This window comes from Podarcis muralis, chromosome 14 (assembly GCF_964188315.1).
Source record: "Podarcis muralis chromosome 14, rPodMur119.hap1.1, whole genome shotgun sequence".
Classification (NCBI taxonomy): domain Eukaryota; kingdom Metazoa; phylum Chordata; class Lepidosauria; order Squamata; family Lacertidae; genus Podarcis; species Podarcis muralis.
Window position 1 is genome coordinate 51,028,929 of NC_135668.1, and position 1,023,361 is coordinate 52,052,289.

The window sequence follows — 1,023,361 nt, forward strand, 5'->3', positions numbered from 1 at the left end:
TTTCCGCCCTGCCCCAGATCACCTCAATTCAATTCATTTACCCCCTAGTAATTTCCCAAGAGATCCTCTTTCAAATCCCCTTTAATTACTCCTTTTAGTACTCAGCCAAACGGTAATTTAAAATAAAAGTCATCTTAAACATTAGGAAGAACTTCCTGACAGTAAGAGCTGTTCGACAGTGGAATTTGCTGCCAAGGAGTGTGGTGGAGTCTCCTTCTTTGGAGGTCTTTAAGCAGAGGCTTGACAACCATATGTCAGGAGTGCTCTGATGGTGTTTCCTGCTTGGCAGGGGGATGGACTCGATGGCCCTTGTGGTCTCTTCCAACTCTATGATTCTATGATTAAATTATTTCCCCAGATTAATAGCCTACTCAGTAACCAATCTCACACGCTGCCTCCAGTTCTTGCCTCCCAAATTCACCCAGAAACACTCTTGGGTCCCTTCCTAGCAATACCCCTGTCCTTAACTCCATGGGCAGCTGACTGATGAATGATGGTCTGGTGACTGTCTTGACTCCTACCTCGAGAGTTAAACAAGAGTGACAGAAGAAGCGAATCCGATTTTTTGACCTGGCAATTGATGGCAAGAAAATAAGGACGCGCCGTGGATTTTAAACTCATCAACCAGGGATTTGTGTTCAAACTTTCCAAATTGCTTCCCTTCTCCTTTTTCAACCTGTCAGAGGCTGCAGAAACTTTAATGATCCCAACCTTCCCACCTTTCCCCAGGGGGACCGAATTTGAAGAGGCGGAAATGAGCAGCGAGATGCTGGCTGCCTCCCTTTTCCTCCAAATGAGCTTGAAGAGGCGACGGGGTCCATGTCGCCGCCGTGAACGAGCTCCTTGTTTTGATGGGAACCTTTTAGTGGATTTTGGTGCTTTTTGCAAAAGGCCCTCTCTCTGAATGGCTATCCTTGCGCTCGATCGGAGGCGGTTATTTTTGACGCTGGAAGGTCGCCACTGCTATTTACATCTCCCACTTTATTCCAAAATAACATCAAGTATCTCTCTCTTCTCAAAGGCCAGGGCAGCAGCATTTATAGAGCATTCACAGGGTGAATGCCAACTTCACAGGCTCTCTCCCTCTCCACCCCATTGCCCAGATTAACTGCTTGGCTATGTATGCTCTTCAGAGGCGCACCGGGTCAGCTGGAGCTGGGTACGCACATGGAAAGATCTGTGAATGTGCCAAGGGTTTTTCAAAGTCACAGCTCTCCTTCACCGGAGGTTTTTTAAACAGAGGTTGGATGGACCCATGTCAAGGATTGCTGCGTTGAAGCGGGTCAGACTAGATGTCCTTTGGGGGGGTCACTGGTGCTGCTTCAAGATGATATCTGTGACTTATGATTTAGTTCTGTCTTGGCTGGGCTACCGTAACGGACTCTTTTGGGGGCTGCCCAACGTGTTGCAGCCAGACTGCTGACTGGAACCGGTCACAGGGACCTTGTTAGCCCCTTGTTAAAACAGCTTCACTGGCTACTGGTCCGTTTTATGTGGGAGGAAAATAGATCTCAGCCACGTGTGGGTCATTAACAATAAATTGACTGTCTAGAATCAAAACGCCGGTCTGAACACACTCTCCTGTGGGAGAGAGCACCCAGCAGAGTTAAAAACATTCTCAGAGTTAACTAGCACCATAGCATGGAATACAGGTTGTTAAACTCTTTCATATCCCATTTAGCTTGCCTTAAAATGCTGTTCCACCTCTCTACCCCTCTAGCAATGAACAGACCACACACTGTTAGGTAAAGGTAAAGGGACCCCTGACCATTAGGTCCAGTTGTGACCGACTCTGGGGTTGCGGTGCTCATCTCGCTTTATTGGTGAGGGAGCCGGCATACAGCTTCCAGGTCATGTGGCCAGCATGACTAAGCCACTTCTGGCGAACCAGAGCAGCGCACGGAAACGCCGTTTACCTTCCCACCGGAGCGGTACCTATTTATCTACTTGCACTTTGGCGTGCTTTCGAACTGCTAGGTTGTCAGGAGCAGGAACCAAGCAATGGGAGCTCACCCCGTCGTGGGGATTCGAACCACCGACCTTCTGATCCGCAAGCCCTAGGCTCTGTGATTTAACCCACAGCGTAAGTTTTAAAAATGATTTACTTACTAAATCCAAAGGTCTGGTTCATGCGTTATTCCACGCAGTAGCAAGGAGAACACAGGTAGATTCCTCTTGGTTGCATGGCTGGAAGAGAGAGAGAAAGGAAGAGAAGCAGCTTCACTTCTTCCCTCAAGGAGGTAAAGGGGTGTGATTTAGCTGTGTCTAGGAACAGACCTCTCTGGTCTTAACCCCTTCATGCACTAACTAGCACTTATATATAATTATGTTTTACTGCAATTTCCCTCATGTTTCTGGGCACAATTCAAGGGGCTGGCTATTACTTGTAAAGCACTATAAGGTCCCTTCCACCTCTACAGTTCTATGGTTCTATGAATTGCAGAGCAAGACAGAAACTTGCTCCTGCCTTTCTGCAGTCTGGTTGATGAATGCAAAGGCACGGGGGGACTGATTAGCATGAAGCCCTTTTTCAAAAACCCAAGAAAAGTTCATTTTGATGTGATAGTCGACATGATGAAAGAAGTCCAGACGTAAGCAGCTTTAAGTCTAAGAAGGTTCTGGTTGTGGAAGAGGCCAGCCGGATCAGAACAAAGATCCATCACATTCAGATATGGCCACTTCAGTGTTAACCCTCAACTCCGCTCACAAATGCAACTCCTTGAGGGCCCTGTCTGCTCTCGGGCAGCACAGGTTTCTGCACATTCACAGATAAAAAGATGACTCTTAACACCCCTTCCGTATCTGCAGGAAGGAATTTCTCCTTAAGGAGCTAGCTGTAGTCTGCATCTGCAGGAAATACCATTACCATACAGTGGTGCCCCGCAAGACGAATGCCTCGCAAGACGGAAAACCCACTAGACGAAAGGGTTTTCCGTTTGCGAAGCGCTTCGCAAGACGAATTTCCCTATGGGCTTGCTTCGCAAGACGAAAATGTCTTGCGAGTCTTGCCATTTTTTTTCACTCCCCCCCTTTTTCTAAGCCGCTAAGCCACTAATAGCCTTTTAGCAGCTTAGCCGCTAATCCTTTAATAGCCGCTAAGCCGCTAAACCGCTAATAGCGCTAATAGCGCTAATCCTCTTAGCCGCTAATGGGGTTGCTTCGCAAGACGAAAAAACCGCTAGACGAAGAGAATCGCGGAACGGATTCTTTTCGTCTTGCGAGGCACCACTTTATTTTCATTCCTCTGTCTTTTGTTGGCATACGTCTGTCTCAACAGACAATGGACTTCACCCAGGGCTGGATTTAGGTTTGATGAGGCCCTAAGCTACCGAAGGTAATGGGGCCCTTTATATGTCCAGTTGTCCTTTGTTTTTGTGTGTTGAATATATGCTATATGGTAATTTATGACCCTAATAGGTCTAGACACAACACAAAACACTGTTGCTGTATGTAGGTTTTATTTTATTTGTGTTTTATCTTATATTTTGGAAATGTACATGAAGTGAAGGACATGAGACAGGTGTCGATGATGCAGGTGAGCTGTCCATGAGCAAGCTGCCAGCTAGCTTCGCAGAGGCTCTTTTTATTAGCACAATATGCAAAACCAGTCAGATGCATCTTGGACTGTGCCCTTTACACGTCTTCCAATCACAAGATCATGGGGGGGGGGGGTTTACAAAGTTATTTTGGCACCTGTTTCCACCGTGTCACTTTCCCCCTGAACAATGTTTAAACGAAGGAGACAAAAGTCACAGACAGGGCACGGCAGACTACTAAGAAAGCAAAAGGTTAAATAGAGGGCATGGCATTCAGACAGCTGTGGCTTGTCTGTGGGTGGAAGTGTGCTTCACACCTGGCGGTCATTCCTTCATGTACATCCTGTTTTTTCCCCTTTAATTTTTTTGAGCCCCCCCAAGAGAGTGGGGCCCTAAGCTATAGCTTGTTTAGCTTATATGTAAATCTGGCACTGAGTTCACCTCCGGGGATGTAGTCAAACCGCTGCATTAGTAGCCCTGAAATGACCTCCCGGTGCACAAGCCGGGCAGTGAGCATGGATGTCCTGGGCTGCCCATACAGCAAGATCTGTGCCCATCTTGGCCTTGCTGATGTGGCCCAAAGGAAAGCAGATCTGTTTGGCACCAGCCAGCGTAACATGAGGACCAGAAGCTTGGGGATTTAATGGATTTTTTATATCTATTGAAAAATAGTATTATTTTTCCTCATTGAACCACTCCCTAACTTGGGTAACATCTTGCCTGATGAAGAACACTGGAGAACTCAAAAGCTTGCCATGTTTCCTGCTTGGCAGGGGGTTGGACTCGATGGCCCTTGTGGTCTATTCCAACTCTATGATTCTATGATTCTATGATTCTATGATTCTATGAATTGTCTTGGCTGCAAGGCTCGGATTAAGGCAAAGGAACAGCCACCTGCCATTGACTGCCATTCTACCCCTGTCTACCACTCATGAAAGAATAAATACAATTTATTAAATAACTCACTGCCCCATTTATCCCTTTTCATACATAGACAGCCTCAGACTTATTCATTTTATTTTATTTTCGCATTCACGTTTACACTTTCCCGCGTATTCCGGGAGAGAGGCTACAAGCTAGGATAGAGAACGAGATGTTTCATAGAGCTAGCTGCCAAGCAGCAAAGAGCAAGAGAGTGTGGTGCAGTGGTTAGGGTGTTGGCCTAGGACCGGGGAGACCTGCGTTCGAATCCTCACTCGGTCATGATGAATCTCACTGGGTGACCTTGGGGACCAGTCGCTGCCTTTCAGCCTTGCCTACCCCGCAGGTTTGTTGTGGGGATTAAATGAGGAGAGGGAGAAGAATCATATACGCCACCACCTTGAGGAACTTGGAGAAAAAGGTGAGATACGAACGCAATAAAATAAAATAAAATAAAATAAAATAAAATTTCCTTTTGGTTGGGTCTAAACAGGGGGGGAGAGCTCCAGTTCTTGGCTTCTGCGAGGGCTCCTTGATCTTTGATTTCCAGAAGAGTATGCAGAGCACAGAGCAAGCCCACAAGCCTTTCTCCTGCCTTCAGATCAAGACGGGCTCATTCATGTTGACTTGTAATAGCAGTAATTGCCCATCATGGTGATGGGCAGCTGAAGACAGCCCCAAAGTTCTGTTTCAGTGGCTCAGAAAGCTGGTTCTCTCCTGGGCTGGTATTCTTCCTAAATTGCTTTGCTTTCTGAAAAGCGCAACTTGCTTATCACCTCAGCTGCCAGACGCTCTCTAATGAGGCTTATCCGGCTTTTGCAGGCCAGCTTAGCAGTGTCCACCCAGCCCGAGCGGAAAGGATCCTTTCTTTTGCAAACCTAATTAAGAGTAATAAGCCGTTCTTGTTGCGCAGCGATAATGGTATCCGCGATGTAATGCATGGCGCAGCCAAACTGGGGGTTTTATTGGGGGGTGGCAGTGTAAAGACTGAACTCGGAGTGTGGCCTTCAATGGATGCCCTTCCCCAATCCTGTTAGAGCCCAGCTTCACAGCTGGAGGGAGGGGAACCTTCTGTCGAACAATCATAGAGGACAAAGGAGCTGAGATGCCACCGTAGGCCCTCGCTGGACACAGTCACACCACACATTTAAAGCAGCATCGGAGAACTTTGAACGGCCATGGCTTCCCCCAAAGGATTCTGGGAACTGTCATTTGTGATGGGTGCTGAAAGCGCTTAGGAGGCCCCCCTCCTTCCCCCCAAAGGTAAAGGGACCCCTGACCATTAGGCCCAGTCGTGGCTGACTCTGGGTTTGCAGCGCTCATCTCGCTTTATTGGCCAAGGGAGCCGGCGTACAGCTTCCGGGTCATGTGTCCAGCATGACTAAGCCGCTTCTGGTGAACCAGAGCAGCGCACGGAAACGCCGTTTACCTTCCCACTGGAGCGGTACCTACCGGTATTTATCTACTTGCACTTTGACGTGCTTTCGAACTGCTAGGTTGGCAGGAGCAGGGACCGAGCAACGGGAGCTCACCCAGTCGCGGGGATTCGAACCGCCGACTTTCTGATCGGCAAGTCCTAGGCTCTGTGGTTTAACCCACAGCTCCACCCGCGTCCCTCTCCTTCCCCCCTACAGAGCTACAAATTCCCAGTGCAGTTTAGCAGTTAACCCCTCTTCCCAGGAAGCTGCCAAATTTATTTAGAGCATTTTCTCCCCATTGCTGCTGTTATTAAGCCACCCGGAGTCAGAACCTTCTGTGAATTGCCCACAAATTGCCCACAGGTCTATCAAATGCCATCAACCACCTTCTGCCTGCCCCTTTTCTCAAGATCCTGGATAGGTTCTGAAAAATGACAACCTCACACTAACAGCCCACCGTTGCCAATGGTCACTGATGGCCCGGTTCTCCCTCTGTCCACTCAGAAGGACATCCAATGAAGCTGGACATTGGAAGACTCAGGACAGGCAAAGAAAGGATGGCAAAGAAAGGACCTGGGTTGCCCACCATTCAGGTATCTCCTGCAAAGCTTCCTCATATGCAAAAGGGCCTACCTGAAGAAGAAGAAGAAGAAGAAGAAGAAGAAGAAGAAGAAGAAGAAGAAGAAGAAGAGAAGAGTTTGGATTTGATATCCCGCTTTATCACTACCCGAAGGAGTCTCAAAGCGGCTAACATTCTCCTTTCCCTTCCTCCCCCAAAACAAACACTCTGTGAGGTGAGTGGGGCTGAGAGACTTCAGAGAAGTGTGACTGGCCCAAGGTCACCCAGCAGCTGCATGTGGAGGAGCAGGGAATTGAACCCGGTTCACCAGATTACTGAGGGAGGATATGAGAAACCCGACCAGAAAGAGCCAAGATTCACCTTCTCCCATGAGAGGGGAGTGAGCCTTTAAAAAGGATGGTGTCAGTGAAGTCAAGTCTTTATACAAAGAAACAACACAGCTCAATTCTAGGGGTTACAACAACTCTTCCCAGTAGGTCTTGCCAGTGCGTTTTTTCCTGGGGGGACGCAGGCGTATGCATACCCCTAAACATTTTGTGAATCTAAGTTTGGCCTCATTGAGGGGCAGTATTTCAATATGAGTAGTAAAATGAGAGTACCCCTAAACATATTTTTTTTAAGGAAAAAAGCACCAGATCTTGCCCCAATGAGGCAGTTGCAGGGCTGAAGTTCCCCGCTTTCCCTCCGCTCTCTAAGGCTCCTTCCTTGGTTTCTTCCCCAGCAGCTTAAGGCTCCTTTGTCTTGTCTTTCTTTGCTCCGCACTCTTCATACCTCTTCTGGGAGAACAAGGGGGAGGGGAGCTGGTAGCAACACCGGAGACAGAGTCCCTGGATTTTTCTCATCTCTGTCTTCTGGCCCTGCTCCTCTGCTACTTCTCAGTCTGAACTGCCTTCTGCCACAGCCTCTTCCTGCTCACTATACCCTGTTACCTCTCCAGCTTCCAGCACTTCCTCTTCTCAGTCTTGTCCCTCTTCCCCATCGGACCACTCACTGTCATCTCACCTCCTCCTTCTTTGGCGATCACTTGTAGCTGAGTAAGATTGTCTTCCATAAACACAGTTGGGATGGGTTTTTGGAAGACGCCTGTGTGTGAATTTGTTTTGTGTGTGTAGATCAGTGCATGTTGACCAGCGCACAAGGCTCTATTCCGATGGCATGAGTAAATCATGACGACTGGTAGATTCTGATCTGCTGCAGCCTTCATCTGCCTTTACAGCCGTTGTAACATACTGCTTGTTATCTTCCACTGAGAACTTTTTGGATCATTCTTGGTCTAGCTATTCCCCTTTGGCCTTACCGCCAGGGCCGTCTTTGGCATATGCACCACCAGGGTGCAAAGATCCGCCCAGCATCCCTTTTTTTGGGGGGGGGACTCGAAGTTGTTGAGGGGGAGGGAATTGCTCACCTGTAACAATGACGCAGCAGAAAAAAAACTGCTTTTCCCCCCTGACTCATTGGGAGTATTTGACAGAGTAACAGAGGGACGGAGGAGGGGGGCAGGGACATTCGCTCCATTGGTTTTCACTGCTGCCAATTGAGAGGGACCGGTATGCAGTAGGTAAACATTTGGCGCCCACCAGAATTTGGGTAAAGATGGCCCTGCTTACCGCCTTGGGTGACCCCTCTGGGAGACTCCCGACGGCTTCGCTCACAAGGGTGATAGGAACATGCAAGCCCACTCACCCCGTCAAGGTGATGATCCAGCGAGTGAGCGTCATCTCACCACCCATCCCTTGGCTCTGAGCCTTCTTCCCCTGGGGGTTCCCCAGCTCATGCCTACCCCCATTCTTCTGCACCCAGCCAGTCTAAGATAGGCCATTGGCTTGAAAAAGCAAATCTCTTCTTAAGTTCTTTTGTGGGTGAATCGTTCCTTCTTTCACACTTGGTCAGTTTGTGTCAAAGTTTCCTTCTCCAAACCCTGCCTTTTCTTCAGTATCATTCATCCCACGCAATGCAACTGTGAGTCTGTGGTCAGGCACCAAAAGTTGCAAATTGTTATGAAGTGTCTTTTGGGGGTGGGTGGGCCCCTTCTAATTCTTGGAATAGCCACCTAGCTCCCTAGTGAGAAAATGGGTCATTAAGGTAAGAAAGGAATTGGATCTGTGTGAGGTGACAAATGGGTGGGGCCCATTTGTGAGCAGTGAGAAAGACAAAATGTCAGGAATGAGCCAGCTCCCAGCAAAGGTTTGCAGCCAACAGCAGAAAGCAGCCAGGAACAGAGAGGCTTTGATGTTAGTCAGGCAGGGGAGAGCCGGCAGCTGCAGACTTCGGCTCTTCCTGACCTTGACGGGCAGGCTGAGATAAGGCAGTAGCTGAGAGCAGGCTAGAACACAGTCAAAGCTCATGGGAAGCACAAAATGGCGCAAACAAACCCAGAGGCAGCCTCTCTGAACATGACGAGGTTGGCGCTGATCCACTAAGTCTAAAGAGTCGGTGAATGGGACAGCTGCTAGATAGGAAGCGAAACAAGAGACATAAGGGTCGTAAGCTCAATATCTTCTGTCGATGCCGGAAGGAGTCTTCAGAAGGGTCATCTTGAGTAATGATGCTGGAGGCTTTGTTAGAGCCGTCCGGAGTTATCTGTTTGTTTTTGTAATAAACCCTCCTTTTTAATTACCTATGCTTACTGTGTTATTGAGCTGGGAACCTGGACTCCTGACACAAAGCCAGAGAATTGAGTGATGTGAGCTAGAAGCTGGAAGTGGGAAAGGAACAGGTTGGGGGGACAGAGGGATGCTTGATTTCTGTTTGAATCCAAGGCCGCGGCTATAGGACAGGGGTCAGCAAACCTTTTCAGCAGGGGGCTGGTCCACTGTCCCTCAGACCTTGTGGGGGGCCAGACTATATTTTTTTGGGGGAAAGAATGAATTCCTATGCCCCACAAATAACCCAGAGGTGCATTTGAAATAAAAGCATACATTTTACTCATGTAAAAACATGCTGATTCCTGGACAGTCCATGGGCCAGATTTAGAAGGCGATTAGGCCAGATCCAGCCTCCGGGCCTTAGTTTGCCTACCCAGGCTATAGGAGAATCAAGACCCTTTTGGGGTGTTGATGCTGCGAACCCCTCCATCGTCGGCTCAGGTTGCATATATGTGTCAATAAACCATATATCCTAAAGATACCACAATCTCTGCTGTGCCTCACTCCAAAGGAAATGCAAACCCTTGGTAAACGGCTGGGGTTTCACACTGCTTGGAAATCAGGGTGGTGTGCAACGTAATAAATAGATTGCTGCAGAGCAGCAATATGGGCCCAATGAATTAAGCAAGTGTGCTTGGCAAAAGAACATTTGTCAAAATGGAGAGCAATCTGAGGGAAGCACAACGATTTTTGACTCGCGTTTAAGGCCCCGGAGATCATTTTCTTTTCTCTTTGCGAAGCCGATTGCTCAAAGCAGTTTAGGGGCCCTGTAATGGAGAGGTGAGCGGCGGAAGGATGTAGGCAGTATGAGTGACTACAGGGAAGATTAAGAGAATTAAAATCCTTGCTGGCTGAAGAAAGCCCAGGCTAGAGGGGATACAATCCTGAGATAAAAGCTCATAAAAGAATGTGCAAATGAGGCACAGAAGTAATTGTTCTCCTTAATTAGCAACTGATAAGGCTGGAGATAATGGGCTTAGACTAAAAGGAGGGCGTTAAAAAAAAAAGCCAGTTTAAATAAGAAAAAAACCTGAATGTTTTAGTAGTGAGATGGGATGGGGAAAGCTTCCTGGGGTGGTAAGAAAAGCAATGGGTTTTTTAAAAGTATATATTCTTTTTTGATGCGTATGTGCTGGGATAGTAGGGACAAAACCACCCAGTGGATGTTTGCATGGACTGCATATTAATTAAGCTGGTGGTGAAACTGCCCTTGAGTCGGGCATTTGTGCCACTCCATTGCAAGGGGTTGAACTAGATGATCCTTAGGGTCCCTTCCAACACTATGATTTTATGAGTATCTGGCATCTCTGCTCTTCACGTTGCCCAATATGATAGGATGTCCACCTAAGTAATAATAATAATAATTTATTATTTATACCCTGCCCATCTCGCTGGGTTTCCCCAGCCACTCTGGGCGAATCCCAAAGAAAGATTTAAAAAAATTAAAAGATCAGTCATTAAAAACTTCCCTAAACAGGGCTGCCTTCAGATGTCTGCTTTTTTAGAAGCAGACGTTTAGAAGATATCTATTTTCTTGACATCTGATGGAAGGGCATTCCACAGGGTGGGCACCACTACCGAGAAGGCCCTCTGCCTGGTTCCCCGTAACTTGGCTTCTCGCAATGAGGGAACTGCCAGAAGGCCCTCGGCGCTGGACCTCAGTGTCCAGGCTGAGCGATGGGGGTGGAGATGCTCCTTCAGGTATTCTGGGCTGAGGCCGTTTAGGGCTTTCAGGGTCAGCACCAAAACTTTGAATTGTGCTCAGAAACATTCTGGGAGCCAATGTAGGTCTTTCAAGACCGGTGTTATGTGGTCTAAGCTTCACAAGATGATTGTAAAGGTAAAGGTAAAGGGACCCCTGACCATTAGGTCCAGTCGTGGCCGACTCTGGGGTTGCGGCGCTCATCTTGCTTTATTGGCCAAGGGACCCGGCGTACAGCTTCCAGGTCATGTGGCCAGCATGACTAAACCGCTTCTGGCGAACCAGAGCAGCGCATGGAAACGCCATTTACCTTCCCGCTGGAGCGGTACCTATTTATCTACTTGCACTTTGACGTGCTTTTGAACTGCTATGTTGGCAGGAGCAGGGACCGAGCAACGGGAGCTCACCCCATCATGGGGATTCGAACTGCTGACCTTCTGATCGGCAAGCCCTAGGCTCTGTGGTTTAACCCACAATGCCACCCACATCCCTCTCCTTCCCCCCTACAGAGCTACAAATTCCTGGTGCAGGTAAGCCGTCAACCCCTCTTCCCAGGAAGCTGCCAGGGGATGGTGCTGCAGACCCCCCTGCGTTTGCTCTGCGGGGGTCCCCGGGCCCCTAATTGGGAGCCACTGTTCTAGAACAACTTGGCACCTGTGCTATATGGCACCTGTAAGAGTGCCAGCTCCACCAACTGAAGCAGCCGAGTGGGCATATACTGGATAAGACGTTCTTGCAGGTAAACCGGCACCCAAGGACTGAGGTCCCCTTGCTATTGTGATAAGAATTTTAAGGTCTTAGATATATAGTAAATGTTCATAACCTGAAGGAGCGTCTCCACCTCCATCGTTCTGCCCAGACACTGAGGTCCCGCTCCGAGTGCCTTCTGGCGGTTCCCTCATTACGAGAAGCCATGTTACCAGGAACCAGGCAGAGGGCCTTCTTGGTAGTGGCGCCCGCCCTGTGGAACGCCCTCCCACCAGATGCCAAAGAGAAAAATAACTACTAAACTTTTAGAAGACATCTAAAGGCAGCCCTGTTTACGGAAGTTTAATAGGTTATTGTATTTTAGTGTTTTGCTGGAAGCTGCCCAGAGTGGCTGGGGGGACCCAGCCAGATGGGCGGGGCATAAATAATAAAGTATCATCATCATCATCATCATCATCATCAATGTACCAACCAAGCACATACATAGATCAACACAGGAAGACCGACCTGAAACCATTTTTGGCTCCCAAACTGACCAAATGTTTTCTCTGCAAGGTCAAAGGAAAATGGAAAAGCCTCCCCATTGTCTTTTCCTTCACAAATCCTGTCTGAAGGGTATGTCTGTGTATGAATAGGGTGAGCCTGTGACCTGGCTCAGGAACGAAGTATTTATCATTACAAAAGACTGGCCAGGCTCCCCAGGGTATCCAATCAAGTAAGCATTAACAGGTGACCTGCCAGACAGGAGATAAACAAGGCACTCAGATTTCTGCTGTAGACCGCCCTTTCTGTGATGTATGTATGATATTTCTGGGGGTGGTCTTGGACTCCAGGGCGGGAAATTTAAAATAAGGACGGGCACAGCTTTGTTCTGGGTTCCTCCTCCTTTGCTGCGTGCGAGGGGAGCACCCTGTTGCAACAGATCAATAAAGATCAGGCTTAGTAGCTGTTTTGCTCCTCAATATTCTCTGGTTGGCCTCTGTTATTTTCTCCTACCAATAGGGAACCCACGTAAGGACTCTGTATGGGCTCTTGGATACCCCATAAGGGGAAAGGGGCAGACTTTTGCTTACAACACTATAAGATCTGGAGGCTGAGCCCCCAAGGCCAAGGCTCTCAGTCACTCTGAGGATGACACAATTGCATTCCTTCTACGATCTCGCTGCTGGTTTGTGTAGTATTCCTTTCCCCATTCAAGGCTAGGTAAGCTTTCCTTGCAGTCGGCACCCTGAGGGGGAAGCAAGGACATCCAAGCATGTAAATCTTTTCCGCGCCGCAATGAAACCTCTGCTTGACCCGGTAATTGTCAGCTGGGGTGGAAAAGGAGCAGCCTTTCCCCTGTGAGTCTGGGACACCCACTGTTCCCAGAGGAACCTGCAGCCTTTGAAAAGATGCAGCCGGTTGCTCATTAGTTTTAAAAGGCTTCCCATCTCCCGTTGTCATTGTTTTTAATTAGGGGAGAGATTGAGTCTCGGCTGCATTCAGGTATCTTGTGAGAAAGCAGAGGAAAAGGGACCAGAGAGCAAAACTGTCTGGGCAAATTCACAGAGGACAGAGCTATGGAAGGCTGCCAGCCTCAGTGCCCATGCTCTGCCTTCACCAGCTGCTGGAAACCCCAGGAGGGCAAACAGGTCTTGTGTTCGAATCCTGATTGGGGTTTCCCCCAAAGGTATCTGGCTAGCCACTGGGAGAACAGGATGCTGGGCTCATTGGACCCGATCCGGCAGGCTCCTCTTATGTTCTTGGCTTCCAGAGGGGAATCCCGTATCAGCTCCTGTAGCCCAAAGACCAAAGGATATTGTGGCACCTTGACAAGGGTTATATTTGTTGTTGTTGTTTAGTCGTTTAGTCGTGTCCGACTCTTCGTGACCCCATGGACCAGAGCACGCCAGGCACCTCTGTCCTCCACTACTTCCCGCAGTTTGGTCAAACTCATGCTGGTAACCTCGAAAACACTATCCAACCATCTCGTCCTCTGTCGCCCCCTTCTCCTTGTGCCCTCCATCTTTCCAGCCAAAAGGGTTATATAGCACCAGCTTTTGTGGACCAGATGCCTGACATGTTATCCTGAGTTGTATGATGGGGGGGAGGAATTGTGGACAGTGAGGTCGGAGGGAAGGGAAGCACTCAGAGTGGGAATTGCATTATTAACAGCAGCCATTCACACACACACAAAAAGGTTGATAGATGTTGGCAGGAGAGAAGTCTATGCAAGTATGCATGACATAGAGGAAATGGATAGGGAAAAGTCCAATTTGTTCTGTCTCCTTAGCAAGATATGAGAGGAATTCAGCCCATTCATGCAGGCAGGCCACGTTTCTTAGGAAGCTGGACTCGCTCCCAGTTGGAACGGTTTTCAGGACCCGTTACAAAGAGCGAACCACACAGCCACTGGATGTCATTGTTGCTCTAAACAATTTGCAGTATCTATTTCTGGCATCGCAACGGAGTGACTTTTAAATACTTGTTGGGGAAAGCTTTTAAGCCCATCTCATTAGAACACCAATCAATTCCCTTCTACCTCCTCTGGAGGTTTGTCAAAGAGCCAAGGTGAATCCAGAAAAGTTAAATAAGAGGCAGAATGGCAGAAACCCCACCATATTGTGACATGCCACTCCTCTCCCCAAGCCATGAAAGATTTGAGGGGTTCCAGCGCTTGCCACGAGTTCAGCTGCCTTAGAACGAAAGTCAGCAGAGACTGTGGTGTTTTGGGGAGACATGGATTTATTTACACATATATACAAGCTGATCAAGGACGCAGGTGGCACTGTGGGTTAAACCACAGAGCCTAGGACTTGCCAATCAGAAGGTCGGCGGTTTGAATCCCCACGACGGGGTGAGCTCCTGTTGCTCGGTCCCTGCTCCTGCCAACCTATCAGTTCGAAAGCAAGTGCAAGTAGATAAATAGGTACCACTCCAGCGGGAAGGTAAACGGCATTTCCGTGCGCTGCTCTGGTTCGCCAGAAGCAGCTTAGTCATGCTGGCCACATGACCCGGAAGCTGTACGCCGGCTCCCTCCGCCAATAAAGCGAGATGAGCGCCACAACCCCAGAGTCGGCCACGACTGGACCTAATGGTCAGGGGTCCCTTTACCTTTACTTTACAACCTGGGCATAGGATGGAGGAGCTCACGGCATCAGCACCCCAAAGGAGCTTGCTTCTCCATTAGCCGCAGATTTGGTTACAGCTCAGAGCAGGCATGTCTCTGTACCTCCAGCTTCCAGCCTGCTTCTAGCCCATCTCTGTCACACTACTTTGGCTTACGTTCTCCTACCTAGCAGTTAGGTGAGGCTGGGGAGGAGAAGGTCCACCCATTTGTTATATGACACAGAGCAGCTTCTTTGGTTATGATAATTCTGGTGCTTAACAAGTCAGCCAAAGCCATTACCTTGACAAAGGGACTGGTTTGCTCTTCTGCGTTCTATCCCCCCAGATACAGGATCCCACAAACTGGAAGGGACCCAGGGCATCATCCAGACCGACCCCCACCAAACTCATAACAATATATGTATATCTCAAAAGAGAGAGAGAGAGAGAGAGAGAGAGAGAGAGAGAGAGAGAGGAAAAGGCATGGTTTGTTTGCAAAATTAACCCCAGGACAAAGGTTTAAGATCAGCCACCTTGTTCAGCAACAAATAGCACCAAGGAACTGGGGTGACAGAGGTGGAATCAAGTAACCTCAGGAGCTGGCATGTGGGTTGCTCAAGTAAGTGAGTCAAGTTACAGATGACAGGGCAAGAGGACAGGACAATATAACATCACAGGAGAATAGCTGGTTTCTTTCTTTCTTTTAGAACAAGAAATGGAGCAATGGAGTAGGATATAGAATACATGTGCTGTGCTTCTGAAACAAGATGGGTTGCTGGTTGGTTTCTGAGCCCAATTCAATGTGCTCATGCTAGTGTTTCAAACACTAAATGACTGAGGCCCCAGATAGACCTCTCTCTTCCCTACAGATCCTTTCAAGGGCTAAAATTGGCAGAGGGGTCCTCTTTGTAGTTCCTCCACCTTCAGAGGCTCAAAGGGTGGTAGTGGTGTGGGGACAGGGCCTTCTGTGTGGCAGCCCCTAAGTTGCAAAACTCCCTCCCCACAGAGGTGTGTCTGACACCTTCATTGTATGGCTTTTGATGAATGCCAAAGAAAGGCCTCTTTACCCTGGCTTCTGACACCTGATATAATGTATATCACCTTCTTTCTGTGATTGTGAGTTGTTTGGGACTGTTTTCAATATTGTGTTTTAGATTGTTGTAACCCGCCCCACCAGGACCTAAGGGGGAACAGCGGGTAGAGGAGAAGGAGAAGGAGAAGGAGAAGAAAGCCAAGGTGGTTCAGGATGTGTGGGATGTAACATAAACAGTCAAGTACAACATTTCCTGTTTGCCCAGAGTGGACACACAGAGGAATGTTGCTCCAGCCAGGAGGACTTCCTGTCACACCTGTCTGGAGCTTCCTCCTTCTGCGTGTGACCAGGTAGATGGGCGTGACCCTGAGAGACCCCGTAAAAGGGCTGGTCATGCAGCCCCCTTCTCTCTTGACCCTCCTTCTTCGCTTTATTCCCTCTTGGTGCTTCTGCTGTCTGCTGGCTCTCAGCCAGCAGCGCATGGGCTCAATCCCCATATGGGATAAACAAGCTAAAGCCTGTCTTCAGGGTCATACTGTGAACTGAGTGCGAGTAAACTTCTTATTACTTTTAAGAGAAGACTGTTGTGCCTTTATTCTTTTTAAGAGGGAACAAAGGGGAATTTACCAGGAACAAATCCAATCTGGACAAGCCAGATTGGATTGCTTAACTCAAGAGATTCAAATGAATCTACCAACTAGCTTCCTGCGATATACAGTGGTACCTCGGGTTACATACACTTCAGGTTACATATGCTTCAGGTTACAGACTCCTCTAACCCAGAAATAGTACCTCAGGTTAAGAACTTTGCTTCAGGATGAGAACAGAAACCATGCTGCGGCGGCACAGCGGCAGCGGGAGGCCCCATTAGCTAAAGTGGTGCTTCAAGTTAAGAACAGTTTCAGGTTAAGAACGGACCTCCGGAACAAATTAAGTTCTTAACCCGAGGTACCACTGTACAGGGGAATGTGCTCTGCTACCAGCTCACTAGCGTGAGTGAGGAAGGAGAACATTTAACCAACATGTCCTCTCCTTCTGTCCACAACATTCCCACAGGACGCGGGGAACTAGGGTTTGAATTCCTCACTCAGCCATGAAGCTCATTCGGTGGCTTCGAAAACCTGTCGTGGTCTTGCAGCCTTGCCTATTTCACAGGGTTGTTGTGGATTATATGAGCAGGGGGTGAGAATCGAGGAGCAGCCATGAGCTCTTTGGAGACAATGGTGGACTTTAAATGCAGTCAATAAATATCATCATCTTCTTCTTCCTGACAGACTCAGTTCCTACCCATCCCAGCTGCTCTGTAAGCCTCTTGGTAATTCATGAACTTCAAAGAGGAACCGAAATGCCCGTGGTTTGTTCCAGGGGCAAAAGTAATTTAATATCACAGGAGAGGGGAAAGGAGAATGGACTGGAGGTGACAGAGGTAAATTCCAGCAGGAACTTTTGCGGAGAGGATCTTCAATAAAGGCTCTCCGCTCCCCCTATTCTTTCATCTTCCTGGGCCCACCAGTAAATTAGTCTCTCTTTGTTATGTCTCATTGGCTCTTTTTCATTGTTCCAGCACAGCAGTGGAAACAAGAGGCAGAGAGCTGCCTGTTGCTGCAATCTCATGTTTTTAAAGGGAAAGAAAGAAAGCAATGTGGGTTGGGGGCGGGGGGGGGGGCAGGGAGAATAATCTTCAAACGGCAGGACTGGGCTTTGGCGAGCTCTGTCTCATTTGCAGCGCTGCCTGGGGTCCCACAAATATAAGAGCCCGGTGCTTGGGGGCTCCCTCCGCACGCATTCCGAGCCGATTTCATTTTGCAGCACGGAAAAGGGATTGCTTAACGGAAATCTTCGCCACTTACAGCCTTGTTCGGCAAACTCCACGGCGGGGAATTCAGGCCTTGGAGCAAGGGACGCAGCGAGAGAAAGACGCCTGAATTAGTGCTGTAACTTATGGCTGCCGTGCCCAAGGGGAGCAACAACCCCAAATCTTTGCACCCCCATAAATCTGTTGTATGCACATTTCATACACAGTGTATTATAATAACAATAATAGCAATAATAACAGTTGTTGTTGTTGTTGTTGTTGTTAATACCCCGCCCATCTGGCTGGGTTTCCCCAGCCACTCTGGGCGGCTTCCAACAGAATATTAAAAACATGAGAAAACATCAAACATTTAAAACTTCCTGTAATGAGTATGGGGTTGCTCGTGTGTAAGCTGCCGCCTCTCCAGGCCAAATTGCCTTGTTAAACCTTTCTGACTGGACAGCCCTTCTCTCCGTGGCTGCCTCAGTCGCTAGCAGAATCCGTCAGTGGGCGTTTCTTAAACCTTTTCCAACATAAAAGTTGTTTGACGCCCAGTCTCCTCCTACTCTCCCTGCGCGGAAGTCTTCTGCGCAGGGAGGGCATGGGTAGCGGAGGACCTGTGCTCTCCCCGCTGGTGTCCAGTGAAGAGTCCTGGAGCCCTCTCGCCGATTCCCCCATCTGCCCCCCTTTATCCCTGGTGTTGCGCTGATTTGCTTCCCCCTCTGCTGAGCTGCCTCTCTCCCTGCTGGGCCCTTCTCCAGCATCATCTGAGAGCCTTCCCTCCGCCTCTAGCTCCGATGTCAGTTCCCTGACACTTCCCTAACCAGGGCTGCCTTCAGATGTCTTCTAAAAGCCAGATAGTTGTTTATTCCCTTGACATCTGGTGGGAGGGAGTTCCACAGGGTGGGTGCCACCACCAAGAAGGCCCTCTGCCTGGTTCACAGTGGGATGGACTCCCTTCAAAAGTGGTAGTCTCTCCTTCCTTGGAAGCTTCTACATCCAACAGAGGTTGGATGGCCACCTGCCAGGGATTCCTTATTTGTGATGCATACATTTTTTTTGGGGGGGGGTTGGACTAGATGACCCTTGGTGTCCCTTCCGCTCTGCAATTCTATGATTCTATGATTCAGCACTGTGCCAAGAACAGCTCTCCGGTTTCTTGAATGCTTCCTTCCTCTGCAGAAGAGGCTTTTGTTTTTCTGCCTCGTTCGAAGGGTCGCTTGAGAATTTCGTTACCATTCCTGTGGGCGCAGGATGGCCGAGGCTGCTGTCTGTAGCCAACCAAAGGGCAACTTCTCCAGAAATCTGGCAGCAAAATTGCCCTGCAGTCAACTGTGCTGCTTGTTGTCGTGAGGATCTGGCCCATGCTCCCATCCAACTCTGGCCCTGATCCTGCCAGGACTCTCGCTTCAGCACCCTGCGCACAAAGTTTCTGGCACTGCCACCCCCAGGCGACCCTGAAGTTCTCAGAGGTGCAAAATCTTCAAAAGGTACAGCCCTAATTCTCAACACCTCCCCTCATGGGTATGATATTTCCTATTCCGTAAAGTTTTGCATGTTTTCAAGGCAACATTAATTGGAAAGACAAGTTCGTTGTTGGAGCCACTCCCCTCCCCCGGATGATCTTGCTATAACGAGTGTGTTGTTATTAAAGAAGGCCTAGGAATCCCCAGAGATCTTGAGCTGGGTTGCCTTGCATTCAGAAAAGGAATGAGCAAATCCAGTAAGGAGATCTCTGTTAGCCTGCCTTGATGAGCAAGGAAGAGCAAGTCAAATGAAAAAGAGATTTAAAGGATTTGAAGCTGGATCGGGCGAGGCAGAGAGCCGTCTCCTGCAATCCCCGTGGCTTCCTTTCAACCTGCAATTACATTTGAACGAGGAACTTGGAATTTCCACATCTACATTGTAATCACCCCTCTTCCCTCTGCAAAAATAAATTGGATATATCAAGTTATGTAACTCTCAGAACTATAGTTCCCAGGAGAAAATCAAGACAGTGAAACCCAGTTTAAAACCAGTTTGGGGGCCACAGTGCGGATGTAGATTAGGATTGGTTCCTAGGCAAGAAACCATCTCCCTTTTAACCTTTCATGTGTGTCCACACCCTAAACCCATTCTATCCTGTTTCCACATTAATCTGCTTTCTTTTCAATAAAAAAGTATAAAGGTATAAAAAAGGTATTTTGAACACATTTTCTCTTAAAATACACATCTCTACACTTTATTTTAGGGATGTGGGTGGCGCTGTGGGTTAAACCACAGAGCCTAGGACTTGCCGATCAGAAGGTCGGCGGTTCGAATCCCCGCAGTGGGGTGAGCTCCCGTTGCTCGGTCCCTGCTTCTGCCAACCTAGCAGTTTGAAAGCACACCAAAGTGCAAGTAGATAAATAGGTACCGCTCCAGCGGGAACGTAAACAGTGTTTCCGTGTGCTGCTCTGGTTCGCCAGAAGCAGCTTAGTCATGCCGGCCACATGACCCGGAAGATGTACGCCAGCTCCCTCGGCCAGTAAAGTGAGATGAGTGCCGTAACCCCAGAGTCAGTCACGACTGGACCTAATGGTCAGGGGTCCCTTTACCTTTACCTTTTATTTTATCTTTTAATGCGCATCAGTTTGGTTCATGTTAGTCAATTCCCCCCCCTTTTTGCCACAAGACCTTTGCATGGCTCTAGGGTAGATGTTAACAATTCAAACGTTTAAAAAAGGAACCGTCTTGCATGCCATGAATGTATTTGGATAATTATTCCAGAGTGTTGAAGATTGACCCTTTGGTCCTGCAATAATTTTTGCTGCCCAACCTCTGAGGGTTCTCTGTATATTTTCAAGTGCATCTGGAGGAGCGGCTGCATAACATTCACCAACCATTTTAGGCATTGGGGAACATCTGTATCTTTGAGCATGTCCTGCCGTCGCCACGCTCTCCCGGCCACTTTGTTTTTGCAACAGGGCTTGGAGGAAAGGCAGATCCAGTAGAACTAATCTGGGGCTTGAAAAGCACCATAGAGTTGAAAGAGTGTCAGTTCGATGGGCTTTTCAAGGGGTGGGTGGGAGCCAGACCCTCCATGAGTCACAGCCGCATCAGCTTTCCTTGCCGACAAAGGTCCGTATAGTTAAAGCTATGGTTTTCCCAGTAGTGATATATGGAAGTGAGAGCTGGACCATAAAGAAGGCTGATCACCGAAGAATGGATGCTTTTGAATTATGGGGCTGGAGGAGACTCCTGAGAGTCCCAGGGACTGCAAGAAGATCAAACCTCTCCATTCTGAAGGAAATCAGCCCTGAGTGCTCCCTGGAAGGACAGATCCTGAAGCTGAGGCTCCAATACTTTGGCCACCTCATGAGAAGAGAAGACTCCCTGGAAAAGACCCTGATGTTGGGAAAGATGGAGGGCACAAGGAGAAGTGGACGACAGAGGACAAGATGGTTGGACAGTGTTCTTGAAGCTACGAACATGAGTTTGACCAAACTGCAGGAGGCAGTGGAAGATGGGAGTGCCTGGCGGGCTCTGGTCCAGGGGGTCACGAAGAGTCGGACACAACTAAAAAACAACAAAATTTCCAGGGGAGAAATGTTGGAGGGTATGGAGTTGTGCGACCCCCACAAGCCAAGGAGAGAAGTGTCTTTGCAACCTTTAGAAGACATCTGAAAGCAGCTCTGTAAAGGGAAAGGGTTTTTTTAATGTTTAATATTTTATTATGTTTTTAAATATGTTGGAAGCTGCCCAGAGTGACTTGGGAACCCAATCAGATGGGCAGAGTATAAAAAATAAAGTTGTTGTTGTTGTTAAATAAAGGTAAAGGGACCCCTGACCGTTACGTCCAGTCACGGATGACTCTGGGGTTGTGGCGCTCATCTTGCATTATTGGCCGAGGGAGCCAGCGTACAGCTTCCAGGTCATGTGGCCAGCATGATTAAGCTGCTTATGGCGAAACAGAGCAGCGCATGAAAACACCATTTACCTTCCCCCCGGAGCGGTCCCTATTTATCTATTTGCACTTTGACGTGCTTTCAAACTGCTAGGTGGGCAGGAGCTGGGACTGAACAACGGTAGCTCACCCCGTCGCGGGGATTTGAACTGCCAACCTTCTGATCGGCAAGCTCAGTGGTTTAGACCACAGTGCTGGAGGTAACCACCCACACCACCTTGAGATCAAGGAGCAGAGAGGGGAAGGCAAGTTCAGAGGCATTGTGGGTACCACGGGAAAACCTCAAGGGCACCATTGCATCCACCGGCACTATTTTGGAGATCCCTGGATGAGAGAGTTGCTCCTGGGGTCATATTCCAACATGAACATGAGTCTTATGCTGTGGTGTTGGCCTGGGAATTGGTTCCAGGCTTGAGAAAGGCTTTGGCCAAACACCTTCCAATGGGCCACCTCCCATGTTGGTTGACACCTGCTAATGGTTTCATTTGGTGGTGGAAATGGCAGGGGGTTGGTGGGCAATGTTTACAGGGCCCACAATGCACTGGGAGAATGATACATCCTAGGTATTGCTATAAGAATTCTAAGGTGTCAAATATAAATTAAATGTTCATCAATGTACAAGACTAACACATACATAAGTATATAAATCATGTGTCTGAAATAGTACAGGAGAGCAATCCTGAAGCCATTTTGACTCTCTCAATGACCTCAAATATTCCTCTGCAGTAAGGGAGGCAAATGGGGAAAGCCTTCCCATTGTCTTTTTGCTTACAAATCCTGCCTCAAGGGCATATTTGTGTATGAATAGGGTGAGCCTGTGACCTGGACTCAGGAACTAAAGTATTAACCATCATAAATGAATGGCCAGGCTGCCCAGGTAATGCAACCAATGACCATTATCAGGTATCCTGGCATACAGGATTTCTGCTGTAGAACGCCTCCTTCTGTGATGTATGTATGATGTTTTTTGGGCGGTGGTCTCTGGCTACAGGGTGGGCAATTTCAAAAGTCTATATCAGGGCTTGCACACCATTGTTCTGGGTTCTCCTCCCTCCTTTGTGTGGTGAGTGGGTACCCTGTTGCAACAGTTCCTTGAATAAAGATCAGGCTTATTAGCTGCTTTGCTTCTCAATATTCTCTGTTTGGCCTCTGTTGTTTTCTCCTACTGATAGGCGACCCACTTAAGGACTCTATACGGGCTCTGGAATACCCCATAAGGGAAAAGGAGCAGTTTTTTCTTATAACAGTATGGTGGGAAATTAAAACGGCAGCTCCTAGACTCAGCTGTGGATATTTTTGAAGGGAGTGTGCCAGCACTGGGGCCTTGCCAGGGCCCTGGGTTCCCAAAGGCTGCCCCAGATGACTCCTGCTGATGCCCAGTCTGTTTGCCAGTTGTTGTGCCCATGTAGGGTTGCCATATTTTGAAGAGAGAGAGAGAGAAAAAATAGGACACATTTGCTGACTTCAACTTTCAACTATGGATCTCTATGGCGACTCCCATCATGAAAAGGAGGATGTGTTCTGGAAAAAGAGGACATATGGCAACCCTCAGCCTAACCTTTCCCGCAGCATTCTTGGGCAAGAAGTATGCAGTGCCAGGAATGCAGAGTCTTCTGAGTTAACTGGAGGAAGTGCAGGATGCACATGAGGTAAATAAAATATTGCTGTGCTATGGACTAGAAACATGAAGGATGAGATTTCCAGGAAGCTGGGATTCTGGACCTAGTGCAAATTTCTAAGCACCAGGGAAACGATATACCTTTACCTGTCCCCTCCAGCATACTGGGACATGAACAGCTACCCCCCCAAAAAATGCTTAGTTATTTTTCTTCTCTTTTTTAGCTTCTTAACTTGACTCACTGTCATATTTTCCTGACTGTGTGACCCCCTTGAATCCTCCCTATGCCAGGTAAACAACTCCCAAGGGTCAATTAAGATGTCTTGAGATGATTAAAGCTTGTCACTGATGAAACCCAGTAGTAATTAGCAAATTAAAATTAAAAAAACACCTCCTTTTGATTAGTACTCAGCATAATTCCCTCCAATTATTCAAAGTTCACAACTGCAGGGGGTGAGAGATCTACGGGAATACTTTATTTATATCCTTATATTTGTCTTTCCTCCAATCAACTTTGTGAATCTAGTTAATCATCAATGCTGGAACTTGTTATCTTAGAGAGTCCCATCGGCAAACTGTCACTCTGCCTGATTATTGCCAGTGGCAGCTCAGCAAAAAGATTTTTTTACGGGATGTGGAACAGGAAGCAGGGAGAGAGACAGAGAGGGAGGGAGGAATATCTTTCATACGACATGAATCAAAAGTCATTCCGAAGTGTTTGGAAGAGGAAAAGAACCTGGTGTCAGGAAGACTTGAGCCCAGAGTGGGTCTTGACCTGGCAAACTGAGGTGGCATGTATGGACTCAGCTAGCAGAGCACTGGCCTCCTTTTGTCTAGAAGTGGGAAGTGTAAATGAACCCAATAACATAAGACGAGTCTGCAGGATCAGGCCAATGGCCAAATCTAGTCCAGCATCCTATTCTCACAGTGGCCAACCAGCAGTGGCAGAGCCTCAAATTTCAACGCCACACTATGCAATCAGTGGAGGAGGAAGGGGGGTGCGGTGGGGGTGGTTTGCCCTGGGTGTCACCGCTGAGGGGGGGTGACAAAATGCCGGGTGGCACTCACAGCAGGGCCTGCAGCGCGCCCAAGTCACGCATCTCTCCTGGGTAGCTTGTGTTAGAATTCCTGCTCCGTGATTGCAGTCATGGGATTGTTGTCTTTCACATGACTGTATATGTTTTGACTCCACAGAGTGGGAAGTGACGGAGACAGGATGTTTGTGTGACTGTGTTCTGTGAAGTGGGACTATTGTCCTTTGTTCTTTGCTGTCTGATGCTAGAGAGAGAGGGAGCCATGTTGCAGTGCTCCATGTGTGTTTATATGTAAATAAAGTAGATTAGCCAAAATGCTGAGATGCTGAGGTCTGTCACGCGCATGATACACAAACTCTGTGGATCCCTAAGTGTGCCGGTGTCGGTTGGCATCGGTCTCTGTGATGTTCTGGTTGAAGAAAGCTTATGAAGCTCCCGAATGATTGACCAGGAGGGAGAGAACATGCCAGTCGGGCATGTGTCTCTGCCAGGGTCATACTCGAGTGTAGGCTGAACTCCTGACAGCTTGGGCACGCGCAGGCTCCGCTCTGCCCAAATGGTCCGCCTGCTGCCTCCCCCCCAGCTGTAGGGCGGCTGAGTGGGAGGAGGCAGGCAGACTCCAGGGGCCCTGCAGTGTACCCCATCCCTATGGGGTGAGCGCCCCAGGTGCCCAAGCGTCTTCCTTCACCGCTGTATGCAATGCCAACATTTGGTGCCCCCCGTCTATCGTGCCCCATTCTGAATCATAGTTGTGGCATCGCCTGCATTAGCACCCTCCATGCCCAGTGCGACTGAACCAGTCGCACTCCTCTAAATCCCCCTTTCCCCTCCAGGGGTCTGTAGGAAACCCAGAAACGGGAGTTGAACACTTTCCTGTGTTTTCCAGTCACTGGTATTCAGAAGCATTCTTGCTTACCGATTCGCTGCTTAATTGCAGACTCCGCATCCGGGTGGAGGATCGACTCCCCATCCAAAAGCAATTTTGTATCTGGTTCCCGTGGGATCCATTCCGCTGCCGACGGATCTCTCCAGGCCTCCTCATTGTCTTAACGTATTACCCAAGTAGAGAATGGATAAAGTACTTGACTGAGATCGTTCTCCCTCTCCCCACCCCACAAGTAACATGACTCAGAAGATTGTATTACTCATCACGAACCTGGTGCCTCCGCTCCCCTTCAAACGCTTTTGGAATTGTTTGCGGCTAATAAGTCCTTCCCCCAGGAAGTTATTGTTCTGTGCGGGGAAATCCTCTTGATGTTCTTTGAGATGTAATGGTACAAGTGTTCAGGCAACAATCCCATTGAAAGTACATGTGATTGTGATGGGTGAGTCCTAAGACTATAAGACGTGGCTGCTGGATTAGACCAGTGGCCCATCAAGCCGATTTATAAATCAGTCCCCATACAAAACCCAGTGAAATTGAAAAGTGTCCCCGGATTCATTGAAAAAATCTGGTAACCTTACAATAGAGCATAGGATGGTAGATAATTTTATTACGGTCGGAGGCCAGCTTATAAAACACACTTGGGGGTACACTTCCAGAAGGAAAACAAACATTTAAAACCATGCACAACAATAAATTTAAAATTTATAAATGCGATAAGTGTAAAGGTAAAGGTAAAGGTACCCCTGCCCGTACGGGCCAGTCTTGACAGACTCTAGGGTTGTGCGCCCATCTCACTCAAGAGGCCGGGGGCCAGCACTGTCCGGAGACACTTCCGGGTCACGTGGCCAGCGTGACATCGCTGCTCTGGCGAGCCAGCACAGCACACGGAAACGCCGTTTACCTTCCCGCTATAAAGCGGTACCTAAAACTTTAAGATAAGCTACCGCAGAGAGATGACCCAGAGTCACCCATGGAACCGAGTTTGAGGATTTTCTTAACAAACTCGTTTGAGTCGGGGGATGGTCTGCACCTATAGATCTGTGCACAGAATCTGGCGACCATCCAGGTTGCCTTATGATCTTTGCTTAACAGGAAAAGGTCAAATTTTTGCTTTTCCGGGAGGTCAGCGAGCCTCTCCAGCAGGGGATCAATGGTCTCACTACGTGCCTCTTCATAAAAGGGACATCTAAAAAACAAGTGATCTGGGCTTCCTATCTCCCCCAATGAACAGGCGCAAAGTCTCTGAGCATATGGGACTTTTTAAAAGGCTCCTTCCAGGTCTGGCGAGGGCAGAGGCAAGCTTCTGGCGAGTGTAAAAGCCCTTCTTGCATTTTTGGATACGAGAAAGAAGAGATATGCTGCCGGTGTGGCTATCTCTCTCTCTCGATTTCTCCAATTTTATAGTTGGGGCACCTTGAGCAGTCCTCTTGTTAGAGCATAGGACTTTTTACTCTCACGGTATTGGGTTCAAGTTCCACATTGGGCAAACAATTCCTGCATTGCAGGGGGTTGGACTAGATGACCCTTGTGGTCTCTTCCAGCTCTAGGATTCTTTTATCTGTCCTGAACCTTCCAGCTTTCAGCTTCACTGGATGGCCTTGAATTCCGGTGTCACGAAAGAGGTGGAAAAACTACTCTCCATCCACTTTCTCAATACTGTGCATAATTTTGCACACCTGTATCACATCTCTTGCCTTCCCTCTAAGCCTAAAAGTCCCAAATGCTGCAAACTTTCCTCATAGGAGCCTCAATCCATCACCTCCGTCATTTTGCTTTGCCCGTTTCTGGTCCTTTTCCAACTCTGCAATATCCTTCCTGAGGTGAGGTGACCACATTTGTGCACAGTATCCACCACAGATTTGTATGAAAGCGTTGTGATGTCAGCAGTTTTATTTTCAATTGCTTTCCTAATGATCCGTAGCATGGAATTTGCCTTTTCCGCAGCTGCGCCAGACTGGGTCAACATCGCCGCTGAGCTATCCGCTAGCTTTCCCAGCCTGCCACTGACTGCAGCCCTGAGGTCCGAGGTAATGGCTGGCTCCTCCTTGAAAACAAATCTTTCAAATGACATTTTAGAAATAGTAATGAGGAAGAACGGTGGCAGGAAAGAAGCAGAGAGCTTTCTTGTCCAGATGATCGTCACATAGAATCATAGAATCATAGAGTTGGAATAGACCACAAGGGCCATCGAGTCCAACCCCCTGCCAAGCAGGAAACACCATCAGAGCACTCCTGACATATGGTTGTCAAGCCTCTGCTTAAAGACCTCCAAAGAAGGAGACTCCACCACACTCCTTGGCAGCAAATTCCACTGTCGAACAGCTCTTACTGTCAGGAAGTTCTTCCTAATGTTTAGGTGGAATCTTCTTTCTTGTAGTTTGGATCCATTGCTCCGTGTCCGCTTTTCTGGAGCAGCAGAAAACAACCTTTCTCCCTCCTCTATATGACATCCTTTTATATATTTGAACATGGCTATCATATCACCCCTTAACCTCCTCTTCTCCAGGCTAAACATGCCCAGCTCCCTTAGCCATTCCTCATAAGGCATCGTTTCCAGGCCTTTGACCATTTTGGTTACCCTCCTCTGGACACGTTCCAGTTTGTCAGTGTCCTTCTTGAACTGTGGTGCCCAGAACTGGACACAGTACTCCAGGTGAGGTCTGACCAGAGCAGAATACAGTGGCACTATTACTTCCCTTGATCTAGATGCTATACTCCTATTGATGCAGCCCAGAATTGCATTGGCTTTTTTAGCTGCCGCGTCACACTGTTGGCTCATGTCAAGTTTGTGGTCAACCAAGACTCCTAGATCCTTTTCACATGTACTGCTCTCAAGCCAGGTGTCACATGTTGGTTTAGAGTCAAAGAAGCTGAATTAAAAGAGGGGAAGATTCCCACCCTTTCCACTTGCGTCCCCGCCCAAGTCAGAGGGGCAGGGGCTTCTCCTGTGCAAGGTGGCTGGCAGAGGGGCTCACCCCCCCCAAAGAGGCTTGGAGCACTGGCGAAGGAAGAGGAGTGTGGGAGGAGCGCATCGCCCCCAACAGCGCGATCCCAGTGGGGTGCCATCGCGACTGCCCCCAAGCCTGCACTGGGGGCCACGCCCCTGCGGGCGGTGCACCACACCCCCAGGACACATGCCACGCCCCCAGGATGCGTGGCAGCCGCCCCCCAGCTGCTCTCTGCCCTCTGGTGCCAAGCAGGAAGCTCCGCCCCTGGCTCGGAGCACAAGGTAACGTAAGGAATTTCATAAATTAAGCAAGTATTCTTTATCCTCACCCCATTGTTCAGGGGAATCCCTAGCCCTACAGAGAAGCTTTCAGAAGACCGTACATTAGGGATGGGGAAGCCATATGTGACTGTTAGCATATGAGAATGCTGGATGTGAAATAGTTAAACAGGTTACCCAATCAGAACCCAGGGGGGTGGAGTCAGAGGGACTATAAAACCAGCTCTGGGAGGGGAGAAAGGAGAGTTTGTTGGGAGTTGGGTGGTTGGTTGGAGTAGGAGTGAATTGGGATAGAGTCCAGTGGTAGGTTGAGTTAGTGTAGTGAAATAAGCTGAGTCAGGAACAGTTAGGAGCTAGGAAGACAAGTAAATATCAGAGAGGTGGTTTAGTGAGTGAGAGCAGGTAGAGGAAGTTATAGGTTTGGATAGGCACCCCATGATTGTAATTGACCAATACCATTTATGAAACCACATGCTTGATAAACTGCAATAAATAAACAGAGGTTTATGTTCCAATTTAACCCTGACTGGACTCAGTATTGTCCCAGGTAGGGCCTGGGTGGTGGCAGCGAGAAATAAAGTGGTGGCACAGGGATCAATAGACAGTGAAACGTCTGGGGCCCTGTGTGATCACCACACCATGGTCCTCCAACTGCAGTTAGATTCCAGCAACCAGCAGCCCCAGAAGCCAGCAGGGGTAACAGTCAGGGACGATGGAAGTGGTAGTCCAGCAACTTCTCATACCGTCCAATTTTTTCCAATTCAAAACTGGGATGCGCCTCTTCTGGGATGCAGTCCCGGGTGAGTCCCATGATCTGTGCCTAACTCTCACCCCAAAAAAGTGCTTTTTCCAGGGCAAGAGTGCATGACAGAGAGGCATCCAAAATGGCGGCCAGGATCTTGCATGAAAAAAATGAGATGTCCCGTTTTTCCCCTAGGGCACCTGGAAAGTATAACATCTGGAGGACTACAAGTTCCCCACTCCTTATGCATGTGTGTGCTGGTCCTGGGGGGGGGGTTACCGTGAGGCGTGGTCAAAGTCTGGTCCTGGGCCAAGGGTCTGGAGACTGTCCACCAAGGGGGAAGCGGGGTCCAAAGCAAGAAGCTGGGCGTGGTCGGGAACTCTGGAAAAACAGGTCTGGGTGCTGGCAGAAACAGGTTTCCAACGTCGTTGCTCCCGCAACCTGGGACTGGGCTGACTGGCCTTTATCTCCTCTGGGGCCTAGGGCGGTCCTGGCCCACAGGTGCCTCGCCTCTCCTGGCCTTAAGGCGAGCACTCCTCCTGAGAGAACCAAGTTCCCTCCGCCTCTCTGCCCTGAGCCTCTGCAGCTCAGGAGAGGCTGGAGGGTTACTGGACCCAGAGGCAGCCTCACCTTCTCCTGACAGAGCTGGGAGAGGAGCACCTGTAGGCAATGGGTCCTCAATCACCTCTGGAGCCAGAGTGGATTCAGCTGGTGTCTGCTCCTGAGGATCCGGCACAGGTGCAGGCCCTTCAGATTCAAGGCCCTGCCCCGGCTCAGCCGGCCCTGGAGGCGGGGACTCCTGTGCAGGCTGGGATTCCTCCGGTTCAGCCTCTGAATCAGATTCCCAGGCCATCACAATGTGCTTGCAGGGGGAACTTTGTTTTGTTAACTCTAGGGTAGCCCAAGTGTACTTATTGAACTACAACTCCCACTGCCTCCCTGGCCGCTGGAAATGCTAGCTGAGGATGATGGGAACTAGAGTCCAACAGCAACTGAGGGTGCTGCCCCTGAGTCAACTTACCTTGAGATCATCTTTCCACGAGGGCTGATTTCACCGGTGCCCCAATGAGTTGCCTTTGAGATATAACAGAGAGCAGACTGTCTAGCCCAGACACAAACAAACACCACAGAACACCTTAAGGAGAATCTAGTCCTAACGCTCGGTGTTTCTGCCAGCGCGGAGTCCGCCCCCGAATCAAACATTAGCAAATTAACACATACGGAATAATGAATTAATGGGTTAATAATTCATCAAATCAAATGGCAAGGCGGGAGCTGTTGAATAATGCCACCCTAAATCACGATAATCTGCATAATGGGAACCAGAGGAAGACCATGAATATTCACGGAAAACGGGTATTTCATTGAAATCCTTCGGGGTGGGGAGGGGCAGCAGGATGGGGCTGGCCACGATCCAGCAAATTGCACTCAAGCCACTGTTTGCTCTTGCCAAAATCTATGGGCTCGCCGTAACCAAAACCGCAATCTGATCCTGTGGTTTGAAAATGGTGCCTTTGCTGGGAGCAGATTCTAATCAGGCCTTGGAAGTAGGTTTTAGAAACAAAGTCTCCCCAGGCCCCCCCATTTCTTCTTTCCCTTCCATTGCAAAGTATTGATATTATACTTTCTGCCCTACTCAATTCTTGTCCTGTTGTAGGTCCCCCAAAGCCCCACAGCCTGGGCTTGATGGACCCTTTGTCTGACCCAGCAGGGCTCCCACCCACGTTCTTCTACTACAGACCACTTAATTGTTGGCACAACTTCCCATCTTTCCTATATATATCTCTGAAACAAAACCCAGACTCTGCATTTTGGGCTCCGCCTTGGTTTTGCTGGCCGTGTCCACTCCCAAGTTGAATGTGTTACGATCGTATCTTTTTCTTGGGGTTGCCAAAGGTCCAATGACTCTCCATTCTCCATCCATTTTATAGCCTTCTTTCTTGTTTCATTATCCATCTCCCTCTCTCTCTCTCTCCTTGGACCTCTTCCCAGTCCATTCACTCAATCTTCCTTCTATTTAATTTGGTGCTATTTATAGAGCTGGCTGATACTTGTGCACGCAGACCATTTTTCAAGCTGAATAGTGCAATTTTCTTAGAAATAATGTTTTTTGGGGGTGGTTGCCATGTTCTAATGCAAAATGTGAATTAAAAAATCCTTCTGGGAGTGACTTCTTCTCTTTTCTATATTAGTCATTTCTTAAAACTCCTGTGACATCAGAGGAATAACATTTTACAACCAGAAATTATTATTTTCATTCCATCTTCTTCAGAAATATTCTATATCTATCTATCATCTATCTATCTATCTATCTATCTATCTATCTATCTATCTATCTATCATCCATCTATCCATCTATCATGCTATGCTATGCTATGCTATGCTTTCCAGCTATCTATGAACAGAGTCCTGTTCAGACCAAGGTCCATGTAGTCTAGGCATAGGCAACCTTCGGCCCTCCAGATGTTTTGGACCACAATTCCCATCATCCCTGACCACTGGTCCTGTTAGCTAGGGATCATGGGAGTTGTAGTCCAAAACATCTGGAGGGCCGAAGGTTGCCTATGCCTGATGTAGTCCAACATTTCCACCCCCTCAACTCACAGTGGTCAGCCTGTCCCAATGGAAAATTCACAAAAAAGGAGCACAATGACCATCTCCCACGCATAATCCCCAGCAGCTGGTCTAATTTATAGCCATTTGGACCAGAAGCTGTTGGCTAGTAGCTACTGGGCAATTTTACAGGGTCTTTTCGAATATTCATGCCCATCTGAAACCCAAAAGAACACTCAGCTTGATTGTTTGTTTCCCTATCCAGCCTGTTCAGTACTTGATTCTGCTTGTGACTGAATTTTTCCACATGCAAAAAGATGTTGGAGGCTACAATGCAGACCCGACCCCACAGTGATCCATTCAACAAAGATGAAAAACGTGTGCTTTAAAAAACTGAAATTATGCACATGGGCGATCAAACTTTTGAGAGCACAATTTCCATTATTATACTGCATTACCATGGCCCATATCATAGATCTGTAAGAATTGGAAGGGACCCAAGGGTCATACAATGGCTGATGCTTCACTATCGCTGTTATTGCTGTGATTCTTGAAGTTGCTGTTTTAATAGTGTGCTGACCATTGCTTGCATTTTAAACTCTGTTTTTCTTATCCAGTTGTAAGTCACCTATTTAGGTAAAGGTAAAGGTACCCCTGCCCGTACGGGCCACTCTTGACAGACTCTAGGGTTGTGCGCCCATCTCACTCAAGAGGCCGGGGGCCAGCGCTGTCCGGAGACACTTCCAGGTCACGTGGCCAGCGTGGCATCGCTGCTCTGGCGAGCCAGAGCCGCACACGGAAACGCCGTTTACCTTCCCGCTAGTAAGTGGTCCCTATTTATCTACTTGCACCCAGGAGTGCTTTCGAACTGCTAGGTTGGCAGGCGCTGGGACCAAACAACGGGAGCGCACCCCGCCGCGGGGATTCGAACCGCCGACCTTTTGATCGGCAAGCCCTAGGCGCTGAGGCTTTTACCCACAGCGCCACCCGCGTCCCAATAAGTCACCTATTTAGGCAACCAAAAATCAATTCAATAACAATAATAATTTTGCTTTTGCTAGTCATAGGGAGAGGCAACACCCCCGGTCACTGGAAATCTGATTTATGATACAATCCTATATGCGTCTTCTTAAAAGTACAGTGGTACCTTGGTTCTTAAACTTAATCTGTTCCAGAAGTCCGTTCCAAAACCAAATCATTCCAAAACCAAGGTGCGCTTTCCCATAGAAAGTAATGCAAATCAGATTAATCTGTTCCAGACTTTAAAAAACAACCCCTAAAACAGCAATTTAACATGAATTTCACTATCTAGCGAGACCATTGACCCATACATAAAACGAAAGCAATAATCAATGTACTGTACTATAAAATAAATAAGACAGTATTGTAGATGATAAAAATTAAAATTACATTTTTTCCTTACCTGCACTGATGATAGTCATTGTTTGGATGGGGGACTTTTATCCATTTCCGCATTCACACAATCAAACAACCAGTAGCTGAACTGGGTTCCACACAGTCACAAAAACAAATTAACCAAAAAAGCCTCAAAAACCAAAATGCAAAATAAATAGCAAAAACAAAAGCCCAAACTTAATCCGTTCCGGAAGTCCGTTTGACTTCCAAAATGTTCAAAAACTAAAGCACAGCTTCTGATTGCTGAAGGCGCCCCGGAAACAATAGCTGACAGCCGCATTGGATGTTTGGCTTCCGAAAAATGTTTGAGAACCGGAACACTTAACTTCCGGGTTTTCAGCGTTTGAGAACCAAGGTACCATTGAAAGCCCCTTTGAGCTCACTCCTTTGTGAGTGCAGAATTGCAGCCTCATCCAGCCTCTCTTCTGACTCCTTTCAAGTCCACTTTCACCCTCACAAGATCTGGAAACTTATCTGCTTCTTAATTGCGAACGAAGCTGAGATTCCAAAGTAGCCCTGTTTCACTCCCAGTTTGACACACTGCAGTTTTCTGTCTGCTCCCTCGAGACCGCAGCATGTGCACAGCTCCGCTTTCAGAAATATCTAGCGAAAGGCTAAATTTCTGTGTCATACCTACTACGTCGCAAGCAGGCAAGTTTGCGGTGCAGCTAGGGAACACCGGCACTGCCCTTAGGCCAAAACATACCGGAAGCATGTTAGCCCAAAGAAATATAGAGATTTCTCCAGTGACTTTCCTTCACCTGGCTGGCTTGCCCTGGAAACGAGAGCCATGTTGGTCCCCCTTTGGAGGTAACCCTCAAACTAGATAAAGAAGATAATCTGCCATCTGATGTTGGAGTTTTAAGGGTGGGGTGGAATGCCTCCCAAACCAGGTGACGTTGCCCAGTTTGGCTTCTTTCCATTATTGCTGCTGTTGTTATTAATTTGTCACTTGCCTAACAGAGAGGTCCTAGGCGATTTACAAACAAGTTTCACAGCATAGCTTGGAGAGCACAAGACTCTTAACCTTAGGGTTGTGGGTTTGAGTCCCACCTTGCGTGAAAGATTCCTGCATTGCAGCAGTTTGTACTAGATGATTATTGCGGTCCCTTCTCACTCTACTATTCTTGTTGATGTTGTTTAGTCGTTTAGTCGTGTCCGACTCTTTGTGACCCCATGGACCAGAGCGCACGCCAGGCACTCTTGTCTTTCACTGCCTCCCGCAGTTTGGTCAACTCATGCTGGTAGCTTCGAGAACACTGTCCAACCATCTCGTCCTCTGTCGTCCCCTTCTCCTTGTGCCCTCCATCTTTCCCAACATCAGGGTCTTTTCCAGAGAGTCTTCTCTTCTCATGAGGTGGCCAAAGTATTGGAGCCTCAGCTTCACAACCTGTTCTTCCAGTGAGCACTCAGGGCTGATTTCCTTCAGAATGGAGAGGTTTGTTCTTCTTGCAGTCCATGGTACTCTCAAGAGCACCATAATTCAAAAGCATCCATTCTTTGGCGATCAGCCTTCTTGATGGTCCAGCTCTCACTTCCATACATCACTACTGGGAAAACCATAGCTTGAACTATACAGACCTTTGTTGGCAAGGTCCAACTAATTCTAATTCCTATTCCTACTATTCTAATTCCTACTATTCTATGAACATACAAAATGGTTAAAATCAACAGGCATCAAAATTTAAATATATAAAACGTAACACACCATCCAGAGGGCGGAAAAATAATCCGAAAGAACTTCTCAGAAACCCAGCATGATGCTAACATAAAGCCTTGAAGCAAATGTTCCAGATGTTCCAGCAGGGATTGCCAGTCTGGTGAACTCCAGATGTTATTGGACTCCAAGCATCCTCAGGCCCAGCCAGGATAGCCAATGGACAGGGATGCTGTGGTCCGACAACTTATGGAGGTACCACCTTGGTTACCCCTGAAGTAGGTGGGTTCCCACAAAGCAAAATGCAGCGATAACAGCAAGAACCTTTAGTGAACTACATAACTGGGAAACAAAGGCAAAGCAACTGCTTATATCAGCCTTTCTCAACCTGTGGGTCCCCAGATGTTGTTGAACTACAACTCCCATCACCCCTAGCTAGCAAGGCCAGAGCTCAGGGATGATGGGAGTTGTAGTCCAACAACATCTGGGGACCCACAGGTTGAGAACTGCTGGCTTATATACATTTCTGAAAGCCTGGGCCACTCCCTACGTGATTGGCTGTCTAAACTTCCAAACTGCGAATCACGACTCAGAGTTCAAGGGCCAATGGCAGAGGCCCAAATCCTGAAATGTTCTGTGATTGGATAACATGTATTGAATCAGAACTCAGGAGCTCAGAATCCTAGTCCAGACTCAAGCTCAGGCAAACACAGACCATGGAATACATAACACCCCCCATCGTCATCATCCACACCAAAAAACTTCTTGAGAAGTTCTAAAATAGGAGAGGACAACATCTTCCTTTCCTTCCTCCCTTCACCCCCTCAGAAGAACATAAGAAGAGCCTGCTGGATCAGGCCAGATGCCAGTAAGAAACCTGCAAGTAGGATCTGAGCACACAGGAACTCTTCTTTCCTGTGGCTTCCAGCTTCTGAAGTAATTTGCAAGTTTGCAAGCCTCTCCTGTGCCATTCCCGATGCACCTCCAGGGTACAAAGGAACTCACTTGTCCCACAGATCTGGAAACGTTTATTTATTTTTGCTGATCTCATGTTTCACAACTTGTAGGCTTACCCGGAGGCAGCAACCTGGTCACAGTTCAGCGCTGGGTTTCTGTGGCTCAGCTGCTCTCACATCTGTGCTGCTTTCTGTATGCGCAGCTCCAGTGAGGTCACACGGTCAAATGTGGGCCGATACGAAAGGAGAAGTCCAGAGGCGGAAGGGGCTGTGTGTTTGCTTGGCTGAATCCTTTGATCTAGGGTCAAATCTCCTTAATCGGCAACTTGTGAATGTGATCACCAGCAAGTATTGTTGTGTATTTTACAAATCCAAGGATGACCCTGCTTAGAAAGCAGTCTGCCCTAGGATCATTTGATGGCAAGGCCAAGATGTCAGTTCTTGGCTGTGACATTTTCTAGAAGAAGAAGAAGAAGAAGAAGAGTTTGGATTTGATATCCCGCTTTATCACTACCCTTCAGGAGTCTCAAAGCGGCTAACATTCTCCTTCCCCTTCCTCCCCCACAACAAACACTCTGTGAGGTGAGTGGGGCTGAGAGACTTCAGAGAAGTGTGACTGGCCCAAGGTCACCCAGCAGCTGCATGTGGAGGAACGGAGAAGCGAACCCGGTTCCCCAGATTACGAGACTACCGCTCTTAACCACTACACCACACTGGCTCTCTAGAATGTTGTTGTTGTTTGATTTGATTTATAGTTATTTCTATGCTGCCGTTCATTCAAATTAATCTCAAGTGGCTTAAAAAAAGGTAAAGGACCCCTGACAGTTAAGTCCAGTCGCAGACGACTCTGGGGTTACAGCGCTCATCTTGCTTTACAGGCCAAGGGAGCCGGCGTTTGTCCGCAGACAGTTTTTCCAGGTCATGTGGCCAGCATGACTAAGCCGCTTCTGGCACAACAGAACACCGAAACCAGAGCAACACATGGAAACGCCATTTACCTTCCCACCAGAGCGGTACCTATTTATCTACTTGCACTTTTTGGCATGCTTTTGAACGGCTAGGTTGGCAGGAGCTGGGACCAAGCAATGGAAGCTCACCCTGTCATGGGGATTCGAACCGCCAACCTTCTGATCGGCAAGCCCAAGAGGCTCAGTGGTTTAGACCACAGTGCCACCCACGTCCCTCAAAGCAGCTTACAACCAATAAATAACCATAACATAAGAAAACATAATAGCACATCACAGATACAGCACCCATCATATAAAATAATTAACAAATTATCAATAAAACAGTTTCAATCTATAAAAAACTTTTTAAAAAAGCAACTACAAAAAAAGGCTAAACCTCACGATTATGACGTCAAACTTACCAGCAGAGAGCAACCTGGTCAGCTGATCAGCAGCGGAAGAAGCCTCTCAGGCACCTGGGGTGGTATGCCCAGGGGCGAGGCGAACTGCCCATAGGGGCGTGGCGCGGTGCCCATAGGGACAGAAAGGGGCTCTCGGCATCCCATGCTGTCTGTATGGGCGCCGTGGCATGCCCCGTGCCGTTCCCTAGGGACGAGATGAGGCGCACGGCACCCATAAGGGTGGGGCGCGCGGTGGGGCCTCAGCTGCCCTACAGCTGAGGGGGAGGCAGCAGGCAGACAGCATGGAGCCTGTGGGCACTGGGATGCATAGCTCATGCATGCTGCAGGCCCCGCTGTGACAAGTGCTGCCTGCGATTTTGTCACCCCCATCAAGGTGACACCCGGGCCTCTGCAGCTGATAGCAGTTAGCTCCTATCTCTGTTTCCCAATCCTTTCCTGCCCTCTATGGCAAAGTACTGATTGTATGCTCCTCGGAGCAGGGACCTCTCCTTTTGTGTTTTATCCAGCATCATGTTGAATAAAGGCACAATCCTGCAAACCACATCTTTCTGCCCTTTGTCATTGTAGCAAAATATTGCTTTATTATTATTTGACCGCCTTTGGTCAGTCAATCTAGTCCATGGTGGTCGTGGGGTGTGTATGTGAGATTTTGGGGACGTGCGTTTGTGTATTATTCGCTGTTTGCACCCGGGCCAGTCCCTGGCATCTCGTTCTAGCCTGCTGTTGCCAAACATCAATGAAGCTGCAGCTCGTTTTGCTTCTCTGCGTTTTCTCCAACCAAATAATACTTTTTTTGACACAGATGCCAGCCGTGGATTTTTTGTGTGAAATAATCCTCTCTTCCTATTTACTCTGCTTGCCGCTGAGCCTGCAAATTCAAACTAAATCTGTCCCTTTGTTTTTGCTAGCTCTTTAAGTCTTAATTTATTTCCTTTTCTTTTTTTCCTGCTCCCGCTGCAAAAATATACGTCCCTGCCGTCTGTTCTGTTTCCCCCTTTCCACACATGTCACTGTTAAGCAGTTCAGCAAAATCAAGTCCCTGATTTCTTCTCTGTGTTGCTTCATCCTTAAATCCACTTGTGCTTTTTCCGCTAGGGATAGACTGGCCAAAGAAGAGTTGGTCAATTTTCTGGTCATGAAACCAGCATGATGACGGACGAGGGCAAATATAGATATAGAGAGAGATTAGATTTCTTGCCCACCCTTTACCATAAGGTCCCAACTTGCGTTACAATAACATAATGTATTATTTTAAGAAAGGTAAAAGCGTGGCAGTTAGAAAACACACAAAACCATTCCAAATCGGAAACAGAACAGTGTAAATTCAACAAATGAGATGTGTCTCTCAAAGCAAAACACCGTATTTTTCGCTCTATAAGACACACCAGACCACAAGACGCACCTAGTTTTTGGAGGAGGAAAACAAGAAGAAAAAAATTCCGAATCTCAGAAGCCAGAACAGCAAGAGGGATCGCTGCGCAGTGAAAGCAGCAATCCCTCTTGCTGGTCTGGCTTCTGTGATAGCTGCGCAGCCTGCATTCGCTCCATAAGACGCACACACATTTCCCCTTACTTTTTAGGAGGGAAAAAGTGAGTCTTATAGAGCAAAAAATACGGTACCTTAACTATCAAAAAGGTACATCGCCTGCGTGTGGCAGCAGGTTCTTCACATCCCTGCATTGCTTTGCAATTTTTTAAAATTAAGAAAATCCTCACCAAAAATTGCCAACGTTTTAGAGCCCATTTCTCCTAACATAGCATGCTTGTATGCAATTTTGCCTACCAAACACATGGTTTTTTTGCAAGCCACACACCTGTCAATCACCTGACATAGGTGACATCAGGTGACATGTTTTGGCTCAGGGAGTTCGAAATCAAACCACATCTCTCTCTTTTTAATCTGTCTATTTCTTCTTTATTTCTCTCTCTCTCTCTCTCTCTTGTTCTATATGTCCTACTTTTCCTTTTCTCTCTTTCCCCTCTATGTTCTTACTGTATTCTGTATACAGAATACTGTATACTGTATTGTTTGAATTAGTGTTTTTATGCAGCAGTCAAGTAATTTCGTTGTCCCCGAGAGGGGGCAATGACAATAAAGATATTATTATTATTATTATTATTATTATTATTATTATTATTCAGATCAGTGTTCTTGTTTTGGACAAAAAAATGTGATATTTCTATTTATGTGTATTTCAATTTATAAATCCAAATAAAATTTATTTTTTTAAGAAAAGAAAGAAATGAAACCACATGTCACAGGCAAAGAAGTGTGTGATGTGCTACCCACCCTATAAGTCACTGACAACCCCTTGAACTGCCCCTCTGATCCTAAACCTCAGCTACCTTGTGGCTATACTCTTTTGTGAGAAAATGGCTTCGAGAGTAAACCTTGAGGAAAAATCCATACCTGGTGCCTTGAGGGGCATATTCGGGAGATAGATAGATAAAACTTTATTCGCATTAGCCAATGGCCATAGCAACAGTAAAACATTACAGTATACGCAGTATTCGGAAGAAGAAAAGCCTAAGGAATAAACTCTACACAAATCTGGAGTAGAGTCCCTAAGGCGGTTCAATGGCGCCTTGTCTGCCTCCTTCTGGAAACTCCTGCGGCCAAACAGGTGCCAGACATTTTGCTCTGCTTTCCTTTGGACCCCATCAGCGAAGCTGGGGTAGGAAGGGTCCTTGTCGTCTGGGCAGCCCAGGACTTCCACACACATTGCCCAGGCTTGCACCCGGAGTGGTAATTACACAGTCTGAGATCATCCCTGGAGGTGCACTCCATTGTGTCTCGAGACAAACTGATGCCAACAGGAAGGAGGTTCAACAAACACACAAGATGTAACCGGCTGTACATTTGAAAAAATAGTATATACTATTCATTGTATTGAATTGTAGTTTTCAACAGAAGTAGCTCATAAAGTTCAACGAAAAAAGGAGAAGACCCAGTGGATCAGTTTATTCTCTAATCAGTTTATGCATAAGGTCCATGTATGTGTAAGTGTCTATTCCACTTGTCTGTTCATAGAGTCCAATAATCCACACAAAAGGTTGTTACAGTTCCACAGAATCCTTTCACAGAGTCTAAGACAAGGATTTCCGGAATATTAGCCTTGTTTCGCCATCCTAGGCTTCATAAAAATATGGAATGCTTCACGAATTTGCAAATTTGTTTACAATTCAATACAATGAATGGTATATTATTTTTTCAAATGTACAGCCAGTTACATCTTGTGTGTTTATTGAATATGTTTCACGTAACCAGAGGTTTGTTGTTGTTTTGAACAGGAAGGAGGTGGCAGGGAGGCACTGGCTATCGGCCTTTGAAAAACTGGCATCGCTGGATTAAGTTCACCAGTGTCGTGAACTGTTGGCTGCAGAGGAATGGCGGGAGGAACCAGCTAGGGCAGGGGTCTGCAACCTTTAAGACAAAAAGAGCCACTTGGACCGAAGAAAAAAAAACTGGGAGCCGCAAAACCACTGTGACATTTAAAACAGTGGGGAGTGTCGGGGCACACAATGCGCCTCCTCCCCTCGCTAGTATCCGCCCCGGAGCCGCGGCAAAGGTGTAAAAGAGCCACATGCGGCTCCGGAGCCGCGGGTTGCAGACCCCTGAGCTAGGGAACCACCAAGGAAAGGAAGCTCGGAGCCTGAGGAGTGGAGGTGGAAGAATGATGAGTGGTCAGAGGGAGAAGACTGGGAAGAGGAGGTGTCGGAAGCTGAAGAGGTAATGGCTTATTGAGCTGGGAGAGTCTGTGTCAGGAGTGCGTGCAGGAGCCAGGCCCTGTGACCAGTAGGGCTTCGCAGGACTGGGGCCTTCCTAAGTTTGTTCTGGGGAGGCAAGGCGCGGCTGCACAGGTGAGGCCGCTTGGTAACTCACTGCACCTGGTGGCAAGAGCCGGGAAGGGATATAAGGTCAGCATTTCCCTTTGGCTCTTTGCCACAGCAACACGTATCCTGTCTTGCTGTGTTTGGCTCCTTGCTTCCTGATCCTCAGACCTTGGCTTCTTGACTCCTTGCTTCTCAACCCTCAGACCCTTGACGTCGTGACTCCTTGCTTCTCAACCCTCGGACCCTTGACTTTGTGTTACCATAAAGCACCAATGCTGCAGCCAGCAAAGGCTCTAGCAGCTCAGTCAGCTGCTTGTGGCTGGAAAGCCAGACAGGATGTTTGTGACTGTTGCCATGGAAACAAAGGGGCAGTCCATTCTGTACTGAGCACCGGATGTTAGCTCAGTGTGTGTGTATCATATGACCTGTACTGGAAGTACTTGGGTGGAGTTTCTTCTAGCTGTTGTTGAGTGCAGACATGATTCTCTGTACTGATGTAAAAGACAGAAATTAAAAGATGTAAATAGTTTTCTGTCTGCTTCTTTCCCCTCCCTGGGGGACACCAAAGGGGAGAGAGGAAGCACAGTGTGTTCCTCTCACATATCTGAGAAGAATCGCCGAGACCTCGCCTGCTTATCAGCAGAGTGGCGCAGCGGGGAGGTCGACAAGGAATATCTGCCGGTGCCTACGCTGTGGCACATTCCTCTGACCCGGGCAGAATTCCAACAGTGGCAGCCTTCGGATGGTTGCGATTCATCGGACATCTGCATGAGAGGCTGGTGAATTGTCCTCCTCTGCTCCATGGAAGCCTGTTGTGAGAGGCTGATCCTCTGCAGCCAGAAGCTGACCAGAAGAAGCTGACAGCCAAGCCGATGCCCAAGGTATGAGATTTTATAAGGGCTTAAAAGTGTGAATGCAGATTGATTCATTCTCTGCTTCACGGAGAGCGTGTGTGGGAAAGCAGCTCCAACTTAGAAGAGGCCTGCATGCCAAGCATTTTTGTGGTTTCCTGTCCGAGGAAAGATATGCACTGTTGCTAAGCGACGTCCTTCAGTGAAGGAGGACTGGAAAGTTACTTCGAGAGGGCTGGACAGTCAGTCTATGCCTCAGAGAGGCGAAAACAAAGTTTTGTTATGACTAGGTCCTCACGAACTGGTGGAAGGGACTTTCCAACGCAGCCAGTGTCAGAACTGCCAGGTGCAAAGGAAGTAAACAAGCCAGCTATTGGATTTTAGAGGCTTGTGTTTTAGAGTCAATGCAAGGACTCAAAATGGATGCTAAGAAGGGGGGAGGCCTGCCTTCTCCACCCCTCCTGACCAATGACAATTATTCATCTTGGTCTGTAAAGATGAAGGCCCTGTTGCAGAATCAGAGACTGTTTGGGGTGATTGAAAACCCCATCCCTGCAGCACCAACGCGTGCTTGGGAGTCACAGAATGTGAAGGCCAGGACTGCTATAATCCTGTGCGTCTCAGATGATCAATTGGTGCATATTCAGCATTTGGAATATGCGCAAGAGGTTTGGGATACGCTGCGTACAACGCATCAGAGAGATGCAGGTTCTTCAGCGTTGCTGTATTTTGAGAAGTTGACCAATCTGAGATTAGCGCCTGATGGAGATGTTCAAGCGCACCTGACAGAAATGATGTTTTTGCGTCAACAGATGGTGGAACGCAATTTTCGTCTACAGGAAGAAGTGTTTTGCTTCATGGTGATAAACAGCCTGAATCGGACTTACAAATCCGTTGCCAGTCAGCTTGGTTCACTACCGGCGGCTCAGTTGACCGCGGAGAGAGTGTGTGCGGTGGTCCTGAACGAACACGACAGACTTGCTGCACTGGAAGTGAAGGACAGAGGGAGGCAAGAACAGAGTTCAAATCTTCCCACTGCTGGTGCTACTGAAAAGCATGCTGTAGCATTGAGCGCCGTCAGATGCTATAATTGTGGACAGACTGGGCATCTACAGCGGAACTGTAGGAAGCCGCGACAGTCAAAAGGAGCCAAGAACAGCTCAGCAAAGCCTGAGGCATCAAGCAAAAGCCGTACCAAGTGCGAGGTGAAACCTGCAAAGGCTATGATGGCGAAAGGAACCACGCCAGATGTTGGGAACGCTTTCATAATCGACACGGGTGCAACGAAGCATCTCTGCCCACACAGACAACTGTTTTCGACGTTGAAGAAGCAAAGCTTCACTGTAAAACAAGCCAACGGTCAAGAACTGGAAGCGACCGGAATTGGAACTGTGTATCTTGAGAGTCTGAACTTGACTATAAGCGATGTTTACCTGGTTCCAGAACTGAGATTTAGTCTGCTGAGTGCTTCGCAGATTGCAAAGAAAGGACTAAAACTGTACTATGATGCTAAAAGATGCAAGATCTACAAAGATGGAGACTCCCTGCTTCCTGACCCTTGGACCCCTGGCTTCTGGACTCTCGTTCCTGCTCCCACCCCGCCATCTTGCCCCCCGGTCCCAACATCCTCAGCCGGGACTTCAATCACCCGTAGACCAGACCGTGACAGTCTGTGGCAGAGAGCAGTCCAGAATTGGAGGCAGAAGCTAAAGCCGGCGAGTAAGAGACCAAGAGGCAGATATGAGTCAGGCTGGTTCAGAGTCATGGGTGTCTCCCCTTCTGCTCCAACAAGCTCCCCTCCCCACTGTCTCCCAGAACCAGAAGTGGGCTGAAATGGGCTGTGCAGTGACAGACCTCGTGCAGGCGCAGTCTCTAATTGCTTGGAAGAAGCCTTGGAGAGGAGAGGACTTAGATGGCTGTGAGGAAGTGGGGACCTTCTGTCTCAGCAATGGGGCAAGACCTACCAGGGATGAGCTGCTGTGCTTATTAGACCAGACACTCAGCCAAGTCGCGTTTTTGCTGATAGAGTTAACTCCAACTTTGAATGGTGTGATTTATGTCTGGCTTGCTCTTTCACAATCAGTTTTGTTGAATTAATGAAACTAAATAGTTTTAACTGGATTTTGAATAAACGTGCAATTAATTGTTAGTGTATTGAATTTCATCACATTATTGTCTTCCTTAGTGGATCGGGCAAGCCAGTACTCTGAATAATGCTTTTATTGGGTGGCATAGTGGGCACGGGGGATGGGCTTATGGGACCATGGGGGGGGCTGGCCCATAAAGGGTTGGGAACCGTTGGTCTAGTCTATGCAGAGTGAAAAATACATGAGGGGCCAGCCACGAAGCATAGGCGCCTTCCTTGCGAATGCATCCGTTTCCGAGGCTCGAGGATTCTCTTCTGACAGTGATGGAGCATTCTGCGCACCCTTTCTTAAATTATCATATTTCACTTTGTCTTCCTGCTCCTCTGTTTTCATTTTGATTCTGGCATAATATGAGCCTGTTTATGGCATGCAAACATTATCTCATTACAGCAAACTACAGTACCAGGCTCTAAGTCTGGGTGTTATTGACTTAAGAGATATTTATGTTTGTTTCTTATTTGATATCTTTTGTTCTTTTTAAAAACACGCATTGCTGTTCCTCCGCCCCTCCTTACTCATAACGGCCTCGCTCAGGCACCCTGTTATTACATTTCTATCTCTCTCATAATTGGGAAGAATTTCTAGAATATCTTCCTCCTTTTATTATTATTTTTTAATAAAAGCCACCATTTGCGATTATTTTTCTTTGCCACTTAATGTCAAAAGTCCTTGTTTTGTGAAGAAATCTAGTTTGGAGCCTTTTTCTTCTGGAGTTGGGTGGGGATTGAATTTAAGAAGCAGTTGAATGTCTGTGTGAGCTGTTGTCATATTTGCATGATGTATTCTTTTCGCGGCATGTTCGTTGGCAGGTTGAAGTATTGAGGTTTCAGCCAGGAACAAGTTTTATCATAGGATTGTAGAGTTGGAAGGGGTCGCGAATCTCATCTACTCCAACCCACTACAATGCAGGAATCTTTTGTCCAACGTGTGGCTTGAACCCACAACCCAGAGATTGAGTCTCACGCTCTACCAACTGAGCTATCCCAACATCAGTTCTGCCTTGTTGTTGTTTAGTCATGTCCGACTCTTTGTGACCCCATGGACCAGAGCACGCCAGGCACCCCTGTCTTCCACTGCCTCCCGCAGTTGGGTCAAACTCATGCTGGTAGCTTCGAGAACACTGTCCAACCATCTCGTCCTCTGTCATCCCCTTCTCCTTGTGCCCTCCATCTTTCCCAACATCAGGGTCTTTTCCAGGGAGTCTTCTCTTCTCATGAGGTGGCCAACGTCTTGGAGCCTCAGCTTCACGATCTGTCCTTCCAGTGAGCACTCCGGGCTGATCTCCTTAAGAATGGAGAGGTTTGATCTTCTTGCAGTTCATGGGACTCTCAAGAGTCTCCTCCAGCACCTTAATTCGAAACCATCAAGTCTTCGGCGATCGGCCTTCTTTATGGTCCAGCTCTCACTTCCATACATCACTAAGTTCTGCCTTAGTGGCCACCATTGCCCTCTCCTGGAAACGAGAAAGGTTTGAAAAATATTTTGTGGCAATTCCTTGGCTGGACTACAGTAATGTGCTCTGTATGGGGCTGCCCTTGAAGGCTGTTCAGAAACAGCAAATGGTTCGGAATGTGGCAGCCAGATTAATCTGTGAGGAAGCAAATATAAGACTTGTTTTGTATGAAACCTGCTGGATCGGCACAGAGGCTTTTGTTTATCACGTTGGCCAACTAGATGCCTGTGGGAAGTCTACAAAGAAGGACATGAAAGCAATAGCCCTTACCTTGCTCTTCTCCAGCAGCCGGAGTTCAGTGACATTAGACCTTTGAACTTGGAGGTTCCATATAACCGCCATGACTGGTAGTTGGCATAACCTACAATGCAGAGTGCTCAGGTTACAACTCAGTTAAGACTACTTTTAGGAAAGAGCCTCATTGACACCTTATTCAGGGCCCTCCTGTCTGAAGAACACAGCCCTGCCGCCATCCAGAGGACCAGTCCATGGCTGTACCTCCATTTCCTCGGCTTTGCAGAAGCCAAAGTCTACAAAACATAACAAGGACTTTTTAACTAGCTGTCCAGTTCCTCCACAGAGATGGAGTCTCCCATGCCTCAGGTCTGATCAGCCAACCTAAGCCTTGACAACATAAGAGTTTGCTGGGTCAGGCCAATGGCCCAGCCAGTCCTGCACCCTGTTCTCACTGTGGCCCACTGAATGCCTGTGGGAAACCAGCAAGCAGGGTTTGAGTCCAATAACACTCTCCCCTCCTGTGGCTGCCAGCAACTGGTGTTCAGAAAGCCTCTCCCGACCTAAGGAGGGGGAGGGGTTGCGGGCTCACGCCCCGGACTACACTTTCGCGGGGCTGACGCCAGCCCCGTGAGACTCAGGGATTCCCCAGTCTAATTATTATTCATTATCCCACAGCGCCGGCCAATCGGCAGGCGCTAGGGGCGGGCTTACAATAGGGCACTTAAGGTCGGGGAAGCCCTGGCTCGCCCCCTTTTCCTTCCTTACAGCAGCTGAGGTTTTTCCCACCCACCCGCCCTCTAGGTTTGCATTCAGACTTTGCTATGGGCTTCGGCTCGTCGCCGCAAGGGGCCTGGTAGGAGTTTTTCCATTTGGCTAATTGGCTGTATCTTGAAGCCACTTGGTTTTTTCGCCTACCTCGTAGCAAAACGTCACAACTCCTCGGTTTTGGCGGTAGGCATTGGCAGGGGTATTGTTATGCAAATGAGGTTGGGGGGGAGGAACGCCATCACCTTCCCCAAATCTTGAAGGGTAGTTCATTAAAGGACTCCGAGGGGCGTCGCCTCGTCCGAAACCTACGGAAGCTAGGGCCTAAAGCGCGCTCCCGAGCGGTAACCCCTTGGGGAGCGCCTACGGATGTGCATCTGGGGGGCTCCACTTGTTGGTGCTTAACCCTTCCCGGTTAGACCGGATAGTCTGTTAGGGCCAATGCCTAAGGCCAATACCACTCTTACCTGTAATCAATAAAGTTGTGGCCATTTTCGCCCATTAACCTAAGTTCTGGTGTCCGGTGTCTTTATTTATTCCATCCGTGGGAGGGGGCGGGAATTGCCATGCAAGCATTACTGGCCTCCGACTGTGTAGCTAGAACGGGTCAGCAAACTTACCACACCTCGGGCCAGTGTCTCCAGCGCAGATTGAGCGGCAGGGCAGGGGAGCGCGTGCCCATACACATGGGCACAGGCTATTTCCAGCGCACTTCCGGGTCAGAGGATCACCGGAAATAGCTTGTGCATGGGATTGAGCAGCAGGGCAGGGGAGCGCGTGCCCATACACGTGGGCACAAGCTATTTCTGGTGCTCCTCCGACCCAGAAGTGGGCAGCCGCACAGCGCCGCACTGGTAAGAGTGGGTGGCGGCAGCGGGCGGTGGGGGTCACTGTGGGCTGGATAAACGAGCCCCTTGGGCCTTATCCAGCCCATGGGCCTTAGTTTGGGGACCCCTGAGCTAGAATATAGCCATCATGCTTAGCTGCTGACAGACTTGTCCTCCATTAATTTGTCTAATCCATTTCCAAAGCTCCCAGGATTTTTTTTGGAGGAAATCCTGTGCTTCAAATGTCCACTGGGTATGTTCTCAATATATATGGTGTCGAATCTTCCCCTTGTCTCCTGGCTGCTGGCTCATTTTAAAATACTGCTTGTGGACCAGCATGGACAGTGTTCAGTCCCTTTCATCCATTTCTGGTGCCCACAAATCTGACTGGCCCCTTGACCCCATCTCCTCCAAGGCCCTCTGCTCCTTTCGCCTCCTAGCTGGCCTCCGAATCCCCTCTGGCTTTTCAAACGTCAATTACACTCTGCAATGGCCAATAAATCTCATGTCTAAACACTATAATGAGACTCTGCTTTTTTCATCCCAGGAAACGGAGAGATCTTTTACCCTGATTAATTGTCTTTTTCTTTTCTTTTTTCAGTCAGAAGCAGGAAAAAAACCAGCCGACACCTGAGCCTCCCGAAAGCCCATTTCAAGGGGGGGCTGTAGTGATTTCTGTTAGCATAGAGACTTAGTATGCAGCAGAAGAAGTTAACGTTAGTGAAATAGAGCCTTGCTCGGAGCACGCCTTTAGTTAGAAGGTATTCAGCCTGAGATTTCTTATAAACAACTACAAAAGTGTATACTTATTTAGGGAAGTGAATCCATTTTGTTAAAATACAACAACCATTTTTTACAAACTTTATTTTTCAATTTCCAAAAAATCATACCCATATTCTCCCCCTGAAAAGAAACTTCCCGTGCATGTGCAATGTGGAACATTAAGAAGGCTTAAATAATAGCTTAGAGTTGTTTATATCAGTGGTCAACAAAAGAGGTTCAAAGACTCTCTCAAGGCAAATCTAAAAAAAAAAAAGTAGTATAAACACTGACAACTGGGAAACACTGGCCTGCGAGTGCTTCAATTGGAGAACAGCCTTTACCAAAGCTGTCATGGGCTTTGAAGATGCTCAAACTCAGGACAAACGGGAGAAACGTGCTAAGAGGAAGACATGCTTGGCAAACCCTCACCGTGATCAGCTCCCATCTGGAAACCTCTGTCCCCACAGTGGAAGGATGTGTGGATCCAGAATTGGCCTCCACGGGCACTTACAGACTCACTTTTAAAACTGTGTTTATGGAAGACAATCTTACTCGGCTACGAGGGATCGCCAAAGAAGAGGAGGAGGAGGACTCTGACTTGTGGAGTTTAGGAGGGCATCCTATCATATTGAGCAGGCATCCGGTCGGCCCCTGTGAGAACAGAACGATAGACCAGGTAGGCCCCCATTGGCCTGATCCACAGGCTCTTCCTATGTTCTTAAAAGTTCATCTAGGGAGAACTATGGGAGAAGGGGCTCTTTCAGATCACCTGGTCCAAAGCTGTGTGGGTCTTGAAATTAGCACAACATGGAGAAAATGAGCAAATTTCTCATGGGCAGTTTGCATGTTTCTGTTCCTTGACATGGGCAAGGATGCTTCCTAAAAAGACCTGTGCTGGCACACCTCTGTGTATATCTGTATACCCACAGAGAGAAAGCACACTTTCGAAAGAGAGCGATCAAATGAAATGAGACAAGCCACTGCCACCAAGCCCAGAGGTCTGCAGTAAAACGTCCTTGGCAAGGTGAGGTGTACCCAGGTACCTAGAGACACCTTCAGCTCAACTCCAGCTCTCTAGAGCTCCAGATGATTTTCATATACGGATGCTGCATGGGAGGAACTCGGTTCAGTTCACATACTCAATTTCATTTCAGCCAGAAAAGAATTCCTTTCTTCTATCTGTCCTGAATCTTCTCATTTCAGCCAGAAATGAGGTGGGGCTACCTTTGAAGGTGACCCGGAAACTACAACTAATCCAGAATGCGGCAGCTAGACTGGTGACTGGGAGCGGCCGCCGAGACCATATAACACCGGTCTTGAAAGACCTACATTGGCTCCCAGTAAGTTTCTGAGCACAATTCAAAGTGTTGGTGCTGACCTTTAAAGCCCTAAACGGCCTTGGTCCAGTATATCTGAAGGAGCGTCTCCACCCCCATCGTTCTGCCCGGACACTGAGGTCCAGCTCCGAGGGCCTTCTGGCGGTTCCCTCACTGCGAGAGGTCAAGTTACAGGGAACCAGGCAGAGGGCCTTTTCGGTAGTGGCGCCCGTCCTGTGGAACGCCCTCCCATCAGATGTCAAAGCGATAAACAACTACCTGACATTCAGAAGACATCTGAAGGCAGCCCTGTTCAGGGAAGTTTTTAATATGTGACATTTTAGTGTATTTTTTATCTTTGTTGGAAGCCGCCCAGAGTGGCTGGGGAAACCCAGCCAGATGGGCGGGGTACAAATAAATTATTATTATTATTATTATTATTATTATTATTATTATTATTATTATTATTATAAATGTCTTCCAACGTTTAGCTTCATTGAACGTCAGTGAAGTTCTGGTGTTGCAAGAGACAGAGAAGCTTTCTTTGTGTGTTGCATAATTTGATAAACTTCTATCACATCGCTCACCTTCTCTCTAAACTAAAATGGTCTCAAGCATTGTGACCTTTCAGAGCAGTGTGGTCCTCTGGGATGGAAGGCGGAGGTGCTTCTCTCCCTGGTTGAGAGCCGCCGGACAGGAGCACTTACAACTCTCGCCTTTTGGGTTGCTGCTCCAGCTATGGTGAGACTGAATTTCCTGCAGGAGCAAAGGCAAATATTCCAGGAGCAAGCCCACCTGAGCCCAGCTCTACATGACGTGTAATGCTAACGATTGAAACTGAGCTCCATAATCTATTGGAGCTCTTTGGTATGCAGAAAGTGTGCAGCGTTTGGCTCGTGAGATGCTTGCTGTGTAAGAAAACAACAAGGTAGTTTATTATAGGAAATGCATAGCTTGGATAGAAAGGGCTTCTCATTCTAATCTAACTAGCTGATCTAGAGAAGACAGCTATGCTTGCTGCTTTGTTATCTCAGAAGATAGGTCCAAGCTGACCTCTTTGAAGATGCTTGAACTCAGGAGGAAAGGGAGAAATGTGCTAAGAAGAAGGCACGCCCGACAAACCCTCACTGTGATCAGCTCCCACCCGGAAACCTATGTCCCCACTGTGGAAGGACGTGCAGATCCAGAATTGGCCTCCACAGTCACTTACAGGCTCACTGTTAAGACCTTGTTCATGGAAGACAATCTTACTCCGCTATGAGTGATTGCCAAAGAAGATCTCAGAGGTCTCCTCTCATCTTGAGGTCTGAGAAAGAAGTGTGAGGAGGAGGAAGTTGTAAATATGATGCAACCTATGTTGTATTGGTCTAAACAACAATATGGTGGTCAGCAAAGAGGTCAGTGGTACAGAGGTAGTCTGGGGATCTAGAGATCCCTAACTCTTATCTCTTTTAACCCCATGCAAAAGTGCTCTCAGCAAGCTGAAGAATTGCACCTCAACATCTAAATCGCTCCCCACCCAACAAAGAGCACTAATTCAAGGGCAGCCAACACCCGTCAGCCCCAGCCGACATAGCCAATGGTCAGGCGTGGTGGGACCTGGTGGTCCAGCAACGTCTGAAGGGCAGAACACTGGCTACCCCTGTGCTGTCTGTACCAAACACATTTTAATTTATTTTTCACAGCCTCCCTGAGGCTGGTCAGGAAGAGCTCTCTGATTACCATGACTGCAAGGCAATCGAATTCGTATATATGGAGTCGTTTGTGGAAGAAGCTCTCTGATGAGTCACCCATTCCTTTAATCAGGATGGAAGTTATCCAGATCCTTCAGTGACGGCTCTGCTTCTTCTTGAGTATCAGCCTCTGGGGTCAGGAGCGGCAGATGACATCTCTCTCTCCTACATGTGTTGAAACTGTCCACATTTGCCAGCTCATTCCAATCTGGACTCTCGCTCGTTATTTATCCCATCTTCACGGTTGACGTCAGCCACGTGGAATGGCTCTGCCAGGGTGGTGACGCCAATGCCATCTTAGTCTATATGGCGGGAGCCAATTTGGGTGAGCAATAGGGAGGCCCCCTGGGGGTGTTGGCAGGACTTCTGCCAGCCTTATGGATGGGTGGACAGGCAACTCCAGAGCATGGCCTGAGTCTGCTCGCCTCCTGGATTCTGCAAACCAGGATCAGGGACTTTGCCAAAGGGAAATTGTCTCGGAAAGCTTCTGGCTTCACCTCTGCAGGAATTCCTCGTTTGAGTCCTAGCCAAGGCATGCAAATCCACAGAACTGAGGGCAGGTCACTCGCTCGACATCCACAATGCAAAACCCAATGGTGGATGGTTCTCGTTGGGACTGGTGGGGTGGAAGCTAGGGAGCCCAACAGCCGGTGGCGCCAGAGCGAATGAGAGGCGGAGCCAACTCTCTCTGGTTTGTCCCCATCTTCCTCTTCCCTACTGAGTTCTATGATGGCAACACTGAGATTGAACAGGAAGAAGCTGACAGGAAGGGCCGCCCCCTGGAGGAAGGAAGGCAGATGGGAGTTGGCTGGGCATAGACTGAGGGCAGTGGGGCCATGCCTCATTTGCCCAAATGAACCAGCTTCCACTGCATTGGTCTATGGGACTTAGAATCATAGTTTGGAGGGACCCAAAAGCTGCATCTCGTCCAACTCCCTGCACTGCAGGAATCACAGCTAAATCCCTCTGTCCCAGCTTCTCACCCTTCCTTTCTCTTCCTTCGATCTCCCCTTGACCTCTTGATGTACCAGTCTGATCGGTACGACAGCGAGCTCCAATTAACACCAGCATTCGGGCCGATGACACATCCAGCCCCCCTCCCCGCGCTGTCATTTCTGCTCACCCCCTCCCTTTGGTCTATTAAATCACCTTCTGGTGCCGGAGTAATTTCATTTTTGTCTGCAGGAGCCAATGGGCTCGACCACCTCAAACATCTGTAGTGGCTCAGAGGGTGAATATCTAATAAGGACTCGGAGCCAGTCCTGCACTAGAGAACAAACGCAGTGGCCAGATGGTCCATCATTACCCATTTTTATTAATTACTGCCTCTACAGTCTTTGATTGGCCCATATGGGAAGCTCTCCTCATGCAAGCAGCCATTCCAGCGATTCATAAAACAAACCTTCTCTTAATTAAGCTGAATATCCTATTCTTGCAACTTTGCTTTGAGGCCGGAAGATTGTTTCCTTCACATGCTGCCTAGATCTTGGGCGGTTTGCGGTGGAGGGAGCGGGGAGGAAGGAACCCACAGGAAACTGAAAGTTGTCACCAGATGTTGTCCAAGGCGATAACATTCCTGTCTTAGGCGTTTAATTGCAACCTCTGGAATTTCTCTGAGTAAACATTTCTGATTGTGTTGCTACTTTCTGCTTGGAGTTGCAGTTTTTGGAACAGGAAGACACGACGCGCCACTCAGTTTCTGCTGAGGAGGCGGAGGGAAATGCCAAAACCCATCATTCTTTTGTGAGTGGGTCTCGGAACCAAGCCTCTGAAAATGCAGCGCTGGAAGAAGACTCAGACCTTGAGACCATCTGAGAGCTTCAACCCTCCCCAAAGACCATTCGTGCCCAAGGTTCTGGCGGCCGCTCTGCGCCCACACCGTCATTTGCGAAGTTCCCCACCCATTCAGAAAGAAGACCTGAGAGGCGTGTTATCGGATATAAATCCATTATTTAGCCTTTTTATTTTATTTCCTTTTATTATATTGATTCTATGATTCATGTAGCTACATGGGGACTAGAACCCTGCTCTCCCAGGCCTTAGTCCAACACTGTAACCACTATACCAAATTGTCTTAATAAGGTGATCTGCAGTAAATTCAATCCATTATGAAAGTGTGGGCAGGTGGATTCTTGATAAATCAGGCATATCCCTCCGTCCCTCTGGGCGTGTTCACCCTAACCATCTTCCAGAGATGGTGGGTTTGTGTGCCTATATCAGGCATAGGCAAACTCCGGCCCTCCAGATGTTTGAGACTACAGTTCCCATAATCCCTGACCACTGGTTCTGTTAGCTAGGGATGATGGGAATTGTAGTCCCAAACATCTGGAGGGCTGGAGTTTGCCTATGCCTGGCCTATATGCATGACCCCAGCACCCTGCTGTCCAGCACTCAAATCATATCTAACTTTGACCTGTGCTTGAGCTCTTTTATCTGCTGTTGGTTTTCATCATCTTTCATATATTTTAAAATACCTGTTTTCTCCCCCACCTCACATAACAATTTTCATGTTTCATTGACATTTTTGTAAACCACTTAGAGGTTGCTTTGGTGCTTTTTTACAATCACAGCATGGGTGCTTTTGCTGAGTTTCCTGCCTTGCAGGGGGTTTGGACCAGATGACCCTCGAGGTGTGGGATGTAATCCACTGGGAGCAGTCAAGTACAACATTCCTTGTTTTGCTAGAGTGGTCATGCAGGGGATGTTGGTCCAGCCAGTTGAACTTCCTGTTACACCTGGCTGGAGCATCCTTCCTTTGCATGTGACCAGTAGGTGGGTGTGACCTTTCCAGACCTGGTAAAAGGCCAAGTCGCGCAGCCACTTCCCTCTCTTTGATCTTCTTTTTCGTCCTGTGGACTTCTTGCTTCACCTGGACTGTACTGCTGGCTGCCAGTCAGCAGTTTCCCCAGTTTATCTCCCAAATGGGGTAAACCTGTTTGTAACTTTAAGCCTTAAGGCTGCCTTCAGGGATCACACTGTGCTCTGCCTGATCATGAGTAAAACTACTTTTTGTTACTTATGAATAAGACTGTGGTGTCTTTATTCTTTTAGGAGGGATCAAAGGGGGTCTTACCAGGAGTAATAGAACACATCTGAATCTGGGCAAGCCAGATTGTATTGCTTATTGTCTTAAGAGGCTCACACGAGTGTGCAACCAGTTTTCTGCTGTGTAAAGAGAGAATGCACTCTGCTAAGTCAAGAAACTTGCTAGCGCAAGTTTGGAAGGGTATTAATAGTCAATAGACCATATTTTTCGCTCTATAAGACGCACCAGACCGCAAGATGCACCTAGTTTTTGGAGGAGGAAAACAAGAAAAAAAATATTCTGAATCTCAGAAGCCAGAACAGCAAGAGGGATCACTGTGCAGCGAAAGCAGCAATCCCTCTTGCTTCAGCGATAGCTGCGCAGCCTGCATTCACTCCATAAGACGCACACACATTTCCCCTTACTTTTTAGGAGGGAAAAAGTGAGTCTTATAGAGCAAAAAATACAGTATCCTCCCCTGCCACCCTCCACATTCCCACAGACTCTACGATTCTAAGTGGTATATAAATTTTGTTAAATAGTACCCACACTGAGGACACATCGAGTTGGGCAGCAATAGAAAGTGGTTGGAAAGTGATCGTCACCCAGTGTTACTCCAGACAGCATTTGTCTTTTACATAATCAATATATGCACATTTACATACAGTAAATTTTATATTTAAAGGTAAAGGACCCCTGACAGTTAAGTCCAGTCGCAGACGACTCTGAGGTTGTGGCGCTCATCTCGCTTTACTGGCCGAGGGAGCTGGCGCTTGTCTGCAGACAGCTTCTGGGTCATGTGGCCAGCATGACTAAGCCACTTCTGGCGAACCAGAACAGCGCACGGAAACGCCGTTTACCTTCCCGCCGGAGCGGTACCGGAGCGGTACTTGCACTTTGACATGTTTTCGAACTGCTAGGTCAGCAGGAGCAGGGACCGAGCAACGGGAGCTCACCCCATCATGGGAATTCGAACCGCCGACCTTCTGATCGGCAAGTCCTAGGCTCTGTGGTTTAAACCACAACGCCACCCGAGTCCAAAATTTTATATTTGCATACATTTAAATCTATGTTTGCATACAGTAGATGCCAATCAATAAAGAACATAAGTGAGCCAGGACCACTCCCCCCCAAAGCCAATGGAACTGTGTGTAGTAGGCCAAAAAGGGGAGCCCCAAAGGCCAATTAAGGATGCCCTTCCCCAAATTCAGACTCAGCCCCCACCAAGGTCTTCACACTGCCAAAGATGGAGGGTGTGTGTTGCAAGAACAGCAGGTTTATTCTGTCAACCTGGACCTCAATATCTGGGCTGAATGATGAGGGTGGAGATTCTCCTTCAGGTATTCAGGACTGATGCTGTTTAGGGCTTTAAAGGTCAGCACCAACACTTTAATTGCGCTCGGAAAATTACCAGGAGCCAATGTAGATCTTTGAGGTGTTATATGGTCCTGGCGGCCAGTCACCAGTCTAGCTGCCGCATTCTGGATTAGTTGTAGTTTTCCCAATCGCCTTCAAAGGGTAGCCCCACGCAGAGTGCAGTGCAGTAGTCCAAGCAGGAGAAAACCATGGCCAGTGGTGCTGAAAGATGCAAAAAGATGCAGAAGCCATAGCAAGGTTGCACTCTCCTCCTCTTGCTCCCTGGAAAGGTCATCCACCAGGCTAAGATATGAACTTGGGTTGGAATAGCTCTAAATAATCGCACATCGTCTGAGCATGCTTCCAGCTGCCCCTCCACAACTCTCTCCACCACCTTCCCCCAAAAGGGGGTGTATTTGCATCTAGTTGCTATTTATTCCAATTCAAGGGGTCCAGGGTCAGTTGACTGGCTACAGTACACCATGGGGAGGCAAACTAAGGCCCGGGGCCCGGATGCGGTTCAATTGCCTTCTCAATCCAGCCTGCGGACGGTCCAGGAATCAGTGTGTTTTTACATGAGTAGAATGTGTGCTTTTATTTAAAATGCACCTCTGGGTCATTTGTGGGGCATAGGAATTCGTTCATTTTTTCTTCTTCAAAATATAGTCTGGCCCCCCACATGGTCTGAGGGACGGTGGACCGGCCCCCTGCTGAAAAAGTTTGCTGACCCCTGGGCTACACCGCCACCTGTTTCAAGGCATTTTTATCCTAATGTTTTTTAGCAGTAATATGAACTGAAAAAAGGAGTAGAAGATGGCTTGGTTTTCCTCCAATCTCAGAGAGTATCTCAGAAGCTACCTCAGAAAAGGACAGACGTTTGGACAGCATGCAACATTTATTTAAAATGAATTGATCGATCGATTAATTGGTTCACAGGCAAATGACTTGTCAATTAAAAATTGTTTAATTGGTTGGCAAGTCTAGGGTTCCTTCTGGGAAGGACTGGAGCCAGTTCTGCCAGCCAGCCAGCCGGGCCTCATCCTGTAGGGACCGGTGCCTCTTCTCTCTCTGCCATTCCAGCCAAGAAGACCAAGGCAACGCGGCTTTGATTTATTTATTAAAATGTCTCTAAGGCGAAACATCTGCATGAAGAACGATAGATCAATGAGGTGTGCATGCCCATTTGCATAGCTTCCAAATAACTCATTGCTTTGCATAATTTATCCCTGCCTGCGCTGCAATTATTTTTCTAGCCTGCGATCTCTGAGGGTGCCATGATAAATCACAAGGCCCAGCACCATGGGACTGGGAGGGGAGGGCGTGCTGCCTTCTGGAAAAAGGTAGTAATTCTCTTCACTGGGGTTTTCTAACCCTGCAGTCAGTTGAGTTGCAGGGGCTGGCATGCGAGACCCTGAGAGAATTCCACTTGGGGTGAGCAATGGGTCTTTTTGCTGTCCATCACAGACATTCAGAAGTGTATGCCTCAGTTGGTAGTACAGTGGTATCTTGGGTTGCATACTTAATTCATTCCAGAGTTCCGTTCTTAACCTGAAACTGTTCTTAACCTGAGGTACCACTTTAGCTAATGGGGCCCCCACTGCCACCGCCCTATTTCTGTTCTCATCTTGAAGCAAAGTTCTTTAAAAATATATATATTCATTTTTCTTTTTCATTAATTACATATATCTCAGTTTCTTAACATTTACTATATATTCCTCCCTCCCTCCTCTCCAGGGCTTCCCCTAACTTCCCCTTCTGGTTTGTTTCTATTTTCACCCACTTTGCTATCTCTTAACAGAAGAAGTTATTAATTACATAACACCAAGCCTAAAAACATAAAAATAAAAGTAAATACACCATCATATTTCACTATCTTCTAAACATTTTCTAATGCTGATAATGTGAATGGTTGTTTAAATCCTGCCATCAAGTCTATTGACTTTCTTTGTTTCTGCAAATATAATATGAATGGTTCCTAATCTTTTTCAACGTCTCTGTTGTCTTTTTCTCTTAGTCTATCTGTCACTTTTGGCAGCTGAAGCAAAGTTCTTAACCCGAGGTACTATTTCTGGGTTAGAGGAGTCTGTAACCTGAAGCGTATGTAACCTGAAGCACCTGTAACCCAAGGTACCACTGTACATGAGACTCTTAATCTCCGGGTTGTGGGTTCGAGCCCCATGCTGGGCAAAACATTCCTGCATTGCAGGGGGTTGGACTAGATGACCCTCGCGGTCCCTTCCAACTCTACAGTTCTAGCATTCATACAACCACACACACACACACATCCCCCATGCTCACGTTCAGCCCCCTTAGTGTGCTGATTGTAGCCAGTTAGTCTGGAAGATAATATAATGTGAAATGAAAAATTCCAGTCGATAAAAGGAAACCTTGGAGGCTTTTAAAGGGTTTGCTGCTGTCATCCCTGGTCGGGATTTTAACTGCAGACCACTTGACAGCTGATTGCAAAAACCTCTGTTTCTACTCCATCAATGCAATTGGATAAAGAGCCATTTAATTGCATCCCAATGAGATTTCCCTACCTGACTAGTGAGTGAGGTTCTTACCTGGCAGATACCTTGACAATAGCAGGTCACAGGGACCCAAAGATTAAAATCGATTGCGCTTCTTTTTCACTTCCTCCTTTGTCTGCCCCCCGAAAGCAAAATATCTGCCTCCTCTGTCAACTTTGCTAATTCCCCTCCCCAGGCAACTTTACACCCTTTGGGTGGTTTCAGCTGCTACTCCTTTTTTCACTTTTCCAATCTTAATTGAAATTTCCACATCAGCTTGCAATTTTTAAAAGAAATCAGCATTTTACTGTGCATTTTTCCTAAACACACACTTTTTTTAAAAAAAAATGCAGTTTTGCAAGCAAGTTCTCATACAATGCATCTTTGTATGTTCTCCTCAAGAGCAGATGCATTTTAACACACACATTTCCGCCCAATATATAATTTCTTTACACATTTTCTCTCTCCCTGAGTTATTTTCACATATTTCTGTTGCACATTACCCCAGTCTCTGAGCGATGCGAGATTCCAGGCACTTACACAGAGTTCAGTTCCCTTGAAATGAGGGACAGTGGAGTCTCTATGACATATGGTTTATTTACACCTGTGTAAAAGGTAAAAAGTCACAGGGGTCTCCCCCTCCTGATGCGACAAGCTCCCCTCCCCGCCTGGTCTCCCAGAACCAGAAGAGGCATGAAAAGAGCAGGGGAGAGGTTGTCTGCCTGCAGGTGGAGTCTCCGATTGCTGGGGGGGGGGGAACAACCCCTGGGCAGGAGGAGACATAACAAAGGTAAAAGTAAAGGACCCCTGGATGGTTAAGTCCAGTCAAAGGCGACTATGGGGTTGTGGCACGCATCTCACTTTCAGGCCGAGGGAGTCTGTCTTTGTCCACTGACAGCTTTCTGGATCTTGTAGCCAGCATGACTAAGCTGCTTCTGGCACAATGGGACACCATGACAGAAACCAGAGCACATGGAAACACCATTTACCTTCCTGTCGCAGCGGTACCTATTTATCTACTTGCACTGGTGTGCTTTCGAACTGCTGGGTTGGCAGGAGCTGGGACAGAGCAATGGGAGCTCACTCCATGGCAGGGATTCGAACCGCCGACCTTCTGATCGGCAAGCCCAAGAGGTTCAGTGGTTTAGACCACAGCACCACCCGCATGCCATGCACACTTGTGTACACAGCCTTAGCACCCCAAAAAGGTCTTGTTTCTTCCATAGCCACAGCCTTGGATTCAACCGGAAATCAACCATTGTCCTGCCTCTCTCTCCCCAGCTTGCTGCTTTTCTTTTAGTTCACAAAATTTCCAGCTCTTTCACATCGCCTTTCTAACTATCCGTCTTGCACAGAGTTCCTTTCCTTTGTTCCCCTTAATGGCCCATCACCCAGGCTATCGCCTCGCCAAGGATCACAGGGCAGTCTACAATATAAAAACACGAAAATGTACAACATATGACAAACAAAACAATGACCCCCTCCCGCCCCATACACAAACAGTTTAAAAGGCCACCAATTGTTTAATCAGCCAAAGTCCTGGGAAAAGAGGACCGTTTCCACCTGGTGCCTAAAGATATGTGGTGAAGGCAACAGGTGAGCCTCCCTGGAGAGAACATTCCATAAATGGGGAGCCACCACAGAAAAGGCCCATACTTTTGTTACTACCCTCTAGACATCTCATGGAGGAGACAGCTGAAGATGGGCCTCAGAAAATGATCACAGGCTCTGGGTTGGTTCATATAGGACAGTGTTTCTCAACCTGTGGGTCCCCAGATGTTGTTGGACTACAACTCCCATCATTCCTAACCAGCATGACCAGTGGTCAGGGAAGATGGGAGTTGTAGTCCAACAACATCTGGGGACCCACAGGTTGAGAACCGCTAATATAGGAAGAGGTGGTCCTGGAGGTCATGTTAGAGAAGGAGAACAAAACCAAATTCTTCTCCCATCTCTAAGCCCCACTAACTCCATATATTCAAAGCACCATGATACTGCTTTAAACCGCTATGGCTTCCCTTGAAAAATTCTGGGAGCTGTGCCTTAACAGCTGAGAGCTGTTAGGAGGTCTCTGTTCCAAATCGAAAATTGCCAGAGTTCCCTGTGAAGAAAAATTCATTGTTAAATCACTTTGGAAATTGTAGCTCTGGGAAGGGAATTGACAACAACTCTCAGCCCCCTTCACAAACCACAGCTCCCATAATTCTTTTTGGGGTGGGGGGGTGGGGGAGCCATGGCTGTTTAAAGTGGTGTCCATAGCGCATGAAATGAATGGCACGAATGTGGTCTTAAGCTGTCCTCAGCCATAGCGCTAGGGGCTCCTAGATACTGGCCCCACAATAGATTACTAGGGAAATGCTGAAGCCGCCCTTTGGGGTGCCTCAGGGTCAATTTTTATGGTAGCCCAAATCTCAGTTGTACGGGTGTATGTATATATCTCAATTTTAACTCATGAGCCATTGCTGCAATCTGCTATGATTGTATATTTTATCTTTATGAACGCTGTTTTAATTGTGTTATGCGAGCTGGTCTTTGACCGTAATAAATTATCTGTCTGTCTATCTATCTATCTATCTATTGGCCCCACTTCTATCCAAGCCACCAGCAAGAGGAGATCACAAATGGGCTGCCATGAGAGTGACCTGCCAGGGCAGACATCACCACCCCCTGAGCAACTGAAAGGGAATGTCAGCTTGCACTGGACGGATGGCCTTGAATACCATATTGAATACCAAATGGCCTTGAATACCATATTGTGCAGGAGAGTTGTCCCCTTCTCCATCTCCTCCTCCATATTCTAGGAGAGAATATACCATATATATAAAGGTAAAGGACTGACCATTAGGTCCAGTCATGACCGAATCTGGGGTTGTGGCGCTCATCTCGCTTTATTGGCCAAGGGAGCCGGCGTACAGCTTCTGGGTCATGTGGCCATCATGACTATGCCGCTTCTGGCGAACCAGAGCAGTGCACGGAAATGCCGTTTACCTTCCCGCCGGAGCAGTACCTATTTATCTACTTGCACTTTGACATGTTTTCAAACTGCTAGGTTGGCAGGAGCTGGGACTGAGCAACGGGAGCTCACCCCATGATGGGAATTCGAACCGCCGACCTTCTGATCAGCAAGTCCTAGGCTCTGTGGTTTAACCCACAGTGCCATATATATATATATCCACAATAGACCCCAGCTGCAGGCCCATTGTTGAGTGGCATTTCCAGGAACAAACCTTGGAATGAAAGCTATTGAGACAGTTTTATTTTTTCGGGGGTTGTTGCATCTGCTGTTTTTTTGCTTTGGTTAGACAGTGTTCCGCGCACCCGGCAGATGTATCGAATTTTCCTGACAACGCCAAATGAGCCGGCGTCGACTCTCTTTCTCTGGAATTAGAGAGAATGTGTTTGCTGTACACAGAAGCGCCTCGCGTCCCACAGTGTGCTGTACTGTGGGGGAAATGCAGCCTCAATAAAAGCAAAGGGAATTACCAAAGCAGCGATCTTTTCGGGAGCCGAAGGCTGCTTTTGTGCCTGCAAGTAAGAATCGGTGCTCCTAATAAGTGGATTTGAAAATGTCAGGTAAATGGGGGGTAACTGAGTGTGAGCTGAGGGGCTTGCCCTGTCCTTGCGTGACCCTGGGCGGATCCATGCCATACATTTCAAGCACACCCAGCACACATTTAAAACACTTGACCTTTGCCCAAAGAATCCTGGGAACTGTAGTTTGTTGAGTTTGCTAGGAGTTGTAGGGGGAAATTACAGTTCCCGTGATTCTTGGCAGGAGGTATGTGCATGAAATGGGCACCTGATGTTCTTTAGTGTGGACCTGCCCACAGTAGACTAAGGCTGCCTATGAACCACGCATTTAAAGCACATGATTTTGTCCCAAAGAATCCTGGGACCTTAGGTTTTTTTAAAAAAAATTATTTCAAAACCAAAAAACATTACAAACATCAAATTTGAAATCCATATTCATTTTCTAACATAAGCCTATTACATAGATTGTTGTTGTTGTTGTTTAGTCGTTTAGTCATGTCCGACTCTTTGTGACCCCCTGGACCAGAGCACGCCAGGCACCTCTGTCTTCCACTGCCTCCTGCAGTTGGGTCAAACTCATACTGGTAGTTTCGAGAACACTATCCCACCACCTCGTCCTCTGTCATCCCCTTCTCCTTGTGCCCTCCATCTTTCCCAACATCAGGGTCTTTTCCATTGAGCTCTTCTCATGAGGTGGCCAAAGTCTTGGGGCCTCAGCTTCAGGATCTGTCCTTCTAGTGAGCACTCAGGGCTGATTTACTTCAGAATGGATAGGTTTGATCTTCTTGCAGTCCACGGGACTCTCAAGAGTCTCCTCCAGCACCAGAATTCAAAAGCATCAATTCTTCGGCGATCAGCCTTCTTTGTGGTCCAGCTCTCACTTCCATACATCACTACTGGGAAAACCATAGCTTTAACTATACGGACCTTTGTTGGCAAGGTGATGTCTCTGTTTTTTAAGATGCTGTCTAGGTTTGTCATCGCTTTTCTCCCAAGAAGCAGGCGCCTCTTAATTTCGTGGCAGCTGTCACCATCTGCAGTGATCATGGAGCCCAAGAAAGTAAAATCTCTCACTGCCTCCATTTCTTCCCCTATAGATTACCTAAATTAAAATATATCTAATTGCTCTAGGCTTCACTTTGCTGTATGTAAATACAATGCAATTAACAAATTATATTATAAATGTAGAATCCTGGGACCCTAGATTTTTAAGGGTGCTGGGAACACTGGCTCTATGAGGGGTAAACCTCAGTCCCAAGGGTCTCTTGAGCTTCCCATATGCTTTCAATGCATGGTGTGCGTTGGCTCAGTCTAGGTTGTGGCTACCCACGGCAGGGGCATTGCTAGATGCTTCAAGGACTCAGGACATAAATTTGCATGTCATTTGCATAAACCTATTTATACGCATGGCACTCTCTGGGCAAATCAAGGTGTCAGGTGGCGGGATGTGTACTTTGCAGAGAACCCAGCTGCCATGCAAGCAAAGGGGCAAAAAACGAAAGGGATGGGAAGGGGCAGAAGATTTGGGGGCTGACATGGAAGGAGGGGACGAACCTTCTAACAATGCCTCTGGAACTGGGGAGTTAAAATAGAAGCTGAAGACCTGGAGGATGGTGGAATATAGGGTTCAGGGTATCTGGGAAATGCTAAGAGGCTGTCGGTGTCTGATGGTCAGGGACCATGAGAAAAAGTTGCCTAGGACCAGGTTAGACTCTGGGTCCGGCTAGCTCAGTCTTGCCTGCTCTGGAGTCTCAAGTCTCCTGGGTCTTTCCTGCCAGATCCTTCCTAAACTGAAGGTGTTTGCTATATGTTATAATGACTGCTGCTGTCCTGGGATGGGTGTGTGTGTGTGTGTCCCATGTTGCGAGGCCACTTCTCCAATAACCTTCCCCGCTGTGTGGCCTCCTGCCCAGTGATGAAGCAGCCCAGATCCATTGCATACTTTCCCCTTGCAAGTGAACTGATAGACACCCCTGCATATACATCATTGACCCCTCCCTCAATGATGTTCAAGCTCCAGGTCCTTTCCTTGCAATCCCACCCCACTTCTGGCTCAGGAACTCCACCAATGGGTCGTCCCTCCATCTAAGGGGGCAATCTGATGCCCCACCCCCTGAGAAATCCCTTTGTGATATTCTCTTTCTCTCTTTCCTGGTGGCAAATGCCAGGATATGTTCCTGCAAGAGACACACACCCCTCCCTGTTTTCTGCTCTAATGCATCTTCCACCTGGGGTGGTGCGTACCTGCAGTTCAAAAAGACCGGGTTTGGCAAGTAAAGGGTGAGGTGCCTCTCTCTCTCTCTCTCTCTCTCTCTCTCCTTGCCGACAGGCATTCTGTTGCCTCAACAGTGATTGGAGTGGCGTAGACAACATCATCATTGCAGCTTGGAACTCAAGGTTGTGCGCGGTTCTCCAAAGAGAACAACTGAAAGCGTTGATTTGCGAGAAGGCAAAGAAGGCCCTTTGGAGAGCCGATGTCCTGGGAAAGACCTGAAAAGGTTTCGAAGTGTTTTCCCTTAAGCCTGTGACTTCATCCAGAAAACGCTCCTCCAAACCCACCCTCCTCTATGAAAATAAACATTGACTAGCCCAGGTGGAAAGAAAGGCTTCAGTGGGTTGAGCAAGTGAGACGAATAGTGGGTCCAATGCTCAAGAATATGGTTTCTGCACGAGCTGTAGAGGGAAGCAAGGGGCAGATGGAGCTCGTCCACCTGGGAAGGTAGAATATCTAGGAGAAGGAAAACTCAAAATGTCACTTAGATGAGGATATTTTCCTTGAGGCTTGAATGAGTTTTATTCTGGATACTGTAGTCTTCTTTGATGTTTTAACATGTTTTAATTGGCTTTGAGATTTGTTCTTTAAAATATGAAGCAGTATAGAAATAGAATGAAGAAGAAGAAGAGTCCACGCCTTGTGGCTATATTCATTTGTGATAAAGGCTTTGAGAGTAAACCCTGGGGAGCAATCCATACCCGCTGCCTTGTGGGACATCTTTGGGAGTAAACGCTACACAGATCCAAAGTGGAGTCCCTAAGGTAGTTGGTGTCAGGCTGGACACAGAGGATAGGGGGCTGGATACTTATGATGTGGGAATGTTCAGGGTGGCAGGAGAGGATATACTGTTAATTAATATCCTTCCTAACTTGTGCTAGCAAGTTCCTTTACTTAGCAGAGTTACATTCCCCTTTTTACATGCACAGCAGACAGCTAGTTGCAGGCTCGTGTGAGCCTCTCACTATTATACAATTCAATCTGTCTCGGATTGAATTGTACGTTCCTGGTAAATTACCTTGAATCCCTCCTAAAAGAATAAAGACACAACAATCTTATTCAAAGTAGATAAAAGAAGTTTACTCACATCAGTTCACAGTTGGATTCCTGAAGGCAGACTTAGTTACAAATATGAACATGTGGATCTACCCCATATGGGGGAATAATCCCAGTGCTTCTGCTAGCTGAGAGCTAGCAGAGCAGGCCTAGCTAAAAGCTGGTCAAATGAAGAAGGAAGTCAAAAAAAGAGGGGTGTGCTGCGTGACTCGTCCTTTTGTTACCTGGACAGGTTAGATCACGCCCACCTTCTATCACATGCAAAAGGAAGGATACTCCAGCCAGGAGAAACAGGAAGTTTTCAACTGGCTGGACCAAACATCCCCTCGCATGTCTTTTATAGCATTACAAGGAATGTTGTACTTGACTGCCTCTCATGGATCACATCCCACAGATGAGTGGGCACCAGGTGAAGAGGGCTGGAGATGGATTTGGAAGGAGGGATCAGTGATCTGGGGGAACCTGTAACAGCCAGGAGACGAGAGTCAGAGGCAGGAGAAGCTGCAAGAGTGGAGAGTGAAGTACAGGTGCAGGAAGAGGGAGAGATGGGTCAAGCTGGTGCAGAGTCAAGAGCTTCCACACCTCCTCCTCTCTGCGCCACTGGACTCCAGGACCAGGCAAGAATTGAAGAGGGAGGAGCAGAAGCGGGTCAACAGGTCAACATCCCTGTGTGCTGGTCCCGGGGGGGGGGGGGAAGGTACTAATACCATAGCCAAAGTTCAGTCCTAAGTCACTAGCCGGGTAGAAGTTCACAAGATGAGACGCGAGGTCCGAAACAGGGAGCCGGGCGGGGTCAGGAACACTTGAAGATCAGAGGCAGGAAGCTGGGCAGGAAACAGGAACACTGGAAGGTCCGAAACAGGGAGCCGGGCGGGAACAGGAATGCTGGAAGGTCAGAAGCAGGAAGCCGGGCGAGGAACAGGAACACTGGAAATGCAGATCTAGGTCCAGGTAAGAACAGGTACTCCACAACGACGTTGCTCCCGCAACCTGGGACCGGGCTGACTGACCTTTATCATCTCTAAGGCCAGGGGCGGTCCTGACCCCCAGGAGCCCCGCCTCTCCTGGCCTTAAGGCGAGCACTCCTCCTGGGAGAAACCAGTTCCCTTCGCCTCTCTGCCCTAAGCCTCTGCAGTTCAGGAGAGGCCGAAGGGTTACTGGGCCCCGGGGGAGGCTCACCTGTAGACACTGAGTCCTCAAGCACCTCTGGGGCCAGAATGGTTTCACCTGGTGCCTGCTCCTGAGGATCTGGCACAGGTGCAGGCTCCTCAGAATCTAGGCCTTGCCCCAGTTCAGCCGGCCCTAGAGGCGGGGACTCCTGTGCCGGCTGGGATTCCTCCGGTTCACTCTCAGACTCGGAATCCCAGGCCATCACACCCTGCTTCGTAGGGGCCTTCCCACTTTGCTCAAAGCAGTTCACAACAATGGGAACAGAAATACATCGCAAAAATCAGTAATCACAAGAACAATTTTGTATCAACAGCAATAAGAAATAATATTATAATTGCTACCAGGGCTTTTTTTTCCAGATGGAACTCACCAGAACTCGGCTCCTTTCAGGTGGGTGCCATTGCCATTATAAGAGAACAAGGGAGGCGTTCATGGTGAGTTCCGGCACCTCTTTTTCTAGAAAAATAGCACTGATTGTTACCTAATAGCAAATGTAAAGGGTAAAGGGACCCCTGACCATTAGGTCCAGTTGTGGCCGACTCTGGGGTTGCGGCGCTCATCTCGCTTTACTGGCCGAGGGAGCCGGCGTACAGCTTCCAGGTCATGTGGCCAGCATGACTAAGCCGCTTCTGGCGAACCAGAGCAGTGCACAGAAACGCTGTTTACCTTTCCGCCAGAGCGGTACCTATATATAAACTTGCACTTGATGTGCTTTCGAACTGCTAGGTTGGCAGGAGCAGGGACCGAGCAACGGGAGCTCACCCTGTCACGGGGATTCGAACCACTGACCTTCTGATTGGCAAGCCCTAGGCTCTGTGGTTTAACCCACAGAGCCACCCGCATCCCTAATAGCAAATGTAACAGCATGCAAAAATAAATTCCAGTACAGTGGTACCTTGGCTGTTGAACGGCTTTGCTCCTGAACAAATCAGCTCCTGAATGCCACAAACCTGGAAGTGAGTGTTCCCGTTTGCAAACGTTTTTCAGAAGCCGAACGTCCAAAACGTTACACGTCCAAAGCTTACACGGCTTCTGATTGAGTGCAGGAAGCTCCTGCAGCCAATCGGAAGCCGCGCCTTGATTGTTGAACCATTCCAGGAGTCGAACGGACTCCAGGAATGGATTAAGTTTGACAACCAAGGTACCGCTGTACTAGTAAAAGTAGCAACATTACACTTCTTGGCAGTAGCAAGAAAACAACAAGGGAGCCTGAACAGTTTTTCCTTGGTCCTAAATGTTCTAGACGCTGTGCCCATGACAAAATAGCCAAGAGGCAAGTTGAGGCAATTCCAGTGTTTGCAGGAATACCAAAACAAACAAATAAACGAATGCACTCTAGAAACAATAAGCTTTGGAAGAAGAGGCAACAAGTCGAAAGCAACCCACTGAGGCCTGAGGATGTTCAGCAGCCATAGAAAGCTGCTTGCCTGTTGAGGGCATGACTGACAGAGAAGGCCAGTGACAGTGAGCAGAGGCAGTTCATGCTGCAACACTTTGTTGCAGCTCCTGCTGGTTCTCTTCTAGGAGACAGGGTTCAATTATTACATATAATAAGGAAGCAGCTCGTTCCATTAAGCCAAGGCTTCACTTTCAGTCCCAGCAGAGCTCCTGATTCACAGTTCTGCCCTCCAGCAACTCAGGTGCTTCTGTCCTTTTGTTTCAGTTTGAGGGGGTGGGGGGTGGAATGAGGAGAAAGAGAAAAAATGGGCCGCGCTGGAACAAATTGGCAGCGACGCCATAAAGAAGCAGTTTGCTGCACCGTGATGATCCGGTCCCTTCTCTTTAACAAACGAGTTATTAATGTTAACGCGGGCCCCTGCTGAGCCCATGGAGACAGCTATCTCCCGCTTCCTGCAGCCTCCCACCTGCCACACGTCAGCTCCGTCGCAGTTTCACTCCCATACCGTATCGCACAAGATCACGCCGCTCAGATGGCTGTGCATTTTCTTTACTGCCCATTTCTGTCCTTCTCGGCAACGTGGCGCCGTCTCTGTGGCCGTTACCCCCATCGAGAGCCAGGATTTATATCGGCCATTTGTTTCTCGGGTGGCTTTGTGTGGCTATCTCCCAACGGCCTTGTGCATGTCAAACTTGCCGTGCAAAAGAAGATCGAAGCCTCCTCTACTCCTCTTCCGTAGCGCTGGAAGGGCTGAGCACCGCTCGGCAGCTGAAACTCCTCTGCCTGAGCAGGATTTGTGACCTGCACACTGCCTGGTGCACATGACTGTTCATGTGGAATGTAAGAATATAAGAAGGGGGCTGGACCGGTTCATGGAGGAGAAGGCTATGGATGGCTACTAGGCATGGCGAGGGACGGGGGTGGCGCTGTGGTGTAAACCACAGAGCCTAAGGCTTTGCCAATCAGAAGGTCGGCGGTTCGAATCCCCGCGATGGGGTGAGCTCCCATTGCTCGGTCCCTGCTCCTGCCAACCTAGCAGTTCGAAAGCATGTCAAAGTGCAAGTAGATAAATAGGTACCGCTCCGGTGGAATAGTAAACGATGTTTCCATGCACTGCTCTGGTTTGCCAGAAGTGGCTTAGTCTGCAGACAAACACCGGCTCCCTCGGCCAATAAGGCGAGATGAGCACCGCAACCCCCGAGTTGGTCACGACTGGACCTAATGGTCAGGGGTCCCTTTACCTTTAGGCATGGCAACTCTGTCCTGCCTCCACAGTTAGAAGAAGCAATGCTTCTGAATACCAGTGGCAGGAAACTGCAGGAGTGGGGAGGGCGCACATGCTCAGATCCTGCTTTCTGGTTTCTCACTGGCACCTGGTAATGGGCCATTGACCCAACTCAGCAAGCTCTTATTATGTTGTTATGCACGCAACGCAGGTGCTCTATCGTACAGCTCTTGCCCTTCCCCATGATGGGAGACACCTGGGCAAGCAGCTCCCATACTGTGGCCAATCCTGGGTCACAGCTATAGGGTAGGAAGTGTGGGGAGGGAAGAATGGAAGAATCCTGGGAAGTGTAGTTTGCTAAAGGTGCTGAGAGTTGTTAGGAGAATCCTTGCAGAGCACCCTTAACCACAGTTCCCATGATTCTTTGCAGGGGGAAGCCATGACTGTTCAAGTGGTATAATACAATCATACCTCATGTTACGTCCGCTTCATGTTACGTTCTTTAAGGTTACGTCCCGTGGCAACCCGGAAGTACTGGAAAGGGTTACTTCTGGGTTTCGCTGCTCACTCATGCGCAGACACGCAAAATGATATCACGCGCATGCGCAGAAGCGGCGAATCGCAACCCGCATGTGCACAGCTGGGGGTTGTGTTCTTTTCATGTTGTGAACAGGCTTCCGGAACGGATCCCATTCGCAACCAGAGGTACCACTGTAGCTGCTTTTAGCGTGGACGTCACGTGACCACAGTCCAATCCTAAACTCTATACCAAGGTGTGATGGCCTGGGAATCCGATTCAGAGGATGAACCGGAGGAATCCCAGCCTGCACAGGAGTCCCCGCCTCCAGGGCCGGCTGAACTGGGGCAAGGCCTAGATGCTGAAGAGCCTGCACCTGTGGCAGTGCATCAGGAGCTGGCCCCAGGTGAAGCCCTTCTGGCCCCAGAGAGGCTTGACGACTCAGTGGCCACAGGTGAGCCTCCTCCAGGGCCCAGTAACCCTTCGGCCTCTCCTGATCTGCAGAGGCTTAGAGCAGAGAGGCGAAGGGAACTGGTTGCCCCCAGGAGGAGTGCTCGCCTTAAGGCCAGAGGAGGCGGGGCTCCTGGGGGCTGGGACCGCCCCTGGCCTTAGAAGAGGATAAAAGCCCAGTCAGCCCGGCCCCAGGTTGCGGGAGCAACGTCGTTGTTGGCTTCGGACCTTCCTGTGTTCCTGATCCCTGCTCGGTCTCCTGTTCCTGACTATCCGGTACTCCTGTTCCCTGCTCGGCTTCCTGTTCCCGACCATCCGGTGTTCCTGTTCCCTGCACAGCCTCCTGTTCCAGCGTTCCTGTTCCCCGCCCGGCTCTCTGCCTCGGACCTCGCCCCTCTTCGTGTGGACTCTGCTACACCCAAGGTACCTTACCCCCGGGACCAGCACAGTTTGCTCCCGCCACACCCGCACTCCCCCTTCGTAGGGGTGCGTTCGGGAAGAGCCAGAGGCCATGGCTGAACAGGCGGCTGCACTGGTGGCTTTGGCCCAGGAGAACCAGGCCTTGACTCACACCGTGCAGCAGCTCAGTGACGCGGTTGTGGCACTTCAGCAACGCTTGGAAGCCCTACCGGCTCCTGGGGCCGACGCCCCGGCTCCGGGCAAGTACCCAGTGGCTTTGCCTGAGAAATTTGATGGAGCCCCGGCCAGCTTTCCCATGTTCCTGGCCCAGGCCAAGCTGTATATTCAGGGGCGAGCCCGGAACTTTCCTGATGACCGCACCAAGGTGCACTTTTTGATTAGTTTGTTAAAGGACCAGGCGGCCAAGTGGGCGTTGCCGCTACTCAGGCAAGACTCCCCCTTGCTGGCAGACTATACGGGGTTTTGCAATCGTTTGGAGGCCGCGTTCGGCAACCCCCAGAAAGGGAGTCAAGCCAACCGGGCGATTCGGCGTTTGAAACAAGGCAAGTCCACGGTGGCCGCATATACCACGGAGTTTCGGCTGTTGGCACAGGACTTGACCTGGAATGACTCGGCACTGCGGGACCAGTATCTCGAAGGGCTTTCGGACGAGGTACTGGACCAGTTGGCCACAATGGAACGTCCCACCACGCTGGACACTCTCATTCAACGGAGTCTACAAATAGACGACCGGTTGGAGGATCGTCGTCAGGCCCGGGGTCGCCGACACTTCCAGTTCACGGCACCAGCTTTTTCCGGCAGCCCCACGGTCACGACTGATTTAACGGAGGAGCCTATGCAGCTGGGGGCAGTGCGGCCACGCCTTTCCCCCGCAGAGAAGGCGCGGCGTCGGGAGGGAAATCTCTGTCTTTACTGTGGCGGAAGTGGACACTTCGCTCGGTCCTGCCCTGAGAAACCGCCAACCCCAGTAGCTGATGGCCCTAGCTACCGGGGGTCCCAAACCGTACAGAATGGGCCCGCACCAATGGACTTGCAACATCTTATGGTTTCGGTACGTTTATACCCTCCAGGTGGGCCCTGGATCCTCACCCATGCTTTGGTAGATTCAGGGGCAACCCGCTCCTATATGGACGCTGCTTTTGCCGCCCATCATCAGGTGCCACTTCGGAACAAGCCAGTACCGGTCCAGGTGGAAGCGATTGACGGTCGACTTCTGCGTTCAGGTGCCGTTACTCAGGAGACCCAGCCCCTGCTCCTGTGTCTCCAGCAGCACCGGGAGTTGCGAACTTTGGACATTGCCTCTATGCCCCGCTTCCCCCTGGTGCTCGGGATGGACTGGCTGGAAGCCCACAACGTTCAGATTGACTGGGTCAAACGGACCGTGCACTTCCCAGACCCATGTTCCCATGCTCAATCCGGAACGCTGGCGGCCGCGCCCTCAGAGGAGGCAGCACCCACGCTCCCAGCCGTGTACCAGGACTACCAGGACGTGTTCGAGGAACGGGGGGCAGACCAGCTGCCGCCGCATCGGCCTTTTGACTGCGGCATAGACCTCCAACCCGGAGCGCCTTTACCAGTGAGTCGCTTATATTCCCTAACAGAGCCAGAGCGCGAGGCTTTGCAGGACTTCTTGCGCAAGAACCTGGAGCGTGGGTTCATTAGGCCTTCCACCTCGCCTACAGCGGCACCAGTGCTTTTTGTTAAGAAGAAATGTGGGGAACTCCGCCCTTGCCATGATTACCGAGCCCTGAACAAAATTACCGTCCCAGACCGGTACCCCTTGCCCCTTATCTCGGAGCTGCTGGAGCGGGTGCAAGGGGCACAGGTGTTCACCAAGCTGGACCTCCGGGGGGCCTACAACTTGATTCGGATCCGAGCCGGGGATGAGTGGAAGACAGCGTTTGGTACCCGGTACGGGCAGTTCGAATATTTGGTTATGCCTTTCGGTTTGTGCAACGCGCCTGCTGTGTTTCAACGCTACATCAACCACGTGTTTCAGGACTTGTTAGACAAGTACGTGGTGGTGTATTTGGATGACATACTGATTTACTCCCGTGACCCGGCTCGCCATGAGGGACATGTCCGGACCGTGCTGCAGCGCTTGCGTGAGCACCGTTTGTACGCAAAGCTCAGCAAGTGCGAGTTCCATCAGCGGACTGTGGACTTCCTTGGTCACCGGCTCTCTCCAGATGGGGTGCAAATGGACCCGGGGAAGGTGACAGCGGTTCAAGAATGGGCGGCACCCCGGAACCGCAAGGACCTACAGCGTTTCCTGGGGTTCGCCAATTACTACCGGACCTTCATCGCTGATTATGCTCATCGCACCACCCCGTTGACCCGGCTACTGCGCCCAAAGACGCCGTTTTCCTGGGACAAGGAGGCAGAGGAGGCGTTTCAGGGGTTGAAGGCCTGTTTCCAGAGGGCACCAATCTTACAACATCCGGACCCCTCTCGACCCTTTGTGGTGGAGACCGACGCTTCCAGTACGGCTCTCGGTGCCATCTTGTCTCAACAGATTGGTCCTGAAGCGCCACTCTTACCCTGTGCCTTCTATTCCCGCCAGCTCCTACCAGCGGAGCGTAACTATACTGTGTGGGAGCGGGAACTACTGGCCATCAAGGTAGCCTTTGAGGTCTGGCGCCACCATCTTGAGGGGGCACGACATCCGGTGGAGGTGAGAACCGACCACCGGAACCTGGAGTACCTCCAGACCACCCGCAAGCTGAACCAAAGACAGATCCGGTGGGCGTTGTTCTTTTCCCGGTTCCAGTTCCGGATCCGCTACATCCCTAGCTCTCAGAATCAGAAGGCGGATGCCCTGTCCCGGAAACCTGAAGACAACGCAGACACGGTACAGCAAGCAGAACCCACCACGATCCTACCTCCGGCTGCATTCCTGGCCACCCAGGAGGCGCAGCCACTGCAGGTTCGGGTGCAGGAACAGCAGCGGGTCGACGCTTGGGCCCAGGAACGACTCCGGGAGCTGGCTGAAGGGTCCAGCCCACAGTATCCGGGGCTGGTCCTGCATCAGGGCCTTCTGCTGCACCACGGTCGTCTGTACATCCCGCCAGGGCCACTACGGCTGGAGGTTCTTCGGATGGCCCATGATGCCCCAGCAGCGGGGCACTTTGGACGGTATCGGACCACCCATCTGGTCAGTCGAGAGTTTTGGTGGCCCCGCCTGAAGGCTGATGTGGCTCGCTACGTTGCTGGTTGTGATGTCTGCCGGCGCGCCAAGGGACCTACCGGGCGACCCCCCGGCCTACTTCAGCCATTGCCAGTTCCACCGCGCCCTTGGCACACGGTTTCGTTGGACTTTGTAGTGGACTTACCCTCGTCTCGTGGCTGTACCTGCCTTCTGGTTTTCTCCGACCATTTCACCAAGATGGTGCACTGCGCTCCCTGTCCATCGGTACCCACAGCCAAGGAAACTGCTCAGCTGTACCTTCAGCATGTCTTCCGCCTGCATGGCCTACCTGAGCGCGTGGTGTCCGACCGGGGTGTTCAGTTCACATCCCGGTTCTGGCGAGCATTGCACCAGACCCTCGGGACGGAGGTCTGTCTCTCATCAGCCTACCACCCACAGACCGATGGCCAGACGGAACGGGCGAACGCGGTGCTGGAGCAGTACCTCCGGTGTTACTGCAGCTACCAGCAGGATGACTGGGTCGACCACCTGGCATTGGCGGAGTTCGCCTACAATAACGCGGTGAATGCGTCCACCCAGCAGACCCCGTTCCAGGCCAGTTATGGTTATCATCCACGGCTGTTTCCAGAGGTGCTGTCGACATCCGCGGTCCCGGCGGTGACGGAGTGGCTTCAAGAGCTCCAGTCCCAGCAACAGCTTTTGGTGGAGCAACTGCACCAGGCCAAGGAAGCGTACAAAGCCCAGGCCGACCGCCACCGCCAGGTGGGGCCGGAACTTCGCGTCGGTGACCTGGTTTGGCTCTCCACTCGCCACCTCCACCCCTCTCGACCTTCGCGGAAGTTGGACGCCCGCTTCACCGGCCCGTTCCCTATCGTAGACCAAGTCTCTCCTGTGGCATTTCGTCTCCGGTTACCCGCAACCCTGAAGGTTCACCCGGTCTTCCACAGGTCCCTTTTGAGTCCTGTGGCCCCACCCGACGAGTTCCACCCGAACCGTCCCCGACCGCAGCCAGTGTTGGTTCGGGGAGAGCCTGAGTACGAGGTGGAACGCATCCTGGACTCCCGATACCGCAGGGGAATGCTGCAGTATCTCATTGACTGGAAGGGGTACGGACCGGAGGACCGTTCCTGGGAACCAGCGGCCAACGTCCACGCACCTGCCTGCCTCCGAGAGTTCCATGCGACGTACCCCAGCAAGCCGGGTCCGGACCCTCGGTTGAGGGGGGGGCCTGGGAGGGGGGATGGTGTGATGGCCTGGGATTCCGATTCGGAGGATGAAACAGAGGAATCCCAGCCTGCACAGGAGTCCCCGCCTCCAGGGCCGGCTGAACTGGGGCAAGGCCTAGATGCTGAAGAGCCTGCACCTGTGGCAGTGCATCAGGAGCTGGCCCCAGGTGAAGCCCTTCTGGCCCCAGAGAGGCTTGACGACTCAGTGGCCACAGGTGAGCCTCCTCCAGGGCCCAGTAACCCTTCGGCCTCTCCTGATCTGCAGAGGCTTAGAGCAGAGAGGCGAAGGGAACTGGTTGCCCCCAGGAGGAGTGCTCGCCTTAAGGCCAGAGGAGGCGGGGCTCCTGGGGGCTGGGACCGCCCCTGGCCTTAGAAGAGGATAAAAGCCCAGTCAGCCCGGCCCCAGGTTGCGGGAGCAACGTCGTTGTTGGCTTCGGACCTTCCTGTGTTCCTGATCCCTGCTCGGTCTCCTGTTCCTGACTATCCGGTACTCCTGTTCCCTGCTCGGCTTCCTGTTCCCGACCATCCGGTGTTCCTGTTCCCTGCACAGCCTCCTGTTCCAGCGTTCCTGTTCCCCGCCCGGCTCTCTGCCTCGGACCTCGCCCCTCTTCGTGTGGACTCTGCTACACCCAAGGTACCTTACCCCCGGGACCAGCACACCTTGATTCTGAGGCGCCTGCACCTGTGCCGGATCCTCAGGAGCAGGCACCAGGTGAAACCATTCTGGCCCCAGAGGTGCTTGAGGACTCAGTGCCTACAGGTGAGTCTCCCCCTGGACCCAGTAACCCTTCAGCCTCTCCTGAACTGCAGAGGTTCAGGGCAGAGAGGCGAAGGGAACTGGTTTCTCCCAGGAGGAGTGCTCGCCTTAAGGCCAGGAGAGGCGGGGCACCTGGGGGCCGGGACCGCCCCTGGCCTTAGAGAAGATAAAGGCCAGTCAGCCCGGTCCCAGGTTGCGGGAGCAACGTCGTCGTTGAGTACCTGCTCCTGTCCGGACCCAGACCTGACCCTCCAGTGTTCCTGTCCCCGCTCGGCTTCCTGCTTCGGACCTCGCCCCACTCCTTGCAAACTGTTTCGACGCTAGTGACCCAGGACCGGACTTCGACTACGTCAACGGTAACCTTCCCCCCAGGACCAGCACACAGGGGTTGGCAAACTACGACCTGTATGCGGCCCACCAGGCTCGTAAATCCGGTCCGTGGACCCTGCGGCCCGCTCTGTCAGTCCTTGCGCTAAACTGGCACGGTGCAGAGGCCTTGCTGCTCAGGGACTGACTTCCGCGATGCTTGCTTGGCTTTGGATTGGCTGCAGGAAGCTCCAGCAGCCAATCCAAAGCCATGGACGCCTCTGGGTGACGCCCCTTCCTTCCTGCTGAGGTGGCCACGTATGGCCAAGAGCTAAGCGGGAGGAAGCGGCAGCAGCTGGGAGGCTGCCTCCGTCGCCTAGCCCAGTAGCACGGATTCTGCGCCTCGCAGACCCCTGGCTGAGGCAGAGGACGACGACGATGCTGCCGAAGATGAGGTGGCGTCGGCGTCTGTGGCGTGAGTGGTGGCGTTGGCGGGTCCTTTCAGGAGAGGGGGGTCCTTTCAGGAGAGGGTGGGTCCAGCCCCCCACAAGGTCTGAGGGACAGTGGACCGGCCCCCTCCTGAAAAAGTTTGCTGACCCCTGCCCTATACAGTGGTACCTCTGGATGCGAACGGGATCCGTTCCGCGCATGCGCATGACGTCATTTTGAGCATCTGCGCATGCGCGAGCAACGAAAGCCAGAAGTAGCGCGCTCCATTACTTCTGGGTCACTGCGGAGCGTAACTTGAAAATGCTCAACCTGAAGCACATTTAACCCAAGGTATGACTGTACAGCTTGCTGAAAAGCTGCAGCCTGAAGTTCAGCGACTTGCCACAGGGGGCAGTCACACACACAGATCCCAGCAACTCCCAGAAAGAGATGAGAGCCAAGTGATCTGGGAAGCATCTCTCAGTATCCATCCTGACTCCACGGGAGTTCATGCAATGCCAGAGAAAAATGCCCAGGGAAAGGGAGAAAGCTGCAACGGAGTGGTCTGCTATCTTTCCCTTCATGTCAAGGTCGCCTTGCCCTGTATATGCCCACTTAAAAATGGAAAGTGTAATGCTGGTGGTCAACAAAAGAGGTTCAAAGACTTCCACAAGGCAAATCTTTTAAAATGTAGTATAAATACCAACAGTTGGGAAACACTGGCCTGCGAGTGCTCCAATTGGAGAACAGCTTTTACTGAAGGTGTCATGGACTTTGAAGACACTAGAACTCAGGACGAAAGGGAGAAACGTGCTAAGAAGAAGGCAAGCTTGGCAAACTCTCAACTCTCTCCTGGAAAACTATGTCCCCCACTGTGGAAGGACGTGTGGATCCAGAATTGGCCTCCACAGTCACTTATGGACTCACTGTTAAAACCGTGTTTATGGAAGACAATCTTACTCGGCTACGAGTGATCGCCAAAGAAGAAGAAGATATGCCCACTTGACTGCTTTGATCAACGTAACTTTTCTGAGAAATCAATCTATTCATGCAGCAGCATTTACACTTTGGAACTCCCTGCCTATTGACACCTGGCAGGCACCTTCACTGCACTATTTTTGGGGCCTGCAAAAAAAAAATTCTTTAGACAACCCTACCCAGATACTTGGGGGATGCGGGTGGCGCTGTGGGTTAAACCACAGAGCCTAGGGCTTGCCGATCAGAAGGTCGGCGGTTCAAATCCCCGTAATGGAGTGAGCTCCCGTTGCTCGGTCCCTGCTCCTGCCAACCTAGCAGTTCGAAAGCACGTCAAAGTGCAAGTAGATAAATAGGTACCACTCCGGCGGGAAGGTAAACGGTATTTCTGTGCACTGCTCTGGTTCGCCAGAAGCGGCTTAGTCATGCTGGCCACATGACCTGGAAGCTGTACGCCGGCTCCCCTGGCCAATAAAGGGAGATGAGCGCCGCAACCCCAGAGTCGGCCACGACTGGACCTAATGGTCAGGGGTCCCTTTACCCTTTACTTACCCAGATACTTGGGAAGCTGGTGCAAGTTTTAATCTATTTCGAACATTTAAAATTATTGCCGTTAATTTTCCTTATTGGCGATTTGATTGTTTTATCCTTTTTAGAAACCGCTTTGAGGAACCCAAGGGTGTATTAAATACATAAAATCCAAATAAATAAAAAGAAAATGTCAGGCTTGGCCCAGTCTGGTGAGCCGTACAATGAAATGCCCCTTTTCATTATTTTTTTTTTTTTCATTCGTAATTTTTATTAAATTGCAAATAAAAAATACAAAACATAAAAGTTACTTCTCATATTCACAAATTATATAATACAACTTCCTTCAGCCTTCCCGTGAATCATCCGTTATGTTCTTATAAAACTTCGCATTTCTTATGCTGTATTGTCGTTAACCGCTGTAATTCTTCTCTTTCTCTCTGACAGTACCCTTTTTTTCCTTTTTACAGAGCTCTTTTAAAACCCACTAGCGTTATCTGACCTTCACTCAAGTTTTCCAGATAATTCGTGAAATTTTCCCACTCCTCAATAAACCTCTGATCTTTAGAGTATCTTATTTTCCCTGTCATCTTATCCATCTCTGCATAATCTAACAGTTTTGCTCTCCATTCTTCGATTGTCGGCAGTTTCTCAGATTTCCAATTTTGAGCTATTAAGATTCTTGCAGCCGCTGTTGCATATTGAAAAAGCCTATGATCTTTCTTTCTTATCTCCCTCCCTATCATTCCCAACAGGAACGCCTCAGGTTTTTTAACGAAAGTATATCTTAGAATTTTTTTCAATTCGTTGTACACCCCCTCCCAAAACTCTTTAACCTTTTGGCACTCCCACCACATGTGGTAATAGGACCCCTCCCTTTCTCTACACTTCCAACATTTGTTACAGATCCCGTACATTTTGGCTAACTTTACAGGGGTTAGATACCAGCGATAGAACATTTTCATTAAGTTTTCTTTCAATGTCACACAGGCTGTAAACTTAAGGTGTACTTTCCAAAGTTTCTCCCACTCTTCAGCATATATGTTATGGCCAATGTCTCTCGCCCAGTGAATCGCCACTGCCTTCACTGCCTCATCTATTAGATTCCAGCCCAACAACAGGTTGTACATTTTAGATAGAGTTCTATAATTGTTGTTCAGTATTTCGGTTTGGAATCTGGAGTCTTTATCGGCATACCCTTTGTCTGCAATATCTTTTCTGAGCATTCCGTTTAGCTGAAAGTAATGCAACCAGTCATAAACTTTCTCCTTAATTTGATCGTACGGCCTTAGTTTCCATTTCCCCTCCTCTTTCATTAACAGTTGCTCGTATGTAGGCCAGTTATCTCCTCTATTTATTTTGCTGACACTCATCGCTTCTAGCGGCGATAACCAGTGGGGAGTTTTGGGTTCCAGCACCTCTCTGTTCCTTTCCCACACCTCAATCAGTGGACCTCTGAAGGTGTGATTTCCAAAACCCCTGTGTATTTTCCTCTTCCCATACCATAGGTAAGCGTGCCACCCAAACCTAATATTATATCCCTCTAAATCTAACACCTCCCTGTCTTCCAATTTGATCCAAGATCTGATCCAGCATAGGCAAGCTGCCTCGAAATATAATTTTAGATCAGGTAGGGCGAAGCCCCCCCTTTCCTTCACGTCTGTCAATAACTTATATTGAATCCTTGGCTTCTTGCCTTGCCAGACAAATTTCGAAATCACCTTCTGCCATTCCTTAAATATCTTTGTACCCCTGATAACAGGAATGTTCTGAAAAAGGAATAGCATTCTTGGGAGAACGCTCATCTTGATTATAGCTATTCTGCCCCAAAATGAAATTTTCAGCCTGCCCCATGATTCCATATCTTTCTTAACCCCTTTCCATACTATGTCATAATTATTTTTAAAAAGATCTATGTTTTTTGGTGTTACCCATATTCCCAAATACTTAACTTTCCCGGTCACCTCTATCCCCGTTGCATTTTGTATTTCTTCAATTTTGTCTGTCTCCATATTTTTTGCAATGATTTTTGTTTTCTTTTTATTCAATTTGAAACCGGCTACTTTCCCAAACTGTTCGAATTCTTCAAGTACCTCTTTTGTTGAGTTTAGTGGGTCCTCCATTGTTATTACCAGGTCGTCCGCGAACGCCTTTGTTTTGTATTCATTCTGCCCAACTGTTATCCCTCTTATCCCTCTGTTTCCTCTTATAGAGTTTAACAAAACTTCTAACACCATAATAAACAACAGTGGGGAAAGAGGGCATCCTTGTCTTGTTCCTTTAGCAATTCTTATTTCTGAGGTCTCCACACTATTTATTGTCAGTCTGGCCTTCTGTTCCGTATAAATTGCTTTTACCCCGTTATAAAACTCAGCACCAACCTCCATAAACTCCAGTTGTTTTAGCATGAAATCCCAAATTAGATTGTCGAACGCTTTTTCTGCGTCCACAAATAACAATATCCCTTGTTTATCACATCTGTCCGATAAGTATTCTATAATGTTTACCACATTCCTTATATTATCCTTCATGTGCCTTCCCGGCAAAAAGCCGGCTTGGTCTCTGTGAATACTTTTTCTCAATATATTTTTCAATCTCTTTGCTAGGATTCCCGCGAATATCTTATAATCTATGTTTAATAAGGAGATCGGTCTATAATTTTTAATCTGTTGTAAGTCTGAATCTTGTTTTGGTATTAGGGTAATTAGAGCCTCCTTCCACGTCTCAGGTAATTCTCTCTTTTTAAGGATATTATTCATCACCTCTTGCATCCCCTTTTCATTATTCATGGGATGAGTATGTAGATGGTGAACCCTCGGCCTCCCAGCCTAGCATACCTCTCTGCTGCTCTGATTAAATATGTTCCTCATTTCGCAATGGAAAGTCAGGAGAAGCCAAGAACGAATCAAATAAAGCAAAAATTTAAAACACCCTTCCCTAACCCCCAGTTCCATTGCCCAGCCTATCCAAGCTGCCAAGTTTGCCAGCTGATATAATTTGCAAGGGATGAGAAATTTGCACCCTGGGAAATTTGGAGAAGCGACGCATGGCAAATATTTGGCATCTCTGCGATGGAGCATATTCAGAAGAAATGTTCAGCAGTACGGGGGGGGGGTTCTGTTCTCACACGCGTGAAACTTGGCAACCTTCCCCCCCACCAATGTAAAATAACTTGGCTGTTTGCAAAACAGTTTTTAAATACCATAAGGCACAGTCCACTTAGAAGACTAACAGCCTGTAAAATGTCATCGCTTTTTCATTTTCCAGTTAAGCTAGATTACAAAAAAAAATTCCAATTAAACAAATGAGAACCCCAGCGAAGGAAAAAATATATATAACAATGAAACAACTTTTGGATCCAGCCAAACATTATTCCTGATGCTCCAAAATGTTGTTTTTAATTATTATTATTTGCAAGGTGAGCTCTCTCTCTCTCTCTCTCTTTCTCTCTCTCTCATTAATGAATTTTTGCTGAAAAGGCAGCCCTGCTAATCCAGGCATTTGATGACTGGTGGATACTTTCCACAAACACCTTCAAATCAGTAACTGTAAAGGCAGTGCTTTTTTTTCCTAAAAAAGTGTTTAGGGGTACTCTCGTTTTGACTCAAGAAAATCACAATTTTATCGTTCAAATTGGGGAAAATAAATACAGTAAATGGACATCGGGAATAGCAATGGAACATACAGTTCACCGTGCTAGAGAAGAAACAATTTTTTTCATTTAAAAAATTTAGTTTCTTCTCTTGTTAGATTCACAAAATGTTTAGGGGTATGCGTACCCCTACATCTCCCCCAGAAAAGAAGCACTGTGTAAAGGTATATGATCGCTTTGAAACATTTTTACATTGCAGTAAGGGTAAGGCTTACTGAGAAATGTTATACAATTAAATGAAAAAGATGTTCAAAATAATGTTTGCAAAAAAACCCAGAAGCCTTTCTCTTGGGAATTATAGGGACAGAACTACCTAAATTGTATAGAAACTTATTCATGTATGCAACTACAGCAGCAAGAATGTTACTTGCTCAAAAATGGAAAGAAGAAGAAGTCCCAACAAAGGAAGAATGGATACAAAAAACTTGTGGATATGAAGAAATGGCAAAACTTACTGGAAGAATAAGAAATCAAGAAACAATTATTCCCCCCCCCCCAAAAAAAGAATGGAAATGGTTTCTTGAATATTTACAGATAAATTGCAAACAGATAAAAACACTGGCAGGGTTATTGTAATAACCTGCAGCTATGTAAGAGTATATATTTAAAGAAGATAAATAAATGAGTAAGTAAGTTAAATGAATTTGGATATGCAGAAGATATCGAAAACAAATTTAAGGAACTGCAAAAAGAGGGGGAAGGAAGTCAAGTTTCAAAATATCAAAAGGATTGTAAAATCAGTGAAATGTATACAGTGGACCCTCCGGATATGAATTAAATTCATTCCAGGGGTCTGTCTGCAACCCAAAAAGTCCGTAGGCAGAGGTGCCTCTTCTGTGCACATGGTGCGCAGAGGACTTCTGCACATGCACACATGGCGAAACCCGGAAGTATACCCTTCTGGGTTTCCCGCATTCGTAACCCAAAAGTTACGTATCCAGAGCGGTACATAACTAGAGGGTCCACTGTATATCTGAATTTGCCTAAATCTCTTTCAAAGCCGTCCAAGTCGGTGACCATCACTGCCCTCCTGTGGGAGGGAGTTCCACAGGTTAACAATGTTTCCCACCCCCTGGGCTATGGTCTGTCTTTGGGGGCGTGGCTAGGCAGATGTCTCCCTTGGAGGTGGGGCTGTCCTGACAAGTCCCTGCACTTTATGCTACGGTCCCCCTGGCCCTGACAACTTCCACACAGGGTCTGGGCTCCCGACAGCACCACAGCATAAAAGAATATGCTGTTTATGAATTGAATTATTGACGCTTTCCTCCTTTACTTATTAATGAACCCAGCCGATCCGGTGTCAGTGGGCCTCGCTTTGTTTTGACGTGACCTGAGGTCGCTCCCCATGATTTTTTCATGAGCAAACGCTGAGGGTGGGTTCAGTTTCCCATCTTGTCTTTTAAGGGACATTATTGACACTGGCTTATGAGCACCAGAGGATAAACAAGTCCCTCACCCACCTTTCTGAGACCTTGAGCCGAATCCCTTTGCTGAGTGTAGCTTGTAGCGAGGATGCTGACAGGACTCTACAGGCGCTCACGTTAGCAGAGAGGGCTGGAGCACTTCCACAAAAAGGAGCGCCGGTCTGTATACACACACGCTGCTTTATAAGCAAATATTTTCTTCTAGATGTGAAGGAAACAATATAGATCTGTTCTGCTGGCTTGCGTGGGGAAAGGAAAGGAGGCTCCAGGGCCTCATTATTTCCATCTCAAAGATGCGCCGTTTGAACACATTCCCGGCGTAAGAAGAAAAAGACGCCTTGTTGACTAGAAATCAGAGGCTGGTTTAGCATGTGTGGCTTTTGCTTAAAATAATTGGTGGAGGGTTGCGCAGTATAGAGTTGCATTGGTGTTTGCCCCGTCGACCCACTGACCAGTGGTCTGTGTAGTTTTATGTCACATTCACACCATACCTTCGCCGCATCAAGCAGTTGGTCCCTTACCTTTCCTGCCCCGACCTGGCCACAGTGATCCATGTGACGGTCACCTCCAGGCTTGACTACTGTAATTCGCTCTACGTGGGGCTGCCCTTGAAGCTGACCCAGAAACTCCAGAGGATGCAGAATGCTGCAGTGAGGCTCCTCACAGGGTCTCTGCCATGGGAGCATATTCACCCAGTGCTTTTCCAGCTGCACTGGCTCCCAGTGGAGTATATGCATATGTGTATGCAGTTGTGTCATAAAAAACATATCAAAGCAGTTTACAGCAATAAAAACATAAACCATACAATAAAAATAGTTTTAAAAGTTCAAAACAGGCATCAGTTTCCATTGTGGAAGGATGTACTCTTAACTGCCTACACAGGCTTGGTGGAGTAGAACAGTTCTCACCAGACGCCTATAAATTGGCACAGAGGGCGCCCACTCAGGGGCGTAGGAAGGGAGGTGCGGGGGGTGCGGTCCGCCCCGGGTGTCATCCATGAGGGGTTGTGACAAAATAGCACACTGCAGGGGGTGGGGGGGTGGCACTTACCGCGGGGCCTGGCCTGTAGCGCGCTCGAGCCACGTATCTCTTCTGGGAGTGACGCAGTAGCTCAAGACTGCCTAAAATGGCAGTGTGGGGCTTACGTCTGCCAGGCGGACTCTATGGGCAGCTTGCCGCGGTGCCCCCGTGGGTGGCTCACACCGCTCCCCCCCTACTCCGGGTGCCTGAGCAGCTAGCTACGCCCCTTTGCCCACTGAATCTCTATTGGCAGAGAGTTCCACAGGACAGAGCCTAAGGCACTACAGTGGTACCTCTGGTTGTGAATGGGATCCATTCCGGAGGCCCGTTCACAACATGAAAAGAATGCAACCTGCATCTGCGCACGCGCGGGTTGCTATTTGTTGCTTCTGCGCATGCGCGTGACGTCATTTTGCGCGTCTGCGTATGCACGAGCACTGAAACCAGGGAGTAACCCTTTCTGGGACGTATCCTGACGCAACATGAAGCAGACATAACATGAGGTATGACTGTAAAGACTTGGTTTCTGGTTGGTTGTCAAACGAGCCTCACCAGAACCTCTGAGAGAGGGAATAAAGGTAAAGGGACCCCTGACCATTAGGTCCAGTCGTGACCGACTCTGGGGTTGCGGCGCTCATCTCGCTTTATTGGCCGAGGGAGCTGGCGTACAGCTTCCGGGTCATGTGGCCAGCATGAGTAAGCCGCTTCTGGCGAACCAGAGCAGCACACGGAAACGCCATTTACCTTCCCGCCGGAGTGGTACCTATTTATCTACTTGCACTTTGACGTGCTTTCGAACTGCTAGGTTGGCAGGAGCAGGGACCGAGCAACAGGAACTCACCCTATTGCGGGGATTCGAACTGCCGACCTTTCGATCAGCAAGCCCTAGGCTCTGTGATTTAACCCACAGCGCCACCCGCATCCCTTTTCTCTAAATTCAAAAGACCCCCAACGGACGAGCCTATCCTTTCAGGAAGGGGACTGTGCATTGTTCAAAACACCCAAGCATGTCCTCATCCTGGGGAACCAAATAGCTGTTGCCCACCCCCACCCCGGGCTGAACCAACAAGGGGGGGCAGCCCCTCTGTCTCCCCTCTCTCCTGATTACATCTAAATTGCATCTCTTGGCCTTCCTGCAGAAGTAGGTGGGGGCCTGACAGACGCACTGACACCTTCCCTGCTGCGCTCCCAGATAATTGGGTGAGGCAGCAAATGTTTTATTAACTGATTTCTCTCTCTTTTGCCTTGTTAGGCCTTTCTCTGAACCTGCTGTGTCAACAGTGGCTTTTCTGGAGCTGTAGAGAAGACCTGTCAGTCTGACGAATCCCGACCGTCACCCTGCATCGCCCCCCCCCCCGACATCTTCGTAGCTGGTCTCTAATGGGGAGGCATCTTCCAAGCAATCGTTTTGTCTTTTTTATTCCTTCCTCTCTTTAATGCAGTTAGCAGCATCTGTTTTGGATTTGACTATATATAGGTCTCAAAGGCCACTCCGGAGCCCAGGCTCCTTTCAGATGAATGCGTTGTGAAAGGCGGGTGGAGAAACACTTGTTTATTTTGCAGCCCTGTCTCGGATTTGTAAAGATGTTCTTCCCCGTGATAGACGCTGCTCTTCTGGTGCGTTTGGGGAAAGGGGAAGAAAGACGTCTTCATAGATACCTCTGTAGGCGCGGGATGCTGTTTGTGGTTTCTAAAGAAGGAAAAAGTATCTGAAATGCAAAGAGGGGGTGTGGTACCCAGCTCCTTAGACTCCCATTGAGCATTATGTTCATAATTTTTTTTTAAAAAAATAATTTTTTATTGATTTTCCAATAAAAGCAGTCAATCAAGATATCCGAATCATAATCCAATTAGAAATAATAAATTAAGAAAACAACCAAACTGTAGTCCAAATTGTAATTATTATTTTTTCCGGGCTACCCATAGTCTGGACCTCTGAAGCATATCTCCAAATCTTCATTCGTTGCTTTCATATTTTCCGCCTTCTGATCTTAACACTTTAAAGTTCTCCATCCCTGGCTATGCGATTCTCAGTCATGTCCAAAATCATATATCCTTTCATCCATCAAATACAGCTTTATTTGTAAATATATATTTTTTCAACTGTCTATTTAGCAGCGCAGCTTTTCCTGACTTCATTCCAATCTTCCAATCCGGACTGTTGTGCAAGTTTATCCTTTGAAGTTTAACGACGCAGCAACTCCCAAGTTGTTAAACCACTCCAATCCGGGCTGTTGTCCAAACCTTTCTTTTGAGATTTAATGACACAGTACCTTCCACATTGTTGAGTTGTCACTTAGATTGTTGGGCAGACTTTTTGCAATATTAGCATTATGTTCATAATTAACCACCCACCCACTGCAAACCAATATACTCTCCAGCAAAACAAAAGCCTTCCTAAAGCCGCCCTCCTCCTCCTCCTCCTCCTCCTCCTCCTCCTCCTCTTCTTCTTCTTCTTCTTCTTCTTCTTCTTCTTCTTCCAGTCATACATTGGTTCTCAAATGCCTTGTGACTTGAATGTTTTGACTCCTGAACGCCACAAACCCGGACGTGAGTGTTCCAGTTTGCGGAAGTTTTTTGGAAGCCGAACATCCAACGCGGTTTCCATGCGTGCAGGAAGCTCCTGAGGCCAATCAGAAGCTGCGCCTTGGTTTTCAAATGTTTTTGGAAGTCGAACAGACTTCCAGAATGGATTCCGTTCAAGAACCAAGGTACAACTGTATTATGATTGTTACTGGGTGGTGCTGTGGGTTAAACAACAGAGTCCCTGAGAGAATCCCTCAGCATGTCTATGCTCTTTGAGCACCAGTACAGAACAGCAATTGGGACACGGGTGGCGCTGTGGGTTAAAACCACAGAGCCTAGGAATTACTGATCAGAAGGTCAGCAGTTCAAATCCCCGCTACGGGGTGAGCTCCCGTTGCTCGGTCCCTGCTCTTGCCAACCTAGCAGTTCAAAAGCACATCAAAGTGCAAGTAGATCAATAGGTAGCTGACCCGGAAGCTGTACGCTGGCTCCCTCGGCCAGTAAAGCAAGATGAGCGCCACAACCCCAGAGTCGGCCACGACTGGACCTAATGGTCAGGGGTCCCTTTACCTTTACTACTACTATTACTACTACAAATTCAGAGGAACAGGGTCTGCCTGAATGCATTTGTCCCAGTCAGGTTGACTCTGGATAGAGGTGGATTTAGGGCATTGGACGCAAAGCCTTGTGGGTGCTGCAGGGGGCGCCGCAACAATGACTCAGAATGGCTCTTGAGAGGTGAAGGGGTGCTGTATTTTGGTGTCACACTGGGCACCACTGAAATTTGAGACCTCAAGATCCACCACTGCTCTGGAACCGCCTTCTCTGCTTGCCCTCTGGATACGGAGGAGCCAATGGTTAGAGTGCTGGGCTAGGAGCTGAGAGACCAGGGTTCAAATCCCCACTGGGCCATGATGAAGCTCACTCACTGCCTCTCAGCCTAACCTACCTCACAGGGTTGTAGTGAGGATGAAATGAGGATGGGGAGAACCATGTATGCCACCTTGAGCTCCTTGGAGAAAAAGGTGGGATATCAGAGTAACAAATAATAAGCAAATAAATTTGGAAGCCAAGCCTGATGAGGAACGGTTGAAGGAGCTGGGTAAGTTTAGCCTGGAAAAGAGGAGACTGAGACGAGATATGATTGTCATCTTCAGATATCTCAAGGGCTGTCATACGGAAGAGGGAACAAGCTTGTTTTCTCCCGCTCTGGAGGGTAGGACTCGAACCAATGCCTTCAAGTTACAGGAAAGGAGATTCCGACTAAACTTCAGGAAGAACTTTCTGACAGTAAGAAGTACTGGAAGAAGGTACAGGGTTATAAAGACTAGGACTAGCTGTCTGAGAAACAGTTTCTATCCAAATGTGATTTTGGTTTTAAACGCAGTGTAAGGAGTCTCTATGGGAGTGTATTGTATTTTAAAAATGGGGTATCAGAGTTTTTAGGGGGCTAACCAGGCTGGGATAGTTGGGATAGCAGGCTTGTTGGTTTTGAATATCTTATGTAGATTTTCCCCCCCCAATTTCATTGTTCTCTATGGGACAATGACAATAAAGATTATCCCATTGTATCGTGTTTGACAGTGAAACAGACTCTCTCAGGATGTTTTGGACTCTCCTTTATTTGAGGTTTTTATACAGAGGTTGGACTGCCATGGATGCTTTAGCTGTGATTCCTGCATTGCAGGGGGTTGGACTAGATGACCTTCAGGGTCCCTTCCAACTCTATGATTCTAAATAAATGGCCACTGTGAGAATGGGATGCTGTGCTGGATGGGCCATTGGCCTGATCCTGCAGGCTCCGCTTATGTTATTAAGGATGCTAGTGCTCCAACAACCGCCAAGACCTGCTCTTGGGATATAAGACTTGAGTTGTGCTCTGTTTGAGCCGGTTGCTTCTTCCCCCTTGCCCAAGGGGCTACTGGATCCCTGGATCTGGTTGGGGCCTCCTGCCTCTTCCTGCCCTCTCCTTGCAACCTGCCCCCTTCTCTTGTTGTTTAGTCATTTAGTCGTGTCCGACTCTTCGTGACCCCATGGACCAGAGCACACCAGGCACTCCTGTCTTCCACTGCCTCCCGCAGTTTGGTCAAACTCATGTTGGCAGCTTCGAGAACACTGTCCAACCATCTCGTCCTCTGTTGTCCCCTTCTCCTTGTGCTTCTTTCCCAACATCAGGGTCTTTTTCAGGGTGTCTTCTCTTCTCATGAGGTGGCCAAAGTACCGGAGCCTCAGCTTCATGATCTGTCCTTCCGGTGAGCGCTCAGGGCTGATTTCCTTCAGAATGGAGAGGTTTGATCTTTTTGCAGTCCATGGGACCTCCAGCGCCATAATTCAAAAGCATCAATTCTTCGGCGATCAGCCTTCTTTATGGTCCAGCTCTCACTTCCATACATCACTACTGGGAAAACCATAGCTTTTACTATACGGACATTTGTTGGCAAGGTGATGTCTCTACTTTTTAAGATGCTGTCTTAAGATGATGCCCTTCATGAATCACTGCCTTGCTGTGGCGAAGGGGCTTGAATAACTCAGAGAAGCTATGAACTATGCTGAGCAGGGCACCCAAGATGAACAGGTCATAGTGGAGAGTTTGGACCAAACGTGATCCACCTGGAGGAGGAACCAGCAAGCCACTCCAATATCCCTGCCAAGAAAACTCCATGGACAAAGTCAACAGGCCCCCTTCTCTACCACTGACTTAATCCCTTCTTTTCACCACTGGCCTGTTGCCACATGCCCAGCCAGGACTCTGTGATGCTGCCCACTGCCTGCTGCGTCCAAATGCAGCGTCTCCCCTGCCTGCCAATCACTGTGTGGCAAGTTCTCGCTTGGGCCGTGCGGAAATGCCCTTCCAAGGCCTGTGTTATTAAGGTAAATAAGTAAAAATCTGGGTTGCCAGCTGTCACTTGGAGATGCGCCAACACTGCGCTTGCTCTCATGATGTATCTCAGTTCTTGTCGGCCATGATGGCTGTTCCCTGCCTCCACAGGTGGAGACAGAAATGCTGTGGGAGCCAGTTGAAGTTAAATCCTTCAAAGGCAGAGGTCCTTTGGCTGGGTCAGGATGATATGGGATTGGGAGGGCAACTCCCATATCTTGTGGGGGCGCAATTAGTGCCAGCACCATCCGTTAAGAGTTTGGGTGTAATCTTCGATACCTCCCTTTCCATGGAGGTGCAGATTGCAGCTACAACAAAGGCGGCATTTTTTCATCTCCGCCAAGCTAAGCAGTTGGCTCCTTACCTCTCTCGCCCTGACCTAGCTACTGTGATCCACGCGACGGTCACCTCCAGACTGGATTATTGTAACTCGCTCTACGTGGGGCTGCCCTTGAGACTGACCCAAAAACTCCAGCGGGTGCAGAATGCTGCAGCGAGACTCCTTACGGGGTCCTCGCCGTGGGATCACATTCACCCGGTGCTATACCAGCTGCACTGGCTCCCGGTGGAGTACAGGGTCAGGTTTAAGGTGCTGGTTTTAACCTTTAAAGCCCTATACGGCCTAGGACCCTCGTATTTATGGGACTGCCTCTCCTGGTATGTCCCACAGGGGACCTTACGGTCTTCAAACAAAAACATATTGGAGATCCCGGGCCACAGGGAGGTTAGGCTGGCCTCAATCAGAGCCAGGGCTTTTTCGGCCGTGGCCCCAATCTGGTGGAACGCTCTGTCACAAGAGACTAGGGCCCTGTGGGACTTGACATCTTCCTGCAGGGCCTGCAAGACAGAGCTGTTCCACCAGGCCTTTGGCCAGGGCACAGCCTGACCCCCTCTCTCCTTCTGTAATCCTCATAGAACTCTGGCCCAATGGTTGCCATTAATTTGATTCTGAACTGATTTTAGAATGAATTGATTTTAGAATGTATTTCAATTAACTGATGGTGATTTTATGTAAACTGCGTTACTTTTACTGTTGTTAGCTGCTCTGAGCCTCGCTTCGGCTGGGGAGGGTGGGATTTAAATACAATTTTTTTATTATTATTATTATTATTATTATTATTATTATTATTATTATTCTGAAGACCAGTTGTTGGAAACTGCAGAAGGGGAGAGGACTCTTGTGCTTGAATCCTGCTTCCTAGTTTCTCAATAGAGGCATCTGGTTGGGCACTGTGAGAACAGGATACTGGAATAGAGGACTAGATGGGCCACTGGCCTGATCCAGCATGCTCCGCTTATGTTCCGATATTCTTCTGTTTTATTTTCCTTCCTTTCCCTGCTGTCGTTTTTTGTGTGGGTTGTGTATGTCCAGTTTACAGGGGGATACATAATCGCGGGAGCATCTCAGCCGTTGTTTACATCCCAGTGACTATTCTGAGTCCCTCTTATTTTAGGGCTGAGATTAATGCTCTAAAACACATAACTCTGCTCTGAATGCATTTCTGAAGATTTATTTCGATGCCTCCTGGAGTCGCCTCCAAAATATACATGAGAATGCCAGATCATTACTTTCCTAAAATGATAAGAGTAATGGAGAGGAAAGAAACCTTTTATTCTTAAATTCAAATGCCCATTAAGCGCTACACTTTTTATCTTGGCTCCAAGTTCTCTGTAGTCTGTTTGCGGCTGTATCTCAACCCATACAAATAAGCCCAAATGAAAATATGTAGCGATCGGGGAAATGGGTGGGGGTCAATTATTCATGGGAATTCTCTCTCGGCTAATCCCAGCTTTATTTCCACCGCTGAGTGACAGAGATTCCTTTTGTCACTTCACAGCAGCGAGAATACAGAACAGGGAAATTTCTGGGCCGGATATTCCGATCCGACCTTATCAATGCAGATTTACCTTTCAGAAATAAATGCCGGCATCTGAATGAATGCGAGTTCACGCTCTTTTCTATTGGGATGCAATCTGCTGATTCAGAGGCGCGCAGAAACCACCCTCCCACTTTTCTTTATTGCATGAAACTCTTGTCTAATAGCAAAACAATCCTTGGAAGCAAAATCTCGTACTGCATTAAGGCCCTCTACTGTGGCTCCCCCAAAGCCAGGGCCATCAAATGGTCTGGTTTTCAAACGAATAGTGTATTTTTCGCTCTATAATACGCACCAGACCACTAGACGCACCTAGTTTTTGGAGGAGGAAAACAAGAAAAAAATATTCTGAATCTCAGAAGCCAGAACAGCAAGAGGGATTGCTGCGCAGTGAAAGCAGCAATCCCTCTTGCTATTCTGGCTTCTGGGATAGCTGCGCAGCCTGCATTCGCTCCATAAGACGCACACACATTTCCCCTTACTTTTTAGGAGGGAAAAAGTGAGTCTTATAGAGCAAAAAATACGGTACTTCACATGAAACCAACCTAACCCGGTCCACCAGCCAAAGAATGAATGTAGAAGCCACAGGCAGCATGCTTCAATGTTCCTTTCCAGGAAGAACATGTACAACAACTTTGTAATTAAGAACTGGTGCCCAGGTTTACTGCTGTTTTTTTTTTATAAAAAAAGCTTCCTTTTTCTCTCTTTGTCCCTTTTCCTGCTATGTTTGATTTATTTTACTTCTATCCTGCTTTACATTCAAATGACTTGCAAAGCGGCTTACAAAAAAATTAATGGCAATAATATATAATAGAACATCACAGATATAGAACAATTAACAAACCGAATTAAACAGTGACAAACTGCTGGTAAAACAATTGCAATCCGTAAAAGTCTATTCATAGAAAAACTACAAAAATAAGCTAAACATCACAATTACAACAGAAGTCATATTACAGCATTAACAAAGTACTACAGAATTCGTAGCCTATAAAACAATATTAACTGCACTAACAAAACAGCAACCAAAAAGTAAACTTAGCACTGTTGAAGTCATACACGCACACTCCACACCCCATCACTCATAAACTCTGTTCAGCTCATTGAAATACCCATACAAATAAAGCCCATGGCAGCAACTCCCTTCTGAAGTTTCCGCGGGCTGGAGGTGGGGCAGCTGAGGGGAAACCAAATGACAAAGTCACAGTTCTTGGTCTGGAAACAGCTCCCTTCTGAAGGCTCCCAGGGCTGGAGGGTGTGGCAAGGCAGGTGGGAAAAGCCAGCACAAAGTCTCCCTCCCCTGTTCTGACTTTTAGATTATAATTCTGAAGGCAAGGGCCATCCTCTTATTAGCTGTGATAAGCTGCTCTCAGATAAGTGCTTTGGCTGAAGCATGGAGTAAAAAAAATACTTTAGATTCATATACTTGAATGTGTCAAAAAGCTGCCCAAGGGATCTTTGAAGTTGCTTTGTGCAAAGCCAGCCCATTGGTCTATCTAGGCCAGTACTACTGACTTCAGGGATTGAGGGACCTGTGGCTTTCCAGATGCTCTTAGACTCCATCTCTGGCCATTGGCCATGCTATATAGAGCTTTTGGGATTTGGAGTCTAACAACATCCAAAGAGCCGCAAATTCCCCACTCCCAGTTAACTCTTACTGGCAGTTGACCTTCAATATCTCTGCCAGACATATTTCCAAACTCTGCTACCTAAAATAATTCTAAGATAAGAATGGGGTAATCTGTGACTCTCCAGGTGTTACCTGAACTTCAGCTCCCATCAGCCAGCATGAATGGTCAAGGCTGAAGGGAGTTGGAGCCCAGAAACATCTGGAGAAGTTCTCCATTCCTGCTAAAGTGGAATGCAGAGCCAATGTGGTGTCGTGATTAGAGGGTTTGACCAGGACCTAGGGAACCAGGGTTCAAATTCCCACTTGGCCATGGAGCTCTCACTGGGTGACCTTGAAAGCCAGTCACTGCCTCTTGGCCTAACCTACCTCACAGGGTTGTTGTGAGGATTAAATGAGGAAGGTAGGGAAGAACAATGTGCCCAACCTTGAACACTTTGGAGTAAAAGGTGGGATGTCAGTGCAAATAAATAAATAAATAAATACGTCTAAAGGAGCACATCAAAGTGCAAGTAGATAAATAGGTACCACTCTGGAGGGAAGGTAAACGGTGTTTCCGTGCGCTGCTGTGGTTCGCCAGAAGCGGCATAGTCATGCTGGCCACATGACCTGTATGGCTCAGGGAGCTGTATACCAGCTCCCTCAGCCAATAAAGCGAGATGAGTGCCGCAACCCCAGAGTCATCCGCGACTGGACCTAATGGTCAGGGGTCCCTTTACCTTTAAAGGAGCTGTCCAGGATTTTAGTTCTGAAATACTCATTCTGCTGTAAACACACGACCATCTGTTGGAAACCTTCTTCCACCACCTGTGTTGTAATGAGCTTACTGAACTTGTCGAAGCTGACCTCCGGGAAGGAAGGATTGAAAGTGAATGGGGATGGGGGGTGGGAGAGATAATGATACACCCTTCAAAAAGTCCGCCTATTTATCCTGCTCTATTTCAACCTCTCCCCTTGTGGTGTGCAAATTGCAGTTCTTAAATTTAACATCCAAAACACTGCAAACAGCATTAAAAATTTACTCCCTCCTAAACAGGGCTGGGGCGAAGCACCTTTGGGGAAATCACTGAGCCCCCCCCCCACCAACACCCCCGCTTCCTCCCTCCCTGCAGCCTCACTCAAGAATCTGCTCTCTTGAGCTCCTCTGCCAGGCTACAAATAGCTTCTTTAAAAAGTAATCTTTTAAAAAGTAGGCTTTAGATGGGGTCTACAGAGGACATCTAGGCCACCACTATTATTGAAGAGGGAGAGAGGGAAGGGGAGAGAGAGAGAGAGAGAGAGAGAGAGAGAGAGAGAGAGAGAGAGAGAGAGACCTAGCACTTGCAATCCCTGTTAGAAGTGTGGAGCCTAGCTAAAGATTTCAGTGTAGAGTGTTGGAGAAAAGGGAAGGGGGAAGCTAACGTCCTTTACCAAAAACTATAATGGAGGAAGGAGTGTTGAAAACTCAATGGAAGGCTTGCCTTGAACCCAAAGTAAAGATCAACAGGCTGAACAGAAATGTAGAAAGCTGCCTTATACCTAGCCACATCATTGGTCCAGCTAGTTTGGCACTGTTGACCCTGACTGCAGTATTATTTGCAGAAAATAACTTCTAGGGAACACCTGATCTCAGACAAATCCATGACCAGAAGGCCTGTGTCTCAGAGGCAAAACATCTGCTTTGTGGGAATGTTCAGGGTGTCAGGAAAGGATATATTTTTTATTAATGTCCTTCCTAACTTGCGCTAGCAAGTGCCTTTACTTAGCAGAGTGCATTCCCCTTTTTACGCACAGCAGAAAACTAGTTGCAAGCTCGTGTGAGTTCCTTAAGGCAATACACAATTCAATCTGGCTTGTCCAGATTGAAATGTGTTCTAATATTTTCCTGGTAAGACCCCTTGAATCCCTCCTAAAAGAATAAAGACACCACAGTCCTATTCATCAGCAATAAAAAGAAAGGCTTAAAGGCTTTTAAGGCTTAAAGTTACAAGCATATACAAACAGGTTTGTCCCATATTTGGGCTGACCTAGTGTCTGCAGCTAGCAGTCTGGGAAGTTTGCAGGATGAAAGGAAGATTGAAAAGAAAGAGAGTGGCTGCATGGCTTGCCCTATTACACGCCCACCCACTAGTCACATGCAAGGAAGGATGCTCCAGGCCAGGAGGAACAGGAAGTTTCGACTGGCTGGACCAAACATTCCCTTGCATGTCCACTCTAGGAAAACAAGGTATGTTGAACTTGACTGCTCTCAGTGGATTACATCCCACATGCTTTGTATGCAGAAGGTCCCAGGTTCATTCCCTGGCATCTCCAGGTACGGGTGGAAGAGAATTCTGGAGAGCCTCTACCCATCACTGAGTAAACAATACTGAGCTGGATGAACCAGTGATTTGACTCACTACAAAGTTCTTCCCATGTTCCTACGACTAGCAGCTTCTCTCTAGGAATTCAGGTAGCATACATTTCATCTCTACCTAGACATGCCAGGCATTAAACATTTACATGCAAAGAACATGCTCTTCCACTAAGCCATGGCCCTTTTGCCCTATGCTCAAATAAACTTCATTATGCTCAGGCTCAAGCAGCTGCAGTGGTGCAGGGGTCTGATAAAGGGAGGGGGGAAGGGCAAGGAGAATGGCTAAGAGGTCAGCGCATATTGTCTTTGAGAAAAAGCCAATAGATGAATAAATGGGCAAGGGGTGAGGGTAGTTTAGAGAAAGGAAAGGTGGGCATCACATTTATTTTCAGTGAAACTGACTGGCCTCTTCTCCAAAAGCACAGATAATCTGTGGAACTCACTGCCACAAGATGGCTTTCAGGTCAGGGAGTTAGAGGCATTCATGGAGAAAGAGGAATGTAGGAGGGCAGGAGAGAGAATGTCTGTCAACACAATGCCTATGACAGCCCTGACAGCTAAATTGAACCTCCCAGTTCAAAGGTTGGACATCACCGGGTGAGGGCTGTACCACTTGGGTGAGGGCTACTCCCTCCATGTCCTGCCTGTGGGCTTCCTGGAGAACCTAGCTGGCCATTGAGAGAAGCGAGATGCTAGACTCTCAGTCTGATCTCATTTCTTATATTCTTAGCTATTTCTGAATACCAGCTGAGGGCGTCAAGGCATCTAGACCGGCCCTGTGGGAAGCAGGATGCTGAACTTGTTGCTTGGCCTTGGGCCTCTTCTGATGTTCTTAAGATACCGGAAGGCGTGGTTTATCAGGAGAACTGATAAAGGAGAGGGTGGGGTCATTTCCCATGCAGTTGGATAGGTCAGTGCGCCCCAGTGCTTTGCCTTCGGCAGCTCATAAACGTAGTCCCATGGAATACAAGACACGAGAAGATATACAGATTGAATAATGTAGCTTACGCAAGACTATCGATTATATTTGTCTATGTATTATTCAAACGATTGACTCACCCAGGCCAGAATACAGGGGCATAGCCAGTGTTTGCTCAGTGGTGCTCAGATAATTGTAGTTAACTTTATCTTGCGCCCTCACCTTGATAACTTGCAGCCAGATTCTTCCACTGCCCCTCAGCTGCTCCTGTCGACCCCCCCTCCCCCCATCGAGAGGTATCGGCTCCTCTGACCGCTTCCTGCAAACCGTTGTCCGCAGAAGCTCCTAGCGATGAATCAGAGCGTTTCCTTAGCGTGTTACTTAAACAACCACTCCCTTGATTTTGCGAGCTTACTAAGGGCGGCTGGGCTGAGTAGGAGCCCGGACAGGCGGGATCAGAACCCTGTAAACCACGGAGGGGGGAACCTATAACATCCACCTCTAGGTATTACTGAACTCCCAGCTCCCCTCAGCCCCCAGGCAGCATGACCAGTGGTCAGGGATGACGATGGCACTCTAAGAACGTTTGGAGGACCACAAGGGGTCCCCATCCTTGCCCTCAGAATCAAGAAGTGGTTTAACTTTTGTAGCACTCTTGCTGAGTTGCATCTCTCTCTCTCTCTCTCTCTCTCTCTCTCTCACACACACACACACACACACACACAAATATAAGAAGTAAAATGCTACCGGAAGATATTTGCATACAAATAGCTAGAGACTGTTCTTTAATAGGGACCGACGGCCGACTCGCTAAAGAGGCCTCTAGGGGGCTGTGGGCTTTTACCTTCGGCACAGAGGAAGCCGCGTGGGTTTTTTGGGTGCGGGGCTGGCGGCAGAGTGATGGATACAAAGGTGCCATGTTTTCGTGCGCGGGGTGGGTGGGTGGGTGCATTATTCCCTGTTAAAGACCAGCGCTGTATCTGCCGGCTCCCCTTCCAACTTGAATGAATGGAAATAGATGTGCGTAAAGTTTCCTTCAAGAAATTTTCCCAGGAAGTAAGCGATTTAAAAACGCGTGTGTGCGTGTGCGCACGCTTGCACTGCCTCGCTCAGTCTATTGTTTCCTTTTCCCTATTCCTCCCCCACATCCTCAATATTCAGCTGGAGAGAGATCGAAGGCCTGGCTGAAGATTTTTTTTTAAAAAAATATAATAATCCAAGTTTGCAGCGGTTCTTTGTTGGAGTGACTGATACAATAAGGGAAGGAAGGAAGGAAGGAAGGAAGGAAGGAAGGAAGGAAGGAAGGAAGGAAGGAAGGAAGGGGGGGACCGCGGATTGGGGGAGGGGGGTTTCCCCGTGGAAGGCGATTTGCTCGCTGGCTCCGCTGCCGCCTCCCGTTGACGGCTCGGTTCTCCTCGCCAAACAATCAGCTCAGAGACGCTTCGAAGGCTTTAACTTCCATTGGATCTCCCCGGCGAAGGAGCTGCACACACCCTCTTCTTCCTCCCCTCCCCTTCCACCCATCCATTCACACACACACACACACGAGTCTCTCTTCAGCCCCTCCCTCCTCCCCACCGCCTTCCCACTCGGTGGACTCCTACATTAAACCTTTGATCGGGCTTGCAACCAGACGGAATCTCTCGCTCGCTCTTCCCTCTGCCTGACGCTCTCCGTAAGCGGCGGCCGTCCCCTCCCCCTTGGGGCCTCTCCAACAGCAAAAGAAGAGAGAAAGAAGAAGAACTGCGAGGAGGAGGGAAGAGAGAAAGGCTGACTGCCCCCCCCAGCTCTGATCTCCCCCCCGCCCCACCCTCAGCGTCTCCCGGGAATCCTTCAAGGCGAGGCGGCGCTCCGGGATCCACAGACTGGTCGGGCTCCTTCGCTTCGCCTCCGACCGGGATGGTGGCGAGCTCTCCGCCGGCTCCTTGACGCAGTGAGGGCGGCCGAAGGGAGAAGCTGCGGCTCTCGCTCCTTCTCTCTCTCTCTCAGGCCGCCAAAGGATTTGTCTGAGGAGGAGGGGGCAGAGAGAGGCTGCCTGCCGGGAGAGGACGCTTGGGGAGGGGAGCTGAGAGAGAGAGAGAGCGCGCAAGAGAGCGAGCGAGCGAGCAAGCAAAGAGGCGGAGGCGCAGCACCGGAGAGCGAGCGAGCGAGCGAGCGAGCGAGGCTGGCCGCCCATCGGGTCCTCCCAGTCGTGCTTCAAGAGGGCGTCGGGGCTGGAGAGCCGCTCCTTTCCTTCTTCCTTCCATGCCGGAGGCAGGTAGGTAAGCCTGGCGGGGGGCGAAGCTCCGGCTTCAGCTCGGAAGGTGTGTGTGTATATATAGATATATATATAGCTCGTCTTCCCCCCCCCCCCCAACCTCCACCGGCGCCGCAATAGCTGAACGGGGGATGTCAACCGCTAGGATTATGAGTAGTATTGCCTTAAGCAGAGAGGAGGGGGTGCAGGATGGGTCCCCCGTGGATCTCCTCTCTGCCAGATCGCGAGCCTCCTGCATCAGCTGAGCCTGAGGGGCACACGCCGCCCAAACCCACCTACTCTAGGCGTTCATTTGCAGATTGAAACACGCACAAACAGCACACACACCATCTTCAGCCTCCAGCCACTTCTGTTCCTTGCCCTGGATTCCCCCCCCCCCCATCATCCCGTGACAGATGTTTCCAGTGCTAAGCCTTTCTGTGCGGCTCCCCCACTTCCATCCTGAACCTTTCCTAGACGCTCCATGGATGGGATGTGGTGGGGGTGGAATAAAGGGTTCGGGGTCCCCCCGCAACCTCTCCTCTCCTTCTGGGTCCAAACTTGCCTCCTTGGACACGCAAGCTGGGAAGGTGGCGCCTGACTCCCTGCGGGTCGCCCAAAACTTTTCTGCGCCGTGCCGCGAGCTGGTTGGGACATTGGGGTGCAGGGCGGCTCTGGGTGCAGCTGGGGCGAGCTGGGAGCTTAACCAAGGCTCCCCACTCCTCCCCAACCCACCCCCCTGAGGGAACCAGGAGAGAGGGAGGGAGGAGCTGCTCTGTAAGTGCTGGCACCCAAGCGCGCAGAGACTCTTCGCGAAGTGGGCCGGTTTCAGCACCAGCGGGGAGCGGACAGCTCCCCGATGCGAATAAAAGACTCCGCCGTTCTCGACCGCTCTCCCAATTTCCCTTAAAGGTAGTTCACTTTAATCCCCACAGTACAAATATTTCACTTTTCTCCTTTCTCGCTCCTGCTTTCGACGCCCACCCTTCTTCTCTTGGCGCCCGGTTCCCCCATTCTAAGTCCTAAAGTAGCCTCGTCACTTAATGGGAAGTTAATGCAACTGTTGCGGGGGGGACGGGGGACGACGAACCGTCCTGCCCCCGAGCTAACCTTGAAATCCCGGTGTCTCTGGAAAGGGGAAGGAACCGGCTAGATCGAGGCACCACTGCCGGTTTCGCCTACAACTCAAAGGCATCGGGACTGTCGGACGTAACAGTTCGACCCAGGTTTCAGTCCGGAATCAAAAAATTGCTGGGCGGATGAGATGTCCTCGGTTGGTGTCGCGGGGGGGGGGGGGTGGTTCCTGAGGTTGTTGCGCACGGGCGTCTGTCCTAGAAACTCGGGAGGGTACTGGTGGTTAAAGAAAGAAGAGGAAGTGTTCCTAGGGCGAAGGGGGGCCCCATAAGTATGTGTGTTTCTTTGCCCGGGCGACTGGCTCCGAACCGTCGCTTGAAATCTCCCTGACAGGTTAACTTGCGCCTTGGATAAAGCTGTTTACTGGTGGCTGTAGAACTTGTCGAAAATGATTAATGACCCTGATTGTCAAAGTGGAGGGAGAGAGAGAGAGACCAAGAGAATGAGGCACTCCCAGAGCTTAGCTCTCGAGTCCTATCGGCTAGATTTCCCGGGTCTGAAGGCTCACGAGGCCATCTCTTTCCTTGAAGCTAAGCCGCTCTCCTTCTGGGCAGTGTCTGGATGAGGGGGAGCCAAGAGACCACATGCACGTCGTCTTGAGTTTCAGGACTGGAGAAAGGCAGGGTATAAATGGAGGGAAATGATACTGGTGATAATAACAGTAGTAACAATGTATTTTGCTTTAGATTTAAAAAAATTCTTTAATGGACTTTCCTTGATTAGCATCAGGCTTTAACTTCACCTATGACTGTGCTCCGGAACCTGATCCGACACGAGAAACAAGCCCCCACCCCAGTGTTGTGTCACCGACAGTGGATAGCCAGACACTTCTGGAAAGCTCATAGGAGGGCATGAACAGACCCCCTCCCCCGCTCTCTCTGTCTCTCCGCCCCACTCCGCCCGCAGACTTTGAACGCAAACGTTCCTTTCTCTCTGAGAGCTCTGTGTCCTCCAGGAATGTTTAGGTTCCAAGCTGATCTTCCTTAGGAATGTAATAACTCCAGGTCTGTGTGTCTCTGAGCACGTACAGTGTGAATCGCGCTCCTTGCCGAGTAAGCCAGGTGACTGAACCGAGTTGGGTCGAATACGGGTGGGTTAAAGCCACTAGAAAACGCTTCCAAAGGACACTCGGTGTGGAAATTAACGACTGACCTATATTCATTCATTTCCACCCCGCTCCAACCGCCATCCGCAGATGGCCGGGCAGCCTCGATCCACAATCCGTTTAAGGTTCAACCTTTCTCAAGCCACTTCATTCCCCACGAATGAATGAATGAATGAAGCGGCTCAAGAATCGGCCTTGTGTCCCAGGATCGCTGCTTTCCCGGCCGCTCAGAGGACCGCTCATTATCCTCACCTTGGCAACTTGCTGTGAGCTCAAGGTGTTCCCATACAACACTCCTCACGCGCCCTTTAAAAAAACCCCCAAAACAAAATAAATAAATAAATCAAATTTAAATATATATATATGGGCTTCCTTTTTGCAGTCGACCCGACACACACCTCGTCTTGATTAAATTCCCCGGTGCTGTAGGTCATGTTACACTCTGGATCACGGCCTTGTTCACCCCCATCATCCGCTTTAAATGCTTCGAAGTCTTACTTCCTCCCTTGCTTAAAAATGTGGCAAGAGCCGGCCCTGCTGCGCATGAGCACCGCCGCCCCCCTCCCTCCCCAGTCTGCTGAATGGAGGCCTGGACATCTGCCCCAAAGTCCGGCCCTAACGGCCCCGCTAGCTAAGAAACGCGCGCGCAGACCTCCTTCTGCCGCTCTCCTTCCAGTCCAGAGACGGGCTTCACATCCTCTCCTGCGTGCATCGAGCCAGCAATATGCAGAGCTGATTGAAACGAGGCCAGAGAAGAGTTATAGCCTGTTTAAAAAAGAAGAAAAAGAACAGAGAGATATTTTAAAATCCTCTCTCGTCCTTGGCAAAGTTACCCCTTTCCCCTAATCGATTCTGCTGGGGGCGGTGAAATCGTGCCGAAGGAGAGAGGGGTTCTTGGTGATGGACGGTCCAAAGTTGAGACACGGACAGCTGGTCAGCCCCCGATTGGGTCCGGTGGCTCCCGGGTGCGTTTTATGTCTCCCTCTAAATGTCTTGCGTGTGGTGGGTTCTCGGTTGTTGCCCAAATACATATATATGATATCTATACGTTGGCGTACGATGCTTAGCCGGTGTCTGTGTTGCAGCTTTAATTAAAATGACAGATGTTGCCGTAGAGTTCCACAGAATTAATGATAAACACAGAGGAACTTGCCAATCAAGGCGGCTATTGTTCGACATCCAGCGGAGCTTTTGCCAAAGATCCTTGATTGCATTTGAATGAAGTCGAGCCAACAGGGCGGCCTACCCAAGCCCACCCCCCAGCTGGGCTGCAAAAGGCTGGCAGAAACGGGAAATGGAGAGGGAGGGAAACGCTGCCCTCTTTCCCTCGCGCCCCAGAACATATGGGGTGAGAGAGAGAGAGAGAGAGAGAGAGAGAGAGAGAGAGAGAGCAGCTTATTACACCGTGGCTACGAGTCTGTCTGGTTGACTCGCCCTGGACTCGCAAGGCACGCGCAGCAGCGGGCCGCCAGTTGCACAGATGGATAGCTTCGTATGTGTTCAGCTGTGCCACAGATTGCATCCCATAGAACTTAGCGATTCCGTCATCCTCCAAAGAGTGCAGAGCCAACGGGCTCTGCAAAGGCTTCCGCTGAATTCAGGGAAGGGACGTAGCTCGGCGGTAGAGCGTCTGCTTGGCATGCAGAAAGTTCCAGGTGCGAGCCTATCTCCAGATAGTTCTCGGAGAGGACCTCGCCTGAGCCCCTGGAGAGCCGCTCCCAGCCGGTGGGGCAATCGGTGCCTCGGATGAGTAAAGGTTAGGCAGACTCCTCGCCAAACAAACAGGCCTGAACTATCCTGTCGAGTCCTTCTCTAACACAGACTGCCCCTCTCAGAAGTTGTGCTTTCCTGGTCTTCAGAAACTCCCGGGTTCAACGCCAGCATGTGTAGAGAAGGCTGGGAGAGGCTCCCTGTCTGAAACTCTGGAATGCTGCTGCCAGTCCGAGTGGGCAGTGCTGAACTAGATGGGCCGATGGCCTTTATACTGACAAAGCAGGTTCCCATGTGCCTATGGATTGCAATTCGTGACTCAGCTGAGAAATGGCCTCAGTGGTAGTGAGAGGACACACACACACACACACACACACAGACACACACACACACACGGCTCCCATCATTCTGTCCCATTCTGCAATGCTCCAGAAATTCGACCTGGATGAAGTTATGCGCAGATGAGTAGACGTGATTCTCATGGGCTGCGCTGTGCAGATTTAGGGTCCACCCGCTTCCCTCTGCCTTCCATAGAAAGGAAAGGGTTTTCGTTCATCCCCGTAGGGAGAGCGATGCGGAGTCAAGCCTCAGATCAGGGTGGCCTTTGCCTCTCTGACTGGCTCAAGTGCTGTGATCACCCTCTTCCCCCATTCCAAAAGCCCCCTATATATAACAATTCTGCAAATCACCAACTCCAACCCTGCCTCTATAGGGTGTGTGTTGTACGTACAGTGCAAGCGATCCTGCTAAACCGATCCTTCTGCTGGGTCCAGTGTCCGGATAGAGCGAGGCAGGCTCGGTCCTCCGTCAGCTGAGTCCCAGCTCGCAGCCCGTCTCCTTTGCCCAAGACTAGGAGCCACTGACAGTACAGCCAGGGCTGGTTTGGGTCACGTTCCTCCTTCCTGTTGGAGCGAGAGACCAAGAGGGCAGTGGAAAGTTTGGGGGAAGCGGCTTCCAGTGGGCGAGTGAGTCTGTTGCAAGCCTCTGCCTCTCCCTCTAGCCTGTCCCCATCTCCCCCCAATATCGATGCGGGAGAGAAAACGTGAATCGATTGCCTCCCCTTTTTTGTGTTTGTTTCTGCCCTAGAAGCTTTAAATGAAGGAGGAAGGGGGGGCGAGGGAAGGGCCGCATGCAGAAGACTCCAGTTTCAATCCTCCGGTAAGGCTGGGAGAAACCCCTGTCTGAGTCACTGGAGAGACGCTGCCAGTCCGTGTAGACAATGTTGGCTTGACCCGATGCATGGAAGCTTCCCACGCAATTCAGCCCCGTATCCAGAGCCATGAGGACTGGAAATTTTATTTTCTGAAGCAGGACCATAGCTTGGAGGTAGAGCATCTGCTTGGCATGCAGAATGCCCCATGCCCTTGGCTGGGAGAGACTCTTGCTTGAAACCCAGAGAGCCACAATACGGAGCTAGACAGGCCAAAGATCTGACCTCAAGGATAAGGCAGCTTCCGATGACCCTAATACAAAATAGACTCTTTTTTTCCACGCTGTCATGACTGATATGCCCCACAGGAGTCCAAAGCCCATATGAATCCATATTGCGGCCAAGCAAAATGTTACATAATAGTGTGCAAGCTTCTGAGTTCCACAGCACTCTTCAGCAGACTACTTTTTTTTAAAACAGAGGAAGAGAGCAATGGCTATTGCAAACCTGTAAGGTTTAGCTAATACCAACAACCTTATTTCACCCCCCCTCTCATTTACTTTTTAAAAAAGCATCTAGTAACATGAGGAAGAGTTCTGAGGAACTTGAAAGCTGGCCTACTATTATAGGACATTACGCTTGGCCTAAGAAAGGTATCACCCTTATATGGACTTTGGGTCCATAACGTAACAACTGTTCCTCTTTGTGTAACTGCATGAAGTGCTCCTTCCTTCAGGGATCATCTTGTTTACATGAGCCAGATAAAGAAAGAGAGGGGAGAGCTGGCATGAGCAGTCTGACTGGCAGGTTACTGATCTCTCTTTGGGAATGTCAGAAATCAGAATACCTTTTAGCAACATCTCACCCTGTTCCCGAAGGGCAAGAAGGGAGAGGGGTGAGCCTCTGGCAGCGAGTCTAGCAGAGGTACTAAAGTCTCCTTCAGCTTCTCCAGGTAATCTTGGTTCTTTAAAAGATGAGGGGCAGGATCCCAGATCTGCCTAGCTGGATCCGTCTTCCACTTCTGAATGTTTGCTCCTGGTATTCTTGTCACCTGCTTTTCTGGAGACTACTTTCAATGCCACTGTCTGCCCACCCCAGTGCCAGTCAGTTTCACAACAATGTGCCAGTTGCACTAGGAAGCCTTTCCATTCTTAGCTCTGGGGTCACTGTGGACCACAGTTATGCTGCCACACATTTCAGAGCCGGCTCTGCTATTGGACAAGGTGAGCACACAGTCTTTTCACAGCAAGGCCTTGGATACAGCAACAGTGAAGGGTAGCAAATGATTTAATTTATCCTGATAGCTTTCCCTGAATGAAGGGTTCATTTAATGTCTAAACTTGAATCCTTCCACGAGAATAACGACGCAAAGCTTAAATATTTGAGGGAGGCAGCCGTGATTTAGTCCACAGGTGCATGTTACATCACTAGATCTCTCATGATTTAGGAGCTGGATACACTTGACGGCTGACAGTTCAATGTGTGAACTAACTCCACTGGAGAGGATTGAATTTAAAGCGATCTGGGGGCATATGAAAGTCTGGATGTAGTGCTTGTTTTATGACAGCTCACTCACGTATAAAGTCATCGGGTGGAGTCAGTGATGGACATGCACATGTGAATCAGCTCTAGGACTGATTTGGACAGCACTCTGCAATCATTGTTCTGTGATCTCATAGCACCTCTGTATATTACAGAATTCCTGATTTTTATACCAGGGGTGGGAGCAATTTGAAAAAGGCCGAGTGAATTTGATTTCATATCTCTGTGACTCCAAAAACGTGTGAATGCTTGAATGTCCTGTATACCTGAAGGAGCATCTCCTCCCCCATCGTTCAGCCCAGATACTGAGATCCAGCACTGAGGGCCTTCTGGCGGTTCCCTCATTGCGAGGTTACAGGGAACCAGACAGAGGGCCTTCTCGGTAGTGGCACCTGCCCTGTGGAACGCCTTCCCTTCAGATGTGAAGGAAATAAGCAGCTATCTTCTCTTTAAAAGACATCTGAAGCCAGCCCTGTTTAGGGAAGTTTTTAATATTTAATGCTGTATTGTTTTTAACACTTGATTGGAAGCCGCCCAGAGTGGCTGGAGAAACCCAGCCAGATGGGCGGGGTATAAATTATTATTATTATTATTATTATTATTATTATTATTATTATTATTATGTGAGAAACAGCCATCATGGGTCAGGCAGAAGTTTCACATAACTTCTGCCGCCTTCTATGTATTGCTGTGCTTTTCAAATGGAAGTCACTGTGATGTTGTCTACCTCTGTGTTCATCAACCTTGGGCTCCCAAATATTGCTGGACCACAATTCCCATCATCCCTGATCTAAGATGAGCAGGGAAGATGGGAGATGTAGTCCAAGAACGTCTGGGGAGGTTGAAGAAGACAATATAGACTATATGTTCAGGGCTGCTCTTTGCCTGTGTATGTACTGCTGAGATTTGAATCAAGTTTGAAATGTGATGGTGAGCCAAGGCGGAATCCTTCACCCAGCTGGAGCTTCATGTTCTTCTGTTGTTATTTCTACTGCCAATTGCCTTCAGATATGGTTTGAAGGTGCATTGGGTAGCCACCTTGAGGAAGCTATGTAGGTTTGAGGTCTGGACGCTTCTTGGACAGGAGACCACTTAGGAAGATAGGATAGGAAGCTGCCTAATACCAAGTCATGGTCCATCTAGCTCAGGATTGTCTACACTAACTGGCAGCAGCTCTCCAGGATTTCAAGCAGGGAACATTCCCAGCCCTACCTGGATCTGCTATTGGGAACTGAACATGGGACCTTCTTCATGCAAAGCAGATGCTCTGCCATTGAGGTACAGATCTTCCCAAAACAGAATCCATCCAAACAAAGACTTGAATCACAATTTAAAAGTCTGACTGCTATCAACTGAGCTATCCAGGCTTCCACTTGGGAATCCATGAGTTCCATGATGGAAGAAAGGTGGTATATAAATGTAATAAATAATAATAATAATAATATATAAAATAATAATAATAAATTATAAAATAAATAAATAAATAAATTATTATTATTATTATTATTATTATTATTATTATTATTACCCCGCCCATCTGGCTGAGTTTCCCCAGCCACTCTGGGCGGTTCCCAATCAAGTGTTAAAAACAGTACAGCGTTAAGTATTAAAAACCTGACATCACATTGAACAGATCTTTTGGACTGCCACCTGTTCACACGTTCACCTGCAAGTCCCAACTGGTGCACACAGCTATGTGTGTGACCTGTCCAGAAACCCAGATTCTCTACTGAATTTAGGTCTCCCATATCCAAGTTTGCTTGTTTCCATTGCAGATGCACAAGTTGCTGAGGACAAAAATAAGTATAGCTGACAGCGCCCCCCTGAGGACATCCCCTCCACATCCCCAAGCCCAGACCCAACCTTCTCCAAGCTGGTGCTCAGAGTTTCAGACTACAACTCTCATCATCGACCATCTGCTGTGCTGGCTGGGGCTGTTGGAAGTTGGAGTCCAACAATATCTGGTGGTGGAAGAAAGTGTCCAACAGATCTCAGAAGGAGGAGTCATTCAGCACTCAAATCTTGGACAGCACCTGTAGACCTGCATTTCAGCAGGAATGGGGAACCTGTGGCCCTCCAGTTGGACTCCAAATCCCATCACCACTGACTATTGGTAGTGCTAGTCGGGGCTGATGGGAGTTGTAGTCTAAGACATTTGGAGGGCATCAGGTTGGGGAGGACTGCCTCAATCAATCTGTTTCCAATAGTGTGTGCAAGTGCTTTCTATTGAACCATTGAAGTTTTGCTATAAAGGAACTTCACTGGAGTAAATAGTAGGCATGGCACCCTCCTTCTGTTAATTCTCATGGAGGGAGAATCACCTTTCAGTCTTCCTTCTGTGTTTTGAGACATTTGGGGTTACCTTCCCCTCTGTAGGCTCCAGCTTTCTACAGATGCTTCTAGCATGGCCACTGAGAAATGCTTACCAACCACACCTTCATCACCCACCCCCAAAGAAAACCTCTTTATTCGTTTGGGAAGGGCTATAATTCAGTGGTAGAGCATCTGCTTTGTGTGCAGAAGGTCCCGGGTTCAATCCGTGTCATTTTCAGATAGGACTGAGAGAAGGACTCCTGCCTTGAGAGAGGCTACCAGCCAGTGTAGACAATACTGAGCAAGATACATGAATGGTATAATGACTTGGTATAAGGTAGCTTCCTATGTTCCATCTAAGCTCCTACTTTATCTTTGGAGACTGGCAGTACCACCCTCCATACCACTTTCTCATCCAAAAGGTCCCTTGGACATTCAGGCATCATACTTGTTCACACACACATCCAATGAGCATACAATTCTTGTTCGCTTTTTCGGATTGAGGAACCATTCAGGTAAGCTTGAGCACCTTTGACTGACCACCAGTTGGTAAAATCAGAAACATAGGATTGTCTCCTTAAGCATCCAGATGTGGACGTTCCAGATCCATACCTATGATACACAGTGACACAGGTGTAGGTGAGGAGGAGGTTTCCCCATGGTGGTACCCTCCAGCTCCCATCATCCCTGACCATTGGCCATGCTGGCTGGGTCTGATGTGATTTGGAGTCCAGACCTTCTGCAAGGCACCAGCTTGCAATAGTCTGATGTTTGAGACCCAGGAGGTAGAGTCCTGTTGAGATCAACCAGCCATGCCTACACTGCATTGGTATCTCAACCTTGGTGACAAGCAGCTGAATGTGTGAACGTGACACCCCTGAAGAGCATTTCCTTCGAGACTCACACCACACCACAACTGTTGCCTACAACTCCCATGATCCTTAGCTAACAGGACCAGTGGTCAGGGATTATGGGAATTGTAGTCCAAAACATCTGAAAATTCTCCTGCTGAACGTTGTAATGAGAACCACTGGCTTGAAGAGGGAGAGGGTTATTAAACAAACTTGAGGAGGAGGAGCGAGGTCTATAAGCATATACTCTATATGCTATATTACTCTCTGAGCTTCTAATTATGTCCAGAGGTAGTGGGCCACCGAATACAAGAGTGGATAACCCTTCTAGCCTTCCTTGTGGACTTCCCAGAAGCATCTGATTGGCCATTATGAGAAGTAGGATCCTGGCAGGTCAGTGAGGCAGAAGTCTATGGACCCACTCAGAAGAATGGGTAAGAAGAGGCATAGGCAACCCTCGGCCCTCCAGATGTTTTGAACTACAATTCCCATAATCCCTGACCACTGGTCCTGTTAGCTAGGGATCATGGGAGTTGTAGGCCAAAACATCTGGAGGGCCGAAGGTTGCCTATGCCTGGGTAAGAACTTCCCACTCTAGGAAAAATCATAGAATTGTAGAATTAGAAGGCATCATCTAGTACAACACCCTTCAATACAGCAACCTTAGCTAAAGCATCCGTGACAGATAACCATCCAACCTCTACTTAGAAACCTATGCCCTTTTAAAATGTGCCTCTTTCTTTGGGGGGGGGGTGCTATTGGGTTGTTGTTTTATTTTTATTATATATATTTTGGTTTTCATGTTGATCTTTTCTGTGAACCACCCTGAAACCTCCAGGTATAGGGTGGCATTTTAATAGTAGTAGTAGTAATAATAATAATAATAATAATAATAATAATAATAATAATAATAGAAGCCTCCAATGAAGGAGGAACGGCCTGCTGGTTGCACAGTGGCCAACCAGAAACACGTTGGAAACTCATAAGCAAGACCTGCACACAAGAGCAATTTCCCCTCTTGCAGCTTCCAGCAACTGATATTCAGAACCATTTACTGCCTCTAACCAGGGAGGGAGAGCAGAGCATAGCCACATCCTGGCTAGTACCCACTGATAGCCTTGTCCTCCATGAATTTCTCCAATTGTCTTTGAAAGCCATCTAAGTTGGTGTTCATCATCACTGCCTCCTGTGGGAGCTAGTTCCACAATTTAGTTATCAGTGGCGTTGGGGAAATTATGTGATTTTAGATTGCTAGTTCCATAGCCTTACAGCTAGCTCTCCATCTCCCAGCCTGCACCATCCAGGTGTGCTCTAGATGTTTTGGACTACAACTCCCATCAGCCCTAACCAGGTGGCTGAGGCTTATGGGAGTTGTAGTCCAAAACATCTAGAGCACACTGGGATGGTGAAGACTTTCAGATGGCAGTGGGTATATTGCTATTACTACACATGTATCCCACCGAAATTTCCTCCAAGGAGGTGACCTACATGGCTCTTCCCCTCCTCCATTGTATCTTCACAACAACCCTGTGAGGTAGGTTAGGCTGAGAGACAGCAGCTGGCCCAGCGAGCTCCATGGCCAAGTGGGGATTTGAACCCTGGTCTCCCAAGTCCTAAGGGACGCAGGTGGCACTGTGGGTTAAACCACAGAGCCTAGGGCTTGCCGATCAGAAGGTTTGAATCCCCGCGACAGGGTGAGCTCCCGTTGCTCGCTCCCTGCTCCTGGCCCAACCTAGCAGTTTGAAAGCACGTCAAAGTTCAAGTAGATAAATAGGTACCACTGTGGCGGGAAGGTAAATGGCATTTCCGTGCGCTGCTCTGGTTCACCAGAAGCGGCTTAGTCATGCTGGCCACATGACCCGGAAGCTGTACGGCGGCTCCCTCAGCCAATAAAGCAAGATGAGCGCCGCAACCCCAGAGTCAGCCGCGACTGGACCTAATGATCAGGGGTCCCTTTACCATTACCTCCCGAGTCCTAGCCCAGCGCTCTAGCCACTACACCACGCTGTTCGCCTCACTTCTCAACCTGGCAAGTCAGTTTTGAAGCAGTTGTGGGGGTTATTGTCTTGCTCATTTCGATCCCAAATCTCCCCCCAAAGGGTATCTCCTGACGAGACCACTGATCCCTGATCCGTTGGCTCGTCCACACTGGAGGCTGCAGCCGTCACGGGACGGGAGGCGAACGTGGGAACGCAGCAGCCCTTCCCCGCCTTTCGAGATCCCGAGGGCTTACGTCCAGGGGGCGATCATTTCCTCCAAAGCTGAGCCATTTGACTGGGTTGGTTCCGCCGCCAACAGCCTCCCCAGGCGCCGTCTGGGTCCCCGGCTCCCGCTGTCAAACAAACCCTGCGTGCGGCAGCTCCAGACGGCCACGACCTCGGGGCGAAATCCTCCCGCCTCGCGTCCTGACGATTTGGCCTTTCTTGTAGCGACAGGGGCCCCTACTTCCACCGCGACCACATTGACGCCGAGGGCCGCGGAGCGCCTCCTTCCTCCCTGTTCGCTCGACGCAGTTCGCTGCCCGCTTGCATCGCATGAAATATTTAAAAGTTTGCAGTGGTGAATAAAGAGATCATTAATATAAATTGAATCCAATGTTTCCAAGCAAAAGGGGAACGGAGTTGCCATCGCTGTATATAAATGACATCTATTCCAGGCACCCGAAAGAGCTGATGCCGGTACAGGCGCATTTTCAATTAAGTCGACGCATCCCCCAAATATCCTCTGAAAGGAAGGACAAACAGGAGTCTCTTCCAGCTCTCTCTGGAGAGGGAGTGAGCTTGGGACCTTCCTTCTCGCATGCGGGGCTGAGGCTCTGCCCCTCGCCCACGGCCCTTCCCACTGATGATATGTTCAGCAGCAGACAGGCAATGTAAGGGCGAGCGCACTCGAACGTGTGAACCGACCCTACTGAAAAGCTCTAGGTGCGAGGAAAGGTTCATCAGGAATGAGCCTTTCGCACATGCAGGGGCATAAGGTTGTGTGTTGTATTCATCAAGTGATGGTCCTACACGTGTGAACTTGCCCCATGTTAAAGGGGAAAGACTGGGCAGAAAGAGAAACCGGATACAATGCGGGGTTGGGTATGAAGAGAAGTACTCAGGTCACAGTCTCTCTGTATGTGTCTGTGAGTTTTGGGACTTATGCCGTGGGCCTGCTCTTGAAGAAAGGCAAGTGTTCACACGTGCAAAACGTCACTCAAAACGTCAACACTTGAGGCTTGGCAGGAAGCAGAATGTGTGAAAAGAAAACTCCATTGCGTTTCAGATAATCCTGTTATGAAAGCCTTATCAGTGATGGCTCCCATTCACACGTGCAATTGACGCTCTTGCCCAGTGATGGATATGTACGTGTGAACCAGGCCTTCTTTCCCAAGTTTGCAGTTTCAGGAAAAGAAACCCCGCAGTCAGCAAACTCATTATCAAATCCCTCCAGATCAATGACCTCTGGCTCTCCAATTAAAGAGAAGGCGATTCCTAAACGAGGAGACCTGTTGAAGACCAGAGGATTACAACTGAGGTGGAACTATCAGTGGTTTTCTTTGACCCGCCGAGAACACTTCCGACAAGAAAACGGGGCAAGCTCTTTGGGGTTGACTCTTCGTCTTCTTTCTTGCAAAGGCCTATTAGGCACTGGGGGGGGGGGTCGGGGGGGGGTCGGCAGCCGCGCTGGGAGAAACGCGAGATCCTTCAGTGAGGTGGAGAAAGAAAAATATTATGCTGTCAGGTTCGTTTGCCTTGAGACAGTTTTACAGCCTCTCTCGCCTTGCTGCTTCCCCAAAGTGGCGACTGTAGCCAAGAAACATCCCATAAAAACTCAACCAAAAAACCACGCTCCACAAATCCGAGAGTTTATGGGGCGTGAGACAGGAAACGACGCTGTTCCAAGTCTGCCTAACCGGAAGAGAAGGTCAGAGGACTAAGGGAGGAGAAAGGGAGGCAGCGAGGCTGAAACTTGCAAGTTACCTGCTAATTTCAGAACACACAGCCTCCTCTTTTGGGAAGGAACCGTAGCCCAGTGGGAAAACACCTGCTTCGCATTCAGAAGGTTCCAGGTTCAATCCAGGGTCTAGAATAGACCAATAGCCAGTATAAGGCAGCTTCACATCTGTACCCTATCTTCTGTCTTCCCTTCTCCATGTGGGATTTTAAAGGATTTCTGACGAGCTAGAAGCTCCTTTGGCTTCTTACTTCCGAGTAAACGCGCGTTAGGATCGGGTTGCGCACGGCCGTGGTCCTAAAACACACACACAGCCGAATCCCCGGGCATCCTTTGGAAGGGAAGTGGGGGAAACCCCCCTGAGTTGGATGTCTGGCTGCCCTGGAAACCAAGCCTTATGAGGAACGGTTGAGGGAGTTGAATGTGTTCAGCCTGCTGAGAGCTTATATGATGATGATGATGATGATGATGATGATGATGATGATGTTGTTGTTGTTTAGTTGTTTAGTCATGTCCGACTCTTCGTGACCCCATGGACCATAGCACGCCAGGCACTCCTGTCTTCCACTGCCTCCCGCAGTTTGGTCAAACTCATGCTAGTAGCTTCGAGAACACTGTCCAACCATCTCGTCCTCCGTCGTCCCCTTCTCCTTGTGCCCTCCATCTTTCCCAACATCAGGGTCTTTTCCAGGGAGTCTTCTCTTCTCATGAGGTGGCCAAAGTATTGGAGCCTCAGCTTCAGGATCTGTCCTTCCAGTGAGCACTCAGGGCTGATTTCCTTCAGAATGGATAGGTTTGATCTTCTTGCAGTCCATGGGACTCTCAAGAGTCTCCTCCAGCACCATAATTCAAAAGCATCAATTCTCCGGCGATCAGCCTTCTTTATGGTCCAGCTCTCACTTCCATACATCACTACTGGGAAAACCATAGCTTTAACTATACGGACCTTTGTCGGCAAGGTGATGTCTCTGCTTTTTAAGATGCTGTCTAGCTTTGTCATTGCTTATATGATAGCCATCTTCAAATATCTGAAAGGCTTTCAGACGAAGCAAGCTTGTTTTCTGCTTCTCCAGAGCCCAGGACCCGAACCAATGGATTCCAGTAGCAAGAAAGGAGTTTCGTACTAAACATTAAGAACTTTCTCAGGGTGGTGGACTCTCCTTCGCTGAAGGTTTTTAAACAGAAGTTGGGTGACCATCTGTCAGAGATTCTTTTGCTGCGATGCCGGCATTGCCGGGGGTTGGACAAGATGACCCTCTCAGCTCTATGATTTTATGACTCTAAGTTGCACCAGCAAAAAATTTTACTCGCAAGTAAGCCACCTCCCCTACGGTTTTCCTGGTCAACGGTCCTGGTTTACTGCCTGATGAGTAGGCATAGGGATAGAGTGCGATCCTATCCTACTCAGAAATGAAAACCCATCGAGTTCGATACTTCCTCCCAGGATCTAGGCCCCCAGCGTTACTTCTGAATAAACGTGACCTGCGTGAAAAGCTGGAGGATGCTGTTGAAGACTCGCTTCATATGGATTAGTTCTCCCTGCGGTTGTTACAGCCTGGCAATCAGATTGGTTTTTTGAAAAAACCACGCAGAAGGAAAGTCTCCCGTCTTTCCCCCACCCATTCCCCTTCAATCAGGGATGGCTTTGGATTTCCATATGCCGTGTGGGGACTCCCGGCGTGTGAGGTCGCCTCTTTAAAACGGAGCAGCTTCCAGAGAAGGCCGAGCTCTGATTGCCGCAGGAAAAACCCGAACAGTCCCGTGACGCCTCTAGGATGAAATTTATGACGGCCTGGGCTGTCGTGGGCCAGAGTCCACTCCTTCAGATGCATAAGGAGGGATCGTAAATTGGCAGGCAGACAAGACTCCTGGGGTTGGTGATGAGATGCAAAAGGCAAAAGTGCAGCATTTGACAATTCGGTTAAAGAATGAAAAGGGAGCAGCTTCCAGGGCTCGGGGCTTGCCGGTGCGCATCTCAAGAACCACAGAGCTGTAGTGTTGGGAGGGACACCCCAGGATCATCTAGTCCAACCCGCTTAGCTTCTTGCCTCTGATTGCAATGCCAAGGGACCCAAAGGGCCGCCTAGCCAATGCAGGGATAGGGGAGAGCGGGGATACGGTGGTGAACTATCAGTGGCCACGTGTGAACAGAGTCTGGTCTAGGGTGCGATCGGCGCAAGGAAGCTTAGCTTGCCCCTCACTTCATGCACTGAATGGACCGGGGTTACTTTCTTGATCTCTATCAGATAGAAACACCTTTCGGATTAAACAGGCCTCTTCTTCAGACGGAGTTCTCTGTGCCTTTCCAAAGCTTGCAGCCTGCTGGCTAATATAAAACTCAAGATATCCGAGGTCATTTAGGCCTGCTCTCTGAGAGACCAGCCGTCCCTTCTGGGGAACCAGGTTCGGGCTTCCTCACATGCCCCTGATTTCAATGTACTGGTGCTGGTGTGAATTTGCAGTCTGAGGTGAGGGCGGGAGGTTTGCACCTTCGTCATTTCTCCTCCGTTTAGCTTGCTCCCCTTCCTTCCCACCCACTCCGAAATATGGCCTTGGATGCCTTGGCAGAAAGGCGGTATAGAAACGAAACGAATGAATGAATTCACTTCCTCTCGTTTCTATACCGCCTTTCTGCCCAGGCACCCAAGGCGGTTTAATTTTTTTTAAAGTGCTACGACAAATCGTATCTCATGTATAGCATGTTATTTAATAAGTATAAATAAGAATAATTCAGATGTAGGAGTTCTACGCTGAACGCACCCCCACCCCCAAACAAATCCGGATGTTCCTTGATCTTGATCTCTTACACACCTGGTGAGATGGTTGGCTTTGATCACCGCGAATGCTTCTTCCTCGCCCTTTTGCCCACGCCAGGATTTAATTACTGTCTCTTTCCCCTCCTCCTCCTCCATAAAAAAAATAAAAATAAAAATCTCCCTTTACTATCGCTGGACTCGAGGCAGCTCCTTTGTATGCCGGCTGAATTGGCCAGCTGCTTTGCCGAGAGAGCGAGAGAGGCGCTGAGATCGTGCTACGGATACAGAGCGCCGAGAATTAACGGGGGGCGGCGGGGGGGCGGGGGCGGAGAGCGATTTCTATTTTCTAGCTGGAGCTTTGAGCGGGCTGCAAAGCCAGAAAGGTGAACCTGGAAAACCAACGCTTTCCCCCTCGACCTAAACGAGGGAGGGGGGCATGTTTCAGAGGAGGTGGGGGCGAAAAAATATATATTGGGGGGGGGGGGGAGCCGGATCCAGTTTCCCCCCAGCTTCGCAGTCTCTTCTGATGAGCGTTTACACGGAAGTAAGTTCTACTGAATTCAACGGGGCTTACTTAGTGGCGGCACCAGTAAATAATAATAATAATAATAATAATAATAATAATAATAATAATAATAATAATAATAGAGGGCAAAGAAGGGAGAAAGTATATTTCTAGCTAGGCGAACTGTGCCTCATGTGTTAAGATTCCCTGAAAGAAAATAACAGGATTTGTCTATGACAGGAGTTCAGCAATTGGGGGGGGGGGAGTGGAGCAGCGAGCTCTTTGCTGTGGGGGCGCTTGGCCCCCCCGCCCGTTCTCCGGCGCCGCCTATGGGCTCCGTGAAGATAAAGGGAGCATTTAGTATTGCGGCTGGACGGCTCCAGCTTTAGGCGTCTCTGCTCAGAAGGAAAGCCCCGCCGAGACGGCTGGTCCTCTCGAGGCTTCCTCGCGAAGCAACGTGCTCAGGATCGAGGCTATCCCGGGACGAGCGCCTCCGCTGAAGCGGAGGAGGGAGCGGCGCCGATGGGAGGGTTTCAGACTCCGTAGATCCGAAGACGCGGCGATGGGCGCGGCGTAGAAACCGACCCGACCGTCGGTTAAATCGGCACCGGCTCTCGACCTCCGGCGCCCGCTTCTTGCTTTCATTCCCTCTTAGATTTGGGGGTCCAGACACCCATCTTTCCCTCCCGCTGGCCGGTCGCCTATGCCCGCGAGGGGGCGGCCAGGCGGCGCTGGAGAGCCAGCCGCGGAGGATCGACGGGCACGGAGAGGAGAGCGCTTAAGGCGCGGCGGCGGCTGCCGTCAAGGAGAACAGAGGAACGGTCCCTCGACTCACCTGGGCTGGCTGCCTTCGCACGGGGAGAGACAGGTAAGGGAGCAGGAGACCCAGCGGCCACCCACCCTCCCCGTCTCTCCTGCCCAGTCCGGCCACCGACCTAGAAACTTTGTGAGAGGTCTAAAGAGGAAAGTGGGGGCGGCGGCGGCTTCGGAACTATATAGCCAGGCTCCTATACAGCCCCCCCCCACCTCGTGCTCTGGTTTTGGACCCCAACTCCCAACCCCCCCTCCCCCAGCAAGCGAATCCAATGGTCAGCCACGGTGGGAGTTCTAGCGCCCGCGTGGTCTCCTACTGGGAGACCAGAGTTCGAATCCTGGCCCAGCCAGGAAGCTCACTGGGTGACCATGGGGGGGGGGGGAGGCAGTCGCTGCTTGTCAGCCTAGCCTACCTCATAGGGTTCTTGTGATGATATAATGGAAGGGGGGGACCAGGGACGCCACCTTGAGCCCCTTGAAGGGGAAAGAAATCGATGCGTTACATATTTTTTAAAAAATGCATAAAATAATGTAAGAATCGTGCCTGAAATACTTTTAACTGCAAGAAGCTTCTACTCTGAAGCAGCTTAGCCTTCCAGATGTTTTGATCCCCCAATTCTCATCCGTTCTAGCCAGCCTGGCAATTGAGCCAGGATGGTGCAGTGGTTAGAGGGCCAGATTAGGACCTGGGGAACCTGGGTTCGAATCCTCTCCCATTCAGCCATCAAGTTCACTGGGTGTGATCCTGGGCCAGTCAGTGCCTCTCAGCCTAACCCGCCTCACAAGGTTGTTGTGGGGATTAAATGAGAGTGGGGAGTGGGGGGAGAGAACCATGAATGCCGTCTTGAGCTCCTGGGGGGGGGGAGGTGGGGTGTAAATGTGATAGAGAGATAGAAGTCCAAAACATTTGGAGGGGAAGGGGGTATAAGGTCAGAGATGGCTGCTGGTCCAAAAGGACATTAGATGAATAAATGCTGGACAATTTTTTTATTTTTATTTATTTATTTTGCCTTGTTGTCATTTTTTAAACTTTCTTCTCCTTGGCCAGAACCTTGGGAGATGTAGCAAGTGGGAAGAGGATTTATTGCATTGTTTACTCCAAAGCAAGTGCTGCTGTATTGAAGGGAGCTTACTCATGAGTAAATGTTAGAAAGGAGGAATGCACCATGATGCAAGCTGGGCTTTAGCCCAATCCCTTGTCCCGTAGAGCTGAATCTTGGAGCTGGCATTTACGAAGGTTAGAAATTCAGAGACTCAGTCCAGGCTCTGGGGTGCAAGGAGGTTCCCGTGACTCTGGTCAAGCAGGGGTGGCCACCAACATGGATGGCATTAAAAGAGGATTGGACAAATTCACAGAGGAGAAGGCTAAATGGCTACCAGCCATGATGGCTCTGCCCTGCTTGCACTGTCAGAGGCAGAGATGTTTCTGAAGACCAGTTGCTGGAAGCCATGGAGCGAGAGAGTGCTCTTGTGCTTGGGTCTTGCTTGCGGACTTTCCACAGGCATCTGGTTGGCCATTGTGAGATCAGAATGCTGGACTAAATGAGACATTGACTTGATCCTAAAATCACCTCTTATGTTCTTATGGCCTTCAGTCCACACTGGAGTGATCCCGGCCTCTGGCGATAGGAGCAGAAAGGGCCACAACTCTATTGTACAGCATCTGCCTTGCATGCAGAAGGTCTCAGGTTCAATATCTAGGGAGGGACTTTATCCTGAAACCCTAGAGAGCTGCTGCCAGTCAGTGTAGACAGTTCTGGGCTAGATGGGCCAATGGGTCTGACTCAGAACAAGACGGATTCCTATTTGCCTATGAGAGAGCAGATATAGCCATGTCTGTCTTAGGATTTAAATGCAGCAGGCACAGTCAGTGTGGAACCTTCCATATTTTTGGGGACTACAGCTCCCTTAACTTCAGACCACTGACCATGTTGGCTGGCATCTTTCTGGACACCGAACTGGCTATCCCTGAAATATGTGATAGCTCAGTCCACACACAGTTGGGTCATTGGTTTGAGCTTCACATTGAGCAAAGATTCCTGCATTGCAGGGGGTTGGTGTAGATGTCCCTTGTGGTCCCTTCCAAGTCTACGATTCTATGCACAAGGGTCTAAAGCTGGCGATGGAGAATTTGTGGACCTCCAGATGTGGTTGAACTACTTGAACTCCCCATCAGACCCAGCCATCATGGCCAAGGTCAAGGTTGATGGGAGATGTGGTCCAGCATCATCTTGAGGGCCACAGGTTCCTCATCCCTGATCTAAGTCAATCTCCCCCAGTTGGAAGCAAGGAACGCCAGGTGAGAATGTCCCCAACAGGTGGCTGTTCAGGTAGAGCCAAAGGTCCAAGTTTAAATCCCCACTGGCTTTCCAGGTAGGGCTAGGAATGTTCCCTGCTCGAAATCCTGGACAGCCGCTGCCAGTCAGAGTAGACATTACTGAACTAGATGGACCAATGGTCTGATTCAGCAGAAGGCTGCTTCCTCTATTCCTGTATCCCCATGTGCTAATAACAGCCAGCCTGGATCATGGAGGCCTTGTCAGATAAACGTGAGTGCCCATCCCAAAGGCTTCACCAAAGAGGAGATACACACAGTTGCTTTCTTAAGAAGAGATGGGGACCATGATTTTTTTTAAGAAAGGGTGTTGTATATGTTCTGATGACCATTCCCACCTGCCTCCCAGCCTATGGCACAGCTGGAGCTGGATAACTCAGAGTTACAGATAATGGAGATTTTTCGGAGTTGAGTATCTGCTCTGGGTCCATAACGATCTCGCATCGACGTCACTCCAACGCGGAGACCTTTGAGACAGGCAGGGTTTGGGGTCAAGCTCCTAAAATAGCAATGAGGACACATCAAAGATAAGGGAAAGGGCGGCCAAGTTGAATTTTTCAGTAAGGCTTAAAAAAAATACAAAAAGAATTTCTTGATCTATCTTCCCTGAAGTTATACTCTGCTCAGCTCAGATTTTTTTTGAAGTTAGTCCTCTTTGGAAGTGCGGAGTGGATGTGTTACTATAAACCCAGGGGGCGGAAAGAGATGTACACATGTGTTGGGTGTGTAGGGGCCTTCACAGGCTACATTCAATGAGGATGCAAAGTGTGTGTGTGTGTGTGTGTGTGTGTGTGTGTGTGTGTACTACACAAACCAACAAGCGTTTGCTCTTTCACTGCAACTGTAAAACCTCCAGGTCACGGGGAGGCGGAGGCAAATAGGTACGGGGCATAAACTGAGATGTGTCAGAGGGACGCTGGAAGGAGGTGCAGATGGGAAAATGGTGTTTTTTTTTGGGGGGGGGAGCATGACACTTCCTCTCACCTTGGCTAAAGGAGAGGTGGAGTATGAGAAGACTGGCGGTGGGCAAGGCGCTCTTCACAAGCTCAGGAGCAAGGGAGCCAGCCTTGACTGGGGGCCCGGGGCAGGTGAGTCCCGGCGTCCGGGCGTAGTTGGCTCAAAGGAAACGATCTCTTTGTGGGTTGGAGTGGGGTCGGGAGGTGGCAAGAAGGCCAGAAAACTTTGCCTTAAAGAGGGTGTGTGTGTGTGTGTGTGTGTGTGTGTGTGTGTGTGTGTGTGTGTGTGCTGTTCGCTTTTAGTTGGGTCCCCTGTTTGGCGTCTCCAAATGGGCCAAGAGGCGATCTTTGTCTTTAAAACATCGGGGGGGGGGCCTCCCCTGCTCTTCTGCCCCCCTTCCTCGCCAAACAGACCTCCCTCCCCCGCTCGCCCCCGTTCTTTGCTCTTAAATGTGAAATGTCATTAGCCCGCTAAATCGAAGAACGCAGCGTGAAGCTGCCCACGGCATTGATCTGGGCTCGCAGCGGACTGCATCTTCATTAAACTCCAGGGGGCGCGGAGGATAGAAAGGCGCGCGCGCGGCGGGGGGGGGGTAGTCTTCCTCCCCCCCCCCCCCCAGCACACACTCCAGCCCCTGGGCTGCAAGCTGGTGGTCGGGAGGGGTGGGAGCCTGGAAGGGAGAGACGCGTATTAGTCTTGTTGTAAAAGAGCTACCAGCGCAGGACGGCTCCTCTCTGGCAGGGTTGGCGCGTTTACACGACTCGGGGTTGATTCGAATCCATTGGTCCTGGGCAGCCGGCCAGTCAGGTCGCTTTGGATTTCGTGGGTCGCACCTACGCCATTCATTTAAAGGAGCCTGGCTTCCCCTAAAAGAACCTTGGGAACTGTAGTTCACCTCTAAGAGGACTACAGTTCCCAAGAACAAACTACAGTTCACAGGATTCTTGGGGGGTGGGGAGGCATGTGGTTTAAATGTATAGTCTCTGATGTCTCTGATGTGTTTGCACACACTCATTGGGACCTGGGGCTTCTGCCCCCTAAGTCCTGGTTGCACAGCTGGAACTGGAAATTGGAGAAAACTATTGCCCCAGACGCGGTGGTGCCCCAGACGTGGGTGGCACTGGTGGCGCTGGGATGTGGGTGGCGCTGTGGGTTAAACCACTGAACCTAGGACTTGCCGATCAGAAGGTCGTGGTGAGCTACCGTTGCTTGGCTCCTGCTCCTGCCAACCTAGCAGTTCGAAAGCACATCAAAGTGCAAGTAGATAAATAGGTACCGTTCCGGCGGGAAGATAAACGGCGTTTCCGTGCGCTGCTCTGGTTCACCAGAAGCGGCTTAGTCATGCTGGCCACATGACCTGTACGCCGAGCTGTACATGACGAGCTGTACGCCGGCTCCCTCGGCCAGTAAAGCGAGATGAGAGCCACAACCCCAGAGTCGGTCACGACTGGACCTGATGGTCAGGGGTCCCTTTACCTTTACTATTGCCCCAGAAGACTGTGTCATTGAATCTACCAAACCCCTTAACCTGGATTTTGTAGCTCCCCCTTAACATTCCTCAGAGCTATCTTACCCTCTTCACTGTCAGAATGGTTTATGGTTAGCCAGTAAAAACATGTGGACCCCCTTTTCTCTCAGTCCCCCCCCCCCCCCCCCGCTTTCAATGCCTGCTTGTATGTTTAAATAAAGCAAGAAATCCTAGAGGAACAGCATGACGAGGGCGCTGGGCTGCAAAAGGGAAAACAGCAGCGAGGAAATCTATTACCAGTCGTCAAAATAAATACAGTATTCAAGGCTGTGATGTTTTCTGCATGGAATAATTAAGCCCTTTCCGAAGATTATAGGTGGGCTGGTGTGTGTGTGTGTGTGTGTGTGTGTGTGTGAATGCTCAAAGGTTTAATAAGGTCAGCAGACCAGGCAGCGTAAGTTAACACTTCTGCAATATTCTTATGCAGGCAGCATAATATTGATTGCATATTTCAATCATTTCTCCAAGGAGATCAAGGTGGAGTAGATGGTTTTCCTTCTCCACAACAACCCTGTGAGGTAGGTTAGGCTGAGAGGCAGTGACTGACCCAAGGTTACCCAGCGAGCTTGGTGGTGGTGGTGGGAATTTGAACCCTGGTCTCCCAGGTCCCAGTCCCGCACTCTAACCACTACACCACACTGTCTCTCTTAGGGAAACACAGGCCCCGTCCACACCTCAGCTGAATGTGGATGGTGAACCCCTTTTGCCTCCTTTAATTCCCCTTTGTCCAGCCAGCGTTCTCCCCCAACAACTGCTGCCCCACACTTTTTCCTCACTTAAATCTGGAGATTCCCTACGCTTTGAAAATCCGAATGGGAGAGCTGGACTGATTGCTTTGGAAACCTCAGGAGTTAGGCAGTGTGGAAGGGCAGTAACTGGCAAATGTTGCATAGGATCACGGAACTGTAGAGCTGGAAGGGACCCCGAGGGTCATCTAGTCCAACCCACTGCAAGGCAGTAATCTTGCCCTCCGCCGTCCCTGGGTGGGCTCGAACCACTAACCTTCTGCTCAGTAGCCAGAGACGCTGAGACATTGCGCCACAGACATGAATGAGGGGGAATTAAAAGAGGCGCAAGGGATTCACAATCCACATTAAACTGAGGGCCCTTAGTGAAACATAGTGGAAAGTTCATATTCTAGAGTTTCAAATCACTTGGTCTTGCTTTTGAAATGAAATGGATGCTTCCAGATCCTGGAACTCCCTCCCTGGAGAAGCCAGACTGGCTCCCTCCTTGTTGTCCTTCCACCAGCAGGTGAAGACTTTCTTGTTCCAACAGGAATTTGGGAACTGACTGCTTTTAATGAAAAGGCTGCTGGCATGCTGTTTCTATGGTAATTTTATGCAGTCATACCTCTTGTTATGTTCGGTTCAGCTTACGTCTTTTCAGGTTGTGTCCCGCAGCGACCCAGAGGTACCGAAAAGGGTTACTTCTGGGTTTCGCTGCTTGCGCATGCGCAGATGCTCAAAGTGACATCACGTGCATGCGCAGAAGTGGCGGATCATGACCTGCGCATGCGCAGATGCGGGTTGCATTCTGCTCATGTTGCGAACGGGGCTCCAGAACAGATCCTGTTCACAACCAGAGGTACCACTGTATATGTACAGTCGTACCTTGGAAGTCAAGCAGAATCTGTTCCGGAAGTCCGGAAGTCCATTCGACTTCCAAAATGTTCGAAAACCAAAGCGTGGCTTCTGTTTGGCAGGGCCGTAGCTATGGGGTGGTGAGGTGGGCCCCCGCCAGGGCTGCAGGCGAGTGGGGGGGGCGCAAAATCGGCTTTAAAATATGTCCATAAATAAAAATATTGATTATTGCTTCATAAGAAAAGTTCTTAAATAGAGGGTGAATTGAATGAGTGGAGGGGGCGGGGTTGGAGGAGAGGTGGAAAGAATGATTAATTTGTCCATGGGTAGGGGGCGCAATCTGAATGGTTCTGCCAGGGGTACACGATCACCTAGCTGCGGATCTGGCTGCAGGAGCCACAGGAACCCCCCTCAGACGTTCGGCTTCCAAAAATAGTTTGCAAACCGGAACAGTCACTTCTGGGTTTGCGACGTTCAGGAGCCAAAACATTTGGGAACTAAGCTGTTTAAATTCTATCAATTTTTAATATAAAAAAAGACACACACACCCTGTTTTTAGTGGTTCTTACTTTTATCTGCAAACCTGCTTGAGTCCTGTCAGGGGGGAAAGGCAGGGTTATATATAAATACAGTTTTCCTATTACTACAACTACTACTATTAAGAATTCTCCACCATTTTTTATTTAAAAGAAGTTCTGGGTTTTGTTCAAAGCAGTTTTTTGCCATTGGTGGGTGTCTTCAAGCCTCTTCTGTATCTCAATGCAGCCCCCATTTTGCAATCCCTGGCACGAAGCTGTCCATGTTTGACCACGTCCGAGAACGGCCTTTGATCCGCAGTCGTCTTACAGTGCGGATGGTTAGCCTTTGCCAATATTTCACATGTTCCCTGCCGCTGTGTAGCAATATCTATCAAAAACTACCTGAGAGATGTCTTGAGAACAGAACCCCATCAATTTTGAATTGATGTTCCTCAGTTCACTAGTAAAAAAAAAAAAGGGTAGATTTGGGATTTGCACATCAGACTTTGAAAGTTGAACTCTGGTGATTTTGAAATCTGGTGAATTTTAATTGACCCCACAAGCTGAGTGACTAAATTTGAGGGGAACAAGGGGGAAGGCTCAGTTTTGAACTTCTGCAAAATTTCAATTCAGCTTGGCCACCAAAAGACCTCTAAGAGTTGCTATCAGGAACAGATTCTTGATTATAGGGTCCTATTTTCATGCCTCTGATCTTGATTTCTACTTGATATTTTAATGGTGTAATCCTGTGCATGGGTTTGCTCTGGAGTAAGCACGGCTGTGTTCAGTGGGGTTTACTCAGTAGAAAGTGTGCAAAGGATTGTGTCCTAAAACGAAAAGGGCTCCGAGGATGCCATATTAATTCTTGGCTTCAGGTTTCGCTCTCCCCCCAATTTTTTAAAAGGCCAACTGCATTTAGTCCCCAGTAATCTAGTTAGAAAGGCAATCGTCCAGGTTCTTGGTCCCAAGTTCCGCATATTCCTATTTATATATAACTCATCCATTTTCAAAAAACTAAACAGAACGCCAAAGCACAAGAAGTGCAAAATATAACTTGGTTTTAGCAAGCCACTGGGGAAAGGATGGTTTGCTAATGCTCCTCTTTTCCATTCCATATATTTATTAAATGTATACAGCCACTCATCAGTAAATATTCCCTGGGCAGCTGACAAATGAAACAGTGTTTTAAAATAATTTAAATAAAACACAAACATGCACACACTAAAAGTCAGGAGGGGAAGTTTGCTGCAAGAGGCAGCATTAGAGGAAGCAGAAAACAGCCCAGATTTGAAATACATTTCCAGCTGCTCAGTGTGTTGGGTGCTGATGGCCTTAATTTAGCAATACAGTGGTACCTCGGGTTACAGACGCTTCAGGTTACAGATGCTCCAGGTTACAGACTCCGCTAACCCAGAAATAGTACCTCGGGTTAAGAACTTTGCTTCAGGATGAGAACAGAAATCGTGTGGTGGTGGCGGCAGCGGGAGGCCCCATTAGCTAAAGTGGTACCTCAGGTTAAGAACAGTTTCAGGTTAAGAACGGACCTCCAGAACAAATTAAGTTCTTAACCCGAGGTACCACGGTAGTTCACCCTTTCTATGCAGAGGATACCAGCTTCGATCCTTTCCATCTCCAGTCTGTTTCTTTATTGTTAAAGGGACTGAGCATATAAGAGCTGCAGAAGACCTGGGAGCACCTTTAGTAACAGGCTTACAATGTTTACATCACCTGCTTTAAAAGCCCAGAAAATCCTGTGTCCAGACCTGCCTCTGACTCACAACCGCCAACATGGGACCCATGTTCACATTCCCCCCTTTGGATTTTTACTGAATAATGCCAGCAATTCTCATAACTAATCCCAAAATGGCAATTCACAGAGAGGTATACCTTAGCATTACTAGCAAATGGAAAGCAGTGATTTTTAAACACTTGATCTTAGCCGAAAGGCTAAGAAGTGATTGAAAACCAGCGATTTTTGCATTCTGGAAAGCCATAGAAACAGACTAGAAAAGCGAACAGGGTGCCCCTACTCTATACAGTGGTACGTCGGGTTACAGACACTTCAGGTTACAGACTCCGTTAACCCAGAAATAGTACCTCGCGTTAAGAACTTTGCTTCAGGATGAGAACAGAAATTGCACGGTGGCGGTGTGGTGGCAGCAGTGGAAGGCCCCATTAGCTAAAGTGGTGCCTCAGGTTAAGAACAGTTTCAGGTTAAGAATGGACCTCCAGAACAAATTAAGTTCTTAACCCGAGGTACCACTGTAGAGCATGGGTAGGCAAACTAAGGCCCTGGGGCCGGATCCAGCCCAATCGCCTTCTAAATCTGGTCCATGGATGGTCCGGGAATCAGCGTGTTTTTACATGAGTAGAATGCGTCCTTTTACTTAAAATGCATCTCTGGGTTATTTGTGGGGCATAGGATTTTTTTCTCCCCCCCTCCAATATACTCCAGCCCCCCCATAAGGTCTGAGGGACAGTGGACCAGCTCCCTGCTGAAAAAGTTTGCTGACCCCTGCTATAGAGAGCTCTCTATACACAAAGCTGCCCTTCATCTATTGTTCTCCATCCTAGAATGACATGGCGTGCAGCCAGGTGGGAAAAGGCCCACCCACTTGTCTCTATGGCAACCTTCTTGGGAATGTAAATCTGTTGTTGTTTAGTCATGTCCGACTCTTCGTGACCCCCTGGACCAGAGCACGCCAGGCACTTCTGACTTCCACTGCCTCCCGCAGTTTGGTCAAACTCATGCTGGTAGCTTCGCGAACACTATCCAACCATCTCGCCCACCGTCATCCCCTTCTCCTTGTGCCCTCCATCTTTCCCAACATCAGGGTCTTTTCCAGGGAGGCTTCTCTTCTCATGAGGTGGCCAAATTGGAGCCTCAGCTTCAGGATCTGTCCTTCCAGTGAGCACTCAGGGCTGATTTCCTTCAGAATGGAGAGGTTTGATCTTCTTGCAGTCCATGGGATTCTCAAGTGTCTCCTCCAGAACCATAATTCAAAAGCATCAATTCTTCGGTGATCAGCCTTCTTTATGGTCCAGCTCTCACTTCCATACATAAATGGTGGTACTTAACTGGCCAGCCAAAACCATTTGCTTAACAAAGGAATGGGTTTGGCTGCTTTATCACATTTCTTCTGCTAAATTCAAGCAGGCCTGCAAGGGACCCAGGATATCATCTAGACTGACCCACCAAAAAACTCACAATTTTCAAAATACATTTTAGTGCACATTTCCCCGTTAGATGCATTTTTGCCTAAGAAGCATACGATTGCAAGCCATTTCCCCAAATATAATGCATTTGTGTGTGTGCACACATTTCCCACTAACACTCGTACATTTTGGCATGCAATTTTTGGCAGGGGAGCTCAGAGCATCATGAAATTTGGAGAAGAGCAATTTTTTGAAGAGCTGCTGCATTTCAGGTTATGCATCAGTTTGAGAAGTGTGCATTAGGGATTCACATTCAAATATGAACCAAGAAGATTTCTTCCCCATCCTTCACAGGTTGGGGTTAATTAAAGGACAGATGGCAACTTTTCAATCCTATTACCAGAAGCTATGGCAAGTCACTTCTCCCTCCCCAGTCCAAGGAAGGTCACTTTCACACTTACTCTTGTAGCACTATGATTCTACTATAAACAGTCATGGCTTCTCCCAAATAATTCTGTTATTTTCCAAACCCTCCCTTCAGATGTCAAGGAGATAATGAACTAGATACTGTAACTTTTAGAAGACATCTGAAGGCAGCCCCGTATCGGAAAGTTGTTAATGTTTGATATTTTACTATGTTTTATATATGCTGCAAGGGACGTGGGTGGTGAGGTAGGTTAAACCACAGAGCCTAGGGCTTGCCTATCGGAAGGTCAGCAGTTCGAATCCCCGCAACGGGGTGAGCTCCCGTTGCTCGGTCCCAGCTCCTGCCAACCTGGCAGTTCGAAAGTACGTCAAAGTGCAAGTAGATAAATAGGTACCGCTCCGGCGGGAAGGTAAACGGCGTTTCCGTGCGCTGCTCTGGTTCGCCAGAAGCGGCTTAGTCATGCTGGCCACATGACCCGGAAGCTGTATGCTGGCTCCCTCAGCCAATAAAACGAGATGAGCACCACAACCCCAGAGTCGGTCACGACTGGACCTAATGGTCAGGGGTCCCTTTACCTTTATATATGCTGTAAGCTGCCCAGAGTGGTTGGGGAAACCCAGCCAGATGGGCGGGGAATAATAATAATAATAGTAGTAGTAGTAGTAATAATAATAATAGGTGCTGAGAGTTTTAGGGGACCCCTATTCCCCTCACAGAGCTACAATTCCTAGAGTTCCCAGTGAAGAGGGATTGATTGCTAAACTACTCTGGGAATTGTAGTTCTGGGGTGGGTCTAGGGCATCTCCTAACAATTCTCTCAGCACTCTTAACAAACTACGACTCCCCGGCTTCTCTGAGAGAAGCCGTGATGGTTTGAAGTGGTACCACAATGCTTTATATGTATGGTGTGATCATGGCCAAAGTCTCTCTTTGAACTGAACTGAACTGAACCTCTCCCTTTGCAACTCAGAGGCATGACTGAATTAAGGGTTGGATTTATTTCTCTCTTCTTAATTCCCCCCCCCTTACTTTATGCCTTTGAGACTCTTCCAGATTAGACTGTGGATTTGGCTGGTTTCAAGGAGATAGGGGAGGGAGAAGTGCGGAGGAAAAACCTTGAAATACAAGGCAGGGAGCCCTGGAGAGGATGGAGATCAGGCCTCAGATAAGGGTTTGTTCTCCCATGTCTGGTTAGAGAAATCCTGTTTGATCATTAGGAGGAACAAGATCTGAGGCCTCCCCTGAAGGAAAGATTAACTCGGAAAGGTCAGGTTTAGGGAGTTGTTCTCTGTGTGAACACACGGGAGGAGGGGAGTTGTTTGTACAAATTATTTATTTTGGACTCTGGAAAGGAGCTTTGACGTGAATCACGCTGGTAAGACAACGGAGGCTGTAATCCTAGCCATACATTTGCAGCCTGCATCCCACCGAACATGGGAGGACTTGCTTTGGAGTAAACAGACATAGGATCAGGCTATAATCCTATGCACACCAGTGGTGCAGCGGTAAATTTCAAAGTGCCAGGAGCCCATCAGGACAGTTTCAGGGTGGATAAAAGGAAGGACTCTAGTTAAACTATGGAAGTCGCTCCATCAGGAGGCAGTGATGCCTATAAAAGAGAACTGGGGTGAGAGAGAACAGACCCTTCACGTGTCCCTATTTTCCGGGAGACTCCAAGATTTACAGAAGCTGGTTTCTGAGTTGATCCTGGAATGTCCCACTTTTCCTTAAAAGGATACCCCTGCCCGTATGGGCCAGTCGTGACCGACTCTAGGGTTGCGTGCTCATCTCGCTCAAGAGGCCGGGAGCCGGCGCCGTCCGAAGACACTTCCGGGTCACGTGGCCAGCGTGACGAAGCTGCAACTGGCGAGCCAGCACACGGAAACGCCGTTTACCTTCCCGCTATAAAGCGGTACCTATTTATCTACTTGCACTTAGGAGTGCTTTCAAACTGCTAGGTGGGCAGGAGCTGGGACCGAATGACGGGAGCTCACCCCGCCGCAGGGATTCGAACTGCTGACCTTACGATCAGCAAGTCCTAGGCACTGAGGTTTTACCCACAGCGTCACCTGCGTCCCACTTTTCCTTAGGACGTCACTATTTTCATTGGAGAAATGTTGGAGGGTATGGGAGAGTGCCCTTGCTTGAATTGATTTTAGAATGAATTGATTTTAGAATGTATTTCAATTAATTGATTGTGATTGATGTAAACTGTGTTACTTTTATTGTTGTTAGCCACTCTGAGCCTGGCTTTGGCTGGGGAGGGTGGGATATAAATAAATTATTATTATTATTATTATTATTATTATTATTATTATTATTATTATTATTATCTTCCTATAAGTATCCGGTTGGCCGCTGTGAGTACAGGGCACTGCACTAGATGGGCCATTGGCCTGATCCAACAGGCTTTTCTTATGTTCTTATCACTTTGGCCCCCATAGCTAGGCCCCCAAGGGAAGTCTAAAAATGCAACATTGTCTCAATGCAATACATATCCATCCATCTATCTATCCATCCATCCATCCATCCATCCATCCATCCATCCATCCATCCTTTCTCCCCTTTCCCTCCAACAGTAGCAGTACACAGCATAACATCCAACACACACACACACACACGAACAATCATTGAAAAGATCGCTCTTCCCAAACCTGGTACTCTTAAAATGTTCTGGATTACAACTTGCACATGATGCCATCCGAAACGCATGAAGGGCAGCAGGTTGGTGAAGAGGTTTGTAAAATAAATTCAGCTAGTAAATGGGCTTTGAACTCTAACGCAAGATTTCCAGCCGGCTGACACGGAGCCTTTAGCTTTTAATTAGAAATGCAAGAAAAATCTTCCAAGGAAGTGTTACCAATTAGTGCCTAGTACAAAAAAGGAAAAGGAAAAAAGGACCAACGTCTTATTTTCTTCCTTCTCTGGCTTGGTGCTGGCATCCCTCTGTCTTGAGAGACAATGGAGTGTGCCGCTGGGGGGAAAGTGTGAGCGACACCACAGTCACCTCCCCAGGGAGGAAGCCTGGGCAGAGTGTAGGGAGGTCCTGGGCTTCCCAGGTGACAAAAAACCCCTCTTGGCCTCACTGATGGAATGATGTAAGTTTGGCCAAGCAGATCCCCCAACTTTTTCAGTGGCTCTGACCCCTCTGCTTTTTAACAGTAGTCTGATGCCTTAAAAATGGTGGGCAGGTTCAGGGCCGGATTTAGGTTTGATGAGGCCCTCAGCTACTGAAGGTAATGGGGCCCTTTATATAATAATAATAATAATAATAATAATAATAATAATAATAATAATAATTTATTTATATCCCACCCTCCCCAGCCGAAGCCGGGTTCAGGTTGGCTAACAACAGTAAAAGTAACATAGTTTACATAAAATCACAATCAATTAATTGAAATACATTCTAAAATCAATTCATTCTAAAATCAGTTTAGAATCAAATTAATGGCAACCATTGGGCTAGAGTTCTATGAGGATTACAGAAGGAGGGGGGTCAGACTGTGCCTTGGCCAAAGGCCTGGTGGAACAGTTCTGTCTTGCAGGCCCTGCGGCAAGATGTCAAGTCCCGTAGGGCCCTAGTCTCTTGTGTCCAGCTGTCCTTTGTCAACAACAAATTGTTGCTGTTTTTTGTGTTGAATATATGCTATATGGTAATTTATGGACCTAATAGGTATATAAAGCCATTTGCACATAACAGATAGGAGCCTACACAACACAAAACACTGTTGCTGTATGTAGGTTTTATTTTATTTGTTTTTTATCTTATATTTTGGAAATGTACATCCAGTTTTTCTTTTCCTTTAAATTTTTTTGGGGTTCCCAAGAGAGTGGGGCCCTAAGCTATAGCTTGTTTTGCTTATACATAAATCCGGCACTGGGCAGGTTTCCCGAATCAAAGAAAGAATATACCAGGGAAAGAATTATCTAATAATACTGGCATGTCAGGAGGAGAACCAGTCAAAAAAGTTGGCAACCTATTATGAAACCATGTGCTACATTCCTACAGAGCAGTCCCTGTGGTTCAAAGCAGGATATACCATGAGCGATGGTAAGCATTTTGGCTCTCTGGCATAGCTGTCAACTTACAGATTTGAAAATAAGGGACCAGCAGCCTCGAAAATAAGGGATCAGCAGCCAAAATAAGGGATCAACAATTACTTTGATAAAATACATATTTTGTTGCATGCAAATGGCTTTAGATACCTATTAGGTCCATAAATTACCATATAGCATATATTCAGCACAAAAAACCAGCTACCATTTGTTGTTGACAAAGGACAGCTGGACATAGAAAGGGCCCCATTACCTTCAGTAGCTTATTTAAGGGACATCATCAATAAGGGACAGCAGCGGGACATGGCGCTGGGATAAGGGACTGTCCCGCCAAATAAGGGACGCTTAAAAGCTATGCAGAGGGAAATGCTCACGGTTGTTTTCTTCTTCTTGGTGGGTGAAACAGCAGGGGATTGAGATGTTTCCTGGACATGAATGCCTCCCAGCAAACGCACCTGGATTGCCTTTGAATGACAGAGGAAATGGAGGTGTGCTTAAAAGTGTCAGAGAGAGAGAGAGAGAAGGAAGGGAGCCAGAAGGAACTTAATTTGTAAAAGACCAGACTTCAGTCTACCCAGGCTTCATTCAGTTTGTGATGGATCACACTTCAGCAAAGTGCCCAGTTGGAGGCAGATGTCAGTGCGAATGGGAGATGGTGAGTCATCATCAGCACCACGGAAGCAGCAGCTGTAAGCAGTTTGGGCAGATGAGATCATTTTAGCCCATGAAATTTAGGCAAAAGAGAGAGGGGGGAAGGGACAGAGTAAAATCTGATGGAGTAACCATAGAAAGCTCCATGGACCCCTAGAAGCTCCAGATGGATTTCCTGAAAAGATAGCAATACATTTTTTTTTAAAAAAAGGAGATCCATGATCTCAAGGATGTGCTGTTTCCCCAAGTAATCTTTGTAAGAGTTGGTTTAAACAAGGAGGAAATTTTCCTGTACAGTCATACCTCAGGATAAATATGCTTCAGGATAAGTATTTTTGGGTTGCGCTCTGCGGCGACCCAGAAGTAACGGAGCACGTTACTTTCGGGTTTCGCTGCTCGCGCATGCGCAGATGGTCAAAATGACATCATGCACATGCATGGAAGTGGCGAAACGCAACTTGCACACACGCAGACTCGCAGTCGCATCTTACGTTCTGTTCAGGATGCGAACGGGGCTCCAGTAGTTAGAAATTACTACCACTGTAGTGGTAGAAACTACTACCACTGTAGTTAGAAATTTGAGGGGCAGGAAAATGGAATCAAGGACTTAAATATGAACAGAAGATTCCCTCTAACCATTAGGAAGGACTTTCTGATGGCAAGAGCTGTTTGACAGTGGAACAGACGCCCTCTGAAGGTGGTGGGCTCTCCTTCCTTGGAGGTTTCTAAAGAGAGGTTGGATGGCCATCTGTCAGGAATTACCTAGCGGTGAATCGTGCATTGTAAGGGATTGGACTAGATGACACATGTTTAGGGATGCGGGTGGTGCTGTGGTCTAAACCACTGAGCCTCTTGGGCTTGCTGATCAGAAGGTCGGCGGTTCGAATCCCCGTGACGGTGATGAGTCCCCGTTGTTCTGTCCCAGCTCCTGCCAACCTAGCAGTTCAAAAGCACGCCAGTGCAATTAGATAAATAGGTACCACTGTGGCAGGAAGGTAAATGGCGTTTCCATGCACTCTGGCTTCCGTCATGGTGTTCTGTTGCACCAGAAGCTGTTTAGTCCTGCTGGCCACATGACCCAGAAAGCTGTCTGTGGACAAATGCCGGCTCCCTTGGCCTGAAGTGTGATGAGCGCCGCAATCCCATACAGCTGTACCTCGGGTTACATACACTTCAGGTTACATATGCTTCAGGTTATAGACTCCGCTAACCCAGAAATAGTACCTCGGCTTAAGAACTTTGCTTCAGGATGAGAACAGAAATTGTGTTCCAGCAGTGCGGCAGCAGCAGGATGCCCATTAGCTAAAGAGGTGCTTCAGGTTAAGAACAGTTTCAGGTTAAGAACTGACCTCTGGAACGAATTAAGTACTTAATCTGAGGTACCACTGTAGTTGTCTTTGAGTGGACTTAACCGTCCAGTGGTCCTTTACCTTTTTTTTTTTTTTAAAAAAAAACCTATTATGGTTTTATCCTGCTTCTCAGACAAACATTGTCTTCCCAAACTGGCTCCCTCCAATCATAAATTCGGTTCTGTATTGGAGGCAATTAGAAATGAGAGGCAGGGCTTGCTGTCAGACTTACAAACTTTGCAAAAAGAAAATGTTCAAGGCCAGTGCAGTGGATGGGAAAGGAAGCAAAGGAAGATCATTTGTATGATGCCTGAATGGAGTTGATGGGTTGCAATCAAAACAAGCGTCTATATCTGGGTGGAGCCATGAAGATCTCCCCTTTCTGGTGGCTTGGATGGAAGAATTGCAGCTTGCTGGTGCTCTGGTAGCTGAGGCCAGTCTGAGGATGAGCAATAAATTCATTTTGGGTCATATTTTAATGTGAATTTGCCTAATTTGCTCTTCCTGGAAACTGTATACAAACTGAAATGCAGCTGTCCTTAGGAATGCAACACCTCTCCGCCCCCACAAAAAAAGATGTGCAAAAGGAAAGCATACACAGGAGGAATTCATGTATAATATTGTACATACTGGCAAAAAAATGCATACACAAATGCATTGTATTAGGGAAAGGTGCTTGCAAATGGATGTACCTATTAGGAGAAAAAGTGCTGATGGGTTTTCATGTGGGGTTTGAAAACAAACACAGTTGCAAACTGATACAGAAAAACAGGAAACTGCATTTAAGGTGGGAAAAGAGAGAAATTCAGAGAAAGTGAAATTTGTCCATCTGAGGCTAGACTTTCCTTTGCAATCCTAGGGTGGTTGTAGTGGGGTTCTTTCTGGTGTGAGGGTAGGAAGCAAGCAGCCTGCTGGCTGGAGTCAGTATGCCCTACCTGTGCTCAGAGGCTCTTCCTGGGAGGAAGAAGGGAGGCAGTACATGCTTCCAGTTGCTGTTGTTCCTCTGCCCGATGTCCTTTCTCTCTTACTTGTGCAGTAAACTAGGAAATGATGAGTTTTACTCAGCATAGACCTATTGAAATTAATGGGCCTACCTTAGCCTTGTTAATTAATTTCAGTGGGGTTTTTTGTGGCTCCCTTTTTTGCTCCATTCTTTTAAACTGCCTTCTCCTTCATCACTTCTAGCCCTTTAATTAGTTACTTCCTGTTCACTGCATGGCCAAAGCATTCCTGAATCAGCCCTTAATTATGTAATTCATGTTTCCTGCCATAGCAGGAGTGACTGGGTTGTATGCAACTAAGCCCTACTCAGAGTAGTCCTATTGAAATTAATGGGTCTAACTTAGCCATGCTCACTACTTTCAGTGGGTCTGCTCTGAGCAAACCTTAGTTGGGTACCACACAATACGTTCACTGATCCACCTGTTGAAAGATACACTGCACCTGAACATAGGAAGGTGTCTTACATTGGGTCAGACTGGACCAGTCGTATCTACTCTCCAGGGCACGGGTGTCAAACACAAGGTCTGCGGGCCGAATCCGGCCCGCCAGACCTCGTCATGTGGCCCATGTAGCCGCCGCCGGCCGCCAGCCTTCACCTTTTATTCTTGCTTTTATTTTTTTTGACACAAGAAAGCCGCCTCTTCAGCGCATGCGCGTCAGCCTACAAGCCAGAGAACGTCTGCCCTCTAGCGGCGCCTGCCGTTCTACACAGGAAACCTCCACTTTACATGCATTCAGGAAACCTCCACTTGTTTTTATATTGAGCGCATGCCATCCTGTGATGTGACAGATCCAACGGCTGCCTGAACCCTTCTCTCCTGTACTGTAAGTCCTACAGATACAACCGGCCCTTTGAGGGCGACCAAACTGCTGATGCGGCCCCCGATGAATTTGAGTTTGACACCCCTGCTCCAGGGGCTTGGGCAGAGATCCCAGCACCTGACGATTTTGTCTGGAGATGCTGGAGCCTTCTGTGTACGAAACATGAGCTTTAGATGTTGTCTAGGTAGGACCCAAATTAAGAGGTTGTCTTTAATGCTTAAGAGTGCCTGTATTTATTTATTTTAATTAAGAAGACAATGTGTGCAGCTTGCAAGCTTCATCCCAGAGGGAGCTGGCTGCAAATTATTGCATAGACTCTCAGGGCTGGGTGGGTGCGCTGGTTTGCCCTTCTCTGCTGCCTCCTCCCTTCTCCCAATTAACTTCCATCTCCAGTGTTCTGTGATGGGAGGGAGCACAGAGGAAGAATCACCAGGGCTTGCCCCCATGACATCACCAGGGACTGCCCCTAGGTTTCAGGTTTGGGCCCTGAAATCTCAGGGTCTGGGATACTCCTGACCAGACAACCCTAAACACAAAACAATGTTTTATTTTATCAAGGCTACAGTGATCTGCAAATAGCAAGGCAGTTGGCAAAGGTACCACTGCAAAGACAGCTGAAGAGCCAGCAGCTTCTGGTCACACCCAACCACATGCAATGGGGAGGAGGGCACCTGGGCTCATTAGCATCTGACCTGGTTGAAGGGCCTTAATTCCTGACCCCAAGCAGTAATCCCCTGGGCTTTGAGAGTGAACCCATATCTGTTTCCTAAGGCCTAATTCCTACATGCCACAACCCACGTGGGTCAATTGCCTCGTGGCAAGGCTTGCTATCATCTTGGTGGATTTCCAACTATGTGAATGCAGGTGCTTAAACAGATATGATGAGCACTGAGAGCTGCCTTTGGACTGAGTCAAACCCTTAGTCATCTAGCTCAGGAGCAGGGCGAGAACTCGTGGTCCTCCAAATGTTGCTGGAATACAGTTCTCATGATCCCTGACTGGGGTTGATGGGCATTGGAGTCAAATGACAACCAAATGTTCCCCATCCCTGATGTAGTACCTTATTGTCTACCCTAGTGCTCTTCAACCTTGGGTCCCCAGATGTTGTTGGACTACAATTCCCATCACCCCTGGCCATTGGACTAGGCTGGCTGGAGATGATGGGAGTTGTAGTCCAACATCTGGGGACCCGAGGTTGAAGAAGACAGGTGTAAACCTGAGACGGGAACCTGTGGCCTTTCAGAAGTTGCTTGAACCTCCGCTCCCATCTGCCCCAGTCAACACAGTCAGTAGTCAGGGATGATGGGAGTTGTAGTCCATCAACAGCTGTTGCACTCTTGTGTCCACCTTGTGGACTTCCTATAGACATCTGGTTGGCCACTGATAATAGAGTGATTATCTCTTTGGGTCTTTGGTCTAATCAAGCAAGGGAGTAGGGGATTTTTCTTTCTATCTCTGCGTGAGATAACCCATGAATTCAATTGCACATTGTTTGATATTGATGTTTGTTCAAATCAGAGTGGCACCATTAATTTAATTCTGCTGCATTTTTTTTACATAACAAAAAAAAACAACACCGGCGTGCCTTTTATTTTTATTGCTTGGCGTGCTTCGTGGTGATTTCAGTTTTGATTTTTCTTGCGGCTTAGTCAAACTCGTAATGCACAGCTGTGATGTTCAAAAAAACCATGGGCCGCTGCTCCTTTGATATTATCTCAGTTATGTATTATGAATGTTTTTAATGCTGGCAGGCTGTGCTGTGCGAAGCAAATCCAATAATAATTAGAAGGGGGGAAAGAGCCCAATCCATCATGGTGTCGCTTAAGAGACGTTTGCTTCCTCTGTGGTTGCATTTAGAAGGTGGATGTTCCTCAGCAACCCCCAACAGCCCTCCCCCCCATCACAGCAAGGTTAGATGGGGAGGGAGCAGGTGTGTGAAACCGGGCTGGCCCATGATGCTTTGCTGCATTTGTTGGAAGGCCGAAAAGCTGACCAATCGGAGATTCAATATTTTCAACCCTGGGAAGGGACAGAGCCTCCTCCATCACACTTAAAGGCTGATGAAAATTCCTGATTGTTACGGTTATTAGTATTATTATTTTTAATCACAAATTGATGCAAACTGGGAAAATGAAAGAATAACATAAGCGGTGCTAAAATAACACTTGCTAGCTCCGAATACTTTGCGGCTTGACTGCAGCTGCCAAACGTCCTGGCCCAGCCCTGGTTGACTTCCTTGTTGTATCTGGTGCTTGTTAAGAACATTCCCTGCGTTGGAGATCTGGATGTGGCTGGGAATCTCTTGTGAAACACCTTTACTTGTGTGTTTGAACTGAGGCTGTAGGATGTCCCTTTCAGAGATCCCTGTCCCTTTCAGAAACTCTGTAAATAATACAGAGAAACTGAGATAAACTTAAACCCACCTGAGGAGCGTTTTTCTTCTGGAGGTGTGTAGGATGGTTTTGGAGGGTTGGTTTATCCCTCCTTGTGCTGGTCCCCTGGGTTACCCGAGAAGCGAGGTCCAAGTCCGGTCCATGGGTCAAAGGTGCAACGTGGAGACAGTCCGTAGTAGTTGAAGCTGGGTGCAGGGCAGGGAGTCGGGTGAAGTCAGGAACAGGCCTGCAAGCAGGGAGCCAGGGCAGGTCAGGAGCTCTGGCAGGAAAGCAGGACATGGTTCAGGCAGGAACTAGCAACCAACAACGTTGCTCCCGCAACTTGGGACTGGGGCTGGCCGGCTTTTATCTGCCCCGAGGCATAGGGCGGCCCCGATCCTCTGGTGACTCGCCTCTCCTTGCCTGGAGACGAGCAGTCCTCCTGTGGGAACTTAGTTCCCTCTGCCTCTCTGCCCTGAGCCTCTGCAGCTCAGGAGAGGCTGGAGGGTTACCGGACCCAGAGGCAACCTCAGCTTCCCCTGACGGGGCTGAGAGTGGAGCTCCTGCAGGCAATGGGTCCTCCATCACCTCAGGAGCCAGAGCAGACTCAGCTGATGCCTGCACCTGAGGACCCAGCACAGGTGAGGACCCTTCAGGCTCAGGCCCCAGCCCCGGCTCAGCTGGTTCTGGAGGCGGGGAATCCTGTGCAGGCTGGGATCCCTCAGGTTCAACATCCGAGTCCGAATCCCAGGCCATCACACTCCTTTTTGTTATCATGCTATCTCTCTTCTCTCGGGGGGGGGGGAAAGGCTCAAGAGAGCATTCTGTCATCTTGACCCACTTGGCTGTGCACCCCCTATGTCAGGGGCCAGCAACCTTTTTCAGCCGTGGGCCAGTCCACCGTCCCTCAGACCATGTGGTGGGCCGGACTATTTTTTTTTGGGGGGGGGGGAATGAACAAATTCCTATGCCCCACACATAACCCAGAGATGCATTTTAAATAAAAGGACACATTCTACTCATGTAAAAACACACTGAATCCCAGACCGTCCGTGGGCTTGATTGAGAAGGCAATTGGGTTGCATCTGGCCCACGGGCCTTAGGTTGCCTACCCCTGCTCTATGTTATCTTGTGTTTGGCCTCAGATTGATCACTGTTCTTGTTTCCTTGGTCTCCACCTCCCCACCCTTATTCTTTTCTCCTCCTCCTCTTTAGCTGCTGGCTCCCTCTCCAACTTGCAGTGATATGAGAGAGAGAGAGAGAGAGGCCATTCATTCAAATAATGAATATTCCTCTCTCCACCCCCCTTTTTTTTAGAAGTTAGTGGTGGTGTGTCAGACTGACTGGCTGTGCCAGCAGCAAGAACCTTTGAAAACCACGTATGTTCAGGAAAGGCCTTTTTTGCAGAAGCATAGCGTGAAAGGGGGGGGGAATGTATGAGTGTTGGGGGTGGAGAGGAAATGGTGTTTCTTTGCACATTTGAAACTTATTCTACCTCTCACCTCATAAAAAGCAGGTCTGTGGCAGTGGGTGAAACATGGACAGACCCTCCAAGTGTCCCTATTTTCCAGATTTAGAGAAGCAGTCCCAGTTTCCGATCTGATCCCGGAATGTGCCGCGTTTGCATAGGAGGGCCCTATTTTTATCTGATAAATTTTGGAGGGTAGGAGTTATGCCACCCCTGGCCCAAGGTGATAAGTAACTATACTAAGGTTACCAGATGTCCCCGTTTCCTGGGGACAGTCCCCGGATTTACAAATGAGTCCCCATACAAAATCCTATCATTCCTACTGAAGTTGAAAAGTGTCCCCGGATTCACTGAAAAAAATATGGTAACCTTAAACTATACAACCTTTAGAAGACACCTGAAGGCTGCCCTATACAGGGAAGCTTTTAAATGTTTAATGTTTTATTATGATTTTATATATGTTGGACTGGGACACGGGTAGCGCTGTGGTCTAAACCACTGAGCCTCTTGGGCTTGCCGATTAGAAGGTCGGCAGTTCGAATCCCTGCGATGGGGTGAGCTCCTGTTGCTCAGTCCCTGCTCCTACCCACCTAGCAGTTTGAAAGCACCTCAAAGTGCAAGTAGATAAATAGGTACCACTCTGGTGGGAAGCTAAACGGTGTTTCCGTGCACTGCTCTTGTTCGCCAGAAGCGGCTTAGTCATGCTGGCCACACGACCCAGAATCTGTACGCTGGCTCCCTCGGCCATTAAAGCAAGATGAGGGTGCAACCCCAGAGTCGGCCACGACTGGACCTAATGGTCAGGGGTCCCTTTACCCTTTACCTATATATGTTGGAAGCTGCCCACAGGTGGCTGGGGCATCCCAGTCAGATGGGCACTGTATAAATAATAAAATTATTATTATTATTATTATTATTATTATTATTATTATTATTATTGAAAAGGATGTCCCTATTTTCATCAGAGAAGAGGGTATGTGTGTAGCATTTGATGGCCAGATTTGGCCCAGAGTCTGTAGCTGCCCGTCTTCATCCAAAATCCAGAAGCATTTAAATATATTTTCTGTGATTGCGGTCAATTTCCTGGCTGTCTCTAAGGAGGAGGAAGGGCGGTTGTTGCAAAGTGTACAGAAAGTAAGCTGTGTGGGGATGATGACATGGGGTATAAGCTATGAGCTTCTTGCCTTAGAGTCATGCCAGCTCTGTCTAGAGGCCTCCAACCACTTTGCATTAATTAATTAGCTGATTAATTAAAAAAAGTCTTGGCGACACCTCTGTTGGGGAGAGAGAGGTTGTTATCCTCGCTCTACCAATGGGGGAAGGCAGACAGATGGAGGCTGCGAGTCTGAAGTTTCTTACCCATGACGAATCCCACTGAGATTCAGAAGGAACCCTTCCAGAAACAGCCACAAATGTCTGCTTATGGGGTGCTCTGAAATCTCTTCCCCCAGCCGTATTAACATATTCCTATTATCATGCATATACAAAAGAAATCATGTGGCTTCTTTTGTCAGTTCCTTCAGCAGCATAGAAACAGACCCGTTGCCTTTAAAGCCACCATCTCAAGGCGATCTGCATGTAAGATATTTAAAAACACCAAATGCACAACAAATGTGCATTTAAGATGACGCTAAAACTCTAATAAATGGTCACTTCTGGTAAAGACCCATTTATTCAGCTGGGAAAGGCTATCAGATAAAAGCTGCCTTCAACTGTTTTCAGAAAGTGCTGAAAGGCGGAGCCTGTCATGTCTCATCAAGAATACTATTCTGCAGAATAGGGGCCACCACTCAAAAAGCCCTGCTCTGATTTAACTGCAGGGAGGGCTTCTGAGATCCTTGGAACCTGCAGATGAGGCTCTCCTGCACATTGCAGAAACCTACGGGGTGCATGAGGGACAAGGAATTCTCTCTAGTAAGGTAAGGTAAAGGACCCCTGGACAGTTAAGCCCAGTCAAATGTGACTATGGGGTTGCAGCACTCATCTCGCTTTTCAGGCCGAGGGAGCCGGTGTTTGTCCACAGACAGCTTTCCGGGTCATGCGGCCAGCATGACTAAATAGCTTCTGGCGCAACGGGACACTGTGATGGAAACCAGAGTGCATGGAAATGCCGTTTACCTTCCTGCCGCAGTGGTACCTATTTATATACTTGCACTGGTGTGCTTTTGAATTGCTAGGTTGGCAGGAGCTGGGACAGAGCAGTGGGAGCTGCTCCTAAGCCATATAGGGACTTATATAGGGCACCAACACCTTTAACATGGCCCCCTCACCTTCCTTCTTCTTTGGCATGTATATCCAATACTCTCTAAATCATATTTTTTACCCTGCTCCCTCCAGGATTATCCCTCAAAGCATCTGCATTATGTTAATGATGCACATAGAGACCTATAAGCTCAGCTAACTAGCCAGGCTAGAGGCCTTGTGCCTTATCTTTACTTCCAAGGTTGTAAACACATTCCTAAGCATCTACATTTGAAAAGGAGACATGCCTTGCTGTTCTGAGATGTACCTTCAAATGTCCTAACCCCCTCAGGTAGAAAGGAGTGCAAAGAGATCAGGTGCAGCAAGGCGAGGCTTAGACAGAATTCTTTGTTCACTTGCTCAATTAATATGTGTTGCTTTAACAGATAACAGCTATGTATATTAAGGAGGCCCCACCCTTTCAGGGACGCAGGTGGCGCTGTGGGTAAAAGCCTCAGCGCCTAGGGCTTGCCGATCGAAAGGTCGGCGGTTCGAATCCCCGCGGCGGGGTGCGCTCCCGCTGCTCGGTCCCAGCGCCTGCCAACCTAGCAGTTCGAAAGCACCCCCGGGTGCAAGTAGATAAATAGGGACCGCTTACCAGCGGGAAGGTAAACGGCGTTCCGTGTGCTGCGCTAGCTCGCCAGATGCAGCTTTGTCACGCTGGCCACGAGACCCAGAAGTGTCTCCGGACAGCGCTGGCCCCGGCCTCTTGAGTGAGATGGGCGCACAACCCTAGAGTCTGGCAAGACTGGCCCGTACGGGCAGGGGTACCTTTACCTTTACTTACCCTTTCAGGGCTTTGCTCAGCTTTTGGAGAGTGATCCCACTGAGCCATTATTGCTAGTATAATAAAGGAAAATCTTCCCTTATTCCCTTATGGGGAACACAAGAGCCCTTATAGAGTCCTTTGCAGGTTCTCCATTGGTCGGAGAAAATAGCAGAGGTCAACCAGAGAATATTGAGAAGCAAAGCAGCTAGTAAGCCTGATCTTTATTGAACTATTGCAACAGGTTGCTCCCCTCACACGCAGGAGGAGGAGGAGGACCCAGAACCCAGATGGGCGGGGTATAAATAAATTATTATTATTATTATTATTATTATTATTACCTGCTTGGCTAGCGGTTAGGGATGAAATGTTTTGTAGTCCAAAGATACCCAGAGCCTTGAAGTGATCCCTTCTTGAATATCCTGGTTTTGATTAGCTGGAGAGCCAAACCAAATGGTGTCTCTCAATGCTAATAAGAACTCAGCTTTTCGGGAAGCTATACAAGACACAAATGTCACTCCCCGCTACTAGAATCCATCAAACAGCGTGACAGCCGCCTTAATCATTAATCATGCAGCAGCATCGAAATGAAGTCATCACAACGGAAGAGTGACATGGGATAAATATCTCATCATCATCTCAGTTGTTGTTGCGATGCCTGGTGATGCACCGGTTGGAGGAGATAGGAAGTGAATGACTGTAATCCGGTGAACCCCATTTTGCTGAAAGGAGGGCCTCCGGTGACTGCAGTGTCTGGGCAGACTTGCAAAGGGGAAGGTGGTCTTCGTTTAGATTTTACGGAGGTTGAGGGAATGTGATGTGCTGCTGGGGGGGTTTCTGTAGCCTCTGCACATTCATCATTGGTTTTTCTTGTGCCATGAGCGAGTCTCCGAAGCCAGGTTTTTTCATCCAAGTCCAATACGCTACTGCTGCACAGGATAAGCACTGAATTGGAAGAAAGAAAAGCAGTAAACAATTTTATCAGCCGGGCCTCTGAAATGCCGACCAGATTTTTAAAATAAATAAGCCTGGAGAGTTTATAGGCCATCCTTCAGACAAGAGTCTCTCAGCCATACAAGTAAGTAGATGGCTGATTTGCAGACAAAGCCTAAGAAAGCTAAACTCTAAGCATTAAGATGAACACCTCTAGCATTTAGCCTCCAAGGCACCCTGCTGTCTTGAGAGTGTATGTTTTCCTCGCAACTTTTAATAACTGTGCTTCAAACAGATTGAGACTCCCCCGCCCCACATTTTAAATATAATTCAGCTCTGGAAACCTAGCTCTCTGCTCTGAGCTATTCTGTAAATTGGGAAGACTGTCGGCACGGGATGATTTATTGATGTTTTCTTTCATTTCTCATTGGTATAAATGCTCTCCGGACTTCATGAAGGCTAAATTTCCACACATCCTGGAAACATTAAACACACACACACCAAGCAGAATGAAATTAAGAACCAAGGCAGGTGGCTTAGATAACTCTGTTTCTCTGCTCCAGGAAAATGCAAGAGAAAATATCTAGGTATAGAAAGGAAACAGCTCTTTACACAGAGCACAGTTGAAACAGTGGAACTCCCCAGCACAAGATGCATGATGACCACCGGCAAGGGGATTAGAGAAATGGGTGGAGAACAAGGCTTTCAATGGCGACTTAGTCATGTTGGCTATATGCTAACTCCAGGATCAAAGGTGATAACATGCCTCTGAATTGCAGTAGTTGGGAACAACAGTGGAGCAAGTCTGTTGCCTTCATTCTTCATATCTGTCTGTCTGCCTGTCTGTCTGTCTCTGTGTGTGTGTGTGGGGGGGGCTTGTTGCAGGACCTCTCCACCAGCTCTGCTGAAAGAACAGCCAGTTTTTGGTCCTCTCCAACTTCTTTCCCTTCCTGTTGCTCTCTACAAGGTCTCTGTAGCCACCAATTCGTATCTGAGCTTGCTTTTTTCTTCCTCCGTCCCAGACACTTTCCCTTCTGTGCCATGTCTCTTAGAAAATAAGGGCAGGGGCTGTCTTCTCAGTGACACTTAAAAGCTGCTTTGGGGGGGGGGGTTTGGCTTTCTTTGGTTGTCCTCAAATAAGCAACAAATGGCTCTGGAAAGCCTATCCCTCTGCAGATAAGAAGCTGCCTTATACCGAGTCGGACACAATTGGTCCATCTAGTTCAGTCTTGCCTGCCTAGGCTGACTGGCTGTGGCTCTCCAGGGTTTCAGGCAGGGGACAATCAGAACCCCAACAGGAGATGCAAACAGATGTTCTGTCACTGAGCTATGGGCCTTTCCTAATAATAATACTAATTAATAATAGTTTATTTATATCCTGCCCATCTGGCTGGGTTTCCCCAGCCACTCTGGATGGCTTCTAACAAAATATTAAAAATACAATAAATAATCAAACATTAAAAACTTCCCTAAACAGGGCTACCTTCAGTTGTCTTCTAAAAGTGAGAAAGTTGTTTATTTCCTTGACATCTGATGGGAGGGCGTTCCACAAGGCGGGTGCCACTACCAAGAAGGCCCTCTGCCTAGTTCCCTGTAACTTCACTTCTTGCAGTGAGGGAACTGCCAGAAGGCCCTCAGAGCTGGACCTCAGTGTCCAGGTTGAACAACGGGGGTGGAGAGGCTCCTTCAGGTATACTGGGCTTTAAAGGTCAGCACCAACATTTTGAATTTTGCTCGGAAACGTACTAGGAGCCACTGAAGATCTTTCAAGACCGGTGTTAAATGGTCTTAGCCGCCGCTCCCAGTCACCAGTCTAGCTGCCGCATTCTGGATTAGTTGTAGTTTCCGAGTCGCCTTCAAAGGTAGCCCCACGTAGAGCGCATTGCAGTAGTCCAAGCGGGAGATAACTGGAGTGTGTACCACTCTGGTGGGACAGTCTGTGGGCAGGTAGGGTCTCATCCTGCATACCAGATGGAGCTGGTAGACAGCTGCCCTGGACACAGAATGGACCTGCACCTCCATGGACAGCTGTGAGTCCAAAATGACTCCCAGGCTGCGCACCTCGTCCTTCAGGGGCACAGTTACTACATTCAGGACCAGGGAGTCCCTCACACCCCAAACAGTACTCCTGTCTTGTTGGGATTCAATTCCATTCCCAACACATCACGATTCCACTCCTTTGCACCCACCACTCAGCCTCTGCCAGGGATAGGACAGGATCTCAAGGGATGAGAATATGGAAATACAAAATTGACACCCTTCTCTCCCCCCCCCCCCCGAATTTTGCTCACATTAGCCACTTCCAACCTTCTGGCCCCCACCACATTATTCCAAACTCGTTTTGACTCCCTTCGCTTCTGAAAAAGAGATTAATGATATCCTGCACCATTTCCCCCGTTCCTTTAATAATGGAAACGGCATCAGAATAATAAACTGTGTGCGTACCCTCCAGTTGTTTTGGGTACCGCACCCTCTGGTACATTATAAATCTAATTTGCTAGGGGGAAGCAGTATAATACACTTTTTCCATTTTAATTAGTTCGGGATGAATTAGAGCTAAATGTGATGCATTTGCGGCCTCGGCGATGGAGTCTTTCACACACACACACACACCCCTCACTTTCAACTTGCTCGTACGCCACTTAAATGTAAAGGATGGTTTTTCATACAGAAATATCATTCATGCTGTAGCTAGCATGTATTGCTTGCAATAGGTATGTGTCGTCCATAGAATAGCTCTGTGGGCACCAGACAGCCTTGCTTGTTTCTCACTGCATGTGTTACAAATGGGGAAACTGGTCCCATTGGTGTGTTTGCATGGTGCAGTAGCTAATGCAAAGATAGGGAGCCTGTGGCGCTCCTGATGTAGTTAGACACCAGCTCCCATCAGCCCCAGCCAGCATGGGCAGTCGTCTGGAGTGAAGGGAGCTGATAAAGAATCATAGCGATGGAAGGGACCCTGAGGATCATCTAGTCCAACCCCCTGCAATGCAGGAATAGTCAGGTGTCCCATACGGGGATCGAACCTGCAACCTTGACATTATCATCACCACCCTCTAACCAGCTGAGCTATCCACTTGCTGTTGGAGCCAGCAGTATTTGGAGGAAGTTCAGGTTCACCATCCCTGGGCTAGGCTTAAGGGATGGGGGAGAGATTAGGTTTCAGTTGCATTTTAATGAGAAACGACCAGATTCACACTACTCAAACCGAGGCATGTACCAAAAAGTGGCTAGTTTTCAAAATTTGCTCTTCCTTGAAATTTGCATTGCAGTTCTCCAACCATGCAATGTGTACCAAAATGCATATATCAGGGGGAATTGCAAAATTATGTACTGCAGGCAAAAATGCATTTATTGGGAGACATTTGCACCAAGATGCTGAGTAATTTTCATGTGGTTTTAAAAGAAAATCACAAATTCTGGTGAAGGGTGGAGACCTGAATTTAAGATTGGGGAATGAGAAAATGAGAGAAAGGGAAACTGATTGATTTGTCCATGCCTATCTGGATACAAGGGTCTAGGACCAAATGAGAGAAGATGCTCGGTGATCTATGTTCAGATCTCCAACTTAAAAATAAAAGCAACTTCAGAAGAAGACTGAATCAGATCAGAGAGATGGCTTTGGTGTTAAGGGGCCATCAAGCTTTTTCACTTCCCCTGTATCCTTTCCCTCAGTCTAAAGTGTGAACCCTTTGCAGTTGCTATTTTCTTGAGCATGATGATGCCCACTCTTCGAAGAGTCCACTCCCTGGGTGAACCACAGTTTTGGCCATGCCCTTGGATGAACAGTATCTCATGCAGAGATGCAGTGAGGTAGAGGGACTGAGGGTTAAGCCCCTCCCTGAGAGGGGAACAAGGAGGTCTCCTAACCACTCTCAGCACCTTAACAAACTCCAGCTCCCAGAATTCTCTGGGGGGAAGCCGTGACTGCTCAAAGTGGCCTCATAGTGCTTTAAAAATGGACGGTGTGCAGGTGGCCAGCCCCTGAGAACATGCAGCTTACTTGGACACCGTCATCACTAAATTGACTCAAAAGGAAATTTGCAGAGCGGAGATCTGGACGTGCCCCTTGAGCTTCAGACAGACCCAGTAAATTCAGGTTACCTTTTTCTTTTCTTTTTTCTTTTTTGCATTCATCAAGCGTCATTATGGGATTTGGACAGGCCAATTGGAACAAAGAACAGTTGGGGAGCACAACATCAAAGGACCTCCAGAGAGTAGATTTTGGCCTCCCATCTTAATAAGGATGTTGCCCTTTTCAGTCTCACAATGGCTGCTTCCCAGTTGTCTGGCCTGGGCATCCGTCCAGAATTGACTCTCAACAGCAAAAGCTGCTTATCCCATCATTGTAGCACCTGGCTTTTGCCTTTTGAAGTTGGATTTCTCCCTGCCCCCTCCCACCGCCACTCTCCCATGCATCAGTGGCCCTCCGCGTTGGAGAGCTTGCTGGCTGACCCACGAGAGGCATGGCTGCGAGGAAGTGGGGAGGTAGATACATTTGCAAGGAACAAAGCAGCCGTGACAGAACGGATGGATTGAAATATCCATAACCCTGCCTTTTGATCCCCAAAAGGTGACCCTCTAGACACCAACAATAACCAGTATAAAACCACATTTCACGTTTGCACACCCCTGAACAAACAGTAGCAGTGGCAATTAAATTGAGAAAAGCTTTACAGGACACAGTTTATTTATATAAAAGTATTTTTATCCTGCTATATCATAAAAAATATACATCAAAGCTGTTTATAGCAACAAAAACATATTTTTGTGTTGTTGTTGTTTTGCAGTTTTGTTTTGTTTTGTTTGTAGTATGCACTGCAAGGAGCTCAGTCAAATGGTTAAGCTCCCCAAAGAAAACAGCTGTTTATCAGAGTTATCTGTACTAGGTCAACAACATTCACCACTACACATGCACACAAACTATTTGCAGTGTTAAAAGTAGTCTTCTTTCTCTGAGCCCAGAGAGGGTTCTTTGCTTCAAAGTCCTTGCTGTGCTATAGTCCATACCCAAGTCCTTAGTTCAGTTGCCTGCAAAGTCCTGCAACTGATAAGAGTTCCCTGAGATCTGAAGTCTGGCAATTTCCCAACTTCTTCCTCAAACGATCTCTTCAAAATGTCTTCACTCAAATCCACAGTCCCACCAGATAGCCTTCAACAGTTCCTGAAATCTCCCACCACGCAGTATGCTGTGACCTGAGCCCACTTATAGACAAAATTACTGGCCAAATCTGCCCGATGAAACAGACAAGAGAGTCACAAGATTCCCACAGGTACATTGCGGGGAGTGCACTATCTCCTCTGACTCATGGAGAATTAACCCATTAACTGCATTCCTTAACAACTAAATAAAACTATTAAAAAGTTTTTTAAAGACACCAGTCAACCCTTGTGGCAGAATGTCATAGTATCAAAAAATTGTAGAGTTGGAAGGGACCCTGAAGATCATCTAGTTCAACACCCTCGTGTGTGTGTGTGTGTGTGTGTGTGTGTGTGTGTGTGTCTGTGTGTGTGTTTTGGCTTGCATAGGCCTGGGTGTCAGGGACTAGACTGAAGAGGAATGGTAGGGGCCACCCCCTGTCTCCTGAACCTTCCCAAGAACAGAAGAACATTATAGATTTAGAACAGTGGTTTGCAGAAGGCCATAGTTCAGAGGCTGCAGAGGGGAGAAGCTGGGAATGTTGGGAGAGGAACAGCAGGAAGAAGAAGCACCAGGGAAGAGACAGCTGACAGACTCAGTATCCTTAGAAAGCATTCCTGCCCGCCCGCCCCCACTCTCCCAGGACCCAGCGTGCATTGAGCGTAGGAGAACAGAAAGCTCAGAGGCAGAAAGCTCAGATTAGCTGATACAGGGGTGACGTAGAATAGGAGAAATGTAGGGGGTGGGACTTTACTTGGAGCAACGCCATTATCTTAGGGGGAATGCATTCCTTCGTGTCTCTCTGTGAATTATGGAATAAATTACTTGGTAAGAACTCTTTTTGTTTATGTGTTTGTGCTGGTCCCGGGGGTAAGGTACCGTGGGTGTAGCAGAGTCCACACGAAGAGGGGCGAGGTCCGAGGCGGAGAGCCGGGCGGGGAACAGGAACGCTGGAACAGGAGGCAGAGCAGGGAACAGGAACACCGGATGGTCGGGAACAGGAGGCCGAGCAGGGAACAGGAGTACCGGATAGTCAGGAACAGGAAGCCGAGCAGGGAACAGGAGTACCGGATAGTCAGGAACAGGAGGCCGAGCAGGAATCAGGAACACAGGAAGGTCCAAAGCCAACAACGACGTTGCTCCCGCAACCTGGGGCCGGGCTGACTGGGCTTTTATCCTCTTCTAAGGCCAGGGGCGGTCCCGGCCCCCAGGAGCCCCGCCTCCTCTGGCCTTAAGGCGAGCACTCCTCCTGGGGGCAACCAGTTCCCTTCGCCTCTCTGCCCTAAGCCTCTGCAGATCAGGAGAGGCCGAAGGGTTACTGGGCCCTGGAGGAGGCTCACCTGTGGCCACTGAGTCGTCAAGCCCCTCTGGGGCCAGAAGGGCTTCACCTGGGGCCAGCTCCTGATGCACTGCCACAGGTGCAGGCTCTTCAGCATCTAGGCCTTGCCCCAGTTCAGCCGGCCCTGGAGGCGGGGACTCCTGTGCAGGCTGGGATTCCTCTGTTTCATCCTCCGAATCAGAATCCCAGGCCATCACAGTGTTCCTTGGCCGCCACCGTGGGAGCGATAGGATTCCCTGAAGCCTGACACTGTGACACTGGGGGGTGGGGGTGGGGAGTAGAAAAGATTTCAGCCGGCATTTAAAAGTTGGCATGGAAGGTGCCTGTTGAATCTCTTTTGGCGGAGTATTCTACTCCTGGTTTGTCCTTTGGTCCTTTCTAGTGGCTGGACACACAGTAATAGTCTGCAGTCACAGCCATACAGGCCTGACCTTCATCATTTTAATAGAAGTAACTCTACCTTGTGTTCTGTGGGCATGGATACATTTGTGGGGGCCACGGCAAATCTTCCCCTCCCCTAGTCCAAGCTAAGTGTGTGAAGCATAGCTGTCAACATTTCCCTTTTTTTAAAGGGAAATTCCTTTATTTCGAATAGGATTCCTCGCAAGAAAAGGGAAAAGTTGACAGCTATAATGTGAAGAGGGAGTGGTGCTCCCATAGTCTGCTCTGTGTTCCGGTCACCAAAATTGGACCACATTCACACCACACATCTGAAGTGCTATGATAACCCTTTGAACAGTCATGGCTTCCCCCAGAGAATTCTGAGAACCGTTGTTTGTTAAAGGGTGCTGAGGGTTGCTGGGAGACCCCCTTTTCCCCTCAAGAGAGGGGAACCACTGAGAGCCAGTGTGGTGTAGTGGTTAAGAGTGGTGGACTCATAATCTGGTGAACCGGGTTCACTTCCCCGCTCCCTCCACATGCAGCTGCTGGGTGACCTTGGGTCAGTCACACTTCTATGAAGTCTCTCAGCTTCACTCACCTCACAGAGTGTTTGTTGTGGGGGAGGAAGGGAAAGGAGAGTGTTAGCTGCTTTGAGACTCCTTCGGGTAGTGATAAAGCGGGATATCAAATCCAAACTACTACTCTTCCTCCTCTTCTTCTTCTTCTTCTTCTTCTTCTTCTTCTTCTTCTTCTTCTTCTTCTTCTCAAAGAGTCACAACTTCCAGAGTTCCCTTTGAAGAGGGATGGACTGTCAAGGCACTCTGGAAATTTTAGTAATTCTGGGAGGGGAATGTGGGGGGCTCCAAACAGCTGTCAGCACCATTAACAAACTAGAGCTTCCAGAATTCTCTGGGGGGAAATCATCACTGTTTAAAGCATGGGTAGGCAAACTAAGGGCTGGGGGCCTGATCCAGCCTAATTGTCTTCTAAATCCAGCCCACGCACAGTCCGGGAATCAGCTTGTTTTTACATGAGTACAATGTGACCTTTTATTTAAAATACACCTCTGGGTTATTTGTGGGGCATAGGAATTCATTCATACATAGGTATTTTTTCAAAATATAGTCTGGCCCCCACAAGGTCTGAGGGACAGTGGACCGGCCTCCTGCTGAAAAAGTTTGCTGACCCTTGGTTTAAAGTGATAGCTTAGTGCTTTCAATGCATGGTGTGAACAAGGCTTTGGTGTGATTGGTGAGGCCTCTGACAGGACCTTTTCAGTGGTACCCCCGAGGGAGCTTAGACCGGCTGCTTCTCTGCTTATCCTTTATGTTAGCAGTTGAGGTATTTTTGTTCCGCCAAGCTTCTAACATCCCTTTAATTTTATCTGGTTATGTTTTGGTTCTGCCTTTTTATTTCAGCTTTGAACGCTCTTAACTGTTTTGATAGTTTCCGTGCAAAGGTGGCATAAAACGTGCATTATAAATAAAAATAAATGACCCAGAAATTGTCTCCCATGCATGGTGTGACTTACTCTGTGCTGCAGTGTGACTTGCTATAATGAGGAAATGATGTTATACATTTGCTTTGTTTCAGGCATGAAAATGTCCCACTTCCACGCCTTAAGTTGTTGTTTTAGAGTAAGCAAAGTCTCTAGGATCAGATCAAGCACTAAATCCAGCCTATGGGGAATTATCTCATCTCTGTGCTGTATGTGGGGCTGTCCTTGAGCCTGTTCTGGAAGCTGAAGCTGGTGCAAAATGTGGTAGCTTGACTGCTCACTAGGATGGAATATCACCATCATATTACACTGCGGCTAAAATAATTGCATGGGTTGCCAACCAACTACCAGACTAGGTTTGTGGTGTTACCATTGGTGTTCAAAGCCATGTATGACTTGGACCCAAGATATCTAAAAGATCACCTTGGCCCTTGTATACTGAACCAATCACTGCATTTGGCAGGAGAGGCCATCCTGCAGATACCGTTTTATCAGGAGGTCCATTGTTGTGACGTAGTGCGTGGGGAGCTCTGGGGCGGTTGTCCCAGGTGCAAAATTTTTAGGGGCACAAAATTTCAACACCTGGTGCTGCCTCAATACATTGCTGGGAATGGGCTCTGTGGAAAACGGCTTCCATGAAGTGACCTCTCCAGACAACAGAATGATGGAACGACTCTTGTTTTCTTATCTCTGCGGCTGCAATCTCCTGGGTGATGTGGGTGCTCTTAGGCAGTTGAATGTGCAGGGGTACAGGGTTCGTTTCTCTCCCTCTGCATGGTCCCAGGTACTGGCAACTCACGCTATGCCACTAGTTTATGCCATTGCCTGTGAAGTCAGAACTGGACCTTCAGCGTGATAGCATTTCCCCTTTGGAAGTCTCTTGCACTGCATATCAGGCAGGTTGGCCGAGTCCAATATCATTTTTGGACGAGACTCTTTCTCAGATCAGAGCTCACATCTCCTTTGTTGTGCTTTGCATTCCTTTGGAGTGTCATAAATAATTTTGAGGGACTTACAGATTACAACAGCTTATGAATTCAAAATGGTAAAGGCATACTTTAAAAAATGACGCCGTCTGCCGTGGATTCAGAAAGGATATTGGCAATCCAGTTAAGTGGGGTGCAATCTGCATTACAGTTTAACACTCTAGGGATAATTCTAATGTAAATGGGAAGTGAATTTGACATTGGCAGTTATTATATCTATATTTTCTGGCTGTTTTTTTTATAGTCATTTATAAAACAGACCTTGCAAAGCTTCTTTTTCTTTATACTTAAAGTAAAGGATGGAGAAATACTTGGTTGAAATTCAGGAGTTATTTTTCTCATTTCTGCTGTGGAGAGAGTCACTCTGATATCTTTCAAAGGCCATTCTGTAATCTTCAGTAGTCAAAAATATTTAGTTAAGGTCGAAGATACATTTTTTTAAAAATCAAATTCTGTTCGTTCTTACTGAAGTTTAGGTTTCAAGACACCAAGCAATTCTGAGCTTATCTCAACCTGAACTCTGTTTCACTGAAATGCCTGTGAAGGCTTCTGCCTATATCCTTACACTGGAGTAAAAATTCATGAATTTTTTTTCCAGATCAATAGCAGCTGAAGACTAGTTTTGTTCCCGCTCAATGCATTTTGTTAAAAGCATTTTCGGCTGCAAATGCCAAGATATGGCTCTGAACCGAATACTATAAAATCAGAAACCTGCGTAACAAATCCAAATGTGGATTTCACACTTGGGAAGCGCCACATGTGGAGAGGCAGGAAAGTGATACGTCCTCCATTTCCATTCTGTGCAGAATGCCTTGGGTTTCCTGGAGAATGTATTCAAGGTGGATGTTTAATTTGATTTCTCTTGGATAAATTCCACCAGCGAAAGAGCTATCTGAGTCAATATGGATGGGGAAAGAAATTCAGTTCGGCTGGCTAATTCGTAGTTTCCGAATAAGTGTGCAAATGAAACCACAGCTCTCCTTCGAAATTTGCACTTCTCTGAATTTCATGGTCCAGTGAAGAACATAAGTGGAGTCAGATGGATGAAGCCCATCTAAGCCCAGCATTAAACACCTGGAATAACTTTCTTACGGTAAGAGCTGTTTGACAGTGGAACGGTCTACCTCGGGAGGTGGTGGACTGTCCTTTGGTGGGAGTTTTTGAGCAGAGGTTGGGATGCCCATCTGTCATGGAAGCTTTAGTTGAGATTTGCAAAGCTAAGCAGGGTCTGCTGTGGTTTCAGATTGGATGGGAGACCACATGTTGAGATTGCAGTGGGTTGGACAAGATGACCCTTGGGATCCCTTCCAATTCTACAGTTCTGTGATTCTATGATCCTGCTCACACAGTGGCTGACCAGATGCAAGTTAGCCCTGGGCAGGTTAGCCCCTGCCAAGGATGCAGATTGGCCCCTGCCAAAAATTGCACCTCCTCACTCTGGCTTGGAGTGGATAGTAGCCTGCTCACTTTTCTACTGCTCTGGGTGACCAGGTGAGACATGCAGGCTCCTCTGGGTGTCTTGACACAGGAATCCAGCTGCTGGCATTGGCGGAAGGCCTGTGGAAGCCCCTCCCCAGTCAGAAGATGGGGCTATTAGAAGTGTGAACAAAGTGCCCAGTGGGGCTTGGAGGTGTAATAAACGAAAATCTGCCCTGATTCCCTTATGGGGGACACAAGAGCCCTTGTAGAGTCCTTTGCAGGTTCTCCATCGGTCGGAGAAAAGAACAGAGGCCAACCAGAGAATATTGAGAAGCAAAGCAGCTCATAAGCCTGATTTTTATTGAACTGTTGCAACAGGGTGCTCCCCTCTCATGCAGGAGAAGGAGGAGGACCCAGAACCCAGGTGTGTCTGCCCTTATATAGACATTTTAAATTGCCCGCCCTGGAGTCCAAGACCACCCCCAGACACATCATACATACATCACAGAAAGGGTGGTCTACAGCAGAAATCTGAGTGCCTTGTTTATCTCCTGTCGTTGTTTATCTCCTGTCTGGCAGGTTACCTGTTAATGCTTACCCTGGGGAGCCTGGCCAGTCTTTTGTAGTGACAAATACCCAGTTCCTGAGCCAGGCCACAGGCTCACCCCATTCATACACAGATATACCCTCAAGACAGGTTTTGTGAATGAAAAGACAATGGGGAGGCTTTTCCATTTTCCTTTGACCTTGCAGAGAAAACATTTGGTCAGTTGGGGAGCCAAAATGGCTCCAGGACTGCCCTCCTGCTCTGCTTCAGACATGTGGTCAGATATTTATGTACGTGTTTGCTTGGTACATTTATGAACATTTATTATATATATAAGACCTTTATTTATTTCAGAGGGAAGAAAAATGGGGAGAGCAGGTGAGAGTAGCAGGAGGAGGAAAAAAAGAAGGGAGGGACGCAGGAAGGCGGACAGATAGACTGATGGAGGAGGAGGGGAGGCTGAGCAGAGCAGACCTGACCCTGATGGCTGCAGAGGAAGTTCCTGGCAGAGCCTGAAAGTAAACGTTTTGAGTTTCTGCTCCATGGTCTCTCCTGACTTCAGTGAAGGGTGCAAGGGATGGGGACACCGATACAGCTCATTGCAAAGGATGCCATGGAGCCTAGTTACACTTATGACCAGATGCCATTGGGAAACCCGCAAACAAGACACAATCAAGTGACAGCTCTCTGTGTATGTTTCCCAGGAACTGGTATTCAGAGGTCAGATTCCTGGCTAGAATTAATGTGAACCTCAAACCATCCCCTTGCATGGTTATAATACTCTACTGCACAAGGCACTGCTAATGATTAACCCGTAAGACAATACGCTTAGTCAAACAATCAAGCTGTGTTGTCTGATGACTATCAATACCGACTGAAGTGATATTTAATCCCAGCAGAGCTACATGATGCACATCCATGGAGGCATCACTTGACCACATTAGATGATGAAGAAAAGGATTAACTATCCTGTTGGTTAAATTGTCTGAGAGTGGTGTTGGCATTTCAGCAAGTGATCCGAAGCAAAACGCCGCTACTGAACGATCGCTAAAGCCACTTTTGAAATGTGACCCGCGGGGTTAGGGACAATGGATTTTGCAGCGTGTCCAGTTGTCAGATAATTGAAGATATTGGCACATGCTTTGTTTGCTTTTGGGAGTTAAAAGAGTGAAAGGGGGAAAAGTGAACTTGTTGCTGGAACAAACGCTGGATCAAAATGAAGTAGGAAAACACACAGAGTGGAGTGAAATGGACTCCCTGACTCAGAGATCCTCCTCCTCTCTTTTTAATTCCGCTTCCCAGCCTAAATTCTCTCCAAAGTAGAATCTGGATAGGCAACAATATACATAAAATAGAACTGCACATCTGAAAGGGATCCCAAGGGTAATCTAGTCAAACCCTCTGCAATGCAGGAATCTCAACTATTGCATCCATGACAGATGGCTGTCCAACCTCTTGCTTAAAAACTTCCAAGGAAGGAGAATCTACCATGTTCAAAGGGAACCAAACAGCTCTGCCAAAAAGTTCTTCCTGATGTTCAGTTGGAATCTTCTTTCTTGTAACTTGAATCCATTGGTTCATGTCCTGTCCTGTCTTCCAGAACAGGAAAAAACAAGCTCGTTCCCTCTTCCATGTGACAGTCCTTGAGATATCTGAAGATGGCTATCCTATGTCTTCTGAGTCTTCTCTTCTTCAGGCTAAACATACCCAGCTCCCTCAGCTGTTCCTCAGAAAGCTTGGTTTCCAGACCCTTGATCATCTTGGTTGCCCTCCTCTGCACACATTCCAGCTGGTCAATCTCTTTCTTAAATTGTGGCACCCAGAACTGGGCACAGTGCTCCAGATTTGGTCTGATCAAGGCAGAATAGAGTGGTACTATTAGTTCCCTTGATCTGGACCCGAAACTTCTGTTGATGCAGCCTAAAATAGCATTAGCTTTCTATGCTGCTGCATCACACTGTTGACTCATGTTCAGCTTGTGGTCCACTAAGACCCCAAGATCCTTTTCACATAATTTTTTTCCAAAGCAATGTACCAGGCATACCAAACCTGCTGTCTCCCAGGTGTTCCTAGATTCCAACTCTCATCAGTTCCAGCCAGCATTCCATGTGGTGTCTAGGCTAGGACACGCTCTTTGGGTGAGACATTCATCAATTTCCACAAGTGCTGCAATATGGTAGGAGAAAGGCACGAGCCATCCTACCCCCAATAAAATGCCTATTTCTGGCCCGCCATGTGCCCCAGCTCTTATATCTATGCTTCTAGTGAAGGAGCTCTATATAGTGCAGGGACACTCTATTCACTTTTTAGCCTCTTATTATAGCTTTCTAGACTTCTCCCGGCATGCAAAATCGTTGGTTTTCAATAGCTTCTCAGCCTTTCAGCTAAGATTAAGTGTAAAAATCCCTGCTTTTCAGTTGGTGTTAAAACTAAGGTATACTGCTCTGCGAACTGCCATTTTAGGATTAATGATGTGAATCATTAAGTATAAATAAAAAATGAGAAAACAATAGTGGTTGTGAGTTGGTCTGGAGCACCGTTTGGATCTGGTACTCGGAGATTTGCCTCTGAACATTAGGGAAATTAGAATCTTCTTCTGTGTGGCTGCAGAGAAGAGCTTTTTTTTGCATTCGTTGAGGGGATGAAGTCTGGGACAAATGCACCATTCATTCAATGGGTGGGCCAGCTGGCTCTGAAAAGGTCTTTCCTTGATTGTGTTGGATGGGGAAAGGGTGGGGGAGAAGAGGACTAGGAAACCGCAAGGAGGAATTTGGGGTGTGAAGCAAAATAAAGCTTTTCTCTCCCAGACAAAAGGTGTTAATTAAGACTGTGTAAAATGGATCTGAGACGATGATCCCAGAGGGCAAAAGTGTTCCTTATTCTAGACTAGAATAAAGCAGAGATGCTTCTGAAATGGTCCAGAATCACATTCCCACCCCCTCTAAACGGAGCTGATGCATTAGCAAGTCTTGACGGTTTTATTTTATGTATGTGTTTATTTATTCAATTCGCAAAATGTATACACCACTTGATTGTTTAAAAAATCCTCAAAGTAGTTTGCAAAAAGATAAAAACAATAACAGGTGCTGTTATACTAAAATATCAATTTACAAATATAGAATGGATATTATGCAGTATCTGCAATAGTGCCAATTCTGTATATAGGGTGAATATGAGCTTAAAAGCATTAAAAAACCAAAACAACACAACAACCTCTGAATACATATTTTAGATTTTGTTCCCAGTGCTGTTGACATAGTTTTGCTGCAGGTTTTAGTTCCAGCAGTTCACCTCTTTATGTCTCCTCTTCCCCCTCCATATCTAAATGACTAATGTCCCTGTGCTGATGAAAACATTGCAGAAAAGAAATCATGATGTGTCCATCCATACTTACAATTATATCCAGATTCTTTTGTGTGGGTGACTTTATCCCCTCACAATGGGAACACATAGGAACATCTGTAAAGCATCCCCACCCCCTCAAACAGAATTTTCATGGAACCATACATATGAGCACATCAAAGTTAATTTCCGTTTGTTGGGGGTTTTGGTTTGCAGGTGTTTGATCAAGGCACATCAGTAATGCGAAGGTGACACCTGCAAATGAACTGGTGTCACTGAACTCCAAAGCAAATTGCTTGTGCTCTGGTTCCAGAACTAAATGTGGAAAATCCTCATGTTATACCAGAATTTTGAAGAAGTAGGATGCAAGGCAGAGCAAATCAGGGGAACAAACAGCCTAGCTATTGCGCCATGAATTTGCCCAGTCCTCTTTTGAAACCACCTAAATTGGTGGCCATCACTATTAACTATGTGCTTTGGGGCAGGGCAGGGGATAATAAAATGGAACTGGACCTTGGAGACCATCTGGTCCAATGTGGTGTCTTCTAGATATTATTGAGTGGCAACCAGCTTGGCTGACAGTCATGGGTGGCATTGTAGTCCAACAAAATCTGGAGGGAACCACATTGTCTACCCCTAATCTCCTGTTCTGCAGTATAGGATGCTACACAGCATCCCTCCTAGCATTCAACTTCTGCTTCAAGACCTCCAGTGAGGGAGACCCCATCTCCTCCTGAGGCAGCCTATTTCACCATCAAACCACTTGCACCTCAAGAAGTTTCTCCTGTGGTTGAGCCGAAGTCTTCTCCCCTGCAGTTTTCACTATACTCCTGTCAGGACCAACATAGAACAAGCCAATCCATCTTCTCTGTGGTAGCCCTTCATATATTTGAGGGCAGCCCAGCATATCTCCCCTTGATCTTTTCTTCTGCAGGCTCAACATCCCCAGTCCTTTCAATAATAATAATAATAATAATAATAATAATAATAATAATAATAATAATAATTTATTATTTATACTACGCCCATCTGGCTGGGTTTCCCCAGCCACTCTGGGCAGCTTCCAACAAAATATTAAAATACAGTAGTCCGTTAAACATTAAAAGCTTCCCTAAACAGGGCTGCCTTCAGATGTCTTCTGAAAGTCTGGTAGTTGTTTTTCTCTTTGACATCTGGTGAGAGGGCGTTCCACAGGGCGGGTGCCACTACCGAGAAGGCCCTCTGCCTAGTTCCCTGTAACTTGGCTTCTCGCAGGGAGGGAACTGCCAGAAGGCCCTTGGCGCTGGACCTCAGTGTCCGGGCAGAATGATGGGGGTGGAGACGCTCCTTCAGGTATACTGGGCCAAGGCCGTTTAGGGTTTTAAAGGTCAGCACCAACACTTTGAATTGTGCTCGGAAACGTACTGGGAGCCAATGTAGATCTTTTAAGACTGGTGTTATGTGGTCTTGGCGGCCACTCCCAGTCACTAGTCTAGTTGCCGCATTCTGGATTAGTTGTAGTTTCCAGGTCATCTTCAAAGGTAGCCCCATGTAGAGCACATTCCAGTAGTCCAAGCGAGGGATAACTAGAGCATGCACGACTCTTGCAAGACAGTCCTCGGGCAGGTAGGGTCTCAGCCTGCGTACCAGGTGAAGTTGGTAGACAGCTGCTCTGGACACAGAATTGACCTGCGTCTCCATGGACAGCTGTGAGTCCAAAATGACTCCCAGGCTGTGTACCTGGTCCTTCAGGGGCACAGTTACCCCGTTCAGGACCAGGGAGTCCTCCACACCTGCCCACCTCCCATCCCGTCAACCATCCCTCCTGAGGGTTTGGTCGAAGGTTGGCTTCCTACAGGCTTGGAGCCATCACAATGTGGGGCTACATTCTTAACAAATGCATAACCCCCCACGCCACGCCCATCCAGTAGTTGCTTTGCAGTTGCTTCCAGGGCAAGACAGAATAAATTCATTTGAAAGTGTGGGTTATGTTTCTGCAAATAGAGCTGTCCAAATATGTCAAGTGCTGATGTTTCCTCTATCCTCAAACTAATGAGGTATTGATGGGTAAGGTGGCTTCTTGCTAATGGAACTGTGAGGATCCCATTTATGCCTACCCTGTACTCATTTGTGTGTTTCCTTGCTGCAAGAATTTCCTCCTCTTCTGAGTATCTTCTGTTTCAAGGTTTCGCTGCATTACTTCATATTCCTAGGAGTCCTTCTTGAACGATTTTCGGCGCATTCCCAACATCTCTGATTAGTCTAACTAGAAAACCTGCTACACTCCTAATTGTTGTTATATAAAAGGAATGTGCATGGCAATTGGGGCGTTCAATGGGAATCTGATACCTGGACTCAAGCCTAAGATGTTTAATCAAGAACTCCAGTTTCTGAGATGCTGGCCACCTGCCGATGCCAGTAGCTGTATGAGTAACAATTCATTTCCACTAGTGTTATAAGAGAGGGAGAAGCTTGTGGGCATCCAATGAAATGGAACGTCAGAAGATTCAGGACAGAAAAAAGAAAGGCCTCCTTCATGCAGCATAGAGTTAGACTGTGGAACTCCCTCCCACAAGGGACTATGATGGCCACCAGTTTTGACAGTATTAAAAGAGGATTGGACAAATTCCTGGAGGAGAGGGCTATTGATGGCTACTGGCCACTGAACTCGTTCAGCATAACAAGACTTGACGCCTCTTGATATTCATCTGCTGTAACAGTGGCATCAAAGTCCTGGTGGATGCAAGCAATTTGAGAACAAGCCATAGTGAACTATCATTGGTTCTGTTACATCCTCTGGACCCAAAAGGCCCCACACTATGCAGAAAAGCTCTGCAGGACAACACAATGAGGATACAATGGAGGCAGCAAAGGATACCTTCTATGCTGCTGCCTTCATGGCCACTAGGTAGACTCAATGATGAGTCCTTGCCAGTGTTTGATTGCATTCAATGAGTTTTCCTCCACTTGTGTGTTAGAATCTTCTTCTCACTTGTTTCCTTCACACACACACACACACACACACACACACGTAACAAACAATAATTCTAAACCCAGAAGGACCCCCTCATTGTTTTCAGACTAGGCACACCTGTGCTATAGTTAGCACCATCTCCTATGAAAGAGAAGAAGGCATTTGCCAGCTCTTAAAAGCATTTGTATTAGAAATGATGATTTCTTTATTGGGGAGTGGGAATCTGCCACCCAATTTAATCAAATAAAGTCATCTTTTTTTAGCCTGACTGATCATAAACATCACAGCCCTGGAAATATCCTGGGAAATCAAAGATTCATCACATATTTGAGCACCCAAAGACTATTCAACAACAGGATTCAATTCATTTTGGCTTTGATCATCAGCCACTCCTGGCGTCACCCCATTTCAAGGGCCCAGATATCTTTTCAGAGTTATCAGAAATCAGGAGCGCTTGTCCTACATTGTGGCAGCACGCTGTCGACGCTGTTATTTACCTGGGAGATTGTCATCGTGTCTATGGATTTTTTTTATATTTTTATTTTTAGAAAGGCGTTTCATATTGTATCTCGTGAAAAATCTTCCTTCAGAGTGGGGGAAAGAAATCAATTTAAGATTGGCTCGGGCGAGGAGCACGTCGGCACGGATTGAAAGCCAAGCTAAATGTCGGTAAGCGGAAGGCTAATGCATAATGGCAGGAACCCAAATGGCGGAAAAAAGATCGTATGAGGAGGAAGATAAACTGAGGGGGCAGGAAGCAGGTAGAAAGAAGCATTTGGCTGTGCCACCAACTCTTTGTGTAACCTATGGCAGGTCTCTTTGCTTGGCAGGCTGCCTGTAGGCGTCAGCCATCCCTGAACTACTACAGCTCCCCGTGATGCTTTATTAATTTGTGAAGGGATTTCCATTAAGGCCACAATCCAAAGGTGTCCTATTGAACTGAGAAGGAATGACACAAGAAAACAGCAGTGCCGTTACGCAGGAGAACCATAGCTGTCAACTTACAGATTTGAAAATAAGGGACCAGCAGCCTTGAAAATAAGGGACCAGCAGCCAAAATAAGGGACCTGCGGCCTCACCTGTTCCAGGCACTCCAGTCTTCCTGTCCTCCTGCAGTCTGGTCAAACTCATGCTGGTAGCTTCGAGAACACTGTCCAACCAACTTTGCAACCAGAGGTTCATCTGAATAGAATCTGAATCACATGCACCACAAGGCCTATGCAGCCTTAACTTAAGATGGCTCCCCGGCCTGGCTTTGCACTGCAAAGTTTGCAGCAGCACGTGCAACAAAATGGTGTCCAGCATTCAAAAACCTACTCAGCTTGCATTAACTAGCCACACACAAGGCATGCAAGCTCCACCCCCCCAGTCATTCTTAGACTTCTTATTGGGTGAGCAACACAACCAAGCAACACAGTTGGAGCCTCCCTCCTCCCTGGCCGGCAGGGAGGGAGGGAGAGGAGCTGCTTCCTTTGAAATTTAAGGGACATCATTTAAGGGACATCCATCAATAAGGGACAGCAGTGGGACATGGCGCTGGAATAAGGGACTGTCCCTTCAAATAAGGGACACTTGACAGCTATGAGGAGAACATCGAGGTAGATTGCACTTGAAACTTCAGTTTGGCTGCTGTGACCTCACTCCAAGAGAGAAGGAACCCAAAATATTCTGGTTTCCCTGTAAGGCTACATCACCATTTGTGGGGGACACGCACACACTAAAATCGCCATCGCTCGATGCTACGGAAACGAACCAAGTCAATAAAGGAGATTGTGCAATGGAGAAGATCCCTGCCATAGCAGGGAGAGAGATTAGGCGCATCACATGCACAGCCTCCATCTAATCTCCAAGATGTTTATTTCATTTCCTGCCTGGCTCTTCAAGATTGGATTCTTGTTGTTTTTTAATTCCCTCTTGGTTAGAACAATATTTTTTCATTATGAATATCTGCAATTCTGTCAAACGGCAGTATTTGCCGGCCGCTGTTCCGTGGCAGCCAGGCGGGCTCAGACATGTGACCCGCAATGTTGTATCGATCAAATGGAAGCGACACGCACCCCCAGGCTTTAGGGGTTATTAGCAAATGCTGATAGGATGTCACCCCAATTTGGAAAGTCAGAGGCAAGATTCCAGTGAGGTTCTCTCCCCAGAGAGCCCACATAACACCGGGCTTGAAAGACCTACATTGGCTCCCAGTACGTTTCCAAGCACAATTGCAAGTGTTGGTGCTGACCTTGAAAGCCCTAAATGGCCTCGGCCCAGTAGACCTGAAGGAGCGTCTCCACCCCCATCGTTTTGCCCAGACACTAAGGTCCAGCTCCGAGGGCCTTCTGGTGGTTCCCTCACTGCAAGAAGCCAAGTTACAGGGAACCAGGCAGAGGGCCTTCTCGGTAGTGGCACCCGCCCTGTGGAACTCCCTCCCACCAGATGTCAAGGAAATAAACATCTACACTGATACCTTGAGTTATAGACACTTCAGGTTACAGCCTCCGCTAACCCGGACGTAGTACCTCAGGTTAAGAACTTTACCTCAGGATAAGAACAGAAATCGCACAGCGGTGGCATGGTGGCAGCCGGAGGCCCCATTAGCTAAAGTGGTACCTCAGGTTGAGAACAGTTTCAGGTTAAGAACCGACCTCCAGAACAAATTAAGTTCTTAACCAGAGGTACCATTGTATCTGACTTTTAGAAGACATCTGAAGGCACCCCTGTTTAGGGAAGTTTTTAATGTTTTGTGTTTTATTGTGGTTTTAATATTCTGTTGGAAGCGGCCCAGAGTGGCTGGGGAAACCCAGCTAGATGGGTGGGGTATTATTATTATTATTATTATTATTATTATTATTATTATTATTATTACATTTATTTATTTATTACATTTATATGCCACCTTTCAGCATTCTAACCACTACGCCGTACTGCCTTTAGCACCAAGAGATGCATCCTCAGCCCATCAATTTTGAGGAATGCGCTATGGTGGTGGAGCCAGAAGGGTGGCCTCTAGATGCTGGCAGGTTGCAGAACGAATGTCGGCTTTCTTGACATTAAGCTGGGATGGGGCTGGTCTACTAAATTCTTTAGCTGTGATTCCTGCATTGCAAGAGGTTGGACTAGATTTGCTTCTGGGTCCCTTCCAATACAATTCTATGGTTCTGTGATCCTGTTCTCTCCGCCCCCCCCCGCCCCCCCGCAACATATATTTTCAATTTTGTGTGGCTGGTCTTACCAGATAGGAACAAGCGAATGAGCTGGGAGGCATCAATTGCAGGGAAATTCATGTTCCTCTCCCACTGTAATGCTTTTAATATTTTGCATTTCTAATAAAAAGCAGGATGTAATCAGAAGGTAATGATACCGATATTTGAAAATCGGTCGCTAGCGGCTCAGCTCCTTTCGTCTTTTTTTTTTTTTAATTTTAAAGGATACCTCTGTAAAGCTATACTTTGCATTTTATTACAGTATCCTTTCCCCGCCCTCATTATGTGTTCTTAAAATCCTAACTTCCAGGGCTTAAGGGCTCAGCCATTTCAAATCGCGTCAAGCTGAAATTTAGCATATAATTTCTTCCCCCGGCATTTGTTTTAATCTTCCGCATTTTATGCTGGATAGTCGAGAGCAGCAAACCTCTGTGCATTTTTTCCTGGGCTCACTACTCTGCCTCAACGAGCCTGTTCAGCAGAGGAGATGATGATTACTTGGTGGTGGTGGTGATGGTGATGATGAAGAAGAACAGAGCTGCCCCAAACTTCTGTAGGGTACCAGGTTGACAAAGGCTGATCTAGCTGGTGTTAGCAGAAAGCAGGGCACAGCAGCCCTGGATGCAATGCCTTCTGCTTTTAAGAGAATTTTGTATCCTCTCAGCTCAGCTTTGATATTTGTAAATAAAGCAAATATTGAGGACACCATAGTCCTCCAGCTCTTCTAAAGAAACCCAAGCCCTTCAGAGTAGCCCAAGAAATCCCTTGCTGTTTTGGGTTCCTAAGGGATATATGAGAACATTGTAAAACTATTTAAAACCTTTCTTAACTCAGCTAGTATTCTACTTTATGTCTGTGGTCAGACTGGTGTTGGGCTAGGACTGGGAACTTTCAGCAATCTGGAAGCTCACCACAAGATGTGGAGCGTCTTCCTGGCAGGGAAGTGTCTGCAAACTCTGGAATCCCCCCTGTCCCTAGCCTGGTCGCTGGGTCCTTCGAGACAGGAAGGGCTATAATGGACTTCCTGTTGAGATGGACCTTTGTATGCACAACTGGCTTCCTGACCCTGGTGTGCTTCTGTGTCCTCTTTGGACTTGCACAACTCCTGGCTTTTGATAGGGATGGATAAACCTGCCAGTTTTGGTTTTGCTCCATTTATGAAAAGCTTTCAGCGTAGAGCAGGGGTCAGCAACCTTTTTCAGCCATGGGCCGGTCCACTGTCCCTCAGACCATGTGGTGGGGGCTGGACTATATTTTGAAGGAAAAAATGAACAAATTCCTATGCCCCACAAATAACCCAGAGATGTATTTTAAATAAAAGCAAACATTCTACTCATGTAAAAACACACTGATTCCCGGACTGTCCACGGGCCGGATTGAGAAGGCGATTGGGCTGCATCCAGCCCCCGGGCCTTAGGTTGTCTACCCCTGGCGTAGAGTCTTCCTGTTCAGGAAGCCAGCCAGCCAGCCATGCCCTTTGCCAGGGCATTCCATTCCACCCCTTGCCACCAACCCATCATCATCACAAACAATAGGCATTTCATGCACACACTGAGCTATTGAGTGGTTCTCTTGCCCCAACCTTAGGCTTTCTTCCCCGTGTTTGTTGTGTTTTCTTGTATAGTCTTGTTTGTTGTATATTCTTCCCCTCCCCCCAAATCCCAATATCTTCTTCTCATGTGTTGATGGTGCCATTTTGACACCTGTTGAATGAGTTTGCTATTAGTATATAATATTTGCTATTAGTATATAAGATGGCAAGCTGTTAGTTCCTCTCTTTGATTCTGTATTGCTCAGTAAGTTTTGGGATGGTGGGGCGTTAAGTCTTCATTTTTCGGTTGCTGTGTTGGGCATGATCCAGTCAGAAGGAAGCCCTTATTCTATGCCCCACTGATTTCAACACGTGGTTTGAGCATATACCAAGCTTTTCCCTGTGGATTGCAACAGCACTTGAAAACCCGGAATGGACTTTTTGTGTGAGAGCAGGACGTGGGTGGCGCTGTGGGTTAAACCACAGAGCCTAGGACTTGCTGATCAGAAGGTTGGCAGTTCGAATCCCCGCGACGGGGTGAGCTCCCATTGCTCGGTCCCTGCTCCTGCCAAAGTGGCAGTTTGAAAGCATGTCAAATTGCAAGTAGATAAATAGGTACCGCTCCAGCGGGAAGGTAAACGGCGTTTCCATGCGCTGCTCTGGTTCGCCAGAAGCGGCTCAGTCATGCTGGCCACATGACCCGGAAGCTGTACGCTGGCTCCCTTGGCCAGTAAAGCGAGATGAGCGCTGCAACCCCAGAGTCAGTCACGACTGGACCTAATGGTCAGGGGTCCCTTTACCTTTACCTTAACTGAAAAAGAAGTCTGGATGTGCTCAGAGGTGCTCTTTTTGAACTGTATGTCTTTTGCACTCAGCTCTGGTTGGTAGATATTGGGATTGCAATAAGTACCTCCAGCAAGCGAGAAATTTGCTTATCTCTGCATTAAAGGACACAGGCTGTGCTTAGCAACTTTTTACTTTAATTCCCCCCCAAAAGGAAGTTTGGTATTCCTTAGTAGATACAAAGCAAAGAGGAAGAAGGTGCTGCCTTCTGCTTTGATATGTGTGATTTAGAAAGAGGGGAGGAAAAATATTTCCTCCGCACTCCACAAATGTTGAACATCTAGAGTAAAGTGGAGTGGGATCTTTTGGCTATTTACTTACAAAAATTCCTTGATGGATGGAGGCAGACTTGCAAAGGTCACTGAGCTACGGACCAGAAATGACATCCCACGGTATGTTAAACCAATGATAATAAGGCAAACCACAAACAGCAGCAGAAGATGAAGCCTCTCTTGGGGGAAGTTGGCAGTTTTTGAGCTCTTTAACTGAGGGTATTTTTGAGCAGATGCCCTTTTTTCTTTTTTAAAAGGCGAGGCCACACTTTGCTGAGTCCTATCCTCTCACTGTGAGGCTTCAGGGCAGTTGACAGCAATGCAATATTCACATCAGGTGAAACAGATTACAGGAAGGAGGGCAGGTTCTAACAAATGATTTGACTCAGGTGTGAAAGAGCTGGCTCTTCAGCATTTGAGGAAAACTAGAAGGCAAAGGTGCCAGACACACCTTTGTGGGAAGGGAATTCTGCAGTCTAGGGGCTGCCACAGAATACTATCTTTTCCTAGGCTGCTACCTCTGAGGGTGATGGAACTACCAAGGCCCATACCCAACCCCAGAAGGAGGTGGTATTACAGATACCTGGCACCAGAAGATGTTGACTCTTCAGAGGGTGTAAGAGGGAGACAATGACCCAACTTGGATCACATTCTACGTGAGTCTCTTTTCTCTCTCTTTCGAGTGTGGCTCCTGTTTGGCAGCAAGCAAGCTTGGTGCCATGACATCTGTGGCATTGTGAAGGGCCATCTCTAGGCATTTTGCTGCCTGCAGACTTCACCCCTCTCTCTGTTACGAACATTAGGGACACAAAAAGAGCCTGCAGGATCAGGCCAAGGGCCTATCTAGTCCAGCATCCTGTTCTCACAGTGGCCAACCAGATGCCTGAATCGGATGTCCACAAATTTCTCCCTTTCTGCTAACACTAGAATTCATTGATATCACTTCGTATCTACGGAACCGCCTCTCCTGGTCTGCCCCGCAGAGGACCTTGAGGTCCATGAATAACCATAGTTTAGAGGTCCCGGGCCCTAAGGAAGTCAGACTATCCTCCACCAGGGCCTTTTCAGTGATGGCTCCGACCTGGTGGAATGCTCTGTCCCATGAGACCAGGGCCCTGCAGGATTTAATCTCCTTCCACCAGGCCTGTAAGACAGAACTATTCCGCCTGACCTTTAATTTGAATTCAGCCTGTTCTTTTATTTCCCTTCTCTTCCTTCCCCCTCCCTGTTTATGAAGATCACCCGCTCTGAGACCCCACAGCTAATTCTCCCCTGGCCTCCACGCTGGCCCAAGTAGGACCAATTCAGCCAGCTAGCCCTGGGGATTATCTAATTGATTTTTGATTTTTCTTGTTATTCATGTTTTTATACTGTATTTCATGCTTTTATAATTCAGTGTTTTAAAGTGGTTTAAATTTGTTGTTAGCCACCCTGAGCCTGGTTTTTGAACCAGGAAGGGCGGGGTATAAATAAAAATTGATGATGATGATGATGATGATGATGATGATGCTCAATATGGGGAGATTCATGATAGAGAACAAGATGCAACTTTTTTGTGCAGTGCATAACTATGGAACTCGCACCTCCAGGAGGCATTGATGGTCAAAAACCCAGATGCCTTTAAAAGAGGATTAAGCAAATTCATGGAGGAGAAGAGGGCTATTGTGGCTAAGGCCATGATGGCTAAGGTCTGCCTCCGCAGTTGGAGACAGCAATGTTTCTGAATATGGGTTGTGGGAAACCACACGAGGGGAGATTACTCAGGTCCTGTTTCAGGTTTTCCACTGGCCACTGGGAGAACAGGATGCTGGGCTTGATGGGTCACTGGTCTAATCCAGCAGCCACGTCTTATAGTCTTAGGACTCACCCATCACAATCACATGTACTTTCAATGGGGATGATGCCTGAACACTTGTACCGTTACATCTAAAGAACATCAAGAGGATTTCCCCGCACAGAACAATAACTTCCTGGGGGAAGGACTTATTAGCCGCAAACAATTCCAAAAGCGTTTGAAGGGGAGCGGAGGCACCAGGTTCGTGATGAGTAATACAATCTTCTGAGTCATGTTACTTGTGGGGTGGGGAGACAGAGAACGATCTCAGTAAAGTTGTTTATTCATTCTCTGCTTGGGTAATAAGTTAAGACAATGAGGAGGCCTGGAGAGATCCGTCGGCAGCGGAATGGATCCCACAGGAACCAGATACAATATTGCTTTTGGATGGGGAGTTGCTCCTCCACCCGGATGTGGAGTCTGCAATTAAGCAGCGAATCAGTAAGCAGAAGTTTCTCTCCTTCTCTTTCTCTGCCTTTAAATGAAACTTATTAACTGATGGTGTAAGAGGGGGGGGGGGTTGCCTTAAGGCAATCATACTACCTTCTCCTCCGAACCAGCTCAGTTGTACAGTTTCCCCTGCTATCCACCATTTTATTTCCTCCATTTATTTCTGAGGCCAAACATTTGAGAATGCAACCGCTTCTTGCTTTTCCCAAACCAAGTTGTAAACAGTGTCAATATACAGAGAGGCAGTGAGCTCAGCCAGAAAGGGAGAAGTGTATACAGTGGTACCTCGGGTTACATACGCTTCAGGTTACAGACTCCGCTAACCCAAAAATAGTGCTTTAGGTTAAGAACTTTGCTTCAGGGTGAGAACAGAAATCGTGCAGTGGCAGTGCAGCAGCAGCGGGAGGCCCCATTAGCTAAAGTGGTGCTTCAGGTTAAGAACAGTTTCAGGTTAAGAACGCACCTCCGGAACGAATTAAGTTCTTAACCCAAGGTACCACTGTACATGCTCCATACACCTATATAGAGCAGTCTTTCCCCATCCTGGGGCTCTCCAGATCCAGCTCCCGTCATCACCAGCCAACATGCCCAATGGTCAGGGATGGTGGGTGTTGGAGTTCGACAGCATCTGGAATGCTCTGGGTTGGGATACGGTGAGACAGAGGGTTCAAAGTGCAGGGGGATCTTGCAGCAGGGATGAGACTTTTCTCGGTCCAAGGGCCACATTCCATTCTGAGTAACTGTCCGGGGGCCAGATACCAGTGGTGGGGCAGGCAATGAATGTAAAATTTACCTCTGGAGAGCAGGCTAGTTTCTACACATGCTCACATTCCCCTCTCTGTCCTGGGAAGCAAGGGGCAGCATCAGAGTTCAAGGATATATTCCAGGCAGGCAAAAACACTCAAGGGAGGTCTGAACCAGGGCTAGAAGGCAGTGTAACTTAGAGAGGGGGTGAGCAGATAGAGTTGGGGGGCACATCCAGCCCCTGAGGGTTTGAGGCACCTGAGCCCTGCCTTAGACCAACCTTGCAAGGTATTAGCCCCACTTTGCAGGTGGGTCGGGCAGTGCTTCCCAGTCAGGGCTGCGAGTTCGAGTTTTAGATTGGCCAGCTTGAAATAAAACCAGAGAATCACAGAATTGTAGCTTTGGGAGGAACCCTGACAGCCATCCAGCTCAACCCCTTGTAAAGCAGGAATCTCAACACGTGGTCCCCCATCCAATTTGAAACCAGACCGGACCCTGCTTAGCTTTGCAAATGTGGTGGCAGTTTTATTGCTGCATCGCTATTGCTCCACTTCTTTGTTTTCATGTGACAAATGGGCAGAGCCATGGTAGCTCCAGCCCCCTGTTCAGTCCATGGCAGAGGCGAAGTCTTTGGAGCTTCAAGGCCCGGTCTCTCCATCCACAGCCCCTCTCAAAAGCTTCTGCCGTGTCTGCCGATACAGCCAGCCGGAGCTCATTGATAGCTGAAGATGAAGATAAAGGATGCGGAGCAGAAGGAGCGCTCAGGAAGGCGTCGCAGGAAAAATGCAAACTAATCAGTGGAGGCAGCCACCGTAATAAGGCACTAAACATGGAAAATTACGGTAGATTTGTTTCCTCTGCTTCTCATTGTAGGCATTAGGCACAAAGTCGTCAATAGACTATTCAGTGCAGCGAATGCAATGCTGTGGGCTGTCAGCTGCACCGCCATCAAGGAAGGGACCAGCATTTGGAATGCGAGTGAGGGAGAGGATGGCAAATTGTCCTCCGAGAAACTGCAAGAGAGGAGATGACCTCAGCAGGTGCTGAGGCGCAGTGCATTGAAATGAGTGCCGCGCTGAATGCGTTCGCTATTTGGTTCTCGTGCAGACGTTGTTTCAAAGGCTACGGAAGAGTTAAAACAAAAGAAAATCCCCTTTTACTCTTTTGAAGGCTGTTTTGTGTTTTTACCCGTAGGCTTGCTGGTAAAGTAAAGGGTACAGGGACCCCTGACCATTAGGTCCAGTCGTGGCCGACTCTGGGGTTGCGGCGCTCATCTCGCTCTATAGGCCGAGGGAGCCGGCGTACAGCTTCCAGGTCATGTGGCCAGCATGACTAAGCCGCTTATGGCAAACCAGAGCAGCACATGGAAACGCTGTTTACCTTCCCGCCGGAGTGGTACCTATTTATCTACTTGCACTTTGATGTGCTTTCGAACTGCTAGGTTGGCAGGAGCAGGGACCGAGCAACAGGAGCTCACCCCGTTACGGGGATTCGAACCGCTGACCTTCTGATCGGCAAGTCCTAGGCTCTGTGGTTTAACTCACAGTGCCACCCGCATCCCAGGCTTGCTGGTACTTTTCTGCAATTCCCCACCCACTTGTATTTGTGAGAGCCCAGCCAGTCAGGGATGGTGTCGCCAATCCACCTTACTGGATTTAGATAAGAGGGGTGGGGACAGAATCCAGTTCTTCTCCTGCTAAAGCTCTTGGAGGGTGGAAGTTGTCCTAGGAAATCAGGGTGGCGATAACTGCTCAAGGAAAATCTTATGCATTCGGAGAAATCGGCATCAGCTTGCAAAATATTTGACGCAACCCTTCTCTGCTCTAGCAGTGCAACCAGGTTTTATGTGCGCTGTCATAGCTCTGCCCTTGCCCCTCGTACAAGTGTTTCAGACTCCTCAGAGCCTCAGTTTCCCTGTTGGTCAAATACAACTGCCTCCCAGCCCAGCAAACAGTCACCAGCTGCCTTAAAGCTGAGGCTGATTGGCTTTCCTTATTTGATTCTTCTTTTACACTATAGCATTTCACATCCATCCTTAAATAGGCACCTCTGGACTATACAGCTGGAAGCTGGTGGTTCCTGCATGAAAGGCAGGGTAGAAAGGGTCTCTCAGGGTGGGAGACTGGGGGAGGAAATAGGAGCTGGGAGGGTCTACCTTTCTGTGTATGGATAAAGGATATGATATACCATAAATGTGAGGAAACGCCTTTTTTGTATACAGTGGTACCTCAGTTTAAGAGCAGTCCTGTTTATGAACAATTTGGTTTACAAACTCCGCAAAACCGGAAGTAGTGTCCTGGTTTGCGAACTTCACCTTGGTCTAAGAATGGAATCCGAACGGTGGAAGGGCACCGGCAGCAGGAGGCCTCAATAGGGAAAGTGTGCCTCACTTTAAGAACAGTTTCAGTTTAAGAACGGACTTCTGGAACTGATTAACTTCGTAAACCGAGGCACCACTGTATATTCTTTTTCTTTTCCGTCTCTCTATTCCTTGATTTTTCTTTATTCTTATTTTGGTTCTTCATTATTCTTTGTCTTTCGATTGGTTTGACATTTATTGTATTTTATGTTGAAAACTTTCAATAAAAATTAAACACATCCTTGGACATATGCCTCTTCAAGTTCTCTTCATTGTTGTTTCTTTGCAGCCACATAAACCCTGCTGCTAGTTTTAGATCAGGCATCTCCAAACTCCGCCCTCCAGATGTTTTGGGACTACAACTCCCATCATCCCTAGCTAACAGGACCAGTGGTCAGGGATGATGGGAATTGTAGTCCCAAAACACCTGGAGGGCCGAGTTTGGGGGTGCCTGTTTTAGATCACCCACCCATCATAAAGGTGATCATTCACTTGGTCTTTTGAAATTGCAGGGTCTCCATACCTCTTTATTCCATCAGCCTGAGCTGTGTCTTGCCACATGTCCTGTATATGTCCATTTTAACTTTGCGACCTTTTCCACTACATCTATAAATCAACCCCATCTCCAGATCTGGGCCATTTTGGTTCCTCTTCAGCGCATGTATATGTGTGAGTGGGTTTTCCACCTCCAGTTAAAACTCTTTTTCTCTGTTCTTTGGCACAGGACTTCCAGCCGTGACCGGTGTCTAAATCCTTTGGTGGCACCAGAATGTCAGAACATCCCTGCAAGTCAACAACACGTTCCACAACGCTGCTTGCTCTGCGAGGAAGGATGAAGCTCCAGGTACACATTACTAATTGCCTTCAAATGCAAGCAAGGAGTCCTTGCAGAGGAAAGAGGTTTCAGTATGGCAAAGTTTTGTCAAAGGTTCAGCATGAACTGACATATGGCCAGTGGTGTAGTGAAGGGGGGGAAGGGGAGCAGAGCACCAGGACTTTCTCTGAGCAGGAGCAATGGTGCCGTCTCCAAGACAACGGAGGGATTCTCCTTCCTCTGACAAGGGAATGAGGTGATAACAAGGCTTTCAAGTTTACTTGTGACGGATTAGTGTAGAAGTCTGAAACAGAGGAATATAATCCAGCAGAGGTTGGACCCTTATTTCTTTTCCACAGGGTTCCTTGTCCTCACTAGCAACATTTCTTTGTGAGGTGTTCTTTTTTCCATTTCTAGTTAAAAGTGAAAGGTTGTATTTCAGCTCATTGCTAATCTTTTGCTGTTGTCCGATGCGCTTTAGAAGTTGAACCTGTGCTGTCGGAAGGAACTTCAACGGAGCTTGCTCCCAGCAGCCCCAGGCATAGGATGCGGCCTTGCTGATCCTAAGAAACTGGGCATTATGATGTATACTGCTGACTTTGCACTCTGTCTATCTACCAGTGTGCATGAGCTTCAAGTTTCACCTTCTGTCTGCATCTTCATTAGTCAGGTTTCTCGTTGGGCCATTTTGGGGGGTCCAAAATGGAGAGCCAGTGTGGTGTAGTGGTTAAGAGCGGTAGTCTCGTAATCTGGTGAACTGGGTTCGCTTTCCCGCTCCTCCACATGCAGCTGCTGGGTGACCTTGGGCCAGTCACACTTCTCTGAAGTCTCTCAGCCTCACTCACCTCACAGAGTGTTTGTTGTGGGGGAGGAAGGGAAAGGAGAATGTTAGCCACTTTGAGACTCCTTCGGGTAGTGATAAAGCGGGATATCAAATCCAATCCAAACTCTTATAGGGCGGCACTCAACCTGAATATCCTATATAGAAGCAAATGATGGGCACCATCAAGAATGGACTTTGCTCTAACTTTGCATAGCCCTACCCAGTTTTCTTTAGCGCTCTATACTAGATTCCTTTCCTTAGTCCTGCTAAGAGTGCTGGCCGCAGGTATAGAGAGGTGCCAGCAGACAGGTTGAGCAGTTCATCTATGATCAAGACTTCTCATTTCTGCAAAAGCACCAGGATGAGGGTCACACTGTCACTGTGCACGTAGAATACACGGTGTCCACAAACTCTCAAGATCACTGTTGGTGACAGACATCCACCATAATACTTTGCATGGGGTAGGAAGAGATAGAGGAGTGTTGCTCTTTTAAGCACAATATCCAATTGGTGTGCTCAGCGATGATGAATCAAGCCAGCTACTATATGTATATGGCACCATCTTGGGTTCTGTCTCTTGGTCACATTAGCGTGTGACAGAGTGTTGGCTACCTGTTTTTATATACATGTAGAAAGAGATAGGTATGCCTTGGATCTGATTTCCAAGCCAGCTACTATGTGTATATGGCACCATCCTTGGTTCTTTCTCTTGGTCACACAGGAGTGTGACGGAACGTTGAGATCCTGTTTTTCTGTACGCAAAGACATAGAGACATACGTCCCATCTCTGATTTCCAGAACCAAGCCAGCTACTATATGTATACAGCACCGTCTTGGGTTCTTTCTCTTGGTCACACAAGAGTGTGACAGAATGTTGGGAACCAGTTTCTACACATGGAAAGAGAGATGTGCCTCGTCTCTGATTTCCAGACACAAATTATTAATAATAATCTTATAATAATAATTTATTATTTATACCCTGCCCATCTGGCTGGGTTTCCCCAGCCACTCTGGGCGGCTTCCAACAAAATATTAAAATATTGAATATAGGTTGACAAGCAAGACTGTAACTTCCTAAACCTTCAAGCTGTAGTTTTATAATAAACTTCCAAATTGCCCAATGAAACGTCGAATGAAGCAAATTACTGCACTGTTGCATGCTATTCCCCAACTTCAGTTTACTTAAGAATGAAGGGGCTGTGAAAGAGCTACCTTCCCGCTGGGGAGTACTTTGGGGTAGATTATACTTATAAATTGGATTAATGTTCCTATCTCCTGTATTATCATAATTTTTCCTTGCTGGTTTTGCTAATTGCCTGAGATATTTGTCTTTCAACAAGTCTTTGCATGCCCATTTCCTCCTCGCTATAATCTCGTGGCAAACTAATAAAGCCCGGGGTTGTGATGTTTCCATGGCAACGGCCCGTGATGTCACCAACAGGGGATTACTGCTTTCCCTGAGGATCAAGGCCCAGGTAAAGGGGCTGGGAGACCACAATGCTGATTGCCACTCCGTGATCTTTTAATAAAGCAACAGCAGCAGCATAGAAGGATCCTGGCGATTCCTTTAAAAGGATGCGCAAAGAAAATTAAAATTAAACTTTGCATTTGTTTCTACATGTCATTGTTCCCCCCCGAAAAGATGGATTTGAAGAATACGCTAGTAGGGTGTTCCTTGTGACAGGAAGCAAAATTGTTACTCTGCTTTGGTCAAAGTTGCTGTCCCAGGGCAGGTTCACACCAAAGCGAATCCAACACACATTTAAAATACATGGCTCCACCCACTACTGGGGTATGATCCATGAAGAACTCAAAAAAAATGTTGAAAACATCTTTACAAAAGAAACCAGAGGCATATTTATTAGGCTTATTGGGAAAAGACATACCACAGAAAAAGAAAGGAATTTTCTTATATGCTAGAGCAAGCCACCAGGATAGTATATGCCAGCAAATGGAAGAGCGAACTAATACCCACAAAAGAAGACTGGCTATACTAACTAAGTCAATTTATAGAAATGGCAAGGCTAACTGCATACTTAAGAAGACAGACAAACCAAAAACTCAGTCTAGAATGGCAATGTTTTGAAGAATACATGGACGAACACTGTTCAAGAACGAATAGGCGGATATGCTTAGGTTAAAGGAGTAAAGTAGAAAATATTAATTAGGAATGTCATGTTGTTGTTGATGATTATGATGTTTATTCGTTTAGTTGTTTAGTCATGTCTGACTCTTCGTGACCCCATGGACCAGAGCACGCCAGGCACTCCTGTCTTCCACTGCCTCCCACAGTTTGGTCAAACTCACGCTGGTAGCTTCGAGAACGCTGTCCAACCATCTCATCCTCTGTTGTCCCCTTCTCCTTGCGCCCTCCATCTTTCCCAACATCAGGGTCTTCTCTTCTCATGAGGTGGCCAAAGTATTGGAGCCTCAGCTTCAGGATCTGTCCTTCCATTGAGCACTCAGGGCTGATTTCCTTAAGAATGGATAGGTTTGATCTTCTTGCAGTTCATGGGACTCTCAAGAGTCTCCTCCAGCACCAGAATTCAAAAGCATCAATTCTTTGTGATCAGCCTTCTTTATGGTCCAGCTCTCAATTCCCTACACCACTACTGGGAAAACCATAGCTTTAACTATATGGACCTTTGTTGGCAAGGTGATGTCTTTGCTTTTTAAGATGCTGAGGAATGTCATAATGAGATCAAAATTTAAAATTTAAAAATTGCAATGATAGTATCGAATCAATAAGATAAGGAAGTCGAGATGTTGTGGAGGGGGGTCAAAGGATGTGGTGGTGGGAAGATATGGGGGTGGGAAGGATTTATGTGTATGTAAATAGTAGCCTTATTTTTTTATGTGCATTTCTTTTGCTTTTTCTGTATTACTAAAAATTAATAAAAAATAAAATAAAATACATGGTTCCACCCAAAGAGTCCTGGGAACCATAGTTTAAGGATGCCGGGAATTTGTCAGGAGGGAACAGCAGTTTCTGGGGATTTTGAGGGGACGTTGTTTGTACTGGATGTGCTTTAGATGTCTGGCGTGAGTCTCCTTTCAAATTCTCCTCTGAAAATTCTCGACTTGGCTGGGGCTGATGAGAATTGCACATCTGAAAGGGGGCACAGGTTAACTAGCCATTTGCCACAGAACACCCAATGAATATTTTCTATCTAGCATTTGACATCTGATGATGAGCGAAATCACGGTTGCATATTTGATCACTGACATGCAGTGGCATTTTGTATCGTTTACTCGTTGGCATATAATAATATTGGACAGGGTCTGATAGTTGCCCATCTGTCTACAGCAAATATTTAAGAGGTTTCCATTTTCAGGTCAAAACTGTTGATTTCAGAGCGGTAGAAATTTCTCTTAAAAATAACTAGATGCTACAAATAACTCCCCTTTTCTTCAACGCTGTTCAGCACCATTGCCTTCCTGGCTGTTGCTCCTTTATTTACATTTTTTTCCAGATTGAATTGTTATTTCACCATGCTCTTTTGATATTGTATCTCTATCCCAGTAGTTGCACTGAGATCCCCTAATGGAAGAAAAGCAGGGGAAACAACGTTAAAATAAATGCAACCAACGTTTCTCCTTTTCTTCCTCATCCTGAATTTGTCTCCTGGGCTCTTCCACCCAGACAGGGATCACACGATGAACAGGATGATGTCACAATGCCACGCCTGACATCACTGTATCACAAGACCCCAGTAGGCAAAATGGTGAAGAATCAGATTTGGCTATTTGATGTCCCAAAGAGCAATGGTGAACAAGGTGGAGTGATGGCAATTTAAAGGCATAAATGAGCATTTCTCCAAAGAACTTGGAAAACCCCTAAAATGGAAGGAATTCATGGAAGGACAGGGTTGTCTTTGACAACATGAGATTTCATGCTCATCACAATAACCAAAAGATGCCAACAGGTCTAAGGATTTGAATTTCTCATTTCCAAGTAAAATTTCAGCTCCCTCCGTTTGAATTTCAGATTTGAGATTTTTACACATAAAACCTCAGCGGTGGTGGTGTTTGCAGCCCATTCTTGCCTAGGATTGCACTGGAAATCTATTCTACCATAGCATTCTGTTGCATGAATAGATCCCAGCCTGGGTTAACAGCCAAACATGCATTTTATGATTGCATTTTTAAAAAATTGACTATGTCATATTGTGCACAAGTTACTCTGCTTCTGCAAGGTGTTACACAAGGCACTGAAGCTCATTTCCTCACCACTGGAAATGTCTATGCCTTTAAATATATCACCATATGTCATCTATATACAAATATCCTCAGTCACAAGGTCTAGAACAGGCACCCCCAACCCTGGCCCTCCAGATGTTTTGGGACTACAACTCCCAGCATCCCTAGCTAACAGGACCAGTGGTCAGGGATGATGGGAGTTGTAGTCCCAAAACATCTGGAGGGCCGAGGTTGGAGATGCCTGGTCTAGAAACTTGATTTTATTTTTGCCAATGAAATGTGAGAGTCTCACCTGAACTGTGCACGTAATGTGCTGTACACCTTGCAACATAGATATGCCCCTGGTTTTACTCCCTCCCTTACCTTTTTATGGAATGTGTCTACAAAATACGTCCAAGTCTTTTGAAACTCTAGATTCAAGGTGATTCTTTTCTTGCCTGTTGCCTTAGACATGATAGTTGGTTTGCTTTTTAAAAAACGGATCCTGAACCAATCTATCTATCCCCAGTCAGCATGAAAATAACATTAGAACACTTCTTCATTTCACACTTCAAAACAAATCAGGAGTGAAAGGATACAATCTAGTGACCAAGTAACACAAATTAAGTGAGACATCCAAAATGACAGAATCCCAGAAGTACGAGGTGGGAGCCGACACAGTGGATATTTATGTAATTCTTTTAGCCGGCAATGCAGAGAGGTTGGCAAGTTGCGGGTATCAATCTGTTTTATTTTATATTCTAGAGGTTGAAGTAAAAATGATATTTCAAGCGCCTGTATGCTCTCCGAAGAACAACAGGCGGGGAGGGGAGGATATTGCCAGGAAACACAGCATATTTTCTCACTCCTTTTGCTCCTGTTGTCTAAGGCGACTTCGACAGAGAGTCATTCTCAAAAGATCCAGTGGCAGGCTTGGGGGGAAATGGAGCTGAAGCAACGAGACCCCTCCCCCCCCCAGAAAAAAACCATTAGGGCATTTTGACAAGTGCCTTCAATATTTCATGCGCTGTGCAAAGCCAGTGGCTGGAAGTTCTTCAGGCTTTTGCGGGCGCCGATGCCCTTTTGTTGACAAGAAAGAGGAGCTCTCTTGTGTATACACAGGACAGAAATTAAGCAAATGATATTTGAGCTGCACGCTGTCAGCAAACGGTCTCGGTGGGCGCCGAGAGCTGAAAGGGAATCCTCTTTCAGCAAAAACCCTGCAGCCGCAAAGACAGCTGAGCGTTTCCCATGCCCTGCTGTTTCACTCGGCGTCAATGGCGCTGTTTTGAAGTAGGAGGGCGTGAGGTGCTGCCGCCACATTGGGATACCGTGCACCGTTCTGGCTGCCTCTCCTCGAAAAGGATGTAGGGTTGGAAGAGGTTCAGAACAGAGGGCAACCAGTGCCAGATTTATGTATAAGCTAAACAAGCTATGGGACGCGGGTGGTGCTGTGGGTTAAACCACAGAGCCTAGGACTTGCTGATCAGAAGGTCGGCGGTTCGAATCCCCGCGACAGGGTGAGCTCCCGTTGCTCGGTCCCTGCTCCTGCCAACCTAGCAGTTCGAAAGCATGTCAAAGTGCAAGTAGATAAATAGGTACCACTCCGGCGGGAAGGTAAACGGCGTTTCCGTGAGCTGCTCTGGTTCGCCAGAAGAGGCTTAGTCATGCTGGCCACATGACCCGGAAGCTGTACGCCGGCTCCCTCGGCCAATAAAGCGAGATGAGTGCCACAACCCTAGAGTCATCCACGACTGGACCTAATGGTCAGGGGTCCCTTTACCTTTACCTTAAACAAGCTATAGCTTAGGGCCCCAATCTCTTGGGGAGCCCCCCCAAAAATTAAAGGGGAAAAAACCTGGATGTATTTTGATAAAATACATATTTTGTTATGTGCAAATGGTTTTAGATACCTATTAGGTCCATAAATTACCATAAAGCACTTTGGTAGGCAAACTAAGGCCCAGGGGCCGGATCCGGCCCAATCGCCTTCTAAGTCCGGTCCGCGGACAGCCCAGGAATCAGCGTGTTTTTACATGAGTAGAATGTGTCCTTTGATTTAAAATGCATCTCTGGGTTATTTGTGGGGCATAGGAATTCGTTCCTTTTTATTTTTTTCCAAAATGTAGTCCGGCCCCCCACAAGGTCTGAGGGACAGTGGACCAGCCCCCTGCTGAAAAAGTTTGCTCACCCCTACATATATTCAACACAAAAAACAGTGACAATTTGTTGTTGACAAAGGACAGCTGGACATATAAAGCCCCCCCCCCCCTTCAGTAGCTCAGGGCCTCATCAAACCTAAATCTGGCCCTGAGGGCAACCAAAGAGGGCGGAGTGATTCCTGTGGAGGAAAGGTTGACCACATTTGGCGCTTTCTCCTTTAGAGAAATGGCAAGGAAGAGGGAAACGTGATAGAGGTTTATGAAATTAAGGATGGCACAGAGAAAGCGGAGAGAGGAAAGTTTTTTTCTCCCGCTCTCAAAACACTAGAACTGTTAGAACATCCAGCGAAGCTGAATGCCGGAAGTTCAGGACAGAGAAAGGAAAACATTTCTTTCTTTTTTAAAAGTTTTTTATTAGCAATTTCAACATAACAAAATATCAAAAACATATCATATTCATTATTTTCCCCCCTTTCCCCCACCTCCCCATCAAATCATCCCTCCCCCCCCCATACTTCCATCAACTCCTCTCTGATTTCTCAACACATGTTATTCTCTGCATATTATAAAATTGTATAAATCCTTATATTATCTATCAACATGGTAGATCAATCAATAAATTTGTGTATGTTTATTCAAAAACTGCCAAGGAGTCCAATTCATTTTGTTGTCTTTTTAAGTAATTTGTAAAAAGTTCCCATTCTTCTTTAAAGTCACAGTTGTCCTTATATCGCAGTTTGTATGTCAGTTTAGCCAATTCTGCATAGCTCATCCATTTCTCTTGCCACTCTTCCTTTGTCAGGGTTTCCTCCTTCTTCCATCCTTGTGCTATCAAGACTCTTGCCGCTGTTGTAGCATACATGAATAAATCCTTTGTTTTCCTTCTTCATACAGTGAAAAGTTAAACTGTGGAGTTTGCTTCTGGTGGCAGTGATGCTCTCCAACCTAGATAGCTTTAAAAGAGGATTGGACCAAATTGTGAAGCATAAGGCTACCCATGGCTACTAGCCATGATGAAGGCTATGCTCTGCCTACATGGTCCAATAATAATAATATTATAATTTATTATTTGTACCCCGCCCATCTGGCTCGGTTTCCCCAGCCACTCTGGGCAGCTTCCAACAAAGACCAAAAATACACTAAAATGTCACACATCAAAAACTTCCCTGAACAGGGCTGCCTTCAGATGTCTTCTGAATGTGAGGTAGTTGTTTATCTCTTTGATATCTGATGGGAGGGCGTTCCACAGGGCGGGTGCCACCACCGAGAAGGCCCTCTGCCTGGTTTCCTGTAGCTTTGCTTCTCGCAATGAGGGAACCGCCAGAAGGCCCTTGGAGCTGGACCTCAGCATCCAGGCAGAACGATGGGGGTGGAGACGCTCCTTCAGGTCTACTGGGCCGAGGCCATTTAGGGCTTTAAAGGTCAACACCAACACTTTGAATTGTGTTCGGAAATGTAATGGGAGCCAATGTAGGTCTTCCAAGGCAGTGATTGCCTCTCAACGCCAATTGCTGGAAACCACAGGCGAGGAGAGGGCTCTTGTGCCCAGGTCCTGCTTGGGGACTTGCCATTATGGCAACTGGTCAGCCACTGTGAGAACAGGATGCTGCACTAGATGGTCATTGGCCTGATCCAGCACGTTCTTCTTTTGTGCTTAAGTGCGCACGCTACGTGCAATGACCTGTGAGACTTGGAGAATGCCAATTTTTATCTTCTGACGTTGTGTTTCTAAACTGAAAGCAGATCTTATGCCACCTGAAAGTAGGGCTTTATTCTCTGAGGGAGCATTTCCTCCAACTGCTAGGTAAAGTTACCCCCAAATGGCTTCTGCTGGCTTTTTAAAAAACTTGCCTAGTGCACCACCCAAAATAAGTTTTTTACAGTGGTACCTCTGGTTGTGAACGGGATCCGTTCCGGAGGCCCATTCACAACATGAAAAGAGTGCAACCTGCAGCGGTGTGTCTGCGCACGCGTGGGTTGCGATTCGCCACTTCTGTGCATGCGCGTGATGTCATTTTGCGACTCTGCGCATGCGCAAGTGGTGGAACCCGAAAGTAACCCTTTCCGGTACTTCCAGGTCACCGCGGGATGTAACCTGAAAGAATGTAACGTGAAGCGGACGTAACATGAGGTATGACTGTATCTCTGTTTATATTAGCTAGATAGAGCAATGGTCTGACTCTGCATAAGGCAGATTTCTATGTTCCTGCTGTCTAAGAGCAGAACAGCCTGGTCAAGTTATTCAATATCAAAGGCCAGTGTGAGGATTTATCGTAACAAGTCAACGTGTAACGAGTCTTCCCCACTAAAATTTATTAATGGGTGCTTAGATGGTGGGCAAAGGGACATGGGAGCTCTAGGTTGAATAGAAAAACAATTTATCATCAAAGAAAGGCCAATCTGTTTTGTACCGAGGGTAAGGCTAGACTAGATTGTTAAGCCATATAAGTGATGAATGAGAGATGTAAAACTCCATGGCTAAAGCAGAAAAGTTCAATGGGTAAATAGCACTGTGGAGTGGATCAGCAATAAATGTTGAGCTTTTACGAAGCAGTATGCAGGTCGGTGGCTGTTCAATATGAGCTCCTGGTTCAGCAAAATGCTCTTTGACCTGGTTTTGAGGTCTGCCATGGGTCACAGTTGGACCACACCATTCACGGAAGGAGGTCTTACTCGGGGGCCCCATATTTATAGATGGTCTCATCAGCACAACCTTCACTGTTGTGGTGCTTCCATTCTAGAGCTGGCTCTCTGGAGAAGATCACCAAACTGTTCCACTTTACATCTTGTAGGAGGTGACTTAAAGCTTTCCATTGTGTGTGTGGGGGGGGGAGATATCTCTGAATTCGTTTGGCAGGGGGGAAAGAGGAGACTTTACCCTGCCTGACCTGCAATTATATTATGAGGCAGCCTGTTTGTGTTGGTTAAAGGAATGGATTGCATTGGAAAATGCACACATTTTTTATTTGGAAGGTCATGATAAAAAATTTGGCTGGAATGCATATCTTTGGTATGGGAAAGCTAAAATCTACAAAAGTTTAAGAACCACATTATTAGGAGAAATTTGTATAGAGTCTGGGAGAAATACAAAGAAAGAAAAGCACCTCTGTTGTTATCCCCCATTGAAGCAATTACCATTAAGATAATTAATATGGATAGACAATGGGTGATTTATAGAGACTTGCTGGATTTTACAGGGAGTGAACCAGACTGAAACCAATGGAAGATTTAAGAAGCCAAGTCACAGATTAGATTGGTTACATTACCACCAGCTACATGATATGTTTGAATTAGATAAGAAACATGGTTTCTCAGACCAAAACTCACAATATGAAAGAGAGTTAATACAGAATAAAGATAAATCATTGCCAACAATGTATAAATTATTATTGGAATGGGGAAAAGGATGAGCTGGTCAAAGCTTCAATGACACACTGGGCAATGGACTTAGGGCACAATAAAGGCCTAAATCTTTGGGGAAACTTTGGGTGAATGGTTTGAAAATTTCTGCATGTTATGCATTGAAACAAAATCATATGAAAATGATTCATAGATGGCATCTAACTCTGAGTAGATTGGCTAAGATGTATAAAGCAGAATTGGATTTGTGCTGGAAATGTAAAGAAATGAACTTTTTTTCATATGTGGTCGGCATGTAAAAAGGTTACAGAATACTGGGAAATGATTTATAATGAGATGGGGGGGAAATGCCTAAAACAACCTTCCCAAAAAGACCAGAGGCATTTTTGTTAGGAATAGTGCAGTCAGAAGTTTCCAGGTATCAGAGAACCTTATTTATGTACGCAACAATGACAGCTCATGTTCTGTTAGCCCCAAAATGGAAAGTGAGAGAGGTTCCGAGTAAGGAGGGCTGGCAACTTAGGCTGATAGAATATGCGGAACTATCAAGTTTAACGAATAGACTAAGAGAGCGAGAAGAATATCTATTGCTGATTATATGGAAAATAACTGTACACATTTGAAAACGTTGGCAGCATTAAGATAAATTCAGCAGTTTAATTAATCATTGAATGATGTAAAATTGGAGTACTGACAAAAATTGACATAGTAAAAATGCAGGAATGATAGATAAACAAAATGAACCAGGGAAGTGGAAGAAGGGAAGTCATGGAATATATGGTATAATGTAAATGTTTATTTTGAGATGTTAAACAAAAACTCATTTAAATAAAATCATAATGGTAAAGCTTTCCATTGCGCCTTCATGGAGACCCAGTCCTCTGCTCCTTCTCAGGACGATGCCCCATTGATGTCGTTGGGACTTACTTTGTACAAAACATACAATAAGACTAGGTTGTTAGCCGTGTGGTTTTTCGATTCACATAGAAATGTGATTATGTTTTGCTGGTTCTGAGCATTTTGAAAATTGCCTTTTACGGATGCCTTACAGAATTGTTCTGCAACCATATCATGTCATTCACTTCCTTGTGTGCCATTTAAGGAAAGGAGACACAAGACTTGCTTCAGTTACGCAGCTAAGCTCTTCAGCTAAGTATAAGGGAATTCCAGCTTAGAGGAGACATAGAAACATACCACATTTTTCCTTATATAAGATGCCCCCATGTATAAGACGCCCCCTTTTGGGGGGACTCCAAATGAAGAAAACACCCCTCAGCACTGTCCGTGTATAAGACGAGCCCCAATTTCAAACCTACCGGAAATTTTTTGGTTAAAAAAAACCCTAGTCTTATACACGGAAAAATACGGTATATGTTCTCAGACCATCAGATGCTCCTATGTATAATTGCTGCAGCATTGAGGGATCATAGGAGCCCTGGGAAATGTAGTTGCAGTGGTTCCCTGTATCCCTGGATGCTACTGTGAGCAGGGACTCATAGGCACCACCACAGCAGAGATGGGCCCAGAGCTCCATCATTGCTTAAGCATCTGGAGAGATGGTTTTCCTGAAGCCCTCGGATTTTGCTGTAAGCATGCATAGTCCCATAGAGAGATGCTGAAGAACTTGGACAAGTATAAAGGTAAAGGGACCCTTGACCATTGGGTCCAGTTGTGACCAACTCTGGGGTTGCGGCGCTCATCTCACTTTATTGGCCGAGGGAGGCGGCGTACAGCTTCTGGGTCATGTGGCCAGCATGACTAAGCCGCTTCTGGCGAACCAGAGCAGCGCACGGAAACGCCGTTTACCTTCCCGCCAGAGCGGTACCTATTTATCTACTTGCACTTTGACGTGCTTTCGAACTGCTAGGTTGGCAGGAGCAGGGACTGAGCAACGGGAGCTCACCCTGTTGCGGGGATTCGAACTGCTGGCCTTATGATCAGCAAATCCTAGGCTCTGTGGTTTAACCCACAGCGCCACCCGCATCCCTTTGGACTAGTATATTCTGTGATAAATTGCCTGTCAAAGCTTACTACAATGTCACCCGGTATTTGGTTTATGCCAATGCAGCTGGGTTTTTGCGGTGGCCAAGGTGCCCACGAGCCATTTCCAGTTCTGATCCTTGTGTTGCTCCTTGCTGTGCCCCAGTTCTGCCCATCTTCCCAGCCGTGGGATGGTGTTTTCTTTTTGACGGCATTGCCTCCGGCATCCAAGACTGAGATGCTGGCAACAGTCAGTTGCCACGTCAGCACACATTGGCCAACTTAAGAGAGCAGCTGAAGACTAAAGGTAGTGCTTTTTTTGCTGGTAGTGCCTTCTCCCGAGCATCATTTTACAAGGTCGGGACCCCACAAGGTCATTTCAAGGGTACAGGAACTCCTTTTGTCAAGTGCGCAGTTTGGATGTGTGCGGCTGGCTCCTCATTAGACTGCCTGTCTGAGACTACCCAGTGGAACTCCATCAGTAGAGATTCCTGGTGTGAGATCAGCAACTTTCCCTTTCTCTCCCTGCATCACAGATCATTAACTCCATGGCGCCTGCAACATTCATTTCTGGTGAGCTGGGCATGTCTCTTCTTGCTGCCGCAGTCTTCTGCACAAGTCAAGATGACTGAGAACTCAGATATCATTTTCTGTGTTAGGTCAAAGCTGGATCTGGCACCTGAGAGCTGTGAAATAATAATAATAATAATAATAATAATAATAATAATAATAATAATAATAATAATAATATATTCTACCCCACCTATCTGACTGGGTTGGTCCAGCCACTCTAGGCACAGGAAGGATGTTGCCCAGAAAGGATGATACTGGGGAAAATGAAATGTCTGTATTTTTTTTAAGCATCTTCTCTGAAGGACCCTGGGAAATCCAATTTGTTGTCAGAAAGGCCATCTCCTCGGGAAGCAGCGGCAGCAGCACACTGAGCAAGACAGGACCATATGGAGTGGAGATTGGCTCTATATGGGCAACAGCCACATCTGTCTCATGGAACTGAAGCTATTGGTGCAATTCTAGGAAGGTGGGGTGGTGGAGTGAGGAAAGTTAATTCCTTGAATTTTGAAATATACTCGGAGTCCTGCAGTGATTTCATGCTCTTTATTGCAGCTTGTAAAACAGTGACTGAATTTCCCCCCCAAACCTCAGGCTTTTATATACATTATTTACACAAGGAGTTCCATCTGATTGGCTGATTCTGCTTCCCTCCTGGAGCCTGATTGGTCTTCTCCTGCAGGCCAATCAGTTGTTGCATTCTAGGATCCTACCTGCCTATTGTTCTAGGATCCAAGCTTGGTACATAACAAGTTGCACAAAGAATCCTCAAGCAGAATGGGTTCATATCTCGGAAGCTTGTTTATTTGTTTTTTAAAGTGGAAAGGATAGAATTATAGCAAGCGGTGGTCACGTTTGCTGATGATACTGAGTTGTTCAGGGTCATTAAAATGAAAAGGGATTGTGATGATATGATGAGGGGATATGATCACAATCTTCAGATGACTGAAGGGCTTCCACGTGGAAGATGGAGCAAGCTTGCTTTCTGCTGCTCCAGAGGGTAGGACCCAAATCAATGGACTTTAATGAGAAGACAGGAGGTTACAGCCCAGCATGAGGAAGGACTTTCTGAGGGTGAGAGCTGTTCAATAGTGGAATGATTTGTTTGTTTGTTGTTGTTGGTTTGTTTTTTCTTATTACATTTATTGTAATTCATCTTTAGTGTTAGCTGCCCTGAGCCCGGCCCTGGCCGGGGAGGGTGGGGTATAAATAATTTTTTATTTATTTAGTCCCATCCCTCTTCTTCCCTAGTGAGACCCTACATTCCTTTCTCCATTCCTTCTTTGTCCTTTCTCATCATCTACTGTCCTCAGCCCCCAGGCGCCTCATCCTGCCAGACCATGTGACTCTCATCTCTCTGGAGCTGAAGCTTCTGTCATCTCATCTTCTGTTTACACCTGCCATAAAGCAGAAGATGCAATGCCTTCTGTGGTTCTATGACTAAAGGGGGCATTCAGACATGAGGAAGACTGCAGTTGTTTTCCCGATTACAATGCCAGCACTTCTGTCCTGTTTTCAGCTGTTACAGTCACACTGCACTGCCGGTAGTGTTATGGATCTGCGGCTTTTTGACCAATATACCAGCGGGTTGCATTAACTTTCATTCACACTAGTGAGTGTGGTGTGCAACAGGTGCCATTGGACAACTTTGCTATCTCCCCACGCTTTCAGAGCATGGGTGCTTCTGTTCCCTTGCAGAAACGGCAGTGCACTGATATTCCGCCCCAGATCTCATCACTTTAGCCTTGCGTTTTTTCCATAAGAACTTAAGAAGAGTGTGCTGAATCAGGCGGGTGCCCCATCTAGTCCAGCACCCTGTTCTCACAGTGGTCAACCTAGATGCCTGTTGGAAACCCACAAACAGGATCTGAGCACAAGAGCAATTCTCCCCTCCTGAGGCTTCCAGATACTGGGTTTCGGAAGTATGGCTACCTCTCACCATGGAGGCAGGGCAGAGCCATTGAGGCTGGTAGCCCTCCATAGCTTTCTCCTGCTCCTCGCATTTCTCTATATCTCTTTCGAACCCATCTGAGTTGGTTCCAAGGGATGTGGGTGGCACCATGGGTTAAACCACAGAGCCTAAGACTTGCCGATCAGAAGGTCGGCGGTTCGAATCCCCGTGACCGGGTGATTTCCTGTTGCTCAGTCCCAGCTCCTGCCAACCTAGAAGTTCAAAAGCACGTCAGAGTGCAATTAGATAAATAAGTACCACTCCGGCCAGAAGGTAAACGGTGTTTCCATGCGCTGCTCTGGTTCGCCAGAAGCGGCTTAGTCATGCTGGCCACATGACCCAGAAGCTGTACGCCGGCTCCCTCGGCCAGTAAAGCGAGATGAGCACCGCAACCCCAGAGTCGGCCACGACTGGACCTAATGGTCAGGGGTCCCTTTACCTTTAAGTTGGTTCCTATCCCTGCCTCCAGGTTAAAGGCAGCTGCAAACATATGTGTTTTCTGGAATCCGAGAACATGGAAATGGGCACTAAGGAGGTGCTACATTCTGTTCGTTTTCCGGAAATGGCTTTTCCATTGCGTGAAAACTCAAATATAAGGTGGTAATGAACAGTTCGGAGGAACTTGTTGGGGAAGTGGAATAAACTGCAGGGGATGCAGCTGGTGAGGAACCAGAGGGGCTTCCACTTCCTGTGCAATCATGGGGACCAGACTTTATTTATGGACTTTAAAAATTGAAGCTGGAGTCCTCGGGATCCGAAGAGGAGGTGGACTGTCTGCATAAACATGGCCAGCAGGCCAGCTTAGGAAAACCAGCAGCACAAAAAGGCGTGTGGAGAGATGAAGGGACTGTGGCGATTAAACCAGATCTGCTGAAATCCTTCCAAAGTCGGCTTAAGAAGTAAGACCCAACAATGTCACCCTGAGGGTCATTCTCTGCAGGACATCTCAGGCCCTGTGGCCAGATTTTCGCCTCCTGTGAAGGTTGAAGGGGTCTGTGACATCCCTGCTCTCTCTGGCTGTGTCAAAGCAAACTCTTGGCCCTCCTGGCTTTCATGTCAGGGAGCTGCCAGCCACCAGGGGATCATGCCCCTCTGCTTGGCTTTGTGTTGAGATTATCCTCGGGAACTTGCCGGCGATGAGGAAACTGTGAATTTTATTTTTAAATCGAGCATCGTAACTGCTGGAGTCGAAATCTCACCCTAGTGAGCAGGTGGGCGGATCTGCAGCGCTGCCAGTGACAACAGAATATTGCATGAAAAACAATGAAGATAAATGTTGGGGTGGGAGAAAAAGAAAGAAAAGAAAGAAGGAAGGAAGGAAGGAAGGAAGGAAGGAAGGAAGGAAGGAAGGAAGGAAAGAAAGAGAGAGAAAGAAAGAAAGAAAGAAAGAAAGAAAGAAAGAAAGAAAGAAAGAAAGAAAGAAAGACAAAGAGAACATGCAGAGATGCAGACCTACACAGCTTAGGTGCAGCCCATAAGTCACATTCTTCTTATTATTACAATTGATTTATTAATCGCCTTGTAAACCACCAGTAAAACAGTTAAAAACACAAAACCAGCAAATACATTTAAAGCAAGACTAAAATCCTAGCAAGTGGACACTCATGGTAGAGATCCAGGTGGGAAAACCTATTTGAGCAAAAATGTCTCCAACTGTTTCCAAAAAGTGCAGATAGGGAGCGCCAGTTGCATCTTGACAGGGATGCTGTTCTTCAGAACAGGGGCCACCACACTAAAGGCCTTGCTCTGAGGTACTTTAGAGTGTGCTGAGATCTTTAGAACTTGCGGGAGAGACTCTCCTACAAACTGGGTGTTTAAGGTAACCTGGTCCTGAGCTGCGTAGGGACTTAAATGTTAGCACCAATGCCATGAACACCAACACCAGTAGCAAACCAGCAGCCAGTGCAAATCCTTCAAACAAGGTGTGCTAAGCAGGTGGCATATAACAATTTCCAGGGTTCCCTGTGATGAGGAATTGATCATCAAACCACTTATGGGACAGCAACCATTCTATCAGGCTGCATCAGAGACGAGAACAGATTCAGGGCCACTCTATGGCTGCAGCCAAGAAATAAGCAACCTTTGAACCTCCTCTCCTCCAACTTTTCCATTCCAACTGGTCACTAGAACAACTTGCAACTAAGAACTTGGGTTTTCTTATTTCCTCCTCCCTCCAAATCCATTTTCCTTTTATGTTGTGTCTTTTTCCATTGTAAGCCTGAAGGCAGAGGACTTTAAAAAGCATGATTTGTAAGCTGCTATGGAAGACTTGTTTTTGCCTGAAAAGGAGGATAAAAATTAGTTTTTAAAAAATAAATGAGATGCCTATATGCCAGATGGTCCCCTTAGTGGCAGATTGTCTGACCTCACTAAGTCTCTCGGACCCTCCAACAAACCTTGCTAGTTGAGGAATGCCATGTAATTCCCTTCTCTCCGTGGGCAGCAGCCGAAATCATCTGGAAATTAACTCCCATTGCTCATTCCCATTAGTATTGAACATGTTTGTTTGTTCCCATTTATAGTCCACCCTTCAAGGAGCTCAAGGAGGCATGCATGGCTTTCCTCCCCCCCCTTATCCTTACAACAACCCTGTGAGGTAGGTAAGGCTGCGAGTGAGTGACTGGCTTCCAAGGTCACCCAGTGATTTTCATGGCTTAGTGGGGATTCGAACCCTGTTCTTCTAGGTCCCAGTCCAATGATTTATCCATTACCCCCCACAAGGCTGGCCAGGTCAGCGGTACCCCAGACCCTGAGATTTCAGAGCCCCAAACCTCAGACCTCAGGACAGACCCTGATGATGTCACAGAGGGCAGCTCCATGGTAATGGTGTAAAATGATAGAATTGTAGAGTTGGATGGGATCATGTGGGTCATCTGTGGCCCAACCCCCTGCAATGCAGGATTCTTTCATCAAACCTGGAGCTTGAACCCACAACCCCAAGATTAAGAGTCTCGTGCTCTACTGACAAGCATGGCTGAGACCTGGAGGCAGAGATCAATTTGGAGAGGGAAGGAGGGAGTGGAGGAGAACAGACCTCTCTCCCCACTCCACCAGAGAGTCTGTGCCGGGGTCAGCAAACTTTTTTGCTGATAGGGGGCCGGTCCACTGTCCCTCAGACCTCGTGGGGGGGCGGACTATATTTTGAAGGGGGGGGGAATAACGAATTCCTATGCCCCACAAATACCCCAGAGATGCATTTTAAATAAAAGGGCCCATTCTACTCATGTAAAAACACACTGATTCCCGGAGTGCCCGCGGGCCAGATTGAGAAGGCGATTGGGCCGGATCTGGACCCCGGGCCTTAGTTTGCCTACTTATGATCTATGCAATAGGTTACAGCTGTCTCCTGCGAGCCTGAACCTTGCAAACTTCATGCACAGTCTCTCTCTCTCTCTCTCTCTCTCTCTCTCTCTCTCTCTCTCTCTCTCTCTCTCTCATTTTAAAGTTGAAAAAATGTTCTTGCCTGGAGAGCCCAGCCTTCCCTCTGCTGCCTGGAGTGGGCCAGGCAAACCTTCCGGTGAGCCCTGGAGATCTGGCAATTCGAGCCTGCACTGGAGCGTCGCTCTCTTGTTTGTTAAGGCTCATTTTGTGGGTGAAATGCGCAGCCGAACATGGCAGTGAAGTGTTCCTCCGTCTGATCTGGCCGCCTCTCCGCAGAGCTTCCTTGCTTCCCTCTGGGAGTGGCTGCAGCAGGAGAGATGCTGGCAGATCATTAGAGCCGAGAGTGTCTGACTTCACAGAGGCCCTATAAGCCCCAATCAAAGCAGGGAAACTTTCCTTTTAATCATTGGCAAGCACTTCGACTCATAGCGTCGCCGCATCTGTGGAGTGTCACGAGCAAGCCAGTGGTCTGCACAAGGAGCCTGTGGCCTCCCATTGAGGCAAGCTCATTTGCCACAGGATAAGACGCGGCGGCAGCAGCACATAAACAAGACGTCTCCATGACCTGACTTTTTAACTTCTCGATTTCGTAGCAGCCATGATTGAGACGCGGTCTTCCATTTGGCAGGAGCTCAGGCCCAATGGCAGGCAGATTTGTCGGGCAGGAGGCTCTCAGCCAGAGAGTGGACATCCAAGGAAGCTGAATGCTGGAAGAGTCAGGACAGATAAAAGGAAGTATTTCCTCAGGAGACAAGAGGGGCTGGCAAGCTGGAGGCTTGGACACATTCATGGAGGAGAGGGCTGTCAAATGCTACTTGCCACGTTGGCTGTGTTGGAATGTTCAGGGATGCAGGAGAGGATATATTGTTTGATTATAGCCTTTCCAACTTGTGTTAACAAGCTCACAATTTAGCAGAGTAACACCCCCCTTTTTAAACTCACAGCGGATGCGTTTGCTCAGGCTCGCTAAAGCCTCTATAATAACTGTGCTGGTATTTCCCCCTTGTTGTTGTTGTTTAGTCGTTTAGTCGTGTCCGACTCTTCGTGACCCCCTGGACCAGAGCACGCCAGGCACCTCTGTCCTCCACTACCTCCCGCAGTTTGGTCAAACTCATGCTGGTAACCTCGAAAACACTATCCAACCATCTCGTCCTCTGTCATCCCCTTCTCCTTGTGCCCTCAATCTTTCCCAACATCAGGGTCTTTTCTAGGGAGTCTTCTCTTCTCATGAGGTGGCCAAAGTATTGGAGCCTCAGCTTCAGGATCTGTCCTTCCAGTGAGCACTCAGGGCTGATTTCCTTAAGAATGGATGCGTTTGATCTTCTTGCAGTCCATGGGACTCTCAAGAGTCTTCTCCAGCACCATAATTCAAAAGCATCAATTCTTTGGTGATCAGCCGCCTTTATGGTCCAGCTCTCACTTCCATACATCACTACTGGGAAAACCATGGCTTTAACTATACGGACCTTTGTTGGCAAGGTGACGTCTCTACTTCTCAAGATGCTGTCTAGGCCTGTCATTGCCCTTCTCCCAAGAAGCAGGCGTCTTTTAATTTCGTGGCTGCTGTCACCATCTGCAGTGATCATGGAGCCCAAGAAAGTAAAATCTCTCACTGCCTCCATTTCTTCCCCTTCTATTTACCAGGAGGTGATGGGACCAGTGGCCATGATCTTCGTTTTTTAAAAGATAAGACACAACACAGTCTTCTATAAAAGTATTAAAAGTGTTTACTCACTTACATTCTGTTCACAATCGGATCTCAGAAGGCAGAATTAGCTTAGAAAAGTAACATACACCTGGAAACTATCTCACAAGGAGATTGGCTGGAGGCCAAGAGAGCATCTTTGGCTAAGCAGATGTTGCTTCTTCGATGCATGTAGTCAAAAAGAGAGAGAGATGGCTGTCCTGCCCTGTGCTTTTGTTGGTACCTGCACAGGTGAGGCCACACCCACCTCTAGTCACATGCAGAGGAAGTCTTTCCCAGCCCAGAAGGAAACAGGAAGTTTACCTGCTGGCTGGATAAACATTCCTCCTCATGTGTAAACATGTTCACTCTAGGAATGTTGTACTTGACTGCTCTTGTGTTTCACATCCCACAGGCTGTGCTCTGCCTCCGTGGTCAGAGGCAGTAAATGCTTCTGAATACCAGTTGCTGGAAACCACAGGAGGGGAGAGGGCTCTTGGGCTCGGGGTTTCTCACAGGTCTTATCTGGTTGGCCACTGTGAGGGCAGCAGGGTGGACCAGATAGATTGAATGGAACCTGGCAGATTGTTCCTAGAATTAGGGTTCCTGGCAGACTTGAATGCTGGAAACTGTTCTGTGGCTCCTCATTGGTTGACCTTTGAGCCTCTTCTCTCCCACTCCCTCTCTTCAGCTGGCTGCATGCCTTCAACATCTAATCTCGTGGTCCCCAAACTCCTGCCCCCCTCGCCCACAAGGGTCTTGGCAAACCACTTAATGTTTTTCTCTGCCTGTTGTAGCCGTCATGATGTGCTGGGCTAGATGCCGTATCCTTTTTACTTGTCCTTTATTGCTTCTTTTGTGGATTTCATTTTAATGTATTACAATTTGAATCCCACAGAACACAATATAAAATGATACAATACAATACAAGAAGCAGAAGAAGCGATTAAGGCCACATTCGCATTCCGAGCGGCATGATGCCCCTTTAAACAGTCATTTACAGGATTCTGGGAACTGCAGGTTGTAAAGGGTGCCGAGACCCTTCTTCCTCTCCCGTAGCTACAATTCTCAGAGTGGTTTGGCAATCAAATCTCTCTTCCCAGGAAACTCTAGGAATTGCAGCTATGGCAAGAGAACATAGCTGTCAACTTTTCCCTTTTCTTGCGAGGAATCCTATTCGGAATAAGGAAATTTCCCTTTAAAAAAAGGGAAATGTTGACAGCTATGCAAGGGAATAGTGCTCTTCTAACAACTCTCTCTCCCAGAAGCCGTGACTCTTTCATAGTGTTTTAAATGTATGGCATGAATACAATCAAAATCAATATGAATATTTAATACGATTAATGTACTGCCATCTCCCTTCAACCACAAATCCACAGATACACCATGAACCACCTGAATGAATTTAACAGACCACTGGTGGTCTGCAGACTGCAGTTTGGGAACTCTGATCAATTTCTTAAAAGAACCTCACCCTCTGATCTGTAACCCACTGGCCATGCAAAGGATGTGCCCAGTCACATGGCTTTCTTCTTTGATCTCACAGTCCAGAGGTGATGTGTGGTCCTCTCCCACACTTGTTGACCCAGAAACAAGTCCCATCCTGCCCAAGGGCACTTACTCCTTAATAAGTGTGTGCATGTGTCTTAAGTTTTCAGCAATGCTCAGATCAGAGAAGAGGCACAACTAGGAGTCCCTTTAGAGAATTCACAACTCTCCCCAATTTTAGCCAACTCATGGCCCTTCAGTAGCCTTCTAAAAACAACAGAGAAGAGGGTCAGAACTAAAGGAAGGAGAGAAAATCATTCAATGACCCACAAAAAAACCAACCCACAAAATGAAACACACCTATCCTTCAAAACACGCGCTCCTCCAAAGTTTGCAACGCAAAATCTGAGACCAAAAAAATGCACATGTAGAAGTGTATTTCTGGAGAAAGTGTGTGGAAACATGGGTATATTAGTGAAAGTGAAATGCAAAGGAAAGAATGATATTATGGGAAACAGCTTGCAAAGCGATGTACATACACCAGACAAAATTGCACGCATGAGTGCGTGCATCGGGGGAACAGTGCATGAAAATGCATATGGATTTTTGTGAGGACTTCTTTAAAAAAAATATTGAAGACTGATGTGGAAATGGGGTGAGCTGAACTTATGATTGGAAAATAAGACACTGAGACAAACTGAAATGGAAAGATTCTACTATTCAGCACATGGGTGGGGGGCTCCCTCTGACACCCACCCTTTAGAGTGAACCCTGGATTTCAGCCAAACTCTTTTGCCAGTTAACATCAATCCTGATTTCTTCTTGTACAATATATAGTTCCTGGCCATCACTGGTCATCTCTCTCTCTCTCTCTCTCTCTCTCTCTCTCTCTCTCTCTCTCTCTCTCTCTCTCTCTTTCCTCCCCAGTTCTAACAATGCCTGTTGTGGCAAAATATGAAGGGAGGGGGTTGGGGAGGGGTTGGACTAGATGATTCTCTGGGTCCCCTCCAACTCTATGATTCTATAGTTCTAAGAGGCTTGTTTGGCTGCTTCTTAGCAAGCTGGAGAGTGAGTGTGGAGGACAAGCGACCGAAGATGAGCGCGATGGAAAAGGGAGGGGGCCCCAGAGTTCATGCAACAGGCCAGGGTTGTCCGAATCAACCCCTTTCAATTTGGAGCTGCCATTTTGCTTGGTGATAGCATGACATTATATCCTTTGACTGGAACAGGTGTTGCTCCAGCAGGGAACCAGTATTTTATCACTGTTGCTTGATGTGGGTTTTTTTTTTTATTAGTATTTTTTGAGTCTAGTAGTAATAGCTTCTATGACAGCGTTAAGGGCTTTAATGTCAGGATGTATCTAGGCATGAAACGATTCCATGTCATAAGCCTCTGGCGAGGTTTAGTGCTGCTAAATGGAAGATCTAAAGGGATGATCATCCTTTATGCTTGCTGCTCCATTGCCATTGCTGGTCCAAGGCGATTGCAGGCAGACTTGCAAATATTTTCCCAACGCCCCCCCTTTTCTTTGTACTTTATTTCACCAAACCGGCCTCCCCCAACCTGGTGCCCCCCAGATGTTCTGGGCCACAGCTTCTATAACCCCTGAGCGTTGATCGTGCTTCTTGGGGCTGATGGGAACTATAGTTCAGCCACACCTGGAGGGCACCAGGTTGGAAATGGCTGGTGCCAAATATGATCTCAATCAACTTTGGAGTGGGGCAGAGGGACTCCTCAGAGAGATTCTGTAATAATAGTCAAGTGGACCAGCTTCTTTAGAAAACCCACTAGCCTCTTGGGTTTCTGCCTGTTTCACTGGTATCGCCCTTAAGAGGCAGTATCGTGTAGTGGCTAGCTTGTTGGCATTAGGCTACATCCACACCATCCATTGAAAGCACCATGATACCATTTTGAACAGTCCTGGCTTCCCCCCAAAGAATTCTGGGAGCTGGAGTTTATAAGGGTGCTGAGAATTGTTAGGAGATGCCTATTTCCCCTCTCAGAGCTACACTTCCAAGAGTTCCCTTGGGAGAGGGATTGAGAGTGACACTACTCTGGGAATTGTTCTGGGGAAGGCACAATAGTTAAAAAGGCACCCAACCATTAAAAGGGAAGCAGTGAAAATAAGCTTCCGTTCCCTGACAGCCCTGGGTGTTCCAGAGCTGCTCATTTACACTGGCATGAAGGAGAGACAGAAGGATTTCTTCTTGTGTTTAAAAGGCTGCAGCATGGCTGAGGTACTTAAAACACCCGGGTTTATCACACAAATTTGCCTCTGGGCATGTTAAGATGGTGGGTAGCTGGGATCCACACAGGCCCGTCTTACCCATTGAGGCTAGTGGCACAGGGCACCAGGGTGCCAAATTCTGGAGGGCGCCAGGCGGAACACCAAACTAGCGCACTGAGTGAGCAAGGGTGCATGCGCCACTCCCGATGAACATTGACTTGGTTTTTTCCCTTTTAGCCTGCAGGCGCCAGATTCTGCAGGGCGCCAGAAGACTAAAAGGGGGGGAAATGAGCTGACAGTTGGCAGGAGCAGCGCACGCGCTCTTGCTCACTCAGCTCAGGCCCGCTCGCTCAGTGTGCCGCCTGCCGTGGCCACCGTGGAGAGCCAGTGTGGTGTAGTGGTTAAGAGCAGTGGACTCGTAATCTGGTGAACTGGGTTCGCTTCCCCGCTCCTCCACATGCAGCTGCTGGGTGACCTTGGGCTAGTCACACTTCTCTGAAGTCTCTCAGCCCCACTCACCTCACAGAGTGTTTGTTGTGGCGGAGGAAGGGAAAGGAGATTGTTAGCTGCTTTGAGATTCCTTTGGGTAGTGATAAAGCAGGATATCAAATCCAAACTCCTTCTCCTCCTCTTCTTCTTCTTCTTCCACCACTTCCCCACCGGAGGAGCCGCCCTCCAGCTGCTGCCCGCCTCCTCCAGCACTAAAAAAAGGTCAACTCTGGGAAAAGGGGGGGGGGGGCGCCGGAGGGATCTCTGCACCACGGCACCAGATATGCTTAAGACGGCCCTGGATCCACACCAGCCCTTCACTTACCAGAGCACCCGGGCACTGAACTTACCAGAGCACCCAGCTACTCTGTAAGCAAAGTTAAAAAAGGAAGAAAAAGAAGGAAGGGGCAGTGGATTCAGGGCCTCGTGTAACTGGGATTGGGACCCCATGGGCCACCCTCTAACAACCCTCCCATTAAAAGCAAAGGCCCATTTTGGGTGGGACGTCAAACATTAACAAAGCAAATACTTTCCTTTTCCTTGCCAAGGCAGAAAATGTGCTCGACTCAAGCAGGCGCCCAGCTGCTTATGCTTTCCAGAAGGATATGTCTTGCTGGTGGGGCTGGATCCCTGCTTGGTGTAACCGCAGCCCTGCTGAGATTGGACGGAGCCTTGGCGTCCCGCTTGGAGAGGTGCCCTCTGCCAACCCCTCACCAATCCAATTCTCACTCTGTCTGATTGCAGTAATAACAACTTGCACAAATTTCCTGCCTCAACATGAAACCTCCTCCAGCTTCGCGATGCAAATAATATAATAGTGTGATGAGCAGGATGACGGAGGGAATAATAAGAATAATAATCGCCGTGATGTCTTTATTCAGGGAATGAATGAATGAATCAAGCAAAAATAAATGATATTCACAGACGGGGAAGGGGGGGGGGCCGCGCGGTCCTGCTATATGTGTGGGAGAAAAGCGAGTGGCAGAACCAGAGGAAGTGAATCTACAGCCTTGCCTGGGAAGAAGCATCCAGAGCCGAGCTGCTTGTTAGACAACTGGGATCATTTGCCAGTTTGTGGAGGGAGGATGCAAGGATTGAAATCTAATTTATGACATGCTTGTTCACTCTAGAACAGACTTTCTCAACCTGTGGGTCCCCAGATGTTGTTGAACTACAACTCCCATCACCCCTAGCTAGCAAGGCCAGAGCTCAGGGATGATGGGAGTTGTAGTCCAACAACATCTGGGGACCCACAGGTTGAGAACTGCTGCTCTTCAAACACAAAACTGGGCAGGCGAGGGGGTCTCCTGAAGTTCTGCATTGCCATCTTGGTTCCTGGATGGAATTAGGGGCAGCTGGGCAGCTTTGTTGGACCTGTGCCAGATGAGAACATGCCCAAGAGCCCTTTGTTACCATCAACAAACCAAAGGCGAGGTGAGGGATGGAAAGGGGACGTTGAGGGAAAGCTGCCTGTATCTGCATTGGGTCCAACAGCCACTACTGTCCCTGAGAGGCTTCTTTCCCTGTGGTGCCTTATTAAGAGCTGGGTGTGAGGCATTGGGGCTTAAACTGCTTCCCATCTCCAGTTGCTGGCATCTCCCTCTCTGGTCTTTTGTTTTCCTTTCTGCTCTGCTCCTCTCTGTTTGCCCCGGGTGCCATCCTCCTTACTATCGGGTAGCTGCAGCTTGTAGTTGTTGCTCTCTCCACCCTCTGCTGCCAAAAGGCTGCCCACATGCAGTCATTCTGCTGGAGACCCTTTTAAAAACCGAATGCCTTTTGCGGGCAGTCAGATCTGCCTTATAACTTGCTTACCTCGTTATGGTGGATTTGTTTCAGGCTGGGTGCGTTTTAGCCCGAAGAAGTTAAGATTAAGGAGAGACGGAGCTGCCACCTTCAGATCTCTAAGGGGGCTGGCAGGCAAAAGATGGGGCGGACGCAATCTCCGGAGGGCAGGACTTAGAACTAGCCGGGTGGAAATCACAGGGAAGCAAATTTCAGCTGAACATTTGGAGAAACTTCCTAATGGCAACAGCTGCCTGACAGTGGAGTTGGGGGCCTTGGGAGGTAGCCAGCTCTCATTTGCTGGAGGTGTTTATGCTAAGGTTACCAGATTTTTTTCAATGAATCCGGGGACACTTTAAATAAATAAATAAATAAATAAATAAATAAATAAATACTACACATTCGGAATGTTGATGCTGCAGTGATGGCAGTGGCAGAGGGGCGGCCGCCACCTTGACCTCAACCGCCCCGTTTCCCCTTCCTCTGAGGCTTCTATCTCCTTTCTCCATGAGCCTGGGTGGCTCCTGAGTTGTTGGTTCTTCAGTGATGGTGGCGATGGAGGTGGAGAAGCAGTGTGTGGTGGGTCAGGCATGGAAGGCAGAGAAGGAGGGCTGAGAGCAGTCATGGAGGAGAGGCTCGGGCAGCACAATGCCTCCCTTCCCATCGGAATGGCATGAGGATCCCTCAGCTGGGAAGGGAGGCTTCCCGTTGCGTAACTGAGAGATCCCTGCCCCCTCCTGCTTGCACACAAGCTCTGATAGGTAGCGTGAAGCCTCCCTTCACAGCTGGAAAATCCCCGCTCCTGCTTGCACGCAAGTAGGAGTTGGGAGGCTGCTCCGATAGGCAGCATGAAGCCTCCCTTCACAGCTTGGTTGCTGGGGTCAGGGAAAGTGGAGGCAGCCCGGAAGCTGCATCTTAGAGCCCGTGCACCTCCATCATATGGGGACTTCCAAGCAGCTCCTGAAGCCAGCCAGAGCCAACTGCTCCAGGCTGCTGAGACTGCCGCTGCTGCATTTCCAGGGGACATTAGATGAAATCCGGGGACATTCCGGGGATGGAATTTGTCCGGGGACTTATTCACAATTCTGGGGACTGTCCCCAGGAAACAGGTACATCTGGTAACCCTAGTTTATGCAAATACTGGGATTGGGCGGATGTGGTTCAAGGACAGGAATCTGGTGTTTTCCTGTTCATCCCTTGGCTCTTTCCCCAAGCCAGGCCACACCATCACGCCACACCCCTCATTAGCCTTCCTTAAGAGCTTCTGCTGTCTGGACTGTGTCCTTGAACAGTGATGGTGCTTCTCCCTTAAAATCACAGAATTGCAGAGTTGAAAGGGACCCAAATGGTTATCTAGTCCAAACCCCTGCAATGCCTGTGTGGAGGTGGAGCTATGTGGAATCCTCTGACTTTTCCATGCCTGGAACGTAGCCTTCCACACAACAGTAAGAGTCGCATCCTTTGGCCGGGCCACTTCTGCTCCTGGCCCCACTCACTTCTGGCAAGTGGCCCCTGGCAGGCTCCCCATGAGAGAATGTGGCCTCCTCCCCTGCTGTAGCTACAATCCCGCATTGGACCTCCAATGAAGGAGTTTGACTAGGGGACCTCCATATTCCCTTCCAGCGCTATGCATCTGTGAGGAGCTCCTTGCACACAGCCTTGCCTCGGCCGCTCTTGGTTGCTAAAAGCGGCGTTTATTCCTCCGACAAGTGACTGTATTTTTACAGCTCTTACAAGTATGCTAAATGCACCGCTTCCTTGCACATCCAGGAGGGAATTTAAGTCATCTGCGGTAGTGTGTCTTTTGTCAAACAGGGGAAAAAGGAAAGAGAAAATGTGTGTTTTCAAGGCCTCTGCCTCTGCCAGCTTCAGAGTCTTGGCCTCTTTGTAACCAGCAGGGTATTCCCGTGAAACTTAAGTGAGAGAGAGAGGAGAGAGAGAGAAACTGCCAGAGGTTTTGTTTTCTCAGTTGGGAGGAGACTCTGTTATCAAATGGGGTTTGGGCTGCACCATGGGGTGGGCCAAGCCCAGCAGCAGGATGACTCTGACTCCTGAGGAGACGGCAGATGCAAGTGGTCAGGGGAGATGGTACAACAGCAGGCCTCGTGGGCTCCCATGAGCATGAAGATTACATAGTACAGTGGTACCTCGGGTTAAGAACTTAATTCGTTCTGTAGGTCCATTCTTAACCTGAAACTGTTTTTAACCTGAGGTACCACTGCAGCTAATGGGGCCTCCCGCTGCTGCTGCACCGCCGGAGCACGATTTCTGTTCTCATCCTGAAGCAAAGTTCTTAACCCGAGGTACTATTTCTGGGTTAGTGGAGTTTGTAGTCTGAACCGTCTGTAACCCGAGGTATCACTGTAGGAGTAGGAGTAGGAGTAGGAGTAGTAGTAGTAGTAGTAGTAGTAGTAGTAGTAATAATAATAATAATAATAATAATAATAATAATAATAATAATATATACCCTGCCCATCTGGCTGGGTTTCCCCAGCCACTCTGGGCGGCTTCCAACAGAACACTAATACAATAACCTATTAAACATTAAAAGCTTCCCTAAACAGGGCTGCCTTCAGATGTCTTCTAAAAGTTTGGTAGTTGTTTTTCTCGTTGACATCTGGTGGGTGGGCGTTCCACAGGGCGGGTGCCACTACCGAGAAGGCCCTCTGCCTGGTTCCCTGTAACTTGGCTTCTCACAGTGAGGGAACCGCCAGAAGGCCCTCAGCACTGGACCTCAGTAGTTGTAGTATACCTCATGCACAGCACTAAGGATGCTCAAAGAATTTGATCTTCACAAATCCAGATACAAACTGTTCTGAGCTTCTCCTCCCAGAAATATATGTGGGTTAGGAGGACCATGTTGTCCACCGATTGCAACCTTCCCCAAATGTTCAGACCCAGTTGCTAGCTCAAAACCCACAACCCAATGCATGTTAAAACGTGTATTCCAAGAGAAATGCATTTAGAAATATATATTTTGAGACAACAAAAATACCCTTTTTCCCCAAACGCCTGTATGAATGTGAATTTTCAAGGATCGTATACTGGAAATAGATGGTCTGTGCACTACACATGTGTCTTGCACTTGCACAACCTGCCAAAGCAGGAAGGCACATATTGGATGAAGACCCTCCGGGGTTGTTATCCCAAGGTAGCAATCCCTTTCCACATGAATGAGGACATCTGGGGTATTTCTGTTGGCCGATCTTCAAGTCACCATGCATCTCTATGAAATGTTACATTCCACTTGTTTCTTATTTTACAAGAAGTCATGGAATCATAGAACTGCAGATGTCTAGGGATGTGAAAGAGAGGTAAGCCAAGAGTCTCTGATCATGCCTGGGGCTGTCACCTCTCCATCGATTCACTTCCTCCTCTTGATTCACCTCCTGGCTGTGCGAGCCAGATGTTGTCGGACTTCAGTGCCCCGGCCAGCTTGGCCAATGTGAGCAAATTGCCTCGTTTTAACTCTCCGGAGTGTAAACAGGCTCAGAGAGGACCAAATTGCTCTTCCTCACCATTGCTTGCCCACTCTGGCGAGGACAGGAGCATATGGAGAGCTAAAGCCCCTGACCTCACTCCCAGATCAGGATGTCTGGGCAGTTTTCTGTGCTTGACAGTTTCACATCCTACTGCCAATGAGCTCCTCTTCTCCTTCATAGACCCCTGTTACTGGCTTCCAGTTTGTTTCCGGGTTTAATTTAAGGTGCTCATGCTAGTGTTTGAAGCCCTAAGACCCCCTTCCTTCCTTACAGACCCTCTTGGGTGTTAAGAGAGGGCCTTCTTGGTACTTAGACTTCTTTCAGAAATTCAGGGGTAGTGGTGAACCAAGAGAGGGCCTTCTCTGCCGCAGCCCCTCAGTTGTGGAATTCCTTCCCCACAGAGGTGCGCCTGGCACCCTCGCTATACAGCTTTTTGGCAAATGCTGAAGATTGTCAGGGATTGGCTGGATGACGAGGAGTGGTGGGAGACGCCAGCAGGGGAAACCCCAGGGGAGGATGGCTCAGAGCCCGGGGATTGGTGGTGGGACACTGAGGAGAGGCCAGAGAGAGAAGAGTGGGATGCTGAATGGGCAACAGGATTGAGTGAGCAGGGAGAGCCTGTGGCAGGCAGCAGTTCAGACTCAGAGGCTGAAGCAGAGGAGGCAAAAGGCTGCAGAAGAATCCAGGGAGTCTCCCTCTCCTACTGCGACAAGCTCCCCTTCCCCCTTGATTCCAAGGATGTGCAGGGAGATGCGTAGGGCAGAACAAAGATCAGAGATGCCCAGATGCAGACTGAGACTGCTTGGGAAACATCTGGCAGAGGAGAAGCCTTAGGGGTATAGAAGGCAGGGACCATCAGTCCAGACAGCTGCTCCATAGGGGCAAAACCTATGGGGAAGTGTTGCTGCATGTATGTTGTTGCTTTGAATAAAAGTTTAGGTCTTCTTCATGCTGACCTGCATCTGAACCCAGCCCTGACACAGGTGTTCCTCTTTACCCTGACTTTTGACACCTGAAAGGTGTAATTTCAGGACTCCCTTTTTTCCTGTGACTGCAATTTGTTCCAACTGCTTTTAAGTCTGAATTATAAATTACTGTAATGTTCTTTGTCATCTGCTGGGGAAGGGTGGGTAAAATATATTGTTTGGTGGCAGCAGCACCTGTGTGGGGGGAAGGCAGATTGAGAAACAGCTGTAATGAGAAGCTGGAATGGTGAGCTACTGAGAGCCTCATCCATGAGAGAGGCACTGGGGTATAGCGGTTAGGGTGTCAGACTAGGACCTGGGAGAACAGGGTTCAAATCCCGATTCAGCCATGAATCTCACTGGTGACCTTAGAAACCAGTCACTGCATCTCAGTCCAGCCTACCTCGCAGGTTTGTTGTATGCCCCCTTGAGCTCCTTGGAGGTAAATGTGGGATATACTAAATACAATTATAACAACAACCACAACCACAACAACAACACCACAACCCAGGAAATGGGGCAGTAAGAGCGCCCTACTGCCCAGGCCCTGTCCTGCTATCAGGCATTGCTCACACTTGGGGGAAAAGGCCTGACTTGGATCTGCATTGTATTTAAAGCTATGCCGATCTCCATGTGAATGAAATATGCAGAAGGGCAGCTCCAGGAAATTGGATCTGACTCGCAGCCATGCTGGAGAGTGGCACGCGGCAAATTGATTCTGAACCCCACTTTGCCATCACCTTACAGCGAAGCCTGCAGTGAGGCCGCCGCGGGGAAAGTCTCCGTGATGGAAATGAGGTCCCTAATTAAAGGGCGACTCATATCGCAGGAGCAGGAGGGTGGCTCTTGGGCCGCTGCTGCCGAATGCCGCTAGGTGGCTGTTTGCAGCAGGAAGCCTTTTCTAAAGAGGGGCTTGTTTGGGCTGGTGGGCACTCAGCACTTCAGGCAAATTGCAAAGCAACTCCCCTCATTCCTGTAGCTTAGCTAGCCTTTAAAACAGGGGTAGGCAACCTAAGGTCCATAGGCCGTATGCGGCCCAATCGCTTTCTCAATCTGGCCTGCAGACGGTCTGGGAATCAGCGTGTTTTTACATGAGTAGAATGTGTCCTTTTGTTTAAAATGCATCTCTGGGTTATTTGTGGGGCATAGGAATTTGTTCCTCCCCCCCCCCCAAAAAAAATAGTCCGGCCCACCACATGGTCTGAGGGACGGTGGACCTGCCCACAGCTAAAAAAGGTTGCTGACCCCTGCTATATTGGCAGGTGTCCCTTATTATTGTGTGTGTGTGTGTGTGTGTGTGTGTGTGTGTGTGTGTGTATTGGTAGAAAAACTGGGCACTGAGCGTTTCCCTTCCAAAAAGGAGTTGCTCAAAGTGGCCCACAAGGTATTAATAAAAATATAACCTATCACTAAAAACAGTTAGGGGGGGAACAGTCATGATATTAATGCTGCCTCAAAAAACCCAGAAAAGGTTATGAAGATGACAGCCAGCCAGAGCTAACAATGAATTCATCATATCTAGCAGCAACACTATCAAAGCCTTGAGTAATAAGCAGACAGGGACAGGACACAAATAGAGGAGAACTAACCTCTTGGGGCATGGCATTACACAGATGGGGTGCTGCCACAGGAAAACCCTCTGCCATGCTGCCACCACCATTCTACAGGGATCAGTGGCCTAAGAACAAAAAGAGAGATCTGGTGGATGAGGCCAAAGGCTCAACTAGTCTAGCATCATGTTTTCACAGTGGTCAACCAGATGCCCAAACGCTAAGATTTCAGTGCCTAGTGGAATCTAGGGCTGGCCCCAGTGTTGTCTTAAGCATGACTGAGCCCTGGAGATGGAGGTTAATTGGGAGAGGGGAGAAGGGAGCAGAGGAGGGCAGGACTCCCCTGCCCCGAGAGTCTGTATTAGAATTTGCAGCTGGCTCCTGCAGTTGTACCCAGGTTCTGCTTGCAAGGTTCCCATGGAATAGGGTTGCCAGACCTCCAAGGTTGATCTGAAGTGCCCAGGTCTGCCTTTCTCCCTCCAGGTGGCAGGTGGAGGGCTTAACTCTCCAGGTGGGTGAGAGTGCCTTTAATAAATATATATCTAGTAAGAAGACTGTGCATGCAGCTTGCAAGCTTCTCCATTCCCCTCCCAATTAACCTCCATCTCCAAGGTCTGCCTGCATGATATCACATGGGACCACCTCCCAGGTCTCAGGTTTGGACCCTGAAATATCAGGGCCTGGTATGTTCCTGACCTAGCAAGCCTACTTGCTTGTCATGAGGTGGCTTGTCTGTTACAGTTCTCGTGTCCCAAATTCAAGCCTGCTGCTTTGTCTCTCCAAGCATTGTCAGAAATGCTCAGAAGCTGGAGAGTACCCAAGTTTCCAGGCTGTATGTCGATTCTTAAACCTTGGCTCTGGATTCTGTTGCCTTTGGATTGCCGGTGCATTCATGTGGGCTATTATGTCTGGGTACTTTCTCTGCAGCTCCAAAAGCCTTCGCTGACGGTTATTCCAGTGAGTAGCTTCAGAAGCAGGCCACGCAAGGCTTGAGCTGGCAGTTATTTCCACTCCCCAAGGCAGCGGGGGGGAAGCAACTAGGCTTGTAAACTGTTTATTTTTGAGGTCTGCTGCAGGAGTGTTCATGCTCTGCTGTGGATCCGAGCAGGCAGCTCGTAACAGATTTTAGGGAATGGGGAGGACAGGCACAACATGTGTGTACCTTTGAGGTCTCTGTCTTTGATAGCAGCCGGTTGAAGGAGAGCCTTAGAAGAGGCACTCCACTGGGACTTCTCTGTTGCTTATTTTTTTTTGCCCCTTTTCTTCCAGCTCGTCTCTGATTTAAGATTTTCTGTTTTCAGAAAGTCAGAGGGATACGCTTGCTAAACACCTGATGTTTTGCTAGGGGAGAGACCGTAGCTCAGTGGTGGAGCATAAGGTCTGCCTAAAGAACATATGAAGCTCAGTCACAGACATCTCCATTTGCAAGACTAAAGCAGACCTTACTCGGCCTGATATCCCACAGAGTGGCTCTCAGTCCGTGTAAACAATACTGGGGTAGAGGAACATCTATTTTGTTGGCCTAGCATAGGGAAGATGCCTGTGTTCATATGCTGTTTTTGCTAGAGGAAAAAAGGCATGGTTTGGGTTACACATGCTGTTCTCTGGAAAGCCAGTGAACCTCAGACTCTGCCAGGCTGTGCCCACAAGCTCCCTGCACACAGAACACAAGCATGTCAGGTTTTCTCCTTGATATGCTGGTTTTCTAAAGACAAGGAGATTTTATTGCATGAAGGAGCATCCTTACCAAGTAGGGAAGGGAACCTGTGGCCCTCCTATTCTTATTGGACTACAACTCCCATCATCCCTGACCATTGGCCATGTGGGCTGGGGCTGAAGGAAGCTGGACTCTGTAGAGTCAACCCCAGTTTAAACCTTTGATTTCCTCCAGTGTGCTACTGCCCATCAGTTGCCTGCATGTGTAGATCAGCTCTGTCTGAGACAAAATTGAGGATTTTAATTTCAGACTTCCCCAGCTATCCCCAAAGCTGAAAAAGGCAATCTTTCTTCAAAAAACAAAAAAACCCTATCTTTTTCTCACCCCCCACATTTTCCCTACTTCAAATTCAATTATGCTCATTTTCAGATCATCACGGAGCCTCCACTGCCGATTCTTAGCTGAACACCAAAGAAATTAGAAACAATGAGAGCTTCACTAGCAAAAATAGTTCTAATAATCTGGGCAATTACTTAATTAGCTGCATTTATTTAGAAGCACAATTCGGCAGGGAGAGGCGTTTCCGCAGATTGGTTTGGGAAGAGAATTAATATTCTGCATTCCGTGCCATTTCCTGCAACCTCACTCTGCAGGCCTTTTGGTCTGCAGTAGGAAAATGGACTCTTCCGATGCACAGACCCTTTTCTCACTGCCCCACTTCTTACATGGAGAAGGAAACGCAAGAGGCGGAGGAATAGGAGATTTCAAAGAGAGTTACCCCCAAACTGAGCCTGGATAGCTCAGTTGGTTAGAGCATGGTGCTGATAACGCCAAGGTTGCAGGTTTGATCCCCATATGGGACAGCTGTATATTCCTGAAATTGGAGGGGGTTGGACTAGATGATCCTCAGGCTCCCTTCCAACTACATGATTCTATGACCCCAAGGCATGTTTTGGCAATTGCAGGATAGGGCGAAAGTGTTTTTGTTTCAGGAGCAGTAGAACAGAATAACACAAGAAGAGCTTGCTGATCAGGCCAATGGCCCATCTAGTTTCCTGTTCTCACAGTGGCCAATCAGGTGCCTGCGAAAAACCCACAAGAAGGACCCAAGCACAAGAGGATTCTTCCCCTCTGGCAGTTTCCGGCAACTGGTACTCAGGAACATTACTACCTCCACCCATGGACTTTGCAAAGCCAAGCCATCGTGGCTAGTAGCTGTCAATAGCCCTCTCCTCCATGAAATGGTCCAGTCTTCTTTTCAAGCCATCCAAGTTGATGTCCATCCATACCTTCTGTGCGAGGGAGTTCCATAGTTTAACTATGTGTTGTATGAAGAAGTGCTTTCATTTACACAACTATCTAAGTCAGCAGTGGGGAACATGAGGCCCTGCACATGCTATTGACTCCAACTCTTATCAGCGCCAGCCACCACGGCCAACAGGGATGATGGTTGTTGTAGTTCCGTAAGAACTGCAGGGCCTTCGTCTCTGTGTACACTTTCAGGTCTCCTCTCCCTTAGCTCTTTGGTCTCCTTTCCCTCAACTCCTTTCTCAGTGGCCTCAGTCCAGGAGGTGTTAAGGTGAGCTCCGTCTTGCATGTGCTCCTCTGAACGTTCAGCATTTCAGAAGAGTTTCTGCTCCCATGCAGCTGCTGGTGGAGATCACAGTGGGGATCAGGGTCTTATGTGAATTCTCCCTGTGGAACTTTTCCCCTAGAGAGCAACTTGGCTAGCTCACTGGGAAGCAATGTTTAGGAAGGCTTCTAGTAAGTTAGATGGCTACGTTGTACGCAGAACCCATAAAGAACAGCTTGCTTGCCTTGCTCAGATTGAACTTCATTTACCACCTCCTTGTTTTCTTGTTCAAGTCTTGCACAAGGTTTGTGACATGCAGGAGAGTGTGGAGAAAGAAGGGCCCTGTTTCGCTCCAGAATTCATAGGAGCAAGCTGTCAGCTGCCTAGGAGCTGTCCTTGGTCCTGAAGTTTGTCCTTCCTGCTTGCAGATCTTACGCTGATCCTTGTTCTAAGAACATAGGATGCACCCTACTAGATTAGACCATAAGACCATCTAGTGGTGTTCCTGCATCCTGCGGGCATCCTGTTCTTCCAACGGCCAGCCAGATGACAGAAACTCTGCAAGCAGGACATGAAAACATCTCCCTGCTCACTGGATGGGCTATTCTTATGGACATCAATTGCCCTCTGTTTCCTGGTCACCTGTTTGGTGAATTCAGCCTGTCCCCCCATGACTTCTGATTCACCAGGATCAGACAAATATATATGATCAGTGTGAAATTATATAATTCTATAGCAGGCAGTAGTAATGCTGACAAGATTCCCTGCATTGTCCATTCAGTTACTGAAGGATTGGCTCTGATTCCACATTGACTCCTGGCTGATAGAAACTTGCGGATCCCTGTGGAGATAGCTACGTAATTTGCTAGCACTGAGTAAGGTATCCAACACTGCAGAATTGGCAGCGATGGTGGAGGAAGGGGAGAGAACCAGCCCAAAGGTCACCTCTACATCTCTTTCTGCATTCTTGGAGAAGTCACTCTCCGCCCTTGGTTTTATGCTTCGCCATTCACCCCCCGCGATGTCCTACAAAGCCCACTCCATCAAGCATGTCTGAGGCTGAACTTTGCCATTCTCCCTCTTGTCGCGAGGCACGAGGCTGACAAGGAGCCAGCTTCAACATGGTGCTTCAGCAGATTTGTAAAAGCAGGACAAAGAGAATCTTGGTCCTGATAGCATTTATGCCACCCATCCTCCCACAGCTGGTAGTGCTGATTTGCTACTATTCCGGTTTGGACTCTGCTGTCCTCCTTGTTGTGACCATAGTTGTTCACGTGTTGATAGTCTTATGGCTGGATTACTGCAATGTGCTCTGTGTGGGGCCTCCCTTGGAGCTGGTCCGGAGGCTGCAGCTGGTGCAGATCACAACAGCTTTGTTGCTTGTGGGGGCAAGCTACCACCAGCATACAATACCTTGCTTGTGGGATTCACACTGGTTTTTAATTTGCTAACAGCCCATGTTCAAGGTGTTGGTACTAACATATAAGGCCCAATATAGCTAGGAGCAGGTCTCCTCATCCCTTATACACGCAATGGATTGCTGCGGTCTATGGGAGAGTTTCTTCTCCAACTTTCAAAGATCTCAGAAGCCCACTCTGCAGGAACTCAGAGCAGGGCTTTTTGTGTGGATGCCCCTGTTCTGAGGAATAGCATCACTCTCAAGATGCAACCAGCACCCTATATCTGTCCTTTCTGGCAACTGTTGAAGACATTTTTGCTCCTACAGGCTTTCCCAACTGCATGAGAGGGTCTTTGCTGTGGGTGTCTACTTTGCTCGGATTTTAGTCTTGTTTAAAGTGTGTGTGTGTGTGTGTGTGTGTGTGTTCGTGTGTGTTCGTGTGTGTTCAGCTGCTTTTAATCACTTAATATGTAATTTATTTAAAAGGTGATTAATAAATCAATTGTCATAATAATAAAATAATAGCAACAAATTCTGTCCTACTAGGCTTTCCCAACTCAGTACCCTCCAATTGTTTTGGACTACAGTTCCCATTCTCCCTGGCCATGGGCCACTCTGGCAGAGTCTGATGGGAGCCAGAGTCCAGCAATACCCAAATGGCCCCAATCCTGGTCTTTGCTGCTTTGTTTGGTTCGGGGAACTGCAGAACAGTGACACCAGGTTGGCAGAGACTGTCTGAGAGCCTCAGTTCAGCTACTGGTTTACATCCTCTCACCAGGCCAACTGGAGCTCTTTATTGTGTTGTCCAACCTAGTGGAGTCAGGGTGAGAAGGATCCTAGGTTCAGTGAAAGTACTCCAGTGCTGACTAATTCTCTAATAATTTGAAATTGACATCTCATCCACTGAAGGTTCTGAAGCTTTGCTGGCAGCTTCCTGGGGTTGTTCCTATCCCCCGACCCCACACTCAAATGTTCAACAATGGTAATTACTGTTTTGGCACAAGACAGGAGCTACATGAGCTTTCCTTCGAATGTTCCAGACACACGTGGACAACTTCAGCCTTTCCTCTTATAAGTTTGGGGGTCACACCTGCAATCCTGTATCTGTGAAGGTGTAAGGTAAAAGATGCAACCTAGTGAACCAGTCAAAACAGTTGGTTTGTTAAGGTGGTGGCCTGAGCTGGCCATCGAAGTGCTCTCATCAGCATCTCAAAAGAATGAACTATGCTGTCATAGAGGCAGCCTCACCTGGCTGAATGCCCATGTCATCCTAGGATGGGGAACCATAGACAAGGGGCGGTTGTGTGTGAAAGAGAGTTTGGGTGGATGCTGGAAGCTGGAGAGAAAGAGACATGTCTTGCTTTGTGTGGGACTTGGTGGTCCCCTGGAAATCTAATGGGACAAGATCTGTTTGGGGGTTAATGCTATGAGCTCCTCCATCCTGTACTGAGGTTGTATACAGTGCTATTGTTCTGGGAAACGAACTCACCATGAACACCTCCATAGTTCTCTTATAATGGCAATGTTGCCCACCTGAGAGATGCTGGAGGACGTCACATTGGACATGGAGTAGCTCTCCTTCCAAACTCACATTACTTTTAGGGGGGTGGTATCCTTTCCTGCCTCTCTCCACCTATGCCTCTGGTTGGCATTCGATCTCTCAGCCTGAAGCACTTAAATACCTGAGCAGGATCTCTCTCTCTCTCTCTCTCTCTCTCTCTCTGTGTGTGTGTGTGTGTGTGTGTGTGTGTGTACATTGTGTGTGTGTGTGTGTCCCAACAAGTAGCCGCTGTGCTCAAGAAACATATTATCTGCCTGACCTGGTTCCAGCCAGGTGTGAAAAGATTCACTGGTGCTGGCGCCATTCCACTTCTTTAAAAACCCAGGTGGAGAGGCAAACAGGCTCACTGGCCATTCACTTAATTCAAGCCCATCAAGGACCAAGAAGGGGGGGAATCAGAGAAAGAAATAGGTATCACTGGAGAGGGAGAACTGAACAGAAATCCTGTTAAGGGGGTAAAAAGCTCTGTGGATTAAAAGGTATTTGCAGGGCATTCTGTGCTGCTGAGAAGGAAAGGTTGTATCCTGCATTCATCCACCTGCCTGAAGCTCTGAACATGTTCAGCAGGGAGTGGAAAACTCAGGACTTCCGGTGGAGCGCGGAACCTACAGCAGGCGAGGGTTCTTTCTGCGGAGGAAACCCTAGCTTTTTTGCCAGATTTTGGAGGTCTTTAGGGCGCCAAAAACCTCCTTTCAACCCTCTGGTGGGTGTCCAGAGGTCCGGGTACCCGGCAGTGCCAAGCAGCCGCCTGTCCGGTCGTCAGGTAGTCATTTTGGAAAGGCGAAGAGTACGACGGAACGAGCGGTCGGCAGTCGGGCAGCCATTACAGCGGCGTTTTGAATGGCGATTTAGCGAAGCCCCGAGCCTGCAAGGGATAGCGCTCCGCTCTCAGAAACGAAGAGACTCGGAACCATAGAACAAATTGGATATAAAATATACTAAGGAAGTCTCCGAGTAAAAATGGAGAAAGTACGAGTTCAACGCCGGCTTTGACTTCGTTGGAAAACCGCAGCGTCGCGAGCAGAGCTGGAAAAAGAAAGTAAGTTACCGCCAGTGGATACTGTTTCCGTCTCCCTTGGGCAGCTATAGTTAAAAGATAACTCCCTTTTTTACGAAGGGGGAAAGCTAAGAGGGAGCAGAAAGAAAGCGTGATAGAGGAGATCACCCAGCCAACAGGGCTATCGCACAGTTGGAACAGAGACGGGACTGTTATTTAAATATCCCTGGGAAACTTCAAGCGGCTAGAAGACTTTTCAACGCCATTTTAGGTGGGGAAGCAGGAAGAGGTGCCTCAGACGCCATCTAAAAGCTGTAAAAAGCGACTTTAAAAAACTCTTAACAAGGGGACATAGGACACTATAACCTTGCAGCTCACGGCTGGAGGGGTTACCTCAGCATTCACCACCGCTCCACTGCGTTGCCATCCCGGCTGGGGGGTGTTAATTGAAAGAAAACTCTTCTTTGAGGCTGGAAGTAGACCGGATAGTCTGACTCCCGGTGCGGTGAGCGCTTTACCAACGCACTGCGCTTTTGTTCCAGAACTAAAGGGAACTCCATATGCACCTCTTTATTCATACCTTATTTGAGTTCTGGTCAGAGGGAGAGAATTCCCCTCCTGGACTAAAGAAGAAATACGAAAGCTCATTATTAAGATACAGCCAACACGCTCACCTAAACGGTTAACTGAATCCAGCTCATGTATTTATAGCTTGGGAAGCCGCTTCCTCACGATTCCTATCATCCAAACCTGGACTGCTGGGGTTATTTGGATTACTAAACTTGGATTACTAAACTTACAAATTAAACTCTTGGACATTAGGTTAATGGACATAAGGACTTTGACTGGAATTCTACCATAGATGTGAGCTCCTCCTGGCGAGATAAACTCTTCGACAGACCCCCGGTTGGATTAGCCCGAATAGGGGCAGGAAGACTATAATTTGTACGGTCCTGAGATCTAATACTGAACTATCTTATTACAAGGTTTGGGAAGGGACAATAGTCAAACATAATTATTCGGAGGGGAACTGCGAACGAAACCAGTGCACTTTGTGTGGACTTCAGTTATCTGTTATCTACTTAGCTAAGGCTGAATATTCCTTCCCCCCCCTGTTACTGTCCCCTAGTGGTGGTTAACTGGGCAGCGTTCTAGGGATAAGGCTTTAAAACTAAGGGACGTCCCAAGGGTATTAGTTCTGTATTAAAGGAAGGCGGATTGTCAGGGAATAACTAGGGGATCACCTGACATTTAAACAGACGTGACAATGTCACACACCCAAAAAAAGGGGGCGGAGGGTGGCACTCCAACGGACAGGAAAGCTTCAAAACAGGAAACAGAATTTAGAACAGAAATTTTGAGGATGTTCGCAGAAATAAAGCAAAGTGAGAAAAACTTAGAGACAAAACTAGAGCAGGTAGATAACAAAATTGGAAAAATGGACAAAAAAATTGAAGAGACAGTAAGTGAGCTCAAAGGACAGATTAAGGAGGTATCAAAAAGAATGGATGAGGGGCTAAAAAAGACTAAACAGGAAATGAAAGAGATAAGAAGGGAAGAAGAAAAAATGAAAGGTGAGATAGCAGACTTACACAAAACGCAAGAAGATTTAAAAGACTCTATTGCGATGAATGAACTTAAACAAAGGGAAGTGAACTTAAGACTGAGACAGATTCCGGAATTACAAAATGAAAATATAAAAGAGAGACTGACAAAGGAAATAGCACAATGGATGGAGTTAGCGGAGGAGGAAGTGGCAGGAACAATACAAAATGCATATAGACTGAGAACTAAAACCAACAAAGCGAAGAAACTCCCAGGAGATTGTTTAGTCACTTTTAAAGATAAAGAGATGAGAAATCTGATCTTGCAAAAAAATAGAGAGAAGAGATTGTACATCGAGGGAAATTACATAATCATATTCAAAGATATCCCAATAAGACTGTTGAAGCGAAGAGAACCCTATAAACCACTGGTGTATCTGCTCAAGAAAAATAGAATAGACTTCCGCTGGGAGTTCCCGGAGGGTGTTTCTTTCTTTTATAAAGGAATCAAAAGAAGGCTGATGAACCCCGAGGAAATAGGAAAGTTTACAAGAAGATACAAAGATCTCCAACAAGGAGAGGAAGAGCCGAAAGGGGCCGAAGGAGGAATAGGACGAAGGGAGGACATAGAATCAGGAGAAGAGGAAGAACAGACTGAAAGAAAGCCAGAGGAAGAGGAAGAAGATACAGAAGGAGAAGAGGCAGAGAGATTTTAGGTCCAATAAATAAAGAAACAAAACAGGAAATAAAATGTCATTAAAATTATGGAGTTGGAATGTTAATGGGTTGAACGATAAGAAAAAACGGAATGGAATTGAGCGTATTTTAAAAAAGATAAATCCGGATGTCATGTGCTTACAAGAAACGCATGTGGCTAAGAAACACAGAAAAATCCTGGTCAATAGGAGGTTAGGGAATGAATTCATCTCTTCAGATAACGGGGAAAAAAGAGGGGTAGTACTATATATTAAAAACAAAATTGAAGCACACCAATTATTTAAAGATGAGGAGGGGAGAATGATTGCGGTCCGCATTAAATGGCAAGGCGAAACAATGATAATAGTAGGGATTTATGCCCCTAACGGGAATAAAACAGAATTTTTTAGCTCACTGGAAGGAAAGTTATTCGAATATATGGACCAAAAGATCATTATAATGGGAGATCTGAACGATGTGGTCTCAGTTGATCTGGACAGACTAAGAAACTCAAAGAATAAACAAGGGAAACTACCTAAGACATTTTTCACACTAGCTAAGAACTGTAACCTCATCGATATTTGGAGACTGAAACATCCTCTCGAGAAACAATTTACATATCATTCTGAACCGAACCAATCATTCTCAAGAATAGATCAAATATGGATATCGAACGAACTGACACCAAGAATAAAAAAAATTGAAATCCACCCAAAGTAATATCTGACCACAACCCAATTGAAATGGAGGTGAAGGGTCTAGAAGAACGAACATTCCGATGGAGACTAAATGACAATCTACTGGATGATCAAAGTTTTGCTGAAAGAATCCGAAAAAAATTAGGTGAATACTTCTTAGATAATATAGATAAAGGGGTGAAAACAAGCTCGGTTTGGGATGCAAGTAAGGCCGTAATGAGGGGCCTTTTTATCCAACAAAATGCTCTGAAAAAAAAGAATAGGGAAAAGAGGTCAAAAGAGATCTTGAGACAGATAATGGACAATGAACAGAAGTTGATTAAAAAACCAAATAATGAAAGAATAATGCTGGAAATAAAATCCCTTCAATCACAATTTGCAATGATGATAAATAAGGAGGTCGAGTGGAATATTAAAAGGTTAAAACAAAAAAATTTCGAATTCGCCAATAAATCAGGTAAATGGCTTGCGTGGCAAGTCAGAAGAAGGAAAGAGCAAAATACAATTAACAAAATACGAGTAAATGGAGAAGAAACAACCGACCCGAAGGAAATTAGGAAAGGATTCACGGATTTTTACGAACAATTATATAGACACAAAGAAAGGAACAGCAAGAAAAAAATAGAAAGATACTTAAAAGAAAAGACCGTTAAAAAGATGTCTCCCGAGCAAAAAAAAACAGTTAAATGCCCCAATTGATAGATTAGAGGTAGAAGAAGTGATAAAAGAACTGAAAAGAGGGAAGGCCCCGGGCCCCGATGGCTTTACATCGAGCTACTATAAAGAATTCAAAGATACGTTGATGACACCTCTAATCGAAGTAATGAATAATATCTTAAAAGAAAGAGATATGCCCGGATCGTGGAAAGAGGCCTTTATTACAATCATCCCAAAACAAGATGCAGATCTGACACAAGTTAAGAATTACAGACCCATCTCTTTACTAAACACGGACTATAAGATTTTCGCTGGCATCCTGGCTAAAAGATTGAAAAAGATACTAAGAAGGATAATACATGAAGACCAGACAGGCTTTCTCCCGGGCAGGCTAATAAGAAGTAATATAAGACATATAATTAACCTCATTGAATATTTAGCTGAGAGTTCAGACAAACCAGCTTGCCTAATCTTCATAGACGCGGAGAAAGCCTTCGATAATGTAATATGGGAATTTATGTTAAAAAATCTGGAAGCGATGGAGGTGGGACAAGAATTTCTAAATGGTATAAGATCTATATACACTGAGCAGAAGGCGAAGCTGATAGTCAATAACGTTATTACTGAGGATATAAAAATATGTAAGGGAACGAGGCAGGGCTGTCCGCTTTCGCCACTGCTCTTTATAGTGGTCTTAGAAGTATTACTGAACGCAATAAGACAAAATAAACAAATAAAAGGGGTGACATTAGGTTCAAATAAGTACAAAGTCAAAGCTTATGCGGACGACGTGGTCTTAACGGTAGAAGAACCTATAGAAAGTATAAAGGCAATCCTGGTCGAGATGGAGGAATTTGGGAAATTGGCCGGTTTCAAAATGAACAAAAGTAAGACAAAAATGATTGTTAAAAATATGGATCAGGAGGCGGTGGTTACACTGCAACATCAAACTGAAATTGAGGTGGTTAAAAAGATAAAGTATTTGGGAATTTGGATTACCAACAAAAATATCGACTTATACCAAAACAACTATGTCCCGGTCTGGAATAAAATTAAAATAGATTTGGAGGCCTGGGCCAGATTAAAACTATCGTTCTGGGGAAGGATCTCTATGGTAAAAATGATGCTGCTACCCAAGTTTCTATATCTGTTTCAAACACTCCCCATACTAAAAGGAACAAAAAACTTTAAAGAATGGCAGAAAGCAATTTCAAGATATGTCTGGGAAGGGAAGAAGCCCAGAATTAAATTCAAGCTACTAACAGATGCAACAGATAGGGGGGGCTTCGCCCTACCAGACATGAGACTATATTACGAAGCAACATGTCTGTGCTGGATAAAAGAATGGGTTAAGTTGGAAAATAGAGAGCTATTAGACCTTGAAGGATATAATAATAACTATGGGTGGCATGCGTATTTGTGGAAGGATAAAAAAAGGGTGCATAAGGGCTTCTGTAATCATATATTTAGGGGCCCATTAATAGAGGTTTGGGACAGGTATAAAGATATATTAGAGCCGAAAACACCACACTGGCTGTCTCCGCAGGAGTTAATGAGTGTAAAGAAAGTCAATATGGTAGAAAGATGGGGGAAGTACGGGGAAATGGTCATCAATGAAGGTGGAAAGTGGAAAGTTAAACCATACGACCAGGTCAAAATGTACACACAGGGTTGGTTGCATTACTTCCAGATCAATGAGATGTTCAAAACAGAGGTAAAGGAAAGGGGCTATGAGGGGAAAGAATCAATATTCCAAAAGGAGATAATAGACAGCGAATACAAAAACCTCTCTAAAATGTACAAAATATTATTAGAATGGCACACGAAGGATGAGGAGGTGAAGTCAGTGATGGTACAATGGGCTAAGGACATCGGGTATAACATCCAGATGGAGGACTGGGAAAAGCTTTGGAGAGTCAATATAAAGTTTACGGCCTGTACATTACTCAAGGAAAACGTGATGAAGATGCAGTACAGGTGGTATATGACCCCTGTAAAACTGGCTAGGATGTATGGGACAGATAACAAATGCTGGAAGTGCAGACAAAAGGATGGGACATTTTACCACCTATGGTGGGAGTGCAAAAAAATTAAAAGTTTTTGGGAGGAAATCTATAACGAACTGAAAAAGATGTTGGGCTATACCTTCGTTAAAAAACCCGAAGCTTTTTTACTATGTATAGTGGGAAAAGAGATTAAGAGAAAGGATCACAAACTCTTCCAGTACGCGGTTACGGCAGCCAGAATTGTGGTAGCTCAGAGGTGGAAGCAGGAGGAAACTCCAACGGTGGTGGACTGGAGAGCAAAACTGATAGAATACGCAGAGTTGGATAAATTAACAGGGAAAATAAGATATTTAAAAGATCAAAAATTCATAGAGGACTGGGGGAAATTTGTGGGTTACCTGGAGAATAAATGTTCAGTTAATACAACGCTGGTGGGACTTAAAGAGGCTCTGTAAAGAACTAACAGGTATTGTTTAAACGAAGGAACTTAAAAAATAGTACGAAGGGCAATAGGAAGAGATGGAATGCGACTTTAAGATCTGACTACGAATGAATGTCAACGACGTTGAAGGAAGTCCAAAATGTACGAGAACTGTTGAAATTTGGATTTGTTGTATATATGATGGAATTCAATAAAACTTTAAAATGCAAAAAAAAAAAAAAAAAGGAAAACTCAGGACCAAGGGCTGAATGTGGACACCAGACCTCTACCATTACTCTCCCAAGCCACACCCCCTCTCCAGACCACGCCCTCTTGCTTTTGGGCTGAAACACCAGAGAGCCAATGTAGACAACACTGAGCTAGAGGGACCAGTGGAAGACTCTGTGTAAGAAAGCTTCCTGTGTTCCTAGGACTGGGATAGCTCAGTCAGTAGAGTATGAGACTCTTAATCTCAGGTTGTGGGTTCAACAGGGGCGGAGCAACGGGGGTGCGATGGGGGCGCACCGCCCCGGGCACCATTTTGGGAAAGGGTGCCATTGTGGCCACACACACCCCGGCGCGCCCCGCACTCTCACAGGATGTGCGCCACCCCCCACCCCCCCACATGCTGTGCACCATGCCCTGGTGTCATCTCTCAGGGTTGGTGTCAAAATACCCACCAGGCGGTTCTCTGCTGTGGCGCTCACCCGCCTGGCGGCTTGCACACCCCCATCAGCCTGCATGTGTACTCCTGTTACACAGAAATCCGGTTCCATGCAGCAAGCCTCCCTAAAGATAGCTCAGCAGCTGGGTGGGACCCTGCCCCAAAAAAGCTTAATAACTTTGGGGGATCCTAAGGTCCACTTTCGCTGTGGGTTAAACCACAGAGCCTAGGACTTGCTGATCAGAAGGTTGGTGGTTCGAATCCCCGTGACGGGGTGAGCTCCCGTTGCTCGGTCCCTGCTCCTGCCCACCTAGCAGTTCGAAAGCACGTCAAAGTAGAAGTACATAAATCTGGCGGGAAGGTAAACGGCGTTTCCGTGTGCTGCTCTGGTTCTCCAGAAGCAGCTTTGTCATGCTGGCCACATGACCCGGAAGCTGTATGCTGGCTCCCTCGGCCAATAAAGCGAGATGAGTGCCACAACCCCAGAGTCGGCCACGACTGGACCTAATGGTCAGGGGTCCCTTTACCTTTTAAGGTCCACTATCTGACTGTTGGCTCAGGACTCTAAACTGTGTTTTTATAATCAACTTTTATTTTGTTCTGTGTATATTGTAATGTTCTCTTGTTGCTATGGCCAGTGGCTGAGGTGAATGAAGTTGCTTCTTAGGGGAACAACTTTGGGGGACCCTTCATAACTCGACAGTTCTATGATTCTATGACAGAGATAATAATAATAGTAATAATAATAAGCTATTATTTGTACCCCGCCCATCTGGCTGGGTTTCCCCAGCCACTCTGGGCGGCTTCCAACAAAGATTAAAAATACATCAAAATGTCACACATTAAAAACTTCCCTAAGCAGGGCTGCCTTCAGATGTCTTCTAAATGTCAGGTAGTTGTCCTTGACATCTGATGGGAGGGCGTTCCACAGGGCGGGCACCACCACCGAGAAGGCCCTCTGCCTGGTTCCCTGTAGCTTTGCTTCTCGCAGTGAGGGAACCGCCAGAAGGCCCTCGGCGCTGGACCTCAGCGTCCGGGCTGGATGATGGGGGTGGAGACGCTCCTTCAGCTATACTGAGCACCATATTCTTTTCCCAGGTCACATCAGCCTTCTTGTGTTTTAAGATATTCTATCAGGGGATCTTGGGCAAGAAACCTCTATGGTACAGGTACATTACGTGTCCACAAAAGAGAGGTCCTTTTCTGCAGTAACTCCCTAATGCTGGAATTCCTTCCCCAAAGAGACACTTCCGACACCAACATTACAATGTCTTTGGTGCATTTTGAATTTCCTTTTGCCTCACTCTACTCTTAACTGTTTCAGGAGTTGCTTTAAAGGCTGCCTCTTAGTTTCGCTTTGTCATACGACGTTTGTCAATTGGGGTTTCTATTATTAAAGTATGTGAGAATAGTTTTATTCACACCTTTGTAGATCACCTTGGAATTCTCCTCATGGAGGGCAGTTAAGAATTTATATCAATGAATATTTTGTTGTTGTTATTATTTTTTCTTCCACCATTATTTTTCCATATGTCTTAATTGTCTCTGGGCTTTGTTTTTAACCCGGGATATTGTTAAAAAGGACCTTAATTGGTAACCTAATGGCCATGGAATTTGAACACTTCCCAGTTGAGCTTGCATTTCATTAATAGTAAACAGTCTTTCATCTTTGTAAAAATCTTTCAGATGATAACTGTTGTTTTTCTTTCCACATATGTATATTGTAGACTCTACAGTGGTACCTCTGGTTAAGAACTTAATTCGTTTTGGAGGTCTGTTCTTAACCTGAAACTGTTCTTAACCTGAGGTACCACTTTAGCTAATGGGGCCTCCCACTGCCACCACACAATTTCTGTTCCCATCCTGAAGTAAAGTTCTTAACCTGAGGTACTACTTCTGGGTTAGCGGAGTCTGTAACCTGAAGCGTTTGTAACCCGAAGCATTTGTAACCCGAGCTACCACTGTATATTTATTTTTGAAAACTGAGTAGAACTGTAATGGATAAATTGGTGAGAGCCCAGGGACGAGAAACTTTGCCCATTTTGTCCAAATCTTGAAAGTTGTGTGAATGGATTTGTAAGCCAGTATAAAGAACAAAATTTATTTTGGTACTTTTATAAGGATGCCTATTTCAAAGTTCTCTAATGTACTCCATTGAGTTCCCTTATTGCCAAACCTTACGCCTGCCATGTTGCTATGCTGACATCTGTTGTAATAGCTGTTTATATTTGTGAGTCCCCATCCTCCAACTGTTGGGCGGAGGTATAGCAAAGATTTGTTAATGAATGGCCTATCTGATTGGAATTGTGAATATAGGCCGGCGGGATACAAACTGCTAACATTTGAAATAAAAATAATAATTTTGTAGCAAGCATCATTTTACTTGCAGCCAGTTGGTCCATAAGAGAAAGTTTCCTTTTTTCCAGCATCGTATGTCCATATTTATTGTTTTCCATACTTTGCTATAATTTGTCTGATATAATTTGCTTAAATTATGGGTAACCTGCATGCCTAAATTATCTTAAGCTTTTTCTAGCTTTTGGGATTTGTAATATTTTGGAGGAAGTTTCCTGAAGTTGCAGGAAGAGCCTGAAAATACATTACTTCTGATTTTTGAAAACCTACCTTAAGTCCAGAAACATTAAAGAAGGTATCCAATTCTATACTAGACTCAATAACCTTCCAGCATTAACTGGGTCTCATGTACGTAAAACAATATCATCAGCATAAAGTCCCAGAATACACGCCCTTCCATTGGTAGTTAACCCTTTCCTGTCAGAATTTGGCATAATCTCATTGCCGGGGATTCTATAATTGGAGCAAATAATAAATGTGATAATGGGAAACCTTGTTTTGTCTCACTGTTAAGTTGACATTTTTGTGAATCTGTATTATTTATCCTAATTGTAGTAGGTGTGATATAATAAACAGCTTCCAATAGTCTGACAAATTTAGGGCCAATTCCTTTTTTTAAAAAACCACTCGGATTAAACACTTTGGTTCCACACAGTAGAATGCTTTAAATGTATCTAATGATAAAGACACCAGTGGTGAGCTAATGTTTAATAATATCCTAATGGGGTCTGTTATTTTATACCCTGGGACAAACCCAGCTTAACCCAGCTGAATATATTTCCTGATAAAAGCTTTCATTCCATTAACCATCGCTGTTGTGAAAATTTTGTAATCGGCTGAGTAGAGAAATTGGGAGATATGATTCTGCTAATGAGGGGTCTTTATAGGGTTTGGGAATTAATACAATTCTCGATGGTTTCGAGGTTGGCAGCAATGAGTCTCCAGCTAAGATATCATTGTACAGTTTAATCACATATGGGACAATTAAGTCTTTAAACATTTTATAAAACAGGAAAACCACTTTTCACCTACAAATTATAATTGGACCAGAAATTTTAAAAAGGCTGTAACCTCATCAAAGATAACACATGTAGAGCAGGAGAACTTGTGTGAAATGTGTGTTATTTCTCTTTTGGAAATTTGGTAAGTGGAATGAGGCTCCTCTACCACCACCAAAAATACGCCCCCCCCCCCTTTTCAAGCCCCCATCTAATATATATCCCAAGTGCCATGACCAACAGATGCAACCATGCCTACTTTCCACAATCCTCAGTCTGGAGTCCTGGCTGCTCTGGTCCTGAAGAGGATCCTGCAGGGATCCATGTAGCACCATGGAGAGCTCCTAGCGAGACACTTTTAATGAGCTGCTGTAAATTGGGGTCTTTTGAGCCTCTGCTTCCAGCTCATATCTCCTAAACTCCCTTTGATGGAATGCCAGAGGAACTCTTTAAGGACCAGTATTCTGGTCCGAAGACAGAGCTGCTTCTTTTTTGTTCAAGGAATTCCCACCGCTCTTTTTTGCAGCAAACACAAATAAAACCACCCTTCAAGCTGACAAACTTATCTAATATTAGAATATTCAGCTGTCCTATCTCAGTTTTCTAAAATTATCTAAAGAATAGGGTTGCCCCCGCCTTTTAAAACCTGTTATCTTTTGTCAACTTTCAAATCATCTAAGCTTGGTTTTTAGGGGAGAAGGCACCAGGCTCCATAGTCTTCTGTACCAATGCCATATTTTCAACACATTACCTTTAAAAAAACAACAACACCCTGCTTGCAAAATCTTCCCATAATGCTTTATGCAATGGAGTTCTTATCAATTCCTTTTCAAAATTTGATATTTCAGAATTAGGTTCTAATATCCAGGGTTTCTGACAGGTGTGTCCTGTCCTACCTGGAAAACGAGATGCAGTTTGGTTCCCAAGCAATGGTTTCCTACCACTTTCCAGTACGCTCCATTCTATTTTCCCCTCCCTCTGGTTTTCCATTTGAGCCTTCTGTTTATATATATGAGTGAATGTTTATTCCAGTTTTTCAACAGAGCAGCATTTCTGACATTGCCAAGGCGACCTCCAGCCCACCACAAGCTAGCAAGAGGAATGTTCTGCGAGCAAGCTAGACACCCAAAGTGGAAGGGGCGGCAACATTTTAAAAATAACCAGGAGTGTCCCCGCCTTGAGAACCAGAAAGAGCAGGGAAACAGCAAGGCTGTTGCTTTCATTGGACCAAGCCTAGAATTAGCTTGAAAGCTTGCCCTTGCAACCTTGAGAGTATTGTTTGGTCCAGTGAAAGGCCTTGCTTCTTTCCGCTTTAGAAGTCTTAAATAGCAGCTACCAAATAACCATATATGTAAGTCAGTTGTTAAGTTATGCCGTTTTGTCACACCACTGTGTGACCAAGAAATAGAATCTACGGCAGAGTTACAAAAGCTTGTGCCATAATCATACATCTGTTAGTCTTCAGGTTTTACAAACCTCTTTCTTGTTTTGGGAGATAAGAGTTGTAAAGGATGCAGGGCCGCCTTAAGCATATCCAGCGCCGTGGTGCAGAGATCCCTCCGGTGCGCCCCTGGCCCCCATTTCCCAGAGTTGTTGTCCTTTTCCCAAGCCTCTGTGGGGAATCGCTCTCCTCTGCGGAAGCTTGGGAAGGAAGCTGTGCCCCCCCCCAGACTCCTCAGGAGGAAAGCGATCCCCGCAGAGGCTTGGGAGGCAAGCTGCATGCCCGCCAGCCATATGGTTGACGGGGCACAGCTGGCATGCGTGCAGGGAAAGGGGAGGCCACCGGCAAAGCCCCGCAGCTCCCCCACTCGCTGGGGTGCCCCTGAGAGGCCAGCGCCCTGGCGCAACGCACCAGTAGGCCCAATAGGAAAGGCGGCTCTGAAAGGATGTAAGGAGTCATTTACTGCAGACTAAGGGGAGGTACATGGTTTTCCCAGTAGTGATGTATGGAAGTGAGAGCTGGACCATCAAGAAGGCTGATCGCCGAAGAATTGATGCTTTTGAATTATGGTGCTGGAGGAGACTCTTGAGAGTCCCATGGACTGCAAGAAGATCAAACGTATCCATTCTTAAGGAAATCAGCCCCGAGTGCTCACTGGAAGGACAGATCGTGAAGTTGAGGCTCCAATACTTTGGCCACCTCATGAGAAGAAAGACTCCCTGGAAAAGACCCTGATGTTGGGAAAGATGGAGGGCACAAGGAGAAGGGGACAACAGAGGATGAGATGGTTGGACAGTGTTCTCGAAGCTACAAACATGAGCCTGACCAAACTGCGGGAGGCAGTGGAAGACAGAAGTGCCTGGCATGCTCTAGTCCATGGGGTCATGAAGAGTCGGACATGACTAAATGACTAAACAACAACAAAGGGGAGGTACGGGACGCGGGTGGCACTGTGGGTTAAGCCACAGAGCCTGGGACTTGCCAATCAGGTCGGCGGTTCGAATCCCCGCAATGGGGTGAGCTCCCATTGCTTGGTCCCTGCTACTGCCAACCTAGCATTTCAAAAGCACGTCAAAGCGCAAGTAGATAAATAGGTACCGCTCCGGCGGGAAGGGAAATGGTGTTTCCATGCGCTGCTCTGGTTCGGCAGAAGCGGCTTAGTCATGCTGGCCACATGACCCAGAAGTTTTACGCCAGCTCCCTGACCAATAAAGCGAGATGAGTGCCGCAACCCCAGAGTTGGCCATGACTGGACCTAATGGTCAGGGGTCCCTTTACCCTTTACCTAATGGGAGGTACATGTCTAGCTCTCCACTCTCAACAGTAGCAAGCATCTCTTTTAATTTTTTTGGATCTAAACAAGTGCCTGGCATTCACTTCAGTTGCTGGTGTGGTGGCGTGTGGGGTCTAAATCAGGCTTCCTCAGACTCAGCCCTCCAGATGTTTTTGGCCTACAACTCCCATGCTCCATAGCTAGCAGGACCAGTGGTCAGGGGTGATGGGAATTGTAGTCTGAAAACATCTGGAGGGCCAAGTTTGAGGGAACCCGGTCTAAAGTGTTGCATCTGGAGTTCTGGCAGAAAATGTGTCCCATAATGCACCACCACACCTTCCCACCCTACAGTTTTCTAATTTGGGTCCCCCAGTTTCCATTGCCCCCCAGTTTTCTGAGTGGCAAGTGCAGGAGCTCTGGGGAAATGAGGAAAAAGGTGTTTGGCCTTTCCAACAGGAGTTCCTTTTCTTACAGTGTTACACACACACACACACACACACACACACACACACACACACACACGTTCTTCTCACCTAACCTAAATGGATGTATTTAAAGGAAATATGCAAATAGTGTCATTCCCTGGTATTTGTTGAGCTGGGAGAAGCTTTTGAAATGCAAATGTCAGCATGGGGCATTTTTATTGGCTTCCAACCCCCAACCCCTCCTGGTCTGTCTACAAGGACCTGCATTTTCTTAACTCCAGCTATTTGCAACTTAATGAGTTTCTTCTGCTTGTCCCAATAAAAAGGGTTCCTCCGTTCAATCTCCTGTTAATGCACTTAGTATTTTGGAAGCAAGGGATGCGGGTGGCGCTGTGGGTTGAACCACAGAGCCTTGGGCTTGCCGATCAGAAGGTCAGTGGTTCGAATCCCCATGACGGGGTGAGCTCCCATTGTTCAGTCCCAGCTCCTGCCAACCTAGCAGTTCAAAAGCACGTCAAAGTGCAAGTAGATAAATAGGTACCACTCCAGCGGGAAGGTAAACGGCATTTCCGTGCGCTGCTGTGGTTCACCAGAAGCGGCTTAGTCATGCTGGACACATGACCCGGAAGCTGTACGCCGGCTCCCCCGGCCAATAAAGCGAGATGAGCGCCGCAACTCCAGAGTCAGTCACAACTGGACCTAATGATCAGGGGTCCCTTTACCTTTACCTTTACCTTTACCTTTACCGCATGCACGCACACTTGAATAAGAAGTCCCAAACATTATAGTCTTTCCATATAGTAACCATGCTGCAACCTCCCTGTTGCTGTTTTCAGGACCTTTTCCAGCTCCACAGCTCCTTCCTTGAGATGTAGCAACCAGAACAGAGTCACTATCCTATCTTGGATTGCTAGGAGAGCATCCCAGCTCAGAAAAGATGTCCCAAGCCTGAGTTTTGGGTCATGGCGACACCTGCTTTGATAACTTCTGAATGTGCCAGACCCATCCTCTGTTTCTCCAGCTCTGCCGCCACCTGGGCCAGCCTTTTCCCCAACCTGGTGTCTTCCAGGTGCTTTGAACTACAACTCCCAACAGCCCCAGCCAGTGAATCACGTGGTCCAAAATACCCAGAGGGCCCTCTCATTGAGAAAGGTTGGCCTGGGATGAAAGCCATACGGAATCTCTCTAGCTTTGGGTTTTTGTTTTCTTCCCTTGGCCTAGTTGTCGTTCGTTTGTTTTATTGGAACTTCGCATCTGTGATCCAAGACTTCCTGTCAAATGGAACTTGGTCAGAGAATGAGAAATTTCACCTCCACTACCAGTGCTAATCTGTTCCTGCAGTCAACCCCCCTTAGGAAAACAAGGAGTGTTAAATCTCCAACTCACAGCTCCTCTTTGGCAAGCGCTGAAGCCGAATTTGCATTCCTCCTACTTATATGTAAATTCCCTTGGAAATGGCAGGTTCAGGGCTATTAACATATTTTCCATTCCGGCCATTCTTATTTTAATTAGCTTAAAGTAATTAGTTCTAATTCATCATCCGGTTTCCCCCTTTACATATTTTGGGTTATTTACATCCATTACTAAGTAACAATTTTATGTAATTATGTGCCACTCGTTGCCCTTTATTTACATAACTTCCCTCACTTAGGCATGGAAAGTGGGGGGGGGGGTTCCCCCCCTTCCCTTTTTCTGAATTTCAACATATCCTCCAAATTCTGGCTTCTGTGCTCTTCGGAATTCACCGATGCCATTGGATTTCTGTGTTAGATGTTCATCCAGGGCTGATGAAATCATCTTCTTCTTCTTTGGCGATCCTTCATAGCCAAGTAAGATTGTCTTCCATAAACACGGTTTTAACAATGAGTCTGTAAGTGACTGTGGAGGCCAATTCTGGATCCACACATCCTTCCACAGTGGGGACATTGGTTTTTGGGCGGAAGTTGATCACGGTGTGGATCTCTTAGCACGTTTCTCCCTTGCCTCCTGAGTTTGAGTGTCTTCAAAGCCCATGACACCTTTGGTAAAGGCTGTTCTCCAACTGGAGCGCTCGCAGGCAAGCGTTTCCCAATTGTTGGTGTTCATACTACATTATTTTATATTTGCCTTGAGAGAGTCTTTAAACCTCTTTTGTTGACCACCAGCATTACGCTTTCCATTTTTAAGTTCGGAATAGAGTAGTTGCTTTGGAAAGCGATCATCAGGCACCCACACAACATGACCAGTCCAACGCAGTTGATGTTGAAGAACCATTGCTTCAATGATTCCATCGCTGATGGAATCACAGCAGAGTGGGCACATTCTGACTACAGCTTTCACCTTCCCTCACCATTGGCTAAGCTGGCTGGGGCTGATGGGAGTTGGAGTCCAACCATGCACTGGCTACCCATTTGCTACCAGGCCAGGTTCAAGGTTTTGCATTAATTTACAAAGCCCTTAACAACTTGGATCCAAGATACATTCAGGAATGCCTGATTCTCGACCAGGGCCGTCATATCTGGTGCCATGGTGCAAAGATCCCTCCGGCGCCCCGCCTGGCAACTCGAAAACAAGGGAGGGGGCGGTGGAAAATGTCTTCTGCCTCCCTCACTGGCCCGATCCCCGGAGTGGCGGCAGCGATCAAGTAGGAGAATGTGCTGGCAGATATGCTCTCCAACATCAGGGCGCCCGAGAAGGCAGCCCAGGAAGGCTGCACGCTGCCTTTTACCAGGAAGCAGGAGGAGGACAATGACCTGGAGCAGGACCATCTTTAGCAGATGCAGAGGATTGATCTCCTGTGGAGGCTTGGGAAGGAAGCTGCACACCCACCCGCCATATAATTGGCGGGGCGCAGCTGGCAGGCATGCAAGGAAAGGGGAGGCTGCTGGCAAAGCCGCACAGCTCCCCCACTCGCTAGGGCTCCCCTGAGAGGCCGGCGCCCTGGCGCAACGAACCACTAACACCAATGGGAAAGACGGCTCTGTTCTTGACATCACTGCCTGACAATGGGAGGTCTTTGGTGGAGACACTCTTCCTGATAAGCCATGGCTCAGATGCACAGCTCATATCCATGCTACTGTGAGCTCATTCTTGATCCAAGATGATCAAGGGTCTGGAAACCAAGCCTTATGAGGAATGGTTGAGGGAGTTGGGTATATTTACCCTGGAAAATGAAGAACTTTCTGTTAGTAAGAGCTGTTTGACAGTGAAAAGGACTCCCTTGCAAGGTGGAGGATTTTTGGAGATTTTTAAGCAGAAGTTGGATGGCTACCTGTTACGGATGCTTTAGTTGTGGTCCCTGAATTTCAGGGTTTTGAACTAAATGGCTCTCGGGGACCCTTCCAGCTCTACAATTCTGTGATTCTGTGAATTCCCTCCTGGCAGAGTTCAGACGTGCTCCTCTCTGTTGAACGTCTGATGCTTGGTGGATACCTTCTTCTTCTTCTTTTATTTCACTGGGAATTTTAAGTAAGCTTTTCAGATTTCCATGGTTAATTTGGTTAGTTTTAACTGCTTTTTTATCATACATCACTTGGAAACCATGATGTTACGGTTGCCATATTTTGAAGAACAAAAAAGAGAATGCTATGACGACCATTCAGAGCAAATAAATGGAATTTATCTCAAATTTTACCCTTGAAAAAGAGAACATGTCCTAAAAGACAACAAAATGAATTGGACTCCTTGGCAGGTTTTAAATAAACCTACACAAATTTATTGATTGTTAATATAGTAGACTGATAATATAAGGATTCATACAATTTTACAGTATGCAGAGAATAATATGTGTTGAGAAACCAGAGAGAGGAGCTGAGGGAAGTCTCGGGAGGGAGGGAGGGAGGTTTGATGGTGAGGTGGGAAAAAGGGGGGGTGGAATAATGGATATGATATGTTTTGATATTTTGTTATGTTGAAATTGTTAATAAAAAACTTCCCAAAAAAGAAAGAAAAAGAGGACATGTCCTGGAAAAAGAGGACACATGGCAACCCTATAAGTGGTATATAAACTGTTGGAGTCTGTATTAATTCCAGGAGGGTACCGTGTCAGTAACCTGTCCTCTCCACTGCATCTCTTCTCCTGCTTCAGTCTTAACAGCCAGAGGGATGCTTTGAGCAGCCCATAGTAGCAAAATCTGGGTCTGCTGTTGTGCGTATATGGAACTCCATCTCTCTAGTGCATATTCCTGTATGGTGTACATGTCTCCAAAGATGTGTCTGACCTCGTGCATGAGCAGCATTTTCACAAGTTTCACACCGAAGGAAACACAGCCACTTCTAGATACCTGACAGCAGTAGAGGAGGTGAGCTGTAAGGGTTAAGAAGTCTGTAATGTTTGCCTTTAAACTGGCATTCCCCCCATAGTCAAAGGCCACCGTGATCCATAAATAAATAAAGTAATGAGACCTACACACCCATAAAGATGAATATGTTCTATACAGGTTAAAATGGGGATGGGGTACTTAGGGAAAACTGTAGGAATTTAAATTGTGGATTTGAAATACCCCAAACAATGTGCCAAGCATGCAGATACACGTTCCACTTGCATGCTTCCAAATACCTCCAGCAATGCCACAGAACACCCACTCCACATTGGTAGGAGATTCCTCTGTTAGCATGGTAGAAGCTACACCTTGGAATTCCCTGCCTGTTGACATTAGGCAGACACCTTCACAGCCCTTTCCCCCCAAGCCTGCTAAAAAAACCAAAATTGTTTAGACAAGCCTACCCAGATACCTGGAAATTAAAAGACACCTGCTTCTTGGGGAAAAAGCAAAGGCAAACCTAGACAGCATCTTAAAAAGCAGAGACATCACCTTGCCAACAAAGGTCCGTATAGTAAAAGCTATGGTTTCCCAGTAGTGATGTATGGAAGTGAGAGCTGGACCGTAAAGAAGGCTGATCGCCGAAAAATTCATGCTTTCGAATTATAGTGCTGGAGGAGACTCTTGAGAGTCCCAAGGACTGCAAGAAGATCAAACCTCTCCATTCTGAAGGAAATCAGCTCTGAGTGATCACTGGAAGGACAGATCCTGAAGCTGAGGCTCCAAGACTTTGGCCACTTCATGAGAAGAGAAGACTCCCTGGAAAAGACCCTGATGTTGGGAAAGATGGAGGGCACAAGGAGAAGGGGACGACAGAGGACGAGATGGCTGGACAGTGTTCTTGAAGCTACCAGCATGAGTTTGACCAAGCTGTCGGAAGCAGTGGAAGACAGGAGTGCCTGGTGTGTTCTAGTCCATGGGGTCACGAAGAGTCGGACATGACTAAACGACTAAACAACAACAACCCAGATATCTAGGATGCTGATGTGTGTGTTTTTAGTTGCCTGCTGGTTTTAATTTTAGGAATGTTTTAAATAGTTGTGTAATTTGCTTTTAGCACTAATTTTATTGTTCTACTCTTTTAGTCAACCGCTTCAAGGTTGTTGTTGTTTTAAAAAACAACAACAAGCAGCATATAAATTGTATGAAATTGATTGATAAATAAATAATATGCATTTTGGCAGCAGTCCACTAAGAGAGGTGCTGAGCGCCACACCTCTACAGCTCACGCATATCTGATAGATTCAAGGTCAATGGGAAATGGCTATAGAGCAGATGTTTCAATGGAAATTATTCCAGGTTCCATCTCCACCAACAGCTAAGACTGCAGGACTGTCAGCACTCACTCAACTGTCAGGTCTTAAGCTCCCACACTTCCTTTTCCATTGAAGAATGCTGGAAGAACTCAGTTTCCACTAATTTTGTTGTGATCTGCCCTTCACAGACTAATGAGTGGATCAGAAGGCAGCTATCCATTGGATTTTGCACTTCTTCAATGCATTTCTCAGCTTGAAAAAGTATGTCCAAACGCATTTAGAAACACAGGTTGTGCGAGAAAAGCAAATTTTCAGTCATGAGTTTCTGTGCAGATCTAGCAAATGAGGAAGGGAGAAGGACAGGGTGGGTTTATGGGTGACCACATGCAAAAGCGACTTCGACCAGAAAACAGGGTGACCCCATCTCACCCCCTGCTTCTTCTGTGTGGTCTCCTTTTAGGCTTTCATGTCTCGTTGGGAGACCTCTGTGCTTTCGATTCCAATCATACTTTTGGTAACACACCAACTATTTTCTGCCAATTGGTCTGTGCTTCTAGCGCCGAACCAAATTACATGTTTGAGGCTCGATTGCAACGCGATGGCATCTTCAGCACCGCTTATGAGTCAGTAGCATTGAGGTTCGTAATCTGGAAGGAATATAATAGGAGCTATATTAAGTTTTATAGACTGAGGATTTTTTTTGTCAAATTATAGCCACAGTCCAAGAGAGATATTACTTGCATATCTTATAGTTCCCCTTGATCCTTTCTGTTCCTGAAACCAATTTGTTTCTCTGGCCCATCCCACTTTTTTGCTTGATGGCTTTTTCTGGGTCGAAACCCATCAGTTTCACCCGATGTTCTGCTGGATTGCTAGATCTCAAGGGCAGCCTCAGCTCAAGAAGCCCAGAGATTCATCAGTACAAAGTTATATATTTCTTATTGTAGAGGAGAATTCTCATTAACACTACTGGAATTGGAGAGGGGTAATTTTCCTCCTCGCATTTGTACAATCCTCTTTTAAAACTCCTGGCCATAACACCTATCTGCTGCCAGCTCCTTCTTCTTCCCCTCTCACTCTCTCTTTTTAAATCTCAGCCCTGACTGCAACTAATTCCAGGAAGTCCTCCCCTAAAAATGAACGTCTCTATGGAACTTGCAGACACAGTATGTGGTGGCAAGGGAGGGTACCACTAACCTAGAGGGATTTAACCAGGGGTTGGTCAATGCCATTAAATAGTAGAGGAGGAGGAGTATCAATGGCTGCTAGTTGTGATGGCTATGCAAAGACTCCATGTTCAGTAGTAGTCTACCCTTAGGCGCATGTGGCAGCTGCTGTAAGGCTGGGAAATGGTGGCAAGCTCTTCGGGACAGAGCTGTGTTTGCAATGCCTGGCTTACCACCAGAAAGTTATTTCTAATGTTTAGCAGGAATCTCCATTCCTGCCCTTTGAATCCATTGGTTAGGCTCCTACCCTCTGGAGCAGCAGGAGTTTGCTCCATCTTCCATGGGACAGCCCTTCAGGTACTTGAAGGTGGCTCCCATATCACCTCTCAGTCTCCTCTTCTCCAGGCTAAATAGATCCAAATCTCTCAACCATTCCTTAAAAGGCTTGGTTTCCAGGCCCTTGATAATCTTTGTTGCCTTCCTTTGCACACCTTTCAGCTTGTCCATACAGTGGTGCCTCGCAAGACGAAAAGAATCCGTTCCGCGATTCTTTTCTTCTAGCGGTTTTTTCGTCTTGCGAAGCAACCCCATTAGCGGCTAAGCGGATTAGCGCTATTAGCGATTTAGCGCTATTAGATGCTTAGCGGGCTTAGCGGCTAAGCTGTTAAAAGGCTATTAACAGCTTAGCCGCTTTAAAAAAGGGGGGGGGGAGCGGGGGAAAAATGGCAAGACTTGCAAGACGTTTTCGTCTTGCGAAGCAAGCCCATAGGGAACTTCGTCTTGCGAAGCGCCTCCGCGACAGAAAACCCTTTCGTCTAGCGGGTTTTCCGTCTTGCGAGGCATTCGTCTTGCGGGGCACCACTGTATTCTTCTTAAGTTGTAGTGCCCAGAACTGGACATAGGACTCCATGTGGGGTCTGACCTAGGCAGGCTAGAGCTAAACTTCTGTTGATGCAGCCTAGAATTGCATCTGCTTTTTTTGCTGCTGCTTCACACTGTTAACTCAAGTTAAGCTAGCGGTCTACTAAGACGCCTAGATCCTTTTCACATGGACCACTGGGAAGCTAGGTTTCCTCCATCCTATATTTGTGCATCTGTTTCTTCCTGCCTAAGTGTAGAACTGCAGAGATAGTGCAGGATAGTGCGCACCCCGGAAATGATCTCTTTCAGCTTCTGCCTTCTGGAAGAAGGTACAGGGTTATAAAGACTAGGACTACCCACCTGAGAAACAGTTTCTATCCAAATGCAATTTGGGTTTTAAACACAGTGTAAGGTAGTCTCTGTGGGAGTATGTTGTATTTAATTATGGAGTATCAGAATTTTTAGGGGGTTAACCAGGCTGGGATAGCTGGCTTGTTGGTTTTCGAATGTCTGATGTAGATTTTGTTGTTCTGTATGGGACAATGACAATAAAGATTATCATATTGTAACTTGGCATTTGTCCCTATTGTTAAACCATTGGTCCATTTACTTGAGTATCGCCTATGCTGTCTGGTTGTGGCAATTGATGGTTTCAGACTGAGGTCTCTCTCTGGCCTACATGGAGGTGCTCAAGATTGAACCCAGGATCTTCTGTACGCGACTTAATGATCTAACCACTGATCTATGTCCCTTAACTGATGCAGCAGAGGCTCTGGACCTCTGGCAGGCTTGGGGTTCAATGAAGGAAAAGGACAAGGAAGAACTGGTTGTTCTTTGGAGAAACAGGCCTTTTGCATAAATTTGAGCCTCGTGGGGTGCCATAGGAATGTGGTCAATCAATCTCTTGCCTCCCAGCTCCCGTGTTAGATGAACAAATTCACTAAAGAGGCAGAGGGGTCTTTGTGAACAACGTGGCCTTATTATTATTTCTCCCTTTCCTTTTTCTTTGCATAGTTTTTACACAATAGTTAGTCAGCCCTCTGGGGGGAAGAAAAGAGAAAGAGAAACCTTCTCCTTATCTCAGGATTCTTCAAGTGATTTTACCAGCAGGAGGCTTTGGCAGCAGCTCTTTTGTGATCCAAACATGGGTGCCGGGAACTCTGCAAAGAGGATTTCTCTTTCAGAAACTATTTATAAATTACAACCTATCTCCCTCTTCTACCACCCTTCAAGCTGATCTGCTAATCACATATTGCAGCATTTAACCAGCTTCCATATGTCAAAAGGACTTCATAGGGCAGCCTTCACCAACCCAGCGCCCAACAGATGTTTGGGCCGGATGGGTGTTGTCACCCAAAAACATCTGGATGGGGGCCAAGGTGACAGAGGTTGTTCAAGAGCCTTATAATTTCTTCCTGTGCCTTGCGTCCTGCCCCAAAATGGCAGTAGGTGTACTTTCTGGTGAGGAAAGAAGTGAACATTTATTGTTGTTGATGTTTAGTTGTTCAGTCGTGTCCGACTCTTCGTGACCCCCTGGACCAGAGCACGCCAGGCACTCCTGTCTTCCACTGCCTCCTGCAGTTTGGTCAAACTCATGTTCGTAGCTTTGAGAACACCGTCCAACCATCTTGTCCTCTGTCGTCCCCTTCTCCTTGTGCCCTCCATCTTTCCCAACATCAGGGTCTTTTCCAGGGAGTCTTCTCTTCTCTTGAGGTGGCCAAAGTATTGGAGCCTCAGCTTCAGGATCTGTCCTTCCAGTGAGCACTCAGACTATATTTTGGGGGGGCGAAATGAACAAATTCCTATGCCCCACAAATAACCCAGAGATGCATTTTAAATAAAAAGGCACATTCTACTCATGTAAAAACACGCTGATTCCCAGACCGTCCATGGCAATTGGGTCAGATCTGGCCCCTGGGCCTTAGTTTGCCTTCCCATGCCCTAAATGGCCTCAACCCAGTAGACCTAAAGGAGCGTCTCCACCCCCATCATTCAGCCTAGACACTGAGGTCCAGCTCCAAGGGCCTTCTGGTGGTTTCCTCACTGTGAGAAGTGAAGTTTCGGGGAACCAGGCAGAGGGCCTTCTCAGTAATGGCGCCCACCCTGTGGAACGCCCTCCCGTCAGACGTCAAAGAAATAAACAACTATCTCACGTTTAGAAGACATCTGAAGGCAGCTCTGTTTAGGGAAGTTTTTAATGACTGGTGTCTTCATGTATTTTTAATCTTTTGTTGGAAGCTGCCCAGAGTGGCTGGGGAAACCCAGCCAGATGGGCAGGGTATAAATAATAAATTATTATTATTATTATTATTATTATTAGCCTCGTTGGGTGTCCATGAGTGTCTAGTTTTATGAAAGAAGGAGAAAAACATTTCTCTACCCACTTTCTCCAAGCCACGCATAATTTTGTTCTAACTCCATGATCGGTTATCCCTTTGGCCTGCCGTATGAACCGAACTGATTGTTTCCATTTACAGGGAGGTAGCTGTGTTGGTCTGCCATAGTCGAAACAAAATTAAAAAATTCCTTCCAGTAGCACCTTAGAGACCAACTAAGTTAGTTATTGGTATCAACTTTCGTGTACATGCACACTTCTTCAGATGCATGCACACGAAAGCTCATACCAATAACTAACTTAGTTGGTCTCTAAGGTGCTACTGGAATGAGTTCTTTTATTTTGATTGTTTCCATGAAATATCTTACTCGCTAGATCTCCTGCCTCAGAATGGTTTTGTTTGCAGAGTTTGATTTGCTGCTTTCACGGTTGTCTTGTTGGATTGTAATTACATTTTTTAATCTATTTTTATATGTACGTCACTCAGAGAGCTGTTGCGGTTGGGCAGCTGATAAATGGATGAATGGATGAGTGAATAAAACACCTTATGTGGTATAGGAGTCATCAATTTGAGCACCGCTTTCTCTTGTATGAATCAATCTTCCTGAGTGTTGAAATCAGCACCAGAGAACCTTCCCTGCACCCCACTGTGGGGGGTTTTTTGGGGGGAGAGTGTATGGCCAGTGAGGCCTTCTCTGTGATGGTGCCTAGCATGTAGAACTCGCCTCCCGGAGAAATCCACCAGTAGCTCTTCTGCTTTATAGAAGGGCAGCTGAGAACATAGAAAGAGTCAGGTCTTTGGTCCATCTAGCTGACCAATGTCTACACTGACTGGCAGTGGCACTTTGGGTTTGAGGCAGAGGTCTCTTCCCTAGAGATGCCAGGAACTGAACCCAGAACCTCTGCCCTGGCCTTCTAACTTCTGGCAGTTGATGTTTTAAATGGGTCCTGTTCTCTGTGGCTGGATCTACACACAAGGAAAAAAAATGCTACAAATAAGTCAGAAATTAAATTGTTATAACAAAAAAAAAACCAAACCCACTATGGAAAATCACTTAGAAATGTTTTTTGCTCTCTGGTGCCAACTGGTGCTGCATGTTTATAACGCATTCAAAACGCTGTTTCTTGACTAATGTAGCTGAGTCCTATGTTTTCTTACCCTGATTTTTTCACTGTAGTGGTATGAGTTTTAGGGAGGGGGAGATGAGTCTGGATAATATCCTGGGCCCCTTCCAGGCCTACTTAGAATCTAGCAGAAGAGGCTGCGGTACAAGCCCTAACAGTTCCTTTGTTAAGGGAATGGCTTTGGCTGGCCAGTGAAGTGCTGCCATTTGCCATGTCCAAAGAGGTTGCTCTGTTGCCATAGAGACAAATGCGCAAGCCTTTTCCCACCTCGCCCATCAACCTAGGATGGAGAACAATAGGCCAAGGGGGTCTGTGCATGAGAGAATGGGGCATGTGAGTTTGGGTTGATATTGGGAGCTGGGCAGACACAGAGAAACATTTGCTTTGTGCAGGACCCTAAGCTTTGACTTGGAGCTTGCCTGAAAACCTTATGGGGGAACAAGATCTGCTGTTGTGAGCACCTCCACCCTATGCTCAGGTTGTACATGTGTGTAAATAAAAGCATAAATCCTAAAGACGGCGCAGTTTCCATTACCGAACCTTGAAAAAGCACAAGCAACTCTGCAGTCTCTCGCCACTCAGAGATTAGGGTCCATGCAACAGCGTATTTATTATTTACTTTAATGTTTTATAGCTTTTTGGTCCATTGTCTTAATTAGGGCAGCTGGTGGAGGCTAAAAATGGAAGGATGCTACTACAGTGGTACCTCGGGTTAAGTACTTAATTCGTTCTGGAGGTCTGTTCTTAACCTGAAACTGTTCTTAACCTGAAGCACCACTTTAGCTAATGGGGCCTCCTGCTGCCACCAAGCCACCAGAGCCCGATTTCTGTTCTTATCCTGAAGCAAAGTTCTTAACCTGAAGCACTATCTCTGGGTTAGTGGAGTCTGTAACCTGAAGCATATGTAACCTAAAGCGTATGTAACCCGAGGTACCACTGTACTTTTTTTGCCCTGGCTCTGGGTTTCCATCAAAGCATATTTCTGGCCAGGCCAAAGCACAGTGCTGAGCTACATGGACCTTTGATCTGATCCCCTGTGGTTCTGACAATTGATGCTTTGCCCTGGTGATACTGATAATCGCCCCCCCAAATGTGGCCGATGTACATTTGCCCTGTCCTTACTTTCTTTTGAAGAGCATCCTCGTCAAAGTATTGGACTTGGCAAACCTGAGCTCGTCTTCCCCACCTCCTTCTTGCCCTTTTGCTCCTGCCCCCCCCATACCACCCCCACCCCCCAAGTGTTCCTCTCCTCTACTGGAGATTCAGGCAGAGCTGTTTGTTTAATGCACACAGCAGCTCTTTGAGAAGGAGAAGAGAATGGACAGTGGAACGGCACAGATGTGTCACTGTGCAGCGATTTCCGCTTCGCCTTTGAGTCCGGTACCAGCAAACCTCGACTCTGAATGTGAGATCAGAAGGGAAGGAAGAAGGGCCCCGTTTGTTCCTTCTCGCATTGTGACAAAACGCTGGAATGTGATGGGAGATTAGCATTGGGAAGGAGCCAGTTTGAAGAAGGCTGGGCTTGGCTTCATGCCTTGTCCTCCCTCCCTCTTCTCCTCCATAGCTAACAGTCAGGCTTTTTCTCTTTTGCCCACAAACCTTCCAGCGTGAGGGTAGGGATGGGCACATCAGCCAAAGCCCACCCCATTTTATTTTGGCTGGCACTCAATCAAAAAAATGTGTCCCATTAAAAAAAAAAGATGCATGAAAAGTTTGCATTTAAACTGTATGCATTATTGTATGCCATTCCCCCAAACTTGTGTTTTTCAAAACATTGAAATACACATTTTAGGTGCATTGCAAAATCTGGACAAGCATATCATTTGACTGGGAGTCATGTTCTTTTTTAAAACAAAAACAAACAAACAAACAAAAACAAACAACTTTTATTGGGTTTTATGAAAGATGCTTTGAGTTGCCATGGGGAGGAAGTGGCAAATAAATGTAATATATAATAAATATGGGAGGAGAGGTAGTGCTGCCAGGACCTCCCTGGTTTTGCTTGTGCAATGGATGAAGGTCTGGGGGAGAGGAAGCAGCCTTTGTTGAGAGTTTACTTTCTAAGCAAACTCCCATTTAATTGACTGCTTCAGTATGTCAGAAAGTCCATCAGCTATTTATCTCTCATCCACGCAGAATATTCTCTCGCTTTGGCTTTGACGGACAGGGAAGAGCAGGAACAGCTGTAGATTTGGCTCCTTTTTGCCTGACATAATGAAGGCCCAATTAAGAATGAACTAACTATGCCTTCCCTTCTTCTTCTTTTTCACTTCTCCTCCTTCGGTTTTGCTCAGGCTTTTCCACAAGTTGCCTTTGGCACCTGCTCTCTGTGGCTTCGGCGCTTCCCGCTGGGCAGGCAAATGGGCAGGGCTGGTGTTGATGCTGGCATAGTTGGGCATCTGCCAAGGGCCCAGCGGCATAGCGTGGGTTGTCAGCACCCGGGGCAAGGCAAGTAATTTGCGCCCCCTAACCCCTAACCTGCCCCCGCTGCCAGCTTCTTCTTGCTGCTGCCTGGGCTGGGGTATTTACAGTAGGGTAGCCACGGCGGCGGCGGCGGGTCCGTGTCAGGTGATCTGAGGCGAGTTGCCGCTGGCGCTGCCGCCCAAACGACGCCGCTTGCCCAGAGGAGAAGGAGGGCAGAGAGGCGAGGAAAATGCAACATGGCCCAGCTGCTGCAGCGGCGGCGGGGCTGTGAGGAGGGGCTGCCTGGTGCGCCCTCCGCGGTCCTGACGCGCGGGGACCGCGGCGAGCGCTGAGAGCCGCTGCCAGCTCGTCGGTTCCGCGAGACATGGGGCTCTGCTACAGCCTGCGCCCGAGGTTCTTCGGCGACTCCGGAGGCGGCGAGCACGCCCCCCCCCCAGATGTTGCGGCCGGTGCGGCCGGTCCCCCCTGCACCCCCCACGCTACGCCACTGCAAGGGCCCACCCCCTAGCCCTCCTCCTCTTTGAGATGGGCAGCTGGAAGATGTGGGGCTTCCCTTGCGCTTGACCCAGAAGCTCCACTTCATAGAAATGTTGAGTTGGAAGGGGTCCTGAGATTCATCAAGCGCCAACCCCCTGCAATGCAGGAATCTCAACTAAAGCATCCCTAGCAGATGCCAAGTCTTTTTTTATTATTAAGAATAATTTTTATTAAGAATTTCAGCATAACAATTTATCAAAGACATATCACCCTCATTCCCCCCCTAATTTTCCCTCCCCAAGAAAAAACCACCCAGACTTCCCTCAGCTCCTCTCTCTGGTTTTTCAGCACATGTTATTCTCTGCATATTATAAAATTGTAAAGATCCTTAAATTATCTGTCTATATATTTCCAATAATAAATTTGCGTTTGTTTATTCAAAACCTGCCAAGGAGTCCAGTTCATTTTGTTGTTTCATTAAGTACTTTGTAAAAGGTTCTCATTCTTCTTTAAAGTCACAGTTGTCCTTATGACGGAGTTTGTGAGTCAGTTTCACCAGTTCCACATAGTCCATCAATTTCCCTTGCCACAGTTCTTTTGTCAGGTTTTCTTCATTCTTCCATCCTTGTGCTATTAAGACTCTTGCCACCGTTGTCGCATACATGAATATGTTCTTCAATTTCCTTGACAGGTCTTTTCCTACAATCCCTAACAAAAATGTTTCAGGCTTTTTTACAAATGTTAATTGAAACATTTTCTTCAATTCATTATATATCATTTCCCAGATTTTTTAAATTTCACTACAATCCCACCACATATGATAAAAAGTCCCTTCTTCTTCCTTACATTTCCAACATATATTTGAACCAGTTTTGTACATTCTTGCTATCTGTACTGGTGTTATATACCATCTATACATCATTTTCATGTAGTTTTCTTCCAGCAAAGAGCAATCTGTAAATTTCCTAGCAGATGCTAACTCAACGCACCCCTCTTTCACAAAACATCACCTGCCTTTCTAGGGTGAGATAAGGCTGGAAGTGGCATGCAATGTTTGCACAGTGTAGGAGGATGGCATGAGAGTTACAAAACGCAGGCATACAAAAACCGAGCCTGATGCTTTCTATCTAAAAGGTTAAATGCAATTAATATTAGGACAGTTGGGACAAAATCTATATCTAATATCTAACATTCAATCAAATGTCACAGTTTTTAAATCATTCCCACAGCAAACTATGCTCAAGCTGGCTTAGAACATAATAAATACAGCAAAATTTAGATCATCAATACATTAATGAGAAAGACTGTATCCTCCCACATAACCTGCCTGGGCTCTGAGATCTTCAAAGGCGGCTCTCCTCTCAGTCCTGCCAGACTGGCTCCCTCCTTGCTATTCCTCTACAATCAGCTGAAGACTGGTTTACGAACTGACTGGTTTTCTTTTTCTTTTGTAAAGGGAATGGCTTTTAAATAGTGCTGTGCTGTTTTCATTATCTGAATTTTACTAGATGCGTTCTAAGTCTATTAGAGTTTAATTGCTTTTAAAACAATTGTCTGCTATACTTTTTTTTTTTTTTAGCTTTTTGTATTTTATCTGCGTCGTTTTAATTGGTGTAAGCTGTCTTGAGTCCCAGTCTGGGGAAATGGTGGGGTGTCAATCAATAATACAACAACAATAACAACAATTTGTGAGAACAGAGACTGAAGTATGTGCAAGCAGCCTGGGCTGGCTGTAGAGCACAAGCCTGGCGATTGAAAACATGCACGCAATCCAGAAATCTCAACATTTAATTCCTCCCCCCACTCCCCAAAAAGGCTTAATCTGAAGCTGTCCAGCTGTGGTTTATAAGTACCAATCTATTGCTTTGCAAGTTTGTAATTCCAATGCCCTTAAAGCGTAATGATAGCTAATCTATCTGCAGGGGGCCAGAGAGCCGCTCAGCTTTGCTGAGACATTAAGGAAGATACTGTAAGCTGGCGACAGAAGAAACAGAAGGCTTTATTATAGAAATGTGCTCCCAGGAGTCCAGCGCGTTCCTCTGTTCTCTGGGTGGTGCAGGGTTTGGCTATTATTCTAACTGTCGTTCACCAAGACGCTTATTTGCAGTGCTTATTTCCAGAGCATTGAATAAATGCCTCTCCTTTTCAAGAGGGAGAACGGCGACAAGGGGTTTTTAATTTTTAGCAGTTCTCAGCCCACACAGCCATGCCTCTGTCGGTTGAAAGAAAAAGGCACCCGTCTTTCTGGACCAAGTAGATTGATGTTACAGGAAACATGGGGTGGGGAGGCGAAAGGGAGAAATTCCACAGCCAGGGAGGTGGGAAAGGCTGACTTGGAAGCCTTTGACTTCTCCCGTGATAGATTAACAACCTATATCACGGTGCAACTCAGAGATTTGCAGCTCACTGTAGGGTTACCAGGTCAGGAGCACCCAAGACCTTGAGATTTCAGGGCGCAAACCTGAGACCTAGGGGCAGCCCTTGATGATGTCACAGAGTGGCCCCGAGTGATGACACAGGTCAGGACCTGGAGATGGGGGTTAATTAGGAGAGGGGAGCCGAGGAGGGCAGCCCCCAGCACAAGTATCTATGCCATGATTGGCAGCAGGAAACTGCTGAACTGAAGCTTGCAAGCTGCATTCACACTTTTCTTTTTTCTTTTTTAATTGCTTTATTGAACTTTAAAAAGTTTTCTTAATATATATATTAAAGACACTCTCCCACCTGGAGATTCAAGCCCTGCACCTACCACCTGCAGGGGGACAGGCAAACCTGGAGACTTCAGGTCACACTTGGAGGTCTGGCAACCCTATCTCAATACTATTTTTATTTATTTACTGTTATATTATTATTATTATTATTATTATTATTATTATTATTATTATTACAACATCTATGTTCCATCTCCAACCCAACCTCCAGGGAGGCATACAGACTTCCCTTCCACTCCATTTTACCCTAACGACCCTGTGAAGTAGGTTAGGCTGAGAAATGTTGATTGGTCCAAATCCACTCAGTGGGAATTCAAATCCTGGCCTCCCAGGTCCAGGTATTTATTCCTGCTTTATAAGTAGGGTTGCCACCTTTGTTCTGGCAAAATACAGGGCAGGGCAGGACCACAGCTGTCAACTTTTCCCTTTTCTTGCAAGGAATCCTATTCGGAATAAGGCAATTTCCCTTTAAAAAAGGGAAACGTTGACAGCTATGGGCAGGACAAAGGCAGTTGGGGAGCGATTTTTTCCCCCATATTTGTTGTTGAAGTGACTTTGAAGCAACCCAATACAATCTATTGCACCCTAACAGGATGGCCCCTCTGGAAATTGTCACACATATGCCTACACACAAATTTGTAAATCTGTCCAGAACAAAGATGTGCCCACTCTTATATAGACATTTTAAATTGCCTGCCCTAGAGTCCAAGACCACCCCCAGAAACATCATACCTACATCACAGAAAAGGCAGTCTACAACAGAAATCTGAGTGTGTTGTTTATCTCCTGTTTGGGAGTTACCTCTTAATGGTCACTAGATTGGATACCCTGGGGAGCCTGGCCGGTCTTTTGTAATTATAAATACTTAGTTCCTGAGCCAGGTCACAGGCTCACCCTCTTCATACACAGACATACCCTTCAGACAGGATTTGTGAATGAAAAGACAGTGGGGAGGTTCCCCCACCCCCTCCCTCCTTGCAGAGAAAACATTTGGTCAGTTTGGGAGTCAAAATGGTTTTAGGGTGGTCCTCCTGTGCTGCTCCAGGCATGTGGTCCACACATCTATGTATGCGCTTGGTTGGTACATTTATGAACACTTCTTATATATATATGACCTTCATTTTTTTATTTCAGCAGGATGAGCTGAAATACAGGACATAGCATTTTATGCTGAAATACGTTGCAATCCTGTATTATACAGGACAGGTGCCAACCCTATGTACAAGCTGGGAAAGGGGACCTGAATTACCTAAGGCAGGACATCTGAATTTATTGCTAAGCAGAGTGTAGTGACTGTAGCAATGTGGAGACTTTTCATGCCAGAGGGTACTTGGGATCATATACCTTGCTGCCTTTGAAAAATCAGTCTGTTACTGAGAGGTCATGCCTGCAGTTCGGTAGCCTTGGATCACAGTCTTATGCAGAGATGGATAACTTCTGGCCCTCCAGATCCTTCTCATCACCCCTGATCGCTGGCCATGCAGGGACTGATGGGAACTGGAGACCAGTGACCTCTGGAGGTCCACAGGTTCCTCATCCTTGGTCTAGTTCCCACTGAGATGAACCACCTGTGGTGGGACTGCAGCATGTCAGGCTGCAGGCCGAAGCTTAGGTAGTGTGGATCAGTGGCGTAGCGTGGGTTGTCAGCACCCGGGGCAAGGCAAGTAATTTGCGCCCCCTAACCCATGGATTTGCGCCCCCTAACCCGTGGATTTGTGCCCCTTAACCCTAACCCCCAGATGTTGCGCCCAGTGCGGCCGGCCCCCCTGCACCCCCCCACGCTACGCCACTGGTGTGGATGCTGTAAGCATAAAATGAAGAGAGGGAGAACCATGAGCATCACCTTGAGTTCCTTGGGGGCAAGACATGATAGAACTGTTGTTGGCATCTGTCTGTCTGGAGAAGTCTCTTCTCCTCCAGAAGAACTTTTGCTTCTCAGACAACAAGGACTCCCTTCTCAGCCTCACTGATGTGGTCCAAAGGAAAGCAGAGCAATACATTTGGCACCAGCTGGGCTGCAGGAGTTGCAGGAAGGAGGCTACAAGGTGTCATCCAACCACCTTAGGGACTCCACTCTGGATCTGAATAGGGTTGACTCACTGAGAGCCAGTGTGGTACAGTGGTTAAGAGCGGTAGCCTCGTAATCCGGTGAACCGGGTTCGCTTCCCCGCTCCTCCACATGCAGCTGCTGGGTGGCCTTGGGCTAGTCACACTTCTGTGAAGTCTCTCAGCCCCACTCACCTCACAGAGTGTTTGCTGTGGGGGAGGAAGGGAAAGGAGATGGTTAGCCGCTTTGAGACTCCTTCGGGTAGTGATAAAGCAGGATATCAAATCCAAACTCTTCTTCTGAAATAAATTTTTACTTGATTTTCCAAAATATAAACATACAACAAAACCATTTCCAAAACCAATTATTGAGATTACTCTGAATCTCCTGACTTCTCTCCCCCCCCCTTCCATGGGTCCTGTCGATTATATTTCAACTGCATATCCATACTTCTCCAATTTTTCATCTTCCTAGATTATCTATACATTACAGATGTGTTTGAAATCCTGCTGATCTTTTCACCTGTTTACAATGATTTTGTATATACATTATAAACATTTCCCATTCTTTAAAAAAATTCTTGTCTTCTTGGTTCCTGAGCTTCCCAGTTAGTTTTGCCATTTCGGTATAGTCCTTCAACTTGATTTGCCATTCTTCTCTGGTCGGGGTTACCTCTTCCTTCCATCTCTGGGCTAGTAGCGTCCGAGTGGCCGTTGTAGCAATGTAGGGTTGACTCTTTAGCCCACGGGTAGGCAAACTAGAAGGCCCAATTGCCTTCTAAATCTGGCCTGCAGAGAGTCCGAGAATCAGCGTTGTTTTTACATGAGTAGAATGTGTCCTTTTATTTAAAATGCATCTCTGGGTTATTTGTGGGGCATAGGAATTCATTCATTTTTTTTCTTTTCAAAATATAGTCCGGCCCCCCACAAGGTCTGAGGGACGGTGGATCGGCCCCCTGCTGAAAAAGTTTGCTGACCCTTGCTTTAGCCTTTTCCCCTCCTGAAGATAGGAGCAGGCCTGAGTCAATCTAGACTTCCACAGAATGTTGAAGAGGGAACATGACAGTGTTAGGAACTGGAGATATAAGTCCTGACAGTCCGCTATCAGTATGTGTTTTTAAATGGTGTTTCATATAAGCTGTCAGGATGGAAAAGATAAAAATTGCAGATGCTTTGCTAGTAACAGCAGAAGCAGCAGCGACCCAAAAAGAAAAGAAGAAAGTCAGATCGGAATGTGTCAGGGAACTGGTTCAATCCAAAACGGCGCTTTGGTTTTCAAATTATTCATTCAGCGCTGATTGCCCGGCCTGGCGCTATTGTTCAGACGGCAGTGTGATACCTTTTAGCAAAGTGTGGTTAAGTTCAGGGAAAGTGAATGTAAAAATTACTTTGTGCTCATCAGATATGCTCCCTTTGTGCTTCGGGGATTATACGTCTCTTTAGTTTAGTGACAGAAAGAAGTTTGGCAGCTTTTAACATCTGTTATTACCGCACGGGCTCCTGCGGTGATGGATGAATGTGCTGCGATCTATCCCGGCTGCCTCCTCTGCAGCGGAATTGCGTTCCAGAAGCAAAATCTTTATCGGGCACATCTCTCAACCGCCGTTCAAGACTTATGAGGCTGAGGCTATTGTCAGGCGGGGCTGAGAGAGAAGCCATATGAATGCAGAAAGTCTCTGTCGTGCACCAGATGAATTTTAGCCGAGGCCTGGCAAGCTATCGATAAAGATCACCCCATTAAAGCACCCCTTCCCCAAAATGCTTCTGCTTCTATCCACACCATTTTTGAACTACATTTTCAGATTAATCCGGGCAGTGCTTTTTTTCTAAAAAAAATGTTTAGGGGTACTCTCATTTTGACTCAAGAAAATCACCATTTTATAGTTCAAATCGGGGGAAATAAATACAGTGGTACCTCAGGTTACAGGCGCTTCAGGTTACAGACTCCACTAACCCAGAAATAGTACCTCGGGTTAAGAACTTTGCTTCAGGATGAGAACAGAAATTGTGCTCCGGCTGCGCTGCAGCAGCAGGAGGCCCCATTAGCTAAAGTGGTGCTTCAGGTTAAGAACAGTTTCTGGTTAAGAACAGACCTCCGGAATGAATTAAGTTCTTAACCTGAGGTACCACTGTACAGTAAATGGACAAAAGTATAGAGATTCACAAAATGTTTAGGGGTATGAGTACCCCTGCATCCCATCAGGAAAAAAGCATTGAGTCTGGCTCACACGCAAAATCTCCACCTGGTGCTTGGATTATTGTGGGAGAAAGCATTGTACAGACAGAGGGGAGCCAAAGGGTCATCTAGTCCAACACACTGCAATGCAGGCATCACAGAATGGGGAGAGACTTTAAGAAATCCACAATCCCCAACCCCTGACCAGATACTCAAATCACGCTCCCTGTGTATCTTTCTAAAAACAGGTTCGATGCCAATGGACTGGCCCAAGAAATGACAAAAGAATCATATAATTGTATGAATCATAGACCCATAGAATCATAGAACTGTAGAGTGGGAAGGGGTCAACAAGGCTCATCTAGTCCAACCCCTTGCCAAGGCAGGAATCTTTCCCCCCATGTGGGGCTTGAACCCATGACCCATATTCTGATATATGCAGTTAGGTGCACACTTGAGAAGGGATTGCTACAATTGAAAGAGGGTTCTGTTTTGCAACACAGGGGGTTTTCTTTGGTGTACCATTGAGAGAGAGCAGGTGCGCAGCTCACCTGGCCACAGTCTTCCCCAATCTGGTGAGCTGGATGGTATTTCTGTCTGCTGAACAGCCCTTCAGACACAGGACTGCCCTCTGACAAATAGGACACAGTGCCACATTTAGGGTCAGAAAAGTAAAGCGGGGCAAAGACTCCTCTGCTCCCTGGCAATGAAAGGTATACACACACACACACACACACACACACACACACACACTTTATTAATTTTTTAACATAACATTTCAAACAATGATTTAACATATCTCCTTATCTTATACAATATTTTAGACTTCCATCAACCTCTGAAGATTTTCCGTTCTTTATCACTTATTCTGCACTTCTTAATTTCTCTATTACTTTTAATTATCATTAACTAATAATTCTCATCATAGCTCTCCTTGCAATATTTCACATAATCCTCCTTACAGAACTTCTTGCAGCCCTACTCGCGTAATGTGTTTATTACAATTGCTTTTCAAATAGTTCAGATATTTACTCCAGTCTTCTAAGAATCTCTGGTCCCGCAGGTTTCGAATCTTTCCTGTTATTTATCTAATTCTGCATAGTCCAGGCAATGAAAGGTTTTTGATCCAACTCCAACATTTCAGAGTTTAAAACAGGGGGGAATGCTCCTCATCCCTCCCCCATCATCACCCCAAGGACCACTGCCTGGAGGTTCTCCTCCACCTTATGGATGATGCTATTTCAGGGGAGCGGAACCTAACCTGTCAGTCTTTTATTACTTCTCTATAGTTTCTTCTGTCATTTTGTCTTCTCCCTGCTTTTTAAAAAATCCCAGGACCCCTCCATTTTTTCCCTCCCTGCCCATTAGCCCCATTAAGCTCTAATCTGTTGGTTACGTGCAATTAATTGCCAATTTAAGGGATTTTATATGTCTAATAGAGGTGCCAGTGAAGCTTTCCAAATTTGGGCTCGTTTTTACAGGCTCTGGAGGCTTGCAAAGCTTGCCTTGGGAATTCTTTCCCAGCTCAAGTTAAAATCTGAGCCGTAGAAGAAGTCTGGACTTCCCACTCTTCCAGCCCTCCCCTGTACCTCAAACACCAGGGGCGTACTTTGGTAATCTTTCAAAACATGGCACCCTGTGAGAAGCCAAAAATTGGCACCCCCAAATGAAGCTTCTCAGTTACGAAGCTTCCCAGTTTTGCAGCCCATCAGCTGCCTAAATAATAATAATAATAATAATAATAATAATAAATTTTATTTATATCCCGCCCTCCCCAGCCGAAGCCGGGCTCAGGGCGGCTAACAACACTAAAACAGTACAACATTATAAATACATTCTAAAAATTAATTAAAATACAAATTGATGGCAACCATAGACTAAAGCTTTGTAGAGATTGCCAAAGGAGGGAGTCAGGCTGCGCCCTGACCAAAGGCCTGGTGGAACAGCTCTGTCTTACAGGCCCTGCGAAAAGATGTCAAGTCCTGCAGGGACCTTGTCTCTTGCGACAGGGCATTCCACCAGGTTGGAGCCGCAGTCGAAAAAGCTCTGGCTCTAGTTGAGGCCAGCCTAACCTCTCTGTGGCCTGGGACCTTCAAGATGTTTTTATTTGAAGACCGTAAGTTCCTCTGTGGGGCATACCAGGAGAGGCGGTCCCGTAGGTACGAGGGTCCTAGGCCGTATAGGGCTTTAAAGGTTAAAACCAGCACCTTAAACCTGATCCTGTACTCCACCGGGAGCCAGTGCAGCTGGTATAGCACCGGATGAATGTGATCTCGCAGCGAAGACCCCGTAAGGAGTCTCGCTGCGGCATTCTGCACCCGCTGGAGTTTCTGGGTCAGTCTCAAGGGCAGCCCCACGTAGAGCGAGTTACAATAATCCAGTCTGGAGGTGACCGTCGCGTGGATCACAGTGGCTAGGTCAGGGCGAGAGAGGTAAGGAGCCAACTGCTTAGCTTGGCGGAGATGAAAAAATGCCGCCTTTGTTATAGCTGCAATCTGCGCCTCCATGGAGAGGGAGGTATCGAAGATTACACCCAAACTCTTAACGGACGGTGCTGGCACTAATTGCACCCCCGCAAGAGAAGGGAGTTGCCCCCTCAATCTCATATCGTCCCGTCCCAGCCAGAGGACCTCTGTCTTCGAAGGATTTAACTTCAACCGGCTCCCACGTAACCATCCAGCCACAGCTTCCAAGCATCTGATCAGTGTGTCTGGGGCCGAGTCAGGATGGCCATCCATCAACAGATAGAGTTGGGTGTCATCAGCATACTGATGGCAGCCCAGCCCAAAACTCCGGACAAGCTGGGCAAGGGGGCGCATAAAGATGTTAAAAAGCATCGGGGAGAGAATCGCACCCTGAGGCACTCCACACACCAAGGAGTGGCGGGATGACAATTCCCCCCCAAGCGCCACCCTCTGTCCCCGACCAGAGAGAAACGAGCGCAGCCATTGAAGGGCTGTGCCCTGGATCCCCACGTCGGCAAGGCGGTGGTCCAGGAGTTCGTGATCGACCATGTCGAAGGCTGCTGACAGGTCTAGAAGAATCAGCAGCCCCGACCCGCCTTGATCCAGCTGCCTATGGAGATCATCTGTTAAGGCGACCAGAGCCGTCTCGGTCCCATGACCAGCGCGGAAGCCGGACTGGAATGGATCCAGAGCCGATGTTTCATCCAGAAACCTACCAAGCTGTTCCGCAACCGCTCTCTCAATCACCTTACCCAGGAATGGAAGATTCGAAACCGGGCGGTAATTGGATAGATCTAAGGGATCTAATGATGTTTTCTTTAAAAGCGGGCGCACCACTGCCTCCTTCAGTTCCCCTGGGAATGTCCCGGTGCCAAGGGACAAATTGATGATATCCCCCAGGGGGGCCCGCACCTCGTCTGGACACGCTCTAATCAGCCAGGACGGGCACGGGACGAGAGGACAAGTGGTGGGCTTTCCAGCTCGGAGGAGTCTGTCCACATCGGCTGGGGATATCCGGTCAAAGTGGTCCAATACTGGACTCGAGGACAGTCGAGGGGCCTCCAGTTCCTTTATTGTATCGAAATTGGCGGGGAGGTCATGGCGGAGCAACAGGACCTTCTCCGCAAAAAAGCTCGCAAATGCCTCACAGCTGTGTGTCCAATTGTTATTTAAATTTGGCTGTCCTTCGAGGGACGTTAAAGACCGAATTATACTAAATAATTGCGCCGGGCGAGAGCTAGCGGATGCAATGGAGGCCGAGAAGTAGGACTTCTTAGCGGCCTTCACTGCCATCTCATAGGTTTTCATAAAAACTCTATAGGATGTTCTTGAAGCTCCGTCACGGGCACCCCGCCATACTCGCTCTAGCCGTCTGAGGTCCCGCTTCATTTTCCGGAGCTCCTCGGTAAACCAGGGAGCCCGGTTTCTGCGGGGTCGCAGAGGGCGCTTAGGTGCGATCTCATTGATGGCTGCCAGGAGCTGGGTATTCCAGCCCTCAACAAGCTCAGTCAATGAGTCGCCAGGGGGAGCAAGGTCCCGCAAGGCTTGACGGAATCTATCAGGGTCCATCAGCCTCCGCGGGCGAGCCCAAATCGGCTCGCCACCCAAGCAGGGTGGGGGTGGAACGTCAATCCTGGCTTTCAGAGCGTAGTGATCAGACCATGGCACCTTCATCGAAGGAAACATGATCACATCTATACCGACGCCAAAGATCAAATCCAGCGTGTGGCCTGCTTGATGTGTGGGGCCCGAAACAAACTGGGAGAGCCCTAGTGTCGCCATGGAAGACACCAGGTCCAGAGCCTGTGAGGAGGGAGTGGCATCAGCATGGAAGTTGAAGTCCCCCAATACCAATATAGGTTAGGGAACTCCAAGGCCCAGCCGGCCACCTAAAAAGGTAAAGGTAAAGGTAAAGGGACCCCTGACCATTAGGTCCAGTCATGGCCGACTCTGGGGTTGCGGCGCTCATCTCGCTTTACTGGCCGAGGGAGCCGGCGTACAGCTTCCGGGTCATGTGGCCAGCATGACTGAGCTGCTTCTGGCGAACCAGAGCAGCGCACGGAAACGCCGTTTACCTTCCCACCGGAGCGGTACCTATTTATCTACTTGCACTGGTGTGCTTTCGAACTGCTAGGTTGGCAGGAGCAGGGACCGAGCAACGGGAGCTCACCCCGTCGTGGGGATTCAAACAGCCGACCTTCTGAGCGGCAAGTCCTAGGCTCTGTGGCTTAACCCACAGCGCCACCCTAAATCTGGCGCTAAAAACACTCTCCCTCCAAGACCCCCAATCCCCCAGGTGTAGTTCTCTTGAGGGGACAAAAATATTTAGGAGTTGGCTTCAGTGCCATTTCCCCTCAGGGCTTCCCCATGGGTGGTCCAGCCCAATCAAGGATCACATGCAGCATAGCCAATCAGAAGTCACTGGAGGCAAGCGAGAGGAATGGACAGTGAGGACAAGCAAGGGCAAGGCCAATAAAAAGCAAACAAAGGTCTAGAAAAAGCCATCAGATAAGAGAGGCGTTTATTGGAACTGCTTGAGATGTTTACCAGAAAGCCAACACCTCAACAACACCTGTGAGTACTTTCAGCTCGATCCTAATTACCATCCTACAATTGAGCCAGCAGTCAGGTGTCTGAATTATCTCACTGTCACCTGGCTGCACCTTGGTTCTCCCTAAGGAATTGTCGCCGTGTGTTCTTCTCTTTCTAGCACAGATGTCAGACCTCATCCTGAGCATCTCTCGCTTTCCCATGAAACCTTGAGGAACCCATCTATCTGATTGATTATGCTGTAGCCACTCTCCCTCCAGATACCTTGCCAACTGCCCGAGAGATGTTCTCAAGCCGACATTCTCTTTGTTAATATTTGCTCGCGGACTCATTAACGTCTCTCCAGCCCCCGACCTGCCTCCTTTGATGTGCTGACCCCCATCCTTTTGGTCTCTCCATCTTCTCTGGCATTCACCTTGGGGGCTGCATATTACTCTCTTTGTGGAACCATCCAGCACTAGATCATAATGGCCTTTTCTAATCTTGTTGTCCTTAATAGGATTTTTGCCCAATACATCTGAAATGTGTAGATATGGATTTTGAAGATAATAAAATTGCCTAATGTGCAGGAGGGTTAAGGCCGCGCCAAGATGGAGGTATCTGAGTGCAAAATCCATGCAGAGTACGCCAGATGTGAAGGGCACCTGCATACCAAAATGGCTATATCTTCCTTTTGAAATGCATTTGAGGAGGGGGCTGGGTCCCCCCTCCCAGTTTGTCATTGCAGAACAAAGGAAGTGCTAATGATATCGACATGTAGACTCCAGAGGTGGACACTTCTGCATAAGATCACACATTTTTCGTAAGAGTCCTCACAAAATTTCATTAGCGTTTCAGTGTGCACTCTAACTTGTGTGCACTGTATACATGTATACCTAATATACACATGTATACCTAATTGTTGTTGGTTTATGTCTGTCTAGAGAAGCGTTCCCCAAACTTGGTTCTCCAGCTGTTTTTGGACTACAGTTCCCATTACCCTTGGCCACTGGTCCTGCTAGATAGGGATGATGGGAGTTGTAGTCCAAAAACAGCTGGAGACCCAAGTTTGGGGAACACTCGTCTAGAGAGACAACAAGGTGTGTCTACTAGGGTGAAGTCAAACCACTGTGTTAGCAGCACCAAAGTAACCTTCCGGGGGCGCAAACCTGGGCAGTGTGTCTGGAGGTCCTGGGCTGCCCAGGTGACAAGACCCCCATCTCGGCCTCACTGATGCAGTCCAAAGGAAAGCAGAGCAAGACGTTTGGCACCAGCTGGGCTATAGGAGTTGCCAGAAGGAGGCGTACAAGGTGCCATCCAACCTCCTTAGGGACTCTACTCCAGATCTGTGTAGGGTTTACTCCAGGGGTCCGCAACCTTTTCCAGCTGTGGGCCGGTCCACCGTCCCTCAGACCTTGTTGGGGGCCGGACTATATTTTGAAAAAAATATATGAACGAATTCCTATGCCCCACAAATAACCCAGAGATGCATTTTAAATAAAAGGACACATTCTACTCATGTAAAAACACGCTGATTCCTGGACCGTCCGCGGGCCGGATTTAGAAGGCGATTGGGCCGCATCTGCCCCCCGGACCTTAGGTTGCCTACCCTTAGCCTTTTCTTCTCCCCAAGATACCCCGCAAGGCTGTGGAGGCTTAGGATCAGAGTTTTCCTTCTCTTAGGTGGGCTATCTTCCCAAGTTTATGAGCCCCATCTGCCCCTCACCTCCCTCTACACAACATGTGCAGAAACCGCCTTCTTTACCATTGGACCCACTGTTAGTCTCATCTGCTTAATCCGCTAGATCCTGTCTTCGCATGTAGGGAGAAGTCTCTAACTCACCAAGGGTTTGAGACCCATCAGCTACCCCCACCTGGTTCAGCTGACCAGACAAAACCATTCATGTGGGCTTTGATGTTGCTGGCAATGGAGTACATTCTTGACCATTGTCCTTCGAATCGACTGTCTGTTTGAAATGTCAGGCCTGCTATTTCCACAGGTCTTTTTTCCCCTCCCTCCCTTGACCAGATGTTAACCTTCTCTTTTGGTCGCTGTTCCTTTTTTGCAGTTCAAAGGCCACCTTTGGTGACCCGGTCCTTCCAAGACCTTCAGAAACCCTGAGTCCATTGTGCCTGCCAGCAACACACAGATGATGAGAAGGCAAAATCCATGACTTCCGCTGGGGAACATCCATTTGGCGGCTGCTTTCGGATGTCAGAGTCTCCGGCACCAAGGTAAGAGGTGACCTTTTCAGTCAAGTCTATGGGGAGAGGCGTGAGACGCAAAGCTCAGTCAGAAGCTGGGGAGGGAGAGAAGCTTTTTCTGATAAAACACACGTTAAAAGGAACCCGCACACAGTGCTGGGAGGTCTGTTTGTTTTGTCTTCCCAGACGGGGAATACAAATGGCCTTTGACAATGGTTCAGAATGGAAACGGCAGTTTGCGTCTCAACATACGTCTGGAGATATAGACAGCCGTCGAGGCATGATCTGGGGTTTGTTGTTGTTGTTGTTGGTACTGGGAAATCTGTGTTGTGACTGTTCCGCTGGTGATCTGTTGCTCTAAATGGCAAAAATGTGTACAACGTGTTCCTTAAACGAACCCAAGGGCAAGGTGGCACACAAGGCGAGTCATTCCTAGCTTTTGCCAGCGTCAGGAGGTCAACCTGTGTGGGTGAAATAGCCCTGAAATAAAATCTGAACCCATCACCTCTAGGGCTTCCAGATTATTATTGGGCTCCAATTCCCATCAGCCACTGCCATCCATGGCTTAGAGACTGCAGTCCTTTAAATGATGTCCTTTCAATTTACCATACTTTTCTGTGTATAACACACCCCCATGTATAATACGCCCCCTGTTTTGGGGGACTAAAAATTAAGAAAATGGGGGGGGGAGAGATTGCCCAGAATTGTTGAGCTTTTTTGTGGAGGATTGCACAGAGTTGCGGATCTTTTTTAAAGGGGGGGGGGGACACCTCCTAATGTCTGTCTCCTTGCTGGCAGAAGCAGCCAATTGCCCACCCAGTTGCTGCAGCAACACCCAGTCAACACCATCCCTTACCACAGATACCAATGACACGCTGCTGAACATCTCTGGCTTGAAGCATCAACCAATCCCACGTCACCCCTGGGCGCTACCCATTGTATAGGACGACTCACGATTTTAAACATTATTTTTCATTAAAAAAAACCATAGTCTTATACATGGTACCTCGGGTTACGAACTTAATTCGTTCCGGAGGCCCGTTCTTAACCCGAAACCATTCTTAACCTGAGCCGCGCTTTCGCTAATGGGGCCTCCTGCTGCTGCTGCGCCGCCGGCGCACGATTTCTGTTTTCATCCTGGGGCAAAGTTCACAACCCGAGGTACTACTTCCGGGTTAGTGGAGTTTGTAACCCACAGCGTTTGTAACCCGAAGCGTTTGTAACCCGAGGTACCACTGTACACGGAAAAGTACTGGGTAGGAAATGTGGTAATTCATGGGCACCTTTGCTGTGAAATCTTCAGTCCCAGCTTGAATTGCAAGGCTCATGCATGACTCTTCCATTGGAAACAGCTTGCCACCCTTTTCTGGGCCATGCAATATCGCCAATGATAATTCTGCGCCCTAAGACTGGTGTACAATCTAGCGCAGTTCCCTGCTAAAGCGACGTGTTGTGTCTGAAGGCCTAGGGACGACTCCTTTCCTCGTGACCATTGTGCGGGGTTTCATGCTTCCGCTGTCGGAAAGGAAAAGAAGAATTTGGCCGGGGGGGGGAGGGGAGAGAGAAAAGGAGAGAACTTTTGAATGGATGTACAGAGTCAAGGGCGTCTCTTTCTGGCAGTCTGCAATTTTTTCGTACCGTTGTTATTCAAAATATGCTTTTCATAAGGACAAAGAGGACCATTTTAGTGGAAACAAAATCCTCTAGGCAGTGGCACCACTGGATAAAGCGATTATTTCCATTACTCCTCAGGAATGCAAGGATGGTACTTTTTTTTTTTTTTAAGGAGGGAGTAGTTTTCGCTTTGCTAGAGCATTTTGGGTTTTAGAAGGATAACGGCTGAATTGCAATGAAGCTTTGTTCAGGGCTCTGTCTTTTGAGGGGGGAAATACTAGGTTCAAAGACCACAACCATGTTCCCGAAGCAATTGTTCGTCATCTCCATTGCCTCTGTCCTAAAAAAAAAAGGGGGGGGGACAGAAAGCAATTTTGTATTAACTTTTTAATGAGAACATTTATAAACAGCCACCTCATACAAGCAATCAAGAAGGTGTGCAGTAAAATCGTTAAAACGCCAGCATTCTGGCTGGGGTTCCATTTAGAGCTTGTATAACCCTTGTTTCAAAACAGCTGCACTGGTTGTCTGCATATTTCCTGGCCCAATTCAAGGTGCTCACATTAGTGCTTAAAGCCTTGATGACTCAGGTCCCAAATCTCTGAAGTACGGTCTTCTTCCCTACAGACCCTCTTGGGTGCTGAGATTGCCAGAGGGCCCCACTCGGTGGTTCCTCTTCCGTCAGAGGCTCAGGGTGGGCAGCCTGAGAGAGGGCATTCTCTGTGGTGGCCCCTAAGTGTGAAGCTCCCTCCTCACAGAGGTGTGTTGAGCACCTTCATTATGCAGCTTCTGGAGGAAGCTGAAGACGCACCTCTTTATCCTCAGTCCTGTATACCTGAAGGAGCTTCTCCACCCCCATCGTTCAGCCTGAACACTGGCCCCTTTCTTCTCCAAAAGATACCCTGCAAGGCAGAGGATGGTTAGGATCAGAGTTCTCCTTCACCCTGATGGGAGATCTTCCCAAGTGGATGAGCCCCATCTGCCCCTCCCTTCCCTCCACAGCACATGCAGAAATCACCTTCTTGACCATTGGACCCACTCTTGGTCTTGTCCACTAATTCTAACGGAACCTGTCTTCATATGTGAGGGAAGTGTCTAACTCAATGAGAGCTTGAGACTCATCGGCTGTTTATTACTATTAATAAACTATAAAACCAGAACATACAGAACATAGTGAATCTTGGGTGATGTTTAGGGCATGAAATAGTGACTAATGTGCAGAGGATTCGCCCAGCGCTACAAGCAAATAGTGCAAGAAGGAGCTACCTTGAAGCTGACCCCAGGCAATGCCCTACATGGGACCTGAACTTCCTTGAGTGCATTTACCTGCAGTGGCGAAGGAAGCCTCTTGGGCACCTGGGGTGATGTGCCCATAGGGGCTAAGGATGGGGCGCACCACGCAGCGCCCACAGGAATGGCCAGAGGAGGAGCTAGTGGCGGTGTGTGTCCTGGGGTGTGTGCCAGCGTGCATCCCGGGGGGGGGGTATGTCGGCGTCAATGCACATCCCAAGGGGGTGTGCCAGTGGCAGGGAGCGTCCTGGGGGCGCGCCACCCACGCCGATGTCACCCCCCTCAAAGATGGCACCCGAGGTGAGCCACCTCCACTGCCCCCATCTTGCTACGCCTCTGTGTGCTGTGGGTTAAACCACAGAGCCTAGGACTTGTCAATCAGAAGGTCGGCGGTTCGAATCGCCATGACGGGGTGAGCTCCCGTTGCTCGGTCCCTGCTCCTGCTCACCTAGCAGTTCAAAAGCACGTCAAAGTAAAGTAGATAAATAGGTACCGCTCCGGCGGGAAGGTAAACGACATTTCCGTGCGCTGCTCTGGTTCGCCAGAAGCGGCTTAGTCATGCTGGCCACATGACCCGGAAGCTGTACGCTGGCTCCCTTGGTCAGTAAAGCAAGATGAGCGCCGCAACCCCAGAGTCGGCCACGACTGGACCTAATGGTCAGGGGTCCCTTTACCTTTTTACTGTGGGCTTGAGCTGTGATCCTCTCTTGCTTGCTTGAACAAAGGGGTGTGTGTGTTTAATGTGTAGAAACCACTGACTTCTGCATGGTTGGAACATAGCCTTCCATACCAAGGCAAGAGTCACATCTGTTGCTATGCCAATTTTGCCTCTGGCCCCTTCCCCCACCAGCACGCTGCTCCCATAAGTTTGCTCTTGGAAGGATGCAATTCTTGGGCTGAGAATGGTTTCTCTGCCTCTGATCTTAAGCCTGTTTTTCCCCTTCAGGACGGCTGTTTTCACTCTCGTGCAAATATATGCAAATGTGATGGCTTAATCAATTGATTAAAATTCATGCAATCAATTGGCTTCCTCAACTGGGTTTTGAGGCAGAAACTTTGTGGCCTATTATCAAGGCAGGGCAGTCAGCCCACCTCACAGGGCCCCAGGAGTCGCTTGCTTCGTAGCACCTTCAGACTGACAAGAGACGGCAGAGAAAGTCTGTCGTCTTCTCTAGATGAAGGCAGGACCTGACGGCGAATTGTAGGCTTCAGCGTCAAGACAAGCCAGTCCAGGATGGAAAGGACAAAAGACAGTTTTGTTATCTGCGTTTATGTTCCTGCATCTCACCGACATTGAGATGAAAGATTCCCACAGGGCTCCTTCAATTGAGTGCTGCAAGAGTCTATCATTGAGTTACCAGTGGATGTAAAATAGATCTTGTGACAACCAGAAGATCTGAGCTGTGTCTCGGCATGACGAATGGTGCTGGGGGGGTGGGGGGCGGCGTGTGTTTTGACAATTATTAAGCGGAGCAGTTTTGGGATCTGTCTTTTTGGACAGGCATGTGCAAAGAGAAGAAATGGATTCATTTCACTCATAGCACAATTGTTAATTATGATGAATGGCACTAGGCTCATCTGTTTTCTCCACCATCCACCTCCTCCTCCTTCTCCTCCTCCTCCTCCTCCTCTTTTCTGCTGGGATACAGTCAGTCCTGCTGGGCCAAGAAATCAAGAGTGGTTAGCTGCTCACAAAATCTCCCTTTGAGGAAAAGAACAGCAACCCCCCCCCCCCGTTTATTTGTTCAAAATATTCAGTGGTACCTCAGTTTTCGAACGCCTCCATAGTCGTAGTTGAACGTTTCGGAATTTGAACACTGAAAACCCAGAAGTAAGTGCCTTGGTTTTCAAACGCACCTCGGAAGTCGGAACAGGAAAGATGGCTTCTGTTTTGAGTTTTCCGTTTTGAGGCTTCCGCTTTCAGTTTTCGGTTTTCAAACGTTTCGGAACTCGAACGGACTTCCGGAACGGATTACGTTCAAAAACCGAGGTCGCACTGTATTTGCAGTGTGCCTTTGATGCTCATACTCTTCCAACGTATTAGGAGGTATTGCCACCCCAATCTCTGAGCAGCGAGAGACTCCAGGGTCCCTGTGCTTTACACAGAGTTTGGTTTCCTTGGCATGAAGGTCAATGGAGACAGTGGTGTCTTTAGGATATATGGTTTTATTTACACATATATACAACCTGAGCACAGGCAGCGGCAGAGCAAGCTGATCGAGCGCCTAGGGACAGGGCCAGCTGCCTGTGGGTGTTTGTTGTGGGGGAGGAAGGGAAAGGAGAATGATAGTCGCTTTGAGACTCCTTCGGGTAATGATAAAGTGGGATATCAAATCCAAACTCTTCTTCTTTTCCCCCTCAGCTGTAGGGGAAACACTCTGTGAGGTGAGTGGGGCTGAGAGACTTCAAAGAAGTGTGACTAACCCATAGTCACCCAGCAGCTGCATGTGGAGGAGCGGAGACGTGAACCTGGTTCACCAGATTATGAGTCTACCGCTCTTAACCACTACACCACACTGACACCACACTGGGAGGTGGCAGGTGGACCAGCGGGTGCCCAAGCCACCGCGTCACTCCTAGGAGAGACGTGTGGCTTAGGCGCATTGGCTTAGGTGAGTGCCGTCCGGCATTTTGTCACCCCCTCAGTGGTGACACCCGGGGCGGACCACCCCCACCGTCCCCCCTTCCTCCACCCCTGAGCACAGGATGGAGGGGCTCACGGCACGAACAACACACCAAAAGATTTTGCTTCCCCATTAAGTTTCCAAGGAGGCACTGAATCACAGCTCTTGGGTCACAGCACAGAGCAAGACAAGCCTCTATGTCTCCAGCTTCTGGCATCAGCCAAAACTCGCACCCAAAACTCTGGCTTTTGTTCTTCTCCCTTACAAGGTGATACTGCTTCTGATGAGGTGGGGGTGGGGGTTATTGCATTTGTCTCCTTGGAAACGGGGCAATCTCTTACTGATGTAAATGGCAGCACCCAGTTGGTGAGCTAAGGCCGTTGCCTTAAGAAACTGGTCTGGCAGGTTTCCTATTATAGATTCTAACCTCACAGCATCACAGGTTTGGAAGGGGCCCAGGATTTGGTAGTGATTCAGACTCACCCATCTCAAACTTATAACAGTATGGTCCCTGGGGGTGGTCTGAAGGAACAGAAGGCTTCCACATTGCAGAAGCTACATAGGGCTGACCTGAAATCTCAGTGTTTGCCTGGTGCCCCCCAGGGAGTAGGAGAAGGACTTGAATCTCCAGGTGGGTGAGAGAACACCTTTAAAATATAAGTTAAGAAGACTATGTGTGCAGCTTGCAAGCTTCAGCCCAGCAGTACCTAGGTTCGGATTATCACATAGACTTTCTGGAGGGGTGTGCCTTCCTCTGCTCCCTCCCAATTAACCTCCGTCCCTGAAAATTATTACATAGATCATCCAGTGGGGGAGCAGTCTGCCCTCCTTCTGTCCTTCTTTGCCCCTTCTAGTTAACGTCCATCTTTGTAAATTATTGCAAACACTTTTTGGCAGGGGCCGCTCTCCTCCTCTCCTTCTCCCAATTAACCCCCATCTCTGAAAATTATTGCATAGACCTTCCAGGGCCCAACTTCTGTGATATCCCTGGGATCCACCCCATGACATCACCAGGAGCTGTCCCTAGATCTGAGGTTTGGTCCCTGAAATCCCAAGATCTGGGGATTTCTTGACCCGGCAACCCTGTAACAGTCAGCCCAGCCAGTATATGGACTCCACTGATGCAGAGAGCTGGCTAACTATAGCTTGACTGTAAAGAGGCCTGCAAAGGATTTGGTGCCCAAGGTGTAGTTACTGTTATGCAGGCTCAGATAAGAATAATCAGAGCTGCCGGCCATAAGCTGATGATTCCTCGTGAGCATCAGGAAGGAATTAATCCATGCCAGGTGCAGTATTTGCATATTTGGCAACATGTAACGAGAGGCGTAAAGCTGCGTCCCACATGGACCAAGCATGCCTTGCCGTTGTGCAACTTCCCCTCCTAATTCCACAACCACAAAACCCAAAGTTCTGCTGATTGAATAAACTGTGCCCACTGAGAAGATCCAAGCCCTTGTTGATGACATTAATTTTGCAGGCTGCAAAGCATGCAATTTAATTTGGAATGACGGATGGTGGCAGAAGAAAAAGCCTTGTAAGTTTTTGTCGGACAGACGAAACACACACTTGGTGAGTTGACATGTCACACCAGCAAATTGTTGTGAGCCGAAGATTAAATTGGTTGCATTTGATGAGAAATGGGAAGCTCTCTCGTTTCCTGTCACCCTGCACATTCAACCCAGCTGCGTCAAAGGGTTCATCAAAAAACATGAACGGAGCCAAATCTCTTCCTCCATTAGCCCTTTTTTGTGTCAGTTTGGTTGTATGTCAATTAAGGATGGATGAACATGCCTGAGTCTGTTCCAACATTCCTTTGCACTTTCATCTGGTGCTTTTCATTCTGCTGCAATTGGTTTATTTTGCACAAAACTTTTCCCCTGTTTCATTGTCTGCAAATGCAGAAATAGACGTATTTTTAAAAAATACGAATCTCGCAGTGCACAACTCATGTGCAGTCTCAGTCATCAACAGATATTTATACATCAGTTGTCTTTTCTGCATGTTCCCTTTCAAAGCTGTTGAATGCCCTGCTAATCTTCAGCAGCAAAAACAGCACAGTTTTGTGGCACATTAAGGACATGGCTGATGGCCCATCACAAAGCTATGCACGGCTGCAATTCTAACCATGTCTGCTTAGAAGTAGGTCCCATTTAATTTAGTGGGACTTGCTCTCATGTGAATGTGGTTAGGACTTCAGCTTATAAAGGTAGCTTGATTTCAGTTTGGTATAAACTTGTCATCCTGTCTCTTTGCCCTCACACAGGCACTAGGGAGGGGCAATTTAGCATCCTGACGATATCTTATTCTTTGTGTCCTGGACTGTGTGAAATACTCCCACCATATGCCATTTCAACACGTTATTTCATAAATGCACATTTCCCCCCAGAAAATGATTGTATGCATGTTTCTGCTGAAATGTAATGCTCTAATTTCCTTGTGAAACGAACAGTACAAATTTCACTGTTTTTTCTTTTTGTTTTATTTACTGTCAGAAGAGGCATGAGACTGCAGTCCTTACTCCATTTACTTGGGAGTAAGCCTTATTGAATCCAGGAGGATTGACTTCTGAGAAAACATGGTTAGAGTTGTAGCCTTAGTGCATAGAGCCTGCCTCTAGCAATGAATAACCAAGTCAACGAAAAGCCCTTCAGAAAAATGAAAAACAGCGAGGCACCGGTTAGGAGAGCAGCAATTATTATTACTATTATCATCATCGTTATTAGAATTCACCCTAAGGTCCCAGAGCTGGTTACAGCAATTTAAAAAGATCATTAATATTAAGACACAATTATTAAAAAAACAGCATAAAACAACTCAAGATTACAAACATAGGGTGCGTCCTAAAAATATGCACCTCAAGTTTGCAGAGCTAGGGTGAAGAGGTTTGTCCTCAGCATTACACATCAATGAATATGCAAATATATACATTGCAAAGCAATTTGTGTACCCATTTCTGTAGAGCGTGTGCATGTTAAGGAGGTGTGTTTTTGCAGTATTAGTGAGAGCCAGTGTGGTGTAGTGGTTAAGAGCGGTAGTCTCGTAATCTGGGGAACCGGGTTTGCTTCCCCGCTCCTCCACCTGCAGCTGCTGGGTGACCTTGGGCCAGTCACACTTCTCTGAAGTCTCTCAGCCCCACTCACCTCACAGAGTGTTTGGGAAGGGAAGGGAGGAAGGGAAAGGAGAATGTTAGCCGCTTTGAGACTCCTTAGGGTAGTGATAAAGTGGGATATCAAATCCAAACTCTTCTTCAGTAGAAAAGGAAGGTGGAAATCATTCAGAGCAAGAGTCCCTGCCGTTGTTTGAGGTCGAACGAGCAAACAGAAGGAAATCCACTCGATGGTCAATGAAGTAAACGCCAATGAAGGCTATGAGATATCAATTAGAGCTAGGTTTCTCCATCGGCTACAGTTCCTGCGCCCCTTTCTCCAGTTGTCAGGGGAGGGGCTAGCAGGGTCCTTCTTCTTGAAGACAGGCATTGCGCAGGAGGCGGCTAGGTACCCCTTGCACCAGCACTAGGGTTTGCCTGAGCAGCTAGAAAGGCCTTTACATTTTTAAAGGTGTGTGTGTGTGTGTGTGTGTGTGTGTGTGTGTGTGTGTGTGTGTTTAAAAAGCATTTCTAGCCACTATGGCAAACTGTGTCCAAAGGCCAGGAATTCTCCTTCCCACCTTGACAAGAAGGACACACATCCCCATCGCTTGGCCCTTTCTCAGAGGCCAGGGCCAGAGGGAGATGGCAAAAAGGGGTTGTGAACAGGAATGGCGGGAGAATGGAATGCAATTTCCTGGAAGAAGGCATTAGCATATTAATGCAATATGTTTTTATGTTAACTGTAGTTTTGTAATATTTGCTGTTCGTTACATTGTTGTTGCTCAGGTTTTCTGTATACTGCTTAGATATACAGTCATACTTCTTGTTGTGTTTGCTTTAGGTTAAATCTTTTCAGGTTGAAGTACCGGAAACGGTTACTTCCGGGTTTCGCCGCTCGCACATGCGCAGACGCTCAAAATGATGTCACGCGCATGCGCAGAAGTGGCGAATCGCGACACGCGCAGATGCAGGTTGCGTTCTGCCCATGTTGCGAATGGAGCTCCGGAATGGATCCTGTTCGCAACCAGAGGTACCACTGTATTTTATATATGTTAAGCAGTATAGAAATGGGTTTTTTTTAAATAAAAAAAGTAAATAGCTCCCTGGAACTCTGAACATGGGCACCCCACGCTGCAACATTTTGTTGCATGTTTCGCTTGTGGAACATAACCTGCTGTCAAGGATGCCTGCTGGTGCTGGCAGATGGAGTCATTTAGAATTCCTTGAGCTGAGATAAACCCTTTGCACGGGAGTACAAGTGAAAGAGAAGGGACTGTAGCTCCCAAAATACCCCAAGAGTGGGAGGTGATGGAGAACTTGTGTTGGATATGTGTTGTGCCAGATTTATTATATTGGACATGTGTTAACGTTGTATTGGACATTACAGGAGACAGTGATGGCCACCAATCTGGGTGGCTTTATAATAGTATTGGACAAATTCATGGGCGATGAGGCTCTTAATGGCTGCTAGCCGTGATGGCTCTGTTCTGCCCGCACAACTGGAAGCTGTATTTCTTCTGGATGCCATTGCTGGAAACCACAGTAGAGGAGAGTTGCTCCTGTGTTCGAATCCTGCTTGCATGTTTCCTACAAGCATCTGGTTGATTACCATGAGAGCAGGATGCTGGTCTAGATGGGGCATTGGCCTGATTCACCAGGCTTATGTTTTGTTCTATGTGTTTATATAGAAATACCTCTTCACCAATGTTGGAGGTGGGGGGGGGGTGACCTGAGAGGTGGTGGTACCCCAGCTCTGAAAGACCCTCCAAGGGTAGGCTCCTCTGGTGTGAGGAAATATTTCTCTTTTTGATGCCAGGAGAAGATCTCTCTATTTTCCAAGGCATTTGATGTGGTATTTTGATACCTTATTCCTTTCGTTTTGCCGGTTCCGGTTATCATTTTAACACCTACTGCTGTTTGTGGTCAGGTGTTATAAAAGTTTTAATGCAACGATCGGATTTCTTTTCTTCTTCTTTTTTTCAGCTGTTTTACTTGTTAGCCACTTTAGGAACCCTTTGGTGTATAAAGAAATGTAAATGGCATAATGAATGGAATTTCAAAAGTTGCCTGCTAAATTTAACTTGAGTCTGCAATCCTAAGCACACTTACTTGAGTGTAAGTCCTGCTGAACTTGGCAGGGCTCACTTCCGAGTAGACATGCATCACATTGAGGGATGTTTTATAAAAATGGGTGAACATTCAGAGTTGTGACGCAGCCAGTGTGAGACCCTCCAGATGTTGCTGGACTACATCTCCCATCATCCCTGACCTTTCTGTCTGTGGCTGATGGGAACTGTAGTCGAACGACACCCAAAGCTTACCACAATAGCTACACCTGACACCACTTAGATGGGATTCCTGCATTGCAGGCACTCAGACTTAGGCGGCACTTTGGGTCCCTTCCAACTCTGCAATTCTTTGCTTCTGTGATATCATCATCATCATCATCATCATCAATTATTTATACCCTGCCCTTCCCGGTTCAGAAAACCGGGCTCAGGGCAGCTAACAACAACTTTAAAACACTTAATTTATGCAACAAAAAACAGCATAAAATACAGTATAAAACATGAATAACAATAAATTCAGAATTAAAAAATCAATTTATGGGGGAAATCCATCCAATAAACATTAGATGATCACCAGGGCAAGCTGGCTAAATTAGTCCTACTTGGGCCAGTGAGGAGACCAGGGGAGAATTAACTGTGGGATCCCAGAGTGGGTAATCGTCATAAAAAGGGGAGAAGGAGGGAAGGAAGGGGAATAAAAGATCAGGCTGAATTCAGATTAAAGGCCAGGCGGAATAGCTCTGTCTTACAGGCCCTGCAGAAGGAAGTTAAATCCTGCAGGGCCCTGGTCTCATGGGACAGAGCATTCCACCAGGTCGGAGCCATCACTGAGAAGACCCTGTCCCTGGTGGAGGATAATCTGACTTCCTTAGGGCCCGGGACTTTTGCAATGCCTGTAGAGGCATTGCAGCACATAGCTAAACTACAGAACACACTCCCACAGGAGGCAGTAATGGCCACTACCAATAGGGATTGCCATATTTCAAAAAGTGAAAATCCATGGGGAGAGAGGGCTATCAATGGCTACTAGCCATGATGACTATTCTCTGCATCCATAACTGGGGGCTATAATGCGACTGGGTACCAGTTCCTTGGAACCACAGCAGGGGAGAGTTGCTCTCTTGCATATATATAATTTTTATTAAATTTTCTGTTGTACAAATTAGAATATTCGTTTAGACAACCTTAAAATATCCATGATTTCCCTTCTTCTCTTTCCATGGTTCATTTTGCATAGCATAAATCCCTGCATATTTTACATAAACTAAACCATTCAGTATTCCATTATTTCTTCTGTCAAAACTTATTTACACTGTTGAATTTATCTTAATGCTGCCGACGTTTTCAAGTGTACACAATTATCCCCCATATATGCAATAAACATTTTCCAATCTTCTTTAAACGAATGTTCTTCTTGTTCTCTTATTCTATGAGTTAGATGCACAAGCTGTGCATATTCCAACAGTTTAAGCTGCCATTCTTCTTTGGTTGGGACCTTGCTCGTTTTCCATTTTTGGGCTAACAAAACATGGGCCGCCATAGTGGCATACATAAATAACCTTTTTTGACACCTGGGAAGAGAGAGTTGCTCTAGTGCCTAGGTTCTGCTTGTGGGTTTTCCCTTGGGACGTCTGGTTGGTCACTGCGAGGGCAGGATGATGGACAAGATGCTGCGGCGAGACTCCTTATGGGGTCTTCGCTGCAAAATCATATCCATCCGGTACTATACCAGCTGCACTGGCTCCCGGTGGAGTACAGGATCAGGTTCAAGGTGCTGGTTTTAACCTTTAAAGCCCTATACGGCCTAGGACCCTCGTACCTACGGGGCCGCCTCTCCTGGTATGTCCCACAGAGAAATTTACGGTCTGCAAATAAAAACATCCTAAAGATCCCAGGCCACAGAGAGGTTAGGCTGGCCTCAACTAGAGCCAGGGCTTTCTCGGCCGCGGCTCCAATCTGGTGGAACGCTCTGTCACAAGAGACTAGGGCCCTGCAGGACCTGACATCCTTCCGCAGGGCCTGCAAGACAGAGCTGTTCCACCAGGCCTTTGGTCAGGGCACAGCCTGACCCCCTCCTCTGGCAATCTGCACAGAATTTTGCTTGATGGTTGCCATTAATTTGATTTTAATTTGATTTAATTAATTTTATAATTAATGTTTTTAGAATGTTGGACTATTTTGATTGTTGTTAGCCGCCCTGAGCCCAGCTTCGGCTGGGGAGGGCGGGATATAAATAAAATTTATTATTATTATTATTAAGAGTGTGGGAATGTTGTGGGTAACAGGAGAGGATATATTGCTTAATATTATCCTTCCTAACTTGCGCTAACAAGTTTCTTCATTTAGCAGAGTGCATTCCCCCTTTACACAGCAGAAAGCTGGTTGCAAACTCGTGTGAGTCTCTTAAGATAATAAACAATTCAATCTGGCTTGTCCAGATTGAGATGTGTTCTGTTATTCCTGGAAAGACCCCTTTGATCCCTCCTAAAAGAATAAAGACACAACAGTCTTATTCATAAGAAACAAAAAGTAGTTTTACAGTGGTACCTCGGGTTAAGTACTTAATTTGTTCCGGAGGTCCATACTTAACCTGAAACTGTTCTTAACCTGAAGCACCACTTTAGCTAATGGGGCTTCACGCTGCCGCTGCACCGCTGGAACACGATTTCTGTTCTCATCCTGAAGCAAAGTTCTTAACCTGAAGCACTATTTCTGGGTTAGCGGAGTCTGTAATCTGAAGCGTATGTAACCTGAAGCGTATGTAACCCGAGGTACCACTGTACTCGTGATCAGGCAGAGCACAGTGTGATCTCTGAAGGCAGGCTTAAGGCTTTAAGTTACAAATATGTACAAACAGGTTTACCCCATATGGGAGATAACCTAGGGAATGCTGGCTGGTAGCCAGCAGTGCAGTCCAGGTGAAGTAGGAAGTAGGCAGTAAGAAAAAGAAGGGAGGTGGCTACGTGACTTGGCCTTTTACCAGGTCTGGAAAGTTCACGCCCACCTACTAGTCACATGCAAAGGAAGGATGCTCCAGCCAGGTGTAACAGGAAGTTCACTGGCTGGACCAACATTCCCCATGCATGTTCACTCTAGGCAAACAGGAAATGTTGTTCTTGACTGCTCCAGAGGATGACATCCCACAAAGAAAGACCACTGGCCTGAGCCAACAGAACTCTTTTGATGTGTTAAAGTGGTTATCAGGCCAGTAATCTCTCCACACCGTGGGAGAGCCTGTTGATCACTCGTGAAGATAGAAAGCAGGCCTGACCCAGCACGCTCTTCTGATCTTCTTACATCCACTGCCAACGAAGTTGTCAAAAAGCATTGGCCGTTCATTTGCCATATCAGAAGCTATCGATTTGGAACCATGTTGGGCCTTGCCTTGTTATGCTTTCTTGCCTCAAGGCAGCTAAAATCTAGGCTTGCTGGCAGCGCTTGTGGCCAGGAACAGTATTAGCTGGGAAGGCTGCAGTTGGCATCGGAGCGGCATCATCTCAGTGCCCTCCTGCCAGCTCAGTGACAATGTGGAGCTGGTCGGGGCCCATGCCAGGAACAGCAGCCATTTAACGGATAGATACAGCAACTTCGCTCACAAAGCTTTGGACCTCTCTTGAATGTGCTACTGGCAGATTTGGGAGATGCCAGGGGGAAAGTTTGGCAGGCCAGGAAGGTGAAACACTGGCAAGGTGTTGGAAAAACCAAACATATTTTTCAGACGTTTTTCAGGGCCTCCGTTTTGACTGCTGAAGTATTATATTATCCATTCTTCTATTTATGCCTGCCTTCAGCATAAGAAGATAAGAAGAGCTTAATTGGATGTCCATGAGTTCTAGTCACCTATAACCAAGGTGACTAACAGGAAAGGCAGTCCCCTTTTAAAAGGTAAAGGGACCCCTGACCGTTAGGTCCAGTCGTGGCTGACTCTGGGGTTGCGGCGCTCATCTCGCTTTATTGGCCAGGGAGCCAGCGTACAGCTTCCGGGTCATGTGGCCAGCATGACTAAGCTGCTTCTGGCAAACCAGAGCAGCGCACGGAAATGCCATTTACCTTCCCACCAGAGTGGTACCTATTTATCTACTTCACTTTGACGTGCTTTCAAACTGCTAGGTTGGCAGGAGCAAGGACCGAGCAACGGGAGCTCATCGCATCACGGGGATTCGAACTGCCGACCTTCTGATTGGCAAGTCCTAGGCTCTGTGGTTTAATCCACAGCGCCACCCACGTCCCAGTTCTGGGTGCCACCAATGAAAAAGCCCTGCCTGTTAGGCCCACCAACCGTACATCTCAGGATGGAGGGACTTGTTTAAGCCTTCAGAAGTGAACCTGTAACACATAGGCAGGCAGGTAAAGGTAAAGGGCCCCTGGACAATTAAGTCTAGTCAAAGGTGACTATGGGGTTGCAGTGCTCATCTTGCTTTCAGGCCAAGGGAGCTAGCGTTTGTCCACAGACAGCTTTCCGGGTCATGTGGGCAGCATGACTAAACCGCTTCTGGCACAACAGAATACCGTGATGGAAACCAGAGCTCACAGAAACATTGTTTACCTTCCTGCCACAGCAGTACCTGTTTATCTACTTGCACTGGTGTGCTTTTTAACTGCTAGGTTGGCAAGAGCAGGGACAGAGCAATGGGAGCTCACCCCGTTGCAGGGATTCGAATCACCGACCTTCTGATCAGCAAGCCCAAGAGGTTCAGTGGTTTAGACCACAGCGTCACCTGAATCCCTTACACAGGCAGGTACTGGGTGATTGGCAATGCTACCCTCTGAAAGAAGCTCCTGGATGGGTGTCCCCTCTGCCCTAGTCTACAGGTATTGGTTGAGGAGATGCCATGTCATTCAGTAGAGCATGAGACTTGTAATCTCAAGGTTGTGGGTTTGAGCCCCACATTGGGCAAAAGATTCCTGCATCGCAGCAGGTTGGACTAAATGGCCCTAGTGGTCTCCCTTCCAACTCTACAATTCCGTGATTCTATAAGGAGCCGGAAAAGGGCCACCTTAGACCAAGAGGTGAGTCAGCTTTGCGTAATGCCAGCAGGGGAGGATTGGGGCCTGAGTCTTGAGGAGCAGCAGCAGCAGTGAGTTGATGGCGGTTCATCTTCTTCTTTTCCTCCTGACTGGGATGATTAACATCCAGCACAATGGCCTTGGGTTTAATCCAGTCCCTTGTATCAGATGCTAAAATGAGATATTGTGCAAGCCAGCTGGGAGTCGGGCGCATTGTGTAAAATATAGCAGGAAGATTAAAAGGCACCTCGAGATGAAGGCAGGCGACAATATTTATTTATTTACGGCTTCACGCGCCGCCTGATAATCAAGTAGCAACGGGGACCCAAAGTCTCCCCTCTGATGGGTCGTAAATTTGACAGCCACACCCCTTGGTTTCCCGCCTTGCTGAAAGAGACAGTAGACGGAGGTGAGAAAAGATGGACTTTTTCTCAATAAATAAAAACCACTTTAAAGGGGGGACACACACACACACACACCCTGTCTGCATGTGGAAAATTAGCATACTGCAGAGAAAGGTTTCCTATAGGCCACTCTGAAGAATTAGCTGGTGCCTTTAATGTGGAAGAGTATCCAAACATATGCAGATTCCTATTAGCTCTGTCTATCACAGCCAAATAAGGGACGCAGGTGGCGCTGTGGGTTAAACCACAGAGCCTAGGGCTTGCCGATCAGGTCAGCGGTTCGAATCCCCATGACGGGATGAGCTCCCGTTGCTTGGTCCCTGCTTCTGCCAACCTAGCAGTTTGAAAGCACGCCCAAAAGTGCAAGTAGATAAATAGGTACCGCTCCAGCGGGAAGGTAACCGGCGTTTCCGTGCGCTGCTCTGGTTTCACCAGAAGCGGCTTAGTCGTGCTGGCCACATGACCCAGAAAAATTGTCTGCAGACAAACACCAGCTCTCTCGGCCTGTAAAGCAAGATGAGCACCGCAACCCCAGAGTTGTCTGCAACTGGACTTAACTGTCAGGGGTCCTTTACCTTTTTCTTTTTTCTTTCTGAAGAGCTGTCCAGTCCAAAGTCACATCCTCACCATACATTGAAAGCACCACAATACCACTTTGAACAGCCATGGCTCCCCCCAAAGAATTCTGGGAGCTGGGTTTGTTAGCGGACTTCTAGTCCCCCTCCCACAGCTACAATTCCCAGAATTGCTTGTGAAGAAGGCTTGGTAGTTAAACCACTCTGGGAATTGAAGCTCAGAGAGGAGAACAGAGAGGTCTCATAACAGCTCTCAGCATCCTCAATGAACCACAGCTCCCAGAATTCTTTGGGGGAAGCCATGGCTGCTCAAAGTGGTATCCCAGTGCTTTAAATGTATGGTGTGGATGTGGCCAAAGTTTGCTTCGAAGCCACAAAACCAGAAGAAGGGAGACCCAGAGGGCCTTGAAAGCTCTCATTGGTGGTTGATATTTGGGAAGCAGGTACAGGTCACCTCCTGATAAGTCTTCCTCGCGACGCTGAGGTAATTTGTATTTCTTATAACAAGAACGTTTCTAAATTTGCATCACATTATTTAAAGATGCTTGGCAGTGCTAAATGAACGCTAAACGTTTTGACACGGCAAATAAATAAATAAATAAATAACAAATCCCCCAAACACTTTCCATTAAGCACATTTGTTCCTAAAAAGCTAACCGTTCTGAGATTGCAACGATGATTGCCTGTTTGCATTTAATGATACTATTCCCCCCCCCATAAATGTACGCTACTCGAGAACGAGGTCAATAAACCTTGCTAAAGGCATTAGTTTCTTCGCTGTAATTCCTCTGTGTGTTTACACATATGAGGAAATGAGGAGAGGAGCATTCACTAGGGGCAGAGAGAAAGGGGGGGAAGCAAGTGCGTTAGATGCAGGCGCTTCTGGTTCCATCCGAATGCCTCAGTAAGTGAAGAAGAGTAAGGGAGCTGCTTGGAGAGGCTGAGGATGGGACCTGGGACCTTCTTCATACAATGCAGATGATCCACCTGTGGGATATAACACAAGCAGTCAAGTACAACACCTCCTGTTTGCCCAGAGTGGACACGCAGAAGGGTGTTACTCCAGCCAGGAGGACTTCCTGTCACTCCTGGTCTGGAGCTTCCTCCCCCTGTGTGTGACCAGGTAGGTGGGCGTAGGAGACCCCGTAAAAGGGCCAGTCATGCAGCCATCTCCCTCTTCTTCCTCTTGATGTATTTTGCTGTCTGCTGGCTCTCAGCCAGCAGCATACGGTCTCATTCCCATATGGGATGAACCCTCTTCTGTAACTCTAAGCTAAAGCCTGCCTTCAGGGATCCAACTGTGAACTGAATGTGAGTAAACTTCTTGTTACTTTTTAAAGAAGCTTCGTGTGTCTTTGTTCTTTTTAGGAGGGATAAAAGGGGACTTACCAGGGACAGAACCCAATCCGAACAAAGCCAGATTGGGTTGCTTAAGTAAAGAGATTCAAACGAATCTACCAACTAGCTTCCTGCTATATATTGCGGAATGTCACTCTGCTGCTGACTCACAAGCATGAGTCAGGAAGGATACTATTAAATCAATATATCCTCCCATAATATCTACAACATTCCCATACCACCACTGAGCAACTGCCCCTCTCCTAGGTCCAAGCTACACGTGACCTTATTTGTGTCTGTGTGCTTAACCTGGCTGTGGAGTACGAATGTGGAGTAAGGGCAAAGCCATCCACGGCCTTCTCCTCCATGAATTTGTCCTTTTTTCATAAAATCATAGAATTGGAAGGGACCCTGAGGATCATCTAGTCCAACCCCCTGCAATGCAGGAATATGCAGGATCAGACCTGCAACCTTGGCGTTTTCAGCACCAAACTCTAACTAGCTATAGACTCAAAGCCATCCAAGTTGGTGGCCTTCACTGTCTCCTGTGGCAGAGAGTTCCGCCGTCTAACCATGCACTGCGTGAAGATCGGCTTTAGCCTGTACCGAATCTTCCAACATTCAGCTTCACTGATGGTGTCAAGAGAGAGGGAGACAGGCTTCTCTGTATCCACTTCCTGTGTGCCATGCATAATTTTACCAAGAAAAAAGAGTTAGAGTTTGTAACCTCTGTTAGAGTTTGTAATCTCTATTTGAGTTTGTAATCCTTGTCAGAATACATACTTTTGAATGGATTAGTTTTTGTTACAATTGACTATTGATTTGCGAGTAGGGACCACTCCCACTGTTGAAACTTACATTGGCCTGAGTTCTTGGTGTGCTTTTTCCTTGGTATATGCATAATTTCACAACAGCCCAGCTTGCTCTGAGTCGCTGCTGTTTGCAAAGAGGGAAGAAGGCCCATCAGATCAGGCCAGCAGGCAACACTTCCGTGCCTCCCTGGGCCCCCGTTACTAAAGAGCAAGCCCCCGGCAGGGCATGCTCAGCGAGGAGAGCCAAACTCGGAGCGGCAGGTCGGGGGTGCACACCTCATTAATCCTCCATTGTCAGTAATGGCTGCGGTACTGCTGCCGTCAGAATGGCTCCTCTATCACTCTTGTATGGGGGGAATGAACACGGTGCAGGTCTTGACTGGCTTGCCAAGACGAGGGGCTTGTAATGAGGGGGGAAGCAGAGAGCTGTGGAGCAGGGAGGGGAGACAGTGTCGGGGTGACAGAGGGATGACATCCTGACACTTTTCCCTGCCAACTCTCCTGCGCTTCCTCCCTGAAAGCCGTGTCGCCGTGTCAGGTTCGATAGCGCCCGTCGCGGATGCAGCGGAGGTGGCACGCATCATTGGGACGGCGGCATCCTCTTGACGTCTCTCAGCCAGGCCTGCTCTCCTCCGCGCGTCTCAGGAGCGCCAGCCAAATGAGGAGTGAGGGATGCAAAACCAGGCCCTGCCGCACGAAGGCTTGTGGAGGGCAATGGCTGTGGTTGACGGCTGTGCTGTGTCTCTTTGCGGAGCCTTCGTTGCTTGTCTACAGTCAAGCAGAGGAAGGGAGCTGAGGATTTCTGGGTCTGAAGGAGGGCAGCTTGCTCCATCCATCCTGGCTTTCGGGCTGGTTGTTTTTGAGTTCTCTTGGGAAGCACAGGCAAGGGAGGTGCAGGAACTGCACTCACCATCGCTGGACCTTCCTAGGGGCCACCATTCATAGAATCAGACTTGTCGAATTGTAAGGGACCACGAGGGCCATCTAGTCCAACCCCCTGCAATGCAAGAATATTTCCCCAATGTGGGGCTCGTGCTCTATTGACTGAGCTGGAGGAGCTTCCCAGTACGTTTCCAAACACAATTCAATGTGTTGCTGCTGTCCTTTAAAGCCCTAAACAGCCTCGGCCCAGTAGACCTGAAGGAGCCTCTCCCCCCCCCCCCCATCATTCAGCCCAGACACTGAGGTCCAGCTCCGATGGCCTTCTGGCAGTTCCCTCACTGCGAGAAGTGAGATTACAGGGAACCAGGCAGAGGGCCTTCTCGGTGGTGGCGCCTGCCCTGTGGAACGCCCTCCCAGCAGATGTCAAAGAAATAAACAACTATCTCACGTTGAGAAGACATCTGAAGGCAGCTCTGTTTAGGGAAGTTTTTAATGTTTGATTGCTTTATTATTACAGTGGATGCTTGGTTTGCAAATGTGATCCGTGAGGTATGCACGTTCACAACCCGCAGCGGTGCGTCTGCGCATGCACATAACACGATTTATCACTTCCGTGCATGCGCGGCTGCCAAAACCCAGAAGTAACCCGTTCCGGTACTTCTGGGTTTCAGCGGTCCGTAACCAAAAAAAATGCAACCTGAAGTGTCTGTAACCCGAGGTATGACTGTATTAATAATAATAATAATAAAAAATTTGGGAGCCGCCCAGAGTGGCTGGGGAAACCTAGCCGGATGGGCGGGATATAAATAAATGATGATGGTGATTATGGTGATGATGATGATGGAGGCCTCATGGTGGGCGGGCCAGAGGTGGAAGTGGGCAGGGCAATGAGTGGGACTCTTTCCTTCCAGGCTAATTTAGGAAAACTGGAAGTTGCATACTGAGTCGGACCACTGGTCCTTCCTGCTGGTCTGATTGGCAGCAGCTCTCCAGAGTTTCAGATGGGGGTCTCTGCCAGCCTTGCCTGGAGAGGCCGGGGATTGAACTTGGCACATTCCGCATGCAAGGCAGATGCTCTTCTGGTGAGTGCAGGACCTTCTCCTATAGATAAAGAAAGAAGCTAGTCCTCATGATTCTGAATGAAGAGCTGTTTAATAGGAACCAAGGCAGCTGCCTTAGGCTGAGCTCATAGAATCATAGAATTGTAGGGTTGGAAGGGGGCCATGAGGGTCATCTAGTCCAACCCCCTGCAATGCAGGAATTATTTTGCTCGAATCCACAACCCTGAGATTAAGAGTCTCATGCTCTCCAGACTGAGCTATCAGAGGCAGCTCCTTCCCAGGGCAGTCTGAGCCCAGTTTCTGAGAGAGGCAATTCTGGGGTGGATGGGTGTGTATAGGGAGAGAGAGAGAGAGAGAGGGAAGTGGCGGGGGGGGGGCTGGGTCAAACATTAAGCGAAATAAGCCCATGCTTCGGGCATCAAGTGAAGGGGAGGCACTGAAGAAATTTTCCATTGCTGGATTTTTAACATTAATGATCACAAATTTCTCAGCTGAGCATTCATTTTCTCATTCGAAGTATATTAAAAAAATCCCCACAGAACCACTAAGGAACGAGGCAGGCTGAATGCCTTATCTCTACTAAGTATAGAGGCAGACGTGTCACGTAAGATTAGTTCTGAGAATCTAATCAAAGACGTTGCAATTCAAAAAAGTAGGAGATTTAAAAAAACAACAGAAAGTGTAAACAAATAAACATTTTTTTCCATCTTACCGTAGGGTTTGTTTCGTTTCGAAAAATATAATGTTCTTTTACGGTTTATTATTGTTTATATTTTGAATTAAAATATCTTCAATTCACCAACATCTTTTAAGTACTTTGGGCCTCTAAAAGTCTTAATCCAGCTCTGGGGGAAGAAAAGGGGTGACAGGAAGTGAGAGAGAAAGGGGAGATTGGGAGAGAGAGAGAGAGAGAGAGAGAGTCCTGAGCACATTGGGGCAGCTAACTTTGGTGGCCCACCCGGATCAATGACACTTTTGCCCCTGCTATCTGCCAGAAACAATTCCCGAGTGCCCAGCCCTTCTGCCAGCAGACAAGTAATCTGCATTCAGCTTGATGGGTCACCAGCAGATTCTCATCTCTCTCACATCTCTAAGAAACAGAGCCCATTAAAGCCTTCCGTGATACTGTCTCCTTTCCTCCAAAAGAGGAAGCCACTTTGCACATTTTTTATCTCCTAATAGCCACTCTGCTCTGGCAATTAAAACTGATTTGTGTATGCTCGCACGTGGCTGCGGCCCTGATGGCAGGGTGTTAATCCTGCTTTTCACAGGGTCTCTCCCCCACCCCACCCCCATTTTCCGTTTTGCGGCAATGACTCAGATATGGACAGCGATGGATTTGCTGTGCAGACACAAATTCCCTGTGTGCATTGCAGCTCAAGGCTTAAATAGTCGGGCAGTGGAAGGTGGGCTGCTCCACAGCACTGGGGGTGGGCTGAGACAATGAGCAGGAGATTTAAGCCTGCCTGTTCCCTAAAGGCGGAATTATGTGGCCACACTGGCTTGGCTCGACCCTCCTCCTCGCTTGGCATCAAGGGGCTTGTGGTTTGCAAGCTTTGCGTCGCTTTGCCGTCTCTGCTGTGAGGTTGAGGCTGCCAGGCGGGCGGAATTTTACCGCTCAGCTGGAATTTCATCTTCCTGGCCCATTCCCAAACCTGGAGGTTGTAAAGCCAAGAAAAGGATTTATGGCGGCGTTTTCCCTATTAGCGTGCAGCCGAGGCTCTTGTGAAGCGAAGGCGAGAACATCTTCAATCACAGAAGCTCGTGCCGCAATAAATTAATGTTTTGTTTGCTACAGGTCTTTTTGGAGAGGCGCAGGGCTCTGAAGCGAGATGCTGGGAATCGCACTCAGCAACACTCCTGAGATTTCCCACCAGGCATTGCACATAAGTTTTGAAGCATCGCTTTGTAATCCATAAGGGCTAGAAACTTGACCCTGTTCTTATGATGAAAGTGTCTATCTCAGGCAGCTGGCTTACATAGGAACATAGGGCACTGCAAGAAATCTAGAGGAATCTGGGATCTGCTTGCAGGACAGATGCTCTGCCACTGGGCTGCAGCCCTTCTGTGCCCTGTGCCACTCCCACCTGGCATTTAGCTGGGACTCCTACATTGCAGGGGGTTGGTCTAGATGACCCCTGGGGTCCTTTCCAACTCTACAATTCTATGATTCTATCTCTCCCCCCCCCCCCCCGGCTTACATGGCTAATTCCCAAATTCTATATTCTGTTTGCCTTGGGAAATGTGAGTGAGGGTTGGGGCGAGTCAATCCATCTGCGTCTAGAGCCTCTGGGTATCAAATTGTGCGACCAATATTTGTCAATTTACAGAGAGGCCATCAGCTGCTCTGCCACTGCATTGTCTGGGTTTTGGCTCCCCAAGATGGGATTGGCCGGAGCATAGTGGGCACAAATAGCTGGTTATTTGTGCCAACTGGATTTTTTTGCTGAGAGCTCTCCAAGGCAGCTGGATGGCCTGCTATGTTTTCAAACGGCACCAGTTATTCAACTGTGCAGACAGGGAACTGTCTAAAGCGAGTCTGCTTTGCAAGATCGGTTTCTGCCAGTGCAGCAAGACAAGTAAAGTGTGAACAGAAGTCAGAGGTGCCCCTACATTTTCACTCTTGCCCCAGCAAAGAGATTGTCTCTTTCAGTTTAAGATGGCAAAAGTGGAACCAGTCTCAAGAAACTGAGTTTTCTTCCAGGTTATTGCAAGAGAAGGCAAGTCAGGTGTGGAATCTGCTCAGCTAGCTTGGCAAAGATTTCCTCCATAGGGCAAATAGCTGCTTTGTACAGCACTTCTGGGGGAAAGGTTTCATCCCCTCCTCACCCAAAGCTGTGGCCCTGATCCGCACAGGGTGTGTGCCTGCTTTCAGTTTTCCGAAACTCATGAAAAAGCCAGCCATGGGTTCTGCACCTACAGATGATATCCAAAGCAGATCTTAATGCAATATGGTTCATCCTTGGTGGGGGGAAGGCTATGGTCCCTTTCCGACCAGTTCTTGCAGCAGGAACTTCTCTTTCAAGCAGGAGAGGGCTAAGGCTTCGCCAGGGCCAAATGCACGCGGTCCAAAGGGACGCGGGTGGCACTGTGGGTAAAAGCCTCAGCGCCTAGGGCTTGCTGATCGAAAGGTCGGCGGTTCGAATCCCCGCGGCGGGGTGCGCTCCCGTTGCTCGGTCCCAGCGCCTGCCAACCTAGCAGTTCGAAAGCACCTCCAGGTGCAAGTAGATAAATAGGGACCGCTTACTGGCGGGAAGGTAAACGGCGTTTCCGTGTGCTGCGCTGGCTCGCCAGATGCAGCTTTGTCACGCTGGCCATGTGACCCGGAAGTGTCTGCGGACAGCGCTGGCCCCCGGCCTCTTGAGTGAGATGGGCGCACAACCCTAGAGTCTGTCAAGACTGGCCCGTACGGGCAGGGGTACCTTTTTTATTCTTGCCCGAAAGCAGAGACCAGTAATTACAAGGTTGTTTTGCTCATGTTTCTCTCTGAGAAGTGGGCATGCCTCTTTCTCTGTCATGCTCCTCTGTCCACCATAAGGACATGAGAAGAGTCTTCTGGATCAGGCCAATGGCTCATCTAGTCCAGCTTCCTGATCTCACAGTGGCCAACGTGCAGGAGACCAGCAAGCTGGATCTGAGCACAAGAGCCCTGTCCCCATCCAAAAGCATTGCTGCCTCCGACTGTAGAAGCAGAGCAGAGCCATCCTGGCTGGTAGCCATTGATAGCTCTCTCCTCCATGAAGTTTTCCAGTCCTTTTCTAAAGCCATTGTAATAAATGGAAATCTGCCCTTAATCCCTTATGGGGGACACAAGAGCCCTTGTAGAGTCCTTTGCAGGTTCTCCATTGCTCGGAGAAAAATAACAGAGGCCAACCAGAGAATATTGAGAAGCAAAGCAGCTCGTAAGCCTGATCTTTATTGAACTGTTGCAACAGGGTGCTCCCCTCTCATGCAGGAGAAGGAGGAGGACCCCAAACCCAGGTGTGCCCACCCTTATATAGACATTTTAAATTGCCCACCCTGGAGTCCAAGACCACCCCCAGAAACATCATACCTACATCACAGAAAGGGTGGTCTACAACAGAAATCTGAGTGCATTGTTTACCTCCTGTCTGGCAGGTTACCTGTTAATGCTTACTTGATTGGATTGCCTGGGGAGCCTGGCCAGTCTTTTGTAATGTTCCTGAGCCAGGTCACAGGCTCACACCCTATTCATATCTTAAATGTGCCCTTAAGACAGGATTTGTGAAGGAAAAGACAATGGGGAGGCTTTTCCATTTTCCTTTGACTTTGCAGAGAAAACATTTGGTCAGTTTGGGAGCCAAATGGCTTCATGGCTGTTTTCCTGTTCTGCTTCAGACATGTGGTTTATATATTTATGTACATGTTTGCTTGGTACATTTATGAACATTTATTACGTATCTAAGACCTTAAAATTCTTATAACACCATCCATGGTGGCCATGACGGCTTCCAGCGAAAGCGAGTTCCATAGTTCATGCATTGCATGAAGAATTCCTTCCTCTTGAATCCCCAAACGTCAGCTTCATTGGACGGCCACGATTTCTAGAGTGACGACAGACGAAGAAGGGCTTTTCGCTCGCCACTTCTTCCGTGCCAAGCATGATTTGGTAACTTTTTGTTGCGGCGCCTTTTCTCTGAACTAAAAAAGTCCCAGGCTCCGCAGCCTTTCTTCACAGAGGAATCGCTGCCTCCAGAACTGGACGCAGGTCAAGAGCATCTGTACTCTTGACGCTCTCAGTGGACCTTTGCTCCTCTATCATCTGGATGCAGCGGGGAAGTAATTGGATGAGAACAGCTTGTCATTATTTAGCATGAGACGGGGAGAAACAGAAGGTTGCATGCTGACCATTAGCCCAGTACACAGCCTATTTAACTTGGCAACGTGAAGAGATTTGCATTCTGGCTGAGGGAGAAGAGAGGGCTTGCCAAACAGCCAGATTTGGCCTGGGCATGACCGGGATTGAATCGTATTGCCCATTATGCGGTCCCAGATAGCCCACTGAGTTAAGTCCTGGCCTCTCATCTCCATCGTCTTAATTTGAAGCCCCAGGATCCCTGATGTTGCCGTGGCTCACTGGCGAACATCCTTGGTTTGCGGGCAGAAGAGCCTCAGGTTGGGCCCCAGGTGACACAGCCAGGTTTGGCAGGGAGTTCACTGCATGGCAGAGGGATGCTGATGAGCCGTGGGCCGAAAAATCCGCACAGGTGGACCGGGAGGTGGGTGGGAACCATGCCTGTTTTAGCCAACCTCGATATGCAAGTGGATGGATTAAATATGACCTAATGTGCTAGTTAGCCAGCAGGCAAATAATTCATAATGAAAGGGATCGTAACATTTTTTTTATCATAACATCAAGAAGACATGACTTTCTACTCAACACTGGATTTAAAGCTACTCCAGCATAAGATGGAGAGCAGCCGTACCTCTTCAAAAGGGGATTTGTGACATCTGTGCTTCCCGTTCGCAGTTTATGGCAAGGCAGCTTCTTCGCTGCCATTCTGGACCAGCATTCTGCAAAGGCACAGAGCAGGGAGTTGCGTCAAGGATACATTTATTTCCCCTGTTGCACCAGTGTGTCAAAACGCACCTTTGGGACGCACCTAATTCCTGCCTGCGTCTCGGCTTCATGCAAACTTAACAAGACAAAGTGATAATCGTGCTGCCATTCCTCTTTTTTCCTGTGCCAGAGACACGCAGAACCTCAGTGAGAAATTCCCAGAGTCTCATTGGAAACCCTTGAAATTTCCCACGCAGTTTCACCCAAGAAAGAACTTCTGAAGGTGCTCCAAGACAAATCCATCGACAGGCTTCCCGACTTGTCCATGTTTTGGACCACAACCTGCATCAGTCCTGACCATTGGCCCTTGCTGGCTGGAGCTGATAGCAGCTGATGTCCAACATTATCTGAAGGTCACTGAAGGGCCAGGGAAGATTGAGTCGGTCGGTGTGCATGGGGAAGGGGACAAGCGCTTTGGGTTTTCCAGCCTTGCTGACACCCAAAAATCTCTGGTTCACACCTGACGCCAAGCAAATCTGCATCTCCCTATAAAAAGCATTCACATATTTTGGGCCCAGAAGGCAAATTGTAAGCCAGAAGTTTGTCTCTTGCTGCTTTTCTGGAACAATGGAAGTGCCGCTGACCTGCCCAGAAATGCACTTGAGACTACAAATAAACAGAACCGGGGGAGCGAAGTTGTCTAATTAGCAAACAATTCCTGCAGGGTTCTTAGACTGTTATCCCTTTCAAAGCATTCACAGAGACAGAGGAAGCCACATCTCTAAACGTCCCCAAGTCCAGCTGTGAATGCAGCCAGTGCAGGGGTGCAAAACAGTCACTCAATAACGCAACAGCTGTGGTTATGCTGTTATGATGTACAGTATTTTCTTTGCTTGTTTAAATAACTAGGTATGTTTCCAAGAGAACTAATGGGAAGGCAGATATCAGCTTGCTTAGAGGCTTAGTAAGGGCAGCAGGCCAGGCAGAGGAGGATCATCATGGCCAAACTGCCGGGGGTTAGAGCAGGGAAACGTCTTTGTGCAGCTGCCCTGAGTGATGAGCTCCTTTAAACACAGTTGGGCACCTTCCTGGCAGTGATGCGTTCCCATGCTCTGGTCTGGCCTTGCCCACCTTGGCTGACCACTGGGCCCTCCTGGACAGAAACAATGTAAGATGAGCCCTGTTGGATCAGGCCAGTGGCCCATCCTGTTCTTGCCTGTGGGAAGCCCATATGCAGGACCTGAGATCAACAGCAACGCTCCCCACCAGTTCCCATCCAGTGGCATCCATAGACCGCTCCTCTAACAGCAGCAGAAGAACGTAGCCACCATGCCTGGGAGTCGCTGATTAGCCATCTCCTCCAGTAATCTTTAAATGGCAAGTTGGCGGCCATGACTGTGGCAAGGAGTTCCATAGTCCAACTATGCACTGTGTGAAGATGCACTGAGTGTGCCCTGAATCTGCTATCATTCAGCTTCTTTGGAGGTCCACAGCTGTGAAAGGCTGGGACTTTGTTGAGCAGCAACAACCTCCCAGTCTCTGGTGTGCTTGTCTCAGCTCGGACTCCTTGACTTGTCTCTTCCAGATCAGCCCTGGCAACAGCTCAGTACTGAATGAAGCCCAGGTAGTCTGTGAGTGAAATCCCGGGTTCAACTCCTGACCTTTCAGCACTCTTCCACATTTCCGCTTGTCTTGCTGTGGGAATGTTCAGGGAGGCAGGAAAGGATATATTGTTTATTAATATCCTTCCTAACTTGCACTAGCAAGTTCCTTTACTTAGCAGAGCTTCACATTCACCTTTTAAACACACAGTGGGTAGCTGTTTGCAGGCTTGTGTAAGTCTCTCACTATCAGATTCCTGGTAAGTTCCCTTAAAGGTAAAGGTACCCCTGCCCGTACGGGCCAGTCTTGACAGACTCTAGGGTTGTGCGCTCATCTCACTCTAGAGGCCGGGGGCCAGCGCTGTCCGGAGACACTTCTGGGTCACGTGGCCAGCGTGACATCGCTGCTCTGGCGAGCCAGAGCCGCACATGGAAACGCCATTTACCTTCCCGCTAGTAAGTGGTCCCTATTTATCTACTTGCACCCGGGAGTGCTTTTGAACTGCTAGGATGGCAGGCGCTGGGACCGAACAACGGGAGCGCACCCCGCCACGGGGATTTGAACCACCGACCTTTCGATCGGCAAGCCCTAGGCACTGAGGCTTTTACCCACAGCGCCACCCGCGTCCCTTATATCCCTCTTAAAAGAATAAGCACACCACAATCTTGTGTAAAGTATATAAAAGTGGTTTACTCACATCAGTTCACAGATGGATCCCTGAAGGCAGACTTAGTTACAAATTATATACATGTGGAGCTATCCCATATGGGGATAATCCCAGTGTCCTCTGTTGGCTGGAAGCCAATAGAGCATCTCTAGCTAAAAGCTGCCCCAACGTCGGAGGAAGTCAAAGAGAGAGAGAGTGCTGCATGCCTTGTCCCTTTTGTTACCTGGACAGGTAAGGTCACGCCCACCTCTAGTCACATGCAAAGGAAGGATGCTCCAGCCCAGGAGGAAAAAGGAAATTTTGACTGGCTGGACCAAACATCCCCTTGCATGTCCATTCTAGGAAAACAGGGAATGTTGTACTTGAGTAACAGACATTTTAGAGAATGATAAAGGAATTTACTTTGATACAAAGCAGGATACAGTAAACAAAACCAAATAACTCAGTAGAGGGGGAGTTGAGGGAAGTCCGAAGGACGAGAGGCAGAACATTTGTATATATCTTGATGAATGAGATTTGCATCTTTATTTGTTATAAAACCCAATTAATATTTAATAAAAAAAGGAATGTTGTACTTGAGTGCTACTTACATATCACACCCCACACTTGCCACTTCCCCCCAGGAAAACCCGCTCTTTACTGCTGAATCAGAACAAACATCCATCGATGTTCCTACGGATTGATGTTTGTTCCGATTCAGCAATAAACAAGTTTTCTTGGGGAAAGTGGCAGGACAAATGAAAAACCACTCGGGCCCATGCCTAAAAAGCACTATACCCATACTTTCTATTATAATCATGATTAATTAAATTAAATTTCTAGGCACAGGCCAAGCAGAAGTATGGACGAACTCTCGGTTTCCTTTGATGGGCTTCCTTGTTCACACTAGGAATTTAAACTGCAACACTTCTTTGCAGTATTGTTAGCATTTCTGATTAAAAGCTCAAGGTTTCAGCCAGCCGAAGATCTTTGTTAAAGCTCAATGTGTTTTACCAATGCAGTCAGAAGCAAGCACCTCTGGCATCAAATAGGGCTTTATTCCCAGATGGCTTTGCATAAGATTGCTGTCATGCTGTTCCTAAAAAATCAGAGGACTCTCGCCGACTTCAAAATTAGGGGGCTTCAACATTTATTGAATCTGCCTATGGACTATGGGTGATCTGTAAGTGGTTTTGCAAAGGGAAGAGCCGTAAAATCACAAGGCTGGGATGCAAATAAAATGAAAATGCGGAGTGTGAATAAAAATCGAAACACTACTGATCAATACAATCTAGAAATTAACAGGAGAGAGAAGTCTGTGGAAGGCATCTAGAGCACATCGCAGCCGATTGCGTGGGAGAGGAGAGGGGGAATCGGAATTTACCGCTACGCCGCTGATCATAAATTATGCAACTTGTAAAATAAAATGGAGAATAAATTATGCAAACTGGATAAATTATGCAAATGAACGTGATTTCGGCTGGGGTCAGAAATCCTCTTTTTGTTTTTGGTGGCTCTCAAATAGAATTGCCGGGTTTTAATTCGTTTAGCATTTTCCACGAGATAAGAGCTGCATTTCAACAAAGGGGTTTTTGTTGGCTTGTTTCCGCTCAGTCTTCCAGGTGGGAGAATCACAATCCGAGCGGAAGCCCTTGAAAACAAAGTGCATCTCACCCTCCAACGTATTTATGAAAACAACAGTTTTCTCTACCAAGAGTCTGTCAGTCAAAAGTGAATCAGGAAAGAAAAGCACAGAAGTGTTAGGAGCATTGTACATCTCATATCGGCTTTCTGTGAGTCAGCTGCCCTGCTACCATTCATTAAGGAGGGCAGTATTGAAATTAATTAGAGAAAATGAACACACACACACACGCACACTCTCTTGCAAACATTTGCACATTTTCTGCAATTTAGCTGCTAACTCCTCTGCTCTCTGCCAGGAACAGCACTCCCTCCTTTCGCTCCTGCCTCATAATATCTAGTGACCTGATTCTCCTCCCACGATCCTCAGCCGCCTGACCCTGGGTTGCCCGAGAGAGTCAGAGTGAGCTCTTTTAGATTACGGCTTACAAGGAATAACACTTTAATCCTGCCACCTACCAGCAAACGCTCCCTTACACCTCACCAGGGAGAGCAACCCCCTTGCAGCCAATATCCCCAACGTGCTCAACGCTGGGAATCCCAACAGATGAATTTTGCGAAGGTTCGTAAAAGCGCACGGCTTGACCACCGCCATTGGCAGTGCCAGAGTAGGATCAATGCAGGGCCCTCTGTGTCCATCTTCCCTTGTGGCTGGCCTTGAAGCTGCGGCTCGTGCAGCAGGCTAGGATTGGCAGACCTCCAGGGCTGACCTGAAGTCCCCGGGTTTGCCTGACCTCCTCCAGGGGGGCAGAGGGAGAGCTGGAATCTCCAGGTGGGCGAGAGTGCCTCTAATAAAACAGATTTTACCGAAGAGACTGTGCATGCAGCCTGCAAGCTTCAGCCTGGCAGGAACTGCCTGCAAATTATAGCACAAACTCTCCAGGGAGGTCCTCATTGAAAACCACCAGCCTAGGCTCTCCTCTTCGTACAATAGCCTTCTCATGAGAGGGGCAGACGTGGGTCTTTCAGATTTCAGCAGCGCCCCTGTGCAGGGCCAAATTCTAGCACCCTCTTGCTTTCCATGCTGCACATGCACTGTGTCATAGTTGCAGCGCCCCCCTCGGCTCAGCGTCTAGTGCGCGGGAACCGGTTGCACAGTCCTAATTCTGCCTCTGCTCAGGAGCTGCTTGGCCAGAGAGCACTGAAACCCTTCTGAAGCCAGTAGGCAAGCCTTTCTCAACCTGTGGGTCCCCAGATGTTGTTGAACTACAACTCCCATCACCCCTAGCTCGCAAGGCCAGAGCTCAGGGATGATGGGAGTTGTAGTCCAACAACATCTGGGGACCCACAGGTTGAGAACCGCTGCAGTAGGCTATCCTGAATATTCCCTATCCAGGCTCCCTGAACAGGTGAGAAGGAATCGTCTCCTCACATCAACTGCACCTGGGAGCTCCCTCTTTAGCGAAGGTTTCCATCTTGATTTCCAACCGGCAATGTGCAACAGACTTTGTGGGGGTTTTTTATTTGAATGACATGCTCTCAGCCACCGCAGATAATGCTTAACGTGTCGTGCTTAATGACATCACCAGGGTCCACCCATTACATCATCAGGCTCCACCCCTAAGTCTTAGGTTTGAGCTCTGAAGTCTCAGGGTCTGGGATGCTGTCAACTTGGCAACCCTAAGCATGACTACAGTAGGTGATATTTCAGCTGCGCAAAGGCCAGAGGACTCTCACATCCCTCCAGGAGGGAAGAGCCATGATTCCAGTTCAAGGAGGCATTCCAACCAGGGGTAGAAATTTGAGGGTGGTGAGGGCCTGGGGGTGGGATCCTGAGGGCCAGATAACATGGCCTTTGGTGTTGCATTCAGCCAGGGCCGGATTGAGGTAATGGGGGCCCTTTCTATGTCCAGCTGTCCTTTGTCAACAACAAATTGTCACTGTTTTTTTGTGTTGAATATATGCTATATGGTAATTTATATTTATGGACCTAACAGGTATCAAAAGCCATTTGCACATAACAAAATATGTATTATATCAAAGTAATTGTTGAACTGAAATGCAATTAAGAAGTATATTAACAGTGAAATACATTTAAGAAGAAGTGTATTAACAGTGAAATAATTATTAAGCTCTAACTGTATGTAGGTTTTATTTTATTTGTTTTTTATCTTATATTTTTTTCCCTTAAAATTTTTTTGGGGCCCCCAAGAGAGTGGGGCCCTAAGCTATAGCTTGTTTAGCTATGTAAAACTGGCACTGCATTCAGCCCTCAGGGCTGAGATTTCCCACCCCCTGATCTACAAGGTAGCGAAATATAAACAGGTATAAATCCAGACTACATTAGATGCACTTAGTTCAAAATGAAATCGGTGGGACTACGACCATGATTCCGGAAGCGTCGCTTACTTAGTCCGGATTCAACCCATCAAATAAAGTGATCTCCTACTATATTATTATAATTCAATCTGCACTTTATTTGATGGGCTGGCTGCAGACTAAGCAGCGGCAGACGGGCCCCCAAGCTGCCTGCCATTAAAATTGTTTTAACTTGATGTTGAAACAAACAGTGGCGGGTTTTGAGCGGGTCTCTCCTGCCCGTTCTTCCCCCCTCCTCCTCCGTAAGATGGTTGTGGAGCTTCTGGTGCAATTGCACCCCTTAGCTCAGGCGTTGACCCAGCAGCTGAGACCTGCATCCTAGCTGCTTACAAACAAAACCCATTTAAATTCACATCCATTTAATTAAAGCGGGGTGGGGGTGGGGAAAACCACCCTCTGCTCATCTTTAAGATTTAAATATAGTGTCGCTCTACACTTGCTGTGCAAATTAGATCATTGGCAAAGTCTCCTCTGCTCTCTGTTCATAGATCCTAATGGGGTGTTTTCACTCTGCGAGCATTTGCATTCTCAAATCCTCTCATCTCATTCATCTCTTTCATATTTGGCACCTTTGAGAACCTCGGTTTGTTTTTGACTGTGGCTCATCCAGCGCGATTCCCCATTTGCATGCCGAAGCTGATGTGACCAGACTTGCAAAGCGGCTGGTGGATGAAGTGGGTTTATTGCACTCGTAGTTCCGCTCCTCTTCCAAAGAGCCTGGCCTCACAACAACAGCCCTGCGAGGGAGGCCAGGCATCCGTCATCGGGATGGATCCCCTCCCCCAGTTCATCCCATGCAACTCGTGTTGGAGAGCTGAGGTTGAACGCCTGGCATTTTCTGCCTCTGGGACAGCTCAGTCAGTAGAGCACGAGACTCTTAATCTTCGGGTCATGGGTTCAAGTCCCACCTGGAGCAAAAAGACCCCTGCATTGCTGGGGGTTGGACTAGATGAACCATGTGGTCCCTTCCAACTTTAAAATCCTATGATTCTCTCCCCAGTGTGTGGCTTCCCTGGAACACCATTCAGGCACTAAGCATCTAAACCAATGTCTAAGAAACAGCATTTCATTCCCATGGAAGAGAAGCTATCAATGGCTCCATATTCAGGGCCAGCAATGCTTCCGAATATCAGTTGCTGGAAACCACAGGAAGGGAGAGTTGCTCTCGTACTCAGATCCTGTTTAAGGGTTTCTCACAGGTATCTGGTTAGCCACTGTGAGAGCTGTAATAAAATTATTATTATTATTATTATTATTATTATTATTATTATTATTATTATTCGAATGGTGCACTAGATTTCCCATTGACCTAGGGTGGCAGAATCCCTTAAATCAGTGCTACTGGGTCCCCTTATGTTGTAGGACTACAAAACCCATCATCCCTGACATCTGGCTCATCTGGCTGTGGATGATGGGCGTTGTAGTCCAAGAACAACTGGGGACCCAAGGTTGAAGAACACTGCCTTAAGTATTCCTGGCATAGGAGTACTCTGGACTTGTCTTGCATTACTATGCAGGGATGAGGAAACTCCAGCTTGCAGGGTGAATACGGCCCTCCAGATCTCTCCAACTGGCCCTCTCCAGCCGTCTCCCCAGGCCACGCATCTCCCCTCCTTCTGAACATGCCTCAGGGCTTAAATATGTCTGTGTGAACTGTGATCATGCTTCTTTCTGGCCTGGATGGAGGTTGGAGACTGTGCTGTGTGCATGTAGAAATCTCTTGACTTTTGTGGGACTGGAATTTAGCCCTCTGCCTGGATAGCTCGGTTGGGTAGAGCGTGATGCTGATAACGGCAAGGTTGCAGGTTTGATCTCCCGTCTGGGACAGTTGCATATTCCTGCATTGCAGGGGGTTGGACTAGATGATCCTGAGGGTCCCTTCCAACGCTACAGTTCTATGATATCCATGTACACAGACTTGGGGTGATATTCATTGCCCCACCCATTTTTGCCTCTGGCCCCACCCACCACAGGCAGGCAAGCAAACAGGCAGGAATCCTAGTCAGAATAAGGGAATTTCCCTTTAAAAAAGGAAAACGTTGACAGCTATGGAGATTGCAGCCAGCCCTTGAGCTAATTAAAGTTCCCCAGGCTCTTCTTGCAGCTTCCATCCAGTGCAGAAGAGACTCCTTCTGGGGCCAGGAGACGTTGTTGTTGTTGTTGTTGTTGTTGTTGTCAGTTACAGGAACAGGAGCAAACTCTGGCGAAGTTGGTAGCAAAACACTGGGCAGATGCTTTTTGCCAAGGGAAATAAAGAGGGCAGGGAAAGAGGCTTGGCTGCCTGGCCTCTTCCCAAGGCTTAGAGCAGGGGTCCCCAAACTAAGGCCCGCAGACCAGATAAGGCCCGAGGGACTCGTTTATCCGGCTTGCGGCGACCCCTGCCGCCCGCTGCTGCTGCCCACTCTTACCGGCGCTGTGCTGCGCGGCTGCCCACTTCCAGGTCGGAGGAGCATCGGAAATTGCTTGCGCACATGCACAAGCATTATTTCCGGTGCACATCTGGGTCGGAGGAGGCCTGTGCACATGCGCACAAGCTATTTGCAGTGCTCCTCCAACCCGGAAGTGCGCCTGAAATAGCATGTGTGCAAACGTATGTGCACGCGCTCCCCCCCTCCAGCCCGCCATGTTATCGGCGCTGGAGACACCTGAGGCACGGTCAGTTTGCTGACCCCTGGCTTAGAGACCTTAAGCCCCGTCGGCTTGACCTTGGATCCATGGATTGAGCAATGACCAATTGATATGTGAACATGAGATGAAAAGCCTTTTTTGTGCAGCCTACCAGCCACACCCAGGGACGCGGGTGGCGCTGTGGGTTAAAGCCTCAGCACCTAGGACTTGCTGATCGAAAGGTCGGCGGTTCGAATCCCCGCGGCGGGGTGCGCTCCCGTTGCTCGGTCCCAGCGCCTGCCAACCTAGCAGTTCGAAAGCACCCCCGGTGCAAGTAGATAAATAGGGACCGCTTACTGGCGGGAAGGTAAACAGCGTTTCCGTGTGCTGCGCTGGCTCGCCAGATGCAGCGATGTCACGCTGGCCACGTGACCCGGAAGTGTCTCCGGACAGCGCTGGCCCCCGGCCTCTTGAGTGAGATGGGCGCACAACCCTAGAGTCTGTCAAGACTGGCCCGTACGGGCAGGGGTACCTTTACCTTTACCTTTACCAGCCACACCCAGCCACACCCACTTTGGCTGAGCGATTAGGTACTCCACAATAAAAGGGAAAGTGAAACGTTTTGCCAATACAACCCAAAATCTGGTCCAAGAGATTCCCAATCCTGCAGCCTGTGTGAATTACGCACGGTAGATCTGCTTGAATATTTCATCTCATTTCAATTTATTTACAGTCAAACCTTGAAAGTCAGATGGAATCCATTCTGGAAGTCCGTCCAACTTCCAAAACATTCAAAAACCAAATCACAGCTTCTGATCAGCTGCAGGAAGCTCCTGCAGCCAATCAGAAGCTGAGGAAGCCCCGTCGGACATTCGGGTTCCAAAAGAAGGTTCGCAAACCGGAACAATCACTTCCAGGTTTGCGGCATTCAGGAGCCAAGGTACTACTGTATTTACCTTCCGCCATTCCTCCGAGGAGCATAATAGTTCTCCTGCTCCTCATGTTATCCTCACAACAACCCTGTGAGGTAGGCCAGCTCGAGAGACAGTGAATGGTTACCCAGTGAGCTCCATGGCTGAGTGGGAATTTGAACCCTGGTCTCCCAGGTCCTGGTCTGATGCTCTGACCATTATACCATACTGCCTCTCAAACTTTCCAGGAGCTATATCCGTACTCTGAAGAGCTCAGAAAACCCACCAGGGGAGTGAGCAGCAGATAGGTATACTGGAGAATTCCAACGGACATGGGAGTGGACATTGTACGTGTTCGCTTCTTCGCCCCATGTCTGGAACGGAAATCAATCCAGACGCTATGATCATTCTTCACCGTTGCTTTCTGTCCGCAAACAACACATAATTGATTATGGTTTTATTTCCCCATTCTGTTTCCTTTGCGTCAAAATGAACGGCGTGGAATAATGTACCTGCAAGTGTGTCATTAATTGCATAAGCGATTGCATAATATTCTGCCACAGTGGACGGCGGGACGAATAAGGTTTTGTCATAAGCCAAACTGCAGAAGAATGGAAGCAGCGCTCCATGCGATGAATGTGGTTTGGAATGGAAATGGATGCCTTCCGGTATCCCTTGTGGTGGAGGATTTGCTTTGCAGACAGAAGGGCCCTGGTCCAGTCCCCAGTGGCTTTTCTGTGTTAGGGCTGGGAGAGACCCCTGTCTGAAACCCTGGAGAGCTGCTGCCAGTCAGTGTTGGCACTGCTGAGCTAGATGGGCCAACTTTCTACAGTGGTACCTCGGGTTACATATGCTTCAGGTTACATACGCTTCAGGTTACAGACTCCGCTAACCCAGAAATAGTGCTTCAGGTTAAGAACTTTGCTTCAGGATGAGAACAGAAATTGCGAGGTGGCGGCGGGAGGCCCCATTAGCTAAAGTGATGCTTCAGGTTAAGAACAGTTTCAGGTTAAGTACGGACCTCCGGAACGAATTAAGTACTTAACCTGAGGTACCACTGTATCTTCCTGTTTCCGCCGATAGAGAAAACCCATTCCTCCATCAATTGCATGTCTCCCCTGAAGCTGCAGGCATCACTGTGCAGATAAGATTTCCCCCTGCCCTCCTTCTTTCTGGCCTCTTGAGTGATGCTCTCCAACTCCGCTTTCCTTCTCTCTTTTGCCCATTACCCGTGCCTCTCGACAGCTGCATGTCCCCTTCGTCTCCCAGCCTCTATTGCTTCCTTGTTCTCTTCTGATGTCATCCTCCTTCTCTCTTTCTCTCTGTGTGTGCATATGTGCCTCTCTCTCTCAGACACAAGTGCGCACCGTTTCAGCTCATTCCTCTACGGCTGGCTCCCCTTGCTCTGTAAAATTTATTCTGCGAATCCATCTTCTCCCCGCCAGTGAACTGCTCGGCTGTAAATCTGACAGTTAAAGTGGGTCAGCGCGTATGGAGGGAGGCGGCCCAGGGAATAGAGGCAGCGGCAAGACGGAGAACCCGGGCGGTGATTGGCAGGAAGCGGCGCAAGGCAGGAGGACGGTGGAAAGGGAGCTGGAGAGGAGATGATCCTGAAGGGAAGAGGTCAGGGAGATTTCTGGCTTCTCCGTTACTCCCCTCCTTATTTTATGAGAAATTAGCTAAATACGATTAAGACAATCCCAGGGTTCATTGCCCTTTTTGTACAAAGGAACCAGACAGAGGCCACATTCGCTGCAGACACTTAAAGTGCTATGATACCGCATTAAACAGCCACGGCTTGCCCCAAGGAATTCTGGGAAGTGTAGCTTGTTAAGGTTGTGCAGAGGCCTCTATTCCCCTCACACAGACACATTTCCCAGAGTTCCCTGGGATAGAGGGTAGATTGTTGAAAGGAGGGGTGCTGAAAAGTTGTAAAACGACATGGGAATTCAAAAGATTTAATTTTGGTTAAATTAATATAATTTAGTTTTGTTTGGTGGAATGAAGTGTGTGTGAAATGGCACAGAAATCGTGGGAAATGATTGCCAAGTTACTTGGGACTATATTATTATTATTATTATTATTATTATTATTATTATTACCTGACATTTTCAGAAGGTAAAATTAAAATTATTTGGTTTTCCAAAAGCAGTTTATGTACAAACATAGACTTACCAAGATAAATGCAGACCAATCACAAAGCAGTTTGCGAAAATTCAGTTTCACCTGCTAAAACGACACACCCTAAACGACTTTTAGAAGACATCTGAAGGCAGCCCTGTTTAAGGAAACTGTTAATGCTTAACAGACTATTGTGTTTTAATATTTTGTTGGAAGCCGCCCAGAGTGGCTGGGGAAACCCAGCCAGATGGGCGGGGTATAAATAATACATTATTATTATTATTATTATTATTACCCTGTTGCACCAGCAAGCCTCTCTGCACCTGACCACAGGGTTGTTGTGGTGATAAATTGGGGGGGGGGCACAATGTATACCTTCTGAAGATCTTTGGTAGAATGGTCACCCCCATTTCCCTCCCTGCTTCCCCAAATCACTCCAATACTCCCCCCTCTTAGTTTTGCCTCCTGAGAATGGATCACCAAAAGACGGTGACCAGTCACTGCCTCTCAGCCCAACCTACCTCGCAAGATTGTTGTGAGGAACAGGGAAAATTCTTCCTGCCACCTTGAGCTCTGTGGGATGTAAAAGCAACAACTAAATAATATTTTGGACCAGCCTTGAGCTTCTTTAGCATTTTACAGATTTTTAAATTTATTTTTTAAGTTCCAAGGTTAGCTGCTATCGCCAGGGGGTGGGGGTGAGTTTCAAAACTGCTATTCTGGACGGATGTTAATCAAGGCTTAATACTTCCCAGTTGATAATGTCTGAGAGCACCTAAGGAGAGCGGAGAAGAAGGGATTGTTCCCTCAAAGCCTCCTTTCACCCCTGCGGAGCCCAGGCCTCCATTCCCCATCTGACAACAACCTTCACATCTAGACCTTGAGCCACAGCTAGCCAACTTCCATCTCGCTGCACAAAGCAGAGGGATGGGGGAGTGAAAAAGCCCATTTCCTATTGCCTGTCAACTATCAGCATGGGGCGATAACACACGCTCCGAAGGAAAGGCAGAATAAATTGTGCTCTCCCTGTGACAGTTACATCGGATTCTGGTCTGTAACAAGCAGGGAAGATAAGATATTAACTATCTGAGTGGAGAATATTGTTGAATCCGTTTCCTTCCAGCTCTTGGTGCTGCGAATCTCTTGCCTCTTGGCCTGGCGCTGAGGTTAAGGCATATAATTTCATCATTTCAGACTTTCACGAAGGAAGGGGCAGGGAGGTCATTTGTCCTCCTCTCTGTGCATTAAGCGCCAGGAATCCCTCTCTGGCCCTGGGTTTGCTTGATCTCCTTGCCTGCTCAAAATTCACCCAGTGAGGCACAACTCACAGCCCCAAAGGCACTGGAGCAGCCTGGTTACAAAACCGTGATGGCTATTATTATTATTTTTAAGTGTGTGTGTAGTTTCTATATTTCATAAAATTCACACATTCCCTGATCGCTAAAAATGTTGTTTAGTCGTTTAGTCGTGTCCGACTCTTCGTGACCCCATGGACCAGAGCACGCCAGGCACTCCTGTCTTCCACTGCCTCCCGCAGCTTGGTCAGACTCATGTTGGTAGCTTCGAGAACACTGTCCAACCATCTCATCCTCTATCGTCCCCTTCTCCTTGTGCCCTCCATCTTTCCCAACATCAGGGTCTTTTCCAGGGAGTCTTCTCTTCTCATGAGGTGGCCAAAGAATTGGAGCTTCAGCTTCAAGATCTGTCCTTCCAGTGAGCACTCAGGGCTGATTTCCTGAAGAATGGAGAGGTTTGATCTTCTTGCAGTCCATGGGACTCTCAAGAGTCTCCTCCAGACCATAATTCAAAAGCATCAATTCTTTGGCGATCAGCCTTCTTTATGGTCCAGCTCTCACTTCCGTACATCACTACTGGGGAAACCATAGCTTTAACTATACAGACCTTTGTTGGCAAGGTGATGTCTCTGCTTTTTAAGATGCTGTCTAGGTTTGCCACTGCTTTTCTCCCAAGAAGCAGGCATCTTTTAATTTCGTGGCTGCTGTCACCAGCTGCAGTGATCATGGAGCCCAAGACATTAAAATCTCTCACTGCCTCCATTTCTCTAAAAATCACTAAAAATACAAACCCTAAAAGTGGTTTACATTGGGTTGCCATATTTCAAAAAGTAAAATTCCTGACACCCACAAAGTTGTTTCGCTTTTTTAAAGAAAACCACCAGAATTGAGCTTTTCCCCCTGTTGCTTTTTCCATCCGTGTTTTCCCTGACATTTTACCAGTTCAGGGAAATTCCCCTCTGACACCATGCCAGGACATGTCAGGGATTTTCCTGACGTATGGCACGCCTAGGGGGCTGGACTGGATGACCCTTGGGGTCCCTTCCAACTATAATTCTGTGGTTCTGTGAAAGCACATGAACATTCTAGATACCTGGGTTGGCTTGTCAAAACAAAAATGTTTTAAGCAGGTGCTGGAAAGAGTACAGTGAAGGCACCTGTTTGATCTCAATAGGCAGGGAGTTCTGAAGTTTATTTGCTGCCACACTAAAGTATTCAGTTCTTTGAAATGCAGCATGGGTATTTTGTGGCCCCTGTATCAATGCCAGTTCTACAGAACACAGAGGTCGAGTGGGCGGATCTGGGGCAAGGCAATCTCACTGGTAAACTGGTCTGTTTGCTCATTGCTTTATATACAGTAACGCCTTGAACTGGGCTCTGTAGCATATCAGCAATCAGTGCAGATCTGCTGAGAAGGCCTCACAGCCGTCAGCAATTATGCTGCAGCATTCTGTACTAACCACAGCTTCCAGATCAAGTGCAAGGGAAGCCCCACAAATAGCGGATTGCAGTAATCCAGTCTTAAAATGTCGAATGCATAATGTACTGTGGCCAAGCTTTAAATCATGCGTAGGCAAAGTAAGGCCTGGGGGCTGGATCCGGCCCAATCGCTGCCTAAATCCGGCCCGCGGGCAGTCTGGGAATCAGCGTGTTTTTACATGAGTAGAATGTGTCCTTTTATTTAAAATGCATCTCTGGGTTATTTGTGAGGCATAGGAATTCGTTCATCCCCCCCCACCCCACCCCAAAAAATATAGTCCAGCCCCCCACAAGGCCTGAGAGACAGTGGACTGGCCCCCTGCTGAAAAAGTTTGCTGACCCCTGCTTTAAATGCTTTGTGTAGTTCAGTGCCTTCCTTGGAAGAAACCCATTGAATTATATTTCTCTGGAATGAGGGGTGAGGGGACTGTCATCTTCCAGAAACTTTAAAGGGTGGTGACCCAGAAATATCTGGACTCAGAGCTTGTCCTATGCATCATCTTCTAATCCATGCAAGGTCGGTCAGTCATCTTTGTATTCCCATTTCACAGATGGGGGAAGCTGAGGCCCTGAGAACTGCACCTTGCCTAAGGAGCGTGAGATTTGAACCCGGGACTTTCTTATTCATTGCACTCAGCCTGTTAGCCATCAAGCCACCTTCCATCTGTGTCCTCCTTTTGCCAGCCTCCAGCTTGGCTACCACAGAACTTGTTGAAATTCTCTTCTTAAATCTACAGAGCTGTACAGAAATATCCTCTATTTCAGATTTCAGCTTGAAATATTGGGGGGAACGAAAAGAACAGGGAAGTGGGAGGGAGGTTGTTGGAAGCCTTCCAGCTAATCCATGTTTACGGGATCCCAAAGGTCTAAGTTGTTTTTAAATGGCTGCTTCTAATGAGGGTTGTTTTCAAGCCACTTTTATTTGGGGAGGAGGGAGTCCAAAGCACGCCTGCGCCCAGTCAGACAGCTGCAAAGAGGCCTGCTCTGGCTCCTTGAATATGCACGAGGATTTTAATGGATGAAGCCGGGTGATGTAAAATTACGTCCCTGTGCAGCTGGGAGGATTGGAAGGAGCATCTGAGGCCCTGACAAACTTCAGAACATCCTCCAACCAGGGCTGACAACATTATTAAATCTCTGACATTTTCAAAAAGCAAAACCAGAAACTTTAGAAGGAAAACTCTACCCATTCAGCTACTCTCAAAGTGAAGTGGACTGAAAAGCCGTTTTGGCATAATTCGATCTTAAATATTTCATTTTTCTATAGCAGCCACAAAGAATTATAATAGCACTGTCAATTGGTGATTAATGGTCCTGCGGTTGATTAATCATCTGTTTAACTGATTAATTGATTAATCAATCAAATTGAAATAAATCGGCACGCGATCAAAATATCAGCATGGGGAAACGGGAGCAGGGGTGGACTTAGAGGAAGGCAACTCAGGGGAGACGGCTGGGGGGGTGGACCAGGCTTGGGGAAATGCCAGGCTCAGAGGGCACCTACCTCCCAGCATGGTGGAGCTGTTAGGCTAGAACCTGTGAGACCTGGGTTCAAATCCCTACCTGACTGGGCAATCTTGGGTCAGGCATTCTCTCTCAACGTAACCTACCACACAGGATTGTCGTGAGGGGAAAAAACGAGGGAAATTGTTTGGGCAAACCTCAGTGCATTTGAGCAAACCTCAAGGCTGGCAGAAGTAGAAAAATATTTAAAGAGTGGGGACTCCAACAGCCCAGTGAGGCCTAAGCATGCTCAGTGGCCACAGAATTCTGAACATGTGTTGGTGGGTGAGTGGGAGAATGGAAAATTAAGGGGGAGGTGGAAGGGAATGGAGTATCCTGAAAAAGGGCATAGCTGGCTGGCTGGCTGGCTGGCTGGCAGGCAGGCAGGAAAACTGACCAGAAGCACTCCCACTGCAACTTTTCGTAGTGGGTGCTTACAGTTTGGATGAATTTTTTAAAGAAGCTTTGAAGGGAGGGAGGGAGGGAGGGAGGGAGAGAGGGGTGGTACTAGTTAGATGTTTGGGGAGGGTGATGAAAGCAGGGGAGTTGGTTATGAGGCCAAGAGGACTTTGGGTCTACAGAGAAGTAGGAGGATTCATACTCACAAGTTCAGAAGCCAGCCTCGGCTAGGATCTTTGTCTCTCAGTCCTGGGTTCCCTGGGATCAAATCCATCCTACCCTGTAAATTTCCTTGCAATCAAAGGGTATTTTAGCTTACAATGGAACATTCACAGAATCCCCTGGTGCCGGGAGCCAATTCATTTGGAGCCGTTCCGAGCTTGTTCTCCTTATTAATACCCCTTGAGCAATTTTCTAAGGACCGGCCTCCATATCCTACATTAAAAAGAGTTCCTTCCTCTTTGATTTATGGATATTAAGCCATGCCAGGAGGCAAAAGGCATGGCACTCCTGCATAATACATTCGCTACAAAATTGATTTCCCTTTTTATTCCTCCTTTCACCGCAGTTCTGCCTCCTCTCTCCCTCATTCACACTTGGGCCATGATCCAAGGCACTTCCAAACCCGTTGGTTTCAGCAAGATTACGCCCACTTAATTCTCAGCTGGAGCCTGACCTTTCTTGTGCAAAAAGTGGATGGAGTCATGTTTTTTCCCCTCCTCTCTCCCTCCCTCCCTCCCTCTTGTTTGTTTGTTTGTTTGTTTCCTTGATATCCCACCATTTCTCCAAGGAGTTCGAGGTTCTGTACATGGTTCTCTATGGGACGCGGGTTGCGCTGTGGGCTAAACCATAGAGCCTAGGACTTGCCAATCAGAAGGTCAGCGGTTTGAATCCCCACGACGGAGTGAGCTCCCGTTGCTCAGTCCCTGCTCCTGCCAACCTAGCAGTTCAAAAGCACGTCAAAGTGCAAGTAGATAAATAGGTACCGCTCTGGTGGGAAGGTAAACGGCATTTCCGTGTGCTGCTCTGATTCACCAGAAGTGGCTTAGTCATGCTGGCCACATGACCCGGAAGCTGTACGCTGGTTCCCTCAGCCAATATAGCGAGATGAGCGCCGCAACCCCATAGTTGGCCACGACCGGACCTAATGGTCAGGGGTCCCTTTACCTTTACCTGGTTCTCTTCTTCCTCATTTAATCCACATAACAACCCTATGAGGTAGGTTAGGCTGAGAGGCAATGGCTGGCTTGCAAGTTCACACAGTGAACTTCATGGCCAAGTGAGGATTTGAACCCTGGTCACTCCCAGGTCCTTGTCCGACACTCCAACCAATACACCACACTGGCTGTCAATGAATACTAGAACCAGGGGCCATTGACTGAAGCCAAATGTTGTGAAATTCAAGACAGATGAAAGGAAGGACTTCTTCATAGAGTTCTGCGTTATACTATGTAATCTGCTCCTAGAAGATGTAGTGATGGCCTTCAACTTGTATGGCTTTAGAAGGGGGTTTAGACACATTGATGATCAGGCTATCAGTTACTGCAAGCCATGATGGCTATGCACTACCTCTGCTGTGTACGGCAGTCTGCCTCTGAATACTGATTGCTGCTGGTACAAGTAGGAGAGCATTGTATCATTCATGAGATGTTTGTGGGGCTTCCCAGAGGCATCAGGTTGGCCACTGGGAGAACAGGGGGCTGGACTAGATAGGCCATTGGCCTGATCTAGCTACAGGCTCTTCTTACGTTCTTCTTCAGTACTTCTTCACTCAGCACATAGTTCACCGGATGTGAGTGGCGCTGTGGTCTACACCACTGAGCCTCTTGGGCTTGCCCATCAGTAGGTCAGTGGTTTGAATCCCTATGAGGGGGTGAGCTCCCATTGCTCTGTCCCAGCTCCTGCCTTCCCAACAGTTTGAAAGCATGCCAGTGCAAGTAGATAAATAGGTACCACTGTGGTGGGAAGATAAATGGTGTTTTTGTGTGCTCTGGTTTCTGTTGTGCCAGAAGCGGTTTAGTCCTGCTGGCCACATGACCCGGAAAGCTCCCTGTGGACAAACGCTGGCTCCCTTGGACTGAAAGTGAGATGAGCGCCACCACCCCATGGTCACCTTTGACTGGACTTAACCATCTAGGAGTCCTTTACCTTTATATATTTTACCTATGGAATCTGCTACCACAAGATGTTCTGCTTTGGTCAGACCACATATGGAGTCTTGTCTCCAGTTCTGGGCACCACAATTGAAGAAGGATGTTGACAAGCTGTAACATGTGCAGAGGAGGGCAACCAACATGGTCAAGGCTCTGGAAACCAAGCCTTATGAGGGAGTGGTTGGAGGAGTTGGGTATGTTTAGCCTGGAGAACAGGAGATTGAGAGAAGATATGGTAGCCATCTTAAAATATCTGACGGGCTGTCATGTGGAAGATGGCGCAAGCTTGTTTCCCCCAGCTCTCTAGGGCAGGACCCAAACCAATGGATTCAAGTTACAAGACAGGAGAGTCTGACTAAGGATCACAAAGAACTTTCTGGCAGTAAGAGTTGTTTGAAAGCGGAATGGACTCGGATGAGAAGTTGGATGGCCATTTGTCACAGATGCTTTACTTGAGATTCCTGCATTGAAGGGGGTTGGACTAGATGGCCCTCGGGGTCCCTTCCAACTATGAATATATGTTGGGATGGCCACCAACTTGGATGGTTTTTAAAAAAATGGTATGAGCAAAGTCAGGAAGGATAATGCTATCAATGGCTATTAGCCATGATGGCGATGTTCTGCTTCCATGCTCTTTAATGCTTCTGAAGGCCATCTGCTGGGAAGTACAAGGGTGGAGAGAATTGCTCTTGTGCTCTGGTCCTGTTTGCAGGTTTCCCAAAAGAGGCACCTGGTTGGCCACTGTGAGAACAGGATGCTGGACTACATTGGCCACTGGCCTGATACAGAAGGCACGTCTTCTGTTCTTTGGTTTGATGCAATGGCGCTCTTTGTTGTTGTTGTTTAGTCATTTAGTCGTGTCTGATTCTTTGTGACCCCATGGACCAGAGCACGCCAGGCACTCCTGTCTTCCACTGCCTCCCGCAGTTTGGTCAAACTCATGTTAGTAGCTTTGAGAACACTGTCCAACCATCTCGTCCTCTGTCATCCCCTTCTCCTTGTGCCCTCAATCTTTCCCAACATCAGGGTCTTTTCCAGGGAGTCTTCTCTTCTCATGAGGTGGCCAAAGGATTGGAGCCTCAGCTTCAGGACCTGTCCTTCCAGTGAGCACCCAGGGCTGATTTCCTTAAGAATGGAGAGGTTTGATCTTCTTGCAGTCCATGGAACTCTCAAGAGTCTCCTCCAGCACCATCATTCAAAAGCATCCATTCTTCGGCGATCAGCCTTCTTTATGGTCCTGCTCTCACTTCCATACATCACTACTGGGAAAACCATAGCTTTAACTATACGGACCTTTGTCGGCAAGGTGATGTCTTCTTCTTCTTCTTCTTCTTCTTCTTCTTCTTCTTCTTCTTCTTCTTCTTCTTCTTCTTCTTCTTCTATTAAAAATGGCGCTCTTAGTCGGTTCTTATTTCCACCTTCTTTCTATATCCAGATCTATTTCTAGGTTTCCTATTTCCGTTAGACAACCCACAGAGGATTAGACATATTAAGTGGAGATTCTTATCCCAGTCGGCATTGAATTTTAGCTTGTTTTTATATACATTTTTATAGCTGATGCTTTTATTGATGTGTTCAATGTGCTTCATTGTTAACGGCTTCAGGATGTTTCCTGGGAAGTGATTCATAAATGAAAGAAATGAGACTACAGTCGTACCTTGGAAGTCATACGGAATCCGTTCCGTAAGTCCATTTGACTTCCAAAACCAAGCACAGCTTCTGATTGGCTGCAGGAAGCTCCTGCAGCCAGTCAGAACCTGCAGAAGCCACACCGGACGTTCAGCTTCCAAAAATCGTTCAAAAACCAGAACACTCACTTCCGGGTTTTGATCGTTAAGGAGCTGATTTGTTTGGGAGCCAAGGCATTCGGGATCCAAGGTACGACTATACCACATACTCTCCAACATTTCTCCAGTGAAAATAAGGATGTTCTTCTGTATACCTACATTGGTCACCTCTAGCCAATTACAACCTCTCCTCTGAACCTACCTCGCAGGATTGTTGTAAAAAAAAAAGTGAGGGAAGAGATTAACTTAGTGGGACTTACCTCCGAGTAAAAATGCTTAGGATTGCAGCGTAAGGCTGCACAGCATTCACCCAGTTACCTGGGAGTAAGCTCCATGGAATACAGTTGGATTTACTTCTGTTTAAGGCTCCATTTACAATAAAGGAATTAACGCTCCCCGCATTTCCAAAATAAATGGCTGGCTGCTGAAGCATTGCAATGAAAGAATTTGAAGTCAATTGGTTACATTTCCCTCCAAAACTATAGGATGGGCTTCGTATGCCAGCGTATGCCATTTCCTTCATTTGATGCAGGTATTTTATTTTCAGTGTAAACAGGACTCTGTTTTTGCACCTACATACATACACAGAGAGAGAAAGGCTCCCGTCTCCAAAAAGTACAGGGGAAATTCCTGATCTCCTCAGCACTTTTAATTCTTCTCCAAGACATGGAAGGTAGGAAACAGGGAAACCCAGCACATTCCAGGATCAAATCAGAAACTGGGGTGGCTTTTTTGTTGTTTTTTATAATTTTTTTGTTAATTTTCAGCATATCATTTTCAACAGTAATTAAACATATTTTAACATCTTATACAATTTTTTTGATTTCCATCAATCTCATCTGAGGATTTTCCCATCAATTCTCTCAATACGCATTTCCCACTTCTTCAATTACACTTAATTCATAACTAATATCACTGTTCTTTCTCTAATTTGCAATGCTTCATACAGTTGCTCTTCAAATAGTTTGTATATTTCTTCCAATCGTCTGTGAATCTCTGGTCCCGCAGGTTTCGAATCCTTCCTGTCATTTTGTCATAGTCCATTAATTTTGTTTGCCATTCTTCTTTCATCGGCATCTCTTCTTGTTTCCATTTCTGGGCTAACAATACTCTTGCCACTGTTGTTGTGTATAAAAACAATTTAACATCTTGTCTATTAATATCCTCTCCCATAATACCAAGTAAAAATGCTTCTGGGTTTTTTACAAATGTATATTTCAACATTTTTTTCATCTCATTATATATCATTTCCCAGGAGTTTTTTAGTTTCTTACATTCCCCGAGCTGGCTTTTGTAATTCCTGGATTGTCCCTGGAAAATCAGGACACTTGGAGGGTGGGCTATCGGTGGCTCTTAGCCATGATAGCTATATTTTACCTGCATTGTTGGAGATGGTATGGTTCCGAATACCAGTTGGTGGAAATACCAAGTGGGGTGAGTGCTGTTGTGCTCATGTCCTGCTGGAGGGCTTCCCAGAAGGGGCATCTCTAAGAGGTGGGCTGGATGGGGCTTTGGCCTCATCCAGAAGCCAGGGTCTTCTCACATTCTCAACACCTCATGTGACCAAGGTGTCGGTGGACTACAAGTCCCATCATCCACAGCTGGCTTAGCCAAATGGTCAAGGATGGTGGGAGTTGTAGTCCACCCACATCTGGGGACCCCAGACTGAAGAACAGTGATTTGGAGCTAGACAGATGCCTGTGGGAACCCTACAAACAGATCACAAATGCCAAAGCCCTCGCCTATTGTTGATCCCCAATGGGATCAACAATAGCCATCATGCCTAGTGGCCACTGACAGCCTCCTCTGCCATGGTCTGGCAGAGGAGCCCTCTACAAAGTCATCTAATGAGTGGTCGTCAACACTTCAAGTAGTAGAAAGTTCCAGAGGTTAAGCAAGGTTGTGAAGCAAATGCTCCCTTTTCTCCGTCTTGAATCCTCCGGCCATCAACTTTGTTGAATGGCACCATTACCTATGTTTGCATTGTGTGTTCTGAGTGTCAGCTGCGTCAATCAAATATACAAAAGCCAGTGGGTCGGTTCCATCTCTTTATTCACAAACAAATCCAAGGCATGGCTATTAAGAAAGAGGCGAAGTCAGTTCCAATCACACACTCCCCTTTGACTTCTATGGCACAAAAGAGGCATGAGGGCAAATCTCTTCATGGTAGCCCCCTTTCTGTCAGAACTGAATGGTACTTAGTGCCCTCTGAGCCACATGCCATAAGTGTCACTCAAGAGGGTGCATTCCCTACAGTAGCACCCGTCGAGATCCATCAGGATTGTGTGTGGGCACCAGGTTCCTCGCAGTCACATCCTGTCAGGGTTGGTGTCAGTCAGATCTCCAGGAGGGTGAGGAGATTTTTCACAGCAGCGATCTGTCCCCGTCAGTCAGAATTCCAGGACCGCACACCTGCTCTCCCGTAATGGCCGTGTCAGTTTAAGTCACCAGTCACTAAAGTGCCAGAAATCATGCAGCTGCCTCAGTTTCTCTCGCTTCAGCTCTGTTTCGTTGAGGGCTGGGTTCCTCGGTGGTTGAGAAACTGATCCTCCTAGCCTGAGGGCAAAATAAAACCACATTAGCTCCACTGCTGCCCCAGGATCCCACCGGTTCGAGCTGTTTGGTTCAGCTTAAGCGATCAGCCTCGTATCGCAGCCTCTTTGGGTTCCAGGGTGTCTGTGCCATTCCGTGACAGATTAGATTTAGCCTGCCTCGGGTGGGGGAGTTTTTGGCTCTCGGGGAGACTACCACTCATTTTCGCTGGTAATAAAGGAAATTAAAAGAGATGCCTCGGAGCCTATAATTTATCAGGTTTGTTGAGGGGAAAAACAGAGCTTGCCCTTTCCAAATTTACTTTGGCCGCTGTTGTTTTGACACTTGCATGGTGTGCGGAAAAATCAGTCGAGCCCAACAAGCCACGCGGAAGGCTCCAGAAAAGAAAGAAGCCTCTTTCGGGATTAGAGGCCTGATTTATGCTCTCTGCATGAGTGCAAGTGTGTGTAGTGTTGCCAGACCTCCAGGTCTGACCTGACGCCTCCAGGTCTGCCTGGCCCTCTCCAGGCGGCAGGCGGCGGGGTTGAATCTCCAGGTGGGAGAGAGTGCCCTTAAAATATAGATATTAAGAAGATTGGGGGTGCAGCTTGCAGACTTCAGCCTGCAGGAGCTGGCAACAAAGTATAGCATGTGGGATCTGCCCTGCCTTGATCCCCTCTCCCAATTGACCTCCATCTCCAGGGCTTGCCCTGTGATACCCTCTCCCAATTGACCTCCATCTCCAGGGCTTGCCCTGTGATACCCTCTCCCAATTGACCTCCATCTCCAGGACTTGCCTTGTGATACCCTCTCCCAATTGACCTCCATCTCCAGGGCTTGCCCTGTGATACCCTCTCCCAATTCACCTCCATCTCCAGGGCTTGCCCTGTGATACCCTCTCCCAATTCACCTCCATCTCCAGGGCTTGCCCTGTGATACCCTCTCCCAATTGACCTCCATCTCCAGGGCTTGCCTTGTGATACCCTCTCCCAATTGACCTCCATCTCCAGGGCTTGCCTTGTGATACCCTCTCCCAATTCACCTCCATCTCCAGGGCTTGCCTTGTGATACCCTCTCCCAATTGACCTCCATCTCCAGGGCTTGCCCTGTGATACCCTTTCCCAATTCACCTCCATCTCCAGGGCTTGCCCTGTGATACCCTCTCCCAATTGACCTCCATCTCCAGGGCTTGCCTTGTGATACCCTCTCCCAATTGACCTCCATCTCCAGGGCTTGCCCTGTGATACCCTCTCCCAATTGACCTCCATCTCCAGGGCTTGCCCTGTGATCCCCTTTCCCAATTGACCTCCATCTCCAGGGCTTGCCCTGTGATACCCTCTCCCAATTGACCTCCATCTCCAGGGCTTGCCCTGTGATCCCCTTTCCCAATTGACTTCCATTTCCAGGGCTTGCTCTGTGATCCCCTTTCCCAATTGACCTCCATCTCCAGGGCTTGCCTTGTGATACCCTCTCCCAATTCACCTCCATCTCCAGGGCTTGCCTTGTGATACCCTCTCCCAATTGACCTCCATTTCCAGGGCTTGCCCTGTGATCCCCTTTCCCAATTGACTTCCATCTCCAGGGCTTGCCCCGCGATACAACCCTGGGGCCGCCCTCAGGTCTCAGGTTTAGAATGCTCCTGACCTGGCAACCCTAATTCTATCTATCTATGTTTGCCGCAGTACATGCCATGCTTTAACGGAGGCCCCCAACATGGCGCAGAGGCTCTGAGCATTGCCAATCTCTATTCTCTGAAATGGGCATTACAAAGAACTAGCAAAGAGTTTTTAAAGATTACAACGGAGTTGTAAATAGTTTATAAAAGACGTATAAAAAAAGAATGTACGCATAACAATCACAATACAACAGTTCAACAAACAGAGCTTTTCATTACAAAGCAAAATACTTGATTTAAAACATCATATCACAGGCGCTTCCAATGTAATAATCTTCTGCATTGTCTTATAACTTTTTCAGAGGTGCATACATTATATAATCAAGCTCTTTGTTTGATATAATTAACTACAGGTTCCCAGCCAATCAGTGCTTCCTAATCATCACTGTTAGTTTTATTATCTGAAGTGGATATTTCGTGATGCCCACAACAGTTTCTTAGATTCCAAATGCACCCCTGGAAATCCACCCCAGTCCTAGAGTGAGATGCTAGTGACCAGTCACTTCTCTCTGGCACACGTCTAAGGCATGTTCCAGCATGTTTGCAAACATGGATCCCTAGTCACAGCTACTGTAGGCGTGAGGTTAAACCCAGTGGAGACTGCTGCCCCCTGGGACAGGTGGGCAGAAGGCAGTGAGACCCACAGTAGGAGGAGCCCGAATCAACGACAGGCAGAGCTAGAATCAATGATAGGCAGGGCTAACGAATGATGGATTTGCTCCATCCTCCTCCCTGCTGAACCCTACAAAGGCAACACTGAGAGTAAGGAGGAGGAGAAGTAAAATGATTGGCAGGGACTGGATGTTAGTGTGAGAAAGCAGCATAGTGCATGCTTAAGTGACAGACTAGGAACTGGGAGACCAGAGTTCGAATTCTCACTCAGCTATAAAGCTCATGCCTTGGGCCAGTCCCAGCCTCTTAGCCTAACCTCACAGGGTTGTTGTGAGAAGAAGCATGTATGCCACATTCAACTCCTTGGAGAAGAATCAATGCAAGGAAGGAAGGAAGGAAGGAAGGAAGGAGGGAGGGAGGGAGGGAGGGGGGCACTGGTTGAGGCCAGACTTGGCTTAGTGGGGCAGAACCCCATTCCACCTTAAGGGAGCAGCCTCTACTGGCCAAACCAGATTAGGACAGCTGGTAGGTTGTCACTCAGTTAAGGAACTCTTAGTTATCAGGATATTTGCCTTCTCTAGGAAAATTACATATCAGAACCAAAACAGCTTCATCATATACAAAAGTGTGTGTCTTAACACATAGCTATACTAAATAATATGTGTACTGCAGTGGGTTGGATGACTCTTCCAACTCTCAATTCTGTGATTTCATGTGTACTTTCAATTGGCCCTTGTTGATAAATCAACTAAAGTTTCAGCTGACTGATCTATTACTTTAATGAATTAAAGCTTTCTGTTCCAGGAACAAATATATTACCGTAGATGGTACAGTGGATAGAGACATGTTCAGTTTTCAGGCTGAATCTACCAGAGTCAGAATGTGCGACTATTCACTTATTTTTGTCCTGTTGTTGTTGCTTCTTCTTCCACCTTTCTGAATGAGTCACAGGCACATGAGCCCACTCAGTGAGGAATGGACAGGTGAATGAGATCACCAAAAAATCTTGTGATTTTTGCATGCCACATGAGTTACATGAGCTTACAGTATAGAAATGAATAAATGACTTAACGTCATTGTCAAGGGCTTGAAACAGCTGAACCTCATCTCTACAGAGGGTTGCTAGACCTCTAGGGCTGACCTGAAGTCTCCAGGTTTGGCTGCCTCCAGGTGGGCAAGAATGCCTGATGATGATGATGATGATGATGATGATGATGATGATGATAACAACAACAACAACAACAACTATGCATGCAGCTTCCAAGCTCCATCCCAGTATGAACCACCTGCAAATTATTGCATAGATTCTGGGGTGGGAGAAGCCTGATCTCCTCTGCTCCCTCCTCCCCTCTCCCAATTAACTTCCATCTCCAAGGATGAGACATGCTTAATGACATCACCTGGGGTCTGCCCCTTGTGACATCACTGGGGGCACCCCGAGGTCTCAGCTTTGGGCCCTGAAATCTCAGGGTCTGTGGTGCTCCTGATCTGGCAACCATAAGCCTCACAACTATGTGGGAGGCAGTTTTTCCCCTTGCCACAGGGAGGATAAAACAGAGGACCAGTAGAGATTTGGAAGGAAGAGGTTCTGAGAAAGTGAAGGATTGCTTCAGTGGAAAGCAACGGGGAACACTTTTATGGGCTACAACCCATTGCTGAGCCAGGAACGTGCACATCTTCCGGGGAAAAGTATTGAGGGAAGAGGGAAGGGAGAAAGAGCTCCATGGAGGGAGCCATGACCTCTCTGAAGGGCAGGTGAGGTTTGGGGGCTCTGAGACCCCGCGTAAGTTGGCTGCTGTCATCAGGGGAGAATGCAGTACAAGAAAGACTCTACAAGTGAAGGCAATTGAAAGCAAGGGCAAGTGAGGGACATTTAAGTGAATGTTGTATGTGCTGAAAAATTGCCCCCAAGTGGGGGTGCTTTTGATGCTTCCAGAAATGTCCTCAAAAGCAATTTAACACAGCCCTGGAATATATAGGTAAAGGGACCCCTGACTGTTAGGTCCAGTCGCAGACAACTCTGGGGTTGCAGCGCTCATCTCACTTTATTGGCCGAGGGAGCCGGCGCACAGCTTCCAGGTCATGTGGCCAGCATGACTAAGCCACTTCTGGCGAACCAGAGCAGCACACGGAAACGCCGTTTACCTTCCCGCCAGAGTGGTACCAAAAAGCACTTTGACGTGCTTTCGAACAGCTAGGTCGACAGGAGCTGGGACCGAGCAACGGGAGCTCACCCCGTCGCGGGGATTCGAACTGCTGACCTTCTGATCGGCAAGCCCTAGGCTCTGGAATATATATTCTGCAACAAAATACTTTTTGAAAAAAATAAAGGGGAGGGCTAAATAGAGTAGTCATTCGCCTTGATTATTTGTGGGGATGGAAAAAGCTCTCTCACATAGACATATGTGCCTACGTCTGCCACTTCAATCACCCTTAACAGCAGGGCCCAAGGCCAGCTTGGATGTCCACCCACACTTCCTGGACTCGTGCCGCGCAATATTCCATCACTGACTTGCAGCCACGAGACTCCGGAAGCTGGAGGAGCCTGGGAATAATCAGGTGGGGGAGTATGCACACACGTATCTGAGCTACTTTGGGTAAAAAAATGAATGAATCTCAGTGGTGGCGCAAGAGCTATTGTTCGCCCCTCTTTTAGTTGTGATCGCATTTGTTTTGCTGTAGAAAGTAAGGAAGCCTATTTATAGCATGAAAGCATTTGAAGTGCGGGTGGTGACTCCACCTCAACAGTGTTAACGTGGCTGAATCGCTCTGCTCATACCTGGAGGGAAGGAGAGTTGAAGGCTGCTAGGTGCTGTTCTCTGCAAAGAAATGGCACTTAGCTCTCTGTTCTGGCCAGTTCCAACCCGCAGACCAGTTTGGGAAGAGGCTGCCGGAGGTCTACAGGTTTGGTGGGTCTGCACCTACCCAGCCAGTCTTGCTGAGTCCTCCTGTCAACCTCCAGGGATGAGAAAACGCTGCCGATAATCCCATCTATTTCCAATGTTCAAGTGCTGGCGTCGCGTTGCTCGTGCAGCCATAAAAGAGAAGCACTCACTGCTAGGGTTGCCAAAGCTCCACAGCTGAGCTGAGGTCTCTAGGTTTGCCTGACCCTCTCCAAGTGACAAAGGGAAGGCTTGCGTTTTCAGATGAGTGAGAGTGCCTTTAACATAAAATATATGTATTAAAAAGACTGTGCATACAGCTGGCAGGAACCAGTGACAAATTATTGCACAGACTACTGGCATAGTTAAACTCGCTCCTGTAAGAAGCAGTGCTGGCCACTAACCTTTAAGTTAAGAGAATATTGGACAAATTCATGTACAATAAGGCTACAAGCCAAGATGGCTATGCTCTCAGGCCCTATTTTCCAGGGACAGTCCCAGATTTACAGAAACTGTCCCAGTTTCAGATTTGATCCCAGAATTTCCTGCTTTTGCTTAGGATGCCCCTATAAATGTTGGTGGGTATGGTAAAAAGGTAAAGGTAAAGGGACCCCTGACCATTAGGTCCAGTCGTGACTGATTCTGGGGTTGCGGCGCTCATCTCGCTTTATTGGCCGAGGGAGCCGGCATACAGCTTCTGGGTTGTGTGGCCAGCATGACTAAGCCTCTTCTGGTGAACCAGAGCAGCGCCCGGAAATGCCGTTTACCTCCCTGCTGGAGCGGTACCTATTTATCTACTTGCACTTTGACGTGCTTTCAAACTGCTAGGTTGGCAGGAGCAGGGACCGAGCAACAGGAGCTCACCCCGTCATGGGGATTCGAACCGCCGACCTTCTGATCGGCAAGCCCAAGAGGCTCAGTGGCTTAGACCACTTGTGGGTATGGTAAAACGTCTCTGTTTTCATTGGAGGGTATGGAGTTTTGCATCCCCCAAGCCACTGGGTGGGGTTATCTGGATGTTTGGAGTATGTTGTCAGCAGTACACTGATGACACTCAACTCTATTTCTCCTTTACATCTGCAGGATAGAAATAATAATAATAATAATAATAATAATAATAATAATAATAATAATAATAATAATGGAATAGGATGCCCCTGTTTTCCTTGGAGAAACGCTGGAGGGCGTGCACTCAGCCAACGCAACTGCAAGCAGCAATGCTCCCAAGTACCATTTCCTGGAAACGGCTGGAGGGGAGAGTGATATTGTGCTTGGATCCTACTTGCCAGTTTCCCACCTGCTTGGCCACTGTGAGACCAGGATGATGCTGGACTGGCTGGGCCACTGAGCTGATCCTACAGGCTTTTCTTTGGTTCTTAGGTTTCAGAAACCAGGGGGGATGTCCTGGTTCAGTCCTTGGCATCTGCAGGTAGGGCTGGCAATGTCCCTGCCTGAAGCCCTAGAATGCTGCTGCCAGTCCGTGTGGAAAACCCTGAGCGAGATGGGCTGACTCAGTCCAAGGCAGATCCCTGCTTTCCCTCCTACGTGCTCTTAAGTGAGTCACTGAGGCTTTTCTCCTGCAAGAGATCTGGAATCTCAGCAATAATGAGAACTGAGCGTGCCTTTTTGTAAAGTTAATTCTAGTCCCCCCCCCCCTACCCCTACCCACTTATACACAGCTTCTTCCTCTTGGTTTCTTTTTGTCTTTTTTAAAAACTTCATCTGTTTAGTCATTTTCTTAATTAAATATAGATTATAGCTCTGGGACTAAGAGATAGTTATTTATTCATGAACGACTTAGGTTTTAAAGTCGGCACCGTGAATGTATTGTTTTTATGTCTGCTTTGGGACTGTGTGGAAAGCGCTGGGCAAAATCTCTCTGAATCAGGCATGGATCCACTAAGGCCCTCATCCTGTATCAACATATACCTTGCAGGTGGTTAACCCCATTGAACCCACCAGAACTTTCCACATAGGGAAGCTCAGAACTGGACTGTATGGTGTTTTAAGCAAGCCTAGGGACATTGCTGGATGCTGTTGAGGTTCATGGTCTAAGGCCCATAAGCATCACAGAATCAGAGAATTGTAGAGTTAGAAGGGACCCCAGGAGTAATCTAGTCCACCCCCTGCAATGCAGGAATAAAATCTGCATGTGTCAATTTACATGTCTGGATGCATGCAGAATTGGAATTTAAATTTCACAGAATTAAAGAGTGCTAGCAGACACTCCAAGTGTCTCTATTTTCTAGGGACGTCCCTGATTTACAGAAGCCGTCCCAGTTTCTGATTTGATCCCTGGAATCTACCACTTTTCCTTAGGATGTCCCTATTTTCATGGGAGAAATGTTGGAGAGTATGGAGTTATCCAACCCCCTAGCCATCTGAAGGCAATCCTGTATAGGGACAGATAGTAAAAGAAGCAATTTGTTTATTTTATTTCTTAAAATTTATACACTGTGCCACTCGACTGTAAGAAAAAAACTTAAAAGTGGTTTACAAAAGGGAATACTGCAATCAATAGAAATGGTTACGAACGGCTGTTTAAAACATTCCTAAAATAATCAAAAACCGACAATAAGCTAAAACACACATTGACATTCGACGTGTCTGGGCAGGCTTGCCTAGCCAAAAAATGTTTGCATCAGGAGCCGAAAAGGGTGCAATTGAAGGCGCCTGCCTGATGTCACCAGGCAGGGAGTTCCAAAGTTCAGCTGCCGCTGACACATTAAAAGATCGATTTCTTACAAATGTGGAATGGGTATTATGCAACACCGGTAGCAGCGTCAGTTCCATGGTGGATAAGAACTGGAGGAGTGGGGAGAGAGGTCATTTTTCTGGACAGCTGTCATTAGGTAGAAAAATTGGTGTGTGCACACATGCGCATGCATTTCCTAGTTGCACAGAGCTGAAATGCGATGGTGCAGGAGGGGGGCTCTCCCTCACCCCCCCCCCCGGACAACACCAGTTGTGCAATGTTCCCCTCTCCACTCCAAGGTGGATCCCATTATCCAGCTCTGCCCCAAACGCCTCTGTTAGCAGCTGGAGAGTTTTGCGGCAGTGGCTTTGTGCTGGGAAGGGAGAATCCCAGAGCCCCACCAAGCTAAGAAGAAAAACCTGGCTGGGGGTTTTAGAGTGCATGCTTTAAAGCTCTCGTTTCCGAAAGAGAAACCACCCTTGGTGGCTGAGACTGATGGTGCCTGTTGTCCAAAGGGCACCAGGTTGGGGAAGGTTGGCAACAGCTGTCCAGGGTTTCAGGCACGGCGTCTCTCCCAGCCCTAACCGGAGACGCCAGAGATTGAACATGGGGCATTCTGTATGCCAAGCATACAGCACTCTTGCCTTTCTTGACCACCGTAGTCCAGGAAAGCAGCTTAAAGGTAAAGGGTAAAGGGACCCCTGACCATTAGGTCCAGTCACAGACAACTCTGGGGTTGCGGCGCTCATCTCGCTTTACAGGCTGAGTGAGCCAGCGTTTGTCCGCAGACAGTTTTTCCGGGTCATGTGGCCAGCATGACTAAGCCGCTTCTGGCGAACCAGAGCAGTGCACGGAAATGCCATTTACCTTCCCGCCAGAGCGGTACCTATTGATCTACTTGCACTTTGATGTGCTTTCGAATTGCTAGGTTGGCAGGAGCAGGGACCGAGCAACGGGAGCTCACGCTGTCATGGGGATTTGAACCGCCGACCTTCTGATCGGCAAGTCCTAGGCTCTGTGGTTTAACCCACAGCGCCACCTGTGTCCAGGAAAGCAGCTTACAAATGTTTAAATCAAGTGTATTGCCCTTCAAAGACAAGCCATTCTGACGTCGATCCAGTTTGCTTACTGACTTCCCCCATCTCCCTTACTTAAGTGGGCTGGCTTCTTCCCACCTACAATCTGGGAGTTACCAGATAGCTCAGCTGGTTAGAGCATGGTGTTGATAATGCCAAGGTTGCAGGTTCGATCCCCATATGGGGCAGCTGCAAATTCCTGCATTGCCGGGGGTTGTACTCTACAATTCTACAATTTTATGATGTGTGACTTGCGTTCCTTGGGCCCCTTCCATTAGCTAGCAGCATAAAATGCCCTTCTTGATTACTGCGTCAAGAGCCGCCCAATTGCCAATCGCCACTCCTGGTGACCACTTCTTCTCCTTGCCATTCCTGGGCACTGTACGATGCCTTGAATGATCACGGTTGCCCTTTATCACTGCAGCCAGAACGAAAGGGGAGGATTAAACACAACTTGCTTTGCACAGGGTGAAACCGTCTACAGGCAGACTTGGACTTGTAGATCCATATCGCAGCTCTCGCCAGGGAGTGAAGTCTTTAATTTACTAAAAGCCTTGAGTTACACTGGCCCGACCGGAGTATCACAGCAAGCAATCATGCTCCAGTCCTACTGGGACCCATTATCATCTCGCTCACACTCTCAGCTTCCTTTCCCTCTGATGTTACGAGTTCCTGGACTGGTGGCTACGCAGGCAAAATATTCTGCGGACACCCTTTTCTGCTCTTCCACAAGTTGCTAATGGACTCAGCAGATGGCTAGATATCTTTGCATCCTGTACGCTGCTGCCTTTCTCGATTTACATGGGACAGTCGCTGCTGGGAGTTGTTCCCTCCTCCCAGAGCTCCAGTTCCCAGAGTGGTTTAACAAACCACCACTCTTTCCAGAGAACTTCCACATTCAGGAGCAGCCTACCACGAAAGATTGCTTGCTGGGCAAAAGGGCTGCTGCTTTTACGGCCTGCTTGCGGGCTTCCCAGAAGCCTTTCATTGGTGTCTTTATGAAACAGGAAGGTGGAATAGACAGAGCTTTGCTCCAAAACAGGAGGGCAAAGCCCAACACCCTCTCCAAACACTGTCTTTACTTTGTGGTCCACAGTCTAGGAAATCCTGGCAGTTCTTAGTCAGTTTTTCTTCATCCAATTATGAGGCAGCCAGAGACAACATCTACATCACCAAGAGGCATTGTCAGTTTATATTCCCCCATATCTTTTTATGTTCTCCATAAACAGCTTTATTATCACTATAAGAAAAGGAAGAACAGAATGGTGGCGAGGCCTCTGTTATGCCCAAGAATACAAATGCAGGTGCCAGGAGCCCTGGGAAACAACATTTCCTATGGATCCTGGGGTATCACTGCGAGAACACCCTGCAGTGTCCCCAGGGCTGTTACACCACATTTCCAAGTAGTGTATCGCTAGGATGCCGCCACAGCAGCTGCAACAGAGTTCTCATGCTGAATGGGGGGATCCCAACACCTGTTTTCTGAGCTAAGAGCCTGCCAAAAATGGTACGAAGAACAAAAAGCAGAAGGTAGAGGGAAATTTGAGGGCAGCCCTTGAGCCCTCCATAAAGGGACCCCTGACCATTAGGTCCAGTCGTGGCCGACTCTGGAGTTGTGGCACTCATCTCGCTTTATTGGCCGAGGGAGCCGGTGTACAGATTCTGGGTCATGTGGCCAGCATGACTAAGCAGCTTCTGGAGAACCAGAGCAGAACACGGAAACACCGTTTACCTTCCCGCTGGAGCTGTACCTATTTATCTACTTGCACTTTGACGTGCTTTCGAACAGCTAGGTTGGCAGGAGCAGGGACCGAGCAACGGGAGCTCACCCCGTCGTGGGGATTTGAACCACTGACCTTCTGATCGACAAGTCTTGGCTCTGTGGTTTAACCCACAGCGCCACCCGCGTCCCTTTGAGCCCTCCATACTCCCCTCCAAACTAGCTTGCATTTTTTAAACGAACTTTTAAAATTTGTTTCAGGCAATGCCATTCCAAACTAAGCGTGGCAAGAGGTCACCCATCACATGTATTGGGGTTTAGTCACGAGTCCCTCAGCAGGGGAAAGTATTCTATCCTGGGCTTCTCCCACAGCCCTGATGCCTTCCATCCCAGCCCCTTTTATTAGAGAAGTTCTTACAGGCCATCTCATCGCTTGCATTTGCTATTTATACACCTGGCATTCTGGGGGCAAAGAGGACAAAATGCACACTGATGTCATCCTGCCACACCCAATAGGACTACAGGGGTGTAGGTCACAGGTAGAGAACGCCACTCCCCTCCAAGACTCTCTCTCATATCTCATCTCTCACCCAGGCCATACCTCCCAGTGGTCCTGTTGACAGGCAGAATGTTGCCAAGCCACTCTTCTCTCAGGCTCAGCCATGCCATCTGCAAAATGGGCATAAAAACACTGACTCCCTTTAAAGGGTCTACTGAAGGGATTGCTGGGAGTAACTGCATGGTGGGCCAGTCCTGTAAGGTGGAAGAATGTAAGGTCCCGTGCGAAGGAGATGTGGACGTCCACTCTTGAATGAAGCACGTTAGAAAATTGGAGGACGGGAACAAGACTATTTGGATGATAAGTGTGGTGTGGAAGTTAGAGTGTTGGGCTGGGAGACCCGAGTTTGAATCCCCACCCTGCCATGAAACTCACTGGGTGACCTTGGGGACCAGTCGCCGCCTCTCAGCTTAACCTACTCCCAGGGTTGTTGTGGGGATTAAATGAGGATGGGGCAAGAGCCATGTATGCCACCTTGAGCTCCTTGGAGAAGGTGGGATATAAATCCCATAACTAAAATTCACTCTCGGCACAGTAATTAGGTGTGCATCCATGGAATCTCCTGTGCCCTCAAAAAAAGGTCTTGCTTCTTGGAGCGCTCCTCAATATCCCAGCCACAAGAAGCCAATCCCAGCTCTGGGCCTCCTCTCAAAAGACTGGAGAGTTTGATGAGCTCTGGAGAAGACAATTAGAAAAGCCCTCCGTGACTCTCATATCCCTGTGAGCTTGGCGAGTTGAGAAGTCTGGGGAGAGGATGATTAGAGACAGGCGGTTGCCAATGCAAAGCAATCAACTCTCCGGAGACGAGATGCAAAGAATATTAGGCAGGCGAGCTCTCGCACAGAACAAATCAACAGGCAGGTAAAGCTTCAATGGCCCTCATCCACACCAAACCAGACACTCTCATAAAAACATGCTTAAGTGCTGCCCGGCAACTGGTTATTAAAAGTGCTGCCCGTTCATTCCGAATCCTGCAAGCTCTCTTCTTTTGCATGCTAGGGGAGGGGTAGGACCTCTGGTGGGGGGACATGTCATGTTCCTTCTGAGGTAGTTTGTCCACCTTTGGTTCCCACCCAGCACTCAGCTCTCACCTGTGGCTCCTAGAAGCTGTCAGCATGAAACAGCAGCCACAACCTGGGAACACCTTTGACTGGACCAGGTTAGGGTTGCCCATAGGTCTCAAACCTTCCATGAGTTAAGGACTTCCCTTCATGTGAAGGCAGACTCTGGCAGATTGAGTAGATGAGACCAACAGTGGTTCCAATGGTCAAGAAGGCGGTCCCTCTGCTGGAGAGGGAAGTGAGGGGCAGATGGGGCTCGCCCACCTGGGAAGGGAGCCCATCTAGGAGAACCTGAACCTCCACTACCTTTGGGATATTTTCAGGAGAAGAAAAAGGCTTTAAAAAGGCCTATACAAATCCAGAGTGGAGTCTCTAAGACAGTTGGATGGTGTCCTGCATTGTTGCTTCCTGAGTGCAAGAGGATGGGGTCAAGCAGGTACAGGAGCTGATTGGCAGCAGGAGGGAGGAACAAGCCCAGCAGCCCAGCTGCTGAAGGATGGCAAAGGCATAGAGGCAGCCAGCAGGATCCCCTCCAGATGTTTCTGGATTCCAGGTCCCATCTGCCCCTGCCCGTTGTTTGTGGGATGCCTTCAGGAGAAGAAAAGGCTCAGCAGTACACCCACACAAATCTGGAGTAGAGTCCCTAAGATGGTTGGATGGTGTCTTCCATGCTTCCAGAGCCAATGTGATGTAGTGGTTAAGAGCAGTGGACTCGTAATCTGGGGAACCGGGTTCGCGTCTCCGCTCCTCCACATGCAGCTGCTGGATGACCTTGGGCTAGTCACACTTCTCTGAAGTTTCTCAGCCTCACTCACCTCACAGAGTGTTTGTTGTGGGGGAGGAAGGAAAAGGAGATTGTTAGCCGCTTTGAGACTCCTTCAGGCAGTGATAAAGCAGGATATCAAATCCAAACTCCCCCAATTAACCTCCGTCTCCAGGGCTCAGCCATGCCTAATGACATCAATAGGGGCCACCCTTAAATATGAGAGTCTGGGATGCTCCTGACCTGGCTGTGTTTCCCTGAACCCACCCAGCCATGCACCCACCCACACCTAACTTTTATCAGCAATGGGGTCAAAGGTGCGCCGGCCACATGTTTGCAAGCATCTTATCCCCCTCACCAGACCTGCACCCTCCCTGTGCCTCCTCACGCTTGCAGCCCTGACTTCACTTTCTTGCCTCTCCTGTCGATTTTTTTCTTGCCACTAACTGGGGATTAGCGCTCTTCTCCAGATCAATTCCCTTCCAGTGCTCTTTCGGCTATAATTAATGTTTGCTGTATAATTACATTGATTTTTTTTTTATGTACTGAAAGATGAGAGGAATTTATAGACTGGACCTGGGAAGGGGAGGTGGACGGCAACTGATATTGTGAAGTGCCAGAAGAGGAGCCCCTGGCAGCCGAGGTGCCCTTTGCCAACTGAGTGAGGAGCAAACCATTTTCCTGGAAGTGGCCACTCATTGAAAATCCTTTCCAGGAAGCCCCTTTTCGGTAAGCCTGTCCAAACCAGTCCTGCCTTCTGTCTGCTCTGGGGATGACACTCTACCCATTTCTCATTTTCCCAATCTGAAAAACAACAGCATCAGCTTTGGTTCTCCACATTTCCTCCATCAGTTCGTTAATTAATTGTTATTATTTTAAGTCCAGCATTTTAGTGTGAATTTCTTACATAAGGAATTTTTGTTTTTTTGTTTTTTTAAGAATTTTTATTGGTTTTACAAAATTTTAAAAAACAAACAAACACTTAAAAAGACATACCAACACGTATAATTTCATAATGTTTTTCATAAACCTCTTTTCTGAGACTCCCCCATACCCCCTCCTTTCTGCATCCCAATGTCCATAGTTTTATAGCAACTCCCAATTGTTACTTTCCAGCCTCTATCCTTAGTTATCTCTATAGTCTGACCTTATATCACTGTATCCCCTTGTTCTTGAAAACCATAACACTCTAACATTCATCAAGTTTATAATAGTCCTTAAGATAACTTTTAAATTTTCTCCATTCTTCTTCCACCGTCTCTTTTCCTTGGTCACGGATTCTGCCTGTCATCTCGGCCAGTGTCATATAGTCCATCACTTTCATCTGCCATTCTTCCAGAGTGGGTAGATCTTGTGTCTTCCAATATTTTGCGATAAGTATTCTTGCTGCTGTTGTAGCATACATAAAGAAAGTTCTATCTCTCTTTAACACCAATTGGCCGACAATACCCAAGAGAAAGGCCTCTGGTTTTTTAAGGAAAGTACTTTTAAGTACCTTTTTCATTTCATTGTAAATCATTTCCCAGAAAGCCTTAATCTTCGGGCATGTCCACCAAAGGTGATAAAAGGTACCTTCATTCTCTTTACATTTCCAACATTTGTTATCGGGCAAATGGTAAATTTTTGCAAGCTTGACTGGGGTCATGTACCACCTGTAAATCATTTTCATTATGTTTTCTCTTAAGGCATTACATGCCGTAAACTTAACACCGGTGGTCCATAACTGTTCCCAGTCAGCAAACATAATGTCATGGCCAATATCTTGTGCCCATTTAATCATAGCTGATTTCACCGTTTCGTCCTGTGTATTCCATTTCAGCAACAAGTTATACATTCTTGATAAATTCTTAGAATTGGGTTCTAACAGTTCAGTCTCTAGTTTTGATTTTTCCACCTGAAAGCCAATTTTCCTATCCTGTTTGAAAAGCTCCATTATTTGATGATATTGAAGCCAATTTTGTACTTTATGTTTCAATTTCTCATAACTTTGTAATTTCCACTTGTCTCCGTCCTGTTCCAAGATTTCCCAATACTTCGGCCATCCGACCTCCATATTGAGTTTCTTTACTGCTTTAGCCTCCACTGGTGACACCCATCTCGGGGTTTTGTTTTCCAACAGATCTTTATATCTTGTCCATACATTAAACAATGCTTTTCTAACAATATGATTTTTAAAGGTACTATGCAGCTTGATTTTGTCATACCATAGATATGCATGCCAACCAAAAACATTGTTAAAACCTTCCAGATCCAGGATGTCTGTGTTCTCGAGGAGCATCCATTCTTTCAGCCAGCAAAAAGCTGCTGCCTCATAGTACAATTTTAAGTCCGGCAGGGCAAAACCCCCTCTTTCTTTAGCATCTGTCAATATTTTAAATTTGATTCTGGGCTTTTTGCCCTGCCAGACAAATTTCGAAATATCTTTCTGCCACCTCTTAAAACATTCCATCTTGTCAAGAATCTGTAAGGTCTGAAACAAAAATAACATTCTCGGCAATACATTCATTTTAATCACTGCAATTCTGCCTAACATTGACAATTTCAAATTTGACCATATTTCTAGGTCTTTTTTGATCTCTGACCAGCATTTTTCATAATTGTCCTTATACAAATTCACATTTTTAGATGTCAAATAAACCCCTAGATATTTCACCTTCTTAACCACCGTTAGCCCTGTCTCCTCTTGGAATTTCTCCTTTTCCATATCCGTTAAATTTTTTCCTAGAACTTTGGTTTTTTGTTTATTCAACTTAAATCCAGCTACCTGGCCAAACTGTTGGATTATTTCTAAAACCTTTTTCGTACTAGTGTTTGGCTCTTGCAAAGTCAATACTAGATCATCTGCAAATGCTCTTAACTTATAATGTTTAGCTCCGACCTGCACTCCTTTAACCTGCTGGTCATTCCTAATCATGTTCAGCAGCACCTCCAGAACTGAAATAAAAAGTAACGGGGAAATTGGGCACCCCTGTCGTGTTCCTTTTTCTATCTTAAGCTCCTCAGTTATCACATTGTTTACAATCAATTTAGCTTTTTGTTCCGAATATATTGCAGCCATACCGTTCTCAAAACCTTGTCCTACCCCCATCCCATGAAGATTCTTTATCATAAAGCTCCAAGAAATGTTGTCAAAGGCTTTCTCCGCATCCACAAAAATCAATACTGCTTTAGTATTTATATTCACCTCTAGCTTTTCCAAAATATCTATTATATTCCTTACATTGTCTGCTAGGTGTCTTTTTGGGAGGAAGCCTGCTTGATTCTTGTGAATCTTTTCCATCAACACTTTTTTAAATCTTTTTGCCAAAATGTCTGCAAAAATTTTGTAATCCACATTAAGTAGTGATATTGGGCGGTAGTTCTTCAGTTGAGTCTTTTCAGTCTCTGTCTTTGGTATGAGTGAGATGTATGCTTCTTTCCACGATTCAGGTGCCTTTTCCCCCTCAAAAATCTCGTTACAAACTTCTTTTAGTGGTTGAATCAACCATTCCTTCAAAGATTTGTAGTATCTAGAAGTCAATCCATCTGGTCCTGGAGATTTGCCCAATTGCATATTCTGAATGGCATCCTCTATCTCTTGTTCTGTTATTCTCTGGTTCAGATCCATCTTACTTTGATGAGAGATTTTTTGTAATCCATATTTATCAAGGAATTTATCTATATCTTCTTCATTTTGCGGGCCTTGGGTATAAAGTTTTTTAAAATAACTCAAAAAGCAATTTCTAATTTCATTAGGTTTGGATATATTCTTTCCATCCACTTCTAGACTTGTAACTGTATTTAATTTCTGCCTTTTCTTCAATTGCCATGCCAGAAGTTTACCGCATTTATTTGCTGATTCAAACGTCTTTTGTTTCATTTGCTTTATCTTCCATTCAATCTCTTGGTTCATCAATTCCATATATTGTGTTTGATATAACTTAATCTCTCTTAAAATCTCCTGGGACTTTGGTTTTACTCTTAATTTTTTCTCTCCTTCCTTTATCTTTTCCAAAATCTTTTCTTTTTTCTCATTTTGTTTTTTCCTCTTTATTGAGTTTTGTTGAATCAAGAAACCTCGCATCACCGCTTTGCTTGCGTCCCAAACCACTCTTTTCTCCACATCGGCCCTCAAATTTATTTCAAAATAGTCTTTTAAGGTTTTTTGGGCCTTCATAAGAATCTCCTTATCTCGAAAGAGGGTGTCATTCATTCTCCATCTAAATTGACCAGTTGTTGTGGATTTCATTTCCATCTTCACAGCGTTATGGTCGGAGCAAGTTTTTGGGCAGATTTCTACCTTCTTAATCTTTGTAGCCATACCACTAGTGATCCAAATTTGATCAATTCTGGTCCAGGTCATCATTGCTTGGGAGAAAAAGGTTCCCTCTCTCTCCAGAGGGTTCCTTGTTCTCCATATGTCTATCAAGTCCATGTTTTCCGTCATTTCAAAAAAAGTCTTAGGAAGTCTCCCTTCCTTAGTAACTGTTAGTCTTTGTGCCTTATCCATATTAGTGGAAACCACACCATTCATGTCTCCCATGATTATCATATTGTAATCCAAATAGTCCATTAGAGTTTCATGAAGTCTCTTAAAGAAATCAGATTTACCTACGTACATAAGGAATTTTTGTATTTTGCACTTTCCTCTTAACAAATCCCATTTCTGGGATTTCCCCTAAAGGCCATGCATTTGTGTGTGTTACTTTTCTGCAATGTGTGCATTTCTATGCACACTTTACCCAAGTATATCAGGTATATGCATGTATATCTTTTATGCATTCCTTGACTGGAGAACCGCATTGCAAAAGTGCAGACTTCAAGGAAAGATTGTGTTTCATAAGAGCATAAGAAGAGCCTGCAGCTGGATCAGGCCAATGGCCCATTTAGTCCAGCATCCAGATGCCCCAATGAGAAACTAGCAAGCAGGATCCAAGCCATAGCTGTCAACTTTTCCCTTTTCTTGCGAGGAATCCTATTCGGAATAAGGGAATTTCCCTTTAAAAAAGGGAAACGTTGACAGCTGTGATCCAAGCGCAAGGGCCCCCTCCCTGCCTGCAGTTTCCAGCAACTGAGATTGAGAAGCATTAATGCCTCTGACTATAGATCATGGCTAACAGCCATGGGGAGCCCTCTCCTCCGTGAATTTGTCTAATCCTCTTTTAAAGCCACCCAAGTTGGTGGCTATCATTGCATCCAGTGGGAGTGAGTTCCATAGTCCTCCACATTGTTTCAGAAAGCGCAAACTAAGCAGGATTGCTGTTAAGTGCGAACTGAATTGAACCCCACGCCCCTTTCCTAGTCTGCTCGTGCCTTCATGCCAGAGCCTTCCAGATTTTCCCCAGGGTTCCCCGCTGCTTTCCTAATTTGCCATGTTTCTTCTGATCAGGTGGTCATCTTGGGAGGGGCAGAGACACTGAAATCCTGTCCCTTTCCCAACAGCTAAAAAAAATTATTCCCTCCATGTTCTGGCCTCTGAGCATTAGGCACCAACTACCTTATGCCACAAGGGATGCGGGTGGTGCTGTGGGTTAAACCACAGAGCATAGGACTTGCCGATCAGAAGGTCGGCGGTTCGAATCCCCACGATGGGGTGAGCTCCCGTCTTTCGGTCCCAGCTCCTGCCAACCTAGCAGTTCGAAAGCACTTCAAAGTGCAAGTAGATAAATAGGTACCGCTCTGGCAGGAAGGTAAACAGCATTTCCGTGCTCTGCTCTGGTTCACCAGAAGCGGCTTAGTCATGTTGCCCACATGACCCGGAAGCTGTACGCCGGTTCCCTCGGCCAATAAAGCGAGATGAGCACCGCAACCCCAGAGTCGGCAACGACTGGACCTAATGGTCAGGGGTCCCTTTAGCTTTTTACCTTATGCCGCAGTGACTAGTAACATTGTTTTTTAATATAGTAAAAAGGTAAAGGTACCCCTGCCCGTACGGGCCAGTCTTGACAGACTCTAGGGTTGTGCGCCCATCTCACTCAAGAGGCCGGGGGCCAGCGCTGTCCGGAGACACTTCCGGGTCACGTGGCCAGCGTGACATCGCTGCTCTGGCGAGCCAGAGCCGCACACGGAAACGCCGTTTACCTTCCCGCCAGTAAGCGGTCCCTATTTATCTACTTGCACCCGGGAGTGCTTTCGAACTGCTAGGTTGGCAGGCGCTGGGACCGAACAACGGGAGCGCACCCCGCCGCGGGGATTCAAACCGCCGACCTTTCGATCGGCAAGCCCTAGGCGCTGAGGCTTTTACCCACAGCGCCACCCGCGTCCCTTTTTAATATAACCCCCCCCCCCAAAAAATTAAAAGCTGGTGTTTCTCAAGAGTTCTCACATTCTTTCCCCTCCACCCTGCCCAGACTCTGTTGCAGAATAAGGCCTGGCAGCCCAAGCTACTCGTCTTCCAAATATGTGATCGTTCCTTACCTCCCATCTCTGTCAGCCCAACACAGATTATTTGCTGGCACGATTTGTAATTGTTTGTTGCTCTAATGCATTTAAGGGAGAAATGTCTTTGCATCGTTTTCCAATTGCCTTTGGGCTCTTCTTCCTACAAGCCATTGCCACTAACACCGTCTTTTTTTAAAAAAAGTTTTTAAAAAGAATCTTGCATCTCCTTTTGTGTTTTCTGTTAATTACATGCCCTCTGAGTATCGTGATTCATGCGCTGCTTGAGTGGCGCAGTCAAAGACCTCCAAAGCTCCCATCTTGCCATTCTCTAAGCAGAAAGACCAAGACAATCAGGTGCATGAAAAGCAAGCCTTGTCAAGCACAGGTGTTGCGAAGCAGCCACAGATGTTAAACATTTTTCAATTAAAAACTCCTAAACGAAGGGGGGAAATAATTAGACAAGCTTCCACGACGCGGAGCGCACAAAAGGTTCCAGCGGCACGCTGGACAACCCTCGCCTCGCCGGGTTCCAAAATGCTTTTTGAACAAAAACAAAATGCTTTTCGAACAAACACTTGGTTAAATGCCTGCAGGGGATGTTTTGCATCAAAAGGCGTTGCATTTAGTCGCTGATTTTGGGGAGTGAAAATGCTTTTTGCTCGCCATTTAGGCAGTCGCTGTGTTGTACACAATCTCTCTTCCCGCCCCCTCCTCCTACCTGCAAGTCGAGAGTACCTCCGATTTAAGCCAAAGGTGCTTATGGAAGAGAGTTGCGAAGTACTAACCTACCCACCTCACAGGGTTGTTGCGATGATAAAATGGGGAGGAGGAATACCACGTCTGTCACTTCAAGGTCCTCGGAGAAAGAAGCTGGGGTGTAAAAGGTGGGATATCTCAGTTGGTAGGACATGAGGCTCTTAATCTCAGGGTTGCGGGTTCGATCCCTGCATTGAGCAAAAGAGTTCTGCATTGCAGGGGGTTGGACTAGATGACCCTCGGGGTCCCTTCCAACTATACAATTCTATTATTCATCAGACCATCCATTGCTAGCCCCATGGCTGCTGCCCGCTTTCTTAGGCGCTCCCTTTCTGCACATCTTTTCATTGGCAAGAAAGGAATCTCAACTAAAGGAATCTCAACTACAGCATCCATGACAGATGGCCATCCAACCTGTGCTTAAAAAACTCTTCCTGATGTTTAGTCGGAATCTCCTTTATCGTAACTTGAAGCCATGGGTTCGAGTCCTACCCTCCAGAGCAGGAGAAAACAAGCTTGCTCCATCTTCCATGTGACAGCCCTTGAGATATTTGAAGATGGCCATCATATCTCCTCTTTCTCTCCTCTTTTCCAGGCTAAACATACCTAACTCCCTCAACTGTTCCTCATAAGGCTTGGCTTCCAGGTCCTTTATCACCTTGGTTACCCTCATCTGCATACATTCTAGCTGCTCAATATCCTTCTTAAATTGTGGCACCCAGAACTGGACACAGGTCTGAACAAGGCGGAATAAAGTGGTCCCATTACTTCCCTTGATTGGGACACTATACTTTGGTTTGTGCAGCCTAGAATAGTATTAGAGAAAAACAGGGGCCAAGTCCTCCCCATATTTCATAAGGGAGGTGAGATTTGCCCCCAATTAATAATAATAAAAAAGGACCTTTGGGTAATGGGCCATAGGAAGGTATCTCACGCCCCCCTCCCATGCTAATATGATGTGTTTCTGATTCCCCTTCCACCAGCACTGGTTTCCAAATCTGGAAATATTTTTTTCCTGAAAGCCCCATTCTAGTAGATGGTGAAAGGATCTGTTGTATTATCTTGTGTTGCTGAAGCTAAGCAGGTCACAGTTGCTTAATGCTTGAGTGGAAGACTTCCCAGGACTCGGTGTCAGCCTTTCTGAGTCCCACCAACGAAGAACAGAATTTGCAAGGGAGACATTATCACTTCCCCCCCAAGTATTAAAAACTCTTGCTTTGAAGAAGAAGGCTTCTCTCCGTATTAACAAAGAGCTTACCATAGGACATGAGCAGGCAGCCTAAGGCCCGTGGGCCGGATCCGGCCCAATCGCCTTCTCAATCTGGCCCATGGATGGTCTGGGACTCAGCGTGTTTTTACATAAGTAGAATGTGCCTTTTTATTTAAAATGCATCTCTGGGTTATTTGTGGGGCACAGGAATTCGTTCATTCCCCCCCCCTCCAAAATATAGTCCGGCCCCCACAAGGTCTGAAGGACAGTGGACCGGCCCCCTGCTGAAAAAGTTTGCTGACCCCTGCCATAGGATGTTGCCTCATGCCGGCTTTAGCCCAGTTACCCACTGAGCGCAGTGTTACCTACTTGGGTCTAGGTCAGAGAAGGGTCTTCCCCATCACTTGCTACCTGATCCTTTTCACTGGATCTGCCTGGGATTGAGCCCAGTGGCGTAGCGTGGGTTGTCAGCACCCGGGGCAAGGCAAGTAATTTGCGCCCCCTAACCCGTGGATTTGCCCTAACCCCAGATGTTGCGCCCGGTGCGGCCGGTCCCCCCTGCACCCCCCACACTACGCCACTGATTGAGCCTGGAGCCTTTTGCAAGCAACGCACGAGCTTTTTTGGGAAGAGAAGTGACATATTTTTTATAAAATTGAGAGTCCAAACTCTCCCACCAGAACTCTGTGCTGATGATAAGCACGTATAAATATTTAGCAATTTAGAGTATGCAGATCTCGACACTCCTGCACAGTATGTTCATGTTATTCCTTATGTTGCAGATTGGAGTGGGCTGAAGCCAAGAGAGATGGTGGCTTCACAAATGCTCTTTTCGGTTGTAAAGTGAGCCTTGGGTTTGCACTGAGGTTGTCTGGGCTGCAAGATGACAGGGGAGGGCTGACGGGACTGAATGCTCCAAGGAAGAAAGGGATGGAGGGATAGGGAGGGAGGGAGGAGCAAAAATTCCCTGTGCATAGAAAATCAGGATGTTGGGGAGATCCTTGATGTGAAGGGGGCGTTGCATGGTTGGCACCCGTCTGTCTCGGGAGAAAATGGAGGAGTGAGCCTTTGGGCATGAGGTCAAGCTGTTGGAAGGTTGCAGCGCCTGTTACAGCTGCAAAGACCAATGCGGGAGAGACATGTTTTGTTGCAGCTGGGGAAGGTGAAGGTGTCTGGTTGTGCTGATGCAGATGCACCAGGGCGTTTCTTCTCTCTGCAGTCCTCCCAATGGTCATTTCTCCTCTGGTCACTGCCATAGCTGTCAACGTTTCCCTTTTTTAAAGGGAAATTCCCTTATTCCGAATAGGATTCCTCACAAGAAAAAGGAAAAGTTGACAGCTATGGTCACTGCTGTGCATGCATGACTTGACTGTCTCCCTCCAGGCACTGCAATAGTCTGCAAGGGATTCCCAGGTGGCAGGGTTGATAATAATAATATAATAATTTATTATTTATACCACGCCCACCTGGCTGGGTTTCCCCCAGCCACTCTGGGTGGCTTCCAACAGAATATTAAAATACAATAGTCTATTAAACATTGAAAGCTTCCCTAAACAGCCTTCATGTCACCTTTTCAGACATCTTTGTAATGTAGAGTTGGTCTGCCAACAGGCCTGGTGCCTGAAGCCAGCTCCCTTCGATCCCAAGTGCCGTGTCCCAAGCACACGTTGACCACCTCATCAAAGCCACATCCACACACTACTTTTAAAGTGCTATAACACCACTTTGACCAACCATGGTTTCCCCCAACAATTCTGGGAGCTCTAATCTGTTAAGGGTTCCCCTCACTGAACATTCAGTCTCCAGAATTTCCACGGAAGAGGGGCTGACTCTTAAATCGCTCTGGGAATTGGGGACCAGGCGGGTCTTCTAACAGCTTCCCAGCTTGCTACTCAGCCTCCCAGCACTAAGCCACGAGGGCCTCTAACTTCTTTGCAGGAATATAACTTCCTTATCGAATGTAAACGACCAGCATCTATCATCTTAATGCTCTATGACTAGCAAAGCAATTGTTGCTGAGATAGTGTGTGCCTGTTATCTCGCCCGCCAAGCTGAATGCCAAGGAATCATCTCTCCCTCTCCCACTCCTCCCTGCAATGGAGAAGATCTCATTTTGCACCACCGTCTTTGCAATTTGGAGGAAGAAAAAAGAATGGGAGAGTCTCATTATGACGCACACCCTTTCCTTGTGGGCTCCACCCCACCATCACTCCTGCAAATGAACTGGAAAGGGAGAACACTAGTCATCTTATGAATATATATATATATATATATATATATATATATATATATATATATGCTTTCGTAGATTTTCACGGGTACAGGAATGCAGGTTTTGGTGTCCTCGGGTGTCTTCCCGTGTAAAAGATGGGGTGTCTAGGCGACGTTTCGACGAGGTCTCACTCGTCATCTTCAGGCTGGTGCTTTCGGCTTCTTGTTACTGGAACAGAGCAGGATCTCAGTGTTTGAGTTCCTATAAATACTGTTGAGGAGGTGTGGTGTATAGCCTCCAATGTTCTGGGCAGAGAGGAAGTTCCCAGGCTAGTGTGCCTTTTCTTCTTTTGTTCCTTAATTACTTGAGGGATATCTTGAGTGATTTCTTGAGTGATATCCTGAGTACCACTTAGGTGGGTCATTAGGTGTGGATTAGTTGCTAAGGCCTTTGTGTCTTGACCTCTTTCCTCAAGTAATTAAGGAACAAAAGAAGAAAAGGCACACTAGCCTGGGAACTTCCTCTCTGCCCAGAACATTGGAGGCTATACACCACACCTCCTCAACAGTATTTATAGGAACTCAAACACTGAGATCCTGCTCTGTTCCAGTAACAAGAAGCCGAAAGCACCAGCCTGAAGATGATGAGTGAGACCTCGTCGAAACGTCGCCTAGACACCCCATCTTTTACACGGGAAGACACCCGAGGACACCAAAACCTGCATATATATATATATATATATATATATATATATATATATATATATGCACACAGCTGACAATTTTCAACCTGACAAGAGCTGGCTGCAAATTATAGTAGACCACCCGGGGCACCTGCCCTCCTCTACTCCCCTCTCCCAATTAACCTCCATCTCCAGGACCCAGCCTGTGACATGGCTGTGGAATCTCCCCATGATATCACTAGGGGCTTCCCCCATGACATCACCAGGGGTCACCCCTAGATTTTGATCTCAGGGTCTGCGATGCTGCTGACCTGGCAACCCTACTGGCGATGGGGTTTCCTGTGAATAGGGACGGACTGACTGTTAAACCACTCTGGGAATTGCAGTTCTTGGAGGGGAATAGAGGCCTCCTAACCACTCCTAACCACCAAGGGACGCGGGTGGCGCTGTGGGTAAAACCTCAGCGCCTAGGACTTGCCGATCGCATGGTCGGCGGTTCGAATCCCTGCGGCGGGGTGCGCTCCCGTCGTTCGGTCCCAGCGCCTGCCAACCTAGCAGTTCGAAAGCACCCCCGGGTGCAAGTAGATAAATAGGGATCGCTTACCAGCGGGAAGGTAAACGGCGTTCTGTGTGCTGCGCTGGCTCGCCAGATGCAGCTTGTCACGCTGGCCACGTGACCCGGAAGTGTCTGCGGACAGCGCTGGCTTCCGTCCTATAGAGTGAGATGAGCGCACAACCCTAGAGTCTGGCAAGACTGGCCCGTATGGGCAGGGGTACCTTTACCTAACCACTCCCAGCACCCTTAACAAACCACAGCTCCCAGAATTCTTTGGGGGAAGCCATGGCTGCTTAAAGTGCTTTCACGGCACTTTCAATGTACGGTGTGACTCTGGCGACATTGAACTAAGTGAGAAGCAGTTAGTCTGGTGGTGCTGTTGTTTTTTTTAAAAAATGACCGTATTAAAGTGCCTTTTTTAATATTACCAAACTGATTTAGTAACTTGAATAATAATCCGAGGCATATTAAGCTCCTTGTATTTAGAGGGAGTTTTGCTGTGTCACACTGATTTATGACGCCCGCCCACAAGCGCCGCTCCAGTGCCATGGCTTCCTTTCCCCCAAACCACAGAGCTTTTGCTAGAGGCCTCATCTAGGAATATCCTGGAGGACAGGCCGGATGGGCTTTTAACAAGCTCATTTTCTGCAGCCTCCTCTCCCCTCTCCAACCTCCGGAGCTGAGCAACGAAGCTGAAATTGCATTGCTTGCGGGGATGGTTGTTGTTTCTTAATTATTCATCATAGTTCCCCTGAACTTTAAATCAAGGCAGTAGAGAGAGGACGCAGCAAGGCAGGGCCAACTTCTCCCCTCCATCCGCCTCCCTCCCCTTCCCCCTGACCCTCCTCAAAGCCCCCCTCCCCCCTATTTCCACCTGAAGTCTATCGCAGGTGGTAGCACTGAGGTTTGCTTGCTGCCAGCATCCTCATTTGGGGTCTGGTGGCCATCCCTTGTTTTGCCTTGTCCGTTTCATCTCTGCCCAGGGCTGATGTGCAGCCTCTGCCCTGGCACAGGTTCAATCAGGCATGGCTGTGCTGAGTCAGCTGGCTTAGAAACTTGGCCTTCAGAAGGAACTGCGGTTCTCTCTCTCTCTCTCTCTCTCTCTCTCTCTCTCTCTCTCTCTCTCCAGGAGCCTCAGCCAAGAGCCTATAGATAAATGCAAAGTGAGCAAGACAGTTTTAAATAAAGGATGGCTTCTGGAATTCAGGCATGGTGATCATCTATGGATGCCAAGGCCAGATTAGCTATTATGCTAAGTACACCGTATTACGGCCCATAGTAGGAAGCCTTCCAAAATATCACATGCAGGTCTGTTGCTTTAAAAGAGGGTTAGACAAATTGATGGAGGAAAGGACAGTTGGAGGCAGCAATTGCATCTGAATATCAGTCAGTGAAAACTCTTGTGCTCCAATCCTGCTTCCTGGTTTCCCACGGGCATCTGGTTGGCCAGTGTGCGAACAGGATCAGGTCACTGGCCTGATCCAGCGGGCTCTTCTTATATGTTCTTATGTTCCCTGCATTTGGTTTTTAAATTTTCATTTTGGCAGGACTGGCCCTATCATTGGGCGGTGTGAGGCAGCTACCTTGGGCGGCCGATTTCGGTGATCATAAATGGGCAACAGATCGCTATTTAATGTATTGCTATAGAGTTTTTGCCCCAAGGGAGAGCTGCTTGCAGGATTTCCTGCCTCAGCTCTCAGAACAATTCACCCTGCCTTGGGTTGAATCAGGGCAGCGTGGAGTGCCATTTGCTCATCAGCCTCAGGCAGCAAAATATTTTGAACTGTCCCTGGGGAATAAGCAAGCGTATGTGCCACGCCGTCTGGCCTGAACCTGCTAAGCGAGCCTTCTCTCCCTCAGATGCACTGGGGGATGTGTGTCCCTTTCCCAGGGTCAAAATAAGATTCAGTTGCCGGTCTGATTGGCTTTTGCCACCATCTTGGCTTTGCCTCAGGCAGCAAAATGTGTTGAGCCAGTTCATGTGTAAGCTGCAGGGAGCAGGGCTGAGAAAAAGAGGGAGCTGACTTGTTCAAGTCCCTGGTAGCTTAAAAGAGAAGATGTTACGAAGATACACCTTTGCCACTTCTGAAACTGTGCAACCTCATCCCCTCTAAGACTCAGGTTTGGGGCAGATAGTTCTCTGGTATTGCACAGCATAGTAGAGGGAGGGGGGAAGGTATCTTTGACCCCCTTCCCCATTCATACGACTGGGCAGCCTCCAGCAATGATACAGTCATCCCTCGTGTGGCGTTAGGTTCATGTTGCGTCTTTTCAGCTTGCGAACGTGGCAAACCCAGAAGTGTATACTTCCGGGTTTTGCCGCGTGTGTGCAGAAGCGTCCTGCGCGCTTTGCACATGCGCAGAAGCACTCTATCACACCACGTGGGTGCGCAGAAGCGGCGCTCTAATTGCGGACTTTCTGGGGTGCAAACGGTACCCCAGAACGGATTGAGTCTGTAACTAGAGGTACCACTGTATCTAGCTTGTGGAGAATAAGGCTACGTACACACCAGATACTTTAAACCCATCTATTCCCCTCCACCAAAGAACCACAGAATTGTAGAGTTGGAAGGAACCCTGGGGGTCATCTAGTCCAACCCCCTGCAATGCAGGAATCTCAACTAAAGCATCCATGGCACATGGCCATCCAACCTCTGCTTAAAAACCTCCAAGGAAGGAGAGCCCACCACTTCCTGAGGGAGCTTGTTCCACTGTTGAAGGGCTGTTACTGTCAGAAAGCTCTGGAATCGAGATGAGCACCGCAACCCCATAGTTGCGTTTGACTGGCCTTAGCTGTCCAGGGCTCCTTTACCTACATTCTTAAAGCCTTAGCAGCACTGCATGGTTCCTTCCTATTGGAGTAAATCTGGAGCCCGGAAGAGGAGCGCTGCCCCGTGGCATTTTGTTGCAGATCACACTCGTACTCCTCAGAGCTTTCCTGAATTGCCCATCGCACTTCAGAGCCCTTGGCAGCCACACACACACACCCCACACACGTGGTACCAGAAACGCAGATCTCTGTGTCGCACGGAAGTTCTGCTTGCTATCTGTAAGGAATCACCGTCCAGGACAGTCTCCTCTTGGCCACAATTCAGCAAAACACTTAAGCTCATGAATCACCACTCCGCTGCCACACTATCCATTATTGGATTAATCCCTTTCCCCTTATAAAAGCGGGATTCAGCTTCTCCACCACCAGCAGGCAAAATTAATAGATACCTTTCCACCAGTGGATGCAGCTACCTTTTTTCCTCAACACCAACGCACTTCCTATATCCTAGCTGCTGTTCTGGTGGTTCCAGAAATTACAGGCTACAGGGTTTGACGGTATGGCTAGGACCCACTTTTAACCCCACGCAAAATTATTCCCTTTAGAAATTGCAAACAGCGTTGACAGGGTATCAGGATACTGCCAGGACCACCTTCTAAATACCTTTTAGGGCAGTGGTTTGAAGGATGGTCAGGGTGCTGCGGGCAACACTGGCCTCTGCCCCACTTTCTTTCCCTCCCTCCTATGATACCCTCTTCTGTATCTGCCTCCCAAAGGCTTGCACAGCTGTTTGTTGCAGTAGTAGTAGTAGTAGAAATAATAATAATAATAATAATAATAATAATAATAATAATAATAATAATAATGTTTTATTTATACCCCGCCCTTCCCGGTTCAAAAACCAGGCTCAGGGCAGCTAACAAAAATTTAAAACACTTAATTATAAAAGCAGCATAAAATATGGTATAAAAACATGAATAACAATAAAATTCAAAAATCAAAAATCAATTAGATAATCTCCAAGGCTAGCTGGCTGAATTGGTCCTACTTGGGCCAGCATGGAGGCCAGGGGAGAATTAGCTGTGGGTTCCCAGAGCTGGTGATCTTCATAAAAGGGGAGGGGGAAGGAAGAGAAGAGAAATAAAATATCATGCTGAATTCAAATTAAAGGCCAGGTGGGATAGCTCTGTCTTACAGGCCTGATGGAAGGAGGTTAAATCCTGTAGGGCCCTAGTCTCATGGGACAGAGCATTCCACCAGGTTGGAGCCATCACTGAAAAGGCCCTAGCCCTGGTGGAGGATAGTCTGACTTCCTTAGGGCCCTTGTAGCCCTAGCTACAAGCTCTGCAGGTGAATGATGCCCCAGGGGCTGGCCAGGGGGTCTTCCCAGGCCCCTGTGGGGCAGTGTGAGGAGGCACCTCTCCTTGGGTCGGAGGGGGGCAGCTCAGAGACCAGGGGCAGCAGCTGTGGCTGCCTGGAGGACTCCCAAGGAGAGGGGAGAGGAGAGGAGGCTACTCCCCAAGGGAGAGTGTTCAAAAAATGGTGAGGGGCTGCTGGCTCTGTAGGCAAGGGGTGACACAGCTGGGCTCCTCAGCCCCACAGGCGGGCCGAAAAAAGAATGTAGTTGGTCTAGGGGGCCATGAACTCAAAAAGATTAAAAACCTCTGTTTTAGGGTATTGCCAGGTATAGAGAGTATTGCCTTCACTGGGAAAATAAAGAAAGCAATCATTTCTCTCCCCCCACAAAAAAACCCTGGTGGTGTGTAAATGGTATGCAGGATCTGAATGTGAATGAGACCAATATTATCATCTATTTATTTCTTGCATTTATATCCCACTTTTTTCTCCAATGAGCTCAAGGTGGCGCATATGAGCCTCCCGCTTCCCATTTAATCCTCACAACGACCCTGTGAGGTAGGGTAGCCTAAGCGGCAGTGACTGGCCCAAGGTCACCCAGGGAGCTTTGCAGCCGAGTGAGGATTTGGTCTTCCCGGCACTCTAACCACTGCACCACACTGCCTTGGAGGCCAGAGTTTCACTATTAATACAAAAGAATGATCAGAACTTGAGTTCAGCAACACCTGGAGAGTCACAGGCTTGTCTCCCTGTGCTTTAAGTCAGGGATCTCCCAGTAGACCTGCCCTGCTGTGGAGACCCAAACACTTCCTTAATCCTGTTTTTGTAATTTTCCGAGGCACACAATTTTGCTCCGTAAAAAAACAGCAAAGGTTGGTGCTTTCAATGTGAACAGTAAATGTGCTCTCTCGGTAAAATATAGTCCCATTAACCACTATTGATCCATAAACTTTCCCACAAATTTGTTTTCCCCCATCGCACACTCCCCAACAAGACTGGGTTGCATCTTAATTTAAACATCCTTTCTTTTTTTAAACCCCCACCCAAAACATTCAGCATTTGGCAAAATGCCGTCCCAGCAGCAAAACCAAGAACAACACCCAAACCAGGCTGCACCGTCCAATTGACGACTCCCAATTGGATTCCCACCCCAAGCCAGATGATCGAGGAGCGAAACCATTTCCCCAGACAGATCCGTTCCTTTTCCTGGGCAGCCGGGCCCATTATGCAAATCCAGTGGGGGGAGAAGTTTAAAAGTCTGGAACTGCCATATATTTCTTTATTTCATTAACATCAGCGCGAGTGGGAGAGTTAATGTGACAAAGTGAGCTCATTCCAGTGCTTATCCAAACAGTTCCTTTATAAATTAACAAGATTGGTGATTTCCTTCTAACAAGAGTTCCAGAATGGCTGTATTAGGAAGACAGAGAAGCTTTCAAAGTTAGGTAGCAAAACTAACATCAGTGAAGGGACTGGAGCAACCCCGGAAGCATGGAGATTCGAGCCCCACTGGAAGAAGGCAAGTGAGATGCTGCAGCGAGATGTTGCAGCGCTGAATGTTGCAGTTCAGGGTCCTAGCCACTTCACTCCATTCCTCCCACCCAGTTTTCTATATCTCCTCTGTCAGCTTTATGAAGCTACTGAACATACTTAGTCCATACTTAGGCTGCTTGTGCGTAGTGGCAGGTTTCCCCCCAAAATGTTTTGTGTTTCTGCAATATTGTATTTCGGCAGGTTCTCATGCCTCCCTCCTTCCTGGTGAGGTTTGCTACATAAGACAGCAGCACTCAGAGCCCGAACATCAGCAATAGAGGAAATTCTGTCAGGCAGATCTAGCAGGAGACCGAGGCAAAGCTGAAGAGGAAGGCAAAAAGAATGGGGAGCAGGCATTCAAGTTGGGGTCTGCAGCATCTTGAGTGCCGAGCAGACAGTGCCTGAGTCAGTCAACAAGAAAGAAAACTGGGGAGGTTCAGATTTCTGGAGAGCAGCTGGGAAGCCTTGCAAAGAACTGAATCTGCCTGCTATTGGGGAAATGTTTGTTTATGTACTGGATTTGATTTCTTCCCCGCCTCTCAAGGCAAACCCTCCACAAGGAAGCTTAGCATAAGAATATTAAAAGCAACACAGCAATAGAAAACACGCATGCCATAAAGCAGCATTGGGTAGATGTATTTAGGAGCACATACAGTTGACTTATACCAGTTCAGACCATTGATCCATACAGCTCAATATTGTCAAAACTGACGGGCAGCAGCCCCCCAGCGCTTCATCATTCCCAGTCCTATCTGGAGATGGTGGATACTGAACTGGGGACCTTTGGCATGCCAAGCAAGTGCTCTTCTACTAAGTTATGGCCTTTCCCTAATATATAGAAGGGCCAGCTGTGAAATCAGTACAAATCTTGGTAGAACCTAAGGTCTTTCTGACCACTGAAAGGCCACAAGAGACAGGCCCAAGCAGACTAATTGTGAGACTAAATCCCACAACCCTGGAGCCACCACCCAAAAGGCCCTGTTCCCTACCATCCTAATCTACCTTAGTGACAGACCAGAGAAGGGGGAATCTCAGCAGGGCCAACTTAAAGCAAAATTTAAAGCATATTTGGGGCATTTGTCATTGATTTAGACATCTCAGAAATTTCAAGGGACATTGGAAATTTCCCAGAACATAAGCTAATGATTCTAATGTTGGCATCACTAGACTTTGGCTCAAGTGAAATGGGAGGTTGGCTATTTTATTTTCTCCAGTGAGTTCTAGGTGGTGTACATGATTCTCCCCTTCCTCATTTAATGCCCACAACAATCCTGTGAGGTAGGTTAGGCTGAGGGGCAGTGACTGCCCCAAAGTCACTCCAAGAGCTTCATGGCTAAGCGGGGATTCAGATCCCAGTCTCCAAAGTCCAAGTCCAGCATTCTAACCACTGCACCTCACTGGCTCTAATGCATTCGTCTTCTTACATTTCTACCCTGCCTTTCTTCCATTAACAGAGCCCGAGGCAACTTCCTGGTGATTGGTTCCCAGTCACCCTTCCAGGTATCCAGCCAGCTTAGTCTCATTTGCCTTCAGACCATAAGGACCTAAGAGCCTGCTGGATCAGGCCAGTGGCCCACCTAGCCTAGCATCCTGTTCCCACAGTGGTCAACCAGAGAGGACTGTGGGAAACAAGAGCCCAAAAGCAACTCTCCCCTCCTTTGGCTTTCAGCAACTGATACTTAGAAGCATTGTTGCCTCCAACTATGGAAGCAGAGCTGGTAGCCATCCATCGCCTTCTCCTCCTCCACGAAGTTCTCCAATCCTATTTTAAAGCCATCCAACTTGGTGGCCATCACTGCCTCCTGGGGGAATGAGTTCTATAGTTTAACTATTCACTGTGTGAAGAAGTTCTTTCTCTCATCAGTCCTGAGACCAACCCTCAGAAAGATCAAGGACATTTCTCATAAATGATCTGCACGTTTCCAGACAAATATTATTACATAATATCTGCTCAATGCTCTTTCCACTGGCCTCCCAAGTGGGCTTTTGTCTCGCTGGATCTTTAGAAGAGGATTACTTGAGCAGCTCCTCAGTGCCGACAATCCAATGGATTTATCCCAAAGCCAATCAACTCAAAGAATGATTGATCCTGACTTGGAGGTGTCAACCTATCAGCGAGCCGCCCGCCTCTGCTTTCAAAGAGTTTCAACATTTTAATTACCTCCGCCGTGATGCGGTTGCGCCTGATTTCAAGGCTGGCTATGTCTAACTTTAGCTTCCAGCCATTAAATCATTGTTCTTTCCAAAGTTCAGAAGACTGATGAGCTGTCAGGACCCACCAGGCTCAAATTCGGGGGGGGGGGGAGGGGTTGAATTAAAAAAATACCCCGAGCCAGAGATGTTATGGTTTCAGAGAACAAAGAGCTGTCCGTGGAGCCAGAGTATCTCAAAACTAAACAGCACTTGCTCTTCCCATTAAATTCTGCTTTCCTCTTGCAGAAGATTGACATTCCTGGAAGACAGGGCAGAGTTCTCCTCCTTGGGTGACCTCTCAGAGCCCTTAGACCTTCTCTAGAAGTCTTATGTTCCAGCTATTCCTTCATCTTAGCTGTATGGCTCCTGCATTCTGAACAAGCTGACTCGTTTTGCTTTTGTTCCAGCTTGGTGAGCAGATCCACTAAATTCTGGCCCAAGGTCACCCCATGGGCTTCATGATGGCCACAATGAGTATTGACCTACCTCCATGGCTGGAGGCAGCGATGCTTTTGAATACCAGTTGGTGGAAACCAAGGGAGAGCAAAGTTCTCTTACGTTCAAGTCGTGCTTGCTGGTTCCCCATCTGGTTGGCCACTGTGGGAACAGAATGCTGGACTGGATGGGCCTGATCCACCAGGCTCTTCTTATGTTTAGGGCTGAGTGGAGAGTAAAGCCCTGGTCTCCCAAGTTCTGGCCCAACACATTAACTCAGGATTGGCCTTCTTGGAGCTATCCCAACCCGTTTCAGCCCCTGTCAGAACGCTCAGTGATCCAGGATGATGGGAGTTGTAGTTCATCAGTGTCTGGAGGGTATTACGTTGGCTATGCCTGCTCTAGCTGCTGCCCACACTGGTCTTGAAATCACACGTGGCTCAACTTCGGAGCACCAGCTCTCGACTTGATCTCTCGCACACAGACATACAGCTGCAAAAACCTTATGACGCCTCTGCCTGCTGTTCCTTGATTAAGGAGAGGAACTTGACAGATGGGCAATTCTAAAGAGATCATTGCAATGAAGGAGGTGCTTCTGCAGGCCCTGTCCAACAGTAAATCCTGCAAACAGAACAGATCTATAGGAGGCTGGGGAATCTTTTTTCAGTGGGACACATTTCCTGGCCTTCCGGAGGAGGGGGATCATATTCTTGCTCATCCACATGTCTTCATTCATAACCTTGTACATCCCAATACAGTGGTACCTTGGTTCTCAAACGCCATAAACCCGGAAGTAAATGTTCCGGTTTTTGAATGTTTTTCGGAAGCCTAACATCCGATGTGACTGTCGGCTATTGTTTCTGGGGCGCCTGCACCAATCAGAAGCTGCACCTTGGTTTTCAAACATTTCGGGAGTCAAACAGACTTCCAGAACCGATTAAGTTTGGCGCTTTTGTTTTTGCTATTTATTTTGCGTTTTTGTTTTTGAGGCTTTTTCGGTTAATTTGTTTCTGTGACTATGTGGAACCCAGTTCAGTTACTGATTGTTTGACTGTGTGACTGTGGAAATGGATAAAAGCCCCCCATCCAAACAATGACTATCATCAGTGCAGGTAAGAAATTTTTTTAATTTAAATTTTTATCATCTACAATACTGTTTTATTTATTTTATGGTACAGTACATTGATTACTGCTTTCATTTTATGGATCAATGGTCTCGTTAGTTAGTAAAATTCATGTTAAATTGCTGTTTTAGGGGTTGTTTTTAAAAGTCTAGAACGGATTCATCCATTTTTCATTACTTTCTATGGGAAAGTGTGCCTTGGGCTTTGGAACGCTTTGGTTTTGGAAAGGATTTCCGGAACGGATTAAGTTTGATAACCAAGGTATCACTGTACATCCATTTGCACACAGAACACACACATTCCCCCTCTCTCAGACACACACATGCAGAAACCGCAGCAATTAAACAGCACTGGAGCCTTTCGTGAGTCTAATTGCTAGAGGGGGAGTGAAGATCACAGAGAGGCGAAGGTTAATACTGCCTCCTTCACCTGCAATCTCGATGAAGATCAGAACCACCCCCCATCCGCAGCAATTAGAACCAATGAGAGGCTTCTTTCAAGCCTAATTGCTGTGCAGTGGGGCAGCACAGTGGAAAGGAAGGGGTCACTCTCCAGCTGTGATGACCCCCCAAGCGCAGCAATGGAACTCCAAAAAAGGTCTTCCACTGAAGGCAATGGGAGTCTTTCCCCAAGATTTCTTGCTTCAAGTGAGGGAGTTTTCTATGAAACTCCTACACAAAAAGCACCGCACACCAGTGCGAATTGCCCACACGACATCGCAACCTTATCACAGAATTGTTGGAGGGGCTGTGGGTAACTATAACTTTTTAAGTGCTACAAATATTTCAACAAAATCTACCATTTTGTGTAAAATAAGAACAATAATTTTGCATTAATAGGGATGTAAAGTCAATTTTGCTTGCGTGACCCTCATTATACAGAACGGAGGACACCTGGCTTGACAGCACTGCGTGCAAAACAGATCTCTGGGTCTTAGTGGACCACAAGATTAACATGTGTCAGCAATGTGATACAGCAGCAAAAAAATGGAAAGGGGAAAAAATCTAATGCTGTTCTAGGCAGCATCAAAAGAAGTATAGTGTCCAGATCAGGGGTAGGCAAACTGAGGCCTGGGGGCCGGATGCGGCCCAATTGCCTTCTCAGTCCGGCCCGTGGACGGTGTGTTTTTACATGAGTAGAACATGTCCTTTTATTTAAAATGCATCTCTGGGTTATTTGTGGGGCATAGGAATTCGTTCATTCTTTCTCCCCCAAAATATACTCCAGCCCACCCACATAGTCTGAGGGACGGTGGCCGGCCCACAGCTGAAAAATGTTGCTGACCCCTGGTCCAGTCATACCTCGGGTTACAGATGCTTCAGGCTGTGTTTTTTTGGGTTGCGGACTGCCGTAACCCAGAAGTACCAGAACAGGTTACTTCCGGGTTTCGGCAGTTGCGCATGTGCAGAAGCACCAAATCGCAACTCACGCGTGCGCAGATACGCCGCTGCGGGTTGCGAACGTGCCTCCCACAAGGATCACGTTCACAACCTGAGCATCCACTGTATTCTGCCTTGGCCAGACCACACCTGGAGTACTGTGTCCAGTTCTAGGCATCACCGTTTAAGAAGGATATTGACAAGCTGGAACATGTATGGAGGAGGGCAACCAAGATGATCAAGGGTCTGGAAACCAAGCCTTATGGGGAACGGTTGAAGGAGCTGGCTATGTTTAGCCTGGAAAAGGAGAAACTGAGAAGATATGATAGCCACCTTCAAATATCTCGAGGGCTGTCACGTGGGAAGATGGAGCAAGCTTGTTTTCTGCTGCTCCAGAGGGAAGGATCCGAACCAATGGATTCAAATTACAAGGCAGGCAATTTTGACGAAACAGTAGGAAGAACTTTCTGATGGTAAGAGCTCTTTGACAGTGGAACAGACAACCTCAGAAGGTGGCGGACTCTCCTTCCTTGCAGGTTCCTAAACAGAGTTCAGATGGCCATCTGTCAGGGATTCTTTAGTTGCAATTCCTGCATTGCAGGGGGTTGGACTAGATGACCCCCAGGGTCCCTTCCACTCTGCCACTCTATGAATCTATGATTCTAAGTAACGGTTACAAAACAAGCAATAAATCAATGGGTCACTGTATTGAGTACATTTGGACTTGTGGGTCACTGTAGAGAAAAGTTTGGGAAGCCCTGTCATGCATGAAACATGCCGTTGCTTCCAGAGCTGTGAATACTCTGGGCTTTAAAAACATTAAAATTCAGCAACCTCCATAAATTATACAGATGGCAGTGATTTATTTTCTTTTGCATCATTATTCTTCTCTCCCTCCATCCCTCCCTCCCTCTCTCTCTGTTTGCATAATTTATTCCAGTTTTGATACTTACGGTGTTTATGGGGAGGGGCGGAGAGCTACGGCAGAAACTGAACCACCACCCCAGAACCAGGAGAGGACTGTAGGTTAGTGGCAGAGCCCTCACTTGGACGCAGGAGGTCCAGGTTCAATTGCCAGCACTGATTCTCCCAGCAGGGCTGGCCAAGACCTCTATATGAAACGGCGAAGCGCCACTTGCACACAGAGTAGAGCAGAAGTCCTCAGCCTTTTATGACGCAGGGCCCCCTTTTAACCCAAACATGCATGTGGCAATGCTTTTCTTAATCTCCTGCCTGATAGCGCTCTTGTTGTGACCCACCTTGGACCAGGCAATACCAAAGGTAGGTAGCTAAAAGCTCTAACTTGGGATAATGAATCTGGCTGGGTCTCATAGGGAACGACAGGCTGAAAAATCCCCCCCCCCCCCCGCTCCGATCTAATGGATTGGCCAAATTAAACGTCGCAGTCGACATTCAAGCTTTAGCTGGGAATTTAGGGAACGGGTGTTAATGGCTTCCAGAAAGGACTGTTTAACCTTCCAAGTGTTAAAAAAATAAGTGGTGCTCTGGTATAGCCTATTAGAAACAACTCCCCCCCCCCCCTCCACACACACATTTTAAAAGTTAAAAAAACAAAAAACCCTTGAAGCCAGACAACCGGTCTAGAAGCCATCCATTACTGCTTTTACGCAGGAGCAACAGCTGACATGTATACCCACAGGAAACATTCCATTAAAAGCTATAAGCACCGCACATCCATACAGAATGGCAGTGGGCAGGTGCTGCGCTGCTGGGTGGGATGCCCTGCTATTTTGTGTTTCCCCCCCCCCAAAAAAAAAGCATGTGTAAGAGCTGAGTAAGAAACAGTTCCTGAGCTCGAAATGAATTACTTTTCACAGAAAGCAAGAGTGCGCAGGGCCTTCGCCCAGCTGGTGATTGAGAATCTGTGAACCAAGGTGAGGAGTTAAAGCTTCTAAAACAAAAGTCGTTCTTGCTAAAAAGAGTGAGTCAGCCTTCCCCCTGCAAGAGGAGGAGGAGGAGGAGGAGAGCACTCTCTTTGGAAATGGACTTCCAGCGGATCTTGGACATTTCGCACCAGTGGTTTTGCATGGAGCAGAAACGCAGGTCTTAAAATAGGCTCCCCAAACACTCTGTGCGCAAATCTCAATGTGCGAGAGGAAAATGGAACACCCATCAGCAGAAGTAGTAGACCTCGGAGTGCCAGGGTCAAAGAGTGGGGCATCCTTCATATAGGCTGCCCTCTGGCTGCCCTCTGTTGCAGGACAGTGTGCAGGGTCCACCTTGATGTGGTCGATCTAGCAGGACTGCTGCTTACATTCTGATTATTTCAGCATCCTACCAAGCTGTTTGCCTGTCCCCACGACTAGAGAGGCCTAGGCAAATATGTAGAATCATAGAATCATAGAGTTGGAATAGACCACAAGGGCCATCGAGTCCAACCCCCTGCCAAGCAGGAAACACCATCAGAGCACTCCTGACATATGGTTGTTAAGCCTCTGCTTAAAGACCTCCAAAGACGGAGACTCCACCACACGCCTTGGCAGCAAATTCCACTGTCGAACAGCTCTCACTGTCAGGAAGTTCTTCCTAATGTTTAGGTGGAATCTTCTTTCTTGTAGTTTGGATCCATTGCTCTGTGTCCGCTTCTCTGGAGCAGCAGAAAACAACCTTTCTCCCTCCTCTATGTGACATCCTTTTATATATTTGAACATGGCTATCATATCACCCCTTAACCTCCTCTTCTCCAGGCTAAACATGCCCAGCTCCCTTAGCCGTTCCTCATAAGGCATCCTTTCCAGGCCTTTGACCATTTTGGTTGCCCTCCTCTGGACACGTTCCAGTTTGTCAGTGTCCTTCTTGAACTGTGGTGCCCAGAACTGGACACAGTACTCCAGGTGAGGTCTGACCAGAGCAGAATACAGTGGCACTATTACTTCCCTTGATCTAGATGCTATACTCCTATTGATGCAGCCCAGAATTGCATTGGCTTTTTTAGCTGCCGCGTCACACAGTTGGCTCAGCAGATATGCGCATATCTGCTGAACCAGTACAAGTTAAGAATAATCATAGCATTGCAGTTGGAAGGGAACCTGAGGGTCATCTAGTCCAACCCCCTGGCAATGGAAGAATCTCAACTAGAGCATCCATGACAGATGGCTAGCCAACCTCTGATTAAAAACCTCCAAGGATCGAAACTGTCCTGATGCAGGATACATACATTTAATGTTTATTTTTACACACATAAAGCCCCGTGTTTCACCTTTCCCACTGGAATTTCATAGTACAGTTCTGCTCCTGCCCAAGCTTGTGTGATTTTCACTATCAGTGAGTGGATTCCCCTGGACTTGATTCAAATGTCTTCTTCGAAAACCAGTAGGTTTTCCTCCAAAGTTGGAAGATAGCTGAGTGGTCTATTTCCTGAGCCCAGATCCAACTTTAGGAAACACATCCTATTAGGAGCGATGTCATCAGCAGTGCATCAAAATTAAAACCACTTGCTCCAGCCCCCACTCTCTGTGAACCTCCCTGAGGCCACCTTCCCTTCTCCCAGACTCACCTGAAGACCAGCTGTGGAAGCAAAGCCTCACGTCCCTTCGGATTCTGTGATGCCATGGAATGCTATAACACCAGTGCCCCATGCGCAGGGGTCTTGGGAAGCATCGTTCTCCAGGGCTCCTGACTCTCAGGAGCCCCGGAGAACTTCATTCACCAGTGCTCAGTGTGAATGGCCCAGTGCAGCTACCGTATGTCAGCCTAGGCAACCAAGGAATGGCGGGGCAAAGGCAGAGACCTTGCTGTCATTATCCTGCCACCGTTTAAGTTTAGAATAAGGGGAGCAATTCTGGGGAGATGGGAGGACTGGGAAGCAGCAGGAGGGTGGAACAAACACCAATACAGTGGAGGCTCGGGTTGCGAACGTGATCCGTGAGGGATGCATGTTCGCAACCCGCATCTGTGTGTCTGCACACGCACGGGTTGCGATTCGGTGCTTCTGCGCATGTGCGAAGCGCAATTTAGCACTTTTGCACATGCATAACTGCCAAAACCTGGAAGTAACCCGTTCTGGTACTTCTGGGTTTCGTCAGTCCGCAACCCAAAAAAAACGCAACCTGAAGCGGCTGTAACCCAAGGTATGACTGTACACCCCTAAGTTGTGGAGCTCCCTACCCACAAAGGTGCATCTGCAACCTTCATTGATCCACGAGACTTATATTTTTAAGACCCACCTTATTCCTGTGGTTGTACGATGCGTTACCCTGTTTTTAATATTCTGTTTTAATGTTGTAAACCATAATCATGTGGGATATAGGAGCCCAGGCCCAAATTCAGAAGGATCGGAGCTGGTTTCATATTAAAGCGGGGGCAGGCTACGTTCATATTCCAAGCTCCCCCAGCTCCCAACTCACCGCATCACAAGTTTCCACGAAGCTTTGTCTTTTCTGACAGCGAGTGTCAGTGCTCTCTGCCTGGCATCAGCTGGGCTGCATCTGTTTATCTTTCGAAAGCAAGGGGACCTGGGGAACGAGGAAGCATAACCGGGGGCGGGGGGGGGGGTTGAAATAAGTAGAGGACAAATTTTACTGGGAAGGTGACTGCAACAAGCCAGGGGCATGCATCTGGGACACGGTTTGGCACAGGGGCAAAGGAGGACAAGGTGCAGGCCACCCCTCTCCTTTCTCCGCCAAACAAAAACTGGGAAGGTGACCATGTCTGCCAGTAGAAGGATTTGCACAGCTGAGTGTTCCTCTCCTTCCTAGGAAAGGTTGAGGCAACAGGCTTGATTTTTAGAGGTGCATCAATCACCAGCCTCCTCCTGCAGAGCCGAGAAATGTTCCCAGCTGGTGGCGTCTCAGTGGCCTGTGGGCAGCAAGTTAACATTTGCGCTCCATTTCCCAGTCTAATGCCAATCTCTCTCTCTCTCTCTCTCTCTCCCCCCCCTCTCTCACCACTCATACAGATAAGGAGTAGGAGGGATCTTACAGAGAGGGGGAAATCTCCCCCATTATTTTTTGGTATGAGCAAACTTCCGATCACTGTGATGAAGAGGGCCTTTGCTTTGCCCCCTGTACGAAACAGTTCTGCCAATCACCTCCTTTTAAACCCCACAAGGCACCCTTTGCCCAGGTTGGTGCCCCCTCAGATGTTTTGGACTAACCCCCCCCCCCTTTGCTTACGCAGCCAGAACGGTGCCATCCATGAACAAAGAGTGACGGGTGTCAGCAGGCTTGGCGAACCACCCCTAGGTTTGCAGAAGTACAAAAACCTTGAGAAAACTGCCAAAACAGGTCAACGAAGACTGAGCATGCTCAGTGGGCAGAGAATGCTGGCTGACTGTCCAGTGGGGGGTGGGGATGGAATGGCATGGCTGGAATCCTAAACAGCAGTGACCCACGCTGCAACATTATGTTGCAGCGCGCCACTTGCAACAGGCAATTTGCAATACGTAGCTTGTTTGTGCTTGTGGAGGTTTGCTTATCTCTGTTAGTTTTATCTGCAGTCGTGCACAGACTAAAAAGTAAAAGTAAAGGAAATAAAACATTCACGTTTGACTTACTCTGGGGACATGTACTCTACAAATCATATTTTATTCCAGTTGTACTGTTAGGCTTCCTTTAAATCGGGGGGGGGGGGGCGACCTCTGGGCTTGCAGATGGGGATGAACTACAACTCCCACCTTCTCTGACCATTGGCCATGCTTGCTAGTGCTGCTGGGAGTAGTAGTTCTAGACCCGGAGAGCCGATGGTTCTGCTCTAAGAATCATGGGAATTGAAGTTCTTAGTGATCTTTGACCTTTTTGTCAAACCTGCATTTCCCAGGGTTCCCTAGGGAGGGGGAATAACAGTGAAACCTATTTAGAACTGTAGTGTATTGATGCTGCCCCTTTCATCAGCTTCGGTTCCCCTGAACTTTATCCGATAAGGCAGAAAAAAGCTGGATCAGCAGCGCCCCTTGTGGTGGTGAAGACTCACTACAGCAGATGCGTGTACCTGTGCATGCTTCAGGGTGGAATATGGATGAGGTTCGTTTTCTTGATCAAGGTTGTATTTCCCAAACTTGGCTGGTCTCCAGCTCCCATCACCCCGACTCTGGCATTGCTGGGATTTGTCGTAGCCCACCAAATCTGCAGCCTGCCAGGAAAGCATGAGACCTCAGCCACTGTCAATCAAAATAGACAGGACTAGACAGATGGACTACTACTGCTAAGTCAGAAGCATCCCAGACCCCGAGATTTCAGGGCCCAAACTTGATAGCTGGGGGGAGGGAGGCTGGTGAGGGCCCCATTGATCTCACAGGGGCTGGGCCCCAGTGATGTCATTAAGCATGACTGAATCCTGGAGATGGAGGTTAATTGGGAGAGGGAAGGAGGGCAGACCCGCCCCCTCCCCCAAAGTGTCTATGCAATAATTTGCAGTCAGCTCCTCCTGGGTTGACACTTGCAAGCTGCACACATGTGTTTGAGTGTGTGTGTGGAGAGACCCACCGGGAGATTCAAGCCCGCCCTCTGCTGCGTGGAGCAGGCCAGGCAAATCTGGAGACTTGGAGATGTGGCAAAACTCTGTGTTGTTTTGCCACCCTGGTTCCAGCAAGAGGGAGGCCAGCCTTCACCTCCGAGGCCAAGGGGCCTTCTTAAGAGCAAGTCTGCTGCAGCTTCTCTCCTCCTTTCAGGGGAAGACTAAGTCTGTTACACACTGACAATACCAGTGGTTTAAGCCCCGTAATCCCTCCTTTACTTGACTTTGGGCTATTTTGAGCAGGAGATTAAAAGTGATTATCTACATCACCTGAGATGTTGCCTTTTTTCTTCCTTTCTCCCTCCCTCTCCCTCCTCTGGCCATCAGCTCGCCTGCGCTGGGTTTCCCTGCTCCGTTGCAGATGGAGGAAGCCTCTGTGCCTCTTTCCTCTCCGGGGTCTTTCCCCAAAGCCCCTGCCCCCCTTTCCTGTTGCTGCGCATGGGGAAAGAGCCCCAGATCAGGCGGGATCAAAGCAACTGCCTGCCCACAGCACAACGTGGCCTTTGAGTCCTCCGTTTATAAAAGGGACTGCTAGCAAGGGCTGGGAACGCAGGGAGGTTTTTGCCCAGCGATCGCTGAGCCTGGATGATCTCTCTCTCTCTGGAAAGGCCCTTGAGAGTGCCCTGGTTTCAAAGCAAAGAGGGCAAGCCAGGGAGATTGCGGTCGCTTGCCCTCTTGTAGGCTTCCTTGAGGAATCTGGCAAGCCACTGTGGGAACAAAATGCAGGACAAGATGGACATTGGGTCTCATCTCTCACAGGACTTCTCAACCTTTTGGTTATTCTGGGGAAACGCGATCTTCCTGCAGTATTAGCCTAGTCGTAATTCATTCTGTCTCTAATGTTAAGGTTGTTAGTGCCGATGTTTACACAGCCAAAACAGCACCACCCATTCATATGAGAGACATCTATGCAGGCCTGGGGAAAACCCCAAAGTTACCAGACTCTTGGGCTGGGGTGTTGTTGTTTGGGGGGGGGGGTGATTTTGTGTGCATGTGAGAAACAGCCTGAAGAGGATGGAACATGCTTAAAGGTAAAGGCACCCCTGACCTTTAGGTCCAGTCGTGACTGACTCTGGGGTTGCGGCGCTCATCTCGCTTTATAGGCCGAGGGAGCCAGCGTACAGCTTCCGGGTCATGTGGCCAGCATGACTAAACCGCTTCTGGCAAACCAGAGCAGTGCACGGAAACGCCATTTACCTTCCAGCCGGAGCGGTACCTATTTATCTACTTGCACTTTGACGTGCTTTCGAACTGCTAGGTTTGCAGGAGCTGGGACCGAGCAACAGGATCTCACCCCGTCATGGGGATTCGAACCGCCGACCTTCTGATTGGCAAGTCTCTGTGGTTTAACCCACAGCACCACCCGCGTCCCTAAGCATGCTTAGTGGCTACTGAATGCTGACTAGCTAGTAGATTGGAATAGAGGCTCTGGAATGGTGAACATCACCACTCCGCGCTGCAACATTGTGTTGCAGGTTTCACGTTTGTTGCATATCTCATCTGCCCCTCCCCCCATTTACCAGGACAGTCCCGATTTTTTTGCACCTTGCCCCTTGTGAACTGCTACCAATTTTTGTGTCCCTCTTGGGGATTCTTTGTTTAGATGCTGATATGAATGGCTCAAGGAGTTGTCGTTCTGCTTTCCACTACAGGCCAAGGGCTTGAATGGGGAGCTGAATGGGGAGTTGTGCTGTAACTGCAGAGGCCTCCTTTTTGCTGTGGTTAACATCCTGCAGCACAACACAGAGTGGTTCTTTTTGGCACCTGTCTTTCACCAGACACCAGCCACACCCACACCAAACATTTGAAGCTCATATGGTGACACTTTAAACAGACACGGCTTCCCCTCCAATGCAAAATAATTATTCTAGGAGCTGTAGTTCATTAAGGGTGCTGAGAGTCATTAGGAGACTCCCCAGAGCTTCTGGATTGGGTGGCATTCCTATCACAGCAAAACTTTTGTTGGTCTTCTGCAATATAGGGGCAACTACAGTCCCATTCAGAAGGGACGCGGGTGGCGCTGTGGGTTAAACCACAGAGCCTAGGGCATGCTGATCAGAAGGTTGGTGATTCAAATCCCTGTGACGGGGTGAGCTCCCATTGCTCGGTCCCTGCTCCTGCCAACCTAGCAGTTCAAAAGCACACCAAAGTGCCAGTAGATAAATAGGTACCACTCTGGCGGGAAGGTAAATGGCATTTCCGTGCGCTGCTCTGGTTCGCCAGAAGCGGCTTAGTCATGCTGGCCACATGACCCGGAAGCTGTACGCTGGCTCCCTCGGCCAGTAAAGCGAGATTAGCGCTGCAACCCCAGAGTCGTCCGCGACTGGACCTAATGGTTAGGGGTCCCTTTACCTTTTTACAGTCCCATTCACACAATACAGTTAAAGTACCATGAGAACACTTTGAACAGTCACGGCTTCCCCCATGGAATTCTGGCAGCTGGAGTTTGTCAAGGGTCCTGAGAGTTCTTCAAAAAAGAAGAAGATTTTATTGGATTTTTACAATTTTATATTCAATCAAACAACAAAATATGACATTTGTCACATAAAAGAAAAAGGAAAAAACCCTCCCCTTGACTTCCCTTAACTTCCCCTTCTGGTTCTTCAAATATTTACTACTTCTGCTTAATTATTATCTTATTTTTATAATCTTATACTTTAATACTCTTATTTTCTTATCAGTTTTATACCAAATTTTCCTTCATGATTACATCTTGCAGTCAATTTCATTCCATGTTGTCCTTACTTAACCATTGATCTTATTTTCTTACTTGTAAGTGTTTATTCAAACCCTACTAGTGAGTCCATATCTTTACAGTATTTCTGTAAATACAACATAAAGGGTTTCCAGTCTTTTTTAAATTCTTCATTATCATTGCCTCTAATTCTTTCCGTCCGTTTCGCCATTTCTGCATATTCCATAAGCTTGACTTGCCGTTCTTCATTCGTTGGAGTGGTTTAACAATCAATCCTGCTTCCCAGGGAAGTCTGGGAATATAGTGCATTCTTGTATGATATGATTTTTTTATGTACACTTTCCTCCAGTTTATGCATTTTTCTACGCATTGCTTGGCAAGAAAACTGCATTACATATTTCAAAAGAGAGCAGTGTTTCAGCCTGCAAACTGATTCAGAATTTGGGGGTCTCCCTTTTAAACATGAACTGGATTGAATTTCTCCCCCCCCCCCCAACCTTCTCACTCCTCGCCTCTTCTCCCGAGGGACCTCCAACCAACCTGGATGCCCTGCTTAAGGGCACAGCAATCTTGGCAATGAGATTAGGAGTGCTCCAAGCATGTCCCCATTTTTATTGCTGGAGGGTTGATGCATTGCCACCCCTTGGAAATGGACTTTATCGGTTGCAGCAGGTTTAATGGCAGGTTACAAGCTAGCTGACATTTCACATGCCTGTGTTTTCACCCACAAGAGGTTTCTATCTAAAGAAAATCCATGCACATCCCTCGCCCCAAAGAAACTTGGGAACGGTAGCTTCCCCCTCGCAGAGCTACAATTCCCAGCACCCTAAGCAAGCTATAGTTCCCAAAATTCTTGTGGGGAATTCACATGCTTTAAATGGGGATTAAATCTATGGTGTGGATCTGCCAGCATACTGAGGAAACAGCTGAATCCTAGAGAGTAACTCTGCTAGCATCTCAACAACCACATGGGAATGGGCACCCACATGTGGCAAAAATGGGGGCAGAGAGAGCCTGTAGGACCCCTCCATGAATATGGGGGGGGGGGCAGAACTCTAGGACTGTGTCTCCTTTTGCAAGAGGAGGGGATTTCAGCTCTTCTGTGACAATCTGCCTGCAAAAAATTCCTCTTTGTCTCAGCCATGAAATGTGCAGGATTCCTGCTGCCCTCCCCCCAACACATGGTCACGTTGACCCAACTGTGTTGTTATTCCCCCTGCCCTAAATTGGAGGCACGATTTGTTCTTCTACTTGAGATGTTTTTCATTTAGAGTGGCTAAGAGTCAGAATGACCTGTCTTCAACCAAGGCCAGCCCCCTATGGTTTCAGAGGGAGAAAATATTCCAACTAAGCTCCCTGCGTGGAAGGAGGGAAGTCCAGTCCAGTGAGTCGCACAGAGAAGCACCGGAAAGCCTCCTCTGAGGGCAATCGTGCTCCTCTACCTTTGCACTGCAAGTAACTGGGTGAGCCAATTACGCTCTACTGCAGAGCAGCATCCCAAACACCCACCTGCAAGTGTAGGTTCGTTGGGCAGAGATAAGAGCAGAGCAGAGCATCATCCAGAGACACAGGGCGCACATTCAGCTTTGATCTCATGCCAGTTTTGAGCTCTTTCTGCATATTCCAGCAGGTAGACATACCAAAGTCTTGTGCCTGGCATATGTGAATAACTGTCTTTGATGAGGACCGGACTAAACTTTTGGAAGTTCAGCCTCAACATGTTTGTGTTAAAATGTTCTCTTCTCTTTTGCATTTTAGCTGGTGGGGGGGGGGCTGTGAATTTCAGGTGCAAATGGGTTGAAACTTGCTAGAGGTCTCTTTGGCTGGAAGCCACCATCTTTCTCCCAAAATGCATCTTGACACCGGGCAGCTGCCACCAAAATAAAGGTGGTCTCGCCTGCAGCAAACATTTTAACACAACACACTTCTTGCTCAGTGGCATTTCTGGGGGTGATGGCAGCCTCCAATCTAACAGAGTGACAAGGGAGCTCTGGTAAACATCTCTCAAAAAATATTCTGCACCCAGTAATGAAAATGGTCCCCAGCTTTCATGGCCTACAAGTGGGGCCAACCAATTGGGGGGCAGGAGTGCCAACTCGGCAACATGACCATGAGTGCCCAGGGCCGTGGGTGCCATGCAGTGTGCATGACCCTGGCACCAACATTTGTGGGTGTCTCTGGTCCCTTCTTATGGAATTTTGTGGGTGCTCGGGCACCCAGGGCCCCAGGGAATTGGCACCTATGGGGGTCTTGTTGCTTAGCCTTAAGCTTCCCCACACCAATGCATAACTCAAAGACATTTTGGGTTGTAATTCCATATCACTAACCTGGGAGAAGTCCCCGTTGGACTCAATGGGGCTTGTAAGTGGGGACGACTAGAAGTGTCTAGCTCCGTTCCTCATTTTCCCAATCTTAATTTGGTTCATCTTATTTCCACATGTTTGCAATTGTCTATAAGAAAATTGACCTACATTTTCATGCACATAGCTCCCCAAATAGGTATTGTTCTACATAGCTTGGCTTAGTACACACAGTTTGGCAAGCATTTTACCCCTAGGTAAAGGTAAAGGTAAACGACCCCTGGACAGTTAAGTCCAGTCAAAGGCGAGTATGGGGTTGCAGCGCTCATCTCACTTTCAGGCCAAGGGAGCAGGCGTTTGTCCACAGTCAGCTTTCTGGGTCATGTGGCCAGCAGGACTAAACTGCTTCTGGCGCAACGGAACACCGTGACGGAAACCAGAGCACACGGAAACACTGTTTATGTTCCCGCCAGAGCGGTACCTATTTATCTACTTGCACTGGTGTGCTTTTGAACTGCTAGATTGGCAGGAGCTGGGACAGAGCAACGGGAGCTCACCCCATCGCGGGGATTCGAATGTGGGATGCAAGTGGCGCTGAGGTCTAAATCACTGAGCCGCTTGGGCTTGCCGATCAGAAGGTCAGCAGTTCAAATTTACCCCTAACAGAATTGCATGTTATTTTCACTAATCTGCATACATGAGTGTGCATTTTTTGAAAACTGCCCATTTTTTGATGGGCCGACTGCGCCACAGATCTCAAAGGGGACCTGCATTTCTGCTCCATGCATTGCTTTGAGAAGTGTCGGTGCGGTAAGTCCCCATTAAAACGCAACCTGGAATGGATGTCTCCCCGATTCGTATTTGTGAGCAGACACGTATGGGGGCTTGCTTTGTTAGTGTTGCTTCCAAAGAGGAAGAGGCAAGCGCAAACCTCAAAGGGGAATCTCGCTCAGAAAGCTAAAAGGGTTTTGTCAGAGCAGACTTGCTCCGAGACAGCAGCGCACCCTCTTGCATACGTTCGACACACCACGGTTCTCATTTCAAATGCCACTAGGTTAGATTTAGACTCCATCTGCCACGCCGGAAATTAATGGCAATCATTAAGGAGCAGCAGCAACAACAACAAAAGGGGGCGCGAGGAGAAAGCTGGCGAAGTGGGCCTTGAGGTAAAAGCAAGAACAACACGCAGCCATCTCTGCCAGCAAAAAAATTAAAACTATTTAGACATACAGCGCCATTTATTACTGCAGAGTTCTCCTTCCACCTGGGGTTTAAATCTCATTACAGTTTGCCCAAAACAGATGTTACCCTTTTAGCGGCAGGTTATTAACGATAAAACTCAATTCCTCCAGAGAGAATCCATGTCAGGAGTTTGGTTGGAGATGGCTTTTCTTTTCGCAAAGTGTGGACTGGCCTTTGCCAAAATGGTGCCCTCCAGATGTTTGCGGCTGCTCTGGCAATTCTAGGCTCTCGGTCAGTTCAAATAGGGAGAGGCGATCCTTGAGGTATTGGGGTCCTGAGCCAAATAAAAACATCCCTGACACAAAGAGTTGGGGGCTGCAAGACCCCCTCCCCAAATTTCAAAAGAACTCTACGGAGGCCTGCCATTGGTGGCGGCTCCTTCGTGCCAGGCATAAGCTAAATAAATGCCATCAATAAAGTCTGGCCCAAAAGAGATGATAGAACCGGGGGTGTTTGCTGTGACTTGTTTGCAAAGCATTTTGAGGATAAAATTGCTTGCATCCACCAGGAACTTGACTCCACTGCTACAGCAGCTGAATCTCAAGAGGTGCCCAGAGCACTGTCTAGTCCTGTTACGCTGGACAAGTTTCAGTTAAGTCAGGCTTAAGGATGTGGACAAGGTGCTGGACCCTTGCTCCTTTTGGCTGAAAAAAAACTAGCAGGACAGGTGGCTGGGCCAGGGAGGTGAGGAATGCCTCCTTGGGAGAAAGGATGGTCTCTGCCTGCTTGAAGGAGGCAGGTTGTTCAATGGGGCAAGACGGTTTGAGTATATTACATCAATCTTGGCCCGGCCGCACTGACTGCCAACTAGTTTCCAGGCCCAATTCGAAGTGCTGCTTTTGACCTATATAAAGCCGTAAACAGCTCAGGACCATAAAACTTCAAGGACTGCCTCTCTACATATATACCAACCTGGACCCTGCAATCATCATCAGAGGCTTTTTGTCATATGCGTCTGCTGTAAGAGGTCCAGAGGGTAGTGACATTTTCTGGGGCGGTTCCCCATTTGTGGAACGCTCTCCCCAGAGCTGCTCGCCTGGTGCCTTGATTGCATCTCTTTCGCTTTGCATCTCTTTAAAGGTAAAGGTAAAGGTACCCCTGCCTGTACGGGCCAGTCTTGACAGACTCTGGGGTTGTGCGCCCATCTCACTCAAGAGGCCGGGGGCCAGCGCTGTCCAGAGACACTTCCGGGTCATGTGGCCAGCGTGACAAAGCTGCATCTGGCGAGCCAGCGCAGCACACGGAAACGCCGTTTACCTTCCCGCCAGTACGCGGTCCCTATTTATCTACTTGCACCCGGGGGTGCTTTCGAACTGCTAGGTTGGCAGGCGCTGGGACCAAGCAGCGGGAGTGCACCCCGCCGCGGGGATTCGAACCGCCAACCTTTCAATCGGCAAGCCCTAGGCGCTGAGGCTTTTACCCACAGCGCCACCCGCGTCCCTTGCATCTCTTTAGCTGCAAGCAAAAATCTTCTTCAACCGGGCCTTTGGACGATTAACGTTCTGTGTCCTTTTAAATGTGTTTGTTGGCAGGGGATGATTGGTTTGTTTTTGCTCTTGTTTTTATTGAGTATTTTGCGTTCTCATTTTTATGTAGTGAACTGCCCTGCAGTCTTCGGATGAAGGGCGGTGTACAAATTTAATAAATAATAAAATACAGTGGTACCTCTGGTTGCAAATGGGATCTGTTCCGGAGGCCCATTCGCAACATGAATAGAGCGCAACCCACAGTGGCGCGTCTGCGCACGCACGGGTTGCAATTCGGCGCTTCTGCGCATGCACGTGATGTCATTTTGCACTTCTGCGCATGCGTGAGTGGTGAAACCTGGAAGTAGCCCTTTCCGGTACTTCTGGGTTGCCATGGGACGTAACATGAAGCGGACGTAACATGTGGTATGACTGTAATGGTATGCATATCGAGCAAGTTTAATGTAAAAGCAGAAGATTGCAATGACTCACATTGCCTACCTTGATCAGAATGGGGATAGTGTCGCAGAGCATGAACGAGTCTCCCGTGGCATTCCATCTCGCTCGGATTCTGATATTTCAAAAGGCCGAAGTTGAGGCGGAGGGAGCCAGCAGGGGGGATCACCCAGGGAGCTAATGATCCTTCGCCTCTTAAGCAGATGCTACGTGTAATTATCCTCAGTGGCCTTCAGCTAGGCTACCTGTGGGTTGTGATCCTGTTAGATCTTTATGAGCTAAGCGGCACAAGATGGCACACATCAGTAGAGATCAGAGCAGCGGGATGCTTCGTTCAGATGAGAGCAACGACAAACGTGCTCATGAGAGGCATAAACGTAGCACGGCTCCTTTGACAAGGCTAGCCCTGTCTTGGGTGAGAAGCCTGGACTGGGGCAGGCGTAGCCCTGGGCTAGCGGCATCAGGCACCTGCTAAGGTGGTACCTCCAGCAGGTGAGACACTGCCACGCTTTGGAGCATCCTAGCGCCTCCTCTTGTTGCTGCCGCCAACACACACAAGGGCATAAAAAAGTAGGCAATATATAATCAGAATACAAAGGAGTCCTACGAAGTGTGATGACTGTATGACCAAAGGGGAAATGAGCGTCTCTTCTAGTGAGAGCAAATAGTTTGTCAAAAGTAGAACTTCCATGTGCAGCAATTGTCTATCTGAGGTCAGGTTTTGAATTGGATTTATTTGGTCACAGGATCATTAAAAGACTGCATTTCCATAAGATCAGCCAAGACCTTCTGGTGTGTCCCCCACCTTGAGGCTTTTTGCCACTCACCCCTCCTCTTGGCTCTGTGCAAACCCCTTTCAATGAGTTTTGACGTGTAAATTTGCTCCCGAGTAGACTTCAACAAGATTTCTTCCAGGAAAAAAATGTTTGGTTACTCATTTTAGGAAATGATAAGTTTGTAGTCAATTTTAGGTTCCATGTAGGATGAAGAAATGCTTTTTGCGAGTCTGAAGTAGAAAATCCCCTTCAATCCCAATGCAGCCGGGCTGAGCAGAGTTTGCCAGGGAACTGGCAGGAAGATGCTCACACCTCCCTGACTTTCCTGTGCGTAGATCATGTGTGGTCTGTAAAATGACTCAACCTTAGCTATTTAAACACATTCAAGGTTCTGAAGGGACCATAGAATCATAAGAGTGAGAAGGGACCCAAGGATCATCTAGTCCAACTGATTCTCTTCCTCAGCTACCCCCCCCCCGTCCCTCCAGAATTTCTTTCTCACACAGTTGCAAAGCCAGAGGGGATCCTATCTTCTGCTTCACTGGGGAGAACCACGCAGCATCTCCAGATTTTCCAGCTCTCCCTCTCCCTGCATCCCATTGTAAATGAGCCTTCTTCCCCTTTCCCCACGAAGCTGAAGGACTGAGCTGGCAGCTGCCATTCACTTTTTCATCAGGCTGGGAGCCTCAATGGCGCCCCTCCAGAGACTTCACCCGAGGCAGAAACCCTGGCTAGAACCCCCCCCCCCCAGCTATTGCTCTGGTTTGGGCTGCATCCACACCACACATCAAAATTATGTGAAAAGTACAGAACTTCCCCCCCAAAGGCTGGGAACTGTAGTTTACCACCCCACAGAACTACAATTCCCAGAACCTTAACAAACCAAAGCTCCCAGGATTCATTTGGGGGAAGTCGTGTGCTTTAAATATATGGTGCGGACACAGCCTTGGGCTCTGGCCTAGGTTTGCATCACCTTTTGATGCCTCCTGGCCACTTTGCACCTCACCTTCCCCACACCCCAGATCTAGAAACTTCATTTGTATATCTGGAGAGCTTTTTATGCTTTCCCTGCCTGCCATTTCTCTCTCAACACCCTCCCTGCTTTTGCTGCGTTCCCCTCATTTAATGAACAACAGCTAGGAGAGAGAGAGAGAGAGAGAGAGAGAGAGAGAGAGAGAGAGAGAGAGAGAGGAATGCTAGAAGTTGGCTGCGGTTGGCTTATATTACTCTACAAAACACTGAGAATTTGTGGATCACAGTGCATCCTGATCCCAATCTACCTGCTGTGTGCCACCCTCTATGAGCACCCAACCCCCGGTAAGAGGAACTAAGCGACTGGAAATTAATTCAGGTTTGGAATCAAAAGCCCCCTCATTATCCAACTCTGCTTGAATTCAAACCAAGTTCGCCATGCAAGTGTGTGGAGGCTGATCTGGGAATATGCACAAGGGCGAGAGAAGGGGGGAGAGAGAGAGGGAGAGAGAAAATGAACCCAGACAGCAGCCTGGGCCTGAGAGCCTCCTTCCCACACCTGACGTATATACGAAATGGACATCCAGCCATTTAGCGGAGGCTTCACCATTAATAAATGTTTGCTATACCATCTTAGAGATGTCTCCTCTGATTATTTTACACATAATGAATAGCTCTGGCTCATTCTAACATTTGGTGCCTGCAAGCCAAATAATAAAAATAAAAGCGCCCCCACCTCTCCCATCTCTTTGCATGATTAAACATTTATCATTTGTAATGGATCGCGGCCTGCGATGTCATTACTCTCTTTTGGTAACAAGCAGCTCCTTCATTCATTGATAAACTGACCTGGGCAACAGGGAAAGAGGATCCTGGAGAGGAGCTGACAAAGAGGGAGGCAGGAGATGGACTTGGGTGCAGGTAGAGGGGGAGGCACAATTGTCTAGGTAGGAAGATGCAGGCAAGCAGATGAAAACCAACTTTACATCTGTCTGTGACACAGAGAGCCAGCTCACCCCCGCAAACACAGCTCCTTCAGATCACTGAAATCCTAGTGGGCTACACTGAACTACAAAATGAAAGCTTTGCCTGTGATTCTTGGCCTTAGAGGACAGGTGGTCTGGGGTGAATAACCAATTATGTGCAAATCGACAGAGAAAGGGGACTTCCTGCATTAACGCTGGAGATGGAGGGCCAAACTAGGTGTGGTGTTATTGATGTGATTTTGGGCTTGGTGATGGTTGTTTCCAATAGGAGCTGGCTTGGGAGTGTTACGTGGGGCAAGGGAAGAGGGCTATAAAACTCCCATCGACATCAATGGGCCCATTCTTCTCATTGAGAAGAGCTGACATGCGGGCCTTGGACTGGATCAAAACTGTGTTTGGGGACAAAGGGCTAGCAGTCTCCACTCAGCCTCACACCAGCTTACTGTAAACAACAACAACACCTCAATATATGAAGGACACTCGTGAAATAATTTCCAACTTCTGAAATAAATCCAGAGAAGGGCTGCAGTCTGGTGGTAAGATGTCTGCTTTGTACACAAAAAGTCCCTGTGGTTCAGTGCTCAGAATCTCCAGGTGAGGCTAGGAAAACCCTGCACAGCTGCTGCCAGCCAGTGCCGACAACAGTAAGCTAGACTGCTTGACAAAGGCAGTTTCCAGTGTCCCTATATTATTCCTACCGGGCGGGGGAAGTGTGCTGCATTACAGGGGCTGCATTTCCCTTTGACAAATCCCACTAATTGCCTTCCCCCCTCTCTGCTTCTTTGTCGGCAGGAGACCCAAGTAACCCAGCAGAAGCAGCATTACCAGAGGCAGTCGTGACAAGGAAGGGTGATGGAGAAGAAGCCGAGCCTCAAAGGAGAAGCCGGCGGCAAGACGAGCACCGGGAAACGCCCTGCTGAGAGGGAGAGAGAAGTGTGTGCCTGAGCCGGACCTCCCTCTTCCGCCCAGGTCCCTCCTTGCGCCCCCCCCCCCCGAAGGAAGCCCAATAGGATGGCAGGAGAGACAGCTTGCCAGAAAGCCCTTTGCTAGAGCTTTTTGCCCAAGGGGGCACCCTGGGAAAGATCAGCGCCGGACGAGGAATCCCCTTCCCACCTCCTCCGACTGGATGTTCCCTTCATGGTCCGAAACCATGGAGCGCAAGGAGAGAATGGCGAACACTAACCCAAGGCGGGGTCTTGTGCTGTGAGGCAGACTGTCGCCCCTTTCCCCTTGCAGGCCCCTCGTCCCCGCCCAGCCCTCCCAAATGGCAGGCCGCCGGTGGGCCGCGACGTCAGCCCTGTGCACCTGCGTGGCGGCGGTCTCCCTCCTGTACGTGGGGAAGGCGCAGGCAGACTGCTGGCTGATCGAGGGCGAGAAGGGCTTTGTGTGGCTGGCCATCTGCAGCCAGAACCAGCCGCCCTACGAGTCCATCCCGCAGCAGATCAACAGCACCATTCTGGACCTGAGGCTGAACGACAACAAGATCAAGAGCGTGCAGTTCTCCTCCCTCAGCCGCTTCAGTAATCTCACATACCTCAACCTGACCAAGAACGAGATCTCCTACGTCGAGGACGGTGCCTTCTCCGGGCAGTACAACTTGCAAGTGCTGCAGCTGGGCTACAACCGCCTGAGGAACCTGACGGAGGGGATCCTGCGGGGCCTGGGGAAGCTGGAGTACCTCTACCTCCAGGCCAACCTCATCGAGACCGTCACCCCCAACGCCTTCGGGGAGTGCCTCAACATCGTGAACATTGACCTGTCGATGAACAGAATCCAGAGGCTGGACAGCAGCACCTTCCGGGGCCTGGCCAAGCTGTCTGTCTGCGAACTCTACAGCAACCCCTTCTACTGCTCCTGCGAGCTCTTGGGCTTCCTCCAGTGGCTCGAGGGCTTCACCAACATGACCCGCACCTACGACCGCATGCAGTGTGACTCGCCGCCAGACTACTCTGGCTACTACCTTCTGGGCCAAGGCCGGAGCGGGTACCGCAATGCCCTGGGCATGCTGTCCTCCCTCTGCACCGGGGGCCCCTACACCATGCCGCCTTACTTGATCCCGCTGAAGAACCCGGTGACCACCGCTCCGCCTGAGAGCCCGTGCCCCGAGGAGGAGTGCTTCTCTGGGGACGGCACCACGCCCCAGGCCTCGCTGCACACCCCCGTGATCGACCCGGGCCTGTTCCCCACCATGAAAGTGAAGCAGCTGACCCACAACTCGGCCATCCTGAGCGTGCAGATCCCGGTGCCCTTCAGCAAGATGTACACCCTGGCGCAGTTCGAGAACGGCCGCTACAACGTCCTCACCAAGCTGCTGAAGAAGAAGGAGGACATCACGCTGACGGACCTGGGCCCCAACGAAGACTACACCTACTGCGTGATGTCCTCCAACCGCGTCTCCAGGTACAACTATACCTGCCTCACCATCAACCTCAACAAGCATAACCGGGAGGAGCCGGTGCCCAGCCCTTCGACGGCCACTCACTACATCATGACGATCCTGGGCTGCCTGTTTGGGATGGTGATTGTCCTTGGGGTGGTGTACTACTGCCTCCGGAAGAGGCGCCAGCAGGAGGAGAAGCACAAGAAGGCTGCCATCAACATGAAGAAGACCATCATTGAGCTGAAGTATGGGCCGGAGATGGAGGCGACCAGCATCTCCCAGCTGTCCCAAGGGCAGATGCTGGGCGGCGAGACGATGACCCGCATCCCCTACCTCCCTTCCGTGGGGGAAGTCGAGCAGTACAAGCTGATCGACAAGAGCGAGACCCCCAAGGCCACGAAGGGCAACTACATGGAGGTGCGGACGGGCGAGCAGCCCGAGAGGAGGGACTGCGAGCTGCCCCTGCAGCCCGACAGCCAGAGCTCGGTGGCGGAGATCTCCACCATCACGAAGGAGGTGGACAAGGTCAACCAGATCATCAACAACTGCATCGATGCCTTGAAATCGGAGTCCACCTCCTTCCAGGGAGTGAAGTCGGGGGCGGTGTCCACGGCCGAGCCTCAGCTGGTGCTCCTGTCCGAACAGATCCCCAGCAAACACAGCTTCCTGGCTCCGGTCTACAAGGAGAGCTACAACCACCCCCTGCAGAGGCACCACAGCATGGAGGGCCCCCCCAAGCGCTCCAGCACCTCTTCCAGCGGCTCCATCCGGAGCCCCCGATCCTTCCGCTCTGAGGGCTCCGCCCACAAATCCGAAGCCAAATATATCGAGAAGACGTCTCCAACCACAGACACCATCCTCACTGTGACGCCGGCGGCCGCCATCTTGCGGGCCGAGGCCGAGAAGATCCGCCAGTACAGCGAGCACCGGCACTCGTACCCAGGGTCCCACCAGGGGGAGCAGCAGCACGAGAGCATGGGCGTGCGCAAGCCTTCCATCTTGGAACCTTTGACCAGGCCCCGGCCCAGGGACTTGGCTTACTCTCAGCTCTCCCCCCAGTACCACAACCTGAGCTACACCTCTAGCCCAGAGTACACGTGCAAGCCTTCCCACAGCATCTGGGAGCGCTTCAAACTGAACCGCAAGCGCCACAAAGACGAGGAGGAGTACATGGCGGCTGGCCACGCCCTACGCAAAAAGGTCCAGTTTGCCAAAGACGAGGACCTGCACGACATCTTAGACTACTGGAAAGGGGTGTCTGCCCAGCACAAGTCCTGAGTCCTCAAAACCTGTAACTCGTGACTTAATACTGGACCAAAACAAAACAAACGAAATCAGCAGCAGCTATTTTTAATCCAGACTTGTCTTTAAAAACACACATACACACACAAAAATAACTTATCTATAATTATTCTATATAATGTAACAGAGAGAGAGAGACAGAGAGGTATTAAAATATTGTCTCGCATTCGTGAGATCCACACCAAATTTGAAAAGAGAAAGGGAGGAAAACACCTACAATGTTGAAAAACTAATAGGTAAATGGTGGAGTGGGGGAGAAATGTTTTCTTTTTATAAAAAAAATAAGCAGAAAAATTGAATTAAAAAAAAAACCTGAGTGAAAAACAACAGGGAAAGAGAAAGAGAGGCACAAAATGAAAGGAATACTGGAGTAACCACGACTGCATCGCATGACTCATGAATCTGTGGTTTCTTGTGGACTCTGTGTACAGTTTTGTCTTCTTCTTCCTTTCAGTAACCAAAAAGTAAAAAACGAAACACACACACACACAAAAAGGTAAATCAGAAGTTAGCAGAAGGTGTGTTTTTTTTTTATTAAAAAAATAAACATTAAAAAGATAATTCTTTTTGGGCCTTTTGCAAATGGAGTCTTCCAGTTTAGACTACGAACCGCCTGAAGTCCCATTTGTGCATTTCTTTCGTGAAAAGGTACTGTGTGTCGCCTTGTAAAAACCGACACCGCTCTATTGTACAGAGAGAGAAAAAGAAATTCTATATTTGCAAATGTTTGCTGTATAATGAGAGAGAGAGAAAGAGAAAGGAAAAAAATATTACATCTACTAAAAGAAATATATCTATATATTCACCTGTTTGTACCAGGTTTTAATCATGGATTTTAGAAAAAAGAAAAAAAAACCAAACACCCTACCTTGGCTTGACTTTTTTTCTGGTTCTCTGTTGGGAGGGTGGGGTGTGTCTTGCGTTCCATGGATGTTTGCTGACTTCAGTTCTGGTCAATTCCAAGTGTGCTGAGAAAATGGCAGCGCTCCTCTCATTTCTGAGGGTCACCAAGACATGTATAAGCAAATCTTCCTCCTCCACTTAGGTTCTTAAAGCAGGAGGCTTCTAGGTCAGGCAGCTCTGCCCAATTTCCTTGTCTAATAAGGATTCGATGGATTTAAAATGTGACTTCTGGCACCATGTCGCAGAAGACTGAGAGGTCATACACTAGTAAAGGAGCTGGTCAAGGATTCTGCTCTCTCTCCAAAATATAACTCTTGGCTACACCCAGATAAAACTAAGTCCCGCACCACCTGCTGACTTAACTATAGAATGACATGACCCACACAGAAAAACCCACCCAGGTACAACTGAGTCCAGTGTTCCCTAGCAACTAGAATAATAATATCCTATTGCTAGATCAGGCCAACAGTTCCTGCATCTTGTCCTCACAGTGGAAAACCAGATGCATATGGGAAGCCTGCAAGCAGGACCTGAGAGCACCTTCTCTCCCCTGCTTGGGTAGATAGTATCAGCTTCTGGGAATGACAAGAAATCCCCTGATTCCACTCAGTTGGGTCCAGCGCCCCCTAGTGTCTAAACCATTTAACAGCACTATCCACATAGACACCAGCTTCTGAAAATTGGGGCACACCAAAGGTGGGAATGTTTTCTCACTGCTAAGACCCAAATTCCTCTCTGTGTGCCAAATTAACGCACCAGCCTTAGCAATGATTTGCTTCCCAGGGATGGAAAGCAGAACCCACTTGAGATTCTTATCTCAATACTATGTTCGTAGCCCCTATTCTTTTTCTTACGGACTGTTTTTTGCTCAGTTTGCAACAGGGAAAATTGGCAATAAAATGGGATCCGTCTATACGGTGAGCCACGCCAGTTGCCAAATGATGGCCAAAGGCCACCCTGTGTGACAGAACCAATTGACAGAGGAGCGCTGGCAGGAAATATCTATCTGTTTCACTGCAAGGGGGTGAGGTAGCCGCATCTATGCACAAACATCCCCAGTGTCACAGCTACAATTTGCCTGAGGCACAAGAGTCCCCGATTCCAAAATAGCCACCAGCAACCTCAACAGCATGTTGTGGGACAGCCCAGGACTGGTGGTGCTTAGAGTGTGCCTGAATTCCTGACTACACCACAGATATGCTTATAAATTGAGAAGAATACTGTATTCTAAAATGTGACCAACCCTATGTTGGATCCCAGAGACCAACTGATCAATCCATCGGGCAACAACACACAGTTCACGTCTTCTAGGGAATGCACCAATTCAGAGTTTGAGTGAAATATACTTTAATGCTCCTCCACATTATAAACAACAACAACCCAACACTTTGTTCATAGAAAAGAGAGGCGCCTTTTTGCTATCATGCCAGCTTTCCACTGGGCAAAAGGTTTTGCCACGAGGGAGAGCACTCAAACACAGAAGCCCTGCTGGTATTCTCAAACGGTGTGTTCCCAAACTGTGTTGTACCACGTGTTTTCCTGAATGTGCCACTCAGGCCTTCCGGCACGTCCTCAAACTCAACACATGGAGTACACAGAACCTGGAAGACTCTTTTTCTGCTCCACCATCATCATTTTATCTTAAAAACAAATGGAAGGTCAGACTCCTCCTCATGTAAATCCTATTCACCATTTATTGCTTTGGAATGTCATAAAGCTCCTATAATCTAGGTGTGCTTCCCACTGTTGCAAAATGGTGTCCTTGAGATGTTCTTGGACTGCAGCTCCTATCAGCATGGCCAGTGTGGAAGGAGGGTGGTTTTTTTTTATTTGTTTGTTTATTAATTACCCACCTTTCCTCCTAGGGTCCCAGGGCAGGTTACCCCCCCACAGAGAGAGAGAGAGAGAGAGAGAGAGGGAGGGAGGGAGAGAGAGAGAGTGTAAAACAACTTACAATCACAAAAAAATAAGTTGGGTCCTGAAAATATACATCTCGTGTGTCAGAAGCCAGGGTAAAGAGCGGCCTCTTCAGCATCCTTCGGAAACTGCATAATGAAGGTGCCAGGCGCACTTCTGTGGGGAAGGAGCGCCACAGTTTAGGGGCCACCACAGAAAAGGACACCATTTATAACAAGTGGGAAGCGTTATCTAGCTTTTTTTATTTTTTTAAAAAATGTTTATTTACTGTATTTTCATCCCACTTTTCAGACAACTATCCAAAAGCGGCACACACCAATTAAAAAGAAAGGAAAAGAAAAGATGGCGGGAGATTATGGGACTTGTAGTCCAACATCTGGCAGGCCCAAAGTGGGGTACTCTTTTTCAAGGCCATTGCTGCCTGTCAGAGGACAACGCAAGAAATAGCTCTCCCTCTTCTTCCTGGCGTCCTCTCAGGCATTAGAAAGCTGTCAAGATGTCCTTCTCCATCTAACCTCTGTCTTTCTCTTTCTCTTTCTTTTGTATTTATTATCTGCTCTTTCTCTGAGGAAATCGGTGGCAGCCTACGTGGCCTCACAACCACCTTGTGAAACAGTGACTGCCTACACACCATTTAAGGCACATTTCCTCCATCTCCAAGAATCGTGGCAGCTGCAATCTCTTAAGAGCACTGAGAACTGCAGCTCTTTGTGGGGGGGGGGTAAACTACAGTTCCCGGGATTCTTTGGGGAGGGGGGAGAATGTGCCGTAAATGTCTGGTGTGTAGCCAAGTGCGAGGCTCAGTGAGTCGCTGGCTGGTGGCCACACAGTGAGCTTCACGGTTAAGACAGAAGCTGAACCCAGCCTCTCTTAGTCATAGTCTCAGTTCTACCTCACTGTCTGTCTAGCCCAGGGACAGCCAACTCCCAAGAGACTGCAATCTACTCACAGAATAAAAAACTGGCAGTGATCTACCGATTTTTGGGGGGGGGGTCCAGGTGAAAGTTATTCAGCTTTTTTATAGGCAAATCCAGTTATAGAGAGGAAATTTTTGAAATAGAGTAAAGGGGAAAGGCGCTCACCAAAAGATGCCCACCCCATGACATATAATTTTTATTATTCGTGAAGTGAACTCCTATTCACATGGAGGAAGCCTGAAAGGCCATTCATTAACTTGGTCTAAACAAACTTCCAAAGAACATGGCATCCATGAAAGAGAAAAGCAAAAGAACGAAAGGACAGTTGCAAAAAAATCACTGTTAATAACTCATTCTCGAATTGCCCCCCTTAAAAAATCAAATTGCCCCCCTGTGTGGGGGGTGCCCCACGTTGGAAACCACGGCTTTAACAGTTACCTCAGAACTGAGGCCTGGATCAAAGCATGAAAGGCAGCTGGGCTTTGCCTCTTGTGCCAAGGTCACCAGCAGAGCGGGGCCGGCCCATCCATGAGGCAGACTGAGGCAGCTGCCTCAGGTGGTAGACTCCAAGGGGCATCACCACATGTGTGCCCCCAACACTGGTGGAAGAGCAAAGAGAAGCAGCTGCAGCAGCTTCTGGGTTCTGGAGAGACAATGGACAAGCCCTGCAAAATCTCATGAGAGCTCTGTTGGACCTTTCGAAGACACCATTAAGCGAGGCTGTGGCAGGAGGGGGTGGCACACCTGGCAACACCTTCCCCTTTTGCTTCAGGCGGCAAAACGAGACGGGCCACCCCAGCGAGGGTGTAGGGGGACACATACACACACTCCGGTTGGCCGCAATCTCTCCGCTTCCACACAATAGTTGTTCTAGCCTACATTACAGGGTAGCTGAAATCTGAGAAAAGTATGTGAAATCCTTGGCTCACTCTAAAACAAAACATAAATAGCCAGGTGTCGTTATGAATTATCTTAGTTATCCTTTGCCATCTTTCTCAGTTCGGTAACAGCAGTCATCACCACTGCCACAACACCTAAAAACCAGCCTCATAAGGAATATTCTCAGTCGAATTACGAAGGCAGGAAAGTACAGAAGGCTGTGATTACTGGAAACAGCAAAGCAGAGGGAAGTCAAACAGACAGCCATGCTTTCATATCCTGAGTTTTAGGAGCAAGACACCAACCCTGGGCAATATTGAAAACACGACGCAGACACAGCCTGCTTCAGGAATTAAGTGCCGGTTGACAGAAGGGTCAATCTTCAGGTCTTCTAAGAAAGAAAGAGGCATGGGAGCTCAAAGCATGCTCATGTTTCCTGGGAAATGCAGCTTCTGGTATATATTAGTGGGGAAGTTTTTGTGCAGTTGAATTATTTGTGGCTCTAGGTGCCAGGGAGAAAACAGCAATCCAAGGCATCTCTCTACAACAGGGGTCAGCAACCTTTTTCAGCCGTGGGCCGGTTCACCGTCCCTCAGACCATGTGGTGGGTCAGACTATATTGGGGGGGGGGGGATTAATGAATTCCTTTGCCCCAGAAATAACCCAGAGATGCATTTTAAATAAAAGCACACATTCTACACATGTAAAAACATGCTGATTCCCAGACCATCCGTGGGCCGGATTGAGAAAGCGATTGGGCCGCATCTGGCCCACGGACCTTAGGTTGCCTACCCCTGCTCTACACCACACCGTCAATAACAGGCCAACCTGTTTCCTGGATTAACTCTTGAAGGTAAAGGGCGCATGACAGAAACTCCCACCACCAAAGGCTAAAATTGTTTGCGGCTTCTTGGTTTAGAGGGTGGGGAAAATGTAAGTTAAGTGATGTAGGGCAAATTAAAATGGTGAATTGCACGGAGAGAGCGAAATTCTCCTCCTCCTCTCATCATTCTGCAACTCAGTGCAACTCATATGCAATGATGCCTACTGGCCTCACCTGTGCCCCCACCCCACCCCAAAGAGAAAAGGATACGCAAGGGTATCCTTCATCACAGAAGCAGCACTTATGGAACTCACTGCTACAAGGAGTGGTGGCGGCGACTGTTAAAAACAACAACTGGCACATTCAGAGCAGAAGGCAGGTCTAACAAGGGCTGTGTTCTAGGAAAGTGGAGAAGGGTATTCATCTTCAGAGGCAATCTGCCTCTGAGCCCCAGGTGTGTTATGTCTGAATCCACATGTATATCCAGTGCACATATGGCCCAAACATGCACTTTCTATGAGAGAAACAAAATACAGGATGGAGACAGTCATGCTTTCTTTAAATGCATGTAAACTCTTGCCTTTCTACCCGATGAAGAACTCTCCACACCAAGAAACGCTCAGAAAAGTGGCTTATTACAAGGAAAAGACAGTACATTGCTTTAACAGTAGGTTACAAAGTGTTTGCAGGTGGGCAGGACCCAGCCAACAACACAGCCACACTCCTAAAGTCCCTAAATGTATGCAAAAGGAGGCGAGGGCAATCAGTGCTGCCAGTCCATGGGAAACTAGAGTCGAGATATTCCTTTACAGAAGCCAGGATCAAGATTCTAGGCCTGTTTGAGGATTAAGGCTTTCCCGTCTAGCGGCATCCTGGCATTTTAATCAGGCTAAGAGAGAGGACTTCACACTGTTCCTGGTCTGAGGTCCTTGCAGGACTGCAATGGAGGAGCAAGATGTCACATTTCTAAATTGTCAGTGAAAACGATGCCGCTTAAATACATTTTCAGGGGCTCATTCATTCCCATGTGAAAAAGAAGCCAGGCTAGGAACCAGAACAAGGAACTGGCAAGGGCAAAAGAAGGAATATCCAGGAGGATGTGGAAGGACTCACCCAGGGAAGGCATCTGGCCCAGGACCATGAGAAGATGGATCAATGAGAGTCCTTTAAAACCGGGCGCAGTGCGCTGGCCTATTTATAGCACAGCAGCAGTTTGGAATCCCAACTCAGAATCTATTAACATTTCTGAGAGCTCACCAGAGGGAGGACCGATAAGAGCAGGGAAAACAAGCCCATCATTTCCACACACACCTGGGTGGCATCCTGATGCTCTGTTGTTATTCCGACAACCCAGCGCTTCACGCCATAGCCTCAAAGCACCGTGGCTCCACTTTAAACCGCCATGGCTTCCCCCAAAGAATTATGGGAGGTGGATTTGTTAAGGGTGCCAAGAGAGATGTTAGGAGGCCCCAGAGCTACAATTTCCCTGGGAAGTGGGGTTGTTAAACCACTCTGAAAATTGTACTTCTGGGGGGTGTGGGGGAATAAGGGGCCGCCTAACAACTCTCAGGCAGCTTAAGGACAAAAGAAGAGCCTGCAGGATCAGGCCAAGGCCCCATCTAGTTCAGCATCCTGCACAAGAGAGCACTCCCCTCCCGCAATTCCCAACGGTGGAGGCAGAGCACAGCCATCAAAGCTGCTAGTCACAGGGAGACTTATCCTCCACGATTTTGTCTATTCCTCTTTTAAAGCCACCCACGTTGGTGCCTATCACTGTTTCCTGTGGGAGGGGGTCCCACAGTTCAGCTACGCACTGTGTGAAGGAGTGGTCACGCAATGCGAAGCTTATTGTTCTTTCATGGCCTGCCTACTCATTCATCGGCATGGGATTCCTGGTTGCCTGTGGCAAGGAAAGGGGAACCTTCAGCCTTACAGATACTGCTGCTCTCCAACTCCAGTCCTCCTTGAGAGATAAAACTTTATTCGCATTAGCCAATGGCCATAGCAACTAAAACATTACAGAAAAGGAAATTTGATATAAAAGCACAATTTAAAGTCCTGAATCAGCCGTCAGTTAGTGGCCCTTATTCTGATTGCCCCTGCTATGAACCTAGCAACCTTTGCTGTTATCTGCTCATTTTGATTTGATAGAAGAAAGGACATTGTGGCAGTGGTTGAGCGCCCTGAGATGGTTAGTACGAGTGGGGTGATGATCTCATTCCTCAGGTCTTTGTAGAGAGTACAGGACAGGAGGATGTGTGCCGCTGTTTTGGTGCTACCATCTCCACAGAGGCAAAGACGTTTTTCTGGTGGGATCTTTTGGAATCGACCCTCAAGTACCGCAGATGGCAAAACATCCAGTCTTGCAAGTGTAAAAGCACGTCTGTATTTTGGGATAATAAGTTTGTGCAGATATGGGGCCAGAGAATCAAAATGGAGAGGTGGGAACTGAACATACCAAGGGCAGAATTTCCTTATAGTGGCCAGGTTGTTCTGATGCTTAATATCTTTTAGACGTTGACCAATTAGACTGTTTGCTTCAGTGGAGCCCATCGTGCTTCTTGACTGCTGGCCATGGTGGCTGGGCAGGGGTAAGCCCAACAACAACTGGGCCTCTGTATCCCTGGCATGTGGCCAGCGGGCTGGTCCATTAAAAAGAGTTGGTAGTCCACAGGGGGCTACCACCTGGAGGCCAGAGTTGTGAATGGGCCTGGCTGACACCCACAGGTTGCGCTGCCCTCCCAGGAGATATTTTCTCACATTCCCAAGGTGCGAAAGGTTCTCTCAGGGGGAAGAGACATGACTGCAGAGCTGCCCTTTCGGCGCCTGACACTGTTGCCCTTTTCAGAAGAGAGGAGATCGGAACAAACACCCGGCCTTAAGGGCAGAATGGCAGGAAGCCGGGGAAGGGAGGCAGGGGAGGAAACTGCTGAAAGGAGGGAACCAATTTAGCTCAGCGGGAAGGAAAAAGAAAAAAGCAAAGCCCTGTTAAAGATTCCCTTGTTAAGCCACAAAAACAAGCATGCAGATGCCAGGGGAAAGATGGGACCCTTTAGGTCAAGGTACATCTTGTTCCTGCCAAGAGCAGGCCCAGATGGGCCTTTATTTTAAGGAGAAAGATGGTGGGGGAGAGAGAGAGAGCACTGCTTGGAGACGGCAAAGCAGAAGACGGGCAGCGGTTCACCCCAAAAGGCCGGCAAAGGAATGATAATGTTTAGGGGCCCCGTTTGGTGAAATGCACTTGGTTAAAGGAAGCTGCATTTAATCGAAGGAGCATTTATAGAAGCCGTTAATGCAGTCGGTAGGCGAGGGGGAAATTAAAGGCTCAGAAGACTGGGCAGCGGTGGGGGCGGCGAGGACACACATTAAAACGTGCAGAGGAAATAAAGCGTTGCACTTCTAGCAATGTCTCTGCTTAAAAAATGTCTCTGCTTAAAAAAGCAGAGACATCACCTTGCCAACAAAGGCCCGTATAGTTAAAGCTATGGTTTTCCCAGTAGTGATGTATGGAAGTGAGAGCTGGACCATAAAGAAGGCTGATCGCTGAAGAATTGATGCTTTTGAATTATGGGGCTGGAGGAGACTCTTGAGAGTCCCATGGACTGCAAGGAGATCAAACCTATCCATTCTGAAAGAAATCAGCCCTGAGTGCTCACTGGAAGGACAGATCCTGAAGCTGAAGCTCCAATACTTTGGCCACCTCATGAGAAGAGAAGACTCACTGGAAAAGACCCTGATGTTGGGAAAGATGGACGGCACAAGGAGAAGGGGACGACAGAGGACGAGATGGTTGGACAGTGTTCTTGAAGCTACCAGCATGAGTTTGACCAAACTGCAGGAGGCAGTGGAAGACAGAAGTGCCTGGTGTGCTCTGGTCCAGGGGGTCACGAAGAGTCGGACACGACTAAACAACTAAACAACAACTTCTAGCAGGTGGGAGATCCACCTCTCCCCTTTGGCCATTTATTAACTATTCTCTGGATGAGGCCAAAGGGGACCAAAGCTCCCCCTCAGCTGAACTTAAGAGGGTTGTGCTAGTGAGCACAAGAGAGTTAACATTTGCAAGATGGAAGGCAGGGAGAAAGCGGGGAGGCAGAGTTCATGGGCTGGATCACAGCTTTGAGGTGGGCAATGTCCTGCATTCTCCACATACTGAGTGATGCATAGGGTGGCCACACCTGCCATTGCACCCAGTATGTTTACATGCTATTCCTGGAACATAACCCCCATGTTGACCTGCACAATAAGAAGACGACGTGCGTAGTTTGCAACCTTCAGCCTGGCAGGAGCCAGTTGCAAATCACTGTGTCGACTCTGCAGACAGGAGGTCTGCCCTCTTCCCCTCTCCCAATTAAGCTCCACCTCCAGGGCTCACTCCTCAGCCTCAGATTTCGGCCCTGAAATCTCAACATCCAAGATGCTCCTGGCCTGGAAACCCTAATTGTGGGATTTGCCCAATCTGGTCTTTGGAGCAAAATAAACAGCCAACTTCAGGTGCATTGATAGCCTCGTGAAACAAAAGCCTGAGTCAAACCTGCTTCCCCTCTTGTAGCTTCTGCACCTTTCCTGCTCCCGGCTATCTTGCATCAGCCGTTCCCTTTCCTTCCCAAGCAGCAGCTGAGAGAAACTAGCCAGAAATATGCGAGGTGAAACTCCGGTGGCCTGTTTGCTCTGCGGCATTTATGAAATTGCTTGCTCATCAAATGTGGAGAATTGTTTATTTTGTAAGTAAAACAAACACAAAATACCTCAATTTTTATTGCCGCTTGAATGGGTGCCCAGGACCTCCCGGCTTCAGCCGCTGCCAAGCTGGGGAAGGAAGGGAACAGGACTCCTTAATCAATCTGGAGCATTGGAGGCTGAGTCATTGGCTACGTCCGTCCCTGGCAATGGAAACAGAGTTCAGCCACAGGGCTGAGTGAGGCGCATATGCACAATGCCTCACTGTGGTTCAACATCCTTTCCCCTGGCCACACAACCCCATCAAGCAAAATTCCAACTGAATAGGGTTCCCACCTGAGACATCTCCATTTCATCCAATTAGCCGTGCTTGTTAATGCAAGGATGGATGGTACCTAGGTAGGCAGAGGGCAGAAAATCAAACCTCTCCCCACGAGGCTAGTTTCTGGCTTCTGTGCCCAAATAACTGTAGAGCTCTCTCCTTCAACATGTGCCTTTCCAATAGATGAGATGCATCCATTCTCAGTTTGTCATACAAATCAAACTCCCACATATTGGAATGTTTAAAAACCCAAACCTGATATATATTGTTATAGATTGGGGGTGGGGGTCAGTTTGTAAGACCTATGATCATGTGTATGTGAAGGTAGAATGGGTACGTCACCACCTGGCGAACTGGTCTAACTAGTTCCTTTGTTAATTACTTTGGCTGGCCAGGAATGATGGGAGTTGTAGTCCAACAGCATCTGTAGGTCTACAGGATCCCTACCTCTGCATTAAAATAACATCAGGATACTAATAAGCAATAAAAGCATGTGTAAAACACACACAGTGCAAATCAATTTCAGCTAGCAGAATACAGATACTGTACAGTGGTACCTCAGGTTAAGAATTTAATTTGTTCTGGAGGTCCGTTCTTAATCTGAAACCGTTCTTAATTTGAGGTACCACTTTAGCTAATAGGGCCTCCCGCTGCTGCCGTGCCGCCACCGCGCGATTTCCGTTCTCATCCTGAAGCAAAGTTCTTAACCCAAGGTACTATTTCTGGGTTAGCGGAGTCTGTAACCTGAAGCGTCTGTAACCTGAGGTACCACTGTAGTTAAAACAAAAAAAACAAAGTAAACACCAGCGATTTTAATTCTGATAATGTGTCACAACAATCTACTCACTGCCATTCCAGACTCCTTCCTTGGTTGCCTCCCTGTGTCTCTTACTGGATTGGAAGCATCTTGGGGCAGGGATCTTCTCACACATTATTTGCAAAGCACTCTGTACAGGGATGTCATCACGATGGCATTTCATCGCCTTAAGTTGCAGGGAGGGCCAGTGGTTTATAGAGCTTTTTAAAAAGTTCCAGGCCTCTTTGAGCAAGGGAACAGGTTGATGAGCAACGATCAGCCTGCAAAGCCAAATGGAATATCCCTGTTTAAGACGAACATTGGACGATCCCTGCAGCTCTCTGCCAGCAGAGATTCACAGAACTTTTAAACACCTGCTGAAAACCATTCTATTCCACCAGGCCTATGCAGGCAATTAAGAATGCATCCTTCTACAATGTAAAAAATCCTCCTTCCAGTAGCACCTTAGAGACCAACTAGGTTTGTTATTTGTTATTGGTATGACTGCAATTGGTCTTACAGGAAAAAGCAAGGGGTGAGATGGCTAAAAATAGCTTTATCATGTATAATGAGATAAAAATCCAGTGTCTCTATTCAGACCAGGTCTCTCCATGGAAAGCTTTTTCCTGTAAGACCAACTGCAGTCATTAACAGTCATCAACAGGTTTACCACACCTATCAGCCAATCACCCATTCCCAGTAGGGAGCTACTGGAAGGAATTTTTTAATTTTGTTTGACTATGGCAGACCAATATGGCTACCTACCTGTAACTCCTTCTACAATGGTTTGCTGATGCTAACTTTTTTTTAATATGGCCTGTATTGTACAGTCTTAAGTTTTATTAACCTTATCTATCTATCTATCTATCTATCTATCTATCTATCTATCTATCATCTATCATCTGTCTATCTACCGATCTATGACATAGTGGTAATTAAGTATTTTAAATAAATAAATGGGAAGCCCAGAAAGGAGGACATGAGCGCAGGAACACTCAGTTTGCAATGTAACAACAGACCGTACCTTGTGAGTTTCATGTTGAATTGCTGATTACACATTCTTGGACAACGGTGTTTCTTCAACAAATACAGCAAATCACCCTCTTTGCTTTTAAATCAAAGCTGGAGAGGGCCATTTCAGACTAAATGGATGCAGCGAACAGCACACGATGAAGTGGGTTTGGTTTTTAAAAAATGAAAAGAAAGGGAAAGCATAATGTTGGAGATTGCTGGATAATCTGTGTGAACTGCCGAGATACATTTTCAACTACATAACATACTGTAGGGTGATTATGTTTTTCTAGTACATCTTCAACCAATAGAGCATGCACTATCTTGGTTTTTAATCAGTGGTGGAAAATGGTGTGGTGGGGGAAATAACTCCATGACAGAGCACATATTTTGTCCTTACAGGCAAGACATGTTTGCTATAGTTCCCTCCCCACCTGCCATCCCCGGCAGGCAGTATTCAGAGGCACAGTATCTCTAACAGTGTCCCTCGTGACTAGTAGCCTTTGATAGCCTTACCCTCCATGAATTTATCTAGCCCTCTTTTAAAACCACCCAAGTTGGTGGCCATCACTACGTTTTGTGGGAACAGATTCCCACATAGTTTTAACAATGTGCTATTTGAAGGAGCGCCTTTTGTCTGCCCTGAATCTTCCAACTTCATTGGCTGTTCCAGAGTTCTAGCTGGATCCAAAACAATGGACTCAAATTACAAGAAATGAGATTCTGGCTAAAACATTAAGGAGAACTTTCCTACGGTAAGAGCTATTCAATAGTGGAATAGGCTCCCTTGGAAGACGGTGGTCTCTCCTCCACTGGAGGTTTTAAAGCAGAGGTTATGTGTGGCCATCTGTCGGGGATTCTTCAAATGTGGTTCCTGCAATTGCAAGGGGTTGGTCTAGATGACCTATGGGGTCCCTTCCAACTCTACAAATATATAAATGCACTCACCTTCCACCCCCACCCCCACCCCCTGCAACATTTAGGTCTAGCCTCTCCAGGGCACAAAAAAAGCTGTTTATATATGCCGGCTTTAATTCCAAGTGCCACATCAAAGCCACATCGCTTTAATAAACCCGAGTCTTTGCTTGCTGCAATTCCCAGTCCCCAAAATCACTAACAGCCCACCCTCTCCATTAACAATAAGCAGTGAGATGCAGACTCTTCAGCTGCCCTTAATTAGCAGCAATAGTCCCTATTTTCTGGGAGCAATCCCTGGTAAATTACTTTCTCCTAGTTTGGCTTTCTTAAGCGTTTGTTACTCTGAGTTGTGTGATTTGTCATTCTTTGGAGTTCACCAGCTCTCCTAATCCAGGTCTGCAGAGGTTAAACTTCTCTCTCCCTTCTCTGTTTCTCTCTGTCTGTGTGTCCATGTGCCTCTTTATCTGATGCAGGGCCATGCAAGTAAATTCGCTCACACAGAACCGTAGAATCATAGACTTGGTAGGCAACCTAAGGCCCGGGGGCCGGATCCGGCCCAATCGCCTTCTAAATCTGGCCTGCGGATGGTCCAGGAATCAGCGTGTTTTTACATGTGCCCTTTTATTTAAAATGCATCTCTGGGTTATTTGTGGGGCATAGGAATTCATTCATTTCCCCCCTTCAAAATATAGTCCAGCCCCCCACAACGTCTGAGGGATAGTGGACCGGCCCCCTGCTGAAAAATTTTGCTGACTCCTGATCTACTTCAACCCCATGCAATGCAGGAATATGCAGGTGTCCCATACAGGGATCAAACTTGCAGCCTTGGTGTTATCAGCACCATGCTATGTCAAGATGTTGCATGGCGTCCAAGTGGCTACACCAAGAGCCAAAACAGACACTGGATACAAAAGCAATGTCTGGACACAAATTGGAACAATGGAATGTCTGGTAGCCATGCTTGGGTTTTTAAAAGTTAGCTGTGGGGTAGGTATCAATGGGGCAGCAGCATGTTGGGTGGGGATATTTAACCTTCCTCTCTCCAGCTGCAACCCCAATGAAAATTGCCACTTGCACTGTGATAGGTACTAGGAAAACCATCTCCCATCAGCACCAACAGATTGGCTGCAAAAGGTAATCACAACATTAAGGAAGATGTCCATTTGTATACATCTTGAAGTGCTTTCAGCAAACCTAACAGGATTTGCCCCTCCCTACAAAAGCTGTCTACTTGAAGGCCACCTGTACAAGCTCTCTTCAACTCCACTGTTCCTGGCGAGGTAAGGATTTCATGTTACGTTTTGCATGGGTGGTGTTAATTGTGAGGGAGGCATTAGAATGACATTCACCTCTCAAAGCTGCCTGGACCCAAACTGGGGCTTCAGAGGAGGAAATTCCAGCTTTGGAGCACCTTTTACCAGCATCAGCTGCCATGATAGCTGTGGCTGCTCCTGGATCAATACAGCTTAACCACAGCAGCAGTCCAAGCACTATTAACTTCAAAGGCAGAGTTACTGCAATGCCCTGTGCGGGGCTACCCTTGTAATTGATCCAGAAGCTGACGGGGGCTTGTTCATCGTCAGCAATCGTGCTGCAGCATTCTGCACTAACTGCAGCCCCCGAGTTAACTGCAAGGGCAGACAGACCCACACAAAGCATTGCAATGGCTGCTATGTTATCATATCAGTGTGATGAATGAAGCCCAACCGATGAGCTTCAGCCCGAGGGAAACAGTGAGCTTTCATCCCTTGGGGGGTTCCCCAGCTGGTGCCTCCCACCATTCCTCTGTGTCCAGCCAGTCTGTGACCTTTGCTTGGAGGGGGACAGAGAGAAGAAGAAGAGTTTGGATTTGATATCCCGCTTTTCACTCCCTTTTAAGGAGTCTCAAAGCGCTAACATTCTCCTTTCCCTTCCTCCCCCACAACAAACACTCTGTGAGGTGAGTGGGGCTGAGAGACTTCAGAGAAGTGTGACTGGCCCAAGGTCACCCAGCAGCTGCATGTGGAGGAGCGGAGACGCGAACCCGGTTCCCCAGATTACGAGACTACCGCTCTTAACCACTACACCACACTGGTGGGGAGATTTGTGTGCCTATGTAGAAACCACTGGTTTTTATGCGGCTGGAGGGCAGCACCCACCACTGTCATGTGGACCCCAGAAGCTTCCCCGTGAGCGAATTTGGTCCCTGGGCTGCAAGCAGTTCCCCATCCCTGCTCTAGCTAAAAAGGTAAAGGTACCCCTGCCCGTACGGGCCAGTCTTGACAGACTCTAGGGTTGTGCGCCCATCTCACTCTAGAGGCCGGGGGCCAGCGCTGTCCGGAGACACTTCCGGGTCACGTGGCCAGCGTGACATCGCTGCTCTGGTGAGCCAGAGCCGCACACGGAAACGCCGTTTACCTTCCCGCTAGTAAGCGGTCCCTATTTATCTACTTGCACCTGGGGGTGCTTTCGAACTGCTAGGTTGGCAGGCGCTGGGACCGAGCAACGGGAGCGCACCCCGCCGCGGGGATTCGAACCGCCGACCTTTCGATCGGCAAGCCCTAGGCGCTGAGGCTTTTACCCACAGCGCCACCCGCGTCCCCTGCTCTAGCTAGTTAGGCACATAACAAGATGAAGAAAACTGAGGCTGTAATTCACCCCTGGAACTTCACTTTGGGAAAGGGTAGGGTAGAATGCATAGCATGTTCGCAACCTCCATTTTTTCCTGAGCAGGAGAAAGAGGGTTGCCTGCCAATCAGCCTTGCCTATCAATGTTGCCAGCACTGCTGGGATGCGAACAGTTAAAAACAACTCTCCATATGCAAATGAGATTTAATTTATCCTTTTCATCAGTTGCAAATATACCTTCTGAACCCTATTAACATCATGAATATGCAAATCATACATTCTCAAGGACCCGGCGCCTAGCTTGATTGTTTGAGTCTAGTTAGCAGTCTGTAAACCTAGGTGCAAAATTTAATTTCCATTTTAAGTTCCATAAAAAAAGAGAATCTGTTGGTAATTAAGTTAATTACAGTGTTACAGTGGAAGAGGAGAGAAACAAGGAGGACAGATCATTCATTACGCTGAATGCCAGCAAGGGAGCCAAAGGCTAGGATTTGTGTCTGTCTGGAGTCAGGAAATTAGACAACGGCACATCCCCCCCGGGGGCTGGGATCCCCATTCTGGATTTGTGGTCCAAATAACTGAGCAGCGCAACCGCCTTCCAGTTCTCAGAACTGTTTTTTATCTGGGATTCAAGACAACATAATCTAGGCCTGTGCAAAGCTGGAGATCCTGCAGTATTTGGTCCCATCACTGTTGCGCCAGAACAGTCTCGGCATTTCAGAAAGGACTGTGGGTCAAATGCCAGAGATGAGCTGCTCTGGGAGCCCCCCCCCCTTTGAAGTGGGGGTGTCAACATTCCTTCCTCTGGTTGCTTAGCAACAGCGATTAAGCATCCCTAGCAATGGCGCTACTTGCTGAGTACCAAAGCTCTAGAGCTGCCTCTGGTTTCTTTGCTCTAACTTTCTTCAGAAACGTCTGAGCAACTTAACTTCCATTTAAACAAACAATCAAAAAAGGTCCCCCTGCTGCCCTCAGGCCTCCACTCCCTCAAATTCTACCCCACCTCCCATCAAATGGGACCAGGGAGAAAGATCACCCTCTAATGGAACATAAGACTAAAGATTCCTAGAGTCCAGCCCCATGGCTCCCCACAGATCTCTGCCCCCCCCCCCCGCAAGCGCATGAAGACAATACAAAAATGTCCACAAGATTCTGCATATTTGTTGTGAATGCCAGAAAATTAAGGTGGGTGGAAGCAGGTAAAGCCAAAAGACACGAATTGCTAACTTGGTAGACTGAATGGCTTGATTTCAGCTCAGTGTTTAAAACATGGTGGGGATTATAAATGGGGAAACTAGGGAGGGGGGGCCTTCCATCTCTTAGAGAGTATGAAAGTGGATGCATAACAGTGAATACTGGTGCAAAAGTCTTCAGGAAGAGTGCATGCCAAAAAAAAGGAATCAGTGGAACAAGAAGGGAAATTAATGCCATATTGGAATCAGCGAGCTCCATATCAAAAGGTCAGAAGGAAGGCCCTGGAAGCTCTTTCGGAGTATACTGGTGATATGTCAAGGTGTTGAGCAAATACGCAATAAGTGTGGTTTAGATTTTTAAGATTTTAAAAAGGAAATGACCTTTTCCTGCAGTTTCACTCCTCAACAACTGGCATTCGGTGACATCAGCACTGATCCAGGGTTTTTTTTGGGGGGGGGGGGCTTGGGCGTAGTGTTGAGAGTGTCTGACTACGACCTGGGAGACCAGGATTCAAATCCCCACTCAGCCATCGCTAAAGCTTGCTGGGATGACCCTGGGTCAGTCACTCACTCTCAGCCTAACCCACCTCACAGGGTTGTTGGGATTAAATGGGGAGGAGATCTAGCTCCTTGGAAGAAAGGTGGGACCAAAAACGCAGTGGATACGTTATGCATATAAATGATTGGTTTTAATAACTGTATTAATTGGGTAAAATTGGCATTGTTATAATGAGGCTGTTATTGGAATGATATTGGGAAAAGATACTTACAAAAAAAAGGAAAGATGCAGTAGATAAGTAATAAATAAGACATCCTCAATGAGCCTCATACAAGTGATCTTACCCTGTTCAATGCTCCCACTGCCATCTGTGCCTCTTCCTCCTCATGCGTTGTCCTTGATGCCACCTGCTTGCTTGCCAGGTAGAGAGCCAACAAGCAAGAGGCCGTGGCTCCTCCTTTGCCCCCTGGCCACCTCTCATGACCCACCAACCCAACCCAGTCATTGCAGGCTGGCTCAATGTGCCCCCTTCTTATTCTCCACTGCCTTGTCTGCAGGAGCAGGGGCAATGGCAGAACAAAACGTACAACCGGTGAGAAGCAGTTGGCTTGGTGGGCAACAGGCTGTGCAGACTTGTGCTAGGATAATCCAGCTCTGACCTTTGCTCTTTGCGCAAGCGGTCATCGCTCACTGGTGACCCTCATTAATCAGCCTCTTCAGCTAAAGGAATGCAGGTGGCAATGAGGTTGGGAATATTCACGGACATGCAATTTCGGCCTGTTAACCAGGCCTAAAGAAAAGAGCTTATAGACCTCGTTAAGAAACAAAATGGGTCTATAATTTCCCACTTCTGCTGGGTTTCTGGGTGGCTTAGGAAAGCTTGTAATTTTTGAATGTCTCCAAGTACGGGGTATGGGGGAGGTCTGCCTAATATATCATTAAATAATCCACACACTATTGGAATCAGAACGCCTTTGTATTGTTTGTGAAAATTACTAGCAAACCTGTCTGGGCCTGGGGATTTATTGGTATTTAAAGATTTAATTGCTTCAGGAAGTTCTGCAGGTGAAATGGGGCTGGGCGAGATAGACAAAGGCCCCACAGAATTGGGGGTGGGAATGGGGTGAGCATCAAGCCCCAACCCCCCTGCTCAGTATCAGCCAGCAGCAGGGCAAACTTCGGTCTTTCAGATTTCAGCAGCGCCCTGGTGGGAGGCCAAAATCTGGCATCCCCCCCCCCACCTCTCACCTTCCATTCTGCTCAATTCGCTATGTCATAGTCACAGTGCCTAGCGATGCCCTCTAGGCTTGGCAACCAGTGTGGCAGAACCAGCCACGCTGCCTTAAATCCACCTCTGGCAGCAGCTTCCCCTGTCATGGGAAAGGGTACCTTAGGTGGCAGAGTGCATGCATGGCTTGTAGGAAGTCTACAGTTTGGTTCCCAGCCTCTTCGGTCAGACTACAGGGAGCTAGTCTCCGTGGGCCTCCCGTCCCATTCTTAAATCACAAGTGAAAAATGCTGACAATCTGACAAGACTGCCCACAGGGGGAAGGAACAAGGGCTAGCTTAAATAAGAAGGTTAAGATACAAAAAATATGACTCCATGTCAAGGAATGGCTGGATGATGTGGGGGGGGGGCTCCAGCTGGAGAACCCCCTAGAGAAGCCTCGGAAGAGGAAGGCTCAGAGCCAGGGGACTGGTGGTGGGGCACAGAAGAAAGGTCAGAGGAAGAAGGAGGGACAGAGTGGTGGGATGCTGAAGAAGCAACAGGCTTGAGTGACAGAGAGGAAGAGGCAGAAAGCACTGCAGATGCAGGACAGGCAGCTGAGGAGGAGGTGGGGACTGAGGCTGCAATGGATTCGCAGCAGCCTGCTGGTCCTACGGTATTCAGCTCCCCCTCCTCCCTTGTCTCCAAGTGCCTGGAGGGTCTTGCATGTAGCAGAACAAGGAGCACAGAGGGCACAAGGGCTCCCTCTCAGAGTTTAAGACCACTGAGAAAACAACTGGCTGGGGAGGAGACTTAGAGGGAAGTAGGAGGCACAGACTGTCAGTTCTGGCAACTGCTTTACTGGGGGGCCAGACTTGACTGCAGGATTCTCTGTTTGTAATCTGTTTCCTTGAATAAAGAATCAACTTTACTGCTCGTTTCTGCAGCTGAACTAGCCCTGACACTCCACTATATATGGGTTCAAAAAGCAAATACTTTCTTAACTTTTCAAAACCAGTGAGCTGAAGCCTACCGTAGTTGTTTCACCTTCTAACCAGTAGCCCCCTGCAATGCACACAAATATACACATTTTTAAGCATGTAAGAGTACAGAGCTACATGACTTTTACATCCTACACTGAGAGCCAGTGTGGTGTAGTGGTTAAGAGCGGTAGTCTCGTAATCTGGGGAACCGGGTTCGCTTCCCCGCTCCTCCACATGCAGCTGCTGGGTGACCTTGGGCCAGTCACACTTCTCTGAAGTCTCTCAGCCCCACTCACCCCACAGAGTGTTTGTTGTGGGGGAGGAGGGGAAAGGAGATGGTTAGCCGCTTTGAGACTCCTTAAAGGGAGTGAAAGGCGGGATATCAAATCCAAACTCCTCTTCTTCTTCTTCTTCTTCTTCTTCTTCTTCTTCTTCTTCTTCTTCTTCTTCTTCTTCTTCTTCTTCTTCTATTGTTATTTATAACAAATAATACCACCAAAATGGAAAACTGGCATGGATAGGCATTTCTTTTATGACAATCTGAAATTTGAACTTGAACCTACTTAGTATATCAGTAAGCCTTGTTTGTGAGCCCTCCGTTGCCTTTTTCGGCATTTTATTTTGATTTCCCTTTTCTTTTTATCCTTCCAAATGCAAGCTGTATAGAGTGTGAGATTGTGTTGGGCTGAATCTATAGATCTGGGGGGTTTGGTATGCACTAGTTTGATTTTCAATAACTAAAATTAAACAACAACAAGAGGTGAAAAATGCTGCATTTGACATTTCAGTTGGTCTATCCCCGTTGCTGGCAGAGCCATCCTCACCTGCGCAGATCCCTTGCCGCAGGCTGGCTGGCTGCCCACCCCAATGCAGGCACCTGGGCTGAGGGCGCTGAGCCTGCGCTAACCCCTGCCCAGCCTTCCCTGCAGCATGGCTTGAGTATAATTAAATAGGAAGCACCGTTATAAACTTTTAATTATGGTTTACCACGGCAATAATCCCTTAAAATCGGTCATTAGCACGCTTAAGAACTATTTTGTATGTGGCATATTCTAATGAGTTAGCGTAGTTAACGAGTGATTTGTTAGAGCTATAATCCTCTCCAAACACCACCTCAGGGTTGTTAACTAACAAACAGTGGCAGCTCGATACTCTGCCCTCCAAGAGCCAAACGGCAAAGCCAGGAGGCTTAATTGGAGAAGGAATCTGTAAACCGGATGCCTGGGAGGGCACAGGCTGGGCAGTGGCTGCTCTGGTGCCCCTGGCATTTAGATCAGGTCACAGCTTATCCCACGGTGGTGACACTTGGCTCCACAATGAAGTATTTTATTTCAATCCCCACCTGGCAGCTGGAATGGAGTGGATATGACATAAATATAAGTGCGGGTTTATATTAAATCCACACAGGAGAGACAGAGAAAGATGTTATCTGGGGATCGTTTATCAACCCTGCTTGCTCCCAAGTATCTGACAATAAAATTTTATTTTATTTTCTTCCTGCCCCCCCTCCCTTCCCATCTTTCTGAGACAAAGAAGTCCCAATCATTCCAGAACGTGGAGCTGTCATTTAAAAGTACAACTGCGTTAAAGAACATAATCAGCCTGGGTAGCTCAGCTGGTTAGAGTGTGGTGCTGATAATGTAGCACCAAGGTTGCAGGTTCAATCCCCCTATGGGACAACTGCATAGTCCTGCTTTGCAGGGGGTTGGCTAGATGATTCTCAGGGTCCCTTCCAACACGGCATAGATTCAAAGTGTAAGGCTTCCCCTAAAGAATCCTGGGAAACATAGTTTACCAACCAGAGAGATATAATTCCCAGCCCTACAGGTCCCAGGATTCTTTGTGGAAGTCGTGTGTTTTAAATGCGTGGTGCAAAATAGTAATGCAGAATGGTGGTGCAGTGGGTGGAGCCAATCAGCTATTGCATCCTTCTGCCTATGCAAACATAAATCTACAACTGAGCTACAGTGGTACCTCGGGTTAAGAACTTAATTCGTTCTGGAGGTCCGTTCTTAACCTGAAACTGTTCTTAACCTGAGGCACCACTATAGCTAATGGGGCCTCCCACTGCTGCCACACCGCCACCACACGATTTCTGTTCTCATCCTGAAGCAAAGTTCTTAATCCGAGGTACTATTTCTGGGTTAGCGGAGTCTGTAACCTGAAGCATCTGTAACCCGAGGTACCACTGTACTAGTATAAATCAGGGATCTATACTATACTGGACAAAAGCTGTCCAGCAGAGCTGCAGAAAAACCGGCTCAAAGGCGACCAATTAATACTTGAATTTTACAGAAGTGGCATGACTGCTTAGCAAAACAAGTCATGGCAACAAATGCAATTGCAGTTGTTTAATAATAATAATAATAATAATAATAATAATAATACACCTGCAATTGCATTTGATGCGGGACATCAGAAACCTGTGGTGATCTAGTGCAAATCACAGGTCATGGGAGAAGAGTGTCAGAAGAGTCTGGCCACTGGATCAGTCCCAAGGACTATCTTGCCCGGCAGTCTGTTCATAGCAGCCAGCCAGATGCCTCTGGGAAGGCCACAAGCTGAGCACGAGCACAACAGCCCCTCTCCCGATTGTGACCTCCAGCAAATGGTATTCAGAGACCTGGGTGTAACACATGGCCACCGTGACCAGCAGCCACCATGACAAGCGGGCCAACTTGCTCCAACAAGCTCTGGGTTCTCCTGCATGCAGCACCCCACTGGAACGAAAGAGGTCTCTGCACAGCTGGCGAGCTGATGCTTCAGGAGATGCTGGCAGCCAATCCAACTGAGCTAACTGATCAAAGTTGGGGAAGGGAGCGGGGAGTGGTGGCGTCGAGTCGCCTTCTCAGTCCCTGCAGGCAATCAGCTTGCTCCTTGAAGCATGAGAAGCAATTGCCCTTATTATTCCAAGCCTGCGTTGCAGCAAACTCCGCTAATGGTCATAAAATTACCCAGTCCTTATTTAAACCCAGCTCCCATCTGCATCAAGATGACCTCCGAGTGGGCTTTGGCAGCACGCCAGCAGTGGAGAAGTACAGAGGAGGAGTTTGTGGGACCTCGGAGCATGGAAGAAGAAGAAGAAGAAGAAGAAGAAGAAGAAGAAGAAGAAGAAGAAGAAGAAGAAGAAGAGGAGGAGGAGGAGGAGGAGGAGGAGGAGGAGGAGGAGGAGGAGTTTGGATTTGATATCCCGCTTTATCACTACCCTAAGGAGTCTCAAAGCGGCTAACAATCTCCTTTCCTTTCCTCCCCCACAACAACCACTCTGTGAGGTGAGTGGGGCTGAGAGACTTCAGAGAAGTGTGACTAGCCCAAGGTCGCCCAGCAGCTGCATGTGGAGGAGCGGAGACGCGAACCCGGTCCCCCAGATTACGAGACTACCGCTCTTAACCACTACACCACACTGGAAGTAGCGGGTGGAGGTGCCGCGGGAAGGATCCCCAAACGCAAACGAGAGGCAGAGGGGGAGAAAAGGAAGAAAGAGCAAATCAAAACCAACATGAAGAGCGAGATTAATGAGGACTCAATCCATCCATCAGCCAGAAACTTCAAAAAGAAAGGTTGGAACAATAGCAAGAATAAATAGCGATGTTAATAAACTCCACCCGGGCAATGAAGAAGTGAGGCAGAAAACTAAGGTGGGACTTCAGTCCTTTGTGGGTCAGGAACAGAGGGACATTGACCCACATAAGGCAGCTTCCAGGCTCTTGGTCCATCTAGCTGGGGCAGCAGCACTCAAGAGTTTGAGACAGGAGTCTTTCCCTGACCTACTCAGAAGTGCTGGGTGCTGAACCTGGGACCTCCTGCTTGCAAAGCCAGATCTGCTTGACCACTGTGGAAAACAGAATGCTAGGCCTATGGCCAGATTCACACCATGCATTGAGAGAACTATGACACCACTTCAAACAGTCTTGGCTTTCCCAAAGGATTCTGGGAGCTATAATATATTTCCAGAGCTGTTTAACCATCAATCCCTCTTCCTGGGGAGCTCTGAGAACTGAAGCTCTATCAGGGAAAGAGGGACCACCTAACAACTCTCAGCTCCCTCATTTGGGGGAAGCTATGACTGTGGCCCGGATAGGCCTTTGGTCTGATCCAGTAGTCAGGCTCTTAAGTTTCCCCAAGCAAGCCCAACTAATGGCTCTTCCACACTTCTGTTTGTCCCGTGCCTAGACAGCATGGGTCCAATTGGGTTTCTGCTCATCCTGCACTTTCTAGGCATGGGTGCAAAGGTTTTTGCATTTGTCCTGTGGTTTCCCCCCAGAAACATGCTCTTTGGTGACAGATCAGAACAAACAGCAATCTGCAGAAAAGCCAATTGGCCTTTGTTCCGGTGCAGTGCTAAAGATCGGGTTTTCCTGGGGGAAAGTGGCCAGGCAAACGGAGGTGTGGATAAGCCCTGAAACCAATAGGAGATACATAACAAACACGATGGCTTCCTTGGGGCTCACAACGTCCAGATGAATCCTGCCTCCCGTGTGCCAGTTCTTTCTCACAGCACACGAAATGGCACCACATCACTTTCCTTAATGGTGATTCCGGTTCAGTTCACAAGTCCGTTTCAGGCTTAAAACTCCCTCTAGATGCTGCCGTTGCGTCATTCCCCACCCTCTCCCTTTGGGCAAGTAGGAAGGGATCTCCGCAGACAAAGATGTAAAAATGGCATAAAAGCCACTGAGCTCAATTGCAGATTTCCATAAATTTTGCAACAAGCTTCTGCTGCCCCATTAAAAAAACAGAAGGAACTTCAAGCTGACTCTGTATTAGCCCAGAAGGCTGTTGCTCAAGAAGGGAGAAATAAGATATTCATAGTATATTTTTAGATACTTGTGCTATGACAAGCTCAACATAAGCCACATAGTAACTTAAGATGGCTTTCTTTTGGGGAGGCGGGTTCCTAATAAAGGGGTTATATATATATATCAGAAAGAAAAAAGCCTCTCTCACAAATTTGTTCCAGGAGCCTTTAGCTGCATATAAATATTGGGCATTTTTAAGTACTGTTTCAATTAAATCCCAATCTGCCACCAAAGGCCAGTTTGTCTAGAACCAAAGCGAGGCAAGTTGCCAGCATTCCTTTCCAGCTAATTGCAGCCAGCTCACCTGCTTGCCTTGGAACCAAGAAAGGTTTCCGTTTTGCAGGAGCAAAACTACAGGGAAGTCTGGGAGTCGCCTTATTATTAGTAGTAGTAGTATTCTGACTTTCTCCCAAGTTGAGATTCAAAGGGGCTTACAATACTTAAAAACAACATAAATCAATATAAGTTTCTTGTTCTAGCCCAAAGCCACGAGAAACCTGCAGCAACAGTAACACCTGAAAGCATACAGATCATACATCCATAATATGATCCCATATCCATGATGGGAGAGAGGTGTTACCAGAGTGTCAGGGCTTGATTCAGATGCAGGTCAGCAAGGAAAGAAGCAGATCTGTTGTCAGTGAAGTTAACACTTTAGTCAAGGAAACAAACATACAACTAGTAGTCTTGGCACACTTCCCAGTAGGTCTTGCCTGTGGGATGTAATCCACTGAGAGCAGTCAAGTACAGCATTCCTTGTTTTCCTAGAGTGGACATGCAAGGCAATGTTTGGTCCAGCCAGTTGAAACTTCCTGTTCCTCCTGGCCTGGAGCATCCTTCCTTGCATGTGACTAGTGGGTGGGCGTGACCTTTCCAGACGTGGTAAAAGGACAAGGTATGCTGCCTCTCTCTCTCTCTCTCTCTCTCTCTCTCTCTCTCTCTCTCCCATCTTCCTTTTGTCCTGCGAACTTCCTGGAATGAACTCCTGGCTGCTAGCCAAGCAGTCCCTCAGGTCCATAGGCGCCGACTCCATGGGGCCTGAGGGGGCCCGAGCCCCCTCAAAAATTTTATTGGGGGGGCAGAGCCCCCCCAATAATTAAAAAAAATTTCGCGCGCCTTGGCTCCCTCGTCGCGCACCTTGGCTCCCGCGGCCGGCGAGGGGAGCCCGGGCCGCGCGAGGCTGCTGCTGCCGCCGCCATTTGTGGTCATGGCGGAGCTGCCGCCTAGGGAGGAGGGGAGAGGGGGCTGGCGGGGGGGGGCAGGCGGTGAAGGGGGCTTGGTTGCTCTCTCTCTCGCTCTCTCTCTCTCTCGGGCGCTCTCTCTCTCTCGGGCGCTCTCTCTCTCTCTCTCTCTCTCTCGGGCTCTCTCAACAAAAGAACAAAAAACAAAAGAATGAGAGTTTTCTGGTAAGTCACTGACAGTCATTCATAAAAGCACAAACATTTCACCACTGATATCAAGCCTTGAATTCAAAAGCATTTTGTTACTGATAAAAACATACATACATGTATGTTTTTATAAGCTGCACACCTACACACATTTACCTGGGAGTAAATTAGACTGAACTAAACAGGGCTTACTTCTGAGTAGACCTGCATAGGACTGCACACCAGGTAAAACATAGGCAAGAAAAACAGGCCCTTTCCCCAGCAGCTGAAAGTAACACTGAAGCACTGAATTGTTATGTTACCCTTACAGACATTCCAGGAAATAATAAAACGTAAATTGGTTGGCCCAGTGTCCCTTCCACCTTCTTTTACATTGAAGATAGGACAAGTATTCAGAAAGTTAGAAAAAGCAACCAGCAGCATTAAACAGAGACTTCCAGATCTTAACCTGCAAAATATATTAGCTCTGGCAAATGGGATTTGCTCAGCGCTGTATCTTTTAAGTCTAAGGCCAGCTATTTTGCAACATTAAATATTCCAAGATACAGGAAATCATTTTCAATGGGTGGGTTCAGTGCTTTGCTATCAGCTATTAAGAAAGATTGATTTACTAGGTTACTTTGGCATTTGAAAGTTTGCCCTTGCAAAAGCGTTTCAGTCAAAAAGTTACCCATATTCTCCTATCTACACTGCAATTTTTATAAGGACCCATGGAATGGGGGGCGTTCTGCTGCACAAGTGGAAATCCTTGTGCTGATAGGATGGTTACAAGCAGCGGGATGGATACAAGTCTCACCAATATTTTCTCTATACTTGGGGAATGCAGTTTAATTTTATGTTTCAATTTTAATGGCAGACTCCAACTCCAATGTTTTAGATAATATAGCCAAGTTCCTCACTGTATCCAGAGTCAAAATTGCTTTTTTAAAGTGTTTCTGATTGTTCAGGTATTCTGTTAAACGTTTATACAGTGGTACCTCAGTTTTTGAATGTCTCTGTTGACGAACATTTTGGTTTTCAAATGCCGTAAACCTTGAAGCATAGGCGCCGACTCTCTCTCTCTCTCTCTCTCTCTCTCTCTCTCTCTCGGGCTCTCTCTCTCTCGGGCTCTCTCTCTCTCTCTCTCTCTCTCTCTCTCGGGCTCTCTCTCTCGGGCTCTCTCTCTCTCTCTCTCTCTCTCTCTCTCTCTCTCTCTCTCTCTAGGGCTCTCTCTCTCGGGCTCTTCCTGCCCAGGGCTTGTGGGCATCTGCTCTGAGAGGAAGATGGAGGTGACTTCCCTTAAAGGTCATGGAATCATAGAGGTGGAAGGGACCCAAAGGTCATCCAGTCCAACCCCCAGCAATTCAGGACTCACAGCTAAAGCATCCCTGGCAGATGCCCTCCCCCGACCTCTCCCTAAAAGCCCCTTCCCCTGTCTGACTGCTCTCACCACCAGAAAGGCCTTCCTAATGTTTTGTGGGAATCTCATTAAGCCTACAGAGCTATATATGCAAATGGATCTTTCCCTTGAAGATACATTGATTCGTTTGTTACTGTGGTTTCGATCAATACTTTCCAAAGATCTTTACATTTGTCCATGCATGATCTTTGTCTGAAAGCTCATGGGTTGCAGGAGTTGTCATAGGAGGTTATATTTTTGTCCTTCCAACTGTTATGGAAATTACAGGGGGGGGGCACATCTTTAAAGTTGTTAAATGTTGCAAATATTATACCTGAATGTACCCTTTCAACTTGACAGCTCAGGGAAGTTACCTAGATAAAATCCTGTAACACAATGTATCAGCCTTAATCATTTTGCAGATGTTAAGGGGGGGGGGGCAGAGCCTGCAGCCACCATCCCTTTCCGGTGGGGAGGGGGCAGAGGAAAGACAGGAAGCTTTTCCCTGCAGAGTTAGACCCCTTGGCTGCGTGGCCCTCGGGTCCCTTCAAACTCCTGGGCGTTTTGCTGGTGGGGGGCTGCGTGGGGGCCTGGGCGATGTCAGAAGAGGAAGCTTGCAGGCCTGGTTGTCTGTTGGGGGCAGCAGGAAGAGGCGGAGGGCAGGATGTGCAGCCCCTGCCTGGCTTTCCTGTGGGACCAAGGAAGCGGCTGGGGGGGGGGGGACTTGGCCGCTGGCCTTTGTTGCGGAGGTGGCAGTGTGGGAACGCCAGTCCCAAGGGCAGCCTCTGGGGTCTGGGTGCTGCTGCCTGTCTCCTGCCATGGACTTGGCGGGGGGGGGGGCTGTGCTATTGGGCTGGCAGAGACTTAACGGGGGGCTGCCTCTCCCAGCCAAAGCTGACCCACAAAATTGCAACCCAGTGTGTGTGTTTGTGTGTGTGGGGGAACCAGCCTGCGCAGGGTAAGCCCCGATGGGGCTCCTGGGCTCCTTCTGATGCATGAACATTGGAGGTTGTCCTTTACAGCTCAGCTCCCCAAGGGGCTCAAAGCCTCCCAAGTCCATTATCAGTCGGAGACGAATGAGTGGAAGCTGGAAGAAAGGGGGAATCTTTATTTTTCTGTTGAAACAGAGCCCTCCTTCCCACTGACATTTGCAAGGAGGGGAGGACCCCAAACAAAGGTGTGCAGCAGCTTTGAAAGACTTTTCCGGCTCAACATCAGGAAGAGCTTTCTGACAATAAGAGCTGTTCAGACGGTCTCTGCTCCCTGGGAGAGGCTAGGTGGCCATCTGTCAGGGATGCTTGAGCTAAGATTCCTGCATTGCAGGGGGTTGGACTAGATGACCTTGGGGTCCCTTCTGTCTCTATGATTCTATGATTAGCATAATACAAGCATCTCAGGAAGAGGCATCTACCAACAGAAATCCAAGAGTGTGGCTTCTCTCCTGTCTGTCAAGGGACCTGCAGATGCTGATTGCCTTACTTGGCCAGTTCCTTAGGACTGGTACATACAGTCATACCTCGGGTTACAGATGCTTCAGCTTAAGCATTTTCAGGTTATGGATGCACTGAAACCCAGAAGTACCGGAATGGGTTACTTCCAGGTTTCGGCACTTGTGCATGCGCAGAAGCGCTAAATCACAACCTGTGTGTGCGCAGACGCAGCAATGTGAGTTGCGAACACTGCGGGTTGCGAACGTGCCTCCCACATGGATCACGTTCGCAACCCGAGCGTCCACTGTACCTTGGTTCTCGAACAGAATGCGTTCCGGGAGTCCATTCGACTCCCGGAACCATTTGAAAACCAGAGTGCGGCTTCTGCCAGAGGAGCCCCCTGCAGCCAATCGGAAGCCGCACCGGATGTTCGCCCTCCAAAAATCATTTGAAAACCAGAACACTCACTTCCGGGTTTCGATTGTTCAGAAGCCGATTTGTTTGGGAGCCAAGGTGCTCGGCTTCTCAGGTACAACCGAACCTGAGTCCTTGGGGGCGCCGCCTCCCCGGGCAGGAACGCTGCGGGTGCGCGAGGGAGGAGGGCGGCCCCCGGGGGCTGGGAGAGCCGGGCTGCCGTGGCCGAGAGGGCTGCTCTGCTGGGCGCCGCTGACATTGGAACTTAGAAAACTTCCCGGGGCAGGACCCCGGTATGGGCCCCCCCAATATTTTTTATAAGTCGGCGCCCCTGCTCAGGTCACCTCCCTTATGGGGTAAACCTGTTTTTATACGTTTGTAACTTTTGCTCTGCCTGATTGTGAGTAAACTTTCTTTTTATTGCTTATAAATAAGACTGTGGACAAACCAGATTGAATTGCGTATTGTCTTCAGAAACTCACACGAGTTTGCAACTAGTTTTCTGCTGTTTAAAAGCGGAATGCACTCCACTAAGTAAAGGAACTTGCAAGCGCAAGTTAGGAAGGCTATTAATAAACAATATATCCTCTCCTGCCACCCTGAACATTCCCACATTGCCTCTATGGAGCAGTTGCCAGGGCTGAAGGTTCCTGCCTTTCACCCTTTCTAAGGGTCCTCCAATCTAGCTATCTCAAACTGTGCCTTTGACCTCTGAACTTCTCATTCTTCTGCACATTCTTGGAGACCAGGTAGGAGGGGAGCTTGTCACAGCAGGAGAGGGCAACGCCCTGGATTCTTCAGCAGTCTCTTGACCCAGCTCCTCTGCTTCTGCCTCCGAGTCTGAACTGCTCCCTGTCACAGGCTCTCCCTGCTCACTCAGTCCTGTTGCCCCTTCAGCATCCAGGACCTCCTTTCACTCTTCTCTCTCTGACCTTGCTTCAGTGTCCCACCACCAATCCCCTGCCTCTGAACCTTCCACCTCTGGAGTTTCTCTTGGGGGTTCGCAGACTGGTTCCTCCCACCACTCCTCTTTGTCCAGCCACTCCCTGACACAAAGACACCAATGAACTCAAATCCAGCTTGATTTCAAATCAAACCTCCAAATCCAGCAATTTAGAGTGATTTTATCTAACTTCTTTTTTATGATTATTATTTTTGGCAGTGCATAGAGGACCACTCTGTATGTTATGAAGCTATTACTGTCACTCAAAAGAAATGGGACCATTTCTGCTAGGGTGTGCCTGTTTGCTTGTGTGAACGAACGTTTCAGGAAGCAATGTCTTGGGTCTCCATATACAGGGCAGGCTAACAGATAATGAGCAATGTTTTCCACCTGAGGTTGCCACAGATACGAAGTCTGTCTGTGTACAGGACCTTGTTGTAGGAGTCATCCAAAACTGCAGTAGGCATCCCTTGGAAATGCAACTCAATAGAAAGGACTCTGTGTATAATTTGGAGTGGCTTTAGAGGAAAAAGCTATCAAACCTCTGGCACTTTTCCTGGAAAAAGAATGGAAGAAGAGCAATGGGAGAGATGATTTTTTTCAAAATCAAGATGGAAAACCATGGCAAATACAACAGGAAATGGAAATGGAAGATATGGAACTGGATGCAAATTAATGAATACGTAGTAAGTAAGGAACTATGGAATATTATTTTGATATACGGTCACAGCAAAGATACTCTTATGTGGACAAAGATGGAAAGACTTATTATTGTTTAGTATGGAAAAATGGTTGTTGAAGATATTGGAGACAAAGTTGATACATTTGGGGAAAAAACTATTGCTGTAATAATAATAATAATAATAATAATAATAATAATAATAATAATAATAATAATAGAAGAACCCCTTTTGGACTTTTTGTGTAAAAAGGAAAATGAATTAATCTATTTTGATCAAAAGATTGGGGAAATATTGCCTAACAGAAAGTAGGTCAGTTGAGTATCATTCTAGAGTGAATATTTTGAATAATTTCTTTTAAGTAACTGACAAACATAAAATTAGAAGTATTTTTATTTTTATCTCTTCTTCTTTATTTTTTCCGTTGGTTTTCCTTTTCTTTTTCTCTCCTTTTAGTTTTTTATTTGGATTAGTTTCTTTTCTTTTATTGTATTATGAAAAAACTTTAATTAAATCTTATTTAAAAAGAAGTACAATTCAATAAAGGCATTTATTAAGGAAGCTGGTGAAAGTTTGGTCAGATAACTAGCTCTAAAATGCTCTGTTCTCAAGAGTAGATACCAAGGGAGAAATCTGGTGTTTCTAATTAGTTGCAGGTCCCTTCTGGATTCTGCCAGAAGAGCCAATCCCTTAGCTGACACTTATTCAAGGTTAAAGCAGAGCTCAGTTCTAGAAAATACTGGTAGTAAGAGTCTAAAACATCTTGACAAGCTGCTTTCCAGAGTTGGCTATCATCCAATTCCATATAGCAGAGAGCAGGAAAACTTTCAATAGGCATAGTAGCAATTTTTTAAAATATACTTTAACTGAGCGCAGTCCACTCTTGCCTTAATTGTTGGCCATCCAGAATCTGTACGAAGAGGAGCTGCTGATATTTCTGATGTTAGAGCTTCCAGAAAAATAATAATCTGAACAGTTTCCAAAACTTTAATGGAGTTTGAATCTTAGTTCCAGATTTCAACGTTGCAGAACATTTGAGTAAGCACTTTGCTACCAAATATCTTTAGGCCAGGTTCATTAGCTGCCCTTCCTTATCTTAATAGAACTTCATCAATGCCCCTATGGCTTTCTGTTTCACCACCTGCATTTGACACTTCCAAGAGAGGGTTTCATTAAAGAGTACAGCCAGGTATCTAAATGAGCAAGTTTGTTCAGCAGCCTGCTGATTCAAACACCATCCTAGGACTGTGTCCGCTGAAAATCACCATCTTGTTCTTAAGAGTAATTTATAGATAGGCTTTCCTGTTTACAGTATGTAGTAATACCTCCAACAGATTTTTGCGGCCCAATTGAGAGAGAGAGAGGAGCACTGAATCGTTTGCTTACATCGAGATTGAGATATTTCTGCTCCTAATTGCTGCAGAGGGGGAGTTTGCATTGGCAAAATATGACATCAAATCGTTAATATAAAAGTTAAAGAGAGTGGGAGCCAGAATGCAACCTTGCTTCGCTCCTCGTGGCATTTTAAAGCATCAGTCATACCACCATTTAAACCTACTCTGACTCTCATTTCTGTGTTGCTGTATGGTTTCTTGGATCAACAGCAGAGGTTTACGGTCAATGCTGGCAATTTGAAATGTCTCCCACAGTCTATTCCAATTAACAGTCGAAAGCAGCTGAACGATCAATAAAGGCCACATAAGAATTATCCTTAATGTTCTTAGTATATTTTCTTTCAGAGCAAAATACTGATCAATGGAACTGTGTCCTCCTCTGAATCCTGCTTGTTCCTCGTGGATAATGTTGTTACTTTGCAACCAGTCTGATAGATTTTGAAGGAGATGCCGTGCTTATAACTTTGAGGAGATGTCTAACAAGCTGAGTGGCTGATAGTTTTGTGGATCATTCCTATCCCCTTTTATTATAAGTCAGGAAAATGATACAAATTTTCCATCGAGGGCATTTGGCCCCTGTTGTAAAAACATTATAAAATGCAAACTAGTTAAAAACACTATATAAAACACATCAGAGTACATTTAGAACCAGCATTCAAAATGCTGTTTGCTCTGAGAGTAGCCCCGCGATCAGACCACCTACACCTTACTTTCCAAAGACCTGTCTGAAGAGGAAGGTCTTAGTTAGTCTCTAACCTCTCTTGGGAGGGAATTCCACAATTCTTCTTTGGCGATCACTCGTAGCCAAGTAAGATTGTCTTGCATAAACACGGTTTTAACACAGAAAAGGGTCCCTCTCATGTCACCACCAACTGTGCTTCTGATGTTGAAGGGACTGAGAGAAGGAGCTCACCTGAGGATCTTAGCACCCGGTCAGGTATTCTGGGCCCAAGCCATACAATTGTTGTGGCCGGTCAGGTCATTAGGCAAAGGGAGGCAGCTGCCTTAAGGCAGCTGGTTCAGAGTGTCACAGAAGGACAGCCAACTGTGAGTTCTTTGTTATATTTTTACTCCCTGGGAAAGCCAGACATGGGATTTTCTGTCTGGGGGGCAGGGGCTCATTTGCGATCCTGCCTCGGGCAGCAAAATGTCTTGTGCTGGCTCCAGCAGCTCTAACAGAGTCCAGCAATGGAAGCAAGATATATTTCATGTTATATCTTTATTCAGAAGAACCTAGAAGCCACTCAGTCAAACAGGGTGTGTAGAACAATTTAAAACAATATTAGGAAAGACTGCAGACTTTGGGAAAGGGACTGAGCAGTTTGGAAGGGGCCAGACTGATCTATGAGTCAAGCCAAGATTCAAATGGACCAGCTCCTTAAAAACTCATTATTTCCAAACCTACTCCCTCCAGCTTGAAGACTCAGCAAGATCCCTGGAATCTGCCACCTTCTGCTCTCTGTGCTGCAGCCCATGTCAGGGATTTAATTTGAGCTGGCAGCTTTTTCTGGAGCTCAGCTTTGCTGCTGTGGACCCTTATCCTCCTCTTCCACCAAACGGATTCCAGGAAGCAACTGAGGCTTAAATTAATCTGTGGCCCCGGCTCCCAACTTGCGGATCAGCCAGCACTTTGGGTGGCTTCTCTGTCTACAAAACCATGTTGTGGCCTGACTCTGCAAATGGGCATTAAGCTCCATAAACAGAGGGTACTTCTGTAGCAAAAAACCTGGCTCTTAAACTCGTCCAGGCACAGCAGAGAAGCTACAAAAGGAAGCTTCCTCCTAAACATGGGGGGGGGGGGGAGGTTGGCCATTTTGCCGGATTAAATTTGCTCCCAGTGCTGACCCCAAGAAGAGATGATAAGTACAAAACAAGCTGGAATTAAAGGCTTTCTGCAATCTGTCCCCCATCCTACTCCCTATCCCCTCTCCTCTCGGTATAGAAAAAATATGCAAGGGTGAATAAAATGAAGGCTTTAGTCGTCTGGAGATGAAGCTACGGCTTTCCAGCCCTTGCCACCCCCTTCGTGGAGAGGATCATTCTAAGAAGGAACACAAAATGTGACACTGTCTTTCAAATACCCAGAGCAAGGGATCAAGAAGGAAGTAGAAATAAGGGTGCCTCTACCTGTAGGTACCACATCAGAGCAGAAACTGAATCGACTCTCTACAGCAATTGATGCCTCTGGAGATGGAAGCAACTAATAGACATGTGACAGTCCTAAATGATCAATTTGTGGTTACCTCCTCCCCACAGGTTTTTGCTGCTTGCTGACAGAGGATGCTGCAGGGAGTGAGGCTCAACTTGCCTTACCAAGCTGAGCAGATTTAAGGCTGGCAATAACTGGTACCTTCCCACCTTCTTCTCTGCGACACGTAAGCCGCAACAGAGCGGGATGGGGTGGCGGCGGCACCTAGATAAAGATGGCTTTTTAAGAAAAGGGTGTGCAACAAAATGTTGCAGCATGGAGTGATCCTGGTCAAGATTCTAGGCAGTAATCTGAAGTGGGGAGTGTGCGGGGAGAGTCCCCCTTTTGAGCCCCCTCCATTCAAAGTCTCACCTCGTCTTTAGATAAAACGTTCTGACGTGATTGATATATATAGACTGATGTGTCCCCCCCTCCCCAGCAGCTTTCCTCATAAAGCTGGAAAAGGTCTATTTCTATATTTATTGAATTCAGTTTATCATCAATGCACATTTTGGGAATCTGCTGCCTGATGGGCAGGCTCCCCCCACCCCCAGTCAATTTCCAAGGCAGCTTTTGCCCGCCCGCCCCCCACCTCTGTTTCGCCAAGATAGTGGGTTTATTGTCAATTTATTAATTACTTCATTTCTCCAGTAAGAAGCCTGCGGAATGATTTTTCTAGAGGCAGCTGAGGCTCTGCCATTGTGTCGGCCGAGGAGCTGCGCGTGGCTGACGTCACGATTCATTTTCCCCATGACTGATGAAGGCGGCTCTCGGTGCCACGTTGTGCATACGAATCAGGAAGTGTTCCCCTGGCACAGAATGCCAGGCAATCCATCTTCACACCGCCACTCAGAGCGGCCAAGAGGGAGAGAGAGGGGAGGAAACTTTTGCTGTTGGCGATTGTTCCAAACAAATTGCTACACTGGCTCCCCAGAGCCACGCTCCAGGCGATGCTGTGGTGCCTGCGATGGCAACTGCTTTTCATGCCAATCTCAGAAAAGGACGGTAGAGCAGCAATGGTAGCTCCAACTTAAGTTTCCCAGATTCCCTTATTGGAAACAAAGGATTGTAGAACCGGTTTGCAATACAAATGAATTTGCTCGGAGCTAACTCATCATCAAGTAGACTAGGCCACGGCAGGTGAACCAGAAACCTTGTGGTCTCAGGATGCTAAGCTAAGCTACCTGGGGCTGTGGATGATCAGGCTTCAGGGCCCAATCCACAGGAGGGAACGACACCATGCAACACCAGCTCTCTGGTTGGCAGGCAGTAGGAAGTGTCTGCGCTGGCAGGACTGTGAACTGCCCCGATCAGCCAGGCTTGGGATGGATACTAGGATCCTGGCTTGCCTTTGCCTGAAAGCAGGATTTTTCTGTCTGCAACACATTCGGTTCAGCTTCCACAGCTTCCAGCTCAAGCCTTCCTTAGTTCCATAGCACAGGGGGCGTTGGGCTGAAGAATGAACCCTCCAACCTTATGTTAACAATTCCGATATCGCTTGATTGTAAGGAAACCTCTAAAAATACAAAACACGGAAATTATTGATAAAAAGTGTTAAAAAGCAGCTATTTAAAAATATTCAGATTAACGTCCACAGTAGCTAAAAAGAAATAAAACACATGTACCACTCTAGGCAACGGGGACGGCCACCCACAGCCTTGGCCTGGCTGTGACAGAATGCAATAGGAGCCACTAACGTGATGTATTACCTTTGCCGACTGCAGTTGTTTTCAGCGCTACTTTTCACTGTCATCAACTGTGTTTTATTACTGCTGCTTTATAGGCTACTGCAAACAACACCAGAATTATAATCTTTAGAAAAATACTGAAGAAATGTTTAAGTAAACAAACTATTGCCAACCTTCCAATTATTTTGCCGACGGCCATGTTTTGTTTTGCTCTGAATTTTCAAATAGGACAGGCAGGAGAGACCTTGGCAGGTTAACAGGACGAGCTGGCTTCATAACTGACCCTAATAAGATGCCTCTAGAAAAATGATGGGCTTGCTGTGTGCTGGTGAGCAAGGCGCCCTTCTCTTTGTGTGGTAATATCAGCCTGAGCACCGCCATCCATCATCCTTTATCACAGCGAGAGCTGTGATGCCGCAGAAGAGAAGCAGCAGCTGCACCGTGGAAATGAAGGCGTGTAGAGCACCCGTGGGTTACGAAGCCCCCTAAAAAAATCCAGCTCTTGCTACACTGGCCTGCACAGCAGAAGGAAGTTTTGATTTTGGCCTGGTGAGGCCTCAAGAGAGACTCCATTACAGGAGGCCAGGCTCACATGTCCGAGGAAGCTGAGTTGCAAGAGCATCTGGTAAATCCATTGCCTCCTTTGATGGTAAATCTCTGCCCTTCCTTCCTTCCTTCCTTCCTTCCTTCCTTCCTTCCTTCCTTCCTTCTCATTTGTAAATTTTAAAAAGAAACAAAAGAGCATCAGACTACCTTCTAGAGGAGTTCAGCCAAGAAATGGCCTCCAAAATGTCACTCTTTCCTTTCACACAAATCACAATTACTGACCAAGTAATTTTCCGTGATTGGAGGTTCTTTCCGGAAGAGCCCCGAAAATGTGTTAATCACTTTCCCTCATCTTGCCTGGACAGCAGTATAAGATGCATTTCAAGAAGGCATTTCGCAAACATCTTTCACGACTCCCTCTTTCTTGGGGAGACCTTCTCTCTTTATTCATCTTGCCCCAATCTCTTTCAACTGCTTTCTTCTAATTATTGCCCTGAAACCTTTCCCAAAGCCCCTTAAAATCACTACCCAGACCTTGCTTATTCACTTGACATCCTCATTCTCTTTCTACAAACATGCCGCTACAATCAGCCCTCATTTTCCCCTCTCCAGTACCACTTTCACCCCCTCAGTCAAATCTCCTCTCTACCCCATTCATCCAATTTCTCCTGATTTTTGTATGTGTTCCTAGGATTGCTTCTAACGATAACTCTTGTACTGGTTTTAATTCTTCCAAGCTCAGCCTAGTATTGGTGTGCTGTTTGCTGATTGCGTTTAATGTTTTTAGTAAATGTGCCAATTTGCTTTTGAGATAATAAGCCAATTTCCTTTTTTGACATAATAAAATTCTGCTTCTGATTCATCACTGTTACCTGTGTTCATTCTTGGGGAGCCAAACTCTGGAGCACATCCAGGTCTCATTGTCAAAACAGCCCTAGAATCGAGTGTCAGGTTGCAAGTGAGAACTGCAGGCTTCCATGTAAACTGCACAGTTGATATAAAAGTGACACTTTATTCATAGAACCCCTGTCTCGAAAGGGTACAGGAAGAGCAATTAACAGAAGGTGAGGAGGACTCATCCGGCACAAGGTAAAGGTCAAAATCTCAATCTTCTACTGCAGACTAAATCAGCACAAAGCATTCCCTCCCAGTCCTTGGATTTCAGATACTGTCAGAGACGCCTTGGGGCCGAAGGGGGAGAAAAGACAGCCTCAGAGCAGGACGTGTGCTCAGGGGTCCGGATATTAAAGAAACCTGAAGGATCACAGGACACTTATTTGCATTTGTCCTTTACCAGCTAACAAGTTGGGCTGCAACCAGACAATCATTCTCTCTGGCTTGGGTGTCTTTACCAGCCAGCAGGGGCTCTCCATAACCCCTCTGAAACCTCATAAATGTACTCTTTTTTGGGGGGGAGGTAAGTAGATGTTGTTGTCCCCCATTCCCTAGCTATCATTGGTCACAAAGATCCAATATGAGTAAGAAGAGTGGGGAGATCTCTTTGGCCCCTTCTTTGAGAACCCATTAAAGGCAGAAACTGGAAAATTTCAACTTAGGTGAGAAGAAAGAGCACAGCCAAAGCAGGGCTAGGCCACGGTCTGGCGACTGAAGAGGTCGAGGGTGACAGCACTGAGGAAGGCTGGGATGCTGTCCTGCTGTAGAAGGTGGAGGTCGATCAGCTCTTGGACTGTCCGTGAAAACTCGGTTTCCAGTAGCTGCATCTTCGCATGGGGGGCTCTGGATGCCTGCAGGGGGGAAACAAGAGGAGGGGGGGTGGGAGAAGGGAAGCGAAGCTGTTAATTCATGACTGCCAGTGTTGTTCTCCCAGGACGCCCGCACATTCCAGCACCCTCACTGCAGAGACTCCTACCGCATATCTTATTCTAATCAAGGTAGCGTTATCTACTGCTGGGCAGGTGTTCAACACACAATTTAATTGGGCCATTATTAAGATTCTGCATTTCCAAAATCTCTGAACAATGCTCCCTTGCGCAAGCCTCAGATGAATAATGAATTGCCGAGCAGTGGGAAGAATGTTGAGAACGTTTTGAAAACAAACTTGAAAGCGGCTGTCGAGTTAACGTGTGCAGAAAAAGGAGCGCCACTGAAGGTAATCTATCAAAAAAACCAGTCTCAATGGGATTGGAATATACAAACAGCTCTATCCCCTGTCTCCATGAAAGATTGATGGTCTTAGCCCTTCAGCCCCCTCCCCTCGTTCTTCCCAAAGATCTGATAATTCAACCTTCACTACTTCCATTAGATTTCTAAACAGCTCAGCGGCATATACACCCAAGTCGGTTTTGATGAGTTGTTTTTTTTTTTAATCAGGAAGGCATCTTGTTCAAAAGCAACCACAGAGCTGCTTCATGCATTTAAGCCTCACATCAGAAACAGCATGTGAAAAATGCAGCCTGATTTTGTGCTTTCTTGAGGCGGCAGTATCCGAACAGCCATTAGCAAGGGTCCCCAGGCCCAGTTCAAAGGGACAACCTTTCCTTTGCAGCCAACCCTCCACCATCCATCCTGCTAGAGCAGAGCAAGGCTGAAGGGGGGAATTTTGAGGGCAGAGAGGCAGAGCTGCTGACGGACCCTTGCTTTGTACACAGAAGACTTGCCAAGGGTAGCCCAGCAGGCAAACCACTGTGGAGAGAGGTATTTGGAGGGTGAAATGACTCAAGTGGAAAGTGGGCCAGAGAAGCTAGACCCCACAAGGAAAGGAGCGCTGAGCAGTAAGGTCTCAGGCAATAAATTCCAGCTCAAAACTCAGGGAAATTTGGTCCCTCTCAAAACTAAGGGTATTTCAGGAGCACAAGGTATTCCAAGGTTCACAGGGGATGTTTGAATCCTCTCCATCTTTAACACTATTCTAGCTCCAAACCTACAGGCAGTTTAAAAAACCTAGAATGTCCCAGAATGAGACTTTATAAGAGAGAGAGAGAGAGAGAGAGAGAGAGAGAGAGAGAGAGAGAGAGACTAGATGACTCTTGTGGTCCTTTCAAACTCTACAATCCTATAATTCCATGCCCAGATGGTGGCTACAGGTCCTTTATTAAAATCAAAGAAGAGTTGACCACTGCCTTGATAACCCTCCTCCAAAACCTTTGGAGAATGGCTTGTATCCATCTAAGTCCTACCCAGAGTACATCCACTGAAATTAATTGTCCCAAATTAGTCATGTCCAGTGTTTTTTTTTCCAGGGGGTACTCAAGGTATGCAGTACCAGCACCTCTTGTCTGTCTGTTTGTTTGTTTGTTTGTTTGTTTGTTTGTTTGTTTGTTAAAAAGTGTGACAATTACTGTATTAACTTCATGGTGAGTTATTTTTCTAGGAAAAAAGCACTGGGACTCATGTCCATTAATTTAAATGGGTCTAATCAGAGTAGAAAATGGTTGGATACAACTCAATTTTGTATGCTCTGAAATTGCCCAATTGCCTTCCAATATAATGTCTGTGGATGGGGTGGTGGCAGGATTGCCCCTAACTCCCCGCCACCCCCAGTGATAGTATTAGGTGCTGAATCTCATCTTCCTTCCTTGGTTGGGGAGGGGAGCCTGTGCCCCCACCCCATGCATGATGGACTGCGGCAGCTCCCACCATCCCTGACCATTGGTCATGCTGGTTGGAGCTGATCAGCGCCGGAGTCCCACAACGATGTTGGGAGGGCCGCAGGTTGATGGAAATAGGCTCAAAGTGCATAGGCAGTGGAGGGGGGAGCAAACACCAGGAAGAACTTCCATCAGGAAACATCGGAAAAAAAAGTAAGGGCTGACTGACAGTGGGACGGACTCCCTTGGGAGGTGCTGGGCTCTCTTTCCTTGGAGGTTTTTGAGCAAAGGTTGGCTGGCCATCTGCCATGGATGCTTTAGCTGAGATTCCTGCCTTGCAGGGGTTTGGAATCGATGACCCTCAGGGTCCCTTCCAACTCTACAATTCTACAACTCTATGATTCTATGAAAACCTCAATGGTGGCTGAATGGGCTTTTTATGGGCTGGGGACAAAGTTCCTTGAAGTTGCCAATGACAAGCGAAACCCAACTGAATGATGTAAAATGGTAAATTGTGCAAATGTGTTACACGCCTGATCATGCAAACAGCTTTATTCAAGAAGCCATATGAACCCAACACATGAAAAGTCTTGATAAGCATTTTTGACACACGTGTGCGCACGCGCGCACGCGCACACACACACACACACACACACACACACACACACACTGCTGTCTACTGCCTGGCAAAACTATATTTTCAGTTTATCATTCTTTTAAAGTCAAATGATCCCCCCTCTAGCTTCAAGGGTCTCTCCTGGCCCTGCAGCCCAAGATCCTTTCTACTGGAGATGCCAGGAAGGGATCCTGGAACCTTTTGCACAGACAGCAGGCATTCCCCACTGAATTGCACTCCCTCCTTGGCACTTCCAGCCTGTACTTCCTCTGACACACTGGTTGTAAATCCAGAGCTGGCTTTCTGCCTGCGTGGCAGGGCAGTGTGTGTGTGTGTGTGTGTGTGTGTGTGTGTGTGTGTGTGTGAGAGAGAGAGAGAGAGAGAGAGAGAGAGAGAGAGAATTTGCAGCCCGTGATGGTGCCATGTCCTGGCATCCCCTTGGAGAGAAGAGGCTTTAGCTGCCTTTGCTTTTCTGCATGAGACAAGATTAGCTGTCTTCGGAGAGAAGGAAAACACCATCAATCTTCCTTTTAACACTGGATATTGGTAAATTATTCAGGGCTTTATATTTTTTAATATATATTCCTTTTGGAAGGCTTGTGCTACGGATACAGCAGAGCACCAGCTCTCAGTCGTTGAGTGAGCCAGTTGCTTCGGAAATAGTGCCTTTCGGCTTTCGTTCCACTCCATCTACCTGCCACTGAAGGAGAGGAAGGTTCCTGAGGGGCCAAAAGCTCAGTGGTGGGTAATGGTTGCCTGAGAGAAGGGAGCGGCCCATGATCCAACTGCCCTTTCTCTCTTAGCTGCACAATAAACTTTCCAGCCCATTCATTCTTTGTGCCCTCTCCTCTAATGACGGCTAGTTTCTCTGGCTGGTTTGGATGGTACCTGGTCCTGGTCCTGCTCATACACACAGAGAACAAAAGTGCACCTGTCTCTTCTGCACAACCTCCAATGTCACCAGACCAACATGGGGGGAAGTAATGTCTGCACGTGGCCTACGCACATAAACTCCAATACAAGCAGACACAGGTGACTTGGTTGAGATTACTCTTCAGTCACTACAGACCTGGAAGCCACCTATATTGGAAACAGATATTTGGGGACCTACCAAACAATTCTGTTGTGCTGGTGATGCTGTTGCAACCCACCTTAGATCAGGTCACAACTAGTGCTGGGCGATATCAGCTTTTCAACATCGCAATGTATCACCAGCAGAAGGGGGAACAAACTGCATCGGGCCCAGCCCCACAAGGCACTGGGCTGAAACCACTTCCGCTCCTTTGGTAGGAGCGGAAGTAGTTTCATCCCAGCATCCCGTGGGGTCAGGGCTGATGCAGTTTGTTCCTTCAGGTGCCAGCAGCAGAGGAAGTGCTTCCTCTGCCAATGTCAGGCATGCTGAAGGAAGAACGAGCTGCATTGGCTCTGGTGCCTCGCGGCTCATTCGTCTCTCTGTGTGAGGGCCAGAGCGCAATGGCGCCTTCACCTGCTGATATAGCGTGGGTGAAACCACCACCGTTCCTGACTCAGGAGTGAAATACCGCTGGGTGAAGGAGCCATTGCGCTCTGGCCACCAAACCGATCCCAGGTGATATATCAACACAACACCCATGTCTAGCCACAAGCTTGTAGTGATCCACCAGTCTTAAGACCGATTTGTCAATTTTGCCAAAGAGATCAACTCTATGTAGTTCTGGACCTCACAGCCCTGTAAGGATGTCTAGGGATGGCAGTGGCAGAGTACAGGAATAGAGCCAGTATCTACAATCAATAGAATCAAGGAATGAAGTTTTTCCTGGACTGTACCATTTCAGTCTGCAGGTGAAAATTTGTATTTTCTTGTAATTCTCACCATAAATTTTTTTTTGGGGGGAGAGAACATTGTGCACAAAAAAATTAGGATGCCATAAAGAGGCACCCAGACTAGCCTTCTCCCTGCCACACCCATTTCTATGTCATTTTATTTCCTTGTTTGCACAAGAGATACTCAATGTGAGCCTCTGCCTTCCCACCTTAAGTGGTGCCCAGCTGAGAAAAGCTTTACCACTCAACTGAGGTGGAATCAAACAGCCTAGAGAAAAGGTACCAACTCCAAGCATCCACTGACCACTGGCAATGCTGACAAAGGGGCTGATGGGACTTGTAGTCCAACTTCTGGAGGGCATCGGTGTGGCTACCGCTGCCCAAGAGTCTAACTCATCCCACCTTCCCATCTCTGCTTCTTCATCCCTCTGTGCTGCAGCAGAGCTCTTCCGACAAGCCTGAATAGCTTTCCTAGCTGTCAACACACAGCAAGTCTCGCCCTCCTCTCTGACCCAAGCCAAGTGGGAAGTCAAGCGCACATTCAGTGCAGACGGGTGTCAGATGCTGCATCACATTTTTTCCCTTGAAGCCCTCCGTGTTGAGAGGTTGCTGCATCCGACTGGCAGGGTCATGCCAACATCTCTAAAGACAACGCGGCGACATGCGAAACACAAAGGAGGATCAGTGTTGTCACTCGGCAATGAAACATACACGACTCCAGAGCATGTGAGTGTCACGCGACTTACGACTGGAATGACAAGTATGCCACGTTGGTGGAGATTTAGAAAATGTAACCTTCTGAACCGCATTTGAGAGAACAGAAAGGGGCGCTTCATTCTTAACCATCAACAGAGAGAAGAGTGCTGGGTGGGTGGGTGTCAAGGGGCATTTGAATATCATGCCTGGGATCCCCCACATCCTTCTCTTTATAGAATGCAGCTGCAAGGGGGGGGCACTGAGCACAATTTTTTGAGGGTGGGGGCAGGTTTAACACTTTCCTCAGACTATGGTTATTTTTTAAACACTTTCCTCACACATACACCACATTCCCATCCAGAATTGAAGCATTTCTCCCCAAAGCTGCTATTTATAGAAATCAGAGAGGGAACTGGGGTGTGTAGTTTTGTGAAGGGTTAACCCGCTCCCCTTTCCCGCCGTGCCATGGTCCTGATTTGGATCACAGCACCACTGGAGTTGCCTTTTTACAAATAGAGGTATGGAGATTGTGCAGTTTGCTTTAGGAAAGACACAATAAAAGGAATTTGCGCAATACGTGATCCCCTGATGGAGTTAACTTCCAAGGGTTATGATGAAGGACACTAGCTCAGATGGCATTAAACAGGGCCAGGCAGATTCAGTGGGGTTTGCCCAGGAGAATTACCTGGTGCATTGCATCACAAAGGCACTCTTTTCAAAGCAACCCCCTTGTTGCATTTTCTTAACCTTTTCCCTCACTTCACAACATCCTCCCGCTGCTGGCCATTTTCATTGCCCTGCCATGGTCTGTATTTTCTAATCTCCACTTTAGCAGGCTTAGATCTTGTCACAGACCAACAAACCAATGTTAAAACATCCTTCCCTTCTTTTATTTGGGAAAAAAGCACACAAACCCACAGTTTTGACCTTTTAGCAGGAAAATCCTTTGGTTTCTGCCTCTTGCTTTAGATTCTAAGATTTTTCTAAATGTCAGGAGCTAACTGTCTATGTGCAGCTGTCTCTGAAAACGGCAAAGCTGCCTCACAGAGAGACCACCAGCTTCTTCTGGAATGTCGACACACAGAAAGGGCAGCCTAGGAAACAAAGCTGATGCATGAAACAAAATGCAAGGCACACAATCCTCGTTCAGGCTTCTCAGGTGAATGCACAAGATCTAGTCCTGAAAGTCACAACCATTTCAAAACGAAAACTCTGGGTGCAGAAGGACCTTGAGATAACGAAGGAGAGGAGAGCCGATTCCAAATGTTTGGGTCAAATGGTGTGATCGGGGTCAGCACATGGTCAGATATAACACTGTCGGTATCAAAGGACACATGTTTGCTTAGATGGGGAACCTGTGGCTCTCCAGATGTTGTTGGATTCCAATGCCCATGGCTGGTGGTCAGGGATGACAAGAGCTGTAGTCCAACATCTGGAAGGACAAAGGGAGTGGCTTAGATCCTGATGGCCCTTACTAGGGTTGGAGGAGAATTTTGTGGGGTCCACATTATAAGTGTGCTGATCTAATGAGGGAAAAGCCAGCCTTACTGTCCTTAGAACAGCAGCCAGCCTCTCTCCCACACAGACATCTTTGAAGAGCAGACAATGGGACTCTCAGTAGATCTATCTTCTTTCAGCCCCAGGTGGTAACTATTGTGCGTTGTGTTGCCTTTGCAGAGTGGAACAAGTGAAGGCGGAGCTGAGAGACAGGCACCAGGCAGGGAGGGCTCCAGCTGAAAAGAATAGGTCGATAGAAAATAGACCCATGACATGGCAGGGTCTTGTCTGGAGAGATGAACTGGTTCTAAGGGGAGATGAACCAGTGAGGGGCAGTAGTTAAGAGTGTAAGCCTCGACAGGTATTTCAGATAGTGAAAAGTAGCCTTGCTTTGTGTTGAATACTGTGAAGCTCTCTCTCTCTTCCTGCATTGCAGGGGATCAGAGTAGATGACCCCCAGAGTCCCTTCCAACTCTATGATCCTATAACTTTTAAAAGTGGGAACATAAAGCTACCAAAATGTGAATTTGTCTTTCTAAAGGATTTTCCTAGTTATTGTCCCAAAACATAAGGATAATGGAAGGGCAGGAGAGGAAGTGATGGGAGAGACACAGGCACGTTAGTTCTGCAATGCAATCAGAGGAGACTTCTGAGAAGCGGAATAATTGCTCAAAACTTTGCTCTCCTGGGTGGTGATATCATTATCAAAATCCCCAAATTGAATCATGCCTCACTGATCAGCCTCTCCTAAGCATGAGGCCCTGCTCAAATATCATGTCCCTAGGTAGCTAGTAAATCACTATAATTAGGAGGTGTTCATTTAAAGTGATAGAAATATTAAAAACACCAAACAAGACAAATTGGCCCACGTGACGGGGTTCAGGCTGACAATACTTATGAGGTTGTCAGTAGCACTATTTTTCTTGATTTTTCTTCTTAGCAGCTGGTAGATTTTGAAGCCTCTGTGACATTACTTTGCGCAGTCCTCTCTCCACCCCCCGCAGGACAGCTTAACAATGTGGCTCTAATAGGGCAGAGGTGGGATGGTCCTGATGCTTTAGTTGAGATTCCTGCATTGCAGGGGGTTGGACTAGATGACCCTCAGGTGTCCCTTCCAACACTACAATTGTATGATTCTGTGAACTGCAGTGTTCAGGTGACATGCAAGGGATTCTATCCATCCATCCATCCATCTGAGAAAAGAAGCTTTTCCCTGCAGTAATGCTTGTGTCTCTAGCTTCCTCCTGACTATAATATTCTCTTTGTAAGCTAAAAGTGGTCGGCCAGTTCTTTATAATAATTGCTCCTTGCCAAGACTTTTGACCCCGTGTCGCTGGCTTGATATATAAAGTGAATTTACGAAAGAAAGAGGGGGTAGGGAGTGGACAGTGATTAAAATGACTTCCAGGGAACGCAATGAAAAAGCTGCTCTTTCAGGGTGGGCAAGAAAGGAGAAGCTGGCTGACAGGGCCAGAAAGGAAATTGAATACCTGTGTGAGAGAGGCAAAGAGCAATCTGAAGTACAAAGCAAGATTTCTATCAACTGCACACTCGCTTTGCACTTCTTATTCAGCGTCTGAGAACCACCTGACCATCACCACCATATCTCCTTCTTTCTTTAGGATGGGAGACCCCTGCTTCCTGCCTTAAAACCAGGGGAGTAATGAACCAGCTTTCACATACCAAAAATCAGAGAATGACCCCCAACTGTGGCACACCCACGCAAAGAAAGCAACTGAGCTCACACCTGCACCTGTAGCTCCACTGCTCCCAAATCAAGAACAGGATGGATGCTGGGCAGGAGTTGTTTCTGCTACATGGCACTTGTGCAGTGCTCCTTGGTCATGAGACAGTAATGACTCTGGGTTCAGAATTCTAATCTTCTGGGGATGAGGATGGGGGCCTAGAGCAGGGGTCAACAAACTTACCGTGCCTCAGGCCAGTGTCTCCTGTGCCGATCACGTGGCGGGACGGAGGGCAGGGGAGCGTGTGCCCAACCTGGAAGTGCACCGGAAATAACGCTTGCACATGAGCAAATAATGCTTGCGCATGTGCACAAGCTATTTCCGGTGCTCCTCCGACCCAGAAGTGGGCAGCCGCGCAGTGCCAGTAAGAGTGGGCGGCAGCAGCGGGCATAGCCCTGGGCCGGATAAACGAGTCCCTTGGGCCTTATCCAGCCCGCAGGCCTTTGTTTGGGGACCCCTGGCCTAGAGCAAGAAAGGGGAAGTGCCTTCAGGAGCAGTCCCACATGTTTCTACAAAAGCAGAAACATTGGCCCAAGAAGAAAGGCATTTCACTAGAATCACTTTGGAAAGGGATGGAACCTGGGGTGTGTGTGGAAGAAGAGGGGCAGAATTGGAAATGACCAAGAAAGCAGCACCAGATTGAGGAGACAAGAAAAAAAAATATGATTAAGGGATTTGGACTGGTGCTGGTTTGGCCCTCAAAAATAGGTACTCAAAAACAAACAAGGAGAATATTTGGCTCAGACCTCGTTAAAAATAAACACTAAGGCAAAATCCTGATCCCAGAAACAGGAGTAGGTTCTGGCCTTTCAACTTTATCCTGCCTACTTATAGGCTAAAGGCCATTTTGACAGAAACACTCCATTGCTGAAGGAAAGCATTTCATTGCTGATGACTCCAAGCACGCCTGTGTTGCATCTCCCGACCATCTGTGAGCCTGCCATATTGATCTGAGCTCACACTAGAAAAGAGAAACTACCACTAGCAGCAGCAGCAGCAGCATCTCCCTCCCCCCATCCAAGCCCTATAAAGGTGGCTGCCAGGCCATCTGTCTGCAACATCAGTAACACCAAAGAAGCCATTTGTAGGGCAGCAGAAGCACACAGTTAAAATCTCAGTTTTTTTGCTTTGATAACCTTGCCAACTTGCAATGATCCCACAAGCTTTTTCAGGGTATTTGATATCACTAAGATCTCTTCTCCAACATAAAGATGAAGACACTGGGTGATCTTTGCACATCTTCTGGTCCATCTTGTAATAAGGTCCTACCTGTGTTTCAAAATGAAGGAGAACTGAGAGGCCATAGATCTATCTATCTATCTATCTATCTATCTATCTATCTATCTATCTATCTATCTTAGATAGATATGGTCACAGCAGCCACTGCTGAAAGGAAATCAGTTTCTCAGGAGATGCTCCCAAGGTAGGCATCAATCCCCAAGCAAACATTAAGGAGCCACCTTGCAGGATCAGACCAAGAGTCCATCTAGGTACCTAGGAAACTCCCCTGCTTCCTAGTACTTTTAATACAGATGCAGACGATTGAGTGTGAGACCTTTGGCGTGTGAACCATGCACCCCACTGCTGTGCTCTGGTCCTCCCTGCCCCAAGGATCTACTTCTGTAGATGCTCATAGGCAGAGCATAATGTGCCTGCTGTTCACCCCGAGCATCCTGTGATCAGAGACAAATGGCCTCTGATTACAGAAGCTCTATTTTGGCTTGTCAAGGCCAATGTTCATTGATGATAACATAAAACCATATTGAGAAGATTTTATTTCTTATATATGGCTCCTTCATCAGGCCCCAGGGGCAGGACATAAAAAACAATGATTTTTTTTTTAACGAGCAGATAGCACATTGTAGGTTGCTGTGCCTGGTTTGAAGAAAGAGGCCATGCGGCCCTACTTCTCTGGGATATCTTAGTTTGTGATGCTATTTTAGGGGTGTTGGTATATTTCCTGCATCTCTCTCCCTTGCGCCCCACTGGCTTTCCTCCTTGACCTCCTTCCAGGTAGTTAAAGAATAAAATAAAAAAAGTGAGGGTGACAACCTGCAGCTTCCAGCTGGAGGGCCTTCTAGGTGATTCATGATGCAGGTGGGTTGTTGAAGACCTCAGGATTCATCGGCTGCCAAATAGAAATCATTTCCCTTGTTTCTTGTGACAAGCTCCTCTCTTTGAAAGAGACTGCGGGGGTGAATATTGGGGGGGGATGGGAATGGGGATAAAGTGGTGCTTTACTCATGATGGGTGAGTTGCTCTACAATCATGCTGAAGAAGAGCAGGTATGATTAATCCATTTGGCAGCTGTTTTGCACAGTGTAACTATCCTTGCAAAGGTGGAATGGAGTGGGCGGGTGGCACCAGGCTCCGGGGACCGATGCTGGCGTAGGGAGTCCACTGGCACTTAAGTATGTGGATCCGACAGGCAATAATTGCATGAAAAGTTTGTCTCAACAGAAGAAGAACAGGCACTTTGGCTGCCCATCTCCAAGACACAAGGAATTGTTTTGTAAAAGCAACATACGGGGTTGATAGCAAATCTCATTGGTACTTCACACTAGGTTTAGTCATCTTTGCTCTTCTACGTTCTTATTTCGTCTCAGCCTAGTGCCCTTAGGCAGAACCTCAGTATAAATTAAGAAACAAGAACAGCAGCATGTGCTTCGTCACTTGCATGCAAAGTCAGAGACACCAAGAAGAGGATTTAGGTCTACAAGGGAGGGAAGGAGAGGGAGAGGGAGAGGGAGAGGGAGAGAGAGAGGAAGAATTATTGTTCTTCAGATGAGGAAAAGAAAAAAGGGAAACCCAAGATGATATTGGTTGCTACTTCTCTAAAGCAGTGGGAGGGTGGCCTTGATGGAAGGCTTCCACCAGCCAGGGTCTAGCACGTCACATTTTGGGTCACCAACACTGTGGTTCCTCAGAAGCTCAGGCTAGTTAGACTTTAGGGGCTTGTGTCCTGGAAAAAGAGGACACATGGCAACCCTTTTCCCTTTGGGGCTGCAGTGCTAGCTCCAAAGAAGTCAGTTGATCTCCCAGCTTGAATACTGTCAGCTGATTCTCCAAGCCAATCAAGGCACACCAGGCTCTAAAAGCCAAGCCAGCTCATACGTCCAAGGAACATATCTTATGCATGAGCTGCCTACCCTCCTGCTTTCTGCTCTTGACCTTTGTCTGCTTGGCCTGGTGCCTGACCTCTGACCTGTCTGTGACCAGATCCCCTGCCCTTCTGCACCTTCCCTATCTGTGCCCAAGGGGCACCCCAGCTGCATCCTGCCAAGAGCTGACACTTGTTGGAGCTGAGCTGTATAGGCAGCTACTGAGTGGGAGTCCAGAGCCAGGAACTGAACTGAATCTGAGCCAAGGGAATCAGAAAAGAAGCTGAGAGCTGGTGCCAGGAATGGCCATAGTTACTCAAGCAAATTCCTAAACAGGAAGGCTTTAGATGGCCCAGGGTAGCTGTACAGAAAATGGGGGTTTCTTAGTTCTAGACCTAGTGGCTGCCCATAGGAGCACCGGAACCAGGTTACAGATGCAGTCAAGCCTGCGAGGAGATGAAGTCTGTGTCCCACAGAGCTGGGATCAAAGTTGGATGGAGCCCTGGAGAAGATCTGCAGGAGGGTAAGTCTAGAGGGAAAGTGGGAACTAAACTAGATGCGGTAAGCAACAGGGAGCTGGTAACCCCTCATGTCTCCTTTGCTCTCCCAACGCCACATGAGAATACTGCACAATGCGACATGCTGCCCTTGCCATCACAGAGCACTTGTATCACAAGGAAGAGAGGGTAAGGATCAGCTCCTTGACCCATGTTACATCTAACCTGGCCCTCAATCAGGAGCCAGGGGCCTGTGCCAAGATGTTCATCTGCATTGGGATGGCAGAGAAGAAGTGGTCAGAAAGGCCTGCCAATAAGCAGAGCAACTTCTAGGGAGAGAGGCAGAGCAGGAAGAAGCAGGTCAACAAGTGAGCATGACTGGGGAAGTAAGCCCAGAGGAAGGCTGGTTGTTGTCCAGTCAAAGACTCAGGCCTGACCAGGAAGGAGCAATAGAAAGGGCAAGTCAGGAGGAACTCATGTAATTGTTTGGGAGAAGGGCCATAGTTCAGTGGTAGAACACCTGCTTTGCATGTAGAAGGGCCCTGGTTCATTCTATGAAGTCTGAAACCTTGGAGAGCTGATGCCAGTCTGTGTAGATAAATACTGAGCTAAACTGACATATTGTCTGACTCCAGCCTTCCTAAGTCTGGATCATTGTGGTGCTGTGTTGGCCCCTTGGAGGACAAGACTGTCTCTTCTTCCCCCTCCCTGGAGTCTTGGGCTTGCTATCCAATGCGCAGACCACTTCGAATCCAGGCTGATCCAGACAGCATCTTACCCATCACAAAATGCCCATTCACATTGTTGATTTGTAGCGCTTTGCAAATCACATTTAACCTCCTGCTGCCCTCGCCAAGCTCCTACTTTGACATCAGAATGGTTTCGGCTAACCTAACAGGTAAGGTGACACCTTTCGTCAAGCCAGCTTAAATGTTATCGCCTTAATTAATTTCAGCCTTATTTTATGAGTTTGGCGTGGCACTGAGCAGCTATAACCAGCCTCAGTGTCTTCCACAAGGTACCAAGTCGACTCGGGAAATGATTCAACAAGATCAGCAAGCCGTGCATGACAGAAAACAGAAAAGTGGGATGCTGGGAAGATCAATTAATTTGACAGCCCTCAATGATATTTTTCTCTCCCAAGCCAGGCCTGAAATTCATTATTGTGCTAATACTTGGAGGCTGGGAGTCAGACACAGCGGCACTTAAATCCCTTCCTGCTCCAGTGACTGCTGCCTTCTCCAGGATGGCTCTCCCGGCAGCTTTACAAAGAAACCCAGAGCCAATTTCAGTACTGGAAGGCAGCAAAGTTAACAGACAAGCAAAGGAAGCCCCTAGACGGAAGGTTGAGTGACAGACGCATATAAGTTGTCTTCAGATAACAGAACTCACCATTCCGGAAAAGGTTTCCTTTTATCTACCTCCTTGGTGTCCTAACGGAATGGCTTCGACTGCTTAACTAAGGGAAACTGTCCTGAATTTTTTATTTTGGCCTGGGATTTCTACCTTTTGGGTTCTCCTTCGGGAACTAGAAGTGAAACATTTCCCCCAAATCCAGGCTCTTTACTGGGGGAACTGGGGGCTTGAGTGGGAAGCTGTAGCCAGCAGAAGGGTGCAGTTATTGATCAGGCAAAAGGCAAAGGCAAAGCTCTTGATACCTATCCTGACATCTAGAACGGATGTTTTAAAATGTTGTAAGCTGCCTTGAATCCAAACTTGGGGGAAGGTTGGGATGTAAATATATTAAATAATAAACATGAGTAATAATATACCAGGTCTGGCCAATTCAAAGGCTTCATACTGGTTGTACATTGCAGGAGTTGAGATTGCCCACTGCTGTTAAGGCTCTGAACAGCCACCGTCTTAGTTCAGAGGAAAAAATCCTAACCCAAGTTTCCCCATGCTGATGCCCTCCTGATTTTTGGGATTCCAACTCCCATTACCACTGACCATGGTGGTTGGGAATTATAGCCCAAAATATGTGCTTGGGAAAGGCTGCCCTAGCCTGAACACACAAGGTCCCAGTTCATGCTTTCTTCGGTTTGATAGACCCTTAAGCCCAGCCAGCTTTTAACCTAGAAAACCACACACTCCATACTTATAGATAGCCCTTCCATTTGGGATTTGTTGCCTTAAATTGGGATGGTGTTGGAGGCACCATGATACGGATCCTACAAAAACAGGTAAATCCACACAAATGCCAACATTTGTATTCACACCACTGTTGGAGCTATCTAGCGCTATGTTTGGTTGAAAGCCTACTGCAGCTTTCGGAGATGTGAATAATTCTCACTTCGTGCTAGAGTTCCTCTCCTGACGGGGCTGCCACCCCCCCAGCTCAGCTCCTTTTTGCTAGAGGTGCACTGGGGAAAAGATTTATGCAGACACCATCTCTGCAATTATGGACAGCAGAAAAGGCGCCCAGATATCATACAAAGTGATGCATTTTTGCCAGCAGGCCTGTATGCATCACAGATCCAGTAACAGCTGTCACACTCCGGTCTCGTCTGAGCTCCAATACTGCCTTGGCTTTATTAAATGCTCTTTCAGATAGATGCTCTCCTTTCCCTTCCCTGCCACTTTCCCCATGTGACTGTATTCTCTTCACCAGATTTCTCAGGGCGACAGGAAACGTCCCAACTTCAAAGGGGAGATGGTGTGATTGGTGACTGTTTCCATCACATGGTGTTACATTTTTAATGCTTATTTCTTTCGGCAACACGTAGCTAATTAGCAATGACCTAGAGGCAGCCAAACCGCTCAAAAGGCAATCTCTGCAGCCCTTGGGCATTCTTTAAAATCTGGCTTCTCTCACTGCATCACATCTTTCAGTAATCATCCCTGATGCCCAAATAAGACAATCTGTTACCTCTTGAAGAGGGCTAAGAAAGTGACAAGGTGATCTGGGGAGAGCCTGAGCAGTTATTTATTTCGAAGGGAATGGGAACAGGCCTCTTCAATAATCTCTGCTGACCAACAGCCCCCTCCTCCTTGATCTTCTGCTTTCCAGTCTTAGCTTCATTCTTGCCAATATATTTTATTGTTCTAAAATTAACTACAGAACAGACCTCCTTTTGGCATCAAATGGGTTTTAGCCAGGAGGAGGAAAAATCAAATGTTTCCAAATATGTTTCATCTAGAGACATAAGCGCCTTAAACAGCTTTCTGCGATGGATGCTTTTGTGCTTCCGTCAGATGAAAGATTCTGAGCAACAACAGAAGTTCTTTACAGCACGGGTCACGGCTGTTCTTGATAGTATGTTGTCTTCCAGACGGGGTGCTGATATGCGTTCCAACCACAACAGCACCTCCATAGAATCAAGGTCAGATAGAATGATGCTGGAAAAGCACAATCCAGGGAATTAATCTAGATGGCAACAGATTCCACTGAAGCCACCAGATCTATAACCAGCGATCATGATTTATTCTAGACAACTACCACTAGACCTGAAATCCTTTCAGCTATGATTTTCTATGATTGGGAATATCTGCTAAAGATTATTTTCCATCATTCATATATCATCTTTGATATACAAAGTACATTTGTGCCCAGGATCCAAAGAGCTCTGTGAGGACTATTGCATGCTGAGTGTGATTTCCTGCCCTGCTCTCAACAGCAGCCCCCTGAAATATCACAAACTGTTAATCCCCTTCAATTCTAACAGAACTTTGCCTGCAGGAGTGTTGTACAGGAATTATATTCCAAGCCCCCAAAGGTGTGTGCAACTCTCTGTGATGGACAAACTGCTGCACAATGTGGGTTGAGCTCTTTACCTATTGTTGCAATTTATCTGGTAAGTATTTAGGTTAGAGGCCGTTCCTTCATTCCAGTATGGTGGACTTTTGGATTCAAGTTAAGAAAAAACTAATAAATAAAACAGGCTATTTAAAGATTAGGATGGGGGAAAGACATAAATCCAACCCTTTTCCATCAGAGCCACACAAAAAATGTTTACACTAAGAGGCCCTGAGACATTTTATGTCTGTCTAGCAGCCCCAGGATGGGATCACTGTTTGGTATTTATGGTTGAGTCTCGATTCCAAGGGAATGGAATGCACTTTTATTGTGTTTCTGTAGAAAATCCAGCTGCGTAAAATACAGGCATTAACACACTGAAAAGAAAGCAATGTGCTTTTGCACGTCGCACAAGGCAAAACTGGGTAGATCTTGACAAATTGTACAGAACAAAACATGGATCACATGCCTTGCCGCCTAGGGGCCATTTTGCACATTACAGGCAAACTCCAGTAGCCTTAAGACTGCCAGCCAGTTCACTGGCCCATCTCTGTCTGCTGTGACCAGGATCAAGCAAAGGTTTATTCCAGCACTGCAGCTGGAGATCCTTTACAGGAGATGCCAAGGACTGAACCTGCAAAGCATGAACAGTGCTCCACCACCAACTCCGGCCTGTGCTAATTTTGTACAGAGACGCATACTGAGATCAGAGCTGCAGCCAATCATGGCTCCCCTGTTTAATACATGTGTTTGCAATACACGTTATACATGCAACACTTTAAGGTGCAGACTTAAAACATAGGCTTACACCTGAAAAATGTAATGCATAAAGGGGCCCTTAGAACAGCCCTTAACAATCTGACCATTTCATCTTTTTGCCACATTTTGTGATCACAATGTACCCTTCTTTTTGATGAACTATAAATACTGCCAAATGGTGGAGATAAAATTCAGTTTACTGCATCCTCCCGCCCACCAATCCCTTCATCATTGCCCAGATAAGCTTCTGGCTATCGGGAGTCACGTGACTCTCACACATGCCTTGTGATTATTTTCCAGTTCAATTAGCAAGCACCAGAGTGGAGCAGTAATTTTATACTACAAGTATGAGCTCCAGGAAAATATTTTTCATTATGCTATCGCCGCCACCACCCCAAATATGGAAAAGAAAAGCTAATAAAATTACTGCCGTGTATTCTCCAGTGTTCCGGCTAGTGATTTTACTGCAAGAAGCAACAAGTCTTTTAATGCCCCCCTTACCAAGTTCCAGGTTCCTTAAAGAAACAAACACAAATTCTGAATGCTCCTTCTAGATACAACAGTTTATAATTGTGATGTTTGCAGCAAACAGATCATACAGCGTTCTCCAACCTGGTGCCCTCCAAATGTTTTGGACCAAAATCCCAGCAGCCCCAACCAGCATGGCTGTTGCAGGCTGGGACTGATGTGGAGTTGTAGCCCAAAACATCTTGCAAGCCCCAGGGTGGGAAAGGCTGTCTTAACAGTAAGAAGTCCAGAAGCCGACAGGAGTCCAGTTTTACCTTTTTGTCCACTTTTCCTGCTTTCCTCCCTAGGCGCACATGAGAAACTCCTACATCATTTCATGTCTCAGAGGTTATCATGGTCCTAGCATTACTGGTGGAGTGTCCCAAGACAGGCATCTCTTTTTGGGAACCCATAGCAAAATGTTCCAAGCTACGGTCAATCTAGAAATGCGGTCTGTTTCTGCCAATCCATGTTCACGTTTAACCCAGTCAAATCTGACAGCCGAAAGCAGCTGCTCTCAACCTGTTCCCAGATCTTGCCACCTCTCCAGATCGCTTCCCAAGCTCCGTAAACAAAGATGTTAAGAGGCAATAAATGAAGACAGAAAATGCATTACAACAAGAGGAAAGTTGTTCTAAACTCAACCGTTTCATGTGCTTGTTTTTAAGGTTATTGCTCAGACCTCAGAGAGGTAACAAAAAAACACTTTAGCTGCTGTCGCTTCCTCTTTGCAAGCTCCGTGGAGATCAGGAACTTCTTTCCCCTGCCTCCTCCTGTACCATTCACACATCCAAAAAGCAGAAGGTGAGTAATTGTGATAACAGCAGCTTGTGGTTTGAAATATAATGCGGGGAAAGCAATACCTTGCTTCAACGTTACCTACTGGACACTAGCAAGAGACAAATTTGTCAATTTCAGTTTCTCTCGGTTGCTTTTTCAATTCCACCCCATTCAGCCAACCCCATTTATGAATCAATTTGCATTTAAAAAAACCCAGTCTGCACATTGTTGTATGTATTTCTCCTAATATATTTGTATGCAATTTTCCATAGCTGCCTCCTTCACTCCATAGACATTGGACAATGTTTTCAAACCTGCTGCCTGCTTGGGAAGCTTATCCGCAACAAAAATAAAAAAAAATAATGCAGCTTTCTCAATGTGAGCAAAAAGGCAGATATTTGTGGCATCCCTACAAAGAACTAAATTGAACTTGACTCCAGAAAATGGCTACTAGTATAGACATAGGTACAGCTTTACTCACCATATGTGGCCAGTTACATTGCAACATACAAAGGCTGGGATAGTCTGCCATAGCAGCATCTCACTATCAGTGTAAAGGTAAAGGACCCCTGACAGTTAAGTCCAGTCGTGAACGACTCTGGGGTTGCCGCGCTCATCTCGCTTTACTGGCCGAGGGAACAGATGTTTGTCCGCAGTTTTTCCGGGTCATGTGTCCAGCATGACTAAGCTGCTTCTGACGAAACCAGAGCAGCGCACGGAAAGGTTGTTTACCTTCCCGCCCGAGTGGTACCTATTTATCTACTTGCACTTTGACGTGCTTTTGAACTGCTAGATTGGCAGGAGCTGGATTAAAAGGCAGGTAAGGTGCCATTCAAGTAAGCGAGTGACTAATTCCATCCTTCAGAGAGATGTGGAAGGAAGCTTCTTCGTGGCTTCTCTCCCTCCCTCCTCTTTTTTCTTCTCTCTCCCCCCCCCCCCGTATTAGCTCAATATGCTCTTGCTAGTATTAACAAGAGACAGCAAATATGGTTTCTTCTCAAGTAGGATAGGATAGCAGGAAAATCCCAAGCAAAACACAGTTTGTGCTCTACTCCAAAACTTTGAGAATTGTGTTATGTGCTGAGGGTCTAACCTGCCTGTCAGACTTGCTCCCTAATCTTGCAGCCAAAATCATCCAGGCTCAGGACCCAGACAGATCCCTTTCAAAATTGGCAACCACCCACTTTAAAGTTCCCCACCACGACACCTTTCCAACCTGAAGCTCATTAGATGCTGCCTGCCTCTGAATAGGGTTTTAACCAGCTTTAGTTGTGGAAGCCGGGAGAATTCACATCCCAGCCTCTGCCTTGTTATCTTTGATACTGGCGCTGCCTTTGGATGGGAGGACAAGGCAAAAACATAAATAACAATTGCCTGTCAGTCAAAAATCACTTAGGCTTAGTATTTCGTCACAATGCCCCAAACAGCTTTTAGACAGGAAAACAGACTTGTTTATCACACTGAACGGGGAGCCCAGTTCCAACAGGAAAACTCTCAGCTGATCAAGTTTCTTTTTGAAACTTCTCAGTGATTTGGATGACAGAATGAGTGTAAATCAGAGCGGCTTGGTGCAGACGCAGGGTTGGCATGGTCAGGCGTTTGCCAAGAGCCCCACCCCAGTAGAGCAGGCACTGAGAAAAGCCCTCTCAGCCCTGCTTCCTCTTCTTCACCGCAGCAACTTCTTCACCTGCTTCTTACCCTGCTCCAGATAATGGTGGTGGAGGGAAGGAAGAGCAGGAGACACCACCGCTTGCTTTCTCACACTGAGAGCCAGTGTGGTGTAGTGGTTAAGAGCAGTGGACTCATAATCTGGTGAACCGGGTTCGCTTCCCTGCTCCTCCACATGCAGCTGCTGGGTGACCTTGGGCCAGTCACACTTCTCTGAAGTCTCTCAGCCTCACTCACCTCACAGAGTGTTTGTTGTGGGGGAGGAAGGGAAAGGAGATTGTTAGCCGCTTTGAGACTCCTTCGGGTAGTGATAAAGTGGGATATCAAATCCAAACTCCTCCTCCTCCTCCTCCTCACTGGCTGGCAAGTGGCAGCATTGAAAAGGCAACAGTAGCAAAAGCTTGCCATGGCCAGCATTGTGCAGATGTGATGCTGCCTGATCCCCTAAACTGGGTTAGGGCACGGGGTGTGCTGACTCAAAAAATCCACATGGCAGGCATCCCTCCTCCCTTTCAGTTTGCAAATTGATAAGAGTTAGCGTTACACCTGTGCTGGTGTTCTCACTAGCTGTAGTCAGCACCAAATCGCATTGTACAATCTTGGTTAGAAATAATTTTTCCTGTGCTCACAGGACACAAGCCATAGCTAGTTCTGAAACTGAACAAGGGGGACGGACGCTTGTCCAAGCTGGGAAGAAAAGGGACGAGTGTCTGTCAAGGGCACTTCAGGGACAAAGGAATGCACAGGGCAGATTGCTAACTCTATATTGGCAAAGATAACACTTACAGTCACTTCTACACCTCTGGAGACCTACGCACACCAATCTAGCATTGACAAAGCTATTTCCAGGTTTGCTCTCTAAGGAGCAGTTGCAGAAACAGGGGACCACTTCCCTTCCACCAGTTTATGTACCTTTTCCCCGACAGACAGTGCACACACAGACAGAGACTACAGCTTTGTGGAAGCTTCCTCTGCTCATTACTTTTCAACCCCCTTCTGGTTCAGGGAGACAGTGCAAGGGAGTGGAGAAGCACCTGGCCCTTCATTTGCCTCACCTGCTTCTTCTTCCTCTTCTTCTCCTGACCCATCCTGTGTGCCACCCTCCAGCTCTGAAGCTTCTTCTGCCTCCGACTCTTCCCTCCTGGCCAGTACAGTTCCTCACGAATTGCTGACCCTCTCTCCCAAGTCAGACTCCAGCATCCTTCCCTGAAAGTGCACCAGTCCCATGGCACTCTGGACCCGCTAACCATGGTTAGGCAGTTTTATATCTGGACCAAGTCTGTACATACTTTATGGAGAGTACGTTATGCATACTTAACAGAAGAACCCCATTTTCAGGCCACAAACAACAGAAAGGAGCTTTTGCCACGACACCCTCTTTGGGAGCTTCCAAGGAAATCTGGCTGACTTCTGTTGAAAACAGGATGTTAGGCCACATGGACCATGGGTTTCACCCAGCAGGGAATCCTCCAAACCTACAATTCTATGATATGTTTATAGAGGAAAATAAGAAGAGCTGATATATATTTAAACCAGCTTTCCTCTACTTGGTGCCCTGCAGGTACTTTGGACTTCATTCAACTCCTAACAGCTCCAAGCAGCGCAGCTATCAGGGATGATAGGAGTTGCAGTTCAAAACATCAGCAGGGCAACAAGTTGGGGAGGTTGATTTAAAGGTATCATCACAAACAACTCAGTAAAACGAAAGGTTATCGTGCTCCAGCGAAGAATGTAATGAGTTTAACAAGAGTATTAGCTCTCCCTTTAGAACTGTAGTCTTGAAAAAGAAGTGTTAAGAAAAAAAAGTTGTGCTCTACACAGCATCTAGAAGCCCAAATTAATCTAAGCAGTGGATGGAGAGGTGAAGAAAGCTGATAGCCATGCTATGTTGGAAGAAAAAAAAGAAAAAAACTAAACAAGTGGAGGCTTCTAAACAGTATAGGAAGATCAGGGGATTCATTGAGTCCAACTGAAATCATGGTGCCCAATATTTAAATCGACCTGGCTTCTTTTTCAAAGAAACTTTATTGATTTGTTTTAAACACTTTGAGCTCCTATATTATAGGATTTATACATCCAAGTGTTGCGTTAATGGTGTTCCTACCTTTTGATGTTTATTACCACAACATTCTCCAATTCTAATGTCTGGCTATCTGGTTATATTCCCTACAAACTTTTTTGCGGAGGGCATGGGGATTGTATTGTATGAACAACAAATTAGGCATTACATGTAGTGAACTCGTATATTCCTACCCACTGCCAGTGTTAACAAACAGTTTTGTCTCTTACAGCAGGCTTTTAGAGGCCACATGGAAAATTGCCCCTGAGTGGGCACCAAGACCTGACTTTCCATAGCACCTAACCGCGCAGTTTCACTACTCACAATCAAGTCTCTTTTGTTTCATATCCTTTAAAAGCTACATAAGTTTTCCCCCCTTTACACTCGCAAACGCATTATAGCAAATATCAATATTTACTCATTGGCCGCTTCAAAGTAACACTGATATTATTATATGGTAGATTACATATTTGTCAGTTCTTAGGGGTTCTCTTACGAACGTGCTATAGTCTGCCTCTACTCACTTTATCTACTTACTTTCCAGCTGTCTGTATCATCTTATTCTGGATAACCTCTTTTTGCAAAAACATGATTTTCAGATTCTACCGTACAATCTTTCTGTTTGGAGCAATTGTGTGTGATTCTTATAAATTGGCCATAGGGAATATTCTCTCAGATATGCTCTGGATGTGAGCGATTGTAAATGAGAAACATCTTTCTTTTTATTCTATAATATGGTGTCCACCTCTATCCTAATATCTAGATATTTCCATCTCTGGCAGCCTTTGTTCATTCTGGATTTGGTCTTTTTGGATCTATTAACCCATGAATTCAATTCAATTAGATTTTTCACTTTCCTGCCAGATAAGAACTGTATCAATATATATCTTCACCAGAATTTGATACAACCTATAGCAGGGATGGCTAATTTATGGTCCTCCATATGTTGTTGAACTACAATTCCTATCATCCCTGATCTTGTTGGCTGAGCCTGCTGGAGACCAGCAACATCTGGAAGGCTACAGGTTCCCCATCCCTGCCTCAGAGAACAGAGTTATTCATTCAGTGTGCATTGAATTTTTCTAATTGCCCCATCTACAAATAAGAAAGTTTTGGTGACATGGTTTCCTCCCCCCCACCTGCAGAAAAGATTATTGCCCCTCCCCACAGAGCTGTATCAGGCACTTTCTCTGGAAGATGCTGAAAAAGCACCTCTTCCCCCTTTTGTTTGACACTTAGTCCAGCATCCTGTTCTCATAGTGGCCTACCAGATGCTTCTCTTGGGAAACCCAAAAGCAGGATTCAAGCACAAGAGCGGCTTCCAGCAGCGGGTATTCGGAAGCCTTATTTCAAGGCAGGAGCCAGGAGCAAGTCAGCAATAACTCACAAGGTAAATGAAGCTAACTCTTTATTCAAAGAAACAAAACAGCTCAGGCCTAGAGCTCACAGCAACTCTTCCCAGCTGGTCTTGCCCCAATGAGGCACTTGTGAGGACTGAAATTCCCTGAGACTCCTTTGTTTCTTTTTGCTCCAACCTCCTCATTCCTCTTTGTGTTTTGGGAGACCAGAGAGGAGGCGAGATGATCACAGCAGGAGGGGGAGATTCCCTGGCTTCTCCACCAGTTTGCCTCTACGCTGCCCTCTTGACCTCACTTCCCCCCAGCCTCTGCTTCTACCTTGGATTCTGAACTGCTCTCTGCCACCACCTCTTCTTGCTCACTAAATCCAGTTGCCTCTTCAGCTTCTGACACCTCTCCTCCCCCCAGTCTGCTCCCTTTTCTCCCTCTGACCACTCATTGTTGTCCACCACCAATCCCCTGGCTCTGAGCCTTTTTCCCTGGGGGTTTCCTAGTTGATGCCTCCCACCATTCCTTTGCATCCAGCCAGTCCATGACACATTACTACTTCCAACTGTGGAAGTAGCCACTGATAGCCTTGTTATTCTTTTCTGATAAACCAGTTGGAAGGAAGGAAGGAAGGAAGGAAGGAAGGAAGGAAGGAAGGAAGGAAGGAAGGAAGGACAGCCACAGCCATAATGAGGGACTTAAAAATGACATCTGGGCTGACAGCATGGGTGGAATGCATGATGCATGATGACCCATCCACTTTTTTGCACACTCCCAAGCCAGCTATATGCACTGTGCTTCTGCGGGTTCATAAACCCTTTTTCCAAAGGCAGGAGGGAAAAAAGGGGGGCAGAACTGGAAGAGCTGACACTCTGCATTTCCTGACTTTTTAAATGCTTGATTACTCAGCCTTAATGCTTCATTAATGCTGATTCTTGCCTGGAACAGAGTACACATGCCCATCTATGAACTCACAGTTTAAACAAGAGCTTGGGTCTGATGTGACCTTTAATCAGCAAGGAAATGTGCGGGGAGGGCTGGCCAGGAGGCTTCTCAAGTCATTAAGGTGTCTTCTCAATTGAAGCCTCTCATGAATTATTTGTAAGCTATTTTCTCACTTATTTTCAGCTGTGCGCCCACACAGACATCCCCCAATAACAACAGACTTCCAGAAACACAACCTGTCTGTTAAGCTATTTGTCTATTTCCCTTTCATGCACTGATTGTTGTTGCCAGGCTGACGTTGCTATGCTGCTATTCTAGAACAAGACCGGCCAGGTCAATGCAGATGAAAAAGCAGGGGGGCGGGGTAGGGATCTTTGGAGAGGGCAAATGAAGGCTCAGTAACTGGTAGTGAGCAGAAGCGTGTCACGATGGAAGAGTGTGGGGTTCGTTGCACAGTGTGTGTGTGTGTGTGTGTGTGTGTGTGTGTGTATAAAATGGCCTGCTCCACCCCAGAGCTTGCAGGTTGACAATGCATTTAAATAAAGATGTCACGTTGAAACGCAGGTAAAAATGGCTAATGAAAAAGCTATCCTAAAACCCCCATAATGTTCAAGGTTAATGCAGTGTGTCCCTATGGTATGCTGGATAAAAAGGATACCCATCCCATCATGAGGTCTGATGAATTTCTAGGACAGGGGGGTGAATGGCAGGGAACAAGGGCACCTCCTGAAATGCCACAGCTACCCTGGCTTGGCACACACCAAACACATGAGTCTACTTTATACGGAGGCACACTGTTGGTCGGTTTCATGCAGTGTTGTCTACTTTGACTGGTATTATGTATTTATTAAATTTATATACCACCTTTCAGGGCTTTTTCCAGAAAAAACAAAGTTGTGGAGCTTTTTTTAGGCTGCTTGCCCCACTGCCAGGGGAAAAAAGATATAAATTGACACCTTATGTCACCACCTGCCTCCACGGCCATCTCACCGCCCCAACCTCTGTGCGCCCACCACCTGTTACGCAGCCCCAAGTGCCATGCTGGGGAACAGCACTGCAATGCTACAGAGGTGCTGGGATGCACCAAAGAGGTGTCGGAACTCTGTTCTGGTGAGTTCTGGCTGAAAAGAAGCCCTGCCGCCTTTCACCCGAGGTTGACAGGGTGATTTGCAGTATGGAAACACAAAATATATAGCATAATAACAAACAAAACAATAGACAAGAGAGCTTTAGGGCAGCAGCTGAAGAAGGAACAAAAAGGGTTTTCTTGTGTGAGTTTCTTGTGGCTGATTAGCTGCTCTCTCTGGGCAAAGGTCAGAGGGGGCAGGGCTTCTGTTGAGGTAGGTGATTAGCTGTGGGAGGAGCTTATCAGAGCTTTAGGGCAGCAGCTGAAGAAGGAACAAAAAGGGTTTTCTTGTGTGAGTTTCTTGTGGCTGATTAGCTGCTCTCTCTGGGCAAAGGTCAGAGGGGGCAGGGCTTCTGTTGAGGTAGGTGATTAGCTGTGGGAGGAGCTTATCAGAGCTTTAGGGCAGCAGCTGAAGAAGGAACAAAAAGGGTTTTCTTGTGTGAGTTTCTTGTGGCTGATTAGCTGCTCTCTCTGGGCAAAGGTCAGAGGGGGCAGGGCTTCTGTTGAGGTAGGTGATTAGCTGTGGGAGGAGCTTATCAGAGCTTTAGGGCAGCGGCGCGCGCCGCTAGGCGCGCGCAGTTTGATCCATATTTTAGATTTAGGGGAGCTAGTCTCAAACATTTGTTGGGGGAGACCTAGGTTTTTTGGGAGGGATTTATTTGTCCTGTCTCCACACTTTTTATGATAGAGGACCACTGTAGTCACCCCCAACGACACGTTCCCAAGATGGAGGGTGAGGGAACAGCTGCAGTCGCCTGTGGTTCCTGCGCAATTTTTGCCATCTTGCCAAAGGTTGCAGGCAGCTTTACCTGCAGCAATTGCATGTTGATTGCCCTCTTAAAAGACAAAGTCCAGCAACTGGAGGAACGTGTAGCTACGCTCCAAAGAATTAGAGAGCTGGAACTCTTCTTGGAAGCAACAGAGCACACCGTCTCCACCAAGGAAGAGACAGGGGACTCCCCTGAGAAGGTGGCTAGTTCACCAACACAGGAGCCAGATATATGGAGAAACGTGACTCAAAGAAGTAGGAGGCCCAGGGTTCGCTCTGATTGTTTAGAAATACGCAATCGCTTTGAGGTCCTTTCCCCTAGCATGGAAGACGAAGAGCAGACTCCATTTGAGGATCTCTCCCTCATTACAGTTGATCAGGTATATGAAGACGAGGAGCAAAGGCAGTCCTCTGGGAATGTCCAGGCGACCTTGGAACCGACAGCTCACAGAAGAACCCCGACCAGACCTAAGAGGAGGCGTGTAGTGGTGATAGGGGATTCCCTACTGAGGGGAACAGAAGCAGTGATCTGTGGGCCTGACAAGATGTCTCGGGAAGTGTGCTGTCTCCCCGGGGCTAAGATCCAAGATGTAACTGAACGACTGCAAGGAATCATAAAACCCACTGACAAATACCCCTTCCTCTTGGTTCATGTGGGAACCAATGACACTGCAAGCAATAGCCTCCAGAAGATCAAAAGAGATTACGAGGCTCTGGGCAGGAAATTGAAGCAATTAAATGCACAAATTGTCATCTCATCTGTCCTCCCAGTTGAACGACGTGGCCCAGGGAGAGAGGGAAAAATAGTGGAAGTGAACAACTGGCTTCGCAAATGGTGCAAACAGGAACGGTTTGGATTCTTAGATCACGGAATGCAGTTTCTTGAAGATGGACTTCTGGCAAGCGATGGGCTGCACCTCACAACAGTTGGGAGGAATGTTTTTGCAAAAAATCTCAGAAACCTCATCAGGAGGGCTTTAAACTGACTAATGTGGGGGAGGGAGACAGTGCTCCTGAAGGTAGGAGTCTATCAATTGATGAAGATGATCATCCAAATGTCATAGACCGAATGGAGCAAAGAGCATGCAGACCTAGTGGTGGGAGGAAAAAATCCTTAAATAAGAGACACGGGGGAATGATTAATGGACTTCAATGTCTGTACACTAATGCGCAAAGCATGGGAAATAAACAAGATGAGCTTGAGCTCCTGGTACAGCAAACTAAATATGACATAATAGGAATCACTGAAACCTGGTGGGATAAATCCCACGATTGGAATGTAATAATGGAGGGATACAATCTATTTCAAAGAAACAGACCAGACAAGAAAGGAGGAGGAGTGGCGTTATATGTCAGGGATGTGTATACCTGTGAAGAGATCCAAGATTTAGAACCTCAAAGCCAAAGTGAGAGCATTTGGGTCAAAATTAAGGGAGAGAAGAATAACAGTGACCTCATTGTGGGAGTTTACTATAGATCCCCAAGCCAAACGGAGGACATAGATGATGCCTTCCTGGAACAGATGGCCAAGCATGCAAAAGGAAGGGAGATAGTAGTAATGGGGGACTTCAATTACCCGGATATTTGTTGGATGTCAAACTCAGCCAAGAGCATAAGGTCAAACAGATTCCTCACTGCCCTTGCAGACAACTTCATTGTCCAGAAAGTGGGAGAAGCAACAAGAGGAACAGCCATTTTAGATCTGGTCCTAACCAATGTTGATGACCTGGTTAGTGGGGTAGAAGTGGAAGGATCATTAGGCGCGAGTGATCATGCTCTTCTGAAGTTTACTATACAGCGGAAAGGAGCAGCCAAGCATACTAGGACTCAATTTCTCGACTTTAAGAAAGCCGACTTCATAAAGCTTAGGGAAGTGCTGGGTGAGATCCCATGGACAGTAATACTAAAAGGAAAGGGAGTTCAAGATGGCTGGGAGTTTGTTAAGAGGGAGATAGTAAAAGCACAACTTCAGGCAATACCAATGAGACGGAAACATGGAAGGTGCCTAAAGAAGCCAGGGTGGCTATCTAAAGAACTTTTAACTGAGTTAAGATTAAAAAAGGATGTGTACAAAAAATGGAAAAGGGGGGAAACCACCAAAGAGGAATTCAAACAAATAGCCAGCACGTGTAGACACAAAGTCAGAAAAGCTAAAGCACAAAATGAACTCAGGCTTGCTAGAGAGGTTAAAAGCAACAAAAAAGGCTTTTATGGGTATGTTCGTAGCAAAAGGAAGAACAAAGAAACCGTGGGGTCACTCAGAGGAGAAGATGGTGAAATGCAAACAGGGGACACAGAAAGGGCTGAACTCCTCAATGCCTTCTTTGCCTCAGTCTTCTCCGATAAAGAAAACAATGCCCGACCTGAAGAATTTGGAGCAAATGATTCAGCAGAGGAAACACAGCCCAGAATAACTAAGGAGATAGTACAAGAATACTTGGCTAGTCTAGATGTATTCAAGTCTCCAGGGCCAGATGAACTGCATCCAAGAGTATTAAAAGAACTGGCAGATGTGATTTCAGAACCACTGGCAGTCATCTTTGAGAATTCCTGGAGAACAGGCGAAGTCCCGGCAGACTGGAGGAGGGCAAATGTTGTCCCTATTTTCAAAAAGGGGAAAAGAGAGGACCCAAATAATTACCGCCCAGTCAGTCTGACATCAATACCAGGGAAGATTCTGGAGCAGATCATTAAGCAAACAGTCTGTGAGCACCTAGAAAGGAATGCTGTGATCACCAATAGTCAGCATGGATTTCTGAAAAATAAGTCATGTCAGACTAACCTGATCTCGTTTTTTGACAGAATTACAAGCCTGGTAGATGAAGGGAACGCAGTGGATGTAGTCTACCTTGATTTCAGCAAGGCATTTGACAAGGTGCCCCATGATATTCTTGTAAAGAAGCTGGTAAAATGCGGTCTTGACTATGCTACCACTCAGTGGATTTGTAACTGGCTGACTGACCGAACCCAAAGGGTGCTCATCAATGGTTCCTCTTCATCCTGGAGAAGAGTGACTAGTGGGGTGCCACAGGGTTCTGTCTTGGGCCCGGTCTTATTCAACATCTTTATCAACGACTTGGATGATGGACTCAAGGGCATCCTGATCAAATTTGCAGATGACACCAAACTGGGAGGGGTGGCTAACACCCCAGAGGACAGGATCACACTTCAAAACGACCTTGACAGATTAGAGAACTGGGCCAAAACAAACAAGATGAATTTTAACAGGGAGAAATGTAAAGTATTGCACTTGGGCAAAAAAAATGAGAGGCACAAATACAAGATGGGTGACACCTGGCTTGAGAGCAGTACATGTGAAAAGGATCTAGGAGTCTTGGTTGACCACAAACTTGACATGAGCCAACAGTGTGACGCGGCAGCTAAAAAAGCCAATGCAATTCTGGGCCTCATCAATAGGAGTATAGCATCTAGATCAAGGGAAGTAATAGTGCCACTGTATTCTGCTCTGGTCAGACCTCACCTGGAGTACTGTGTCCAGTTCTGGGCACCACAGTTCAAGAAGGACACTGACAAACTGGAACGTGTCCAGAGGAGGGCAACCAAAATGGTCAAAGGCCTGGAAATGATGCCTTATGAGGAACGGCTAAGGGAGCTGGGCATGTTTAGCCTGGAGAAGAGGAGGTTAAGGGGTGATATGATAGCCATGTTCAAATATATAAAAGGATGTCACATAGAGGAGGGAGAAAGGCTGTTTTCTGCTGCTCCAGAGAAGCGGACACGGAGCAATGGATCCAAACTACAAGAAAGAAGATTCCACCTAAACATTAGGAAGAACTTCCTGACAGTAAGAGCAGTTCGACAGTGGAATTTGCTGCCAAGGAGTGTGGTGGAGTCTCCTTCTTTGGAGGTCTTTAAGCAGAGGCTTGACAACCATATGTCAGGAGTGCTCTGATGGTGTTTCCTGCTTGGCAGGGGGTTGGACTCGATGGCCCTTGTGGTCTCTTCCAACTCTATGATTCTATGATTCTATGACAAAACACACACCCCAGTTTAAAAGGCCACAGTCTGTTTAACTAGCCAAAGGCCTATGAAAATAAAAATGTTTTCACCTGGTGCCTAAATATATGTGCTCGGTGAGCCTTCCTGGCTGCTGCTCTGTCTCCAGGATCTCAGGAAGAGAGATTTCCTGAGATCCTGTTAAGTGGAGATGCTGGGTGCTGAACCTGGCATCTTCTGCATGCAAACCATGCACCCTAAACTGCATTAAGGGAATGCTCTTTGTTCATTATAAAGATTGCTAGAGAACACAAAGTAGGACGTGATCTCTATGTTCAGCCCAAGCCATTTGGGATTCTGTTAGGCCAAGTCAACGCTTCCGCAGGGTCCACTTTCAGACATCCTGCAACGATGCCCCTTAGGGAGGACCCAGCCATAGCAGCAGCGAGACACTGACCTCTGCTTGAACACCTGGCATGTGATATTGTTAGGTAGAGGATTTTTCATGAAATTCATTGGTGTGGGGAGAGAAACGGAAGGAGGGAAAGCGAGAATAACTGTCCACACACTCTATTTTTATTGTCACATGGAGGTGCCTTCCCAATCACTGCATACATGCGGTACGCTCTGATATTTCATTCTGGTGATGCTTTACAAATCTGCACTCCATCTCGCTGGTTTCGTTGCTTTGGCTGCTCATTGAAGGGAAATTAAGCCTCTGGGAAAACAGGCAGCCTCGGCACGAGGTCAAGAGACCTCCTTGAAAGTGCAAGGGAGTGACGGGGGCACAGCAGTTGCTTATCAACCCTCCTCCTTCTCCTTACCAAATGGAATATTTATTTCCTCACTTGCGAGTTGCCTGCTAACTGTGCCGGAGCTAACAAAACGCAGCCAATATCTTCTCAGCTGTAGCTCAAGGACAATCAATACTGTACTGGGATCAAATACAATGATTGCCAAATCCAGAGCTCCGCTGTTTGCAATTAAAGCCTCTAATGTCCATCTCCCAGCAGCAAGAAAAGCAAAAGATGGAGCCCTCCTTAGGTGGGGGAGAAGGGGGTGGGAAAGCGGTAGGTGGAGGAAACTGGCTGCAGAGCCAAGAGTAAAACCGCGGCTGCTCCTTTATGCATTTTTTACGAAACACGAAGTGAGGATCTGCTGATTACATTTTTGATTAGGGCAGGCAGAGCTTGCCCTGCCCTCTGCACTACCAGTGCCAAAGGAAGCCTTTCATGTTCACAGGCGTGAGACTTCAAAACAGCCATTCCAGGCTCTTAGGAGGATCAGACAAAACCTGCAACTCAAACTGAGCAGAAGGCTTGGGGGGGGCGCTTTGGGCCCCAGGAAAATGCCAGCAGGAGGCTTGCTTGCTGGGGAAAAAACATAGGGAGGTGTCCGACACCACCCCGTTATTGGAGATCTAGGTTTTATCCATTGTAAGCATTTCACAATTCTAATGTACACCACTTGGAAACTTTGTTTACTAAGTGGTATATATACTATTAAATAGGGGAATCTGCAACAAAATGTTGCACCCCTGTTGTTTAGGATTGCAGCCATTCTCCCTCCTCAACTGTCCGTCAGCATTCTACGGCCAATGAGCATGTTCAGACCTCACTGGGCCGTTTTTCAGCCCCCCACCCGAGAAAGATGTTTTATACTTCTGCAAACTTTGGACCTCCTCCAAGCATGTTGATATCTGTTCAACATTGTAGTTGTGTGTAATACCTGTTCCTGTTTGAAAGGGTTTTAAGTACAAGCTTAAAACAAAGGAACAGCACCACCACTGGATCCAGCCCTTTGTGACTAACCATTGATGCTCTCTTCTATGAATTTGTCCACCATTCCAATTTTAGTGCAAGTGCATCTGGAGAAGACGGGAGTATTGCTCACTCACATTTTGAAGACATTCATAGCAGAGAAACAAGAATGAGTCCCCATGTAAGCTGACCCTCAGTGCCACAGACAGTGAGGCAGTAAGAGGTTGTGCTACCCGATCTGGTGATTACATCCCAGTACCTTCTGCAGTGTCTCATGAATGTACTCCCTTCTTAGAGCGCAGAGCCATCTTCCCAAAATGTCATTGCCCCAAGCAACCACCAAATTTGCTTGTCTGATCAACCCACATCCACACTGCGTGCACAAACTAGTTGCCCAACTAGGTTGTGCATCCTTTTTTCTTTGCTGTGTTATCATTTCTTGCCTCTCCCAATGGTTTCACAGCTAGCGTTATGGGGCCATTGGTGGTTTGTTGTTGTTGTTTAGTCGTTTAGTCATGTCCGACTCTTTGTGACCCCATGGACCAGAGCACGCCAGGCACTTCTGTCTTCCACTGCCTCCCACAGTTTGGTCAAACTCATGCTGGTAGCTTCGAGAACACTATCCAACCATCTCGTCCTCTGTTGTCCCCTTCTCCTTGTGCCCTCCATCTTTCCTAACATCAGGATCTTTTCCAGGGTGTCTTCTCTTCTCATGAGGTGGCCAAAGTACTGGAGCCTCAGCTTCAAGATCTGTCTTTCCAGTGAGAACTCAGATCATTGGTTAGATCATTGGTGGTTAGATCATTTCATTTTCCCACAAGCTAATTTCCAGCTTGCAAGTAAACCCTTGTTAGCTGTTTGGAGCCTGGCAGCCATTTTGGGAAATCAATATACACAAGCATCTCAGCTGGTATAATGCACTGTAGAGAAAAGCATGTGCCAGTGGGATGATGGAAATCACATATAGCCCAAGGTTGTTCATGCAGGCGCTATCTTAGCCCTTTGTGCAAGGATCCTGGTGCCCTCCTGAACCATAAAGCCCAAACACCACTTAATTTGCTATGCAAGGGAAACAAACATCATCTTCAAGGTCGCACAGGGCTGACTTGTTAACTGGCGGGGGGGGGGGGAATCCTGCCTCTCACCGACTTGCCACCCATACTAATGGCTTCTTTGCAAGGCCATGGCCAAGGTGAACACGGCAGCTCGTACCTTTGCATTCAGAGCATGGAGAGAATCTGCTGTGCTTTGGAAGAAAACTAAAAAAAACCTACAAAGTACACATTTCTTCTCAGGTAATTGCTCTCTCCAGAAGCTCGCCCCTCTGAAAGCAGCCTGCAGATCTGAGGAGGCTACAGCACAGCAGACAAGTGAACCAATAAAGATCCACAAACTGACCACTGTGCAAAAGCATTCATTCCTTACCCCTTTATCTTGAGAGGGCTGCAGGCTATGAAGACTGTGTTTTCTTTGAAACAACTTCTTCCATGCCACTACTGTGGAAATAAACCATAAATTGTACCCTGATGACCATGGGAAAACCATGGAGAGCAGTGGTGGGCTGATATCAGAGATGGGGGCACTGCTTGTTCTGTTTTCTTAAATTGCAACCGATGTTAAAGATGCTTTACAAAGATATGAAAATGATGAAACTAAGTGGACCAAATTGAAAGTATGTGTGGACTGCAAGCAATGACAGCTTTACAATGAAGCCTTCAGGATTCTGAAAACCATAGTTTGCTCATAGTCTCTTTGAGTTCACCCCTACGACTATTGCTAGTATCATTGAGACATACAGTTAGCACTAAGAGTATACTAGGAACCACTCAGAAGGAACACAAATGATCTCCGGCCTGAGGACTTGTATAAAAAATGCTCACTCAAGAAGCTCAGAAACTAAGTTCGGCTAGACCCACCCAGCTCACCCATCTAAATCTTGGTCAGTCCCTTCAACCATGATCAAGTTGTGGATGGGCATGGTTTTGCCTGACATTCAATAACTGTACCACCAGACCAGAGGTCTCAACAAATAAGCCACCAGTAATTTCCAGAGGTGAGGGAAGGCTGAAGCAGGGGACAGAGGCTAAACATCTAGATTTCTGCCCCAGATGGTGGTCAGCTCCTCCACTCCAACTCTACCTTCCCCTGCCCACCACCACTGAAATTGGAGTAGCATCTTTGTAACTTCCTGCCACTTTAGCTACCCAGGTACACCCTAGCACCATCATCCGGTATCACTATAAACAGCTGGGAAATTAAGGACAGAGTTAATAAAATAAGGTCCTGTAGCAGGAACATCCCATACTGTCAAGTGGAAGATAGTAATGCCACTACAACACTCCTTTCCATCTCTCGCTCAGCTGGACCACCAGCACAACTCTCTGCCAGGCTCTCACTCTGGGTACGTGTCACAGGTCTGTCACCCACAGTGCCTGGTCCATAGGTCCATAGCCTGACAGACAAGGGTGATAATCCTCAAAGAGACCAGCCCCATTAGTGTCACCCCTTCTGGGAAGACACTGCTGTGGTTTATCCTGCCACCTGCTGTACAGCCTGTACTTCTGTGAAGGCAGGCTCTGGACCACATCCCAGATGTATCCACTCCACCAGCAACCCAAAAAATACCACACACTGCAGTTAGCCTGAAAAACCTATTACCTGCAGGTGGGCAGAAATCACAACAAGAAAGACAAGCTCTTATACTGATGCAGGCAAAACACACATACATACTTGCTGGCAGAGAGCAGATCCACCGGCTGATGCTCCTGTAGAGCTGCCCCCTTAGCTACAATTTTTAGAAGACTACTGGTGATAGTGGGGCCTAAAAGTGGAAGGAGATGATATGGAGTTTGTGGATTTTATTAAAGCCTCCCCCACCCCCAGTCAAGCACCATGTCCCGACCCTCCCATCACACCCTGCACACTTTCCATTTTGCAAAAAACCTTTTGCAAAAAATAAAATAAAAAAAGAGATTGCATCATTTTAATCTTTCTGCTATGCTGGAAATCTGATCATGAAAGAGAGGCTTTTCCCCTTTCTTCTTTTTAATTAGTACTTGGTAATATTACCAAGCTGTGAGTTTATGGCTTTGTAGATCTTATATTTTTGACACTAATTACTCACAAAGGCTTTTAAAGAAACATTTCAACATAGCAACAGTAATTAAGTCAGAAGCGGCAAATTTTGCATTTCAGAAAAAAAGGGGAGAAGAGTCTCCATTCATAGCCCCCATCGCAGCACAGCCCACAATATCACTTTCATGGTGAGCCCCAAGTACAGGGAATGTATTACACTCAACACATTCAGAGCACAAAGCACACCCCAGCCCACTCCTCAACTGATGTATTTATAGCTCTGTGCAGTGCAAAGAATCCACAGGGATTCACCGTTTGCATATTGGCAGTCTGAGGAATTTAGTTAATTTTAGACTAGCTACAGCTCCTAGAGAGAGAATATTCTTCCCTCATTCATATTCTTGAACCTCAAGGACTCAGCTCTGAAGACCCCACATGACCACATGATTTATTTTTCTCCCTTCAGACTGACTATCTATCTATCTATCTATCTATCTATCTATCTATCTATCATCTATCTATCTTCTCCACTCCAATCTGGGGTATGGCATCAACACGGGGGAACACAATGCTATGCTTACTGGAGGTCAGAGGGGAGCTGGCAACTAACACATGATAGCATCATGGAAAGGAAAAATGGCTCTGAAGCCAGTTAATTAGGAACAGAACCACTAAGGTGAAAAGGAGCGGAAGGGGTGTGCTTTGTGTGTGTGAAGTAGGGGGGGGGGGAGAGAGAGTTTGCTTCTTCTAGGCCAGTTCGTTTTTTAAAATCTCAACTACTGTCAGCAGCCAGTGAGGCAGAGGAAGGAAAGGAAAGCAGGGCTGTTCCACCGCCTCTGCTGAGAAACCGGCTACGTTTGGTGCTCTCTCAGCTGTCAACTCGTGGCAGCAATTCTATCAGGCTATCAAAACAGTTTCCATCCCTGCTGGTCAGTAAAAGAACTGTAACTTTCAGAACTAGCACTTGAGCTGGCTTTTCCCCCTCCTCTTACCCCAACCAATTTTCCTCGTGCGTCGTATACAAGGACTGCCTTACTGCTCGTCTTGGCCAGTTGCTCTGGAAGCCTGAATTTTCAGCAAAAGAGGGAGAGGGGAACACTCCAAGCAGATAACAGCATAAATGGCAAACTTCAGGTCCAAGTAATGCTGCCTCTGAGGGATGTACATTAGGGGTTGGGAACCTTCTTCAGAGGGCCACCTTGCTTTGTAGGCAAACTTTCCAGGGGTTGAATCCATGTGGACAGGGCAGAGACAAAAGTGGGTGGCGCAACAGATGTGCCTCTGAAGAAGGTTCAGAGCCTTGTAACAAGAGGCTGCATTCCAGCCATGCAAAAGAGCAAAAGTTTCTACCTTTCTACCGGCAAGAGGCACTGAATGTGCTCAAGGAGACATTCCAGATGGGCAAAGTCACAACAAGAGGATTGAGGCCGGGAGAGAAACTTGAGGGCTGGAAAGAGAGACCTAGAGAGCTGCATTCAGCCCACGGACCAGAGGTCTCCCACCCCTGCTGTAGATCAAAAGGTGCCATACTCTATGACAGGTTTCCTCCTTGGCCCTCCAGATGTTTTTGGCCTACAACTCCCATGATCCTTAGCTAGCAGGACCAGGGGTCAGGGATGATGGGAATTGTAGTCTCAAAGCATCAGGAGGGCTGAAGTTGAGGAAGCCTGCTCTATGACATCCTCCCAACACTAGGGTGACTCCACCCACCCAGACAGCTCACTGATGTACCAGAACTTTGTCACCTCCCTCTGCTACAAGTAAGAATTTGCCCTGAAATCTACAACCAGTCCAGTTTACTTCATGCTAGCCAGCCTACCAGCAATTTATTTATTTACTGTGTTTTTAAGCCATCCTACAACAGAAGTTCTCAAGGCGGGGTAAAATTCGTAACAAAAACACAAAATAGAACTGTATTTAAGGTTTCTATAAAACCATTAAAAATGCAATTGCTATAAAACCACCAGCAGGAGAGCCTATAACCCAAGAACAGGGGAAACAGCTGAGCATCTTATGAAGCACCAAAGGCCAGGAGAAGCAAATATGTCTTCAGTAAATGATGGGAAGACATTAACAAAGAGGGGAATGAATGTCATCTCCCATGGGAGGGAATTCCACATTCAGTAGCCAAGAAGTTGTGGGCCACTGTGGCTCAAGCTGTGGTTACAGGCACAGCTAGCAGCAGCTCTCGCCAGTGGATCTCAGAGCATGGGTTGGCTCATGTGGGGAGTGGTGGAGTACACAGGCCACAAGCACCTTAATTTAGGCTGGGTAGCAGTCACCTCCGGTCATTTTCAAAATTCATCTACATCCCATGACATGTCAATGGAGGAAAAGGGTTTGGATCCAACTTTCTTATCAGCTGTGCTACAGTACCAACCCCTGCCAGAAGGTTCATTCAAAAAATGTAATCCGCATTTGCAGTGTAAAGTGGTACAGGACATTCTACCTCTGCAGGACTCTACCACCTCACTCTGCAACTTATGTAGATTCTGCATTCAAAATGAGATGAACAGAACAGGTGTCCCAGTGTGGTTTGCCTTTCAGGTCTACCTTAGTGGGGTATAGTCCTCCCGTGGTCCTCTTCAGATTTCTTTGGAATTAGTTAATAGCCAGAATGTGGAACTTGTGGCCCGCTAGAAGTTATTGGCTCTTAGCTCATATCAGCCCCAAGAAGCGTGAATAATTATTTGCGATAAATTGAAATTCTTACCATGAATTTTTATCCCTGAATGCCATTTCCTCTACCCACAGCATCGTGGCTCTTGCCATGACTGAAGCCACAGCTGAAACTCTGAAAGCCGCCTCCTCCACTTCAGAGTCCCTGCATAAAGCTGTGTCTACTCTCCTGCAAATGCATCTTGGGGGCCACTTTCTCCTTCTGCTGGAATAACTTCAGAAGAGGCATGAATGGCCACTGGTGAGTCCACCACCAGTGTGGTCAGCTAACTCATGATCTTAGTTGGAAAGAGGTAATATTTATGGACCAACTTATGTGTGACCTTGTGCCTAGCTGGAGTGGCCCATTCAGTATTCCACACCTCAAAAAAGGAGTCTGGGAACGGCTGTGTGACCATTCATTGTTGCATAAATACTCTGTTTGGTAAGTACCTGGTTAAGTACTCTTCGCTCCTTTGGATGAAGTTGCCACTGTTGGTTCTGTAGGGTTAGGCTGATCAGGCAATTCTAAAATCCAACTGGCTTTGGTCACAACGGCTGTGAATAATTTTCTGACTAAAAAAGCCTGCCTTTAGGAGGAGGAGCCTCCAGTTCTTCTTCCAAGAGTTCTCCTTCCTCTTTTCCCTCTGAAGTACTTTGGTCCCCTGAGGTTGAAGAAAAACCTAGAGCCAATGCCACCTCTTGCTATATAATTTCCTGCCCCTCAGGTTGCCCTTGTGGCCATGTGAGCAAGATGGCCCCTCCTGCAGAGAGGATCACAAGAAGCTTAAAAATATAAGAGGTTGTTTTGCTTGTGAAGTTGTTCTCTAAAAGGTCAAAAGTTTGAGAGGATGTTTTCCCCAAGGATGTTTTGCACAGGAGGGCCAAAAGATCATTCTAGGAACTGGGCAATTAAGGAGAAATAGAAGCAACTAAGATTCTACTCTCCTTTCAGTTGGTTAAAGGTTGGGAAGGGAAGGGAACATATTGTATATAAGCCAAAACAAAGTAGTTAGTAAGAAGGTTGTGGAGTCAGAAACTTGAAGAGCTGGAGTTGAACAGCTGCAGGAGGGAAAGTGGGTGGGGAACCTTAAGAGAAATGGGATTTTGGTAAATATCAAAGTGCATAGTTGGGCAAGAAGGCCTAGAGTAATATAATAATAATAATATAATAATAATAATTTATTATTTGTACCCCGCCCATCTGGCTGGGTTTCCCCAGCCACTCTGGGCGGCTTCCATAGAAACCAAAAATACACTCAAATATCACACATTAAAAACTTCCCTGAACAGGACTGCCTTAAGATGTCTTCTGAATGCCAGGTAGTTGTTTATCACTTTGACATCTGATGGGAGGGCGTTCCACAGGGTGGGTGCCACTACCGAGAAGGCCCTCTGCCTGGTTCCCTGTAGCTTTGCTTCTCGCAATGAGGGAACCGCCAGAAGGCCCTTGGCGCTGGACCTCAGCATCTGGGCCGAGGCCATTTAGGGCTTTAAAGGTCAACACCAACACTTTGAATTGTGCTCGGAAACGTACTGGGAGCCAATGTAGGTCTTTTAAGACCGGTGTTATGTGGTCTCGGCGGCCGCCCCCAGTCTAGCTGCTGCATTCTGGATTAGTTGTAGTTTCTGAGTCACCTTCAAAGGTAGCCCCACGTAGAGCGCATTGCAGTAGTCCAAGCAGGAGATAACTAGAGCATGCACCACTCTGGCGAGATAGTCTGGCGAGGCAGGTAGGGTCTCAGCCTGCGTACCAGGTGAAGTTGGTAGACAGCTGCCCTGGATACAGAATTGACCTGCGCCTCCATGGACAGCTGTGAGTCCAAAATGACTCCCAGGCTGCGCACCTGGTCCTTCAGGAGCACAGTTACCCTATTCAGGACCAGGGAGTCCTCCACACCAGCCCGCCCCCTGTCCCCCAAAAACAGTACTTCTGTCTTGTCAGGATTCAACTTCAATCCATTAGCTGTCACACAGCTGTAGACCACACAGAAACCTGAAAAGCTGAAGGATGCAAATCAATAGGAATTGGCTTGATTAGGGAAACAGTCTAAAACTGGCATGGCTGGGTGTGTTTTGTTCTGTTTAATTTTGTTTGCTTTTATGCATAATTATTCATATTCTAAAATTATTATTTTCTAAAGTCATTTGTGTGAAAACAATTTAACTTGCTACCTGATAAATCCTTAGGTATAAGTATACTGTGTTTTGGGGGGGGAAATGCTATGGGCCATACCACTCTATCCAGTACTGAGAATAGGTAGGGCCAGTTGAAATTCAGAAGGTTAAAGAGTTGCTTAATGGAGGCAATCAGAGAGTAGTAAAGATATCCACTTGGTGGCAAACAATGAAGTTAAGATGAATAAGTGGTTGGTTTGGATAGTATGCTTGCTTCCTTCCTTTCCCACTCATGATATAGACTACAGCACACACCATCCCACCTACTCTGACTGGAAGCATCTTGAAAGTCTTAAGAAGGGTCTTTCTCCCAGCCCTTAACTGTCAATGCCGGAAGACTGAACTTGTGAATTCTGCATGGGACCCACCACTGAACAACAACTCTTCCCCAAGTTTGGAATCATAGGATGAACCACAGCAAGTTTTTTTGTCTTAGCAATTCTAGGGAAGCTCTAGATGCAATGCAAATCTCACATGGCATCCAGAAGAACCTAATCTAAATAAACCTATCTCCATCTTGAGACTATAAATGCAGATTCCATGATTGCAACATCAAGCCACTATTTTCCCTCCCCTCTTTCCTTCTCTTGTACTTTAATGCCCTGCCTGATGAAAAATTCTAGGGAACTCAAAAGCTTGCTTCCTATTTTGTGACATTTTGCTTGGCCTTGATAAAAGTATGGCTTGACTATGGATTTTGGATTGTTTTCGTTGGGATCAACAAGGCTTCCTTTGCTTTTTATGCACCTCTGCCATGAAGTGCCTGGAATCCTTTCAAAGTGATGGTTGGGATGGGTTTTGTATTTTCCCATTTCCGACCATTTATAGGGATGCTCTGCTTATTGGACGGCTGAGGCGTGTGCACACGCATGAAGTGTTCTGTTTCAGAGCTGGCTTCAGCATTTACTTATTAGGTCAAGTCGTCTACGCTTTTGTTTTAAAATGTACTTTATTTTCCAATTTGCGAGGTGCCTGTAGGCGGATGGGGGAAGGCAAATGATAAATAAAAAGAGTGCTCACATTTCTTATCCTCTGGCAGGCAGAACGAACAACCGCAAAGTTTGATTCTCCAGAATGAGGTATATTAAACAACACTATGAATATGATATGTAGTGAATATCTGTGACAACAGCAAACCAATTCCGCTGCTGGAATATTCATGCAAATGGGAGCAATTTCGCTATGATTAAAAAGGCAATTAACTGAAAAAAATGCCAGCGATTGCAAAGGCAGCCTGTGTGTCAGGGAGGCCTCCACGCAATGCTGAACTGACATTTCGCTCACTTTCATATCCCATCAACAAGATATGCACAACGGCCTTGTGCGTACGAGACTGGCAATTACCCCGACCGGGGGCAGATGCCTGCTCCAAGATAAACGTAGCATAGCAAAAGCGACAGGCAGTGTTCAGAGAGTGGCGTGAATTTGCATGCCCACCCCAACCTTGCTGACCAAAATGCCCAATACAATAATCAGGTCTAAATTAGAGTGGTTGCTTACTCTCCAGAGTTGGCAAAGGGGAATAAAATCTCCCTGACACAATCTGCCTCACTTTGTGGCTCCAAATGTTATGCATAATAAGGAGAGGATTTTAAAGTCTCTGATGCCTCCCCAAGAGTTCTCTGCATTGGCCATGTTCAGGTGGAATCTGGGGGAAAATCTGAAGCTCAGGGGATATAGATGGTCTTTGGTTTCATCCCTGTTGCCTCCAGGTGGGGATGGGAGAAACCTCTGTCTGAAACCCTGGAGAGATGCTGCCAACTGCTGTGGACAACACTGAGCTAAATGGACCAATGTCAGGTTCAGTACAAAGCAGCTTCCAATGAAGAAATCCAAACCTATCCCTTTGGCACTCTAGTTTTTATAACTGTCATTTTAATTACTATATATTGGTTATATTTTCATTGGTTGTTATGCTGCTGCCACCCTGGGCACCTATCAGGGAGAAAGGGCAGGATATAAATAAGCTGATAAACAAATCTGAATTCTGTACTTTATAGCAAGGAGAATGTAGCTAGAGAGTGTGTGCATTTTAAAGAAAATTATTCCCTGCATAAAAGTAACTGCATGTAAAACACTGACTGTCCAATCAGTGAGAAACGTTTAGCATAGGCCTCTCCCTGAAATCCTGCATTACTATAGGTAATGAATTCTTCTTTAAAAATTGCACATAGGGGAGCATTAAAATTTTTGACAACTTCCTGCAGTCTGACATTCAGGTATGCTACCCTTTATCACACTACTCTTCTTGTAGGCATTTATTGTGTCTTCCTGATTTTGAACCCCTCAGCCTGGGAGCAGGCTTGCTCCTGCCCCAAGTCTCCATGGGCCTGCTCCTGCAAGCTCTCTCCTTGGGGGGGTTCATTCAGGCAAGGCTACCTACACTCCATCCTCCAAAATGAAATAACCCACCGTTGGTATACAGATTCTTCTGTCTCGGCTATTTATCACCCTGGCCAGTAATTTGTCCTGGATCTTTAATTCCTTCCCTCTCCCTATTCTTTTGCACTCCTATCTAGGATCCGTTGCCTCCCAGCCACCCCTCTGCAAAGGCCAGCGAGGAACAATGGGCAGAGCCTTCAGGTTGAGGAAGAGATCTGCGTTGAATATTAATGGATGAGGGATGAGCAGCACTCTGGACCTCTTCAATTAAGCTGCCATCTCCATCACCTTCAGCTGTCCTGGGAGCCTCGAAGAGCCATCAACATAAAAATAATTGTTCTGAGGTCATGCCAGGACATCTTTGGCCATTTGTTCCCTTGCCAGACCCTGTTCCCGATGCTTTTTTAATAGATAAAACCCACTGTGCCAAGGAAGAAAGCTGCCCACTGTCCAAGGTGCTGAGCATGTGAGTGAAGGCTAATTAGGTGTGGCTCATTAGCAGATATCAGGGGCTGGGCAACCTGCCCAATGCAACCCGGGCGATTCCCCCTCCGTCCCCTCGCAGCTCTGCTTTGGATGCCAAGACCAACACAATGCATTTTGCAGGGAGAATCATTACTGACATTAACAGCAAAGTGTGCAAGGCGTTTATTTCCATCCTTTACGCTGACTGCAGAGTATTTTGTGTGTAAAAGTAAACACAGCATTCTAAAGCCAGCTTTTTGCGGTATGCCTGGAACCTAATTCCAGGGCAAAAGGGGAAAAACAAATAAACATCTCAAGAAAGGTGGCAGATTTGACAAGAGGCTTCGTTTAGTGAGGCCTTCGTTAGGGACACGTGCCTACTTGAAAACAAGCATTTTGTGACTCTCCTGAGCTCTATCTGTATCACTCTAATCAAGATGTAGCAAAGGTACACTGCTTGAAATTTGTGTCAATGTAATATTTAATTTATTTATTTACACCATTTGTATCCCACTCTTCAGTCAAAAAGGACTCCCAGTGCAGCTTACAAATGTCAAAGATAAGGAAGTCCTTGCCCTCAGGCTTAGAATCGAAAAGACAGCACACAAAAGGAAAAAAAGATTGGGAGGGAGGAGGAAAAAGAACACCTAGGCACTATTTCTTATCTACAAAGTTCTTGTAATGGCTAGCTGGGATTAAAATACTTCAAGGACAAGACAACCCTTCATTCAGGGTTGAAGAGGCTGGTTCATAGTTCTCTTGTCTGGCAGGGGAGATGAGCTTTGCCAGGGCCCAGCAGGCAAATATGTGGTCTAAGAAAGGCCAGCGGTCAGGTTTCAGGGCAGGCCAGATGACATGGTTAAAGAAGGGCTGGTGGTCAAATTCTGGACCAGGGCAAACATGAGAGTCAGTGTGCCTTTTTAGTGAGATTAATTGCTCAGACCTGGAACAACAGACCCCTACTTGTTCCTCAGCTAACCTAGTCCGGCTGGACAGATGAGTTGCAGTGCCTTCTCTTGCCATTAACAGGGGTGGCACTGTAGTGCAGGAAAAAAATCAGCTCAGGAACTCTCTCAGTCTGAGAGCTGTCCTGGTGCAGCAGGGAGGCTGGTGTCTGGGCTATGCGACCAGAGTCCCTTGTTCAAAGGCCTTGGTACCCTACATTCTCCATAGGTCCAGCGGCTCCATGCTTAGGGCCACATCTTGCCATTTCTCCTTAAGTAGTGAAGTCCCAGACAATGGTCTGAAAGTAGCCAATGCAGCCATAATACTAAAGCTAAGAACAGGACTGGCTCTGCCATGAGGTAGAGTGAGGAAGCAGATGTTGAGGGATGTGGGGAGTGGCAGTGAAGGGTTGGAAGACAAGGATGTGGATGCTCCATAGCCTGTCCTGTGTCCACTATGCTAGCTTGCGTTCTCAGGTCTGCTGGTGGATGCTAGCTTGTTGCTAGGGCTAAAATAAGATATAAGTAACAGTCCAGTCGGCTTCTGTATAGGAAAAGTGTGTGTGCACAAGCCCTATCTTGTCCTTCACTTCAGGTATTAAAATGTCCTGGGTCTGCCCTGGCTGAGGAGGCCTCACACTGAAAGCTGCCTGGATGGAGGAGGGCAGAATATGATCTGCAGGTATCCACTGTTGTTTTGAGATGCACTGGCAGATGCTAGATTCAGGTTTCCATTTGAGATTCTGCATGCCGCGAGCCCGTGAGTCCGCAGCCACAAATGCCCTAATGTCTAAAGCCCCAGATGAAACAGGCGCGAAGGACAAGCAAACTAGATAGCGGAGGGTCAGGTTCAAGAGCAGTAGCAAGACAGATTAAAACACAGCATTATTAGTCTACTGCACAAAATAGGAACGCCAACAGAATTTCACGGGCGGGGTTAAAAGGTGAGCACTGTTAAAATAGTTGATATAGATTTTTCATCACAAGACCAATAATAAGAGACTCACCCATAATTCTGCAGGGCTTTATACATATACAGACAACAGCACACTCTTTCTACAACTGAGGGAAACACAGTCCTGCTTCTCCTCCATCTTGCATAGCCATCATACAAATACTTTGGCTGCACCTTTCTTTTCACCTCCATTTCCAAGAGCCCAACTATCAAAGCAGGGGTACAAGAGCTTCCTTCCCTTCAACAACTTTGCTTCCTCTACAAATCTAACAAGTCTAACCCTTGGGGAAGTGCCCCACTCCCCTTTAAAGCAGAGACAAAAACAGCTCCTTCAGCCAAACCCCTAAACTAGGATGTCTCCACTCAGTCCTTTCTTTGGTAGAAAAATGAGGTGCTGGTAGTAATCGTGATAGAAGTGTTGTGGGTGCCAACACAAGATGTCTGCCATGAGCAGGGGGAGGGGGAAGCAAGGACAGTACTCCATACCAGTGACTACTCTCACAGAAAAAGCACTGCCTCCACCAAATACAAATTGGAAATCTGGACCCCCAAACACTGCCAATAAATCAAACTGGGGAGAATACGGTAGAATATTGGTAGATCTGCCCTTAGCATTGGAGATTAGACAGCTGAAGAGAACTAACTACAAACGTGCCTGCTACTTTCAGCATCACTGAGTAGACTGCGTAGAGCATCACAGTATCAGAATTGCATTCAGTGATGGGGAAAACTCTCATAGTCATGCTTGAAATACTGAACTGTTCCCTTCCCCTGAGGTCAGATAAATAGTTCTCTGTTTCAAGCACAATTCTGAACCAAAGCAGATCCTGTCACATAATGGTGTTAAGGACTGTGAATGGGTGCAACCCCTCCAGACCCAGCTCACCTACCAACTTTCCTACTACTGGAAATAGAGCTGGGAAAACCACATTTCTCAGTGCTCTGCCATAGCAGTATGCCAGGTGTCAGAAGAGACGAAAAGAGGAGAGACCTCTCCCTCTCATCTCACCACCACTGCTGGAATTGCATTTCCCAGTCCTCCTGGCACCTGGGTACATAGCCAAGGAGAGAAAGAGGCCCCCCTCTCTTCCTGACCATCACTGCTCAACAGCTAAGAGAGGTAAGAGTATGGGAGGCAGAGAAGAGGGGCTTGGTCCATCATCTCAGATTCAGATTCCAAGCTGAGGAAGAATTTATGTGAAGCAAGAATTATGAGCCACCAGGAGTCATATTTCCAAGCTAGAAAATACAAAATCCAACAACTAATGGCATTGTCAAAGAAAGGAGGGCTTTTGATTCAAAGGGTAACATCACCACCTTTCTCCTCTCATCTGTGTGGGGCTGTTATTCTAATGGAGCCATTCTAAGAGATCAGCTTCCCAGGAAAATGCCACGCCTCCCACTTAAAATCTAAGAAAGACGCAAGTGACGCATCCTACCTCCTAATGAAAACAAAGTATGTAGAATGAGATTTGTGTATGCACAATGCATCAACTGCATTCTGTGCTTCACTGTTCCCAAGTGCTGCCACCGAGCTGCCATTTGCTTTCTGCCCTGTCACATGGATTTAGAGTTTCTCTTTACCCAGAACACCCGGGTGACCAGAACTGAATCAGCCCTTGATCACTTTAATTAAAATAAATATATAAATGAATTTAACATATTACAGTCATCCCACATTGGATTTCAATTCAGAGCCTTGTGATCTGTATTCCATTCCCTGGTTGCCTCCTCTATGTATCTTTAAGACATTTTCTTTCATATAGGAATATATTTTTTTAATAAAAAGAATAATCTCTGTATGTGTCAGGGTAGAATTAATTACATCTCTAATTAAAAGGATGCTGTTGAATATAATCTCTTTTGCTGCTGATTTTGTCCTTTTAAAAATAGTTGAAAGATTTTTCTCTCTGCTGCCTAGCTCTAAGGAAGTTTTAAATTGCTGTGGATTATGCACTGGCAGAAGGTGTGTTCCGCGAGGTCGTCAAGCTAAACACCTGGGCATGCATACAGCTGCACAGGTGTATTGTGACATTAGCAAAGCTGGCTGATGGCGACTGAGAAACTCTGGTCTGGAAAGGGATGGAGTCACAGTTCTCTTCTTTGCTGGGGATGGTTCCAGGAAGATTTTGAGGATCTGTGTCAGAAAGAGGCAAGGCAACAGGGAATTCTTGCATACCTCCTCTAACTTTCCCAGGTGCTTCATACAAAGTAAAAAGTGGAGGTACTTATTTGGGGTGGGCAGCACTTTGCTGCTCCTTGCACTCTGGAAACTGCCTGATCTTTCCATCCCTTGGAGGTGGCCCTGCTCCCCAGAACCACCGGGGCCATCCTCACACTGAGTTATCTTGGATGCGAAGTCATTTTTAAGTAACTTTTTTTTGGCTGTCATGGACAGGGCCACTGGAGACTTCCACATCAAAAGGACCGGTCATTTCCACAAACCAAAAAGTTTAAACCACCTACAGAATGCTGATGCCTCCTTTCTATTCTTACTAATAAACAGGCTACATCAAGACTTCAAGTCCTTAGGTTTCAGGAGCTGCTGAATTCTGAGTGCTGCTGCTCCATGTGCTGAACCATTGAGCTTCTAGTGGTGGACTTCTTATTTAACCTGCCCACCTCCACCCATGCAGGCTGAACAAGGGACCTTTCTAGGCAGGAAGAATATAAAGGGTTTCCTTTTCCAACTGGGCCTTGCTCAGGCACCAAGATCTATCTGAGCTCCAATGTGTCTTGTGCTTCTGGCCTTGCTCTTTGAGCCAGACTCCTGCCTTGTTCTCTAGTCCTGCCTTCCGGACTGCCCTCTTATCTGAATTGCTCATCACTCTTCTGACTCCCAGTTTCTATAGCCTAACTCATTCAAGTCTGTTGCCCGTAGCCCAGGCTTGATATCAGGTGGTCCCCTGACATGCTGAGCTTTGGAAGAGGTGAGTATGTCTCCTGTTATCTCTTCTTGCCTAAGGCTGGTAGCCCTTTAGTGAGATGCCCCAAAGTAGGCTGAGATTGGTCTACTCAGCTTCTTATTCCTTGTAGTCAATGAGTTCTATCTGCCTGAGTTTCTTTGTCATCTTTTAGGAGGCTCCAACAGCTCTCCAAGCTCATCTTTTGCTGTTGCTCGAGGCTCAGATGTCCTCAGTGGCACTGAGTGCCTTCCACCACCTTTGGATGGTGGGATCTTGCACCCCTATCTGGTTAGGGATAGCCTAACTGCTATTGTCTATGCTCTGGTAACCTCTAGGTTAGATTACTTTAACGTGTTATACATAGGGCTATTCTGTTTTGTTTTTATTCTGTATTTTGTGGTTTTTATCTTGTATTTTTATGCGGTGAACCTCCCCAAGATCTACCTGGAAGTATAAAAACCAAACCAAACCAAACCAAACCCTTTAACAGGCCCTCTTAGTCTCTCTCCAGTATAAGGTGCTCTTCTTTGGTGTATAAGCAGTATGCCTCCAAATACCAATATCTGGGGAGCATCGACAGGAGCTGCTTCTTGCATGTGTCTTTCGCTTCTGGCCTTCCTGATTGGCCACCGTGAGAAGGAATGAAGATGGGCTAAATGGCCCTTCGGTTTGATCCAGTAAAGCCCCTTTTGTGTTCACTTTGTCAATATGGAGCTGCCAGTTCAAATACTGCAGTTGGTATCAGTTGGCACCAAGTGTTTTGTTAGGTGATTTGCACAGACATTTCCACATGCTTTTAATTTCTCTGTCCAACAAATGGCATGATCCCTTCATGGTGAATTTCTCAATGCAAAACTGAGCTTTGCTCTTGCAGCGACAGCAAACAGATGGGTGAGCTACTGCTACCCCAGAACACAAACTCAGTAAACCTTGCCTGAGAAGTGTTATCCAAACAATGACACCACTTGAAGGGGGTGAAGACCAGGCAGAAGGGATGACTCATTCAGTTGGTTTCTCCAAGGAAATGTAACTCCCTCCAGTGAGATTCTGGGTCTGAACTATTAGGAAGGATTTTAGAAACTGCCCGACAATATCACTTAATCTGCAGAAGACACACCATAGTTTCTAGTTGCATGCATTTACACACACAGCACAGTTACTATCTATTTATGAACAGGCAGTATCATCGCACTTTTGATAGCCAACCACTGAGATGAGACTCACATTTTCTGGGTAGTGCTCAATGACCGCCTTCTAACTTGGCTACTGTTCCATCTGAAGAAAGGATGAAGGACTAGTGACCATATTTTTTTTTAAAAGACTAATTTATAGAATCATAGAATTGTAGAGTTGGAAGGGATCCCAATGGTCATCTAGTCCAACCCCTGGAATGGAGTAATCTCAGCAGGGGGAGGAGAGGCATGCAAGTCCCCTCCTGCCTACTTCCTTCCATGAGTGATTCTTAAAAGACTGAAGGCATAGTGAATCAGCCCACAAGCAGACTATCAAGTGCAGTTCACAAAGGGAGGGGGGACAACTTACATATCAAATGTAAGTTTACAATGACAAATTACTTGTCAAGGGACAAGTAAAACAGAATGCCTTTTTGTAGTATGGAGTAGTTTATATTTTTCCTGTTTATTAAGACTGATAGTATGACGGCACTTCTAGGCCAAAAATGCTACAATTATAATTAATGATTCAAGGGTCTGGTCAATTATCATTGGCAAGAAATTTTTTAAAAGCCACCTGATATTTCAGAAGGTCTGGAATTCTATGCTACAGTTTTTCAAATTCACAACCACCCAACCCATATTATAACGCAATATACAAAAACGGGTATCTCAGTAAAATTCCTTCACTGAGCTTTACATCACTAACTTACTTTTTCAGAAAAGCAAGCCCAAGGTAAAAATGGATCTCCATTTGCAATAGGATGGCCACTTCATAAACTCATGACCGATAGCTGTCAACAGCCTGGGCAGCTGGCAATCGGGAGCAGTCAGCCCCATGGATCAGCGCATTTTCATAGCCACTATCCCACATGCCGGGGACGCAGGTGGCGCTGTGGGTAAAAGCCTCAGTGCCTAGGGCTTGCCGATCGAAAGGTCGGCGGTTAGGCACCGCTTACTAGCGGGAAGGTAAACGGCGTTTCCGTGTGCGGCTCTGGCTCGCCAGAGCAGCGATGTCACGCTGGCCACGTGACCCGGAAGTGTCTCCGGACAGCGCTGGCCCCTGGCCTCTTGAGTGAGATGGGCGCACAACCCTAGAGTCTGTCAAGACTGGCCCGTACGGGCAGGGGTACCTTTACCTTTACCTTTACCTTTACCTTTACCCCACATGCCCAACATTGTGATGTTGCAATCAGATGCTGGGGACAGGCAAAGGCCTACACAATGACAGTATGTGGCAAGTGCAAAAGAGGCTGACTGAAGTGCAGTTTAGAATTTATTTTTATTTTATTTTATAAAATTTATACACTGCTTGATTGAGGGGAGGGGAGGAGACAGAGAGAAAAATCAAAGTGGTTTGTTGTTGTTGTTCCCCTTTCCCTTTACAGGAAACAGTAGATCTATAAGCAATGTTACCAGTAGTGGTGAGAATTATTTGCAGGAGAGGAGTGGTTTGGGAGGGATGCGAACCTGTGGCCTTCCAGGTGTTGTTGGACTCCCAACTCTCATCAGCTCCAGTCAGTATGGCCAATGCTTAGGGATGATGGCAAATGAAGTCCAAGCCCATCACCTGCTGGGGCACCAGCTTCCCACCTCTGCCATGGTGGAAAGCAAGAGCTTGATACTAGTTTAACTGTAGTCTGCCAGATATTTAATCAGACAGAGGTAGGTGGAGAGTAGTCAACAGCCTCCAGGATGTGGCAGAGGCATTTATTCTACTGCATCACTGTAGACAGGTGGCATGAGAGAAGGGACAAGTTTCACTACAAGATTCTGAACAAGTGCCCTGCTTCCACAATAGCACAACAAAGGCCTTATTGCATGCCTAAGTAGTTGCAGAACCATAGCAATGAGGAATCCCAGGCCAGCCAATCTGCTTGAATTGCGCCATCTTTCTTCCACTGGGGTGGGGAGATACAAACAGTTGCACACCAACACTTTATCAGCCTCTTCCCTGCCCTCTCTCCCTCCACCCACTCTATCTTGTCTTCTGGCTCCAGTATTCATAGGAGCATCTCTCTCCCTCCTGTGCAGCCACAGCTGCAGACGCAGCAATACCTGCCTGGAATGGAAAAGACGGACACTCTCAAGTCAGCCAGCCCCTGCCGCCGACATATCGCTTTTGCTTATCACAGCCTCATTATCGCAGACGGTCTCACCCAAACACGGCCTCCCTCCTTCAGCTTGGCCAGTTTCCGCTCCTCCGGAAACGTGGGTCAGGACAAGATGCTATCGTCACGCCCGCCTTTGTGTTCCCCCTTAGAGCCCTGGGAAGGCTTTTTAAAAATAATTCTTCCAGCTGCGTCTCTGACCTTCCCCCAAAGAACAGCTAAAGACAAAGTCAGATGCATCCTTTGCCAAAGAGAGATGGGAAACGGCAGCTCCTGCTCATTCCCATTTCACAGGCAGAGGAGGAACAGATGGAGACAAAACACAGGCCTGAAATACAGTTAAAGAAAGGGATCAACATACCATGCTGGTGATGAATGGCTTCTATCTAACAACAACAACAACAACAACTTATTTATATACAACAACAACAACAACAAATTATTTAAACAACAACAACAACAATTTATTTATTGGGTTTCCCCAGCCACTCTGGACAGCTCCCAACAAAATTAAAAGCACAGTAAAACATCAAACATTAAAAACTTCCCTAAACATGGCTGCCTTCAGATGTATTCTAAAAGTTAGACAGTTGTTTATTTCCTTGACATCCGATGGGAGGGCGTTCTACAGGGCGGGTGCCACCACCAAGAAGGCCCTCTGCCTGGTTGCATATCTAGTTATAATCAGCCCCATCCCTTCACCCCACCACCTTGAGGACTTCCTTTCAAATCACCCATCTCTTTCCAAACAGCCAAACTACCAGGACGTAAAACCCCCCACAGAAATTTAGGGAACTTCGTTACACCCAACAAATCTATCCTTATCTTCGCCTGAAGTTGGCTTAAGGGTGGTAATGCTCAGGCCCCACTGGGGGTAGGGCTGCCATACGTCTAGTGGGAATCTCTGAAAGGTGGCGATCTTAGGCAAGTCACTCGAAAAATACATGTTTTTGTAAAAAAAAACAATAACTCAACAGCTTTTGATCATGCATCCCGAGCTCTTGCCAGTGACCCTCCTTCACATCTTAGGTGTTTTTGCCTCTTTTAAATGCATCCTTGAACTCTGATAATGTTTCAAACTTGACTGGGCAGGTAATAGAGATGAGTGTGTGTGTGTGTGTGTGTGTTTGTATAAGTTTAGATACCAGACTACTGAACAAGAGCAACATTGGTTGCTCTGCCTGCTTTAGCTTTTGGTCCCACGCACCCATTAGCACACGGCCCTTGGAATGTTGCTCAGAAAGAAATATGGCCCTCAGGCTTAGAAAGGTTTCCTGCGCCTGGGCTGGCCAAAGTCCTGTGATAATTATAGCCCCTTTTGACTGTTGCCAAGAGATGGAGTCAGCTGGCAAGAGCTTTGGCATTTTAGATTAAATATCAGAGATCCTTGCTCGCAAACATTAAATTTCACAGAACACGTGAAAAGCCAGATATTGTAGCATTTGTGGCTTCCTGGCAAAATGTATTATCTGAAGGTTACATCTAGAGCCAGTTAATTTCTGCAGTTTTCTAAGAAACAAAATGGCACAGGACGGCTTGAGAATGGCAGGCGACTGAGAAGAGATTATACATTTTACATTTTATTTTATAAAAAAATGTACTTAAGCAATAATAACTAGCACTCTTAGAAAATGAGTTAGGATAAAGATGGTGGGAACATACGAAAACCAGAAGAGTCTTCTGGATCAGACCAGTGGCCCATCTCAAGACCCAGTTACCTAAGGGACTGCCTTGCCCCAGGTAACCTTGCCCAGAAACTGCACCCCTCAAATGGGGCTCTGCTGGGATTATTGCACGTCCTAAAGATATGCTTGTTCGTATAATAAATTGGGCTTTAAGTATTGTCGTTTCAGTCCTCTGGAATTACCACTTGAAATTAGACAGCCACCTAGTGTCGTGTTGTTTAGATGTCTACTGACACTTCTGCTTAAGAAGGCTTTCCTTGAGAAGTGACTCAGACTTTTTATAAAATATTAGTTCTACTTCTACAGAAATTGTATTTTATTTTATTTTATGGTATTTTATTTCATTTTTGTTCCAGGGCTTCAGGCTGTGAAGCAGTTTACATTTGTAAATTTACATTTACATTTGTAGAATACATTGTAATTCCTGGTTTCAGGCAGGAAGTGGTGTTTTTTTTGTGTGTGTGTTTTTGTTGGCCCAGCCTAGGGATGCTGGGGACTGAACCCAAGACTTTCTGCATGCAAAGATGATGTTCTACCACTCAAGAGGAGCTGGTCTGTTTCTGCAGTGTTGCTACAACCTCTCTTGATTTAGCACTCCTCATTTCTACGACCCCCATCTTCAGAGGTTACTTTTTGCCTTTCTCATCCCCTGTGCGGACCTCACTCTCCACATGAGGGCCATGAAGTCAGTGGGGATGGGTGGAGAACAGGGGACATTGCTCCAGGCTTCACACACAAAAGGGGGCACACAGACACCGGCTAACAGAACAGACACCAAAGTGCATTAAATGCTGGGCAGAGTGAGAAGTAAGAGAGAGGTGGTCAAATGAAGGTTTTGCTGTTTTAAAACAGTCCAATTTGCCCCCTCTCCATTTATGAACACTGTATATATGGTGGGGGAGACTCAACTATCATTGAATCTTCTCTCTTAGCACAAAGGGGGCAAGAGCAAAGGCAGGTATTTCATCTCCTTTGTTTACAACTATCTCCTGAGAAACTTAATGGATTACACGCATTAAGCAGTCAGCAGCTAGAAAGTCAAGGAATCTCTCATCCCGGCCCCTGGCAGTGCCTTCGTCAGGGTTGGCATTCTGAGGAGATGCACAGTCTCTGCCACTTCCGTCTAGCTCTTTGAATGGGGATTTAAAGCCATCCGGTGACACCCTATGATTTAAAAGTTAATTAACAGAGTGATATAAAGTATAACAGCCTCAGGTGTTTATTTCCAACTAGCATATTTCTACATCGTTTGGAAGGGAAGAAGAAAGAAGGGCGGTCACAGGAGGGGAGGAAATCCAATATATATTTTTTAAAAAAAACCTCGCGAAGTGTCACATTAAGAAGTAATCATGCCGCTAAATCATTCTGGTTCTGAAACACTTCTAATAACTTCCCATTGTCTCTCTCCTCTCAGGCTCAGGCTCATTTCAACTGCTCTCCTCTCAGGGCTGGCAGGTTGTTGCTCTCAAGGAGCCCCAATAGAAATGGAGCCACATGGCAGCAGCAGGTGCAAGCAAAGGATGTATGGATGCAGATCTTCAACAGGTGCTGCTACTTTTGAGACATTAATGACAATCTCCCCAGAAAAAAAAAGAGCTATCGCTTCCCTCATTAGCACTCAGATGCCTCAGGATTTGCTACAGGAGAAATGAACATGGGGAAAGCTCCCTGGGAGTTGCTGCTGGGATGTGAAATGAGGCAACAAACAAATTGGAGAAGGGAACACATAACACTAGTGGGGAGAGACTGAAGGCTAATAAGGGAGTGGCAGTAGAGCCTAGGCTGCTCTGAACTCTGCCAACCTCAGACACAAACACTTCTGGAGGTTGCTTTTGAGCCACTGGAGGTAGAAGGAATATGGAGAGAGAAGAACATGCCCAAACCCTAAACAGAGGCCAAAGGTATTTAATCTTCTGATGAGTTGCTGCAACAATCCACTGTGGCAACTTGTTGAGGAAACATCTTCAAGGATGTACAGAACCTGGTGGTGTCTCAGGGTTTGGTGTAGGAAGGCTGGGTTCAAATATCCTGGTAACAACACACACAACGTAGCAGGCTGTTTTTTTTGACTATGTAACTTCTATTTCAAACACAATTCGACATATAATATCTCACAAAGTATAATCCCATAGACCAACACATCATACAAACAGAACATATCAAGGGAAATTAAATTCCAATGGATGGTCAGGAGATAAAGTCCATTCGGTTCCTAAATTGGCATATTGGCAATAACCACAATATGGTATGGATTGAATTTACGTAACCTAAGGTTTAGTAGTGTCTTGCATGGGTTCAAATATCAGCTCAGCCATGAATTCACTTCATGGTTCACTTCAAAAACAGGAAGAATCTTCATCTTTAAAAATAGGAAGAATTGATTTCTAAAGAGTGCATGAGGCAAGAAAATGCTATTTAGATAGAAGTAGGCTAAACATTTAATGAATAATTTCTGAGGTGATCTAAAGGCCATGCTCAACTTTGCTTCTCTCTTATGACATGTGCACTCCTGTCCCTCAAAGGATGAGAGATCATATGACTCTGCCGCTTTCTTTATCCACACTGGTGACAGAGGATGGATCAGCTCTAGGGCCACAACAGGAACTTGGAAGGCATCACATATAAGAAAGCCTTTCGGCATTCTAAGGAAAAGTCCATTTTTCTGTAATTCATCAGGTTAATAAATGACTCCATCTCTCCCCGCAGCCTCTCATATAACCAATTCTCATGCAGCGTGCTGAAGCTTCCTTTCACTATTAATATCACTCATTGAGAAATGTAATTACCAGCTCTATCACAAAGCGTCAGGCACATTTATCCACTCCATACCCTGGCAGACTCGAGACCACATCAGTCACCAGCAGGCTTGCGCTGACAATGTCACCCAGTGGAGAGATCCAGCCCAAAAGCTCCCCGGAAAACTTAAATCACTTTAAGAGAATGGCCAGCAGATCCCAGGCTTTCAGAGCCGATGAGCAAATCAATGAAGGGAGGAAGGGCACATCACTGAACCTAAACAATATGAAGTGGTGGTGAGGACCATCTCAGAAAAGAAGATTAAGGACCAGGGGCCTGAGCTGTGAACAGCAGGATATGTTGCTTTCCTCAAGATCTTCAGAGCTGTCATACTTTGGGGTGGGGGGAAAGCATCCACAACAGAGAACAGGTTTTGAGGGAGGCCATCACAGAAGATGCTCTTGGTGATGCCCTCCCATGGTGTGGCCATGCCTTCACTGACGGGTGAGTAAATGGGACTGCTTCTCCCTATCATTTGTGGCCACCCCCCACGGAAGGAGAGGGCTGGCAAGTGAGTGGGCAGCAGCAGTGAGACAAAGAATCAGCAATGGAGGACATCTTTGACTACGCCCCCTGCTAGAGGTGCCCTACCACACCAAATGCTGACACTAGCTCTAACAGAAAATCAAAGGCGACATGGTAGAGGTGTATAAAACTATGCATGGTATTGAGATAATGCATAAAAGTTCTCTCTCTCTCGCTCTCTCTCTCATATTTAATGCAGGTGAGACAAAGTTAATATTTTCTGCTCACCATTATGCATAGAGAATAAAGCACCTGCCTTCCTAAATACACAAAGCCTCTCATTAAATTCTGTCAAGCTGTGAGATTAGAAGTCCAGTGGAAATTAACCCCATGACAGCGATCTTTCTCAGCCCTCCAGGAGGCCTATCTCCCCAGCTGTCAAAAGGTCTCACACTACATTCCTGGCAAACATGCTATGAGTTATGGCTGGACGGGGGCACATGTCAGTCAAGACTCCCCTGGGCTGGAGACACCCCCTCCCCCGGCAACTGATGCATGAAGTTGTCTGTGCCCCAGAGAGTAAGTTATTCAGTATTGGTTTGGAATGAGCACAGGATAAGTTAGGCCAATATTATTTATTATTGTCAGGGGTTCAGGGACAGAGGCACAGGTGAGGGAGGAGACGGAGAGCGAGGGGGAAGAATCCCAGCGCAGCGAGGAAGAGGATGACAATGACTTGAGGGATTCCATGAGTCTTTCAAGTGAATCGGAGGATTCCCAGAAGGGGGCGCCTGTGGTCAGGCCAAGGGGAGTCACAGGGGGGACTCGTCAGGAGCAGGGGACCAGCGTGGGAACCCAGAGTGGGAGCTGGGAGTCAGGACCGGCTTCTCCGCCAGAGCGCAGTGAAGGGGGTGGAGATTCCAGAGTGACAGGGGAAGCAGGTCCGAAAGCAGAGAGGGAGGGGAGATTGGAGCAAGACATCCTCCCGGAAGGGGAGGGGAGTAGTGCAGGGAGTAGTGTAACTGTCAAGAGGAAGGTTAGAGGTTGCGAACGCACGCCAAGTTCAAATGTGGAGGCGCGCGGAAGAACAGGGAGCCCGGAGGAGGAGCCAGGTCCCAAAGCACGCAGGAGGGGGGAAGAGCTGTCTGGGGATTCCGCGTCAGGGGAATCCAGGAGGGGCGAAACCCCAGGGGGCAGGAAGACCCTGCGGAAAAGGAAAGAAAGGAAGAGGTGGAGCAGCACAAGCCTCTTAAAGTGGTGCAGAGGCGGGACTGACTCAGAGGGGACTTCAGCGGTCTAAGCGTAACAGACGTGGGGCTGCGCGCCTCGGCTGTGGAGCGTACAATACACTTCAATAAACATCTTTGTATATAAACTGGACTTGGTGTTGGTCTCTTGTGAGCTGGGACCTGAGGCAGCCCTGACAATTATTAATAATTATTAAATTTGTATACTGCCCTTTACTGGATTTCTGGGCTGTGCTGGTTTCTGAACACCCTCAAGAGCTGGTGAACCTCCCACAGTTACTACAATGGGTGGAAGAGCACATATATTGTCTACTTGGGGCACTGAATCAATATTCTACATCTGTACCTCAATCAAACCACAAAAAGTCACTTTGCACGTAACTTTTTCTTTTAAAAAACTGTGCATATATAATAGTGGCAACAAGCATATCTACCACACTGGGCACCCAAGACGAGGAACCAGGGTTAGCTGGGGTTCTTTGCTATGTGTACGATGAGTGGCACCCACACTTTTGCTGCAGAAAGTATGAACAGTCAAAACAATGGCCGACTTGCATCTCCCAGCCAAATCGCTCTAGCTTCTCTGTGGTGGCCCCCTCTCATGCTAGGTCTCACATTTGCCATCTTCTGAACAAATCCTTTTGATGGGAATACATTTTATTGCCAGGATCTGTACAATGAGAAACATGGCTGGCAGCCCACTGACTATACTGGAGTACAAACGAATGCATGTGGTAAACACAGCTCATGAAACCAGGCAGCTGGGTACACTTGCCCTGGGTCTCAGAGGGCTAAGCTGGCCGGAGGCCCCACCAGGGACTGACTGCTTTTTTTGCTTGAGTTTACAACTTTATTCTAACAAGACTCCTGCCGCGGGCCACAGACAAGCTCTGCATGAGTCTGTATGAAACTACTCATGCATTCAGATTGACATCTGCTCTACATCCTTCCCTCTCTCTATATCTATATGAGAGTTTAAAGCATAAGGAGAAACAAGCAGTTTTCAATTGACCTATAACTCCCACCCCCCAAAACTGGTTCATGTTAGCACTCTGTTGACTGAGATGCTAGTCTTCTTAACTGGGGGGGGGGGGGGATTATCAGATTCTGAATTACACAAATAGTTCACATAAAACTGAGGTCTATGTCCAAGAGGCAAAGAACACACATCCCCATAATCCTTAAAATCCACTCTTCTTCATAAAAGGTCTGCTCTTTCAATGTACCAAGGTTCATCTAAATCATTTTTTAAAAAGAAAAAACAACTCTCTCTCTCTCTCTCTCTCCTGCAGTTACATTGCACAAAGAACCAGGACCCTTTGAAAGCGGTATGCAGAAGCTTGAAGCACACAGAATAAAAAGGATCCAGTCTTGGGAACCAATTAGTGCTTTCCTAGGCCTAAATCAAACCAGCCGCCTGTCTGCTCCAAGCTCAGTCAAAAGCACTATTCTGCTCAAAACCTATTTGCCCCAAATGTTCCTGTTCTATGTGTTTTGAGATAATGCAGGCTTGTAAACAAGCCCATAAAAATAAGCCTGCAAAAAATGTTATTAGCCTGCTAGGGCTCTGTCCCTCCTGCAAGAAGCCCACTGCCATTTCTACACTGGGCATGGAGGAAGGGGCTTCCCTCTGCTGGGAGCAGAGGAGGGACAGGCAGAGCCTGCTAAACCTCTAGATGAACTAGGTGGTTGCCTTGGGCAGCAAAATTAGAAGGGTAGGAAAATTTGAAAGGTGGCAAAATTCATAGGCCCACAGACACTCCATGATGCTGCGAACAGTGCTATACAATTCTTATTGACCTGCTGGTGAAACAATAGTTTGTAGAAGACAAATGTTAGGAGCGCATCCAATCGGCTCAGCTGCTGCCCTGGCAAACCAGCATTTCAGCATTAGCTATCACAGAAGGTGGTTGTTCTGGATGCTTCTAAGCAGTTCATACATGTTTGGAGCCCTTGCTTTCTCTTCTTGTTGTGTCTGAGAATTTGTCATTATTGTTGTGTATTTTTTTGTATAGATGCTTTGGTTGTTGTGGTTTTCTTTCGCAACTGTTGCAATCACTTCCAGGAATTTGCGTGTTTTTGCATATACTCAAAGCTGGTTTGAGGCTTTACAGTTCTATAAAATTATATGTAACCTTCTATAACAGTTCTACACTTCTATAACCTCTATAACCTTACGCCAGCTCTGGGGACAAAGTGCTCCTCTGCTAGTCTGCTCCCTTGTCTGCATGAAGCTCCATGTCACCTATAGCTACCATGGTGAAATACCGGCCTGATTGGCGCATCATGCTGAGCTATGCCATAGCTAGGTGCGAACACATCAGCTTGCAGGCTCCTGGAGATTCTGTGCCTGCCTTGCTGCTTTATTGCATTGCGCTAAATCATAGCTTGGCTTAGCATATCATCTGAACCCAGTGGGCTTGTAGGTTAGCTTTCCCGGACAAACCACAAGCTGTAAACCACAGAACAAGCCTTGGCTACAGCTTGTGGTTTATCTGGAGAAAGCTAAATCAACAAGCCCAGAATCAGTCAAGACATAAAGCTATGTTTTTTTTGTCAGTGTGGTGCAGGAGCAAAACAATAGGGGATGAATGATGGGCAACTATCTCCTCTTTGGGAGCCCAATCAATTTGCAAAGCTATGGTTTGGTTTGGTTTGGTTTGGTTTGGTTTGGTTTGGTTTGGGGTGCCCAAACTTTTTTCAAAGAGGGCCAGATTTGATGAAGTGATGAAGTGAACATGTGTGAGGGCTATGTGGCCCAAATTTAATAATAATAATAATAATAATAATAATAATAATAATAATAATAATAATAAATCAACTGGCGGGCTGGATTAGGCCCCCAAAACAGACTTTGGACATGACTGGGTATGACGTGTGAACTAGTCCTAGAAGGCTTTGCTAATGCTCCCAACTTCCATTCAATAATCTATCCCTACTTTAAAACGCCATCCTCTCCCATAATTTTTCTTCTCTATGTCTTGTAACACGTTCATTCAGTAACTGACAGGGTCTCTCTTGAAGAAAGGGCAGCTCCCAGGTGAGAGTAGAGAGAGTTCACCTTTTTTCTGTGTGGGGCAAGTAGAGATTTAGCTGTGAAAGAGGACTTTGTATTCTCCTCATTCTTTTTTCTTGCCTTTTTTTAAAAGTTTTCTTTTGTTTGTAATATCTTATGAAAAGGCTTAATAAAATCTTTTCTAAAAGCAGTTCATATCTTCCAACAGCTTACATTACTTTCTGTTTCACAATAACCCCAGCCTCCTGTGCACACCCCCCCCCCCAAACCCTGGAAAATATTGCTCATTCAACCAAGTAACTCTTTCCCAATTTTCTAGGAAATGAGAGTTGCCCTTCAGGTGCTCAATTGCAGTATCCTCCACAGAAATAAGCATTTTTTAAAAAATAAAACAAATGACTTTTAATTATATCCTTTCCCTTTATCACTTCTACTAATATAAATTATGTTTTATGCTTTGGGAGAACATTCAAGGAGAATTACATTATATTCCTACATCATTTTCATGCTTCCCCCCCTTCCCAAAACGTCTTCCTGATACTGGCTAAATGTTGCTTCCATGCCGAATGAGATGCTCTCCATAAAACAGGATGAATTAGAAGAGAAACATGACAAACCTCTTAGCCATTCTACTATTACCCAGAAAAATGAAGAGTACAATAAAGTTGAAAGAAACAACTGTATTTTCAAGCATATGCCCACTAGTAACTATGGGTGACATTGTCAACAATGATTCGCTTGCATCTCCCTTTGATTTCAAATTCATTCAATAATGCCATTTACTGCTCCAAATTGAGGTCATTCTAAGCAGCACGGTGCAAGTCATTACTCAGTAGAGTCCTGAAGATGTGGCAGGACAAAAAGGTAGCGCTCACAGGAAGGTAAAAAAGTTCTGAAAATCACACGAAGCCAAGGGAGTCCCAAAGCGATCCAGGATTTCATTTGACATCTCAAATAATCAGTTACTTGAATGCATTATGAATGCTGTAAACATAGCCAAATGAGTTACTGAAGAAGATACATTATTAATACCAACATATTATTGATGACCTTATGCATTCATGAATAACGGAGCCACAACAGTGGCTTGGGAAGGGCAATGGAAAATAAAGCATTGGTAAATAATGTAGAGCATGGGCTGCTGCAGTTCAGATGACAGCGGAGCAACCTCATACTTATTATATCATGTGCATGTTGACTTTTTTACTCTTTTCAGGATAACAGCAGAGGCGTCAGAGAGAAAAGAATGTCTACTGCTCCTTTGTGATGGATCAAAATAGACAGGCGACTCTTGCAAGGGTCTGTGCGGAGGCTTCCAGATCGGTTCAGTATTACAGTAATTTCCACCAATAGTCTATTACTGTTTATTGTTCTCACCCTTAAACCTTTCTGCTTCTTACCCTCTCAACCTGAAACACACTGAGCTTCCGAGATTGGTACAATAGCCTCAGGTGACTGCCATAAATGCTACTCACAGACAATGTGCTTTGGCAAAACTGCTCTAAAATGCCCTGGAATCCTGCATGGCTGGTGAAGAAGGAAGAACCAGTCTTGTGCTCTCTTTCTGTGGTGTGCATCTACACAAATCTGAGCTTTGGTTCCATCTGTTGGGGATAATTTGTTAATTATTCAATAGATAATTTATCATCTCCGCCTGCTTGATCTGTGCTTATTACCTGCTGTCTACAGCAGAGAGAGCACTGTGTGAATAAAGATAGGATTAATTAATAAAGAAATGTTCTGAAGAATGCTAACAGAGAGCAACTGCTTGCAGTCTAAGCACTGTATCGAACAAACAACACGGAAAGAACCATTAGGGCAAATTCTCACTCAACCAATTCACACTTATTTTCTGCTGGTTCGGAAAGAAGAGAGTGATAATTAGTGAAGTGCTATCTCATCCCATCAGAAAGTGTAATTAGCTCAAGTTACAAATTTCATGTCAAAAGTTCAGACAATACTTCAAGATCTTATAAGTATATATGGGAATACATAACCACTATTTCCCCTCTCCTGATTGGCGGTCTGCACAAACCCTCTCTGTTTACAGTCCATTTGACATAGAGCATCTGGAACAAGATGAAGCAGCCTTGGATGCAAGCCCAAAGGGTCAAGTGGCCAGCAGCAAGGTGCAGGAGGATGCCTAGCAGGACTACTTGAGATCCTCAAGAGAAGTGGCCAAAGTCAACTGAAGACCAAACGATGAGTGAGAAATAAATGTTGAACAAAGATGCGTATTAAATCAACATGACTTGTTTCTTCAGATGTGGTTGCTGAAAGATTTCAGATCCAAATATTAAAACTGATTATAGTTTGTCAAAGAATAACTAAAAGATTATGGCAAAAATGGTTCCACATGCATCTGCACTGAAAACAGGGCATTTACGCTTCCTTTGTGAGCAAAGGAGAATGACAATAACCATCAGAGCAGCAGGGCACATCCCATTTCACTGCTCAAAGCAAAATAAGTGCTGCCCTGAATTTCTGCCACCGCCACCGACCTGCTCCTGCTGCCGCTGCAGACCCTGCCACATCCGCCACTGGTGGAGAAGGGGCACTGCCACTGGTGCGGATTTCAGGCAAAATGTCACCAATTTTGGGTGAGATGGAAGTGATCTTGCCTGAAATTGGCACCAATGGTGGTAGTGCTTCTCTGCCACTGGTAGAAGCAATGGGGCATGCGGGACGTCGCCTTGGGAGCTTCTGTCACCTGAGGCAGTGGCCTCATCCAGCCTAATGGCTGGGCTGGCTCTGTTGAGCAGGAGCAAAGATGGCAGCATTTGGGAGTGTTTTCATGCAAAGTGTGCATGTGCAGAAACCAGAAAATAACTTGTAATTAAGCACAGTTTGAATTAGAATAATATTAAAGTTCATTGAGATAAAGCATGGGGCATAGTATATATTGGGGCATTTACAAACTTAACAAAGTTCAAGTTTGGGCAGCATCACTAGTCATAATCTTCCAGTCATAATCTTAGTGTTACGAGAGTAGGAATGGACAACTTTCCCGGGGGTGGGTGGAAGAAAAGTGGGGGTTAGAGAAAAGTACAAGGATCATAAACTTCTTTCTTATATAATCCAAGTTCTTACTTGGATTATATGCCTTTTACTGCCCATCCTGGTGTGCCTTGGGTAAGAGGGAGGTGAGCAGGGGGAGTCCTGAAGCTCGGGGTTCATAGCACATTTAACAGCAAAGCAAAATTTCACATTGTGTATGAATTGGGTTGATGACTGTCACGGCTAAAAATTGGCCGCTGTTTCTTTAATGCTAAAAGAACTAAGTCAGCATGAGTCAGCGGCCTACAATGGCTCATGCAACCTTTCACCTAATTGTATCTGTATATATAGAGTGGTCAATGTTAGTGTTGGGTGTGGGTTGGTTGGTTGGTTAGAGAAAACTGGTAGTGTTGATGTGTGTACAGTTGGTTGTTCATTTTGCAAATAAAGACTTTTAAGAATAAAAGCAGAAAATACTCTGCAAGGACACTCTTCTCGTGGACTCTTTTATGCCGACAAGGGTCCGAGGACCAGGCTGAGGAGCCAAAGGAAGTCAGGACCTTTGCTTTTCCCAAACACTGACAATGACTGCCTACAACTATATAGGAAAGCCCAGGCATAAGAAAATAAGTAACTTGAACAGAACATAGCGTTTCTGAATCTAAATCAACAGGTCAAATGAAAGGGGTGGGGTTATATAATAGGGAGAGAAGAAAGGTTAGGTGCCCACAGTGGGATGGTTGAAAACCAAGACATGTGGGTTTGTTCCGACCAGACTGGTTTCAGATGTTATGCCTGACTGCTGAGGTCTGTTTACTTTTCTTTTTTTAAGCCTCCATATGCTTCTGTGGGTGAGAGCAACACTCTGTCACCTCAGCAAGCTCATGATCAATTTAACAACCATTTTGCACAAACAAAAGTTTTCTTGCTGAATTAATTATGCCAGAGTAAACAAAAACTTTTTAAAAAATGCATGTTTCTGTGTGATTGCTCTTTTTAATTGGTTGCTTTAACATCTGATATTTGATTTAATTTTCATCTTGATTTTCCTCACCAGAGATCTGGGTTGACAGACACACAAGTCATTACTGGAGCTCTGCTAATCATCAAACTGGCTTTGTCCCAGGGCAACAGTTAACCATTCCACTTCTGTCTCTTTTGGTTTGCACGCTGTCGCTTTTAGTGCTGCAAAGTTACTGCCGCAGTTAACAGATTGTGCGGAGAAGCAGCATAAGGGAGGATTCGAATTCTGCCTCCTGTAGCCGTGAACAACATAGACTCTCTTCTCCCGCCTGCACTGCCTGAGATGAAATTATGTCTGGGGAAAAGTGGAATTGGGGTGAACAGAGAGAATCTTTTCTCTGTCTCTCTTAAAACAAGAATTACGGGGCATCAAATGATCTTGACAGGAAGTAGAACCAGGGCAGGAGAAAGGACATCTTCACATGGTGCAGAATTAACATATGGAATTTGTAGCCACAAAATGCATTGATGGACACTGGTTTGAACATCTTTAAAAGGGGATCACAGAAATGCGGGGGGGGGGGGGGGGGCTAGAGGGAATATTCAAGTTCAGAGGCATTTGCCTCGAAATACCAGTTGCCGATCAGTAAACTGGGAATACCTGCTGCCTCTGTGCTTTCCTTATGGGCTTTCTATGGGCGTCTCAATGGCTTCTGTGGGAAAGACCCTTCTGATTATCTAAATGCAGAAAGAAAACAGGCACACCCTTTCACCATCTCATTCCTAGCCAAAGGTTGACTTCCTCTTGTTCAGTCACAGAAAAGACGCCTTGCTGGATTAGACATGCATTCTGCAGCCAAACAAATGCTGCCGCAAAACTCACATGATGGCGGTAGCCATCCCCTGTCTCTCCTCACACCCCAGCCCTGGTGACCGAGAAACCTGCTGCCTCCACATATGGAAGTCAGTTGCATTTAGCTGCCAGGGCAACAGACCTCCCCTTCACGAATAAGCCCATGAAGCAAGAGACCCCAGACCACCTCTTGTGCTAATAAACCTCAGTGGTGCTCTATTTCCCTGCACCGCACAGCTTACACCACAAATACTAGCCGCTGGGTTTCTCTGGCTGCAGCAATGAGATTGCTGGGAGAGGAGCAACTGCAATCACACCACCTGCCTTTAAGCTGTGCCTGAAAGGACTTTGATTCACACAAGGGAAAGGGGGAAAGAAAAGCTGGAACTGAGAGCATCTTTGATTCCCAGCTCACCTCTACATGGCTTCATCACAGCAGAAGCCTCTTCCTTCCTTCCAGCAACCAACATTAACTCCTCACTAGGCATTAGCAGGCCTCGTTTGCCATTAATCACCTCTCTTCATTCACTGGACCAGAGCGCAGTTGCAGGCATATCTTGATTTGTTCTAAATTGACTGGTAATGGTCACCCCAGACATCAGAAATTATTTTAATTAACTCTTCTGTCAGCATTGAACAGTTGTGCATTGGTTATGACAGCACAGGAGAAGGAAAGAGAGGGATCTCAGGGCCTGGGGTGCGGGCGGGGGGGGGGGGAAAGAAACCTAAACAGCCGTCCATAGCAGCCTCTCAGTTCAAGCCAAAAAAGAACAGGGCAATTAAAAATAAACCCACTGTCAGAAGACAGGATTTCTGGAGTAAGCAGACCAGGAGCCAACTTTAGGGCAACAACACCAGGACAGAAACAAGGCAGCGAGACACTTGGCAGATGATTCTTTCTCTCTCTGTAATGTTAATCTGTTTGTGAGAGGGACGCAGAACTGGGCGGGAAAGCAGAGGTCACCTTGGTGTAAATAAAGGGAAGAGAGATGCTGGCAGAGACAGCAGGCTGGGCTCCTTTGAACATTCAGCTCCCTCCTTCCCTGCTCTTTTCTTCCAGAAACCCTCGCTTAGTACACTGTAAACAATAAACTGACACTTAGCTCAACAGGACATAATATTGCTGAGGAGGTGGGAACTTTAGACAGCAACTAGTTTGGACTCCTACAAAAAAAGGGGAGGGCTCTTCCTGTAGCTTCTGAAGCTCTCTCCTCAACTGGTGGTGGTGATGATTGATGGAAATGGACTGTAAATAAAGGCCGGGGGGGGGGGGGCAGCCATTATGGTTAAATCGTTGATCTCCACAAGGCAGTCAGGCCTACAGCCATGAGTGTTAGGGTCAATCTTTTCAACTTGAGAAGTCTGGTGTTGTTCCTGCACTGGATATGCACAGTAGCATAACTGCATTGCCTCAAAGGGGCTAGATGGAGCAGAAAAAAGCAGCCCACACCTTTGTAGGTGATTGACTCTGGACTATAGTCTCTGCTTACCTTCCAGTTTCTACTCTGGAGCAACATTAGGCAATGTGGAGAAAATAGCATTGCGTCCTTAAAGCCAGCAACAACAACATTAAGAATAACCAGATTTCCACTGAAGCAGGGTTTGCTAACCAGCTTCAAATCCCGGCTGAATGGGGAAGCACAGTCAATGCCAGTGCTGATGCAACGCTTAAGGTAAAGGTACCCCTGCCCATACATGCCAGTCTTGACAGACTCTAGGGTTGTGCGCTCATCTCACTCTATAGGCCGGGAGCCAGCGCTGTCCGCAGACACTTCCGGGTCACGTGGCCAGCGAGACGAAGCTGCATCTGGCGAGCCAGCGCAGCACACGGAACGCCGTTTACCTTCCTGCTAGTAAGCGGTCCCTATTTATCTACTTGCACCCGGGGGTGCTTTCGAACTGCTAGGTTGGCAGGCGCTGGGACCGAACGACGGGAGCGCACCCCGCCGCGGGGATTCGAACTGCCGACCATGCGATCGGCAAGTCCGAGGCACTGAGGTTTTACCCACAGCGCCACCCGCGTCCCATGATGCAACGCTTAACCATGGTTAAAGGCAGGCAGGGGGAAGGGAGCACAAAAGCAAATAATCTGAGCTCACAAGATACTTTCAATAGTGCCAAGATGCTGAGCAGAGATCCACACAGCCCCTACAGAAAGGAGCTGATCGCTAAAAGGATGCTGTGTCTCCCTAGTCTGAGTTCAGGCGAAAGCAGCATCGGGAATAGAAGCAAGTCAGTTTCTAAGAGCTAGCTCCCTGTTACCGGCTCAATGCTCTGGACATAAATTTTCTTCTATTAATGGCCCACCCTGGTCCCATTGCCTGCCATTCCATCGCTGAGGACTTTCCAATGGCCCCCGGTTGGAGTTTTAATCTCCGTAAAAAGCAGGAGGCGGCTTTCCAAACGACCGTTGTTTACTGCTATCAGTCTGTCACTGGCATCACCTGCCAAAGGAGGTTAAGGAGAAGGAATAAGCGATTGCTTCCAATATCAAACTTGCAGACTAATGACTAGAACCAATGCTCATCCTGAGTACCAAACTGGCTGAAGGTTTTGACTCCACCCTAGCCAAAAAGACTCATATGCTTATGTGACGAAGTCCAGCCTTGTCATCAGCTACTGCCAATCTGTTTTTTTGATTCATTCCTGAAAGGAAAGAAACTCAGACCAAGTCTACCTTATTTCCTCAATGTCCGTCTCAAAATAAATAGCATGCCTTCAGAGATCAGCTGTAATTTGGGCTGACCAAAGCGGAATCAATTCATAGTAGGAGTGTATGATTAATGCACATCTATCCACACATTTCTTAAAGGCCAAAGCAGGAAACAGACATTGCTCCAGAAGCTAGGTAGTATCATAAGTAGCCTGGGCTCAGGAGGGAATATGTCTGGGATGTGCTCTGAAGATGCAGGCACTGAGGGAAAGGAAAAGGCTCAATTGCTAAACCAGTGTTCAAATTAAACAGGGAACACTGGTTTAGCAATTTATCTTTTGTGATGCTCCCCAACTACTGTTTTTAGGAGGCTAAGTGGGCCCATGATTTGCTAAAAGTAAAAGGAGTCAGGGCTAGGGACTGTGAATGTCACTAAGGGCCTCACTACTTCCCCACCTCTGTAATTTGAGTGTCATGCCAAGGCTTCCCAAGAATTCCCTACTTGAGAGCCCTCTTCAGGCATTAAAGGTAAAGGACCCCTGACAGTTAAGTCCAGTTGCAGACGACTCTGGGGTTGCGGCGCACATCTCGCTTTACAGGCCGAGGGAGCCGGCGTTTGTCCGCAGACAGCTTTTCCGGGTCATGTGGCCAGCAGGACTAAGCCGCTTCTGGCACAACGGAACACTGAAACCAGAGCAGTGCATGGAAATGCAGTTTACCTTCCTGCTGGAGTGGTACCTATGTATCTACTTGCATTATTCAGGCATTAAAAGGTAAAGGTAAAGGGACCCCTAGCACCACGTGGGGGACAGTCGGGATGGGGGCACTAAGCTCCTCCCCATCGCCTTCCACGGGTTGCATGGTGAACCTCTGCAGCTATGAGCCTCCTGTACTCATAAATGATCCCCATGAGATCAGCTGCTTTTTGGCAGCACTACCTGATGACAGAAGATGGGAGCTGTGTGCCTCCACCTTTAGACTTGCTCCCCTGCTGGAACTGCACAGGCCTTTGGGCTCTTTGTGTGCTTCCTGCATCCATGCAGGCTTCCCATGGGAGTGTGAACTGGGGATGATACACAAGACTCCCTGTTGAGGAAGTTCAATGTGAACACGCAAAGCACCAGAGGGGTTGTACAGCTCTGGGCAGTGTGTGTGTGTGGTGGGGGGGGGTAAGGTAGGCTTGGGGTACAGCCCCACTCTACCCTTGTTCTCTCTTTATGTGGCAATGCCTGAAGGGGACATGCAGGATGAAATTGTACCCAAATGGCCATAAGGATAAAAAGCAGCTTCAGAAAAGGCTGAGCGAAAGTGGCTATGTCACGCAACTTGTGGATGGTGATGCAGCTTCAGAAAATAGAAATGTGGGCACTTTGCCACCACAGCCATAAGCCCCGCTCCCCCCATATGCCTCCTGCGGTCTCTGCTCTAGCTGTTCAACAATGCTGCTTCCATTTGATCTCTGTGAGAGAAACACTGGAGTAAATTTCCTGAGCTGCTTGAAGTGGTGCTGCCTCTGTATACGAATTCAGGCAACACAGCGGGTGTTTGATCAAGTGCCACTTAGAAAATCAGCACCTATGACTTTTACTCAAGCAACTTCTGAATAAGAAGTCCCTCTGTTTCAGGTGCTCACATCCCATAGCCTGCTTATTCTCTTGTCTTTGGGGATTGGAGAGGGACGCGCGCACACAGCCTGAACAAAACCCTGTGTCTGAGTTAGAGGAATTAAATTCTCCAGGATGGCCACAAGCACTGTCTGGGAAGTTGCTGTGGATTTGAACAACAGCTCCAGAGACGTGACGGCTCCATATGAGATGCACAGCATTTCTATTTTGGCCTCTCAGTGCCAGCCACCTGCAGCTCCAATTGGTTTTTTAGCCTGGGGTTTTAGGTCTGCTTGTTAAAAACAATTTGGCAGCAGTAGTGGGGGAGAAAATTGTGCAGTTGTTGAAGGCCTAGCTGACAGCAAGCTCAGAGCTCACAGCCTAGTCAGAGTAGGCCCAACACGCTTCTGAAAATGAGAAGGGGGGTGGGAGCTGTTAAAGGTACAGACTGGTGTACAAAACGGAGAGGACTGCGGGCTGGAGATGACCCAGGGACCTGTGGGTGCTGCACTTGCTATGGCAATCTGCTCTTTGCCATGCTAATCCATTCCTCCTTGCTTCTGTCCTGTCAGCCCTTCCCTTGAGGCCTGGCAGCTGGCACCACATCCGCATCCCTGCGTGCTTTTCAGGAACAGAGCCAGGAGCCATCAAGTCGTTTTTGCGGCTGGTGAAAGGATGATCCGTGGCATTGCCATCTCTGGCCCTGCTGCTTTCTGGAGCACCGGGTGCCCTCAGGTGCGCAACCTCAAGCTTGTCCTCTCTCCTTGTCTCTGTGAGGCATGGAATGAGCTCTCAGGAGGTGCCGGGAGCTTCACAGGCACGAGCAGGAGTGTGACTGCAGCTGGGGAAGGGGGTCCTTCAATCACGATAAATTAATTTGCAGGAGAAGCCACCGACTAGCAAACAGTGACACATTTGGGCCTTGCAGCGACTGTGCCCACCTGTATACCTGGGCTTTAGTGATTTTTCATGAGGCGCTCTCTCTTACTAGCTTTTGAAGTCTCATGTCCTATTAGGCAGTCTCCTACTACTGTACTTTCCCCAACGGCATCAGATATTAAAACCTTCCAACTGCAGTTTCCACACATTAAATCTTCCCTGATGCTGGGTATCTGAGCTGACTTTAAAATAACCAAGTGAAATCTTAGTTTTCGCCTGTATCAGAAAACACGGCCCTCTCCTGCTGGGCCCTTGAATGCTGCTCTGAACTGACCAGTCTGTAGAGATGGGCTGGCCAAACTAAACACAGGGGCTCTTAGGGAATTCCAGCAGCCGGGTGGAAAGGGGGAAACTGGTTACATCCAAAGAGCTTTCTAGTTTCACTGCAGAAGCTACATTTGTTTTCACATTTAGGACTGCTTTGCAGTCAGCTTTTGAATTATGGTGCTGGAGGAGACTCTTGAGTGCAAGAAGATCAAACCTATCCATTCTGAAGGAAATCAGCCCTGAGTGCTCACTGGAAGGACAGATCCTGAAACTGAGGCTCCAAGACTTTGGCCACCTCATGAGAAGAGAAGACTCCCTGGAAAAGACCCTGATGTTGGGAAAGATGGAGGGCACAAGGAGAAGGGGACAACAGAGGACAAGATGGTTGGACAGTGTTCTCGAAGCTACGAACATGAGTTTGACCAAAATGTGGGAGGCAGTGGAAGACAGGAGGGCCTGGCGTGCTCTGGTCCATGGGGTCACGAAGAGTCAGACATGACTAAACTACTAAACAACAACGAAAGAAGGATGGTAGCTTTGTGGGATAGCAGATGCTTCTCATGCAGAAGGTCAGTCCCTGGCATCTCCAAGTAAGGTTGAGAATGCCCCCTGCCTGAAATCCTGCTGCCATTCAATGACAGCAACATGGAGACTGATGGAGCAAAGGTCAGACTCAGTAGAAGGCAGTTCCCTATGTTCCTACTGTGAGATTAGTTGTATTGATGACTGCTGCGAAGCCCCATTTGTTGTCCCTGTAAGGAAATATATCCAAACTGAAGCAATACTATTCCAGACAGACTTCAGCCCAAACATGGAGACTTACAAAGGAATGACACTAATCCAAAGAAGGCGAAGAACAGCATACAGGCTGCAACTCCGCACCTGCACTCTCCCCTTTGAGAGAGTCACATGTCTGAAGAGGCATTTTGCATCTTTCAAGGCTTGGAGGCAAAGGTTTGCTAGAAGCAAACAAAATCCCTGCACCTTGCAAAACAAAAACGGGAAACATGGCAGGTTTGGAGAAAATGAGGAGTCTCGAGAGAAGGCATTTTATGCCTGGGTGCAGAGATGGTGTTTAACAGTCAGACAGTACACATTTCCCTCCTGGCATCTGACACTTACAAGCAAAGCCATATGGTTAACCTTGTGATGAAACCACACCCCATAGTTTTCACCGAGGTAATAGCAGGCAGCAATGCTACCTGCCTTTTGGAGAAGAGTGTGCTTGCCCAACCCAATATTTACCTAATCTAAGGTCAGCGCCATTAGACGGCATCTCATTTGCATCATTAAGAGTCTCTCCCTGGCAGCTAAATGCTTGCTTTGGGATCGGAATGACTGTAATTAAAGTTACATTGTATTTGGATCGGTGCCAATCACACTGGAGCTCCAGCACGACCCATCTCGTTCCCGGCACCAAGCACCCCGGTGTCCCACTCCATTAACTCTGGGGAATTAGCTGTCATTAACGAAGAGATGCACACTCCTTCGTGTTGTCAAACCGCAATCAAGCAGGTCGCAGGTGAAGAATAAATACTTCCAGAACAAGCCCAATTACACCATTTACATTTCATTACCGAACCTGTTTAAAATCCACTGATGGGCTCCCAAGTTCTTCTGCCTAACAAACAGCACTTCAGAGGAATTAATAGTCCTTGCGGAAGAAGCTAATGGCACCCTCCCACCCTGACTGCATTTGCAATATGGATCTTCAAAGTTGCTGCCCCTCCCCAACCCTTTTAAACTTTCGACAAAGTGTGTGTCTCAAGACTGCTTAATTACCAGAGTTGGAAAGTTAATGCATCTCGGCTGTCGGAGACCAGCTCAGGCGAAGGCGGTGGCCTGGGAGGGGATTATATGCGCTAGCTCACACAGGCGCCTCAAGATGGCCACCAAATAGCAATTAAAGGCAACACAGAAGCTTCGGTGGAGGCTTTGCCATAGCAACACAGCCTAGCCGGACCAGTTCCCCAAAGAGACACTCCCCTCGTAGAGACCACAGCAGCGGAACGAGGACAATGACAGCCTTGGCCATGCCAATCTCCATTTCAGATAAGGGTGAAAAAAGAAAGCCAAGTGACAGTTTTGCCGATGGGATGTTGTTGGTTTTTTTAAAAAATTCTCACATTTGGGATCCAAACTATGCCGTCTATGCTGAGGAGAGTGAACAGTGTGGGAGAAAACCAAAGGTGGTTAATAACAACACAGAGCTGGCTGCTTTCTTACTACAATTCTCCCTCTGTAAGATTTATGCCCCACATCCTAAATTGCTCCGATACAGATCCCCCACCTCCATCTCTATTTACTCCCAGCTTTTCCATTTGACGGTCCTCCCCCTAAAACCTCCAGTTTCACTACTGTACTTCAATTGCCTCCTCTTGCCAGGTCTGATTTATCCACAGCCCAGTGACTATTAAAGCTACCCCGGAGGACGTGATGTGCAGATGATGGAAAGGTGAGCTTGCGAGATCTCCAGGCGAAAGGTTGGACAGGGAAGAAAGCTGCCTGCGTCTTGCTCATGTTATTTTCTGTTTGCAAATATTGTCCAGGGAAGAAGTGGAAGCAGGAGGGAAATCTTTGATCAGTCAAGCCCTTGGTAAAGGGAGATTTGCCACTGGTAGGAGAAAAAAAAGGAAGAGACAGGCAGTCTACAGGAGGCAAAAGAATTTTGGGGATGGCTGAAAGAGTCACTTTACCTAAAGTTTAAAACCAGAACACATAGAATAAGGCAGCTTCCTATGTTCCAGAGTCAGATCATGAAACCCTCTAACTCAGTATTGTCTACAATGACTACCAGTAGCTCTTCATGACTTCAGGCAAGTGTCTTTTCACAGCCTGATCTGGAGATATGCAAGGAAATGAATCTGGAGGCCACCTGTGTTCAAAACATGAGGCCTCCCCCATCTAATGGCCCAAAAGATAGGTTTGAATTTGATGCAAGGAGTCCTAGTTTCAGCCCTCTACTCATTGCATGGCCATATGTCCACCGGCTCAGTTCCATATCTGTAAAATGGGGGGACGGGACTGTGGCCTACCTTCAAAGTTTTCTTACTGAGAACAAACAATGCTTTCAAAGCACTTTGCAAACCAAAACGTAGTTAACAGTAGCAGTTTGGAATAACAAAAACCATTGAGAAACTGAAAGAAGCAACAAGCTGCCGTCCCGAGTGTTGCATGAACTGGGACGCTGCCTCATCAGAGAACTCAAGCAGATGGCTCTGCACAGCACACAAGCCCTTTGATACCCAAGGAAGCTCAGGAAGGCAAAGGAATCCAACTGCTGCAGCCAAAGACCACCCCAAGGGCAATCAAAAGTACAACAGCAAAATTTGATTTTGATTTTTTTAAAGTCTTCTTCTCGCTCAGCTCGGAAGCAGAAGGAAATAAAAGGGTGGGAAGAACAAGAGACCCCCCCAACACCCTCTTTATGCTCTCAAGAGCCACGCAGAGTGTTTCCTCTAAGCGTACTTGGGGTGAAGCATACTGGAAGTGGAAAGGTTCACAAGTGCCTAATCTCCGTAATTGTTTATCAAGGAGTAAGGAAATCACATCGGTCCGGATCTTGTGCGTTGGATTTAGCCACTTGTACAAATCCTCAAACTTGAGATACAGGCCAGATGCTGGCAGGAACCTTTCTTCACTCAATCGTTCCACACCTGCTGTTCAAAAGTAGCGTCCGTGCTATGAATGGCCCGCCGACTTCCTGATCAGCTGCTTGAGAAATGGCAGCAAGGCTCCTTCTGTTCAACTTGCCTGCGTGTTCACTGGTGTCTAACTAGGCCATCTGGGGAGTAAGAGGTGACCAGGCAGACCAGGCACACATATGGCAGATGAGGAGGCTCAAACATGAACCAGGCACTTTGGACATCACAGCATGCGGAGGGAGAGAGACCCTGCTTTTTTATTTGTTTGTTTTTTATTGGGTTTTATAAACAAGAATAATGTTATACAAATAAGCATACCAAGTTTTCTCATGTCATTTGTATATCACAAAAATAGCATAATAAATGTGGGGGGAAAATATCTACAACATATGTTTCATTATTAGCGGTCAATGTATAAATTCTTGGTTTATGAATTGGTTTAAACGATTACGAAGAAGAAAAAAGAAAAGAAAAGAAAAGAAAAGAAAAGGGGGAAAGAGGGGGAGTGGTGTGGGGTGGTTATCCTTTTATTCTACTTAGTGTGTGTGAGGGGTTGTGTCAGCATTACTTGTATGGGTTGAGAGAGACCCTACCTGGCAGCATAGGGACGCGGGTGGCGCTGTGGGTTAAACCACTTAGCCTAGGGCTTGCCGATCAGAAGGTCGGCGGTTCGAATCCCCGCGACGGGGTGAGCTCCCGTTGCTCGGTCCCTGCTCCTGCCAAGCTAGCAGTTCGAAAGCACATGCAAGTAGATAAATAGGTACCGCTCCGGCGGGAAGGTAAACGGCGTTTCCGTGCGCTGCTCTGGTTCGCCAGAAGCGGCTTAGTCATGCTGGCCACTTGACCTGAAAGCTGTACACCGGCTCCCTCGGCCAGTAAAGTGAGATGAGCGCCGCAACCCCAGAGTCATCCGCGACTGGACCTAACGGTCAGGGGTCCCTTTACCTTTACTACTTGGCAGCTGGGGAGCATGGAGAATGAACTGCTGCAGTGGGCTAAAGTTAGGCACTGCTTGTGGGAAAGGCTAGCGATGGTGTCATTGAGAACTGGACCCTGTTCCTGAAAGATCACTAGACAGTGCAGAATTTGGCTGGAGGGGTATCAACAGGCACAGCTAGTGTGGGTATTCAGAAGCTTTGGGAAATCAGACCAGGAACAATTTGCCACAGGCTCATGGTCAGTAGTAAGCTCCATGAGTAGAGAAGGAGCTGGCTGCCACATTAACTCCCTCCCCCACCATCAGAGACTGACACTGACTGGCAGCCCCACCTGCACTTCCAACACTGACAGAATACTCAACACAAGCCTGGGCTTTTTTTGTGTGTTTTTATAAACAAGATTCATAGGAATAATAAATGATACCAATAAATACACCAAGTCTTCTCATGTCATAACATGATAAATTTGCAGTAATGTCAACAACATATGGTTCATTATTAGTGGTGATTGTAAAAGTTCTTGGTCCGTGAATTGGTTTAAACAAAAACAAAGGGGAAACAGGGTTGGCCAGAGTTAACAGGTAACATTCAACACCACATAGCTAAACACTTAATCAGAAGCCCTTGTGGAGGTGCTTAGATTAAGTATGAATAATAGTCATTTTCCTCTTTTGTTACCAATGAAACACTATAAAGTGCTGGTATTTTAATGAATGTGGGAGGGGGTTCAAAGTGAAGATAATAATTCATGTTTAAATTTAAATTTAGATCAACCAGATTGAGCCAAATGCTGATGGGAGGAGATTGTCCATTCACTGGAATATTGGCATACGTTATGAAATTTATCCACACTGAGGTAAGGCTATCTTTCTTGATCTGTCCACGTGCCAACCATAGTTTATTTGTTAATCTCTCAAGGAGTGCTGTTTCCCAAACTGTAAAGTACCAATTGTCTAACGTTGTGCCACAAAGGTTTTTCTACTGTCTGGTTATATTGTGCCTTGCCGCTTGTAAAAAAATGGGTTATTAATTGATTAATACATAAATCCAGATTGTGTTGGTGAAATATATTAAATAAAGCAAATTCTGGTTTGACTTCCAATTGTTTTGTTATTTTACTAATTTCTTGGAATATCGAATTCTAGAAAGGCTGAATTTTTGTACATTTCCACCACATGTGGAGATATGTACCGGGTGTGGGACAGCTCCCCCAACAATGTGGCAAGGCACCAGGATGGATCATTGCCAGCTTCTTAGGGGTTAAGTACCACCTATATATGAGCTTTGGGGTTAATTCTCTATTGCTTGGTGAAATAGACTTACAAGGTTGTTGATTTTGTCCAAAATCTATTCCATTGACCTGGGTCAAGTTCATAGCTGAAATCACATTCCCATAGATGTTTAGTAGGGTCAAGTGAACCCACTGATGCACTAAGTAAAATTTCATAGATTGCAGATGTTATATCTGGACCTTGTCCTTGTGGATATTACAAGTCTTTCAAATGGGACTAGTGGTCTTGTGGCTGTCTTACTAGTAACTGGGTTAGCAAAAGAAAAAAGAAAAAAAAGTGCAGATTTGGTGGAGTCAATGGCTTTGTAAATTTCCCAGTTCAGTCTGTATTTCTTGGGCTGATAGGTGTGTATTTCTGTTATTGAAATCACATAACTGGTAAGGCATTTTCATCTCCATCCGGTCACATCAAATTATTGTGAAACCGTGGGTGAGGGGTGTCAGTGGGGAAAGTGCTGGAGTAAGGATTCCTGCCTTTTCTTCCTAGGCATTAAGCATGGTTTGTGTGAATCTGTTTTGAACTTTTAGGCTGGTTCTAATTTTTGCTTTAAGAAGGGATATTCTGAGGTTGGAATTCCCCCAATTAGTTCTGCTTCCAATTGAACCCATTGTTTTGAGGCCACAAGACACAGGGCCTTCTCGGCAACAAACCCTTCCCTTGTGAAGCTCCTGGCCTGAGGTGGAATTTCAGATCCACTCCCTTGCCCTCTTTCAGAGGAAAGTCAGTATCTTTCTCTCCAGAGACTCCTCTGGGTTTCTGATTCTATCCAGGGCATTTGCTGTAGTTTGTTTCAGCATTGTTTATTTTGGGTTTTACATTTTAATATTGCATTTTTAATTGTACTGGAAGTTGCCTCAAGAGCTCTGGGAGGACTAGTAGGCAAGATACAAATGTTTGAACAACCATCCTCAGAAAAATGCCACTCCTCCATCCAAGCCATTGTCTGCCTCAGCTGGAGTAACTTATCAGCCAACACGCCTCAGTACACCACATCACTCCTCTTCTCCCATGTTTGCTCAGTGTCTGCCTGGGACTTGACAGTTCATCAGACCACTTGCTTATCCATTTAGCCTCTATCTCTCTCCTGTTTGCTGCCCTCAATCCAGCAGGGATTCCCAAATGATGAAGTGCATAGGGCAAGCCGGAAATCTCTGGCCAGTAGCCACAGGGCCACAACAAATGTTTCCAAACAGACAGACATTGAATACAGAATGCAGAGGAAGACAGCGGTTTAGATTTTCAATCTGGGCACTGAGCCAGGGATTTCAGGCTGAAGAAGGCTGCTATTTAAAGAGTTATCCAGAGCTGCGAAGTTCAGCTCATTACAATCCCCTCTGCTGAAAGCAGGGACAGCCAAACAGCTCTACAGACGAGTGCTCTTCAGAACTTTCTGTCCTCAATCAGTCAGGAAGGAGCTAACCCGGAGATCTGCTTCTGTCTTCTCTCCCAGGTGAAAAATGAACAAAATCCCTGCACCTTATTTCTCAGAGAAGGACAAGTAACTAGTTGCTTGCAGTTTGCTGTTCCTGTCTGCTGCGGTCGGGGAATACACACCAATGCTGCCACACTGAGCAAATTATACTGAGGAAGGGCTGGACCTACAGTTCCTGTTGAGAAGCTTCTCTTTAAACAAAGCAGCAGTACTGATCCATGCAACAGCACTTTCTAAGACATGGTCCCGGGCCCGTGCACAAAACCCTCTCAATCCCCCCAAAGCAGCCAATGCAGGGTGCAGGGTGGAGAACTGAAAAATAGCTCGATAGATAACTGCTTTTGCTAGTGGGAATGAAGGTGACCAATGATGGACACCATCACAAATTTGCCTGATGGGGAAGTCGTGGCAGTGCAGGACAACAGAAAAGAAGGTGAAGGGTAGCAATGTGGTGGCTGAGATTACACATTCATCCTTACCTTAATCCTAATACAGTGGTACCTCGCAAGACGAATGCCTCGCAAGACAAAAAACTCGCTAGATGAAAGGGTTTTTTGTTTTTTGAGCTGCTTCGCAAGACGATTTTCCCTATGGGCTTGCTTCACAAGACGGAAACGTCTTGCAAGTTTGTTTCCTTTTTCTTAACACCGTTAATACAGTTGCAACTTGACTTCGAGGAGCAACTCATAGCACGCGGTGTGGTAGCCTTTTTTGAGGTTTTTAAAGACTTTGGTATTTTTGAAGCTTTTCCAAAACTTTCCCGACACCGTGCTTCGCAAGACGAAAAAAACCGCAAGACGACAAAACTCGCGGAACGAATTAATTTCGTCTTGCGAGGCACCACTGTATGTGAATACCAGCTGCTGGAAACTGCAGGGGGGGGGGATGCTCTTGTGCTCCTGTTCTGCTTACTGGTTTCCCACAGACATCTGGTTGACCACTGTGAGATCACGATGATGGACGAGACAGGCCATTGGCCTAATCCAGCAGGCTCTTCTTATGTTCTTCTGTTATCCTTAAATTTGCTGCAAGGGAGCCTGGAGAGTTCACCCCAAATATAAATTACAATTCCTCTCCACACCTATCACTGCTTTATTGCTCCATGTTCTGCTACTGACCTTGTGTAGCTTTTCCTCCATCTCTTCCTCCAGAGCAAAGTAGATGCAGCAAAACATGTCTTCCCAACCTCAAATTTCCTCTCACTCACAAGTCCTTGTCTCCTGTGATTATTTTGAGAGTTATTCCTTCAGATCCAAGAATACTGCTGAGCGAGATGGGGGTGCCACGACTTACCAAATAAATGCATCCTATAGCAGCCAAGGAAACCCTACAGTTGTATCCAGAATTTATTCTAGGTAACAATGACAAGCATAAATTAAAGAAAATGAGCTGCTGAAGTGGCTCTTTCTCTGGCAGCCAGGAAAAGGTCCAGACAGCTTTTCAGAAGGTATATCCGTTAACCTACTATTGGCTTTGAGAGTGGGAAGCATAGACAGGGTCCATTCACCATGGGAAGTCAGGTTTTGGGGGTAGGCAATGAGAGAAAGAGGCCTTTGAAGAGGAGAGAGTACAAGTTCACATGCAACACGAGGACCAGATGTCAAGTGTCAGTGCTGGCATTTAGCATTTGCTCAACAGTGACTTGGGAAGAGTTTCCATTGTTGTAATGAAAGAACAGGGGTTAATTGCAAGAACAGAAAGCTGTTCGTAGCGTCTCCCACAAGAGAGCAGCAGCAGGCACCACCGTATGGAATGGGACATCACAGCTCCTCTGGCTGAAATAGGAAACAGCCTGAACTCCATCCATCTGTTGGTTAGTGAGGTCCCATGCTGATTAGCCAGGAGCTGGAGGAGGCCAGACCTAACCATGGAATTAATTTGCATTTTTCAGCCAACCCTGGGGGTCTCAGCTGCTGATTTAAGCCAAATTACTTTGGCTCTGTCCTAGAGGGGACACCATTGGAAAGCAACATAAGAGATAAAGAGAATGTACTTTCAAATTTGTCTTCTGAAAACTCTTCATCCAAAGTCTTTTGAAGGCTCATGCATAAGCACTGAATGCAGGCATCTTTGGGAAGGGAACCAGAGCAAGAGACACAAGCACCCCAGAGTCTGCTTTGCTTTTCTGCCATTTTCTTGGTGTTCTGCCCTGCCCTGTGCTTGTACTGGAAGGCTTGGTGTTGGCAACAACAGCATATATACATGGAAAGTATTATTATTTTTATGACACAACAGACCAAATAGGCAGATGAGACTCTCAGTGACATCAGCTTAATGTGAGCCAGAATGGTCGATAGGCTTGCTAGAAATACAGAGACAAGAGTAAAGCACAACTTGAGTTTCTGGTAATAAATTGAATAACAACATTGACCATGATACTCTGTGGAGGGATAAGGCCCAGAGGAGTTATTCTTGTTGGGGTTTTTGCACCAAAATTTTTATAGATGATCTACAGACCATCCTGGGCAATCATGGTGCTCTCTTATAGGCCTTAGGTGATAGGCCTGTCATAAAACCATAAGCATAGCCCTGCTGGGTCAGCTCATCTAGTCCACCATTCTGTTCTCACATTTGCCAACCAGATGCCTATGGGAAGTCCATGAGCAGGGCATGAAACTTGTATAAAGGAAAACCCAAGAAATATACTCTATGAAAAGGAGATCTCTAAAGTTGCCTAATGACCTAAATCCAGTTTGGGTGCAAAGCTTAGCATGGCAGGAATATTATTATTATGAAATTGGGATTGTTAGGAAATTAGTATTATTGGAATAAATAGATTCTATTTTTCTTATATTAGAGAAGCAAATAAGATTATGAAGCATTTTAGGTGTCATGAAACATGTCAGAGAAGCAAACATGTTTACAGAGTGTCAAGTGTGATGTGATAAGTACATGTGTGGATCACAGCCTTTGACATAATATAGTAAGAAAAACCCCAGGGAACATGGGATAAAAATCCTATAAAAGGCCCATGTTAGTCGTTTGAAGAACTCCATTTCCTCATCATTATCAAGGGGCACATCTGCCACCAGAGACCACCAAGCTATCAATCCATCTAGTAAGGTTTTATGGTGTGTTGGAATATTTCATTTAATACTTAAAAAGGTGTTAGATTATTAGAATGAGATATACAGGTTTGGAGTGCGATGGAAAAATATATGTGGTGTAAAGAATAAAGCATATGAAAAGGCATTCTGTGTATGCCCTCTTGGATTTGACTAGATTAATTCCAGTTGTCACTGGGGTCTTAAAACATCCCTTTGGATCAATCACGACTGCTGTTCAGAACTAAAATTGAGGGATAATTTGATCAGTAGTCTGCCTAACAATGAGTGTAGCAACAGTCTCCCACTCGTGTTTCCCAGCAACTGGCATTCTGGGGCACACTGCATTTGATCCTGGAGATAATACAGCCATTGTGACAATATGATAGCCATCTATCAAGTATCTAATAACCTTTCCCTTCATGATTCTATCTAAACTCATTTTAAAGCCAGAGTTGGTAGCTATCACTACATCCTGTGGTAGCAAATCCCCTAGTTCAGCTATGCAGTCTCATAATCTAAAACTCAGTAGCAACAACGGGTCACCCACCAGAGGTATGAACACAAGAACTGGTCACTGCAACAAACTCAGAAGCTAACACAGTTCCCATTACAGGACCTAATCAGCAGCAACATCACATATTTATTTACTGGCTCATTGTGATATGTGCTATCACTTGCTAGCTATGCTGTTCTGGCTGCTACAGAGGACAACTGTATTCCATACAAAAGAAGGGACACAAATCTGACATCAAAAGGGGCAACATCCAGAAACCAGGAGGAGAACATTTAAATCTCAGGACACGCCACTGCTGACCTAAAAGTGTTTTTCAACAAAAGAACATTAAGGAGTCATCAGTGCAAAAGTACTGAATTAGAATTTATCACGAAGTTTAATTCTGTCTACTTGGGAATGAACAGAGATAACAGTTTCCTGCCCCACTCTAGGTGTAATTATTTCAACAATGTCCAAGAAGATTGTGTTATACCCATTCCCACTGTTGTTTGGTCATTGTGCTTGGTTTGCATATATTTAAGTTTCAATTAAATTGTCAGAGACTATACTTTCTGCATTTCCTTTTCCTCTTACCTCACTGCTTACATTTTAAAAAAATCTACACCCATGTGTACATATGTACTCCTGTCAACTAACAATAACTTCTAAGTGGGCTTTAGTCTGCGGAAGCCTGAGCTATAATAAATCTGTTAATGTTTACGGTGCCACAAGACTATGGAAGAATAGACAGCTACTGCTCTGTCCTCCCATCTCATGGTGAAAGCCTTCTATCCCTTCCATGGGCAATTTGAAAACTGGAGACCAGTTTCATTCAATGAATGAAATTGGCAGTGCTGATAAAGACCACCGTGGGACTGTCCTCCCACGGTGAGCAGTGGCTTTCTCTTGCAAGGGCTGCTGGGAATATGGGAGTACTATATGGCTATGTAACTAAATTGGGGGGGGGGATACAGTCACATTGCTCCATTTAAAAAAGTTAATTGTGTCCATTAATTTCAATGAGTCTACTCTGAGTAGGAGTAATGGCGGATATCAATAGCCATAGCACAGCATGCCTATTAGGACCAAGTGAAAATCACAGAAGAGAAAGAGAGAGTGCTTGCCAGCTTCACAGAACCATCACATTCAATGTTAAACAAGCAACCAAAAGGGGAGGGACTGGAAAAGGAAGAGAAAAGGAAGTTACTAGTCAAGGGCAGATATCTGACAGTCTTAAGATGATGAGTTAGAAAGCTTTTTCCAGGCTAACTAATTTTGATTGCTGCCCAGTGCAAAAGATTTCAAGGTTACCTGTGCCATTCCTCTTTCCCTCAATCCCAACACTCCTGTTTTATGCTGAAGGGGAGGGGGAACATGGGAAGGGAGAGCAGAGGAGAAGCTGCAGAAAAAGGCCACAAACACAGGCTGACATACAAACACGCTGGAAAGGTGACTCAAAATGCTTTGTGTTGCAAGGCAATAACAAGGCAGGTCAACGTGCAACAACAAAACGCAGCAGCAGGGCAAGGCAGCATTCTGAAGAGAAGTAAGTGGGCCAAGCACACGGCACGGCAATGGCAGCTGACAGAACTCGCCTGCAGAAACAAGAGGTTTTGTGGGCTAGGCTGCCTTTGATTGGGAAGCCAGCTGGTTGCTCTTCCTTGTAGAGCTACTTGCTGCACAGGGATTTGCAATTCCTTGCATTGTGGGGAGAGTGAGTTTCAAAGGGGAAGAGAAAAGAGGGAGAGATGACGTGACCAGGACAACGTGCGCTTGAGGCTACTTCTCTACCTTTACGGTGCACGGAGTCGACAGGCTGCACTGCCTCGGTGGAAAGGGAGCCTATTGATCTGACAACCGACAGCAGGCCACAGAGCTGGAGATGGTCTGTCCAATGATTTGCACTGAGTTGCCAAAGAATACCAGTCCCACCCTCTTCCCTCAGATCCAACAGCACTCACTGGTCTCCATCCTCCATTTGTTTTGAGGGGACTGTATCTCTGAAATTATTTACAGGCCATCCCATAACAAACAGCTCTCTGTGGGGCTCACAGACTACAACAACACAATAATCATGCAATGAGCTATAACGCAGCATTTACAGGAGGAGAAGGTGGCCAAACTCAGTAGCAGAAGCAACCTGTCCTGTCCTGACCCCACAGATGAGCCCGTGACAAGACTGTTACAGCACCAAGGATAGCTCCTAGTGAGCAGCTTGGGTTGGGCTGTTGAAGGTTGGAGATGAACTGAGGAGGTGCTTAATCATGGGTTGACCTGTACTTTCCCTCCATCGCTTCTGTCCGCTTTCAATGGAGAACTTTGGGGTATGACAGGAACAACTTCACTGCCTGGAAAAGGCATTATTTTATGAACCTAAGATCATTAGGTAAAGACAGGATGAACCCAATATTAACTGCATCATACTAACTCTAAGGGGGACACAGGTGGCGCTGTGGTCTAAACCACAGAGCCTAGGACTTGCCGATCAAAAGGTCGGCGGTTCGAATCCCCGCGACGGGGTGAGCTCCCGTTGCTCGGTCCCTGCTCCTGCCAACCTAGCAGTTCGAAAGCATGTCAAAGTGCAAGTAGATAAACAGGTACTAAAGTAGTGCAAGTAGATAAACAAGGTAAACGGCATTTCCGTGCGCTGCTCTGGTTCACCAGAAGTGGCTTAGTCACTGGCCACATAACCCGGAAGCTGTACACCGGCTCCCTCGACCAATAAAGGGAGATGAGCGCCGCAACCCCAGAGTCGGTCATGACTGGACCTAATGGTCAGGGGTCCCTTTACCTTTTCCTTTACTAACTCTAAACTGCATTTAAGCCCAAGGGCTCAGTGTATCTTCTCCAGACAACAAATCCTGCCTGAAAACCTGATATCTACCTGTTAAGGGCATATATGGATATTAGGAGAGTCCTGCTGAAACAGACCAAGGGGGCTATCTAGCCCAGTATCCTGTTTCCCACAATGGCCCAGCCAGATGCCTAAGAGAAGCTCCAAACAGAATGCAAGGGTAGCAACCCTTCTCCCACCTGCAATGCCCAACAACTGGTATCCAGAGCCACAATTTTACTATTAAAAGACAACTGAAGGGAAGTTTTTAATGTCTGATGCTGTATTGTTTTTAATATTCGGTTGGAAGCTGCCCAGAGTGGCTGGGGTATAAATAATAAATTATTATTATTATTATTATTATTATTATTATTATTATTATTATTATTATACTGGTAGCCTCATTCTGCTCCATGAATAGGCAGTGAATTCCATGAATGTTATGCATTACATGAAGAAATATTTTCTTCCACTTGTCTTGAATCTTCTGCCAATCAATCATTTTCACTGGGAGACCCCAACTCTGCTTCCTGCAAAGGAGGACCCCCATCCCCATCAGCTTTCTCTAAAAGATGCTTAACTTTTTAAACATCAATCACCACCACCCGCTGTTGGGAAGCTTATTTATTTCTCACATTTATATCCAGAGTAGCTCCAGGCAGTGCACATTTATTTATTTTCAAATATTTGCATGCTGATCTTCAGCTAAAAAGCTCTCAGAGTGGCAAAGGATATTGCAATAAAATATTAAAATTAGGCATAAACCAATCAAACACAAAATAATAATAAAAAAGCAAGAGACAAAAAATGAGTAACGTTGCCATTAGAACAATAATAACAAAAATAATCAGCAAATTAAATCCAGCTATTTATATTCCACTCTTAATACAAGTGGCTGAAAATCACAAACTGAAAAGTCTGGGCAGTGAAGAGACCTAATTTGATACCAGACGTGCTTCTGTAGCAAAGGCATTCCAGATATGGGAGGCCCCAATGAAAAAGGTCTCGTCTCTTGTTACCACCTCTGAAGGCAAAGGTGCTTCGAGGAAGGCTTCCAATGACAGGCATAACTATCAGGCAGGCTTGAGCAGGATTCAAACCCAGGACTTTCTGACCAAGTCTGATGCTACAGCCCAGAAGTGGGAAATCCATTTCAACCTAAGGGCCTCCTTCCCTTACAGGCAAGTTTCCAGGATCCAAATGCCAGTGTTGGATGGGACCAGAGGCAAGAAGTAGAGAGAGAAACCAACACAACTGCTTGCTTTGTATAGTAGGCTATATGGAAGTCAGACATTTCTACATTCACACACCTCTCCACCCTTCATTCAGGCACACAAAAGGCCCTGACACAGTTCAGCCAGACAAAAGCAAGGGGTGAGGGTGGGGGGCGTCTGGGGAGCAGGTGTGACCTGGGCAGAGAGGTAAAGGGGGCTGTGTTTGGCCTCCGGGCCTGAGCTTTCTCTCCCCTGCTCTAATCAATGCCCCATATTTCGCCTCCATGATTTAGTCAGGTCCCAAGATGGGAAGTATTTTAACATATAATTCTACACCTTTGGGGTATATCCACACCTTTCTTAAACACCTGGAAGCTCCACCTTGCCAAGCATCTCACAGAGAGCACTGTTCCATGCTGGCAGAGCCTGACTTTTATCTGCGCCTGTTCTTACTGCTCTCCCCATAAAGGGGTTGAGTGTCCCTAGTCAATATACTGCGACACATTCCTCTTTCTTGCCCTCCATCAACCTTTTCATAATAGCCGAAAAATTTGACAACCCTAAATTTAATCATGCACTCACCTAGATTACGATCGTTAATCTCACAGCCACTGATGGGTAATTTAATTAGGGCACATTTGTAATGAATTACAATCATCAATTAGCACCATCAAGTCAGAGCCTGAAACGAACAGAGGGGAGTCAGTAAACTAGCACTGCCGGCCTTATTAATTGCAAACATGCTCCGTGTTAAGTCTCCTTTCTCCCTCCCCATCTCACTGATGCTTCCATCCAAGCATGTTATTATTGGGTTTATGGATACAGAACACAAACACTCCAAGACCTCCTGTACAGGCCGTCTGCAAATATTGATCTCTAAAGAATCTACCAGCAGCGGCCAAATGCCTTGAGCTTCAGATGCAGCAGCGCCATGGAAACTATCAGGGACAAGAAGGCCTCTTCTGATCCTCACACGGCAACAGTTAATGGCGTAGAAAGTTTGTCTGGATTCCACCTCAGCCATAAAACTCTGGGGCAAAACACACACATACACACATTCAGTGTTCTTGGGAAGATGATTGAAATAAAAAAGTACTTGGCAGAAGATTAATTCCTTTGGAAATAGAGATGGGGAAGCTGTATCCCACGCTTCCTGCAGGGTTCTCGGCCTAACCAACAGAGTCAATAGTCAGGGATGATGGGAGTTGAGAGTCCAACATCTGGAGGGGCACTGGCTCCCCATTCCTTGGTTGACGTGCTGGATTTAGAAATGGGGAGATCTGGGTTCAAGCCCCCACCCAGCCACAAGGTCATTGGGTTACCTTGGGTCAGTCCCTATTTCTCAGCCTAACTTAGGTTTGAAGACCAAGTGGGGAGGGAGACCACGTAGGATACCCCGAGAACACTGCAGGAAGGGTGGGATACAAAATGGGCATTCTCTGTGGTTGCACCTATTCTGAAGAACAGACCCTGTCCAAGAACTAGTGATGATTCTTGATATTATGCCTTTGCCATCAGTTAAAAATATTTGTGTTTGCTTGAACATTTATTTTTCCCCTGCCCTGTTTGTTGTTTTAATGTATTTTTCATTGAATTTAATTTATTTGATCTTTTCTTATACTCCACTGTGATAGCTATATGAAAGGTGGCTTTTTAAAAAAAAAAAAAAACATGTAATTTAAATAATGCTGAGCTAGGTCATTCACCCATCTAGGTCAGAACTGCCTACAATTCTGGGAAACGTGAATAAACGTTTTCAGCTTGAGGTCTGCATAGCCTTCTGGGAATCGATGCTTTAGTTGAGATTCCTGCATCGCAGGGGGTTGGACTAGATGACCCGCAGGGTCCCTTCCATCGCTGCAATTCTATCAGTCAAGAACCAGAGCCTTATCCACACTCTCCACTCCATCCAGCCAAGAGGCTTTATCACAATCCAAACACATTCTTGCCAAGCAAAAGAAGTCAAGGAGGGCATGGAGCTGGACTCGTGAGGGGTGTCACCAGGGGAGAGGTGGGGCTGGCCTAGAGGGGCATGTTTACTTCTGGCACCTGAGGTTCCCCATCCCTAGTCAACATTGACTAGCAGTAGCTCTCCTGGGTTTCAGACCTGAGTCTTTGCTGACTATGCTGGATATGCCAGGGGTTCAACCTGGGACCTTCTGGACACATAGCAGGTACTCAGACCCTTCCCACCTTCTGCTATGCAATTCCCTCTGGTGTTATGGATGCTATGTTGTGCCCCAACAACAACAACAACTTCAACATTCTTCCACATGTTCTGAGGTTGAGCCAGGTTGAGCCCTAAAGCCCGAACATAAGCTCTGGCTTCATGATGACAAGCTAACCATCAATCACCGTGCAGTTAAGGTAAAGGTAAAGGGACCCCTGACCATTAGGTCCAGTAGTGACCGACTCTGGGGTTGCGGCGCTCATCTCGCTTTATTGGCCGAGGGAGCCAGCGTACAGCTTCCGGGTCATGTGGCCAGCATGACTAAACCGCTTCTGGCGAACCAGAGCAGCACACGGAAACGCCATTTACCTTCCCGCCGGAGCGGTACCTATTTATCTACTTGCACTTTGACGTGCTTTTGAACTGCTAGGTTGGCAGAAGCAGGGACCGAGCAACGGGAGCTCACCCCGTCATGGGGATTCAAACCGCTGACCTTCTGATCGGCAAGCCCTAGGCTCTGTGGTTTAGACCACAGCACCACCCGTGTCCTCAAGATGATCCTAACTGAGCTGCAAGCCAGGAGGTGGGAACTGGCCCACATGCCTTGGATATTACGTGGTGGAAAGATGGGTGCATAAATACAAACAGTCAAATAAATGAACAATGCTCAAGGAATGCAGGATGCGCAACGGAAATGTTACTTAAAAGGTTATGCTTATTTGCACAGTAAACGGCAAAGGCAATTCACCTTGAGTTCCCCTTGACTTCCAATGCACACATAAGGTAGTGATGACATTTCCCCCCTTAGAAAAGATAGCAGCCAAATTATATTCTGGTCCCAACAATAAAAACAAAGTATTTGAAAATGATGAAGCCACTGCCATATTAGCATGATGAGGAAAATCTGAATGACTTTGTGGAAGGTTAATTATGCCTCTGTAATTGTTCCATCCACTTTCAGAGTTTTAACCAAATGGCAGCTGGAGAGAACCTGCGGGAGTCTCTTTCTTGAGAGTTTCAAATGGCTTTCTGATAAAGCTGATTTGAAGCTCTGTTTGCTGATTCAATGTTGATAATATTTTATCATGCTGCTTGATATTGCCTTGATTATTTGTCTCTCTGTGCTGTCTGTTGCTTGGAGTTCCCCATGTCAAATAAAAGTGGGATGGAAATGTATAAAATAAAGGAACAAAGTTCATCCAAAGAAGGTGTTGCTAAATCGTAATGAAATAGGGAACAGCCAGTGCTTCTTCCTCACAGAAACCCTACGTGCAGCCTGAGAGCTGCAACTACTTAGCAGAAGTTAATTCAGTCTGCAATCTTCATATTCAGACTGAGTCCAAATGCAGACCTCAGGGCTTCAAGATCCATCCTATTTTTTGTACTTCTTTGTACAAAACCATTTTGGTTGGCCATAATAAAGGAATTGCCCAACTGTGGATTCTGGAGGCTCAGCAATAGATTTTAAGAACTGGGGAAGCAACAAGAAGTATCAAATAGGAACAGAAGATTATAACCTCAGAAGGTTAGCCTAGGTGCTTACATCATTACTGTCTTAAAGGGTCTTGCGCTGAGTGTCTCAGACATTTTCACTTTGCAAAAAGCAGACACTGGAATTAATTTCTTGAAATAATCAGTGCTAGAAAAGAATGGTTACAAAGAGAAGTTTTACCTACTTAGGAAAATGGGACACCATGATTGTGGTTTAGTATTGACACAATAGTTAAAGTCACATAGTTAAAGCTATGGTTTCCCCAGTAGTGATGTATGGAAGTGAGAGCTGAGCCATAAAGAAGGCTGGTCGCCGAAGAATGGATGCTTTTGAATTATGGTGCTGGAGGAGACTCTTGAGAGTCCCATGGACTGCAAGAAGATCAAACCTATCCATTCTTAAGAAAATCAGCCCTAAGTGCTCACTGGAAGGACAGATCCTGAAGCTGAGGCTCAAATACTTTGGCCACTACATGAGAAGAGAAGACTCCCTGGAAAAAAACCCCTGATTTTGGGAAAGATTTAGAGCACAAGGAGAAGGGGAAGACAGAGGATGAGATGGTTGGATAGTGTTCTCGAAGCTACAAACATGAGCCTGACCAAACTGCGGGAGGCAGTGGAAGACAGGAGTGCCTGGCATGCTCTGGTCCATGGGGTCACGAAGAGTCAGACACAACTAAACAACAACATTGTCACAACTATGTTCTAGCACAGCTCCCATTCAATTCAATGGTAAACTTTCCAGCAGCTTGTGTCCCATGGCCCAGGCTTATCTGTCTCCTATTCCTACACATGGAAGATGAAGCAAGCTTGTTTTCTCCCACCCCAGATGGTAGGACTATAATAATAATAATATTTTTTTTATTTATACCCCACCCATCTGGCAGGGTTTCAAATTACAAGAAAGGAGAATCCGACTAAACGTCAGGAATATCTTTCTGTCAGCAAGAGCTATTCAACAGTGGAACAGTCTCCTATAGGAGGTTGTGTACTCTCCTTCCTTGGAGGTTTTTAAGCAGAGGTTGGATGGCCATCTGTCATTGATGAGATTCCTGCATTGCAGGGGGTTGGACCTGATGACCCTCAGGATCCCTTCCAACTCTACAGTTCTATGATTCTATTCATTTGCCTTGATGGTGTCACCAAATGCACTGCCAAAGAGTCAGATGCTGCACAGTGTTTCTCCTGATAGAGCCACCTCTGCATATGCCTCTACTTGCTATATATAGTTCCTCACACTGCAGGGTTGGCCTCTGAGTGGCTGCTTGTGAAGCAGTCCTCTATGTCTTATGTACTCAGGGTGCTTTATATAGACACACACAGGTCAGGGCCAGCCCAAGGCATTTTGCTTCCTCAAGTAAAGAACAAGATGGCTCCTTCTATATACAGAAGCTAACTGGATGGGCAGCTGAACCTTACTTCCGCACTGGTGATGGGGTAGCATTCTCCACCACGCCTGAGGCAGCAGGGCCACACTAGGTCAGACCATGCGGCAACACAGGAAATGGTTGGGGAGCTCAGGTGGAAGAGCAGGAGGCGGCTGCCCGAAGCAGCCACCCCACTCTGCCTCATGGTGGGACCAGCCTTGGACGAAGTATCCTTAAGAAACTGCAGGGGAGGGTGAAGAGGAGAGAAAGGTGAGAGAAATGACCCTGGGAAGGAAAGAGACAGAAGCCACAGTGAGTGATTGGACAAACTAAAGGGGCTGGCTGTGGCCCAGGGGCCTCCCCATTTTGTGGTGCATTGGAATTAATCAAATTAATTATATCAAGTTTTATAAATAATCGGTCTGCAACAGCTTATGTGCTTGGTCTGTGGGGAAGTCATGTTTTTTGACTGCGTTTTGTGTGCCTTTAATATCTCTGTGCCTTGCATACTCTCTCATAACACCATGCAGGAGAAAATCAGAAAATTACAGCTCAGAACGACATAATTTGATTGCTCAGAGGTACGCGGGAGACCTGAATCTGACAAGATTACGTGTTGAAAATGTTACCTGAAGTAATGAATTCATTTGAACAAGTTCCCTACAACACTATGCTGATTTTGAGCACATTCTTACATTTTTTGGAGTAGGCATTTCCCACACTTGAACCCTGATAAAAAGAAGGAATGGGTTTTAGTTTTCATAGTGTATGTTGCGGGGGGGGGGGGGAGCAGAATTCTTTGCAACCAGTGAAGTGGATGACATTAGAAAGGAGTTTCATCCACACTAAGTTCGTTTTGGAGGAGGCAAAAAGGATCCTGGCCAGCTGCCTGGCTTTAAGAATAACTAGAAAACAGCTGACTCCTGAAACAGAGACTTGGCATGCAAGTAGTCCTTAATGAGCTAAATATATTTTGTTGGGAAAATTGGGTTCAAAACAGCCAAGTTTGGAAACGAGCAGAACCATATGCAACAGAAAATTCTATTAGGCTGTTAGCTGTGCAATTAAAAGAGGAAGTGGTGAGCGCAAACACTTAACAGCATAGCTAAAACCCACAGGTCCATTAGCTCTGGAGCAAGTGTATGCTGATTAGCTCAACAGAAGGAAGCTGACAAGTTTTGCCAATAAAGCTTGTTAAGCTGCACACAAAGTTGGTGTACCTTGGAAGCTCTGCAAAGTGATTAACTCTGGGATGGAGGAGGCAGGGGCTAACAATGCAAACTATCCACTCTGGAAGGACTTGCTGCATAAATCAGCAACACTTCTGGTCTCTATCGTGGAGCCTCACAAGCCAGGGCTAATGTTTCTCCACAACAGATGAAGGTTTCTAAGGCCCTTCTACTGGACTCTGCTACATCCCTTGCAAAGACCCCCAAAGGGACAGGGGGTCCATTTCAGCATCAACTGCAAAACTGACAATTGCTGAGCTTCAGGAGAATTGCCCCATGGCATCCAGTTGCAGCTGGCCTGCATTTTCTTCCAGAAGACAGCTGAACCACACGGTTCTAATAGGTATGTAGATAACAGTAGCAGAAGACACTTTGGTTCTCCAGCCATACATGTTAGTAGCTGTTATTCAGCCTAAACACAAAGTGTTGGTGCAGGCATCATGGGCAGGCCCTCTTAACAATGGTTGAGAGATTTATGAATTGCGAGTCCCTGCATTCCCTCCTTCTAGCCCTTTCTTCCTTCACAGCAGATTGAACTGTCTTGCCTTAACTATGGGTACACGGTACATCAAGGATGATATGAACTGCCGCTGAAGAGCTAACTAGGGTTCCCACTTGATTAGAATTGGAAACCAGCCCTTGTTGCCATCCCAACTTAAGTGGGAACCTCAGACAGCATTAGCCACAATTAATGTTAAGGTTGGAGGGGAAAATTTGTTTCAAGAAGCAGAGGAAGCATGACATTCTGTGGACAACTCTCCATCTCTTAACCATGATTAAGGAAGGCCTATTCTTTATGCGTGCAGCAGGTTGCTGACATTTCTAAAATTACATGAATACAGATTAGGCTCTTTCAATATTTTCATAATGCTGGGCACTGGACATTAATATGCTTCATTTTTATTTTTGCAAACCCAGCTGGTGCGGTTTTTTAAAAAATGTGAAAAGCAGGAGCCCGAACTGTTCCACATCATTCCTTTAATTCATATAAATTAAAACCTATGTGAAGCTAAATTAAAATCCTTGCTCTCAGGTGGGGACCCACTGTGTTAAACTTTTGCCTGGAGTTAACTCAACGCAGCAGTTATAATGGGCCGGAAACAGAGGTTTCTAATAAGGGCTGCTGACAGCTCCCCGACTAGTGCAACGAGAATGTAACATCTCTTTCTGTTCCCACTAGGTCTTCTAATTTGATCCTTTCCTTGGAGAAGGGAAAATAGAAGCGAAGGAAGGCAAGAGCTTGAAATATTAAAGTTTCTTTGAGAAGCCTCTCCACTTCCCCAGCTGCTCTTCCGCTGTTTGGAGCCATAAATCTTGCAGTCGTGCAAGCTGACTACCAAGGAACTTATTACTTTTATTAGCCCAGCTGCTAGAAGTTGGGGATGTATTAACAATCCATCAGAAATAACTGTGACACCAATCGCACAGAGCCAGAGGGACACCACACAGATGCTCAAACACTGTGATCATGAACACAGCGCAGTAATTACTGGCTGGCTCTGTGTTTTTGTGGGCAAGAGATTTATAGTGGTCTCTCTTGAGGTAGCATGGCTACTTATTCACCCCAGAGTCCTCAACACACCCACTCTCCAGAGATTAGATAAGGGTCCTTCAGCAGATACATGCGCAAAAGTTTTGCCAGGCACAAGCCCTGACCATGGTGATAATAAGGCACAAATGCAAAGGAAAGCCAGATGGATCATTATCCATAACATTAACCAAAATTCTTGTACCTTCAAGAATCTTTTCCTATATTGAGCTTCTTGTTCTTTGAACTAGGTAGTAAAGGTTTGCTGCAGGATGCATTTGATGAGGATGTGGTTATCTATAAAGACCATTAGAAGTTATTACATTTCAGCTGAAGAAGTTTGTCCACTCGTGGCCTGAACATCTCTCCAGAAGCAAAACTGATTGGTTTTGGAGTAAATTTAGATAGTAAGAACTATTGCTTACCTTTCCTCATAACTCACTGACTGCTGTGATCTTGTGTGTGATTATTATTATTTTTTGATGCACTGAGATTGTAATTAGTCTCCCATCTTGAGCTTTGGGAAATGTTGTGAAAACAGTGTAAGGTGGTGAGAAAAATGCTATTCATTCTTCACTCAGTTAACCAATTTGTTCCAATGCAACAGAGGTCAGTCCTGCTAAAGATGTCCACGTTGCGCTTTCTTGACAGTACTAAGATTCTCACCTCTCCCAGTAACCAAGCATGCTGCCTTAGGAAAACACACTTCATTTTAAAGACTTGCATCCTCATCCAATGCTGCCATGCACATAGGAAGCACCCTTACACTTGAGTCAGATCATCGGTTCATCTATCATCAAGTATTATCTACACCAACAGCCTTCATCCCTTTCAGACCCAAGAGTGACCTGTAGCCCAAATTTGTACTTGGGGACTACTTCTTCATATGCTTTTTATCATACGTATCTACACATAAGGCCTTTGTGGGGCTGTTCTTCCCTAGCCCTGCCTAGAGATGCAAGGGATCAAATTCAGGACTTTCTGTGTGCAAAGCATGTACAGTGGTACCTCGGTTTATGAACTTAATCCATTCCTGAAGTCCGTTCTTAAACCAAATCTGTTCTTAAACCAAGGCGTGCTTTATGTAATGAGGCCTCCTGCCACCGGTGCCATTCCACCATTCGGCTTCTGTTTGTAGACTGAGGTAAAGTTTGCAAACCGGAACAATGCTTCTGGTTTTGGGGAGTTCGCAAACTGCATAGTTCGTAAACAGGGCTGTTTGTAAACCCAGGGACCACTGTATTCTACAACTGAGCTACAGCATTCCCACTAAACAAATATATTTTGAGAGTTGTTGGTCTGTTGCATTTCAGACTGTTCCAACAACAGTAGGAGAATGGCTTGGTAGAAGATACGTGTCTGTCAGTTGGTGCTGCAGGAGAGGCTCGTGCAGAGCTGTTTTCCACTGCTGCTTACCAGGTTGGGGCAGGAGTAAGGGTTTGTGGTACATCAGTGGAACCCAAACAGTCCTGATCTCATTGCCACCCTGTCCCAGCTATGCACCATCCTGGTAGCCAGCAGTGAGATGGGGACGACTCCTCCACAGCACCGGCCCACATTTCCAGTTACTCTTCTGTTGCAGCATCTCCATATCTCCATTACTAGCTGTAACATTCAACCACCAAACATGATTATTCCAGATGGCAGGAAGGGTCATGGCCCAGCAATGAAGCATCTGTTTTGCATGCAGAAGGTCCCAGATTCAATCCTGGCATCCCCAGGTAGGGCTGGGAAAATACTCCTGTCTGAAATTCTGGAGAGCCACTGCCAGTCGTCATAGACAATACTAGGCTAGATGGGCCAGCATAAGGCAGTTTTCAGTGTAACTCATCTTTCCTTATATGCCGATCTGTTCCAAAACCACCAAATTGTATTGTCTTTTACATATCTCAGCTCATTTGAAACTCTGTGGTTTTATTTATTTTTTATGCCTAGACTCAATGCTTTGCAATTTTAAATCTGCATACATTTAAATTAATTAACATATGCAATTAAGCCATGGCATTTTCTTAGTTTGAGTTGGCAACAAATAATTACAAAATCTCCAGTTGTTTCCAGCTGTGTTTATACAGAGGCAGTTTCAAATGGGGGAGGGAACCCCCACCAATGAACCCCACAGGGTCAGGGATTACGCTGGGACATTCCAGCCACTTTGCCAGTCTTTAATTCTTTTCTTTGCTCATTTTTTAAAAGGCCCTTCCTTTCCCCTGGATGATTCTCTGGCTGAATTTTCAGAGACGGTTATTTAATTGCTCTTCTCATTTCACATCAGAGGAACACTGAGCCGCTTTGCTGGGTGCTTGGCTTTGTATCATGACTGAATTGCACTCATGGCTACCTGCAGTGTTCATAATTACAGATGAGATTCCAAGCTTATTTGCAACATTTCTCAGAAAGCTATGAAATTTCCCTTGCTTCTGCCTCATGTGGGGTATCTTCCAAGACTTGTCAAAGAATATTTGTTGCCAACATTTTGAGCTGATCTAAAATAAAACAAAAACAAAAAGAATTGGGGAAACTCTAACTAATTCCTGCTCTTCCACAACAAGGGCTGTTTCCTATCAATAAATCCACTCTGTCTCTAAGGCCACAGAAAACTGAACTAGACACAATAGGGATGTCTGTAAAAGCCTCTGATCTATGTCACATCCAATGTGTATCCTGTTCTATGGGAGCTTGAGGCTCAATGGAGAAGAGGTAGTATCTGGTGAAGTCAAATCAGGGTCAAACCAAGCAAGTAAACACCAGTCAAGGCAAGCAATATGTCAAGGTATGGCTGCCAAGGGCAGATCATGGCAGTTCCCTCTCTTATGCGGAGGGCAACCAGAACAGGACCTTGGAATAGGTTCAGTCGTGTTGACAGAAGCTCTTTTCTGCTAGGGAAAGGAAATGCTGTCCCAGCAGGGAGGTGAAACCTTATATTGGCTGAAAAGATCTGCCATGTACCGTATTTTTCGCCCTATAGGACGCACCGTCCCATAAGGTGCACCTAGTTTTTTGGGGGGGGGAATAAAGGGGGGAAATTATTTTTCCCCCAGGCGCGGGGCTGGGGCGGGGGAAGCCTGAGCTTCCCCCGCCCCCAGCACAGTCAACTCTCTGCAAGCCACGGGAGCCTGGCGCGGGCTGCCACAGCTTGCGGAGATCTGCACGAAGCCTGGAGAGCGAGAGGGGTTGGTGCGCACCAAACCCTCTCGCTCTCCAGGCTTCCGTGAAAGCCTGCATTCGCCCCATAGGACGCACACACATTTCCCCTTCATTTTAGGAGGGGGGAAGTGCGTCCTATGGGGCGAAAAATACAGTAATTGTCTCTGTTTCCCTAAAGAAGTTGGATAAGTTGCTAAAGGCCCTTGCCTGATTTTGCAGCCTCTGAGAAGCTGGAGAGATGGAAATACAGTGGTATCTCGGGTTAAGTACTTAATTCGTTCCGGAGGTCCATTCTTAACCTGAAACTGTTCTTAACCTGAAGCACCACTTTAGCTAATGGGGCCTCCTGCTGCCGCCACGCCGCTGGAGCATGATTTCTGTTCCCATCCTGAAGCAAAGTTCTTAACCTGAAGCACTATTTCTGGGTTAGTGGAGTCTGTAACCTGAAGTGTCTGTAACCTGAAGCATATGTAACCCGAGGTACCACTGTACATCAGGTGTCTCATTGTCCGAGTCCAGAAATTGTGGAAGGGCTGTTTCCGCTGGCTGGGAGGGACACAAATATGGTCTGCCAGTTCTTCCCTCCAAAGAAGAAGCCCGAGTCTCACCCTCATTCAAGTTGGTTGCTCTGGACTGGAAGGGTCCAGGATCAGGGATCATGACAATGTGGACAAATCCAAGATCACTAAATTTCCTGGAGTTAAACAAACTTTCATGTGGAGGCAGCGGGGGGCGGGGAGAGATAAATCAGTTATAAGGAACTTTGTGTCTACAGGTACCACAGGGTGTTCCCTTTGTTTTTCTTTGTGTAGCCAGCTTTGGAATCATGAAAGCAATGAAAAGCAAGATCTAAAGCAGTGCACCAGGTAACATAGACAGTAAATACATGATGGGGTGGCAGGAAGTCACTGGGGAATTAAGAAGAATGTCTAGAGAACAAATGTTAACTTTTTTTGTATTTTTGTTTCGACTATATATATGCTTGTTTGTAATATTTTCCTTATTTTGAATAAAGCATAAAGAAAAGAAAAGAAAAGAAAAGAAAAGAAAAGATCTAAGTGCAATATTAACAAGTTTCCACTGTGCTTTGTGGTAAAAAGTCTCTAAAGGAGAGCATGTGCTTGCCTGACTTAAGTTGGCCATGACTAATGTAGCCCATTGATTTCGGAACACTCACTTGGCCTGGACTAACATATAGTTTTTAATGATCCAGATCTCAACTCTTCAGCATTTTCTGCAGCCATAGTTTTCCACCTGTCTGGCGATGGGTGTTCCTTGCTTGGTGCTGCTGCACCAGGAGAGAAGGTTTGCTGATAATTGTGCAGCTTTACACAAGTGCAAGTTCTTAAGCTGCTCATGGAAGCTCACATTAATTCCATGAATAATCAGTCAGGGCTGGCAGCCTGATTACCCCTTCTTCTTGTCTGCTTACAAACAATGATTACTGTCTAATCTCAGCACTCTTGGAAAAGCTACCGAGAGTGCCCTTCATCTGCTACAATTACGTTCCGTCTCCCTTGGAGCCAGGGCTTCCAGTGCTATCCATGGTCTCATCTAGTCAGCTAGTACAGAGACGGACATTACGAAAGAAAGAAAGAAAGAAGAGCCTAAAGTGCTGGCTCACAACCAGGTAAACTGAGCCAAAGCATTAAGTGATAGCCAGAAAACAAAACAGAATGAAGTGGAGACCAAATGAAACATTTACAACATTTGTTGTTTAGTCATTTAGTCCGACTCTTTGTGACCCCCTGGACCAGAGCACGCCAGGCACTCCTGTCTTCCACTGCCTCCCGCAGTTTGGTCAAACGCATGCTGGTAGCTTCGAGAACACTGTCCAACCATCTCATCCTCTGTCGTCCCCTTCTCCTTGTGCCCTCCCATCTTTCCCAGCATCAGGGTCTTTTCCAGGGAGTCTTCTCTTCTCATGAAGTGGCCAAAGTATTTGAGCCTCAGCTTCAGGATCTGTCCTTCCAGTGAGCACTCAGGGCTGATTTCCTTCAGAATGGATAGGTTTGATCTCCTTGCAGTCCATGGGACTCTCAAGAGTCTCCTCTAGCACCATAAAGCAAAAGCATCAATTCTTTGGTGACTAGCCTTCTTTATGTTTCAGCTCTCACTTCCATACATCACTACTTTAACTATACGGACCTTTGTCGGCAAGGTGATATCTCTGCTTTTTAAGATGCTGTCTAGGTTTCTCATTGTTTTTCTCCCAATAAAATTTACAACGTAAGCCACCCATTTTATGTTCTGATTGCTACAACAGAAATGGTTGTATTCTCCTGACCAGGGGTAGCAAATATAGTGTTCTCCAGGTGTTTTTGGACTCCAACTCCCTTCAGACCCAGCCAGAATGGCCAGTGGTCAGAGATTATAGTTGTGGTTCAACAACCTTTGCAGGTCCACTCCTGCTTTTGATTATGCTATCCATGCACTATTCAGAAGATGATGGAATTGGAAGAGGTGTCCTGGAGACTCATAAAGTGGAAAAACTGTCAGACTCAACAAGCTGCTGCTTGGGGTGATTTTTTGGTATCTGGAGTTGAGTCTGATGTTGGTGGGTTCTTTAACAGTTAAGGTCATCCATGAGAAAAATGATCCACAAGGTTCTGATTGCTCTTCGGCTGAAAGTCGGTGGGTAGAGTGTATTCTCTTGTAGAATTGAACAGCACTAATTGACAGCAGTGACCTGCACTACCCACAGCTCAGCCATGGTGATACCTGCCTTGATTACTTCTAGCTTGAACTACTATAGCACATCCTATATGGGGTCACTTTTGAAAAACATTCAGAAGCTCCAACTAGTACAAAATGCTGCAGAAGAAATTGTGCAAAGATATTGCTCAGCCTCCCACTCCAAATTGGAAAAAATGTGGCTTGTTTTCTAAGCTATTCTGACTCTACACTGGAGGACATTTGCTGGTGGCATTCATGTGCTAAGAGTAATGGTGAGAACAGATCTCAGAGGCAAAAAAAGGATATTTTAGGCAATCCCCATTCCATCAGTACAACTTCTATTCCAAGCACAGACTGATGAATTAACACTCTTTCCAAGGCTCTTTGTTGTAGCCCCTGAGTTTAACTGGCAGGGATAGGAAGAGTGTGACGCAGGTTAAAATAAAAAAGAATAAAGAGGAATGAAAAGAACTACACACACAATGAGCTGACCACAGATACCTCATAAGGGTATAATGGAAACCAATGTTAAGGTCAGTCTCTATCACCATCAGTATTTGGAAGGAAGCATAAATGCAGGTGCTATGGAAGCTGGAAGAAATGTTACAAATAAAGCGGGGGAAATGAAATGGCTAATGAGAAAAGATTCGAAACACAGGCAGAAACGAATTCAATTTGGAAACTAAAAGGTAATGCAATTTATAAAACAACAAAGAACTGCTCCTTCCAACACCATACAGTTCTTGCAGAATATCAGCCAGTTGTTTGAAAAGTATAAACGCCAATGGGGAAGAAGGGGCAGAATTAACCCAATGGAACTAAATAAATATTGGGTAAACATTCTGAACCGAATATCAGTGCCAGAATAGTATTAGAATAAAGAATTATTTCTCAAGAATGTGTAAAGTAAACCTCATCACAATGGATTTTGGAGAGAACCAGTCCGAGAATAATATCCTGCTAAGTGGATAGCTCAGTCTGTAGAGCATGAAACACTTAATCTCACAGTTGTGGGTTCAAGTCCCACATTGGACAAAAAGACTCCTGCCTTACAGTTGGATTCAATGACCCTCATGGTCTCTGCCAACTCTACAATTCTATGAATATCAGAATAAAGGTTAGCAAATTCTTGGCAAATTTTTAATTTATTATTCCAACAAACACCATGAATATTTCACTTTAAACATCTTCACAAAGATCAGTTTAAAAGTCTCATGGGTCATTTCTTCTTGCAGAAACTGAGGTTTTCCATACGGAGAAGGAAAGAAAGAATGTTAATGCCCTATCTTCATTGCACAAATCAAGTCATTTGGATGCCTTTTTACAATATAAATTATGAAGTTAATCAAGACTAGGAAACTGCAGTGGGACCTGGCAATTTGAATGGCAGATGATATTCAGAGTTGACAAATAAAACATAGTGCACATTGAACCAAACTGACTATTTACTCAGGTAGCTTAGCTTTAAATTAAATGTAACTATCCAGGAAGAAAAACCCAGGGAATCCATTGTGGACAGCTCAATGGAAACATCTGTTCACTAATACAGTTCCAGGTTGTTGTTTTTTTAAGGAGTTGGAATAAATTTTAATGTAGCAGGAGTTTAAAATTAGATAGCCTTTCCTTTTTGTTCCAATAAACAGCACTTCTTTCTTTCAATGACTGAACTGAGAAACTGGTTTCTGTCTCAGGAAAGGAAGGAAATCATATTATTAAGCTCATACCCTCTTGTCAAGTGCCATCTGAGTGTGGAAATTGGCTGCATTTAAATAAGTGTTTACAACTATGCCATTTCCTGTTATGAAATTTATAACTGAACGGTGCCTACACCTAATTGCTATACATTATGAATTATGAGATGTCAGCACTATTAATCATAAATTTCAAACTACTCTCTCTATTTGCATAGCTATGCTTTCAATAATTGCTTACATGGCACCATTAATGGGCAAGATGGTTTACAACAATCCTCATTCATCTCAATAAAAAAAAACCCTGTGAGGCACGAGACTTGTTCTGGTTTTAGAGGTGGATGTATTTAGGTGTGGGTGAACTTGCCCATAAACCACTTAAGAAAGCCGAGGTCCCCACATCTCAAGACATCTTTCAATATTTGTAGGAATAGTGAAAGCTTTTTTTTCTTTTTTCTTTTTCTTTTGGTGGGAACCATCTTCAGTTGGGTTTTATCACAGGAAGGCAGGGCATAGACTGTGAAATACAAAAATAAGCAGTCGAGTCGTCTCCTTGCTCAAACCAGAAAGATAGCCTGTTTCTTTAGGATGCAGCAGCGGGAGGAAGAAAAAGGAAGCGGGGTCACTCTATTAGCTTAGCTGAAAGACCAGCTACTGTTGACTCTGCCTCTCCTTGAACGCCTCCATTCCTCCTGGTCATGACAAGAACTTTGTAGTTGAGAGCTAGTGGTTGCGTTTGTGTCCCTCCTCCCTCCCACTCCTCCTTTTCGTGACATGTCTTTTATATAGTAAGCCTGAGAATAGAGATTGCCTTATTATTTATCTTTGCAGAACTACTCTAGGAGCCTTTTTTGGGCTGAAGAATGGGGTAAAATACTTCAAGGACCATATTTTTCCGTGTATAACATGACCCCATGTATAAGATGACCTCTACTTTGGGGAGCCCAAAATTAAGAAATCAGTGTTTTAAAGTTGTTCAGCTTTTTGGGGAAATCACCCACAAAAGTTGTCGAGTTTGTTGGGGTGATCCACAGAGCTGAGCCTCAGCCGGTGAGAGCACAACTAAGTTCCCTCCTTGCCTCGGCACTGCCTCTCTCTCCAGCCAGCTCTGCGGTCCTGAGTCCGGCATTCGGTGACTTAGGAGCAGCCAGCTCACCCAAGACTTACTGTATAAATCTGTGTATAAGGGAAAAAACCATTGTCTTGTACACGGAAAAATACGGTATATAATAAATAAACACATGGTGGTTTACTCTTCCCACATGACCTTCCCTACTCTATTGCTGAGAACAGGAGGCCAGAAGCACAGCTCAAGAGTCCAACACAGGCTTTCCACACAGAAGGTCCCAGGTTGGACCCCAGCATTTCCAATGAAATGGTTCTGTTCGCAGAGGATGGAAATGGAGACTTCTTGATGCAGGACATCACAAGAGATACTCTGTCCATTTCTTGTGCAAGAAGCTCCTTTGCGTCTGGTCAGTTCCCCTCCTTTAGCTGGAGTTTGTTGGTGGTCTGCAGGGATGTTTTATATGTTGTGCTGATCTGCAACCTAAAACTCCTCATGCTCTGGGATCCTGGATCCACCATGTACTCAAGTCTCTGTATTAAGTGCAATAGGCATATAGGGGTTGTCATAAAGAGCTGTGCTTTTCTCTATATTAACACAGAGCTTGACATAGGAAGCTGACTCATACCAGGTCACACTATTTGTCCATAAAGCCTAGTATTGTCTGTTCTGATTGGCAGCTACTGTCTAGGGCCTTGGGCATTCGAATCCATTAGAAAAATCCCACACAATTCCTAAAAATGTGTGTCAATGTCGGCTTTCCTTAACTGCCTCCAGCATTCAGGCTTCCAAAAAATGGGGAATTTCATTGCTCACTGGGTTTGGTGACCAGAAGAGCTTAAGAGGGCAGGAAACTGTATCCAAGGGGGAAAGGAACTGAAGCCCCCTCCCTCCCAGTGGATTCAAGCAACATACAGAGTCCTGTGTGTAACATGCATAGTGTCATGAAGAGCAGCAGGCCACCTTTGGCTAGTAACTGCTGCTGCCACAAGACCTTTGAGCCAAGTGCAGGCCAATACATTTTTCTGCCAAAGGAAATAAAAACTTTTCTGCTGTACAACCTCTTCTGGTGTCTTATCATCATAGGCTGAGCAGCACCAGAATGGCACAATAAATGACCGAGATCTGACTGATCCAGTTTTTCCCATTTATATTTTTACTGTCCAGCATTCCTCTGAATTCCCTCCCCTTTGACAAAGATGTCTCTGCCGCAAGCAGTCAGAGGAGATTGGTGGGCTCTTGATCCCAATCACCAGCCATCTGCTAAGCTGCGTCTGTGGCCTCCTACCAAGAGGAAAGGGAGAAGCTTTTTCTCCAAGATATTCACACAGCAGAGGCCTCTGCCCCCATAATTTCACTGGGACAGCCCTGGTGATCCCCAAGTATATACAGAGCCCCGCTCACGGGATTTATATTAAGAGGGCCTTCTGTAAATCCGGAAGTGGCCAGATTTCTCAAAAAATATCACATTTAGAGTCCAGTTCCATGAGAAGCATTAAACAAACCTAATTTTGTGTAGGATTACATACTATATTCTAGAATGGTATATTCAGGCAATCAAAGAGAAAGGCAGGATTCCAGGAGTCCCTCTCTTGCCTTCACCATATTTCCTGTAGAAACATCATCAAGTGCAAACACTCACAAATGTTTAATTACAGAGGCTAAAAATTACATTCTTTGAGCAAGTGTTAGCAAAATCACAGAGAAAATGTGATTATAAAGGTGAGGTATCACTAATTAAGGCTGTCTCCAGATTTGCATATAAAACAAATATTAGAGCTCTTTGTTATCTGTGGGGGGGAATGCAGTTTAACCTGCTGGTAACAGCACTTAGTACTTTGAGAACAACTTTCATGTCTGAAACCCTTTACAATTACTGAGGCTCATAACCTACCTGTGGGGAAGGTAAGAAGGATGAATTTTGCATAATATATGGGAGTTTAGCCCATGAAGTTCAACAAGCATTCAGATACATCAGAGCTAACATTGGAGGCAGGACTGTTATCTGAATTCTCCTCTGTTCAGTGCCTTCTTCAACTTTCTCTTGGTAATAACAACTAGCATTTAGTTTGTTTGCTATCTTCAAAGTGCTTCCTATACAGTATCCCTACCAAAGCCCTGTAAGATGGGTCAGTGTGGCAATCCTATTATTGGAGTGATAAACAGCAACCTATCTAAGGCCACAGTGACTTTGCGACTCAGCTAAGATTTGAACCAGGGCTCTTAACCAGGGGTGAGGGACCTTTTCCAAACTGAGGGCCACGTTCCTCATAGAAATCTTCCATGGGCTGCATGCCACAGGTGGGCAGATGCAAAGGCAAAACTGGACATGCCCATGCCCAGAAAGTGTGACTCTTACCTGTGTTCCGTAGGCTAGATTCCAGCTACAGAGAAGTCATAAGTTTAAAGCCTGATTCAGTCCTAAAATCAGGCCTGAACCCAGACTGAAATGGGCTCCCGCTCCCATTCCCACTTGGATAACATTTCTGCTGGTTTGGGCTCCTCCTCAAGGCCAAGTATTTGCAAAAATGTGGCTTGATTTCTAGCATAACAGACTTTAAATCTACTGCAAAACGATACTTCCTTGTGTAATGCAGAAGCTCACAATCTTTGACATCTGAAACTCGAGGAAGAAAACATTGGCTTTACATTGCCTTAAAAATCTATAGTTGCTTGATGCTTCCAGAATGAATGAGGATGGAGTAGGAAAGGGGTAGATTAATGATAGTTGATAATTAGAGTGGAAGGTTCAGCTCACTGTGTCATGAACTAGTGAGTAAAGTTAATCAAGTGTTCAGGGTTCCCTAGGAGAGCAATAAGCCTGAAACTTGTCAATGGAAAGTGAGAAGAGACAAAGGCATGATTGCTATATTGCAGCCATTGTTAATTCCGCTAAGCGGTATTGCCATTTTCAGGGAAATCCCTGGGGCAAGATTTAGACTGCTAACTCCATATTTAACACCCTGTGCTGTATTGCTGTTGATCTTATTACTTCCTAGCTGTCTTTTCTGTTACAAAGATCTTCACCACCTTTCCAAAATCCTACCTAACAGGACATCTACATTCTAAGCACATTGAATTGCGTTGTTCCTAAAAAGAGATGTCAACAGAAAGAGATTTTTTTAAAAAAATCTGAACTGAATTCCCAGCTCTGAATTTACAACCTAAGGAAAGAATACTTAAAGTCTTCCAACTTCCTGGAGCTGGCATAGTTAGGTCACCCAAGAGTCCATGCCCAACACTTCGCTCTTTAAATTTCCACCTCAAGAAATCAGGAATCCACTGAAATCTGAGGGGATATGGTACCAGGATGCTTGAAATCCAGCATTGCATAAGGATGTTGTAATAAGAACATAATAAAAGCTCTGTTGGATTAGGCAAAAGGCCAACCTAGTTCAGCATCCTGTTCTCAAACTGACCAACAAGAGCAGATGCCCACATACAGAACATGAACACAATAGTACTCTCCCCACTTGTGATTCCTAGCAACTGGTAATCAGAGACATACTGCCTTTGACACGAGAGCTAAAACATAGCCTTATCCTCCATGGATTTGTTGATTCCTCTTTTAAAGCCATCTGATGTGCAAAACACCTCAGTATAAGCGACAGAATGTAAACATAAAGAGAAATAATATTAACAGGAGAACTCCAGCTCATGATTCTCCAAGTACTGTAAGCAGACCTGCTCAGGACCAAAGGGCAACAGAATTCACAGTGGAGAATACGTTCTCAAAAATGAATTAAAAGGAACAGCAAGGAGAGCAGATAATAATGCCTCTCTAAAACATGAAGGGGTCCCGAGATTGAACATTAATCTTGTTGTGATGCATCTAAAATACAGAAGGCAAATGATGGGCAATTTCTCCTCACCACCACCACTACGGAACTACAGAGAAATTTAATCATTTTTCCCTTCAATTTACTCTGTGCAAGCCAAGCCTAAATGGAGAATATTCTCCTTATCAGCTACAGGCTCGCCATCATTATAGCTTTGAACTGTCTGCAGATGGAAGAAAGGCTGCAGCTGCTGGAGGATCTCTGCCATTACCCAAGAGCTTTCCCAGTGGAGAAAACAAAAAGAGGTGATGGAGTGAATATTCATCATGCACAACTCTGCGCATAGAGATGCAAGTCTATTTCTAGGCTAGAGGTACTGAGCTATTTGAAGGAGCAAATGGCAGGGAGACAAATCCTAGCTCCAAATGCATGTTGGGGCAGTGTGCAGCAGTATCTAGGCTGGGAGGGAGTTTCATCCCTGTCCACAGTCCCAGAATTCAGTTGCTGGGCTTGAGCTGCATCTGGGTGGAGGTTGGCAACGCCAGGAAGGAGCAGGAGGATGGATGTTGCTTTCTACCTCTGCACTTCGGGATCACTAAGATAATAATCGTCCCAGCCAGACCAAGCAATCTGGGGAACTAACAGGCCTCATAACTGCTGCTTCAAACTTAGCTTCTGAATCTAAGCAACTTAGTCATTTAGATGACTGCCCTTTGTCTCTCCTTCCCTGGACTGTTGGCCATCTTTCAGAATTTCACCAACTGCATGATTCTGACTGAGCATCCGCCTCTAAATATTCTAATTTTTTGGCTTCAGCTTCACCTGGACTATACTCTCACCTCTGACCCTTCGAACTAGCAGCTTCTAGGCTTGAGCCTAAAGATCCTTGGTTATCATTATAGCTGGTCTAATTTACTCTCGAGTTATCACTTTAGCAAGGTCCAGTTCTCTGCCTCAACCACCTCATGTCTTCCTCGGAAAGCACAAACATTTTAAGCAGGGGTGCCTTACTAAAGGATGTCTTCTTATCACAACTTATCATTTGCAGAAATACCAAGTCCTGTCAGCTGTGACCATTACATCTTAAAAAATATGTCATTGAAGAGCACACCTGGAAAAAAAGCCAAGGCTTCAGCTGTTGCGTTTCCATTGCAATATGGCACCATCTCCCTGGATACTTGAGCCAGTGGTCAGGTAGGTGTCACAATTTCTGAGTTGTTTGTTTCTTCAGTTCCAATGAATGGCTCTTAGACAGGGCTAAGCAATGCAAGAGGAGGGAGAGTAAACAACAAAAGCAAGAGACTTTCACCTTTACAAGGCTCTCTGGGGACTGTTTGCCCACATATCCACTCCAAGCCCCCAAGAATGCCAAGACAAACATTGTCCATGAAAGGCATTCGATTAAAGCTGTAATTTCCAGAGTTTCTACCTGTCTGTGTCAACTTGTCTGCCAATGAACCTTTCCCCTTTTTCTGTTGCAGGGGATCCTACAGGGTGGCATCTTCTAAGGTGTACATATAATTTGCATTGGCCACTACTTCCCTGTGCAAACTGAGAATATGTCCTAGAACTCTCCAATGCTCCCCTCATTTCCCATGAGGGAAGATCAGTATTGGTGGGTTAGGAACCTGTCTTTCATGGAAGTTTATCTGCTGTTACTGCTCTTCTTACTGAAAAATACCCAGTAAACCTCTGAGAAATCCCAGGTTTCCCTAGGATCCAGTTTGAAACCTGCATTAGAAAATAAAATTCAGGCTAAGTCCTTGGCATTCAGATGCTATCTGCACTTCTCACAATCTTGCAAAACTGCCAATAAGAGTCCTCATTTCCTTTACAGGAGCATCTCTTGCCTTCAGCGTATATAGTATCTTTTCTCCTGATACTGATGGAAGCAGCCTTTGCAAACGTCTAAGTATTATGTGCAGGTAAAGCAAGGTTTTTCTCCTCTGGCACATATTTCTAGGTCTTAACTGCAGTCCCTCAATTACCACAGCACAAGGCTGTGAAAACAGCTCAAGCTGAAACATACACCGAGCTATTTCTAAGCTTGCCTTCACCCACCTTTCATTATTTGCCCTCATCACCATTAAAACAAGAGATGTCAGAATCTCCTATGACTTTTACATAGCTGAAAGCTGAATTAAATTACACATCAAAGCATTCGCAAGCATCCAAAACTGCAAGACCACTGCTGGGGAGAGGTGGTAGCAGCAGTGATTGGGCCATGCCATACCAAGCAAGGTGTACAACATTTCTCAAGACCCCTCACTCCAAATGGCCCACATTCAGTTTGAGGTGGGGAGGACTCCTCTTCTTTTCAGAATGCCTTGTGATTGATGTGAGTCACTGCAATGGATTTTACCTCTGAACAGAAAGATGCTAGCCAAGCTAGCAGGAAGCAGCCCTGTTCCCAATGACTTTGTACCGCTGAAACAGGAAGCCCTTTTTTTATACTCCTTCCAATGGCCAGCATGGGTGGGGTCAGTCTGGAAGGTATTTCCCTAAGAAGCTGCAGTGCCACAGCTAAGCACAAGGGGCAGTGGCCAGCAGTTCCTGACAGCGAAGAACCAGGCTAAATATCAGAGCCCAGGAACACAAAGACACACCGCTGCTGCTCATGCAAAGTCCCAGCCCAAGCGAGAAGCTTTTCATAGACATTTTTGCCCAGGAGTACACAGTGACCAATCCAAAACCTGTAAATACTTCGCTGCCAGTAAGAGGCTCCAAAGCACAGTTCTGCTCGCTCATCATAATTCAATTAAGTTTCCCTTTAAAGGTGACTAAACCTAATTCACACTTTCCTAAACACTGTGAGAACCCAAATGCAGCTGTTCTTTGAAATTTGATGAATTTTCATAGGGGCTTGTCTTTGTTTTAAATACAAACTAATGTAGAAATGTGTGGAAATGAACTTAAGAACTGAAAATTGAGAAATTGGGAGAAATCAAAATAGATGGATTCACCCATTCATGCCACATTGAGCTATAGAAAGAGATGTTCTCAATTCTAGATAAGATGGCACAATGGAGAGCTCTTCCATCTATAGATCCCATGCAGAGATGTGTGAAGGAATCCTCTCACCAGTTTTTAATGTACACAAGGGTATCTTGGGTGGTTGTTTGCTATGGCCCAGTGTGACTTCTCACCTTGTTTTGTTATAAGAATTTTACGATCTCAAATATAGAATATTCATAAATGCACACATATCTAAATATATAAACCATGTGTCTGAAATAGTATGGGAGAGCAATCCTGAAGCCATTTTGACTCTCCCAATGACCTCAAATATTCCTTTGCAGTAAGGAAGGCAAATGGGGAAAGCCTTCCCACTGTCTTTTTGCTTACAAATCCTGTCTTAAAGGCATATTTGTGTATGAATAGGCTGAGCCTGTGACATGGACTCAGGAACTAAAAGTATTAACCATCACAAAAGAATGGCTAGGTGCCCAGGTAATGCAATCAGTGACCATTATCAGGTATCCCGTCAGACAGGATTTCTGCTGTAGACCGCATCCTATGATGTATGTATGATGATTTTGGGGAAGTATTTGGCTAAGGGTGTTGGGCAATGTCAAAAGTCTTTAAAGATTCCTGCACACTTTTGTTCAGGGACTCTCCCTCCTTGGAAGAAGGGGAGGGAACTCTGCTGCAACAGAAAAATAACTATCTGCCTTGCTTTCCACTGGATCATGCCTCCATCCATTCTTCTCTGACCGATTATGGACCTAAGGGACTCAGAGTCCCATGGGGAGTTGGGCAGCAAAAGCAAAACCCCAATTTTTACATCAGTGGTTTACCTCCTTATGGCTGTATGAGAGAGCAAGACCTTAGTGAAACAAGAATTAACTGAGTAGCCAAATCCCCATTTTCAACATGAACGCAACAGCACAAAGAAGCAGGTTACTTAGCTGAGTGGATTAAAGCAGTTCCAATCAATTTTTGTAGCTTTCTCCACCACTGTGTGCTCATCAGCACTGAATGACACACACCTGGTTCTGACCTACATTTTGGCCACTGGCAAATGTCTATTAGACAGAACCACATGTTCAGCCATCTGTGTAACAGCCAAGAGACCTCCGACTAGTACAAAACATGCCAATCCCATCTGTGGTGGCCCATTTACTCCATGCTAGCAGGATTATATGAAGATGGAAGGAAAGAAGAACCCAACACTTTTTTGGGAAGGGGTTTCGGGGGTTTTGAGGACATAAGTATGAAAAGACTCCATCAGCTTCAGACGGGGTTAATAATTTTCTGTCATGCTGATGGGACTGCTCCCTTTGTAATCCTGCAGTGAATGGGCAAACGTTACCTTTTTTGCTTACCAGAATATTTTTTTTAATAAATCTTGGAAAAATAAGACCACCTGCACAGACTATGCATTGCGGAAAAGTGTGACAGTATCCATAATTCATGAGAGAGCTGTCCACAGGCAAATTGCCTGCAAAAGCGTTGACAGGAGAAATCCCAGTTCTTTCCTGCCTACAATGATTTCACAAGATTTGGTAAAAGGGGAAATTTTAATTTCTAATTAATCTGCCAATATATAATCTTTTTAGCGCCCTTTAAAAAAAAAAGTAATTCACACCTTCAGTGTCAGAAAAGCAGCCAGCAGTTAAGATGAAAGAAGTGAAATCTTGGCTGCTGTTCAAGACTAGACCTCTGGATGCAGTGGGTGAAAAAACAGCCTTCGTACAGCTGATGCTACCGCCACCGCAGAGGCCACTGTAGGGACCGGCTGAGACAGACTGGGAGTCTCCTGCACTGCACGCTGGTCCTGCTTGTGACAAGTCTCTTGAGACTGCTGAGCAAAGGAAGAAGCAACAGGACTGTCCTCCCATGTCCCGGCATGGCTTTACCCTCACTCTCTCCACCCACAGCAGCTTATTGGTTCCTCTTGACCTGGTCTGCTTATACTTGCCAGGCCTGGGAAGGTAGCCAAATTCTGGCCTCGCTTGCATGGCTCTCCAAGCATGCTCAAGGTGACTTCATCCATCATCTTGCCGGCTCCTCCTCTAACTGATCCCACCACAGTCCGCTCACTACACTATCTTTTTGCCTGCGCTTCAGACTGCCAGAATTCTCTTTCATTTATTGAAAAGCATTTCTAAACGCCGAATAGTTATCTCTAAACTGAATACAAAAAAATGCAACATAAAAACAATCTCAGAGTATCACAGAGACGTAAATTCGGTAATAACAGGGGCCATTTTTATGGGCCAGGGAAGAATGGGCAAAATATATAAGGCTTTATAAAGGATCTAAATCAACTCTGCTTCACATATGGTGGTGGGAAGGACATTCCAGAATGCAGGGACAATGGCAGAAAATGCCCATTTTGGGGCCATCTCCTTGTGATTTTCTGTAGGGTGCAGAGCAATGAGTAAAATTTCCCCCAGATGATCTAAGTGATCATACAAGTCTCTACAGCAGCTCCACAATTGGACTTTGTGACTTCCAACCCTACCCTGCTATGGACTCTGCCTCCAGGAGATCTGCACCAGCAAGATCCATCCTAATCCTTTGTGGACTGACACTTCTGGCTCTCATAGTGCTGATGGGAACCACTGTGTAAGACCATAGGAGCAGCCTTATGTTTCTAGGAAGCTCACAAGAAGGACTTAGGGCAGTGATGGCCAAACTTGGCCCTCCAGCTGTTTTGGGACCACAATTCCCATCATCCCTGACCACTGGTCCTGTTAGCTAGGGATGATGGGAGTTGTAGTCCCAAAACAGCTGGAGACCCAAGTTTGGCCATCACTGACTTAGGGGAAACAACCCTCTCTCTCTGTTGCTCCCCTCACAGCTGGTATTCTGAACTACGCAGCCTTTGAAGATCATTTAACTATTGTGGCTGTGTCTAGACCTTCCCTCGAGGAATTTATCTAATTCCCCCATTATTATCTAAGCAACTGACCATCACAGCATCTCCAGGCAATTAATTCTGTAAGCTAATCATGCATTCTGTGACAAAGCACTGACTTTTGTCTCTCTTAAGTTGGTGGACCATCAAACATGCCTGCAGCACATACGACCCAAGTTATCAGATGTGTATTTTGCAATTGCCCTGAAGCAACAGACAAGGTTTGGTTCCACCATGACACAAGCTGTGGCCATGCCAGGGCTATCCTTTTCCCATTTTTAACCTGAGGCACAGTTGGGAAGGCATATGTGACTGCTCAAGCTTATCAAAGACACATGGTGTTCCTGGCAATGAGCCGTTGACACCATAAAGAAATGCAATGTCTTCAGGGAAATCTAGATGTTGTAGGATGAACATTAATACAAGATATTGTCGCTAAGGGATGGGAATTGCGGAGGGGGGGGCACAAGAACCAACGAGACATCACAGAATATGGCTATGCTTACGCAAGAGAAACATTACAATATATGCCAAATGCGACCAAATAGAATAACAGATTTGTAGTTGAAAGGGACCATGAGGGTCATCTAGTCCAACCCCCTGCAATGCAGGAATCTTTTGCCCAGTGTGGGGCTTGAACCCAGGGTCCCGAGGTTAAGAATCTCATGCTCTACCAACCGAGCTATTCTAGACTCATGAGGTGGTGCAGGGCACCTGATTCAGTCTAGGAAAGCTTGGGTCAGTGGGAAGAGAAGGAGCAACCAATAGTACCCTGGAGAGAAACAATTACTTAAGGAATAAGGTGTGAGACGGATACACTGATTTCACTGAAGACTCTAAATGTAGGCATTTGTTGCAAGTTTGAAGTAAGAAAATCCTACGCCTGATCCCCAGACAATATTTCCCTGCCCCTCTCCCCTCCTCTCATTCCCCATATTCATTATTAATACTGCTACAAATTTGCACTCTGGTTCCTGAAAAATTAATTCGGTGATTAAAATTTCAATCCCTACAGTATATAAGGAGTTCAAGCAAGTTGTATTTGCCATTTTATAGTTGGAGAGAGGGGGTGTTGTACACAGGCACTGGAGTGTAACCCATTTTGGTGCTCGCTTGTGCAGCCTTCTCTCACAAAGATTAAACTTGGAGCAAAAAACTTTGCAGGGGTGGGCTGCTTTTCAGTGTTAACCTTACATTGCTGCAGTTACTGCTTCTCCCTTACTGCCACTTGGTTACAAGAGACAGAATCCTGATTGCCTCCAATACTGCACAAAGTTGAGCGCTTGGCCTAAAAGGAAATCCTGTCCCAGAGCTTCTTGTTCACAAATCCCGTAAACCACAGATATTCAGGTCAACAAGACCTTCGTTTAGGACTTCGTGAAATGCTGTGACCGTTTATATGGGAACGGAGAGCAACACTGTTTTCTCATGTCTACTGAGGGTTGTTATCTTCATTGATTTTATTTCTCTGTGGTGTAACAAAGATTATGATGTATCTTTATTTATTAAATTTCTATACCACCCTTCATCCAAAGAGCAAAGGGTGGTTTACAATCTAAAAACACGAAAATACATAACATAATTACAAACAAAAGCAATATTCCTGCCAAGTGTCAACAGCAGGTTCTATTTTCCCACTAGAAAATTAGCTACCACCACTCAATGCTGTTTCTCAGTTATAACCATTTCTACTATTTGCTTTGCGGCTCATGGCTTACAGGCCTCCTGCAAGAGAATTCCCCAGCCTGCGCCCTGCACCCAGGCACCTTCCCTCGTCCCTGACTGTTGGCCATTCTGCATGAGGCGGATGGGAGTTGAAGTGCACAAACATCTGGAGAACACCAGGTTGGGAAGGCTGAAATGTGAGGACAATGCTTCATTCTCATGATACACACATGTACTCACGCACACCCGGATAAGTAATTCTAAAGATATGCGCTCTCCCAAGACTTAACTCAGAGAAGGGCAACATGGGGGAAGATGCAGGAGAAAATGTAAATGTTCTAATGAATGCCTTGGCACAGCCTCCTGGCTTTGCCCATGATTTTGTTCCTGGGCTGCTGCCTTCCTGCAGAGTAAGGCAAAATTAAATTTAGCATTTTACAAATAAATAGGTTAAGGCTGAAAGGACACTATTTAGGAATTTACTGCTTACTGCGACCTCAGAGATTATAGATCCACCACAGTCTATTAGCCCGTTTCCATTGTGTTCGTCTTTCCCTGTTACAAAGTGGCCCTTTCATCAGGTCTTTCTCTCTCCCAGCATCAAACTATCATCTCTCTAATGGATTTAAGCAAAGAGTAGCATCGTTGGACTTATTTGACTATCCTGCCAAAAAACCCAAGGACATCTCCTCTTCCTTTCCCACTGCAACATGATTAAATACTTCTCCGACAGAAGAAATGACAAGGTCTGCTTGCCTTTTTCCGAGAGAGGGCAACAGGCAGATACATCATGCTCCCTTAGCCCAGTGTGGGCCTTGTGTTATTGTGCCATTAAAGAAATGTTGATTGCATGAATCTGCATCCACACCGTGGTGCATGGCTGGGGTCATGCTGTGAACAACAAACGTTTTATGGTCCAAAAACTTTTTTATTTTTAAAGGAGATGAAAGGTTGCCCAGTTCTCAATGTAGAAAAGAGGAAACATTTATCAGGTTGTTATCTTAGCTAAGATCAGATATAGTTTTTACATTTCCCAAGCCAGTGCCTTCCAGATGTTTTGGACTGCAACTCTGCTCCTCCCTGACCAGCGCCAATGCTGCATTGGACCAATGGGAGTCATAGTCCAACAACATCTGAAGGGCACCAGGTTGGGGAAAGCTACTTCTCAAGATCAGTTTCAGACCACAGCACAGGACCAAAGAGCCCGAGAACCCCATTCCTGAACTCCAGCACCATAAGTGGTGAAGTTTATTAATTCATTATTATTATATATATTAAATTTGCATATCTTGGGGCAGTTCACGCCGTATTTTTTAATTTATTAAATTCTTATATCACCCTTCATCCGTAGATCCATAGAAGAGCAGGATGAGAGCAGGCAGCAGCTTCCCCACCCCTCTCCTACCCTGAAATATGGTGCATGGGAGGGCGCCCTCCACCCCCCTTGGAGGCACACCCACCCTGAGCAGCAGGGGCATACGCTCTGCCGCTGGTCTTAGAAACCTAAGAGCAGCCCAGCTGGATAGTCCAAATGCCCAACCAGCCTCATTCCTATGGGATAAGGTCCCATAAGCAGGACCTGACTGCAATATCACTTTCTCCACTTGTGTTTCCCAGCAAGCGACATTCAGAGCGAGTACATAAATGTTGTAGCTAGTATAAGGTTACCAGCTGTCCCTGTTTCCCGGGGACAGTCCCCGGATTTACAAATCAGCCCCCATACAAAATCCATTGAAATTGAAAAGTGTCCCCAGATTCATTGAAAAAAATCTGGTAACATGGCAGTAGCCACTGATAGCTTTATCCTCCATGAGTGTGTCCACTCCTTTTGTCTGTTTTCTCTATACAATTTCACAATGAAGACCATGAGGCCACCATCCAAAAAGATTTCCATTTACATGAGGTTGCATTCTTTGCATTATTCCTAGATGTTGTTGTTGTTGTTGTATTTATCTTGCTTTGAAGCAAGCTCTTTTTAACTGGGAGGTGCCACCTCTGTGATTTATTAACATTCGTTCAGTAACAAAGAAAGACTGGTGAGGGAGGAGATTCCTTTCCAAACATCAGCCAGTAAAACCTTTTTTTAGAGCAAGCAACACCCATGTGCTCAAGTTCTGATGAAAGCTTTTCTCTTTGGCATCTGCCTTCTGAGCGCATGTAATATATATGCAGCTTCCCACCAAAGATACGAGGATTTGCAAATCCATACCCTGCAATTGATATGGCACATTATACATGGATCAATGGTGCATTGTGACTAAGCCCTTCCCTCCCCACCCCACTTGGTCAAGGCATGGATCATGAAAATGCAGTACAAGCAAGCTCAGACTGATAAAACTCTGTGATGTGCTTCCAAACATCCTCACCATTCACTGGCTCCCAATAAAGAAGTGACAACTTGAAATCAAAGGAGAACATGCACTGCAGCAGCATTTAAAAGTGTATAACTGTTGGAAACCATCAGCGTTAATAACCTGGATCCTTTGGTTCTACGCTATGCTGTTTCTTGTGGTTTACATTACGGACTTAAAAGGCTCCTAGGGCTATGAGATCATCTCCCCACAACCAGGCACCAGGGTGACTCCACCAACTCAGATTTCTATGGCTTCCCAGGCTGCTTACATGCCGAGCCTGACATCTCAGGAGGCACCTGAATTGTAAGCAAAGAAAGAAGGTTTTGCCCTCTTTGGCATGCTTACAAAGCAGATGCATTAGTCTCCTGGTTCAGCTTGAATGGGGCTCTTGGAATTCCTTGGGCAAAGCAAGTGGGGCATCGAGTGGCCCTCATTTGCTCACCTCTGATCCAATTGCTTTGCCTGCCTGCACATACTGGCACAATGGTGCATTAACCATCTTCCCCTTCCCATCCCTGACAAGAGTGTAAGGGCCATCTGCCACAATCTTCAATAAGAATGGCTCCTTCTCTCTACAGCAGCCAATTCAAATTAAATAATGATGTTTTAATGAGAATGGGAAAAAAGAGATGAAGGGGAACAAAAGCCCTGACTTGGGAAGAGCAGCAGCAGGCTTATAATTAGGTTAATTACTGTGATGGCAGGGATGAGAGAGACAGATGCTGGACAAAGCAGCAGAAGGCCTTTAGTCAAGGTGGATCACGGCTAGAGTTTCTACTTGCAAACAGGAAAATTGCAGCATTTGCAGGCAATTGCTGAAAGCATACAGGGATGGATCTGTCAAGAGGGAGGCTCATAGAAGATGCTTCTTGAGAAACTCTAAAACTATCTAGCATCCATTACAGGTACTTTATATGAGAGTGCCTGTGCCTCTGTCTGACTTGCTCTGTTTTGTCCCTTGCAGGTAAAGATTACCTTCTGATTTCAAACTTAAGAGAGAATTTGCAGCAGGTATGGGAAGCAACCAGCAATGTTGCTGGATTGAAGCTCCCACCAGACCCACTGAAGACCCACAGATTTCCCACCTGTTTTACAGTGAAATGAAATGGACTACCTGCTCACAGAAAGATGCTGCTATATATTTATTTAAGCAACAGACTCATATTCTGCATTTCTGTCCTTAAAATAATGAATTGTTTTTCTTTTAAAATGCTATTTCAACTATCCACTCTATTTTATCAGCTGCCAGACCATCATAGGAAGAGTTTAAGGAGAGTTTATGGTGGTTAAGGGTTCTCCATTACATAAAACTACAACCCTTATACAACCTATCTGATGTGTGTGCATTTAAAAAACTGGCAAGTATTTGGTTTGAAACACGAGCTAAGCCAAAAGCCCCAGAGAACTGAATCCTCCTCCACCAAATCAAACAAAAAAACACCAGTTCCATAGCAATCACAATGACACCCATGTCAATTTCCCTTGCACCCCAAAGTAATTTATGGCAACGTTTTGATAGTTTCAAAATAACTGGAGTTGCAAGCAGGTCTTATGCCTATTTTTTAAAGTTAACACTGAACAGATATCTTCTTCAGTTCTTATTCCTCTGGGGCTCTGTGATAAAAGGATTATCTTTCTGTTGGGTTTTCTTTTAGATTAAGCTATTCTTTAGGAGATCAGACTAATTTAAAAAGGGGGGAAAATCCACTTAAGATTCCACCAGGAGGTAAGGAAATTGTTTAGCAAAAGAAAAAGAAACAAACATAAGACATGCATCAGGACAGAAACTGCAGCGGGAGATCAAGCAGACAATGGCTTGGAGGAGATGAAGACCTGGGTAGCAACTGAACAAAGCAGGCAGCGAGGGGGCCAAAATGCAGGACTCTGACCTCCTCTCCACAGCAGGATGTTTGGCAGGCAGGATCCTGCTTGGGAGCAACTGATTAAGGCACCCTCTCACTCCCCCCCCCCCCCCGTCTGACCTTTCCCGCAAAATCTGATGCAGCTCATTTGGCAGAAAGGCATTTCGCTCGCACACAAATGGCATGTGCCTCCTGGAGCTGAGCAGAAACTAAATCTTTGGAAACAGTACAAGAAAATTGAAAACGAAATATAAATATAAAATAATGTGTAATTAACAAGAATGAGGACTTAATAGAAGCCCGCAATCGCTAATCAATCTCTCCATGCCTGGCCAGTTCCACCGATGAGCTCCATTGTTATTTTTGATTGTGTGTGCAAGGGTGCGGGACGGCTGCTGAGAGAACAGCGCTCTATCAAAAATGCGACTTGAGACTCGCAGAGCAGCAGGGGGTGGGAAGAGGCAAAACATGAAGACATGAGCACAGTCAGAGAAAACCAGCTGGGGACATGCAGTTTGAAGGGTTCTCTCTCTCTCTCTCTCTCTCTCTCTCTCTCTCTCTCTCTCTCTCTCAGCTGTAAAGAAATAACTAGTTGTGCAAGCACCAGACCTCGAGCTTTGACAGAGCCACTCCTAAACTCTGCCCCTACCACCTGGCCAAATACAGAGGCAGGGAAGGGAAGGGAAGGGAAAAGGACGAAGGCTGCAAGATGCTCTGCACTATGGCCCTAGTCTTGCAAATAATAGCTCCAAAACTATGCACTTGAACGTTCAGGAGGCAAAATCATTTCTCACACTGATACCCCACTCTTCCTTCAATGGTCATAGTGCCTTCTTCTGATTTCAGCTGCATGCCTGATATTTTCAAGCGTTATCTAAAAATGTAAAACAACTAAGGAGTCTGCAAACAGGAATATGCTGGTATAGTCATCAAGGAGACAGGAATGAGTGTGACTGCTTCTTAGTGTTGAACTGGAATAGTCCTGGAACTACACCACCCTGCCTAGCAATGGGGGGACTGGTCACCCCACGCGTCACTCACGTTCTCTGTTGCTAAGCTCCATTCCTTCCTACCTAGAGTTATGTTTAATACAACATACATGAATGGGAACATGTCTATCTCAGGCAGAGGGCCTTCTTGGTAGTGGTGCCCGCCCTGTTGAACGCCCTCACACCAGATGTCAAGAAAATAAAGAACCATCTGACTTTTACAAGATATCTGAAGGCAGCCCTGTTTAGGGAAGTTTTTAATGTTTGATGTTTTATTCAGATTTTTATTGCATTAGCCGTGTGGCCATAGCATGATATACATAGAAATAACAACATAAAATGGGGGTGGGGAGGTAAAGGTAGATATCGTCCTGGGCCAATACTTAATGAAAGGGGGGAAAAAAGTCAGCATCAACCATGGACCACTGTCTAACTCTCTATCACCTTGCCAGTAAATACACTGCACCAAGACAAGGCCACCTATTTGCCGCTTTCATGGACCTGGAGGCCGCCTTTGATTCCATTCCTAGGCAGAGATTATGGTCCAAACTTGCCCATCTGGGAATTGATCCGCACCTCCTCTCCCTAATTATTTCCCTTTATTCAAACACCACAGCTCGCGTCCGAAGTGGTCCCAACGGCTCCCTTACTACTCCATTCCCAACGGCCAAGGGAGTCCGACAAGGTTGTCTCTTGGCCCCTTTACTGTTTAATCTCTATCTTCATGATGCAATTTCCCCTTTGAAGCTAGCATCTAAGTATCCTCCTCACTTAGCAGGCCACCCCGTTGCTTCCCTTTTCTATGCTGATGATCCCGTCATCTTATCCAGAACAGGTGCGGACCTAGCAAATGCAGTTAATGCATTTATCGCCTATTGTAAGGCGGAAGCTCTTAATATTAATTTTATTTATAAAAATATTAATTATTTATAAAAATATAATTTTAATTATAAAAAATCGAAAGTCCTCCACTTCACTCGTTCCCGCAAACTCAAGCTGGAGCCGCTTAAGATCACAGGTGGCTACTTAGAAAAGGTAAAAGCCTTTAAATATCTAGGCTTAATATTCACTTATAATCTCTCCTGGACCATCCATCTACAATCTGCCTTTCTCGCTGCAACCACGACCTCTAATGCCATTGTCCGATTTTACCACCAGAAGGGCGGCAAACACCTTCCAGCAGCAATTCAAATATTTAATGCCAAAGTTGTCCCTAAATTACTATATGGCTGCGAAGTATGGACTACAGCAATATCAGGTAACTTGGATCGCCCACTTCATATGTTTCTGAGATCTCTTTCCGGCGTCCTGAGATGTGTCTCAGGTGCAGCCCTACGACTTGAGTTCGCCCAGCCCTCAATTGTAAAACAAGCATGGAGTCAAGCCATTTCCTATAGCTCCCACCTATTAGCATCGGATGCTCGAATTAGAGGTGGTTTTTCCAATCTGATCCTAAGAGATATTCATAATTCCCCTTGGAAAACTACAATTAACCTCAAATTCCGCTCTCTTCTCAATCTGAATTGTAAAACTGTTCTTAACTTAGAGTGTATCAGCCCGGCGGCCCTACCTCCAATTAAAAAGAAGCTACAGCAACTTGACTTCTCTAACACAGCTTCCCATGCAAGAGGGCCGTGTTCAGGCCTAGCCCTAGCTATTCCACCCCCTGAAGGGATCCCTCTATACTGCTTCACAATTTCTTCGGAGGCTAAGCGAAGGGCCTTTACCTGTGCCCGTCTCAACTGTTTTCCTACAGCAGTTCTGTCGGGTCGTTATTCCAGAGTTCCCATCGCAAATAGAACATGCACCTGTAATGACACGTCTCTGGAGACTATGGAACATGTAATGCTCTTCTGTCCCAACTGGACAGATGAAAGATCTCGGTTTTTAACTCCTCTCGTGAACAAGCTTCATCTCCCAATCCAGCCTTGGATAGTGTCCCTTTTTTTGCAGGATTCTGATTCTTGGATTACCGAGATGACAGCTAACTTCCTGCTCAGTGTGATGAAGAGGAAAGCGGCACTAACTTCTTCTTTAACACCACAGCTGCAGTCGATACACCGCACAATCGATGTTTTATTATGTTTTTAATGGGACGCAGGTGGTGCTGTGGGTTAAACCACAGAGCCTAGGACTTGCCAATCAGAAGGTCGGCGGTTTGAATCCCCACCATGGGGTGAGCTCCCGTTGCTCGGTCCCTGCTCCTGCCAACCTAGCAGTTCAAAAGCATGTCAAAGTGCAAGTAGATAAATAGGTACCACTCCGGCGGGAAGGTAAACGGCGTTTCCGTGAGCTGCTCTGGTTCGCCAGAAGAGGCTTAGTCATGCTGGCCATGTGACCCGGAAGCTGTACGCCGGCTCCCTTGGCCAATAAAGTGAGATGAGCGCCGCAACCCCAGAGTCAGCCACGACTGGACCTAATGGTCAGGGGTCCCTTTACCTTTATCTTTACCTGCCCTCCTTGATTGTAGCTTACTGGGAAACACCTATTAGTCGTAATTTGCAAATTAGGATATCATGGCAAACTATGCTCAGCACTAAATAGGAAGAAAAGAAGGGAAGCCAACTGTGGAAGGGAAACAGGAAAGGAGTGCAAGAGCCTACATTTTTTTTGGGGGGGGGGGTCCTCCAAAAAACTGACTGAACTAAACCAATGTCTACTGAGTTCTCAAAACACTCTAGACTGCAAGAACTATTAGTCAAAGATTTTACTCTTCAATCCAATGTGAGGTTTCCTACCAAATTTCTATGGTTAGGAGAACCACTGTGAGCTGTCATAGGGAAATGGCTGGCCAGAGTCTTGGACTTGACAAAGGAATGTGACTAGCCTCTGATAGTCAGATGATGTGTTCCTACAGGAGCCAATGGTTAGGTGATTTCTCTAGAAAGCCAGGTCTCATGCTTAAGCTTTCCGAATAGGCAAAAACAGACCTTTCTCATCCCCTAGATGTCAGTGATAGGGAGCAAAAGGGCAGACCACTGTTTTGAAGTGAGACAAAGAGCTAGGTTCTGGGGTTCTGTAAGCTAGCAACATTTTGGGGTGCTGACTACTTCTGGAGATCTGATGTGGAGCAGTGGATTTGACTGCCTGTGAAAGTATTTAAGCTTTGCTTCCACCTGAACAGGCCACAAAGGCTCCAAAGGCCCCCTCCCAAGGAAACCAAAGGAAAACCAAAACAGGAGAAATGCTGCATGCCTGGAACTTCTCACTGCTTGGAGAAGTACGGAGAGCATAAAAATATGTAAAGTTTAGGTCAGACTGCTTAGACAGGCAAGCAGGTCCTTGCTGCAATCTATTTTCCCAACCCTTTGAGACTTGCATTATGAAGGAATCCTACTGACTCCATTACTAAGTCTAGACCAAGTTTTGCACTTAAAGAAAATATTAAAACTTTATAGAACAAAAACACATATTCAGCACTTTACTTCTGGTCTCCCACTTTAACCTCCTAATTTTATTTTCCATTATATTTTCTAGTAAGGGAATAAATAACTTTGTCAAAAGGAGCATCTGAAAAATGAGACCTTGGGTAAATTTATCCAGGGGGCATTTCATTCAGGTTCCTCTAGGTAACACAGGGCTTAAAGATGGACACATATATGCACATGCTCGCTCTCTCTCACACACACTTGATACTGCAACTACATATACCGGCATATATTGTCTGCCAATCACAGAGGCCAACATTTCATAAGTCTTATCCTTCTATGCCTGCAGAGGGATCCAAGGCCTACATACACACTGCCCTATGCAGTTCATTACTTGAGGTCCCAGCCAAGTCCTCAAGCCAAATCCAAGTCCCCAACAAGTGGTTTTATTAGCTCCTTTTAAAGGCCTCTGAGAGTGCACTGCTGCATCTGCTACACATGCTGAAGCAGACTAAAATGAACACACCCATTTCTCTGGCCAGAAATCAATATATTTAAGAATAAAGGCAGTGTGACCAGAGACACCTCAAAACATATATCATCAGATACTGTATTGCCCAGCTGTGGTTCTCAGTGTTTAATACAAGCAACTTTGTTTTAACTACTCAGTGCCCATAATCCAAACCTCTGGGTCTCCAGAGCTTGACAGCCAGTTTTATGCATACATTCAAGCTTTAATTGAATCGTCACAGGCTCTACCTTTTGCATTTAATTGCTATTCGATCCTTGTGTATATATATTTTCCTTTATATCCATGTTTGTATATTCCTGCCATTTGAGGATAACACATCTGATTAAGTAGACTCTAGTCCATGAAAACTTATTCCAAGACAAATTGTTGACCTTTAAAATGCCACAAAGGTCTTTGTTGTTGTTGTTGTTGTTTACATGCTATTAGGAATGTGAAGACAGACTCCATTGTTGTGAATTTCCACAGTGGTGGAAATGGTGGAAATGAAGGCGTCATCTGTTTCCAATGCAAATAGCTGTTCCTTAATTTCAGCCTTTCCATACTGAGCAAAGGTAAATCGAAGTGGCAAATCGGGGAAAGAAGTGGGCATGACAGGGCCTATGATGATTTTAATAATGCTCTCCTATGAGGCAATGCCAGTTTTATGGAGAGTACTGTGAAGTAGCAGCTTTGAATGGTGTGAGGAATAACCTTGGGATGAGAGGAGGGGGTATTGGGGACAGTTCACATTTACATGCAAACATACCTAATTCAAAACAGTAGTACAAGAACTGAAATGGAGACTCTGCCCTAAATTCATATTTCTCCAGAATTTCAATGCAGTTCTTCAACTAAGCAATGCATACAAACATACAAACATCAGGGGAAAGTGTACATCAACAGGTGCACATAAGGAGAAATGAACAATGCAATGCTAACCAATTTCAATGGGAGCTTTTTGCTTTGTTTTGCTCTAAATCGAAAACTTATGTGGAAGCCTGAATTTAAAATTGGGATAATGAGCAACTCAAACTGATGGATTTGTCCATCCCTAGCTCAGCCTGTTTGGGTACCCCAACCAGCATGGGCTGATGGGAGTTGTTACTGAAAAAACAGCTGGAGGGCACCAGGCTGCTACATAACCTAATTTTAGACACTGCAGTATTCTGCTTGGGGTTCCAGCTGGCTCTTGCACTCAAGGAATGAGGAATTCCACACTCCCTTAAAAGTACAAATGGGTTTAGGATCAGACAAAGTGATCAGGAAATATGGGCAAAAATGACAAGGAAGCTGAATTTATATGCACCATCAGGGATGCCATGTAAAGTACGTAAGAAAGAGAAAAATGAGCCTCGCTATCTATTGCTACCAACCGTGGCTGTGCCATCACAAGCTTTCCCTTCAGGCTCACACAATAAATATGCAAGTTAATGCATATTATTAATATCTGCCAATGCCTCAAAGAAGTTTCCATGCTCTGTTAATTTTGCAGCTTTTAAATACTACTGGTTCACACTAAGAACTCCAACCCCCATAAGAAGTCAGGCTCAGTGATCCAGATTAAAATTGTATTTCAATTTGGCCTCTGTTTGGATCGTAAGACTTCATGCCCTTCAGTAGCTCCTTAAAATAAATGCAAATCAAATGTCCGGGTCTGCTCTCATTGTTAATTTAGCAGGCTCCGGGGACAAAGCTGTTGGTTTTATCACACCAGGAACTATTCAGGCTGGACACTAATAAAGATTTTATTTTACAGATGCAGCATCAGACACACTGCAAGTAATGTGGCTTCCTCCCACACAACCACCCTTCCTATTCTAAAAATATCAGTCTTAGAGGCTTGTTTGTCAATGAATCACTATCAGATCAAAATCACTAACTGCATTAGCTCCAATACTTTTTAGTATGGAACAATGAGCATTCAAAGTACCTACAAGTTTGAAAAAAGTTACCTGCTCATTTTGTGCCATAACTTTCTTTCTAGGAGAGATAGAGATTTAATTTTTTGATGAATGCCCAAAGTCCAGGGCACTTCCCAGAGGCAGCACCGTGGGTGCTGGACTGGCAACCCCTGTTATACAGCTTCGTAACTTCTTTGTCAGTCTGAGCATCCTGCCTCTTCTCCCTGAGTGTTGCCTTGGATCTTGACCTCTGCTCCCCTCCCTCCACCTATATGTTTGCTGCTCTGGAACATAACCCTGTTCTCTTTTGGATATGTGCTTCTGGCTGAAACCTGACAGAATGGCTTTTACTGGAGATTCTGTTGCTTGAAAAGAACAGGTTATTCCTGTTTGCTAGGTCTAGAAGCCAGTATGTATCCATGCAGTTAAGGGTACCAGTTATTGCATTTTGACATTCTGAGCAGCCAGCACCCAGAAACTTCAGAATTGCCCTCCTCCGATATATGCAGGGGGGGATATTTCCAATACTAAATGGGCAATAAGAAAATGAAAGCTGTTGTAAGCCACTTTTGAATAAAATAGAAGCACAATTTGTAAAATTGTGAAAGTTTCTCTTTGCGAGGTTGAGTCAGTAAATAAATTAGTCCTTGTTAAAAACACACATGGAAGGCTTGTCAGATTTCTGCAGAGAAACAATCTCTACGATTCATGTTTCAATTTCACTGGTTCATCCATTCAGGTCCACCAAATTGTGCAGGCCAGAGTCTGAAAGCTGGAAAGGAGCTGTCCAGCAGGAGCATGGATCACACAGGAACCACAGGGGAGCTGTCCAGCCAGTCATTCAGAAAAAAAGCATAGACTTTCCCAAGCAGGCAATGCTAGAAGGGTGAGCCTTTGATCATGTTTCTTGTCATCTTTGTTCCTGCAGACAATACTGTGAAGTCCTGGACAGAGAGGACTCATGCTCTTAAAGGCTAGAAGGAGGTTGCAAGATGATGAAGATGATGACGGTGACTCTGGGAGTCTTTCTCATGGACCCAATATCCAGCAAAACCTATAGGCATTTTGGGTCCTCTTCCTTTTACTTATTTATAAAATGCATATATTTCCCTTTGTCAAAAAGCCCAAAAGCATGCTCTTTCTGTTTTAGATGGTGCATGACTATGTTACGGCAGCTGCCATCTCAGAAAAGAGAGAGACATGCCTGGTGTGTGAATGTCTCTTACAGACTGGCATAATAATAAACTGCCACCTGTAGTTTACATATGCAGTTGCAATTTAAAAATGTGTTGTACAATTAACTGAAGATAAATTAAAAATGAATTTTAACTGATTAATCTGATTCCCTAACTGAAGGCTACATCTAGTAGCAAGATTGGGAGTTGGATTTGGGCTTCAGGGCTGTAAACTCTTCCTGCAAAACCCATTGGGATGGGCAAAGGGAGCAGGGAGGGGATGCATGAGCTTGATATCGGCTTCTTGTTCTGTCACTTCATCCTACTGATTGCTTCAACTAGGCTGTAGAGTTGAGGGGCATTGGGGGCAGTAAAATTCCTAAGAGCCCTCCTCTTATTTAGCAATTGGTTCTAAGAACTGGAAAGTCCTCAGTTGGATTATAAGGAAATGAACAGCTTCAGCTACTGGGGGCAGAGGGAGAAAGGAAAACTAAATAAGCACAGTCTCTGTATACATCATTGAGCTGCTTGCACATTACAGTCAGTTACATAAATGCAAGAATATGTACAACCAACTAAGACCTTTAATGAAGCAGCAACCGTAATAGACTATAGCTGCCAAAAGACCGATAATTGTAATATATTGCTTTCCACAAAATCATCTGCATCTAAAATCCTGGTGGAGTGTTTAGATGAGAACTTCTACTGCATTTAATTTTTTTTAAAAGTAGACAGAGAGCCATAAAACAGAGACGTTCCTACCCTGTATATGCACTAGCAGGGGTTCTAAAAAGCCATCTGAACCTTTCAGTATGCAGAGCACATCTGTTCAAAAGCACACCAGTGCAAGTAGATAAATAGGTACCGCTCCGGTGGGAAGGTAAACGGTGTTTCCGTGCGCTGCTCTGGTTTCCGTCACGGTGTTCCGTTACACCAGTAGCGGTTTAGTCCTGCTGGCCACATGACCTGGAAAGCTGTCTGTATAAGAAGGTATAAGAAGCATACCTTCCCTTGACTGCAGGGTGCAGTAAAGCAGAACTAGCCTTGTAAAGTACCAGACAAAGGAAGAGAAGCCTGCTAAAGAGTGGGTTGGGAGTTATTTGGACTCATTCCAATCTGGATTCAGGCCTGGCCATGGGATGCGTTGGCCTTGGTCACCCTGATGGGTGACTTGTACAGAGAGCAGGAAAGGGGGAGTGCAACCTTGTTCCTGCTTCTTGCTCTCTCTGCGCCTTTTGCTCTCGTTGGCAATGGCACCCTTCCAAGTCAGCTCTGTGGAATGGGACTCTGTGGAATGGGCTCTCTGTCTTTCCTTCTGGTTCAAAAATCCAGCAAGGCTGGAATCTGTTACTTCTGGATAAGAAAAGAAGCAGGAAATCATGCTCTGAGTCCAGAACAAGCTAAAAAATCAGTGGCCATAGCTGTCAAGTGTCCCTTATTTGAAGGGTCAGTCCCTTATTCCAGCGCCATGTCCCGCTGCTGTCCCTTATTGATGGATGTCCCTTAAATGATGTCCCTTAAATTTCAAAGGAAGCAGCTCCTCTCCCTCCCTCCCTGCCGGCCAGGGGGGAAGGAGGCTCCAACTGTGTTGCTTGGCTGTGTTGCTCACCCAATAAGAAGTCTAAGAACGACTGGTGGGTGGAGCTTGCATGCCTTGTCTGTGGCTAGTTAATGCAAGCTGAGGGGTTTTTTGAATGCTGGACGCCATTTTGTTGCATGTGCTGCTGCAAACTTTGCAGTGCAAAGCCAGGCCGGGGAGCCATCTTAAGTTGAGGCTGCATAGGCCTTCAGATTCTATTCAGTTGAACCTCTGGTTACAAAGTTGGTTGGACAGTGTTCTCGAAGCTACCAGCATGAGTTTGACCAGACTGCAGGAGGACAGGAAGACTGGAGTGCCTGGAACAGGTGAGGCTGCAGGTCCCTTACTTTGGCTGCTGGTCCCTTATTTTCAAGACTGCTGGTCCCTTATTTTCAAATCTGTAAGTTGACAGCTATGATCAGTGGCACTGGAAAAGGCAATCTTTTGAAGTGGGGAAATATGAGGGAGGAGGTATTTTATTCCAAATCCTGGGCAGCATCTCAAAACCGGAGCCTGTGTGTGTGAGCAAGTCTAAGGGCATGTGTGAGTGTGTGTGAGAGAGGAGACGGGATGTACTACAGCAGCAGTGTTTGGGTGACATGTAGCCCAACTTCTTTATTGAGTGGAGAAAACAAAACAAGTTTCCAGCAACAGCAGATGTACAGAAAAGGATCTTCAGTATTCCGGTGTCACCTCAAACCAAAAACAGCCCTCACTCTCTCAGCTTCATTTACTCCAAGGCTAAGGGTTTCGTCTACCTGTAATACAATCCATGACTGAAATAACACTGCTCAAATCAAAAGTGGTACCAAGCGTGCCTGAGAACCCACACACTTGAAAATAAAGGTGAACGAGATGTGGCTGCAAGGCTGCAGACACACTGTGGAAAGAGGCAGCACTCATTCTGTTTAAGAGGAACAGAACTGGCATAAATTGAGCTTCCCCTCTTGAGCGTCTGTCCATCAGAAAAGCCATGAAAATTAAATGCCAGCAGCAGCATAAACTGAAACTCGCCCTAAAGTTTATGGGTGAGCCGTGGAAATTTGCAAGGTGCCAAAGGACTTGTTTGTTCTAATTGCACTGAACCTGCTCCATAAATTACACAAGTGAGATAAGCACAAACGTTTCTTGCTTTTCAGACTCTTCCAGTTAATGACATGCACAGAAACACCCACCGCCTGTCACAGCCCAGCGGAGCACAGATGCCAGCAGTGCTGGGCGTCAGAAGAAGGAGCAAACGTTCAAATCCCTGCTCAGTCACAAATTGCATTGGCTGCCTTTGGACAGGCTGCACTTTCTCTCTCTCCCCACTGCAGCTTCCCCCTCAGCAGCATGTTAATGGTTCTAGGAATGATCTGCCTCAAACCTTGTAAAGCAAAATGTGGTCAGAACGTGACCACACAGAACTCCCTTGGGAACTGCAAACTAAAAACACGATATACAGTATTTTGAAAACTAGTAATTTTGTCTGTTTCGGTATTTATATTGTAAACAGCCCTGTGATTCTCGGGTGACAGGCATTATAGAAATTTAATAAATAAATAAATAAGATAAGATAAGTAAGATAAATAAAATATCTACATGTTTGAATGAATGAATGAATGAATGAATAGAACTTGTAGCTGGGATAATAATGCTGCACAGCCTTTTAAATATCTTTTTGGAGGGGGGTGTTATTGTTTTGTTGTTTTTGTTTTTACTATTTGTGGTTTTATCTCGTGTTTTTATCTTGTGAACCACCCTGATATCTTTTTAATGAAGAGTGGTGTATAAATCTATTCTTCTTCTTCTTCTTCTTCTTCTTCTTCTTCTTCTTCTTCTTCTTCTTCTTCTTCTTCTAGCCCCTCTGCATTCTGAATGGGTAACCAGGGGGGGATTTGGGGGTGAGGTACACTTCAAATCAAGGATTCCCAAATCATCATTCTGCAAAAATCCACACACCACATTTTCTATACCTCTCTTGCATGAATGTTGCTTCTTGAACTTCAGGGCAGGGAGCAAATGTTGCAGTGCAGAGAGCTGATGCATTGGGGTAATTGGAGGACTGGCCTAGGATGTGCCCACCCCTGCTGTTCTGTTTCAACTTCGCATCAAATAGCTTAGTCACACCAGTCAACACCAAGATGGCTTGGTGCATTTTGCAATTCATTTTTAACAGAATTGCTCCATGGCTTTAGACCAGAAGGCTAACAATGAAGAAGCCCACAAGCCCTCAGCACCATGATAAGAAGAACACAAAGGCTCCAAAATCCCTTTAACAGTATAGGAAACATTACAAAAAGTGGCATCAACCCAGGGTGCAGATATGGCTAAGAAAACTGATGCCACTAATGCTTAGATATCTGCTGTGGCAAAGCAGCTGTACTGCAGGCAAGAAAACAAGCTACTGGAGCAAAATGATGCCTTTAATATCAGTTTCCCAAGATGAAACCATATAACCAAACCGGCAACTCATTTTCCCCTTCGCAAAGATTGCGAGTATTACTATTGCTTATTATCCGCAACAGCAATGTCCACAAAACACCATTGTTCTCTTACTTATTGCTTTCAGAAAGCGAGAGAACAAATGAACACACAAAGGAGGTTTTCTGGAAGACAATAACAGTTACTCAGGAAACCAACACCCAAGTCTGCAGAAATATTTATAAATTTGTAAAGTAAAGGAGCCATAAAATGAGACTTTAAGAAGAAGAGGCTGTGAATCAACACTGTAATGCCATAACAAATAATCTCGGGGGGAAGTGAAGAGAAAGATTTGAGAGCAGCCTATTCCCTGACAATAACAAATGCCTCAACAAGACTTTGCCTATATGTACCGTATTTTTCGCTCTATAACACGTACCTGACCATAACACGCACATAGTTTTTAGAGGAGGAAAGTCCGTAGGCATGCAACCCGTAGGCATTCCCTCCATAACACACACAGACATTTCCCCTTACTTTTTAGGAGGAAAAAAGTGAGTGTTATGGTGCAAAAAAATACGGTATATTCTGATTTCCAGCTTGGCCAAAAACTCCTCCCAGCCAGCTAGCTCAGTAAATAACAGAAGTGACACCCCAAAGCATTAGAATTATGGCACTGTTTGCTAAAAGGAAATGGTCAGAAATGATCCCCTTACTAACACTAGCAATTTGTTTGAATTTTGCAGCAGCAGCAGCAGCAGCAGCAGCAGCAGCAGCAGGAAGAAGAAGAAGAAGAAGAAGAAGAAGAAGAAGAAGAAGAAGAGGAGGAGGAGGAGGAGGAGGAGGAGGAGGAGGAGGAGGAGGAAGAAGAAGAAGAAGAAGAAGAAGAAGAAGAAGAAGAAGAAGAAGAAGAAGAAGAAGAAGAAGAAGAAGAAGAAGAAGAACAACAACAACAACAACAACAACAACAAGGAATAAGTTGACATTATGCAAAACTCAGTTTCTCCATCCTGACTGGCAACTGTTCTCAGTCTTCAATAGCAAAATGCTCCCAGCTTCTGGGGAGGAGCAAAAGGCAGCATGCAACACCCCCCAACACAACCTTAACAACTGGAGCACAAGGTACAGTTGCCATGGGGATTCCACCAAAAACATCCTCACCCCCGCACATGGATCAGGGCACACCACCTCACAGCACCAGGTCCCCTGGGATTGCTGGCAGACGCTTAACTCATTCAGATCCTAACCTTTTCCAAGATGCAATAAAAAAGATGCACAGATATAAGATTTGTAATTTACGGGAGAAGCCTCCCCGCCCCCAACATGATGGCTCCAGCCAGTATGGCTAGATAGACCTACGGTCTGACTCCGTAAAAGGCAGCTTCCTATGCCCGAGAGAGACCCTTCTGAGCAGCCTACCAGGTCTACAGCAATGTTAGTTTGCTGTAGTCAGTTGCAAGAATTCCCCTGTGGACACGGAAGTGCGTGGTCACCCTGCTCCAGCACCTACTTCCTGACAATAGAGTGGAACTGCCAAAGAATAACTTTTTTTGGTCATAGATTGTCCCCTCACTTTCTCAGGGTTAGCACCAGCCATCAGCTTTGGTAAATCACTAAAGCAAAAGAAAAAGCGGAAAAAGGCAAGCCCAAGCCTTCAACTGAGCACCCTATAAAACAAAAGATCTCTTGCCTGCAAATCCTCTCACATTCTGCATTGACACACATCTGTGAAATTCACCCAGAAAGTTGTCTTTGCTACTACCATCTCAGCAAACAGTGTAAATTACCAAATGGAGTAAGAGGGCCGTATAATGCTTATGTTTGCACACAGCATCCTCACATGCATTGGGGTATAAATTAAACTTGCCTTAAAGATCAAGCAGTCTTCACCGCGCTCAGCATAAACCGAGGTGAGCCGGTACTGGTTCTCTGTAGTCATGTCAATCTGGTAGCCGGTCAGCTTGTAGCACACTTTGCGGAACTCCTGGATCTTTGCCCGGAAAACTTCTTTTAAGCGCTGGTTTTTCAGTTCGGCACTCTCCATTTGTTTCTTTAGTTCTGGAAAAGAGGAGACAGTTATGCTTGTAAGTTCTGTATCTTTCTTCCATGGGGGGGAGGTAGGTTTAAAGAAAGACAAGGTAGAAGAGGGGTAACCAAAGCAGTAAAGGAACAGAAAGCCCAACCTGAAAAGAGAGCTAGCTTCCATGCAGAGTTTCTGAAGACACGAGTCTTAGGCAGCAAATCCCAGCTGCTTTCTATCCTTACACCACTAGGACAGCTCTCAGTTGGAGGGCACTACTGGCCTGATCTGTGCTATGCTGCTTTGCCACCCACATGCGGCCAGAACTGACCCTGAAGCAGTTTGTCCAGCCAGACCCATGTGACTTGGGACCAACAGGGGCCTGGCAAACTGTAGAAAACTCCAGCTCCAAGCTATGTTTTTCAGCCTCAGCAACCCGTTTAATGGAACAAAAGCACAGATGATTTCACCCGTATCTGGTATCTGACCTCCGTCCCTGCCTCTGTCCCTTTGGTTCTCATCAGCCAAAGCCAGTGGCCAACACTCAACCTGTCTTCAGAATGTGCCTCTGATCTGGGGTCCTTAGTTCTCATTTTCCTAATACAACGCCAGGCCACTGGGGATCATGCCTTCTGCTTTTAGCCCATGTGACCCTCGTCTGTTTTTCCAGAACAAGACCTCAGCTGCTGCATGACAGTTCTCAATCTAGGTCTGGCAGATAAAAACAGATGCATATGCTGAAATGTAGCTGGCGGGGAAATCCAGTAGAGAAGAAGGGGGAAACCAAACCCTCTGCCCTCACTGGCATGGAAAGCCATGCAAGCTAAACATTTATTTATTCATAGAAGCATAATCATCATCATCATCATCATCTCTACGCTGCCGAGGGTTACAATATAAAAACAAAAATACATAACATAGTGACGAACAAAAACAATCCCCCCAAGCTTAAAAGACAATAAATTGTTTAATTAGCTGAAGGCCTGGGAGAAGAGGAATGGTTTTGCCTGGTGTCTAAAGATATGTAAGAAACGCTCCTGGGGAGAGCATTGCACAAGAGGGGCCTCTCATGGAGGAGACACATGAAGAAGGGCCTCGGATGATGCTTACTGCGTATGGGTCGGTTCATATAGGGAGAGGAAGTCACTGAGATACTGTGGTCCTGGGCCATTTAGGTCTTTGTAAGTCAAAACCAGAAACTACCGGTAATTGGCAGCCTCAAGCCTGGTTATAAATGCTATGAACCTGAATGGTCATGCTATCTCATGTTTCTTTAAGTTGCTCATGAAACTGGCCACAGATAAAACCAGAGTGAGGATTTCAGGGTTGGCAACGTATCATGCAGAACAAGCCAATATGGGTCCAAATGTTAATTGGGAGGCAAGTGGTAATGACTTCCATCTGATATTTTCCAGCATGGATTTAACAACTTGCTGCCACCTTAATCCAGTGTGTATTGATCTGCATTGTTTTATTAGCCTGGGAAATCACAAAGTTAGCGAGTGCTGCAAGATGTGGAAGTAGTGCAGGAGATGGGGGAGAGGGAATTTGTGTGCGTTCCAAAGACAAATGAAATCCAGCCCTAGAGGACAGCAGTTCACGCTCCCTCTCCAGTGGCAGAATCCTGGTAAGGAAAACCCCACAGAACTGGCTGCCACTCAACCAGTATTTTATTGCTACCATGTTTGCTGCCCGTGTTGTGAATCCTTCAAGAGGATACACAACAATTACCATGAATCTTTCACCCAAGGTGCTTTCTGAGTAATTAAACCACAATTTATCCCCCCATTAATTACAGAGACGGTCTTAGTTAAATACATGTCAGAGATGCCGCCTACGTCAGCTTGTTTTATCAACAGAACAGTCCAGGGTGAGCAAAGAGATACACATTTCCAGAGAAAACAAACAGAGACACTTATTCTTTGAAACCTCCTGCCTCTCCTCCCGCTTCGTCTCTTTGGCCACATGGTGATTTCAGCCAGAATGATGTGTGCAAAGGCCACTCAAGTTAAACCTGAACATCTGTAGGCATCCAAGGGGTGATCTGGGCTTCCAAATTCTGTTTCACTATTGTATCACTACTAGGACTGCTCATTAATTATACAGCAGCACCAATAAGCATTGCACTTTAAGTATTCAAGAGGACAGGACCCTGTCCCAAGGAGCTTACCATTTAAAATCAGATTGGAGAGCAGAGTAATCAGGGGAAACAAGCAAGGGAAGAAATATATATATATAATGTTTCAGTTATGTATATTTGTGTCTAGTTACAGTAAGTCTCCACACAAAAAGAGCATCTGAGGAAGGGCTTGCAGGATATAAAAGAGATGGTATCACAGGTGTGGCAAGTTCAAAAAGTTTGAGAAGGGCAGTCTTATGGCCACCTAGTAAACACACATTAAACCCAACTGTGCTGCAGAAGCAATTACAGGCTGACTAATTGCCTCACCCATCCTTTGCCGTAAATTGTCAAAACTTTCTTCTCTTCTTCATCTTGTGTTCCTTTGGGAAATGTTTTATGGATGTCCCCTGGGAGTGAACATCGTGCTTTATGCATTTCTCCCACTCGCAGACCAGTGTAAATTCACACACATCTCAGCCAAACACAACAAGCCAGTCGCTTCCTGGGATTGCATTTGATGCCTTTTCCTGGCTGACTCTAGCCCCTTGATTAATTGAGTAATCAGCAACTGAAATCAAGAGGTTAATTGGCAGCTCTGACCTCAATATTCTCCCAATTCTGCATTCATCTGCCATCCCTAAACCCGAACAATTGAGAATAAAATTCTCACATGAGAAAGAAAAAACAAACCCAAATCTGTTGTCCATGTTTCAGTAGCAAGCAATATTTCACCACTGTCAGAGACTGTGTGGGCTTTAATATATCTCAGACGTCCAAATGGGATTTAAAAAAATAAATTTTAAAAATGTTTGGAATAAACACAATCCAGTCTTAGAGGAGCAAATGTCCTTCTTTCCAGCTGACTGCAGAAGTTGCCTTGCCCAAATTTTGTAAGATCAAGTACTGAGCATTGCCCTTATTCAAGAGGAGACCTAACAACTCAGAGAAAAGCTGAAGAAGAGGTTAAGTGCTACTTCCTAAATAGGATGCTCACAATCTCCACCATTCATGTTAGAGTCTGTCAGCTTAAAGGGGAACAAATAAGTAGCATGGACTTGCTTCCTTGTCCATGATAGGCAGCACACAGCAAAACTATTTAAAGCCGCTTTTTGCAGAATTGCGCTTGAAAAGGCTCCAGAAATGGAACCTCCTTCCAAGAAAACAGATTTCACCCCGGAGTCACTGTTCATTGCAGACAATACACAGAAGTCCACTTACAAGATAGTTCTCTCCATTTGTTGCCACCTGTATGCAACAATCTCAGTGAATTTAAACCACTTACAATTTACTATTTTAGTTTGGCAAAATGGAAACCACCCAGGACAAAAATAATAGCACAAGAAAATGAACTGAATCTTACAAATGGGGTGCTTTTTTACTCTGGACTTCAAAAGACTGCCAATCGGCTTTTGACAAATATGGGCCAAAAGGGAGCGTGATGCACTTTATTTAATTTTATTTATTTACAATATTTATAACTGGCCTTCACCAAGTGGACCCAGGGATGGGTACAGGCATAAATAAAACAGCATAACATAATGTCTAAGATAAACATTATCAAACTTTAAAAACAACAATGAAAATAACATTCAGAGGGAAAAGGTGACTACTTTCTTCTACTACACTTAACAATTTATTACATATATACCTCTTCTTTCCTCCAAGGAGATCAAAGAGACTTTGGAATATCTTGGATTATGCTTTAATAGATAACAGGGGTTATATATTATATCTAAAGGGGTGTCACATGGAAGGTGGAGAATGCTCCTTTTCTCCTGCTCTGGAGGGTAGGACCTGCACCAATCAATGGATTCAAGTTACAAGATTCTGACAAAAAACACAGAAAGAACTTTCTGACAGTAAGAACTGCTCAACAATGGAACAAGCTCCCTCGGGAGGCTACGGACTCTCCTCCCGTGAAGGTTTTTAAGCAGAGGTTGGATGGCCATCTGTCATGGATGCTTTAGCTGAGATTCCTGCATTGTAGCCAGTTGGACTAGATGACCCTCAGAGGACCTTCCAATTCTGCAATTCTATGAACATGCTCCTCCCAGTGCTTTAAGATCTGTTCACAAGGGCCTGCTCAAGGAGCTATCAACTTGTTGGAGCAAGGTGAGTGTCTACCAGGAGCAGGGTCTTCCTGGGAATTGTGCCAATGTTATAGATTATTATCTTCTTCCAGAAGGCTCATGTAGTCCTAACCATCCATCTCCATCTGGAGACAATTAAAAACATTATTGTTGTTACAGCGTGACTTTTTTATTGAGTTTGGGGCTGCAAGTTTTATCCTATTACTGCTTGGTCTGTTCTGGCAATCATTTTATTATATTAGCAACTTGATGTTGTAAACTAGTTTGAAAGTGAAAGTTGGGCAAAATAAAAAAATCTAGCAATTAAGCAAACAGCGGCATAATAGGATTTTACACAACAAGGGACCACATCTAATCATTTTATGATTATTTAAACATAATTTTATTAATCTAGATTTCCAAGGTAGCCTACAAAAGAGAAGCATGAAACAAATATAAAACAGGTAAAGGAAAATCAGAAACAAAAGCAGTTATTGTAGCAACAGTAAAAATACAAAAAGCAGTAGATATAAATTAAGTTAAAATCCTGGGTAATCTTTTTGTTGTTGATGATTTTAAAATGCTTAAAACGTGGCTCTCTGGACAACCTAGTCAGGTGGCGGCTTATAAATAATAGTAATTATTATTAAGAAAACCTACAGAGTGGCAGGGATATTTAGAGAATGACCTCTGGTGCCAGACTTATCAAACAGGCAGGTTGCACAATACATAGGACTCCTACATCTTGCTTTCTGAAATAGCAAAGGCAGCCATGCCAATGTTTTGCAGGGTGTGTGTGTGTGTGTGTGTGTGTGTGTGTGTGTGTATCTACTCTGCATCAGCACCAAGGTATATTTGAAAAACGAAGGGATGTTGGCAACAGAGCTGCTGTTGCCCACTCACTACAGCCAAGAACCCTGGCTGCTTTTACTCCAAATATTTTCATGATATTTCCTTTAAATTGAAGCTTTCAAAAGCACTGTTTGAAAACTGGAGTACAGTTATGGGAGCTGTGGCGGCTTTGCATTCTGTTTCCTATACACAGGAAGCATTGTAAACAGAACTTCAATGAGGCCTTCACCTGGGTGAATCAAAAGCAATTAACCAAAAGGCAAAACTATCTGGTTCACACTGGATTTTGTTTTGTTTTACATTTCAATTATACTTTGTTTTCTTTTTGCAAGAAATAAATAAATGGTCCACTTTCAAATGAAATCTGAATGTCATATTAAAGCCAAATCTATGCATTGATAATACCTTAAAACTGATTTTACCAGCCATCTTTCAGGCCCAAATGAAACAAAAGACTTGAGATAGGTGAACAGCCTCCAGAAGGCTGCTAGTCTGAGCAGAAGAATGGAAAGGAGAAATATATTTACTTCTACAAGTGGGAAGACAGCTTGGGAGGAAGGATTCTGAATGAAGAAATGGTAGGGAGTAACAGGGTTAAGTAGACCCTCATCCATTCTGTAAAAGCCTGGTTTTCTATGACAGGATTCAGGGAGACAATATCTACCATTTGAGGTCAAGCATTATAAATGCAGCAACAAGAGGTCATACACAATGTTTATTAATATGGGCTTGTTCCTGAACGTAGTGGCCTGGAAAACTCACAGTCCATCCAAACTGCAGCAATTTAAACCCCCAGTTTGTAAATCAATCCTCCTTGCCCTTAGGAGGAGAAAACAATTTCTATGGGTCAGGGAGAGGAGAACAGACTCCCTGGCATAAACTCTCTACTGCCTTTTTTTGACAGAGAGCTGAGAGCTCGAGACGGGATCTTTCACAACACCAAAAGCTTAGTGGGCTTCTCGTTTTCCATATGCCTCTGGAAGAAGACATGAGCTAGAGGGCAGGAGATTGTCATAGTAATGTACCATCTGGGTAGAATTTAAGATTTAAGGATTTAAGATGCTGTTTGACTTTTCCACTGTTGAACAGTTGACATACCATTGATCACAAATTGCTTTTGAAAATTTGCTCTGTTTCGAAAGTGGTTTGTCATACAGCTTTGGGCTCCCCGACTTAGTTTCCAAGATGTTTGGACTCTGGCCAATGTCTTTAGGTAAGCAAACCTGTTCTGAAAAGAGCCTGAGGCAAGGAGAGATAGGGGAGAGGCAGAGAGATGTGGGTGAACAAGATGACATTGATAAAGTTAACCTTATGGATTTATTGAGAAATCAAGATCTCTCAACCATAAACTTTCTTTTTATAATAACTACCCTTCCAACTTTAGTTTCTCTCCTATCCAAACACTCTCTCTACTCATGCAACACTTACATGAACATTAATGAATAATTCACTGTAATTTGAATAAAGTATGGGGTGGGTCTTTTCCACCTTCTAATGAAAATGTCACTGCTTTTGGAACAGAACTTCAGCTGGGGAACCTTTCAGCGATGCTTCACCCAATTAGAGTCTGGTCAATAAGCATATTACTGGCCTTTAGAAAAACATAAGGAACACTGACTTTGACCCAATAAGCTAACTATTGACCAACCTCTCCACAGCAATTCTAATTTGAACGCAACTTCTTAGCTGTGTTGTTTTGTGCCTCAAGAGCAAAGAGGCAACCTAGGAAATGTATAGCAAATCTAGCTCAAGGGAGATCCTTCTGATTTAAAAGCAAATGACCCATACTTTAACATGCTAGTTAAAATGAGGCATTGTTCCAAGAGAGTTTGTCTCCATGGCCTTGTCTAAAAAGAAAAAGTGCATCATGCATTATTAGAGAACCTGCCTTTATTCCCTCCAAACGATGCTGTTGGGAAATATTTAGCAAACCAAGTGTTGTGGTGAGCCGTACTCCTGTTCACTGTTCCCATCAACCAGCCATGCCTTCCTCCGCAATGCTCCATTTCATCACTGCCCCTGTCCTGCCCATCAGTCACTATTCTGTGGCCACTGAAAATGTTATAGAGTCGTCGTCCCCCCGCCAACTTGGGGTTTCGTTTTCAAACACTTTTTGCACTTTGCAAACCCCGGTGCTCCTTCAGTCTGCTGATACCTCTCTCATTTGTGTGAATGGTGCCATTTTGGTTAACTGAACAATAGCAGTCACACCTGGAGACTGGAAATAGGGTGGGGGGAGAGAATTCCATTTCACAACATATAGGAGCCTTCCTAATTACTATTATCAGGCAAAAGGTTCTTCTGGTCCAGTACCTATAAAGTTCATGAGCAGATGTAATTTCTGCATACCAGGGCAAACGCTGGGAGGCAGACCAGCATGATGATACTGTCTCTAAATACGGATTTTTTTAAAAAAGCTATTATAACTATTGCTACTTCATATGTCATGGCTTCTGCCCATTTCTCCACAAATCTCTGCACAGACTTGTTTACAGCCATTGTTCTCTGCACCTATAAACTCTCACCCACCTATTCTATTTATTCCAGTACTCCAGAAATTTGAATTATTTTCTTATGCTGCCCTTTGAGCTACTGAGTCACTCCCCCTGCTTAAGACTTGAGCTGAAAGCTTATCTCTAGGCTTAGTTAATGACACAAAGAGTTTTGCAATACTGTGCAAAGGACACTGTATAAAAACAAACTGCATTATATTAAGCAAAAGCTAATAGGAGAGGAGGCAGAATCTCTTACCCTAGATCTACACATATTGAGAATCTCACCCTAGATCTACACATATTGACGATCTTATCTCAAAAGAGATAAAATTCGCCTGTTCATTTTATGGGACTCTTTTAGATCTAGGGTGGAGTACTGGGGGAATAAGAGGGGGTTGCTGCCACACAGTATACATGGCACATTTCTATAGTTCCTACATGGTTGAGCAAACTTGAATAAGTCTTGCATTTCAGCAGTGAATTTGTTTATTTACCGAACTAACAGAAAACTGCTTCAAATTAACCTGTCTTGGCCTCTGCTGTCTTTGACAAAAAGTTCTCAATATATTGCTCTATGTTTCTTCTTGGTGTGGTTTAGTTTCTACTTTGTTATTTTCATTATTCATCCAACCTGTAGGCACCGTCAGATAACCTGAGGCCCAAACAGCCAGGTAGGTGTCTCTGGCCCAAGCCAAAACTCAAAAGATCAAATTGGACATAGATAAAGCAGTAATTCACTCCCTCAAGTCTTGAGCAGAGGTATTACCAAGCTCTGATAACTTAGCTGTGTCTCAGTGGAAGCACCAGGAACTAGACTAGGGTGTGCATGTCTTTGAAGTCAAGCTACATGGTTTACAAACGAGCCAGAAGCCCTTCTCTTTGTCAGCTGACTAGTTCCTATCCTTAGCCACAGACATAATGGGCTGATCCCACCATCAGCTATGTAAGTCAACTTTACTCAAAGGTCAGACTGGGATTTTATATTCACATGCGTGGCTCAAACTAATGGAATTGCTTCCACTGCAAGCAATGAGGCATCAAGGCCGCTCTACCCTCTCAGCAGGACCAAAGGGCACCGCATTCTGGCAAAAGCCTCACTCTATCATTTTGAGGTAGGCTCTCTTGGCTAATCCTCTGGGAAGCTATCAGAAATTCTCTCGCCCCAATTCAACTCCTCCGAATTCCTGCCATTACGTTGAAGTGAAACATGTCTTGAGCTGAGAAAGCTCAAAGACTCTTGTCAACCATTCACGCTTGCCCCAAACCCTCTTTTGTTCCTTTTGTTGCATCTAACTGGCTTGCTTTCTACACAGAACAGCTCCTCTGGGCCCACTTTTAGATGACGGCCCCCTGACCTCTTTGCTCAAGCCCAGATCAGGAGGTTCTGCTCCCTGTTTATTGGAATATTTGTCATGTTCTCCTTCGCTTCCTGGAGTCCACTTTATGAAAACAATCATTTAAGGACAATACTGCTGAGGCAGAGCAAATCTGATGGTTCACAGAGGAGAGAAACAGAAAGAAAAGAGCAACGCGCACCGGGGGGGGGGGGGGGGCGAGTTCTGCCGAAGAACAAAAGTGCTGGAAAGGAACACAGGGTAAAGCAATCACATCTTCCACTCCAAGATGCTTGGAAGGCTTTCAGTCATGCCTCTGTGTCTTTGGAGCTCATGCACCTCTGCAGGTAACCTGTTCCCTCAAGCATTACTCTGCAAGAGAGAGGTTATTCTCAGACACATGCACAAAGATCGGCAAAGTCCACCAACTCCGCTGCAACCACCCCCAAACCAGCCTCACTTGGACTTGGCCAACCCCACTGGTAGGCTGAAAATCTGGAACGTAGCATCCGCAGTGCCATGCCACGCTGAGACTCATTTGCAGCCGATGCATTATTCATCACATGCTCACTTCAAAAACTATTTCAGTTTTAAATTTTTAAATATTTAATAATTGTGTATTAAATATTCATGTGATTTTATTAGAAAATTTGGGGGAAGTTTGGCAGCAAGGATCTAATTGTTAAGTTTATCATTGGGAACTGATTGGGTGCCCATAGAAGCCTCAGAGTTTATTAAGGGAAGGAGAGAGGCAAGTAAATTACCAAATGCTCAGGGAACTGAGGAAGGCTGCAGTGCACAAACAACCTCTGCTAAGTGGACTGTCTGAGATTGTGTGCCTATCGATCTCTCTGTAGATAGACGGAATATAGTAAGGGACAGCCCTCCTAATAGTTAACAGTTTGCCCATCCATCTGGCTAGGGAATGTTTAGTTTAGTTAGACAGGGTGGGCGTTGGCCAAGGGCAGCAAGGCTAAGAAGGTCCCTCAAGCACACTGAAGAACTGGGGCTGGTCCAAGAGTGGGGAATAAGAGCAGTTCTAAGTCCTGTCCCCTAAGAGGGACTGAGTATGCTCTGAGGAAATGAATGAATGTCCTTCCTTGGCCTGGCTCTGCTGCCCACTCTCTCATGTATCTAGCTACTGGCTTAAACCTAAGTTGTAGAATGTTGGGAAGAAGTGAAGGGCTTGCTTAGACTAGAGATGGAGATTTTTTTTTTTGGCCTTACAGCTGCATCTTCTTCTGGGCATCCATCCATAGGCCAGTAGTTGGTGAGGTCACAGATAAAAGGGAGCAGAGCAACAAATTAAATTCTACCTTTGTGCAGTAAGCTAGTTTACACACACACACACACACACACCTCTCTATCTTCCATTCAAACAAGCAAGAGGTATTAACAAGGACACACACTGACAAGGCAAAAAATAATAATAATTGGAGTGCAAAATTGGGGTGAGGGGCTAGATCGAGACTGGGGAGCCACATTTGACACCCCCCCCCACCGGGTCTGAGGTCCTGCTACTGGCTTCAAAGTTTGTTCTATTAGGCAAATGAAGGGAAAAGTCTCAAACTTTGAATCAAATTTGCCACACCGTCTTATGTAACTCTGAGTTGCTTTAAGTCATGAAACAGAGAAAAGATGGAACCAAAGTGAGGATTTTAGAGTTGATTGTGTATTATTATTATTATTATTATTATTATTATTATTATTATTATTATATATTTATTTATACCCTGCCTGAAATAATTACAATTAAAACAGCATGGCACTAGCCCTTTCATTAAAAGCAGACAATTCTCAAAGGCCTATTGGAACAAAAAAGTCTTCACCGACTGGCAGAAGGACAACAAGGAGGGAGCTAGTCTGGCTTCTCTAGGGAGGGAGTTCCAATGTCTTGGAGCAGCCACCAAGAAAACCCTCTCTGGCATTGCCACTGATGAGGGTGACGGGAATGAAGGTGGTGGGACTGAGATTAATAATAATAATAATAATAATAATAATAGATTTTTATTTATACCCCGCTCTCCCCAGCCAAGACCGGGCTCAGGGCAGCTAACAACCAATAATAAAAACAAGTTGATTAAAATACATTTTAAAAAGATTAAAATACAACATTAAAACATTAGGATGCAGCCTCTTCACAGGAGGAGAAAGGAAAAAGAAAGAGGGGGAGGGAATCAAACTGATTCTAAGCCAAAGGCCAGGTGGAACAACTCTGTCTTACAGGCCCTGCGGAAAGAGATCAGATCCCGCAGGGCCCTGGTCTCATGAGACAGAGCATTCCACCAGGCCGGAGCCAGTGTTGAGAAGGCCCTGGCTCTGGTTGAGGCTAATCTAACTTCCTTAGGGCCCGGGACCTCTAGGGTGTTGCTATATATGGACTTTAAGGTCCTCCGTGGGGCATACCAGGAGAGGCGGTCCCGTAGGTACGAGGGTCCTAGGCCGTGAAGGGCTTTAAAGGTCAAAACCAGCACTTTAAATCTGACCCAGTACTCCACCGGGAGCCAGTGCAGCTGGAAAAGCACTGGGTGAATATGCTCCCATAGCAGAGACCCCGTGAGGAGCCTCACTGCAGCATTCTGCACCCGCTGGAGTTTCTGGGACAGCTTCAAGGACAGCCCCGCGAAGATCTCAAAACCTGGGCAGGTTCGTAGGAGGGAATAGGGTCTTTCAGATGGCTTGGACCTAGGCCATGTAGAGCTTTATAGGTCATAACCAGTCCCTTGAATTCTGACTATAAACAGACCAGTAGCCAGTTGAGCTGATGTAGCAAGCAGTCATATGGCCCCTACAACCAGCTATGGTCAGCAACGTGGCTGCAGTTCTTTAAGCCAGTTGGGGTTTCTGAGCACTTTTCAAAGGCAGTCTCACATAAAGTGCAGTAGAGTAAACCAAGCAGGATATAACTAAGGTGTGTATCACTGTGATCAAATCAGACATCTCGAGGAATGAGCACAGCTGGTGCACTAGTTTTAACTGTGCAAATACACTCCTGACCACCACAGAGACCTGGGCATTCATGCTCAGGGCTGAGTCCAGCAGCACAACTGAACTGCGAACCTGTGTCTTCAGGGTTCCTGTGGATAATGTATCATGCACAGTATGAGCCCAAATAGAAACTGGAAGGCAGGGGGGAACAGCATTTATTTCCCCTCCTCTTTCTAACTAAAGCCTCAGGCACTATGGGGTTTTTTTGGGGGGGGAATCAAGTAAAATTGTTTTTAAGTTTACTTAGTTTGCTTCTCCTTTTTATTGCAGTTCCAAAATGCGTGGAGACTTCACAGGTAAGTTGTGTATCATAATTATAGACAGGTGAGGTGAAAGACAAGACTAGCACAAAATATAGGATGCTGGTATGGAGCTGTTTGTTCGGGACGCGGGTGGCGCTGTGGGTAAAACCTCAGTGCCTAGGACTTGCCGATCGTATGGTCGGCGGTTCGAATCCCCACGGCGGGGTGAGCTCCCGTCGTTCGGTCCCAGCTCCTGCCCACCTAGCAGTTCGAAAGCACCCCCGGGTGCAAGTAGATAAATAGGGACCGCTTACTAGCGGGAAGGTAAACGGCGTTTCCGTGTGTGCTGCGCTGGCTCGCCAGAGCAGCTTCGTCACGCTGGCCACGTGACCCGGAAGTGTCTTCGGACAGCGCTGGCTCCCGGCCTCTTAAGCGAGATGAGCACGCAACCCCAGAGTCGGTCACGACTGGCCCATACGGGCAGGGGTACCTTTACCTTTACGGAGCTGTTTAGAACGTAGGTTTTTGATCTCCAGGCTACAAGAAGCTCAACAAGAGCTCCCTAAGTTTCTTAGTCTTCATTACTGAAGCCAAGCACAAGCAGTGAGAACCAGAAACTTATTCCTCAAGAAAATCATCAAATTGTCAAGACTCTCAGGATGCTACCCACTGATATACCAAAGATGTTAACAAAACAAAACCTTGAAAACCTCTCATGGTATTTCTCACATTACTCATATTAGGAAATGCAGTTCTGTGGGGAAATGGCAAATCTGGATTATCTGCAGTGAGTCAGCATGTGATACACAGTGAGAATTCATCTTAAATTAGCTCTGCACTATGCGTGATGCATGCTTATGAGACATTTACAAGATGCAAACAGTAGATGTGGAACAACACCTTCATTCAAAAGGCCAACGAGTGTTGGGCCCATTGAGATAAATGCTAGCAGACTGTGATGCATCAGACCAAATGCCAGGATGTTCATATATAACAAGGCATGTGGCTTTCCTCTATTCTCTATGCACAGTGGCTTTCAGTATCAGTTTGTCTGCTGAGGAACCCCAGAGAATTCCTGTTATAAATGATACTTTTGGGGGGGGGTATTCTATGGTGTATTCTCAGTTCCCATGGGGCACTGGCCAAACCTAATGCATTTGGTACCCTGCATGAACTGAGAAGGCACACTCAAACACACTCCTAACACTCCTGTGCTATGCAATGCAGGGAAAGACCAGTAGTGATGAAAAAGATGTATTTCAAATAACCTTGTATGCAATTAACAACTATCTCATTGAAGAATCCCAGGGTTCTCCCAAACAGATTAAAAACAACTCCTGTAAAACAGTGGTTGAATATAGATGTGGGATGCTTCACATTTACGCTACATTTGAGCTGGATTCACGGAAGCATCTCCCATGTCTTTCTACAGAACTTCTACCTCCATTTTCTTTTGAACAGAAGCCTTTGTTTCAACCCTGATCCACGAAGAGAGGGAGCCCACTTTCCCATATCTCTCTCTGTTATGAATGTGCCTTCCCTATTGCGCCATAAATTGCACGGTTTACACAAAAGATGTCATGTAAGCCCTAAAATTATATGCAAATGAACAGACTCATTCTTCACATCTTACAAAGACGCTGCTGGCTCTCCAACAGCCGTGTTAGATAAGTTCTGTGCCAGCTTTCAAACAAGGGGCATATCCATATTATTAACGTCTCACTAAAGCAAACAGTTTGTCACCTTTCATAAAAATTATCTGAAAAAGCACCAGCAATTATTCCCCAAAGAGATTACTGGTTGGCTACATCCTAGGGTTGTGGTTTGGGAGCGAAGTGACATAATATTCACTGGGAAGCTCCCCAAGTTAAAAGGAACATCATGCAAAAGCTAGTCTAGACACCCACAGAAAAAGGAAAACTGAACAAGCTTTCTTGATCATCTGTGCGAGGAGGCTGGGAGACAGGAAAACAATTACATTTCAAGCAGGCAACTTCAAAGGGCACTGCCTATTAGCTACCATGTGGAGAATGGGGTTGCAAGTTTTGGTTGCTTTGAATTGACAGATAAATCAAGAAAAAAACTGGTTAACTCCCTTGTTTAGCACCATTGCTTTGAAGGCTATTTTCGTTCTGATGTAGCCCTTAACAGGAAATAATAAAAAGAGCATTTATGATTTATTTGCATACATTAATACCTGACATTTCTCCCACCTTGGAACCCAAGGCAGCGCACACGTGGTTCCCGGGGGGAATGAGTTCCAAAAGCATCAAATAAGAAGATGCCCTGGATCCTGAACCATCAGGGTACTGATGACATCACACCCAGACAACTTCATCCAGTGGTTTCAGAAGAAGAAGAAGAGTTTGGATTTGATATCCCACCTTTCAGGAGTCTCAAAGCGGCTAACATTCTCCTTTCCCTTCCTCCCCCACAACAAACACTCTGTGAGGTGAGTGGGGCTGAGAGACTTCAAAGAAGTGTGACTGGCCCAAGGTCACCCAGCAGCTGCATGTGGAGGAGCGGGGAAGCGAACCCGGTTCACCAGATTACGAGACTACCGCTCTTAACCACTACACCACACTGGCTCTCTACTGACTTGACCAAACAGGTACAAATGGAGCCTCTGCAGCACAGCGACTCCCGATAGCCAGCCCAGAAAGGTATTGTGGAATAAGTTGCTGTTATCTTTATTTTATTATCACTTGATTTTATTTATTGACATAGTAAGTCACCCTGGTAATATTTATGTTCAGGGGTGGGTTACAAATTACAAAAAAAGCAAAGACAGACCTGTACTTCACCAATCTGTATGCAGCCCAACTTCTATACAGTGGTACCTCGGGTAACAGACGCTTCAGGTTACAGATGCTTCAGGTTACAAACTCCGCTAACCCAGAAGCAGTACCTCGGGTTAAGAACTTTGCTTCAGGATGAGAACAGAAATTGTGCTCCGGAGGCGCGGTGGCAGCGGGAGGCCCCATTAGCTAAAGTGGTCTTCAGGTTAAGAACAGTTTCAGGTTAAGAATGGACCTCTAGAATGAATTACGTTCTTAACCCAAGGTACCACTGTATTATTGTCTGCCAGATATTTGACATACACACAGGTTTTACAGATCCAAAGAGGAAACAAAACAATGGAGGGTTATTGAGCCTTTAAAGGGTTACTAAACATGAGCGTGCTTTGCTTTGTTGATCTGGACCGCTATAAGGTGATTAACCTCACCACTGAAGGAGCTGAGCACCAGTCCTTAGTGATGTTTCCTTTTTTAACTCCTGTAAGTGAAACTGGCTGCCATACAAGGCCTTGCCCAATGTTTCTGGAAATCCGCAAGAAGCAAAATTTACAGTACAGTTTCACAGCAAAAGCATATGATGGGAAGTGCTTTAAAAAAGATATTTAAAAAGCAACACTTTTCTACAGGTAACAGAAATCCAGTCAATTTCAAGGAAGCTGCTTAAGGAACATGATTTTCACAGGAGTACAATCCACCACCACCAAGGAATGCAGAAAAACAGTATAGTTTTCTGGGTAGGAGAAAAGCGGCAGTGCTCAGAAAAGGGATTGTGCCATGTTCTGAAAGTAAAACATAGTTTGTTTTGTTTTACTTATTAGAATAATTGCAATAAAGGATCAAGAAACAAATCCTACAAGGGAAACTGTGCTGGTGGAAGTGATTTTGACTGGAGCTGAACCAATGTTGCTGTCTACCAGCTAGAAAATATATTCTATTGACTCATAAGCTTTGACTCCAACATTCCTTTTGGTATGCAATTTTAGAGTAAAATTCAGCATCAGAATCCTTTTTCTAAGATGTCCAAGGTTGTTGGCTCACTTTCCTTGCTCTTAGGGCAAAAAGCAAGAGCTGATCATGTTAATTCCTTTACTGTTATTCAGATATCTTAGTTTAAGGCTACATATCAAGGAATGATATACAACAGAGAATTTGGAGGTCCTGATGACTTGAGGAAAGTTCTCATGATTGTGGAAGTAAACTAAAGCCTATAGCTGTTAAAGGCTCAGGAAGCAATATGGGTAAGTTTAGGTGGTGATGGTTGTGGTGAAGGGGGTGGATTCCAGTAGAGCTTCTCCACCCATCACAGTTCATGATCCTTCTCTCAAGCAGCTGTTAAGGCTGGACAAAGAGGTTGGGCAATGCAGACACTGATGTTAAACTTAGGCCATATTTATAGAGCCCTCTGAAGTAGACAAGTTGTTTAAAGAATTGCAAAAACAATCAATCATGATGAAGACTTCCAGGCATCTGGCAGAAGACGGTCACAAATGTTACGAGCACTTCTTCTCCTAGCTAGTTGTAAAACCATTAAAATACACAATTAGCTAACGAGGGGAGAGTACACACTGGGAGTTAAACTAGATCCAAATAAGATGTTTCTAGGTGGACGGGACTGAACAGTGACACACGTTCAAATGAAAATGTTATCTAGAGGTTTATTTGATGTGTTCAATATTTTATTTTTAAAAAATATTACTGAGGTTACCGCATTCTGGAGACATGACAAGCTCCTGGGATAAAGGAAAATCCTGGTAGTCATGTCACATTTAGCAAGTCAAAGATATGTTTGTATAAGGCTGTAGAAGGCTAAATCCATTTTACATGCTGTATGTATTATTAATTTCTGACAGTGGGCTTAGAAAAACCTAATTCCCTGGAATACGGGTTTCCTTTGAGCAGAGGGAAGTCTTTTCAAAACTCATCTTTTATTGACTGAGTCATTTTAGAGTCAATCTGTCTGCTTTCGGCAAGACAAGAGTTTTAAATCTTCTCTCTTTTCTTCCTCCTTTTTGAATCGTGGCAAGTCTATTAAAACCTGCTAATGTATGCAGCAAGGCCTCTGATTTGAAATGTAATGAATTCTTCAGATAGTGACAGATTAGGGGGAGGGGGTAAGAGATGATGAAAACAGCCAGCCCCCCTCCCCCTAAAAAAGGCAACTGTCCTAGAAAGGGGTGTGTGGAGAGTTAGGGTGAACGTGGAAGATTAACACTTCTCACTCCAGAAGAACATTCCAGCTCCAAACAGCATAGCACATTACTATACGGTTGCACAGAATATCCAGGCTTGCCTGAGGCCAAATGAGACAAGTCATATGAATCAATTTGCAATCTCTTTCCCTATCCATATATCTATCTATCTGCGCGTATAATTTTTAAAGGCTCAAACAGCACTTCAGACAAGTTTGCTCTGGATCCTGGAAGCAGGCAGTTAATCAGTAAAAACCACTTACACTACAGTGACAAATGTAACAGAAATATTCAAGACTTCAGGCAAAACATTTTGACTTCTGCCTTCACCTGATCTGACTTGGATATCATACAATCAAGAATTTACCAAGAGTACAAAAGCAGCATAACATCTTATTAGTCATTTTTAATAATGCTAGACTCTGGGAAGAGGCAGCACCAAATACAGTCATAGTAGAAAAAGTATTACATAAGTATACACAAAAGTATTACATAGTTACCTGTCTGATTTTAGCCACCCATCAGAGTTTGAAGCCCTGCCATATCAATATGGTGGTGGAGAGTCACTGGTGGTGAACACAAAACAGGCAACTCCCAATTTACGCGGGGGTTACATTCCAAGGCACCACACATCTAAGTGAAATCACATGCATTTGAAACACCACTGAAAAAGCCTGCACACACTTTGTTCTGCCCCCGCCCTGCTCCGTTCCGCCCCTTTTTGGGTCATTTTCAGGTCACTTCCGGGTTTGGGGCAATGCACATGTGCCCAGTTGCTCACATATGGGATGCACCTAAAACATTCGCTTCCTGCTCTCATTTCAAAGGCAGCTTGCAACTGTTCCACTCTGGAGAGGGGAAGAGTATTAAAGGGGAACTGCAGGGATTTTGTACTTGAAAACAACTACAGAGAATTCCACTTAATCATAACACTGTAAACAAGGAAGTTAAGGCAGTATTTAAAAATATCTGAACATGTTTCAAAATCCCCACTGACTTAAATTAGGCAGCTGTGTAATCACGGGTCCTGCAATTTTAATGAAAATACCAAAAGGAAATGCAGAGTTGATTAAACTTATTAGCAGGGAAAGATAAGATCAGGGAGCAGCAGCTAAGCACATGAGTGCCCTACCCATTTGCATCTAAACACCCAAAGGGCAAAGTTGGCACAGACTAGCTTGTCTCCCCATTTCTAGTGCTTTGAGTTTTCCCTAACTGCTGCTGTAACCTTCCTCCCTTGATGCATATCATTAGGCGCCATTCTTCTGAGAATAACTAGTGATTCAAGTCAGGATTTACATTGGATCAAGCAATGATCACCTACTTGATATTCCACTACAGTATTCATTTAACATACTTTGGGAGCATGTTATATACACTTAATTAGTCAATGTTTATACACTACTAGTAGATACACATCACCATGTTGTCCCCATTTTCAAAAAGGCCGGGGGTGGGGAGGAAGACCCAGGTGACTACCGACCAGTGAGCTTGACATCAATACCAGGGAAGGTCCTAGAACAGATAATTCAACAGTCGACCTGTGAGCATTTAGAAAAGGATGATGTGATTACTAAGACCCAGCATGAGTTTCTCAGGACTCATTCCAGACCAATCTGGTTTCTTTTTTTCTTTTTTATGGAATTGCAAACCTGGTGTATCAGGGAAATGTTAAGGACATAGTGTATTTTGATTTTAGTAAGGTTTTTGACAAAGTCTCCCATCATATTCTTGCAAGGAAGCTGGTAAAATGTTGATTGAATGAGGTTACTGTTAGGTGGATTTGTAGCTGGTTGACTGACTGAACCCAAAGAGTACTCATTAATGGTTCCTCACCATCCTGGAAAAAAGTGACAAGTGGGGTGCCACAGGGTTCTATCCTGGGTCCACTGTTGTTCAAATGACTTGGATGAAATAATTGAGGGGGTGCTCATCAAATTTGCAGATGACACCAAACTGGGAGGGGTAACTAATGCTGCAGAAGACAGAATCAGAATTCAGAAGACAGAATCAGAATTCAAAATGACCTTAAAAACTGGAGAACTGGGAACAAGCTAACAAAATGAATAAGTTCTGCACTTAGGCAGGAAGAACCAAATGCACAAATATAGGATGTGGGACACCTGGCTTACTAGCACTACATGTGAAAAGTATCTAGGGGTCTTGGTGGATTTAAGAAGGATGTTGACAAGCTGGAACGTGTGCAGAAAAGGGCAACCAAGATGATCAAGGGTCTGGAAACCAAGCCTTATGAGGAACGGTTGAAGGAGATGGGTATGTTTAGCCTGGAAAAGAGGAGACTGAGATGAGATACGATAGTCATCTTCAAATATGTTAAGGGCTGTCATGTGGAAGAGGGAGCATGCTTGTTTTCTCCTGCTTTGGAGGGTAGGACTCGAACCAATGGCTTCAAGTTACCAGAATGTAGATTCCGACTAAATGTTTGGAAAAACTTTCTAACAGTAAAAGCTGTTTGGCAGTGGACTAGACACCCAAGAGAGGTGTTGGACACTCCTTCTTTGGAGGTTTTTAAGCAGAGGTTGGGTGGCCATTTGTCATGGATGCTTTAGCTGAGATTCCTGTATTGCAGGGGGTTAGACTCTACGATTCTATGGAAGGACCAAGTAGCATGATTGGCAATGGAGGAAGTCCACCATTTTATGGCAATATGAATAAGAGCTAAGTGGAGGGTGCTCCACATGAATACCTCTCCACACAGAGCCCACAGAGTGGGTGTTATGTCTACATTTGGTGGTAAACATTTCTCAACCTAAGTGAGAGTTGTTCTGCAATTCTCTTGGCATGAAATGTTCAGATTTTTTGCTGAATGTAGATTATTAGAGGACTAACTGTATTTTTATAGGTTTGTTCCTTTTAGCCACCCTTCCCCAATCTGTTGCCCTTCAAATATTGTCGGACTCAACTCCCATCAGCCCCAGAAAGCAAGGATTATGGGAATTGCAGTCCAAAACATCGGGAAGGCACCAGGCTGGGGTTGGATGACTTTTTAAAAAATATCGTTAATTTAGTTTTTATGTGTGTATATATGTGTGGTGTGGCCACGATAAGTCAAGAATGAACCAATATTGGAACATAGGAGCATTGTAGCACAAGGATGAACTGGTTTCTTTTTGGACAGAAAACCACAATGGGAAGTGAACTAAACTGGGGTTAAGGAAGAGGAACATCAGTTCCTCCAAACTTCTGTGATAATGTGTCTCTTTTCCAGGAGGTACCTTTGCCTTCCAGCTTTGCAGCTACAACCACTGGGGAAGAAAATGCCTGGAAGTGCCTTAAAGGAAAACAGTACGAGAAATGAAGTAATGACCAGTCCAAACATTTAGGCAGCAGCAAAGTGCAGCTGAGAGGTAAGAGAGTGGTATGTGCTGGGAAATTGCCAAGGGTCACTAGAAATTGGAAATATTCAAGAGAGTACAGGAGATGGGTACACCAGTACATGTTCTAGTGCTTCTGACTTTACAAGATGGCGCAGGCGTCGAGATCAGCAGAAGAGGCACTTCTTGTCCATCAGTGGGATGGTTTGTTGTATGGTGATGTGAGAAAGAGCCTTCTCTGTAGTGACACTCTGGCTTTGGAATTCTCTACCGTTAGAAGCATAGTTAGCCTCTACTTTGCTTAGTTTTCAGCAGCAAACGAAAATAAATCTGTTCATCAAGGCTTTTGATTAGACTCTCCAACGTTTCGAGTGTGGGAGCATCATTTCTATTGCTGTATTTTCATTGCATCTGAAATACGTTTTTATTGTTTCAAGTAGCTTTATTGATCACTTCTATTTTTAGCTGTATATTACCCATTATTTTCTAAACTGGCTTGTGATTTGTCTGAATGAAAGGAGATTTAGACATTCAACAAATAAATAAAAAAGAGTAACGAAAACACTGGTTTTTTTAAACACTGTTAAAGATATCAGCATTCTTAGATGGAGCCTAATGACTTTCAAAGTAGGAAATTTCATTCTTTTTTTTTTTTTTAAATTATAATTTTTATTGATTTGCAAATAAAAAGATACAAAACATAAGGATTACTTCTCATATTCACATATTATATGATACAACTTCCTTCAACCTTTCCATAAATCATCCGTAATATTTTTGTAAAACTTCGCATTTCTTAGATTGTATTGTCATTAACCGCCCTAGTTCTTCTCTTTCTCTCTGACAGTACCCTTTTTTTCCCTTTTACAGAGCTCTTTTAAAACCCACTAGCGTTATCTGTCCTTCACTCAATTTTTCCAGATAATTCGTAAAATTTTCCCACTCCTCAATGAACCTCTGATCTTTAGAATATCTTATTTTCCCTGTCATCTTATCCATCTCCGCGTAATCTAGCAGTTTTGCTCTCCATTCTTCGATTGTCGGCAAGTTCTCGGATTTCCAATTTTGAGCTATTAAGATTCTTGCAGCTGATGTTGCATATTGAAAGAACCTGTGATCTTTCTTTCTTATCTCCCTCCCTATCATTCCCAAAAGGAACGCCTCAGGTTTTTTGACGAAAGTGTATCTTAAGATTTTTTTTAATTCGTTGTATACCCCCTCCCAGAACTCTTTAACTTTTTGGCACTCCCACCACATGTGGTAAAAGGACCCTTCCCTTTCTCTACACTTCCAACATTTGTTACAGATCCCATACATTTTAGCTAATTTTACAGGGGTTAGATACCAGCGATAAAACATTTTCATTAAGTTCTCTTTCAGTGTCACACAGGCTGTAAACTTAAGGTGGATTTTCCAAAGTTTCTCCCACTCTTCAGCATATATGTTATGACCAATGTCTCTCGCCCAATGAATCGCTACTGACTTTACTTCTTCATCTATTAGATTCCAGCCTAACAACAGATTGTACATTTTAGATAGGATTCTATGATTGTTGTTCAATATTTCGGTCTGGAATCTAGAATCTTTGTCGACATATCCTTTGTCTGTGATATCTTTTCTAAGCATTCCATTTAGCTGAAAGTAATGCAACCAGTCATGAACTTTCTCCTTAATCTGATCGTACGGCTTTAATTTCCATTTCCCTTCTTCTTTCGTTAACAGTTGCTCGTATGTAGGCCAGTTATCTCCCCTGTTTTTTTTGGTGACACTCATCGCTTCTAGCGGCGATAGCCAATGGGGTGTTTTAGGTTCCAACACCTCTCTGTTCCTTTCCCACACCTCAATCAGTGGACCTCTAAAAATATGATTTCCAAAACCCCTGTGTACTTTCCTCTTCCCATACCATAGATAGGCGTGCCACCCAAACCTAATATTAAATCCCTCTAAGTCTAACACCTCCCTATCTTCCAATTTAATCCAAGTTCTAATCCAGCATAGGCAAGCTGCCTCGAAGTATAATTTTAGATCAGGTAGGGCAAAGCCCCCCCTTTCCTTCACGTCTGTCAATAACTTATATTGAATCCTTGGCTTCTTTCCTTGCCAGACAAATTTCGAAATCACTTTCTGCCATTCCTTGAATATCTTTGTACCCCTAATAATAGGAATATTCTGGAAGAGGAATAGCATTTTTGGGAGAACGCTCATCTTAATTATAGCTATTCTGCCCCAGAATGAAATTTTCAACCTGCCCCATGATTCTATATCTTTCTTAACCCCTTTCCATACTGTATCATAATTATTTTTGAAAAGATCTATATTTTTTGATGTTACCCATATTCCCAAATACTTAACTTTCCCGGTCACCTCTATCCCTGTTGCATTTTGTAATTCTTCAATTTTGTCTGTCTCCATGTTTTTTGCAATGATTTTTGTTTTCTTTTTGTTTAATTTGAAACCGGCTACTTTTCCAAACTGTTCAAATTCTTCAAGTACTTCTTTTGTTGAGTTTAGTGGGTCCTCCATTGTTATGACCAGGTCATCCGCAAACGCCTTTGTTTTGTATTCATTCTGTCCAACTGTTATCCCTCTTATCCCTCTATTTCCTCTTATTGAATTTAATAAAACTTCTAACGCCATAATAAACAACAGTGGGGACAGAGGGCATCCTTGTCTTGTTCCTTTTGCTATTCTTATTTCTGAGGTCTCCACACTGTTTATTATCAACTTGGCCTTCTGTTCCGTGTAAATTGCCTTTACCCCATTATAAAACTCAGCACCGACCTCCATATACTCCAGTTGTTTCAGCAGGAAATCCCAAGTTAAATTGTCGAATGCTTTTTCTGCATCCACAAATAACAACATACCTTGTTTATCACATCTATCCGATAAATATTCTATAATGTTTACCACATTCCTTATATTATCCTTCATATACCTTCCCGGCAGAAAGCCGGCTTGGTCTCTATGAATACTTTTCCTCAGTATGTTTTTCAATCTCTTTGCTAGGATTCCTGCAAAGATCTTATAATCTATGTTTAATAGGGAGATCGGTCTAAAATTTTTGGTCTGTAGTAAGTCCGAATCTTGTTTAGGTATTAAAGTAATTAGAGCCTCCTTCCACGTCTCAGGTAGTTCTCTTTCTCTGAGGATATTATTCATTACTTCTTGCATAGGAGTCAACAAAATTGACTCCATTTCTTTATAGTATCTCCCAGTATACCCATCTGGGCCTGGCGCTTTCCCTTTTTTTAACTCCTTTATTATATCTTTAATTTCATCTATCTCTATTGGGGCACTCAGTTTTTCTTTCTCCTGTAACGTAATCTTTTGGATGCTCTTCCCTTTTAGATATTCTTCTATTTTTCTTGAATTATTGTTTCCGCTGTTTTTATAAAGATCTTTATAAAAGTCCAGAAAGGCCTTTCTTATTTCTTTGGGGTTACTTTTCACTTCTCCCTCCACCACGATCTTATTTATTATATTCTGTTCTTTCCTTTTTTTTAGTTGCCAGGCTAGAAGCTTTCCTGATTTATTGGCATGTTCGAAAGTTTTTTGTCTTAATTTTTTAACCTTCCATTCTATTTCTCTATTTATCAGCAATGCCAGTTGCGACTGTAGGATCTTGATATTTTCTTTTATTCTCTTGTTTTTCGGATTTTCAACTAGTTTTTGTTCGTTATCCATTATTTGCTGTAAAATTTCTTTTTTCCCTCTTTCTCTTTTTTTATTCTTAATTGCACTTTGTTGGATGAAGAATCCCCTCATCACCGCCTTGCCTGCGTCCCACACCACCTTCATCTTGGTCCCTTTACCTTGATTATCCTCAAAATATTCTTTTAACTTTCTCTTTGCTTTCTCTATGATCTCTTGATCATCTAGCAGGTAATCTTTCATTTTCCATCTATATGGTCTTCCTTCCAACCCTTTCAATTCCAGTTTTACTGCATTATGGTCTGAAATCGTTTTAGGGAGAATCTCAACCTTAGTAGCTCTTGGCACTAATTCTGCCGATACCCATATCTGGTCTAGTCTAGAAAAAGAGTCATGTGGTTCCGAGTGAAAGGTATACTGTTTTTCTAGAGGGAATTTAAATCTCCATACGTCCACCAAATTAAGATTGTTGACCAGTGAGAAGAATGTCTGGGGTAGTTTTCCTTCCGAACCTTCTCCCTCCCTTAACCTATCAATGTTCAGCGACACCACTCCATTCATATCCCCTAGTAGTATTATTTTCTGGTCCGCATATTCACTTAATTTCTCTTCTAACATTCTGTAAAACTCTGCTTTATTATTGTTTGGTGCATATATCCCCGCTATTATTACGTTTTCTCCTTGCCATTTAAGTTGAACTACTACTATCCTCCCTTCTTCATCTTTATATATTTGTTGTGCTTCCAATTGTTTCCTTATATAAATGATCACCCCCCTTTTCTTCCTTTTATCTGACGATACAAATTCGTTTCCCAATCTTTTATTAATCAGAATTCTTTTATGTTTCCTTGCTATGTGGGTCTCTTGTAAACATATGATATCTAAGCTTTCTTTATTTAAAATATGCTCAATTTTATTCCTCTTTTTCTTGTCGTTCATCCCGTTGATGTTCCAGCTCCAAATTTTTAATGCCATTTTGTTTGCCTGTATAGATGTCTACCACCCCTCTTTATATTTTACCTTCTCCTCCTTCTTCCTCTTCCTCTTCCTCTCCCCCTGACCTCTCTGTTTCTTCTTCTGACTCTGCCTTTCTTTCTATCTCCTCACTTTTATCTTCCTCTTTATGAACTCTCAATTCTTTGTACTTCCTTAGGAATTTGCTAGTCTCTTCTGGGCTCGTTAATTTTTGCCTCTTGTTTTTATAGGTAAATGAGATTCCTTCGGGGAATTCCCATTTGAATTCAATGTTAGTCCTCTTCAGAGCCTGTACTAGTTCTTTATATGGGTCTCTGCGTTTGAGCAGCCTGACTGGGATATCTTTGAAAATTATGATGTAGTTTCCGCCAATATTCAGCCTTTTTTCCTTGTTTTTTTGAAGGATCATATTCCTCATTTCCCTTTCTTTAAATACAACTAAGCAGTCACCTACAAATCTCTTATTCTTGGCTGATTTGGTTTTCAATCTAAAAGCCGATTGTATTGCATTTGCCATCTCTTCTATTGGAATCTCCAACCATGTAGCTAGTTCTGTTGTTAAATTCGCTTTTATATTTTCACCTTGGGTTTCTGGCACTGCTCTTAACCTTAAGTTAACTTCTTTCTGTCTTAGTTCATTCATAGCAATCAAATCTTTCATTTCCTCTTGGTTCTTATTCAGATCTAGAATGTCGGCTTTTATCCTATCTTCCTCTCGTCTTACATCTTTCATTTCTAACCTCGTCTTTTTCAGGCCCTCTTCCACCGCTTGCGTCCTCCTGAATACCTCCTTCAGCTGGCCTTTCAATTCGTTAACTGTTTCGTCTATCTTTTTGTCCATCTTACCAATTCTATTATCTACTTGTTCTAGTTTAAATTCAAGATTTTTTTCACTTTGTCTGATCTCCGCAAACATTCTTAGGATGTCTGCTTTGAAGTCAGTTTCTTGTTTCGATCCCTTCCTATCCCCTGGTGTTCCACCTTCTGGTCTTTTCCCCATATTAGACATGGTAAGATGTTAAGCAATGCCGAGTATTAAACAGATATTGGGAAACAGTACAGGTATCAGTACACAATAAATGAAAGTAAAGGAAGTTATAACAGCGCGCAATAAACGTGCGTTGCTAGTACACCCCAAATACAATAAGTCCGAAGTCCGCAATACCAAGTGGCCAAGATCCTAATTCTTAGTGACCGTTAAACCCGTTGGACAATGTCCATTTATCCTTTGTGACTCCCCCTGATATATTCAGATTATTCAGGTTATTAGATTGTCCTTAGTCCTCGGAGCGAGAAGGGATTTGGCAGAGAGCGCGAATCCCGCCCTACAAAGGGAGGAAAAAGGGGGTGCCGAAGGGCGAAAGCACCCCGTCAAGCCTCAGGAGTACGTCCAGAGGCGCAGGGGGCCAGCGGAGACCTGTCGCGCCGTCAGGTAACCTCTAAAAGAGGCGAAGAGCACGGCGGTGTCGGGGAGCAGGTCCGGCGGCCATTATACCCTCCCAGGTAGTGGAAAGCCCCGTTCTCGCCGAGGGCTAGCGCTCCGTTCTCAAAACAGAAGGAACCGGGGAGTAAGTCAGTGTTTGGGGACTAGAGTTTTGGAAAACAGAGAAACCCGGTGGAGACAATTTGACTACTGAGTTCAGCCTTTATCCGAAATCAGCGAACACGCATAGAGGAGCAGAGCGCGGAAGAGAAGTGAGTGCCCCTAGCGATACTTTGTTTCTTTGAAAGATACTACTGTTAAAATACCAGGCTTCTGACTAAAACAGAGAACAGAAGAGCAAAACTTTACAGCAATATTGCTGAAAGCAATAAGGGGGGAAGCGAGGAGGGAAGCGAAGAGGAGATTTACTTGAGAGCAGGCAAGAGCTGACGCTGCAAGGAGAAACGGAAGTGCTGCAGCGACCATTTTACACCGAAACTACGTACCTTTACAGCGCGATCTCGGACGTCCCACAGCTTCCCTTGGCTCCCCCACATACCCACTCCCTTGTGGACTTCCCGGACTTAGCAATAATTTGGTGTGGACTTCCCACTCTGTTTGATTTGGAAAATAAAGTAGGAAATTTCATTCATTGCAGCTTTCCCTGCACAAATGCCAGTCAGCACCACGTTCTGTTTTCCTTGCATCTTCCACCACTAAATCCGTGGCTTGGTTGCTAGACTACATCCTCCTTCATAACCATTATATATATATTTTGAAGTAGCCAGTACTATCCAAGACCAGCACCACCACTTGCCCGTCTAGACTGCTCCTACCATCAATTAAAATAAGTCTACGTGTATCACATCATGGCTCAGCCATATTTGTAGAGACAAGCAGCTCCCATAAGAAACTCTTTGCGTGGTCAGCAGATGAGCACCACTGGTCTCAGTTCAATACCAGTCAGAGAATCATAGAAATGTAGAGTTGAAAGAGACCCGGAGGGTCATGTAGTCCAACTCCTACAAGGCAGGAATCTCAACTAAAGCATCCATGACAGATGGCCATTCAACCTCTGCCATAAAACCTCCAAGGAAGGAAAGTCCACCACCTCCCGAGGGAGTGTGTTCCACTGTTTAACACCTCTTACCATCAAAAAGTTCTTCCTGATGTTTAGTTGGAACCTTTTTTATTGTAGCTTGAATCCATTGCTTTTGGTCTTGTGCTCAGGAGCAGCTGCAAACAAGCTTGCTTCATCTTCCATGTAACTGTCCTTTAGATATTTGAAGATGTCTATTATAGTCATCTTCATTATTTTTTCCCCAGATTTGGGAGCCACCTTTGATCCTAAACTACAACATGCAACCCACTTGTATTTTTTGTCAGTGTCCATATTTTCCCACCTCTTTCCTCTATCATCTCCTCTCTATGCCTCTTAAACCCGCCTTCAATTAACCAACAAAAAAAAAATGGTACCAGTGTCCCTGATCATGAAAACCTAGTACTGACCCACCAACTGAAGGCCAATGCTCCAGCTGCCATGCTTGCTGGGTTCCTGCTATAGACTGGTAAGAACAGAGTTCAATCTGAGCACCTGAAAGGCAAGCTTTAGTTCACATTTAAATAAATACATTTAGCCAGTACGAGAGTAAAGCAGGTGGCAGCGAAGAAGTGCAGAAACGTACAGAGGTAGTCAGAAAACAGGACAATCTAGCAGAGAATGGATAGCTGTTCAAGAGACCCTCTGTTGTGCTATAAAGACTAATGCTAGAAACGGGGAGCAATGAACGGAATGGCAGAAAACAGAGCCCCAGGGTTTTCTTTTTCTTGTGTGCCTATAAACTGGATGACTAAATTGTAAGAGTCCTTTACAAGTCCAATTAACTAATTAACAGATGCAGATGTCCTTTATTACCTGGCATTTTAAGATTAAATAAATGACAGAAGAGCATGTTCTGCTTATCAATAATTAAGCTCAGAAATTGCTCTGACCATTTAAGTCCATTATCTGTAGGTTTCTGATGGGAACTGTCTGATCAGCCAAATATGCTCAACACAACATTTGGAAAGCCAGTATGTCTCAGCGTTCCACATATGTGGGACAGTCATCTTAGGAAGGCTTGCTTGGTGCTTGATCTAGTATCTTTTCGGCACCAAGCAAAGACTGCTTTATTTACCCATGCCTTTCATTATGTCATCTGGCTTGTTTTCATCTGGCAAGCTTTTATTGTTTTCTGATGTACTCATAGTTTTATGGTGGTGTATTTTTCTGCTATTCTGTTGTCAGTCTAGACTATTGTATTTATCAGTTTTCTAAGGTGCCCTGAGAGGGTTTTGTTTGTTTTTTAGCTGAGGAGTAGTAATGCATTTTTTAATAACTAACTACATAAATAAATTAATACCAACTGTTTTCTCCCTCTTTGAACTTCTGGATGATAATAATAATGGAACAGGGGTATTCAAAAGCATAATTCCATTCATCTGGGCTCCATATTGATCCCCCCATAAACTGAAATTCTGTCCGCATGATCAACACTCAAAATTTCAAGGATGCATATCTGAACGTGTGGGGTGTAGGGATCCATAATATTACATTGAAACTTGAGACAAGGCACTTGTCCTTCCAAAGCACATTAGAAAATAGTAGGAGTAGTAATTGATTATTTACATGCCAGCCATCTGACTGGGTTAGGGTTATTCCTACACTACCTGGCAGTGGCGTAGCATGGGTTGCAAGCGCCCGGTGCCACATGAAGAGGGGTAGGAGAGGGGAGGAAAATGGATGGCGTACGCATGCACATTCAACTGCCTAATGGCATCTACGTCACACAGGAGATCACAGACGCAGAGATTAAAAAAGTCGTTCCATTGTCTGAAGAGGTCACTTCCTGGTTTGCATGGAGAAGCCATTTTCAATGGAGACCAGTACCGGGTGTTGAATTTTTGTGCCTCCTAACAATTTTGCGGGACACCCCCCCCCCCAATGCTATGTCATTACTTCCCGGTTACAGAGGAGTCATATTGGTGACAAAAGAGAACAACACTTTCCCTTGCTACTCATATGCTTTGCTATTTAAGATAAAATGGCTGTTTTTCTGTTTCCTTTTAGTAGACAATGGGGGGCTAGCTTCCTTTTCAAATCCCTATCAAGACCCAATAGTGTCATCAGATGTAATGAAATAAAATCACAACTAATTAAATTTGGCTCCATAATTACTTCAGAAAGGACTATGTAAAGAGAGAGCAAATGAAAGCACTTCCAACAAAGCAGCACATGGTATGCCAGGAAATTGGGGGGAAAGGGAAGAAGATTTTTTGGCACAGAAAAAAGCGAGCTGTGCACAAATGCAACAACAGAGAAATCAAGGACTCTTGTGAAAAGCAACAGATTAGCAACCAGCCCTGTCTGATTTCTTAGGCACTGGACTATTTCAGGCTTTCGTAGTGCAACTGGCTGAATGCACCACTGTAGGTTAAGGAAAGCCATGAAACTTCAATGTTCAGTGTATCTTCATTGCCATCCTAATGACTCATTCTACATAGTGCTAGATTTAAAGCCACTGCAGCCAGTACTAAAATTGTTAACTTGTTTGGGGCCAACAACCAGCTTTCTACATCACAGACTCTCCTTTCCATGGCTCACCTTCAGTTTCCTAATGAGCAAAACCGAATCTACACTGACAGAACTGCAAGCATGATGGTCAACACTGCTGACACATGAATACCAACTAGCATTCAAACTGTTGGGAAGTTAAATCATCCAAGGAACTCTGTAATTAGCAAAAATGCACTGCTACCTTTAGAACCGTTCCCCAAGCATCCAGGGAGTGAAGATTTACGATTTAAGAAAACATATTTTGAACATACTCGCCATTTTAATGCAGTGGTGAAAATATGTCTTTTATAAGCACTTCCTATTAATATATTATTTCCAAACACTTTTTACCTGTCCTTAAGAGTGCATTGCTAACTAAAAGCAACCGTAGCTGGCAAACCAACTGGAGCTGGAAAACAGCACTCCCAGCCATGTGGCCACCTGAGCCTCCAATGGCAATGTTGAACCCAAGGGTACACCCAAGCTGTAGAACTGATTCTTTAAAGGGTGTGCAACCTCGTCTAGAACACGTGATCTCCCCATCTCCTGGATGTGAGAACTTGAGTCATCTAACAAGTCTGCCTTCTCAGGATTCAGCTTCAATTTACTGGCCCGCATTCAGCCAAGCACCAACCTCACCCTGAAAGTCATTTGCCTGTAACTAAGCAATCTCTTTTGTTCGATTTTGACTGTCATGCTGGCTCCTCTCTTCCCATCCCCAAGGCAGAAGAATGACTGGAAGTGGAGAGGGGAGAGTCAGTGACAGAGTACCATGCAGTTAATGATTATTACCAAGACCTGCTACAGTTCTTTTAACCACTAGCTTAGGCAAATAAAAGGGAACAGAGAACAACTATTGTAATTCATGTTGCCCTAGGCCTCCCTATGCCTGTGTTGTTGTTTTTCCTGAAATGAAACACAATTCATATTCTGAATGTAAAGGCATGGGGACTGGAGAACAGAAGGGAAACACAACCCCAGCTTCTGCTACCAGGCTAAGGACCCCAGGGCCACTAGGAGGCTACCCTCAACCCTATAAAATTAAGGCAGTCGGGAGACTAGCCTGGCCCCACCCTTCAGCCAGAGAAGAAGAAGCTGCAAGGAGCTTGCTTCTTTCTCTCTACCTGGGAGGACACTCCACTCTACCTGCTGATTGCCCCAGGGACTGCAGAAGCAAGCAAGGGGAAAGGCCACTCTGGGGTCAGAATCCATACATTGGTCGAATGAACAGGAGGTCACCCCTTGCCATTTCAGAAAGAACAGCAGAAAAGGAAGATCAGTCTGGCCCCAGCAAGATATGAATGCCCTCCAATAGATCACTTTGAAGAGTTCCTCTCCCTTTTCCTGGTGTCTCTCGTCTTTTTCGTCTGGGAAATAGATGGCAGGGCCTCTCTCTACCCGCCCCCCTCTCTTTTATGGATGTGAGCCATTTTGGGAGACAACAATTGTCTGGAAAGTGGGATTAAAGGTAAAGCGAATGAATGAATTAATAATTAAATAAACAGAATAGAAAATGCTCCTCTTTATTTCTATCCGCTTGGTTACCTTTTGCCTCACAATAAAATTTGTGAGAGCCTATGGAAAGAAGAGTCTGAACATTCATCGCAATACAGGTTAGTGTGTCAAAAAAGCCTCTGGAAGGGGCATAAGCATTTTGGCAGACCAGAAGGAACCCAGCACAGTTCTACTGAGGAAGCTAAGTAGTTCTTTGTTAAAGGTATATCCAGCCTTTCCATCAAATGCTGCTCAATACAGGTTCAGGGCCACCTGAATGGAAAACGTAGTTGCCCCAACTTCTTCAGCAGAATAGCAAGGTGCTACGTGCAAATAATGACAAATGCAGAAAAGCAACGCCTTTAACTCTGAACCTGTTTCCTCTACACAATGTCCAGCTTTCAGAAGCAGGCTCAAGAAACCAATAAGAGAGATTTCCAGAGGCAAGGTGAAAATTTATCCCACAGCAAAAATCCATGCCTAAGCACACAGAAGCAGCACTGCTTGCATTTAAAAGCAATGGCTGTTTTATTCTTGGACAAACTATTCCATAGCCAAGCAGATCCATGATGTTTATGTGCCCACAGATCATGTGTTGGGAGTTGGGTACAACTCAGCTTGCAGAAGTGGGGTTTGCATGGGTTAAGACATATAGAGTGAGGGACATCCACAATCCCAGACTAGCCCTGTACTTTTAACCTATCAGCTTACCTCCCTAACTCCTTATTATTTAGACAGATAGGTCTTAAATTGTATCCTGTTTATCTCCTCCTCCTCCCACTTCTCTTTCAGATCATCTTTGACGATCCTTTGAGAGAATAAAGAGCAAGCAAGGTCGCCATGTTCTTCTCTAGACCAGCTAGTTAGGCTAGAACTAGAAACAAGTTATGTATTTCCCACAATAAAAAACTTTGTTATTTTATCACCTATGGGCATCTCTCTGTGTTTCATTGCAACAGGTAAAGTCTAATCCCAAACCAAGATTCACTTAAACACTGCTCAGTCACAGGTTTCAATAGGTAATTGAACCTGTTATCCCAATATCACGTTCTCAACTCCAACATTTCAAAACTTCCCTGTATAGTTTATTGACAGATCATCAGAATAGCACAGTGCACCAGCCTAAAGAGGGGTTGAACAAGGGTGTCCAGTCTCCAGGACCTTACCTCCAGTGAAGGCACTGCTTCCCCATTCTATATACCAAAGTGGTCAATTTTACTGAGTATAGCCAAAGGCCTTTACAATGGACAGCAGAGAATAAAGGGAAAACTTTCCTCTAAGATCGTACAATGTAGCCTGTAGCAGTTTACAACATAAAAAGAAATTTACAACATTAAATTTTAAAACTGGAGTGCATTCACATAGCTGGAATGGAGCTTCTTGGCTGCAAATCTGGCTACCTGGTGTGTCATATATAGATGTATATCTGTTAAGAGTTCACCTGTCACTATATACAGAAGTGAACTGGGCTGGCAAAGGATTCTTACTTCAACACTGCTGATGGGCAAGCATCCCCCACTGCACAAGAGACGACAGACAACTTTAGGAGGACCAGGACAGGCATATATTGATCACTCCTTCAACAGAGAGAAATAGATGAGATGCCTAGGAGGGACAAGACAGTTGCCACTGCTGCCTTTGTCATCAACTGCCTTGAAGTAGTCACTTCATACTCACATGACACCAACACAATGGTTCAGCAGGAGGCCAGGAAGGATATGTCTTAGGAGAAAGGGCACCCTTAAGGCTGAAGTTCTAGCCTGAAAAGGGAGTCAGCTGATGTCCCAGCTTTAATACTCCCAACCTGATACTACAAGTCAGTCTTGACACACCAGGCCCTATAAAACACTGGTAGCCAAGACAGCTCATCCCTATGATTTCAGATGCCTTCCCCACACCTGTCCTATCTGGTGCCTGACTCCAACCTGTCCTTGACTATGTCCATTGCTTCTGGTTCTTCTGATCACCATCTACCCACACCAGAACTGGATCCTAGCTGCAGACTGCCTTGGAAATGACCAAGGAGTGACATTTAAGTTTTAACTGACTTTCTCTTGCAACTGATTGTATCAGGGATGGTTAACCTGTGACCATCCAGAAGATGTCATCATCTCTACCCACTAGCCATGATAGATGGGGCTTATGGAAGTTGGAGTCCAAAACATCTGGAGGGCTGCAGGTTAGCCAACACTGAATTAAATAAAGTGTGAATGCTGCTAAGCTTTTCTTGATACTTTGAAGGAAGTGTGCAGCAGCTTACAAATAAATAAAAGCTAGCTCTCATTGCTAAAAGGAAGTCCCATCTTTATTTAGCACCCTATGGTAGAATTGCAAGAGATTAAAAATTGTATTTTAAAAAAGTAAGTGATGTATCTTTAAATCTCAGGCCCAACAATTAATCAACTCAACCTTTAGCTGATTCCCTGACCGGTTAAAATGATTAAAGCTTGCAGTCCTCACAGAAAAAGACAGATAACTACTAAAGTTTTCAGCCAAATTCAAATTCAGAATGATTGAAATTGTTTCCCCAAAGCAGCTGCAAGTTGGCTGCATTCGTGTGTGTGTTTTGAGCACATAAAATGACAAAAAAGAAGAAGATTGAAAACAGTACATATGCTTATAGAGGTCACGGCAGCAGTCACATGGGAACCATACAACTCTCTGTGTCTCGACTTTTCTCTGATTAAAATATCAATCTAATTGTTGGATTTATGTAGCTTCCCTCGTTTAATATGGAAATCAGTCTCCAGCATCCCACAGCTAAAAGGACGTGTTACTCCGTTTACTTGATTAGTCTGGGAATTGCTGGTCCTGCTGTCACCATGTTTACACTTTTAGTGACAACTTTGCATATCAGATTCACATAATGCACTGTCATTGCTTTGCTTGTCAAATACAAACTCTTTAAATACAGTCCTTGCTTCAGCCTGCTTGCCTGGCACCGGTTTCAAGGCAAACCCTGTTTTGTAATATTCAGTCAAGTTCTTGTTTAATTAAATAGACAAATTAGCTGCAAAAGCAAGTGCTTCATAGGCCAGAAACCCAGAAAGATAAAAAGTTAAACTTTGCACTTGAGTGGTTTCTTGCAACAGGATTACTTGCCTAAACCCATAGCACTTTAGTTCCCACTCAAAACACGTGCGGCCACTTCTTTCTCCACCTTCAGACCCTTGTTCAAATTCTCTCTCACACACACACCCCGACCCACAACTGTAACCAAACCTAATAAACTGAACCAGCATTTGTCCTTTGCTACCTTTTCATTTCCCTAATAGCACAATACAAATCACAGACGTGTCACGGGGTCATATCAAATGCATCTCTGTGCTGTTTGACCCATGATAACGTATTACACTTGCAATTCACCACTGGATGGTGTCATCGGCGAGCAATGAAACCTGCACCTGGGAACCAAGCCATAGTGGTACTTTTGAATAAGGATACATTAAGGGCACGGTACTAGTAACCTAGGTTTTCAGTCTTTCAGCTGCTGACTTAATGCACATAAGATTTCCATTGAAATAAGTTGCTTGGGAATTGCAGCCTTAGGGTGTTACTGAAGATCATGGATGCAGACAAATTTCAGCTCTTGCTAACTGTGTTTAACTGGAAATTGAAAATTCAAGGAGCTGAAGACCAAATGTGAGTTGAGTAAACTTTTTTGCTGATCAGCTGTGTTGCTACCCTGGATCTGGCGGGTGTATATTCAATAACCCTAGGACTTTACCTTCCCTGGTTAAAAATTTATGCCCTCTCAGGTTTTATTAAAATCTGAATGCCCCATCACCTCCTTGACATTAGCAGACCAAAACATGCCCCCTCCATAACTCAACATACCCAACCTCCCCCCTCCCACACAGGGCCTCACTAATAGGTTTCTACCAGGCACCGCTGTTCACTGAGACATGAAGCTTTGATTTACAGAGGAAACAATACACTGACAACATGCTGAGCAAAGATCTGAGGCTCTTCCTCACCCTCCCACCCCCCCATGCCACACGCACATCAGAGTGCTCTGCCATGCTGGCAGGCCGGTTTTTCTAATGTCAGGGAATTTGTGTCGGCTTGAATTTGAGACATCAGCACAAGTCTTTCTTCTCCTTCCTGCTGATGAATGAAAGAGCATTTTCAATTGTGTACAATCCAGCAGCCCTTATGGCACTTCGCACCTAATCAAAGGCTGCGCCTGTGATGCAAACAGCTTTAACCAGCAGCTCCTACTGCAATCCTACAGGGTATGAAGGACAGCTGGGGAGCGCACGGCATGTCTCACCCCTAAGGGGGCCTGGGCAGCACTGAAGAAAGCTCCATCAGGGAGGTCCAGAACTCTGCACAGTAACACACAGGCAGAAGATGAACAGCAGTGTTCGTGCGCTGCCTTAAATTCATACAGGTCCATTCTGGACTCTGCTAAGAGTCTTACCATCTGCATAGTTTAGGGAAGTTTTTCATGTTTGATGTTTTATCATGTTTTTAATATTCTGTTGGGAGCTGCCAAGAGTGGCTGGGGAAACCCAGCCAGATGGGTGGGGTATCAATAATAAGTTATTCATCATCATCATCATCATCTATGGGAGGGACAGGGAGCCTGCTCCAGATGCAGAAGACCCCAGGTTCAAAACTCTTTAAAATTTGTTTTTAGTAAAGATTTTCTTATGTTACAAAACAACGAAAACTACATATAGCATCTCCATTGTCAATTCATAGTCTTTTTCACAGTTCGTTTACGTTCAGTATGAGACACTATTGCCATAGACATCATGCAGTTGGGGAGAAAGAGAGGGAGGGAGGGAGGGAAAGAGACAGGGGTAATGGTCTTCTGTTCTATTGCACTGTGTTTGTGTAGGGGTTTATTCCAGCATCACATGGATAGGTTGGTTGCAGTGTGCTTTGCTTGTATGTGTGTTGGGTCAGATTAGTCATATTGATTCAATACTTTTTGGGGGGTGGGGGAGAGTAAGTCATTGTCTTGTTGTGCTATATATGTGGAAAAGGGGAGCCACACTAGGGTGAAGGCATCCTCCTTTGCTTGGCCCAGTGCTAGTTTAAGTATGTTGGTTAACTATTCTAGTAGAGTGATTTCCCATTCATTTAAGTACCAGTGGTCTATGTTCATTTCTGTTCACTTCCAGTGTCTAGTTATGACGTTTCTGGCAGTTGAGAGTAAATGACTTATGAGTTCCTTGTCATGTGTGTTGTTGTCCTGGAATATATTTATAATAGGGCTAGTCATGGAGTTGCTTCTATCACCCAGGTTCAAAACTTTGACCTCCACCTCAGAAAGGATCTTTGGTAGCAGGCCTAGGAAAGGCCTTTGTTAGAGACCCTTGGGGAGCTGCAACCCAATTTGGGAATAAGGCAAGGGGCTAGATGGATCAAAGGTTTGACTCTGCATAAAGCAATTTTATATGAGCACATTGCCATTTCCTTGTTCAGGAGCGGGAAGAAGCAAGGCTGCAGTCTACCAGCAGGCAACTGGCCAGTTCTGGGTAGGGATTCTTATTTAAAAAATCCTGGACTAAGTGACTTGACCCAGCATGGCATTTAGCTTCTTAAGTGAGGAACCCTTAAAATAGATTATTCACATCCTTCCTGTTGAAAAATAGTACATACTCTTGTTCTGTAACACCATGCTGGACCACAGGGATCCTTGTTTGTTTGGTTAAACAAGGCAGACCATGCAAGACCATCAGCCTATCTCTGTCCAAATCTTACTGTGTGTTATGAGATAATGAAGCTGCCAGATCCCCAGCAACTGGGAAGTGCAAAATAAGGAACTCCTCTTCAGTAGAGTCTTTCAACATGAGCAGAAGGGGCTTTCAGGTCCCTTTACTGCTCATTATGCTTTCTCTCCTTGAAGGCAGAACTGCCTCTGGCTATGGAGAGATGGATGGCACAACTTCAGGAGTCCAAAGGGACTGGCATGACAGCTAAAGAGAACATTTCTCTCTTCCGTCCGTGTCTCTTCTAACCCACCCTGCTCCCCAAACACAGGCACACTTTCAACTACTGTCATAATTTGGGAGCCAGGAACAAAAGTCCTCCCTCAGTCCCTGGCCCCAGGGGAGCTTAAACGTTCAAAAACATTTAATGGCCTTGTTCCTATTCTGCATATTTTTACAGGGCTGCCAAGCCTGTTTGTGTTCCCTCCGTCTCCCATTTCTTTCCTTGGCAACTCTTATTACCCATAAGTTTCCTTGCCTTTCCAGCTCTCATGCCTTCCCCTTTCAAAGGTGTTGGCCAAAGCTGTGCCACCACTACAAAAGCCACAATCCCCTTTTCTTTACAGAAGAGCCTGCCAAATAAATTAGAAGCCATATCTCATGACTTGGGGACTTTGCAGATCCTAGTGGAGCACACGAGATGGAGACAAGCTACTTCCTTGGAGAGAGAACCACCAGTACCTTGTCTATGGTCTTTCCAGGTGGAAAACACAGCCAGCTCCCTGCAATGCCTCTGGCTCTCTAGCCTCATAGATGCCAAAGGCTCTTTAAGCAGCCAGCTAGCTCTTCCAGGAAGGCACAGCCTACCACACTTCAGGCCTCGTTGGCACACATACATAAAGCTTCAGTTGGCTCCCACTCCCTACAGAGGCAACGTCTCTTGTAAAGGCCTTCATAAGACCCCTCCAAACAATCCATGGTTTTGTATGATCCCTGCTCAACTGTTATCTCTGTGCCAAGTATCCTATGCCCTGTTCTGTGGATGCTTGAGAGTCAGAGTCTCCAATCTGAACTTAAGCTCTCTGCAGCAGGGACTCGTGTACTACCACTTCCCTTGCGTGACCGAGAAGTGGACTTTGCTAGTCTTTACCTTCAGTTTCACATAGGCCCAGTTGAGTATTGCTTATAAATCAGAGATTGCTTAAACAAGCCAGGTTCATAACCCATGGTTTGAAGTTGGCTTGTTTGGAAGTTGACCAAAGATTGTTTGAATCTGTACCAAAGTCCTGCTCCTGGCTGCCCAGAAGGAGCAGAGGGGGCAGGAGAGCATGCAAGTCTCTGGTTCCTTTCTACTCCGAGTGCTAAACCATGGTTTAACATTTCATGCAAACTGGAACAGTTTTGTTTCTTTTGTTTGCATAGTTCCCAAGTTTGGATGTAACAGGAAACAGTGGTTTATTCTAAACAAAATACAGAGATTTTTTATGTTCCCTCAGGTGTTAAGAGGAAGAGAGGGGAATGTGTGAGCCCAAGGTTCACCATGGCATAGTCTCATAACGGTAAGCCATGACTTCCCATTATGTATGAATTAAGCTCCTATGTGGTCTTGAGCAAGCCATAATTCCCTCAGCCCCATAATTACAATTTTGGGTAACATCACTGACCTGTCTTACATAACTGCTGTGATTAGGCACATTGATGATGGGTGGTTGCCCCTCTACAGATCCACTGAGCTCCACCAGATCACGCTTTCTCAAGGCCTCAATTATTTGATTGCATTTAGGCACACAGATCACTCTCTGTTGCTTGTGCTCTCACCATCGCCACCTGTTTAAGTTCTTTTTTGTTGCCCCTCCCCCAAACCTACCTTTTTCTGGCAAAGTGGCTGCTTTTTCCAGAGTCACAAAGTCCTGTTTATTTTCAATTATTACATTCATCCTTGCCATAGAGTGCCCAGAGAGATTGTGAGATGTGTTTTTTAAAGCAAATAAAGCATAAGAATTCACAAAGAATGCATGGTGCGTTGTACTGTGCTTCAGGGAATGGTAAAGCTGTACTGAAAAAGGACATCTGAAGAGTAACATCTACCCTTTTAATATAGGTAGAGTTTAACTTTTTCTTCCTTGTTTTGCTTCTCACACAGTCATGAATCATAGAGAGGAACAAAAATCTGTAGATCCTTTGCTCTTGATGGAAGGATAAGTGCACTAGGTAGCCTTTGATTATTGCCAACCATTATATATTCTCTTTATACAAAATCACCTCTGGCTCTGTGGACAGTAGATGGAAGCAATACCCCCACCACTTTGACTTAATGGTGACACTATTTATGAAGGCACTAACCTCTTCAAAGACAAGGCACCTTTTGCAAGACACTGCCCTCCCCAAGTCCACACTTTTAAAGGAAAAAAAATGCCAGGTCCTGTTCTTCTGTTGGGTAACTCAAATGAAATACTTACATAATAGCAAATACAATACTCACCAGACAGAAATATCTGTGGTTGTAAGTGGCTTTAAAGCAGAACCTTACATTAGATGCTTAAGAACATAACAACATAAGAAAAGCCTGCTGGAAAGGCCAATGGCCCATCTAGTCCAGCTGTTCTCACAGTGACCAATCAGATGCTTGCGGGGAACCAGGAGACAGGACCCGAGCACAAGAGCACTCTCCCCCCCTGTGGCTTCAAGCAACTGGTACTCGGAAGCATTACAGTGGTACCTTGGTTTACAACCATAATCCGTTCCGGAGGTCTGGTTGTAAACCAAAACAGGTTGTAACCCAAGTTGCGCTTTTGCCAAGAGGCCTCCCCCCCAAAAAAGGGACACGCACTTCCTGGTTTGATGTGGTTGTAATCCAAAACGGTTGTAATCCAAAGCGGTTGCAAACCAAGGTACCACTGTACTGCCTCTGACCACGGACGCAGAGCATAGGCATCATGGCTAGTAACCTTGGTAGCCTTATCCTCCATGCTTATGTATCCATGTGCATATTGAGGAATCTACAGAATGAGCACACAATGGCTTTGACCTTGGAGAGTAAGCTTTGGATGATATTTTACCCCTTTCCAGCAATATCGCTACTAATAATAATCATCTCCATTCCCTGTATGAGTCAGAGTCCATAACAAAAGACTTCATTATAAAATTAAAACATGAAAGCAAAACAATGATATAACTGCTTGTAATTATAGAACAAGCCGTATCATAGAAAATTCTACAGCAGGCATCCCCAAACTCGGGCCTCCAGATGTTTTGGGACTACAACTCCTATCATCCCTAGCTAACAGGAGCAGTGGTCAGGGATGATGGGAATTGCAGTCCCAAAACATCTGGAGGGCCGAGTTTGGGGGTGCCTGTTCTACAGTGATTGTTTTTTTGTTTTGAAAGATACAACAAGCAGAATGAAATCCTATATGGCAGGGCTGGAGGATCATGGCTGCATTAGCATCCTGTAGGCACCTTCCAGGAGCTGAATGCCAGTGATAGGAAGGTGTTCGGAGCTCCGAGGTGACCTCCCCTGGGCGCAAGACTGGGCGATATGTAGGGAGGTCCTGGGCTGCCCAGAAGACAAGGCCCCCCTGTTGGCCTCACTGATGTGGTCCAAAGAAAAGCAGAGCAGTATACATTTGGCACCAGCTTAGTTGCAGGAGTTGCTGGAAGGAGGCATACAAGACACCATCCAACTCCACTCCAGATTTGTGTATGGTTTGCTCCTTAGCCTTTTCTTCTCCCAAAAATATTCTGCAAGTCAGTGGGTATAGATAGTTCCTCAGAGTTTACTCCCAAAGCCTTTCTCACGAATGAGTATAGCCACAAAGCTGTGCAGGTAGGGATTTAGAGGTTTCCTTCTCCTATGTGGGCTACCCTTCCAGGCTGATGAGCCTGATTTGCCCCTCACTTCCCTCTACAGCTCATGCAGAAACTGCCTTCTTGACCACTGGATCCACTATTGGTCTGATTTGCTCAATCCTCCGAGGCCTGTCTTTGCATGCAGTGGAAGTCCCTAACTCAGCAAGGGATTGAGATCCATCATTTACTCTCACTCTCACCCTCACCTGGCCAGCTGAAACCATTCCTAAGGCAAAAAGAAAGAAACAGTAGGCTGCAAAACTCCAGGATTTCTGTACATGCATGCACAGTATCTCCATCTTTTATCCTAACAAGCAAAACATACTATTACAGTTCAAGAAGCACTCAAGGAGTGCATACAGCAGGCCTTGCAAAAGAGGCTGAGGTCTAGTGGAAGGGGGCATGGCCAAGGGAGAGTCCCAAGGGTCAAGCAGAAAGAGCCAGAGGGCCTCATTTGGTGATAAATAGAGGACACACATAGGTCTCTTGTTCTCCCAAATATCCTGTCTCATTACCTGTGTGGTGTGCAAGGGAAAATGGGGTTCCACTGAGTGCAACTGAGGGTCTTCTGCAAGAACAACTCTAGCGTGAGTGGCTCATGCACCATATGTGAACATTTCTCCTCTTGCACTGATTGCAGAGAAAGTATGAGAAACCAGCCATGAACATTCTTAATGCCACCCAAAGCCCTTTCTAGCACACTCATTTAATGGCACTTGCGCACAGCCTCATGAGCAGAGCGGGCGGGCAGGCTGGACAGTGACTAATTTTACTGTCTCTGGCTTGTCACTTCAACAAGATTAGATTATTTTAATGTTAATTCATTACCCAATTTAATTCCAATTAATAATCTCTATTACAAGGGTTTACCATGGCAGCGATCACGAGTAAATTTTCTGCTTAAGTTCTGTTCAGACTAAACGTCTAAATTCATGACAAAGCTGTCAGTTCACTTTGCAATTGATAGTTTTAAAGAAAAAGATTTGAGGCTTTCAGACAATGCTCAAATCACACTGTAGCTACAGAATGGGCTGGTTGCTCTGTTCATTATTATGTGTTCTAAAAACACAATATCACATTTCTACAAGACTCATTTAGGTTTAAGAAGCCCATGTAAATAAAAGTATGTACTACCTTTTAAACTATTTGTCACCTATCATAAAACATTGATATGTGACTTACATAATTAAAAAGCAAACATCAAGTTTAACAATAAAACAATACGCCCCTCCAAAAAAACCCACAAGCACACAGAAACAGGCATGATTATCATAATCTCTCAAAAGCCTGAGAGAAGAGGTATGTCTTAATCTGGGGCTGAAAGGATGTTAATATTGGCATTACGGAGGCTCTTGCTGGGGAGTAAAGGAGCTGCCATTCAGCACTCCAGATTATCAACAGCAGTTGGACCTAAATTATAATGAAGTTTCAAGCACACATATTCAGCTAGAGGGAAGGAAAAACGCCTAGAGGTATGTGTGTGCGTTTAAGAATCAAGTGGTATATACATTTTGTTAAATTAAAAAAAATTAAAATGAAGGAAACATCGGTATCAGAGTTCAGCATTTGCTGCCACCAGGTTCACATTCTGGGGATGCCTATGGAACAACCCAGTCAGAACACACAGGAAAGCTCACAGAGCCCAGGGTATCAGTCAAAAAGGCACAGTTAGCTTAGAATTCATAAACAAGAAAATAGTCCAGTTAACGTCGGATGCCCAACAAAAAATGGGAAGCCTATGGGGAAAAGTTATCAAGAACTGGGCACAGTTTGACATTTCCAAGAAGCAGCAGTGGCAATGGGAATACTGGAATTCTCTAACTTACATGATGATGGTATCAAATTTGGCCAGCCAGCAGCTGAATTCTTTGCAAATGAAGGAAAGATGTGCAAGCTCATCTCTGCTTTTCCCTGCGTCCATAGCCACTACCCAGTGCATATTATGAGTGGGCCTCATTCTCTTGAATGAGGGAAGCTAACTTTGCCAACAAAGGTCCGTATACAGAAGTGATGTATGGAAGTGAGAGCTGGACCATAAAGAAGGCTGATCGCCGAAGAATTGATGCTTTTGAATTCTGGTGCTGGAGGAGACTCTTGAGAGTCCCAGGGACTGCAAGAAGATCAAACCTATCCATTCTGAAGGAAATCAGCCCTGAGTGCTCAGTGGAAGGACAGATCCTGAAGCTGAGGCTCCAAGACTTTGGCCACCTCATGAGAAGAGAAGACTCCCTGGAAAAGACCCTGATGTTGGGAAAGATGGAGGGCACAAGGAGAAGGGGACGACAGAGGACGAGATGGTAGGACAGTGTTCTCGAAGCTACCAGGATGAGTTTGACCAAACTGCGGGAGGCAGTGGAAGACAGGAGTGCCTGGTGTGCTTTGGTCCATGGGGTCACGAAGAGTTGGACACGACTAAACAACTAAACAACAACAACAACAAAACCTTGCTTTCACAATGCCGTGACTTCCCAAGACAACGTGAGGCTTTGTCTAAGCCCCTCTGGGCTGTTGGGCAAGTGCAGAGGTTTAGTTCAGGCACACCTGCTCTGGGATCTTTGTGTGGGAAAGACAAATCTGCAACATCCGAAGTACCTGGGAATGGGGGTAGGTGGGGAAAGAATATCAGATTACTCTTGAATGAAGCATCTTAAGGAGTTGAGTCAATCACCCCTAACCACCACAGAAACATATTCGCTCACTCCCACACATCGACACTAGACTGACACAGCCGAGAGACATGAGTAATATATACTTCCAAAGGGTTTGCCTTGCTTTCACTCCTTGTCATTTCCTGACAGGAATTAATTGTCAAGATTGATCTGCAGTGCAACAGACCTATTCACTAGTGACTATGATTAAACAGGAATTCTATAAGGGGTTGTACTAAGGCAGCCAAAAATAAAATAATCGGAATTATTTAAGTTGGCATGAGAAATAGTTTAAAAGCATGCGAGGTACAGAGTGAAATACAGGAAATTGAGACTAAGAGTAAAGAACACACACACCCCTTCTTGCATTTCAAACTGTTATCTGTCTGGAACCAATAACGTCAGCTACTTCTTCGCTTCAGAGTCCAGACACACTTGATGGGTGCAGTGAATTATGATTTATTAGATATTTCTGTAAAGCAATGGATAGATAATGATCCCTTTTTAAAATTAATATTCATAGTTATGATTAATGTATGTATTATGAACAGTAGCCCTGGAAAGAAAATCTTTTAATTGTTTGTAATTAGAATATATATAATTATTCAATAAAGTTTCTTTTGAAAATGGAAAAAAACCTGTCACAAACTGCTTATCTGAACTTTTGTTTAAAGGACAAGAGAATTGCGAAGAGCTATTCATCACATAACAACCTGACTTTGGCCAATGCTGTTTCACAGGCCAGGTTTAATAATTGAGTCCAAATCTCTGGAGCATTGCAGCCCATTCTGAATAATGGAGCCACTGCAGCTCTGCCCCATTAATAAGCTCAGGACCATCTTGTTTGCCATTTTCACACCACAAAACGGGGAAAGGGGGAGGACCAGTGTTCATAAGGCACACCGTTCAAAATGCTTCTTCTCAATAACCATGTCACCCGTTTTAATAGAGACTATTACAAAGCAAATGAGAGAAAAGCACCACTGAACTCCATGGCACGTTGCCAAGATCACGATACAGCCTCCACTGGCTGTGCTCAAAGAGATTTAGAGTCCAGCGTAACCTTGATTTTTAATGGAGTCGCATTTAATGAGCTTTAGCACCCATCATAAAAATTTCCTTATTACCTTGCCCACAAGTTAGAACCACCATCAGCGGGCACATGGTGCTTTCTTGTCTGCTCAGAAGGTTTAATGGCAGCCAACACATTATCATCAAAGCCATCAGCAGCAGCATCTTTAATGTTTGTCTGATTATTTTTCGTTCCTGTAATTATAATCCACTGAACCTTAAATTTAAACAGCTATGGATCACAACCAGCTTCCTGGCTGGCTATGGTACACCCATACTTCTAGCCCTGAGAACATAGGCGCCGACTCCATGGGGCCTGAGGGGGCCCGAGCCCCCTCAAAAATTTTATTGGGGGGGCTCTGCCCCCCAATAATTAAAAAAACTTTCGCGCGCCTTGGCTCCCTCGTCGCGCGCCTTGGCTCCCGCGGCCGGCGAGGGGAGCCCGGGCCGCGCGCGGCTGCTGCTGCCGCCGCCGCCGCCTCTCCTGGGGGCGCCGCCTCCCCGGGCGGGAACGCTGCGGGTGCGCGAGGGAGGAGGGCGGCCCCCGGGGGCTGGGAGAGCCGGGCTGCCGTGGCCGAGAGGGCTGCTCTGCCGGGCGCCGCTGACATAATTTAAGAAAATTATCGCGCGCCTTGGCTCCCGCGGCCGGCGAGGGGAGCCCGGGCCGCGCGCGGCTGCTGCTGCCGCCGCCGTTTGTGATCATGGCGGAGCTGCCGCCTAGGGAGGAGGGGAGAGGGGGCTGGCGGGGGGGGCAGGCGGTGAAGGGGGCTTGGCTGCTCTCTCTCTCTCTCGCTCTCTCTCTCTCTCGGGCTCTCTCTCTCTCTCTCGGGCTCTCTCTCTCTCTCTCTCTCTCGGGCTCTCTCTCTCTCTCTCTCTCTCGGGCTCTCTCTCTCTCGGGCTCTCTCTCTCTCTCTCGGGCTCTCTCTCTCTCTCTCTCTCTCTCTGGCTCTCTCTCTCTCTCTCTGGGGCTCTCTCTCTCTCTCGGGCTCTCTCTCTCTCTCTCTCTCTCGGACTCTCTCTCTCTCTCTCTCTCGGGCTCTCTCTCTCTCTCTCTCTCGGGCTCTCTCTCTCTCTCTCTCTCTCTCTCTCTCTCTCTCTCTCTCTGGCTCTCTCTCTCTCTCTCTCGGGCTCTCTCTCTCGGGCTCTTCCCGCCCAGGGCTTGTGGGCATCTGCTCTGAGAGGAAGATGGAGGTGACTTCCCTTAAAGGTCATGGAATCATAGAGGTGGAAGGGACCCAAAGGTCATCCAGTCCAACCCCCAGCAATTCAGGACTCACAGCTAAAGCATCCCTGGCAGATGCCCTCCCCCGACCTCTCCCTAAAAGCCCCTTCCCCTGTCTGACTGCTCTCACCACCAGAAAGGCCTTCCTAATGTTTTGTGGGAATCTCATTAAGCCTACAGAGCTATATATGCAAATGGATCTACTTATTCTTTCCCTTGAAGATACATTGATTCGTTTGTTACTGTGGTTTCGATCAATACTTTCCAAAGATCTTTACATTTGTCCATGCATGATCTTTGTCTGAAAGCTCATGGGTTGCAGGAGTTGTCATAGGAGGTTATATTTTTGTCCTTCCAACTGTTATGGAAATTACAGGGGGGGGGCACATCTTTAAAGTTGTTAAATGTTGCAAATATTATGCCTGAATGTACCCTTTCAACTTGACAGCTCAGGGAAGTTACCTAGATAAAATCCTGTAACACAATGTATCAGATGTTTGCAGATGTTAAGGGGGGGGGCAGAGCCTGCAGCCACCATCCCTTTCCGGTGGGGAGGGGGCAGAGGAAAGACAGGAAGCTTTTCCCTGCAGAGTTAGACCCCTTGGCTGCGTGGCCCTCGGGTCCCTTCAAACTCCTGGGCGTTTTGCTGGTGGGGGGCTGCGTGGGGGCCTGGGCGATGTCAGAAGAGGGAGCTTGCAGGCCTGGTTGTCTGTTGGGGGCAGCAGGAAGAGGCGGAGGGCAGGATGTGCAGCCTCTGCCTGGCTTTCCTGTGGGACCAAGGAAGCGGCTGGGGGGGGGGGGGCTTGGCCGCTGGCCTTTGTTGCAGAGGTGGCAGTGTGGGAACGCCAGTCCCAAGGGCAGCCTCTGGGGTCTGGGTGCTGCTGCCTGTCTCCTGCCATGGACTTGGCGGGGGGGGGCTGTGCTATTGGGCTGGCAGAGACTTAACGGGGGGCTGCCTCTCCCAGCCAAAGCTGACCCACAAAATTGCAACCCAGTGTGTGTGTTTGTGTGGGGGGGGGGGGCAGCCTGCGCAGGGTAAGCCCCGATGGGGCTCCTGGGCTCCTTCTGATGCATGAACATTGGAGGTTGTCCTTTACAGCTCAGCTCCCCAAGGGGCTCAAAGCCTCCCAAGTCCATTATCAGTCAGAGACGAATGAGTGGAAGCTGGAAGAAAGGGGGAATCTTTATTTTTCTGTTGAAACAGAGCCCTCCTTCCCACTGACATTTGCAAGGAGGGGAGGACCCCAAACAAAGGTGTGCAGCAGCTTTGAAAGACTTTTCCAGCTCAACATCAGGAAGAGCTTTCTGACAATAAGAGCTGTTCAGACGGTCTCTGCTCCCTGGGAGAGGCTAGGTGGCCATCTGTCAGGGATGCTTGAGCTAAGATTCCTGCATTGCAGGGGGTTGGACTAGATGACCTTGGGGTCCCTTCTGTCTCTATGATTCTATGATTAGCATAATACAAGCATCTCAGGAAGAGGCATCTACCAACAGAAATCCAAGAGTGCGGCTTCTCTCCTGTCTGTCAAGGGACCTGCAGATGCTGATTGCCTTACTTGGCCAGTTCCTTAGGACTGGTACATACAGTCATACCTCGGGTTACAGATGCTTCAGCTTAAGCATTTTCAGGTTATGGATGCACTGAAACCCAGAAGTACCGGAATGGGTTACTTCCAGGTTTCGGCACTTGTGCATGCGCAGAAGCGCTAAATCACAACCTGTGTGTGCGCAGACGCAGCAATGTGAGTTGCGAACACTGCGGGTTGCGAACGTGCCTCCCACATGGATCACGTTCGCAACCCGAGCGTCCACTGTACCTTGGTTCTCGAACAGAATGCGTTCCGGGAGTCCATTCGACTCCCGGAACCATTTGAAAACCAGAGTGCGGCTTCTGCCAGAGGAGCCCCCTGCAGCCAATCGGAAGCCGCACCGGATGTTCGCCCTCCAAAAATCATTTGAAAACCAGAACACTCACTTCCGGGTTTCGATTGTTCAGAAGCTGATTTGTTTGGGAGCCAAGGTGCTCGGCTTCTCAGGTACAACCGAACCTGAGTCCTTGGGGGCGCCGCCTCCCCGGGCGGGAACGCTGCGGGTGCGCGAGGGAGGAGGGCGGCCCCCGGGGGCTGGGAGAGCCGGGCTGCCATGGCCGAGAGGGCTGCTCTGCTGGGCGCCGCTGACATTGGAACTTAGAAAACTTCCTGGGGCAGGACCCCGGTATGGGCCCCCCCAATATTTTTTATAAGTCGGCGCCCCTGCCTGAGAAGATGGGGCAGCTCAGTACATAATGCCTAGGAAGGGTAAGCCACCTCCTTTTAACCCACCCAAATACTTTGAAGGTATCCCTAAATTCCAAGGCTCACATCACACACACACACACCTGTATCAAACCAAATGCTTCATCTAGCCCAATTTCCCACAATGGCTGGCTAGATGTCTCCCAGAAGTCCATAAGCAGGGCATAACGGCAATGACCTACCCAGGCTGAACTGCAGAAAGCAAAAATAATAACAAGAATTGGGGGGAACCTTTGACATGAGCTATTCAGACAACCACCTGTGCTCCCTCCAAATATTTGGGAATCGAGTGGAATTTGTCGGTCCAATGCATAACAAGCCTAGAGCCATCCCTTGAGACATGCTACAAAAAGTCGATCACATGGCACAAACTTTTAGAGAGGTCAGGACAAGCCAGATACATGGCTGAAGGAAAATTGGAGGAAATGACAACAATGAATGATGAATCAGAAGGCTCAGACATTCAGAGGGAATGGAATCGTAAGAGCAGATTACACCCCAGGGTGTCATTGGGACAGTCACAGGCGAGAGCTCACTGCAGTGTTCTTTCTATGACTGATACGAGGCAGTAACCAGTTCCTCAAATACTAGGTGGAGGGGGCTCTGAACAGTTCAAGCCCTGCATATGTGCATTTCGAGGACTTGGAGTACATTTGCATCTGACTCATAATGTGCTTAAAGGTAAAGGTAGCCCTGCCCGTACGGGCCAGTCTTGATGACTGCTGCTTAATTAAAAGTGAACTTGCATTGCCCTTGATTGTCCCATGACCATACGCTGCATTAGTGTGGGATCCACTCTTGCCACACTCTTTACATCACAGAGAAATCCACACTTGCATATGCCCATTACAGTGGGAGCTTCACAATGACAGAAGCTCATGCTGCAGATCTGTGGCTATGTAGAAGGCCCCATTTCAACAATGAAAGACTCCAGTAAGAAGGAAAAATGTGGATGCTGGATCAGACCAAAGGCAAATTAGTCCAGCATTCTGTTCTCCCAGAGGCCAATAAGATGCACAGATGGGGAGCCCACAAGTAGGACTTCAGCACAATGGCACTCCCCCAAACTGTGTTCCCCCAGAAACTGGTATTTGGAGGTATGCTGTCTCTGACGCTGGAGGTAGTACATAGCCGTTATGACTAGAAACCATTGATAATGTTATTATCCAAGCAGGTAAAAGACAGGATTGCTTGGGTCAGCTTTTTTGCCAAGTGTTCTAGATAATGATGGAGGAAGCCTTAACAGTTCAGGAATACAATACCTCAAGGACCGCCTCTCTCCATATATAAACCAACCCACGCCCTGCGATCATCATCTGAGGCCCTTCTTTGGGTGCATCCCCCATGAGAGGTCTGGAGGGTGGCAACCCAGGAACGGGCCTTTTCTGTGGTGGCTCCCTGTTTGCGGAATGCTTTCCTCGGGATGCTCGCCTGGCACCTTTATTACATAGCTTTAGATGTTAGGCAAAAAGGTTCCTCTCCAACCAGATGTTTGGCTGATTAACATTCTATAGCCTTTTAAATTTGTTTGTGGGAAAGGAGTTATCGCTTTGTTTTTGTTTTATTATGTGTTTAGCATTTTCATTTTGTACTTTTATGTTATGAACTGCCCTGTGATCTTCAGATGAAGGGTGGCACACACATTTCAAATAAATAAATATATATATAAATGCTGAGTCCACACAGAATTTCTGCCTCATTATGTTACAAGTTTAACAAACTATCTAAATTGTTTAGTTTGTTTGTTTAGATCAGCAATCTAAATTGTGCAATATAGGTTTCCACTGGTGCCTAAGGTTGTGCAAAACAGGACAGTGCCTAAAACGATGCCCAGATATTGTCAATGCCAGTACTAAAGGTCACTTGAGGGCTAAATCAAATTCCACTCGTCACCAGCCCACAGTAAATCCAAAGCACAAACAAGCCCTTTGGGTCATGAACACATTAAGACATGCTAGATAAAACACACGGCCACACTTAGAAATGAATTAAAGAGAGGCATTCAGCAATAAATTACAGTACAAGTGACCCAGCTGCTCAGTTTGCTAGGCAGGGACAGCCTTGGAGAGCAAGACCCCCCCACCCCCGCAAATGATTGAAAATGTTGACCTGGACCATTTGCTCTTTTTTGAGGAGGAGGAATCACTCTGAGGTTGGGGGAGGCCCTCCGTGAGTCACAGGAAAACAATAAATTTGCCTTTTAAGTAAAGCTAGATAAATTGGTCTATCATCTCTTCCTCCTAGCTACCACTCCACTACCTCCAACTGGCCAACTGAAGCAAATGCTGATGATGGGGACCTTTGGAACCGATTTACCCCCACCCCCACCCCAAAAAAGCTATTAAAAGAAAGGGTTTCTTGTCTGCTCTTAGGATTGTTCATATCATTAAGACTCAGAGACTTTCATCACAGGGTTGTTATCCTGATATGCCTTGTCTGCACTGAGCAGGGACTGGGGCATTCCAGCTGCAGCCAACTATCTTGGTTCATTCACAAATCACTTTGCTTATCTATCTAAGGAACTCCAAATTCCACCTGCCAGAGATTAACTAGCCTACAGTTGTTTACACAATCCCTCCCTCCTGGATGAGAAGCGGCCCGATATGTATCAAGGATGGTTGGGCCATTTTTCAACGCCTAAAATGAACTCAGAGATTGCAGTTCTTGCAAAAACAAGGTCCTTGTTAGCACAGCACAGAAATATATGTTGTCTCTGTAAGCAACATCCATCCACCAAGTTCCTTTTATTGCTGCTGCATGCCTGAACCCTCTTAGCACTGCATAAACCTTGTCCCCAACTTGTAGTCAGAGACATCACACACACACACACACACACACACACACACACACACACACAGTTCAAGAAGGACACTGACAAACTGGAACGTGTTCAGAGGAGGGCAACCAAAATGGTCAAAGGCCTGGAAACGATGCCTTATGAGGAACGGCTAAGGGAGCTGGGCATGTTTAGCCTGGATAAGAGGAGGTTAAGGGGTGATATGATAGCCATGTTCAAATATATAAAAGGATGCCATATAGAGGAGGGAGAAAGGTTGTTTTCTGCTGCTCCAGAGAAGCGGACACAGAGCAATGGATCCAAACTACAAGAAAGAAGATTCCACCTAAACATTAGGAAGAACTTCCTGACAGTAAGAGCTGCCAAGAAGTGTGGTGGAATCGCCTTCTTTGGAGGTCTTTAAGCAGAGGCTTGACAACCATATGTCAGGAGTGCTCTGATGGTGTTTCCTGCTTGGCAGGGGGTTGGACTCGATGGCCCTTGTGGTCTATTCCAACTCTATGATTCTATGATTCTACACACACCCCTGCTCTGACAAGGCCTATCAGCAACACCTCAGTCTTCCCCTACACTGACCACCCCAACCCTGGCGGAAGAATTCTGCAAGGCTCAGAAGTCTGCTCACTACTTTGTGTTGTTTTGTTTGGTACTGACAAAGGTGTTATCCTATTTGGATTTTGTGCTCCACAATGGAGCACAATGAGAAGTTCAGTTCAGCTACAACTCTGTGTGCATCTTAAAACTGTGTACAGTGGTGCCTTGCAAGACGAAATTAATTCGTTCCGCGAGTTTTTTCATCTTGCGGTTTTTTTCGTCTTGCGAAGCACGGTGTCGGAAAAGTTTTGGAAAAGCTTCAAAAATCACCAAAGTCTTCAAAAACCTCAAAAAAGGCTACCACACCGCGTGCTATGAGTTGCTCCTCGAAGTCAAGTCGCAACTGTATTAACGGTGTTAAGAAAAAGGAAACAAACTTGCAAGACGTTTCCGTCTTGCGAAGCAAGCCCATAGGGAAAATCGTCTTGCGAAGCAACTCAAAAAACCAAAAACCCTTTCGTTTTGCGAGTTTTCCGTCTTGCGAGGCATTCGTCTTGCGAGGTACCACTGTATATATTTTGGCTGTGCTCTGAGCAATGAATGGGATGCCACTGCAGAGGAAGCAACGATTGAGCATCTGGATGAAGGCAACATAGGTGCAAGCTTAATGAGTCCTCAGAACCTTTGTCACATCTAATGCAAGCCTATGTTCAGATTTGGCCTTGAAGGTATTCTGCAGCACGCGTCTTCCACTGGGAACTGGGTTGGGTCAAAGTTTACATTTCTTGGGAAATATTACCTCCTTTCCCCATAAGGGACTCCTCAGTTATATGGCCAGAGACTCCTGGTGAACTCACTCTACTGTGCAATAACCCCTGTGGTGAGCCGTGCAACTGTCTCCATAATAAAAGGTAAAGGTACCCCTGCCCGTACGGGCCAGTCTTGACAGACTCTGGGGTTGTGCGCTCATCTCACTCTATAGGCCGGGAGCCAGCGCTGTCCGCAGACACTTCCGGGTCACGTGGCCAGCGTGACGAAGCTGCTCTGGCGAGCCAGAGCCACACACGGAAACGCCGTTTACCTTCCCGCTAGTAAGCGGTCCCTTATTTATCTACTTGCTTTCGAACTGCTAGGTTGGCAGGCGCTGGGACCGAGCAACGGGAGCGCACCCCGCCGTGGGGATTTGAACCGCCAACCATGCGATCGGCAAGTCCTAGGCGCTGAGGTTTAACCCACAGCGCCACCCGCGTCCCATCTGTAATCTCCAGATTACAGATCTCCAAAGTCACACTTCTTATGAACACACATGTAAAATACGGGTTCATGTGTATAGGTCAATAGACAACAAGCAGACCTTTGTTTATCAGGCAGAGGTATCATTTAAGGCAGTGTTTCCCAACCTTTTTTGGGCAAAGGCACACTTGTTTCATGAAAAAAATCTCGAATGCTGGGGGTGGGAAGAAAAGCCCTTGTCCCCCCCCCCCCCAGCCTTCAGAAGAGGTCCGGGGACAGACTGTCCCCGGACCTGGTTTGAAGGCGGTTTCCCTAGGAACGCATTAATTGATTTTCAATGCATTCCTATGGGAAACCGTGCATCGCAAGACGAAAAAACCGCAAGACGAAGAGACTTGCGGAACGAATTAATTTCGTCTTGCGAGGCACCACTGTACAGGTATTTCACAGTGCTTCCATGTGTATTAAAATCATTTTGAGGCTTAGCTAGGTGCTCTAGAGCAGTGTTTCCCAACCTTTTTTGGGCAAAGGCACACTTGTTTCATGAAAAAAATCTCGAGGCACACCACCATTACAGCCCCGTGACGTCAGCGCGCAGCGTCACGCCGGGAGGGACATGAATTGCTAGCAAATTACATAATCACCTCCTTGAGGGCTGGCTCATCTTCTCCGAAGGCAGAACCCCATTAATTAACAGCACAGACTCACACCATAGCCAAGACGAGGGGGGAAAACCTCAGTCATGCACAGTCATGCACATGTGGGGGCTAAATGAGGACGAAGACCGGGCAGAGAGCAGGGTTCAAATCACCCCACCTGGCCAGGACAATCCCTGGGTGCTCCCTTGGGCCACTCGCCTGACCCACCTCGCAGGGCTGTTGTTGCGAGGATAACACGGGGAGAACCACGCGCGCCCCCGGGAGCTCCTTGGAGGAGAAAGCGGGCGATGAATGCAATGCACGAAATATATGAGAGGCGACCAGGTTTTGCAGGTGAGGGGCCCCCGCCAGCCTCCGCTTCCAACACCCGGCGCAACGACGCCGAAGTTTTCCCCCGGGCTCGGCTCGGGGAGCAGCGCTGCTCCCCCCCGGCTCCCCTTCGCCCTCCCGGCTCTCTCTGCCGCCCACTGGGGACCCCCCTCACCTGCCAAGTCCGGAGCGCCGGTGGAAGTTGCATGCATGCATGCAGGGCGCCGCGTTGCCATTGCATTGCACTGCACTCCATGCAACGCCTGCATGCATGCATTGCCTTGCACGCCCGCCAAGGGGTCTCCCCACGGTCCGATGCGTCCCCTCCGGCACGGATGCAGCATTGCAAAAATAAACACACACACCCCGACGCAGCCCTACCTGGGGGGCAGCCTCCGCCTCCGCCGGGATCCCTGGCCTCCATCCTGCCACCCGATCTCCGCGGGGGCGCAGGCAGGCTGCGCGGGGTCTGCGCGGAAGAGCCCCTGCCCGCCCGGCCCCCGCGGCCGCGCTCATTCCATGGCCGGGAGAAGAGCGCTTCAAACAAAATGCCCGGCCCGCCAGGCCACGCTGGGAAACGTAGTTTGCGCAGCCCGCGCGGGCGCGGAGCCCAAGGGCGAGGGGACTACGGATCCCGGCAGCCCCCGCGCCGGGGACAGAGGGGGAGAGGCCGGGTGCAGGGATGGAGGGACGGGTGAGTGAGTGAGTGAGTGGCAGCCGCCAAGCCTTGGCCGAGAGCCAGGAAGGGCCTCCCCGGAGGAGGAGGAGGAGGAGGAGGGAGGCGCAGAGCGGGAGGGAGGGAGGGAACCCCAGGGGTCATCTAGTGACGGCGCCCCAATCGAAAATTTGACTTAAAAAAAAAAATCTTTCAATTTTTTAATTTTTCCCGCGGCACACCAGGCAACATCTCGCGGCACACTAGTGTGCCGCGGAACAGTGGTTGGGAAACACTGATTTAAGGAGGGTGGATTCGGGGAATCTCCCTTTCCACCCAGAAGCATTTATATAAGCTAAACACTCTAAACCGCTAGACTGACTGTGACTATAAACAATTAAATGGCTCTCAATGCACTCTGAAATGCTGCCCTTTACTACACAGCAACACTATGATGAATGAGTAATTGACCAGGAAAGCGCATACCTGCAATTTCTTGAGCTGACTGGAGACTTGCCGCCCCCTCAAGTTTTTCTGGGATAGAGTCTCCTGCTTCCAGGACTCTGACCAGCTCTCTTAAGCGTTGGCATTCCTCCCGCAGATGTGTTTGCTCCTCAAGACGCTGCTGCTTAGCCAGGCTTGCTGGGTTCAAGCTGAAGTGGAGCACTTTAGTTTTACTGGGATCGTGATAGCCCTACAAAACATGGGGAAAGGAGCTCATTAGGACCGACAGGGTCAGCTTACTAGAGAGGATTACCCACAACCACAGCACAGCAGTGCAGGCAGAGGGGAAGCGGAGAATTGCACACAAGTATTTCAAAATTAGGATTCAGCAAAGGCTGACCTATCTGTTGAAGTGAGAGTTACCTTCCAATAAGCTTGTCACCTGGAACTTATTCCCATGGTCTGCATTCATGCAGTTAAAAAGCTTTCCTGGCCAAGCCTCCTCCACTCTTGGTGAAACCAGGCTGTAGCACTATGTGGGACGGCAGGTGGTGTCCCCCCCCCCCTTGCAACCATGTCGTCATTGCGCCCAGGTTGCTTGCTGGTGGCACCATCCATTCTGCAGGCCGCTTTCCCGGTGTGCGCTTGCGACAGTGTCCACTGCCATTAGGAAGCCGCCTTAATAAGTTTGCCAGTCCTTTCTCCCCCATTATGACTTTGCTCACATACACAACACTGCAACATCCGGCTGGCCCTTTCCTGCACGCCTTCTTTGCCGTGGTGCATTTCAGCCCTGAGCATGTCTACTCAGAAGTAAGCCCTGTTGAACTGGAGTGCCACTTTCTCCCAGGCAAGCGTGCATGGGATTGCAACCTGGGCCTTAATTCTGCTATTTTAACATGTGAAATTAAAGGCTCTCCAGAAGCAGCAATCTGTCAGGGATTCTTTAGTTGTGACTCTTGCCTTGCAAGGGGTGGTCTAGATGGCCTTTGCGGTTGCCCTCCAGCTCTACAATTCTATGATTGTATATGAACAGTGACTGGCAAGGGCCATTTTTGTGTAACTTATCAGATGATAACAACAGCTGAATTCATTATAGGATAATCCCAAACTCTATGTCAGCCCAAGAGTGGCTATTCATTCTAACAAAGCGTTATTACTGGATCTTTTGCATTTGTCTGTTGTATATGTTGTTGTTGTTGCTGTTTTAAGTCAAAGCTTCCAAACTGCAGCAGGGCACAGCACTAGACTAATTTAGTACTGTTGTTCTCTTTCATCACAAAACTCAAACACGGCCGTTGTCACTGAATTGTGTCGGCATTTCCTGAGCAAGCTACTAAAAGGCATTTCATGTTGCACTTTCCCCAAGAGGTGAAACACACACACACACACACACACACACACACACACACACACACACACAGTTTAGCTGATGAGCCAGGTCCTAGAATAGCTGATTAATTTCCCTTCAAAGTGAGACAACAGTGAAGTTAAATTTACGTCTCCAGAAAAAGCAGGCAAAGAGCTTTGTTTAAAAAGAAAAACGAAAACAAGAGCAATGATTCTGTTAGTCTAGATATAAAGTCTCAAAGGCATGTCACGTGATCACATTTTGCACATATGCACTAAGAGTTTGATTCACACTTGTTCCCCAAGTGTGGTGTTCAGCACGCACGCACCGGTCCCATGTGAACAGCTCTCTTTGCTTGTGAGAGAGTTGCCAACAGCAAGGAAAGGAAGTGAAGAGCAGGAGACTCGCGTGCAAGGAGGAAGACCCACACAGAGTGGTGGGATCATGCCTCCAGTGGTTCAAGGAAAGGAGGTGATCAGCTCAGCCCACCAGCTAGAGGCTTCACTAACTGTCCTGACTATTCAGCCTCCACAAACCAGCAGAACACCATTCCAAATGCCAGGCCTTGGAGGTTGGAATGAGACCATCTGCCTGCTACAAGTCAGTGTGGTGTTGTGGCTGGAGTGTTGAACTAGGAGCTGGCAGACCAGGGTTCAAATCCCCACTTGGCCATGAAGGTCACTGGGTGACCATGAGCTGGTCACTGCCTCTCAGCCTAATCTACCTCACAGGGTTGTTGTTGTGGGATTAAATGAGGAGCGAGAGCGCCATGTGCGCCACCTTGAGATCCTTGGAGGAAAAAGTGGGATAGAGACGCAATAAATACATAAAATAATAAACAAGCTCTCCCGCTCAGTGGTGCTCATATAGGATGTACTGTGCACAAGGGCCCACAGGTTATAAGGGGCCCAGCAAACCCACAAAACTCCCTTGATTTGGTCTTTGGAAAAGTTTAATGTTTATTGGTGTTAAAAATCAAAATATTAATATTCTAACAAAACTTTGCCATATCAATTAATATTACATATAAAGACACATGTATAATTTATATACATCCTGAAGTTATGTACTTCATATTTAATTAAACGCCTTTTCATAATGTTTCATCTCAGATCAGAAGGTATGCATTAGATACTGGTGTATGAATTATATATACAGTGGTACCCCGCAAGACGAACGCCTCGCAAGACGGAAAACCCGCTAGACGAAAGGGTTTTCCGTTTTGGAGGCGCTTCGCAAAACGAATTTCCCTATGGGCTTGCTTCGCAAGACGAAAGCCCATAGGGAAATCTCCGGGACAGCGGGGAAGCGCAGCGCGTCTTCCCCACTGTCCTCGGACCTCCTCCGAAGCCTGGCGGCGGGGCGGAGAGACCTCTTCCCGCTGCCAGGCTTCGGAAGGATGCTCCGAAGCTAAAGAAGCTAAAGCAGCCTGCCGCGACCCTCTCCCGGCTGGAGAGGTGACGCGCGCCTATGGCAGGAGCCTCCATAGCCGAGCGTCACCTCTCCAGCCGGGAGAGCGCGCGCGGGGCTAAAGAAGCCCCCCGCGACCCTCTCCCAGGTGACGCGCGCCTATGGCAGGAGCCTCCATAGCCGAGCGTCACCTCTCCAGCCGGGAGAGCGCGCGCGGGGCTAAAGAAGCCATAGCCCCGCGACCCTCTCCCAGCTGGAGAAGTGACGCGTGACTATGGCAGCAGCCTCTGAAGGATGCACCGAAGCCTGGCGTGGGGGGGGGGGCGGAGAGACCTTCTCCCCGCGCCAGCCTTCGGATGGCTGTCCTGAAGACTTGGGGTGGGAGAAGGGTTTTCCTTCCCACCGCCAACCTTCAGAATGCTGTTCTGAATGTTGGCGGTGGGGAGGAAAAACCCTCCTCCCACGCAAGCCCCGGGAACAGAGGGAAAGCGCTGCGCGCCTTCCCCTCTGTTCCCGTACCTGTGCTGAAGGCTTGCGGTGGGGAGAAAAGCCCTTCTCCGCACCGCCAGCCTGGCAAGCGGTTTCCCTAGGAACGCATTAATTGATTTTCAATGCATTCCTATGGGAAACCGTGCTTCGCAAGACGAAAAACTCGCAAGAAGAAAAAACTTGCGGAACGAATTAATTTCGTCTTGCGAGGCACCACTGTACAGTATAATCGAACTAGACTGGGAGAGGAGGGATATATTTCACACAGGGACCCACAACCAAGTTTGGCCGCCACTGGCCCTGACTCTATCCACCCAGTCGGTAAAACTCAAGAGACTGATGTCCAGTGGTTTTCTGCATCCATGAGCTGGTCCCTTGGGGAGTGTAAAGGGGACAAATTTAATCCATTTGCTGAAACTGTCTTGGAGCATTTGGTAATGGTGACTGAGTTTCTCATGGCCCCTGTGATTCTCAATAAAGCACGAGATGCTCAGGTGGAACTGGCAATTTGACTCTCTAGCGGCACTCAAAACGAAAGCAAAATGAAGCTGGCAGCAAAGTCAGAGCAAAAAAGAAAGCCATTCACAGGGCTAACAAAGAGCACAAAAGACTATGAAGAGCTGCAAAGTATCCATTAGATGAAAACGGAAAAGCTTGATTTGCTTGATTTATTGGAAGAGGGGGAGGGGAGGGGGCTGAACGGGCCTCTTCCTGCCTCCCAATCCACCCCTTGAGACTCTCCTGAGCCCATGCCCTTTCCCCAAGCCACACCCTCTCGTCACAGTCCCTGCTCATTGACAGCCTTGCTCCACACCAGGGGTCAGCAACCTTTTTCAGCCGTGGGCCGGTCCACCGTCCTGCAGACCATGTGGTGGGCCGGACTATATTTTGAAAAAAATATATGAACAAAGTCCTATGCCCCACAAATAACCCAGAGGTGCATTTTAAATACAAGGACACATTCTACTCATGTAAAAACACGCTGAATTCCGGACCGTCCGCGGGCCGGACTGAGAAGGTAATTGGGCTGGATACGGCCCATGGGCCTTAGGTTGCCTACCCCTGCTCCACACCCTTGGAGTGTTTGGGCTTGGCTGGAATGTGTCCATGAACTGGGATAATGCCTCTTACTTGCCTGGAAAGAGGGCAGAGGTTAGTGTAGGGCAGTGCTGTGGCTATGGGGGGGGGAGGCAGCTAGCCAGGTTTTTTGCCCCAGGTGATGCCTCCTTGAGGCTCCCAGCCTTTGTCTCTCTCTCTGTGTGTACATAAATGTGCATGGGTCCCCCCCAAAAAACCTGGGTCTTTGACCCACATACTTTTGCCCCTCGTATGTGGAAATCTGACTTTTTGAGTGGAACGTACCTACTGTCCCAAGTAGAAGTAATGCTCATTGCTGTACCCACTTTTGCCTCTGGGCCCACCAGCCCACCCACCCACCGGAAAGCTGCTAGTGAGAAAATGTAGCCCCCAGGGCAAAAAAGTCCCTTGCCACTTTGTGATCTGCTTTGAGCCTCTGTGAGAAAAGTCATGCAAACCTCCAAGTTTTTGTTTTAAAAGTAAGAAACCAAAAAGGGTGAAGTCTTACATCGCTAACTGGGCAGCTGTTTGTACACTCGGCTTGCTCAATAAGCTGAAAACAAAGTAGCTAGTTTTACTTTGTTTTCTTTTTCCAAAGAGCAAAATGCATGGTCAGAGCAGCAGCCCGACACTTCCCTGGCCAGCAATAAACCCTTATGTAGAATCTGTACTATGGCTTATGATTTCACAGTTGATCCATTTCAAAAGCAAAGCTGGAAATATAAAAGACCATTTTTCACTCCTTCCTTTCTCAGAGGTGGCAGCAAACACCATAGAAGCTTATAGGTTAAATATCTCACAGCTGTTTTAGTGCCCTCTAGTGACACGTATCCAGCCGCTCAGACACCTCATTTAAACAACAGAGCACAGCTATGTAAAATGCCATTGGGGGCTGGGTCCCCAGAAGGTATTAAAAATCACCAGCACAATGCAAGACTTAAAACCTCGCTCAAGCAGTCAGTGCCCTGGAACTGTCATAAGGCAGAGAGGGGGAGCATACAAAGGAGGATTAGTAGAGATAGGCTGAAAGTGTCCTGTGTTTGTGTGAGACCATTTTGTCGGCATGTATGCCATGACAGCATTCAGAGGCAGCCAATAACAATGCATGTGCCTGCCTGTCCCCATCCCCTCATTGAAGTGGTAAGATACTGCGGATCAGGACCAAGTCAGAAATGGCCATGACGTCTATTTGTTCTGCCACTTCTGCAAACTTTGGAAACTGTCTTAGATTGCAAGGCGTCTACCTCTAGGAATCTGAGAAGTGCAGGAAGCCAAAATGTTTCACCCTCTCAAACAAGTCGCTGATTTCAAGGACTACAGGTAATGCATTACATTTTATGGCAACAATCGTATCAGGTATATTAGGATTTACTTCTGCCCCTGACTCTACCTGGATCTAGCACAGTGAAAGCTTCCCTGTTCACACTGATAACATGTCGAAAATGAAAATGAAATAGAAAATGTGAATGTTACTGAACGTTAAGCTTTTCAAAAGCTTGTAGAGTTTTGGGAGATGGCTGTGGAACATCCGCATCCTCCCTTCAGACAAGCAACCCAAGAACACAGTCCAGCCAGCCCACACATTTGTGGTGCTAAGACCCACGATCTTGTGATTTGATGCCACCACTGCAACATAACACATACTTGAACTAAATGCTCTGCCCCACAATGGCCCAACTTGAGGTACGTACTTGATCCTGCTGGTGAAATAAGGGAGGCACAAACAAACAGAAATTATAGGTGCCAGCCTTTGCCAACCAGATGCCTTACAGATGTTTTGGAGTCCCATCAGCTCCACCATACTGATGAAGACTGGTTTATACCTTTCCTGTCACTGCCTGCTAGAGCAGGGGTGAGGGTACCTCTGACCCAAGGACTACATGCACCCCTCGAAGTCCCTCTGTTTGGTCATCAGGACCTTCTCCCAGTCACACTCCTCGCTGGTCTTGCTTCACACCCTCCTTGAGTTTTTGCCTGGTGGGAATGTGCCCTTGAACTCTGACAATGCCTCTTCCTTCCATGGGTGGAGGATAAAGAGGGGCGTATAGAAATTAGACAGCTGTACAAAGGTTAAATTTACATGCATTGCACCACTTGCTTTTGCCTCTGGCATCACCTGCCACTGCCACCTGCCCCGTAGAAAGGAATATGACCCTCAGGCTAAAAAGGTTCCCCATCCCCATGACAGAGCCTAGGTAGTTTTCCAGTTTCCATCTCTCTTTCTCTCTCTCTTATCCCATTACATCCCCCTCTTTTTATAGCACAGACCTTGCAAGAACATGCACTTGCAGGCACCCCAGGTTAGCCGGTGGTGGAGCTCATCCTACTCTTACATGGTTCTCCACACTCAAGTCATTGTTTGGGATAGATTACACTACATTTAAAGACAGACGCCTGCTGGAAAACACATTGCGATTCCGAGCCAATACTTTAGGGCTGTAACAGAATCCATCTCATTTTAAATTTCCGGGAAAGATCACTAATGTATTTCTATCATCTGAAAGCTCACAGCCTGAGGATGCCTTCCACTGTATACAACTGACTGTGGAGGAGCCAGAAACACTTTGACAAAGGGCCTGCAGAAAAAAGGACAACAGAAGCTTGGAGTCCTTTCGCACTAGCTACTGAACCAAGAGGAACAGAATAGTTCCAGTACCTTCCTCAGTGCAACTGCTTTATGGTGACACAAACACACAGAGAGACAGGATATGTCTTTTACAGCCTGAATTCTGCCTTCTCTTCAAGTAAGCAGATCTTCTGCAGACCTCTTCAAGTAAGCATAAAGCCAAGGAGTGTCTTTCATAAAGGAAAAGGACAAACTTAATACCAACTGGCAAGTTCTTACCTAATAAAGCAGCTCAACAATAAAGAGAAAGCACAGGTTGTATCATAGGGATGAAGAAATATTTAAACTGCCTTATTACTTTGCTGACAAAGATGTACAAGGTCAACAAGACAGGTCTAGACAGACCTTTTTCAAGCAATGGTTCAAAAAGTCCAAGATGGAGTCTGTCACATCAAATTGGGATTTTCCAAAGCTGTTCATCCTTGGTCCAGCAGTAAATAAGTTGTGCTGTTCCTACTCGGGCATCAGGTCAATTATAAATGCAAAGGTCAAATACAAATCAAATCATGACTGATTTTTTTCACCTGGGTCCATAAGTGCCTGACTGCCAGATCCAGCATCTGGTTCTTACAGCAGCCAACCAGATGCCTATGGGAAGCTGACAAGCAGGATAGCTGAGCAGCAGTCCGGCCCTAATTTGTGCCCCTAAAACCCATATGACCAAATCACACTTAAGGCTCCCTGTGCAACAATTCAATCAGCATCCTGGGAATCACATGGCACAAGAGCAGCTAACTTCTCCTCCATGTTAGTGAAAAGCGTTGACATTTTTATTGAGAATTCCACTAGGGAAGGGACAAATTCCCTTGTTGCTGCTCCCATACCCAATTCAACACCTGATGAGGCAACTGGATAAGGCAAAGGAAATGAGGCAATTTCTGTGATGGAATTTTATACTGTTTCAAATAGCAGCAGGTGGTCACGTGGGGAAATTGCTAATACAGTGGTGCCCTGCAAGACGAATGCCTCGCAAGACGGAAAACCCGCTAGACGAAAGGGTTTTCCGTTTCTGAGTTGCTTCGCAAGACGATTTTCCCTATGGGCTTGCTTCGCAAGACGAAACGTCTTGCTAGTCTTGCAATTTTTTCTTCGCTCCCCCCCCCCCCGTTTTTCTAAGCCGCTAAGCCGCTAATAGCCTTTTAGCAGCTTAGCCGCTAATCCTTTAATAGCCGCTAAACCGCTAATAGCGCTAATCCGCTTAGCCGCTAATAGGGTTGCTTCGCAAGACGAAAAAACCGCTAGACGAAGATAATCGCGGAACGGATTCTTTTCGTCTTGTGAGGCACCACTGTAATCCTAACCCAAAGCAGTACATGTCCAACATATTTACATCAAGTGAAAAGGAGGGCACAGGAGAAAGACTTGCAAAATGTTGTTAGTGTCATACATAAGCTCTAATAAAAAGTAGGTGTAAGTCCTAAATAACTGTTTCAGAACTATCTCTTGTTGACACTGCCTCCTTCTGGAAGTGAACCAGAGTAGGTGGTATCTATCTGAAGCAAAATAGCTTCTGACTCAATGAAAAATCTTTCTCATCATCTCCAGGCAGCTGTGAAATACAGACATGACTGGAGCACTGTTTTGGAGAGAAAGAGAGAAATGCCGTAATAGAAGATATACAACCATCTTGCAGGAAGAATGGCAAAAGATAAGGTTTTGACAATTCGGAAATCATATCAAGGAGAGGTTTGTTTGTTTGTTTGTTTGTTTTGCAACACCACATTATGCAGACACTCTGGAGCTGGAGCTGCTTCTCCCCACTAGTTGAGAGTGGCGGGATGAGCATCAGGGACACAGAACTTCTTGTTTCATTCAGTGTTTTATTGAGCATTTTTGTAGTTTTGAATGCAATGATGGTGGGGAATAGATAATGCAGAGGCAGAAACCAACGGAATTCCTTGAAGCCACCTCTAAGGAATAAGGTTGACCTGGCACTTCAGACATGGCAGGCATGGGCAAGAAAGGGCACCAGTCAGCCTGATCTAACAAATTGCTTGAGTCACTCCTCTCAGGTGTGGCTGACACAAGCAAGTTTTGTGAATTAACTTTTCCTTGAGAGCTCTTGGGTTTGTTTTAAATCTACCACTAACCTGATTCGGTGCTCGAGCAGGAAAGGCATGTCAATACTTAAAGAAGGAAGAAAAATAAAACCCGCTGCCATTTCCCCTTTTTGACCCTCATGACTACGTCACTAGTCAAGGCTTTGCCTTTACCCTTTCTTGCAAATGAAACAAAGGTCATGCAACTGTAGAGTATTTCCTCATCTCTCTCTCCTTTTCTTTTGTTGCCAAAATGTATTTGTAAGCTCCTTGGAGTAAAGATGTGTGGGGTGGGGTTAAAACTATACTTAGTTATCTACATTTCAAGTTGGATTTGTTGTGTTTTAAATGTATTGTAATTCACTCAAAGTCACAGGGATTTGGAAGTTCAATCAAAACCAGAGGGTTTTCAAAAAAATGTGCTTATGCTTCAAGTTTTTCCGTTGAAATCAATGGCTTATTCAACCTTGACTGGATTGTGACCAATATCCAAATAATCTTTGAAGCCATTTCTCAAGGAAGGTTGGGAACAGTTACCTTTCCATTAATGTTTAGAGTCAAACTAGATGTTACTTTAATTGCACAGTTAGATCCATTGTGGGGGGGGGGGAGAGATTTAATTTGCTTTTTAGTAAGATGCGGGGTGCAACATTCATTTGCCACTGCAGTGCACACGAAGGAGGTTAACCCTTCCCACCTTAACTATGATCCCTACAAAAATTTCCACCACTATGGAACAGATACATGATTTCCATTCCCCAGCCACTGGTCCCTCAGCAGCTTTTTCCTTGCAGAGCATCAAATCCTTCCATGCTGTGCTGATTCAAGTGAGCCTGGCTGGGTGGGGAAAGCACTAAACAGTCGGTCTCGTGTTTGTATGGATTTGCTCTCCCTTTGTGATTGCTTTGGCTTAGTCCTCAAATGTTAAGGAGTTGGATGAACTCATCCCTTCAGTCATTGCATGGCAACTGCAAACGAAGAGTAATCCTCTCCCTAAAAACTCAGCTTTGCTGCAGCAGCAGCTCCTTCATTCTGCTGCTTTGCTCAGGCTTGTTCAACTGATTAGAGGAAAAGCCTAATCTGTTCTTATCGGAAAAGCATCCCCATCTTGCCCTTGGTACAAAAGGCAAACATGCTCACCAACCACCCAACTCTCTCTGTTATGGCATATGACCACACCCAGGGGATCAAGCAAAGCCCTCCACCCAAATGACATGTGCACGTAAATGAGTGACAAGTAAACAGTACAGCCAGCACACAGGCAGAAGTAGGGGACAGAAGATGTCTGTCCCACGGGATTCTAGAACTCCTGGTCATCCAGTGAAACTGACTGGCCGGAGATTCAGGTAAAATACAATATTTCACGCAACACCTTTTTTTATGGAAATTCACTGCCACAGGATATACAGCAACGGCCACTCATTTAAAAGGGGAGTAGACAAGTTCATGCAGGAGGGGAAGTCGACCAGTAGTTAGTAAACATGACAGATCGCCCAGGTTCAGAGACACTGAATACCAGTACTCAAAGGGCAACGGCCAGTTGGAGGCCATGGCTTGTTTGCGAGCTTCCTATGAGCACCTAGTTGACTGCAGTCTGAAGCCAAATGTCAAAGCAGATGGGCCTTCAGACTGAGCCAAAAGGGAATATTATTTTATTCTTACAGGAACACCAGCAAAACACAACGTCCAGGATCCAGAGAACTGACAGCTACTTCTGTGCACTGAAGGAAGCATTGGATAAAGGTAAAAGAAATAAGCAGGCATTTGCATCATACAGGGAGCCTGCTGCCAGAACCAGTCCTATCATTAGGCAGAGTGTAATCACAGCAGATTGTTAGTTATTTGATTACTCCATTTTCATTTCCAGGGAGATTTTCTGCCTCACATGCCCCAATAACTTGGCCATACTTGTGTGCTATGCACCTTCGCTGGGAAGCGGGGAAGAGAATTTACCGTTCTGCCTCAAGAAGCAAAATGCCTTGTGACGATCCTGCCTGCTGAACAAAAACGGAGGGCAAAAAAGTCCCACTGGTCCTGCTCTCAGTTCTTTGGATCCCAGTCAGTACCTTTCTAAATGATTCCGCCCGCCCCCCCTTCCGCCCTGCCTGCCCATGTTGACTCCAAAAGAGAAACTTAACCACTCAAGCCAACTCCCAGCTGTGCAGCATAATTCCTTCTTTCATGTTGGACTTAATTCTGCGTTTTCCTATAAAGCTCATTTCTGGAATTAATTCAGAAGGGATTTTAAAGGGGATAGCCCAGGAGAGAAAAGTAGCACAAATCCTCCAAGCTAGCCTGGAATCCTTATTATTCAAAGATGAAGGGAAGAATTATAGTGCAGTATGGGGTAGAGAGGCCTCCTCTTTCTAAGTGATACATCTCTTAAAGGAAAGAGAAACTTCAGTGTAATGAGCTTTACTGCTTAGGACACCTAATAGTCATAGTGTTGTGTTTGGTTTGGTTTTTTTAAAAAAAGAAAATATTGCCTTCAGAAGGGGAAAGGGGAAATGTATTATTATTACTAGCAATGTTAGAGGAATGATCAGTCAGATCAAAATTTGTCTTAAAAGAACTCAGTCTAGTAATAAGAGACCCCATAGGAGGTAGTATCAAGTGTTTCTGTTGATCCAGATGCTATTATTTTCAGATTAAGCAGAACCCTAACATAATTCTTCACTGAGCTGACCTATGCAAAACCTAAGAAATCTCTTTCTCCTCTTTATACACACACACACACACACACACACACACACACAAAACCAGGTCCTGCAGTCAGATTCTCAATTCAGTTTTTGTGAAAGGCTTTAATGTACACAATACACAAGTCAGTTTTCAAAGCATTCAGGTTAAGAGGTATTGCAGCAATCTAAGTTCATGGCTAGGCATAAGCTAAGATGTTGTTGTAACAATTTACACACTCCCCAAGCTCACCTTTTGAAAAACAGTGTGTGTCCCGAGTCACAGGACTAGGCAAGAAAGCAGGCACTCCTCCAAGTAGGTTGGGTTTTCATACTCAGATGCATTTGTCTCCGCATCCTTGGTGACAGGGCCAGCTCACTGTCTGATTTATCCCCAGGTACCTCTTGGGGGTTTGGGGGAGGCAGTCTGATGGGATATGGTAGTCAATCACACACACCCCGGCAGCGCATGAAATAATACAGAAAGTTATTTCTGTATTCTCATGCGGTGGTATTGGTAACTGTTCTGAGATTCACTGTGAAATTCTGTGTGGGTCCCTTGACTCTGTCTATGACTTGCTAAACCCAAGAAGTAAGTCCTATTTAGTTCAGTGGAACTAACTCCCGGGTGTGTAAAGGACTGCAGCCTAACCACAGCAATTGCAACCTCATTAATCCAGAACTTAAGTGGCTCTGACAACCACTTCTGTCAGTGCAGAACACAACTAAGATAAGAAGGTATCTGCTGGATGAGAGCACAGACTGATCTAGTCCAGCATCCTATTCTCACAGTACCCAACCAGATGCTCAGGGGGAAGTCTGTAAGCAGAACTTGATGTGTGTTGTGACAGATGGTTGCATAGTTTATACAGGTCACAGAATTAATCTTTCCCTAGAACAGAATTTGGAATTCCTGAATTGGATGGATGGATGGATGGTTTAGCACCAAGTACATACTGCCCTAGTTATACAGAACACATCACATCTACATGGGAGACTATTAGCTTTCTTTTCAGTTTTGTACACATTCCTGCTTGTCCAATTTGGATCTTAGTCTTGTGCACACTTACTTTGCTGCAAGACCCACTGAACCCAGTGGTTCTTAGTTTAGAGGGAAGATTCATGATAGTGGGATTAATCTATGAGTGATGCATTTTTTGGAAGGCAACTCTCTTATAATTTTAGCCTTATCAGCACTAGCATCTCAGCTTTGGGAAAACAGTGACCAGGATTTTTTGACGTTCTTTTCAAGTTCCCGGTGAATTCACTAAATAAAAGTCAGTATCTGTGTTCCATCTACAGTATTGCACTTATTAATCAAAATCTTTCCCCCTCTCTTCACTTCTATAGGGAGCAGCACTCCAGGCACCAGTAACTGCATTTTTTTAATATATATTTTTAATGCTTACAGCACCATTGTTGCAAGTGCAAAACCGTGAATAGCTTGGAGGCTCCATGGCTGGGAAATGTGGTCACCAAAGGGCATGTTTTTCCATTATACAGGGATTTAGGGGGGACTCGCATTCCATTGTAAACTTCTATTCCCCTGAGATAATCCCCTTGTAATGAAACAGTTATCAGCATCTGGACAGGTGTTAAATGATGAGCTGCCAGGGGATTATCACCTCCCACTCCTCTCCTGTCATGAGCAGAGGAGGTGGAAGGAGACAGCATAATAACCACACTTTGCCAATCGTCCTTCCATGTGAATGCCACCCTCCGCCCCCATCACAGGTATGAAACCAATAATTTCAGAAACTACGATCAGGTGAAGCTACATTACAGCCAAGTTTGGCAATGATTTTAACGTATGATGGGAGGAATCGTTTGGACAAGCGATTTCTGTCTTTTGTGACTTGATTTACTAAGTGTATGGTTGGGTCTTGCTTTGGAAATCTCGGGGCATCTTACATTTCAGCAAGGCATTTGACAAGGTGCACCATGATATTCTTGTAAAGAAGCTGGTAAAATGTGGTCTTGACTATGCTACCACTCAGTGGTGCTCATCAATGGTTCCTCTTCATCCTGGAGAAGAGTGACTAGTGGGGTGCCACAGGGTTCTGTCTTGGGCCCGGTCTTATTCAACATCTTTATCAACGACTTGGATGATGGACTCAAGGGCATCCTGATCAAATTTGCAGATGACACCAAACTGGGGGGGGGGGGGGTGTGGCTAACACCCCAGAGGGCAGGATCACACTTCAAAACGACCTTGACAGATTAGAGAACTGGGCCAAAACAAACAAGATGAACTTTAACAGGGAGAAATGTAAAGTATTGCACTTAGGCAAAAAAAATGAGAGGCACAAATACAAGATGGGTGACACCTGGCTTGAGAGCAGTACATGTGAAAAGGATCTAGGAGTCTTGGTTGACCACAAACTATCTAGGAGTCTTGGTTAACCACAAACTTGACATGAGCCAACAGTGTGACACGGCAGCTAAAAAAGCCAATGCAATTCTGGACTGCATCAATAGGAGTATAGCATCTAGATCAAGGGAAGTAATAGTGCCACTGTATTCTGCTCTGGTCAGACCTCACCTGGAGTACTGTGTCCAGTTCTGGGCACCACAGTTCAAGAAGGACACTGACAAACTGGAACATGTCCAGAGGAGGGCAACCAAAATGGTCAAAGGCCTGGAAACGATGCCTTATGAGGAACGGCTAAGGGAGCTGGGCATGTTTAGCCTGGAGAAGAGGAGGTTAAGGGGTGATATGATAGCCATGTTCAAATATATCAAAGGATGTCATATAGAGGAGGGAGAAAGGTTGTTTTCTGCTGCTCCAGAGAAGCGGACACGGAGCAATGGATCCAAACTACAAGAAAGAAGATTCCACCTAAACTTTAGGAAGAACTTCCTGACAGTAAGAGCTGTTCGACAGTGGAATTTGCTGCCAAGGAGTGTGGTGGAGTCTCCTTCTTTGGAGGTCTTTAAGCAGAGGCTTGACAACCATATGTCAGGAGTGCTCTGATGGTGTTTCCTGCTTGGCAGGCGGTTGGACTCAATGGCCCTTGTGGTCTATTCCAACTCTATGATTCTATTCTATTCTATGATTCTACATGGTCACCCCAGACAATCTTCCATTCTGGAATTGTGTATAGGCTGAGACCCATTTAGCTCTAATATTGGGGAAATATCTTGTGCTCTCAGACCTTTCTGTGGCCTATAAAGTTCTCCTTTTCCCAGCACATTTTTTCCAATTTCTATCCTGGAGGGAGATTCTTCACCCTTTTATTTTTTACGTACTGAAGTTTTCTGCAGACTTGGGATTAACACACACTGGAAAGGTCCCAAACTGTGAGAATAGGGCTGTCACCCAGCAGCTCGCTATGCGTGCAAAGAGCCTTCAACTGAAAGAGTCAGCAATGCAAGGAGAATTAAAAAGCACAGTTAAACAGCCCAAATCCTCATGCATATTTATAGGCGACATGGCAACGAGGCTAAATCAATACTCCTCCCTTGCTCATTACGTACAGCTCAGGAAAAGTAAGATCCAGTAATACAGCCTCGTTATATCCTCCCCCCCACACACACACACACTGAAGCCCTGGAAAATCTTATAGCATGGGAATGAACTGGTCCATTCTAAGAGGTGCTTATACAGCTTCATGCAGCAACAAATAATAGAAAGAGTGTAGAGAAAGAGAAAGGGGTTAGAGCCATATCAAAGACAGAGATGGCTAAATCTTGTTCTGCTAAGCTTCTGAGAAATGTATGCACCATAACAAAGGTCTAATGTTAATCTCATGAAGTGGGTACCAACGAAAATGCTTCAGTGATGACTGCATACCACACAGCTGCCCTACACTTGTCAACTGGGCCCATACAATGGCCTGATCAATAAGGTTAGGCTCTCTCCGCTGCAGTAGCTCAATGACTTTTCTGTCTTTACTTTCATCTCCTCTAGGCTTCATTTTTCATTTTCTTGGATGGTAGTTTTCAGATGCAGAACCCAGCCTTAACTCATGGACTCTGCAACTGCCAAAGCCATCTGCAAGGCCATGACCCACAACAAAGTCATGGGACCCAGGAAGAAGCACCTCAACCATCTTATTCAATGCACAACTGAGATGGATGTGAATATTCCACAGCTGGCAGAAACCATATTTGAGAGGACAGCAAACAAGAGCTGGGTAGTACTGTTCAAGCCTCTAATTGCAATGCCCCACCTCACAATGTATGGAAATGAGCACTTTATAAAATACTTGGCATCTTGAAATACACTGTTTAATCTCAGCAACTCTCTGGATAAAAGTGTCATGCAGTCCAAAACTCTGATCCAGAGCTACATCTTCAGGACCTCAGCCTTTGCCTCCACCAGCCATTTTCCACAGAAAAAGTGAAACTTGAGATGGAATGAGGCTAGCCTTGCACCCAGTTCAAGCACAAGAGCAGCAGGGTGAAAAGTTTAGAAACAATGAAGGATCTTAGTGCCTGGTACACTGAGCAAAGAGGAAGCCCCTTCCCAGACAGAAGATGCCATCTGTCCCATGGCTGGTGCTCTTTCTGATATTTTGAATTATTATGATTTTACAGAATTGTATTAATTGTTTTGATGAACTTCTTGTTTGCATTATTTATATGTTGCTGTGTTTGATATAGTGTTTACAATGGTTCCCCCCTCCTGACGCTACTGTGATTATTGTGAGTCGCTTTGAGCTCAACATCTGTTGTTGGAAAAGTAGAATACGAATATTATATTAAATAAAAAATCAGATCAGATGGGTTTGGAGTCTTTTTCTTTTTTTAACCATTTATTTTTGCAGTGGTAGTGCTGATATGGCAACCCATCTTAGATCAGGCCATAATACAATGGTGGATCCTCACCCAGCAGTTGAAGTCCTAGGACAACCTTCCCCAACCTGGAGCTCTTTGGACATTTCAGACTATCTATCTTCTACCATCCCCAGTCAGCATAGCCACAGGCATCCTCTCTAGGATGAAAACAGCTTTACCAGCTGCAGCCAGACACAATCTCATCTTGCCCCTTGTCTTTTTAACACTACGGCAACCCAGTCAATCACTGACAGAGGCTTCATCACCACCACGAAAACCTTGTAGGATACAAAAGTACAAGTTTTACTTACCAATCTCAAATGCATTTGCTTCAGCTGCTAATTTCAGGACCACTTTTCTGCTAACTGCTGCACAGAACTAAGAGACAAACCCTTCTCTAAGCACATAGATCTCTGGATCTTAGAATTCTAAAAGCTACTGAAGCATCAAAGGCTGTGGTCTTCTATTTTCTATCAGAGCATTGATCCATGAGGAAAAAATTGAATCTGTCACAGTGTCTGAACAATAGGAACCTTTTAGATTTCCTAGGAATTCTTCCTAAGTTTTGTGTTTCTATGAAACTATTTCTGGTTGATCATCACTGCAAAGTTCCAATCAACCAAGTAATGCAATGATCTATGAAGTACAAAACCTGTTTGAAATTGTGTCTCTTTTGACATATCTCATTCACTAAGGTTGGCACACATTTTATCTCTTAAATCCATGGTTCACACCACAAGTTCCAACTTACTTATGGTGAAAGGAATGTGAAAAGAAAGCATTACTCATCCCAAGTATCTCTCTCACTTAAGATGTGCCATCAATCCTAATTTGCAACCAATCAGCCATGAGATTTCAAGAAGCTTTGTAAGTCTGAACTGACACGTACTTTCAGTACTGTTAGATGCTTTATTTTTTTTCTTACCAAGGTTTAAACAGTGCATAGGCAAACAAAGTTAGATGGCAGATGAAATGCCACTCTAGCAGGGTGTTATGAATTTATCATTGCAGTCAGTTTCTGTCAGGAATATTGGGGGAAGGGGGGGAGAGAGACAGAGACAGAGAGAGAAGGAAGGATCAGACAGATAAGATAGACAGATACAGCAAGCCCATTGGCCCTGTGGGAAGGGGCCTGATTGCAGCAGTTCCCACACTGCAAAGGTAGTGTTATGGAAGGATCGTCAGAAGTCACAGTGGGAGATATGGGAAGAAATTTTAATGTATTTTTCATCTTTTGCTGGAAGCCGCCCAGAGTGGCTGGGGAAGCCCAGCCAGATGGGTGGGGTATAAATATTATTATTTCTCCATTATTTTAGTAACATTGTGATAGATATACATTACCTTTTAAGCCAATTTGTTTATACACAGTGGGATGTAGCCAATGTTTGTCATACTCACAAGTAGACCTGTTAAAATTAATGGCCACGGCTAACTTAGGTCTATTAATTTCAATGGGTTTATTCTGAGGAAAACTTAGTTGGACGCAACCCATTATTTTTACGTGGTTGAATTTTATGTCACAACAGTATTTAACTGTAACATTTGCTACCTGCCTCCTGCCCTTGTGGCTTGGGCAGGTTGTAAGATGAATGAAACAAAAGGTAAATGAAATCTGGAGCCTTACATCAAGTGGACTTCAGACATTTCCTTGGCTTTTCAACTTCCTCACTGTCTGATCAAATGGCATGTGACTCCAGAATATCTCTATAGTTTCACTTGCCATTTTGCAGTGCTGTAATAGTCACCATGATTTTCATCAAGACAAAATATCAGCAGCATTCAGAAGAAGTCATTTCCCTCCTAAACAGATGCCTGGAAGCATTACCGTGATGCGCCTTATGTTACTTAGCAATCTTGCCATAATGTCTATGTTGAATAACTTTGTTGTTTAATTTTTTACTCTATTTCTTTTTCAATTTACACTTCATGCAGCTGAGGGGTTGAATCAATCCCAAGGAGGAGAAGGGCAGCATGTCTGGGTCAAGCATCTCCTTAAATTGTCAGTTTGGGGCTGCACAGATGATGATATTGTTAGCATGAAGGAAGATTGCGGATGCCCCTATCAGGTTCAAGCATTTTCATTTCCTCTATTTGCAATGACATAATTAGCAATTGATCTTGGACTTCTGGATGGGACATGTCTGTAATAAAAAGAGACAGCTGCTGAATTAAGCTGAAGAGGAATAGAAGCAGTAGGTTGACCTGGAATGACAGCTTCACACCATCATCAAAATACATATACTGCTACATCATTGGCAGGAAAGTCTCCCACTTGCATAATCAAACTCATCTAATGCCTTCTCCTTCAACAAAGTTCCTTTGAAGTGGCTGTTTGATCTTGGAGAATCCAGACACAACTTCATGAAATGAGCACAAATCAGGTTGTGGGGGGGGGGGGTTGTTTTTTTAAAAATGCAGCTGCTCTAGCTTTTCTCTGAAATTTATTGGTGATCATTATCTAGCTACACCCAACAGTACTGGTTGCTTTAAAATTGGGCCTGATGATTCGCAGTAAATTCACACATCCATGTTTTCTAACGGTTAATTACTCATTTGCAGAACTGATGTGTGAAGTTCTTGGTTACTGCACCCAGAATTTCAGAATGAAAAATATCCCCCATTGAATGCAACATTTTGAAGGCTGGAAAATTAGTTAATTCTCTACACTACAAGGTAATCGGTCTTGTCCACGCCGAAGTTCCATGAGCTAAGAGACAGGTGGTCAACCAGCTGAGACTCAAAATAAGGGAGAAGGTCCTGTCAAAGCTTTTGCTGATGTTCAAACTAGCACTTCAAGAGGCCTTTGCCTACATCCCACCTGGCCAGGAATCAAGTATCCATGAAGTACATAATAGGAAGAAGTACATAAGAAGTTGAAGATTCTGACTGTGCTTTAACCTCTTGTAGGAAGGTGTGAATGCAGTCAGTAGTGGCTCATTGTTCCTTCTTTAATAGAAGCATGTTATGTAGTTACCAGGGAGAGGGCCTTTTCTGTGTTGGCCCCTTCCCAAAAAGACATGCCTTGTGCTGACACTACATTCTTTCCTTTGTTTTACAAATAAAGTGTAGTCAGTACTTTTGTGGGCCTTCATTTTAGGTTCATGGTTTGGCTTTTGTTTTGCTGGTGTGTATGGGGGGGGGGGGATAATAATATAATTATAAAGTTGGAAGGGATCCCAAGGGCTCTGCAATGCAGGAATCTCAACACACACAGCACCATTAAAATTCCGCTCTGGAGTTCTTCCTTAGCACAGTTAAAAGCAAAATCTTTTCTCAAATTCAGTCTCTTAACACATCTGTTCAGCAGCGGTTCATTCTCCCTCCCCCCCCCCACTGCATTCCTCCAACAGCAGTCCAGGAATAATATTAAATGAAGTCCATTCAACCTCGGTGGAGAGTGGAGGGCATAATAAAACCTAGTTAAATTCCTTCCCCACTCTTTTCCGAAGTAACAAACAGAATAACATAGCAGCAGCTGCGCATGTCTCTTTCATTATGGAGGGGAGGACAGGAAAAAAGGAGACCATTTGAAAAGCATAAGAAAGCACAAAGCACCTTGTCCTCCCCCTTCCTTTCCCAGCTGTTGTAAGGATGCTTGAGCTTCAAAGAAAACATTCCAATACCTCCAAAGAGCCAGGCCCAGTCCTTTGGGCAGCTGACTGTTTGCAGTCCTTTAGCATCTGTCGGTCCAGGAGCGCCTCTTGATTAATGCCAATTGTCCAAATTATGGAGGAACCAACCACAAATCATGCTGGAGATGGAGGCTCATCCATGGCAGGGGAACACTCACAGGTCTCACCCACTCTGCCTTTCAAGTAGGCAGACATGTGCTTGCGCGACACAGCAGGATGCAGTGAGCTCTCCAGACCCCATTGGGGAACATTGCCAGAATTTTTGCCTCATAAATCCTGACTTTCCCCTGCTTGAACCCCTTGGTGGGCAGAGAGGAGTGACCACCAAATTGACTCGTGACGTGAGCGGAAACCAGCTTTTTCCTCCACAGCTTGGTTTGTTTTCCATCTTCTCTTGCTTTCTGACTTTGTAGCTTGGTTGGCATGAGCACTGTGGTGGCCAAACAAACCAAACTGTTGAGTTACAACAGAACACCCAACTGTAAGTGCTTTTTAAAAAGTAACAACAACCAACACCATAATTCATAAGCAAACAGCAAGCCATAGCTTTACATCATAGCCTGCTGCCAGAAAACAAACCATGATTAGTCTTCTGGGTGGGACACTCAAACAAGTAACTTTGGCTATGTATTATGTCTTAAAATATGGCATTGTATTCATGTTACGTGAATTGTTTTCATACTTTTATACACATCTCTGGAATCTTTTGATGCAAAGAAAGAAAGAAAGGGAATAAAAAGTTCTTTGGTTGTAGCAACTTAAATTTTGCTTAACCAGGGCACCCAAAATAAGAATTGGCATGAGGTCTTTCTTTTCCTTTCCCTTTTTTAGAGACGAAGTATAAGGAAATGAAACAAATTATTACCAATTGAAGTTAATAAAAAGTAAGACTTCATAAATTAATTGGATCTCATTCTTTGACAACATTTCAAGTTCAGCTTGAAACAGGCAGTCATTGACACAATGTACTTAATGCTCCAGCAAGGGACTTTTTTTTACTAAGAACATCATGACATTCTGATTAAAAAAATGAATGCTACAAAAATAATCAAAAGCATACAAAAAATTGATTTGAAATGACAAACTGACAGATGCAGAAGAAAACGGGGAAATCCATTGCTGATAGTGTCTGTTGATGATACAAGGATGGCAAACAAAGATACACTCGATAACTGGCTGCCAGTAATGTTTGACAGAAGAAAAAACAAACAACATATGTTAAAACATTACAGCAGAGCACGTATCTAAGCACTCTGGGAGAGTTTAGTCTGAAATTTCACACTCTCTCTCACACACACACACCAAAAATAAGTACACAGAATAAAGCTAGAGCACAAAACTGTGTAAGATAATGCTGCAACAAGGAACAATGATAAGGTTACAATCCGATTTTTTGTGAGCAGGCAGAGGTGCAGTATTGCAGCTGCCTGATTATTTGCAGGTCGGGTGGGGACCTTCTCCCGCATGGGCAGGCAGTGGCTGTTCTCTCTTGATGGAGGCAATGAAGGGGACGCTTTAAGGTCCCTGCCCTACTTAGCCATGAAGCTCTGTGGCTGACCTTGGGCCAATCACTGTCTCTCAGCCTAACATACCTTACAGGGCTGTTGTGAGGATAAAATGGGGAGGAGAGGGAGATCCATGTATGCTACCTTGAGCTCCTTGCAGGAAAGGTGAGATCCAAATGTAATAAACAAATAAAGGGGAAGAGAATGTGACACAAAGCAGAAAAAAGTGAGCAAAATAAAAAGGAAGGTGGGAGTGAGGAAAAAACAGGGCAACACCAACAGATGAATGGAAGTAGGGGTGGGAGAAAGGACAAAAATATTTGAGAGTGTAAAAAGGAAAAGGTAAGGCCAAGTGTGCCTTGAGGAGTCCAGGTTCCCGGCTTGATCACACAGTAAGTAGGATAAGGAGGATTTATTGCAAAAAACAAGCAATTATCTTCAGATGGCTCTAGCAAGCCTCTGGCTCCCATCACTCAGTTGACACTTCTGAGGAGTTCTTCCTGTGTCAACAGAAGAGATTGAACCTTCAACCTTTATGTTTCTTGTTTTGCTTGCTGTCTAGCAGCTTTCCTATATGCCTGCGCCTCAGACTTATTTGGCCAGCTGCAGCCTTTTCCTGCTCTGAAAAGCTATCTCTGTGGCTTTCCGCGCCTGTTTGGGCTTCCGGGGAGCTTTGGCTGTGTTCCAGCCTGCTCTCTGTTCCCCCCTTATCAGCCAACCATCCAAGGTCAGGGGGAGTCGACACTGGCAGCTGCAGGCTTTCCTGTGCTGGCATGAAAGTCCAGCCTCCCTGTTCCTGACTGCATTCTGCAGCCGGCTGCAAGATTACACTTGGAGCTGGTGTGTTCATGAGAACAAGGGGCCCATTGGTGCCCTGTGCCCAAAGACCCCCAGAAACCTGGATCAGACCCTGAGAGCCATAAGCAGGCATTGGGAACAAGAAAGGTGCCCAAGCCAGTGGTATATGAAAAAACAAGCTACATGTTCCATCCATGCTCCAAGGTTGTTTAAGCAAGAAAGTGGTGGCACACCTGCAGCTCACTTGTGCTTCCAAACTTTTATCAGTGACAACCAGGGAGAAGGAGAAGCCGATTCTCACCCCCAAATCAAAGTTGCCAAAAGAAAAGCTGAAAGGCAATTTGATCATAGTCTACAATTATCAACATAGGAAACACATTTGATATGAGAAAGCAGTTTAATCTGTCAGACAGAGACATACCATGGAATTAAGTCAGCAAAGCTCATGCTGGAAACACAGCGATTCTTTTTAACAGGGAAGGAAATGGACTTAAGAAACTGATAACCAGCATATGGGGAAACTCTGTCACCTAAGTGTCTTGATCAAGATTTGATCTCTTTCTGTAAGACTGTTCTAAGTCAACTAGGAGTTAATGAACTCCTAGTTGACTTAAAACAGCCAACCTCGAGCCATATATAATTTCTGAAGCAATTCTAGATGTCTGCACTATTGTCCCATATGAAGAAAGAGTAGAAGGAAAATGCAGGTGACACAACCTCAGAGCATGAAGCCAACTTCTGCAGGTAAGAGTGGCTGAGTACCAAGGGGGAAACCATTTGACCTTAGCCAGCCTGACACATATCAGTATTCATGGTCCTTTTGTAATGAAGTGACAGACCCAGTCTAGGGGTCTGAAGAATGCAATGTATAGGAAGGAGTATTTTAGGCTAAATTCAGACTGTTCCACCCATCACAGTGACATCTCCCAAAATACACCAAGGTCTCCATTCATCGCATCCTGTTTCCAAGATCAGTCAATCGATACAGCCCCAGGACAAAACACATCCGTGGAAGAACAAGACAATGTGGACTACACAACCCCTGGGCAGTTCAGCTGGTCCTTTACCAGCCTGACAGTATCCACCAGCAGGCCTGAATCATACACAGAGAATCCAGTCACACAACCCTAGACAATGCAGCCACGGCAGTTTTCTCCACTTCCAGCTGCTTGAAAAAGCTAAAGTGGAGAATAAAGAAAGACATCCCCCTCCCACTAGCTTCTCTACAGCTGTGAAAACTGTGTGTGCACTGAGCAAGCATTTTGTAGAAGGAAGTGTCACTCTTTTCTAAGGAAGCGAGATGGAGGAAGAGGATAAAAGAAACACCTGCCTCACCATTCAACTGCACTGCTTGCATTTCCATAAACAGCAAAGGAAGGGAGTCTTTTGAACATTGTTCTACTGAGTACACAGACCAAGCCTAACCATCCTTGTCCCCCATCTTACAGAAGAAATTAGGGACCACATAATAAGATTGGGTAGAGATGAGTCATGCAAGATGGAGATTCAACACTGGTAGATTCACAGCAAGTCTTCCGGTCATGAATTTCAAGGGTGGAGCTTGAGAATTAGGCAGGAAAACCACTAGAAGTCTATATCTATAGTAAGGTTGCCAGATTTTTTTCAACGAATCCAGGGACACTTTTCAACTTCAGTTGAATTCAGTGGATTTTGTCAGGGGACTGACTTGTAAATCCGGGGAGTGTCCCCAGGAAAGTCTGGTAACCTTAATCTATAGTCCTTAGATACTGGAATATGGGTATGCAATATTGTCCCCTAGATTAGTACTGCTTAGCCATTGACACTAGGAATCTGGCTTTTTCCCAGTCAGCAGAGCTGCATTTTCAGTCTTCTGCACTTCAACCTCCAGCTCAACTCACCAGCCACAGACAACCCCATTCCAGCTGTACATGGGCCACAAGTGGGGAGGCCAGGATTTCAGCCCACTTAGACATGCTTACCACCTGGCATAGATGCAGCCTGGCAGATGCATCCAGCCTTAAGGGCTTTGAAAGAGGTGAGAAGGTAGGCTGAGAGACGTAGGGTGAGGCCCTTCTCAACAAAATAAAATAAACAACACAATAAGAAAACAGCAGGAATAACATCTGAGGAAAAGGTTAATACAAGTTGCAGCCCTAGTTAAGCTCCTTGCTTTTTGGCGAGTGTGAGTGCAATGTCTGCCCAGTTAACATATGATTCTATCAAATCCTTAATTCTTTGTTTTCAAATCTTGCTGACCTCGTATTTTAATCAGTACTGAAGCACTGGTCTCCCTATTACCCAGGATCCAATAATTGCTGATCCGAAGCCTTTTAGAATGATCTATAGCCAGCATCAAGTTTGTAAATGAGGCAGAGGGAGTAAGATGGCTGTAGATTTCTAACGCCACCTTGATCTGCATTAGAAGAATTAAATGACTGTGTCATTAAAAATGCTTTGAGGTAAGCCTTTGATCGTAAACTTTACATCTTTTATGGTTATTTTAGATGACTGCCAATGCATTTCATTCAGCCATATTCTGCTGTCATTTCATTTTCCCTCTTGTTATGGGAGTTGTTCGCCATTAAGAGCTTTGCCTCCTTCTTTCTATAGCTGTTTTGTATGCCAGGCTGCAGCAACTCCGGGGACTGAGATTGCTATATTCTGATAGCCTGGAGGAATGGCTGAAGTGCAACCATTTCATCCAAGGAGGGGCTCAGAGGAGATACATAATAATCCAGGAAATATAAACCACACTGAATGAGCTTTGTCTAGGCACCGCACCAGAGCATGACTGCAATTCCTCCTTTTCTATTTTTATCACAAGCTCATCTTTTCATTGCTACAAAAGGAGATGAGCCACTACTCATTTAACTCGAGGACAACTAATTCAACATCCTTAAAACATCTTGCAAACTCAAAAAGAGGAACATACGGAAGGAAAGAATTGGGGAGTTCAAGGAGCTTTCTGTCATGAAGCATTCTGTAGACCAGCCTACAGATGGCTTGGACTACAATTCCCGTAAGTCCCAGCCAGCACAGCTGTAAGATGCTGGGTCCAATGCGAGCTTTAGTCCAAAGCATCTGAAGAACGGCATCTCCAATTAACTCAATCCTCTCTCATGCCAGAGCCTGCCCAATCTGTTAACCTGTATCCTTGGCAGCACTTGATGCACAGGGTACGATAGCCATGAAAATGTAAGCCGCTTGTAGTAGCATGATCTGCAGCTAGCTGCAGACTACAAACAATAGCCAGCAGCTTACAACCAACTTGGCACAGGGTCTAGCAGCCTGGCAAGATCTTGGAGGGATGACAAAGTCATCATCCGCTCAAAGTACTCAAAGAGCAGGCAGGTATTTCAGAAATAAGAGGTGCTGCAAACCAGAGACATTAATAAGGGTTGCTAATCTGCAAACATGTGTAACTGAGCCCCAACAGCATTCATTCATTCATTCATTCATTCATTCATTCATTCATTCATAACAGTTTCAAGTGAGAGAAACTTAGAGCAAAGGAATAGGGAGACTGTTTAAGAAGAAGAGTAGAAGAAGAGTTTGGATTTGATATCCCGCCTTTCACTCCCTTTAAGGAGTCTCAAAGCGGCTAACATTCTCCTTTCCCTTCCTCCCCCACAACAAACACTCTGTGAGGTGAGTGGGGCTGAGAGACTTCACCCAAGGTCACCCAGCAGCTGCATGTGGAGGAGCGGAGACGCGAACCCGGTTACCCAGATTACGTGACTACCGCTCTTAACCACTACACCACACTGGCTTTCTCCCTCTGTTTCTCCACTCCAACCCCCCACCCACCCATATTTCCCCTGAAAGTTCTAAAAGTGTCTTTGCTAGCACCCATACCTGTCGTGAACTGGCAGGATAGAGGAGGAAGAGGATCCCAGTGAGAGGTGTGGCTGTGATTGGGACACACCAGGGCAAGCTGGGGGTGAAGAAGGAGAGGCTGGTGTATAAAGTACTCACAGCGATGGAGGGTGGCGAAGGGATGGGGTCAGTGCACAAGAACCAGAGCAGCAGGACCCATCACCAGAGGGGGCCCTGTCTCCACAAACACAGCGGACTCTGAGGCGTAAGGAACAGCAGAAGGAGACAGAGGCAGGCAAGGGCCCACAGCCCAGCTCCCTAGCTGGCCAGGTGGGGCTTGTTAGCTCTGGGAGGAGGTGAGTGATTCCTCAGCTGGAGTAGGCTCAGCACAGGTGAGTGTCACATGCTTCATCCTGCCAGATGCTGCAATCAGGATGCAAGGTATGAAAGGGAATCTGAGTTGAGCTGCTGTGTCTGCTCAACTTCCCACGTTGGTTGGACCACAGCTGGGATGTTTCAGGTCTGCTACAGATTTCCCTCCCCGGAGCTTTTCTTTATTGTAAAGAATGGTCCTGTGGCTCAGTTACACACCTGTGCCAATACTGATTGAAGCTGCAGACACTATTGCAGCACTATGCATTGTGGGTGGCAATAGGCAATGGTGCTGGCCTGTGATGCAGATGAAGTAATGTACAGCACATTGTGCAAATCTGGGGATAACACAAAAGTGAAGCGACCACAGAGATTTTAGAGGGTGGCTAAATGGTAGGATGAACTGGCCAGGCTGCAGGCTTTCCCACAATATTTCAGAGATTATCCAAACGCATGCATGACTTTATATCTCTTGACACTTCCCCAAAATGTTTGCAGTTCATCTTCACATACATACAGTACCTTTTTCCTGTCCCCCATCTTGCATTGTATCAAGCATAGTTTTATTGTTGTTATTGTTGCTGCTGCGGCTTATTGTTATCGTTTCAACAAGTTCCCCTCCTCTCCTCACATGGGTCTACTTCTTTCATGGTTTTAAGACTGTTAACAGTAAGCTCAGCCGTTGTATTTTATGGATCTTGTGAGTTGCTTTGGGGCATTCCAGTCAAAATGTGAGGTGGAAATATATAAATAAATAATTGAACAAATAGCAACCTTCTTGCAATTTCCTATTGCAGAGTTCAGGGCCTTTTCTTCAAAACAAGAAAAATAAATAAAAAATCTCCATGTGTTTCGTTTCTTCCCAGCAGCCAGAGGAATTGAATTTACTTGTCAGACAGCGCTAGAAACTCATTAGCAAAGACTACAACACTGCATTTGCAGAAGAAAATACAACGATCTTACTGGCTTCTCTATGCAAACTCAAAGCGCTATTACTTCTTCCTAGCCTCACAAAGGCAGCCCCAAGGAACACAGCAGCTTTTCCAAATGGCAAAAGGAAAGTATCTTTGTTCGGAGAACAGCCTGGGAATAAACCAGAATGTTAAAGAGAATGACTGTAGGGCAAAACCAAGACAACTTTCAACTATAAAAACTTCTGGCAGAAAGGGTAGAAACATAAACAGCAGCCTTAAGAAAGTCCTAAGATTCCTTGCTATACAGAATAAGTGCATCCAGTGAGCAGCACAAGAGAATGAGAGCAGCTGAGCTGAAGTTACTTTCTAAGGGCAGCTGCAGTATTTGGGATATTTTATGCATGGTTTTATATTATAACCAGATTCAGCAGTTAGAGAGAAAGTTGAGCATTTGTATAAATGATGATGATATTAATAATAATACCAACCACAATGCAGTGTACAGCAGGAGTTTCTATTTCACTCAATAAATTTCCTTATGCATCTAGGCTAGGCTATGCATTTGCGGGAAGAGGGTCACACAGCCTTCAACAACACTGAACTGCCTTTTTAACATGACAACTAGATCATTTCTGTACAACCAGCAAAAGTTTCTTGTTGCTTTAATCCTGCCGGATTCACACACAGATGCAGATTACAAAAATGACAGCAACTTTATTTGCTCTAGCAGCTACAAAGCTCGGCCTAACATTTGAGGGCAAAAATGTGATTGCTATGGCAATGGCACATAAGTGAGACTGACATAACATCTGGCTTTAACTGCAAGTTTGGCACACAGAGATGCTACTTATTATGCAGAGGGGCTTCCTAGGCAATCCCAGGAAAGAGCACTGAAAACACCTTTGTTTCAGTATCTGCTCACTTTGAGTAGCCCCATGAGCAGGAGCCAAAACAAACAGAAAATATATAGTGCCCTTTTCATTTATGCCAAGAACCTTCTATATATCTATAAAGGACTCTCAGTACCATGTGGGAGAATCAGGAAATACCTGAGAGTGGAAAGAAACTCTCAGGAAAAATAAAAGGATTGGAAGTGCTAGGGATCAGATACTGCACTTCCCTGAACCAAATCCTACACCCTAAATGAAGTTGCCAACAGAGAACAAGCCATGGAGGGAGAAGCATCTTTGGGAACAGGTCTTGAGGAATAGGCTACGTTTGGGGCTGAGGAGTGAGGTCTTGGCCATCCAGCTGTCACCCCTTCTCAAAGTGACCCTTCAAAAACCTTTATCACAGACCAGAGCCACACAACACTGTTCATAAGAGCGCAAAATCCACAACTATGCATGATTTCAAGAACAGAGAGAATATGGTTCCTTTAACAATTGCATACAGCTGATATTTCCTGCAGAGAGGAAAGGCGAACACAAAACCCGTTATTGTCAACCACAGCTTGATGTATTAAAGACATGTGATTCGTGTGATTGAAAAACCTGCCTGAAGTGATTGTAATATTTGCATTCTTATCTAATTTTCTAGATAGCTCAAACACTCTCTGTGTGCCTGAAGTGCAGCTCTCTGAAACTGGAAAACTTGCCTTCTATTTCATCAACAGAAACTAATGCAATGAAATCATCATATTACCCACTTTGCCTCTCTAAAGAAGGCAGTAGATTCTTATTTTTGAACAGCCTGCCTATAGCTACTACTAAACTTTATTATTATTTAGTACCACGAGTAAACTAGTTTTGCTTCCAAGATTCAGGCAATGGTGCTGTGTAATTTAGCCAAGATTAAATCAGGCAAGCATTAACATATTGTGTAACACCTCCCCTGCCCCTAGAATCATAAGCACCATAGCCACATGTCATCTAGATACCAGAAATGCAGCTCATCAGGAAGGAATTGAGTCTAGTCTCTCTACTTAGCCTGTTAGCTTTCCATGAGCAGAGAGGATTGCACGAGGAACAATTTAAACATGAAACGTCCCCTCCTGTAGTCTAAACAGAGACAGTGCTGGAAAGACTGTACAGTGGTACCTTGGTTTTCGAACACCTCCATTGTCGAACGTTACAGAACTTGAACACCGAAAACCCAGAAGTAAGTGCCTTGGTTTTCAAATGCACCTCGGAAGTCAAACAGGAAATGTGGCTTCTGTTTTGAAGGTTGCATTTTGAGGCTTCCACTTTCGGTTTTTGAACATTTTGGAACTCAAACGGACTTCTGGAATGGGTTATATTCGAAAACCAAGGTACCACTGTACTATTTCCCTCCTTGAATACTATTCCCTCCACTTGCCCCACAATACAGCCTTGAGAAAATCCTACCAGGAAGTTGCACTGTTTTCAGACACTAGACACACCATACATGGAGCAATCATGTGCATATCTGTTCAGACATTTATTCTAAGAACCGCCCTGAGACCTCTATAAATTCAGAAAGAAAGAAAGAAAGAAAGAAAGAAAGAAAGAAAGAAAGAAAGAAAGAAAGAAAGAAAGACAGACATAAGTTCCACAGGGCTTGCTCTCATGTAAATGGTATTAAGATTGCAGCCACATTCTAGGTGTACTAAATCTGCATCCTTCTTTCACGATGTAAGACTGGGCACATTAGGAGGCCGTGGGTCAAAAATCATGCTTCGGCAGCAAACCTTCACCAAAATCCAATATTAAATGGGGAGAGGTTGTTTTTATCAGAGACTTGAGGCAACTAAAGAGTGCTGCACTAAACCTCGATTTACAGAAAGTGGTGGCAACAAATCTGGGAGAAGAAAGTAATATATAATAGGAAAAAATAATAAAACAAAATGCCAGAAAAAGTGTATCTGCTTCTGAATCACACCACTGAAAACTCAGAAGCAATTGGGCAATGGAATAAAAGCTTTAGTAACATGAAAGAATCTCAAAAATAAAGGCCAAGGCTGTCCAGAGAGCCCTATCACCTCTCAGTCTCTCTCTCTGAATGGGGGAATAACTAATCATTGAACCTAAGAGAAAAATGGGGTAAACAGAACCATTCAGAATGTTTACCTCTCCAACCAAAGGTTTCAAATTACTTTTCTGTGTGTTCTGCAACATCACAACAGAATTCATATGGGTGAAATAAGAGCAAGCAATTAAATTGCAACAGCAGTTACCATAGAATGAACACACTTCAGAACATCACATAATCCATTTTTCCCCACTGCCTGAAAAAAACCCCTCTAAGGGCTAGATAACAACTTACTTTCTGAAATTTGTACACAGACATAATTAACATCAGGAGGAGGAGGAGGTTGTCCCCATCTATTACTGTTCTGCTTTATTCTTTGCTCAAAATGGCATGGTAAGGGAACAATTCAGGGGTCACAATACTTTTGGGAAGAGAATTCTAGAGAAGAGAAGCATAATCCTTCCAAAGAATGAGGAGGGAAGACTTTTGTGCCCAACAACTTCAGAGCATATACCAGGGTTGCTTCAGCTCAGCCTCTCCTTCAAACACACTCCCCCCAAAAAAAATTCCACCAGGATTGCACCAGCACCCTTAAGAGGCCTTTGGACCTCCATGTGGCTGATGCACCAAAATGGGCCAAAAGGTTTTTCACTTCAGCAAATCAACCCTCACTTGTCTGGGTGCAGATTCTTGCCTCACCTTAGATTACTCCACGCAGCTAAGGTTGGATTGTCTTCTGCCTGAGGCTCTGAGTGACTGAGAGTGGTAGCAGGAGAGGGGAAAGGGGACTGCAGACAAATATAAAAATAACTTTAACATGTAACTGAATCATGCAACACCACTGATTCTATTCTACCGATCTCCAAGTTCTAGAATCTGCAGGGACCCACCCGAGCACTGTGAAAGGGGGAACTTTCAATGGCAACATGCAAACAGCCTGGGAGGTAGCTAGGCAACCTTGCATCAGGTACTGATATCTGGACACATTACTGACAGCCCCAGCAACAGCATCTGAGATGCTGCACTGAAAGTGGGGTATCTTCTAAAGATCCAGGTAACCCAAAAGCACTTTTAGGCCAGAACCGAGGCTGTTGTTAGAACTGCAGGGCGGGAAGTAGCGAAGTCCAATCCATAAAGGTGATCCTCAGAGAATCATTGAGTTGGAAGCATTCTTGAAGGCCATGCAGCCCAACCACCTGCTTGGTGTAGTACAGGGGCCCTCAAACTACGGTCCGCGGGCCAGATCCAGCCCACCAGGGTCTTGAATCCAGCCCACTCGGCAGGGGCGAGCGGCAAAGCAGTGGTGAAGTGTTCTGACTGAATGCAACAAAAGCATTCGGCAACAACTCCGCACCCAGACTAACCATACTCTCTGCGGCCGCATTGCATGCTGGAATTCATAGTTTTCTGCTAAGGCAGAGGGGCGTCTCTGCGTCTCTCTCTCCCTCCTCCTGTGTTTCAAGTGTTCTGCTGAACTTTGCTCTTGACCCCTCCGCCTTCCCGTAGTTGTTGCCTGCTCTCCACTAAGGCAGAGGCACCAGCCAGCTATGGTACTCTAGACCCTTTGGCTCCGGACTCTCCATTCTGCCCGCCTTGTTGCAGCCGCAGCCACTCCGCTTAGTCCTTGGAGCCCCCTCGGCCCACAGGCTCCTCCTGTGGAGAGGCGGGGGCCACATGGTGCCTGGGTTGCCATGGGAGCTCAAGAGCGCCTGCCTCCACACATGGGTTGGAGGCGGAGGCCCCAAACGAAGCCCAGAGAACGGGAAGCCTCTCCCGACAAGCAGCCAGCTCTTGCAACAGACCGGTGAGCAGAAGCAGGAGGAGGAAGAGAAAGAGGCACAGGGACCTGCCTTATACCAAGCCAAACCATTGCTCAGTATTGCCAACCCTGGCTGGCAGCAGCACTCCAGGGTTTCATGCAGGAGGCTCTCCCAACGCCACCTGGGGATACCAGGGGTTGAATTTGGGACTGCCACTGAGTCATTATTATAATTAATTGAATTTATATACTGCCCTGTACTCAGAGGTCTCAAGGCAGTTCACAGAACAAAATCTAAATCTAAAACCACAATATAGATATAATCAAAATAAAAACAACAACCCAATAACATCTCCCCCCCACCCCCAAAAAAGAACCACATTTTAAAAGGGCATAGGATGTCAATCAAATCAACCCAAAGCCTGGCTAAAATGAAACGTTTTTGCCTGGCGCCTAAAGGCGCCCTTTTTTTCAAACTATAGTCCGGCCCCCAACAGTGTCTGAGGGACAGTGAACAAGCACCCTGTTTAAAAAGCTTGAAGACCCCTGGTGTAGTAAATGCAGATATCAAGAACATCCCCAGCAAAGGAGAGTACAGTGGTGCCTCGCAAGACGAAATTAATTCGTTCCGCAAGTTTTTTCTTCTTGCGAGTTTTTCGTCTTGCGAAGCACGGTTTCCCATAGGAATGCATTGAAAATCAATCAATGCGTTCCTATGGAAACCGACTTCAGACCAGGTCCGGGGATAGTCTGTCCCCCGACCTCTTCTGAAGGCTGGGGGGGGGGGACAAGGGCTTTTCTTCCCACCCCCAGCATTTTAAAAAACCCCGGGACAGCGGAGGACTTCTCCGCTGTCCGGGGCGATCTTAAAATGCTGGCGGGCGGCAGCGAAGCCTCCGCTGCCGCCCGCCAGCATTTTAAAAAACCCCAGGACAGCGGAGGACTTCTCCGCTGTCCCGGGGCGATTTAAAAGCCCCCGGGAAGGCAGGCAGGGGGGAGCAAAGACTTTTGCCCTCCGCCGGCCTTCAAAAGCCGTCCGGGATAGCGGAGAAACGAAGGCTGGCGGCGGGAGGAGGTCTCTCCGCCCCGCCGCCAGCCTTCGGAGGAGGTCCGAGGACAGTGGGGAAGACGCGCTGCACTTCCCCGCTGTCCCGGAGATTTCCGTATGGGCTTTCGTCTTGCGAAGGAAGCCCATAGGGAAATTCATTTTGCGAAGCGCCTCCAAAACGGAAAACCCTTTCGTCTAGCGTCTAGCTCTACAAATATAAAACTCCATGCCCAAGAGAACCAGAGTGGTGTGGTATTTAGTGGCAGAAGAGAGCCAGGCAACACTTGGGCTCAAATCTCTGCTCAGTCATGGCGCTCACTGGCTGACCTTGTGACAGTCACTATTTCTCAGCACAGCCCACCTCACAGGGATGCTGTGAGTATAAACAGAGCAAGTGTTATTTAACATGGAAAAAAATGAATTAACGTATAGGCACCAAGGTGTTCCATATTAGAGATGTTTACAGATAAACTTTCCTATGTGGTTAGGCTGAGGTATATTGACCGGCCGAAGCACATCTGGAGAGAACGGAGGGATTCGAACCTGGGTCTCCCCATTCTGGTACAAACATCACACTAGCAAACAAATGCTACTAGTCCATAGGAAATTTTGCTAGTTTGTCTGCTCAAAAATATTTAAGTTTGTCTTTCGTGGCACACCAACAGTTTGCTTTTGTTTTCTTTTTAAGAAGTACAAGAAAACACATCTCCCTTCCCATTTGCAAAGACTTCCTTGCTTGGTTGCCTTAATTGGCACAGGAAAACAGGTGAGTGGCTATTTACAAGTCCGATTATTCTAGTGTACGTGTTTGGGGAGGGGGGAGGGGGGACACAAGCAGTTTTATTTAGTTTTAAAACATTTATATTCCGACTTTCAAAAGTAGTACTGAAATTATCATACACACACGCACACAGGCTTGTTCCCATGTGCATATTTCCTTCTTTAATGACAATCATACCGAGTCCCCTGCTGTGTATTTTCAGCTCCTGATAATTTGTAATTAATCCTAATCAACCTACGTGGTTCTTCAAGCAGAGGTGTTTCCGCCCCAACAGTCTGCTGACTCACACTGTACAAAATTCACATACGAATTCTTAAACTGCCAGGTTAGCATGCAGCTCGCCTTCATTCCTAAGTGATTGAAGTTCTGGTAACAGGCCGGTCAGTGCAGTGGAGTCCAAGCTGTGAAAAAGAAGTCTGTGAAAAGGGGCAAGGAGGGGGAGACTGAAGGGAGTCCTTAATGGCTTAACAGAAGGGCACCTTGAATGGATGGCTTCTCACCTTGTTTTCCTGGCAGTGTAAATGGATGCATGTGCTTGTCAATCCTGCTTACTGCCTAACAGTAAATCTGTCAAGTAACTTCACATTTGCACCAGGTCCTAACCTCTAAATAAGTTATCAAAGACTGGATTAAGGGAGAAGCTGTGTAGAGAGAGGTAAATTCTGGTTGTATGCAGAAGGATCTGTTGTGGATTCTCCTAAAGCAGGCATAGGCAAACTCGGACCGCCAGATGTTTTGGGACTACAACTCCCATCATCCCTGACCACTGGTCCTGTTAGTTAGGGATGATGGGAGCTGTAGTCCCAAAACATCTGGAGGGCAGAGTTTGCCTATGCCTGCCCTAAAGAGAACCTGCACCTATACCAGGCTTTACTAATCTGACGCCAGTAGGAGTTACAGTCCAACACCTCTGGGGAGCAGCAGGTTGGCAAAGATGCCTAGACTCACTCCATCACCCCTCCAATACCAGGAAATGAGGTGGGTGCTTCGTTGTGGAGGACTACTCAGCACCAGTACAGATCAGAGTCTTCAGGGCTATGTAGGTGGGTTTAAGGGTGGGGAATAGGAGGGAGCCTACCGGCTAGAAAAATGTCTTACCAACTTGTTGGAGGTCTATCCTCCAAATCTTGGAGCTTTGGTCCTCTTCCGGGAAAGGATAGCTTCACTTAACTATCCATGTTTACTAATACACCCTCCTGCTAATCCTTCTCAAGCAGAAATAAAACCATCACTGCAAGGCATCTGGAAATGCAGATAAACATCACACTCCAGAAACAGCAGTGCTTTCCTTGCTCGAAGCCTTATGAGTCTTAAAGATTAAGAGATGTTGTTGTCCCCGCCCGCCCTCTGAGCTACAACCAGAATTTTCCCTCCACCAACCAGCTGTGAACAAATTAGAAGTGGCCCTAACTAGTGGAAGCTCCCTCTCTAAGCATATGGATCCAATTAAGTCACAGCACAGCTGATTTTTAAATAAATCTTCCTTGAAGCAGCCACAGAACTTGAATATATATATATATATATATATATATATATATATATATATATATATATATTCCCCTACAACTCTGAAGAAGGAAAGGCAGGAGAATTGTATTTGCATAAGGAACACTTCACCAGCCACCCCACTGCCTGTAAACACAGGACTCCTTGCAGAAATAAATGCTAATTGAGAACTCTTCAGAAGTCTTTCCTCCCACTTCACCAAGCAGCACTGATTTGATCAATCCTCTATTTCCTGGCTTCAAGTTGCCAGCTCTTTCAAGGACCTGGAAGGGAGGGGGGTGTTGCAGAAGAGGCCTCTGCCTTGAAAGTGATTTAAAACTAAGCCACTTTTTGGAATATCTGCTGCCCGCCCAAGAGCCAATTGCAAAGCAGTCACCACAGGCTATCCTCTGTCTGGCAGCAGCCACTGAAGCCGGGAGACAAAGGAACAATTTTAAATAATACTAGGACCTATTTCTGTCCATCATTCTAGCCACACATACCCCGTCTTATTCCCTCAAAGCTATCAAAGATTTAGGGTGCACGGGGGCACCATCACCTGGCAATTCTTGACTCTTCCCGTCTTCCTGTAACCTGAGGTTTTTATTAGCAGTAAAGATCTGAACAGTGAGTAATATCCATGCTACAGACTTTTATAGGAGTGAAGGAAAATCAATGCCGCCTGCAGCTAGGTGTCAAGAGCCAAGGGGGTAGCAGGAGAGAAAGGCTGTGGAGGTGGATGGCGCCTCCAGCCATAATTCAACCTGTCCCCACACAAGGCAAGAGTAGGAACAAATGTCAGGTGTTATACAGCCTGCTGCACACAGTCATCAATATCTCAATTTCATCACTTGCTAATACCAAGTTTTGAGTAACGTAGGAAGAAAATCAAACTGTTTGCAATGCAATGCTGGTTGTTGCAACGCCAGTATCAATATTCAACTCACTTCTGGATTTCCAAGTATCAGTCAAGGGTCTTTAACCTAGAGATGTTGTTTGCAGGTGATGCAGCCTTGACAACACACTCCAAGGAAGCTCTACAGGAGGGGTCAGCAACTGTTATGTGGTTTTGCCTGCAGGGAGCCTGGCTTCACCACCACCCTGACAAAGATCAATGTCCTGGATCAGGACGTCACTAGTACTCCAGGGATCAGCATTGGTGACTCCACGCCTGAGGTGGTAAGCGACTTTTTCTACCTGGGTTCCACCATAACCAGGAACCTCTCCATCAATGCTGAGCTGAACAAGTGTATTTGCAAGGCAGCTACAGCAATGGCTTGCTTTTCCAAAAGGGTGTGGGAGAATATGGTGCGAATGTCCAATACCAAGATGGTGGTCTGCCAGGCTTGTGTATTGAGCATGCTGCTTTATGGAAGTGAATCGTGGGCAACTTACAACCACCAGAAGCGATGTATTGAGAATTTGGGCATCGCTTGGCAGGAGAGAATCTCAAAGAGGTGCTCTCCCAAGCCCATATTCCCAGCATGTGCACACTCCTGTCTCAATGGCATCTCCACTGGCTTGGTCATGTCCACCAACTGGAAAATGGCAGTATCCCCAAGGACGTGTTCTACAGGGAGCTGGCTTCAGGTACCAGGCCTGATGGCAGACAAAGATGTCTGAATCACATGTACAACAGAAACAACCTGCTGCATATACTGTTTTCTTTTACTTTTCAGCAGGCAATTCCATAACTATGCTCCTTTTACTATGTATTGTGCTCATTACACAAAGAGACAGAAACACACACACACACACACAAACATCCAACCTAACTTGTCCCAAATTGTGCATCTATATAAATTACATGAACCCAATACATTTGTGTAATCCATGCAATTTATTTTCATAAGAGAATATATGCATTGCAGAACCACAGATATGCCTAGACTTGTAGGACTTTCACACACAACAAATAAAAGTGAGTTGTTGGTTGTTGGTTTTTTTTAAAAAAAGCAAAACAGCACAGCAACATTCAAATAACTCATGCTGAACCCTTGTGGGCTTGTAATTTGATGGCAAACACACACTACTTAACAAGCTGTAGGTCAAGTCAAAACATGTGGGAAGAGGCAGCCCACTATATTTTAGTGCCTGAGGGAGATAATCCAAACAGTAAAAATATAGCAAAATAATTGACAATTTGCTGCCTTTTAATATTTCAAAATCTGCTACCTGCAGCCAAGAATGTACATTTCTTTCTTTCTTTCTTTCTTTCTTTCTTTCTTTCTTTCTTTCTTTCTTTCTTTTTTGGTCACAAGTAGTGGCCAATGGGAATATCCAACACCCAACAAGCTCCATCCACTTGCCATAGCTGCAGCATCCAACTCCAGGGATTAATGCAATATTTTCCACCACACATATTCCAAAGCAGTGCAGTTCCACACTCCGCTGCCTGGGATATTTTTAGAATTGCAAGTGCCTTCACTGATTCCCAGCTGTGTGTGGTGCTGATGTCACAGGTGAGACAGGAATTAAATAGATATTTAGTACGTGGAAAGGCTATGAGATATGCTTCTGTGATAAAGCCTGCTGGTGCCTATGGGGAATTCAGGCTTTATTTCATTTGGAAGTGAACTTGGATCTTCAATTAGGTTCCTCTGGAGCAAATGAGACAGCAAGCCCTCAAGGCACAAGCTGATTCTTCTTTCCATTCTGTATCTGTACAGCCCCTCCTGCGCAATTGACTTTAAAGCAATGTTACGAATCATCATCATTATCACCACCATCTCCTCTTACTCTCTGTATCACCTTTGCTGGACAAACCCCTCTCTACAGCATCAGTGTGTTTATGTGGTAGAAGACTGTAACCACGCAGTAAAAAGATACCTAGAAAATTTCTGATTTAATTATTTGTACAAAATAAAATACCATATTACGGAACGAATTTAAAGCAGTGCTAATTTACTGCTTCACCTAACACAGCCAAATGAATTTACCAGGCTTATTTATAGGTGGCCCCACAAATTCAGGCTTATGGATGTATCCAGGGCATGGCAAACACTTTGCTGCATGATGTGATGGTCCCTGCTGCCCCAAGGAGGTAGTGGTGCAGGTATACCTGAAGAAAACTCACCTGGAACCACACATTTATGCCAATTACTGCCTGGTCACCAATGCACATTTTCTGGGCAAGGTGACTGAGAGGGTGTTGGTGGTTCTACTGCAGATGGTCTACTCTTGGATGAAGCTAATTATCTTGACCCATTACAGTCAGGGTCCAGACCCACTTGGAGGACAGAATTGGCCTCGGTCACCCTGATCACCTTCTTAGGGGGAAGGAGAATGACAGGGGGGATGGGACCTTATTGATTCTCCTAGAGCTCTCAATGGCTCTGGATACCATTACCCACAATAACCTTCTGATTAGACCCTGTAGGTTGGGGCACTATGTTACAGTGGTTTTAGTCAATTCCAGAGAGTCTGATGGGTAACTGTGCCTTAGCTTCCTTGCAGTTGATCTATGGGGTGCCACAGAGCCCGATTTTGTCCCCAATGCCATTTATATCTCTATGAAGACATTGGAGTATGGTCAATAGAAGATCTGGGGAACAGTTATCACCTGCATGCTGAGCATACCAGCTCTTATCATGGGCCCTTCAGCTCCATCAGGATCTGGCATGCTTTGGCAGCCCTGGACTGCCAAGAAGAGGAAGGAGAAGAGGAGGAAGAAGCAGATGGGATGGAAGGTGGGCACCCAGGGATGGAGGAGAAAGTTCTTCCTCTTGAGACTCTCAATGTCAGAGCAGAAGCAGATCTGCTGACTCTCTCTCCTGCAGAACAGAGAGCCTCCTCAGGGTGAGGGGGTTTTCACAAGTGAGGGGTGGGGTGAACTAGAGGAGGTGAGAGCAGAGTTGGAGGCTGAGGTGCAGGGCGCAGTCTTGTCACCAAGAACCAAGTGCTACCTTCATACGTGGTTGGTATCAGTTGCACCTGCCCAGAAGGCATGCACATCTGCAGCAGAACAATAGTGGGATTACTAAGAGCAATCCCAAATGTTTAATAGTACCATTTGGGACCTGCCGCTGCTACTGACCTGGACTGACCTGCTGGGAGCCTGAAGGGCCTTGCCCTGCTTTTCTCCACCTGGCTGGGGCGGGGCCTGACAGGCTCCATAAAGGACTGCTGCTACTGCTGCTGGGCAGAGAGGGCTCCGTTTTTGTTTATTAAATTGTTTTTATTTTTTATCTATGGCATTTTAAATTGTGGTTGATATTAATGCTGTATTCTTAGTTTTAGATTTTTGATTTATGTGGAAATTGTTTTCCATTTGGTTGTGTACTTTCTGATGTGTTTTACTTATTGCTTATGACTTTTGTTATGTGGGTAATCATGTAAATCTTGTCATGTTGTAAGCCGCCTTGAGCATTGTTGTAACTGTGGAAAGGCGGCATACAAATAAAATGATGGTGATGGTGATGATGATGATGATGACCATCCTAGGCAGCCTGCTTCAGTCACAATTGGACCTGCAATCTGCAAACAATAAATTTGATGTTCAAATCAGTGGGTTTTATGAGCTACCTGAGCGCTTTCATAGGATAGTGTCAGCCCTTCTTAAGTTAAAGAACACTTGAAATCTTCTTTGGCAATCCTTTTCGATGCTTTAGTCCTGCTTCCAGTGTGGCTTGATCAGGGAAGAACATCTTCATTTTATTGGAAGAGTGTAAAAGGATGGGATAATTAGCAAAATGGGAGCAGAAAGATTTCAATCATTCCTGCTGGAGAGAGACCTGGGAAGCTAATTGCTTGAAGGATGTTAAGGACCGGTCTAAAGGCACGGACTGCGAATAGAGAAGGCCTTAAAAAAGCTTCCCAAATGCAGAGAATGGCTGAGGACTAGACTATGCTGCCCCAGAGCTGTGAACTGACAGCTATCTGCAGACAAGGAAATCACATGAAATATGAGACAAATGAGCTTGTAACCTGCTGGAGAACCAAAGCTGCTATAAGCACTCCTTGGAGACTAGGGCATCCAAACAACAAACCCAACATTTTCATCAACTTTTTATGACAGCAACCCAATTAAAGGTGAGCTGGATGACAGGATTCACACCAAACATGGCTTGGCGAAGGCGTTCAGTACCTCTCATCTCCCTGTTTTATCAAAGCCATCACTCCCTGCTCTCCCCACTGCCACCGCCCCCCGTACATCCCAATCTTCAAGATTGATAATAAAAGAGAAATCTGATTCCCCTCTAATAGGTGTCAAGATGAAATCAATGGTCTGGTCTGCCTGAAATCTGAGTAATAGAATGTGTGTGTGTGTGTGTGTGTGTGTGTGTGTGTGTGTGGTTGTTTAAGAGAAGAAAAAGAAAAACATCACCACCACAAAACAATGTACACGGCAATGGGGGGTAGTGGAAGGGATGGAAATTAATTGAACAGAACACCAGAACAATTTTGTGGTTGCTGCACCTAAGAGAAGTAAGAAAGGCAGAGACAACAGCCCCACCTTCACTCTGAGAAGAAAAAACCTCGGTCTCATGAGTTGCCCTCAAACAATAAACACCTTAGAATTTGCTATTAACAGGAAAGGGGGCAGTAAGGAAGCAAAACGCACATTGTATTTTACTGCTACAATAATTTCTGCTCTCTCTTCACAAACAGCAAGTATTTTAAAAAACCAAATTTCAACATGAACTGCTGGTTATTGTTTATCTATGTTCTAAGAAGAATTATTCCATCACCACCACCACCAGACAGGTCACTGCTTCAGAAGGGAGAAAGTAAGTGGTGCCTTCATAAAATGAGATTACTTGGGGTGGATGTAAGGATTCCAAAGGAAGAGTGTGCAAAAAGGCTCCCCCACCCCATCCCACCGCTTGGAAAGTATTTGTGTCACAATACTACAAGGTCCTCTGCATCAAATTTGTGTCTACTTCTCTGCTAACTTTCAGTTAAGAATCCTTGTCAGTTTCAAGAAGGAAAGAAGAGATGAAAGATCAATGCATTTAGGATATGTGTTGGTGTCACTTCAAATACAAGCAAAACAATCATCTTTATTTTGCTACCAACCCACATGTGGCAACATCTGAGTTCTTCCCAAATAAGCCTGAATATAGTTATAGAAGGAAATCTTGGAAGCTGTCCTCAGTGGTCTGATTTCAAGAACATAGAAGAAGCCAAGAGACGCACCAGGCTTGCACAAAACACAGGTTTGCACATTAGTAACGGGATCAATATCAGCAGTAGAAGTCCATTCGCTCCAGTGGACAGAGAGTTGTACTTGGACCTGAGAGACCAGGGTTCAAGCTCCAGCTCAGCCATGGACTCACTAGGTGGCCGTGGGCGAGTCACTTGTCTTCTTAGACTCAGTTCCCCACCTGCAAAATGGGAACAACAGTGACCTACCTCATGGGCCTACTGAGGACATGAACGAATTTGGGGTGGGGAACCACTTTACACAAGGAACTGCTCCCTCCTCCTTCTTTGGGGTGACAGCCACAGAACCAGATGATGGACATAATCCTATGCAGTCTTAAATTACACCATAACACTTTCATGAATGGGATGGAGGGGAAAATAACATGGTCAAGTTTGGACCCGACAGTTACAGAAAGCAAATTTTGCTGCTCAAAATCCATTATCTCTATGAGAGGTCATAGCTGGGTATTTCCATCACTGATGGTGCATCCATATTTAAGACACTTGTTCAACTCTAATTGAGCCTCATAATAAACAAATTTATGTATGTACATTCATAAGTGCAAATGTATGTATGTATGTATGTATGTATGTATGTATGTAGTACAGGAAAGCACAAAGGGGATTATCAACAGCAGGACCTCACTCCTTTTGAATAGATTTTTCCCCCAGCTGGAAAACAATGCAGGAACATGAAAGAGATTTATAAAACCATAACTGAGATGGGGAGAGTATGCAGAAAGAAATGTAGTCACTCAGAGCAGAAAAAAATTGGAAATAGCCATGTAACTGCAGATCAGAGACAATGGAAAAAGTGGTACTTCTAACAAGTTATAGAACTCACTCCTCCAGGTGGCTCAAGTTATAGAACTCACTCCTCCATGTCACTTTTTTTTTTTTTTTAAAGACTGGATACATCCATGGAGGACAGATCTGTCGGTAGAGACAAGAAATAATAGCCAGAAGAGATGCTCCATGTCTGAGGGCACCTCAGACTCTCAATGTGAAGCTGTGGATGTATGGAAAAATAGGGCTTTGCTTATGCCTGCATTCAAGGAATTAATTGTAACATTAAACTCTACATCTGATTATTAGTCTGCACTCAGATTCTTATTTCTAAGCATTCCAGGCCTCTGAACAAAACATTATCCAGTTATCCAATAACAGAAAATACTCCAGGGTCTTTATTGGAGTGTACAAAATATTATGAGGAATACTCTAGTATGAAATCATTATGAAAAGATGAGAGTGCAGGATGGGTTCAGCTTCTGAAACGTTGTTCCTGGCTAAGGAAGGGCAGAAATACCAGATTCCCCCCCCCCCCGCCCCAGTCATCAGTCCAAGGGCTGTAAGCCAGACCCTGACAAGCTTCCTAATGCTATTACCTGAAGAGTAATCTGTTCCATCTTCATCTCCAGGTTTCTGTTCTCTTCTTTCAACTGGCTTCGTTCAGTCTCCAGTTCTTCAATCTTTAATCTAAGGGGGGAAAGAGACAAACTGGAACCTTTGCTTTTGATACCTGTGCCACAAATAAGTCTCATAATAACTGAGAGAAATGCTGAGCAGTGAACATCACATGTGGCCAAGGAAAAAAATCAGCCTCAGGCCAACCAAGGTCTTCTACTGCCTCTGTCTCATATTTATTGAACAGGCAAGAAGGAAGAATGGTGGTTCCCCTCCTGTAGAAATCCTACCCAAGAGGATGCTCGTTTCTCATGTGCAGGAATTGGAAATCTGTGACCCTCCAGATTTTACTGGACTCCCAGCCTGCATCATTCCTGACCAATGGACATGCTGGCTAGAGCAAATAAGAGTGAGTCCAACAGCATTTGGAGTCTCACATCTTCCCACTCCTGCTCAAGAGTCACAATGAATTGAGCAAGTCATTGGTTCCTTACCTAGGATAGTTAACAACATTTAAAATCTTTGGATTTTGATTTCTGTCAATAAATGCTTCTTATATGCTGGGATATGGGCCGTTTGTCTGCAGGCCCACAGTCTAAACAACCCTGTCAGTCCAGTGACCTCCAGTACTGAGAGCCTCCATAATGAAGCTCTGCTGTTTTTATTGTAATTATTTGTATGTTTTGAACATATTTTATATATGCAAATAGTTTAAGTCTATTAATGTTTAATTATTCTTTAATGATCGTTTTCCCTATGTTTTTAGCAATTTTTGTTTTCATCCGTAAGCTGCTTTGAGTACCGTCAGGGGAAAAGCTAGGGTATAAATAAACAAATAATGGTGGTGATGATTGTAATAATAACCTTTATACAGGATAATGAAGAAATAACCAAAAGCCTTTCATTTTGTGATTTTAAGAGTTTGTTTGATTGTTCTGTCTAGAAAAGTTTTTTTAAAAAAAATGTCTTTGAAAATGGTATTCATAATGTTTATTTAAATCAGCAAAGCCTGTTTGTCAGCAAGTAGGATTAAGTAAGCTTCCTGGGAGACAAGTAAGATTTTCTTGCTGACACCTTATGAGAAGCCAGTCATCGGAATTGCTACATTGTAGATTATTTATATTTTCAGCACTTAACAGCAGAAAATAATGTGTTTCTTTCGCCCCATTCACTACAAAATTGATCACAATCAGGAGTCAGTTTCTCAAGGACCTGTTTGCCTTATATCTGTATCTTGGAAGAAACACCCCCCCACACACACCCATCCTTCAGCGCTGGAGATTTTTGTGTTTTAGGGCTTCATTTCTAAACCTACGCAGAGCTCATAAGAGCATAAAGAAAACCCAGCTGGATCAGGCCAAGGGCCCATATATTCCAGCATCCTTTTTACACAGTGGCCAACCAGATACCAATAAGCCAGCAAGAAGGGCATGAGGGCAACTGGTATTCAGGACCACATGCCTCTGATCCTGGGGGTAGGTGCACACAGAGCCTTATCCTCTATGACTCTGCCTAATCCCCTTTTAAAGCCATTCAAGTGGGTGGCCATCACGGCATCTTGTGGAATCAAACCCCATAGTTTGACTATGTGTTCTGTGAAGAAGCACTTCCTTTGGTCTTCCAACATTCAGCACCAGCAGATGCCCCTGTTTCTAGAATTACAAGAGAAGGCAAAAAAAGGACTTGGAATACTGTGCACAGTATTCCAAGTGTCAAACCACATATTTGAATAAAGTTATTGTGGTATTGGCAGTTTTATTTTTGACTCTAAGCTTCAATGGACACCATGTCTCCTCTCCACTGACTGGTAGTCATGCCCCAGTTGAAGATGTAGGCAGGCAAGCTGTGGTTATTATTCAGAGAGAACAGGCACTCTGCACATGTTCAAGTGTGCTTTCTTCTTCACTAGCATTTTGTCTGCTTCAGGGTTGAGCTGAAGGCGTATTGCTTGGCCAGTTAATGCAGATCTGTGGTTCAAATTGCGCCATGAATCAGACAACACCGCGAAAGAACACAAACTGCTTCACCCACCCACCCCTTTCTAAGGAGAGACTGTGGAAAATAGGAAAAAAGAATTTCAGCTATGAATAGAGCTTCAAATCCCTTGAAGGGTTTTCCTGCAACAGATGTAATTGAAATAAAAATTATCCCAAAAAGCAGGCTCTGAAGGCATAAAAATGCAGCATTTGAAGGCACCTCCATGGCCCTCAGAGAGCATTTTAGCTCGAAGGCAAGAACTCAACCATACTGCCTCTGCTCTGAGCTGTGAATCTGTTTTTTCCAGGAGGTTGGCCCCCTGAGACACACACACACACACACACACACACACACACACACACACACTTGAAATGTTCAGGAGTTAAGATAAAAAGCATATACTGTATCCAACAATTACAACAGTTTATTAAGAAGCAAGAAACCCACATCCGACATTCATCTAATTTACCTGGTGCTCCTAAGCTAGTCTTACTGCATGCCCCTTACAGAAAATCAAAACTCCCCTGAATGTCAATGATCATCCTTTATTTCAGACAGCAAAGTACTGAGTGCTTGTCTTTTTTGAAACATTAATCTAGCAAACATGGTCATAAACATGGGAATGAAGTATTTCTGATGTGGAGCCCTCTCCATCTCTGCAAGAGACAGAATCTGCTAGCTTTTCCATTCTTGTCCACTTCAATAATTTAAGTTAGGATCAAGTTCCTTCTCCAGTATACTGGTTATACCCCAAATAAAGCAGCACCAATTGGCCATTGGCCTAAGTGCGGTGCTATTCTGTTAATATAAATAATTTTCCAGGGAAATTCCATGCAGTCTTTGCTTCAGTAGGTTGAATGCTGGTCGTAACGTGCCAAAGGATTTGGGAGGGAACCACAGGTTGATGGTACAGCACATGCTCAGCGTGGAGAAACTAAAGGCGTTGATTGTCAAAACCAGAGTGGCTCACACATTATGGTAAGCCAAACTATGGTTTACTCTGAAAGAACAAGCTTGTGTACCCCAATCCTTCCTTGCTCAAGTCAGAAGGAAACAAACCAGAGCACTGGTTCAGATTTGTTTGGAGAGAGAGAAAAACACAAGTACTAGTTCATCTATATGCCCAGTCAAACTGAGCCTTTTGGGGTTAGAGACCAGTTTGCATACAACTGCTCTTAAGCCCTATGGGTCTTTGGTATAGGAAGACCTATAAATCTGAATAAATTATGTGCTGGACTGTGGCTAGTCAATGAGCTTGCTTTGTGTCCCTAGCACTTTAATGCACTCTCTCTCTCTCAAAACCTCTCTCTCTTCAGAGAACCCAACCCAAATGAAATTGTCTTCCAAGGATCTCCAAATCTATCTACTATGAAACCTACACCATTATAGATTACTCTAGAGCATGGATACTCTGTGAAAAGAGGGCACTGCCAAGGGCACCTCCATAATCCTGTATGAACTGAGAAGACATCCTGGCTTAGGGATAGGAAACATGGTGTGCCCCAGAAGTTGGACTACAACTCCTATCAGTGCTGGCCACTGGCTACACTGAATGGGGCTGGTAGAAATCAATGTTCAGCAATATCTGGAGGGTATCACATGGGCTTCCCCTGGTCTAGAGCAAGGAGGAGACAGGATTGCAGCGATGGTGAGGCAGTCTCCTGGGAAAGCTTTCTGTCTTAACTGATCTTGTTGGGAAACCCCCAGAAAGCTAAATATACCTAGCCGGCTGAAAAACCACTGTCTTCATTGTTATATCACACAAACCTTTCAGTAGCCACAAAGGAAACATCAGCATTATGAGAAACACAGATGGGGGGTAGAACACTCAAACGACAACAGCAAGTGCTGTGGCCAGGCATAAAACAGAGGGGGAAATGAACCCTGTGGCTGCAACAACCCTTCAGACTAAGCGTTCCAAAGAGCAGCGACACGGGATGTTGGGAGGAGCACAACTTCCAGCAAGTGTGACTAACAGACACTGGCAAGAACATGACTTTCTTTCAAATTACTGAGGCTCTACCCAGTCACTAAATCCATAGACAACATTTAGGATTTACTGGAGTACTTGTTTGACAGCAGAAAGAAAACGTTAAGATTTGTTCCAGCTGAAGAGGTCTCTTCATCTGCTGCTACTTAAGTCTTCGGGGGTTTAAAAAACAAACAAAGCCAACCTAATAGTCATGTTCCTCTTCTTCAACCTTCTCCTCCTCCTCCTCCTCGTTCAGGTAAAACCTGTTACTCTGCAAACCTGTTCATTACAGCATGGTCAACAGAATCAAATGCCAAAATCAGCCTTTAGTCACACAGCTAATGCGCTTTATGGGAGGCAGGGTGCAAGTGAGGGACTGACAGTGTTAATATTGCTTTTGTCATCTCCTCAGAAGTAATAATGTTGGAAAAGAATTTCACATTTAACGTTATAAAATGTTTGATAAAAAGAGTGCTTTGTTCTCATGAGTAGGAAGGGAGGAGGGGAAATAGATAAAGTCTTTCAAGCTTCCCAGGGAAAATTTACTTTCCATATTAAAGAAAAAGAAAACAAAGGGTTTCTATCTTTCTTTTTAGAGCCCTCACACATAGGCTATGAATACAGATTTGGGGGATTAACACAGGGTGTCTTTGTCCTCCCATTTCTGCATTTGTTTTTCAAAAGTGTGTGTTTAATCACAAGGTCTGTATGGAAGACACCTATAATAGTCTTCCTCAACCAGGTGACCTGACATTCAGATGTTTTAGACTGCAACTCCTATAAGCCCCAGTCAGCATGACCATTTTGCTGGGATCCAAAACACATGCAGAGCACCAGATTGCTGAAGGCTGCTAAAAGCACAGAATCCTTCCTCCTCTTGAGCCTCCCTCAGATACAATAAAGGATTAAAAAAACCTAATTACTAGTCATGTGATATGGATGGGGTAGGATAGATTGCTGAACGGGAAAGTGGTTTATCTATTTATGATAGATTTGAAGTCAGGACCACCTAGTTCATAGCTTCATATCTCAACCATTATTCTACGGGTGTGGAACCAAGGAAGTCTCACATCCCTTGGCTCCAGGACTGTAGGTTGGTCACAGATTTTAACACTGCCATGGATAGGGTGAATACTGGCAGTATTGTCATTGAATAATAATTCCCCCGCCCCTCTTTTCAAAGGCAGGGTGAAGTATTTGAATATTGAATTTCTAGAAGTTCCTGGAGTTAAACAGAGATGGTAGTTGAGGGGGCAAATGTAAGATACAACAGAATACATTCCCTACGTGCTTAGGTTACCCTGGGACAGAAATAAGAACTTAAGAACCCCAATGGATCAGACGAAATGCCTGTTTAGTCGAGCATCCTGTTCTCACAGGTGTCAGTACTTTTTTACTCTGTCCTGACAAGGGCTTGTTGTAAGCTGCATTTCTTCAAGGTAGCAGGCAAAGAGGGAGGAGGAATGGACAGAGAGTGCAAATTATAAACTTGTTACTTCCAAAGGCATCAGAGTTGTCATCAAGCCTGGGAATACTTGAAAATCCGTCTGTTTTCCTCTTCTGTCCTTGACATTGTTGGCAAATGGATGTGGCAAATGTTGACTTATGAAGATTAACACTCATTAATGGGCTTTGGAAGGGAAAATCAGAAGCCTATAGGTTGTCCTATTTGGGGAAGGTGCTGCAGTCCATGCCAGCAGATCTGGTTAGTCATTGATAAAATGTTTTGAAACCTTCCAGCTCCCAGAAGGCAAGGAACAGAAGGCTGGTTTTACCGATAGAGCTGCACCATATCAATCAGAAGAAGAGCATGCGTATTGTTGGCAGAATTTTTAAATTTCCCTGTAACATCATGCATACCATATTTCAGAAAAGTAGGAGAACTTTAGACTCTCTTTGCTTTATTCAGTTCTCCAAAACTATATTTACTACAACAGGTTTCCCCAGGTTTCTGCCCTTCACATGTTTTGGACTGAAAATCAGTATACCCGGGCCTGGTGAAACATAAACATTGGCATCAGCAGACTCACAGAACTGGATCATCCATCTCAAAAATACACATAATAAACTCATAAGAGGAGAGGAAGAAGCTGCAGGGTGAAATAAAGAATGGCCCCTAAGCAGACGGACTCATTTTTTTTAAAAAAAAACCCAATTAGTAGATCATTAGCTGTAAAGCAAAAAGGGGGACATTCCTGTGGCCAATTCTGAAGCTGTGTTCTACTGGGACAGCTGAGCAGAACACGGGACGCTTTTTTGCTGCATTTTCCCTCTTTTATATCAAACTGATTGAAACCTTGCATTACCAGCCTAGAGACCAAGCAAACTACACATTAAGAAGAACTTTTTAAAGTGCAGCTTTTGCACAGTCAGCTGCAAGGGAGAAATGCGTAGTTTAATCTTTCTTTTATACCACAGAGACATCCATACTTTAAAAATGACAACAGAGAAAGCACATTTGAATGTAAAGCAATGAAAACACAACTGCAAAGTCTCCCATCAGACCAGGACACTAATGCAAGTCATCACAGATCTAACAGGCTTCGTCTGAGCTTTTTATTTTAAATTAAAACAACCAAACTTTTGTTGTTGCTGCTGCTCAGTTATTGGTACAACTGCCTTGGAAAGGGAGCTGTAAAAGCTTTAATAACAGAACGAGGAGTTATCTATTTCTACCACAGCTTTTATAAGGGCCTCCGAACCCTCTGCTGGAATGCTGTTTTATAACTTCTCTCTTATTCAATCACAACATGTACACCTCTGCCATCTGCAACAGCACACTAGGGGGACTATTTTTTTTCCTGCTGGAAGCACATCAGTGTTACAAAAAGGCAAGACTCTGAGTCTTTCTTACATGGATGCCGACAGATCCTCTGTTTAAAAGGCAGGCAGCTAGTAAAAATCAAAAACAAACAGCAAGGCTGGTTCCATGGGGAGGAAAGCAAATGCAAGGGATAAGCGAGGAGGCCACAGCAGCAATGCCAACAAAGACAGTGCAGGAGATTTAAGAGGTCCCGCCCTCATAAAAAAAGGGGTGATGTAGATGCCAACACTAATAACATGCCAACACACAGCCGTAACACTTTAATAAAAATATGAAGGGGAGATAGTGTCAGCAAATAAAATGGACATGGATTAGTTTATTATGAAATCAGTTTCAATAACAATATGTGTCTGTGGGAAGGGATGGTTATTGTTTAGCTGTTTTGTTTTTAATTATTTACTTGTTTTTATCTTGTATTTTATTCTGTGAACTGTCCTGAGATCTGATGATTAAGGGCGGTATATAAATCTAATAATAAATTATAAAATAATGACAACAATATTAGGGAGACTAGAGGTCAAGACAATTTGTTTGTTACTATAAACATTTCAACTTACACAGACACACACACAATCCCAAAGAACGCAGTTTGGGTGTATTTCAAAACTTTTTTGTTTACTCTATAGGGAGCTCACACCAGCAATTACTTATGAACTAGGGGCTTCCCTCCCTGCCTGTGTTGCTCCTACACACCATGCTGCCAACCTGCCTCCCTTTACACCTCACCCAACCTCCCCACCCCATAGAGCTCCTTCGACCCCTCCATCCTCACCTGCTGATGCCCCATTGCCAATCCCCCCCCCCACTGGCCCCAAACTTCCCACCCCACCTGTCACAGCTCGCTCCAATCCCAAGATCCTTTGGTCAGGGAAGACAGTAATGGAGAGGATGAAGTCTTTCCCCCCTTTGCCCGTCTCTAGCCGCAGACAGTAACGCTGTCCCTGGCAATGTGAATAGCAGAGTGAATAGGAAACAGCCTTCCACAGCCTTCCACAGCAACCATCGCACCCACACTGACCTGCTGCCCGCCTGCCTGCAGCTACCTCCTCCTCATCCCAGAAACCATTTCTCTCTTGTGGGCAGTTCTCCAGCAACTGCCCTACTTTACTGCCATCTTCTTCCTCCCTGCTAAGACCAAAGCAGTGGTATCGGTGCCTGATGTGTAGCCAGTGCAGAGAACGGTTGTGGGGAGCTGCCCCAGCCTGCTCCTCTGTGGTTCATCTTCAATGCCTGCTATCTGCACTGACAGCTCACTTGCCCACCTGCCTGCCATTCTGCCTTCACGCGACAGTTGGCACGGCTGCCTTTTGGTGACAAGGCAAACTGCAGTGTGACAACGTTTTTTCTTACAAAAATATGGCGAAGTAAGACTGAATAGTTTTATATTTATATTGGTGCAAAGTACAGCACGGTTTAATCATCAATGTGATTTGAATTAACTAAGATTCCTTTGGGCTCATCACGCATATCCAAGTTAGCTCACATTTTTGCTCTCCACACTTGCAGTCCCAGAACTGATTTAACTGCAGTCTTAAATTATCAGTTACCTACTTCACAATAAATACAATCCCTGAAAACCATGGATGAAGATGCCTGTGTTAGGATTCTGAAGTGAGAGAACAGTTTGTATTTATTGTGGGATAATTTGCAGCTCAGGAAGCAAAAGCTACCACTCAGTGTTAGAATGGCTGGCTACCATCTGTTTTAGGAATGTGGAACCACACAACAGTCAAAGTAGCTTTGGAGGGTGGGGGAAGGTTAATGAAGTACTATGGAAGTTAAGAGATTATAGGAAGCAGCAATGTGGATTTCAGCTCAGCACTTTCTAATATTGTTCTATCTTTGGGCTCCCCCTCTGCAAGATGCCTAGAGGTGGGGTGGCTACAAAAAAGGGCCTTTTCTGAAGGGGCTCCCCGTTTATGGGATGCTCTCCCCAAGGAGGCTCACCTGGCACCATTCATTTCATTTCATGTTTATACCGCTTTATTTTTTTTTGGGGGGGGGGGGATCTCAAAGCGGTTAACAACACATTAAAACCTCAAAGTATACAATCAAGGCAACATAATTAACAGGAAACTCAAATATTATCTGAAAGATTTCAAAATAAAACATTGCAAAGGAGGTCAACTATAGAATGCACATTTAACACAGCAAAGTTAACAAAAATAATCAGAAGAAAACATTATCAAAGGAAATAAAGTATAAAATGCACATTTAAAATCATTACATATCTTTAGGCACCAGGCAAAAGCTTTCATCTATAACCAGGCCTTTGACCTTTATCAGTCTGTGACTCTTTGGAAGTAGTTGGTATGTTTTTAATGTTATTTCTTCTTCTTTTTCCCTTTTGGTTTTAATGCATCTATGTGGGGGTTTGGGTCTGTTTGTTTGGTCACTTTGCTTGCCCTGGATAAAGCAACCAACCAAGATAAAGCAGCCAACAAATTCTATAGAGAGGGGGGTGCAGAGGAGCAAAGCTTCATTTTGACAGGCATCTCAGCTCTTAGCTTTGGGTATTACAAACTAGAAAGAAAAGCCACCTTAAAATGCCTGCTTTTCCACACAGGTTGGCAAACTGTTCAAGAGTTCTGCCCTCTTGTTTTCAGCCTGCCAATTAGCCAGGAGAGAAATTTTAATGTGAGATTATAGTTTAGTTAATTAATCATACCAATTAAACTTCACAGCCCTATCACTAAGGAATTTGATTTCTTCTTCCTAATTAGATGGTCTTGGTCTCTTCTCTTCTTCCTGGGTGCCCTGAAAGGAGGAGAGGAGGCTCACCTCAGTGCGTTCACCTCCTCTCTAGTGATGAAGACACTCTGATGATGGGCGCCCGTCTGGCTCTTCAGCACCTGTAGCTCTGCCTCCAACTGCAAAGCAAGCAAAGGGATGCAAGTGAATCTCTCCCTCTTTGTTTCCCACTCCCCAAAGACACATAGATTTACATAGGAACACGTAGATACAAAAAGCAAGTTGATGAGAAGAGTATAATCAAAAGGGAAATTGTGTCCATTCCTGAGTAAGCAGCAGGCCTGAAGGTTTGAGTAAGCACCTCCTCACCTGTCATGCCTCTCACCTTGGTAAATAGATACCAAAACACTGCTTTATGGATCATACACTACTGGTTAACTAGAAGAGGGAGACTTATTCAGGGTATTCTGGCTTAATTTGTTTCCACTAGTGCCACTTCCAGGGAGGACAGGATCTCTGCAGTAATGACATTTTAGCGGCATCTGTACAGTAAGCCCATAAATTACGCAGGAGTTACGTTCTGGAGGTCACGCCTGACGCCAAAATCTTGTATAGTCAAAACACATTGGGGGAAATTGTAGGTGGGGTTGCCATCTATCTATCTATCATCCATCCATCTATCTATCTATCTTTGCTAAGTGTATAAAGCTGAATGCACACAAATGAAATGTGCATAGGTTCTGAGTGTATAGTAATCAAATAAATGTCTGGAGAATGCTGAGGGTCCTCAAAATTGATCTTCCTCTAAAAGAAAATGGTCTGCCACCAAAGCAAATGCCAGACTACTCCATCCAGTTCTTCCCCTTGTGAAGGGAGAGCCAAGCTAGAAGCTTCCTTGTTTCCTCAGTTCCTGGAGACAAATAGGAACAAGATAGTAGAGCTTCAAGGACTAATGCACGGGCTCTGGGCTCTCCAACATCTTGAACCACCAAAACAAACAGATAGCAGTCAAATAAAGAACATATCCTCGTGATGCTGACACAAAACCCTGACACATACACTAAGCAAAGGAATGGAAAATCATTACCCTTGCTCCCCCGCCCCCCAAATATCTATGGCAGCAGTGTCTCACATCAAATGTAACTAACCCATAGAACAGGGATGTTGTATGTACCCTTGCTGTCTATGAATATCCTGCAATCAAAATGATTTAAAAATGATTTTTTAAAAATGCACATACCCCCTCCTCTAAAATAAAGGCATGCTGAAACAGCATTTGCCTCCACATATCTGATTAAACTCTGACAAGAGAAAATGTTTTGGGTTGACTATAGATCACACTGGCTTGTAGGACATCTGTCTGGAAATGTTAGGACATCCTTCAATGCCATGCCATCCTCCCGGCCAGCCCTCCCATCCCACCCAAGCCAAAACAAAGACTGTTCTTTCCTATTCCGTTTTTCTCTTTGCCATCTGCCATTTCTTTAAATTTCCACAGAAAAATGTAGTGTTTTCTGCACACGTAGGAAAACAACGAGCAAGCGCTGCCCTAATTAGAGATGCAAACCAGGGGAAAAACCACACACCAAGGGCTCAGTCTTCAGCACCAAGGGAGATAAGCTATTAGCATACAGTATCCTTCAGCAGTGCTGGCGAGACTCACACAGCATTCTAATTCCACACTGGAGGAGGAGTGGGTCCAAGTGAAGCCAGATGGTACTAAGGCTTTGGCTTCATTAGGCAGGGCAAGAAGGGTGGGTGGGGAAAGGGCAACTTGTTGACAACTGTAGAGCCACTCCTCGTCGTAGGAAGCAGTCAGAAATGAAGCTGCCAGAGCATATCAAAGGTTTGCAAGGCATAACGGACGCAGAGGCATAACTATTAGAACTAAGAGTGTAGAAAAGAAATGGCATCACTAAGGGTCTGTTTTGCCAACAAGGAAAGGAGATTCAGGATGTTCCATCCCCCCAAAAAAGCTAACTTCTGATTGCTTCCCAAATCCAGTCACAACAATGGAGAGGGGTGGGGAGTACAGTTGCACCTGTAGCCCCACAATATAAAAATAAAATAAAATAAAGTTAATGTATATTGGCTGGCCGATAAGATTATCACAGCAAGAAACATTTCTCTCAATTTTCTGATTACAGAGCTCCTCTCTTTCCTAGCACAACCCATTACAGATGGCCAGGATAAAGCAGGTGCCCTAGATAATTCCAGGGATGTGAATTCCAAGGCATCAGGCCCGGAAGGAAACTTTCAATTCCACCCCACCTTTCTAGCACAAAGCCATTTATTATGTGCTTTGTCTTCCCATTCCTGCCGAAGGTTGCAATGAGGTTTGTTATTATAGTTCTGCGCTGTTCTCTGGTCTGCGTGCGGACAGCATCCAAAGATGCAGCGCCAGTAAATAGGCTATTTATCATTGGCTAAGCGGCCTCAGCCTTGAGTCCAAGTGCCACCTGCTCTCTTGACATGAGCAGATAAATTGCTCCTGGCTCCCTTTAGAGGAAAAGGCAAGGGGTTAGTAATAGATTGCTGTGGCTTGTGACTGTGTGTTTATGGCCAAAGGAAGGAGGTTGAGCATATTATGAAAGTGTGCATATATATGTGGGAGGGAATAGCCTGTATACTCCTGAGTGATACAGCGAAGGATGTTAACATTGGAAGGATGCTAACAAGGCAATGTCTACCCCCAAACAAATCCCATGTGTGGATTTGTGTTTTAATGGCTGGTTTTCTTATATAAGATTTTTTGTCTTTTATGTGTTTTAATTATTGCTATATTTTGTTATTTATCTTTTGCTGCGTATTGCCTTGGGCTCTGTCGAGGAAGGTGATTCACGGATCCTATAAACAAGTAAACAAGGTGTTCCTAGTGGTGCTGATGGAAGCTGCAATTTCCACATCCTCCCTTCATGGCAAAAAGACTTGTTAGTATAAAAACAAACTGCCCCAAAGGGATTATTACTTACCTGATAGTCTCTCAAACAGAAGATTCCATGAGGAATTGATATCACATTTGAAAAATGGAAGCATTGTTTGATAATTTATTGAATTGCAGGATTTCATCTTTGGACAAATGAGAAGCCTAATGCTGTGAGTGGGTCACCAATCCCACTGTGTTGATGAATCACTTAACAGCACTCCACAGCTCAGAATCAACCCCCCCATTACACCTGCTATACTGAAAGCTATTATGGACAGCCTATTCTTTATATCAGCCAAGGCCTTTATGACATGACTAAGGGCACATCCATAAGTAAAATCCTAAGCTGTGATACATGTGTAAAATGAAAGCAAGATGAAGTGTTTTGACCATGAAGTAGAGTTTTTGGACTGTGCTAGAGAGTCTTCCGTTGGCTTCACCAAGCCACTTCTACAATATATGACTACTCTCCATAAATGCAAGACACACTGAGTGTTTGCATCTTCTTATAGTATGAGAATGGGAATTAGGTCCTGAAATTGGCCAGGCCTGTTATGTTAGAAACTTCTTGCCCTTGCCTGCTCTACAGAACAAGACCTTCTGCCTGGACAGAGGGTCAGAAACCAAGGAGGAAGTAGCAGCAGATCCTGAGGAAAATACAGTGGTACCTCAGGTTACAGACGCTTCAGGTTACAGACTCCGCTAACCCAGAAAGAGTACCTCGGGTTAAGAACTTTGCTTCCAGATGAGAACAGAAATTGTGCTCCGGCGGCGCAGTGGCAGCAGGAGGCCCCATTAGCTAAAGTGGTGCTTCAGGTTAAGAACAGTTTCAGGTTAAGTACGGACCTCCGGAACGAATTAAGTACTTAACCCGAGGTACCACTATAAGGTGGTTTTGTGGGAAGCTGAGCATATGAGCAGAAGAACAGCAAGCAGCTATCTCAGGCAGAGGGGTCTTGGATGGATTGTGGAGGGATCTTGGACCAGATTAGACGGAATATCTCTCTGAGGAGCAGAGACTTGAAAAGGAAGTTGCTGCCAAAATAAATTTCGACAATGAGTACTCTGTGAATTTGTTAAATCCCTGTGGTGGTGGTGTTTTTAGCTCTGTCACACTATGGTCTATAACTGGTAGAGAGCTCCCTAGTGCTATTCGGCTTTCCCGTGTCTATGGTCTCTTTCATTACATGACCAAAATCACACACTGACCTGGCTCACACCTCTACTCCTGCTCCCCTGCCAGGAAGCAAGTTAGAGTCTGGCCTGTTGAAACATCTGAATCTCTCCAAACAGCCAAGAGCAGAAGCCAAGGAGCAAAGTCAGCAGTTGGAAGAGCAGTTAACCCATAATGCTATTATACTGAAAGAGCAAAACAAGCTCCATTCTCCATGTTACTTGCTTGCATTCATCCACAGCATATTTTTAACTACAGTGGTACCTCGGGTTACATATGCTTCAGGTTACATACGCTTCAAGTTACAGACTCCGCTAACCCAGAAATAGTACCTCAGGTTAAGAACTTTGTTTCAGGATGAGAACAGAAATCGTGCTCTGGCGGCGTGGCAGCAGCAGGAGGCCCCATTAGCTAAAGTGGTGCTTCAGGTTAAGAACAGTTTCAGGTTCAGAACGGACCGCTGGAACGAATTAAGTACTTAACCCGAGGTACCACTGTATAGTTTAATGTTATGTGCAAACCAGGCCACCGTGTCAAACTTATGTAAGGGCCACTCATTTAAACAGAGACATTAAAATGTCACTGGCATGATTTACTGTTTCTTTCCTAATCATGCTTAATGTTGTGTTTGCTTTTTTGCATCTGTAGTACATTCAGCTGGCATTTCCAGGGTGCTATACAGAATGTCTCAAATATATTTCAGGAGTGGTGATAGGAAAATGTTTATTATTATTTTTAAAAATGCAATATGCACCATTTTGTACCTACCAACACTGAATTTCATCTAACAATTTGCCAAACAATGGGTAAGTGGTAGGCAATTGCCTAACACGCTTTAGTCCACTTCCAGTATAATTATCTCACATAGTTTCTATCCTTTCTATTAATGAAGATGTTAAAACAAATCTGAAAATGTATGGTCCTCTATTTGTGAGAATGTCCCATTCAGGGCCAACCTCCAATGCTAATCCTCAGGGAAACAATAAAACCAGAATACTTTGGCTGGATGCACCAGAAATAATATATGCATTTCGGCAGAAACCAAGAACATTTCTGACATGACTGGAAGAATAAAATAATAGCATTATGGGTTAGCTGTTCTTGCCTCATTCATTTCCACTTTACCTGCCTTTTGAGATGGACATACAGTTAGTTTACATTCACCTAATGGGGACCATTAGTTTGAGACTGTCCAACCTGATCTTGGGCAAAGATCCTCCATCTGAAGCCTGAAAAAGTTGTTTCCAGTTAAGAAACATCAAATTAATCCAGGACGTGATGTGTGCAAAATGGGCTATGTAATAAGATGTGGGCCATATGTGGGTGGCTGCATCTGAGTTGAAGCCTGGAGCTAATTCAACCCTATTCCAGATGTAGGCCTATACATTTTGTCACTCCTTTCCCCTCATATACATTTATTTTATTCCCTGTCTCCGTGCACACACAAATACTTGCACCATCATTGCTTATAATGTTTTACTTTTCATTTAGCATTTTTTTTAATCATTCCTCCAACTTCCAACCACTTTTGGGAAAGTGGGGCAGTGCCCACCAACCTCAGTGTGCTCTCAGCTAGCCCCACCTGCCTGCCTTCATAAAACTCCTCCAGTCCAGGGGCTGGCCCTGGTTCACTTTCCTCTTCTCTAGGTAGAGGATGAGGGCAAAACTAAATTAGTTGGCTCTGTCATCGCCTTTCAGCCCACTTACTGTTCCATATCCCTGCATTCTGCCACACCACTGCTTGCATCCAGAGTATAGTAAAGGCCACAGGCCAAATGAAAATTCGGGTCTTAACCCCACTATAGGCTTTTTAAACCACAGAAGCTAAGTGGGATGTGCTCGTCTAGCTCAGTTTGTTCCACAGTGCCTGCTGCATCTTGTCATCCATAAGGAATCAGAAATGGAAGCACAATACATTTGTATTTGTACTTGAACTGCTGTTCTTCTCTTCTCTCAGAGCTTAGCCTCAGAGCAAAGTCTCAGTAGACTTTAAGGTAAAGGTAAAGGTACCCCTGACAGTTAAGTCCAGTCGCGAATGACTCTGGGGTTGTGGTGCTCATCTTGCTCTATAGGCCAAGGGTGCTGGTGTTTGTCCGCAGACAGCTTCCAGGTCATGTGGTCAGAATGACTAAGCCACTTCTGGCGAACCAGAGCAGCACATGGAAACGCCATTTACCTTCCCGCCGGAGCGAAACCTATTTATCTACTTGTACTCTGATGTGCTTTTGAACTGCTAGGTTGGCAGGAGCTGGGACCGAGCAACGGGAGCTCACCCCGTCACAGGGATTCGAACTGCCGACCTTCTGATCGGCAAGCCCTAGGCTCTGTGGTTTAGACCACAGCGCCACCTGCTGTACTAGACTTTACATGATTCTTATTCAAAGTACCTAGATTCGGGATGCCAAATGACAACGTCTTCCTTTGCCTAAGCGCAATGAAAAGTTGTCATAGTAGTCCTCTTTGGCTAAATATAGTAATATCTCACCTGCACTCCAGGTGTTTTCAGCGCAATTCAATATGCATTTGCTCAACAATAAGTCACACCAGATTCAACAAGAGACATGAACAAAATTGATGATTTAGGTCACACAGAGAGATGCAACACTAGCAAGGTAGAATAACTCTGTGTTGCGTATCCATGTGCTCATGTGCGCATGTGTGTTTAATTGCAATTAAAATGCAATTTCCTCACAATGCAGAACCTTGAATGGTGTGTTGATAGGTACTTATTTGCTTTGGCTCAGTTCATGAGGTAATTTTTTTAATAGCTTCAGCTAAAAGTAGAGTAGCCACCCCCACTCCCCACAGAGACATCCCTTTCTAGTTACTTCAAACTGGATGTCTCATTATCAGATGCAACATCTCTATGCGGTTCCCTGTGGTATTTGTAATTTGGTTACATTGTTCTTTACCAGGGTTAATAGGCGATCCACTGCTAACGTCGAATACCTCAAACGTGTTTTTACCTTTTCTACGGGCACCAGCTTTCTTGCACTTCCTACTGAGAGGAATTTCTTGTAGCACTTAAACAAAACAGCCTACTTGAAATTGGAGTTGAGAGGAATGAGTAGATCTTAAAGGCATCTTAAAGGTTACAGTCAATTAATGTGGGGTTTCGATGAGCTCTTTGACTAGTGCAGGGGAAAAACCTCAGTGAGTTGTTTCAGGCATCTCCCGCTATTGTGACTAAAATCAACAAATGCCATTTGGGTGGCCAAGGTAATACATCACAGGCCAGATGTGATGGGAAGGTAGTTAAGGGAATGAGAGAGAATTCATGTTTGTTCTTTTCTTATACGGCAGAAGGAGGCAGAGATAAACATACCCCATTATGATTAGCAGGGAAGACTCCAGGGTAGGTCCATAGCTATGTGGCTGAGCACATTCTCTGCATGCAGAAGATCCCAGGTTCAATCCATGGTATCGCTAAACAAAAGGATCAGGTGGCAGGTTGGCAGGGGGGGGGGGACTCCACTTGAGAGCAACTGGTAGATGGGGATAACTAGATGAGATGCCACTGGTGCAATTAGCAATTACAGTATTTCTCAGGCTATAAGACGCCCCCATGTATAAGACACCCCCTATTTTTTGGGCAACAACCAATCGCCAGTCCACCCTCGGCACTATCCATGTATAAGACGCCTACTGATTGTTAGACTTTTTAAAAAAAACAAAACAAAACAAAAACCTAGTCTTATACACGGAAAAATAGGGTATATGTTTTGTTTTTTGAAGTGTAGATAGCAAGTGTAAAGGCTCTGATCTCAGTAAGGATCCTGTGCTGGTGGTGTGTGTGTGTGTTTGTTTGTAAATAGGATTTAACCGTTCCCCACTCTGGTCCTGATCCAGACCACCCCTTCCTACATGGCTGCACAGGAAAGAACCTGTCATCTGCACCAATGGAAGATTTTCCAAATGTAAAGAGAAGGTGTGAGGAGGCAAAGGTTAAAATCCCCCAACCAACCACCCTGGTCCGAGGGCCTTCTGGCGGTTCCATCACTGTGAGAGTGATGTTACAGGGAACCAGGCAGAGGGCCTTCTCAATAGTGGCGCCCACCCTGTGGAATGCCTCCCCCATCAGACGTCAAGGGAATAAACAACTATCTGACTTTTAGAAGACACTTGAAGGCAGCACTGTATAGGGAAATTTTTAATGTCTGATGTTTCACAATTTTTTAATATGCTGTCAACCACCCAGAGTGGCTGGGGGAACCCAGCCGGATGGGCAGGGTATAAATAATAAAATAATTCTTCTTCTTCTTCTTCTTCTTCTTCTTCTTCTTCTTCTTCTTCTTCTTCTTCAATGTTGCACCTAGTGCTGTTGACACACATTAGTTTCTAGTGTCTGTCTTGAGTATTACACAGCATCTGGAAGCATGTGTGCCAAGTGTGAAAAACCTTCGGATTAGATGGAACACTAAATGACTGCACAGTACCTTGCCAAAGATTGTGCTATGCAAATGCTGAATCCTATTACTGGAAAAGTCTGTTCCTTTTGGCAGGTGGTGGTGCATGTTTGAGGTTGCTTGGATCGTTGTTGTGCCTGTGGTAACAGATTCATACAGCTGGACAGCGCCTCAAAAGTCGCCTAGTCTAAACAGTGTGCCTATGAAGGAAACCCACTGCTACAGCATCCCTGCTAGGTAGCCGGCCAGCTATCTTAGCAAATAGGTAAGTTTATGTGGAAAGGAAAGATGCTCACAAAAAAACAGTGGTTTATAAACTTGAAGAATTTTTATGATGGCCCTGATGTGGGGAAGGGTTGCTTCCTGCCTCTGGGTGTGAGAGAGAAACTGCCGTATAAGCAGAATCCTCGGGGGAGCGGGAAGGAGCCTGGTCGGAAGGGGGGCAGCTGCCCCAGGCAGCCAGTGGTGACAGCTCCTCCTCCCATGGCACTTTATTCGTTTGTAGCAAGCGCTCCTGGTAATTACGCCTCTTAATTTAAGAGAGCGAGTGGGAGAAAAGAATATAAATTCATGTATTAACTTTAGAGATTGAAAATGGGTAGAGCGAGCCTTCTTTCCCGGAGAATATATTTGAAAATGAAATAGAGTGACATTTGGTATAAACTTGAAAAATTGCCCTCTTTAAAAAGCAACCGGGGGGGGGGGGGGACACACACAATCCATGCTATATTTGAGAGGAGCTGAAGTCAGCATGTATGGTATGTATATCCAAATATCTGTGTCTACACTATACATACACTATAAGCAGCAACCTGCTGGAGGAAGCATTTAGCCCTCTCTTCATGCTAGCATGGAAACTGGTGTGTTGCTCCATGGCATTGATCCAGATTCTAAATCAGCCCAATTCAGTTTGGTCTTATGCTACTGTTGCATTGCTTTAACCATCACTAAGTACTTCTGGTGTGAGTGAAGGCTCTAAATATCTTGCCAGGCAGGGTTCCCGTTCTTTTGCACTTTCAAATATTGTTATCCCTTGGCAAGCGGAACAAACAGGGTGGGGGGCTTATGCAGCAATATATGTTTTGACCCAAGCAAAATGTTCCTTATCCCAGTCAGGTTGAAATTTCAATGACTGTTGCAATTATCACATAATGGGGTGAGCATGTGAATCCCCAAATGTGTAACAGACACAAAATAGATTATTTGAATGCAGCCTTGACTCTGCAGATGAGTGGAAGGGATGTTTCTATCGGCTTGCCAGCCCCTCCCATGTGCCCCCACCCCTTTGGAGGCAGAAACCTGGAACCTGGATTATGACCCTAACTGCCAGAGATGAGGTGAGTATATCATAAACAAATCTACAGTACCCCTAGAATGTTGTCTCTTGTTGTAGGATTGTAAGCTACTTTAGGAGACAGTCTTACCTTAAAAGTGGGGCGTAAATGTAAGAAACATCTTGCTAATGACATACACACACAGGAAATAATTCAACCATTTCTATTAATGCAGATTTCTTTTCCACCCTTTGCTAAGGTCTTAGGCTAGATCCTAAGTCTTTAACAAACTTAAAATCAAACAAATTTGCTCAAACTAAAGATGTTGTTCTACTGATGGAACTATTGATGTAATTCCTGCCACCCTTGTAAAATGTAAATAAAGTGCAGAGCCCAACATATTTGTGCTAAATTATGAAGAACAATGCCACCCATAAATGCCTGGAAGCTACACACACACGCAAGCAGAGAGTCTATTGCAAACGTTTTAAAAAGTTCAGCAAACAGCAGAAAAGGGCTGAGGAAAGATTTCCAAAAGCTTCCTTGAGAAAGAGCAGGGGTTTTTTTTTAAGGTCAAAGATAAATAAGAAGTGAATTGTGTAGAGATGTCATGATACTTGGAAGTGAAAGGCCATGTTTAACTACAAGTCTCAACACAATTCAAGAAGGTATTTAAAGCCATAAATATTTAAGTGCACATAAACCAGGCAGTCTTGGGAAGAAGAACTCTATGCTCAAACACACAAATGGCAAGAGAAAGAGTCACATAGCCAGTGCTGTCCTTCCTCTGGCTGAAGTGAGTTGTATTCCAAAGCATCTGGAAAGCACCAGGCTGAGGAAGGCTGGCCCATGCCCTCCATTCTCAATAATCTTAATGCAGCAATGCGCCAAGGGCATAGCCACACTGCTCTAAAGCAAGGGGTGGAATGCACTGCAACAATACCCCGATTCCCCGTAGCACTTGTGTGTGAAGATGCTGTCACTACCAGTAAAGCATGAACGGCAATGACTCCTCTTACCATTTCCAGGGTAGCAAAGAAAGTTGGGCTTGCAAATATTTGTGGGGAGCCATTTCTATTAAAAAAAAAAACCAACCAAAAAACCCCCCACCCACCATCCATACCAATACTAACCAAATTCTATGCGAAGAAAACCTAAATTCTATGAACTGTATATAATCATGCAAATTTGCATGGTTTATTCAACTGTTGCTTGTCTTCAACACAGGGCAAGGAGATCTGCAGGGCCCTAAAACACTATCATCAACAACAACAATCCACTGAGTTCTGGAAATCTTAATTAAGACACTCCTTTGGCTTCCCAGATTTCACCAAACCACTCACATATATTTCAAGCACTCTCTAGCCATAAAGGCTATAATTATCTTATTTTGCTTTTAATGCAAGCTGATTTTTGCAGAGAATACATTCTAAAATAATAGAAACACACTTTATATGCACACCTCTTCGTATTTTGAAGGTTCATACCCTGCCTTCTGATCAAATTATTTGAAAAGGCAACTCATAATAGATGACAACAGGGGTGATGAGCATTTTGGGGTCAAAGGGTCCAACTGCCTCTTTACCAGGTCTTCCAAGGCTGCATGCCAGGGAAGCAATGGTCAAAACTAGCATGGCCACTAGAATGCACACACAAAGGCAGGGAACTAAGACCCACACCCTTAACACAGACATCCTTTAGCAGCAACATGGTCTCTACCACTAATATAACTGGTAAATTTAGTAGGCGGCTGGCCGGCAAAGGAAAAAAATGCATGGTGAGCCAGCAATTCACTATCCAAGGGTTATAGCAACAGAAACATATACAGCCCAGGAGCACTTTGGCCTCAACAACTGGACAAAGGAACAAGTGTCATCCGTCTTGCTTGTGCAGTCCCAGGGCAATCAGAGCAAAGCTCTTTTTGGCAGGGAATAAGAACTGTGCAAGGCAAGACACCCAGTTCAATCCCTGGCATCTCCATGTAGGGCTTGAAAAGACCCTTGCCTGAAAACCTGAAGAGTTAAACAATGTAGACCAGAAAAGGGAAGCCTGTGGCCCTCCAGATGTTTTGGGACTCCAACATCTGGAGGGTCACAGGTTCCCCTTTCCTGCTGTAGTCAGTACTAGCTTAGAAGGAACAATAGTGGACTTGGTATAAGTCAGCTGCCTATGTTCCTAATTTTAAAAAAATGCAACTTTTTCTAATTAATGATTAGGACTGGGGTGGACTTTTTATAGATTTTATTTGTCTGGGACATTTATATCCTGCCTTTTAGAACAAAAGTTTGCCCCTTGCCACAACATTCTCCCTGGGAGGGAGCAGATACAACTGGGGAACATCAGGAAGGACTTTCTGACAGTAAGAGCTATTTGACAGTTGAACAAACTCCCATTAAGCAGAAGTTGGTCGGTCATCTTGCCATGCATGATCTAATTGAGATTCCTGCTTTGCAGGGGGCTGGACTAGGTGACCCTCAGGGTCCCTTGCAACTCTACAATACTATGTGGTGGAAATTAAAAAGCCACAAGGAGGAACATGAACATAAACTATGCTTAGAAACAGTGCTAAAATGTACAAATCGTTTTTGGGACTCTAGCAGCCCCACTGCTGTCAGTCAAGGAATTGGACTGAACACCAAGTGGAAGAGAAGAGGGTGCAAGAACCTCTGCAAAGATGCCACAGCTGAAAGCAACTCCGACAGGACAGGGCCTGGCAAGAGCTCAGAATGAAGCAGCCTGTCTTTAGAGGTTAATGAAATATTCATAGATGAGTAAAAAAATTCTCCTGACAAGCCAGAGCCTGTAATACAACAAAGAGTTGTCAACCTCAATTAAGTGATTCCAAATAGGGAGGGGGAGGCCGTTAATAATTTATCAAAAGGTCACAAGTAAAGTGCCTCCGCGAGATCTCTTCGCCTCGGAGAGGCGACGCGGCAACTCCTGGAAAAAAATACCTGTCCCGATGGGACCACCTCTGCCCACCAGCTGCACAGATATTAAAGTGAAAGCAACCAAGCCACAGAAGGGATGGGCTGGGGCCGTGAGCCTCTGCATACTTAGCAGGACTTCTTCCCCACTAGACATGCAAAGGCTCAGGCAGTGGAGGGAGAAAGCTACCTCTCTTCATCAGTGCAGGGGTGGGGAAGGGCTGAGTAACCTTTAACTCTCTTTTGTATTATCAGTTGCTCCCAATGCACACTGTGCCAACAGTTTTGTTTTGTTCTTATCTGAACCAAAATGAATTGAATGCTGCACCAAAGAAATGTACATTCTGCAAGTAATGCAAATAAAGCATCATGAACAAAATGATGCCCGTTTCGCATGGTTTTATTATCCATTCTGGATTTGCTAGTCATGGAGAGCTATGAGCAAGAAAGAAGCTCCAACCACAGGGAATCTCTGCTCTGCTTAGTGAGATCTCAGGAGAGGATGCCACACACATCTTCAATCCTAACTTTGTACCCAGAAGAACCAGATTTAAAAATACAACAAAACAATGATTCTTAGGAAGTTGAAAACTGTGCCCAATACCATGCTACAAATTTTGTGCTCCCATGTAACCATAGCAAATACCAATGTAAAGCCTCCTGCAAGCAAGCATGAAAAATGTCTGAGCTTCAGTTAGAGCAAGGCTAGGAAACCTGTGGTCCTCCAGGTGTTGCTGGACTACATCTTCCACCATTCCTAACCATGGGCCATTCTAGCTGGTGCTGATGGGGAGATGGAGTCCAATAACATTGGGAGGACCACAGGCTCCCCATCCTTGAGTTAGATAGAGCACCTATCAGGAGACAGAAAAAGAAGCCTTCTCTGCTTAAGTCCCTGGAGAGCTGCTACCACAGTAGACAATACTAAGAATGATAGACAAACAGTGTGTTACCTGGCCTAAGGCAACTTCCTACATCTACGTAAGGCAAGTTAAAAATATTACACATTTTCAGCCCAGGAACAGAGACATCACAATGAGTTTACAACAGGCCTCCTGGGTCTAAGTCCAAGTGAACCATAGGTAAAGGTAAAGGTACCCCTGCCCGTACGGGCCAGTCGTGTCCGACTCTGGGGATGTGTGCTCATCTCGCTCTAAAGGCCGTGAGCCGGCGCCGTCCAAAGACACTTACGGGTCACATGGCCAGCGTGACGAAGCTGCTCTGGCGAGCCTGCACCAGCGCAGCACACGGAAACGCCGTTTACCTTCCCGCTATAAAGTGGTACCTATTTATCTACTTGCACTTAAGGGTGCTTTCAAACTGCTAGGTGGGCAGGAGCTGGGACCGAACAATGGGAGCTCACCCCGCCACGGGGATTCGAACCGCCGACCATACGATCGGCAAGTCCTAGGCGCTGAGGTTTTACCCACAGCGCCACCCGCGTCCCTTCCAAGTGAACCATACTGGCCCTTAAATTGAAATGAAGCATTTTCCAATCATTCTCCCACTATCCCCTTCATACCCTGTTAAATAGACCCACCATCTGGAAAACTGAAGGCTGTCTAAGAACAACTCCAAAAGCAAAGTATTAACCAAAGCCCCTACCAATCATCTCTCTAAGTAAATGAGGAGTTTCAGCTGTCTGGAACCATAAAGAATGTACAATAACACAGAATGCACGTCCATAATATAAAAATCTGTACTTTGCCATGCTCCTGAGCATTTAAACACAGTTTCCTCTGCACATCTCCGACAGATCCAATTCTAATATTAATTGGCCTTTTAAAAATTCAATTTGCCAACATCCATGATGCAAGAAAGAGAAGTTACCAGAGACACTAACAAACACAAATCCAGCTTTCAGATTAAACCTCTGAATCACTGCAATTCATAGTAATTTTATCTAACTCCTCACTTCTTCTTGCAGCAAGTGCACTTAAACACAGAGGGCCATTCTATGCATAATCTGGTGTTGCCGAAATATGGAAATGCAGTATCATTGATTATTAACCTGGTGTCACTTTTGTTTCATTAACATTCACCTCATCAAGGTCCTGGTGTTTCTGCATCTATATTTGTTCCACCTCCAGGAATCTACAACAGATGGTTCCAATTTTGCCAGGGTCTTCTAAATGGAACATCAATTTCTGAAGAGGGAACATGAGGCAGATGCACTGTAGCAACCAGAGGGAATTCTTCCAGGGACCATTCATTTCAACTGGCTTGAGCAGGAAACAAAAAAATGGTGCAATGCTTGCTCGCAGGAGGTTATTGCATACACAAAAGGCAACAGAGAAAGAAACAATGGCTAGATTTATATACACAATCTAACAAATGCAGGCAAAAAATGCTCTCATCTAGAAATATTAAACTGGATTAGGCAATGTTTGCTTTATGAAACTACCATTTTGCAAAGTGATGCACTGAGGTCAGCTGTGAGCAACAGACCCAAAGGAGATGTCCCATTCCACATCAGTTCAATTGATGAACAGTGCTTGGACCTCTCTAGAGGGAGGTTTGTATGCTTATGTTTTTAAATGATGACTGCTTTACTGCTTGATTGTTTTAAAACATGGAATTGCTATATAGATTTAACTTAAGAGCAGGAGGGAGGCCAAGTGATAACAGGCTGGTTAGTTAGGGTGGATGCTCAAGGTCATTAAACTCTTAACATGGTTTAAGCACATGGACAATATGGTGATTAAACAGATGCTACAATTTAATCCTAAATTGAAGGCCCATATTGTTAGATCCGCACTTCTGAAGCCCACCCCATACAGCTGTTAACCGATCTTTTAATTTTTCTTATAAATTTTTACTCACACATTATCTATGCTTAATTAAGTATTCTATGTATATGTTTAAATCTACGTTTGGTTCTTGCTCCCAATTATTTAATAATTATTCACTTAGATTCATACTGTTATGTTTTTTATTTAGATGTTTTGCTTATGCTGGTCTATGACCATAATAAAGAACTTGAACAGAGAGAACTTTCCATCCCTCCAAAGCATACTTATGAATGGAGCAGCAGTTCTTATTAAGGCTGATTATTCCAAAGTAAAAATATTTTGTATGGATGGGTATTTTGACTCTGTGGAACTGGGTTTTCCTTTAAGAAGCTTGAAGGAAGAGGAACGAAGCCATTTAAAATATTATAAGCTGTTGTGGGAATGTGAAGTAGTGATTTTTATTTGAGGGGAGCACTTCATGTTTTTCTCCATTTTTAGACATTAGTGATTCACAAATTTTGGGTTTAAAATGTTTATTTTTCCTTGTGTTTGACAGAATAACACTTTGCTTATAGTAATGCTACTGAATATAACGTCTATTGTTTGCTATACTGTTCTTCTCTTCTTCCTCCACCCACACTGCAATTTACAATCCTGCATTCTTGTATTGATTTTCAGAGCACAAATTTGCCTAAATTATCTCTCCCATCGCTTCTGATAAACTTTTGTAGATCTTAACTGCTACTTCAGGATGTTGCACTAAATCTGGCACAATAAAAACCTTTGATACAGTCTTGTTATCTTCCAAACTTAGTATCAGAGTCAGCAGGCAACACAGTTCTGATGATTCGCTGCCAAGTTATCCCTGAAATTCAGGAAATAGAAATCTACATTCTGGCAGCAGAAGTGAAGTGAGAGGATCCACTTACTAAAGTCTGAATCTGTTTCTTGAAGCCCTCTACAATATTGTACTACCTTTCACATTTTCTTTCAGTCAGCTATATGCAATTAGCTTTAAATTGCTCCTAGGCACTGGCGAAGGAACGGGAGTGCGGACGGAGCGGACCGCCCCCGGCACCACTATTCCAGTAGGGTGCCATCACGGCAGGCCCCCTGGACATGTGCTGCACACACCCACTCCACGCCAGGCGCCCCACGCCCCAGGGAGGCGCCAACCATGCCCCCGCCTGCTCTCCGCCCCAGTAGCGGAGCATGCAGCTTCACCACTGCTCCTATGTATCCAAGATCCTGGGATCGTGCAAACTGGTCCAAAATAATCTCTCTAGGGGCTTGACTCTTCAACTAGATCCCATTAAGGACGAGAACAGAAGCATTTGATAATCAAACTCTTTACCAGATCAAAACAGAAACACTAGCTGACACTAAATTCTTTAAAAAATTGGGCCAGTTCAGGAACTGATGGACAACCTAAAAGCCTATGTGGCAGGTAGCAGCTCTTGGGTGATCAGATTCTGTTCTTCTGCCACTACAGGAAGGAATAACTGTGTCCTCAAGAATATATATTTGCAAAGCTATAGGGCAGCTTGTCAAGTTCCCAAGGTCCTTTCACTTTATCAAGGGATAAAATGAAAGCTAGAATCTGAGCATGTCTGCTTGAGGCACACACTACTTCCTATGCCCAGTGACAGAAGAGCACAATCTTGAGGCCCTGGCCCAAAGTCACTATGTGTAGACAATGAAAATGCTGATCGACATGTGAACTGATATTGACCTCATATACCTACTTTTCCCTTTCTACACTAGTTATTGCAATGGTAGTATAAACCACTGGTATCATCAGGAGTGTGTGCATAACTGAGTATCATAACAGTAGCTAGAACTAGTAATAACTACCACAGTGCAGAAACATGTTTGCCTGAACATATGAATCTGTCTCAAATGGATTAATGATCTAACTCTCTATAGCCCTCTTCTGATTGGTGGTAGTACTCCAGCCACCTCAGTCAGAGGTTATTCCCAACCCACACCCCTGAGATCACCTGAAAAACTGAAGCACCAGAGACCTGGCACTGTAAAGCAATGCTTTACAACTATGCTATAGACTCACTATAGCAGAGGGGCTGCTGAGCCAGCAAGTCTCATATATAAGTAGAGGTGCTCGCGGACTTTCTGCAGCAAGGAAGCAACATTAAACACAAAAGCAATTTTATTGGTGTGATACCGTCTCTGGCATTAGCTCCAATAAGGGACAGCAGCCAAGATTACAGTTTTTGATTATCACTTATGAACAAAAGTATTGCTAGTGTGAAAGAAGTGAAGTTAAAAACTCCTTGATCCCCTCCTCTCTGGAAGTGCAGATACACAACTAAGGGAACAAATAGTGCATCTGTGCAAGTACAGTGGTACCTCTGGTTGCGGACGGGATCCGTTCCGGAGCTCCGGTCGGATCCCGGGGTTTCCGCAACCGGAGGGACCGCTTCTGAGCATGCGCACGCCGCGAACACTTCCAGGTTTGCCGCTTTCACAACCCAAAGTTTACGTTACCCGAGGGTAACGTAAGCCAAGGTACTACTGTATATGGGGTTTCACAAGGGGAGAAAAAGCATACAGTGCAAAACAAGACAAATAAAAGTCCCTTTACTGCACCGGAATGAAGCTTAATTTATCGTAAACTAGAAAATAAATTTCAAGCTCAAGTTCACTATAGATATGAAACATGAAGGGATTTTCTATATGGCTATAATCACAAACTCATTTCTGCAGCCTCTGCTGTCCATACTTAATTAGGGTGAAGTATGTTAATGATACGGCGGCACAGCCCAGAGACGTCTTCAGTTGCAATATTAATTGCATTTAGAGAAAGAAGCATGAATTGTGCTTATACAAGCTAATTAGTATGGGTTTGCTAATTAATACTGGAAAGTCAAACTGCCTTTGTCTTGTCAACTGCAATTAGCTAGAGCTGTTTAAATTTCTCTCTTTTCTTCAAGTAGTAAACTGACTTTCTGCAGAGAAGTAATTGAATCATGCGCCGGAATACACTGTGTCAGTTAGCTTTGCGGGTTTATTATCCTTTGATACAGTAGTTTTGAACTACACACATGACATGTCATTTGGTGGCAGATACCACCAAGCCTTCTAGCAGCTGCTCAGTCAATGTGACTTTGCTTGGCACTACAAACCAGCCAGGCATTAGTCCACGGTAGCTTCCCTGTGCAACAGAAGAACATAAACCTTAATCATTAGCATTAACAGGTTATCTCATAAGCATAATTAAACAATAAAACCAAAAGTAAGGTACTTTCAAAGTTGCAGCCCTTGCTGCAATAATTAATCAGTGTTGAGAGATTTCAATGCCAGAGTTAGGAACGACCATCTCACATGGGACAACTGCATAGGCCCTTTGGTATTGGCAGCATAAATGAGAATGGACAAAGGCTGCTTGAGCTGTGCTCTTATCACAGCCTTTCCATCACAAACGCATTCTTCTTTACCAAGGCAAAACCCCGAGTGTCCTGGAGACATCCAAGGTCAGGCCATTGGAACCAACTGGACTTGATTGTCACCAGATGATCAGCACTAAACTGTGTTCATGTGACACAGAGTTACCACAGTACCTACTGTGACACAGATCACTCCCTGGAGGTGAGCAAGATTCATCTCCAGATAAAGAGGACCCACAGTACAAAGCAGAAAGTATGGCTTTGGATCAACTTTGCCAGAACAGTCATACCTGAAGTTTGTGAATACTTCTCTGATTCTGCCCAACAAGCTCTACTGAACTGCCCCAGAGATAGCATTGAAGCAAGGTGGAACCAATGAAATCTATAGCACAGCAAAAAAGAGCAACAGTTCCCTGACTGGTTTGAGGGGGGCATAACAGACATGGAGCCTGTTATTACTGCAAAGTGTGAGGCTCTTGTGAAGTGAGCACCACAAAAGTGCAAAAAGGCACTTGCTACAGTGAGAAAGGCAAGGAGTGAAGCCCAGTGGATTGCCAAATGATGTGTCAATGACTACTGGCCAGAACCGTGTCAGAGCATTCAGTAGGTGAAAGAAAAAGTTCTGGTAATCCAAGGTTCCCAAGGTGAAAAAGGCCATGTATCACCCTGCCTAATACTAATATCATTCTCACCTCTGGTGGCTAGAACGCAGGGTAGGCTCTTTCCTGCTGTGAAACCCTACTTTTGGAATACTCTCCCAGAACCAAGGGAGTGTAGCTGATAAGAACATTAGCCTGGGGCCAAGTTCCAAACCTTAGTTCAGCCACAAAACTCACTGGATGACCTTGGGAGAGTTATCCTCTGTTAGCCTGATCTCCTGCACAGGATTACTGAGGGGATAAGATAGAGCATGCTGTCCTGAACTATTTAGGGAAAAAGTGAGCTGCACACAAGATATATAGATTTACTGCCGCTGCACTGCTGACAATCTTAAAATGCTTCTTGAGGTCAATATCAAAATTACCGTATTTTTCGCTCTATAACACGCACCTGACCATAACACGCACATTGTTTTTAGAGGAGGAAAACAAGGGAAAAAACATTCTGAATCAAACAGTGGATGTATCATTTTTGTGCTTCATGCTGTGGCCACAGACATGTGATCTGATGGTGAATTTGGGGTGACCCAATGCAAAAATCCTGAGAATTCCTGTGGATCCATGCTTTGTAACCACGTTTTTGCACCATTGTGGCCACAGGCAACAGTGGGTGCGTGATTTTTTGGGTGCAGGCTGTAGCCATGGACATGCTATGTGATCTGATGGTGAATTTGGGGTGACCCAATGCAAAGATCCTGAGGATCCATGTGGATCCATGCTTTTTAACCACGTTTTTGCACCATTGCAGCCCCAGGCAACAGTGGGTGCGTGATTTTTTTGGTGCAGGCTGTAGCCATGGACATGCTATGTGATCTGATGGTGAATTTGGGGTGACCCAATGCAAAGATCCTGAGGATCCATGTGGATCCATGCTTTTTAACCACGTTTTTGCACCATTGCAGCCCCAGGCAACAGTGGATGCGTGATTTTTTTGGTGCAGGCTGTAGCCATGGACATGCTATGTGATCTGATGGTGAATTTGGGGTGACCCAATGCAAAGATCCTGAGGATCCATGTTGATCTATGCTTTGTAACCACATTTTAAGTGGGGAGCGAAGGAAAAACAAAGAAGGGACATGAGAGGGGTGTGCAGAGAAGCAGCTGGCTAAGAATGCTGGAGAGGGATAACGGGTGGGAGGAAAGAAAGGCAAAAGTCCCCCCCCCCCAAGCCAGCCATCTCTCTCTCTCTCTCTCTCTCTCTCTCTCTCTCTCTCCCTCCCTCCCCCCCTCTCTCCCTCTCCCTCCCCCCCTCCCTCTCCCTCCCCCACTCTCTCTCCCTCTCCCCCAGCAGCACCGGAGCACGGAGAGGAATTAGAAGGAAAGACCTCTGCTTTCCCCTCTGCTTGCCTGGAGGGGAGGGGCTTTCCCTGCTCTTTGTTCCGTTTGAGCAATCACAGCAACGAAACAGAGGAGGGTGGGCAGTAAGACCCTGAGGCAGAATGCAGGAAAGCAACCACTTCCTCTTTTCAGGTTTCCCTTCTCCGTGTCTCGCGATTTGACTTTTGCTTGATTTTTTGGCTCCAGGGACCACACATTCGCTCTATAACACGCACAGACATTTCCCCTTCCTTTTTAGGAGAAAAAATCTGCGTGTTATAGAGGGGAAAATACGGTAAGTAAGTATTAGGTTAAGCAGGGTCTTTACTGCAGCATCTTTATTTTGAAAACATAACCTGCAGAGTCTGTGGCTCCTTACAAAACAAGCATACACAAATACACTGCGGGCAGATTTTAATTCAGTAGATGCTCAGGAGACGAACACTGGCAATGCTCTTAGATTATGAGTGTAATTTGAAGTAATTGCTGCCTATTCAATATCAGGAGCATAATGGCTATGATGAGGGATTAGATACATTAGCTTTATACTATGGTTAGGGAACTTGTGATCCTCCAGATGTTGCTGGATTACAACTCACATCAGCACCAGCCGCAGCCTATGATCAGGGATGATGGGATTTGCAGTCCAAGAACACCTGGAAGGCCACAGGTACCCCATCCCTGTTCTATAATGATGGCACCAGCCTCTCTTTCCAGATTATATTTACTTGTATATCAGGATAACATAATTTATTTATCTTTTTTGCTATTTATTTCTTTATTTAATTTATATGCCACCCTTCATCCATGGATCTCAAGTTATATCACAACATAAATACACAAAATAAAAAACAAAAACATTTTTAAAGGCTTTTTAATGTATGTATGCTTTCCATCTCAAGTGATCGTTCCAACATGGATCAGAGTTATGTATGTTCCTGAAATATATCTTAGTACAGGAATCATACATATGCTTCCCAACTCCTCACTCAAACCATGTGAAACAAAGCCAACCAGACTTCGGATCCTGGTAAACATCACTAGATCCACGACTCTGAAATGAGAGTTAAACTTTCTTCAGGGCAGATATGGGATGTCGCTTGTAGAGCTGTTTATTACATGGAACAGCCCAAAAATCTACTGAGCCATGTGATAGCACCTGACAAGTGTTTTTGCCATTTTACTGACAGCCATGGTAGTAAGCCCACACACAGAGTGACTGGTGGAAAAGCAATATCAACATGTGTCAGAACACTGGTCAGGGAGCAGCATTTTTCATACCGTTTCAGCCACAGCAGCTTAGCATCAAACTAACAAGGACTCGATAACAGAGAAATAATGGAGAGGAGGTGTTGAAAAGGGATTGGAGAGAGGGAAGGGAGAGACTAAGAGTCATACGGTATCCAACATCAGACGAATGAGTGCTACCACCTAAAGCAAATCTGAAAGAAAAAAAAACTAGCTGGGTTTCAGCACATTACAAAAAAAAGTAGGAAGAGGATGTCTGCTTCAACATCATCGTGTTAAGAACTGTTTAATGTTTAAATGGAGCTGTGGTCTAAACCACAGAGCCTAGGGCTTGCCAATCGGAAGGTCAGCGGTTCAAATCCCCGCGACGGGGTGAGCTCCCGTTGCTCTGTCCCTGCTCCTGCCCACCTAGCAGTTCGAAAGCATGTCAAAGTAGATAAATAGGTACCACTCCGGCGGGAAGGTAAATGAAGTTTCTGTGCGCTGCTCTGGTTTGCTAGAAGAGGCTTAGTCATGCTGACCACATGACCTGGAAGTTGTACTCCCTCGGCCAATAAAGCGAGATGAGCGCTGCAACCCCAGAGTCCTCTGCAACTGGACATAACGGTCAGGGGTCCCTTTACCTTTACTGTCAAAAATTACTAGAGCCCCCAGGTGGTCATCCAAAGGAATGGCCGCATCCAAGCAAAAATGTTTTCCCCCTGTTCCTGTTCATACAAGTAAGTTTGGTGCATCACGGAGAAGGAAGCATCTATGAAATGAACTCTCACTGCAGAAAACAGAGGAAGCGAAATCAAATAAAATTTGAAACAGAAACTGCACACACTTTGCACTAGCAACAACGGCTCTCCAAATGGAGCCTGGCAACTCAAACCCAATTGCAGAACTGAGGGAGTTAATTACAGTGGTACTTCGGTTAAGAACTTAATTCGTTCCGGAGGTCCGTTCTTAACCTGAAACTGTTCTTAACCTGAGGTACCACTTTAGCTAACGGGGCCTCCCGTTGTTGCTGCGCCGCCGCCCAATTTCTGTTCTCATCCTGAAGCAAAGTTCTTAACCCGAGATACTATTTCTGGGTTAGCGGAGTCTGTAACCTGAAGCATCTGTAACCTGAAGCGTCTGTAACCTGAGGTACCACTGTATTTCTCTTTTTCTCTCCCTCCCTCCCTCGGAATGCTTACAAAAATATTTTTTTGTGAATGAGTACAACTATTTCCTACTCAAATATTTTTCATACACACAGGCCCCATAATAGATGCTGACTATTTTAAAGAAAGAAAAAAATATATAATATGTAGGCCTAGAGCAGCCAAACTAGTTGTCAAATAGAGTTATCACAGCCGTTTCAATATCTCAGTTAAAAGCCATTTTTACATCAGATCTGAAAGAAGCTAATCCTCCAGGAAACACCATCCATTGCACAGTCTGACATAGCTGGCAGGCTGTCCTTACAGAAAGCCCAAAATTGGAACTGCAAGATGGTTACAAGCAGCTGAAAGACCTTGGCATGCATATGGCAGCTCATTACTGAAATCACAAGCATGCTGGCAGCCAAACCAAAAGTGCATTAATAGAGCTGTCCAAGGTCTGAAAATGGGGCCTGCAGGAGTTGTCCAAGTTTCATGTGAACTATTTGTTCAGAACTGACCAGCACTTCCCACAGATGTTTTATATGTGGGATATAATTTCTTGAGGATATCTCCTCGGATTCTGTAATTATCTTCAGGGTACTGTATTTTCACAGTACAATGGTCACACCTTTATATCTATATGGTCAATGGCACGGTTCATAGCTCTTATACCACTGTGGCTGTCAGCATCATAATTCAGCATCATAATTCAGTGGCAGAGAACACCCTTCGCATACGGCAATTCCTAGGTTCAATCCCTACCATGTAGTTAAACAATCAGGTAGTGGATGCTGAGAAACCTCTCTCTGCAGCAGACCCTGAAGAACCTCTACCAGTCAAGAGCACTGGACTGAAGGTCAAGCTTCTAATATTTGTACCAGGTCTGGCCAATCTAGATGCTACATAAAGGTAAAGGTAAAGGTACTCCTGCCCGTACGGGCCAGTCTTGACAGACTCTAGGGTTGTGCGCTCATCTCACTCTAGAGGCCGGGAGCCAGCGCTGTCCGCAGACACGTCCGGGTCACGTGGCCAGCATGACGAAGCTGCTCTGGCAAGCCAGCGCAGCACACACAGAAACGCTAGTAAGCGGTCCCTATTTATCTACTTGCACCCGGGGGTGCTTTTGAACTGCTAGGTTGGCAGGCGCTGGGACCGAGCAACGGGAGCTCACCCCGCCGCGGGGATTCGTACCGCCGACCATGCGATCGGCAAGTCCTAGGTGCTGAGGTTTTACCCACAGCGCCACCCGCGTCCCATAGATGCCACATAATGCCTACCAATTGGAAGAGTTGTTTTCTGTGCATGAACTGGGTTCTGAGATCCAGGTACACATTGCTCTAGTTTACAAGGCTATGTGGCTCCCCATTCCATCCCCAGAGTCCCTGAACATGGGTCGGTCTGTAAATGTGAAGAAAACCTGTCAAGACTTTAACATTTTGTGAACACTCCAGGCATGTGGCTTTTATAACAGGTAGCTCCATCAACTGGAAAGGTTGTTTTCTGCTGCTCCAGAGAAGCGGACACAGAGCAATGGATCCAAACTACAAGAAAGAAGATTCCACCTAAACATTAGGAAGAACTTCCTGACAGTAAGAGCTGTTCGACAGTGGAATTTGCTGCCAAGGAGTGTGGTGGAGTCTCCTTCTTTGGAGGTCTTTAAGCAGAGGCTTGACAACCATATGTCAGGAGTGCTCTGATGGTGTTTCCTGCTTGGCAGGGGGTTGGACTCGATGGCCCTTGTGGTCTCTTCCAACTCTACGATTCTATGATTCTATGGTATAGTATTTAACCACTAACAGCTGCATACATTTCTTTTAGTGACATGACAGACTGTGCTACAAGTCCCTTTCACTTTCCTGAATAAAAACACAGATTCCCATAAACTTTTGGTGCTCATGCTATTTGTTTTGCACTATTTAGGTCTGCTTGAACTGAACTGTTTTGACCGTGAAACCTTTTACTTTGTTTATTTGCAGCTTTTGAACAGTCAAACAATGAAGTAACAGATGAATATGACAAACAATACTGAAGAAACAAATTACAGTTTTCTTTCTTACAGCAAGCCACCCAGAGCCCAGTTCCTCCAGCCAACGAATGTGTGGAAGGGGATAAAACAAATGGAATCAAGAAACATGTGGGGGGTGTAAAACATTATAGAAATCAGTTTGCAGAAAATTCTGCATAATCACACCAATTGCCCCCATTTAATAGCTTTGATAAATGAACTGCTACCTCTGAAAAGTATCTGACATTAAACAAAGGGCTGCATTTCTGTTCAAAGTCATCAGGGCATTCACCATTTATTTTTGAATATGACAAGGCAATTTTCCTACGTTAATACGTCAATGCTTAATCACAGAGTATCGCGGGTTCAGACAATGTGCCATGAAATTTGCAAATCTTTACGCCATGAAATAAGTACTCCTTTACTGAAAATTAAATGCAGCCCTCCAGCTCTATTCTAAGAAGGCATGTAGAAAGCAAAAACAGTGGTTCTTCCACAGAGCAGCACAGCATAATCTATCTCACCAGAGTTTAGGGATTTGTCAACTGAAGGTGTCCTTGGACAAGGCAGAGAGTGGAAGTGTGGGGTGGCATATTTTCTCTCGCCACTTCTGCACCTTACTTGAAACTTGCAGAAGCTGACATCTCTGGAGATGTGTGTATGCTTTCCAAGCATCCCAAAGCATGAAGAGAAAGTTTAACTCTGGGATTCAGATGGGAACTGGAAATATGGCTGGTGGAAGCATGGGCCAATGATGCATCCACCTTCTGCCATGAAAAACAGGAAGCTAGCTATGTCTTTTTGCTTGTGTTTTCCCCTCTAGATCATGGGTAGGCAAACTAAGGCCCGGGGGCCAGATCTGACCCACATACAGTCCAGGAATCAGTGTGTTTTTACATGAGTAGAATGTGTGCTTTTATTTAAAATGCATCTCTGGGTTATTTGTGGGGCATAGGAATTCGTTCATTTGGGGGGGGGGGGGAGGCATAGGAATTCATTCATTATTATTTTTTTCAAAATATAGTCTGCCCCCCCCCCACAAGGTCTGAGGGACAGTGGACCGGCTCCCCGCTGAAAAAGTTTGCTGACCCCTGCTCTAGATCAACCTTTGCCAAACTGGTACCCACCAGATATTTTCTACCAGTGGTCTTTGACTGGCAAGTCATGATCCACTATGAGGTCACGGGTATATCTAAGATGGGCTACAACAGCAGCACTACCAACCATATAGATACTGCATATGGTGAAAATAGAAAATTGGGATAGGTTCTCAAATGCATGTTTGAGTTAATGGTGGTTCTAAGGCCTTAAAATGCAGAAGACTACTATTTTAGAGCCCAAGTCCCATCAGTCCCAACCAGCAAGGTCATGCTTCCATAAGACCTACCATCATATAGACATGCTGACTGGAGCACTGCTTTGCTAACTAGACTTTTGCTGAGCAGATCTTGTATTTTAAGTGAATGGATGTGGCTCAAAGATTATTCTTGTCCCCAAAGTCCATTTTTACCATGTATTGCAAAGAATAATAATTTTAAAAATCAGCAAACTCTAACACTTACCAGTTCTGCTCTTTGTTTCTGATTCCCAGCTTCTTCTAAAGTCTGGGACAGCTGAACCTTCAATACAAAAAGAAAGAAAGAGAAAGTTCAAGAATTCAACAATAGCAAAAACAGAAGTGGAGAGGAAAAAAGAGTAAATATAACAAAATGATAAAGGGGCTCAGCTGTGACTCAAGAACCCCAGTGAACATGTCACCTCTGCTCAGATTAGGGCTACATATCAATTGTAAACAGGAAGGCATCATCACAAGATGACCTTCCCCATCGCACTCCTCAGCTCAAATTTCTCTCAAAAGTTTGACCAAATTTGAAAAATGTTAGGGTCTGAGTGTTTTCTCCTCAAAAGCCAATATTAAAATGAACAGAAGTCCAGCCAGAACTTCAAGAAGGGAGAAAGAATGCTAGGGAAAGCTGATGCAAATCATCAATGATAATTATGTCACCCTTTTAGAGCAGCATTTTTTATTTTATTTTGAGGCTGACAGGCACTCATGGGAAAACAACCGCAGCATACATCTCAGAAGAAGGGGACTCAAAGGAAGAACCATAATGGGGGAAGTCTTCAGTGAGGGAAGGAGGGGAAAGAAATGCTGCAATAAAAGTTTGTCTGGAGTATTACGGTCTCTTGGTTAAGGAACACTACTGCTCAGTTCTGTTGAAGGGACTCATACATCATAGAAATAATCTCTGTATCAAGTCACTTGGATGGAAGGTCTTCAACTGGAATTTCAGAAGAAATTCTTATCTTCTTTTAGAAATAACATAGAAACATGTTCTCCCACCACCACACTTCTCTTTCATGAGATCATGTCAGAGACCAATCATCTTCCCTATAGCTACACAGAAAAGATTAAAAAATAATCTCAGCGGATGACACAGAAACCCATTTAAACCAGAATAAACAAGCTCAACGAGAACGGAAGCCTTTCATACAAACTAATTCATGTCATTCCAGGCAGATACTCATTAAAACTCTCCAGGGTCTTTAGAACAGCATCCCTTCACTGCATGAAATGGTATTTACAAGCACAGCATCCAAAACACTGGTGAACAGCAAGTAGTTCACTACAAAGAAATGGTGCTGGTTTTGGATATAGTGGGGAGGGGGCATCAAGCCACGAAAGCTAATCACACTGAAATGCAACAAAACAGAAATCATAGTCTCAAGAGCTCAACATAAAACGTGTTGCTCAGCTTCTCAAGCAAACACCGCAATTATGAGCTTGCACCGGTCCCAGGGTTCAGCGGGAGCTACCGTGAAGTCAAAGAACCTGGCTGTGCACACCCTGCAATCATGTCAGATTATTAAAATGAAGAGGTGCTCAAACAAAATGAATGTGATTCTAATATAAAGCTGGAGCCCAGTGTGGGGAAACGGAAACACACTCATTAAACACTGCGGGATATGCCTGCCCTGTGCAGACAACAGCGAGTAGAGGGTGAGCAAGAGGGGAGTCCTAATTAAATTACAGATAAGTTTGGAGCTAAAATACTGGGAGATTGTGTGTAAATATATGGACACCTAGAAGCAAATTATCCCTCAATATTTAATTAAGTTGAATTACATGAGGAGGCTGGAATCAACAATGAGATGAGGTTCATAAGTTTTGTTGGCAACCGTGATTACGAAGTTCTTCAAATAAAGGAACTGACTTTACATAAACACAGTGAAAAGGAATAAGTAAATTCTGATATTGGTCCGATATCCATCTGAACAACAGGTGCTGAATGTCAGCTAACAACTAAATTGCTAATATTCTAACAAAAAGATGTAAGTTGCCTCTCAGATCAGCCTCCATACCAGAGAACCATTAAGTAGCCAATGTAACACTAATTTTGAAAATGATGATGATGGTGGTGGTGGTAATGGTGATGATGGTATCCCATTCATCTGGCTGGGTTTCCGCAGCCACTCTGGGTGGCTTACAGCACATAAAAAATTGTAAAACATTAAAAATTAAAAATTTCCCGAAACAAGATTGCCTTCAGATGTCTTCTAAAAGTCAGATAATAGTTGGGATCAGGAAATGGGGTAGTTTTCCTGAAAATTAGAGGCCGGTGAGCTTAACTTCTATCCCAGGAAAACTGGTGGAAAGTATTGTTAGGGATAATATAACCAAGCATACAGAAGAACAAGCCTTGCTGAAGCAGAGCCAGCACAGCTTCTGCAAAGGCAAGTCTTGTCTCACCAACCTATTAGAGTTCTACAAGGTCAACAAGCATATAGAGAATGGTGGTCCAGTTGACATAGCATACTTAGGCTTTTACCAACTTGGATTGGTCCATATCAAGGCTGAGGAACCTTTTTCACTCCAAGTGTGACATTCCCTCCTGTGGAAACCTAGAGGGGTACATGTGCCAGTGGGTGGAGTCAGAGACCAAAGGGGACAGAGTAATAGACGTGGTGTTTGCCTTTGTACAATAGGCTACATTCCAGTCACATAAAACTCAGGTTTCTATTTGTGCACAGGCGTGCACCCCTCTCTATCCTCCATCTAGGCAAGCAATATACATTTTCACAGTTCAAAGACACATTCCACCTAGGCAAAAGCATCTGGAGAGAGAGTACAGAGCAGTGCCAGAAAGGGACAAGACATGGCTATGTGGCCTAGGGAGAGCCCCAAGAAGAGTTGAGGGTCACATTTTGTCCCTCAGCCTGAGGTTCCCTACCTTTGGCTCAATATCTTGGTACATAAAATGCAAAAGTAATCAAAAACAGCCTGACAGCCACACACAAACACTGTTAATTATGAAGGAGAAATTTACCTTTGAACTTAACCAATGGATCATTTAATCAGTGTGCTTCAAGAAAGCTGCCAGCCGGTGTAACAGCTTAAAAGCAGCAGCTGGAAAGAGACTTGGGAAGGCACAAGGCAGCCTGTGGAACCCCTTGATCCTGGCACACTTGGATTGTTGTTGTACTGGGCAGCCTCAGAGAAAGCCAAGGGAAATTACACCATTGTTCCTTGGAACTTGTCTTTCAGAGAGGTGGAACAGATTGGCTTTCCATGTCATGAATACCTGCCAAACTGCACCTTAAGCCAACGTGCTGCATTATATGGTCTTCGATATCTTAATAGCACTTTCAGTTTTCAACACATACCCATGAAGCACTTGCCATTAATTTTATTGGGACAAAAAGGGACAGCTCTTGGCTAATATACACTGGACTTCATCTCTGGTAAACACAACAACGTGAACAGTGCCACCAAAATGTTTGCTGCTTTTTTTTTAAGGTCCTGCGGTTTTGTGTGCATGGCCAGACCACCCTTCAGACTGTTGGGAAACTGCCAGGGAGATATAGTCCATCATGGCCCCAAGCCGGCTGCCGGACTTCCATCGATCTCCCGTAGCCAGGCAGATCCAGCAGTTAGCGACACGAAGCCTCAGAAATAGATTGCCACATTCCAGGCTTGTGCACACTGTTCTTTATCAGCAGAACCACAGCCAGAAAGCTTGCACCGTAGAAGAGAGCATAATTTACAGACTTTATTTAGCGTTGAACAGAACAAAGGAAAACATGACCGTTCTGTGTCAGTGTCTCCGACCGACTGAAATCGAAAGGAAACAGCAAACATAAACATCCTCAACAGGAAATACGCAGACTCTGTGACTCACAAGCCTGCTCTCTCTTAAGGTGGAACGGAAATATCCTAACATCCTCCCCCTTTCCGTGTAACCTGTAGTACCTGTGGTTCACCCAATTGCAACCTTTGTACATAAACCTTATGTTGTTCTCTGTTAACAACCTTAGACAACAGATCAGCAGGAATTTCATTTCCTGGCATGTAGGACACCTGAATCAGTCCTTTCTGAATACACTCTCTTGCACGATGTAGCTTGATCTGCAAGTACTTGGTTCTTTGCTTGCAACTCTCAGAGTTCAGCAAAGCCAAACACGATCTATTGTCTTGATACACTTGTATGGGACATTTCACAGAAACCCCGATGTCCTTAAACAGTTGCATCAACCATTCACAATCCATGAGTGAAAATGACAGAGCATTGAGTTCTGCTTCACAGGAACTTAGGCTCACTGTTGTTTGCTTCCTGCACAACCAGTCAAACAGGCAGTGGTTGTACATGTAGCATACTCCAGAAGTGCTTGTACCATCTGTGGTGTCACTCCCAAAACTTGCATCTGCAAAGATTTCAAGACCTCCAGTCTTCTGACTGGTGAACCTCAGCCTGTAGTGCATAGTCCCTTTCAAATAGCGGGCTATGCGCTTCAGAGCTTTCCAATCCTGAACCGTAGGATTGTTGGCATGTCTGCTAAGCAGATTACAGCTTACAGCTATGTCAGGTCTTGAACATCTGGCAATGAAATTCAGCTTGCCTAGAATGCATCTGTACAGCGTTGTGTCAGAAAACGCTTCAGCAGTACTATCTACCTGGTAACCTGTCACCATCGGTGTGTCTGCTGGGTTTGCATCAACCAAATTCAACCTGGTTAATACATCAGCAATTTTCTGTGTTTGGTGTACCAGAAAATTACCTGCTTGGTCCTTCTCCACCTGCAGAGAAAGATAGTTGGATACCTCACCAAGATCCTTCATGTCAAAGTGCTCCTTCAACTGAGCTAGGGTGCTTTGGTAAAAAGCCTGATTCTTCCAAAACATCAGAAGATCATCAACAAAACATAAACAATACAGTTTGTTTTGCCCCTCCTCCTTGACAAACACACATGGATCAGCTTTGCCCTGGTGAAAACCTAGAGAAAGCAACGTTTCAGTGAGTTTTGTGTTCCAACACCTAGCACTCTGCTTGAGACCATATAAGGATTTCCGCAGTTTACAGACCATTCCCTTCTGTATCTGCATCCCGTCAGGTGGAAGCATAAACAGCTCTTCGTTCAAAATCTCGTACAAAAAAGCTGTATTAATGTCATGATGAGAAACATGCAGTTTCTCCTCCGCAGCGATCTTGAGCATCAGCCGAATGCTCTCATATTTGACGGTGGGTGAGTAGGTCTCGTGGTAATCCTGTCCTGGTACCTGTGAAAAACCTCTGGCAACCAATCTGGCTTTGTGTCTGACTACCTTGCCATTCTGGTCTGTCTTGGCCTTGAAGACCCATTTGCTGCCAACCAGTCTCATACCTGGGACTATCGGTACCAGTTCCCAAGTTTGGTTCCTGTTCAAGGAATCAACTTCAGCCTTCATGGCATTTAGCCAAGGCTCAGCATCTTTAGAGGTTAACTCCTGAACCTCTTTGAAGCTTGAAGGTTCCCACACCTTCTCTGAGCTACTAAGAACAGCAGTTGCAGTCTTAGCAAACTCATCAGCAAATCTCTTTGGAGGTCTGCCTTTGGTCGCCCTTTCAGACCTACGTACTAGACGCAAGTCTTCTGGACTCATCTCCTCTTTCTTAGGAGAAAAATGACCAATGGTGAACAGTGGTTCTTCCAGTTCATTGTCAGACGCATCAGATGGTCTGACTGAGGCCTTTGCACTCTTGTAGTCTGCTGTGTCATCACTCTCACTGACATCAGCAGCAGCGCCGCCCACTGAACTGGAATCCGAACTCTGATCATCATCATCATCATCATCATCATCATCATCCTCAGTTTCCTCAGCAGCTTCCTCAGCTTTAGCTGCTTGCTTGACATCACCTTCATCCTCCTCTGGGTAACTCTGGAAAATTCCCACATTTTCCCCCCACTTAGGATTGTACTCAACACTCCTTGTGAACTTTATGGATTTAGAGTCAGTCATCCATACCCTGTATGCACCTTTTTCGTACCCCATGAACAAACCATGTGCCCCACGCTTCCCAAGCTTGTTGGTTTGTGGGGTGCGTACCCACATGTCAGAACCAAAAATTCTCATGTGTTTGGTGTTGGGTTTCTTGCCAAACATCTTCTCATAGGGGGTACAACCAATGGGTGATGACAATCTGCGATTAACGGAGTAAACCAGATTCCCCAAAGCCTCCCCCCAAAACTTATCAGGGAGATTGGCATCATGCAACAAGGTTTTCATTCCTTGCAGCAATGTTTGATTTGCTCTCTCCGCAAGCCCATTCATCCATGGCGATCTGGGGGTTGACATGTCATGCTGGATTCCCTTCTCAGTCAGGAAAGCTTCAAACTGCTGAGAAGTGAATTCCCCGCCCCGATCGGTAAAAAGACAGGAAATACGTTTACCGTGAGCATTCTCCAACCAAGCACAGAATGCCTTAAACTTCGGAAACGCTTGCGATTTCTGCTCGAGCATAAACACATGAATGTACCTAGAAAAAGAATCAATTAGAACCATGAAGAACCTTGCTCCTCCTAAAGAGGGCGTAAGTGGCCCAACCAGGTCTGCGTGCACTAGCTGGTAGGGCTTGGAAGCCTGCCTGCTAGACTCTTTGCCTTTTGGAGCAACCTTCACCTTGTTCTCTGCACAAGATACACACTTCATGTGATATTTACAGGGTTTGATGTTCAAACCCTCAACCACCTCTGGCATCTTGGCCAGTGCCTTCCAAGAGAGGTGACCAAACCTTCGATGCGCTTCATGAATGCAACCTGCATGAAGAACTTTGTTAGTTTGTGCAACACAACAAGAATCAGCATTAGATACAACAGCATTGTCATCATAAGTTATATGGAACAAACCATCCATAAACTTTGCATGCAAATAGTCCTCTTTGCCTTTACTGATGACACAGACGCTCCTCTTGAAGGAAATCTGAAAACCACGTCCAGTAAGCTGCGGGACGCTCAATAAATTGCTTGCAGCTCCAGGAACATATAGTACCCCGCTGATGGTTGTGTGCAAACTTGCAAGTTTCACAGTCCCTTCTCCTGCAATTTGCAACGTCCTTCCATCAGCCAGGTGGATCTCACCTTCCTGAGGCTTGAAGGAGATAAACAGGTGGCGATCCTTAGAAATATGGCGGCTGGCACCTGAATCGATAATAAACCTGCCTTTGGCTGTTGGAGCAGTCTTTACAGCAAGCAAACCCTTGTTTTCCACTGACTTGGGCTTTTGCAGCTTGCCCCCCTGCTGCTCCTGGCCAGCAGACGTGCCTTTAGCCTTTGGTGAAGCAGTGCCAGCTAACAAAGCATTGTTTTCCACTGGCGTGGGCTCTTCACCCTCCCTTCGCTCCTGGCCATCTGCAGACGCCTGTTTACCTTTGCCTTTCCGGCCTCTGCAAAGGCGATGACCTTGGTTCTCACGAGAACCAGAGCTCTCAGCTGCCGACTCCTTGGCTCCCTCTGAAGGCTGGAATGCTGCCTGGGATGACGTGACGGTCAGCTCCCCCTGCAGCTTGCAACCGGTGCCCTCAGCATCCCTGCATTCACTCGCATTCTGGGAAACAGCTTGGACCTCCGATGCAGTCAAACTCTGGGCTGGGATGACTGAGTTGTGAGCTTTCATCAAAGCATACCACATCTTACGTGCCGTCACGTTGCCAGCAAGCGTAGCAATTTCCTCCAGAGAGACGGATAAGACTATTATGTCAATGGCCCTCGAATTCTGGGCCTCCCATTTCTCTGTCAGAGGATCTGGGGGGGCTTGAGACACAGTATGCCACACTCCATACTGACGCAGCAAACTCTCACACCATTTTGCCCAGATCTGATAATTGTGCCGATTTAACTTTGGGCACTCAGCAGCTACTTCTGAGGATTGTAAAAGATCCATCTCAGGTCTTTACGTGAGCCCAAGTCTTTATGCCTTCAAAGACTTATTATCTCGGCAGCCCATTAATCACGAACTCCCTGGCTTGGCTCCCAGGCCAATTAATCCTTGCCGGAGTTCAAAGGCTCCTTGTTGAGGTAAACAGAAAAGCCTCCGCTCTCGCTGCTTTCGCTTTTCACATACCTCTCAAACGCAGTCTGTTGCAGCTTTACTCTCCTGTAGGTGCTGTGAATCTGGGCCCGAAACCTTGTTGTTGGGAAACTGCCAGGGAGATATAGTCCATCATGGCCCCAAGCCGGCTGCCGGACTTCCATCGATCTCCCGTAGCCAGGCAGATCCAGCAGTTAGCGACACGAAGCCTCAGAAATAGATTGCCACATTCCAGGCTTGTGCACACTGTTCTTTATCAGCAGAACCACAGCCAGAAAGCTTGCACCGTAGAAGAGAGCATAATTTACAGACTTTATTTAGCGTTGAACAGAACAAAGGAAAACATGACCGTTCTGTGTCAGTGTCTCCGACCGACTGAAATCGAAAGGAAACAGCAAACATAAACATCCTCAACAGGAAATACGCAGACTCTGTGACTCACAAGCCTGCTCTCTCTTAAGGTGGAACGGAAATATCCTTGTAAGTCCCAAAATAAGCACCACTTGGCAAGGACACTGCTGTCTCCTAGCTCAAGACCAGTCCTAAGCAGTGCATACACAGCTCCAGAGATTTAAAGAAATGACCCCATTATTCTGCAGCTCTCTAGAGCACCTAGCTAAGCCTCAAAATGATTTTAATACACATGGAAGCACTGTGAAATACCTGTATTCCCATTAGTGCAATCACAATCAAAATAAGTTAATGGGGACTCCTCGTGGAAGTAAATAAGAATATTCCCATAAGTCCAACAAAGGTGTTATGGAGGGAGTGCCCAGATCCAAAGGAGAAGTGGGAAGAGCCCAAGGAATTGGAGCTGGACAATCCCGTGGAGAGTTTCAAAGAGTTGTAAGTTGTCAATTCTGGGCCACAAGAGGTGTCTGATCCCAGGGAGGGACCCAGTAGCTTGGGGAATGGAGATCTAAAAGGTTGTCAGAATAGTTGTTCTTAAATATTTTTACTGACAGCTTTATTCTTTTTGTAAAACATTTTGAGGTGTGGTATTTTTGTGGTTGGTTTTTTTTTTAACCATCAAGTGGAATATAAATTTTGTGAAATAAATGGCCTATAAAGGGAGCGTATTTAGGGGAAATATCTGAAAGTGGCTGTACCAAGAGGAGTTGTACCTGGTACCAAGGGGCAGCAAGGTGGAACAGGAAGACTCATTTATGAAAGCAGACAGAAATTCCAAAACAAAAGGAGGCTGAGTTAGTTCAAAGCCCAATGTTTTGCTTGGAAAATCAGATTTAACTAAGGCAGCCTTACTGAGCCTATTATACAATACTTGCAAACAAAAACAAAATAGTAAGCACAGCTGCATGCAGAATTTCCAGACTGAAGAATCAATTAAATGATCATTAAATTGTTATAGTAATCATTAATCAAACAACTATTTAATTGGTGGACAGCCCTATTAATTGTATATATGAAAATATGATCAGATCCCTGCTCCTAATTTACCACAGAGCTTCAGCCTAGCCTTCTAATGCCAGACAGCGGATGCAATTTGTCTCAGTGCTGCAGCTTAACTTGAAGCACAAGTATCTTTTCAGACACTGAGAGAACATTTCTCTGCTTATCTTACTCTCTGAAGATTTTCAGTTCAATGGCCCTCCTCAAGCATCTCCTAAGGAACAGTAATTGTAGCTACATCAGTTTGTTCTCTCTCGCTCGCCCATAAAACTTGCACACAAACCTAAGAGAAATATTACACAAAGGTAAGTAAATCACAGAGGACCAGGAGCACTGTTCTCCTTGTATCTGTGACGAGAATCTGTGAAGCGGCCATTAAGGCCACCCACTGAATTTGAAATAGTTGCAATGGAAAATCCCTGAGAAATAACAAATTGTTTCAGGCACAATCTATTCATTATCAAATAGGTGGTTAAATTGGACACATCAACACCCCCAACTGCTTCTCTGGAGCCTGACTGGGAGCCAATTGCCTTTTTTGATGGATTATGCTGCTCCAGAGCAGAGTGCGGTTGTCGCCGAAGCTCTGGGCTCCTCCAGCTCTAGTAAATACTTAGCCTTTCTAACCAAATGTTCCAGGGCAGTCTCTGGCCATTGGGCAACACATCCTAATCGGCTTGGATCCCTTCGCTACTTGTTCTCCAACCCCTGTCCTCCAAAGTTCCTTACCGCCTTTCCAGCTCTGTTGCGTTCTTTGCTCAGACTATCTGGAGCTCCAGAAGAGGCACCATCTCAGTTTATTACATTTGCAGCTCAAGGAAACCTACCAGGCTTCAATCCCCCTCACTCGCCCATCTTAGCCTTTTCACTGGATGGTTATTGCCTCTGGTTGAAACATCTTGTTATCTATGTGCCAGGGTGCCTGGTCCTCAAAAAATCATAAGCAACCCCCAGAGTCTGAGTACCAAGGACAGACTTGTGTACCAAAGACTGAGTACCAAAGACAGTTCCTCATAGAAGAGCTTCTCCTCACTCTGCATGGTCAATATTTGTGCTTCTCTCCATCTGTTTGTCCCCCTCTCTCCCTCAGGTACCCACACTGCTTTGTAGAAATGAGCATTTCCATTCTCACTGCCTTCAACAGGAGTTACACCTAGAGTAAGGTTACCAGATTTTTTCAATGAATCCGGGGACACTTTTCAACTTCAGTAGGAATGATGGGATTTTGTATGGGGACTGATTTGTAAATCCGGGGACTGTCCCTGGGAAACGGGGACACCTGGTAACCTTAACCTAGAGTCTGCTACCTTCTCACAATATTTGGTATTAAATACCTCCTATCTTTATTGCCTTTTAGCTTTAACCCCAAACGTTGACAGTCCACTTTGAACTTTGCCTCAATAACCATAAGAACATAACAGTAGCCTGCTGGATCAGGCCAATGGCCCATTTAGTTCATCTTCCTGTTCTCACAGTGGCTAACCAGATGCCTGTGAGAAACCAGTGAGCAGAACATAAGCACAAGAACACTCCCTCCTCCCTTGGTTCCCAGTAACTGGTATTCAGAAGCATTGCTGCCTCCAACTGTGGAGGCAGAGCATAGCCATCTCCATTCTTTTGTTCACTTCTGTTAGAATCTGCATCGTAATCAGTCTGTCTTTTCTAATCAACTATAAATCATTTCATTCTAAGTTTTGATTCTCTGCCTACTTACTAATTCCCTGAGGCACAAAGGTATATGAAATAAATGAAATATGTGTCATCTGCCCTGTGGGGCATCATGACTCTGAGTTAAAGACCCAACTGGTCTGTTCCTTCTGGGCTCAATTCTCCAGCACATGTAGATGACAACAACAGTGACAACCTGTGGACACTTTTTCTCCTCCCTGAACTTAAACATGGTTTATCTTTGACTAAGCAAGGCCCCTACCTGAAATCAGTGCAAACTAGAGTCTTAGGGCCCAGAGCGCAATTCCAAGTTATTATCAAGGGGCCTTCTTGGGTTCCTCCTTTAAATATTTTAAAGCATGACATGAACCCATGATCACAGTGCCTGGACACAGGCAATCATGTTTTATATCCACAGCAGTGACCACAGGAGGAATGACTGCTGGGAGGAGTGCAGAGAGAAGAAACGCCATGTGCATCTGCAGCAGCACAACCGGATGGCCTTCATCTGCCCCACCTGCAATAAAACATGTCTCTCCAGTATCAGCAGGTGCTATAACTCTGCAACTTTACTCCAAAGGCACACTCCCAAAACAGACAGATGCCAACAGGGACCCACACATCTCTTCCCCTTTCACACCACTTTGTCTCAGGTACATGACCAAGTCAAGTCAGTCAATCCATTTTTCAATCTATTTGCTTTCCAACTTGAAGTAGAAGAGGGAGGCACTCACTATGGTAACACAGCTGCTCTGGAGAGCACAGTCAACATACAAATCTAGGCTTTTAACACAGCAAAAGCCCACAGCATTTTCCTCCTCTTAATAAGACAGCTGTATACAGACCTAGCAAGTCAATTTGGGTGATTATTGGCCTCTTTACCTACAAGGTCACAGACCCAATATGAATCCCTGGTTTTTGAAATGAAGCTCAGTCAAGTTTCATCAATATCTCGGAGTCACTTCTTAGTCTCTGCATTTTCAATAAAAAAAGGCATCTCACAAAATTATACTGGAGAAATCACAAGCCAATCCTATTTCAGCATCTTGTTTCAAAAACATCGAACCTCAATAAGGCTAAGCAAGTGGCTGTTTGCTATGAAATCCAAAAAACTTTTCTTTCCTTTTCTATTTATCTTGCAACCACTCTGAAACAATCACAATCTTTTGATTTGGGGGAGACAGCAACATTGTCTAGCTAGGTTCATACCTGTGTCAAGCATAATACAATCACAGCTGAACCACCTGCTCAAAGAATACATCTACATTTGCTGTCCTCTATGAAAAAAAACAGAACCCTGGACAAACCAGTGAAGGATATAGCTGCGCCATCCTCTCTCATTTTCTTATAACAACAGCAAATGTAGTTCTACTAATCTGGGGTTCCAGCTAAAATCAAGGAAGGAATGGCTTAATTTATTAAAGGAATTTCAGAGCATGGGAAGTCACCCAAAGATACATAATTTGGCATGATTATTCGGCTGTTTTGTTGTATTATGATTTGGAATGATTTAATGTGGTTTTTACTGGATTGTTAAATTGGAAAACTTAATAAATATCATTTTAAAAAATACAAGTCTTGTATTTGAAAAAGGTGCCAATATAACATTTTTAAAAGACACTCAAAAATGTATTCACCTTCCTGTTTGTGATATTTTCATACGTGTTCTGGTTTTGCTGAAACCAGATTTGATTTCAAACAGCTGCGAAAAGCTCGATTGTGTGGGTGGAAAGTATTGTGACAAAAGTATGTTCCAACAGTTGCACTGCTAGACTTCAGTTTATTTGCATAGTACAATTCAGTGTATTAAAATATTGTGAAAGCTGGTATGAATAGTAATTTCCACCAGTAAAACATGCCAATTTATAGTACTATGCCAAATAAATTTCAATAGTTAGGGAAAGCTACCGAATTAGCCTTTTCGTACCACACGTCACGAAAAAAATTACCCAGTACCTTTAATTAAACAGAAGAAAGATTCAGAAGTAAAACAGTATGAGTGAATACATCCTGTGGAACAGCACTAGCACGTTCAGCTGATGTTTATTTTAAAGCTACAGGTTGGAAATGATCAGAATGGATTCACATATGACATTACTCATGTAGAAATTGGAGTTATTACCTGGATGACACCTTGTATGCCTTCCTCCAGCAACTGCTGCAGCCAAGCTGATGCCAAATGTATTGGTCTACTTTCCTCTGGACCATATCAGCAAGACCAAGAAGGAAGTCTTGTCATCTGGGCAGCCCAGGACCTCCATACTTCTTGCCCAGGCCTGTGCTCCAGAGAGGTCGCTTTGGTGCTGCTAGTGCAGCAAAAACAATGTGGAAGGCAGCAGTTATGAGTTACCAGTCTCTGCAGCCACAGCAGTTTGGCTTCACTCTCAGAGGCACACTCCATTGTCTCTTGAGACACATGGATGCCAACCTGGATGTGTGAATTCTGAGCATCAAGAGTCTTGTGGCAGTCACACACAGAACATCGCCTTTTCCCATCATTGACAAATACCCCCAAAGGGTAGATGTTGATAAAGTCAACAATCCATGTCAACTCATCAATTGATGACTGCACTTTGAACCTATAAATTAACTCTCAGACTTCCTCAGAAAGTCAACTGGAAAAACAGAGAATATTAGACAAATGTTTTCCATATTACTTTAAGGAACCGAGAATGTTATGGATCCCTGATAGTGTATAAGTGAGAAATAGGAGAGATGTTTTCTCTTTAATCTAATTTGATTTAATTGCTTGCTTGCTTCAGATGCTAACTTTGAAAACGTGCCTGGTATGAAGCATGCTGGCCTCCTTGCAATATCCATACAGAGATGAGGGAAGATCCCACCCATAACTACATACATGGCTGCCACAAAAGCCAAGCTGAGTCATGGACATAAAATTGAAATTCACTGCATAGAGAGCTTCAATAAGCATGAAACTTCAAGGTTCTTGTGATGTCAAAAACATACATATTTAGGACTAGAGATGGTGGTACATACTGAACATCCTGCATTCGTGACCCTGAGATCTTCCAGACACATCTGCCATTCAAGTGACTTTGAATGAGCTGTGGTTCAGTGGCAGAGTACATGTTTTGCATACAAAAAGCCATTCAAGTCCACAGGCATTTCCAGGTAGGTCTTTAAAAGACCTCATCTGAAGTCCTGAAGAGCCACTACCAGTCAGTGTAGATAAAGCCGACTTAAAACTGACTCAGTTTAAGGCAGTTTCCTGTGTACCTTAGAATCCAGGGATATCACTAGACCCATAGTATCTCTCTTACTTGGCTAACCATACTGGGCTCTGGTTTCAGTTTTGTACATCTTTTTGCCTCCCCAATTCTGGATGAGTAACAGTAGTACTAAAAAATACACGTCCACACAGATTTCACACAGAACACAAGAATTCCAGAGTCTACTTGTCCTAGCCTATGTCACCATGAAAGCCAAATAAGGTCTTCCAGCACATCTGGAATATGCTCAAAAAGGAAAAGCAGTTTAGAGTTGCCCTGAAAGGGTTGAAAGGTGGGGAACTTGTGCTGCGGCTTGTCCCCCGCTGAGGCCTTTGCAAGCTCCCCAACGGCTTTTTCTTGGCCGCATGACTTCAAAGTGTCTGTCTGCAAATGCAAGGAGCAATTGCACCAGCTTGTCTGCCAAGTGGTCACGATCGGTCCCCATCTCACAACTCTTGCATGCTCCTGCGCAGGTTTTGGCTGGGAGCCTGTGCTTTTCCCAGGTGTCCAAGGGACTGAGCTTGCAGGAAGGAGGAGGAGAAGGAGAAGGAAGGGGAGGAGGAAATAGATCCCCCACTCCTAAAAAGTAGAAGTGAAAGTGCTGCTCATGCAGAGCTCCAACAGAGCTCCAGCTCAGCTGACCTGGACCAAAGCTGGTCTGGAGAGACTACAATGGCTCTTGGCCCAGGAGGATCATTAAAGTGAACCCTGTCCTGCCAGAGGGAGCGGCAATCCCAGTCTCATGTCTGTCCTCCAGGATCACTGAGGAAAGGGCCTTTTCAGTAGTGGTGTCCTGATTTTGAACACTGTTTCCAGATAGGCTCACCAGGTATTCACCCTTTCAGGCGAAGACTTTAAAAATAATAATCCAGGCTTTAGATTTTTTGCTGATCTCTTGGATTCTGCTGCATAATATTTTTTTATCTTGCTTTTACAGTTTTGCTGTTTTAGCTTATTTTTATCACCATCTGTTTATTTTTATGTGCTTGTTATTTTATTGCGAGCCAACCTGATAAATATGAGGGGGTGTGACTGTTAACAAGCAAACGAACAAGCTTCCTACTCATGGGCTGCATCTGCCCATCTCCTGGGTTCAAGAAGGAAAGGTTGCTTCACCTTCCAGCAGAAAGGTACAGAGGTGCAACTCAGGCGTTTCTGGGTTTCTACTTTCACACACAGTTTACTGCAGAAGAAAATACAGATTCTAAATCTCATTGGGGGAGGAAAGAGAGCAAGTCCCAGCACTACAGCCTGTTCATTTCTTCCTTCTTGTTTTCCTTCAGAAGCCTTGGCTACACAGAAGACAAAATACAAAGATCAAAAGGATCAGCAAGAATCTCCTGGGAATACTATGCTTTCTGTAAACACACACTTATTTTGTATGGTGCCCCTATTCCAAGCCAATGGCACTGTTGCCTCTGGGGAGCTAGCATGCTGCCAAGCAAAACTGTCGGGTTGCAGCTCTCTCTTTGACAGAAAAAGGCAACATGACTGATGAAACTCTGCCAAGCCAGCTGCTGTTGGAGTTGCAAGGCAGCTAGGACAGCATCTTGCAGTCACGGCTGAGTGAACCTCTGATACTGATGGACTCCAAGGGAGTCATTTGACATCCTTGGGACTCAAGAAGCTTAATGGTAAAGCACTGCCCCCCCCCCCCAAATACCGGACACAAAATTGTTCTCATCATGCATACACACACAAATCACAGCTGGCAAATTTACATGCTTAGCATGCAAGAACAACAACCACTCAGTTCACTGTATGTCCTTCACTATGTAACTTTTCTATTAACAGCCTTTTCCTCTTCCCTTGGCATAAATGGATATAAAAAGGGCTAACCAGAGAACTGAACAGTAAAGAAAAGCAAAAGTAGGACTTAGTCATGTGCATTATAATTTTGATAGGTCAACTCTGAGTAGGACTAACACTGGCTACAACTCCACATGTCCATGCCCAGGACCAAACGTCTATCCTTCTAACCTCCTATAAATGGCATCATCAACACAGGTTACTCAGACATGCTCCATCCCTCTTTAAATTCCTACACTGGCTTCCTATTCATTCATTGATACAGCACAAACTCCATGGCCTTGTCCCTCTATTTCTTCACTCCTGTATATGTCCTTCAATTCCATCCCCTTTAGCTGTCCACAAGTCTCATGCTCCCTCAAACAGCTCAACCATTTCTCCCTGTCCGACTCTTAAGTCTGTATGAAGCTAGCTCTCTTTCAATTCCTTCTTTAAACCTACCTTTTATGTGAAACCTTTGCTTGATAAAACATCTTAGTTCCATGCCCTACTGAAGGGGTGGAGAACTTGTAACATTCCTTTTGGAACTCCAGTTCCCATCAGCTCTTGCCAGTACAGCCAGCGGTTATGGGAACTGGGGCCCAGCACTATGTTGAGGATTATAGGCACTCCACCCCATCCTACTGTAACCAAGCCTGAGGATGCTTAACTCAAATAAATTCCCATTTATTCCTGCCTATATATTCTGACCCTTATGCTGTTGTTTCCTCTTTGTCAAATTTTAGATCATAAACTCTCCAAAGACATGCTACCCACTCGTATTTTATGGAGCAAGTTGTTATAATTTTTTGTCGTTATTAACAATAAATGATGTATGAGCGGTTGTTAAAGGTAATGCTCGAAGTAGTGAATGGTTGTAGTGGCTGTGTGAAACAGATGGAGTTACATTGCATGAATGTTGTGTTGTTTGAAAAACTGCATTATACTGCCTTGTAACACTCTCTAATGTTATTTATTTATATTATGTTTTTGGATACTGTTTATGTACTTTGCTATGTGATTCATTTGACATAGTGTTATTGGTGTGTGTGTGTGTGTGTGTGTGTGTGTGTGTGTGTGTGTGTGTGTTTTTATATATGTATGTATATACACACACTTATATTATGAGTGTGTATATTGTAAACTGCTTTAAGATCTTTTAGACTGTAAGTGGTATATAAACGGAAACTTTAATATTATAGTGATAAAAATTAGATCTGAGATTCCTAGAAGGCGCCTGGAGCCCATGTGGCATAGTGGTTAGATTACTGGACTAAGATCTGGGAGAAACAGGTTCAAATCCCGAAGCTCAATGGGTGACCTAATTGTCTCTTAATGATGGATGAAATGGGAAGGAGCTCGTTGGAAAATAATTCCAACACAACCACCACCAACAATAATAAACAGGACGGGTAGGAAGATGATATTTATTTATTTATTTATTTATATAAATATTTATAGACTACACTTTCATAAAATTATAACAAGGAGATGCAACTCAATAGAAACTATATCAGTCATATACACCATCACCCCTTTGCTGTGCTTTATCTTTTATAATTCTGCTTTTCAACCAGCTCTCCACTTTCCCATCCATCTAATCTCCCATTTTCTTTTCTGATTTTAGCTTTGCATTTAAAGATTTTAAATGCAAAAGAACTGCATTAATGTTGGGAGTACTTTGTTAACTCGTCGAAAGTGAGATACTAATGTAAAAATAAATGAATGAATAGGAAACAAACCAATAAGTTTCCTCAACAATTTTTTATGTTAAAGGCTCCAAGAAAAACAAGAACCCCACTTGCCTCCTTGATAATTTTGCATTCTGCACTGCATGGAAATGAAGTGTTCCCCCTCTTTTTGTTTCCTAATATATGAAAATGTATTTCAAAAATCAACAAAACCCAAGAGAATTTTTAATGTGCTGCAAGGGCTTCAACTAAACTATCAATCTGATTCCCCGGGAGCAAGCAAATCAACAAATATATTCCCTCCTGGCATCCTCCTTTTAAAGGATTCACTGCTGTTCTAATTGACTGCCGCTGAAGCAAGTTAGTCTATAAATAGGAAACAGGGAAACAGAATGGAGAGACGAAAGCACATTAAGGAGGAGTGAGCTAGAAAAGAAGGTGAGGGTGCTACCGAGCTGAAACAACCTTTGGGTGGGGAGGGGGGAGAGTTCGGCTGGGAAAGAGAACATTGCTAGAAGGGTGCAAATCAAACGTGCACACCTCTGTTTGCAGCTGCAAAAGATATTGAAAATGGGGTGATATGGTTTTAAATGCTCTGAAAGAAAAAATGGAAGGGCTAGTTATAATGCAGGGCACCAGTAAATAGACACATTCTCAGTCTAAGCTAGAGGCATTATCAGGCATCACACAATACCAGGTGCCTTGGAAATTAGAATTCTGCCACGGTGAAGTGCTCCATGAGATAAGAGGTTAAATTAAGCTGTGATCCCATACTTTGATTTGTGAAAAGAGAGTAGCCTGACTCGAGACCAGCACTTTGATGGAGCTGACATAAAGTTGTGTCTAGAGGACTGGCACAAAGGAGAAGACAGACTGGGGACTAGCAGGGTCATGGGATGTTTCTCATGTTGCATTCAACTCGGTCAGAAACTGCATCTAAAAATTTTGCACTGGAAAGACTGACACAGGAGCCGATTTTGGAGAACGATAAAAGTTCTACAAAAGTAGTAGAATTCTCAGCATTTTTTCCTAAGCAGGCAAGGTTGTGTACAAACACTTGTAGTGCTTCATGTATAGACAAGGCTTACCTGTGGGTACAAGTAACTCCTTTTTCCAAGCAGAAGAAAAACACACAAGCCAAAATAGGAATGTTGTAGTAGACAAGACTCTATTAGAGGGTTGGACTACAACCAGGGAAATCCAGATTCATTTCTCCCCTCTGTCATGAAATTCACGGGGCCAAGTCACCATCTTTCAGCCTAGCCTACCACACTAGATTGGTGTAAGGAATACCATACACATCACTCTCCATTCCTTGGAAGAAGATGCAACAAACAAATAGATTTTGGGGGGGAATGAGGGAATGGAGCTGGTGTATCTCCCAATATGTTGAAGCTATTTCTGATGTCCTCACAGTTTTCACACAATGTCCTGCAGCCTGCAAGGCTATCTTATTGGATCTACATTGAAAGCACTGATAAGGCAACCCCAAAGAAATGCATCATCAAGTCAATGATATCCATGTGTCACTGAAGGAAGCTCAGCAAAACTCTATCACACCGTTTTCTGCATGCCAATTACCTGAAGCCAACAACCCAATCACACATGATGAGGATCTGTCAACGAGAAGCTGGGTCCTGTCAATCAAGTTGTGAGTTTTATATTCTCCACTGCATTCTCTATTACATTCTCTGAGCCGACAGACAATAAAATCTACTACAAAGTAAATGAGAGAAGCAAATGCATTATGCTTTAAATATTTTCAAGTCTCCTCTTTTCACATTTATTCTCTTCATTAAGGTGTCTAAACATAGAAGTCAAAGAAAAAGGACATCAAACTTGAAGGCTGCCTGTTTCAGAGACATAATTAGCAGCCAAATGTAAACAGGCTAATGTATCTAAGAGGCTAATATATAATTCTGGATATATGCCATAAAGCAGCTCTTAAGAACATCACAGTCTGGTTGAGAACATGCGGAGACATCTTGGGAGGTGATCTCTTTTCCACCCTTGCTCCTTCCCACACTCAGGCATGGAAATAAATTCCAAGAGCAAGTGAAGCTTAGCGCTCTGGTAAATGGAAACTACTGCTGACTTTAAGAACAATAATATACAGAGAATGTGAAATCAAGGAGCTGTTGTGAAGTGGTAATGAACTTTATGAAGGATGTTATGAACTTTGACTTCTTATAGATTCAGAAGTATCCCTTTTACTATCCAAGATGTGCATGTGAGAGAGGGGCAGTCAGAAATGAATTCTAAAGCATTGTGCTTGCATTACAGAAAATACCGTATTTTTCGCTCTATAACACGCACCTGACCATAACACGCACATCGTTTTTAGAGGAGGAAAACAAGGAAAAAAATTCTGAATGAAACAGTGGATGTATCATTTTTGTGCTTCATGCTGTGGCCACAGACATGTGATCTGATGGTGAATTTGGGGTAGCTCAATGCAAAGATCCTGAGGATCCATGTGGATCCATGCTTTTTAACCACGTTTTTGCACCATTGCAGCCCCAGGCAACAGTGGGTGTGTGATTTTTGGGGGGCAGGCTGCTATGTGATCTGATGGTGAATTTGGGGTGGCCCAATGCAAAGATCCTGAGGATCCATGTGGATCCATGCTTTTTAACCACATTTTTGCACCATTGCAGCCCCAGGCTACAGTGGGTGTGTGATTTTTGGGGGGCAGGCTGCTATGTGATCTGATGGTGAATTTGGGGTGGCCCAATGCAAAGATCCTGAGGATCCATGTGGATCCATGCTTTTTAACCACGTTTTTGCACCATTGCAGCCCCAGGCAACAGTGTGTGTGTGATTTTTGGGGGGCAGGCTGCTATGTGATCTGATGGTGAATTTGGGGTGGCCCAATGCAAAGATCCTGAGGATCCATGCTTTGTAACTACATTTTAAGTGGGGAGTGAAGGAAAAACACAGAAGGGACAAGAGAGCGGTGTGCAGAGAAGCAGCTGGCTAAGAAAGCAGGAGCAGGGACGCGGACTTATAAAAAATATTGGGGGGGGCCCGGGAAAGCTCATGAATAATAAATAAGCTCATGAATATGCAAATAAAGTGGCGCCGCCTCCTCGTGAGCGAATAGGGGAGAGCGTGCTGCGCCTATTAATCAGCTCCAAAGGAAATTGGGTGGAGCTTTTGCTCGGGAGGGAGGGCAGGAGGCATGCAGCCCGCCCCTCCCTGTGCATTTTGGGCTGGGGGAGGGGCGGCGATGGCGCTCTGCTGGAGGGGCGCCGGAGATTATTGGGGGGGGCAGAGCCCCCCCAAACGAATTTTTGAGGGGGCTCGGGCCCCCTCAAGCCCCATGGAGTCGGCGCCTATGAGCAGGAGAGGGATTTAACGGGAGGTAGAAAAAAAGGCAAAAGTTTCCACAAACCGAAGCCAGCTTTCTCAGCTCCTCCTGCATGTTTTCTGGCTGCCTGCGAGGAGCACGGAGAGGAATTAAAAGGAAAGACCTCTGCTTTCCCCTCTGCTTGCCTGGAGGGGAGGGGCTTTCCCTGCTCTTTGTTCCGTTTGAGCAAACACAGCAAGGAAACAGAGGCGGGTGGGCAGTAAGACCCTGAGGCAGAATGCAGGAAAGCAACCACTTCCTCTTTTCAGGTTTTCCTTCTCCGACACAACACGCTTTGATTTTTGCTGATTTTTGTTCCTGCGCTCCCCTAATCGGCTCCAGGGACCCCCCCCCCCCCCACATTCGCTCCATAACACGCACAGACATTTCCCCTTCCTTTTTAGGAGAAAAAATCTGCGTGTAATAGAGAGAAAAATACGGTAAATATCACTGCTATCTCTCATTGGGCACACTTCTGCCTTCACTCACAGAAATATGAATCAGAGAAATTCTAGATCTAGAAAGACTGAAGCCTATGCTACTTAAATAAAATAAAATTTGGGTTTTCCCATTTACACATATCTCACCACCTTTATAATTTTGTTAAGTATAAAATATAACTCTTATGTTAACTTTTTGATTAAATAACTCACTCCCATTGCACACATATAACACCAGTCCTAAAGGATCTTCACTGGCTCCCAGTACGTTTCCAAGCACAATTCAAAGTGTTGGAGCTGATCGGCCCAGTATACCTGGAGCATCTCCACCCCCATCACTCAGCCCAAACACTGAGGTCCTCCTCCAAGAGTCTTCTGCTGGTTCCCTCACTGTGAGAAGCAAAGATACAGGGAACCAGGCAGAGGGCCTTCTCGGTAGTGGTGCCCGCCTTGTGGAACACCCTCCCTTTCAGATGTCAAGCAGATAAAGAGTTACACAACTTTTAGAAGAAATATGAAGATAGCCCTGTACTGAGAAGTTTCTAATACTTCTGGTGTTTTTATTATGCTTTTAGATATGCTGTAAGGTGCCCAGAGTGGCTGGGGAAACCCAGCCAGATGGGCAGGGTAAACTACTACTACTACTACTACTACTACTACTACTACTACTACTACTTCCTTTATGTCTGTGCCATGCTTCTTACTTCATGTGTGTTTCATTACAGCGGAACCTCACAAATATGCCTTACATAAACCAAGGTTACTGCAATGAATTTATTATAAGTTCCTCATGGACAAATAATATTTTAATTTAACCCCCATTTATATTAAAATCAGACCTGCACTTCTCCTGGGATAACTCCCCTGGGTTAACTATGCATTCTACACACCACAGCTTCACGTTTACTCATGGCTGTATCAGTTACAGGGCTAAAGTTGGTTACTAACTCCCAGCTGCTTACTCCCTTGAAAGTCTGAAAACAAAAGCTGAAAGAGCAACCTAAACAACTGAAGTATATATGCCCCTGTATCCCAAAATGAGTTTGGGAAACCCCGTATCATATATTGCTGGCTGCTGCCTGGTTGGCATGGCAGGGTCTTCTTGGTGGTGGCTCTCTGCCCTCTTCAGTAAAGTACATTCATCTCCCTTGTTATTAACATCAAGAAGAACTTAAAATTATTGCAGTTTAACCTGCAATCTTAAAAATGTTAGTTGCGATTGTTTTTAAATGTCATGTTCTCAGTGGTTTTTTAAATGGGTGTTGAAACAAAACTAAATAAAATAAAATAAATGGGTGTTGAAACAAAACTAAATAAAATAAAAAAATCTAGCTTGTTGGTGTTTGCCGCCTTCAATTTCTTTATGAGGAAGGCCAGGATATGAATAAATAAAATCTTCATGACAGGGGGACCATATCCAGTGATGACCCAGATAAGGAGCTTGGGAGAAGGAGTGGACAGATGCAGTCCAAGCTTTGGGCCACCTGATATAATACACCTGTACTTCCAGGCTAGTGTCCTCTATGGGATGCCTTAGCACATTTGGAAAATCCTCATTGTGATCAACTCCCGTCCAGAAACCTATGTTCCCACTGTGGAAAGATGTGCAGATCCAGAATTGGCCTCCACGGTCATTTACGGACACACAGCTAAGACTGCGCTCACAGAAGACAATCTTACTCGGCCACGAGTGATCACAGACAGACAGACAGACAGGCCTAGCATCACAATGCTCTATTTACGATGGTGTGAACACTCATCTGAATAAATTAAACATGTAAATCTGTACTATGTGCAAACCTGAAGTCTCACGCAACCCATCTCTTTCCTGCTGTTATCAAAAGTAATATTCACAGCACATGCACCATTCAATAGTACTACTTGTTTTATTTAGGATAAAATAAAATTTGAAAAACTGCATTGCCGAGTCTGCAGAATGACTGCCGATTTGCTCTAAACCACAAGCCTTTCTGTTTGCTAAAAAGCTTTTGCAGCAACCAAAGCTTGTTTGACTTTAACACTGATTAAGCCAAAAGGATAAGTGGCAAAACCCAAAGAACTGAATAGAGCCAGACAAATTCCCTGAGACCCTGTTATGTTTTTATGGAATGGCATAGATATTAATCTACAATTTAATGTTTGCTGGTGGTTTAGGCACAAGGCGCTAGAAAACAGATTTGCTTTTTAAAAAATATTCTCCGCATCTCAGAGCATGAGTAAGCCTTCTCTTCAATTTCCCACAATAAAGGGAAATACTCAAATTTAGACATGGGCATAGTGCTATGACAAGTTCCTGTTTACATGCTACCCGGGAGGATTTATGACAGGTAGAGTAATCCAAACCCACAACCTACTGTGCCAGAGGGGGCGGGAATGAGGCAGGCATGTCCCTCCACCCAGCACTCAAGGAGCAGGGGTAGACTTTAGGTCAGGCAAGTCCAAAGCCCGTTTCGGGGCCTAATCTGGCCCATATAATCCAGGGCCTGTGGCAGTTTTCCGAGGTAAAGCTTCTAAAAAAAGCTCAACAACTTCAATCCTTTAAAAAGGTCATCAACTTTGGTTGGCCCTTACAGCCCTTCACTTAACTAAATCTGGCCCTCTCTGAAAAGAAGAAGAAGAAGAAGAAGAAGAAGAAGAAGAGTTTGGATTTGATATCCCGCCTTTCACTCCCCTTCAGGAGTCTCAAAGCGGCTAACAATCTCCTTTCCCTTCCTCCCCCACAACAAACACTCTGTGAGGTGAGTGGGGCTGAGAGACTTCAGGGAAGTGTGACTGGCCCAAGGTCACCCAGCAGCTGCATGTGGAGGAGCGGAGACGCGAACCCGGTTACCCAGATTACGTGACTACCGCTCTTAACCACTACACCACACTGGCAAACGAAGGCCCGGGGGTGTATCCAGCCCAATCGCCTTCTAAATCTGGCCCGCGGATGGTCCAGGAATCAGCGTGTTTTTCCCAAGGCTTGCGGATAGCAGCCTACAGCCCGAAACCTGGGGAGCGCACCCCAGGCATCGGGCAGATGTCCGCAAGCCTTGGGAGCCCGGCGGGAGATCCCGCTGGGCTCCCAAGGCTTGCAGATAACAGCCTGTTCTGGGGGCTGGGGAAGCTCGGGCTTCCCCCGCCCCAGCCCCGTGCCTTGGGGGGGGGGGGATTTCTTTATTCCCTCCCCCAAACTAGGTGCGTCCTATGAGCCGGTGCGCCCTATAGGGCGAAAAATACGGTATATCCCTCTCTCCTGATATCTCCACCCCTACACACACACACACACACACACACACACACACACCTATTTCCATGAAGTTTATATGCCAGAGCTAAGAAAAAAATGCTCTCCAGATGTTTTGGGCTACAGCTCCCATCAGTCCCAACCAGCAGGTACAATAGTCACAGAGAATCCGCAGGGCAACTTGCTGACAACCACTGATATACGCCAAACAACTTTGATCAGGCTTGTTGTTGTTTAGTCGTTTAGTCGTGTCTGACTCTTCGTGACCCCCTGGACCAGAGCACGCCAGGCACTCCTGTCTTCCACTGCCTCCCGCAGTTTGGTCAAACTCATGCTGGTAGCTTCGAGAACACTGTCCAACCATCTCGTCCTCTGTCGTCCCCTTCTCCTTGTGCCCTCCATCTTTCCCAACATCAGGGTCTTTTCCAGGGAGTCTTCTCTTCTCATGAGGTGGCCAAAGTATTGGAGCCTCAACTTCACGATCTGTCCTTCCAGTGAGCACTCAGGGCTGATTTCCTTCAGAATGAAGAGGTTTGATCTTCTTGCAGTCCATAGGACTCTCAAGAGTCTCCTCCAGCACCAGAATTCAAAAGCATCAATTCTTTGGCGATCAGCCTTCTTTATGGTCCAACTCTCAGGCACCTCTATCCAAATAGGTATGCACTCCCATTGACCCTGTTTAACAAGGACAGCCTTGTCCTTCTGGTCACTCTCCCAATAAATTATTGTCCCTATTTTTGGGGAGGATGTCCTGCCTGCAAAAGTGTTGTTAACTTGTGTTTTATTTTTTATTTTAACAAGATTTTTATGTAGCAAATTCTCTAAGTGGCTTAAAAGAAATATTAACATTATAAATAATAATCAGTTAGAAACAAGTAATTAAAAACATTTAAAAGATAATTAATTTTAACAGCAAAAGATAAAAACATGTTAACATCTACATGTCTGGATAGGCTTGCCTAAACAAAAATGTTTTAAGCAGGCACCAAAAAAGACTGCAGCAGAGGTCCCTGCCTGATGTCAGCAGGAAGGGAGTTCCAAAGTGTAGATGCTTCCATGTTACTGATTTTTTACACTAGTGGTGCTACAGTTGTCATTATTCAGGGTTTAACTGCCTCCCTGGGGTTTCTGGAGGTTGTGGAATTGAGGGAGGCCAGCTAATTCCATTAAAAAACAAACCAGAATCCTCCCTAGCCAAAGTGCTCAGGGCAGTAGAGAAAATGTCAACACTTTGGCCAGGTAGAGAACCCTTGAAAAGTTTGGCTGGGTAACATTTAGCCCCACAAGCTGAAGTCAACTGACCAACTCTGCTCTAATGCATAATATGGAAAAGAGTCTTCTGTTTACAAGACTATTTGCATCCCGTAGAATTCTCATACACCTACCTGTTTATAACTAAGCACAAGCCATGCAAAATGAAAAGGCAGCTCTCTCAGTGAGAAGTCTTTCTTTGCTGCCATCTTGTGGGGACCGGCTGAAGGCTTGCAGTCATGACAAATAAGCCTCCTACCTCCCTTATGGAAAAGCATCTATATTGTCAGTAGTCTATCACCAGATACAGATGGCAACACTCTCCAACACAGCCACATTCAAGCACTCAGCCTCCACACTGAAATTGCGTCTCCCCTTGTGACAAAATGTGAATGAATAGTAAATGAACATTAGTTATCTCCTCCTTCCAAGCCTTCCTTGGAAAAGAACCCAATTTTAAATCCTCTATAGAAGCCAGGCTCTGTTATCATCTGCTAGTCTCCCACAGTCAGGTAGACTTAAGGAGTTGAGCCGAACTCCCAGGTTGGGGGGAGGGGGAGAGGAAAAAAAACTTCTGCAAATGCTGACATGCACCACTGTTACTGCTGACAAGACCACTTTAAGAGGGACACATTTAACATTTCAAAAGAGGCACCAAAAGGGGTTTGAGAATGGATGGTAAGAAGTGCAACACAACTAAGTGCTGTTATTTAGTCTTAAAGTCAAATAACCCATAGGAAAGGCAATTAAGACAATCCTTTCTGAGAGACTTTTAACCCCAGCAAGAGGATCCACTGAGAACAAAACCGCTAGGGAGGTTGAAAAGGGGGGTGTAGGGAAAATACACATTAAAACCCTCTTCTAGATAAGCATGTGTTTAAATTAGCCAGAGGCCCTGCTGAAGCATCACACATGGCAAATGTACTGTTGCCAAATCAGTTGCTGGGTGAGCAAAGAAGCCTGAAAGTAGCAAAGAATGTCAGGGATACCTGCCTCCAGAGACGGGTTGAGTTTAAGCAGTGCTGCCACTGAAGACAGCTCAAACACTTATGCTGGCCTAAAATGTAGCTGCCTGGGTTTCAACTGAAACTACTAGACTCTGTTCATAAAATCTTAAGAGTTGGAAGGTATCCCAAGGGTCATCTAGTCCAACCCCCTGCAATGCAGGAATCTCAGCTAAAGCATCCATGACAGATGGCCATCCAACCTCTGCTTAAAAACCTCCAAGGAAGGAGAGTCCACAACCTCCCAAGGGAGTCCATTCCACTGTTGAAGGGCTCTTCCCACCAGGAAGCTCTTCCTGATGTTTAGTTGGAATCTCCTTTCTTGTAACTTGAAGCTATGGGTTCGGGTCCTTGCTTCTGGGGCAGGAGAAAGCAAGCTTGTTCCCTCTTCCATGTGAAAGCCCTTCAGATATTGGAAGATGGCTATCATATCTCCTCTCAATCACCTCTTTTCCAGGCTAATCATACCCATCTCCTGCAACCATTCCTCATAAGGCTTGGTTCCCAGACCCTTGATCACCTTGGTTGTCAACATCCTTCTTAAATTGTGGTGCCCTGAATTGGACACAGTATTCCAGGTGTGATCTGACCAAGGCAGAATAGAGTGGTACTAATACTTCCCTTGATTTTGACACTTTGCTTCTGTTGATGCAGCCTAGAATAGCATTACCTTTTTCTGGCTGCTGCGTCACACTATTGACTCATGTTAAGCTTGTGGTTCACAAAGATCCCTAGATCCTTTTCACATGTACTGCTAGTAAGCCAGTTGTCCTCCATCTTATAATCGTGCATCTAGTTCTTTCTGCAAAACCTTAGAATACTCTCATTTTATAGTGCCAATTTGATTCTTCCGGGTGCTGATTTTGATCTTTACCACCCAAGCAACTTGGGACCAGAGCATCTCCAGTACAGCCTCCTCCCATATAAACATGTTTGAGTATTGTGATCTACTTTTAGGGCCTCACTAACTCACAACCTTGTGAATCTTAGCTGTGCAGAATATAGGCCAGGCCCAGGACACTTAAAATTTGTAATTGCTTTCAAAGAGAACTACGCTAAGCTGTACCACTGTTTAGGTTTTATTGTTTAAAGGGGGCAGGGGGAACCATGCAGCTTCCCACATTTACACAAACCACCACAGCTTTGTATAATACAATTAAATACGTTAAGAATAACTGAATAATCAAACCTTTCTAGTCAGAGGCTGCTCAAGCAAAAGGGTACTCTCATAAATCTGTTTCATATATGTCTGTACCTGCTTTTTATTTCAGGCGTGAACACCTGAACTTGGGTGATCTGTATCTGTATTGCTACTATTTGTCTGTGTCCACTCAGGGCTTCACATTCTACCACAGTTTCTATGTTTAATTTCTCCTTATAGGTTGGTTTGTGAGGGCTTAGCCCTGAAAAGCAACTAATGAATACCTGCAATGAATGGATGAGTCCCCTGTTATGGTTCACACAATGCAAGGATAGGCTGCATGGAATTTGATAGTTGATTTATATACCAAGATTTGCCTAAGAAGAAATCTGAGAAAAGAAAAATGGCTCCTTTGGGAGGAAGGGCAGAAAATAGCAGGAGGAGGACAAGGAGAAACAAGGTGCTGCAAATGTGTTCGGCAATGACTGGCAGGCAGGCTCCTAATGTGAAAAAAAGCTGTAAACTGCCCAGATAAATACTTTATCATCTCCATGTGTAAATTCTGAATACCAACAGGAGAAGAGGCTTAACACTTTGGGGAGATCTATTTCATTGTGATTACTGCAAGCACTGGCAGTGCCCAGATGCCAGGATCAGCAGATGTGCCACTGTTATTAGGGGCTGGAAAGGGGGGAGAATACTTGGCTGATAAGTTTTCAGGACACTCAAACCCCCCTCCCTCAAAAAATGGGAAAACAAAACTAGAACATATGGCATTTGATGTGTGAAAACTGCTGGGCCTGTATAACTGATTACAGTACATATGGAGCTCCTAGATAGTATAAATCTCTCAATATAAAAGGATGTTGTGGGCTATTGAAGGTGTCAGCATGAGTCTCCCTGGCAAATCTCTCTTCATTAATGTTTCCTGCCGAGCCAAATGTGTTGTAATGAAAAGACTATTAATGGAGTTACATTTATGATGCTGCGTTACTGGTGCTAACCTTCCCAAGCCTAAATTTAACAGTGCTCTCTCAAAACAATTGTCAGGAACTTACGTCAAGTAGTAAAGCTTGCTTGTGAAGAGCGTACTCAGTGTCAACGGAGCACAAATACAACCAATATCATCACAGGTGCCTTGGCTGACCAGGATGGCATAACCCCTTGTTCATGAAATCATTAGTTCCAGGGCTCTATTTGCACAAAGGTGAAGCATCATGAAATCTCCATCAGGAGAATAACATCTATTGGGAAGCTGGTGTGTCTGTTAGCTTTTATATTTGAAAATATCTAAATTACTTAAATTTGGAATGGGGAGCCTGCGCCCCTCCATATGTTATTGAACTCCAACTATCAGCCACAGCCAATGTGGCCATTAGTCAGGGACAATGGGAGTTGCAGTCCAACAACATATGGAGCGCGACATGTTCCCACACCAACTTAAATGAATATGGTTCCACCTACTTCCTCAAGGGAGCTCATGGCATCACATTATGCAGAGAACAAGATTTTTTATACAAAGGTAGAAAAATAAATCAGGGAGCAAATGAAATCGTCATTTATTTGAACATAAATTTGGGGAAAGTGACAGAAAGGAAGACAGAGAAGTGTGAAAGGCAGCAATTGTGTTCAATGAAACATTTGCTCAAAAAAGGCTTGAAGGGAAATCAATTGGCTTAGAATGAGTCAAAGTTAGGTAAGAGGGTAGCTGGACTATGGCAAAAGAGTAAATATGACATTTGGGAAATCATCCGTTTGATATTTCTGTTGTCTGTGTTACAGCACACCCTATAGGTAAATTTGAGTTTTCCGTTTGCTGGATACTGGATGTTGGGAACAAATGCCCAGACTCCCTACTGCTCCCACACAGTTCCCCCACCATCATCACCATATTGTATCAGCAACCAGCAGCTCATTATCATCTGGTATTGTTCTGCCTAACAGAGAGCAGCTGCTAGATTCAATTGAATTTTTTAAAGCATTTCTTATTTAAAAAAAAATATTTTTCTCCACATGCTTCCTTCAGAAAAGACTGAACAGACCAGTGCCAAAACAAAGAAGACAGAAAAGGAGATTTTCCCTTAAGCAAAAAGGTGTGAAATGTGGAAGGCTAACAATGGAACCTGGAAGCCGAACATTCAATTCACCTTGCCAAGATTGAATGAATAGAGGTATTAAAGCCACCCCAATAAGTAACAGTTGGATAACTATGAAAAACTAAATAAAGTATGCACTGCAGGCGAAATCTATGATAAGTTGCTTTAAAAGGCAATCTTCAAAGCAGAAACTGAAACTGCACTGATTCATCTCCCAGCCCCCAGAAGACTGAGTAAAACCTTTGCTAATTTGCGTCTATTCAAAGTAAATCATTGTATAGACTCATAACTACAGAACAAGTACAGCACACTGATAAATATATCTACCTTTCTCCAATCCCTCTCCAAAATATAGTGATCTGTTTTTGGCAAATTTATACTATATAGCTTATGCATACCAGCTTTAAATGTTTTAACATTTTTTCCCAATTATTATTTTAAATGTTCAGAACAAACGAACCCACCTGGATCAAACCAAAGACCTCTGCTTCCCATAGTGGTCAAGCAGATGCCTGTCAAGTGCCTCACCACATTGTTGGGATACAGCTTGAGTTGATAATCTCTGACATAGGAGGAGGAGGAGGAGGAGGAGGAGGAGGAGGAAAGAGGGTACACTGAATGATGGGAACCTGAAATGGAGGAGGCCGGGATCCCCTCTCTCCTTACGAAGACGCCATTTCTCCTCCCCAACTTTCCAGCAGAGCAGAGAGCCCCTGCGGAGAGTTTGGGGCGGGGGGCATTTTGAGCAGCTGAGTGGGGAAATAGAACTGGACAGGATAGGATCCAAAATACGAGGGTGCGATCTTGTCACCTAGAAACAGGCACCACCTTCATGCAAGGGAGCAGACCCACCCACCCTGAAAGACAGCACATCTGCAATCCTGATATCCCTTGCAGGGCGAGTAAATGTTGCAAGGGAGTGCACCACACATAGTCTTTAAAAGCTTGGTGGGCTGGGCATGGAAACTTGTTGGGATATCTTTGTCGCTTCCATCCAGTTATTAACATCTTGCGCCATCTTGAGCCTTATGTGTGCTGCTGAGTCTATCCCATTAATTGAATAAGAAACAAAATAAAAAAATTCCTTCCAGTAGCACCTTAGAAACCAACTAAATTTGTTATTGGTATGAGCTTTCGTGTGCATGCACACTTCTTCAACTGATTGAATAAGGATCTCTTTCTGCCTTATACAGTCATACCTCGGGTTGAAGTAGCTTCGGGATAAGTATTTTCGGGTTGCGCGCTGCAGCGACGCGGAAGTAATGGAGTGTGTTACTTCCGGGTTTCGCCGCTTGCGCATGCGCAGACGGTCAAAATGATGTCACATGCACGGACACGGGTTGCGTTCGCTTCTGGATGCGAACGGGGCTCCGGAATGGATCCCATTCGCATCCAGAGGTACCACTGTATGTAAGAAACTCTGCTTGTGTGTTTTGAGGCAGCAGCCAGGACAGTGCCTCTAGCTGAAGAGCGTGAAAGCAACAGCCCTCCTTTACATTTAGTTTCCGGCAACTGGTATTCATTGGCATGCTCACTATCCACATGCTGGAGACTTATTGCTGTCAGCGATTGAAGGACACAACCACCCTGTGAGGTAGGTCACTATTCTTCCCCTTTAGAGATAGAGAACTGATGCAGAAAGAGCAACTGAATATGGTGACTCTACATTACCTCCATTTCACCACAGTGCGCTTGCATTTTTTGTACCATGTCCTCTGCCTCCCGCACACGGAAGTTCAGCTGAGGAGTGTGTTCTGATGGGTTCAACTCACTGTCATAGGAATCCAGAATTCCTCTCATTCCATCACGTGCCTGTTGAAATGGACAAAAAGGAAAGCAAACACAATTAGCTTTTTATGACTTCCATTCATTATTTTTATGTTGTAAACCACCCTGTGATCTTCGGATGAAGGACAATATACAAATTTAATTAATAAATTCAGGCTGCGTTGAAGCTGGTATAATTTATTCCCGTTCCTCCTTGGAGACTAGGCCATTTCCCCACTGTTCAGTTCTGTTGCATTCCATTCTCACCAGTATTAACAATTATAATTAAACAAATATATTGAAATAGGGGAACACATTTGCATTAAATAAACTGTTTAGCTAGAGAAGCAAGGAGATTGCAGAGGGATATGCGGACAACCTCTTCCATGCTACAAATACATAGTGACAGTAGAAAAAGGCTCAGAGCTCAAACAGAAATAGCTTCTTGAAAACTATTTGGCCTATGTGACTATGACTGCCCAGAAAAGCAGCAACATGCTACTCTGAAAACAAAAGCTAAAATGAACTCCTGCACAGCATCCGGTGAGGCTGTATCTGACGATACAGACTAACTGTGAGTACTAAGTCATCCCACTCACAATTTGATAGTACACACGCACAACAAGAGAGATTTTTGCAGACTCAGAGCTTATTTAATAATTTGTTTGGAGTGCTTTCACCTTACAGATTTAGCTGATTCACTGGTTGTACCCACACTCAAATTAACACTCATTAACAGGGTATCCTCACAACTCCTTGTGCACATGGCAGGAAGTTGTGATTGACCTCCACCGCTCACTGGCTGCAGTAAAATAAATGGATACACTACTAAATTCCAGGAAAGATTTTTATTATCTAAACTCTCTCCTCTCACTATAGTCCTATAGATTGTTGGCATAAATATGTCAATGCTTGCTAACTGAGCAGCACTGGAAAATGCTGCCCATAAACCTTCTCTCAGGGGGTGAAGCTTCACAGGAGAACTTGTTGACGTATTTTGTCTATACAAGACAGGATCTCAAAAGAAGCTGCTGTCCCCCACCCCCCAAAAAAGAAAGAGTTGCACTTCAGAAATAGTACTTGTGAGGCCAGCATATAACCCTGCACACACTTTTAAGCATATGGATTCTGGGGCGCCTCCAACTTGGCTGTCAAAATGTCAGGTGCTTAATAACCTGGTGTCTGAGAAAGGCTGAGGAAGAGCATATAAACTCGAGGCGGTGTGAAAAGAAAGGTGGGAATACCTGCTAGAAATGTTGCTGATGTGTTCAAAACACTCTTGGTATGGAAAGGTCAATCTGGAAATGCTGGAGATGGCTCCTCAGTGGAACCAAAGGACAGCTTCGGGCTAGAGAAACTGAGTTAATGAAGGAGGACAGGAAAGGAGACGGCTTTCAGAGTGGACTAGAGGAAATGGCATCACCAACGACTCCTTTTGCTTCAAAGTGTTGGCAAAAAGGAAGTTATGCATAGGAAAGGCAGTTCAACATGGCCTGCTTAGTGTGGGCACCTACCAACTCCTGATTATACCATAAGATCTCAAGCCTGTAGGCTTCAGGGATATATTCAAAATATATTGTTTTCTGAAATCAAATACTTGATAGCCCCTTTACAGACACTTGGAGGAATTGACAAGGCTTTATTATAAGCTATCAAACAAATAAAAGGGCTAGTATTCATTAATGGTGCAATGTATCTTGGCTAACTTCAGATTTGATACAAATGTTCAAGTGTTATTGAGGTACAACTCTACACTAGCTAGTGCTGCTCTCTCAAACTAGCAGTCCAAAACCTGCTTCTCTAGATGTCTCTTAGCAACCAGATGAAAATTGGGGTTCTGGTTTTAAAAAGGGGGGGGGGTTCCTATAAGGGTCATGGATTGCTGCAATTAACCAGAAGGTGACACTCTAAAATAAAAGCACAGCAAAAGGCATCAGAAAGGGTGTTGGTGTGCTTATGCCCTGCTTGCGGGTTTCCGATTCGCTTGGTCACTGTGAGGAAAGATGCTGGACTAGACAAGCCTTTGGTCTTACGTAAGTCCAGGTGTTCATAACTTCAAGATTGTATTACTGCAATACATTCCACATGGGGCTTCCCCTGCAGTTGGCCCAAAAGCTACACAGAAAGCTGTGGTGCAACTCCTCAGTCCTACCGCTGGCTACTTATTATTTGCATATAAAGCCCTTATCAATTTGGGACCAGGTAACCTTAAGAAAATTGCTTCAGTCTGTAGAACTTGAACTCTTGCAAGTACCATCTGTGAGAAGTCAATCTTCCAGTGTGGCAACACCTGTGCCTTGCCTACTGATATTCGACAGGGACCCTCATTATGCTGTTCCAGATGCCTGTTAAAGCTTTTCTGTTTCAGTAAGCTTATCAAGGCATCTACAAAAATTACCGTATTTTTCCGTGTATAAGACTAGGTTTTCCCCCTTAAAAATAATGTCCAATATTTGGAGGTGTCTTATACATGGGGGCCATCTCCTCCCATTTCCTTAAATCGGAGTCCCAAAAACAGGAGGAGTCTTATACATGGGGGCGTCTTATAGACAGATAAATACAGTATATAATCCTGGTTTTTTTTATTTTTTAATGCTAATCTTATTTCTATATTTATAATTGTTTTAGTTTCATGTACACTGCTTATGGCTTATTTGAATAAGAAGTTTCTAAATTATTCTAAATAAACAAATAAAATATTTTAAAAACACACACACACTTTGGGCCGGCAGGGCTCAAAGCACCAGGTTAGCCACCTTTCCAAGCATCCTTTTCATGACAGCACCTCTTTCAGCACAGCACCCCATTCATCAGGCCCTTGATGCAGCAGGTAGAACAGCACAGACCACACCATCCTCCATAACAATGTAGAGCCAACAGAATGTGGTGAATACGAGTGTCAAGCTTGGATTAAGTTGGCACTTATTTCCCTTCAGCCTCCTAGCCCTGGCTGGATGCTCTTCTCTCCTGCAAAAGTTTGCTGGCAGCATGCATGTGGAGCCCTTTGACCCTTCCAGTTTGGGTGAGGTTGGAAGAAGAAGGTTCTCCTTCTCTCATCTCCTTGCACTCTTCAAAAAGCCAGCATCTAGCTTAGAATTGTCTACACTGACTAGAAGCAGCATTGCAGGTTTTCAAGCACAGGTGCCAGGGATTGGCTTGGGACCACCTGCGTGAAATTCAGATGCTCTACACCTTACCTACAACCCTTCCACAAGTCACCTACATGTGTTTTCTATCAAAAGGAGAAGCAGTAAGTTATAAAAATCAACTATTGCTCCCAAATCCATTTTTAAAAAATATTTCTCCAAGTGACATACCTAACACTCCCCACCCCAGCCCATAACAAAGTGCCATGCATTTTTGTTTGTTTGTTTCATAATTTTATACCTATCAAACACAGTCACCTAGTCTTTTAACTGAATCTCGCCCCTATTCTTGGATCTGCATTTAAATACTTCAAAGACGTGTGCTATTTGACAGTGACTTTCTAATTAGTTGTAACACTAACACACACGCACACGGGCACACACACACACAATCAATGAAAACAAAATTGAAGTTACAAATCTAACTAAAGTCAGATACCCGGGGAAAATTTGTTCCTGGGGCAGGTTTATCTAGTGTCATAATTTTATTGAAATCCTATATCTTCCAATTGACTTTTATCGGTTGAAGCTAGATGCCAGAGTTATCATTATTAAAGTCTCAGTGTTGTTTCCAGGGCCAAGGAGGGGCTTTTCCTTTTATAAACAAGCTGTAATTGTCTACATTATTGATCAATAAATCTCCCAAACTGACTCACTTCACCACAGTTCAATTATATTATGTCTTCTGCACCATTTTCCAAGTGAAAATATAGTGTTTTCCTCTTTTCCTTTTTTTTTGTTAAGAGAGAGATTGTTTTGTCATTAACGGTAAAAGAGAAGGAACTATACTGGTCGGCTTCCATAATGACTTTTTAATGACAAATTCTAGTCACAGTTAAATCTGCTTTATTTCCACATGAGTGAACTTCAACTATTAATCCAAAAACAAACACACAGCTCACTTGCTCTCTGACTTCAGCAGACGCAGAAGCCTAAAGCACCACTTTGGAAAGAACAACTGTAAAACTATTTCCCACCCAGTGCCTGTTTCACAGTGTGAAGCAGTCCTGTTCCTAGCATTAAACTTGCATTTTGCTTAATTAACAATGATTTAAAGAGAATATTAATAGATGGTTTCATTAGTAGGAAATCAAGAAAATAATTTTCTCCCCCACCTCCCCGTTTCAGATTACCAAGTCCAATTAGCCCAAATGAGAGATTTTCAACAAGAGACTAGATGGTAAAACTGCTTTAAAAAATAATATCTGCAGCACATCCTGGTACTCTTGAGTGACTGTCCTAAATAAAATGGGACGTATTCATTATGATTAGTTAAGGTGGCCCTCTTGGTTGTCCCAGACTTCAGAGAGGTGTACTTGGCAGTAGCAAGAGGAAGGCCTTCTCTGTGGTGGCACCCACCCTATAGAACAATTTCCCCCTTCAGTAAGGCAGATGCCAACTCTACTGCAATGTTGGTGCCTCATGAAGACATCCCTCTGCTTCCCAACTTTTGCTGATGTTTTATTCCAGTATATGGTATCATGTTTTATTTTGCCCAAGATAACTGATATGTTTGATTGTTGTGTGGATTTTTAATGATTTTTACTGTATTATATTTGCTTAATATGTTTATACCTTGGGGTACCACCTGGGGGTGCCACATGAAAGGTGGAACAAAAATGCTTAAATAAATACATTCATATATTCCTCCCAACTAGCTCATAAAGTCCCTAAGTGGCCACCAGTCACAGGAGACAGCAGGAGAAGAGTTGTGGTCCAAAGATGAGAAGCCTGCTAAAAACAGAGAGGGGAATGTCAACAGAATTTTTCAACCATAGTTCCACAGATATCGCTTAGGGATTCTGTGGAGTTTTATAACAATAACCCCATTTCCCCCTATCCCACTGATAAACAACCTCCACTCCATGAGTAGTACATGGTCATGTCTAGTCCCATAATGCCTCTTGTGGCCCTCAACCCTTCAATGCTGAATGTTCAAACCAGCCTTTGTGAGTGTTACAACAAAACAAGCAATGTATATTTTATTTAGGTTACTTACCACCAATTTACTTGATTTGTTTTACTTTGGGAGCAAGGAATAAGAGGAGTTCTGCAGGATATCATAACATGCTACAGGGGTTCTCCAACCAAAAAACGATGGGAAACCACCAAACTCTTCAGTTAGGAGTCTTGTATCAAGGGGATGTTAAAGCTGTTACATCCCCAGGATGTCAGACAGCAAAAGGAAGCAGGGTGCTCTCCTTGTCTGTGGAATGTCTTTCCCCAAAGTGACGGAAACTTTGTTATATAATATAGGGCCTTGCAATGGAATGCAGCAACATGAAATGTGACACATCCTACATGCTACAAGATTCTGTTGCTTCAAAAAAATTCCTTCCTATAGTTCTCTGGCTTCAGCTGTATGTCTGCTTTTCAGGGAAGACTTTTTTTATTTTAATGTTACCCACACTGATGTGAGAAATAAAGTTAATGTACTATGTTTTGTTCCATTAACTCCTACCTTTATTAGTCATTCAGACCTGTCTACCCCATTTGTTTCTTCCCCCGCACATATCAAGTTCCTCTTTGGCATAAGCTAATTCTGTTTACACTGGGGCTTTAATTTAAAAATAGACTCTTTCTATCAAACTCCCCCCTTCCTTATCCCCCCCCCCCCAGGTCAGGTAGTCTATCTAAACCAAGTGGCACAGACATCTCAGAATGATCACTCTTAGCCACTTGGGATGTGAGCCCACCTCTGCATCCTCTGAAGTAGGACCTGATCTCTGCTACAACAACCCTTAAAGCATAATAGCTTTTCAACAGGAAGTGGTGACAGATGAGTTATTTACATTCAATGTACCCAGTTTAAGAGAAAGAGAGAGAACATAATGGTCAGGGGGGGAAATCATATGCCTTCGAGCAAAATAGGCCAATTTATTTTAAAACACACACCCTCCCCATAATTTAACATATCCATCTTAAAAAAGCTTGCCTGGCTAAGGGGAATTTGTTTTATAAATGCTGCCATTAAGCTCCATTCTTCTTCCAGAGTCCACAATAAATCAAAGTTCTGTAGTCTCTCTCTCCCTACCCTTCCATAGTAGGAATGTGGGATAGATAGAACAGGAACTCTTGGTGACTTAAGAGTAGATCAGCAAAGATTTCCCACTCCTTATTTTTAACAGAGGCAACAGCAAAATGGCTCATCGCCTCCACCACTGAAATGAAGAGGCAGAGGGTGGGGGAGAAATCAGGACTGGATTTGTGCGTCGAAGGACTATGTGCTCAGTTCTGTTTTGGTACTCAAAACAAACTCCTGAGCTCAGAATGCCTTAATTCAAAGTGCTCATCTTTTACACCTGACCCTGGTTGGTGGTTCTCATAGTTCTAATAAAAAACAAAGCAGATCACAAAAGTCTGAAGTCTATGAAACATCTTCAGTTGGCCAGGTATTGCTATCTAACCTGCTGTGGAAGAAGATCAAGAAAGAGGTGCTATTATCCACACAAGGAACAGGAACAGAAGCGGACTTTAAAAACTCCAACAAAACTTTAAAAGAAAAAAGAGTGGGGCACCTTTGGTCTGAGGGCCACATTCCCATCTAGACAACTTTCTGGGGGCCATGACAGTGATGGGTGGAGCCAGAGGCAACACTGGATAAGACAACAAATGTAAATTGTACCTTTGTGCAACAGGCTAGTTTATATCCATACATGCACACCCCTCTCCAATAAGGCAACCAAGAAGCACTACCTTATTCCAGCCAGGCAAAACCACTCAGGAAAAGTAGTGATGGTGAGGGATGGAGTATGGGGAAAGGAAGTGTGGCAGAGGAGATTCCTAAGGGGCAGACAGAGAAGGCTGGGGAGGTACATTTGGCTCCAGGCTGAGTTCCCCTGCTCTTCACACAGAAGACTTGAGCCACTGGCTACTTTCCAAGCAGGGTCACGGTTGTACAATCTCTGGGTTTTTGCATGAGCAAAGGCTTCAGAATGTCAGTGAAGAGCAATATCCATCCCATCCAGCGCTGACTGTTGCCTAGCCATATGTAAGTTCTATTTAGACATGTGAATGGCTATCTGGTGAAAGTGCTCCAATGCTCCAGTGACACAAGTATCTTGACACCCCCACAGATGAGCTCATCTAATCAATGACTGCCTGCACAGCCAGTGAGAGGAGCCATCCCAAGCATAATGACCGCCTTCCAGGAGCATCACTAATTCTAACCAATTTGCATGTGTTTTGAGAAACGCATTATTCCTGCACCAAGGAAAGCCATAGGAAAGTCAGCCACATGACCCCTTTAGTACTATGGTCAAGCTTGCCCAACAACAGTGCCAATGCACTTCCTGCCAGCCACCACTGTAACCAGCCTGAAAGTGAAGCTTTGTTAAAATAAGTGGAAAAATAATTTTAGGCGAAGAAGAAAGGAGAAAATATTTGCATGAACATGTACCATTTTAAAATCCTTCAGGGCATTACAATGAAAAAGTATAAAAACAAAGCAACCAGGCCTGGTTTTAATTAAAAACATAATGTAAAATTATAAGCACTCATACCCACTGTTTTCTTGTATTGTGCGTTCAACTAAATTTTAGCAGGCACCTTCAGTGCACTCATTTCAGTGCCTGCTAAAAACATTTCTGATTAGACAAGCTTACACAGATGATTAGAAAGTTGAGGTAATTTTAATCTATTCAAGTACTTTAACTTTTGTATGTTTAAAAGTAGGGTTGTATTTCCCCCCCTTGATTTTCCTGTTTTATCTTTTGTAAACTGCTTTGAGGTTTTTGGAGTTGTTCTTTTTTGTTTTTGTTTGTTTGTTTACAATCAAGCAGTGTATACATTTTATGAAATAAATAAATTAATAGCAGAGCTATGGGACCTACATTAGCTGAGACAAATTCATACATAACAGCTGCTGTTGAATGCCACTTTAATTACTACCACTCATTCTGGTAAAGTTTTGGATATGTGCCCAGCTAAAATAAAATAAAATAAATAAAATCGAATAAAAACCAGGAATAATTCATGTAAATTGTGTATGTATGCATTCACCCATGGTCAATGTGGAGAATGATGATTCATAGAACAATTTTGTAAATGGAGACCTCAACGTAAATTGACACAATAGAAATGTATCTTGTTCAAGCACTAACATACTCCCAGGGCATAACTTTGTACTACTGGTTGCACCTAATATTCAATTATTTGATAAAGTCAACTTGTATAGTCTTTGCCAAGATAACACAGTTAGGTGAGTCAGCAATCTAAGAACAAAAAGAGGATTTCTGTACCCAGTTTTCTTGGGGGGCGGGGCGGGTAGCATTCCTCTCACTGGGGTAGTTTCTACTTTGAGCTGAAAAATGCAGAATTCAGAGTCTTCTGTCCTCTTCCAGGGGGAAGGGTTATCCCACCCTCCAGACTGGCTAGCTGAATAAGAACTCCTTGAACCACAATAATGGCCCCAGAGATCCACGCAAGAAATGAGCCTCATAGGCCATCTGCCTCATGAAATGTTAAACTATGTCGCAAGAAAAAAGGGAGGTGAAAAACAGTGTAGAACAGCAACTTAACATTTGGGTGGGGGGTTGTCTATAGAAGAGAACAAACAGGAAAAAAAACCGCATCTCTCCCTGCCTACCATCCCATATGTGAGGTGCAAGCAGAAGCCAGACACGCTGAACTGAGGAAAAAGGCTGGCAGAATGCCCACCTCCATGTGATAACATTACTGAGTGCATTACAGAACACGGAATGTACACAAAATTAACAGACCGAACCTTCCCCACAGGAATGTCTGCAGCACTCAGAACAATCAGATGTTCTTTCCCTCTTCAGGTCATAAAAATGTGTAAAAAATGATGATGATGCTGGCCTAGAAATTATCTGAATACTGGGTGTGTTCAGAGATCTCTTTTGCTGATCCAGTATTCCAACACCCACCATGGGCAACTCCAGATCCTGATTTGCTAGCTAGATATGTTTATCAATCAGATGTGTTAAGATCACACGAAAATGAAACCCATCTGCGTAGTTCTTATCAGTGAGATTGCTATATTGGACCACTTTAGGCAGACAGTACAGGCAGAAAGGGAGAATTCTACAAGATGGCAGAAATACAGCATCTCATTTAATATGAACAAGAAATTAACCTTCTGACTACACACTCTCGGCTTTTGTCCTAAACTGAAAGTGGGAGAGAAAAAGTACAAGCAATGAAATGTGCTTCCCTGATCTATAATTTGGGTTAAATGGGGATCGGTTTGGAGATCATCAAAATCTGAGTGGGCTGCAGATTCTCAATCAGTGCACTGAATCCCTACTCTGAAAGCTTCCACCTGGAAGCAGAACAAGAAAAAAAAATGAGTAAGTGTTACTCAGTTGTTTAGCACAATCATTTTCCAATACAGCTTAATTTCCAAGAGGCACTGGCATTTCAAAATTAGCCAATTATTGATGCTTGGTCTCACAAAGACCTCCATAATAGGATTCCCTCAGCACTCACCCCAAATTGTTCATAAAGCCTGCAGAGTCAATATTAACTCATTTAATGCTAAAATAACAAAAAATATCGGCTCAGAGAAAATGGAGTAGAAAGAAAATTAGAACAAATGTAAGTCTACTCCAATAATCACACTTACATGATCTATATTCTGCTGCTCAACCTTTGTGTCTATTTCAAAATGGACTTCCCCCGCAGCTAAGGTTCTTGGCAGGTTAAAACATTGTGAAACATATTTTAAAACACGCAGTCATTAATTTCAGGGAAGAATTTAACTCAGGAACATAATGCATGAACGAGATCTTTATTTTACATTTATACCCCACCTTCTTCCAATGAGCTTGAGGTGATAAGCATGGTTCTCCCTCTCCTCACTTTATCCTCACAACTACCCCTGTGAGGTAGGTTGGGCTGAGAAACAGTGACTAGATTCAAGTTCACCTAGTGAACTTCATAGCGAAGGTCTTCACATTTTATCCACAATCAGATACACTCCTCAGGCATTTTAAACTATTTAAATAGGATTCAGCACTGCCTATGCATGCCAAAAGAACAAATCCCTTTACTTCCCCCCCCCTCCCCTAAGGAGATTATTTGATGTGTTCACAACATCGTTGCTATCATTGTTTGAGGCATTAAAAATATAGTAGCTGCAAATTCTCTTACAGTCACAGGTTTAGTTTTTGCAAATTTCCAACATAACAAGTGTGGGCTCCTAAACCATCCAGATCATCATTTTTTCTCCCACCTGCCACAGAAATGTATGTATGGCTTGAAATAGGGTTTGCTATCAAACAAACACAGAGATTGCATGACAATAGTCCCTAATGTGTCTGGAGTCCAAGCTCAACAGCTTGGTGTTCAACAGTTCCTACTCAATATACTACAGGAACACTTTGCAAAATGTAATAGAAAACAAAAGATATGAATAAATTAGCAATCGGCGAATATGGGTCATTACCAATGAAAAGGAGACTTCCTGCCCTACTGCAAAGAAAAGACTGAGGGCTGCTGGGAAGAAATGTATTTTTTAAAAGCAGTTCAGGCTCTGCAGCTTTTTTCAGGGGGGAGAGAGCTGTGATCTGTGGATGCGCATTTCAGGACCCAAGATGCAACTGGAACTCATGCAAAGCCATGAGGAAACAAAGAGCTTGCCTGTGGCAAAACATCTGCTTCAGAGCCACATGTGGATAAACAAACAGATTCTAAAATCAACTATCAAGACTTTCAAAGTTTATTTTCCAAACAAGTAATACAGAGAAATACTATGTATCAAGCGAACTAGACAGCTGTGATTATTCAACAGAAGCATCCAGCTGAGAGACCAGCACTCCACTCCTCATGAATACGCTATACAGAACAGACATTACTCCCATGCTATCAGACGAGAACATGCTGGCTCCATTCCCCTTGCACTTCTCTAATGCAGTACAATACGATGCATGAAGGGTCACATTTATCTGTTCAAGGCTGTTACTCCAGAGTAATCCTCTCATCTTTTCTGGCTACTGCCCTGCCATTTCAGAATTACACATAACCAGCTGCTCCAAGCAAACGGGCCCATCACTGGCCAGACATTCCTGGCTCTGACAGCTACATTTAGAGTGCTATTGATCCTCCTTTTCTCAGATTCAGCAGGATCGACAAGGAGGCTCGCAGGATCTGCCAGGTGCATTTATTAGTCATGTAGCACATGGACAGCACAAATGCAAGATGGCAGTGATTTTGGGGGGGAGGGGTGCTACTGGAGGTAAAATCTGCATATTTTAAAACCCAGGGGAACCAGGTGTATCCCACACAAGCCCCCATGAAATGATATAGAGTTGAGCAGCTTAACCCTCCATGGTACTTGGGTGCTATGGCCAAGATTTCAGACCAGATTTATAGAATAAAGGTAGGAATTATAAGGAGGCATTTTTGAAACGAGTGTCTGGATTCAGTTCAATAATATTTACCAGTACTATTATAGGACAGGCATAAACTGCACTGGTGTTGCTATATCTTCATTTAAGGATTATGTTTTGTTATATGATGCAATTATTTTGTAGTATTGTGGTTTCTTATAATCATCTACACGTATTTTGCATTCCAAGTTTATATTATGTGTTCTCATTTTGTTTTTGTATTTTCAGTTTTATTTATATGCCCCCACAAAAATTATTAAAGTTTTAAAGTAAAAAGAAAATTACAAGTACTACAACTAGCCATGTAACTTGTGGTTCTTGGGCTTAATACAATAGTGTATATTATTTAAATTAATTCTTAACTTCATTTTGATGTTCCATAGTACAGTACACCACTTTAATGGCTCTATGATGAGGTAGGAGCTTAAGGTAAAATGACAGAGTTCACTTGTACTTTTCCCTAACATCTAGAAGCACTTTGTCAAGTATCTATAAACCACTGCCAAAGATGCTGAAACTCAATCACACACTTTCAAAATGTCACAGAAACAGAAGCAATGGCCAGACATAGGCACAACTCAGCTGCACAGTATAAACCAGAAGCAGTCTTACTGAGAAAATGAGAAAGGCCTATCAAACGGGTGGTGGTGCTCTTTTCCGCTTGAGTAACCGTTCTTACCGCAACAGCAATGAAGCACACAACTTTTAGTTAAGAAATAAACCAGATGGCCCATGCAGATTAAAGAGTAAGGGTTGCCACAATGAAATAGTGCGCTGCTGCATACAAATCCCACAGTAATTACAGCAGCCACATTATTCCACTAATGATGCTGTTGCTGCGAACTGGGACAAATTAACACTGAAATGCACACGCCCTGGCGGCTTAAAGCCCTGAGAAAGAGAAAGATGGGAAGCAAGCCATGGTACCAGAGAGGATTGCTACTGCAAGACTCTGGCAGATTGACATGGGTTTGTGCATGGGCGGGGGGGGGGGGTGGAGATACAAGGATCCTCACATGGGGAATTTTCTACCCAAAGCTATTCTGAACCTCACAATCACTTTAGAACTCAAGGCAAACTTCAAATGGAGAAGCAATTGTTTTTGCAATAAATGTTCCCATTCACCCTTATCTCAGTGCTCTTCCCAAACCACCAAACTGTTCATCTACCTGCTGAATACATCAGTCCTAGGAATCAACCACCCCATTCACTAGAGGACTGGTGAGAAGTTTCTTAAGCTAGAAGTTCACCGTCTGCAGGAGGAAAACTATTGTATAGAAATCAGGACTCACTCTTCATGCAACATGAAATGGCATCATGAAGCATGCTCAGAGGACTGAGTCCCAGAAAGACCTAATGCTGATGTTAGTGATGGTCTACTCTTTCACTCACCAGACACCCTTCAACAAACTGGTACCCTTCAGATATTTTGGACAAAATTCCCACCCTTATAAATTCTCACATTAACACACATTCCAGAGAATTTAAAAGATTTAGATTCAATCTTTAAACATAAGATAATGGTGTTTGTTCCATAGTGTGCAGTGTTTAGTACGGGCAAAAATTATAAGAGATTGAAAGTCATTAACAGGAAAAATTAACTCAGTTTATATCACAAACCTTCTTACAGGTTTCTCTGTTGACCAGAGGGATGTCAATAACATTATCTAGGATAGAGCTTTCCAAACTTTTCAAGTTGGTGACACACTTTTCAGACATGCATCATTTCATGACACAGTAATTTAGTTTTACTAGCACACTGGAGGTTTCAGCCCCAGGAGGAGCACAGAGACTGTTCGTGCAACATACCTAACACATTGCAGCCGACACACTAACGTATCATGACACACAGTTTGAAAAGCTCTGATCAAGGAGAACAGGAGTTTGCTTATTTCCATTTTTTTTCTTGAGTCTTAGAAGCTCCCATATGATAGGCAATGTAAAGGGCATCATAGATTAAAGGCAGATGTATCTAAATACATGATACTAAACAAAATCTCAATTACTTCATCTACTGGCATCATTAAGTTCCTAGGCCACACAAAAACGATCATCCTAGTTTGTTGGGTGGCAAGTGAGCCAGCCAGGAAATGCTACGGAGAACCAAGTGAAGAACCACATCTCGGTTCATCTCAATTTATCCTGTTTATCCTCTCTATCAAAAAAGCAAATACAGTGGTACCTCAGGTTACAGACGCTTCAGGTTACATACTCCGCTAACCCAGAAATAGTAACTCGAGTTAAGAACTTTGCTTCAGGGTGAGAACAGAAATCGCGCAGCGGCGGCGCAGCAACAGCAGGAGCCCCCATTAGCTAAAGTGGTGCTTCAGGTTAAGAACGGACCTCCAGAACGAATTAAGTTCTTAACCCAAGGTACCACTGTATAATTTCTTTACAATGATGGTAACTAGCTATTGTGGACCTACTTTCAAGGCTATAAGAGGCTGTGTGGCCATTACACCCTTTCCCCCCCAACACATAACTTCACTTTGCAGTAAGTTCCCATCTGCTTAAAAATCCCTTCTAAACATGCAGCCTTTCCTGTCTCAGGAGGATCACTTCTTACCAGAGAAGTGCATGTCACTTGCCTCTCCCTGGGATTGTGCAACTCCCAGTTATGTGGACTGTATCAGTCAGCCATATTATGACTAATCTTTTAATATATCTTTCCCCGCTTCTTAAACTATACCATACCATAGTCTCTCATTCAAGCTATTGCAATTTACTGGGGAAGGGAGAGATGGAATGGGGGAAAGCAGAAAACACTTTAAATCACTCTGCGAAGAACTACTACTGGATTTTCCTTTACAGTGTTCCCTGATGAATAAGAACAAAAGACAAATAGAAAAGGCAATAGTTATAGCTTCCAATAAAACATATAGTTTAAAGATACATTTTTTAAAAAAACCCAATGAATTAAAATTACTTGGAAAGGAAGAGAACTGTATTTGAGGCTTTCAATGGAGGGAAGGGGGGAATTTTTAATTGCAGGGGGGTTGCCTGATTCACAGCAATGTTTTTATTTATTGATTTGATTTGATTTGATTTATAGACCACCAGATATCAGGGTGGTTCACGATATAAAAAGGTTAAAAGGCTCTTGGATACAATTCAAGAAGGAATTGCAGAAAGGTGTGTCTGTAAGAATGTTTATTGCAGCTAGTGTTCTAACCTCTTAATACAGATGCCCCTCAAGAACAATCATGTGCCTGGAAGGTGTATGAGACTAGATGTCTCTCACATGCACCTCCCTAATCAGTACTCAAGGTAGATGCCTAGACAAACTAGTGTTCCAGGTAGACTATGAGGGGGGAAACATAGGAGAAGATATAAATGCACTTCACCCATTGTGTAATAAAACTTGGGAGTAGAGGTAGCCAACATGGTGCCCTCTTAATGTTCCTGGACTGCAAGTCCCATCATCTTTGACAACTGGCCATGCTTGCTGGGGCTCAAAGAAATTATAGCCAAACAACATTGGGGGGGGGGGGAGAGACACACACCATGTTGATTGTCCCAGGCTTAGAACTTTAGACCACCTGTCCTAATAACAGGCTGTCTTCTCATCTCTTCCGCAGAACTAACCAAGAACTTCTGAGCACTCCCAAATGTGTTTGGGAGCTCTACTGTCCATGATTAACTGCTGGCAGAACAAAACACAGAGTGAGCTGCTAGATAATAAATTGCCGGAATCATTTCAACAATATTTTAAACAGATACACTAAATTTTCCCTTTGCCATTCATGCACTTAAGGTTAATTATTTTGAATTCATTACAGGCTCTCTCATAGCTGCTGATAACCAGCAGATTTGTGGAATGTCCTGTTTATACCCTCAGCAGTTGTAACATTTTTAGACTCTCCTCAATCAGGCCAGGAACAGAACACAATAACTCACTCTTTCCCTCTTCACTCTTCCAGTTTGATGTATTGTACCTCGCACTGCATTAATAAATTGGTACCTCATTTAGGACAATGGTGGTCAACATTTTGGCAAAGATGTGACACAACTATTTGACAGCACTATTGCAATGTACAGTACAGTATGTGCATGCCATCTCATGCCTCAAGGCTGTTTTTGCCTCTGGACCAACCTTCTCTAACCTGGTGCCCTCAAGTTGGATTCCAACTTCCATGATCCCTGACCATTGGTCATGTTGGCCGGGGCTGATGGGAGTCAGATGTCCAACATGCCACAAATTAGGAATGTGCTGATGTCCCCTACTTCACTTCATTATTGTTCCATGGGTTGGCTGTACTCTGCATCGCATTCTGCCTGCCTTCTGTATTAATTTGGAGAAGTACTAAAAATAATTTTGGAATCAGAACATGAGCAGTATTCAGTTCATGTGTATTCCCTACTTACACATTAACAATGCACTCTTGATTAAAACTGCACACAAAAACAGGATCTTAATGCAATTGCGCTATCACATCAAGATTTCTTGTGCGTGTGAGGTAATTTAATCAATGTCCACGTGCCCTCATGTGCACTGGTAACCATTTACAAACCGCCAATGTACCGCCTGAACAAAGCCAGGAAATCGGAATAGAAGAAGAATGGTAGGTTGCTAATGCACTGAAGATCCAATAATTTGAAATTCCAAAATCCAGAGTGAAATTTGGATAGGGAGAAGGCCCTTAGCATCCCATTCAGAGACATGACACATACACACTATCCAGCTGTCTGTGCCTATGTGGCAGCAGTGGTGTAGGGGCTGGTCAGTCAAACTTTAACACATGGATGTCCAGTCTCTATGTTCTCAAAGACCACATAACTAGAAATAGTTATAGTCTATAATCAAGGGGTACCACCTACTAGTTGGAGCACCATAGATAAGGAGTGCATGCACTTGGTCAAAGATAGCATTACAGACAGATACATATGCTTACATACAAATCCAAAAGAGAGATGTTACCATTTAAGTGTGGGCTTTGTTCACTTGTGGATACCAAAGGTAACTGCAGACAATTGGGTTGGAGCTTCCTACAGGAGCACCAGACAGGGCCCCTAGAACTTTCAAGTGGAGAAGCCACTCACTGTGAATCATGCCTGCACCTAACTCACATGTTGCCCTTCTGTAATGCCTGCTATAGAAGCTTCGCTTTTTCCACCAAACATGGCCCTCCTCCTTTCAACCCATAGAACACCTGCCCACACCATGCTTCCAGATTACCCTTTCCAACTCATCTCTGCTGTTTCAACAGCATCTGCTCTCTCTTCCCTCCCCTTTCCCCCTCCCGCCATTGCCGCACATCAATGCAGTTTGGCTGCCTCACTGATTCATCCCCACAGAGCTCTCAGATGCAACAAAATCCGTCTCTGGCAGTCCAAGAGCCACAAGTCCCGATTATTAATTAATAATTATGGGCTTGCACAGCATCTGCCTTGACAAGTCATCCTGTTTTGAAAACTCTTGCCGGAGTTTGGAGCAGGCAAGCAGAAATAGCCTATTTTCAGCTGTACGTATTTCCCCCTCACACACACACACAAATCACTTTACCATGGCAGCACTCTAAATATGTCTTTTAAGATAAGCTTTAAATCCTACTTGGGCAAAGTTTATTAAAAATTAAAATTTGCAGGGAGAGTTTATGAGACAGAGAGAATTTTGTTACTTAAGACTACTCAACGGGGAAGGAGAAAAACAAATGGAATTGCCTACAGTTGGCCCCGGCTCAATTATATATACCCCACCACACATTCCCTACAGTCATTCAGTAACTCACAATAGACTCAGTTAGAAAACTGGTGGTCTGTAATTCACAGACTCAAAGGTGTTCCTCCTCCCCTGCTGTGGCTTAAGGGGCAAAGTGGAAATCTCAGGTTTTGTCAAAAACTAATAGTGAATTAAGAAAAAAACTCCCATTATGAAAATATTAATATTTGGTTGGAATAAATGAGAGAGAACACAAATAAGCCCAATAGCTCAATGGCAGAATACATGCAGAAGGTCTCAGATTCAAACCAAGGCATCTACACATAGTGCTGTGACGGTGACAGGAAGCCATTGCCCATCATTGTAGACCAGGAGTGGGGAAGTTCTGCAGACCTCTCTCATAGGCCATGCCCCTCCCTAGGCCCTGCTCTCTGCCCTCCTCCAATGCTTTTGAACCTTAAACTGTGACATCCCTCTTGCTTGGCCAGCTGGAAGGATGTATGGTTGGGGAAGTTAGGAAACTGTCTTTTGCATAGGTGATCTGTAGTCTACTATACAATGGTACCTCGGGTTAAGTACTTAATTCGTTCCGGAGGTCCGTTCTTAACCTGAAACTGTTCTTAACCTGAAGCACCACTTTAGCTAATGGGGCTTCCCACTGCTGCTGCTGCGCCGCCGCTGCACGATTTCTGTTCTCATCCTGAAGCAAAGTTCTTAACCCGAGGTAATATTTCTGGGTTAGCGGAGTCCATAACCTGAAGTGTATGTAACCTAAAGCATATGTAACCCGAGGTACCACTGGTAAGACTCACATCTGTTTCTTTGCCCACTTTTGCCTTTGGGTCCACTCACTGCTGGCATCCCTCACAAGGGATGAAAAAGATTCCCCACCCCTGGTGCAGATAACACTGAGTGAGATGGGCCAACAGTCTGAGTAGGTCTGAGACAATTTCTGATCTGTTCAAATCTTAAAATGCTCAATGTCCTGTTTCTGTACATAAAACAGAGGTGTTGAAAAAGGCCTCATGTCACTCTGAAGCATGAGTAATTATAAAGAACAACTGCTGTGTAGAACAAGTGTGGGATGGCTTGGGGATGAGGGGCAAGAAGAAGAAAACCTACTAAAGCCCAATTCAAGTAGTTTGAAAAGTAGTAACTCCATTCAGGAGTTTAGTGGAATTAGATCCCTTTACACAATCCTTCTCCTAGCATTCCTGTAGATTACCAGTTCCTTTGTTTGGGGCATAGCCAGTGGATGAATGAGTGAGTGTGTGTGTTTGCATGTCCATATATCTGCTGGGACTCCGTCCTATTGCGAAGCCTGAAAATTTCTGGGAGACTTATCCAAGTTGTGTATCTGACCCATTTTCAAATAACCCATCTGTTCACACCAACCACTCCTCTCTACATCATACTGATCCATGAAGTATAACATGCAAAGTCTTTGTACAGTCTTTATACATTTCATCTTAACCATCCCTGTACATTTTCTATCCTCTTCCATCAATACATTTTAAACTCTCTTCAGGCCACACAGATCTCTCTCCAAAATTAACTAGTACTGAGTCTGTAAAATCCTTTAAAAATGCTGCTTCCTCAGCAGACCCAGGTCACCTCCTTTAGCACATTTCAGACACTTGGGATTAAATGGATCCCTGATGCATCCACATCAGGGAAGAATTCAGCCTCAGACTGGTTATTCTGATTGTATTAAGTCTTTTTAGGCTGCCTGAGCAAAGAATTTAGTAGTGACTACAGAAAAAAGCACACATACCAAAATCCCAGGGTTCTTCTCTCATCTCTTTCCCCCACATCTGTTTAAAAAGTCTTAATGCATTTTTTTTAACCTGCACAGATGGACCTGAGAATTTTCAGACAACAGTTGTTCCTATCTATACTTGGAAAGCAATCTCCTTAGGTAGGAGTCTACATCTCTGCCTTGTTTACAAGCTGGCTTTCAAGTTTCAAAAGCACTCCAGAGGACATTTTCCTGTCACAGTAAACAAGAGATTGTTCTTTTAAAAGTAAGTATCTTCCAAAAAAGCCACACTAATAGGTGATGTAGACACAGCTCACTGCAATACTGGGACCTTTTTCCCTAGTGCAACAAAGATATAGGAAAGGCAATCCCAGTACCAGGGACATGGAAGAGTTGTCTCCTGGAGTTTATGATAAAATCTGCTCAAGTGCAAATCATCTGCAACAGGTATCTTCAACCTTTTCAAACTCAAAGCCCACTTTAACCCAAACATGCATTTTATGCATTATATATATGTGTGTCATTTTTTTAAAAAAAATCTTCCTCCTTGTATCTCCCCTTTAAAACCATTTTTAAAAAATATTCAGCAGAGAGTTGAAAAGTCCCACTTCCTTTTGCTTTCTTTCCTTCCAGTGCATTTACAATTAATGATGCTAATGCAAAAGTAGGATCAGCAGGTCCTGTTCCAACAGGCAGTCTGGCAATCATATTGACTTGACTTGTTATATTTACCCCACTTTTCTACCCGGGGACACACAAAGCAGCTTACATGATAAAAAGAAATGAAACATTAAAACTGATATTAAATTTTTTGGGGGGAAGGAGAATGCCCATCACTTGTGAAAGTTTTGCATTTCAAAAATAATTATTTTTCCTCCTTTATTTCATTCTCTTTATTTATGAAATTGCTGGTGTTAAGATACTACTGTGTATAATGTAAGAAATTATTATGCGGTGCAAGATGCAACCCTAAATGGTGTGAATTATATTCAGTCAGCTCACACACTCCAGAAAATATGGAAAAAGTACAGTGCTATGGATATATATATATATATATATATATATATATATATATATAATATCTCATTAGTTTCTACTGTTTCCTTGTATGATAATATGCCCAGCGCTGACACCTCTCCTATTCTCCCTGGCAGGCCCTACATTAGCATGTAAATAGCTCGCAGATAGGAGGAAATGGAAGTAAGGAAGAGTTCTTTAATTAACTTTAATCCTCTGCAAATCCATACAGCAATCTGCTCTGACAGTTTTCCACACAAGATCTTCTTAGGAGGTCCCTCAGTATCGTCTGTGCCAGGACAAAATGAGGAAAAAGAATGAACAACCCAACCTTGGATACAATATTTAGACATCTCTCTTCTATTAAATGCTGTCCTTGACTGCCATCTGGCCTGATCAAGCGTATCATTAGTCTGAGTCTGGCTGGGAAACAAGCAGGTGAAATGTGCAAGAGCAGCTCTGTCCTTGCCAGCCACTTTTCCTTTGCTCCTGGGGCTGGCAAACCAGACCCCAACATCACACCGACAGGTAATTTCCAGTGTGGAAAGCAAACATTCTTTTAAAACAGTATCTTTTGTGCTTTAGTGCAATCAGTGTGGTGTAGTGGTTAAGAGCAGTAGATTCGTAATCTGGTGAACCGGGTTTGTGTCTCCACTCCTCCACATACAGTTGCTGGGTGACCTTGGGCTAGTCACACTTTTCTGAAGTCTCTCAGCCCCACTCACCCCACAGAGTGTTTGTTGTGAGGAAGGAAGGGAAACGAGAATGTTAGCTGCTTTGAGACTCCTTCGGGTAGTGATAAAGCAGGATATCAAACTCCTCCTCCTCCTCCTCTTCTTCTTCTTCATCATCATCATCATCATCATCATCAGTGAGCTCTTCCAGTTACCCATAGCCCCAGACTGTACTTGCATAGAAACATACAGTGCTGGCTTTGTCCCTTGAGGGTTGGTTAGAAAACACTGCCTTGATTGTGTTTGCCCAACAATTTATGAAGAACAGGAGTGAACAAGAGTTGTCCCGTTCCTCCAACTCTTTCAAAGCAATGTACTAAACAAGCATGTAAAGGACTACAAACTGAGAGAGGTAGCTAATGACACAGAAGACAGAAATGGGATTCAAGATGAGTTTAGCAGATTGGAGAACTGGGCCAAAACTAAAAATAATGAATTTCAATAGGGACAAATGTGCGGTTCTGCACTTAGGCAGGAAGAACCAGGCACACAAATGTAAGGTGGGGAACACCTGGCTTCCTAGCAGTACATGTGAAAAGGATTGAGGGTGTCGGTGGACCACAAGCTTAAAGTGAATCAACAGTGTGATGCAGCAGCAAAAAAAGCTAATACTCTTCTAGGTTGCATCAACCAAAGTACAGTGTCCCAATTAAGGGAAGTAATAGAGCAACCGTATTCTGCCTTCATCAGATAACACCTGGAGTACTATGCCCAGTTCTGGGTACCACAATTTAGGGAAGATGTTGACAAGCTGGAACATGAGCAGAGGAGGGTGACCAAGATGATCAAGGGTCTGGAAACCAAGCCTTATAAGGAATGGTTGAGGGAGCTGGGTATGTTTAGCCTAGAGAAGGAGACAGAGGAGATATTAAAACCATCTTCCAATATCTGAAGGCTGTCAAATGGAAGATGGAGACTTGTTTTCTTCTGCTCCAGAGGCAAGGACCTGAACCTATTACTTCAAGTTACAAGAAATGAGATTCTAACTAAACATTAGGAAGAACTTCCTAACAGTAAGACCTATTTGATAGTGGAACAGGATCCCTCAGGAGGTTGTAGACTCTCTTTCCTTGGAGGGTTTTAAGCAGAGGTTGGATGGCTATCTGTCATGGCTGCTTTAGTTGAGATTCCTGCATTGCAGGGGGTTGGACTAGATTACCCTTGGTGGCCCTTCCAACTCTACAATCTAAACCTTCTCTTAAGGTTGACACAACTCTTCAAGTTTTGCTGTCTTTTAAAAAAGGAAAGAAAGAAGCAGAAAATTAACAAGCTGTCATCTCCCTGGGAGGCTCCATCACAGAGCACAGCCTGAACCGAAACCAATAAAAGCTTATTACAGGGATATCAAAAGAGAAAAGTAACAGACCTCTTTGAGAAATTAAGCTATGGCAACAGATAAACCTTTTAATTTGACAGCTCTAAAGGAACCCAAGATTTAGGCTAGCTGAGAGGCCAACAAAAGATGCAATTGAACGTTAAATACAGCAGCTATATCAAAATAATTGGAAAGCAACAATCACCCAATTACCACCATTTAAATAAAAGCTGAAGGCCATAAGCCATTTCCATCACAGACCACTATGTTTTACTGGATCATTAGGAAAATTGGTTTGAAAAGCTCACAGAATGAGAATGGATTTACACCATAATGAAGCATACATGAGATTTTATATCTGTAAGCAATTTATACAAAGCCTACATACCTCTTGGATTTAACTGCTATACAGCTTTAAGATAAACACACACACCCTCTCTCTCCCCACACACCCTCCCATCTCTCAGCCCCGCCTACCCACATCTGCAGTTATGGGTATAATGACCAACTGTAAATGATCCTTGCTGGCAGATATATTATGTAAGGATCACAAAAGGATTTTGATGATAGCGGGTTGTATACAAATAAGTTTTTTTCAGAGTAGACCTATTGGAATTAATGGGCAGGACTAACCAAGATTCAACTAATTCCAGTTGGTCTATTTTGTGCATAACTTAGTTTGATACAATATTATTAACAGCAGCAGCAGCATTCTTAGGCTATTGTCAAGGAAGCAATACAATGGTACAACCAGTAGTATTGCACCAAAAGCTGACCCTGACCCTATGCCCAACTGGTTGTTGCTGCGCCTGTGAAGTCAAACTGCACAAAGTGCTGAACGAGGCCCACATGAACAGCACTAACATGTTATCCCCTTCCCAGAACATCCACCAAGTCACTTGGCCCCCCAAGACCTTAAAGGCTCAAGGAACACAGGGTGAGCTTCACACAGGGGAACATACAGTCATGTGAGGGAGCAAAGCAACTCATCCAAATTTTCAAGGGGTAGGAATCTATGTGAATTGCAGTAAATCAAGACAGAGATTGAGGTTACTGACATCAGTGAGATTAAACTGCTTCATCTAGAATCTATTGAAGCCAGGCATCATTCTGGATCCTGTTTATCATTGGCAGCAATACTTCTCTCCACTTAGATACCAGTTCCTTAGAAGACAAAAACCAAAGCTTCAGTTAGGCTTCTGAACTTCTGGCTCTGCATCCACAATAGAAGGATTGCTTTAATCTATATAGGAGTTATTAAAATGCAGGCTGTTACAAGTCTTTAAGTGCTAAAGGTAGCACTAGCTGACTGATCAATAAAATATTTTAATCAGGTATAAAGAACTATTTTACCAGCCCTCCTGTGTATTATTTTTATCATATCCTAGATACAGTTGTAAGGAACTCCAGAAGAGTTTGAAAAGCTAACTTGCTAAGCACAAAGCAAAGGGAAAGAACAATGGCTCCTAGAACATATGATGAAGGAATGAATTAGGCACTGGCATATAAGTGCTTATTGACAGAAATGTATACATGTTCCTTTGCCAAATGGTCTAAGTGTTGGATCCAATACCCTCCTGGTCTGGCTTCCATGTCTGTAACTAGTCTGTTGCCTTCAGGAGTGTGGAGGACACTATCCCACTGCCAGAAATGAAATAACAACTAGTCCGTTCAGCTACTCTCCACGGAATGGTGGGGGTGCCATCTTGTCCTTTGCCTCAGGCAGCAAAATGACTTGGGTTGGCCATGGGCATAAGGGAGGGCCTACAGCTGATTTATTTTAAGATTTGTATACAGTGGTACCTCGGGTTACATACGCTTCAGGTTACATATGCTTCAGGTTACAGACTCTGCTAACCCAGAAATAGTGCTTCAGGTTAAGAACTTTGCTTCAGGATGAGAACAGAAATCGTGCGGCGGCGGCGGCACAGCAGGAGGCCCCATTAGCTAAAGTGGTGCTTCAGGTTAAGAACAGTTTCAGGTTAAGTACGGACCTCCGGAACGAATTAAGTGCTTAACCCAAGGTACCACTGTATAGTGCTTTCCACCACAAATGCCCTGCTTATTTGGTAGAGCACTTGCTTTGAATGCAAAGGGTCCCAGGTTCAATCCCTGATATATCAAATCAAAAAGCTATCAGAAAGCTGGTCTGGAAAAGAACCCTGCCTGCCCCTGAAGAGTCATGGCCAGTCAGAATGGCACAGAATTAATATGGGGCAATTTTGTATGTTCTCAATTACTCACTTGGATCACACTTCTTCTCCTCATATCCATCTTTGGATATACACCTCTTCACGTTCTCGCTATTGGTCTCTGCTTTTATCTTGCATCCACATTAGCCCTGACCATGGGCCTGGTCAAGGATCATGAAAAGCATTCATGGCTACTCCAGCAAGGCTGGGGTGGGGCAGAGCTGTGCAGGGTGGCTGAACCTTGTTATCTTCTATGTATCTTTAAGATAAATAACCTTTTAGGATTGCTTTCCTGACCTCAAATGTATCAAAATATGTATAGAGGCAGGAACATCTCCTTGCAGCAAAGACTCTCTTTAAAGGTAACACTGCATACACAACTACTGAAACAAGGCAAGTCACAACTGCTGGCTATATGACACCAAACTGGGAGGGGTGGCTAACACCCCAGAGGACAGGATCACACTTCAAAACGACCTTGACAGATTAGAGAACTGGGCCAAAACAAACAAGATGAACTTTAACAGGGATAAATGTAAAGTATTGCACTTGGGCAAAAAAAATGAGAGGCACAAATACAAGATGGGTGACACCTGGCTTGAGAGCAGTACATGTGAAAAGGATCTAGGAGTCTTGGTTGACCACAAACTTGACATGAGCCAACAGTGTGACGCGGCAGCTAAAAAAGCCAATGCAATTCTGGGCTGCATCAATAGGAGTATAGCATCTAGATCAAGGGAAGTAATAGTGCCACTGTATTCTGCTCTGGTCAGACCTCACCTAGAGTACTGTGCCCAGTTCTGGGCACCACAGTTCAAGAAGGACACTGACAAACTGGAACGTGTCCAGAGGAGGGCAACCAAAATGGTCAAAGGCCTGGAAATGATGCCTTATGAGGAACGGCTAAGGGAGCTGGGCATGTTTAGCCTGGAGAAGAGGAGGTTAAGGGGTGATATGATAGCCATGTTCAAATATATAAAAGGATGTCACATAGAGGAGGGAGAAAGGTTGTTTTCTGCTGCTCCAGAGAAGCGGACACGGAGCAATGGATCCAAACTACAAGAAAGAAGATTCCACCTAAACATTAGGAAGAACTTACTGACAGTAAGAGCTGTTTGACAGTGGAATTTGCTGCCAAGGAGTGTGGTGGAGTCTCCGTCTTTGGAGGTCTTTAAGCAGAGGCTTGACAACCATATGTCAGGAGTGCTCTGATGGTGTTTCCTGCTTGGCAGGGGGTTGGACTCGATGGCCCTTGTGGTCTCTTCCAACTCTATGATTCTATGATATATCTGTTGTTCTCCAAGAAGGTACAAATGATTTCTTGAAAGTTGTTTGTTTCTTAAAACAATGCTTCTGCTTCAAACTAGGATAAGGAACCTTTGGCCTCTCAACTTCCACCCTCCTGACAACTGGCCAAGCTGCCTGAGGATGATGGGAGTTGGAGCCCAGAAACATCTGGACAGACAAGGGCAGCTGTAAGGATGGGCCAGTGAGGGGATAATCTGGGGTGAGAGCTGAGTTGAGGCTCTGTTTTTTTAATGCACTGTCTGCAGTGAGCTAGGGTGGCAGAGAGCAATTGTCTGTAACCTTTTACTCAAGCTTCTACAGGTTATTTGGGTACTAACTACAAAAATGATCTTCCTTGAATTTGCTTTACAGCATGTTTCATTTTCGATTTCCACTTTGATGCATCTGCACTAGGTAAAACCCAGTGGGACATAGCTTTACTATGAGACAAGGTTACTGAGTACTTAGCACTTCAAATGCTATAAATGCTGTAAGCACCATATAAATGAAAATAAAATAAAGCCATAAGCTGTAAAAGCTCAGCTGGATACTTTTTTATTCATAACTTCTCTTTATTGTTTTTAAAGATAAAAATAATGGATATTCTAAAATAAAGAATGCTTGCTGAAAGATAGGAACTGCTACAAAACATTAAAAATAAAAGCTATGATAGTTAATGTGACTTTTCCAGGTTTAGCTTGTGCAAGCTGTAGCACAGTGGCTGAGAGCCAATCTCCATGGACAGGACAGCAAGTGATGTGGGCCTCTCATCTGCTCATCTCCAAGTGCATTGGGCCTCAATTTTGAGCAGCTCTGCTCACAACTGGCAACTGCAAATGGAAGTGTCCGTAGAAATCGTAGCTACCCAGACATGTGAGATGACATCAGACATTGTGTTTATTATCAATGTACTGCAGGGCATCTCGTGGTGAATGTGATGGAGATGGCCCAGCTCAACACAAAAATCTGCACTATTGAGGTTGGAGTGGCTGCCATTGGTGAGGTCTCTGTGTAGTTCTATAGAGTGGACAGCAAGCATCGCCTCTGGTAAATTTTTAAGGTTGTAAAAGAATCTACTGTACATGTGTTTTTGTGAGATTCAAGCTGCTTGAACTGCTCTTCAATTCAAACATGAGCAGCATTAACAAGTATGTAGAACTCCTATTTGAATATTTCTTCTTGACTACTGCACTCAACATATGAATCTAGTCCTTATATTCCAGCTGACGCTTCTTGCAAAGCAGAAGACATGAACACACAGAAGCAGAAAGAAGCTGTGTCAGAAAGGTTTGGGAATTTGAAGGAGGTATTCAGAATAGGCATAACCCTTTTCCTATTCCCTTATCACTATGTGATAAGGCTTGACAACCATATGTCAGGAGTGCTCTGATGGTGTTTCCTGCTTGGCAGGGGGTTGGACTCGATGGCCCTTGTGGTCTATTCCAACTCTATGATTCTATGTAAGAAAAAAAAATGAAGCACATCCATAGTTCTGCTTGATTCCAGGGCAAGGGTGAGCTGCAAGCAAGAATTCTCACATGGAGCCTGTGGGAACAGTAAGTTTTGCATGTGGCCCTCAGCTTTGTACGAACATGTATGGGTCTTTGTAGGAGGTAGCAGCAGGGCCCCAACATCACACCTGGATCAGACCAGGCCCCATAAACCCTCTGAGTGGTCCTGCAATGTTGAGCAGGGGTGAGGGAACACCAAAGGCACTCCTCACCAAGTGTGCTATTTATCCAAAGCCAGTTCTGTAGATGGCCATAGGTCACCCTTCCCCCGATTTAGAGGAAATCAGAATATAACATTTCCAAACAGCAATGAAATGCTCCCATACATACTCAGTAGCTTGCAGGCAAGGGGAGGGGTGTGTTAGCAATGCCAATACTTGCTTTCATGTTCACTTAACACAAAAAAGGTCACAATTTGCCCCTACCACCCATCCAAATTTGTTCTAAACTACGCCTTAGGCAGGTCACAGGCATCTGTTCATCATACCAAGCTTCCACAGACGCTATCTTAATAAGCATCTTTCTAGAGGAGCAGCATAAAAAAGGTATTTTGTTTTGATTTTGTTGTAATCCTGAAATTGCTTTCCCTTCCCTTGCCACTGAGTTACAAGTTGCTCTCACAGAAGAATAATGCAATAATATTTTCAACAAGGTCAGCCTAATAACTTTGCAAATGGCATTTCAGAATAACAAAAATGATGGGGCTTTTTCTGTTCCCTCTTTGCACGCATTCTCTCTCTCTCTCTCTCTCTCTCTCTGTGTGTGTGTGTGTGTGTGTGTGTGTGTGTGTATATATAATGGTATGGAAGGAAATATATGAACACCTACCTAGAGATACATTCTGAAGTAAAAAAAGAAGAGCCAGAGGAGTTACCAGGTACAGTACACCCATTTGAAAACAAAAAACATTTATGTTCTGCCTTTCCACTAGCACGCTCGAGGGAGCTAAGAAACCACCAGTGCCTAAGTTAATTACAAAAAATCAATACAGAACTATAGTAAATATAGGGATCATCTTATAGAAAAAGATGCCTGCTGGAAAACCAAGTGTGCTGGATTTGGCCCACCTCTCTCTGCTCTAACAAGTGGTCATGTTCTGCTGCAGTAGAAACAAGCATAGGTTTGGTCTGGCCTCTCCTGCCAGCCTGATGATGATAGTGATGATAATTTTTTTATATGCTGTCTATCTGACAGTTGCCTCAGCCACTCTGGGTGGCTATAAGAAGCATATTGATGTTCTGAACCCATAGTCTATATCCAAGAATATGTAGAATGACCATAATACCACTTGACTCTGGGAAAGCAATATGGGGCTAGTTCAACTTTTCATTTTTCATATGCAGGAATTTTCTGGTTTCTATTCTATTCTATGTACAACTGGCAAAATTCCCATCATTATGACATTATCTATATTATAGGGGTCCCCAGAGGTGGGAAATGCCTTCTGCTCCCATTTGCAATAGCATATCAAGTGCTGCATTTTTGCCATGAGGCCACCACTCATTCTTGTAGGGAAATGTGAATGTGGTGACAATGCAAGCATATGGGTGCTTCCCTCACTTAAATCCATTATAATCCAAATTTAACATAAATGCCCCCAACTGCTAACATGGAAAGAAAATACACAAGAAATTGTTCACAGAACTGTGCCGCTCCTGGGACTGTAGTGCTAGTACCTGGTGGCCAGCCAGATTTTACTGACAGGCTGGAAAGTGTTCTGCAGAATTTTGGCATCCAGCATTTGCCAAATAAATGAAGGGAAATGCTTCTCCCATGCCAAATCATAAAGCAGTACTTTATTTTAAAAAACATTTCATTTGCAAGCTACAACACCACTCAAAATTAAGACACAGAAACCCAAGAACAGGTAAATAATGTGAAGAGCAATTTTAAGAGGCCAGGGAGAGAGACTTCTTGAGTCACCAGATGTCCACTCCTGCACTATTTGTGCAAACCCTCCAAAAGCTTGTATGAAGGCTATGGGTCTTGAATAAATAACTTATTTGATTGCCCTTTATGTGTTCCTCCTTTAAAGGAACGCACAGCTTCTGTGCAATTTAAAGTGCTGTGCCCTTCAAATGCACAGAAATCAATACAGTGGTACCTCTGGTTACAAACTTAATTCATTCAGAGGTCTGTTCTTAACCTGAAACCATTCTTAACCTGAGGTACCACTTTAGCTAATGCTGCCACTGTTCTGCTGGCGTGCAATTTCTGTTCTCATCCTGGGGCAAAGTTCTTAACCCAAGGTTCTACTTCTGGGTTAGCAGAGTCTGTGTTTGTAACCTGAGGTGTTTGTAACCTGAGGTGCTTCTAACCTGAGGTACCATTGTAATAGCAAGTAGAGTCCAAAATGAGAGGAGTATATATGTCAGGGATGGAGAATCAGTGGCCACTGTGGCCATCCAGATGTTGTTAGCCCACAACTTCCATCAACCACAGCAACTGGAGCTGTTTGAGCTATAAGCCCAAAAACATCTGGAGGCACCCTCAGTTCTCCATTGTTGGCAGTGGCGTAGCATGGGGGTGCAGGGGGGGCCGGCCGCACCGGGTGCAACATCTGGGGGTTAGGGTTAGGGGGCGCAAATCCACGGGTTAGGGGGCGCAAATCCATGGGTTAGGGGGTGCAAATTACTTGCCTTGCCCCGGGTGCTGACAACCCACGCTACGCCCCTGATTGTTGGTACATATGATAAAGGTTTTGAATGAAGCCATTCTGCATAGTTGATCTCACTCCATATATGGATTAAATATAGATAAATATCTATATTTGCCTCCAAGTCCTCAGATGCAAAATTCAGGTCTAATTCCCTTTGCAGCCCCAAACAAGGAACTCTATTCTCTCTCACAGCCAGAAACTGAATTATGTCATTCCAAACAGCCCAAGGAATTGCAACCTCTTCTTACGGAGTGGGAGGAGGGAAGTAACTTATGACACATCCTCATCTTCACACTTACACATGCCCACAGAAACTACTTCTGAGCTAACTCAAAGCCAACTAGTGGAGGAATTTTAATTTAGGCCACAAAGCCACAAATTACCCAGTAACTCGTATCAGGTCTGTCTGAATACCTTCCACCCACTAGTATGAATACCAGCATCCCCTGTCACTTTGTCTCTTATTCGCTTCTACTTTCCTCAGCTATGACTCTTCCTCGTCTACCACCAATAATTTCACTGGAGAAGTATCTTCTTTTAGACACACCCACACCCACACACACGCCTGTGACAGTATAAAGTATGAGTGTTCTACTGTGACAAGCCATAGAGTAGAACAGATGCATAAAGTGCTTTACTCTGAATTACCTGAGTCTGGTATGTTGAAATTCTGAGCCATAACGTTGGAATAATCTGGTTTCTCTTTACTGGATATAAAATATTCTAGCTTCTGGAACCTCAGAAGATTGTGCTTCCCAGGAGAGATATAGATAATGAAGGTCAAATAAATCTCTCCCTTGTTCATGTATTTCTAATTTTCATAAACTAACCTTCTAGCAGTGAGCAAGATATTAATGTCCCTTTGCTCAGGAGAAAGCAGAATCCATTAGCCATTCTGGATGAAGAACTACTCTTAAGGCCCTGACGAAGCCCTGCAGGGTGGACCACAGTATTTATTTTTATTTAATGCTACATAAATGGCTCCTATCGCTCGGGTATTAAAACACCTTAGCCATAAATTGATGTTAACAGATAACGTGAAAGCTGGAGGAAAAGGAAAAGGAGACACTTTGCCTTTAAAAAGCAAAGAACCCCAAAGGTCATTCACTGCCACTGTAACGCCTTTTGCAAGAGCCTCCTGGGTCCAGCATGCAGATTCAGGGCATGTGCACACAGAGATACATCTCTCCTTGGAGGCTCTGCTGCCCTGACTCAGAGTGTTTGATTCCTGCGAGCCACGTGGCTTCACTTGCTCTGATCCCTGCTCAACCTTAATTTTAAAAAGCCTTTTAAAACTTTCACAGTTTTGCTTTTCTCTTTCAGCTGAGACTTTAGAATGACTTTTCCAAGGATTTTTAGTACAGGTGCCCAAACTGGGAGTGGGAGGGGCTGTCCTTGCTTTCCTATTTTCCTCAACTCTGCTGCCTCATTTCTAAATTCATCTTTACAAGCAGGCTTTAAAACCAACCCAGAGGAAACAAAGCTGAACAGCAATTTGAACAATCTAGTCACTTTTTTATCAGGCACCCAAACAAGAGTCTGCAAAGCACAAATTTATTTGTAGGAAATGTGGTTTACAAACACATGGACTATGACCAATACAGTGCAGGATCACTCCAGCTAAGCACCAACCAACCTAAGCACTCCCCACTAAAATTGGAAAATAGAATTCAATACCATTCATTTACCTGCAGTTCAGTAGCACAGCCATTTATGTGTATGTGCAACCCTTAAGACTTTAGCATGGGCTTAACAGAGCCAAGAGTGGCATTGCCTCTGTTGCTCACGGAATGAACCAGGACACCAGCCATTTATGCAAGTAATAAAAAGCAAGGGAGGGGGACATGTTTCCATATCCACTATCCAGAAATACAGAGGTCTGGAACCATGCCTCCATTTATAATATTTTGCTTCCCTTTGAAGAACAGTCCTAATTACATTTAGCTTTGTAAACTTCCCAAGTATTAAATTCAAATTGCAACAACTTCTTCCTGGAACACAGCCCTTTTAAATCTCATTGCTCATTTTCCTTAAAGACATGCTGCAAACTGCACTTGAGAATGATATTAGACTCTCTCTCAAAACAGCCAATATCAAACAAGAAAAATGGTTTTGTGTTCACCTAAGTCTGGAAAGCCAATCTCCATTTGCTTAATATAGTCATGATATTTCACCAAGGTAATTATACTCTTAGCTATCAGTAACAATTAAACTCTTAGACTTGAGTTGTTTAATAAAGGTCTCAAAATAAAACTGCACATTCCAAACATGAGGTTTCTAAATGTCAAGCAGGCAAGTAATGTCTCGTGATGAATATAATGATGAAACACACCATCAATCAGCATAAGTTATCCTGCCACAATATAAAATGACAGCAATATTACATTTGGAGTGCTGAGCAATTCTCATCACAGCTTTAATAGAAAAGGTACTGGCAAGAATGGAGATTGCAAAAAAGGCCATTAAGAATGAGCCTTGCAGCTGTTACATTTGGGTTGGGGAGTGCAACATATTATGCAGAAAGACTTAATTGTATGCAATGTCCATAATTCTCTTAGATGGAAAGACACAAGTGACACAAGATAGTGGTGTGCATAGCACTGGCCATGTTCGACACAAGCTCTGCACAAGGCACGGAAACCAGCAGAAAATGCTTCCACCTCGAGCTGTTCTGCCAGTACAAGGCAAGGTGGTCAAAAATCTACAATGCTGCTACCTAATCTAACCTCTGGGGAATTCCTTATCAGTCCATGGAAATGGTGCAGGTTCTAGGAGCATCAGTTTGAGAAACACATTTCAGCTTTAAATGTAAAACTCTAATTCACTGAACTTATTCAAGGCCGCTCCCATGACAAGGTTCTCCCCACCCCACATTTCAAAACAAGAATCTGCTATGCAATCTACCTGGGGAGAAAAACACAACTCTAATATCCAGCATATTTTTGTATTTTTTCTTCTTCTCGGTGTTTAAGAAACCATGTTTAAGGAGCAGTTTCAATATTGCAACACCATTTTCTGATAATGTTTTCAGCTCTAGGCTCTGGAAGGGTTATTCATACAATTAGCATTGGCAGTTGAGAAGATGCCTTCCAGATACTCAGCATAAATAAGCTGCTACAGTTGGTTGACCAATGTATTTGTTGTCCTGATTTTCAAGAAAGTGGAAAATATATTGTGTCATGCTTATTGCTGGGCCAGATTACAAACAATGTTTTTGGTTCAGCACAGCTAAAAGGAATTTACTTTCTCGTCTGGTTATAAAAACTTATCATTGAAATAGAATACTTACAAGCAACAGACTAACATCTCAGTTTTTGAAAGAGTGTCTACCAGAATTGGGTATCAGCTTTACAACAAACACTGGCCACGTTATTGGCTAAGGAGGAGGACTTTGGAAACTTCCACTTCTGCTTAACAGAGACTTGTGCCAGCTGAAGTTGGCTTGTTTAAATGAACCATAATATTAACAATAGTTCTGGGTCCAGACAATACAGCAAGTTGTGGATAATGAAAATCAGAAGCAAAAAAGGAGTGGGGGTGCTTAAAGCTCATTGCAGCTCAATTCAGTTCATGCATTTCTCACTAAACTATAGTTTAGCATGGCATACAAATACAGCCAGTAACTACAATATCAGGCAAAATGTCATGTTTATCAAAAACACAAGTCCAGAAGTGTTAACCAGCTTGGCTTAACAGAACTTGATGCACTGTTAATTGCTCCAAAATTCTTATTATTACCTGACCTAAATTCAACAACAACTGAAAGCTTATTTGTCTGCCAAAATGCTGGTTGCATAAGAGCAAGATGACTGCCACTAATACAGACAGGTCTGGTGTCAGCACATGGTATCTTGGGGCAGCAGCCAGGAGTCCAATATGCCATCCACATCAGGTAACTAAGTCTGTGAGTCTCTCTTTAATTTCCCAAAATAGCCAGGATTGACACAATGTTTGGTACTTCAGAGCATTGTGGGAAATTAAAATAGAAGCTCCTATCTACCCTTGGAGAGCAGCTGTCACCATTACTGCCAAGTAAGCTTCAGGAGTCCATCAATATAAACTGGTGCCCACAGGATAGCACCCTGCCTGAGTTCTCAAACCAGGAGTTAGCCCTGCTCTGAGAGCATGATTCATAGTGAGCTAGAACTATTTAAATGGCAAATGGTAGAAAAGTGGCCAGCAGAAACCCTCAATGCTCTCCATTTCTTGTTGTTAGGTTATAAAACAAGATCCGTAAACTTGGACAGAAAGAAAAAAGTGTGTATGCACTACTTCTTGAAGTTAAATGGATTTCCTGGTTTTTTATGTAAAAAAAGTATTGCTTTAGAACATGAACCACAGAGAGAGAAATATTCCTCCTTAACTGTAACTGTGTCTAGGTGGGACTTTGGCTAGTAGACTAATTCTCTATTTGTTAGTTCCTTCTCTATCAGCCCTGGCACTTTGAAACAGCCAGGGATCAAATACCTCAAGGTGCTCAACCTCGTCTTAATTAAAACGATTTCCTCCCTACAGGCTGCCTCCTGATTTGCAGTGCACATATAAATGACTGATAACCTTAATGTTCATTAAATGTGCAACTGTGACAGCCAAGATTTGCATGTGAAAACCTTCCCCCTGCCACAAGCAGAATCACTCAAACTTGACTGAAGATTTCACACTAGTATTATAAAACCCTGCAACAAGAATAACCTCCCTGCCCCCAGAAATGACTGAGCCATTTCAGCATTTGTTTTCCAGATGAAGAATGTGCTGTCCTAGGAACACAGAACATAAGATGCTATCCTATACCGAATCAGACCATGGGTCCTTCTAACTCAGTATCACTCTTGCTGGTAGGCAGAAGTTGTCTAGGGTTTAAGGAAGGAATCTTTCCCAAGCCAACCAGGAGACATCAGGGAATAATAATAATAATAATAATAATAATAATAATAATAATAATAATAATAAAAAATTTTATTTATATCCCGCCCTCCCCAGCCGAAGCCGGGCTCAGGGCGGCTAACAACACTTGGAACCTTTTCTATGCAAAGCAAGTGTTCCAACACTCTTCCTCTTTGGCAATCACTCGTAGCTGAGTAAAATTGTCAGAACACAGACTTTAACAGTGAGTCCATAAGTGACTGTGGAGGCCAATTCTGAATGCACACGTCCTTCCACAGTGGGGACATAGGTTTCTGGGCAGGAGTTGATCACGGTGAGGGTTTGCCAAACGTGGCTTCCTCTTATCACATTTCTTCCTTTCGTCTTGAGTTTGAGTGTCTTCAAAGTCCACAACACCTTTGGTAAAGGCTGTTTTTCAACTGGAGCGCTCACAGGCCAGTGTTTCCCAACTGTCAGTATTTATACTACATTTTTTTAGATTTGCCTTGAGAGAGTCTTTAAACTTCTTTTGTTGATGACCAGCATTATGCTTTCCATTTTTAAGTTTGGAATAGAGGAGTTGCTTTGGAAGATGATAATCAGGCATCTGCACAACATGACGAGTCCAATGAAGCTGATGTTGAAGAATCATTGCTTCGACACTGGTGATTTTTGCTTCTTCCAGTACACTGGTATTAGTTTGTCTGTCTTCCCAAGTGATGTGTAAAAATTTTCGGAGACACCATTGTTGGAATCTTTCAAGGAGTTGGAGATAGCATTTATAAGTAGTCTATGTTTCACAAGCATACAGTAAGGTTGGTAGTGCAGTAGCTTTGTAAACAAGCATTTTGGTTTCCCTACAAATGTCCTGGTCCGTAAACACTATGCACTTCAATTGGAAGAAAGCTGCACTCACAGAGCTCAGGCGATGCTGGATTTCGGCATCAGTGTCGGCCCTTGTGGAAAGATAACTGCCCAGGTAGGAGAAGTGTTCGACACTTTCCAAAGTTACATCACCGAGTGGTGCTGCAGACAGGTTGTTTTGTGCTTGTTGATGTAGCACTCTGGTCTTTTGGATGTTGAACAATAGGCCAAGCTTTCTGTAAGCTTCTGTGAATATATTCAGGATGGTTTGGAGGTCATCCTCTGAGTGTGCACACACTACATTGTCATCAGCATACTGAAGCTCTATGATGGAAGTTGTGGTAACCTCACTCTTTGCTTTCAGCCTACTCACCACTAAGCTATGGTCTTTCCCCATATTAAATGTCAGTCTTAGCAATGGCCACAACTATAAAGGTAATTTAAAACAATCCACAATGAAGAGTCTTTGAAATATGGGAAAGAAATCAAGTGAGAGTATCTTTGCAGCTACATTTTCTTCCACCCTCCAATGCCTAAGGATCAAATGTCCTGGCAGTGGCACCAAGATTATGGATCTCCTTTCCTTGGGAAGCCCGGTTGGCTCCCTAGCTATTTGCCTTCAGGCATGCAACGAAGGCATTCCTGTTTCATCAGTTGTTCAGCTTATCTTACCGATTCTTCTGTTGCTGGTTCCAATTTCTTTTAGCTCTATTAGTTGCATTTTAATATGGTGATATTGCTGTACATTGTGTTTTTAAATTGCTTTAAGTCTCCTTGTTGTTAAAAGTGGAGGTAAAAGTTAAAATTAATTAAATTTCATTCTATTCATGAAGAAAAGTGATTGGCAGTAGGTTCAGACAGATAAAATGAAATGCTTCTGCGCACAATGCATAATTATCAAATGGAATACTCTGCCACAGGGAGAAGTGAGAAGATAATTAGGTATGCTTTGGCTGACCACTTTGGGGAACTGGTTGCTTGACTAGTTGGCATATTCTAACATGCATCTAGACACCTTTTGTACAGTGTATCTAAAGCAATGCTGGTTCCAAAGGTAGTATATAGCTTCTCTGACTAGTAGCCATTAATAGCCTTATCCTCAACGAAAGCTTGATGGCTTAGAAATGCATCACTATCCATGAATAAGACAGTTTCTTCCAAGTATGCATTTCTGTGTTTACAAGATTCACTATATTATTCTGAAAGAGCCAATGACAGGCACAGGCAAACTCAGCCCTCCAGATGTTTTGAGACTACAATTCCCATCATCCCTGACCACTGGTCCTGTTAGCTAGGGATGATGGGAGTTGTAGTCCCAAAACATCTGGAGGGCCGAGTTTGCCTATGCCTGGCCAAGGACAATCAAGTTTCTTATTTTTCCCTCCCCTTTTCCATTTTCAGTGATACTCACAGCAACACAGTCTACCAGAGAAGCTACTAATTAGATCATTAAATATCAGTCTGGGTTATAAAGCTTTCAGTGTAAAGTTATTATTTTTAACAGGTGATATATTTGCTCAATTTAATATCAAACTATATGATCATTTTATTTTAATTAAAATGAAAACCTTTGTCCTAGGGTTATAGCAAGCTGTGCCAAGAAAACAATGTACTTATCCCATAATTCATTATATGTATCAGTTGAAAAGGTGGAATAAAATGACCACTGATGGAGTGGATACTTTAATGTAGGCTGCATAGAATTCAGATATGTTTAGTAGTTCACAACACTGATATTACAGTCTGTCTACATCTATGTCACAGATGGATGGTTTGCAACTCTATGATAAAAACTGTTAACTTCTGTGTGGTGAGCCAGTACACAAACAACTCTCCAGAGAGTCTTCATGCAATCAGATTTAAATCAACCCCCCATGTCAGCTTGTCATTTGAATCCTCCTATATTGCAAAGAAGATAAAACCAATATCTGAACAAGATGCCAGGTGCATGCTTTTAGAAAGACAGAGATGAAAAAATCACAGATATAGATTACAAAGACTGCTGGTATCTTGAGGTCAATGGCATATCAACATCTGTAGTCTCTGCATTGTTTGACTACTTTTCTCCCCTGTGTGTCATTTAGTATCTTCTGGAATCACAGCTACTATAGTGTGTTTTCCTTTAACTAATTGGAAAATAAATGTCCATTTCATTTATACAGTATAATGCTAGAACCTCATACACAAATTCTAAGAAACAAACAAACAAAAAATCAGTGCAAATTTGAAGTCAGTTGTTAAAATCAGTGCAGTTTTAAAAGGTTCAGTCTGTCATCATGATTTAAAATGATATCCAATCACATCCAAACATAAACGAAAACCTGCTCCTCGATATCAGGAACCATCATGTAAAATTTGGTGTTCAAATATCACTTACCAGTGAGTGAAGAATGGCAGTATCTACAGTTACAACACCTATTTGTGCCTTTAAATAGCCCATCTACTTTGAGTGTCTTGACACTTCCCTCAACTACTGAAGGAAATTATCAGATCCTTACAGAAAACTAAATCTATAACTGCTGTGTATAAATGTTTAATATATTTTAGTAAGGTAGAAGTTCAGGAACTTAGAGAGGTGTAGACTAGGGAATTAGAAGATATTCGCCCTAAACAATGGAAAATTGCTTTAGAATCCACATAAAATGTTTCCCTAGATTGAAATTTGTCATTGATTCAGCAAAAATTAATAATTCGTGTATACTGGACTCCATAATGATTGAACAGGAATGGACTGTTTAATGCAGAAAGATGTTGGAGGTGAGAATGTTTCTTTGAGGCTTATGATAAGGGAGTGTGGAGTGATATATTCCTTTTGATTTGTATCGGCAAAATTCTTGATATTCTCAGATGTTCATGTACTTTTAAACAATATTCCTGCTGATTGGGGTTTAATGGCTGGACAACAAAAGTGGATTTTGCAAGCACTTATGGTGGCTTAGAGGCTTATACTTCAAGCCTGGAACGCTAAATACCCACTGTCTGTTGGGCAATGGTCTGATGACCTTACCAGGCTACATTAGGATATATAGGCATCCCCCTCCACACTTATTGCGGGGGTTACATTTCGGGGGCCCACAAACCTAAGTGAAATCGCATAAAGTGGGGAACACCCCCTAAAAAGCCTATAAATGCCTATTTTTGCCTGCTCTGCAGAACCCTCTCCCATGCTCTCTCCAACCCAGACTCAAATATCTAGAGTTGAAACTCTAGGGTTGGCTGGAGTCTAGAGGACGTGCGGGAAAGTGGCAGCTGCTGCAGCTGCGCTACCCCACATGTCACATGTCAGCTGTGAGTTGGGGAGGCTGAGCAGCCTACACAAGGCCCCGCTGTGTCTCAGGTCTCTTTGAGGCTTCTTCTACCCTCACAGACATCCTCTTTGGGCTCAGGGGAAGGTCTCCTCGTGAGCCACAATAACTCTTCAGCTCTCTCCTGCCATTTCTTGATACAAGTCTAATTATTAATTTATTTTGCAGCATCATACAGCGGTTGCATGCAAGTAGAATGTGTGTGAGCGGTGAAGATGCCAGTATTTCATATAAAATAAAAAAATTCCTTCCAGTAGCACCAACTAAGTTTGTTATTGGTATGAGCTTTCGTGTGCATGCACACTTCTTCAACTGCTTGAATAAGGATCTCGTAACAAACTTAGCTGGTCTCTAAGGTCCTACTGGAAGGAATTTTTTTATTTTGTTTCGACTACGGCAGACCAACACGGCTACCTACCTATATTTCATATATGCATGAATCTCATGTGGATACTGTCAGGAACTGGGCAGAGGAGGAATGGTGGAGACTGCCTCCCCATCCTGACCCTTCCAGGGAGGGGGAAGAGGAAGACAGTATAGATTTACAACAATGGTTTGTGAGAGGTCACAGCTCAGAGGCAGATGAGGGGGAAAGTTGGGAAATAATGGGAGAGGAGGAGGAGGCAGAAGCAGAGCAGCAGCTGACTGACGCAGTGTCATTAGAAAGCATCCCAGACCCTCCATCTCCCAGAACCTTGAAAGTAGGTGAGCAAAGAGCTCAAAGACAGAGGGCACGTAGCAGCACCCATAGAAGTGACGAATGAGAATGTGGAAGAGAAAGAGGGTGGAGATTCACTCGGGACAATGCCATTATCCAAGAGGCTGGTTTCTATAGCATCTCTCTGTAAATATTGAAATAAAAAAAGGATGGTAAGAAACCTTTCCTTGTCTTTATACTTTCCTGGGCAATCAGCCAGGAGCCACTGACAGCATCCTGACAGATACCTATTTAGACACCTGCACAACTTTTATTAACTTATATGTTTAATTTAAGATCCCTGTACTGAAGGTTACTGTATTTGTGAAGTGAATTAATGGTGATTTACTGTAATTATTGGCATTTCCCCTTCTTTTTAATCACTTTGCTCCTCCCTTTGTGCATGAGCAAAACATGTGCATGAGAAAGCTACAGTTAACCATAGTTTCAGGTCACATCCAAACCCAAAACCAAGATTCAGAAGTTAACTTTAAACAATGAATTTGATCATCTCTACATCACCCGTGATAAATCACACACACACCGCCCTGATGACATTAATTTTAGCGTAAGTAACTAACCTGAGCCATTGGGATGGAACAGGCTACAAGTAGGTAAGTACAGTAAATACATAAAAGCTTTAGACTGCAATCTTAGAAAAACTTACCTAGGAGTAAGTCCCACTGAACTCAATGGGGCTTACTTATGGATACTGGTGCATAGGATGGCATTGCTAACCTTACAACACAATTGTCTTAATAGAAGTCAATGTATTTAAATACACTTTGATTTTATAGCTTTATTGTTATTTTATACTTCTGTGATCTGCCTTGGAATAATGATTTATCATTAAACGTAGGAGAGTTTCTCACATTTTCATAAGCGCACAGCTAAATAAAACTAAATAAAAGAAAGGAGTAGCAACCTCATCCTTTTCTGGACTTCCCAACATGTAAATGGAGAGCAAAAACAAGATCCATACAGGTGACATACCTTTATAAGCAGCTGCACTCGTTTTTGCAAGCACCTGGCCATAGATTCGTGCTGCTCGCGTTTTTTCCTCTCCTCCAGTAGCAGGCTCTGGGTCTTCAGCAACTCTTCTTGCAGTTGCTTCCGTGCCTTCTCTAATAGTCTAGCACTAGGAAAGACAAAATTACCAACATTGAACTTCTATCAACCTGACGCTTGGCTGTTTACTACAACTGGCAGGGGATAAAAGCACTTTAAAATGGGAATGACCACTTACAACTCCTTTCTAAGCTTCATTCCCTAACCACTCTCACTTGCCACCAGCAACCAGTTGTTCATAAGCATATTGTTGCATTGCACATTCACATAATGTTATTATTAAACCTTTGCATCCTACTTTTATTTGGGTGTGTACAAAAGGGCTTTGGAGACCCATTAATAGAATATATTGTTATGTGGCTCCAGTATTTTCTCTTCTAACATAGCCATGCCCACAAGATACTCCAAATAGTTGTGTGGGGAGTACCTTCTATACCTGAGATCTCAGAACCATAGCATTTATGAATGAAAATTAAAACATCACACTTTCTATCAGTGCCCAAGCATGCTGGGGAAAATAATGTGTGTTACCTGAAAATTTCCTCATAATATTGTTTAAAATTCTGATATTTAAAACTTCTAATATTTAATTTATGTTTTAATTTTTATGTTGTATATTTCGATTTTTAGATGGTGAAAAGCAGAATATTTTTAAATAAATAAATATAAATAACCATCTGTTTCTTTATAACAAAATATTTCTGTCTAAACTATATATGTATGTATGTATCTCTGACAAACCGAAACACAACTCTAGTATGACTGAATAATTTTTCTCTTTCCAGGCCTGTTTTTTTGTTATCATAGGAAACTAAGCATGTTCTGACCAGGAATGTCAATCAAATCCTCCTCCATCCACCACCTGATCCATATTTACATCTTAAATCTTTCAATGAATCAAAGAAGTATATGAAGGTTCCAGTTCAATTTGAAGCTATTCATATACCAATTTAATAGAGTGTAAAATAGATTATTTCCATTGTCATATCCAGGTGGGAAAGTTAATCACAAAGACTATAAATCTACTGCAGAAAATGGCTAATTTAATAACCGGAACATCACTATGCCCCTGCCCCCTTCTCTGTTTTAATTAATTAGTTACACAGAAAATGAAACCTTTGCCATAGAGTAGCATGTACATCTTCTTTTAAGAAACTATTATGAATACCAGAATTTTAAAAAAGAAGAAAAAGAAAAAAGACTCTCAAAAGGGGAAAGAGATGGCTTTTCTCCCCCTTCCAACTGCTAAGATATCAAAACACAGATGAAAAGACCCAATTTTATGCATGGTCATTCTTGGATAAACTAGCTGTTAGATGATACAAGTGAGAAAAAATGCATAGAGCTGAAAACAAAATTGGACTTCCAATTAATTTTCATTCTAGTTGGCAGAATGAGAGGACATAGAATTGGCAGGCCATGATCCACACTGGAGCCACAGCAGTTGAGCCAGTGCCATTTTATGTTACTTATGCTGTTTCAATTATGTGGGAGTTAAAATAATTGGCATAAATTGTTAAAGGAATAACACCCGTCTTAAACTTAACTGGTTTAAGAGCAAAGGTGGAATGAAAAAGCCAATGAAAAGATGGAAAGTGGCCATTCAGCCCACAAAGCTTTGTCTTATGGCCTGCTCATGAAACAAAAGTCACTGCTCTTTAGAGAAGAATCTCTGAAGAGCAGACAGAGTGCATTATCTCCCGATCAGGAAGATCAGAACAGTCAAAGTGATCTTTTATCTATCATTTCAACATTAACCACCACAATGCTAAGATCAGAGATAAGCCCTTAGGGAGATAAAAGATCCCTCTGGCTGCTCTTTAGAGGTCCTCTTTAAAAAGTAGCCAGAGAGATCTCTTACCTCCTATCTTAGCACTAAGCACCCCAGTGCTAAGACCAGAGATAAAAGTCTGCTGTCTTCTATGAAAGAATAAGCAGTAGGATTTCCCCCCAGTGCTACAGAAGAGGTGAATGGAAACTCTGCCTTTTACTCTGCGCAAAAAGATATGTACAAAGTAAAAGGCAGCATGTTGATCCACCCCATCCCAGCACAGAAATATAGAGGGCTTCAAATGCTGAGTGTGTGTGTGTGTGTGTGCACCTCTGCATGTGTGTTTGTGTGTGATTATGTGCATGTTTCAGTGTGAGAGTTCTGTGACACTGCATGCCTAGTGACTATGTGTGCTGTATGTTTTCTGAGTGTGTGCTGCATGGGTATGTTTGTGTGTGCTATATGAGTGGCATATGTGCTTGGATTGTGAGTGAGTCTTTGCTTGGCTAGTGTCTATGCACTTGTGTGTGCATAAATCAGTCACACCCACAGCTGGCATGCAGCCCTTGGAGGAGAAACTGATTTTACTCTGTGAACTGCCCTGAGACCTCCAGGTACAGGGCAGTATATAAATTCAATCAATGAAGAATAAGACGAAGACGAAGATGAAGACGAAGACGAAGAAGATGAAGAAGAAGGAGGAGGAGGAGGTGGTGGTGGTGGTTAGACGCTCCTGGTCAACAGCAGCATTCTCCAACCTTGGATGGTTTTGACTACAATTTCTATCAACCCCTGTCAGCATGACCAATAGTCAGGGATACTGGGAGCTATAGTCCTCCAGGAAGGGAAAGGTTAGCCTAGAGTGGCAAAACCACCATTCAGATCTCCATCTCTCCATAAAACAGTAGCCCCGAACCATTTGTGGTCGAGGGAACATTTGGAATTTTGTGACAGTGCCAAGGCACCAGAGACAAAATGACTGGTGCCTCCAAAAGAGCAGAAAAACACAAAATGGCTGAAATATGGAAAACTTTTTCATTTTCGGTTAACAAAAAAATGACTGAAAAATAGTGGTTTTCTAGGTATTGTAAAGTCTTGGTTGTTATGTTGTCTGTTATTGGTGTGGTGTTGTAGATTACAGCTAAAAAACAGGAGTAATTCTGAATAATCACAACCAGCCATACATATACATACAGTGGTACCTTGGGTTAAGAACTTAATTTGTTCTGGAGTTCTGTTCATAACCTGAAGCACCACTTTAGCTAATGGGGCCTCCTGCTGCCGCTGCGCAGCCGCTGCACAATTTCTGTTCTCATCCTGAAGCAAAGTTCTTAACCTGAAGCACTATTTCTGGGTTAGCGGAGTCTGTAACCTGAAGTGTATGTAACCTGAAGCGTATGTAACCCGAGGTACCACTGTACTCATAAATACAAAGACCTAATGCTGGCTTGCATGTGTTGTTTTTACTATATTATTCCACATTTTCAAAAAGTTTCTATAGAAGCTACCTGCCAACTGCTCTATGTGGCTGAGAGAAAAACAAAACAAATATAGCAGCAAATGGGTGGATCAAAGGACAATAATATAAGACAGAAGCAGGAAAAGTGAACTAAAGGGGAAATCAGCAGTTCTTTAGGACCCCAGAGATTCCTATTGACCAGTGTTCAAACAACTCACTTATCAATCACAGCTTTGACTTCATTCATTTGCAAACTGACAGGTGACAGAAGCCAGGATGTAGAAGGGTACCTGCACATTTTGCTTCATAACTTTCTTTATAAGTGGACTGGAGACTTACTTTAAAAAAAGAAAGAAAGAAAGCTCAAAGTCTGGGGTCCCTGGCAGTGTGCCAATGAAAGCTTTTGTGGGCATGAGGTTGGTGACCTTCATCATAAAAAATACATTCTGTTCCCCAGCTTAGTGTAGAAACAGTGTTTCCAAAATGATAATACAATGTTTTCATATGTATTTTCCTTTCTGCATTTCAGTTTAGAAAATTGCCAAAGTTCATTAGATTCAATCAAATGCAATTACATTTGGGTGCTTTTTCAATCGCTTCGACAACACTTGTCATAGCTCCATGAAAGAATAATAATAATAATAATAATAATAATAATAATAATAATAATAATAATAATATTTATTTATACCCCAAGAACAGTACTTCTGTCTTGTCAGGATTCAACCTCAATCCGTTAGCCACCATCCATCCTCCAACCGCCTCCAGACACTCACACAGGACCTTCACTGCCTTAACTGGTTCTGATTTAAAATGATAAAATATTTATCATTAAGTCCTTTCTGCCTGTTCCCATTGACTGTCATCCAATTACACTCCACATTATGACAACTGGGTGGTCTGCTGCCTAGCTCAATACTCTTCACTCCTCTTCCACCCAGAACTATGGGTCTTTCTACTGCCTAAATTTCAGAAAGGAAGAACCAGGCGCAGCAGAAGCTCCCAGGTTAGCTGCTAAGCAAAAGCAGTTAGATTAATTATTTTCATCATATTGATAACCAGCAAGCTTACAGTAGTTCTAGCAATTCAATCCAGTATGTCACTGCCCAAAGGAGACATAACCCTCCACACCCTTGCTGGATAAACGCCTGGCTCTTTTAAGTCCAATGCATCACATGATCCAAAACTTTCCTTTCTTTCTTTTTCAAAACTCATAAAAAATTAAACCTCACATCTGAGGAATGCATTGAACTATGGGAGCACTGGCATTTCCAGAAATCTTTGCAAGTTCAAAGTACATATTCCTGGCCTTAAAGAGGAAAAGCCATTTCTGTTTATCAGTCTATTAATGCTCCACACTGCCCCAAGTCTATTGAATGAAGATTCTTTGTGCTCCAAGCTGAGTATCTCTTTTACTGCTATGCTCTTCCCTTTCTCCAGACCACTTTAATATAATCTTAATGATAAAACTCCACTTTCAAGAAGTCCTCAGTCTTTCCAAGGACAATGAGTGACATAATGAATAGAGAGGCTATTACATGCGTTTTAATAGTTTCCCTCACACCTCAAAAAAATTACAGAAGTCACTGCAGGCTATCGAATACATAACAATCTACTATAATTTTCTTTTAAGTAACCCACCACCCCACAGATATAGCAAGGGGTGTCACTGAAAGTAATGACTAAAAACAAAAACAAATCCCTGTTCTGCTTAACTACTTGTTATAACAGCAATTGAGGTGACTGTCTTATTGTGCGGATGATAATGGAAAAAGTGCAAAAGGGCACAGTGAGAGTTGCACAGCAACAACAAAACATCTGGTGTGGGGGTATTATGCCAGGGTTAGCAGATCAGAAGGGACTTCAATAAATGACAGTCTTAAAATAGTAGAACACACACCAGGAAGGTTGCACAAAATTGGAATTGTTTTAAATAAATTTTTACTGTTTTGTCACTTGTTTGCTGCCCTGGGATCTTCTGGGAGGAAGGGCAGAATATACAGTACTTGTCCGTCTATAAGACGCCCCCTATTTTGGGGCTCAAATTTAAGAAAAAGGAGGGAGATGGCACAGAGTTGTTGAGCTTTTTTTTTTGCGAAGGATTGCCCACAGTTGTTGAGCAATTTTGGGGGGGCAGGGGGGAGGATGCCGAACCGAATATCACTCACCCAACTGGCAAATGCTAACAGTCGCAAGCGACACAAGCCAAATTGCCGAAGCGGCAGCCAATCCAAATCAGCCTTCGACACATCCACAAATAACCCTCCCGATTGACAAAGCAGCAGCCAATACAAAGCAGCCCTTGCAGCAGACACCGTTCACCCACCCAATCGCTAGCTCCTGCTCGCGGATGCACCCAATCGCCTGTCCCCCCTCTGCACTACCCATGTATAAGATGACACACCCACCCACCCCACTTTTTACTTTATTTTGGAGTAAAAAACCCTTGTCTAATACAAGGAAAAGTATGGTAAGTTGGGACTGTCAAGCACTTGGACAAAATTTTTGAATAATTAAGCATTTGGAGTGGTGATCTGTGATTAATGTAGGAAGCTGCTTTATAAACGTTGAGATTATTTGTCCATCTAGGCCAATATTCACTACTCTGACTGGCAGCAGCTTTCCAGGTTCTCAGGCAGAGGTGCTTTTTGATTATCCATCACCAGCTACATATAAAGTTGCCAATGACTGAACCAGAGACTTTCTACACACAAAGCATTGCTCATTCGTTGAGCTATGGTCCCTCTTCCAATATCAGCTGTAAAATATGGCTCACATTCTCCTGCTTTCAATTGAGGGAAGGGACCCGAAAGTTCATCAGCTTACTATGGCAGACTTATAAGCCCGAACGCAGATGCTAATAAGTGAAAATCAACTTATAAAAGTGAAAGTTGAACAGTGCCTCCCTCAGGTTCAAGTCTGAGCTGCCTGCCTGCAGCTGGCTATTGCAACCATCCAATTCCAAATCTAAATGCTTCAGAGTGTCATTACATTTTTTCCCTTGAAAAACAGAAATCAAAACAACTGAAACAAAACTGAGAATGAAATGGAGGGGGGGGCAAAGATTGAAATAATTACTAATCAAAGGAGAGGCCAGGACATGGAATGGTGAACCCACTAGCCATTTCAACCCAGTAATTTCTCTCCGTGTCGCCTCTGATGAGTTTTTTATTTCTAACATTTCATCAATTTGAATCACCAAATTCAATTTGCATCCACAGATAAACAGAGAGAATAGTAAATACTCTCATCTGACCTTGAAGTGAGAAAGAGAGAAAAATTGCCCTCCACTATTTCAACTCAATCCAAACCATAATAAATAATCCAATTTACCCCATCAGTTCCTTACCTGCAATCACACTGTTGTGCACTTCAGGAATGAGTTTTGATGCCTAGGCACAACATGGAAGCACACAATCCCTTCTCATACCATTACCTCCTAGCTGTTGCCTGTTCTTGCTGCAGAACACTTTGAAAATATAACTATTCGCTTAATAGTGTGCCCTCCACAAGGTACTAGGAACAACCATAGAATAAACAATGGGGACAAACAGTGTACCCTAAAACCATGCATCAATTATAGCAGGGATGGAGAACATGTGGCCCTCCAGACATGTTTAGACTACAACTCCCATCATCCCTCACCACTGGCAATGCTTGGCTGGGGCTGATGAGAGTTGAGAATCCAACAGTATCTGAGAGCTACAAGTTCTCCACTTCTGCACTAGAGTTCAAACCCACATTTTAAGTCCTAATTTTCATAAGCTGTCTGTGGCCCTTCAAGCTTCTGTCCAACCACCTTGCTTCTCCAGATCCAGGATCTGATTTAGTATCCTGTCTTTCTCAGAAGCCTCTGTGCCCCTTTCCCTCCCTAGCAGACTTCAAGAAAACTGCCCATCTCTTCAACCCACTGTGCTCTCTCTGTTGTCTGAGACATCCAGAAGGTAAATTCTACAAGTTATTCTCACCCACAGAATGCCAGTACTGTATATTTTTCAACATGGCTATCAGGCTAGACAATAATTAATTTATTAATTAATAATTAATTTATAAAAATAAATGCTATATCACAAAAAATATCAGAGTGATTTACAACAGTATCTATATTGAACAAAATACATAAAAAATTAAGATCAGAGACCATCAACTAACTATGTATTTGTAATTGCCTACATAAAGCCTGGCATAGTTTTCAGCAGGCATTTGAAGGTTGAAACAGAAGGCACCCCCTGAATCTCTCTTGGCAGAACATTCCATAGGACTGGGACGATGACATAAAAGGCTTCATTTTGTTTTGATATATGCATAAAAGTACTGTATTTGCAGAAGTCAAGACTGGAGAACTCCCCTGTCATTGTTGCAAGCCCGGGGCTGGTAACCAGGTCACCTAGCTCATGTCACTAGGTCAGACAGCAGAAATCATGCTTCAGGACACAACACACAGCAACACAAGTGCCAAATCTGAAAGAAAAGCTGTTTTCAAGATTGAGCAGTCAGGTATGCAATTCAGCTCCACAGTGTTTAAGCAAAGGAAAGGAAAGTACAAGAAAGTACAAGAAGCTTCTGGGAGACAAGGGACAAGAGCAGCTGTGACACCTCACTGGTACTGTAAAAGCCTTGAGACTGCATTTACATTGGCGTTCAGGAAAGTGGCTGCAAAAAAAGGAGAGATTTAATACTGCTGAATGGAAGATTGTCAGTGAGACTTGTTGCAATGCTCCTGACAAGAGGACAATAACTTATTTAAAAAAAACAAGTAGGAATAGAAAAATGTTAAGAACTTACAACAAAAAAACCATTAACCCCAAAACCTTAAAACCAGCACGGTACTTTAGTGACAAAAAGCCCTCACAGAATCATGACTCATTACTGCTTTATGAATACTCCACAGGACTGTCTGAGCTGACCTTTTTCAATCAGACTTAATTTTGAATGCATATTACTGTCCTCCAGCAGGAAATGAGCATCACACATTGCTGGTCACCCAGTTTTATGATCTGTGTGTTTTTATTTCACAAATTGCTAGTCCTTTGCAATTGGGAGAGAGAGAGAGAGAGAGAGAGAGAGAAGAAATCAATCAATCTGTGAGATGCCTCTTCACTGACCCTGAATAAAATGATATTGTTTCAACTCAGTAACTACACTGCAGCCTTTAGTCTCAGGATACTAGACACAGTTGTTATACCAACCTCAGAATTTCTAACAGATGGTTCCTCACAAATGATAGCAACACTGAAAACAGGCAGTAGAAAATGAGCAAGCAGGATGAGAACGCAAACATATGATTGGGAGGGAAAGAGCCACCTAATTCAATAAGGGAAGGGGGGAAAATATGTCACAAAAATAAATCTCACCCAGCATTATTATTATATTTCCAATAGGAAACATTTCAACTTGCACACAGACACTCAAAATTAGAAGACAACCTTCTGAACAAGAATCTGTATAGTACAGAGGCTAGAGCAGAGTTTACCAAACTGTGTTGCGACACATTAGTGTGTCAGCTACAGTGTGTAGGTGTGTCGCACAAGCATTCCCTGTGCTCCTCCCAGGAATGAAAAAGGGTTAGTTTAACCTCCGGTTTCCTAGTAAAACTGAATTACTCTGTTGTGAAATGATGCATGTCTAAAAAGTATTGTCGCCAATATGAAAAGTTTGGAAAGCGCTGGGTTAGAGTGTCAGACTACAAACTTGAGGAACTTGAATTCAAGCTTCCATTTTAAATCATGAAGCCCCCAAAGTGACCTTTGGCAAATTGCCATGCTTGCAACCTAGATTTACCTGACAAGGTTATTCTAAGGGGAAAAGTGGATGCAGGCAACTCCTCATTTGTGTGTGACCTCTGACGTGTGTGCCATTTTCAGCACCAGAAGTGGGCAGAATGGGACAGGCTTACTCATGTCCCGATGACACATGATGCCTCAAAACACAACCCCCTGTAAATGGGGAGTTGCCTGTATATGGTACAAATATAATAAAAGCATACATTTATACAGCCTGACACTTAGCTGTTCAGGACTGCCCAACATTCTTTGTTACTGGGACGTTAGTTCAATTTCAGGGCGCTGAAAGTTAACTGTGAAAGATAACGCTGAAAGATTATTTAATGTTACACATAATATGTAATACATGCCCGATTGTGGCATTTTCCTCCTTTTTTAATTTAACAACAACCAATGTACAAAATGCATTTGTCATTAGAGTATATATTTCCAAGTTTTCTTAATGTGCTAATATTAGTGCTTTTTCCCTCTTGCATATAGTCAAGAAGACTGTGGCATTTTAAACTCAGTGGTTAAAATAACAGGTAACTGATAACTTAGGGGGGGGGGGACAGGAGGAGTAAATTGCTACCCCCACCCTTTCATAAGGCTTTTGTAGAATATACTGGGATTAAAAAGCAACACAATCTCACTGAAGGAGGCCATTCTGAATCACAATAATCTGCAATTCATTTTGAGATGGCCCACATTTCTTCAGATCTACACGCACACCAATGCATGTGTGCACATAGGAGCAAGCAAACAAGCAAGCACAAGCACACACACATGTGCATACACTTCTATATAGAACAAAAAGGGTTGTCTTACATAGGTGGCAAAACTCTTTGCAAATTGATGCCACAAGCCTTTCTTTTTCTCTTTAAAATACCTTTAAACTTTTATGTAACTAATAACTAGGTTTGTGCTGGCAGAGTGGAGTGAGTGGAGACAACCCACAATAAGATCCCTTCCTCCGTACAGGAGAAAATATTTCTAGATAAGCATATAGCATTTATAAATGCTAGATTTTTATATTTGACTTACGACTGACTTATGTGCATGTACCTGGACTGTAATCTTTTAGGCAGTTTATATTATAAGAGGCAGAAGGCTTTTCTAGTATCTTTAAATGAACCTTCCACAGCATATATTGCAAATGTGCCTGGGGAATGCACACACCCTGCTTAAGCTTCACATACCACCAATGAGCTGAGAGGCTGCAGTGTGACCCAAGTTGTCAAATCTGGATATTCAAGAGCTGACAGCCTCTCAGCCCATGCCCATTGCTGAGCAACCCCAGAGTGGTACATATGAAGCCAGGCAAAAGAAGAAAACTGTGACAACTGAAACCCATGTTTCTTCCTGTCCCTGAGGCAACCCCAGATCCCAATTAGCAGGTCTGATACTGCTGTACCCTACATCTCCCACAATCAATACAAACACTTCAGCAGCCAACAGTAGATAGCTTAAGCTCAGTGCTCCTTTCGATCAGCACCTGTGTTCCATTATAATCTTCCCTGCTGCCTCCAAAACAGCCGATTAATAAAGCCCATTCTTTCTGTTTATTTCCTTATTGATCTTACTGTCCCCCCACATACAAAAGAGAAGTCAATGCAGTTGGTGTCCAAGTCCACCTTGGCAGTTTTCCTACTCCAGTGCCTCCCAAACAACTAGGTGTTTGTTTGTTTTTTTGCCCTACCTACTAACCACATGCCATGTGGCTAAAGGACTACACACAGTGACATTGTCATGAAACATTCCTTATCTCCAGCTTTATCAGCAGTGACAAATCTTATGCTTGCATCAGCAGACTAATGAGTAAGGAAACAGGTGATATAAAAGGCTTGCAAAGTGCATTGCAAAGTGAAAAGTGGAGGCTCCAAATCTCTCCCACACAGGTGAAAAACACAAAAGACCAAAGGTATGTTCCTACACACCAATCATTAGATCCATCAGTCATGCAGCCGGCTTATTAATCTCCTGTTCTCTCTCATCTGTGCTCCTTGGCTTGGGGCTCAGAAAGTTGACACTTGACTTGAAAATGCCAACCCTAAGCAGTTTATTTCCTCTTGAACTTTAAGAACTGACTGAGATAGGAGTGACCTTTAAAAAGGCATGGCTAGTTCTATATAAAAATGATAGGCGTATTTTCTGCTTACACAGTATGGAAACACACTAAACAAATCCAATATGCAAACACTTATTCTTTTCAGGAGCTAACAGAAATCCAGGCTCCCTCAGCTTAAGAAGCAGGGGTTCTATTGTGGCAAGCATAAGATCTGTTGACTTAATATGCAAAGCTCAAGCAAGGAAATACTGTATATAAAAACAGCTCTATAAGAATGCAAAGAGACCTGCTAGAATTGAGCAAAGACCTATCTAGTCCAGCATCTTGTTCCCACAGTGACCAACCAGATGTTGATGGAGAGATTACAAAAAGATCAGTAGTACAGCGCTCTCCAGCAGTTGGCAGCCAATACAATAAGCCCACAATTTACACACATTTAACTTGTGCATATTCAGCTTTACATACATGGCAAATGAATGAATGACGGGTGGAAAGGGGGTAGGTGTCTGGGGGGAAGGACTTTGGCAATCTTACCCACAAATGTGTTTTGACTACATGCAATTTTGGCTGTGGGGTGGTGCCCAAAACACAATACCTGTGTAACTTGTGGGCTTACTGTATTGATCTGTTAGCATCTCTTTAGTTAAACTGAGGGTGGAGCACAAAGCAAGGTAGAGCTGCAGGCAGCACAGAAGACTGCTCAAAGCATCAATTATTTAGTTTATATCCAAATGCCTTTTCTAAGACAGGGGTCTGAGGCAATGTTTGTAATATCATCTATAAAACGAAGAGTGTATGCTTTTTTCCTTTTAAAGTATTGTTTATTCATACACAAAGCTCTAACTTTGAGAACTGTTTTCTTTTGGAGTTTTTTTACCACCACCCCTTACCAAGTTGTTTAAATGGCTGGGGTGGATTAAAAGGTCTCTACAGTATACGGGGGGCAGGGGGACCCATAAAGACAGTACACAGCCTTGCTGTGGAGGATATTACATAGCTGGGGTGCCGCTATTATGAATGCCCTCCCTCTGGTGGTCACTAGCCTCACTTCACTTGGTGGAGGGACACAGCTTCTAAAAAGGACCTTAAGCTTTAGGCAGGCATATGTGAAAGAAAGAAATCTTTCAGATAGCCTCATCCCAAGCCACTAAAGTCTTTAGAGGTTAAAATGAGCACTTCATATAGGACCCAGTAATGGATTTAGAAGGAGTACAGCTGGCTGTTGTTGTTGTTGTTGTTGTTGTTGTTGTTGTATTTATACAAAACTCTTCATCTGAGGATCACAGGGCAGTTTACAGTAAAAAAACACAAAGATAAATAACATACGGTAATAGCAAAAGAAGCAATACCCCATCACACATAATTTAAAATCACATAGATTGTTTAAATAGTTGATAAAGCTAATGATGGCATATAGTGGATGCACCGTCCCAAGTTAATAATATTGTAGCTCTATTTTGGACCAACTGCAAGCTGTATTTCAGACAAACTTCCAAAGGCACTTTGGGGGAACCCTATGCTACGTGAAAACCAGAAGACATAATGCCTCTTCTAAGGAAGTGCCTGCAAGCTGTGGGTTTTGTTATGGTACTTCAGTGTCTTGGCTCCTGCTTCTCAGTTCTGCTCATGTATGCAGGGCAGTACATGGACCAAAAGCAATTCTTTCCTTCATGAGTAAAGCTGCAACTAATAACTGAAATTCCATGTACTGAAAAATTTCACGCTTTCAAAATTCCTCAACACAATCACACACACATTTGTGTCCCACAAAGTTCGACAACAACAAATGGAGTTGCTTGTTCGGTGTTTTGGAGGGTGACACTTGGATTTTTAAAATAAAAAAAAAATTAAAAAGCACTTGAAAAGATTAACAGTAAAAGTGTTTAAATGGTATAAGCATGGCTGGAAGAAAGAGGGCAGAGAGATACTACTGCCTTCTGCATTTCAACTTTATCTTTGCAAAAAAATTACCTTTTATTGAAATAAAGTAAGACTGCCAATAGAAGTTACACATATCCAATCCAAATCTTTATTACAGTTATAGACCAGCATAAGATAAAAGGACCTCCATACATAAATAAAACATGCTAGATAGACAATAGGGCAACTGCAGAAGTAGAGGGTGCACATACTCATACTCTCAGTTGCAGTAGACCAGCATAAGATAAAAGCACATAAATCATGTAAATCAAATCTTTAGTTTTAGACCTGCTGTGTGGCACATACTATCCTCTGACATATGTCAATCATAGCAGCATAATATCTGGCAACTGAATATGTTGTATGAGGATTTATATTTTGGAGCAGTAAGGAGATATAGAGTTACCCTGTGTGTCCTGGAAATTCAGGTATTATTGGCAGGATAAACCTAGCACATATGTTTGTGTAATACTGGCAGTGGAGAAAAACATGTTCAATTGTTTCTATGTGCCCAGAGCCACAGAGGCATTTCCCCCCCTCATAAGGTGTATTTCTGAAATGACCTTCCTGGATGGCTGAAGGGAGAGCCTGGCAACAAGCAAGAGTGAAAGCTCCTTGCTGTTTTGGTATTTCCAGATTAGTGAAATATGCCATTGGGGAGGGGAGGTTTCACTGGTAATGTAATTGGAGGACCTGATTATATCTGACTGACATTCTATATCAAGCATAGACTGTTTAATGGTTTCTTTGGCCTGTTCACAGCATGGCCCATGCTAACTAAAAGCTGTGGGGTAAGACTTAGAATTAACATTTTGTCTACCACTGCTCATTTCCATGTTGTTTGAAAGCCATCCTTTATAATTAGTGAGGCAAGGCCATGTGGTTAAAAGGATAGTCTAAGCCAGAAATTAAGTGTGGCCATCCACACCCTAGCCTCTGCTCTTACAAAACCTGTCTCAAGACATAAGGTGGCCTTTGAAACATATTTTGGCACTTGAAGAACTGATCTTAGGAACTTAGATTGTACTAGTTCCAGTGATGTGAGATTAGTGAAGGGGCCTAGTTGGGATTCATATAAAAGCTGAGCAACTGACTTTGCTTCAAACGGTTTAAGGGCTGCGGGTCCTAAGATATTTAAGTATGGCAGTTGCACTTCTCTGTGCATTCTTGGCAATATAGTCCCCATGGGCTTTTCTGTTTCCGGAAGCATGGAGGACTATCCGAAGTTACACAGAGTTATTCAAATCTCAATAAATCCAGCGATGTACTGGATACTTTACAGGCTCACTACTGGAATGTTTAGACTTTCCAAATCCTTGCTACTGTTAGCATTATTTTTATTACTGAAGAGAGTTTAAATTATCAGACTTCACATCAGATTTAAATAATTTTGCATTTGTGTTTCACATAAGAATACACAAACTGTTTAGACTGTAAAGCATTTGTTTATAAAATACTTACTATTATGGGTCCTGTTTCCTAAATATAAACTTCCACAAGAATCAACACATATGAAAGTACAATTTTATCATTTAAGATAAATTAAGAAATCTATCCTTATTGCTAACAACACAGTAATTGAGGCAATTAAATATTGCAATACAGTTCTTTTCATTGGAGATGTTGGCTCTCCTCCTGACCAATTCCCTTAGGGACTTAATTAGAGCCATCGACTCTAGTGATTTTGTTGCCAGTCTCACAATAATTGCTGTCTGTTTGTTTTGTATGTCTGCTATTAGATGAATGCCTAAGTAAGCCAGCTTTTTTCTTTCCTTTTTTTTTTTTTTTTTTTTTTTGTAGCAGTTTCTAGCCCTCATGATAGAGGAAAGAAAAGACCTGTGACTTCTCAATGCCATACTATAAAAACAAATAAGGAAATTACCAACACAGGGTACAATAGGAACAATCCACACACAGCCTTGCAATTACCCACTCTAGGCTGCTCTCTAAGTCAAATCATTCCCACTAACAAATCACTCCCACTAACTAGGTTCACATCAGAGGGGGAAGCTATCTTCGAATATACAGAAATATGCTGTCAAGCCAACCTGAAGATGTGTGGTCATGTAGAAGGAATGTGAGACTTCCACTTGCCTGCAGCCATATATCCATGAACCAGATAAGCTAGGGGAAGGACTTTCACCTAAAGAAACAAGCAACCACTAGGAAGTTGCTAACTGGTCAGGGGAAAGGGGACTGCAGAGAGTAACTTTTTCCAACCTTGTGCCCTCTGTATGTTGTTGGACTCAAACGTCCATCAACTCTAGCCAGCATGGCCAATATGAAGGATGAGAGAAGTTGGAGTCCAACACCTGGAGGCCCACAACTTCCCCATCCCCAACTGAAAAGATTGAAACTAATTCCACTACATTTGCAAAGGAAAAGCATGTACCACTGTAAAAGGAAGAAAAAGTCTAAGAAGTGACAAGTGACCTTCATGCAGATCATATCTCTCTTGTTAGTATTATGGCTACAAGAAGTGGCCTTTGGCCTTTGGTGACATCATCACTAGTATGATTCCCCTCAATAATGGCAGCAGAGGGGAAAAATCAAATTCCCAGTTTGGTTTCTTCGAAAATCTTTAACACCACATAAATCATACTTGTACTTGGGCAAGGCACAGGTAACAAGGTGCAGTAGGTGCATAAGAGGTAAAGATACATGGCTAAATGCAAGTTAAGACATTTTGGAGGATAGGGTAGTCACAGCACAGCAAGCAATCAACCAGAGTTTTGGGATTGGGGAAGTAAACAGGCACTCATTCAAGTGAGCTGAACTTGTGAGGTTTGTTCGTACTTGCACTGACATCTCAGTGGCCTTGGAGTTGAAGTCAGTGCCAGCTCAGCTTCTGATTTACTCAGTTGCCTTGTGTGGAAGAAGAGGCTCCTCCTTGGCAGGAGGTTTCAGGGCAATTCCACAGCAGGAGGTTTCTGACTAGCTGTTTCCCATTCACAGGAGAACACGCTGCTGCCAACCTGCTTGGTCCCTCCCATGGATCCAGTACTCCACTCCCTCAACTACTAGCTTCCTCCTCAAGTTCAGACACTTCTTGGGGTCCCAATTACACCTCCCCCATCCTTCTAGGACCCTTCCCAGGGTCCTCCAAGTCCAACTCCCTGAGCTCTTCCCATTCCTTCTCAGGATCCAACCATCCCCTCTATGACATCTACAGAGGACTCATGATCCAAGTGCATTTAATATAGCAATTGCAAGAAGAGCAAGCCAAGGTTTGTCTAATTGTGGATTACAGATAGGAAAAGGTTTTTTGTATGAACCAGGCAAGAGAATCATGCTAATTATAATGCGGAAAGCATCTATCTACAAACTGCTTTGCTGAAAATGTCTTTAAAGTATACCATCTGTCTGCAAGATTAACACTCAAACACTGCAGGTATCCCATATTCATATATGTTAGCAATACATTGGTAATAAGCAAAAATGCAGGTCAGAGTGCACCTCGTCTCAACTTTCAAAATATGTTTGGCCAGATGGATGTATATTCAGCAGGGATTTTGTTTTTGAAACATCTGCACAAATATAAATGTGGGGGCCTTGTATTTTCTGTGTTATGAATCTACAAAACAATTTACCATCTACAAAGACAGCAAAGGGAAGTTTGAGATTAAATGTGGTTCTTATTGCTAAATATGAAATAATGAGCTAACAAAAAAGACAAAACAAATAGTTACTTCCATCAAATAAATATCCCACAAACGCATCTACAATGACGTTACACCATAACAAAAATTAATTGCCCCAAACTTGGAGACAAACCAGGACTGCTTGGCCCATGGTCAGAGGAGATGGGAATTGTAGCCCAGGAACATTTGGAGGTCCACAGGTTCCCTATCCACAAGACAAAGAGTTAACAGGCTCTTTGCAATAGTTTAATTACCTCAGCAAGAACTGTACTACTTAAACTAGGGATGGAGAATAGTGTGTGTTGAATTTTTCAACTTTTTAATTCCAAAAATGAGGGGTCCTAAAAAGCTGCAACATGACCCAAGAATTCAAAAGATATTGTCATTTTGGTTGGTAAATAACTATATAAGAATATTGACTTTTATGTGTTTTTGCAGAATTTCCAATAATTTTAAACTTGTCTTATTTTTTCCATGGAAAAATGTGTGTAAAATTACATAAAAATCATTAAAAATGATTGCCAAATATTTGCAGTTATATTATATATGCCTGAACATAAGACAAGAAGTGGAAGCGGCAAGAAGACGAAAGAAGGCAGCTTGCTGAATATAAGCAGAGAAGGAAGCAGAATGCTTTAATACATCAAATGATATAAGTTTCTATGCTGATGAAAATGAAGAACAAATAGCTGGTGCCCAAGATGGAAATGATAGAAGTTATGAATTGACATTAGGAAAACCAAGTACGGTTTCCACTTCTAATAAAAAGACGGAGTAAAAACACATTAGGAATACATAATGTTGCTATGCAGAGCATCAAATAAGGTGTTGGCCTGTGTGCCACAGCTGCCCTCACAACTGCTGCCTTTATCACGATAAAGTCTAGAGGGCCCAAGAAAAAGTTATGAAATCCCAGGAGCAGGAATTTGAATATCTTTGTCAGAAGGGTGAAACTGATTTGCATCTTCTTGGACGGCTGTGAAGATGCAACTCAAGTTATACTGAAAGCAGCAAGAACAGTGTGACACAAGGCCAGTAGTTTGGAAAGGGGCTGCCTGAAGAAAGCCTCAAGGGTCAAACAGAGGCTTCATGAGCCATACCCTGCCCCTAAGCCTGGGATCCAAACACAGATTACTTTTTTTTTTTTTTTTTTTTAGTTCCTGCACTGCGGGAGGGGGAAGAGTTGTTTCTGCTCTGCCAGTCTGATCCGAAGGGTGGGATGACTCCTCCCGCAGGAAGAAGAGGCAAGAGACTTTGAAGACCCTGCATGTCAAGGCAGAGGGAGGAATCATCCTATTCACAGAATGTCATCCAACTTAATCTACAAATAGATATTCACAGTAATAATAAATTTCCTTTTTTGCGTGTATTAGTCATGAGTTTCTTAAGTTAAATATCATGTGTGTTTATATAAACAATTTCTAAAAATAAAAAAATTAATTGTTCATTTTAGTGAAGGTGCTAGACCCTCTCTCTCTCCAACCATAATCTGGGTTGTAGCCATTGCTAGCCCTACTCAAAGTAGAGCCATCAAAACTAATATACATGGCTAACATAATTTCAGTGGGCTCTTAGTTGGATCCAACCTTCAGGTTTTAACTAGAAACATCAGACAACCTGACCACCAGCATAGAAGGAAGGAAGGAAGGAAGGAAGGAAGGAAGGAAGGAAGGAAGGAAGGAAGGAAGGAAAGAAAGAAAGAAAGAAAGAAAGAAAGAAAGAAAGAAAGAAAGAAAGAAAAGGGGAGGGGCTGGGAGAGAAAGAGAAGGAAACAAATTCAATACAGTAGCCTGAGTGATGTGTAGTCACTTTCATGAGACTCCCTGCTGAAATGTGCAAACAGAGAAATTGATTTTGCCTCATTTAATTGCTGTTATTCTCAACAGTTTTAGAACAGTAAAGTAATGGTACAGCAGGAAAGAGCCTCAGGAAACTCTTGAGTGGTCAGCTATGTTTGGGAGGTGTGGAGAGGGAGAAACACTCATGTTTTAGAAAAGCAAACAAACCACAATCCCATTAGAACACCAGGTCCTTCATTATAAGACACATCTGAAACCATTTTTTCCTGAAAGAGAGTTTCACTGCATCATTGAAAAACTAGCAGTATATTTGGGGCATGTGTTTTAAGCGGCCTGCTGCTCCAAACAAGAAGTTTGAGTGACATGTCTGTGTGTTAAAATAATAGATAAGCCCTTAGTGAACCACAATAGCCCAGTGCTGTGTTATTCAGATAGAGAAGTATGCATCTTTCAGCTCAAGATTTGCAAATTAGCAATCTTTTGCAAGTAAAGAAAGGTTGCTTGACTGCCCACTTCGTTATGAGGAGGATCTTAATCCGATTTCTGAGACCAATAAATGGCCTGAAAATTATGGAGAGAAATTTGCCCCATGTTTTGGAGGAAGGGCAGGTTCAAGTACAGCCTTCCTCAACCCAGTGTCTCCCAGGTGTTTTAAACATTCTCATCAGCCCAGGCCTCATAGCAGAACGAGGTTAGAAAATGCTATTCTACTGTTATGCATTATTTTGGCATTCACATAGAGATCACATGTAAACCCCCCACCCCAATACACCCCTAAATCTTCCTGTGCATCAAAGGGAGAAAGGTTCCGTTTAAAAATGCAAGGGAAGAGTCTCGTGTCTGAATCTTTCCTTGTATATATTTTTGATTTATTATTATTTAACAAGACAGCAACAAGTGAAAAGCCAAGGAGAAGAATTCTAGCCAAGTCTCTCACTAATTTCTGTATTTTTAATATGTAGATTTATGGAGGAGGGGCATTCAAACATGAAACTTTCTCCCATATTCTGAAAGGGTACAATCCCAGTGCTATGCTGGGGACTGGAGCTGGTTTCTCTCTCTCACTCTCTCTCAGCTCTTAATGTTTGCAACACCAGCACAGACACACGCAAACAAATTAATGGGAAACAGCCTGCTATGCTGACAGTCAGCTTGAGGAAGGGGGAAGAATGTCCTTATTTCAGATATGGGAAGACAAATGAGATTAGTCAAAGAAGGTTAGTAGTACTGTTCCTAAGTTATAGATGAGCAGCTGGGTATTCCTCATTATAACACTGGAATCTGTGAGACAAAGGGTACACAATGATGGTGATTTATTGGACAGGAGAGAAGGTGGCAGTGATGGGAGCAGCAGGTGGCAGGTATAACTATTTTTTCTTTATGTGACAAGAAGCACTATTCTTCATCTATCTGGTCTAGCATCGCATACAGCAATTGCTTTGGACAGACACTATTTTCCACATTTCTACTCTACGCTTGATTTTATTGATTGATTTGATTTGTACACCACTCTTCAACAGGTTCCCTGGGTGACTTGCAAATGTTTAGTATTGCAATGAAACAGATTAAAACAGTAAGGCCGTTTTGCTGCATGTTTGGGGTTATCCCATTTTATCTTCACAACCATCCTGTGGGGTAGGGGTAGGCTGAGAGACAAGTGACTGACCCAAAGCGATTTTCATGTATGAACAGGGGCTCAAGTAAAGATAAAGATCCAATCCTACCTTCTCCAATCTATTATCTCTGTGTACAACCTTTTGGGGAAAAGATCAGAGCTTTAGTAAAGTGTGAGTGTATGTGTGGTGTTTATTTATCTGTCCCCACACAGGATGATTCTCCAGGCTGCTGTAGCTCAGTTATTGATTGAGATATGCTTTGTATGCAGAAGACCCCAGGCTAAAAGCTTGTCATACCCAGCTAAGGCTAGAAAAGACACTGGTGTGACACAGTGTCTTTTCTAGGAGCTGCTACTAGTCAGCCTAGATAATACTGAACTAGATGTGCCAGCTGGAGTAAGGCAGCTTCCTAAATTCTTAATAATGCCTCAAATGTGAAGTGTGGTACAGGTCCTTCCTTGCATTAAGAAAAGGCTCTGCTGTAGGTGGTGCATTTGTCCCTGAAGGGGGCAACACCAAAGGGATTCACTGCTTTGGGTTCCCTTCCCATTGTCAGTAAAGGTATAGAACTGTAGGTCAGGTACTGTGGGGAACAGGTCTGGGAGGGCCTTTTAGAGGGGAAGTCTGGTTTGGTAGTGTTTCCTGAGTAAAAAGTAGCAGGAAGAGAATTGGAAGTGGGCTTACTCTCTTCCTCCTGACTACTGGGCTTTGGTTTATTGTTTGTGGCCCTAATCACCCACCTGCATATGGTGATGGATGATGGGGCTCAAATGTGTCTGGGTGGGAAGGAAGGTAGCAAGGAATTGCAAAGTGCTGCTCCAATCTTAGTGATGGTAGGCAGGGAAGGCTGACTACCACATGGGGCAGAGGCCTAGATGTTTGATCTCTATTCCTTATACAAACCTTCCCACTCCTCTGGAAGGTACTGGTAGCATATCTGCTGAGCTCTCTGGTTTGGTAGTGCTGTTATTGAATGTCAGATCAGTCTATAGTAACACCATGCTCATCCACAACTTGATCACGGATAAATGGACTGATCTGGCATGTATTACCAAGACTTGTGTGAGGGAGTTGGATGGACCTGAACTTATCCAGCTGTACTCACCTGGATACTTGGCACATCACCAGGTTAGAATGGGGGGCATGTCTGATGTTATTGTCCATAAAAGCACCATCTCCTTCACCAGAAAACCTCTTGGATGTGGGATAGAGAAAACCAGAATGGTATATGATAAGGGGGGAATAAAACCATCCAATATACTTACAAAAGGTTGTATAGGCAATGATTTCAACACTTTCTATGGGCAACAATACAGGCAAAGAGGCAGAAAAAATAGATTCAGCCTGACTTTTTCGGGGGAGGAAATGAAATTCATACTCACATTTCATTAGTTGAAACCTACAAGATACCCAAGGGTGATAACCATTAAACAGTGCAAAGATTTTACTGCATTTTTCAGCTTCCCTCCTGGGATTTTTTTTATGGTGATAAGTTTCTTTATATATAAACAGTGTGAGCTCTAAAAAGGTTTGTTTTAATTGAAAACTTCCATGGAAGTTTAACATGCAGAAGAGCTGTTAAGTGCTAAGGTTCCTTTGAAGGATGACAGATTATTTGAACAGTTTGTGAATTAAAATCACAGTAAGGAGGCAAGCAGCTGGGTGACAGAAGGTTGGGCAGGATGAATTCAATCCTAAGGTGTTGCAGAAATAGAAATTTGCCTTTGCATTCATGCACTAGTTTAAACATCTAAAAAGTGATACAGTATTATGCAGCAAAAATTAAATGCCAATACAGTACCATGAACACCCAGTTAGATCACTACACCAGCCAGGAGTGCCTTCTACATGTGCTGTATCAGGAAGATTTTGGGCATCACATGGCAGGACAGAGTCTCAAACAAAGATGTCCTCTCCCAAGCCCACATTCCCAGCATGATCACACTCCTGTTTCAGTGATGTCTACACTGGCTTGGTTATGTCCACAGAATGGAAGATGACGGGATCCCCAGGAACATGGTCTACAGGGAGTTGGCGTCAGGATTTTTTTCTGCAAGCAGTTTTGGGGTATATAATCATATTTGATCTTAGCTTGTTCCTTTTTTCAGTTTTTTTTAGTATTTTGTTTCATCATTTATTTTATTGTCCTAGATACTAACAAAGTATTATTTAATTTCTATTCATGTTTTAGTATTCAAGTAGGACAGGAAAAACAACATCTACTGTCACTGTGACTATAATGCTGGCACTCTGCCTCTGATTATCAGTCGCTGGGGATCATCAGTCGCTGGGAGAGTGCTATAGCACAAATGTCATGCTTGTGGGCTTCCCAGGGAGAACAGAATCCTGGACTGCATGGGCCTAGCCTGATAGGGCTCTTCTTATGGTCTTAGCACTAATGCCATAAACATTTTGTATCAAAATTGTGCATAATTCGGCTAGCCCTTTTTATTGCCCAGGTTTGGGTAGCATAATCTGGTGCTCTCTAGACGTTTTGAACTATAAACCCCATTATACTTCACCATTGACCACATTGGCAGATGAGAGCTGGAGTCCAAAATATCTGTAAAGCACCACATTGGGGCCCTCCAGCATGTTGTTTGAAAACCACAGGTAACATTAACCAAAATTTGTCAGTTTCAACAATACAACATGCTACATGTGTAAGTTAAAGGAGTAAAAGCTTCAGAACTTCTCACATCTGCATTGGAAGAGGTGAGAAGCACACAAATTGAGGATCACTTAGAGTTGTATCTAACTAATAGACCAATGAAATAACTGGGCCTAAGATAGCCATGTCTATTGATTTTAATGGGTCTCTTCTGAGTAGGACTAACATTGGATATAACCTATAATTAAGTTCTTGTTATGCTAACTATGATTTAGCATGATGTCTGAATATGGCCAGTGTTTTGTTTATGAACATTATGGTAGTGTCTTACGTTGTTTATTCACTACATTATCAGAGTCTGTGCAAACTGTCTAGATTAAAGTTTAGTTTTATATTCAACAACATCTTTTGAATCTTCAGAATCCGCAAGGCAAACAAATACTTCAGGAAAAATAATCCTGTTACTGCCATTACCAACAACCCACCTAAATCTGGCTCTCCTTTGGAGTAAAAAAATCTTTCAAAGTATAAACACAAAATTGGAATTATGGCAACTGTTACCAGAGGGCACAAGGGTAAGCAGTAGAAATTGAAATGGTTCTGTAATCAACAGGGAACATCAAGACCACATTCCTATCATTACAAAACAACACCACATATTTCAACTCTACCTATCGATCCTCACGCTCCTGTGTCAAGTCAACAAATACTTGCAGATGTGTAAATCCACCTCTAACAGTAGCATTAGATGAAGCAAAAAATGAAATTTACACTTGACTGCCTTTGCAACAACACACAATCACCACTTAATAGGTAAATAGGGCAGAGTGTAAACAAGAAAAGAAAATACATTTTAAATACCCACATGTCACCAATTGTTTTGCGGCCAAAACAAAAACAGCAAGTTCACAACAAAGAAAGCTCCATGGGTTGGAAATTCTCCTTTGCAAGAGCTACTATCAATAAATGCATTTTGCCTCTCAATTAAATACAAGTGTTTTCAAAACCTCCGTGACAAATATGCCAGTGCTGAAACCAGTCATATCCAGCAAAGTTTTGTTCAGAGTAGACCCACAGAAATCAATTAACCTTTGTCAGTCACATCTATTAATTTCAATAGCTCCACCCTGAGTATCAGTAATGATTGATACAATGCAGCATCTCCCTGTTCTCCTCCTCCCATCTCAAAACCAATACAGTTGTACCTTGGAAGCCAAATGGAATCCGTTCCAGAAGTCTGTTCGACTTCCAAAATGTTCAGAAACCAAGGCGTGGCTTCCAATTCACTGCAATAAGCTCCTGCAGCCAACTGGAAGCCACAGAAGCTACATCGGATGGTCAGGTTCCAAAGAACATTCGCAAACTGGAACACTCACTTCCAGATTTATGGCATTCAGGAGTCAAAATGTTCGACTCGCAAGTCGTTCAACAACCAAGGTACAACTGTACCTATTACTGATCTGCTATTCAATAAATTCTTGATCCAGAACTACTAGCTCTGGGGACTAGTCGCTGCATTATTTGACACAGTATGCTTTACAACGTTTTCTGTACAAAATAGAATAGTAAATGATGAACTGTGGCCACCTTTACTCATTGCCTATAAAGGCTATGCTCTAAGTATGCCCTGAGTTCTCTCTTCCAAATATAAATCTACTAAGTCATGGACTTGGCATCACAAATTCCACAGAAACAACCACAGGCCATTGAGATTCAGAGAGCAGGATAATTGAATATAAAAACCTAAGCTAGCAACGGTCAACTAAAAAGGACAACTGTGGGTGGCTTCTGATTTAAGGGGAAACCATCAAGTTAGAGGAGGGGCATACTGTCCTCTTCAGAAAAATGAAAGCAGAAGCTTCACATTCAATCCAAAAGAGGCTTCAGAAGATGAACAACTTCAATATTGCAGCCCCAACACAGGCAGTTATTACTGCTCGTCCCTTCTTCTTTATTGTGATTGTTGTTAAGTTACTGAAATTAGTGTGTTTACTTGCTTTCTTTGCCCATGTTCTTTGCCCATGAGCCATTAATAACGTATATCGAATATCAATTACAAACTGAAAAGATGCAGGCTCTTACTGGAGCCACTGAAAATGAAGCAATGCTGTAATGGAATCTTTTCCTAATTTAAAAGGAACAGAAAAACTCCAACAATTCAAAGTAGGCATGGTAGAAATCATGGTAATTAGAAAATGATTCTTACAGCTCATATCTGACAGGTGGTTGTAAATCACACATTTAAGTGGGGTAGGGGAAAGAGAAAGGAGTGGAGAATAAATTGGCAGCCCACATCCCTCCCCTTCTCCTTATGGGGAAAGCATTTAATTAGGTGATTTTTCTCCTCCTCTGACATGTGTAAATGAGAATCCGTTAATAACACAGCTGTAACATCAATGATAAAAATTAAAACAAAAAAGTCAACTTGTCAAGCAAGTTCACAGTGTGAAGGTGAGTCTCTGGGGACTGCAAGGACTACTTTGCTCAAATCGCTAGCTAAGCCTAGCACTATTTTTCTAGAAAATATTTCCCATAAATCACTTTGATTACTGCTGTAATGTGAAATCAGTCAGGGGTACAATTCTCACATTGTGCATCTGTTGAATACTTTACTATTGTTTATTTACAATAATCCTGTGAGGTAGGATGTAGCAATTGCTATTATACAGATGAGAAACTTAGGATGGGAGGTAGTATCTTGCCAAATTTACATAAATTGTGAAGGAGGAGGTCCTCCATTCTCACCCAGGCTTCTTTCAGTTGACAACAAGGAAACTAAACACTGGTGCTCTCCAAGTTGGTTCTGGAGCTCTATTGGCATCACTAACATAGGGCTTACGGGTCCACATGGAGTGTTTCTGGATTGGTGCAGGAGTTGTGGCCAGAATCCAGCATCCAGGGACATCACAGACATACTGGAGTTAGTCTTAGTACCAGCACCATTAGAGGTCAAGAACTTTGGGGAACACGGGAAATTATGTCTTATGTACTCACCCTTGTAAGCATTTCCTTAAGCTAGTAGTTCAGAGAAATTCAGCAATAGTCCATAGGTTTCCTATGTGGAATTTGAACCAAGTTCTGACAGCACTTATTGGCCACATTCTCCTTGAAGCTACTTACATTAAAAATGGAGTTTCTAATGTCAATCACTTCAGCTAGTGGGCACCTTGTCCTCAAACCTGCAGTTAGGTGTATTTAATTTTTTAAAAAGTAGCACTCTCTTCAGACCCAGCTTTCTATCCAAAGGTGAAATTTCTTTTTCATAGAGCATAGTTATGATGTCTCTCTGCCCAAAACTTTTTTCCTTCTGGAGATGCAGATTTAGGGCATAAGATACTGCGGAAAGTGGTTTCCACATGAAGCCTCCAGAAGCCTCCCAAGAACTGAACAGCTTTGTGGTATCCTGAGGAGAGGACTGCCCGCCATGTGACACTAGAGAAAAAATATTTTCCTTACCATGAATTTCTGTTCCCAATGGCACATGGAGGACAGCCCACCCGTCTCTTCAAGATCAGCTGTTTGATGGGAATTCTGGCAAGAATTTTAGTGTTTCTGGTAGTGTATTAGATAATGGAGTTAGTTAGGTGTCATATTGGCAGCTTCTTACTGTCCTCTATACTTAGTGATGTATATAGTTCATTGCACATTCTACAGCTACTACTTTCTGAACTACAGTTTGGTTCCCCAGATGAGTAATTCCTGTGTGTCACAATCCTGGGTGTGAGATGCAAGAGTCCTGGGCAGGAACACCAGGACCGGGGTACAGGCAGTGGCGCTGGTAGCAAAGACAGTCCAAGTAGCCAACATGAATCCACAGGGGAAGCGGGAGAAGAGGCAGTCCAATCATGCTTACACGGGTTGCACCTGATTCGTATAAGGTCAGCATAGCTAGGGCCTGGCGCCTGCAACCCCTCACAGTGCTCATTACACTGTGTTTTTGCACTGCCAGTCTGGGTGGAGGGCAGGATGGCCCCTCCTTCCCACTGGGGAAGATTGAAGATTGGATCCTGCCTGTCTCAGCATGAGGGAGGTCCTCAGGTGAGGAATGTCCTCCATGTGCCACCAGGAACAGACGTTCACAGTAAGGAAACATTGGTTTCTTTCCGTAATTCTTTATTTCATGTCAAATTGCTTGCAACACAATTTTAAAATAATGCCACACAATGTACAGGGCTGAGTTCACACATGGCAATCCCACTAACACAAACAGACACCACAGTAGTAATTAGCAAGTAGTGCTCATATCCTGCAGTACTGTCTACAGAAAAAAATCAAAACAAAGGGGGAAGGGGGTGCTCAGTGCTGAGAAACCACCCTGTAAAAATTATTTGCCATATAGTCAAGAAAAGTAGAAACAGAGATGGAAATATGCAGCTGGTGTCTAGATATTTAGAGATAAAGACTGGGATTTATCTAACCAGATGCCTGGAGTGAAGCATCCCCAGCCATGTAAGGAATGACCACAGTTTCCACAGACCAAGTGTACAGGCAATGTCTGTTATTAAAGCTACTGTGCTTCGATTACCAAAAACCTGTTTTGAAGCTAATACTGTAAAGACAATCTGATTTTAAGTGAAAGGTGACAAAAAACACCACATGTAACAGTGCCTCACTAGCCAACAGCACAGTAATTTAACCCCAGCTGTTCAAAAGCAGGTTCTCTCTCTGAAAATTATATGCCTTGCATTCAAGACAGACAAAGCAACTCACAGTGAATCTGGGATTACAAAAGCATTCAATTTTTTCCTGCTCTCTTTAAAGAACAGATTTTGGTACTGATATCCTCTAGGGAAAGGTGAACAAGAGCTGGTAGCAGGAACCATTCCAAGGCAAATCAGTATGAGCATCTAAGACTAGAGGGACTGACTCCACTCTAAGGGTCACACAGTAAGTTTCACATGTGACTTCACAGAAATATAAGGGAGTAAGACAGAAACATGGAGTTCATAGCTGCAGCCTGCTTATAGAAACATGAAAGAGAAAAGTTACATTTTATAACTTGGCACTCCTTCCCTCTCCTTAATCGATGTCTCCTGATAAACTAATGTATTCCTTGCTCAATTCTAAACCAAATAACAAGTTTTACACTAACACACAACAAACCATCCTTGTACTCTTCTCTTGCAAGCCAAAATGTACAGAAGTGAGGCGGCCTGTATTAAAAACATACAGATGCTGAGATAGCAGTTTCCATAAATTAAGCATTAATGTAAAAGCATTAAACAAAATTAGATATCCAGAAACTGCACTCAGTTACCATTCTGCTCATGGTTGAAAATGAGGAAAAACCACAAATGCTATTAAAATTTGAACCTAACATGTAGACTACATCAACGTTTGGAGAAAAAGTTGATCCTCCTCCTGCTTCTAACAACATCAACAACAACAACATTTGCAAGAAATTGGTGCCGATCTGGCAACTGGAGACATTACCCAAGTTTCTACTATCATCATTTCTATATCACACATATGGTTCTGTTCAGCAAGTAGAGATATCTGAGGAGGGTCAAAGTCCACTTCCTGCACCACGCTGTGACTTCATATAAAGTCCTCTTTTGATTGATTGATTGATTGATTGATTGAACAATGAAAAAATACTCTACAAAGATAAATATCAAATATCAAGTCCTTTTTAAAAAGTGTAAAATTCTTACTTTCTAATAACATTAAACTCTTCTACTTCCAATAAACCAATCTTCTCTCCCCCCCCAGTCTCCAAACCTTTATACCACAAGTTCATTTTCCTAGTTACACAGAAAGTCCATAAGGGGTTTCCAATAATTAATAAATGTCAACAGTGACTTTTCTCTAATTAAACAGATCAACTTTGCCATCTCAGCCAAATCCATTAATTTCAATAACCATTATTCCATAGTAGGTATTAAGCAATCCTTCCATCTCTGTGCATATAACAATCTCAACACTGTGGTCATATATTGCCATAGTCTTCTATATTTTATTTCATAAGGCCCAGCAGGAAAGCTCTAACTTAAGTTGGACATTCATCTTTCAAAATCTTCTGTATCAATGTATTTGTATACAAACCTAGTAGTCACCTGGTCTTTAATATACAGACCCGTTGCCTGAATAATGCTTTGGCGTCTTTGAGTTGTTGTACAAGATCTGGCCATACTGATCATGCAATCAGCCACATTTGCATGCATTACATGCACACAATTTCTTGTTCAATTCCTGGCATCTCCAGTTAGGGACGGGGGAAAGTCCAGTTTTAAACCCTGCAGAGCTGCTGCCAAGAGTAGGCAATGTCACCATTTGGATCTAATGCTAAGCCATGGTTTAGCGTTAAAAGAATGAGCCTACCCACCCACCGCAACTCAAAGAAGGGTCAAATTGTGCATATTTTAAAATGAAAAACCAAATACATGGTTGTACTGGAGTATTTGGGGATGAAACAATCAAAAATTACAATTACACTGAGAAGTGCACGCATTGATTATAGGCCATTTTTATTAAATGCATATTTCTGTTATCTTAACATTATAAGAATGGAATCTCAATTCTTAGAAAGCATTATCAAGGAAAAGAAATTGAAGGCAATTCAGAAGCTTCCTTTTTCCCGTCTGAGTCCTAGGCAGCTATAGTGTGTATCAATCATAGGAGCATTGAAAGGGGTATTCTGAAAGGACAGATGGGAAAAAGCTCTGCCACATACTGAATGCATTCTTTCAAATGAACATTGCAAAGAATTCAACTATGTCCATCCAATTTATACTAGAATTGTACTAGCATTATATGTAACAAAAAACAAATCAAAACAGGTCCATATTTATTTTTTCTAAACTCCACCACTGGAGACATTCAAATATGTGATAACATTTCTATTAAAACAGAACGAACTTCAGGGATTATATCAAATCAATTCCAGTTGGATTTGTGTCCACACTAATCCACTATTCAGTCTCAATCTCATTAACATACCAGTCTTAATTGGCATTTCATCCCTGCATTGTGTCTCCAAAACGAACAAGGTGTAATTATGTTAAAAAGAGCAGTTCAACGGTTTTAGTTTAATTCCTGTCATTCATCTGCATCAGAATGAGCACAGATGTTCTATTGGGGGATAATGTGAGAGATGAGCATCTTTGAAACCATACTTTTTTATTTGAAAAACTTTTTAAAAATGAAGTTATTTAAGTGAAACATACAACACTATTTCTTCTTTTGTTTCAGTCGCTATACAGCATTAACTTTCAAAAGCTGGTTCCGCTTAATTTGATTTTTCATTTTCAAATGAACAGCTGTGTTTAAATCTAAAAGCTCTTTGTTTAAGCATACAGAGCTGCAGGAAAGGGTCTGAACAAAGCATCTTTCTGTAAACACTTGATTACCAGGAAAGGCAGTGTTCAAAGTAATCCATCACTTTATTTTTTATTTTTTTTAGCATTAGGATTCTCTTTTTTTAAAAAAACATGGACACACAAAACCACATACCTCTTTTCAGATGTTCCACAACAAAGACTAAATATATTTTGCTAAGTGAACACATTCAAGGTGTAAAGAAAGAAAGATACACGAAGGATTTCCCAACAAACCTTTTTCAAAAATAATCACCTCTATTAATAAAAATGAGAATAAACAAGCAAAACTGTAGCTGTCAGGAAGTTTCTGTGCTGTGTTTGAAATTAACCAGAATTCTTAGAAGCTTTTATTTTATTAAATAGTAAGGTACAAAACTGTGATTATTGGTATGTCTTAAACAGATTTTATATATGCATATAGTTTTAATTCTAGCATTGTTTAATTGTATTTTAGTGATTTATTTTTCTATAGTTTTACTGGTTCTTGCTTTTATCTATAAGCAATCTTGAGTCCCTTCAGGAGAAAATGTGGGGTATAAATAAATATATAATAATAAAACAAAATAAATACTTGGATACTGTATCAAGCCACAGAAGCCACGAAACTTAAAGGTAAAAGTATTATTTATCAAAGTCCACCAAGAGCAAAAAATAGCACCTTCATGCCAATTGAGAGCTTCTGTGTTAAAAAACAGAACAAAACAGGGACTCACCTAACAATTCTGCAAAAAAAAAAATGCAATATTTCTTACAGCTTTCCTTGGTCAAATCGGAAGGAAAGTTTTGTGTAAAGTTCCTAAGTTCTATACTTCAATACATTTCAGAGGGAAGTATATAGTATTCAAATTTGCAATAATTTAATGCGATGCACTTAAGTAAGATTTTTCACAGAACATATTACTTGATGATCATAAGGAATGATCAACAGGTGACTAAAGAACAAATTGTATTAAAATCAATGAGTCATCAGACCATGAAAGCTGCTTACTCATTGCAAGTAATATTGATTGACTCTTTCAAATCCAGATAAACTTAAACAGGGACCTAAAAAAGACATATAAACACAGAGGTAATATGAAAATAAGACCAAGTGATAGCAGATATTAATGTATCTTTTCTAAGAGAAAAACGGGGCTGTTTTCAGCACTACTTCTGCATGCACACGAAAGCTTATACCCAGAACAAACTTAAGTTGGTCTCTAAGGTGCTACTAGGGGACGTGGGTGGCGCTGTGGGTTAAACCACAGAAAGGACGTCAAAGTGCAAGTAGATCAATAGGTACCGCTCCGGCGGGAAGGTAAACGATGTTTCCGTGCGCTGCTCTGGTTCACCAGAAGCAGCTTAGTCATGCTGGCCACATGACCCGGCTCCCTGCACGCCGGCTCCCTCGGCCAATAAAGCGAGATGAGCGCCACAACCCCAGAGTCGGTCACGACTGGACCTAATGGTCAGGGGTCCCTTTACCCCTTTACCTTTAAGGTGCTACTGGAAATTTATTTATTTATTTAATTTATTTCGACTGGACCAGACCAACACGGCTAAATACCTGAATGCAAACAGACCGTGCTTAAAAATGGCTTAGGAGAAAAAGCCAACTTCACACCATGGGTCTATAAAACAGTGCTCTTAAGTGTGGTCACACCACAGAATTGTATAAAGGCATTGCTATACTGGCAGGTCTATCTTTGAACTATTTCCTAACATGGAACCAATGACAGATGTACTTTAGGCCAGAATGAAAAGTTCCATCATGATTGAAAAACATTTTGGGGTAGACTCTTACTATCTGTGTTCTCATTTTAATTCCTTAGATAAACAAAACAAACTATGGATTAAAAAAAAACCTTTTACAAATGGAAGTACTGGCAGAGAGTCCATATGATGAAAGTGAAGGTAGAGCAGAAGCCAACACTTCTGTAAATCCAAAATAAATGCATACACAGTATTAAAACTTTTAGTATAAACCTGGTTTTCAGAGCAGCAATGCTGAAATCTACAGTAATGGATAGGACATAGCGCAAGAACTACGAAATGTCAAAAGATCAATGACGAAAAGCACTGCAAGAACTACAGAAATAGGGTTATTTTCTAAACCCTAAAAGACAGTGTGTAAAGCTCAATAGTAATATGCATGAGAAACAAACAGTGAGAAGGTTAGAAGTGTTTAAAGAACCAGTTGAGGTTACAAATCAAACTTCTACGGTGTAAAATCGAAGCAGCTGAAAGGGCAACATAAATCAATATAGCCAAATAGAGAGGTAAATAACATAGTGTGAGAATATGGTAAGAAAGATACAAAGGTACTAGTAAGATAGAAACTGGTTAAATTAAACGTGGGCTTTAAATGTTTGTAAGCATCCCAAATAAATCTGGGTAGCCATTGCTGGACACTGGGTGCTGTATTAGATGGGTATGTGCCAATCCAGCTAGGTTCTATTTTCTTAATGAGAAAATAATAGTCAATGTGTAAAAAGGACATCTCTGTTTACTATTTTAAAAAGCAAGTGATGGCACTGCTCTTAAGAAGGAATTCTCTCAAGTATATTCAGTTTCATTTCCCTGTTTTCCAGTAGAGGCAGGATAGCTACTCCTTTTCTAGCAACCTTGAGAGATCTGTGACCGTCCAAATGTTTCTGAACTACACCTCCCATCAACCCGGGCCATTGGCCATATTTGCTAGGGTTGGTAATAATAATAATAATAAATTTTTATTTATACCCTGCCCTTCCCAGTTCAGAAAACCGGGCTCAGGGCAGCTAACAACGAATTTAAAACACTTAATTGTAATACAACATAGAAGCAGCATAAAATACAGTATAAAAACATGAATAACAATACAATTCAAAGTTCAAAAAACAATGTGGGGGAAATCCATCCAATAAACATTAGATAGTCACCAGGGCTAGCTGGCTGAATTGGTCCTACTTGGACCAGCGTGGAGACCAGGGGAGAATTAGCTGTGGGGTCCCAGAGTGGGTGATCTCCATAAAAGGGGAGGGGGAAGGAAGGGAAGGGAAATAAAAGAACAGGCTGAATTCAAATTAAAGGCCAGGTGGAATAGCTCTGTCTTACAGGCCCAGCGAAAGGAGGTTAAATCCTGTAGGGCCCTAGTCTCATGGGACAGAGCATTCCACCAGGTCAGAGCCATCACTGAAAAGGCCCTGGCCCTGGTGGAGGATAGTCTGATTTCCTTAGGGCCCGGGACCTCTAAACTATGGTTATTCATGGACCTCAAGGTCCTCTGCGGGGCATACCAGGAGAGGCAGTCCCATAAATATGAGGGCCCTAAGCCACAAAGGGCTTTAAAGGTCAAAACCAGCACCTTGAACCTGACCCTATACTCCACTGGGAGCCAGTGCAACTGGTAAAGCACTGGGTGAATATGCTCCCATGGCAGGGACCCCATAAGGAGCCTTGGTGCAGCATTCTGCACCCTCTGGAGTTTCTGGGACAGTTTCAAGGGCAGCCCCGCGTAGAGTGAATTACAGTAGTCAAGCCTGGAGGTGACTGCTGCCATGGATCACTGTGGCCAGGTTGGGGCGGGAAAGGTAAGGGACCAACTGCTTAATGTGGCGAAGGTGGAAAAATGTTGCCTTAGCTGTTGCTGTAACCTGTGCCTCCGTGGAAAGCGAGATGTCAAAGATTACACCCAAACTCTTAACAGAAGGCACTGGCACTAACTGGGCCCCCGCAAGAGAAGGGAGTTGGTCCCTCATCCCCATGCCATCCCGACCCAGCCAGAGGACCTCTATCTTCGAAGGATTTAGTTCCAATTAGCTCCCACGAAACCATCCAGCCACATGGTAGGAGTTGTAGTTCAGCAACATCCGGAGGGCCAAAGGTTCTACATATCTGCTCTATAGGAAGCAAGATAACTCCCTACTTTACTTTCACAGATTTAGCTCTGCGCAACACAAGGTATTTCATTGTTAGAGAAAGGTCATATCCCTATGCTGTTTAAGTTCAAGAAGAAAAACAGACTGAGCTTGTTCCTACATAAAAAGGAAGGAGTTGCAGTGAGTCTTAGGGTCATCCTCTCCCCTCCTCCTCCAGTTATACTTTAAAGCAGTGGTTCCCCAACTTTTTCAGGTCACCTCCCCCTTTGATGCAATAACTCTTCCCCAGTGACCCTTACCTTAATAAAAAGCATTATTCACAATAACTGTTTGCATGACGCACTAAGGAAGATAATGACACAATAAAACTCAAAATAGTAACAATTAATTGCATTTATTTAAAAGCCAATTAAACCTATCCAATTATAACTTTGTTATAGTTAAAGTAAGACAAACGCCATCCTGAACCACATAGGCACCATTTTATTTTCATATAATTATGATTCTGATATAATCATTTTAATCTTATTGTAATCATGCTGTAAGGCAAGCTTAAGAGGGAATCAAAGAGAGAACAGAGACTTGTGTAAAAGGAAAGATATAGAAGCATGTAAGGGCTTGACCTTTAGATGCGCAAATGGGAAAAATGCCTAGCTAGCGCAAGTGATTTTTGGACCATACCACTGGGTGCCTTGCATGTCTGACCTGTATTGCTATATAGGTGCTGCACACTAAATACCAGACAAGTCTGGTGCACATGACAACGATATTATGTTCAGATAAACTACAGATCATTCCCTCTGCAACAACTTGAGAGGTCCAGATTATCCCAAGAACTGCCTTTTCCATTGATCCTTTCTTTAAAAAAAGAAAGAGCTTCTGCAACCTACAGAATTTAATTTACTGTAGATATATAGTCTTCCAAACACTAGGCTACATATAGAGCTTTCCTTACTATGTCATTACGCCGCTTTCCCCTCAATATCATTGAACGACATGTAGCAAAGAGCACCTCAGAACAAAACACAGGGAACACACCTAGCCAGCCAGCTATTTCCCTTGGGTCTCAACAAATGTACCAATCAAGACAAAATAATAATCATAATAAAACTAATAGTTGGTTTCATACCCTTCTCTGCAGATTGCTAAGTGGTTGACAAGGAACAACCATGTATTTCCCCACACTAAAAGGTAGAAATCTTACATTTCTTGTAACTAGGTGGTATTTTTGCAAAGAAACATCACCTCATGCTGAGCAGGCAGATTTCCACTCCTACAGTATTTCATTTACTCCCGACAATTCTTCCATAGCCAAATCACCACTATCCCTCAGGGGCAAAAGGAAAAGGAAAAGGAAAAGCATCTCTCTAGGTAAATAGACCATAAGTGCTTTTTCTGCGGTTTTTTCTTTTTTAGAGAATTCCCTTTACAGAACTTTAGCTCCCAGAGTGGTTTACCAGTTCATCTGTCTTCCCATGGAACTCTGTGAGGGGAACAGGGTTCCCCTAACCAGAGACCCCAGTTTGCAAGGGTGATTGGGGAGCCAACGTTGTGCACATGACATCAGGGTGTTGGGAGGAGCCGGGGGCAGAACTGTTATCATTAATTCCATTGGGAATCACCCAGAGTGGATGGGCGGGGTATAAAAGTATATTATTATTATTATTATTATTATTATTATTATTATTATTATTATTATTATTAAAGTTCATGACAGTACTATTAGAAAAAGACTGAACCAAGTATGGTTTTTTTTTGTAAGGGTTTCCAGGAGAAAGCCTTGTTTCTCGAAAAAGAACATAGCAGCACAGCTTTGGTTTGCAAAGTTGCATCTGAACAAATCACAAGACTTCTGAAACAATGTCCTTTGGATAGTGGAGATGTTTGGCTATAACGCACAGTGCCACGTTTAGCAAAAACCAAACACAGCATGTCAGCACAACTGTCAAGCACGGTGGTAGAAGGGTGATGATTTGGGTTTGTTTTGCAGCCACAGAAGCTGGGAACCTTGCAGTCATTGAGTTAACCATGAACTCCTCTGTACACAAAAGTATTCTACACTGGTACCTCAGGTTACTTATGCTTCAGGTTACATACGCTTCAGGTTACAGACTCCGCTAACCCATAAATAGTACCTCGGGTTAAGAACTTTTCTTCAGGATGAGAACAGAAATTGTGCTCCGGCAGTGCGGCGGCAGCGAGAGGCCCCATTAGCTAAAGTGGTGCTTCAGGTTAAGAACAGTTTCAGGTTAAGAACGAACCTCCGGAACGAATTAAGTTCTTAACCCGAGGTACCACTGTACAGTCAAATGTGTGGTCATCTGCCCAACAGCTGAAGCTTGGCTGAAACTGGGTCATGCAATAGGACAAGGATCCCAAGAACACCAGCACATCTACAACAGAATTGCTGAAAAAGAACAGAATAAGGTGTTACAATGGCCCAGTCAAAATCCAGACATCAACCCAATTGAAATGCTGTGCAGGACCTTAAGAGAGCTGTGCATAAACAAATGCCAGCAAACCTCAATGAACTGAAGCAAAGTTGTAAAGAAGAATGGGCCAAAATTCCTCCACAACCAACTGAGAGACAGATAAAGTCCTATAGAAAACAATTGCTTCATGTTATTGCTGCTAAAGGTGGTTCTACAAGCTACTGAATCATAAGGTGTACTTAGTTTTTCACATACAACTTTTCCATTTTGACTTTATTTTTGTTAAATAAATAATGACACAGTGTAATATGCCATGTGTTATTGTTCATCTGAGGCTGTATTTACCTAATTTTAAGACCTGCTAAGGAACAAATTATTGTTATTATGTCTTCGTATGTAAAACCACAGAATTCAAAGAGGGTGCGCTTTCTTTTCCCCATGATTGTATATCATATCAAGAAGAGCAAGAGCTATAACTGACCATGGGCAAAGTCCCCTACTGTATGTTATAGTTACATGAAAATTCCATTGCCACAAGCCATATAACAGGGGTGTTATAAGACAACCATCAGATCTTCATTATGTCTGAGAGTGAAACTGTTTCAACCATATAAACAGTACTATGATACACTACTTTGTTTAGGGAAGCTTTTAATGTTTGATGCATTACTGTATTTTAATATTTTGTTGGAAGCCGCCCAGATTGGTTGGGAAAGCTCAGCCAGATGGGAGAGGTATAAATAATAAATTATTATTATTATTATTATTATTATTATTATTATTATTATTATTATTATTAGAATTTGCCATCTTCAGCAAAGCTATTCCAAGATCTGTTATGACCAAATCACTCAGGATTAGAGGTTTTTCCAATCCACACAATTATATGGAAAACTTGCCACCTAATATCACCTGTCCCCTACCAGAAATACTGTTCAGTCCATCTCAAAACTAAAGTTCCCCACTGTCTACTCAACTCCCACACAGTTCAACAATATGTCCCACTCATTTGAGCCACTGCTAGGAATCTTGATTCTGCAAAGAAGACAAGAGTTTGGACCAGTATATAATAAGTTATCTCATACCAGGTCAGACCTTTTAGCCATCTGGCCCAGTACTGTTTCTTCTGAATGGCAGAGACTCTCCAGATCCTTGAGCAGCAACCTGTCACAAAGAGCCCAGGTCCAGAAGCCAGTGCTCTATAACCCTCCCCCTGGGCATTTCCTTGTTTGGTGAGCCCAGGGGTGGCAGTGGCAAGCTCACTTATTTCTTTCAATCTCTAATTCCTTAATGAGAAGGAAATACGTCAGGCAGAAGAGCTAGGAATACGTTTCTTGGAATCATGCTTCATGAGGGCTCTAACTGTTGTGGCCTTGCATTAAAAGTTATAGGAGTTGAAAGTGGTGCCACAGCCTGCCAGAAGCCACACACTTCAAATTAACAACAGGCAGCTTTTTCAAACTAACTAAAGCATCCCTCTTTTACATATTTCAGTGGCAAGACATGTTGTTTTAATCAAAAAGCTAAACAGCAATATGAAATCTCGAGTCCTGCAGAAGGGCTCGCTTAGAAGTATGTTGTCTTAAGAACACGTTCAACAGTCTCTGGAGGGAAGATGGGAAAAGGACATATCCTCTTGTTTTCAAAGTTATCTATCCATAACACTCACAGCTGAATTGAATTTCAAAGATAAAAAAGTGGACACTTATCTAAAAACTGCTTCTTTCCATTCCACTGCTGGAATTGCCACAGAACCTGCATATCCAAAGAGAAATTTTCCAACAACATGTATCAAGGGCACACAGTGTCTCAATATAAGAGAAAAGGGTCTAGTTTATGCTTTTGGTATAAGGCAAATGTCATCCGAATGCTCAAAGGGCAAACTGCAAGGAATTTGAGGCTAGGCCATTTTAACAGGGAGCAGGAGAGCATCAAAGGTTTGGATGAACTACTATTCTAGTACAAGGCCATTTTTTCAGTCAGAACTCAATTTTGGTACCTCTCAGGTGGGCACCATTGCCATTATAAGAGAAAAAGGGTGAGTTCATGGCACCACTTTCTCTAGAAAAATAGCACCGGGCAACACTTTAACAGAAAGCAGGAGAGCATCAAAGGTTGGGATGGTGGGAATTGTAGTCCAAAAACGGCTGGAGACCCAAGTTTAGGAAACACTAACAGAGCATAGAATTTACTGGTTAACCCAACCCTGTCACCAAGGCAGTGATTGTTACTGGATGACTGTTAAACAAAATAAAAATAGTATAAATATTTTAGAAGAAAGCCAATAAGAAGATATTGTACCGCATCCTTAATATTTTGTTGGTGTATCCATTTGCATCCATCATAAAGGTTCAGATATGCAATTATTACACTGACTCATAGATCAGAATTTCTTTATATATACACAGAGCAAGAAAAAATGATTTGCTGCAGTTTGCATGGCCACACCAACTACAATGGGATGAGAGAACAGCAGGGAGGTGAACAAGAAGGGGCATAGTGGGTGGGCAGCCCAAACAACCTGCACAGCAATATTCAGGCCAGAGCAGCTCCCCAGTAGCCATCCTGCTCTCCTGCCACTGCACCACCATTTTGGCCTCAGCAGTCAAGAAGGCTGAGGGAAAAGACAGCAGCAACAAAGCTGGAAAATAAGTGGGGATCTGCCTCAGCAGGTGAGCAACCTTGAGGGTGAGGAGGTAACCAGAGGCAAGTGCATCAGCTCCACCACTCTTCCCATTGCTGCCACACCACAGGCTGCTGTGGGAGAAGGGGGAAATGCAGCCTTCCTTCTCTAGCTTATCACAGTGGTAGTAGCAGGGGGAGAGTGGGAAGGCCTGAACTCATGCCCATCCACACTGATCCAACCTTCTCTTTCCCAGCCTGACTGCTGAAGTAAAGGACAGAAGGTTTTGTGTAATCTGTAAAGGAAGGGGGTTGGAATGAGCAGTGAGGAGAGGGGGATCATTTGGCGCAATGTGTGAGGGGAAGATGAGGCATGGGGTTGAAGAGGGGGTGGAGATGGGAGTTGAAGGCACTATGAAAGGATGGGGAAGGCAAGGGGCTGTGGAGTGTGGTGAACTTGGAAAGTGGAGTGAGCAGGGATGGCAGCCCCTGGTATCATCAAAATAACTCTAATATTTCTGTTATTGCATGTGAGTGTAAATCTTCTTATGATGTGCTTAATGATATACCATGCTCATATATTACATTTTAGTGTGTATTATACACTGCTTAGATTTTTTAATGTTTTTTTAAAGAATTGTTCGCAAAAGAAGCACGTCTCTAAGACTAGGTTTATTCAACTTTTGTTTTAGTTGTAATAATAAAACTGGCTGCTAAGAGGAAGAAAGTCCCAATCCCCAAGAGCCAAGTTTTAAAATGGTATGCAAAGCATAGTTATGTTTGTTTAAAAAATAAATCCTCTTGCACAAGAGAGAAGTCTTTAAATTGCTTTCTAGAGAATAAAATCCCTACATTTTCTCTGGGTTAGAGAGAATGACTACTCTCAGACATTAGATTTGCATCAGCAATAAAGAAAAAATACTAAATAGACACTCAGCAAATCCCCTCCTAAACAGAAAACAGGCAAGGTAACATGCATTCTGATGAAGGACAATTAAATGCATTACAGAATAGGTTCAGCTGGCTGTGTACAATCAATAGATTCCCTTGGTTGTGTGTCCCTGCAACTAGCAGATCAATCAAGCACCTCACTGTCTCCACAGAGGAAGCAAATCTGTTTGCAGTTCAGGAGCAAACAAAAACCTATAAGCAAAACCTTAGAATTAGCCAGGATCTCTTTGTTTCCAGAGTCAGCGCAATTAACACAGGGCAGAGTAGCAAGCACAGCAGTCACATTCCATTAAAAGGTGAATTTACAACATCTTTATGCTGCTAAAACGAATCAGCATCGAACACAATCAGGAATGTATAGAATAGTAATTCCAGAGTTCCCACTGGCCAACCTTGTGTGGTCATCTAGAGCAGCATGTTGTAAAGCATGAATGAGGAGCCTGTGGCCCTCTAGATGCTATTACACTACAATACCCAACAGTCCCAGCCTCATTGTGTGTGCGCCAGAGGCACGCAATTTTCGTTCACATCCTGGGGCAAAGCTTGCAACCAGGAGCAGCTACTTTCAGGTTAACGGAGCTCGTAACCTGAAGCGTTCATAACCAGGTACCACTGTATACAGCTTTAGCATAACAGATTAAAATTATGAAATTAACTGAAATTTCACTCTCCTGATTTAACCATGGGCATCAAGGCAACTGAAAAAGGTTGGTTTTGTATTATGAAAGCACTGTAGTAATCAGGATCTGAACTGGGCAAGTCTGAGTTTGGACCAAGCTTCATAACAGGGGGAACAGAGAATCAAAAATGCTCTTCTGAGTGCCTTGCCTGAACTTGTTGCATAAGAGGTATCGCAGTAAGAGAATGCCCTCAGTAGTTTTCAGAAATTGTCAAGGATATGTGAGGAGACTGCTGGAAACCACAGGAGGAAAGAGTGCTTTTGTGTTCAAACCCTACTTGTGGGTTTCCCACAGGTATCTGGTTGGCCACTGTAAGAACAGCACGCTGGATTAGATAAGCCATTGGCTTTATCAAGCAGCTTCTCCTTATGTTCTTATGAGACAGTCTCTAGGTGCATCAGATAAGCCATTTAAAGAACAAAAGACAGGGATTGTGATATATGCTGCAAGGCTTGTGGGGAGTCTATCTGAAATGAAAAGAGGCTACTAGTTATAACTTCAGGTTGTCAACTGAATTGTATGGCTTAACACCCACATTATTCAAGGCTTAATGGTGCAGACTTGTGGTTCTGAAAAAGAATGAGTGCAGTTGCACCTTGTTGTTTTCTGGCAAACAAGCACCCCTTTCTGCACTTTCAACACTGGCACCTGCACCAGACTAAAATAATTCAAGTCAAGAGCACTTTGTGCAGTTTGCATTTGCTTTGCTGCCCATATTTGACGATTCAAGCATCCCAACCACTTTTGAAGTTTTTTTCTACAATCAAGCAGCATATAAAGGTAGGTAGGTAGGCAGGTAGGTAGGCAGGCTAGCTTGGACTACCCGAAATATACAGACCAAGCAAAACTAGCTGCCTTCATCTCACTGATTGAGTCACGTACAAGAAAGCAAGCAATGGGGTATCTGCTTGCAACAAACGAAAAACAGGGCACATTGTCAACTCCATCTGAAAAGCTGCTCTAGCTGCAACAGGTATGCATGGAAATGCCATTAGCAAAGCAATTAATCTTGCCTTCCATGTTGTACACATGCCACACAAAGGTGGGAGTGGATTTCCTAGGGATACTGAAATGTTTGCCAATGACATGACTTTTAAGCCTTTTTTAAAAAGGCATACTTATGCTGAAGATTTGCCTTGAGAGGATTTTCACACTTTGAAAGATTTGTTGGACAGCCAAGACGACCTTCTTAGGCTCTGGATTCTTTGCTGAAACCCGTCTACCCATTCTCCGGCCATTTGATGTAGTCCTTCTGTTCCTGAGATGCCTTTCAGCTTTTCCTTTACAGAGAATAATGTGTGCTTACATTTCAGCCAGAAACCACAGCAACCAAAATGTGATTAAATGCCAGTTCAAGCACCTGGATGTCCTGCAGAAAACTCATTTATAAAGTAGGACAGATGAAAAGAAATAAAGCTGAAAGCCTTTAATCTGCAGGGGGAAAGAGGAATATTTCAAAAGGTGTCTCCCCCCCAGCCAGCCTTCATTTAGGACAATTTTCTCCTAACCTCTTTATAAGTTGTGTAACACAGAGATAACTAAGGCTTGAAGTAAACAAAAATAAGGAAACTGAACATCCTACAGAAGAGGCAACATAAACATTCAAGTACAGCTAGAAAGTCAACACATGCCAGCTTGAAAAGTAACATAGTTTAAAGAAATCAAGTAAGTGCCCAATTTGTTCAGTCACCCTAAGAACATTTTTTTCTATAAAAAAAACTAATTATCCTCTAACTACAGGTTGATGCTTGCCCCTGTGGCCATTTTCTTTTCTACCTTTTCTTGATGGCAAATATGGAATGCCTTATATTCTACTTTGATTATGACATTGGGCAATTGAAGATGGAATTGCTGGCCTTAGAAAGTGAAATGCAATGGTAGGCCAACACAAGTTACAGAGCACGAAGGTTTCCTAAGAATTTACAGAAGTAAACAACCTAGAAATCAGAGGGTGACAACTAGGATCCAGAGCTACTGAGAGGGCTATTCTTGTCTCTTGTTGTTCCTCCAAATCTCTAGAACCAAATCAGGAGAGAAAACAAAAGTTCATATTCAGTTCTCATCAGTAATTCCTAACCATCATCCCTTTGGGAGAACAGTCTTGCCCTTGAGCTCTGAAGCATAAATTCCTGAAAGAAGGATGCTAAACTAAACTCCAAATTAATTTCTTAACACATTTATGGAGCAGCATCACAAGCATGAAACTGAGAAACAGACAACCATTCATTACACCGAAGTCAAATCTGCAGCTCAAAAAGAGAGTGAGCTAAAAGAGAGCATAAGCAAAGGGAATTAAGAAGTTGTGACTAGAATGGCAACACTGGAGGGCTGCAACTAATTCTGGAAGGCTCAACAAATAAGTATGATGGAGATTAACACTGTTTGCTTTGCAAAGTCAATGTCAGGACACATCTAGACTAGCAAGGTCTTCAACCTTTAGTTCCAACATTGGACTATAATTTTTTTTTCAAAACTACAGAGATCAAGCATTCTCCTGCTAATTCTCCTTTTGACTCTTTTTATAATGATGATCTGTTACAAGCACAATCCACCTTATGTTCAGTCATATCCTGAGTTCAGTCAAATTGGGATCACAACCTACCAGCTGAAGAACTGGCAACAGAAGCAAAAAAAAAAAAAAAAAAAAAGTCTGATGAAAAAACTTTCTACAGACAGGTGTGCAAGACTAAATTGGTACACACACACCAAATGTCTCAACCAGAAATCTTTTATCTGCTACCCAGAATGCATTGTTCGAAACTCTCATTGTTCTAGGCGCATTTTGCAACAGGGGATTTCATTAGCACAAGCAGTTTCTGATCTCTGGGTGCAGTACTGTACCTAAGATTTCAGATTAAAACTATAAAGTGGAAGGAAAGGAGAACCTTTTTCTGCCTCCCCACTTCCAGCTACTCTGGAGAAGAAACCCTCTGTATTAGGAGGGTGGGAAGGGAAACGAGAGGGGAGTCCATGGCACAAGCAAAAGTCCTTGCACAGGGCTTTCATGAATAGGGCTGGTTAGGTGAATCCTGCCCAGTGTTTCAGAGCTCCTTAGAGTCCTAATGCAAAATCATTAATTGCTTGAGCGCTGAATCATGCCAAGATGGGAGAAAGGAGACAAGGAGGAACACACGGAGATAGACACACCTAACTGAAAACTGAGGGAAGGGTCATCACAAGTAAAAAAAATAAAAAGATAAGTTGGGAGGAGGTGTACCTCCTTGTGGGGCATACTGCTTTTCATATAAAATTCTCAGGAAAGTTAGATCCAATTTTTGACCAAGTCAAGAAAAATATCAGGTAGTATTCAAAAGAACTCCTGAGCTGAGCTGGCTATCACCAGTGTCTCTCCAGTGAGGTCACTTCACATGCTGAAACCTCTACACCAGATACAGACCTTCAGGTAATAATTCCACTTTCAATGGGAAGCCTCCACTTTTTACACAGGTTAGGAGAGCATAAAGGTAGCAGCTAACGTTCTGCATGGGGCAAATTCATGGACCAAAATTGAAGAATCTTAAGAATATTTGTGCATGTGGAACCAAAAAAAGGAACAAAATGGTAAATAAATAATAAGTTGTATATCCACATTGTTCAGCATGTCTCAAGTTTTTAAACTAGAAGCTTTCAAAGAAGAGATTTGGCTTGCTTTAAAACTGTAGAATCACCACATGCATTGATGAGATACACCAATTACTACTAATGAAATGCAAAAGGTTTTCATATGCAGATGCTGTGCAGTTAATTGCCAGCTGTTTCTTTTGCCTTTCTTCTGTTCTATCACATCTTGTCTTCTTTCCTAACTTTTAATGCTACTATCCCAAAAATGAGGTTTTTATAGATTTGACCTTTGGCCACAGGATCACTGGCAGGGAATTAGGCAACTCATCAATGAGCTGGATGCAATGCTAAAAATCTTCCTAGACCGTTTTGAACAAGGAGAACCGAAGCGATCTGCAATGCAAAACAAGGAAAATGTATCTGACAGGCAGGACAGCAGAGAGTTAAAAGAGTTAAACACTGACTGAATGACCACAGCCTCATGAAAACCTCTGTTCCTGCTGCTATACTGGAATCCCTTGTTGAGATTTGTGTCTGAGTCTATGCTGAGTGCAGAAAAGGAATGAATTGCCCTACAATAACTTCTAGCTCCTGTAAGGTAAAGGTAAAGGTACCCCTGCCCATATGGGCCAGTCTTGCCAGACTCTAGGGTTGTGCGCTCATCTCACTCTATAGGCCGGGAGCCAGCGCTGTCCGCAGACACTTCCGGGTCACGTGGCCAGCGTGACAAGCTGCATCTGGCGAGCCAGCACAGCACACGGAACGCCGTTTACCTTCCCGCTGGTAAGCGGTCCCTATTTATCTACTTGCACCCGGGGGTGCTTTCGAACTGCTAGGTTGGCAGGCACTGGGACCGAACGACAGGAGCGCACCCCGCCGCGGGGATTCGAACTGCCGACCATGCGATCGGCAAGTCCTAGGCTCTGTGGTTTAACCCACAGCGCCACCCACGTCCCTCTGGCTCCTGTAGGACAAGGCAATTCATAAGCAGTGGAGCTCTGAAGTGACTGAATGGCTCATCCGAACAGCTAAACTAGGAATTTAGTGTTGAAATTCTTTAGGGATGTTCAGTATTGCAACAAAACACTATCCATTAACAACTTTTCTCATTATCTAGTTGCTTTCTTTTTTATCTATCCAAGGTATTAACATTGTTGTGTGAATGTAAAACAGGAGACAAAGTGGGTGCAACACTGGAAAATGTTCATTAGATAAGCAGCTGTTTGCAAGTTCTGGGGCATCACAGATTTGTTCTTAATGCTTTGTGGATAAACTGTGATAAAACTACCTGGCAAGAGTTAGCAGTTGGAGAAAACAAATTGAACATAACAGGGTTCTAATCTCAAACCTCCGGCAGGTCAAATAAGTGCTGCCATCAGAGATCACCAAAAACAAGCTGCTGCAGTAACTAAATAAACCACAATCTTCGTTCATAGGAACCATGTTTTGTTTTTAATTATCTGTTCCAAGGCCTTGTCTGCAGAGTATGTATTTTATTTATTTAGAAGACTTCTATGGCTTAATCACAAAAAGTCTCTATGCAGTTTCCACAAAATGGAATAAAATATTTATTCAAAAATAGCCATAAAGGGGTACAGAACAATTTCCTTTCAGGACAATAACCAAAGGGCTAGGTGGTAGCTACTGTAACATATTTTATTATTTTTATTACAGTACCTTCTGCTGATAAATATATATGCAAGCATTTGAATTACCCAGCAGTATAAATTTGCATGGTCCTCAAGAAATAGATGGTGGTTCAGACAATGGCACTGCTTTGTCATTTTGATTTCTTACTCTTTGGATCAAGCCACAGAACAATCACAATGGGAGGAAAAACTGCCTACAGGTAGCAAGATTAGTTTAATTCCTAGTGTGTGAAGAAGGTCTACTTTCACCTGTGGTTGCATCCTACTCTGCAGGGAACATTCCAAGAACAATAGTTTAAACGGAACCCTACAAATTTCTCTTCTGTCACTAACTTCTCAATCTTAAAATCATGTTTTATATGATTGTGCTTGATGGCTGGAGAATGCAATGTCTTTATACACTTGCAGTGTCTTCTTTGTAATGAACGCTGAAATATTCTCATCATGCAAAATATTATATTCAAAAATCCCAAGAAGCTAGTTCTAATTAAAAAGCCACACAGAAATATGACCCAGTGTCACCATTCAACTGTTCCTCCATTCCAATAGCCTACCTACTTTTCAACAACAATTTTTAAGCAAGTGATAATACAAATGTATCCTAGGGAAACAAAAATGTGCTAGATGCCTAAACCAACCATATGTTGTATCCAAGGAAGAAAAAGTGTCTGCTACAGCAGCACCTTGGTTTTAGGTGCCATACCTCAACTCCCATTAACCCTGACCACGAGTCATACCAGTCAAGGCTGAGTTGTAGTTCATCAAGAGCTGGATAGCACTGCATTGGCTCAGAAGAAAACACTCCTGTCAGAACTTTGGGATACGGCACCATGCCTATGTAGAACTTGGGGTTTTGTGTTTCATACTTTGGACATGGGTTAAATTGGGGAACCTTTGGGTAAAACTTTGGTCCGTGTGAAAAGCTTGGACTTCTGGGTAGACCTGGGCTATGAGAAAACACCTTTCTCCCCCAGTAACTGCGAGTAGGCCCACGATTTACAACACCTGCTTAGCTTGCGGCTGCCTTCAGTGTCCCAAGCCCAGACTGAACATTCCACTAATTTGAGGAACATTGTGCAGCTGGGCTGTCATAGGGCTGCTTTTTCACCCCACTTGGGCTGTGAAAAGTTGCAGCCAAGGAGCTTTGTGATTGAGACTTATGCAGCCAAGGAGCTTTGTGATTGTGAGAACAGAAAATGGTGTTACTAGGCCAGAAAAGTATGAAGACCATCAAATTAATAAAAGTAGCTGCAAGCCCCTGTGGGTCTCTTGGTAGCCTCCCAGTATTTGTGTCTTGTTTCCTTGAGACTTGATTCCTCAACTGACTCATCAAGACATTTCTCTTTGGAGGGTCAGAGAGTGAAAGTAAAGTATAACTTTCTTATTTTCTGTGTGTGCATTTCCCCCCAAATGTTCCTAAAGCTTTATCTGACCTTTTCCTCAAAATCATTTATTCTCATTGGGTAACAGGGTAACTACTTTAGTAGTTTGAAATAAATCTATATTCTACACCAGGCATAGGCAAACTCAGTCCTTCAGATGTTTTTGAGACTACAATTTCCATCATCCCTGACCACTGGTCCTGTTAGCTAGGGATGATGGGAGTTGTAGTCCCAAAACATCTGGAGGGCCAAGTTTGGGGGTGCCTGTTCTACACTTCAGTGTGGATTATTTAGAATTTTGGGGGGTCCAAATCCAGTGCCTCAGACTGCTTGGATCACAATTATCAACCATCTACATCTTTTATTGTACTGAAGGTTTCAGGAGGGAGAGCAAGAAATTGGATCTTGTTTCCTGAAATTTCCTAAGGGTCTGATTAACCAGCAAGGTTTGCCCTTGAACCTTTAAGCCATAGGTGCTGATGGCAGCCTTCCATTCCGAAGAACTTGGATTGACTCTGGACCCCTCAATCCTTACAACCCTATCAGGATATGCTGTGTCACTGTTAAACTGTTTTTCAATAACCCCTGTAATGCTGTTTTTCAAAAACTCTAGAGAAGGCAGATGTCTAGTGTTAACTCTCCCACATTTTACCTCCCTGCAATTTAAAAATATTTTCTCCCCCACCCCATCCTGTTCACAGTTGAAGAGCAATTGTTTTTCTCCATATACTTTGAGTTCTTTTAAAGCTGTCAGCATTTTCTCCATAATCTTCTTTTCTCCAGGGCTAATCATACTACGTTCCCTTTGCATTTCCACATAGGATTGTTTTCTAGACCTTTTGCCACCTTTGCAGTCAAGTGATTTATTTACATGTTTATCCTTCAGGATATAAAAAGTAGCTATTTCAGTGACTCAGGAGCAGCAGCTCAGAGTGTACACCTCTGCAATGGACAGGCCCTTCTGTTCCTTAGCTTTTTATGATCAACTATATTAAAACTGGTTTAAATGTAATAAAGTTTGTAACATTTACTGCTAGAAAATATGGGAGGGCAATAAAGTCAGTAGAGCACAGAAATGAAGAAGTCTTAAATATTTCCTCTTGCTTCTTTCCCATGTCCATATATGATAAGCTGATTGCAAAACAAAAGGAAATTTGAGGCAATTTTAAAGTCAAACTACAATTTCAACACTACCCACATACTATGCCTCAGGAGACAGAAAACATTGTTCTCTTACTTGTTGATTCTGAAAACTGTTTCTTGAATACTGATCTCAAATATTCATACATTCTTTTATAAATTGCCCTCTACCATGTCTTTTCTCAGTGTTGGCTGGTTTGCAATGATGTCCATAGCTTAGTAATGTCTCTATTTTTGTTTTCTACCCCACTACTTTTAAATCTCCTCTGTCATTATTCTGTGCTTCCACACTTACACCCAAGCCCTTCTTTGCACACAATAAACAAGTGTTTTGCAATGCAAAGAGAAAGGATCATGAAAACCAAACTGACATATGATTACATTGCCAAATTGCATGAATCACTTCTGCTGCTGCTATGCAAACCATTTTATGTTTTATGGAAGGAAAATCCTGTTCTTAAGTGGAAAATACTATCCTCTTGGTGCTACAGTGGAAGTTGATATGGTTTATTTATATACTGTGTTTTGGATCAACGGCCTCCAGAGAAGTGAACAGCATATTGATGTAAAGAATACATACAATAAATATAACAGCAATCAAAATAATGTAAAATGGCAAAGTCACGGTCCCTCCTCCCTGGATTTATCCCTCTAAACCAGTCTTAGCCAACGTAGTGCCCATCAGATGTTGTAGACTAAAACTCCCATCTGTATGCACCAGCATGGCTGTGTTGGCAGCAGCTGTTGGGAGCTGTCCATTTTGAAGGCTGCCAGAGATCAATGGCTCTCAATATTTGTTTTCTTTTCAGGCAGTTCAAGCTCACCAGCCAATTCAGCTCACATGCCTTCCTCCTCTCCCAGGTGGAGGGAGAAATCACCTAGTATCACGCTAACAATTAGTAGAGCGGAAAGTATTTTTCGCTCTATAAGACGCACCCAACCATAAGACGCACCTAGTTTTTAGAGGAGGAAAACAAGAAAGCAACGCAAATCCTCTTGGGAGAAGAGGCAGGAGTGCTCCTGCTGCACTCAAGAGGCTTTGCATGGCTCTCCCTCAAGCCAGAAGAGCAAGAGGGATCAGTGCGCAGTGATCCCTCTTGCTCTTCTGGCTTCAGCGATAGCTGTGCAGCCTGCATTCGCTCCATAAGACGCATGCACATTTCCCCTTACTTTTTAGGAGGGAAAAGGTGCATTTTATAGAGCAAAAAATACGGTACCGCCCTGAGACTCCCCAGTATAGGGCGGTATATAAATAATCATCTTCATCATCATTTACAAGATTAGTAGTTTGGTCAAGAATCCACCAAGCCCTACAAGGTACAGGAATGTTGGTTAGTATCCAATGACAATGATTACATATGTGTAAAGAAGCAACACGTGCAGTTGGCCCTGTTTAGTTCCACCACTGCAGTCCTACTGTTGACAAGGAAAGTGGCTGGCTATGCAGTACAGTATTATTATGTACGCTGCACTGGACTGCAGTCTATCCCTGGAGCAAGGTGATCCCTCCACAGGCAACTGCAGATATCTCTAAAGGGAAACTCAGCCCATGCACGTGGTTCTAGGCACAATGAAAAGAGGAAGACAACGCACAGATGGTCTAGGCAAAGAAAAATATTGACCTGTGTAATAAGACCCTAACGTTCTATTGTGGTTTCAAGTGGCAACTCTTACCTGAAGGAAACAAGAGTTGTGGATTCAAGTACAGTACATAATTCCTATCCATACATACTGGATATGAAGGAATAACAAGAGTCACAGAGCTTCAATTCTTCTGTTGTATGAAGGCTTAGCTACTCAAGCTGACCTGTGCCTTTATGTAAGCTTATTTGTAACATGAATCACAGATCTCATACTAGTGGACAAGGGCAGCAATACCTTGCTCCAATGCCAAGCACTGTTAGGGTAAGCACCATCTCATTGCTTCCCAAGATACTTGCACAGAGATCCCTTCTTTCTAGACTGTGATATAGAGCACAAGAAACACTGGAGTGGAGTGAAGGCATATTAATTTCAAATCCACAAAATTCACAGGGTTGCCTCGCTTAAGTCATTCTCTCTCGACCTAACCTAGTGGTATAATGAAAATTGTAACACAGTATGGCTACTGAAAAGTGCGATAGGAAAAAAACAATACAGTATACAGGCCTACACTGCTGTATTTTGATGGGAAAGTTTTGTGTACTATTCACACAATACTGCCCAACTTCTCAGAGCAGAGGTCTTCTTTGTTTTATACAAAAAGCAGTGAACAGCAGCTTGTTGAGGAGCCAGAATGTTTGACCAACTAGTCCCATCTGTGGAGAAGAGCAAGAGCTCTGCCACAGCTTCAGGGTGTGATGAGGGCAAAGGCATTCCCTCTGGGCAACTATAGTTGGGCTTGCTCACCCTAGGGATAAGACTAGAACAGCCGGGGAGTGGGGAGAGGAAAGAATGGCTTCCAAATGAAAGATGGTGAAAGAAATTCACAACTAGGGTCCAAACTATTTGTACCAGGCATCCCCAAACTTGGCCCTCCAGATGTTTTTGAGACTACAATTCCCATCATCCCTGACCACTGGCCCTGTTAGCTAGGGATGATGGGAGTTGTAGTACCAAAACATCTGGAGGGCCAAGTTTGGGGGTGCCTGATTTATACTGATCCCAAAGCAGAGGTTTTCATGAATGGCATTTCATCAAGTATATTTAAGTGACCTAGAGGGACAAGACAAAAATGTCTGCTATACCTTTCGTTTTACCCAGTGAGCCAATAACTGCTAGGACAAAGGATAATCAAGAGATTAAAAGTGTCACTAGTAGCCCATGTGGTGCCCTCCGGAACTAAAGTGGTACCTCTGATTACGAACTTAATTTGTTCCGGAGGTCCATTCTTAACCTGAAACTATTCTCAACCTGAGGTACCACTTTAGCTAATAGGGCCTCCCGCTGCCACCACGCTGCTGGCGCATGATTTCTGTTCTCATCCTGAGGTAAAGTTCTTAACCCAAGGTACTACTTCTAGGTTAGCGGAGTCTGTAACCCAAAGTGTTTGTAACCCAAGGTACCACTGTACAACACCCATCATTCCCAACTGCTAAGCATGCTGGATGATGGGAGCTAGAGTTCAACAACACTGACTAACCCTAAACTAAGGTCTGCCTATGACAGAATAACCACTGTCAAAATCTCTGCTTCTCCTCTTTGTTTTAAGCTGCAAAACATGTTACTTCTAGAACTAGTGAATCACAATGGGCCTTCTCTGATGGGAAAGAGAAATAGCCCTCATCTGAAAAAGCACCTGACCTTTAGAACTATGTACATGGTGCATAATGTAAATACTGGTTCAGTTTTAATAAATTAATGTTAGAAGCATTTGAACACCAGACAAAATCTGAATGGTCAATCAACTGGCATACCAAAACTAAGAAAGGACCAGGCTGGTGCCATAAGCAGCCATATCCTAACAGAAATAAGAACTGGAGCAGGATACAGTTTAATTCTGAAGTGCAACATCAAGTAGAATATTTTGCTCTGTTGACAAGTCCAATAAAGAAAACCAGGTATTTACATCAGGCTGGAAGGATTTAGAGGTTTCATGCTTCCGAAGTGTTCAGCACATATGATCCAGCAGAACAGTCCTTATTCGTTGCTATAAAAACATACAGACCCAAAGTCTCAAGAAAATAACTTAAATGAGCATGACCAGCTGTGTTTAGCAACCAGGACAAACAAACGGAAGTACTTCTTCACACAGTGCACAGGAAAATTGCCACCCAAAGATGTAGTGATTGGCAACAATTAGGACAGCTTTAAAGGGGAGTATCAATCAATAGCTAGTAGTCATTGCTGCATATTACAGTGGTACCTCGGGTTACAGACGCTTCAGGTTACAGACGCTAACTCAGAAATAGTACCTCGGGTTAAGAACTTTGCTCCAGGATGAGAATAGAAATCGCGCGGCGGTGGCGGGAGGCCCCATTAGCTAAAGTGGTACCTCAGGTTAAGAACAGATTCAGGTTAAGAATGGACCTCTGGAACAAATTAAGTTCTTAACCAGAGGTGCCACTGTACCTTCCATCAGAGGCAGTTTGTCGCTAAATACCAGTTACAGTACTGGGAATCACAAGTAAGAAGTCCTATTGCACACAGCTCCTGTTTGTGGCCTTCCCACTGTGAAAACAGGATGGCCTTTGGTATGATACAGAGGTTTCTTCTTTAGTTCTTAAGCAAATATTGCACAGGTGTTAATAATGAAAATTATTAACAGAACACCGAAACCAGTACCTATTTATCTACTTGCACTTTTTTGGCGTGCTTTTGAACTGCTAGGTTGGCAGGAGCTGGGACCGAGCAACAGGAGCTCACCCCGCCGTGGGAATTTGAACCGCTGACTTTCTGATCGGCAAGCCCAGGAGGCTCAGTGGTTTAGACATACTCAGACATATAATTTAGATATATATTTGTTTTAACAAGTTTTGCAGATTGTGTTTTATTGAAAATTATTTATGTATACTAGTTGTTGCTGTTTTTACAGTTTTGCTGATTTTATCTGCATTTTATCGGTAGCCGTATGAGTTACAATGCTTACTTTTCTGATTAAGTAGTCTATAAAAGTTCTCTAAATTAATTAATTAAATTAGTTGTGCAAGCTACTGTCCTATGGAATCTAATAAAACCCTTAAATCATCACGTCTTACTCCAAGTTCCCTCACACAGTTAATTCGGCAGATGCTTCAGATCTATGTTGTGCAAAAGTATGTTTGAAAGCAGTGGAGAAAGCTCACATCTGAGCGCTCCCTAGAAACTGCTCTCCAAGGCTGGCACACTAACATGAAGATATTCACCAGCTTTTAGCTTCTTCGCTTTCAGTTGTAACTTTTTTTTATCTAATTGGCTTCAGAATTTATAATCCTAGTGACAGCATTCTGGCTGTGCAGCACAAAATGTTTTTTTAAATAAAATAAAAAGAGTGGTGGAAGACGACTAGGAAGAATCTGAGTGAAGGCTGAAGGCACCATCTTCTGTCAGGAACACATTACTGCAGCAAAATATGGACTTGCTAGTGCAGCTGCTGCTTTTTTCATCCTTGTATACTAAGAAAGGTAATCCAGAGCTTTCAGGAAACGCTTCTGCTCAAAAAGCAGCACAGGCACCTGACAAGTTTTCTGCATACTCAAGGAAAAATTAGTACAAAGCTGAAGTGCAACCAAAACAGCCAGACTTTGAAAAGACTAGATTGAGCAAAGAAAAAATGCAATTAAAGCAGCAAAAAATTAACATTTCACCACCAGCACCATACAATAAGAAGGTTTGTCAGGCACACGCTTAGTTGACACATGTTCATATCTGTCAGCATTTCCATGATAAATCCCAATTTTCAGCCATTGTTGATCAAATCAAACAAAATTTGGTATGCAACTTTTCAGGCCCAGATGCTGAAATAAAATATGCACATTAGTCATTTACGTTTCAGAGCAGCAGAGAGCTGTTCTGCAACTTTCGACAATTTGAGTTTTTTGCCGCACACAGCTAAAAACAAGACTTTTTCCTAATGAAACTTCTGACAATGAATCCTTTATAGCAAGTTAGTAGAACATTTTTGCTGGATAAATTTTACACACAGTTGATTCAATGCCACAGTGCACACAAGATTTCATTACTATCCAAGTATAAATACTGGTAAAAAACAGAAATGTATGTATGCATACACACACACACACACACACACACACACACACACACACAAATATATACACATGATAGGGATGTGTTAATCCAAAAATAAAAGATGCCATAAGCAGAACCCCATAGCACTTCTGAACCAAAAAATGTGCAACTATAAGTTATGATTCTCCTCAACTGACATAGCCAACTGATCTTTCCAAAGACATATAACAGAATGGAAGTTGTTTTGTGGGTCTGTGACGGCTTACATTAGACAGGAATAGAGAACCTGTGATCCACCAGATGTTATTTACCAAGGCATAGGATGGGTGAAAGATCTGTCAAATTTTCCTTGCATCTTTGAAATTATTAGGGTATTTGAATGCTTTAAAAATGTTTCTAGAAGTTTTTTGATGTTTTTCTTTATTTTTAAATGGTATTCTGCTATTCTGCTATTTGCTGCAAGAAAACCTGGATAGAAATTTAATAAATAAAATGGTTCCATCAGCCCCAGCCAGTTGAGCCAATCATTTGAGATAACAGGAGTTGTAGTCCAGCATCATTTGTAGGGAAAAGGCTGCCAATCCCCAATATAAGACATAAATGGAAATCAAGTGCAATAAAATGAGTCCAGCTTAACTATATTTTTCTAAAGCCTAGATTTATATGTAAATTTTTCTGTTAACCTTTTCCAGTCACCGTGCTGTTTGGGAACTAACAGTCAACAGAATATCTCTGACATGACTTCTAAAGGTAAAGGACCCCTGACAGTTAAAGTCCAGTCGCAGACGACTCTGGGGTTGCAGCACTCATCTCGCTTTACAGGCCGAGGGAGCCCGTGTTTGTCCACAGTTTTTCTGGGTCATGTGGCCAGCATGACTAAGCCGCTTCTGGCGCAACGGAACACCAAAACCAGAGCAGTGCAAGGAAACACTGTTTACCTTCCCAACAGAGCAGTACCTATTTATCTACTTGTACTTTTTGGTGTGCTTTCGAACTGCTAGGTCAACAGGAGCTGGGACCAAGCAACGGGAGCTCACCCCGTCGCGGGGATTCAAACCGCTGACCTTCTGATCAGCAAGCTCAAGAGGCTCAATGGTTTAGATCACAGCACCACCAGCGTCCCGCGACATGACTTCTAATGCAGCACAATTTCCTATTGGGCTTCCACTGTTAAAAAAATTAAAAAATCAACTCCTTGCATAGGAGGTTAGTTGCATGGCTCTCTAAAGTGTTTTTTTGTATAAATTGTGGGTTGAAGTTCATATGAGGCGATGTATGGTAGCAATGTCCAAAGGTCTAAGGAAGGCATCAAATTGCTAGCAACACACAAGGTAAGAATGGTGGGGAGGCTGCAACATTCCTGGAAGGAAGATGAGAGACAGCTGGCCTGTAATAAAGTAGCATGGATTTGGAAATACGTGCCAGATGAAAGAGTCTGTCCATCTATCCAGGCTTCTCAAATGTCTGAGAATGAACTTTTATTAGCTGCAGCTAAATACCCGAAACCATGGGCCTAATTTGGAAGTTCTAAAACTTATCTGCAGCTTTAAAGAAACTTCACTATAAACTTTGCTTAGAAAACTGCACCTTCCTAGGCTTCTGGACAAAACTTACAGAGAAGCTAGAATCAAAGCTTCACATTTACGAGCATATTTCCATCCTGTTTTTTTAAAGAACTGCATATTTATATATAAGCCTCTCCTCTGTTGTGCTCTGCACAGACAATCGGTATGAGAGCTAGTCTTTATATAACCACCTGAGAATTAATAACAATTAGCCTACTTATTGCAAGTGGCTGCTCAACAATAAAAGACCAGGGCAATGAAAGACAGAGAATTACATGTGAAGAAACAGAGGAGAACATAATTTCATTCAAAACTATCTGTGTCAAGCCAGTGCATGTTGCACTTAGAACAGCAAGGAACTTCTTAAGCAGAAGCCTTTTCCACCTAAGAATGCCAAAACAGCTCAGACCACCTGCCAGCCATGCTAAGTAAGTTAAATGTTCATTTTAGATACAGCCAAAAGAAGAACAGTATGACAGCATCAAATTCACCTATCATTCTGGTAGCTATAGCCAATGCAATGAAAGCACAGTGTGGGCAGGGGGTAGCAAGACCAGTACTAATATGTTCAGCAATATTTCCATTTCATGGGGGGGGGGGGTTGTAAGCAAAAGACAGTTCATTACCCATCACCACCTGAAACAAGAAGTGAAAATAAGTTTGGTAAACTACATCCACTGGTGGGTGGTCCAAACATTATGAATATAGGAGATGTCACAGGGACTTGAATTAAGGCAGGTAAGCTTTGTGGTTATGGGAGGAATTTGGACTCAGTTTGGGCACTACTATAGAAGGGTCTCTGTCTCTAGCCTGTCACTATCAGCTTATCTCAGGTGTTGGGGTACCTGGAGAAGGGTCTTTTGTATTAAGTACTCCCTACCAAATGTTTAAGGGCTTTAAAAGGTAAAAACACTTTAAGAATACACATCAAGGTAAACAAAACTACAGGCAGGCAAAACAAGCCATTAACACCATTCTGAAGGCCCCACAGAACACTTGCAAACTAATCCCCATCTACTGAAAGAAATCTACACCACCCCCCAATCATAGAAGGCAATCTACAGCATTGACAAATAAGCCACATCTTGCTTATGTCTTCATAGCTTTCCTATTATCAAGCCAAGTTTCAACATTGCTTTCAATTAGAACTTAAACCTACAAGCTCCAACAGTTGGACCTATAATCTCGCCATTAAACAAAGCCATTACACTTCAAGATGGCTACATAATAAATAGCTGAAACCATCATGATCACAACTGTTACCCACTGTTGCCAATGCATTTCACTAGTACTGTATTTTTCGCTCCATAATATGCACTTTTTCCTCGGGGAAAAGCCCCTAAGAGCCGCACACACGCTCTGCGCGGCTCTTGGGGGCTTTTCCGCGAGGTGGGAGAAGGGACTGACTGGCTGCCCTTCTCCCTCCTCAAGGAAAAGCCCCCAAGACACACGCTCCACATGCTCTTTAAAGGGAGCGCGGCTCTCTCTTTTCCCAGAAGCCAGAACAACAAGAGGGATCGCTGCACAGCAATCCCTCTTGCTGCTCTGGCTTCTGGCTTAGCCGCGCGAAGCCTCTTCAGAGCAGGGGGAGCCTTCATCCCGCTACCCTGAAGAAGCTTCGTGCGGCTATGCTTCTGGGATTCTGGCTTCTGGGATTCAGAATTTTTTTTTTTCTTGTTTTCCTCCTCCAAAAACTAGGTGCGCCATGATCTGGTGCGTCTTATAGAGCGAAAAATACGGTAAATACTAAATATTTTAGAAACTATTATAAGCCATCTCCTTCTTCTCCATCTCATCTCATCTCATCAGTTCTGTGGATAGCTCTTAGGGTCGTGGGTTGGAGCCCCCATTAGGCAAAAGATCCCTGCATTGCAGAGGATTGGACTAGAAGACCCTCATGGTCCCTTCCAACTCTACAGTTCTGTGATTCCATTATTCACTGGGCACTATGTGATTAGATTTGCTCTTAAAAAGCACAGGAAGTTCTCCTGGGAATTTGGAAACAATGGAAGAGTTAAAATACAGGCATTCAAATGTCACTTAAGGCAGAATAAAATATTGCAGCTAAAAGGAGAACTTGACACTTGGAATCTGAACTAATTATAGTGTCTTGGAGAACATGAAAGTTTTAACTTGAAAGAGCTTTTAGCGTCAGTGGCAGTTACTGGTCTCTTTGTACTCAAAAGGGTATCTTGATCATTTTTTGTTTCCACTCCTTGCATAAAAATTAGTGCATGACTGTGTCCAACATGAACAGATACTTACATAAAACTGTTCTGTCAACAAAAACATCAGCCCAGGCAATTAATAAATGAAATAACAACATTTTCTCTGTGTGGGATCATGATCCACACCCATTAAAAAAAATATACACAGTCAATTATTTTTATTTCTTTTAAGATACTAAGCAAAACATGCTTCTCAAGACTCTTGATATCAACCATGAAGAAAAGGTTAATCTTGGCTGCATCAGTGAATTTTACACTTTGGCTAGCAATTTTAACAACTGGCTAAGCAGTTTTAGCTGCTCTTAATAAAACACACTTTAAGCTTTTACTGCCCAGCTTGAATTTGTTTGCCATTAGCAAGAGGTTACAGGGAAAAGGCAATAATCAGCCAGAATTTATAAGAGACCCTTAGGAGGTAGCATAGAATATGCAGAGACTCAGGGAAGTGCATTTAACCACTGCTGAAAAACAACCTCTGCCTGACTGCTTTGGGCACAACACTTATAAAGAACAAACTAAAATGTTTGATAAATGCAAAGCACCAGAAACCTAGGTGATTTTTAAAAAAACTTTGTTTCAGCATTGTTTTTAACAAAGGGCTGGTATGGGGGTAATCAGCCCTGGCAGACTCCCCAGGGTGGGGAGAATAACAAGAATAGACATCACTGCAGCCTACCACCAGAAAATGAAATTTTCCTGGGAATCAACTGCACATGGATCAGAACACCAATGCTCATTCTTAGACACTCAATGGAAAAATGCATTTATCCAATGCAACAAGGTAGAGAGCAGGACTGCTACCTGAACTCATCCTAGCAAAGAAACGTAAACTCTCTTAAGATATATCACTTTCTTTTTCTTTTTTTACTGAAAATAAAACCATACACAAATGTGGTAAAATGTGTTGACATTACATAATTTGCATCCTAACCTCCAGCATCAGTTGCTTACATATCAAACAAACTCAGATCTCAAAAATGACGCTTTTGTAATTAAAGCATTCCATCACAAAGCCCCCTTCATTTGTGATATTTCTTTGACAGGAATCTGCAAATAGCTAGTAGGTGAATTCAGACTGAGCTAATAGATAATAGAATTGCTTTCACTATAAATCTGGAAGGTGCAATATGGACATTTACTTGCAACACATTTATCTAGAACAACTTTGCTTGGGTCTCTTCCTATTGGCTAACAGCAAAGCTTTATGGTTCAATGTGATTCTTGTCTAGTTTCACAGGAAAGACAATGCAAACTGCTGTAGAAACATGTGTTTAAACCTTCTCAGTCTCACAAGCAGATTAAGTAACATCCCCATCAGTTCTATTGGCAACATTTTGATAACTCTGCACTGATTTCAAGTAACAGACACAAGATGAACTACCGTATTTTTCGCTCTATAGGAGGCACTTTTTCCCTTCCAAAAATGAAGGGGAAATGTGTGTGCATCCTATGGAGCGAATGCAGGCTTTCGCTGAAGCCTGGAGAGGATGGATCCCACTGGCGGTCTTGGCTTCTTTGCTCTTTGGGGCTGGGGGTGGGGATAATTTTCCCCCCTTTATTTCCCATAGGTGCGCCCTATAGAGCGAAAAATACAGTATGTGGTCAGGAACACTTTCATAATGTAAAGGGTTCTCAATATAAAGAGTGGCCATATCAAGCAGCTTCCTCATTCATGCCACATATCTAAATGAAGTATTCCTACAATTAAAAGTAACTCATGAACCAGAGCAAAAAATATACATGCCCACAGAAAAGTACACTTTTTTTTTTTAATCAGTAACCTCACAGCTGCCAGGCACACACATACCGACCTTGTGAACAAAAAGGATGCTTGACTGCAAGCCAAAAATGAGTTTTGTAAAACTTGGCCATTAATTATTTCCCAAACACGAGAAGAACTCAAACCATTCAGAAATCCTGCATGCCCAATGACTTTCAGTCTCATCTGAAAATTGCAAACTTTATGGTATGGACACCCCTCCCTCCCTTTCTCTCTCTCTCTTTCTCTCTCTCTCTCTTACACACACACACACACACACACACACACACACACAGTGGCAGCAAGTTTCAGTGGATTCAGGCAAAAATTCATGGCATTTATTCTTATATATAACAAGTAAAATAGACAGTCTGTTGACAGCCATACCTGCTCGAGATGGCAGAATTCTGTTCTTTCAGAACAAGTTCACGTTGTTGCAGGGCAATGATGTGCCTGGAGAGATCATCAGGGCTCCTAAGTAATTGGAGGACACAACATTCACAGTTAAAGACTACCAGATATACTAAGGGTAAAAAGAGATTGTTTCATATCCTAGAGAGATTCTAAATATTTCCATGAGCCCCGTGGAAGAGTCATGGAGGGAATGGTCAGATTCCCAAGAAGGAATGGAAGGAGCTTCAAGTTGGAACTGGAGGATCCTGAGGAACATTCTAGTAGGATGGGGGAGGTGGAGTTGGGGTCCCAATAAGTGTCTGATACTGGGAAGGGTTCAGCAGTCTGAGGAATGGAGATCCAGACAGCAGGTTGTCTGAGGAGTACAGCGTCTCTACAACATCTGACACCCTTTAGTCTAACATCTCCTGCCATGAAGCCGTCCCTGGAGCCTCCTCTTGCCAGTGGAGAGCCTCCTGCTTCTGGGGAGGCAACTGAGAGTATACTGCTGAGCAGGCCTTGACTCCACCTCCATGGACATGCTAGCACCAGCATAAGGAAACCCCACAGAGTCCAGCCACTTGAAAGAGTGCCTGTTAACTTGGACTGTGCCAGATTGGCTATCCATGCATTAGGTGGTCCATCACATCTCATTTAATACCAAATATGTCAGTCACATGTGCTTTTGTTTCTGCTGGACAAAAGCAAATATTGTTATGTCAGTGTTTTATGTGTTCAATTCTATTTGAAATGCACTGTACCTACTAATACATGCTTGTAAATTGCACCTTGTCTGGTCTTCTGTAGTATGAATTATCTCTAGTCAAGCAGACAGAGAACTTTCTGCATATTGAAATATATTTGATCTTTCCCTACAATCCACATATGTTGATCAACAGGCCACAAACACATGCAGGCAAACAGGCAAGGCACTTTTTAATAGTTATTTTTAATCTTTTCTAAAAGTACCAATAAACCGGAAGATGGTATATGTTTAGTCAACTTTCAGTAAGTATATACAGGTATTTTCACCAAAGATTTAAGCCAACAGAAGAGAGTGCAAAAAATGTTCCATATGCTTCTAAAACTCAATAAGGTCCTGAATTAGTATAATTTAACTGGTGAATTAGAGCAACGCAGCCTTTTGGTTTGAAGCAGATTTCTGTACATAGTACAGCACTGCCCTCTGTCGAATCAAAGACCAGGAAAAGGTGCATGAAGCCAAGTAGGATTTTTAAAAACTAATAGAAGGGACAAGAACCGACAATAACTGGAAACTGTTCATTCCAGTAGATAACTGGAGAAGTTATTCTTCAAGTACTAGACAATTTCTACAACAAATGAAGGAAATAAAAACCAGTATTTAAAATGAAAAAGCTAGTAAAAAAGCAAACTTCTTAAAGGAGAAATTTGAAACAAAAGTATCTTTCTTAGAATTTGTTCCTCTCTCTCATCTTCAATGCACTCTTTTTATACCCAGAATGTCAATGTAGAAATTTTGTTTCTAAAGGTGTGATTTGATAACATGCTTGCCATTTCTGCTACAAAAGAGTTGAGAGAAAAAATATATCAACTAGTTTTAAAAAGGCTCAGCTACCCGCATTCTTCTGCTTTCTCCCACTAAATGGATCACACGTAGCACTTCAAGACCACATCACCATCTAGTCTCCCATAGACACATTCAACAGTCTCCCTCAGATGGGAGTAGGAAACTCACACCAGCTGGATTATTTTTATATACAGGACTCAAAGCCTTGCTGGATATACTACCTTGAGAGGTAAAAGCTGAAAGCAAATAATATCAACAGAAAGTCTCTCAAAAAGTGCTACCTGTTATGTGAAAGTCTATGTAACTCAATGTATATGCCTGCCTTTTTTTTTTTTTTTTTTTTTTTTTGCATTTTGAGGCAAAAGGGTCAGTTCTACTTCCTCTCCCTGGTGAGGCTCACATCCTAGTCAGTCTAACAGGCCCGCTTCCATTCTCTGTGGAGTTGGTAGAATTATTTCCCCATGCTGCCCTGTAGCCCTTCTAGGCTAGCCCAGGATAAAGGAAAGAAAAAGCACCAGATGCAGCAAGACTTCACTTGAGGGACTCTAATTTCTCGTCAACTCCACATTGCTGCCAAGGTAGGTGAGCTGTCACCTTCCTAATAGAGCATCTCTTCCTTGTGCTGCTGTCTCCGAATGGTACTAAGCTAGTCCATCCCAACCATGGCAAGAGAAGGCAATTAACAAACCTTTCAACAGACATGCATCTCCTCCAAACAGCCCTTTCCTGAGGCCTTTCCTTTACAAGACAGGAAAGAATTCTTGACCATTATGTTATGGACTTAAGCATTAAAAACTGAATACGGGTGTATAATTAACAGATGGAGCATAATAGGAATAAAATAATTTAAGTGAAAGAGGATAAAGGAAGGTTGGAGAGATTTAATTGCCTTCGTCAAATTGTGTTTCTCCAACTCAAGGGTCAGAAGTGCAGGGATTCAAGTATATCTAATTAAAAATGTTAGCTGAAGGCACATTGGAAGCAGACACACAGGCAAAGAGAGCCCATTTTCTACGTATGCAAAAGTCAATTGCAGCACAGTGTTCAGCAAAGAGATAGATAAATATGTATGCAATTATTTTAAAGATATCTTACTTTTGACTATATGTGCAGCACACAACCTTATTATTATCAACACACACTTTCAGCAACAAAATAAATTGAAAACATCATGGAGGCACCCTCAGTCGAACCACTGGCACCTCTTAGACTATGTAATTGTCCGAGCTGAAGATCGTTGTGATGTGCTCCTTACCAGAGCTATGACAGGTGCCAATGACTGCTGGACAGGTCACCAATTAATACGCTCCACAATGGCTATCAAGATTATAACTCAACGCAGGCTTCAAGAAAAAAACCAAGACGCAAAATGAACATTCAAGCCCTTCAAGATCCTGTTAAGCGGTATTGCTTCCAAATGACTTTTAAGGACCATCTGCTTTCAGAGTTCCCTGACAACATTGAGGAACACTGGACCAAGTTAAAAACATCCTTTATTGCAGCCTGTGAACAAACTATTGGATCAAGAAACACCAGGAGTGGTTTGATGAGAATGACAGTGAGATAGAACACATTATTGGCAAGAAAAGGAAGGCCTTTCAGATCTGGCAAAGAAGTAGAAAATGTGCCACGAAGAAAAACACCCATGCCAATGCTAAGGCTGAGGTTCAAAGAACTAGAGATCTAAAGAACACCTGGTGGATAAAAAAAAGCTCAAGAGATCCAGCACCTAGCCGGCACTCATGATGCACAGAGTTTCTTTAATGCCACAAAGACCATCTATGGGCCAATAAATCATGACATATGTCCCCTACGCTCAACAGACAGTTGTTGTTGTTGTTGTTGTTGTTGTTGTTGTTGTTGTTGTTGTTGTTTAATCGTGTCTGACTCTTTGTGACCCCATGGACCAGAGCACGCCAGGCACTCCTGTCTTCCACAGTTTGGTCAAACTCATGCTGGTAGCTTTGAGAACACTGTCCAACCATCTCGTCCTCCATCGTCCCCTTCTCCTTGTGCCCTCCATCTTTCCCAACATCAGGGTCTTTTCCAGGGAGTCTTCTCTTCTCATGAGGTGGCCAAAGTATTGGAGCCTCAGCTTCACGATCTGTCCTTTCAGTGAGCACTGAGGGCTGATTTCCTTAAGAATGGATAGGTTTAATCACCTTGCAGTCCATGGGACTCTCAAGAGTCTCCTCCAGCACCATAATTCAAAAGCATCAATTCTTCAGCGATCAGCCTACTTTATGGTCCAGCTCTCAACAGACAGTACCACACTTTTAAAAGATAAAGCTATTGCACTGTGCTGGAAGGAACATTATCAACATCTCCTTAACCGCAACTCCCCCGTAGCTGAGGTCCTCTCACAAATTCCACAAAAGCAAATTAGAGATGAGCTTGCAGTGTCTCCAAATCTGGAAGAGTTAACCAAATAAAAACAACAAAGCCAGTGAACCTAATGAGATACCTGCCGAAGTCTTCAAAGTGGGTGGAATTGAATTTATACAACTTCACAAGCTCACTGAAAAAATCTGGGAGAGAAAGGAGATCCCAGTAGACTTTAGGGATACCAAAATTATCAATCTCTTTTTAAAAGGTGAAAGAATGGTTGTGGAAACTATCCAGGCATCTCTTTATTAGCTGCGGCAATCAAAATTCTTGCAAGGATCTTAGCAAACCGTCTCCTAACAATATCTGAAGCTACCCTTCCTGAATTTCAAAATGATTTTCAACCTATCTAGAGGGACAGTGGACATGATTTTCACCGCTCGACAGCTCCAAGAAAAATGCAGAGAGCAAAACCAACCCCTGTATATGGTGTTTATTGACCTGACTAAGGCCTTCAGAACTATAAATTGTATGCCCTGTGGACTGTCCTTCTGAAAATCAGCTGCCCAGATAAATTTGTGAACATCCTTTGGCTCCTCCAGGATAATATGACAGCAACAATCGCAGATAACAATGGCTCTCAAAGTGAACCATTCACTGTGGAATCAGGTGTTAAACAGGGTTGTGTTATCACTCCAACTCTATTATTTTCATTGCCATGACCCTATACTTTGTCAAAGGGAAACTCCCCACCAGAGTAGAAATCATGTATCAAACAGATGGAAACCTCTTTAATCTGAGTAGGCTGAAAACAAAGAGTAAGGTTACCACAACTTCCGTCATAGAGCTTCAGTATGCTGATGACAACGTAATGTGTGCACACTCAGAGGATGACCTCCAAGCCATCCTAAATATCTTCGCAGAAGCTTACAAAAAGCTTGGCCAATTGTTCAACATTCAAAAGACCAGAGTGCTGCACCAACAAGAACAAAACAACCCGTCTGCAGCACCACAAATCAAACTCAATGGTGTAACGGTGGAAAGTATTGATCACTTCTCCCACCTGGGCAGTTGTCTTTCCACAAGGGCCGACACTATGATGCCAAAATCCAGCATCGCCTGAGCTCTGTGAATGCAGCTTTCTCCCAATTGAAATGCAGAGTGTTTGAGGACCAGGACATTTGTAGGGAAACCAAAATGCTTGTTTACAAAGCTATCATACTACCAATCTTACTCCACAGTCACTTACAGACCCACTGTTAAGACCGTGTTCATGAAAGACAATCTTACTCAGCTACAAGTGATAGAAGAAGAAGAAGAAGAAGAAGAAGAAGAAGAAGAAGAAGAAGATGATGATGATGCTTGGCAAGGGCAGGAATATGTTTTAATAATCCAATATACAGACTTTGCAGTGATAAGCAGATACATTTATCTGATTACCAATGCTTAAACTGAATTGTTTAACTGGCTGACAGATTAGGACCCTAATAAAAACTTGCAGAAAGAGCAGTTGTGTTAGTTTGTTGCAACAAAAAATGTAATATGGATTTTCCAGAAGGTTTTTGGCTGCCCTAAATTAAATGAGATCTCATTTGTCATGTTTATTTCACTTACATGTTAATAAACCGAAAAAGTATGTCATTGTCAATGTTTTGTGCTGAATCAACATCTCAATTTCCCCCACCACTACCAATGGCCAAAAGTAATTGAACTGAACTACTTTGTAAGGGGGGAGGGAAATCAAGTACACAAAGGGTAGTTTAAAGGTTATATTCAAAGAATGCAAAGCTTTAGTTAGAATTTATTTTTATTAGAACATCTATAAATATTTCAAGATGTGACAACTCAATAGCATGAACTTCCTTTACATAATTTAGACTGGGGGTGTGGAGTGATGAAGACACTGAAAACTGTTATCGTATTAATTTTAACATGCCTGAAGAGCTGCTTGCATATGCACTCCCTGGGAATAGTCTTCAGAAAAAAAGTTAATTATAACTTTGATTTTACATTTGACTAGCAAGCCATTCCAGCTGCCCAATTTGACGTCTACAGTATTCATTTTTTTATAATATTAACTAATATTATGAAACAATGCATTTTTAAAAATACTCTGACAAGGCATAACGACAGATTCCTATGCTGCAAGAACTGCTGGTTCTTAGAACCTGGGGTCATTCAACAAAGCTGAACACTGGGAGATTCAAGGCTTCTTCACACAGTACATAGTTAAACTATGGGATTCCCAACCACAGCATGTTGTGATGGTCACCAACTAAGACAGCTTTATCTCCATGAATCTCCATCAATGGCTACTAGCTGTTTGTTTGTTTGTTTGTTTGTTTGTTTGTTTGTTTGTTTGTTTGTGTGGCAGGGAGAGCCACTGCCAGTAGTACTAAGCTGGGTGGTCCAATGGGTGGACAGTAGTACTAAGCTGGGTGGACAGGATCTGTTCCGGAGCTCCAGTCAGATCCCGAGGTTTCCGCAACCGGAGGGATTGCTTCTGCACATACGGCGAAATCCGGAAAAATACTTCAGGGTTTGCTGTGTACACAACCAGAGGTGTGCGTATCCAGAGGTACAGTGGTACCTCTGTTTATGTACTTAATTCATTCCGGAGGTCTGTTCTTAACCTGAAACTGTTCTTAACCTGAAGCACCACTTTAGCTAATGGGGCTTCCCGCTGCTGCTGTGCCACCGCTGTGCGATTTCTGTTCTCATTCTGAAGCAAAGTTCTTAACCCAAGGTACTATTTCTGGGTTAGCGGAGTCTGTAACCTGAAGCCTATGTAACCTGAGGTACCACTGTACCACTGTAACTGAATTTATACCGCACTTTGCATGTGTGTGTCAAAGCTGCTTACAAAGAAAAAACAAAACAAAACAATATCCACAGTGCTCCATTCTTCCTCTGAAGCCAGAATAGAAACTAAGCAGGCTGCCAGAGAAGGGAAGCTCACTCCCCTATGCCCAGCATAAGCTGAGAACTATATAGCTTCTCTGCCAGCCCCCAGGAGACTAGTAAAAATTTTGTAGGCTAGTAACTTTTGCAAGCTTATATACAAGGCTTTACCAAATACAGCTTCTGCCTACTTCTTTCTGAGCCAACTGAAAGGAGCTCAAGTACAGATGGCATTTTTCTACTTGGAGAATAAGCCTTCCAGCAAACACTATTCATTATCTGAATAGAAATAACCAGCATTTAGAATTCAGAGGAAAAGATTCTGCCCTGAAGGTACACATTAACCCAGCACGAGTTTAAGGCACTAAAAAGACAAAAATCACTCTTAAAGCAAAGCTCTTTGAATTTCTTTGAAGTGTAGATAATTTGAATTGGAATAATTTAAAGATGATTTTTGGAAATTTAAAACTACTCAAAACGAATGAGAAGTTAACTTGGCGGCAAGCAGTCCCCATCATAATTGCTCCTCTTTTTTATGGAACTAGCTTTTAAAACATTGCATAGCATAAAGCCCGTGAGCTAGATAATCCTCGTTCAGACCTGACCTTGGTCATATACTTATTTAGTGGCCCTGGGTATGCAACACTAAACCTCAGCACCCTATCTGCAATATGAGAGCGTCACTACTGCCCTGCCTTGCAGGGCTGATGAAGGGGTTACTTAGATACCGATGCCATGAATTTCTTAAAAGTTAGCCCACAAATCCATTAAACAAATAAAAATAATTTAATAGCTGTTAATTGAGTAGGTACTTAATGTAGCAGAAAGGAAATAAACACATGTAAAGATCATTCCAGTGGAAAATCAGGAGCTTTCTCTAGATTTAAGGGAAATAATCAGAGTTCACATAGCGTAAACATTGCAATATGTATTTGAAATATTATATTCTTTGCAAACGCAATATGCAAAATGCAGCCCAGCAGATTTCAGACCAAACAAACTTTCCATATGCTAGATCCCAGTATGGACAGTCTAGTATTTATATAGATTCAGCAGAGAATCACCTAAAACATGAACTCAGATAATTTTCAGTTCAACAAGTAGGATCTCAATTTATTTTTATTCTAAAGAAAAGTAAAAAACTATAATGGATACAATCTGCCAAGTAATATATTCTTATATGCACAGGGTAAGTTTCCGCACACAGAGGCAGCTTATTGCTGTCTTTGTCAAAGAAGCGACACCCTACACACCCAAATTTCAAGACTTTTTGTTATTTGTAGTCCAATTATTTGTGGTTCAAATGTGGGAATGACACTTAATCTTGAATGATGATTGGTCTTTTTACCCTTTTAGTACCTAAATGTTCATCAGCAACCTACATTATTCTTCCCAGATTATTTTTCCCTAAGTTGTTTTGTTTTAACTAGCATATGTGGCACATCTTGTGGCTTCATTTTGTTTTAAAGTTTAATAATGTATTTAATTAACTTTATAGGTGGTATTAATATTTCTGGCCTTATAACTTCTGTGCCTGCTCTTTCCTTAATTACATAAGCTTATGGTGAATAATATGAGCATTACTCCATATAAAACAATCAACCAAAGGTTGATTATTGGATAAATTATATACATGCTAATATAATAATAATAATAATAATAATAATAATAATAATAATAATAATAATAATAATTTATTTGTACCCCGCCCATCTGGCTGGGTTTCCCCAGCCACTCTGGGCGGCTTCCAACAAAGATAAAAAATACACTAAAATGTCACATATTAAAAACTTCCCTGAACAGGGCTGCCTTCAGATGTCTTCTGAATGTCAGGTAGTTGTTTATCGCTTTGACATCTGATGGGAGGGCGTTCCACAGGACGGGCGCCACTACCGAGAAGGCCCTCTGCCTGGTTCCCTGTAACTTGGCCTCTCGCAGTGAGGGAACCGCCAGAAGGTCCTTGGTGCTGGACCTCAGTGTCCAGACAGAACGATGGGGGTGGAGACGCTCCTTCAGATATACTGGACCAAGGCCGTTTAGGGCTTTAAAGGTCAGCACCAACACTTTGAATTGTGCTCGGAAACTTACTGGGAGCCAATGTAGGTCTTTCAAGACCGGTGTTATATGGTCTCGGCGGCCGCTCCCAGTCACCAGTCTAGCTGCCGCATTCTGGATTAGTTGTAGTTTCCGGGTCACCTTCAAAGGTAGCCCCACGTAGAGCGCATTGCAGTAGTCCAAGCATGCACCACTCTGGCGAGACAGTCTGCAGGCAGATAGGGTCTCAGCCTACGTACCAGATGGAGCTGGTAAACAGCTGCCCTGGATACAGATTTGACCTGTGCCTCCATGGACAGCTGTGAGTCCAAAATGACTCCCAGGCTGCGCACCTGGTCCTTCAGGGGCACAGTTACCCCATTCAGGACCAGGGAATCCTCCACACCTGCCCGCCTCCTGTCCCCCAAAAACAGTACTTCTGTCTTGTCAGGATTCAACCTCAATCTGTTAGCCGCCATCCATCCTCCAACTGCCTCCAGGCACTCACACAGGACCTTCACCGCCTTCACTGGTTCTGATTTAAAAGAGAGGTAGAGCTGGGTATCATCCGCATACTGATGAACACCCAGCCCAAACCTCCTGATGATCTCTCCCAGTGGCTGCATGTAAATGTTGAAAAGCATGGGGGAGAGGACAGAACCCTGAGGCACCCCACAAGTGAGAGCCCAGGGGTCTGAACACTCATCCCCCACCACCACTTTCTGAACACGGCCCAGGAGGAAGGAGCGGAACCACTGTATGACAGTGCCCCCAGCTCCCAGCCCCTCAAGACGGTCCAGAAGGATGTTATGGTCGATGGTATCAAACGCCGCTGAGAGATCCAGCAGAACTAGGAAACAGCTCTCACCTTTGTCCCTAGCCCGCCGGAGATCATCAACCAGTGCGACCAAGGCAGTTTCAGTCCCATGATGAGGCCTGAATCCCGACTGGAAGGGATCCAAATGGTCCGCTTCTTCCAGGCATGCCTCGAGTTGTTCAGCAACCACTCGCTCAATCACCTTGCCCAAGAATGGAAGATTTGAGACTGGGCGATAATTGGCCATCGTGGCCGCATCTAAAGATATGATGTTGCCATCATAAGTTTTAGTCCTGGTTTACATGATAAATCCTTTAGTTTTGAAAAATTTAATTTTTATTTAAACATCCACTCAAAATCACAATTTTGGTTCAGTGCCAATGGAGTAACAATGTATACATATACCAGGGAGCACAAATAACACTGTCGTCTATGAGTTGGGCAAGAATAAAGCCAGGAGTTCAAGAGGACTGCAACTTTAAACACTGTATAGTATAACATCACCAGAACGCCCCCTCACCAGCAAAAAAAAATAATCATAAAATTTGATATTTCTTTATTTTCAAGATAGAAGTCATGGACCTCCATGTGATAAGGCTATTGATTTCGAGATTTTCACAGCAGTAAACAACAAAAGAAAGAATTTCCAGTCTCATATCCAAATCAGCAATTACTCGTTCCAATAGTGGTACCTATCTAGTAAGGACAGCAAGAAGTAAAGTATCAGATTGAACAAGCAGAACAAAAGGAGAGACTTCTTCTTTCCCTCTGCTTGAGATTTGTTTGAGGTTACTATTAAAAATTTACAAAAACAAACAAAATTCTGACAGATGCATTCTGCTGCATTAGCTTGAGCAAGAAATTGTAACACATATTTCCTGTACCATTGACTCTGTTCTGATTTGAGGCTGGATTTCACTAGTAGCCAACAGGTGACCCCCAAATCACACAAACAGTCAATGCGTGCAACCTCAGAGAAGTGTCTGTTGGGAAAAGAACCTTTTTATCTGGCCTTATAGAGACATCTGGGAAATCAGGTTTATTCCAATTAATTCAGTACAAATATAAATTGCTAGGAATGAATAGAAAAACTGACCCCTCAGCTCTTAATGATGCAAGTACATGTGCGTACAAGCTCAATTTGTAGCAAAAGCTTACGCACAGGGATGCACTTTAATTACTTTGCTGCTGCACAATACCAGAACTCACAGAAATTGGGCTGACCCAATTTGGGGTGACAGAGGGCATGCTTGCCTTGCTCTCACGCTCCTGTCTGTTGCAGCAGGCCTGCTATACACCTCTCTGAGCTTCCACATGTAAACAAATGATTCATTCATAAAGAATAGGAAAGTAAAATTCTCCATATCTCACTGATACTTATGAAATTGCAGAAAATTTTCTAACTCCTGGTTCTAACAAACCACACATGCACAAACAAAATATGATCCACAATACCACCTACCACCCATGGTCAAATAAAAATAATCTGTAAATCAGAATCCTAGTTTCCTATGGATTAAAGACTCAGCCTCAGAAACAAGCTTTGGGACTCAGCTTACCATAAAAGAGAGGCAAGCAATGCAAGTCTCTAAATTCTTCTCCAATTTGGATTAAAAATTGTAGCTGTAAATTAATTCCTGAGACAGAGCTGGCCCTAGGATGAGTAGGACTATGCTCACAGTGGAAACTATTAGGTCAGGGGTCCCTCATTGGGAAGCAGGCGTAAGCTTCCTCACCCACACCACAGTCTGGGGTTTTTCAGGGACAACTTCTCATGACTTTGCTAGGAGGCTAGTTTGAAAAGTTGTCCTCCTGAATAATAATAATTTTTATTTATATCCCGCCCTCCCCAGCCAAAGCCGGGCTCAGGGCGGCTAACAACAATAAAATGAAATATTTAGCATGCAGGCCAAAAGCCTCTGACAATTAAGATCCTCGGTACAGGGTGGGTTTGGCTCCCACCTCCAGTTTTTCGGTAAGCAGATCATCAAATCAGCCCCTATCAAAGCTAGAGAGAGATTTCTCCATTGCTGTGCTAAGGGATATTTTGTTGAGCTGTCCAGATTGACTTGGCTATCCAGCTATTTAAATTGTTTGGCTTATTTCAGGGCCAATCCGATGGAAGCCAAGGAACGGCTACCCATCCCTACATCTGATACTGCTGATCAATTATTTTTCCTGGAAAGTCTACCTGGATATAACCAATTTAGACCCTGAGAGTTGAATCCAGAGGAACTTAGTTACACCTCTGATTCTACTGAAATCAATGGAACACTTTAGTAATTAACCTCTGGATCCAACCTGAACTTTATATTTATATGCACTTGCATAAACTTACAACCAACACCTTACATGCACAATATCATAGACTGTCTTTCTATAGCAGCCTTATTTTAAAAGACTTGAATCTTATATTAAGATTTAAAATATGTAAATATATTTTAATGAATCAGTAATCAACTCAAAATTCTTTAACTGGCTGGCAGGCCTATTTGCTTGTTATAAACACACAGGTCAGGTGCTGTACTTAATTTAAATGCAACACACACAGAGAGGCATACTTTGCCATCCTCCGTCTTCTGTCTCTGCCTGTCTCATTCAGCTGTCCACAACCTGGCAACTCAGCTTAAGAACTTCACAAAAAATGAATTATACGGATCCCCAGACACATGTAAATAAAATGAAGAAATTTCAGATTTACAGTCACTGCCTTCAAACCCCCTTCTCCAGCTCAGGGAGGATTAAGAGGACTTCAAAGCAGCCCAAGCTCCAATTAAACCAGTGTGACCACCCCAGGGATGCAAGAATATTCCTCTGATTAGCAAGATGCACTCTTTGAACTGTTTAGCTAGGAAAAGGTTTTCAGAACTTTAAACAAATGCATTAATTCTCTGTGGGTTTTTAAGCATATTTTTTTAAAATAAAAAAAAACCTCAGAATGTTTAAAAACAAGAACAAATTACAGCTCAGGTCAAAAGCCTCATGGAAACTCATTAATAGGTCAACTATCAGTGCTTCGGATCTGAAAGTACAAAATGAACCACAAGAACTCCTGCAAGTATCACAGTACAATAGATGGTCCCTAAATTAACTACCTTCTCAGTTTAGAATCAAAGAGTCGTAGAATAGTAGAGTTTGCTGGATTTTGCAATTCAAATGGACTGTGTCTGTGATTAGGCCAGAGCAGACAAGCTACTGGAAATGAGGCTGCTGCCTTATATCAAGTCCAATCATTGATTTATCCAGCTCAGTACTGTATACACTGCCTGGCAACTGCTCTCCAGCATTTCAGACCAGAGACTTTTCCAGCCCCAGACTGAACCTGAGATCTTCTGCACGCTCTACCTGTCAGCTACAGCCCTTCCCTGTGACTAACCTGAAAATCAACCAAAGCCCCTTTCTATGCTTTCCTACAGACTTAAACAAAACTGTTTTATAGAAGTGATTCGTAGGCAACTTACACCCACCAGGAGCAAAGCCTCAATATTGGCCTTCCATATGTATTGTGTCTGGAAGATTTTAGGCATCACATGGCAGGACCGAGACTCAAAGATGTGCTCTTCCAAGCCCACATTCTCAGCATGTTTGCACTTTTGTCACAGCAACGACATCTACACTGGCTTGGCCACGTATACAGAATGCAAGATGGTAAGATCCCCAAGCATGTGCTCTGCGGGTAGCTTGTTTCAGGCACCAGGCCTGTTGGCAGACCAATTCTGCTTTATAAAGGTGCCTACAAATGTGGCATGAAGGCTGGCAACATTAACCCGGCTACAGGAATCCCTTGCAGAGGACAGCAGTGCCTGGAGACACACAATCAGGTTGTATATTCACAGCAGTGGCCCAAAAATGACCGATGGGAGAAGGCAGTGAGAAGTAAAGCCATGGTGCATCTGTAGCAGTGAAACTAGATGGCTTCATCTGTCCCAGCTGCAATAAAACATCTCTCTCCCATATTGGTCTCTACAGCGACAGCAAACGCTGTCACTCTCCAACAGGTTGACTTTACCACCAATGGCACATTTTTCTGTTTTCTCTCAAGACAATCAGATGCCAACAAAAACAACAGCCTTACTGGACAAAATACGGGTAGATGGCAGTTAAACATAGTTTTCACCAGCTCAGTTGTGTTAAGTGGATCACTGAGTGAGGAGGAAGGAATGGTAGAATATGTGCACTGCATTCAAAATGTTTCAAGCTTTATTCCTAGCATCTAAAGCTGAAAAGGGCCAGATAGCAGGTGATAGAAAAGGCCTCTGCCTGAGACTCTGGAGAGCTGCCCCCAGTCACAGCAGATAATATGCATCTGAACAAATAAAAAGCCTGACATGATACTAGGCAGCTTTCTGTGTTCCCCAGGAAGACCCATTTATCCTAAAAAGAACCCATGGCAGACATGTATGGGGTTTTTTTTAAAAAAAAAAAGTGATCCCACTGAGATCCCAAGATGAAATTTTGCAGGAATATGAAATAACTAATACAATGGGGGAGAGACTTTTAATCATATTGATTTCATATCACATTTTGTAACTTTAAGATTTAAAGTAAATCCATCATATTAAAGCCCATGACGTTTTGAAGAGATTGGTATTTTTGGTTTTGAAATATCTCAGTTCTGGGCTGAGATTTTAAGGCCAAACTTGTCATATATAATTTTGAAATTTCAAACCCTCATAACTCAAAAACAGAATGGGATAATTAAAAAAAAACCCTAAGATCTGGGACCTTTTCTTATACTGTCTTTAGGAAACTGAAATGGAAAACGATATAAAATGGTAAGGTAAAAGTCACTGGATCACTTGACATGGAATGCCCAAGCTTGAGGATGTAATCCCAAGAGCTTTTGTCTATAATCTTTGAGAATTCTTGGAGAACAGGTAAGGTCCCTGCAGACTGGGCAAATGTTGTTCCTATCTTCAAAAAAGGAAAAAAGAAGACACAGGTAACTACCAACTGGTGAGCTCAACATCAATACCAAGAAAGGTCCTAGAACAAACAGTCTGTGAAAACTTAAAAAGGATGCTGTGATTACTAAGACCCAGAATAGGTTTCTCAAAAACAAGTCATGCCAGATGAATCTCACATGTTTTGACAGAGCTAAAAGCTTTGTGGATCAGGGGAATGTTGTGAACATAGTGTATCTTGATTTCAGTAAGGCTTTTGACAGAGTCCCCCATGATATTCTTATGAAGAAGCTGGTAACATGCAGGCTGAACGAGGTAACTGTTAGATAGATTTGTAGCTCAGTAATGGTTACTAACCATCCTGAAAAAAGTGATAAGTAGGGTGCCACAGGGTTCTGTCCTGGGCCCACTGTTGTTCAACAACTTTATAAACAACTTGGATGAAGGAATTGAGGGACTGCTCATCAAAATCGCAGATAACACCAAACTGGGAAGGGTAGCTAATTCCATAGAAGACAGATTCAGAATTCAAAATAACCTTAACAGATTGGAGAGCTGGTTCCAAACTAACAAAATGAATTTCAAATTGTAAGGTTCTGCACTTCGGGCAGGAAGAACCAGATGCACAAATATAGGATGGGGGACACCTGGCTTACTAACAGTACATGTGAAAATAATATAGGGGTCTTGGCAGATCACAAGTTTAACATGAGCCAACAGTGTGATGCAGCAGCAAAAAAAGCTAATGCTATTCTAGGCTGCATCAACAGATTTATAGTATCCAGATCAAAGGGAAGTAACAGTACCATTCTATTCTGCCTTGGTCAGACCACACCTGGAATACTGTATCCAATTCTGGGCACCACAATTTAAGAAGGATGTTGACAAGCTGGAACATGTGCGGATGAGGAGCAACCAAGATGATCAAGCATCTGGAAACCAAGCTTTATGAGGAACGGTTGAAGGAGCTGGAAAATGTCTAGCCTGGAAAAGAGGAGACTGAGAGGAGATATGATAGCCATCTTCAAATGGGGTGTCACGTTAAAGATGGAGCAAGGTTGTTTTCTCCTAATCTGGAGTTAAGAACTCAAACCAAGTTACAAGAAAGGAGAGTCCAGCTAAACATCAGGAAGAACTTTCTGACAGTAAGAGCTGTTTGACAGTGGAATGGACTCCCTTGGAAGGTAGTGGACTCTCCTTCTTGAATGTTTTTAAGCAGAGGTTGGATGGCCAACTGTCAAGCATGCTTTAGCTGAGATTCCTGCATTGCAGAGGGTTGAGCTAGATGACCTTGGGGCCCCTTCCAACTCTACAATTCCATGATTCTACGATCATATACATCAATGTCAGTGTATACACAAATAAGAGTAGAAAATCCCCAGTCATGTTAATAATTTAAAACCAGCCACCATACATCACCCTTTCTATAAAAGGTATAAGACTTCCATATGCAACGGACACCAAAGCCGGTGTATTAATCCTCTGGAGAATTCCCAGCTGCAGAATTTGCAGAGCTCTTCCTGTTCCAACAGAGTATGCTGCCCATTCTACAAATGTAATAAATACCCTACATTTCATAAATATGCAGTTACTTTAATTTTACATTCTCTCTCCCCCTGCAAGAGAAGAAACCACCCCATAACAACTTGATCTTTCAGTTAAGTATGCTCTAATGCTGTGTACATAGTGTGAAAGCTTCCACATCCAAAGGAGTGATGGACATTAGAAGAAGTGGTAAAGAATGAGTGTCTGTGTGCCAAAGGCATTCAGTGCTAAGTGGGTATAATAAACCCTTAAGAAGAAGCACTATCATCCATAAATAATGAATAATTCAAAAAGAAATTGAAACAGACTTGAAGATTCATTTATAGAAAGTGAAACTGCTGGAGAGTAATCACATTAAAGCTGTAAACAGTGGCATTTCAGCAATTACTATTCTCCTTTGCCAGCTCATGCCCTAACAAACTGGTACATTTGTTTAGTTGCCTGAATCTGGCACAGAGCTGAAATCAGCCAAACACAATTACAGCTCCCTGCATCTTTACCACTGCTCCTCTAACTAGAATTAAGATCCGGGGTGGATCACTGTCAGGCATGCTGACACCTCCTCAGCTTGGCTCCAGGAAATGAAGTTTTGATAACTTTAATTGCCTAAATACATTTATGCCACAGCAACATAGCTATAGCTTTTTAAAATGTTGGGTGCATCTGAAAAACACAAACAGGACCATGTTTTACTTTGACTTATCACTTTTTGTTGAAACTCAATTAGAATTTGATTGCTTCACAATGAATTAGTGGGAGCTATGAAGTGCTGATTATGGAGGCACCTCTGTCGGAAGAGAGTTCCAGAATTTAGGGTAGTGGTCCCAAATGTGGCTTCCCCCATCTAGGTGAAGGTTTCCATCTTTTAATTTGGTACGCATCAATTTATGCAGTGTCCTCCCAGAATGAGCAATCTTTAAATGGGTAATTGAAACAAACCAACAAACAAAAATCAGTAGGTGACACGGTGATTTCATTGGAGAACCAAATCATATGTTTGTCTACTCTCCTTCCTTTGCCTTGAAAAGTTCAACCGCACTGTGGTGCTGCTCTCCTTATCGAGAGGTGGTGGACTCTCCTTCCTTGGTGGTGTTTAAGAAGAGTTTGGATGGCCATCTGTCATGTATGATTGAGTTAAGATTCCTGCAATGCAGGGGGTTGAACTAGATGACCCTTGGGGTTCCTTCTAGCTCTTCAATTATATGATTCTATGAAAAGGTGTCTCTCATATATTATGCTTTGTTTACAGAACACTGTGGTCATCTGAATGTTACTTACAGAGGACAAAGAATTATAGGAACACAGATAGTTGCCTTATACAAATCAGGCCATAATACTATTTAGCTAAGAATTGTCCATGATAACTGGCAGCAGTTTTCCAGGGTCTAAGGGAGTGGACATTCCCATCCCTTCCTGGAGATGTTGCGGACTGAACAATAAAACCTCTGCAAGAAAAGCAGGTGCTCTGTCATGGAGCTGTGGTCCTTTCTAATGCGATATCCTACAGAATGAGAAATATATCTGAGTGCAAAAGCAAAAATTTGACCTTTTGCTGTTAGGCAAAGATCAGAAGATGGCCTGGATGGTCGCCAGATTCTGTGTTCAGATCTGTAGGCGCAGACCATCGCCCAACTCAAAATAGTCCGGCATGAAAAACCCCAAACACGGTTCCATGGGTGAGTCTGAGTCAACTCCCTGGGACAGTTTATTGTTGTACATTGTTTCTAAATTTATTGTTGCACATTGTTTTAATTGTCTGTTTTAACCATATTTGCACAGCGGTTTCTAATGTTGTGAGTGTCCTCTATTTAAGAGGCTTCTACTCTGCAGCCTCTTATAGTTGTTTTAACTGCAAGTCTTTTAGTTCTTCTGCTCTTACAGTTGTTTTAACTGCATGTCTTTGTTTTTAGTTCTTATCTGTTTTAATTATCAGTTTTCTATCCATCCATTATCCATGTTTAATCTTGTATTTTATTCAGATGTTTTATCCTATGCCTGTTTCCCTGTCCTCATTTGCTCTAACAATTATCGGTTTAAAAAATCCTAACTGCTATTTTATCTATATGCTTTTTTTAATCCTGGTCTGTGACCGTAATAAAGTTCATTCAAATATATCTGAGTGCAAAAGCATGTGTCTAAGTTGTCAAAGGAGTAGGTCTTCTTCTTGCACAATAAAATGAAAACAGCTGCTCTCTGAAATGAAGCTATTAAACAACTTTGAGCCCCACACTCAGATGTTCCAGCTACTTCTGCAGGGCACTTATGATCAATGGGCACACTGCTAGAGCTAAGCAGAATCCAACCACTTTACTCAGGTAAAGTGCTTTTTCAATATATAGGTATGGTCTGAAAAGCTCTATTGAGAACATGAATCCTCACTATCATACTGGGGGGAGTTTAAAGAAACTAAGAGTTTTAACTAAAAAGTATTTCCATTATGCTCCTTTCAGCAAGTATAAAACATACAAAAGAAGCAACACTGCCCATGCTTATAGTCAGCCTCAGAAACTCTATCGATTACCTACACGAGTTGGATGGCAAAGAAAAGTAGTTTTTGAAAAGGCTAGCTCAGGACTCCTCAGTTGTGGTTTTGTTTTTGTTTTGTTTTTTACAGGAAGTGGGGCAGGGGGAAAGAAGAGGGTTTCTTTTTTCGCCACTCTTTCCCCACATACACCATCCGCCTGCAATCACATCATCCACCAAAGAGACAGAGGAAAAGGATTTCATTAATAAATTTATTTCAACTCTCTTTTCAATGGTGCTGAAAAATATATGCAAATCCATTCATAATTAGGTTTAAAAATTCCATTTCATGGGATAATCAGACTTCAAAAAACTCAATTTTAGTTTTAATCAGATATTAACAAGGATATTAACTCCATTTCATTCAGAGGAGAGAGAAACGGCAAATTTAACACAAAATTTATTCAAGCTTAGCCCTAGGAGATAATTAAATAAAATTAATTTGGCAAGGGTTTTCTGTAAATGGAAGCATTCCAGACAGCAAAACACTTTTCTGAAAGAAACAAATGCAGTTCATTACTGTACAAACAGATTCAAAGCTTATTGTTCAGGCAGGAGGGAAATCTGAAGTCTTCTACAACAGGAAGGTAACCAGCCCTCAAGCTGCTTCTAAGGAGCAACAACTTATGGAGAGCAGATGTGATAGCATGGCCTGCATTACCTCTTTGGGCAAGCTTCTTAAAGTCGCCCAGGAGATAGGAGTCAGAAAAAAGGGACAAAACCCACAAAAAGGAATCCAGAGATACCACAGAGAGGAAACAAAGCTAATTCTGGAGCAGGAGTAAAGAGCAAAAAGACAGATGCAGTCCTCCAAGAATCACCACCATAATCATCTTCATTTACATAGCACTTTACATTGTACAAAGCACTCCACACACATCAACTCAAAATCAATTAAACTGTTGCATAAAGCAGACCGGTACTGTTATCCCCGTGTTGCAAATGCTGGAGAATAAAACAGAGGGTCAATTCAGACGTTCAGTCAAACCACAGCTTGTGCTAATCATGGCTTAAATTCAAAGCTGTGCTTTGAGCAATCAAACATTCTGCACAAATGAGAAATGGGGGAGATCATTTCTAATGAAAGAGAAGACAAATTTGCAACTGAATATGTAGTCTGAAGTCTTATAGAATTAAAAATAAGACTTCTGAAACATGTTTTCCAGGAAAACTTTCGACTGCCCTAAATTTGGCATAGTAAGAAGTATGTTGCCTTAATTTTTACATGTTGCATATGTATTTCAAAAGCTTTCTAGCCAAAAGTAGTTGAACTGAAATACATTTGATTGGGAAGAAAAAATAATGTGACTTATCTTGGGTTTAATGTAATATTCAAACAAATTCAAGTATTTACTTAGAAATTATTTTAATGGGAATTCTTCTCTATTGATGCTTTATACATGACAGTAGAACACACTTTCCTTACGTTACTTGGATATTAAGAAAAAAGTAGTAGTTTTCTACTAACTAATTTTAGCATGCCTGAAAAGTTGTGTATAAATATGTACACTTTCTAGAGTAGTCACCAGTAGAGGGTTTAAATTACAACTTTGGTTTTAGGTAAGACTGGTATTGTATTCATTCTGGTTGTCCAATTTGATTCATAGGCCTAGTTCACACTGCTGTGTTGGCTGGGGCTGAGAGAAGTTGTAGTCAAAATATCTGAAGGACATTGGATTGGAGGAGGCTGAAGTAGACCATAGTTAATGGATTACAATGAAACCAGAGATGGCCCCCGCTTTACTTCTTTCAGGAGCAGCAAACCACGATCCCCAGTTCGGACATGGCACTAAGCCAAGGACTATGGTTTGTTGTTCCCACTTGCACTAAGGGAGCGTTCACAAAAAACAATAAGTAACTATGGTTTACTATGACATACAAACACAGCCTTAATGCATTCATTCATTACATTACTAATTAATGCTATGAAACAATGCATTTCTAGAAGTACTATAAGAAGAGTGTGCTAATGGAAATTTTTCCACATTATTTTAACTTCTAAGCAGAATGCTGCGGACAGTTAGCATGTACTTTTCCCCAGGAAATGCCTCTCATTACTGGCTTTTCAGGTACACCGATGAGCAAAAGCAATGGCATTCTCCAGTGCCAGCCTCTCAGACAAGCTGATAGACAAACGTGTCACACACACAAGACAGGCTGCTCTGCAGAAAACACATAGCAAAGGGACGAAAGAGCACCAGATGACTCTTGACATTTTTCTTCATTAAGTGAAAGTAGAATGAAATTCAGAAATGTCTTCAAGTGCAGCTGATCCAGAATTCATTAATATATGCTACTAAATACTTAGAACAGAATATATTGGCTACAACAGAAAAGGCTTGAGATATTCAAGCACATTAGTAAGCATCATGCTTTTCCATTAAGTTCCAACTTCAAAGAAAATCATTAGATGCATGTTTGTACTCTCCACATCTATTTACATTCACTGCATTTCTACATGAACATCTAGAGGTTTTAAGTGTACACTTAGAAACATTAAGCATAAATGTGAAATGTTAAGTGCTTACGAACTCCCATATCAGTCAGGCAGTCTTAGCAGTAAGCCAATTTAGTTCAGAACCTGCTTTCCCACAGCACCCAGCAAAATGGCATGAAGGAAGCAACCCATCCCCTGCTGTTGATACCAGCAACTAGTATTCAAAAGCAGACTGCCTCTGAATGAAAGGTGCCATTTAGCTAAGCTGGGCAATAGCCATTTATAGATATGTCCTCCATTACTTTGACTAATCCTCCTGTAATCATCCAAGCATCTTATAGCTAAGAAAACTATGTGTTGTGGGAGGTTCTTTTTGAAATGAAAAAAGACCCAAACATTGTAGCCCAGTGATTCATAATCTTTTTGGGGACACAAACCCCTTTGAGAATCTGATGAAATCTATGGACACCTCCCTAGAAAAATGCACACAAACACATCCCGTATTTTTCGCCCTATAGGACGCACTTTTCCCCCTCCAAAAATGAAGGGGAAATGTGTGTGCGTCCTATGGGGCAAATGCAGGCTTTCACTGAAGCCTGGAGAGCGAGGGGGGTCGGTGCGCACCGACCCCTCTCGCTCTCCAGGCTTCAGGAAGCTATCTGCTAGCCGTGGGAGACGCAGCTCTCCCACGGCTAACAGAGAGCTTGCCTGCACCCAGAAGCTTGGGGCGCGCTGAGCTCAGCACGCCCCAAGCTTCAGGCTTCGTGCAGTGCTCCGCTAGCCGTGGGAGAGCCGCGCAAAGTCGCACGGCTCTCCCACGGCTAGCGGAGAGCTTGCCTGCACCCAGAAGCTTGGGGCGCGCTGAGCTCAGCACGCCCCAAGCTTCAGGCTTCGTGCAGTGCTCCGCTAGCCGTGGGAGAGCCGCGCAAAGTCGCACGGCTCTCCCACGGCTAGCGGAGAGCTTGCCGGCACCCAGAAGCTTGGGGCGTGCTGAGCTCAGCACGCCCCAAGCTTCGGGCTTCGCACAGCCCTCCGCTAGCCGTGGGAGAGCCACGCGAAGTCGCACGGCTCTCCGACGGCTTGCGGATAGCAGCCTGTTCTGGGGGCTGGGGTCGGGGAACCTCGGGCTTCCCCCGCCCCAGCCCCGCACCTGGGGGGGGGGAATAATTTTTTTTCCCTTTATTCCCCCCCCCAAAAAAACTAGGTGCATCCTATGGGGCAAAAAATACGGTACACACTTAATTTTGCATGCAATTTATTTTATTGCATTGGAAATATTCTTCCCCACCCCCACCCCCAACCCCAATTCACAGACCCTCTGAACCCCATCAATGGACCCTGGGCTAAGGACCCCTGCTTTAGCCCTTGTTCAGAGAGAAAATGCTTCAACCCCCTGGTGATGCTGGATGCCCTTTTCAAGCTTTAGAAAACTTTACCTGAGAGCAGACAATCACAGCTGTACACAATACAATATTCCAAATGCTGTTAAATATTTAAGAAGATCACAATATTGACCGTCACATTTTAATCCCTTTTCACAATCCCTAAAATAGTTTTTCCTTTTCTACAGCTCCCACACTGAGTCCATGATTTCAGTGAGCTGACTTTCATGACCCCAAGATACATTTCTTGGCTTGTTTGTTGTCTTCAGTTCAGGCCCTGTCATGTGAAGTCAGAATCTTCTACCTAAATGTGAATCATTTTGCAGTTACCTATATGGAACCCAATTTGCCTTTCTGTTGCCCATTCGCAATTATGGAGCTCTTCAGAAGTTGAGTTTTCTCATGTTTGTGGCATCAACAAATTTGGTCACTTCACTGCTTATCCTAATTGCTGATACAGTGTTACCTTGTTTTCGGAACAAAGGATCCACTGTAGTTTATGGAAATATTAAATAGCAACAGTCACAGTGCATGTTCTGGAGGAAAGTACACTGCTTATTTCACTCTTTTTCAAGAACTGTCCATTTACTTGTACCCCTCTGCTTCATGCTCTTTAAACAATGGTTGATTGTTCTTTAAACAATCACTGATCCATAAAACAACCTGTCTTCTTATCTCATAACTGCTAAGTTTACACAGAAGCCTGTGGTAAGGGACTATTGTCAAAGCTTTTCGAATTCTAAAGTAAGTTAAAAAGGTAAAGGTAAAGGACCCCTGGACAGTTAAGTCCAGTCCAAGGTGACTATGGGGTTGAGGCGCTCATCTCACTTTCAGGCCGAGGGAGCCGGCGTTTGTCCACAGACAGCATTCCAGGTGATGTCCCCAGCATGACTAGACTGCTTCTGGTGCATGGTGGACCAAGACAAGTGCCAGAGCACATGGACACACCGTTTACCTTCCCGCCAGAGCAGTACTATGTATTTTATCTACTTGCACTGGCATGCTTTCAAACTACTAGGTTGGCAGGAGCTGGGACAGAGCAACGGGAACTCACTCTATCGCAGGGATTTGAACTGCCGACTTTGCAATCTAAATTATAACATGTCAACCATATCTTCCCACCCTGCTGCCCCTCTATCTATAAGCTTGTTGACACTCTCAAATAACTCAAAAAGGTTGGTGTGGATCTCTATTCTTACTTACCTAGGGTTGTTTATCTGCATGTTTAATAATTCTACCTTCAATAATGCTTTCTAGCAATTTAAGCCAACTGACTTGCAATTTCCTGGCTTCCACTGTAATCCTTTTTGCAATTAGCCCCGAGAAGAGGGGTAGTCAATGTAACGCCCTTCAGATATTGTTGGACTACAACTCTCATCATCCCTGACAATTGGTCATGTCAACTGGGGTTGATAGAAATTTTTGTCCTGCAACATCTGAAGGGGGCCATATCGGTCACCCCTGCTCGAGAACTTCATCTGACCACCTTTTTTTGACTCAGTTCTTCAGATACCCTCCCTAAAAAAAAGCAGTTCATGCATGGGTGGATGTCTCAACAGTTGCTGCAATGAAGACAGATGCAAGGAGCCACAATTTATTCTAGCCTCTTGTTGAGTGCATGCATGCATAGTAGCAAACAGGAGTTCACTGTTGCATAATGTGTGAAATTGTCCTGGGAAGTATTGTGCCCCAAGAAGGTTAAGTTCAATTCAGCTGGGGGGGGGGGGGAGTTTGGCTCCAATCTTTACAAAGTTCATCAAAATGCCTTGTTTACAAAAAAAAAAGAGAAATGAAGAAGCACCGACTCTTTCATTTTTAACCTTCTAGGTCAGCAGTTTAAAACTTGCTACTAGGAACCATTTCCAGTGTTTCTGCTGAATGTACAAATTCAATCACCTCCAATTTTTGCTTTTAAAACCTAAGTCTTCACAAATTTCAAGAATTCCCCAAATGACCCAGTCCTGTGCTAGCTTTCATGTAGCTTCCTAACTTCAAGGAGAAACGTCTTCCCAGCCTGCAAACCTTTTCCAGCATTTCTCAAAGAGAAGGAAGCCAACAAACCTGCACACTGCACATAGCCAAAAAAACACCAGAGAGAGGATCAAATAGTAGGGAGAGAAGCCAGAAGGTATGAGTGTAAGGTAAATTTACAATTTAAAGCGTTAAGCCAAACCTTTGTATTTCAGAGGTCATTGGTACTTTACTTTAAAAAAATACTTCTGTCAAAGATTGTAAATCGGAACACTGCAATAAAGGTGTTTGATAAAATAGCACAATAAAAGAGTGAACCTGCACCATATACACAAGATCAAATCCTTTTAAAGTTTCCATTCATTCACTACCACCACCCCTTGGTTCCATATTCATACTTACTAAAGCATTTACCAGAGGGGAAAAGGGGAAGAGAAATCCAGACTTTTCCTACAGTGATTGTGCATGCTTGTTTCTGCAGAATGGTTAAATATGTTAGCGGTGCCATGAGCAAATCCATATTTTCCAAAGTGGTGTGAACACAACTGAACTACGTTCAACTTGATCTACAAGCTATAATCTCTCAGCATCAACTGGCACAAAGAACAGAACTGGGCCCTTAAATTGGGCCCTAGTAAATTCCAATCAGTTTCTTAGCACTTAATGGTTACACACACACCAGCACAGAAATGAAATGAAGGACAATTAAATGGAAATAGGGAAACTTAAAATTATAAATTACTCCAAGACTTTGGCAGTTATTGTGTTTGGAGATATGTCAAAAAGAGACAGGCTGAATAAAAATAAGATGTGAGCATTTGAGCCTTCTGACAGCAGCACTCCGTCCTTCTGCTGATTAGCCTCTGCTCTTTAAATGATAATTCCACTGTAGTTACATTAGGCATGACTGTTTGCCTAGAAGTGTTTTTTTATGGAAAAAGAGTACACACTGGAAATCTCTTCTTCACAGCATATTGAGCACTCAGGTTCAAGCTATTTGCATTTTTCAAGGGTCACTTCACACTTGCAAGAAAAAAGGGCTACTCTTATTACAGCCCACTTGCTGGAAATCAAGCACAAGAATATAAGAGTTGCCTTGCTATGTCTGGTCCAGAATTCTGATGTCAACTGTCAGGTGCCTCTGGGTGTTCACAAGAAGGACATCAACAGGACTGGTTGACTGAATCTCTGGCACTGGTAAATTCAGAGATATTTCCTTTGTATGTTGAGGCTCTGCTTCAGTACAATAGCCATGAGTCAGATGTCAGGAATTGAAACATGACCTGTGGCTGGTTCCAATTTAGAGGATCCTCTGGGCTGCAGGAGGCATCATATCTGAAAGACTGGCTTTCCTGCTACTTGTCCACATATGCATCACGGTTGGCAGAAGAGGCTCTGTTCCTAGTTCCAACCAAACAGCACCAACTTCAGTAATTTATTCAGATCCCTCTTTTGCTTTTTTTCCCTTCCTCTTTCACTTCAGGGCTGTTGCTTCCTGCAATTCTTGACAGAGCTTGGGGACATACTTCAGCATGTCAAACTACACTGGTAATGGTTATTACTGAACCTCGCTCCCCAATATCAAGTGATAGCATCAGCTGGAAATACTGCATGGTAGATATGAAGAGCACTGTCAAAATATGGTGGCTGTCCAAACCCCTTTCTCTCAAACTAGTCCACAAACTCTACCTTTATTCCTTCACAAAAGAAGATTTAGGTCATAACTAAAAATTATGAAATAGACAAGGCAAGCCCTTATTCTGCAAGTGTTCTGACAAGCGGCAAAAGACAAAAGCAAAGAATAGCTGTGTTCCTCTTTAATATTTATTTTTTCCTTTCTATATTCAGAAAATCCCCACTGTGATGTGACAGCTTGTTTTACATAGGGAAGCTTGTGAACAACCACCATGAAGTTACAATCTTTTTACAGCTCATAAATCACAGCAAACCACTGAAAAATTACAGGCACTATAAAGGTCCTCGTATCTTGGAACTGTCAGCCACCATCACCCTCCTCCTGTTCCTGTATGCCCTGCATAGCATGGTCAACATCTCAAAAGCCTTCCAACATTCCTCCAATCTAGGCAGTCTTAAAAGCTTCATAGAAAATTCAGAAAACCCAGACAGCGGCCTATAGGCAAGTAATTTCTTCAGAGCAGAATATTAAAAACATTCACAGCTGGATTGAGAGATGGCAGTTAGTTTAGGAAATTTTAGTTGTCTAGCATAGCATTTTCACAAAACTGACACATGCCAAACTCCAGCTAATAGGCACACTGCACTGCATCTAAAGTTGCTTCCCTCAAATGTGGAAAATCTGAATCAGGTCTTGGAAATCCAAACAGATGCGCTTCATAAATGTTAAGTATTGAATCATAATTAGCTTTTGTCTCCTTTATTTATTTATTTATTTATTTATTTATTTATTTATGGTGCTATTTATTTATGGTGCTTTGGCTTTTTTAAAATATATTTTGCCATTAGTAATCAGGAGAACTGCAAACTTTTAAATGAACCCTGGGATTGCTGCAGATGGAGACTGGGATGCAATTATAACTAAAGTTTATGAGTCACTTAAATATGCCTTAAGAGAAATATATTTAAAAAACTAAAAAATTGTCTCTAAGGTGCTACTGGACAATTTTTTTTAATTTTTTTATTTATTTCGACTGCATCAGACCAACACAGCTACCTACCTGAATTAAGAGAAATATGTGACTAGTGAATTGAATGTTGCCATTCTTAAAAAAAGATACCTTTTCTTTATTTCAGAATTTTTTCCTTATTGTATTATTTTTGTTCATATTTTGTTGATATGGAATCTTATCAGAAAAGCAAATAAATAAAATATGGGGGGGAAGAAAAAATGAATGTTGCCATCCTATGCAATGAGAAGCCACACTTCCCACAAATTGAGTCTTTTAAAGGAGGTGAGCAGTTCACTCAAGATATTGAGATTAATACTGTAGTTTGTAGAAGGGTGGTGACAGCAGTAGCAGTGGGAAGAAATGCTGTTTTTGCATTTCATTCATTTTAAGTTGTGAGCCACCTAGAGGACACAGTTGATTGGGCAATTTTTTTTTTTTTTAAGTGGCTGCTCAAGACAACTTACTCATGTATCCTAAACATTATACATCATCTTTGGTCATGGCTACTTTTCAATCATTTCTAAACCCCATTAATGTAGTCTGTCTCTGCTTTCTCTGCTCTAGCCACTCAAAAATATGTAACAAAATTCTCCACAAGAACCCCAATCACAGATGACTGGGTAAAAGATCTCTTGGCTCTAGCTAGCCACGGAACAACCTCTCTCGTGATACAGCAAAAAAGGATGAAAGTTCATTTCTTGAACCTTATACTGAATTGGGGGAATCACAACCACCACAAAATCACAACCACCACAGAAGTCCTTTTTCATGCAGCACAGTGGAATTCACTACCACAAAATATAGTGATGGACACCAACTTGGTTGGCTTTAAACGGGGAATAGACAAATCCACAGCTGAGAAGGATGTCAAGGCTACTAGTCATGGCAATTATATTACCTCTTGTAGCAGAAACAGTATGTCTCTGAATACCAGTTGCTGAAGAACACAAGTGGGGAGAGGGTTCTTGAACTCATGTTCTGCTTGTGAGCTTCTCAGAGGCACCCTGTTGGCCACTGTGAGATCAGAATGTTGCACAAGGTGGGCCTTTGGCCTGATCCAGCAGTGCTCATCTTATGTTTTTCTAGGCCTTAGCAACTGTTTAGTTTATTTTTGTATTAGTAGTTATTTTTATCATTGCTAATAGTAGCAATATTATTAGGATTTCTACCTCCCTCTTCAAACTACCTCCCAGTGTGGCTTACAAAACTCAAGTTTAAATTAGTTGAATTTGTAGCTGTAAGGTGTGAAAGTGTGTGCGTGAGATCTCAAACCAGTCAGGTTCTGACATTTTGCCCACTGCAATAATACTGGCACTTCTGTTTCTGCTGTAAACTTGCATAATGAGCCAGATTGTCCATATCATTTGAAGCAAAGCTGGACAAGTTAGGCCAACCTATGCTAATCTAGTGTCCTCCAGATGTGCTGGCTGGGCTTGAAGTTGTAGACCATAAAGTTTTCTGAAGGCACCAGGTTGGCAAATGCTCTGTTAGGTCATTACTATTCCTGCAAGGCTGCCTCTCCTGCTGAGCTACTCCTGAGTGCATCAAAACCATGGGCAGGATGGCTGGAATATAGAGTGCACCAGCTCCCTTCTCCAATTGACATTGTTAAGTCAAGAAGTGCAAATGGAAATGTGATTGTAATCTCAGTGGTAGCTGCTGTGATCTTTATCTACCGAGAAGAATACGAAGGCAACTATAATGACAGAGAATGGATTTCATTTTAACAGCAGGCCTTTTGCTTTATAAAGGGTCATTCACAAAAAAGCACATTAATTCTGCCCCCCCCCTTTAAATAAATGAAACATTTCTACCAGCCTCAAAGTCAGGCACCATGGCCACAACTCCTCAGAATGCTGCACCTTCTTCTCTTCCAAAAAAGAGAGAAAGTGATTATAAGTGTACATCCTGGTACAATGAAGGCCAGGTTGGCGCGCACAGGGTGGAGGGTGGGGAGAGGCGGGAAAGTTGCACTGTCTTTCACCTGGCCTAGCAAAAGCAACAAGACAACATACCATGGACAAAGCCGCACATGATTAATTGCAATTAGGAAGCTTCTTTCACTTGCAGCCAATGTGTGACTGATCAGTGAATATAAGATCTCTGCTGGATCAGACCAAAGATTTATCAAGACCAGCATTCTGTTCTCACAGTGGCTAACTAGGTGTCCATGAAAAAATCACAAGGAGGATACAAATGCAAGAGTACTCTCCACAAGTCTTCTCATCTCACTCCCAGTAAGTATAGTAAAACAAAATTATTTAACATAATAATGCAAGTTTCAGTGTGCCACTGATCTGGGCTGCTGTTATACAAGAAGGAAAACACAAAATGTGGTGATGACACACCACACTTTTCCATCTTCCATGTTGGAACTCAAGGCAGCATAGATAGGATTCTCCCATCTAAGCATTGATCCAATCCAGATCTGCTAGGCTTCAGCAAAGTTCCCTTCAGACCATGCTCATGGTTTTCTACAGCTAAACATTACTTTAGAAGAGAGATGACAAAACAGGACTTTTTTACGTCTATTGATTCACATCAGCACAAATGTACAATTACAGGTTCACAAACATACACAAGTCAGTGCACCATAGAGATAAAACTCTCCAAGACCAGCACAAAACAGTTCACATTCCTTCTAAGGCTAAGCCAGGAAGCTGTTCTCATTGGTCAATTTCCTGCATGATAGGAAGGCTGGCCACCTGTAGATTTTTGTCTTCTCCCCTGGCTGGGTATCAGAGGAAAACACAATGTAGCAAGAAATGGGTTTCCTGGTCCTGTTGGAGGAAATGTGCCATCTAGTGGGTGCTGACTTAACTTGCATTGCAATAAAAAGTAAACGGCCATTAAAATTGTGCATGTTGCATAATTGACCTTTGCAAGAGTAACCCAAGCTGGACGTTGATAAAAGGCAGTAGAAACTACCAGTCAGGAGAAACTTGAGCCTTCCAAGGCCTAGCACCTGTGACATCAAAGCAATTTGCTGAAGACTCAGATTTTATCAGTGGATTTTTTTACTATCCATACCAATACACACAAAGCAACAGTCTGTATGTTCAGACTGTAACCTGAACAGGTAGATCACTGCCACTTTTTTGTTTTGTGAGTAGACCGCAGTCTCTTGGGAGTTGGGACATCCTTGTACTATACCATTCCAACAAGCAACATTCATCCTTATTTGGAAAGCATCAACAATAGCACAGAATACTTTTCCTTAGCTGACTCTGTACACAATGGTAGGAGATCAAAAAAGTGAACACACCCACAAAAACACGTCCCATGGCTTCTTATTTTCTGTATGAGAATCTTGAGGTGCCTGCATATAACTGATTTTTATTTAGTTTGTAGAACCATAGAATTGTAGAATTGGAAGGGACCCCAAGGGTCTTTAGTCTAACCCCTTGAATTGTAGGAATCTCAACTAAATCATACATGACAGATGGCCACCCAACCTCTGCTTAAAAACCCCAAGGAAGCAGAGTCCACCATAAGACAATACGAGTAGCACCATAGTATGGTTGATCCCCCCCCCCCAGTACACAACCGAAAAGCAAAGGAAGGACAGCAGACAATAATTTGATTTGGCTCTCTAACAAAGACACCATGTCACCTACTAATATCTTTTGGTTCCAATTACCCATTAAAAGCCTTGTTCATTCGGGCAGGTCACTACATAAGTTGATACTTATCAATTTAGAAGATGGAAACCTCCACTTAGAAGGGGAAAGCCACATTTGAGACCATTATCCTATATTCTGGGATTCCCTTTCCACAGAGATGCCTCCAGCATCCACTTTTATATTTTTAGGACAAACCATATTCTTCTTATTGTAAATTGTTTTAACCAGTTTTGATATTGAGTTGTATCCAATGCTAGTCCTACTAAAAGGAGACCTTCTGAAGTTAATGGACAAGCTTAGGTCCATTAATTTCAATGGTTCTCCTCTTAGTAGGACTTCATATGTTGGGGGGCGACAGGACTTTATGGTGAAAGGTCAGTAAAAAAACCCAATTAACTGGTATTAAGAAGAATATTCTGCGATTAGTAAGTGACAATGGTGAAAGAGAACAACGAAATGAAAAGCCACATTTGGGAACAGAAGTAATAAAGCTTATGGTGTATAAGAGGAAGAAGAGAGTGGTCAAGGTGTGTTATTGTTCAGATGGCTGCAGCTGAACCAACACTCATAGTCCCACAAAGAAGCAAATTTAAACAGATGAGGACCAGAGGGAAGAAATCCAAAGGTCTCTCAGCCTTCTAACAAATCTCAGCAGCAAACAACAGGCTAAGACTGTGCAGAAGCCATCTACCAACAAAAAGCTCTATTAGTACTAGCCAAACACCCGAGAACAAAAACGTATTAACCCAAGACCAGGAAAGCATCTTGGGGAGAGCATTCCATAATGGGGGTGGGAGCTACTACAGGCCTAGTAGAAAATTTAGTCACAAAAAAGTGCAACTCCCTGAACATCAGATAATGGTCACAGAAAATACTTCCACTTCACCAGGAGTCAAGCAAAACATCTAGAGCTAAGAACTAAACTGTGCTCCATTAAGTTTGGCAAATTAATCAACAATTCAAAAAGGCATGGTAAAGTCTTTGCTTGTTTGATTCCTTATTTATGTGCAGGTGCATGGTGTGTTGCCCCACGACTTCCCCTTCCTTCGTGACAAGTCCCCCAGGCTTGTTTCGAACCGTTTTGAATTGTGTTTTATAGTGAATACTGCATTTACTCTCCTTTTTGTATATTTGTGGTAGATTAATTGAAACACCAGTGAATTTTCAGAGACACCCTACATTAAACAAAGCACCAATCTGCCTTAAAAAAAATAAGTTTCTTATGGTGAAAAGAATGAGTAACGGACTATCCTAAAACGTCCTGCACAAACAAGAACATTGGTGCTCAGATTGTTACTGTCACTTTCTACTTACTTGATATCTAAGCCAGTGTTCTGGTCCAGTTTCTCCCAAGTATTCAGCTTTCCCTGAAGTCTCTGAAACAAGTAACAAAAGAATTTGAATTTGAATTAAAACCAAAACATCTATATCTGAACATCTGCAGTGTTAAAAATTTAAATTCATCCCTCTTAGGTTTAGTAATTTGTTTTTAAAAATATTTATCAACACATACCAAAACTATACTACCCAAGCATAAGTAGCACATACTTGGCAACAATCTACCCCTCATTTGTTCGTTTTGTAAAACTTGTTATGGTAAGTGCATCCCAAAACATGTTACAACTGTAGTGGGAAAGGGTAAAAGGGTAAAATGTCCCAAACCTGCATACTATTTATTTGTACCGCAAGTAGCATTGTGTGAGAAATTAATAGTGAAATTCTGTTCTACAGCACCTATCTTTGATTCTATATTAATTAAGTTATCCATATTCCCAACATCTCAAGTCAGCTGTGCTTGCCAGCTCTGGTTCTTCCTTCAAGACAATTTACCTCTGGTCTCTATTTCCTTCTAGTCCAGGCAACTGAATAGACTGGATTTGCAATAATTAACAACACCACTGTAGCTCGATGCTCAAACAACTATTTTCACACCAAGACAAAGAAAGCAATGTATTGATCCCATACTGTGTTTAGTCCCATGCATAGCAATTACAACCCAAATGTAAACAGAAGCTTTTAAATGTCCATCAAGTGCTACTGTCCCTGTTCAACTCTTGTATTCCAGAAGACAATGCAGGCAGGCTTAAAACAGAAGCTGCCACCATGGAGATCAGAGCTTTTCACAGATTTTCTTTAAAGCACACACACATTACTAATTATTACATTAGCCTAACAGGCCTAGAGAGCTGACAGAGATGCCATCTGTATGTTCTTATTAGAAAAATAATTTGCAACTAGGGGCAGAAGGACCAACCCCACCTACACAGGTTGCGTTACTGTGACCTTACCTCCTTCTCCAATTCCAAGGCTACCATTTCTGCCTGGACCTTTTCATAGCGCACTAGTTTCCTCTGGAGACCTTCTACCTCCTCTTTGAGCAATCCATTGTTTTCTTTTATTTCCCTGGGAAAAGAAGGGGAAACACACTATTAAGATATTAACACTAGTTGCTTTTTGCAAAGCAAATGTCAACCCATTTTTTATTGTTTATTAAATGTAACAACTACAATGCTGCAGAGCCAAAATGAGCACACAGCTATAATGCAGGTGTAGAGAAAGAGGACTGTTGAGAATCTGTTGTGAATACTGAAGACAAGGCATCAAGATCTGAAAAGGGGAGTTTACAGTCTCAGTGCAGAAGCTGCTACAGGTGGGCAGGAGCAAGTGAAAGGTGCACATCTTTCCCACCAAGCACAACTGCTGTCTTCTGACCTAAGGTAAGCATTCTCCTCCCTGAGCTCCCGCAGCTCCCGCTCCATTTTGGGAAATTGTGCCAACTCCATCTTCATGTTCTTCACAATTAAAGCATCTTGTTCTTGCAATGCGAGCTTTTGCTCCAGGTCCTGGAAAGTAAAGGACCAAGAGAACTATCAGAAAGGCTAAGTTAGAAGACATGACATGTGTGAGAAATCTGCAGTCATTTTAACATTAACTTCACTGTTAATCCAAACAAACAATACATGATTGCAAGTGCCTTTTGTGGCCAGTTTGGTACAAATTAAATGTTTTGTGCAACTTGTGTTTCCATGAAGAGTTTCCATGATTTCTGTTTATATTTTTCAGTCACAAGATGGTAATAGAGGAGTTCTGAGCTTTCCTAAGAATAGTTTTGTAGAGTAAAGAGATCACACAGTTAAAAAAGAGAAGTTCTCACCTGAACTTTCTGCTCCTTCTCAGCAATCAGTGCTTCCTTTGCATGCAGAGACTGAATTTGTTGACTGGCCTCTCTCCATTTTCTATTGTATGTGGACATAAAGATATGTATTTAAAACAAAGAGGAACATTTGAAAGCACAAGCACATACCTTGGAAGCATCCTGTTCATCATCCATCCATGGTTATGCTTCACTACATGCTGAACAAAACTGTTACGCATGCTCGCAAAAGCTATTTCTTAATTTTTACAATTTTAAGTCAAGTTTACTTCCCCCATCAAAATCTCTCCTGAGTCAACAATTATGTTTATATGTGCCTACCTCTGAAAGACAGACAGGAAATTCTAGCCATGGTGGGTAATCATGGATCTCATTACTAGGCAGAGGGTACATAAATCACAATAGTGACATAGAGAAGATACAAGACATATGAGTCACTTATAGAACCATTCCCACTAGAAGCAAAACATGTTGAAGTTGCTATAAGCAAAGTGCTTTGTAGCCTGGCATTGATTTCAACAGCATTGCTGGGAAGCAAACAAGCAGGCTGTGATGGAGACAGTCATCCCACTCATCTCTAGAATTGATTAGGTCTATCCACCTGGCACCAAGTCTTGTCAGGTTTAACTGCTTTTGGTGCTTCATTTGTCTATTTTGACTTAATCTACAGCTTTTAAGAAAAGTTTTTCAATGGCTTTTATCATTTTTGCAACATTTATAGTTTTGTGGTGTTTAGTATGTGTGCAATTTGTAAATACTGTAAAACATTTATATACTACTCTTCACCGTATTATGTTATTAAGAGGCAAATTATTTAAAAACAATAAAAAGAAATAAATACTGTTAGAATTCAACATTCTGCTATGGTAAACATCCTGTCAGCACAAGCATTGTGGCTTGCCAGATAGAATGAAAGAACCCCCTCCTGCCCCTCATACACCGTTCTTCTGACACACACACACCTCCAGTCAATTTCAGAGCATGCTAGTCGAGAGAGGAAGGAAAAGCCCTGATGCACAAGTGAAAACCTTAACCAGGGCTTGCACTGACTTGTTAGTTAACTCCCATCCATTGTCTCTGCCTCAAGAGGTTTCATTTTTTAACCATACTAGCTAATTGGCCTTGACAGACTTTGCCAAATCCTTTCTAAAAGCTTGTGCCCATCAACAGAAATACTTCCTGGTGTCTATTTTGAACCCACTGTCAACCACTCACCATTGGATTGCACCTGTCCTGCAGCACTTTTCTCTATTTTCCAAAAACTGCTGTCATGATACCATAGCTTGCAATGCAATCCTATATTCAGAGGTAAGTCCCACTGAATTCAATAGTACTTAAGCATCCATTGGATCGCAGCTGCAGACATCTCTTTTCCTTTGCAGAAAATTTAGACTATGCACTGAATATTCTTAGCCAAGTAACAAATCCCACAAATCACTTGTTATTTCCGTACTCCAATTATTTGGCCACCAAATAACTCATGTCGGTATTACATAAATGCTGCTTCAAAAGTTATGCCCAAAATCAATGTTACAACACAGAATTGAGGGGAGGAATTATAACCAATCCTGCCTCATCAATGATAGTTACAGGTTTTAATAAAAGACTTTTCAGTTAATTAGCCTCCTCCAATCCTCAGTGTTTTCCCATCTCCTGCACAAGAGAAATGGGAAATATTTTAAGCTTTATTTATTTTCCATAAAATTACTTTATCTACTTTTTATTTTGTTATTTCCCCCACTCACCGTTTATCAAGTTTTCAGCAGTACACATCCTGATCAAAGCAGCTCTTTGAACAGCAAAAATCAAAAGCTGTTGAAACTTTCCCTTCCTGACACCAGCTGCCAAAGACTAAAGGTTTTATTTCCTGGCAGTTGTTAATCCCCTACTCACTTTTGTAGTACATCCAGCTGTTCAGTCAGCTCCTGCTTCTGCGATTCACAGGTTTTCATTTTCATCTCCTGATTTGTTAAGTTCCACTGCAACTCCGATATCTTTCCTTTCAACACACTAATTGTCTGAGAGAGAAAGAATGAATACACAAATATATGGTTGGACCTAGATGTCAAGGACAATGAACCACCTCTGATCAAACACTACTGATTAAATGTGAAGAACCAATAATACATGAAATCAGACCTTTAAAAAGTTACCTCAGAAAGGCAAAAGCAACTCTTTGCTCTCTTATCTGTCACCCTAATTGTCACCACCCATTAAGCAAGTAACTTCACGCTGGCATGCAAATAGCAAGTTTCAAAGTTAGAATGTCTATCTACACTAGGATGCATCAGAGGGATGCAAATTGTTCCATCAGCACCTTATGAATATTTTCTCTGCAGTGGAATTTCAAAACTGCATCAATTTTCCCAACAGACAAGTAACAATGGCAGTGTTAACTTTTAAATAAAGTTGTACAATTCAGAGTTACCAGAACTAGGTTAGATGCAGGGGGGAAAGGACATCAGCTTATCATTAGGCCATTGCTTGATTATAAAAAGAACAATTACTTAGTCCAGTCTTCACCAATCTGGGGTCCTTCTGATTTTTTGAATTCCAACTCCCAGCAGGCCCAGTCAGCATAGACATCCAAAGCTTGTGGAGGGCACAGGTTGGCAAAGACTAACTTAGTCACTCTTATGAACGATCACTTCTTGTGCCTTGAATGTCTCTCCTCTCTTGCCCTCTTCCATATTCTATGCCTACACAGCCCTTTTCTCCAAGATTAGCTCTTGTACTAAATTTATGACATTATAATTTCCTAAACATTCAGCTAGGTATGCACACTCTTGGGAGGGACATCACAGTTTCAGAAACAGCTGCTGCATTAAAAATTACACAGGACAGATCATATTGGAGATGCCAGAAAAAAACAGAAATAATTTGGCCCTAAAATCTCGCTGCAGTGACTGATACCACAGCAGTAACTGACCAAGAATAACCTAAACTACTCATTACTTCCTGGGGCCCTATTGTATTACTATGCCCTTCACTACACCTCCCAATTACCTCTTACTGCTGTTTGATAACAATGCAAAATCCATATTCCCTTGCTACCTTTGAGAGCAGCAGATACCCAACTGGTTTGAGGCCGACATTAAGGACACGGAGCCTGTTAAGGCCACGAAGTAAGAGGCTCTTGTGAACTACAAGTGTGCACCCTGCAGGAAGACACTTGCTGCACTGAGAAAAGCAAGGAGTGATGCCCAGCAGATTGCCAATGTGTCCATGACTACTGGCTAAAGCAGCAATACTCACAAAATGTGCAAAGACTAGAAGGCTTTGGACCTACAGGCAGAAAAACTGCACCGCTCAAAACCGTGTCTGCAGAGATCATAACAGATTGCAGCAATCAAATGAAGTAACGGGCAGAGCACTATCAAAAACTGTACTGTGGGAAAACACAGTCTCTGACACAGCAATCAACAGTATCCAGACTCGGCCTGCCTTGGAACAGCTGGATGTCCCTCCCTCCCTTAATGAGCTGAAGAATACCATCAACTCCCGGGCGTGTGGTAAAGCCCCAGGACAGAATCCCAACAGAAGTGCTGAAAGCCAGCCTCAACTCCTCCCTCATGACGCACCTCCACAGCCTTCTCTTGCAGTGCTGGGAAGCAGGATCTGTGCCACAAGACATGTGCGAATCCAGCATTGTTACCCTTTACAAGAACAAAGGTGACTGCCATGACTGTAGTAACTACCATGGAATCCCACTGCCGAATACTGTGGGAAAAGCCTTCGCCCGTTCAGTTCTCAACAGATTACAGACACCACTTATGCACCTCCTTCATAGACAACATTAACCACGTCATATGGGAATTCCTTACAGACGATTGCAGTGCTTGGAGACAATCAGTCATATCATGTATCCACATCAGTGACCAGAGGAGAAATTACCACTGGGAGGAACACAGAGAGAAGAAACAGCATGGTGCATCCGTAGAAGCAATACCAGACACCTTCATCTGCCCCAGCTGCAATAAAACATGTCTCACCCGTATTGGTTTCTACAGCCACAGCAGGCACCGTAGCTGTCCAATGGTTTGACTTTACATCTGATGCTGCACACTTCAAAACAGACAGATACCAACATCAACAATGCAAAATTCAGATTCCTTTGCCATCTTGTCTTTGAAAAATGCTTCCTCTAGAAAGCCTTTCCCAACCTGGTGTCCTCTAGTTGTTTCTCGACTACAACTCACATCATCCCTGACCATTAACCATGCCTGCTGGGGCTGAGGGACATTTGAACCCAGCAACATCTAGAAAGCACCAGGCTGAGGAAGACTTTTGTAGAAACACTTCAATATTTATCAATGCCCACATTCTCCTTCAAATATAAACACCATTATCATCCATTAAGAAATTGAGTACTATGAGCAGAATGTGCGTATCACCATTCTACTGTGCATCACAACTGCTGCAACAAAGCTATTTATTAATATTCATGGATGATTGGAAAGTACATATAGTATGGAATCAAATAATAAACTGCTTTTTTCTTACTTCATTAGCTTCAGCAAGCTTGTTCTCCTTCTCCTGCAACTTCTTATTCAGAGACTCTGTGTGCTTCTGACAGGATTTGTTAATCTCAATTTGTTCTTGAAGCTTATTTTCGGTCTCAGTTTCTCTTTCCTGACACTGCTTGATACGCTTGAGGAGCTCTTTGTTATGGTCAGCCTCCCGCTAGAAAGAGAGGAAAAACAAAAAGAAACTTCAAAGAACCTTGCATCAAATAACTACAGTAATATATTGCTGGCATCTCCACCAAGCAAAGTCTTCCCAAGCCTTTTCATCCATTTCACTAGTGAAACAGAACCTTTGTGAACTTAGCGGACAGTTTCCATGCAACATATTTCTACTCTGCAGCCACTGAACATGACTGACAGTTTACAGATTTGCTCCCCTCCCAAATTATAGCATTGGCACAGGACAGAGTTGAAATTTTAGAGTTTGATTAATGTTGAATATAACCCTTGTTTTTGGTTTTTAAAATTATTGCTTTTTATCCATCCTGGTTATGAATGTTTAGTGCATCACAGAAGTAATCTTTGGGGCATGGCTGCACCATATGTTTTCCACAGATGTTGTATAAAGATGTTTACAATAAATTGGAGGCAAATGGGATATTCACATATTGTCAGACTTGACAGCATGGCTTGCACTGCTCAAAGACACGGTGCTCACAAATGTATCAGTCTGAACAGGGTTTTGGTTTATAGCACGAGCTTCAATGCTAGGATGACATAAACCATCTCACTTAGAAACTCATCTCCTGCATTTGGTTTACTCCAAATGGAAATGGTTTGCATACTGATTTCCAGTATTTTTCCTTCCATCACTATCACATTTTCTAGTTACTGGTCACAGCAACATTCATGACACAGTTACAGATCTGCTCCCATAGATCTTCCCAATTTACTTAATGCAGCCATAGCAACACACTCAGCAGCCAAATGAAAGAACAATAAAAAGCAGGCAAAAAGTGATTCAGAATTTGCCCCTTGTATGGTGACTAGCCATCACTGAATGACTCTCAAATGATTTAACTGAGAAATGGTCAAATTCCCAAATTCACACATCACCATATAAAAATCAAGCCTGAAAAGTAATTGGACATGCCAACATCATTTTGGCACCCAACAAAGAACATTTTATTTCACCAAGGTTTTTAGTCTTTTCAGTTTGTGTTATTAGTATTGTTATTTTATGGTCTTCTGCATTTTCTGTAAAACATCCTGGGAATTTCATTGCCCTTTGCCAATGCTATAATTCGAGAACGGGGCTCTCACGCACTGGTATACAGCATTGCTGTGGCACCCCTTGCACCACAGCAGAAACTGTCATAGGTGCTTGCCCACTTAATGGACCATATAATGAAGACCCTATATGGAAATATTTTAGAGACATTCAAGGAAACCATGAAAAAATATATATAATGTGACAAAGAGAGGCAAAGTCTGGCTGTAAACCAAGGAACAAATGGGTTCAAACCCCAGCATTTCCTCCTTGGACCTAGCTCCCCATCAGCAATTAGGGTTTTAGCTAAGTCTAAATACCACATTCGGGGGTTAGGGAGGAGCTAGAGAGTGATGGATTAACAACTCTCCCCTTCCCATGTTCTGCCCACCACCCAGCCAAATTGTCTACCATGTGGCAATTAGACTTGGGAAGGGGGAAGAAACAAGAGATTGAGAGGAGGGGGGAGGGAGAATCACTGACCGCTTTGGCTCCACACTTCCTGATACACACCACCAGCCCCACCCAACATAAAAAGGTTCCAGTCCCTGGTGTAAATAATACTTCTGCTTAGTTGTAAATTAACATAGTTTTGTGGTCTGATTTGCACCTCTGTTCAGAAAATGTATGAGGTTTAAGAAATATACGAAGTAATAGCTACAGGAAATTTGACTTAAATTGACCTTTTTCCTTGGTGATTTAAAACCTTCTACTCTGTGACCAAAATATTTCACTGGAAAAGTATAAAATAGTACAATACACACTGCTGTATTGAATTTTCACTGCCCAATTCTCCACCATTCCCTCTCTTCCTTTTTCTGAACTCTCAAAGCATTTCCAGTCCAGTTTCCATTTGCCTCCAACTCAAATTAATTCACTCTTATTGGAAAACGTGTAGCAAATTGCTCTGCTAATCAAAGCAAAACAAGCTACGGATTTACATACTAAGCAAGGATTATGCAAAGCAGTATGAGGTTCCTAAACCCTTTATCCACATCACTTCCGAAATGCAGAATCTGAGCAAGGTAATTACCACACTGTTGGATTAGTGCTGCTCCCTTTACATTTCAGGGTTTTAAGTGTTTCTGCGACTGACTCAGCTAGATTTTGGGGTTGAAGTGACACCGGAATAATCCACAAAATCACTTGACTTGAGGTGGAACTAGGAACTTCTATTCAGAGTTACAATAGAGATCCATCTCCCTGCATATGTTGTTATGTGAAGATTTAATAAAAGCCTCTGAATTCTTGAAGTGCTTTACAGGATAAAGTGCATCCTCCTTGTGACATAAACCTAGAAGGCAGAGCTAGCCACATAGCACAGCATAGTTTCCGTTTCACATGCTAGATTTATCAATCTTGTATCCTGAATTTCATCCATTGAGCTCAAAATGGCACACATGAGATTATCCCATTCTGTCCTCACAAGCTTTGTGAGGCAAACAAGGCTAAGAGCTTACCCAGTGAATTTATGGCTAAAGGGGGATTTGAATCCAGTTTCCCCAATTCAATTCACTATCTTCTACATTAGCTTTCACCAAGCTAATGTTTTGGACTAAAATTCTCATTCACCCCAACCAGCATGGCCATGCTGTGTGGAGCTAATGGGAGTTGTAGTCCAAAATATCTCCAAGGCACCAGGTTGGTGAAGGCCACTTTTTCCTATGCTTAAAACTGGTGCACAGGGCTTTGAAGACCCAACTATCAGCTGACTGTGAGGGCAAAAAACAATCATCTAACGTCACTGTAATGCCATGGTATTTAACAGGTGAGCAGCCTGCAAGAGGTGGGAAGGGAAAGTATTGAGCCTGCCCACAAGATCCAGCTACCCACCCCCATTTTAAATGCTTCTAAAAGAAGCCACACAACTCTCCTGTGCATTAATAACATGATCACAAGGTCCTAGAAATTTACCATCAAACCAATTCAATCATGAGGTGGTCTAAAAGAGGTTCTGGTTGATGTCTCTACTAATCAACGGTGTATTACTAGCAAACTAACCTCAAAATTTCTTGCATTTGCATTAGCCTCCTTCTCAAGCTCAATTCGAGCCCTTTTGTGACTCAGTTCCATTTGCATTTTCTCCCGCTCCATTTGCAAAAACTGTGTCTCTGAACGTATTTGCCCAGCCTGATCTTCACGCTGATGAGGAAAGAAAAAATTAAATATAAGCAGCAGCACAAAGCGTTCTACTGAAGGCACTCAAAGCATTTTAGGGACTCTGCATGTTTTGTCACTTCCCTGTGCCCTCTAACTTTTGCCTGAAGGAAGAGCCCAGTATAACAAACAAGATGCAAAGAATGTGTGGACATGGTTACACCTTTGGATGGGAGGTCACAGAAAGCCCTTTTTTAAAACTTGAAACATTTTAGTCAAAGGAAACAAAATAGTTCTTACAACCATCTTATACATGACGAAGCTGTGGCAAAGGGTTAAGGGTGCAATTCCAACAACGTTCCATCAGAATAGGGATTTCCGCTTGTGCAGCAGGACTTCCCATCCACCCATGCTCTCGCATACACTGTCCACAAATGTGCAACAGATTCAGGAACAACACTGTGCAAGCAGAAATCCCTGCACTGGTGGAACAATTGCCTTAGAACTATGCTGAATTCCACAAAAATAACTTTTTAAACATCCAAACCTAAGCAAATGAGAGACTGGAAAGAAAAGAGTAAGATTTCTCATTCTTCCTCCCAAAGCTCCCTATTAACATTAGAAAGACTGTCTTAGACACATGCTTAAAACTTTATTTCAGAAAATGTATTCCAGACACATAATTTAGTTATATATACTTTCTTTTATTATTTCCTGATTTTATCTATTATTGACAATTATTCTACATTGTTTTATTTCTGCCCTCTAAATAAATGAATAAAAATGTTTCCTCATACCAACTAGAAAATTATTCTTCAGATGTACAAGTGGGCTCAAGTAAGAACTCTCCACAGTGCAGAGATAGCATACCAACTTCGCAGAAGCCTTTGGTTTCTATCCAAGTCATCCTAATATGCATTAGCATAATTATAAGGCCTATATCAAATACTTATGATTTGCACATAAAAGAAAAACTACCTCCACTGCTGAAAAAATGTAGTAAAAACAGTTCAAAAGAGAGGGGCACAGTATTCTACAAATAGCATCTGGCAGAAAAGATACTGGAAGACAAAATGCTCTTTAAAAAGAACATGCAGCAATAGCAGCAAACTGTGAAGAGTTGTCATCTACATTTTTAAAAAAGCTTATTTGCATCATTTTTTTCACAATATTCATCATGAGCTGCTTTAGATTTCTATGATAAAAAGTAGGGCAAAAACGTAAGTGAATAAAATAAATTCATGGATCTATGTTGTGATGTAATCACAAACACTTTTGACTGCATGACGTGATTTCTTTTTATTATCATATTTTTAAAAATTAATAAACTAGGTAACAAAAAAAAAATCACCTCAGAGCAGTTAACTGAGCCTTATATTCTAGAAGAGTAAACTATCTGAACTTTTCTCTGCTTCTGTGTGGTGACTGGTTCTGAGAGCAACTTCCAGGGTGGGAATCTCACCTGAGATTCTAAACAGAGACCATACACTGTCCCAACTCAATGGGATAAGAATTGAAGAAAAAAATCAAATGCTCTATTCCCCCTCCCCCTCCATGTTTTAACTTAGTCATGAATGAAATTTCCATTTGTCTAGGAAATCCTGATGTTCTTGCTAACTTAAGCATTCTGGCACATGTCATTCATTTAAGAGTAGCCTTACTCAGGCTGGTGCCCTCCAGACGTTTTGACCAAAATTCCCATCTGCTTTGGCCAACACTTGGAGGCCATCAGGTCAGGGGAAAGCTGATTTAGTATACTACTCCGATCAGGCTCTGACAGTGAAGGTGACTGTTTTGCCTGCTCATTGTAACTAGTAAAGGTAAAGGTACCCCTGCCCGTACGGGCCAGTCGTGTCCGACTCTAGGGTTGTGCGCCCATCTCACTTAAGAGGCCAGGGGCCAGCGCTGTCCAGAGACACTTCCGGGTCACATGGCCAGCGTGACGAAGCTGCTCTGGCGAGCCGGCACCAGCGCAGCACACGGAAACGCCGTTTACCTTCCCGCTATAAAGCAGTACCTATTTATCTACTTGCACTTAAGGGTGCCTTCAAACTGCTAGGTGGGCAGGAGCTGGGACCGAAAGACGGGAGCTCACCCCGCCGCGGGGATTCGAACCGCCGGCCATGCGATCGGCAAGCCCTAGGCGCTGAAGTTTTACCCACAGCACCACCCGCGTCCCGGCTCATTGTAACTACGGAAGAACAAATGAACTAAGGAAGTCTCACCTTCATCATCTGCTCATACTGCATCTGCAGAGAACCTTGAGGCACTTGTGTGGTAGCCAATTCAGACGTATCTTCCACAGGATGTGACAAGTAGTTGTTGAATGATTTTAGAATAGAGAAGACCACTGTATTTCCTTCCTCCTCATCCATGTGCACCGGACCTCTGCAGACATAAGATCATAGACAAATCTCAGTGTGCAACTAGTTATATCCCAACCACCACTACCCAGTAAATGAACCACTTCCCAGATAACATAAAGTAAATGAGAGCTGGTGTGGTGCAGGTCTCAAACTATGGACCATGAGCTCCATGGAAAGGTTGCGGAAAAGTCGAGAATAATGGTACCTGGTCCTGCACTCCAACTATTTTTTTCTGACAACAAAGCTCGAGGCCATTTTGACCAGGGCTGATTATTAAACAGGCTAATATGTGGTAGCATTAAGCATTTGATAATAATAAACAATTGCCTAGGGCAGTGTTTCCCAACCTTGGGCCTCCAGCTGTTTTTGGACTACAACTCCCATCATCCCTAGCTAGCAAGACCAGTGGTCAGGGATGATGGGAATTGTAGTTCAAAAACAGCTGGAGGCCCAAGGTTGGGAAACACTGGCCTAGGGCTCATGACTGTTCACGGTGTTGATTTTGATGATTATGCTGGTACTGGAGAAAGAAAGTTGTTAAAATACAAGTTATATGTTTTGACTTATAGAATAAATAAGTAATTACATGGTCCACCAACAGCCCTGCCAATTTTCAAATGACAACAAGGGAGAAAGTCTGAAAACAATTGGGGTAGTGCTTAAGAGTAGATCTGGGGAGGCACATGTTTGAAACCCTGCTCAATTAAGAACATCTCAGAGTCACCTTGGGACGTTCACTGTCTCTCTCAGTCCACCATTGCTTGCAGAGTTTTTGTGAGGTTAAAATGGGGAGAAAGGAACAATTTCCCCTAATTCCTTGAAGAAAGGTATGGAATAAAAACATAACACAGAGCTGAATAGTTAAAGTCCAGCCTTTCCCATTGACACTGCAGCACTATTAAAACTCGAACAAAATGTCCTTGCAGCATGAACTTTTGCAGCAGCTCAACACAAGCTATCAAAAATGCTGAGAATGCACATTTCCCCTTTACACTTCATCTTTTCCAACAGCACTACAGGTCAAATTCTGGAAAATACATGATCCCCATATTATGTGAAGCTGATGTAAGGAAGAGGATGTGAATCATTTGAGCAGAACAGAGATACCATGTTTCAGGAAACCCTGGGATTCCTCAATGAAAAGATCAATAACTCTTTAATGTGCTTGTTGTTTTCTGTCGTAGGCTCCTTTGAGAGGAAGAGTGGGATATATATTTGATAGAGATGTAAAAGCACCATGCAAAGCAAAAAGAATGCCCTTGGAGACAGTGATGCAGCAAGAAAGCCATAAGCCATTTCTTGTCTCTGTTAGAGCAGCACATATGTGAAAGACCTTCCCACTTCCATAGTTGTCTTCACATACCAGAAGCTTCTTTCATTTCCCACAGGGCATCTGCAGAAGGAGTGCAAGTCTCTAACACTACCTCTGTACTCCTCACAGGCAGCAGGATAAGGATCACAATCTCCCATCCACTAGGACTTTCCTCCGTGAAGTGGACAGGGTCAGCAGTAATTTTAAGTACTGGCTGGCTAATCAGTCAAGCCAAGGTTTGTGGACTACACAAGAGTGGATTACACAAGAGTGGCAAACAAATTGATGTAGAGTGCTCCCCAAAGACAGAATACTGAAAAACAGTGGAAGAGAGGTAAGTGGTTTTGTTGCAAATGTGCTTCAGTGTTTTAAACAACTGTCCTATGCAAGGTAGTTCAGAACATCACAAGAAGAGGAGGGAGCCAAAGGAGATATCTAAGATCAGCCTCATAAATCAGTCTACAAAAGTTACTCATCTGCATTGCATGATTGCTTCAGAGGAATGGAAGTCCCTGCTGTTTAGTCAACATAAAGGTGGATTATAGTAAATAAATACATTTTTTAAAGTTTGTATTACACAAAGTGGGACAGCGGGTGGCGCTGTGGGTAAAAGCCTCAGCGCCTAGGGCTTGCCGATCGAAAGGTCGGCGGTTCGAATCCCTGCGGCGGGGTGCGCTCCCGTTGTTCGGTCCCAGCACCTGCCAACCTAGCAGTTCGAAAGCACTCCCGGGTGCAAGTAGATAAATAGGGACCGCTTACTAGCGGGAAGGTAAACGGCGTTTCCGTGTGCGGCTCTGGCTCGCCAGAGCAGCGATGTCACGCTGGCCACGTGACCCGGAAGTGTCTCCGGACAGCGCTGGCCCCCGGCCTCTTGAGTGAGATGGGCGCACAACCCTAGAGTCTGTCAAGACTGGCCCGTACGGGCAGGGGTACCTTTACCTTTATTACACAAAGTGGTGTCAGCCAGATTGATTTCCATGCTGGTTATAAATGAAAGGGCTCTTCCCCTCCTTTGCTAGCACAAAAACCTGTCCCTCCTCTACCAACCTGCTCATTCTGCATTAAATTCCTGACCATCTATGCCTACCAGGTGAATACAAGAGGGCTGCATAAAACTAAATAAGCAAATAAGAATTTGTGCTTGCACTTAAGAATCTTCTTCAGTCATAAATAGAGCTGCTACCAACAAAGTTGATGTGTGCATGTAATAATTTGAATACAGCATCTAGAAAGTTGAAAACAAAATTTTTTCAGCCTCCTCTTAAAAACAAAACCTATGCTCTCCTACAACTTGAACCATCTTCCAATCTATTTGCAGCAGTTGCTGAAGTCATGAAAAAGTCTCTTACAAAGATTTAGCATCAATGTGGGTGTCTGCTATAACCCTTCTAACCAGACTAAAGACTTGGATGATGCCTTCCTAGAGTAGATTACAAAATATTCAAAAAGGAAAGATATTGTAGTCACAGGAGACTTCAGCTTCCCTGATATCTGTTGGAACTCCAACTCTGCCAAGAATGTAAGATCCAACAAATTCCTCAATTGCCTCACTGACAATTTCATTTCTCAGATGGTGGAAGAAGCAACAAGGGGATCATCTATCTTGGACCTGGTCTTAACAAACAAGGAGCAACTAATCAATGAAGTGGAAGTACTGGGAAATTTGGGAGTAAACAATAATGTCCTCTTGGGTTTCATGAGACAAGGGAAAGCTGAGTGTAATCAGAAATGCACTCTGGACTTTAAGGCTGATTTCAAAAAGCTTAAGAAACTGGATGAGATCCTATGGTCAAAAATACTTAAAAGAGAAGGGAGTCCAAGATGGATGGGAGTTTATGGATGTACGTAATCTCAGAGCCTGTCTATAATCTTTGAGAATTCTTGGAGAACAGGTGAGGTCCTTGCAGATTGGAAGTGGCAAATGTCCCCATCCTCCAAAAGGGGGGCGGGGAGACCCAGGTAACTACCAACCAGTCAGCTTGATGTCAGTACCAGGAAAGGTCCTAGAACCAATAATTAAATAAGTCAGTCTGTGAGCAGTTAGAAAAGTATGTTGTGTTTACTAAGACCCAACATGGGTTTCTCAAAAACAAGTAATGCCAGACAAATCTCAATTCCTTTACTGATAGACTTGCAAGCTTGCTGGATAAGATGAATGCTGTGGATGTAGTGTATCTAGATTTCAGTAAGGCTTTTAACAAAGTCCCCATGGCATTCTTCTGGAAAAGCTGATAAAATATAAGCTGGATAAGGTAAACTGTTTGGTGGATTTGTAGCTGGTTGACTGACCAAACCCGAAGTGTGTTCACTAATGGTTCCTCATCATCCTGGAAAAAAGTGGTAAGTGGGATGCCACAGGGTTCTGTCCTGGGCCCGTTGTTGTTCAACATCTTTGTAAACAACTTGGATGAAGGAATGGAGGGGATGCTCAACAATTTTGAAGACACCAAACTGGGAGCAGTAGCTATTGCCACAGAAAACAGAATCAGGACTGAATATGACCTAAACAGACTGGAAAACTGGGCCAAAACTTTTTTTAAAATTGAATTTTAATAGGGACAAATGTAAGGTTCTACACTTAGGCAGGAAGAGCCAGCTGCACAAATATAAAATGGGGGACGCCTGGATTGCCAGCAGTACATGTAAAAGGATCTAGGGGTCTTAACATGAGTCAATAGTGTGATGCAGCAGCAAAAAATGCTATTGCTATTCTAGGCTACGTCAACAGAAGTACAGTGTCCAGATCATAGTACCACTCTATTCTGCCTTGGTCAGACCACATCTGGAGTACGGTAGGATATTGACAAGATGGAATGTGTGCAGAGGAGGGCAACCATAAGTATCTGTTGCAGGACAGGGACTGTGGGCAACATCATAGGAAGGACCAAGGTGAAACTGTCAAGCTCCCTTGTCAGTTTTCCAATGTTAATGTAATCTTGTTATAGCTACAAAACTGGAATGTTGTTTTTGTATGTTCTTATGAAATTATTTTTGTCATAGTTGATTTGGGGTGTATTCCTGCCTTCTTTGTCGTAAGTTGTTTTTAAACATGATCTGGGTGTGTGTATATAGCAAAGCAGCATACACTGGAACCTCGGGTTGCAAACGTGATCCGTGCGGGAGGCACGCTCGCAACCCGCAGCGTTTGCAACCCGCAGCACCGTGTCTGCACACGCGTGGGTCATGATTCAGTGTTTCTGCGCATCCGCGAGCGCCGAAACCCAGAAGTAACCTGTTCCGGTACTTCCAGGTTTGGCGTGGTACTCAACCCGAAATCGCGTAACCTGAAGCATCTGTAACCCGAAGTACCACTGTACTAATAAAATTAAGAATATATTAATTTTTAATGTGCTAAACAGCCCACAGCTCAGGTAATGGGTTGATGAGAAAGAATCATCAGTGCCAGGGAGCCATGCCACTCAAAAATGACAATTTATCCCTGGCCTGGTATAAAGCACCTTCCTATATTTTTTGTTATTATTTGTTACAGCTGGACACCACACATGCCATACATATCTGTTGCCAATGAGCTTTATCCCTGTCTTATCTTTGTTTCCACCCTGTAACCAAATCCCCAAAGATTATGTTAAGGGTTGGGGGGGGAGTCCTATATCCCACCCTCACTCTGAGGAGAGGAAAATCTCCCCAGCAACAGGTGGCTTTAATGAGGGCATGTGGTCAATAAAGGTCAGTCAGTATGTAAATGAACAGAGTTGTAAATGAGTCAGCAATTGAGTCTCAGAGCCTGATGGCTAGAGAAGGAATTAAGTTGTTTTATTTGACCAGTGTAATTTTTTGTAAATAAAAAAGATTTTCTGTAAAAATAAACGCTGCTGCAAACCTTGTAAAGAATACAACCCAAGAGTAGTTGCTCCTTACCAGCCTACTGGATTGCATGAGGACAAAAGAGGTCCTTTGAACAGCTGAGGAGGGAAGGAAGCAGCACTCTAGACATGCTCATGAGTCGTGATCTTGGAAGTTTTCTGGAAAGTGGCACATGCCCTGGAGAGATACCTAATTCAGCATTGCTTATTTTATTTGTAGTTAATGAACTTTTTAAAGCATATGTTGATTTTTGTCCCAATACACCTCAAGCATTTATTTATATTACTTGCATTTATATGCCACCTTTTTCTCCAAGGAGCTCAAACTGGTGTACATGGCTACCACCACCCTCATCATTTCATCCCTACAACAACCCTGTGAGGTAGGTTTGGCTGAGAGGCAGCGACTGGCCCTCCAAGGTCACACCAAGCGAGCTTCAAGGCTGAGTGGGGGAGGATTCGAACCCAGGCCTATTCCAGCACTCCAACCCCTACGGGCTCTGAAACGCTACATCTATAAACATTTGACCTGAAATATGACAACTTTCGAGACGTAAAGTTCTCCCTGAGGGAGCGGGTGGGAAAGCGGAGGGGCGTCCACCTCACGAGCAGCCTCGATGAGGCGAAGCGCACTCTGAGCATGCCCAGAGGCACTCTCGATTTTACCTCAGAAACCAAGTCGAGGGGTGCCGCTGAAGTTTCTGGACAGCAACTCATTCCCGTGATAAGTCGAGGCTCGAGAAAACTCCCGTTCTCGATGAGAAGCGCACTCTGAACATGCCCCGGAGCACTCTCTCTCTAATTCCAGGTTGCCCTCGGAAGCGTCGTGCGAGAGTTACAGACAGGCACGAACCCCCCCTTCCCCCCCCCCCGGAATGAACCTCGCCTCGTAGGAAGGCGGCGCGTCTCTTCCCTCACACAAGGGCGGCCGGAGAGGGAACCGGCAGCGCTCCGTCGCCAGCGGCGAGTTTTACCTCAGATGGACCCTCCGCGCCCGCGGCCAGAGAGGCGCTCCGGGGCCAGCTGACCAGGCCCGGGGCCCTCGGCTCCCGGCCTCGCCTACTCACCCTTCTCCCCAGCCGGCCATGTCCCCCTCGCGCTCGCCGACGCCAACCGGCCGCCGCTTTCGACTCTCTTCCCCGCTTGGATCTCCCTCCTCAGCCCGGGCGCCGAGATGTTGCGAGACTTCCCCGCGAAGCTCTCGCGATATTATCGCGCGCGCCCAGCGCTCGCTTGCTTGCTCGCGCGCTCTCTCTCTCCTCCGGTCCTTCGCTTTCGCCCCGCCTCCTACCGTAATGCAGCGAGTATTAACCCCCATGCTTCTCTCTCCGCCGTCGTGTCGGGAATGTGCGCGCATCCCCGCTCGCCCTCCTGGTTTGATGTAAGCGCGCAGCGGCCGCAGTGCCGGATTTACGGAGAACCTAAACAAGCTATAGCTTAGGGTCCCACTCTCTTGGGCCCCTCCAAAAATATACTTCTTCTTAATTGTATTTCACTATTAATATACTTCTTCTTAATTGTATTTCTGTTCAACAATTACTTTGATAAAATACATTATTTTGTTATGTGCAAATGGCTTTAGATACCTTTTAGGTCCATAAATTACCATATATGTAGCATCTTTTGAACACAAAAAACAGTGACAATTTGTTGTTGACTAAGGACAGCTGGACGTATTATTATTATTGTTATTATTATTAATTTATTATTTGTACTCTGCCCATCTGACTGGGTTTCCCCAGCCACTCTGGGAGGCTTCCAACAAAGATGAAAAATACATTAAAATGTCGCACATTAAAAACTTCCCTGAACAGGGCTGCCTTCAGATGTCTTCTAAATGTTAGGTTGTTGTTTATCTCTTTGACATCTAATGGGAGGGCGTTCCAGGTGCCACTACCGAGAAGGCCCTCTGCCTGGTTCCCTGTAGCTTTGCTTCTTGTAATGAGGGAACCGCCAGAAGGCCCTCGGCGCTGGACCTCAGTGTCCGGGCTGAATGATGGGGGTGGAGATGCTCCTTCAGGTATACTGGGCCGAGTCCATTTATATATAAAGGGCCCCATAACCTTCAGTAGCTTAGGGCCTCATCAAACCTAAATCCGGCCCTGGGCCGCAGCCGTGAGTGCTTCACCTCCCCTTGAGTAAACGCCATCATGCCGTAATGAGAATGTGAGAATATAGCGCATTCTGCTGGATCAGGTCCACCAAGAGGGCTCCTCTGGTTCAGCATCAGGTCTTCATGGTGGCCAACCAGATGTCTCTTCTAGGGAGCAGGACAAAAGCACCGCTCCCCTCCTGTGGTCTCCAGCAACTGGTACCCAGAAGCATTTACTGCCTCTCAACTATGGAGGTGGAATCCTTGAATTGTGGAGTTGGAAGGGACCCCGAGGGTCATCTAGTCCACACACCCTGCAACGCAGGGACCTTTTTGCCCCACATACCCTGAGATGAAGTCTCATGCTCTGAGCTATCTGCAAACACACAACACAGCATTTGAACACAGTCACCATGGAAACTAATGGCTTATCAGAGGTCCAGAGGGGAGGAACACAAGAACAGGGTTTGTGGAATGCTCTTCCCAGGGAGGTATATCTGGCACCTTCATTACGCACATTTATGCACCAGGCAAAAGTGTTCCTCTTCAACCAGGCCTTGGGCTGATTAAACATTCTACGGCCTTTTAAATGTGTCTGTAAGAGAGGAGTTTTTGGTTTGTTTTTGTTCTTGCTCTTATTATGTATCATGTGTTCTCATCCTGTATTTTTGTGTTGTGAAATGCCCTGTGATTTTCGAATGAAGGGTGGTATATAGTTTCAATAAATTATGATGATTATCATCTTTCTTCATTAATTTGCCCACTAGTCTTAAAAGTGTCGAAGTTGGTGACAATCACTGCTTCATGTGGGAGGAGGGTTCATAGATTAGGGCTTTCTTTTTAAAATTATGTGTGGCATATAGAAAGCGGACAGAGGAAAAGGTTCTCTCCCTCTCTTGTAACACTAGAATTTGCAGATATTCAATGAAGACGAATGCTGGAAGAATCAGAGCAAATAATAATAATAATAAATTTTATTTATACCCCGCCCTCCTCAGAGCGTCTAACACCAAATATAAACACAACTGAATGAAATATCGCTTAAAAAACAAGATTAAAATACAACATTAAAACATTAAAATGCAGCCTCATTTCAGTGGAAACTGAATCAAAAAAATTTTGGGGGATAAAAACGCCAAGTCTTCACCAAGGCTAACTTCACCAAGGACTTGTTCAGGATGCCAAAGAATAAACTATGGGACTCGCTCCCACAGTGAGCAAGCAATGCCTACCAACTTGGATGGCTTTAAGAGGATTAGACAGATTCATGGAGAAGACTGTCGGTGGCTCCAAGCCATGATGGCTATGCTCTGCCTCCACTGCCAAAGGCAGTTGCTGGAAACCCCAGGAGGGGAGAGAGCGCTTGAACCTGGGTCCTGCTTGCAGGCTTCCCATTGGGACATCTGGTTGGCCACTGTGAGAACAGGATGCCGGACTAAATGGGCCACAGGCCAGATCCAGCAGGCTCTTCTTCTGTTGTTAATTAAATCACTTGAAAATAGAAGGAATGGTAAGAAGCAAGGAAGTGAGATGGGTGGGTAGAGGGGCATTAAGTACTGTAAGATGGCTTTGGAGGCCATAGAAGAATACAGAGAACTCTGCACACTGAGGAAATCCATAAATTTTAATAAAGGTTATCACAGGAAAGACATTCTGATCGTTCAACAGAGGGAGAGATGTTGCTGGTCTATCCTCTCACCTTCTACCTGGTCCTTTTAACTGGAACTTCATGACAGGAAAAAGTCCCTCCATGACTTAGTACCTCATGTCAGGACAGGAACACATGGGGTTTGGGTTGATCACTTTCTTCTCACACCCCATATCCAAGCAACCAAAATTGATTAGTGGCAACCCCATGCAATGCCAGCAGAGTATTGCTGCTTTCCCTTCATCTGTAGCTACTAGCAACCATTAGGCCCGCTCCAACCTTGATGGCCAGCCTTCTCCCCTCTCCTCCAAACCAGAAGATGAAAGACAATTGTGTGGAAAGAGGGAGCGTTGGTCACAGGCCTGAAAACGTTTCCCACTCTTGGGGTGGAGGCTGCAAACTAGGGCCCTCTCTGTCCCAGCCTGTTTGCAGGGCAGCCTCACAGTCAGGCTTGTTGGGAGGCAGGATTACAATTCCTTTTCCTCTGAAAAGATCTGTGAACCACCACATTTCAACATGGGTTTGCTAAACCTCTAGTGCTCCTCTCCAAATATGTTCCTCAGTGTGTCCTCTGAACATCCCCATCTGAAGGAAAGGGAAGCAGGATGAGAACAAGCACCTGATGGTCTGGACATGACACAAGTTCTAGCTCAGCATGGATGTTTTCCCCCAAAAAAATGTATTGTTACAAGTTGCATAACTGTACAGTGCAGCACATTGCATTGATAAGCGTTACACTTTGTACAAATGGCACTTAAGAAAAAAAGTTATTTCAGAGGAAACATCTGTCAACTGATATCTCTCCATGTTGTAGTTTTAAATGAGTAAGTGGGGAAGGGGCACAGTCCAGAGGCAGAACAGTAGCTTTGAATGCAGAAGGTCTCAGGTGTCTCCAGGTAGGGCTTGAAAGAACTCTTGCCTGAAACCCTGGGGTTCCTAGCTGGCTAATATCTATCCAACACTTGGTGCTGTTTTGTGTGTTGTTAAAGCTGAACTGGGCTCTTGATGACATCTAGATTTTATTTAGTTATTATAAATATTTTATACCACCCTTCAATCGTATTTCCTGGTTATTTCAAAGGGAAGAAGATCTGTTGCAGTAGCTGGCAAATGAGGTCCACATCCCTCCAAAGATGCTCATTGTTTCACAAAAACTCTGGACTTACAGCTCTCTGCCAACTCAAACCAACTCTGCAGCTTTCATCAAATGTACCACACAAAGCACGCACACAGTGGCTCATGTTTTTGATGCCCTGTGGGCTGCTCGTTTGTATGATTGCGCTAGGTAATATCTCTCGGCAGATTCCTTCCTACTGGCTTGGAGTTTTAAGGTCTTCACATCCTGGAAGTCTTGCATCAGTCTCTTTTGCAGGAGATGGCTCTCCCCTCCATCCCAGTACTTGCAGAGCATGGTTCCTCCAGGTTCCAAAATGTGCTGAGCCAGATCCAAAAGAGACAAGCAGAGATGGATCAACTTATGATGATCTAGTTGCCGGATACCAGTAGCATTGGGTGCCATGTCGCTCAGGATAACATCCACCATCCCTTTAGGGAGCACTTCCTTGATTTTCTTTTGGGTCATTGGATCTGTGATGTCAGCGCGAGGTAAGAGGACTGCTCCTTCCAGAGGAAAAACATGAAGGAGGTCAACTCCAAGAACAAAGCCGATTGGGGCATCTGGATCTAGAAAACAGAAGTGTCAAACTAAGAAGGCAGCCTTTAAATGTGCAATCTATCCAGTGGGTTGTAATGGCTGAAGCGTCAGACTAGGATTTGGGAGAGACCAGGGAACAAATACCTTCTTCTCAACTTGCCTTAGGAAGTTTCATCGCATTCACTATCCACAACCTTCCCACACAGATGCTGACTAAGTTCTGTCAGCCTCACCCACGCCCGGCACAAGAATCCATTCCAGCCCATAAATGATATTTTTAGCAAGCCTCCCCATAACAAGCTATTTGAGAAGCAACCCTTTCTGTAAAGATCAATATTTCAGAAATCATCCTCATCTATCACTGTCTCGTATTGTCGTCAAGCCACTCAAGAGTCAGCCAGCAACAACATTTTCCGCTTTCAGAGCACTTTTACTGACATTAATGAATTAAACCAAGTTCCTCCGAGACAACCCTCGCCTTCATTTTTCAGAGGGAGAACCCATGATAGTAAATGAATTCTCTGGCAAGGATGGAAACAGCATTTATAAAAGAAAAGGGGGAGAAGGGGGAACGTTCCTAGCCAAGTATCATGTATCACATTGTTTATTTATTTAGCTAAAGATAGATGGCTATAAATAGACAAGCAGCTATAGGACCATCATGACATCTTATGGGGAGCTTTCACAAGCACAAAACCAGACAAACAGAAAAACAGGTCCCTACTCCTACAGAGATTACAGGCTAAAATAAACTATGGGAAAGGACAACTAGAAACAAGGGTGGTGGAGGAAACAAGTATTGAATATATATTCATTTAATTTATAGCCTGCCTCTCTTCCAACATGGGACTTTAGGGGATATCCATGCATTGACCAGATCAGCCACATAAGGAGGGCCATAGGTCCTGAAGGAGACAAAATAAGTCCTGCAGCCTCATTTCTTGAGGAAACCTTTTCCAGTCTCCAAGGATTCAAAAGACACTGCTTGGACATTATAAAAAATTGCAAAACCATGAGGGTTAAATACTTGTGGCTTTATTTGAAAGTGATAAAGCCAGGTGTCCACACTGTTGTGACGCATCTGCCCCACAGCAATTACAACTAAATGTGGAAATGAGTCACAGATTACAAGGCAGGTCAGCAGTGGCTCTGACCACCTATAAGTTAAATTCAGGAGTGGGAAACATCCAGTCTTTCAGGTGCTGCTCGACTCCAATACCCATCAACCCCAGAAACATCACAATGATCAGAAGTCAAGGGCATTGTAGTTCAGCAACCTCTGTAGAGCCGCATGTGCTCTGCTCCTGTTCTAAATGCACTCACCAGAACCCGTAGCATTGACTCTCTGGACTGCAACCTGAGCCCAAGCACCAGGGGCCGTGCCACAGTCTATCACACGCAGCCCAGGGCAAAGGATGCGGTATTTGTCATCTACTTCAAGCAGTTTGTAGACACTCCGGCAACGATAGTGCTCCTTCTTGGCCTTCTTCACATAAGGGTCACTGAAATGCCGCTCCAGCCAACGATGCTCCGCTCCTGTTTTGCTTTTCAGAAATTGTACAGCAGTGTGGATCCTCTGGTGCTGAAGCAAAAGATTTGGCATTTTCCAGTATCTACCGGGGAGGGAAGGGCAAATTATTCTACTGCTCAATGGGCACAACCCATCTGATGACTATGGACCCGAATCTAGAATTTGGCACCTGATTGTCTGGATTATCAACACCCTTCCCATCCTCTCTGTTTCTAAAATAAATGCACTTCTGTAATCCAAACCCCCAATCTGCCATGCTGGAAGGGGTTTGCATGAGGATGAGGTGTCCTTCTCGTCATCCCTGCCTGGATCCGCTGGCCTCTGCCAGCAAGGAGCATCTTAGTGGCACAGGTGCCATCTATGCAGGGCTGGCGGGGCCCAGGACTCACCAAATTTTCAATGAAGGGGTCTCCCCCCCCCCATGGTGGCATGCACATGCCATAGAGAATCCGCATGACACGTCAGTATGCCCCTGTGACGTGCGTTGAGTGGCACAGGAGGGAAGGCAGTGCCCCTGCCAATGAGCCCATCCTAAAAGGTGGGCAGAAGCTACTAGAGGAAGACTAGAAAATGGGAAACTTTGGTGGCAGGGAGGGAGTGGAGCTGGGCTGGCAAAGGACCCACTGAATTTTAACCCACTTCCCACCACCCTTCTATCCTGGCTGGTGCAAGTAGCAGGACTATGGATGTGACAATGGCCATGCCACCCCATAGTCGATCAGGGTGACTAGATTGCCCCCTAACTCTGCATAGGATCAGGATGTAAGATTGCAATCTTAATTTGCAAAGTGTTGTACTTTTAATGTACACATTCCCCCCCACACACACACACACCCTGTGAAACATGCCACTATTTCTTCCCAATTTACGGAAGAGAAATGCAACTGACACAGACTTGTCCAGGTCTGTTCAACATTGTGGTGACACAATGAACCCATAGCAGAGGAAGGACCAGAAGCCAGGCTTCCTAGATTAAAGTCTGGCTCTTTCTGCTTTGCCTCACACTGGTAGCATTATCACTGATCATTTTTTGTGGAGTCCCAACACCCCCTGTGTATAAACTTCCTCATTACTACTGTTTTATCAGGCTAACTTTTTCAGGTCAACATTCTGATAGTGTGGCGAGACGGAGTATATAATCCTTTATGCGCAGGCGGTCCCATAACTTTAGAAGCTGCACAACAATAGGGCTGCCATACGTCCAGAATTTCTCAGACATAGCTGGAATACTGCAGTCCCAATCCTACACAACAAACAGTTGAAACTACTCCCAGCAAGTAGGTACAGGGATGGAGAAAGCTTTGGTTGCTGCCTTTCTGGAAGTTAAACTGGTCTTAAAGGTGCAGAAGCTTGTCAATTTGATAATAAGGCAGCTATAATTTCAGATGGGGGGCTAGAATCCCCACCTTTTAACACACATGATTCCTTTTAACACGCCAGTTTGAGGGGCCACATTCCCTCAACCTTCCAGGGGCCACCTCCCAAAGGTGAATCGCTGGGGCTGATGGGAGTTGTAGTTCAAAACAGTTGGAGGGCTGGCGAAGTTTGGTTTAAATATTTAAGGAAACTGTAGACAGCACCTTGGAGGAGAGAGGAACATGGTGGGGGAGGAAGCCGATTTGATGCCTTTTCCCCCAAACGAAAAGGCATCAAATCGGCTCCCTCCCCCACTTCCTCTTGCAACACAAACAAGCGCTATCCCCAAGAGCAGGCACCCCCAAATTCGGCCCTCCAGATGTTTTGGGACTACAATTCCCATCATCCCTGACCACTGGTGCTGTTAGCTAGGGATGATGGGAGTTGTAGTCCCAAAACATCTGGAGGGCAGAGTTTGGGGAGGCCTGCTCAAGAGCAAAGCTCAGTTGCTAGACCATGAGACTCCTAATCTCTGGGTCGTGGGTTCGAACAAAAGATTCCTGCATCGCAGGGGGTTGGGCTAGATGACCCTGCGGGGTCCCTTCCAACTCCCACAATCCTATGATCCTACGATTCACAGGGCGAACGTTTTCCACTCCACCACGTGCAAACCCAAGCAACAACTCAACTTCCCACACAAGCGGCCGATTAAGGCTTCTTTAGCCGCGTGAAGCTGCGGTGCAGAGAAAGGGAAGGCGGCGGGAGGAATCGGGCGCTGAGGCTGCCCTCCCGGAGGCGTCAAGGGGAGGCGGGTCGCCGCCTTGTAACCCTTCGCCCGCCCGGCCGCCCTGAGCGAGTTGTCAGGCTGCCGCTCCCCGGTCCCGGACCGGAAGAGAGCCGCTCGCTGCGCTAGGGAGTCCGGCCTCGCTTCCAGCTGCTTACCGGCTCATGACTTCTCCCTCCGCGAGGGCCGCTTCTTAGAGAGGGGGACGCATTTAGGTGTTGCACCAACCTGGGACGCTCCCTCAAGCGTCCTCCGGGGAACGGCGCCTCGTGCGCTGGGTTCCGCCGCACATTGGCACCTGGGCTGAAAGAGAGAGAGAGAGAGAGAGAGAGAAATACGGTATATCATTTCTTTTTCTTCTTTTGAGCAAGCTCTTCCTCTTCCTCCTTAGCAAGCACCGCCTCGAGAAGGTCCCCGCCTGCTCGCTGGGTGGCATTTTCCCGCCTTGCTGGAGAAGCTGCCACAGGGATCTTTGGTCTGGTAGGAAAGACTATATTTTAAAGCTTTTAATGTTTAACAGACCATTGTATGTTAATATTTTGTTGGAAGCCGCCCAAAGTGGCTGGGGAAACCCAGCCAGATGGGCGGGATATAAATAATAAATTATTATTATTATTATTTAAAGGCTGCGATATTCCACAATCCCCTCTTAGGGCAACAGCTTCTTTAGGGCAGCCAATACGTCCTCGAAGTAGATTCGTATTATTTGGTGCTGGGGGGAGCATTATTTTGCTTATTGTTTCGTTTATTGTTTATGCACCGCTAATGTTTTTTATTACTGATGGGGGAGGCTGGGGGGTGGGCCTTGTTTCTCCAATATGTTGCATGGCATCAGGGGTGCCAACTTGAATAAAGTATTGGGGGGAGGTAAGCCCCACCCCCACATAACTGATCACGTGACATGGCACATGCACACCATTTGAATGGCAATGCCCATCAACTTTGGGGGGGCCTCAGCCCCCTCAAATATTTCATTGGGAGGGGCAAAGGGGCCTTGACCCCTAGGTTGTTGGCTTCTATGCACGGAATATTAATGTGCTATTTATTTATCTGTTTATATATTTCATAAAATATAATACAGCGCTTGCTTTAAGAAAAAGAAAAAGCCTCAAAGTGCTTCACAAATGGTAAAACAATCAAATCAAGAAAAATTCACAACCCTGCTTTGAAACATACAAAGGTTAAATACTTAAACCAATTAAAATTACCTCAACTTTCTAAAACGTCTGGATCAGCTTGTTGAAACAAGAATGTTTTTAACAGGCTCTGAGAATAGTAGGGTGAAGGCTTCTGCTTGATCTAATAGGCCGTTCTGAAGTGCAGGTGCTGCCGTACTAAGCAATTGAGTTCTTGCAAAATGCAGAATGGGTATTATATGGCACCTTTAGTGGTCCCAATTCCATCTATCAAAGCAGTCAAGTGGGCACATGTAGGGTAAAGTGATCTCACGGGTAAACTGGTCCCAACTTGTTATGGGCTTTATATGCTAACAATAACATGATTCCCCTCCCTTTCTATGGTATAATGTAGTTATGTTATATTTCAATGTACATGTTTTGGAGACTTTTTGGCTGGCAAGCGACTAATAAAGTTTAACAAATAATAATGATGATTTTGTGATATATGGATTGGTGTGGTGAATAAATTGGCTCCAAGAAAGATTTTGTGGTTTTTCTAATGGGCCAATAAGCCTGCATTTATTTTCCACATCCACCCTGTGGGATAGGTTAGGCTGAGAAACTGACCAAAGGTCAGAGCTGGGTAGGGATTTGAACCCTAATCCCCCAGTCCAGCACTTTGACAAGCATACCACATTGGCTTTATGTGGGCTTTTGAAGAGCAGTGGCTCCCCTAAGTCCCACTGCACCTTCCACACCTGTTGTTACATCTGCTAGCTGTTGTAGTCTGTTGTTAAATCTGCTAGCTGTTGTAGTCTGTTAAGCTTCATTGATTCTGAGCACACATTATCGTCTGCTGGTCTCCTTGCCTTTGTAGAGCTTAAAGCATGCTGACAACAAAAGTATTCACTCTGGTCCTGGTGGTGCAACCACGGCGAGTCTTGCTGGGCATGAAAAAACGTGGATTTGGGGCTGGGCTCTGGAATGGATTTGGAGGGAAGGTGCAGTCTGGCGAGACAGTTGAGCAGGCAGCAAAAAGGTAAGATTGAAATGACACCAGGCCAACACCGGTCTTCCTAGTGCCTGTAATAAATTGTTTATTCATTATAGGCATGTTTTAAATATTATTTACAGAAAATACAGACATTCAGTCATATAAACAGTAACATTTAAAAATATACATTTTAATGTATAAAACAAACATTTATATCCTTATGTATTAAAATTCCTTCCTTCGGGGATAGCCTGAGGAACTGAGGCAGATAATGGTGATGATGAGAGATGAATTTCTAGGCCTTATAGACAAAATAAAAACTGACAAATTGCTGGGTCCAGCTGGCATCAACCCAAAAATTTTCAAAGAATTCAAATGTGGAATTGCTGAGCTTCTAACAAAAATATGCTACTTGTCAATAAGATCAGCCGCCATACCTGGGGACTAGTCACACTTCTCTGAAGTCTCTCAGCCTCACTCACCTCACAGAGTGTTTGTTGTGGGGGAGGAGGGGAAAGGAGATGGTTAGCCGCTTTGAGACTCTTTAAGGGGAGTGAAGGGCAGGATATCAAGTCCAAACTCCTCTTCTTCTTCTTCTTCTTCTTCCTCCTCCTCCTCCTAATTGCTGAAGTGTACATAGCAAAGCTTTCGCTCTGTTGTGAGGGAAATGCCTTCTTTTAGAGGCTGCCATCACGTTCCAGGAAGGTTTTCTAAAACTAGCCAAAACATTAAATCAAAGGGGCAATTCTGAAAAATGGAAGCTATCGGAGAGGTGCCAGAGTGATGCTGAAACCCCTGCCCAGGGTTCCCATTATCCCTGATGGGGAGTGACCGCCAGAAATATCCAATAGCACACATTACTCATAACTAAAGACAGGTCTAATTAACAGCATCAGCTAAACACCCACAGGCTTTCAGAGTATTAGCAATTCTCTCTCAGTTGGAAGAATAATAGGGGAGCTGAGAAACAACCACCTGCCAGCATCAGGTACAAAGTGAACAGTTTAAATTGCAATTAATGCCTGCTTCCAAAGTATGGGCAACACAGTGATAGATACCCACTGGCATGGGCAGAAGGCAAAAGCACAGGATTCTAAAGCTCACACCCAGCTTTCCCATATAATTCCAAATAGCATCTGAACCAGCTCTTAAGTATGCTTACAGTAGCTGGCTTTGTTGTACCGTATTAGCCCGAATATAAGCCACACTTTTCCCCCAAATTCCGACAGGAAAAAGTTAAAGTGCGGCTTATATTCGACACCAAAGTGGCACAGCTCTCCCTCCCCCACCCCCGGAAGCAGCCTGGGAGTGTGGGGCAATGGCGCACCGCTCCCAAGCCTCCCCCGAGCTGTCAGGGGGTGGAGGCTACCGGCAAAGCTGCACGGCCGCCTCCCGGCACTACCTCCCCAAGCCTGCACTGGCTGCCCCCCGTTCAGGGCAGTAGTGGCGGGAGGCGGGTGTACAGCATGCTCGAAACTGGGTGCCAGCACCAGCTTGGGCAGCGAGGCACCAAGCGCTGGCTGCCGCCCATCCCCCGGCAGTACCACCCTGGATGGGGGCAACCAGCACTGGCTTGGGGAGGTAGTGCCGGGAGGCAGGCGCACAGCACACTTGGACCTGGGCACCCCCCCATACCCCATTCAGGGTGGGAGTGCCAGGAGGCTGGCCATACCCACAAATAAGCCTTTAAAACTCAGGGTGCAGCTTATTTGCGGGTGCGTCTTATATTAGGGCCAATACGGTATATTGGCGTTGGTATAATCAGGTGAAGTCAAGTGCAAGAATCCAGGCCAAATGCCCCCCAGTTTTTCAATGAGATCTGTGTCATTATTGTTGGGGAAGTCTTTTTTTCTGGAAAACAGAAGCAACAATTAGCTCATGCACACTTACTGCAAAATTAACCTTGCTCGTTATATTCAGGGAGCTAAAGGAAGAGAGTGGACTGATGGTGGACACCTTGCAGAAGATGGGACAGATAACTTTTGAGTTTGTGGGCAACACTGAGCTGATGGAAGTCCATATTTTCCGCACCGACAGTTTTCAAGGAGACCCCACGGAAAGCGATGGTAGGAATGTGGTTGGGAGTGGAAGAGTCATGCCTGCCCTTTTAATTCCTTTCTACTTTCCCCAATCTTACAAGCATGGATCTTTCAGCTAAAGAATTCCACCCACCCACCTCCAGGGTTACTGGGGACACGGGATGGTTTCATCTTTTCATCACCCAACCAGCTCATGTAATTATTTGGCTAGAACTTGTGAGGAGTAAGGCTGCATCGTGCATTAAATGAGCACACCTTTAACTGCTCAGAAAAGTTCTCCAGTTATTGCAGACCGTGTAGTGTGGGAGGAGTGGCTGCAAACCATCATAGCTGTGTTCTGTCTCCGCTGTCGGAGGCAGTAAGTGCTTCTGAATGCCAGTTGGTAGAAACCACAGGGGGGAAGGGGGGGCCTTTCTAGAGGCCAACCAACTTGAACACCAGGATCCGCTGTTTTGTAGAAAGTGGTTTGAGAGAGATGTAGCATGTCTCCTGGTATGTGCATACAATTTTCCTTTGCTTCATCTTTGTTTCTGGTGAAAGTTTTTTCATCAATCCACAAACTTAGCAGACATGGGGTGAGTGCAGAGACCAAAAATAATTTAAAGAAGATCTGTTTCGGTCCTTAATCCTTCTTCCCTTGTGTGCATGTTCCCGCTTCCCTGCAGAAATGCGTCCACAATGGTTTGACCTGGACCAGGTGCCTTTCAAGAACATGTGGCCAGATGATATCTACTGGTTTCCTCTTCTGCTCCAGAAGAAGAAGTTCCTTGGCTACTTTAAGTTCCAGGGGCAGGACACTATCTTAGAATACACCCTGAAAGAAGTGGAGAAGATATAAGAGCAGACCAAGGACGTTAAGCACTTCATGGCTGAGATGTGAACCATTGGCCATATTGGCCGAGAACCAAGCAGTTAAGAACTTGACACAAATGACCCTTTCCATCAGCTCCACAGCGAAGGAAACAACTCTCTCCCGCAAGTGCAAGGCTAGCGACAAAGCAGGGCAGCTGCTCTCTTGCAGGAGACAAAGGGCAACACTTCTTGCACAACTGCCTAACTGCCGATTGTTCCTATTTTAACACATAGGCCAACAATTTCACTTTGCAGCAAAAGCCGGGTTAGTGCCTTCTTTAAATAGTGTTGTCTTTCTGTATCATGTTTAGGGTCCAGCTCCTCCATTATTGAGTAGATGTTAGACTGGTTGCACATTAGTGGCTTAGCTTTTTTCTCCTTCCCGGTAGTGGTTATGGACAGAAGCTGCACATCCCAAAGGCGACCACTTCTATGCAGAAGTTTTATTGACTGTAATGGCAAGCAGGAAAGAGACTAGTGAGTCGCTTCAGGGCATTATGCATCGCTTCCAGGTGTAGTTTGTGTTAAAAATAAAAGTCCCAACATACTGTTTTTCTCAATGTGGTCAACTGGAGAATTCCAAAACACCTACTAGCAGTGCATAAAAGACACCCAGCCTTTTCCTGCTCTTAGCAACTAGTATTCACTAGCATCTTGCCTCTGAACATGCAGGGATGTATATATTCTAATAGCAATCCCAGTTCTATACGGTAATCTGCACAGAACCAAAATGGTGCCATCCACATGCAAAGAGGAAGCTATCTGCAGGCTTGGGGGTCTCCCAGCATTTGTAGAAGAATAAGTAGCCTTTAGGAAAGAAAATCTAAGAGGGCAAACAGCCCAAAGCAGATCCCTCTTACCATAACTAAAAGACAGTGAGAATACGTCAGTTTTAAAGTGCCCTTTTATTTCTTCTGTTTTAAATGTCTGTCGTTCAATCTCCTCAGTTTGAGTGTTCATTGCTCCACACGCAGCCAAGAAATAACCTGTCACACATCAAGAGGCTTGAGTAACCAAGCACCCTGACACCATCTCAAAGACGAGTAATAAATTTTTCAACAGAAATAAATTTTAATTTTTTTTAATACAAGTTTTATACATCATTCACGAACACACATTTTTGTAACATTTGATAGATTCTTATTTTATTTTTTTGGATAGTCATAAAATCTGTAAACATTATTTTTTTTTTAGTTTATCAGCTGTAGTAAGACATTCTCCAATTCCTGCAGTTTGATAAAGTGCTTTATTTCTTTTTAAAAAACAAAACAAAAAACACTATGCAAAGTGAGAAGGAGACATGAAGTTTGCAAATTTCAAAAATACTGAGGGGGAAAGCACCCCTCATCAACTGGCGGTTTCTAAAGGGGAGAGGAGAGGTTAAAGAGTTGAGAGATTGCCAGTTGTCCCATCTGGCATTCAGAGTTTTGCTGTTGAAATATAACTTCCCTTTAAGGCTTAAGACATTTACACACTGCAGAGCTATTCTCATTTCTTACATGGACGTGGCTTCCCCAAAAGAGTGAACAGATAAAAAACTGCTCTCCTAGTAGAGACTAGATTTTCTGTCCAACAAGAGCAACCTCTTGGACTAGCAGTTTTAGGCAGCTGTCCTTTGACTAGGCAAAGCTGGAGGAAAACTAAAACCACATTAAATGCGTTTGTCTCAGTCACCCATTAATGCCATAAAGTTATGTGCACATGAATGAGCAAACCACACTGATTTTGGTGGGGTTTACTTCAGAGTAAACATGTACGTTCAGAGCCATGCACTCCTGTGCTCACTGGGAAGCAAGTCCCACCAAATTCAAAAGGGACTTGTGTATAAAATGGAATACAAGAAGATGATGGCTTTTCAGATGCTGCAAAAACATCCATTTCATGTGGCGCATGCGCAATTAAGCAATTAAGCCAGTTTGGTCCTCCTGAAGAAGGCGAAGGCACCATTGGCAGCTTATGCCTGCCCTCTTGTTACCAACAAACAAAACGAAACCTTGCTGGCTGCTCAAGCTTGAAGAAATAAGATTAATACTTTTAATTTGCATTATAAACTCTTTCAAAAATATACTATTTTAACATATAAAAGAAAAGGCAGGTCAGTTTTTCTGCAAAAAAAAGTAGAAATGTGCACTTTGCAGGCCTTCAGGCTGGTTTGCAGCCCGAGTCCCCCTAGGCAGTGTGCTTAAACCAGGCATGACCAACCTGGTGCCATTTGGGTGTTTCGGAGAACAGCTCCTGCCAGCCCCAGCCAGCACAAGTAGCCCTTAACTAATAGGCATGGGGGAAGCCCCAAGGCCTACCTGAGCCATCGGTTTGGTCCTAAGCAGGTGAAATATCCCAACACCAGAGTTGGACACTGATGAGGTCCTTGTGTTGGTCAGAGCTATTCCCTGCATCGGGGAGAGGCCTGCAGCTTCTGATAGCTATTTAAAGGAGGAGAAACCAGGAGGTTGCCCCTCGGGAGGGGGGGGGACAAGGCAAGGAAAGGAGGGAGTCTGGAGAAAAGGCTGCGAATCCCTCCAGTCATAAAGGGCAAAACAGGTGCTTCAAAAACTAACAGACCTATATTTACATTGAGGCAAGTGTACTGTTAAGGCACATGTAGATTGGTTTTAAAATATGGTCCCAAGAAGGCAAAGAAGCCTGTGGAGAGGGAGCCAGGACCTCCCTCCTTTTATATATTTTATCTATGAAACACACAGATCCCTCAACGAAGGCAGATCTAACACAAAATGTCCACCTGCAGTATGAATCTGGTTCTGCAATTTGCAAGATTACAGACCAGTCAATCCAACTATGTTTCACCCACTAGTTTAATCCCACTCCCAATGCTACAGTGGGGCTGCCTGCTTTTTAGTCTCATAATTAAAAAAACCCCCAGCACAATACAGTGGTACCTCGGGTTAACTAGGGCCAATCAATAAACTCCAAAAATATTCAAATTGAAGAGTATATCAGCAACAGAAGGCTCCTAGCAGAGAATAAAACCGAAGCTTTTGGAGCAAAGAAATTCATCGTCGCCCCAGAGTCCTTCAAAAACAATATAAAAGGCAAGAGACTGATGCTCAACTCTCTGCTTAATAGCAAGATCTGAATAAGCCTTTTGGCTGAACAAACAGCCTCGTTGTGCCTCCTTCTACTTGAGCAAGTCAGGAAGTCTTCCATTAATGCGATTTTCCCATTTCACCCAAACTGGCAAACTACGGTATGGTCAGTACATTAAGCCAACATCACACCATGGTTTACTATTGTGGCTTATTCCAAAGCTGCTAACCACAGCTTCCTGGTTCAGATGAATGGGAAACAAGTGAGTGAAAGAGTCACTGCTGTGTTTGATCAGTCGCACGAAGGGGCTGTGCGCACAAGCAAAACTGATGAAGCGGAGATAACAACCGTTTGAACTTGCTCATTCTCGCTCTACGCACTGTCACATTTCCCGGCAGCCCATATACCATGGAGCAGCTCAAAGCAGCAAAACGAAACAACAAGGACTAATATAGCCAATGGGAGGAGACTTCTCGACATCCGTATGCGCAGGAGAACAAGCTCCTCCCTTTCGCTCCCTGCCACGCCCCACAGTCCAAAGGCATTAACTAGGAAAGAAGTTGACTTCTTGGGAGGACAAGGGTAGAGCTGACAAGTTGCTTGATCCGGAGAAAAGGCAGCTCAGCTTCGGCTTCAGTTCATTCCAGACTTTGCTCATCTAAAGGGAGGAGGATAATAATAATAATAATAATAATAATAATAATAATAATAATAATAATTTTATTTATACCCCGCCCTCCCCAGCCAAGGCTGGGCTCAGGGCGGCTAACAACCAATAATAAAAACAAGTTGAATGAATACAACTTAAAAACAAGATTAAAATACAACATTAAAATGCAGCCTCATCACAGGAGGAGAAAGGAAAAAAGAGGGGGAGAGAATCAGATTGACTCCAAGCCAAAGGCCAGGTGGAACAACTCTGTCTTACAGGCCCTGCAGAAAGAAATCAGATCCTGCAGGGCCCTGGTCTCATGAGGCAGAGCGTTCCACCAGGCTGGAGCCAGTGTTGAGAAGGCCATGGCTCTGGTTGAAGCTAATTAACTTCCTTAGGGCCCAGGACCTCTAGGGTGTTGCTATTTATGGACCTTAAGGTCCTCCATGGGGCATACCACGGAGAAGAGGAGAGAAGGGCACAATTTGGCATTCAGGCAAGTCAGCGAGGTCCTTGAGGGTCTACACCCAAGGCAGCATTGTGGGGCGGGGGAAGCAAGCCTCAAGAGTAAGCCAAACTTTCACAGAAGCATTACACAGAAGACTGAACCCTTAACTTTTTCAAGCCTTGTACTGCTTCAAAGCAGCTCGCTTGTTGCCATTGGTAAATTGCTCTTTTGGAAACAGCAATATGGAGAGAGATATGGAAAATGTTGTGGAGGGGGTGGGAGTGGAGTATCCTGGCTGACTGGCACAAACCCAGAACAAGGAACTCTCTACTCCGCAACACTGGGTTGCAGGTCCCATGCATTCATTAATAAATAAATACACACTGGCTTAGAGGGAATTCTGCCTTCACCAAACCCAAAAAGAACTGGGAATTCTCACGGGGGACACTTAAAAAAACCAAACTGGCAGAAGCTGAAAGGAACGATCGCCCATCAAGTATCTATTTATATAGACACAGAAAGATATACAGATAGGCTGCAAATATTTTTTAAAAATTGTGCTGTTTTGTTTTCCATTCTGGGCTCCTGTGAGAAACAACTGGATAAGTAATACAGTGGTACCTCGGGTTAAATACTTAATTCGTTCTGGAGGTCTGTAATTAACCTGAAACTGTTCTTAACCTGAAGCACCACTTTAGCTAATGGGGCCTCCTGCTGCTGCCACACTGCTGGAGCCTGATTTCTGTTCTCATCCTGAAGCAAAGTTCTTAACCCGAGGGACTATTTCTGGGTTAGCGGAGTCTGTAACCTGAAGCGTATGTAACCTGAAGCGTATGTAACCCGAGGTACCGCTGTACAATCGTATCTTGGAAGTCAAATGAAATCAGTTTTGGAAGTCCGTTCGGAAGCCAAAGCGCGGCTTCCGATTGGCTGCAGGAAGCTCCTGCAGCCAATCGGAAGCTGCGCCAGCCACATCAGATGTTGGGGTTCCAAAGAACATTCGCAAACCGGAACACTCTCTTCCGGGTTTGCAGTGTTCGGGAGCCAAAACGTCCAAGTACAAAGGCATTCAGGATCCAAGGTACGACTGTAACAGCAATTATTTTAAAAGGTGCTCACCTCCTTGTGACCTTGGATCTGTGAATTGACAAAAGCCCCCAAGATGTGAGATGTTAGAGGAAGGTAAATGTGGATCAGTTGGGTCTCTTGGTGCAGACAGTACAGTGAGAAGTAATTCCGCAGCTCCATAGTCAGAATAGCGTTCTCTTGCTGTTAAAAGAAGAGGAGAGATTGGTGGGATGCTCCTGAAGCAGACACAGAGCATATACATAACTCAACAGTTGTCTCTCATGCTAGAATGGGGCGATTTAAGCTCCCCTGTTTCTGGAGCTTGAGCACCCACAACAGCAAGAGCCCCAGAGGTTTGTACGCAACCACAAAGATGAGGCACCAAGTCATTATCGACAAGGGGAGGCTGTTATTGGACATGCTGCCTTAACAACCATGGGGTTTGCCCAACCAGTCAGTGACTCACATATACAGCAGGATACAAACACAACTGAGAGTACAGGGGGCAGCAAGAAAAAAGAAGATGGCTTTTTTTCTTGACCAGGTCAGGCCATACAAAGCCTATTATCCCCTTCCTTGCTCCGCTGAAGCAGCTTCCTGTACTTCCCAGGCTCCCCAGATCTGGACTGTAGGAGCACCTAATCCCCTATGAGACTCCCTATGTCTTTTAGGGACAAAGCTCCACGTCTCGTCTTTTACAAAGTGCTTTCTCTTTGGTGGTGCTCTGTCAACAGGAGCCTGCCTAGCCCCATCTTTTCTGGCTTTCCACCAAGCTACAACCTGGCCTTGTGAGCAAATGCATGCTGTCGATTGTCAGATACAGTTTACTTTTCGGTTTTACCTGTTTGGTTTTTGTTAACCTGGGAATGTTTGATTCCTGGATGTTCTTAGAGACTTTAGCAGGAGTCTTAGATGGTTTTACCATTTTCCTTTTTTAACGTGCCACATGTCTACCACTCTGGGTATTGTTATGGTCAGAACAAACGATCCACAACTAAATCAAAGAGGTAACTCTACACTACTCCGAGTATGTCTTTGTTTTTACCCAGCCCAGCAGTATTTCCCTATTTTGCACAGATACTAAAGGTGACTAAAACCCAAAACCACTCTGAACCATTGGAAATCTTGACTAGCAAGAGTTTCACAAGGCACTGGCCACAGCCAGGTGGGCTAGACACTTGTCTGGACAGAATGCACAAAGCCCTGAATGCTTAGAAAGTACATACAATGGGAGAAGAAGAAGGGGATTTTACCTCCACTATTCGGGATTCCAGCTGCTCCACAGACTCTGGCTCTTTGTTCTGCACTGTGGCGCTCATCATCTGCCTCTTCATCATGCTATATTTATGCAAGGCTCTCTGGTGCTTGTGTAGAACTCCCTTCTCGTGCCGCTCGCAAAGATCCTACATCGCAGAGAGAAAAGTCAGATCATTCTATAAAAGAGGATGCTTTCTATACAGCTCAGATCCACATAACAGTGGTATAAAGAGGTGTGGGATACAGCTATTAGTGATGAATTAACATGTGTCATTAAGGTAAGATGGGGAATACACAGGAGAAATCATTTTGAGGAGATATAGAAGGTGTTTTTAGAATTTGTACTGTTAAAGCGGAAAGGGATCAAACTATCACAAGAGGTGTTGAAATTTTGGGAGGTTGGATAGTTACAATGGAATGGTCTCAGTGGTGGGGTGAAAATTTTTGTTCTTACTTATTTATGATTATTACTTTGTCAAAATAAAAAATAAAAATGGGGGGGGGGGAAGAACCACAGAACATGCTGGGAAGATAGAACAGGAGAACTGATAAAAAAACGATTTAGAAATAAAAGGTTCTGCAATGCTACTATAAGCCCGCCCATATATTAAAGGATTCAGAAGACCTCATCCATCCCAAACCCTTGTTTGGTTGGAACAATGGAGAGGGCTTTTTCTGTGGATGCACCCAGAGATGCCATCTTTCAGGGTGGCCTCCTTCCACTGCAGCATACAGACCTCCCTGTTTCAAAAAGGCTTTTGGTCTGTAGAGATTGAGTTTTACCACCTCTTGGCTTTTACTGTTTGACTCCCCAGTTTGCATTTTAAATGCACTGCAGGAAACTGCTTGCTGCCAGCAGAGTGTGTGTGTGTGTTTCGTATTTTGTGTTTCATGCCATATATCTAAAATGCTTAATAAAAAAGATTTGCAAAAATCTTTTTTTTGAACCAGCCCTTTATCCTATTCACATCCATGTATCACTAAGATTTTGTATTGCATTTGTATGAAGTATTTTAACTTCCTGTGGTGTGGCACAGCCCATCTTGCTCCAAGAAATAATTATTATTTTTATGCTGCAGTCAATTTCAAAGAAGTTAACAAGAATTACCATCTTTTTTTAAAAAAAAAAGTTTGTTAAATAGCAGGTAGCATTTGGAGACACAGGAGGTTGTCAAGGGCAATAATAATGAGCACACTGGGGGGGAAATAATGAGCACAGCAAAGTTTCTTCTCTGCCAGCACAGTCTGAATGTTTACCTGCATCACTTCCCAATATCAGAATGAAACAGATCTCTTGAGCTGGGAAGCTTTTCATTCAGATCTCATATTTGCCACAATTTCACTATGTGGGCCTCAAGCAACACACCTTTTCTCAGCCGCTATCCTCCCATCTGTAACAGGGGGGCTGTACTACATTCATACCCCACTTATCAGACATAATTGGCTCCCATAGTGAATTAAAACACCACAGGAAGTTAAAATACATCATACAAATGCAATACAAAATCTTAGGGATACATGGGTGTGAGTAGGATAAGGGGCTGGTTCATATATTACACTAAACCATGGCTTTGCAATACACAGACAAGCCTCTGACCCAGAGCAAAACAGAGATTACTTTCAGCTTCAAAGAACCGCAGTTTAATGCTGCATGCAGACCAGGAACCCTTCTTTAAAACAGACAACTGTTAGTTAAAACAAGACATCGTCATAATTTATGGTTTGAAGTTGGCTTGTTTAGCAACTAACCATAGTTTGTGTAAACCAGGATTCCTGATTTTGAACACTAAACTGAGATGACCTGAAACTGAAATAACCTTGGCCGTATTTCCTGGCCTGCTCCACCTCCCAGGACCAGCACACAGCCCTGGAAAAGGCCCAACTTGCCACCAGAACCTCCCGAATGTCTAGTTTGGCCTCCCAACTCATTCCTTGGATAGTTTTCCATTAAGCCTCGTGTAACGCCCTCTAGCAAGCACACACAGCTGTTTCTGAGCCATTCACTCACACACTGTCAGGGAGAAAGCAGGGCTTACTTTATAGGACTGGAGCAAGTCCAGGAAAAGGTTCAGCTTCTCCACCACATCATTCTCTTCCTGTTTACCCTAGAAAGCAGAAGGGCAAATGAGTGAAAGAAACAGGGTGGACTTGGGCTGCAGTCCATCCAGGCACAGAACACGGGGAAGGACATTTCCAAGTCTCTTGTCCCAACATCTCCAGTCTCAAAGACCTACAGTGGGAGTGCCCTGGACTAACAGGCTTAGATGCCAAGGCTGTCCATCTAAGCAGGGCCTGAGAAAGGGAAGTGATGAGCCAGGAGGCTCCGACTGGGAATCTGGAAACAGGGTTCGATGCCTTGCTCTTTAAGCCACCGGGGCTGCAAAGAGGATGACCTGGCAGACCACTGCCGCTCTGCAGCGCCACACCAATAATGACTGAAAGCTGTTGTGCAGTTAGTTCATCAGCCAGGCAGAATCGGATGGTTTGAGGAGCCATCAGGGGCACACCCGGCCTTATATAATAACCACACCCTCCAACTGCAATCCTCACTCTAAGGCATTTGACAGCCAGGCTGGCTGCTCTACAGGAGCTTCATATGGCTGTCAAAACAAACAGATGACTATTCACAGCAGAAAGAGAGAGGAGCAAAGTGTCCCCAAGTTCAGAGAGAAAAATGAGTGATTGAGGAGAGAGAGCGTGTGTGCCAAGACCACTCTTCAATTAATCAGCACCTTCCCCCTTAAACATATTCATGCACATGCACCAAGCCACCACAGTGCTGCAAACTCAGCAAGGCGTGGAGAATTTAGGTCGGGTTCCTTCCAGTGATGAATAAGCCACAGAAGGGCACAGAGCCTCCTCCTTTTCTCAAGGGGATGGAGAAGTGTCAGGTACGCAAATCTGGGTGGGTGTGGAGCTCAAGTTATGACTCCTGTGCCTCATCTTCCTTTCTCTGGGCTACTGGCCTTTTAGAACCTGCCTGCCCTGGGCTGTGCTACTTGCTTCTGACCCCTCCAGAGGATAACCAGTATCCCCATGAACCAGAAACATGGCTGTTTGCAGGTCTGATCCTGCAGGGCCCTGAATTTTGATATTGGGGGGGGAGGAGTGCTATGGGGAAAGAGGGGCACAACTACAAAGCCCGTTTCCTTCAAGGAAGAAGCAGCAGGAGCTCACCTGTTGAACAGCTTTGTCAGCCAGCAGTGCAAATTCGACAGAAAGGCCTTTCAGGGCCTGTTTGAGGTTTCCCCAAGCACTATTGTTCAGAGAAGCCCAGGAAGGGAGTGGGGTTGTGTCGGAGCCCAGAGCACTACAGGAAGAAAAGAAGCATGCAAGAGGGTCTAGGAAGAGACTTCCACAAGGCCCACAGCTCTGCCCAAGGGTCCCCTGCCCCAAATTACAGCTCTGTTTTCTTCTTTAACTAGACCCTCATTATGCTTTGCAACTCAAGACCCTTCCCCCACCCCCAGTGCACACCCTGTTCCTCTGCAGCTGACAGCTACAGAGGATAAAGTGATCAGTGATCATTGTCAGACTTGCCTGTGATCTGGATCAAAAATGAAAACCGCAATTTTGCAATAATGTAAATAGGATCCTGCCACTTGCACACATTTTGCAAACTGAGCAAAATGTGTATATATTAATTTGTTTACACACTTCCAAGCACATCATTGCAAACCGCCCCCCCCCCCAGGTGCTAGAAACTTGCTTTAAACAAAATGAAAGCAGATTCCAAATTCTGCACCCACCACCAAATCCTGTGCTTGGACAGTGCTATCACAGAATCACAATGTTTACACAGCCTTGGTCATTGTACCCAGAGGCGGAGCTAGATGCTCCAGCACCTGGAGCGGCGCTCATGCTGTGCACCTGGGGGGAGGTGCCACGAGCGGCAAGCCTCCCAGGGGGTTGCCACCTATGGCGAGTGTGCCAGGGGGTTGCCTGCGGTGAGCGGAAAGTGTCCCAGGGGGGTGCTGCGAGTGGCCCAGGGGGGCAGAGCGGTGATGTCACCTCCCCTCAGGGATGACACCTGGGGCGGGCCGCACCCACCACACCTCTTTTCTCCGCCAGTGATTGTACCCATCTGCAAAATTAAGGCTTGTTCAGATCTAACATAGGGCAACACATAGCAGCAAGCAGAAAGAAAGACTTAAATCAGTTGGTGCAGGCAGTGCCCCATGTGGCCACACTGAGGGCAGCCACTTATTGCAATTCCACTCTCCAGTCTTCCCTGGTAGCTCTGTGTATATTAAACTCAAGCTGTCCTAGCCTTTTTAGGGAGCATGCAATGATCAGGAAACACACCTTTCTTCAGATTATTCATGTTCCATCAGAAAAGGTGGAGACTAGCTCCAAAGATCCCCATGGAACAGGACTGTGAGCTCATACAGACACACAGTTCTTGCAAAAAGATAAGATAATATTTATTACGGCCATAGGCCCATACAGGTAAAAACAACACATAAGTGACAGCTTGTGCCTTGGGGAAAAGAAAAAACAGTCGCTAAAATACCACTATAACAATAAATACTATAAGATGGAAAGGCATGCTACGCCTTAATTAGCTTGTAGCGCTCCTTGGCGTCGCTTTTGGGAGAGGACAGTGACCAGGAACCTAGCCACTTTCAGGGTCGTGTGGGAATCCTTATCCTGCAAGATTTGGGCAAGGTGGAATTTTGGTGGGGTACCCTCTAGTTTCTGTATGATTGATCCCAACAAATTTGCCCGTGGCACATTGAACAGGGGGCAAGTGAACATAATGTGCTGGAGCGACTCCGGCGTCACCTTATCACATTCGCACGTGGCGGGGACTTGGCCCTTTGAGAATCTATGTCTCAGGACATTGGAGGGGAAAACGTTGAACCTCGCTTTGGTGAAGGCCAGTCTATGGGCAACAGTCGAAAGGGAGGAGAGGTATGATGGAACGCAATAAGTTAAAGTGATACCAATGTTCTGGGGCGAACAAACACCTCCCCCCAGCGTATAATTTTGCTGCAAGTCGATGTCATCCAGTCTTTGACGGATCAGTCTTTGAGCAGTAATTTGATCTAGTTTTAGGGAATCTGAGGGAGAGATTCCATAGCTCAGGAGTTTGGCATGAATTTTACTAGTCCAAAGGCTGGAGAATTCATCTCGCCATAAGCATTGGACAAGGTAATGATTTGGTAATCTATGCCACAATGATAACCAGTAATTGAAGACTTGCTTCCACAGGCAAGTTGCAAAAAGGTATCGTGCCTCTGCCACTAAGGATCAAAGCAGATGAGATAAAGGTCACCTGTTGTGGAATTTCTTCAAATGCTGGCAAACAGAAGCAGTGGGGCACTTGATGTGGATCAGGGCAGCAGCACAGAGGAAGGAAAGCAACACCTTCTCTCTCTGCAGCATTTCCCCAAGTTTCTATGACTCCAGTCCCACCCTCTAAAGAAGTTGCTATCTGCCCCATTTGGGGAAACATTCATGCACCCAGGGAACACCTTTGTATACAGAGCTTAAGGGGACAAACAGATTTTGGGTGAGGGTGATGGGGAGATGTGATTTGTTTCAGAAAAACAGTGCAAAGGGGAATAGTTACTCTCCCATTCCACAGCATCACAGTCCCAAAACAGATCAGGGCCCCTCGACAGCTGCAATTTGTCATCATGTAAAAAGTGACCGGACAGATCTCCATCATCTCATCTAGTTTATCCTGCGTTTGAGGTTGCAAAAGAGATAGTTCAGTTCACCTTAGTTCCTTCCCAAACAAAAGGAGGTCTGAGGCATTGTCAACAGCTCGGGAGGCTATCCTCTCTGTTCGATCCCGCAGTTTGTAAAAGCTGTTGTAGATGTTTCGGATCAGCTCCCTGCTGGCAGCGAACTGGACCTGGATGTCAGCTGGCAGGAAATCCTAGAGTGGAACACAAATTAGTTCACAACCGGTCCTACGAAAGAGCTTCACAGAGAGCAAGAGTGAGAGTGAGTGAGTGAGTGAGAGAGAGAGAGAGAGAGAGAGAGAGAGAGAGAGAGAGAGAAGTTGCCTACAAGCTCAGACAGCATGTATGTCAATTAGGAATCTCTTTGCAACTCCACACGACCCACTTTTCCAATAATCAGGCAATTCCAAGCAGACGCTCACACACCCAGCTACCAGTGTCACAAACATAGGGAGGTGTGGAAAGTTAAGCTGGGGCTCTGCCAATACATGGATCACAAAAGGGTGAAAAGCATCCACCTTTTTTTCCAAGAAGGTGGAGTAATAGGTGGAGCAGGAATCAAAGAAATGGGCGGATGTGTTGCCCAAGTGGTGATTTCTTGCAAAATCTTCCAGGGTTGCAATAGTGCTGGGGATTGTGAAGCCAGACAACCAAACAAGGCAAGGTGGGAGATCTGCAACTGGGTTTCCCATCTTCTTAAAAGCGAGTGGCAGGTGACCCAATTGTATCAAGAATGCAGAACTGGGGAGGGCAAGGTTAACCCTCCCTACCCCCTGCCATTTTCCTGGTGCGAACTGAACTCCTCTAGCTCCTGTAAGAACCTAAGAATGGGCTGCTGGATGAGGCCAGTGATCCACCTAGTCCAGCATCCTGTTCTCACAGGGGCCAAACCAGGTGCCTATGGGAAGCCCAAAAGCAGGACCTGGGCACAGCAGCACACCCAGTGGTTTCCAGCAACTGGTATTCAGAAACATGCATGCCTCTGACTGTGGAGGCAAAGCACAGCCACCGTGGCTAGCAGCCTATTAGGTACCCCAGTGGAGAAAACACACAGGTCCATACATGCGATAACATATGTGAACCTGAATGTTATCCCTAAGAGGGCAAACTACCCTTAGGTATATACTAAAAAGGGCAGTAAAAAAATTGTCCTTGGGGAAAGTGCTACAGCCATGAGGATTAAGCACCCCTTCTCTTGTGCTGTAATAGCCCTAATGCAATCTGCTCCCCATCACTCCACAACACAGCTCCTTTTAGAATGCATTTAAGGAGACAGGAGATCCAACCAAACACATTCCACATTTATAGCTTGGCCCTAAATCAGGGACTACAACTCCCATCATCCCTAGCTAACAAGACCAGTGATCAGGTGTCAGGGAACTGACATCGGAGCAGAGTGGAGAGGTTAGGCTCCCTGATGATGCCGGAGAGGGAACCAGTAAGGGAAGAGAGAGAGCTTCCGCTGGGGAAGGAAGTCCAGGTGCACCTGGAAGAAAGGAGAGGCTGAGAGCACTTCGGAGGGGAGGCTCCGAGACTCTTCCAGTGAGGTCAGTGAGGAGAGTGGAGGACCACCGCTTGGCACGCCCACTCTGCGCAGAAGGCTTCTGCGCAGAGAGGCGAGGAGGAGGTTGTCTGTTAAGGAATTCTTATGCTGGAAGAAGTTTAGGAAACGCCCACTGACGGATTCTGCCAGCGACTGAAGCAGCCGCGCAAAAGGGCTGCTCAGCTAGGGAAAAGCGCAACCACCCCAAGCACTTTGGAGCAGTTGGAGGTTTACACACAAGCAACCCCAATTCCCGTGATATCAGGGATGATGGAAATTGTAGTCCCAAAACATCTGGAGGGCCGAGTTTGCCTATGCCTTCCCTAAATGTTAACTGGAAAAAGTAGTCCACCTTGTAGTGATCGCTCTGATCCAGCAGATGGCGCCATTACAGACACTCCCCCCCCCTTTACAAAGACAACCAGCTAATTATCTCTAGCTGCCAGAAAGTGCGCTCTAGATTGCAAAACTGCCAGCAGAGTCTGTTGTTAATATATTCTTGTACACTGTGTAAGTGTAGGTGCTACATAGTTAATAAATATTGTTGGACCACCATTTTCCTCCTCTCCTTTCACCCAATCAGAGGCAGGAGTCAGCTGCAAACAGTGGGAGTGAGCCTTCCACACATGGCTGAGCTCCTGAAATGCCAAAGTCAGTGGGATCGAAGCAGCCTGAGCGTAATTGCAGCCAGCGCCTCTCTTCGCTGTTACAAAAGAAGCCTTTGGGAGCTTCCTGTTCAAACAAAACCGCTGCTGTTTTCCCAAGCAGGTAGGAGACTTTCCAGCTACATGAGAGAGACAAAATACCTTGGCCTGTGTTGCGAGCTTGCAAGTCATGAATTCGTCTCCCACACCCTGGACCAACTCCCTCAGCTTGTTCTGCACATCCTGGAAAAGCAATGGAAACAGATTTTGTTTTAGAGGGAGGGAGGGAGAGAATGTGTGTGTTTGTGTTATCAGGTGACTTACCCTCAGTCCATGTCTTGTGACTGCACAACCTTATTGAACACGCCAGTGTGTTTTGCTTCTCTAGGCAAAGCAAACATGTGTCCCAACCATTAATTGCCTCTTGTGGGGGAGGGGGGCAAGCTGACACACCAAAAGCAAGGCTGCCAATCAAGGCCAGCTCCGAGATTGTTATGGGAAGGAAACCTGCAGCGCTTCCCTGCTCCCTCCACCCTAAGAGACAGGCAGCAGTCTGACCTTGCAAAGTATTGGCACTGGCTATGCTTGCAAAACACCCTCTTCCCAAATCAACTATTTCGCCAGATTCCCGCTGAACGCCACAGCACTGTATCTTAGAGCACTCCAATTCCAGTCTGGCTTCTTCAAGAGTGAACCTTCTATGCTCTGGCACAACAATACATTTGAATATCCAATAACAGGAAAGGCCTTAATGTGGGACATTGCAGTCAAGTATTACTATGTATAACTGCTAGTTAGTGCATGAAAGGGTTAAGATCAGAGAGGTCTCATGTTACACTTTGAAGGAGAATTATATGAAAATGACGCACCATTGGTATTTTACTCCTAGTAAATTAGCTAAAATGTATAAAACAAAGTCTAAAACATGCTGGAAATGTAAAGAGAAAGAGGGTACTTTTGATCACATGTGGTGGTCATGTAAGATGATAAAAGACTTCTGGGAAATGATATATAATGAATTGGGAGGGAAATGTTGAAAATAACCTAAGAAACCAAATGCCTTTTTTTAGATATTACAGGACCAGAGATCACAAAGGACCAAATGAAACTATTCATGTACATGACCACGGCTACGCAGATTCTGTCAGCCAAGAAATGGAAAGACTGTACAACTCCAAAGGAGAGTGGCAGATAAAATGGATGAACTATGCCGATATGGCAAAACTTACAGGAAGAATTAGAAACCAGGAAGGGGAGGTCTTTAATAAAGAATGGGGAAAGTTTATAATCTATTTGAAAAACTATTGTAAACAATTGCACACATTGGTAGGACTGACAGAAAACCTATAGTAAAAATTTGACTATGGAATGATAAAGGATTTATAAGAATAATGAAAGAGATGCAAAGGGGGAAAAATCATTATATTAAGATCTACAATGGATGGGGGAGTCAAAGGGGATTATATGTTTATGTTTTTATTTTGCTTGTTTATATAAAATAGAAAATGCAAAATTATTTTTTAAAGAAAAGATCAGAGAGGCCTGTTCCTAGACTCAACTAGGTCATGCCCCCTTATCTTCCTGAGGGAGGAAGTGAAGCTGCTTCTCTGCCTTTTAATCTTATTCTCTCCATGCCATGTAACTGACCAGGATGGACATGTCTGAACATGCTCAAACTTCAGCCCGCATGTTTGAAACTATATTTTGTATTTTGCACCCAAGAGTAAACTACCTGTGTTCTCCTTACTGCTGCATAGAACAATGCATGAATCAGACCTTTGGATTTAGTAAGTAAAGCTTTTAAAGTTACTTAACAGTGTGTGGTCTGTTCATTGCTAGAGGGTTAGAGAGAAGGGGCAAGCATTTTAAGGCAGACTGAATGGAATACACAAAAGGGTTTTTAGAAATCACTCCAAACAACTATTGGAGGATACTAAGAACTGTCAACTTTAAAACCATGAGACCCACTGAAAGGTATTTTAATGAAGCTCAAAAGGGTTGTATCCAGTATTAGTCCCATTCAGTACCGACCCACTGAATTTAGTGGTCGTGGTTATCTTAGGATCTGTAATTTTAATGGATCTACTCTAGGCAGGACTTAGTTGGATACAATCCAAAATGATCAATGCAAGAGACACGCCATTGAGAGTGCCTCTATTTCACATAAGCCATGGATTTTGCTGCAAAGCTGACCTTGTAGACAATCTTAGCTCCCCTTTAAAAACATTTTTCCATCCCTCCAGGTTGCCAAAACAGAAATCTGGAAATGTGCAACAGCATCTCCACTCTATTGTTCTGGAATCTTTGGAATGTCTTGGATAGAACCATTATTAAAAATAAAAAAATAAAAATGCATTCCTCATAGAACCCATAGGCAAGATTCCATCACAGTCCTCTGGGCCCCTCTGTCCTAGTTTCCAGGAACCTGGTGCTCTCCGGCTAAGGCTGATGTGAATCGCAGTCCAAAATATCTGGAGAGCACCAGGCTGGCAAAGACTGCTCTGTCCCCTGCACTCACTCCTTCTGCCATTTTCAAAGTCATTTTAATTCTGCCACAACGCTGGCTAACTCCTTTAGGGAATGTGCACACCACCAACTCACAACACACAACCCTCCGAAACAAAGCACAAGCCTCCATTTTGCACTTTGTGAAACATGATGAATGGCTAGGTAAGACTGGCAATGTTTGCTTGTACACACTTCCTGGGAATTTGTTTTTTAACAAATTTTAACATGTGCACATGTCCAGAATGGAAAAGGTAGTTTGGGCGAGTGGCGGAGGCACATAGTCCAGATATATCCCATCCAACTCTGTCCATTGGTGTGGACAGCAAGCGGCAGATTAGCAAAGAACATTTTGACTGAACGGTGTAGAAGCTAACATGCCAAATGCACATACCGGGGGGGGGGGGGGATCAGATCTGAATGACCATATAAATGGCCTACATCCAGAAGCACCTTTGCTATAAGGAAGATTATTCTATATTCCCCTTGGTTAGCAATATTATACCGTATTGGCCTGAATAGAAGCCACACTCCCCCCCCCCCCCGCCCCCAAATTCTGACCGTGAAAAGTAAAAAGTGCGGCTTAAATTCGCGACCTTACAAAAATGGGCTTTTAGGATATCACTGCTGAAACAGACATACGGTAAAACGGAACAGGTGTAAGTGCATGCAGAATTCTAAGGTATCGTCTTTTTTTCTCCCCCCCCCCCCCATGAATTTTAAAGGTGTGGCTTATCGGGCTAATACGGTACTTGCAATTAGACAAAGGTTAATCAGAGGAGTTTCCTGGTCCACACAGAACAGATGCATCCAACATACACTGTAATGCACTACTCAGGAGTAAGAGCATAAGAAGTGCCTGCTGGATCAGGCCAATATGGCCCACACAGTCTAGCATCCTGTTCTCACAGTGGCCAACCAGGTGCTTGTTAGGAAACCGGCAAGCGGGAACCGAGCACAAGAGCAGTCGCCCATTATCTGGTTTTCAACAAATGGTATTCAGAAGCATTACTGCCTCTGGCCATAAGAGGCAGAGCATAGCCATCCTGGCTAATAGCCACCAGCAGCCCTCTCCTCCATGAATTTGTCTGGTCCTGCCTCCTGCAGGACAGAGTTCCATAGTTTAACCCTGAATCTTTCATTGTACTCACCGACCCGCTGAAGGAGAGGAAGAGCTTCAAAAGCACATCTTCTGAGAACGGAGGATGCCGAGCCACCAGGTTAATGAAGCGCTTCAATGCGCGCCGCCTCGTCTCGATAAATTCTCGGTCAGCTTTGAGAAGGAACACAGTGCAGGATAAAAAAAATAAACCTCCAGCCTCAAGAACCTTCTCTACCACCTCTGTTTAGACATAAAACCAATTTGCTTAAGGTCGCTGGGAACTGTAACTCTATGAGGGATAAACTACAGGGCCCAGAATACTTTGAGGGAGAAAATATCCTTTGAATGTGCTTTGAAGGTATAGTGTGTACACAGTTAGAGGCTCCAAAACGGAGCATGGAGACCTTCCTTGCTCTTCATAGAAGTCTTCCTCCTTCTATGTTCTCAAGCATACAGCATTCTTATCAAAACAGTAAGAAGCTGGGGGCAGAAAACCATGTACATAAAACACAAACTCTGGGTTCGGAACAAATCATGCAAATTGAGTACTCTTAAGAATGTGTTATTCACCCGCATAAGTGATTGTTAAAACTGGAGTTCTCTCAATACAGGATTTCCTAGACAATCCAAAGAATATAGCTCAGAGGGAGCTAACATGTGGTTCAGCAAAATCTAGCATACCACAACTCCCATCAGCACCAGCCATCATGGCTAATGATCAGAGATGATGGGATCTGTAGCACAGAAACATCTGAGTCACCCCGGAGGCAAAAGATGCTTCTGAACTTGGACAAAATTACAGTGTTGTGTTTGCCTGCCAGTTGCTGGTCTCTATTGCTGGCTTAGCTTCCCCTTCAGACATGATGGCTGAATTCACACATAATGCCAAACCATGGTTGGGCTTTCCACCTGAAGTTATCCTCACAGTTTGCTATTACGTCTGAATTCACAAACCACTGACAGATTTCTAAAAAATCTGAAGAGGCTGGCTTGCACCATGGAGGAAGGGATGGATTTATTAAGAGAAGTGCTGAACAGATGGGAAAGGAAATCCCACAACCAGCTCCAAACCATGGTTTGCCTGATATACACCTGGAAACTCAAGCCATTGTGTAGGTTCTTAGCTTTGGTTACCACGAACTACCCTTTGATGTCAAGTCTGAATTGAATTGGAATAATGTTGTTGCTGCAGAGCCTCTGAGCCTGTGCTACTCTGACCATCCCTCCTCAAGCGCATCTCATCTCAGCAGCCCAAGACGTACCTCCTAGCATTCTTTTGGGGGGAAGAGCAGGAACCATACGGTAGGGGAACTTCTGAAGAAGCATCTCATGGAAGACCACAAAGTCATTGTACCGCCTGTACACTGAGCACCTGAAACGCTACAGGAGGAAAAGAGGGAGGAAACCCTTTCAGTGCTTCAGCAGGCTCACTGCATTTCTTCATGAGAAGAACCCAGGCCAAAAGTTCCATCTAGCCTAGCATTCTACTTCCAGAAATGTCAAGCCAGATGCCTGCAAGAAATGCAGAGATCAAGGGAAATAACTGTTCCTTACTGTTGGCTCCCCAGCAGCTAGTGCTCCAAGATATACAACATTCAAACATTTAATTCCCTTTTAGCAAGAGCCCCTGACAGATTAGACCAGCGGTTCTCAACCTGTTGTTGGACTACAACTCCCATCATCCCTGAGCTCTGGCCTTGCTAGCTAGGGGTGATGGGAGTTGTAGTTCAACAACATCTGGGGACCCACAGGTTGAGAAAGGCTGGATTAGACCAAAGAACCAAGTAGCCCAGCAAACTATGGCCAACCTCTGGGCATTGACAAGCAAGGCATGGATGAAATATCTTTGAATATTCTTCATCACCTCAACTCTTCTATAGACAGGAGGGAATTCTTCTTTCAAAATGGTCCCTGCTACACTGGTGCATTATCTCAAAACAAAGGAAGCAGTCACCCCCTTGGGAACGACATGTTCCACCTCCCATGACTTTTCAAGCAGGTGACAGCCCAACACAGAAACTAATGCAGGGAAAGGATTCCCCACGCTTTCTTCTTCAGTTCACCAGCGAGTGGCATTACCTTACTGGAAACTTCGTATTCCACATGCTTCAGGAAGAGACCCTTTTTCTCAGGAATCAGCTCCACCTGCACCGTGTCCTTGCTCAACAGCTCTGGGAGGGTGTGGGGAAGCACCAGCGGGTTCCCCTGGGGAGTCTGCATCAGAGACTCTTCCGGCTCCTTCAGATCACTTGGAGGCTTTGCAGAGTCTAGAAGACAGAGGAGAATCAAAAGAGGAAAACGCTGCGAGAGCAACAGCCCGGGCTTCTGATTTCTTCCTCTGCCCCCGAAGCAGAAGCCAGGAACACCCTTCAGGACGCTCCTTCCAAAGCAGCTGGGCAGGCAGGGAAGACTCGGCAAATCCTTCCCTGCAACACTCTGGGAGATCCCTAATTTCACACCTAAGCAAGAAGCTGGCTGCTCTTCTTGGACACGTGCCAAAGACTCTTACGCTGCAAGCCAGCCAAGAGGCCGGTATTTCCTGCCTGGTTTGCTCCCGCTAAGACAAGAATCTGAGCGAGTCCCGGCATTCTTGGATCCTGCTAAGGACAACAGCTTGGGGAAGGAAAGGCATTGCTATCTGAACTCTCTGGGCTGTGAATGAGCATCCTAAAACAGTTCCCCAAAGCAAGGGAAGGCACTTCATTTCGTGCAGCTTGGAAAGGCAGGGGTGGCGGTGGGAGAGCCAGACCCTCAGTTAGCCCAAAGTAAGAGGTTTTCCTCTGCCCTGGTTTGACTATGTCACCAGGACTAATGCAGCCTAATAATACTCTCCGCTTCATCCTCTCCTGGCCCCCCTTAGGGAGGCGAGTTTACCCATATCAGGGGTCAGCAAACTTTTTCAGCAGGGGGCCAGTCCACTGTCCCTCAGACCTTGTGGGGGGCTGGACTATATTTTTTTTTGGGGGGGATGAACGAATTCCTATGCCCCACAAATAACCCAGAGGTTCATTTTAAATAAAAGCACACATTCTACTCATGTAAAAACTTGCTGATTCCTGGACCGTTCACAGGCCGAATTTAGAAGGTGATTGGGCTGGATCCAGCTCCTGGGCCTTAGTTTGCCTACCCCTGATCCATATCATTCATTTATAAGTGGCTGGGGAAACCCAGCCAGATGGGCGGGGTATAATTAATGAATTAATTAATTAACACTCAGGCTAGCTTTCAATCCGAAATTCTCAAGGCAAGATGCAGCAGCTGAAATCACAACACAAGGTGACAAGAAACAGAAAATCCCAACAATGGCCAATAAAAAGGTTCAATAAAATGAAAGCAGCTTGTCTAAGGAGAGAAGCCTTTACAAGTGACCTAGCACCCAACTCTGGTGCGTCTGAGAAGGCAGGTGTTTCCGCGACTCAGGGCCTACCACGGTGAACACACTTGCTCTGCTGCGGAGTGTTGCTAGTTTCAACCTCCTTTTTAAAAGGTTGTTTCTTATTGCAGGAGAATCCCTGGAATGCAAGGTCTCCCTTCAGGAACCATGTGTCAATGGAGCACAGCGGATGTTTTGCCTTTCAGACAGAGCTCAGGCTTATTCCTGATTCTGAAGCCCCTGTATCCAGCAATGCAGACCAGGAGAGCAACTCGCAAGCTACTGGCTAAATGTGCCTTCCAATGTCAAGCCCAGAGACAAAAGATGGGTATATGGGCAAACAGCATCTGTGCAGTGACTTTGAGCCATGATACACAAGAGGGGGTAAGGGACCTTGCCAGACCGGGATCCTACTGTATTTTTTCCCCAAACTTTCTGCAGAACACCAAATAAGCATAGCAAAGTTTCAGAGGCAGTGAAAAGGAGTGAAGCTATTTGAATCCTGTAAGATCATCACTAGTCTCCTTATGCTGTAAAAAAGGAAGGCTAGCAGAGTTAAGGAAAGGTGTAACAGGGGTGGGGAACATTGGTCTAGTCCTCTCTATTTAGCCCTAAGATTCTTCCTAGGCTGCACCCCCTCCCTTGACCTCTCTCTTTCCCTGGGCCACATCACTTCACACCAGGCACAGGCAAACTCGGCCCTCCAGAGGTTTTGGGACTACAACTCCCATCATCCCTAGCTAACAGGACCAGGGATGATGGGAGTTGTAGTCCCAAAACCTCTGGAGGGCCGAGTTTGCCTATGCCTGCTTCACACTCTCCTCAAATGCATCTGCATGTGCCCTCCTGTTTCCGACAGCCGTAGTCCAGCTACGTCCAGGAAGTTCTGGACATATGCCACCCCTAATTAACATTCATTGCCCCTCCCCCTTTTGCATCTGGCCACGCCAACCCCTGGCATGTGGCCCCTGGGAGGTTGCCCAGATGAGCGTGCGGCCCTTGGCCCGAAAAAGGTTTCCCACCCCTGGTGTAAACTTCGGACTTCTCACTCACACAGCCAGAACTCTCAGGCACTGCACCAGGCCACCAGTACAATTTAAGGCTTTGTGCACTCCATACATACACCACCTTCAGAAAGTCACGACTGCATAGCTATATTTGCTTCTATGTTCAGCCTGCATTGTTCAGGATGCTGATCAGGCAAGCTGTAAGCAAGGAGCCCTTCCGGACAGAAAGCAAATGTATTCAACCCCACATCGAGATTCCTGGAAGTTATCAGAGTCCTGGAATAATGGCAAGTGAAGCGATGAACTGAGCACACTGCAACTCAAAGCTGATAGCAATGCCTCTCAAATCTCCCAAGATCTCCAGTCCTCGCTCTTCCACCTACATGACAGGTGGCACAAATGAGTTGGCCTAGCAAAGGTGCAAGGGGGAAAGGAAAGGGCAAGGCAACGTCCGGTGCAGATTCGTGCTTCTGCAGCAAAGGGGGACACATACACCCCAACAGGTAGTCTTTATTTGTGTTCCTCCCCAATACAGTGGTACCCCGCAAGACGAATGCCTCGCAAGACGGAAAACCCGCAAGACGAAAGGGTTTTCTGTTTCGGAGGCGCTTCGCAAGACGAATTTCCCTATGGGCTTGCTTCGCAAGACGAAAGCCCATAGGGAAATCTCCGGGGACCTGTTTTAAATTGCTGGCGGTCGGGAGCAAAGACTTTCGCCCACAGCCGGCCTTCAGAAGAGGTCCTGGACCTCTTCTGAAGGCCGGCGGGGGGCAAAAGTCTTTGCTCCCCCCCGCCTGCCTTCCCGGGACAGCGGAGACTTCTCCGCTGCCCCGGGCGATCTTAAAATGCTGGCGGGCGGGAGCGAAGCGTTCGCTGCCGACCCCCAGCATTTTAAAATCTCCCCGGGACAGCAGAGAAGTCCCGCCCCGCTCCAGATGGCCGCGCAAAGCTGCCTGCAGTCGCGGGACTGCAGGCAGATCTGCGCCACCATCCCGAGCGGGGCGCTAAGTCCCGCCCCGCTCGGGATGGCGGCGCAGAGCTGTCTGCCGTCCCGGGATCAGCGCAGCTCTGCGCGGCCATCGGGAGCCGGGGGCGAAGCCCGCCCCGCTCCAGATGGCCGCGCAAAGCTGCCTGCAGTCGCGGGATTGCAGGCAGATCTGCGCCACCATCCCGAGTGGGGCGCTAAGTCCCGCCCCACTCGGGATGGCGGCGCAGAGCTGTCTGCCGTCCCGGGATCAGCGCAGCTCTGCGCGGCCATCGGGAGCCGGGGGCGAAGCCCGCCCCGCTCCAGATGGCCGCGCAAAGCTGCCTGCAGTCGCGGGATTGCAGGCAGATCTGCGCCACCATCCCGAGCGGGGTGCTAAGTCCCGCCCCGCTCGGGATGGCGGCGCAGAGCTGTCTGCCGTCCCGGGACTGCAGGCAGATCTGCGCCACCATCCCGAGCGGGGTGCTAAGTCCCGCCCCGCTCGGGATGGCGGCGCAGAGCTGTCTGCCGTCCCGGGACTGCAGGCAGATCTGTGCCGCCATCCCGAGCGGGGCGCTAAGTCCCGCCCCGCTCTGGATGCCAGCGCAGAGCTGTCTGCCGTCCCGGGACTGCAGGCAGATCTGTGCCGCCATCCCGAGCGGGGCGCTAAGTCCCGCCCCGCTCTGGATGCCAGCGCAGAGCTGTCTGCCGTCCCGGGACTGCAGGCAGATCTGTGCCGCCATCCCGAGCGGGGCGCTAAGTCCCACCCCGCTCTGGATGGCGGTGCAGATCTGCCTGCCATCCCGGGATCAGCGAAGCGTTCGCTGCCGACCCCCAGCATTTTAAAATCTCCCCGTGTCCCGGTGAGATTTTAAAATGCTGGGGGTCGGCAGCGAAGCCCTTGTTCCCCCCCAGCCCCCCCCAGCCTTCAGAAGCCCTTGTCCCCCCCCCCCCCAGCCTTCAGAAGAGGTCGGGGGAGAGACTGTCCCCGGACCTGGTCTGAAGGCGGTTTCCCTAGGAACGCATTAATTGATTTTCAATGCATTCCTATGGGAAACTGTGCATCGCAAGACGAAAAACTCGCAAGAAGAAAAAACTTGCGGAACGAATTAATTTCGTCTTGCGAGGCACCACTGTACTGTTCTCACAAAATTACTATCGCTGCGTAGAGCCCCAATTTCTCACAGCCATTTCATTTTGCTTGTGACTCATTCATACTGTTGCATGTCACCCCGATCTCTGAGCAGGGCAAGATTCCAGGGGTTCCAGGTGATTGCCCAGGATTTGTGTTTCCTTTTGGAGATGAGGCACAGCCGAGATGATGATGATGATGATGATGATGATGATGATGATAATAATAATAATAATAATAATAATAATAATAATAATAATAATAACAACAATAATACAATTTTATTTATATCCCGCCCTCCCCAGCCAAAGCCAGGCTCAGAGCAGCAAAAAGATGGTGGTGACTTTATGATATAAGTTTATTTACACTTACAGTCATACCTCGGGTTAAAGTAGCTTCAGGTTGAGCATTTTCAGGTTGCGTTCCATGGCGACCCGGAAGTAACGGAATGGGTTACTTCTGGGTTTTGCCGCTCACGCATGCGCAGACGCTCAAAATGACGTCACGCGCATGTGCAGAAGCGGTGAATCACGACCCGCACAGACACGCAGACGTGGGTTGTGTTCTGCTCAGGATGCGAACGGGGCTCCGGAACAGATCCCTTTTGCATCCAGAGGTACCACTGTATATACAATATGAGCGTACGATGGAGAGGTTCACAGCATTAACACCCCGAAGGGGTCTTGCTTCTCTCATAGAAACAGCCTCGGATTCAAACAGAAATCAAACATTGCTCTCTGACTCTCTCCCCAGCTTGCTGTTTCGGCTCTAGTTGACACCACAGCCCCAAAACCCTACTCTGAATTCTAGCTTTTGTCCTTCTCACTGTCTGCAAGTCAAAGGAGTGCTCCACCCATTTGTCATCTGGCACAGTGCTCCCTTTCCCTTTGTTATCTTAATGGCCCATCACCCAGGTGGGTGGAAGCTAGCCTGGCTTGATTAAATGTTAACACTTGCTGGATCCACGGACCAGAGGAGTCCAGCACCCATGAACTCATAGCAATATATTTATCCTGGAGGTCTTGAGGCATTTGAAACACCTATACGTAAAAGATGCACTTGCAATGAGCCTTTCCTTTAGGAAAATCCCAAGCAACAACTCTTTGTGCCTCCCAAACGTGAAAACCTTAATTCCCCATCAGCTTCAAACATGCCTAAGAAATGCAAGCTTACTTAGATACTTGTGGTTTTGTCTTCTTCCACAACCCTGAGCTTTTCTGCTCCACCCAAATGCCTTTCCTCATCACACCCAATCTGCGTCTCCTGTTCCTGACCCTCAGGCCATCTTCCAGGGCATCCCATCAGACTCATCCACTGATGATACCTAAGCCACTCAGGTATGAGAAGTTCTCACGTGAACAGGTACTGGACGCCTTGATCTATTAACACTCTCGCACCTTGAATCAGGGTGGATTTGATTTTAATCAAATCAATTTAAATCACTAGTCAGTAAGATTTGATTTAAATCATTTTTTTTTTTACAGAAAGACTCATTCTTGCTGGTAAAATCTTAATATTTACAACCAGATGAAGTTTTCATTTTTGAAACAATAAATTTTCAGAGTAGTTCATATCAAAAATTACTGATCTGGTTACACTATTAGAAATACATAGATAATTATGGAATCATTGTGAGGTTTAATAAGTTAACTGTTTATATTGGGACAACTTTTCTGCTGCACTTTATTGGAAGGAGAAAAATAATCATTTCCTTAGTAACAATTTAAACAATTTATTTAACTGAAACAATAACATTATAGGATATGTATCCATGTTTGTTAACTGACGTGGTCGAACAACTTTTTCAAACAAAAAAGAAAAAACCTTAAGGGTTTTAGAACACATGAAAAACTTAAAACAAATCTTTATTTCCTGATGAAATAGCCTTTGGACTATAATGTAATTTAAATAGACAATTATCTTTGGAAAGATTTTTCCTCCAAAAGCAATTTATTTTAAAAATCAAATTTAAATTGAAAAAAAAAATCTGATTTAAATTTTTAAAAATCCTATTTAAATTTTTAAAAATCTGATTTTTTTTAAAGCATTCATTTTTATCCACCCTGCCTTGAAGCTGAATACGGCATTGTATGCAAAGAAGGAGGATGTACTTCAATCTATCGATAACATCTATTTCTTACAGCACCACAGGAAGCTGCCATACACAGAGGCAAACCACCAGCCCATATAACTGTCTCTGCACTGCCTGGCAGCAGCTGTCCAGGGTTTCAGAGGTTCCCAGGCCACCTAGAGATGCCGGGGTTTGAACTTGGGACTTTCTGCACACAAAGCAAATGCCTTAACCCCTGGGCTATGGCTCGACAAAGTCAAGATTGATGGGCACCCTCACCACCCTCGCCAAATATGACTGCTCCGGCATATTGTCACAAGAGGAACTGACACATCCTTTCTTCTGAGCAACAGATGCTTTCGTTCATAGAAATGTTGCGTCCCCTCTACTTTTGCCAAAGTATTAACAGGTGTAGATAGTGCACATATCAATTAATTTGTTGAAGCAGATTTTTCACCAATTAAATAAATGTTAATCAAATAATTAGACTGATTTTTATTTATTTATTGGTCTGTGAATTAATCAGCGGCACAATTCAGACCCAAGTTCTACCACGTTCGATGGGGCTTGCTCCCACAGAGGAGCACGCAGGATTGCAACCCAAAGAACTGAATGGATTCGCTCACAAGAAAAACAAAAGCTGTGAGGAAGAAAAAAGCTAACCTTTGCTTTTAGATGAAGCACAGCTCTTTTTACAATAACTATGCCCTAAGAAACAGCTTTCCCATTCTCTCTCACTCACAGAAGAGCTCTTAAGATGGGACTTCACACCTGCAATTTTTCTAAGCATTTGTTAAGTTATGTTCTACTAACCTATTAATTGGAAGCAGCTTCTGATTCGAAATATATATTTTTAATCCATTTATCTAACTGATTTAGGTTGCAACCCTATAACCAATGAAGAAAATAGGAAGTGCTTTTGAATAATCTATTATTATTATTATTATTATTATTATTATTATTATTATTATTATTATTTCTACCCCATCCATCTGGCTGGGTTTCCCCAACAGAATATTAAAAACATGATAAAACATCAAACATTAATACTTCCCTAAACAGGGCTGCCTTCAGATGTCTTCTAAAAGTCAGGTACAGTAGTTGTTTTTTCCCTTGACATCTGATGGGAGGGCGTTCCACAGGGAGGGGGCCACTACCAAGAAGGCCCTTTGCCTGGTTCGCTGTAACCTCACTTCTCACAGGGAGAGAACCGCCAGAAGGCCCTCGGAGCTGGACCTCAGTGTCCGGGCTGAACGATGGGAGTGGAGACGCTCCTTCAGATATACTGGGCCGTTTAGGGCTTTAAAGGTCAGCACCACCACCAAGTACGGGTTTTCATGTCAACTCAACATTGCATCCCTAGCTAAAAGGCAGGGAAATCACCAGCTCAACAGTCAGGCGAAGCAAGCCCACACCAGTGCATTTCTGCTATGAAGTTCTTTTAATACTTGCTGCCATTTAGCAAAAAAACACACCAAAAAAAAATCTGATACCATATTTTCACCTTTCAGTATTTTTCTGGCACAGGCATATCACCTAAATACACAATCCATCCTTGTATGTCCAAAGCTAGATAAGAAGTGGATCCAACTGGAAGCAGTTCAAAGAAATACTATGTAGTTTTATCTACTACTTGGGCAGCTTTCTTCCACTGCACTGTGAGCCTCATCAGCATTAGATAGCTAATAAACAACAGAATGGTTGTTAAAGATTAGATATGCCTGCAAAAGAAAGAGAGAGAGAGTGTGCTTTAAATCTGTCCTGCTGGCTCTAGAATACAGAAAATGCTGAGATAATGAAGCATAATACAAGCTGCCAGGCTGATCATATGACTCCAAGCAGTCTTTCCTTTTGAATGCTCATGTCCAGAACTGTTATCTGTACTTAGGGAGTCTCCAAAATGCTTAATAATATCAAGGCCAAGTTTACATAGGCCACAACCGGGGGTGGGACGAAAACAGAAATAAATAAACAAGTTGCCTCTTCATTATTACATCAAATATTTACTATATCCGGCAGTACAGTTCCTAATACAAAGTCTCTGAGAATGAAGTTCAGGCTTTGATGCCAAGACTAATCCCTTTGCCAAGTACAAAACTCACAAAGCAGCCCCTCAAGGGACTCAATTGACGTGTTGTGGAATAACATCCAGAGAAGTCCACTGCCAGGGAATGAATGGCAAGTCTGGAGGACAATGTCCTCTGAAGCTCTTCAGAAGCACATCTATCATCCGGCTGGCAAAGATCAGTGGCGAACAAACCCAGGATCACCAGCCAAGAAGACCAGGATGGACAGTGCTCTCAGACCATTGGTATGAACTGTTGTTTCCAAAACCAGGCAGAGATATTTATTTAAGTTGCAAAAACCTCAATGAATTGGATGACATACAACTGCTTCCTTCTGAAAAGCACTATCTCCATGTGAGCACATCACAGGCTGCATATACTTTGATTGGCCCCTTTCATTTCTGGAGACCTTGGACCACACTGCCGTGATGTTAAAACACAACGCTACTCAGCACCTCCTATGGCCAAAGGAATTGTCGCACAATAGGTGTCACACAATAATCACACAGTGCAATTAACTGTAACGCAAATATATACACACTGGTGAAACTGTGGCTTGCATTTTCCATTTCAAACAATTATAAATAAATAGGGCTGTGAATGGTTCTTGTGGAGCTATAGATGGAATTCACGATGACGGAAGCCAAGAGAGGAAGCGAGTGAAATCAAGATAATCCTAGTCAGAGCACGTTCTTGTTCCAACACTACGCTTTAGACTTATCTTCTAAATATACAAGCACATATATCTTGTGAGAGCTACTCTGGAAGCTTCAAAGGTCAGGCCTATGTCTGACTTTTCTGACAGTTTTATACTTCTTTCTGTGCACATGCCTTCCTAGTTATTTATTTATAAGAGTATTTCCAAACTGCCAGCTCATTCAAACAGTGTCATGGTAGTAGACAATAAAATAAAAATAGGCAAATACAAAACATCACACCCCAAACAGCCCCACGTTTCCTGCTGTCTATCTTTGTATTGCACAACTTTGAGAGGAGAAACACCAATGCCATACTCAAGAGGAAGTCAGGTTTCAAGAAATCTTCACAATCCTGAGGCCTCCCTCTAAATCCAAACACCACCTTACCTTGAAGCTTATCCAAAGATTGCAGAAAACTAGGTTAAGAACTGTCATCTGCTGCCTATCAGATAAAATTGGCCTATAGCGCTACTGCTGGTACAGACTTCAAAATCAACACAAGACGTGAATAGCACCAACTCCTACTATCCCTGCTGCTGCCAACACAGCTCCTTTGATGCAATAATACAGGCATAGGCAAACTCGGCCCTCCATATGTTTTGGGACTACAATTCCCATCATCCCTGACCACTGGTCCTGTTAGCTAGGGGTGATGGGAGTTGTAGTCCCAAAACATCTGGAGGGCCGAATTTCCCTATGCCTGCAATAATACATGGTGCAACATAAATTGATAGATCAATCTGGGAACACTAGGGTCCCTTTGTGTGAGCCATCCCAGCATTAAAAACCAACAAGAAAGTTGAGCAAGCATTTTCTTCCCCAAAACCAAACCTCTTCAGCATCCCATTTATCCAAAATGACTATGATATCAGTGCAATGACATTGTGCATAGACAACTACCTCGTCTACATGGTTTCCTAGTCAACGGCTTATATTTCCTCCAAGCTGTCACTGTGATACATCCTAGCTCGCAAGCCTTTTTGCCTCCACCCCAAACTTCTTCTTAAGCTCCTCAATCCCAAATGGGTTTTAGACCAATGCTGACCCAGACCGTTTTCCTCTCCCCACTCTTCTACCTCTATACCATCATGCAAAGCTTGGGAGGAGTGTACAACTTTTGCTGATTAATTCCAAGGCAGCTAACACAAAAATTTAAAAGAATCCTAAGGAGAACCCATTTACCGTATTTTTCGCCCTATAGGACGCACTTTTCCGCCTCCAAAAATGAAGGGGAAATCTGTGTGCGTCCTATGGGGCGAATGCAGGCTTTCGCTGAAGCTTGGAGAGCGAGAGGGGTCGGTGCGCACCGACCCCTCTCGCTCTCCAGGCTTCAGGAAGCTATCAGCAAGCCTGGGGAGCCCGCGGGAGTTCCCACAGGGCTCCCTAGGCTGCGGATAGCAGCCTGCTGCCCGGAGCACTGGGCGCTCTGAAGCAGAGCGCCCCGCCCTTCGGGAAGATATCCTTTTCTCCTCTAAAAACTACGGTAGGTGCGTTTTTAAAAGCTCGGGCTTCCCCCGCGGCTGGGGGGGAATAAATTTTTTTTTTCTTTATTCCCCCCCCCCCAAAAAAATTAGGTGCGTCCTATGGGCTGGTGCGTCCTATAGGGCGAAAAATACGGTATATTTATCCTGCTCTCAAGTGCTTTGCCAGAGTCATAAAGTTGGTTGGCATCTGTCTGTCTCAGGAGACAATGGAGGAGTGAACCTTCAGGGATGAAGTCAAACAGCTGAAGAGTTGCAGCACCTGCTGTGGCTTTAAGAGACCAATAAGGGAGAGACATGTTTTGTTGCAGCTGGGGCAGAGGAAGGTGTCCAATTGTGTTGAAGCAGGGGTACTATGGTATTTCTTCTTCCTGTGCTCCTCCCAGGGGTCATTTCTCCTCCAGTCACTGCTGTGGATACACAACCTGACCGACTGTCTCCGGGCACAGAGGTCATCTGCAAGGGATTCCCACACGGCAAGGTTAATATTGCCAGCCTTCATGTCATGATCTTTGTAACACAGAGTTGGTCTGCCGACAGGCCTAATACCAGAAACCAGCTTCCCATAGAGCACGTTCTTGGGGATCCTGCCATCTTCCATTCTGTGAACATGACCAAGCCAGAATAGACGTCACTGAGACAGGAGTGTGAACATGCTTGGATTATGGGTTTGGGAAACAACATCTTTGTTTGAGATTCTGTCCTGCCATGTGATGCCCAAAATCTTCCTGGCATAGCGCAGGTGGAAGCCAGGGAGTCATATAGTAGTACAGTAATAAATGAGCCACTCAAAATATGATTAAAACAAACTGAAAGAATAATCCACTGCCATACACATTATATGTTTGAAATATTTTACAATAATGCAATTAAAATCTATAGCAAGTTACTGAAAAGGTAAGATTCCCCCCATTTATGATTTAGCTCAACAATTTAACAGAATGAATGTTTATATAAACAAGGACCAAATAAAAGCACACCATCATCACAAGCCTGAGTCAACCAAGACCTCTCAAAACTGCTCAAACATGGTAACGAGATGGAGCCAAGTACACCCACCACCGAGGGAATTCTAATGCAATGGTGCCACAACGGAGAAGGCCCTGTCTTTCAGAGCTACCCACCAAGGCACAACGAACAGGAGGATCAACAAATTTAGCTGTTGATCATCATGCTGAGATACTTCGTCCCTGTTGCATGCACGCCCCACAACAGTACACTGCTAGGCTGCATCAGTTTTATACACAATATTAAAAGGAAAAACTAATTTTAGTTATAAGGAAAAGCTAGTTTGGGTCATGATGCTTTTGAGAAGCGTCACTCTGTTTTCCAGCTACCTGGCACAGAGCCTGACAGAACTTACGCAAGCATAAAAGTCTACATAACACATAATTATCTTAGGGTTCGGGGTCCGGACAAAACTGTTTGTCTAAACGACTGCTGCTGCATTTGCCAAACTCTTTCCAAGACGCTAATATTCAAGGGTACCGTAAAATAGAAAATGGGCATCATAATAGCAACCTCAGCAAATCAACAATCCCAAAGAGCATGGGAAGCAGGGGAATTCCTCAGGAAGCAATGTGACTAGTCCACCAGGAAGAACAGACAAGGTTTCATCCTTACTATCTCAAGCCGTGACCTATGGGGGGTGGGGACTCTGGGTCCAAATAATGCAGGGAGCCTAGATTTCCCCTTAGCAAAACCAGATGTTTCCCTGCCATTATGGAGCCAAGCATCTGAACATAATAATGAAGGATCATTCATCAGCCTTTCCTTTCCTTCTTCTTCCCTATCTTATTCTAGAGATAGATTTCCAGCTCGTGACTTTCTATCTATTGACAGAGGCTGTAATCAGGATTACATGGTGGTGAGTTCCAAAGAAATCAGCACAGTTTACTCTCAATTAAGTATTTACCAGATTATTATTTTTTAAATCCTGCTTCCTTTTAAAAAAAAGCTCTCAAAGCAACTTAAAACTAGAAGTAAACAATCCCTTAGAAAGATGTACAACTGTCCATCAATAACTTCCCCCTATGAAGGGGTTAAGGGGTTTTGTGTGTGGTGGAGGTGGTTCCCCCCCCCCGCCCCCCGGAAACCCCCAACCACATCAGCATTGCTAGAATTCACCAGAAGGCAAAACTACCGCCTACAAGTTTACATGGAGTTTCACTAAGTGACACATACTGTCTCACTTCTGCAATTCTTCGCTTCCCCTCACGCCAGGAAAATCACGCACTCCCTCTGCCAAAAACAACCTTCCATATGAAACAGCTGGATTATTTGGAATATTCTGTTTGGCCAAGCCATTTTTAATAGTCAATGTAGAAATCAAGACTAGGAAGACCTTGGTCCAATCTCATGACAGCCATAAATTAACTGGGTGGCCTTAAGCAACTCTCCTTCACTTCTATTTTCCACTTACAAATTTGCATCGTAAGTTTGAACAGAGAGAATTGTTGCCAAGGATTCGGCATACAGATTGTGAAAACAGTTTAAGAAATTATAGTCAGTATGACATAGTGCATAGAGTGCCGTATTAGGACTTGGAAGACTTGGGTTCAAATCCCTGCTGAAGTGAAGCTCACACAGTCACGTGCTAACCTCCTCCCACAGGGTTGCTGTGAGAATAAGAGGAGGATGAGCAGAACCATGGATGCGGCTCAGAAATCCTTGGAAGAAGGGTGGAATGACACCGTAACTTTACTAACTTCAACGTAATAATGAATGAAAAGGATGCAAATCCTTCCTTTAAAAAATGGTCTTATACACTTACTAAGAAGTAAAACTCACTGAGCTCATTATGACTTCCTTTTGCGTAAGCAAGTATGCTTGGATTGCTCTGTCAGCATAGGATTCTGCCTGCATGATACAAGCTGATTCATAGAGAGTCAGGAGGTAAGAAAAGATATGGATTTCAGCATACATGAGCAGAATATTATCTTTTTGTGCTGCGTGTATGGACATTAAAGGCCATTAAACAGGTAGAGGGATGAATCCGTTTTACAAGAAATAAGCATTTCGAAACAACTCAAATCAAGAATTCCTTCTCTCTTCTAATTTCACACAAAAGGCGGGCAGAGCAATCAGTAAAACGCATCTGAAAATCATGTTGAGTCACTTGGGCTTGCATGCTGTTGAGCACACTTTCAGTGCAAGTTGTTCCATCCTCCTGGAACTTTCATATATTTTCCTCAAATGTATTTGCTAATGCTATTCTAGGCTGCATCAACCAAAGTATAGTGTCCAGATCAAGGGAAGTAATAGTACCACTATATTCTGCCTTGGTCAGATGACACCTGGAATACTGTATCCAATTCTGGGTACCACAACTTAAGAGGGACGTGGACAAGGTGTGCAGAGGAGAGCAACCAAGATGATCAAGGGTCTGGAAACCAAGCCTTATGAGGAACGGTTGAGGGAGCTGGGTATGTTTAGCCTTGAAAAGAGGTGACTGAGAAGAGATACGATAGCCATCTTCAAATATCTCAAGGGCTGCCACATGGAAGAGGGAACAAGCTTGTTTTCTCCTACTCTGGAGGGTATGACTTGAACCCATGGCTTCAAGTTACAAGAAAGGAGATTCCGACTAAACATCAGCAGAAACTTTCTGACAGTAAGAGCTGTTTGACAGTGGAACAGACTCTCTTAGGAAGTTGTGGACTCTCCTTCCTTGGAGATTTGTAAGCAGAGATTGCATGATCATCTGTCATGGATGCTTTAGCTGAAATTCCTGCATGGCCCAACTCTACAATTCTATTATTTCCAGCCAATTCTATTATTTCCAGCCTTTGACCAAACAATTTTGGGGAACAAACATAGGATGCTGTCAGACCACATTGGTCCATCTAATTGAATATTGTCTATATTCAGCACCATTCTTCTAGAAAAAGAGGTGCCTGAACTCACCACGAATGCCTCCCTTGTTCTCTTATAATGGCAATGGCACCCACTTAGTTCTGGCAAGTTCCAGCTGGGGGGAAAAAGCCCCATCTATATTGACTGGCAGAGGCTTTCCGGGATTTCAAACAGCGAAATTTCCCACCCCTATCTGGAGATGCCAGGAACTGAACCTGGGACTTTCTGCAATGCAAAACAAATGCTCTGCTAACAAGCTACACACCTTCCTCCTCCAACAATGACATCCATTTTCCCCAGCATATAAAGATCTCAGTTATCTGACTTACCGTACGTAGCTGCAAAAGCATATTGCTAAGTAGGCTCTTAAGGCACATTTCATCACTTTGGTGCTAACAGAATAATATGTACAGCAGCAGATACGGCAATTAGCTTAACATACCTAGGCATTATTCACACAAGTGAACATTAAGCATTGTCAGGCGGCCTATAAAAACTGTGCTGTTAAATGTTTATCTCAAAACCTGCTTGGGTTATACCAGGCCTTTTCCATGAATGAAGCAGATTACAAAGACTTCCACATTTGCTAGAAATACTATTTCAAAAGAAGCAGCGTCAGAGTCTACTTCCACATTAAGCAGAAGAACTATTTCAAAGGAACTATTGCTAAAAGACCGATTCCCACAGTAGCTATAGAAATACTACTAATTCAAAGAGAATAATAAATAAATAAATAAAATGCAAGAAGAGCAAACGCATCCATTCTTAAGGAAATTAGCCCTGAGTGCTCACTGGGAGGACAGATCGTGAAGCTGAGGCTCCAATACTTTGGCCACCTCATGAGAAGAGAAGACTCCCTGGAAAAGACCCTGATATTGGGAAAGATGGAGGGCACAAGGAGAAGGGGACGACAGAGGACGAGAGGGTTGGATAGTGTTTTCGAGGTTACCAGCATGGGTTTGACCAAACTGCGGGAGGCAGTGGAAGACAGGAGTGCCTGGCATGCTCTGGTCCATGGGGTCACGAAGAGTCGGACACGACTAAACGACTAAACAACATTTCCCATGCCATAGTATAGAAATACAGTACTACAAAGTATCTTGTGGCACCTGCAGAAGAATGTACAGTATTACCGAACTAAGGCTAATTTGCTAGCCTTTAAGGTTAACACACGACTTCTTTTGCTGCAGCAAACTAATGTGCACTTGCATAGCAGTAAACCCCATTGAACTCAGTGGGCCTGAGTAACCCTAGAAAGGAAGGATTGCTCTAGGAAGTTAAAGAAATAATATTGGAGAGAGGATAGCCACCTAGAAACAAAGTGACATATATAAATACTTCTATGTAGATTAATAACCACAACTGTTTCAAATAAACTATTCATGAACGACTATTTCCCACAGTAGCTTTAGGAGTACTAAAATGTGAAACTGCCGCATGACAATACATAAAGGGGCTGAACCAAGACAAACAAAATTTTTAGCATGGGTGTTCCTTGTCTTCCCAAGGCCATCAAGAACCGTTTATGAATTGCCACTGTTTCTTACATAATTCTTACTAGCAGTGCTTTTCTGCACTTCATTGCCCCCAATAGCATGTATAAATTCAATAAATCATAATCATAATGTATGCCGTCTTCCCCTTCCTGTAGTTTCCAGCAACTGGTCATTTCAGAAGCATCGCTGCCTCCAACTGTTCAGGCGGAGCAAAGCCATCCTGCCAGTAGCCACCCATCGCCCTCTCCTCTTCGTCTACTCCCCTTTGAAAGGCACCCAAGTTGGGTGGCCGCCGCTGTCCCTGCGGGAGCGAGTTCCGCAGATTAACAAGGCGCTGCGCGGAGGAAGAACGGCTTCCTCTGCCCTCTTCTCCCGACTCCGCCAACTGCAAGGCTACATATCTCTATCTATATACCGTAATGCAAGGACTGCCGCTTCGCAGAGAGCGGCGAAAGCGCGGCGTGGAAATGCCGCCTCTCCGCCAACAACCCTCAAGGAGACGAGGGCGCCCAGGGGTGGGGGCTTATCGGCGAAGTAGGTGCCGGGGCGGACGCCCTCACGAGGTCCTCCAGGTGCCTCAGCCCAGCGGCGCCCCTTCCCCGACAAGAGGTGCAGCACCGGCTCCCCGCCGCCGCCGCCGCAATAATACCTCAGCGGTGCAGAAAAACAGGAAAGAGCTAACGGTCCGCGCTTGCCCCTCGCGCGGCCCTGGGCTCCCCTCAGCGCAACCCGCACCTGAGGCCCCTCCGGCTGCCCCCGTTCCCGCGGCGGGCGGCTCCTCGTCCATGGCTCGCCTCCTTCTCTCTCGGCAGTCATGTGAGGAGGCGGCGGCGGCGTCCTCGGGACCCTTCCTGGCGCCCTCCCCTTCCTCCCGCCCGCCTTCGCTCCCCCTCGGCCGGGGAGGCGGCGCCGGGGCGGGCGAGAGGCTCGCTGGCTACTGCTGCTGCTGCCCGGGACGAGGCGAAGAGGAGAGCGCTGGGGGACAGGGCTGGTTGCTGCTGGAGCTGAGCCCCGCCGCGCCTTTTGCCGAGCCTGCGTTCAGACGCGCAGCGGGTCAGACGCGCGTCCGGTGGGTTCTGAAAACGGGAGCGGGGGGCTCGGTCTACTGCGGCGCGCAGGGCTCCCTGCGGACGGAGAAAGAAGCAGCAGCAACAGCTGCCCGGCTTCCTCTCCGGCGCACGTGTCGCACGTCCGAGAACAGCAGAGCGTACTTTATTTATTGGGTTGATTTATTCGGGGCTGTTCTAGGAAAAGAGGTGCCGGAACTCACCATGAACGCCTCCCTTGTTCTCTAAGAATGGCAATGGCGCCCACCTGAAAGGGGCTGGCAATGAGTTCTGGCTGGGAAAAAATGCCTTAGGTTTATTAATTATATTTTTATGCCGCTTTTCATCCCAGTGAATCCCAACGCAGCTTACAAGGTTGCAGGGTTTTTAGCTGGAGCAATCAGAATAAGATCCACTATTTGACTATTGATTCAGAACCCTAAAATGTATTTTATATAATTGTTTTTTTATTTCTATTCTTGCTATGGCAGATGGCTAACACAAATAAAGATTCATTCTCTCTCTCAGCTTACAAGCAATAAGCAACAACAGCATGATAGCACATCACAAATACATATATCATAGAACTATAAAGTTGGGAGGGGACCCTCCTGGTCATCTAGTCCAACCCCCTGCAATGCAGGAATCTTTTGCCCAACGTTGTCGAACACAGGACCCTGAGGTGAAGAGTCTCTACCGACTGAGCTGTTCACCCAGCAGTGTAATACGGTATAAATTATGTAGACTGATTAAAAAACCGTCAGCGAAGCAATTACAAAGCAATCTCTAAAACACCGTTAACAAAGCACCAACTGGAAAATAAGCTAGACGTCACAATTAAAGCAAAAGTTATGTTATGTGATTAACAAATCGGTGCAATGTTCATAATCTATAAAATATTAGCAACATTAACATAACAGCTGTCAAAAAAAATTGAATTGAGCAGTGTTGAATTCATGCACACTCCCCACATCCCCATGACTCGTAATCGCTCCGTTCAGCTCATTAAAATGCACATACGCATAATGCCCATGGCAGCAGCTCTCTTCTGAAGGTTCCTCTGGCTGGAGGTGGGGCAGCGCAGGTGGGAAAAGCCATTACCTGCTGGGCAACACGGAGTCTCTCACCCCTCACCCTTGCAGTGCGCGGCTTGGTGCTGAAAATGTGAAGCAATGATCTCTCCTCGGGTGCAGCCATGGCCTGCTGAAGGGCACATCTCTCCCAACGAGAAGAATAGGGATGAGGGGAAACAACCCAAGTTCTGTTTGCAGTTCTGTCATGCAGTTCTGTTTGCCTCAAAGCCTGATTTTTTCACTCTGCACATGTGTCATGGCATGTTACAAGCCGCCTTGTGATGGGGCTTAAAAATTGCAGCCCCACCAAGTCAAAATGTTACCACCTGTCAGTGCCTAAATACACACCATCATCATCATCATTATTATTGAATTTATAAAAGTACAAAAAACAGCTGAAGAATAAAAGAAAAATGAAAGAAAAAATAGATACATCACATCAATCCTTAATTCTATTCCATCAAGTTCCCGTCTATCCTTCCATGGCTCCCTAAAGTTTCCCATTCCTGCTGCATATTCTATTTTTTCTAATTATTTAAACATTCAAATTCATAGAATCATAGAGTTGGAATAGACCACAAGGGCCATCGAGTCCAACCCCCTGCCAAGCAGGAAACCACCAGAGCACTCCTGACATATGGTTGTCAAGCCTCTGCTTAAAGACCTCCAAAGACGGAGACTCCACCACACTCCTTGGCAGCAAATTCCACTGTCGAACAGCTCTTACTGTCAGGAAGTTCTTCCTAATGTTTAGGTGGAATCTTCTTTCTTGTAGCTTGGATCCATTGCTCCATGTCCGCTTCTCTGGAGCAGCAGAAAACAGCCTTTCTCCCTCCTCTATGTGACATCATTTTATATATTTGAACATGGCTATCATATCACCCCTTAACCTCCTCTTCTCCAGGCTAAACATGCCCAGCTCCCTTAGCCGTTCCTCATAAGGCATCGTTTCCAGGCCTTTGACCATTTTGGTTGCCTTTCTCTGGACACGTTCCAGTTTGTCAGTGTCCTTCTTGAACTGTGGTGCCCAGAACTGGACACAGTACTCCAGGTGAGGCGCAAGTTACTTTCCATGGAGGCGCAAGTTACAGCAACAGCCAAGGCGACATTTTTCCACCTTTGCCGCATCAAGCAGTTGGTCCCTTACCTTTCCCGCCCCAACCTGGCCACAGTGATCCATGGCAGCAGTCACCTCCAGGCTTGACTACTGTAATTCGCTCTACGCGGGGCTGCCCTTGAAGCTGTCCCAGAAACTCCAGCGGGTACAGAATGCTGCAGCGAGGCTCCTCACGGGGTCTCTGCCATGGGAGCATATTCACCCAGTGCATTTCAAGCTGCACTGGCTCCCGGTGGAGTACAGGGTCAGATTTAAGGTGCTGCTTTTGACCTTTAAAGCCCTTCACGGCCTAGGACCCTCGTACCTACGGGACCACCTCTCCTGGTATGCCCCACGGAGAGCCTCAAGGTCCATAAATAACAACACCCTAGTGGTCCCAGGCCCTAAGGAAGTTAGATTGGCTTCAACCAGAGCCAGGGCCTTTTCAACACTGGCTCCGGCTGGTAGAACGCTCTGTCTCATGAGACCAGGGCCCTGCAGGATCTGATTTCTTTCCACAGGGCCTGTAAGACAGAGTTGTTCCGCCTGGCCTTTGGCTTGGAGCCAGTTTGATTCCCTCCCTCCCTCTCTTTCTTTTTTCTTTTCCTTCTCCTCCTGCGATGAGGCTACATTTTAATATTTTAATGTTCCATTATTTTAATGTTGTATTTTATTTTTGTTTTTAAGTTGTAATCATTCTTCTTGTTTTTATTATTGCTTGTAAGCCGCTCTGAGCCCGGCCTTGGCTGGGGAGGGCGGGGTATAAATAAAAAATTATTATTATTATTATTATTATTATTATTATTATTATTTATTAGGATTCTGATAAAACTTTCCAGGTATGAAGAAGCAGCGACGGGAGAAATTTCACTGACATATTAACCTTATTGTGATACGTAATGAGTGGCATTGAATGGAGGTGACATTCCATATGCTGCCAGCAACTATGGTCAGCCCAATATATGTTGGCACCTGAGGCGAACCAAAAAATGGTGCCTCTCCCACAAAGGAAGAAGGGATAAGTGAAGATAAGTGAAGTGCCCTGCCTCTCTCGACCTGGCTTGGGGCGGGGCCGGCAGGCTCCATAAGGGACTGCTGCTGCTGCTGCTTGACAGAGAGGGCTCCCTTTTTAAATTGTTTTAATATTTATCTATGTCATTTAAAATTGTTATTGATATTAATGTTGTATTTTTAGTTTTAGATTTTATGATTTATATGTAAATTGTTTTCCATTTGGTTGTGTACTTTTTATGTTTTTTTAATTACAGTATTATTAACAATTTTCTTGATTTACAAAAGTGTGTGCAATGTCTCTCTCTCGTTTTCCCCCCCATGTAACATTTTTACAAATCAGTTTCATTTGTTGAGACATTAGGAAGAAAGGGGGGAAAGAGGTGGAGTGGGGGTGGGGTCAGGTGGCGATGTTTCTATTTTACTTACTATATGTAGGGTTTGGTGTCAGCGTTGTTTGTGCAGGTTCTCTGCTGTTCACTTGTGTTCCTTTGGTGGTGAGAGAGGTTGGGGTTGGCCTAGGGTGTGGCTGTTCATTTGTGGTTGGCTGTGGTGGTCTTTGTTTTCGTGTGTGAGTGGGGGGTGGGTGGGTGTTTTGGATCAGGTTAGCCATATTGATTTGTATGTTGTTGGTGGATTTTTGTCATTTTCTTGTTGGGCTGTGTATGTGATAAAGGGGAGCCATACAGGGATGAAGGTGTCTTCTTCTATTTGTCCCCGTATCAGTTTCAGTTTATTGGTTAATTTTTCCAGTATGGCTGTTTCCCATACTATTTGGTACCAGGTTGTGTACTTTTTGATGAGTTTTATTTATTGCTTATGACTTTTGTTATGTTGGTAATTATGTAAATCTTGTCATGGTGTAAGCCACCTTGAGCATTGTTTTAACTATGGAAAGGCGGCATACAAATAAAATGATGGTGATGATGATGATGAAGATCAACATCAGGAACAAGGTGGGTAATGCATGTCTCCCGGTCTGCCCCACAGAGAGCCTCAAGGTCCATAAATTGCGACACCCCAGGCCCTAAGGAAGTTAGATTAGCTTCAATCAGAGCCAGGGCCTTTTCAACATTGGCTCCAGCCTGGTGGAACGCTCTGTCACAAGAGACCAGGGCCCTGCAGGATCTGATTTCTTTCTGCAGGGCCTGTAAGACAGAGTTGTTCCACCTGGCCTTTGGCTTGGAGCCAATTTGATTCCCTCCCCCTCTTTCTTTTTCCTTTTTCCTGTGATGAGGCTACATTTTAATATTTTAATGTTTCAATATTTTAATTGTATTTTTTTTTTAGTTGTATTCATTCAACTTGTTTTTATTATTGCTTGTTAGCCGCCCTGAGCCCGGCCTTGGCTGGGGAGGGCGGGGTATAAATAAAAATTATTATTATTATTATTACATCATCACTGAAGTGGGAATCAAAGGCTGTTGCAGGGTAGGAAAGGGTCCCGCTCTGAATTGCACCGGGTGGATATAGACCCTAGGAGGCAACACCCACCATTTCCTCTCAAGGGGTGAGAGGAGACCAGCAGGATCTCCTTTTCACCAAGAGGCAGAATTGGAGGTGGCTGCCAGTAGTTCCGGTCTCCAAGACCACTGCAGCCATGCTGTCACTGCAACAGCAGCATTGGGCAACACATTCCTTGGAGGTCGCATTGGCCGCTCTGTAGATCCTGCCACCCAAGGTGGTTGCCTCACCTTGCTTCATGGATGGGCCGGCCCTGTCTTGTTAGCAACATCCGGGGATTACATGTTAGAGGTGGGTGGGGCCAGATGAAAAGTGGACAAGCAATGGATGTGGCCCTTGCCTTTGTGCAGTAAGCTACATGGCAGAAACATGTAAGTCAGAGGTTCCTATGCACAAACAAATACACACCTCTCCATCCCCCATCCAGGCAAGCGAAGGGGATTATCATTACAGTTTACGGGCAAATTGTTTTTAAAATATCTTTGTCAAAATTTATCTCAGCATACAAAAAGTTAAAAGGAGTATCAGCTCTGCAAAACATCAGTGCAGCTTGCAGACTTGTAGCACAAAGCAGATCAATATAAAAGTATAAAGGTAAAGGGACCCCTGACCATTAGGTCCAGTCATGGACGACTGGGGTTGTGGCGCTCATCTCGCTTTATTGGCCGAGGGAGCCGGCGTACAGCTTCCGGGTCATGTGGCCAGCAGGACTAAGCCGCTTCTGGCGAACCAGAAAGAGAGCCATGTATAGGAACTGTAGCACTGTGAGGGGAATAGGAGTACCCTAACCACTCTCAGCGCCCTGAACAAATTACATTTCCCCCCAAAATTTGGGGGGTAAGCCATGCCTGTTTATAGTGGTATCACCATTGCTTTAAATGTATGGTTTGAATGTAAGAATGTACAATTCTCTTCCCAGGGAAGTTTGCCAGGTGCCTTCATTATACACCTTTAGGTAAAGGTAAAGGGACCCCTGACCATTAGGTCCAGTCACGGACAAACTCTGGGGTTGTGGCGCTCATCTCGCTTTACTGGCCAAGGGGGCCGGTGTCAAGCCCTCGGCTCTGTGGTTTAGACCACAGCGCCACCCACGTCCCTTTAGGCACCAGGCAAAAACGTTCCTTTTTAATGAGGCCCTTGATTGATTTGATGGACATCCTATGCCCTTTTAAAATGTGGTTCTTTTGAGGGGGTGTTACTGGGTTGTTGTTTTGATATTGATATATATATACACACACATACATATATGGTGGTTTTATATGTTGATATTGTTCTGTGAACCGCCTTGAGACCTCCAGGTAGAGCGGTATATAAATTCAATCAATAAATGTCATGCCATGCCAGTTTAAAGTAGCATCATCATTGCTTTAAATGTATGGTTAAGAATGCAGCCTGCACCAAGGAAATGCCATAGAATTCACTTGTAAATAAAGCACAAATATGGAGAGGGCCTAATTCATCGCACATGAGGATCCATTTCCCTTTGGCATTTATTGCAGGTCCTCTTCAGGACCATTCAGGGCCAGATTTAGGTTTGATGAGGCCCTAAGCTACTGCAGGTAATGGGACCCTTGATATCTCCAGCTGTCCTTTGTCAACACCAAATTGTTGGGTTTTTTTGTTGAATATATGCTGTGTGGTCATTTATGTACCTAAAGCCATTTGCACATAACAAAATATGTATTTTATCAAAGTAATTGTTGAACTGAAATACAATTAAAAAGTATATTAATAGTGAAATATTTTGGAAATGTGCCATCAGTTTTTTTCCTTTAATTTTTTGGGGGCCCTAAGCTATAGCTTGTTTAGCTTATACGTAAATCCGGCACTGGAGAGATCGTTCTTGGCGACAGTTAAGGGGTGGCGGCGAAGCTGATTATAGCAGGTCTCGTTAAGCCGCAGCGCTCATTAATAGCGAAAGAAATCGAACAATTTTTAAAAAAACCGAACACGATTTAGTTTAATTTATGTATATCTTTTTATTGTGATAAGGGATGTTGTCGTAAGTTAGTTTGGGATGCATTGGGGAAAAAAGCGACTAATAAGCTTAATTAATAACAAATTGTTAATATCAATTGCACCTCCCTATTCTTAGGCTTCCCACTATGTGTCTATTTGACATGCTCAGACCGTTCCCCTTTTTGTGGGGAGACTTAGTACAGCTCACGCGCCTGGCAGGATGATGACTCGCCAGTTCGACCCATTTCGGTCATTTTTGAAGGGGTGCTTGATTCCCCTTTGCTACTATCTCCTCCACAGTGACAGCTTACGATTAATATAGGCTAGAATTTAAAATAGGGGGCGGTACATATATATTTCGACAATAATAACGTAAGTAAAAGGACGCGATGACGATACCGCTATTCACGACACTACTTTCACCTCCGCCCTCCCTCTGGGATGGTCCATCCGACCCCACCTAAGGGCGGGCTTAATGCGGGGCCTCGAGCCGCCATGTTGGACTTAACCACCAGGATTGTTCTAACGAGGGGGTGGGGTGTGAAGCGAGCGTACCTCAAGACCGAAACGCCTAGTTCCTAGGGGGAAAGCATAACTGGGCGTTAACCGATCGCAAACCCTGTCCTAGCCCATTAACATAAGAGATTAACATATACAACGCAGTAAGACACCGGTTTGGGAATCCGTTCCTTCCCCCTCTCGGCTGCCGAGTTGGTCCCTGCCCCTCTCGCGAGACTCGCCGCCGGGTCCGCTCTCGCGCACATGGCCCGGCGAGAGGGCGCCTCCCCTGCGCCCGCGCCTGCGCGCTCTGTGCCCCCTCCCTCCCCCTTTTCGGCCCAGCGCGCCGCCTTGCCTGTTCGTGCGCCGCGCGTGTGAGGCGAGCGGGAAGGCCGCGCAGCCCCCCATGCAGGAGACCCAGGAGAGCCCGGCGGCCGCCGAGACCCCCGCCGCTCTGCCCGCCCAGGACGAGGGGCCCGGAGGAGGAGGAGGAGGAGAGCCCGGCGGCGGCAGCGGAGGAGAAAGAGGCGGCGGCAGCAGCAGCAGCGGCGACTCGGAGGCCGAGCTGCCGGACGGGCCTTCCGCGGAGGAGCCTGAGGGGAAGAAGGAGCCGGAGCCCGAAAAAGGCGGCGGCGAGGAGGAGGAGGAGGAGCCGCGAAGCAGCAGCGGCGAGGAAGAGGAGGCCGCCGCCGCTGGTGAGCGTCGGGAGCAGCCGCAACCGTCTCCGCCTCCGGCCGCTGGGCCGCCTTCGCCGCCTCAGGAGCCGCCCGAGGTTGCCGCTGTAGCCGCCGCCGCAGAGGAGCCGCCGGAGCGGGAGAAATCCCCCGAAGCCCCTGCCTCTGCCCCGGCCGAGGAGGGTTCCGAGAAGCCCGAGGGGGACCAGGAGGGATCCGAAGGCGGCGAGGCGAAGAAAGAGGAGGAGCAGGAGGAGGCCGAGGAAAAGGCCGAGAAGCCCAGCAAGGACGAGGAGGAGGAGGAGGGAAGCGGCAAGGAGGAAGAGGAGGATGAGGGCATCTCGTTCAGCGACCCCGAGGACTTCGTGGACGACATCGACGAGGAAGGTGGGTGGGAGGAGGGAGAGGCCTGGCGGCGGCCTCTTCCGCCTCTTCCTCGACACGTGTTTGTAAGCCGCCTGGGGGTGGTAAGGCGGGGGGCAGAAACAAATATTTCCTTTATTGTTATATGTATTTTTGTATGTAGCGTTTCCCCCCAGAGAAGGACTGGAAGAAGCTGACAGGTAATATGTGGACATTTGTGGGGGTGGGGGGAGAGAGCCTCGTGATCCTTAAAAAAAGGGGGGGGGTCGGTGTGGCCATTTGGGAAGGGGTGGCAGAGCCTTTGCTTTGCTTGCAGAAGGTCCCAAGTTGGGTCCCCTGGAAGGGCCGGTTACATCCCATTGCCTAAAATGGTGGAGATGGTGTCATGGGTCAGTCTAGGCCAGTATTCTTCAACCTGGGGGAGGGGATCCCCAGATGTTGGGACCAAAGCTGCCATCATCCTTGACCACAGATATGAGTTGGCTGAGGGTGACAGCCACAAAAGTTTCAAGGGCACCTGAGGATCCTGTGTTGAACAATACTGGTGCAGAGTAGTGCCTCTCAAGCTGTGGGATGTGGTGGTTTGGCAGTCCCCACCCCCAGCATGCCAGGGAGCAGCACCTTCACTGTAGTGAAGTTGACAAGGACCAGGACCAGTCCATGGACCACCACGTTGAGCAGTGCTGGTGTAGACAATAGTGAGCAAGATGACTTAGTGGCCTGGCCATAAGACAAGCTTCCAGCATAGTCCTTCTGAGATAGAACAGGGAAAAGTGTGGGTGGGGGAGTTTCACTTGGCCATCTTGTTGGCCTACACCAGCTCCCATCAAACAAAGGGTTTAGAGAGCCAGTGTGGCATAGTGGTTATAGAGTGTTGGACTAGGACCTGGGAGACCAAGGTTTAAATCCCAACAGTTGGCCATGAAGCTTTACGCAGGTCTCAGGGCTTTGGGGGAATTAAATGGGGAGAACAGTGTATTCCAACTCCCATCATCCCTGACTGCTATCCCTTCTCATTGGGGATAATGAGAGTCATAGTCCAACATCATTTGGGGAACCAGTGTGGAGAAAGGCTGTTCTAGAAGGTCCTGGTCTATCAGACTGAAGAATATGCAAGGCACTTTAGTGGATTGGACTGTGTTGAGCCAGATTGGACTGTGTTGAGCCAGATGTATCTGTAAATCTCACAACAGGGCACTAGCCCTCTCCTGTGTCTTGTCTCCAGATTGTGGTGCAAAGATATATTGCCCCATTACATGCAGAACTTTGTGTTCAGTATCCGTCAGGATAGCATGAGAAGGCCATTGTGCCAGGGTCTTGCTTGGCTTCCTGGAAGCATCTGTTTGGCAACTGTGGGAACAGAATGCTGTACTAGATGGGACTTTGGTCTGATCCAGCAGGGCACTTCTGGTATTCTTATGATTCCTAGCAACTGTAGTTTTTAGTGATGCACTATCTCTGATGCAAAACAGACAGTATCTAGCCCCTGTTTACATGGAGTACATTATCTGTTATCTCCAGGTAGGGCTGGGAGAGACATCTGCCTGTAACCCTGGAGATCTGTTGTCTGTTGATGGATAGACCTTATTTAGCTAGATTATAAGGCAGCTTCTTAGTTTATCTGCTTTAGACAGTTTGCCATATGTGTAATGTTGTATTAACAGGTGAGTTTGCCTGTTCTAAGTCTCATTGGCATTGATAGAATCTATAAAGAGATTTCCAATCTTAAAACTCTCAAATGCTTGTGGTGTTTAAAATATGCTGTTTCTTTATTTTTAATCTCACAGAAGTACCATTTGAGATTATTTACAATGTTTAAAATTTTATAAAAACATAAAATAACCAAGCAAGGAGGGTGGGATCAGCAGTTGTAATGAAGTATAGAAACATTATCTGCCACATGCAAGAGACTGTAAATAAAATTGTCTTTAACTGACAAAAAACAGGAGACAAAGTGTTTGATTATATAGCTGCAGCTGCAGAGGAGGACTGCCTTGTTATCACACTGAAATGTGCTTCGACTCTAGGGAGGACATAGAGAAGGGCATTTGTCCCTGACGCTTTTTAAAAATAAAGTGAAAAGTAGGTTTCAAAAGGCCATTTTAAATTGGAAGTCTATAGCATGTAAGTGCAGAATAAAATATTTTAGTGATATCTAGTTTTAAGCCATGATTGTATAAATCAGTATATTAGAATACCATATTTACTTGAGTCTAATGTGTCATCGAATCTAATGCACACATCAATTTTCAGAACCTTGAAACCAAAAAAAATTATTTGCTGGTGAATGTAATGTGCCATCGAATCTAATGCACACCTTGATTTTTACAACATAATTTGGCCAAAAAAAGTGAGCATTAGATTCGAGTAAATAAGGTATTTTGTTGGTTGTTTTGTGCATTCAGCAGCCCTGATAGTAAATACTGTGTTAGAGGCTAATGCTTTATAAGTGAATTTCTTTTATTGTAAAGGGAAAGATTGTGGTAGGGGCATACAAATTTATAGACTAGACTAGAGGATGAAGATTTGCACTTGTCTTGATTTGCTGTGTGATTAGAGCAAAGGCTTCTTTGAACCCATGGAAAACTTGTTAAACTGCTATAATTAAAGGGTTTGTAGCATCTTTATAATTATAAATAAAGCCATGTTTGATGTTCAAAGTGTTCAGCTTGGAGAAAGACTGGATGTGCCAGGTTACTTTCTTAGATTTTTGTAGTGGTGTGGAAGGATAGCAACCAACATTTGTAATAGCATCATTCTGCCCCAGTAGATTTTTTCCCCATCAGAATATAGAGAACTGAGTTTGCAAGCTCCATAGAAATGTGGATAGTGGAAGAAAAACATTTTAGCACTGTGGTGGCTGCTTGTCCTGGTTTAAGTGGCAGACTTCAAGGAGAGAGGCAGCTACTGGGAAGAATAGCTTGCCCCTAGATGGTCTACAGATGAGGGACTGTTCTTCTAAGCAAATCCTTGTTATACAAAAGGCAGAGAGAATGAGCTCTTGATGCAGCAAAGTAGAGAATGAAGTTTAGAAAAGCATGTAACAAATTACTTTGCTTACTCAGTATGTTTCTAGCAGCAGAAACATACATTCTAGCTCGGTTGGTTAGAGCATGATGGTGATAATGCTGAGGTTGAAGGTTCAGTCAGCTGCATATTGCTGCATTGCAGGGAGTTGGGCTAGAAGGGTCCTCCAGGTCCCTTCCAACTCTACAATTCTGTGATCCTTATGCTAAAGGTCTATTAGTTTCTGTAGTTAAAATACAGAAGACTGATTCCAATATGGAGTTTGCACTTCTGCTTTCAGCCTTTACCAAACACATGGCTAACCAAACCTAGAATATCCCAATTAGTTTACTTTTATCCTGCAAATAAATTGTGAGCTTTGCTGTCTCTCTCATTCGCATACTTATCTTTTTCACAGAATTACTTGGAGATATTCTGCAAGAACGTCCACAGGAGGCAGATGGAATCGATTCAGTGATTGTGGTGGATAATGTTCCTCAGGTTGGACCAGACCGACTCGAGAAACTGAAGAATGTTATCCACAAGATTTTCTCAAAGTTTGGAAAAATTACCAATGAGTTTTACCCAGAAGCTGATGGGCAGACTAAAGGGTGAGTGGCTGTCTTTTTTAGCTGTCATTGCTAGCCAGCCTAAAAACTAATTGACCAATCCTTCCCTCTCCAATGAGGTGCACCCCCACCTTTCCAGCAGGAAAGGGAAGGTAGGGAGACTACTAGCTTGGCCACTACATGGTGGATGGTGCCCTGAATGCCAGCATGGCCAGATCTTGAAAAGCTGCCTCTGCCTAGCAGCAGGCAAGAAAACTTGTCACTAGCTTTTCCTGTGAGAAAAGGAAGGTATGCTTTCTTGGGTAGGTGAGTTACACCTGGTGCTGTGCTATCAAGCAGCCAAGGAGCCTGTGGGGATTGCCACACAATTGTTAGGGCACCCCAGCATACCTCAGCAGCTTCAAATTTGAAAGGAAGCCTGGTTGGTCACTTGTCATACTTACCAGAGGTTATTGATGCAGTCACCACAGTGAACATGGTGGCTGAAAATGAAAATGTCAGATCCTCTATGACAGGCATCTCCAACTCCCAAGAGACTGTGATCTACTCCCAGTATAAAAAAAAACTGGCAGTGATCTAAACATTGTCAATGGAGGGGGGAGGAGCTTGCGTGGTGGGTTGCCCAGAGCTGCGGAGCCTTTTTTTAGGAGGAAAGTACCCAGAGCTGTTGAGCTTTTTTGGGGAAGGATTGCACTTAGTTTTTTAGCTTTTCCCACTTTTTGTACATAATAAGGATCCTGCAACCTACCAGGATCAGCCGGGAATCTACCGGGGTAGATCACGATCTACTGGTTGGACATCCCTGCTCTATGATTATGGGTTTTTGGTGAGATATGGGACTGAAGTTTCAATGAACTTGCAATGTATAAGAACTCTAGCAGAATGAATCGCAGACCCTAGCAAGTTTTGCCAGCAGTGGACACATGCTATGAATTATTACTCAGGGGTGAAATTAGGTTTTATTATGCCCGGGTCACCCAGTTTGGCACCCCCACGCACATTTGTGTACATGCACACAGGTGCCCCCTCTGGAGGCTTCACCTAGGGCAAACAACCCAGCTAGTGCCCCCCCCCCCCCGGTTGCTACGGCACTGCATTACCCATGGACAGATAATACTTTTCAAAATTAATCTATGGGGAGTTGCCTGATAAAAGTAAGTTCTCTGCGAAATTAAACGAACATTTCATAGAATATGTTTTGTAAATTAAGTACTGACATTATCAAGTAGAGGAGGGAGGTTAAGATTAGCCAGTGTCTGCAGGGCGGTTTCACTCCTCCAAATGAACCACCAGCAGGTACAAAATCTGCCTGTCGCTAGTCGCCAGATCAAGAGCAGCAGAGAGCTTGCTTCCTTGTGCATTGAAATGCCTGACATTCAGAATCATCTACCAGCCTTTCCCCCCTCATTCATTTTCCCTTTTGTGTCTCCCCTCTTGCCAGATGGCACATTATATGCTAATGTGGCAAACATATGGAGCCATAGCTCTATTTTTCAGCTGTTGCCATTGTCTCTGAGACAATGCAAATTGAAAAAAAATGCACCTTGATCCTGCCCTTAAAATGGTCTTGCCGCGCATGAGGGATTCTTGCACAGAGATAATTCTCAGGGCAGCAGCTGCAGGCCCAGCTTTCACTCATTGCACAGTGTCACATAGCATTTGGCACAATTATATAAACAAGCCTGAAATATGACTTTGGGGAAACAGTTGGTGTTGAATTCCGTTGAGTTGAAGTGTGGCTGATGTCACTGTTGAAGTTCAGCTGAATCCAGAGCATTGGGCCATTCATTTCATGTATCACCTCTTTGGGCAATTTCAATTTAAATTGTCAGCAATAACTAACTAGATGTTTTACTGCAGGTATATTTTCCTGGAATACATGTCTCCAACTCATGCTTCAGATGCCATTAAAAATGCGGATGGCTACAAGCTAGACAAGCAGCACACTTTCAGGGTCAACCTTTTCACTGATTTTGACAAGTGAGTATCGTCATTTCTTAAAAGCAGAAAAGATTGACTGTTTGAAATACGTAGAAGTATAACTGACTGAATCGCATTTTCAGATACATGACAATCAGTGATGAGTGGGAAATTCCAGAAAAGCAGCCATTTAAAGACCTGGTGAGTTTTCAGATGCATGTATAGACTTTAAAGATCACTGTGTCCATCAAGAGGCAGTATTAAGTTTGTACCTGCGTAGGCTTGGAATCCCTCCAGTGCGGGTCATGAACTCCTATTACTGTAGGTTGTTAAAGAATACTTCCACAGCTCAGCTTGAAATGTGAATGATACACTGTGGCAGGCAATCAGATACTTATTAAAATCTGAGCACCCCAGTGTTATTTTTTTAAAATAAATATTTGTATATATGATTGCAAGATGCAAAATAATATTGCCTGTAAAAATGTTAAGTGTTTGCAAACTTTTGTCAATGATCCTGATATAACATTTGCCCATGTTACAGTGAACGTCTGCAGTTTTATGTCTTTCAACAAATGCAGATGAATATGGTGAATTTTGGCTTTCATTGTTGTGTCTTGGAACCGTGGGAAGTTCACAAAGCCCATCTAGGTGTGTCAGAATTCAGATCTGGATGTTCTCCAAATTTCACAAATTCAGAATAATACTCAGGAAATGTTGTGTCCAGCAAGTTGAGCTTTTATATTAGCTTTTCCATAGTTATTAACCATGTCTCAAATAAAGATCAAATAGGATTTTTTTTCAGGTCCTATCTTCTTAAACTGTTTTCCTTTTGACTTTTCCAGGGGAATTTGCGCTACTGGTTGGAGGACCCAGATTGTAGAGATCAGTACAGTGTGATCTTTGAATCTGGAGACAGGACCTCTATTTACTGGAATGATGTTAAGGATCCTGTCACAATTGAGGAGAGAGCTGTGAGTGTCCCTATGAAGTATCTCTTTACTGAGAGCAGTTTGTGTGCAGTGTCTGTAAAAAGGAAATAAAATATATAATGTGACTAAACATTCAGTTAGCATATGATTCAATGAACATAATAGCTATTCAGTACATTAGTGAATCACATCAGTTACATGGCTACCAGTTGACCATATTCACATATGAGATTTCTGTTTTTAGAATGCTGAGGGCCACAAATAAATTTAGAGTTCGATTGAAGTTAGATGTCATGGACCAGAGTAAGGGATTAATTGCAGATAAGTTTTTATGCATCAATATGCAAATGAAATATGATTCAAATGGTTATCCTATGCACTTTTCCCCTTGTAGCGATGGACAGAAACCTATGTACGCTGGTCTCCAAAGGGTACCTATCTGGCTACATTCCATATGAGGGGCATTGCTTTGTGGGGTGGAGAGAAATTCAAGCAGATTCAGAAGTTCAGCCACCAGGGGGTGCAACTCATTGACTTCTCACCTTGCGAAAGGTAGTGTATGAAATTAGTTGGTGGTGGTACTGTGGGAATCAGGTGTATAAAATATATTGCCTGTTACAGTTGCGCACTCTATTTATTGATTTACCTATTGGAGGCTGTTATACTACATTTCAACCATATTCCTGGTATGGTTTTCAAGATAGAATAAAACAACGTACAACTACAAACAAAACACTAAACTAAAACTTAAAGGATCATGGAAGTAGTACAAAACATTGCCTGAAATGAAAAGAGCATAAAGTACATATCAGGCTAACCACTCTGGGAAGAACATTTCACATCATAGTTGAAGCAACACCTCCAAGAAGACCCTCAGGTGACAGGCACAGCCAAAGGAGACTCTGTACAGGATATGTTAATGTATGAGTAGATTACATTAGATCTGTTTATTGTTGTTTGCACTTGTCGCTCAGTTTTTAAGAGATCTTTTCATTCAGGACCAGTCAGGTATGAGCAGTTTCCATAGCCCCTTGGTGAAAACATTGACTAAATTTATTAATAAGTTTCTAGACTTTCAGCTAGCAGAATTTGCAGGGTATGAAATATCAAACTGCAGCTATTTTTTTCTTGTGGTGAAGGTTCTCATACTCCTGCTTTCTTGGCATAGCTTGTGTGAAATAGTTTGGGGGAAAAGTTGTTGAGTGAGGGCCCCCTGTCTCACAGGATGCTTCCTCACTCGGCCTCCTAGCACAGAAGGGAAGGTGTTGTGGCTCACCCTTGTCTTCTACCTCTTTTCTACATACATTCCTGGCTCCTGGAGAGGCAGCGACTCTTCAAGGCCTTTTGCTCCCAATTCTCTCTCTCTCTCTCTCTCTCTCTCTGTGTGTGTGTGTGTGTGTGTGTGTGTGTGTGTGTGTATTTGTCTGTTTTTCTTTCTAGCTAGTAACTAGGTCTTGTATATAGCATGGCGCAAAACAGTTCTGCCATTTAGAGAGTGCAACTCTTGTTCTAATGAGAATTCCAAGTGGTCTAGAAGCAGTTTCCTAGACCTATCATAGTTGATAGTGTAGTGCAGAGCTCTCCAATCTGTGTGCTGTGTGAATGCCCCCCACTCTCCTCCTGGGGCTGGAAAGGGGTTAGTTTAACCTCCAGTTTGCTACGAAAAGTGAATTACTGTATTGCAAAACGATGCTTTTCCAAAAAGTATGTCACCAACATGACAAGTTTGGAAAGCTCAGGTGTACTCCTTGAACTAAGACTTCCTGTCTTTGTTTGCTTTGAGGTGAGAACATAATTGGTCACAGACATTTATGTTGTGGTTTGTGTTGAATCTCTCACATTTGTTTGCTAAAGGGTTGAAGCTGTTGGAAATGTTATAATTGAAGCCTTTGTGCTATCAAACCACTATCATACTACATATGATTAATGCAAAAACCCTAAAACGGGGAAACAGAATGTTAGATGCTGATGTTTTTGAGGGCTCTGCCATTCACTCACTTATTTGTTTTGTTAATTTAATTCTGGAATTTGGCAAAGTTGAGTACTGCTTGAGTGACAAGGCCCTGGCAACTTTGGGGGTACAGTATCTTGGGTGCACCATGTAAAACACAAAATCTGCATTTTAATTGGAAAAACCTGCTTGATTCTTCACCATACATCAAGATGTGCTTGCTGTCTTACAAGAATTCTGCTAAGCATTGCAGTTTTGAAAGTATGCTTTCCCCCTGTGAAGTTGTATTCCTGGGAACAGAAACTAAGAAAGATAAAACATGCCCCTCTAATGAATTTCAAAGCAACTCAAATGTTTAAACTTGATATAAGATCACAGCTTTTATGTTTGTATAATTGATCTATTCTTCTTTGTGAAGGTACCTAGTCACCTTCAGCCCTCTAATGGACACCCAGGATGACCCTCAAGCAATCATTATCTGGGATACCCTAACTGGACAGAAGAAGCGCGGATTCCACTGTGAAAGCTCAGCCCACTGGCCCATTTTTAAGTAGGTTTGGCAGATGGTTAACAAATTGCTTCTTAAAAAAACAAACATGCTTTTGGGGAAGAGAAACATATCTGATTTCTTGAAATTCTTTGCTTAGGTGGAGTCATGATGGTAAATTCTTTGCTCGGATGACATCTGACACTCTTAGCATCTATGAAACACCTGTAAGTCTCCCTTCCTTTCTGATGTAATTTGATAGATTCTGTAATGTGCCTATTTGCAGTCAAAATGTGCCCAAAGGTATCCTGCTAATAAGGATATAAACTTAGTGGGCGGTGTGCAAGCATGCAACCCATACCCATTCTGACTGCAGTGTTTGCACATCGCCCACTAATGCAACCTAAAAGATGTTGCTAGTTTGGCTTCGAATGTTGGACATAGATTGCATTTTCTCTCACACACAAAACCTCCAGAAACCACCACAGTTACTTGTGGGACAGCCTTCTTGTAGCTGTCTGTTAAGCTTCTTGAAATACTCTTTGTTCATAATATTATTTCCCCAACAAAAGTGAGGTAGAGGCGTATTGGCCCTTTTATGTCCAATAAAGTCCATTTAGGGTTTTACATGTCAATACTGAAGTGATTCCCCATTTCTGTTTCTTGTGCTTGTGTTTATGTTAAGATGTTATTTTCTTCTTTGTTGATTATTATGTTCATAGTTTCTCAATGTTTTTATGCTTTGTTTTACATCACATTGGGGGGCTCTCTTAGGCAGGGACGTAGACTATAAACTTTAACATAAATGTTATTATAAACTTAAATTGAGATAGATAGGTGTGTACTAGAATCATTTTGACTTTATGTTCTCTCTTTCTAGTCAATGGGTCTGTTGGACAAGAAAAGTTTAAAAATCAATGGGATCAAGTGAGTATTTTTCTTTAGATCTTAACTCTCCTTGCTGCTACTGCTGCTATTGTTATTTTTGCCTCGACATATAATTGTCCTCCTCACAGTGGCTCCCTCTCCTTTTCCAAAGTGTGAGAAATAGATTTCATTTGGCTCATGTGATGTGTGGGTTTTTTATTTTAAAAAAATGTGCCTTAAACTACTAAATGGTTGCATGTTCTGTTTACCATCCCTCAGAGACTTCTCCTGGTCTCCAGGTGGCAACATAATTGCTTTTTGGGTGCCTGAAGACAAAGATATACCAGCAAGGGTGACGTTGATGCAGCTGCCCTCCAGACAGGAAATCAGAGTGCGGAATCTCTTCAATGTGGTGGACTGCAAGCTACATTGGCAAAAGAATGGGGATTATCTCTGTGTGAAAGTAGACAGGACCCCCAAAGGCACACAGGTACATGGCTCCTAAGGTTCCATACAGAACTGTTAAACTCTCTGATTTTGAAATCCCAACTTTTATATTATCAAAGCTAAGAGAACACTTGAAAGCATTTTCTGTTTTTGATTGAAGCATTCTTGCTCTGAGCTGCCCAGAGTGGCTGGGGAAACCCAGCCAGATAGGCGGGGTATAAATAATAAATTATTAGCACATGTTTGTTGCAGAACTGCAAGGATTACCAGAGAACATATTAAAGAATCCAAGAATTTTATTCTAAATATAGGTAGTTCACATGCTGCTATAAAACCTCCTGAATAGAAAATGACTCATGTTTACAATTACAGGGGTTGATTTTAAAATGAAGCTATCCCATCAGGCATGGACCTGTTTTCCACACAGTCTCCTGTGTGTCCCCACCCCCCTCCTGAGTGCAAATAGTTCTATTCTTCAGAGTTGATGTCATGTATGCCTGGAGATGGCTGTATCTTACTCTGACTAGTTTACTCCATAATAGCCCTGTCTAATATGTATTTCAGTTGAATACTTTGCAGTTCAGCCTTGTAGAAGAGAATAAATAACAGTGTCTGGAAGGCTAGCCTTGTTTTGGTTCTTCTTTGCTGCAAGAGACTTGTAGCTCCTTAAAGACTAATTCTGAAGTGCTGCAAGACACTTTGTATTAAATAACAGTAGTGCATCTTGCTCTAAGTTATGAGATTTTAGGCACCCTAAACACTCGGATCCAAACAGCAGCAGGCCAGCTACTTCTGCTTTGTATTAAATGCACATCATCTCAAGTCCCTACCTGAGTAGATGACATGCCCACATCACCTTTTTTCTCCCCCCCCCCCCCTTGCAGGGTGTAGTGACCAACTTCGAAATCTTCCGCATGAGAGAGAAGCAGGTTCCTGTTGATGTGGTAGAAATGAAAGGTAAAGGACACATTTCACATAGCTTCAGCTCTCTATGCACTACTTTTTGTCCTTCAGTGTATATCTAATTTAGAGTTTATAGCATATGAAATATAACAGAAGTGAAACACCACATAATGTAGCCACCAGGGTGCTGAAATGTATTCTTCCAATGCTACTCTCTGGACTCAGTCCTGAAGCTAGGATCAGAACCACAGTGCCTGCAGTTCCCTTTTCCTGGAGGCAGTCCAGGAGACTACCATGGTTGATGGCATCAAATGCCTACGAGAAATCAAGAAGCGGGAGCAAGGTCACACTGCCCCATCCTGCTCTTTGCAAAGGTCATCCATGAGGGCGACCAAGGGGTCAACCCAGATTCGAACGGATCTAAATAATATGTGCCTTCCCAATAATGCTTGCAGCTGCCCCACCACAGCCCTCTCCACTGCCTTTTCCAAAAGGGGGTATTTGCAAGTGGTTGATAGTTTTTCCAATCCGAAGGGTCCAGAACCAGTTTCCTTAGGAGCAGCCACACCACCGCCTCAGGGACCATCCCCTCATGCAGTGAAGCTTTAACCACCCTCTGGACCTAACCAGTCAGCCCTCCTGAACTAGATTTGATAAGCCAAGAGTGACTACAGTCGAGGGGAAATGGGGTGGTGCACATTGCCACCAGCAGCTTGCCACATCAGCTGATTGCATAAGGTGAAACTGATCCCACAAAACTATGCCGGCCAAGAGGCCAAAAGTGACGAGATAGGCCAATCATCATGGCGTCCGGCACACTTCCATTGCGCAGCTTTGCTAACTCTCCGTGCCGCTCCAAAAGTCCTCTGCCTCTTCAGCCGGTAGCAGAGCAATAGCAGCAGTTAGAAGCAAATTGCAGCGTGTAGGTAATAACTCAAAGCAGACACAAGGCTTTCCTTATCTTCTTAGCCTTTAATCAAGTAGAATAACAACATAAATCAGACCTGGCGAAACCTCGCCCATCCTCCTCCCTCTCGCATAGCGTACCAGAGGCAGACTGACACACACAGAGCAAACCACTCCCATACGTGTGTGCGTAACCACGCCTCATGATGCAAGGCGTCTCACAGAACCTCTTAACCCTGTAGGTTCTGACTCTCCCCCTATAATGACACTATCAAGCAGAGCTGCAACAGGTGCGGAGTCAAGATCACTCCAAAGTTGAGGCTGTTCTCAAGTGTGTAGCCAGTTGGTCACGATGGGTCTTAGAAAGTTCTAGAGGTCCCTCCACTCTAGGGGATGCAATGCGAGACCACACTGCCACATGGTAGGCACGGTTATGTGTTCTTACCGGTGTTGGGTCAGCTTCAGAGTGAGATTTGCACCATCTGTGCTCCAGTCTTCCTCCGGCCTGTTTCACAGCCCAACATTCTTCAGAGTACCAAGGAGCTGTTCAGGCTCTACAACACCAGAGAGGATGCTCATGAGCAGGCATAGGCAAACTCGGCCCTCCAGATGTTTTGGGACTACAATTCCCATCATCCCTGACCACTGGTCCTGTTAGCTAGGGATGATGGGAGGTGTAGCCCCACAACATATGGAGTGCCGAGTTTGCCCATGCCTGCTCATGAGTGATCATGGCAACTTTGCATTTCATATCGCCATTTTATAGGTAGGCAGGATCACCAGCTTTCTCCATTGAAAAATCCCCCAGAGCGTTGAGAAACACATCTGGTTCCATCAGTCTAGAGGGTGGGCCATCCACATGGCCCTCCTGCAGTGGGGACCTGCCACCGCCAGTCAAAACTTAACCTGATAATGGTCTGACCATCACAAGGAAGTGCATTGCGTTCCCCCTATCTTCAATCCATCCCTCATATCACTTGGGGTAAAGACACATCAAGAGTGTGCCCTGACTGGTGTGTTGGACCAAAGACCATCTGAAAGAGACCCATGTTTGTCATGGAGTCTGAATTCTCTAGCTGGCCCAAGAGCAGCCTCTGCATGGATATTGAACTCACCCATGATTATCATTTTAGAGTCTTCCAAAAATATCCCAGAGACTACCTTGGCCAGCCTGAGCAGCAGCATTTTGAATGTTTAGGAGACCTGCATGAATTAGAAGGCTTTTCAGAGAGGATCTGGGTAATTTTACAGGTTTAATGTAGGTCTTCCTCTCTTGCAGAAAGCATCATAGCATTTGCTTGGGAGCCAAATGGAAGCAAGTTTGCTGTGTTGCATGGAGAGCCGCCACGAATATCGTGCTCTTTCTACCATGTGAAAAACAATGGGAAAATAGAGCTCATTAGTAAGTAGAATTCAAGAGGCTGTGCATGGGCTTGGGGTTTGAGTAGCTCTGTGTGTGTTGTTGCAATCTATTTTAAAATTCATTTGAACTTCTTTTTGGCCAAATACCTTTGTCTTGCAAGACCTCTTGGATTTCTCAATTATTGAAACTTGGACAATGCAGCACTTGGTCATTTTTGTGACTGGAGATCTGCTGTAAAAGCTAAGTAAGGCTTCTTATATGAATGAGATTGTGTATCCTAATTATTCCTGGTCTTGTCAACACTCAGGAGGCAGCATTAACGGGGGCATGAAGATTTTGATTACTTTGTTTTGTAAGGCTAAAATCTTTATTACAAAGGCATACTGTCAACCTTATAAAGCAAGGATATTCGTCTCATGCATTTAAATCTTATTTCAGAAATGTTTGACAAGCAGCAGGCAAACACGATATTCTGGAGTCCTCAAGGGCAATTTGTGGTGTTGGCTGGTCTCAGGAGGTGAGTACCGTTTCTTGACTAGCATATCTTGAGTAACAAGCTTTTTTTATATATATATAAAAGGTTCTTGACTTAAAACAGGTTCCTTAGAGGGTGCCATCTTGGTCCACTGGAGCAAAAACCACACAGAGCTCTGTTTTATTTGAGATGGTTCTGTAGAGTTTTATTTCACCCTACAGAGTAAGAGTGATCATCAGGCTAGTTTACCTTAATATAAAGCAAACTTGTGCCCTCTCCCAGACAAAGGACCTTATGAAGACTGTTTCAAATCCAACGTCTCAGCTTTTAGATTATGCCATCTGACTCATACCCAGATTTCAAAGAAATGTTTGTTCGATTGTTTCACAAAAGTTGCCTGCATGTAATATATAAAATACTCTAATTATTTTTCTATGCAGCATGAATGGTGCCTTAGCTTTTGTTGATACATCTGACTGCACCATGATGAACATTGCTGAGCACTACACAGCCTCAGATGTTGAATGGGACCCCACAGGCCGCTATTTGGTGACTTCTGTTTCTTGGTGGAGTCACAAGGTATTATCAATACTTCCCCACCCCTTACCCTTCTCCATCTTGAGCCTTTTAACAGTTGTATTTATTTTAGCTTGGATACCTTTGATTCATAAATTTCATCATTAATAGCATTGCTCATTATTTCTTCTTGTCATTCTCATGTCTCGGTAGGCCCAGTGCATTGGTCCTTCTCTTAACTGTAGAAGAGGCTTGGGTAAAGGGGAGGAGATAATTGTGGGGCTTCCAATGTGTACTCAGCTACTTAATGTGTGCTCCTCAAACAGTGAGATACATTAGTTACTCTGGTGCCTGGCTTTCTCTGTTGGTACCTTGTTTATATGTAATTCAGATCTTTATAGTAAACATTTGCCATATACAAGTTAAGGCATCAGTTGATGGTCCTTAGAAATCCTTTCACAACACTACGGAAGGGAATTTGAATGCTTTCAGCTTTTTAGAACTACAAAGTGAGCAGCTGGGTGCGAAGAATGCTCCACCATGTGTGACACAACTTCACTGAACTATCTTTCTAGGTGGACAATGCCTATTGGCTGTGGACTTTCCAGGGTCGCCTCCTACAGAAGAATAATAAAGACCGGTTCTGCCAGTTACTTTGGAGACCCAGGCCACCTACGTTGCTCACCCAGGATCAAATAAAGGTATTGTGTCCTTTACAGTGGGAGGTTTGGTGTAACTTTTTCGGTTGATATTAAGAGAAGGAAGCTCGGTATTAGGAAAACAGCTCTAATGCTTCAACAGACAACAGTTGAAGCTCACCACAAGCTGGGGATAAGGAAGAGACATAGGTCAGCCTTAGATCAGATACTTTATGTGTGTCTGATGTCAAGTTCAATCCCTGACATATCCAGTTAAATGTTCAGGTGGTAGGTGATGAGAAAAATCTCAGATCCTGGAGAGCTGCTGCCAGTCAAAGTAGTCAGTATTGCGCTACATGGATCAGTGGCTTAACCTAGCAGCTTGCCATGTCCACAAACCACTTCTCCAGTTCAATTTGCAATTGCCTCCAGCAAGCCCAGCTGAGTTTATCCCTTTCCCACTGAACTGGACCTCATTCCCCTGATTACATTGGGAGCATGACATTTGTTGATCCAGCCCCATTCTGATTCCTGGTGTGCTGCCTACAGCTCTTGGGAAGTGTACTTTTCCCAGTTTAGTCTTGGAAAGAAGTGTTTCTCATTTACTGTTGTCTGGGTAAACTTTAGAAGGGATACTTGCTCCCAGAGCAGCTTACAAGTAAGTGGCTTTGGGGAGGGGATTTGGAGGTGTTTGGGGAGTTGAATTATCCAAACCAGAGAAAGACTTGGGGCCATAATGCTCTCTTGCTATTCATTGGAAGGCTTTGCAAATCACCAAGGAGGCCAGTTTCTCCCCCATACTCTGCAGTAGTAAAATATTGGGTTGTAGTCAACTCCTTTTACTCAGGCCCATTGAAATGAATAAACTTATATTAGTTATGTTCATTACTTGGAGCCTACCATTGAGTAAAACTAAGTGGAATACCACTGTAGAACTAAGCATGTCTGATGGATTGCTGTAGTATCCTGTGCACAATATTCGAAAGCCATGTATTTGACATCCTGCTTAGTCCACTTTTTCTTCTCAAAATATGCTGGGGCTATATGAAATGGCAGATTTTGCTCAAAGTAACATAAAATCATTTAAAAATACAATGTGTAACACTTGTTTCCTGAAACAGCAAATCAAGAAAGATCTGAAGAGATACTCCAAAATATTTGAACAGAAAGATCGTCTGAGCCAGTCTAAAGCCTCAAAGGTAAGCTACCTTTTGATCTCTTGGTGCTTTGGTTTTGAGTCCAGACACCTATTTCCAGATCTACAACCCTTGGATTCATTTTCCAAAGCTGCTTCTGGCAGGAACGTTGTACAATAAGGGAGTGCTGGGACAGGGAGGTTGGAGCACACTGCAATATTGGAGCAGGGAAGTCAGTAAATGAGAACTCTTAATTCTTCTGCTGGAGAATACGGAACCTTTAGCAGTATTCAGTGGGGAAATATCTGTAAATGCCTTTTCCTCCTTGTGGCATCATATGGCCCAGATCTTGCTGTAATGAATTTCGCAAAGTGAAGCCGTATGTTTGCACTAGTGAAAGGCATTTTGTCACCCCAGTCCTTCCCATATTTACATGGAAATAAGTCTCTTTGATAATTTTAAGTAAGCATGTTTGGGATCGAAACCTTGGAAAGTCCATCTTCTCTCCCCATCTTGATTACTCCTGGGGAGGTTTCTAGCTGCATTTTGATTGAAGGTTTAATAGCAACCTCTTGTTTTCTGTAGGAACTGGTAGATAGAAGGCGAACAATGATGGAGGAGTTCAAAAAATACCGCAAGATGGCACAAGAGCTGTACATGGAGCAAAAGAATGAGCGGTTGGAGCTCCGCGGAGGTGAGTTGGCTTTCCAAGCATTCCTTGTCTTAGGCTGCAATCCTGTGCATGCTTACCGGAGAGTAAGCTGCAGTGAACTCAGCAGCCACATGAAGTCAAGTCTCTGTTAGGAAAAAATATTGGCAAAACTGTTACTGAAATAGTGTTGGGCTTACCTTAACAAAATAAATGATAAGCAAAGAAGTTGATATGTGGCAGAACTAGTTGGTTTGAATGAGATGGCAGCTGTAGCTCTGTTCTAACACAGCTAAGATTCTGTTTCATTATGGAGCCAGCAACAGTTCTTCTCTTGCTGCCCTTGAAATCATCCAGGTCTAATACTTTTTCTCTCTTTACAGGAGTGGACACAGATGAGCTGGACAGCAACGTGGATGACTGGGAGGAGGAAACTGTTGAATTTTTTATCAATGAAGAAATTATTACAGTTGCAGAGCCAGAGTAGTCCGAAAGCCGTGGTAAAACCAGCCACATTGTGTACTTGGGGTGGTAGGGAGGGGAAGCTTTGTTGAAATCCTGGAGCCTGAGAGTTACCCCCTTCTCCTTCCTTTGCAGCACCACCATATCTCGTACTGAGGAGGGATTTGTTCATTTCCAGAAGGTCTACACAACTTTGGACTTTTTAAAAATCCATATTCTCTCTCTGGACGGTGAATGCGCAGGATTCGTTCATTCTGACACATTGTAGTGCCTTCTAGTCCCCACTGCCTACTGTGGGGTCACTCGAAAGGCACTGCTTTTAAATTTTTATCCTTTATTGGGGGAGGGTTTAGTTTAATTTTGAAAAAAATCTACCACCAGTATTTGCTGCTTGACACTCCAGCAGTGCTGCTCTCAGCTGAGCAACTTGGAACTGTGGCTCTTACAACTGCAGCCTTGGCACAACTTTCAGTGTCTTGCCACAAACTCGTGATGCTTCTGTTTGCCGAAGACTGCTCCTGTGCCCAAACCGCACAGGTGGAAGTTGGTTTCATGTTGGGGAAGATCACCGAAAAAACTGTACTTCATACTATGTGCTTTAATTTGCGGAAGCAGCACTACAGTGGGCTCTACCCTCCTCCTTTCAGATTGTGACAGGAGCTCTCCCAGGTTGAACATTGGAAATAAAGCAAACCTATATGCTTAATAAAGAGGGCTGTGTTATATGAAGCTTTCTCACTTTGAAACTCATTCATGTGACGTTTGCCTGTAGCAAGTAACATCTTGCTATCTGCAAATTGAATTTACATTCATTTGATTTCATACGCTTCCTCCATGCCCGACCACCAATAAGTGAGTTACACATACATATTCTCAAGGTACATGGTCTCTGCAGCAACAAAATCAGATGCATTGGGGGTTTTATTTGCAAACAGCTTGAGTCTATAAAAAAACACACCCAAAAACAAAAGTGCCGTTTGAGTATTAGACAAATGTAGGGGGCCATTTGTTGCCTACTTTGAAGATTAAGGCAAAGCTGTACCTAAGAGCTGTACCTAAGAGTTAAAACAGTGCTCAAGGCGGCTTACAATCTGAAAAGATTTACATAGTTACAAACATAGTAAAGTAGTCATAAGAAAAAATAAAACACATCAAAAATTACATAACCAAACTGAACAATTTCCACATAAAAATAAAGATACAAAAAATTATCAGTAACAGCAAAAAACTCCAGACAAAACTTCTCCCAAAATACTCCAGCAGCAGCAACAGCTGTTCTTATGAAGCCTGTCAGGCCCAATCCTGGACCAGGTAGAGAGAGGCAGGAACAGGCTCTCTGGCTCCCAGCAGGTCAGAGCACAGTGCCTTGTAGTAGTAAATGGAAAAGAGGAACTCTTGGACGCAGTTGAACCATAAAGGAGCATCTTCCATTGGAAACTAAAAGGTGGTTGACCTCCAATATATCAAACACATTGTGGCATTATAATGGGTAATGATTATAGACTTCCTTTCTTCTGCTGCACAAACAGCTTTGAAGTTAGTGACAGTGCAGTAATCTTGGCACTGATCCACATATTTCGAGAAAGGTAAATGGATAGTAAGACACTTGTCTACATCAAGATATATTTCGGGGAGCAGGGTGACATTAAAACATGCCGTTCCTTTGTCTGCACTCCAAAGAAGGTAGCACATTTTGCTTACAAATTGGGATTACTCAGAGACATTAAAAATCCGCTAGTGCAACAATACCAAGCAGGTTTGTTAATAAGCCTTTGGATAGCTTTATGGAAGATTGATTTCCATGGAAGAAATAAGGTTGTAAATGACCTAAGAGGTGACCCAAAGTCATCTCCCCCACCCCACCCAAAATCTGGTAGCTTTTAATGGTATGCATTGCCACCTAAATGAGCTGCCTAACTTGACAAAAACATGCAGGAACTCAAGGCCCCAATTCACTCCTGTGATGTGATTTGGGAGAAGTAATAACCTTAGTTTCCCATTTTGCTTTCTGAGCACCAGTTTTATATACTCAAGACTTCTGACTAAGCATATTTGTCACCAGTGGATTTGGGGGGAAATGACACATTTTGATGTAAACATAGTGTTCCATGAAGTTGCATTCTTCTAATTGAACCTTTTTGCATAGGGTGGTTGTGTATATCACCCTGAATTCAAATGGAAGAATGGAATGCAATTGTGAATCACAATCTCTGCCGGCTGCTGCTTCTCACTCCGGCAGCTGTGTGCACCTTCTGTTTCTACTCCCTCCACTCCACTGATGTCACCACCTGCTACCCGTGGGGAAATGGTAGCTTTTTCACCTGGCAGCCCTAAGCTGTGCCAAGCCAGCAGAGCGACTGCCTTTGTGAGTTGCTCTGAGTGAGTCTCTTTGGTTGATGCGATGGGTATCTCATCACCCAGATCGCCCAGCCCTGCAGAGAGGAGGGTTGCCAGGGGCTCTGCTATGGCTACAAACACCCCCAGCTCAGCTACCATGAAGGATTTGAGGGCAGAGGAGCAGTTGGTGGTGAGTCTTGGCAGCAACAGCAGCTTTTGCAGCTCTTCAGCCCCTTTAGATCTCTCTAGAAAAAAAAAAGGAATTTAAGTAGCTGCCTTACACTGAGTCAGACGTAATCTAAATGTATGTAAATAAGTGGTGTACAATTCTTTGGGTGAAAGAGAGGGAACTGATAAATCTTCGATTGGTTTGAGAGCAGACTCCTATTTGTTGCATTTATATTCCATGTTTTCTCCTCCATAGAATCATCATCATCTATTATTTGTACCCCGCCCATCTGGCTGGGTTTCCCCAGCCACTCTGGGCGGCTTCCACAGAGACCAAAAATACACTAAAATGTCACACATTAAAAACTTCCCTGAACAGGGCTGTCTTAAGATGTCTTCTGAATGTCAGGTAGTTGTTTATCGCTTTGACATCTGATGGGAGGGTGTTCCACAGGGCGGGCGCCACTACCGAGAAGGCCCTCTGCCTGGTTCCCTGTAACCTCAATTCTCACAGGGAGGAAACTGCCAGAAGGTCCTTGGAGCTGGACCTCAGGGTCTGGGCAGAACAATGGGGGTGGAGATGCGCCTTCAGGTATACTGGGCCGAAGCCATTTAGGACTTTCAAGGTCAACAGCAACACTTTGAATTGTGCTCGGAAACATACTGGGAGCCAATGTAGGTCTTTCAAGACCGGTGTTATGTGGTCTCAGCAGCCGCCCCCAGTCACCAGTCTAGCTGCCGCATTCTGGATTAGTTGTAGTTTCCGGGTCACCTTCAAAGGTAGCCCCACGTAGAGCGCATTGCAGTAGTCCAAGCGGGAGATAACTAGAGCATGCACCACTCTGGCGAGACAGTCTGCGGGCAAGGAGGGTCTCAGCCTGCGTACCAGGTGGAGTTGTTAGACAGCTGCCCTGGATACAGAATTGACCTGCACCTCCATGGACAGCTGTGAGTCCAAAATGACTCCAAAGTGGAGGACATGGTTCTCTTTCTCCCCATTTTATCTTCACAGCAACCCTGTGAGGTAGGTTAGGCTGAGAGGCTGTGACTGACCTACGGTCATGCCTGGTGAGTTTTGTGCCCAGGTGGGGATTTGAACCCTGTTTCCTAGGTCCTAATCCAACATCCTTAACTAGTACACCACACTGGCTCTCTCCAGGTGTTTTGGTCTTGTAAGAAGCTACCTTGGTCCATCTTGCTCAGCATTCCTTACACTGCCTGGCAGCAGCTCTCTAGGGACTCAAGCAAATTCCCAGCCCTGCTTGGTGATTCCGGGGACTGGACCTGGGATCATCTGCTGGTATACCAACATTCTCTACCACTGACCAACAGCTCTTCTAGAGCTCATAGGATTGGGAGATCTGCCCTGTCCCCAAACTCAAGAGATCCTTCTGCAGAGAGGACAAGCACTTCCCTCATGCTCAGATACAGCCACACCACTTTACATATCCCAGGGATAGTTAATACATGTGTGATCCTGATGTTTATTATATGCAGGTGTATGCAAACACGTTTAAATAATAAATCCATTGTAAAGTGCAATTTCTCACATTGCTGGGATAGGGGTTGCTTGAAAGAGTCCATCAAACTCTGCTATCATTCAAAAATATTTGTTTCATACTTGAGGTATTAAAAAGAAAAACCCGAAAGGTGGTAGGATTTCCTGGTTATGTGCCATTTCATCTGAATGCCCTGGCAGTTTGGGGTATTGCACAAAGGAGCAGGGTAAACAGCCCTCAAAGAAACTCTAGCTCTCAAGGCCTCTTCTCATGAAGCAACAGCTAATCAAGGCTTGTTGTTGTGAAAATTGATCTGTTCCCTGTAGGAACGGCGCTTGCAGCTCCAGGGCCAATCTCTGGCATATTCCCAACTTGATGACAATCCAGCTAAGAGCTAAAGTCAATTCCCTGACCTGAACATGTCCACTGTTTTTCACATTTTCTTCCCTTCCAACCCTCTGGATTTTGCAAAGATTTATTAGATCCAATAAGGGAGAGAGAAGCATAGAAGTAAAGTTAAGGCCAGTCTCTGTAGTAGTGATGAATTTCTAGCGACTTCAGACAAACTTGGGTGGGTTTGCACAGTCGCTCTCTACATCCAGACTGTTTCTCTTTCCAAAATGTGGCACCACCAACCACACATATTTACACCAGCGCAAAATTAGTACAGGGGGAAATTGTGCAATAGGAGAAGAGCAAGATGCAGACCATAAAACTGGCACTGAATGTACTGCATGCCATTGAAAGTGTGTAGGGTTGCCATATTTCGCCCCATACGCTATTTTCACCAGTTAAATCCCGGACATGTGGGAAATTCTGTATGGCAACCCTAAAAGTGTGGTGCTCAAAACAGTCCAGATATGCACAAGAGTGGCTTGCCATCGTGTTATTGTTTGGATATTTGTATTGCTCAAAACACCTTACTTTGAAAAACACTCATTTTCCTGCTCCATTTTCCTTAGTATTTTACCTTCACAGAAGTGGTAATACTGCCTGGACTGTGAACATTTCACTTTAAAGGGGCTCACATGATGGAATCCTGTGCCATACAATTAAAATCCCCTTCATGCTGACGAGTCAAGGGAAAAGTTACTGGTCTGTTCTTTGCCCGGATACACTAGTTTGCTTTGTGCAGGATCTCTTTTCCCCCCAACAAGAAAGCTTTCAATCATACAAGCTCCACCTCTAAGTAAACAGGACTGTGCAGAATTATTTATGGCTAATGCCTTTTAACACTGCATATGTGTTAAATGTTCCTCTTCAACCAAGCTTTTGGCTGATTAAGCTTCCATGGCCTTTTAAATGTGATTGTGGGAGGGGGAGTTATTTTGGGGTTTTTTGCTCTGACTATTTCTGATTTTATCCTGTATTTTTATCTTGTGAACTGCCCCGAGATCTTCGGATAAAGGGTGATGTATAAACTTAATTAGTTAGTTAATAATAATAATAATATAATGATGATGATGCACAGTCCTCAAATTGAGGGTTTCCTTTTATTTAGTCTGCTAGCCTGAGTAACTTGACAGTTCGTGTGTTACAGGAAACCCAATTCTTGTTTCTGCCTGCAGGTAGCTCTCCGGATCCGTCCCATCAACGCAGCTGAGGTGGAGGAAGGAGCAAACATTATAGCTCACAGATTAGGTGACCAGGTGAGAGGATGGGCAGGTAGCTGCGGGTTGGATGGAAGGAACCAGTGGCGTAGCGTGGGGGGTGCAGGGGGTGTGTGGCCGCACCGGGCACAACATCTGGGGGGGGGTGGGGCGCGTGCTCGCACTCGCAGCTCTCTGCCCGAGTGCTAAAATCCACGGGTTAGGGGGCGCAAATTACTTGCCTTGCCCCGGATGCTGACAACCCACGCTACGCCACTGGGAGGAACCATAGCCCAGTGGCAGAGCACCCGTTTGGCATGACATCTCTGAATAGAGATGAAAATGCCCCCTGTTTGGAACACCAATGGAAACAGAATGCCGTATGTACTAGATGGGTCTTTGGCCTGATCCACCAACCTGACTCTTATGTTATTGAATAATAGCCCCAGATTCAATTCCTGGCATTTCCAGATAGGGCTGGGAAGAATATTTTGCTTATTAAATTTGTATCCCAATCTTTATCCAAGAAGATCAGGGCAAGATATACAGCCACCCTCCCCTCCAATTTTTTTACCCAGTGAAGTAGCTAAAGCTAAGCAGAAGTGACTGGCCCAAGGACGCAAAGGCAGCTTCTTAATTGAGTTGAGATTTGAACCTGGCCCTCCCCAGTCCCAGTCCAACACTAACCACAACGCTCTCTTTTAAGAACATCGCATTTAGAAAAAACGAGCAAAATGCATGCATATTTGCAAACCCAGATTGCAATTTTCTGGTTGCAGAATTTCATATGCAGGAATTCATATGCCTCCAGTAAAGTCATGTTGTGTGTGTATGTGTGTTCCTCCGTTTATTATTTATTGCATCCTTTCTCCACCCTGCCCTTCTTCCAAGATAGCAACACAATGTAACTCACAACCCAGAATACACAATGCAAAATACAATATTAAAAGATACAATAAAAGCAGCCTTAAGTCAAAGATGAATTATCATCAATAAATGATCAGCATCATCTGCCCCAAAATCAACACCAGCTAAGTCCCAGATGGTACAAAATCCAGGGAGTGGTTGTTGCAGAATGTTCCTGTTATGTCTGTTAAATTAATTTTGGAGGAACCGATGGAAATTCAGTGTTAGTCTTTCAAACACTATTGGTCCCTCAATGCATGCACAGAATACCCCTTGAACCTTGCACATACATGCAAACATTCATACTTTTGTCTCTTTCACTGGCTACGTTTTAGGTGGAGAACACTGATTTCAGTCCGCACTAAGACTAGCAGGCATGCATTGCTGCTAGTTGCCACCAGCCACCAAAAACCATTGAAGAAACGTCTTCTACCCACTGGTGCCCATTGAGACATACATATAGCTGTTAACTGTGCAAAGGATTAGCGACAAGACCAACATCCTAACACAGTACTGATATTCAGAGCCAGTGTGGTGTACTAGTTAAGAGTGTTGGACTAGGATGTGGGAGTTCAAATCCCCCACTCAGCCATGACTTAGGGCTAGTCGCTGCCTCACAGCCTAATCTCTCAGGGTTGTTTTGGGGATTAAATGAGGATTAAATGTATGCCATCTTGGCTCTTTGGAGAAAAAGTGGGATATAAATGAAATGAATAAATAATTTGGTGGCGGCTGTCTTGTTTCTTCCCATGTTTTCATCGCTGCTTGGCATCTGTGCTCTAATTTGTTTCTGTTTTAGAAGGGCATATAGTTTCTAATCTATTGCAAACAATTCCCTAATTGTGCATTTATCCAAGTTGCTGCCAAACTTTCTCTGGAGCATTGGGGCAAATGGTTCCGTGAAGCAGTCCCTTGAGGCTGAATGTGGCTTCTTCTGATGTTTTTTCAGCGGAGAGAAAGGAATATATTTTTCCTTCAGCGTTGTTCCGGTATACAAGTGGGGAAAATTTACTCCCAGAAGAATCCCAGAGAAGCGAGGCCTGCTCTTTAACTTTCCATTTAAGAAATCAAACTTCTATTTTCAACTATGCATGGAACCAAGGTCACGTTCACGCCTTGCATTTTAAAGACGTCAAGAGTCATGGCTCCCTCCAAAGAATCCTGAAAATTATTATTATTTTATTTTTTATTTATTTATTTATTTATTTATTTATTTTATTTATACCCCACCCATCTGACTGAGTTTCCCCAGCTACTCTGAGCAGCTCACAACAGAATATTAAAAACATGAAAAGACATCATACATTAAAACTTCCCTAAACAGGGCTGCCTTTAGATGTCTTCTAAAAGTCAGATAGCTGCTTATTTCCTTGACATCTGGTGGGAGGGCGTTCCACAGGGCGGGTGCCACTACCGAGAAGGCCCTCTGCCTGGTTCCCTGTAGCTTTGCTTCTTGCAGCGAGGGACCCGCCAGAAGGCCCTCGGCACTGGACCTCAGTGTCCGGGCAGAACGATGGGGGTGGAGATGCTCCTTCAGGTACTACAGTGGTACCTCGGGTTACAGGACCGAGGCCGTTTGTAAAGGGTGTGTGTAAAGTTGTTAGGAGATCCCTAACTGAATTATTAAGAATCTGGGAAGCGGGGGTCAGTCTGAATGATATTATGTGTCCCTTCCACACCCGTGGTCCTCTGTATGTGTGACAGAACCCATAAGAGGAAACCCACCAAACCAGTTCCTTTGTAAATGGAATGGTTTTGGCTGGCCTGTGATTTACATGTCTAAAAATCTTGCCACAGAGACAAATGTGTGGGCCTTTTCTTACCTGGCCGGATGCCACATCACCCTAAAGTGAAGAACAATAGCCCAAGTTGGGGTTGCTGTCTGAGTGAGCTGGCTAAAAGCTGGGGAGACAAAGACATGTCCCAGAATTCCCTGGAAACTTAATGGGGAGGCGAGATCAGTTGCAGTGTTAATGCTGTGAGGCCCCCTCCATCCTATGCTCAGGTTGTATATATGTGTAAATAAAACCATATATCCTAAAGGCACTGCAGTCTCCTGTGACCTTCATTCAAAGGAAACCGAATCCCTGAGAATGGGGTTGCTTGCAGTATTATGATTCCAAGCACCCTTGTTTAAAGCATTTAATCCTTCACACATTGCATTATGAAGACACTGAGATAGGGTTCTTTGAAGGATTTTTTGCATCAGGCCTTCATCTCTTGACCTCCCCCCCAAACCCCCCTTTTTTACTTTGTTTTCAACAGTACTCAATAGCTAAGAGTAAGCCTTGACAAGGATCCTGTGTGTTCCACCCCCTGAAAGCTGACTAAATGTGCAGCTATACAGTGGTACCTCGCAAGACGAATGCCTCGCAAGACAAAAAACTCGCTAGACGAAAGGGTTTTTTGTTTTTTGAGCTGCTTCGCATGACGATTTTCCCTATGGGCTTGCTTCGCAAGACGGAAACGTCTTGCAAGTTTGTTTCCTTTTTCTTAACACCGTTAATACAGTTACGACTTGACTTCGAGGAGCAACTCATAGAACGCGGTGTGGTAGCCTTTTTTGAGGTTTTTGAAGACTTTGGTGATTTTTTAAGCTTTTCCAAAACTTTCCCGACACCGTGCTTCGCAAGACGAAAAAAATCGCAAGACGACAAAACTCGCGGAACGAATTAATTTCGTCTTGCGAGGCACCACTGTATAAATTAGCACGTGCAACTTTTATGCGCATTTGTGTCATGGCTCTGCACCCCAATTCTTCTAAGCAGTGCTCCAGCTTTTAAGATTTTGCAACCATTTCTTACCTCTTTAGGACAAGGTGTCCATTCTAAAGGGGAGTAATATGCAAAAAGTACCTCTTTGGGGTTCACAATGCATACTTCTTTCATGGAAACATTTTGAACCCAGTACCAAGCTACTAATTCCACCCAAGGGTAAAGGTAAAGGTAAAGGGACGCCTGACAATTAGGTCCAGTCGCGGACGACTCTGGGGGTTGTGGCGCTCATCTCGCTTTATTGGCCGAGGGAGCCGGCGTACAGCTTCCAGGTCATGTGGTTTAATCCGCACCACCACCAGGTATTAGGCACTTAAACTGGAAATGTGGTAAATGGCTGTGACTGTTCGGGCAAGCTATTGCTTTTTGCCAGTCTTCACCAACTTGATGTCCTTGATAAGTTTTGGATAGCACCTCCTATCAGATTGGTGAAGACGGCTTTTCATAAACATTAATAGGCATATGGCAACAAAAGGGGTTGGTTCTACACTGGAGACTTAGCCTGTGTCCAGCCCTATCCTGGGAGCGCCAGATTCAGTGCTTTGAAGTTAACAGCTGGCTTGGCTCTAAGCTGGCACCATCACTATACTTGCCCAAACTCAAGGTGTGAATCCATTTCTCCATAACAGATGGTGGTTTTGATGGATCCAATGGAAGACCCAGATGACGTTTTGCGAGCTAACAGGTCCCGGGAGAAGGCATTCATCTTTGACATGGTGTTTTGCCACAGGGCAACCCAGGTAAAATTAGATTTCCCACCCATCTCTTAAGCAACCTGGATGCCATAGGCAGGGCCGGGACAAAGGCGTTTTGCCACCGAAGGCAGAGGGCAAGGTATAAAATCTGATTTAGAGGCCCAGAGCACTGAAATGATTATGGGTGGCGGTGACCGTATGTACCGTAATTCAAAGCAAAATGCCAAACCGTCAAATGAAATTTTCTTTTTTGAAATGGCACAAAACTTAATGTGTGCTGAAACATACATGCACATAAGTGATGCGCAACATATGACAGGAATCCAATCTACATTAGTGGGAACACCCCCTCCCCCCGTTTAAACGGGTATAAGTAATAGAAAGGGAACAGAGAAGTTGGGGAGGAGTGTGGAGAGCAGTGTTAGGAAATCTAACAAACTTCTGATCCTTCCTAAGATGACTCCATTGATGCTTTCGTTTGAAATATAAATTGCCCAGTTATTTTTAATAATAATAAAAAACCTTTGTGCATGTGTGTCCCTGTTTTGCTGGTGTCCTGAGCACGTGCCTAGTCTGCCTGCTGGGAAATCCTGCACTGTGTCTATTGATCTAAAACAAATCTGTGCTGCTTCAGCAGCTACACTCTGGAACTCCCTGCAGGTTCCTTCACTGCATTTGTTTTTGGTGCCTGATAAATAACACTCTTGTTTAGACAAGCCAAGCCAAAGGATTAAAAATGCATGAGGTGAACTTTAACCTGCTTTAGTTAAACTTTTTGTATGTTTTATAATATTTTGGTATTTTTTGCTTGATGTTATTGTTTTAACTTTTTGTGAATGAACCTGAGGGTTGTTGTCCCCCCCCCCCACAACCAAGCAGTGTATAAATTTTATGAAACAATAAGCAAGCAAGCAAGCAAGCAAACATGTTAGAAGCATTGCAGGAAGTTGGACTCTCTGCAGTTCTATGTTTCTGTGAAATGTAGCTTTCTGAATTCTAATTTTAAAACAGAGATATTTGTGGGGAAGGATCTCTCTACCTCCACCTCCCTTGTACATTTGCTCTGAGAAGTTTCACTTAGGAAGACATGATCTGTTTGTATTCATCCTGAATCTTCTGTCTAACTCACTGGGGACGGCATTACCAAATTCTAAGCCTGAAGCAGAGTTGAGAGCTGGAGGTCTCCTTGGGGAATGAATGAGGTCATATTTTCCTTGCCTGTTCGTTCTACAGGTTTGTTCTACAGATATATGTGCTGATCTGAAGTGTGCCCTGTTAGGCCAGGTTGTATAATTTCGTATCCCCGCCCCCCTTCCTAGGGCTTTGGGGAGCAGGTGTGGGGGCTCTGGCAGGGTCCTAGAATCTTCCTCCCATCTTGCGACCCACTTGGTATTCTGGTTTTACTGGACTCCAGTTCCCAGCACACAGAATGATGGGAGTTGGAGTCCATCATCATCTGAAGATCCACAGATTCCCCTCCTCTGCATTAAGCTCGATCTGAAAGCTTGATCTGCTGCTCCTTATTGTTCCTAGGAGGAGGTGTACCTGTCCACAACAAAAAATCTCGTCGAAGGAATCATTTCTGGCTACAACACTACCATTTTTGCATATGGCCCTACAGGTAAAGTGGAGGGTGAGATACGTGATGCTGGTGTCAGAGGTGGGCATGGTTGGGCAATGGCTAAAAGATTGCAAGGTATTCTTCCACCCCCCATTTAGTCATAACCCTGATAAGATCCAGCTGTTATATGGGAAGAGTCTAAAGGAGGTTTGAGAGGAGAATTAATACAGAAAGCCTCTCAACTGGAAAGAAAATCTAAGAACTAACCAAACAGCTGATTTAGAACAAGAACACAGAAGAGCCCCAGACTATGCAGAAAAATGGAAACGATAAGAAAACAATGACTATCGTAAATTGTGCTCAGGTGGAAAGAATATTTGAAATATTAAAAATGATGATATTTCATAAAAGGCAACAAACCTGATATACTGTTGTTAGCAGCACAAATGAGAACAAGAAGAAGGTACGTGGTTAAAAACACTCAAACTGGAGTGTGGCACTCAAATCAGAAGTGTAACACTCAGAACTGAGCATGTTTGGCTTCCGAAAAAAGTTCGCAAACCAGAATACTTACCGTACTTCTGGGTTTGTAGTGTTTGGGTTCCAAGTTGTTTGGGTGCCTAAATGCTAGAGACTTATTTTGAGAAGTGGATTGAGCCTCTCAGGTTGTGGGCTGCATCAAAGACTTGCAAGTTGGGAATTAGAGTCATTTCCAAATGTTTGACTTTCTTACCCCCCCTCCCCTGTGTTTTCAACCAGGTGCTGGGAAAACCTACACTATGCTGGGGACAGATTCTGAACCCGGCATTTATATCCGCACCCTCAACGACCTCTTCAGAGCTATAGAAGCCACCAGTGGGGACATGGATTATTCCGTCTGCATGTCGTACCTGGAGGTGAGATGGCTGGGCTGTGAGCCATCAGAGGTGGATCTGAGGCAGAAGTGGCTCAAAGTGACTTCTCAGGGTGGAGACACCTGCTGGCCAATGAGGGGCTGTGGCTCATCTGCCCCACTTGCAGAAGGTCCCAGGTTCCACCCCCAGCATCTCAAAGAGATTCCTGCATGAAATCTAGGAGAAAGACTACCAGTCAGTAGCCTCAACCTCGGCCCTCCAGATGTTTTGAGACTACAGTTCCCATCATCCCTGACCACTGGTCCTGCTAGCTAGGGATCATGGGAGTTGTAGGCCAAAAACATCTGGAGGGCTGAGGTTGAGGAAGCCTGGCATAGACAATACAGTCATACCTCGGGTTGCGAACGCTGCGAGTTGCGGGTTTTCGGGTTGCGGACTGCGCTGAGCCTGGAAGTACCGGAATGGGTTAATTCTGGGCTTCGGCGCTTGCGCATGCGCAGAAGCGCCAAATGACATCATGCGCAGAAGCACTGAATTCCGTCACGCGCGTGCGCAGATGCGGCATTGCAGGTTGCGAACGCTGCGGGTTGCAAACGTGCCTCCCACACGGATCATGTTCGCAACCCAAAGTATGACTGTACTGAGTTAGATGAGCCAGTGGTCTGACTCAGTATAAGCTTCCTATATTCTAAGTGGCATCACTTATGGATGGAAAATCCAAATGGTCTCCAGCCCTTCTCAGCGACACCACCAGGGATGCATTGCAGGTCACCCCTGTGCCCACCTAGGCTGCAAGTGGGGACCCCCAGCTGCCTCGTGCAGTGAGCCCCCAAGGCTACAGGACTGGAGAGACTTCCTCCCCAGGCAGCTGGCCATTGGAACCAGTCTCTCTGCCCTAAACCCATCTCTCTCCTTTGTTGCCCTTCCTTTCCCTTTTCGAAGATTTATAACGAAGTCATCCGAGACCTTCTGAACCCGTCTTCGGGATTTCTCGAGCTGAGAGAGGACTCCAAGGGGAGCATTCAGATTGCAGGGATAACGGAAGTCTCCACCACTAATGCACAGGAGGTAAATTGGACTGGCCTTCAGTGTGGAAGGGAAGAATGCTAGAGCTACAATTCCCAGAGTGACTGAAGAAGAAGAAGGAGAGTTTGGATTTGATATCCCGCTTTATCACTCCCCTTCAGGAGTCTCAAAGCGGCTCACAATCTCCTTTCCCTTCCTCCCCCACAACAAACACTCTGTGAGGTGAGCGGGGCTGAGAGACTTCAGAGAAGTGTGACTCACCCAAGGTCACCCAGCAGCTGGATGTGGAGGAGCGGGGAATCAAACCCGGTTCACCAGATTACGAGTCCACCGCTCTGAACCACTACACCCTCTCCACAGGGAATTCTGGGAATTGTAGCCCAGGGTGGGTGGTGGAATAGGAATCTCCTAAGAACTATGACCCCCCCCCCCTTTCTTACCACACATTGCAACGACATGTGCACAGAAACATGGTCGCACAAGTTCCTGACCTGATCCATGGCTGATCCTGGTCCTCCATCTCCCCACTCATATGGCTTTTGCTAGATCATGCAGCTGTTGATGAAAGGGAACAAGGAACGGACTCAGGAGCCTACGGCAGCGAATAAGACCTCTTCGCGTTCCCACGCGGTCCTGCAAGTGCTGGTGAAGCAGACGAGTCGGGTGAAGGACATCAACGAGGAAGTGAGGGTGGGAAGGCTTTTCATGGTGGACCTGGCCGGGTCGGAGAGAGCAGCCCAGGTGACCTTGACTGTTCCCTCCTCTACCTTGTAATAAACAAAAACCTGCCCTTATTCGCTTATGGGGGACACAAGAGCCCTTTGCAGGTTCCCCATTGGTCGGAGGCCAACCAGAGAATATTGAGAAGCAAAGCAGCTCGTAAGCCTGATCTTTATTGAACTGTTGCAACAGGGTGCCCCCTTCACACACAGGAGAAGGAGGAGGACCCAGAACACAGGTGTGCCCACCCTTATATAGACAAGTTAAATTGCCAGCCCTGGAGTCCAAGCCCACCCCCAGAAACATCATACATACATCACAGAAAGGGGTGGTCTACAACAGAAATCTGAGTGCATTATTTACCTCCTCTTTGGCAGGTTACCTGTTAATGCTTACCTGATTGGATACCCTGGCCAGTCTTTTGTAACGATAAATACTTAGTTCCTGAGCCAGGTCACAGGCTCACCCCATTCATACACAGACATACCCTTAAGACAGGATTTGTGAATGAAAAGGCAATGGGGAGGCTTTTCCATTTTCCTTGATCTTGCAGAGAAATCATTTGGTCAGTGTGGGAGTCAAAATGGTTTCCAGGCTGTTTTCCTGTGCTGCTTCAGAAATGTGGTTCATATATTTATGTACGTGTTTGTTTGGTACATTTATGAACATTTATTATATATATAAGACCTTAAATTTCTTATTTCAACCTCCCCCCACCCCCCAATCTGTTCACCTCCCAACTGCAATGACTCTGCTTCTGGCCTAGAAGTCATTGAAATATAGGGTCAGAAGGGACCCCGAGGCTCATCTAGTCTAACCCCCCTGAAAGGCAGGACTCTTTTGCTCAACGTGGGGCTCGAACTCACTACCCTGAGATTGAGAGTCTCGTGCTCTGCTGGCTGAGCTATCTGAAAATCCCTTCTTTTCCCCATTGAAAACAATTGACCCGCTGCATCCTTCACAGACGCAGAACCGGGGCAAGCGAATGAAGGAGGGGGCCCATATCAATCGGTCGCTGCTCGCCTTGGGAAACTGCATCAATGCGCTGAGTGAAAAGGGGGCCAGTCGGAACCAGTACGTCAACTTCCGAGACAGCAAACTCACCCGTTTGCTGAAGGTACTGCCGCTTTGGGGAATTAGAAAGTCTGTTCTCAAACTTCTTTCTCTGGGCCAGGCTTTCGGAATAAAAATCCGCTTGCCCCACGCTGAATTTTCTATTGGTAAAAAATACATTGGAGGACGAAAAGCAACTCTTAGCAGTGCTTGATTTAGAACAAAGATCACAACTACTTTATAACATGGTAAGGGGACATCTAGAAAGTATAAAACAATGCTACTGCATAAGAACATGAATCATTCCCCATATATATATATATATATATATATATATTTGCTTTCGTAGATTTTCACGGGTACAGGAATGCAGGTTTTGGTGTCCTCGGGTGTCTTCCCGTGTAAAAGTTGGGGTGTCTAGGCGACGTTTCGACGAGGTCTCACTGAGACCTCGTCGAAACGTCGCCTAGACACCCCAACTTTTACACGGGAAGACACCCGAGGACACCAAAACCTGCATATATATATATATATATATATATATATATATATATATATATATATATGGTAAAGGTACCCCTGCCCATGCGGGCCAGTCTTGCCAGACTCTAGGGTTGTGCGCTCATCTCACTCTATAGGCCGGGGGCCAGCGCTGTCCGGAGACACTTCCGGGTCACGTGGCCAGCGTGACATCACTGCTCTGGCGAGCCAGCGCAGCACACGGAAACGCCGTTTACCTTCCCGCCAGTAAGCGGTCCCTATTTATCTACTTGCACCCGGGGGTGCTTTCGAACTGCTAGGTTGGCAGGCGCTGGGACCGAACAACGGGAGCGCACCCCGCCGTGGGGATTCGAACCGCCGACCATGCGATCGGCAAGTCCTAGGTGCTGAGGTTTTACCCACAGCGCATTTTTTATTGGAATTTTATTTACAACATAACATAACATAAACATGAACATAACATACAGTGAGCATAACATTCAACAATACAAACAATCAAATAAAAGACTTCCTTTGTTGTTGTTTAGTCGTTTAGTCGTGTCTGCCTCTTCGTGACCCCATGGACCAGAGCACGCCAGGCACTCCTGTCTTCCACTGCCTCCCGCAGTTTGGTCAGACTCATGTTTGGTCAGATTCATGTTTGGTCAGACTCATGTTTGACTTCCTTTATTAAAGACTTCATTTATCCAAATATAATTATAAACAAGCCTGTTACATAGGTACCTGAAGTATGTGTACAGGCTCAATGAGAGCTTGCTTTTGCTGTGTGATCTCATTTATGTTAGGTCTGATTTGAGACAAACAAACTCTGATCTCCTCATCAACACAAATAAGCTTTTCTCTTTCCCGATGTTTCATATTTGTCAGAAAAGATATATTGAATATCTTTGAGTATTCCGCAAATAACAAAAAAAAATTGGATACTGTACTGTACTGCACTTAAATGTTTCTTTGATTGTCCTTGAATCTCCCCACCACAGTCTCCATCCTCTCCTGCCACACCCTTTGAGAGCCAGTGGCATAATGAATCCAGGCGACGGAGGCACCTCACAAGTCCCACAGATCCCTAGTCTCTTGTGACAGAGCGTTCCACCAAGTCGGGGCCAGTACTGAAAAGGCCCTGGCCCTAGTTGAGACCAATCTAACCACCTTGCGACCTGGGACCTCCAAAATGTTGTCATTTGTGGACCCTAAGGTCCTCCGCGGGGCATACCAGGAATACTTCAGGAATGTAGCAGATTATTGCTTATATATATGAGAGTCTTTAACAGCACTGCTTTCAGAGGGCTGAGCTTGGCCAGTCATTACTAGCCAGCTATAAATGGAAATGTCACCCATGTAGGACTCGCTGGGAGGTAACAGCAGAACGGTGATGATTGCTCACGTCAGCCCGGCCAGCACCTCCTTTGAAGAATCTCGGACCACCTTGATCTACGCCTATCGAGCAAAAAACATCAAAACTAGGGTAAGGCGCTCTGTTCTGCTTCCTGCTTTTAAAAACTATTTATTATTAGATTCTTACAACACATTGCAACGCCATGCGCACACAAAATAAAATGCCCCACCTTCACCCAGAAGATAAGAGTGTCGGCAACACATCCAAAATTACATCCAAATGACATGATTAGCGTCTACATTGGCTCCCAGTACGTTTCTGAGCACAATTCAAAGTGTTGGTGTTGACCTTTAAAGCCCTAAATGGCCTTGGTCCAGTAGACCTGAAGGAGCGTCTCCACTCTTATCATTTTGCCCGGACACTGAGGTCCAGCTCTGAGGGCCTTCTGTTGGTTCCCTCATTGCGAGAATCAAAGCTACAGGGAACCAGGCAAAGGGCCTTCTCGGTAGTGGCGCTCACCCTGTGGAACACCCTCCCATCAGATGTCAAAGAGATAAATAACTATCTGACATTTAGAAGACATCTGAATGCAGCCCTGTTCAGGGAAGTTTGTAATGTGTGACAATTTAGTGTATTTTTAATCCTTGTTGGAAGCCGCCCAGAGTGGCTGGGGAAGTCCAGCCAGATGGGCGGGGTACAAATAATATATTATTGTTGTTGTTGTTAAAACTGGATGCATCACCAGGTGTTCTCTGCCCCGGCAGGTGAAGCGCAACCTCCTCAACGTCTCATACCACATTGCGCAATACACCAGCATCATTTCGGACCTGCGCCGGCAGATCGAATGCTTGAAGGCGAAGCTGGAAAATCAAGAGAGGGAGAAGCACCTTCTCAGTCCTGGGGTCAAAGATGTCCAAGGCAGAGGAGATGGAGGTGGTTGGGTTGTCCTCTTCAATGTCTTGCTCCGTCCAGTAGGGCTTGCTTCTAGGACGCCCAGAATGGCACCCTAAGCCTGGGGTGGGGAAAACTGTGGCACTCCAGATGTTATCAGACTCCACCTCCCATCAGTACCAGGCAGCAGTGGTCAGGAATGATGAGAGTTGTACGTCCAACATGGATGGGTTGTGGCAATCTCCCTCACACCCTTGGCTCTTTCACTGGTCTTACAGATTGTTCTCGGATTCCAACTCCCAACAGCCCTAGACCATGTGGCCAGTGATCAAACCAAACCAAACATTTATTGTCATGTTCAATGACCAGCATTTTGTGACAATAATTTTATTAATTTTCAATTATAATCCAATAATAGCCTCATTATAACAATACCAATTTATAATGCAATCAATAACATCAATCATTCAAATACCAAATTATATAATTTAGATAAGGTGGGGCCCTCACATGCTGGAATTGATGGTTTGATTATTTTCTTTATTTCTGCGTTCCAAAATCTTCATGATTTCGGTTACATCCCAGTCATCATAATAATCCCTTATACAACAGCTGCAATATTTATAACTTCTATTTGTGTGGACACATTAAATGATTTATAAAACTACGGGTGAGGCAATGAGCCCGATTAAGAAAAGAATAAGAAGCAGATGTGTCTATAATAGGGAAAAATAATAATAAAATAAAACAACTAAATGTAGCATAGAATCATAGAATTGTGGAGTTGGAAGGAACCCAAAGGATCATCTTGTCCGACCCCTACAAGGCAGGAATCCCAGCTAATGAGTGAAATAAAACAGGCACCAATTTTTTAAAAAGTTGTTGTCCTGTCACCAACTCCAAAGAGAGAAATTCCATGATTTCGGGTCCTGGCAGATTTTGCCTGCTTCAGCACAGTACATGCCCACGCTGAGAGTGATAGATGCTCTTTGATCTGCAAGGATTAAAAGGAACATAAGACGTTTTTGATCCTCCTGGCAGGTTTCGTAAGAGGGGCTTGATAAAGGTTTAGCACAGGTGTCAGTAGAAGGAGCAGTGCAGGAGGACATGGGGTCCCCACTGACCTTTCCAGAGTCTCAGGGACACTTGTGTTTGGCCAATGGCCAAGGTCCAGGAATGACAGGAGTCGTAGGGCAGCAAAATCTGGAAGGCTTGGGGCTTCCTCCTCTCTGCCCTGGGTGCTAGAAACACTCTTAAAAAAGAAAAGGATGATGGAAGCAGAGGTGGGAAAGTGCCTGTGCTCTTGTTTTCCCACAGCGGAGGCTCCCCATGACCCCGAAGAGTACAGCCGTCAGCAGATGAACAAGTTGCGGGAACAGCTGGTCGGGGCTTTCAAGGAGCAGATGGACATGAGACGCAGCCTGATGGAGCTGGAGAAGACAGACATGGAGCTGCATGTCGACACCTCCAGGCATCTGCTAATGATTGCTGAGTGAGCTGAGGGACTGATGGGCAACTGTGCTTTTTTTGGGGGGGGGGGTCCTCTAAGGTGAAAAGAACTGGGTGGTATTAACAATGCACCTAAGAAGGGTGCCTGCTTCTGCCCAGAGAGAGAGAGAGAGAGTGATCTGCATAAAATTGGCTGGTGCTAATTTATATGAACAGATGTCAATATAGATTCAGGTAGGTAGCTGTGTTGGTCTGACGCAGTCGAAATAAAAAAATAAAAAAATTGTCCAGTAGCACCTTAGAGCACCAGGCAGAGGGCCTTCTTGGTAGTGGCATCTGCCTCCCAGCAGATGTCAAGGCAATAAACAACTATTTTACTTTTAAAAGACAACTGTTTAGGGAAGTTTTTAATGTCTGATGCTGTATTGTTTTTAATATTTGGTGGAAGCTGCCCAGAGTGGCTGTGGAAACCCAGCCAGTTTGGCGGGGTATAAATAATAAATTATTATTATTAGAGACCAACTAAGTTTGTTCTGGGTATAAGCTTTCGTGTGCATGCACACTTCTTCAGATGCATGCACACGAAAGCTTACACCCAGAACAAACTTAGTTGGTCTCTAAGGTGCTACTAGACAATTTTTTATTTATTCAGGGGCAAATATAGAAACTGTTACTACTAGCAGGCTCATGCCTGGCGTTGTTCAGGAATTCCGAGGAGCCAAAAAAATAATTTTTAAAAAATCAGCGCAGGTGGTTAAATTCATTGTGGTTTTGAAAGCTGCGGTCCAACGTCTTGATTCGAAATGGCACCCAGTGGTATCCAAACATGGGCAAAAAACCTGCTCCCTCATCTCAGGAAATGTCATGCAAAATGTGGTTAAGATATCGGAAGCAATGTCCAAATGCCCAGCAAACTGGGAAACAGAAAGCTTTCCTTAATATATAAAAAGGTAAAGGGACCCCTGACCATTAGGTCCAGTCGTGGCCGACCCTTGGTTTGCGGCGCTCATCTCACTTTATTGGCCGAGGGAGCTGGCGTACAGCTTCCGGGTCATGTGGCCAGCATGACTAAGCCGCTTCTGGCGAACCAGAGCAGCGCATGGAAACACCGTTTCCTTCCACTGGAGTGGTACCTATTTATCTACTTGCACTTCGATGTGCTTTCGAACTGCTAGGTTGGCAGGAGCAGGGACCAAGCAACGGGAGCTCACCCTGTTGCGGGGATTCAAACCGCTGACCTTCTGATCGGCAAACCCTAGGCTCCTAGACCACAGCGCCACCCGCGCCCCTCTTTCTTTAATATATAGTAGGTAATAATTTGATGGAAATACAGTCTCAAGGTTAGTGGGCAAGACTGGGAATTGGTGAGCGGCATGCTTGCTCACCTTTGCTTCCCAGGTGCTCACTATGGAAGGGCAGCTTCAGGGCTCCTGCTTGAACCAGGCACTGCAGGCTGTTTTTGGCCCATCAAGGGATTCAATTAATCCACAAGGCTATTTCCCCTGGACCACACACATCAGCTGAAGTCACTGGCGACATCAGCTAGTGGGTAGGAGGACAGGGTTTAATCCTGCACTGGCTACATGATCCCGTTCCCAAGCAAGGAACAAGGTTACACAGTGAAGGCAGCAAGATTTAATCCCTGGCTCCCAAAGTGCAAACATCCCTGCAGCTACCACCTTGTCTTTATAACAGCAGTTCCAGGGGTTGCGAAAGTTCTTGGGTGAACACTAGAGGGCACTGTAGCCTCTGATACAGGAGGATGCCCAATTACTGGGAGTCGTGATAATAATCTTGCCAGGAGAAAACTTTATTTATTTATTTATTTAAACTTCTAATTCACTGATTTTTTTTAAAAAACAAACAAACAAACAAACCTGAAAGCAGTTTATAAAGACAATAAAACAATAACATTATTAATAAAAGTGATTGAAAACAACTATTTAAAAACTATTTTTAAAAATTTAAATTACCAATAAGCTCAAAAATGGATTAAAACACACACCAACATGTCTGAGCTGGCTTGTCTAAAGAAAAATGTTATTTTTTCCTGGCAAACACCAAAAAGAGTGCCTCCTGATGTCTGTAGGCAGGGAGTTCCAAAGTTACGTGGTGCTGCCACACTTAAAGATTGATTCCTTACAAACGCAGAACTGGTGTTCTGTAGCTCCCGTAACAGCGCCGGTTCCACAGATGGAAGCGTTCAAGGGGGCAGATATGGGGCAATGCGATCCCGCAGGTAAACTGGTCCCAAGTTGTTCAGAGTTTTATACACTAATAGGCCTTGCCAAGGTGTAAACGACCTTAATCTACTGTGTCCTTTGTTTGTAGCTGGGAACAAGAAAAGGCCCACCAGACTGACAGATATACCAGCAAGCAGCAGGTGGGCGCGAAAGAGGAGGAAGCCATGGAGGAGGAGGCAGAGCGAGAAGAAGATTCGCCAGAGCCTCACGAAGTCCTGGTAGCCAAGGAGGAGATCAGCACGCTCTTATCTGAGCAGCGGAAAACAGCTGTCTTGAAGGTAACTACACTGCATCCCTCTATGAAAGCCGTGTTGTTGTTGTCTCATGATGGGCCAGACCTGAGGCTGAAAAACAATATTTTATTTTTTAAAAGATATGCATGTCTGGAAATGAGCCTTTTAATTAGGGATTCTCCTGGAACCTCACTGTGCCAGAGGCCACGCTTAGACCTTGGAAGTTCTGCTTTGCCATATACGGTGTCCCGCTCCTCGTTTAATTCGCACAGCAACCCTGTGAGGTAGACTGAGCTGAGAGAGAGCTCATGCCTGGCCCAAGGTCACCCAGTGAGCTTCATGACCAAGTGGGAATTTGAATCCTGGTTTCTCCCAGGTCCCAATCCTGCTCTCTAGACACTACGCGGCTGAATGTTGGGAGTTTCGGGACAGGTGCTTCATAACCCTTTTACATGTGTTTTGGAAGGGGGGGAGGCGTTATTGGGTTGCTTTTGGTTTTCTTAGGTATTTTCTGTTTTTGTATATATATTGTCAGGGAACTGCCATCAGTTCAGGAGGGAGAGAGAGAGAGCCTCCATGGATCGTGGGAAGTAGCTCCTCTTCAACGGAGGAGAGTAAACGCACCTCCAGTGGAGAGGAGGTGCAGGAGTCGGAAGTGGCGAGGCGGTCCCAGGACTCCTTGCCTGGGAGAAGTGGGGAGGGAAGGGGTCCTCCGCTGCCCACACACTCTTTGCGCAGAAAGCATTTGCGCAGAGAGGGGAGGCACAGACTGGGCGTCAAGAAGCTGCTTTGCTGGGGAAAGTTTAGGAACCGCCCACTCACGGATTCTGCCAGCGATTGAGACAGCCACAGGAAAGTGGCGCTCCGGACAGATAAAGTTTATTTTAGCAGCAAAGCCAATGCTTCACAGATATTTGCCTGCTTGCTCTCGAGCAACCCCTTGGAAACATAACACACACACACACACACACACACACACACACACATATATATATATATGTGTGTGTGATTTTGTGTTGTGAACTGCCCTGAGATCTGCAGGTATGAGACGGGATGCAAATTTTAATAATAGCAATAATAATAATGGTAGTAATGATGATGCTGATGCTGGCTGAGGTTTCGTTTAGTTGCTAATTAGAGGGTCAGAGTATTGCTTTGCTTCTTGAGTATTCTTAATGTTGTTTGCTATTATTTATACAGCTAGTATGTTCTTTTTGTTTTTCCATAAATGCCATATTATATGAAATGTCAACGTATTATATGATCCCCCCCTTTCCCCCTTAGTATTATATACAGTATTGTATATTTTTCTTTGCTGTAAGTCACTTGGAGGTCTTCTGGTCACAAGTGACTAATAAGTTTAATCAATATTACTACTACTACTAATAATAAAATAAATGGGTCGCTGGCCTGATCCCGCAGGCTCTTCTTATGTGGGCTTATTTAGGAGCCTGACTCATGGCGGGGGGGGGGGTCACCTATCCCCTTCCTTTCCCCCCCCTTTTTTACTTTTTTATTAGTTTTTTAACATAACATTTTCAACAATTATTAAACGTGCTTTTATATCTTATACAATTTTTTGACTACCATAAATCACATCTGAAAATTTTCCAATCTTTTCACTTAATATACATTTCTTACTTTCACTAATTACGTTTAAATCTCATAACTCATGTCTCTCTTCTTTGCAATATTTCATATATTTCCCCTTACAAAACTTCTTGTAGTCCTACTAGTGTAATTTGTTGATTGCAGTTGCTCTTCAAACAGTTCTTATATTGCTTCCAATCTTCTGTAAATCTCTGGTCCCGCAGGTTTCGAATCCTTCCTGTCATTTTATCCAATTCTGCGTAGTCCGTTAATTTTGTCTTCCTCGGCACCTCTCCCCTTCCTAATTTAGGCCGACCTGGAGCAGCGCCTGGCAAATGCCAAAAAGAAGGTTTTGCAGATGGAGAAGCTGCTGCCTGAGCAAATCACCAGTGAGGACCAGAGGGAAGTCCTGAGGCTCCTTTGCAAAGCCCACGAGCTGGAAGTCGGCAAGACCGAGCTGCAAGCCAGCGCCTTACGCAAGGAGACCCTGCTGTGCCAGAAGGACTTGGTCATCCACAGCCACCAGCAGCACAGGCGCCTCTGCCAAGAGATAATCCAGCAGCAGCAGCAGCTGATAAGGGGTGAGTGGGCGGGGCCAGAGGCCAAAGTGGGCGGGGCCCTTACCTGTCGGACCAGATTCCAGGCACACCAAACACAGAGGTTTCTAGGAAAGACCACACAAGGAGGAGGCACTTGCCCAGCCCTGGTCTCTGTTGTGTTTTACAGAGGTTGTGGGCAGTCCTGGGGTGCCATAGAACCACGGAACTGTAGAGTTGGAAGGGACCCCTAGTGACATCTAGTCCAGCCCTCTGCAATGCAGAAATCTCAAAGCCTCCCTGACAGGTGGCCCTCCAACCTCTGTGTGTTTTAACAAACTTTTTTGATAAAAGAATGGAAATGGTTTATTAAATATTTACAGATCAATTGTAAACAGATAAGAACATTGGCAGGATCATTGTAATAACCTGAAGTTGTTGTTATTATTATTATTATTATTATTATTATTATTATTATTATTATTATTATTAATTTATACCCCGCCCTTCCCGGTTCAAAAACCGGGCTCAGGGCGGCTAACAACAAATTCAAAACACTTTAAAACACTTAAGTATAAAAGCAGCATAAAACACAGTATAAAAACATGAATAACAATAAAAATCAAAAATCAGTTTGATAATCCCCAGAATAAGAGTTTTATTTATTTAAAGTAGATAAATAAATGAGCAAATTAAGTGAATTTGGATGTGCAGAAGATATTGAAAATAATTTTTAGGAACTACAGAAAGAGGGGGAAGGAAGTCGAGTTTTGAAATGTTAAAATGATTTTAAAATTAATGAAATGTATAAACCTGTAAAGCATAAATAATTTTTTTTTAAGAAAGAAAGAAAGAAAATGTTGCCAATAGTCCATTTGTGATACCTCATGTGTCTGCAGTATTAAGCCTCCCCTCTGGAAGGACCCAATGAGATACAGTGGTGCCCCGCAAGACGAATGCCTCGCAAGACGGAAAACCCGCTAGACGAAAGGGTTTTCCGTTTCGGAGGCGCTTCGCAAGACGAATTTCCCTATGGGCTTGCTTCGCAAGACGAAAACATCTTGCGAGTCTTGCCATCCCCCCCCCGCTTCCCCCCCTTTTTCTAAGCCGCTAAGCCGTTAATGGCCTTTTAACAGCTTAGCCGCTAAGCCTTTAATAGCCGCTAAGCCGCTAAATTGCTAATAATAATAATAATAATAATAATAATAATAATAATAATAATAATAAATTTTATTTATATCCCGCCCTCCCCAGCCGAAGCCAGGCTCAGGGCGGCTAACAACACCAAATAGTGCGACATTATAAAAACATTATAAAAATTAATTAAAATCAAGATTGATGGCAGCCATAAAGTTTTGTAAAGGTTGCCAAAGGAGGGAGTCAGGCTGTGCCCTAACCAAATGCCTGGCGGAACAACTCTGTCTTGCAGGCCCTATGGAAAGATGTCAAGTCCTGCAGGGCCCTTGTCTCTTGTGACAGAGCATTCCACCAGGTTGGAGCCGCAGCCGAAAAGGCCCTGGCTCTAGTTGAGGCCAGCCTAACCTCTCTGTGGCCTGGGACCTTCAAGGTGTTTTTGTTTGAAGACCGTAAGTTCCTCTGTGGGGCATACCAGGAGAGGCGGTCCCGTAGGTACGAGGGCCCTAGGCCGTATAGGGCTTTGAAGGTTAAAACCAGCACCTTAAACCTGATCCTGTACTCCACCGGGAGCCAGTGCAACTGGTATAGCACCGGATGAATGTGATCTCTAAGCGAAGACCCCGTAAGGAGTCTCGCTGCGGCATTCTGCACCCGCTGGAGTTTTTGGGTCAGTCTCAAGGGCAGCCCCACGTAGAGCGAGTTACAATAATCCAGTCTGGAGGTGACCGTCGCGTGGATCACAGTAGCTAGGTCAGGGCGAGAGAGGTAAGGAGCCAACTGCTTAGCTTGGCAGAGATGAAAAAATGCCGCCTTTGTAATAGCTGCAATCTGCGCCTCCATGGAGAGGGAGGTATCGAAGATTACACCCAAACTCTTAACGGACGGTGCTGGCACTAATTGCACCCCCGCAAGAGATGGGAGTTGCCCCCTCATTCCCATATCATCCCGTCCCAGCCAGAGGACCTCTGTCTTCGAAGGATTTAACTTCAACCGGCTCCCACGTAACCATCCAGCCACAGCTTCCAAACATCTGATCAGTGTGTCTGGGGCCGAGTCAGGATGGCTATCCATCAGCAGATAGAGTTGGGTGTCATCAGCATACTGATGGCAGCCCAGCCCAAAACTCCGGACAAGCTGGGCGAGGGGGCGCATAAAGATGTTAAAAAGCATCGGGAAGAGAATCGCACCCTGAGGCACTCCACACACCAAGGAGTGGCGCGATGACAATTCCCCCCCAAGCGCCACCCTCTGTCCCCGACCAGAGAGAAACGAGCGCAGCCATTGAAGGACTGTGCCCTGGATCCCCACGTCGGCAAGGCGGTGGTCCAGAAGTTCGTGATCGACCATGTCAAAAGCTGCTGACAAGTCTAGAAGAATCAGCAGCCCCGACCCGCCTCGATCCAGCTGTCTACGAAGATCATCTGTTAGGGCAACCAGAGCCGTCTCGGTCCCATGACCAGCGCGGAAGCCGGACTGGAATGGATCCAGAGCCGATGTTTCATCCAGAAACCCACCAAGCTGTTCAGCAACCGCTCTCTCAATCACCTTACCCAGGAACGGAAGATTCGAAACCGGGCGGTAATTGGATAGATCTAAAGGATCTAATGATGTTTTCTTTAAGAGCGGGCGCACCACTGCCTCCTTCAGTTCCCCTGGGAATGTCCCCGTGCCAAGGGACAAATTGATGATATCCCCCAGGAGAGCCCGCACCTCGTCTGGACACACTCTAATCAGCCAAGACGGGCACGGGTCAAGAGGACAGGTGGTGGGCTTTCCAGCTCGGAGGAGTCTGTCCACATCGGCTGGGGATATCCGGTCAAAGTGGTCCAATACTGGACCCGAGGACAGTCGAGGGGCCTCCAGTTCCTTTATTGTATCCAAATTGGCAGGGAGGTCATGGCGGAGCAACAAGACCTTCTCCGCAAAAAAGCTCGCAAATGCCTCACAGCTGTGTGTCAAATTGTTATTTAAATTTGGCTGTCCTTCGAGGGACGTTAAAGACCGAATTATACTAAATAATTGTGCCGGGCGAGAGCTAGCGGATGCAATGGAGGCCGAGAAGTAGGACTTCTTAGCGGCCTTCACAGCCATCTCGTAGGTTTTCATAAAAACCCTATAAGATGTTCTTGAAGCTCCGTCACGGGCACGCCGCCATACTCGCTCTAGCCGTCTGAGGTCCCGCTTCATTTTCCGGAGCTCCTCGGTAAACCAGGGAGCCCGGTTTCTGCGGGGTCGCAGAGGGCGCTTAGGTGCGATCTCATTGATGGCTGCCAGGAGCTGGGTATTCCAGCCCTCAACAAGCTCAGTCAATGAGTCGCCAGGGGGAGAAAGGTCCCGCAAGGCTTGACGGAATCTATCAGGGTCCATCAGCCTCTGCGGGCGAGCCCAAATCGGCTCGCCACCTAAGCAGGGTGGGGGTGGAACGTCAATCCTGGCTTTCAGAGCGTAGTGATCAGACCATGGCACCTTCATCGAAGGACACATGATCACATCTATACCAGCGCCAAAGATCAAATCCAGCGTGTGGCCTGCTTGATGTGTGGGGCCCGAAACAAACTGGGAGAGCCCTAGCGCTAATCCGCTTAGCCCCTAATGGGGTTGCTTCGCAAGACGAAGAGAATCGCGGAACGGATCCTTTTCGTCTTGCGAGGCACCACTGTATTTGTTGCTATCTTATATTGATTGCCCATCTTTCTTCCACGCTGGTGCCCATGCGGTTCCCCATCCAAGGGCTCTTCACCCTCAGCAGAAGAGGACAGCTGTTTGCCACCTGAGGAACAGGTCCCTTCTGTGAGAATGTTTCCCTCTTAACCAGAGCAAACAAGCATTTTCCATGAGGCTGCCCTTCAGATATTTGGAGATGGCTGTTGCATCACCTCTCCGTCTTCCCTTCTCCAGGCTGTACATACTCAGCTCCATTCAACCCACCTGTTTTTGTGCCCTCACCTGTGCAAGCTTCCTTCCTTTTTTCCAGACCACAACATCCCCGTGCCAGAGCCGTTGGGAAAACTGTACCAGCTGCATATCCGTGAGTTGGAGGAAGGGACCCTGGGCCGGCTTCTGGCACTTCACTCCCTGATGTCTGGAGCACTCCAGGTGAGGCAGAACTATCCTTCCTTTTCTCGAAATAGGAACAGGGACATAGGAAGTTGCCCTCGACAGCGACAGGACCATCGGTCCATCTGGCTTAGTACTGTCTGCACTGACTGGCAGCAGCTCTCCAGTCTTCCTGTGTGCAAAGCAGATGTTCTGCCATTGAGCGATGGTCCTTCCCCATACCTCACTGTTCTCTAGGGAGGAAGGGAAAACAAAACACGGGGCTGCCCTTGAAACTGTCCCAGAAACTCCAGTGGGTTTGTGGCTTAGGGCCCAGAAACTCCAGCCCTTGTGGCTTAGGGCCCTCATATTTACAGGACCGCCTCTCCTGGTCTGCCCTGCAGAGGACCTTGAGGTGCATGAATAACCATAGTTTAGAGGTCCCGGGCCCTAAGGAAGTCAGACTATCCTCCACCAGGGCCAGGGCCTTCTCAGTGATGGCTCCGACCTGGTGGAATGCTCTGTCCCATAAGACTAGGGCCCTACAGGATTTAATCTCCTTTCTGTAAGACAGAGCCATTCCGCCTAGCCTTTAATTTGAATTCAGCCTGATCTTTTATTTCCCTTCTCTTCCCCCCTCCCCCTTACCCGCTCTGGGATCCCACAGCTGATTCTCCCCCGGTCTCCTCGCTGGCCGAAATAGGACTAATTCAGCCATCTAGCCCTGGTGATCATCTAATGTTTATTGAATAGATTTCCCCCCTAAATTGATTTTTGAATTCTGAATTTATTGTTATTCACATTTTATACTGTATTTTAAGCTGTTTTTTGTTGCATCAATTAAGTGTTTTAAGTTTGTTGTTAGCTGCCCTGAGCCCAGTTTTCTGAACCGGGAAGGGCAGGGTATAAATAAAAAATTATTATTATTTATTATTAACCTGGGGCCAGGCGGTGCTGGATTTCCCAGCTTTCAAATTCCAAAAATGAGGGGTGCTGAAAACTTGTAGCATGAATCAGGAACTCAGAAGATATTCTGATTAAATTACGTTTGCTTGGTAAGTAAAATGTGTGTAACATTGCATTAAAATAATTGAAAATGATTGCCACGTATGGTCATACCTTCGAAGTTGAACGGAATTTGTTCCAAAAGTCCATTTGGCTTCCAAAATGTTTGAAAACCAAAGTGTGGCTTCTGATTGTCTGCAGGAAGTTCCTGCAGCCAATCAGAAGCCGTGGAAGCCCCGTCGGACATTCGGCTTCCAAAAATAGTTAGCAAACCGCAACAGTCACTTCCGAGTTTGCGATGTTTGGAAGCCAAAACGTTTGAGAACTAAGCTGTTCAAAAACCAAGGTACGACTGTACTGTCAGTTATATTGTTAATTCATTTCTTATTATTTAGCATTGCTTGACATTATCAGAAGGTGAAATTAAAATCCTTTGGTTTTCCGAAAGCAGTTTCTGTGCTTCTTCATCAAACATAGACTTACCAAGCTAAATGTTGTCCATTCACAAGAACAAGAGCAGATTTGAATTCTTCACACCCGAGAGCGTACTTTTAAGACCCCCCTACTGAAGAAATTTTCAAAAATTAAGTTCCACCCCTGAAATGATATGCCCTGGTACATGGATAGCAAACAGGTCGAGCGGTTGAGCACCGGTTGTTAGAAATTGATCGTGGGGTAATTTTTGTCTGTGTCACTGCCCCCCACCCCTAAAAAATGGTTGACGATTTCGACCTTCCTGCCTAAAAAAAGCTCAACAACTTTGACCTGAACCCCCCCAAAAGGTAGACAATAATGTCTTCCCTCCTTAAAAAAAGCTCAGAAACTTATTTGACCTGCCCCCCCCCGGTAGATCACTGCCAGTTTTTCATCCTGTGAGTAGATCACAATCTCCCTGCCCTAGTGTGCAGGATCAGCCTTGACCAGCCTTCTGGCAGCTGCGTGCCATTGGTGGGTGTGGCTGCCCCTTTTCCTGTCTGTCTACCTGATGATCAGCGATTTGCCACTTTATCAGGCTGCCAGCCTGGGTTGAGACGTTTCGCCCCTGGGCCTATGCCAGCACATTGTCTATTTTATTTCCCCCTCTTTTTGCTGCTAAAATAGGGTGGGCTCTTAGAAGGCCGGGGGGGGGGGAATGCTCAGAGTGGTTTGGGTTTAGCCCTTCCTGTTCCAGGACATAACTACAGTTGCCAGGGAAGTTGTCTGAAGGGGTAAAGAATTTTTATATTTCATTTTACAGTGTATATAAAACAGAGAGGGGGTTATAGCAACAGGTGAAAATTAAAAGATGAAAGACAGAACTATGGAACAGGTGGGTGTGGAATGAGTAGAATTGCACAAAATAACAAAAGATGGAAGCAGCTATCCACCCAGCTAAAATCTGTGATGGGAAGGTACCGTATTTTTTGCTCTATAAGACGCACCAGAGCACAAGACGCACCTAGCTTTTGGAGAAGGAAAACAAGAAATAAAATATTCTGAATCTCAGAAGCCAGAAGAGCAAGAGGGATTGCTGCACAGTGAAAGCAGCAATCCCTTTTGCTGTTCTGGTTTCTGGGATAGCTGCGCAGCCTGCATTCGCTCCATAAGACGCACACACATTTCCCCTTACTTTTTAGGAGGGAAAAACGTGAGTCTTATAGAGCAAAAAATATGGTAGTCGATTCTAGAGTGCATATCCACCAGGTTACAGAGATTTCCCCCTTTTGTCTTCCTTCCCTGATAGGATGGCTCTGCTCACGATAAGGCTCAGCAGCTGGAACTAAACAAAGAAGAGAACCAAAAAGGATTGCTGGAGCGCAAGGAAGATTTTGTTTGGGGGTCAAAATTTGAGCTACCCCCAATTGTTGTGGAATCGGACAGGTACTTGCAGTCTTTACAAAGCGCTCTCTGGTCCTCCCCCCACTGCACTCTTGCAGTCAAACACCTCCCTCTGGGAAGGGCCTGGGTCTCTTCCAACACAATAGCCACTCGCAGAAATGGCCAATTCCCTGTTTTCCATCTGATTTTGCCTGGGCTCATCCAGTGTTGTCTGCTTAATGAGTCAGAGGGGTTGGGTTTCCTGGCCGTCCATCTCTCCCTCTCTCTTCTCTCGATGTTCTTAGCGACAGCTACAGATCGTCTAAAAACACCCCGGCCAAAAGGAGCCATGACTGGAGCCACACCCCTGCTTTGGCCGACTTGCTAAGAACTCCTGTTCGCCAACAGGTCAGTTGGTCAACATCACCCTCTCTCTATCATAGCACTGACAACAACCCTCTGGGAGGTTAGACTGCAAGAGAACATTGGGCAACCTGTCAGGCTCTGGGCAGCCAGCATGGCCAAGGTTCTAGTCCCTGGGGCGCAACAAAGAGAGAGGGCTGTTGTCATCAGGCCCTGCTTCTAGGTTTCCACAATGGCTGCTTACTGTCAAGTAGCCATATTTCATTTAACCCCCCCCCCCCCTTTTTAACAGGGCATCTTCACAACATGTAACTGGATAGCTCGGTCAGTAGAACATGAGACTTAATTTCAGGATCATAGGTTTGAGTCCCACATGGGGGCAATATTCTTGCATTGCATGGAGTTGGAATACATAACCCTTGTAGTCTTTTCCAACTCTGCAATTCTCCGTTTAGCAAAATGTTTCCCTCTTCTTTCCCCCCTGTTCAGTTTCTCTTTTTTTCTGCTTCCCCTTGAAAGTTCAATATTGACTAAATTTTTTAACTCAATGGAATACCTGTGCACTTTCTCCAGGGATAGAGGATCCATCCCACTGATATTCTGGCTGGATTACGGCCCTCATGGATTATTTAGCCACTTCTGTATCAGGGATGGGGAGCCTGTGGCCGCCCAGATGTTGCAAACTCAAACTCCCATCTGCCCCAGCCATCATGGCCCATGGTCCAAGATGGTAGGACTTGGAGTTCAGGAGCATGTGGGTGGAGAGTGACATAGAACATTGTTCTAAATTGTGCTCCAGCTATTTTATTTCCTTCCCTGTCGTCCGTCTCTCTTCTTTAGGGATCAGATGTGGTGCTTTTGTATCCTCCTCTCTCTGCCCCAGTTGCTGCAGGAGGGTAGTCATGAGCAGGAGGGCATGGGATGGAGGTCAATCCTTAACACATAAACATTTGGGTCTGGGGGATAGAGGCAGTTCCCACTTGGCTGCATGTTACCTGGATTCTAGAAATGGATGCTATTCTACTTCCTGCCAAAAGCTCAGCAGCATCGTCTGTCTCCTGCCAAATCATGCCAGCCTTTGGTCTGATGCAGTGGCCCAACTCTCCCATGTTCTTACACTTCAGGGCTCAGGGGGAGCAGCCGTATGATCCAAAACAGGCAACGCTGAAGCCTCAGAGAAGCACGGTCAAAGCCCAACAGGGGTCAAGACCCAAGGGAACAGGACCTTAGGCAAAGTCCTCACACCAGAGACAAGTTGCTTGGGATGAGGAGCAAGCCCTGAAGCTAAGCCTTTTTATAGGGCCTAGTGGGCAGGGATTGGCCCTGGAGGGTCAGCTGACCAGGTGCTTAGGCAGGGCTGTACTGCAGCCTAGATGGCCCTGTTGAGGCACTGAGCTCAGTATTGCAGCGGAACTGCCTTTTGCATTGAAATATTTGCTAAGTAATAAACACAGGGAGCAAATGCTGAGTGTTGCTTGCTTTGGTTTCTAGAAGGTGACCTCAGGCATCCCTTTGCGAAAGGTGGCCTCCAAGCTGCAGACCCCTCCTTCCCGTGACTCTGGTTGCAAAAAGTCCGATGAGGACATCTCCAGTAGCTCTCTTAGCCAGGAAGTTTTGAGGGAGATTGCCGAGGGCACCAGACGGATTGCTCTGATTGCCGCCCGTCGCCGTTCCCGAGCTCAGGACAGAGACCCCAGTGGGGAGGTCTCTTCCGTCCATGGTTTTGAGGAAGGGACTCTGGAGCTGCATCCCAGCTCCCCTCCGGGGCACCTCTTGAAGGATACGGAGAGCGTCCACGGCCTCAGCATGGAGCCCCAGAGAGAAAAACGGCCACAGCACAAGGCTCAGAAGGAGCAGCTCTTGGAATGGAAAGCCGGGAAGAAGAGATCGCGCTCCCTTGACCCTACCTCCCCCAGGGTACGTCTGCTTTGGGGGGAAATGGGCGTATTCACTGGTCCAGGTCGCAGGGAAATGGGTGTATTTTCGGTGGAAAAATGAGGCAAAGGGGGAGAGCAGTAACTGAATGGTGTCTGCTAGGGATCGTTCCAGTTGCTGTGTACTCTGCACTGCTACAACAGCCACCAGCATTTTGCTTCACAGGCCAAATCCTGCGCCATAAAAAGCGAGATTCCGCAACATGCATAAATTACGCCATGAAGCACATGCAAGTGCTTCCAATTCGTTGCGCAGTTCTATTCTTGCTGTTGTTGTTACTCTTATGCACCAATTATTCTACAGTCGTTTATGGAAGTCGAATGGAATCCGTTCCAGAAGTCCGTTCGACTTCCAAAACATTTGGAAACCAAAGCATTGCTTCTGATTGGCTGCAGGAAGCTCCTGCAGCCAATCGGAAGCCCCGTCGTATGTTTGGCTCCCAAAAGTAGTTTGTAAAGCAGAACAGTCACTTCCGGGTTTGCGGCGTTTGGGATCCAAAACGCTTGAGAACTAAGCTGTTTGAAAACCAAAGTAAGACTGTATTAACAAGGAGAAAGCACAAGGAACTCTACTGTTCAAGCTGCAGAGTAGGAAACTCACAGTCTGCTGCAGATTCTGCAGGTGTTTTGCATGCCAACTTTTAAATGCCTGCTGAAAACATTTCTGTTCTGCCAGGCCTCTGCAGGCAATTAAGAAGACATCCTTCCACAATGGTTTTTGTTTTTCTAACATTTTCACATGTTCTTGCTGTAAGGCTTTATGTATTTTTGTTGTCATCCACCATGATTTTTTTTTATGCAATAGTAAAGGACCCCTGACAGTTAAGTCCAGTCGCAGACGACTCTGGGGTTGCGGTGCTCATCTCGCTCTATAGGCCGAGGGAGCCGGCGTTTGTCCGCAGTTTTTCTGGGTCATGTGGCCAGCATGACTAAGCCGCTTCTGGCGAAATCAGAGCAGAGCATGGAAACGCTAGTGGCCTATAAATATTTATATATAGATAAATAAAGAAATATGTGGAGAGCCACAGGTTCCACAGCCCTGACTTAGCAGCTCAATGGCAGAGCAAATGTCTGACAGGCTGAAGGAGCCGTGTTCAGTCCTAGTGCCACCGTTTTTTGTTTTTAAAAAGATTGTGTTGCTGGTGTTGGAAAAGCCCCCTGCCTGAGATACAACTTTCTCCCCACCCCACCACCTCCTTGTCCTGTCCTGCAGGCTCCCCAGGTAAAGCACCGGGTTCCCTCCAGCCATGCAGGTGATGGACCAGACGTTCAGCTGCCCAAAATCAAGTCCCCAGATGTCGTCATGAGCAGCCTTCCCCACATTCTTCCAGCTGCCACAAAAATCAAATTCTCTGTTGGCCAAGAAACAGGTAAACCGTCACCCGATGGGTCTCTCTTGGTCTAGGCAGCAGGTCTACTCAGAAGTAAACCCCAATGGATTTGATGAAGTTACTCTTCATCCCAACACACACACACACACACACACACACACACACAAATAGACAAGCCATCGTTTCTCAGCCTAACCTACCTCACAGGGTCATAAGGAAAAAATGAGGAGGGGGGGGGAGAACCATGCTTGCCATCTTGAGCCTCCTTGGAGGAAAGATTTAACATAGTACAGTGGACGCTCAGGTTGCGAATGTGATCTGTGCGGGATGCACGTTCGCAACCTGCAGCGTTCGCAACCCGTGTCTGTGCGTCTGCACATGCGCGGGTTGCAATTTGGCGCTTCTGCGCAGGCACAAAGTGCGATTTAGTGCTTCTGCGGATGTGTGACTGCCAAAACCCAGAAGTAACCCATTCCGGTACTTTTGGGTTTCGGCAGTCCATAACCCGAAAACACGCAACCTGAAGCGTCTGTAACCCAAGGTATGACTGTAATAAATTAGTGATGGGCTCTTTCGTTTCTGCATTTACTCTCCCTCCTCTTCCCGTTCCTCTCCAGAAGAAAACCCCTTGCAGATTCTGGCTATCAGCAGCGCTGCCCCCAGCACCATCCAGCAGAGCAACGCAGGTCAAATGCGAGGTCAGATTCTCCAGAAGCGGGTCAAAGGTCAGTATGGGGGACTATGAATGGGCAGGGCATAAAACTCCAAACTACACAAACCATCAGCATCAGGATCCAAAGGTCTGGAACCTTTTCCCCTTCCACCTAATTAGTGTGTAGGATTGCCCTGCCTCCTTCAGGAGGGAGTTCCCTAAACAGGGTGCCACCACAGAGAATGCCCTGCCTTGGGTCACTGACTTGCCTTCTAGGCAGACCATCAGCAGGAACTCTCAGGCAGAACCTAGGGCTTGGGGTGGTTGGTACTGGGGAAATAAGCAATAGCTGAGCAGCCTCTGGTTCAGGATCAGGAGATTTCTCCCAATAGCCATCTGCTTTTGCACCCAGGGCCTGCAGAGAACACCAGTGGGCAGAAAAAGCAGCAGCAGCAGCAGCAGCAGCAAGTCCCCAACTCCTGGAACCCAGCAAAGACAAAATAAAGGCTAATGGAAGATGGGAAATGGCTCCTCTCTTGCCACCCAGGTGCAGACGGATTCTACTTGGCATAACATGTATTTAAGATATTGGCATTTGTGGATGACGAGAATGAATTTTTAGATTATTGCCCATAGATCAACTTATAGCATTGGGCTTTCACTTAAACTTTATTCATCGTGGTTTACATTTCGCATCAGCTTTGGTTTTTTGTAAACCGCTCTGCTATATTATGTGTGCTGTCTATAAATTTTGCAACATGTTAAATAAACACAATCAGGACATGGAGCACATTTGAGCACACGTGCAAAAGTGCATTTTTTTAAAAAAGCGTATTTTATTAGGATTTTCATAGCATAACATTAACAAAAGCAAAAATTCCCTCCATATTCACACCATAGCTGTCAACTTTCAGATCTGAAAATAAGGGATCAGCAGCCTCACCTGTCCCGGGGACAGTCTACGGGATATCTAACAATCCGGGATAGCAGCGGGAAGCAGCGGGAAACGGTGCTGGAATAAGGGAATTTGCCACAAAAAAAGGGAAGGTTGACAGCTATGATTCACACTGCCGGGCATATTCACACTCCTCCTCCTCCCTTCCCTAGTCTTGGCCACTTATTTTTATTTTTGCAGTCAAATATGTCTATTTACACACAGTTCGGGTGATACATCCTGCAAACATTCCCCAAACCAGCAGGCTTTTAATGCACTGCTCTGGTTCGCTGGTTGCAGCTGTCAGGCCTGAAACATGCGCACCTCCTCCTGCAACACAAGAAGGGAATCTCCTCTGCTCTCTCGCTTGCTTGTTTTCGGGAGGCACGTCAGTGAACGGGGAGAGAGGAAGCCAGCCGTGAGGGAAAACAACCTCGATTCAGTTAGGAAGTCTCTGAAGCATGAAAGAGATGTGGAGGAATTACAGAAGACGATTTGAGCTCTCCCAGGAGGCAGGAGGCAGGAGGGAGGTGGGCGGGGGGGGGGGAGAGAGAACTTTTTGGAGCTCTGCAGGGTGAAGAGAGGACTCAGCCAACAAGGCCGAACAGAAGAGCCCTTCATCCCCCATGGCCGGAGTCCAAGCGGCTTGGACCGATGATGGGTTTACATCATGCAGCCTGCGCCCCTGTCAAAACATTTTCACAAAGGCTTGGATCATTTGGACTTCACATGGTGGTGAAGGGAGAGGAGGAACTCTGATGTGCAGGAGATAAGCTGTGGGTGCCTGGAGAAGAGGAGGGTGTTTTTGCACTGTTGCTTGATACCCCAATCTCTCTCTCTCTTTTTTATTGTTCACTCTAGCACACCAAAAAGGAAAAAAACAACAAATATCCATAAACACAAAACAAAAAGAATATCAAAACATCAACTAATCATCTCAAAACCTTCAAGTAAAAATGGTTTTTTTTCTATAGACCCAACTTCCCACCTACTCCTTACTTCAATTTCACATCAGTTGTATACTGCCACGACATAACAAGTTAAATTAAAGTTTAATAATCTTTAGTCTATCTTAAATTTTACATCATACTTGGAACTGCAACTGAAATTATTTGAATGCTGCGATGGACTTTAAACTACTATTATTTTTTCTCAGATAAATTTTGAAGACTTCCCATTTTGATATAAATACCTGTATTGGTTTATTGTTTATTTTTTTCTAACAAGCTCTCTAATTCCGCATATTCAGCCAATTTTTGCATCCATTCAAATCTTGATGGGACTTTGTCACTCTTTCAGTTTGCCGCAATGAGCACCCTTGCCTTTTTGGGAATGTCCAAATCTGTAATTCCCAAAAGGAAAGCTTCTGGGGTTTTTTTTTTTAAAGGATGTTTTTAAGATTTTTTCCAATTCTATATAGATATCCTCCCAGAACACCTTGTTTTCTTTACACTGTGCCACCCCAGTCTCTGAGCGGTGAGAAACGTCAGAGGTGCCTACGCTTACCCAGGGTTCGGTTTCATTGGACTGAGGGTCACCGGAGACCGTGATGTCTTTAGGATATGGTGGTTTTATTTACACAACCTGGGCATAGGATGGAGGAGCTCAGAGCATTAAGACCCCAACAGATCTTGCTTCCTCATTAGGTTTCTGGTCTTGTGCCCATTATAAAGCATCTGTGTCTGAGTCTGCAGCTTCAAGTATCAGCCCAAGACTCACACACAACTCTCATAGACACAGCTGCTCTTCACCTATTCTTCTCCATCCTAGGATGATGTGGCATCCGGCCATTTGAGGTGGAGAAAGCCCCGCCCATTTTCTCTGTGAACCTCTTTGGATATGTAAATGGACGTACTTAAGGGACGTACTTGGGAAATGGTTTGCCATGGTACCCTCTGGAGAAACCCCACCCCGAACATTTGTAAATCGTTTATAGGTAAATAAATCAGAGCAAGAGACAGTCAAACACGGTGGCCACAGGGTCACCCAAAAACCCAACGTTGTCTGATCCCCTCACTGCAAAACTTCTGCCATAGTGTGGCATCAGTTTGGATTAGATAAGAAAATGATTACAAAACTTTGGCACCAGTTTTGGACAACATTGGGTTTTGGGGTGACCCTGTTTGAGTGTCTATTGCTCTGTTTCTGTGGTACTATAAAATGCGGGGTTTTCGCTACAAAATGATTACTCAACTTTGGCACCAGTTTTGAAAGGATTCCAGGTTTTGGGGTTCATAGTTAATGAAGCTGCAACATTTTATTAAACGCACGCACATTGGATTTCTCCTAGAAAGAGTAAATGTGAATTGCACGGGGGAAGGCGGTGCTACAGGCCAGTAGTTTGTACAATCAAGAGGTATAAAAAATTAAAAATGTCGCGTAAGATCCTGCCCCCCTCAATACACTCAGGCAGGGCATGAGTGTATTCCTGCATTTTCTGCAAAAAGCGTTCATCTGGTTTAATATGGAACACGCGTTGGCATCTTGATGCTGCCAGTTGCTTCATGCGGACGCTGCAAAACAACCGAGGCGGCATCCACGAGCAGCACCGATCCCGCAATAAACCCTCATCCTCCGGACTCGTCCGCCTCCGCCTCTTCCAAGCCCCTTCCTTCCTCTCCGATTTCCAGGCGGGGATCCTCCGGTGACGCGCGGGTTCGCCCCGGCGCGCGCGATCCAAGGCCGGCGAGGCGCCCCCTGCTCGGCTGGGAGGCGCCTGCGCTCGCTCGCTCGCTCGGAGGCCCCCCCGGGCCGGCCTTCTCGCGAGACGGGGCGGTGCCGGCCGAGCCGGAGGTGGAGCGGCTGCCGGGCGGGCGGGCGCGCGGTCTGGCTGGCTGGCCCAGGGAGGGAGGCAGGCAGGGAGGCGCCTCGGCGGCGGGAGGTTCCGCTGGCCCAGCGGCCCCGGGCAGGAGGTGAGATGGGCACCGGCGCTCGGGGGAGCCGGAGGCGGCGCTGGGCGCGGCGGGGCGCGCTGGTGGGGCATCCGATCCGGGCGGGCGCTGCGCGTAATGCCGGCTGGATGGAGGAGCCGCCGGGCTTTTTTTTCCCGGGGTGGGGCGCGGGTGGGCTGAGCGGAGAGATGCTGCTGCCCCCCAACTTCCCCGGCCCCGAGCTCTCACCCACGTGGATGCGCGGGGCTGCCCGGCGACCAGGAGGAGGGCGCGCGCCTCCGTCCAGCCCGTGCGCAACGGGGCAGGAGGCGCACGGCAGCCGGCCGGGCTCCGCGGGACGGGCCCGGCTCCCCGTCCCCAAAAGGCTGCCGAAGGTCACGCCGCGCTCCAGGGGTGGCGAGGGGGTGCTGCTTCTCCCACCCACCCCTCGTCTTGCCCCCCGGGACTTGGAGAGGCAGGCTGCCCGAGTCGCGCGCCGCGATGGGGCGGGAGAGGATTTCCTCCCGCGCCGAAGCGCGTTTGTGAAAGACCCGCCTGAGTCTTCGGGATTAGGAGGAAAGACCTCCTTGTTTTAATTCGGATTTTTTTTTTATCATCGCGGCCACTTCGTTCCCGGTTGATATCTGCGCTCAAAAAGAAGACGGGGCATCATTTCTTCCCCCGCTCAGGTCGCCTTTGCAAGTTGCCAGGTAGCCGAACAGACACCTGTGGACACACTTAGATAGCAGCCGGCAATGGGGAGGGGCAGCACCTGGCGCTGGCTTTGTGCTTTGGTTTCTGTGGACTTCGCTTCTAGTTTGCTGGTGTAGTTTTCCTTCTGTTTTTTAATGGGAAATGTGACTGCATTGTACTGCATGAAGTTAGGAGTGGTCTTTTATTATTATTACTTTAAGGCTCACAAACAGCGTCCCTCCCAGATGTTAGATTGGGATCAAAGGTATCTGGCTGTGAGCACATCATACATTTAAAGCACATAACACATCCAGTTAGTGCTGGGAAACTGTAGTTTGACAAGAGTGCTGGGAATTGTAGATCTGTCAGGAGGTAAACTACAGTTCCCATGATTAGGGGGGCAGGTGTGTGGTGTGTACAGGGCCTCTGACTGATTCAAAGTAGATCGGCAACATTTTATTACTTCCAGTTCTCTAACAGTGGAATTTACTCTCCATTCTCTGATTCTAAGGCTTTTGCACCTGACTCTGTGTAGTGAATATTGGGGTGCTTGTAAAAAGCATAGTAGATCCCCACAAACCCAAAGTCTCCTCACCCCTGAGATAGACAACTGTTAATATTTGATTATTATCATTATCATTCTTATTAATTACCTGTCCTTAATCCTGAGGTCACAGGGTGGGTTACAACACCAGAACACAATACAGTGGTACCTCAGGTTAAGTACTTAATTCGTTCCAGAGGTCCGTACTTAACCTGAAACTGTTCTTAACCTGAAGCACCACCTTAGCTAATGGGGCCTCCTGCCACCGCCGCCGCGCCACCAGAGCACAATTTCTGTTCTCATCCTGAAGCAAAGTTCTTAACCTGAAGCACTATTTCTGGGATAGCGGAGTCTGTAACCTGAAGCGTATGTAACCTGAGGTATCACTGTAAATGATAACCCAGGTTCACTGTGACGGAGCAGCATTTCTGAGAGACGGCACAGTGGGCAGCAGGGTGGGGCGCCTCCATTCACCCCAGGACAGCATTCCCTATTGGACAGCCTCCTGGTGGTCACATGTCAGTGGTGGGCGGGGCCAGAGGGAAACAAAATTGGGCAGGGCACAAAACCCACAGATTCCTGTGCACACATACCTCCATTGAGACAGGCAAGTTCAAGGACCCCAGCCAACCAGGTGTGGAGCAGAGCTAGTGCAAGGTACGTACTGGGAAGAGTCCCGGGGGCCACATAGGAAGCCCTGGAGGGCCGCATCTGACCCCAGACCTCGGATTTCCCCAACCCTGGTGTACAGCACAGTGCTCACTGTGAAACTTTGCTTGGCTCTCGACTCATTTAATTGAACATTTATAAGCCCAACTAGCTTAGCATGTTGTTATGTTCTGTGAAGTTGGGGGCTTTTGGAAGCTAGGGGGTGTTTCCATAGAATGAGGGAGGCTTGGGAGTTTGTTTGGGGTCTTTCTAGAGTAAGAGCAGCTGGCTGTAGGGTTCAATTGTGGTGGGTTTCACTTTGAATTGTGTTGGGGTGGATATTTCCAACCTGTTTATGAAGTTCAGGCTTGGTGGCTGGCTCCTTGGTGCTGGTGGGGCTTGTTCCACTTGTCGGCAGTTGGTGTGTTATGGAGAAATATCCCCCTTCCCCTTTTGCTTTTTTGTTCTGGTAGGCCTAGAAATCCTTCTGTGGTTAGCAATAGCCAAAGCTGACTCAGGCATCTGCCTAGCTATCTCCTCTGAGTCGGACTGAAAATCAATGAGAACTTGAAATTAGGAGTGTTAAAATGAGAACTGGTGCATAAGCAGTAATCCCTCTTATATGCTCAGGGGGAAACACCACTGGAGGGGGAAAGGGCTTCCCCCACTGTCAATTTGCTTCCAAGTGAGAGGTGTCGGAAACAGAATCTAGCATCCAGCAGGGTTCCTCTATGTGTGAACTGTGTCACTTTGCAAAATCTTTGCAGTTTCCCCCTCGATCTGCCATGTGGACCCTCAATAAACCCGTGCAACTCCCATGTGGCTATCAGGGACTGCATATTCTGACTCGGTGTATCTGAGCCCGTGTTAGAAACTGAGCTATAAAATCTAGGAGCCAAATGGCACCTTAAATCTAGGTTATGGCTGCCACAACGATACGCCCATTTTGTGTGTGTGCAGGATTACGAAGGAAATGGTCTGTGGGGAAGTGCGGCACCCAAAGACACCCAAAGTCTTTGGGTGCTGCGCTGCCACGTGAATCAGCTGATTTGCGGGGCAGCGCAGCACCAAAAGAGTGCTTTTGGTGCTGTGCTGCCCAATAGACCAGCTGAGTGGTGCAGCACCGCAGCCACACCAGACAGCTAGATGGAGATGTTAGGGGCCAAACCTGGCGACCAGACACCTCCGGTTCCTTGCAAAAGGCCGGTCTCCTGTTGCAAAATGCGACTGGCGCCCAGCTAATTTCGAAGACTGATGAACAGAAACTCTGGGTGGGCAACGAGTCTGATGAGCGGACGTAACCCTGCACTTTCTTGGAATTGGTTGTCATGCAGAGGCTGCAAAGAGATTTGCTGTAGCAAAGTGGCTCAACATGGAAGGTTGCGCCATTAGCTCCAGGCTGCTGCTTCTAATGTCTAAGAAACTGATAGGTGGTGGAATGATGAACATCACTCATTCCAGATGCCAGGGGTGTTGTATGAGAGCTCGTTGCAGGACAGTGATTTCAAGGTGGCCTGTAAATTAACATGGTTGTATTGAACATTGATTATTATTATTATTTTTAAAAGCATGTACAGTCATACCTCATGTTACATTTGCTTCAGGTTGAGCGTTTTCAGGTTACGTCCCGCGGCAACCTGGAAGCACCGGAAAGGGTTACTTCCGGGTTTCGCCGCTCGCACATGCGCAGACGCTCAAAATGACGGCATGCGCAGAAGCGGTGAATCGCAACCTTCGCAGACGCGGGTTGCGTTCTGCTCATGTTGTGAACGGGGCTTCGGAACAGATCCCATTAACAACCAGAGGTACCACTGTACAGTATTAGACACTGGTCACATTCACACTGTGCATTTGAAGCCCTAGGATACCACTTCAATTAGTCAGGACTTCCCCCAAAGAATTCTGGGACCTGTAGTTTGAAAATGAGATCCTTAGATGATCTAGCTAAGATTCCTGCATTGCAAGTGCTCGGGCTAGATGACCTTTGGGGTCTCTTCAAACTCCACATTTCTATGATTCATAAGTTCATGTATGCATTTGCAAAATGACTAGAGTCTGATCCAGGAGGCTCTGACCGGGATCAAACAACAGACTCTGAATTTTGACTGTATTTTGACACTACACATTTAATTTAGAATTGTAGAATTGTAGAGCTGGAAGGGACCACAAGGGCCATTTATTGTCCAATGTGGGGCTCGAACCCACACAATCCTGAGATTAAAAGCCCATTTCTCTACCAGATGAGCTATCGCTTGGATATTTAACTTGTAGCTTGACACTTTTAGTAGGGCAGGTTGTGAAACTTGGGATGGAGTGAGGTTGCTGCAGTTACTTAGGGGAAGTGAAAAGGGGGAACTTGCAGAAGTGTTTCCTCCACGCTTGCATGAAAGAGTTGTGATATGGGGTGCAGAAACCAGAAAGTTAACGCTGCTTCTGCTGGGCAGGGTACATAACAGCCCCCATATCTGGGTTGCACAGACAACTTGCTTGCAGAAAAGGAAGAATGAGTTCCTATTATGACATATTCTGGAGGCAGCGATGCTTCTGAATGCCAGTTGGTCGAAACCACAGGAGGGAAGAGTTGGCCTTGGGACATCTGATTGGCCACTGTGAGAACAGAATGCTGGACCTGATAAAACAACAGCAACAACACACAAGATGCATAATAATCTGTAGAATTTAAAATATTGTTTTTATTGTACAGTCATACCTCATGTTATGTTTGCGTCATGTTACGTTCTTTCAGGTTACATCCCGCAGCGACCCGGAAGTACCGGAAAGGGTTACTTCCATGTTTCGCTGCATGCACAGAAGCGCAAAATGACGTCACACGCATGTGCAGAAGCGGTGAATCGCAACCCGCGTGTGCGCAGACGCGCCGCTGCAGGTTGCGCTCTTTTCATGTTGCGAACGGGCCTCCGGAACGGATCCCATTCACAACCAGAGGTACCACTGTGCTCTTATTACAGTATATTGGATTTCAGCCGTGAGCTGCACTAGAGGTCACAGTCCGACTGAAACGTGAGATAAAGAAAGATAAATCTGTACCTATAACTGTCTTCTTTGACAATCCCTTGTAGCCAAGTAAGATTGTCTTCTATAAACACAGTTTTAACAGTGAGTCCGTAAGTGACTGTGGAGGCCAGTTCTGGATCCACATGTCCTTCCGCAGTGGAGACATAGGTTTCTGGGCGGGAGTTGATCACAGTGAGGGTTTGCCAAGTGTGCCTTCCTCTTAGCACATTTCTCCCTTTCGTCCTGAGTTCGAGTGTCTTCATAGCCCACGACACCTTTGGTAAAGGCTGTTCTCCAATTGGAGCGCTCGCAGGCCAGTGTTTCTCAATTCTCGGTGTTGATACTACAGTGTCCAGCTGAAAGGTGAGATAAAGAAAGAAGTAGTAAATCTGTACCTATAACTGTAAAGCAGTTGGTGCCCTTGGGATATTATTGGACTGCAAGTTCCATCATCCTTGGCTATTGGCTGCTGGGGCTTCTGGGAGCTGAAGTCCTACAAAATTTGGAAGGCAAGCAGATTGGCAGGCCTTGTCTGTAAACATAAATGCAGCCAGTGAGTACGGAGTGGAAAATTTGTATGACTGTGGAATTTTTCTGTGGAAAAATTTCCATGCATTGTTGCCTAAAATTCATTAGTGACATAATAAATAGCAAAAATTGAAAAAGTGTTTTGCGGTCCCTTAAGGACATTCATTTTACTACGACCTTTATATCCCACCTTTCCCCCAAAGGGCTCAGGGGTGGCATATTATGGGATGAGCTTTCATGGAGTCAACAGTTCAGTGCATGAATTGTTATCCTGTGTTACACTCGGCTGGTGAGGAATTGTAAACTGCGAGATAAGAGGAAAATGAAATGTGGATTGTACCATATGTGATAGCCACTAACAGTGGCAATTTTGCAAAGTGTTGGTAGTAGATAATTTGCAGAGCACTGGTGTCGATAGCACAAGCGTCCTTGCATCGATAAGCCAATAAGCACAGAGAGCATAATAAAAATCCATGCTGTTGATTCAGCCCACGAGTGATAGCACCAAGCCGCTTGACCAGGGGTGAGCAAACTTTTTCAGCAGGGGGCCGGTCCACTGTCCCTCAGACCTTGTGGGGGGACGGACTATATTATGGGGGGGGGGAATGAATGAATTCCTATGCCCCCCAAATAACCCAGGGATGCATTTTAAATAAAAGGACACATTCTACTCATGTAAAAACACTCTGATTCCCGGACCGTCTGCTGGCTGGATTTCGAAGGCGATTGGGACGGATCCGGCCCGTGGGCCATAGTTTGCCTACCCATCCTCTTGACAAATCTTAGTTCAGGTTTTAATCTCCCTTTGAAGTTCATTGGTTCAAGGGTGACCCCTTTAGTTATACAGTGGCCTGGGAGGTCGATGTATTCGGATTTATGGATATTACTGGTGTCAGATTTGTGTACTCTCTTGCATATAGAGTCTGGCCTGTTTGTGATATGTCGTATGCAGAAAGGAAATTAATTTCAGACCGATAGTGGAATATACACATTAGAAGGTGGGTCTGTGAATGAAACCCTGATGCAATGGATGATGTTGTTAAATCCACAGTAGACAGAAGAATAGATTTAGCATCTGGATCGGAACTGTTTTAAAGTTGTCTGTGACTTCTTTCATGTGACTTGAAAGCACGCAAAAGTATTTAGGCACGGTAAGATGCCTTCCATGTATATATTTGGGTTTCTGTTTTTTTTTTTTTTTTTAAATATTTTTATTGGTTTTTTACACATATAAAAACAATACAAAACAAAACACATATATCAAAAACACACAACAAAAATTGGACTTCCCCATACCTTCCTTTCACCACATCCTTGTTTTAACATTTTTTCAGCAACCCTTCAGTCGATTTTAGCTCAAATCTCTTTTAAATTTACATAAGATTTACCCTTTACAGCTGTAATTCTCGATTTCTTACCCCTAACATCTTAACAGTCCTCAATTTTACAATAGTTTTACAATAGTTTTACAATTTTACAATAGTTCTTTACAATTTTACAATAGTTCTTAAGATATATTTTAAATTTTCTCCAGTCCTCCTCCACTGTCTCTTTCCTCTGGTCACGGATTCTGCCGGTCATCTCTGCCAGTCCCATGTATTCCGTCACCTTCGTCTGCCATTCTTCTATTTGGGTTTCTGTGTCATAATATGTCTACAAATATCCCAGCAACTTCGAAGTGATTGCGTGAATAAGTTTCATTATAATGATTTAAATCACATTTAAGTACATTTATTGACAGCCCCATCAATCATTTATTCTGGCTAGGAAGAGAACTTTTTCAAGATTTTATCCAGCATGTAAAATTGGCATGGAGCACTTCTTAAAAGTTTTAATCCAAAAGTCTGAGTGGTTCAATGCCTTTATTGGAAGCAATTCAAATGTCACAGTGTAGAGGCAGATTTTTAAGTTCAAGAGGCCCCCCTTCATCAGGCTAGAAACATGTAGAACATCTTTCTTATGTAACCAGTGTGGTGCAATGGTTGGTCTAGACAGCTGGGAGACTTGGGTTCAAATCTCCATTCAGCCTTGAAGCTAACTTGGTGACCTTGAGCGAGTCATCATTTCTCAACCATGCCTACCTTTCAGGGTTGTTGTGAAGATAAAATGGGGAGGGGGAAACCGAGTATGCCTCCTTGGAAGAGTGATGGGGGTATAAATGGAAGAATGAAAACAGAAAATAAAACAGAAAAGGCAAGACAAAATAAAAAAAATTCCTTCCAGTAGCACCTTAGAGAGCAACTAAGATTGTTATTGGTATGAGCTTTCTTGTGCATGCACACGTCTTCAGATACACTGAAACAGAAGTCACAAGACTCTTATATATAGTGAGAGGGTGGGGAGGGGTATTACTCAGAAGGGGGTGGGAATGGGTGATTGACAGCAGGTGGTGCTGTGTTCTAAACCACAGAGCCTAGGGCTTGCCGATCAGAAGGTCGGCAGTTTGAATCCCCGTGACGGTGAGCTCCTGTTGCTCGGTCCCAGTTCCTGCCCACCTAGCAGTTCGAAAGCATGTCAAAGTGCAAGTAGATAAATAGGTACCGCTCCAGCGGGAAGGCAAACGGCGTTTCTGTGCGCTGCTCTGGTTTGCCAGAAGCGGCTTAGTCATGCTGGCCACATGACCCGGAAGCTGTACGCTGGCTCTCTCGGCCAGTAAAACGAGATGAGTGCTGCAACCCCAGAGTCATTCGCGACTGGACCTAAGGTCAGGGGTCTCTTTACCTTTACCTTTAAGGTGCTACTGGAAGGATTTTTTTTTATTTTGTTTCGACTATGGCAGACCAACACGGCTACCTACCTGTAACTAAAAAAGGCAAGGAGAGAGAAGCAGCAGCTGAGTGTGAGGTAAAAGACTGCAATCTGTAATAGTTTTGAAATGACAAGCAGAAAGGATAGGTGCAAAACAGATTCAGGTTCCAGTTGATTTATACGATTTGGGGGGGGGGGGGGATCCTGGTTCAAAACTTTCCAGAAAGCCTGCACCACCAAATGCAACAAGGCTCATTTGCTCACTGGTGTTTGCACAGAGTGGGGAACAGTTTATGGTCTGTTTGTCTGTTGACAGTGGCCTGCAAACCTCCTCTTTCAGCCCCTCCTCCTCAGGTTCAATGTTTTTTGCTTGGCCTCTCCTGAGTCAGTCATCACGTTCCCCCAGTGTCTTCTGAGGCAAGTGAACCAAAGTTCTTAGGCAAGAAAACCCAGATTGAGTGTGCCCACTGAGCAGACTCTTGAGAGTCCCATGGACTGCAAGAAGATCAAACCTCTCCATTCTTAAGGAAATCAGCCCTGAGTGCTCACTGGAAGGACACATCCTGAAGCTGAGGCTCCAATACTTTGGCCACCTCATGAGAAGGGAAGACTCCCTGGAAAAGACCCTGATGTTGGGAAAGATGGAGGGCACAAGGAGAAGGGGATGACAGAGGACGAGATGGTGGGACAGTGTTGTCGAAGCTACCAGCATGAGTTTGACCAAACTGTGGGAGGCAGTGGAAGACAGGAGTACCTGGCATGCTCTGGTCCAGGGGGTCACGAAGAGGCGGACACGACTAAGCGACTAAACAACAACACCTAACGCTTGGCGTCCAATGAAGTTGAATGTTGGAAGATTCAGGATGGATAAAAGAAAACACTTCATTGCTCAGTGCATGGTTAAACTGTGGAACTCACTTCCACAGGAGGGAGTGATGACCACCAACGTGGATGGCTTTCAAAGCAGATTAGACACATTCATGGAGGTGGAGTCTATCAATAGCTACAACTAGCCTTGACAGCTGCCTCCAGAGTTGGAAACTGTAAATGGTACTAACTGCAGGTTGCCTCCAGAGGAGAGTTGCTCCTGCTCTCTGGTTTCCCACAGGGATTTGGTTGGCCACTGTGAGAACAGGATGCTGGACTAGACGGGTCATTGGCCTGATCCAGAAGGTCTCTTCTAGCGTTCTTGCTCACTCATCTGCCGCTTCCAGAGGACTGGCTAAGTGCCATCACGGCACATTTTGTACTCTTGGGTATTAAGAGCAACATAGGCAGCTGCCTTCTTCCAAGTCAGATCCTTGGTCCATCTAGCCCAGTATTGTCTACACAGACCGGCAGCAGTTCTTCAGGGTTTCGGATGGAGAGTCTATCCCAGATGCCAGGGGGAAAGTGGATGGTTCAGATTTGCAATGGGCAATTTATGGAGAAGAACAGACCTTTTAGAGGTTTTAAGCTGTGTTTAATGCTTGGTCTGGGTGGAGTAGTTGAGTGTGGGCAAGACCTAGTCTGGGGCTCTGCAAAGGAATGTAGCCAGCTCCAGGGCTCCAGTTAAAGTATATTTATTGAAGAAGTAAGGCACACACAGAGAGAAATAGAAACTGGCAATTAAAGAAAAAACTGCACTGAACAGGAAACATAAAGTCCTTGTAAGTGCCCCCGTCGCAGAAGATCTTACAGGAGGAACTTGGGTCCTGGGAGCACAGTTACTGGTTTGTTTTTATTTCACGATGTGTTTTCTGTCCTCTTTTTGTATTTTTATGTTATGAACTGCCCTGTGATCTTCGGCTATACTATTGATAATAATATTAATAACGATAATAATAATAGTTGCGTGAGAGGAGAAGGGAGATGCTGCTCTCTTGCAGCAACACGGAGAGCAAAAAACATTAGAAAGATTACCTATGGCAATTCAAGAAGGGAGGAGTGGCGAGGAGAGAGGTAGCTGGTTAGGAAGAGAATACCCTACATGTGTCCTAGTGTAACGTAGCGGTTAGATTGTCACAGTAAGACCTGAGTTCAAATCCCCCACTCAGCCACAAAGCTCACTGGGATGACCTCGGAAGCCAGCCCCTGCCTCTCAGGCGGATTAAATGAGGAGGGGCAGAATCACATATGGCACCTTGAGCCCTTTTTTGGGTGGGGGAGGTAATAATAATAATAATAATAATTTTATCATTTGTATCCAAGCCTAGGGCTTGCCGATCAGAAGGTCAGTGGTTCGAATCCCCACGACGGGGTGAGCTCCCGTTGCTCGGTCCCTGCTCCTGCCAACCTAGCAGTTCGAAAGCACGTCAAAGTGCAAGTAGATAAATAGGTACCGCTCCGGCGGGAAGCTAAATGGTGTTTCCGTGCGCTGCTCTGGTTCGCCAGAAGTGGCTTAGACATGCTGGCCACATGACCCGGAAGCTGTCTGCGGACAAACGCCGCAGTCATTCATTTATGAGGAATATTATGATTTTAAAATTACATCTTTTTTCTTTTTTGTGTATAGTAATACTTGTCGATCTATGATAATAACAATTACGAACATACTCTGAAAACAAGAATATGTATAATTGTAAGATGTCAAGTCATGATGTAAAGATACACTTGTGAGTAATAGAGGAAAAACTAATAAAAAACAAAAAATCCACCCCCAACCACGGCCATGGGGGTGGGGATGTGCAGAGAGGTCCTACTTGCCTCTGCCCCATCCTCCCCTTCCAGAACAGCTGTGCTACTTTAAAACGACATTTGTTTTTCGGCATTGCTCTTGGGAGTCAGCTGATGGCGCCCCTCCCTTCCCAGCAGCTGGCAGAGGCACATGTGCAGACAGGCTTGTAAAGGAAGTCTGTCAGGCGGAGGCGACGCTGGAAAAAGTTGCTGCTCTCCCCTTTTTGTAAGGGCTTCGCAAGGGAGAGGCTCGGTTGCGAAGGACAACGGTCAGTGTCTATAGAAGACGGCTGCTTGTTCCAGAGGTCTCCTCGCGCCCCCCCCCACAACCTGCCACGTTTTCCAGAGACCGAAAAAGGTTACGTCAGCTGCCTCCCCCCCCTTTTGCCTTGGGGAGCTGCACCATCGCTGTTTAAACGGGGCTCTCGCCTCAAAAACGTTGCGTGCCGAAAGGACCGGCAGCGAGGGCAGGAAAGGGCAAGCAAAATGGCCAAGCGGGTGGAGGGACAACCCCCCCTCCCTTGGGGGATGGCTGCAGCATTTTGGGGCTTTTCTAGAGGAAAGTTGAGTCGGAGGAGTTGGAGTTTATAAAATTGTGCGTGGCACGGTATCAAAAGCTCTTCTCTTCCTCTCTCGTAACGCTTGCGGGCATCCATTGAAGCCGAATGCTCGAAGATCCAGGGCAGGTTTTAATAAAAGTCGTGCCGCGCGTAGTTAAACTGTGGAACTCCCTCCCACAGTTTTGACCGTGTTGACCACCAACTTGGATGGCTTTAAAAGAAGCTTTGACTTTTAAAAGACGTCTGAAGGCAGCCCTGTGTAGAGAAGTTTTCAGTGTTGGGCGTTTTGCTGTGCTTAATGTTTTAACTTGTTGGAAGCCAACCCAGAGTGGTCGAAGCAACCCAGTTAGATGGGTGGCATATTAATAACAACAATAATATTGACATATTTGTGGGCTGTCAATGGCTAGAGGCCGTGTGTCTATATATACTCTGCCTTCGTCACTGGGAGTAGCAATGCATATGGATGCGAGTTGCTGGGAAACACAGGAGAAGAGAGTGATTCTGTGCTCCGATCCTGTTTGAAGGTTTCCCAATCTGAATGGCCACTGTGAGAACAGGGTGCTGGACAAGGCGAGCCATTGGCCTGATCCAGCCAGCTCTTCTTATGCAGATTTATATACTTAATCAAACTCTTAATTGCTCTCCTATGCTTCCTTTGGCAGCGTTGCATAAAGAGCCAGCAACAGTGGTCAGTGAGCTGGATTTAGGCTGGGTTCAAACTAGCTTGATGGTCTTGTGCCAACCGCTAACTCTCAGCCCAGCCAAACCCACAGGGTTGTTGGTTATGATGAGAAAAGTGGGATGAACTGTGAGCTCATTCTCAACTCCTTGGAAAAAAATGAGGGCTTGTTTGTTTGCTTGTTTAAGAAAAACATGAACATACTTTGGTTATCAAGCCGAAAAATCTCTTCAGAATGGCATACGCAGAAATGGCGAAATTGACTGGAAGAATAAGAAATCAAGATAAACAACTTTTTAAAATAAAAGAATGGAAATGGTTTATTGAATATTTACAGTTAAATTGTAAACAGATAAGCTCATTGGCAGGATTATTGTAATATCCTGCAGTTTTATAAGAGTATGTCTTTAAAGTAGATGAGTAAATGAGCAAATTAAGTTAATTTGCATATGCAGAGGATATTAAAAATAAATTTAAGAAACCGCAGGAAGAGGGGAAAGGAAGTCAAGTTTTGAAATGTTAAAATGATTGTAAAATTAGTGAAAGGTATAAACTTGGAAAGTATAAATAAAATTTGAAAAACAAACAAACAAAGACTTCAGGGATACAGTTTCACACCAGCCCTTGTACGTTAGGAACCTGGGATATTGCTTTATTCTCAGGGTGACCCTTGATCCATTTATCCCAATATTATCTGTTCCGCAGCTAATCTCCCGGGCAGAGAAGTCTTTCCTGGTTCCTTATCCTTTCTGGAGATGCCAGCAATTGAACCTGGGACCACCTGCATGCAGAACATAAAGCATTACAACGGATGCTCCTGATGAATAGAAGAAGCTGCCACATACCAGGTCAGATGATGTGTCCATTTACTTCAGTATTGCCTACTCAGACTGGCAGTGGCTCTCTAGCCTATCAGGCTGCGGCTTGAGGTTCTCTTAACTGGAAGTGGAAGTCTTTTGACCTTCTGTAAGTGTCTCATGTGCTAAACCACTGGCCTGCAGTCCCTCCCCATTGCAGGGGTATCTGGGACATGTTCTAGACTGGGCACTCAATACGGCCTCTGGTCTCATTTCGCGTGACTCCTGAAGCTGCCCTATTCTTCTGAGTTCCTTCCTTCCTGTTCATTTTCTGCAGTTTTTAAAGTGTGTCTTCCCCTCTTTCTGTTGTAGTTTCAGGACAATTATTGGACGGATGGACCATAATTTATCTGAGAAAAATAAATGGGTGGTTTCTTTTAAAACCTTTCCCTGGTTGTATAGCTTATAATTGCATGGTTGATAATAAAAAATAAAAACATCCCCCTCCCACAAGCTATCTGAGAACAAATTGGTAGACTTTTGCCAGTTATGCATATATGTTTGTTTACGTAGCACACCAAAGCCAGAAAGGCGCTACTTTCACTTGCTTCTCAGATCTCTAGCTGTATTGGTCTGCTTTACTAAAATAAAATCCAGTGCACTTATTTGAGAGTAACCCTGTTAAACTCAGTGGGGCTTACTTCTGAGTAGACCAGTATAGCATTGGGCATTCTGTTCTGAACTAGCCATGGTGGAAATTGTGACAGAGAGGTCTTTAGTTAACCCAGGACTCTTGTTTCTCTTGCTCCATCCATTGCTGGCCTTTGGCCTCTGAGTGCTTACCCCCAGGGAATGTGGCTTTTGACAGAATTAAAAGTTTCCATCCTCTGATGGAAAGTGCTACCAAACCCCTGGGGCCTCTGTCTTGCCTTGTGCAATGCGAGAATTCCCCTTAAAACAGACATTAAAAAACCCAGACATATGCAGTTGCAGCTGCGTGTTCCAAGGGAAATTGATATTAAGGGCAAGTTGCTTGTCCATCGCACCTGATTGTCTGCTGGAAGAGGGATGACTAACCTGTGGCCTTCCAGATGTTGCCAAACCCCAGCTCCCATCGTCCCTGACCATTGGTCATGCTGGCTGGGGTTGATGGAAGTTGGAATCCAGCATCATCTTAGGAAGAACCATAGTATTGCAGGAAGGGACCACCAGGGTCATCTAGTCCAACCCGCTGCAATGCAGGAATCTTTTCCCATCATCGGGCTTGAACCCACTACCCTGAGATTAAGAGTCACCGTAAGGGGCACACACTCCCTGCCCTTTACCTTTGGGCCAGTCAGCCTCTAAAGCAGCGGTTCTCAACCTGTGGGTCCCCAGATGTTGTTGGACTACAACTCCCATCATCCCTGAGCTTTGGCCTTGCTAGCTAGGGGCGATGGGAGTTGTAGTTCAACAACATATGGGGACCCACAGGTTGAGAAAGGCTGGATTCTAAAGCACGCTTCTCCAGGAGAAGAGCTGGAAAACCACCAACTTTACTCATCATCATCATCATCGACTTTTATTGCGCTAGCCATAGGCCATGGCATCATTCAGAAAAACAACAAAAGGAAAAACAGCAATAAGCATAAAAATCATCAGGCACCACACACACAATATAAACCACGGTCACAACTACAGTACTAAGATTGTTTGTTGCATAAAATAGAATAGCAAGAGACAGGAAGAGACTGGTCAACAGTGGAACAGACTCCCTCGGAAGATGGTGGGCTCTCCTTTCTTGGAGGCTTTTAAGCAGAGGTTGGAGGGCCACCTGCCATGGATGCTTTAGTTGAGATTCCTGCATAGCAGCGGGTTGGACTAGATGACCCCTGGGCCCCTTCCAGCTCTCCAGTTCTATGATTCTATGAAAACTTAGATGCATGTAAAGAAACGTCTCAAAGCATTTTGCAAAAAGAATTAAGACAATAAATTTGCCAGTGAAAACAGCTGCATGAAAAATTCACACAGTTATTAAATCAGCGTTAAGCTAAGAACAGAATGAAACATGCTTCAGCATTTTACATATCTGGGTAGGCTTGTATTTTCTTACAAATGCAAAAGAGGTTTTTTTTGGAGCTGTCAAGTGGGCAAATATGGGTAAGACAATCTTCCATATACAGTAGTACCTCGGGTTACATACGCTTCATGTTACAGACTCCGCTAACCCAGAAACAGTACCTCGGGTTAAGAACTTTGCTTCAGGATGAGAACAGAAATCGTGCTCTGGTGGCACAGCGGCAGCAGGAGGCCCCATTAGCTAAAGTGGTGATTCAGGTTAAGAACAGTTTCAGGTTAAGAACGGACCTCCGGAACGAATTAAGTACGTAACCAGAGGTACCACTGTATTGTATGAATTTTACTCTTCAGCTTCCTTTTTGGTGTGTGTGTGTGTGTGTGTGTGTGTGTGTGTGTGTGTGTACATACACACACACAAGATTTCCTTGGTTTACAAAAGTGCATACCTTGTCTCTTTTTTCAGGTTGTACAGTCTTTCTTACAATTTAGTTACAATTGTTGTGAGACATTAGTGTTCAGTATAAGGCTGGGGAAGAAGAGGGGGGAAACTCTCTTAGCTTCCTTGAATCACCCTCCCTTATTTCCTATTTGGGTGCTTCATTTTGAATGGCCCCTCCCCACTGCTCCCCTTTTCCATTCTGTCTTCCTGACCATCTTGTGTGGAGAAGGAGGCTAACCTTGTATTTGACCTCCTTACAGGTTCCCCACTGTCCTCAAACCGCCATGCTGGCTCTCAGATATTTCCAGCAGAGCTGGAGGTGAGCGCAGCATGAGTTAGCCGCTGCCGACGCCTCCGGCCAGGATGACCAAAGCACGCCTCTTCCGCCTCTCGGTGGTGCTGGGCTCCATCTTCATGATCCTGCTGATCATCGTCTACTGGGACAACGTGGGGACAGCTCACTTCTACTTGCACACGACCTTCTCCAGGCCTCATGGGGTCCTCCCCACCGTGGCCAAGGACGGAGGCCAAGACTCAATGTCGGACGTTGACGAGTTCTTGGAGAAGCTCCTGAGCTCTGACCTGAAACGCGATGTGGGTCTCGGTCAGAAGACAGAGCCGCCTGCCCCGCACGCCTCCGCGAGGCCCGTCGCCGGCAACTTGGAAGAGAACGTGAGGGGCTACGACTGGTCCACTCGTGACGCCGGCGCGGTCTTGGACCAGGAGCAGCTGCAGGCGGAGCGGCGCCGGACACTGAGGGAGCTGTGCGCCAACTCCAGCTTCGCCTTCCCCACCAAGGAGCGCTCCTTTGACGACATCCCCAACTACGAGCTAAACCACCTCATCGTGGACGACCGCCACGGCGTCATCTACTGCTACGTCCCCAAAGTGGCCTGCACCAACTGGAAGCGGGTGATGATCGTGCTGAGCGAGAGCCTGATGGACCAGGGCGTGCCGTACGCAGACCCCTTGGACATCCCCCGCGAGCACGTCCACAACACCAGCACCCACTTCACCTTCAACAAGTTCTGGCGCCGCTACGGCAAGTTCTCCCGCCACCTCATGAAGATCAAGCTGAAGAAGTACACCAAGTTCCTCTTCGTCCGAGACCCTTTCGTGAGGCTCATCTCGGCTTTCCGCAGCAAGTTCGAGCTGGAGAACGAGGAGTTCTACCGCCGGTTCGCCATCCCGATGCTGAAGCTTTACTCCAACCACACCAGCCTGCCTACCTCGGTGAGCGACGCCTTCGAGGCGGGCCTCAGGGTCTCCTTCTCGGACTTCATCCAGTACCTCCTGGACCCCCGGACCGAGAAGCTGGCCCCGTTCAATGAGCATTGGAGGCAGGTGTACCGCCTCTGCCACCCGTGCCAGATCGAGTATGACTTTGTGGGCAAGCTGGAGACTTTGGATGAGGATGCAGCCCACCTGCTGCAACTCCTGAAGGTGGAACACCTTCTCCGCTTCCCTCCCAGCTACCGGAACAGGACAGCCAGCAGCTGGGAGGACGACTGGTTTGCCAAAATCCCCGTGGCCTGGAGGCGGCAGCTGTACAAGCTGTACGAAGCGGACTTCGTCCTTTTCGGTTACCCCAAGCCAGAAAGCTTGCTTCAGAACTGAGCGAGGCAGAACGGAGGGAAAGAGAGCGTTTGAAATACCAAAATATCTCCTCTTCTTTTTCCAGAGCCCTTCCGTTGACATAACACAAGTGCAACTTTTTTCTATAGTCTTTTTTTAAAAACAAAACAAAACCACCCCATTGCTCGGACGCATGGAATCTCCCATTGCAGGAAGACATTCCCCTTCCTCTCGTTCCGATTCATTTTATGAAATGTACCTTTTTTGTTTTGTTTTTCTGTTAGGATATAAGTTTGTCCACTCCACCAGCTGTATTCTTTCGGGTGCTTTTTATTAATGCATTTTTTTAATTAAAAGAGAGCACGAGAAAGAGAGAATATTAATATATTAAAATATTTAATACAAATCATTGTTGTGGAATGGGAATAAAGGGGCGCACCATCTTTCGTTGCAACTGTTCAGCTGTGAGTGTCCGCCGGAACTTTTCTAGCTTGGGAAGGCAGCAAAGTCAAACATTGTAAGTGTGTTCAGGGGAGCAGGCTAGCTTCTCACAATACTTTTTGAAAAGAATAATGCAGGTACATTTTGCCTCATATATCGGGTTCTACAAACACTAGAAACTTATTCTCTCTCCTTGAATGAATCTTTATTGCTAAAAGCTATAAGCCATCCCAATTGGTCCCATTGCGTAGGACACAAATAATTGATTTAAAACTGAACAACAGCAGCACCAAAGCAAACATACAAAAATGCAAAAATAACTCTTGTATAAGTTAAGCACTCCACATCGCACACTCCCCCTTATGATACTTGTCTTGGTTCCTAGCTCTCAACTTACTTGCAGCCAAGGCAAATTTTGCAACCCGTGCAGTCATAAATACATTATTGCCAGCCAGCAAAATAGAGATTTGCTCAAGGGGAGGTCGGCTGGAAAGAGAGAGCAAAGGATGTAATCAAGATGTATATAAAGGGCATCGTAACAAATAGTGTTGAATGTCCTCCATGTCTCCCGACTAACAGCTCCAGAGTCTTGGGTACACTGGGGTGTTATTGAATCTTGCCGTTAGATATGCGGAGGGCATGCGCTGAAAACTCAAAGCTGTAAATGCTTTTCTAAGTGGTGTATTCTCTCTCCTCCTTAATGAAAGCTGGAAAATGGGGGGTAATGTTTTGTCTGTAGTGGGTGGAACACCTCTCCCTTCACCCCATAAGAATGTAAGAAGAGCCTGCTATATCTGGTCAGTGGTCCCAGCAGTCCAGCATCCTGTTCTCACAGTGGAAGACCAAATAATGCCTGTGGGAAACCAGCAAGCAGCAGCTGAGCACAAGAGCCCTCTCTCCTCCCATGGCATCCAGCGACTGGTACCCGTTCCCGCAGACATCCATGATGCCCAGCTTGTTGTTGGTGGGGCACTGTAGACATGCCTGAGTTTTGTAAAGCTGGGTAGAGCAAAATAATAATTTAATAATAATAATAATTTATTATTTATACCCCGCCCATCTGGCTGGGCTTCCCCAGCCACTCTGGGATGCTTCCAAAAAAACATTAAAATACTCTAATACATCAAACATTAAAAGCTTCCCTAAACAGGGCTGCCTTCAGATGTCTTCTGAAAGACTGGTAGTTGTTCTTCTCTTTGACATCTGGTGGGAGGGCGTTCCACAGGGAGGGTGCCACTACCGAGAAGGCCCTCTGCCTGGTTCAAAAGGGCCAGTTTTCAAATTGATGCTTGGCCAGCTGCAGCAATCTACTAAAGGGTGTAGAACAGCCTTTCTCAACCTGTGGGTCTCCAGATGTTGTTGAACTACAACTCCCATCACCCCTAGCTAGCAAGACCAGAGCTCAGGGATGATGGGAGTTATAGTCCAACATCTGGGGACCCACAGGTTGAGAACCGCTGGTGTAGAACAACAACAACAATAATAATAGAATTTATTACTTATACCCTGCCCATCTGGCCAGGTCTCCCCAGCCACTCTGGACGGCTCCCAACAAAATACTAAAAACACGATAAAACATCAAACATTACAAACTTCCCTAAACAGGGCTGCCTTCAGATGTCTTCTAAAAGTCAGATAGTTGGTGGGTAGGCATTCCACAGGGCGGGCGCCACCACCGAGAAGGCCCTCTGCCTGGTTCGCTGTAGCTTCACTTCTCGCAGGGAGGGAGCCACCAGAAGGCCCTCAGAGTTGGGCCTCAGGGTCTGGGCAGAACGATGGGAGTGGAGACGCTCCTTCAGGTATCCTGGGCCAAGGCCGTTTACCAGGGACAAGGGAACCTGTTATTGAGCTGCAAAGGGCTTTGTATGTTAGTGCCAACAACTCCCTGAACTTGGCCTGGTAGCAAATCAGGTGTAGAGAGGCTGGTATAACTTAGGCACTCCACACATGTTTAAAGCAGCTCTGTTTTCCATTTTCCAAAGATGATCCGTGTGGCAATGTCATGCTGCCCTCTTAACCTGTGGCTCCCTCCCCTTCTCTCTCGCTGCCCCCCAAGCAGTTCATGCAGCAGCACAACACATTCATTCGATTTATATCCTGCTCAACCTTCTGCAGGAGCTCAGAGTGGCAGTACACTTCAGGGCAGCAAAGAACTTGGAACAGGGCAGTTGCAGTGAGAGTGGTCCTTCCATTTTCCCTGCAAAAGCACCACCATGGTGCAAAGCGACGCTCTGGACAGCAGCCGAGTTGCTGAAATGCTAAGGACAAGAAGTGTCCCCACTTCTAAATGCAATATCTCAGTCTGTGCCTAAATGCCCTTGTGGTGCACTCGTTACCCATGATGCAACGCTGCCAGCTGAAAACCTTCTCTTCTTGTTATATAGCTTTGCTGCCAAAATCTCAGAATCATAGCCAGGGGAAACATGAGCAAAACAAGGGCCTTGGAAGATTTCAGCGCAGAAAGAAAAACAAACAAGGCTCGCTTTGTCAGAAGGGGAGTCTGAATGCATCGGAACAAATAAATGTGAAGAAAATAAGTTAAATTGGTGATTATTTTTATTTTTAAAGAGCCCTTTCCATCAAAAAATGTATTGGGAACATCACTTAAGAAGGCCAAGTGATGTAATATGGCCGCTGGACAGAACTGGCTTCAGACTAATCTTTTGCAATATGGAGAGGTCATGTTTCCTTGAATTATGAGTTCATTGTTATTTCGTGTGCAGAAGAAAGTGTTGGAGGTGGAAGGAAGGGGTGTGGATGTTTCAGTACTTGGTTTGGCATTCCATGTTGTGTTAACTTAAAACAACATTGGGGTGCTCATCAACTTTGCAGATGGCATCTCCCCTTTGTATTCTCATGACAGTCCTGTGAGTTTGGGAGTTTGGTTAGGCTGAGGGTGAGTGTCTGGTGCAAGGTCACCCAGGGAGTTTCATGGCTAAGTGGGGGTTTGACCCTTGGTCTCCGAGGCCGTAGTCTAACACTGCACGAGTGGCGCTGTGGTCTAAACCACTGAGTCTCTTGGGCTTGCTGATCAGAAGGTCGGCGGTTTGAATCCCTTGACGGGGTGCGCTCCCGTTGCTCTGTCCCAGCTGCTGCCAACCTAGCAGTTCAAAAGCACATCAAAGTGCCAGTAGATAAATAGGTACCGCTCCGGCGGGAAGGTAAATGGCGTTTCCATGCGCTCTGGTGTTCGGTTGCACCAGAAGCGGTTTAGTCATGTTGGCCACATGACCTGGAAATCGGTCTTTGGACAAACGCTGGCTTCCTCGGCCTAAAGCAAAATGAGTGCCACAACACCATAGTTGCCTTTGACAGGATGTACCGTCCAGGAGTCCTTTACCTTTTACCTTTCTAACACTAAACAAATCAATAATAAATGCGGGACGCAGGTGGCGCTGTGGGTAAAAGCCTCAGCGCCTAGGGCTTGCCGATCGAAAGGTCGGCGGTTCGAATCCCCGCGGCGGGGTGCGCTCCCGTTGTTCGGTCCCAGCGCCTGCCAACCTAGCAGTTCGAAAGCACCCCCGGGTGCAAGTAGATAAATAGGGACCGCTTACTGGCGGGAAGGTAAACGGCGTTTCCGTGTGCTGCGCTGGCTTGCCAGAGCAGCGATGTCACGCTGGCCACGTGACCCGGAAGTGTCTCCGGACAGCGCTGGCCCCCGGCCTCTTGAGTGAGATGGGCGCACAACCCTAGAGTCTGGCAAGACTGGCCCGTACGGGCAGGGGTACCTTTACCTTTTACCGTCCAGGAGTCCTTTACCTTTTACCTTTCTAACACTAAACAAATCAATAAATTGATAAGAGGACCACACACTGATGAAAACCTCAGCAGAGCCCATTTGGGACTCTTTTCAAAGCCACAACAACCCTTCTAGGGCAGATGGGGCTCGTCCACCTGGGAAGGTAGCCCATGAAGCACAACTCTGACCCTAAGACGGTTAGATGGCTCCTTGTACGCCTCCTTCCTGCAACTCCTGCAGCCAATCTGGTGCCAGACATCTTGCACTGCTTTCCTTTGGACCACATCAGCGAGGCAGAGAGGAGGGTCTTGTCATCTGGGCAGCCCAGGACCTCCAGACACACAGCCCAGGCTTGTACCCTGGAGAGGTCACTTTGGTTCTGCTAGCACAGCAGTTTTACTCTCGAGACAAATGCCAACAACAACAATGGGGAGAAGGAAGGTGGGCAGGTTCCATCCCTCAGAGAGTCCTGGGAACTGTAGTTTGTAAAGGGTGCTGAGAGGAGTCAGGAGGCCTCACAGTTCCTGGAGTTCCCCAGAAAGAGGGATTAATGGTTGAACCCCTCTGGGAATTAGTTCTGCAAGAGGAATAGGGGGCTCCTAACATTTCTCAGAGGGACGCAGGTGGCGCTGTGGTCTAAACCACAGAGCCTAGGGCTTGCCGATCAGAAGGTCGGCGGTTCGAATCCCCGCGACGGAGTGAGCTCCCGTTGCTCAGTCCTAGCTCCTGCCAACCTAGCAGTTCGAAAGCATACCAGTGCAAGTAGATAAACAGGTACCGCTCCGGCGGGAAGGTAAACTGTTTTTCCGTGCACTGCACTGGTTCGCCAGAAGCGTCTTAGTCATGCTGGCCACATGACCCAGAAGCTGTCTGCGGACAAACGCCGGCTCCCTCAGCCAGTAAAGTGAGATGAGCGCCGCAACCCCAGAGTCATCCATGACTGGACCTAATGGTCAGGGGTACCTTTACCTTTCCTTTTTAATGTTTCTCAGCACCTTTTAAACTATGCTTCCCATAACTGTTTCTGGGGAAACCATGACTGTTGAAGTCAGGTCGTTGGACCGGCCCACGAGCCGCCCCTGAATTGAGCTGCCCACTTGCACGCTGCACTAAACTGGTGTAGTGCGGCACGGGGACTCGCTTCTGTCGCACCAGAAATTGTGTCTGCGCAGACACCGAAAATTTCAGGGGCACATGCACAGACGCCAAAAATCACGGGCACGGGCACGCACACTCACATGCACACACAATCCGGCCCACAGAGGGATCTCCATGGGACCGATCCGGCCCAGGCAAGATAAACCTTGCTGACCCCTGGTTAAAGTGATAGGATTCTGCTTTAAATGAGATATGGTCATGCACAACGCCACCAGGTAAGATTTAGTGGGGTTGTGGTGCCTGTTCTGAATGGCAGGTGGCGCCATAGGCCAACATAAGGAAAGTCCCGGGCTGCTGAAGAATTCTCATAAGAGTTTCAACAAGGAAGTCATTGTGGTGTCCTTTGTGGGGTTTCCCAAAGGGCTTTGACATCTTATTGCCTCTGCTCCACCAGGCCTGAATAGGCATTATCCCTGGGGAAGTGAGGGGGAAGCTTGCAACTGTTCCAGAAGAACAGTCCTAGTAGAAACCGCGTTCTGGGAAAGGCTGAAACAGATCTTTAAACCCACACCATAACAAGAGCCTCCGGGATCAGGCCAATGGCATCCTCTTTTCTAGTCCAGCATCCTCTTTTCTCGGCCAACCAGATGGCCGTGGGAAACCTGCAAGCAGGATTCGAGCACAAGAGTAATGCTGGCCCTGTGGTTTCCAGCGACAGGTATACAGAAGCATCGCTGCCTCCAACCAGTCATCAATAGCCGTCTCCTCCACCTCTTGAAAATTGTTATCAGTGTTGCCAGAAGGCAACTGAGAGCCAAACTGCATGCAGGCTTAGAACTGGGAACATCTGTGGCCCTCCAGATGTTGCTGCTGACCCCCACCAGCTATGGATGGGGTGATGAGAGTGGTACAGTGATACCTCGAGTTAAGAACTTAATTCATTCTGGAGGTCTGTTCTTAACCTGAAACTGTTATTAACCTGAAGCACCACTTTCGCTAATGGGGCCTCCCGCTGCCGCTGCACGATTTCTGTTCTCATCCTGAAGCAAAGTTCTTAACCCAAGGTACTATTTCTGGGTTAGCAGAGTCTGTAACCTGAAGCGTATGTAACCTGAAGCATCTGTAACCCGAGGTACCACTGTACTCCACTGGCATCTGAAGGGCATCAGGTTCCCCATCTCTGATTTAAATGTAGCCCAGCAAGATCAGATTGATGGCCCATGTAGCCGTGCACCCAGCTTTCTCCTGCTGAATAGTTCTACCCATGCACTATTATTCTGTGGTACACTGTTCCTGGACAAGGGGGCTCCACTTTGCAAAGCTGCCTAAGAGCCATTAATAACCAATTTGCCTAATCCTGCTTTAAAACCACCGAAGTCTGCAGGTTCTTATATTTATTCTCCCGCCTCATGCAACTCTACATTACAAAGATGTCTGCAAGCATGACCTGAAGGCTGGCAACATCAACCCCACCTGTGGGAACCCCTTTCAGAGGACTGCAGAGCCTGGAGACAGGCAGTCAGGCTGTGCATCCATAGCAGTGGCCAGAGGAGGACTGACCACTGGAAGGAGCGCAGAGAGAAGAATTGCCGTGCAGCAAAATTGGACACCTTCCTCTGCCCCAGCTGCAAGAAAACATGTCTCTCCCATATCGGTCTCTACAGCCACGGCAGGCGCTGTAACTCTCCAACAGTTTGACTTCACTCCTAATACAGCACTCCTCCATTGTCTCCCGAGACAGACGGATGCCAACAGCCCACATACACCTTCAGGTGTGAAAGCAAATTGGGATGGGGGCAGGGCTGACTCTGGCTTTCCCATGCACATAGCATTTGGTGATCCCCACTAAGCTTAACCAGCTAAGCAGTTGGAGACTCTGTTGCTAATCCCAGGTCCCCATAGCACGTGTGTTTGTCTAATCTTTTTATCATATTTACATTCCCCCCTCCCTTTCCTCATGGAATAAAACACTGTAAAGATAAACAGCACGAGGAAGAATCTACAGGTGGGCAAACAGAGGTGCACCTGTTAGCACAGGTCTCTGTTGGGAAATGTTTTACCACTGTGTTTGCATTGTTCTGCAGATGCGGCCAGGTCATTTGTCTCCAAAAGCGTCTCAGTCCCTGGTATCTTTTCTGTAACAACAGCACCAACTAAACAAAAGGGAGGAGGGGTAGAGATGAATGAGATACAATGTAATAATAATAATAATAATAATAATAATAATAATAATAATAATAATAATAATATTTTATTACTTATACCGCGCCCTTCTGGCTGAGTTTCCCCAGCCACTCTGGGTGGCTCCCTATCAAGTGTTAAAAACAATACAGCATTAAATATTAAATATTAAAAACTTCCCTAAACAGGGCTGCCTTCAGAAGTCTTTTAAAGATAGGATAGCTGCTTATTTCCTTCACATCTGAAGGGAGGGCGTTCCGCAGGGCAGGAGCCACTACCGAGAAGGCCCTCTGTCTGGTTCCCTGTAACTTCACTTCTCGCAGGGAGGGAACTGCCAGAAGGCCCTCAGCGCTGGATCTCAGTGTCCAGGTTGAACAATGGGGGTGGAGATGCTCCCTCAGGTACACAGGATGTTGTGTGTCAGGGCTGCTGATTGCGGTACAGGGGTATACATGTATCAGGCCCCATGTCAGTCTCTTAGCTTTCTTTAAAATAAAATAAAAAAGTAAATCCATTGGACATTTCTAAAAGAAATTATGAAACAAAATGTGCTGATAACTCTAAAGCTTTGTCACTCGGGCAGCGGCATTTTCTAGGGATGCTTAATCACTAAGCTCTCAGGAGGAGAATACTGGGATAGTTTGTTTCTCAAACTCGGGTCCCCAGCTGTTGTTGGACTACAACTCTCATCATCCCTGCCCGCTTGTTCTGCTAGCTAGGGATGATGGGAGTTGTAGTCCGACAACAGCAGGAGCCCCGAGTTTGAGGAACACCGGAGCCCTTTCACAACTGCCCTGTGAGGTTCGCTAGGCTGACAGTTGGCAATTAGGTACCGCTCTGGCGGGAAGGTAAACGGCGTTTCCGTGCGCTGCTCTGGTTCGCCAGAAGCGGCTTAGTCATGCTGGCCACATGACCCAGAAGCTGTCTGCGGACAAACGCCGGCTCCCTCAGCCAGTAAAGCGAGATGAGTGCCACAACCCCAAAGTCGGGCACGACTGGACCTAATGGTCAGGGGTCCCTTTACCTTTTAAGCTGTCCAGAGTGGCTGGGGAATAAATAATAAAATTGCCTCCAACTGCGGATGAGAGCATAGCCACAGTTTCTAGTAGCCATTGATACTAGACTTTCTCCTCCATGGATTTGTTTAATCCTCTTTAGCTCAGTCGGTAGAGCATGAGACTCTTAATTTCAGGGTCACAGGTTTGAGCCCCATGTCGGGCAAAAAGGTTCCTGCCCCAACAGGGGGTTGGACTAGATGACCCTTGCATCCCGTTTCAACTCTATAATTGTACGATTCTTTTAAAGCCATTCAAACTGGTGGTCATCCCTGCCTCCCATCAGATTGTATTCCATAGCTGAAGTTAACTGTGTGCCGTGTGACATATATTGCTTTTGTACCCAGGAGCGCAAGCATGTGTTTGATTTCCTCACCTCCTGCCTTCTATTATTTGCAACAGCCCTGTGAGGTGGGCTAGGCTAAGTTATTATATGTACATTAGTTATTTCCAATAGATTGCAGCGGGTGGGCTGTACCCAGCTCAGGAAATCCTGTTTGCATCCTTGCTGAGTGTTTGCAAAGAGGATCTGTGACTTTTCAGGCCTATAGTTAACTGTAATTATTATATTCTGAAAATGATTCATCCTTTGCGGGTTTCAGATCTGTCAGTCTTTCCAGTCACTGCACTGTCATTAGAGACTGCCCCGTAATCTTGTAGATTAAGGATTCGCGTGAGAAGAAGGGAAAGAAAGCAAATCCTTAACCGCCGGGCATGCCACTTAAATATTGTGCCCCTGGAGGTAGCATTCAGGCATCCTCATGGTGGTAGAAATGGGGGAGGCATTCATCTTGCCCAGAAAAGCAGCTAGAAAATATCATCAAATAAGCAAATATATAGCTTTTGGGAGAATGAACCTCGCTGCAGCAACCCATCTAATTTTACTATTTTTCTCTGTCTGATTTTTGTCTCTTAAGACAGCGACAGCAATGCACGAGCAAATTCAGTTTTAGGGGTCCTTGCATTTAAGGACCCCATACAAATTTGCTTGTGGGTTGCAATTTGTGGCCATCGAAAAGCAGTGTTGCGTAGTGGTTAGAATGTTGGGCTAGGGCTGAAGAAACTCGGGTTTCAAATCCCTGCTGGGCTATTGAAGCTTGCAAAGAAGGATGCAGGTCTGCACAGAATTTGCATGTCCTAATTTGTTTTATTTAGACGCAAAGTTAGAAAGAGCAACTATGATTTGAATAGAAATGCAGTGCATCCCATCATAGTCAGGAGGACTGTGATCAGGGGCTTTCTATGGCTGCTCACTGTTGAGGGTTCTTTATCTTTAGGTTTTACAATTTAAATTTCTCTGGCTCTTTGTAAATATAATAGTACTGCTTACATTACTATATCTTAACTTCGTAGTCTTTTATCTACATACCGGTATATTCTCATTACTATCATTTTATATCATTACCATATAATTTCTCTTTTACTTAATTGTCTTCAGAACATTGTTCTGTATCTTATACCTTCTTTTTTGGTGATTGTAAGTGTTTAATCAAACCCTGCCAGTTAAATTCATTTCTTTACAATATTTCTGCGCATACAACATGTATAGTTCCCAATCTTTTTAAAAGTCTCTATTGTCTCTGTTTCTTAGTCTTTCTGTCAGTTTTGCCATTTCTGCGTATTCCATCATTTTGGCTTGCCAGTCCTCCTTCGTTTCTATTTTATCATCTTTCCATCTTTGGGCTAATAGAATCAAGTCAAGGCATACATAAATAAGTTCTTCAACTCCTTTGGCAAAGCTTGTCCTATAATACCTAATAAAAAGGCTTCTGGGTTGTTGTTTTTACAAAAGTTACTTTAAACAATTTTTTCATCTCATTATAAATCATACCCCAATAATTTTTAATAAATTTACAATTCCACCACATGTGATAAAATCCTGCACACCACACATTTAAAGCACTCTTGTGCCATTTGAACATTCCTCCCCATAGAACTGTGGGGAATATAGCTTGATAAGGGTGCTGAAAATTCAGAGAGCACCAATCCTCAGCACCCTGAATAAACTGCAGTTCCCAGGGTTATATGGGACAGGACTCTTAAAGTAGTATACGAGTGCTTTAAATATATGTGACGACAGCAGTGAGGATACTACTGGCGCAGAGATGGAAAGAAAGTTCTGATGAAGATGATGGACCACGCCGAAATGGCAAAACTGACTGGGAAAATTAGAAACCAGGAAGAGAATAATTTTAAGAAGGAATGGGGAAAATTATAATGTATTTAAGAGAACACGGTAAACAACTAAAAACCCTTTAGCGGGATCTGAGTAATGCTTGTAAAGTACGGAAAACTATGGAGAAATGGTTTATTATTCTTTTATCAAATTAGAAAAAATAAGATAAACAGTGAGGGGGGGGGGGGAGATTGACAATGGTGTCCATGGAAGGGCAGAGGGAAGTGAAAGGATTCAGAGAATCCTAAATGAAGAGGTGAATGATGTGTTTGAATTTAAGTGTGTTATGTAAAACTTAATAAAAATATATTTTTAAAAAATAAAATAAATAAAAATAAATGTGTGGTGTTGGTGCAACGCAAAGCAAAAGGCCACCCTAGTAAGCATAACCGTTTTAACGCCAATACAAGTTTGACACAAATTCCTTGAGCTCCTCTGCCAGTCTCTAATTCATGCATAATCCGTCTTCACCCCCCTCTCTGCCTGCCAGGAAAAGAGGTATATACTCTAATGCTGTTTACCTACAAAGGAGCCTTCCGTCCCTGGCTGTTGACACAGTGACCTCAGGGCCAACAGAAGCACCTGGGAAAGTGGCTGCAGGTGAAAACCCCTCTGTCAACACCCATCGCTCCTTTTCTCCCTCCTGCCTCCCCCTCCCGGGAACAGGGATGTGCAAGTCAAAGACCAGGATATCATCGGAGGGTTTCAGGTTTTGTCTCGAAAGGTTGGTCCTCGCCTGGAGCGCAACAGCCCTGGCACCGGCTAAGATACACATCACGCTGTTGATTGTGTTGGTGGAACATGAGAACGGCAGGAGAGCCCCAAAGGTCCATCTGGTGCGAAGTCTTGCTTCTCAGGGGGGAGACCGGATGCCTCTGGGAATCCTGCAAACAGGGCTTGGAGGCCCAGACTCACGTCCATGGAGGTGGCTGGATAGTAATGAGGTTTTTTTGGGGGGAGACACACATCTGGAACAGTTCACAGAATTGGATTGAGATTTATTTCTTACAGTGGAAATGGGTTGAAGAGGGCTTCCTGCCGGGTTTAATGCACTGGAGCGTCACCTCTGGAGCTCTGGGTTCAAATCCCGACATCACTCAGGAAATGAGCTTTGAAGGATTTATGTTCGGTTCCAGGGAGTGATGGGACACACATTTAAGAAGCATCCCACATGGTGTGATTGGCAGGCAGTCTGCTTGGCCTGGTTGGAGTTCAGGGAGGGATGGAAGATGGGGTGCGGGCGAAGGAGCGAAACAGAAGGTGGGGATGCAGAAGGAGAGAAAGCTTTCTGGCTGGACGAAACAGCTGGATGGCCTACAGAACCGTGAAGGCGATTCTTCCACACATATGTCTGGGAAATTTAAAGCAGAAGAGCTTTCCAAAGACCACCCGACGCGCAAGCCGGTTTGTGCGTTTGTCGCCAACCTAAATTTTTGCCGCCATGTTTCCAGGGATGACGTCCTTCAGATGAGCACTATTGCAGATCATTGTTGGCAACGGCTTTGAGGGAGAAAGCTTCTCACATGCTAGGCACGTGGCTAACAGCACAATCCGAACCCTGTCTGAGAAGAAGGAAGTCCCACTGCATTCAAAGAAAGTCCTATTGCATTCGTAAGCAGCCTTAATTGAGAGCCAGTGTGGTGTAGTGGTTAAGAGCGATAGACTCGTAATCTGGTGAACCGGGTTCACTTCCCCGCTCCTCCACATGCAGCTGCTGGGTGACCTTGGGCCAGTCCCACTTCTCTGAAGTCTCTCAGCCCCACTCACCTCACAGAGTGTTTGTTGTGGGGGAGGAAGGGAAAGGAGATTGTGAGCCGCTTTGAGACTCCTGAAGGGGAGTGATAAAGCGGGATATCAAATCCAAACTCTTCTTCTTCTTTTTCTTCTACTCCCTGGTATGTGGGTTTAGGGCTGCAGCTGCACATCTTCTTGTGGAACTCCCTGCCTGTTGAGCAACTGCTTGGTTAGACAGCAGGCTAAAGCATTTAAAGAAGAAAAAAAGGGAGCAAGGCTCTTGAAGTTCTTCAACAGCCTTCCTTAGTCTGGTTTCTCCCAGTTGGTTTGGAGTTGTGGTCCAAAACGTCTGGAGGACACTAAGTTAGAGAAAGCAGCTCTTAGCTTAAAGATGGATCCCTCACAATATTCAGTTCAGTTCCAATTCTCTGCTCCCTCTAAAGAGCAGGCAGAGGCCTTTATCTCCCAACAGGACCAGGAGATAAACTGGCAGGCCACTTACAATGTCTTGTCTGGCCAGACGCAGACTACAGAGGGTTGTCCACCCTTGCTCTTGTGCATCCATTCAGGAGAGCCAACTTGGTCCTGGGGCCATGGCCCTGGCACCGAAATTTGTGGGTGCCCAGCCCCTTCATGGGAATTTTGTGGGTGCCCGAGCCCCCAGGTCCCCAGAGAGTTGGCACCTATGCGCCCATTAGATTGGCTTTTAAAGGTAAAGGTAAAGGTACCCCTGCCCGTACGGGCCAGTCTTGCCAGACTCTAGGGTTGTGCGCCCATCTCACTCAAGAGGCCGGGGGCCAGCGCTGTCCGGAGACACTTCCGGGTCACGTGGCCAGCGTGACACCGCTGCTCTGGCGAGCCAGAGCCGCACACGGAAACGCCGTTTACCTTCCCGCTTGTAAGCGGTCCCTATTTATCTACTTGCACCCGGGGGTGCTTTCGAACTGCTAGGTTGGCAGGCGCTGGGACCGAACGACGGGAGCGCACCCCGCCGCAGGGATTCGAACCGCCGACCTTTCAATCGGCAAGCCCTAGGCGCTGAGGCTTTTACCCACAGCGCCACCTGCGTCCCATTAGATTGGCTTTTAACTCTCTCTAATTACTGATGCGATTTCATTTTCGTTTATGCAATTTTCAGCTTCCTGGAGGACTCCCCAGTGCCAAATCGGGGGTGAAAGACAAGCATGCTGGTGTCTCCCACCTGTGTCCTTGCATCGAGCCTCAGCCCCATGAATGCGTTTTCTGTATGCCAAAGGTTCAGGAACATCCTTGGATGCTAGTAAGGACACTCTGTTCTTCTCAGTCATGCCAGGAAACTTTTAATTCGTTGCTGGGTCGCTCCCAAAGATGTCTGAAAGGAACGGTCAACAAGTGGCTTCCTTGGGAGCTGGCTGGCATCTTCACCACCACACTGGGATTCTCAAACAGAGGCTCTCCATATTCCAGTGAAGATCTGGAAATTCTTCTTCTTCTTTTTTAAAGACAGTGTAGGGGGAGGGAAAAGAGAAATCAATAATAATAATAAATACATTGTTCATTATGCATTTGAGTTTCAGATGCGCTAGTTTTCCCCTAGGCTCACAACAAGGCCACAAAGACCTGGCTTTGCAAATATTGAACTCTGCAAATATTAATGCATTTAGCATGCCTGGTGTCCTGACTCTTTTTATTTTTCCAGGGAGGGCTGTTGCTTAGATTTCTATTTTACAGGAAGCTTTCCATGTCCTCGTTCAACCTTCCCAGCATCGGCCACAAGAATGTGGGTTCAGAAGCAGGCACAAGGAATGAGGGGGGTGGGCTGGAATATCTCCCCAGTGTGAGAGATGGCCTCTTCCTCTCAAAGCTATCATTATATGTGATAGCGAAATTCCTCTGTTGGTATTGAATACCATTCATTGGTTGTCATGTTCCTTTGCTCAAAAAGGGCTAATGCTCGGTTCCCTTTTTTTGTAATTAAATTTTTATTGGGATTTTTAACATAACAGGATTAAAATCAGCAAACTGTTAAAAAAAAGAAAATACAGCAAACCATAGCATTGTAGTTGCACTGAGTAATGCAGAACACGATAAGTGCCTGGGAACAATCTTGAAAGCATTCTATAAAGGAACCATCAATTAAGCTGCATTAAAAGAATGAACTGAAGTCAAGCTGGTGGTAAAATGGATGCATCATTCAGATTTGTATCAGAAACAAACTGGAATGGCACGGCTTAATTTTTTTCTTCTCCCCTGGCTGGGCTGCATCCCTGAGTCAATTCATCATTCATAGCTGGTTGCCCGATCTGAGCAAACAAAAATTTAACCAAAAGACCCTTCAGAAGCTTCCAATGACACCCAATTTCTAGATGGGCTCCAGGCAGTCATGTAATGATCAGATCTCACTGGGTCAAAGAATGTCTGTCGAAACAGAGAAGAGATAACAAGGGGTCTGGTTGCTGTGTGATTTGACTAACATGGGTAAATACAGTGGTACCTCAGTTTAAGAACAGCCCTGTTTAGGAACAATTCGGTTTACAAACTACACAAAACCAGAAGCAGTGTCTCGGTTTGCGAACTTTACCTCGGTCTAAGAATGGAATCCGAACAGTGGAATTGCACCAACAGCAGGAGACCTGATTAGGGAAAGCGCGCCTCAGTTTAAGAACGGTTTCAGTTTAAGAACAGACTTCTGGAACGGATTAAGTTCGTAAACCGAGGTACCACAGTACTGTTTCCCCAAAAATCTGGTACAGGCCCACCACAAGTGGAAATGGGTGCCCTTAATCTGCCAACGATATGGCAAGAGACTCCAATTAATATAATCAGGAGGAGGCTAATGCCAGTCTCCTTTTGGGACTGGAGGCCAAAATTTTGGCCCAGAAACCCAAGGAGGTAGATTAACTTGCCTGGGATTTTTCTTCTTCCCTTCCTTCATGCTTGGCTGCCAGCCAGATTTGTCTGGGAGCCCAATATATCTAACTAACTATCTATAGACACATCCTGGATCCTGTTGACAGGTAACCCGTTGCCAGCAGTTCAAGGCATGTTTGGTTTCCAAAGGTTTAGGCCAAGCTAAATATCTGACCATGTTTCCCCTTCCAAGGATTTTTGGCCTCACTGTTGCCACACCCTCCCAGCTCCATTAGCTGTGCTGGGCACCTGGGCACCTGGGCACCTGGGCACCTTGCGAATGCATGATGTCATGGGAGCCAGGGTGGTGTTGTGGTTAGTCAGGCTAGGGCCTGGGAGACCAGGGTTCAAATCCCCACTCAGCCATGAAGATCACTGGGTGACTTTGGAGTCAGTCACAGCCTAACAGGGTTGTTGTGTAGATTAAATGAGAGGAGAACCATACACATCACCTCAAGCTCTTGGGAGGAAAAAGTGGTTATAATAGGACTTGAAGGACCAGGTGCGCAGCCTGGGAGTCATTTTGGACTCACAGCTGTCCATGGAGGCGCAGGTTAATTCTGTGTCCAGGGCAGCTGTCTACCAGCTCCATCTGGTACACAGGCTGAGACCCTGTCTGCTCGCGGACAGTCTCGCCAGAGTGGTGCATGCTCTGGTTATCTCCCGCTTGGACTACTCCAACGCACTCTACAAGGGGCTACCTTTGAAGGTGACCTGGAAACTGCAATTAATCCAGAATGCGGCAGCTAGACTGGTGACTGGGAGTGGCTGCCAGGACCACATCACACCGGTTCTGAGAGATCTGCATTGGCTCCCAGTATGTTTCCGAGCACAATTCAAAGTGTTGGTGCTGACCTTTAAAGCCCTAAACGGCCTCGGTCCTGTATACCTGAAGGAGCGTCTCCACCCCCATCGTTCATCCCGGACACCGAGGTCCAGCTCTGAGGGCCTTCTGGCGGTTCCCTCGCTACGAGAAGTGAGGTTACAGGGAACCAGACAGAGGGCCTTCTCAGTAGTGGCTCCTGCCCTGTGGAATGCCCTCCCATCAGATGTCAAGGAAATAAGCAGCTATCTTATCTTTAAAAGACATCTGAAGGCAGCCCTGTTTAGGGAAGTTTGTAATATTTAATGCTGTATTGTTTTTAACACTCAATTGGAAGCCACCCAGAGTGGGGAAACTCAGCCAGATAGGCGGGGTATAAATTATTATTATTATTATTATTATTATTATTAGGATAGGTCATTCACTAGAGTGTGAGACTCTTAATCTCAGGGGTTGTGGGTTCGAGTCCCACGTTTGGTGAAAGATTCCATCATTGCAGAGGGTTGGACTAGATGATCCTTGTGGCCCCTTCCAATGCTATGATTCTATGACATGTGATCAGTAAATCAATAAATGAATGTCTTTCCGGAAGCATATTAACTAGATCTCTCAGGCTTTCATAACGGTGACTTTGTCCTGGAAGCAATTTGACAGATAAAATGATTGACATTATTTAAGGGGAGGGAAAGTATAATAATAATAATAATAATAATAATAATAATAATAATAATAATAATAATCTTTCCTGCCATGCTGGGCCAATACATCAACATTACAGAGAGACATTTTGAACCAATGCACCTTTGGGTCTCACATTCCCCCGCCCCCACTCTTTTCTCATGTGAATGCTATTGATTCCCAGAGGTTTTTTGAGCTAGTCTCCCAGGTTACCATTTAATCTGCATCACTGTGGGGGCCGAGCCGCCTGTCAGCGAGAGATGTCATGTGTCATCCAGCTGCGGCTGTCTAGGTCTGGCTTGTACATCCCTCTCCTGAGTCCCATCTCCAGGGGAGCTTTGGCCAGCTAACAAGGCGTGACCATCTTCAGGGCGGACGTGAGACAAGCGAATCTTGACATACCACCATCCTTGACATTCTGCAAGGTGGGCGCTTAGGGTTAATTGAGATCAGCATTTTTGGAGGGGCAAGAGGGGAGCCAAAAAAAGCCAGGGTTAGCTGCTCTCTTGTACCAAGAATTGATGCTTTTGAATTATGGTGCTGGAGGAGACTCTTGAGAGTCCCACGGACTGCAAGAAGATCAAACCTCTCCATTCTGAAGGAAATCAGCCCTGAGTGGTCACTGGAAGGACAGATCCTGAAGCTCAGGATACTTTGGCCTCCTCATGAGAAGCGAAGACTCCCTGGAAAAGACCCTGATGTTGGGAAAGATGGAGGGCACAAGGAGAAGGGGACGACAGAGGATGAGATGGTTGGATAGTGTTCTTGAAGCTACCAGCATGAGTTTGACCAAACTGCAGGAGGCAGTGGAAGACAGAAGTGCCTGGCATGCTCTGGTCCAGGGGGGTCACGAAGAGTCGGACACGACTAAACGACTAAACAACAACAACAAAGCTGCTCTCTTCTCCAACTGCAACAGTCCCATTTCAGATCGACAACCTATTTTGAAGCTGGATATTCACAAAGTGTTCTCCAAATAGTTGTATAGACATCCAGTTATCTTGTTAAGTGCAACCCCAGACTCTGAACAACAAGAGACTCTGCAGTTGCACACAGTTTGGTTTCCTTGGAAGGCAGGCCAATGGAGATGATGGCGTATTTGGGATATATGGTTTTATTTATACACAGATAAAACCGTAACCTGGTGAAGTGGATTATTTTAGAAATGGTGTGTTGTTGTTTTTTTTAGGATAAACAGCAACATAGAAAGCTCACAGTGGTACTCTTCTTACACCACAAGACGGGGCTCCCTTGACTGACCTTCCCGCTGATTTATCTGCAGGCATCCCTGGATTTATGAAGAGCAGCCAGCGTGACTTCGAAAGTAATGAGTTTTGCAGATGGCAGAGCTTCTCTCAGGTTGCAGTCCTGTGGGAGCGGGAGGCGCAGAGAGTCCCTGCTCTGTTTATAAACAGAGGCAGGGTGATTAAGATAAGAAAAGGGCTGGTAATTAAATTAAAGCCAAGGAAGTTGTCAGAGATGGGCTTAAAGGCTTCTCCAGGCATCCCAGCCTTTAAAGCCATCAAACAGGAGAATTCCAGTATTGCTACTGGGCCTGGAGAGAGAGGTGGCGGGGTTTGAATTTCATGGCGATGACTTAATTTGCTCTTCTGGTTTCATCTGGGCAAACAGAGACCAATTACAATAGACTGGGTCAAGAAGAAAGGGGCTGAAGAGGCCAGATCCTATAATGGGGTATCTAGGCAAAAAAAGGTAAAGGACCCCTGGACGGTTAAGTCCAGTCAAAGGCGACTCTGGGGTTGTGGCGCTCATCTCGGTTTCAGGCCAAGGGAGCCAGTGTTTGTCCAAAGACAGCTTTCCGGGTCATGTGGCCAGCAGGACTAAACTGCTTCTGGCAAAACGGGACACCGTGATGGAAACCAGAGTGCATGGAAATGCTTTTACCTTCCCACTGCAGTGGTACCTATTTATCTACAGTGGTATCTCAGGTTAAGAACTTAATTCATTCCTGAAGTCCGTTCTTAACCTGAAATTGTTCTTAACCTGAAGCACCACTTTAGCTAATGGGGCCTCCTGCTGCTGCCATGCCGCCGGAGCACGATTTCTGTTCTCATCCTGAAGCAAAGTTCTTAACCCGAGGTACTATTTCTGGGTTAGTGGAGTCTGTAACCTGAAGCATCTGTAACCTGAAGCACCAATGTAACCCGAGGTACCACTGTACTTGCACTTTTTTGGCGTGCTTTCAAACTGCTAGGTTGGCAGGAGCTGGGACGGAGCAACAGGAGCTCACCCTGTCATGCAGATTCGAACTGCCAACCCTCTGATCAGCAAGCCCAAGGGGCTTACTGATTTAGACTGCAGCGCCACCCGCATCCTGCAATGGGGTATCTAGGGTCTACCTACGAAACACCTAGGCTGGTCCCTGTGTTGGTCTGGGAGAGTTTGTGAGAATGGAACACACCAAGGATGTGTGTAGAATGTTTGCAGTTCATAAGCACACCCCCTAAAACAGGAAAGGTTCAAAGTTACAGGCTACTTACAGGTCAGGTTAGAGCTCTAGCAGAGACTGGAATATCCCTCGCCTCTCTAGAGCATTGGGCAGCATGGATGTGCAAATCTTCCCATGGAGACTCAGCATGGCATAGTGGCTAGAGGGTCAGACTAGCACATGGGAAACCAGGGTTCTAATCCCCACATAGCCATGAAGCTCATTGGGTGACCTTGGACCAGTCACAGTCTTTCATCCCCACTTGCCTCACAGGGTTGTTGTGGGGGTTAAATGAGGGGCCCCCGAGGGCTGAGAACCACCTTGAGTTCTTTGGAGGAAAAGGTGGGATATAAATGCAACAAACGAACAAAAATAGAGTGCTGGAGGTAAAGGTAAAGGGACCCCTGACCATTAGGTCCAGTCGTGAACAACTCTGGGGTTGCGGCGCTCATCTTGCTTTACTGGCCGAGGGAGCTGGTGTACAGCTTCTGGGTCATGTGGCAGCATGACTAAGCCGCTTCTGGCGAATCAGAGCAGCGCACGGAAACGCCGTTTACCTTCCCGCCGGAGCGGTACCTATTGATCTACCGGTACTTGCACTTTGACGTGCTTTCGAACTGCTAGGTTGGCAGGAGCTGGGGCTGAGCAATGGGAGCTCACCCCATCGCGGGGATTCGAACTGCCGACCTTCTGATCGGCAAGTCCTAGACTCTGTGGTTTAACCCACAGCGCCACCTGTGTCCCAGAGTGCTGGAGACTAGGGTCTAAATCTGGAGACTAAATCCCCATTTTGCAGTGAACCTTGCTGGGTGACCTTGGGGACCAGTCACTGTCTTCTCTCAGCCTGACCTCCCTCGCAGGGTTGCTGTGAGAATTAAATGAGGAGGGGGAGAACCATGTCCACCACCTTTAGCATTGGGAGAAGAATGAGTAATAAAGCTTTGCTTCTCTCCATTTCTATTTTCTCCTTCTTAAACCCAGTTCTCCTCCTTGCCACATCAGTCTGTGAAGTCCCAAAATGTGCAAATTTATTCTATTGCGCACATTCTGTCTGTGGCTGTCCCTAATGCACACATTTTCACGAGCAACCTTTCCTAATATAAGGCATTTTGCACATTATTTTTGTCCATTATTTGCATTTCACACCCATCTCCCCAAATCTACGCTTGTTTGCAGACATTTTTCTGCATTAGAGAAATGCTTTGTGATGTCCAGAAACATGGAGAATTCTGCAAGATCTTTGCCGCATTTTGGTCTGTGCATTGTTTTGGAAAGCCCTAATCAGGTTAGCTCGCTTTAACAGGAGAACGGAACCAAATTTCTTCCCTGTCCCTTTATTAGCCAGGCAAGTGACTGAAGACAAGAGCTTCTGTTTCTTGGCTGGAGGATGAGGGAGGATTATATGCACTCTGCCTCCCCTTCCCTTCATGCATAACTCTCCAATTAGCGTCCCTTCTCCTTTTTCTCTTCTTCAAAGCTTCCAGAGCCATTAATCTGCTTTGGGGCATTAGCGCTGGGCCTGAGCATCATAAGATCATTTCTCCTTTCACCTTCCCACCGGGTCCCACGCGCTCTAATAGTTTTTCAGTCTTTTGTCATGCATGCAAAATGCTCAACAGGCCTTTGGGTGCTGCTGACCCCCATCCACTTGGGCTCTGCTCCTTTGAGGTTTAGTGGAGGGCAACCCCAAAGGGATGGGGTGGGGAGTGAGAAGATTGCAAAGGCAGGATTCATCGCTAGGTAAGAGGGCATCATCCACTTGTAGGGCTGATAGCCTGCCTCCCCCAGAGATGCTTCTGAAGAGAGAGAAATGATACCAGGCAATACTAGCAGCCTTCCCTAGATCTCCAGAACAGCAAACGGTCATGCATGATGGGAATTGTAGTCCAAAACATCCGTAGGGCACTAGGCTGGAGGAGGCTGGTCTACCCTGACTGGCAGGGTCTCAAGCAATGAAGGGTTTCTCCCATAATTGTTGATTGGCGTCCGTCTTTCTCGGGAGGTGTGTGCCTTTGGATGGATGCAGGACCTGCTGTTGTTGGGTCTGCTAATCAGACCTTTTTATTGTCCCAGGCGCTGCTAATAAGAGCTAATAAGAGCCTGTAGACAGGAGATCCAATATACTTTTGTTTATTCAATTGAACAAAGCGCACAAACATCTCCAAAGAAAGGGAAGGAAAACATTCATTTTCCCCTCTCTCCTCCTTTCTTCCGTCTGCTTTCCAATTGGTTAAGACTTACAGCTTATAGATTTCCCAGAACACCCATTTCATGTCTTACTGCTTGGCATGTGAAGGAGGGGAGCACACACATCGCATGTGCATTTAGATTAGCCTTAGCCCGGCCCTGGGTGTGTCTTCTAATATTCATGATGTCCTAATAGGCTCCAGAACATGAGCAGAGTCCCCAAAGTAGCACCTGCTATTTCTTTTTGTTATCTTGGATTGTAAATCTTCCACTCTACAGGCCTTGAGCAATAAAATGCCTCCTTAACACATTCCAAGCAAGAGCTGATAAGAGGTAATTAGGGAGTCCCTAACAAATAGACAAAGGAAGAGATTCAACTTCAAAAGACCAGGTTGATGGACTGCAAACTAGCTTTCTTTAGCATAACACTTGATAGGTTCTCCAGCAGTGAAACAGAGACAGCAAGCACAATTTTGTACATTTGGTTATTTTATATAAAAACAGGATCACTAATCATTCCTGACCCTACACTTTGGCTGTAGAAACCGATATGGGAGAGATATGTTTTGTTGCAGCTGGGGATGGAGGCATCTGGTTTGCTATGGATGCACAACCTGACTGTCTCTCTCCAGGCACTGCAGCCACCTGCAAGGGATTCCCACAGATGGAGTTGATGTTACCAGTCTTCATGTCATGTTTGCAAACATCTCTGTAATACAGAGTTGGTATGCCAACAGGCCTGGTGCTTGAAGCCAGAACACTTCCTTGGGTATCCTGCCATTTTCCACTCTCTGGACATGACCAAGCCAGTGTAGACATCGCATAGTAGCATAAAAAACATAAGAATAGCCCTGCTGATGTTGGCACACACGTTATTCCCAAGCACTGGAATAAAATTTGGGAACTGCGACCCTTAAATTCTGTTTCCAGTTTTCTAAGGGAAAACCTCCGTAAGATTATTATGCAGATGGTACTGCAGTCCTTTGCAAAAGTCAAAAATGTTTTCTTCTATATCACCTAATACAATTGGTTGCAATAAACTTGGTACATATTATCATTTATGGTGGGAATGCAATATTTTTCGAATTTACGTGCGACAGAAATGATAAATAAAGAAACTAGTGTATGGTGTCCAAAATGAATGTTGCTGAATATTTTTGATGATACCATTGTAGATATACTGTCAACAGAATTGGCCTTATATATGATCTTGGCAGCAGGACTAGTAACTGGAACTCAGTGGAAAACAGTGCAAAAATCTAACACTGAATGATTGGTATCTCTCACTCTGGAATATAGCTATAATGGAGAAAATCATGCACAATTTGAGATTTCGACAAGGACTAGAACCTCCAGGTACTTCTTATATGATTTTTGACATCTACAACAGAGCCATCATTTTCAAGACTCTTGTCACAAGCCTGGGAAATCTGGAACTATGGCTTGATGATCTGAGAAAGCTGATCACCTTTACTTGGACTGCTATTTTAACTCTTGTGCAAATACTAATTCTACGTGCCTGTCTTATAGTATTGTTGTTCACCTTTTAGCTTGTTTCTGTTGTCATAACTGTTCTCTCGTTATAAAATGGAATACAGACATCCCAGCTAGTAAGCCCTGATATTCTCCAGGCACTGGGAACCATCACTGTGAACCCAGATCACCTGAGCCACGTGAAATCCTTCCTGCAAGGTGATGCCAATTTCCTTACAGAACCTGACCATCCGCCGCCAGGATATTGGATGGTCTCGACTGCCTGGCCCGGATCCAGAGAACCAGCCAGTTCCCAAGAACTCAAAAAAGACCGGCAACCACCCCTGCTTTGAATGAAAGAACTGTGAACGCTGAGCTCAGCAAGGAGCTCAAACCATTAATTCTGTGAATGAGCTTCAGGAACTCCTTAAGGTCCAAACTAGGAAAATCTCCATTCCCTCCTGTTGCCCCAGAAACCAGGTGGAAGAGAGATGCCTTTTTCTCCTCTGCTTTGAGTTCAGCCTCCTCGGTGGGCACTTTTGCCTGCTGGGAAAGAGTCCAGCTTTTCTTTCTTTCTTTCTTTCTTAAAAGGAGGAGGAGGAGGATGGGGGAAGGACTCTTCCTGGAAAGATTTCTAGATTTCAAAGCTGCCTGGCACGATCGGAGGTGGCTCCGTGGGACTCTGGCAGCTTTGTAATTTGAAACAGTGGGATTAGCGTGGCCCAGCCAGCGGCTCTGGTTATTCAAAAGAGCGGCAGACTGGGCTGGAGAGACAAGCCAGCATTCCAAGAACCTCCTCCGTCCAGACCAGGAGGAGGAACTGGGACAAAGGGCCAAGGCGACAAAGCTCTTGGGAGAAACTCCAAGCACACTTTCTACTTGCGGAATAAGTTCCCTTGGATACAGTTTCTATTCCAGCTCCACAGTTCTGATTTAGGGCGGCCAGATCTCCCGCTTTCTAAAAGGCACTCCTCTATTTGAAGGAGGCGTCAGGGGACAGCCATCTGTTCAAAAGAGTTATAGAACCATAGAATTGTAGAGTTGGAAGGGAGCCGAGGGTCATCTAGTCCAACCCCATGCAATGCAGGAATCAAAGGTAAATCCACCAATCTGAAGTAGTTTAATAAGCCAATGAAGGTTTTTTTTTTTTAAAGGTAAAGGATCCCTGCACGGTTAAATCCAGTCAAAGGCAACTATGGGGTTGTGGTGCTCATCTTGCTTCAGGCCGAGGGAGCCGGCGTTTGTCCAGACATCTTTCCTGGGTCATGTGGCCGGCAGGACTAAACCACTTCTGGCACAACGGAACACTGTGACGGAAACCAGAGCGCACAGAAACGCCGTTTACCTTCCCACCGCAGTGGTACCTATTTATCTACTTGCACTGGTGTGCTTTCAAACTGCTAGGTTGGCAGGAGCAGGGACCGAGCAACGGGAGCTCACCCCGTTGTGGGGATTCGAACCGCCGACCTTCTGATCGGCAAGTCCTAGGCTCAGTGGTTTAGACCACAGTGCTACCCGCGTCCCCATCATGTGTTAGTCTTCCACAAAAGTGGAGAGTGTGTTCCCAAGGTTTGATTCCAAAATGCAATTCCGAAGTGGGCCCAACCACATGGTTATGATGAATGAGTTGACTCACCCAGATTTCCTTCCTCTCCTTGGGGGGCTTTAGGCTGGTGCAGCCAGTCTTGCTGGGAGAAGAGTGGGAAGAGAAAGAATACAGCTAGGTTAGAAAAGGTCCAGAAAGGGGCAGCCAAAATGATGAAGGGGACAGAGCGACTCCCCCAGGATGAAAGGCTGCAGCATTTGGGACTTTTCAGTTAGAGAAAAGGCAAGTAAGAGGTAACTCAATGGAAGTTTATAAAAGTAGGTATGGCATGGAGAAAGTGGATAGAGGGAAGGTTTTCTCCCTCTCTCCTAACACCAGAACGAATGAATTTTATTATTTCAGTCACAGACCAGTTCCAGCCCACATACATTATCAAGGAAGTCATAAAACACAACAGGGATGCATTTGAATTTGCAATTAGGTATAACAGGGACAATACAGATATAGCAACAGTTAAAGAATATATAAATTAAAACTTAGTCACTAACGTATAACCTAAAACTATCATTTAAGGCCTTAATCATTATGATAGCACAGCTTGTAACACCAGAACTCATGGATAGCCAATGAGGTTGGATGCTGGAAGATTCAGGACACAAAAAGAAGTACTGTATTTTTCGCTCCATAAGATGCACCTTTTCCCTTCTAAAAAGTAAGGGGAAGTGTGTGTACGTCTTATGGAGCGAATGGCGCTGTGCAGAGAGGGAGAGCTGCGCAGCGCCCCTTCAGCAAAGCAGGAGGAGGAATGGAGCCCCTTCCGTTCCTCCTCCCGCTTCCCAGGAGAGGCGCATCGCTGAAGGGGCGCTGCGCAGCTGTCCCTCTCTGTGCAATGCCTCTCCTCGTCCTCATACGACACCTGCACACCGTACAGGACTCTCCTTGCATACAGCACGTGGTTAAACTGTGGAACTTACTTCCACAGGATGGACACCAACTTCAGAAGAGGACTGGGCAAATTCATGGAGGAGAAGGCTTTCAGTGGCTATTAGCCATGACGGCTCTGCTCTGCCTCCATGGTCAGAGGCAGAAATACTTCTGAATCCCAGTCTCTGGAAGCCACAGGAGGGGAGAGGGGCTCTTGTGCTCAAATCCCACTTGCTGGCTCCCCACAGGCATCGGTTTGGCCACTGTGAGAACAGGGATCTGGACTAGGTGGGCCATTGGCCTGATCCAACAGGCTCCTCTTACATTTGTTATGTTCTTAGGTCAAAAGAGGAGACTGATTTGCATAAAATTTGCATCTATATGCAAATTTAGAATGGCTGTAGAAGTAGAAATACAAAACATCTCACTCTACAGGTGACCAGGTGCTCAGTCTGCTCTCCAGGTGCTCAGTAATGACAGGCAACTTTGGGACTCTCCCACCCCCTTCCCTTCATAGGCTTATACATGGGACGCAGGTGGCGCTGTGGTCTAAGCCACTTGGGCTTGCCGATCAGAAGGTTGGCGGTTCAAATCCCCGCAACAGAGTGAACTCCTGTTGCTCTGTCCCAGCGTCCCAGAAGCTGTACGCCGGCTCCCTCGGCCAGTAAAGCGAGATGAGTGCCACAACCCTAGAGTCGGTCATGACTGGGCCTAATGGTCAGGGGTCCCTTTACCTTTAACACATGGTGCTCAGGGATAGGTACAGCCTTCCTTCTCAGAACCATAGCATGAAAAGGAGTTGGAAGGGACCCCACAGGTCATCTAGTCCACCCCCCTCCAATGCAGGAATCTCAACTAAAGCATCCAAGAAAGATGGCCATCCAACCTCTGTTTTAAAACCTCCACGGAAGGAGAGTCCACAACCTCCCGAGGGAATTAAAACAGCTCTTACCATACTATAGGCCGAGTGAGCCAGCGTTCGTCCGCAGACAGTCATGTGGCCAGCATGACTAAGCCGCTTCTGGTGAACCAGAGCAGCGCATGGAAACGCCGTTTACCTTCCCGCCAGAGTGGTACCTATGTATCTACTTGCACTTTGACGTGCTTTCGAACTGCTAGGTTGGCAGGAGCTGGGACCGAACAATGGGAGCTCATGGGGATTCCCCGTCATGGGGATTCGAACCGCTAACCTTCTGATCGGCAAGCCCTAGGCTCTGTGGTTTAGACCACAGCGCCACCCGTGTCCCTGAGCTCAGGTTGTACTCAAGTGTAAATAAAACCTTATATCCTAATGGCACCACCATCTCCTCTGACCTTTGCGTCAAGGAAACTGAACCTGGGAAAGGGCTTGGAACCCCTGGAATCTCTCGCCGCTTGGAGATTCGGGCACAGGAGCAGTCTGCGCGGTGACATTTTGTAGGCCCAACTTGTGATTCCTCTAAAACCAGTCGGGCAACATGCCAGAGAGTGAGGTGGTACCTCACTGACGTTCTCCAGGAAAAGGGTGCCCTTGCCTCATCCTGCAACAGCTTGCCAGAAGTTCTCTCACCGCTGCTTGTTTTGATGAAGGCACCTCTCCCACGCCCAACTGCAATGACCGAATCCTAGGGGCCAGTCTAGACACGTTTGGTGCCTCGAAAGAGATTTGGGGCTTGGGCCTCGTAGGGCAATAGCCACCTCGCTGTCCAGATCCACACCCAGTTTATGCTAGGCCTCTCTGTCCCCTGGGTTGGATGGAGGGCTCTGGGCATCCAGGATTAATGCCGATGTCCCCAGCCCACACTTCCAAGGTCACCGTGACTGTTTCCCCTCTCCTTAGGACACAACAGAAGAGCTTTTCAATAACACTTCCTTTGAAAAATAATCCATCTTGCTCTGTTTTTGGAAACTGTGCTGCGTACAGAACAGGAAGAAGTTAATTACTGTCCAGGGGTGTGTGGGCGTGTGTTCCAAAATGTTTGAAATGTTTAATTTTCTTGAAAGAGAAAAGGGCTCTGATCTCTGTTAGATTCCCTCCGTGTTTACACAGAGGGTTTCTATTAGCAAAGTCAACAGCCCAGGCTGCTGATGGGCTGGGCTCCTGTCTCTTCTCTTCCTCCAAACAGGAACCTTTCCCAAGGGAGGTGTGTGATGCTATTGTGCAAAAGCTCCCCTCCGCCCTGGAGCCAGGCAAGGAACTGCAGTTGCTTCAGCAACCAGGCTTAAGGTGGAAGGAGCACAGAGTTAAACGGCGGAACTCACTTCCACAGGACCCAGTGATGGCCACAAACTCAGATGGCTTTAGAAGAGGACTGGACAAATTCATGGAGAAGGCTATCAATTGCGTGGCAAGACCCTCAAGCCAACCCCCCAATAGGATAAATAAATTCACATGGACACGGATATTTTGTTTAAGGTTTTTGGGCAAAAATTTGGCCACAGCTTTATTGATTTCAGGAATGAGAGTGGTATTGGCTTAGGCATTGGCAAGACTATATCTGATTCCTGCCACCTTTGCAGGAAGTCTGTAAGGGTAAACCACCCAAAGGGAAATTGCATCGGGGGGACCCACCTGCATCTCCCCTGGTGTTCCCAGAGGCCTGGCATGGCCCTAGCCCCTCCAGCGGACAAGATCCAGGCCTCGGATTCCTTTAATGGAATACCCTTGAAACTGGAGGGGCAGGCGATGGCCAACCTCCCCTCCCCCATTCACCATAAGCCAATGCCTAACCGCCAAATCTTACAAAGTTGTGACGATTGCTAAGAAGTAGGCAAAAGCCAAGTGGCCCGTGCCAATTTGCCAAATGGAAAAAAAATCCTACCCAACCTCCGACTCAAGCCGGGCAACCGACCAAAGTCCAAAGCAAGGCCAAAGGATCTAAATGAAAGGGAGGGTGAGCGGGTGTTCGGCAGCACGAAGCAGGAGCCTGGCACACGTCACACTGCTGCTTTTATACTTTCCCCCACTATCACCCCCTGACATGATTGGGCAATAGCCCTGGGTGATTGTGGTGCCACCCCGGCGTGCGCGATAGCTCCACCCATGCCAGGGTGGGGGGGAACCAGGTTGAGAGCCTGGCTGCAACCAGGACCATCTATTAAGATGATCCCATTAACTACTATCTGCAATGTCTGTGCTCTGCCACCGCGGCTGGAAGCTGTGTTGCTTCTGAACACCAATCCCTGGGGAATCACAGGCGGGAAGAGTGTTCCTTAGTGGCATTCATATGTGTTTTTGTCCATTGTTATAAAATGTCGTAATCGTCTGTTGGCTGCAAATAAAGAAAGGGTGGACGTTCTACTGTTGATAAAATAGTGCACCTCTGAGCATGCACAGAGTGCTTCTTGACGACTGCTGAATAGCCACAACCAGGCAAACACAAGATGGAACTAGAAAGGGCCTAGGGTGGCCATTTATCCATCACTGAAAAGGACACAGTTTTGCATAAAATTTGAATGTCCTGTTTTGCATGTTTGAATGCAGATTTAGAAGTGATGGCTATCATTCTCCACCTCACCCGTCTGTGGGAGACTGCATGAGCAGGTGATTGACAGACTTGCTCAGTCTGCTGTTCAGGGGCTCACTGCAGACGGGCATCTTCAAGGTCTTCCTTCTTTGTCTTCAACAGAGCCGTCTTTCCCATAGGGCTTAGTGGTGCATCGCGCCAGGGCGCCGGCCTCTCAGGGGCGCCCCAGCAAGTGCGGGAGCTGTGCGGCTTTGCCAGCGGCCTCCCCTTTCCCTGCACACCCGCCAGCTGTGCACGCCAGCTATAAGGCTGGCAGGCATGCAGCTTCCCTCCCAAGCTTCTGTGGGGATTGCTCTCCTCCCGAGGAGGCTTGGGAGGGGCGCAACTTCACTCCCAACCTCTGCGAGGATCGCTGTCCTGCAGCGGCATGGGGGAGAGTTGCACCCCGCAATGGCTGGTAGTGTGCAGCTATGGCCACCCCAACACTATCCATGGTGATTTGGGGGCACTGGGGGGATATTTGCACCCCGACACCACATCTGCTAAAGACGGCCCTGGTCTTCAAACTAGACTGGGCTTGGACATCCCTTCCAAAAATAACTCTCCTGTGTAAAGTGGGACACGTGGCCCCTGTTGGATCTCTGGACCAGGACCTACCTGCAGCTGTGCAAGGAGGGCAGGGACCAGGACCCTGGACAGGCGGGCAGCATTGGCAGCTAGGCATGCACTGCTTGCCATGGCAGCTGTATAAAGCCTGCTTGCCCTGGGGGCAGGGTCAGTCCCAAAGAGGTTATTCCAAAGGGATTCACACCAAAGGGGCTGCCTCAGGTGGCAGATGCTTGGATGTTAGAGGACTGTTTCATTTCAAACTGCAGGTCAGGAAACCACAGTTCGAAATGCTTTCTTGCAGAAAAAACCCTCCCTATTGGTATAAAACCAGGAGAACAGAACCTTCCCCCCTTATAAGCTAGGTGTTGTTGTTTCAATTTGCATGGAGTATTGATATGGGGAACAAACCAAACTGGCACACGCACACCCTGCACTCTGAAGTGGCGTGATCCGATTTACCACCTCATTCCTTTGCACGTGGACACTAGACCTGATACAAAATACGCAAACTGCCGGGGAGTTTTTGTTGCAGGGTTGAAGGTATGGAAAGGGCTGCAGCCCAAGGGTACCTGCTTTGCATTGCAAAATGACCCAGGAATCTCCAGTTAGGGCTTGGAGAGACAGAAGCACAAAACCTCAGAGAGCCACTGCCAGTCTGTGCAGGCAATACTAGGGTTACCAGACCTCCACATCTGATCTGAAGCCTCCAGGTTTGCCTGGCCCTCTGTGGGTGGCAAATGGACACCTTGAATCTCCAGGTGGGCGACAGAACCTTTAATAATAATAAAAATTATTAAGAAGACTGTGTGTGTGGCTTGCAAGCTTCATAGAATCGTAGATTTGGAAGGGACAATTAGTGTCATCTAGTCCAAATCCTTGCAACGCAGAAATCTTTTTGCCCAACTTGGGCCAAGTTATGGCAGAGACACTCCAAGGGAGTCTGCCCTCCTTCACTTCCCTCTCCCAATTAACCTCCAGGGAACACCCCCAGGTCTCAGGTTTGGCCCCTGAAATCTTAGGCTCTGAGATGTTCCCAGACCTGGAAACTCTAATGCTGAGCTAAGTGGCTAGCCAACGGACTTACTTCCAAAGGCCTTCTGGTGGCATCTGAAGGCAACCCTGTTTAGGGAAGCTTTTAATGTTTAACAGACTGTTTAATACTTTGTTGGAAGCCACCCAGGGTGGCTGGGGAGACCCAGCCAGATGGGTGGGGTATAAATAATAAATTATTATTATTTCTGAAGGGGTTCAGAATAGCTTAGGTCTGCCCCATGGGGTCATGAAAGCACACAGTGTGTCTCTCTCTGGGGCATTGCCAGCCACTGTGCGGGTGGTTTGTGGCATGAATCCTGGGCGGCGTTTGGTTGGCAAGGTTTGCAGAAGCCTTATCTCCCCCTCGGTGCCCTATTGTGGGGAGAGATTGATTCTTTCCGCTGCTCCTTTTCCTCCTGGAGCAGCTCCGAGAGGATGATGGACTCTGTTCAATTTCCTTGATGAAAAAGAGGGCAGCGAGGATGCCCTCCGCCGTAAGCATATCCCCCGCTTGGCCTTTTGAAAAATTATGGTTATGATTATTACTGTTATTAGAAGGAAGTTGTGGATAACAGGACATGCCCTGCAGCCGTGCGGCTGCCTCTGCGCCAGAGCTAAGCGACGCCTTGTGCTTCCTCAGACCCTGCATGGTATTTGTGTGTCTGCGATGGGGAGGGAATGGGATGGAGGAGAAACGGGGCAGTGGAACAGGGCCTGGTTTCTATTCTCCATTCACAATCCTGCCTTGAGATGGTCAAGCATCCTCACCCATCTGCCCCATGTGTTGGGTACCTAACAGATGCCAGGTCACTAGCGCAAGGCCAGTCTAAGGCATTTTGCTGCCCGAGGCAAAGGATGAGGTGGTGCCTGCCTCTCCATTCAGGAGTTGACTGCACTGGCTGTTGACTCTTATTTGAACATTCACAACACGGCAATGCAAGGCATGTGAGCTCAGCACACCTTGCTGCCACACCTCAGCCTCTGCTGCCTGAGGCAGCTGCCTAATGGAAGGGCCGGTGCTGCACCAGCAAGACAGCTGCCTCAGGCAGCAGATTCTAGGGAACAGGCAGAGGTAAGTACAGTGGAACCTCATTTTTCGAACGCTTCAGAAGTTGAACACTTTGGCTTTTGGACACCGACAACCCAGAAGTGAATGCTTCCATTTTCAAACGCGCCTCAGAAGTCGAATTCTCCATTTTTTCCAATGGATTTTGCCGACCGGCAATTGTGCCTTGGTTGTCGAATGTTTCGGAAGTCGAACGGTCTTCTGGGGCGAATTACATTTGAGAACTGAGGTTCCACTGTATTGTAGATAAGTGGTTGCGTCAAGTAGCCATCCTTGCAGCCCCTAACACAGCAGTTTATCCCATTTCCCCGACGTTCCCCTGACAACACATCCACACTTTTGCTGGATCTGTATTTTGATCGTATTGTGTACTGATTAATTCCCCCACGTCCTAGAACTTTTCTCCTTGTTCTGCAGCTGTGCCTTGTGAAAACCCAATCTTAGCCGCCGGATCGAAGCTCAGTTAAGCAAAATCTCTCTTTGGGTTTTCTGCATGTCAAATAAGATCTGGTTCAGTGGTTAAGATCAAATTTTTGCAAGACCCAGCTGCAGAACAACGGGAAAAGCTCATGGACCGGGGAGAATTAATCAGTACATAATACAATCAAAATATGAGTCAAGCAGAAGTGTGGATGAGCTCTTACTGTTAATTTCCATGTTGTATTTGAGCTGTCACATGGCATAAAAGCCACTTCTATAAATGTACTGTTGTCTTTGTCCATGGAGTTTTCTTGGCAAGGATACTGGAGTGGCTTGCCAGTTCCTCCTCCAGGTGGATCACGTTTGGTCAAAACTCTCCACTATGACCTGCCCATCTTGGGTGCCCTGCTCGGCATAGTTCATAGCTTCTCTGAGTTATTCAAGCCCCTTCGCCATGGCAAGGCAGTGATCCATGAAGATCCAACCTCTCCATTCTGAAGGAAATCAGCCCTGAGTGCTCACTGGAAGGACAGATCGTGAAGCTGAGGCTCCAATACTTTGGCCACCTCAGGAGAAGAGAAGACTCCCTGGAAAAGACCCTGATGTTGGGAAAGATGGAGGGCACAAGGAGAAGGGGACGACAGAGGACACGATAGTTGGACAGTGATCTCAAAGCTACCAGCATGAGATTGACCAAGCTGCGGGAGGCAGTGGAAGACAGGAGTGCCTGGCGTGCTCTGGTCCATGGGGTCACGAAGAGTCGGACACGACTAAACGACTAAACAACAACAATAACATAAATGTACTGGAATATAGCGCAAGCGTTGTGCTCGTTTTTGTGTTCTTTTCTTCCAGAAAAAAAAATAGCTTGCAAGTAACACAGAAACAAGCACCATAGTTGTGCTAAATTCTTCTGTATTTATGGAAGTGTCTTTGATGGCAATGTCCAGACAAGCAAGAGTGGGGGGCAAAGAAAGACCTGTGGGGTGTGTGGGTTGGGGAGAGTCCTAGGGGCCGCTTCAAGAGAACTGAAGGGCCACATTTGGCCTGCAGGCCTGGGGTTTCCCACTCCTGGTTCTGAGAGTTGGGGGGGGGGATTAATTTTGTGTTTGGCCGGAGAAGAGGTGTGCTTGAAACACTGAACAGCTCATGAGATGTAGAATTCCTTCATGTCTCTAAGCCGTTTTTCTGTCAGGGTGAAACTGGGACTCTTCATTCAAATCCTTTACGCTCACCCAGGGCAAGTAGGAGTTTGTTTGTGTGGGGACACAAGCAAAATAAAATCCAGGCAGATCAGGACTTCTTATTTAGGCAGCTGGGGCAGCAGTTATTGTTTTTAATTTGCTGCTTGATGGATTGCCTATTGGAGCAGCTCCAGAGTGACTCTATTTTTAAAGTATGTCTCCCACCCCCAGAGATGACTCCCGATCAACTTGGGAAGATCTATATTTGTAATATTTCTCTCCCTCTCTCCCTCTCTGTCACTTCTTATCTCTCCACTGGGAAAATTGTTGGCCGCTACGTCAGCCAAATATGTGCGCTTTCTCTCTCTCGGCATCTTAGAAAACATGAGCCAAAGTTTCCTCTCCTCTCTCTCTCTCTCTCTCTCTCTCTCTCTCTCTCTCTCTCTCTCTCCCTCCCTCCCCCCCTCCCTCCCTCCCCCCCTCTCTGTCATTTTGTGTTTTCTGATCATAAGCATTTTCTTTTCCTTTCCTTTTTGCAAATTCTTTGTTCAAAAAAGTCAGGGCTCGGACATCTTGAAATGTAAAGGTCTCCCACGTGAATATTGGATGAGGCACGTGAATGAATAATATTTGCAAGGCAAATATATTGCAGAAGCCCATCTCCCCACACACTGCCCCTCTGCAGTCCCCCACTTGGGTGGGTTTGTGGTGGAGGACAGAGCACATTTCCTGCTTGCACTTTCAATCTTTAGTACCTCTGGCTAACAGGATTCCAGGCTCCATTCAGGTGATGGGAAAGACCCCCTTTGGCCCTGCCGGAGAACTCTGACTGCCAGGAGCCATCCAGGGTACCAGCAAAGGCACTAGACCCATTGGGGACAAATGCTGTGGCCCTGGCAGCACTGATGCATCAAACGGCCGCAGAGGGAGGAAGGGAAGGGATGCAGGGCCACTCCATCAGCTCACCTGAGAAACCAGCAACAATTGGCTCTCAGAAGAAGAAAGGTGTCAGGGACTGGCTGGGCACTGAGACATTTGCTACCTCTCCTCTGCAGTCTGCTAGTTGGACGGGAGAAGTGTTCTCCTTCTCTTCCTCTTCACAGCACTGAGCAGGGTCCAGTAGGTACCTGGGGACCTGTTATGTGCTGAGTTGAATAGGATCCAAAATGCAGCAGTCTGGTTGGTCCTAGAACAATAGGCTTCAGAATGCAGCAGTCTGATTGGTCCTAGAACACTAGGACCCAGAATGCAGCAGTCTGATTGGTCCACAGGAGCCACCCAATCCAGCTCCAGGTGGAAGTGAATCTGCAGCCTGATTGGCCTACAGGAGAATCCCGGAATTAGCCAATCACGTGGGGCCCATTGTGTAAATAATGTATATAAAGCAGACATTCTGGGGGAACTTCCATTCCTCCTCACCACTATGAGCTGAATAAAGGTAAAGGTAAAGGGACCCCTGACCATTAGGTCCAATCGTGACTGACTCTGGGGTTGTGGCGCTCATCTCGCTTTATTGGCCGAGGGAGCCAGCATACAGCTTCTGGGTCATGTGGCCAGCATGACTAAGCACCTTCTGGCGAACCAGAGCAGCGCATGGAAATGCTGTTTACCTTCCCGCCGGAGCGGTACCTATTTATCTACTTGCACACTTTGACGTGCTTTTGAACTGCTAGGTGGGCAGGAGCAAGGACAGAGCAACGGGAGCTCACCCCGTCGCAGGGATTCGAACCGCTGACCTTCTGATCAGCAAGTCCTAGGCTCTGTGGTTTAACCCACAGCGCCACCCGCGTTTCACCCGTTTATTCACCACTATGAGCTGAATAAAGAGCATGAAATCTACTCTTGACTCCGAGTATATTTCAGGACCACATCAGCACTTCTCATGAGGAAGCACTGTCTTCCCCCACAAGAACCCAGTTTTGCAGCAGGGTGCATTTCACACAGTCTGGAAAGTTCATCACCGCCGTTCAAGTGCAACACACTTCATGATGCAAACATGCCTTCACAGCCCTGGTCGCCTACTCTTTGCTTGAGATGAAAGCCCCGATTTGTTTGGCAGGACTCACCAAGGGCTCATCCAGACTTCTGCTTTCCCCGACACTTTCGCCTGGGGAATAAGCATCTTTAGTGCTTATTCGGAACAAACAGCAATTTGGGTTTGACGTTTGCCCTGATTTAAAGCTAAAAAGGGGTTTTTTACTAGAAAAGGAGTGGGGCAGGAGGAAAACCACTCAAGCCCATGCCTAGAAAGCCTGGGTCAAGCAGAAAACTGCTCAGATCCATGCTTTCTAGTCAAGTGGTACAAGTGGAAGTATGGAAGAGCCCTAAATGAGCATGGAAACGATTGCAGCTGTTGTTTGCTGCAACATTCATCATTAATATTATTTGCATCCCACTTAATATGCCAAATCCCTATGTGGTTTCCATAAAACACAGGAAGAGCATTAGAAATAAAAATGCATATAGGATGTTTAAAACAAAACAAAAAAACCCAAAGAAATATATCGGTCGAAACAGAGAAGCCATCAGTAAAACATGAAGTTAAATATCAATAAATAATAAAAACAGAAGCTCATATAAGGTTCATCACACTCTTCTGTTAAACAGGCGCTTTTGAGCTTTAAAATGTGGTTGAGTGTGTGTTGTACACACACACACACACACACACACAGCCCACCCCTGGGCCAAGGTGACCTTTCTGTGGTCAAGTAGCCGGAAAACGGCAGCGACACAACCCCAGGCTCCCGGCAGGCGGTGTCACGTGTGGGGTGCCAAGCAGGAAAAGGGTGTTTCCTGTTCCTAAAAGCTTGTCCAGAACTGTAGCAAAGGAAGGAAGAGGATGGGGAGAGGAAGGGCACGGCACAGCACCCACCTCAGGGTAGGACAGGGTTGCTGGCGCCCTCCTAGCGCTGACCCCGCCGGTGCCGAGGGCAGGCTGGCGAAAGGAGGCTCCTGGCACGACATGCTGCTTGGCAAAGGATACGTCTCTCCTTCTGCCTTCCGACCTGCCTGTGCAGTGAGGGAGAGAAGGATCCTGGCAAAGAACGGGATGGTGAATACAGAGGCAGGGACCAGAAGAAAAGTGTTTAGGGCTTTTTAGCTCAGAGAAAAGGTGAGCAAGTGATGTCATGCTAGAAATTTATATAATTATGCACAGCACGGAGACAATGAGTAGAGGAACGTTGTTTTTCCCTTACCCCTTTTGCAACATCCACTGCAGCTGAACATTGAATATTCAGAGGGGATAAAAGATAGGACTTTTTCACACAGCACATAGTTAAACTATGGAACTCACACCCACTAGATGCAATGATGGTCACCAATTGCGTAGCTTTAAAAGAGAATTAGGCAAATTCATGGAGAGAGCTATCGATGGCTACTAGCAACCATGGCTATGCTTTGCCTCCAGAAGCAGCTAATGCTTCTGAATACCAGTTTCTGGAAACCACAGGAAGAAAGAGGGATCTTGGGTTCGAGTCCAGCTTGTGGGTTTCCCCTTGGGGCATCTGGCTGACCACTGTGAGAAGAGGGTCCTGGACTAGGTGGGCCACTGGCCTGATCCAGCCCCAGGCTCATCTTATGTTCTGCCTTCTGACTGGTCCGCAGCCGCAGCAGTGACGAAGAGATGGATGACACAGGGGGAAGTAGTGACAGTGACACAGGTGGAATCTACACATATAAACCCCCCCCCCCTGTGAAAATGCTTTTATAAAAAAAGCGTTTTGAAAAATACATTGGATTTGGCATAGCTCTCTGTTGCCATCTAGTGTCACCTTTGTATATTGCACTTAACAACACATTTAAAACGTTTTGCTTGCAGCTGTATAGCTGAGTCAACAGAGGAGGGGACCAGGCAGAATGGGACTAACACTCATCAACAGGGACAGTTTTCACATGCACACATGGTTTATATAGGTCCCAGGTCGAGCTTCTCCTTGGTTGCCCATGAATTTGTCCTGGATATACAGTGGTACCTCGGGTTAAGAACTTAATTTGTTCTGGAGGTACGTTCTTAACCTGAAGCACCACTTTAGCTAATGGGGCCTCCTGCTGCCGCTGCGCCACTGCTGCACGATTTCTGTTCTCATCCTGAAGCAAAGTTCTTAACCTGAGGTACTATTTCTGGCTTAGCGGAGTCTGTAACCTGAAGCGTATGTAACCTGAAGCGTATGTAACCTGAGGTACCACTGTATTGGATGTAGATCCAATATCTGGTCCAATATCCAGACTTCCAGGTCATGGATCAACCACATGTTTTCTTCTGGTTAAAATGGATTTCTCCCAGCAACATATTAGGGAGAGGCTGGAATGTCTTCTGCAGGATAATGTGCTAACGTTTGGCAGAGCAAAGGGCCTTGGGTTTCTCCTTTGCTCTGATGGCAACAGAAATATTGCATGCATTCATGGGCCATCCCTTGTCAGTGCTGGAAAGCAACAGTCCTGAAGACGTGTTGCGCCACCCTGCCCCACGACGCCTGTGATTTCATAAATTCTGTCTCTGCTCCAGAAAAATCATTAGCTGCAGGAGCTCAGAAAGAGAAATACCTTCCTCCGAGGTTTTCTCAAGGACGGCTGTCTTAACAAGAGCAATATGCTGGCCAAACATGTACCACAACTCGGATATTGTTTTGTCATGCGCTAAGAATGATATCCAGCTGCCTCCAAATGCATCAGTGAGAATCAAAGCTCATTTGGAGTAAAAACACACCAGTATTTTGTAAAGAAAAGAAAAGAAAAGGATAGATACGGGTTAGATATGGATTAAGGCGAATGTCGATTCTGTACCTCTTCCCAAACCAGCTGCAGAAGCACACTAGATGAGCTACAAGCGAGTGTGTTTGCACAGCCACGGACAAAAGCCTGCTCCTTGGTCTCAGGAACCTTCCTGCAAAATTTTGTTTTGATTGCTTTAATTTAGTCTATTTCATCCCACCTTAGGATCTCATACCGAAGAAGTTCCAGTAAAACATGAGCCAAATACTCTCCTTCCTTGGAGGTTTTTAAGTAGAGCTTGAATGGGCATTTATACCCCGCCCCATCCCCGGCCAGAGCCGGGCTCAGGGTGGCTAACACCAATAAAATCACAGTAAAAACATAATGGGGGGGGGAACCAATTTAAAATCCAGGTTAAAATGCAATTTAAAAATTTTAAAGGTAGCCCATAGATCAAGACCATAAGGGGAGGGAAACATAAGGGTCAGACTGAGTCCAAACCAAAGGCCAGGCAGAACAGCTCTGTCTTGCAGGCCCTGCAGAAAGATGTCAAGTCCCACAGGGCCCTAGTCTCTGGTGAGAGAGCGTTCCACCAAATCGGGGCCAGTACTGAAAAGGCCCTGGCCCTAGTTGAGACCAATCTAACCACCCTGGGACCTCCAAAATGTTGCATAGCTGTCAAGTGTCCCTTATTTGAAGGGTCAGTCCCTTATTCCAGCGCCATGTCCCGCTGCTGTCCCTTATTGATGAATGTGCCTTAAATGTCCCTTAAATGATGTCCCTTAAATTTCAAAGGAAGCAGCTCCTCTCCCTCCCTCCCTGCCGGCCAGGGTGGAGGGAGGCTCCAACTGTGTTGCTTGGCTGTGTTGCTCACCCAATAAGAAGTCTAAGATCGACTGGGGTGGTGGTGCTTGCATGCCTTGTGTGTGGCTAGTTAATGCAAGCTGAGGGGTTTTTTTATTTTTAAAGATATTTATTAAAGTTTCAAACAATACAACAAACTTCACAAAACAGGATAGGGAAAAGGAAAAAAACATCATCACAATCCATCCAAGAAATAAAAAAGAAAAAACAGAAAAAACACCCTAGAAAACCCATCATAAAAAACGAAAAAAGACATAAAAAAGACATTAAAAAAGTCAATTTCTTAGATATTATTCTCATAATCCTCCTTCCAGACTCCCTCACATCTCCCTTTTCTGTGTTCCCTTTTACACAATCTTATTCAGCAATTCTTCACCTTCTTTCAAGTCTTATTTCATATTATACCTTTCAACTATTATGCCTCCAATTTATGCCCATTTTTCCATTATAATTAAACTTGACATAATATTATTCTGACTTCACTTTTGCTCTGTAAACCATTCTTTACATACTTCTTTCAACTACATCACTAATACCATATTTATCTTTATATCCCGCATCATTCTAACATTCATACAGTTTACAATATTTTTGCAAATAGTCTTTAAATTTCTTCCAGTTCTCTTCCACTTGCTCATCTCCCAGGTCTCGGATTCTGCCAGTCATGTCTGCCAATTCCATATAGTCTATCAGTTGCGTCTGCCATTCTTCCAGGGTGGGCAAATCTTGTGTCTTCCAGTGCTTTGCGATAAGTATCCTTGCTGCTGTTGTTGCATACATAAAGAAAGTTCTGTCCTTCTTTGGCACCATTTGACCAGTAATGCCCAAAAGGAAGGCCTCTGGTTTCTTAGGGAAGGTATATTTAAATACCTTTTTCAGTTCATTATAGATCATTTCCCAGAAAGCCTTAACCCTCGGGCACGTCCACCAAAGGTGAAAGAATGTTCCCTCAGTTTCTTTACATTTCCAACACTTATTGTCTGGCAAATGGTATATTTTTGCAAGCTTGACTGGGGTCATGTACCACCTATATATCAATCAATCAATCAATCAATCAATCAATCAATCAATCAATCAATCAAAACCTTTATTGCATTAGCATACCGCCATAGCAGGATAAGACAAAAATGCTAGACCAAGCAACCAAACAAAGTTCAAAACGATATTGCTGGCATTATGACATTTAAATTACCCTAAGACAATGATGTAAAGATTTAGTTGCCGGCGCCAGGAATCTAAAAAAGCGGATGTATATAAAGCATATAATGGCCCCAAAATAGGCTCGGCACAATAGGTTAAAAAGGGCTATATATCATTTTCATAATATTTTCTTTCAAGGCATTACATGCCGTGAATTTCACACCAGTGGTCCATAACCGTTCCCAGTCAGCAAACATAATATTATAGCCAATGTCTTGCGCCCATTTTATCATAGCTGATTTGACCGTCTCATCCTGAGTGTTCCATTTTAACAGCAAGTTATACATTCTTGAAAGTGTCTTAGCTTTAGGTTCTAACAATTCTGTTTCTAATTTCGATTTTTCCACCTGGAAACCTATTTTTTTATCCATATTAAAGACCTCCCTAATTTGACGGTAATGTAACCAATCTCGCACTTTATCTTTTAGTTTCTCAAAACTCTGCATTCTCCATGTGTCTCCTTCTTTTTCTAATATCTCCCAATATTTCGGCCACTTGGCCTCCATATTGAGTCTTTTCTGAGCCTTAGCTTCCATTGGTGATAACCACCTTGGGGTCTTATTTTCTAATAAATCTTTGTATCTTGTCCAGACATTAAACACTGCTTTTCTGACAATATGGTTCTTAAATGCTTTATGAGCTTGAACCTTGTCGTACCACAGATATGCATGCCATCCAAACACATTATTGAACCCTTCCAGATCCAGAATATCAGTGTTCTCTAGAAGTAGCCAATCTTTTAACCAGCAGAAAGCTGCCGATTCATAGTTTCATGTCTGGCAGGGCAAACCCCCCCCCCTCTTTCTTTAGCATCAGTCAATATCTTAAATTTTATTCTGGGTTTTTTGCCCTGCCAGACAAACTTAGAAATGTCCCTCTGCCACCTCTTGAAACACTCCATCTTGTCCACAATCTGCAGAGTTTGAAACAAAAACAGCATTTTTGGCAATACATTCATCTTTATAGCAGCGATTCAACCCAACAAAGAAAGCTTCAACTTTGACCAAATTTCTAGATCCTTTTTAACTTCTGACCAACATTTTTCATAGTTATCTTTGAATAGATTCAAATTTTTAGCCGTCATATTAATCCCTAGATATTTCACCTTTTTGACCACATTTAACTCTGTCTCCTTCTGAAACCTTTCTTTTTCCACAGTTGTCAGATTTTTTCCCCAAAACCTTAGTTTTTTGCTTGTTTAATTTGAATCCCGCCACCCGACCAAATTCTTGAATAAGTTTTAAAACTCTTTTCGTACTAGATTCTGGCTCCTGTAATGTCAAAACCAAGTCATCTGCAAAGGCCTTAAATTTGTATTGTTTGGCTCCGACCTGAATTCCTTCAATCAACCTGTCCCTTCTGATCATATTCAAGAGCACCTCCAGGACCGAAATAAATAACAATGGAGAGATAGGGCAACCCTGTCATGTTCCTTTCTCAATTTTAAACTCTTCTGACACCACATTATTAACTATCAATTTTGCTTTTTGTTCTGAATAAATTGCATCTATGCCGTTTTCAAACCCCCGTCCCACTCCCATTCCCTTAAGGTTTTTCTTCATAAAATTCCATGAAATATTGTCAAAGGCCTTCTCCGCATCAATAATAATCAACACTGCTTTAGTATTGGTGTTCATTTGCAATAACTCCAAAATGTCAATAATGTTCCTTGTATTATCAGATAAATGTCTACCTGGGAGAAAGCCTGCCTGATCTTTGTGAATCACTTCATTCAACACACTTTTTAGTCTATTTGCTAGTATATCTGCAAAAATTTTGTAATCCACATTCAAAAGGGAGATGGGACGGTAGTTCTTAAGTTGTGTCTTTTCAGTTTCAGATTTAGGTATAAGTGTGATGAAAGCTTCTTTCCACGACTCTGGTGCCTTCTTCCCCTCCATAATCTCATTACAAACCTCCTTCAGTGGTTGGATTAGATAGTCTTTCAAAGTCTTGTAATACTTGGAGGTTAGCCCGTCCGGCCCTGGAGATTTGCCTAGTTGCATGTTCTGAATGGCACCTTCAATCTCTTGTTCTGTTATATTATAGTTCAAAATTGTCTTATTTTCTTGAGTTAGTTTTGGTAATCCGTTGTTTCTTAAAAATTGATCTATCTCAGTCTCTTTTTGCGGCCCTTGAGTATAAAGTTGTTTAAAGTATCTCTGGAAGCATTTTCTAATCTCCACAGGGTTCTGAATGTTTCTCCCTTCAATCTCTAAATTAGTAACCGTGTTCAGCTTCTGTCTTTTTTTCAACTGTCATGCTAGCAGTTTTCCACATTTATTAGCCGATTCAAAAGTCCTTTGTCTCATGCAAGCTGAGAATGCAGGACGCCATTTTCTTGCACGTGCTGCTGCAAACTTTGCAGTGCAAAGCCAGGCCAGGGAGCCATCCTAAGTTGAGGCTGCATAGGCCTTGTGGTGCATGTGATTCAGATTCTATTCAGTTGAACCTCTGGTTACAAAGTTGGTTGGACAGTGTTCTCGAAGCTACCAGCATGAGTTTGACCAGACTGCAGGAAGACAGGAAGACAGGAGTGCCTGGAACAGGTGAGGCGCCAGGTCCCTTATTTTGGCTGCTGGTCCCTTATTTTCAAATCTGAAAGTTGACAGCTATGATGTTGTCATTTGTGGACCTTAAGGTCCTCTGCAGGGCATACTCTTAGGGGTCCCTTACACTTTTACGATTCCATGAAAGTGCTGTTTTCCACAAAACACTGTTAGTGCATTAATGTTTCATTTTTCATGCATTTTTAGATCTTTGTTTTCCATGTGCTTTTACGATTGTGTGTTGCCTTGAGACATTTTTTATTATTTTTTTTGCATTAGGCAAACCACACCATTTGAAGTTTATTATCCTTAATGACTACCAAATACATTAGGGTATTCAAAATACACCAGGAAAGAGTCATGAAGAATTCAGGTGTTGTTTTGAAGGAGGCAAGACAGCCAGTTTAGAAGTCAAAGAAGGACAACTTGCTTCCATATTTGGACATCTGCAACTCGCCTTCAGTTGGTGGGTTTGGTTGTGGTCTTTGCCTAGAATGATAGGGATTCTCAGGCAATGGCCGGTCAGTCTTCACTTTGGTGACCTTTGACAGCTGTCCCAGATCAGGTCTCACCCAGCCCAACTTATCCAGGACGCAATCATCAAAGACCTGCTGCTGCTTGCGGCACTTGCGAAGTTCTAGCAGGTTATTATAGTCAATGCAAGTCCAGTACTGGGTAAATGGCTCTGCACAATGCAGCTTAAGCTGCCTGAAGAAGCCCATGGCACACTTGTTCACTTCCTTGCCTTCCTTTAAACATTTCCGTGGGTCCTTCTCTTCCCAGCGGCAAAGCATGAACTCCTTGTTGGGCTTGTCGCACTGGCAGCCATAATGATGAGCTGCTGCTTTCAGTACAGCTGAGGTTACATTTACCTCATCCACTTCTAGCTCCTCCAGCGCGGGCACCTCCAGCGTGGGCATAGCTGCGAGCGAGCTGGACCGCCGTATCCCGACCAGGTCTCTCCCCTTGGACTCACCTTCGCCACCGGTCCTCACGAACCAGGCCAGACGCTAGGGCGGAAACTGCGCGTGCGCCTTCTCGCCGTCCGAGAGCGCGTTATATCTGAGATACGCGCATGCGCCTAACTCCCGTCACCTCCTTCCCGTCACCGCCACTCCCTCCGTCTATGTATGTATGCGAACCGCCTTGAGACATTTTTATGGTAAGAGACCAAAAAAATGTAAGATTGTCAGCGTCCTATGAGCAACAGACCTTCTGCAGCAAAGTGGCAGAGAGGCTGCAGCTGCAAGTGGTCGGGAGACGGCAACTGCGATTGCATGCACACTCCTGCTCTAAGAATAGCTCCGGCAAATATTTATACTTTCGCCTGTCCTAGCGCTCAATGGACGGCCAGGCATGGTGCTGGGTTTTTAAATAGAAAGGTTTGACCGGACGGTGGCTTGTGAGAACTAGGGGAAAGGCTAATGGGAAACAGAAATTTGAGTGCTGCTCGCGTTTGAGGTTAGGCATAGGCAAAATAAAAACACAAGCTGTCAGATGAACTTCCCCGTCAACCTGTCATGCGAGGCGGCAAGAAAAGAAGGAGAAAGGTTCGTGCAGCTGAGTGGGAGAGAATCTGCTCTGCGTGCACAAGGTTCTGGGTTCAATTCCTGGCATCTCCAAGTAGATCTGGGTCTGCCTGAAGCCCTGGAGAGGGGCTGCCAGAACCAGGTGCTTTAAATGTGTTGGGTGTGGGTGATGCCCAGCAGCCCTTTTGAGATTTGGGTTGAATAGATATGGTCTTTTACTTAACCAGGGTGTAAGCCAGAGCCTAGGCCAATCAGAAGGTCAGCAGTTCGAATCCCCGTGACGGGGTGAGCTCCCGTTGCTTGGTCCCTGCTCCTGCCAACCTAGCAGTTCAAAAGCACGTCAAAGTGCAAGTAGATAAATAGGTACCGTTCTGGTGGGAAGGTAAACGGCGTTTCCGTGAGCTGCTCTGGTTCGCCAGAAGCGGCTTAGTCATGCTGGCCACATGACCCGGAAGCTGTACGCTGGCTCCCTCGGCCAATAAAGCAAGATGAGCGCCGCAACCCCAGAGTCGGTCACAACTGGACCTAATGGTCAGGGGTCCCTTTACCTTTACTAAGCCAGGTATGGGAAACCTCTGGCCCTCCTGATATCATCAAACAACATTAGGCCTAGCCAGAATGACCAGAGGTCAGAGATGGGCAGGAGGTGCAGTCCAGCAACAACTGGTGAGCAGTGGATTGGGGAAGGCTGAAACAGACAACATTAGGCTGGCCCAGGATTTCCCAAACTTGGCTCTCCAGTTGTTTCTGGACTACAACTCCTATCATGCCTAGCTAGCAGTACCGGTGGTCAGGGATGATGGGAACTGTAGTCCAAAAACAGGTGGAGACCCAGGTTTGGGGAAATCTGGGCTGCAGCAATGGAGCTGGGCTTTGGGGCACATGGGGCACTGAACACCAGCCTCAGGGCTGATCCTTTGGCCCTGATCTTTCCAGGCAGAGCTTTAACGTTCCATGTGTGAGTGGTGGTGGGATTTCCCGCCCAGTGAAAACCCGCTCTTTAAAGCTGAATCAGAGCAAATGTCAATTTGGGTTTTCTGCAGACCGACATTTGCTTTAAAGCTCGGAATGTTTTGCGGGGAAAGCTCTGGAGCAAAACCATGGATGTTTGGGCACAGAGCTTTGCACTGCAGACTGTGCCTGGAAAGAGCAGAGGACAGGTAAGTGTGGATAAGCCCTCCGTCCGCTCTTGGCCATTCCATATGCCTGCCTTTTTTCTTACAATCAGCCCAGGGGGTATCCTTGGCTGTCTGCTCCCTCCTCCTCCTCCTTAGTCTCAGTGTTGACCCTGTAGAAGTGAGCAGGGAGGGCAATGGGGATAAAACTAGAATTAGTCAGCTCTGCTATTGGCTAGGGCGCCACCTACTGCCCGACTCCCTGCCTTCTGCCCTACCAGTTCCAGTGGCCACCAACCATTGGCTCTGGAGCCACCTATTGCTGGGCCCACCGGTCTTCCACCCCACCAATTCCAAGGGGCACTGCTAGGCTAGACTCAACATGGGGGATTGGTGGCCCCACAGACATTGTCCCAACTCCAATTCACCTCTGGCCATGTGGCCAACGGTCAGCCATGATGATGGGGCCCAGAGTCCAGCGACAACCCTGTTGTCAGCCAACCCTACAGCGGTCCGGCTCGGGCCTACATCTTTTGGGAAGCGAAGACTTCACAGATGCAACTGAATCCAGAGCTTGCGAAGCGTCTGACGGGAGAAGTTTTTTGCCTCTCTCTGACTTAACATCTCCGCTGAGGAAACCTGGGTCCCAGCCTTGCGGCTCAAACCGAGCAACGCTCACACATGTGGCGATGAGCGAACGAGAGGCTGAGTGGTGGGTGTCTGAAGAGAAAAGAGCTTCCTTTGTTGGGTTTTGGAAGGAACAGCTCCCCAAGCTCTTCATTTATGGGGCTCTGGCCTTCCTCCGCCCGCCCCCCCCTTTCTTCAACGGGTTGCTCAAAGCAAGGCCTCCTGTGAATGAAATAATTTCGCCCATCCCATCCTCCCATCCTCAGCACCATCTGCTCTCCGAAAAACCCCTGTCCAAACAGAAAAAAGCAACACACACACACACACAGTCTTTTTGTGACATGTTGCCCCCCCAGCCTCATTCCTTTGCTTCTTATAAAACTCCCCCTTGAATGAGGGCAAGGTGAGGGGGGGCTGTTCCTCCCCCCTCCAACCCACTGCCTTTTACCCAGTTCTGTAAAGAAATGTTAAAGTGTGTCTGAGGACAATGCCATGTCCCTTTCGCCACCTACCAGCTGCCGCTGGCACAAAAGGCGAGCGGAGGGCGGGGTGGGGGTCCGTCCCCCACGCAAAGGGCGCTTGGTGACCTGAAAGGGAAACCCTTAGAAAGGGGCAGAATAAATATCCCCTCCTTTCACCCTCCCCCTTAACAAGAGGGGAGAGAATCAAACGGTTTTGTTAAGCTGGAAGGGGGGTGTTCCCGGCACCGGTTAACACGGCTCCTTCTTCATCCGTCTCCTGACGTCAGGAATTTAACTCACTTCTCATCTTGTCCTTCTTTCCCTGGGCAGAAAATTGAATTAGTCTCAAGCAAGTGGCTTCCTAAGGGGGCGAAGAGAAAGTGGGGAAGGAGACAGAAATAAAGGGAAGAAATCAGCTTCCGTTCACTAGCGGAGAATGGGGTTTGGCTTCTTGTGGGTTGAAGAAGCAAAAGATGAATTGCAGGGATAAAGGAATAGATCCTTCCTTCCTTCCTTCCTTCCTTCCTTCCTTCCTTCCTTCCTTCCTTCCTTTTCCTCTTTTACACGAGCATTCACTGATCTCGATTAACTCAGCCTGACACATGAGGCTGCGTACCTTCACTGCACCTTCAAAGCACATTCAAAGCCATTATTTCCCTCAAAGAATTCTGGGCACTGTAGTCTGCACACACCACAGAGGTCCAATTTGCAGCAGCCCTTAACAAACCAAAGCACCCGGAATTCTTTGAGGGGGGAAATGTGCTTTGAACATACTCAGCAGTGCCCACGCAGTCTAATAGAGGAAAGCCACCCCATTGGTTTGCCTGGAAAGATTCCTGCACCTGGAAAGCCTGGCCATGGTAGCTAGTTGCATTGGTTACTTCAAGGCTGGATTACTGCAATATGCTCTATGTGGGGCTTCCCTTGTGCTTGATCCAGAAGCAGCAGTTAATGTAGAATGCTGCAGCACAATTGCTGAAAGGGGTGAGGTCTTGTCACCATATGACACCTGTACTCAGAGACCTATCAACTAGGTCTCAACTAGGGCCAGGGCCTTTTCAGTACTGGCCCTGACTTGGTGGAACGCTGTGTCACAAGAGACTAGGGCCCTGTGGGACTTGACATCTTTCCGCAGGGCCTGCAAGACAGAGCTGTTCCGCCTGGCCTTTGGTTTGGACTCACTCTGACCCTTATGTTTCCCTCCCCTTGTGGTTTTTGATCTATGGGCTATTTTTAAAATGAGGCTGCATTTTAAATTGCATTCCTATTACATTTTTACTGTAATTTTATTGGTATTAGCTTCCCTGAGCCCGGATCTGTCCGGGGAGGGCAGGGTATAAATAAAATCATTTTTATTATTATAATTATCATCATCATCATCATCATCATGCAATCACAGAATGTTAGAATTGTAGAGTTGGAAGATACCCAAAGGTCATCTAGTCCAACCCCCTGCAATGCAGGAATCTCAGCTAAAGCATCCATGACAGGTGGCCATCCAACCTCTGCTTAAAAACCTCCTAGGAAGGAGAGCCCCTTACTTTCTGAGGTTGTCTGTTGAATAGCTCTTACCACCAGCAAGCCCTTCCTGATGTTCAGTCGGAATCTCCTTTCTTGTAACTGGAGTCCAATAAATGTTTGTGCTTAAAGTGCCAACAGACTCCTCCTTGGTTGTGCAGAAGGTGCCACTCGCCTTCCATCCCCACCCAACGATGCCTGGGAGATACCTGAGCAGGGCAGAAAGCAGTCGAAGCTGGGAGATTCATCCTAAACAAGGTTTCTATCCCTGTAAAACCAAATAAACATTTGTTGTTCCCTTGCAACAGCTTCCAGCTTTCTTCAAGCAACTGCACTGCCTGGGGAGGCTCCCAAGGGCCAGATAGAGAGCCCTGGAGGGCCACATCCAACCCCTGGACCTGAGCTTCCCCATCCTGGTGTGGACAGCTCTGAACTGGATGGACCACTTCCCTGACTGAGCATAAAGCACACTGCTATGTTCCTGTGAGCCAGTGTGGTGTAGTAGTTCAGAGCCGTGTACTCGTAATCTGGTGAACCGGGTTCGCTTCCCAATTCCTCCACATGCAGCTGCTGGGTGACCTTGGGCCAGTCACACTTCTCTGAAGTCTCTCAACCTCACTCACCTCACAGAGTGTTTGTTGTGGGGGAGGAAGGGAAAGGAGATTGTGAGCCGCTTTGAGACTCCTTAAAGGTAAAGGGACCCCTGACCATTAGTCGTGACCATTAGTCATGGCTGACTCTGGGGTTGCGGCGCTCATCTCGCTTTATTGGCCGAGGGAGCCGGCGTACAGCTTCCGGGTCATGTGGCCAGCATGACTAAGCCGCTTCTGGCGAACCAGAGCAGCGCACAGAAACACCATTTACCTTCCCGCCGGAGTGGTACCAATTGATCTACTTGCACTTTGAGGTGCTTTCGAACTGCTAGGTTGGCAGGAGCAGGGACCGAGCAATGGGAGCTCACCCCTTCACGCGGATTCAAACCACCAACCTTCTGATCGGCAAGTCCTAGGCTCTGTGGTTTAACCCACAGCGCCACCCGCGTCCCTTGAGACTCCTTAGGGTAGTGATAGAGCGGGATATCAAATCCAAACTCCTCTTCTTCTTCTTCTATGATGGGACAGATCAGTCCATTTGCAGCGATGCTCACCAATATCTAGGCTGTTCTTATTATAGATCTCTCCCACACATCATGGTGGGTGGGAGGCACAAGTTGCGTTTCCCACCTCGGGTGCCAAAACTCCTTGAGCCTGCCCAGCTGTCACCGGCCAACATGGTTGTGGGAACCGGCCTTCGGTTGCAGGGTGACCCCGGTGAGAACGAGAGAGCCCCACGTCCAGGGAAGCTGGCCACCTGCGGGAATGGCTGCCTCCCAAGAAAGGACTCGCGGTGGGAAGCGGGTCTTTCCTGCGCGTTAATCGGCAGCGATGCCGTTGGAGCTGCTCCAGATGGGACAGGCAGGGGCTCTACGGACCAATTCTGCACACCTGGACATATTAGATAAGCCGTTCGTCCTCTCGACAAGGCCAGAGGGGGGCGGGGGGTGATGTGTGCTTGCTCTCCCGGCCGAGGCAAGGCACCAGCGAGAGCAGCTGTTCT

The 1,023,361-nt window shown here is 45.5% G+C and overlaps 8 protein-coding genes, 3 long non-coding RNA genes and 1 pseudogene across 18 annotated transcripts; 7 read left to right on the plus strand and 5 right to left on the minus strand.

Moving 5' to 3' along the window:
• The first annotated feature begins 96,781 nt into the window (after positions 1 to 96,781).
• On the plus strand, positions 96,782 to 358,474 carry ELFN1 (extracellular leucine rich repeat and fibronectin type III domain containing 1). Of its 3 annotated transcripts, none has more exons than XM_077918711.1 (4): positions 96,782 to 97,551; positions 171,065 to 171,184; positions 251,534 to 251,699; positions 354,718 to 358,474. In XM_077918711.1, exon 4 carries the CDS (start codon positions 355,190 to 355,192, stop codon positions 357,581 to 357,583), a length of 2,394 nt encoding a protein of 797 aa, XP_077774837.1. In that variant the 5' UTR covers positions 96,782 to 97,551; positions 171,065 to 171,184; positions 251,534 to 251,699; positions 354,718 to 355,189; the 3' UTR covers positions 357,584 to 358,474. The 3 variants fall into 3 exon arrangements, with proteins under 3 accessions (XP_077774837.1, XP_028561376.1, XP_028561377.1); XM_028705543.2 differs by having other exon boundaries at positions 96,782 to 97,547; XM_028705544.2 differs by lacking the exon at positions 96,782 to 97,551 and adding an exon at positions 114,872 to 115,399.
• On the minus strand, positions 332,246 to 350,327 carry LOC144325451 (uncharacterized). The gene is made up of 4 exons (XR_013390609.1): positions 345,423 to 350,327; positions 342,508 to 342,648; positions 340,926 to 341,033; positions 332,246 to 334,676 (listed from the first exon to the last, which is right to left on the minus strand). It is a non-coding gene; the product is annotated as an uncharacterized LOC144325451 (long non-coding RNA).
• A 36,628-nt stretch (positions 358,475 to 395,102) lies between the features above and the next one.
• MAD1L1 (mitotic arrest deficient 1 like 1) lies at positions 395,103 to 842,851 on the minus strand. 2 transcript variants are annotated; one of them, XM_028706084.2, is made up of 18 exons: positions 842,566 to 842,851; positions 836,222 to 836,384; positions 833,901 to 834,041; positions 830,667 to 830,846; positions 828,057 to 828,181; positions 826,164 to 826,245; positions 825,722 to 825,852; positions 825,298 to 825,412; positions 824,324 to 824,385; positions 792,345 to 792,431; positions 732,466 to 732,610; positions 692,018 to 692,158; positions 660,272 to 660,328; positions 633,598 to 633,686; positions 624,025 to 624,115; positions 581,063 to 581,270; positions 525,928 to 526,118; positions 395,103 to 395,855 (listed from the first exon to the last, which is right to left on the minus strand). In XM_028706084.2, the coding sequence occupies exons 1-18, from the start codon at positions 842,814 to 842,816 to the stop codon at positions 395,697 to 395,699; spliced, it is 2,418 nt and encodes an 805-aa protein (XP_028561917.2). In that variant the 5' UTR covers positions 842,817 to 842,851; the 3' UTR covers positions 395,103 to 395,696. The 2 variants fall into 2 exon arrangements, with proteins under 2 accessions (XP_028561917.2, XP_077774838.1); XM_077918712.1 differs by lacking the exon at positions 842,566 to 842,851 and adding an exon at positions 842,165 to 842,184.
• On the plus strand, positions 591,619 to 596,912 carry LOC144325452 (uncharacterized). Its single transcript, XR_013390610.1, has 3 exons — positions 591,619 to 591,755; positions 591,880 to 592,070; positions 596,601 to 596,912. It is a non-coding gene; the product is annotated as an uncharacterized LOC144325452 (long non-coding RNA).
• Positions 842,852 to 844,549: 1,698 nt separating the features above from the next.
• Positions 844,550 to 850,874, minus strand: MRM2 (mitochondrial rRNA methyltransferase 2). Its single transcript, XM_028705207.2, has 3 exons — positions 850,722 to 850,874; positions 848,216 to 848,505; positions 844,550 to 846,921 (listed from the first exon to the last, which is right to left on the minus strand). Exons 1-3 carry the CDS (start codon positions 850,727 to 850,729, stop codon positions 846,476 to 846,478), a joined length of 744 nt encoding a protein of 247 aa, XP_028561040.2. The 5' UTR covers positions 850,730 to 850,874; the 3' UTR covers positions 844,550 to 846,475.
• A 21-nt stretch (positions 850,875 to 850,895) lies between these two features.
• Positions 850,896 to 856,118, plus strand: NUDT1 (nudix hydrolase 1). The gene is made up of 4 exons (XM_028705208.2): positions 850,896 to 851,043; positions 852,559 to 852,720; positions 854,596 to 854,741; positions 855,380 to 856,118. The coding sequence occupies exons 2-4, from the start codon at positions 852,569 to 852,571 to the stop codon at positions 855,550 to 855,552; spliced, it is 471 nt and encodes a 156-aa protein (XP_028561041.1). The 5' UTR covers positions 850,896 to 851,043; positions 852,559 to 852,568; the 3' UTR covers positions 855,553 to 856,118.
• Positions 856,119 to 856,613: 495 nt separating this feature from the next.
• On the minus strand, positions 856,614 to 892,552 carry SNX8 (sorting nexin 8). The gene is made up of 11 exons (XM_028705203.2): positions 892,402 to 892,552; positions 875,603 to 875,790; positions 874,786 to 874,903; positions 873,573 to 873,694; positions 870,079 to 870,159; positions 867,763 to 867,923; positions 865,214 to 865,346; positions 864,073 to 864,141; positions 862,033 to 862,182; positions 860,831 to 860,980; positions 856,614 to 859,269 (listed from the first exon to the last, which is right to left on the minus strand). The coding sequence occupies exons 1-11, from the start codon at positions 892,451 to 892,453 to the stop codon at positions 859,156 to 859,158; spliced, it is 1,338 nt and encodes a 445-aa protein (XP_028561036.2). The 5' UTR covers positions 892,454 to 892,552; the 3' UTR covers positions 856,614 to 859,155.
• On the plus strand, positions 869,291 to 871,725 carry LOC114583909 (uncharacterized). Its single transcript, XR_003703606.2, has 2 exons — positions 869,291 to 870,040; positions 870,987 to 871,725. It is a non-coding gene; the product is annotated as an uncharacterized LOC114583909 (long non-coding RNA).
• Positions 892,553 to 899,967: 7,415 nt separating the features above from the next.
• Positions 899,968 to 918,806, plus strand: EIF3B (eukaryotic translation initiation factor 3 subunit B). The gene is made up of 19 exons (XM_028705767.2): positions 899,968 to 900,874; positions 904,275 to 904,467; positions 906,286 to 906,405; positions 906,489 to 906,546; positions 907,191 to 907,319; positions 907,672 to 907,829; positions 909,647 to 909,778; positions 909,876 to 909,942; positions 910,596 to 910,642; positions 910,862 to 911,072; positions 911,914 to 911,986; positions 914,118 to 914,240; positions 914,640 to 914,718; positions 915,117 to 915,255; positions 915,768 to 915,893; positions 916,952 to 917,029; positions 917,552 to 917,660; positions 917,999 to 918,115; positions 918,213 to 918,806. The coding sequence occupies exons 1-18, from the start codon at positions 900,220 to 900,222 to the stop codon at positions 918,100 to 918,102; spliced, it is 2,601 nt and encodes an 866-aa protein (XP_028561600.2). The 5' UTR covers positions 899,968 to 900,219; the 3' UTR covers positions 918,103 to 918,115; positions 918,213 to 918,806.
• Positions 918,807 to 920,478: 1,672 nt separating this feature from the next.
• On the plus strand, positions 920,479 to 954,090 carry LOC114584709 (kinesin-like protein KIF19). The gene is made up of 20 exons (XM_077918937.1): positions 920,479 to 920,604; positions 923,650 to 923,730; positions 927,980 to 928,090; positions 929,579 to 929,666; positions 930,366 to 930,502; positions 931,403 to 931,528; positions 932,033 to 932,227; positions 933,171 to 933,323; positions 935,103 to 935,225; positions 935,861 to 936,014; positions 937,305 to 937,479; positions 939,768 to 939,957; positions 941,813 to 942,083; positions 946,150 to 946,271; positions 948,940 to 949,076; positions 949,319 to 949,421; positions 950,868 to 951,293; positions 952,524 to 952,680; positions 953,259 to 953,366; positions 953,706 to 954,090. Exons 1-20 carry the CDS (start codon positions 920,479 to 920,481, stop codon positions 953,795 to 953,797), a joined length of 3,075 nt encoding a protein of 1,024 aa, XP_077775063.1. The 3' UTR covers positions 953,798 to 954,090.
• Positions 954,091 to 956,982: 2,892 nt separating this feature from the next.
• CHST12 (carbohydrate sulfotransferase 12) lies at positions 956,983 to 974,445 on the plus strand. 5 transcript variants are annotated; one of them, XM_028706377.2, is made up of 3 exons: positions 956,983 to 957,139; positions 969,876 to 970,018; positions 972,725 to 974,445. In XM_028706377.2, the coding sequence occupies exon 3, from the start codon at positions 972,828 to 972,830 to the stop codon at positions 974,079 to 974,081; it is 1,254 nt and encodes a 417-aa protein (XP_028562210.1). In that variant the 5' UTR covers positions 956,983 to 957,139; positions 969,876 to 970,018; positions 972,725 to 972,827; the 3' UTR covers positions 974,082 to 974,445. The 5 variants fall into 5 exon arrangements, with proteins under 5 accessions (XP_028562210.1, XP_077774840.1, XP_028562212.1 ...); XM_028706379.2 differs by lacking the exon at positions 956,983 to 957,139 and adding an exon at positions 957,564 to 957,807; XM_028706381.2 differs by lacking the exon at positions 956,983 to 957,139 and adding an exon at positions 958,700 to 958,991.
• Positions 974,446 to 1,016,287: 41,842 nt separating this feature from the next.
• Positions 1,016,288 to 1,017,550, minus strand: LOC114584832 (NADH dehydrogenase [ubiquinone] 1 alpha subcomplex subunit 8 pseudogene; annotated as a pseudogene).
• Positions 1,017,551 to 1,023,361: the final 5,811 nt, after the last annotated feature.

Coding starts and splice junctions, on each gene's coding strand:
- MAD1L1 (XM_028706084.2), bottom strand. CDS start 842,816: ATGGGGGTTAATACTCGCTGCATTACGGTAGGAGGCGGGGCGAAAGCG. Junction 825,853..826,163: donor AGAAGGAGCAGAAAGTTCAG/GTGAGAACTTCT, acceptor TTTACTTTCCAG/GACCTGGAGCAAAAGCTCGC. Junction 633,687..660,271: donor AGAAACAAAGAGCAGAACTG/GTAAGTGTTAGA, acceptor CTTGCTTTGCAG/TTGGAGGCAGAGCTACAGGT.
- ELFN1 (XM_077918711.1), top strand. CDS start 355,190: ATGGCAGGCCGCCGGTGGGCCGCGACGTCAGCCCTGTGCACCTGCGTG.
- NUDT1 (XM_028705208.2), top strand. CDS start 852,569: ATGCTGACAACAAAAGTATTCACTCTGGTCCTGGTGGTGCAACCACGG. Junction 852,721..854,595: donor GTTGAGCAGGCAGCAAAAAG/GTAAGATTGAAA, acceptor CGTTATATTCAG/GGAGCTAAAGGAAGAGAGTG. Junction 854,742..855,379: donor AGACCCCACGGAAAGCGATG/GTAGGAATGTGG, acceptor GCTTCCCTGCAG/AAATGCGTCCACAATGGTTT.
- MRM2 (XM_028705207.2), bottom strand. Junction 846,922..848,215: donor AGTCAATGCTACGGGTTCTG/GTGAGTGCATTT, acceptor TCTGTTTTCTAG/ATCCAGATGCCCCAATCGGC.
- EIF3B (XM_028705767.2), top strand. CDS start 900,220: ATGCAGGAGACCCAGGAGAGCCCGGCGGCCGCCGAGACCCCCGCCGCT. Junction 910,643..910,861: donor TTAAAAATCAATGGGATCAA/GTGAGTATTTTT, acceptor ACCATCCCTCAG/AGACTTCTCCTGGTCTCCAG. Junction 914,241..914,639: donor TGGGAAAATAGAGCTCATTA/GTAAGTAGAATT, acceptor ATCTTATTTCAG/AAATGTTTGACAAGCAGCAG.
- LOC114584709 (XM_077918937.1), top strand. CDS start 920,479: ATGGGTATCTCATCACCCAGATCGCCCAGCCCTGCAGAGAGGAGGGTT. Junction 931,529..932,032: donor CCACCACTAATGCACAGGAG/GTAAATTGGACT, acceptor GGCTTTTGCTAG/ATCATGCAGCTGTTGATGAA. Junction 935,226..935,860: donor CAAAAAACATCAAAACTAGG/GTAAGGCGCTCT, acceptor CTGCCCCGGCAG/GTGAAGCGCAACCTCCTCAA.
- SNX8 (XM_028705203.2), bottom strand. CDS start 892,453: ATGGACGAGGAGCCGCCCGCCGCGGGAACGGGGGCAGCCGGAGGGGCC. Junction 870,160..873,572: donor TCCTCTCCTTCAGCGGGTCG/GTGAGTACAATG, acceptor TTGCTTTTCCAG/GATGTGCAGAACAAGCTGAG. Junction 864,142..865,213: donor CTGACAAAGCTGTTCAACAG/GTGAGCTCCTGC, acceptor TCTGCTTTCTAG/GGTAAACAGGAAGAGAATGA.
- CHST12 (XM_028706377.2), top strand. CDS start 972,828: ATGACCAAAGCACGCCTCTTCCGCCTCTCGGTGGTGCTGGGCTCCATC.